Source organism: Colletotrichum paranaense (genome assembly GCF_030867605.1).
Source record: "Colletotrichum paranaense strain IMI 384185 chromosome Unknown Scaffold_2.1, whole genome shotgun sequence".
NCBI lineage: Eukaryota > Fungi > Ascomycota > Sordariomycetes > Glomerellales > Glomerellaceae > Colletotrichum > Colletotrichum paranaense.
Genome location: NW_026848960.1, coordinates 1370746 through 2326309, shown reverse-complemented (window position 1 = coordinate 2326309; position 955564 = coordinate 1370746). Strand labels below are relative to the sequence as shown.

General features: G+C 52.8%; 338 protein-coding genes across 338 annotated transcripts, besides 1 other annotated feature; 169 read left to right on the top strand and 169 right to left on the bottom strand.

The window, feature by feature from the left end:
* Positions 1 to 1305: 1305 nt before the first annotated feature.
* Positions 1306 to 2392, top strand: CPAR01_02682 (uncharacterized protein; the record flags this gene model as incomplete). The annotated part of the gene is made up of 3 exons (XM_060486969.1): positions 1306 to 1900; positions 1981 to 2187; positions 2253 to 2392. 3 exons carry the CDS (start codon positions 1306 to 1308, stop codon positions 2390 to 2392), a joined length of 942 nt encoding a protein of 313 aa, XP_060354297.1.
* Positions 2393 to 2464: 72 nt separating this feature from the next.
* Positions 2465 to 4021, bottom strand: CPAR01_02681 (3-carboxy-cis,cis-muconate cycloisomerase; the record flags this gene model as incomplete). Its single annotated transcript, XM_060486968.1, has 3 exons — positions 2465 to 3094; positions 3154 to 3662; positions 3724 to 4021. 3 exons carry the CDS (start codon positions 4019 to 4021, stop codon positions 2465 to 2467), a joined length of 1437 nt encoding a protein of 478 aa, XP_060354296.1.
* Positions 4022 to 4643: 622 nt separating this feature from the next.
* On the top strand, positions 4644 to 6464 carry CPAR01_02680 (uncharacterized protein; the record flags this gene model as incomplete). The annotated part of the gene is made up of 6 exons (XM_060486967.1): positions 4644 to 4814; positions 4880 to 4912; positions 4977 to 5097; positions 5151 to 5538; positions 5589 to 5873; positions 5951 to 6464. 6 exons carry the CDS (start codon positions 4644 to 4646, stop codon positions 6462 to 6464), a joined length of 1512 nt encoding a protein of 503 aa, XP_060354295.1.
* Positions 6465 to 8143: 1679 nt separating this feature from the next.
* On the top strand, positions 8144 to 9522 carry CPAR01_02679 (pectate lyase; the record flags this gene model as incomplete). The annotated part of the gene is made up of 4 exons (XM_060486966.1): positions 8144 to 8283; positions 8343 to 8664; positions 8737 to 8760; positions 8818 to 9522. 4 exons carry the CDS (start codon positions 8144 to 8146, stop codon positions 9520 to 9522), a joined length of 1191 nt encoding a protein of 396 aa, XP_060354294.1.
* A 461-nt stretch (positions 9523 to 9983) lies between these two features.
* Positions 9984 to 12190, bottom strand: CPAR01_02678 (uncharacterized protein; the record flags this gene model as incomplete). The annotated part of the gene is made up of 2 exons (XM_060486965.1): positions 9984 to 11955; positions 12021 to 12190. The coding sequence occupies 2 exons, from the start codon at positions 12188 to 12190 to the stop codon at positions 9984 to 9986; spliced, it is 2142 nt and encodes a 713-aa protein (XP_060354293.1).
* A 3572-nt stretch (positions 12191 to 15762) lies between these two features.
* Positions 15763 to 16075, top strand: CPAR01_02677 (uncharacterized protein; the record flags this gene model as incomplete). Its single annotated transcript, XM_060486964.1, has 2 exons — positions 15763 to 15800; positions 15865 to 16075. The coding sequence occupies 2 exons, from the start codon at positions 15763 to 15765 to the stop codon at positions 16073 to 16075; spliced, it is 249 nt and encodes an 82-aa protein (XP_060354292.1).
* A 1779-nt stretch (positions 16076 to 17854) lies between these two features.
* Positions 17855 to 18460, top strand: CPAR01_02676 (uncharacterized protein; the record flags this gene model as incomplete). The annotated part of the gene is made up of 1 exon (XM_060486963.1): positions 17855 to 18460. One exon carries the CDS (start codon positions 17855 to 17857, stop codon positions 18458 to 18460), a length of 606 nt encoding a protein of 201 aa, XP_060354291.1.
* An 815-nt stretch (positions 18461 to 19275) lies between these two features.
* CPAR01_02675 (uncharacterized protein) lies at positions 19276 to 20955 on the bottom strand (the record flags this gene model as incomplete). The annotated part of the gene is made up of 1 exon (XM_060486962.1): positions 19276 to 20955. The coding sequence occupies one exon, from the start codon at positions 20953 to 20955 to the stop codon at positions 19276 to 19278; it is 1680 nt and encodes a 559-aa protein (XP_060354290.1).
* An 890-nt stretch (positions 20956 to 21845) lies between these two features.
* On the bottom strand, positions 21846 to 22364 carry CPAR01_02674 (uncharacterized protein; the record flags this gene model as incomplete). Its single annotated transcript, XM_060486961.1, has 1 exon — positions 21846 to 22364. The coding sequence occupies one exon, from the start codon at positions 22362 to 22364 to the stop codon at positions 21846 to 21848; it is 519 nt and encodes a 172-aa protein (XP_060354289.1).
* A 272-nt stretch (positions 22365 to 22636) lies between these two features.
* Positions 22637 to 23478, bottom strand: CPAR01_02673 (ER lumen protein retaining receptor; the record flags this gene model as incomplete). Its single annotated transcript, XM_060486960.1, has 4 exons — positions 22637 to 23130; positions 23200 to 23266; positions 23328 to 23386; positions 23454 to 23478. The coding sequence occupies 4 exons, from the start codon at positions 23476 to 23478 to the stop codon at positions 22637 to 22639; spliced, it is 645 nt and encodes a 214-aa protein (XP_060354288.1).
* A 1033-nt stretch (positions 23479 to 24511) lies between these two features.
* CPAR01_02672 (WLM domain-containing protein) lies at positions 24512 to 25552 on the top strand (the record flags this gene model as incomplete). Its single annotated transcript, XM_060486959.1, has 1 exon — positions 24512 to 25552. The coding sequence occupies one exon, from the start codon at positions 24512 to 24514 to the stop codon at positions 25550 to 25552; it is 1041 nt and encodes a 346-aa protein (XP_060354287.1).
* Positions 25553 to 26185: 633 nt separating this feature from the next.
* CPAR01_02671 (uncharacterized protein) lies at positions 26186 to 27108 on the bottom strand (the record flags this gene model as incomplete). The annotated part of the gene is made up of 2 exons (XM_060486958.1): positions 26186 to 26234; positions 26345 to 27108. 2 exons carry the CDS (start codon positions 27106 to 27108, stop codon positions 26186 to 26188), a joined length of 813 nt encoding a protein of 270 aa, XP_060354286.1.
* A 1682-nt stretch (positions 27109 to 28790) lies between these two features.
* Positions 28791 to 29405, top strand: CPAR01_02670 (uncharacterized protein; the record flags this gene model as incomplete). Its single annotated transcript, XM_060486957.1, has 2 exons — positions 28791 to 29033; positions 29121 to 29405. 2 exons carry the CDS (start codon positions 28791 to 28793, stop codon positions 29403 to 29405), a joined length of 528 nt encoding a protein of 175 aa, XP_060354285.1.
* A 3434-nt stretch (positions 29406 to 32839) lies between these two features.
* CPAR01_02669 (uncharacterized protein) lies at positions 32840 to 33160 on the top strand (the record flags this gene model as incomplete). The annotated part of the gene is made up of 1 exon (XM_060486956.1): positions 32840 to 33160. The coding sequence occupies one exon, from the start codon at positions 32840 to 32842 to the stop codon at positions 33158 to 33160; it is 321 nt and encodes a 106-aa protein (XP_060354284.1).
* A 2464-nt stretch (positions 33161 to 35624) lies between these two features.
* CPAR01_02668 (uncharacterized protein) lies at positions 35625 to 36119 on the bottom strand (the record flags this gene model as incomplete). Its single annotated transcript, XM_060486955.1, has 2 exons — positions 35625 to 36039; positions 36103 to 36119. 2 exons carry the CDS (start codon positions 36117 to 36119, stop codon positions 35625 to 35627), a joined length of 432 nt encoding a protein of 143 aa, XP_060354283.1.
* Positions 36120 to 37840: 1721 nt separating this feature from the next.
* CPAR01_02667 (uncharacterized protein) lies at positions 37841 to 42673 on the top strand (the record flags this gene model as incomplete). Its single annotated transcript, XM_060486954.1, has 2 exons — positions 37841 to 42439; positions 42491 to 42673. The coding sequence occupies 2 exons, from the start codon at positions 37841 to 37843 to the stop codon at positions 42671 to 42673; spliced, it is 4782 nt and encodes a 1593-aa protein (XP_060354282.1).
* Positions 42674 to 44892: 2219 nt separating this feature from the next.
* CPAR01_02666 (WD repeat domain-containing protein) lies at positions 44893 to 47658 on the top strand (the record flags this gene model as incomplete). The annotated part of the gene is made up of 4 exons (XM_060486953.1): positions 44893 to 45028; positions 45092 to 45367; positions 45431 to 47347; positions 47399 to 47658. The coding sequence occupies 4 exons, from the start codon at positions 44893 to 44895 to the stop codon at positions 47656 to 47658; spliced, it is 2589 nt and encodes an 862-aa protein (XP_060354281.1).
* Positions 47659 to 48357: 699 nt separating this feature from the next.
* CPAR01_02665 (DNA repair protein) lies at positions 48358 to 49623 on the bottom strand (the record flags this gene model as incomplete). The annotated part of the gene is made up of 2 exons (XM_060486952.1): positions 48358 to 49458; positions 49534 to 49623. The coding sequence occupies 2 exons, from the start codon at positions 49621 to 49623 to the stop codon at positions 48358 to 48360; spliced, it is 1191 nt and encodes a 396-aa protein (XP_060354280.1).
* Positions 49624 to 50263: 640 nt separating this feature from the next.
* CPAR01_02664 (phosphate transporter) lies at positions 50264 to 51015 on the bottom strand (the record flags this gene model as incomplete). Its single annotated transcript, XM_060486951.1, has 3 exons — positions 50264 to 50658; positions 50717 to 50877; positions 50999 to 51015. 3 exons carry the CDS (start codon positions 51013 to 51015, stop codon positions 50264 to 50266), a joined length of 573 nt encoding a protein of 190 aa, XP_060354279.1.
* A 1560-nt stretch (positions 51016 to 52575) lies between these two features.
* CPAR01_02663 (cellulase) lies at positions 52576 to 53777 on the bottom strand (the record flags this gene model as incomplete). Its single annotated transcript, XM_060486950.1, has 4 exons — positions 52576 to 52686; positions 52751 to 53347; positions 53413 to 53526; positions 53580 to 53777. 4 exons carry the CDS (start codon positions 53775 to 53777, stop codon positions 52576 to 52578), a joined length of 1020 nt encoding a protein of 339 aa, XP_060354278.1.
* A 1303-nt stretch (positions 53778 to 55080) lies between these two features.
* Positions 55081 to 55341, bottom strand: CPAR01_02662 (uncharacterized protein; the record flags this gene model as incomplete). Its single annotated transcript, XM_060486949.1, has 1 exon — positions 55081 to 55341. One exon carries the CDS (start codon positions 55339 to 55341, stop codon positions 55081 to 55083), a length of 261 nt encoding a protein of 86 aa, XP_060354277.1.
* Positions 55342 to 55675: 334 nt separating this feature from the next.
* Positions 55676 to 56132, top strand: CPAR01_02661 (37S ribosomal protein S19; the record flags this gene model as incomplete). The annotated part of the gene is made up of 4 exons (XM_060486948.1): positions 55676 to 55718; positions 55777 to 55792; positions 55864 to 56043; positions 56099 to 56132. The coding sequence occupies 4 exons, from the start codon at positions 55676 to 55678 to the stop codon at positions 56130 to 56132; spliced, it is 273 nt and encodes a 90-aa protein (XP_060354276.1).
* Positions 56133 to 56470: 338 nt separating this feature from the next.
* CPAR01_02660 (transcription initiation factor TFIID 23-30kDa subunit) lies at positions 56471 to 57143 on the bottom strand (the record flags this gene model as incomplete). Its single annotated transcript, XM_060486947.1, has 2 exons — positions 56471 to 56878; positions 56940 to 57143. The coding sequence occupies 2 exons, from the start codon at positions 57141 to 57143 to the stop codon at positions 56471 to 56473; spliced, it is 612 nt and encodes a 203-aa protein (XP_060354275.1).
* Positions 57144 to 57875: 732 nt separating this feature from the next.
* On the bottom strand, positions 57876 to 58082 carry CPAR01_02659 (uncharacterized protein; the record flags this gene model as incomplete). Its single annotated transcript, XM_060486946.1, has 1 exon — positions 57876 to 58082. The coding sequence occupies one exon, from the start codon at positions 58080 to 58082 to the stop codon at positions 57876 to 57878; it is 207 nt and encodes a 68-aa protein (XP_060354274.1).
* Positions 58083 to 58988: 906 nt separating this feature from the next.
* Positions 58989 to 60771, bottom strand: CPAR01_02658 (uncharacterized protein; the record flags this gene model as incomplete). Its single annotated transcript, XM_060486945.1, has 5 exons — positions 58989 to 59159; positions 59223 to 59476; positions 59527 to 60194; positions 60464 to 60474; positions 60547 to 60771. The coding sequence occupies 5 exons, from the start codon at positions 60769 to 60771 to the stop codon at positions 58989 to 58991; spliced, it is 1329 nt and encodes a 442-aa protein (XP_060354273.1).
* Positions 60772 to 61318: 547 nt separating this feature from the next.
* On the bottom strand, positions 61319 to 63753 carry CPAR01_02657 (uncharacterized protein; the record flags this gene model as incomplete). The annotated part of the gene is made up of 3 exons (XM_060486944.1): positions 61319 to 62028; positions 62085 to 62980; positions 63035 to 63753. 3 exons carry the CDS (start codon positions 63751 to 63753, stop codon positions 61319 to 61321), a joined length of 2325 nt encoding a protein of 774 aa, XP_060354272.1.
* Positions 63754 to 64390: 637 nt separating this feature from the next.
* On the top strand, positions 64391 to 65550 carry CPAR01_02656 (methylisocitrate lyase; the record flags this gene model as incomplete). Its single annotated transcript, XM_060486943.1, has 3 exons — positions 64391 to 64824; positions 64888 to 64943; positions 65000 to 65550. The coding sequence occupies 3 exons, from the start codon at positions 64391 to 64393 to the stop codon at positions 65548 to 65550; spliced, it is 1041 nt and encodes a 346-aa protein (XP_060354271.1).
* Positions 65551 to 66057: 507 nt separating this feature from the next.
* Positions 66058 to 67104, bottom strand: CPAR01_02655 (C6 zinc finger protein; the record flags this gene model as incomplete). The annotated part of the gene is made up of 1 exon (XM_060486942.1): positions 66058 to 67104. The coding sequence occupies one exon, from the start codon at positions 67102 to 67104 to the stop codon at positions 66058 to 66060; it is 1047 nt and encodes a 348-aa protein (XP_060354270.1).
* Positions 67105 to 68390: 1286 nt separating this feature from the next.
* On the bottom strand, positions 68391 to 82469 carry CPAR01_02654 (uncharacterized protein; the record flags this gene model as incomplete). Its single annotated transcript, XM_060486941.1, has 2 exons — positions 68391 to 82040; positions 82095 to 82469. 2 exons carry the CDS (start codon positions 82467 to 82469, stop codon positions 68391 to 68393), a joined length of 14025 nt encoding a protein of 4674 aa, XP_060354269.1.
* Positions 82470 to 84044: 1575 nt separating this feature from the next.
* On the top strand, positions 84045 to 86032 carry CPAR01_02653 (MFS transporter; the record flags this gene model as incomplete). The annotated part of the gene is made up of 5 exons (XM_060486940.1): positions 84045 to 84164; positions 84281 to 84366; positions 84436 to 84636; positions 84705 to 85218; positions 85286 to 86032. The coding sequence occupies 5 exons, from the start codon at positions 84045 to 84047 to the stop codon at positions 86030 to 86032; spliced, it is 1668 nt and encodes a 555-aa protein (XP_060354268.1).
* A 504-nt stretch (positions 86033 to 86536) lies between these two features.
* On the bottom strand, positions 86537 to 88491 carry CPAR01_02652 (2-isopropylmalate synthase; the record flags this gene model as incomplete). Its single annotated transcript, XM_060486939.1, has 3 exons — positions 86537 to 86638; positions 86694 to 88232; positions 88291 to 88491. Coding segments are annotated over 3 exons (1842 nt in total), but the record flags the coding sequence as incomplete, so codon positions are not given.
* Positions 88492 to 89598: 1107 nt separating this feature from the next.
* On the bottom strand, positions 89599 to 91363 carry CPAR01_02651 (uncharacterized protein; the record flags this gene model as incomplete). The annotated part of the gene is made up of 6 exons (XM_060486938.1): positions 89599 to 89654; positions 89718 to 90201; positions 90262 to 90674; positions 90759 to 90892; positions 90984 to 91108; positions 91238 to 91363. The coding sequence occupies 6 exons, from the start codon at positions 91361 to 91363 to the stop codon at positions 89599 to 89601; spliced, it is 1338 nt and encodes a 445-aa protein (XP_060354266.1).
* A 493-nt stretch (positions 91364 to 91856) lies between these two features.
* Positions 91857 to 92968, top strand: CPAR01_02650 (uncharacterized protein; the record flags this gene model as incomplete). Its single annotated transcript, XM_060486937.1, has 2 exons — positions 91857 to 91866; positions 91926 to 92968. The coding sequence occupies 2 exons, from the start codon at positions 91857 to 91859 to the stop codon at positions 92966 to 92968; spliced, it is 1053 nt and encodes a 350-aa protein (XP_060354265.1).
* An 803-nt stretch (positions 92969 to 93771) lies between these two features.
* On the top strand, positions 93772 to 95375 carry CPAR01_02649 (uncharacterized protein; the record flags this gene model as incomplete). Its single annotated transcript, XM_060486936.1, has 2 exons — positions 93772 to 94953; positions 95040 to 95375. The coding sequence occupies 2 exons, from the start codon at positions 93772 to 93774 to the stop codon at positions 95373 to 95375; spliced, it is 1518 nt and encodes a 505-aa protein (XP_060354264.1).
* Positions 95376 to 96270: 895 nt separating this feature from the next.
* Positions 96271 to 97568, top strand: CPAR01_02648 (uncharacterized protein; the record flags this gene model as incomplete). Its single annotated transcript, XM_060486935.1, has 3 exons — positions 96271 to 96379; positions 96571 to 97094; positions 97269 to 97568. 3 exons carry the CDS (start codon positions 96271 to 96273, stop codon positions 97566 to 97568), a joined length of 933 nt encoding a protein of 310 aa, XP_060354263.1.
* Positions 97569 to 98676: 1108 nt separating this feature from the next.
* On the top strand, positions 98677 to 102040 carry CPAR01_02647 (3-isopropylmalate dehydratase large subunit 2; the record flags this gene model as incomplete). Its single annotated transcript, XM_060486934.1, has 8 exons — positions 98677 to 98767; positions 98829 to 99050; positions 99156 to 99355; positions 99424 to 99966; positions 100094 to 100634; positions 100848 to 101176; positions 101282 to 101459; positions 101685 to 102040. The coding sequence occupies 8 exons, from the start codon at positions 98677 to 98679 to the stop codon at positions 102038 to 102040; spliced, it is 2460 nt and encodes an 819-aa protein (XP_060354262.1).
* A 1350-nt stretch (positions 102041 to 103390) lies between these two features.
* CPAR01_02646 (branched-chain-amino-acid aminotransferase) lies at positions 103391 to 104855 on the bottom strand (the record flags this gene model as incomplete). The annotated part of the gene is made up of 3 exons (XM_060486933.1): positions 103391 to 103681; positions 103848 to 104620; positions 104735 to 104855. 3 exons carry the CDS (start codon positions 104853 to 104855, stop codon positions 103391 to 103393), a joined length of 1185 nt encoding a protein of 394 aa, XP_060354261.1.
* Positions 104856 to 105920: 1065 nt separating this feature from the next.
* CPAR01_02645 (3-isopropylmalate dehydrogenase) lies at positions 105921 to 107226 on the top strand (the record flags this gene model as incomplete). Its single annotated transcript, XM_060486932.1, has 4 exons — positions 105921 to 105974; positions 106048 to 106137; positions 106204 to 106299; positions 106363 to 107226. The coding sequence occupies 4 exons, from the start codon at positions 105921 to 105923 to the stop codon at positions 107224 to 107226; spliced, it is 1104 nt and encodes a 367-aa protein (XP_060354260.1).
* A 974-nt stretch (positions 107227 to 108200) lies between these two features.
* CPAR01_02644 (RTA1 domain-containing protein) lies at positions 108201 to 109885 on the top strand (the record flags this gene model as incomplete). The annotated part of the gene is made up of 4 exons (XM_060486931.1): positions 108201 to 108422; positions 108540 to 109097; positions 109172 to 109578; positions 109771 to 109885. 4 exons carry the CDS (start codon positions 108201 to 108203, stop codon positions 109883 to 109885), a joined length of 1302 nt encoding a protein of 433 aa, XP_060354259.1.
* Positions 109886 to 110373: 488 nt separating this feature from the next.
* CPAR01_02643 (uncharacterized protein) lies at positions 110374 to 112337 on the top strand (the record flags this gene model as incomplete). The annotated part of the gene is made up of 5 exons (XM_060486930.1): positions 110374 to 110780; positions 110883 to 111520; positions 111578 to 111598; positions 111654 to 112112; positions 112165 to 112337. The coding sequence occupies 5 exons, from the start codon at positions 110374 to 110376 to the stop codon at positions 112335 to 112337; spliced, it is 1698 nt and encodes a 565-aa protein (XP_060354258.1).
* Positions 112338 to 113938: 1601 nt separating this feature from the next.
* Positions 113939 to 115748, top strand: CPAR01_02642 (peptidoglycan binding domain-containing protein; the record flags this gene model as incomplete). The annotated part of the gene is made up of 5 exons (XM_060486929.1): positions 113939 to 114019; positions 114077 to 114391; positions 114447 to 114466; positions 114638 to 114858; positions 114916 to 115748. 5 exons carry the CDS (start codon positions 113939 to 113941, stop codon positions 115746 to 115748), a joined length of 1470 nt encoding a protein of 489 aa, XP_060354257.1.
* A 994-nt stretch (positions 115749 to 116742) lies between these two features.
* On the top strand, positions 116743 to 118602 carry CPAR01_02641 (uncharacterized protein; the record flags this gene model as incomplete). Its single annotated transcript, XM_060486928.1, has 1 exon — positions 116743 to 118602. One exon carries the CDS (start codon positions 116743 to 116745, stop codon positions 118600 to 118602), a length of 1860 nt encoding a protein of 619 aa, XP_060354256.1.
* Positions 118603 to 119309: 707 nt separating this feature from the next.
* On the top strand, positions 119310 to 119615 carry CPAR01_02640 (uncharacterized protein; the record flags this gene model as incomplete). Its single annotated transcript, XM_060486927.1, has 1 exon — positions 119310 to 119615. The coding sequence occupies one exon, from the start codon at positions 119310 to 119312 to the stop codon at positions 119613 to 119615; it is 306 nt and encodes a 101-aa protein (XP_060354255.1).
* A 457-nt stretch (positions 119616 to 120072) lies between these two features.
* CPAR01_02639 (arylsulfatase) lies at positions 120073 to 122041 on the bottom strand (the record flags this gene model as incomplete). Its single annotated transcript, XM_060486926.1, has 6 exons — positions 120073 to 120629; positions 120689 to 120785; positions 120847 to 121163; positions 121221 to 121573; positions 121640 to 121781; positions 121831 to 122041. 6 exons carry the CDS (start codon positions 122039 to 122041, stop codon positions 120073 to 120075), a joined length of 1677 nt encoding a protein of 558 aa, XP_060354254.1.
* Positions 122042 to 123075: 1034 nt separating this feature from the next.
* Positions 123076 to 124892, top strand: CPAR01_02638 (uncharacterized protein; the record flags this gene model as incomplete). The annotated part of the gene is made up of 5 exons (XM_060486925.1): positions 123076 to 123313; positions 123372 to 123622; positions 123679 to 123813; positions 123886 to 124262; positions 124340 to 124892. 5 exons carry the CDS (start codon positions 123076 to 123078, stop codon positions 124890 to 124892), a joined length of 1554 nt encoding a protein of 517 aa, XP_060354253.1.
* Positions 124893 to 125221: 329 nt separating this feature from the next.
* Positions 125222 to 125985, bottom strand: CPAR01_02637 (uncharacterized protein; the record flags this gene model as incomplete). The annotated part of the gene is made up of 2 exons (XM_060486924.1): positions 125222 to 125604; positions 125679 to 125985. The coding sequence occupies 2 exons, from the start codon at positions 125983 to 125985 to the stop codon at positions 125222 to 125224; spliced, it is 690 nt and encodes a 229-aa protein (XP_060354252.1).
* A 2957-nt stretch (positions 125986 to 128942) lies between these two features.
* Positions 128943 to 129167, top strand: CPAR01_02636 (uncharacterized protein; the record flags this gene model as incomplete). The annotated part of the gene is made up of 1 exon (XM_060486923.1): positions 128943 to 129167. A coding segment is annotated over one exon (225 nt), but the record flags the coding sequence as incomplete, so codon positions are not given.
* Positions 129168 to 129508: 341 nt separating this feature from the next.
* Positions 129509 to 129947, bottom strand: CPAR01_02635 (uncharacterized protein; the record flags this gene model as incomplete). The annotated part of the gene is made up of 2 exons (XM_060486922.1): positions 129509 to 129842; positions 129910 to 129947. The coding sequence occupies 2 exons, from the start codon at positions 129945 to 129947 to the stop codon at positions 129509 to 129511; spliced, it is 372 nt and encodes a 123-aa protein (XP_060354250.1).
* Positions 129948 to 132236: 2289 nt separating this feature from the next.
* Positions 132237 to 133936, bottom strand: CPAR01_02634 (uncharacterized protein; the record flags this gene model as incomplete). Its single annotated transcript, XM_060486921.1, has 2 exons — positions 132237 to 132802; positions 132859 to 133936. The coding sequence occupies 2 exons, from the start codon at positions 133934 to 133936 to the stop codon at positions 132237 to 132239; spliced, it is 1644 nt and encodes a 547-aa protein (XP_060354249.1).
* A 1051-nt stretch (positions 133937 to 134987) lies between these two features.
* Positions 134988 to 136277, top strand: CPAR01_02633 (uncharacterized protein; the record flags this gene model as incomplete). The annotated part of the gene is made up of 1 exon (XM_060486920.1): positions 134988 to 136277. One exon carries the CDS (start codon positions 134988 to 134990, stop codon positions 136275 to 136277), a length of 1290 nt encoding a protein of 429 aa, XP_060354248.1.
* A 1309-nt stretch (positions 136278 to 137586) lies between these two features.
* Positions 137587 to 138513, bottom strand: CPAR01_02632 (glycosyl hydrolase family 61; the record flags this gene model as incomplete). The annotated part of the gene is made up of 1 exon (XM_060486919.1): positions 137587 to 138513. The coding sequence occupies one exon, from the start codon at positions 138511 to 138513 to the stop codon at positions 137587 to 137589; it is 927 nt and encodes a 308-aa protein (XP_060354247.1).
* A 669-nt stretch (positions 138514 to 139182) lies between these two features.
* Positions 139183 to 139374, bottom strand: CPAR01_02631 (uncharacterized protein; the record flags this gene model as incomplete). Its single annotated transcript, XM_060486918.1, has 1 exon — positions 139183 to 139374. One exon carries the CDS (start codon positions 139372 to 139374, stop codon positions 139183 to 139185), a length of 192 nt encoding a protein of 63 aa, XP_060354246.1.
* Positions 139375 to 141396: 2022 nt separating this feature from the next.
* On the bottom strand, positions 141397 to 143010 carry CPAR01_02630 (uncharacterized protein; the record flags this gene model as incomplete). Its single annotated transcript, XM_060486917.1, has 1 exon — positions 141397 to 143010. The coding sequence occupies one exon, from the start codon at positions 143008 to 143010 to the stop codon at positions 141397 to 141399; it is 1614 nt and encodes a 537-aa protein (XP_060354245.1).
* Positions 143011 to 144833: 1823 nt separating this feature from the next.
* Positions 144834 to 148897, top strand: CPAR01_02629 (RNA-dependent RNA polymerase; the record flags this gene model as incomplete). The annotated part of the gene is made up of 3 exons (XM_060486916.1): positions 144834 to 147838; positions 147892 to 148212; positions 148279 to 148897. 3 exons carry the CDS (start codon positions 144834 to 144836, stop codon positions 148895 to 148897), a joined length of 3945 nt encoding a protein of 1314 aa, XP_060354244.1.
* Positions 148898 to 149288: 391 nt separating this feature from the next.
* On the top strand, positions 149289 to 151131 carry CPAR01_02628 (uncharacterized protein; the record flags this gene model as incomplete). Its single annotated transcript, XM_060486915.1, has 2 exons — positions 149289 to 149605; positions 149670 to 151131. 2 exons carry the CDS (start codon positions 149289 to 149291, stop codon positions 151129 to 151131), a joined length of 1779 nt encoding a protein of 592 aa, XP_060354243.1.
* A 1259-nt stretch (positions 151132 to 152390) lies between these two features.
* CPAR01_02627 (uncharacterized protein) lies at positions 152391 to 154096 on the top strand (the record flags this gene model as incomplete). The annotated part of the gene is made up of 4 exons (XM_060486914.1): positions 152391 to 152486; positions 152551 to 153024; positions 153113 to 153426; positions 153496 to 154096. 4 exons carry the CDS (start codon positions 152391 to 152393, stop codon positions 154094 to 154096), a joined length of 1485 nt encoding a protein of 494 aa, XP_060354242.1.
* Positions 154097 to 154643: 547 nt separating this feature from the next.
* CPAR01_02626 (aldo/keto reductase) lies at positions 154644 to 155820 on the top strand (the record flags this gene model as incomplete). The annotated part of the gene is made up of 4 exons (XM_060486913.1): positions 154644 to 154686; positions 154758 to 154796; positions 154849 to 155386; positions 155460 to 155820. The coding sequence occupies 4 exons, from the start codon at positions 154644 to 154646 to the stop codon at positions 155818 to 155820; spliced, it is 981 nt and encodes a 326-aa protein (XP_060354241.1).
* Positions 155821 to 156749: 929 nt separating this feature from the next.
* Positions 156750 to 157478, top strand: CPAR01_02625 (uncharacterized protein; the record flags this gene model as incomplete). Its single annotated transcript, XM_060486912.1, has 1 exon — positions 156750 to 157478. The coding sequence occupies one exon, from the start codon at positions 156750 to 156752 to the stop codon at positions 157476 to 157478; it is 729 nt and encodes a 242-aa protein (XP_060354240.1).
* A 215-nt stretch (positions 157479 to 157693) lies between these two features.
* Positions 157694 to 159106, bottom strand: CPAR01_02624 (uncharacterized protein; the record flags this gene model as incomplete). The annotated part of the gene is made up of 1 exon (XM_060486911.1): positions 157694 to 159106. One exon carries the CDS (start codon positions 159104 to 159106, stop codon positions 157694 to 157696), a length of 1413 nt encoding a protein of 470 aa, XP_060354239.1.
* A 1751-nt stretch (positions 159107 to 160857) lies between these two features.
* On the top strand, positions 160858 to 161492 carry CPAR01_02623 (p-hydroxylaminobenzoate lyase; the record flags this gene model as incomplete). The annotated part of the gene is made up of 2 exons (XM_060486910.1): positions 160858 to 160961; positions 161030 to 161492. 2 exons carry the CDS (start codon positions 160858 to 160860, stop codon positions 161490 to 161492), a joined length of 567 nt encoding a protein of 188 aa, XP_060354238.1.
* A 314-nt stretch (positions 161493 to 161806) lies between these two features.
* On the bottom strand, positions 161807 to 162958 carry CPAR01_02622 (uncharacterized protein; the record flags this gene model as incomplete). The annotated part of the gene is made up of 1 exon (XM_060486909.1): positions 161807 to 162958. The coding sequence occupies one exon, from the start codon at positions 162956 to 162958 to the stop codon at positions 161807 to 161809; it is 1152 nt and encodes a 383-aa protein (XP_060354237.1).
* Positions 162959 to 164603: 1645 nt separating this feature from the next.
* Positions 164604 to 165074, top strand: CPAR01_02621 (uncharacterized protein; the record flags this gene model as incomplete). The annotated part of the gene is made up of 1 exon (XM_060486908.1): positions 164604 to 165074. The coding sequence occupies one exon, from the start codon at positions 164604 to 164606 to the stop codon at positions 165072 to 165074; it is 471 nt and encodes a 156-aa protein (XP_060354236.1).
* A 367-nt stretch (positions 165075 to 165441) lies between these two features.
* Positions 165442 to 166518, bottom strand: CPAR01_02620 (uncharacterized protein; the record flags this gene model as incomplete). Its single annotated transcript, XM_060486907.1, has 3 exons — positions 165442 to 165914; positions 165981 to 166162; positions 166229 to 166518. The coding sequence occupies 3 exons, from the start codon at positions 166516 to 166518 to the stop codon at positions 165442 to 165444; spliced, it is 945 nt and encodes a 314-aa protein (XP_060354235.1).
* A 1611-nt stretch (positions 166519 to 168129) lies between these two features.
* On the top strand, positions 168130 to 169176 carry CPAR01_02619 (glycoside hydrolase family 43; the record flags this gene model as incomplete). The annotated part of the gene is made up of 2 exons (XM_060486906.1): positions 168130 to 168412; positions 168464 to 169176. The coding sequence occupies 2 exons, from the start codon at positions 168130 to 168132 to the stop codon at positions 169174 to 169176; spliced, it is 996 nt and encodes a 331-aa protein (XP_060354234.1).
* Positions 169177 to 170730: 1554 nt separating this feature from the next.
* Positions 170731 to 172231, top strand: CPAR01_02618 (uncharacterized protein; the record flags this gene model as incomplete). Its single annotated transcript, XM_060486905.1, has 5 exons — positions 170731 to 170922; positions 170997 to 171033; positions 171093 to 171160; positions 171226 to 171593; positions 171652 to 172231. The coding sequence occupies 5 exons, from the start codon at positions 170731 to 170733 to the stop codon at positions 172229 to 172231; spliced, it is 1245 nt and encodes a 414-aa protein (XP_060354233.1).
* A 656-nt stretch (positions 172232 to 172887) lies between these two features.
* CPAR01_02617 (phosphoadenosine phosphosulfate reductase) lies at positions 172888 to 174147 on the top strand (the record flags this gene model as incomplete). Its single annotated transcript, XM_060486904.1, has 6 exons — positions 172888 to 173114; positions 173186 to 173226; positions 173368 to 173754; positions 173812 to 173825; positions 173914 to 173958; positions 174010 to 174147. 6 exons carry the CDS (start codon positions 172888 to 172890, stop codon positions 174145 to 174147), a joined length of 852 nt encoding a protein of 283 aa, XP_060354232.1.
* A 586-nt stretch (positions 174148 to 174733) lies between these two features.
* CPAR01_02616 (uncharacterized protein) lies at positions 174734 to 174967 on the top strand (the record flags this gene model as incomplete). Its single annotated transcript, XM_060486903.1, has 2 exons — positions 174734 to 174843; positions 174910 to 174967. The coding sequence occupies 2 exons, from the start codon at positions 174734 to 174736 to the stop codon at positions 174965 to 174967; spliced, it is 168 nt and encodes a 55-aa protein (XP_060354231.1).
* A 19-nt stretch (positions 174968 to 174986) lies between these two features.
* On the top strand, positions 174987 to 176865 carry CPAR01_02615 (carboxylesterase; the record flags this gene model as incomplete). Its single annotated transcript, XM_060486902.1, has 4 exons — positions 174987 to 175256; positions 175319 to 175425; positions 175490 to 176625; positions 176687 to 176865. 4 exons carry the CDS (start codon positions 174987 to 174989, stop codon positions 176863 to 176865), a joined length of 1692 nt encoding a protein of 563 aa, XP_060354230.1.
* Positions 176866 to 176932: 67 nt separating this feature from the next.
* CPAR01_02614 (kinesin motor domain-containing protein) lies at positions 176933 to 178948 on the bottom strand (the record flags this gene model as incomplete). Its single annotated transcript, XM_060486901.1, has 4 exons — positions 176933 to 177574; positions 177624 to 178291; positions 178344 to 178608; positions 178673 to 178948. The coding sequence occupies 4 exons, from the start codon at positions 178946 to 178948 to the stop codon at positions 176933 to 176935; spliced, it is 1851 nt and encodes a 616-aa protein (XP_060354229.1).
* A 598-nt stretch (positions 178949 to 179546) lies between these two features.
* On the bottom strand, positions 179547 to 181164 carry CPAR01_02613 (uncharacterized protein; the record flags this gene model as incomplete). The annotated part of the gene is made up of 6 exons (XM_060486900.1): positions 179547 to 180110; positions 180167 to 180375; positions 180439 to 180580; positions 180635 to 180734; positions 180788 to 180915; positions 180979 to 181164. 6 exons carry the CDS (start codon positions 181162 to 181164, stop codon positions 179547 to 179549), a joined length of 1329 nt encoding a protein of 442 aa, XP_060354228.1.
* Positions 181165 to 182941: 1777 nt separating this feature from the next.
* Positions 182942 to 184984, top strand: CPAR01_02612 (uncharacterized protein; the record flags this gene model as incomplete). The annotated part of the gene is made up of 4 exons (XM_060486899.1): positions 182942 to 182975; positions 183080 to 183688; positions 183738 to 183812; positions 183876 to 184984. 4 exons carry the CDS (start codon positions 182942 to 182944, stop codon positions 184982 to 184984), a joined length of 1827 nt encoding a protein of 608 aa, XP_060354227.1.
* Positions 184985 to 185176: 192 nt separating this feature from the next.
* CPAR01_02611 (alcohol dehydrogenase) lies at positions 185177 to 186265 on the bottom strand (the record flags this gene model as incomplete). Its single annotated transcript, XM_060486898.1, has 2 exons — positions 185177 to 185862; positions 185923 to 186265. The coding sequence occupies 2 exons, from the start codon at positions 186263 to 186265 to the stop codon at positions 185177 to 185179; spliced, it is 1029 nt and encodes a 342-aa protein (XP_060354226.1).
* A 1480-nt stretch (positions 186266 to 187745) lies between these two features.
* Positions 187746 to 189644, top strand: CPAR01_02610 (major facilitator superfamily transporter; the record flags this gene model as incomplete). Its single annotated transcript, XM_060486897.1, has 3 exons — positions 187746 to 187977; positions 188037 to 189273; positions 189332 to 189644. 3 exons carry the CDS (start codon positions 187746 to 187748, stop codon positions 189642 to 189644), a joined length of 1782 nt encoding a protein of 593 aa, XP_060354225.1.
* A 1356-nt stretch (positions 189645 to 191000) lies between these two features.
* On the top strand, positions 191001 to 193292 carry CPAR01_02609 (regulatory protein; the record flags this gene model as incomplete). The annotated part of the gene is made up of 3 exons (XM_060486896.1): positions 191001 to 191439; positions 191770 to 192927; positions 193000 to 193292. The coding sequence occupies 3 exons, from the start codon at positions 191001 to 191003 to the stop codon at positions 193290 to 193292; spliced, it is 1890 nt and encodes a 629-aa protein (XP_060354224.1).
* Positions 193293 to 193666: 374 nt separating this feature from the next.
* On the bottom strand, positions 193667 to 195627 carry CPAR01_02608 (kelch repeat protein; the record flags this gene model as incomplete). Its single annotated transcript, XM_060486895.1, has 5 exons — positions 193667 to 194177; positions 194229 to 194567; positions 194620 to 195370; positions 195435 to 195554; positions 195603 to 195627. The coding sequence occupies 5 exons, from the start codon at positions 195625 to 195627 to the stop codon at positions 193667 to 193669; spliced, it is 1746 nt and encodes a 581-aa protein (XP_060354223.1).
* Positions 195628 to 197492: 1865 nt separating this feature from the next.
* On the top strand, positions 197493 to 197855 carry CPAR01_02607 (biotrophy-associated secreted protein 2; the record flags this gene model as incomplete). Its single annotated transcript, XM_060486894.1, has 2 exons — positions 197493 to 197526; positions 197590 to 197855. The coding sequence occupies 2 exons, from the start codon at positions 197493 to 197495 to the stop codon at positions 197853 to 197855; spliced, it is 300 nt and encodes a 99-aa protein (XP_060354222.1).
* A 1363-nt stretch (positions 197856 to 199218) lies between these two features.
* Positions 199219 to 200651, top strand: CPAR01_02606 (peptidase family M28; the record flags this gene model as incomplete). Its single annotated transcript, XM_060486893.1, has 6 exons — positions 199219 to 199425; positions 199489 to 199649; positions 199709 to 199881; positions 199964 to 200389; positions 200449 to 200513; positions 200565 to 200651. The coding sequence occupies 6 exons, from the start codon at positions 199219 to 199221 to the stop codon at positions 200649 to 200651; spliced, it is 1119 nt and encodes a 372-aa protein (XP_060354221.1).
* A 391-nt stretch (positions 200652 to 201042) lies between these two features.
* On the top strand, positions 201043 to 203120 carry CPAR01_02605 (uncharacterized protein; the record flags this gene model as incomplete). The annotated part of the gene is made up of 4 exons (XM_060486892.1): positions 201043 to 201664; positions 201714 to 201830; positions 201888 to 202173; positions 202244 to 203120. 4 exons carry the CDS (start codon positions 201043 to 201045, stop codon positions 203118 to 203120), a joined length of 1902 nt encoding a protein of 633 aa, XP_060354220.1.
* Positions 203121 to 203324: 204 nt separating this feature from the next.
* Positions 203325 to 204218, bottom strand: CPAR01_02604 (metalloprotease; the record flags this gene model as incomplete). The annotated part of the gene is made up of 2 exons (XM_060486891.1): positions 203325 to 203915; positions 203973 to 204218. 2 exons carry the CDS (start codon positions 204216 to 204218, stop codon positions 203325 to 203327), a joined length of 837 nt encoding a protein of 278 aa, XP_060354219.1.
* Positions 204219 to 206479: 2261 nt separating this feature from the next.
* Positions 206480 to 208767, top strand: CPAR01_02603 (DNA repair protein; the record flags this gene model as incomplete). The annotated part of the gene is made up of 4 exons (XM_060486890.1): positions 206480 to 206495; positions 206569 to 206696; positions 206751 to 207840; positions 207893 to 208767. The coding sequence occupies 4 exons, from the start codon at positions 206480 to 206482 to the stop codon at positions 208765 to 208767; spliced, it is 2109 nt and encodes a 702-aa protein (XP_060354218.1).
* A 2970-nt stretch (positions 208768 to 211737) lies between these two features.
* Positions 211738 to 212325, bottom strand: CPAR01_02602 (uncharacterized protein; the record flags this gene model as incomplete). The annotated part of the gene is made up of 1 exon (XM_060486889.1): positions 211738 to 212325. One exon carries the CDS (start codon positions 212323 to 212325, stop codon positions 211738 to 211740), a length of 588 nt encoding a protein of 195 aa, XP_060354217.1.
* A 1270-nt stretch (positions 212326 to 213595) lies between these two features.
* CPAR01_02601 (uncharacterized protein) lies at positions 213596 to 214014 on the bottom strand (the record flags this gene model as incomplete). The annotated part of the gene is made up of 2 exons (XM_060486888.1): positions 213596 to 213657; positions 213852 to 214014. The coding sequence occupies 2 exons, from the start codon at positions 214012 to 214014 to the stop codon at positions 213596 to 213598; spliced, it is 225 nt and encodes a 74-aa protein (XP_060354216.1).
* Positions 214015 to 215017: 1003 nt separating this feature from the next.
* Positions 215018 to 215488, bottom strand: CPAR01_02600 (uncharacterized protein; the record flags this gene model as incomplete). The annotated part of the gene is made up of 1 exon (XM_060486887.1): positions 215018 to 215488. One exon carries the CDS (start codon positions 215486 to 215488, stop codon positions 215018 to 215020), a length of 471 nt encoding a protein of 156 aa, XP_060354215.1.
* Positions 215489 to 216506: 1018 nt separating this feature from the next.
* CPAR01_02599 (uncharacterized protein) lies at positions 216507 to 216824 on the bottom strand (the record flags this gene model as incomplete). Its single annotated transcript, XM_060486886.1, has 1 exon — positions 216507 to 216824. One exon carries the CDS (start codon positions 216822 to 216824, stop codon positions 216507 to 216509), a length of 318 nt encoding a protein of 105 aa, XP_060354214.1.
* A 607-nt stretch (positions 216825 to 217431) lies between these two features.
* Positions 217432 to 217763, bottom strand: CPAR01_02598 (uncharacterized protein; the record flags this gene model as incomplete). The annotated part of the gene is made up of 2 exons (XM_060486885.1): positions 217432 to 217467; positions 217524 to 217763. The coding sequence occupies 2 exons, from the start codon at positions 217761 to 217763 to the stop codon at positions 217432 to 217434; spliced, it is 276 nt and encodes a 91-aa protein (XP_060354213.1).
* Positions 217764 to 218771: 1008 nt separating this feature from the next.
* Positions 218772 to 218981, bottom strand: CPAR01_02597 (uncharacterized protein; the record flags this gene model as incomplete). Its single annotated transcript, XM_060486884.1, has 1 exon — positions 218772 to 218981. The coding sequence occupies one exon, from the start codon at positions 218979 to 218981 to the stop codon at positions 218772 to 218774; it is 210 nt and encodes a 69-aa protein (XP_060354212.1).
* Positions 218982 to 221830: 2849 nt separating this feature from the next.
* CPAR01_02596 (uncharacterized protein) lies at positions 221831 to 222411 on the bottom strand (the record flags this gene model as incomplete). Its single annotated transcript, XM_060486883.1, has 3 exons — positions 221831 to 221857; positions 221901 to 222110; positions 222151 to 222411. The coding sequence occupies 3 exons, from the start codon at positions 222409 to 222411 to the stop codon at positions 221831 to 221833; spliced, it is 498 nt and encodes a 165-aa protein (XP_060354211.1).
* A 472-nt stretch (positions 222412 to 222883) lies between these two features.
* Positions 222884 to 224872, top strand: CPAR01_02595 (R3H domain-containing protein; the record flags this gene model as incomplete). Its single annotated transcript, XM_060486882.1, has 4 exons — positions 222884 to 223234; positions 223308 to 223830; positions 223889 to 224752; positions 224817 to 224872. 4 exons carry the CDS (start codon positions 222884 to 222886, stop codon positions 224870 to 224872), a joined length of 1794 nt encoding a protein of 597 aa, XP_060354210.1.
* Positions 224873 to 225087: 215 nt separating this feature from the next.
* On the top strand, positions 225088 to 225402 carry CPAR01_02594 (uncharacterized protein; the record flags this gene model as incomplete). The annotated part of the gene is made up of 1 exon (XM_060486881.1): positions 225088 to 225402. The coding sequence occupies one exon, from the start codon at positions 225088 to 225090 to the stop codon at positions 225400 to 225402; it is 315 nt and encodes a 104-aa protein (XP_060354209.1).
* Positions 225403 to 226822: 1420 nt separating this feature from the next.
* CPAR01_02593 (uncharacterized protein) lies at positions 226823 to 227638 on the bottom strand (the record flags this gene model as incomplete). The annotated part of the gene is made up of 1 exon (XM_060486880.1): positions 226823 to 227638. One exon carries the CDS (start codon positions 227636 to 227638, stop codon positions 226823 to 226825), a length of 816 nt encoding a protein of 271 aa, XP_060354208.1.
* Positions 227639 to 228255: 617 nt separating this feature from the next.
* Positions 228256 to 229103, bottom strand: CPAR01_02592 (histone H2A.Z; the record flags this gene model as incomplete). The annotated part of the gene is made up of 3 exons (XM_060486879.1): positions 228256 to 228444; positions 228526 to 228657; positions 228999 to 229103. 3 exons carry the CDS (start codon positions 229101 to 229103, stop codon positions 228256 to 228258), a joined length of 426 nt encoding a protein of 141 aa, XP_060354207.1.
* A 213-nt stretch (positions 229104 to 229316) lies between these two features.
* On the bottom strand, positions 229317 to 229724 carry CPAR01_02591 (uncharacterized protein; the record flags this gene model as incomplete). Its single annotated transcript, XM_060486878.1, has 2 exons — positions 229317 to 229614; positions 229654 to 229724. Coding segments are annotated over 2 exons (369 nt in total), but the record flags the coding sequence as incomplete, so codon positions are not given.
* A 39-nt stretch (positions 229725 to 229763) lies between these two features.
* Positions 229764 to 229985, top strand: CPAR01_02590 (uncharacterized protein; the record flags this gene model as incomplete). The annotated part of the gene is made up of 1 exon (XM_060486877.1): positions 229764 to 229985. One exon carries the CDS (start codon positions 229764 to 229766, stop codon positions 229983 to 229985), a length of 222 nt encoding a protein of 73 aa, XP_060354205.1.
* Positions 229986 to 230743: 758 nt separating this feature from the next.
* On the bottom strand, positions 230744 to 232206 carry CPAR01_02589 (actin; the record flags this gene model as incomplete). Its single annotated transcript, XM_060486876.1, has 6 exons — positions 230744 to 230974; positions 231034 to 231601; positions 231657 to 231865; positions 231937 to 231995; positions 232054 to 232109; positions 232175 to 232206. 6 exons carry the CDS (start codon positions 232204 to 232206, stop codon positions 230744 to 230746), a joined length of 1155 nt encoding a protein of 384 aa, XP_060354204.1.
* A 732-nt stretch (positions 232207 to 232938) lies between these two features.
* On the bottom strand, positions 232939 to 234965 carry CPAR01_02588 (F-box domain-containing protein; the record flags this gene model as incomplete). Its single annotated transcript, XM_060486875.1, has 3 exons — positions 232939 to 233218; positions 233269 to 233480; positions 233538 to 234965. 3 exons carry the CDS (start codon positions 234963 to 234965, stop codon positions 232939 to 232941), a joined length of 1920 nt encoding a protein of 639 aa, XP_060354203.1.
* Positions 234966 to 237259: 2294 nt separating this feature from the next.
* CPAR01_02587 (uncharacterized protein) lies at positions 237260 to 239223 on the bottom strand (the record flags this gene model as incomplete). The annotated part of the gene is made up of 8 exons (XM_060486874.1): positions 237260 to 237704; positions 237758 to 237971; positions 238026 to 238206; positions 238269 to 238563; positions 238623 to 238680; positions 238740 to 238823; positions 238886 to 238966; positions 239028 to 239223. 8 exons carry the CDS (start codon positions 239221 to 239223, stop codon positions 237260 to 237262), a joined length of 1554 nt encoding a protein of 517 aa, XP_060354202.1.
* An 890-nt stretch (positions 239224 to 240113) lies between these two features.
* On the bottom strand, positions 240114 to 241520 carry CPAR01_02586 (uncharacterized protein; the record flags this gene model as incomplete). The annotated part of the gene is made up of 4 exons (XM_060486873.1): positions 240114 to 240147; positions 240187 to 240389; positions 240447 to 241255; positions 241337 to 241520. The coding sequence occupies 4 exons, from the start codon at positions 241518 to 241520 to the stop codon at positions 240114 to 240116; spliced, it is 1230 nt and encodes a 409-aa protein (XP_060354201.1).
* Positions 241521 to 242464: 944 nt separating this feature from the next.
* CPAR01_02585 (uncharacterized protein) lies at positions 242465 to 244277 on the top strand (the record flags this gene model as incomplete). The annotated part of the gene is made up of 2 exons (XM_060486872.1): positions 242465 to 242819; positions 242890 to 244277. 2 exons carry the CDS (start codon positions 242465 to 242467, stop codon positions 244275 to 244277), a joined length of 1743 nt encoding a protein of 580 aa, XP_060354200.1.
* Positions 244278 to 244347: 70 nt separating this feature from the next.
* CPAR01_02584 (major facilitator superfamily transporter) lies at positions 244348 to 245894 on the bottom strand (the record flags this gene model as incomplete). Its single annotated transcript, XM_060486871.1, has 4 exons — positions 244348 to 244919; positions 244976 to 245179; positions 245244 to 245617; positions 245689 to 245894. 4 exons carry the CDS (start codon positions 245892 to 245894, stop codon positions 244348 to 244350), a joined length of 1356 nt encoding a protein of 451 aa, XP_060354199.1.
* A 1091-nt stretch (positions 245895 to 246985) lies between these two features.
* CPAR01_02583 (uncharacterized protein) lies at positions 246986 to 248013 on the bottom strand (the record flags this gene model as incomplete). Its single annotated transcript, XM_060486870.1, has 2 exons — positions 246986 to 247591; positions 247648 to 248013. The coding sequence occupies 2 exons, from the start codon at positions 248011 to 248013 to the stop codon at positions 246986 to 246988; spliced, it is 972 nt and encodes a 323-aa protein (XP_060354198.1).
* Positions 248014 to 248513: 500 nt separating this feature from the next.
* Positions 248514 to 252345, bottom strand: CPAR01_02582 (HET domain-containing protein; the record flags this gene model as incomplete). Its single annotated transcript, XM_060486869.1, has 6 exons — positions 248514 to 248559; positions 248633 to 248813; positions 248872 to 249159; positions 249214 to 249747; positions 249800 to 250193; positions 250342 to 252345. The coding sequence occupies 6 exons, from the start codon at positions 252343 to 252345 to the stop codon at positions 248514 to 248516; spliced, it is 3447 nt and encodes a 1148-aa protein (XP_060354197.1).
* A 619-nt stretch (positions 252346 to 252964) lies between these two features.
* On the bottom strand, positions 252965 to 253948 carry CPAR01_02581 (anaphase-promoting complex subunit 10; the record flags this gene model as incomplete). The annotated part of the gene is made up of 3 exons (XM_060486868.1): positions 252965 to 253075; positions 253129 to 253501; positions 253563 to 253948. The coding sequence occupies 3 exons, from the start codon at positions 253946 to 253948 to the stop codon at positions 252965 to 252967; spliced, it is 870 nt and encodes a 289-aa protein (XP_060354196.1).
* A 1925-nt stretch (positions 253949 to 255873) lies between these two features.
* On the top strand, positions 255874 to 256404 carry CPAR01_02580 (uncharacterized protein; the record flags this gene model as incomplete). Its single annotated transcript, XM_060486867.1, has 4 exons — positions 255874 to 255954; positions 256016 to 256188; positions 256257 to 256287; positions 256336 to 256404. 4 exons carry the CDS (start codon positions 255874 to 255876, stop codon positions 256402 to 256404), a joined length of 354 nt encoding a protein of 117 aa, XP_060354195.1.
* Positions 256405 to 256548: 144 nt separating this feature from the next.
* Positions 256549 to 256803, bottom strand: CPAR01_02579 (uncharacterized protein; the record flags this gene model as incomplete). The annotated part of the gene is made up of 1 exon (XM_060486866.1): positions 256549 to 256803. One exon carries the CDS (start codon positions 256801 to 256803, stop codon positions 256549 to 256551), a length of 255 nt encoding a protein of 84 aa, XP_060354194.1.
* Positions 256804 to 256852: 49 nt separating this feature from the next.
* On the bottom strand, positions 256853 to 258917 carry CPAR01_02578 (NOSIC domain-containing protein; the record flags this gene model as incomplete). Its single annotated transcript, XM_060486865.1, has 3 exons — positions 256853 to 258575; positions 258719 to 258808; positions 258883 to 258917. 3 exons carry the CDS (start codon positions 258915 to 258917, stop codon positions 256853 to 256855), a joined length of 1848 nt encoding a protein of 615 aa, XP_060354193.1.
* Positions 258918 to 259413: 496 nt separating this feature from the next.
* CPAR01_02577 (ATP synthase subunit) lies at positions 259414 to 260673 on the top strand (the record flags this gene model as incomplete). Its single annotated transcript, XM_060486864.1, has 4 exons — positions 259414 to 259445; positions 259505 to 259593; positions 259644 to 260536; positions 260590 to 260673. The coding sequence occupies 4 exons, from the start codon at positions 259414 to 259416 to the stop codon at positions 260671 to 260673; spliced, it is 1098 nt and encodes a 365-aa protein (XP_060354192.1).
* A 200-nt stretch (positions 260674 to 260873) lies between these two features.
* Positions 260874 to 261895, bottom strand: CPAR01_02576 (ribosomal protein S15; the record flags this gene model as incomplete). Its single annotated transcript, XM_060486863.1, has 2 exons — positions 260874 to 261787; positions 261850 to 261895. The coding sequence occupies 2 exons, from the start codon at positions 261893 to 261895 to the stop codon at positions 260874 to 260876; spliced, it is 960 nt and encodes a 319-aa protein (XP_060354191.1).
* A 416-nt stretch (positions 261896 to 262311) lies between these two features.
* Positions 262312 to 263405, top strand: CPAR01_02575 (ribosomal protein S2; the record flags this gene model as incomplete). Its single annotated transcript, XM_060486862.1, has 3 exons — positions 262312 to 262481; positions 262616 to 263064; positions 263140 to 263405. The coding sequence occupies 3 exons, from the start codon at positions 262312 to 262314 to the stop codon at positions 263403 to 263405; spliced, it is 885 nt and encodes a 294-aa protein (XP_060354190.1).
* A 2488-nt stretch (positions 263406 to 265893) lies between these two features.
* On the bottom strand, positions 265894 to 271480 carry CPAR01_02574 (RasGEF domain-containing protein; the record flags this gene model as incomplete). Its single annotated transcript, XM_060486861.1, has 2 exons — positions 265894 to 270934; positions 271056 to 271480. 2 exons carry the CDS (start codon positions 271478 to 271480, stop codon positions 265894 to 265896), a joined length of 5466 nt encoding a protein of 1821 aa, XP_060354189.1.
* A 2310-nt stretch (positions 271481 to 273790) lies between these two features.
* CPAR01_02573 (uncharacterized protein) lies at positions 273791 to 274352 on the top strand (the record flags this gene model as incomplete). The annotated part of the gene is made up of 2 exons (XM_060486860.1): positions 273791 to 274081; positions 274149 to 274352. 2 exons carry the CDS (start codon positions 273791 to 273793, stop codon positions 274350 to 274352), a joined length of 495 nt encoding a protein of 164 aa, XP_060354188.1.
* Positions 274353 to 274407: 55 nt separating this feature from the next.
* On the top strand, positions 274408 to 274716 carry CPAR01_02572 (uncharacterized protein; the record flags this gene model as incomplete). Its single annotated transcript, XM_060486859.1, has 1 exon — positions 274408 to 274716. The coding sequence occupies one exon, from the start codon at positions 274408 to 274410 to the stop codon at positions 274714 to 274716; it is 309 nt and encodes a 102-aa protein (XP_060354187.1).
* A 4146-nt stretch (positions 274717 to 278862) lies between these two features.
* On the top strand, positions 278863 to 279262 carry CPAR01_02571 (uncharacterized protein; the record flags this gene model as incomplete). Its single annotated transcript, XM_060486858.1, has 2 exons — positions 278863 to 278907; positions 278963 to 279262. The coding sequence occupies 2 exons, from the start codon at positions 278863 to 278865 to the stop codon at positions 279260 to 279262; spliced, it is 345 nt and encodes a 114-aa protein (XP_060354186.1).
* A 2679-nt stretch (positions 279263 to 281941) lies between these two features.
* On the bottom strand, positions 281942 to 285584 carry CPAR01_02570 (uncharacterized protein; the record flags this gene model as incomplete). Its single annotated transcript, XM_060486857.1, has 4 exons — positions 281942 to 284931; positions 284986 to 285111; positions 285170 to 285393; positions 285448 to 285584. 4 exons carry the CDS (start codon positions 285582 to 285584, stop codon positions 281942 to 281944), a joined length of 3477 nt encoding a protein of 1158 aa, XP_060354185.1.
* Positions 285585 to 286448: 864 nt separating this feature from the next.
* CPAR01_02569 (uncharacterized protein) lies at positions 286449 to 286840 on the top strand (the record flags this gene model as incomplete). The annotated part of the gene is made up of 2 exons (XM_060486856.1): positions 286449 to 286563; positions 286614 to 286840. 2 exons carry the CDS (start codon positions 286449 to 286451, stop codon positions 286838 to 286840), a joined length of 342 nt encoding a protein of 113 aa, XP_060354184.1.
* Positions 286841 to 287470: 630 nt separating this feature from the next.
* CPAR01_02568 (DEAD/DEAH box helicase) lies at positions 287471 to 289466 on the bottom strand (the record flags this gene model as incomplete). Its single annotated transcript, XM_060486855.1, has 3 exons — positions 287471 to 289195; positions 289246 to 289348; positions 289402 to 289466. The coding sequence occupies 3 exons, from the start codon at positions 289464 to 289466 to the stop codon at positions 287471 to 287473; spliced, it is 1893 nt and encodes a 630-aa protein (XP_060354183.1).
* Positions 289467 to 291130: 1664 nt separating this feature from the next.
* On the top strand, positions 291131 to 292342 carry CPAR01_02567 (cytidylyltransferase; the record flags this gene model as incomplete). The annotated part of the gene is made up of 1 exon (XM_060486854.1): positions 291131 to 292342. One exon carries the CDS (start codon positions 291131 to 291133, stop codon positions 292340 to 292342), a length of 1212 nt encoding a protein of 403 aa, XP_060354182.1.
* Positions 292343 to 296831: 4489 nt separating this feature from the next.
* Positions 296832 to 297062, top strand: CPAR01_02566 (uncharacterized protein; the record flags this gene model as incomplete). The annotated part of the gene is made up of 1 exon (XM_060486853.1): positions 296832 to 297062. One exon carries the CDS (start codon positions 296832 to 296834, stop codon positions 297060 to 297062), a length of 231 nt encoding a protein of 76 aa, XP_060354181.1.
* A 1145-nt stretch (positions 297063 to 298207) lies between these two features.
* Positions 298208 to 298507, top strand: CPAR01_02565 (uncharacterized protein; the record flags this gene model as incomplete). The annotated part of the gene is made up of 1 exon (XM_060486852.1): positions 298208 to 298507. The coding sequence occupies one exon, from the start codon at positions 298208 to 298210 to the stop codon at positions 298505 to 298507; it is 300 nt and encodes a 99-aa protein (XP_060354180.1).
* Positions 298508 to 299399: 892 nt separating this feature from the next.
* Positions 299400 to 299753, top strand: CPAR01_02564 (uncharacterized protein; the record flags this gene model as incomplete). Its single annotated transcript, XM_060486851.1, has 1 exon — positions 299400 to 299753. One exon carries the CDS (start codon positions 299400 to 299402, stop codon positions 299751 to 299753), a length of 354 nt encoding a protein of 117 aa, XP_060354179.1.
* A 977-nt stretch (positions 299754 to 300730) lies between these two features.
* Positions 300731 to 301653, top strand: CPAR01_02563 (uncharacterized protein; the record flags this gene model as incomplete). The annotated part of the gene is made up of 3 exons (XM_060486850.1): positions 300731 to 301065; positions 301158 to 301310; positions 301572 to 301653. The coding sequence occupies 3 exons, from the start codon at positions 300731 to 300733 to the stop codon at positions 301651 to 301653; spliced, it is 570 nt and encodes a 189-aa protein (XP_060354178.1).
* Positions 301654 to 302013: 360 nt separating this feature from the next.
* Positions 302014 to 303036, bottom strand: CPAR01_02562 (uncharacterized protein; the record flags this gene model as incomplete). The annotated part of the gene is made up of 1 exon (XM_060486849.1): positions 302014 to 303036. One exon carries the CDS (start codon positions 303034 to 303036, stop codon positions 302014 to 302016), a length of 1023 nt encoding a protein of 340 aa, XP_060354177.1.
* A 191-nt stretch (positions 303037 to 303227) lies between these two features.
* CPAR01_02561 (uncharacterized protein) lies at positions 303228 to 303977 on the bottom strand (the record flags this gene model as incomplete). Its single annotated transcript, XM_060486848.1, has 1 exon — positions 303228 to 303977. The coding sequence occupies one exon, from the start codon at positions 303975 to 303977 to the stop codon at positions 303228 to 303230; it is 750 nt and encodes a 249-aa protein (XP_060354176.1).
* A 946-nt stretch (positions 303978 to 304923) lies between these two features.
* CPAR01_02560 (uncharacterized protein) lies at positions 304924 to 305547 on the top strand (the record flags this gene model as incomplete). The annotated part of the gene is made up of 1 exon (XM_060486847.1): positions 304924 to 305547. The coding sequence occupies one exon, from the start codon at positions 304924 to 304926 to the stop codon at positions 305545 to 305547; it is 624 nt and encodes a 207-aa protein (XP_060354175.1).
* Positions 305548 to 307319: 1772 nt separating this feature from the next.
* CPAR01_02559 (SPFH domain/Band 7 family protein) lies at positions 307320 to 308679 on the bottom strand (the record flags this gene model as incomplete). The annotated part of the gene is made up of 3 exons (XM_060486846.1): positions 307320 to 307613; positions 307665 to 308248; positions 308319 to 308679. The coding sequence occupies 3 exons, from the start codon at positions 308677 to 308679 to the stop codon at positions 307320 to 307322; spliced, it is 1239 nt and encodes a 412-aa protein (XP_060354174.1).
* Positions 308680 to 310498: 1819 nt separating this feature from the next.
* On the bottom strand, positions 310499 to 310798 carry CPAR01_02558 (uncharacterized protein; the record flags this gene model as incomplete). The annotated part of the gene is made up of 1 exon (XM_060486845.1): positions 310499 to 310798. The coding sequence occupies one exon, from the start codon at positions 310796 to 310798 to the stop codon at positions 310499 to 310501; it is 300 nt and encodes a 99-aa protein (XP_060354173.1).
* Positions 310799 to 311661: 863 nt separating this feature from the next.
* CPAR01_02557 (UDP-glucose,sterol transferase) lies at positions 311662 to 314467 on the bottom strand (the record flags this gene model as incomplete). The annotated part of the gene is made up of 6 exons (XM_060486844.1): positions 311662 to 312538; positions 312613 to 312963; positions 313019 to 313382; positions 313440 to 313600; positions 313654 to 314323; positions 314383 to 314467. 6 exons carry the CDS (start codon positions 314465 to 314467, stop codon positions 311662 to 311664), a joined length of 2508 nt encoding a protein of 835 aa, XP_060354172.1.
* Positions 314468 to 315055: 588 nt separating this feature from the next.
* On the bottom strand, positions 315056 to 315595 carry CPAR01_02556 (uncharacterized protein; the record flags this gene model as incomplete). The annotated part of the gene is made up of 1 exon (XM_060486843.1): positions 315056 to 315595. One exon carries the CDS (start codon positions 315593 to 315595, stop codon positions 315056 to 315058), a length of 540 nt encoding a protein of 179 aa, XP_060354171.1.
* A 1099-nt stretch (positions 315596 to 316694) lies between these two features.
* CPAR01_02555 (FAD-dependent monooxygenase) lies at positions 316695 to 318549 on the top strand (the record flags this gene model as incomplete). Its single annotated transcript, XM_060486842.1, has 2 exons — positions 316695 to 317164; positions 317220 to 318549. 2 exons carry the CDS (start codon positions 316695 to 316697, stop codon positions 318547 to 318549), a joined length of 1800 nt encoding a protein of 599 aa, XP_060354170.1.
* A 119-nt stretch (positions 318550 to 318668) lies between these two features.
* CPAR01_02554 (blastn match against entry EMBL) lies at positions 318669 to 319867 on the bottom strand (the record flags this gene model as incomplete). The annotated part of the gene is made up of 2 exons (XM_060486841.1): positions 318669 to 319806; positions 319860 to 319867. 2 exons carry the CDS (start codon positions 319865 to 319867, stop codon positions 318669 to 318671), a joined length of 1146 nt encoding a protein of 381 aa, XP_060354169.1.
* Positions 319868 to 320714: 847 nt separating this feature from the next.
* On the top strand, positions 320715 to 323182 carry CPAR01_02553 (ATPase; the record flags this gene model as incomplete). Its single annotated transcript, XM_060486840.1, has 3 exons — positions 320715 to 320839; positions 320901 to 322770; positions 322835 to 323182. The coding sequence occupies 3 exons, from the start codon at positions 320715 to 320717 to the stop codon at positions 323180 to 323182; spliced, it is 2343 nt and encodes a 780-aa protein (XP_060354168.1).
* A 335-nt stretch (positions 323183 to 323517) lies between these two features.
* On the top strand, positions 323518 to 324150 carry CPAR01_02552 (uncharacterized protein; the record flags this gene model as incomplete). Its single annotated transcript, XM_060486839.1, has 1 exon — positions 323518 to 324150. One exon carries the CDS (start codon positions 323518 to 323520, stop codon positions 324148 to 324150), a length of 633 nt encoding a protein of 210 aa, XP_060354167.1.
* A 995-nt stretch (positions 324151 to 325145) lies between these two features.
* On the top strand, positions 325146 to 325580 carry CPAR01_02551 (uncharacterized protein; the record flags this gene model as incomplete). The annotated part of the gene is made up of 1 exon (XM_060486838.1): positions 325146 to 325580. The coding sequence occupies one exon, from the start codon at positions 325146 to 325148 to the stop codon at positions 325578 to 325580; it is 435 nt and encodes a 144-aa protein (XP_060354166.1).
* Positions 325581 to 327212: 1632 nt separating this feature from the next.
* Positions 327213 to 327491, bottom strand: CPAR01_02550 (uncharacterized protein; the record flags this gene model as incomplete). Its single annotated transcript, XM_060486837.1, has 1 exon — positions 327213 to 327491. The coding sequence occupies one exon, from the start codon at positions 327489 to 327491 to the stop codon at positions 327213 to 327215; it is 279 nt and encodes a 92-aa protein (XP_060354165.1).
* Positions 327492 to 330266: 2775 nt separating this feature from the next.
* CPAR01_02549 (FAD binding domain-containing protein) lies at positions 330267 to 332118 on the top strand (the record flags this gene model as incomplete). The annotated part of the gene is made up of 3 exons (XM_060486836.1): positions 330267 to 330538; positions 330596 to 330796; positions 330864 to 332118. The coding sequence occupies 3 exons, from the start codon at positions 330267 to 330269 to the stop codon at positions 332116 to 332118; spliced, it is 1728 nt and encodes a 575-aa protein (XP_060354164.1).
* A 2147-nt stretch (positions 332119 to 334265) lies between these two features.
* Positions 334266 to 335878, bottom strand: CPAR01_02548 (uncharacterized protein; the record flags this gene model as incomplete). The annotated part of the gene is made up of 5 exons (XM_060486835.1): positions 334266 to 334487; positions 334538 to 334941; positions 334998 to 335535; positions 335611 to 335638; positions 335700 to 335878. 5 exons carry the CDS (start codon positions 335876 to 335878, stop codon positions 334266 to 334268), a joined length of 1371 nt encoding a protein of 456 aa, XP_060354163.1.
* A 1431-nt stretch (positions 335879 to 337309) lies between these two features.
* CPAR01_02547 (uncharacterized protein) lies at positions 337310 to 337712 on the bottom strand (the record flags this gene model as incomplete). Its single annotated transcript, XM_060486834.1, has 4 exons — positions 337310 to 337336; positions 337403 to 337484; positions 337548 to 337567; positions 337617 to 337712. 4 exons carry the CDS (start codon positions 337710 to 337712, stop codon positions 337310 to 337312), a joined length of 225 nt encoding a protein of 74 aa, XP_060354162.1.
* Positions 337713 to 338048: 336 nt separating this feature from the next.
* CPAR01_02546 (prefoldin subunit) lies at positions 338049 to 338638 on the top strand (the record flags this gene model as incomplete). The annotated part of the gene is made up of 4 exons (XM_060486833.1): positions 338049 to 338066; positions 338120 to 338251; positions 338316 to 338383; positions 338446 to 338638. 4 exons carry the CDS (start codon positions 338049 to 338051, stop codon positions 338636 to 338638), a joined length of 411 nt encoding a protein of 136 aa, XP_060354161.1.
* A 940-nt stretch (positions 338639 to 339578) lies between these two features.
* Positions 339579 to 341448, top strand: CPAR01_02545 (major facilitator superfamily transporter; the record flags this gene model as incomplete). The annotated part of the gene is made up of 4 exons (XM_060486832.1): positions 339579 to 339636; positions 339690 to 339886; positions 339938 to 340351; positions 340414 to 341448. 4 exons carry the CDS (start codon positions 339579 to 339581, stop codon positions 341446 to 341448), a joined length of 1704 nt encoding a protein of 567 aa, XP_060354160.1.
* Positions 341449 to 345535: 4087 nt separating this feature from the next.
* CPAR01_02544 (uncharacterized protein) lies at positions 345536 to 346621 on the bottom strand (the record flags this gene model as incomplete). The annotated part of the gene is made up of 1 exon (XM_060486831.1): positions 345536 to 346621. One exon carries the CDS (start codon positions 346619 to 346621, stop codon positions 345536 to 345538), a length of 1086 nt encoding a protein of 361 aa, XP_060354159.1.
* A 532-nt stretch (positions 346622 to 347153) lies between these two features.
* Positions 347154 to 347429, bottom strand: CPAR01_02543 (uncharacterized protein; the record flags this gene model as incomplete). The annotated part of the gene is made up of 1 exon (XM_060486830.1): positions 347154 to 347429. The coding sequence occupies one exon, from the start codon at positions 347427 to 347429 to the stop codon at positions 347154 to 347156; it is 276 nt and encodes a 91-aa protein (XP_060354158.1).
* A 3800-nt stretch (positions 347430 to 351229) lies between these two features.
* On the bottom strand, positions 351230 to 351499 carry CPAR01_02542 (uncharacterized protein; the record flags this gene model as incomplete). The annotated part of the gene is made up of 1 exon (XM_060486829.1): positions 351230 to 351499. One exon carries the CDS (start codon positions 351497 to 351499, stop codon positions 351230 to 351232), a length of 270 nt encoding a protein of 89 aa, XP_060354157.1.
* Positions 351500 to 352451: 952 nt separating this feature from the next.
* CPAR01_02541 (uncharacterized protein) lies at positions 352452 to 353204 on the bottom strand (the record flags this gene model as incomplete). Its single annotated transcript, XM_060486828.1, has 4 exons — positions 352452 to 352506; positions 352550 to 352692; positions 352853 to 352939; positions 353109 to 353204. The coding sequence occupies 4 exons, from the start codon at positions 353202 to 353204 to the stop codon at positions 352452 to 352454; spliced, it is 381 nt and encodes a 126-aa protein (XP_060354156.1).
* A 368-nt stretch (positions 353205 to 353572) lies between these two features.
* CPAR01_02540 (uncharacterized protein) lies at positions 353573 to 353689 on the bottom strand (the record flags this gene model as incomplete). The annotated part of the gene is made up of 1 exon (XM_060486827.1): positions 353573 to 353689. One exon carries the CDS (start codon positions 353687 to 353689, stop codon positions 353573 to 353575), a length of 117 nt encoding a protein of 38 aa, XP_060354155.1.
* Positions 353690 to 355403: 1714 nt separating this feature from the next.
* CPAR01_02539 (uncharacterized protein) lies at positions 355404 to 357971 on the top strand (the record flags this gene model as incomplete). Its single annotated transcript, XM_060486826.1, has 1 exon — positions 355404 to 357971. The coding sequence occupies one exon, from the start codon at positions 355404 to 355406 to the stop codon at positions 357969 to 357971; it is 2568 nt and encodes an 855-aa protein (XP_060354154.1).
* Positions 357972 to 358073: 102 nt separating this feature from the next.
* Positions 358074 to 358832, top strand: CPAR01_02538 (uncharacterized protein; the record flags this gene model as incomplete). Its single annotated transcript, XM_060486825.1, has 2 exons — positions 358074 to 358701; positions 358807 to 358832. The coding sequence occupies 2 exons, from the start codon at positions 358074 to 358076 to the stop codon at positions 358830 to 358832; spliced, it is 654 nt and encodes a 217-aa protein (XP_060354153.1).
* A 687-nt stretch (positions 358833 to 359519) lies between these two features.
* CPAR01_02537 (uncharacterized protein) lies at positions 359520 to 361615 on the bottom strand (the record flags this gene model as incomplete). The annotated part of the gene is made up of 2 exons (XM_060486824.1): positions 359520 to 361562; positions 361613 to 361615. 2 exons carry the CDS (start codon positions 361613 to 361615, stop codon positions 359520 to 359522), a joined length of 2046 nt encoding a protein of 681 aa, XP_060354152.1.
* A 762-nt stretch (positions 361616 to 362377) lies between these two features.
* On the top strand, positions 362378 to 363261 carry CPAR01_02536 (uncharacterized protein; the record flags this gene model as incomplete). The annotated part of the gene is made up of 2 exons (XM_060486823.1): positions 362378 to 362681; positions 362747 to 363261. 2 exons carry the CDS (start codon positions 362378 to 362380, stop codon positions 363259 to 363261), a joined length of 819 nt encoding a protein of 272 aa, XP_060354151.1.
* Positions 363262 to 363419: 158 nt separating this feature from the next.
* On the bottom strand, positions 363420 to 364040 carry CPAR01_02535 (Cnl2/NKP2 family protein; the record flags this gene model as incomplete). Its single annotated transcript, XM_060486822.1, has 2 exons — positions 363420 to 363677; positions 363744 to 364040. 2 exons carry the CDS (start codon positions 364038 to 364040, stop codon positions 363420 to 363422), a joined length of 555 nt encoding a protein of 184 aa, XP_060354150.1.
* Positions 364041 to 364828: 788 nt separating this feature from the next.
* On the top strand, positions 364829 to 368423 carry CPAR01_02534 (uncharacterized protein; the record flags this gene model as incomplete). Its single annotated transcript, XM_060486821.1, has 6 exons — positions 364829 to 365230; positions 365816 to 367046; positions 367134 to 367570; positions 367762 to 368033; positions 368086 to 368201; positions 368251 to 368423. The coding sequence occupies 6 exons, from the start codon at positions 364829 to 364831 to the stop codon at positions 368421 to 368423; spliced, it is 2631 nt and encodes an 876-aa protein (XP_060354149.1).
* A 709-nt stretch (positions 368424 to 369132) lies between these two features.
* Positions 369133 to 369393, bottom strand: CPAR01_02533 (ribosomal protein L30; the record flags this gene model as incomplete). Its single annotated transcript, XM_060486820.1, has 1 exon — positions 369133 to 369393. One exon carries the CDS (start codon positions 369391 to 369393, stop codon positions 369133 to 369135), a length of 261 nt encoding a protein of 86 aa, XP_060354148.1.
* Positions 369394 to 371913: 2520 nt separating this feature from the next.
* On the bottom strand, positions 371914 to 373965 carry CPAR01_02532 (ATP-citrate synthase subunit 1; the record flags this gene model as incomplete). The annotated part of the gene is made up of 2 exons (XM_060486819.1): positions 371914 to 373446; positions 373498 to 373965. The coding sequence occupies 2 exons, from the start codon at positions 373963 to 373965 to the stop codon at positions 371914 to 371916; spliced, it is 2001 nt and encodes a 666-aa protein (XP_060354147.1).
* Positions 373966 to 378318: 4353 nt separating this feature from the next.
* CPAR01_02531 (uncharacterized protein) lies at positions 378319 to 378831 on the bottom strand (the record flags this gene model as incomplete). Its single annotated transcript, XM_060486818.1, has 1 exon — positions 378319 to 378831. One exon carries the CDS (start codon positions 378829 to 378831, stop codon positions 378319 to 378321), a length of 513 nt encoding a protein of 170 aa, XP_060354146.1.
* Positions 378832 to 380671: 1840 nt separating this feature from the next.
* Positions 380672 to 382661, top strand: CPAR01_02530 (uncharacterized protein; the record flags this gene model as incomplete). The annotated part of the gene is made up of 2 exons (XM_060486817.1): positions 380672 to 381112; positions 381633 to 382661. 2 exons carry the CDS (start codon positions 380672 to 380674, stop codon positions 382659 to 382661), a joined length of 1470 nt encoding a protein of 489 aa, XP_060354145.1.
* Positions 382662 to 385180: 2519 nt separating this feature from the next.
* CPAR01_02529 (glycolipid anchored surface protein) lies at positions 385181 to 386946 on the bottom strand (the record flags this gene model as incomplete). The annotated part of the gene is made up of 2 exons (XM_060486816.1): positions 385181 to 386620; positions 386941 to 386946. 2 exons carry the CDS (start codon positions 386944 to 386946, stop codon positions 385181 to 385183), a joined length of 1446 nt encoding a protein of 481 aa, XP_060354144.1.
* A 2238-nt stretch (positions 386947 to 389184) lies between these two features.
* Positions 389185 to 389736, top strand: CPAR01_02528 (uncharacterized protein; the record flags this gene model as incomplete). The annotated part of the gene is made up of 1 exon (XM_060486815.1): positions 389185 to 389736. The coding sequence occupies one exon, from the start codon at positions 389185 to 389187 to the stop codon at positions 389734 to 389736; it is 552 nt and encodes a 183-aa protein (XP_060354143.1).
* Positions 389737 to 392992: 3256 nt separating this feature from the next.
* Positions 392993 to 393855, top strand: CPAR01_02527 (guanylate kinase; the record flags this gene model as incomplete). Its single annotated transcript, XM_060486814.1, has 3 exons — positions 392993 to 393002; positions 393198 to 393517; positions 393598 to 393855. The coding sequence occupies 3 exons, from the start codon at positions 392993 to 392995 to the stop codon at positions 393853 to 393855; spliced, it is 588 nt and encodes a 195-aa protein (XP_060354142.1).
* Positions 393856 to 394662: 807 nt separating this feature from the next.
* CPAR01_02526 (septin) lies at positions 394663 to 395834 on the bottom strand (the record flags this gene model as incomplete). Its single annotated transcript, XM_060486813.1, has 3 exons — positions 394663 to 394992; positions 395046 to 395608; positions 395720 to 395834. The coding sequence occupies 3 exons, from the start codon at positions 395832 to 395834 to the stop codon at positions 394663 to 394665; spliced, it is 1008 nt and encodes a 335-aa protein (XP_060354141.1).
* Positions 395835 to 396676: 842 nt separating this feature from the next.
* CPAR01_02525 (ribosomal L32p family protein) lies at positions 396677 to 397146 on the top strand (the record flags this gene model as incomplete). The annotated part of the gene is made up of 2 exons (XM_060486812.1): positions 396677 to 397037; positions 397097 to 397146. The coding sequence occupies 2 exons, from the start codon at positions 396677 to 396679 to the stop codon at positions 397144 to 397146; spliced, it is 411 nt and encodes a 136-aa protein (XP_060354140.1).
* Positions 397147 to 398462: 1316 nt separating this feature from the next.
* Positions 398463 to 401156, top strand: CPAR01_02524 (WD repeat domain-containing protein; the record flags this gene model as incomplete). The annotated part of the gene is made up of 5 exons (XM_060486811.1): positions 398463 to 399493; positions 399546 to 399573; positions 399828 to 400023; positions 400172 to 400726; positions 400786 to 401156. 5 exons carry the CDS (start codon positions 398463 to 398465, stop codon positions 401154 to 401156), a joined length of 2181 nt encoding a protein of 726 aa, XP_060354139.1.
* A 475-nt stretch (positions 401157 to 401631) lies between these two features.
* CPAR01_02523 (DNA polymerase delta) lies at positions 401632 to 402284 on the top strand (the record flags this gene model as incomplete). Its single annotated transcript, XM_060486810.1, has 2 exons — positions 401632 to 402057; positions 402114 to 402284. 2 exons carry the CDS (start codon positions 401632 to 401634, stop codon positions 402282 to 402284), a joined length of 597 nt encoding a protein of 198 aa, XP_060354138.1.
* A 641-nt stretch (positions 402285 to 402925) lies between these two features.
* Positions 402926 to 404084, bottom strand: CPAR01_02522 (uncharacterized protein; the record flags this gene model as incomplete). Its single annotated transcript, XM_060486809.1, has 2 exons — positions 402926 to 403098; positions 403157 to 404084. 2 exons carry the CDS (start codon positions 404082 to 404084, stop codon positions 402926 to 402928), a joined length of 1101 nt encoding a protein of 366 aa, XP_060354137.1.
* Positions 404085 to 405145: 1061 nt separating this feature from the next.
* CPAR01_02521 (ThiF family protein) lies at positions 405146 to 407613 on the top strand (the record flags this gene model as incomplete). The annotated part of the gene is made up of 5 exons (XM_060486808.1): positions 405146 to 405439; positions 405614 to 405784; positions 405846 to 406856; positions 406916 to 407262; positions 407316 to 407613. 5 exons carry the CDS (start codon positions 405146 to 405148, stop codon positions 407611 to 407613), a joined length of 2121 nt encoding a protein of 706 aa, XP_060354136.1.
* A 71-nt stretch (positions 407614 to 407684) lies between these two features.
* CPAR01_02520 (short-chain dehydrogenase) lies at positions 407685 to 409111 on the bottom strand (the record flags this gene model as incomplete). The annotated part of the gene is made up of 5 exons (XM_060486807.1): positions 407685 to 407833; positions 407943 to 408035; positions 408167 to 408253; positions 408464 to 408641; positions 408797 to 409111. The coding sequence occupies 5 exons, from the start codon at positions 409109 to 409111 to the stop codon at positions 407685 to 407687; spliced, it is 822 nt and encodes a 273-aa protein (XP_060354135.1).
* A 2208-nt stretch (positions 409112 to 411319) lies between these two features.
* On the top strand, positions 411320 to 413353 carry CPAR01_02519 (PAP2 superfamily protein; the record flags this gene model as incomplete). The annotated part of the gene is made up of 4 exons (XM_060486806.1): positions 411320 to 411527; positions 411663 to 411879; positions 411941 to 413205; positions 413271 to 413353. 4 exons carry the CDS (start codon positions 411320 to 411322, stop codon positions 413351 to 413353), a joined length of 1773 nt encoding a protein of 590 aa, XP_060354134.1.
* A 2203-nt stretch (positions 413354 to 415556) lies between these two features.
* CPAR01_02518 (uncharacterized protein) lies at positions 415557 to 415925 on the bottom strand (the record flags this gene model as incomplete). Its single annotated transcript, XM_060486805.1, has 1 exon — positions 415557 to 415925. The coding sequence occupies one exon, from the start codon at positions 415923 to 415925 to the stop codon at positions 415557 to 415559; it is 369 nt and encodes a 122-aa protein (XP_060354133.1).
* Positions 415926 to 416400: 475 nt separating this feature from the next.
* On the top strand, positions 416401 to 421611 carry CPAR01_02517 (JmjC domain-containing protein; the record flags this gene model as incomplete). Its single annotated transcript, XM_060486804.1, has 5 exons — positions 416401 to 416748; positions 416824 to 418952; positions 419001 to 419966; positions 420021 to 420639; positions 420703 to 421611. The coding sequence occupies 5 exons, from the start codon at positions 416401 to 416403 to the stop codon at positions 421609 to 421611; spliced, it is 4971 nt and encodes a 1656-aa protein (XP_060354132.1).
* Positions 421612 to 422485: 874 nt separating this feature from the next.
* Positions 422486 to 425323, bottom strand: CPAR01_02516 (peptidase family M1; the record flags this gene model as incomplete). The annotated part of the gene is made up of 3 exons (XM_060486803.1): positions 422486 to 423104; positions 423155 to 425095; positions 425220 to 425323. The coding sequence occupies 3 exons, from the start codon at positions 425321 to 425323 to the stop codon at positions 422486 to 422488; spliced, it is 2664 nt and encodes an 887-aa protein (XP_060354131.1).
* Positions 425324 to 425615: 292 nt separating this feature from the next.
* CPAR01_02515 (uncharacterized protein) lies at positions 425616 to 426606 on the top strand (the record flags this gene model as incomplete). Its single annotated transcript, XM_060486802.1, has 3 exons — positions 425616 to 425830; positions 425966 to 426086; positions 426253 to 426606. 3 exons carry the CDS (start codon positions 425616 to 425618, stop codon positions 426604 to 426606), a joined length of 690 nt encoding a protein of 229 aa, XP_060354130.1.
* Positions 426607 to 427453: 847 nt separating this feature from the next.
* Positions 427454 to 430504, bottom strand: CPAR01_02514 (IQ calmodulin-binding domain-containing family protein; the record flags this gene model as incomplete). The annotated part of the gene is made up of 1 exon (XM_060486801.1): positions 427454 to 430504. The coding sequence occupies one exon, from the start codon at positions 430502 to 430504 to the stop codon at positions 427454 to 427456; it is 3051 nt and encodes a 1016-aa protein (XP_060354129.1).
* A 14226-nt stretch (positions 430505 to 444730) lies between these two features.
* Positions 444731 to 447692, top strand: CPAR01_02513 (protein-tyrosine phosphatase; the record flags this gene model as incomplete). The annotated part of the gene is made up of 2 exons (XM_060486800.1): positions 444731 to 446581; positions 446637 to 447692. 2 exons carry the CDS (start codon positions 444731 to 444733, stop codon positions 447690 to 447692), a joined length of 2907 nt encoding a protein of 968 aa, XP_060354128.1.
* Positions 447693 to 448834: 1142 nt separating this feature from the next.
* On the bottom strand, positions 448835 to 450122 carry CPAR01_02512 (26S protease regulatory subunit 8; the record flags this gene model as incomplete). The annotated part of the gene is made up of 2 exons (XM_060486799.1): positions 448835 to 449769; positions 449888 to 450122. 2 exons carry the CDS (start codon positions 450120 to 450122, stop codon positions 448835 to 448837), a joined length of 1170 nt encoding a protein of 389 aa, XP_060354127.1.
* A 2833-nt stretch (positions 450123 to 452955) lies between these two features.
* CPAR01_02511 (sodium/calcium exchanger protein) lies at positions 452956 to 456594 on the top strand (the record flags this gene model as incomplete). The annotated part of the gene is made up of 3 exons (XM_060486798.1): positions 452956 to 453163; positions 453288 to 456118; positions 456169 to 456594. The coding sequence occupies 3 exons, from the start codon at positions 452956 to 452958 to the stop codon at positions 456592 to 456594; spliced, it is 3465 nt and encodes a 1154-aa protein (XP_060354126.1).
* A 973-nt stretch (positions 456595 to 457567) lies between these two features.
* CPAR01_02510 (oxidoreductase molybdopterin binding domain-containing protein) lies at positions 457568 to 459393 on the top strand (the record flags this gene model as incomplete). Its single annotated transcript, XM_060486797.1, has 4 exons — positions 457568 to 457729; positions 457809 to 457997; positions 458066 to 459051; positions 459180 to 459393. The coding sequence occupies 4 exons, from the start codon at positions 457568 to 457570 to the stop codon at positions 459391 to 459393; spliced, it is 1551 nt and encodes a 516-aa protein (XP_060354125.1).
* A 1146-nt stretch (positions 459394 to 460539) lies between these two features.
* CPAR01_02509 (fungal specific transcription factor domain-containing protein) lies at positions 460540 to 463747 on the bottom strand (the record flags this gene model as incomplete). Its single annotated transcript, XM_060486796.1, has 5 exons — positions 460540 to 461902; positions 461968 to 462599; positions 462660 to 462769; positions 462895 to 463261; positions 463637 to 463747. 5 exons carry the CDS (start codon positions 463745 to 463747, stop codon positions 460540 to 460542), a joined length of 2583 nt encoding a protein of 860 aa, XP_060354124.1.
* A 910-nt stretch (positions 463748 to 464657) lies between these two features.
* On the bottom strand, positions 464658 to 466112 carry CPAR01_02508 (FAD dependent oxidoreductase superfamily protein; the record flags this gene model as incomplete). The annotated part of the gene is made up of 2 exons (XM_060486795.1): positions 464658 to 465509; positions 465570 to 466112. The coding sequence occupies 2 exons, from the start codon at positions 466110 to 466112 to the stop codon at positions 464658 to 464660; spliced, it is 1395 nt and encodes a 464-aa protein (XP_060354123.1).
* A 718-nt stretch (positions 466113 to 466830) lies between these two features.
* Positions 466831 to 467565, bottom strand: CPAR01_02507 (catalytic activity protein; the record flags this gene model as incomplete). Its single annotated transcript, XM_060486794.1, has 1 exon — positions 466831 to 467565. The coding sequence occupies one exon, from the start codon at positions 467563 to 467565 to the stop codon at positions 466831 to 466833; it is 735 nt and encodes a 244-aa protein (XP_060354122.1).
* A 1018-nt stretch (positions 467566 to 468583) lies between these two features.
* On the bottom strand, positions 468584 to 470450 carry CPAR01_02506 (4-aminobutyrate aminotransferase; the record flags this gene model as incomplete). Its single annotated transcript, XM_060486793.1, has 7 exons — positions 468584 to 468630; positions 468697 to 468922; positions 468976 to 469057; positions 469114 to 469267; positions 469325 to 470019; positions 470116 to 470151; positions 470212 to 470450. Coding segments are annotated over 7 exons (1479 nt in total), but the record flags the coding sequence as incomplete, so codon positions are not given.
* A 601-nt stretch (positions 470451 to 471051) lies between these two features.
* CPAR01_02505 (succinate-semialdehyde dehydrogenase) lies at positions 471052 to 472722 on the top strand (the record flags this gene model as incomplete). Its single annotated transcript, XM_060486792.1, has 4 exons — positions 471052 to 471069; positions 471149 to 471236; positions 471296 to 472537; positions 472598 to 472722. 4 exons carry the CDS (start codon positions 471052 to 471054, stop codon positions 472720 to 472722), a joined length of 1473 nt encoding a protein of 490 aa, XP_060354120.1.
* Positions 472723 to 473948: 1226 nt separating this feature from the next.
* CPAR01_02504 (uncharacterized protein) lies at positions 473949 to 475844 on the top strand (the record flags this gene model as incomplete). The annotated part of the gene is made up of 1 exon (XM_060486791.1): positions 473949 to 475844. One exon carries the CDS (start codon positions 473949 to 473951, stop codon positions 475842 to 475844), a length of 1896 nt encoding a protein of 631 aa, XP_060354119.1.
* A 722-nt stretch (positions 475845 to 476566) lies between these two features.
* On the bottom strand, positions 476567 to 476914 carry CPAR01_02503 (uncharacterized protein; the record flags this gene model as incomplete). Its single annotated transcript, XM_060486790.1, has 1 exon — positions 476567 to 476914. One exon carries the CDS (start codon positions 476912 to 476914, stop codon positions 476567 to 476569), a length of 348 nt encoding a protein of 115 aa, XP_060354118.1.
* A 1073-nt stretch (positions 476915 to 477987) lies between these two features.
* On the bottom strand, positions 477988 to 479328 carry CPAR01_02502 (pectin lyase; the record flags this gene model as incomplete). The annotated part of the gene is made up of 4 exons (XM_060486789.1): positions 477988 to 478336; positions 478401 to 478717; positions 478784 to 478913; positions 478985 to 479328. The coding sequence occupies 4 exons, from the start codon at positions 479326 to 479328 to the stop codon at positions 477988 to 477990; spliced, it is 1140 nt and encodes a 379-aa protein (XP_060354117.1).
* Positions 479329 to 481792: 2464 nt separating this feature from the next.
* CPAR01_02501 (allantoate permease) lies at positions 481793 to 483706 on the bottom strand (the record flags this gene model as incomplete). The annotated part of the gene is made up of 5 exons (XM_060486788.1): positions 481793 to 482757; positions 482919 to 483179; positions 483254 to 483305; positions 483362 to 483415; positions 483524 to 483706. 5 exons carry the CDS (start codon positions 483704 to 483706, stop codon positions 481793 to 481795), a joined length of 1515 nt encoding a protein of 504 aa, XP_060354116.1.
* A 2153-nt stretch (positions 483707 to 485859) lies between these two features.
* On the top strand, positions 485860 to 486855 carry CPAR01_02500 (phosphoglycerate mutase; the record flags this gene model as incomplete). Its single annotated transcript, XM_060486787.1, has 2 exons — positions 485860 to 486192; positions 486253 to 486855. 2 exons carry the CDS (start codon positions 485860 to 485862, stop codon positions 486853 to 486855), a joined length of 936 nt encoding a protein of 311 aa, XP_060354115.1.
* A 1922-nt stretch (positions 486856 to 488777) lies between these two features.
* On the bottom strand, positions 488778 to 491446 carry CPAR01_02499 (uncharacterized protein; the record flags this gene model as incomplete). Its single annotated transcript, XM_060486786.1, has 2 exons — positions 488778 to 491164; positions 491215 to 491446. 2 exons carry the CDS (start codon positions 491444 to 491446, stop codon positions 488778 to 488780), a joined length of 2619 nt encoding a protein of 872 aa, XP_060354114.1.
* Positions 491447 to 494416: 2970 nt separating this feature from the next.
* On the top strand, positions 494417 to 495664 carry CPAR01_02498 (uncharacterized protein; the record flags this gene model as incomplete). The annotated part of the gene is made up of 1 exon (XM_060486785.1): positions 494417 to 495664. The coding sequence occupies one exon, from the start codon at positions 494417 to 494419 to the stop codon at positions 495662 to 495664; it is 1248 nt and encodes a 415-aa protein (XP_060354113.1).
* Positions 495665 to 495992: 328 nt separating this feature from the next.
* On the bottom strand, positions 495993 to 497301 carry CPAR01_02497 (carbon-nitrogen hydrolase; the record flags this gene model as incomplete). Its single annotated transcript, XM_060486784.1, has 2 exons — positions 495993 to 496733; positions 496804 to 497301. 2 exons carry the CDS (start codon positions 497299 to 497301, stop codon positions 495993 to 495995), a joined length of 1239 nt encoding a protein of 412 aa, XP_060354112.1.
* Positions 497302 to 499536: 2235 nt separating this feature from the next.
* CPAR01_02496 (uncharacterized protein) lies at positions 499537 to 500561 on the top strand (the record flags this gene model as incomplete). The annotated part of the gene is made up of 3 exons (XM_060486783.1): positions 499537 to 499900; positions 499968 to 500457; positions 500510 to 500561. The coding sequence occupies 3 exons, from the start codon at positions 499537 to 499539 to the stop codon at positions 500559 to 500561; spliced, it is 906 nt and encodes a 301-aa protein (XP_060354111.1).
* Positions 500562 to 501079: 518 nt separating this feature from the next.
* Positions 501080 to 502831, bottom strand: CPAR01_02495 (FAD dependent oxidoreductase; the record flags this gene model as incomplete). The annotated part of the gene is made up of 1 exon (XM_060486782.1): positions 501080 to 502831. One exon carries the CDS (start codon positions 502829 to 502831, stop codon positions 501080 to 501082), a length of 1752 nt encoding a protein of 583 aa, XP_060354110.1.
* A 913-nt stretch (positions 502832 to 503744) lies between these two features.
* Positions 503745 to 508022, bottom strand: CPAR01_02494 (inositol polyphosphate kinase; the record flags this gene model as incomplete). The annotated part of the gene is made up of 1 exon (XM_060486781.1): positions 503745 to 508022. The coding sequence occupies one exon, from the start codon at positions 508020 to 508022 to the stop codon at positions 503745 to 503747; it is 4278 nt and encodes a 1425-aa protein (XP_060354109.1).
* Positions 508023 to 511981: 3959 nt separating this feature from the next.
* CPAR01_02493 (uncharacterized protein) lies at positions 511982 to 512116 on the top strand (the record flags this gene model as incomplete). The annotated part of the gene is made up of 1 exon (XM_060486780.1): positions 511982 to 512116. The coding sequence occupies one exon, from the start codon at positions 511982 to 511984 to the stop codon at positions 512114 to 512116; it is 135 nt and encodes a 44-aa protein (XP_060354108.1).
* A 4315-nt stretch (positions 512117 to 516431) lies between these two features.
* CPAR01_02492 (uncharacterized protein) lies at positions 516432 to 517460 on the top strand (the record flags this gene model as incomplete). Its single annotated transcript, XM_060486779.1, has 3 exons — positions 516432 to 516725; positions 516791 to 517272; positions 517349 to 517460. 3 exons carry the CDS (start codon positions 516432 to 516434, stop codon positions 517458 to 517460), a joined length of 888 nt encoding a protein of 295 aa, XP_060354107.1.
* A 464-nt stretch (positions 517461 to 517924) lies between these two features.
* Positions 517925 to 520858, bottom strand: CPAR01_02491 (protamine P1; the record flags this gene model as incomplete). Its single annotated transcript, XM_060486778.1, has 1 exon — positions 517925 to 520858. The coding sequence occupies one exon, from the start codon at positions 520856 to 520858 to the stop codon at positions 517925 to 517927; it is 2934 nt and encodes a 977-aa protein (XP_060354106.1).
* A 149-nt stretch (positions 520859 to 521007) lies between these two features.
* On the bottom strand, positions 521008 to 521754 carry CPAR01_02490 (uncharacterized protein; the record flags this gene model as incomplete). Its single annotated transcript, XM_060486777.1, has 1 exon — positions 521008 to 521754. One exon carries the CDS (start codon positions 521752 to 521754, stop codon positions 521008 to 521010), a length of 747 nt encoding a protein of 248 aa, XP_060354105.1.
* An 89-nt stretch (positions 521755 to 521843) lies between these two features.
* On the top strand, positions 521844 to 527384 carry CPAR01_02489 (WD repeat domain-containing protein; the record flags this gene model as incomplete). Its single annotated transcript, XM_060486776.1, has 1 exon — positions 521844 to 527384. The coding sequence occupies one exon, from the start codon at positions 521844 to 521846 to the stop codon at positions 527382 to 527384; it is 5541 nt and encodes a 1846-aa protein (XP_060354104.1).
* Positions 527385 to 530394: 3010 nt separating this feature from the next.
* CPAR01_02488 (TBC domain-containing protein) lies at positions 530395 to 533604 on the top strand (the record flags this gene model as incomplete). The annotated part of the gene is made up of 1 exon (XM_060486775.1): positions 530395 to 533604. One exon carries the CDS (start codon positions 530395 to 530397, stop codon positions 533602 to 533604), a length of 3210 nt encoding a protein of 1069 aa, XP_060354103.1.
* Positions 533605 to 533862: 258 nt separating this feature from the next.
* CPAR01_02487 (enoyl-CoA hydratase/isomerase) lies at positions 533863 to 534693 on the bottom strand (the record flags this gene model as incomplete). Its single annotated transcript, XM_060486774.1, has 1 exon — positions 533863 to 534693. The coding sequence occupies one exon, from the start codon at positions 534691 to 534693 to the stop codon at positions 533863 to 533865; it is 831 nt and encodes a 276-aa protein (XP_060354102.1).
* Positions 534694 to 535721: 1028 nt separating this feature from the next.
* Positions 535722 to 537218, top strand: CPAR01_02486 (glycosyltransferase family 1; the record flags this gene model as incomplete). The annotated part of the gene is made up of 2 exons (XM_060486773.1): positions 535722 to 535899; positions 535969 to 537218. The coding sequence occupies 2 exons, from the start codon at positions 535722 to 535724 to the stop codon at positions 537216 to 537218; spliced, it is 1428 nt and encodes a 475-aa protein (XP_060354101.1).
* Positions 537219 to 537625: 407 nt separating this feature from the next.
* On the top strand, positions 537626 to 539014 carry CPAR01_02485 (cytidylyltransferase; the record flags this gene model as incomplete). Its single annotated transcript, XM_060486772.1, has 3 exons — positions 537626 to 538748; positions 538811 to 538845; positions 538889 to 539014. 3 exons carry the CDS (start codon positions 537626 to 537628, stop codon positions 539012 to 539014), a joined length of 1284 nt encoding a protein of 427 aa, XP_060354100.1.
* Positions 539015 to 540560: 1546 nt separating this feature from the next.
* CPAR01_02484 (uncharacterized protein) lies at positions 540561 to 541823 on the bottom strand (the record flags this gene model as incomplete). Its single annotated transcript, XM_060486771.1, has 1 exon — positions 540561 to 541823. The coding sequence occupies one exon, from the start codon at positions 541821 to 541823 to the stop codon at positions 540561 to 540563; it is 1263 nt and encodes a 420-aa protein (XP_060354099.1).
* An 823-nt stretch (positions 541824 to 542646) lies between these two features.
* Positions 542647 to 544391, bottom strand: CPAR01_02483 (FAD dependent oxidoreductase; the record flags this gene model as incomplete). Its single annotated transcript, XM_060486770.1, has 6 exons — positions 542647 to 542789; positions 542866 to 543087; positions 543163 to 543272; positions 543324 to 543467; positions 543553 to 543833; positions 543888 to 544391. The coding sequence occupies 6 exons, from the start codon at positions 544389 to 544391 to the stop codon at positions 542647 to 542649; spliced, it is 1404 nt and encodes a 467-aa protein (XP_060354098.1).
* A 1382-nt stretch (positions 544392 to 545773) lies between these two features.
* CPAR01_02482 (PEP5) lies at positions 545774 to 547721 on the top strand (the record flags this gene model as incomplete). The annotated part of the gene is made up of 4 exons (XM_060486769.1): positions 545774 to 545998; positions 546073 to 547246; positions 547316 to 547576; positions 547633 to 547721. 4 exons carry the CDS (start codon positions 545774 to 545776, stop codon positions 547719 to 547721), a joined length of 1749 nt encoding a protein of 582 aa, XP_060354097.1.
* A 2955-nt stretch (positions 547722 to 550676) lies between these two features.
* On the top strand, positions 550677 to 552058 carry CPAR01_02481 (uncharacterized protein; the record flags this gene model as incomplete). Its single annotated transcript, XM_060486768.1, has 6 exons — positions 550677 to 550823; positions 550886 to 550922; positions 550982 to 551049; positions 551112 to 551482; positions 551543 to 551610; positions 551682 to 552058. 6 exons carry the CDS (start codon positions 550677 to 550679, stop codon positions 552056 to 552058), a joined length of 1068 nt encoding a protein of 355 aa, XP_060354096.1.
* A 418-nt stretch (positions 552059 to 552476) lies between these two features.
* On the bottom strand, positions 552477 to 553241 carry CPAR01_02480 (short-chain dehydrogenase/reductase SDR; the record flags this gene model as incomplete). Its single annotated transcript, XM_060486767.1, has 1 exon — positions 552477 to 553241. The coding sequence occupies one exon, from the start codon at positions 553239 to 553241 to the stop codon at positions 552477 to 552479; it is 765 nt and encodes a 254-aa protein (XP_060354095.1).
* Positions 553242 to 554584: 1343 nt separating this feature from the next.
* On the top strand, positions 554585 to 556380 carry CPAR01_02479 (uncharacterized protein; the record flags this gene model as incomplete). The annotated part of the gene is made up of 3 exons (XM_060486766.1): positions 554585 to 554764; positions 554827 to 555618; positions 555679 to 556380. The coding sequence occupies 3 exons, from the start codon at positions 554585 to 554587 to the stop codon at positions 556378 to 556380; spliced, it is 1674 nt and encodes a 557-aa protein (XP_060354094.1).
* A 693-nt stretch (positions 556381 to 557073) lies between these two features.
* On the top strand, positions 557074 to 558252 carry CPAR01_02478 (short-chain dehydrogenase/reductase; the record flags this gene model as incomplete). The annotated part of the gene is made up of 5 exons (XM_060486765.1): positions 557074 to 557152; positions 557212 to 557312; positions 557427 to 557842; positions 557898 to 557950; positions 558047 to 558252. The coding sequence occupies 5 exons, from the start codon at positions 557074 to 557076 to the stop codon at positions 558250 to 558252; spliced, it is 855 nt and encodes a 284-aa protein (XP_060354093.1).
* A 1180-nt stretch (positions 558253 to 559432) lies between these two features.
* On the top strand, positions 559433 to 561401 carry CPAR01_02477 (cytochrome P450 52A11; the record flags this gene model as incomplete). Its single annotated transcript, XM_060486764.1, has 5 exons — positions 559433 to 559622; positions 559678 to 559895; positions 559997 to 560183; positions 560242 to 561257; positions 561327 to 561401. The coding sequence occupies 5 exons, from the start codon at positions 559433 to 559435 to the stop codon at positions 561399 to 561401; spliced, it is 1686 nt and encodes a 561-aa protein (XP_060354092.1).
* A 565-nt stretch (positions 561402 to 561966) lies between these two features.
* Positions 561967 to 565356, top strand: CPAR01_02476 (vacuolar membrane protein; the record flags this gene model as incomplete). Its single annotated transcript, XM_060486763.1, has 6 exons — positions 561967 to 562137; positions 562206 to 562457; positions 562513 to 562632; positions 562691 to 563578; positions 563631 to 563966; positions 564016 to 565356. The coding sequence occupies 6 exons, from the start codon at positions 561967 to 561969 to the stop codon at positions 565354 to 565356; spliced, it is 3108 nt and encodes a 1035-aa protein (XP_060354091.1).
* Positions 565357 to 566899: 1543 nt separating this feature from the next.
* Positions 566900 to 570903, bottom strand: CPAR01_02475 (uncharacterized protein; the record flags this gene model as incomplete). The annotated part of the gene is made up of 2 exons (XM_060486762.1): positions 566900 to 570446; positions 570647 to 570903. 2 exons carry the CDS (start codon positions 570901 to 570903, stop codon positions 566900 to 566902), a joined length of 3804 nt encoding a protein of 1267 aa, XP_060354090.1.
* A 1493-nt stretch (positions 570904 to 572396) lies between these two features.
* CPAR01_02474 (uncharacterized protein) lies at positions 572397 to 573413 on the top strand (the record flags this gene model as incomplete). The annotated part of the gene is made up of 2 exons (XM_060486761.1): positions 572397 to 572771; positions 572910 to 573413. Coding segments are annotated over 2 exons (879 nt in total), but the record flags the coding sequence as incomplete, so codon positions are not given.
* A 295-nt stretch (positions 573414 to 573708) lies between these two features.
* Positions 573709 to 574371, top strand: CPAR01_02473 (uncharacterized protein; the record flags this gene model as incomplete). The annotated part of the gene is made up of 1 exon (XM_060486760.1): positions 573709 to 574371. The coding sequence occupies one exon, from the start codon at positions 573709 to 573711 to the stop codon at positions 574369 to 574371; it is 663 nt and encodes a 220-aa protein (XP_060354088.1).
* Positions 574372 to 575697: 1326 nt separating this feature from the next.
* CPAR01_02472 (uncharacterized protein) lies at positions 575698 to 576033 on the top strand (the record flags this gene model as incomplete). Its single annotated transcript, XM_060486759.1, has 1 exon — positions 575698 to 576033. The coding sequence occupies one exon, from the start codon at positions 575698 to 575700 to the stop codon at positions 576031 to 576033; it is 336 nt and encodes a 111-aa protein (XP_060354087.1).
* A 110-nt stretch (positions 576034 to 576143) lies between these two features.
* CPAR01_02471 (uncharacterized protein) lies at positions 576144 to 576428 on the bottom strand (the record flags this gene model as incomplete). Its single annotated transcript, XM_060486758.1, has 1 exon — positions 576144 to 576428. One exon carries the CDS (start codon positions 576426 to 576428, stop codon positions 576144 to 576146), a length of 285 nt encoding a protein of 94 aa, XP_060354086.1.
* Positions 576429 to 579521: 3093 nt separating this feature from the next.
* On the top strand, positions 579522 to 579977 carry CPAR01_02470 (uncharacterized protein; the record flags this gene model as incomplete). Its single annotated transcript, XM_060486757.1, has 1 exon — positions 579522 to 579977. The coding sequence occupies one exon, from the start codon at positions 579522 to 579524 to the stop codon at positions 579975 to 579977; it is 456 nt and encodes a 151-aa protein (XP_060354085.1).
* A 5390-nt stretch (positions 579978 to 585367) lies between these two features.
* Positions 585368 to 587699, bottom strand: CPAR01_02469 (uncharacterized protein; the record flags this gene model as incomplete). Its single annotated transcript, XM_060486756.1, has 5 exons — positions 585368 to 585507; positions 585572 to 585999; positions 586070 to 587347; positions 587398 to 587564; positions 587670 to 587699. The coding sequence occupies 5 exons, from the start codon at positions 587697 to 587699 to the stop codon at positions 585368 to 585370; spliced, it is 2043 nt and encodes a 680-aa protein (XP_060354084.1).
* Positions 587700 to 588823: 1124 nt separating this feature from the next.
* Positions 588824 to 589891, bottom strand: CPAR01_02468 (uncharacterized protein; the record flags this gene model as incomplete). The annotated part of the gene is made up of 1 exon (XM_060486755.1): positions 588824 to 589891. One exon carries the CDS (start codon positions 589889 to 589891, stop codon positions 588824 to 588826), a length of 1068 nt encoding a protein of 355 aa, XP_060354083.1.
* An 852-nt stretch (positions 589892 to 590743) lies between these two features.
* CPAR01_02467 (transcriptional regulator) lies at positions 590744 to 591514 on the top strand (the record flags this gene model as incomplete). The annotated part of the gene is made up of 1 exon (XM_060486754.1): positions 590744 to 591514. The coding sequence occupies one exon, from the start codon at positions 590744 to 590746 to the stop codon at positions 591512 to 591514; it is 771 nt and encodes a 256-aa protein (XP_060354082.1).
* A 401-nt stretch (positions 591515 to 591915) lies between these two features.
* Positions 591916 to 593355, bottom strand: CPAR01_02466 (lipoyltransferase; the record flags this gene model as incomplete). The annotated part of the gene is made up of 3 exons (XM_060486753.1): positions 591916 to 592182; positions 592266 to 592361; positions 592429 to 593355. The coding sequence occupies 3 exons, from the start codon at positions 593353 to 593355 to the stop codon at positions 591916 to 591918; spliced, it is 1290 nt and encodes a 429-aa protein (XP_060354081.1).
* Positions 593356 to 593867: 512 nt separating this feature from the next.
* On the top strand, positions 593868 to 595177 carry CPAR01_02465 (chorismate synthase; the record flags this gene model as incomplete). Its single annotated transcript, XM_060486752.1, has 2 exons — positions 593868 to 593902; positions 593986 to 595177. 2 exons carry the CDS (start codon positions 593868 to 593870, stop codon positions 595175 to 595177), a joined length of 1227 nt encoding a protein of 408 aa, XP_060354080.1.
* A 158-nt stretch (positions 595178 to 595335) lies between these two features.
* On the bottom strand, positions 595336 to 596832 carry CPAR01_02464 (xaa-Pro aminopeptidase family enzyme; the record flags this gene model as incomplete). The annotated part of the gene is made up of 3 exons (XM_060486751.1): positions 595336 to 595583; positions 595647 to 596583; positions 596644 to 596832. The coding sequence occupies 3 exons, from the start codon at positions 596830 to 596832 to the stop codon at positions 595336 to 595338; spliced, it is 1374 nt and encodes a 457-aa protein (XP_060354079.1).
* Positions 596833 to 597723: 891 nt separating this feature from the next.
* Positions 597724 to 599339, bottom strand: CPAR01_02463 (glycosyl hydrolase family 71; the record flags this gene model as incomplete). The annotated part of the gene is made up of 3 exons (XM_060486750.1): positions 597724 to 598468; positions 598532 to 599175; positions 599259 to 599339. 3 exons carry the CDS (start codon positions 599337 to 599339, stop codon positions 597724 to 597726), a joined length of 1470 nt encoding a protein of 489 aa, XP_060354078.1.
* A 967-nt stretch (positions 599340 to 600306) lies between these two features.
* Positions 600307 to 600513, top strand: CPAR01_02462 (uncharacterized protein; the record flags this gene model as incomplete). Its single annotated transcript, XM_060486749.1, has 1 exon — positions 600307 to 600513. A coding segment is annotated over one exon (207 nt), but the record flags the coding sequence as incomplete, so codon positions are not given.
* A 1777-nt stretch (positions 600514 to 602290) lies between these two features.
* Positions 602291 to 604755, bottom strand: CPAR01_02461 (uncharacterized protein; the record flags this gene model as incomplete). The annotated part of the gene is made up of 5 exons (XM_060486748.1): positions 602291 to 603712; positions 603769 to 604038; positions 604088 to 604233; positions 604425 to 604634; positions 604695 to 604755. 5 exons carry the CDS (start codon positions 604753 to 604755, stop codon positions 602291 to 602293), a joined length of 2109 nt encoding a protein of 702 aa, XP_060354076.1.
* Positions 604756 to 605735: 980 nt separating this feature from the next.
* On the bottom strand, positions 605736 to 606298 carry CPAR01_02460 (uncharacterized protein; the record flags this gene model as incomplete). Its single annotated transcript, XM_060486747.1, has 3 exons — positions 605736 to 605772; positions 605843 to 605958; positions 606047 to 606298. The coding sequence occupies 3 exons, from the start codon at positions 606296 to 606298 to the stop codon at positions 605736 to 605738; spliced, it is 405 nt and encodes a 134-aa protein (XP_060354075.1).
* A 1447-nt stretch (positions 606299 to 607745) lies between these two features.
* Positions 607746 to 608675, top strand: CPAR01_02459 (uncharacterized protein; the record flags this gene model as incomplete). The annotated part of the gene is made up of 4 exons (XM_060486746.1): positions 607746 to 608023; positions 608124 to 608211; positions 608357 to 608427; positions 608495 to 608675. 4 exons carry the CDS (start codon positions 607746 to 607748, stop codon positions 608673 to 608675), a joined length of 618 nt encoding a protein of 205 aa, XP_060354074.1.
* Positions 608676 to 611409: 2734 nt separating this feature from the next.
* On the bottom strand, positions 611410 to 611995 carry CPAR01_02458 (uncharacterized protein; the record flags this gene model as incomplete). Its single annotated transcript, XM_060486745.1, has 3 exons — positions 611410 to 611458; positions 611514 to 611744; positions 611811 to 611995. The coding sequence occupies 3 exons, from the start codon at positions 611993 to 611995 to the stop codon at positions 611410 to 611412; spliced, it is 465 nt and encodes a 154-aa protein (XP_060354073.1).
* Positions 611996 to 612186: 191 nt separating this feature from the next.
* Positions 612187 to 612606, bottom strand: CPAR01_02457 (uncharacterized protein; the record flags this gene model as incomplete). Its single annotated transcript, XM_060486744.1, has 1 exon — positions 612187 to 612606. One exon carries the CDS (start codon positions 612604 to 612606, stop codon positions 612187 to 612189), a length of 420 nt encoding a protein of 139 aa, XP_060354072.1.
* Positions 612607 to 618256: 5650 nt separating this feature from the next.
* Positions 618257 to 619782, bottom strand: CPAR01_02456 (uncharacterized protein; the record flags this gene model as incomplete). Its single annotated transcript, XM_060486743.1, has 3 exons — positions 618257 to 619386; positions 619440 to 619494; positions 619555 to 619782. The coding sequence occupies 3 exons, from the start codon at positions 619780 to 619782 to the stop codon at positions 618257 to 618259; spliced, it is 1413 nt and encodes a 470-aa protein (XP_060354071.1).
* An 814-nt stretch (positions 619783 to 620596) lies between these two features.
* Positions 620597 to 621221, bottom strand: CPAR01_02455 (uncharacterized protein; the record flags this gene model as incomplete). Its single annotated transcript, XM_060486742.1, has 2 exons — positions 620597 to 620856; positions 620906 to 621221. The coding sequence occupies 2 exons, from the start codon at positions 621219 to 621221 to the stop codon at positions 620597 to 620599; spliced, it is 576 nt and encodes a 191-aa protein (XP_060354070.1).
* An 879-nt stretch (positions 621222 to 622100) lies between these two features.
* Positions 622101 to 622894, top strand: CPAR01_02454 (uncharacterized protein; the record flags this gene model as incomplete). The annotated part of the gene is made up of 3 exons (XM_060486741.1): positions 622101 to 622185; positions 622464 to 622527; positions 622699 to 622894. Coding segments are annotated over 3 exons (345 nt in total), but the record flags the coding sequence as incomplete, so codon positions are not given.
* Positions 622895 to 623622: 728 nt separating this feature from the next.
* CPAR01_02453 (uncharacterized protein) lies at positions 623623 to 624078 on the top strand (the record flags this gene model as incomplete). Its single annotated transcript, XM_060486740.1, has 2 exons — positions 623623 to 624012; positions 624070 to 624078. Coding segments are annotated over 2 exons (399 nt in total), but the record flags the coding sequence as incomplete, so codon positions are not given.
* A 1600-nt stretch (positions 624079 to 625678) lies between these two features.
* Positions 625679 to 625762: a sequence feature (Short protein (CPAR01_02452, KAK1544950.1) was converted to a misc_feature.).
* Positions 625763 to 626823: 1061 nt separating this feature from the next.
* CPAR01_02451 (uncharacterized protein) lies at positions 626824 to 629243 on the top strand (the record flags this gene model as incomplete). The annotated part of the gene is made up of 4 exons (XM_060486739.1): positions 626824 to 626881; positions 627381 to 628174; positions 628226 to 628336; positions 628389 to 629243. The coding sequence occupies 4 exons, from the start codon at positions 626824 to 626826 to the stop codon at positions 629241 to 629243; spliced, it is 1818 nt and encodes a 605-aa protein (XP_060354067.1).
* Positions 629244 to 632325: 3082 nt separating this feature from the next.
* On the top strand, positions 632326 to 635535 carry CPAR01_02450 (uncharacterized protein; the record flags this gene model as incomplete). Its single annotated transcript, XM_060486738.1, has 2 exons — positions 632326 to 632426; positions 632559 to 635535. 2 exons carry the CDS (start codon positions 632326 to 632328, stop codon positions 635533 to 635535), a joined length of 3078 nt encoding a protein of 1025 aa, XP_060354066.1.
* A 1543-nt stretch (positions 635536 to 637078) lies between these two features.
* Positions 637079 to 638369, top strand: CPAR01_02449 (uncharacterized protein; the record flags this gene model as incomplete). Its single annotated transcript, XM_060486737.1, has 3 exons — positions 637079 to 637248; positions 637460 to 637879; positions 637985 to 638369. The coding sequence occupies 3 exons, from the start codon at positions 637079 to 637081 to the stop codon at positions 638367 to 638369; spliced, it is 975 nt and encodes a 324-aa protein (XP_060354065.1).
* A 2104-nt stretch (positions 638370 to 640473) lies between these two features.
* On the top strand, positions 640474 to 644421 carry CPAR01_02448 (uncharacterized protein; the record flags this gene model as incomplete). Its single annotated transcript, XM_060486736.1, has 1 exon — positions 640474 to 644421. The coding sequence occupies one exon, from the start codon at positions 640474 to 640476 to the stop codon at positions 644419 to 644421; it is 3948 nt and encodes a 1315-aa protein (XP_060354064.1).
* A 697-nt stretch (positions 644422 to 645118) lies between these two features.
* On the bottom strand, positions 645119 to 648825 carry CPAR01_02447 (uncharacterized protein; the record flags this gene model as incomplete). The annotated part of the gene is made up of 4 exons (XM_060486735.1): positions 645119 to 647808; positions 647872 to 648363; positions 648427 to 648644; positions 648707 to 648825. 4 exons carry the CDS (start codon positions 648823 to 648825, stop codon positions 645119 to 645121), a joined length of 3519 nt encoding a protein of 1172 aa, XP_060354063.1.
* A 2118-nt stretch (positions 648826 to 650943) lies between these two features.
* On the top strand, positions 650944 to 653219 carry CPAR01_02446 (uncharacterized protein; the record flags this gene model as incomplete). Its single annotated transcript, XM_060486734.1, has 2 exons — positions 650944 to 650990; positions 651038 to 653219. 2 exons carry the CDS (start codon positions 650944 to 650946, stop codon positions 653217 to 653219), a joined length of 2229 nt encoding a protein of 742 aa, XP_060354062.1.
* A 392-nt stretch (positions 653220 to 653611) lies between these two features.
* Positions 653612 to 654991, bottom strand: CPAR01_02445 (uncharacterized protein; the record flags this gene model as incomplete). The annotated part of the gene is made up of 1 exon (XM_060486733.1): positions 653612 to 654991. One exon carries the CDS (start codon positions 654989 to 654991, stop codon positions 653612 to 653614), a length of 1380 nt encoding a protein of 459 aa, XP_060354061.1.
* An 872-nt stretch (positions 654992 to 655863) lies between these two features.
* CPAR01_02444 (uncharacterized protein) lies at positions 655864 to 655977 on the top strand (the record flags this gene model as incomplete). Its single annotated transcript, XM_060486732.1, has 1 exon — positions 655864 to 655977. One exon carries the CDS (start codon positions 655864 to 655866, stop codon positions 655975 to 655977), a length of 114 nt encoding a protein of 37 aa, XP_060354060.1.
* A 1709-nt stretch (positions 655978 to 657686) lies between these two features.
* On the top strand, positions 657687 to 659494 carry CPAR01_02443 (major facilitator superfamily transporter; the record flags this gene model as incomplete). The annotated part of the gene is made up of 3 exons (XM_060486731.1): positions 657687 to 657876; positions 657948 to 658230; positions 658291 to 659494. 3 exons carry the CDS (start codon positions 657687 to 657689, stop codon positions 659492 to 659494), a joined length of 1677 nt encoding a protein of 558 aa, XP_060354059.1.
* Positions 659495 to 660857: 1363 nt separating this feature from the next.
* On the bottom strand, positions 660858 to 661916 carry CPAR01_02442 (uncharacterized protein; the record flags this gene model as incomplete). Its single annotated transcript, XM_060486730.1, has 1 exon — positions 660858 to 661916. The coding sequence occupies one exon, from the start codon at positions 661914 to 661916 to the stop codon at positions 660858 to 660860; it is 1059 nt and encodes a 352-aa protein (XP_060354058.1).
* Positions 661917 to 664986: 3070 nt separating this feature from the next.
* Positions 664987 to 665199, bottom strand: CPAR01_02441 (uncharacterized protein; the record flags this gene model as incomplete). The annotated part of the gene is made up of 1 exon (XM_060486729.1): positions 664987 to 665199. One exon carries the CDS (start codon positions 665197 to 665199, stop codon positions 664987 to 664989), a length of 213 nt encoding a protein of 70 aa, XP_060354057.1.
* Positions 665200 to 665666: 467 nt separating this feature from the next.
* Positions 665667 to 669019, top strand: CPAR01_02440 (AMP-binding enzyme; the record flags this gene model as incomplete). Its single annotated transcript, XM_060486728.1, has 7 exons — positions 665667 to 666243; positions 666311 to 666445; positions 666496 to 666578; positions 666632 to 666735; positions 666790 to 667074; positions 667126 to 667219; positions 667277 to 669019. The coding sequence occupies 7 exons, from the start codon at positions 665667 to 665669 to the stop codon at positions 669017 to 669019; spliced, it is 3021 nt and encodes a 1006-aa protein (XP_060354056.1).
* Positions 669020 to 673960: 4941 nt separating this feature from the next.
* Positions 673961 to 674921, top strand: CPAR01_02439 (uncharacterized protein; the record flags this gene model as incomplete). Its single annotated transcript, XM_060486727.1, has 2 exons — positions 673961 to 674265; positions 674327 to 674921. The coding sequence occupies 2 exons, from the start codon at positions 673961 to 673963 to the stop codon at positions 674919 to 674921; spliced, it is 900 nt and encodes a 299-aa protein (XP_060354055.1).
* Positions 674922 to 676072: 1151 nt separating this feature from the next.
* On the bottom strand, positions 676073 to 677477 carry CPAR01_02438 (MFS transporter; the record flags this gene model as incomplete). Its single annotated transcript, XM_060486726.1, has 2 exons — positions 676073 to 676795; positions 676866 to 677477. The coding sequence occupies 2 exons, from the start codon at positions 677475 to 677477 to the stop codon at positions 676073 to 676075; spliced, it is 1335 nt and encodes a 444-aa protein (XP_060354054.1).
* Positions 677478 to 678081: 604 nt separating this feature from the next.
* CPAR01_02437 (14-alpha sterol demethylase Cyp51A) lies at positions 678082 to 679788 on the bottom strand (the record flags this gene model as incomplete). Its single annotated transcript, XM_060486725.1, has 3 exons — positions 678082 to 678984; positions 679061 to 679495; positions 679567 to 679788. 3 exons carry the CDS (start codon positions 679786 to 679788, stop codon positions 678082 to 678084), a joined length of 1560 nt encoding a protein of 519 aa, XP_060354053.1.
* A 724-nt stretch (positions 679789 to 680512) lies between these two features.
* CPAR01_02436 (uncharacterized protein) lies at positions 680513 to 682543 on the bottom strand (the record flags this gene model as incomplete). The annotated part of the gene is made up of 7 exons (XM_060486724.1): positions 680513 to 680675; positions 680735 to 681064; positions 681139 to 681614; positions 681675 to 681797; positions 681881 to 682000; positions 682060 to 682267; positions 682335 to 682543. 7 exons carry the CDS (start codon positions 682541 to 682543, stop codon positions 680513 to 680515), a joined length of 1629 nt encoding a protein of 542 aa, XP_060354052.1.
* Positions 682544 to 683782: 1239 nt separating this feature from the next.
* CPAR01_02435 (uncharacterized protein) lies at positions 683783 to 685653 on the top strand (the record flags this gene model as incomplete). Its single annotated transcript, XM_060486723.1, has 5 exons — positions 683783 to 684343; positions 684400 to 684824; positions 684886 to 685179; positions 685235 to 685467; positions 685538 to 685653. The coding sequence occupies 5 exons, from the start codon at positions 683783 to 683785 to the stop codon at positions 685651 to 685653; spliced, it is 1629 nt and encodes a 542-aa protein (XP_060354051.1).
* Positions 685654 to 686250: 597 nt separating this feature from the next.
* Positions 686251 to 687848, top strand: CPAR01_02434 (uncharacterized protein; the record flags this gene model as incomplete). Its single annotated transcript, XM_060486722.1, has 3 exons — positions 686251 to 686293; positions 686349 to 686887; positions 686946 to 687848. 3 exons carry the CDS (start codon positions 686251 to 686253, stop codon positions 687846 to 687848), a joined length of 1485 nt encoding a protein of 494 aa, XP_060354050.1.
* A 166-nt stretch (positions 687849 to 688014) lies between these two features.
* On the bottom strand, positions 688015 to 690052 carry CPAR01_02433 (major facilitator superfamily transporter; the record flags this gene model as incomplete). Its single annotated transcript, XM_060486721.1, has 7 exons — positions 688015 to 688528; positions 688595 to 688735; positions 688789 to 689144; positions 689219 to 689341; positions 689393 to 689512; positions 689575 to 689670; positions 689729 to 690052. The coding sequence occupies 7 exons, from the start codon at positions 690050 to 690052 to the stop codon at positions 688015 to 688017; spliced, it is 1674 nt and encodes a 557-aa protein (XP_060354049.1).
* Positions 690053 to 690955: 903 nt separating this feature from the next.
* Positions 690956 to 693032, top strand: CPAR01_02432 (amidase; the record flags this gene model as incomplete). The annotated part of the gene is made up of 7 exons (XM_060486720.1): positions 690956 to 691246; positions 691308 to 691430; positions 691491 to 691640; positions 691714 to 692132; positions 692189 to 692312; positions 692438 to 692840; positions 692917 to 693032. The coding sequence occupies 7 exons, from the start codon at positions 690956 to 690958 to the stop codon at positions 693030 to 693032; spliced, it is 1626 nt and encodes a 541-aa protein (XP_060354048.1).
* A 1092-nt stretch (positions 693033 to 694124) lies between these two features.
* Positions 694125 to 696006, top strand: CPAR01_02431 (flavin containing amine oxidoreductase; the record flags this gene model as incomplete). Its single annotated transcript, XM_060486719.1, has 2 exons — positions 694125 to 694921; positions 694977 to 696006. The coding sequence occupies 2 exons, from the start codon at positions 694125 to 694127 to the stop codon at positions 696004 to 696006; spliced, it is 1827 nt and encodes a 608-aa protein (XP_060354047.1).
* A 921-nt stretch (positions 696007 to 696927) lies between these two features.
* Positions 696928 to 697431, top strand: CPAR01_02430 (uncharacterized protein; the record flags this gene model as incomplete). The annotated part of the gene is made up of 1 exon (XM_060486718.1): positions 696928 to 697431. One exon carries the CDS (start codon positions 696928 to 696930, stop codon positions 697429 to 697431), a length of 504 nt encoding a protein of 167 aa, XP_060354046.1.
* Positions 697432 to 697746: 315 nt separating this feature from the next.
* CPAR01_02429 (class II Aldolase and Adducin domain-containing protein) lies at positions 697747 to 699096 on the bottom strand (the record flags this gene model as incomplete). Its single annotated transcript, XM_060486717.1, has 4 exons — positions 697747 to 697827; positions 697902 to 698418; positions 698484 to 698853; positions 699042 to 699096. 4 exons carry the CDS (start codon positions 699094 to 699096, stop codon positions 697747 to 697749), a joined length of 1023 nt encoding a protein of 340 aa, XP_060354045.1.
* Positions 699097 to 699338: 242 nt separating this feature from the next.
* CPAR01_02428 (uncharacterized protein) lies at positions 699339 to 700764 on the top strand (the record flags this gene model as incomplete). The annotated part of the gene is made up of 2 exons (XM_060486716.1): positions 699339 to 699612; positions 699668 to 700764. 2 exons carry the CDS (start codon positions 699339 to 699341, stop codon positions 700762 to 700764), a joined length of 1371 nt encoding a protein of 456 aa, XP_060354044.1.
* A 78-nt stretch (positions 700765 to 700842) lies between these two features.
* On the top strand, positions 700843 to 701718 carry CPAR01_02427 (uncharacterized protein; the record flags this gene model as incomplete). Its single annotated transcript, XM_060486715.1, has 1 exon — positions 700843 to 701718. One exon carries the CDS (start codon positions 700843 to 700845, stop codon positions 701716 to 701718), a length of 876 nt encoding a protein of 291 aa, XP_060354043.1.
* A 49-nt stretch (positions 701719 to 701767) lies between these two features.
* Positions 701768 to 703812, bottom strand: CPAR01_02426 (major facilitator superfamily transporter; the record flags this gene model as incomplete). The annotated part of the gene is made up of 5 exons (XM_060486714.1): positions 701768 to 701839; positions 701892 to 702147; positions 702209 to 702287; positions 702346 to 703362; positions 703416 to 703812. 5 exons carry the CDS (start codon positions 703810 to 703812, stop codon positions 701768 to 701770), a joined length of 1821 nt encoding a protein of 606 aa, XP_060354042.1.
* Positions 703813 to 704970: 1158 nt separating this feature from the next.
* On the bottom strand, positions 704971 to 706103 carry CPAR01_02425 (uncharacterized protein; the record flags this gene model as incomplete). Its single annotated transcript, XM_060486713.1, has 4 exons — positions 704971 to 705364; positions 705425 to 705756; positions 705830 to 706015; positions 706077 to 706103. 4 exons carry the CDS (start codon positions 706101 to 706103, stop codon positions 704971 to 704973), a joined length of 939 nt encoding a protein of 312 aa, XP_060354041.1.
* Positions 706104 to 707502: 1399 nt separating this feature from the next.
* On the top strand, positions 707503 to 709155 carry CPAR01_02424 (alkaline proteinase; the record flags this gene model as incomplete). The annotated part of the gene is made up of 5 exons (XM_060486712.1): positions 707503 to 707597; positions 707913 to 708111; positions 708178 to 708311; positions 708391 to 708647; positions 708698 to 709155. The coding sequence occupies 5 exons, from the start codon at positions 707503 to 707505 to the stop codon at positions 709153 to 709155; spliced, it is 1143 nt and encodes a 380-aa protein (XP_060354040.1).
* Positions 709156 to 710024: 869 nt separating this feature from the next.
* Positions 710025 to 711840, top strand: CPAR01_02423 (alpha amylase; the record flags this gene model as incomplete). The annotated part of the gene is made up of 6 exons (XM_060486711.1): positions 710025 to 710176; positions 710239 to 710286; positions 710345 to 710752; positions 710806 to 711187; positions 711250 to 711764; positions 711816 to 711840. The coding sequence occupies 6 exons, from the start codon at positions 710025 to 710027 to the stop codon at positions 711838 to 711840; spliced, it is 1530 nt and encodes a 509-aa protein (XP_060354039.1).
* Positions 711841 to 713531: 1691 nt separating this feature from the next.
* On the top strand, positions 713532 to 715526 carry CPAR01_02422 (aldehyde dehydrogenase; the record flags this gene model as incomplete). The annotated part of the gene is made up of 4 exons (XM_060486710.1): positions 713532 to 713905; positions 714004 to 714203; positions 714253 to 714439; positions 714509 to 715526. The coding sequence occupies 4 exons, from the start codon at positions 713532 to 713534 to the stop codon at positions 715524 to 715526; spliced, it is 1779 nt and encodes a 592-aa protein (XP_060354038.1).
* Positions 715527 to 715618: 92 nt separating this feature from the next.
* On the bottom strand, positions 715619 to 718447 carry CPAR01_02421 (uncharacterized protein; the record flags this gene model as incomplete). Its single annotated transcript, XM_060486709.1, has 2 exons — positions 715619 to 717982; positions 718061 to 718447. The coding sequence occupies 2 exons, from the start codon at positions 718445 to 718447 to the stop codon at positions 715619 to 715621; spliced, it is 2751 nt and encodes a 916-aa protein (XP_060354037.1).
* Positions 718448 to 719790: 1343 nt separating this feature from the next.
* CPAR01_02420 (uncharacterized protein) lies at positions 719791 to 721401 on the top strand (the record flags this gene model as incomplete). The annotated part of the gene is made up of 3 exons (XM_060486708.1): positions 719791 to 720289; positions 720380 to 720685; positions 720752 to 721401. 3 exons carry the CDS (start codon positions 719791 to 719793, stop codon positions 721399 to 721401), a joined length of 1455 nt encoding a protein of 484 aa, XP_060354036.1.
* Positions 721402 to 721981: 580 nt separating this feature from the next.
* CPAR01_02419 (short-chain dehydrogenase) lies at positions 721982 to 723165 on the top strand (the record flags this gene model as incomplete). Its single annotated transcript, XM_060486707.1, has 2 exons — positions 721982 to 722997; positions 723051 to 723165. The coding sequence occupies 2 exons, from the start codon at positions 721982 to 721984 to the stop codon at positions 723163 to 723165; spliced, it is 1131 nt and encodes a 376-aa protein (XP_060354035.1).
* Positions 723166 to 724006: 841 nt separating this feature from the next.
* CPAR01_02418 (uncharacterized protein) lies at positions 724007 to 726061 on the top strand (the record flags this gene model as incomplete). Its single annotated transcript, XM_060486706.1, has 1 exon — positions 724007 to 726061. One exon carries the CDS (start codon positions 724007 to 724009, stop codon positions 726059 to 726061), a length of 2055 nt encoding a protein of 684 aa, XP_060354034.1.
* Positions 726062 to 726220: 159 nt separating this feature from the next.
* On the bottom strand, positions 726221 to 727811 carry CPAR01_02417 (uncharacterized protein; the record flags this gene model as incomplete). The annotated part of the gene is made up of 2 exons (XM_060486705.1): positions 726221 to 726652; positions 726843 to 727811. The coding sequence occupies 2 exons, from the start codon at positions 727809 to 727811 to the stop codon at positions 726221 to 726223; spliced, it is 1401 nt and encodes a 466-aa protein (XP_060354033.1).
* Positions 727812 to 729732: 1921 nt separating this feature from the next.
* On the top strand, positions 729733 to 730124 carry CPAR01_02416 (uncharacterized protein; the record flags this gene model as incomplete). Its single annotated transcript, XM_060486704.1, has 2 exons — positions 729733 to 729937; positions 729997 to 730124. The coding sequence occupies 2 exons, from the start codon at positions 729733 to 729735 to the stop codon at positions 730122 to 730124; spliced, it is 333 nt and encodes a 110-aa protein (XP_060354032.1).
* An 868-nt stretch (positions 730125 to 730992) lies between these two features.
* Positions 730993 to 731849, top strand: CPAR01_02415 (uncharacterized protein; the record flags this gene model as incomplete). The annotated part of the gene is made up of 3 exons (XM_060486703.1): positions 730993 to 731221; positions 731293 to 731489; positions 731565 to 731849. 3 exons carry the CDS (start codon positions 730993 to 730995, stop codon positions 731847 to 731849), a joined length of 711 nt encoding a protein of 236 aa, XP_060354031.1.
* A 2269-nt stretch (positions 731850 to 734118) lies between these two features.
* On the top strand, positions 734119 to 736340 carry CPAR01_02414 (GMC oxidoreductase; the record flags this gene model as incomplete). Its single annotated transcript, XM_060486702.1, has 6 exons — positions 734119 to 734230; positions 734301 to 734644; positions 734708 to 735193; positions 735266 to 735339; positions 735397 to 735811; positions 735942 to 736340. 6 exons carry the CDS (start codon positions 734119 to 734121, stop codon positions 736338 to 736340), a joined length of 1830 nt encoding a protein of 609 aa, XP_060354030.1.
* A 1488-nt stretch (positions 736341 to 737828) lies between these two features.
* CPAR01_02413 (bZIP transcription factor) lies at positions 737829 to 739604 on the bottom strand (the record flags this gene model as incomplete). Its single annotated transcript, XM_060486701.1, has 2 exons — positions 737829 to 738658; positions 738710 to 739604. The coding sequence occupies 2 exons, from the start codon at positions 739602 to 739604 to the stop codon at positions 737829 to 737831; spliced, it is 1725 nt and encodes a 574-aa protein (XP_060354029.1).
* Positions 739605 to 742050: 2446 nt separating this feature from the next.
* Positions 742051 to 742428, top strand: CPAR01_02412 (uncharacterized protein; the record flags this gene model as incomplete). The annotated part of the gene is made up of 1 exon (XM_060486700.1): positions 742051 to 742428. A coding segment is annotated over one exon (378 nt), but the record flags the coding sequence as incomplete, so codon positions are not given.
* A 554-nt stretch (positions 742429 to 742982) lies between these two features.
* On the top strand, positions 742983 to 743480 carry CPAR01_02411 (uncharacterized protein; the record flags this gene model as incomplete). The annotated part of the gene is made up of 3 exons (XM_060486699.1): positions 742983 to 743123; positions 743170 to 743287; positions 743341 to 743480. The coding sequence occupies 3 exons, from the start codon at positions 742983 to 742985 to the stop codon at positions 743478 to 743480; spliced, it is 399 nt and encodes a 132-aa protein (XP_060354027.1).
* A 4694-nt stretch (positions 743481 to 748174) lies between these two features.
* On the bottom strand, positions 748175 to 749858 carry CPAR01_02410 (cyclopentanone 1,2-monooxygenase; the record flags this gene model as incomplete). The annotated part of the gene is made up of 2 exons (XM_060486698.1): positions 748175 to 748509; positions 748574 to 749858. The coding sequence occupies 2 exons, from the start codon at positions 749856 to 749858 to the stop codon at positions 748175 to 748177; spliced, it is 1620 nt and encodes a 539-aa protein (XP_060354026.1).
* Positions 749859 to 751549: 1691 nt separating this feature from the next.
* On the top strand, positions 751550 to 757278 carry CPAR01_02409 (DEAD/DEAH box helicase; the record flags this gene model as incomplete). The annotated part of the gene is made up of 5 exons (XM_060486697.1): positions 751550 to 751718; positions 751788 to 752236; positions 752274 to 754672; positions 754747 to 755595; positions 755649 to 757278. 5 exons carry the CDS (start codon positions 751550 to 751552, stop codon positions 757276 to 757278), a joined length of 5496 nt encoding a protein of 1831 aa, XP_060354025.1.
* A 149-nt stretch (positions 757279 to 757427) lies between these two features.
* On the bottom strand, positions 757428 to 759497 carry CPAR01_02408 (major facilitator superfamily transporter; the record flags this gene model as incomplete). Its single annotated transcript, XM_060486696.1, has 10 exons — positions 757428 to 757586; positions 757659 to 758205; positions 758265 to 758457; positions 758512 to 758773; positions 758827 to 758929; positions 758988 to 759061; positions 759121 to 759146; positions 759217 to 759267; positions 759326 to 759385; positions 759458 to 759497. 10 exons carry the CDS (start codon positions 759495 to 759497, stop codon positions 757428 to 757430), a joined length of 1515 nt encoding a protein of 504 aa, XP_060354024.1.
* A 1113-nt stretch (positions 759498 to 760610) lies between these two features.
* Positions 760611 to 761837, bottom strand: CPAR01_02407 (isoflavone reductase; the record flags this gene model as incomplete). The annotated part of the gene is made up of 4 exons (XM_060486695.1): positions 760611 to 760892; positions 761002 to 761328; positions 761400 to 761684; positions 761754 to 761837. The coding sequence occupies 4 exons, from the start codon at positions 761835 to 761837 to the stop codon at positions 760611 to 760613; spliced, it is 978 nt and encodes a 325-aa protein (XP_060354023.1).
* A 1266-nt stretch (positions 761838 to 763103) lies between these two features.
* Positions 763104 to 763844, bottom strand: CPAR01_02406 (dienelactone hydrolase; the record flags this gene model as incomplete). Its single annotated transcript, XM_060486694.1, has 1 exon — positions 763104 to 763844. One exon carries the CDS (start codon positions 763842 to 763844, stop codon positions 763104 to 763106), a length of 741 nt encoding a protein of 246 aa, XP_060354022.1.
* Positions 763845 to 766497: 2653 nt separating this feature from the next.
* On the bottom strand, positions 766498 to 767773 carry CPAR01_02405 (dioxygenase; the record flags this gene model as incomplete). The annotated part of the gene is made up of 2 exons (XM_060486693.1): positions 766498 to 767170; positions 767328 to 767773. The coding sequence occupies 2 exons, from the start codon at positions 767771 to 767773 to the stop codon at positions 766498 to 766500; spliced, it is 1119 nt and encodes a 372-aa protein (XP_060354021.1).
* Positions 767774 to 768840: 1067 nt separating this feature from the next.
* Positions 768841 to 771147, bottom strand: CPAR01_02404 (uncharacterized protein; the record flags this gene model as incomplete). The annotated part of the gene is made up of 1 exon (XM_060486692.1): positions 768841 to 771147. The coding sequence occupies one exon, from the start codon at positions 771145 to 771147 to the stop codon at positions 768841 to 768843; it is 2307 nt and encodes a 768-aa protein (XP_060354020.1).
* Positions 771148 to 771999: 852 nt separating this feature from the next.
* On the bottom strand, positions 772000 to 773727 carry CPAR01_02403 (acyltransferase; the record flags this gene model as incomplete). The annotated part of the gene is made up of 2 exons (XM_060486691.1): positions 772000 to 773351; positions 773409 to 773727. 2 exons carry the CDS (start codon positions 773725 to 773727, stop codon positions 772000 to 772002), a joined length of 1671 nt encoding a protein of 556 aa, XP_060354019.1.
* A 3143-nt stretch (positions 773728 to 776870) lies between these two features.
* CPAR01_02402 (uncharacterized protein) lies at positions 776871 to 778815 on the top strand (the record flags this gene model as incomplete). Its single annotated transcript, XM_060486690.1, has 2 exons — positions 776871 to 777972; positions 778040 to 778815. The coding sequence occupies 2 exons, from the start codon at positions 776871 to 776873 to the stop codon at positions 778813 to 778815; spliced, it is 1878 nt and encodes a 625-aa protein (XP_060354018.1).
* Positions 778816 to 779131: 316 nt separating this feature from the next.
* CPAR01_02401 (histidinol dehydrogenase) lies at positions 779132 to 780673 on the bottom strand (the record flags this gene model as incomplete). Its single annotated transcript, XM_060486689.1, has 3 exons — positions 779132 to 779374; positions 779431 to 780130; positions 780186 to 780673. Coding segments are annotated over 3 exons (1431 nt in total), but the record flags the coding sequence as incomplete, so codon positions are not given.
* A 557-nt stretch (positions 780674 to 781230) lies between these two features.
* CPAR01_02400 (3-hydroxyacyl-CoA dehydrogenase) lies at positions 781231 to 782235 on the top strand (the record flags this gene model as incomplete). Its single annotated transcript, XM_060486688.1, has 1 exon — positions 781231 to 782235. The coding sequence occupies one exon, from the start codon at positions 781231 to 781233 to the stop codon at positions 782233 to 782235; it is 1005 nt and encodes a 334-aa protein (XP_060354016.1).
* Positions 782236 to 783598: 1363 nt separating this feature from the next.
* CPAR01_02399 (OPT family small oligopeptide transporter) lies at positions 783599 to 786240 on the top strand (the record flags this gene model as incomplete). The annotated part of the gene is made up of 4 exons (XM_060486687.1): positions 783599 to 783915; positions 783992 to 785476; positions 785549 to 786017; positions 786172 to 786240. 4 exons carry the CDS (start codon positions 783599 to 783601, stop codon positions 786238 to 786240), a joined length of 2340 nt encoding a protein of 779 aa, XP_060354015.1.
* Positions 786241 to 786855: 615 nt separating this feature from the next.
* On the bottom strand, positions 786856 to 788337 carry CPAR01_02398 (uncharacterized protein; the record flags this gene model as incomplete). The annotated part of the gene is made up of 3 exons (XM_060486686.1): positions 786856 to 787771; positions 787961 to 788129; positions 788211 to 788337. 3 exons carry the CDS (start codon positions 788335 to 788337, stop codon positions 786856 to 786858), a joined length of 1212 nt encoding a protein of 403 aa, XP_060354014.1.
* Positions 788338 to 790152: 1815 nt separating this feature from the next.
* CPAR01_02397 (glycosylhydrolase family 18-6) lies at positions 790153 to 794535 on the bottom strand (the record flags this gene model as incomplete). Its single annotated transcript, XM_060486685.1, has 1 exon — positions 790153 to 794535. The coding sequence occupies one exon, from the start codon at positions 794533 to 794535 to the stop codon at positions 790153 to 790155; it is 4383 nt and encodes a 1460-aa protein (XP_060354013.1).
* Positions 794536 to 795714: 1179 nt separating this feature from the next.
* CPAR01_02396 (uncharacterized protein) lies at positions 795715 to 796551 on the bottom strand (the record flags this gene model as incomplete). The annotated part of the gene is made up of 1 exon (XM_060486684.1): positions 795715 to 796551. The coding sequence occupies one exon, from the start codon at positions 796549 to 796551 to the stop codon at positions 795715 to 795717; it is 837 nt and encodes a 278-aa protein (XP_060354012.1).
* Positions 796552 to 797500: 949 nt separating this feature from the next.
* CPAR01_02395 (LysM domain-containing protein) lies at positions 797501 to 798354 on the top strand (the record flags this gene model as incomplete). The annotated part of the gene is made up of 2 exons (XM_060486683.1): positions 797501 to 798005; positions 798062 to 798354. 2 exons carry the CDS (start codon positions 797501 to 797503, stop codon positions 798352 to 798354), a joined length of 798 nt encoding a protein of 265 aa, XP_060354011.1.
* Positions 798355 to 798798: 444 nt separating this feature from the next.
* Positions 798799 to 799861, bottom strand: CPAR01_02394 (glycosyl hydrolase; the record flags this gene model as incomplete). The annotated part of the gene is made up of 5 exons (XM_060486682.1): positions 798799 to 799157; positions 799223 to 799289; positions 799345 to 799400; positions 799464 to 799688; positions 799753 to 799861. The coding sequence occupies 5 exons, from the start codon at positions 799859 to 799861 to the stop codon at positions 798799 to 798801; spliced, it is 816 nt and encodes a 271-aa protein (XP_060354010.1).
* A 2733-nt stretch (positions 799862 to 802594) lies between these two features.
* On the top strand, positions 802595 to 802954 carry CPAR01_02393 (uncharacterized protein; the record flags this gene model as incomplete). Its single annotated transcript, XM_060486681.1, has 1 exon — positions 802595 to 802954. One exon carries the CDS (start codon positions 802595 to 802597, stop codon positions 802952 to 802954), a length of 360 nt encoding a protein of 119 aa, XP_060354009.1.
* Positions 802955 to 803144: 190 nt separating this feature from the next.
* On the bottom strand, positions 803145 to 803954 carry CPAR01_02392 (cupin; the record flags this gene model as incomplete). Its single annotated transcript, XM_060486680.1, has 4 exons — positions 803145 to 803250; positions 803337 to 803503; positions 803605 to 803707; positions 803761 to 803954. The coding sequence occupies 4 exons, from the start codon at positions 803952 to 803954 to the stop codon at positions 803145 to 803147; spliced, it is 570 nt and encodes a 189-aa protein (XP_060354008.1).
* A 2219-nt stretch (positions 803955 to 806173) lies between these two features.
* CPAR01_02391 (uncharacterized protein) lies at positions 806174 to 807733 on the bottom strand (the record flags this gene model as incomplete). Its single annotated transcript, XM_060486679.1, has 6 exons — positions 806174 to 806623; positions 806712 to 806920; positions 806979 to 807120; positions 807183 to 807282; positions 807334 to 807461; positions 807533 to 807733. The coding sequence occupies 6 exons, from the start codon at positions 807731 to 807733 to the stop codon at positions 806174 to 806176; spliced, it is 1230 nt and encodes a 409-aa protein (XP_060354007.1).
* Positions 807734 to 810224: 2491 nt separating this feature from the next.
* On the top strand, positions 810225 to 811921 carry CPAR01_02390 (uncharacterized protein; the record flags this gene model as incomplete). The annotated part of the gene is made up of 4 exons (XM_060486678.1): positions 810225 to 810479; positions 810551 to 810767; positions 810839 to 811233; positions 811286 to 811921. 4 exons carry the CDS (start codon positions 810225 to 810227, stop codon positions 811919 to 811921), a joined length of 1503 nt encoding a protein of 500 aa, XP_060354006.1.
* A 6174-nt stretch (positions 811922 to 818095) lies between these two features.
* Positions 818096 to 818939, top strand: CPAR01_02389 (glycosyl hydrolase family 12; the record flags this gene model as incomplete). Its single annotated transcript, XM_060486677.1, has 2 exons — positions 818096 to 818430; positions 818540 to 818939. 2 exons carry the CDS (start codon positions 818096 to 818098, stop codon positions 818937 to 818939), a joined length of 735 nt encoding a protein of 244 aa, XP_060354005.1.
* Positions 818940 to 819218: 279 nt separating this feature from the next.
* Positions 819219 to 821717, bottom strand: CPAR01_02388 (uncharacterized protein; the record flags this gene model as incomplete). Its single annotated transcript, XM_060486676.1, has 1 exon — positions 819219 to 821717. One exon carries the CDS (start codon positions 821715 to 821717, stop codon positions 819219 to 819221), a length of 2499 nt encoding a protein of 832 aa, XP_060354004.1.
* Positions 821718 to 823123: 1406 nt separating this feature from the next.
* Positions 823124 to 823534, bottom strand: CPAR01_02387 (uncharacterized protein; the record flags this gene model as incomplete). The annotated part of the gene is made up of 1 exon (XM_060486675.1): positions 823124 to 823534. One exon carries the CDS (start codon positions 823532 to 823534, stop codon positions 823124 to 823126), a length of 411 nt encoding a protein of 136 aa, XP_060354003.1.
* A 4333-nt stretch (positions 823535 to 827867) lies between these two features.
* CPAR01_02386 (uncharacterized protein) lies at positions 827868 to 829204 on the bottom strand (the record flags this gene model as incomplete). Its single annotated transcript, XM_060486674.1, has 2 exons — positions 827868 to 828114; positions 828174 to 829204. 2 exons carry the CDS (start codon positions 829202 to 829204, stop codon positions 827868 to 827870), a joined length of 1278 nt encoding a protein of 425 aa, XP_060354002.1.
* A 6106-nt stretch (positions 829205 to 835310) lies between these two features.
* On the top strand, positions 835311 to 835607 carry CPAR01_02385 (uncharacterized protein; the record flags this gene model as incomplete). The annotated part of the gene is made up of 1 exon (XM_060486673.1): positions 835311 to 835607. A coding segment is annotated over one exon (297 nt), but the record flags the coding sequence as incomplete, so codon positions are not given.
* Positions 835608 to 836988: 1381 nt separating this feature from the next.
* On the bottom strand, positions 836989 to 838794 carry CPAR01_02384 (uncharacterized protein; the record flags this gene model as incomplete). Its single annotated transcript, XM_060486672.1, has 3 exons — positions 836989 to 837113; positions 837168 to 838529; positions 838614 to 838794. 3 exons carry the CDS (start codon positions 838792 to 838794, stop codon positions 836989 to 836991), a joined length of 1668 nt encoding a protein of 555 aa, XP_060354000.1.
* A 738-nt stretch (positions 838795 to 839532) lies between these two features.
* CPAR01_02383 (uncharacterized protein) lies at positions 839533 to 840806 on the top strand (the record flags this gene model as incomplete). The annotated part of the gene is made up of 2 exons (XM_060486671.1): positions 839533 to 840141; positions 840201 to 840806. The coding sequence occupies 2 exons, from the start codon at positions 839533 to 839535 to the stop codon at positions 840804 to 840806; spliced, it is 1215 nt and encodes a 404-aa protein (XP_060353999.1).
* A 1104-nt stretch (positions 840807 to 841910) lies between these two features.
* Positions 841911 to 844962, top strand: CPAR01_02382 (uncharacterized protein; the record flags this gene model as incomplete). The annotated part of the gene is made up of 2 exons (XM_060486670.1): positions 841911 to 842223; positions 842282 to 844962. 2 exons carry the CDS (start codon positions 841911 to 841913, stop codon positions 844960 to 844962), a joined length of 2994 nt encoding a protein of 997 aa, XP_060353998.1.
* Positions 844963 to 846148: 1186 nt separating this feature from the next.
* CPAR01_02381 (uncharacterized protein) lies at positions 846149 to 847322 on the top strand (the record flags this gene model as incomplete). Its single annotated transcript, XM_060486669.1, has 3 exons — positions 846149 to 846422; positions 846492 to 847059; positions 847127 to 847322. 3 exons carry the CDS (start codon positions 846149 to 846151, stop codon positions 847320 to 847322), a joined length of 1038 nt encoding a protein of 345 aa, XP_060353997.1.
* Positions 847323 to 848260: 938 nt separating this feature from the next.
* Positions 848261 to 848971, top strand: CPAR01_02380 (uncharacterized protein; the record flags this gene model as incomplete). The annotated part of the gene is made up of 1 exon (XM_060486668.1): positions 848261 to 848971. The coding sequence occupies one exon, from the start codon at positions 848261 to 848263 to the stop codon at positions 848969 to 848971; it is 711 nt and encodes a 236-aa protein (XP_060353996.1).
* A 1065-nt stretch (positions 848972 to 850036) lies between these two features.
* On the bottom strand, positions 850037 to 850771 carry CPAR01_02379 (cutinase; the record flags this gene model as incomplete). Its single annotated transcript, XM_060486667.1, has 2 exons — positions 850037 to 850224; positions 850300 to 850771. The coding sequence occupies 2 exons, from the start codon at positions 850769 to 850771 to the stop codon at positions 850037 to 850039; spliced, it is 660 nt and encodes a 219-aa protein (XP_060353995.1).
* Positions 850772 to 851232: 461 nt separating this feature from the next.
* CPAR01_02378 (uncharacterized protein) lies at positions 851233 to 852087 on the bottom strand (the record flags this gene model as incomplete). The annotated part of the gene is made up of 2 exons (XM_060486666.1): positions 851233 to 851421; positions 851581 to 852087. The coding sequence occupies 2 exons, from the start codon at positions 852085 to 852087 to the stop codon at positions 851233 to 851235; spliced, it is 696 nt and encodes a 231-aa protein (XP_060353994.1).
* Positions 852088 to 853193: 1106 nt separating this feature from the next.
* Positions 853194 to 853691, bottom strand: CPAR01_02377 (uncharacterized protein; the record flags this gene model as incomplete). Its single annotated transcript, XM_060486665.1, has 1 exon — positions 853194 to 853691. The coding sequence occupies one exon, from the start codon at positions 853689 to 853691 to the stop codon at positions 853194 to 853196; it is 498 nt and encodes a 165-aa protein (XP_060353993.1).
* Positions 853692 to 854452: 761 nt separating this feature from the next.
* CPAR01_02376 (acetylornithine aminotransferase) lies at positions 854453 to 855998 on the bottom strand (the record flags this gene model as incomplete). Its single annotated transcript, XM_060486664.1, has 3 exons — positions 854453 to 855502; positions 855555 to 855794; positions 855864 to 855998. 3 exons carry the CDS (start codon positions 855996 to 855998, stop codon positions 854453 to 854455), a joined length of 1425 nt encoding a protein of 474 aa, XP_060353992.1.
* Positions 855999 to 856622: 624 nt separating this feature from the next.
* CPAR01_02375 (HET domain-containing protein) lies at positions 856623 to 857651 on the bottom strand (the record flags this gene model as incomplete). The annotated part of the gene is made up of 1 exon (XM_060486663.1): positions 856623 to 857651. One exon carries the CDS (start codon positions 857649 to 857651, stop codon positions 856623 to 856625), a length of 1029 nt encoding a protein of 342 aa, XP_060353991.1.
* A 264-nt stretch (positions 857652 to 857915) lies between these two features.
* CPAR01_02374 (HET domain-containing protein) lies at positions 857916 to 858287 on the bottom strand (the record flags this gene model as incomplete). Its single annotated transcript, XM_060486662.1, has 1 exon — positions 857916 to 858287. The coding sequence occupies one exon, from the start codon at positions 858285 to 858287 to the stop codon at positions 857916 to 857918; it is 372 nt and encodes a 123-aa protein (XP_060353990.1).
* Positions 858288 to 859251: 964 nt separating this feature from the next.
* Positions 859252 to 861311, bottom strand: CPAR01_02373 (HET domain-containing protein; the record flags this gene model as incomplete). Its single annotated transcript, XM_060486661.1, has 2 exons — positions 859252 to 859385; positions 859433 to 861311. 2 exons carry the CDS (start codon positions 861309 to 861311, stop codon positions 859252 to 859254), a joined length of 2013 nt encoding a protein of 670 aa, XP_060353989.1.
* A 1126-nt stretch (positions 861312 to 862437) lies between these two features.
* On the top strand, positions 862438 to 862575 carry CPAR01_02372 (uncharacterized protein; the record flags this gene model as incomplete). The annotated part of the gene is made up of 1 exon (XM_060486660.1): positions 862438 to 862575. One exon carries the CDS (start codon positions 862438 to 862440, stop codon positions 862573 to 862575), a length of 138 nt encoding a protein of 45 aa, XP_060353988.1.
* Positions 862576 to 863233: 658 nt separating this feature from the next.
* Positions 863234 to 865483, top strand: CPAR01_02371 (uncharacterized protein; the record flags this gene model as incomplete). Its single annotated transcript, XM_060486659.1, has 2 exons — positions 863234 to 863325; positions 863392 to 865483. The coding sequence occupies 2 exons, from the start codon at positions 863234 to 863236 to the stop codon at positions 865481 to 865483; spliced, it is 2184 nt and encodes a 727-aa protein (XP_060353987.1).
* A 762-nt stretch (positions 865484 to 866245) lies between these two features.
* Positions 866246 to 866395, top strand: CPAR01_02370 (uncharacterized protein; the record flags this gene model as incomplete). Its single annotated transcript, XM_060486658.1, has 1 exon — positions 866246 to 866395. The coding sequence occupies one exon, from the start codon at positions 866246 to 866248 to the stop codon at positions 866393 to 866395; it is 150 nt and encodes a 49-aa protein (XP_060353986.1).
* A 2981-nt stretch (positions 866396 to 869376) lies between these two features.
* On the bottom strand, positions 869377 to 870444 carry CPAR01_02369 (adenosine deaminase; the record flags this gene model as incomplete). Its single annotated transcript, XM_060486657.1, has 1 exon — positions 869377 to 870444. One exon carries the CDS (start codon positions 870442 to 870444, stop codon positions 869377 to 869379), a length of 1068 nt encoding a protein of 355 aa, XP_060353985.1.
* A 1773-nt stretch (positions 870445 to 872217) lies between these two features.
* CPAR01_02368 (uncharacterized protein) lies at positions 872218 to 872796 on the bottom strand (the record flags this gene model as incomplete). Its single annotated transcript, XM_060486656.1, has 1 exon — positions 872218 to 872796. The coding sequence occupies one exon, from the start codon at positions 872794 to 872796 to the stop codon at positions 872218 to 872220; it is 579 nt and encodes a 192-aa protein (XP_060353984.1).
* A 615-nt stretch (positions 872797 to 873411) lies between these two features.
* On the bottom strand, positions 873412 to 873621 carry CPAR01_02367 (uncharacterized protein; the record flags this gene model as incomplete). Its single annotated transcript, XM_060486655.1, has 1 exon — positions 873412 to 873621. One exon carries the CDS (start codon positions 873619 to 873621, stop codon positions 873412 to 873414), a length of 210 nt encoding a protein of 69 aa, XP_060353983.1.
* Positions 873622 to 877497: 3876 nt separating this feature from the next.
* CPAR01_02366 (uncharacterized protein) lies at positions 877498 to 878046 on the top strand (the record flags this gene model as incomplete). The annotated part of the gene is made up of 2 exons (XM_060486654.1): positions 877498 to 877625; positions 877773 to 878046. The coding sequence occupies 2 exons, from the start codon at positions 877498 to 877500 to the stop codon at positions 878044 to 878046; spliced, it is 402 nt and encodes a 133-aa protein (XP_060353982.1).
* An 11008-nt stretch (positions 878047 to 889054) lies between these two features.
* Positions 889055 to 891640, top strand: CPAR01_02365 (fungal specific transcription factor domain-containing protein; the record flags this gene model as incomplete). The annotated part of the gene is made up of 1 exon (XM_060486653.1): positions 889055 to 891640. The coding sequence occupies one exon, from the start codon at positions 889055 to 889057 to the stop codon at positions 891638 to 891640; it is 2586 nt and encodes an 861-aa protein (XP_060353981.1).
* A 4511-nt stretch (positions 891641 to 896151) lies between these two features.
* Positions 896152 to 896766, bottom strand: CPAR01_02364 (Methyltransferase domain-containing protein; the record flags this gene model as incomplete). The annotated part of the gene is made up of 1 exon (XM_060486652.1): positions 896152 to 896766. One exon carries the CDS (start codon positions 896764 to 896766, stop codon positions 896152 to 896154), a length of 615 nt encoding a protein of 204 aa, XP_060353980.1.
* A 730-nt stretch (positions 896767 to 897496) lies between these two features.
* Positions 897497 to 897763, top strand: CPAR01_02363 (uncharacterized protein; the record flags this gene model as incomplete). Its single annotated transcript, XM_060486651.1, has 1 exon — positions 897497 to 897763. One exon carries the CDS (start codon positions 897497 to 897499, stop codon positions 897761 to 897763), a length of 267 nt encoding a protein of 88 aa, XP_060353979.1.
* A 782-nt stretch (positions 897764 to 898545) lies between these two features.
* CPAR01_02362 (uncharacterized protein) lies at positions 898546 to 899424 on the bottom strand (the record flags this gene model as incomplete). The annotated part of the gene is made up of 1 exon (XM_060486650.1): positions 898546 to 899424. One exon carries the CDS (start codon positions 899422 to 899424, stop codon positions 898546 to 898548), a length of 879 nt encoding a protein of 292 aa, XP_060353978.1.
* Positions 899425 to 900646: 1222 nt separating this feature from the next.
* Positions 900647 to 902653, top strand: CPAR01_02361 (cyclohexanone monooxygenase; the record flags this gene model as incomplete). The annotated part of the gene is made up of 1 exon (XM_060486649.1): positions 900647 to 902653. One exon carries the CDS (start codon positions 900647 to 900649, stop codon positions 902651 to 902653), a length of 2007 nt encoding a protein of 668 aa, XP_060353977.1.
* A 1602-nt stretch (positions 902654 to 904255) lies between these two features.
* CPAR01_02360 (uncharacterized protein) lies at positions 904256 to 904846 on the top strand (the record flags this gene model as incomplete). The annotated part of the gene is made up of 2 exons (XM_060486648.1): positions 904256 to 904763; positions 904830 to 904846. 2 exons carry the CDS (start codon positions 904256 to 904258, stop codon positions 904844 to 904846), a joined length of 525 nt encoding a protein of 174 aa, XP_060353976.1.
* A 568-nt stretch (positions 904847 to 905414) lies between these two features.
* On the bottom strand, positions 905415 to 908815 carry CPAR01_02359 (protein kinase; the record flags this gene model as incomplete). The annotated part of the gene is made up of 5 exons (XM_060486647.1): positions 905415 to 905779; positions 905854 to 906119; positions 906203 to 907065; positions 907126 to 908641; positions 908757 to 908815. 5 exons carry the CDS (start codon positions 908813 to 908815, stop codon positions 905415 to 905417), a joined length of 3069 nt encoding a protein of 1022 aa, XP_060353975.1.
* Positions 908816 to 909756: 941 nt separating this feature from the next.
* On the top strand, positions 909757 to 911360 carry CPAR01_02358 (uncharacterized protein; the record flags this gene model as incomplete). Its single annotated transcript, XM_060486646.1, has 3 exons — positions 909757 to 909774; positions 909927 to 910138; positions 910277 to 911360. 3 exons carry the CDS (start codon positions 909757 to 909759, stop codon positions 911358 to 911360), a joined length of 1314 nt encoding a protein of 437 aa, XP_060353974.1.
* Positions 911361 to 911650: 290 nt separating this feature from the next.
* CPAR01_02357 (MFS monocarboxylic acid transporter) lies at positions 911651 to 913441 on the bottom strand (the record flags this gene model as incomplete). The annotated part of the gene is made up of 1 exon (XM_060486645.1): positions 911651 to 913441. One exon carries the CDS (start codon positions 913439 to 913441, stop codon positions 911651 to 911653), a length of 1791 nt encoding a protein of 596 aa, XP_060353973.1.
* Positions 913442 to 914274: 833 nt separating this feature from the next.
* On the top strand, positions 914275 to 916557 carry CPAR01_02356 (F-box domain-containing protein; the record flags this gene model as incomplete). Its single annotated transcript, XM_060486644.1, has 2 exons — positions 914275 to 915143; positions 915225 to 916557. 2 exons carry the CDS (start codon positions 914275 to 914277, stop codon positions 916555 to 916557), a joined length of 2202 nt encoding a protein of 733 aa, XP_060353972.1.
* Positions 916558 to 917143: 586 nt separating this feature from the next.
* Positions 917144 to 919024, top strand: CPAR01_02355 (heterokaryon incompatibility protein; the record flags this gene model as incomplete). Its single annotated transcript, XM_060486643.1, has 1 exon — positions 917144 to 919024. One exon carries the CDS (start codon positions 917144 to 917146, stop codon positions 919022 to 919024), a length of 1881 nt encoding a protein of 626 aa, XP_060353971.1.
* Positions 919025 to 919344: 320 nt separating this feature from the next.
* Positions 919345 to 921794, bottom strand: CPAR01_02354 (calcineurin-like phosphoesterase; the record flags this gene model as incomplete). Its single annotated transcript, XM_060486642.1, has 7 exons — positions 919345 to 919461; positions 919531 to 920362; positions 920427 to 920919; positions 920974 to 921265; positions 921321 to 921444; positions 921509 to 921521; positions 921590 to 921794. The coding sequence occupies 7 exons, from the start codon at positions 921792 to 921794 to the stop codon at positions 919345 to 919347; spliced, it is 2076 nt and encodes a 691-aa protein (XP_060353970.1).
* Positions 921795 to 923386: 1592 nt separating this feature from the next.
* Positions 923387 to 924292, bottom strand: CPAR01_02353 (uncharacterized protein; the record flags this gene model as incomplete). The annotated part of the gene is made up of 1 exon (XM_060486641.1): positions 923387 to 924292. The coding sequence occupies one exon, from the start codon at positions 924290 to 924292 to the stop codon at positions 923387 to 923389; it is 906 nt and encodes a 301-aa protein (XP_060353969.1).
* A 1993-nt stretch (positions 924293 to 926285) lies between these two features.
* Positions 926286 to 926900, top strand: CPAR01_02352 (uncharacterized protein; the record flags this gene model as incomplete). Its single annotated transcript, XM_060486640.1, has 3 exons — positions 926286 to 926429; positions 926620 to 926735; positions 926891 to 926900. The coding sequence occupies 3 exons, from the start codon at positions 926286 to 926288 to the stop codon at positions 926898 to 926900; spliced, it is 270 nt and encodes an 89-aa protein (XP_060353968.1).
* A 1447-nt stretch (positions 926901 to 928347) lies between these two features.
* CPAR01_02351 (uncharacterized protein) lies at positions 928348 to 928645 on the top strand (the record flags this gene model as incomplete). Its single annotated transcript, XM_060486639.1, has 2 exons — positions 928348 to 928572; positions 928625 to 928645. The coding sequence occupies 2 exons, from the start codon at positions 928348 to 928350 to the stop codon at positions 928643 to 928645; spliced, it is 246 nt and encodes an 81-aa protein (XP_060353967.1).
* Positions 928646 to 930372: 1727 nt separating this feature from the next.
* CPAR01_02350 (uncharacterized protein) lies at positions 930373 to 930766 on the top strand (the record flags this gene model as incomplete). Its single annotated transcript, XM_060486638.1, has 2 exons — positions 930373 to 930431; positions 930502 to 930766. The coding sequence occupies 2 exons, from the start codon at positions 930373 to 930375 to the stop codon at positions 930764 to 930766; spliced, it is 324 nt and encodes a 107-aa protein (XP_060353966.1).
* A 981-nt stretch (positions 930767 to 931747) lies between these two features.
* Positions 931748 to 933771, top strand: CPAR01_02349 (uncharacterized protein; the record flags this gene model as incomplete). Its single annotated transcript, XM_060486637.1, has 4 exons — positions 931748 to 931962; positions 932019 to 932099; positions 932157 to 932491; positions 932543 to 933771. 4 exons carry the CDS (start codon positions 931748 to 931750, stop codon positions 933769 to 933771), a joined length of 1860 nt encoding a protein of 619 aa, XP_060353965.1.
* A 112-nt stretch (positions 933772 to 933883) lies between these two features.
* On the bottom strand, positions 933884 to 935193 carry CPAR01_02348 (cell wall glycosyl hydrolase YteR; the record flags this gene model as incomplete). The annotated part of the gene is made up of 2 exons (XM_060486636.1): positions 933884 to 933985; positions 934054 to 935193. The coding sequence occupies 2 exons, from the start codon at positions 935191 to 935193 to the stop codon at positions 933884 to 933886; spliced, it is 1242 nt and encodes a 413-aa protein (XP_060353964.1).
* Positions 935194 to 937540: 2347 nt separating this feature from the next.
* Positions 937541 to 938874, top strand: CPAR01_02347 (uncharacterized protein; the record flags this gene model as incomplete). The annotated part of the gene is made up of 4 exons (XM_060486635.1): positions 937541 to 937895; positions 938010 to 938175; positions 938246 to 938659; positions 938763 to 938874. The coding sequence occupies 4 exons, from the start codon at positions 937541 to 937543 to the stop codon at positions 938872 to 938874; spliced, it is 1047 nt and encodes a 348-aa protein (XP_060353963.1).
* Positions 938875 to 939263: 389 nt separating this feature from the next.
* Positions 939264 to 943274, bottom strand: CPAR01_02346 (hsp90-like protein; the record flags this gene model as incomplete). Its single annotated transcript, XM_060486634.1, has 3 exons — positions 939264 to 939984; positions 940051 to 942685; positions 942917 to 943274. 3 exons carry the CDS (start codon positions 943272 to 943274, stop codon positions 939264 to 939266), a joined length of 3714 nt encoding a protein of 1237 aa, XP_060353962.1.
* Positions 943275 to 945555: 2281 nt separating this feature from the next.
* Positions 945556 to 948561, bottom strand: CPAR01_02345 (BRO1-like domain-containing protein; the record flags this gene model as incomplete). The annotated part of the gene is made up of 5 exons (XM_060486633.1): positions 945556 to 945952; positions 946004 to 947246; positions 947296 to 948004; positions 948072 to 948430; positions 948504 to 948561. Coding segments are annotated over 5 exons (2766 nt in total), but the record flags the coding sequence as incomplete, so codon positions are not given.
* A 914-nt stretch (positions 948562 to 949475) lies between these two features.
* CPAR01_02344 (uncharacterized protein) lies at positions 949476 to 951137 on the bottom strand (the record flags this gene model as incomplete). The annotated part of the gene is made up of 1 exon (XM_060486632.1): positions 949476 to 951137. One exon carries the CDS (start codon positions 951135 to 951137, stop codon positions 949476 to 949478), a length of 1662 nt encoding a protein of 553 aa, XP_060353960.1.
* Positions 951138 to 955564: the final 4427 nt, after the last annotated feature.

The following is a 955564-nucleotide window of genomic DNA, read 5'->3' as shown; positions in this document are numbered from 1 at the left end:
GGTGGGACCTGAAGCTGCTTGTGATGGTGTGTGGTGTGAAGCTCAGAAAGGTAAAATCGCTCCGATCCCAAGTGGGGGATCGGAGCCAAATTGCCTTTTATGTCATCGGCCCCACCTGCCTTTCCGGCTTTCGTTGATGGCCCAAAATCGAGACGGTCTCTCCGGCACCACGCACATGTCTTTTACAAGGAGCAAAATCAATCATGTCAAGAGCATTTTGTATCATTTCTTCCCGGTATTGACAGTAAAGATGTCCATCAGCTCATCTGAGGTTCGAACAGGGGCCTATGAACCAGAACAGCGTGACCAGACGCCGCCAAGAGGATCCAGCCGTTCCAAACGGCAGTCATGGTACGTTCAAATCAAACGTCAACTCCTTTTGCGTCTCAAGATGGTGCTAACGCCCTCTCAAGTTTACGATGTGTTCGGCTTCACTTGAAATGTAGGTCGGGTACCAAGTATAATCGGCAGGTCTAAAATTATAGAGTCATAAATACTGAAGGCCATCCGATTAGGCGACACACCAAGTCCGACATGCTCCCCTTGCGCAAAGGCTGCTAAATCGTGTACTTACAAAGCAACCACCCGAATAACATTTCGCCATCATCACAACCCGGCCATAGATGGTTTTCAGGAGTCACCAGAGGACAGCCGAGCTGTTCCTTTCCCAGCTCATCAAGTCTGGCTATCAACACCGTCTACCCGTGAGATTAATACCTATCACGATACTGGTTTCCTGGACCACGTACAGTCTCTTCAGGTAGCTAAAACTTGTGTAGTTGTATTCTCAGCGGACAGCATCGCTCTAGACCGAGAAGAATCGCCGCAAGAAACAAGTGCTACTGAAAGGCCCCTCAACCTCCCAAGTATTGCCAATCTGATTATCGCTACATCCGCCGAGCCACTCCAGGTGGGAGAAGCAATTCAGATACCAGAACCACCTGAGCCAGATACTTCTGAGTCACTTTACCCTTGCAATGTTGAAGAGCCTCCATGCAATCCTCTATGGCCTTTGAGAGACAAACGAGAAGTCTTGCTGATTCAGCATTTTATCAATCATCTTTCACTTTGGGTACATACTGTCAATTGACCTTTAGCAAGAGCGCAACGCTTTTGATCTGATAGACTGATCCCCGTCTAGTTTGACTATTGCGATAAAGATCGTCACTTTAGAACGGTCATCGTGCAAGCGGCTTCGACCCACTTTGTTCTTCTCAACGCCCTTTTGGCAATCTCATGCAAGCATTTGAGCCAGACACAGCCCGAGAAATGGGTTCCTGGAGAAGCCGACGACTATCAAGCAAGATGCCTACAATCATATATCCCGGCTTTGGCACACCCAGGGTCGGCACGAGGCTTTACTACTGGAGTTCTATGCGCCATTACTATGATCCTGCGACTCTACGAGGAAATGACAGGTGCGGTCTACTTGGTCGCCTTCACATTATCCTGATTGTTGACCGAGTCGAGCCAGTCCCGTCTGTCGATGACCGGCCGTATGGGCACATTTTAGACACGAACATTTTTACTCTACCGGAGTCTCCCGATGATCCAAACTATAGTCTATGTCGCGCATGTCTGCTAGTGGCTATCCGTCAGGAAATCTTCATTTCTTTTGTAGCACGTACCCCTCCACCCCGTCTTGCAGAGAGATGCGGCATCACCAGAAATCTTGAGCCCACGTCCGACTTCGATTGGGCGTGGCGCATCATCACTTTTACTGAGGATGTTTTGATGTTTGCATACGGCCCAGACGCGCGGTCCATCGGGTCTTGGGAGAATCTGCGTGCCTATCTACATCAATGGATGGAGAAGAGGCCGGCATCTTTCAATCCTCTGTGGCAAACGGGCTCTGATCGCGAGACTTTTCCTGAGATCGTTTTTGCCAACGATTTTCATAGTAAGTCCCAGTGCTTCTCATTGCTCTTGTGGTTAGCATGAGTATGGGTAGTGATCACTTACCTTTCCTCGTCTACCTAGTTGCTGGCCAGCAGCATGCCATTATCTGCCAGATAATGTTGCTGACTCACGACCCCCGTATGCCTGTACTTGGTCTCGACAAGGCTATGGCTTCAAATGCTGTTGAAGAAGAGATTCGTCGCTTGATCCGCCAAATTTGTGGTATTGCACACTCGGCAGGCGAGTGGCAGCCAGCAACCATAGCCGCGGGAATGACGGTTGCTATGTGTAAGTTCGGCTCTCGTATTGATCCAGTGCAACATCTGGTTGTTGACAATCTGCTATCCACACAGGTGGTCATTTATTTCACGAGCCTGCGGAACAGGAAAAATTGCTTGATATTCTCGCAAAGTCAGAAGCGCACATGGGCTGGTCACTGCTGAGGCAAGAAGAGAAGCTGAAGGCTTTTTGGGAATGCAATGCAGAGCAATAAACGTTTCAACTTGACTCCCGAGGTCTTCACAAGGGGTCTAAATCAAATATTTTATCTGTCTCTCTAATCAGCTCAACGGCTGCCGTTGGTGATTCCAATGGTATCTGCAATCCCATTGTCCCCGTTCAAGTCCTTCCCGTCTCCATTACCATGCCCCTCCCTTTGTCCCAACAGCTCGTCCAGCATCAATTGACAGCATCCTAGGTACCTTGTAGGATCGCACAATTTTGCGAGGTCTGGCGAAGCAAGGTGAGACGTCACCTTTGATGACTCTTCCAATGCTTCCTGCAGTGACATGCTGTTCTCGTGTGCCTTGACGCACGCCTTGTAAACAATCTCGTGCGCCTCCTGGCGGCCGGTGTACTTTGCTAGGTCCATCATGACAGCCTCCGCTACGATCAGGCCCCTTGTTGACTTGAGATTAGCCATCATGGCATCTTTATTGACCTGCAGCCCCGACAGGGCAAATTCGGCTTGGTAGAGGGACCCAACGATCGAAATAAAGGCTGTAGGTATAGCAGCCCATTCTAGATGCCACGGTCCGGAGGCTCGTTCGAAGTCAGAGACCATGCCATCGAGGACAAGGCCGGCTTGTGCGCGCAGAATCTTCGATTGCGCGAGTATCACTTCGCTGGAAATGGGGTTGCGCTTTTGAGGCATGGTCGAGGAGGCACCACGGTGGGGAACGTAAGGCTCGGCAACCTGTGAAGTGTGCGTCAGTATTCTCAACCCATTTCAAGAGCTAGTAGGTATAAACTCACCTCATTCAGCTCGTTTGATGACATGATAATCAAGTCAAGGGCAATCTTGCCCAAACTACCACCCACCAGGGCAAGGTAGTTTATAATCTCAGCAACAGTATCGCGCGCCACATGCCAAGTGATGATGGGGTCTTGCAACCCAAGAATAGTTGCGAGTCGCTTGCGCACGCGAATGCCACTGTCGCTTGTGCCCAGGGAAGCAAGGGTACCAGCAGCACCGCCGAATTGAACAAGCAAGCAGCTCTCCTTGATCTGTTCCAGACGCTTCACGTGTCTGCGGAAGCCAGCCAGCCAAACTGCGCATTTGTACCCGAAAGTGATTGGGAGGGCATGTTGCAGATGCGTCCTGCCGGCCATGGGTACATCTCTGTAAGCGGCGGACATTGTCTCTAAGGTGGAGGTGACTTTGCGCAGAAGGCGCTCGACGATTTCAAGACCAGTTTTCATTTGGAGTACCGACGCTATGTCCATGATGTCTTGTGTTGTGGCACCCCAGTGAATGTAACCAGCTTGAGGTTGAAGCTTTAGCAAGTTGAAGTACCATTTGTGGAATTGTCAGCCAAGACTTACAAGTCTCTTCGGGAACCCATTTCGACATCTGTTCTACCAAAGGCAGTACCGGATATCCCACGATCTCTGTGCGGGCTGCAAGAAGCTGCCAGTCGATTTTGGAGACATTGCAATGCTCCCTCAATACGGCAGCAGTGCCACCCGGCACAATACCTTCAGCTTCTTCCGCCTCGGCCAGAGCGCACTCGGCCTTGATAAGATTGGCAACATAAGATCGTTCAGAGAAGGCTTGGCGAGCCTCCTCTGTGCCAAAAATGTTGCCAAAGAGCGTCGAATCGAAGACAGTGGCGGCAGACATGGCGAGTGGAATGCGCTTAGAAGCAGCAGTTCAGACGAGAGAGAGCAGAGAGCAAACTTCGTCCCAAGACAAGCTTTCCAAATGCGTCGTCGCGTTCTCCTCGGTCTGTTTTATTCCTTGACTTGGATGGACATCATTCCGGCCAATGTCCGGACTTACACCGAGGACCCCGCGGTGGGGCACGGGATAATGCAGTAGCGGGGGGCCAAATCGCGGGATAAGGACGGAGTAAGGCCGTGTTGAGCGGCGTAACGGCGTAACGGCGTATCGGAATAGCACAGACCATGCGCCGGTTCGCCGGGTCTTGGCCCCTTTCCCCGTATCCTGAACTTCGGGTCTGAGTTAAACATGAGATTGGCGCTTGCGGGGAACGTGTATTTTCTGGGGTTGAGTCGAGCCAGCCCCGCAAAGCCGGGGATGGCCAGATGATAGATAGCTGTTATGTATAAATCAGACGATGTCTTGTGTGTTTTCTCATTGACACAAAGAGCGAAAGAGCATAGAATCTCTTGTCTGCGACCTCGTTTTCTCTCTCTCTCTCTCTCTCTCTCTCTCTCTCTCTCTCTCTCTCTCTCTCTCTCTCTCTAGTGCCTTCTGCCTTCGTCTCTCGTCTCTACTAAAAATGGCAGCTACACATGATGCCGATTCCAAGAAAGGCGGCCCGCTCGAAATTGAACACGATGAAAAGTCGGTCAAGGGCGAGGCCGTTGTTTCTGGCGATTACTCCGGCGCCCATGAGAAGACTGATCCGGCTGAAATCGCCCTCGTTCGTAAGCTAGATCGCAGGATCATGGTAAGCCTCTGGGATCTTGACTGGCCCTTTTGTGAACATGATGCTAACGTGGTATCTTCTCGTAGCCGATTCTTTGGGCAATGTATTTCATGAATTACGTACGTCGAGACCTGCCTGAGTTATATGTTCCCACTCGAAAGTCGGCCCTAACCTCGAACTTAGCTCGATCGTAATGCTCTCCCTCAAGCTCGACTGAACACGCTGGAGGAAGACTTGGGACTGAAAGGGGTCGAATACAACACTGCCATTTCTATTCTTTTCGTTGGGTACCTTCTGATGCAGGGTCAGTCAATATTTTGGAAACTTCTCAGGTGCGCTGAGTCTGACCACGTCTAGTGCCTTCAAATATGTTCCTCACACGCACGAGCCCATCAATCTATATGTCAACTTGTATGATTGGCTGGGCTGCCATCTCTGCTGCCACAGCGGGAGTCAAAAACTACAGTGGATTGGTGGCATGCCGGTTCTTCCTTGGATTTGTGGAAGCAGTGAGTCGCACAAAGCAAGTGAAAGGTGGAGCGCAGGCTAACCTGGGTTCGCCTTTCCAGCCCTTCTATCCAGGTGCCCTGTATCTGCTATCGATCTTCTACACCAGGAAAGAGCTCGCAACCAGAATATCCATCCTTTATACTGGTCAAGTAGTCAGTACTGGCTGCTCAGGTCTGATTGCTGCTGCGACTTTTACAACCCTAGATCAGGTCAAGGGAATTGCAGGCTGGAAATGGTAAGAGCTGCATATCTTATCTGTCATGGATTATGATCTAATAAGGCTAGGCTCTTCATCATTGAAGGCTCGGTCACCGCATTGATTGCCGTCTTCGGGTTCTTCCTTCTTCCTGACGATCCCTCCGTTACCCGATGGCTTACCGAGGATGAGAGACAACTTGCTGTTGAACGCATTCGTCGGGATACAGTCGGCAGACAAGAGCGTGGCTCTACCATGGATGGTCTCAAGCAGGCTCTGAAAGACCCCAAAACCTGGTTGTTCTGCGCCTGCCAGAACTTCCATATTTCTGCGGTCAGCTTCAACGCATACTTTCCAACCCTTGTTCGTACCATGTAAGTTACCAAATAACGGACCCCTACCCAAAAAGTAACAAGTGCTTAAAGTTGGAAAAACGCTAATGTCCGATTAGGGGCTTCAAGTCGACTACGGCTCTTCTCCTAACCGCTCCCCCCTACTTTGTTTCTGGCTTTCTTGGCATCCCATTTGCCTGGTCAAGCGGGCGATTCAACGAAAGAACCTGGCACATCACAGCTGGACTATCTCTTGCTGTGGTCGGATTCGCCATGACGATTGGGACCACCAATAATGCCGTCAGATATGCAGCAACTTTCTTGTATGCAACTGGTGCTTACTCCGTAGGATCTCCTATCTTGGGATGGGTAAGCGATACCTTGTCACAGACGCCAGAGAAGAAAGCCGTCGCATACTCCTTGGTCAACGTCACGGCCAACTTGGCTTATATCTACTGTGCCTACCTTTGGCCCACCTCTGATGGACCCAGGTACATGATCGGCTTCTCATGCATGATTGGTTTTGCCGTTGCAAGCATCATATGTGCGTGGGCGATGAGGTTCTGGTTGATGAGTATCAACAAGAAGCTCAGGGAGAGTGAGGATGAGAATGCGAAGCTCTATGCTTACTAACGTCCATCGTCGGTATGGGAACAGGTATCCTGTAGGCCTTTCACCCTACCATTATAAGGGCCTTTAGGTAGTACTCTCGGGGTAGACTGCGTGTATATCTCATCAACGTCGGCTTAGATGACCAGTCATAAATTTGAATACAACTCTCAATTTGGCAATTTCCAGTGCTCTCTCCCTCTTTTCATTGATGCCGCAGTATCGTTGCGTCTTCCATGTGCAGCCGAGCAACGCTGAGTTGGATCCAAGCATCACAGAGCCCAGAAGCCCTTGTTGTAATCGAGGATTTTCTGAATGAAGTAGGAGGGTAAGAGCTGCCATCTCTGAGGGTCAAGGCCTTCGCCGTGTCACTACGAGCTGAGTGCCCCTTTGAGAAGGCAAGATGAGAATAGATCAACCACTACTTGCATGATGTGTCTTCATCATCCAATGACGCTTTCACATTGGTTTAATCTGCCTGCCATGTACTCGCGAGAGACTATCCCTCGGAGAAAGCGATGGCAACACCGCGCGAAGCCGCGCCTGAGCGAAGCTTGCTTCAAGTCAACTGTCACGTTCGACGGAGTAGCGGGTTTTATTTAGTACTAGACCGAGTCACCCTTGACTGTGTGAATACGGATAATTATCCTTGTTTTCCGCAGTGAATGATTCCACATCACATCAAGTGAATGATGCAGGCAACTCACACCAGTTTTTCGCAAACGATGGTTTCATAACACGACCTTACATCGCGGGATGCTGTGCTGAAGGGAATCCGAGAGCGAGCCAATGCGGTCCACCAAATCTCTAGTTTACGAGACCCTCGTACGAAAATCCGATAAGTCGGCGGAAAGGTCCACCAACCTTTAAGTTCTATTCGCAAAACGTGGCCTGTGGCGATATGTTTGCCCAACACGGTATGGGACGGGAGGAAGAGTCCGAGTTTTAGACTTGTTCGGCCATCCACTTGCATCGTCGACTTTCACTAACCCCTCCTAGTCGTGGCCCTTTCATCTGCCTAAACCCTTGTCACTACCGAGATTTGGTTGAGAAGCAGAGGGGAGGACCCCTGTCATTGTAGCATCTTGATGACATTGACAGCCCTGTCCCACTCGACAATTCCCCTTCCAGCATGCCCCCCAGCTATAAGCTCCCGTAACAGGAAATGTCTGCCGGGCCCGAATGACCTCGGACTTGCCAAATGGTGACTTTGTCGGCGCGGAGCAGCAGCCACCTCCGCGTCGGAATGGTCAGGACGAGGATTTTCCCATCACACAGAGAATCCTAAGATTTAGGGGCTGCCGCATCGGCCAGAATGACAGCGGCGATCGTGTACGTATGGAGACGGTTCACGTGTTCTATTCCCATTGCTGTTAGGTGGAAATGGATCTATGGAAACTTCGCCGCCTCTAAGGTGCCGGCCCAGCCCTATAGCGCCGCTTGGCACAAACCGTTGCAGCCGCGCGAGAGACGTGCAATATGGGGATGTTTTAGGATGAGAAAGAGTCGAGGCCTCCTCGTGTCGCCCCGCAGTTACTGCGTCTTGGCGTGGCAGACAGCTAGGAGTTTAGACTTGTTTTTAACCTTGTACGATCCCCGATACCATAGCCTTGGTTCGAACCAAGCTCCTCCTCGATCTTCATATTCTTTCTCACTATAGTTCTTACTTCAACTACACTCGCTTTCTCTCCTAGCCTTGCACGATGAAGGCCTGTCTTCTCTCTCTCGTCGCCGCTCTTGCGAGCACGGCCACTGCACAGGTGCAGGGCAAAGCGTTTGGCTTCGCTGCTGGCACTACTGGTGGTGGCTCAGCTACTCCCCAGATTCCTTCTAGCATTGCTCAGTGAGTTGGTCTTCATCATAGACAAAGAATCACAGGGTCCAGAGACTAAAACTCGGCAGACTTAAGGAGTGGCTTACCGACAGCACGGCCCGGACCATCATGATCGATCGCACTTGGGACTTTCGCAACACTGAGGGCACGACCAGCGGCAAGTGTTGCAGTGATAATCGCACGACCAAGTGTCCCGGTGGCACTTCCAAGGGCCAGGCCTGGATCCAGGACACCTGCGATGCTGCTAGCGGTACCTGGGTTGACTGCACTTACGACAACGCTGCGAAAACCCCTATTGATATCAACAGCAACAAAAGTCTTGTTGGCGTTGGCACCAAGGGTGTCATAATTGGCAAGGGATTCCGTGTTCGTGGTGGAAAGAGCAATGTCGTGGGTCTTCCCTGTTGTGCTACCAGCACTACCTACTTTTGAGAGTCAAGATATTGATCGAGGTCCCTTCAGATCATCCAAAACGTCCACATCACAGTACGTTTCTAAGCTTCCGCCGCAATGTTGATTTCCGGTGTAGCTGACTGTATGTAGAATCTCAACCCTCAATACGTCTGGGGAGGCGATGCCATCACTCTTGACGGTGCCGACAAGGTCTGGATCGATCACGTCAAGATCTCCCTGATCGGCCGCCAGTTCATCGTCTCTGGTTGGGGAGCCGCCGGCAAGGTAACTATCTCCAACACCGAGTTTGACGGCAACACGGAGTGGTCCGCCGGCTGCAACGGGAAGCACTATTGGACCGCCCTCCTCATCGGCGCCAAGGACTACTACACCTTTTCTGGTAACTGGCTGCATGACGTCTCTGGCCGCTCCCCTCATATGGGAACGACAAATACCGCTGGCAGCGAGAACCTGTTCCACGGCGTCAACAACTACTTCCAAAACGTCGGCGGCCATGCCTTTGACATTGACGGTAACACCTGGGTCCTTCTTGAGGGCAACTACTTCGATGCCGTCACCACGCCCATCACTCCCGCCAGCTTGACCAACGGAGGCAACATCTATATCGTGAACACCGTCGACGAAGCCTCTCGCTGCGCCTCTTACTTGGGTTACATCTGCGAGTGGAACCGCGCTCGTGACTCTGGTGTTGTCAGCAGTCTTACCAGCACGACTGCCCTCACTAAGCTGGGTGGCTTCAAGTCTTCGCTCATCGGCCACATTGGCGTTGCCGACGTTCCCGCCAAGGTTAAGGCCAATGCTGGTGTTGGCAAGACCACGAGCACCAATGCCTAGGCGCTTGCACGAGCATAGCTTCCCCTCGAGAGTGGCGAGAGATCGCTCACATGAGCTCTACCAAGTATAGTCCGTTGTTTTGCGGCCATATCTTGCGGCCATTTCCTGTATCTATTCTTCCCGTACATATGTATTCCGGCCTTGAACATACCTTCACTTCTTGCCACCCCCTTGTAAGCTCACATGGTTTAGACGTTGTTTTTTTGTGAAATGTGATGGTTTCAAGTGAGCCTTGACAATCAATACAACTATGGACTCGGGTATCTAATGATGTTCTGTCGTTACCATCTTACACTCCCATGTACCACCCCTTACTCGTTTCTCTATTCTTCAAAGCAACAGCAACGCCAAACACCACAAACTTCTACGCAAAGAGGAGAAAGGTTCGGAGCAGCACCCATCAAACTTTTGTGTGTCCCTATATTTCCACTCACTAATCATTCATCCTCTATCTGAGATTCTCAAGAGTCTCGCAATTCCCATTCTTGGTGTATTGTTGGGTATTGAACTGCCTTGGCTTGCCCCGATAGCCACGCATGGCAAGCCTCGTAGTGTGAGAAGTGAGGGTTTTGCTTATACGACGTCACCATTCGGTCGGCTACATCAAGCACACTTCGACCTTCCACGTCCCGGGCTTGTACATTTGCGTTGTGTTGTTGAAGTGTACGCATGGCAAGCTTTTTGCCTCTGCGGACTGCGACATGCAGCGCGGTCTCGCCATTCTTGTTACGGGCATTGACGTCGGCACCCGCATCGATGAGAGCCTCCAAGATGTTGACGGGCTTCTTGTAGTCGTCGTCTTCGGGTAGCTGAGCCACGAAAGCCATCAGTACGGTGTTGCCGTATTTGTCATAGTGGTTTGCGTCAACGCCGAGGTCAATGAGGTCTCTCACGACCTTTTCCCTGGCAGTGAGCCTCTCCTTTGAGGAGTCTGTGAGTGTTTTGCTAGGTTTGTTGTGTTTGCGCTTACGGCTGCTACCGCCGGAATGCTCTGCGGGAGCTGCCTGCGCAAGATGTTGGGGGAACCTGGCGAATAATGACTCCTGACTGAGAATAGCATCGGCAAGGCAGTGCAGACCGTTGCGTCCTTGTGTATCTTGTACTCGGGTGTTGGTGTGTGCTTCGTTGACGAGCTTCAGAAGTTGTGCTTGTTCCTCGATAGGAGACGGACCCCTGCGCAACGTATGTGAATCCCAGGTCGAGGACATCTCTTGCCCGACAGCAGCAGTATGGGCTCTCCGGATTGGCAGTGCGATAGGGGCAGATTCAGGAATGTTGCCAAATGCGTCGCGGCAGCAATATGCCATGGGGTTAAACTGGTTAAGAAGGGCGTTTTTAATCTCCTGGCTCAGAACGCTCGGCTTTTTTGAGTGGATAATGTGACAAAAGTTGCGCCCGTATACATCGCGAGCATACAAGTCAAAATCGGATCGCTTCAGACGAGTAATGAGCTGGAAGAGAGAATCGGCGTGTTGGGTAAACCAGCTGTCGTTGAGCAGATGTAGGAATGTCTGACCGGCGCTATTCGTGACCGAGGGGTTGGGGGACGACTCGATTGCCTTGAATAAGAGGGCGTGGTGAGCGTTCCCGGCTGCAAGAAGATGCAAGATACTGTGGCCGAAGGGGTCGCGAGTGTTCCAATCCTGATTCGGAGGCTCTCCACAATGCAGGATGTGTTGGGCAAAAGGAGTTGGACCTGAGCCGGTGACCCAAGAGTCATTCGGGAGTTCGTCTCGTACGTGGCAGAAGCAAGATCGCGAATCATGCTCCGCGAGCCCTTCAGAGCAAAAACCTTGTTTGAGGAGGTAGTACGGTAGGTTGAGATAGTCGCCGGGCAGGGGTGCAGCTTGTGATTCCGAGTTTCTCTGTGGCGCATTGTACTCGAATATCCAGGATGCTGGGTTAGAGTTGGCAGTGCCAGGTCGGTCGTCGTCCGATGGTAATTGGTTCATCATCGTGTTGCTCGGCATCGTGTAGCGCTTCAACAGCCTGCTGACTTGGTGACGGAATCCAGTTGAATACTGTGAAAGCACATCCTGCAGGGTTTGTGTCGTTGTCTGCCGGTGGATTCCGGCTTCGGGCGGCGGCACGGACGCAATATCGGTGGTCACTAATGTCGGAAGTGGCCCCGGGGCCGGCGGGCCCCAGCCAGCAGAAGATGAGCGCGAGTGGTGAAAGGGTTGAAAGTCGTTGACGGTTGGGCTGTCGCCGCCTTCGTATTTGAAATCAGGGAGTACACTCAGATGCGATCGGGCGCCGGAAGAAATTGAGCGAGAGTAGTTTGGCGAAAACGCGTTCTCGGGCGTGTTCTGGCGGGTTGGGGAGTTATCAAGGGCGCTTATGCGCCGGTCCATGTCTGTCCGGGTTCGTGGGTGAAGCCATCGCGGCTCTTTGTCAAGAATTGAGTTCAGTTTTTTGTTGGCTGAATCCTTTCTAGTAAGCAAGGGCTGGCGTCAGCAACCGCATTTGCGCCGGCGCAAATCAATCTCTCAGCTTACCCTGGACAGTCTCGTTTTCCCGGAGTGACTCTATGAACGACTTCGACGATTTTGGTGAGAGGCAAGGTCGTGTAGACATAGAGCCTAGCTAATCTGCGCTCGGCCGAGTCATTCCAAAGCGAAGGGCGACCAGTCTGGGTCGCGTGCGAACTTGAAGGTGAAGCTGACATGAAGCTCGGGTTGGAGGCTGGCTGCCACAGCCTTGTCAAGTAGAGCGTCGTAGAGCGTGTAAGTGAGGCGGGGAAGGGAACTTGACCCTATTGCTGGTGAGTTTTGCTGTAGGCCAAGTGTCTGACGAGTAATTGAGGCAAAAGACTCAGGTTGAAGCGAGAGACATGATGGACAACGGGGAGGATGGATCTGTAGTTTTGGCCATGAAGTGAGGGGGACGACCAGGCTATCAATGGGCTGAAAGATGGTGCCTTTCGCCGTGGCGCCGCCGCGGTGCTGCTGCGAGAGAGGTAGGGAGGGAGGGAGGGGAATGGGCGGCCCCAGAGAATAGACGGGAGCCGGCACAGAGCAAGGGTTAACAAGCAGCTAACGCCAACGATCTAAGCGTGGAAACGTGATAAGACTGGGCCCTCAGTACGCCGGGGTTTGGTAGCACAGCAAACTGGCAGCCTAGAGGAGGAGGTCTCGAAGGTGGTCTGGCGGAGCCAATGGCTATGAAGTAGAAGAATGATGGTGGTGCGCCAGTCGGCTGGGTTGCAGGGGACAGAGGCTCAGCTGTGAGCCAAGGGGGCACCCCCGGGGGGGGGGGGGGGGGGGGTGGGGGGGGCGGAGGGGGGGGGGGGGGGGGGGGGGGCGGGGGGGGGGGGGGGGGGGGGAGGGGGGGGCGGGGGGGGGCAGGGGGGCGCCCCGGGGGGGGGGGGGGGGGGGGTTTCCGGGCTTCATCAGACTGAGCAGTATGGGACCAAGTTTGTTGTGACGGATGAGAAGGATTCTCAATATCCATTTACTTTCAGGATAGTGAGGAAGTTGAGATTTTGTGCCAGTTCTTGACGGGCAAAGGATTGTTTGTGAGACAGCTTCGGTCAGCTCACAGAGAGCTGCCTCAATAAAGTGTTGGATTTAGGCAACGGAATTACTGGCGCTTTGAGTTGCTCGGCTATCCGTAGAAGCACTCTAGGAGCGAATCCCAGTCACAGTAAGCGCCCATTGACAACGATCCCCCGTCATCCGTTCTCGGCGTCAGCAGTTACAATGGTTCCAAAAGCCGCTATCCGCGACTGTCTTCTCTCTTGTTCCACGGGGAAAAGAAGAATCGAGAGCAATGAGATGAAGATGGCTTCATCCCAAACACAGTGACCGCGTCGCACAATGACGGATAGCGTATCGGTAGGGAAGAGGGACTCGGACGGGCCGCAGTGGATTCGAGTTGCTACTGTGAACCGCAGCAGCAAACATTGTAAGCGACCGAGTGTGTGTGAGCGAATGAGCGAGTGAATGAGTGAGGGGATCAGAAAATGCCCTGTCAGGCAGAGTTGAGAGGGAGGGACTGGTTGTGTGGCTGAGCCAGGTTGGTGTAGCCCCTCGCGCTACCACAGGACAGCAGCTCGGGAAAATGACGTGCGAGAATGAGATGCGACTGCTAGGTATTACCTAGGCACTTCTCTGGGCTCATACGGAGACGGATAGAAGTCTAATCTTTCCGTCCGGAGTGAGTTGTGAGAGAGGGAAATCCCTTACTTGAGCTTCGAGCAAGATTGCTTTGTAAATGAGCGGTCCGTAATTGAATTGGCATTCGGTCGCAAACATTTTCTTCTACGCTGCCTTGATAAATCGGCAATAGTGGTTATGTATCTCTTACTACACCTGACCGAAATCGAATTGGGGTCTGGCGAAAGTTGAGCACCTCGCTCAATTCTATGGCTCGTTAAGCCTTGAAAAGACAATGATGAGAGTGATTGCAATTCCATTCTTTGTAAGGGGGGGGAAAACAGGGCAATTTGCCATGAGCCGTGACAACAAAGAAATGCTTCATTCTCCGCTTGGCTACTCCGTAGCATGTAGCCAATTCTCGGCCCAAATGCTTCTCAGTGTGCTACGCCTCTCGGTTGTACTCCATCCTTCCGCGAAGCACCGCCCGCAAACCCAGCCACATCTATAATCCATACCTCTGCTCGTTGTCGATGAGGTGGGTGTGGGTGTGGTGCATCAGATTGACCGCCTGGGTATTGTAATGTGTTGCAATGTAACTCAGCACCAACGCTCGCTGCAGATAGACAAGTAAGTCATCGGCGGCCTCGACGAGCCCAGGATTCTTCTTTGCGGTGTGACCTGTTTCGAGTGATCTTGATCTTGGCATGAACTGCAACTGAGCCACAGAGTCAAGTTGAATATTGTAGGTCTGCGCCATTGATAGCTCTGGATGCCTCCGCATCACCTCTCTCCCTCCTTGTCTCGTATGCTTCACGTCACTGACTCTCATCTCCAGCACGTATGTCATGGCCTGGATCCCAGTTCCCACAACGTCGATATGCCCCGCCCCCAAACGGCGAGGCGAAGAAATTGGGGTTTTGATGGTGGCGATCGTCTGGCGGCCCTCCTGCAAATCACCATCCACGCTCGCCAAGCTATTCCTTAAGGGCAAGTGAAGCTTAGATCCCGTTCACCGCGCCCCTCTGTTCAAGTCTGGGTCTTGACCAGGCGCCAGGCTCTTGCGATACCTACGTAAAGCCTTTCAGCCCAGACTAGCCTGCGTGCCCCCATGCCTCCTAACTCTTCCCCGAATGTTCCACGGACACGAGAACATAGCGCGGACCCTCTTACTCGCATCCATCCCGCGCTGGGTCTCGACAGCCACGCAAACTAGCGGTAGTCCCGCCCGCCAACATCTGCCCTCTCAAGCCAGCCCGCCTGCATGCCTATCACACAAAGTGCCTGTTACTATCTTACCTACCTCTGAAAGAAGCCGCCGCCTGTCCGATGTCTCATCCCTGCACGTCTATCTCCCGGAAGTCATCCCAGATCCACGCGAGTGGCAAAACTACTTGGCGATGCAATGGAAGCTTCGAAAAAGTTACCCAAGCTCCCTCCATGCGCGACGGTTCTGGCCAGTTCCAACCGGGATCAACCCTCCCCTTGTCCTCAATCCTCCGGCTTTTTTCCAGATGCATTTTCTCTATTCCGACTTCTACCCTTCAACATTACTGTCAAGCATTATTGCCGCCAGTCTAACAGTTCTCTAGGTCAGGAAAGGAGGTTGTCGCTCACTGCCAGCCAATGCTTCAATATTTACGTTCCTAATCCAATGTTCCCATGACAGTCTTTACCGTCAAGTGACTGCGGCGCTAGGTCGCTTCCCCTGTCGCTCATCTTCAATATTCTCCGTAACATCACAGCCATGCTCTGGTGTATGGACACTCCATTTTTTCCGATTGTAATTCCTAACTATTCCCTTTCAATCCTAATTCCACCATGATACCCGGTGTCCCTGGGTATGGTTCCTTCACAATACCAACTGGTATCGTTTCGAAAAAGGATGCACTATGATGTGGTTTGTCCACTTCCTCGTGGTTTGTATTTGCAGCGGGCGATACAGCTGCCTATTCCCAAGTTCAAGCTGGGCCACCTCTCACTTACATCCTTTAATATATAATAAGGCCTGATCTGTTGGGTTGCCGTGTGGTTTTCGAGGCCAGGCCAAACCAACTTCATCTTCACGATCCTAGCAACCAACAACCACCCATCTTGCACTTTTGTCACCACCCTCATCATACCCGCCCCTCCACAACGCAATATGTCAGGATCTAGCTACTACCAGCGTCCCGCTCCGAGGTACGACGTCCAATCTCTCACTTCTCCCCTTGCACCCTGTCAGACCGATCCTAATGCCTGCCAGCTACTCTCAATATTCCACGTCTGCAAACACCGGCGGGCAGAGACGCGATACACCTGCCAATCAAACATCATATACTACCACAAGCTACTCACGCTCATCCGACCCGATGGACAGATTCTGGGTCACGGGCCAGTCGTCGGCTAGGCCCAATCGTGTAGCTGGACAGATGGAGCAATGGGATAGGCAATGGAGTTCGGCAAGTCGTCGCTAATACGACCGGTTGGCTCTTCGAAGGAGTGTGTGGGAACTTCCATGCCAGCCCTCCTTGTGTTCTTTGTTGTATGATTAGGTATAATTAGTTTGCTCGATACCCACCCAGCATAGTATTTCACATTGTGTATCACCATTCGAGAAACCTTGATTCCCCGCAAAATATCTACCGTCCCTTGACTCCCCACATCACCACCTCACATCGTCACCGACCAAGGCCGCCGCAACGCCCCAGGGAAGCGCAAAAGCAAAAGCGAGCACCCGCAACAGCGTTGGAACTCCTCCACCTGGGCTCGAACCAGGGATCTCCCGATTAACAGTCGGACGCCTTAGCCAACTGGGCCATGGAGGATTGATGTTGCCGAATGAGGCTCGTCAGCTGAGATGCGAGGTTCGGAGGAGTAGGTGTTGGCTAAGACGTGTTTGCTAAGATCTCATGCTCAGTGTTTCTGACTGGGGCTTGCGCATTCGGATGACGGCCTCAAGTTTGAGGGCGACAGAAGAGACGAGATGGCAGAGGTCACCTCATCGGCTATTAGGTAGGATACTTGTTCAGAATCGGTTGACGGGGTTGACAGATTGATGACGGAGAACCTCGGCATGATCTATAGCCAGCATAGTATTATATGTAAAGAGTTCTGAGCGGGCAATAGCATCACAAACATTGCATCAATGGCCGAGAGTTCAGGCCTAGCGTTTCGACAGATCGGGTCTGCCATCCGGTGATCATACCTTTATGAGACGGTATAGGGTGTGGTCCCTTAACAGATGCATTGCTCAAATGATCTTGTTGCTGCGTATGAGCAACGGACGCCCTTCTAGGACAGATGCAGTCTTGGTCAGCAAGATAAAGGAAGAGTCACTCTCTAATTTGGAAGAAGAGCCTCAGAAGCACACATCATCCTGCAACCGATATTCTCGGGTTCCCAGCGACAGGGGGGCGATGTTGTATCCCGCATGTTTTATACCGAGTGGACGTACGTAGGGCTACTATTGTCTAGTTTTTGACCCGAGCTTACAAAACCGTCACGCCGGATTGTGATCCACCTCGCCGGGTCATCCCGTCTTCAAGTTCACGCTGCATATAGTATAACAAGCTCCGGCTAGGGTGAAGACGGGTCAAAAGCCCGCCGGCAGTTACAGTCTCATCTGCATTTCGAAATCTTGGCGAACCGACTGAAACTTTCATCCGCAACAGAAAAGATGGGACGAAGCACCGACAACACCAGTTCCTTCTCATACCGGTGTGGATGTGTAACGATATGGAAAAAGAGGGAACTATACCAGAACGTTTCCGAAGAGACCGAGATGACAGGTCTCATCTTTTTTCCGGACCCAAACTTCATACCACGTCCCAAGGATCCGAGAAATCATGCAAAGCGGCCACGATGGGCCCTGAGAAGGGCTAAACAGACTTGTGGAATGGACATCTTTGTTTCCCTGAGAGAAACCATTTAGCTCGATCCGGAACGTGAAGCTCGCGCCAGGCGGCGGACCGTCGATTTTACCCCGCCAGCGCACAAACCGGCACCGGGACACAGCTTCAGTCACGGTCTCATCACCTCATTTCATTTCATCTTACCTCTTCAACTTCACAACTGGGCATTGTTCATTCGAAGCTCTAGCATCGTTACATCAGATCGTTACCTAGTTTCATTGACCTCACAAATTGGAAAGACTGGCTGTTCAACCTTAGAGGTACCTGAGTCTCAGAGCCATCACCTTTAGTCAACAGAGAGCCTCGAAAGCGAGGACCCCGGTCCTTGCATGAACCACCGACATGGCCCAAACAAGCCAGCGAAGGAAGCTCCAGGCAGAAGAAGTTGAAGGGGAATACCAAGAACCACCTTTCAAAAGAAGTCGCGCGGAGGATAATGCCTACTTCCAGTGGCTATGGACACCACCTCGCCCGTCATCACGGAAAACCTCCTCATCGGGTCTATGGAGCCACTCCGTCCCAGATGGCCTATTCCTTACCCGTCATGACGCGCCCCGTTCCTTTTCTTTGCCCTCGGAATCCACATCAAGACGGCCTCGTCGCCGGGGCGCCATCTCTGTGACATCCTCGTCACCCAGCGAGATGGATCGATACCTCGCGCGGCAACTACAGCACCAGATCGCCGTCCTCCGACGCAAGGCAGCCGAGGGCCAGCATCAAGTACAAGACGAGGATCGCTGTGAAGATGACGGCGATGATGATAACAATGCCCACAACGAAAGGGACGTTGATCGCCTACAACGTGAACTAGAGGCCGTGCAGATCGACGCTTCCCTACCGTCTATCCTGGGCATCGCGATAGACTTTGATCAAAAGCTTTGCCTCAGTTCCTCTGGTCGTTCATCAGATTCCACCTCTGGGCATCGAGGTAAGCGATCAGGTGTTTGAGCGAAACCCAAAGGATGGCGTCAACATACAAACAAACGCACACACAAAACTAGTGGAAATCTAAGAGAGTGTATGTGAGACGGGTGAGAGGATGTGTGAGAGAGAGGGAGAAATACAGAGTCATCTTCACCTGTCAATCGTCGATCAAACACAGCGGAGAGAGGGGACCATTTCTCTAACAGAGTTGCATAGAAACCGGTTCGCCCGCGGGCGCGGATGCCGCAACCTCCTCATCCTCTCCACTATCCTCCTCTCCCACGTGCTGCCGGCTCTGGGCATCGAATAAAGTCAACTCAGCAACCGGAGATACGAGCCCGACTACTCGGCAACACACCCTCGTCAACACCTGCGGTAAAAGTAGTCGAGGCAGAGAAGGTGTCGGCAATGATGGTCTTTTGTGGAGGCGGCCTCGAACTTGAGACCAAACTCTCTGTTGCCAAGCTTCGATCCAACACACCAGCAAGACACACAGACACCAGACCACCCACCCTCTCTCTCTCTGTCTCACTCATCGTATGGCGGAAGAAGCGGGCGATTACTGACGACCTCCGTCTCTCGTCTTGCATGAATGTCATACCATCATAATACATTTTTGTATTATACTTCAAGTAAAAATATGAACGTTTGGGTATCATGACCCTGAGGAATAGATAATAGAACAATGGAATAATGAAAGTTGCCCAGGGAAATCTGAGCGCATTAGAAAGTTTCCGTTTCTTTTCTGATACCTGTCAATCGATGGATTGAGAACCACCGTCGGTGGCTCTCCCTCCCTGTACCATTTTCAACCCCGCGTGCCTCTAGGCCCATCGCTCTCATCTTGTTGGCGGAGGCGGCGAATTAGACCTCGCAAATGGCCAATTCGGATCCTTCTCCCTTGTCGGGGTATCTGCCAGGTCCCCAAACGGACTCACGGTCTGCGTCCGTCTCAACCAGTTCTTTGTCCCCTCGCCAAACTCATCGCTTTCCTCGTCCACCCTATCCAGCTTTTCATTGTTTGCCGGACCCTGTGCCTGTGCTTGTACTGATGCAGGTGGTGGGCCTGTGCCTGGATTAATCGTGAGAGGAGGGGGAGCCTCCTTTTCTCGATCTCGCGCAGGGGCCGGGGTGGCAGGCAACGACGTCGCCGGCGTGCCATCCCTAGACCTTGGCGGGAATAGAGAATAGGGCGGCTTCTTGGGCGAAGGCGGCACCGGCCTTCTCGACACCGACTGTTCCCTCTGTATCGTACCCATGCCCATCTGCGGCGCGGTACTGCTCACAAAAGTCGTCTGTCGAGAAAAGTTGGGCTGCCCATCGCCGAAATCACTGACTGCGTAGCCCATGCCTCCAGATGACCCCGTCGTACGTGCTGTTTCTGGACGGGTCGGTGATATTGGACGCTTGACATCTTGCGGGTAGCCATTGTTTATAGCCAGCGCGTTTGTCGTCATCAGAGTATTCTGCTTCGGGTAGCTGATTTCACGACGGAGCTCCCGCGCCGTCTGGTCCTTGCGCTTGTTACGCCGGTAACGAGTAAAGATGTAGAAGCCCAGTATGGTGAGAAGAGATGAGCCAATGATGGCCCCCACGACGGCGAGAGCCGCCTGGGTAACTGAAACTGCGGCCCCTTGTGCTTGTGATACACGTAAATTTGCATCGTCCTGTGTTGAAAGGTTAGAAGTCTTGAATGACACACAACCACGGAGTGACCACGGCGTGACCACGAAAGAACCACGTACCCTCGCAGCTTGAATTTGCTGCTGTGCCTGCTGCTGAGCATTCGATATAGCCGCACTAGCGGATTGTGTCGCAACAGCAATGGCTTGCGCAGCACTTGCGCTGGCACTGGCTTGTATGCTCGCAACCTGAGAAGCCAGCTGCGTCTGCGCACTCGCCGTAACCATGGCAAAGTTGTCCGCAACCTGCTTGCTCGCACTCTCCTTAGCCGCGTTCTGGGCGTTGAGTATTCCCTCCTTAGCGCTTGCCTGTGCCTGGACGACGGCATTGTTGGCCGATATCGAGGCCCGGGTGGCCGCATCGTTGGCCTGCCTCGCCTGCTCCTCCGCCTGCCGCTGTCGATCTCCGGCCTGTCTCACTTGGTCATTTGCTTGTTGGATAGCTTCTCGAGCAGACTGGGATGCCGAAGCAATGGCCTGCTGTGCTGATCGAGATGCCGAGTTGATGGCGTCAATGGGGTTGCCGATTGCTTGTCGCCCGAAGAGAGCCGCTGGTGTCGGCACCGATAACACGACACGGTCTTCAAGGCGGGCCGGCTTGTTGTCATCTGTTGATGCCGTCGGCGGCAACACCCTCTTGCCCAATAAGTCCTCGGCCATATCATGGCCTGCCCCCCTCCTCCTCCTCCTTTGAGGTTCCGCCGGTGACCTGTGGTCTCCTCCGTTGTTCACCCATCTTGCTCTTCGCCCACTTCCTTCACCCGCCGCGACTGCCGCCAACATAAGTGAGGCCAGAACACATAGCAGTACTATTCGTGGGAGGCAAGCCTTCACCATGATTTCATTGTCGTCGAATTATGTGTTCCTCCTCTTCACCGTAATCATATTATCCGTAGTAGGTAGTCCGAACGAAAGAAGCAAATCTCAAATCACCATTAACAAGAAGACTAATAATCAGCAAGAGTACTCAAAACGAACTGGAGAGGAATAACACAAGAAAAAGACCAAACCAGAGAAGAACGACCTTCAGGCAGCCCGGTCAGCGGCCCTCGCCCATGTTATGGCCCATGAGCCCGCTTCATCCTAACCATCGAAGAATAAGAGCCCCACGGCTTTCAGCCTACCTGGGCAACGCCGGCGCGGGTCGAGACTCGTTGGCCCCGTCTCCTCGCCGATATCACATCCCAGATAATCCAGTCGGCTTCATTGGAGTAGGAACCTGGGGAGGAGGGTTGAGGGTTGAGGGTTGAGGGACGGGGCCACACGGCGGCTTCTTTCGTCACGATAGTAGCAGCCGCCTACTGGGGTGGATCAGATTAGCGCGCCACCGTCCCATCTTCTTATTCGGTCAGACGCCCAGAGCCCAGTTGGCTGTAATGCATGCATGGTTTCACAAGTGAATTCGGAAACAGCACGCTGACAGAAACGACAGAAAAGTTTATGCCTGCAGTTGGGAGGTGTTTGTTGCGCCAGCGGCATCAACCTTCGGCTGCGTTCCGAGCTTGGTGCTGTCTCAAGAGCCAAAGTTGGACTGAATCCCTGGTCCGTTGAGGCTCCCAGGCGGAGAAGAATTACAATTACGGGATCGTCTTCCAACAGCGTCGATCCTCAGGCTCCTTGGTGTCGCATATCCCTGTCCAGGGTCACTTGACTCGGACCCGGGAGCAAGTCGAGGTCGAAAGGTCGGGGTGGCCGGGGGAACCAAAAGGAACCGATGGTGACATCCATTACCTTGAATCGTCCGCCGACTGCCACCACACCAGATTGCCCTTGTTCAGGATCTGGTTCCCCCTCCAAGTTAGGCAAAGGCAACGAAAACTTATAAGCCAACAGGGACAGACCTTTACTCGACGTCCCAAGAACTGCAACAAGATTTCGGAAGCCGGCGAACTAACCGAAAAGAACGAGTCACCAAACGCGTGCCATAGCCGCTGAGAAGTGCGTGCGCGAGTTGCCTGTTTGCGATTGTGAAGAGCGTTGAGTAAGGCGAGTGTGGATGGGTGGGGAGAAACATGTTGCGCAAGCGCGAGCGTGAGGGTTGTAGAAATTTGGAAACGTTCTTCACATTGACCATCTATATACCAGTGGGTGTCCCGGTCTTCTTTCTGTTCGTTCTCGATCATGCCGATCTGTGGGCACATTGTGAGCAGCTCAACCAACAAATCCATCCGTGCGTAGATTGGATTCCTGCCTGTCTGGCCGCCCATGCAAAAAACTAACCATATCTCCCAACGCCAGCCATGCATCCATCCGTCGCGGAGGATATTCCCTATCCTTGAACCTGAGGCCAACCTCTTTTTTTTTTCTGGTTTTGCGTTGTGTGCCTGAGAACATCCCAATACTTGTTGAGAGACTGGACGAAAATAAGAACAAGGTCATGGTCCGCCATTTGGCTCCAGCGCTTGTTCATAGCTTTTGTTGTTACAACCCATGACTCTGTGTTCCGCAGCGTCCGCAACCTGGCGGATGTTTCCAGGTCGGAAGCCGTGCGAAACCTCGTGGGTAGGAGAGGACGACTTTAAACGGGCAGCTTGAACTTCTTGCCCTTCATCACCTTGGTGTAGTAGATCCAGAAGAAGTCACTGTAAAGGATAGTCTGGATGATACCGGCGGTAATGGCGATCCAGTCGACCTTGTGGTTCACTTCAGTGAAGTAACGGTAGATCCAGTTGGGGATGTACAGGGCACGGTAGATACCGAGGGCGAAGAGGTAGTGGGTGGTGATGGTCTCGGCCTCGCCAGTGCGCTGAAGCATGAAGAGCTGAGGCAAGATGGCAACGGCCTCGAGCCAGATGGAGAAGGCCCAGGAGATCTCCCAGAAGGTGTACGAGTAGGGGAAGATGATGGCCAGGGCGGCAGCTCCGCCGAGCAGGTACTGGACGCGGAAGGTATCCTGGTTGGGGTCGTTGGTTGGCTTGTAGGCGGTCGTCATCAGGTAAACGATGTACCCTTGGGAAGAGATAAAGAGGATCTTGAAAACGAGGTTCCATAGACTAGAGGTCGTAAACAAGTCTGAGGGGGACAAACAAACGCTGGTTAGTTTAGGTCAAGCGGAGTGAAGGGAAGGCAATGGAGGCTTACCAAGGTACCTGGTGATGTAGACCAGGAAGTAAAGGGCTTGCGACTTGAACGAAATACCAGAACAGCTCTGAGAAAGAATTAGATCAGGGCCCTGGGTGTGACGACATGGCGGGAATCGAAAAGCTCACGTTCAGCTGCACCATCTTGTGGAGGAGAATGCCGATACTGGCAAGATGGGACAAGTCCCCTGCAAGCCCATCATGTTAGTCCCCGGAGCGAACATTTGTAGTATCGAGGATTTTGGCGACACGTACCGGCAATGCGGAAGAGATTGAGCATCGTGACAGGTTGATTGCGGCGAGGCGATGGATCGCGGGTGACGATTTGGGGCGGGAGGGAGCTTCAACTCGGAGGGAGCTTGGAGCTGCCAGTGACAGCGCGCGCACGGCTTATCGGATGGTTGTAATCAGGCGGGTGCAGGTCGCCTTGCACGCTGGTGGTTTTCGTCGTCGTCGTCGTCGAGCGTCTTCGTGACGTGTCGTTTTGTTTGGGTCCGCGATGTTTTGGCGTCGTGACGTTGGAATTCTTGGGTTGCTGGGGAGGGAGCTTCGAGACTGCGTTTAGCACAACTGGCAGCTTTTTTGGGTTTCCAGGAGGGTTGAAAGGACACGAACGCGATTGCAAGCTCATTGGAAGCTGGAACCGAACACTCGAGCCACACAACTGAACACTCAGGTACCTTACGCAGTGCTTCGTACCTTACCTTACAGTGACTGGCCAGCGGCGACGGGAGCTGTTGTCCGCCTTACCTAATACGAGACACTTCCGGCAGGGCTTAGGTAAGGCACGCAATGAAGATGAGACACTTTGCGCTCTTTCGTTCCTGGAGGCTAAGGCACCTACCTGTTGTGGGGTCCTTCAGCATGGAATGATGGAACCTAAGGTGCAGCACCTCGACTCGGAGTGAGAAGCTGAGGTAATCATCCATATAGGAACGGGTTCTCATTGGCTTAGGTAAGGTAATCGGAGCGGAATCCCCGAATCTGCGCTACGGGAATCGCGGACTCCACTTATAAGTCCAGGCCGCTGCCCCGAACGCGACGGAGGTCGGGGAGTTCCAGGTGCGCCAAGATGTGACGTATTACAAAGCTGCCTGAATGACAAACCTCCGCGAGTCCCATCACGGGGTGGCCATCTGCGCCTCAGCCCGCACTCGTTGTGATTCCCAACATTTCCATGAGTGCCACCCACCTCTGTATATAGACGCACAACTTGGCGCACTCCTTGCAACCCTGCAAATATCTAGCAAAATACCAAGTTTTATTGATACACTACACCCGACTACGATCGCCAATTCAAACCCCCACCAACCATGGCCGAAGCACACTCTTGCGAGTCCGACTACGACGACTCCGCCGATGAAGCCATCACCATAACGCTCACCCACCGCAACACACCACACACCTTTAAATTCCCTCCGGATGGAACAATCACCCACCTCTCCGAAGATGTCGAAGACACCCTCTTGATCCCCGCCTCAAATCAAAAGTTCATCGTTCCGAAGCTCGGCCTCCTCAAACCCCCCTTCAAAGACCCCGACATGTCCCTCGTCGACCTACAAAACAAAAAGATCATGCTCATGGGCGTCGAGGCCAAGGAGGTCGCCTCCCTCCAAGCCGCATCCGAGTTCGCCGCGAAACGAAACGCTGCCCGCAGCGCCGCCCGCAGACAGAATCGGCCCTCGAGGAGGCGAGACCAGGGCCGCGCACAGGCGGACAGCACCTATACTTTCCTCTCCGTCCGGCCGCTAGCAGGCCTCCCGCGTCCAGAGAGATCTCTGGCGCTTCTCGAGAAGCTGAAAGAGGATCCAGGCATCCGCGCCTCCATGCGCAAGCACAAGTTCAGCGTCGGCCTCTTGACGGAGATGGAGCCCCTGTCCAACACGCAGTCCAACCACGAGGGGACGACTCGACTCCTCGGCCTGAACCGCAATAATGGAGAAGCGATCGAATTGCGGCTGAGGACGGATGCGCACGACGGCTACAGAGATTACAAGACCATTCGTAAGACGTTGTGCCATGAGCTGGCGCATAACGTACACAGCGACCATGACCGCAACTTTTGGGACTTGTGCCATCAGATCGAGCGCGAAGTCGACGCGGCGGACTGGAAGCATGGCGGACACACGGTCGGAGAGGGGTCTTCGTACTATGCGCCGGGACAAGACGAGGAAGAGGACGTCGAGGACCACGGTGGTTGGGAAGGCGGTGATTTCGTCGTGGGAGGAAGCGGTGGTGGCAACGCTGGCTTGAGCCGACGAGAGATCCTGGCCAAGGCTGCAGAGGAAAGAGCTAAAAAAATGAACATGGAGAGGAGGGACGGAGGAAAGCCTGACTCTGGCCCGTCGTCGTAGAGGTTCTGCATGGTACTCGGAGCAACATTGAAGCGTTCGTATGGTGTTACTGTTACTTTGCTTTCTGGATTTAGCATTGCGCAGGCGTTGCGGTGGCTTGGACATGGGACATCAACTGACCTCGCTGGTCACGGAGTAGTTAGTCAACTCAATCACGATGAATATCCGCTCTCAAAACAATTGGTGGGTGCCCAAATAGGTACTCGCATTGTAGTTCGCATCATACTATTCTGCATGACCATCTAAACCCTCAATGCGATGAGTCATATAAGGTAGTGATATCTTTCTACCCAATAGGTGAGCCATGCTGTTACTCGTACAAAATGCCGCCTCCCCCATGAATGCTGTGAAAAGAAAAAAAAAGAGAGAGACCTCGTCCGAGTGTCCTCCCGGTATGATATCCCTTTCCTAGAACGCCTTGATGTCATGCCTATGCCATGTCCGGAAACGCCGCCAATGCATGTAGGCGTACGGCGACGCCAATTGCTATCGCCCAAATGCCCATGTTTTTCTGCTTCAAAACGGAACAAAAAGAAGAAAAAGCCGTGTTGCGGCTTGGAAAAGCCATCGCTTGAACTGATCCACGTTCCAGTCATGCAGATTCTGCAATCAGTGAAAGCGAACAGCCTTAAGCTATTGCTGTGTCTTGAGCCACTCCTTTTGCTCCGGTTCCCACTTGTGTCTGCATATCGTGTTAGTTGTGAAAATAAGAGTCGGAATTCCGCCACCAGGATCAAAGCTTATTTGGGGGTAACAAAAAGCATGGATCCCAACGCAGATCTCTAAACTTACCCTTGCCATTCGGTGGTCACCAAGCTTTTGGTGCCGTACTCTTCGGAAAGAATGCGCTCAAAGCTGTAGGGAATGGTGGCGGGGACACCCTCGAACTCGGTCTCGCGCATGGGGAAAAGGTCGGTGGTGCGGTAGCGGTGGTAGTTCTTACAACTCCAGACACCAGGCATTCCGGAGGGGTCGCGCTCGGCGAGGCCAGTAATATCGATAAAGGCACCGTTGGCCATGTTGATCCAGCGGGCGTCAATGATGTTCTGGCCGTCGCCGCGGTCCTTGTCAGTGCCGTGGGGGTTGACGTCGAGCAGGTAGCGTTCCTTTCTGGCGTTGCCATCCGTGTCGGTCCAGTCGAAGTCGTGCTCGGTGCGGTTCAGGTTCTGGCCCATCCAGTACAGAGTCGCCGTCGAGACCTGAACATCGAGGTCGTAATCCCAGGGCATGATCTTGCCGTTCCACCACCAACCCAGAAGCGTGCCGTGGGCGAGCCATGTCTCAACCTTGAGCTTCTTGGTAATGGTCAGGTAGGAGCGGACAAGGTTGCGGAGAACAACACGGTGCTCGTCGTAGCCCACAGCTTGCTTGAAATAACGGATATCGTAGTGGCCAAGCTCTTCGCCACAGCAGGGCTCGTGGAAGTACTTGGTGTCCTCGCGCTTTTCGATGGCCGGTGGTGAGGATTGGCTGACATCTCTGGCTGCTTGAGGTGCCGCAAGAACAGTTGATGTGAGGCCCAACACGGCGAGTGGGAAAGTAAGGTTGAAGCGCATCTTGGCTAATTGCGTTGTTGTGTTGCTTGAGTGGGATTCTTGATATCGAGATCCAGAATGATGGGTGATTACTCGGTAACAATGACGGCAAACAAGAATCCCCAAGTTCCAAAAAATGGCGGGATGCTGCTGTTTGTCGAGTTTTCTGGAGGCCTCGTAATGCCAAGAAGTTGTCTTCGGGAGGTGGCCGATGCGAGGCAGGAAGGAGGTGAAGGTGGATATGACAGGAGCCAGAGGGGCCGATGAAGGTAATTCGTTTGTTGACTGCCTCAAGTCAAGTTCGGTGAGTAATAGCAAGCGACTGGGATAAATGAGAGAAAGCGTAGAATAATCCTTTCGATTTCTGGAGTCGGTCAAAAACAGAGAGTGGGCAAAATTTTGGGTATTGTTGAAGCTGGTCAGGCGATGGCGGTATATAAGACGAGTTCCAGAGGGCGGAACCGCAGGCGAGGGGAGCCGATCAACTCTGAAGCAGAGGAAGAGATGGTGAAATGTGTTGATGCAGGTGTTCAGACCGTGATGTCGAGGTCAGGTCTATGTCTATGTTACCGAAGGATGTCAAAACACGCAGATGCCAAGGAACAAGAGGTAAGAGAAGAAGACCGGAGCGGACATTAGGGATGCGCAGCAGGGCAGGAGGAGGTGATATGTAAGTACATCGAATGGATGTGTGGGAGGTGGAGGGAGTGGGATTCGTGTATTCATACATGGGAGTGTGAGTGAATGAGAGACTGGGCCAGAGGAAAGAGAGAGAGAGAGAGAGGCGTGTGGTGACGGGAGACGGGTGAGGGATGGAGGTGTGAGGGTGTGGGAGTGGGCTTGTGGAGGGTGTGTGGTGATCCCGGTCATGGTATTAGTGCAGCATCCCGAGTCCCGCCATGGCAAAGAATCCCCACGCAGACCATGGAGCACCTACGGAACTGGATTTTTTTGGGGTTTTTTTTCTTGCAGCTTTCGGTTTCTTTGCCAAGATGATAATGCTGCTACAGGCTCCAGTGTTTCCGAGGAGCCTCCTTTCTCGCATTTGACTGTTCCTTTTTGTTGAATATTCCACAGTGCCAAGGAATCAAGAACAACAACGAAAGGTGATATCGCAGGGGACTCCTCCTCCACCACTTCCTATGTCTCACCTCCAGCCTGTCCGTTCCACTGTCTAAGCCGCCTGGGTCGCAAATAACGGTAGTAGTAGTAGTAGTGGTGGTGGTGGTGGTGGTAAGGTACCCGTACGGGGTATGGGCTATGGATAGCTACTAGGTACTACGTAGAGAGCGTACGTACGACGGTGGTAAAAAAATAAAAAAAAAAAAGCAGACACCCACATTCCTTTGCGAGAGAGTCGGAAAGAGACTGAGACTGGCGGATTTGCGCGTATGCGCCACGTTTGAGCGGCATACGTAATCCCGCGTCGAAAGGAGTTGATGGAGGCAGGGCGGCCAGGGCCCGGGCTGTCGCCGGTGACCGGGAGCGGGTGACAAGCCGCGTCCTACGGTGGTACTAGACACTGCTGCGCCTGCTCATGCCGCGAGTGTATTCGTAGCCAGACCGTACGGATAGACAAGGGCCCATTGGGATCCAGTAAAGGTTAATTAAAAACACAAAAATCAACACAGACTGGCGAGGGTTCGAGGAGGAGAGGAGCATTCCGCCGTAGGGAACAATCTCAAAAAAGAAGCTTGAGCAAAATGGGACCCGGTGGGTGTGGTCCGGGAAAGACGGGGGTCAAGGTAGCAGGGGTGAGAGAAAGGAGACGACGTTGGAGCGTGAGCGTGGGCGGAATATCAGAATCTGCAGTTGGCAGTTGCGTTGCGGTTGCGCAGTTGCACTTGCACTTGCACTTGCACTTGGCACTTGCCCCTCTGACTCTCTCCAAAGCTCGGAACGGCAGGGGTGGAAACGGTGGTCCTGCCATTGGGCCTTTGGGTAAGGTACATTACGGAGTGAGGTACCTTATGGCATAGGTAGGTAAGGTAAGGTAGGTAGGTACGGGGTATCACCTTGCACCCTTCCATCAGGTGTCGTGTGCTCCTGCTGTTGCTCACGTTCTGCTCTCGTGCTTCTTCTCCTTCCTTGGTGACGGTCCTCGCCGTCTTTGCAACTTGCAACTTCCAGGTGCAGGCATGTGGTCCCAGACTTCCCAGACTTGCCAGTCGCCGCATAAGCCGCTAACGGGCTTGGCACAATTTGGGAGTGGCTCCAGCGTCAAGGTCAGCGCCGGTGCCACTTGCGTGGAGCTAAGGGGACATAGTCGACTAGCCGATATCTGCCTTGCTCTCTTGAGTCTTCCTAGGGGAGAGTAAGGTACTCAGTCATTCGATAGGTATCGCCCTTAGCTGTCACATTGTATGCACCGCCGTTTGCTCGGTGCTAGGCTTAGTGCCGAGTGTGCCGACGGGCCGTTTAACTCGTAGTAACTAACAACCACTCTGGCATAGGTTGTCTTGACGATCTGATATCAGCAACATAGTCCGAAGTGGCAGTCAGTCAGCCGCAAAGTCAATTGCAGTCATCTCAAGTCATCTCACGAGGAGTTAAGAGGACCACGAACGAAAATGTAAGAAAAGGAAATGTATCTAGGCGAATTCGTTTACAGTGTAAGCGAATGCCGAGGTGGAGGGGACCCGGGCCATCGCCGTTTGGCCGAAACGGCAAGAGAGCACCTGACTATGGGAACTGTGATCCTTCCTTATCGGAGCTGCCAACGTCACAATGGAACCTCCCCAAATCCCCCCCCCCCCTTCCCGGGCTATAGACCCATTCAGATAGAAGGTGCCCCTGTCTACTACTTCCCAATTTTCAATGTAGCTCCTGCCCGTGGGCACACATCCAGATTCTGGGCGGTTCCTTCCATGATACCCCAAATCACCAATTTCTCGGTCGCGGGACCGAGATATCGATGACGGGGCGATTTAGTACATACTAGGTACTGCGTACACAACGAATGAGGCAAGCCCCGGGCCAAGTCACTCATGGAAGTGTCGCGTGCCCATTGACGATTACCAACACCCACGGATTCCCATCAGACATTCTCAGGCAGTCATCCTTCATCCGATGTCGATTCCCCCGAAATCTGCATATTTGCCTTCGAGTCTTCAAACAATTGAAAGCAGCCAAGGTCATCCCATCCACTGCTGCGCCCGACGGTCAGTGGCCACGGACACACATGGCCTACCTTACTTTACCTTAATTGGCATCGGATCGAACAACTTGGGACAAAACTGAGCGCCGTACTCCGTATCTAAGGTGCTACCTATGGACCCGTAGGTACATACCCAGGCACACACGGCACGACCCCATTTTCTACCCGCGCACCATGGCTTACATGGGCAGATTGGCGCGGCTTTGGTTCCTTGAGAGTCTCACTGTCAACTTCTCGTGTCTCAACGCGCCCGCCCCCTTGGCGCCATTCAGCTTCCCCCCTCCCCGTCCAATGACGTGAGGCCGCTCCGTCGGGGCTTCACCTTGGCCGTCACTGGGCCTTTTGGCCATATGCGCGCCGGCAACACAGTGAATCCCGTTCCGCTACTTGGCATACAGGATTCGACCAGACCGTACTCCGTATCGCGTACGTACGGAATACTATGGGAACAACCACTGCGGTTTTCGATCAGAATTCAAGGCTCAGGACTGCAGCCGAAGATCCAACAAACCAATAGCCTCATTCAGTGCTCAACGACTTGCAGTCAACGGATACTTAATTCTACACCCCTCGCCCCAGCTGCCAGGCGCATATCCAGGATCAATCCGCTCCGCGTATGGCGATCAGCGGCTCTGCCTCAGCGCAACGTCTGTTATGGAGTATAAACGTCCCAAACTGACACGAATGGCACCGAAAGACACGATGAACGACTCGAGTCTTCCATCCGAACCCACCAGGTCGATCAAACGATATCCAACCAGATTGTGCACAGAGGCCAGTGGCATGGCTGAAAATTGAAGTATTCAGGGCCCAAAGAGAGACCCCTTTCCCCTTCCAGAAGAGAAACGTCCCGGCACCAGCAACCTCACCTTTCCATTTTCACCGTTCCGCTCTGACAGACAGACTCACGCCCTCAACTCGCGCGTCTTCTTTCAGTCCTCACGCCTCTCAGTCTCGGCTGGTCAACTATCCTCAGACCTCAGTGTGCTCCAATTGGCACTTGGCGCCGGTGGCTCCACAGCGACGCGTGGCCCTGCAAGATACCCCTGCCACTTCTCCCTTTTGGCGACAACGGCTGTCTGCAACTTTTGTTCCCAGTCGAACCAGGTGCCGCTGTTCCTTTTTCTTTTTCTGCCCATTGATTATTCTTTTTAGATGCATAATTCAGCACCAGGACTACCTTACGAATCTACAGATACCATCCTCCATACAGCTGGCATGGTACTGTACGCCGTGGCGCATGCTTCCGCTGTTTGGGGCTCAATCACTTCCGCTCCGCCCATCGTCCGTTTCCCTCCCCGCCCTCGCTGGTCCGATGTCGTTGCTGGTTGGACCCAGAGCTGTGTTACCAACGGTGACCGACCCTTTCTCTTCTGACGGCTCACGGCACGTTCAAGGAGTTGTCGCTAGTCAACACAAGTTTGGCGGCTAGCAACAGAAGCTTTCGTGGCCCCCCGGTTTCAGGTTTCTCCTGTCAACTATGGCAACTCGTCACTGGCCGCGTGGTTGGCGTCGACAACCGGCATCCTGTGCCGAGGGCGACAACAACTTGCAGTCGGGAGACAGCTGTGGCTTTCGGCCTGGGAAGCATCGCTCAGAACTTAGACCAGGTAGCAGGAAGGGAGGCGGCAATCATGGTGAAATGAGGAAGCAATCCGATGTCCGCACTCGTGTCTGCACTCAATTGTGGCTGCATGCCTCGGCGCCGAACCGGCCAAACAAGACCAACAACAAACCACGACCAAACACACTACAGTCTTGGTACGGATTACCATGCTCATCCTTATACGAAATCAGATTGCAGATAGCGATGCAGTGATGCTTTGGTACAGTCCCTCTCTCCTCGGCGTCAGCAAGATGACCCTGTCACTCTCCAGAATCCAGACAAGAAAAGGCTGGGGATCTCGCAAAGCGTTATGGTTGGTGGTGGGAGAATTGGCGTTGTCTTGGCCGTCTGCCGGTGCTCCCGACTGAACACACGCCCTCGAATTGTCTCAGTCTTCCAACCGTCGGGCGAAGAGAAGGAATGCCTGAATCAAACTGACGGAATCCTTCGAGACGTTCTCGCCCATATGGTTACTATTCCCGCCGCGACTGGAGAATGCTCTTCATCAACCGTTTATTCCACTCACCAGGACTTTGGACTTGGTCTCAGGCCCCAGGCGCGTCGAGCTACGAATAGATCCTGGAGGCCTGGACATTGTTCAAAGTGGAGAGACTCTGCGTATGCGTGCGAATACGTCTGCGCCTCTATCTTTGCACTCATCGCATCCGCCCCACTGCTCATGCAAGCAAGGTTCGCCTTTAATGCAGATAAGCATCATAGCAAGAGGGCGAGGGTCAGTGAAAGGCTCTTGGCCGGGGTCCATCGTCCAAGGGCCAGCCTGGATTATCATCAACTGACAAAAAAGACTAAAAATTCATTCTCTTCAAACGGGTGGTCGCTCACACGACACACAACCTGGGCAGCAATGGCGAAAAGCTGACGCCAAGAATCCACCCAACCATAGGGCTCACGCCACAACCCGATGCAGTCTTGCACATCACCATGATCGATATTAATTGCCCGGTGTTGCCGTTGACGTGTGCGCCGTAATGTGGGCAGGGCTGAGTCCCGGGACTCGTCGGCGGCACCGCCCCCGCGACGAAAGCATCCAGTTCCGCCCCGCTCTACCGGCCTTCCGCGCCTCTTACGGCGACCGCGCAAGCTACTCCGGCCTCCTGATCCATGATGGACCCCGTTTTGCCCGTTCCCAAGACAGCCGGTCGATCGGACCTCGTTCCCTGACCCGGAAATGCGGTAAACTTTATTCGAGAAAGTGCTTCCGGTTCGGGATACCAAACCTCGGGACTGGTGATTATGCTTGTCCAAAGTCTATTCCTGGCCCCCAAAACCCGTACGGATACGGCACATGACGCTGACACCACGCCGCCCGTAATCGACTGCCGGCTTGGCTCTACAACGGTGAATGCTTAGACAAGCTGGATTCATTGAAGTAGTCTTCGGTTACTGGGCAGGCACTGCCACATAGTCAGCCGTTCACGCCAGCGTGAAGCTTGTTTGGTGAAGCCTCGATCGAGGCTCACTGAAGGCGCCATAATCGATGCCGTTAGCACCTCCACTTTTAGTTATCACAGCTGGAAGGCGTTCTTCAGACCTTCGTAGGTCATCGTATGCTGTAGAGAGAGGTTCATCCTCAAGTGATGATTACGTCAAATATTCGCGAGGCTTGGTTGCAAACGGCCAAGTATTCGCACGTGGTTCCCCATGTTGTCTGCTCGGCACTTTCATCCGTGACAAAGGCAGATGAACGGCAATTGCCGCTCATCCGTAGACGTAAACCGCGTAGCTCAAGTAAGAATTCCCCAGTCTAGTAGTAGGATCCCCTGCTGGTGTTGAACGAGAAGGCCTGCTGAAATACCGCAAAAGCATAAAAAACATGGATTGTTCTTGCTGCCGTCAACTACCTGGATGAGAAAAAGGCCGACCATGGTACTAGATGTTCATTGTCTTTAGATATGCCGGCCTTGATATGTCTTGCCTGCGACTACAGGAATTTGGAGAGTTCTACAGAGCCTTTCAATTTTTCGCACAACGTGTTGATTCGCACTCAACCTTACCTTACGGCGCAGAAACAGAGGTCCCTGAACGAGTCTAGTTTTCCGTCTTTTGAGGTAACAGGTATCGAAGAGGAATAACGAATAAGCTATTGGGCTATATGACGCGGGAATCTTCGCGGAATCTGTAACGCACGTTGGGTCCTGAAGAACTTGGAAACACTGAAATGTACGTTTCCATGGAAAAATATCGACATAATACGATAGAGAGGCTGATACTAAACTTCAGACATGATCTTGATCTTGGCCTCGAAAGGATCTTTTCAATATTGATAAGTGTCATTGACTGCACGGAGAGGAAATCCGGTACTGCCTCCAAATTCCCATTGTCAAGTTCTCTCACAGATCGTCCTTGCAGGCCAGAGATGGCCTTCCTCGATCTTACAAAACACGACGATACCATTCCAACTTTCTTTTCTATGATATTTCAATGTTAAGAAATATTCAAGAGTGTGTGTTTGTTTCCGAAACTTTTAGCATGATATTGTTCACTGATACACCCGTTCATGTGGGAAAGCGTTTGTGCTCTTTTTTCCTTGACCTATAACCTAAACATGACGATACACTCACGATACTGGATCTTGAATGAACCATACAGCTGAGGAGACCAATATACTTCTTGAAACATGGATTACGGGAACTTGCTCTATTGTGTCGTGCCCTGGCTTAAGTATCCAATGGCTATGCCTTAGCATGTGCTATCCTCGGAACTCACCTGAGTTCCTAGCTTCAGGAGCCAACTCAATCAGCTTGCCGTACCTACCCTATTCGAGCAGAGCAGCCTCTCAATTACGCTGTCCGTATCCTACGGCGCACTATACTGGCTAATGCAACGCGGATATACCTCGGTCTGACATCTATTTCGCATATGGTTTTGACTGGATCGACTGACTTCGTTCCAACATCACCGAGGACAATCAGCAGATTCGTGTATTTAATGTCATTGCCATATGGTTTTACGCTTTTGAAGACATGAAAATACCAACGAGTCTGGGCCAATTTGTTCACAATATCTTTATCACACTGGCGTAAAGATCACCGGATTGTCCAGGATCGGGTAGATACTTCAGGTTCGGTCTCGTGAAGACTCCAATGCAAAACGAGTATGAACGTTATCTCCGTAACATCTTAATATACATCGGTAATTTGAATCAGCTTCTGCTTCCTTGAGCGAATGAATCATGTCTGCTCATTGAACAGACTTTTGCCATCAGAGGGAGTGCTCAATTGCCTCGTCAACAACCCCTGTCCCGTATTTGACATCACTGCAACATGCGCTCCGTTTCCAATCGTCATGCCTACCCCTCAGCAACGAGCACAATTACGACCCGGGTTTCATTGAAGGAGAAGCTTATCCATGGTACGAGTGGCACTGCATCGTTCACGACAATGACATTGCAACCCTCAGCAGAGAAGTGCAGCTGAACGGACAACGCGAGGGTGAGGCTCGATCGGTATCGTATTGAATACATCTATATACCCAGTGCTTAAAGGCATGACCCTACGGAGCACAAACGTTCTGTTCTATAGGGGAGAAACAACCCATCGAAAGACTAGTGTCCAGTATGTTCGGTGCTCTACTCCACATGGCACCTCACGCACCATGTACAATATAAAAACGCCCTGGAATGCACCTAAAGACCATCGTGGTATCCCGCGTGTCCAACTTCCTGCCTTATTATCGTACCGTCTTTTCCCAACCTCGCAAACAGTCGTTACTCGTGAACACCCATTCCCTCACACAGTCTGTCGGCGACATGGCCTACAAGCGGATGTTGATGTCTAGGCAGTCAACCCGCCATTCCCTCCGGCCCAGCAGACTACGCAACCACTCGATGCCCAACCCCGTCCACTCCTGTCTCTGCCGCGCGAGTTCTTCTGCCGCGGCTCCGGCAAGGACGCTGGCTGTGGAGTTGATGACTTCCACCACGGAGGCGTTGAAGCTGGTGTTCGGATCGAGCTCGGGGAGCGGAAGAGAAGAGGGCGGGCGGGGTTGGAACCAGTTACTGCTAAAGTCGAAGAAGCAGCGGTCGGACCAGTTGCACGAGGTGAGGAAGAGGATCAACAGCAGAAAGCTGCAGTAGACGCAGGGCCTGTTGAGGAAATAGGTGCAGATGAAGAAGAGGAAGATGAAGGCCGGCGAGGCGTTGGTTGGGATGAAGAGGAGGGGGAGCCAGCTGTGAGGGAGTTGTCAGCAGAGATAACCACAATAGGTCGGGGTATTGCTTCGCGATGCTCACCTCCTTAAACAGAACATGGTGACGGGTGTGCGAGAGGGGCGTGACGTAGATGAGGGCGACGTGGGATCCCTGAAAGGTTGCTGGCGTCGGTAGGGGAGGGGGTTTCCCCAGGCTGAGTGCTTCCTTCAACACGATATCGAATTAGAAGACGTTGCCACGCTTCGACAGTACAAATGCTGGTTCAACCGATTCGCGAACGGCGCAGGATTCGAGCGCAGCGAGATCTTGTGTGTCGGGATGTTTGTGTAATCGCAAACGACTTGGAGGTTTTCGGTTGGGTCAAAGTATGCGAACACTGCACACGAGTCGGCAGGGGGCCCAATGCGAGGAATGATCTTGTGGTTCGTTGTGAGATCTGGGAGCAGCAAGAAATCGTCAAGTTGATACAGTCTGGCAATGTCATGGAATGCAAGGCGAGGCGTCGAAGACGTTTACTGTTTGCGTGCAGATCTGTTGCAGGCGACAGCCTCTCTTTCTCTCTGTCAGGCTGTCTCAGACTCTGGGGTCTCAAAACAGGCATTTGGGGATCTTGCTTACGTCAGGAAATTGAATATGCTGTGTAAGGTACTCCGTACTCCGTAAGGTATGCACGAACCCGATTCTGCAAGCAGCTTGATTGCTGGGGAAGGTACGGAGTAGATGCTAGATGATTAGGTAATGAACCAAAATCGGTACGTGTGGGAGCAGTGTGGGCGGGGAGGAAAGACCACCAGTGGCACGTCCCCACGTCGTCCGCCACGTAGCGCACAGACCAGCTGCATCCTGCCGGTCTGCCCAAGCACCCGTTGCACCCAAGTAGGTAAGCACCCATGGCCGCCAGCAGCAGCAGCGACAGCAACAGCAGCACCCAAGCTCTTCTTCAATTCTCCATCCCAAGCCGGCGAAGGAATAGGTATACCTCCGTTACCTGAGCTTCCATTCCCTGCCCAGGAACAGGAACCTCTCACCTCCAAATCGCCTCAAACAGCACCAGCGCTAGCACTACATGCACTACGTAGTAAGGCACCGCCAAATGAAGGATTTCAAGACACGCCCGGGCCCAAAGCTGCACTAAATCGAGTGGTCGCTGGCAAATCGCACCTTGGCTTCCCGCACCGCCTCAGACACCTCCAGTCCAGGCTTGTCTTAGCACTTTAGGTACCACTCCACTGTACATACCTACCTGACCTTCCAGGGCACGCGCTTCTACATACCACCTTACCTCCAGTATACCTTAGTACCTTAAGGTCCATACCTATCCGTACAGGGCAGCTGCAAAGACGCGCCGGACCTTTGTTGCTTCCGTCCAGACACCTGGGGAAAGCACGGAAAGTGCTACTTCGGACAGGTGCAGTCGAGAGGTCGTTCCTTCCTCTCAAAATTCAACCACGTCACCCCCCTGCCCCTGCTCCTTGCTCTGTTGCTCGCGCTACAGGGTTGTGCCACCTTTAGGTTGGGCTCTCAGGAATTCCAGCGCCGCCAGCCTCTCCCATCCTTCCATTCTCCGTCCCAAAATTTATTTTCGATATCCCATACCTTCACCTAACCTCACCTTAGCTTACCTTTTTTCCCCTTCCCTCCTCCTCCTCCTCCCTCAAAAACCCTCAATTCGCAAGAAAATCATCACACTGTCGTGTAACGACGGAAGGGTCTGCTCGTCAATTGTCCTTCATTTCCCTCGTCGGACCACGTCCCTTGCCACTCTCTGCATCTCTTCTTACCTCCTCCCCCAAACTTCCTCACATCAACGGGCGCCATCATGGTGTCTCCCATGCCTCCCGCACCGACACCCCCTGGTGGCAGTATGCCCTCCAACGGCGATCGCAGCAACAATTTGCTGAATTTGCTCAAGTTCAGCGGTGTCGGAAGTGCGTCGGCTGCGCAGGCTCGCCAGGAAGGCTATCAGCAGCAGCAACAGCAGCAGCAACAGTCTCCCCAGCAGCAGCAAGCCCAGCAGCACCACTACCAACAATCACCGCAGCAGCAGCAGCATCACCAGCATCAACAGTTGCAGCATCAGCCCCACCAGTCCCAGCCTCAGCCTCATCAGCAAGGCCGTGACTCGTCCTCGACGATGCCTTCGTCCATTCCGACGCAGATCGTCGCACCCGCCCGCGCCCCGGCCGACCCTACCGGCCTGCTCGCCGCTCTGATGAAAGGAGCTCACGATGGCGAGGAGTCGCGTTCCGAGCCGCCTCAAAACGGCTCCTTCTCGACTTTTGGCGCATCGTCGCCCCCCGACGATACGCGCGCCTATCTCTTGAACTTGCTGAACCGTCCGAAGCCCAGTCAGAATGACTTGCTTCTATCCGAGTCCACCCGTTCCAACCCCCCTCAGGCGGGCGAAAACATCCTTCACAGGGTGCTTGCTGAAGCTGGCCAAGCTCCCAACTTGTCCCACATGGCTTCCAACTCGTTCGAGTACGACCCCAACAGCTACGCTCAATCGAGCGGCAACTATGGCGCCTACTCGTTCCCTTCCACCCAAGATTCGAACCTCCACGTCGCCCAGCACCAGCACCAGAACCAGCAGCAGTATGGCTACAATGCCAACCACAACGGCAGCAGCTTCGACGAGTCTCAAATTACTTCGCCACACAACAGAACTCCCAAGACGGGTTCAATCTCGGGAATGGCCCCAGCTCAGTCGTCTGGCCAGTCACCTGCTGGTCCGGCTTTCCAGATCCTCAAAAAGGCTCACGACTCGCCGAGCTCCCACCATTCCCATCACTCCCATCACGGAAGCGAGTCTAAGCGCATCGTCAACGAGCACCGCAGCCCTCTGGCCAGCCCCGAGCGCCTTCGTCACAGCTTCGGCCATGGTTCTTCTCCTGCAGACAAGCTTGCTAATCCTACGCCTGGCTCCACTGCCTCGTATGCGAGCATCCCTGCCGAGAAGAACAAGGAGACGGTTTCCGAGGCAATTCACGACATTGCCCAGCAAGCCGACTACGAGGCCCAGCAAGCTCTGGCCCGCGCTGAGGAAGAGCAGTCGCGGCCAGAGTACCTGCAGGATCTCGAAGATATGGACACCGCCCGTACCGAGAGGGAGTTCGAGGAGAGCGCCCATCATGCTGCTCAAGCCATCAAGAAGGAGCTCGAACGCGAGGAGAATAGAGACCTCCTCGAAAAGGTTGTCTCCGCCGAGGTGGCTGAAGAGGTTCGCGAGATCATCGAGGAGGCTGCGAGCCATGCCGTCGCCGACAGTTGGGAGAGCGCCGACCAGGACGAGATTGTGGTGATCGAGGAGGAAACTCCTGCTCCCGTAAAGGTCTTCAACTTCCCAATGAAGCCTTGGATCTCAATTGCTCTGCAGGACAGCGCTACCGAGCCTCGACCCCAGTTCAGAGACGATGCCATCATGGACATTGCCCGTCTCAAGAAAGAGTTCGACCAAATTGACCGCAATCTCTACACGGCCACCGAGAACTACATGGCGTACGGCATGTCCAAGGCTGGTGGTCTCCGTGTCATTAGGCAAGACGACGGCAAGGACGCCAAGATCTTCACCGACACCAAGGACCGCATCTTCAATGTTGCCATGTCCGTCACTCCCACTGACCACACCGGCATCCACCGCGAGGCCATCATTGGTACTGGCATCACTGGCACTGTCTACTGGGTTCAGATCAAGAGCGGCGAGAAAGACCACATTGAGGATGCCCACCCCGAGCAGTACGGCTTCGCTTTGCCCCCCATGGCTTCCCACGAAGGTGGCGATGCCCCTGGCGGCGTTCTCAAGACCCGTGCCCGCACGTCCACCATCCACCCCGAGTTCTTCGCCGTTGGCCGCGGCAAGTCCATCAACATCATCTGGCCCACATACATCATGCAGAACAACCTGTTCAAGCCTGGCCACGACCGCGTCGTCGACACGGAGAGATTGGCTAAGCAGTGCTCGTTGAAGATCAACACCGGTAAGGCCGGTAAAGACTTCACGTTCAGTCAGGACGATAGCGTGATAGTGTCTCTTGACAAGTCTGGACGTGTCAAGTTCTGGGACGTCCGTGACCTGACTGCCGCCAAAGAGGGCAGCGACCCTCGTGCGCCCATTCCCGCACACACCTCACTGGAGGTGAAGGAACCGCTCATGACCCTCACCAGCACTCCCGAGGGCGAGAAGGCGTGGCCTACATCTGTTCTCCTGGTCGACAAGCTTCGCCCGTACCAAAAGCGCTGCGCTCTGCGTTATATGATCATTGGAATGAAGCAGAACCACACTCTGCAGCTCTGGGATCTTGCGCTCGGCAAACCTGTTCAAGAGTTCAACCTTCCCCACACCAAGGAGTCTGACGCTGTTTGCAGTGTCATGTACCACCCTCCTACCGGCATGCTGGTGATCGGGCACCCGACCCGCAACTCCATCTACTTTGCGCATCTTTCGGCTCCTAAGTACAACTTGAAGAGCGTTTCGCAGGTGGACTACATCCAGCGCCTGGTTGCCCAGGATACCACCATCCCCGCGCCCGACTCGACTGCCGTTATCAGCGGCGTTCGTGAATACTCGTTTGCAAACCGTGGCATCCTGCGTAGTCTCGACATCCTCTGCAACCCTGCTATGGCTCAAGAAACCGACGAGCCTACTCTGTTTGAACTCTATGCCATGCATTCCAAGGGAGTCGCATGCCTTTTGATCAAGCAGGCTGAGCTCGGCTGGACCAAGGATAACAAGGTCCTGGCACCCGTTGACGCAGTTGACGCTGGTGTTGTTACTATTTCGAAGCTCAAGCCCCCCGCCAGCCAGCCCGCTGAGCCCAACCACCAGAATGCCGAAGGCACCCACCCCCCGGCTCGCAACATTGCCAAGGACTCACTTCTGCAGACCACACCTTCTCACGATGACAACACTCCCCGTCGCGGTCCCGAGTCTGTCACGCCGGTCAAGATCGCCAAGGCGGAGCCAAAGGAGGAGGAGACGCCAGTTACTGCTCCCGCCCCTGTCAAGGAGGAGAAGCAGGAGCGCAAGAGCCGCAAGAAGAAGGCAGCCGCAGCAGCCGCAGCGGCGGCCGCTGCTGCCGGCAACGAGCAAACGAACGGCTCGTCCCGTGTTGGTCCTTCCAACAACAACAACAATTCCAATTCCAAGGACTCGGGTAAATCTTCCGGCAACAACTCCAACTCGAACTCCATCACCCAAGAGTCTGTCGAATCAGCAATCAGCAGCATGGAGACTCGCCTCCAGAATGGATTCAACAACTTGCTCAACTCATCGTTCAAGACGCTCCACGGCCGCATTGACGAGGGCCTGCGTGCTCGCGAGGCCGACTTCGACGACCGCCAGCTCAAGCTTCTGAACATGGTCTCAGAGGTCCTCAACGAGAACACCCAAAAGGTTCTCGAGGCCCTCATCCAGGAACAGTTCAGCAACGCGGTTATTCCCGCTATTGCTGATGTCGCCGGCAAGGCTGTTTCTGACCAGTTCACCAAGAGCATGAACAACCAAGTCTCGCACTCCGTTCAGAAGGAAATTCACAAGGCCCTTCCTTCCGCGACTCAGCACGCGCTGCAGAATGGCGACTTTGTGAAGGCCATCTCGGATAGAGTCGGAGCCACGGTGGCGGCCAACGTCCAGCAAGAGGTCGTCAACACTTTGACCTCTCGCCTGGCTCCCTCCTTCACCAACATGGCGACCCAGGCTTGCCAGCGAGTGGTCGGTGAACTCCAGAAGCAGCACCGCACTGAGATGGAGACTCTCAACGCCCAGCGCCTCGCCGAGAGCAACAAGGTTGATCAACTTTCTGCCATCGTGACTCGTCTTACTGGCACGATCTCGAGCATGGCGGCGTCCCAGGAGCAATTCCAGAACGAGTTCCTCAAGTTCCAGCAGCAGATGATCCGTGTTCAGGCTCAAGCCCAGCAGCAACAGCAGCAGCAGCAGCAGCCTCAACAGGTGCCGCATCACCAGCAGGCCCCCTCTTACGCCCCTTCTGTTGTTAGCCAAGTTCCCAGCCAGGTTCCTAGCCACATGCAGAGTCAGGCTTACAGCAACCTGCAGAGTCCTGACAGGGCTTCGCAGCACTCCATGAGCTACAGCGGCCACTCTCAGGCTCTCACGGTGGCCAAGTCCAACAATGAGTACGATGCCGATCTCCAAGCCCGCATTGCTGTCGTCAACCAGCCGATGAAGGAAGGCAGAGCCGAGGAGGCTGTCGTTCGCTGGATGCAATCTGGCCGTGAGCAGGAAGTGTTTGAAAAGTATATGTCCAAGTACAGCCCTGAATTCGTCCGCAACCTGCCGCACCTCGTCCTCTTAACCGTGACTGCCACGGTCAGTCTCAACCTGGAGTCTTACACTCGTGAGAGAATCGCCTGGCTCGAAATGGTTGTGCACAGCCTCCAGGTCTCGCTCGGCGAAATGGTGAGTCATTCTGACTTCTGCCTAAACAATTCGATGCTAACAAGTCTTCAGGATGGTGACGCTCGTGCGGTTACACCAAAGATTATGGGTATGCTGGTGGCCCGCGTCGAGGGTCTCTTCGTTCGCATCAGCAGCACGTCGGGCAACGACCCGGTTCTCAAGAACCTCTCGCAGATTATTGTCAACGCGAAGCGGGTGATTGACGCGTGCCAGGACGAGCAGCAGTATGCTTGAGAAGCAAACAGATGAGGGTAGTTATTTCCACACCTGGCCCAATGACGACATGACGATATCAAGTACATAAGACATTTCGACACCATACACATTTGCAGGATGGCCTTGCTACAAGGCATGGTTACGATGTTGAGGGGATATGTCCCTCTGAAGACTCGGTGGGCACGATAGCCGACGGTCGATACCTCAATGCACATATGGCTGCGTTTTCTTTGGCATTTGGAGAATGGGGTCTGTGAATACGTTTTTCAATGGGAGGCGTATTACAGGCATGCGAATGGAGTCGTTTGGGCTCCAATGGATGGATCTGCGTGTGGATGGCTGACAAGATTCCCAAACCTTTTCTTTTTTCTTTTTTCCTTCCGTTGTAATAAGTGGTACGCTTGGGTGGTGGGACGAACCAGAAAAGGCTTAGGGGCGAGGGCGTTTGGACGACGACCCAGAGTCTATGGTATTCTTGGGGTTGGATGATTCCATTGGGACGTTATCTCGCCGTCTTAAACAGGAATATCAAGGCATGATCTAGCTTGGTACGTTGGTTGTGTGACTGGTTGTGTAATGCGATGTGAGGCGTAGGAGTGTGAGGCTGTTCTACTTCAGGCTTCAGGGCGCTGTTCGATCATTATTATGGAACTAACTTTCCAGCACCAGCACATACGACCACAGCCATCAGAGAATTCGGGATCCCGTCCGCTCTCCCATAGACAAGCTGATGAGGGCCAGACTAGTAGTTGAGTCGGTGACGATCAGCGAATACCTGGTGTTGTATGTTTTTTTGCTACGTTCTACTGTTCAGTTCCAGGTCCACTTCTGATTGTTTGCAAGGAGGAGGCTGGGCTGGGTGTACAAGGCATTGAATCGCAGCCCAGTTGCACCGCCACTTTTGACTCAACTCAACTTCATCGCATAGATATTGAAGATGTGGGAAGTGACACTCGTCCCGATTGTCTCAATGGAAGCATGCGACAGTAAGGTACCAACGTACGCTAGATAGTCGCGAGGTTATCGTCGGACAAGAATGGAAGATTTTATTACATAACTATCGAGATGCAGCAATGTGGCCTGTGCTCCTGAAGAGACGGCAGAACCTTGCAGGTTTGCAGGGCTTGATGCCTGACAGCCTCACACCCTCTTAGGCGCTGTCTGATTGGACAAGTGGCTGGCGGCAAGAGCAGGACACCTGTGCTCACTGCTCGGTCGCTGTTCAGTTTTTGGGGAAAGCTCGAGTCACACAGCACGGTACAATGCCTGCCCTGTGGGACCTGTGGCAGCAGGAGCCAACTCAGTCAAGCCAGGAACGTACCTTGAAGTTTGAACATGGTGAGGAAGGAACCTCAAGGTCAGACTCAGACAGGTGACGGGAAAGAAGCAGCGCTTCAGATACCTCCATTTTTGCAGTGAATAGGTACATGCCTCTCACGGTCTCCCTCCAGGTCTCTGTGCCCGTGCTGTTGGCCCGAATTGAAGTCAAAATCTTTGCGGCCAACTCTATAGCCAAGCTGCTAATTTTCACCCAACCAAGTTATCTAAGGTATTCTTCATTCTTGGGGAGATAATTCCTACTTCATCAAGGGCATGCCGCCTTTCAAGTTCCAACCATCCAACACGTAGTTTTTCCGCCCCCTCGACCGGGCCAATTGCGTTTGACAGAGTGTACTTCCCATCCGCTGCGAGGTACATGGACTCTTTCACTCCAAGGTACCTTACCTCAGCAGCACTTTCAGGTACACCCGACCATCCAGAGTATACCGTACAGACACACAGAGAGACAGACGCCAACGCGACAGCAGCAAAGCTCCAATTGAATTGACCAGGGGTGTGCCAACGCCAACAGCACCAAACACAGCTCCGACCACCGCTTTAGGGGCTTTGGACCTGGATTTGGATTGACAACCACCTTTTTCCCACCTCACGACGACACGACACCACGACCACGACCACGACGGCAAAGAACGCTGCGCCAGCTCCTCGACGAGTCGCCGCCGATACCTTTTGACTTTTTTGCTCGTCTGATGTAAGGACGACGCACCATCATCACCTCGAGACGATACCAAGGCGCGCAGACTACTGCGCCCAGCGGGACGATCCGTGAGAAGGAAACCATCCCGACAGCGTAACGACCACCGACGAGACGATTCCCACACCTCGTATCTATCTCCTCCCACATTCGACGGCAGTGCTGAGCTGCCCGTTGGGGACCAGTCCCCCCTTGTGCGCGTATGAGCTGGCAGGTGGTTCCGGGTATGGGGTCGAACGTAGGCAACGGCATGGGCGGGCCTGGAGGGAACGAGATGGGCGGCGCGATGCAGGGCAACGGCGGCAACCAGCCTCATGCGACCGAGTATACACTACAGGGTACGTGGCTTAACGCGACCATTGAGTCTCTTCGTCATTTGTACTGACTGCGATGCTCTTCAGGTGTTATGCGCTTCCTCCAAACCGAATGGCACCGTCACGAGCGGGACAGGAATGCTTGGGAGATTGACCGCCAGGAGATGAAGGCTAGGATAGCTTCCCTCGAAGGCCAGGCAAGAAGGGCCGACGCAACGCAAAAGGCACTTAAGAAATACGTCGCCATTCTCGAGAAGAAGGTTAAAGACCAGGCTGCACAGCTCAAGGGCGGTGCCAAAGCAGGCGAAGATGCTGCAAATGCTGAAAAGGATCGCGCTGCCCTGGTCCAGGAGAAGCTCCGACGTGGGTTTTCAGTCCTCGCTCTATCAAATGACAAACGAAGCATTAGCTAACAGTGTTATGCAGCTTCCTCCAAGAAACCATTCGATGCCCATGGTGGCGATCTCGACGTCGATAAAGCCGACGATGAATCGCAGCGGGCCGACCTCAAATCTTTCCTGGATCAGTGCCAGGCCGAGTTTACCTATCTGATGATTACCCCGGCGAATCCTCTTCCACCACGAGATTCGCCCCCTCTCCCTATACTCGAGGACCTGCGCGAAGGCGAGCCGTTTGGCGTACCTGGTGGTAAGCCATTCCAGGAGCCGCCCTTCCCCTTTGCCTCATCGTCTCTTGTGCCACAAAATCATGTCCGCGAAGCCAACCGCCCACCTCCCGCCCCGAATCATGCACCCCCGATGCAGCGAAGTCAACCGACGAGTTTCCAAGTCAAACCTGTCGATCAGCAACAGCAACAGCAACTACAGCAGCAGCAGCAGCAGCATCAACAACCACAACAACAGCACCAACAGCAAATGCCACCCCCCGCACAAGAACCTGCACCCCCTGTCATGTATGCTGCCGGCACTGAATGGCCTCAGCCGATGTCGGCAACTGGCCGTATGCTCGACGACAATATGCAACGCCCCAGCCATGCCGTCGAGTCCATCAGTAGCGTAGAGCCAACGGAAGAATCTCAACCTAGTCGCCCTGCCCCTGAGACCGACGGCTGGGACTTCTCCGACGGATCATTTGCCGATGCCAACTCGTCGCAATCTCTACAGCACATCACCAACAGGCCCGATACCGACGTATTCCCCACCGCAGACAATCTTCCAAAGTCGCCCAACCGTGGACCGAGCTCTCATCGCCGCAAAGGATCAATGTCGCGGAGACGCAGCGCAGACCACGAGCTATCATTGAATTCGGCTGCTCAGAAGGCCGAAACGGGCAATTTCAAACTTCGATTCGGCCTGCGAGGCCATCTGGACACCGTACGCACCGTCATCTTCTCTGGTGGTGGCAGCCCCGGTGAACCTGAGATCTGCACAGCAGGCGATGATGGCATGATCAAGCGATTCCACATTCCTCGTGCCGATAACCATGGCCAGACCAATGCTGCGTCAGATCTCGACGTGACAGCTAACTTCTCTCATCGTGGTCACGCTGGAGGCGTGCTCTGTTTGACGTCCTGGTCGCCTTCGCCAAACTTCTCCACCGGTGGTCGCGCCCAAGGTGACGGCTGGATCTTTTCCGGCGGTCAAGATGCTACCATCAGGGTATGGGAACGTGGTAGAGTTGACCCCAAGGCTACCCTCGAGGGCCACACCGACGCTGTATGGGCGTTGTGCGTGCTGCCGACCACATTGGGCGCAGTCTTCGGCCAGAACAGCCAATACGGAAGCCCCGATCGTATCCTGCTCGTCTCTGGCGGCGCTGATGGATCTGTCCGTCTGTGGTCCGTCAGCGCGCCGCCTCAGTTGACCTCACCTCAGCCGGGAACGAACAGAGCTGGTCCGACGGGCAGCAGAGGCCGTGTCCGCGGTAATTCGATGAGTTCAGGAAGTGCTTTCTCCAGCACCCCGCAGCCCAATATGGCATCGAGCTCCCCCTTCAACCACACGCTTGTCCACAACATTAAGAGGCCGGATGGCTCTGACGCCAGCCCTACATGCATCACTTCCCTCAGCCCTAGCGGCGACACGTTCGTCGTCTCTTACTCTGACGCAGCCATTCTCGTCTATGATACCCGGACAGGTGAACAGACTGGCACAATGGACAGCTCCGAGACATACGACGGTTCAATCAACACCAGTGTCAACGCTGTTGTTGCGACAACAGTTGGTTTGGAACAGCCTCAGGGCGGGCTGTCTGAGGAAGATGGCAGTGCCGGCGGTGGACCAACCGGTGGTGGAGGCAGATCCATGGCAGGATCCGGGGTTGAAGGCGTCATTATATCTGGACACGAGGACCGGTTCGTCCGCTTTTTCGATGCTAACAGCGGTAAGTTATGAAAGTCAGATGTGTGCGATGATGTGCTGATTGAACGCTCAGGCCAATGTACCTACAACATGCTGGCCCACCCGGCATCGATTTCGGGCCTATCACTTAGTCCAGACGGCCGCGAGCTTGTCAGCGCAGGCCATGATGCCTCGCTGCGATTCTGGAGTCTCGAGAAGCGATCCTGCACGCAGGAGATTACGAGTCACCGCATCATGCGTGGTGAGGGCGTCTGCTCTGTTGTCTGGAGTCAAGACGGTAAGTGGGTTGTTAGCGGTGGTGGGGATGGCGTGGTGAAGGTATTTGCGCGGTAGACGGCGGAGGTTCTGGTTGAGTGAGGAAGAGACAGGAAGAGAGAGAGAGAGAGAGAGAAAGAGGAAAGAAAATATACAACAGCAGCAGCAGCATAGCGTCCGTTGAAATGGCGTTGTCTTTGGGTCATTACTTGCTACGGGATGGATGTCTGAAAAGATGGTCTGCTCTCCGAGCTGATTGTGTCCGGGCATGGGAGAAGAAGATGATGATGAAGAGGGTGTTGTGGGACTTTTTTTTTTTTTTTTTCCAACTTGTATTTTGGGCATGAAGTATAAGACTCTCGGGGCTTTTGGCTGCAGCAGTGGGCTCGCGAGCCAGATAGGGAAAAGACAGAAAACGAGGGGATGAAATGGAATAGGATAAGGGGGCGTGGACCGGCGCGGCCGATCCGCGTCCTGTTGTAATATTGTACTGGGGCATCATTATTGTTCATCACACGTCGATACCCTTACACTTCACCAACCAGCCCAACCAAACCGACCGACGTCCCCCTTTGCTTGCGTGTCGTTTGGTGGACTCTGGACCATGGTCTCTGTTTCTACGTACATAGCTTCTTCTTTACGGGTGAAGAGAATAGATGATTGTATGATTCTGGGTATTAAGATAAGCTGTTGTTATAAATCATCAAGGCTGCTGCCGTCGCTGCTGTGAATGAAGGAAGGTCTGCTGACCGCGGACAAAATCATGGAATATGAGGCCTAGAACTCCAACTCCTCGACCTCCATGCCACATCCATTGCACTTCTTCACCGTCATACCCTCCTCATTCTCAACCGCTCGTCCCCAATCGTGAACGTGCTTGCCACCGCCTACCGAGTCTCCAAACTTTCTCGGTCCCGCGCCGGCGGCCGTGGTGGCCTGCTGTCTGCGAATGGCCTCAGTTCTGGTCTTTCGCTTGAGATCGTTAAGCTTATCCCTGAACTTGGCCTCCTTGCGCCTCTTCTTGTCGGCCTCGCGCTTGGCGAACTCGGCGTCGAGCTTCTCGGCGGAGCCCCATTTCGTCGTGAAGGCGTACTCTTCCACCTGCATACGGAGGAACAGCATCATGTCGTGCCAGTGCGACTTGTGCGGGTTCGGTCGCGAGAGGTGGGGGAGGAGATCGGCGTCTTTGAGTTCCTCGTCGGTGAGGAGATAGTCCTCTTTACACTCCGTCTTTGTGAGGAGCGAGTATTTGTCGGGCAGCTTGTCTTTGCAGGCGTGGCAGACCTGAATCCCAAAAATCTCGTCCCAGACAAAGTCGATTTCGTACGAGGAGCAGTCGGCGCATTTCTTGCGCATGGTGGAGTCGGCGAGGACGCTGAGGCCGGGCTCAAAGGGTCCTGCTTTCTGCCGGCGGAGTTTCTTGAGGAGCTGGAGGCGCTCCCATTCCTGCGAGGACATGCCTTTTGGTTTTTCTTCCTGGGGCGGGCCGCCCGGTTTCACCTTGGGCACGAGGGCCGTGTTGTGCGGGTCGTCTTCTGCTGTGAGGAAGCCGCCCTTTGTGTCTGTCATGGCGGACATGTTGTAGTCGACGAATTTGGCAAAGTTGCGCGCCGGGCGCGGGGCGGCGTTTGTGTCGCGGGCATCGCGGTTCGTTGACGGGTGCGATTCTGCAGCAGCAGCAGGATTTGACGTTGAGATGGAAGAGTGTGGGCGTTTGCGGGAAATGTCTGTCGCTTGGGAGGCGCCGGCGTTGGTGATGTGGACGTCATTGGTGGCTACGAAGCCCGAGGCGGTTTTGGGAGTCGGGATTGCGCCTGAGGCGGCGAGTTCGGCGTCGCGGCGGTCGCGGATTGCTTTCGCTTTGAGGCGGGATTCTTCCTGCGGTGGGGATTCATTCGTTTAGTGCTGGGGAGGTCCGAGGAAGACTGAGGATTTGAGGATTCATTGACTCACCATGCGACGGATTGCTGCTGGTGTTGGAGGGGTCCTGGCGGGCAGCGGCGCCGTTGCCGGGTTTGGCGGTGGTGTTGATGGGCGCACCATTGTGAATGTCTGGTTGGAAACAGTTGAGAGTATCTGAAGCGTCGTGGTGGTGTAGAAAGACGGTCGGCTATGGAGGATATAAGTGGGAGACGTGAATCTTCGTGCGCGCGGAGGGGCAACTTTTTGGAGAAAACGATTATGTCACTACGGAAATCGCGAACGCACGTGCCTTGCTGCTGCTGTGACCGAGCCACACCGAAGTGGCAGGAGAGAACGGAACTTGCGGAGCTGTCAGACACGAATTGGAGCTAATAAAAAGTACCTTTGGGAGGCTACAGAGTAAGATAAGGTATCTTTGAAATAGTCATGGTAGAGATGGCGAAAACGAACAGAGTGCGGATTAATGAGCTGTATTTTGACGAGACTGAGCATCTACGCGACCAGTACGGAGTATTGCCGCTTCAATTTCGAGAGAATCGCATCATGGTGGGAAAATTTACTTCCCAGCCGTGCCAGCGTATCCCTTTATTGCCTCCAGGTGGGTATAGTAACATATATGACCACCCTTGCACGCAACCAAAAAACGTCTCCTGTATGACCAATGGTGACCCCCTATTTTGATTTTGTATTTTGTTCACAGTACGACTGTCCGTTTTCCCCTAAGCACCAACTACGACGGGCGACGAGAGCGAGCAAACATTTACTCCTCCTTGGCACCACCGCGGCCGGCACGCTCGGCAGTCTCGATGGCTTTCTTGTCGCTGGCAGCGGGGCCGCTCTGGAGACCCTGCATGAAGCCGGCGGGCGCCTTGAAGGGGCGCTTGAGGTCGCCAGCGGCGGGCTGGCCAAAGACGTGGATCTTGACGAGGTTGCTCTCGAGGGCGCTCTTGAGGGGGATGATGGACTGGATCAGGAGAGGGTTGGTGTACTTCATGTAGATGTGCATGAAGGCCATCATGGCGATACCCATGGCCTGGGAGCGGAAGGCCTGCCGAAGCTGGGTGGTGTCGTAGGCGTGGATGGTGGTGGTGACGAGCTTGCCCTCCTCGGCGGATCCCATCGCTGGGGGCTCGACGTACTTGAGCGTGGTAAGGTCTACTGTCTGTCAGCAACTGCTTCGATAACCCTGTACGATTGCACGAAGTGAACGCACCCTTCTTCTTGTTAATTTGAGCTTGGACGTAGAGGTAGATGATGGCGATGATGATGTTGCTGGCAATGTAGCCGGCGCGGCACATGTTCAGGACGTTGGGGTCTTCGAAGGGGACCTTGCGGGAGACCTGCACCATGCCGAGCATGATGATCAGGTTGGTGCTGCGGCATTGTCAGTAAAGGTATTCGACGTCGTTGCTGTAGGCGCGCAAGGAAACATTGAAATCAGAGATTTGCAATGCGATTCGGTGCGATGGATGGAAACGGAGAGGGGGCAACGTACATCTGAGGGCTGACCATTTTGGCGGTTTGCGACAGAACTAATGGGGGTTTGATTGGGAATAATTGGAAAGAAGGACGAGGACAGCGAAGAACCTCGAGGTCGCAAGAGAGAGAGAGAGAGAGAGAGAGAGCTGGTTGGTTTAAGGTATTAATAGGAGAGCAGAGGAGGAGGCTGGCAGGATGCAGAGGCGAAGACGGCGCGGCGTGGAGTTGGCGAGTTTTTGTACGGTTTAGCGCGTGAGGGCGAGGGCGTCTTTGGGGGCGATGGGGAAGACACTCGGAGAGGGTGAGGTGGTCGAAACGGCGCCCGTCCAGTGGGTTGGTTGTGTGTGTGTGTGTGTGTGCGGCCTGGCTGGGGGGTGGAGTTGGAGGAGGTGGAGGTACCCTTGGATGAGGGAGGTACCTTTTTAGTGTGCAGCACTGCAATTTAGATGGTGGTTTCCTGGGTAGGTACCTCATGGCCTACCATAAAGGCGTGCTAAGTTCGGGGTCCAGCGGGCTGCGGGATGGCGAATTGCAAAATAGCACAATTTTTAGTCCAAAGCTCTGTCAGTTTCTGTAGCATTCCGCTGCACTCTCTTTGGTCCTTTTTGGGGTCATGCAAGGGTGTCTGCGCATGCGCGTGTTGCCTGTATCTGTACCTGGCGAGCCTCACCTCTATGATTTATCACATTGTTCATGGTCTCTCTCTTCCTCTGGCAATACTGTATTAAACAAAATAGTCTGCCTGTTTGTGTGCCCCTCTATCGTCTCTCTGCAGCACATATGCAAGACGGCACATTGCAACTGTTGAGTTGCCTGAAGCTAAGGAAGGGTGCTAAGACTAAGACAAAAACTACCCAAGGCAACATGCCACGCATTCAGTGGCTGGGAACTTGGAGAAAACGCCACCGGGCCTTGAATTCTGACAAGTCCGATTCCCCGCGTTTGCACTTGGGACTTTCAGATGCGTGAGGTTCTTGTGAGATGCAGGCTCTTCTGACTTGTGGGATCATATAGGCAGGCGACTCTTGTTGGAGGCTCGGACTACGAGATCAGCGATGCCAATTCCAACAAAATAAGGTGAGAGGACACGTTCGTAAATTGCAACGTGGGGAATCCTGTCAGGTATATCCACCACCTGCCTGATTGAGACAGCTCACTTTTTGCCTCATCTTACAGCTGAGATTTCGTCATGCATCGCTGATAATCAACCAACACTAGCATCAGCTATCATTCACCTATCGCTTTGTGACTGACAACTACCCAATTCGTGATTGCCTCAACTACCAGCTGTTCTTGTCGTAAAAGTCAGTCACGAATCCACAACTACACCTGTATCACCACAAGTGCAACAGCAAATACGAATGAAACTGGGCTTTTCATATTCCAGATATGTACACCAGGGGCCAGGATACCCACGATCAATATCTATATTGAGAATTTCATCAGACTTCAGCAACCATGTCCACGGACAGGTAACTGCGTCTTCCGGCAACAACGCCGCCGTCAAAATCACGTGGCGCCGGCCGCATGCTCCACTTCCGTCGATATGCACCCCGTAAAAGGTACGTATCCACCTCGATGTCCGGAATAGCCTCAAATGAAGCTCTTGAGAATCGGGAGGTAAGTTCCGTATGCCTTTCCAGTCGTGGGCTCCATGGAGTACATGTAGTCCGCCCACCAAGGTCCAGCAGCCCACCAGAGCACCTGCATTACCGATTGTTAGCGGCTATCAGCATAAGAGAACCGTTTGAGAACATAAACCACTTACACCTCTCCACTGCTCAGAGTTGTCCGCGAGGTGCTGGAGGGCACCCTTGACGGCAGTCTCGCACTGGGTGTTGACACCAGCGCCAATCTCGCCGAGAACACCCTGCTTGTTGTTGTCCTTGAGCCACTTGGTGGCGACGGCGAGGCGCTCGGCGCCAATGGTACTGCTGACACAGGCCTCGTTGGTGCCGGAACCGTCCGTGTCGAGGTACTGGTGCATCTCGTAAAAGAGAAGTTTGCCGGTCGAGTCGGACGGGTCCGTGAGGTTCTTGAGGGCGTCGCCGGAGCCGCTCTCGATCCAGTGCCACGCGCCAGAATACGAGTTGCCCTCGATGAAGATGTTCTGCTTCGTGGCGCCCGCCGCGCGGATGTTGGTGATGGCGGCCTGGTTTAGGTCGTGGACGAGCGTGTTGTCCATGTCGTGGTACTCGTTGTTGGTGTCAAAGATGACCTTGTCGTTGTCCTTGAAACGGGCGGCGACCGTCTTCCACCACGCACCAAAGTCGGCGGAGCTGGTGATGATGTTGCCGTAGTAGCGGCCGTAGTTGTGGGGGTCGATGACGGCGTAAGAGCCCTTGGAGGTGACGTCCTTGACGAGCTGCGGCCAAAGTATTAGGATACCTTACGTATGTCCACCATCCGCAGGCTGCGCAAAAGACTTACATCCTCAAGACCAGAGAAGTAGGTCTCGTTGATCGTACCAGTCAACTTGTCGGGAATGATACGCTCCATCATCGTTCCGATACGGAAAGTGTTGAGGCCCTGGGCTCTAAGGGTCTAAAACCACCAAGTCAGCTACCTCATGCCATCATCGTCTCTGTGTTGCTCACATCAATGGCAGTCTTGTTGGGCCATGTGTACTCCTTGCCCAGCTGTCCGGGAAGGGTACCCTGACCGAACTCGCCACCGCTCTCGTTGACACCAGTGAAGAGGAACTTGCCGGCGCGCTTCTCCTTGGCGCCGTCAATGGGGGCCGCCAGGACCGATGCGACGGACGCAGCTCCGAGAGCAATGTTGGAAAACTTCATGATTCTTGATCGAAGAAAGGAACGAAAAGGGTTAGACTAGAAAAGAAGGTAAACAGGTCGGATGCAGTCCAAGCAAAAGCCAAGACCAACCCCAGAGTGGCTCCGAGGTATGGTAGACTTTATATCCTCGGGGCCGGGACCCTCTCTCTCAGTCTTCCTCCTCTCCCTCATCTCCTCATTCGTCTCCTCTCTCATCCGTCTCTCGTTTACAGTTCAGTTCAGGGGGGTGGGACGGGATGGTAAAGATGGTACCGACACATGGACAATAGTGGACTGTCGACAGGAAAAGTTGCCTGTTACGAACGTTTGGGGGAGAATCACCAGGCCACCCCCCTACAATATCATGACGGAGTCCCTTGCTCCGTCCCATGTATAATGGCATGTATAATGGCAAAACACCACACGATTTGTGGGAAAAGAGGGAACGCAATCAACGAGGGGGGGGGGGGGGCCGGTCACTTTGCTTCTCAAAGTCTAGTCTGGACACTCTGGAGCCCGTGGAAGCGGCGAGCCTCACCAAACTAAGCTTGCTTGGCATGGATGATGTGCCGCGTGGGGTAGTCCCCGGTAGGGGAGAGCACGATCTCGGGACCTGGACCTCCTAGTGCTGGTTTTGCTGGACCTCCTGGGACCTTGCAGGCGCCAAACTACGGTTCATGGTTCACGTTTGATGCCGAGAGTGCCGAGTAATGCGGCTGCTTCATACAGTCGTACAGTTGGGGAGCTTTCGTTTGCCGCCTGGATTAGATTGCGTGCAGGCCTAGTCTGAAGTTGTTTGGCTACACGGCATCATCATCGAAGGGGGATCGGGGATAATCTGGCAGGCAATTGAGTCGAGTGGCGGAGGGTGACATGCTCCGGTATTTGCGCAAATTTCCCGCGGGTGACAAGTGCCGGCATGAGAGACAAGAAAAGCAAAATGCGACGCAACAGTAGACAGAAAGAGACTGACAAGTCGGACTCGTGGTTCGCTAACAGGCTTTGAAGTGTCGTTGGTCCCAAAGGGGGGGAATAAAGTTGGCTGTTTCAAGTCGCCGGGGGATTTCCCTCCGCGTGATCACTGGTATAGCACCTGGAATTAAGGGATCGCCAAACCCCACAATGATCATCAAGATGGGACTTGAGAGCTGCGAGGGGGGCCAAATTGAGCCGAGAACTCGGGACGGCGGCGCGAGAAGGTTACAAATAGAGGATGTGGCTGTTCAAGGAGACGGCTGGCATAGAAGGGTGGTGTAAGTAGGCTTATAGAGTACGGAGTACAATGACGTGATATAAAAGACATGAGATCAGGGGAACCAGCTGTTCAAGCCAGAATCACTAGACTTGTGGCCGGCGGACCTCTCTCAGTAGACTTTGGGAGTTGGCGGCCAGCAGGGAGATCCTTGGATGCTGCACTATTGAAAAACTTTGGACTGAGTCGTTTCAACAGAGTTTGCGGTTGAGGAAACAAGTTGATCGATAGCTCTGCACACTCTGCTTTACCGTCGCCGTTGCCAACTGAAACAGTATGGAACGGCCTTCCGAGCGTGCACTGAGAAGCAGAACAGAAAAGTACGAAGGCCATAATCTGGAAAGCCTCTCTCCATCTTTGCTCTCTCCACGTAAAACTTGAAATCATTTGGGGACTTTAGTTAGAGGGAAGAACGGATACTATCTGGCTCAAGTTACCTGCGCCCGTCAGTGACATTGGTGGAGAAGTTGTCGCTGAGTGCAACGAACTATGATTAGCTAAGCCGGTACTTTGGAGTCGGGTCCGAAGCACGGAGCACTGGTCGTTCACGTGACTCAACCGAATTCTGGAAGCTCGGAAATTCTTCCCGCGTGGCATCGCGACAGCCCAGAAGTGACTTGGAGGTGGAAGTAGCTATCAATTCCGTATCGCAAAAGGAGTCGCCAAAATGCAGCCAACACGACACCTCCTGAAGCGATCCGTGTGGAAAGGTAAGTCTCAGATATGTCATGTCGAATCGAACCTGGTGAACTGACAATTCGTTTATAGGACCTCACATTGTCCCGTAAGGACTCCCTCCCCTCCGCGAACAACCCTCAATCGAACCGGCCTCGAGTCTGACCTTGACGCAAATAGTCTCCCCATCGTGCGCCCCGCCCCCGGACAGAAGGTTGTACCCATCCGGACGCAGGCCCGTTCCGCCACAATCCTGCCCAACTTTGTCGGCCTCAAGTTCCAGGTTTACAACGGCAAGGCGTACATTGACGTGACGATTACGGAAGACATGGTCGGTCACAAGCTGGGAGAATTCTCGCCGTACGTTGGAACCGTATTGGAGATGTTGAGGTTCTTAGGCGCTAACATTTGGCAGCACGAGAAAGCCCTTCATCTGGTCCAGAATGTAAGAGGCGGCGACGGTCTTGGGATTCCAAAAGTTCATCAGCATGCGGACGGCGTCTGTCAGGGAGTGGAGAAAACATTTGTACAACAATGTCAAGATACCAGCGATATATACTGTAGCATAAGAATTTGGGGCCTTGTGCCGTTGACGATCCTCTGCTAGCCGAATGGATGTCCATATCGTAAACTTTCGAGCGCCTCTAACGTAGTGCTCGTCCAAAGCCGAACCTCCCGGTCATGTGAAACCCCGTTGACGCCATACCCAAGTCCGCCCAACGCCGTGGTATATGCACACCAGCCCAAAGAAATATTGGCAGCTCCCAGCTGCTCTGACCAACCTCCCTTATCGATAAAATTCGCTTCTCTTGACGTTGACTCCGTACTCGCCAACAGCCATGCCGAGATCCTCCATGGTAAGAACGGTCCTGTTCTGGCTGCCGCCCTGTCCACCACCGCCGTAGCCAGGTCTCTGAATACCAAGAGGTCCTCCGCGACTTTGGTCTTTTGCGCCGGCTGGACCTGTGGGTTGGCCCGGGATGGGGAATCCCGCCGCAGCACCGAGGTTGCCCATGGGGTTATTGGCGTTGGAGTTTGAGGCGCGAATGCGGCTGTACTGATATGCGTCGGCAGAGATATCGGCTATGAACTTTTGCGTTGCGAGGGCGAGCAGGCGCGCCAGGCGCGGGTCGGTCTGCGGTGGTGGGGGGAGGCCGGCCTTGGTCATGTAGTAGTTTGTGACTGCATCAGGGATCTAAGCAGGTGAAAGCTGTCAATCGGTATTCGATCCCCTGCAAATTGTTGTTGAGACTTACAATGGGAGCATAGTCGTCCATCTTGGTCAAGAACTCGCGAAGAGACATGTCCTTGCGGGTAATGGCCTTGGGCTCTGGGCCAGGCGCAACTGCCTCGGGGACAGCCGCGGCATCAGCTGGGGCGGCGGCGGCATCGGTCGTCGTCTCTTGCGTGTTGGGCGCGGTGGGCGCCTGCTCGGCAGTCTCTGGTGCAGTCGTCGACATTGTGATCGCGGCGCGTGAAGAGCAGAGGTATTGGTGATAATGCCGGATAGAAGGAAATCGAGTCAAGAGCGCGCGGTACCACAAGGCTGATGAGGCTGGTGATGTAAGGTGAGGTTCGCCTTGCGCGAGACGCGGGAGTGGCGTCAGTGTCACGTGTCGCGCAGCTGAGCCACTTTTGCAACCGTAGACAGGTACCTTCCACGGTCCACCTTCTCACCTTCGCGGTTCTCCACAGCCAAGGTCAGCACCTCTGCTGCTCTGCATCCGTGTTCACTACTCCGTACGCAGTACCTTTTGGTCTGTGCTTGAATTCCAGCGTCTGATTTAAGCTTCAACAGGGGTACCACACACGATCATGGCGGTGCTACAGGCAAAGTGGCGGTTACGGAGCCATCCATATTACGGGCAAATGACTAGCTTTCTAAACATCAAACTACACACTACTTATTACTGGGTGTGTCAAGACGGAAAAATACTGCGTACGGAAAGAAGTGGTTTACCGAGCTTTCAATTTAACAACCGGTAAAGACCTGACGGGTCTCGCCGACACTCCGCTAGCATCTGTCTTTCTGCCAGCCCCCTAATCGCTCTTCATGAATTGGCAACTCCCCTACCTTGATCAAAGCACCAAAGCTTACGGCCACCTAAGGTCAAAGACTTTGTAGCATGGCGATCACTGTGATCGTATCGCTAAGCTGGGTTACGAGCTGGACCAAGGTCCGTACTAGCTCTTCAAGTACCGAGGAACATGGCTCGAAACCTGCGTAGGCTCTGCCCAGCTATACGTGTGATCGTACGGGCAATTATATAGAGAAGCATCTGAGGAATTTTTGTGCAAGGGGACGCTACCAAGACTGATAACCGTGGATGAACCATGCTCCTGGAGTCCGCAGTATGGGGTCGCCGTGACTCGTTAACCCAGCCAACCTGCAATCTCATATAAGAAGCTTTGCTTGATATATGAACCGTATCTTGGGCTCACCTATGTGCATGGAAAGGCTGGAACCGGGCGCAGTAATTCGGGCGTTTTCGTTGTCTTCGATACCGAATTTCGGTCACCGGGAGGTATTTGTCGGCCGTCTTTTCTACGAAGTTGATCATTAATCGAAGTCTTGGCACATGGGCTTCTCCATCGGTGACGGGGTGATATTTCCATCTTCAGGTTTGTCAAGAAATATGGGTCGCCTCCTCAAGAGTACACATAAATGTTGCAAAAGCCCAGCATCTCTTCTTAAGGTCGATTGCTTAGTTCATCTTAACCCAACATAACAGTCGAATATCCAAAATCTATCGAAATGCAATTCTCTTCATCTACTGCCGTTCTCGCTCTTTTCGGCCTTCTTGCCTCTCAGGCAGTAGCTCAGCAGATTGTAAGTGAACATGCAATGCCCAACTGAGACTTGACTGAAGAGGAACCCGCTGATACCCCATGCTCGATAGGAGTGCAACTGTACATGAATACTTTGACTTTTCCCTCAATGGACTCTCACTGATGTCATACAGCTTGCATAGCGGCGTGCGAAAGAAGGCCTGGCGTATGCTGGGGTGGAGACAACATTGGCTACTGCAAGAACCTCTGTGGTCCAAACTGCCCCTGCACATTCTAGAGGATGAATCATTGGGTTTATCGCTGGGTGCACAAGTCATTGAAACCTGACTAGATCCTTAGAAAGAATCAACAATCTAGTATACTATCACTGTTCGATGAAGGCAGTACTGGGCTCTCGTTCTTGCTTGCACCGTGCTGGTATTCGAAGTTGACCATAACCAGGACGGTGATCTCTAACGTACAGCACCGCGCCAGTGATATCGTTGTCTAATTAATCAGAAACACTGTCTTTGACTTCAGTAGCTAAACAGAAGCGTGGCGTGGTTGCCTGTGCGCAGTAGTCTTCGGTTCTCGTTCATCAGCATCCATCTCAGAATCCAGGCCATGACCGCGGCTGCCACGGAGAATGCAGCGCTGGACAGCATAGCCGTGGTATACCGAGGTGCGTCTGATTCTGGCCAGAGATACTGAAAACAGTCAGGGAGGTTGCCAAGAATCATTCGAGATGGAATAGAGAGGCGGTGACTTACTGGGGTGTAAATAGAACCGATGGTGGCGATGGTGTTGACCAAGGCGAGGGAAACTGCTTTCTTCTCCCTCGTTTGGCCACAGGTGCTTGAGACCCAGCCGAGAATGATAGAGTTACATGCATAGACACCGCTTGCAAAGGTGCACATAGCAAAGTACCTCGCACCGACATTCAAAGTACTACAAGCTAGCACGAAGCCAAAAACCGCGACAGCTTTGGCAATGGTAATGTGCCAGACTCGTTCGTTGAAGTGACCTGACGATATTCGTCAGTAGTGCGCACGTACGATTGCTCAATGACCTCACCTGAGCTAGCAGCCCATGATATGGTTGCAATACCGGAGATGATGTAGGGGGGGCATGTTAAGGCGAGCGTTACGTTTCGGCCGAAACCCAGCGTTTCGACAATAGTTGGGAAGAAGTTCTTGTAACCCGATGCGCTAAGATGCAAATGCTGCATAGTCACCAGAACCCAAAGACGCGGATCCCGAATGGCTTCAGAAAGACCGGCCCAAGTGCTGGTATTCGCTTGAAGTTGGACTGTATCAGCTGCAACTCGGGACTGCGCCAGCTTTCTCTCCTCTTCACTGAGCCAGCGAGTGTCGAGAGGTTGGTCAGGCAACAGAAAGGCCGATGAAACCGAAACGATAAAGCTGATGATGCCTTGAAGTATGAACAACCATCGCCATCCGCTTAGGCCAGCCACCTGGTCCATTTGGAAGACTCCTATGGCTATGAGACCAGCAAAAGCAGTGCCACATATGTTAGCTGTGAAGAGTATGGAAATTCGTGTTGCAATCTCCTTTCTGGTGTAGAAGATTCCTAGCAGATACAGAGCGCCGGGGTAGAACGGCGCTTCCGTGATGCCAAGGAAGAATCGAGTCAAAAGCAGGCCCTTAAAGTCTTTCGTCAAACCTGTCACGGTGCTGACTATTGACCAAAGGGCCATAGCTGAAGCCATGAACCATGAGGGCCTGACTCGTGTTATCAGCATGTCTGTTGATCTTTGTCAAATTCCGCCTGGAAGAAAAAGGGGGATTAGACCGCACTACTCGGAATTTGTCCTAGGATATATCCCACAAAGAGTATGGAAACACAGGTCTGGTATTCAACCGAGGTCAGACTAAGCTCCTCCTCGATGCCATCTAAACGGGCTACGGTAACGGCGTTTCGATCGAGGTAACTATCGTGAAGATGGTCAGGAAGAGTTTCTGCTTGAGCGCACGCCTACTGGTACGCTTACTTGAACCAGTACTGATAAGATAATACAACGATCAGCGTTCATTGTGAGATTTTTACACTAGACCATGAGTACGGTGTACCAACCATAATCCAAAGAACTGGCAAGATGATCCAGTCCAACTTCCGTACCAATCTTTTCTCAGCCGGGATTAGGCTCCCGTAGATTCCCGCGGGATCAGTCTCTGATGTGTCGATATGGGATTTCGGTACCGCCCTCAACTCCAGATGCTGACATAGGGCAACTTCATCTACTTTGGGTGCAGATGTAGACGCGAGCGCCTCAAGATGAGGCTGTTTGGAAGTGGCCATGTCGAATATTCCCTGATGGAAAAGGTGTATATACGTATCCGGATATGGAATAGTAGCTCCCAGACTCTCAGTTGAATAATTGTCGGGACTGCCAAAGAATCCCTAGTCCCCCTTCTTATATAGAACACGTATCAACGAGGTAGTTGCACTCCAGAGTATCTAAGGGATGGCCCAGGTTTCCCCGCATTATCCTGCGTTAGTACACCCGCTCGCTAGTGTACATGTATGTCTTCGTGACATGTTTTGAAAGATCTATGGAACGCTTAGCCGGGAACGCGTAATTTAGCCACGCCAATGATGGGCTTTTTGAGGCGACAAAAGGCTCTACGATGGCTGGGCGCAGCTCAGCGGACTAATACGGGTGCCGACAAGGCGACGGAGGATCTTGGACACTCCTGGCAAGATTTAACGGACATCGACGGACTGGCGCGGCTTGACACGGAAAGTCACGGATGCCTTGTAATAGCTGACACTAAAGCATGCGGAGATCACTGTGGCATTTTTTTCAGACGGATGGTTCACGTACAAGCTGTTTGGCCGTGTATCTCTAACTGATATCTGGGAGGTTCCATAGAAAGTTGAGTGAGTCGATGTCGAACCCCTGGTAAAGCTGATCTGTGTTGTCACTGAAAGGAGCAATGCTGGAGTCAAATTGCAGAGCCCGCCAGATCCCGTTCTGATCCGTAGACACGCCATCGTTGGTACTTTGATCAGGCGGAAGAGTTGGCAGCGTGAGTCCAAATCCACTCAGGCTGTCTTGGGTATCGTTGAGCGCTCTCTGGGGTACAGATACAACGAAGAGATTTGACTTCAGGAATTTGGTATGTTGCTCAATGAGATGGGCGTATCTCAGTGCAAAATCCATGTCGTCGGGCGGGTACCTTCCCAACGCGGTCACACATCGATCTAACGTCCGTAGGGCTGAAGGAGCATCTGTCGCAGGTGATCCGAGACTGAGGGCCTTTAACAAGAAGACGGATGCAGATATCACGCTGATCCTGACACTTGCTGGCGCATATGCAAGATGTGACTGAAAAGATGTCTGAGTGGCAATGCGTAGCACTTCGCTGCTATCCGACACAACCTCTTGCAGAAATCTAGCATCCTGGGCCGTCATATAGCCGGCTAGACTGTCCTTCTCAATTCCATGTGCTCTGGCTGTCGCAGCTCTTCGTACGACTGCCTGTATTGATATGGCACCTATGCAAGCTCTAATGTGGTAGTACTCGATAGATAGTGATGTTCTTAACAGCCCAGCTATGATGAACATCCATTTTAGCCATCTGAAGTGTTGTGGGGATGGATCAACAAACCTTTGCAGTCTGCATCAAATGAGACCTTCCAGTTGGTAAGAGAGCTCAGGAAATGATCCAACAGATCTGGGTAGCCATCGCTTTGAAGTAAGCCTTCCAAATGTTCCACAGATTGGAAGAACATTGACGAAGCTACTTTTGAGAGACGGGTGAACTCGAGGTAGATATCCATGTACGATGCCCATGAGGCCTGTGAAGAATGGTCCATGTCTTTCATCGAAGATCTCGAGGCTGCAATGGACACACTCTCGGGGAAGACGGAACTATACCCAAGTCTCGTTGCGGTTTGAGTCATGTAGGCATAAAGCAGCTTTCGAGCTCGAAACTTGCGACAATCTGCAACCTTTGACGCCGTGTAGTCTGCGCGTTGACCGCTTGATAATATCCCAAGCTCGTAAGCAAGATTCGCCGCAAGGCCCAGGAGCATCCACGACATCCTGCTCGCTCTTTTCGCAGGCTCAAAAACATCCTTGCGCCAACGGAGGAGGGGTTCCTCATCGTTAGTTCGTCTCCGGTTCTCTCGGTCGTAATCCAGATCGATCAGCATAGCATCCCAGCCCTCTGTATCCGGAGGGAAATGAATGGCTCGAGGGTGCCAGTCGGAGATGAGCAGCAGACTCTCGATTGTGCCGATTATTCTCATCTTGGCGGTGGAAATCTTTTCTTGACCCAGAATAATGCGTTTGATCATTAGCTCACAAAATTGCCAAAGTCGGTTATGTATCAACTGACTCCTGGAAATGCCGCCTGCTCCCGGCAATAGGAAGAATCGAGATGAAATCATTAGGATAGTGCAACATAACATGGATTCTTCATAAACGAGGCTTGAGTGAGCATTGTGGTTCCGGAATTGGTCGACGATGATAGGAGATAGTGGAGAGAGATATTTGAAGAAACTAGTCGATGTGAGCGAGATGTGGCTGCACTGAGCCCAAAGAGTTGAACCTTACAGATCGATGTACGTGACGGCTTCTTGCGATGTGAACCAGCCCTGTCTGACGAATCTGCACTTGTCCCACATATCGAGGGTATCGTCGCCTGGTTCAGATAGAGCCTGAATGACAAAACCCACCCCGATCTGACCTCCTGTTTGTTCTCTGGCGGGTACAGCAACGGGAACATCCTGCACGGCGTGTGTTGGCGGTGCTGAAGGGGGACCAGAGGACGGTGATACTGTAGCATGGTGAAGTATATTTGCGGCGTCGGACAGCACATCAAGAGCATCATTAGAGCCAGTCACAAGACTGGAGACAACCCGTTCTGAAAGTGAACTATTACGAAGAGAACTTTGACGCCACCCGCTTCTAAGGTCTTGGTTGACTGCTCTAGATCGAGGGGCCGCTGATGGCATGTTTTCTTGTACTGGTGTATCAACGTCTTGTGGTGACTTGGCTCGACTGACGCTAGCAGGCTGCGGCGTGATAGCATGCTCAGCCGGCCGGTTACTTTTCCAATTTGGCGGATCCCTGTGCTTCGAGGTTCTCGGACGTCGATCGAATCGACAATCGCGATGCTCACGTTTGCATTTGGCGCAAGGGGGCTCACCTCCCATAATGCATCTCACTTTGCGAGACCTACAGGTGTCGCAAGCAACGTATGTCCGCTTGAATCGTGGTGATCCGACTGAGGACGGCCCTGTGATGGCCTTATTTCCCGGCTCATCGCTCATGGTGAGTCAAGTCAAGCAACAAGCATCAAGTCAGGATAGGAGATTCGACTGGGTGCTGGACAAGTCAGCCCCGAACATCCCAATCATTCATGAAATCTTGCTTGTCATCTTCTGTTACCCCGACTCAATGAGCCTATTGGCAGATTCAGGATACAAGAACGGGTGTCCGCTCTCGATGCTGGTGGTCTGGAGGTTTGGTGAAGCGAGGGTAACAACTGCCGTAGAACCCCGCTCCGATCCGCTAGATAGCGCCAATGCCCGTGACAGTCCGTGATTATCCGCTTCGGTCCGTTTTCGCTGTCTGCGCTGACATCACCCGAACTTTGCTCTTCTCGGCACTCGGAAATACTGTTCCATCGGACTGTGCGATTCGGGCACAAGTCGAGTGTCACACGGCGAGCTTCTCATCGTTTGAGGCTTCGAAAATTGGTCTGACTGTGAATGCTACAAGTCTTTCACTCCGATAGCCGGAGCTCTAAGAGGTGCTGCATAGATGGTGGTGAGGTGTGGGAGTTTGTGTATATAAGCTAGGAAAATCGCTTGACGAAGAGAATCATGCAAGCTTGACAACAATATCAATGTCGATAGCCTGCTAGGTACCAAGAAGTCTCATATCAAACGATTCCCCACAGTCAAAATGTCTAGGTCCATCGTCAACACCACTCCCTACCCGTTTCACTTCGACGCAAGCAATGGTCCGACCATCGATAGAAGCGACAAGAAAGCAATACTGAAACTAGATAATTGTCGTGGAGGGATTCCGTCCCTCCAGGCAACCAAGATTCGAGCCATGATGCAAGAGGCGCACGAAGACCCTTCCAAGATCCTTGCTCACGTATGCAGCTACGATGCCTTGAGTTCAAGACTTTGTGAAGAGGCTGGCTTCCCTCTGGTCTTCCTGGCTGGGTATGCCATGGCTTCTGCTTTTGGCCTCCCAGATACTGGATACATAGCTTTCCAGGAAGTTGCTGCAAAGGTTCAGGAAGTTGTCAGAGAAGTCAAAGTTCCCGTCCTTGTGGATGGTGATACTGGATACGGCGGCCCGATGAATGTGAAGAGGACCGTTGAGGGGTAAGCTTGATTTTCGCCCACCTGGAAACCAATTTGGTGATCATGCTGACTGTATCTACGTAGATTTGCGGCCGCAGGAGCTGCTGGCATCATGATAGAGGACCAGTCTTGGCCTAAAAGTATGACCCAACATCACCGGTGATGAAGAAATTGAATATATCTAAAAGTTCTTCAGGATGCGGCCACACTGCTGGCAAGAGCGTGGTCTCTAGAAGCGAGGCTTACGCCCGATGGCAGGCCGCAGTTGATGCCAGAGACGAAGGGGTGGACATGTGGATCATGGCTCGGACCGATAGTCTCATCCACGGATACGACGAAGCTCTCACCAGAGCTCGGAAGGCGATTGAGATTGGAGTGGATGCCGTCTTTGTTGAGGCGCTCCCCGATCGCGAGACCATGGAACGCCTGAGAAACGATCTCGACTTCCCTGTCTTTGCCAACATCATTGAGGGTGGTAAGACGGAGAACTTGTCTGCGCAAGACCTGGGCAAGCTCGGGTACTGCGGAGTTGCATACCCGTGGACTTTGGTTGCCGCAAAATTGAAGAGTATTCGCGAGGCTTTAGAGGCGTTGAAAGGTTCCTTCCTCGTGGGAAAGCCCCCGACGATTCTGTCCTACGCTGAGGTTTGCGAGGGGGTCGGTTTCAACAAGTACTTCAAGCTTGAGGAGCGCTACCAATATGAGGGGCGCACGAATGGAGCAAATGGCCACCAGTGGAAGGAATGAGAGATGTTCTCGGCTTCCTGAATCCACGGTCGATATCTTTTATGGAATAGTTAGCGAACTCCCTTTGACCCTGCCTTAACATCGGTTGCCTTCGAAAATGACCTACCAAGAGCAAAACCTGTATGTTTCGTTATTCTCAGCAATGTGCATGGTGCACTGCTGTGTTGCGCGCAACCTTGGCAATTAACATTCGACACTGGCCTACTATCGACACAGGTGCGAGTGACCGATAGTTCTCTCAATCGAGAAATTGCAGTAGTCTTGAGCCGGTTGCAAGCCATATTGTGGCTTGCCAACAACTCCCGGCAACCGTTGGCATTGAAGTCAAGGTATTGTATACGTACTTCCAATCCAGGTCCATCTGACTTATGTGTGAGTTGAGCTGTACACCAGTCAATACTGGAAATGATACAGATATTCACAGGTTTCATCCAAGAAGATACATGTAAAACCTGGGCGAGACCTCAACAAGAATGGTTCGAGCAGTGTGACAGGTGAGATAAGCACTTACCAGTCTGCCTGGAGGCCCATCATTGTGTTTGCGACTTCAATCGGTCGTGGGATACGGCCGTCGCGGCTCAGCCGGCCCAAGCAGTCGAGAGCGAATCGCCGGGCGTCTGGGGGCGTGATGGATATCTCAGCAATGACCGATAATGGCCAGATCAAGCATCTCGCCGTCACGGAAAATCGGTCTTCCGTTGTCTCTAGATATTCGCCACAACTGGCGAGTACCTCGACCACCAGAGTTGACATTTTCCGCGTCGCGGCCTCCTGCATGGCAAAGTAGCCTACACTGGCTGATGTCGGCCCCTGAGCGAGGATTAAGGATGCCTGCATCCAGATAAGGTCGTTGAGAAACATGCGAATGATCCTTAAGGAGTTCCAGTACCGCAACGCTCGAAGGGAAGGATAGCGGAAAGATATTCCCTTGTATGTCATTGGTGCCTTCTCATACGGGTTCCTTGCCGTGAACCTCCACTCTGCCGAGACTTCCTGCCCAAGCTTCGCTGTCGCCGCGTCCAGATCCAGAGCTTCGACAAGAACCTCATGTCTCTCTGAGTCCTCCAAATAGGCTATTCTTGACCGTAGCATGGCGACCCTGTCGAGAATAGGGGTGACTCTGAGGAAGGGATCGTTGTGATCAAGATACGGCTGCGCATCATCGTAAAGCGCTATGAATCGGGTCGGGACAGGTGTTTTACTGTGCGCGCAACTCGTGCGGATGTTATTCGCAGAGTGAACAAAAAGCTTGCGGCCGAGGGGGGTCTCGAATTGCTGACTTCCACGCAGGCGTAACAACTCTACGGATCCAAGCGTGTGCTGGTTCCAGCTATCCATAGACTGCTGGCCGGAAAAGACGATGGCCTCGAACAGTCCCAGGAGCAGAACGGCAGCTAGAGTGCTATCCTCGACGGCAAGTTTCGGAGAGCTAAGTGCTTGATTCGTTTGACATAGTGCGCTGGCGTATTGGACTCTAGCCTGCTTCATGAGTTTTGGATCCGATATCTTCAGCGACAGACTTGCAAAGCTGGCAGCCAGTATTGACGCTGACATGGCATCGTTTCCTGTCAATCCATAAGGGCAGAGTTTAGGTAGATAATCAAATGGCGAAGTCGCTATGTAGTCGGTCATGAAATAAGTGCGTGCTAAATCCTTGATAGGCGACGAGATTGTTCGATAGCGAACCACCTCACCGTCGGACGGTGGACTTGAGGACGATGAACTTGATGGAGACCAGTGATTGACCAAAGCCCCAACAGCTTGCCTTGGTGTGGCCGCTACGGTTGGAGTACCGCTCGAACCTGCATGTTGCTTCTGCGCATCTGCTTCCGCCACTGATTGCGATTGCTGCTTCGTTTTGGCGGGCAAACACCTCCTTGGTTTCCTGTTCTGGACCTTAAAAGCAGCGTTGGCGGTTTCGTCTCTAAAGTAGAATTCCGAAGGATCCCTGTAGCCGGGGCAAACTATCTGCTTTCGGGAGCACTGGGTACATCCGGGCTGCAGGCGATCACACTGCAGAACGAGAACGGAAAGAGACAAATGTCAGCCTTGGCTCATATCCGAAGAGTGTGGTTCATGTTGGTTGTTATAACGCGCTGGACAACAGCACACAGAAGTGTGCGTGCCGTGGTGTCGTACAGACCGCCAGAGGGACTGACGGGTCGAGGCTCGGGGCTGAAGATACGAGCGGACCAGTCGGAGGGGGGATTTAGGAACAAGATGGAGTACGAACCCTGAGTCTTCCCTTGCGACAGGGGTAGCACGCCTCTGACGGCCGGCCCAAGAAGACCATTCTCAGTTTTCGGTTGGACTTGGGGAAACGAATTGTGTCGGACGGTGGTGCGTAGGGGCCGAGACACACTGCAGCAACCCTCAAGAGAGACACACTGGCGATATCTTGAGGCAGATGGAGATGTGGTGTCGATACTTTCCTGATTGTGGCTGTGTTTGGGGGCCATCATTAACGTTGAAAGACCGTCGGGATACGGCCGGAAAAGCGGCATAAAGTCGTACATCTTGGCATTGTCGAAACACGATCCCCATTTGGTATGGTCGCGCTTTATGAACAAGCACAACTGGAATTCAGTCTTCACAACTCCACATTTTAAGGCTTGTTTTCAGTTGGCGCAACGGACAATTCAGCTGGAACGCGAAGTTGCGGGGTCCAAAGACGGTCAATAAGGAATTAAATTTACGCCAAGCTCCTATCTACCGCGCAGAGGACCAAACGCCATCCTAGCAGTCAAGCACTGCTCTCGGGAGACAACCAAGACATTTTTTCTCCTTCTTTTTACAGAGATACAAAGAAAAAAAAAACACGGTAATTACAAGCAAAAATCTCAAAAGCCCAGAGAAGCAAGCAAGCCTGCTTGCGAGTCCCTCGTCGGATGCTGAAGAAGTTGCTCAAGATCGAGGAACACGTCCAGGCTTTCATATATGCCCTTCAAAGCCACAGCGACGAGGTTGTCATTCCACACCTCGAACATGGAGGTAGGGGTTTCTTCTGACGATGTGTCTCGGGAATGAGCCTTTTGCAGCAAACTCCACGCCTGGTTGACGACGGCACGTGCATGCTCGTCAGGACTCTGCATGTCGGAAGACGCGACAGACTCATCGTCATTGCCAGATGGGCCGCCCGGCAAGAGTGGCGCATTGTTCGTCCTCGTCTTCTGGCTTCGAGTGTCAGGAAGCGGTGCTTCCGAGTCCCAGTGGTGGCCGAAGTGCTCAATAGCGACACACAGTGCCTGCAGAAGAGTTTCGGCGGTGTTGTGGTTGATCGTATTGAGGGCGTGGGTAAGCTCAATACTCAAAAGGCCCTCCGAGGGGCGGGAAGTCGTGATGATCCAGATAGCAGCAGCATTCGAGGTACCTCCCTTGGCGCTCAATTCAAAAGGCAGGTCAGGCGTTGTCTCGTTCAGCTCGGCGGCCAATGGGATATTCTGGTGCTGGACGATGGACGCGCCCGCGAAGGAGGTCCGGGCTGGCCAAGACGTGGCTCCCGTGATGATGCGACGGAATCCAACGTGCTCATGCTCCATGCTCTTGGTGTGCTGAGCGTGGACGGCTTGCAGGAAAGTGCGCGTGCTGGTATTCTTCAAGATGTTGTTGACGCGGACAGGAGACAGATTGACGCAAGGTCCCACCACAGACTCGATTCCAGGGACCGGAGCGAAGCGACCAGACACAAGGCAACCAAAGACAACGTCAGATAGACTCGAGTGCTGGGCAAGGACGATGGCCCAGGCGGCTTTGAGAACGCTAGCGAAGGTCACGCTGGCCTGAGAAAGATTTGGCAAGGTCACAAGTCGAGTAATGTGACCCTCAATTCCGTCATTGGCGGTGATGGCAGCAGGGGTAATGACTGGAGTCATTTGCGAGTTGTCAAGGAGGCGTCGCCAGTATGACAAGGACTGTCGAGAAGGAAGAGCCTGGATACTGGAAGAGAACTTGGCGAATGAGACTTCGGGAGCTAGCTCACTGCGCTTCAGAGCCTGAGAAAGCGTCTGAAGGAGAAGTGGGAAGGACAGGCCGTCGTAGTGGGTGTGAGCAAGTCTCATGACAAGTTGGGTTTGCGAGGCGGACTCGACGATGAAGAACTTGGTAGGAATCTCATCGGAACCCAAGCGACGAGCCTCGTCAGTCTCGATCAAGCGTGTCGTGAAGGAGACAACGTCATCCGAAGTGACGCGGAAGAACTCGAAAGCGGGCTGGAAGGAGGATTCCGAAGCAGCAAGCTGCCAGAGTCGGCCGTTGGCGAGCTTGAGCTTGGTGCGAAGGATCGAATGGTGCTGAACCAGTTGTGTGCACGCGTTGCGGATGCGTTCATGACTGAAGCGATCGAGGAAGCGGAGTACGAAGTAGTTCACGAAGCCGCGGTTTCGGAGCTGAGAGAACTCGAATGCAAGAGCCTGGAAGTCTGACGCGGGTGTGATGTGATACTCGGCTGGACCGCTTGAAGAAGTCTGTGTCATGGAAGACACTTCGGTACTAATGGCGATGTCGGCGATGGCAACTTGCAGGGCCTCACCATCATCAGTATGCTCAGCGTCTGGGGTGAGATCTTGACTACCGCCAAGATCTGACCACTCATCTGTCGAGGACGAACCATCTGTGCGATCTTCATCCCCTTGGAGATGGCGACACAAACTGGTCAAGACGGGATACTTGAAGACATCAGAGACACGGAGCGTGAGACCACCCTCAGCCAAGATTGGCACGAGGCGCATAGCCGTGATGGAATCACCTCCAAGACGGAAGAAGCTGTCCCGGATGCCAATTTTACTCGTATCAAGTCCAAGGACCTGTGCCCAGGCAGACACCATGCTCTTCTCTAGAGAAGAGCGAGGAGCTTCTTTGACACCTTGAACGCCACGAAGAAGTTCCAATTGCTCGACAGTAACATCTGCGACGATGGCCTGTAGCCTGCGGCGATCGACCTTGCTCGACGAGGTGAGCGGGATTGCGTCAAGAGGGATATAGAGCGTTGGAACCATGTACAGCGGCACTGCGTGAGACATCTCCACGGTTGCCTTCGACCAAGATTGAGCGAAGGCCTTGACTGCTTTGCTGTCGAGTGGGAGCATGGATCCAAGGGAGTTGCCCGACGCCTTACTGCTCGAAGGAACGACAAATGCAACCAAGGCCATGGAGTCGTTCTTCTGCTGGGGGAAGCTAACGATATCGGCGACGATGTGGCACTCAGGCATAGCGCGACGCATATGATGTTCAACTTCGCTGAGCTCAATGCGCTGGCCCCTGAGCTTGGCTTGGTTGTCCTTTCGGCCAATGAACAAGATGCCACCATCTGAGTCGTATCTTACAATGTCGCCGGTCTTATAGAAGCGTCTGGCCCTACTGCCAGGATTGGGGAAAGCTCGAGTCCAGGCAAGGTCCTGCACGAAGGCGGCGCGGGTCTTCTCTTCCTGATGAAGATACCCGCGAGCAAGACAAGGTCCCTCAATGAGCAGCTCTCCAGGCGCGCCAACGGGTGCCAGCTTGTTCGGATCTTCGGGGTCCACAATCCAGCAGATACAACCAACACCTCTTCCAATGCGTCCAGGCTTGTGATTGTTGGACTCCAAGACGCACACAACGGTGCACTCGGTCGGGCCATAACCATTACTGACACGGCGGCCCTCCCATCGCTGAATATCTGAGCTTGTCACAACCTCAGCACCCAGTGCAATAGCCTTGATAGCCGGGACCTCCTTGGGACGAAGTAGAGAAGCAACTCGGGGGGAGAGAGCAGCGAAGTCGACGCCATACTTCCTGACTGCTGCATTCAGATCTTCTGAAGCTTCCTCCGGCGATGGAATGCAGACACAAGCCCCAGCGAGCAGTGTGCCAAGTACCTCGAGCACAGAGGCGTCGAAAGTGTAGGAGGCGAATTGCAAGACTCGACTCTCGGAAGTGATTCCCATGGCGGAGCCGTGAGCCAAAGTGCTGGAAGCTGTAGCAGAATGAGACACCATCACTCCCTTTGGCACACCTGTGCTGCCAGACGTGAAGACAACATACGCCAAGGAGTCAGGTAGAGAGACACTGTGAGCAGGTGGCGGCGTGGTCTCTTTCTCCTCGGTCGAGTATTCCAGCGACGCTGGGAAGACTGGAGTGACAGGCAGATTTGCTAATGAGGGGAGTTTTGCCAGCTCAGGTGAAGTGAGAAGGACGCTGATCCTGGCTTCTTCGACGATGAACTTGAGACGGCTTTCAGGCTGAGCCGCATCCAAAGCAACGAACGCACCGCCTGCCTTTAGGATACCAAGCATGATAACTGGAATCCATTTAGACTTCCCGTGGCTGAAGGCAACCACAGTCTCGGCGCCAATGCCAACTCCCATGCTGCGGAGGCGATGGGCCAAGCCATTGGAGAGTCTGGTCAAGTCGGCATATGACAAGTCGCCATCCCAGGCACTGACAGCGGGTGCCGAGGAAGGGTTGCGACCGATGATGGTATACACGGCCTCTCGTGCTCCAGCTGGAGGACCACGAGCGTTCCATGCCTGGATCTGAGACAAGTCTGACTTGCCAGCCAGGTTCAACGCCGAGATCGGAACGTTGGGGTTTTGGTCGAGGAGTGAGGCGGCATGCCCGATCTGGTGCAAGATGCGGCGCATCTCGGGGGGATCAATGATGCGACTGTCATAGGTGGCAGACAATTCAAGCTCATTGTTCTCGACCGTCGCTTCAATGCCTAGTGGGTAAGTCTGAGGTGAAGCAGCCTCATCGCTTCTGGAGGTGTTGCTGAGCTGGTCACCAAAGAGACTCTCGCAAGCAGGGCTATCGTCGTCTCTCTCAGGCTGGACGACGAAGATGCTCTGGAATTGACACGATAGCTTGGCCGACTCACTGATCTTGGCAATATTGACCAGACCCATCTGCTCAAAAGGCATCATCTCCGTGGCCTGGCGCTGGGCGTTCTGGAGGAGCTCTTCTGCTGTCATATTGGCATCCCAGGACAAGCGGACTGGTACAGTCGTGATAGTTGGGCCAACGATAGTCTCAACACGAGGGACAGGAACATTGCGGCCACTCAATGTTGTGCCAAAGACAACATCAGAGGAACTGGTGTACGTCCCAACGACGATGGCATATGCCGCACGTAACAGAGTCGAGACGGTAACCCCATCGCGTTGCTGTGACTTCCACGACAGATTTACCTTCTCGGACCTGTCGGCTCGGAACTCCAGAGAAGACCCATGAGGGACGGCGGGGAAAGGAGAAGCGCCTGCTTCGTCAAAGTAAGACTTCCAGAATGACTGAGCAGCGGTGGCATCAACTCCCTGGATGTGCTTGATGAATGTGTTGAAAGCAGGAGCCTCAGGGAGCATCACTTCCATGTACGCTGTGGCAACCGCCTCCTTGATGATGGGCATCGACCAACCATCGTACATGGCGTGATGAGCAGTCCAGATGAAGATGGCATCATCTGCCGGGTTGGTCGGCAACACAAGACCGTACCTGCTGAGAGCCGTACCCAGGCCCATTGTCTCTTTCTCATCTTGGGCAAGGTACTCCTCCAAAGAGGATGCCGTGCGCCATCGCATTGCCTGTTTAGTGCTGATCACCGCCTGGAGAGTTCCATAGGTGTCCAGGTGCACGAGTTGGGTGCGAAGAATGGGGTGGATGTTTGCGACGTACTCCCACGCTTTCTGGAACCGGCTCACGCGAACACTGCGCAGGCGGAAGATCTCACGAACGATGTAAGATCCCTCCTCCTTGACCGAGAGCGAAATGAGACCTTGTTGAAGTGGAGTGCAAGGATACAAGTCCTCGAGGGCCTCGGGAGCCACACCGCACTGCCGGGCAGCTTCCTGATGCATGAGAGTGTCGTATGCTGGAATGAGAGAAAATGGCGTAATGAGCTCAATCTCATCGCTCTCGTTGCTACTGCACCGGCAAAGATTGGCCAAAACGGGTGTCTGGAAGATGTCGGACACAGTGATGGAGATGCCGACTGATCGCGCAGCTGTGACAAGCTTCATCGCGGAGATGGAGTCTCCACCGAGGCGGAAGAAGCTGTCATTGGTGCCAATGCTCTCGGGGTCCAGCTGGAGAACGGTTGACCAAGCGGATTGCATGCGCCTTTCAACATCGTTACGAGGTGCAACCTTGGGTCCATCGCCTGTTGCTCCGCGCTGAAGGGCTCGCAAGGTGTCGAGATGCTTGTGGGGGATCTTGGCTGCGATGACCTTGAGCTTTTGCCGATCCGTCTTTCCGGAGACCGTGAGAGGCATCTTGGAGATGGGGATGAAGATCGAAGGGACCATGTAGGGTGGCACTGAGCGAGCCAGCTCAGCGACAGCGGTCGAGGCAGCTTCCCCGACCTGTTTGAGTGAATCAGCGCTTATACCAGCATTGCTCTCAATGTTCACGTCAACGCCTTCAAGGACGACAAAGGCAGCGAGGGCCTTGAGCGTTCCGCTGCCAGCCTTTTGCTGCTGAAGATCAACAATGTCTGAGCGTACAGTGGCTGATGGGAGAGCACGGCGAATGTGGAAGTCAATCTCGCCAAGCTCGATCCTCTGACCACGAAGCTTGACCTGAGTATCCTTACGTCCGAGGTAGATGAAGGAGCCATTGCTTGTCTGCCGCACCAAGTCACCCGTTCTGTAGAAACGGCGCGTTGCCGAAGGCTCATCGCTGAGTGCCCAAGCAGGACTGAAGATGAAAGATTCTGCAGTGCGCTCGGCGTCGTTCAGGTACCCAATGGCAAGACTGGGTCCTTCAATGAGGAGCTCGCCAGCACACCCGATCGGTACCAGCTTGTCGATGTTATCGGCATCGACGACCCAGGCACGACAACCAACAGCGTGACCGATGCGACCACCGTCCCGAAGATCGGGATTGACGACACAGACGACAGTACATTCTGTAGGCCCGTACCCATTTTGGATGCGACATTGGCTAGACCAGCGTGAAATATCATTGTCGGTGACTTGTTCGGCGATGAAAATGATGGAGCGAAGTGAAGGCGTGTCCTCTGGGGACAGCAGCGCCAGAACGGACGGAGTAAGCATAACGGTGTTGATGGAGTAAGAGTTGATAGCTGCTGCGAGATCATCCACACGTTGAGCATCTGAAGGCATACAGATACAGCCGCCGGTAGCAAGCGTTGTAAAGATCTCAAAGATGCAGGCGTCAAATGTCAGGGACGAGAACTGTAACGTGCGACTGGAGGAGTCGACCCCAAATCGCTCAGCATGAGCCATCATACTCGAAGATGCCGCGCGGTGACTGATCATGACACCCTTGGGGATGCCAGTACTGCCGGAAGTGAAGATAACGTAGGCAAGATCTTCAGGCGACGAGAAGACTCCCTTGACGAGGGCATCACTGCCAGAAGCTCTGTGCCGCTTGACGAAGGGAGCGGCGGTGTCTGCCAAAGCAACAAGCTCCGAGGTGCATACAACATTGGGCGTGTTCTTGGATAGTCGAGTCAAGCGCTCCTCTAAGCCCTTGGAAGTCAAGACAAGGCGAGCTGCCGATAGCTTCATGATCGTTGCAAGCCTGTCATTCGGCTGGGCTGGGTCAAGAGCAACAAAAGCCGCGCCAGCCTTGAGGATTGCGAGTGCCGAGACGATGGCCCATCGAGACTTCTCGAAGCACAATAATACCATTTCACCTTGACCACTGCTACCAACACCGACACTGCGAAGTCGACCAGCAACTTGCGAAGATGCCGACTCAAGTTCCGCGTACGTCATCTCTCCGTCCCAGGCACTAATGGCAGGGCGTGTAGCATTGACCACGGTGGCAGCACCCACAAGGTCGTGCATAGTCTTCTGAATGGGGCAGACTCGTCCCTCGTTCCACTTGATGACCTGCTCATGATCGGCTGGGTTGATGAGATGGAGATCACCGATTGGCTTGTCGAGGTTCTCAGTTTCGACGAGCTGGGAGAGAATGTGTCTGAACTGCTTCGCCATTCCAGAAACGAGGAAAGAGTCCAGTAGCTTCGGGTCGTAACTCATTCGAAGGGTAACGGTCTTTGATGAAGCCCCCATGACGCACTCGACCAACAATGGCTGGGTGGTGAACTGGGCCGAAGTGTCCTCGGAAGCGTCGTAGAGCTCCATGATACTCGCGACAGCTTCGTCTTCCTCACTGTCGTCTTGTTGGACAACGAAAAGGGTACCAAACTGACAAGCAGCTTGAGCGTCCTCATGGAGACGAGAAATGTGTTGCAGGCCTGTCTGCTCAAAGGGAATCATAGTTGTGGCATCTTGCTGCACTGACTCGAGCAAGGAACGGATGGTGTTGCTTCCCTTCGAATCCCAGCGGACACGGACAGGAACAGTAGCAATGGTCGGGCCACTCATTCGATCGATGCCAGGAACAGGCGCGTTGCGGCCGTTGACTGTCATGCCGAAGACCACATCCGAATCGCCAGTGTAGCTTCGCGTGAGCAGAGCCCAAGCAGCACGTAGAATGGTTGACGAAGTGATGCCATCAATGGCGTTGACAGCGAAGCCCATACTCTCGTCATGCGTCGCACTAGGTTGAGCAGTCTGGTTCGGGAGGAGTGAAGCAGGGAAAGTGGTACTCGGCCCCTCGAGGTAAGATGACCAGAAGGTGTCTGATTCGGTCTTGTCCAACCCATTCAGATGCTTGATAAAGGCATTGAATCCTGGAATGTCCGAGTCTCCGTGCGAGATCTTGTTGTATGCCTTGGAGAGGTCGCTGAGGAGAAGTGGGAGCGACCAGCCATCATAGATACAGTGGTGCAGCGTCCAGACGAAAAAGAATCGGTCATAATAGGGGATGATGGCGTATCGGCTGAGAGGTGCCCCGAATTCGACCTCGCGAGAGTCATCGTGGGTGATGTAGTGGTCAAGGTCGATGCTCGTGTCCCAGGAGAGTGACCGAGTGGTGATGGCTTGATACATGTTGGAACCAACACTGACAATCCGTGTCCGCAAGATCGGGTGCGCCTGGACAACCTGCTCCCAAGCCTGGTGAAAGTCGGCCATTCGGATATCAGTCGATAGCACCAAAACTTGACGCATGATGTACGATCCATGCTGCTTCGCCGAAAGCGACATAAGTCCCTCCTGAAGAGGTGTGCAAGGATAGACATCCTCGACCTCCTCGGGTCGTACACCACATTGCTTAGCTACCTCAACGATGATTGATTCCTTCTCGCCTTGGTTAATGAGAGAGAAAACAGGAATCTTTTCGATCTGGGACTGTTGGCCACTCGCGGCAGCTTGAGAAGCCAGATCCCTCAAGATAGGAGCGCGGAAAACGTGGGCAACAGAGATGTGAAGACCGAATTGACGTGCAGCGGGGACCATCTTCATGGCAGTGATTGAATCTCCGCCAATTCGGAAGAAGTTGTCGTCGAGACCAATGGTCTCAGCCTTGACGCCGAGAACTCTAGCCCAGACCGTCTGCATGTTGACTTCAGCTTGGGACTGCGGCTGCTCCTTGACATCCGAGGTTCCCTGCAAGAGGGCAAGGTCTTCAGGGCTCAGTCCTTGCGCAAGTGCACGAAGCTTTCGGCGATCTGCCTTGGCTGAGATTGTCAAGGGCATTCTGTTCATGGGAACAAACAGAGTTGGGACCATGTAAGCTGGCAGAGAGCGTGAGAGATCTGCGATGAGCTTGGGTCTGATGGTAACTAGCTTCTCCACAGTCGTAGCATCAAGACATGTAGTGACTTCGGCAGATTGCTCCTCGTCGTTGGGGAAGACGATGAACCCGACGAGTGTGTCTGGAGCCTGGCTGTTGGCCTGCATTGTGGCGATCTCGGCAGATACATCGAACTCTGGCAGTGCCTGAGCCAGTTGATGCTCGATTTCACCAAGCTCGACGCGCTGACCTCGGAGTTTGATCTGCGTATCTTTGCGACCATGGTAGAAAACAGCACCCTCGTCATTGGCGTGCACAAGATCACCAGTCTTGTAGAAGCGACGCCGTCTTCCCGATCCGTCTTTGGACCAAGCCGGGTCGAAGATGAATGACTTCGCGGTGCGCTCGGGATCCCCGAGATAGCCACGAGCAAGGCCCGGCCCCTCGATCAGAAGCTCGCCCGGCGCACCGACAGGAACGAGCATGTCATGATTATCCGGATCAACAACCCAAAGGTTGCAGCCCACGCCTTTGCCGATGGGAGGCTCCTCGTTGCTGCGTCTGTTGAGAGGAATAAGGGTAGATGTGACAGATGCCTCCGTACAACCATATGAGTTGAGGAGGTTGGTGCTCTCAGGCCATCGGCTGATATCACTTCCGTGAGATCGATCACCTCCAAGGATGATGGTCTTGAGGGAAGGAACTTCTTCAGGAGTGAGAAGTGAAGCAACCTTAGGGTTGAGCTCTGCCCAGTTGGTCTTGGTCCGACGGATCTCACCGGCCAGGTCGTTGATTCGTGATGCTTCCGAAGGAATGTGGAGGGTAGCACCTGCAAAGAGGGTACAGAAGATCTCTTCCGAGCTGGTATCGAAGCTGTAGGAAGCGAATTGCAGAACCTGTCCGTCGGATCGTAACCCGCTGTCACGGCCAAACTCGTACATGGCGGAGCAGAAGGCCCAATGCTCCGTCACACACCCCTTTGGAGTGCCCGTCGATCCAGATGTGAAGATGACATACATAGCGTTGTCTGGGCTGCCATTCGGTAAGGGCCTCTTGGGCAGTGGCAGCTTTAATATAGAAGCGTCACAGACGACAAGAGTGTTTACACAGCCCGATGGGAACAGTGACTCAGTCGATGGCGCCACGACAGCAACCTTGGCGCCGAGCTGCCGAACAATGACCTCTTTCCTGTCGAGAGGATGAGAGGGCTCGACAACAGCAAAAGCGCCACCAGCCTTCAAAACACCCAGCATCGCAACGACAGCCCAGATGGACTTCTCGAAGCAGATGGGGACCAAGACATCCGGCCCAACACCGAGGGCATGGAGATGACCCGCAAGGCGATCCGACGCACTATCGAGCTGAGCGTAAGTCATCACACCGTCCCAAGAGCTTAGAGCAGTGTGAGTCGAACGCAGCCTAGCTTGGTGGCGAAACAAGTCATGAGCCTGCCTCCTGACAACCGTTGGCGGTATTGCGTTCCACTCCTGGATCTGATAAATGTCTGCATCTGTGACCAGGTTCAGAGAGGAAACCTGGGACTGGGAATTGCTGCTCAGGTACAAGACCGTCTGCTGGAAAAGAGTGACGATTCTCTCTAGTCGCTCCTCATGCAGAACACGGCTGTCGAAGGTGGCAATGACGCGTAGTTGATGCTTACCCATTTCGCACTCGATCGATAAAGGATGGTCGTCGTATTCTGATGACTTGTCGCGATTCTCGACTCCAAAGACTTCTTCCAGTCTAGCTTGGTCGGCAGTGGGAGGAGGCTGTACCAAGAAGAGACAAGAGAACTGGCATGCCCCTCGAGCATCCGAGCTGATGCGCGAGATATTTTGTAGGCCGGTTTGCTCAAAATGCCGCATGTCGGACTCTTGACGTTGGACGGCCTCAAGGAGCTCCATGATTGTCATCTTCGGCTCCCAGCGAATGCGAATTGGAACGGTCGCGATGGTCGGCCCGGTGATAACGTCGAGACCTGGAATAGTTACCGGGGTATTCCTGCCACTCAAAGTGTTTCCAAAGATGACGTCCCGAGAGCCGGAATACCTGCCCGCAACTATAGCCCACGCCGTTTTCAAGAGCGTAGATGCATTGAGACCATTCGTCGGCTTCCAAGTCCAGGGAAATTCGCGTACCACAGTCGAGTCAGGCTTTGGCGTAGAGATGGAGGATGGGACTGGCGGGAAGAATGACAAGTCTGGCCCATCGAGATAGGATTTCCAGAAAGTCTGCGAAGCATTGGTATCGATGCTGTTGACGAACTTGATGAAGTTACCGAAAGGGGGAGAAGGGGCAACATTCTGACCGCTGTACGCCCTCCAGAAAGCGTCTTGGATGATGGACATTGACAATCCGTCATAAATGGAATGGTGAATAGTCCAGACGAAGACTGAGCTCCTCTGTGCCCCCGAGTCCACGTCGATCAAGGCATATCGGCAGAGTGGCGTGCCGAAAGTCATCGGCTGTTGCGCGTCTCCGGCCAAATACGCATCCAGATCGTTCCCGAAGTTCCAAGACAAAGGACCTCTGACCACAGCCTGGAGCATCCCTTGGTCCGCGGTGTTGACAAGTCTGGTACGGAGAATGGGATGTGCGAGGGCCGTGATGTTCCATGCCTCCTCGAATTGGAACATGTTGATATGGTTGGGCAGGTTGAAAACCTTCCTGCTGATGTACGCCTCTGAGGTGTCATGCTTGGATGAAAGTGAGATCAGGCCTTCTTGCAGGGGTGTGCATGGGTAGAGGTCTTCGACGTCCGCGGGAGAGGTGTTACATTGCTGAGCAGCTTCCCGGCGTAACTCCAAAGCAGCATCAAGCGGGACAAGTGAGAATGGCGCCACCTGCTTCTCAGCCGCTCCAGTCGATACTTCTGATGCAAATTTGGCTAGATCGGAAAGCTTTGGGTACCTGAAGAAGTCTGACAGGCCCAACGGCAAACCAATAGCTCTAGCCGCGCTGGCCGCTTTCATTGCAGCGATGGAGTCTGCGCCGAGCTCGAAAAAGGAGGTATTCTTTCCGACTAAGGTGGGATCAATGTCGAGGGTCGAAGACCAGACTGATTGCAATCGGTGCTCAGCCTCAGTCTCCAGTGCTTGGACAGCCCCTTGAGCACCATGAAGGATTGACAGTTGGCTCGACGACAGTCGCTGCGCCAACAGTCTGAGCACGCGACGGTCGGTCTTCCCAGATACCGTCAAAGGTACGGAGGGAATGGGTATGAGAACAGCTGGAATCATGTAGGCGGGCAACAAACGGGAGAGCTCGACTGTGACTCGCGTCTTAGCTTCTGCCGCGGCAGCGAGTTGCTGTTCGCTGGGCTGTTCCCCTCCAGATCCGGGGAACACAACAAAGGCCACCAGAGTAGTTGAGCCCTTGGATGATGCCAAGTCCTTGACGACTTCAGCAACGGGTTCTTGGCCGGGAAGACTCTTGCCAAGGTGGTGTTCAACTTCGCCCAGCTCGATACGATGACCTCTCAGTTTCACTTGAGTGTCTTTTCGACCGAGTAGCATCAGAGTTCCGTCAGCTTCATACTGTCCCAGGTCTCCTGAGAGATAGAACCGAGCCGTGTTACGGTTCGGGAATCTGCCACGCCATTTGGGCTCGTCGATGAATGCTCGTCTGTCGACCGGTCGGTAGTAGCCTCTGGCAAGTGCAATGCTTTCGACAAGAACCTCGCCGGGCATACCAATGGGAAGAAGGATATCGTGATTGTGAGGGTGGACAATCCAGATCTTGGCACCTACGGTGTGGCCCACGTTCCGACTGTCACTCTCGTGTGTTAATGAGAGTGTAGAGGTCTCCCAGATGCCCATCTCAGTGCCGCCATAAGTGTTGATGAGATTCAACTTCGGACTCAGCGAAATCACCTCCGACTTCCGCAGAGGTTCACCTCCAACGATGAGATATCTAAGAGAGGAAGCGATTGTCGGCTCGACCTGCGCGGCGACAGTCGGTGTGAGGAATGCATGCGTGACTTGAAGCTTCGCCATGCTAGCGTTGATGTCATCAACAACCTCCTGGCCGTTGGGAATGCATACGCATCCTCCAGCATAAAGGATCGTCAGAGTCTCTGACATTGTGACATCAAAGGCGGGAGAAGCAAACTGCAAGCATCGGGTGTGTTGGTCGATGTGAAAGGGTCGAAGAACGTCTCTGATGCCGTTGCAAATGGCTTGATGCTCGTGCAGGACGCCCTTGGGGACTCCCGTACTTCCAGAAGTAAAAAATGCAGTTGCGAGAGCGGTTGCGGCCACCTGAGGGAGTGGCTCCGCGTCGGTAATGCTGATCTCAGCTATTTGTGGGAGGTTTCCCATGATTTCGATATCATCCCCAAAGTCTGGCAGAGTCTCGTCGACAAAGTTGGTGATGAGGCACTTGGCCGAGACCTCATTAGCAATTGCAGCCACACGGTCTGCGGGAGCTCGAGGATCCACAGGGACAAAGATGCAGCCAGCTTTTAGAATAGCGAGCATGGCAACCATGCTCCATCGCGATTTCAGCATCTTGGAGATGATGAAGGCGCCTTGACCCCATCCCTTGGCAACAAAGTGGCGGGCCACAGCTTCTGAGTAGTAGTCTAACTCGGCGTAGGTGAAGCTACCATCCCAAGCACAGAGCGCTAAGTCTCTTGGGCGATGGAATGCATGAGCAGTGACAACGGTGTGAATGCACTCTTGACTGTCTGATTGAATGTTGATATTCCACCTGGAGAGCTGCGCTATTTCATGGAAAGGCAACAGGTCAATCTGGTCGATCCCCAAATCCAAGCTAATGCTGGGACTGAGCAGTTGATGGCAGATGATTCGGAAAGTGGCTACCACAGCCTCCATCTTTTGCTCATGTGCTGCACCGGAGAAATTGATGTGGCACTGATTTGATTCTTGATCAGACAGCACAAGTGTGTAGAAAAGCTGGAAAGTGGTTAGTGATGTAGTGTCAACATGGCGTCTCTCAATTCTACTCACCTCCTCAGGAGCAATGTGGGCGATTGACGAAGGTGGCTCATCCACTGTGACGAGAAACCGGGTAGGACAATCGCTGAGTCTCAAGGAAACACCAGCATCTTCCGCTACTGTGGATTGGCTCACTTGATGTAAGACGGCGCCGACCGTGACGGGATCAGGACCACTGTGGAGATTGCGCATCGTGACATAGAGGCCATCTTCATGACTATCACTCTGATGCAGATTTGCCAGATTCACATTGTCGGAGTCTGTGTGCACGTGGCTTGTGATTGCCCATGCAGTTTTGAGAAAGGAGTTGGGCTGTAAATTGAGCCTGGAGCAGGCTTCTCGAAGGGCTTGTGATGAGACCACGAGCTTTTTCGAAGTAGACTTCATTTTTGTATGGTAAAAAGTAATATGATACAGCCTACCGAAGGACTGTTGATTAGTCGTATTAGGACAGATGGATTGGTAGAGTCGAAAAACGAGGTTCAGCGAAGAATATCGTAGTACCACGGATTCAGGCTCATGGTGATGTGGCTTCATGCAGTAATTATCTGAGTGACTGAAACTTCCGTTCCTTCCCCCACCCCTAGTCAGTATCGTCTTCTCTTGTCATATCACAAACGCTGACACTGCCAAAACAACGCTCGGTGTTGATGGAAATTAAAGAGCGTGTTACCAGGGAGTCTTGGCTGTCGGCCACTGTTGCTCAAAGCCCAAAAGGGCAACGTGAATGACCCTGCCCAAACCTTAAGACGGTAGACTGATCCTTTCGACAAGCAGTGCAGTCATCATTGCGCACAAACGCGAGGGTTTGGAAGGAATCGACAACAGTCGCATTCGGAGCTCCAGTGACTCCAGCTTCCTACACAAGCTCAGTAAGCCAGTATGGATCGTGAGTCGTGACCTTGTTTCAATCTCCGGCATGTCACCACGAGTTCCACCTTGGGTCCCAGACTTATGTTATGTGGTGCGTTCATACATATCAGCGAATAGGAGACATCGCACTTTTCGCCGAAAAGCAGGGTCACATCGCCCGTCGACCTAGCTTGACATGACTGCAAGGTTCCGCTTCATTCGGCTTCGACGCGAGAGTGAGCCTCTGCGGAGGTTACCCCGGTCCTGTTCCTATGATCAGACGAACCTCAGCCGAAAAACTCGTTAGGATTCCGGATTCTTCGTAAGCGAAGTGGGGCCGTAGACGGATCCGGATCGTGGGGCCAAGCTGCAAGGTCAGCAATATTCCCTGGCTGCGGCGTGGCTCAAACGCAGGACGAGCCCGACGGGGAATTTAGATTGCTGCAAGATATCATTTCCGGAAACCTAGGGCTAATGTGGTAAGAGCAGTACCACCACGGGTAAGCCGGGTCATCACGCAACTGCAGATGTTGCTGACCCAGACCAAACAATCGGAATACCAAGGGTTCCTAAATCCTGCACGGGAGGTGTGAGAGGAGTTACTCCGTACATCGAATCTATATGCGGCCCGCGCGGCAGCAATGCAGAGCCGAAGTTGGGCTGAACAACTCCAACTTGACCTTGAGAGTCCGCCAGTGGCCACGGAGATTTGAGCCATGCCGACAGTCTCAGGCTTTCAGGGCGAAGGAACGTTGCCACACTTCAAACCTGGAACACTCGTATCCGCACGTGCGGTTTGGTCGGGATCCGGCTGGTGCTTCAAGAACACGGGAGCGAGCACGACATGCCATTTGTCAGGGTGTCATCTGGGCCTCTTATGTATCCTTGAATGACTCTAAGTTTGACCCCGTCCCACCGTCATATCTGGAGTTCTAAGACAAGACATCCGTTGCCACGGGACCGGTGCCAACTTTCCACTTCCATGTTGCATTTGTCTCAACGAATTGCCATCAACCTACTCCAGTTCAATCCCTTCAAAGTGGCTGCCTAAACTCATATCACTCTTTTACCACATCACAACCAAAACACTCGCTCACAGCAATCGGCACGATGACGAGCGCGAAAGATACTGATTCACTGGAGACACCAGAGCGAACATGTTTCGGAATACCTCTCTCTGCACTAGCGGTGTGCATTGCCTTGTCCCTTACTGTTGGACTGATTGGCATGGTGAGTACAAGGAGTTTTCTTCTAGCCGAACCTACGAAATGGGTGTAGATGGCATTGCATACCACTCTTCTTGTGAATACTCAAGTGAAAACTCGCTAACGTATGACGAAATACAGGATGGCACAATTGTGGGCGTAGCAACTCCTGAAATTACGACCGATCTTGGAAGTCTTGGTGATGTTGGTTGGCTTGGATCTGCCTAGTATGTGTTTGAATGCGTTTTTGATGCACCCAACTCAGTCTCGCCCACGAACTGACAGATACGGCTCAGCTTTTTGGCAGCAGCAGCGTCTCAACTTGTCTTTGGCGCCCTTAACCGAGTAGTCCCTCACAAACATGTCTACATTGCAGGAATCTTCCTGTTCGAGCTCGGTTGTCTGCTTGCCGGACTAGCGAACACATCTACAATGTGTATCGTTGGTAGGGCGTTTTCTGGCCTAGGCTGTTCTGGAGTTGTATCAACCTCACTAGTGTACGTCAAAGTGTTCTTCAACATAATGCTCAGAACATCCTTCGCTGACTAGCCTGTCCTGATGCCAGACTCGTAACCGAAATTCTACCACCTGCCCGTCTCCCACTCATGATCGGAGTCTTGGGTGCTATGGAGTTGGTCGGCCAGATTACTGGTCCTCTCATTGGTGGTGCCCTGACGGATAACGCATCATGGAGATGGTGCTTCCTGATAAATGTACCCATGGGAACAGTGGCTGGTGCAGTCGTTTTCTTCTTGCTCAGGACCCATCGAAAGCCTTGGAAGACGATTTTCCAAGAGCTAAAGTTGATTGACGGCATCGGCATTCTCATCTTAACTCCGGCCATTGCTCTCATTTTGTTCGTCGTTCAGTCTGGAGGGAACACGTTCGCATGGAACAGCGCGCAGTCTATCAGCATGTTGACAGTGGGATTCGCTCTCCTCGTGGCGCTCGTATTCTGGGAGCACCGAAAGGGCGAGGCCGCTGTCATTCCCCTAACACTGTTCAAGAACCGCAGCATCTCTTTCGCCGCAGCTTTTGCTGTCGCGGCTGGTATGGCTATGGCTTTGTTTGACTACTACGTGAGTACAATCTTCATCGAGTGGTGTCCCTCACACCTGCTATGAGCCAGATTTTAACACACCGCAGATACCGCTCTGGAACCAAGTCATCAAAGGCTACTCAGCCGCACGCTCTGGCATCCTGCTTTTACCCCTAAACGCTTGCTCCGCTGTTGGTGTGATGGCAGGTGGCCTTCTGGCGAACACCATCGGTCGCGCGAACCCTGTTATGCTTCTCGGTGGTACTCTTACGGCCATCGTATCTGGTCTTTTCAGCACCATTACCATGGCCAGCACTGACTCCCGTATCATGGGGATCTCGGCACTGGCCGGTTTCGCTGCTTTGGCGTCTCAGCAGCCCATTGTTGTGGCCCACAACGCTGTCGAGACCAAGCTATCACCAACTGCCATCTCAATGATGCTCTTCAGCAGCATGGTGGGCAGTGCGATCAGTCTTGCCATTGCGCAGGCGGTCTTCCTCAACAAGCTTCAAGGTAACCTTCGTCCAGTACAAGGCGTCGACGTAGACAAGATCATCCGAAGTGGCGCGACCGAGCTTCGCCACATCGTTGATCCATCATTGCTACCAAAAGTTCTCGAACTTTACAACCTTTCAATTGTTCAAGTGTTTTACATGGCTTTGGCGGCTGGTATTGCCATGACAATTGCATCACTTTTGGTCAAGTGGACGAGGATCTTGGAAAAGAAGCCAAAAGACGCAGAAACCTGTGAGTCTTCGCCAGTCACATCAGCCGGGACTGGAGTGACCGAGCCTGAGGACAGAGAAAACACCGAAACAACCACGGAAACTATCGTTGAGAAGGATAAAGATTAATACGTAAATCATTGTGGACGGCAATAGTGTACAAGGAGCACCTTGGGTCTGTTGTTTTATGCAGTTTGTTGCCAAATATGCACGCTTGGGTCTGGTGGTTTGATTATTTGTTCATGAGATTTCATTTCACTTGGCGAACTGGCTCGATCCACGTTCATTCCGTTAAATACGTATCATTTCTCTCAATTATCCGCAGAGTTATCCGACGAGGTCTATTGCCCAAAATCGCACATTGCTGGCATTTGTAACATGACATATGAACTGACGACTATGAGTCCTTTCAAAGTGATCATATCCGAGAGTTTTCAATTAACTTAGTACCTTAATCCCCGTTTCATCCCGAACCGTTACGAGAATCACCAAACGCACACGCTTCCAAGATTACTAGCTCATTGTTCAGGTCGTGACTTTATGACATTCATCTTTATTTACAGGCAAGCACTTTATCTACCAGTACATCCGTGCAGGAGTTCAACTTCCTCATTATTAAACCTTTCAAAGCGCTTAAGCTGTTGCCGCTGTCTGGGTTACACTTGAGGCTGCGATTTTCGCCATAGTGTTTTGCTTCTTGAGCGGCAGGGTTGACAATTTGCGACGGTACATGTGCTATAACTGATGTTAGTGATAGAAAAAGACAAAGACGAAGTAGAGAATAACTTACCAATGACGCCGAAACAACCGCCATTGCCTGGGCATTCTCCTCGTTTTCATCGATGAAGTATCCCCATGTGGTCTTATCCTCCTCCACGCAGGTTGCCAGGACGCAGTACTTCCCATCGAACCGCTCAGACAGCTGCTGGGTATGATGAATTTTGGCCATGGCGTTAACGTCCTTCATGAAGTGCAAGCCCCTAACAACGGCGGAGGCAATGTCGGGTCCAGTTCCATCGATACGAATGGCGAAGCTGTCGGCAGGATTGATCATTCCGACAACAGTTTGCAATGTGCCATCGCTAGTAACAGAAATGTTGCCGATGTTGGAGGCACTATCGTACTTCTCACTTGGCGTAAGTGCGTAGCTGGCAATGAAGAGGTTGATAACCTCCTGGTGGGAGATCTCTCGCGCAAGGGCCTCGCACATCATCTGGACTCGGCCTCCAAAGTTGATCTGAAGCTCGACGGGTATGTCAAGGCCCCAACGCCTGTTGAGAATCCAGGTCGCAGCAGCCTTGCCGCTTTGTGAGTTAACCCGAATGATTGTGTCCAGAGGAATGCCCAAGTCTTCTGGATCGAGAGGGAGGTATGGAATGTCCCAAATCGGCCTAACTCCCTTCTCGGCGGCCTCGACTCGTTGCGCAATACCCTTTCGGATGATATTTTGATGGCTGCCACTGAATGCTTGAAGCGCAAACTCACCAGTATAAGGCATACGCTGAGACACGATCAAACCAGTGAGCTTCTCATACTTTCTCTTAATCTCGTAAAGTTTTGAAAAGTTGAGACCGGGGTGGATGCCGCGCGAGTACAAGTTAAGGGCCAGGGTGACGAGATCAACATTGCCAGCGCGCTCTCCGTTGCCGAACAGACATCCCTCGACCATGTCAGCACCTGCAAGCATGCCCAACTCAGCTGCAGCAACACCACATCCACGGTCGTTATGGGTGTGAATTGAGATAGAAATCTTTTCGGGGTCAGACAGAGACGCTCGGAAGGTCTCGACTTGGTCTGCAAACACGTTGGGAGTAGCAACCTCGGTACTAGTGGCCAAAACCACGACCAAAGGGTCCTCCACAGTAGGCTCCCAGGCCTCTCTGACAGCCTCAGTGATCTGCACAGCGTAATCGTGGTCGGCTTCGTTGTAGGACTCGAGGCCAAAAGCCATGGTCCAGTCCGTTACAGCCGCCGATTCCGGGTCATCTTTGGTAATAGATCGCAGATATCGAACAGATCTAACAGCCTGCTCGAGTGCTCTCTCTCGTGTGAAGCCCTGGTATTTGAGCTGCTTGTCACTGACGCAGATATAAGTGCAAACGGACGCTCTTTTGGCGCCACGGAGAGCGGCGACGGTGCGAGCCAAGAAATCTTCTCGCGTAGGAGAAAGACCCCGCAGGCGTACAGTGTCAGGGACGATGTTGGGCGTCTCAATCAGACGTCTCGTAAAATCGAACTCGACTTGGGATGCGGCCGGAAAGCATACTTCGATTTCGGTGTAACCAATTTCGACGAGCATCTGGAAATATTCCCACTTTTGCTCAATGGTCTATGAAGAAAATTAGCCTCCCATAGGTTTGATTGCCAAATACATGCGTTAAACTTACCAAAGGGTTGATGAGAGATTGATTGCCATCGCGCAAATCAGTTGAAAGCCAGACTGGAGGCTTCGTCAAAACCTGGTTGGGCCATTTTCGGTTTGGATTGTGGATTTGCTGGAATCCTGTGTACTTGGTGTGTGGGTCGGGAAGCCTATTTTTGGAATAGCTGTAAGTAAGCCAGCTATTACGGATGGCAAAGGGAATGCGCTGCAATTGGGGAGCACGTACATCTTGACCGGTTGTAATCTTCGGAGGATTGAAAATGGAGTTGACACGACAAATCACAGCACAATATGACTAATGATGTTATGGGTTGTTAATCAGATTATCAGTTGAGATGCTCACACCCTGGATGTGTATTTGGTCCCACTGGCACTTGAAGGTATATGTATCAATCAGCTTAATCTGGCGGGAAATGCCCTATGTTCTAGACGCGGGTCTATCATCCGAGCTTCTTACCAAAGGAAAAGAAAGTTCTTGACTATGCAGCTATGACATTGCATAACGTGGGCTTTCACCTGGGGCGGCAACGTGGCAGTGACACAGCGGTCTTCATGCTTGGTCTGTGTTTGCAACAAGGGCCCAGGTCTCGGCCCAACTTCAAGGGGTCCAAACGACTAGGTTCCCAGCGCGTCAATTGACATGTTGGGAATACCATCGGTCAGCAAGCCCCCGTCCCCGGATCAGGACGGGAAGTCAGACGCACCTGTTGTCAGTTTTAGAAACCGAATCTCATGTTTGGCTCACACATTCAACGTCGGTCGGTGCAAGACACAGACATGGAAGTCAGAAATGCTGAACAGGTAGCAAAAAGGGCCCTTATCGAATTCTACGCAACTTCAAGCCTCGAGGAAATACGCATACAACCACCTCTTTTTCTCTATTTTTCTTCCGCCCAATCGTGTTCTAGTGGGTTTCGGCGTCCAGGAATTGGATACCAAAGAATTTGGAAGATTGATCCGTAAACGGTAATGCTTCTTTACACCGCATGATCTCCATTACTGGGTTCATGTACCTATGTTGCAACTTCATGTCTACTGAGATCGACTTGATCTAGTGCGGGCTCAAAATGAAGCAGGTTTGCCGGGTGAGATGATCAGAGTAAGTAGCACCTACTTTGCCAAGGTTTGGATACATTTAGCTTAGATTATGCTTATCTTCCACCATGGATCGCTGGGTTCAGACAAGGTGTTAGAAGACTCAAACCAACTAATTCCTTAAAACTCAAATCAAAGCAAGTTCAAACACTACAATGGAATAACGTTTCGCACCCTAGTTTTCTCTACCCACATCGTTATTTCTACAGATAATTTCTCATGAAGTTCCAAGAACCTTCTTCAGAGCCTCGATAATCACGTCAATCTCCTCTACTAAATACGAGAAGACAGGTCAGCTCTCTGGATCATCCAGAAGGGTTGAAGACCGTAACTCACCGGTGTTGTAGTGCACCAAGCTCACTCGGACAACGCCATCTTCGCCGAGACCGAGGATTTTCTCGGCCAGCCGCTTTGAGAAGAAATGACCCCACCGAATCCCAGCAATGGATTGGGCCTCGACTCCCTCTACGACGCTTTGAGATGATTTTCCCTTTACGGTAAAACTCACAGTGGGAACCCGGGTTGAAGCTGCAGAGGAAACGTCGCCTCGAATGGATACATCAGGCCGCGACTTCAGAAACTCGAGAAGATGCTTCTGCAAGACTTCTTCGTGCTGAGCAATCTCAGCCCAGGTCTGCTTTGGGTTATCTCCGAAATATGCCACCAGCGGCATGACCGCTTGTGTGAGCTCGTAGCTAGCCGCAGCCAGCTCAAGCTTGTCCATCAAAGTTCCAGACGGATTGAAGTAGTGTCCGAGTGACTGAAGCTGCTCCTGTGCCTTGAAGGATCCGTATAGCAAAGATATGTGCGGACCGTATACCTTTGAGTTGTACACAGTCAGTTTATCCCGCACAGGTGGTTTCCTCATAGAATCGCTTACCTTGTACCATGAAAACGCATAGAAATCAGCCCCAATCTCCTTTACATCAATCGCACGGTGCGGCGCATAAGCAACCCCGTCGACACAGAGCAGGGCCCCCGGGACTTCGTGCACAACATCTGCAAATGCCTTGATATCATGAATGCTTCCCAGGATGTTACTGGCGTGTGTACAAGCTACAAAACGAGTCTTCGGTGTCAAGAGGTTCCGAAGTGCCTCCACATCGAGTTTGGGGTTTGAGTGATCAGAAGGCGCCCACCACTTCACCGTTGCGCCCGCGAGAGTTGCATAGTGGAGCCAAGGGTCAATGTTAGACTCATGGTCAACTTCGGAAAGAATAACTTCATCACCAGCCTTCAACTTGAGAGCTGCTGCAAGGTTACGGAAAGCTTGAGTTGTTGATGGCGCAATTACTAATACGGAGTGTAAGTACATGTGACCATGGATGTTGGGCCCTTCCCTTTGAGTCTGGGCGTGGGGTGATGGGTGACCCTTACCAATTTCACCGACATCGGCATTAACGTAATCGGCGGCAACTTTGTACGCCTTGTCAAAAGTCTCCGTTGAGATCTTGGAGGTTTTGTAGCTTGCCCCCAGTTGCACGTTGTTGTTCACGAGATATTCCGAGATGCTGTTCTTTGATGTCAGTAAACGAGGTAGCTTCAGTGTTGCCCACCGTGCCTGATCCCCAAGAGAATTATGTTTGACCGGCTCTTTCTTACCTCTTTGCGACTGTGCCAAGCACTTGACTTCCACCAGCGTTGTCGCCAAAGATCTGGTTTCTTGCCAAAGCTGGGAACTGAGCCCTAGCCTTCTCAACTGAAAATGTTGAAGCCATCGTGGTAGTCTAGTCTTTGAACAAGAATCACTTTGCTTACACTAAGATACGTATAACTCAGTCGTAGATCCTCATACCTCTTGAATCCAGTATTTTCCGCGATGTCGGTTGATGATATGAGCCAGCGTTCAACCCCACATTCAGATTCCACGATGGACTCAGGTAGAGAGGACGTTGCCTCAGAACACGCATTGACCGCCTCCCCTCATATGCAAGGTCATAATCATCCATGCTGGGTCGCAGAGAGCGCATAAGCGACGTCATAATGACCAAGACACCCAACGACAGTCACTGGATAAAATCTGCATAAACTTTACCTACCTACTTCCATCCATGCTCTCCATATTCTAGATTCTTGAGACAGTGCAGGACGAAACATGGTCATGATGCTGACAGAGTGCGGGGTGTCGCTGGCATCAATGAGGCCCTCAGAGCTCCACTAGTTGAGTTTTTGGGAGAGCCTGAGTTAAGTTTAATCAGATCTCCAAGAGGGGTCCAATAATCATGTAGAGACAGCAACGACACCGCATATTCTTAGTCCTTATCGTGCATTATCTTATCAATAAGAATTACTATAACTGGGTCAGAACTCTCAAGAGCAGACACGAGGAGAGGTACACACGATCGTGCAGACTGCAAACTCCAATTCCAACCCCAGCTGGTCATCACTCATTTGATCACCGCATAGGCCGTAGTCAATCTCAACCATACTTTGTCAAGAGATCTCCGGACAAATTCTCTGTCAAGCAATCTGAAGATGGAACACGGTATGGAATCCAGATCGACCCGCCTTTATCCCGATGCCTGTAACTGACTGCTCATCAAGTCGTTGAAATCGGGGGCGTCCGCGTTCGGATCACACCTGTCGACGAAAATCCGAAGACAGCTGTTGCATTCCAGGATCTCGTTGGGCAGCTGCAGCTGACTACGGCTCTCGCCAGGATCCCTCGACCAATTTCTGACGCCCGTCGCCGTGTTCAAATACTTGTGTCAGTCGACTTTGATGCGGTGTCGGGCTGGATGGGCACAGGGCAGCATCCCAACAACTGCCTAGCCGACTTCTCATCGGGCATCTTCGCAGGCCGAGTTGGCGTAGGCCGCCTTCTGGGTCTCTTTCACCGTATCGGCGTCTCCGACAAGGTAACATGGTTCATACCAGGTCACTCTATGGAAACGTTCCCAGCGGAGACGAAATGTATCGTAGACTCAGGCGCGGAGATTGCACTTCATGGCTATTGCCACGAAGACTGCACCAAGCTTGATACGAAGCAAGAGGAAGATGTCCTGGACAAGTGTATTGCCCTTGCCGAGTCTTTGACTGGGAAGCGCCCTGTCGGATTCCGAGCTCCTTTGTACCGAATCCGCCATGAGACGATTTCTCTATTGGAGAAAAAGGGGTTTCTTTATGACACCTCACTCAGCGGCCACGACTCACAGTTGTACCCTCTCGACCGAGGCTTTTCTCTCACCCCAGTTGACTATTCTAAGCCAGCACATACATGGATGCAGCCCTCTGTCCAGCCGCAATCTACCGGGATTGTTGAAATCCCTGCCAACTGGTACATGGAAGACATGACCCCCCTCCAGTTTTGGCCCAATGTCGAGAATTCTCACGGCTTTGTGTCGGTTCAGACGATCGAGAAGATGTGGAAAGACCGCTTTACCTGGTTGTGGAGCCATGGCGCTGACGGAAATGGTCCCGGTGACTTCGTCTTCCCCTTGGTCCTCCATCCTGATACCTCAGGCATGGCACATATCGCAGGAGCCATCGAGGATGTGCTACTCTGGCTGAAAAGCTGGGGGTCACAGGTGGAATTCGTCACATACGAGACAGCAGCAAGGTCATATGTGGAGCAAAAGGGTAATTAGTGCAAGGTAGACCTCGTTCCCATAACATAATGCCGTACACGAGATAGACCTTCGTCTTCATGCCCACATGCTAAATACGATCATTTGAGTATCAGATTGCTATTGCTTGGCAAGTGATCTTGAGGCAACAGGATCGGTGTCAGTTATGAGTCTAAGTCTTTTTAATTCTGTAGAAATATGATCCATCATAGCAAGACATATCGTGGCGCCCATCTTCTGCACCTAATGTATCGTGAAGATTGTCTGAGGCCAATCTTCCTAAATCGTAGTCTCCGAGATTGCTGTATCTAACAGGTATTTGCAGAATAACAAGTATTCAAGTATCTGGCTGATACAACCTTCATGCGTTACTTAAGATGCCGAGAAATTCGTTCTTAAGGTACTTTTTGCAGCGCAATGATGCGTCCGTCCCAGCTATGTTGTTTTAATGTTTCTTGCGGTGACGCGGAAAATCTCCGACGTAACCTCATGAAAACAACTGCCATAGCCACAAGCCCTGTCGTCTGACGAATTATCACCAACATCAGGAGTCGCTTATTCGAGTCTCCGCTCGCAATGCAAAGTCAGCGGACGTTTGGGGCCCATACAACATGCCTGTACTGTCACACCATCTGTAGTAAACAGCATCATGGAGGCTGCAATCGACAAAGACGATCGTCACGGCTAGTAAAATCCTCTGGAGGAGGGATAGATGGCGCCTACAAGTATTCGTCAGCCACGTTCCTGTTCAAACAAAAATTTATGGATGAGCATCCTACAGAGACAGCAACTCCTATCCTCCTAGCCTTTTTGATACGAGCACCATGACCAATATTATCAGTTTCCAGATCTTTTCTCGCTACATCGGCTTATTTGCCTTAGTCTTGACTATTTCCGGTCTCGCTTTCGTACTATGGCGAGTGGCAAAATACCGGCATATTCCAGGCCCCTGGCCATGCCGAATTTCTCATCACTATGTTGCATTGTTCGAATTGATTCGTCAAAGGCCTCAGGCCATCGCAAAGTGGCATCGGAAATATGGCCCTTTCGTGCTTATTGCACCAGGAGAAGTGTCAATCTCCGACGTTACGGCTATGCGAGACCTTTACAGCAGTTCCAAGAGGAACCCCAAGAGCGATTACTTTGACCACTTCATTTATCACGGAGAGCGGTCAATATTTGCCGAGAAGCCGTACGAAGAGCACAAGGCGAAGAGAGGATTGTCTTCGGCGTTCTACCAGGCAACTTCCATCTACAAGTCAGAGATACAACAGCCTCTCCGGCAAAAGGCGCTTGGAGTCCGAGAGACACTTGAAAGACATTCCAAGCTCGAGCAAATCATCGATGTATTTCCTGTCATCAACCACTACGCATGGGACAACATCACCGCGTTGGTTTACGGACCAAGGCACTGCTCTCATGCTGTGCAAGGAGACTACACAGATCGCGACATTCTTGCCAGGCTCAAGAACACGGAGATGTGGAACTCTCTCAAGTTCAACCTACCTTTCGCCCACAACATGATGGAAAAGGCCGTTTCCATGTACACTGGCTCATCCAAATTCCTCTCGGCGGAGCGAGACCTCGATGTTTGGGCCATGCAGCGCCTGGCTTACTCACTTTCTGATCCAAAGTCATCGTCTGACTGGTCGCTTATTCGCCTCATTCAAGATCTCCGACTTGCTGGTCGTGATATCTCTGATGACTATGTGGCATGCGAGGTGATCGATAACCTCCACGCGGCTCAGGCAACAGTCACTGTTGCCTTGACGTATGTGGTCTACCACCTGAGCCGGAACCCTGACTGGCAAGCCAAGGTTCGAGCTGAGATTGAGGCGCTACCGCAGGAAGATGACGGCCTCCCAGTCTGGCAGTTACTCGACAAAGCCCCTATTCTAGAAGCATGCATAAGAGAGTCATATCGGATCAATCCAGTTTCTAGTGGGCGAGCCGAGCGTATATTGGCCAAGGGCACCCGATACGGCGATGTTTACATTCCCCCATACGTAAGTTGCCGGTTGCACTCCCGCTGCCATAGAACCCAAGCCAGTATTCTACACGCCGTTCTAACATTTACCCATGTAAAAACTAGACCGTTGCATCCGCTTCGACCATTGCGTTGCACCTGGACCCGTCAGTCTTTCCCGAGCCGCTGGAATTCAACCCAAGGCGGTGGTTAGACGTCAAGCCTGAAGGCTTGTTAAGACTGGAGCGGTCTTTCATCCCATTTGGGTATGGTGCCCGTCTATGCCTGGGCAAAGCATTTGCAACTCTCCAGGTGAAGATGTTGATATCTGCTGTTCTTCTCACGTTCGAGACTGCATTGGACGATCCAAGTCGTATTATGGAACAATGGGGAACACAGGATGCTTTGCCGAAGGGGCTTAACTGTAAACTCCGTTTCCGAAAGAGACAGGATGTTTCATGAGAAGAGCCGATGTTTAGTCGGATGAACCGGTAGCATCGGGACCTGACAGGTAATCAAGAGACGGGACATGGAAAATGGTTCCGGTGGGGGAGGATCATTTTTAGTGAGTAGCATAGTACCACAAAAAACGAACGGGAACATTCGTAAACGGCTCGACCAAGAAACTTTCTCAAAGTGTCTTGACATTGCATCGCCAGCAGACCACAAAGGGTCTGGTTTGAGAGCGTTACGCCTAGGCCTAGCATTATTAAGGAGCTGCTGATCTTGGACACGTTGGCTGACTCGCTTTCCCCCAGTAGGAAAGAAACGTGCTTCCTTCGTGGTCTGACAATCAAACGTTCAAACCCTATATGTATTGGCATGCCTAGACCGAGCATGGAGGTGCGGCCGTTTGCGCGCTTCGGCGCGGGGAATAATGTCCGCAGTTGATCCCACGCGGAGCCCTCCCGTTGCATTTTCCCCGGGATCTCGGCACCGGGGTCGCTATGCTGGCACTAGGATTTAATGCGAGAATCCTTCCCCCTTCCCCTGGAAGCTTGTGGGACTCGCCGGCGGTGTGGATACAAACGCCTCAGCCTCGGTAGCACCGACACTGCCTTGGCGAAAGTTTAAGGTGCAGGAGGATTTCGAGAGACCCAGGTTGTTGAATAGTGTCACGGAAGGACGGGCTTTACTCCATGACGTGCTGCCGATATTCATAGTGTTCCTGCCCGCTGCGGCCCGTCTTGAGGCCTGTCTGTCTCTGATGTGTCTGATGCGGTTAAGAAATACTTCTGCAGCTTCCTGCAAGTTCAGCGCTTGACTGCATTCCGTACTCTTTTAGTCTTTATTTTCTTCGCTATACGGACCGAGTGCAGGTTGTGCTCTGAGTAGTTTATTTACAGTTGCCGCCACCATGAACACCATGAGCTGCGAGGGTGACATGAGGTCTCTTTTGATGGCCCTTACAGTCAACCCGGCCGAGCGGAGGAGAACACAAAACCGACTGGCAAAGCGAAAGTCCCGTATGCAACCTCAAGACCAACATACCTTACCCTGCCTACACCCTCACTTCACTATCTTTACCCTCACTCCCAGCCCAACCCAGTCCAGCACATGCCACAGCACATGCCAGAGCACATGCCACAACATCATCCGTTATCATCCATCCAATAGAGAAGAAACGTTTAGAAACCAACAAGTCGAGTTATTCTAGGAGCCAAGGGAAAGAGTGCCGCAGCAGCCGCCTCAGCAACGAGCCATGTCGCGTCATCATCCACAGCAACATCAGCAACAACGACGAGGAGGTCAAGAAGCGCTTCTTCTTCACCCCCAACGGTCACAGCAAGTGTGCTTACGCGTCTTTACGGTACCATTGTCACGAGAGTCTGGGCTAATGAGATTCTGCAGGACCTCACATACACCGCAGCACTTGCCGATCCGTTCGGTTCACTTCAGACCCCGCCGCATGAGTCGACCCAAGACTTTGGGCAGGCAGCAGTAATTTTCCCTGCTTCGGAAATGGGAGTGTCTGGAGAAGCTGCTCCACGGACGCTGCAACGAAACGCCGTCACTGATGACCTTGACGCGAGCTCATATTCGGCTGGAATCCCCCACAACTTGAACACTGTCGAATTCATCGAGCCGTGGACATTAGACGCCAGCATGACACTCATGACACCAAACAGCAGACACGAAGACATGTCAGACCTTTCAACAGAAGATATCCTCACATTAGGGGTAAGTTGTATATCTCACTTCGTCCCACCATCACTTCCTTAAGAGCACAGATGAGGATTTCTTATATAAGTACTCATCCGGAATCTCTCACATTTCATTTTTCTGCCCTAAATCTCAGCAACGATCAAAAGCTCCATTACTTTGCACGTCCATTTGCTGACAATATGGGGAAAGTTTGCGAGACCAACTCAAGGAAGCCCTTTGCACATTGCAGCAACACACGGCCACATCAATGTGGCTAAAACGCTGATCCTCCACGGTTCGGATGTCAATGCCGCGGATAAAGCTGGGCTGGCCCCAATTCACTACGCGACGCAAAACAACCAAGGTCCTATGGTGACCATGCTTGCGGAGCATGGAGCTGACGTCGACTTCTTGGACCCGGACGGTTGCACGCCTCTCTACAGAGCGGCAGAAAGTGGGAACAAAGCAATGGTTGAGCGTTTACTGCGACACGGAGCGAAGCTGAGCTAGGAAAGTAACAGAAACGGAAACAAACAACTGTGGCACGGAGTCAGAGTAGCATGGGAAACGGAGGAGTATTGTCAAATTGGGTGGTTATCTAAGTTTGCTGGTGTAGAATAGGCCTGTTATCAAACATTTTCACAAATCAATATCATTCTATACGTGTTACTCAACCCACTTCTCATGTGGTGCCAAATTGCAAGGTGACCCATGTGTGCCAAAATCCGGGTCGTTCTGATGCCTGTGCTTCTCAGTCAGCCTCAACCGTATCTTGAACGTTACACACGCCCAGGTCGCCAAAAAGACAAGACATCGAAGTCATGTTTAACTTTTTCTGCCCATGTAAAGAAGCTCGTATTGTGGAGCAAGGCATGCCGTGAACCCGTCTTAGTTCTCACGAGTAATTCAGGAGATGTGCGATTTCAGTCTCTTGGCCAAGCAAGCAGAGCCAAACTATCAAATCAGCACATGGGATTCTTCGCATAGCCATCTAGCCCAGCTCGGTAGATACACGGACTCCGGATGAACGCATGGAACGATTGATGTCTTTCGATCATTCGAAGTGGTTGAGCTTACAGAGCAACTCAATAAACAGAGGAGGGCGCCCGAAGACGGAACTTCGCTGTGGGGCCGGCCACCGCAGCATCGGAGCCAGAATGATTTCATCCCCCCTGCAGCCATGGCTTTTCAAACATGCTGACGATGCAGCGTCTGTCACAACAACGTGTCTGGTTTGGATACGACTGGAAAAGAACACTTTTGAAATATGAGAAGCAGTGAAGTCACATACACCTGTCGTAGACATTGAGATTGACGAGCTGTTTAGACGCTGCACAGACGCCCGCACGGATGGATCATGGGATGACTTTGCGTCCAATCTGACCTTCGCTTTTCCAGCTGACGAGACATTCCCAGCGCCAGGTGAAGGACAGAATCAAAGATCAATGGTAATTTGAATCCAATCTTGAAGCTCATGATAACCTTACTATATCTATTAAAGAAGCCTTTGGCCAGGTTCGTGTCTTGGTCGCCCATTCTACCGTCGGAGTAATACACAGCATCTACAAGATCCAATCAAAGGTTGCACATCGTTCATTGCTGAATACTTCACACAAGCATGGCGGAACAGAGCTTCAACGAGCAGCTTCTGCAGCTGTTGGCTGCAACACGAGATCTCCACTTGAAAGACGAGCGGACACCTAACGGTGGTAAGTATCCAAATGTCCATATCCCCTGTTCATCGCTAGACAGACCTGATGCCCAGATTAGGAACGTCGGATGTAGAGACTGAAAGCTCCGAGCACCCTCTAGTTGTTCTTTCTGCCTTGGCAGCTAGACTGCAGCGAGATGGCAAGGAGAAAGAGGCGAAAACAATTCTGCAGGTCGTCAGCATCGCCACGGCGTCCCCCGACTACGGCGGTATGGGTTTGACCTGGACCGGGGAGTCAAGCGCAACGGACCGCAGCGAGCTGATTCTGCTCACATCAGCATGTAAGCATACTTCCTTTCCTTTTCTGTGCCGCGAACTTCCAGCCCACCCCTGGCCTTGCCGCTTTTATTGAATGATAACTGATCGGGACCGAATTCCTTCACCAGGGCTCGAGAGTCTGAATTCCAGCGATCGACGGGGGGGACCGATCGTTCCCCTAGTAAGCCGGCCTGCCAGCCGCCGCCCCATGAATGTTACAGAGAAGATATTTGCTCTGCATGACGTGACTCGCACAGGATGGGTCCGAACAGGGGATACGATTAGAGTTTCTGTCGACTGGATCATGGCTAGCGAGGCTAGCTGGCATGTATGTTTACACTTTACCCTCACCTCTAAATCCTCACAGGCTTGGATGGCTTGCTGACGTTGAACTAGGGCATGCTTCAAGTCTACAACAAGCTGGGAGACCCTGGAATCTTTTCGAATTCCAACTTCTGGTTGGCTGGCGATCATGTGGTTGATCCAAGGCTGATGGATACGCCCCTTGTGCAGAAGCTGGTTGGCGAGATGGACTTTGCTCGTAAGAAGTTCAAGATGACACAGTTCCAGGGCAACAATTACACCATCATGCACACCGAGTTCTACCGTGAGCGGGCCCAACCAGGCCAAATCATCATTGGCTCGGATTCGCACACGTGTAGCTCTGGGGCCGACGGTTGTCTTGCGATTGGACTGGGTGCAACCGAGGTCACGATGGCTCTGGTTACTGGAGAGATCTGGTTCAAAGTTCCCGAGGTCGTCGAGATCCACCTTGTGGGTAAGCCCCAGCGAGGAGTCGGAGGTAAAGATATTATCCTCTATATTCTTCAGCAGCTCAAACGGAATACGGTGGCTGCGGATCGGGTAGTTGAGTATACGGGCCCCGGGTGCCGATGGTTGAGTTCTGACGCCCGCTTTGCCATTGCAAACATGACTACCGTAAGCAATTGCCTTTGTTTTTACCCTTTTTGCTCTTACTGGTTCGATTCCTCTTTATCCCGCCGGCACGGCATGCAGACCCTTGGCACTTTGCACGAAGTTTCAGGGTTGCTAACCTCGAAATCAGGAGTTTGGTGGCATCACAGGGATATTTGTTCCCGACGAAGTCACTAAGGACTTTATCGATGCCCGTAAAACAGCCCATCACAGGACCGCATCGTACTACTTCAAGCCCGACGAAGGATGCTCCTATGCGGAGTCACATACTATCGACGTCTCTCTGGTCGAGCCCTTTGTGGCCAAGTACCCGAGCCCCGATGATGTAGTGCCGGTGTCTGATGTGGCAGGTACTCACCTTGATGGTGTCTTCATCGGTGCTTGCACAACAGCGGAGGAGGATCTTGTCATGGGCGCGCTTGTGCTGCAGGCTGGCCTGGACGCGGGAAGGAAGCCGGTGGCCCGAGGAGAGCGCCGAGTCGTCCCCGGAAGCCGCCCAATCGCCGACTACCTTCGAAAGACAGGCCTCGCAGACATTTACGAGAGAGCGGGCTTCATCATTGGCATCCCTGGATGCAGCTACTGTGTGGGAATGGGCGCTGACATGGCCAAACCTGGGGAAGTCTGGCTCAGCAGTCAGAACCGCAATTTCGAGAACCGTATGGGCAAGGGTAAGTCTCGTGGGATACACTCACGATCGTTCTTATTTCCCTGCCTGTCCCTTTTTTGGCCAAAACTGCCCGCAGATATGCCCCGTTTCCAGGTGGACCCGCGAGCAGTTTTGTGATATTGCACCAGAAACCCCTCTCAAGACCCTCTCGAGACCCAAACTCAGCTGGGAAAGTGCAACGCTGGACAATGTAAGCTAATAACTGGCATGACAGGGGCTATCGGCAGTTTGGCGTCCGCTGCAACGGTGGCTGCGTCGTCTTTTGACATGGCTGTCACTTCTCCACAAGATCTTATTGACCTCATCCCAGCGGATCGATGGGCCGCCGTCAAGGGTAAAGGATCCCTTGCCGATGGTATCCTCAGCCAACCGCAATGGGTGGAGCCACCAGGCCAAGATGCCGAAGAGGATGCGAAGGACGTCGCGGAGGACCAGGGACCCAGCCCGTCCGGCGAGGACGCGGCCGCCGATCAGGCTAAGCCCGGCTCCGGGACCATTAGGAGTAAGATCTTCCGTCTAGGAGATTTTGTTGACACCGATGCGGTAAGCCACCTTTCCCTTGCTTTGCTTCTGATTCGCGAATCGCACATGAAGCCAGCAAAAGAGACGCACAAGAAACAATGTTCTAACGGGCCGTCCCGCAAATAGCTTGCGCCTGCACAATACCTTCTCACATCCAAGAACAACGAGGAGCTCGGCACTCATTGCCTCGAGTTCACCAACCCGGAATTCCGGCAGCTCGTTAAGGAAGGTCACAAAGTCATTGTTGCTGGCGATGCGTTTGGCTGTGGATCTAGTCGTCAAGAGGCTGTGCAAGCTTTACTAGGTGCGTCGGAGTCTCATTCCCTCAATCCTTTGCATTTTACTTTGCACATATGCCCCCTCGCTCTCGGTGATTCTTACCGCCGCATTGTCCGTCAATGAGTTTGTCCGCCGGCAGAAATGACTCTCCGAAGTGATCATCATCATCATCATCATCATCACCATCCTTCGTTCCTTCGTGCCGTTCCTTCGCTCGTGATGGTGGGCTGACCAGACATTACTGTCTTAGGCGTCGGTGTCGAATGTGTGATTGCAAAGGCATTCGCGTTCATTTACAGCCGAAACCAGCCGTCCTTGGGTCTGTGGGGCTTCACCATCGACGATCCCTTGTTTTACGAGAAGGCGCAGACAGGAACCAACATTGAGATCGACCTGGATCGCAACGTGCTGACTGTCGACGGCGAGACATTCGAATTTCAGTTGTCCGTGCTCGAGAAGAAACTGACCAAGATGGGCGGCATGACAAATGCCTTCAACCAATTTGGCAAACGCATCTACGACGTCTTGACGGGTCGCAAAGCCTCACAGGGCGGTGTCGCAAAGGAACTCAAGGCTAAACCTGCCCGAGATGTCATGGCATGGTGATCATGCACATGTGGGCTCTACGGATGGTGGAGGGGCCGGTGGAGGGGGCTGGATTTATGCAGGGTCTCGACCCGTAGTTCAGCAGGGCATGGAGTTGAACAGGCCGTAGTCGTCCCATATCTAGGTACTTAGTGTACGGAGTAATAGAGTGTAAGCGTATACCGTAGGTACGGGTATCAGTATGGCCTCCAAGCTTTTGCGCGCGCGCTACGTCTTCGGTGACTGTCAATGATTTCGGTGCTTGTGTGTTAGCAGCTTGGCAATGTAAGCACCATCCTGAATATTGTTTTCCGCAGTTTTCATGTAGGTCTGGGCGCGACTATTGACATTGGACAGCGACGACCTCGGTGTAGAAACCCTTGGAAAGCTAATTTCGGGGTCCAGGTCCATATCCAAAAGACCCTTACACCATCTTTGGTCAGCAGTAGCTGCAGTGGCTGCAGGCTACATCAGTAGGAGCCAGGGCAGACCTTAAAGGCCTAGAATGGCTGTTACTGGGGTTCAGACGGGGAAGCCGGGGCCAAGTTCTGGCCATGCTGCATGTTCCGTATGGCATTTCTGGATCGCAAGCAGCTGTGGTACGATGTAGGCGGGTGACTGACTCGAGCGAATACAACGGCTGTTCATCGGAAACTATATCCCACATCGCCAATACCTGAGGTAGTGAACCAAAGGTATGTCTTTCTGCAAGCGAGGCAAATTGCGAAACAGCGGCCGAAGATGTGATCGCATCGTACCCATGGTAGAATGATTGGCCTAAGTCATGTCTGTAGAGGAGCATTGCAACGCTTGGCTACCTGCTCTAGAACCAACATTCTAGTTAGCTTGCCCGAGTTTAGTGGATTGACTGACTCAACGACTAGGATACTCTTCCTGGGTAATGTTTGCGCTGTCACTCGAAATCATTATAACACAATTATAGATGCAAAGCAGGATAGCTGTAATACTTCAAGTCTCCAAGACCCCCGCAAAATGAACACGCCCGTAGCTCGAGCATCTTACTCGTGGATCCATCTCCTGAAATCACGATATATTACGGATACCCAGTCCCCTATTGATTCCACCAGGAGTCAACACGGAGCACGCCTTGGTAGGTTTCAAGGGGATGCCCACCGGCCCGGTTTTTAAGAAACGAAAGCACACAGCAAAGCTCCATACGTATTCGTACTGCGTATTTGAGCGGAATAACCCTGATGGGCTTGGGAAAGCAATCTATCTTGAGCAATGCGCAACTCTATCCATCTCCGCCCACTGGCCACAGTTGGGGTCTATCCGCTTTGTATGATACCTACAAATCCAAAAACAAAAAAACGTGAGTCGTTCACCGTCTCAAGACCTCGGTACCGAGAGTTACTCCGGAGACTTCACTGACCCAGTGTTGGTGATCCGCTCAATGTCATTGCGCAAAGCTACGCCATCGAGTTCTTCCACCCAACCCCACGGCTCTTTATACAGGCCCCGCTTGATTCCTTGCAACCTGTCTGTCAACCTGGCATAAGCGGATTGTGGAGACTGCGCATCGACGGTAAACGCGAACCGCTCGCCAGTCGACTCGCGCTCAATGGCGCTTACGGGCACCAGCGATGATGCGGTGCCGACGGTGTAGACCTCAGAAAAGTCGCCAAGTTCAGTGAACGGGATCTAAAGCCATGGCGCCGGGACATTATTAGCGGTAATCTCCCATAAAACTCAAAGACTTCCGCCGAGATCTCGGTCCTCCCCCACATGGAACGTTGAAGAGAGGAATGGAACGCTGAGGGAGCAGTTGGCTCATGGTGGTGGATCAAACGAGGAACTCAAAACTTACGGGACGCTTCTCAACCTTCCATCCAAGTTCCTGGGCAATTTGTCCCACGCTGTCAACTGTGATACTTGGGAGGATATGCTCGTCTTTGGGAATGACCATCGTAGGCGGGGCTCCAGTCTCCGCAGATTCTGCCTTGATTCCAATAAAGCCGCTAGCAGAGAACTCGTGGATGAAGGACTGCGTCTCGGCGTCTAGGTGGAGCGTCAAGCCGTAACCTTGCTTTCGTGCCCGTCCCATTATCGGAATGGTGGGCCCGTAATTCCCACCGACTTTGAAGGCGCCGGTGCCTTTCGGCGCCGTACGGTCGAATCCCTCCACAACTAACGCTTTGAGGCCCGTTGCCCCATACAACAGCCCGACCGGCGTGACCAAGACGGCGAACGTGTACTCCTCCGCCGTGTACATGTTCATAGTCGGGCTGCTTGCAAAGACGACTGGACGCACATACATGGAGCACCCACCCTCGAACGGAGGTACAAAATCGCTGTTGAGTTGAACGGCCAACCGCACCGATTTGGCAAACAAGTCGGCCGGGACGGCCGGAATGTCAACGGCAGCGGCAGACCGCGCGAACCGGGCCGCATGGCTCGCTAGCCGGAAAAGCTGGACGCTACCTGACTCGCTGCGAAAGACGCGTAGCCCCTCAAAGGCTTGCTGCCCGTAATTAAGCGCCGGGGACAGGCCGTGAACTTTTAGGTAAGGCTCCTGTACCCAGCGCGGTTGGCTCCAAGTGCCGGACTTGACTGTAAATGTGCATTCGATGTGGCCGTTTACTAAGCACTGTTATTACCACCCATCCAACCCAAAAGCTCGTTGAACGGGTGTCATCGGTTGCACCATGTTGGCTGACATCAGACCATAGTGACCCCATTCACAAATGGACTGACCTTGGAAAGGCGTAAAGCCGATCTTGCTCCATTCTACGTCCGTCTTCGGTTGACGAACTGCGAAGAGGATCTCGCTCTCGCTCTCGCCAGGCGCTGAAGAGTATGCGGGAATAGAACCCATGGTAGCAGATGTTTCGTAAGAAAAACGAGAATTGTGGTGCCGACAGCCGGTAGAACAAGTCACTACAGAAAAATTATAGTGATAGAATGACAGCTTAATTCAACAATGGGAGTTAACCAAAGTGACGATAGCCCCCATTTGAATCACGCTCGAATACGGCTCTATTGTACTGCAATGCTTGGTTTCGGGAACGAGACGCTAATTACGTTAATCCGCACTCTCAAGTTGGTTATCTTCAACAGCTGACTGTCAGCGTCTGACCACAATCTCTAGCTTGAGCATTTGCCGCTTGACCATACAGCTGTGGAAGTCTTGCAACGCGTTGTCCGGCGTATCGGGAACGGCACTATCTGTAATAGCAGTACTCTAGCCACAGTATCTCATTGAGCCCGTCTCCAATCTTAACTGGCTGTGCCGTATGCAAAGTCCCTTGGCTGTACGCGCTGCTCCGTGGTTCCGTTGGGGACGGCCGTGTGGGCCTGGGGATTGAACTTTCTCGGGGTTTTGTGACACGGTCGCACGGAGGATGCCTATAATCAGTATTGTCTTGCCGCCGAGTTCCGATTGACTGAATCGAAGGGGGTTATGTTGGGGCGCCAGGGCCAAAAGACTAATGGACCCTTGTTTCTTCGTTGGAATATCGTAAGACGGTCGACTAGCCGGGACCAGGGCCATATGCAAGGTCAGCAAAATCATCATACTCGCAGGGCGGGTGAGCCCCTGATCTTCGGATAGATTCGCATTCCCGTCACATCCTCAGCCCGAATGCACAGTCTTCTCTCTCTGTCACTGGAACTGCTTACTTCTAATGCATTGTCCGGCAGGCAAGCAGCGTCAACATCATGAACCCTCAAGTTTTGTCTGGCCGAGCTCGGCTCGAAGGAAACAATTGCAAAACCAAGCATGAGAATGGACAAATTCAATTGGGAGCCATGTGTATACTTGCAGAAGAAAAACTCGATCTAGATCTCATTTACGAAGATTCAGCAGTTCTGTGCAATTCTGTTCAATCGCTTTTCCATCTAACTTCTCAGCCAAACCACCGAGAAATTTTACTTTGTCAAAATGTCTGCTACGTTCAAGATCGTTGTTTTTGGTGGAGATTACGCTGGGCCAGAGGTATGCTCAACTTCCCCAGTTCACCCACACACCCTTTGAGGCGGATGAGTCCAGTCATTAATCATAAATGCAGGTCATGTCTGAGGGGCTCAAGGTCCTTCATGAAGTCGCCCTCCGCCACCCCGAAATCAGGTTCAACCTAACGCATCACCCCATAGGCGGAGTATGTCGACATCGAAGTTTCTGCCAAACCGCGTATTGTTACGCTTTCTAACCCTTTTTGTTACAGGCATCATTTGATCTCCACGGAAAGCCGATCCTTCCCGAAGCTCTTCAAGATGCAAAGGAGGCCGATGCAATCCTTCTAGGCGCAGTCGGTGGCCCTGTAAGACACCCATGCCGGTACCGCCTTCGACAAACCGCCTTGCTGACCACATGAGCTCCAAAGAAATGGGCTGGACAGGTTCCATCCGTTGAAGCCGCGAGTCTCGGAACTCTGCGCCGCGAACTAGATGCATTCGGCAACCTGCGTCCGATCAATTTCCCCGCCCCGTCCCTAGTTGACACGTCGCCAATGAAAGCCGAAATTTGCAGAGGCACTGACATTCTCATCGTTCGCGAGCTTACTGGTGGTATTTATTTTGGGCACCGAGAGCGCGGCGATCTCATTGCCAAAGATACGGACCAGTACACCTATGAAGAGGTTGCAAGAGCGGCGCGGTTGGCTGGCAACCTGGCTAGGTTAACAACACCGTCTAAGCCCGTCATCAGCCTTGACAAAGCAAATGTGCTCGCAGCTTGCGGCAGCTTCTGGCGTCGCGTCGTCACCGAAGTCTTGAGCAAAGAGTTTCCCGATGTCCGTTTCGAGCACCAGCTTGTGGACAGTGCCGCCATGACTCTGGCCTGCAACCCGACCAAGCTCAACGGCATCGTGTTGACGAGCAATCTATTTGGTGACATCATTAGTGATCAAGGAAGCGCCATTGCTGGCAGCATTGGTCTTCTCCCCAGCGCTAGTTTGCGAGGTATCCCACCGCAATCCGGCAGCAGCATGATCAAAGGCTTGTATGAGCCAGTTCATGGATCCGCGCCAGACATCGCCGGGAAGCAGTTGGTCAATCCTGTTGGCATGATCCTTTCTGTTGCCATGATGTTCCGTTACTCTCTCAACATGCCCGAAGCATCTGATCTTATCTGCAAGGCTGTTAGCGATGCGATTGAGTCTGGTATCCGGACTTCGGACTTGGGGGGAACGGCGACAACAAGCCAATTCGGCGATGCGGTGGTCAAAATCATTTCTCAACTTCCTTGAGAGGGGGGAGAGGCACATTAGTTGTAAGCCAATGGGTATGGCTAGCGCCAAGAACTCTTAGACATGGATGCGAGTATTGCAATACAGGATTCATAGACTACTTTACAGAAAGAGGCGAAGGCATGGCAGGGTAGAAATATTCTCCCCGGCGGTTATATTGCAATATTGATATTACCTGAAATACACACCATCTGAAAGATCTGACACTTTTGGCTCTATCCTTAAAAGCACGTAAGGGAACACTGAGTCTCTTTTGTATCGTCAGGAGCTGAGTTCGATGATCGGGTCTTAGACGATGATTCCACGGTTGGTACACAGAATCGGAGAAAGGCTTTTTTAGGTCAACAAACACAGGTTGGCGTTATCTAGAGACGGAGTAACCGCCCAGCCAAAGTCCGGTTTCTTGTAAGAACCAACTTGAACCAATGGCTCGTCAAAGCTTCTCCTGTAAAAAGAAGCATTGTCACCACAAAAGCTCAAAAAGTCGCTAACCGTCGTCACATTTCAGACCCCTTACCCCTGTTGCACACGTTTCTCGTGTTGGTTGGATAGTGGTCTGTTACAACTAGACCCGCTTAGAAGTGACCCCGGAGGATCAATGGAGGGTCGATCATGCCGAGTCGCCGGCGGTGCTGTAGGGAGGACGCGTCATTTGCGAGACACAGAGGTCGACCAACTTGCTTTCCCTCTAGGCACCAGCCTTGGCACCCTAAACTCTCGGAACGTAGTCAATGCCGCTTTGAGATAGTCTTTCAGTGCCCAGCATCTTTAAGTTGGATATCGAAGCCAACTTGAAGGATTGGTTTGACAAAGTCGTCAATAATATCTAGTGGAAAAACAGCCGATCCACATTTTCTAGACACAACGATCACCAGATCAGACGTCCTCCTATGTTTGCTCGCTGTAAAGACTAGTATTTGTTCATCCTCATCTTTCTCTTCTTATTTTCCTTTGGCACTACCGAAGCAAGCGTAATGTTCCCAACACCAACGCTGATAATTCGGGACGATGGCGATGATGATCCTCCGAGAACAGACTGCACGAGTGCGGTGCCGGGACCGAATGGAGCGGTTCCTTGGGACGCCTGCAATTCAAATTACAACTTCCATCCCGAATTGACACCTGCGATTGCAACAGCTTCGATATTTGGTGTTCTGACTTTAGTTCATCTTATCGAAGCGATATGGTACCGAAAGGTATGATGATACATCCAAGACTCCCCTTGAAATCTTCCTCTGTTTCCACCAAGAGCAATGCCATTCATCGGAATAAGTTAGTGAAGAGTATAAGTACTGACATCAATCACCGGACAGCCTTTCACATGGACAGTTCTTATGGCGGCAAGCTGGGAAATGGGCGCATTCATTCTTCACGCATATGGCTCGCAAGATCAACAAGCCCAGGGGTACGCCACAGGCCATCAGGTGTTATTCCTGTTGGCTCCTGTATGGCTTAACGCCTTTGTTTACATGACATTTGCGCGAATGGTTTACTTCTTCCGACCAGGCGGGGAGCCTCGAGTTTGCTACATTCCAGCAAGATGGCTCGGGCGCATCTTCGTCGTTGCCGACATCGCCACATTCATCGTGCAGGCCACGGGAGGTGTCATGGCTGGCCCAACAGTAGAGCCTAATACAAGGGCAAAGGGGGTCAAGATCTACATCATCGGCATGGGTGTTCAAGAGGGCTTCATTGTGGTTTTCTTGATGTTGATGGCTCGCTTCCATTATCGTGCTCTACAAATGAACAGGGAAGATATGTACGGACTGGAAGACGGGTCGTACGACCGCGAGGATGAAGAAGGCTACATGCCACGACGGAACTGGAAAGCCCTTCAGTTTGCACTTTATGCAGCTTTGCTTGCAATCACGGTTAGTCCTACCCTCATCCTGCCCTCTACGATGCCTTTGAACGCAGTTTGACTGACAGCTATTGGCACGCCAAGGCCCGGATCATCTTCCGTCTCGTCGAGTTTACCGGAGGCATGACTCCTGAAGAGAACCCAATACCTTTCACAGAAGCATACGCATATGCCCTAGACGCCTTCCCCATGATGTTGGCGTTGCTTATTCTCGCCGTCATACATCCCGGTCGAGTCCTTCAGGGTACGAATAGCGAGTTCCCCAGGAAAGGATGCCGACAGAAGCGTAAGGAGAAGAAGGAGAAAAAGGCGGTAAGAAAGGCAGCTAAGGTGGAGCGCAAGGCAGCCAAGGAGGAGAAGAATCGAATCAAGAACGACCGGAAAAAGATGAAGACATATGGAGAGGTACCTGATGCAGAACCGGATAGCTATGGGATGGGGCTGATTGATGGGCAGAACCACGAGCCCATGCGATATGCAGACTACGCTAGGTACGCAAGATGAGTGATGAACCCAAGTTATGGCAGGACTCGATTATTCACATTTATCAGATAATCAACACCTTTATGTACATGTACTCATGTTTGCAAGGCTGTCTGCTGTCTTTTCGCCTTTTCCACGACACTTTTATCCGCTGCTCGTCTATACCACCCAAGGAACACAGCTCCTTACCATGTAAATAGACTGGCCACAATGCTCAACGCCGCTTCACTGAGAGAATTAGACCTGACTCACCCGAGTCTGCCAGCGAGACAAGTAATCTGCCCCAAGAACGTCGCTTTCAAGAACACACCGTAGCCCGCTTATTCATGAGAGCCGTTACTGTTGCTCACTAAGAATACCGCCACCGCATTTAAAATGAATCTTTCTTCAGTTACCTTCGCTCTCTCTTACGACTTGGCACTCTCCTTACACCATTGAATGCAACGTAGGCTATCCATGTCGGCGTCAGGTTCCAGACTTCTTACGAATACACGTCCTAGCTGACATTGCATATGTATAATGGATCCTGATCCTGGCATGTTGAGAACACCCAAGGAGGGGGCACCCCCGGTGGATCTGCCAACGCTTTTGAGTTTTGTCTGTGCATGCATGTCATCCCGAATTTTGGGAATGACACGAGAAGTAGACAACGTGTTGATGTGAGGAACTGATCATGGCTTGACGTTTTGCATTTTCACGCAATAGCTTTCGGAGACCTCGAGGTCGACGCTGATGCACAGTCAGCGGAAGAGAATGATGATTTTCAGAATATGTCAACATGTGCCTAAATAAACAGGACTATCATGTCAAGAAGTCAGTCAGAGGTCATCGAAGACTGGGTCAAGACACCGATACCACCCAAGACCGCCGACATGCCTTTCCTGATACTCGACTCGGCGCTGCCATTCGTGGCTATCCTGTTGCTTCTTGGAGTCTTCTTGTTCCAACTTGTGTACCGAACTTTCACAGGAGGTCTTTCGAAAGTCCCCTCCGCTCACTGGACTTGCTCTTTCAGTCCCATTTGGATTCTTTGGCAGCGCTACCATGGGAAGGAATTGAAAGCTGTTCTCGCAGCTCACAAAAGACTGGGCAAGATTGTACGAGTCGCGCCGCAAGAGATCAGCATTAGCGACTATGAGACTGGTGTTCGTCAAGTCTACAACGCCGGGTTCGAAAAACCGGGATACTTCGATTTCTTCCAATACTATGGGTAAGTGTTAGCATCAATTCCGACAATTGCTCAATCCCACTCTCACAGTTCTGATACCCCCAAGTTGTGGCAGTTTCACTTACTAACCTACTTGTGTTTTAGACAGCGGAACTCTTTTGCCAGCCGGAGCCGAGCAGACCATGCCGCATGCCGCCGACGGGTCTCCTCGTCTTACTCCAAGACGACACTCTTTGCCTCCGAGACGCTGAGCAAAGTAACTCACAGCATCATGTACCAACGTCTCATCCCAGTCCTCCAACATCACTCTGCACACGGACAACCGGTAGAGCTTCTGAGACTCTGTTATGCCTCAGGGTTGGACATGCTCAACTGTTACATTTTGGGTCTTTCCAGCGGACCCGACTTTACTCGAAACCCTGAGTTGACAGAGATGTGGCTGGAGCACTACGAGAACAGATACAGTCCTCAGGGATTCTGGCTTCAGGAACTCCCCAAACTCTATCACGGGCTTCGTAAGATCGGACTCGATGTGATGCCTCGTAAGCACTATGAGTCGACCGAGTGGATCGAGAACTGGATGTTGGAGCATTGCGACAAGTCTGAGGCAATGTATCGACGCATGCAGAACGGCGAGCAGCCTCCTGCGGAAGACATCCCAGTTGTGTACAATCAACTACGAAAGGCTATGTCTAACTTGAAAGACGGCAAATTCCTCGATATGCAGGCGTCGGAAGAGTTGTCTAGAATCTCTATCGCCAGTGAAATTTTTGATCACATGTGTAAGGTAACCGAACTCCTTCAATGATCTGTCACTAACGAATCTCTGTCTATTGTAGCCGGCGCTCGCGAGGTTTTCGGTAAGTTTCTGGAATTTCACTCAAGCTACTTTTACCTGCTAATCTGACTAATCAGGCCTCGTTCTTGCCTACGCGGTTTACTATCTTGCTCAGAATCCAGCTCAGCAAGAAATGTTGAAGCATGCGGTTGCGGGACTCGGAATGCACGTGAATCAAGTCGGTCACAGTGACGCTAATAGTCTGCCTTCGCCTCAAACAATTGAGTCGATCGCATATCTGCAGGCTGTCATCAAGGAGTCTCTGCGCATGAGACCCAACAGCACCCCGCTACCACGCATCACACCTCACGATAAATCTGTGAGCATCTCGGGAGTCGACGGTATTCCAGCGGGCACTCGGGTCAACTGCTTCCAATGGTTTTTGCACCGGAACCCTGAAATGTGGACACAGCCAAACGCCTGGGTTCCTGAACGCTGGCTGGACCCGAATGGCGCAGAAAGGACCGATATGCCTCCTCTCTGGGCCTTCGTCACCGGTCCGAGGGCTTGTATAGGAACACAACTGACGTACTATCGTAAGTAATCTCTCCATGTGGAAAACACTTATGCATCCTCGCTCTGCGATAGGTATCGATGATTCCCAGGAAGATGCTAACTCGACCTCAGTGTTCGGATACATTTTGGCTGGTCTGTTCTCCAACTTCAGTGTCCAAATCGCCCGCCCTGAGACCTACGGTCGCCACACACCAGGATCTCTAGAAGACGAACTCTTTGTCTTAATGACACCGATTGCTGCATAAACTGAGGGAGGGGTCGTAGTTTGATGCACTTCCCTCTACCAAGGGCTAGTACCTAAGAATGGTTTCGCATATGTAATTGGCTACTTGTCGCATGTTTTCCTTGACGCAATTTGGTTTCAAAATAGTTGAGGATGGCTAGTTGTACAGGATTTGTCGTATTTAAAAAGACTAAAGATGATTGAGCGCCGTAGGCAAGATTAGAATGAGTTTCGATGTGCTAAACTGAAAGAAAGATTTTGTATGCCGATTTATCTAAGTCTTCTCTTATTGGCATGTACTCTACGTGTTCTGTGTCGCTTTCTCGAGGTACTTGATACTTACTTGCAAGTTTGACGACATAATATAGCGTTGATCCGGAACGCGCAAATGTTTCTGTGCTGTTCGCATCAGGAGTACCAAGAACTGGGGTTTAATCACTGATCTTCTCTTGTACTAAAACAGGTAGACTAGTGTCACGTAGACCTCTCTATGCATTAGAGTCACTGATTCTAGTCTGGATGGCATCCTCAAACTATGAGTACAGGAACGCCTTCCTGTACTCATTCAACATTTCTCATCACGCCTGCATTGACAAGATGCATGGGTGGCCAAGCTGGGTGACTTTTGCGACTAGCCGCGTGAGCACCTGCCATGGTACCAAATGGGAGGTTGGTACCAGAGCCGTCGGTCTAGAACATCGGTCGATGCATGTCAGAAGTGGCTAAAACAACGCCTCTACCTTGGCAGGTCTACCTAGAGAGTTTTGAGCCATCAAACAATGCGAAAATCTTGGAAGATGATTTGCGTGCCGACCAGTCAACTTTGGTCTCGCAGCCTAAATCATTCACATGAAAGCCTATTCGAGGTTGCAGACCACCGAATGAGCGACTATCTCTAGGGCGTTTGAAAAGCTCCCAGCCATGATGATTATTAGTGACGATGGCCTTTTCAGCAAGGGCGGCCTTTCGTTGTACAGCATTTCTGTGGCGAAATTGAAAAGGTAAATGATCTACCTTGACGACAGGTGAACATCGGTGACACCTTAATGCATATCGCTCTCTCAGCTCGATCTTTTTGTACCGAATAGCATTTTTAAACATTGTTCAACGAAGCACGATTGATATGTCTCTGCCTCAAGAGCGATCATTGACATCGCAGGTGTTATTGGAGCTCCGGTTAGTTACTCCAAAGTTTCAGCTGCGGCTGTATGCAATGAGACAGCCACCAACTCACACTAAGGTAAGACCCGATATGAAGGCCAAGCTGAACCCCCTTGCATGCCACCTTGAGGTTGGGAGCCGTGCACAAACCCCGCGCTATTTGAACGCTTTGGATCTCCATTTATCTCGAAAAGACAACTAACGCTCATCTTCGAAAATCAATGCCCACCTGTATCTAGAAACATGGCTTCTACTCCTCGTGGCGCTCACAAGCGCTTGATTGTGTGTTGCGATGGAACATGGATGGACTCGTTAGGCAGCAAGGGGTAAACTGACCTTTGTCTCCCGCGACAGCTTCATCGTCAGCTAACCGGCACGCAAAGCGCTGAGCCGCAATCTAACGTGACAAGAATATCTCGGATCCTTCGGCGAACCTGTCAAGATGGCACCCACCAAATTATCATGTATCATCCTGGCGTTGGCAGCTCAGACAGCGTAGTCGACAAGTTCACAGGTGGACTATTTGGGGTTGGACTTGACCAGGTAAAGCCCATTGCGACTTGTCATTCTCCTTTGATAGGGAGCTAATGCTTTACGTAGGCCATTCGCGAGGTCTACAATTTTATATGTACCAATTACGTCGATGGAGACGACATCATCCTTATAGGCTTCTCCCGCGGCGCCTTCACGGCGCGCTCTGTCGCCGATATGATTGCGACGGTCGGCTTGCTAACTCCTTCGGGCTTGGATCATTTCTACGCCATCTTTGAAGATTATGAGAACATGGGCGACTCTGATCGTGATCCGAGTTTATTCTTGGACCCAAAAGTACTTCCCTATAACGGTGAGAAAGGAGCAGCTCGGGCTAACTGGGAGATGGATCGGAAATCACAGTATGAGAGATGGCTTTCCAAGGTATGTCCTGCTGCTGAAGTGCCTCTCCTCAAGATGTGATACTGATAGGATTCAGAATGGCCTCACAAGGCACACGTACGAAGATGCAAATGGCGTGCACGAGATCAACATCAAGGCGGTTGGCGTATGGGATACCGTCGGCGCCTTGGGCATTCCCCCGGCCCCGGTCGTTGGCCTCCAGGGGACATCAAATCAATAAGTTTTTCTCTACTATGAGCATTCCGAAATTAAATACCGCTAACATAGAAGTTCTACATGGAAGTTCAGCAACACTCAGGTATCCGACCGCGTAGAAAACGCCTTCCATGCTCTGTCTCTAGACGAACCCCGATTTGCATTCCGCCCTGCACTCTGGGAAAAGCTTGAGGGCAATAAGACCAATCTCCGACAGGTTTGGTTTCCTGGTAACCATGCCGGTGTAGGCGGGGGATGGCATGAGCAACAAATTGCCAGCATCACTCTAGCTTGTATGTAGCCCATGCCATGGTGTGTGCTTTTCGATAGAAACTGACAGAAAAAACAAGGGATGTGTGATCAACTATCAAGCGTTGGTGTGGAGTTTAACCCTGGTCGTATGTCAGACATTTTCACTGAGGGACTTCGGTTCTCAGCTGGACACCCATTCTCGTATGTGCCCAGCTCCTGGTCATCATGGCTCCGGCCGAGGCAACAACTGCCGTGGGCGAATTCCAAGATATGTCCGGTAAAGGCATCAAGCATCCATCGGGATGAGGCTGAATGTGATGGAAAAGATCGCCATCCCGCCGGTGGTGCAGAAGAGCTCTGGAAAACCGCTCGTCCGTGGGGACTAGGCCAAATCCGATATCCGACGAGCCGCTTACAGACCTGGTCAGGAACCACAATCCGTCACCCTGGGACCTTTATGCGTACGGACCCGGAAACGAACCAAGACACGGACCAGCCTTTGCTCAACACCAACGAGAGAATTCACAGTAGCGTGCGGGTCAGACTGGCTTGCCAAGGCCTTGCTATGGACGATGATGGGGTCTGGGACTGCAAAGCTCTGGCCACAGCCGATGACGGGAGTGGACTGTGGAAGCTGGAACGCGGCTCCGGGCTTAACGCCTCTGAGGCAGATAGCGTCAAAGACGGCAAGACCAGGAAGTTGGATCTTGACGCAGAGGGAGATGTCTTGAAGCCTTATCCGGTCCAGAAGGAAGACAGCCAATGGAAATGGGTATTGGCTAGCAAACATCCCAACGCCTTCCCGCTGGCTGGTGTGCTTCCCGAGGAGCCTTTGACGGGGTACTGGGAACGGAAGTTGCTTGCTTTGACTGCGGGAAATCCCGACGTGTGGAGATGGGCGGAGGAGAACCCCCCCTTTGGCTTGATCTAGGTCCTCTCTGTCTCAGTCAGTGGTATTTGGGGTGAGGGGGCGGACAGCCTCGAGATCACGGCGAATGTGACGAATACAGTTGAATGTCTTACACTTGATTCTACCGCTGGAAAGTCCAGCAAATCAGATAACCTCCCTTTGCAAGTGATCGCCATGGGAGCACAAGTGATCGCCATACCGGCATTGTGTGACCTGCGTGCCTGCGTGCCTCCCACCTGCTTGGCTCTTGGGTCCTCCACCATGTCGATCCCATCCTAGTATGTAGGAGTTTCCAGAACGAATACCTATCTGCGCTGCTCATTCTTTGCTCGAAACTCGCTCATTGTACACATAGACTTTGCCCAGCGGTATTGTTACCGCCACCATCGCGATATACTGACAGTTGTACGATCCCCGATCAGATTTGCCGCATTCTTGAGCAAGGCTGCATGCGATCAAAACTGCGCGATTCCGTCATTTCTTGTGCCTTTGAGGCAGGCTATTGCGGCTAGCTAACGGGAACTACCGATGGGCTGGCAAAAGGGAGCTTACGCCGTGTCTCTGATCGGGCTGAGACATCGGCGGACTTAGGCTTGTCCTACTTGACCAGTAACGGCCTTGTACAACCTGGCAAGACCTTCTCCCGTGTCAAGCCATTCCTCCGGATGTTCTGTGATCCATCCAGTTGGGAAGATATCTCTCTGATGGCTCAAAGGTGCGTTGTGTCTCGGCTCGAGTCTGGCAACAGAGGAGACGATTCTTCAGTCTTTGGGGATGTTGACAACGGCAAAATTGATTCCAGCTATAACTGCATTCGTCAATCAATCACTAGAATGTTGTCTGAATTGGGAATATCGTGGGATTCAGCAGGACTGAGAAGCCTGAGATATTGAGTATAAAATAACTCAAGATTTCCATCATGGTCCCTTCTTTTCTTCTTCACTCGCCACAGCAACTCCGACATCTTCACATCTTCAGCAAAGGTTCCTTGAATCAACAGTTCAAACATCTCAAGATGGCTTCCATTCGCACTCTTACCACCTTTGCCCTGGCTTTTGGTGTCGCCGCCAATCCTGCGCCTGCTCCTCAGCCCGAAGCTGAAGCCGGCATCGCTGACTCCATTGGCCCTGCCGCGGTCAAGCTCGAACCAGTCTCTCTCTCCTTAACTCTTCCTAATGTCGAGCTCCCGACCCCGCCTACTGTCAACGCTCCCCGCGGCGTTCCCGACATTAATCTTCCGGCTCTTCCCACTACTCTCCTCTCTCTTCCGAGTCTCAATCTCCCCCGCGGCCTCGCGGCTCCGACTCTCGCACCTCCTGCGCTACCAGCCCTACCGACATTGTCTGTCGATGTTGACATTCCAGCTTCAACCATCTCGTTGGCCATCGAAGTTCCGGACCTGAACATCCCCCGCGGCCTTACGGCTCCGACTCTTGCACCCCCGGTACTCCCAGTTTTGCCGACTCTTTCCGTTGACGTGGCTGTCCCGGCTTCTACTGTCTCAGTGACCGTTGAGGTCCCGGATCTGAATATCCCTCGGGACCTCCCAATTCTGTCTTCTCTTCTCTCGCTATCGGTCAACGTTGAGGCCACTGGCCTCCCTATCCTCCCCGCCGTCAATGTTCCCCGAGAGATCCCGGCGATTCCCTCCATCAGCATTGAGCTTCCTGTTCTGCCCTCAACTTCCATCGCACTCCCAATCCGCAGGCACGCTCGGGATATCTCAATCGCCAACCCTCCCCTCCCTACCCTGCCAGCTGTTAAAGTCGCTCCTTACACGGTTGCTCTTCCCGGTATCGCTGTCCCCAATGCCCCCGGCGTTGTCGTTGAGCGGGACATTCCCGCCATCACCAGTCTCCCGGTCGAGGTTACACTGCCCTCCCTTGCGCTCCCCAGTCTCCCCAAGCTCAACCTCGAGCGCGACCTTTCAACCACCATCGATCTCTCGGTCCTCAGCACTCTGCTTGCTGTTTTGCCCACCGCCGTCCCAAAGCTGAACCTCGAGCGAGACCTGCCTGCCATTGATGCCTCGATCCTCAGCTCGCTGGTCGCCGCTCTGCCCACCCCGAAGTTGAACTTGGAGCGCGACCTGCCTACCGTTGACGCCACCATCCTGAGCAGCATTCTTGCCACTCTCCCCACCGCCATCCCAAAGTTGAACCTCGAGCGCGACTTGCATGCTATCGACGCCTCAATCATCAGCTCTTTAGTCGCTGCTCTGCCCACCCCTTCCGTGGAGCTGAACCTCGAGCGCAGCTTGCCCACCATTGACCTTTCGGTTCTCAGCTCTCTGGTCGCCATTCTGCCTACCGCCATTCCCAAGCTTCCGGAGCGCGACTTGCCCATTGATGCTTCCGCGGTTATCAGCAGCATCCTCGCTACCCTGCCTAGCCCTCTCGCCAAGCTCAACTTGGAGCGCGATTTGCCTGTCGATGCTTCCGCGGTCATCGGCTCCTTGTTTGCTGCTCTGACGACTCCTCCCGCGAAGTTGGCCGAACGCGAAATCGCAGTCCCGCTTCCCACTGTCGCACCTGTCACCTTCTCCCTCACTGCCCCCGTCGTTCTGCCTGCTCCTGTTATTCCTGCAATTCCCCGCGACATCGTCCCGAGCTCCGTCGACCTGCCCGCCGCCCCTACTCTGCCCGCCATTCCTCCCGTCAACGTCAAGGGCGAGCCCATCAACGCCAAGGTTCTGCCTCTTCGCGCCCTCCCGATGCTTCCTATCAACCCCACCACCTTGATCTCATTGATCCCTGCCCCGACCGGAATTCTCAGCTGCTCTACCGTCCTATGCATCCCCAACTACGTCTGCAAGGAGAAGAATGGCGCACCCATCTGCGTGCCCGTCTCTCCCCCTACAGTCCCTGCTGTCTAAATTCCCTGCTGTCGATCCCGTCCCTTTAGAGACGGGGCGCCCGATCTAGCAAGCCGGCACTCGCAACTACACTAGCTCTCGGTGACGAACTAGTAATATCTGAATAACTTGGGGATAAAAGGAGGCTTGGATAGCTCTCCCCACAGATTGGAACATGGAGGATCGTAGTAATGAAGGACGTATAATGGGGAAGGGGGAAACGTCAAACTTAGCTGCCCCTGAGGCATGAATCTATTAATTACTCAATAGCTAATCTAATCCATCTCTTTTCTCAACTGCCAAGACGCGATCATCATCCTCGTCCGAACATGCCGGGTGCTGCTTACTCCTATCCCTTTAGCCTATAGGGTCTGTTCTCGGACCTTATACACTAGCTAGCACGCTTTGTCCGTGAGTTGGTCAACGCCCGTGCCGTTGTTTAAAGTTAGCCCATTCCTTTCATATAACTGGAGACAACCAGTTGTCGCCGGCATTTAATCACTCTCAAACAATGAACTATAATTGTTCCCTGAATCGCGCCAAACTTACTGCTCGCCGACAATGAGGGTTGAATCCTTCACTTTTGGACCATAAAGGTTGACGTTGCCACCTGATCTTGAACAGATCCAGGTGTTCCTCAAAGCCATTCACTCATTTATCTTCAGCACAAGAACGCTCGATTCCAACTCGGCCAGTCATTCTTTTACCAACAAACCCAAATCATCAACATGATGTTCCTTCACTCGCTTATCGTCGGCGTCTTCGCCATTGCCGCCTCCGCCGCCCCGGCCCCGACCCCGCAAGGAGAACCCGCGCAAGATCGCTGCGCCGGCGTCGCTTGCCCCGAAAACTCCTACTGCAAAGTTTTCGATTTCAAGTTGGAGCACCCCGTCGGTTGCCAATCTAACGGTACCGTACCAGCCGATGCAGAGACGTGCGGCTCAGTCATTTGCCCGACAGGAACAACATGCTGCAACTCTCCGTGTGGCGTGTGCGCGAAGCCCGGGGAAACATGCTTGCAATGGGTCTGCTAAGTGGTGGAAATCTCGGATGGGATGGAGAATTTCGGGAAGCAATACCAGGTCATTGTCAGGAGTTCAGGCGTCCCTTCGATCATCTTCAAACCTCAACCACAGAACAATTGAAAATGATACACGTACCGGAGAATGCAGCATTTTCCATCTCACAAACGTACAAGAAACCCACATCATGCTTGTGCTCCTCACCCCTGGCGGAAATTGCCGTGCACTGATGACTCGCGTGAATTACTCCGAATATTAATTGCCGTAGGGCACAGTCATCTGGTACCACAATGTCGAGCATTAATAGGTAACTCCTGGGGCATGTCCTCAAGATTGAAGAAGCTGCTACTTCGGAAAGTTGAGATCTTGATCTGAATTTTGGTTTCCCTGAATCGAAGCGAACTTGATGATGCCTGGCGTGGTGCAGATGATGTACTCTGTAAAGACATCATCCGATCTCCAAACCCTGCTAAGCCTTGGTGATAGCAAACTCTGGTGTCTGGGTCATCCCGGTCTCTGCATAGTACCGTTCCCAGTGATCGACAAGCCTCCGCATCACCTGCGGCTCCTTGTCTGATACATCATTCATCTCCGCAGGGTCCTTCTCCACGTCATATAGCTCCCAGTCATCCTTTCCCCTGGGTTTGTTCAGCCAAACTGCCTTCCACTTGCCTTCGCGAATTGCCCTGAGCCCGAAGAGCTCCCAACCGTGGACGTGGACGTCTTCTCCGTGAACCGTCGAGTCTGGCGCCGCGTAATCGGGAGAAGTGAGGTGGTCCACCCAAGATTTGCCGCGGGGTACAACGACTTGACGACCTCGAAACGTCGTACCAGGATGCTGCACCTGAGCCATCTCCAAGATCGTGGGGAGGATATCCATAACGGTGGTGAAACGATGCGTGATAGCGTCGGGCTTGGCTTGAAATGGCGGAAAGCGGATTAAGCATGGGCACCGAATGCCGCCCTCCGTAATCCAACACTTTGAGCCCCGGGATGGCGCCGTCGCCGCACACGCCCATCGCGGACCTGATCCAAGTCAGTGCCGAATTGCATCACCAGAAGATTAAGTAGATGCGGTTACTAACCATACCAGGCGAAAGACGTCTTGTCGCCAATGTTGTCCAAGCTGTTGTCATAATACTTCTGGACTATCCCAGCAAACGTTGTTTCTCCTCCCATCATCTACGGTAGGGCAAAAGTTAATATCGGACCGACGCGGTGTTGAAGACGCGGCTAAACCTACAGGTATGGCCTCGAGGGCAGCACCCTCGGCGCCATTATCCGACATGAACAAAATAAAGGTGTTGTCGAGCTCTCCCGTAGCCTCAAGGTGATCAATGACTCGCCCAATGTTCTCGTCAATGAGATCCACCATGGCAGCAAAGACTTCCATCTTCCGTGCAGACTCTTTACGCTCCAATCCCGTCATATCGTTCCAGTCTTTACCTAGAACACCAACTGGCGGCGCATGGTCAATGTCCTTGGCCACAAGGCCGAGATCGACCAAGCGTTGCAGTCTTCGCCGCGTCAATGCATCAGGGCCATCGTCGTACTTCCCTGCTGGATTAACCGTTAGCGACCTCCTATATCCCGATCCTGCTCATGATTCATTCATACCGTATTTTTCGACCACCTCTCGTGGGGCCTGGAGGGGCCAGTGAGGCGCAGTGAAGGGTAGGTAAGCGAAGAACGGTTGCTCCTTTTCCTTCTCGTTTCTCTCCTTAAGAAAGTTGATCATACGATCGGTGAAGTAGCGCGTGGAGTAAAAGTCATCGGGAAGGTCCGTTCTATGATCGATAAACTTGTCGCCATCCATCCAATGACCTTCCGTGTCGAGACAAGGGATCTTGAACTCATCATCGTCCAGCTGGGGCTCATGAGCATGATGATTTCCGGAGCCCGGTAGGAATGTAAAGTTCTTCGTGAAACCTCGATTGCAAGGCGCAAGCTCCTTGGTTAGTCCAAGGTGCCTGTGGGATCCTCGAGGTCAGTCGCCTATGCCGTCGTCTAAAGTACCTAGCATGCGATGAGCTTACCATTTCCCCGACATGATGGTGTGATAACCAGCATTTTGCAGGATCTCGGATAAAGAAGCTACTCTCCAGTTTAAATAACCTTCGTAGCCGGGCTTGTCTTTGAAATAATCTCCAAAGTGCCTCATGTGTTCAGCCATTTGGCCTTGAGAGTTCGTCAGCCTTCGCCCTGTGATGAACGGAAGAACACTGACCAAGCCCAGCAATATGATGATCAGTTCCAGAGAATAGCATGGATCTTGTTGGGGAGCATGCCGACGCAGTATGGAAGTTGGTCATGCGAATTCCATCTTTAGCGAGCTTGTCGAGAGTTGGGGTATGGATTTCACCTCCATATGGACTGACATCAGAGAAGCCGAGGTCGTCGGCGACGATGATTAGGAAGTTTGGTCGTTGAGTTGCCATGATGAGTGATTGCTGATGAAAAGAGCTCGATGGGCGATATATGCTCAATTTCGACTGCGGCCTTTTAGTTCAAGTGACCGAGGTGATCCGGAAAATCGACTGGGTTCCTCTACGAATGACGGGCCCATTACTTAGTGACCACTCCTTTTAATGGCGAGATTACTCTCAGAATTGACGCAATTCACTTTATTCACTCATCAGAGACGATTATTTCTCTTCTGAGAGGGGCTAAAACTGATATGGATTGGGGCAAGCTTGACGACACTCAAGGGTGTGTGAATGAGGTCGCTATCTCCCCGTTCTTACCCGTTGATGGGGATAACAGCTTGTCAATGAATACCCCGCTATTGAGATCCGCCGAGATCCGGCAATGATATAGCGATAGCAAAAACTCGTCGATCTCTTATGCAGCCTTCCATGAGAAGCGACTGCTAATTTCTTGGGTCGAAATTTGACGCCACTTCTTGTAAGCCGTAGACAGCCATGGACTCCTAAGGTGGTCGTGGATGCACGACAGCACGTAAAGGTGAAGTAGTGTCTTTAAAGTGAACACTAATCTCACATGACTACGACGCGTTACTAATATTGGATGCTTCGTCAACATGCAAATAATAACAGCAGCGATTTGTCTGTGTTGGTGAAAATAGTTGTTAACGGGGATAGACGGGGAGATGTTTCCGGGGAACCATCCAACAACAACGAAGCTATCCAGAATCCGGAATAAGCGTCGTATCCCCCCGCTCTAGTCATTACTTTGGCCCACTTGATTGACAGGGGTAGTCACGCTTGAGTAGAAGTTTACCCCAAGGAGATGGCTCAACTTCTCCGGGAGTCAAACGTTGGAAACATCGATACCCGGCAAATCGTCAACATTAGTCGTGATGGCGCAATTAAGAGCATGTAATGATACTTACATGAATATTATAAAGCCGTCGTGTTTGCCTCTCACAATAGCAGATAGCCATAGAAAAGTGGCGTGCCTTGACATGCTCACCTAGATTGACAGCCAATATTTCGGCAACTAATCAGCCATCATGTTCAGCCACCTTGCGTTACGGCAATCTTTCAACAGATCTTTGACTTCAACGATCCTGCTCATTGCTGTCTCTCAATTCAACTTTGGGTTTGACCAACAAGGCTTCAATTCGACCCAAGCGATGGACGCTTTCGAACGGCAATTCGGCTGGTATAATGCCAAGACGAAAGCCTACTACCTCGAAAGCTGGTGGCTGTCTCTTTTTGCCGGCCTGCCGTATATTGGGTTTGGCATAGGTACGTTACGCGAGAGATGGGCTTAGCATAAAATATTGACAGGCTCGTTCTGGTCTAGGGATTCTGATCGGGAGCATAGTCAGTAAACGCTACGGTCGGCGCATGTGCATGTTCTCAATGAGTATCTGGTCTTGCGTGGCTACGACAATTATCATGACGTCCAGAAGCCGAGATCAGATCCTCGCTGCTAGGATATTGGCCTATATCTATATTGGCATGGAGCTTGCCGTTGTGCCCATCTATCAGTCGGAAATAACTCCGCAACGAGCTCGTGGTTTCGTTGTCGGCACGTACCAACTGAGTCTTGCAGTAAGCTGAAATGACCCTTCCTAAACTACCAAGATTTATGCTGAAAATTCTTTTAGACGGGTGGCTTGGTCGTCAACGCCGTGGCCCGAGGTACCGGGAGCTTGAACTCGGCTGCGGCATACTTGATTCCGTACGGGCTCTTCTACATCGTACCCGTGATAGTCATATCGGGAATCTGGTTTGTCCCAGAGGTGAGTACTCAGTAGTATCTATGTCATCTGATCACGATTGGGTCAGGATACTGATTCTCTATACTCCTGAAGTCTCCCCGTTGGCTTGCAATGCAAGGCCGTAACGACGAAGCACTTATAGCTCTCACTCGTCTCCGTGAAGGCAGCTTCACTGAAGAGCAAATAGCGACCGAGATGTCTCAAATACGCGCAGGTATAGATCACGAAGTTGAGAAAGGTTCTTTCATGGACATGTTCAGGGGCAAGCAAGTGACAAAACGAACCATGTCAGTCATTGGTGTCAACTTTTTCCTGCAGGCTACTGGCTCTATCTTTGCCTCTGTGTACGGCGCCATTTTTGTGAAGCAGCTGGGGTTCATCAATCCTTTCACCGTCACCATGATCACCTCCAGCATTAACATTGTCATGTGTGTCTGCTCAATGACCCTATTGGACAATTTGGGACGGAGGTAAAGCCCCTAGTGTGCATTATGTGCCTTGGATCAGGCCTACTTGCACCGATTGGCTGACTTATCATCGGCATTAGAAACGTCATCTTCTTCGGCGGCTCGATTCAGACGGCCGGTCTTTTCGCCATGGGCGCTCTCGGACTCACGTCCAATCCGAGCGTCTCCGTCAAGTCAGCCATTGTCGCCATGATGATTGTGATGACTACGGGATTCACTCTCGGATGGGCACCAACATCGCATGTTCTCTCTGCCGAGATTCCGAGCATGCGTCTCCGTGACGTTACGTATCGGACGGCCAGCGTGGTTAACATTGCAATGCAATTCACCGTCGCTTTTACGCTACCGTATCTGCTCAACGCCCCGTACGCGAATCTGGGGTCCAAGGTTGGTCTGATCTTCGGCACAATAAGCTTTCTCTCTCTTGTGTTTGTCTATCTCTGCGTGCCGGAGTGTAAGGGCCGGACACTTGAGGAGGTGGATATGCTCTTTGAATTGAATATCCCGATGCGGAAATTTCGGAGCACAGTCCTCGTGATGCATGCTCACAACCAGGCGAATAGCAAAAGAGATGAGGAGACAGCCTCCGAAGTAGCTGCCACGTTAGGACCCAGAGCAAACAGTCGAGGATGAATGTGGTCAATGTCAGTTCGAGGCAAGAGAGAATCAGTCACGGGGGATTATGGAAGCGTTGGGACGCAGTGTTCTGAGTGCGGCATCTATCGTCAATTGCATAAACCTGTAAGCAGTACATAGATATCTCATTCGCGATACAGCCAAACCCAAAAAAAGGACCAAAGGAGTGACGCAAACCATGATATTCCCCCATCTTACGCGCAACCGTTACTTCATCAGACATAACAAACTACCATGCATATTATCCTCCTCTTTCCAAACTCCTGTTGTGACATATCCGTACCATAGACTTCAACAATCCTGCCCAGTCAGTGGAACCAAGCCTTTTAGAGCATGAAAGCACCAAGAGCAAAGGCACCAGCGACGATGGCACCGACGGCGCCGAGCATGCCGTTGCTGCCGGGAGTGTGGAGACCAGGGGCAGCATTGCCGGTCTGGCGGCCACCGCCAACGATGGTGGAGGTGGCAATGGAGGGAAGACCACCGTTACCGGAGGTGAGGAAGGTGGTGGTGATGGTGGAGCGCTCGCTGGAGCGAGTACGGCTGGAGGAGGACTCAGTAGTCTGAGCACCGCCGAAGGTGGTAGTAAGCTGACTGCTGGCAGTCAGGCGGGTGGCGAGGACGATGACGGTGTTGGCAAGGGAGGTGGATGAGGAAGCGTAGCCGCTGGCGCTGGGCAGCTGGCAGACGTTCATGATGCTCTGGATACCTGTGTGTGAAGCATCAGGTTAGCTCACTGCGATTCGAAAGAGGCTGTGATCTGGATGTCTAGAAGTAACTTACCCTCAAGGCTACGCTGCTGGTCGGAAGGAACCTTCTCGATCATGCAGGCATTGCACTGGCCAGCCAAGTTCTTCAGGTCGAAGGAGTTGTTGGTGCAGACACACTGGGAGTCAAGCTCATCCTGGAGCTGATCGCTGTTGTTGTTGCCCTGGCCAGGGACGAAGTTGACAGTACAGATGTTGCCAAGGTCACGGACGGGGCGGCAGATGGCAGTGCAGTCCTGGGGGATGTCGTTGGTGTTGAGGCGAAGATCAGCGTGGACAACCGCCGCGGCGGCGAGAGAAAGGGCGACGGCCTTGGCGTGCATTTTGATTGTTTGGGGGGTTGGTTAGTGAGAGGGGGTTGAAAAGATGCTGAAGAGCGAATGAAGCCGAGGCTGTGAAAGATGTAAGAGTCGAAAAAGGTTTGCGAGAGACTAGCTGTCGAAAGGCGAAGTGAAGCTGTGTGAGAGTGATCTGATGAGAAGAAGAAGAAAGGCTACCAGACGGGTTCGTGATAGGATATTTATGTTCTGGGTGTCAACTGTTCATGTGCTGCCTGAACGTGAACCCCTCTAGTTTCGTCCGGAGATCCGCTTCGGCAAGCATCCAAGATGAGGGCCCCTGGGCGTCGAAACAGTCACCTCTGCTGTGCCATGACAAGGGACAAGAGAGAGGCACTGATGGGGAAGGGCAACCATCCACCACGAGGTAGGCTGTGGTGGGCAATGCCAAGCTGCATCTCAGAGCCCCGAGCAGTCCAAGCCTCAGACCAGACCGAGACTGAGTGACGCTATCGGTATTCTGGACTGACTGAGCAGGTTGGGTACATTGTCAAGCAGCTAGAGCCCAGAGGTACTCGTTGACACTGGGCATAACACGGCTCAGAGCAGGATGACGTGGTCCAAGAGCCATGCATCTTTAGACAAACGTCTGTCGAAGCATAACATCGTGAAACGCCTTTTTTGCCTGTCACCCGTGGGAGTCTTTGCCGCCGTTCCTCCCCACGTGAACGGCGTGGACTAGTGCCTCCGGTCAAACCTTAGTTTGTTAGTGCGCCCCAGTACTCTATCTGTGTAGACTGTACGAAAAGACCTAGCTAATATGACGGATCCCTTCTCTCAGCGTAGCGGATGCAGGAGGATATGATGCAGGGAGAGATTGATGCAAGGCATGGGTCTTTGCAAAGAGCACTTGGTGATTGCGGCGTCCGATCGGTCCCCCTGGCAGTCTATCCGTAAAGGTGCTCGCCAGAAGATGCGGCGAGAACCGATGGTTCGGTCACCATGGTATTCTCCAGGCTCAAGCTCCCATGTTGGAATCCTTCCCAAAAGCAGGGTCGAAAGGACGAGGGGTTGGGAAGGATTTCTCTTGGCAGCGGGAAGAAGCATGCTCAAAGCTCGGAGTGATCTTGGCTACGACCAGTGCCACCTTCTGCGCTTACCATGGAGCGAGCATGTTCTTATCACAAAGTTCCGAGGAGACAGTTCATACACCGCTGCAAGTGATAGACATCAAACATCATTTGCAGTCCAGCTGACAGATTAAGGTACCCAGATGCGAGGGATGAGATACATTCTCCCTCGGTATTACGCTGTCAAATACAAAGATACCAGTTGCCGCAACTATGTCTGCTATTTCCTGCTCAAGAATGGTACTGCCAGCAAAATTGCAGGCCAGCCTGGACACCCGCACGGCGCTCTCAGTCCTCCTTCATTGTCCCGACGATCTTCCCATCGTCGAGCTGTCGCGTTTCACGTCCGGCCGTAGCACCGGGCCGTGCCCTGGGCTAACAAACAAACCTAACCTAGCTTGTCCAGGTCGGCCCTGCACTTCCCCAAGTTATCCGTTGAAAACTGGGAGTCTCCTCGGTTTTACTTGGTGCCTGGGGGCGGTGTCATACCGAAGTGCCGGCTAACCGATTCAAGTTGGGTTATTGTTTGGCTCTGGGGCAGCCGTTGAGAAGCCGGGCAAAGAGGGTAGGTAGGCCCACACACATATGAATAGAGCCGACTAACGGAGCTAGGTAAGTAGGGAGATCCGCGGGGAGGCTAGAGAAACAAAGCCTGTCCGTGCATCTGCTCCGGAGTGAATTTTCCCTGCCCTCGACTATGAGTCGAGTCGCGAAAGCTGGAGATGAAGAGAACCTCATCTCCGAGTGCCTGGGCTGAATCAAAGAGCTTCGAATTCAGCAGATGGAGAAACTTTGATCCTGAAAATGTTTCCATGGTGAAAGCATTCTCCGGTTCTAGACCCAAATGTCTAGCCCCGCCTGTTGCCGCCAGACAACACACTGTGTAGGCGCCGGCTGATTTCTGAATCTAGTACCAGGGCAACACAAGGTTTCCATGGATCGTCACCTAGGCAATTCTTAACTTCTAGTTCCCGTTGAAAAACGACACTAACAAACGCCCTCAGTCAAATCCGTTCCATTCGGATTCTAGCCCCAATGAAGCGCTCTACGAAAAAGGCGCATTGCTCCTCAATATGTGGGATTAGATTGCCTCGTCCAGAAAGTTGCTGAGCAGGAAATCCATCTGGAAAGTAGAAAGTAGGGGCTCAGCGTATGGAAAGATCTCGGCATGAATCACTCGGCCTGCTGTCGTTTGTCGCCCACATGAGCAGAGTTGCGCTTGCTTGGCAAAGGGATTTATGCCGTGAACCCCAACCAGAGCTCAGGCCAAGCAAAGGCTCCAGAAATGACCCATCGAGATGGCAAGTTCGTCCAAGGTCCCACATCTCACGGATCAACGGGCCATCCCACTGCCCCAAGCTCTCAGCCATCTCAAGTCTTCAAGTTTGTGAGAGACCATACCCAGGTGACCGGTTCTTTACAATCAACGTCGCATATGAATCACCAGAGCCGTTGCTTTTCGTGGCGGAGTCTCGACCTGCATCATGGCGCGTGGCCTGCATATCTTGGGACGTGGAAAAGCCCCAAACAGGAGTCGTGAGTGAAAGTCGAGCTTGATCCAAACAGTTTCCTGCACGCTGTACCCCGGGTTTGAGGATTGAGAAGGGGGGCGACATGGATGATTTCAAGCCGAGAAATATCTGAAATGTCCGATTCCTCGGCGCAGGCAGCCCTTGATGACTGGCTGCTCATTCGACATTCTCGCCTTCGGACTGGACAACTTCCACGCACGGTGCCACTCTATGCATCAAATGCATTTTCATGAATCACACACAAGAGTAGAGACGAAGGAAAAGATCCCCAAGAAAATTCCGAGCTAGCCAACCCAGTTCATCTTGCTGCAGGGATTCCTCACCCCAGTCCTAAGTCCTGCAGAGAAAAGAGTTGCTAGGAACTAGCGGCCCGTGCCCTTCGTCTCACGGTGCAGTCTTGGACGATCCTCCAGAAAGCGAGGCGACGAGGACGAGGACTGTGGCTCGGTCTGCACTGAGATTACACGGCGGCGAAACATGTCAAGGCCGTCTGTGCGGGGACAAAGAACCAGCAGAATACGGCAGCCCATCACATGTCCAAGTCCGTCGGGTAAGTGGAGATTAGTCAAGGCGAGTGATTCTTTGCTTCGCGCATCCTTGGCGGCTTAGAATTACCTAGTCCTGTGGTGAGGTCCGGTCAAGCGACAGTCGCAAGTTGCTATTGGCCCCGTCCACGAAATTAATTTTTACCGCCTGACCCCATAAGAGATGCGAAAGGCTTGGTAAACAAATACATCATCAGGCGAAAAACTTGAGTTGGACTGTATGAGATGATGGGTGCATGCTCGTCACATAAGGTAAGGTAGTCTCGATGGTTGCAGATTGAAAAATGATAGGATGTATATTGTTTGAAGTTGGGCACAATAGAGCAATGTGGCTAGTTAGACATATCAACCTCACTATCCGTCAATCCGACCACTTAGGACGATGAGGGTAGATTTCCTTCAACAAAGCCTCCATGCGAGCCTTTCCAGCCAGCTCTGCTTCTTCAGGCGACGGCGACGGTAAAGGGCTGCTGAAAAGCGGGGCCCGGATTTGGCGGTCCGAAGCAGTCGGAGTATCAACGTATCGCTTGATGGAATACGCCGAGTCCGACGATACGGGAATTGCGGGTCGTGCAACCTGTGGGGCCGGTGTTGGTGTCGGAGCTGGGATCGGGACCGTAGGCGGGGCTGTCGGTGATGCAGCGGAAGTTCTGTATGGCAGGAATACCGGAAAGTTAGCAGGCGGTGGGGGGGCTCTAGGATGGCGGTACAAGCCAAAGTGACAGCACTCTGTTCCATAGAATAGCCTTGATTAGCACGCACCTGTGACCGCCATTGTAAACAGCGCCAGTGGAAGACATGATTGCAGTGGAAAGGGAAATCCAGGCGATGGTTAAGGGTCTTGGCAGGCCGGAGACGGACAGCCGTGTGACTCGGATGAACCTGGATGGGCGGGTGGGGCCGAACCTTGGCTGATGTTGTTCGGGTGCGGTACTTTGGTGGGTCTTCAGCAACTGGTAGTAAGGTAAAAGCATCAAGCTCATCAGTGTCACTGGAACTTGTAATCAGATAAGATCAAAGGCTGATGCAAGGAGCTCGTGATGATGGGTGCAGTAAAGGCACGATGGGCACAGATTGAGGGAATCGTTCGGATCGATCCATCCGGGCAACAGGGACATACCGAGTATTTAAAGGCATCAAAACGAATCACTGGCGCGGGAGGAAACAATTCCAGCAGGAAAGATTCAAGAGACCATCCAGCAAACCGTTCCGCGGAGGCAGCCTTACGCTAGACATAAAAAAGCCTCCAGCGAACCACAACATCAAGCAGCATCTATGTGAGATCCCGCAACGTGGGTGCCAGAATGGCGGGAAACGCCATCTGGACAGTGACGTGGTGGCGCGTTCCCAGCTTTCTACCCCGGCACCCCTAAGCTTCTGACAACGGTCAATGTTATCTCCAAAGTCAATGGTTCGCGGACGATATCCGCCACACGAGAAAGCAATAGTAGCTCCGGTCATGTTAGGCAGATCATAGGGTAGGTTTACGCGCGGACGCAAGCTCGCGAGGGTCACTGGCTTCGCATCGCATCGCAAAACCCTGGAAAATGTGATGGCGATGCGCCCGCCGCAGATGCATTCAGGGTCTCGAGCTCCAGAGGGCCTAGACCTTTTGCACACCATCGCAAAAACCCGCTTCGCTGGGGGATGGATAATTTGACAATGCCATGAGCCGTCGTATCGCGGTACCCCGACATATCACTCTGTCCTTGTAGCCAATCTTCATTCGTTGAGAGAACGAGGAAACAAAGAGTCGAGTCCAGATTATGCAGCCAAGATGCGCGCAGCCGCAGCCATATGTGACGTCAATCAACACGATTACTCGAGCTACGGGGCGCCGGAGAGGCATCCGATGGGAACCAGGGGGAGGGGTTCTGTTACTCAAGAAAGCGGTCTAGCGTTTACGCATTCCTGCGCTCGCCGTGTCCACAGCCACCACCCCGGCGTCAGCGTACACCAGGTAATAGCAAATACTCTCCGCAGTTTGAATTCCCTTCTCCAAAGATCTAGATGACCTAGATGTCAATGACGTGGGCGGCTCGATGATTCTTCTTGGACTGTGCTGCTGTCGCTTCGAGCTGCGTACTTCTTCGACTTGCTCTGCTCCCATTGCCTGGGTCCTTGTGGCTCATGAACGATCGCTGACGTAGCGCAAAGAGTGAATAGTCGCGATATCGAGGCTTTGGCCATGAAGAGGGGTGCTTGAAGGAACATCCGGAAGACACCGGCTTTCACATTTCCCTCGTCAAGAAACCGGAAAGTCGAAAAATGCCCTCCCCAGGCGACTTTTCTGCCATTTTCACCTACCCACCATCCCCCTCACGGACGGTTGGACCCTGACTCGTCGCGCGTCAGGGGTCCAGAGACCACCGGCCAGTCCCGAAATCGCAGAGATCGGCGCCCACGCCGTAACCCCCACCAAGGGCAGTCAAGGGAGCTCAGAGATCGTCAACAACACATGTCCCAATCCGAGTTGGCTCCCCTCCCGATGAGCATCTGACTTGACGCCCCTCGTACGATATCTTCTTCGAGATGGCTTGAACCGGATGGGCTCCGGCGAGGCAACAGAAAGGCGGACAGATGATCTCCTATTTTCAGGGCCAGCTCAAGTCCAGGGAGAAGAACAGCGATGACATCACCGTCGTATTCGGTTTGGCCATCACGCTATTTGTTTGCCCCAACGAACTGCCCAGAGATGAAGCGAACGCAGCACCGATGAGGCTACCATATAGGGCCTCATATCGGCCCGTGATAGTGTGGCGGTTTCTAGTGTGGTCCATCTTGGGATATCTGTTTTCGCATTAATGAATTATTCACGCCAAAGGTTTCCGTCGTGTGCTATCATTAATATTAAGAGGGTTTTCTAGGATTGCCTACACCCTCCGTGTCAAGCCTTTCGTCGCCGCCAACATCAATAACTTAGACACAACTGACCTCCCTACTTTCTTACCGCCAGCATCGTGCGATTCGTTCCCTGCCGTCGCCGGGGCTGTCGAACCGGTAAAGATTCCATGCTTCCTCTAGAATTCCGTCCGTGAATTTCTCCAATTCACATCTCGCCAACCCGGCGGTCAGCTATATCCAGTCCATCACAATCCAGATGCTTGACTGAAGCTAAAGCTACATCCATCTTCTCTGCCAAAGACGTAATTGAATCCCTTGGTAGAGACAAGAAGTGGCGGCGATGATGGTGACGCCAAAGGCGCGTTTTGTTCTTGAGCCGGTGGCACATCTTGCTTGTAGCACTGTGCTTGGGGCGTCTTTGTTGAGGTTTTTTGGACAGCAGGTGCAGCTCTCTTCAGTCTCGTCTGTGTATCGGGTTCTCTCTCATTCCATTTGCATGCCAGGACCTTGAATCGGACCTTTTCGGGGTGTGCATGCCTGCTGTTCTTGCTTTGGGTGGCGTAGAGGATGAACCTCTTCTGCAGCCAGGATATGGTGTCGACTACTCTAGACTTGACATCCCAGTGATCATCGTCGGGTTCGTGAAAAACTCTGCCCTGACATTTGAAACCATGTGTTACAGCCTTCGCCGATGGATTCGCGCTCCGGGGTTCGATCTCTCTCTTTGTGCTGTTGGTTACTTTCAATGTCTTGATCATCTCAGTAACCCGGTTCGGCGATAAACGGACGTCGTCAGTATCTTCCTTTGTACCTGTACAGATCTTTAGTCAGCATGACTCTCACTTTCAATCAATGGAACAGTCCTACGCTTCTTAGACGGCTCAAGGATAGAGTCCTGGGGTCTGATATCGAACGACGAGGCAGCGGCTTGGTTCGAGGTAGTGATCTGGGCCGGAATGACTTCTAGAGAGTCAATGCTTTTGTTCTTCTGAACTATTAGATAGTCAATGAAGTAGAATGTTTCTAGGTTGGGCAGATACTGAGCGAGAAATTCGTAGAGGTGGACAGGGTAGACTTTGGTGGCGAGGCCGGAGTAGCGGGTGCCGCAATGACCGCACCGAAAGCCGCCAACACTAGTTTCCCACGCGTGACAGTAGGGGATGGCGACGTGGCGGATATTGGCAAGTTCGTTGCATTTGATGGACTGCGAGATGCGACACCAACTTCGAAAGTCATCTGCGGACAGGTACTCAAGGCACACGATGTCAAAAGAGCCGCCAAGCGAGACGACGCGGTCGCCCTTCAGCTTTAAGCCACCAGGTGCACTCGTCAGGCGTCGAACGACCTTGGCTGACTCGAAGCAAGTAGCGGAAAGCTTCTTGAGGACTTGATTGGCAGAGACGTAGTTGGAGATGTTGGCTTGGGGTGTCGGGTATCGGGGCTCCAGTATGGCGGGCCAGACCCTCGTAGGTACATTCTCTTGAGCAAAGTCGAGAAGAACATCGTCTTCGTCCTTGGTATCTTGGTCACCGAGCGACCCTGGCGGCATTGGAGAGGGGTGATGGGTGATGCGAGCTGCAGTCCTGAGGCGTAGAAAGTGCATGCCTGGTTCGAAAATGGCATCCTCCCAGATCTGCTCTCGGATTTCGGGCGGCAAACGCGAGAAGCAAGTGAAGGAGCGAGCGGACGCCGGAATATCAAACTTGACTGGTGATGCCATTGTGAAATTATTCTGCTTCTGCTCTCTTGATTGTCGGTATCCAAAGCGAGCGGATTGAGAGACTGATGGGGAACTAGCGATGGTGGATGGTTCCATGAGATGGGTTAGTGAGGATGCTGTTGTGTCTGATGGAGATATTAGTGGAAGAATGTTGTCTGCTGGAGAGAGGCGGTTAGATAGGCGACACGCCCTCTTGGCAGGCGGTAGTGGGATGGGCCATTCCATTTTGTGGCGGCGGGCAGTGAATCACGCACTCGGGCGAAGGTTCCGAGATGCTCTTGACTTGACTTGGGGTGAAAGTCGGAAAGTATTGAAGAAAGTGACGGCGAGAGAAGAGTACGAGGTAAGGGTGATGTTGGTGCGTACCTAGGTACCTGAAAGAACGTACCTTAGTAGGAGGAGCTCCCTCACCAGTCACGTGTAGGCTAACAATGAGGTGAGATGAAGGTAGCGATCCAGTTAGCAGTGAATCGGAATAGAAGGTGCAAAGGACTTTAGGGCAATTGATTTTCATGTTGAAGGTTGGCAACCCCACTCGACCTACCGCCTTACCTTTGCGGACAACAGAAGGCTGAAGGAAGGAGCGATTAGGATGCTCATGTCAGTAACGATTTAGGAGTTTTGCGACTCCTCTTCATTTTCAGGTGGTTGTTTGTACACTCTATCAGGTGCCTTGAGACAGTATTGCGAGTGAGTTCATTCCATTTTCGAATTTGAGGTCCATACTCGTGCGAGATTTGCCATCATTCACAAGCAATCAACAGGTCTTTGGTCGTTCGTGAGTTTCGCAATTTCCGTCAAGTTAAGGGAACACAGTGAAGTAAACTGGGACAAGAATGCGGTTTCTTCAGTACCTTAGGAATGAACAAAGAGGCGCTCGGTACCAACATGAGTGTATTGATTGAACCATTGAGTACATTCAGTCACTCAAGGAGACATAAGGAGGTTGAAGGAGGCGACCATGGCTGGTGTAAGGTACCTAGCTGACGGCATCAAAATTCGGAGCCGACTCGGACCTGTGAGGTACGTACCCTCCCCAGAACCCACCCGACGTACCTAAGGGGGAATGGGGGGGGGGGGGGTTGCCCAGCAGAGGTGCCTTCCACGTAAGGTACCTTGTACCCCAAGACCCTGAAAGCTTCCGGAAGCTTACCATCAGACGACGAAAAGCCTCCGACTGAACCAAGCTTGCAAAACTTCCGATACCTTCCTATCCATCTCATCCGCAGCTATGCCGTAAAACTCAGTCAAAGCATACATCGCTGCATCGACCAGTATGGCCTTCGCGACCCACCCGAACCAGAAGCGGTCTGCCTGCGAGCGATGCCGCCGCCAAAAGCTCCGATGCTCCCGCCAAGACGACGAGAACGGGACACGCTGCACGCGGTGCGTAGAGCGGGGCATGGATTGCGTCGCCGGTCACCAGCGCCGCATTGGAAGACCGTCAAGACGCATGACCTTGGACCACGCGATGCCGAAGCGTCTACCAGAGATTTCTGTCCCTTCCACCAACACAGACGGCGAACAACGACCAGCCTACTCTGTGACCCATGATAGCCTTCCCGGTAACTCGCCACTAGACCCCTCAACGAGCACGACGGCGTTGGGGCACGGAACCACCACCGAAACGACTATCTCTTTGGACTACCATCTGGATGACTTTCCCTGGAATATGTCCCTCGATCCTCAGTTGGACAGCTCCATCTCCGTCCAGATGGCAGAAGAGGAGATGGGGCGCATAACCAGCACACCTCAGATCGCAGATCCGGCAACTCGGAATGAAGCTTTCGTCAAAATCTCAAAGATCAACGTCGATCTTCACTCCTATCTGTCAAGTATTGAGATTAACAGACCGCATCTCGACTTTTGCTCCTTCACCCACCCATCCTCAATCCTCAGCGTCAGCGGTCGCACCATGCCGGAGCTCGTCCTCGTCGCCTTCCAGGACTTTGTCGGCATTCTGACAGGCCTGAACAAAATGGCTAGCATTCATCGAAGTGCGTCGCCAACGACTAATACTTCAGCCGCTCGACCAGCACTGGCAGAGGGTGAATTATACTCTGAGTCTGGCTCATTGAACCCCTTGCTACTTGTGCGCGGCAAAGCATCTTCGCCGCTCGCTCTTCAAGCCGCTGTCCCCAGCACCAACGTCCTCGACCAGCCGCTAGTTCTCATCATTACTAGCTGTTACGTACAAATCATCGCAATCTTTGAGGAGATATTCGTCCAGATACACAAGAGACTAGAGGCAATCGCTTGGGACCCAATTCAGCCGATCGAAGGGATCAAGTTTGGCGCCTTTCCAATAGAAGATGCCCATCTTCAAGGTGTCATTTTCTCCCAGATTGTCGAAAGTCTACTGGAAAAAGCTGATCGATTTCTCGGCGTCCATCAACCCATGGAATTCCCGTCAGGGACCGTCATGTCATCGAGACTTTTGTCCCCTATTCAGTCTGATCTTCTCCATGGCCAGCTCGAATCCAAGGACCAAGCCTCCGTACCAAGGTCTGTTGGGCTCAAGATTGCTATTCAACGCTTGCGATCGACTTTGGAGGCAGCAGCATGATTACAAGCCAAGGATGGGAATGTCTGTATCATGGGAGAAAAAGCGACAATAACCTGATGTCCACCCCATAAGAAGGTAATACGTCAAGCCCTCCACCAGTAAAGAAATCCGAGTCTCTTGTAATACCGGCACTCAAGGCCCGCTGCTTAGCAATGCCGAGCATGCCATTGATGCAAATGTACCCTCACTCTACCCTCTCGGCCCACAACGGCGCACCGATCCCGTTGACATCGGCACTGCCCCCCGAATGTGTGCTGCGGAATCATCCAGCTCAACGTTTCAATGGGCGGGTTACTCGGCAGAAACTCCTACCGGCATGCCTCATCCCGTCCACGTCAACACTCGAGCCCAATCGGCATAGTTCATCCGCGCGGCAGATTGCTCCCGTTTGCGCACTCATTTGACCTCAAATCTGCTTACATCGGCACCATCTACTCCACCATACCCTCGGTGGAACCCATAAAAAATCGGTAGATATATACCTGGAGCAGCCCCCCTTCGACAGCGTCTTGGCACCCGTGCCATGGCTCAAGACCTTCGATATCAGTTGACGGGCTCGTAGGGATAGGCCCCTAGGTACCAGTAGGAAGCTGCCCGCCTACACATTCTTGTCACCTCCCCCTTTTCAAATCTCTCTTCCGCTAGACCCCCACATCTTCATCTATTCGTGACAAACATTCACACTACCTGCGGCACAGCGGTCTGCTATCCGAATCTATCGTCCGTTCAAATCTCTTCTACGGAGACAGGAAGCCAGCAACACGCTTGGAAGAGATGGGTACTTGTCAACAGCTCAAGGAACAAACCCTGGCGACAGGATAGCGGGCATCAGCAGCATGCCATCAGTCTGTGACGAGCGCTGAGTTAGGGTCTTCTGGCGCCCTAATCAACGAATACCACTTCGTGGTCTCGACATTTCAACATCACTCCATGAAAGGCCTGGGAGTTGGTAAAGGGGTAAGCCAAGCCGAGCAAGACATTTCATCACGAATGGCAGTCACTTCACAGAACGAGGCAGGCACGGACAAGGTTGTTTTGAACAGATATACATTGCAAAGCTTGAAAGACGCCCAGCTGCAAAAAAAGGTGCGCTAGACGCTTGTGGTGATGGTCGACTGAAAAAAGGGTGTTGTGCTTGCAGCGATATATACACCGGGTATAAATCTATTTACATGGTTGTTTGAGAAACGAATCAATGTGCTCATTCAGAGACCTTCTTCCAAGTGGAACAAGGCCTCGTATTTTCTTTCCTCCTTGTTTTTCACCTGCACGCACACACGCACACACACACACTGCATTCTACCAACGCTTAATGGCGGAGGCGGAAAGAGCGAGCGTGGCGGCGAGCCTTCTTGGCGCAGGCATCGTCAGCAGCGCCGGAGACGGCGGGAGTGGCAGAGGGAGCGGTGGTGGAGGGAGCAGAGGGAGTGGCGGGGGTGGTGCTGTTGGAGCCGGAGCCAGATCCAGAGCCAGAACCAGAGCCAGAGCCGGAGCCGTAGAGGGCAGGGCCAGGGATGGTGTAGCTGGAGATGGTGGCGTAGGGGTTGAACTGGATACCGGCGTCGGTGTTCTTGTACAGCTCAGTGCCGAGGGTTCCCTCGGGGTTGGCGGTGCCGGAGCCAGTGATCTTGACGTTGACGCACTGGGGGTAGTTCTGGGCACCGTTCAGAGAGCCAGCACCGTGCATGGCAATGATCTCGTGGCGGAGAACGTAGTTGCCGGCGGCGAGGTCGGAGGGGATGGTGGTGGTCCAGGTGTTGTTGTTGGCAATGAGCTTGGTGGCAGCCCACTCCTGGGTGGCGATATCAATGCCAGACTCGTCAATCTTGACCCACTTGAGGGTGGTCTTGTCGACGGAGGCCCAGTCGTCACCGTCGACCTTTGCGGCGTAGGTGAGGACGGGACCAAAGTGAGACTCGGGCCAAGCGGACCACTCGAAGTCGACGGTGCCACCGGCAGCGACGGTGGAGGCGACGGCGCCAGGAGCACCGTTCTTGTGGCAGTTGATGTCGGCGGAGGCGTAGCCGGTGCCGTCGACGAAGCCGTTGTCGAGGTTCTCGGCGGACCAGGCTGAGATGGAGGGGGGAGTGCCGCCGTTCTGCTTGAGGTAGTAGTAGTCGAGCTTGTAGCCGGCCTCGTAGGCGCCGTCGAACTTGAAGCCGGTGACGGTGCCGTGGGCGAGAGCGCTAGCGGCGAAGGCGCCAACGAGGGCGATGGTGGACTTGACGGAAGACATTTTTGAAAAGGTCGGGGTTGTTGGGATGGTCCTGTGGGAAAAAAGAAGGAGGAAGGGTTGGGAAGAGAATGAATGAGCTTGATTTCGTTGGATGTAAGAGTTTTTGCAAAAGAATGTCCCAGCTTCACACAGTGAAGAACTGACGGTTGACGGTTTGGAAAAAGAATGAAGTGGTGAAAGAACCAAAGAATGTGTGCGACCTGCAATGTTGGATGAAGAACCAAGAGGGAAAAGATATCACAAAAAGCGAGGACATCGTCGTGTTATTTATCCCACCGGGAGGCTCTTGTGTAAGATGCCAAGCAAGCAACCCCCTTTCGTCCTTATCCAGCTCTCAACTATTCCCAACCTGGTCGGGCCCAGTTCCTTCTTGCCAAGATAGTTCTACAAGCGCCTGATAGCTGAGCCGCCCCCTCAACCCTACTTCGTAGTGAAGTGGGAGCAGGGCCGGGTGGAGATGGCAGAAACTTCATAAGACCGAAACACCAATATGCAAACCAGAGTGGTGGAATTTTGGGGGGGTGGCACCCGTCGTGGCCGGGGAGAGGAGACCAACAGGTCCAACAGCGTCACAGCAGCCGGATGTGCTCCGATTTGGAAGGGATACCGGTCTAGGAAAGATGAGATGGACCGTTCCACTAGGAGGCGTAGGCGCTCAGTTTCGTAACGTCAGCCGTTGGGTTGTCTGGGCGCTCTGCCGTCCTCTCCCATGTTCAAAGCCTTGCAAGTTGATAGCCATGATCTGGCCCAGGGGCTCAAGCTGGGATCATGGCTGGGGTTGTGCGGCGCAAGGAAGGTGATGGCCATGATGGAGTCACCTGGGTATGCATGCTGTGCTGCTTGGGTCAGTATTGAATACATACCCAATGCCCAGTCCCAATAGTTTACTCATCATCAGCAAGAAGCCCTGGCGAACACGACTCTTTCGCCCAGAAACGGTGCGTGAGAGAAGCAGGGGATCCCGTAATAGTCATGGATCCCCCCCTTGCCATGGTAGCCGAGAGGCACTATGTACTTGTCAGCAAGCACGCAACTTGCAAGCGAGTTGCCAGAATTTGCCAGACTTGCCAGACTTGCCAGAGTGAGAACTTGAAAAGACTCTATTCGACTTAGTCATGGGGCAGAGTTACCACGTTGAGAGGGTGGCCGGCGGGAACTGTACAAATACGGCGCAGCACGGGCGCACCGGAATCTCAGACGTAGCGCCGGGCTTGAAACAGACCCTCCTGCCGCCCTTAATATGGGAAGGTAAATCATAGGAGGATCGGATGCGCGTTACCCAAATGCCACCACACTCTCCACCCAGACCTTGTCTTATTGCCAGTAACTTGTCTTGCTCTTGCAAGTTGACTTGCATCATACGGATACGCTCAACGATATCGTGATTCGTACTATCAGTGCGCAGTCTAAGTGGTTCGGAGCCGAAGATGATGACTAGAGGGGCTAGTGGTGACGACTGTTCGGATACGCCCCATCTTCGCGAGAGGAACCTGCAAATATGCATATCCCCATAGCTCCATTCTTGAGTGAGTGTCAAAGATGACCGTAAGACGTAGTCCGAGTGCCGATGTTCGCCAGTGATGCATACTCTCCCGTTAGCCTCTCTCTCTCTCCTCTTATCCATATACTCATTCGAGTGTCGCATTTCTGCGAGTCTGTAACTCTCTGTCAGCAAAACTGCCAGTGAGTTGTGCAAGTGCCTCGGTCTCGCACTTCTCCGCATGGTCTGAATAATTAAGGTGTGGTTCCTAGTGCCATATTCCCCTGAGTATCGATCCACATTTCTCGCTGGCGCCCACGTTTTTTCTGTCTTTTCCGATTGAATTTTTTCTTTGCCTCGTTAGGTCCTACTTCCCGCCGTCCGGTCTGCCCCCTTTCACTATGGAGTATGGATCCCGTCGTGGCGCGCTGCTGAGCCTACTGGGCCGCTGGCCTGTCGCATAGTGAGTGAATCTCGTTTCGGGCATTCCCATGCGTCGATCCGCGTAGTCGAGATGAACTCGCCAAGACAACTGCCGCCAGACCGTTTCTTCTTTAATGCGCCGAGCCTCTAGGTCATTGGCGATTCCGTCTCGTTCCACGGTTTTACGGGTTCGTTTACTTATCAGTCAATCATCAGTCTGATTCTTTCCAACTCGTCGTCTGTGGGCACTTTCGATGAAACGGCGCCCGCATACCTGTCAGCGATGTAGCAGCTTTGTCAACTTGTCGACCGTCAAGCGACTTGCCGACCAAATCTTCAAGCCTCTTGGAGTCTAAGCCATAATAGACCATCTCGGTCTCTGACTCGACTTCGCACTTTCAAGACTCTTGGGCGCATGCCGTAACCGCTGTTCTCGTCCGTGACCGTCGAGTCTTGCCCTCTTCCCCTTATTCTGGCGTGATCCGTGAGCTGCACTTCACAGCGTCGCGCCGAGACGGCGTTGCGGCGCGTGATTCCTGTACAAGGCCGCATTCGACAGGGCTGGTCGCCAAACGGTCGCCGCGTCACGAATCGTGATCCCAGCCTCAACCTTGATTGGGTTAGTGTTTGTTTGAGATAGACTTTGATGGTCGTCAAGCCCCCTCCCCTGACAGCGCTCTCTAAAACCGCTGCATATCAGAACTTCTGCTCGATATGACGACAACAGCGGTGAACACCAATTAATGTCTGCAGGCTGTGAGATGCAAGCGGTGCAGGGGACATCTCTGCTCGGTATAGGCAGCCGGTGTCTCATGGCAGATCGATTGCGTTAATGGCCCCCTTTCGTGCCCCTCTCGTCGACTCTTAATCCCGGCTGAGCATGTCAGCAGAGTTGTTTGCGGCAAAACTCTCGATTGAATCATTCTTTGGCCAAGCTTTTTGTTGCGTTCGATGAAGAAACTCTCTTTAAGAGAACTGTTTTACAAAAATGCCTGGATGGCTTCCCAGAACGCTGCAGGGCTCTCCCACATGGGAAGATGACCGGCGCTTGGTACAATTTTCAACTCGGCGCCGCTGTCGCCCAACGCACCCTTGAAGCCCTCCATTGCCTTGACCAGCGCACCTTTGGCGTCGCCATCACCCACGACCAGCAAGCCGGGAACTTGGCACGATCCAAGCTCTGGCTTCAGATCATAGTCCCACAGCGCTTGGCAGCTATATCTGAAGCCTTCTACATTGTTTGCTGCGACTATTTCCGTCATGGCTTTTACCACGTCCTCCTTCTCCAACGTGGCCGGATGGAACCACCGAACTACCGTCTGCTCAGCCAGCTTTGCGATTCCGGCTCCGCTATTCTCCTCTGCAACCGCGATGCGATCCTTCCAGGCCTGGGTATTAGCCGCACTCGACGTCACGTTGAAATCGCAGGCGATAAACTTCTTCAGTCTATTGGGGTACCTGAGCGCAAAGTTGGTTGTTGTTGCGCCTCCCATCGACACTCCGATGAGGGCGTGCAGCTTGGGGATGCGAAGTGCATCAAGAACACTGCGCAGATCAGAGGCAAGCAAGTCCAGGGTTGCCGGCACAGGTGGGCCCGGGATGGCGTGTCGGCCTCGTGTGTCGTACCGCAGAATGCGCAAGTCGGGGCGCTGCTCCTTCAAGATCTTCACGACTGGATCCCACATGTGCAGAGACGTCAGCAGAGAATTGCAGAATGCTACGGTAGGTGCCTTGGGCGAAGGGTTGCCTTCCAGCTTGTAAGGGATCGAAAGTTGATCTTCGGCTGTGATGTACGAGTCGATGACCTCGTCCTTTCCGGGAACAGTAGTGGTCTTGCCATCCGGGGCTGTAAAGGTGGAAGCCGTGGCCGGCAGCTTGGCCAAATTCTCCAGGTCGCGAGAGGCGGGACCAAAGACGTAGAAGAGAGAGTAGGTACGGCGGTTCATGCCTGCGACCTTCTTAACCATCTCTGCAGCCCAAGGAGTAGCCGTAGAGGCCTTGTGTTCGGGACCGCCCAAGCCATTTGTACGGGCGTAGTCATGGAGTACGAAGAAGGTAGTCTTGCTGCCGACGCCGTCGCCGATGGAGGAAATCTTGAAGAGACGGGTCCTCAACCAACCGGGAACCTTGGACAGCATCGGAATGTGTTCTTCAGCGTACCACTTCTTGAACTCGGCCTCGTCTGACTCGTCCTTGAGAGTGGTCTCAATGGCCACGAGCTCGATGCCCTCGGCTTCTTCGTCGGAAAGCTGCTCAATGGGGATGAACAGAGGGGCCTTTTGCTCAATGACCAAGTCGAAGAAGTATCTGGTGACGGCCACCTGGCCAATGGTTTCGGCCTCACGAGCAGATCTGTTTGCGCGGAGCGTGGTGTATGTGGGTGTCTCGAGGTGGGACATGTCCGTCACATCGTAGGAGGCGAGGTAGGTCGGCTCCTTGCCGTCGTTGGCGCGGTAGCGCAGGCCGTTGGTGAAGATTTGGGGGAGACGCAGGCGGGTTGGGCCGTGCTCGTTGTTGTACCACTCGTGGAACTGCTCGATAGCCAGTTCAGGCTTCGGCTGCATAGTAACGTAGAGCATTCCGGGGGGCGCCATGGTGAACACTTGACTCAATCGGTGTTGTCTGAGGTGTATTGAGAAGTTTGGACAGATTTGCAAAGGAGCAAAGACAAATGGCTGGGGGAACTCGGTATGTGAGGTATTCAGTCAGGGTGACTTCGGGTGCCGTGGGAAGCTCGGGGCGGGGCTTATGACGAACGCGGGGTCGAAATTGGAGAGAGGGTCCAGCGCGTTCGGGATCTTGACACGGCAAGCTGTGCGACGGCAATTCAAGTCAATGCTTTCAAGGATGCTTTGAGGAAGTTTCTTCGATAAGACCGGTTTATCTCAATGGGACGATATATCTCAGAGAATTCGCGTCTTGCCAACCTAAGGCGCGGTAACCGTGGGGACGAGGGGCGTCGGCCTCGGCCATTGTCGAAATAAATAATCTGGCGCAATGTGGCGGAAAAGTGTTCTGCCAGCAGCTTTCGCATCGCTGCCTCGCGATTGATGATTCTTCCAGGAGCATATGCTTGGAGCGGTATCGGTGGTGGTAATGGGCCGTTTCGTTGAAGGCTATTGACTGAATATTCCCCTTGACTTGTCGCATCTGGATCTCGAAGCAAATAAGACTCTGCATCTCTTGAATGGAAGACTACTTCGCCACCGCGTAGAGCATCGCATTTTCTCAACGGCATCCGACGTGTGGATTTGATCAAGGTATTCCGTACAATAGGGCAGGTGGAATGGGAAACGACGTCGAGGTTTCGGATGAAAATGGCAATCGGCTAGAACTCGGAAGAATTTGTCTAAGCCCCTGAGGTGAGATACGGACACCTTAAGCTCCTTCCCTCCTTACTCTTGAATCTGCCTGCCTGTTCGGAATGTTACAACGGTGAGGTATCAGATGGCAGGTTCATCGCTACCTGTAGCTTCCTATCCTTCTTTCCGCTCCTACCCTCACGCCCTCAGTCAGTTTGATTGAAGGAAGCCACCACCGTCGACAAACCTGCCATCTGCCACCTGCCTCTTGCCACCTGCACGTCCAATGGAGGGGCAGCGGTAGATGCCGGAGGCTAGCTCATAATCGCCGGTACTCTCCTTCTGGTTGGCTGAGTTGTGGTCCCCTGACCCGCTGCACATTAAGCGAAGAAGGACCGTTCTCTTTCGGGACTAGAGGGAAGAAGGCCCAGAGCGGCTACCTTTGCGTGGGGCAGATAGCCATCTGATAGACCGAGCTTCGGGACGTTTGAAGCTTTTCGCAATCAACGTGTCCAGCAAGCTGGAGCTTCTCTTCCACGTCAGCGCGGGCATAATGAGACCGCATTTCATGGAATGTTCAGTAAACCGAATCGCTTCTGTAGCCCGCGACTTGACATCTCTCGCATCTTTTTTCATCCAGGTTTCACCGCTCCCTCGACAATCGCTGCAGCCACTGCAAACAGTGTCCGCTGGGTCGACCTAACATTGATGCAAACCAACCTGCAGTCTGCTCGCTGTTCCTTACCGTCCTGACCGTGTCCAATCATTCCGAGCGGTGTACCTCTCAGATGTGACTGGCAAAATACATGGAAAGAAGGGTGCGCCTTCGTTTTTCAATGTGTGCTGTGTGACCTAACAGGACTGATACTCGTTCCAGGTGTGAGATGTTCTCAACACACCCATTCACCTTCCATCGACAACCCCGGCGTCCGCTACACTCTGGCTTCTGCTTCTGGTTTAATTCGTCTATGTCCTCGCATTGCTCTTAATCCCAACTTCTGACTACCCGCACTCTTCTGGGGCTTCAGTCTCATCCTTAGCCCCGGCCTCGTCTCATAGTTTCAAGTCGAATAAACCTTGCCGATTCCCATCACGACCTTGCTATTACTTTCGCAATGGAGGTCTTCCTGACCAACGTGCCTAGGCACCTTACGGATCGAACTCTGGAGAAGGAGCTTAGGCCGCACATGAAAGCTCTCGGCATCCTTGAATGGGCATGCTCAACGAAGAGCAAGAACGACAGGGGCTGGGTGACGTTCCTCAAAGCAGAAGACGGAACACGCTTTCTGAAACGTCATGGAAAGGTCATCCTTCCTGATGCTGGGGCTACATTCAAGCCCACTTCGAAAGGAGGAAAGCCTCCAAAGGAACGGGCGAGAGCAAACCTGTTTCTGATGAACACCCATGTCTATGTGGCCCCAAGCAACAGACCACCCGACCCTTTCATGATCAAGAGTCTTACCCATCGTCTGGAGGAAAAACACAGACAGCGGACTCAGCAAGATGCTCCCTCTACCGACGACGCCATCGTTTTTCAAGTCAGCCACTTGGCTTGCGGCCACAACACTTTTCAGCCAGACAAGACCTTGACCTTCAACGAACAATGTCGCCTTTCTCAAAGAGGCCTAGCAAAGTTTGGCAAGAGAATGCTCATTCTAAAGTTTGAGCAGGGAGTCAAAGTCGAGATCCCTCACTCCTCCATCGTCGAGATGATACACACATCTGTTCCCTCCAGTTTCACCCTTCTCCTCAGCGAACCACCACGCTTCTATCATACAAAGTCCGATTTGGAACAACAGATGGAACGTCTAGGCTTGGTCGATGATGCCAAGAGACCTCGGGGAAAGTCACTCACTCGTAGCCTTGGTCTATCCAGCAGTAAGGAGCATTTGAAGTGCGCGGGAACATGTCTCGTCTACCAGCTGGGAATTTTCGGTCCCGACTTCGATCATAAGATCATCAGCCTCAAGAAGAAGGAAATCATCGTTATTGCGCACTCAAAAGTCGCTCTCAACCAGATGCCCATCTTTTACGGAGTTGACTACCACACTGAGTGGGCCAAATTCTACGATGGCCTAGTCAAGGCCGGATCCGCCAAGGCATTACCTTTTGGCATCCTGTTTCAGCTGCAGTCCTTGGTCTTCAACAACTTTTTGCATCCACGCAGTGCTCACACCATGTTGATGTCCCTAGAGAAATTGTTTCAAAGCGCCAAGTTAGATGGCAAGCCGGAGCCCGTTTCCCAGCAGGCGTTCAAGGTTTTGCATGGCACTGGCCACGATGGAATCGACTACCCGTGTCATAACACTGACCCAAGTGACCTGGATCCCAACGAGATTCTGAAATACCTCATCTCCACTGAGAAACGTCTGCAATCCGAAAGCAACATCGAGTTCAGAGATGTCCTGCTTGAGCCTGAGATAACCGATCATCATGCCTGGATTCTCAAGGCCACAGTGACCCCGACGAGAATCACCTTGCATGGACCTGATCTGGAGCCTCTCAATCGCATACTTCGCAAATATCCAAACCAGACGGACTATTTCATGAGAGTCACCTTCGCCGACGAAGATGGTAGTGATCTATTCTTCAGTGGCAAGGTTTCCTACGATAAAATCTTCGACCGCTACAAGAGCATCCTAGGCAAGGGCCTGGAGATTGCTGGTCGAGTCTATGGCTTTCTTGGTTTCTCCCACTCGTCACTGCGATCCCATTCAGCATGGTTTTCAGCTCCATTCTTTGACGATTGGAACAAACTGCAACTGTACGGAAACATCATCAAATCGTTAGGTGATTTCGACAAGATACAAATCCCGGCCAAGTGCGCCGCTCGCATCGGACAGGCCTTTTCGGAAACCCCCTCATTCATTTCCATCAGCGAGGCCGACATCAACCGCTGCTATATCCCAGATGTCAAATCAACGGAGGGGAAAACTGAACGCGTTTTCAGCGATGGTGTAGGCACAATCTCCCGCGAAGCTCTCGAGCTGATTTGGCCCCGCCTGCCACGAGGCTCGTTCCATTCTACTTGTTTGCAGATCAGGTGGGGAGGTGTCAAAGGAATGCTATCTCTGGACACAAGGCTTCAGGGTCGAGCGGTGTGCATTCGAAAAGAGTCCATGGAGAAATTCCCCAGTAAGGATTGGGAGAATCTCGAAATTTGTGACGTGGCATCACGGCCTCTCAAACTGGTGCTGAATCGGCAATTGATTAAGATTATGGAAGACTTGGGTGTATCCAAGCAATGGTTTCTCCGACTGCAGAAGATGGAGCTTGATCGACTTCGGGCAGTAACAGCCGATGCGTACAACACGGCAACATTCTTGCATCTCCAGGCCATCGGCACAAGTTTCTTCTTGTCGACCTTTGTCAAAAGCCTTGACAAATACGGCATAGACTACCGTCAAGACAGGTTCTTGAGAGCAGTGGTCGAGTCGATTGTTCTACGGGAATTGCGATTGTTGAAGCACAAAGCCAGAATACCCGTTCCCAATGGCGCCACCCTTTTTGGAATCATGGATGAGACGAAGTTTCTCAAGGAGGGCCAGGTCTTCGTCTCTTTTGACACTTTTCGAAGACCTGGAAAGCCAGCCACTGTCGGATCTATCAAGGATGGTACCTTCATGCTCGTGACGCGCTCGCCAGCTCTTCACCCCGGCGATATTCAGCGAGTTATGGTTAGAGTACCACCGGCAGGTCACCCCTTACGGAACCTCCGCAACTGCATCGCGTTTAGTCAGTTTGGAGAGCGCGACTTGCCTAGCAAGCTAAGCGGCGGTGATCTTGATGGCGATTTGTACAACATCATCTGGGACCAAGATGCAATGCCCGCAATGGTATATGAAGCTGCCGACTACCCCAGAGTAACACCGGAGCCACTTGGTCGATCAGTGACGAGAGAAGACATGGCCAATTGGTTTGTTGACTTCATGAAGTCTGACGTACTCGGCATGATTGCCACTAGGCATCTAATTCTCGCCGATAAGCATCATGAAGGAACTGTGAGCGGCGACTGCATCAAACTAGCCGGTCTACACTCAACTGCTGTGGACTTTTCGAAGACAGGCATCCCAGTCGCGCGGGAAGATATCCCAAAGGCGCCCATTTTTCGCCCGGACTTGTAAGTACATGTTGTCGCTCGGCGTAGCTTATCACTGCTGATATCTCTCACAGCCTCGCGCCCGCACCCCCTGCTCAGCTGTACGATCGAACGCAGATTGACTTCCTTGGCAAAGACGAGGCAGTCGACGACGATGACGACGATTTCGTACCATCTTACCGATACTACAAATCAGAAAAAATCCTCGGCGAGCTTTATCGCAATGTCGACGAAAAGCAGATCTGGGATGATGAAATCAAGAGATCCATCCCCAAGACCGGACCCTCGGTTTGGGACCAGTTTGTAGGCTTAATAGAGCGAAAGATCAAAGACTATACTCATGGGCGAGTGAGCTGGGAAACGAAACTTAGGGAGGCGAAAAGCTTGCGCGATGTGTGAGTGGCTCTGAGACTTACGTTGTGGCGATTTCGTGTATCGTTTCCAGCTAACAGTCTATCCAGATACGAAGACCATCTCTTCAGTGCCATGAGAACGTACTCTGACAGTCACTTGAAGCAACTGACAGAAGTTGAGGTGTTCTGCGGCTCAATCTTCAACAAGACTGGCGCGCAGACTCGTCGTCAAAAAGACAACTCAATGAAGCTCAAGCAAGAGTTCGATCGACTAGCCGACCTCATGGTGCAACAAATGCGGCGCAAGTTCCGCAATGTTGGAGACAAAGCTGTCAAACCTACCGATGTCTACAATAATCCTGCACCGACTGGCACCGGCCAGATTGACGACGACATCGAACGGCTCTTGGCACCGAACAAGGATGCGTTGGAGATGTCATATGCGTGCTTCATGGTCGGTTTGCTGCCGAGTACCGACATTGAGCGCGGACACCGAGCAACACAGCTGGAAAGCTTCAAGGTTATTTCGGCGGGTGTCTTGCTCAAAGAGCTCACCGAGCTTGCCAATCGCGTGAAGGGTGGCCGATTGGTCAACCCCAGCAACGGCGACGCTGCGGGCGGTGGGTTTGTAGGTGTCAGTGATGGGCCAGCAATGTCCTATATGTACATCGGCTATGATGTGGATGTCGGGCAGTATCCCAATTATGGATACAGCCATTACATGTAGAGTACCTGTGTGAGGTAGATCATGATACGATCAAAAGCTTTTATACGATATTGAGGCCGTATCTTTGGTGGGCATCTGTGAACATCTGATTCAAAGCCTTGGAGGACGCTAGGAAATATGACTCGCCGGGTTTAGCGTCGCTTCCAATCAGTGCGCGAAGAGTTTTACTAAAAGCCTCCGATGCTGCTCACGTCGAAGGATTGTTCCTTGGACCAGTTACGAAGACGCCGGTGTAAGCCTCCGACTAACTTCCCTGCTACCTGGAAAGCCTCCTGCTGACGCGAGATGGCGATTCCCTATATATGACAGGACGAGAGAGTAGGACTATGCTCTTCGTGTTCATGGGCCATCTGTATTCCCGTTGCTCTCTCTGCTCAATTCCCAGATCGCGATGATGCCCCCCGCAAAGCCGGCTTCCAGCAGCGAAATCTTGGAGAACCTGGACTCTTCGTATATTCTCACTGAGCCCAGCAAGACACGTTCTCTTCAAGTTGAAGGCCAGAAAGAAGACAGCCAGATTGCGGTCGAGGCATCGACGGCGTACAGGAAGGACATACGCTTCTGGGTCATCTTGTTCGCGCTATGCATCACTTCTCTACTCGCTTCCCTAGAGACCACAGTGGTTGTGACTTCGTTGCCGACTATTGTTGATCGTTTGAAGTTTGGGAGCAGCTATGTCTGGGTTGGCAACATCTTCTTTCTCACCAGGTCAGTCTCCGAGCATCAGCCCAGCTACATGTGGCCGAAAATACTGATCCGAAGTGTATCCAAGTGCGGCTGTCCAGCCTCTCTTTGGGCAGATTTCCAATCTTTTCGGCCGCAGATATCTCACGCTGTTCATCGTAGCAATCTACACTCTTGGCAGCGGAATCTGCGGCGGCGCTAGTAGCCCGATGATGCTCATCGCTGGGCGAGCTGTGCAAGGAATGGGAAGCGGTGGCATAAACATGATCATCGACATCATCATCTCCGACCTCGTCCCACTTAGGGATAGAGGTAATTATATCGCCATCATCCTGGCAATATACGGGGTCGGCATGGCAATCGGACCGTTCGTGGGAGGCATCATCGTGCAAACTACTTCATGGAGATGGGTGAGCACTCGCCTTCATGCCAGTATTTTCCAACCCAAACTGACAGAACAGGTGTTCTACATCAACCTCCCAGTTGGCGGCCTCTCACTCGTTCTCCTCTATCTTTTCCTTCACGTGAAATGGGATCGGACCGCCACCTTCAACGGCAAACTTCGCCGAATCGACTACATTGGCAACTCGATACTCATCGCATCTACAGTCTCCGTTCTCATAGCCCTCACCTGGGGCGGCGAAATCTACTCTTGGTCCTCTTACCGCGTCATCATCCCCCTCGTTCTCGGCCTTGTAGGCCTCGTTGCCTTCTGCATCTTTGAGGGATCAGGCATCGTCCCGGAACCAGTGATGCCTCTACGCCTCCTCGCGAACCGGACCTCCGCCATTATCTACGCGACCACCTTCCTCAATTCCGCAATTCTGTACTGGGCATTCTTCTTCCTCCCGCTTTACTTTCAGGCCGTCAAGCTTTCAACTCCAGCTCGTTCAGGTCTTCAACTACTCCCCGTGACCTTGATCTCCATTCCGGGCGCCGCCATCTCCGCCGTCGTCCTCGCACGATGGGGCCGCTACAAAGCTCTCCACATCGCAGGCTTTGCCCTCATGACGCTCGGTCTCGGCATATGGGCCGTCTTGGACAGGTACAGCAGCACAGCAGCCTGGGTCCTCGTACAAGTCGTCCCCGCCGTTGGTTCAGGCATGCTCCTCAACACTCTGCTGCCAGCCTTCCAGGCAGGTCTCGCAGAAGCAGATCAAGCTGCCGCGACGGCAAGCTGGTCATTCATCCGCAGTTTTGGGAGTATCTGGGGCGTCGCTATCCCCGCGGCCATCTTCAACACGTATACATCGTCATATGCCGCGCAGAAGATAGATGACCCTGCGGCTCGGGGTATTTTACAGCATGGCAATGCGTATGCCAGCGCCACTAAAGCCTTTGTCGAGTCCTTCGATGAGCCGACGAGAAGTCAGATCATTGATGTATTCACCGAGGCTATGAGAAAGGTCTTTCTCATCGCGATTGCCTTCGGTGGCCTGGCTTTCTTATTGAGCTTCTTGGAGAGAGAGCTTGAGCTGAGAAAAGAGCTGGAAACTGAGTTTGGTCTCGAGGAAAAGAAGAACGCTGACGGAAATAAGGATGCTGTCTAAGTGATGCCCATCAGGAACTCAGAACCCCCTTGCCTTATTTGCTAGTCATCTATTTCTTAAATTCACCGGAAGAAACACTCCATCTGGCTACTCAATACAAAGTCAAGTCTCCCACCTACTACGTTTGGTAGGCACCTGGTCAGAGGCTCTCGAGCTTTCAGGTAGCCTAGGCTCGAGTTCGCTCGGCTTGAACATCTCTTTCGCAGGTCACAGCCGGCGGGATAATACTCTTCATTCCCAAGACCTAGCCCAATCGATATGTACTATGACGACACCGAAGATCGTTGCAATAGTCGGGGGCATGCGGAGACCGCAGCGCCTTGAAAGGCTGTTTGAGCGACGTTGACGGACAGCGGAGTAGGTAGCGGGCCAGGACTTCCATGACTCGACTCCGTCTGACCATCACGGAGTCAAAACTAGCGTCCGTAGTTGGGTGTTTTAGCTTCACGACTTCAGATTATTGCCCACTTCCAGCTCTAAGCATACCTGTCGGTAAAACTGCGGACAGAACGAATAGTGTGCTACTCGTGCGAGGCCGGAAGCCACCGACTGTGAATGAGAGTAGTTCTTCACTTCATCTTCAACTTGAGCATGCAGGCAAGCAAGCAAACGGATTGTATAAACAGGCCGAAACCAAGGCCCCAGCATCGCACGGTCAGGTACCATGCAGGGGACCTGGGGTTTTCTCCCTTCTTTCCCCTCCATTCGTTTCGTCGCGCTGGCCCTTGCGGCAGAACAGTCGGCCCAAAGTCTAAGTTCATCCGCCGTGCTTCATCCCCCTCCACACCATTCTGCCATGGAATAAAAGTAGGAGGAGCTATCCGTGGGGTCAGGTTCCTCGGTTCATGGAACATGGCAACCCTGCCCATGTTTGGTCGCCAAAGGAGCTACACAGCTCACTTCAACTTCTTATGGAAACTTTCAAGGTCAGAAGAGATTCATGCACACGTGGTGAAGAAAGCCTTCAATTGTCGGGCGAACCCGCCCCCATGGCAGAGAAGCTGCTCGCTGGCCAAAGCTTCAGGATCGCCGACCGGCACCCTAAACTTTTTTTCTTTCTTCCCTCCTACTCTTTTCCCTCCACTGACTTTCGGCACTTGGGCTGGGTTAAGTTCGGCTCCTTTGTCTCCGTCACATTATTCAAATGGTACCCGGCGCGTTGGTTGTCGTTGTATTTGGACCATCTCATATTACCTTGCCCTAATGCCGTTTGGCAGCCAAACTTGAGCTGGACACATACGGTGGGGTCATGCGTGACCATGAATCGATACAGAGTCAACAAGTCAAGCAGGCCCCATAGCAAGGCATCACCTGGGCGACGACGATGTCTGTCGTGTCACAGGTTGCCGGCTGCGGTGAGTGGACTGAGACGTGACATGAGATACTATCTATGAAAACGTCTGTTGACGATGATCACAGTGTGATTGCCGGCAATCTCGGCATGCGAGGGAAAGGTCGCAGTCAAGTTCCGGAATCTCCTCCATGAGCGAAAGCTCACCGACCACCAATGCGACCATTGAATCAAAGATCACCACACCAGGATGTCTAAGCTCAACGCCGGGGAGTTTGGAGCCCTTGCCGGCTGACATAACAACGGCTTTCTTCGCGTTCGTGGGCGACTCACCTTCACCCATGACCGATGTCTTTTCGCTGTCATTCATGCGGACATACCTCGACACGTCAATACCAATTCGTGCCGTTGTAACAACAATTGGCAAAATATGCCTAGAGTACTCAAAGACGACCGCTTTAGGAAAGAAGCAAAAAGCTGCAGCCACTATCATGGCCCAAGACCGATATAAGTTGAAAGAATTCCTTGACGTCCTCACGTCTCCCGAAAGCAGTGACCAGCACTTGATGTTGCTGTATGGGATTCTGATGGCTTATGCCGAGGTGAGTTGGGACTTGAACACTGAGAACACGCAGCATCTTACCCTCATTTTCTATCATACTCAGAGCTGACTGTAATGACTTTTAACAGACAATGACTGGCCAGTCATGGCTCTTCTTTCAGGCCACAATGAGAAAGTTGACGGAAAAGGTTCAACAGCAGGTCCAGGAGAGAAAAAGAGCACCTTTTTTGTACTTTGACAAAGGATTGCTGATGAACTACTCGCTCATGGCAACTTACCACTGTCTAGTATCGTTCGAGGACACCTTTCTTGTCGATGTCGAACTCTACGATCCAAAGCTCTTTGACAATATTGATGCGATTACTAGCCAAGTTCGCATTAACTCCGCCATATTACACCACTACACAAAATACGTGGCCAATTTTGCGCGACTGCACCACAAGTAAGAAAAGCCAACTCTCGGGGAAAGAGTCAGTCCAGTGTGGTACAAGTCAGCTCATGATTTATGTAGGGCAACGAAATGGGTGCGACAAGCGCGTCACGTTTTGAATGACCGCCATCTAGCTGCTGAACCACCACCTGACGAAGAGCTCAGGAAGATACTATCAGAAGCTGGGCTTTTGCAGCAGGGAATGGAGATTATCGAAAGTTCGGCAGCGGTCATTGATGTGATGGAGAACCTTCGAGGAGATAGATACGACGATGACGACGAGGCGGACAAAAGCGACTTCGGCATTCTGCGCGAGGCCTTTTACCATTTCTCGCTAATGGGAATAACGCGAACATTTTGGGATCCGGCGTGGAAGCTTATTGACGAGGACCTGCCACACATGTCAGACATGCCGGATCTCGAAGGACATGGATTATTCGTCCTAGAGAGGCTAGAACAACGGACTCCCGTTGTCGGGCTAGAGTCATGGAGCTATCTTGTTGTGCTCATGGGCGTTGCCTTGGAGGCTAAGAGAGATGATATCCGGCAACGGGTGGCTGTTCTGCTCAACGACATATTGGGCAAAGGCTTTGCCATCGCCGGGGCTTTATTAGCTGACGTAAAGATGATTTGGGGTATGGATTATGCATCTGGACACGAATGCATTGGACCTAGCGCGTGAGGGAGAACGAGGGAGGCGTATATAGCATACCTATGCAACTTACATCAGGTCAAGATACCTGAGAGACACTGCGAGTACCTGGATTTGCATTGCAAAGCGACTAGTATTCATGTAACTTGTACGCTCACGTTTTAATGAAACATATGAATTCTAGCCGGTCATTCGGTTCTCCGTTCAATATTCGCACTAAAATACGTGTTATTTTTTTCCCTCAGTTACCGCACGAAACTGCCGTCTTTCCACGTAACCTAGGTACTTATACACCGTATGCATTGCCGAGGGGATACAATCCTGGCCGCGATGCGATGCTTTTCTTATCGTTACGGATAAATCTTTATACTGGCGAAACGAGTGGCTTCGACTTCATATGTAATTCAATTGGTTGACATGACGTAATTTTGTTCAGAGCTTCCCCCGCACAAAAGTCCCGCAACCGGCGGTCGAGAACCGAAGATCGCAACGGGCAGATAATCAGATCAAGAGCCTCGATATTGATTCGTACATCTTGTTCTTATCTTTAGATACATTAGCTAGAGCACTATTCACAATGGCACCTCCTATCTGCACAAAGACGTTCAAGCTGAACAACGGTACGATACTCATCGCCATGAAAAATGGCACGCATCTCATGAGTTCCCATGGGCTGACCGACTCTCTGCAGGCCTCGATCTCCCCGCCGTGGGTCTGGGAACATGGCAAGGTAGGGAGAGCTCTCATACCGAACGCGTCCCACTGAGTCTGACAGCCTGAAGGCACTCCAGGATCAGATGACTCCAAGGCTATGGAGGATTCTGTCATACACGCCCTCAACTCCGGATACCGTCTCATCGACACCGCTCAGCTCTATGGCGTCGAAGACGTTGTGGGCAGGGCCATTCGCAACAGCGGCGTCCCCCGTGAGGAGATCACCGTTGTGACCAAGTTCTGGGGAGAGTGGCATCACGATCCCGCGACGGCCCTGCAGATCTCACTGGACACCATGGGCCTTGACTACATCGACGTGTTCCTCATGCACTGGCCCTGGGCCACAACTCCGGCACCGGAGAAGAAGGTCTTGAAGAAGTGGGAGAGCCCAACGTTCATCGAGACCTGGAAGTCGATGGAGAAGCTGGTCGGCCCCAAGTGCAGGTCAATTGGCGTCAGCAACTTCATGCCTAAGGTCATGGATGAGCTGCTCAAGGAGGCCACTATCGTGCCTGCCGTTAACCAGGTTGAGTTGCATGCTTTCAATCCAAACCTGAACCTCGTACCTTACTGCAAGGAGAAGGGCATTGTGGTCACGAGTTGGAGGTGAGCTTTTCAATACCTTTAAGCGAGGATCGAAGACATGTTGGACAAATGGACGGGGCGCTAATTGAGACAGCACAATGGGTGGATCGCGTCCTTCCCAGAATGAAATTCTCAACCACGAGCTCTTCACCAGCATCGCAAAGGCACATGGTATCTCGGCAGGCGTCGTGTCCCTCTCCTGGTGCGTCCAGCGCGGCATCGCCGTCATCCCAAAGAGCGCCAAGAAGGAGCGGATTGAGGAGAACATCCGCCTTGTCACCCTTACCGAGGAGGAGATGAACAAGATCAATGAGGCACATAAGACGATCAAGAAGGAGAGATTCTCCAACGGAATTGCGGTGCAGCACATGGAGATCGATGGAGTGATGACCCAGCAGGGCTGGACCTACGTCGATATGGGCTACGAGGACGAGAATGGCAATTGGCTGGCTTAAGATAGAAGACCGTCAGTCGCTTTTGTTGAGTAGCATCGAGAATTCAGTATAAACCCACTTAAAGGATAATACATTGCCGCTGCTTCAACAACATCCATTATTCGTCCGTAATCATATTATCGTATCAGTACGCTTACAAATGTATGGGTCGTTTGCTCCCGTTGTACGCAGAGCCAAGCCTCTGCATTCGTCACCGAAAGCGCCTATAACTCTACATGTCAGCGGAGTTAGAGTAAAACCGGGGAGGCAGCCAACTTATAGGTGCTGGTGCACTAACGTACCTACGCAGAATGTCTAGCTCTGTCCCTACCCAATGAGACACCTTTCCGAGGATCTTTACCTTCTCTACAGATGAAAAGCCAATTATCACTCCTAACTATTACTGAACACTCGAGTAGCTAGGTTGGAATAAAAGCAAACTGCTCAATGACGGGCCGCTTCACTCGTAGTGCCTCGCATTCAAGATAAAAAGCAGCTGTGTGAGCTAAGCCAAGCCATGCCTGGCCATAGCACCGCCTGAATCGGGGAGTGGACCACTAGCGTCGCAGCGAAAAGCATAAAGTCAACCACAGCCTCCTCCCCATCCTTCTACGAAAAATTTCCCCTCCATATCGAGAAGATTGAACAGCCAGAAATCAGTAGAAGCCGCCGTGATGGACTTGTCACCTCAGGAAGAGGAGCTATCATTGACGAGGACAGGATCTTCGTCGACGTCAGAAATCGTCCCTGTATCTTTAGGACAATTGCCAGCGCAAAGTGAAGCCCTAGAGTCGTCAGAAGATTGGACTGGCTTGACGTCAAGCAAAGAGCGGAGGAAACTTCAAAATCGACTTAACCAAAGAGCACGTCGTTAGTCCGCCCCGAATTCCCTGGCTTTCCACAAGTCATTATACGCCATCTAACTGGATGGATTGCATCTAGGTAGAAGAATGAAGCAAGAAGTCTTTCGCCAGATGAGTCAACTAGAGGGAGTGATCAACGAGACCATAGCAGAAGCAGAATCAGCTGGCCGTTTGCAAAACGGTACCACCGGAGATGAAGGCTACTCGCTTCTGCCATGCCCCAAAAGGAGGAGCGAGTTGATGATCCTCGCACAGGAGGCACGAAGAAATTATGCCCTGGGAACCCCGGCTCCTCGACAGCTAAGCGCCCTCGTCAAGCTCAACCTGCTCACTGCGCTCTGGCGGAATACGCAGATATTGGGCTTCAACGTACACTCCATCTGTGAGGATGAGTTCATTTCTCCATATAATCTCCAAGGCCCAGACCTTCCCTGCTATTCTCGACAAGAGCTCTCGTGGCCTCCATATTTACGTCCAACGGAAGCGCAGAAAAAGATTACACATCACCCTTTTCTTGATGTCTTCCCGTTTCCGTCACTAAGAGAAGCCGGAATTCGGGCCGAAGAGCTCGGGTTCTTTGACGAAGACGACTTTTGCCTCGACATTTTCCATCTCGATGACAAAAAAGACGGCGTCGAGCGACCGCGTATGATAGTCTGGGGCGAGTCTTGGGATCCCCGCGGTTGGGAAGTCAACGTCGCGTTTCTGCGAAAATGGGGCTGGATGGTTCGAGGCTGCCCGGAGTTGCTAGAAGGCACGAATTACTGGCGTGAGAAAAGAGGCGAGAAGAAGTTGAACTTCAATTTCAACCCGTGATGGCGATGTGGCATCGGATAGGAAATTTGTACTGCTTCAATGATTTTGAGCAAGGTTTCAGTCTGGATCAAGTATAATTCTCCCATAATCCAATGGCAAGTGATTGACACGCATGACTTCCAAGAAAGCTCAACAAATATGAGAATAATAAGGCGGTTGAATGACTTCCCGTGAAGGAGTCTACACTCATTGATTGGACCTCCTTGAATACCCCCTTAGAAGGGCTGGAGAGTCGCATGCCAGAAAAGTTCGCCAATAGCATATCTGTCCGTCAGAGGCTTAACCTCCTCCTTCACACACGTCTTTTCGACCGGGACTCCCTCGAATCTCGCCCCAATCCATGCAGCAATGTCAGCTCTCGCCGCCTCCAGAACCTGGCCGTGACCCATGCTCGGGTATACTCTTGCATGAACAGGGCTCTCAGGGAATGAGGTGCAAGTCTGGTTGAAGTCATCGAGTGTAAGGTTGTTAGGCGTGATCGTGTCGGTCTCGCCCGAAATGACCAACATTGGCGCCGCGATAGAGTGCGGGCCTTGGCCGTTGTATCGAACTGCCCATTCGTCGACGATAGGAAGCGTCAACCAGCTTGTGTTCTTGTAGAGTTGCTCCGGGGTGAAATCACCGACGATAGCGAAACCAGACGTGAAACATGACTTGTCGAGGGCACCCAGACGCTGCAGAGGAATCTCTCCAAGGTAGTCCGCAACCTTGATCTGGTCGGGGAAGAGCAGAGACAGAGACTGGAGGAAGTAAACCGAGAAGGGGTCGTGGGCAGCCTTTCCTTGAGCAAGCGCGAGAGAGGCGGGGATCAACTTCTGCGGCCGCAAAGCAGGGGCGGCAGCCACGGAGCCGATAAACTCGCCGGCCTCCAAAAGAGCTTCTTGGTCAGGCTGAGCCAGACGCTCGTTGGTTCTCCATGCCGTCATACCACCTTCGCTGTGACCATAGACCACCCACTTCTGTCCCAAAAGGTCGCCGATTGCCTTTCTCGCGGCAACGAGAGAGTATGCGACATCAGCAACGTGGAGCCAGCCAGACTCGTACATGAAGCCCTGGGGAATGTCGGAACCCTGACCAGCATAGTCGGGAGCGATGACAGCATAGCCAGATTCGGCGAGGATGAAAGGGGCTTTCCAGTCGTAGTACAGACCCTTGTTGTTGGTGGGGGCACACAAGCGGCTACGGCCGGCAGTTCCGTGGGTCCAGACAACGGTTCGCAGCTTGTTCTCTTCGGCCGTAGCACCGGGCTTGGCGAATGGATTGGAGAAAGGCAGAAGAACCCAAGCGGATGCGGGGATCGGCTTGCGGTCAATGTCTTCGGTTACATAGAGGACCCTTGACAATGACAGACTCGCGGGGATAGTCCAGTTGGAAGACAGCTGCGCAGCGGGCACGTTCTCCCACCGCAGGATATCACCAGGCTTGGCACCGGTGAAGTTGGAAGGCGTAGAGTAGAACGGGTCGGACACGATGTCGCTTACCCACAGAGAAGCTTCAGCTTCGTAGGTGGTTTGGATGGCGGCTTGGCAGGCTGCGTCGCAGCCCTTCTGGCATTCAGCATCGCAGATGGGGTCGAGTGCAGAGACGATGCCAACAAAGGCAGCAGCAACAGCTACGAAAGACTTCATTTTGCCGGGATGATTCTGAGTTGGAAAGAAACGCAACCCTGCTGGATGAGGAACGGAAGGCAGTTATGATCGCTACCAGCACCGGGTCTTTATACAAGATCGAGGACGGAAAGGGGGTTCATCTCATTATCTGATTATCGACCATAGATATGATTACAGGAGTTGGACTCATTGATCTTGAACCTTAATTCCACGCTTTACCTACACAATACTACGAGCCCAGGTTGTTGAGCAGTCATATTAAGCATACGTGCGAGGCAAGCTTGGTAGTGGCCCCAGTGTCGCATACAACTTCCCCTTTTGGGATGGATCACCCGCCCTCCGTTGCAGCGCATCCATCCCGAATTGTGATCGGGGTCCAGTCCAAGCCCGGAACCATGGTAATCGCCTCAGTTAAACGTTTGTCGATAAACACTCTTGAGTTGCTTTCAGCTTGAAAATCGGATGTTCCCAGTCGCATTCATTCTCGGAACGTTTCCGACCCATTCCGTCTGATCTTCTGTATGCCTCCGATCGTGAGAGGCGGACTTCGGAGACTTCTGTCAAGCTGGCATGCATTTCACCCCGCCAAGCTATGATTATATCAGCCTCCCACCGGCATCTGTTCCCAGTGATGCGGTGCTACTCCACACTCAAAGATATCAGCTTCTGATCGGCCGGCCCTGGCAAACAAGGTCGTGCACATCATGTTGTATGGCATTGCATCCTTAGGTTCTTTGCGTACCTTAGATAGAATGAACTGATGATCCTTTGGAAGTATCTCGAGCCGGAAGCATGGTATTTGCCACAACCAATGCGTCTGGTATCCTGAACTTATATTTCCCAAACTTGTGTATTCCCTCGATCTTACGATGCAGTAGGTAGCCCTGTCAATCAGAAATCGCTTTGTATGGCGTACCTCTCCTGTGTTTTCTTCGCTGGACTGCTACATCATCTTCCCGAACCTATTGGCCCTTAATGTATCAAATGGCCAGAACGGCGCCTAAGTCACGCAATGAAAGGCGCTCATCAAATCGTTTGATACAAATGAGTTAAGCAGCGGAAAAAACTTCAATTCTGTTCTTGTACGTGCCTTAATAGACATATAGGTTATGAAGGATGACTTTTGTATGTTCTCATTACCAGCGAGTCATATTTTAAGTAGGCAACCTGATAAGAATGGAGGTATTGCAGTATCAAAATTGACATCTACGGCGTTTCATAACGTACTTTGCCCAAGTCTCAACTGCTATCTATTACTTGACCCTTTCCCTGATCACAAGAAATTATACTGCACAATTCAAATCTCATTCACTATTTAGGGGTTGTTGGAAATGCTTCAGCGGAGACGCCAGGCGAGCAACAGCAGCATGAGGCTTACTACGGCTGCTTTCAGTTGAATGGAGATGGCAATCTCATCGCTGTCGGAAATGCTTGCGGAGATGCAACGGTACGCGGTTCTATGATTATACGCGACTCTTCGATTGTTGTTCGAATTTCCAGGGACAATTATCTTTCTTTGGCTTGGATATCGGGTCCAAATATTCAACTACAAGAGCGCCACGTGAACGCTTACTTTGAACGATCGCTTCCGTCATCAACACGCTAGGAAGCCGTGTAGGCGTGACCGACGAGATCTAAGCGACTCCTCTTCCCCGCACCATGTGGCATTCCGGCTTCAACTACCGACAAAACTATCTTGGCTTAGCCATTTTCCCCCCAAAATACACCTGTTCACCATCAACTCCAACTCCCTATCTGCGTTCTTCAAAATGGAGAAGACAGATACAGCTGAAGTGCTGGATGTGTCGCAATGGCCGACGGCGGCGAAGTTTGTCTCTCGGTGTTGCGAGTTTTTGAATGAGGTGCAAGATTTGTAAGTTGTTTCACCTAAGACATGATTTATGTGAAATCAATCCATCCAACTCACATCGACTACACTAGAACACCCGGTAAAGACTTGGAGACGCGACTCAATCAGCAGTTCGGACCTGGCAATCAGTACTACGAAGACTTCTGTTCCCATATCAAACAGGGTCTCGAAGAAGGATGGGTAGCGCAGACCGAGATTGACGGACGCAAATACCGGCGGGGCAAGATCGCACTTCCTTCGGCGGCGACAAGATACTTCAGCATCACGACCGTATTCATGGATAGCGATACTGAGTTTAGAGGACAATATCACGCTCATCCTTACGGCGAGATAAACTGCGTCATCCAGCTGGATTCTACGGCAGAACTCAAAGGAATGCAAGGCTGGCAGGGTGCTGGCTGGACATCCCCCGGACCTGGAACACATCACTTCCCTGAGGTCCGGAAAGGAGCTTTGGTAGCACTTTTTTTTCTGCCTGCCGGTCGAATCTCTTATAATGCTGAGCCGGGCGCCCCACAGCCTCTATCGGTGTAGATATGAGTACATTAGCAGAGCATGATTAAGTCGACGGTTCAAGGCTAGAATGTGATCATGAAAGAATGACTTGAGGTTTCTACGTAATTCTAAGGAGTGGCACAGCTCTAGTCCAGTATTTGGGTTGTGGAAACTTTGCGGATAACATAATTAGAAAGAGGCATGTTAAAGAAAGTGAGCTTTACACGGAAAAGACCACGAGAAAGCAAAAAAAGTAACACGCTAAGGAAAGTTACAAATCTCAACATAATCCATCAAACAAAGCCCAGTCGAACCACAGGATCTCTGGATCTCTCACAATTAGTCAAGAGTTTTCAATCCTCGGTATTAGCTTTTTTCAGTCTCCTCAGGCTGGGGCCGTTGATCTGCCTTTGCACAGTTCCATTCTGAACAGGACCTTGGCCCGACAGCATGTTGCAACCGGAATAGTAGGCATGCAAGACCGGAAGCCCACACAAATCGCGGTCGTAAGTGGCGTGGATATTGTTGATTTGTTCGCCAGGCCCAGACTTTGTACAATTGATGAACAGGAGTGCATTGTCGGCAGAGTTCGAGGGCTGAGTCATGCAAGACGAAGCTGTGGGATTTGCGTTACCAAAGTGGGTGTAATTGAAGTGAGGTCCAGGTCGCTGCATAGCCATCTGGTCAAGCAGATTTGAGTCGTTCTCGACGTACGCGCCATTTATTTGGTTGACGCCTTCACCAGCCGTGCAGTTGTAGTACATGGAACGACCTCGGACTTCACTTCCGAAGGGAAATTCCTGTTGGGGCCAATCTTGAGAAGAAGGGCGGTCGCCGGTAGGAAGGGGATGGCCCTGATGTTGCTCAGAGATATGGCTTTGTTCGGCTTCGCTAGTCATTCTTTGAGGGTGCATGTAGGTATGAAGAGCAGAAGCAGGCTTCCAGTCTTGAGGCCCATGCGAACTCTTCACAAGCGCGACTGAATCACCACTCGTTGTGGATGATGAACCACCGGCTTGTTTTTCGAATTCGGCAGCATCGTGCTTAGGACCAAGCAAAAGGCTCTCCTGCCTGTTGCGTAAGGGACGGTTTGCCATAACACGTATGTCTGACTGTATTTGGTGGAGTGTGCTGGCCTCGATGTTGTGGATAATGAGAGAAAGGTGGGACTTGCGCCTTTCAAGAATATTCAAGGTATTCTTCAGATCTCTCTCTTTGCGAAGAAATCCCAAGGATTGTAACAAACGGCTTCTGCTTAAAATTGACTCGATGTCGTATTGGTTGACAATCGCCTGTAGCGAAAGAGTCTGTGAACCAATCTCTTTGGTCTGGAGAAGGGGATTGAGAGATATAGAGGTGGAAAGATCATAGAGTTCTTGGAGATGTGTTTGATAATCTTTCAAGGCTGATGGCGCCTCTTTTATCTTTTTCATGAGCTCGAGAATCGCAAAGCAAGATACCGCAAGCTGGCTAGCAGCAGCCGCAACTCCGACGATTTCGGCCATGGTCGAGAGACCGTGGAAGTGAGTCAAGGCCTGACAACTCCAAGGCTTTGTGGTAAGGCTACTGATCACCACCAGGCGGTGAGAAGGGCAGGCCAATAGATATGTCCGCACAAGAGATTCTTGCACTTTGAATCTTAAGATAGCATAGTGGTGTGGCCGGAAGACATGCGGGCAGACATATGCGCCGAATGAAGGTTGCGATAACGTGGCAGGAGATGATCAAGTCGGTCTCTGTCTTGGGGGCCGCGTAGTGAAGAAGTCATGACATGCCTATGGGTGAACTCTGTACATGTTGAAGATGAACAGAGATACATTCCACGTTGTGATGTAGGAAGAAATAAGGCTGATATGCAAGACCGGGCAGGGTTTATCCGGAAAAGGGGGCTGAGTCCATAGAACGGCTTCGTTCGATTGGTTTTGGAAGAGCCTCACCAAGAAGATGAATTCAATGTCATTGGTTTCAAAGCAGGCTCTAGAGGCAATGTCGCCATGCTGCTGCTTTTTTGTGGTGTGGAAATTCAAATCTTTCCTCTCACCGCCATTAGAACATAGACCTTGGAGATGGAATGGGTGTACTCACTGCTTTAGCTCAGCTGTGGACTTGTACTGTCATGAATTGTGAGTACTTGAATACTAGTGGACAGTCTTTGGTCATCTGGAGACTGGAACTTTTCTATCTCGTCAGAGTCAAGATGCCATCACAGTTAACGGAGACTAACATCCATGATGTTTGACTATTCTCTTGAGACCTAAGGTAAGGTACTTGAATATGTGATTTTTTGATACCGAAAAGCACTCGGCTTAATATAGAGATCCAGTCGCGTTGCTTCCGGATAACGAGAAGTTGAGAACCTCCCCAATTTACATAGAAACTCACACTCTTCGAGGCTCCGAATGAATGTCCCTATGCAAAAATATTGAAAGGATCGACCAAGCTTGGGTTTGGTGTGCTGTACATTGGGGGCGAGACTTGGGCTTGCTCTTATACAGAAGATGGTGGGCATGGTGCCCGATGCGTGTATGCTGGCAGCCCTGTTTGCGAGGCGCTGCGATCAAGCTGATCTCGGGCATCAGACGTGAGATCGTCTTGGGACTCACATACTCATCAATTCTTTCCATACAAGATACTTGAGAAACAATAAGCGGGTTGGAGTTCATTGTGCTAAGTACTTGTCTTGCAATGTTATCGATAACACGCTGGGAAAAGTGATACATGCACCAACGCGAGATTATAAGTCTGTAACGATGTTTCGCGTCTCGCTTCCGCTCGACATCTTCTTACCGCGGTCAGAATGCAGGGTACCTTGTGCCCGACACAGAAGCGTTTGCTCCTCCCTCTTTCACAATGGTACCGGACGCGTCGAGATTGCTTTGCCTACCTGCTGCATGCAAGACTCTTTGTCATTGGGCAGACCCCTGGACACTCACCACTTGGCGCTTCGCACCAAACGGCCCTTGCTTCGACTTTGCCGCAGCGATGGCCACACAGGCATGGTCCCAGCCCTCCCACAACAGAAAGATTGCCTAGTCTCCCGTAAATTCTCCCAACTCGGGGTGTCATGAGCCAGGCTAACCACACCACCTCCGAGTCATTACGACGACTGACTGGTCAAGCAAACAACTGTGGTGGTTCGATTCGCCGACAATGCCACCGAAAACTACGATGGACTACGACGCTACAAGAAGACAAACTGAGTCTACATATCCGTACACCGCATCGAACAATGTTTGCTCCGCAGCCGACAATCAGTACAACGGGCCTGTCAAGATGAAAATAAACGAGGGAACAATTATCAACCACATCCGACCGGTGACAAACAAGACTTCGTACCACATTACAATTGTTCCCAATGGACAATTTTCCACTGGCACATCAAGCCCTTCCAACAAGCGCGGTACGGGAAATCCGGTTGAGGAGGATATTTCCCGTGGTTCATCCAAGACAACACCCACTTCCGACGGTCGGCGGATCTCGCTACCCAACAGCGTTGACCCAGCCAAACATGCACGTCTCCCGTATTGGGTTGCTTGTCTTCGCATTAGGTGGATAAGTGCAATCATTCGTCATTCAAGCCTGCGGGCTTACGGCCTTATCTGTGGATTTCTGATGTGGTGAGCTGCACAACGAAACTCCAACCAGAACGCGAATCCCGCTAACACAAGTTATTCGACAGCTTGATTTCCTACTATATCGGCACTCTACGTCACTCCGAAAGCGTTCGCTAAAAGCGCCTGAGCACTCTCAATCCTCAAGTAAGCCTGGTGCTCAGGCGCCGTTGAGTAGCATACACACCTCCCAATACAGTCTGGTTGACTGGCTGAAGGCCTATAATTACTGCGGGTCTTCTTCAGAACCACAGGGTTTGGTATTGAGGAAAACAACACTTTGTGGATAGGGCGTGATCGGCACTGGTCGAAGTCATGTAAGCAACATTTAGAGAGCAAGTCTACATATGTTCTTGGTAATTTCTTCGTCTAATACCTCAAGAATTTGTCATATCCAGAATAGAGAGCTTCTTCATCATGTACTCGTTCGGGATCTGAGTCACTCCGTCTCTAGCGGTGCTCAACGCAGCTTTCTCCCATTCGTCGCAAAGACGGAGCTGCTCTTGACATTTTTGCCTGATGACCTCAACGGAGTCAACTCCAATCGGCACCCTGATTGGGAACGCCTTGTCGGCTGCTGAGCCCTGCCCTTTGACCACGTCCCAAATGACTGGCGGTAGCTTGTCCACGGATGATGGGAGGTTTGGGAAGACTTCTGTCGCGATTCTTCCCATAGCTTCACCATACAGGCCTTGGTAGTCTGCAATAGTGGGGAAACCAGGAGGAGGTCCCTCAGACTGAGGCTTGTCTTCATTCTTGTCGTTTATGGCAGTATTGACACCACCGGGCTCGAAGATAACGGCTTTGATACCGAGATGAGCAGTCTCCCTCTGGAGACTCTCCACAAACACTGCTCAATGATTAGACTCTTCGTCTTGTTTCATTCGATCCCCCTCATCTGGTTTGGGCCACTTACTTGTGAGTGCACCTTTGGCCATGCCATAATGAGCCATAAATGGAAAAGATGCCCAGCCGAATCCAGCACCGATAAACCCGAAGGTACCTGATCTTCTTTCACGAAAATGCGGAAGAGCTGCCTGAACCACCTTCACTGCTCCAAAGAGGTTGGTGTCGAACATTTTCTGAACGAATTCTTCGCTACAAGCTGTTCGTTAGTAGGGCCCCTTCGTTTCCTACATGACATGAGGTTTTGGAGGTACTTACTCCGCTTCTTCAATTGAAGACAGGAGAGAGTAACCGGCATTGCTAATAACGAAGTCGATGTGCCCAAAGACCTCGACAGCTTGTTGCACCTGGGCTCTGACATCTGCAAGCGGGGAGGTTACATCGAGGTCGAAAGGTACGACGTTGTCCGACTTCTTGTCTGCGAGCCTCGCCGTCGCATTCCGACCTGTTGCAATGACCTTGTCGCCCCTTGCGGCGAACTGTTCCACGAGGGCAGCCCCTATTCCCGAGGTGGTGCCCGTGATAAGCCAAACGTTTGGTTCCTGCATTTCGTCGATTTATATGTTCCGGGTCGATTGGTTTTCAGTGTAGCTACAAGTTAGGATAAGTTGTCTGTGCGAGTTTGACGGAATTGAAGAGGTATAAATGAACAACATAATGAAGCGCAGGGGATGTGGTGATAAGCATCATGAGCTTACGACAATTGCGGAGAATTCAGTCTAACGATAATCCTCAAGGAGCAAAGTGCATCAGACTACGTCATTCGTCTTACCCTACGGTGTCAGCAGAAGGGGCCTTCGGACACGGGGTGAAGCCTGAAGTACCCTCGAGTCCGGCCTTAAAAGTGGGCTGCGGCCTTCGGGCTTTGGGGCCAAGACGGTCCTTTCTGAGCCGCTGAGCAGAGATGCCGGTGCTCCATCGGAGCTATCTGATTCGGCGCCGTTTCTACCAACCGTCAGCAGTAGGACAGGAGTGTGCAAGTTATGCTTACGACACAAAGGCTAGTCAGCCCAAGCTAGTGAATGTTCGGGACTCTGCTGATGATCTACCTTACCTGATGTGACTACCTTATCGAACTCTACTCCACATACGAATGTCGTTGTTCATCCCCGTCCGTAGGTATCTATTAGGATTATGGGACTTCAATATGCGGCTCCAATAAGAAAGTCATTCATTACTAGGCTCTGTTCAGTAATTTGTTGGAACTCAATCCGGCTCCTCTATTCGCGTCAAGCCCGTTATATTCAGTGTCCACTTTCTTCTTCCACTGAGCGTAGGTAAATGGAAGCGTTGGTGTTCCCCATTGCCTTTCCTTCAACGTCTTTACTATCACTCACAGAAAGCGAAGTAGCTCGGTCGAAAACCTTCCGGACTGACAACAGCAATTAACGCAGGTACGTGGACTCGGGATGGCATGGACGCATCGCGTATCAACCCAATTTCCATTCCTTTCCAAAATCGCTTGCCCGGCACCTCATGATTGGGCGGCTTCGAACTCGGCTCGCAACTGTCCCTACCAGGGGTGTGTGGATTCCAAGCAACCAAGCAACGGTTAAACACGCTATTGGGACTGTGAGTTTGACTGGTTTCTTGGAAGTCTATTGGCGCTTAAATCAAGAATGCGCCCTTGCGCCATGTGATCATCCCAGCATTGCGGGTGCTTCCGGACACCCACGCGATGGCATCATGAATAAGGGGCAATAACAGGTTCGCGACCGACTTGTGGATTTCTCCAGATGGTTCTCCCCGCAGAGCAATGTGGCCCTCCATGGGGTATCTGACCGTATCTACCGAAAGAGGCCTGTCTTCCCCAGGCGCTAACCCCGTGAACGGACGTGATTGCACCATCTGTGGGGTTTTGTGTCCCCGCATCGTGAGAGAGCTCGGTAAGACGCTACCCCGACTCGGAGCTAGACAACTAGCCGCGCCATAGAAGAGCAACGTCGATATGAAGCTTTGTTGTTGATTCTGAAGAGCTCGTTTGCGACGGAACGCGAAAATTCGATGCCAAGGCCCTGGCGCCAATTTCGATCACCTCATCGCCACTGACATGAGTATATATACGATGGCAGTTTCTGAGATGCCTGTGATGCCGTGTGGGATGAACGACGACATTGTTTCTGTGGAGCCACTCAACTGAATCTGAGAATAACTTCAAGATGCGCGTCTTTTCCATTCTCGCCGCCGTCGCGTCAGCTGCTGTCGTAGCTGGCAACCCTGTAGCCCGCCAAACGTCCAATTTCGCCGGCTACCTGATCTCGACCTTCAGCGACGCCAACCCGAAAGTCCAGTTTCACTTGTCGAATGGCAACAGCGCGTCTAGCTTCAAGTTCCTCAACAAGGGTCAGGCAGTCCTCACGTCGACCGTGGGTACCAAGGCTGTCCGTGATGTCTACCTGACAACAAACCCCTCGCGATCAGAATGGTACATAATTGCCACTGGTGAGTTGACTTCAACCGAGATGCTAGAGTAATTGAGCTAAGTCTTATAAGATCTTGATATCAATGCTCCTGGCTTCAACTGGGACAAAGCCACGAGAACTGGTAGCAGGGGCATCGTTGTCTGGAAGTCCGCCAACCTCGTTGACTGGTCTGCTCCCACGCTAAGAATCGTGGAAGCCGACACCGCTGGCATGGTCTGGGCCCCGTCAGCCGTTTGGGACGATGCAAAGGCTCATTGGTACGTCTTCTGGTCCGCCCGACACTACCGGTCCACCGACACGGCCCACACCGGCACGGCAACGCTCGACCGAATCCGATACACCACGACAAAGGACTTTGTCACCTTCAGCCCGGCCCGAGACTATCTTGCCTTGGCGGACACTCCCCTCATCGACCAGGAGTTCCAGTACTTGGGCACATCTGGCGCCTATGCCCGCTTCCTGAAGAACGAGACTACCAACCAAGTCTACCAAGAGGTCACTTCGAATGGCATCTTTGGCACTTGGAATCGCATTCCTGGCTACGTCAGAAATGAGAGCCCTCGCGAGGGACCTGCCTCGTATGCCGACAACACCACCCCCGGGCTGTACCACCTCCTGCTGGATGACTACACTCAATATGTGCCATTCCAGACCAGCAATATTCAGTCGCCTAATTGGCAGGCTGGTAGCACTTCTGGCTTCCCTTCTGGACTGAAGCATGGATCGGTTACGCCCCTTACTCAGACTGAGTGGAACGCGCTGAACTCGAGGTTCCCTGCTTGAAAAAGTCCATGAAATATCTATGCACAAGCATGCATCTTTTCTGTACATATTCTACATCATGAACTAAATGAAAGCGATCCTCTGATATTGAAGCCTCATATTGCTGGACCTGTGCCCTTCATTTCAACCCTGGATCATCAGTGTCCAGATAATGCCACTTACGTACACTATCAAAGTTGGCTATCAAGGAGACAACGTTGGGGTAATTGGCTGATATGATCAGCTTATTTTCATACGCTGAGTGAGGTTCCGGAATTGGAAAAGGCCTTGCCAAAGACATCTAGCACCCGCTTGTCAGTAAGTCAAGACGCGTCGGTCGATGTGGCGTCCCTTGAGCGACCGAGCTATTGTGACAGATCCTTTGAAGCTGCGGCCTCCATCGAAGTTCAGTAACGTCTTCACTTGAGGCGTAGAGAAACGCCTGGCGAGACAGGTAGATCATCTTACTAGTATTGCTCCAGCTCAGTAATCTTCAATACATTCAAGCTATCACGTTCGTGTTCCGGCAAAACGATGCCGACAAGTACATTTGCGACCTGCAGCTCTTGCTGTGACCCATCACCTGTATCGATTGCGAAACTGTCTTAAAACCAACTGTTCTAGCCCGACAGGTTACCAGCAAAGACCACAAACATGAGAGCTCCGAATGCTTTAAGACTCATGATTCAGCAGGTCTGCACGGCAAAATGGAAGGTTTGCCACGGTGGAAGATTTGCACGTGAAAGAATCAATACAGGTGGCTTGAAGGTTCCCCGCCTCGGGCTTTGCCAGCCTGGAGGTTGTCTTCTTGCAGCGGATAGTACCGCGAGTGCGTGCAGGACACACGGGCTGATTAGTAGTGAATCGTATCCAGTTCACCGGAAACGCAGATCCTCTACAACACTCGACTAATGCCTGTAGCACTCGCCGAAAGAGCTCGGGGAAGTGCGCCGGTGGCTTTGTGCTCCCTCGTTTCCAGTCCCAACGAAAAGCCCGAAACAGCAGGCCATAGACCAGCCAAATTCTTCAATGGGAGCAAAAGTGTGTCGTTCGATGTCTATAGCCGCCTCTAATAGGTCGCCTGAATTCGCCATGTAAGCCTACGGCATCAATGGCTAACTGTTTACCCACACACATTGGCCCCGTATTGCGGTCGCAAGGAGTCGGCTCTGGGCCTGTGGGTTTTAAGGATCCCAGCCGTCTGCGTTGTGGCGGCTGAAAAACATCGTGGCGTGACCGCATGCGGCGATGATACTTGAGATGTTGTTTCCTCGGTAGTTCAGGATCGCCGGACATGGCAAGCTTTCATTGTTAGTGTCTACCTTTTGGCGTTCCATGAATCTCTCTACATTCCATTGTCTTTAACGTGCGAGATCCCGGGCCATGTGTCCCGTGGCACCCTGGCATTTAGTTTCCAGTTTCCGCAACGACTTGACGAATTGATCCAGTGTTTCGTGTTCAATGTCGGCCTCGAAAGCCATCCGAGTTCAGCGTTCTGGAAAACCACGTCTATTCGAAGGCCGTCCGTTACAGAAGCTCCATCGATAGGGACGGGAGAATTGACAAGAAGTCGCCATGCACAATGAAAGCTTCACACGAGGGGACCCTACACCACCATACACGGATGCCACAAGAGCTCCACTGCTCATTGGCATGACTGCAGGGTTTCTCGGAATTGCATTGATTTTTGTCGCCCTACGTGTCTATGTGAGGGCCGTGGTGTTGAAGAAATGGGGTTTGGACGACACTCTCCTCGTCGTCTCATATGTAAGCACTTGCGTCCTATCAGACTCTGAATTCCAGAGCATTGGAAAAGCCAGACGCTAATTAAGCTGTATCAGGCTTTGACAGTACTCACTGGTCTTGTCTTTTCGATATGTGAGCTTCTTGAATCCATGGCAACACGAGGGAGAAGACCTTGACTAACGATTGGAAAGGCACCATATTTGGGCTTGGGATGCATGTCTGGACAGTTCCTATTGAAGTACAGCAGAATGGTCGCAGGGTGAGTTGGTTCTTGCAGATTGTGAATATGAAATTAGGAATCTGCCATGCTAACACCTGCTACAGGCAACGATCGCTGCAACTTTATCATACCACATTACCTTCATTTTCGTGAAGATAGCTTTACTCCTTTTGTACCGACGAGTATTTGCTCATCCCACGTTTTGTCTTGTTTGCGACGTAATGCTAGGCTTTATTGCGGTGTTTGGTATTGCCGTAGTGGTGTCATCCGTCGTTATCAGCGCACCAGGTTGGAGAGGCGACACCTTCGAGTTTGAGCGTTACGACCAGGGGGCGTGGTGGATGGCAACAGCTGCAGTTCACTTGGTGACCGACATGATCATATTCTTCATGCCGATCCCGCTTTTGAGCAGCTTGAATTTGAAACGAGCTCAAAAGGCTGCGCTGATTGTTACATTTGGCGTTGGATTCATGTGAGTTTGTGATCAATGTTCCGGTGAAGCATTGCTCTTACTGATTCTTTGACTTCAGCACGACGGCCATCTCTGTTGTCAGGATGTCTACTCTCACTCATGTATTCACAGCTGATGTAACGTGGGATGTGATTCCATCCCTGATCTGGTCCGAGGTTGAGCTCTGCTGCGCCGTGATTTGCGCTTGCATACCGACACTTCGGCCTCTGCTTCGGTCTCCGAGATCTACTTGCTCGCAATATTACAACCGACAACGATCTGAAGCAAGCGCTGAGGCGAAACTATCTCACAAGCGGATCAATGGGGGAACATTCGGGAGCCACAGTCAGCAAAGCATCCAAAATACAACGGCGATGGATCTTGATTTTGACATGGAGATGGGCTTTGAGGCGAACATGGAGCCGGAAATGCCACCAGAAGCGCCCTACAACCAGAAGTGGAACATTCATGGGTTGACTATTGTGACAGACATCACTCCAGCGATGCCGGCTGGAGAATCGGATGATGGATCTGACGTGTTTGGGCCGCTAGATGAAGAGCTCGTCACACCATTGAGCCCGCCTCCGAGGTCTTATACCAGCCCTGCAAGGCTTCTTCCTCGGTCCCGGCCGTTATCAGGATCATCCAACGAGCAGTGAGGAGAGTGGCGCTAATGATGGAGAGAATAGGGGGGCCGGTTTGTTTAGCAAGGCGTTGGGGATCGTTAGATCAAAGCAGTAATACCAGGGTAGCAGAACAGAGCCAGAGCAACAAGTCTTTGAAAAGTGATTGAGTAGCAACTTGTGAATAACATCAAATTGAGGGACACAGGTTACAATGGAAGAAGAAGGAATGGTGATAGGTGGCAGGTATCAGGGTTCCTTCCATATTGTTTCCAGAATGAGAAGGGCAAGTCCGAGGTGGACACGGTGGGCCAAGTGGACCCTGAAGAAAGCTACCGAGTCAGGAACATGTGGCCTCGGCGCACCTGCGTTTTTCGGGGTCTCGGTTCCGGGCGGGCCGCTAGACCTGATAAGTTGATCTGCACGTGCTGCGCTAAACCTCCAATAGAAGGCGGTGGGCAGTCCGAGGCCTTGGAGGTCTTAGATAAGCCGGCAAAATGGCAAGTGTCGCCCGCCCGCACGTCCCCGCCATCGCCGTCTCCGACAGGACACCGAAGTCGATAACTTTCCGCCCTATTCCACTCCTCCCGCCCGTACGCCTGTCCCTCTGCCACGTTGGCTCTTGACGACACTCTTCATCTCCCTGGTATTCTACAATCGCCGATCTAAGCAGTCTCGAAGCCATCCGCACAATGTCAAACGGGAACGGCGAGCACACTGCCGCAGCTGCCAACGGTTACCCCGCCAAACCCCACTCATCCGAGTCGTCCCCGCGGAGTTTCCAGGAAGTGTGCCAAGAGCTGAAGGATAAGGTCGACGCTTTCTTAGCGGATGACCAGAAGACGGATGTTCTGCGCAATGTTCAAAAGCAGCTGCGCGCGTCAATGGGGGTCGTTGACGAGGCGTTGGCAAGATACAGGTGCGTGATGCGTGACACGCCATGTCAGCTCTTATCTTGTGTCCGCATGGGTTGCTAATGCGCCGCGGCAGCCTGGAACAGATTTCAATCTCCTACAATGGAGGAAAAGACTGTACGTGCTCACATCTTGCATTCTCGACATGTTCCCTGCGACGTTGCGAATCTTTCGGATCGAGACATGGCACCGCATTTACTGTCGCATACCGTCATTTGTCCTAGCCTGGCGTATGATGCTGACATACCACTTTGACAGGCCTCGTACTCCTGATCATACTCCTCGCCGCCCTAGCACGTCGATACCCTTCTCTCCCGAAAGCCTCCCAAACGAACGGGTCGAACGGCACGACTTCCTTCCCTCCTGAATTTCAGGCAGTGTACATCGTATCGAAGCACCCATTCGCCGAAGTTGACGATTTTGTCGAAACCACGAGCGCCGAATACCATCTAGACGTAAAACGATATGCCATGTCAATGAAAGATGGACTCGAGGCATACCTAGCAGACAGACCAACCGTAAAAGCCATTTTCGTAGGGACGAGGAGGACAGACCCCCACGGCGAGAAGTTGACAGATTTTGACCCCACGGACTCCGGGTGGCCTGCCTTTATGCGGGTGCATCCTGTGATCGACTGGCATTATGGTTCGTAACCATCCCTGTCATGTTGTTGTGTAATTGCTTGCTGACACTTCTACGCAGCCGAAATTTGGGCAGTGAGTTGACACATTATGCCGGGCCTTTGCTACAGTGGCGTTATGGGCCTTGATTGTTACTGTTATAAGGATACTGACCGAACTCTAGTTCATCCGACATTTAGAAATACCATACTGTCCTCTATATGATCAGGTAAGATGATTGGTTCAGAGAACCCAACATTGGGTGACTGACATCTTCAAGGGCTACACGAGTTTAGGCGGAACGCAAGATACCCATCCCAACCCTCAGCTGAAGACTGAAGGACAGAACGGTGCGGGCTTCCGACCTGCGTACGAGCTTACGGAAGACGATGAAGAGAGATTAGGTCGCGATAGATGAAGGGAAACCCAACGACTTGTCGATATTGATTTACCGGATTTAAGAGAGTTGGATTGAAATCCAGAGTAGCGCATAATCATCATGGAGGAGCCTTTTGTATAGAGAGCGCATAGACTTGCCGCATCGCCACCAATCTACATTGATTCATCTTCAGCTCGCTGCGATGTTCGCACGAATCACAGCTACCTTGTGGTGTCGGTGGGGGCTAGAAGCCAAAAGCTGACGGAGACAGGTTCTGATGCATTCAGTTTTGGACCATCTACGGTCTGTCCCACGAGAGATCTTTGCGACATGAGAGCTGACGAGGGAATACGAATTTGGCCCTCGAAGGCTTTCATTTCCCTCATCTTCGCTTGGTGCTATGACGACGTCGGAATCGAGGATCCGCCACAACGTTCACATCGCTGGTTGTATCCGCTCAAGACGCAGTCGATGTGTGGCTTTCTAGATCCCAGGAATTACCAATATGTTATCATCTGATTAGCTATCAACTACCATGCCCAAGAAAAGTGCCGATTTCTCCATTCCCATCCATGATCGGCTGTCTGTCACCGGTCCCCGCAATGTCACCAAGCCCCGCGCCGTAATGTGGACCTTATCGACATATTACTGGTGCCTTATCATCGGAAGCCTGGCCCTCGTCATCAGAATATCGGGTAAATGGCTCGAGTCACATCAATACGGACGCTGTCTGCTATAAGACGTCAGTGAGCCAAGGCGAGGTGCTTTTGAGAGGGCGCGGGCACTAGTGTCAACCTACAGGACTTGGAAGCACGCTTTGACTGGGCTTGCAGTGTATGCTCCGCTGTTAGTCTCATGACCGGCGCTTGGCCTTCATCATGATGCACTCTGGAGTTGGCTTTCCGGCGGCTCTGTCGATTATCCTTCTGCTCGCTCATGATGTTTCTGCAGGACCAACGGTGAATGTGTTGAACGGCTCCTATGAGGGCTTGTCTCTTCCCAGCTATCAGCAGGATGTTTTCCTTGGCGTTCCATATGCACAACCTCCTACTGGCAACCTCCGCTTCAAGGCACCTCAAAGCATCGACTCAACGTGGAATGGCACTCGCCCTGCGACAGAGTATGGAGACATTTGCATGCAATACACCGTGAGCGCAGACCTGTCTGTCAATTTCTCGGCTTGAGTCATTGGTACTAACCAAACCTCTAGGCTCCTCCTAGCCACCCAATGTCTGAAGACTGTCTGTCACTCAACGTCATCCGCCCGAGCAGCCTCGACAGTACCGGACTCCTTCCTGTCGCTCTGTGGATTCATGGGTGAGTTTAACAATATCCCACAACAATCTTGTCTGAACAATGATGAACTAATTTGCCACGGTAGCGGCGGCCTATACGCAGGTTCGTCCAGAGACAGCAACCTCACAAACTTTGTGGACCAGGCCTCTGCAGCACAGAAGCCTCTCATAGCCGTTTCCATCAATTACAGACTTTCGGCGTTTGGGTTCCTCTGGGGGTCTGACGAGGTGAAAGCCAACGGCAGCGCCAACAACGGTCTGCGGGACCAGCGCCTGGCCCTCCACTGGATCCAAGAAAACATTGCCTTCTTCGGCGGCGACCCGCACCGTGTTACAATTTTTGGTCAGAGCGCCGGAGGCTTGTCCGTCGGCAAACAACTCATTGCCTACGGAGGCAGAGATGACGGCCTGTTCCAAGGCGCGATCATGCAGAGCGGCGGCATGGCCGAGAAGTGGCCCTATAACGTGAAGGACCCAGCTGCCTACACCCGAAATCTCTACCGGAACCTGACAGAAACGACTTCTTGCTCCGAAGCAGCCAGTCCGCTCGAATGTCTTCGCAACTTGCCCGTGGGGGTCATTTCCGCTGCCCTGAACGTGAGCGCCACGCCGGTGTTCTCGGGCACAGGTCTTGGTCCTTGGCTGACTCAGGTCGATGGCGATTTCCTCCAAGACGGGCCAATTGCGTCTCTCGAAAAGGGCCATTTCGTCCATGTGCCAATCATGTACTCCGTCACCACCGACGAGGCAACCGTCTTTATGTTTGGCGGAAAGTTGGACACGGATGACGACTTTAGGGCTCTGGTCGCAGCAGGGGGTCCAGATGGCTCAACTGTCTCTGCTATTGAGCGACTGTATCCCAACACCAACGGTACTGGGCTTCCGGCCGGGTACAGTCCGACTGCTGAAGACAATCAGCTGTACGGATCTCAGTGGAAACGCGGAGCCGAGTTCCATACTGATGTCGTTGAGACTACTTCCAGGCGTATGACGCTGAAGGCCTGGGCCGCTGCTGGCGCGGAAGCCTATTCAGCTCGCGTCAACCTGTTGCCTCCAAGCACCACTCCTCGCCTGGGATCTCACCATTCCATGGATATCTCTTTCATATTCGACGCTCTTGACGAAGAAACCCTTGGCGAGTTACAGTTTGCGACGGCATCAAAGCTCATGGGTAGGACATGGGCGTCTTTCGTATCGGATCTCAACCCGAATAATCATGGAGGTATACTAGGCTTCTTCCTCACTTGCAAACCCTGATCATCTGCTAACGCGATTCATTTCAGTCCCCGATACCCCTATTTGGCCGGCGTGGACTGCCGAGAAGTCGAACAAGACCGGCTCCAATTTCGTTTCCAACGCTAATAGCGATCCATGGTCTATGTCATTCATCGAAGTGGATGATTATCGTCTGCGGCAGACAACGTATTTGGCAAGTGTCATGCAGAGTCAAATGTATTACTAGAAGAGAGAGGGGTAGTGGTAATTGGCCATCATTAGCTGGAAGATCCAAAAACATGTGATTGATTTAATCACAAGGTAATGTGATAATATCTGGTTCCCGAATCATACTCTAGAAGAACCTCTGCTTCCATCTGTTCCACATCTACCACTACCTGACGCCACATGCTCAGCTCATATGATTCGGCCATGAAGCCAGGGAGGACCATTGCGCAGAGATACTTGGTTCCCCTCGTCGAAGTAAAGCCTGACCTGTTGACCAAGTCACCAGTCAGATCCCTCACAGTTGGTCCGACAGCCAATTGAGGACATAGAATGACAAGCATGTTCAGCCCAGGAAGGCCCATGGGAAACGTCGAAGGTGGACTCCAGCGCACTACCATTCCAGGTCGTATGCGCTCTTTGAAAGGGACGTCATTTGCCTTGGCATCCGGGTCTACGCTAGAGGACAGCATTTCCTGGTTCATGGCTGTCTTACGGCCCTTCCCCTTGGCAGGCTCCGCTTCGCTCTTGCTTTCCGTCTTCTTCCCGCCCGACTTTTGCGAATCGATATGCAAACGCCAGAATTTGGCGTGAAAGGCGCGAGCTTGATCTTCATCGACTCCTGGACTCTTCAAACAGCGGGCGAGGAATTCGGGCGCGGGGAGGCGGAGGAGCAGCGAACCAGTCTCGGTGGGCGCGACGAGCTCGCCAGAAATGGCAGGGTTTCCAGACTGCAACATGTCAGCTTCTTTTGGTGGTCGGTCTCGAGAATGAACTCACGTTGGCATCGATCCAGGTCTTTAACCGTTCATTGTCCCAAGTCGCAGGCGTCTCGGGGTCATAGGACTGAGCCTTGGCCTTGGGTAGCAACACCCGCAACATCTCGGCATATTTCAAGGTGTTTTTGCCAGCGCCAGCATCTGGAAGACTGGGATTGACACAGGCAAGCACGACAGTCTTGCAGCTACGTCTCCCCACGGGATCAAAAACGTGCTTCAGAATCTTGGTGAGGGAACTCTGCCGGAATGGTATATACGTCGGGCTCTTTGTCTTGCCCATCAGAGAAGCCACATCGACGGTTGCTCTGCCCCTGATACAGTCCTTTAGCACCGAGAGGCTGGTGTTGATCTCCCGGGCCTCTTTCATGCGGTCGGGTGTGTGATTGGCAATGTCCCGGGCGGCTTCTGAGCCTGCCAGGTCGATAAGGTAGAGGAGTCCGTCTTCGGCTGTCGGTATGGGACTTTCGATACGGATGCGACAAATGGCGTGAGAGCGAGATGATGCGTCATTCTTGAACGTTGACGCCGTGCGGCGGAAGGTTGCTGCCTTTTCTATGAGCTCAAGCAGGGCGGCTGCTTCGGTGATTTCGTGTTCCAGGGCACCGGCAAGCTGTGTGACACCGAAAGAATCTTCCAAAACGGAGATTGGTTTCCGAGAGTTCAGGAGGTCTAGAGCATCATATTAGGCGAAATAAGTAAAGGGAGATGTAATTCGACATACCAAAAGAAGAGTTGCCAGCCAGCTCAATGATGCACGCATACACTTTCCGCTCTCCCTCCAAACCGCCGCTCATGAGAGACTTTGCGACCAGCTGCTCAATCTCGCTGACTGTGAAGGTTTTGCCAGAGCCAGTCTGGCCATAAGCGAACACGGTGCTGACGCCACCGCTCCATGCCCAAGGAACCAAAGGCTCGACCAGATCTCGGTAAATTTGCTCAGATGTATCATCTGGGCCATAGGCTTTATCGAGCTGTACTGAAGTTGTCTGTCGAAACGTGGTCAATTTAGATCACGATGTCTGAAGCTGTGGGGAGCAAGTCGTTGCTTACCGTAAGCGTGGGAGGTCCCAGGGGCTTGATGTGCTTTCGGATTTGGTGGATGTCTACGGCGCCGTTGTTGTTGGGCCTCGGGAAGACGCCACGGATAAGGCCTGCGTACACTTCATCCTCCAAAATTGGCCGAAGTCGAGCTGCCACGATCATGTCCGGGTTCGAGGTGGTGTTCGGATCCTGTGCAGCGGCCAGGTCTTTCTTGGCTACTTTGGCGCTGAAGGCCTCAACGGAGGCCTGGTACCAAGACGTATGTTTGATGTGATATTCATCCATGACGACTAATGTGCAGCGTCAATCGTGTACTATAAAATAAGAAGAATGGCCAATGGAACTCTCTGACTTTAAGAATATTTCACAGTGTATTTGAGACTCTGGGACTTATATCTCGTGAAGTTCAGTCTTCTTCACTCGTCGTTAAAATGTTCGCATCTCGTCTCAGTGGGTCTTCTGTGCTGGTGTGCTAAATCCAGGAGGGAAACGAAGGGGTGAGGAGCACTATGGCCTCCAAAAGTCGGTGCCTGGATTCTGTCGCCCAAGCAACCAGGCAGACGACTTGCAAATATTGCGGTGAAACAACAAACCTTTCATCTCGGAAACTTGTACGGAAGCTTTGGGTATTGAGATAAGGTAAGGGGGGTACGGATCAGGTATGCTGCATTGATAGATGCCTAGTCAAGGCTTCCATATTCTGCACGCCATGCACCTTTACAGCAAATAGTACCCGGTCCCTACTTCCAATACAGATGCCTAAATCAACCAACTTTTCATTGGCCATGAACTCATACTCGGGTGATTAGGGTATAACATTTTTACATAGGGAATTAGCTACGATATCCGCTTCAACATTATCATTCCTTTGGATCGCCATCCATCATATCTGATTGCCAGGATTATTCACAGATTGTCTCTTCGGCCCTCTGGCAAAGGTGAAGGTTCTTGGCGACAGAGCCTTGATATTGCCCTCAGCGTCTTTCGCCGGCGGTATGTACTCTGTAGTGATGGCAACTTCTACATCCTTTCGGATATCAGTATTCTTCCGCCGATTGCTGTGACTTCTCCGGACGCTGTTTGATCTTGTAGTTCTGCTAGTACTATCGGCATGGGGATCACCCCAGGTCTTGACGTCCTGCATCTTGTACTCGTTCACCATGCGCTCTTCACTCTCGTTGAAGGTGATATTGGTGATTGGATATGCTGAAGGGGGTCCGCGACCTCGCCAGCTTTGGTTGCTACCGGCCCCGAAAGTGCGTATTTCTTTCGGTGTCGCATCGGTAAGTTTTTGGGATGATCGGAGCGAAGTAAGAAGAGAGCCGAAGACGGGCCCCAGCCATAACTTGATGATTGAGAACACCATAGGCAGGTTGGCGGTGATGACAGCGACGAATGTCTCACGAACAGCCCATGATCCGGCGAGCTGTGCACCGTTCTGAGGGTCCTGGGTAGGAAAAGATAAGTAAGAGTTCAGGTGGAACAGTAAATAGGGAAACTCACTGTGACAATCAAGATACAACGCAGGGTTGCGCAGACAACAACAAACAGTCCACCGCTAAAGAGAAATAGCAAACCCCATTTCTTGATAGGTTTGAGCCTTGCTTGCCACAGCATCGGCAAAGGGATAGACAAGAGGTAAAGATCCGTAGACACATTGAACGCCAAGTAAACCCAAACAACTTGGTTGGAAATGGCCGGTTGGCAAACATCTGTGATATGGTTATGTAAGTATAGGTTCCGTGCACCAAGGTGTGGCTCGAGAGAAATCTTACTCCCAGGGTCAGGATTGATCTGCCAGTTCTTGTGAAAGGGGCGACAAGCGAGGAAGAGATTCATGATGACGACGATCCAACTGATGACTAGAAACCCGAAACCAAAGTAGATGCGGAGCCGGTAGCCACGACCCAGGCCGGCCTTGAATAGTCAATACCGGCGGGGTTGAACGGATGATCCGAGTTGCACACTTACAGTCAGCCGTAAATAGAACACCAGCAGTGATGCCTTGAGCGACCACAATAAGACCGAGTAGCTTGACCATCCACATAGCTGAATAATGGAGCCGACCACCCTGGAGTATATCTAGATAAGTAAGACGACTTATCAAGAATGCGATATTCTTACCTCAGTTGATACTCCTCGCTGTCTGGGGATAGAGCTGCTCGTTGCTCATTTGTCATGGCATTATTCGCCATACCCTTCGCGACAGCCCCGACAGAATGCGCCAGTGCAGTCTCAATGGCATAGAATATCTGTAAGCACCAATAAATGTCAACTTTCAAGGTAAGTATGCGGGCAAAGCCTGAAGGACTAACCGCACCGATCCAAACAAGATAGTCATCCGCTTGAAGACCTTTGAAGCCTACAGACCTGACCCTAGCGTAGGTCCTTAACATGGTAAAAAGAATGCCGACTATCAAGAGGGTCCACGCCTCTATTGTGAATGATTGCATAGCTGCTTGAGCAGCAGCAGCAGCCGCTTCCGCCGCGGCGGGGTCCATGGCGGCTGGTGACGACATACCGGAGTCGGATGCCGTAAAAGAAAGACTCGAAAGAGATGAGATGCAAACAACAAAGTAAACGAGAGGAACCGGCCAGAAAATTCAGGAGGGGCCTGGAAAGACATGCAGGTTCCCGGGGTGTTTACTTTGTATAATCTTTCGCCAGAACCGGAGCCCTTACTCGATTCGATCGACACTTGCCAAGCCCGAAAGACCGGCGCCGATCCACACCCATGGTAGTGGTTGAGCTCCATCCTCGCTGATACTCTCTAGCTGTGCCACCAGGAGAATGTTTGAGGTTCCGTCGACGTTGATCACATGTGCCGGATAGGGCAGCGGATGAAATCGCGAGTCCGAAGCGCTTTCAAGGCCCACGTGCTTGGTGAGCGAGGGAAACGCGGTGGCAGGTTCTTGATTGTCCAAACGATACAAACATGAAAATGTGCCTGCAGTCAACAGATTCAATTTGACTTGGTGGGAATTGGTGCTCAGCAAACAAAACCTGATTCTCTTGATTGACTATTGGTATGAACCCCCGGGACACCGAAAAAGAAAGAAGCAAGAACTTCGTTTGCATTCTTTCAACGATGCTCTGACTGTGCTACCCGCCGATTGGGGCACCCGAGGACGCGGTAAATGGCAAAGCATTCTTTGGCATACCAAGCTGTCTTGCTTGTCACATCATTACGATGTTGGTTTGCCGTTACATCCATGGCGTGATCTTTGCCATTTGCAGGTGCCAACGATTGATCGCGCATTTGAGCATCATGCCATTGAAGTTTTCAGTCGAGCTAATAAACGGTTCAGTGTAACCCTGAACATGAGAGAGTTTTGAAGGACTCAAGATTATCACCCTGCCCTCCCTGCTTTCAGGGACCTAGAAGTAAGACAGGCGCCGTGTGTGGGACGAGACAAGAGACTCGTTTTATGACCGGTAACCGAAGTTCGGACTTGCTGCGGTTTAGAAGATTGCATATACGCAACATAATTCCTTGATGCTACGCCGAGTCGGCCAACTGCATGTCGATGAACAGGGGTATTCTGTCATCCGAACCTTTCGGTCAACGGCTGACTCGTTCATGGTGTGTGTCTGTACAAATGGTAGCATCCAAGCATTGAATATGGCACAACTTTTGGCGCGCACGTATGTAAGCCCTTGTCCATAAGAGTTCGTCAGGACCAACGTCTGGTTGGTTCAATATTTTGACAGCTCCTGATCCATAAACCGTTGCATGTACGAGTAGCCCCGAGCAGAACATCCAATCACTAATGCAGCCGAGGGGAACCTGGAGGAATTCCCGACTTCCCCGACTAACACCATTTGTAGTCGGCCACTGTTATACGTAATCCCGAATGTAACCCTACAGGAAATTGATAAAACCAATATGCATCGCAGTTGTCGACCGTTGGAAGTGGACCCGGGGTTGGTTCTTCAGAGTTTAATAAACACTTTTACAGCCAAGCCTGCACTCAAACACAGAGTTAGGGGCTCCTAACCCTGCCATCACTTCTCAATCTGGAAAACCCTCGCAAACTGGGTATTTTCGCACGTAGTATCACCTTCCAATCAAAGAAGATCGGCAGGACATGGGATCCCGGGGAACCATCCCGTTGTCGTCTCATTCTAATTTGGCGGCCGTTGGCGGACTACATTCCGTTAGTCACTCCTGAGTCGTGCCTCAAGCAGAGGTTCATCAAGTTTACTTTCCCGGCGCGTCTCCGATTTTTTCGGCATTGATCAAAAAAGTCTCTCAGATTCATATGCACTGCTGACGAGATGGAGAAGTTTGACTGCATTGTGGTTGGCGCAGGTAACCTATCCCAGGCCTTCGGGTTTACATGTCTCCATACAGATAATCTTCTCGTCGGGATACAATGGAGTGGCACAATTCCATTGACTAACATGGCATTGCAGGATGGTATGGTCTGGCCGCCGCAAAGCAGTATCACTGCACGCAGCCAGAGTCTTCGCTGGTTGTCTTCGACTCCCAGCCCACGCTCGGTGGCACTTGGGCAAAAGAACGCTTATACCCGGGTTTGAAAAGCAACAACATGCTGGGAACTTACGAATACCCTGACTTTCCCATGGACAGTAAGAGATTCAACATCAAGCCAGGGCAGCATATCCCAGGCGAAACCATCAGCATCTATCTCAAAGCATATGCCGACAAGTTTGGCATTACCGACAAGATCCGATCGTGCCACAAGGTCATTGTGGCAGAACATCAAGAAACCAGTGAAGGTGGCTGGTTCCTGACAGTTGCGAACTCTCAAAATGGAGAGATCCGAGTGTTTGCTCGACGTCTGATCATTGCGACTGGCTTGACGTCGGAACCATGGTTGCCCCATTTCGATGGTCAAGAGTGTTTCGGCGGTCGCATCTTTCACGGCAAGTACTTCCAGCAGAATGCGGATACTCTGGAGACGGCCAAGACCGTGACAATCTTTGGTGGCACGAAGTTTGCATGGGATGCCGTTTATTCGTATGCAACTGCTGGCGTGAAGGTGAATTGGATCATCCGCTGTAAGTCTACTTCAGGCCGAGATATAGACACCAACTCATTTAATAATAGCGACGGGACATGGACCTTGCTGGATGGCACCCCCTTATGTCACTCCACTCAACAAGTGGTTGGAAAAGCTTGCTAGTCAGTTTATCTCTGCTTCTCTCTCAACATGTTCTGAGCTAACGATACCTCAAACTACCCTAGACACACGAATGTTGACCTGGTTCAGCCCTTGTTTGTGGGGCGATGCTGATGGCTACATTGGGACGCGTCACTTTCTCCATGGTACTGCCATTGGGAGAACAATTGTCGATACTTTCTGGAAAGTGCTCGGAGGCGATGTGATGACGCTTAACGCATACGACTCCCATCCAGACACGGCAAAGTTAAAGCCGTGGACAGAGGCCATGTTCACAGGGACCAGCTTCAGCATTCTTAACTATGACACCAACTTCTTTGACTTGGTCAAAGAAGGCAAGGTCAAAGTACATCTCGGGGAGATCGACCACCTCAGTTCTGGAACGGTTCATCTATCCGATGGAACCAAGTTCTCTGCCGATGTTCTGCTAGCTCACACCGGCTGGAAACACGTTCCACCGATCAAGTTCCTCCCAGAGGGTATCGAGACGGAGCTCGGTATACCACACGCGCCTATCAACAACGCGCCTCGAGAAGATCTTGCTGGTCAGGCCGATCTTGTTGACCTAGCCGACGAGGAGATCCTGGCGCGCTTTCCAAGGCTCAAGGATCAGCCGGTATGGAACAAAGACTACGTGCCCCTGACCGATCAAAAGGGCATCGACAGCGACGACGCAGTGACTCCTTACCGAACCCTTACCCCGTACATGCTTCATCACTTCATCGTCCCGCCATCAGAACGCTTCTTACGCCCACGTGACACAGCTTTCATCGGCATGGTTGGCAACTTTAGTAACGTCATCACGGCCCATGTTCAAGGCCTGTGGATCAGTGCGTACTTTTCAGGTCTTTTTGCCAGAGATCCTGCGAAGGCAGTCGGTGACGACACGGCGATGCAAAAGTTGCAATACAACACGATCTTAATGAACCGCTTCGGTAATTGGCGTTACCCTACAGATTGGGGCTCCAATAAGTGCCCGAGCTTCGTGTTTGATGCTGTGCCTTACCTAGACCTGTTGCTGAGTGACCTTGGTCTCGCCCATTACCGGAAGAGAGGATTTATGGCCGAGTGGTACTCGCCTTATGGGCCAGAAGATTACAGTGATATCAACGAGGAATGGGACGAGAAGTTCGCGAAGGGCAAGGGTATCGGTGCTACGTCAGGTCAGGATTAATCGTTTATCTATGTTAGCATCATACCTTTTCTCATTCAATTGTAACTATCGTTTACGATGACAGAACGATGATGTTTCTATTTTCTATCACCGAGTTTACATGGTTAACAACCCCGCTAAATCACTTTCCCAACCTTGTCTGGCCGTGGTCACTGCCCTAAGCCCATGAGCTATCACCGCCCTAGCGGGGCTTCACTTGGTGTCTTCGATGCGAAGAAGATACTTCTTAGCCGATACTTTGCCAGCTTCGAGGTCTTTAAGTGCTTTCTCCAAAGAGCCAAGGCCTTCGGGAAGAACCTCATAAGGATGGCCATTGAACCAGCCTTCCTCCAATCCCAGCCCGAAGAAGCGATAGAATATGGACCCAAACTCCTTGTCGCCCAAGGGAGAACCTAGAATTCCATTGGAGCTATGAACATTGCCGACCATGGTGTACAAAACCTCGGCCTTGACATCGCTTGGGGAGGTCTGCAGAAAAACTGAGATCTTACCGCCAGGAGCCAGGGCCTTGGCAACGGTCCGGACTGTCCCTTCTTCGGACACTCCATCCAGAGCATTGAAGATGGGGTGCCCCCCGGCAGCCAGACGTATTTGCTCGAGAACGTGGTTTTCACCCTTGCGGTAGTCGATGACTACATCGCCTTTCTGCCTATTGACCAAGGTTTCCACGTATGGACTACCACTCCCGGCGACCGCGATAATGGGATGAATATTGGAGAGGGCCGCGAGCTTGATGGCAAAGGCACCAACAGCTGTTGCACCGCCGTTGACCAGAAGAGGTAAACCTGTCTTGGCTGGATTCCAAGGAAGCGGCAAATCGAGCTTTTGGTATAAAGCAAGAGCAGCGGTCATGGCAGCGAGTGGAATTGTGGCCGCCTCTGAATCATGATGTGTTAGCACAAACTTAGCTTCAAGCAAGATGACGTGCGGTAACTCACCCTCGAAACTGGTCTTGTCGGGGATCAGGAAGGTCGACTGAGCCGAAGCGATGGAGTATTCAGCGTAACTTCCATGTGGGGTGTTCATTTCGTGGAAGGCCGCAACCCGGTCTCCCTCCTTGAAGCCGAGGACACCTTCACCAATGCTTTTAACAAAGCCAGCAATATCATCTCCATGGTTGAGGGGAGGTAGTTGCGGTGCCCAAATCTTGGGGACCTTCCAGTCTTTCGGATTGGTCCCAGAGATAACGTTCTTGATCAAGATCTGTCCGGGACCTGGGATTGGAATCGGAATGTCGTGGATCTCAACCTTGAGATTGCAGTCAAAGATTGCTTCTTTCATGATCAATGAATGTTTTAGTCGCGTGATAGCTGAGATAGTCGGTACGGTGATGTTCCGATGCTGCTGTAGGAATTCCTGTACTGATTCGAGGACTCTTGCCTTGCCTTATGTAGGAAATATCTCTCTCACACCTACCTTACCTTACCTAGGTGATGCTCAAGGCAGTTCCTTTCAAGGCCAATCAAGTACCTAGACTCGCGATAATATGAAAATGCCTAGAGATCCGGATGACAAATTATGTAGTGCTCGGAGAAATTCCAGCCAGCGCAAAGTCTGCCTGACTTGGAGATCCCATAAGCTTGTATTCGATCGGGGGAATCGAGATCCTGAAATTGCACATTCTACGGCGAAATTTTCAGCCTTCAATGATCGAACTCACTTCGAGTGCTCCAACTAAGACCACGTACTGTGGTACAGATGTTCTCGTCTTACTAGGAGCACAAGAGAACCGAAAAAGTAGATAGGTAACTCCAAATGCAAGTGTTGGGGTTGGACCCACTATGAAGTTGGAGACTTGGAGACATCGAGTTAAGGGCTTCCAGTCTTCCCGAAAGGCTTCTCTTCTCGAAAGGCGCCGCTGTTCAATGTTCGTTCTAGATGATTTGTTGAGGCTCACCATCTCTTTTTCATTTTGACAATCAGAACTAACTTTAATATGCCCATTGCAGGAAACGTACGTATCCACGATATCACTCCGCCTATTGATATGAGCATATCGATATTAGTACCTCTCCGCCTGCCTCCCTAGCAATTTTCGGCTGTTGGCCGTTTCGATGACACTTATCCTACTTAATATTAATGAATTTATGATCTCTCCTTTGGGCATAGTCCTACTTCCGTAAATTTAGTAGCAGCGGGGTTTCCTGCAGGTTACCGAGTCGCGTAAGGTAGACAAACCTACACCAATCCCGGATACGAGCCGACATCGAGTTTGCCTAACGGCATTGGCTGCCGCTTACCTCTCGCAAACATTTCCGTTCTCGCCAGTATCAGGAGCCCATGCCGGTGAACAACTGACTGTTCTGCCAGCAAAGTCAGCTAGCAAGCCAGGACCGGGGCCGAGTCTCCGCTTACGGTCCGGGCCGTTAACGTCGCTGGGGCCAACCCCGGCAAGGCCCCACCCCGATAGCCGGCCTCTTGCCCGAGTATTCCGGCATTTGGAAATTGCTGGAAAGCTCGAACTTTCTCTCCCCACCCTTCCTTAACTCTTCTCTGTTACGTCACTGACACGGCATCCTACGGTCGCGTGCACGTTGCACGGCAGGAGAACTCGCCGCAACGTCGTAACGTGGTACGATGGAAATGCGAGGACTCTCTTCGATTCTTGAACCCTTTGGAGAAGAAAAAATTCTTCACCCTATTTATTCTATAGACCATTCTCTCGGCTTCCTCCTACTCGTAAAAGTATCCATTTTCTAAGTTCTTAGACCATTCGCAATACTCTTTCGCGAAGCATCGCTACTTCAGCAATACTCGGGTAATGTCTCTCGCCCAGCACGTCACCCAGGCCGAAGGCTTTGACTACGAACGTCCCACAGAACAGATCGAATCAACTGGCAATGGTGAGGCTATCTTCGGCACACTCAACCCATCCAACACCGAGAGTAGTAGTGATGAGCCGCAATGGAGACGACTGAGCTTTGCGCCTATTGAGACCGTACGCGCCGAGAAGCCCATTGCTGCTTACAAGGTCTCTAACACCAGACGATGGGGTAAGATCCACAGTCTAGATTCTAGAGAATCTTCCAACCTCGAAACTAACGCCTTGCAGTACAAGTAGCGACTAGCATAGTGGCATGTTGGCTAGCTGCGGGCATTGTTTTCGGATTCGCGGCCCTCAAACCTGTTCTCATCGCCGAAGGTGTCTACAGCGATCTTTGTGATGCCAACGATCCGGGCGCGGTGGATAACGGCGACTACATTCCATGCACCGAGCAAGACCTCAGGTTGAACTTGTTCTTCATCGCCGCCTCTGTTACAGCAAATGTGTCTTCGCTGTTGGCCGGCTCTGTCCTTGATCGCTATGGTAGACGAGTTTGCTGGATCGCCTCCTGTGTATGCCTCACCCTAGGATGCCTCCTCATGGCAGTCTCACGCAACTTCGCCTACTTTGACGGGTACTTCCTTGGAAACATCATGCTTGCCCTCGGTGGAACCTTTGTCTTTGTTTCCAGCTTCCAGCTCGCCAACGCATTTCCCAAGTACAGTGGACACATCATCGCACTGGTCACCGGGGCCTTTGACGCGTCGGCTGCTGTGTTCCTAATCTACCGTGCGGCATATGAAGCGACAGAAGGCAAGCTCTCACTTGAGAAGTTCTTTTGCACCTACATCGCCGTTCCATTGCTAATTCTTCTGGCCGAATTCGCGTACATGCCCGTCCGGTCCTATCATTCAATTCCTCAGCTGGAACAAAAGATTGAGAAAGCTCAAGACGAGACGCACGATGTACATGAGTCCGATGATGAAATTGACGACGTAAGGCAATTGCGCAAATTACGCAGTGCTCGAGCCGATCGACGGTTGTCAAAGCTTGGCCAAATTGAGGAAGTCACTGGCGATGCTGAGCAGCGTGAAGAGCGTGTCAAGATAAACGAGGAGCGTCAGGAAGCCAGTGGAGTCTGGGGAGTTCTGCATGGTGTTCCGGCCCACCAGCAGATCCAAAGTCCATGGTTCATCCTCATCTTGCTTTTGACGATCGTTCAGATGTTGAGGATGAACTACTTCATCGCGACTATCCATGCGCAATACCGATGCATGTTGGGCTCTGAGGCCGACGCCAAAGACATCAATCGTTTCTTCGATATTGCCTTGCCTGTCGGTGGACTGCTTTCCACCCCATTCATTGGGATTCTCCTCAATAATCTCAGTGTACCGGCAACCTTTGGCGCGCTGACTACCCTGATCTTTGCCATTGGCCTCCTCAATTGCCTACCCTTCGCGTGGGCGGGCTATGCTACAGTTGTCTTATTTGTCATCTTTCGCCCCCTATACTACTCGGCCATCTCGTAAGTTCAGTCTTGCTGTCTTTTGGATCATACGTTCGTGCGCTGATCAAGTTTAAAGGGACTACGCAACAAAAGTCTTTGGTTTCGCCACTTTCGGTCGTATCTACGGTACGATTGTGTGCGTCTCAGGCCTAGTAAACTTCGCGCAATCTGGGCTGGATGCTCTTACTCACGGTCCCCTACACTGTGATCCCACGCCTGTAAACGTCACGCTTGGCGCATCAGGCACCATAATCGGGGCTTTTTTAACGGCATTCGTCGCTATCAAAGGTCGCACTTTCGTCACAGAAGAAAAGCCTGAGTTGGATGCCGTAGAAGAGAGACAGAGACTACTGTCATCGGCTGGACAGGGCTATGGCAGTCGGGAATGAGAGGACTTTTTACCAAAGGAGCAGTTTCAATCAGAGGAGTTTTAGTACCCGTCTTGTAGGTGCACTTAGAAATTATGCAATGAACTAAGTGGGTAGAAGCCGATCGCCAAGCATTGTGGCTTCTACCGGCTGCCTTTGAGGTCGGAAGCGATGCCACCGTGGGCACCAAAAGAGGCCTTTCGAAAAGTAGCCACTACCTATAAGCAACGCGAAAGCCCTGAGAATGTAGAAGGATAGTACATCTGGTGAACAATTATAGATTGAAAGTTTCCCTTACCTTTGTTTAAGATCCATCTCCATTGAGAGGAAATTCTGAGCTATTGATACCCAAAATTTAAAGTCGCCTGTCACTGAACAGCTAGTGCTCTGGGCGACACGGCAAGATCCACGTCGCAAAAAACGACGAAGTAAAAAATAAGAAAGCCACGGCTTCAAAGATGGTAAGATGTTCATTTTGTCTGCTCGGGAAACACTTTAGAGCAATTGCACCTGGTATTACTGAGGCAATAGCCAGCGAGATGCACCGATTCCGCGATGGCTTGGAACCTGGCCCTCTGTGTATTCAACAGTTGGGGTACCCCAACTCAATGGCGATGGCCCCGATTCCATTGAAGGTCGGTGGGGTTGGAGACACCGCCGTTTGTAAACCCGGAGACCCTTCGTGTCGAAGCCCATGAAGTCTAATCTCGTCACATCAATGTTGCGCAAGATCATCATGTCATCACGGTGCCCATCAAGACATCGTTGAGTTATATTAATGTCACCTGAAACTTAATGTTTTGTTGATGGCGGTTGCGCCCACCGAAATGAGGCAGACTTCGGAGTACAAGAGTAAGAGTCATCCGATTTGATTTTGGTACTTTGGTCGGATGGACCTGGGCTTATCTAACATTATGAGCAAGCTACACGCGCCGATGGCACATCATTGCATAGGTAATCAACGTGATTACAAATGGCCTGACAATGCATGGGCATTCCTCTCTTCTCACTGCCCAAGTCGACAGCCAAGTGGTGCTGCTTCCACTCCTCCTTTCTTCAACGCGACATTATGTGGCTGCAAAATAGCCCTGACAGAGTTCGCGCCAACATGTCAAAAGCTTGCCATGTGTGTCATCGCACCTTCGCTCGAGGCGAGCATCTAAGAAGACATCTGAGAACGCGTACGTGTCGTATAGGTTGCTTTAGTATCGATGGGGCGTCTGCTAACGATGTTGATCATTCTGCTCCCCAGACACGAAAGAAAAGCCGTATGAATGTCATTGTGGACAAGCCTTTGCCAGGCGGGATCTGCTTACCCGCCACGAGCGACTCTACCACGCTACGGGCAATGCTGCTACTCCACTGGCGACGTCCACAATGAGTGCAGGCCAGGACCAAAATTCGGCGGGACTCAACCCATGGCCAGTCTACCATGAAGTCATGCAAGCCACTAACCAAATGACATTGAACGCTTTAGGGCACTTGGGGAACCAAGACGCAGCTCCTCAAGAGTTCATGCAACAGTTCCCTTATGGCAACAACCCTGAGTTACTAAACCTGCCCAGTAGTCCAATGGAGGCTATGCTTGACATCTCTGAGTTCTTCGACGCTGTCGGCCTAGACATCCAACACGGATTCAATCTTTTCCCGTCCACAGGATTCGCCACAGGGCAATTTCAGGAATCCGAACATATCATTTCATCTGCTCCAAGCACGGGTCGGTATCAGTCAACTCCTGAAAGTCAAGAACTGGCGTCGAATGAACCCCCACCGATGCGGAACATGAATCCAATCCCAGATGCTGGGACTGGTGAAGGTAAGTTGCGATTATATCCTTCATTCCCTTGATGAACTACTCGGCATCAATGGTTTTAATGTCTCCTCGATAACTTAGATGATTTTTACGAATTGAAACCTTTGCGGCAACCCTGGAAAGTGAACGAATCTCAACGAAGTCAATTCATTCAATATCTCAACCCATACGCTGCGGCGCTAGGATCATTTAAACTTCCTTCCAGATTATCGTTGTCAAGATACATTGCTGGGTATATTGACGGATACAATGATCACCATCCTTTTATGCATATGCCAACCTTCTGCATGAAATATTATCGAGAGTCTCCAGAGCTGGTGCTGGCACTCCTAGCCGTCGGTGCTCAACTTCGATATGAGACACGCAACGCTTCCGCATTGTATCGAGCTGGAAGGGCAATAATCTTGCATCGACTAGAATCAGGAGAGTTGGCGATCCAGCCTGGAGGATTATGTGGAATATCCAGGCCGTCTAACTCTCTTGCCTTGGCAGGAGAAGAAGCTTATATCTCTGCTGCAGCCTCACGCCTAGACACTATGAAGGCAATCTTGTTGTTGGCAACCTATTCTACCTGGCAAGAGGACTCCTGTATCGTTCGAGAATCTCTCGAGTACCCAGGCCTCCTCGCGCGGTGTCTGCGGGAGAGCGGACTCGTAAATGATGCCTCTCACACCGACGAAGACCTGGACTGGCATTCCTGGGCACGAGCTGAGTCAGATCGCAGGGCGAAGCTCGCCGCATTCTGCTTCTTGAACCTTCAAACACTGGTCTTCAACGTTCCGCCGGTCATCTTGGCGAATGAGATTGATTTGTGGCTGCCAGTAACTTGTGATGAATGGCTGGCGCCTAGCGCTGCGTTGTGGTTAGAGGCTCGTAGCAAGAGTCCGGCGCTCGTTCGCTTCCAAGAGGCGTTTGTCAACTTGGTTCAACCTCGCACGGAAGAATGTCCAGTTCCTTCACCCTTTGGAAACTTTGTGATGATACACGCGATCCTGCAACGCCTCATAGTCGCAAAACAACTCTCACTGGATCCTGCATCTCCGGGGTACGCACCCGAAGAGGTTGCAAAATTCGAATCATCGCTACACCGGTGGCGTGACCAATGGTGCAAGGCTCCCGAGTCCGTTTTAGACGTTAGGCATACCAAGGGGTCTCTCTCTTGGACAGCGACGTCTCTGCTTGGGTTAGCTCATGTACGCCTGCATTTTGCTTCGAGAAGACCGCAAGAGGTTTGTTCCGGAAACCCAAAGACCATTGCAGGCAATGCTTGGGATGCTCGGCCGCCAGAACGTGGGCCTCAGCTCGTCTACGCTCTTCTACATGCGGTTCACGCATTGAACATTCCTGTGCAACTCGGTATCGACTACTTGGCTAGCTGCCAGGCGTTCTTCTGGAGTCTGCAACACTGCTTCTGTTCCTTTGAGGCGGCAGTGTTTCTCAGTAAATGGCTGTATATGCTCGCAGAGACACAGGATACGGGAGAGTTGGATAGTAAGTTACATAATCCAACGAAAATGCCAATGCCAAGACTGACGCGAGACCAAGTAAATGAACGCCAGATAGTAAGTTGGATAGAGTGCGTTGTTAACGAGGCTTTGGCTTCGGTCGAAGCAATTGACGGATACGATCTGAGTACCATGGAAGACAACACCTCACACTCTTTGGAGGCTCTTGGTCACTTGGTGATCAAGTTATTCGCCAAGATGTTTGAAAGATGCAATAGCGCCTGGCCGATCATGAGAACGATCGGTCAAAGTCTACACGAATATGCGAGTCTTCTGGATGAATATGACAAGTCGCCAAGCCATTATAAGAAGAGAGGCATTGATGTCAGCGTGACAACACGAAGCAAATAGCACATGTCAACGAGGAGCTGCTTCGAGCATTATGCTGAGGTCACAGGTGTTTTTTTCACACTCTTCACTATAATTGAATATCTCAATTCTTAACTCAAATCGTTGCCAAACGTCTCCTTTTTTCAAATGGTGACCAGAAGCCGAATGAGCAGTTCATTCGATAAGCTTGGCGCGATCATGCCTTGATCCATATGGGACATTCCTGATTACAGTACTGGCGGGACTATACAAGGCGTCGAGCTCCACGGGAAGGCTCAATTTATTTCCGACCATCGGGTTCATAGGAAGTTCTGTTCTGGTCGTTGGATCCGTATTCAGCTCGGCTGGGCAAGGAAGATAATCGGCCGCCGATACGGGGAGCTCTGTTCTAGCCTTCAGTTCCACACTCGGCTCATCGTAGTAAGGATAAATATCCACCACTGGGGCCACCGAGGCCACCGGAAGCTCTGTTCTGAGCGTCGGATCCTTGCTCGGCTCGTCTTGATAAGGACTGTGATCGATCGCTGAGGCCACTGAAGCTCTGTTTCAGTCTTTGGGTCCGAGTTCGGTTCTACTAGACAAGGGGTAGGGTCCGCTTCAAGTTCCTTTGTCTGAAGTGGGACATCCATAGTGTCGTTCGTTGAGCTCGTATTATCGACAGGCGGTGGTACGAAGATTGGTCTCTCCGAACGGCCGTCAATCCACATGATTGCCAGAAATGCAAGAACAGCTAAGATAATCCCAACTATGGCGGCTCCCGCAATAGCATTACTCGAGGCTTCTGTAGCCCTCGGCATCGCTGGAGGCAAAACTGTTGGGATGGCTGTGGGGATGGCTGTGGTCTTCGCTGTTGGCACGAAGAAAGTCTTGACTTCCTCCGATGACCATGACACAGAACCGACACCCCTAAACCTATTATTTAGCTTTTACCCTAGTTCTTCAGGACTGTAGACTTACTTTTCACGATACCAACGTTGAATTTCTTCATGGCTGCGATAAGCACCAGCGCTAGCATTGTAATTGTCCTTCCAAGTCCACTCCGCCAAGTCGAACAAACCAAGCCCTTGCGGCCACGGATCTCGGAGCGCCCATCCTTCCAAATTACCCACACTCTTGCTTGTGGTTCTTCCACCAACAACAATCATCTGTCGATTTCCTACTACTGCGCAGTGATGATCCGTTCGTGGATATTTGTCGTCGAATTGCACCTGTCTCCAAATAAACCCTGGTAGACTTAATACAAAGATATCGCTGTATGCTCTGTCAGAGAACCCAGCTGTTCCGCCGAACAAGAATCTGTCTTTGTTAACACTTTGACTGGCTCGAGACACTGTTCCATCATACTGACATCTCATATGTAGTTTTGCTCCTGAGTCCTACCAGGCAGAACCACTGTCGTCTAGTCGGAGCAGATCCTGTAGTCATTTGGCTATACCATTTCTTGGAGACCGGATCCATGAACGTAACGTTGGATATGTCCATCCATTGATGGAGGCGATCGCTTCCGCTTACTATTGGGTCCAAGGTCGCCATGAAGCCACCGAGGAGCACGATTATGCCATTTGGTCCAAAGTCGGGGACATATAGTGCTCTTGCACCTCTCACTGTCCCGTAGGGAGGAAACGCAGCCTTGAAAGCGGTCGTCTCATTCGACCACAGCTTGGTATTCCAATCGTAAACAATCATACCTGGAGTAGCTCCAGCTGGAGCTAAGTCCGCTTCGCCGTTAGTCATGTATACCTTCGTTCGAGTTCCCGCCCAGCCCCCGAACCAAAAGCCACCGTGAGGAGTACTGGCAAATGCTCCGTCCTCACTTCTCACTAGCTCTGTGAATTCTGTGGGGTTGTCAGGGGTCTCTTTCAACCACTGGCCACCACCAGTACCATCGGCTTGGAACTTCCACGACCCAGTAGACAGCGATTCGTCCTTCAAGTAGAGGGTGTTGGCGGTGTGTCCTCCCCATATATAGAATGAGTCGTTATCTGCCCTTTCCCACAATGCTTGCCTATCCATACCGTATGGATCTTTCGGTATCGTCCTGATTGAAACGTTGGCGGGGGACCAAGATTTTGACAAGTCGATTGAGAGGGTAGAATTGACTATGTTATCCGTCTGTCAGAGAAGCGTTGAGACCCGAGAAGATATCTTCACTAAAGTACTGACCTGGGTGAGAGCCATAGGTTTGATTGACTCCGTAATCAAAGGAAGTATATGGTTTTCCTTCGGCATCGAGCTGAGAGACCTCTCCGCCATCGATGTAGAGAAAGTTACCGATAACAACAACTGAAGCCACATCACATATTAGCCGATCGTTCTTTTTAGACGTTTTACTTAGCCAGATATTCTTTGATACCATTAGATAGGCCTCTTCGAAGGAACAGGTCCGGGTCCGGCACATCAGATATTTTCCATGTGTGAACTTCGAGGAAGGATCGAACTCCCAAAAGCAGACAGGCACTTCTCGTGGAGTACCGAAACAACATATCGACTCTATTTTGGGTTAATACAAAGCTGGTGACGCCAATGAAATGCTATCCGTATCCGTATGAATGGCTCGGAGTTCAGACAGAGAAGTTCGAAAGGTCTTTGTCAACATGGCCACAGGTTGCGGCAAGAGGAGAATAGGAGACGACTCCCATTTATCAGGGTGTGCGACACAATTGAACTCGCCTGTTTTCGAGTTCTCTCGCCACGTGAACTTGGTGAAGTAGTACAGCAATGCCTAGCGCGACGCGGCGAAGGCTAAGACTTCCTTCTTCTCTGCGAAGAGCCTCTGGCGAGCTTGAGATACATTCAGTGTAACCAATCTATCTTCTTCTATATCCAATGAAGTAAAGATTCTCAAATACATCCAAATTGGCGTTACGCTTTGTACGACTGAAGCATATTACCAGTTTCGGTCCGTTCAAGAGTTATTGACGCAGTCTTCCGCTCGCATCCCCACATAGGCAGCGGTTATGCAGCCAATACGGCATTGCTATTTCGAGTCGAGGGTCGTACATGAGCATTTAAAACACACCATGATGCTGGTAATCTTGCCTTGGACCCGGTTTTGTGTAAAGGGCAAGGGCTTTACCTATCAGCTAACGGCTTGTTACATGTTCATCCTAGAAATCAATTAGCCCATCCTCTACACATATGAGGATGGGAGAAGATCCATGGCCTTTGCCTTCAGGTGAAGTTGACAGGACTATCTTAATAAGTACATACTCACCGCGATGATTCAGGCCAAACAGTCCAATTGTGGCCTTCTACCTACTACAAAGCAGGAGGATATTAAGAAAACAATATAAAGTAAAAGCAGTCACAGACACACGTCCACCAATGACTCGGCTGGGAATCGAGACCTAGCGACGATAAGTTCGGAGGCAGCTTTTTGGTAGTACAGAGGAATGATTCCAGAAGATTGAAGGGAAAAAATGGCCTTGGACACCTGCCCTCTACTTAAGATTTTACCTTCATGCCTTGAAACCACCTGGAATTCGCAGACTTTGACGCCTGCAACTTCAATAGGCACGAAGCTAACTACTAAACTGTCGTGATGACAAGATGATCACAATCACTGAGAAACTATTCTCTGCGGATGCGTCATCGCATGATCAAGGAACAGCGAATGGACATGAGCAACACTGGTCGATTGATACTCCTTTGTGTGGTGAGATGAGCGAGTGAAGATCGTCAGTTGACCATCGGAAGTTGGCCCCTAGTGGTCCTGTGCGCATTAATAGCAGACGTTGCGCAAAACATGGTTCAGACGACGATCAAACCGCAACTGACCGATCTATCCGTTCGGATGACACATGTCATGATCCGAACCCGATGGAGTTTGGGGAGAGTTCAGCCGCAAAACGAGTAGCGATTCGGTGACGGCCGTGCTATTTCCATTGCCAAGTTTCAGGCACCTAGGGAATCACTTCAGAATTGATGGTACTCGTCTCACGGGAAAGTGTCACGATGCCAGGGCCGGCGGGATGCTCGATTGACAGGGGACCAATGTCCACAGCTTCGAAACTCTGTCAGTCGAGACATTCAGCGAGACTGAGTACTGAATGTCTCGACTGAGTATTTAAAGACTCGTTGCCTCTGGGCTAGAGGGTCTTAATTCTTCATCAATCCTTCTCTTATCAATCTACAGTGCATGCACATTCGCTTCAACGACCTGGAGTCGCATTTATCTTAAAATCTTTCTTTAATCACCAACCAAGCCAACACTCGTAAAAAATGGTCCGCATCACTCTCTTCGCCACTCTCGCTTGTGAGTATCCAGCCTAGCGGACCCTCCGATCAGAGTATTGCTGCTAACTCAGTCGCGACTCAGTTGCGATGACCGCACTCGCAATCACCCCCAACAACGCCGGTGCCAAGAACGTCGGCCAGGGCAACGGAGCTCAGTTCATCACCGGAGGCTGTGTCGATAACGCTGACTGCTCTTCCGCATGCTGCGCGGATGCCAGCGGCGTCGGCGTCTGCTCGGCCGAGGCCGCGCAGTTCCAGAATGGCAAGAACGGCTGCAACTTTGTCGACCCCAACAAGGCGGCAACCATTGCTGCTGCCAAGGCTCAGGTTGCAAAGCAGGGCTTCTAAGCTGGAACGCAGGGGCCCTAGCAGCCATGATGAAGGATGCCATCGGAGGAACGCTTGGCCATACCTTGGTCCATGAATAGTGAATTGGACTATAGCGTGAGCCAGAGAATGCACGAGTATTGTACTTGATGGGTTGTAGCACTGCCAACCCTGCTCAGAAGCTGTAAAATCGACTGAACCGTTCAGTAAAGTCTCAAAATTATGTGCCACTATGAGCTCATCTGCTCTCTTATCAACTTCAATCACAAGTTCGCTCCAAGGTCGTCACCATTCTTCCAGTTCTCTGGATATCGTGTGATTGTGTTGACGATAAACGTATCTTCCTCCGAGCACTATGCTTCGCGATATACTCTATGTGCTGATGCAATTCCTGCGATTGGAGGTATACGTCAGGGTAAGCATGGGAAGCAACTCACTCTCCGTCCAATTGTGGGAATCTCCAATTGAGCCATTTAGGAAGCTGCGAGGTTTAAAATCGTTAAGCGAAGGTTCGTGCCAAGATCGTGTTATGGCTCTTAGGTAGTTGGGCATCTTGCCAAGCACTAGAGCATCGCCCAGACCTGCGTGGATGTGGAACTTCCTAAACTGCGATGGACCTTCTTTGGAACGACAGACTGTGCTTACTTATATGTCAATGGCGTGACTAGGATATTTCATGGCGAGGCATGAAAGAATGAAGCCATGTCTGTTGTGACCCCTCATACTGTCGCACGAAGGTTGAACGCTCAACAGCCGAGTCTAAACTGGAAGCGGCAGCTGCGATGAGCTTAATGCCTTGGCGACCCAGATAAGCTTAAACGCAATGGTCCTCCTGCCCCATGCTTCTCTTCGCTCCGACGTAATGTCACCATGCACATAAATCACCATATAGTTATGTTTTGGCCCGCTGATCACTGCAACCCGGGGGGGCCGAGGGCCGATGCAGATGCCTTTTCCGGTAATTCGCAGACCGGAGGCTTCTGCAGCCCATCCCGGAAGCGCTGGTGATCCCCCGCAACTATAGGGCAACACCTGTTGAGTTGGTTATTCCTGCCTTTCGTCTGATATTATGGTCCAGGGCACTGGGGCGTAGAGTACCCAGTCATGTGCATGAGGCCTTCGCCAATTTCTTTATACGAATCTTGGAAAGAGCGGGACAGAAACTTCCTGGAAGGCGCGACTGGTTCTCCTTCCGAAAAGGCACTTACCTACCTTACCGTATAAATATTGCTCCTCCGCTCCACCTCGTCTACAACTTCCTTTCTTCTCCTCTTCACCCACGAGCTTTTCTCTCAAGCCGTCCGTCAACTTTACTTTCTCACTCATCCATCTTCAAGTTCGTTACCTTCCGTCATCGACAGCTTCAAGATAAACAAGAACCATCATGCGCTTCAGCACCACTCTCGCCGTCGTCGCGGCTTCCTGCGGCCTCGCCGCTGCGGCCCCCGCTACTGGCGATGTTCAGGTCAACCCCGGTCTGCGCCTCGTCAAGACGTATGAGGAGGATCCCGGCACCTGGGTCACTGAGGATGAGAAGTACGAGAAGTACACCTCCAAGGGCATTGGCTTCATCGATATCACCGATGTCTCTGTAAGTCATACTCCAGAAATATTTTCACGGCTTCCATTAAGCAAGAGCTAATCAAAGATCCAGGATGAGGAGGTCTTGAACGCCCTCTCTACCGGTGGCAACCACCTGGCTTCCCGTCAGACCGTCGTCTACCCGACCACTCTTAGCCACGTCACCGAGGCCAACTCTCTCATCACCCGAGTCAGCAACACCAACCCTCAGACTTGGCTCCGCACCTTGACCAAGTAAGCCTTCGAGCCTGTTCCTTTCATACCTACTCTGAGATGCTAACCGATTTTCTCAGCTTCCAAAACCGTCACTACCGTTCTACTTACGGTACTGAGGCTTCCACCTGGCTCTACAACCAGGCGGTCAGCATCGCCTCCGGCTACTCTGCCATCACCGTCTCTCGCTTCACCCACACTTTCAACCAGCCTTCCATCATCGTCAAGTACCCCGGTACTAGCTCCAACCTGAGTAAGTCAACGACTGAGCATAAATCATTGCTCAAGAAGGCCTCCCTCCTTCTAGCAAATCTCCACTAACAACTTATTGCCAGTCATCGTTGGTGCTCACTACGATTCTACTGCTGGCTCCACCACTGCCCGCGCTCCTGGTGCCGATGACAATGGTACCGGCACTGTCAACCTGCTTGAGGCCCTCCGCGTTCTAGTCGATGCTGGGTTCCGCCCCCAGAACACCATCGAATTCCACTTCTATGCTGGCGAGGAAGGTGGTCTCCTTGGCTCCCAGGCTGTCTTTGCCAACTACAAATCTGCGGGCAAGCGTGTCCTCGGTATGCTGAACCAGGACATGACTGGCTACTCCCCTGGTGGCAAGGCCACCGTGTACACCGACTACGTCGACACGGCCTTCACTGCCTACGTCCGCCTCGTCACCACCCAGTACACCGGCGCTGCTCCCTCCAGCTCTTCCTGCGGCTATGGCTGCTCTGACCATGCCAGTGCCCGATCCAACGGTTTCCGTAAGTTACTTGTGCGTCCGCTTTCCTATAGTGGCTGTGTACTAATGTGCAATCACCAGCTGCTGCCTTTGTCAACGAGGAGCCCTTCAGCACCTCCAACCCCAAGATCCACACCTCCAGCGACGTAAGTCAGACCATTACCCCTCCAAGGCACAATTGACTAACAAATGTACAGACCTACGAGAGCGTTCAGTGGAACGCCATTCTCCGCCATTCGAAGCTCACGGTGGGCTTCCTAGTCGAGGCGTCTTATCTGGCTTAGGATGTCAGAGCCATCTGGTGCATCACGCCCGACCGTCGTCGCCCTTGCCCCAGGGAATTGAGCCCGGGTGAGCATCTTTGAAAGAAGGCTTGGCTCTCCTCCCAACTCCTTCAGTGTACATATTCGATCAGTGAACATTCAGCGCTGAACAGGGCGTTGCTACGCTCATAATAGCAGAAGCAATTCATCACATAGGCTGAAAGCCTTTGAAACCATCAAGTTCCAGTGTCTACCAAAGTTCCCTTGCTGCAGTCGTGAGCCCAGTGACTCGCATCCAATGAGGAACCTCTTGCAGTCCCCATTCCTTTAGCCCAAACAAGCAGGTCATTGGGAAAAACCCCTAGATGTCAGATTCGGGGTAGCTTGAGGCCGTGCCGCATGCTGACATATCATGCTCTCTCTCCTTCAAAGATCTGATGCTGACTCCCTCCTCTCAACCTCACGAAATTTGCATCAGAACAAAGACGGCATCATGCGAATTCTCTGGCATTTCAGTCTTCTTTCCATTGGTGGACTGGTCGTCAGCCAAAGGGTCGATCTCAGTAATTGCCCTTTGCTGGGACCAGCCTACCCTCTTCCAGACCTCCATAAGTCACAGGTGATCAAAGATACCAAGGAGTCATTCGCCGAACTCATCAAGGATGCAATCTCAACTGGCGAAACCGAATTGGGCAAGATAAACACCGCCACTGCGTCGTTTTCAATTGGTGTATTCTCTGCAAACTCGGACGAGTTCCTTTACGAGTATCATCATCAGGGAACCGAGCTCAACGGGACGGTAATTGGGGGCTCATTGGACTCGGACACGCTGTATCGCATCGGAAGCGTCACCAAGCTATTGACTGTGTACACTATTCTCGTCAAGCTGGGCCCCAAGTACTGGAACGAGCCTATCACCAACTTCATCCCGGAGCTTGCTGACGCACAGGCAGGGTACCGGGCGCATCGGACGCAATGGTCTGAGGTGACTTTGGGAGGTTTGGCCAGCCATATGAGTGGTATCGCACGCAATAGTAAGACTACCGTCTACCTCTGTGACCATCGATAGCTCACAATTATCAGATCACTTCGTCGACCTATCTGGTATGCCTGGTATCGAGGAAATGGGACTCCCTTACCTGAACGAGTCCGACATCATCAAGTGCGGTCTGCCGGAGATGCGACCTTGTACCAGAGAAGGTGATCCATTCTCACGTTTCTCTTTGGGATGATATTTGCTGAACCCGTCATATATAGAAGTCCTCAATTCCTTGCTGGAGCAGTATCCCGCTACGGCAACCTGGCACACCCCGGTGTACAGTAATGAGGCCTTTCAGCTCATCGGGTGGGTGTTTGAGAACATCACATGTGGCTCCGTAGGAGATGCCTTCAAGACCAGTGTTGCAGAGCCTCTGGGTTTGTCTCGAACATTTTGGGATCCGCCCAAAGACGACCCCAACGCCAACGTTGTTGAACTCGCCCCGTCGGCGATCAAGTCGTTGATAGGCTACCCTTTTCAGGAGGGAATAGCCTCATATACCCCGTGAGACCGATTGCCAGCAGTCAACAGCTTACACTGTTTACTTCTTTTTGAAGCTGACCAGCTCCTGTAGGACCGGCGGCGTATATTCTTCCTTGGGCGACCTTTCTGCCATCAGCCGCTCCATCCTCGCATCGTCCATCCTACCCCAAGCAGCAACCCGCGAATGGCTTCGACCGGTAACGCATACCCAGCACACCCACAGTGCCGTCGGAAGACCATGGGAAATCACTCGGATGGACGTCGCCGCAGCTCCCGGCTCAAAGCACACTCGGCTCGTGGATCTGTACACCAAGAACGGCGGCATCGGGGCCTACTTGACCTACCTCATCCTCTCGCCCGACCACAACATCGGCTTCACGCTCTTGGTGGCTTCCAAAACGGCCTACGGCGATGGCGTACCCGATTCTACGTTCGACGTCCTCAGCGAGATGCTCTTGGAGCAGTGGATCCCCGCCGCCGAGGCCGCGGGCCGGGAGGCGGCGGGTGAGGACCTTGCTGGCACTTATGTGGCCGACGACGGATCGGACTCCCGGGCCGAGTTGTCGCTCGTCCCCGGCAGATTTGGCCTCACACTCCAGAAGCTAGTGCTCAATGGCACGGACTTCTTCTCAGAGGTGGGCAGGAAACTTGGGTTTCAGGGTGCCGATCTACAGTTCATAGGACTTCAAGATCAGGGCGAAGTCGCGTTCCGAGCCGTGTTCTCGAATCCTGATGATGCGGCACCGTCACGTCGGGAGCCCATACTGGGAAAGAAGTGCGGATCGACATGGGGAGGTGCTGGGTCGCTTACATACGGCAACATTGCCATAGATGAGGTTGTTTTCACTATCGATGATGACGGAAAGGCAACCAGTGTAAGCTTCCCGGCGCTGCGCGTGAAGTTTACCAAGGAATCGAGCAAGACATCGGTCAGAGTGGAAGAGAATATTGTCTTTGAAGAATTATGAATCAGTCAATATTCTTAGGGTATTATACTAAAGTCAAGACACCTGATGGTTCTATTTACATGGAGCTCATATTCCAGAGCCCTCAGCCACCCCTATTCATAGATCTCATCAAATCTCATCAGCCTCTATTCAAGCTCCGCTACTCTACGCTTCTGATGTAACATCATGCTAAATGATAGAACAATCCCCAAGCAAACAACCACTCTATGCGCGGTACTGGTTCCAGAAGCTGTACATGCGAGTCTGCTGGTTAGGAGTGAACTCCTCGTAGCACGAGTCGTAAGAGTAGTCCATGTAGTTGTGGATGGGGTCAAGACCAGCCTGGCTAGGGCAGGAGTCACGGCCGGTAGGGCATCCGGTGGAGAAGCTGGCCTGGGCGGGAGTGTCGGCGATGGAGTCACCTTCGCCGGTGCAGCCGCCCTGGAAGGTGTGGTAGAGACCGAACCAGTGGCCGACCTCGTGGGTGACGGTCTTGCCGAGGTTGTAGTTGGTCTCGCTGCCGCCGGGCACGGTGGAGGAGAGAATGGTGCAGCCGTCGCGGATGTAGGCGGTGGAGCCGGCGGCGGCGGTGGTGGGGAAGTAGCAGTACCCAAAGTCGCCGCCGAGGGTGCGGACGAAGTAGAGGTTAAGGTCCTTGTAGGTACCCTTGCGGAGGGCGCGCTTCATGGCCATCTCGTCACCATCCTGGGCCCAGTTGGCGTTGATGGTGCGAGTGGTCTCGACCAGGGTGTAGCTGATGCCGTGGGGGGCAAAGTCACTGTTCATGACAGCCAGCTGGTCAGCCAGCATCTTGTCCTGTTGAAACTGTTAGATAATGACATTCCAAGTGTAAGGTACCATGTCGATACTCACGGTGATGTAGCCGTTTGCCACAGTCTGGGAAGAAGCAACAACGTGGAAGTAGACGTTGACGTTGATGGTAGCCGCCGCCATCAGGCTCACGGTGCCATTGTTGGCAGCCTCCTCCTCGGCAAGCTTCTTGGAGATCTCAATGTGCTCAGGGGTAGGATCATGAGTACCGCAGCCGAGACGGGCGGGGGTAACGGCGGCGGAGGCGGCGGCGGCAAGGGCCGCAACGACAGAAAGCTTGAACTGCATGATGAAGAGCTAGACCGATTGGATCGAGGCTTGGACAAGGGGACCGGGACTTGATAGAGCTGAGAGGGATGGGGAGCAAGAGAGAAGAAGGACCTTGATGGTGGGGGATTGACAACACATATATACTTGTGGGCATTCTCTCGAGCGTGTCTCGATATTTCTCGTTCGAATGATACATGGTAATGGGTTCGGGAGTCAGTCGGGAACTAAGATGTTTGCGACCTTCCGGATCAGTTCAAGGCAATCTTTGGCTCTGTCAGTTAAAGCAGGCTTAGAAGAAGACAAGTTCTGAGATCAAGAAAAACTGGATGCGCGGGAATGAAGGCCATGGGGTAAGCTAGAATGCCTTCCTTATCGAGGTTGAACTGAGAATTCAATATGAGCGACGGGCCACTCAACGGGGCCGGGCACGGCGTGAACAGCGGGATTGAACCACCTGGGGAAAGACTTTTGGTTCTGATTCGTGGACTCTGAAATACGACGATCTTGGCATGCCAAAGGCCATATGGAGCTGAGCTGAGGATTTGAGGCGATGCTTGATGCCTCCTCGCGTCCTGGTTGGGTAGCGTTGGATGCACGAGTTGCATGAGTCGGAAGAGACCGAGAAGCACTGGAACACGAAAGAGCACCCGCACAAGTTCCCATCATTCCCAGGGCCGATAAGAGATCCGATGATTTCGGTGCATCGATGGGCCACAGTCCAGCGAGACCGGACGGTCCTTGACTCCCTTCGGAGATGAAGTTGGGAGGGCGAGTAAGCTTTGAAAGCCGGCGCTAGCGGGGTGCGGTGGTATCGCGACATTAAACGCTCCGTTGAACGTGCATGCCAAGCTCTCGCCAAGGCGGCCAACTATCCAACCAGGGCAGCGCCGTTCAACCTCCCTATTTAGGCTTAATCAAGTATCTGCTCGCTTCTACTGTGTAGGAGTTGACTCAGTTGAGACACTCTTGCCCAACAAACTTCTCTTAGTGTTTGTCGTGGCGGACTACCTACTATGGAAGATGAGAAGTTGTCTTGGCCCTTGGGTCGCCTTGGGCAAATGGGGTTCTTGAGCAGCATCCACCACGACGATCTGCCTCGCAGACAGCAAAGCCAAAGAGATATGTGATGTCAGAACAACCTTCTGTTTTCGTCGAGGGACTTTTGAGAAGAAACGGGGCATCTATGTACGGAGTAGGGTTGCACAGACAAGCCAGAGTCTTGGCTTTACCAAGTCAATGCACTATTGGCAAGCATGGCCAGGACGGGCAACTGAAATAGTCGAGAATTGATTGATCGGCAGAACTTCGCCCACCACCTCCTTGCCGATGGCCCAGCACCATGGCCTCACCGTCCCCAAGCTTTTGAATGGTGATGACGGAGGGGTCTGCCGCAAATGGCATCCCAGAGCTTCGAGCTTTCGATACGAGAGAGCGATCACACGAGGGATGCATATCTTGACTCGCTGAATACTGACTGGCTGCCGACCAGGTTGTGTTTCGACGATTCGGTATTCTTGACTCCCTCAAGAAACTAAGCTACGGCACAAAGTCCAGTTGGATTACAAGCAAGCATTTCAGGCTTTGCACGTACTCAGAGAGAGGTCGAGAGGCCGCCTCAGGCGCTTTGCCCTTGAGCCTGTCCGATATTGGCTGTTCCTCTGCCACTAAGGAGCCCAGGTAGAGCCGGAGCACTTCCCCAGCAATAGTAGGCCTAGTAGCAGGGGTAAAGATGCCCATTCCATGAATGTCAGTCATCGAGAGTCTTTTCAGACTGATGTGAACGACGGTTAAAGTTGGCCTCACGGGATTATCCGCGGTCGTGAGAAGGAAAGACTGGATGAAGAGCAGCAACGGGCCAGGGGCAGAAAACCCTCGGAGTAAGCTTAATTCTCGGCCCGGTTCATCTCACCACCTCACCGTCGCCGGCCAAGGTGTACGGAGAAGGTACGGATATCGAGGTGAGGACTCGGCAGACAAGGTGTGTCCCGGTGGTAATTGTAGCCACAGAAGCACGGGCCAGCCAGGAGGACCCCTCCACCACGTGAGTGCGCAGCTGTGGCGCCAGGGATTTCGCGTCGCTGCCTGTTGGAGAGGCGCGCCGCGCGACGGCCACTTAAACCCCAACGCCAACGGCGGGCACCCACCACTGAACTCCTCTCTCCAATTCAAGCAACTACCTGAGTACCTTGCTCGATACTACAGTAGACTCTCGGTCGATAGACCAGTCTCACCACTACTTAGAGTCGGCCTGGGACTGACCCATTGGTCCGCTCGACATCATGCCCGACTTTACAGGTAATCTTTCCTTCTCCCCCCTCCCCCTCTCCCCCCGGCTACATACCGCCAAACAGCTCTAACACACGTGCAGAAGCGGACACTATCCGCATCTTGGTTGCGACAGACAACCATGTCGGCTACGAGGAGCGAGACCCGATTCGCAAGGACGATAGCTGGAAAACGTTCGACGAGATTCTGAACCTCGCCAAGAGCCAAGATGTACGCAGATACCTCGCCCCGAAGTGGTGCTTCGCCGGCTGACAAGGAGCACAGGTCGACATGGTGTTATTAGGCGGCGACCTCTTTCACGATAATAAGCCCTCCCGAAAGTCCATGTATCAGGTCATGCGCAGTCTTCGCAAGAACTGCTTAGGCATGAAGCCCTGCGAGCTCGAGTTCCTAAGCGATGCAAACGAAGTCTTTGAGGGTGCCTTCCCTCACGTCAACTACGAAGACCCCGACATCAACATCTCCATACCCGTCTTTTCGATCCACGGCAACCACGATGATCCCAGCGGCGAGGGCCACTTCTGTTCCCTGGACCTGCTCCAGGTTGCTGGGCTGGTCAACTACTTTGGTCGCATTGCCGAGGCCGACAACATTGAAGCCAAGCCGGTATTACTACAAAAGGGTCAGACCAAGCTTGCGCTATTCGGCTTGAGCAATGTTCGTGATGAGCGCATGTTCCGAACATTCAGGGACCACAAGGTCAAGTGGTTCCGCCCAGGTGTCCAGCAGTCAGACTGGTTCAACCTGCTCACTGTACATCAGAACCACCACGCACATACTGCAACATCCTATCTTCCCGAAAATGTGCTACCCGACTGGATGGATCTTGTAGTCTGGGGCCATGAGCACGAGTGCTTGATTGACCCTCAGCAGAACCCGGAGACCGGCTTCCACGTCATGCAACCCGGTTCCTCGGTAGCGACATCTCTGGTCCCTGGTGAGGCGGTGCCAAAGCACGTGGCGATTTTGAACGTCACAGGCAGAGAGTTCAAGGTTGAGAAATTACCATTGAAGACCGTACGCCCATTCATTACGAAAGAGATCCAATTATCGACCGATGCGCGGTTTAAGGGGCTGCACACGAAGAAGGAAAACAGGCAGGAGTTAACCAAGAGACTGATGGTAGTTGTAGACGAGATGATTCAAGAGGCGAATGAGGAGTGGTTCGCTGTCCAGGAGAACGACGACGAGGAACCTCCACTGCCCTTGATTCGCCTCAAAGTGGAGTATACAGCTCCGGAGGGTGGTCAGTACGACTGCGAGAATCCCCAGCGATTTTCAAATAGGTTCATCGGCAAGGTGGCAAACACCAATGATGTCGTGTACTTCCACCGCAAGAAGGCTGGTGCCACAAGTAAGCTATTCTGTTACCCGCAATGTGGTTCACTGAGGCTAATGCAACTCAGGACGAACGAATGACACGGACATTCCCGAGGCTCTCGAAGAAACACTAGGTCTAGACACTATCAAAGTGGAGGCCCTCGTACAGGAGTTCCTCGCAGCCCAGTCTCTGAAGATCCTGCCAACGGCACCCTTCGGCGATGCCGTCAACCAGTTCGTCAACAAGGACGACAAGCACGCGATGGAGGAGTTCGTTAGCGAATCTTTGGCCGGCCAGGTGAAGCAAATGCTTAACCTTGACTCCGATGAGGATGACTTGGATATTGCAATGGAGGCGTATCGGGCGAAGCTCGAAGAGGCTTTCTCCAAGGGAGCCCTGAAGAAGACTTCCAGGCGTACTGTCAAACCGAAGCCAGACGAGTGGGACTCCGACCTTGATGGGCACTGGGAGGATCAGCCTGGAGTGGTTGAGACCGAGGCTGTCGCTCAGCCTACAGCCAAGTCACGAAGGACTGCTACCCAGGATGATGAGGATGACCTGATGGACGAGGACGAACCCCCCGCCCGTCAAGCACCTGCAAAGAAAGCAACAGCCACTCGAGCTACGAAAGCTGCCCCAGCGAAGAAAGCCCCAGCCAAGAAAGCTCCAGCCAAGAAGCCGCCCGCGCGAGGTCGCAAGAAGCCCGTCTTTGAGGAAGAATCCGAGGAAGAGGACGTGGTGATGGATGACGACTTTGAAGAGCCGCCACCGCCGCCACCGACTACTCGGGGCAAGCGATCTCAGCCTGCACGTGCGGCTCCGAAGACTACCCGGCAGACTAAGCTCAACTTCTCGCAGGCTACCGCCTCTCAAGCCGCTGTCGAGATCAGCGATGATGAGATTTCGGACGAGGATGCGTTCGAGCCGGCGCCGGCCACCACGCGTAGCAGACGGAGATAGTCTCTGAGATTATGAAAGGGTTCGGTGTGATGTAATGGAAAAGTTGCCGAGACTGTTTGATGGTCTCTCTGGCATGGTCAGCCACTTGGAGTCAGGGAGCGGGATTTAGCTTTGACTTAGATCGATGAACCAAGATACCCCTCGCCAATGAGAAAGGTTTAACATCCAACTACAAGTTCCCCGTTGAAGTTGTCTATCGTTTGCCTCGTGCCTTGTTATATCTGTCTTTTTCACATGACCTTCATCTTCACAGCGATGCAGCTTCGGTTTGCGCGAAGACCTAGGATTCTCAAGTACGTGGACATGAGTACCATCCGGCCAAGGATTGAGCTTGAATTGCCCTGAAGCTGTCGTAGCAGCCGCCCTTCATTCCGCAGACTCGGCAGACTGATTCTTGGCTATTGCTTCTTAGCCCGAGGTTTTAAAAAAATTCCGGCATGGTCTAGATCGTCACGTTAGCCAAACCCAAATTCAGATGCTACTGTAATGACAAGGCCATACAGGACCTCCGTTTTTGAATGTATCTGACTGGTATACGTTCGAAAATAGCATCGAGAATACATCCTCGGTCTTCAATCATGGATCATCGAATTGGTAGTAGAATAACGCCTTCCGCCTAGCCCCAGAATGATTGGTCCCCTTCTACTGCCGTAGCTCAACCGACTTACGGACCCACGCCAATGGAGAAGATTGTCCATCGCCAATGGATTCATTCAACGAGGAGGGACTCAATTATTCAGATATCTGTCTTCTGGCTCTTCAAAACCAAGTGTGACTCCATCGAGTGTAGTTGGATTCAATGGCACACGTGAACGCCCTCACAAGATGGATATCCTCATGTATCTCTGGCGATTATCTGTTGATGAGCCGAGTGCATAGCTTCTGTCGTTCGGCTACTACACACTACTGCTTTTAGTCTGCCTCGAGCCCTTCATTCTCCTTCTGCGGTGTATCACAGGCGAATACCCGCCCAGAGACGTTGCGAGAAGCCTATTCCTCGATAATGGCCTTGATAGTGGCAAAAATACCATGGAGCCTAACCAGGCACATAGACGTTCCGACGGGCGAACTCCACCGTGCACGCTACATTTGATGGACGTCTTCCACCCAAGTGTCTCTTAATCTGATGGAGCAAGGGACCAACGCACAACGAAGTCCTTCCTTAGATAAGACCCAAGAGGCAAGCCTGCCTGCTTGTATACTATACTCAGGACCATATCTGATTGAGAGGGGCACCAAGCTGTCTGTCAAGAACATTGATCATCGCGTGAAGTCGATCCATGTATGGCCTAGAAGACTAGAAAGGAGACAAGTGATGCGGTCTTAGCTGCTCTATATGTCCGAGCCCTTGGAAGCCGAAACTAAATTGAGAGGATCTTAAAGCTGTTCGAAACACCCAACGAGGCTGGCGAAGGTGTTGAGTTCGGTTGAAGCCAGAGGGAAAGGATAATATCCAACAAAAATTAGATTTGAGCAGTGGTGGCGGCAATTCCACTACAGGGTGACGACTCAGTGTTCACAAATCATATCATGGAGGTCGGAGACAGCTTACTGCAAGGAAACCGCGAGATGGAGCTGTGTAGTCGATGTTACAGCCATGTACACCAGGCCAAAGAAATTGAGAAGTCAGCGAAGATGATCAAACTCATACCTTCGGTCTAACGGAGAGTCGCCCTCAAGACCATCCATGAAACCGTGGCCGCAATTCAAGAATCAAGAGGGACGACGCAAGGCAAGTTGTTTCGTGGTGACGTCTCTACACGACATCAACAGTACTTTTCATCTTCACCTCGCAAGGCTTTCGTCTACAATAGTGTCTCTCATCCCTTGAAGAGCGAGGCAGCATTCTACTAATGATTCCGAGCCCACGAAACACACAAGTGCCAACGTCTTGGTAGCTGCCCCACGACTATATCCCAACAGTACCAGTTTCCATACATCTTCCTCATCATTGTGAAGTCCACCGCGTGTCCGTCTTTGACTATCATCAAGCGGACAGAAAAAACGTCTCACCTAAAGCCATACTTTGCGTACCAGATCTACCAACAAGCCTAGACAGGCCGCGGATATCTTCACATATATTCAATTCTTACAGTTTCCTATTCCCTAAACGGCAAGATGTGCATCATTCTTCTTCCATTTTTGCCCCTGACACATTAGAAAAGGGGGTTCAACTAAGGTGCTGACGAAGCCAACACCCAGGACGGAGATTGTGACGTCCGGAGTATCCGGAACCAAGCTGTAGGAAATCATGCTGAGCTCCCTTTCAGTCTCAAGAAGCGCCGGTTACCGTCCAATACAAACATATACCCGTTTCTGCACTTCGAAAAGTCGAGCTGGTTCTGGGTAAGCTCGCCTGACCGCGGGCTCGATAGCTACGGATCACGCTATCATGCACAAGATAACTTCAACAGACTGGCCGGTGGTGACTGCGCGTAAAGAAGCCCCTATTCGGCGCTCAGTGACCTATTGTCAGTGGTCGAGAATATGCCGCGTAGAACATATCAAGAAACACAAAGTTCGCAGATCCAACATCGAGCGCTGAAATCTCCAAACAGAACCTATTGATCCGGTAGACGCAGCGCGGTCTCCGCAGCAGTCAAGGTTTCGAGGCTGCAGGAAGCCTCATTTAGCATGACTCAATGGCATACTCGCTCATCTAAGAAACTACCAAATATCATCTCAGATCTACTTCCTCCGGAGTGATGTGATGATTTAATGTTGTTTCCGCTTGTGGACCACGGCACCATCAGACTTCACGTACCGCGTGTAGCAGAGCGTACGAGGCATGAAGCTGCGGCTGGCGCTTCAGAGGGCCCTCGTAAGACTTTCCCAGCATGCAAGAGACCGGCCAAAAGATGAAGCTTCTTCACAAAGACAAATGACGCCTGCTTGATAGCTTGAGGCCGAGGAACTCTCATCACAGGTCTCGCGTCATCCACTGCACCCTTTCCACACCCCCTGTCCTCCTCATTCAACTCGCAGACCTCGCGGTTCCAACTGCATCAGCAACGATCTCATTTCGCGGGAGCGAGCCGGGCTTCTCGAAGCGCTCATGCGTGCAAGTGGGGTCGGATGAAGGAGTAAAGATTTTTTTTGAGATGAATCCACTTGAAGCCTAAAGCCGTTGGATCTCATCAGGGGTGCTTGTCTTTCGCCTCTCGGGCAAGAGGACTTTCTGTTGGTCTCGGTAGAATTTCTCGAAGGTCCCGACGATGCCTTTGATGGAGCTGGATCCCTGGTCGTATCCAAGGGTGCATACGTCCAACGGTCCAGGTCCTCAAGTTCTATTTGTGAACAGGTATCACCAAACATGGTGGCGGCAGACGGACATGGCTGATAGCACCTTATAGCATCAGGGCTTAGTGCCTTACAAGACGTGAGAACGCATTCTAGTATCGAGACTGTCCGTGATGTGGTCGATTGAGTCACCTTGTCCGGAAGCGTAGGAACGGTACAAAATAGAATTATGCTCGCTGACGGTTGGGCAGGCGTGAGCATATCCGTACAGGTAAAGTTCACAGACGTGAGTCCCGCAAGGGGTACAGGGTGTCCCATCTCCCCGGCTTTGGGTGGCCACTGGACTTCGGAAGCAGTTGTCCATTACGGGAGTCGCCGTCGATTACCGTCAGGTTCGCAAGAAAGATGGATCATCTAGGGATTGACCAAAGGGTTCCAAGTGACCGATCGACCTTTCGAGGAAAGAGGGGACCCTCTTCATGGATTTGGGATCATCTTGCTGAACAGTAGGGAAATGATTGGTTTCACGTCGCTTGCAAGCGAAGTACTTCGTATGACTTCGCCGTGAAGAATCCGGCCGACACACGATCGTGGAAGTCGAGTGCTGAGTATGCCGGCGACTGTACCACGCATGGTACAGAGTACATCGAAGGTGATACCTGGTTAATCACAGCCCCTCGAGTGAACCATGGTCGTGGGCCCCGGCTTGACCCCATTTGTGTGATGTTTGCTTCCCGCCTTGCATAAGCGGAATATGTAGCCTTCTTCCGCGTGTCACGTTGATCACGTGGTATGAGAATGGCTATCGCGAGAAGATCCACGGTCAACGTAGCTGGGATTGTCATCTCTTTCCATGTCTGGACGAGAACCCAAGGGGGTTTTCTGCAACTAAAATCAAGAGATTTCCAGGCTCGCGACATCAAGAACAGACATCGATGGGAGGCTGCTCCGTCTGGTGGCTCAACTGAAGCATAATCGTTGGTGCACGTTATGCTGTAGACAATATATCCTGTAGTGTCGCCTTCAGTCTTGATTTCGGGGCAATATTTCCAATATCTTCCACATGCGCAGAGACTGCAGCAAACGGTCTAGGCCGCATCTGGTGTGACTTGTGGTACAGTGACGGGTGACTGTGTTTGGTGAAATGAGAGATGGCACTGCCACCTTATTATTAGGAACCCTGTTCGGAGAGATGATAGCAGAGAGCTGGGGAACCTCGTAGATGAGGGACACCACTGAATGGTAAATTGTTATCTGATTCAAAGACCAGATGCGCTGGGCCGCTGGCGGCAATGGCTAGGCTTGAACGACAATTGTGAACCTTGACCGAGACATTGAACAGGCACTTGCCCGAGAGCCTACAACGATGAGACGCCTTCTCCGGTGAGCTGCGCAATGTAACTTCGATATGCCGGAGCAGCCAAGCTTGTTATTGGTGTTTAGGAACCAGGCGCCCCTTGTGGAATGTCTTACAAGCCGGGCTTTTCACGTACTGGTTGACGGATATTAACTGACCGGTAGGAAGGCTTTTGCTTCGACAAGAAAATTGGGAGGGATGTCAGCGCCCACGCAACGCGCCCTGCATGCCTTAGCCGAATGAAGTCGTGATGCATGCCTCGAAACGCGACGCAGCCTCGGTCTCTAGCCATCCTAGAAGCTGGTTGGCACAAGGCGAATGCCATCCATGGGATATTTACTAATGCCGCGAGTTGGCTCACGGCTGTAACGGCGCAAACGGAGTGATTCTGAGATCATCGCGTTGAGCGTCGAGCGTGGTAATGTGACCACTCTACTACAAGCTGGTAGTCTCGCAGTTCTTCATCCATCATACATTGTATCCGTACGGGGCTTGGTTAGTTTGCGCAGCCTTCGGGGAGCGACTTCGAAGAATCCGGTCTTGTGCAAGCCACCATCGCCTTGCTCGTACCCACCATTGGACAGGCTCAAGGGAGCTATTGTGGTAGGATCGTGTTCCGGATCGGCCAATCGATAGCGCTGACTGGGCATGATTGACGCATTTGGACGAACTGGTGACCTGCAATATTCTTGGGTTGTTGACTTGATGCAACGTCTTTAAAAGCCAATGTTGTATCTCCGTGTTCCCGGAGAAAGCTCTCGGCAAGGTCGGAATGACCTAATTGGTATTTGTACCGCCATCAGGAGTAATACATCTGGCCTCAACCGTTGACTATGTGCGCATGTGGTTGTTTCCGAGAGTAGAAGCAAGGCAGACTGAGCCCATCATCATCATTCATGTATCCGACCCGTAGGATCTTGTAAGGCAAACTGGCGAGTCGGGGCCGCTCCGGGGACATTCGCTGTGGCGGCGCAGCGCACCGGTCGGTGGGTAAGATTAAGCTCCATCCCCCATCTCGCATCTCGTGAACGGCAGGGATGTTGAACGGGGATGCGGAGCGTGGAACGCCAGGGTCCGGCACATTTTATGCAAGGCGAGTGCCGTGTGACAGCGCGTGAGAGCGCGTGGGCGATTTTGTGCGACGATGCATCCTAGTGTCTAATGCTACCATCTCCTTCATAGTCCGAAGCTCAGGCCCGACTTAATCGTGAGATCGTGATTCTCCCCAGGATGAATATCTTGCAACCTCTAGTCGTTGTATAAATGCTTGCTATCATAGGAACTGCTGCCGACCCTAAGAAGGTTGCAGAGAATCCGGAGCTATTGGATTCAAGCGGGGAGATGGAAATTAGGCCGCTAGACTTTGCCCGCCCCATTTGCCAATTCGAAATAGGGGATAGAGTATCCGCCTCCCGTGTGTGGCTACAAGTGGCCGATGTTGACCGGTTTGTGTGTTGCAAGCATCGTGACGACAGCCAGGGGCTGAAATAGGGGTTCACGAACCCTAGGTTATTACCAAGGAATTGGCGGCCGTCATCCTTGGTACGGAACTTTGGAAGCAGTGGAGCAGAAGAAGCGTCTTCCGGGCCTGAGTCCTTTTGTCGATCTCGCTCCGTCTCGAATTGATCCTCACCGATTTGCAGAGGTGCGACGTCAGGCGGCTCTCTGTGCCTTGGAGTCGACCATCACTAGGGGCATCTTGAAGAAGGGTGCGAGGACTAGGCGTGTAGATCTGGGCCCAGCGTGACGGCCCGAAGACGTCAGGGCAGTTGGGCCAGGTTCGCGTGCGAGGAGAGCCGATGCGTGTTGGGCTAAGGTATTGTCGATGAGGATTCGAGTGGCACGGGCAGGAGCGCGGACGAACAATTCGTATCGTCGTTTCCTTTGCCTGTTCAGCTTTGCTTTTCGAGGTGGCATTGCAGCAGCCAGCCTCTCAGCGCATTGAATGCCAAAGTGATGGATTCGTCCTAGGTAGCTGGCGAGGCAACTGCATGTATCTAACGTATAACGCATGTCCTGGTGTCGCAAAACGCTCCCGGATCTTGCGTTACCTTGGATTCTTTTGAGAATCTTGGGTGTCGGGATATGCAATGATACACGTAGAAACCAAACGGGGAGAGACATGGTCTGCGGGGGATGTTTTAGGGACCACTCGGCCTCGTCCGCTGCAAATTGCCAAGGTAGCGTTCCTGTATTCGTTCTCCGTACTCCGTAGTCTGTACAAACGGATACCTCTTTGGTGGACGGGAAATCATGGGAGCGAGGCGGCCGTGGATGGCGATGGAGGACAAAGACCCTGGACAATGTGCCACGCGAATTGGGTCCCACGTCCGAGGTGCTGGATCGTCAATGGATGGATGCGACAGGCACAGAATCGACCCGTCATGGCGGGTGTGCCGAAGGGTCTTTACTTTTGGTGAAACGGAACGGCGCGAGAGATGCGGAGTCTTTGTGCTGTCGGTGTCCTTGTATTTAGGAAGTCTTTATAATAACTTCATCAGGAATGCGAGACGATGCAAGATTCTTTCACAAGGGGCGACAAAGGAGGAGGGTCGAGGTCGACAATTGGAGCTTCTGAGACAGGGGTACCAATGCCTTTGAGGAAAGACGTCGCGCGGTGTCTGACGCTGCAGACGCTGTGTCGTAGAGCTGAAAGAAACGGAGGAGACTCGAGGAGAAGGTGTTGATTGAGTGAGAGTGAGTGCGACTGCCCCAGGTTTGCGAGGATTGAAATGCTTCCCGGGGAGGCCTGGGGCTGCGAATTGCCCATGTCGGTGCTGTCTCAGCGGTAGGTTCCTATGCTTGTATTCCTTGTCGCGCTTGTTGTGCAGTGATTTCGTATCTCGATATGATGCGGAGGAATGGGGGCGGCACGCATGTTGTGCTGCAAGTGCCTTGTCCACGACTCAGGAGGCACTCTCTCATAGGTTGATGCTATTGCGAATACACACCGTGGCTGGCTGGAAGTCTCGGGAGGTCGATAGAGCCCAAGTCGTTGTACACTGCCAACGTAGGCAGATAGGCAAGAAAGTGGCGGTCTAAAGTATTGAGTCGGGTCGTAGTTGGTTGATTTCGCAGGGACGCGTGCCCAAAGTTTGGGTACTGGAAGAGATATCTCGACGTTGGTCTTGGAACTCGAAACTTACCTTGGTACGGACACCTTAGGTAGGCACTGTGGTATGCATTCCTTTGAGGTTCTCAAGTCTTGCCAAGGTAGGTGCTTCTTAGTCCTTCCGCAGCAAGTGCGTGCCAGGGAAGGTGAGGTGGGAAGGTCCAAGTGCACAGTCTCCCTGGAGTACGTGCACAGTACCTTGTACTCTGTATGGATCTGCATGTCTCGTTCGCTGCTGGTGGAAATGGATTGGAATACTTTGATGAAAGATGCGGGCGTGGACTCGGGGACTGTGGAGACACGGGACTGAGTGCCATCGGCATTTCCTCGGTTGTCATTGGCTGCCATTGGCTACAATTGCTGTGTATGGCAAGTGTCGTGCGGCGTGCGGCGTGTCTCCTCCATTCCTGCACAACACAACTCTGGTGCTGCAGGCACAGACAATCATGACTTTCCACTCTGGCAGATGAAAATCTTGTGATTGGTCGGCTGTACAGTGCGGGTAGGCCGAAGACAAGGCATCTATCCGCACGGCGTTCGACATTCACTGAGGTGGTGTATCAGTCAAGGTCCAAAACCTCCCTCCAGTCGAAACCCACCTCAGTGCCGACACTCACCACAGTTTATCGCATCTTCCTGACCCTGCTAGGTGGTGGCAACAGGAAACTCTGCCTACATCCGGGATGCACCAGAGTCGGGCACTTAAAGCCCGTCGGAAACAAGATAACAAAAGCTTTCAAGTTGATACGGTACCTTATGTTCGAGGCAAAAGCAGATCAATCTTTGTGTTGAAACCTACTCGATGACACGTCAAGGGAATACCCTAAGGTAGGTAAGGTAGGTACTCCGTACCTTGGACGCGAACTACGCCGCTGTGGGTTCGTCTGATGCTCACAATGACACGACAGCATCGCGTTCTGGAAGAGAAACCATCGTTTTGTGTTTGAATGTGTGGTCAACGGCGTTCCTTGGAGAACCCTTCCCGCCCGTTCTACATACCGTTGGAGATGATTACGCAGAAACACCCTACTTGAGTGTGCACTGCACCTTACTATTTGACACTTTCGGTTTGTAGTATCGCACTGTGTACTTGTCATGGATGCACAACGTGGATGCAGATGTCGAGGGATAATTTGTGGATTTTGTGCGTGTTTCCCAGCAACGCACGGGACGGTGACGGAAAGACCACTCAATATATATTGGACCGGTGTGAGGCAACGGCAGGTCAGGAACGACGGGGCGGGCTTCCTTCCTTTTGGCATCGCAGCCAGTGATAGACGCCGCCATTACAGCTGACACTGTGCTAGCGCCTTCCTACACAACCTAAGGTAAGCGTGACAAGTTCCTGCCCATCTGGCTTATCCCACAGGCTGGGCCCCTTCCTTCCCTCCACCGCTCTGGCAGTAGCCGTAGTCCCCGTGCCACCTTCCCGCCCCTCCCTCCCAAACGCGTCCGACCACAGACCACGGACCACGGGCAGGCCGCAGCCCTCACCTCACTCACCACAGACCGCAAACCGTCTGTGGCCCAACAGCGCGACGAGATGCAACGTGCAACGTGCCTGCGAGTCAAAAGGCAAGTGCTCCTCGAGTGCAAACCTCCCAGTTGCTCCCTGCCCCGTCTCCGAAAAGGAAACATACCTTGAACCAGACGCAATGAGGCATCTTGGGCATTTGGGTGTACCTTCCAGGTTGAGGCATAGACACTGAAAGCAGGGGAAAGAATACAAGGCATCGTCCATTTCTCTCCTGCCGTAGGTAAGGTACCTTACGGAGTACTCTCTACCTTACTACGCACCTATGCCATGGCGCAATCGTGACTTCCCATTCTCGAGTTCATGATACTAAGGTAATAGGGAAGTTATGCGGCAATGCCAAACTTGACACTATCTTCCCTTTTTCTGGTATTCTTTCCCAGGCAGAATACACCTTAGCAAGGCATTCGGCCTTCAACCTTCTGACACCATTTCCCTTACCTTTCACATTTCTGCAGAGGAAACATCACTTCATAGACTATTCAATTCATTATCCACCACCACCGCGCAATACGCACAAAGCATAAAAACCACGGGCCATGGGCCACTCACCGCAGGCTGATTGCATTTTCTGAAGCGACACCGGCCGGCGACAATGGCGGTCGCGCCGCTTTTCTCCCTCTTGCCCCTTTTCTCATCCATATCTTACATCGAGGCCCAGTTCATCGCTATTCGGTATCTACTATACGTACGCAGTAGTAAGGTATCCGTACGAATAGTAAATAGTCTACAAAGACACCGCCCCTGCGAAACGTGAAGCTTCAATGTCCGTCGAGGATCCTCGGTCCCGCTGTGGACTTGTCCAGCTGCCACAATCCATCGCGGCAGACACTGTCGGCGCCGACTGCTTTCCAGAGATGACGACCTGTCCGTCCAGCTCGTGATCGCGAGGACGACGGAAGAAAAAGGAAGGAGGAAAGTCTGGAGAGCTGGACCCAGCCTTTGTCGAATACGGATAATTGGCTGTACATCTATCGAGGTGAGGTGCCTGGATCCTTGGCCTAGGTATTCGTACAGTTACGGTTCCTTGCCTCATCGATCAGGGTACTTTTACCCCTACCGAGCCTGGAGTCATACCTTACCTTACAGTTCTGACTATTCTAGAGACAGGTCCTTGCTCATTGGCAACCCAGGACCCAGGGTTATGGGCACGAGTACTCCGTACAAGCATGGGTCTGACATGGCACTTTAGCGTACAGGTACTGCGTGTACCTTTTGCTCCAATTGACGACTTCCTTTTAGCAGAGAGTACGCAGGCTCGGCCATGCCATATGAAGACATATTTCCATGTACTGCGTTTTGCGGCCATCTGAGAAGCACTCCTCTGGTCAACGTACGCGAGAAGTCGGAGACTCGGAGCAAGACGAGACGAGCCGTCCTTTCTCTCCTCTCCCCATGGCACGCCGCATACTACGTATGCCCACTACAACAATTACCATGAAATACCCACCTCACCACGCACACCACACCGCATCGCGCCGCGCTCAGTTTGTCAGGGGTACCTGGCTCCGCGGTAATGCCTGGGCCCTCCGTCTCCTTCCCGTCTGCCGCCTGCGCCTGTGACTTGCACAGGGCAACAACGGGTAGTTACAACGGCACAAGCCATGTGCGCATCGGGCCCTGAGGCTGGGGGTCAAAGGGTCAGACATTGTCATAGCCGTGGGTACCAGAGTCAGTGCCAGTGTCAACACGCAGCTCCTTCTCGCATCAACAACACTCTCTCGACACAAGGCCGAGAGGTACATCAGCAGAATCAAAGGGAAGAAAGGCTCTCGAGCCTCGGACGTTGCGAGATGACCAAACCTTGCCGAGCTTGGGACCAATTTCCAACGTACTCTGGACTACTGTGTATCCGTATGCCCCGTCAACAAGAAGCAAATGATGGGTCGGTCAACGGTCTCCCCGCCAGACACGATGGACACGGAGAGAATAGGACAGGATAGATTGAGACGGAACACCGCCAACACCATTGCACCAAAGCTAACCAAGCCTACAGTGTGAGCCGGCCATGAAAACAACAACAACAACAACAACAGACCCTGACCAGCGGGACACTAGTATTTTCCTACATGAGTAGTACGGACAGTAAGTCAGTTGGTGAGTTACGGAGACTTCTGGCTGACTGATTGACTAGTTAGAAGGGCGATAGCGGGTTTGTTCCCGCACGTTGCTCTGAGCGAGCCGACTGGACCCCAGAGGTCATGGACCCCCAATTCCTCATACAGCGGGCCCAGGTGAGGGCGAAGAGGTTTGGAGGTTCCGAGATTCGCCATATCGTACAGCGTACGGAGAAAAACCTTGGGCACAGGAACCTTGCCGAACCAAAGGGGGACCGGGGCATCCAGTCCAGCGAAACGGTGAAGGCTTTCGTCCGCCCTCTCTCTCAGTCAGTCTATCTATCCGTAGGTACCTTATTCACGTACCGCGCGATACTTTACAGCGACAGGTTCTAGTGGCTGGCACTAAGGCGAAGAAGAAAAGACACACTGACCTCGGGAATGTCAGTCCCTGCTGCCAGATGGACGGGCTTTTAGCGGCGCTGTCAGTGTCAGATCTGAGGTCTGTTCATGTTCAGCAACGTCAGGTACCTCGAGCCAACTTGCCTGTACTAGAGAGAAGTTATGTTGCCCTGAAGTTATTGATGCAGCTTCGCAACGAGTGCATTTTCTTTGTTGACATGGCTTTCTCTACCTTGGAGAGAGGAAGGCTTAAGGCTCAAGCACAAACACAAACACAAACACAAGCAATAGAATAGACACGACTCTCCTCATCATCGTCGGTCGCCCTGGGTCGTCGCCCCGATCCTTGTCTTGAGCCTACTGTGTACTGCGTAGGCCTGCCCTGTCGGTCTTGGGTGCTGGGTCCCTGACTCCTGGTCCTGGAAACCTAGACTCTTCCACTGGTAAAGAAAGGTATCCGTAAAGTACGGGATAGTGTGGTACAGACCGCAGAATGGGTTCCTCTTATTTTCCAATTGTTCCCTCCACCGTCTCTTTCTGCCCTGTCAGTCATTCTCCTTGCCGTTGTGGTCCACTGGTCCCTCCCCGACCCCTTGTCAAGGGCTGAAGCCTGTCTTCCTTTTGCCTTCTGCCGTTCGGGTCGTTGCCACACCCCTTCTTCTTTTCCCACAGCCCTGGGGTCTGAGTCCTGAGCTCAACTTTCATCAAGTCTTCTCTGGATCCCCGCTGGCTAGTCCCCGTCCGTTTGGTGGGGGCCCATTTCATCAGCTGCGGTCACTGGGGGCCCATCGTCGACAAAAACGGGGGTTGAAAGTGAACTGTGACGGGAGAGAGAGAGAAACTGCAAATCCAAAGGAAGGGGAGAGGGGACCAGAAAAAAAAAAAAAGAGAGAAGCTCCCCTTTTTAGCCTCCTCACTTCAGCTTCTTCTTCTTTTTTGCCTTTCATGCTGCAGCAGCATCAAATTTTCCCTCGTCGCTCGAATCTCCTCGCAACCTCTTAACCTCCCCTTCACCCCCTCCCTCACAGTTCATCGTCGTCCTCCTCTTTCGACCTTTGACCTTATTTTGAGCCTCAACACCAGGCGAAAAAAGTAGTACCTAGCGTCGGTCACCTCGCCATCCGCTATCCCTCCTCTTTATCTTATCCTCTCCTATCCGTCCCTAACTTATTACTTGGGCTTGTTTACCTCCCTTCTCCCGCATACCTTAGCACTTAATCGAGGTACGCGCACCATCAAGCAAGGAATACAAACACACCCACCACCCCTTTTGCGCCTTGCCCTACCTTGTCCAAAAGTACTTCACCTTGAATCAAGGCGCAACACACACACACGCACACCAATCCCCAAGCGATCGCGTGTCAAGCGTCTGCAACCCGCGTCTGCGTCTGCGACTGCGACTGCAACTGGAACTGTGTGTGTATCCGGTACCTGACTGGGTGACCTTGGCGTCTTCGGCGGAGAAACGAGCGAACGAGCCCCAAGGGCCAAGCCAAGCAAAACAATAGAGAAGTTGAGAGGCAGAAGACGAAGAAGAAGAAGAAGATCCCGGCCAAAGAAAAGCCAAAAAAGCAAAAGCACCAGCCCGCTTGCGCCCATCCCGCAAGGAGCCCGCCACATACCTTTGCCATACCTGAGGTACTTCGAACGGAGAGTACCTTGCCATTGACTGGGACCACTCGCCCTCCTCCCCCACGCCCACGCCCCTACATAACATCCGCCACGGCATTTTTTCTGTACTGGTCACAGCGTGCGACTTTTTTTTTTTCTTCCTCTTCTCTCTCTCTCGGCTGCTCGCATTTCCCTCCTCCCAACCTGTTTTTTTCAAAGACCCATTTTCGGAGGGGGTCTCTGCACGACTATTAACGACGACCGATCCGAACGAGCGAACGGCCGTCATATCCACACACGAGAGAAATTCCTTGCGACTTTTCTGTTGCATGCTGCGTGTTTGGTGAACTGCAACCTTGCACACACTCACACTGACTGCATCGCTTCGTACGCTACATCGCAATCAAGGTTGCTGCCGTCGCCTCCGTCCCCGACGCCGCTTTTGCGTCTTAGGTTGCTGTCACTTTGGCTTTGGCGAAAGGCACACTGACTGTTTGCTTGCTCCGCATCGCCCGCCATTTCCTGAGGTCGCCAGGTCCCTGTCCTCGCTCGCGTTGTCCACACACGTCAGTCGGTCGGTTTTGTCGAGGGCTTTTCTTGCTGCATCTACCAACTGCCCCCCTTGCCAACCCAACCTGCATCTCCCTCACACATCCGCATTACCGCCTCCCGCCTTTTCCTCCTCCTCCTCCTCCTCCTCCCTCCCGCTCCCCGTCGGCACATCACACGGGTTACTGGTCATCAAATCCAGTACCTGCCGTCAACGGGTCTACACCTCGAAAAAATATCACGAAAAAAAGACAATGAGCCAGCAACAACACGACATGTATCTCGACTACTCAGCCCCCCCGAATCGCTCCCCGAGCTCCTCGAGGCAGTATGCGGGCGGCTTCCAATCTGGTCTGTCCCTCCCTCGTCAGGCCCAGCGACCTTTCGATAACGGCTTGGGCTCCTCTGCCCTATTTCCTTCCGACCGTCTTGGCTACAATCCTAGAGCCATGGATCAAATGTCTGCGAATGGAATGCCCGGTGGATATATGCTGGACAACAGCCAGGCCTGGAACTACAATGCTGGTGGTGTCGCGACCGTCAACGGTGCCATGAACGGCGCCAATAGACAGAGGAGCGTCAATCGCCGAGCCGCTCTCCCCACTGTGAGTTTTTTTCCCCCCCTTTCCCTCATCCTTTCGCTCTTTATAACGTAGTCGTGATCTGACCGCCCCTTAGAACTGGACCGATCAAGGACTCGGCATGCACGGCTCATATGGCTCCGGCCTCAACGGTGGAATGGCCAACGGCCTCCGCTATGACGGACAGGGTGATATGCGTCCCAGCTCGCAGACGGAAGAGCAGCTGATCCCTACCGCCATTGTCATCAAGAACATTCCCTTTGCCGTGCGAAAGGAGACGCTTGCCGCCGTCATGTTGGAAATGCACCTCCCCCAGCCATACGCCTTCAACTACCACTTCGACAATGGCGTTTTCCGTGGCTTGGCTTTTGCCAACTTCCAGTCCCCCGAAGACACCAAGATTGTCATTGATGCCATGAATGGAATGGAGGTCCACGGCCGAAAGTTGAGGGTCGAGTACAAGAAGATGCTGCCAGAGGCCGAGAGAGAGCGTATCGAGCGCGAGAAGAGGGAACGACGTGGTCAACTCGAAGAACAGCACCGCGCCCCGATGCTACACCAACAGCCATCCCTCCAGACCCTGAACAGCGTCTCCAGCAACCCTCCCCGCGCTCCCCTCGGTACGTTGCGACGAAGCCACGAGATGGACTTGAACACCTGCTGACTGACCGTGTGTAGATGGAGATATTGATCTCAACGATCCCGAGACTCTGGAGTTCTACACCGAGCTTACTCTTTTCAAGCGTGATACCAACCGTGAAATCCTCATCTTCCCCAACTCCGTCGCCCCCGAGCAGCGCCGTCGCATCCACATCCTCGCCCATCACATGGGCCTCGAGCATAACTCTGTGGGAGAGGCCGAGTCGCGCCAGATACACGTTGTCAAGCGCCAGCTTCCTTCACCCACAGCCCAGATCCACTCTCCCGCTGTCGGCTTGGACTACCACAAGAAGGGCCTCAGCAGGGCAGCCACCTTCGACTTCGCCGCTGATAGAGAGGCCCGGAGCGCTAGCACCAACTACTCCCATGCCATGGGCCGCCAAGGTCCGACCCTTGAGCTTCCTGGAAGCCCTGATGGAAATGGCCTTGCCAACCTTCGCGCCGCCAAGAGCTTCGCCGATCTGCGATCCTTCAGCCCTAGCCCGTCTGCGTCCTCTTCGAGCTACTTGACGGCCATGAACGGCATCGGGAACATTCCCCAGTCTGGCAACTCGGGGGCCCGCTTCGGCGATTACAATGGAGGTGTCAACCAGTCCGCCGCGCTTGCCACTCCCAACCTGACACCTACTTCCGGGACGGTCGGCACTCCTGGTACCGACAGCAGCCTTCTCAGCTCGCTTGGTGGACTCAACCTTGGCTCCTACGAGTCAGCCGCCCATTCTCAGGCCCGAAGCACCCCTGGCGCCATTGGAAGCCAGCGCCCTGGTGCCAACAGCGGCAACCGCAACGCACCCGAGAGGCAGCCCAGAGGCCCCGAGTGGGAGACTTCTGCCGGCTTCAGCGGTCGCAACCGCTCCAACGGCCACATGCAACGTGGAAGCGGTAAGTTTTCTCTTTCGTCTGCTCAGACTGGGATAGTGAGTCCAATAAACTAATCCCATGGCAGACTCTTCCGACAACGCACCCCGTGCTGGAAGCGCCGGCGCATCTCGATTCCACTAGACAAGAACCATAATTTACCTCGCCGAGACTGCCACGACAACCATTACAATGAGGAAACGATTCATGACTCGCGACGCATAGAGACTACAAACGACATTCGACGAGTTCACCGCAGCTCACCGCAGCTCGGTAATCGACAAACCCCCCTGTGTTATACCTACCATTGCTTTTCATGATGGACACTCTCCCCCACAACCACACCCATATTGCTTATAATGATGATTTGTTGGACACGAGCCTTTGGCAGCGTCATGATCTTTCGCTCGGCCGTCTCGGAATTGGTGGATAGAAGATTTCCCAGCGTCGCGGCGGCATCCAATTTTGGATTCACGGCACCCGCCCGGCAAGGAAACCTTGGCTCATGGCTGTTTCAACGACCAGAGAAGGATGAACGGAAAAGAAACTTGGATACAAGAAAATACCTGATATGGGCAACCATTTCGACATGGCAAAAAAAGGCCCATGGGCGGTCCCCTATACCCTCCTGTTTCCCCGCCATACCTCCTTTCATGGCGCGCGGGAGCATATGAACCACCCTTGACGATGAATACGCTGTTACGACCTTTTTATGTCTAGATAGCTGTACCAGCATGCTCGACAAAAGCCGCTTCTTTTTGGATGACGAGACCATGCCCTTCGGCGACCATGACTATACCCACCTAATTACCACGGTTCGGCAAATTTTGATCAAGACACGACCCAAGACTGATGTTGCCCTCGGACTCTCTTTTGACGGCCAAGATTGGTAGTTTGTCGGCTTCAGAAAACAATGCCAGCTCTTTATTGGGCTCACCGACGAAAAAAAAAGTTTGATTTGATTCTGGGCGTCTTTGTGCGCCTGCATTTCCTGATGGTTTTTTTTTTTTTCGTGTTGTTTAGTATTCATGTCCCCCCGGCCCTCAGTCCTGCAAAGTGCTCTCTGTGTCAACTTGCAGAGAGTCGCCCACAGAATGAACACTCCTGTTCCATCATGGGTGATCTTTCGGGACGACTTTGACGGGGACATTGGCGTTGAGGCTGCATTGGGGGCCAATTGGTCGTATTTCCTGGTCCTGGACCTGCTAGAGTTTTCCGTGTTTTTTCATTCGTCTTATTTTTGTTGGATTTACATGCATTTGCGAGCATCTGAGGCAGGATGACAGGACGAGAGATCAGTGAACGATCTAATGTCGATATTTTTTTCCAGCAGAGAACAACACACGAGAGAGAGATGAGATGACAGATGCAAGGACTGGCCAAACTATTTGCGTGTAATGTGTCATGGGGCACAAAGATAATTTCGATGAAGAGAGGATGATGATGTACCGAGAGAGAGCCGCACACACTAGGCAGCTATGCTATTTTGCGCCTTGTCAAATATACTGCGTTTGATTTGATACCGAGTCTCATGCCATGGCGCTTACTGTGAGGACGACACAAGACGCGTTGCTACCTGACTACTGGCGTTCAACGTTACGAACAGGACTCGAACGCTTTTTTTGTGGTCTGGTTGTTCAGTTCTACCGCTCGTTCCTGAGGGAAGGTGGAATTCGTTACAAACCGTATGAGTTGGGGGGGTTCTAGGTCAAAATCCTCTTCTTACAAAGCAAGCTACAGTTCATGTTCTGTTTCACGACATCTCATGACACCTCGGGAGGTGGGTGAGCGGGCGGTAAACATATTTCTTTGTCTTGTGAAACGGGGGTTATGATGTGCCTGACCAAATGGTGGGTAAATGATACGGGCAGGAAGGACCAGCCGGATTCTGAAGACTCGTTCTTAAAAAGGGTCAAAATGATTATGAAAACGGGGGACGGTTAGGTGTTTAGATCCGTTGTGTTCCTACCATACCAACGAGATATCGTTCACGATGTGGCTCATTCTCCCGCTCGTACTCGTAAGAGCCCCAGATGCCACCTACCAAGCTACACAAACACTCACTCACATTCTACCAAATCTAGATCAATTTTGCTATATGGTTTGCACATAGCCGAATTTGGACAAGCAACGAGGTCGAACCATCGCCAGACGTTCCCGAGGAGGTGAAGGGGCAAGGGGGCGTAGAATGGCCGACCATCTCCAAGTGAACGAATCCAGCCATCGTGGACCATCATTGATAACTCCCCCGGATTCACCACTACCACCACCGTCAGCCGAGCCAGACGAGATCGCTGTGCAAATCGCCACAACGTCTCCATCTCCATCATCGTCATCCACGTTGTCCGGGCCCTCGTCAACCTCGTCACCCTCATCACCCTTGTCCCCACCGGAACCATTAACGCCAACGCCAACACCACCAACATCAACATCAACACCACCGGTCCCCTTCCGCCCCAACCCCCTCCCAAGATGGCGCTGGCGCACCCACTGCGGTCTACGATATCTCATCTCCTGCACAAACCGCTGCATCCACTGCGGCCGCTTCTTCTCCAACAAACCCGCCCCCAAACCCGGCCCGCTCTTCATCTCGCGCCTATACATGAGAGGTAAAGCCTTACTCAGCCTGCGTCCCGAAGACGCGGAGTATGGGTACCTCGTAGCGCAACAAATGAAGCGGAGGAATCGCGGTGGGCTCAGGGCGGCGAGGGCGGTAACCAGGGCGAAGGCGGAGCGTTCGGCGATGATGATGGCGAGGGCCGTGTTGGAGGATTCGGTGATGGCTTCGCCGCCTTGGCTCATGCTGTGGCCTTCTAAGTGGGAGTACGTCGAGCAGTGGCAGGTGGGAACGTGCTCAGCACGAGGGACACGAATCAAGCCGGCATCTGCACGACGCGTTCGCTTCAGCATCCCATTAACTAAGTAATCAGGCCGCACCATAGATACCCCGATTCATGAACACCATAGAGATGGATTTCCTGCATTAATCTGTGATCACTTAGGACAAGGGCACGGCATCAGTATACGGAAATCAAATGTGTACCCCCATTACAGTTTTATTCATCTACCTAAGCCCATCAGCTAGTGCCTTATCCGCGCGTGCCTTCTTGGGAACCGAAACAGGAACCTCGAAATGTTGTACATTGTGAGTGAGTGCCAGACTCGAGGCGAATCTGCGTGGGTTTCTGAGAGTGCAGGCACCCAGAGTGAGTACCCTGCAATCATGAAGATCAAGGCGCTTATGGCTCATGCGCCATATTTTTTTCAGCACCGTACCCGTGAACGTCGAGGACAGAATCGCGTGCAACTCTGAACCGTTGCATGCCTCTTCCTTTCTTTGTTTCCAGATATTGTGAAAAGATTATTCAACCTCTGGCACACCTGCATCATCGTCGTTTCTGACCAGTGTTGTAAGGAAAGCAGAAAAAAGCATCCCTTGAGACCGAACCACTCCCAAATAACCGTCCTGAGAAAAAAGCCAACCGGGAATATCAACGTTATTATCGTTGTTGTGCAAGACGCGGGATTTATGCCTCGAGCGCCTTGGCCTTCTTCTTCTGCTCGACCTTGAGGAGGAGCGCGCGGTTGATGTGTGGCAGAACACCACCAAAGGCGATGGTGGCACGAATCAGGGTGTCAAGTTCCTCGTCACCACGAATGGCAAGTTGGAGATGGCGGGGAGTGATACGCTTGACCTTGAGGTCCTTGGCAGCGTTCTACAAGGCGCGCGTCAGTAAATGATTTAGGCAGAGACCCCGATGAGTCAACGGAGTGCGCCGGGAGGGATGGGAACTTACGCCTGCAAGCTCGAGTACTTCAGCAGTAAGGTACTCGAGAACGGCGGTGACATAGACGGCAGCCTTGGCACCGACGCGCATCTTGTTCTGGGTGTTGGCCTTGAGGAAACGCTTGACACGACCGCAGGGAAACTGGAAAGTCCGTGTTAGCAAGCTGCTACCGCTAGCTTGAGAAATTTTCATTGCTGCGAGCGTTCCGGGAGTTGCGCCATCGTTTTCAAGCCCAACGAGATCGTGCACGCGACCGCATCCCGTCCATCATCCAGTGCAGCCTCAACGGCGGAAAAGTGATCGCGCAGATTCACCGTTGCAGGTGGAAGATGCTGCGCGACACGAGATGATGGTTGGATGGCGGTTCTGACTTGTGTTGCGGTCGAACGCGTCGGAATCGGGTGGTCGTCGGTCGATGCTCGATATCGGGGCCCAAAAATCGACGTGCAAAACCGGCGCATCATCAGGATAGCGCAACTTACCTGGAGACCAGCGCGAGCGGAGTGGCTCTGCTGCTTCTTGGGGACTTCGGCCGTAGCCTTGCCTCCGGACGTCTTTCCGCCAGACTTTCCCTTGCCGCCGGCCATTGTTGATGTTGATGCGAGGGCGCGAAAAAAAGGTTTGATAAATTCGAAAGTCGAGTTTGGGATCCGATGATTCGATCAAAGTGGGGATGCGCGTGTCGAGTACAAGGTTTGGAAAAAAGGACTGTTATCGAAGAAGACTGTTTCGGTGTTGGGTTGAAGTTGGAGGGGTTGTCGAGGGAAGCTTTGGTGGAGGTGGATGGAGATGGCAGAAATTTAGTTCGAAGGCTGACAGTGATTGTTGTTGTTCGTCGGTGACGGCAGGAGAAGAGGACAGGGGGGCGAATGGGAGCGAGGGAGCTTCGGTGCGAGCAAGAAAATCGCGGTCGGTGTGGTGTGGGAGGTGCGAGGAGGGGGGGGGGGACCGTCGATGGGTGTGCCGGGTGCTGCTGCGTGCTGGTGCTGGTGCTGGTGCTGCTTGTCTTTGCGGTGCTTTTCGTTTCTGAGCAAGTCCACGGCGCGGCCTGTGTCTGCGTGTCTGCTTCTGCTGCTTCCAACGGAAAGGTATGACCACCTGCGCACCTCTGCTGCTCTGCTCTGCTCTGCTCTGCACTGCACCTCTGTGCTGCCGCGGCCCACGCTGCCTCCTTGCTCAGAGTTTTGCTGGTGAGCTATGGTCCGTTCCTATTCGTCGGTTGGAGCTCTGTTGTGGATGGCTGTGTTATGGCGCTAGCGTCGAGTGCCCAGAAATTGTTGACAAAATGTTATTGCCAGAATGTTGCGCGACTGGAGAGCTTGCACACGGCTGCCGAAGATTACCCGAACCGCATCGAAGGAGCCGGGAACCTTGAGGTGCTTGCTTGGCCCGGGCGGGCTGTGAGTCTGATGAGCGAGGCAAGAGAGCCTGCCGCCCAAGACGTAAGTACATGGCACTCGCCATGGTAGAACCGTCAGAAAGCCAGAAATGAGACAAGAGTAAGGAGAAGGACCTGCTCAGCTCGAGCAAATCACCTGGGATCCAGGACACGCCGTGGCGGCAAAGAAGCACATACCTTGAGCTTACCTCCAAGTGAGGCTCTGCGACGGATGCCAGCAGCAGGCTTTGGCCAAGCTCGCTGCACTACAGCGGGATGGTCAAGCAAAGCTCAGAGAAGAATGAGGAGTGGCCTTCAGATCAGCCTGAGCCCAAATGCAGCCTGTCTCGAGCCGTGGAGGTGAGTGTTGTCATCTTGATATGATCGTTGCCGATGTTGGCCTTTGATGTCGACGCAAAACGCAGACCGAGAAAGCGTCCCGCACGAGGCTAGTGACAGCCTGTGGCGCTTCTACGCACGTGATGTGGCTGGTGCTTCATCCGGCCTGGAGTCTCACGTGCGACGTTTGACCTCATGAGCTCAGTGCTCCCTTCAAGGCTCAAGCTCAGGCCCCGCCTGGACTCGATCGGATGACCGGCCCCATAAAACACCGGGAAGATCTGACACTGGAGCTCGGGTCTCATCCGGTATCCACACCACCAAGTTCTCATCTCTCGACTCTGGAGGAGTGAGTCCTCATCCTGCAGCCGGTACCAGCTGTTAATGTAAGTCTACAATAAGGCACTGTCGAAAGAGAGTATAACTTCTTTCATCTTATCATACTTTCTAATCAAATCGTCAATACATCCATAATAGAGAGCGTGGTCCTACTCACTGACCACCACACTATCAAAGAAACTTCTTGTTTGCTATCTCGGGCCCTACCTCTTCGTACTCGGCCCTCATAACACACATCCTTTCAAACGTCGAAAGTTCGCTCATGATGGATCCCCCAACCCAAGCGGAATACGCCCTATTCCGAGGAGAGATGGCATTGATAGTAGTACCCTCTGCGAATAAACGCTCCAGTTCGCACTTCAACCTGGCGCCGAACCCAGGAAACATGGTGTTTCCTCCAGCCTATACCGTCGTCAGCAACACGGCGACTCAGCGAAAGCAAAACAAAGACAAGTACTCACAAGCAGGATATTTTGACAGAGACTTTCACGAAGACCCTGTGCACACTTCATAATAACATTAAAGGCATTATGCTGCAGCCCACCAACATCAAGCCCCAACATGGAAGGGTTGAACGACACCTCGCCCGCACGCAAACCCAGCGGGGTGTCAAGCTTGACTTTCATCCCGTCAGGCAGATCCCAGATCTCTTCTTCCCCTCTGTCATCCACCATATTCTTCCACCGCATGACACCCTCCTCAAAGTCCTTTGCGACGCGGCACCGTTCAGTCTTGGCCAACCACAGAACGTCATCCCAAGCCCCGTTTGACGGAAGCTCTAGACCGACTTCATTCGTGAGAGCTTGCTGCAACCAGTCGTCTATCGCTTGTCCCCCAACGTCGTGCCTACGGGCATGGTTCCGGATAGGCGCGTGATCGTATACTGGTAGAGTAGAAGTCCCCGCGTAGCCCGAGTCGATGACGAGAGCGATGGGTAGGTTGGCCGCGTAAGTTGACAGCAGAACCGGCGAGGCCGTGTAGTACGCCGGCGCGGAGAAATATTCGAAGACGTGGGATACCATGGTCATCCTAGTTTGTGCACAATTAGGCTCTTTGCAGTCTCGAAAAAACGTCTGGGACTTACCGCTGGCTTGGAGAGAGATGGAGTGGTTCTGTCATGATGATTGGATGATGGGAGAGCGGTATGGAGGCTCCCAACTCTGCCAAAGCATAGTTCCATATCCTATCTGCGTCTTGCCAGTTCGTGATCACGCCACCTGCTCTGATCGGGTATAGAGGTTGGTTGAGGCCTTCATAATTCGGGTCAACGGCATGGCCGACGTTGTAAGTGGTCTGTAATATGGTCAAAAAGTCTGGCGCCTCGAGGAACCTGCACAGGTTGCGGAGATATCATGCCGACTAACCATCCAGATATCAGTGTTCCTGTTCTCTTTCGTCCTAGTAGGATATTGGATTGTAGTTGCTAGGTTGTAGTCAGACGGCTGAGAACAGTTACAGTTGGGGACTTTGTCTTTAGTCACGGAATACTCTGAGAGGCTGCCGGTCGCCGCCAAATCCAGCCTTGGTGAACCCGGACCTGGTAAACGATCAGAGCCTCAATCACCTTCAGAACCACGCCTTCATTGACCAGGCAGCACTTACCCGCTATCAATAACAATGGCTCGTGGTGACATATTTGCACTGGGCGACATGATAGATCGAACGCCAGGTATCTCACATCAGGAGATGTTTAGGGCAAGCTTACGAAAGAGCTCAGCTGTGAGAATTTGACGCTCAGGCATCTGCAGATTGGGCTTTACACAATTGCTTTCTTTTCGAGGCTGAGGTGAGCTGGTGCCGGTCTGCATATGCAGGCGGCACTCATTCAGGTAAGGTAAGCATGCAGGCACGTTTGGGAACGCCGCTTATTGTCCGTTTCCATTCAGGTTTAATGATTGAAACCTGATGGCCCACATCACGGAAGGTTATTTGCGATGAATTGGCAAGAATATCGTAGAGATGGGTTCTTCCGTTTTACTACTACTCAAGTCTCTAATCAACCCTCTTCTCTTTTCTTCATGAACCCTTCAAGCATCTTCCAGGTTCAACTTGGTAAGCATCAAAACTTCATCAAAACTGATTGCCATGGTCATTACCAGCGCCATGTCGTACTGTGAGACCCAACAGGCTTTTGGGCAGGTATCGCCTGCAATCATACACTCTGCACGCCATGGTATTCGCCGTGGTAAATCTGCCCAAAATAAAAGACCATGTGATCCCAATTCCACGCCAGTCGCATCCATTACGCTTGCAGTCAATAAAACAGTCATCGCTCTGACGGATCCTCTTTCATTACCAAACTCCGGATTTGCGGGTCGTTGCTTGACGTCTTTGCGCCATACGTGTTGTGTCGTTCTTAATAGCGTTTAATACATCATCGTCATAATTTGCTGCTGCTGTTGTCGCTGCCGCTGTGCGTTTCTCTCAGCGAGAATCCTCTTGACTCGTCGTCGACCGGTGTTGATGAAGTGATATTGCGGCGGGTACTCCTGTTCCACGGCTTGAGGGTATGTCCAGTATACGAGCCCGGCGAGAATCATGTTGAAGAATCGGGCTGCGGGCGTGAGTCGGGGCTTCTTGCGCGCAAAGTGTCGCCATTCGAGTGTGAGAACGATGTTGCCCAATACATTAAGAAGGCGGAAGAACCTTTTACCTGTTAGCTCCTTATAAAGTAGTGAAATAGTAACCGAACTTACATGTTCAACACGATAAAAACCAGGGTCACTGTAACCCGTCTGTCAAATAATCCAGCTATGCCGTCTTCCACATCTTTGACGAGGACGTAGATTGGCAAACACCAAAGACCGAGTATCGCTGTCTCAAGGATCAACGAAAAGTGGTACGTGCGCTTGTGTTCGCCTCTGACCACGAGGAGAGCCAGACACCACCACAGCAAGACGAACGCGACCTGTCCAGGTTAGACAACTATTTTCGAGACTCACGAGAGCGATTTCCATGAACTTACAATAGACGGCACCAAGACGAGGATCTCGTCTCTAAAGTACCTCCAGCAAAGCGCACCGGCGACGATACCGAGACTCAGCTGAATCCAGCCCAAGACGAAATACACCAGCAGGACGTTGTTGTAATGATTGTAGCAGCCCTTGTGGAACTCGGGCTGGTTGGGCGCCGAAGCAGTGGCGACGGGATACCCGCACCATCGACAGATCCATACACTCGCGTAATTGCCTAGTGCCACCTTTTTGCCTACCGCCAGCTCATTCTTCTGATACGCGCAGTCGACACATTTACTAGCAAGAGGATACCGCGGATGGTTATAGTCTGCCCAGAGCAAGCTGCCGCGTGTGGGATCGTACTTTAGGCAGATGTAGCAATGTGCCAGTAGAGCGAGGCGGAACTGCTCGCCAAAAAGGTCGCGAATGGTCTCCTTTGTGAGAAAGTTACGGTAGAAGCGGCACGTGCGGCGCAGATTCTCGAGCTCGCCGAACTCGAGGTAGTCGATGATCATAAGATGCAGCTCAGGCGGGAGATCCATGAGACTGTTACCTGTCTTGGGGCCTAGAATACGAGAGCGTCGTCGTGGATCGAGCGAGGCGACCTTTTCAATGACTGAGTCTCGGCGTGAGCGGGATGTGCGAGGCCGGGCGCTTCGGGCGCTGGTAGGTCGTATTGAGCCGCCATCTTTACAGGACAGTTGTTGCTCGAGTTCGAGGGGTAGAGGTGACTCGAGGGGTGAGGGCAGGTACTGAGCTGGTGAGGCTGCGGCTGAGAGGTTGAGAGGTTGGGGCGCTGGTGAGTTGGGGTGGACCTGAGGCGCGAAGGATATAGCTGAGGGAGTAAATATGGGAGAAGACAAAGGTGCGCTGGGTGAGTGGACTATGGTGGGCGGAGGTGACAGTGGCGATACGGGTTGAGACTGCGGCCCCGGGACGGTGAGTGTTTGAGTTGTGATGTTGTTCGTCAAGGTCTGGGCATTCGAGGACTCGGCGGGGTGAGCGCCGGTGAGAGCCTGGAGGGTTGCGTCATCTTGAGTGGGGGGTTGGGCTGATGGGCCCAGTGCCAGGGTTGGAAGCGTATGAGCGTGATGCTCATGAGCGGAGTGAGGGGGCGACGGTGAGGCCGGCTCCGGTGAGTTAATAGTCGGTGTGAAAGGTGGCAGTGGTGATGTGAGCGGCAGAGCCGTGTAGTGAGATTGAGAGGCCGTGTGAGCCGGAAGTTGAGCTTCAAGATCGGGTTCAGTGGTCGGTGCGGGAGCGTGAGCGGGTACGGGAGTGTCCTCGGCGGTGGTGGACGAAGCGGTTAAGGATGGGGCCGATGAAGCCGCGGATGACTGAGATGGTTGCTGATCATCTTGGGAACCCTGAACCTTTTTGCGGACGCCGCGGGCAGCGCGGGAGATGCCCCTCCCGAATGAGCTGACAACATTATCCATAGTGAGCCCAGGGCGGGAGATGGTTAAACGGTGTTGTCGGTGGTCTTTTGGTGCACCGTCGACGGGATATGTGCCCACCGTACAGCAGTGAGGAGAGTGAGAAAGAGATCTGGCGGCGGGTCGGCTGGGCGACCGGGGATCCCCTCGTCACGGAGGGTTGAAACTGCTTGGAACCCGGGGTGCTACAGAGAGGCCGATGTGAAACGGGTCTGGAAGCCGCGCCGGGAATCCTGGGCGAATGTTGGGGGCGAGGGACTGGGCGACCTGAGTTGACAAGAGTGTAAAGTGAGTGTGAGCGTCAGCGGGCGGTGTGTTCGAACGAATGAGAGCGGGGGCGTAAGTGAGCGAGTTGAGATTGTTCGAGCGAGATGTTGTTTTAGGCAAGTCTTAGCCAACGTCTGCGATAGTAGCCTCAGTGGCCGTGAAGCGGTAGGACATTGTTTTGATTCGGGGTATGAGGGAGGGGGGAAAATTGGTAAAATAAGAGAAGGAAGAGAGGGAGGAAGAGACGGGTGCGAGTGGAGGAGGTCGAGGTGGTGATGAGTGATTGATGATCGATCTGTGATGTGGTAGTCTGCCCGCTCGTGGGTTCGTTTCTTTTCTTCTTCGTTTGTTGTGTCCCTCCTCGTGACCCTTGTGACCAACGGACCTGATTCGATCTGGTCTGATGCAGGGTTACTTTCTAGACTCCTTGAATCCTTGAATCTGGGGTTCCGTTCGAGTTGGGATGCAGCAGGCCAGGCGCAAAGTTTACCAAGGCGTGCCAGGCAGAGAAAGGCAGAGAGTGGACGACAGGAGTCAGAGTCAGTCGGTCTCTACGCGCAAGACTGCAACTCTCAGTCTCACCTTTTTAGAGCGAGCTGCAACGAACGGGCTGGAATGGGCGACCGCCACGCGGCGATCGCAAGGGGGAGGGGGGCGGTGGTTGGGTTGTCCGGTGCTTGTGCTTGTGCCTTTGCAGACTGCCCACAGGCGGGTGCGCCAAACCGGCGTGGACGCGGTGGGAATAGTGCGCTCTGGGACCAAAGAGAGGGGAAAAGAGAAGACGCCGGCCCCTCGACTTTCGACTTGATGGGTACACAAAGGTGGTGCTGTGGTCCGGTGACCAACAAAGTACCTCGGTTGTCGAGTGTCCCCCGGGAGTTGGCGGTGGGGTTCCGGTCTGTGAGCACCCGTCGAATGTGTTCAGGCGTCAATAATCAGCTGTGGTAAGGGCGTTTGCTGGCCAAGCCAAGGGATATATCGTATAGTTCGTGTGTCTCTGGTGGGAATAGTAACAAGTTCGAACAGTAAGGTGAATAGAGTAGGTTGGCCAAGAGAGAATAGGCAAGTAGGAAGTAGGCGACCGAAAAAGCTTGGAACCAAGGGAACCAGCCAAGTGAAGAAAAGATAAATCCCGAGACCTTGTCTTGATGGCGCTGTTCATCCGCAAGCCATGGAGGACTCTCCTTGTATTAAACCCGTCCGTGTTGCCTGCGACGGAGTAACATAGATGATGGTTGACTTGTCCACGTACGAAGACAATAAGGAGGCAACGCCAAGCCAGGAGGCCTGCCTGCCCGGCACACCACTCTCGGCCGCTCAGATCAGCCTCAAGCTTCGTCAAAACGTGGCCAAGAAGTCCCCATATCCATCTTTAGCAACGCTCCGGACTTGATGGTGTGTTGGGCTTTGGGTGTGTCGCATGTTTCGAATCCTAGGGGTTTCCGCGCCGCCCTAGCCTCCTAGCATACAGTAGCTCTTAGCAGGGCACGCATGCTTACTTACCAGCATGATTTCTAGCATACCGTAGCACGCATAGGTTTGCTTCCAGGATGGCTCTTCCTAGCTCCCGGTGCAACTTTGAGAGTGCTGGACCGGCAGCTGGGTCGGGCACGACTAGCGAATTCCCTTAGTCTAAGATAGTTTCATTCTCGTCATTTTAGATTCTGTCAAGCATATTGCTACTTTATTTTGTGACGAGGGTGGTGACGGTGTTGGGGCCGACAATGCTGGTTGACGAGGAAGAAAAGCCTCAGAGCATGGATGCACTCTACCAGTCCCCTCATCAAGACATCAACTGACAACAGCACGGCTTCACACCCATGTGATCATCAGGGAAGCTCCCAGTCTATTTGCTTCATGTTCTCTATGCTTGACCAGCCGGTCTGAAGCGACAGGCGATACGGCATGCCTCCGCTGTCCAGTATTCAACCGACAACCCACATTCGTCTCTAGGAACTGATCCGTACAGTCGCTTCAACCCTGCAAAGCCTACAGCATCGTTGATGACTTGTTCCTTATGTGGACAACGCCTAGACCTTTTCCGCAGCCTTACGGACCTCCACTTGCTCAAACGTAGCATCGCCGTCCATTCCCGCCTCCTTGGAAACTTTGGCATCTTTGCCGTCGAACAGGACGGCAATCTCCTCAAGAGTAGGTCCCTTGGTCTCCACGAAGAGGAACCAGATGCAAACCACCTCAATGACCAAGATGACGATGTAGACAAAATAGAACTTCCAAGCCAGCGACGAGAGTCCGATGGGGTTGACATATTGGTTCAAAACACCAGAGAGCGCTGTTACTCCCAGGCAGATTGCCAGTCCCTTGGCTCGTATGCTGAAGGGGAGAATCTCGGAGCAGTAAGCAACCGTCAAGCCAGGCCATGCGAAACCAGCAACTCCATAGAAGAGGAAGATCATTGCCAGAACCGCGGACCCGGCGTCTTTGTTTCCTGTTTGGGCATACACTGCAGAGCATCTGAGAAGGTCAGCATAGGTTAAGTAAAAGCCGGGACATTGCGGAGCCCTTACCCAGTCCAGACACTGAAAACAACGAGCATCCCGACGGCCGCGATAAGGAAGAGAATCCTTCGGCCGAGTTTTTCGATGAAATAGACCGAAAAACAGATTGCAACAAGGAACGACCAGATTTGGAGACCGCCATTAAACAGAGATTGAGAGTTGGGCTCGTCGATGCCAACGGAACTTAGAATGTCATGAAGATAGTACGAGACCAGGCCGTTTCCTATCATAGTCCTGTGTCAGCCAAGTCCAGGTTCTCCAAGGAGTGTGCTCATACCTGAACATTGAGAGAAGAACGATGTGAGCACAATGAGCAACAACCTCTTGCGGTTTCCCGGTGTCTGGAAAAACACCATCCAACCCGTCTCCGCCGCCAGCTTCTCAAGCTTGATGGTCTCTTGGATCTCGGCGAACTCGGCCCGGACGAAGGGATCATCGCGGTTTCCACTGGCGTGATACTGCGACATTAAGCGTCAGTCTCCAGCATGCACTAATTGTAGTGAATCTGCGCTCTTCTTACCTTGACCAAGATCTCAAAGGCCTCATTAGATCGGTCCTTTGAGCATAGCCAACGCGGACTCTCAGGCAACGTGAATATGCCTATCAGTTGGAGCACCGGCATAAGGCATTGCAAAGCGACAGGAACCCGCCACGAGACTTGACCCGTGTACTTGATCGTTCCGTAGACGGTCCAGGCGGCGACGATACTTCCGACATACCAGAGGCTGTTGTACATCACAGTGAGCCTACCTCGATGCTGAGGATAAGCCAGTTCCATGATCAGCAGCGGACCGGCTCCGATGGAGATGTTGGATCTAACACGGCTAGTGATCAGTGATCAGATCAGCAATTATGGGCATGAATGCCCGCTTACCCGAACCCTACGAGGAAACGACCACCGATAAACATGCCCTCGTTGACGCTTGGAACGGCTGAGCGACATTAGATCCCATCCTATTCATGCAGAAGTAATAGGGGCCTGAGTGCCTACATTGGATGATGACGCCGACGACCAGGATGATGATGCCGATAGCAGTCGCGATACGACGGCCATAGAAGTCCGCAATGTAAGGGGCTGTCGCCAGTGGATACGTTAGCATGTGAGAAGATCTCACTGAACTTGTATTCCCAACTGACAGAAGAACAGTGCACTGAAGCCACCAATGTTGACAATAGCAGTGAACAGGCCAAGAGTAGAGCCGGAAGGATGATTGAAGTCTGGGAATTTAAGAGTCAGTAAACTTCTCAACGAAGCAGTGACGGATATTGTAGGACGTACAAGCCCGCCAGTTCTCAATTGTCTGAAGGCCATTCAGGAGACTCCCATCATATCCGTTGATGGTAGCACAAAGCATCAAGATTGGCATTCTGATGTAAAGGCTCCGTAACCCAGCGTGCTTATACCATGTTACCCGTGGGACTTCGAGGTGTGGCGGCTCCTCAACATAATCCGGATGTTCCTTGGTTGAAGTCATCGTGCTCCTGGAGGTACGGCAATAGAAATTGAAGACAGATTTCTCGAGTTCTCGGCGTCGGATCACTATGGTCCTGGGTCGCTATGTTGAACGATGATGGGATTCAGGGAACTGGAAACTCATAAGTTCTACCTATGCCTTTTAAATAAAGGCGAGGCAACATGAGAAAGATATTGACAACAAAAAGAGCCTGCGACTACATACTGACATGCCCAAAAGCAGTTAGATATGATCACCATCTACCGTATTCCTGGGAGGAGACCCCAGGTTCGTGGGGTGATTCGGGAACCAGAGACTGGGGTAAACCAACCAGGCACGTCTGTCTGTCACTCGTTGCGACCGAACATGCGGCCTTTGAACCAATCATTCGGCCGTTTTCCCGACGTCCAGGAGAATGGGACTGTCACCCTTCTGGGGATGCGGGATGAGTGCGCGTGTGAGCTTGGCGCCAACTTCTGTGATGAGGGTAACGGCATCCGGGCTAATCAGGGACTAGGTCTGGTACGATATTGGCGCTTCTTTCGAGAGAAGCCGGCACTGAAGTCGATAGACCCGATCGATCGGAGAATGAGAAAAATGATTGGCTTTTGCCCCGAGACTTGTGAAATTCTATCCGCTACATACAGGGAGGCCTTACCAAACCGTGCAGAGCATAGTGTGGCTTCCTGCGTGACCCCCGAAGGCGCCACTAGATCAGAATGTCATCCATATTTTTCACACTGTGAGCCAAGTACGTACGAGACTCATCCAACGTAGCTTTGTTTCGGCGTAGAATGTTTCTCTTTCCTGCTATTTTGTATCATCTAGACTCTCTTTCCCATTCGTGCATACGGATTTCCCTGAGGACGGGGAACGTCTCATTTTCAAGACTACAAAGCTACTAATGTTAACTAAATCAGGTAGTCGAACTCATGAAGTTGTAAGCTATAAGCATCAGAGTTATCAGTCTGAAATGAAGTATACCTCCCTTGTTGTGTAAGTACTTGAGTTCGAGCCGAAAAGCTGTCAATATCGTAGTCCATGCCTGATCTCACATGTTGAATGTCCTTTTCCTCCAGAGGCAGTGAGTATTCTGTCAGAAAGCGCACCATCCAGTCATCAAAATCATGCGTTCTGGAGTCACCAGACAGCAGGCAGAAGTTTTGAAAAGTAGCAAGGCGTTCGATCTGTCGTTAAATCAGCCTTCTTGCCCACAGAGGTCAGCTACGTGGACGGAAACAAACCATTGGCGCCGTGTTTGGCCAGTACTGTCGCAATTCGACAATGGCTGCAAAGTTCGCATTCAAGGCATCTCGCGCGCTCTTTAGATCTGCTTCCTCGCCGAATAAGAGCGTATGGAGGAGCACCGATGACGATACTACCGCCATGTGCCCGACAGTAGGATAGACGACTTCACATCCCTGCTTACCACGGGCGAGCTTGACAAGATTGCTGTAAGCCGAGGCGTGGGACTTGCATCTACTATGATACATGCTAGCCGCGGAGGATCTTGGCTCTTGAGAGCTGAGGAACCTGAAGTAGAGCAGGACGGAATAGTGATGATACCCAAGATGAAGGGCGACATATGGCCCTCCAGTTCCTCTGTTGATATGCCAGTCTAGCATTTCCTCTTTCCATTTGATGTTGTTGGGCAGGGACTTTTCCCAAGTTTCTAGCTGCTGAGACAAAGAGTATATGCTGCTCTCAATATCCTCTGCAGTCATGCTTCTGTTGACACTATGACGATTGAGTTGCTGTATTGGGCCAAATAGCTGTACCAGAGAGATCTTGAAAGCCCATATTCCTGGCTGCCATGGCTTCTCTAGTTGTGTTGATGTAGGGTCTAGAGACTGAAATATGGCTTCATCCATGGGCAGATCAACGGCGAGCTCTGTATCTCGAATCTGTGGCAACAAGCGGAGGCTTGAAGACGACCATCGATCTGCCATGAAGAGTGACCACCATATTCTCCTGTGAATCTCGAGATCAACCAGCCGTGTCCCTACAGTCGAGGTGCCAAGCTGCATGATGTGAGAGAGACTGATACCGGTCCCTGTCCATGGTGAGCAAATAGACCCAGAAGAAAACGAGATGCTTCAAATCCATTCGTACAATTCCAATAACGATCACTTACGGAAGAACAAAGCTTCTGAAGAAGGGTTCAGGTGAGCTGCGCACAGATTCGCGATGAGGATACACGCCTGAATGTTTTCGACGCAGACGTTTTCCAAATTGGCCAGCAACATCCGCTTGGATTCCTCCATCAATCCGGCCTCCAGGGCCCGTGTCTCCTCGTCGAGAGCGAACCTCGAACCCATGCTGCAAATGGCCAACAGGAGGATCCTGCTAATAGACCCATCTTGAACCTCCTGCCGAAGTTTTGCGGGGTGGAACAAACTGTGCGGCCGATTGTGTAGCTTGTCTAGATAATAGTCGACGAGAAGTACAGCCGTGTGAAGCGGCAAGCTTATGCCTTCGGTCTTTGTCGAAGTAGGCGTGGAGGTATTTGACAACGAAGGTGTCGGTTCAGGCCTTGGAAGTAACGGCAGCGGCGATGGAGGAACGCGTGAGAGAGAGCTTGCACACGGTAAACTTCTAGCTCGACAAGTATCGCATGGCTCACCTACCGCGAGACTACGGCGGAGGCATTTTCGTTTGCTCTCTCGACACTGTCGACATGCTTTGGGGGGCTTCATCCGATTGTGGATTCAGATGAACGTACGAGCGTATGAATCCCATTCACACTCTCCATAGTTAAAGTCATTGATGGAAACAGGAACACGCCCTCTATTTAGTTTCTCGGGAATGAACAGCTTTCACTGGGTGTTGACCCGAAAACCCCACAAACCAACATGTGGAGGACGCTGCTGTGCATGAGTCGACGCCACTGAGGGGAAGCAAGACAGGCATGCTGGCGGGACTCTTTACTCGTCAATCGACGCTTCGCTGTCCGGCGTGCCGGCGTTACCCCCTCATTCTTCGCGTGTTTCGCAGATCCTTGGGAGCTAAGAACGAATGATCGGGATATAAGCCAATCATCTTTCACAGATTCCGACGTGTGTTGAACACCGCAGATCCATCCTTCTTCTCTTGAGTTGCTCTGCTAGCACTCTTGATCCTAAAATAACAACCAGTAACACTTTTTTTTTTTTTTTTTTTCACTATATTTCCTCTTTTCTCGTCTGATTTCTCTTCTACATTTCTTGTCTCTAATCACAGTCGAAGTACTCATCGAAGAAGACCGAACCGAGACCCCGATACGATGACGTTTCTCGATGCAACTCCCCAAGCCGCCGTGAAGATGGCTAACGTTAGTGTGAATATTCCACATCTCGTCCAAACAGATGGATCGAAACAACTTGTGGTGAAGGGCAAGCCTTTTCTCATGAGAGCTGGGGAACTTCAGAATTCTTCACTATCGTCCCCCGAATACATGAAAACTGTATGGGAGAAAATGGCCAATACCAACATCAACACTTTACTCGGCAGTGTGTCCTGGGAGATGATTGAGCCTGAAGAAGACAAATTCGACTTTTCGGTGCTCGACGAAATCATTAGCGACGCACGGAAACATTCCATGCACCTGGTTTTGCTATGGTTTGGGTCATTCAAGAATGGTATGCAGTCCTGTTTCTCGCCTGCCCTCGGGTGACAGATGGGAAAGATAACTAAGACTCAGAAATACAGGACTGTCTTCCTATACACCGGCTTGGGTGAAAACAGATGACAAGAGGTTTCCGCGCGTCAAGCTTCGCAAGGCCGGAGGCCGTCTCGAGACCGGCGACGTTCTGTCAATCTTCAGCGCCGAGAGCCGCAAAGCAGATGCCAAGGCCTTTGGCCGACTAATGGAGCACTTGAGACAGGTGGACGAGTCACACTCTACTGTTCTGATGGTACAAGTCGAGAACGAGTGCGGTGTTTTGGGAGATTCTCGGGACGGTTCAGAGCTCGCAAATGAAGCCTTCCGTGAACCAGTCCCAAAGGACCTTGTCCACTTCCTATCTGCAGAGTGGGATCAGCTACACCAAGATTTGCGAGAACAAAACCTCACGCAGTTTGATCGTCAGACTTCACACCTTGACGGAAGCGGAGATTGGGAATCTGTGTTTGGAAGCAGTCCCCGGACCGATGAGTTATTCATGGCATACAACTACGCTCTCTATCTGAATCAAATTGCCGCGGCCGGAAAAGCGGCGTATCCTATCCCTCTCTATACCAACGTATGGATGAACTACGTCGGCGAAGACTCTGACAACGAATTTCCCGTGGTGGTAGGCGGCGGCGGCATGCCGGGAGACTATCCCTCTGGAGGACCCGTGAGCAACGTCTTGGACGTATGGATGCGCTTCGCGCCGAAGCTGGACTTTGTCGGGCCCGATGTCTATCTCAACGACTACGCCAGCTCTTGCGCCAAGTACAGGCACCGTAATCAACCTCTCTTCATCCCGGAGCAACGACGAGACGACTACGGAGCACGCCGCATCTGGATTGCGTACGGAACCTACGGTGCTATGGGGGTTGCCCCCTTTGGTGTGGATACTATCGAGCCAGAGGACAGCCCCTTCACCAAGCACTATGGTCTGCTGAAGTCTGTTTCGCCCATCGTCCTTGAAGCACAACGACACCCGAACACGTCAGTGGGCTTCTGCTTCGACGAATTGCCGGCGGATGGCACCGGGAAGGACCCAAGCCCTGTCATCCGTCGTACCTGGGGAGAGTTTGAGATCACCATAGAACGGTGCTTTGTGTTCGGCAAGCCCGGAACAGGGGCTGGAATGGTGATACATCGAGGTGGAGGCAAATTCTTGCTCATCGGCTGGGGTTTCCAGGTCAAGGCAAAGGCATTGGGCCAGGACCGGAGCTTCACCGGCATACTCAAGTTTGAGGAGAAGATTGTAGAGGACGAAGGGGCCGGCCGCTTGAAAACCAGCAGAGTTTTGAACGGAGATGAAACGAGGAGCGGCAAGTTCGCGATGATGCCTAACGAGGACCCAGATTACGGCGGCTTTCCGATCTCCGTTACGATCCCAGCCAGGACGATGATTGCAGAGGTTACGTTCTACTCTTTGTCTTAACTAGATTGGGATGGTCCTATGGTACTGGGCCAAAGCCTACAGAGAGGAGACCACAGCAAAATTCTGAAGGCTAGCATTTACCGCGCAAGACCGATCCAACTCTGACGTACTTTGATATCACCATCGAACTGAAAGCTGCGAGCATGAACCCCCCCGCAAAAGTCCAAGTACCCTGAAACTCTCTCTGCACATCTGTCGCTGTGTTTCCTTGCGGACGCTGCGCGGCACCTCCAATAGGGTTCCCGATCAACGCGCCAAAGCTGGCGATGGTGTATCCCATGCCCATTCTCGTCCCATACTCTGACAAATTATCCGTCAAATTTGCAATAGTAGCCGGAGGTAAAGATACCATGCCGCCCGAGACGAAGCCGTACACGATTGATATTACGACCAAACCCGGCAGGTCGGTCGCAAAGCGGAAGAGAAAGAGAACGGTGGCCGAGCAAAGACAGCAAGGGAGCATAACGGTCATACCGCCGTACTTGTCAGCAAGCCAGTTGGGGGCTAGACGACCGAGGAGACTTGCAGCGTTCATGGCGCTGAGGATGTAAAAGGACGTGTCTTGATCGACGCCCAGACGAATGGCATAGGCATCCACGTAGAAGAAGGGGATGTAAACCGAGCCAATCATCAGGGCGAAGGCTGATTGTGTGTTAATTACCGTAGTGAGTCGAAGACCTTTTGGAAACGAGACTGACCGATGCAAAATGAGACATAGGGAACATCGCGAAAGTGCTTCAGGCGAAAGAGAGCACCGCGCCGCTTGAGATTGGGTCGAAGACGCATGATTGCAATGCAAATCAGGAGGCTTCCGGTAACGATGAATGCGAATACCCGAACAGCCCAAGGAAAGCCAATGGATGCAATAAGGCGTCTCTCCATGATGGGATACACAATTCCCGCTTGACAATACATTAGTACCCGTGCTTGCGTACATTGTCATCTCGGCGTCTTTTCGGAGCTCACCTAGACTGCTTCCCGTAGCAGCAATGCCAGTCGCTATCATCCTCCTCTTGCGGAAGTAGAGAGGAATCACGGCCACACAAGTCAGCCCCAGCAACCCACTACCCATTCCGACACAGAGCGCCTGCGCGAGGAGAATCTGCCAATACTTTGTGCACAAGCTCAGCATAAATAGCCCGAGAGACGTCATGGTAGTGCCGCAAATGAGGATGAAGCGAAGATACCCCGCGTCGAGAAGCCAACCCGCGCAGACACCGATGAGCATCATAAGAAAGATCTGGATGGAGCCGATCCAAGAAATAGCCGAAGGGTTGACGTCTGGTAAGAGGACGTTGGAGTAGTAGGCTTGAAAGACTCCGAATGAGTTTGTCAAACCCCTTGAATAACGTCAACTTGAGTACTGCGGTTTTTGTCTGGACCGGCATCAGCTGCTACGGGGTCATCGTACCAGGTATTGGCAAACAAAATCCAGCTTCCAAGAACTTGAAGCCATGCGACAAGTCCTTGGTCCATAATTAGCTCTTCCTCGTCGAGTCGTGCTGTCTCGTCGTCGCTTGTCGGCGACGACGGAAATTGAGTTTTCTCTTCATCATACGCCATCACGATCTGTGAGACTTTTCCGGAAGGCGTACTTTGAGTTGCAGTCCTCAACATCTCGGATCGCCAGAGGGAATGGTAAAATTGGTATGGGCAGATTGTTCCATAAGATCTGCCAAAGATCGAATTCGAGAGAGCGCTGGGCCGCTCTTAAAGCTAATTGAGCAGTCCCAGCCGTCCAGGTTGGCATTCTCAAGCCGAACATCTTTGTCGCATCCCGTCAGACAAGCGTCGGCTTGCGAAGTCGCTAAACGAGAGTACCACATGGTGGGTCAAGCGGGAAACGGTCACAAGTAGGTAGTTGTCCATGTTGCGTGAGCTTCTCTATGACCTTGAGCATCAGGCCAATCAACAACGCCGGGATCTCGAATTCAGTTGGAGGACACTCAAGGCCCCCCTCGAAGCGACCATGCCCTGGATGGTTTGTGGGTTGAGCCGAAGACGACGGAAACAGGGTATGAGATTCCTTGACTCCAACGGCTTCTCACCACGGGGCGAGACATCCTAGTCATTGGAAGCGAGTACACCATATGCTTGTTCTTCCTGATCGAGCAATACAAAATCGTTTGGGGGGTCTTGGGCACTCGCATGTTTTATGCTTGTTCGTTGAGGGGGCCTTCGGCTTGACTTGACCTACATCGGCTTCGGCTTCGGCTTCACTGCAGCTTAGAGAAGACAGGCGAATGATGGTGGCGGTATGACAGTGTACTCTAAATTGCATCCAAGGAAGCACCTCAGACCCCTAGTGGTGGGTGTGAAGATAAGGTTGTGGCTTGCTACTTGATTCCAAGCATCACCGTTGATGGGGTGGTTTAGAACTTCAGCGGTGCAAAAAGCAAAAGATATAGAACCCGAAGAGTGGCTTAGCCAATCGCGGTGAGGATTTGAGCCTCACGCGGGGGTCGAACCCGCAACCTTGAGATTAAGAGTCTCACGCTCTACCGATTGAGCTAGCAAGGCGGGTCTTGATCGATGACCTTTTCTGCCGGTTTGGAGCTCTAGTCCCCTTGAACGCGGTCAGTACCTCTCTTCTCTTGCGCAGCTGATCTTGATCCTTCTCTTTCGTTTCTTGTCCTTTCCTCTCCTCTTGCTGGCGGCGAAAATTTTTCATCACTTGGGTATTTGAGTCGCCAGTGTCCTGCGCATTTTCATACCTTAAGGATGTCTTCAATCACCTCGCGCAGAGTCTCGCTCCCCCTTTGAAGCAAATGTCCCTCTCGCATATTCCCGGCTACAATCCCTCCGGGCAAGAGACTCCTTGTCATCTCTACGAAGAGTTCAGCCGTCGGTGGCCGATATGATTGAGCAAAAAAGTCCTCTAGCTGCTCATCTTCCACCAGAGTGACCTTGACCTTGTTATACTTAAATGTTAGATCTTCAACCGCTCTATGCACGTCCTTTGTTGAATATGATTCTGGCCCGTATAAGTTGAAGATATAGGGATTATGTCGCATCGGCGAGCTTATTGCGAGAGCTTCCCTGGCGCATGTCCGACCAACGTCTTTCACCGAGACCTTGGTTGTAAATCTTAGGAAAGTGTCTTTCTCATTTAGGGCGAACTGCCTGGTAAAACTTACCATGGGTATTGCGTAGTCTATGGGACACAGCACAGAAGAAAAATGCGGTGTATCATCACTTGCTGTCTTAAGTACTGACGCCCAATTTTCCATGAAGTAGGCGCATCGAACAAAGACCACCTCGGGTGCGGCACCGATGAGTGCTTGCTCTGCCTCGTAGTTCGTTCTTATCTCGCCCTACGACATCTACTTCAGCCATTTGCCTTCTGCGAATATCCTCTCTTTCAACTTACCGTCCCATGCTCCAAATGAGCCCCTATCCTAGACACATATACCAGACGCTTTACCGAACACCCGACCCTACTGATAGCAAACTTGACATTTGCTGCCATCTCCCGTGCTCTAGTTATCGGCTTGGACTCGGAGTACTGCGGAGGCGTGATGGATACGATGGCGTCAGCCCCGGCGAATCTGAGACTCGAAACATCGGCAACGTCGCCCTTGATAGCCTTAAATCGAGGATGGTCCTTAAATTTAGCCGGTACCCTTCCCAGGTCTCGATATACACCCGTTACGTGTGGCTGCGAAGGGTGGTCAAGGAGAGACCGAATGGTCGCCTGCCCAGTCTTGGGAGATGCCGGAACGATAAAGACGTTCATGATTGCTGTTGATGGGGAGAGAGAGAGTTTTAGCACACCAAGAACGAGTTTACATCGGCCAAAACTGACTATCTCCGGACTTATAGCTCCGGGGAGTCCGGGGGAGCTCCTAATTCCTATATAAAGGCTCGCTGATGTGTGACATCACACCACAACGGTCTAGACTCGGGTCCATCGGTTGCCTGCATCTCCTGCATCTCCTGCATCCCGCCATCACGGTCCTCCCGATGCGTCAGTGGCTGCAATGTTTCACGGCCGAAAGCTTCCAGAGAACCCCCCATACGTTTGTCATATCAGCTGGGCCTAGAACATGGAGTTTTCGGCCCTTCCAGACCACCCCGCCCTCGCAAAATGTCCCGACGCTTGAGCTAGGCGATTTCAGGTTGGATGGTTGGTTATCTGCCTTCAGCCATGCCAAAAGGTCATCCCAACTTGTTGACCTATCACCTCAGAAACCTTAACGGCAACGGTCCAAGCTCCGATCTTGGCTACCCCTCGAGCTAGTGAGGACCATCCTCGGCCCTTCCCGGAGCGAGCTTCAGCGAGCTTAATCGTATCAGCCAAACTATCCCGTAATTGGAGTCTGAGGGGAATGTAGACGGCTCTCGGCCTGACTTACCGCATCGCAACATCCTTGCGGTAGAACATGCCCTCAAAATGAACACTTTCAACCCCCTTGTAAGCAGCCGATACTGCTTCCTCAAGGGTTTCACCCGTCGCGGCAACGGACAGGACACGACCGCCTGCCGTGAATAATTTATCGTCGACCTGATCAGTTCCGGCGTGGAAGACATGTACACCTAAGTATGGATGTGGTCAGCGATAGGCCATGGCACAATCCTACTAGTGCAGACTCACCTTCAGAGGTAGGTTCTATTCGGATAAGATCCCCTTCCCTGTATGATTCTGGATAGCCCTTAGCCGCAACAGTAATATTGCAGGCAAAACCTGCAAGTGTTTTCAGCTCGATGTCACCCAGCCTGTCCTCTACACAAGCGAGAATGATTTCTGGCAAAGCCTCGTCTGGCAGGACAAGTACCATGCTCTGCGTCTCTGGGTCGCCGAAACGCGCGTTGTACTCAAGCACTTTGGGGCCTGTGGACGTCATCATTACCCCCGTGAAGAGCATGCCGTTGAAAGGTCTCCCTATGTCTCTAGGTTAGCCTCATGTGTGTTAGCACTACTTTGTTCCCGACTTACTTTCTAACTCAAGGCCAACAATAGTCGGCAAGATGATCTTTTCTTCAATGTCGGCCATCTGCTCCTCAGTCACGGAGGGAACAGGCGAATACACGCCCATACCGCCGGTATTCAGTCCCTCATCGCCGTCAAGAGCGCGCTTGTGGTCTTGGCCCGGCGGCAGAGAGAGAATCGATGTTCCATCAGTGAAGGTGAGGACGCTAATTTCGTAACCCTCGAGGTACTCCTCAATAATCACCATCTCGCTAGCACCACCGAACTTGTCCTTGAGCATGATGTCCTCGAGGGCTTGCTCCGCCTCTACGGTCGTCTCGGGAAGGATGACACCCTTTCCTGCTGCAAGGCCGTCCACCTTGATGACCACTCTACGGCCCAACCTTCGTACATACGCCTTGGCCTTGTCGCAGTCAGCCTTGTCAAAGGTTTCGTAGCATGCGGTCGGAATCTTGCGTCTGCACATGAAGTCCTTTGCAAAGTCCTTGGAGCCTTCGATGATGGCCGCTCTCTTACTTGGGGCAAAGCAACGGATTCCATCTATATTGTGTTAGAAAATGCTTCCTTACATGATATGATCCAAATGGCTTACTGCTCCGAAAGTGATCTCCCATGCCCCCAACAACAGCGTCGTCTGGGCCGATGATGACAAGGTCGATTTCAAGCCTCTTTGACAGCTTCACGAGGCCACCATAGTCGTCAAGGGCTATTTCGCGGCAATTCGAGGCTTTCGTCAAGGTTCCGGTGCCAACATTGCCCGGCAAAACGTAGACATGCTCTACTGATTGCGATCGAGTGAGTTTCCATGCAAGGGCATGTTCGCGACCGCCTTTTCCGATCAGGAGAATCTTCATTTTCGGGTGCTTCGTAACTGTTATGCTGACCTCGAGCTTTTGGTGACAATCTTTACTATCAGATGATGTGGAGGCTTGCATTCGGAAAGTCATCCGACAGCAAATTTCGCAGTGTGCAGGAAAGAAATGTTGCTTGATTGGTTAAGTCGGGGGCAGCAATGCGCGGGCTGAAGTAAGTGGCCGTTGAGGTGGGATTTCATGAAGAGTCTTAAATTCTCGCGACCGCGACTTAATGGAACTCAAATGTCACCCGCGGAGGACCGCCACGATTAAATCTCACTTTCTCGGTCACCTTCCCCCACATCAGCTCTTCGTCAACCAAGTAGCAGCTCCCAACTAGCAGTCGGTGATCACCCCTCTGTCGTGCAATGAAGGGCATCCGGCCCCCAAAAAGAACGACGACCTCGTCCCCAGGCTGCATCATCTTGGGCCCGATGCCCACACGGCCATCACGGGTCGCAAATACCTTTCGGTTATTCGAGTAGGTACGCGCCCCTGCTCCAAAGACCTGCAGCTTGTCCTCTCGATCCGGGTTCCCGAATTCCGTCGCCGTTGGCGGGAGACCGAACTCAGCCATCTGGGTAAGGAATGTCTCCGCCAAGTCTTGAGCCTCTCGGTCGAGCTCAGCGTGAGGTTTATGGGTACGATCGTCGAAGAGAGGGTTCAATCCTCCCTGATTCCTAGTAAGGAGGTGACTATAGCCAATGATGGAACCCAGAGCACCAGCCAAGATGGCTTTACAGAATACCACATCCAGTAGAATGTTATCGCGATACTTTCTTCCGCATCTGGGGGCGATCGGTATGTCGAAAAGCTGCTCCCAAGCTCTCACAATAGCTTCCGCAGTAGCACGAGCCCCAAATCCAAACGCAAGTGTTTCGGTCGTTTTCGATACCACATCAACATGATACCCATCTATAGACAGAACCTTTGGCCGCACGGGATCGTTGCGGACCGGAATATCGTGAAGCTCGGCAAAATAACGGAAATGCCCATCGCAAAAGCCAGCGAGATAGGCTCCCTTGAAGACGGAACATGTCCTTGGGTCAAACCACTTTGGAACCCAGGACGGATAGTCACCGATGCCTGGGTCCTCGTTATGTTGTACGTGGTCAAGGACGTCTAGAATCCGAGGCTGTTTGCGCAAGAGGAACCTCGTAAGATCGCAGTACACCAGCACGGTCTCCCTTTTGTAATCTGGTCGCAAAGCTCTCGGCCGACCAAAGTTGAGATCCGGAGCAAGACCATTGACGAAATGATTGACCCGTGTCAAGCCTCGACGAATTAACCGAATGCGCCAACTGTCATTGTTGTCAAAGACCTGCGTCAACGCCAGCACAGGGTTCAGCCCCTCGTCGCAGATACCGAGGAGGGAAAACACCTTGTCTCGGTCATCCGTCGCTTGCAATGTTCGCGTCAGCTCCAGAAGTGCAAGAAACGAGCCAATCGAGCCCTCGACCTCGGGCTGGCCGAGAAAACTGTTGGGTTGCCGTCGCATGAGGATCAAATTCCATAACTGGTAGGGTCGGTCGATGAGGATCTCGCTTTTCCAACCCGCGAGCACAATCAATGAGGCGATCAAGTCGAAAAACGACATTTCCAGGTCCTCAATCTTGGCAATCGCCCTTGAAGATGCCACCACCTCCTGCACACACCAGCAACGGCTGAAGTACTGGCGTTCAAAGACTTCGTCCAGGTGGATCATGCATGTCTCCGGTAGGTCTTCGAGCATGCTGCTCATCAGGCCCTGGACTGTGCCGGGGTCGATTTGCCCACCGTTAGGTCCAGTAGCCGCTGGATGAGTAAGTTCTCTGATTCTTGCGAGCCGTTCCGCGGCCTGGAACGCTTCATGTGTCCCGGAAGTCTTGAGACCGAGCCATACGATAACGCGGGCAGCGTGTTTGTAGACCAGCCTCATGTACTGGACCTGCCGAGCACGCTCGTCCAGGTCAGACTGATCGATGCAGAGCGCATCGACCCACAGCCTTCGCACCTGGTTCGGCAAGCGTAGAGAGCGCAGAGCATCTTCTAGATTTGGCCTGATAGGCATAGGACAGCCTTGCATCCAGATGTAGTCTCTCGGCTGTTCCGTCGGTTTTCCCCACGTGTAAGACAAAGCTTCGTAGGGAGGCGCATGCTCGATGTCGACAATTTCTAGATGCGCTCCAAAGGGGTCCTCTCCCGAGCCTGGGTACAGGAAGAGGAGTCGGGTGAAGGACGGTGTGCGACCCTCTTCCGCAATCGGTGGCAGAGATTGATATCGATACGTGCTGTTCCGTTCCATTGTGCTCTTCTCTTTAGGAACGGATGATGCCTCTGGGTCTTGGATTTGAGCATCAGCTCGCAATATCCTGCCACATTGTTAGCCAAGTTGTAGATATCTTTCGAACCATGTCAAGTGTCATCACGTGCGGATTTTCGTTTCGAAAGCCTCATTATCAGAGTCGGATACAATTCGTCCGGTCCAGCAGGGGTCACGATGGAAGTTACCAATCAACTGAGGGCCAGACCTCAGCCGCTCGCGCTAGCTAGACGCATGACAGGCAGCCATAGCTGCCAAGAAGACACGGGATGGTGTGAAGCTGTTGCTAAATATGCGGTGGCACCTCAGTAGGGTTGTCAATACAGTATGCCGTCCTTTCATGGCCGCGTAAATGCTGGGAAGTCTACCAGAACGGCCCTTTTGTTGGGCGTAACGTGCCACCAAACTCCTAGCTCTGTGAGAGCCTTCTCCGCATCCGACTTTTGGGTATCATTACAGCAAAAACAATAGTTGCAGTGTCATATGCAGTCCATAACACGCGAACGCCCTCGCCCTTTGAGTGACATGTCCAGCTAAAGTGGCCGAGGCTGTGGCTCACTCGAGTGTCGAAGTCGTGGGTTAAGAAGCAAGTTCCGCTGGCTCATCGAATCTCTGGTTCCTTCATGAAATCCGGAACAGATAGGCCAGCTTCGAGAACGGAGAGATCCCAGGGGTCTGCAGGTTCCTCGTCTGGCTCCTCACTCACAGCTCGCTTTAGATGTTGTCAGTCACATACTTGTCGCATGTTCAAGGAGATCAACTTACGCGGTTTGATATGTCCGCGTCGATGCTAGGGGTGTCCGTATCCGCAGCGTAGATCTTGATAGAACGAAGGTGCGTATCCTTGCCGTTCTGATGATTCTCAAGTATCTGCATTTGGAACACGTAGGAAACCAGCGTGTTACCGTCGGGGCCGCCGCCAGCGCCGTCGACTGGAACGATCTGCCAGCCAGAGGGTGTCGAGAGCTCCATTGTGGCAAATTGAATGAGATTGTTCTCGCTGGTACCGGACTTGAAGATGATCTTGGTTGGTGTGTAAGATTCATCTTCATTGTAGTCTACGTAGAAGCGAATGTCCCTGATGCCGACTCGCTTGATGAAGTAGACTGTAAGCTTGTGCGGCTGAGGACCATCGGATCTGTCTTATCGTCAGCAAAGGTGTGCATTTGTTCTCGGAATGGGTCGTCGGATAAACGCACTGCCAATAGGTTTTCAAGCTGTCGTCACGAAGCTGGTCGACGCCGTTCCCCTGCTTGTGGCTGCTGACGGTGAATTTCCCCAGATTTGAAATCTCCTTCAGACCGACAGCGAGGGGGTCGAACTCGGGCTCATCTTGTTGGTCCCCGACTTGGTCGCCGTTTTCTCCATCTTCAACACTAGTGTCGGTGCCAGAGATCTCGCCAAGGTCATCGAGTGGCATGCTGATGCCCTCCTCGTCGGAATACTCCGGGATGGGCTGGCTTCGTAGATACTCCTCCATGTTGGCGCCAGCTCTCATGGCCTCCCAGTCGACGCGTTGCGGTGGGAATGCCTCGCCGTCATCAGAATCGTCTTCGTCTCGACGTGAGCCGCCTAAGGGGCGCATGAGTCAGCAGTGTTGTGATGTCAAGCTAGAAGTGAAACGGTCGAGGTCTATGGCTGGTTTGCTACTTGTCAACCGTCCGATGTTGATGGCCGGGGCCAGAACATGGACCAGGCGGGTGTCATGCGACCCCCTGGTCCAATCTCCCGCACTGGGCGTCTAATCGACTTCGAAAGACATAGAAGACTAATTTTTCCCGTATTTCATCAATATCTTTGTGCAAGAAGTGCAAATCAAGGAGAAAACTGAAAGCTAGACAAGGTTTGTGCAAAAAGCTGCAATGAAGAGCTATGGATTCCCATCGAACAGTAGTCGAAATGATGCCCCTCCACGTAGAGACCGACCCCCCTGTCGGACGCCCGCAACTCGAGGCGACATCAAACAAATGACCATCACCTCTTAACTTGCAGGGCTGAGTGGTCAAATATTACAAGAGCGATGCCCCTCGCTTCGGCTTTGAGTGCATTGACGCGCTGGTGGTATTGTACGATGGACAGCAGCCAGAAGGGCGAAAAGCAGCGGGCGATGTTCAGGGAGATGACCACCTGAAATTAGGAGTCGGGCATCTATGAGAGGATGAAAAGAGCAACCTACCATTGGGACCAAGAGCTCGTGTCGCTCGGCGGTCGTAATAATCGCCCGACCACTGGCTTCCATGTTCAGCATCGAGGTCGAACCCGTTCTGGGTGAGCTGCTCGGGGCTTCGCAGGTCAGGCCGTGGACGGTCGCCATGGATGTTGCCCCGCTGTCGATCGTCCATTTCCATTCACCAGCTCAGGAGCAACATTGATGTATGAGATTGGCGGCCACAGCGCTTTCGTGAGTGAGCATGCGTGGTGATGATGCTGCTGCTGCGTTCACGGTCGAGAATCACGTGGATCCACCGAGATCTGTCACGTGTTCGCTTGTCGGTGTAACTTCCTTCACCGGCTCACCGGATCACCATCTTCACAAACGGTTGATTGGCGATTGGCTCGACAGAAATAGTATACATGGACATGGAAAATGATCCGTGATTTCTCTGAGAGTATTTTTTCTCTCAAGGTTCCATTGTGGCTTGAAACACATGCAGAATATGTTTGTTTGTTGGTGGTCAGAAACCTAGAGCTATCTGGCGACTCTATCCCTGATTACAACATACTTGCCAAAGACAACTGTCTAAGTAGTTTCGTGAGGGGTTCCAAGTCAGAAATGTAGTTCTTTTATGGGAAAGTCCCAAGCGATTGGTTGTGGTTGTCTCGGTCCTGGATCTTGCATTTCAGCTGAACACCTCGTTTGCTTTTTGCATGGCCTAGACTCAACGTTACCCCGACTCCGTGTAAGCAATCTACTTAACAACCTCCTCGAGCAGTAAACCCTCCTTCCACATTGGAACTAAAGTATTGAAGAGACTAATGCATCGAAAAGCCTCAGTGTGTCTTCATCATGTTGTCCTATGTAAGCGCCCGTGGAACGACCTAGTCAGCTATTCTCGTCCCTCTCGGATTTGTCGTCCAATTGACTAGCTACGGACTACACCAACCAATGGTGAGGTTGTCGTCTCACTTGAGAAACATAGATGGAAGTCTGCACTGGCCCAGACTTCTGCGATGTAGCCATATGATCATGAATGCTGCAGTGGCAAGGCGCATGTTCCAAAAGACGACCGGTGAGGAGGGGATCGTCTAACGCGGTGTTCCTAGTAAGCTAAGGGAACTTTCACGTCCGAGGCTTGCGTTCAAGACCCCGATTAGTCCTCGCAGACAAGAAGTTCAGATATCGCAGTGGCTAATTATACTATCTCACATCGAGTTGCCAGTCTTGACTCTGGGGTATAAAAGGCCAGAAGCATCCTGTCAGGAGGTATATGTAGAATCCGAAGCAAGCAGCACAAGTTCAATCTCATCTTCTCATCGTTTTTACATCTCGAGCCCTGAATAACAGCAAATATGAAGACTTCGGCCCTCATCTCAGCTTTATTCGCTTCCAGTGCTCTGGCAGCCATCGGAAGCTACTGTCATGACAGCAAGGTCTATTTCATCCTCAAGAACACGTCGACGGCATCCACTAACGCCTATTCTGTATGTATAGGGAAACTACGGAACCTGCCAGAAGACCTCCAAGTGCAGCTCTCTCAATGGCTACACCAAGACCAACCTCTGCCCCAATGACCCGGCCGATGTGAAGTGTTGCTTCTACCCGGACTGCAACAGCAATGGATACTGCCAGAAGGATACTCTTTCCTGCAGCGGCACATACTCTACGTAAGATTCATAATTTTCCTCTTCATCTAACCAATATCAAAATGTATAGCTAATTTTTCACAATGCAGTGGCGACTGCCCTGGTCCCTCTGGCTACCGTGTAAGTATGCATCTTCCTATCGCTCGAACTGATGCTGAGTTTAAACAGTGCTGCAACGTCAGAAAGCCACCCATCTGCAGCAGAGGCGACAGGACCAAGCGCTGCATTCCCCTTTGAGTGTGAGTTGGATTGGACGGGACCGCGTATGTACTTTAGTTGAATTGAATCGCATACGTGCTTTACCGTGGAAGGTGACCTGCTTGACCACGAGTGAGTTGTGCTTGCCGCCTACGCTAGATTTCTTCATCGTCACTTATCATTTCAGAAATATCGCCACGTAGAAAGCAAAGTATAGGTAGTTGAAGTATTGGATGGATGGCAGATCACATTCGACAGCGAGGGAGCAGTAGTCAAACTCAACAAGCAATTACATTGCACTTTTCCTGCCAGTAGTAAAAGAGAAACTATGCCCATCCAATGATCAGACCATGAAAACCCCCCAGGTCCATCCCAAAACGCCGGCCAGAGAGATCGAGGTATCATACAGCGCATTGAACACAATATGTTTATGCACATGAGGCCCAAGTGCCGTCTATGAATAAGAAATGCGACGCCGCTTAGCTTCCTAAGCAAGGGAGCTGCGCTTCTTCTTCAACTTCTTCTCCTTCTTGGGCGTCTCATCATCTTCGTGCTTGCGCTTCTTCTTGGTGCTGTCGGTAGCCTTGACGGGCGTCTCTTCGGCCTCGTCCTCGGCCTTCTTGAGCTTCTTCAACTCCTTCTTGCTGAAGACGACGGGCGTGCCGTCCTCGCCGAGCTGAACGTCACCACGCTCGAACTTGCGCTTGAACTTGGACACGCTGATGCCAGCAGCCTCAGCGAAACGCTCGTAGTCCTTTTCGCTCAGCTTCGCCGGTGTGCCCTTGACAGCCTTGCTCTGCTTGACGGGGGTCTCGACCGCGGCGATGGAGACGCGCTTCTTCTCCTTCTTTTCCTTCTTCTTGTCCTTTTTGCTCTTCTTCTCTTCTTCGCTAGCGTCGTTCATCTCGGCGTCCTCGTCTTCGCTCTCGGCGTCCTTCATCTCCTCATCGACGACCTGGATGAGCTTCTTGGACTTGCCGTTGACCTCGGTCTCGACACCGTCGGCATCGGCGTTGTACTTGCGGGACTCCTTCAGGCTGAAGCCACCGGGAGCGGTGAGCTGGCCGTCAGGGCCAACACCAACACCCTTGGGGAGGAGAGGCTTGCCCTCCAGCTTGCGGAGGAGGTTCTCAAGCTTGATGCGGCTGGTAAGGCCGAGGATGCTGCGCTCCTCCTCATCGTCCTGGTTCTCGGTGTCGCCGAGAGCGTCAACACGCAGACCAAGGGCAGTCTTGGCGGCGAGGGAACGGGCGATCTTGCCCTTGTTCTTGCCAGTGGCCTGGCCAACGAGGGAGGAATGGTAGATGATACCGTACTTGGGAGTGTCGTGCTTGGTCTTGAGAGCACGGAAAAGCGCCTTCTCAGCACCGTAGATCTGGATGGTGGAGGAGGGGGCCTTGGCAAGGGCAATGAGGGAGCCAGCGTGGGCGATCAAGCGGGCACCAACGAGGTAGCCAACGAGAGCAGTCAAGTTGGGGGCCAGAGCGCGCATGCGGGTCTCGAGGTAGGTGGAGAGGGAAGTGCGGTACTCGGAGTAGGTGATGACCTGCTGGGCCAACAGTTGGATGTTCTCCAAATCTTCAGGGGTCATCTCAGTTCCCATGGAAATCTCGGCAGCAGTCTTGACAGGGCCCTCAAGCTCCTCGGGAAGGATATCGGAGAGATCGGTCTCGGCGAAGTCCTGGCGCATGCCAACGGCAACAACAAGACGGGCGTAGACCAGGTTGTCGTTGAGGATCTTGGCAAGCTCGGGGAAGTGCCAGCCGTACCATTCCTTAGTGCGCATGGCGTAGACGTTCAGCTCCTTGTCGAGATCGTCGACCAATTTGATAGCCTGGACAACCATGGCGTCGACCTTGTCGGCGGAAAACTTAAGCTTGTGTCGCGAAATGGAGTGCGACAGACCAAGGGCCATGCGGTCCATAGTCTCGGTGCTGAGACCGGGAATGAGGGAAGAAAGGTTCTCGCGAACAGCGCGGAACAGGTCCTGGGAGGCAGCATCGGAGACGGCCTTGATATCCAAGTCGGGAAGCTTGCCAATGGCAGTACCGAGCTTCAGGTCGGCGACGGCAAGGGTGGCCTTCTTCTCGTCCTTGATCTCCTTGAGCAGGTTGGCGAGCATTGGCGGGACACGACCCTCCTTGAGACCGGCGGCTTCCTCGACGGCGACGGCGGAGCTATCGAACTTGACGAATGACTTCAACTTGAGCCTTTGCAATAGTCAGCCTCGATTGTACTCAAACGCAGCGATCTAATCAAAGCCGAGAAACCAGGTTTGCTTGCACGCGTGTGCGCTGCTGCGTGACACTCTTGAAGACTGGCTGCAATTGTCGATTGTGGGAGCGCGACTTACATCTCGTTGATCTGCTCCGAAGAGGTCGGTCCAGTGGTGAGCTCATCGCGCTTGAGAAGCTTCTTGTCGGCAGCCTTGAACAGACCGTAGCTATTTCTCGTGTTAGCTTTTCAATTGCTGCCACTATCTTTTCCCTTCTGGTTCTTTTCCAAATAGAAACTTACCCTGCCGGCGTTTCGGCGAGAACGAAGAGAGACATTGTGAGAACCGTCGATGCTCTTCAAATCTGGCCAAGTTGGTCCCTCTGGTGAAATCCTCCGCACGTGGGTGTAAATGTTATTGTCGGCGGAGGCAGGTTTCCAGCGAGCGGATTGATGGTTTGGAAATATTTTTTTCTGAACCAAACCAAGCTCCACCAATTTTTTTTCGATGGCTGCAGAGCCTTTGGGCGGGTCCCACCCCACACACCAATTGGCAAGTGGGATGGCCCGGAGCGCGTAAAATCTGTTTCGCCGAGAAAAGCCGCCTCCGGTGGCCTGTGCGCTGCTACAACTCGTAATGCCTTAGGTAAGGGAAGGTGGACTTGGTCGGCCTTGCTGGGACCTTGCAGCTGCCGTGCAGTAATTCGGTTTGGCAGTGAGTGAGAGCGAGCGTTCTAAAGTCAACGACCACAGCTGTCTCCGTTTGCGCCTCCACCAGACCGGCGTCACCACCTCCAATCGCCTTCGAACCAAACAATCCACAACACAGCCAAGATGGAGGGCCTATTCTTCAACGTCAACAGTGGGTGAGTATTGGGTTTATGATGGATGATAGGGCTCATGGGCTGTAGCTAACATGGTGCAGTTACATTGAGGGTATCGTTCGTGGATACAGGAACGGCCTTCTTACCGGCTCCAACTATGCCAACCTGACGCAGTGCGAGACCATCGATGGTGAGTGTTTCTATATGCCCCTGTGCGATGCACATCTAATACGGACCCAGATCTCAAGTTGCAACTCGGCCCTGCGTACGGCGACTTCCTCGGCAACCTCCCTCCCAACCCCTCGACGTCAGCTCTCGCCGCGAAGACGACCGACAAACTTGTCTCCGAGTTCCGCTATGTCCGCGCCAATGCTGTCGGCTCTCTTGCACAGTTCATGGACTACCTCACCTACGGTTACATGATCGACAACGTTGCTCTGTTGATCACCGGCACCCTTCACGAACGAGACACCCGCGAGCTTCTCGAGAGATGCCATCCCCTCGGCTGGTTTGAGACGATGCCAGTCCTGTGCGTTGCGACGAATATCGAGGAGCTTTACAACAGTGTTTTGATCGAGACCCCGCTTGCCGCCTACTTCAAGGGCAGTCTTAGCCACCAGGATCTCGACGAGCTCAATATCGAGATTGTCCGAAACACGCTGTACAAGAACTACTTGGAGGACTTCCACAACTTTGTCAACACTCATCCTGATATGGCAGGCTCGCCGACAGCTGAGGTCATGTCAGAGATCCTGGAGTTTGAGGCCGACCGCCGTGCGATCAATATCACGCTTAACTCCTTCGGCACCGAGCTTAACAAGAATGACCGCAAGAAGTTGTACCCCAGCTTTGGTAAGCTGTACCCGGAGGGAACCCTCATGCTCTCTAGAGCGGAAGACTTTGAGGGCGTCCGTCTTGCGGTTGACGGTGTCAGCGACTACAAGAGCTTCTTCGAGGCAGCTGGTCTCGGCGGCGGCCCGTCTGGCCCGGGTAACCAGGGCGGTGGCTCAAGCTCCGACGGCAAGAGCCTGGAGGATATGTTTTACCAAAAGGAGATGGAGATCTCCAAGAGCGCATTCACTCAGCAGTTTACTTTCGCTATTGTGTACGCGTGGGTGAGACTTCGTGAGCAGGTAATAACCACCAGACCCCTGAACGTGAGCTGGGCGAAGCTAATGACAAGCAGGAAATTCGTAACATCACCTGGATTGCAGAGTGCATAGCCCAGAACCAGAAAGACCGGATCGGCAACTACATCAGCGTGTTCTGAGTTTAATGTTTGGCAGTCCTGTTCTGTTAGTTTGTAGAATACCAGTTTCATCGTTTAATGGCAGGTCACAATGGCGCAAGGAGGTAGGTCAAGTTCATGACGTGGAGATCAGCATCTTTACCGATCGCTATAGTGTACATAGAGGACAATTACAAGTCTGAGTTTTACACGTGCCTACCCTTTCCCGCTTCTAGCCCACCCTAGAAGCTGATCTGCTCCTTGTAGGTCGCTGGTGACAGACCCAGCTTCTCGAGCAGATGCGTCCACCGCCCGCTTCCCCTCTCACTGCGCTCCATGTACTTGAGGAGCTTTTGCCGCCTGTGGCACAGGACCCTCAAGTTCCTCTTGTTGTGCTTGTCCTTGTAACCACGGTTCTGTGACAGCTCGTGCGAGAGCTTCCTGATCTTGGCGGTCAGAATGGCAACCTGCACCTCCGAGCTGCCAGTGTCGGGGCCGCCCCGAATTGGCGGCTTGGGGGCCTTGGGATCCACGAGAGCAGACTTGGGCTTCTTCGTCAGAAACTTGTCGGTGTTGTGTCGGCCAAACTCCTCGACACATCTCTTGATGTTGGTGTGGAGAAGGATCTTCGAGTTGGCATTGTCCATAGACAGAATACGCTTCAGAGCCTCTACTGCCTTGGCGTGAACCAGCTCATGCTTCTGGTCCGCCAATGCCTCCATAGCAGGGTCTGCCAGCTCCCTGATTTCCGACTTAACAGGTTTCGTCAAAATGTAGGCCTTGTCTATCACTGCTTGGAGCTCCTTCTCGTCGACGAGGTGGTTCAGAAGCCCCGGCGAAGTTGGCAGAGGGCGAGGATCGGAGATGATGTTTCCATTGTCGTCCTTGACGGGCTTCGTTGTGGGCGCTTGGCCGGCCGAGTCGAACGACTCCACGAAAGGAGTCGGAATGCCGTGGATCGGGTCGCCCCAGCTCGCATCCTTTTCCGCCTGGATCTCGCTCTGTCTCTTCTGGTTGGCAGCCTTGCGTTGTAGCGCCTGTTGGTGTTTGTACGGGTCCTGCTTCGCTTTGCGCTTCTTCTCGCGCTGGGAAAGATTTGCGGTCTGGATGACGGGGAGGAAGCTCGGGGTCGGTCTAATAGCTGGGCGTAGGCACACTATCACAGTCAATTAGCTTTTTAATTGCTTCTTGTATCCCCTAGAATAGCCTGAAGCTTACAGCTAGCGGTGCCTAGCCGTTGCAGGCTCTGTAATCTGGGAGGCATGGCGACAGCAGTTTCCCTTCAACGCGCGATCATCGATAATGGGAACCATAAAATTTCCTAGACTCTGGTCCCATATCTGGAGAGCAGCACTCCAATGGCGTCCGGCCCGTTCGTCCTCCGCTGCACATCCCCTGGGAGTGGAGGCGCCTCCTAGAGAGTACTAGCGGCTTTCCTACGCATCACGTGATCCCGGAGTCTCGTCAGGTACGTACTCTGCCGGGACTTGGAGACGCTTGGACCACAAGGGCCTAGCGAGGGCTTTGCTAGAGGCAGGAGCTGCCCACTCACCCACGAATTCGAGACGCACAACTGGGCGAACTTTTTTCGAGGATCGCGAAATCTTGACTTTCTTCCCTTTCCGCACCACCACCGTTCGACACCGTCTCCCCGTGGAAGAAAGACCGAAATCGCCCAAGATGGCTCCCGCTAACCTCCCCTCGATCTTCAATGCCACTTCCCAGGACATTGAGATGCTGCTTGCAGCTCAAGCCCACCTGGGAAGCAAGAACCTCCAGGTTCACATGGAGCCCTACCTGTGGAAGACCCGTGCCGACGGTGTCAACGTGATCAACGTTGGCAAGACCTGGTAAGCAAAGAAATCGACGCGTTGGAGAGGTTTCCCTCTCGGGGAATTTCGAGAACAAGAAATCACCAAGGAAACCTCTGTTGCGCTGCTCAATTTGCGCCAGCGCAAAAATCGCTGACTTTTTGCGCCTCCAGGGAGAAGATTGTCCTCGCCGCCCGCATCATCGCCGCCGTCGACAACCCAGCTGACATTTGCGTCATCTCTGCCCGTCCCTACGGTCAGCGTGCCGTCCTCAAGTTCGCCGCCCACACCGGCGCCGTCGCCATTGCCGGTCGCTTCACCCCCGGTTCCTTCACCAACTACATCACCCGCTCTTTCAAGGAGCCCCGCCTCATCATCGTCACCGACCCCCGTACCGATGCCCAGGCCATCAAGGAGGCTTCCTACGTCAACATCCCCGTCATCGCCCTCTGCGACACCGACTCCCCCACCGAGTACGTCGACGTTGCCATCCCCACCAACAACAAGGGTCGTCACTCCATCGGTCTCGTCTGGTGGATGCTCGCTCGTGAGGTCCTCCGCCTCCGCGGCACCATCTACAACCGCGAGACCCCCTGGGACACCATGGTCGATCTGTACTTCTGTATGTGGAATCCCCCCTTATAAGCATGCTCTGCACGAGAGATGTGGAACAAGTGAGAACTAACACATCAAATAGACCGCGACCCCGAGGCTGAGGCCGAGGAGAAGGTCGAGGAGGAGAAGCTCCCCGGCGTTGAGGAGGAGGGCGTTGCCGCCATTGAGTCCGGCTTCCCCGCCACCGGCGACTGGGACGCCCAGGCTCCCGGCTTCACCGGTGCTCAGGCTGGTGCCAACTGGGACGGTGCTGGTGACGAGTGGGCTGCCGCTGGCGCCGCTCCCACCGGTGACTGGGCCGCTGCTGGCGACGCTGCCGCTGCTGCCCCCAAGGAGTCTTCCTGGTAAACTCCCTTTCATCATTCATGTGTCGGCATGACACACAAAACGAGAGGATTCCCCCAAACACATCAACCTACAAACGCACCGGTCATCGAAGCACGGTGTGCGAAAGATATCCACAAAACGGCGGAACAGCAAATGGTCATGGAATGGTAGATAAAAGACTCTGGCGGAGTTTTTTTCTTTTATGATCGCTGGTAGCAATCTTGGGGGCAAAAAAAGGAAAGGGTCAACTTGGTCTGCACTAATGAGGGAAAGATACTCGAACCAAAAAACATTGTGAAATAGTCGGCAAACCACCAATTGTTTGTGATGTCGTTTTGGGGAGAGGGAAAGCCCTGTGTGGCCAAAAGGGGTGGACTTAATCGTTATCCCGCTCTTCTTTTGCTTGCTTTCCGTTGAAAGCTTCTGGTCGAAAAAATCATGAAATGTTTGAGGACTTGAAATACCACAACCCCGTTGGTCCCTCAACCTGATTCACCTTGCGTCTTCGTGACTTGGCCTTGCTCCTTGCCGCCCCTATCTTCCTAACCCAGTGACATGCCTTATTTATTCATTTAAGGGATCGTCGTCTTCCGAGTGCCTTCCGCTTCTGTTGTCCTCCGCCATACCTGTCCGAAGCATGGATTGCCATAGCCGTCCAACTTCTTCAATGTTGCGGTCAATCAGCCATAGAAGCGAGATCCTGGTCCAACCAGATCCTCTGATCATACTCGATCCAGCCGCTGCATAATCAAGGTTTCGTTCACCTCTTTTATTCATCTTTCCTCCACCAGCAAAGTGGGATCATTGACAGAAGCCAATCTCAAACAAAAAGGAGGAGAGAAAGTTACCGAATGACGCGACACTGGTTAGCTGTCAGTAATTTACCTGCCTTTGTCTCTTCTTTACTGAAAGGGTCCAAACTAGCAGTGAGAAAGAGAAGGTGAGCAACACAAATTTGGCTGGTACTGAACAGCCGGCTCAAAAAAAGCCGGTGAAGTGCGAGGACTTCGTTACACATTGATCCATCAATGTATACCATTCAAGCAGTGAAACCCTTGAGTCAGTTGGGAAATCTGAAAAATCACTTTCACATAAGTGACCGATTCATCTGCTATGCAGAAAGCCAGAGAACGGAGAAGAGTTTCGCACCGGATTCTCGCTTTCTTACCTTGGATATGGAATTTAAGAACTTTGGCAAAGACTACCGTCTGTATTACTCGGTGTTGTTCAACTTTTACACTTCTCAATCCCTAATCTAACTTACCTGAATATCTTCCAATTAGGATTAGAAGATTCACATTCGTCTCGGTCAAGACGTCAGCCCAAACTTTGCTACACCACCCTTCTGGAGCACTCAGAAGGTGGAATGGTACCCAAGGTACCGCAGCCGATCCGCTAGGACGTGAAAGAAGACACGACTTAGGAGTTATAATATGCGCTATACCCTATTATACCCTGTCAAACCTATCCACTATATACTTGGACCGAAATCAAATGGATGAGCTCGCTCAATGATTATCCACTTCTTGAAAAGCCCGATTGGGATTATCGAGGGACAGATACCAGCAAACACACACCAAGTGAGCCACGAGAAGGGCAGCGGCCACTATCTCTCTCAAAACTGATTTCAGTTGTCAAGATTAAAACAAGCGCATAGTGGCGGGTGGCCGTCCTACTGCCCTCCCTCATCACCGGAGGTACATGACCGGCAGCAAGTCGCGGATCCGGCCCACTTTCTGTTGGGTAAGGTTTCTAGAAGTGTTTTGTCGGTTAGCTTAGCCCTTTCGAAGCCAGCAAGGTGTTGCTCAAGGTACTTCACACCGAAGTTTCTGTTCTCACGTACGCATGCATAGACATCATATCAGAGTCAAAGATGGGTGCACAAGGTTTCGAAGAATCTGAATATGTTTGTTTAATCGACTCGCCTCCTTGAGCCGAAGTCCAACATGCAAAAGGGGTATTGAACGTTGCCCGAGAAAATCTCGAGCCCAGGACACCCAGAATGTCCTTTCCCTTCCGGTTAAAAAGATCCCCTTGTTCCTCCCCCTCAACTCCTTGTCCTAGTTGATATGGTCGCTCGCTCGCTTAAATGACGCAAAGTAAGGGGTATAGACCATCGCTATCTATGTGCAATGCTCGGCCATCCCTGGCCTGTTCTTTCTTCCTCCCCCCTCTCCTCCAGTTGCTGAGCCTTAAATAAGGTTCCGGTGATATCATATTGTAAGTATCAGTACAGGGTATATGGCCACTGCTTTGAAACCAAAGCAGGGCGACGTGAAAAATGACGATGCCCAAAATGAGCATCGAATTAGTGATGTAGTCGGGATACGCGTTCGTCACGTATGATGATGTGAGAGAAAGGAGACTTGGGCGTGAGCGAAGGTCGCGTGCAGGGCGCACGTATGATGCAGGGGTGTTTTCTGAGGGTCCAAACCCGAAGCGGTCGTACTGGCGTTCGTGAGGTTTATTTGTTTGTAATTACGCGCCATGAAGGATGCCAATAGCTGGCTTACTCCAGACGATGAGAGTGCTTGCGAATCTCTTCATCGCTTAGAGCACTCATCCAGAGACACCTCTCGGTGATACCTTCAACCGGTTGGAATTCGTAGAGTGTGCTGGCCTCGAGCAGCCTCAACAGTGTCTTGACAATGGTCGCGGCGTACCTACACCTCTCAAAGTTGACCAGCGGTGCAGTGGTTGGGGAGCTAGCAATCTCCGAGGGTCTTTGAGCATTGAAGAGAAGGTCGTGGGTGTAGATGCCTACGAATGGAATGCAGCCTGTGTCAGAGCCAACTTCCATCTCGGCACGCAAGTTGTAGAAGTTGCGGGTAGGGGAGATGAGAGTTTCCAACTCCCGCAAAGTCTGCATATCGTAAGGTGGTACCATGGCCCAGGTGTTTGTAAGCCGAGATATTTCCATCGAAGTCAGGGCGATGGCGATCTGACTCATGGTCGCAAAGTTGCGGTATCGGCGGCAGTGAGCAGCAATGTGGATATACTTGATGATGCATCGTGCTCTTTCCTCAATATTTTGAGTCAGCACGATCTCGCTGCATGCCCACTTCACCATGATGTTGAAGCGCGCAATGACAACCTCAACGCCATGAGCATCCGTGTTGCGAAGGAAATCAACCCAGGACCGAGAGTCGTTGTTGGTAGCATTCTTCCAACCCATGTCGATGAGTTCCCTCCAGTCAATCTCATTGAGAGCATCCTTTTCGATCAGCGTGAACTGTTGAGCTAGAATCTCCGAGTCGAACGCAAGCGTGAACGGTAAGTGAACAGAGAATCTTAAGGACGATTCTCTTTCGCGTTCAGAGTACTTTGGCTGCCCGCGCAGTGCTTCTCTGGTGCCGGTAGGGTCAAGTGGCGAGTTGGGCTGGTTCGCCCCCGGAGTGGTGTCGGGAGTCGGCGGTAGGGGCTTTTGCTGGTACACCTGATGTTCGTGAAGCTCGGGAACCAGGACGGCCTCAGGTGACATCTGGAGAGCTTGGACAAGCGTCATTGGTGGCGACGGAGGTTCTCGACTGTCTGAAGGACCCATGGTCGACTCTCTCAAGGGTCGAGGATCGAACTCCAGAATGGATGCACTGCGGTGAGCATTGCGGTCCGGAAGAGGTTGTGTTTGGTTCATGGCAAACTCTTCGGGCTCGACAATCTCGGCTGACAGCTCGGACGAAAGGTCAGAACCAAAGTCTTCTCCATCACTGTCGTCGTCTAAAAATGACTGCTCGCTCGGCGGGGAACAGCCCGACTTGATCTTTTCCAGGCTTTCCGTCTTCCGGATGAACTCGTACGAAGATGTGTGAGATGATCCCTCGAACATTGGGCGAGGAGTCACTGCTGGTGAAATTTCTTCCTCGGGGTCTTGAAGAACAGACATGTTGGTCCATTCCCGCGCGGATGCCTTACTCTGGCCATCGTCTGCCAAACCTCTTTCAAGAAGAGGAATGGAGCAATACGAGCCTGCCGAGTTATCCGATAGGAAAGAACTCGCATCGGTTCGAGGTCCGTTGGGAACGTCGAGAAAGCTGGAGCGGGGCTCTGACCCCTTTTCTTGTTGGGCTACGGCGGCGGCGTCCACAGGAAGAACGTGCAAGTGACGATGCCCTCTCTTTTCTTGCTTTTGCGCCTCAGCGGGTTCACCTTCAAGATCCGTTGCAGTATCGACACCTTGGAGAGGAGCATTTGTGGGCTCCATGGACAATTTGAAAGATTTCTTCTCATACTTGCCTTCCAACTTGGCCAATGCTGATTCTACACCACCATCATCTTCATCGTCGGGAATTTGGGCGAGCTTCTGCGCCTCAGCTTCAAATGAAGGACGCATGATGGGCTTGGACGAGTGGGTGCTGAAGAGCGAGAGTTGTCTTTTTGCCGATGGCTCAGCCATTGCGCCCAGGGAAAAATTATCGGCATCGCCTCGGTGGGAGAACTCGCTCGACACGACGTCAACGAACGCACTAGAATCATGCTTGGGGCTCTGCAAATAGGAGCTTCGCATGGATTCTGAATAGGTTGTGAGGGAGCCTGCCGACCGTGACTTACGCAAGGGCAAGGCATCTCCGTCGCCCCCGTTGTTGAATGCGCGCAGGTTTCCACCTGGTCGTCTTCTCAGAATCCGGAGCGGCTGAGGTACGGGGCTCGGCTCATCCTCGTCAGCGACGGAGCCTTCAGTGTACGTGGTCGCGTCGAAGCTCTTGACTGTTGAGCGCGGGTTGAAGGTACTTCCAAACGAGGTAGTGCGCCTGTGGACGACGGCTGAGTCGAGGGATCTATTTGTCCTGCTTGACTTTTGCCGAATGTGCTTTTTCGTTGACCTTGACAAAGTAGGACGGCTGGAAGAAGGCCCGATGAACTCCGACAAAGGACGATCGATATCCATGGACGGGCGAGTGCTTTGATCATTGCCCAGAGTTGTCAAGTCAGGCACAAAGGGAGGCAGTGGGTCTACCGAGATGGACGGTCTGACGACATGTTGGTTAAGCAAGTAGGACGACCGTCGAGGTGTGCCCATGGCATGACCCGGTGGTGTGTTTGGCGGCGTTGGATCCGCACCGCCTGGCAGAAAGGTGTCAGCAAAAGCCTCCACAGACTCAGTCGCGGGCAACGCTCCATGCATTGCTGGCAGAGAAAATTGGATTGTGTCATCTACGATGACGATAGACTTGCTGCCGGTAGTGATGGCCATGTCGCTAACCGGCCTCAGTACGTCATCCTCCGGGATGCTGCCGAAAGATGAAATTTTAGGAACCGCCGAATAGTCGAAATCTTGTTCGGATACTGCCCTGTGTAGAGCGGCAGCGGTGGGGTCCAGATGTCCGCGCCTTGCGGCCTCGTCCGCGGCCTCGGCGGCTGCGTCTTCTCGAACAGCCTTCTTGAAGTCCTCCACAACCTCCGCGCCCAGAAGGTCTATACGCACAGGAGGCCGAATTCCGTTTTGTTGCCGCCTAGCCTGGGGGACTATGGCGGTTCCCGGCAACCGGTTTGTCGTAGCCCCGCGCGGGCCTATGGGAGAGATGTTGATGAAGTTACCCTGGGTGGGAGAAACGCCCTGTCCTCGGGTGCTCAGCGCACGTCGGACACTGCCGATCAACTTCTTCATGCCCTGGCCAGACATAGCTGATGCGCTACGCTGCTCTCCTGGCACTTGAAAGACCGTAGTATGGCGCTGGAAATCACCGGCGAGGCTAGGCGACATAACTTCAACGTACGGCTGACCTGGAGGCATCAGGTTTCCTCGAACCAGGCTGCCAGCGAAAGGCAGTGACATGAGGAAGTCGGTATCCGGTAGACCCGACTTTTCGGTGCTATGCTCTCGTTCTCTAAGCGAGTCCGTCAGGCTGCCATTTCTCTTGTGCCCGTGCCCTGCCCGTACACGTTTTCCAACAAGAGCTCTTGGAGTCGTTGCCACTGGTCCCGCGGTGGAATAGACCGAGCTGGCGGGTGCCACTGGGTGAGCACCCAAAGTGGAGTTGTTGCCATGTTGAGTTCCTTTCGAGTTCTTACTCGGGAAGGAGCAGGAGATGATGTCCATACTGGCGATACTGGTAGGTGAAGCCGCCAGCCGTCTGTCGATCTCATGAACATGGCGGCCCTCTGGTGTAGTAGGTCTGTTGATGATGGGTTGGGAGTCAGCGATATGGCCGGCTCGGGAAACGTCGGCGTAGAAGCTTGTCTGCTCCTTGTCCTCGGGAATGGGCGCAAATAGGCCATCCAGCTGTGGGACGGCGCCCTCTCTCTCCCAGAAGGAAGGATCTAGGCCGGCGTTTCTGTGACCTGCGATTCCGCCAGGAGCTATCGGCACGTTGGCGCCGAGAGAAGGGTCGAATTCCGGTCCATCCCAGAACTGAGCACATACTCGCCGCCAACATTTCTTCAACTCGGCCAAGATCTTGAGTTGAACCTTGCAACCACGAGGATCTGTTGATAGCTCGTCTACCATGTCGTTCAAGAGGTTGCAAAACGATACGCGAAGGCCGTATTCGATGACGAAATCGTCCATGAAGTAGTTCAGGATCCAATGACGCATGGCGACGAAAGTTCGCACTCGTACCACCATTCCAATCTCATCATTTCGGCCCAAGGCCCATCGCAGGCGCGCCATTACCATCTTCAGCAGATCACCCGCCTCGAGGAAGGATCGATACGTGAGGAAGAAGTCGGAGATGAGTTCGTAGTCGAGAAAGCTTGGAGAGGTGAACTCGGCCACGAGACGAGGCGGGGTAGCAGCTGTCACTGCACCCGTAGCCGGAGAGTATCGCACTATCGATCTGTCGTCGCATGTCGGTTTGAAGGTGAGGGCATCGAACATGGCTGGTTCGATGACCAGATGGGTCGACATGTAGGTTGAACGGATTGCAGGCAGCCGAGGTGTTGTCATGGGAGCGGGACTGAGGGGGCCATTGTGTCTCGCGGGTTCCATGGGCGGCAGGCGTATTTGAGGAATCGAGATGGGACTAGGCTTCTTAGACGCTATTGACGCAGGTATTCTTGGAGTAAGTTCGCCGGTCTGAGACCGATGGAGGAAAGAAACGTTACTGGAGCGGGGAAACTCTTCTGTCGGGGCGTAACTCGATCCTCTGAAGAAGGCAGTGCCTCTGGCTGTGAATCGTGGGTTGCCTAATTTCCAGTTTGGAATTTCAATGTCTAGGAGGGGGATGTGAGGCGCATCCAGATCCTCCATAGTTTTGGCGCGCCGTTCATCGCCCGGCTTGGAGATGACAATTTTGAAGCCTTCAGCTTCGGAGTCCCTGCTCGTAGTGGCGCCGTCATGAGCTGTCGAGTCGGAATGAGCACGTCTGTGTTGAGAGGGCCTCGGGGCGTGGCCAGAAAAACAGCGACTGTTTCTCGCCGTTGGGGGAGTGGCAGCCGTTGCAGGCGTTGCAGGAGTTGGTGGCGTGGCGGTCCATTGGCTCAAGTGAAGGTCGCTTGCGTCTTTTTGCCTCTGTTTTTCGGTCAAGGCATCCAGACCAGCCGTCCCAGGTGGCGTTATGGGAAAGACAAAATTTGGCTGAGGGTATCTCTGGTTGGCAGGACGAACCGTCGGTCTGTTTATTGTCAGCACGTTTTCGGAAACCCGAGTAAGATTGTGGTGAGGTCTCAGCATTCCCGCCCATGTGAGAGGTACTGAATCAACAAACACCGCATGCAGTCATGAAAGCAACCCACCTCAGATATATCCGACCGTTATTGCCCACGTTGGCAACGGTGAATTGACGTCCTTCACGTCCAGCAGAGCCTCCATCGGGGGCGATTTCAAACTTGTCATCGGCAGAGCTATCAGCTCTCATGCGGCGTATCGGGACCTGATTCCTTTCCTCCTCGGATATCCTTTCTGTGGCTGGTAATAGTGGTTTTGTTGAGGGTCCTGGCTGGCGCATCTTGTTTATCCATTTTCCTCCAGAACCAGCAGTCATGGCACTCTGGGGTTCCTTTCCTCCGGTTGCGAGTTTCGGCGGCCGTCCTAATCTCGAGTCGCGGGGGGCGATTGGGCTTCTGGGACTCAGCGGACTGCGCGGAGTCTGGTCGCGTTGCGGAGAGCGCACACTGAAGGCGAGTCCATCGTGCGAGGACCGCGATTCGGTGGCCTCCATGGCCGATATCGCGTGTATTCGATTACAGCTGCGGGCAGCGGGTGTTGCTCGCTGGGGTGACTGGTCGCGAAGGCATTCGGTCAGCTTTTTGGCGAGACACAACAAGATGCAGTCGGACTAGATTGGGGTGCAGCCCAGTGGAGGAAGGAATGAGGCTCGGAGCGGGAAGTAGGGTAGTGGTAAAAGAGACAAGAGACGGGCTAAGAAGCGGCGCATTTGTTTGTGTGTGTGTCAGAGCCCCGAGGTGAGGTACGTAGGTAGGCACCAAACTCGGGACGAGGTCATGGACACTCGAGTGGTGCTATACTGGATTCCGTAAAGGGCCCTCGCGGGTCCGTGAGATCCAGGGACCAACTCAGCTCACAGGGTGGCACGATGGGTCGGGTCTGACGCTCGGAGGAAAAAAGGCAAAAAAGATGAGCTCAGTGTGCATGTGGGAGTGGAACGTACGTTTTGACGCCATAAAGAAGCAATGGCAAGCGGCGGCGGCGGTGGTGAGGGCGGCAGTGTTTTGCAACCAGACACCTCTCACAGGGTTCGCTCAATAGAGACAGAGACGCAGAGGCAAGCACAAGCGTCCAACGGGCATAGTCCAAGACCAAGACCACAGATTACCGAAAGTTGAGACCTTGTGCGAGAGTAGGAGAGTCGAAGGCAGGTCGCGGGCTACCTTGGAGAGACTCGAGGAAGAGAGGGTGGAATGCGAATGCGCTTCGACGCACAAACAGAAACACAGGGCCGAGTTGGTGATTTGTGAATCGCAGGAAGGAGGCCGGAGACTCGGAGGATGCGCTCGTTCTCGTGCAGCGGACGCTGGTTCGTTATGATTGTCTGTTGCCTTGAGTTGTTGAATTATTCGTACAAAGTGTACTATTCGAGGTCTCGAGGTCTCGAGAACGGAAAGGAGGAATGAGGAACTTGAGATAGTATTTCCGTACTCCGTGGCCGTCTGGCAGGTAATTACACGCCAGTAAGTGGTGGAGAGAAGGAGGAATGGACAACTACGACGATAGAGGAAGGAAAGGCGAGAGAGAGTACCTTGGTGTGTATGTACCTTACACAATGACCAGGGCAGGGAAGGAAGGAACGCTACAGATACGTAGGGAAGGATACAAACACAAAAGAAAGCAAGGCGGAAGGAGACTTGGGAAAGAGGCCAGACCAGGCCCAGACCAACAACCACCAGCAACCAGGAAGCGACCAGAGAAACAACGACAAGCCGCAAAAGACCAGGATGGTAGGACGCAGGATCATGGATGGGGGAGCGAGGAGCACAACCGGGAAATGGGCACTGGGCAGACAGTCACTCAACTCAGTCAGTCAAAGTGATTTGGTGGCCCGTGGGACGGGAGTTGATTGAGTGCAGGTGAACCGCGAGGCAAGGTACCGGTACGTACTCCCCTGTTCATGTTCCTTCCGTCTGTCTCTCTGTCAGGTGGGAGATCAGGGACAGGGGACGCCAGGGATAAGGACAGGGAACCCGGCTGGGCATGGTTGGTCAATTGCACCTTACCTCACCTCACATCAGTCTACTTTACCTTGTTGAATGCTCATGAAGTGTTCGTACAGAGATGTTTGCCAACTTGGTATTTTACTGCTATTCTAGGTCTATTAATGGATTCTAGGTTCATTCCCTTGACACAGCAAGATGCCCGTACTAGTAAGGTAGCAAGAATGAGCTTGAGATAGGTACCTTATTGTGCGAGGTATCCGTACTTGAGAGGACAATTTTGGATGGGCAATGCTGACTGACCGCAACCTGGAAGATGCAGGAGCAGGTGGTGCGCGTGGTTGCTTGGGTGGCCCAATGCGCTAATCTCCCCTAGCAGCTGCTAAAATACCTACCTGCAAGAGATACGTATCCTATTGGGCTGATGTGTTTTTGGCAAGAACCACTCATCGCCACCCCACTTTGTCCATTTTCCAGTGTTGTGGCTGGTCCGGCCTAGCCATCCACCACTACCTAGCCGGTATTTGTACTAAGCTAACGGTACGTATCCAGAAGAGTACCTAGGAAGATACTTATAAGGTAGACCAGGCAGGGGTCGACAACGAGGGCAACGGGGAGGGGCCAGCCACTGATGACTGCCCACCCGTTGTGTAATTTTTTTCTTCCCTCTCTTTCGCTCGCGACCTGGACGTACCGCGCGCACGGTTAGAGCCCCGTAGTTCGAGGTCTTGTGTTTGCAAGGGTGGCTACCACAGTAGATACGTACCCCTGTGTATATCCTCGATGTACCCGGCCGAGTGTCATGGAACCGTGAAAGTCCACCTCAGGTGCGCCGCCCTTGCCCTCTCGGGGTTACCTCGATGAACCTGCCGACTACAGTGCTGCTGCTGCCGCTGCTTGTTACTTCCTACTGGCTGCCTTGCCTTCCAATTGGCATTCACGATGGCCGATTTGTGCGGCCCAGCATTGATGCCCGTCTTGTTGCTTCAACCTTGATTTCAGTCATTCTCTGCTCTCGCTGCTCTCTATCGCGGCTCAGTCTGATCCCGGATCCGAATTACAGACAACCACTGCACGGAACGGAGACGGGACTTGATCGACTTGAGACGAGACCAAGCCGACCCAATTACCAGCCGAGAGAGCCTCACAAAGTAAGGAAAGACTCACCACAACCGCACCATGTGACGAAAGATGAGTCGCCCTGCTTTGGCTTCATAGCTTGCCTGCACCCTTCGGCCGCGGCCAACGCAGCATGGCGAGACAAAAAGAAACGGGACGACAGCTTTCACAGCCGCCATACGCGCATCGTTGCCTTCTCTTCCCTTGCCCCCAGCGTCCATGCAGGGAGCGTTTCCCCTCGATGTGAGCCTCGAGCTCCAGCCTCCAGAGTCCAACCTCGCAGTGTCCGGCCCCGAGGCCTAGTGCACCAAGCTTTCTAGATTGTCGGAGTTCGGCTGCCCTCTTTGCCGTCATCGCCATGTCACTGCTTTGCCCTGCTCAGCATGCGGTTGACCCGTTTACCATCCCTACTCCGTACTGCGTCCCCGACTCTGTGCTGAGTATCGACGCAATGGCCAACGGCCCATGCTTCGGCATCCTCGTCCCCCGGTTGATGTCATTTCCTGCAACCAACCTCCTGGATCCCGCCCGATATCAGTCCCAGAAGCGAAAAGAGGCGACATCACCAAGCGAGGCGGCGATAGACAAGGCCAGGACGCCAAACCCCAGCACCACCCCCAACCTCAGCCGGCATACGGAGTACTGGGGTTCAACCACCCATCACTGATCTGAGACTCAGAGTTGCCTCTTCTGCACTCCGTCTTCCCGCTTCTGCCCATTTATTCTCTCCTCTCTCACCATTCGCCTAGCTTCGAAGGCTCAGCACCGCGACAAAGGTACCGGTTATCTCCCTGGTCCCTTCGCGCTCGTCTCCGATGCTTGCCGCGGGCCGTCAAATTGACGTTCTGGGATTATGGGATTGAACGGGACTGAAATTGAAACGACGCATCCGAGCATCAAGGACCTTATCCCTCGAACAACGTGACCCATTGCACGTCCGAGTCCCAATCAATTCTCTACATGGCACGGATGCCTCAAAAATCCAGAATTGCTTCTCTACCCCACGGCAACTTGCTTCCACCTCCACGGGGTGAGGATACAGCTTTGCGACTTGGCCCATCTCTTTGGCCAAGACGATCACAGCAGTGTCAAAGACACAGTTGGCTCTTACCGATAGATTCTCCGTGCCGCCCCGGCCTTCAGATCAGTCCAATACGCTTGTTACCCTCGGTCGCAACCCCGTAGAGGGGGGTAACGGGACAGATACAGAAACGGAAACCACCCGGTCAGATTGCACAGGAGACTGGCGTACTGCGTACGTCTGACGGATACGTTGTAGTCGCAGGTCACCCATTGTTGCTCTGCACCTGCATCTGCACTTGTTTCTCTGCAGACTGTAGCACCGTCGTGAATCCATTCGGCCCAATCACCTTCTCGTCCAGCCCTTGTCAGTCATGGTAACCCGCTTTGCCGACTACGATTGGCAGGACTCTTCTGGTTCCTGAGACCGAAGCCTCAGAAGAAGACTTTAAGAACACATCGATTGTCCTTTTCAGGGTTGTGTGCACATGGAAAACCAGGCCCTGCTTGAGGACAGAACATCGGAAGGTTGGCACGCATCTCGCATCTGCAAGAGATGCTTATAGATCACACCGTTGAGCTTGCTCTTCGCCAGACTCTGTCTGTTCTCCTCTCAACAACCGAGGCAAGGACGAGAGTGGAGGATGCGACAAATCTGAATGATATACCCATCGTGTCGTGACGTCTCAAGTTCTCAACAGTCCCATAACCAGGGCAAAAAGGGACACTAATTAACCCTCCATACCCTTGACTGCTGAATGGAGTTCGGAATACAGCACGACCCTCGTCGGCCATCTAAAATACTCGTGGCACCCATCACGAAGGAAAGGCCGAAAGAAGGGACGGAAATACCCCGCAGACGCACAGCAACGGGGTCGCTTAGCAAACCTTTTCCCTGGTTTTCGGTCAATGACAAGTGCAGTTCAGTTGGAAGCTTCAAACCTGACGCACTTTTGTAGCAAAGTCCACACCTCCCAACGGCTACCTCCTATTCCAACTGCATTTGAAGGAATAGTTCGTCTGCGCTCTCCCAAGGTCATGACGAAAGACGAGTCTCGAATGGGGTCTGCTTTGTTTGCCAAAGTTACAGATCACTGATGGCGGCACTAGCATGATGTCTCCCATCTTCGCCAACACGTCTGACACTAGAGAGACAGCTGCAGGGATAGTCGACGTTGGTGGGGGTTTAGTCACGACGCGCTTCAAAGAAGACGCCTGGAAGGTTGATCCATGATGCGGTACCAGCATCGCGAGAAAAGTGTGTTCACAATCCCAGGCAGAAGATTTAAAGTCAACAAGCAGACACGCTCTGCGGTCGCAAACTCGCAGTTCGCGGATACGATGACACTGTCGACAATCAAAGACGCGGCGTCCCCGCCCGCTGGGGTTCCTTTAATATCACACTGTTAAATGACCAGCGACCAGGATCGGAAATTGTTACAGGGGCCAGCGGCGACAGCCACCAGAGTCCCTGCCAGGCCATTTGGCAACCTCTCTCCTGTGAACTCCATATCTGGCTGCAAAATGAAAGTCCCTCTCCTCTTCTGCTGCGTAATCGTCCTGGCCGATAGAAGCTTGGGTCCGGCCCAGATCACAGTAAAGAAGACAGTCGCGAAACGCCATCAATGTTTGAGCGTCAAGCCAGTACGATGAGAAGTGGGAGATAGAGTCGACTTTTCGCAAACGCCCGCCGCAAGGCACCAAAGGGGCGAAGGCTGCACGCCACTCGATACTTGAAAGTTGAAAGTTGAAAGTACGCGGACACGTCCGCCATCAACGCCTTGAACGAAGTACACTATCTACCTGACGACCGACAGTATACACGTCGGGACTACCTGCTGCGTACACGGCGGGCAGGCTTCAAACTTGTCGGTCCCGATGCGTCTTCCATGGCTTATTTTAGCAGTCTCCATTAGCCGTTTCGTGGCTCGGTCTAGAAGGGCAAATTGAAGGGAGCTAACGGCGCCGTTTGCGGCACCAAAGGCTTGTGCCCTAGCAACAACAACGAGAAAATGAGGATGAAGAAGACAGCGGCCGTATTCTCAAGCGCGCTTTCGACTTCAGGGACGAGGCCAAGATGGAGCTGCAGTCTACAACCCCTAATGGATCTCCATTCAGGAAAAGCTCCGTTGCAAGCACGTATCAAAACCCGATGGCATGATCGGATGTCGTGTTACAGCGTCTTTCCGGTGCCAAACCCATTGGGCCTGCCCCTCGTCTCCAACAATAGTGAGGAGAATAAGCAAACAACACCAAGATAATCACCAAAGGCGATCCAACGAAGAGGCGGCTGGTCAGCTGATCGCACCGTCATGCTGAACATGTTACACCCAGTTTCCAGTGGATCGTGAAATGCAGTCTGCAGCTCTGTTTTTCTTCTTTCTCCAGCTTCCGGTCTTGAGGGGAGGCTCGGACAAGCCGTACTGGATCGTTTGTTGGTGACTCGCGGTAGAGCAGCTCTGTACTGCTGATCTCAATGCCCAACGCCCAACTTTGGGAATAAGTCACCACGCCAGTGCGACTCCACGGAATCGAAAAACGGAGCACAGGTAATCGCACACGGCTACGCCTGTATGATCCTGAGTAGTGAGGATCTGTACTCCGTACTGATACATATTCCACGACATGCGGGCCCAGAGCGTTGGAACCCGCATCTCTAGCGATCCTATTTAGGTACTGTGGCTCCCGAGTCACTGGTCCGGATGTCTTCCAGCTGCGATTTTACGAGTCAAGCACCGACAGGCAACATACAGCACCGATGGAGAACAGTGACTTATAGTTCGGTTGATCTTTGGGCTGCGTCTCTTCGGCAGTCATCTTTGCTTGGCCGAATCAGTCTACCACGCGTATCTGGCCCACGTAGGCCTGATCCAGCAGTATTCAGACAAGAAGATACGAGTTCATCGCGATGTCTGCGAAAAAGAATGGATCATTTGGCAAACTGTCTGCGATCTGCAACGGAGAAAGGCAGATAACCTCACTAATAACCTTAGTGACCCTCCCATCGCTCATACCATCTCTTGGCCGTCACATCTCAAGTGTGTCCTGGCCGCCGTGCCCGGCTTGCAGATCCGGAGTTCCGCGGCTTGCACCGCCATGCGATGTCGTTGCTAGGCCACAAAGAATCATGACTAACACGATGCACAAGTCACACTGTCCGTGCCATGGGGGAGCAATGTATAGACAATTCAACGTTCTCTCGCGTTTGCTCTCTTAACCCGCGCGGCCTGGATAAGGATGATGGGTTCACCGTTCGGGCACCACCAGGACATGCCTTGGAGGCCTATGAAAAGGCATAATCCATTATAATCAACGACCTTGTTATTTTGCGAACCGGCTGGTCTTCGAGGATGAACCCCCACTCCAGGGTCTGGGCATTGACCAATGACGCTCGTCCGGGGGCCTGACACCATCATGCCGTCCGTCCTCCGGAATCTTTGGCATCACCATCGTACTATGCCGCCGCAAACCCCTTCAGTAATACAACTGGCACATATTGGCCCCCTTTAACCCTAGGAAATCGGGCCAAGGACCTGTTCGACTATCTGCACGTTGCAAACGAGTGTCACCCCATCTCGATTGCCCCGGCAAGCAATCGTCCGAGAGCAAATCATCCGGTCCCCCTCTTCCATGGTGGGAAACGCAAGAAAGCCTCTCCGAGGCCACCGAGTGCGCGATGCTTGTCAATGCTTGCTCATCCAAAAAAAAAAAAAAAAAAAAAAAAAAAAAAATCAGCTATGACCAGCTCTAACCACCGGCACCGGGCGACCCTGTCAAGGCTCTTCGGGTTTCGATGAGCTCGAGACTCCGCCAACCCAGCTTCTTGGGTTGGCCCCATGTCTCTCCTGTGAACAGTGCCTCTCTCCGTCAGCACTGCCAGAACCCTTTTCCAGGTCGGTGCCACAAATGCTCCGTATCAGTCAAGCAAATGTTTTGCTCCACTAAGCGCTATCAACAATTGCAGCACGCACCATTGCAGGCGCAAAGCGTTGGTTCGACGCGTCGGCGTGGCGACGCTGTACGCGGACCACAAACGATACCCTCATCGCGTTTGTCACCGGTTCGGTTGTCCTTGGACACGCTCCCTCCGTACAGACGTACCTCGGCCAGTGCCCGGTTCAATAAGCGCGGCATTATGTTCTCCCAGTACTCCTCGGGCTCCATCGACGCTGCTTCCGATAGCATATCAGTGACATATGTGAGATATAGGGCCCCCCGGCGAGTACTCCGCTGAGTGGTTGCAGTAGACGCAACACCCGCCCTCTCGTTCGCGATGGTCTCTGGGGGTTCACCAAGTGTCAGCGGGCCGCGGGGTAATAGCACGTGTCGGCGACAGTGCAACCTCGCCCGTCACACCGTCTTTCGTTATCTCGTCACTCTGTCAAACAGACGACGCGATTAAGCATTGTCAAGATCTTATTGAACATGTAGTAATAAACCGCATCGTGCCTTGGAGGTTCAAGATCCACCAGCACAGCGACTGTTGCAACCCATGGGCAGAAAAGTGGCGGGCAGTTCACCCAGTTCTCCCCTCCCCCTCCCCAGGGCTGGCTGGTCCTGGGGTTGCAGTGGCAGTGGGATGGCACACAAGAATTGCCAAGACAAGGAAGTGAATAAAGGCCCAGCCGACCACGCGAGCTGAGGCATGGGGGATGCGTCAATCTGCCGCCGTGGGATTGATTGAGGGTATATGCCAATGCCCATTGCCCACGGCTTTTTTACTGCCTTGCTGCCCATGACTTAATAAGCTGGCCGGTTTATACTATAGACCCGCCTCCATGAACTCAAAACAAGAATACCAGTCAAGTGGCGGGCGACTGATGATACTGGAGACGAGAGTGGATGCGCTGTGAAGCTATATTCGGCAGATCGTCCTGTTAGGGCCATGGGCATCAACAGGCGAGTCTACGGAGTACTTTGTAATACGCGAGAGACCGCAAGCGATGTGATGTGATGGCGGGTAGGTCACCGGTCTCAATCCACCCGCTTTTCCTCCCGCTTTGACAGCGGCCCTCTCTATTCCCAGTTCCCACCGTCCGCCTTGTCTCAACCGCCTGCTCATTGCAGGTATTTACCGGCATCACATATGCAAGCTAGATATTGCAGGCGTGTTCGACGGTGGACTACCTGGACCTGGAACCCGCCTGTGCCCCACTGAGCACTATAATTACTTACCTCACTTTTGTCCTGAATTACATGCAGGTCTTTTCGAAAAGAGACAAGATGGATTTGGATGGAGACGTGCCAGAGAAAGAGGAGTTTTTAAGAGGGCGAAAGAAATAAGAGGGGCGCGCTTCTGCAGACTGCACGAGTGAAATTAAGGTTGAGTCTATTGCGAGAGGGTATTAGGCGCGCCTCGCGGGCAATCCCCGTTGTCTCTCTGTCTTGCAGCTTCACCGCCATTGTCTCAGAGTCACGTTGGACAGAAGCGATACAGTAGTGTAGCAAAGGAGGAAACATACTCCATCATCCCACTGCGGAGCTGTTTCCTTCCTCTCTTTTGTCATTCGCTGCGTCGGCTGAGCAAGTTTGAACGTCACAGGTACACAGTATTTCTTTGGATCCCGATTGGGAAGGCCAGAGAGAGATTTCCCCAAGGCGGAGTAACTAGAGGGTGAGTTGCAGACTGCATCTGGTCTGGATTGAGATGTGATCGGCGAGAGGATGCATGTAAGTTAAAAGGTTTTTTGGTTTTACCTGGATAGTTAGAGCGAGTATTGATCACCTTGCCTTAGTCTATGGATGTGTGATGTGCAGAATTACTGTTTTGGGGGTGAAAGGTTGTGGGGTTTAACTGCCGAAGTATTGGCGGGAGCCTCCGATGGAGAGCGGGATGTTGTCCGTGAGGTTAAGTGAGGTCTAGACTTTTGAGCTGCGTTGGTTTATGATGGCGCAGTGGTTGGCATGCGTGTGAGTTGTCGTGATCGTCTGATTTGTTTCCTCTTGCGAGATATATGCTTGGGTCGTGTAGTTGGTCGCCGGGATATGTGCTCCGGTTTCTGCATATCGTGATTGTTGTTCAGAACGCCAGCCGTTAACTTGTCGTATGCCATGATTATTGAACAGTCTGATTTGATATGTCTGGATCCTTCGCATCTAGGCGATTGTCCTTCAACGAGTCATATCCGTAATTATGCTCGGTTCCGAGCATAATAATGCTCATACCCTAGACATGTTATCTCGCTTTGTGGCATTCGTGACGTACTCCGGTCTGCCCCTCAGTTTTCTCGAGGCAGCCTACTTTACAGCTTTCGGTTCTATTTGGCCAGTGGTTACAAGTAGCTCTAGACTCGACGTGACTGGCTGGGGAGGAAGAGAATTTGCCAATGGCTACGGTCTCGACACTTGTCAAAATAGCTGCCAGGCTTGAAGAGTCCCCGAGGTTACCAATTTCGAAGGCTTCAAGTACTGCTGTGTACTTTACAGCAGGGACTCGATGAAGTGAGTCGAGTATCGATAAGCACTTAGTTATCGTCAGGCTGCCCTGGCTGCTTTGGAAATACTGTCTCCCTCAGGTAAAGAGAGACTATCGAGGCGCGGTTCTTCTCGTATATGCTTCAACAGGTTCCATTTACGTATTCCCTGGCAGCAGAAAACACACCAAATCAAACGACTGCTTTCCACTAAACACCAAAGAACCTAAGCCAGCCTTATGCCATAGAGTCCACCGAAGATAGTTGAGCATGCCTAGCCCCTCCTCGCCAGTAACATTGCTATCCCATCTGTGAACCCTGTTTCTACCCCTTTTTGCAGCCCCTTCCGAGCTTGAATCGCCTCATAATGCCCTCCAGTTTATCTTATTCATCTTCAACCTCGATTTGGTCATCATCATCGGAGAAGAACTCTTCCAAGAGCTTGTCCCAATCTTCCTGTTAGTCTTCCAACTCACTCCACAAGTCGTCATCATCCACGGTCCAATCGCGGTATTCTCTTAGCATGTTCGCAGCAACCAAATGCCCTTGTCGCTCTGCAAATTTGATTGCTCGCATGTATTGCAATCGACCTTTCCCGCCTGTTTCGGCTCCCTCACTTAAGAGGAGCTGTATCATATCTATCCTCCCATGCTCAGCCGCGCCTTCCAGTGCAGTTCGTCCGGATTCGGGAGCACGAGGCGCGTCAACGTCAGCTCCCATATCTATCAACATCTTTGCGATCCCAATTCGTCCTGTGATGGCCGCTAGCTGTAGAGCCGTGGCACCGGCCTGGTCTGCGGCCGGTGCGTTGATATCAGCGCCTGCGCCGAGAAGAAGATCGATTTTAGTGAGGTCTCCATCTTCAACCGCCTGCTGCAACGGGCTTCTTCCTCTCCCACAGATCATGTAAGTCTTCTGATGGAAATCTTCAATTTCCACGGATTTCAGACGTCCATCCCTCGTGACGAGAAATAACATACTCTTGTCCTTTTGCTGTTCTGGTCGAATGTCGGACTCGCTCGAGAATAGTCGAATTTCGAGAGTCTCCTCGCTATCGATGTTGAGGGTAACTTGAATCAAGTGTTCCCAAGAGCGGTATCCGAGTTCTCTGAGCTTCGCTTTGAGCCACGATGACTCAACTATGAACGAGAGTGGCTCAGTGACTTCGGTATGCTTGTCATGCCAGAATGGTAGATCTCTCAATCTTTTTGTCCATTGAAAGAGAGTGTGCTCAACTCCACCCACAGAGCTGATTGCTGCAGGTGGCGTCCCGATCTGGCCACAGAGTATTCTGAGTGCTTGCATTTCACCGTTGAAGACAGCTAGGCCGATGGCTGTTCCTTCCAATAGTGACGGACAATCCCAGTTTTGACGGTTTTGTAAAAGCCTCTGGAGAAACTTCATACATTTGCGATTTGAGGCGAGGAGAACAGCAGCGCAAAGGGCGGATCCGTCGTATGCTTCGGGAATCCTCTCGAACACGTGCTGTATGATGGAATCGGATCCTGAGAGAAACGCCGCCTCAAGCAAAGACATGCCATTGTTTTTCTGCACACTCCCGGCAGAACCTCTTTGCAGGATAGCTTCGACAAGATCCCAGCTGTCCAGAAACATTGCCAATTGAGCTTCACCGCCCATCATAACAGGACCAGCGCTCAAAACCTCGAAACAAAGATCCACTACCTGTTTTTGCATCCAAGGTTGATGACGAAGGTCCTCGTCTCTGAGAGCCAAGGACAGCAAAGTCTGCAGCAGCTTCTCCTTGTTCTGGTCGAGCCAATTAATGTTGACCTGAGAATATTCTGCCACAGCAACCTTGACCAAGTCGATGTCATTCGCGTAGGCGCCATAGTATGCAGCCCATCCAGGTAGCCTGGCACCATGCTTTGCTAGGTATGTGCACACTTTTTTGTCCCGACTTGGATTCAGAATCGCAGCACCTGCCGGGTTGATGGTGTTACCCCCTAATTGGCAAACAATCCGAGAGTCACGCCGCAATGAACCCTCGGAAATCCAGTCCGTGTCCATCCAGGAATTCGCATTGGCCTCGAAGGACAGGCTGGTATTGAGATCGGCTCCTGCCTCATGTAGAAGTCTAACGACATCCTCGTCGCCTTTCAAAGCTGCGAAGATGATAGGGGGCGGGGCCCCGTTCGACAGGTTTGGTCCGTCTACTAAAGAGCCGTGATCGAGAAGCCACTTACAGGCACGGTAGCGCCCTGCAAATGCAGCAATGTGCAAAGCAGTGAATCCTTCGTATTCAGCACCAGCAGTATCATACCCAATCTGGTGAAGGTATTCGAGCACCGAGACGTGACCATTTTTGGAAGCATTCATGACAACGTCCAACTTGAAGAATTGCGATGTCGGTGTTGATGGATATGTCGAATGCGCGTGCGCTGTTAAAAGCTTGATGAATTCCATTGCCCTCGTTTCATCCATTAAGCCGGCTGCGGACCCGAGTACGCTGGCTTCTCTGATAGAAGGACTGTAGGAAAACCGCCCGTACTGACAACTCCACAAGACGTTGGCTCCAAATTGGATCAGCATGTCTGCCGCGGTTCGGTTACTGTACTTAACGGCAAGCATCAAAGCCGAATTACCATTTCTGTCTTCGCTTAAAGAGAGACCACAATCTGCAAACCGCTTGAAGACTGCAGCCATTTTCCCTTCATGGTCAAACTCAGGAAATTGCATCCATTGACCGTACAGAGCTTCGCTCAATCCTGTGTATGAAAAGTGTGGGTCGGCACCTGCATCTAGCAGCTGGAGCGCGAGGTGCGGCTCATTTATCGTAATAGCCAGTCCCAGTGGTGTATCAGATGTAAGATCAGGAAGGTCAATGTACACGTCTGGGCTTTGCCCCAAGGACAGCAGCCAAAGCACAACCTTCTTCGTTCTTGCTCTCAGGGGCTCCAAGCGATCTTTCAATGTGCAGTCTATCTCGAAATCCGAACAATCGGAGTCCAATTCAAACAGAAAGCCAGGTAGATCGCCATAAGTCATCATATAGAACATGATAAGAAATGCCCGCTGGAATAGCTTCTCAGTAAATGCACTGAGTGTAGGGCCTACAGTTTTCCCAACCGAGAATTTCAAGCTCATTATGCCTGAATCTTCGAGCATGACGAGTGTCCTAGCCCAACAGGAGAGGTCGTCTGAGATTTCGAACACTTTCATGCTATTCGAAATCCGATAAATGAGAAGTTTAAGATGTTCGCTAGTCGTCAATTGTGTAGGTGCTTGGAGTAGGGCCTGTGCCAGACGAGCATTATTGCCCTCTTGCCCCTCGGGCATCGTCGATGCAAGTTGGGCAGTCAGGCGAGCCACGCTGGATCTGTCACTTGAGATCGGAAGATGCAAGCTCTTTAAGATGTCGAGATTTGCGGGGAATCTTGGAAGCTCACTGCCGAGTCCAGTTCTCATGTATGCCCCATGAGCTCGAGGTACTGTAAGGAATGTTAGCGAAGTGAACATTAGACATCAGCAACGCATGATCCTACACTCTGGAAACATGGTCTGAAATTCCAGCCAGGGAAGGCTTCTTGGCCAAACAAATTTCATGTTGCTCGTTGCTGGCGTGCATATCGTGATGTTGAACCCAGGAGGAGCCTGGGGAGTGGCGGAGCCTAATCAGGGAAGTGTTTAGCAAAGAAGGCAAACAAAGCGAGTGGCGTCTCTTATTACCTGCCTGAAATTTCTCCAGTGATGTTCTTTGATATCGACTTCTCTCCTTTCTGACCTTGGCTGGCTCAATCACTTTGCCATCACGGATGACTTGGCTGAGTTTGCCCTGTTGCTCCCTTTTGGCAAGGTGGTCGTCGACGAAATGCCAGAAGATCTTGGCATCGTTCTTTGAGATTCTCCTACGGAGACCCCAGACCTTCAACTTGTACTCAAGCTGCGATTTCCTAACACGTGTGTTGTGAGAAATCGAAGATGGAGAAACCACCGTGTTAACTTACGTTACAGGAAAGCCGTCTTCTTCGAGCTTTCGTATGATCTCGTTGAAAGAAGCTGACTCGTTCAGGAACATGCGCTGGATTTCAGCTCGATGCTGGAGCCACTCTTCGTCCGAATAACGCTTCCGAGAGGATGCCATTATGGTAACAAGCTGAGATGTGTTGCTTAATTTGATATTGAAAAATAGCGGTCTCTTGACTGTCAGTAATTTCTGTTGGAAAATCTGATCGCGGATGGAGCAGGTGATTTATAGAAGGGAAGTAAGGCGTGGGAGACAGAGTCTTGTCATGCAGCTTGGGATGACTGCGCCATGGGGCTCTCATCATAATTGGCGGAAGCCGATATCTGAAAAGCGCTTGAAGCTGGCAGCCTCAACAAGGTGTCATTGGCCAGAGCCGAAGTCTGAAAACACATCATTGGTGTGTGTAAGCCAACCGGTCCGCATTGTGCATATGCACCAACAGTCCGACGTGGACTTGGCCCCGTAACAAGAATCTAAAGCAATTGGCTGGAGCCAATGTCTGAACACGGTCCCGCAGCTTCATGTTACACATGGACCAAATCGTGGCAGTGGAAAGCCTTACGTCTATTGAAGAAGATTTCCTTCAGATTAACTCATTGGCCCAAACCAAAGTCTGAAAACATGGTCCTTGTAGTTGGATACGCCTGGTACGCACAAGCCCTCCGACGACATACGAAAGTCTCAAAACTCCAAAGAACTATGGTGTCCTATTCGTCGGCACCAGAGTCTGAAAGTCTAGCTCAGTCAAAGTGCCAGGGCTGCATTCTACCTTAAATGTAGATCGAGGAACGAAGATATCATGACCCATGAATTCGAACATAAGAAGACGCCGTAGGGAGAGCTCGACGACGCCCTTCACACACTGTCTCTGACTCTTCTACCTCTATACATTTCATATCCAGACATTGGTCTGGCACAAGCTTTTCTGCTGCCTTGACCCGCGCATTCTTAGACCAGAACTTTTACACCACAAGTCAAGCTATGCAGATGACCCTCGAAGCCATTATTGGTATTGTAGCCCTGTTTGTAGGGTTACCACCTACATGTTTTATCCTCTGGAAAACTTGCATTCGCAAGGGACAAAAGCAGAGGCACGGTAAGAACAGCAGGAACCCGATGCCCTGACTAGATTCATGCTAATATGAGACGAAACAGCTATAATCCCATTACACCGACGTCACACGATCGCTCAAAACCACTCTCCTCATTACGAGCAGCCACAATGGCCAGCACCTGGCTCCATCTGGAGATCTCGGACGATCGTTGCCTTCGAAACGGAAATGAACAGATATCACAGTGACGAGCCTACCTTTCGACAGAGTTGGCCTGCTGATGCCTTTATCACATGCCACTTGGGAGGCCATCATGCTTAAATTATGGGAAGCAAGGTGCAAGATACCTTTAGAGATGTGGACCATCTCCTCCGCCAGATCCAGATGTGAAGGACGTGGCCCACATTCGCTCGTCATTGTACTTTTGTATTTGAACCATACAAGCGGCGATTCTAAAGAACGGAGTGAAGATAGGTGAGAATGGAAAAAGAAAGACATGTACATGTACCTAGAACATATGGAGTTCATAACCCCGAAAAAGTAAAAGATTTCATAGCACAACCTGGTTTCGATCCAGGGACCTCTGGGTTATGAGCCCAGCGCTCTACCCCTGAGCTATTGTGCTTGTATTAGTGCTTGTTGATGACGACCTGTTCACTGTTTCTGTTCAAGAAGGGCAGATGTGGGGAGTGAGTCATTATCGTGTGAATTTTTTTTGGCCTCGTCTCCGCTGTGGAAACGTAGAACTCAAAGCCGAAAGGGTTGGCGACGAGGACGGAGACGGGATGGGGCGGACGGAAGAGAGGGTCTCGTGAGATCGCATCGTGTGAGGCCAAAAAAGCGTTCGCCGGGGGGTATCGCCTCCACTTCCTCCACCCGTTGAGCCGTGACCCGGAAATCCCCCAAACAGGAATTCAACGACATGGACAGATAGTATTACAACAGACGCTCTTAATCATCGAAGCCCTCAAACTCATCGTCCTTCCCGCCAGCCGCCGCCTTGGCTTGGTTCTTTTTCCTAATCTCCGCAATCATCTCATTCAGCTCCATCGCCTTGATCTTCTCCTCTTCCGTCATGGTCGACATCCGCTCGGCCTCCCTCTTGCGTCTCCTCTTATCGCGGCGTTCCACCCTCACATCGTCCCTCTCCGTCTGCTTGCTCCACGCCTCGTTGGTCTTGCGCTTGCGCTTCACCTCGTCCGCGGCAGCGGCCTTCTCGCCGTTCCGCTCCGCCTCCGCCGCCGCTAGTCGTGCGGCCTCCCTCGTCTTGTCCTTATACGTGAAGTTTTCCCAGTCAAAGTCCTCGTTGCCGAGCCACTTGTCTCCATCCCAATTCTTCGTCTCGGGCATGCGCGGTAAGCGGAGCAGACCCCAGGCCTTTCCGAGGTCGGCCCAGTCGAGGTCCTTGACGCGGAAGATGGAGGTCGTGAGGTGAGCGTTGTAGCTGCGCACCCAGCTCACGAAAGCCCTTTGTGCCTTGTCGTGGTAGGCGCGGTCGCTGCGGAGGACGTCGCGGAACTTTTCTGATGCCTCGTTGGCTTCGTCCTCGGTGATGGTGATCTCAGGTTTCGTCAGGGGGAAGATGGGCGTCTTGCGGACTTCGAGGAAGGGAATGTAGTCTTCCTCGTGACCGGGCTGCAGGAAGACGACTGACAGTCCCTTTCTGCCTGCTCTTCCGGCACGTCCACTCCTGTGGATGAAGACCTTTGGATCTGAAGGTGGATCAACCTGGCAGACAAAGTCTACTTGTGGAATATCGAGACCTCTCGCTGCAATATCTGTGCACAGCAATACGGATGGCGAAACCGAGTTGACAAACTTGTTGAAACTCTTCTCTCTTGCCTTGGGGGGTAGCTTTCCGTGCAGGGGTACGAGTGTGAAGCCTTCCGGCATGATGGTAGGAAGGACGTGTTGGAAGTAGTCGACGGCAGCGCAGGACGACAAGAAGACAATGCTACGCTGTGGCCGCGGGTTGAGGTTCTCGAGAATCTTGCCAAGTGCCGGGAGCTTCTGGCTTGCTGGTGTGACGAGGTAGGACATTTGCAGACTGATTGGTGTCTTCCGGTCCTCAATAATTCCTCCATCCCTTAAGCTCTTGACACGTACGGCAATCTTGACCGGGTTTCTCAGACCGACGGTGATAATCTGTGACACTGCCTCCGACACCGAGGCGCTGAACAAGCCTGTTCTCCTCTGCTTCGGCAAATATCCCAGAATCCTCTGAATATCCTGCTTGAAACCCATATCCAGCAGACGGTCCGCCTCGTCGAGAACCAGCATTTCGAAAGTGGAAGATGTGCAGTGGACATGCGGAGACGCGAGAAGCTCAACAAGTCTTCCCGGTGTCGAGACCAAGATATTGGGTGCATGTCTGACGAAGTAGCTGAGATCTTGCTGTGTGGTGGTCACTCCGCCGACGAGCAGCTGAGGAACGATGACCGGGACCGTCGTGTCGGGGCGCTTTTCGTCTTCTTTGAGGTGGGGCAGTATCTCGGCGGACGGGGGGTGGAAGCCGGCGAGGGACTGGAGAACGGCATGGATCTGGATGGCAAGTTCGCGGGTCGGGGAGACAATGATGGAGAAGACATGGCCGCGCTTCGTCGGTTCGGAGAGGCGCATGAGCTTTTGGACGATCGGGAGAAGGAAGGCGAGCGTTTTACCACTGCCGGTGACAGCCTGGGATAGTAAGTATTCCAAGCTGCTAGTATGGTCGGTTTTGTCCTTACCTCGACTACAACATCCTTGTTTCCGAGGAACTGTGGCAGACAAGCTGCTTGTACGGGCGTCATGCGCTGGAAGCCTTGGCTGGACACGAAGTCGAGGATCCATCTAGGCGAATGTTAGTTGGATGCGCGAGTAGAAGCAGTGGCACGGGATCGTACTCAGCCAAGGGAGGGGTAAGGCCTCTCCAGGCCCTAGGGTCCTTCTTCTTCTCTTCGGGCGCCATGGTTCAATTGGTCTGGGACAAATATCGAGAGGATGTCAGGCACACCGAGGATTTGCGCTGCATGCGACTTCAATGAGGCCGTCCGAGCTGGAGGGGCTCGATTTCCAGAAACTTTTTTCGTTATCGTTATCGATACGGCATCAAGTGTTGCCTTATCTTATCTTCACTCTTATCGACCGGCAGGTGGGTGGGTGTGCTCACGTGGGGCGGTGACAGCATTCGAGGCCTCCTTGGCGCCATGTCTCTGTCCGACCGCCCACGGACAAAGCCAGTGATATCATCCCGATTGACCCCTAACCGTCCTCAGCCACTCGCCTTGACATCTCGCCCAAAACTTTCAGCCCGTTTTTGCAGTTGAGCGGTCTGGAAAACAAGGAAGACGCAGAATTGCATGTCTTTTGACACTTTGTGCACGTACCGAGTACAGGCAGCCTACATAAGGCAGCTCGGCAGCGGAGAGACGGGATGAAGTGCATCCACCGGTCGAACCCACCCGGCGCGTGCAGAGAAGAGGAGCCACGCCTGAGAAGGACATGGAACCGGCGGGACGGCCGGAGATGGCTTCACATGCTTGCAGCAGTAAACGGCGTAGCGCAGCCCACTGAGGAGGAAACGAGAAAAAAAAAATCACCGCAGATTGAATCGTGCCCTTAAGAAAACCCCCTGCCAAATGGACTTGGAGTGAAGCGGTGCGCCCGACAGGCCGGCCATTCCTGGGTAGTCGCGTGCACCGGACATTTTGGAGTGGGATTCGGGGCGCTGGTCATTCGGCCCTCGGCACACTGTGCTGCGGTTTGTTCAGACTGTGGTTCACCCTGAGAGCCGTCTTTGGATGATCCTTGACTTTGGCTTGTGCTACTATTTCATGAGAACCGCAATGGTTGATTGTTTAATCTCCATGTTGAAAAAGGATGAATGAGAAACGGGAATTGCATTTCAACATCCCCAAGGGTTCCTAGAGATGTACCCAACGTACCTACCTCGATGACTACAACGAGGTAATGAGTACCTCAACCTTGAGAGGCTCTGCCTTACTAAGGTTCTTCGGTTCTACCTTGCAAAGTTCGAGTGCAAAGATAAGACGGCTTACCAAAGCAACAGTGCGGCCGGTCTCCAAACACCGTTTAGATACGTCGCTGCAAGTACTCGGTACCTTGGCCCGCGAAAAATCCTCTCTCCCAGTCCCCAGGAATCGGCAGACTCGCAGCACAACAAGACACCGACGATCCGGTCCAAACACCTCGTCCTTAAACACATGTCACGCTGCCTGCTGACCGACCGCATGTCTCCGTGGTCTTCTTCCCCCCCGTACCAACCCGGCTCAACATGCAGCGGAGTTGCTCTCTGCTGCATTCTCAAACATCACCCTGGATCCAATAGCCCAACCAGCCTCCATCCTCCAACCCCAGGCCCAGCAGCATAGCCATCAAAGGAATACCGGTAATCGCTGTTCACCGGCAGCACCCTTTGCTATCTACGACACCCACGCCCGCGCCGACTCCGCCTCCGTCTCTCCCGCCTTGGACCCCCACGACTCCCGTTTATCTAGAAGAGACAAACATCTCCACTCCTCACTCTGGCCGCTGAGACGACTCTTGTTCCCCTTTCAACGCCTCTTTACGGGAGCTGTCGTTTGTCCTGCACTCCCGCCCTTCCCTTACAACATGTCGTCCGTCCGCGCCATACCCTCCACCCCGCGGGTTATCTCCCCGAGCCCGACACCTTCAGAGATTGATGCAGCGTCACAAGATAACTACTTTGGCCCGGTGACGAGGTCTGCGGCGAAGAAGCGGCGAACAACGCCCCAGCCGCTGGAGGAACGGGCAGAAGAGGATGACTACGAGCCATCGACAATGCGCAGATCGCGCACGAGAAGTCGATCACCCATCGAGTCCCGCCGAATCACGCCCATGACCACGGTCAAGTCGCAGAGCAAGAGAGGCAAATCGCCCATCATCCCGAGCGAACCGATCACGGAAGAAGTCACCGCCAATGGCGAAGCGAACGGCAAACCCAAAGCTACGACGACCAATGGCCACCTGGCCCCTCCATCTGCTGCTCCCACGGGATGGAGCTGGCGCGACTTCAGTCGAAGCCCGAGTCCGCTGGGCTTGATACCGATTCACAGAAAGTGGCGGACCTTTGTACACAAGCACGAGGTGCCCAGAAAGATCTTGCACGTTTCGATCGGGTTCTTCACTTTGTGGCTCTACGTATCGGGTATCCAGACAAGCTCAGTCGCACCGTGGCTCTTTGCTGCGCTGATGCCCATTACGACCGCCGACTACCTCCGTCACAACTACGCCTCCTTCAACCGATTCTACGTCTCGGTCCTCGGCGCGCTGATGCGTGAGAGCGAATACGCCGGATGGAACGGAGTCATCTTCTACCTGCTTGGCGCGTGGATCTCGATGCGCTTCATGCCCAAGGACGTCGGTGTGATGGCCATCCTCCTGCTCAGCTGGTGCGATACCGCCGCCAGCACCTTTGGCCGCATGTACGGCGCTTATACCCCGCGCATCCGCCGCGGCAAGTCGCTTGCAGGCTCCACAGCCGCATTCCTTGTCGGCATCGCCTCTTCATACTTCTTCTGGGGATGGCTCGCACCGAGAACGGGACCTTTCCCCGGCGACGAGAACTATCCCTTCATGTTCACGGGAGCACTGCATCTACCCCGCACCATCGCAAGCGCCGTGGGGCTTTCGGACGCTCAGGCTACCATCACCGGACCGCTAGCGCTCGGAGTCATGGGTCTGTGGTCTGGATTTGTGGCGGCCGCCAGTGAGGTGGTGGACATTTTCGGTTGGGACGATAACTTGACGATCCCGGTCCTCAGCGGGGCTGGTATTTGGGGATTCCTCAAAATCTTTGGCTAGAAGGCGGAACTCATGGGCCGGCGGAGGAAACTAGACGGGCGGAAAAGAACTCTGACTAGCTCACCGACGGCTGCTAGTACATCAAATGGCAATCAGTATCAAGAAGAGAGAAATGGGAGAGTCGGTGGTTGGGAAAAAATGGCGCGTCTTCTGCCTCGTATAAACGGCTGGCAATGGCGTTCTACTTTGCATGATTAATCGGCGTTCATATCGTGTCCACTGGGATAAGAGGTAGGGGATGGGGGCGGGGCAAGGCATGGTATGGTATGGCAATGGCATGCGAGGACGGCCGGGACGAGGAAACATACCATCATCACGACAACGACGGGGTATCTCGTCCACCAAGTTTGTACACTTTTTTCATTTTTTGTTTGATGCGAATACAGGAACGGGAAACACCAGGTACGGAATCAAAGGAAACGTACAGAGGGGACCTGACGTCCCAAAGCCACGGGTATATAATAGTTAGCTGCTATTACAAGATAACGATAAAATCAATCAGAACTTTCCCCCTTCTTACACTTATTTTAGCCCTGCTGGCTTGGCTTTCCGTCCCCCTCCCTCATCGTCTCCGTCTCCGTTCGACCCCTCACTTTTTTCACCCATCTGACATGCATCTTTTCTCGCGCGATGATACCGAGTACAAGGACAAGGCCCCGAAGAAGGAGGTTTCTTGTCAAAAAGTATTGGGGAACCATCTGAGCGGTCAAACATCGTCACTGCCTTAGCGTCCTGGGAACGGCACAGAGAAAGGATTGACCTCCTTGTTGCGACTTGTGAGTTTGAGCTTTGCGTCTTGGCCTCCCAACTTGAAGTCGCAGAAGCAGCGAGAGAATGGTGGGTGGGTGTCTGTGTGCGTGAGATTAGCCCTATCTATGAGAGATGAGTATGATGATATGTGACTTTCTACGATCATCGTCACATCGCGCTTTCGTCACACTGCGGGCAAAATTGTCACTAGCAAAGGAGCAAATACATCATCATCATCATCATGATACCGAAACGTTCCCATGTCAGAGCTGGGGCTTGAGTGGAAACTGGGCTGACGGTCTGGCCTGTTTGACGCGGGCAGCTGCGTGGGCTGGGTGATGTCGTGCAGCTTTCGGGTCTTTCTTTCACAGGTGCTTGTTGTGCTTTTGCCTTGCCTTTGCCTTGTCATCCTCACCGAGTGGCATGTTGGGCTCAGCCATTGGCATATTTTCCGAGGTATCATGAGCACAGCATATGAGCAGCGTGGTTTTTGGAGTTCTACAAGAAGAGAAATAAATATACGAGGCGGGATTGACGGGGCCACGACACGAGAGCGAGCTTCAGGCGTGTGTGAGAGGGAGCTGCGTGAGACGTTGGGGATTGCGCGGATACAAGCGGTTTGGGAGGAAACGCACAACACATCACACACCTAAAGTTTTTGAACCGTCGGTCTGATTTTAGAATGACCTTACACAACGGTCGATCCGTGCAGGATACAGAAACCCATGCGGTACTGCGGTACTGCGGTGCCGGCGCTGCGCTGTGCTTCCCCTTCTTCTCATTCTCGCACTTATGCTACATCACCCAACCTTACTTACATACAGAAGGCGTTTACGTGGCTGTATTCTGCATCTTCAGTTTTCACACTTGTGTTGTGCACATAAGGCTTGAACCCATTTCTATGGCGGGAAATAAAAATCTTGGCTTGGGCTGAGAATGAGTGATTTGATTAGAGAATTGTGTGTCCGCGGCTGACAGGTGAGAAAAGCGTGAGAGTTGGGAGATGCAGAGGGGCCTGCGAGTGTATCTGCAGGATGGGCGATGGCTCGCGGATGGCGTCGATGGGAGGCGAGTGAGTAGTGACATGGGCACTGGGGATTGGGGAGATACGACGACAATGTAACGTCGACTGATCTCGGAAAAATCATTGGGAGCAAATCGAGGAAAGGTGTTGATTGGGAGTTGGCAGCTCGCCCTTCTTCTCTTTCAAGTCATGGACCAACGGCTCGTTATCCAGTAAGGTGGTGCCCCATCATCAAGCAGCCCTGTTTGACTGCATCTGCATCTCCGCTCCTCACGTTTCCTGGTTCATGCCATGGCATGTTACCGTGCAGCATGGGAAGGGCAGGAGGGCAAAAACAAAAGCCAGCGATGGTCTCGGATAGGTGAGATGCGGATGTGCGATGTTGCGTGTAGCTTGTCCCACCACCACACCCCTCGTGTGTCTGTCTCTTTGAGATACGCCTTTTTCCCATGTGGCCGTCACCCGACCCCCTGGAAGACATGACATATCCATACCTTACCCCATTGCTGTAAGAGGGGAGCAAGGGAACAAGGGGCACCGGCGATTGCGGTGTTGGTTCGGAGTCCCGTGTTCAACTTTTGGAGTTTACAATGTCACCCTCTTTTTCCTTTGCAATTCGGGGGTTTGAAAAGTCTCAAGAAAGTCCGAAGAAAAAGAGTCTAGAAGCGCAATGGTTCAAGAAAAGTGAAAAAAAAGAAGGTTTGGTGGGCACGTTTTCCGTGGCACAGACCGTTTTCTCGTTTCACCCGTCAGATCAGCGGTCGTCACCGCTCAGTCTCATCTCACGTAGTCTTCTCAGTGAGATTCCTCTCCTCTCAGTCTCACATCAACTTCACACTCTACGCCCCTTACTACACACAAGCGCCCAAACCCGAACGGAAGCTCGGAATCGGTGACGGACGAGGGCGGGAAATTCACCTCTCGGTGGTCAGTGCCTGCGGTTCCTCTTCCGATTCACTCAAATACCTTTTTGGTGGCGTACACCAGACGGAGGATGGAGGGGGTTCGAGCCTCATAACCGAAGCATTGGCTCCCTTACACTTTCGTCCCCCCATGCAAACCCCAAAGCCCCCGTGTCCATCACCAGATGAGATCTCGACCTATGGGCGATACCTCACCTTTCCTGACCCTGGCTGGGACTGGGGTAGGTAGACTACCTAGCCTGGCCTGGATGGCTCATACATCATTGCCTTAACCTTTGCGACTACCGCCCCAATGTGACTATTGGCGCCATGACTGTCATTCAAAGTCCCTACTGCAACACTAGCCGGCTAGTCGAGTTCGAGAATGGTCGTCGTCGAGGACGTGCCGGCTTCTCAAAGTCTCTAGGTATTTTGGCGAGCAAACTGTCTAAGGTGTGCCTGTCTGGATGGGACTCATGGGAGTGCCGTTGGAGTGCGTGCCTGCGTACAGATAGAGAGACACAAGCCATTCATTGCCCCTCCCCCTCCTTTCACCCCCATTGACACATTCCGCACCAAGAAAAATCCTGGACCTCCCTTCGTCCCTCAGACCAGAAAATTTTCTGCTCGCGCGCCAGTATGCTACGATTTCCTTTCCATTTTTCTTTTTTCTTCTGCCATGCGGTAAGTTCAAACGTCAGATGGCTCCCGGGGTAATCCCCGGCAAAAGGGGGCATCTCTCTCATGCAAGCCCGTATCCCCCTCCATTCACAAACCACCGCTCGGGGTATTCCAGAACGCCGTTCGTCATCCGGGGGACACCTTGCGTGGGGCATCTCGGGTCCTTGCCGGTGTCGAGGAGGGACGAAGAGGCAGCCCGGCGAACCGTGGGTTGTGAAGATGGGGAGGGGGAGGGGAACAGTTGGTCATGCCATGGATCACGGCAACCCGTTTGCGTTGAGCGGGTTCATGGACCGGAACTGAATTGATCACTCAGTGAGCAGTGGCCTTTGTCTGTCTGTCACGCCCGCATCAAACCCCCGCGCGCCGTACGGCATTGCATGTCTTCAGAGTTCAACCTGACGATCCAACTCACACGGGAGGCGAGTGAGAACCGAATTCACATCGAGGGGGTCAGATACTTGATACTCGGACACCAATGGGTTTGAAAACAGGTATCCTGTGTATCATGTAGCCAGGTAAACAGGAATGCCTTGTTGGCTGCCTTGCCATGCTCATCATCATCGTTGCATTTGAGGTTCCACCCCCGGTACATGGAACCCAGTTTGCCGACTCCTAAGAAATACCCGAAGAGAAAATCAGACAAAAACCATCAATGTTGGAGGGGACCTATCCGTAAACCCCCCCCATCTAAATTTACGGCGTATCGTAGCACACGGCGCACGGAATTTGCAGATCCACACGGGCAGCAGAAAAAAGAAGATGAAGAGATGCCCACAGCAGCAAGACGCATGCTCAGGCAATGGGGTGACGCGAAGCCAATGCGCCGCTAGATCAGATCGGAAAAGGGCGCGCCGTCATTTAATTGCACTCTTTTCCCTTCTGCAACTCTTGACATTAGGCAGACAGAAGTGCAGGTAGGCTTTCGTACGCCGTTGGGTTTGATGATGATGAAGCGTCTCTTTCGATTGGGCTGTTTTGGGGTCTCTTTGGGTACCTTTGCGTATAAGGTCGACTTTGGGCTGCCTCTCACTCACTCTCACTTCTCGGTGCTAGTCCAGATACTCTCTCGGCTCACTCGACTCTTTGGGTGCAAATTGGAACCAACTTTGTCAACCGTTACCGGCTGACGATGACGACGGAAAACTTGGGAGGGGGAGGGGGAAAGGCCACTCACTTACACCGCCGCTCTTGGAACTGCGGGTGTAAGATCTGCCCAGGTTGCCCGCGTTCTTACACTTCCCAACGCAACGCGCAAGCAACGCAAGCAAAGCACAACATACATTCTTCTCAAAAGAAGATGCCTTGTATTCTCGAGAAACGCAATTTCGTTTCCAGAGATCACATGCGATGCACCTTGTAGAGAAAGCTCCGCCTTTGCGCATACATACATGCCTCACATACATGCTGCTGCTGCTGCTGCTGCTCCTGCGTATGATGGGGGCCTCTCGTAGATGCACTCACACCCCCACCCTCGAGGAGGCCTGAGGAGAGGAAAACACGCAAAGAAACAAAGCCAGATAGATGGGAGAAGGGAAGAGGGAATCCTCGCATCGGTGTTGAAAGTTCGGCGGGGGCGAATTCGCACTTGAGTCGGCGCCGCTTTTCAACATCATTCATCGCCAATGGAACATTGTGAAAACATGTCGATTTAAGCCGACCAGTTACTGCCCCTCACACCCCCCGTCAAAACGTCTCTAGACTCTGCATCTTTGAGTGCATCTTGGACGGAGCCAGGCGTGCCAGGGTCATAGGGTGGGATTACAGGGGTTGATGATGAGCCCTGCCGGAGCCCTGGAGAGGTATCCAGTTCAGGTAGATTCTGGAAGTCGTCCGTCCTTTTGCACCAATCGAAATTCTGAAAAATGGCAATGATTCGAGTCAATCAGAAGCGGGAAAAGTAGACGGTGTGGGAGAGATTGGGAGGGGAAGACTCGGGAGAGGGCAGCAAAAGGACTCTGAGAAACCCAATGGGAGCGACGAGAAGTCCCGACCAATGATAAAAAGCCGGAATGAACTAAGTTGAAGTCGAAAAGGGGAAAAGGTACTTGCAGGGGAGGGGATGAGGTACAACAAAATAAAATAAATAAAAATAACAATTAAAATGGAATAAACCAAAAAAATATTATATCCTGGGGGGCACCCATCTTGACAACGCATCACCACATAAAATGCCCGAATCTACTGCACTTCTGCCTGACCTGACGCCAGGGTTAAATCACAGAACGAATACCTTCCATTACTCTCCAGTCGCATTCGCACATTGGAAAACGGCAACATGACCGTTTCAAGAGACTATAGTACCTACAGATACTTCTTTGCCTGAGAAACGATCAGCATTTGGGGGGCACTTCTTTATCCCGCAGTCCACACCCGTCCCCGGTTCTATCAAGAAGGTGGCTCCCACAGTCCAACGAGGCGACGACACGAGCTGCGTGGGAGTGGACAATCCCACGCTGCTTTTGATTCAAAGTCGTCGAGAAATTGCTTGGCCTGCATGCTCGGTACATGTATCGCATTGTCCATACGTTGTATTGTACCGCTGTGCCTGAGCATTGCATCGTGGTGTTGTTAAGACGTCTCAACATCAGGACGATATACCTCGGGTTGAGAGATACCTCGAGGAACGCCAGGTTCGTTCGCAATTGCGAACGAACAGCAAACGGAAGAGGAGAAGTGTCCCCTCTTCCTGCCCCTCGGCCGGTCTTTGCCCCGTTACATTCCCATTCCATTCTGGTCTCGTCTCCCAATCTTTTGCTGGCCTGCTCTCTACATCCCGCCCTGCCCTGCCCTATCCAAACTTCTTAGCTCTTGATATTCACCCTAACCTGTCCTATCCCCTTTCATCCCAGCCCATCCTCACCCTCGTTAGCCCGGCACACTCGTTGGATCAGAGTTTCGATCAACGGCGGGCCCTGTCTCGTTTCCCCATAGACCCGGCTTTCCCTAATCGTCCTGACGTCTGCCCATCGTTCAACTTGCCCCAAGTTGCCTTCGTCTCCATCTCTGGCGCGTATCCGTTTTACCGCCCTCCTCTTCCTCCTTCTCTTTTCCCCCTCGACACCGCTTCCGTCACGAATCAGAACCATACTGTAGCCCCTCTCCGGACGGTTGAAAGGCCGGTCCGGCTTGCGTCTGACTGGGTCGGTATAACACATACGACCCGCATGGCCCTCCGTCATACGTCCTTTTTTGTTTTACCTCCCATCTACGGCCACGGCGTGTGTCCTGTCCGCCAGAAGGAGACGTCGTCGTTGGATTCCCGGGGGGAGGGGTGTGTGACTGCCTGCCCATAACCAACGTCCCGTTTGCCTTCCGGACTCTTCTACGTAGGTACACTTCTAGATTCTACACACACCTCTTACACCCACACCTTCTTTCCCACGCCTCGGCCCCTTTTGGAGCTAAAGCACCTTCTATCCTTCTTGACACCGCACGGGCGTGGACGGAAGGGAGGGGGGAGCCACCCCAAGCAACCACAAACCACACAGCCCAAGGTTGATGAAGGAACCCTCCACGCCATGGACGTGGACTGAAGACGTCCGTCCCTGCCCACAGAGCCCCATGCCCCTGGCTTGCAGGTTGCAGCCATTCCATCCTTGCCTGTAGTCGGTAAAAATGAGTAAGGTAGTGCGGAAATACTTTCGAGGTTGTACCTCCCATGTCATCAGGTGGGTGGTTCGGCAATGTCTGGAACTGCATGTCTCTTGGTTCGCCGTTTTACACGACATGCATCGTTTTTTCTCTCTGCTGCCTTTGCTTGAACCCACATACCTACATTCTTCTCCGTGTGTCTTGTCTTGTCTCGTCTTTTTTGGCCCTCCCATCCTGCTCTTTTGCCAACCTGCGCCGGCCAAGTCCGTGCCCCCTTGAGTTTATCGGACTGTTCTCTCCTTTCGTTTCTCCGCAAGTATCGACCCTGGCTACCATAGTATTTGGCATCTTTCGTCTGGATATTCCACAGACTCTCAGAGATATTAGATCCTTTACCCGTTCCGGTCTGCCCACCCCCATCCACCCCATCGTGGACTATCTCCACCAATCCCACTTGTGATAGTCGCCTCCCTCGGCATATGCAGACACCTCTTGCTCCCTTGCTCCCTCTCTCAGTCCTCATCTTTGCCTCTGATACTTGCCGCGTTTTTCCCCATCATTTTTTACTTTCCTCTTGAGAAATAGGAAACGCGGCATGCAGACGTAGTAGCAATCTGCTTTTCCTGCTTCTCCTTGGTTGGCCAATGGCTCTGTCCATCACCCTCCCACCACCGTCCGGCTGCCACCCCTTCCAATGCCCACACCCTCAACGTCCAAACGCCTCATCGTCGTTGGATATTTCTCTCTTCTTTTTTCACTTTTGTCTCCTCTCTTTCTCCACGGCCCATATATCCACATCAACAAGCGTTGCGGGTGAAGACAGGGTTTAGTCTATGCCACTTCCCTGTCGCTAACGCACAGGCTAGACCAGGCCCAGGCAGGTCGACCGGCTGCCGCTCATCATGGTCCTTGTCAATGTCAATGTCCATGTCCATGGTGGACGTTGTTGTCTGCGACCCTTTTGGCCGCTCTCTCTCTTTCTCTGATCATCCCATCACATCATGCCCTTGGACCATTCCGTCTGTTCCCCCTTCCGCGGAAGGAGACCCGGTTAATGATGAAGCCACGGCTTGTCATCGGACGAATCGAGGCTTGATGTCTTATCCCCCTTCCAAACAGACGAAGAATATGGAGTCCGAGGAGGGTTTCGGAAAAGTATAAAAGGGCACAACTTGAGCGGCTTGATTTTATTCACTTCTTCTTCCTTTCTCATCATCAGATTCCTGGACTATCTTGAAGCTTCCATATAGCTTTCTCCAAGTTCTCTTCTTTGCCCAACAAGCAACTTCCTTGCACACTTGACTCTGTCTCACAGAGTGCCGCCATCCCCAGTCGACACTTGGACTTAGTCATCCCTTGTTTGCTTCACATCGTACACAAAGTACACGTCACGCCTCTATCGTCAACTGCCGGCCTCCACCTCCTCCTGCGCCCATCATGTCTTCCCACTACAACTCCCACTACACCCTCCCTTTGCCCGTCCCCTCCCACAAGGGCCAACACTACCCAAGCTACAGCAGCACCTACTCTGTATCGCCTCCAGAGACAGATGAGTCCGTCAGCTCTGGCACCGGTCCATCATACAGCAACAGCGGCTACTCTGGCGGCTACTCGGTGGCCAACTCCAGCTACGCCGGAAGCAACAGCGGCGACTACGAGAGCACCCACCACTCGGCCAGCGGTGTCGACTTCAACGACTACATGCAGGACCGCTTCGCCCAGACCTTTGACCCCATCCCTCTTGACCGCAACATTGCGGTCCAGGCGCAAACGTAAGTTGTTTCCTCCGTGTGGCGTGCGGCGCATCCCATATGCGGCGGCGAGACAGAACAAAGAGGCTAACGAAGAGGAATGCAAAAAATAGATCCGGAAAGCTCAACGCAAAGCACCGTGAGCTGCTGGAGCTGCAAAAGAAGGCGCAAGCTCGTCTCGCAAAGACGCGCGAGCGCTTCAACGAGGGTTACCGCGACGCTCAGGACGTGCGCGCGGACCTCGAGTGGACGCAGAAGAAAGTCTCGTAAGTTGCACCCTTTTCTCTCTCCATTGCCTCTTCCGGGACTCCGGAAAAAATTCAAAGGAGAGGCAAATTCTGCAGTACTGCAGTATGCGGTCCCAGAAGTTTTCCCCGCGAACCAGTGGGGAAATATCTGAACCGGATTGCTGGTCCGATTGAACTGCGGGACTGCAACATTGGGCGTCGGAAAAGGAAATCTTTCGGGGGGTAAAATCTGCGAGATCTGAGACATTGCGGCTAACACGCGGACCTCTTTTTGTGCAGATCGCTCAAGAGCAAGACTTCTCGCAAGCACACCAAGGAGTACAGCAAGGCCCGCGCTCGCTATCCGTCGCCCGAGTACTAGAGAATTTCCTCTGGTATTCCGGGTGGTTTGCTGCGGATTGAATTGCGAAAGCTTCTCAGCCGCGCGACACCGACGACGTTGAAAGCAAGCGGCGAGCTTCTCCTTCTTTTTCAGCCTTGTTTTTTTCAGCGTGCCATTTTCAACTGCGACCAAAAGAAAAAAGTTTCAGCCTGCCGTCGTCACCACCACCACCATTGCTACTACCACTGCCACCACACCACACAAAAACGCACGACATACATACATCCCTGCCGACAAAACTGCAGGAACGAAGATACCAGATTCCCGGAGATTTACTTTGCATTTGATTTTCTTTGGATGAGCGCACGCCTCCCTCCATCTCCGCTTGTTTACTTACCACTATTTTTTTCTTGGGTACATATTGGGCTGGCAAGCATGGGAGGGTAAGAGAGGAGACAGGGGCCCTAGGCGAACCTGACAGCCGGGACGGCTTGACGCGCAGCGGCACGGCGCGGGGCGAGCATGGGGGGCCCGCCTAGCCGCCCATCTCACGCTGCTTTTGCGACGGGCAGGGCGGCAGACATGCGAGCTGCGAGCTGGAGCAGGGTCGAGTGAGGAGTGGGTTGAATGGGGAAATATCATTCCCAAGCGCCCGGTAAACCTCCACACACACACACGTACATGCCCTGGGCAGTTTTCCCCCAGATTTGGCAGACGTAGGGCTGCTGTGGGGTTCCGACCGACCTTCTTTTCACCTTTCGCCTTGAGAGAGAGGGGGGGATGTTTTTGTTGCACGAGATGATTATGAGACATGATTGGATGAATGGGAAAATGATTTGGGGCGGCTATGTTGTTAAAAGTACACCTCACCCCCTCCTTCCGAGGGCAACGGGGCCAGGGCCAAGTAGCCCGGGGGCTGCAGTAGTTGTTGGAAGGGTCTCTAGGCCGGTAGAATGGCTCGGTGGAGACCGGGAGGGAGGGGACGGGAGACAAGGAGACCAGGCCCAAGATGAGGGTACGGTACAAAATTGTTGGCAATCTGTTTGGAGGCGCTTGTCCTCTTCGGGGCGGTGGGATATTGCTCTTTCGGGAAGGATAGCGACGGGGAGCTGGACGTGGGTCATGTTCCTCTGACCCTCTCGGTGGTTCTGTAGCGACGACAGGGTATTTCTCCGTCTCGGGATTCATAGTCATATCATACTCTCTTCTTGTTCGGTCGTGGTAGCCCTTTGCCGGGCTGCTGGTCCACGATATGTCCACCGTAACAGTACCGTCGTGATCCGGAGTCCTCCGTAATGCCACCGTAAAGGACCCCCCAGGCCTTGGCCAAGTCTGGGGGGTCCCATATATCCAGTGATATATCAGGTGATGGATGGGCCATGATATTTTCCCCTGGCCTATGTCCCACACGGATATGGACATCACGTGACGTGGTCGATGAGGTAGTCGGTGAGTTGTCTGTCGGTATGCCAAGTCGCATGGTTGAGAAGGCATCCAGGTGAAGGTGAGGTAAGCATATCGATATATGTTGACCACACACTGGGTACTGGTCCACACACCACTCAGGTGCCAACCCATGCCACATTGAACATTGATAGTCCATCGACGTTCGATCAAGCCTTCTGAGCTTGGGTACCCCTCGCCACCCAAGTCCCCTTGGACAGAACCCCAGCCTTCTTCTCGAGCTTCTCCCATGGGTTCTCATTCGACGCGGGGTCGTAGTAGCCCTCCCACCAAGGCTTGCCATCATTCCTCTGTTGCTGCTGGTAACCCCCGCGACCACCACGCTGGTGCTGGTGCTGATACTGCTCGGGGCGTTCCCTCGTCGGCATCGTCGTCGGAGCGGTTCCCATTTCCTTACCCCACGACGCGTCGGGCCGTTGAGGTAGGGCCGATGATGTTGGGAGAGAGTAGGTTGTGCTCTGTGCCTGCGGTGCTGAGGCTCCGTCATCTACTGCCGCACCTCGGTTGGCGAGTTCGTCTATCAAACCTTGCGCGTGGGCAAGGGCCGGGGCGACGGTTGGGTCTGAGTAGAGATTGGCGCCGCCTTGCTCTGCGTCCACGTCTTCTCCGGCGGCAGCACCAGCGCCGGCGGCGTTGCTGTCGTCTTCGTCATCATCGTCGAGGTCTATCTCATCGGCGTTGGCGGCGGGCGCAGCAGCATCCTCGGTCGTTGTCGACGAGGGAGCGGGGCGTGGAGCGCGAGGGGCGAGTGCGGTCTGGTTCGCGCCGGTCGCGGAGGAGACGGCGTCGGTGCGGTGGTTGTATTTGCGCTTCTTGGCGGCAGGTTGGGTCCCGAAGGAGGCGAAGCCCATGAAGGCTGCCATTTCGGGGTCGATTGCGAGGGAGTCGTCTTCGTCCATTGTAGGCGGTGAGGAGGTTAGTCACACGGGGTCGGTTGGGGCGTCGTTACGAAAGGGTGCTCGCTGCGGGAGAAGTATGGGCGATGGCGTTGGAAAAGAGATGTTGGTATGGATAAAGTAGGCCAACTTCCTGCAGGAAAGAAACAGCTCTGGGCGATGTGGGGAGGGAAAAAGGCAGTCAGCCAAAGAGGAACAGAAAAGGAGCTTTGGGCGCGGGAAGAGCCGTGGACTTTTCTCAGAGAGAGGGGAGGGAAGAAAGAGGGAGAAAAAATGTCGAATTAAGACCCTTGTCCGGCACTGGCCCGCTTAATTACAGCCTCGTGGGACCGGGGCATAAGGTACCTTAGCTAGGTAGGGAAATAACTTGGGGGCTCCAGACTTAAGTTTCAGGGTCTTTGAATGGCATGTCGTCGATAAAGGAATGACGGACGCCATGTTCGGGTATTTGCGGCTGTAGATATGGGCGAATGAGAGAGCAATATTTCATTTGCGAATCAAAAGCATTGTGTGATGAGTGCACAACTAATACCGCTACATCCCAAGGTGCTGTAGGGTAGGTAGGCACAGAATGGGAGAGGAAGGGGGAAATGCTCGAGTCTCAATCGTCGGGCCGCTGAGTCGCTGACATCATTTGAAACGCGACGTACTCCGTACCCCTGGCGCGGATCCCGGAGCTTGGGGCCATGGTTTGCGCTTGTCTTTCAACTTCATTCCAACATTTTGACAACGACAACCTCTTCCGTAGAGACACCGAATATAGCGGCACCACTTCGAATCGCAGTCGCGCGTGAATACCCGAGCTCTAAAACGCGACATCTTACGGGAAACCACCTCCTGACAGTGTTGTCAACAGCGACAATCCCAAGAAGCTCCACACAAGCTCCGAAGCACAACTTCAACCTCCACGACATCCACCTCAACATCTTTGCAAAAGATACAGAGCATCATGGCGTCCCCACCAACAACAGTTACCCTCCGCTCCCCCTCAAAATACACAGCCGCCTCCTCCCCATCACCATCAACCTTCTCAGCCCCGCCCCTCGAATGGCTCCTCCGCACCTGGTCCGTAACCCACTCCACCCTCGCAATGTGGCGCGACGCCCGCAACGTCCGCATCTCCTACGCCTCCATGGCCCCGAAACCAGACGGCACAGCCCGCATAGACGACCTCGTCGAGTACGAGTCCAACAAGACGCCCCACCCCTCCACGGCCGTCAAGTCCGTAAAAGGCGTCGATACCGCCTGCGCCGTCGGGGATACTTCCGTCTGGGACTGGAGGGGGAAAGGGTGGTTGTTCTTCGTGGGCAGTCATTGGGAGGTTCTCGGATGGGGGGAGAGGAGGATCGAAGGCAGTGGGGAGGTGGAGAGGTGGGCTGTAACGTGGTTTGCGCCGACGGTGTTTACCAAGGAGGGTGTTGATATCTACTGCGATCGCAAGGAAGGGTTGAGTGCCGCTGGGTATGAGGAGGTTATGGGCGCACTGAAGGGCTTGGAGGCCAAGGAGTTGGTTGGCATGGTGGAGAAGGATATGTTGCCTGTTGAGATCGCGTTGCCCTGGAAGGAGGCGTGAGTGTTGTGTGCTTGGATACTACGTTGCCCGGTTCAGGCGTGTCTTTGATTGGAGTTTGTATAGTAGTGATATAATACCTAGGCTGAGCATCTATTCTTTCATATAGAACCTATCACAATAACAAACAAGTAAGCTCGCAGCTGTATAGTAGTGTACTATAAATTTCTTGCTTCAGACTCTTCAAGCACTTATCAATCTTTGTGTAAAAGTCTCAAGAAATGAGTCTGACAAAGTTCTGATAGGTAATGAAGGCATCCATTCTCTCCCAAAGCCATCGTTCCGAATAGATTGCCACCCCAGCCACCATCAGTGACCAGAAGTCAAGACATGTCAACGTAGTTCGACAACTTGTTACAAGACTATCTAAGCAGCCGACAGTATTCTGTTTTAGTTATAGGCCATGATATCACTCTGCCTTATCATAGAGAAACTCTTCAGGGTGTTCCTACTCAAGTTGATTTGTCTCCCAAAATCACTACTTTGGATCATTCATAATACACTGCTTCCTAGACCCCGTTAGTGCTAAAATAAAATAAAAAGCATATGAAAAAATGTCGACGACTTATTCTGAGACTGCTTCAGCGTACGTCTAGCATCTTGTAGAGGAGGTATAGAGGTATTCTTCGTTGGCGTGATGCGTTCTGCTGTCATTCATAGCAGGCTACTAACCTACCCATATTCGTTCTTCATCTCTCGTCACGCAGCTCCTGGTTCACGTTCGCCCACGAATACCCCTGTCAACTCTCAGTTTTCGCCCTATGCACATCACTCACCCCTTCCCATTCTCATTCTCATCCCATCCCACTCTATTCGATCAATGCTCCAACCCATCCTCCTGCCCAGCTCTCCCTACCTCATTCCAAATCACTCCCATTTCCGTCATCAATCAAACCAACTGGCCCAACGACTCGAGATTCGAGGTTCAGCCCCTTTCGTCCACCAAGCCTCCAAAATGCTTTTTCCATGCCACCGCTTCAGCTGATCCGGCCTACACGTTTAAAATCGGCCGTGGTCCGAGAATCAGCCACAGACTGAGGGGTGGTTATTCATCTTTTTCCGCTACTCTCTCTTGATACCGACCTTCCTTGTCAGTAAATAAGTCGACTGACTCTTGGATTCGTTGATGCACATCATTGGCTAGGCAACCAGGAGTTGAACGCATTGGTTCTCGCTATATCCTCAAGGCAGCTTCAGACCGTCAATTTCCAGTTTCTTGCGAGCTCAATTCTGTAGATTTGATGGCACATGGCAATATGGACTCATTGAAAATTGCGCTGATTCCAAATGTGCGATATGAAGCTGATCTTACAGAAGTCCGTGCATGCAACAGGATAAACAAAGACACAATTTCGAAATGTGCAGCAAAGTAAATCAAGGTAGAGATTCGTATTCAATTTCAGTACCATTATGATTATGTCCTCCGAGTCAAATTTCAAGCGAATGAAATGGGTATACTGCAAAGCCCGTCCAACGTGATCATGCCGATTTGAGCTATCATCTCCCGGCAGGCCTCTGTCCATCCTTACCCCACATCTCTCCCGCGTGCTACAAGTACATGTTTTTTTCTGGTTTTTTCTATTTCGTTGTATGGAATTATTCGTCGCAAAGGGGTATTTGAAAAATCAATCGTGTCGGAGTATCGTGAAACGAAGGGGTATTGACGTCGCAGCAAGAGAATCAAAGCGTAATTGGTGACAGCCGTAAAGGGGTCGGCTTTAGTGTGACCAAGCTATTCCCCCACACGAGACCTCAAGTCAGCACTCGGTGCGAACTCAAATGTTTTCGATGACACGAGAGTTAATGGCTTGCTGAAAGCCGGAATCCTGACCTCCAAAGTCGTTGAAGTCGCCAGTGCCGTGGTTGGCACCGCTCGACTCGCCCGCTTGGTTGTTGCCGCTGAGCGACTGCTGAATGTTGGGCATGGTCTGGCCAGGACCAGGCAGGAAGATGACCTTGCTGTTGGAAGACTTGGCCATCGCCTGCATGGCTTCGAGGTAGCGGATCTGCATGGCAGGAGCAGACGACAGAATGTCGGCAGCCTGGCGCATGAGCTTGGCAGATTCGACCTAGATTGTGTTAGTGATGAAATGTAATCATGTGAGATTTAGGATGCGTACCTCAGCCTTGGCTGCGATGATCTTGCTCTCACCAATACGCTTGCTCTGGGCGGCCATGGACAGCGACTCCTGCAACTCTTGGCTGAAGATGATGTCCTTGATGAGCATGCTCTCGACCTGAACACCCCATCCGGCAGCGACATCCTCGATGATCTCGCCAATGGACTGGGCAATCTCCTCACGACGCTCAATAACATCCTGGAGAATGCGGGCACCGACGACGTGGCGGAGAGTGGTCTGGGTTCGCTCCATCAGAGCCTGGCGCACGTTGGAGATACCGAAGGCGGCTCTGTGAGGTGCGACAATGTGGTAGTAGATGACAGAGGTGAGATGCAGGGTGACGTTGTCCTTGGTCATGCAAGTCTGCTGGGGAACCTCTGCCATTTGAATCTTGACGTCGACCTGAATGAGCTTCTCGCTGAGAGGGTTGACCTTGACAAGACCAGGGTCGACGGCCTTGTAGAATTTGCCAAACTTGGTGACGAGACCGACATTACCCTGGTTCACGTTCTTGTAAGGGTTCGGGCAGACGATGCAGCAGGGGATGGCACCAAGAGTACCAATGCAGGCACCGAAGGTGTTGACTGGTGGTGATGTTGTGTCAGTGGTTTGCGATAGGCTTGGAGGTGAGGCGGATGCAAGGATCAGACTTACTCATGGTTCCGTACCAACCCTTGGGGTTAGCATCTTCGGCGACAACTCTGGCGTAGCTGCGCTGGAGATCCTCCTTGGTGGGAGGCTGGACCGTCATCTCATTGTGAGGCTTGAAGCCGCCCTGTCCAAGACCGAGGCCGCCACCGTTGGCCGTGGTTTCGCTGCGCTCCTCATAATCGGGTGCGCGGGCCTTGCCCGTGGAAGTGCTCTCGTGTTGCGGGGCGCTCATCGTAGGCGAATGCGATCGAGACGAGTTGGCTTGGAGAAGGTGTCGTGCAGATGTGTTGGAAGAAGAAGCTTGTCGAGTGCGGGTATCTAGATGATCAGAAGCTTCGGAGGTAGATTCTGAGTGATGAACCATGTGTGCTAACCAAGGTACGATTTGTGATGGTTGGGGGTACGAGGTTCTTAAGTAGACGACGTCTGGGGTAGGTAGGTACAAAATGGAGATGTGTCGAGGGGAGAATGAAGACCGGGGACTGCACTAAGAGTTCTAAGACCAAGGGATCATAGACACCCGACGGGTCTAAGAGCAAGGGTCGAATCATTCCGTAGGACATGGAGGACACAGGGTGGGCTGTGTTTGTGCCCAGGAGCTCTTTCCTTGGGGTCATCTTCTTGGGGCCTTCTTTCTGAGGTGGTGGTGGCACTGAGCTATCGGCAAGCGCGATGATAGGCGGGAGAGGAGAGGAGGCAGTCGCAAACCGCGAAAAGGAAGCTACAGGAGCCGAATGGTGGAGCAGGGGTCTCGCAGCACCTCCCTCAAGACTCACTAAGGTGACAATGATATCGCAAAGTGCAAGTACGAAGCTGGAGGTACCTGCCCCATGTTCCAGTTGGTTGCCCCGTCTGCGTCCGTGGGCTGTTGAACAGGGCAGGGATGTGAGCACCAGGGAAGGAACGCTGGAGCCATGCGGGGCAAACGTGCCCGATGGTGGAGAGCACCTGCACTGCCCGCGAAACTCCAACATGCGGTGGCCCATGCTCAATGTGAGCTTCCTTCCCTTCACGGTCACGACGTTCTTTCTGCCTGCACCAAGGTAATCATCTTGCTGACTGTTTCTTCTCGGCACACATTCCGCATCATCACTTGCATAGGTACCTTACCTACCTAGGTACCTACACCAGGACAGCCAATATGTTGAAAAGATCTTGTGGTCATGGACGGCCTCAAAAAAAAAAAAAAAAAAAAAAAAAAAAAAAGGCCGCAATGCTAGCAGAATCGACACCGTTGCGACGGCTTGACTTTCCATATCGCGCCCAATCGCGAAGCTGCCGGTCTGCCGTCTTACCTTCAAGGTCCCTACACCCCAATCAGAGTGACATGGTTGTTTCTTTTTTGCCCGGATAGACAGCGCGACTTTCACCTCAACTGCGCGCATCGACCAAGTGTGATCGCCCGACTGCTTCCAAACTTTACCACGAGGGCAATGTCGCTGCTCCGCCCTCTCCATTCTTCGCTGCCTAGGCAACAAAAAAAACCTCACGATCCGATCCCAACGATCCGTCCTTGGTGGCAGAGCGGTGGCGGACCCAATCCGTCCTTCAATCAGCCTTGGCTACAGCCAAGACACGCCGCGCACGGGGTTGATTGCTGACTGCTCAGGGCGGGCTGACGGTTGTGTTTTGGCACCTTTGCACTTCTCCAACCTCTCCGAGAAAAAGTGCACACCATCCCATCCAAACACGCCGTCTGATCTCGACAAGCTCCAGGCGGCTGTCTGTCTGCCAGGGGCAATTAAACCACTGAGCCTGCAACTATCGACCAAAATGTCACACGCCAACGGAGAACGTTTCACACATCATTCATCTCTGTGTCATGATATTCGGGGCCCTGTCACCCCAACATGCACAACAGCCAATCAACGTCCTCTCGCGTGCCGACTTCCGCCAAGGGAGGGCATGGCAGAGTGGCATGATATCATGGAACCCCAGCGCCGAGATTTGGAGAATCCTACACTACGAATACTATACCCTCAAGTCAGACATCGTGATTGTTCGCCGACTGCTTTCGGTCAATAATTGCATGGCATAGCGAGTGGCTTACTTTACCTACCTAAGGCAAGGTATTTATTTATCCGTTACCTAACGGCTCCTGCGGCCGGTAATCACCCACCAACGGATCCTTCATCGCAGAGCCTCTCTCAAAGTCCGAGGAATTTGGAGACCAGGGAATGACTTCATTGACTCCGCTCTTGAGAATGCGCCTCCAACCGCTCGTGCATATTCTTACATTGTCCTCCGTAAGGTAAAGTGGTGTCGTCTCCACTCAATCTACCGTCGCCGCCCAGCTTCTGGGCAGAACGCCATTCACAAGTCTCAGCCTCCGGATCGGCCAATCCACGCCGGCCGCATGTCTCCACCCTTTCCGAAAGTGGCCCTAGCGTCTCTCCGGCACGCGTGACCCGGCACTGCCCCGCCAATATTTGTCGCCCGGCGAACTTGGAGCAAGAGCTTTCAATTTCTGCCTTTCCGCGCATCAATATCTCTTGGGTATTTAAGCAACTTGACATCATCCTCCGGATTGGCCAGAATGTCGGCCGATCCTCCGCCTTCATCCCGACAAACCAACACCAATTTCCGGTGGCGACGCGCGGGCGGCTGCAATCTTTGGCCGACTCTCACCGAATCCAGCACCCGGCGAGACCGTCTCCACGTTGAACCCATCACCTTCGTCACATGCTTCCGCAGGGCGAACCCAGACTCCACAAGGCTCAAGTGGTTGACTGATTTCGTTCTACATCATCCTTGTCGTCTTACTGCGTGGTCTCGTTTGCTGTGTAAATGTGGGAATAGCTGAGCTTTTTTGACTATTCCCTGATAAGCTCAGCCACCAACGAATGCCCCGCCATCGAATCCTTCCAGAAGCCTTCCTTTTCCGCCACCCCTGCGCCGCCGTGCATCCCTTGTCCACGATCTTGCAATTCCATCGTCATTCCCATCTTGTACGAGGTTGACTACCTAGTACATAGGAACTAAGCTGCAGATACGCGGTGCCTGATCATCCGTGCCACTATGGTTTTATAGATCACTGCCACGGTCCCGTATAAGTCAATGTGGCAATGGCTGTGTTGGGGTCATGATACCTACCCCAGATGTGGAGGAGCCGCATTCCCTAGACAAGGTAAAATAACCCGTATGAAATAAGCTATCGAATTCTTCTAGAAGAGCCAGCATGTGGGGTATCCATCACGGGATGATGACGGTCTGGTTCCTGGTTCACTTTTGAGCCACCCTAATCCCATGCCTACCGCAACGCCTTACAAGACACATCCAAATAAGCAACAAGGAAACAGCCATTTTGCTGACAGCTTTTGCCATTCCAATAAGGCAAACTCATTCATCACTGCCCTCTAGTCCCCTTCATCCCCTCAAAATCCTCCACAATGGCAGCATGATCCATCTTCCACCCAGGGCTCATGGACACCATCCAATCTCCCTCCAACAACTTCTCATCCTCAATACTCCTCCTCGTATCCGCATACGACGCAGCCCAGATGCTCCTATAAATCCCCTGCGCCGGGTAACTAACCAATCCAAACGTCGCAGCAGTGCTCTTCGTTACAAGACTAGCCACCCCCTTCCCAAGCCCCTTGGCCGCCCCCAGCGCGCCCTGCTCCTTTTTGCCCGTGTACGTGTGCACAAAGATGTCTGTCAGCCCGCCCTTCATGTCCTGGCAGAACGTCTTGCCCGCCACCGAGACGCCGCTGCGGAAACCCTCGACGGCGTCGTGCTTGCGGACGGGCTCGCCGTACAGGTTCGGCACCGCGCGGAGACCCTCCGTCACGGCGAGGGGTATGTCGACGAGTAGACCTTTCGTCGCGTTGCTCGCGAGTTTGCCTACGCCGTTGGCTGCTGCGGCTGCCATGGCGCCTGGTTTTGCGCCGTTGGAGGATGATTCCTGGCTACCCCTGGATGGCGGCGGCCGGGCCGAGGAAGTTTTCTCTCCGGTTGCCGCCGCCCCGTCTGGGACGCCGACGCCGGGGAGGGGCAACATGGCGAACGCGGGCGCTTGGCTGTGTCTTTGCGTGTTCTCGACTTGCTGCTGCTCTTCGAGGTTCTCGCCAGACTCGCTGGTGCGTTTGTATTGTTCAAAAGGCTTGACAATAACGTCGGCTGTGGCGCCTGCCATTTTGACGATTGTCGAGATGGAGGCTGCTGATACTGCCGTCAGGGGGTCCCATCTTTGGTTCTCAATGTTTGTCGGTTTCGATCGATATCTGCAAAAGAACAGTTTCAGTAACAAGCGTCATAGAGAGGGCCCTTGAATCGAGTGTATGAATTAACCACGTACGACTTGAGCTGCTTCCGCTGCAATTTTCCATTCTTGACCAAGATGGACGCGACGGGTCTACACATCTTGACCTGTTTCTTACCCCTCCCGTAGACCAGCGCCGCGGGCTGGTCAGAGAAGAAGTCGCAGCCCATTTTCGACTGTGGCAAGTTGGCATGGAAGGCGTCGACGGCGGCCTGGACGCCGTCCTCCCTCTGCATTGCGTCGGCGAGCTTTCTGGCCGAGCGGATGGCGTCCGGGGAGAGGCAGAGCTGGATGGCCTGGATTAACTTTTGCGATGTGAGGGAGCGGTAGGGGATGGGGTCTGGTCCTGCGCCAGCTTCTGCCACGACGGCGCCCCAGAAGGGTTGGCTATGGGGGAAGTGTCAGTGAAACTGTGGCCCATGTGATCCTATTTTCTACTCACTCTCCGAAGAAGGGAACAATGGTTGTAGGCTTTCCGTATCTCAATCCGCAGGCTGTAGTACCGGCGCCGCCGTGGTGGATGACAGCGGCGACTTGCTGGAATAGCCACTCGTGCGGGCAATCGCCCACGTAAAATACGTTGTCCGACTCCTCGCCGGTCAAGTTGCTCCAGCCTCTCGAGATAATGGCTCTGACTCCTGTCGCCTTGATTGCGCTGAGGACCATGGTCATGAGGCCCTCGATTCCGCCAACCACGATACTTCCGAATCCGACGTATATGGGTGGTGGACCGGCCTTGAGAAAGGCTTCGAGGTCGGGAGGTGGTGTATACGGCGCAGGGTCGCGAAAGAAGAAGCCACTAATGTCTTGTTGCTGATCGTTAGCTTGACTCTTCATGGTAGATTTCTTGATGTAGAACATACCAATGTGCGGACCCCAATCACTGGGCTTGGGCACGAGAGACGGCGACCAACAATATGTGAATGGGACTTGCAGACTTTCCAGTATACGATGTCCCTCGGTCGACGGAACAGGTTCCAAGCCAAGTGACTGGACTCTCCACGCGTTGACAAGATCTCCCAAGCTGTTTTGCCGTTAGCAACATAGCCACTCGCCTGTGAAGAGATACAATCTCACCCCTGCCATGTCAAAAACTCAACAGCAGAATACGAAGCATGATTTGTACTCTTCTTATCCGCCTTTGAAAACCCAATATTCGCCAACGGATGCGGAAACGCCTTGGTACTGCTCCACGGCATCGTAAACATCAAATGCACCGGGATTCCCAGCGCCTGGGCGCAGTGCACGTGGGCGAAGCTCGGTGGGTTGGCAATAATGGCATCAGCAACAAATGGCACGTTGGAAAGGGGGTCAGGGTGGACGCAGGACCGCCAAAAGCCGTCGAGCATCTCGACGTACATGTCGCGCTTCCGCTGGATGATGCCCGCGCGGATCTGCGACATTTTGGGGATCAGGGAGGGTGACTCGACCATGTAGGCCATGAGATCGGCCGGGTCGCCGCCGACGGGGAAGAACTCGATCCTGTTTGGTGAGGCGGAGGCTGGGACGGAGTTGTTGGATTCGAGTACAAAGGAGGAGAACTGCGGGTGCGTTGCGATGCGGACGCGGTGGCCTGCTTTCTGGAGGGCGGAGGCGAGGGCGAGGAAGGGCTGCACGTCGCCTCTGGAGCCGACGATTTGGACCACGATATTGAGTGGTATTGGCCATTGACGTTGAGGTGTGTACTGGGGTGTATACTCAGGCGGTGTCTGGTCTTCGGCTTGCGTTGAGCCGGATGGTTCGCCTTCTATTCACCGCGTTGAGTGTTTGATTTAGGGTTATGACAGGGTCTTGGGGCTGCTTTACCTTCGAGGTAGAGGTCCTCGAGCCCCAAGGCCGAAGCTTTAGACTCCCTAGAGGATCCAAATGTCTCTCTCTTTTCGCCTTCCATGTTTGCGTACTTCACGTGCTGAATAGCTGTGTGATGTTGGAGGTGGATAGTAAAAGAGGACGTGGGGAATAAAGTAGGAGACAGGGAGGGGCAGGATCAAGTACATATAAAGAGACTTAAGCATACGTTAATCCACCTAGTACCTTGCCGCATAGCTTCCTGGGTAGGGCCGCGTCAGGAAGTCGGCTACTCTCAGGTTAGCCAGTGGATCTACTTTTTACCGTCAGCTACTAGCTAGGCATCTAATGTCATGGATACGAAATGAGCGGCCCGAAACTCAACTGGTCTCGCTGCTTCGGGGTGACCGTAGAGCGAAGGGAGGTGTTCCCTGCTGCTTGGAAAAGTCTGATGGTAATCTCTGTCCATTTTCTCGTAGTCGCTCAAGCGATCTTGTTATTATTCCACGAGACTTTTTCTCGAGAGAGGCCGGATATTGCCAGAATCAAGATTATTTGCTCAGTCTCACGAGCACTCTTGTTTCCAAACTCGATAAATCTATGTATCTTCCAATAAAAACCCATTATCCCCTCATTAACCCCAACGCCATACGAATGTGCAAAGTAGATGAGTCTATTACCCGCGGTCCATCTAGACACTCTCTTCTCGACTATTTGGAAGACCATCCAATTCAAGCTTATCCTCTTCCGATTCCTGCTTCTTCACCGTCCTCTTCATCTTCCTCGACGCGCAACAAAAAGCGCACCCGTGAACAGAGCTCAGAAGCCACAGCAGCATGCTAATCCCCGCAATCCAAGCACCCGCAGCAAGTCTCGACTTGACATCGCCCGTAACGTTGATACTCTTCTCGCCGCCCACGACCATGGAAGAAGACAGACCGCACAGCGCGGCCCAGAGGACGGCCAGCCCGAAGTCCCATACAGACCAGGCGGCGTGTGTAACTGTCGCGAAGACGTGGTAGGCGCATGTCAGCGCTGAGAGGACGGCCGGGACGAGGGCGTAGATCCAGGGCGTTCTCTCGAGGTTCTCTGTCGGCAGGGTGCTCCAGGAGCCGAGCGTGGCGGCATAGAGGCCAATCGTGACGATGGCGAAGACGAATTGGAGGATTCGGATGCAGGCGCGGACCCAGAGGCCGAAGGCGCCTGAGAGCTGCCAGTAGTCTGTGTTCATGGCTCAGCTCGTGGTATGGGGTCTATGTTTACAAGCTGTAAGGCACTTGTAGAGGAGAGAAAGTCTTAGGACGTTGATGTGTTGGTAGGAGGCGAGATAGGAAGATGTCTGGATTCAGAGGAGAAAAGAATTGGAGATTGATGGATTGTAGGGATTTGAGAATGGAGGGCGAGGAAGAGGAAGAGGGACGAATTTCGGTACTCCTTTCCGGGGAACGAAAAGCCAATGGATCTTTATCCTGGCCACCACTGGTTGAGACGTCTGGAAAAAGAAGAGACGCAAATTTTCTTGACGCCGCCGCTCAAAGTCATCGGGTCACAGAATTACTCCTTACTGTATGCTTTGGTGCGTGTAAGTCGTCAGCGGGGTCTCCCTCGTCCCTGAATCATGGCGATGAGCCAATCAAAACATTTCCGCATTCTGTACGAAAATTCGCTCGTTTTCGATACGATTATTCTACGAGCCATGAAGTCCGGCCCCTGTTTTAGTCTCCAGCCTTAAACCCTAGTTTTACCCAATTCCCCCCTCCCTTGTCCTAGAATAATTGTCCAGTAACGAGTCGCAGTACACTTGATGACTGGGATTTAGATTCTGTTTCTGTACAAGGTCACCGGCAAATGGCAGAACACATGGAGCTATTCGGACTTGGCGCGGCGTACGGCGGTCCTCACTTTCTGGGAGGTGGCTTCGAAGGCATATCGTCATCACAAATACCGACTTGTGAGTGGGCTTTTTCTTAATACCCTGTTTTCTCATGCCTTATTACACTAGCTACAGCACATTGTACGCGTCTCGGAGGCTCGGCAATCAGGGGAGATACCCTCGTGCCCTCCGCGCCGTCGACATAGCCCTGTGGAAACTTTCCGTCTGATGTGACTTGGACCGGGACAACTAGTATCGTGACGAAATTGGTACTGAACATCTGTAGCGATGGCAAATGTGACGAAAGTGGAATGTCGTTCAACGATACGAAAATGAGAAGATGGCGGAGTCCACCGTTCTGATATAAAAATGCCCATCGAGACCGCATCATGGCCTTTATCATTGGTAGTATCTCACAGGCACGCACACAAGCCCGTCACCTTCTCTCGTTACCACAATGGCTGCCAAAACCGTCATCTCGTTCCTGGTAACCGTCTGCGCTCTAGGCATCTCCGCGCAGCAGACATGCAAAGTCACCCCTGACGATGCTGCATGGCCGTCCGACGAGGATTGGTCGAAGCTGAACGCAACAATCGACGGTGTTCTCATCAAGACTCGACCCGCCGCATCCTCCTGCTACGCCGGAAACCCGTTCGGCTCCTTGCAGTCGTGCGAAGACGTCGAGAAGGGATGGGGATACTCCGCCTACCACGCATCTCTTCCTGAGTCCATCGACTCCTCCATCTACGCCAACAACTCGTGTCTCCCTCCGAGTGAGTCCGCGGCCAAGGGTTGCGAGATTGGCGGCTCGCCGCAGTACGTTGTGAACGCCACGACGGAAGAGCAGATTGCCACTGCCATGGGCTGGGCCAGCTCGCGGAACATTCGCATCGTCATCAAGGGAACTGGGCACGATCTCAACGGCCGGTAAGATGTCTTCAATCTCATCCCCAGAGCTTTCAGTGCACTAACCTGACTCTAGCTCTTCCGGCGCCTACTCGCTGTCCATCTGGACTCACAACTTCAAACAACTCGGATACCACCCCGAGTGGAGATCCCCCAGCGATAATAGAACCGAGGCGGCACTCACCTTGGGAAGCGGCCACAACTGGGGCTCTGCCTCTCGAGGAGCAGCCAAGTTCAACAAGGTTGTTGTCGGGGGCGTTGATGAGACAGTCGGAGTCGGCGGACACATGCAGGGAGGCGGTCACGGTCCCCTCTCGAGCACATACGGCCTCGCGGCAGACCAGATCCTGCAAGTGCGCGTCGTGACGACCGACGGCCAGATCCTTGTCGCCAACGAGGCGCAAAACCAGGATCTTCTATGGGCAGTCCGCGGCGGAGGCGCCGGCCAGTACGGCCTCGTCTCCGAGTACGTCATCAAGGCGAACCCCCCACCGGGCAATGTTGTCTCCAGCGGCATTCAAGTGTCGGCCGCGGGCAACGACACTGCCTCCAGAGAGGCGGCCTGGAGAGGTGCCGCAGCCCTGCTCGCCAGTGTGCCTGACTTGATGGACGCGACTCTCACCGGGACCGGCATGTTAAGCGCCGGAGCTCTACCTGCCAACTCGTCCGAGACTGTCCGCAAGGTCACCGCCTCCATTGGCTTCTTCGCGTACAACACGACAGCAGAGAAGATGACCTCGCTCCTCGAGCCCGTTAGAGCTCGCATCCTCGCAGAGGTGGGCAACAAATCTGTCACAGTCACCCTGAGCGAGCCGTCATCGCAGCCTGACTTTATGAGCTTCTTCGAGAGCCTGAACACGTCGCCCAGCGCAGCCGGGGCTGGGATGATGACGAGTCGCCTCCTCGGACGCAAGGAACTCGCGGAGACTCCGGTGTCGGCCGTCTCTGCGTACCTCCAGCGTCTCAGCGTGCCGCAGAACCCCACGGGTAGCGCCCTCATGGTCATCGGTCTGCAAGGCGGGCTGGGGCCTCGCAACGTCCCCGAGGTGATGCGAGGTGCCCTCAACCCGATGTGGCGCTCTACGTACATCCACCTGATGAGCTACGGCGCATCGGCGGATCCTAACGCGGCGCCCCAGGAGGCTCTCGACGGTGTCGCGCAGTGGCTGGAAGAGACCAAGGAGCCCGTCTGGCGCGAGTGGGCACCGGGTGCTGGCTCCTACATGAACGAGGGCAATGCTTTTGACTCCATGTTCAAGGAGGACTTTTACGGTACTTCCTACGACCGTCTAGTTGAGATCAAGAGCAAATATGACCCTACCGAGAGTCTGTTCGTCTTGTCGGGCGTCGGAAGCGATGCTTGGGATTACAACCTCAACAGTGGCAAGTTGTGCAAATCGGCCTGATTTGCCCGGTCTAGTGATGGTATTTCGATGACCGCTCGTGATTGGCTTGGCTTCGGTATCACAACTAGCTGTTTTCTGCCCTTCTCTTGTAGATAGGGATATCATGTTTACTGCCATAATCAAAACTTGCTTGGCTCTTGAGGTTCTCCCGGCCGTCGGTGGTCATCTCGTTGTCGTGAATCAGAGTCTCGTTTGCTTCGTTCGTGCTTCATCTCACCTCTTCCGTCATGGCGACTCCTTTCATCTCTTCTGGATCGCCTATCGCTTTCGTCCCTTCTTTCGTGTCTGTGGCTTCTCTCTTCATGATGACGGTTCCTGCCTCGGACGGGCCCATCGTCTCGACTGGATCGAGGATGGCGTTCGCTGTCCCTCCTTGAACGGGATCTGGCTTCACCATCGTCCTTTTCACGAGACGTATCTCGAGGGTGGCGTTCCTCGTCCCTCCGCCGCTCTCGTCTCCGCCGCTCATGTCTCTCCTTTCGCTTCTCCTCCTTGCGCAGCTGCTCAAGTTCTTTCTGTCGCTCAGCTTCAAATCTTTGGCGCTCCTTTTTCACCTCTCTTACTCTGGATGCTCCTATCTTCATCATGGCAAGAGGATCATTCGCTACTATCCTCTGTTCGTCTCTCTTCTTCCTTCCTGGGTCTTCGTTGCCAAATGCGTCCTTGCCGGCGGGCTCGAGCTCTGCGAGTTCAGCTCTTGACCCAGATGCTGCGTACCAAGGGCCGACCATACCGTCCTTGCCGGCCGCATTTGATAATCGCATTGTGTACTGGTCCTCCATTTCCTTCTTCCTTTTTGCCGCTTCCTTCTCCGCTTCTTCATTCTTTAGATGACGACCCTGTTTTCGTTCTTCGCCAAAAAGATCAATGTGCCCAGCTGCATCTACGATCGGCGCAGAGCTGGTTGACTTGCGCAAGGTCTCGTTGGCTGTTTGCACGACGCCTGAACGCTCTCTTGCAACACGTAACTCAAAGTCAGTGTCGTCCTCGCCAGCGCGCTTGCGCTTCTTTCTCTCCCTGCCGAACGAACCGGCATCACGGTCCCGATGTCTTGGCTCATCATCAGGGGTTTCTTCTGTTGGAGGCAGTGGCGGTGGCTCCTCGCCCCGTAAGATAGCTAGTCGGCGCTCGGCATCGACTTCTTGCATGCGCTGCTCCTCGGCCTCCTCCTTGGCCTTTGCGGCAGCCTCATCGCGACGGACACGGGCGATGTTGTCCGCATTGTAGACGTTCCAAGACTTTTTACCCAGTAGGTGTCTGTTTATCAGTTAGATTCTGGCTGATCATACTGGTCGACAGATGTGACTTACAGCGGCATGATTTACTTGGGCCCCTGGAAAGCTTACATTACCAAGAGGAAGCTATGAAAGAGTTGATGTAATGAGGATGATGGCTCGCAACCTATGAGTCCGAAATGCGAGCAGCTCCAGTGAGTCCTAAAAGAGACTAGACTACATCTCGAGCCAATCGACGTCATTAATTAGGCGGCAGCTGGAGACCTGAAGTGGGTCATGCCTGGCGACGGCAGCTGCGTGCCCCACTTCACTTTGACTTGCACCTTCCCGCCGTCAGTCAATGGAACTGCTGCACATGTCACAATGGAATTTGCTGAACAACTTCCTTGTCAAACTTAGTTACCTTACAACAAGACTCGTCCCGTAGATACTAGGTAATGACACGAGGTCAACGCTTGAAAATGATTGGACACCCTCTTACACTCAAGTTGCGCAGGCAGCAACGCTTCTGCAAAGAATACATCTGGATCCTCAAACTGGCCAGAGTTGAAACAGACTGAACACGGTTACAAACCACGGGTGAGATCCACCTAAGCATCAGCGCATCTTCCATGCCATTCGCTGCAGCAAGGGTAAGGTAAGGGTCCCCTCGATACGTACCTGCTTCGCCTTGTGTCCATTTGGCCCAAACAAGGTTTAGCGCTCCCCGGGCCCAGGGGACTTGAAGCGAAGACGAAGCCGCGCCGCCCCTCCAACATGCACCATTCCACCTACCATTAGTGTACATAACCTCCCCTCCGTCATCCTCACCGTCTGCCTCAACACATCTCAAGAACAAGAAACCAGAACAACCCAGCTGTACGAAATCGTAACCAACCTCACAACCAAGCGATCCCATCTTTTCTGCCACACCGACCGAGCGCCTCAGACATGAGCTTCCCCGAGAAGCCGCTCCCCCGCGGCCAGCCGCAGTCGCCGAGACAGCCCGGTGTGCGGCTGAGGATCGAGAAAGTCAGGGACAAGGCCTTGCAGACCCAGCTTATTTATGCCAACGTGTAAGCATCTTTCGAACACGCAGTCCCTCTTCTCTTCCGCTGCTAACCCTTCCCCTCCCAGCGCAGGTGTCAGCTACCGAGACTTCGCCCCGAGCCGCGACGGCCAGGACATCAACATCCTGATTCGAGCCAGAGACCCTGTCCGAGGAACAGTACGAGAGAACGTTGTCAGAGCGCGGCCAACACCCGAACTCCCCGAGGGCACCATCAGTCTGTCCGACCCGCAACGATCATGGCTGAAGATCGGAATGACCGACACCTTCGAGGGTGAGGTGTACGATGCGAACAGACAAGGCGCAACTCACCTCGAGGCGATGGACCTCGAGCTGTCCTGGGCCTCGATGAAGAGAGACCCCAACTACGAGTTCAAGCACGAATACCTGGCCAAGGTCTTTGAGCGTTTCTTCCAGATGCACTTCTTCGCCCCCGGTCAGCGCACTCTGCTGGACATTGAAGGTCTCAAGATCTTTGCTACCGTCAAGACCATCACTTTTGCTGGAGGCAAAGGTCCCGACGCCGTCGTCACATCATCAGACCCTTCTGCCCGCGGATTCTTCAGCACGAACACGCTATTGTCCTTCTTCAAGGGCGCCGAGTCGGATATGAAACTTCAGGTCGGTGAGCACCAGGGTAACGCCAACCCCATTATCTCGCCAGACTTCAAGTTTGAGGATATGGGTATTGGTGGTCTCCAGGACGAATTCGCCACCATTTTCCGCAGAGCTTTTGCTTCTCGCGTCTTCCCTCCCCAGCTGGTAGCGAAGCTGGGTATTCAGCACGTCAAGGGTATCCTGCTCTTTGGCCCCCCTGGAACCGGAAAGACGCTTATCGCTAGACAAATCGGAAAGATGCTCAACGCTCGTGAGCCCAAGATTATCAACGGTCCTGAGGTTCTCAACAAGTTTGTCGGTCAATCTGAAGAGAACATTCGAAAGATGTTTGCGGATGCTGAGAAGGAGTATAAGGAGAAGGGCGACCAGAGTGGTCTTCATATTATCATTTTCGATGAGTTGGATGCTGTCTGCAAGCAAAGAGGCTCCGGTGCCGGTGGCGGCACTGGTGTTGGTGACAGTGTTGTTAACCAGCTTCTCACCAAGCTCGACGGTGTTGACCAGCTTAACAACATCCTGCTCATCGGTATGACCAACCGTAAAGACATGATCGATGAGGCGCTTCTGCGTCCCGGTCGTTTGGAGGTTCAGTTGGAGATTAGCTTGCCCAACGAAGAGGGACGCAAGGAAATCTTCATGATTCACACTGCCAAGATGCGAGACAACAACATTATGGATTCCAAGGTTGACCTGGCCTCACTGGCAGCTCGCACCAAGAACTACTCTGGTGCCGAGATCTCTGGTGTCGTCAAGGCTGCAACTTCATTCGCCTTCAACCGTCACACTGAGGTCGGCAACAGCGCCAAGATGAAGAATGATGTATCCGCGATGAAGATCACCATGGACGATTTCGACAACGCACTGACCGAGGTCAAGCCGGCTTATGGTGTTTCTGAAGACGAGCTGGCGTTTGCCCTTGGCATGGGAATCCTCCAGTTCAACAACAACATCCCCGCCATTATCCGCACGATGCAGGGCTACATCGACACAGTCAAGGAGTCAGATGTTCTCAACAGGATACCAGTCCTTCTTCACGGGCCCCCGGAGTCAGGCAAGACTGCTTTGGCCGCCCACACCGCCTCCCTTTCAGACTTCCCCTTTGTTAAGCTCATTTCGCCTCAGCACTTGACTGCTTTCCGAGACGAGTTTGGAAAGAAGGACTACCTCACCAAGGTTTTCACCGACGCTTACAAGTCTGAGCGTAGCATCGTAATTTTGGATAACTTTGAGCAACTCATTGAGTGGAACCCAATTGGGCCACGCTTCTCCAACACGGTGCTCGACAGACTCATTTCCCTCATCCAAACCCAGCCACCAAAGGTCAGTTTCAGTTCTTCTTGCTCATCTACTTTTAGATGGATCAATCGTTACTAACTCAATGTAGGGCCGTCGTATCCTCATCATGGTCACCACCTCAGAACGCTTCGTACTCAGCAACTTGGGTGTTCTTAAGCACTTCCGCAGACAGATTCCGGTACCCGCCATCTCTGATGTACGCGAACTTGCCCAAGTCCTGGACCAGTCAGGAATGTTTGGTGGCAACGACATTCAGACCGTCATCCAGTCCATACGCAATGACACTCGGTCGGACAAGATCGGTCTTGGCATCAAGACGATTCTTGAGTCAATCGAGGAATCAAAGATTGAGGCATCCTCACAAGGCACCGACATGCTGGAGAGTCTGTCAAACAGGCTTGTGACGGCTATTTCCTCCAATGCCCTAGACGAGTAAAGGGACTAGGTGGTTGCATTACAAACTATAGAATAGACTCTGAATACAAGAAGTCGAAGTTCCCCAGGCATAAAAAACTTCACAATAATCATACATACAAAGCAGAGTATTTCAAGTGCCTTGATTTCCTCGATGATGATGAAAAGACACCCATGAAGCTTCGAGGAAGGTCTTCCGGCTTATGTAATCCAATCATTTCTGCGGGGCGGCCATTCTGACCCGCCGCACCTGGTTGAGCCAGCGGCGAGGTCACAATTCACGGCACCAAGCTGAGCTCCCGCTGCGGTTTCGCAGTTTCAACCTTCCACCATCAACCACCCACCAACCCACTCGAGATGGCCGACAGAGCACGATCAAGATCGCGCTCGCCTCGGCGTGATCGAGACAGAGACAGAGATAGACCACGGAAACAAGGCGGTTTCAGATGGAAAGACAAGAGCCGCAGAGACGACCGCGACGACGGTAACGAACGAAGAGGCCTGGAACGAGGCTACCGCAACCGTTCCCGCTCCCCCCGTCGCGACCGCGATCGCGACTCGGACAGAGATCGCCGCAACGACCGCCGCGGCGGCGGAGACGACAACTACAGACCCCGCGACTCGGGCAGAGATAGAGATAGAGACAGAGACAGAGACAACAAACCCACCGCCAGCGCCTCAAGCTCGAAGGATGCGCCGACGAAGCCCAAGAAGGAAAAGTCTGCACCCGCGCCGGCTGCGGGCGGCGGCGAGGAGATGATTATCGTGCACGTCAACGACCGCCTCGGTACCAAGGCCGCGATCCCCTGTCTGGCCTCGGACCCGGTCAAGATGTTCAAGATTATGGTGGCGCAACGGGTCGGACGGGAGCCGCACGAGATTTTGCTGAAGCGCCAGGGTGAGCGGCCGTTCAAGGACAATCTTACGCTGGAGGATTATGGTGTCAGCAACGGTGTGCAGCTGGATCTTGAGGTTGATACTGGTGATTAAGAGACTCGGGTTATGGATGCAGGGGGGGGGGGGCCTGTTGGATGGTCTCTTGCTGTGGAGGACTCGTTGAAGCGTGCGATGGTATGGTCACAATCGCAGCTTTGTAACGATTGGATTACCTTATTCTGGCGTTTTGGGGGAAAAGAGTACACTATGGAATCAGGTCTGGAAAGTCTAGATGTCACCGATACCCGTACAAATACTATGGTATGCAAAATCCACATAAGATCATTGCTCGAGAGCTCAATGTATCATCCCTCAAGGTCCACGAATACGCGCCCAAAATTTCATCTGATCGGCAGTAGAGCCTTTATATACCCCTCCAAGTCCATTCCTGTCACCAGCCAGGAGGCGCCCGTCTAGGTCGATGGGTCAGGTCAAACTGGCTGGGTGGTGGAATGGTTTATGGTGAATCGACAATTAAATTCTACACCAACCAGCCTACTCGACGACAGGCTAAGCGCGGACGATTACATGAGTTCGAATCCCAGCATGAGCACCAAGAGATGTAGCCCCAGTATCAGCACCCGGGGGGTGAACTCTTTTTTGCCGTCACCTGTACTTTGGTCTTTGCCCACTGCCTCAGAGCAAATCAATTGGATTTTGAAGCTTTTGTCCTTTAAAGCGTCAAGTAAAGCCCGCTACGGACGTATGTAGTGTCACCTTTGCTTGGTTGTCTGACGTCCAATGTTGAAGTTGTGCTTCACCCTTGGTTAAGTGTCAGGTCACATGACCCCGCGAGTTCGCGTCAAATGTCCCCGCTTGGACCGTCGCGCTTGTGACGCGCCCTTGTCTTGACATTTGACCCAACCTTCGCCGTTGACTCAGAAAGACAATCTCACACGCGTCTTATTGCCTCGACTCCTATCACTTCTTGTTTCTCAGGAATATTTCCTCGTCACTCTGCAATAATCTTCTAAAAAAGAAGCAAAAACTGAAAATTCACGACGCCCTCAGCAACACCCTCTCACTCATCTCACACTTACACCATCGCCATGACCACCACCACCACCAAGAAGACGTCCGCGACGCGCGACATCATCTCAATATCCATCCCAGAAGGCGAAGGCATGAAGACACAACTAGACCGCATCGCTCGCTCAAATCGCACCGCGTACGAGAAACGGGTGTGGACCGCCCTGTGCCAAGTACCAAAGGGTCAGATCACGACGTACGGCATTCTGGCGGCGCATCTCAAGTCGTCGCCGAGGGCCGTCGGCAACGCGCTGCGCCGAAATCCTTTCGCGCCGCAGGTGCCGTGTCACCGGGTCGTTGCTACGGGCGGTGCTTTGGGCGGGTTCAAGGGCAAGTGGCCGAAGAACGGGGAGGGGATCACGCTTGATGAGAAGAGGATGCTGTTGAGGAAAGAAGGCGTCAAAATTGATTCGAGTGGGCGTGTTCTTGGGTCGCCTTTTGTGGCCTTTATTTGAAATCGTTAATGAAGCCAAGTTGATGAGCAAGCATACAAGTTTTCATGATTCTACGAATCTTTCTAATCCATGGCGGCTCTTGATGAGTTGCTTTTGTGGACAAGACCATGAATACCCGGATACACGTTTCTACGTATGCGGGTTTCGTGCAGATGCGTCGGCTAGTTAGTGGCCTGGGAGCAAGTCTTTCCTAGATCGTTGGGAGTATCCAGTGTAGGATTGTGGTAAAGGGACTTGGCAATGAGCGGCACGGCACGCAGGCTGCACAAACACGTACCCGAATAGAAGCCCCTTGCACTCACAGGTCAACGATCGGAAGACATTTTTGGAAGCAGAAAGTCTTCATGTCGATCTGAATCCGTGCGGGAAGGATCGGGAGGTACAGTAATGGATGGCCTGAGAAGGAGGAGTGAGGTACTGGGGTCAATTCTCTTGTTCTCCTGTCACTAGAGGATCTAGAGGCATGTGGCTGAGGAGTATGCAGAAGGAGTCGTATACGAATTCTCATAAGCCCTCAAGTCTCGCTCAATCTGACTTCATTCGAGTATCCATCAATGATTTCCCCCCTACATCGTGGAAGAATCTGAAGGAGCTACTTGGGACGAGAGCGGAGGATGCTGGGCGTTCAATGAGATGCGTTCAACCCCGCAAATGGCAAAGATGAGGTAGCGTTGCAGAGGCACCCGCCACCAAGTGTGTCACGATCTTGAGAATCCCCTTACCTTGCCTTGGGTAGCATTGGCCGTGCCGAGCACGACTATGCCAAGCGACTGCTACATGCAACTAGCTCATCAAGTGATGAGTGACATTCAGCTACTGAAGAGAATCTACCACGTTACCTTAGTACTTCTCGCAACAGGAGAGGTTCAATTGGACATCTTGACAGCAGAATTCAAAAAGTCAAAAACAACAGGAGCCGACCGAGGGTCAAACACCGGAGCCCAAATAGCACCGGAACATCACGGACTAGTCAAGACTTCACGACATTCATCTCTCGGTCATCAGACCCGATACTTGTTGTTAGGATGGGATGACAGTAGACTCCTCATAAGGTCTGCGGAGGCGGGCTGCTGAATATCCAGTGATTCAGGCAATGAGTGCGTATTATCCCCCAGTATTCCTTGTGCATCAGGAGGACCCCGGCTGCTCATCGTCCACTGTCTCAAGGCATAATGAATAAAACGGAAGATAAGTATAAAGAAACGGCATATCTAGACTCACTTAAACTCCAGGCAGTGCCTGGGAACCACTGTGTTTTCAATAAAACTCACGCCAAGTCTATCCCTAACTCATAAACCACTCTGCGCCTCCTTTGCAAAAGCTTAATGCCGCAAGAGAAAACATACACTGAGTCCCGAGTCCGGCATTTCGTTTCCATTCGGACATGGCAGTTCACCGACAGCGAAGACGTACCTGAGACGTTCTCAGGGTTCATTCACCGGCAACCACTTCTGATTTGGGGTCTCGTCGCCGGGGACAAACTCTCTGCCGGCGGCCGACCCTGCCCAAGTAAACAGTGACAGCTGACAGCCAGCAGCGGCATCGTGATAAGCCTCAGCCGTTATGTATCTCTCCGAGTCGGTGGCGCGCTAGCCTACTCGGTCGTGGACCGCGTATTCCTCAAAGTAGCATTCAGTGAACACGACCTCGGAATCTGGAGATTTGTCCACGTGAGAATGATTGCCACCGCCAGGCCTCTCCGGGATCTGTGGAGTGTCCTGCAATGCAACACAGTCTAGAGACTTGGCAAACACCGATAGACCCGGGCCATGGCGACGGACAATAGCTGCAAGATACGGATTGAGGAGGACGACAATAGGCAGAGCCGCATATCTTCCTTCCCGAAGGAGACAGAAGAACAGAGCAAAAGGAGCATAGGACGTATCCGTAGATAAAAACGGCCCCCACCATCGGAATATAGACACATGTACGGATAGACATGGGTGGAAGTTGCGTCAGCCTCCTAGGCTCTCCCCGTACTAGTCTATACTACTCCTCTATTGTCTTTTGAAGACTCCATCAAACTAACGTTGTGCACGAGCTTCGAAAGAAGACTCGATCCCCGAGATGATCCCGGCGCAGACATCCCCATCCGAATCCACCGGTTCGCCTCCCGGCCCCTCACCCCGTTGGCACCAGCATGTGTTGGCGCCGAAGGGGAATTGCAGAACATGTTGGCGCGATGGCAAGCAAGGTATTGGTATTCCGTAAGCAAACACAAACGCCGAAAGAGAAAAAAAGAAGAAGAGAGGTAAGACTGGGTTCGAGCTGCTGGCATGCTGGCTGTTGTTCTTCTGCAACGTTCAGAGGCGCAGCGGGAAGATGCCAGGTTCGGCACTCTTCCGAAGCTAAGAGATTCGCTGCTTCGCATAGGGTTGCGGTTGGATCCCCCCAACTGCCTGCCCCCTCTCACTGAGCCTTTGCGGGGCTGTTGGACGTTGGATGTTGGACTCGACGACCTACATCAGAGACTTCTTTGGAACATATCGCCGAAGTTTTATGGGCGCATGGTTCGATGTCGCCACATGCGACGTTGGCACAACGTGCCAGCTTGCCAAAATACCCCCCTTACCTTTGCGTCTTTTCCGTCCTTTGCCTCCGAGGCTAGTGAGTGACATCGCGGGCCCCCTTGGAACGTTGGGACGGTCTGGCTAAGAGAACTAAACTTTGGCCTTCGCGGGAGAGGGCCGTTGAGAAGCTTGAACTGGCCACAACCGCCGCACCTAAATCCTGATGAGAAACACAACGGCGGCGCTAGTGGCTGATGCTATTGAGCGGACACCACGGAGAAACTGCGTTTTAGACAAAAACTAATGGCTGCCGTAACGGCGTTTCTGTGTTTGCTACCTCATGCGGTTGTGTGGCGTGGTTCCTTACGGGAGAGGCGGCAAACTATTGTTTTCTGCTCCGGCAGATTCGATCTTGTTTAGTTTGTTGGAACTCGGTTGTTGTTGGTTTTCGCAGAATGGTGTGTCTGCCTTTGCCCAAAGAGGGAACAAGTCCATCCAACCATTGGAAAAAGAAGGAAAGACGACAAGAGATTTCTTGATCGATGAATGCCGTCAGTCCCCCACACTGGCACACTCGGAGCGCGTGCTATGTATGCATGTCTTAGCTGACGCTTTGTTCTTTCAACTCAAAATAGACGGCGTTCTCAACCTAGCGAGTCAAGTCAACACAGACACCACCAAAATTTCATTCGTGTCAGTGTTTATACGAATCAGCGGGCGTTCATCCGTACTCAATCAGCGTAGGGCAGAAAAAGAACAGGTCCCATCAGCCCTTCCCGTTGATCCCAACTTCCACCCAACGTCAAGGACACGCGACGGCCCCCATCGTCCAATTGTCCGCCAGTGATGTAGTAACGGAACCGGCATCAGGGCCTGTGCTGCAGGAACAGAGAGAGCGAGCACGCGCAAAAGGGCATGGAGACCCGGATTGCAGGCGCGAAGGATCCCAGATCAAAGGGAAATACAGGGGCTTCTTGGGTTCTCCGTCGGACCTCGACTGGTCCAGTAGGGGAACACTGATCATCGGGGCCGAGGCAAACTCCACGAGTTCACAACACCTAGCGCCAACAGGGGGGTGAGGCCCATACGGATACGTTGACCCGTTGATTAGGTTCCTCGCACTTGGTCGCAATCACTTCGCATTCACACTGAGTTTGTGTGTAGAGTTGAGAAGTGCCAGAGTAAGCGGTTTGTGCTGTCATCCTGTTTGTTCATCCCATTCCAGCCGCTTTGACCAGCACCCCCGGCAGTTTGTGAGATTCGAATTTCATGCAAAAGTCAATACTTCGTCAACTTTCTTCCACATCCCCTTCCAGAAGCCTGCCGCAATCGAACGACAGATTACGCACGTCTCATTTCCCTCTTCTGACATCTAAGCCCCCGTCTTCTTTCTTCGGCTTCGGAGGACTCCCGGACGGGTGCCAATTCTTCTTGTCCTACGCAACAGAACCTCGTGTCGATCCCCGTGGTCAAAGCAGAAGAGCGGACGAGAAGTAAGTGCAAGGTGTGGATGGCACACAACTGCCCTGGTCCATGCCTCGCTTCAAGCCTCATGGAATCAAGGAGAGAGTGCGTGTGAGTCTGTGAGAGACTCTGCGAAAGAGAGAGCAAAAGAGAGAGCAAAGGCTGAAGGGGGGGCTCCGCATCTACCCCGTAGCTACCACACTATCCCGGAGCATGCTGCCCAAAGGGGGATAATCCCAGCAACGGGCCCCAGGCGTGTCGTGGGAGGAGGAGAACTCTCGACTCCTCGACTCTCGACACACACTCACGCTGCTCCTCACACACTACCCAGTAGAAGGGAGATTGACATCCATTATCCGCCCCCATGCCTCAAGCACCATGTTCAAGCACCATGTTCAAGCACCATGTTCAAGCACCATGCCTCAAGCAACACAGCCCGCCTAGCAGGGCCAGGAAAGCTCGCCGTCGCGCCGTAAACAGATCCCTGGTCATTCACGACCTGTCTCTCGATTCTCCAATGCAGTTTGCTTCTCCTCAATATAAAGACTCTCCATCAAGGCCCTCCCACTTGATGAACTCGTCAGGAGTCTTCCCTGCAGCCTAGTCATTCTTTAATATCCCCCCTCGGGTCGGTCATCCCCTTCCCGTCCCCTTCTTCAAGGCTCCAAGACTTTCCTCCGTTCCGCTCCTTTCTCTCTTCAGCCCTGTCAAGATGAAGTCCTCCGCCGTCATCGCAACGGCGACCCTGGCCGCCGCGCCCTTCGCTGCCGCGGGCCTTCTCCCCAAGCGCGTTGAGAATGCTACGTGCCGCTCCCTCCCCGGCGACGCCAGCTGGCCCGCCACGACGGCTTGGGATACCCTCAACACCACTGTCAGCGGCAAGCTCATCGCCACCGTGCCCATTGGCTCCGTGTGTCACGACCCCAACTACGATGAGGCTGCCTGCACGGCGCTGCAAAATTCGTGGACTCTTCCCGAGACTCAGTAAGCTTATGCTTGATCTCTCAAGTTATGCGGAATATAGACTAACCACACGCCCAGCTTCCCCTCCTCCTCTTCCGTGATGCAGAGCTATTTCGCCAACCAGTCCTGCGACCCCTTCACGGATCGCACGCTTCCGTGTCTGCTCGGAAACTACGTCAACTATGCTGTTGAGGTGACATCTGCCCAAGATGTTGTCGAGACCATCAACTTTGCGCGGGAGAACAACATCAGATTCCTCGTCCGCAACACGGGTCATGAGTAAGTCTCATCCGCACCTATAAGCGCCATCCCGCCCACGAAGCATTATCGCTAACCAACGACTCAGCCATCTTGGCCGCTCAACCGGTGCCGGAGCCCTCGCGGCATGGACCCACAAACTCAAGGAGATCACCGTGACCACTTGGTCCGATGACCTCTGGTCCGGCCCCGCAATCAAGATGGGCGCCGGCGTTCTCGGCTATGAACTCACCGAGGCCGGCAAGACCGCCGGCCTCGTCGTCGTCGGCGGCGAATGTCCCACCGTTGGTCCTGCCGGAGGCTACATCCAGGGCGGTGGCCACTCGGCCCTCACCACCAACTTTGGTATGGCCGCCGACCAGGCGCTCGAGTACGAGGTCGTCACCGCCGACGGCAAGATCGTCACCGCCTCCCGCACGGAGAACGCGGACCTCTTCTGGGCCCTCAGTGGCGGCGGCCCCGGAACCTTCGGCGTCGTTACCGCTGTCACCGTCCGCGCATACCCCGACGCCACCATCGGCGGCGTTGGTCTCCAGACTGCTGCTTCGTACACCACCCAAGAGAAGTGGTGGCAGATGCTCGACGCCTTCCACTCCCTCCTCCCCGGCATGACCGACCAGGGCGCCATGGTCGTCTTCCTCTACAGCAGCAGCGTCTTCGCCATCAACCCTCTCACAGCCTACAACAAGACGGCCGAGGAGGCAAAGACCATCCTCCAGCCCTTCCTCGACGTCCTCGCCAACCTCTCCATCCCCTACTCTTCCGCCGCCACAAACTACTCGAGCTACCGCGACCACTACGACAAGTGGATGGGTCCCCTCCCCTACGGCCACGTCGAGGTTGAGTCCTACAACTTTGGCTCCCGCCTCGTGCCCCGCTCCGTCCTCACAGACACCACCGCCCGCGCGGCCTACGTCTCAGCCATTCGCTACGGCGCCGACAACCACAGCGTCCTCTCCGCCGGCGTGGCCCTCAACGCCACGGCGCCCGCGGGCGTCGACAACGCCGTGAACCCGCACTTCCGCAAGGCTGCCATCCACGTGCAGTACTCGACGGCGTGGAGCAACGACCCGGCTGACTGGGAGAAGATGAAGGCGGACCAGAAGACCATGACGGAAGAAATCATCCCGCCCATCGAGGCCGCGACGCCCGGGTCCGGAAACTACATTAACGAGGCCGACTTCAACATCCCCGACTGGAAGGAGAAGTTCTTTGGCGGCAACTATGACAAGTTGCTCACCATCAAGACCAAGTGGGACCCCTCGGGCGTGTTTTACGCACTCAAGACGGTCGGTAGCGACAAGTGGAATGTTGCTGCTGATGGCCGCATGTGCCGTGCGTGATTGTCTTTTTTGATAATGAGGTTTTTGGAAATCAAGCGTCTAGGAGTTTTGTGAGGGTTTATGAGTACATACACATCTAATACAGACAAGGGCACCGTATAAGTGACCTCTTTTTCTGGTTCAATCCGTTTGGTCCGAGTCAAGTACGTGGTGATTAATATTCGGTGATGCGTTCCAAATTGGAGACCCATGATGTTCACAGCCCGATCTAATTGGGGCTATCACTGTCTTGAGCTCATTCTCGGCCACAACACCACCGAGTCTCAACGTCAATGATGTCCAAAACCTGACCCCCAATCAAGCCTCCGTTCATCACCATTGAGCCTGGTTCTCCTCATCTGTGATTACGTGAGGGCCGCTCATCCCCTCCCCTGTCCCCCCCGCCTATCTCTGTCAGTCCCGAGATGCATAAGCACCCCCCACAACCTATGCAATCAGGCGCTGGTTACCTTCGGTTCGCCTTATAAGGTGTGAGTAAGATGCGCCTCCAAAGTCAGCATCAATGGGAACGGTGAGGCAACGGACACTCCACCCTTTCCGTTTCTGCCTGGAGCCAGGTGAGAATGTCGGTATGCTTAACAGCATCGCGGTCTCCACTCCGACCTCTCCAAACTCTCGGCACCGGCAGCCTTACCAGGCGTTGTGGGGAGGGGGAGAGTTTGCTGACATGACGATCACGGACCAAAACTAGGTGTGTATCATCGGCTGAAGCGGCTCTACACAAGATCATCATGTAGGTACACGTACTTAAGTAGTCGAGAGGAAATAAAAGAAGCACAGAAATCCTTCTTGCATATTTCCTCCAATCTCGAGGATTGATATCAGCGCACTGCATCTCGGCGAAGCAACACCACATGCACATCAACATGAACTACAACTCATTCCTTCCCTCTTACACTTCAAACCTGTCTGCATCTCTCACCCGGCGCCTATGTGCCCGCTGCCTCGAGCCGTACGAGTCCCAGCATGTCTGTCACCAGCCCCAGAAACCCCCCTATGCCAGCAACGGCTTGATGTACGGTCAGTGATGAAGTTGAATGATACGTATGGTGCCGGCAAAGTCCTCATTAGTGTCAAAGTTGGCTAATATGTGACTAGCTGCGAAGTCCGATGTGATGGGGAAGGATGAGTCGATGAGGGCATATTTGAGGTTATTCCACGCTTAGGAGTTCTTATTATTTTCAAGTGTAATACTATGACCGGCCAGGCTTCTAGAATGTTTCTTAGCCTGCAATAGGAAGACTGTAAGGTACCGAGTGTCTAAAATCATGCAAATTCCCCTCCTTGGTATTCTGAAGAAAAAGAAAAAAGAAAAAAAAGAGAGACATTGATTGTACTTCATGTTACATATTTTGACATGCCATAATAGACGACCTTATTGAGTGGATTTATGACTCTAATACTAAGCTATCGAGTAAATCAAGCTCAGAATTGCACTTGGTCACGTTTGCGCTTTTTCCAGCCTTCAGAGAGGGGAGATACGCCAAGCTGCTCATATTGTGGAAGCCCACCCAAGGCGCCCAAGTGTCCAAAGGTGCTTTCTCATCACTCGTCGAGATTTCGAGTAACTTCAAATAGCGAGCTGTCAATTGAGTGAAGCGTTGGATTTATACCGTGATACCCCTGAATCCATTGGCCTGCCAAGGTATGTCCAGCCTCAAGAGCAAACCGAAAAGGGCCTCATTGGTCTTTAAGTAGCTGTGCAGCTTCCAATTGCGTCTTTGTTTGGTAAGGATTACATCCTAACATCGTTATCATGAGTTTTGTCTGATCAGCACTCGTAGGGTCTCATGATTTTGGGTATTAATGTCTCATTCCGTATGTTTTTTTGTATACCGGCCCCGAAAGTCATGCTGTGTATTGTACAAGCGTAAGCCACGCAACCCAACACCGCCAGCCATGCCAACCGCCCAGAAACCAGAACAGGGGAACCGAATGCCTTGATTGTTCGTTAAACAACATCCCTTACCCATCCATTCCTTTACCAGCCTTGACACCTATCAAAGCCATTGTAGTAAATCACGTTGCGAAGGGCGTCGCCATGCCCCAGTCGTAATGCGCCGTCGCGTAACGCGCGACGCCGCGTAGGAATTGAGCCTACCCAATGACCGCTGAGAGGCCAGAGAACGCCGCTGGACAGAGCGTCTCTATGACTCTTCAGTCCGACGGGGTCCACGCTGAGAGATGGAGCCGCCGCGAGGGCCGCCACGTCCTCCCCGGCCACGGCCATCGCCACGGTGTCCACGACCGCCGCGCCACTCACCACGACCACGTCCGCGGTAGCCTCCCTCACGATCGCCACGGCCGCGGTTGCGGCCCTGGACCTGGTGGAAGCCGTCGTTGGGGTCGGCAGCAGCGGGAGCAGGGGTCTAAATACAGTCAGTCTCTCGTTCAGTCATCACAGCTCACTTGAACGTACCTCGGGCTGGATCTCGTGGTGCTCAGGCTGGTCATCGGCCCAAGACTGGGTGTTGGAAACGGCAGCGGGGGTAGCCTCGACGCCAGTCTCGGTCTCTGCAGGATCGCGGGGAACGGAAACCCATTCCTGAGAAAGCGACATGCTGTTGTCGGCCGACTGGTCCCACTTCTCGCCGGCGGCGTTACCGGCGCCACTACCGATGTTGGCGTTAGTGGGGGTCTCGGTGGCCGCCTCCTCGGTCTGGCCGTTGGTGATGGCAGCATCGCCAGCCTCGATCTCGTTCACGGTAGCGTTGGCAATGGTCGGATCGGTAACGGCTTCGGTCGCAGCGGTCTCGGTCTCGGCGGGCGCAAGCTCGTCATAAGGAGACTTGTAGGCCTTGGCAGCTGCCTTGACTTGGCCGACTAGGTATAAAAGGTCAGTATGGGATGTACTATCGAGATGTGAGGAAAAAGCTTACAGGTTGTCTCGAGTAGCTCGCCATTGACGCTGTACGTCTGCTCTTCGGCGCCGTCAATCAGCTTGAGCATGGTGGCGACGGCACTGTCGTCACCCGTGTAGATGGCGAGAAGAACACCCTCCAGGGCCTTGTTCTCCTCGTTGCTCTGGTCGGCATCCTCAGAGCGGCGGGCGGCAGCGAGACGAAGGAATTGTGACAGGGTGAGGAGCTTGCTGTTGATGCTCTTGCTAGAATCACCCTCCTGCTGGGCCTGCTGGGCCTTCACCTCGGCGACGGCGGCGGCCTTCTCCTTCTCCAGCTTCTCGGCAAAGGACTTCTCAAGCTCTGCCTTCTCAGCAGTAGCACGAGTGCGGTACTCCTGGTCGATCTTCTTGTACTGGGCCATCTGCTCCTCGTACTGTGAGATCTGGGCCTGCAGGGCAGGTTTCTTGAGGTACTGCGCCTTCTGATCGGCATTGATAATGCGAGCAGCGACGAGGTCGTCGAGGGACTTGCCAGCGTTCTCGGCAATCAGGTTGTCGATCTTTGAGGCATTGGTCTGGTGGGTGGGAAGTTAGTTGATGAACCTTGCCACAGAGAGGGGTAAGTGTGAAGGTATAGGGTAGGCACGGACAAGCTTCTTGGTGGTGTTGCGAATGTTCCTACGGAGCGCGATTAGCATACGAGCAATAGGAGAAGCTCCAGTCGTTGATTTCCACCTACTTCTGGATCTCGCGAATGTAGGCAGTCTCGCCGGACTCGTCGGAGGCGTCAGCCTTCTCTGGGGCAGGAGAGGCAGTAGGAGCAGGGGACTCGGTGCGCTCGGCGGCCTTGGCCTTCTTCTTCTTGGCTGACTTGGATTCGGCTGAGACCGCGGGGTTCTGAACGGGAGAGGCGGCCATGCTGAAGCTTGTGGGAGGAGCGCAGTCAACAGGGTCGAGGTCGCGTGAGCTTGGATGGGAATTTTCCAGAGGTGGTGGTGGCCAGCTACAGGCAGAGAGCGCGCAGGTGAGAGGCAAGTAAACAAACTTGTGTAGAGTGAGGTAAGATGGGATGTACAATCGTAGGAGGAAGGTCCTAGGATCGAAGAAAAATACTCAGAGGAGAGGCGTTTGTGATGGGGGGGAAAGGTGAAGTTATGGTGAAGAGGTGGATGTGCAGGTTTTGGACGGATCAAATTTGGAGGTTCACGGAAGATGACACTCCAGCTCATAGACGGCAGGCAGGCACGTAGCTCGGGGCCAGAGTGCAGCTCAGTGGAGGGGACACTGTCGGCCGGGAGAAGCTGAGGTCCCGGGGTCCAGTACCTTTTCGGTGGGGGGTTTCCAGGCGTTCAGGCGGTGATCCAACCTAGGAGTGGGTTCCCAGGAGCTGAGGAGCCGGAAGCATCCCTGCCGCCAGGCTGGTTTTCGCCTTAAGTTCCCCTTCCCTTCCCCTAAAAACCCCTGCCTCCACTCCTACCCGCCGGGGTTCTAGAACTGGTCAGAAGAAAAGGTACATTCACTTGTACCGAGATGGGAGACCCATGGAGCATTTAGGTTGGAGGCGCCTCAGGTCTTCGAGACTGCATGTTTCGGTTTTGATGGTTGGCATGTTTTATCTGTCATGTATCTCGCCTACATGCTGTCCTGCCAACCTAATTACATCTAAGTAAGGTGCTCTAGGGCTTTTTTGCAAGAGTAATAGAAATTCATCGTTCTACTTTTCGCGGCACCATCTTCTGTACCTTGTGCTCCTAGCCTTCCCTGCTCGGATGACGTACCAGGCAGGGCATCTCAGCCTTGTCTGGGGCTAGCCGTCGCTCTCTCACGGGAATTATCTATGGATATACGGTAAGCTGTACGCAGTACTCATGCGCCAGACTCCCATAGTGACTAGGCCGCGAGCATCACCACCCGCACCCACCAATAGCAAAGAATCTATTCATGGAAACACACTATGTCGCCATTGATCATAGTGTCGTGGTCATCCAAACGTTGACGCGGCTCAGGCCGGTGCTGCTCAGATGAAGGAGCCACTGAACACCTGCGCCCTGCTCCTCCAACCTTTGCGTGCCGCCTCAATGCACGAGACGGTAGCCTGCATGAATCGAGCCTCTGTTCTGTCGCAGACCAGCGCCTAAACCTCGAGGTCGATTCCATCTTTTGCATAGCCCTTCTATACCAGATATGATATGTTGTTGCTGGTCCCTATGTTACACCAACGGAATCGCATTCGGGCGTATTCGACCACGCTAATGGCATCGACGGCCCCGGGTCGCGAAGTAGATGAGTGCTGTGTACTCCGTAAGTATCGAGTAATTTCTGGAGTTTCGATATCGATGAACTTGAAAATCAACCTCGGAACTTGGTGAGAGTGTCCTGCATAATCCAATGTTAGCCTCACCATGTAATCAGACTTGCTGTTGATGTGGTTGTACAACGTACCGAAGTCACTTTCTTGACGCTTCGGGCCGTGATGCCTCTTTCACCAGACTTCTTTGACTCGATAGCCGCCTCCTTGACGAGTCTGGTAAGAAGTCAGTATGTATACGTCCCAATGTTCGAGTCAAGAACTTACGTCTGCATGAACAGGACGTAGTCGAGGTAGATCTGAGGGCTGGTCAGCAGGGCGTGCCAGGCGCGTCAGTAAGCAACTAACCATGACGTCCACATTCTTGCTCAAGTTGCAGTTCGAATGCGCTTTGATGATCTTTTTGACAGTACCGCGCGGGTATGCCTTTTGACCGGGTGCCATCGCGAGAAAAATGTGCACCGCGGCGAGGACCAAACGTAGTTGAGATTGAAGTCGTGGGAAGGATTGAGGTGTCGCGTGCAAGCTGTCGCGGCTCGGTGTGACGTTCCGGTGTGGGGGAGCCCAGAGCTTTTGTTGTGTTTGGCACAGGCCACCAGCAAGAGAGACCTTGATTGAACTTCCCCCGAGAATTGAGAGTGGGGCAGTGCATGACCCCTCCGCACTGTGGCGCATTACTGTGACCCTCCTTCTGAGCTTTTTGGGAGCTCCAGTGCTGTCACCATCACCGACACCATCGTCAAGCCCACCACGCATCACGTTGCACCACATAGTACCAAGATGTTGTCACGGCGCATGGTATGAATCCTTCACCTTATGGTCTACTGTCTATACTGACACCGTATCTGCAGCTCACCAAGGCGGACGAGGAGTCCGTCGGCGACGAGGTCGAAGTTAGGAGGGAGGACCAAGACAAGATCAACAAGTTCAGCCGTCTGCACCAGCGCGAACTCATAATCGAGGAGGAACTCAAGAACAAGAGCGTTAGTCGTACCTTTATACAATCACCGACAAGCAACCCCATCTAACATCTGTGTGTCGTTGTAGAAAGAAAAGGAAGAGCTCGAGGATCTCAGCACAGAATTGGAGCTTGCGGACGAAGACGAAACAGTACCGTACGCACCTACGAAGGACTCTCGATGACGCACCGAAAGACCATACTGATGCTCGGCCACAGATACAAGATTGGCGACGCTTACTTCCACGTATCGCAACCTCAAGCAATAGAGATGCTCGAGCAGGCATCGACCAAGATCGAGGAGGATGTCGAGGGGTTAGAATCGAAGCTGGAAACGATTAAGGAGGATATGAACCAACTCAAGGTCGAACTGTACGCCAGATTCGGAAAGAGTATCAACCTCGAGACATGAAGAAGTACAATCGAGAAACAAAATTCAACGTCGTCACGCATCGCATCGCCGTTTCGGGTCGCGTACCCTGAGAGAAACACCGGTCAATAGCTTATCAAATCGTGGCCAAAGAACACTGAGGGGGAACGTTTTTCCGCCGCTGCAGAAGTTGGTGCAACTCGAAGGGATCTGATAAGAGTAGACGCTTTCGGCCGACTCAACTGCCCCCGCGGTGGGTGTGCACCTCAATCTTTGAACAACGCATACCTACTAGGTAGATCCAGTCCTGAGACGCAGCGGCGCATTCCACTAGCGGCGTCGTTTCTTACCGGTGACGGCATAGCTGTCGCTACCTTATGAGTCGTGACGAAGCGCAGCAGTCGATGGCGCTATCGCAAACCCAAATGACCTCTGTGCAGGGGGCAACAAGGGCAGCACCGGGGATGCGGCGGGAAAGCACATCGCCGCGCCGCGGCCGGATAAGCGGCCCTTGAAAACCAAGTGGGTCTTGCGGTTCGGCTCCGATGAGAGTCAATGACAAACCAATAGCGAGACACGCCTTTTCCTCCTCGTCTACCGGTACCTACCTAGGTAGCTTGCTGTTTTCCCCCTCCCCTCATCAGCCGTGAACGGGGATAAGGCTTCGTCTCTTGTCTCTTACACCCGGCCACTCAGGAATGCTTCTCGTTTGCTAAATTGTGAAAAAAATATGGTGGGAACGACGACTAGACCGGCTCGATCCACAAGGGTGATCGGCCACATGCAGCATGCAGTCACCGATTTTCGGGCATCTGTGGTTTTGGGGCCATTATTCTTTGGGCCATTATTCATCCATTTCCGTATTTGACGGCCACCCTCACCCACACTTCCCACACTCTGCTCTCTCCTCGTGTCTTCTGAGATGGAACCCAACACAGGAACATAATTACTGTGTGTGCTATTCCGCTGCTCACGGTTCGCCATGCCCGCCCACAGCGAATCCGCAGAAGATGCTACAGATAGTCTGCCTTATTTGCAGCGTGAGCATCCCCATGAACACTACGTTTTGTGACCACAGTGTAACACTTCATAGGCAATCGATCCTCTCTATCAGAGACGGTGAGGAGGATCGATGAAGATGAAGCACGCCAGAGGTATGAGGCTCGTGCCGAAGAGCAGGGTCTGGACGAAAAGAAGATGGCCAGCCCCAACTCATCAAGTGACGAAGATGAGCCGACAATAATATCTTGGGATGACGGTGATCCAGAGAACCCGTACAACTGGTCACATGTATGTTGCTCTGGTCGCATATCTACAGATCCAGTCACTAACGAGCTGTAGACCAAAAAGTTCCTGATCCTTTGCTTAACCATGATGCAAGTCATCAACAGCACAATGGGCTCGGCCCTCCCATCCAACGCGATACCCTTCATAACCGCCGAATGGGGCATCACAAACGAGCAACAGCAGGTCTTGCCCATTTCCGTCTTTCTCATCGGCTACGTCTTCGGGCCTGTAGTCTGGGCACCTCTCAGCGAGCATCTCGGCAGGAGAATGTTGACCATTGTCACCTTTGTCATGTTCACCATCTGGACCATGGCCTGCGCCCTCGCACCCAACTGGCCTGCATTTCTCTTCTTCCGCTTCTTCACCGGCGTATTCGCCAGCTCACCCATCGCTATCGTGGCCGGTATCCTCGCAGATATCTACGGTGACACCGAGACCCGCGGCCGTGCCATGACAGCCTTCATGGTCGTAAGTCATCCCTGCAACTTTCCCGCATTTCACTCTCTTGAAGCTTTGCTAAAGCCTCGTAGACAACCACCTTCGGCCCTCTCTTCGCCCCGATCGTGTCCGGTTTCTGCTCCACGACAATAGGCTGGCGCTGGTCCTTTTGGGTGGCTCTCATCTACGCCGGCCTGACCCTCATCCCGATCCTCCTTCTCCCCGAGACCTACGCGCCCGTCCTGCTCCTCCGACGAGCACAAAAGATACGCAAACTAGACCCCTCCGCCGCCGTTATCGCGCCCCGCGAGATGGAGAGCACAGACTTCAAGCATATCGCAACCGTCGTCCTGACCCGCCCCGTACGCATGATCATCTTCGAGCCCATCGTCAGCTGCACGTGCGCCTACCTGGCCTTAGTATACACAATATTCTACATGTCCTTCCAGGCCTTCCCCATCATCTTCCAGAAGCTCTACGGTCTCTCACCGGGTGTGGCTGGCCTCGCCTACCTCCCCATAGGCGCCGGCGCCCTGCTGGTGGTGCCCATCTTCATCGGCTGGGAGCAGGGCCATCTCCGCGCGCAACGCAACGGTCACGCATGGGCGAAGCGCGAAGAGTTCCGCCGTCTCCCTTTCGCCTGCGTCGGCGGACCGCTGTTCTTCATCTCTTTGTTCTGGCTGGGCTGGTCTTCCAGAGAAGGCGTCAGCTTCGTCGCGCCCATGCTGGCGGGCATCCCATTCGGGATGGGCTTCATGCTCATCTTCATCGCCCTGCTCAACTACCTCACCGACGCCTACGAGATCTTTGCTGCCAGCGCTAACGCGGCGGCCTCGACGAGCCGGTCTCTGCTCGCTGTGGTGCTGCCGCTGGCGACGACACGCATGTTTAATAAGCTCGGCATTGCTGGAGCTTGTAGCTTGCTCGGTGGGTTCAGTGCTATCATGTGCATAATCCCTTTCATCTTTATCTGGAAGGGCGAGCAGATTCGAGCGGGATCGCGGTTTTGTATCGCGCTTCAGGAGAGGAAGGCTGAGATGCAGAGAAAGGTTGAGGAGCAGAAGCAGAGGGAGGAAGCGAGGAGGATCAGGTTGAGGGACAGTCTTGCCCGGAAAGAGGAGGTTTGAGTTGTTCACGAATGAATGAATCGACAAAAGGGTCCTGAGGTCTATCTATCGAAGTAAGAGATGAAACGTCTACCGAGAGAGAGATGAGAATACTGGCAAGGGAGGCATACATAACCAGAGTGGTTGAAGAGGAGCGTCGAAGACATCCACTGAGTGGTAAAGGGGTACAAACCCTGAGTGAACACGGTCAAATTCTTACGACGGCACTTTTTCTCTGAGCATAGATCCGTATATCTTGCTTTGAGGGTGTCTAGGGGAGAAAAGAAAATGCCCGATGAGGCATGAGCATCACACGACCTGGCCCCTTCTTGGGGTAAGATGAGAGTTGAACATCGCAATGACGATACTCAACCAAAGGCATTAATCTATAACACATAATAAAAATTGCGTCATACCCCGAACCTGCCGCCTCTCATTGGCTTTATGTGATATTCTTGAATACCGTGTGATAGACGGTGGGACGCAAGAGCTTATGTGATGGACGATTCTAACTCGTGACGACGTGGCTTCCTCAAGACTCAATCTTGGCTTCGTCGTTGCCTTCCGATATTCTTTATTCCGAGGTTCCCTTGCTGTGATGCGGTGTGACGGCCGAAGTTGCTGACAAGACTTTCCTCATATATTTATGTTTTCTTAGAGCATCAAATAAAATTCGGTCTTGTTCGAGCAGCCTCTCTGACGGTACAACATAAAAAGATCGATTTATTGACACTAGTTATATGCGCACATATCGCAACAACAAGTCTCTCTATTTCTCTCTGCCTCACTCAAGAACCATTAAAGCACACAGGCAGGCTTCGCACTTGACGCATGCCATTAACGTCCGCTACCAGCAAGGACCAAGATTCGGGGCCTTTCGGCCGAAAGTCATGCACTTTGGGAAGGAGAATTAGGCTTACTGGCTTGCAACCCTTGAGGAGGGGGAGATAATCTCCCACAAGACCAGGCTGTGAAGGCTTGCTTGCATATATTGATCCACATGACAATCCAACATTCCACTCGTCAAGCTACCACCAACAGGGCTTATCTCGTCATATTCTAGCGGAAACATTGATCTGCCCGCCGGGAAGCTATAGAGAAGAGGAGAGACACCCACGCAGACCGAGCAGCGTTTGTGCAGCCCTCGTAACGATCTTTGGGTACCTTGCAGCTGGGCCACCGGTTTACAACAAGATTACCGTAGAAAAGTAGCTCATATGCGATTAATGATTTGATTGCGTTGAAAGGGGATTTGTTTACCGAAGGACGAGCCTCAGGGCTGTTTTGGCGCTACTATAAACATACTTATAAATCGACTTTGACAGTACGTTTCTCTCTCCTCTAATTAATGAAAGCGTGGGTGGTAGCCTGGGTAGTAGCTCAGCCCGAAGCTAGGCGCTTGAGTCTGGCCAAAATCCTTGGACAGGTTGGCATATGGCCATGTTGTACGTGGAAGGAAGTGCAGAGAAGCTCGAAGCTGCCCTTCAGCAAAGTCAGCTACTAGAGAGGCTGTTGGTGGAACCCAGCCGTCCATATTGATGTATTCCAAAGCGTATAAACGTCTAAGAGAGTGAAAGGCTGTGACTCAAAAGCGAGCTCATGAGATTGAGAGTCCATGCTTTGGGGACCTCGAAATACATGCCAACAAACGTCACCGAGCTGCTCTGTCACCCGATGAGAACAAAGACCTGGATAACTTCGGGAAGAATACCCGCGATCGCGTGACATCCTTCGCTCATTACACCCTTGAAGTACGCGACCGCCGTTTATATATATATATATATATATATTCACTCAAGCCAGGTGCCCATTTTAGCGACTTAACCGCAGGCATAAGGCAAAGAAGGGGGCACGCACTTGGGAGACGTCCTTCGTTATATCAGCGCTGGGGACATGTGCCTATTCAGACCAGCCTTGACACTGTTCATAACGACCTTACCGAGCGGTATTTCTAGACTATTCAATTGAATGGCAAGATTGAAACCTGCGTCAGGTCTCTCCTTGCATTTTACGAAGTTGTGCTTCTGGTAAGAAAGTTGGTCTGCCAGGTCGGTTCTACATATCTGACTCCTCGCTGATCGGGCCATAGACTTGACACTCTCTATAAAATGGCTCTTTCTTTCTGTGTCAAAGGCGACAAACCACCTGAGATATATGATGCAGCTTCCAACCATCCCTTTCCGATCGATAAAATTGCGCAGCTCGCCCGAAGAACTATTCTCAAGGCGGATGGAGACAAGCTTCGTACCCCGGGGCAGGTCAACGCTTCCAACGCTATCCTGACCTCCATCTTACCATCACCGGGATATTCTTCAAGAATCATAATCTGACGTGGTTGAAGTTTACGGAGTGGCGCGCCGGCAGGATAGGAAGTCATCTAAAGAAGAGTACGGGATATGTATGGATTTTCCGTAGCGGAATTTCAACCATAAAGATTTGATTTGGCGGTCGCGACCAAAATAAAGCGGATGACGATGAATCGTGTTGATATCCATCAATCGTGTAATCACCATTGGGAGTTTAAATACTCTAGCAAAGGGGGCAATCTCTATCCCGATGGATAAAAATTCATTCCAACATCATGGCTGGCAAGGCCTCCAAGGGAGTCAGCCTAGCCGTTAGTTTGACAAAGAGACTCCGCGAAGTCGCTCTTGATGAACTCATTGACCGTGTATATGAAGACTTGGATATAACAGTCGCCACACGTCGCGAGCCACATGCGCAGGCAGCATGTTACGCATCATAACCCAAGAAGGAAGACAGCCGTGGAGTCGACAGGGTTCCGATCGCAAACCAAATCCTCGGCAGGATACACAGCCGAAGTCTCATCTTTGTGCTGAGAAAATCTTGCCCCAGACGTCTGGTATGACTAGTAGACTTTACCTCTACGATACATCACCATCGGACCTCTGCCATATGTCTGTTCCGCCAGAAGAAAGAGAGCTTCAAGAATCTGCGCCATGATTTCGAATGGAACAATCACATGGGTATTACTGCCTCATCTTGTAGAACTTGATACGCGGGGGTAAGTTAGCAAGAGGAAACCAACAAAGCCTCGTAAACCACCAAGAGCTCTCTTAGGCATCGCAAAGGCCCTCCAACAGATCATCACGGCCCAGGATGCCAATAGGGTGAAAAGAGCGATAGGAGGGGCCCTAAACAACCTGTTCCTTCCAGTGATTGCTTACTCAGTGACGTTCATTGCTGATGTGCCATCTCAAAACCTCAATTGGCAGACTTGTTAAAGGAAGAGGAACTTGGTACGGTACACAAGCCGAGTCAGGCAAAGGTCTAACGGAGCTGTGGAAAGCGGAGCGTCACGAGGGATGCAGTCCAAGTCCATAAACATCAAGGACACAGAAGTCACAAGTCACTGAACAACAATAAAGTCTCACAAACGCAAGTCACACCTTATGTTCATCTCAAGTTTCACTCGAAGTCGAAAGAGAGTTGAGATAAACTTCCCGTCTCGTTTCAGCAGGCTGCAGCCAGCATACATGACACGGGGGGAGCGGGAATGTGGAAAAACCGTCTCATCATTTCAGACCAGGGGGGTGTCGGAGACTCAAATCGCACCAAACCTCATCCCCATTTGACTGTTCTCGGTCGAGTATATAAGTATGTACAAAGTAGAAGTGAAAAAAGTTTTCTGGATTTTTTCTTTGAGCAAGAAACAATAGAAAATGTATCTCTGTTTGGTCCCCAACGACCCGCTACGCGAATGCAATGATGCCCGTGTTGATCTTTCCCATAAAAAAACATACAGAAATGCTTTGGACCACCAGACAAGCAAAAAAGACAACCCTTCCAATGGACTCGCCATACTAAAAGGTTGTCCGCCCTTTTTCTTTCCCATCTAGACAAAAAAGAACACCACACCAGAAAAAGCAGGCAGGACCGAAGAATAAAGTGCGAGTTGTTTGTATTTTCCCACCCCGGCTTTGTGTTGTTTTGTACAAAAACTTCGCTTTATTTTCACCCCAAGAAGTGTATACAAGACAAAAAAGTGTAAGAAGGATAAGAATGTGTTTGTTCATGAATCATAGATTCTTCTCATAACCAAATATAGCTTGACATGCGGGGGGGAAATCAAATCTACATCAAACACTTAGAAGAGCTTGTTGGAGCGCTTGTAGTAGCCGGTAGGCTTAGCGGCGCCGGAGGCCGTGCCGTTGGTGGGGTAGGGGGCAACGGTGACGGTGGTGGAAAGGGTGACAACGTCCTCATCGGCGGGGCAGTCATCCTCCTCATCGTCCTCGCCGTCAGCACCGACATCACCGGTGGTGACGGGGGCCTCGGCGGAAGCGGTCTTGCTGGCGCTGGCGGAGGGGGTGGCAGCGGGGGCAGAGCCACCGATGGTAACGTAGACGGTGGAGGCGGGGATGGTGACGGTCACGGCGGAGGGGCAAGCGCACTGGCCGTCGGCACCGAGGGTACCGCTGGGAGAAGCAGACTCGGCGGTCTGGCCGGGGCGCTTGATGGTGACGGTGCGGGTGCCGGTGGAGGTGGCAGTGGTGGTGGTAGTGGGCTCCTCGCCGGCGCCGGTGGCAGAGCCAGTGGGCTTGGTGACGACGATGGTAGACTCAATGGTAGTGGGGATGGCGGTGGTGACGACGGAAGCGGTAGAGCCCTTGCCGACGGTCATGGTAAGGGTCTTGGTAGAGATGATCTGGGTGACGGTGGTCACGACATCGCCATCCTCAGCGGGGCAGTCATCGTCCTCCTCCTCATCGTCGCCGCCAGCGGTAGGGGGGCTGGTGACGGTAGGGTCCTGAGCAGAGTTTGTGACACCAGCGGTGGACAGGGGGATGGAGGGAGCGGCGGTAGGGGTGGTGATGACGGGAGCGGTGCGGGTAGAGCCCTGGAGACCGCCGGTAGAGTGCTGCTGGACCAGAGACTTGGAAAGGCTGGCAGCCTCGGTGACGGGGCAGACAACCTCGGTCAAGACAACGGTGTTGGTGACAACGTAGGTAGAGAGGTCAGAGGCGGAGAGGGTAGCGCTGCGAGCAGGGCAGTTGGTGATGGTAGGGGCGCATGAGGTGACGGTGGCAACCTCGGTGACCTCGACGGTGAGGGTGGTGTAGCCGGCGGGAGCGGTGGTGTTGTCGCGGCGCCAGTGGAAGTGGCGGGGCTGGTAGGCGGAAGCGCTGGCGAGGGAGGCCATGAGGCCAACGGCGGCAATGGAGGACTTCATTTTGATAGTTGTGTATGGGTTGTTTCCAACGACTCTTCAGATATCTCCACGAGGGTAGACGGTTTTGCTTGTTCGGATCGGGGATCGTAAAAGGGGCGAAAGATCAATTTCGCGGGGATGTTTCTCAAAAGTGTTGGCTGCAAGACACAGTTTGCGCAAATGAACGAATGGTATACTCGATAGAGAGCGTGGGTTGAGGCTGAATGAATGGAATGTGTCCGAAGACTGACAACGAAAGACTGTGCGGTGGAGAGAGAAAGGTAGACAGGATAGGTGAAAGAGAGGAAGGGCGAGATGGTATTTAGAAGGGGAGAGGGAGGTCAGAGTCCTTTTAGCCCGTGGAGCCCATGGTGGATGTACATGGGCATAGGAGCATGGGGGCAGGGGAGGGGAGCCTGGAGGGACGTGGACTTGTGGATAGGATCGAAATCCTCAAGGCTTGAGGAGGAGGGTGGACTTTGATGGAGGGGGGTGGCCCCGGGTGGGAGCTACATTAGACCGTGGGCCCTTCATCTTGGAGGGTGATGGTCCATCATCCATGGAATATGAGAGAGAGTCTAGTCTCTACGCAGTACTCCGTAGTGTAGAGATGCCATGGACATTTGGGATTGCAGGTCCAGGGCCCGGCCGAGACCCGTTGCGCTTGCAAGGCAGGCCCAGGTTGCCAGCACAGCGAGGGAACTTTCCCACTTACACTATAAAGTACTCCATCCACAGAGCATACATGGGAGAGAGAGACAGAGAGAAAGAGAAAGAGGGAGCAAGGAACTTTGTCGCGGTTCGGCGGCATAGGCGCATCGCACCGCATTAGGGGTGGACCGACTGGGGCCAAACGCTTGCTTGGCCCGCATGGGATGACATGGATGCCAAGGAAGTGTACCTGACATGGTGAACCATCTGTGAGGGTGAGAAGGAGATGGCAGGACGCGCGAGACTAGTCCGGCACCAAGCAAGAGAAGGATACTCTGTAGAGTTGTGAGTGAGTGAGTGAGCAAGGAAGCGCAGAGTGAGTGAGTGGGCGAGCAGAGGTGAGGGTAAGAGTGAGTGAGTGAGGGTGTGGTGTGTGAGTGTGTGAGTGTGTGTCGTTGGGAGGAGGCACGGAGTGGAGTGGAGAACCACGGATGTGGTGGGAAAGAAAAAAGGATGACGGCGCCGGGGGGTTCTCAAGGACCCTTGCTCGATGATCCAGGGGGTACGAAGAACCGCTTCCCACCTTAGGAAGCTGGGCTAAGGCAGAGGCGAACCAGCGGCCACCGCACCGCTCGCCGCACAGCCCTCGACTCTTGCATGGGGGCAAGAGATGAAGCCGCCTTTATTTTTCGTCTTCCATCTCAAGGAGTCAAGCGTCAAACCCACAGACGGAGTCCTCTTCATTAAAAGACAGGAGTGAGATGACCCCACCTACGCCGGTGATGACGGCAGCCCGGGTAGTATTCGACAACGACGACGGCAATATGTGAGGGAATATGAGCGGTAGTCGTGATGGATGGACCTGGGTATTGAGTTGTAGTCGTGGAAGTCAGTGCTGAGCAGTCATGATGGTGACAACTGTGATGCTCGACTGAAGTGGTGTAAGTGAGAAAGTGTAAGAGTGAGGTACCTAGACAAGGTAGGTACTGCGTAAGGTAGAGAAGAGAGACCGTTGATGTTGACTCCTTTTCCGACCTTGTTTTTTCAAAGAGGCTTGAGCGATACGTACCGCTCGACGTTGTGTTTCCCCTTTGCCCAAGCAGGGAAAGCCTTCGGAGGCGCCTCCTACCTTACCACCTGTCAGCCCGTGCCGTTGCTATTGCCTCGCCGTGCGCGCCTGCCTGTCGTCCTGGATTTGCCAGTTGTCAGCGCACTTTTTGGTCAGCTTACCCCTGTCGGCCCAACCCCTGCCATCCCGCTCCTCATATGCAGGTACCGCCAAACATGAGACACAAGCGTGGCCAATCGTCCGGATCCACACCATCCACATCAGCCCGAATCCCAGTCAAGATCGTGGCCACAGGCGCCCCGTCATCCCTGACTCCTAGAGTCACTGTCCAGGATGCGAGGGTCCCTGCGATAAGGTACCTTACCTTGCTGATCAAATTAATGAAAGATGTGATTGTGGACTCTATGGTCCCATACCTACGGAGCTGGATACGCTGTCATTGCACACTATTCGTACGCAGTATCCGTACATTCCTACGTATTAGCTGAGAAGGAGAAGAAGAAGAAGCATCAGAGAGCGTGCATTTACTGACTCTTGCTTGCTACCCGGAGCCGCACGGAAGCTTCTTCCATGACCATCTGTACAGTTTCTCTGCAGATGCCAACAGACTACGGCAGTGTTCCGTGCAAACGTGGCTCAGCCCTCTAATCAGTGACCAACTTCTAGATCTCGTGCGGATCCAGTCGGTGGAGAGCGTACCCGTACAAGTAGAGAGATTGATTGCTTCTTGATCATCGATCCCGCGCGGGCTGCTCTTTCTCCCTCGTTGTTGAGCTTGTTCTTAACTTCTTGCATCATGCCGGCTTCGCAGCCTATTCGTACACGTCGGTAGCCGACAGCCCCCCATACTTAGACCTCAACGTCCATCCGTACGCAGTATCCCGGGATGCTCAATTTGCTTTTCATTGAGAGACCATAAAACGGTGGAGATGGCCTGTTGTCTGTTGCCGCTGTCCCGTCCGCGGTGCCGAACCACAGGCATTGTGCCCTGCGCTACACAAGAACGACTCTTCATGCCTTTTTTTATGTACGCCAATTGGCAATAAGGCCATGGGCCATCGTATGCTTTACGACATTCAGACGTACGAGCATCCGTCCGTATGCACGGCCGAGTCGTCCCTCGTATGCGCCCAACCCAATCTGTGCGCATATGCAAAGCTTCGGTCGACGGTGACAGGTGCAACAGACCGCTAGCAGACTGACCGACAGTTGGCTCAGGCCCGTATCTGTACGGCGTACCTACTACTACGGAGTACGTGTGTGGTCAATAACACCATCATAAGGCATGTATCGTATTTTCGGCCTTGCAGACACGGCGATGCAAGTCTCAAAAGTTTTTTTTTTTACCTCCCTCAGAGGCTCAGCCAGCCGACCGTTGCATCAATCTGCCAGATTCTGTTTCCAAATATTCGTAGCTTACCGTTCTTTCCCCTCACATGAAACCCCAGCCATTTCTCACGCTCTGTCCACTCACCGTTCAACTTTCATTGTGATCTAGTCTAGCGCCAACAGTCAGCCAACGGCACATTGCTAGATGCAGCGGTGTAGTCTTGCCCGGCGGCGCCAAACCAGAGTGAGCCACAAAAGGGCTAAAAATGAAAACGCCATGAGAGACTGCCGCTTAGCCGGGGGGTCCGTCTGCTTGACGTGCGGTTTCCTCTCGAGAGAGTCTCCCCGTAGGCCCGTAGCGTCCTGATCCGCTGCGAAACCAACCAACCTACCTCGATGGAGGCGTTTTAGCGACCGACCTTAAACTCACTTAACCTTAGGGTGACCGTTTTGACCGTGCCCATCTTGATGTGACGTGAAGAGACGTGAGACGAACTATCCATAGACGCGCTAAAAGAGAGAGAGAGAGAGAGAGATACTCGTGTAATGCGGTGCTAAATACGTGATGAATGGCGAGCGCGCCGCACGCGCGCGTGCTGTAGCTGACTTTACACTGCCGCCGACTGGAAATATCTGCGACGAAGCGGTAGCCAGTCGATCCCTTTTGCGCCCCTATTCGCATGTGCCCTACACTCCGGCACAGTTGCAACTTGGCGCCGGCCCGCCTCTCACCGCAAATTCTCATCGGGAGCCCTGCCCTACGAAAAAGCCATGGGTGTTGTTTGTTTGCAGTGAGTGACGTAACAGAAGACTGCACATCTCGATATGCACCGCTTCCGTTACAGTGCACGAGTATTAACCGACCCTCGTGCAACCTGACCCCTTTTCTCTGCGGGATATATCATACTGTGTACGGGCTATGGTGGCCATAGATGTGTCGGGAATAGTCCGATAAAGCCTGTTAATAGTGACATCTTTCAGTCGTGCTCAGGATTGTGTCAGGCTCCGTGGCTAGGGAATCGGGACGGAAACTTGGAAGCGGAGGAGAAGGTAATGAGTCGGAGCGGCAGTATGTCGGTTGGCTCAGTGGCCTCATCCCCCTCAATTCTTTCCCTCTCATTACTAGGCGCTTTTAATCGCTTGGTCGACTCGGGTACCTTGCCTTAGACCAGATTCTAGCCAGGAACATATCGAGGCACCGACCAACAGGGAGTCTGCGCTCAGCCCCTCGGTCCCCCCTTTAGCGGATGACCTAGATTTGCTGACAACCTCTCCAGTCACTGATCTCTGTTGTGCACCCGACTGCGGTAATCTGTACTCCGGAGAGCCAAATATCAGGGGGGTCGGATCAATGTGGCGTCTCTTCGGGGGGAGAATGGGATCGACGCGGTAGCCCTGAAATGGTCCATTGTGTGCGACGTTGTCGCGCCATGCAGTTCCAGAGTTGTTGGAAGTTTTGGAAGTTGGTACTTGGTAGTCTGGCACTCTGGCCCCCAAACTGTCGCTGACCGACTGACTGCCTCTGCCTCTGCCGCCATGCTATTTCCCAGTCCACATCGTCACGTTGTCTCGATGCAACTCTAGACGGGAGACAGAGGGCCACGATCCATCAACCATCTCCCATCTGCCGCTGTGGCCAGCTGTGCCAAGACATGCGGTACGTGTGCGCCGACGTGGAGCAGAGAAAATTTCCGCCTTCTCCATGATCGTCCATCAGAATCGAAGATGGAGTTGGCAACGCCGGGTCCAAGCTTTGTGAGTTGTCGTCCTGGTTCGTGGCCCGTGGTTTGTTCTTCACTGCTGCGGAATGTTTTCGTCTCAGATGCCACGAGGATCGAGTCGTTCTGCATCTTCCGGGGGCTTGGTGGAATGTAGAACAAAGACTCGGATTTCCAAAGCTCAGCTCATGACCGCAGCTGGCTTCAGCTGGTGCAACGTAATGCTCAATGTCTCTGGTGCTTTCGTGTGACCGACGAGAAGGCGTGGATGACCCTGCTGTAACTAGGAGAGCAGCCAACCCGGCCAGCAAACATGAGATCGAAACGACGGGATGATCTGATGGAAATGAGGAGCATCATCAGACGGAGCAAAGTTCAGAATCATCCAGGTACTCCGTACTATTGCCCATGGGCAACCGGCACAGTGACTGGAAACCCAGTCCACTGCTTGAGTACAGTTACAATCCTCACCATTTGGCTCTTGGCCAAGCAATGAACCCCCGAAGAGAAGGGTTTCAGACCCCCGAGGCGATCCCCTCGGCCCCCTCTGGAGACTGGCGCAGTGGCGCTCAAGTGTTGCCGCTCGCGGTTGCATTTTGCACCGCACTGCTGGTCTGTCAATCCTCGTCAATCCTCTTCCCCCCGGAATTGGCGGCGGAGACCTTCATCTGGGAAAACCTGCGGGAAAACTGAGTAAAGTTGCACCCAAGACTCTAGAAGTCCAGCCTCTAAGTCGTCAATCCACGGTGACACGGACCATGGCTCCTCGCCCCCTCCTCGGCAGGGGTGGAAACAACCAAATCTCCCCCTCAGGGTTCGCCCCGGAAGTCCCTGTCACAGAATGATTGTGTCGAGATTATGTCGAAATGTACTGTCTCCAGCACAACCGACACTTCTGTATGGACGGCTATGCAGGCAGCGAGGTGGTGGTGTTCTTTTCTCTTCCTTTCAGCTCTGCGGTAATAATAACCGTCAGATGAGCCGGCGAGTCGTTACCCGGCAGTTCCCAACTTTTCGGGGAGCCTGGACTGGCCGGGTCTGGGTTCTGGGTCTGGCCTGACCTTGACCAACGGCAATCTGCATATTATTGCGCAGCTTTGCGATGGCAGCGATCCTGCTGGGCCTTTGACTTGATTAATCTTGCAGAAAATTCGCGCTGGAAATTGCACACCTGGAGCTTACATTATCTTCACCTGAAGACCCTGGACAATGATGATGAATCTGATCACTTCTGATGAGGCTTCGAGCCATTCGTATGCTGCCGCGTGCATCCTGTCGGTGGTTTCGGCACGAATGGTGGACTCGAGCACTCTGGAGTTTTGAGCCTGAACCCATTGTCAGAAGTGACTGGCCGATTGATTGATTGATGGATGCTTCAGCTTCCAGGTTCTCAGATTGCTTGTCAATGGAAGTTGTCAACGTCAGCCTACACTGGACATAAGGCCACCCGCTGATGACGGTAACACGTCTCCCGTCCGGTCTTACTCCTGGGGCAAGGCGGGAAGGTGGTCCCGAATCGGTGACTTCAGCTCCTTCGGTTCCTGGAAGTTCCTGCTCCTCGCCGTTCGATGCCTTCCTCCTGGGTTTAGCTCCTCTGCTCCTTCCTCCGCCTTTCCTCCACTACGTTCCTGCCCGGGACGGAGCCTGGACTTGTTACCTGCATCACCTCAGGCAACACTCAGAATAAGGTACCTTACCTTACTGAGATGTTCGTCGTACCTCAGATGTCACGATATCTTACCCACGACCACATGTCTCTCACAGACTCAGAGATCCGGAGGCCTGTAGACTCAGAGACACCGGCTTCGGCCCATTCTATTGCATTCCGCCCCGCCATTTTGTCTTACACCCATCCTGGAAACCAACACGGGATCGTCTTCCCCTTCACCTCACATTCTCAACGCTTGGGCGATCACTGATCTTGGACCAAGACACATCAACGCCAACCCGCTTTGCCTCGTCGTTGCTTCTTTCAACTTCCGCCTGCTTCACACCATCGCATCGCCTTCCTTGATTTGCCTCATATTGGTCGCAACCGCGCCGTAATTGCCGTTCCCATTCCCTGATACGAAGGCTTGATGCTCTGTCAAATCCTGCTAATCAAAAAGGACCGACCAGGCGAACCAAGTCGGAACACTCGTCAGAAAACATCAAACACGGTAGCTCCCTGGCTGGCTGGCACTGCCTCCTGGGGAGTTGGGATACCTAGGAGGGGTTCTTCCTGTCTGACACCCACGTCCTTGTTTTGAGTTTGGTCGCTTGCATTTGTTTGCACAGCATCGGTCGCTCACCCGAATTCCCAACCCTGTCGCCAAGTATCATGCGGCAGCTCCGTCCCCATAATCAACCGGGTCGGGTCATCCTTTCGACTACACATTAGATTGTTGCACGCTGAAGTCAGCGAAAGCCATTCTCGAGTCTGCATATTTTGACAAATCTAGACCCGGGCAACATTCAAACCGGCATATTGAACGGATACCAGCTTCATCACTTCCATGTTTTGTGTGGAAAATTCCCACAAGCCAAGAAAACCTGCTGCGCCACCCGTTCGTACTTGCGGCCTCATAGGGCACAACGTCGGATCAGATTTCTCATTGAACGGGCCGCTTTCGACCGCCCTCCACTAATCCACGTGTCCGACGCCTCGATTCCCGACCTCATGGCATGATCAGTCTCAACTGTCTGAAATCGATGTGTCGATGGTTCGGTACCAAAACGCGAGCTTTCCTTCCCGTATCTAGCCATAGCAAAGCTTCTTAGGGAAGATCATCACAGAACAGAACGTGTCGATGAGCCGTAAAACACCTTCTGGGGAACTAGGATGTGGCGTTTGCTACATGGATCGAGAGGGAACGTTGAAACTCGAATTCTTCGATGCCAAGTGGCACAAGATATTGTAAGCCTGAGGGTTATGGTCTGCTAATACTACCTTCTCAATGGGTCTGATTAGCCATAGCCAAAAGGCCATTTGGAGGACCGGAACAACAGCAATAGCTACGTCAAGAGCTAGTCAGTCAGAGATTCGAAGCAGAGTCCTACTGAAATGACCTATTTTGATGCAGAGTCCTACTGAAAAGACCTATTCTGATTTCTTCTACACGAATGCTTGTAGATCTGGATCGTCTGCACGTCCAAGCGGATGATGTGAGATACAGATACAAACGATGCCCATGAAGACGCCCGAGAACGGTGCTCCAAGATCATGCTTCAAGATGGTGCTCCCAACTGGTGCCTCGGACGATGCTCAAAGACAGTCTTGAAGGCTTCAGATAGGGGCCCAGAAAGGCCAACACTAGTCAACATGTACAACCCACATGGCTGGTGTTGTAGAGTCTGTTCGAACAGGATCAAATCGAAGCCAAGTTGTCAGTATTAACAACCAACACTTCAAACCCACTCCAACATGGATGATTACTCTGACAAAAGTTATGTTAGATGGGTTGAAGATGGGTAGCGGGTATATACAGATATCGAAGCAAGCGCTCACCCTCAGTTCTGAGTATACGCAGTTCACACATGCGGCGTTGCCTTTGTTACATGCTCTCACGAGCCGCATGGCATTTTTGAGGGAGGCGGCTGCTGGTCTTTGATGACCGCTGCTTGACCTGGGTGCCCGTGTTGCTTGATGATGTCGTCCCTGGTGACTGCCACCAGTGAAAGCAACAGATCCTCGAGAAGGAACCCTCAGGGGCACCCGCTGTTTTCACTCAGCAGAAAGATGACATCGTCAGGTCAACATTCCACAACTTGACTGGGCCTTCTGCTTTCCTTCTCTGCCCTCTACCCTCCACAGAAGAAGCTTCTTGTCAAATCCCCCATCTCCTTCAACCTCTCTTTTTGGCCTTGGCCTGTTGCAAGACAACCTTGCTCATCAGACTTTCATTTGCATCATTCTCCTCTTGGGCAGGTCGAGCAGTTTCTTGGATTGGTACCGAGTATTTTTCGCCAGCCATCCGACTATCACCACCTCTTCGCTCGTTTGGAGACCAAAGCAAACACAGAGAAAATCGAGCATCCACAGTGGAAATCCATCAAGATGGTGCGCGTCTGCTGCATCGGCATCTCCTCCAAGAAAAAGGGGCAGGATGAAGACGCAAAGGCAAAGGAGGCGGATCCTCCCGAAGACACGCAGTCGAAGGACAGAAAGGCGAAGAACGCGAAATCGAAGGAGAAAATTCCAGCCCACGTTCCGAAGCAGCCCCTTGTCGAATTGATCAAGCTGCCTCCTCCGGCCAAGCTGCCTGGAAGCAACTACAACATGGAACTCATGCTCAGTGGAACCAACACAGGGGGCTCCATTACGTCCTCTCAGCGCTCATACATGCGCTCTCCTGAACAGGATTTCATTCCTGATCCCACCGAGGTCGAATATGTGTCGGACCACGAGGATCAAATCGAAGCACCCAGAAGAAGTGGTCCCTGGAGCAGACTCAGCCGACGCTGCTCTAACAACAGCAACAAGCGGTCTGACAGTCCCGACAGTGACAAGCGGGTGTCGATTATCAGCATTCAGAGGCCCTGTTCCAATCCCGCTGCTACGGAGATAGATGGCTCCCCGCAATACGACCAGGCTGCTTATACTTACTCTGTGAGACAGAACAACATGAGGCGCATTCAAGCCGACCTCGAGAGCGAGCACAGTTCGCGATCTGTCACGCCTGGAAGTAAGAGATTCCGTGGGTTGGAGACAGTAGTGGAAGTTCCTGGTGATCACCAAAGCGAGCGTCAGAGCGGACCACGACCGCGGAGCGGAATAGAGGTGGAGATTCCCACCGATGTTTCTGTGGTTGATATTACGTCTCTGCCGCAGCCACCGCCTGCTGCCAAGCTTTCGAACGAAGGTGTTAAGGTTCATCCTATCGATATCACCACTGGAGACCGCCGGCGTAGCAGCTGTCCAAAGCCTGATACCTCCACGAAGGTCACGGCAACAAATCTTGTTCTTCGAGAGCGAGGGTCACTCCCTGATATGCCTCCCCCGGCCCCGATTCTCCCTGCTTGCCAGAGTCGCGCCGATCAGGATGACGAGTCTTTCAGAACTTGGAGACTCTCCCAGTGTATCCCCCAATGCGAAAGTCAGATGGCCCTCTCTCTTCAACCTCAGAATATCCCCCTCCCACTGGACGACGAGAGCACAGCTGCCTTTGACGACAAGGAGGCTTCTGTGGCCCGATTCCAAGATGGTTCTTCCAGCAACGGCGCAACTCTATGCGATATGGAGAAGCCCGATGGCAAGCTCGCAACCGAGCCCGTGGGCATATCTCAGCCTCCCCGCACTTCGGAATCTGCACAGTCCCAAGATGGCAGTGGCTGGGAGACCTGGCTGCTCGCCGAGAAGCTCTCGTCTCAGGAGGATTTCGTCACAGCTCAGGATTTGGATGGAAAGAAGAAGTTCGCAACTACAGTGCCTAGTCGCAGCTCTGCTACCGAAGCTGGCGATGAGAAAGGAACAAACCGTCAACACTCGAGCCCCATCAGCTTTCCCCTTCAAGAATTTTCTGGTGACAAGCCGTACGCCGACTTGCCTTTGAAAGACGACTTGGAGGTAAAGACTACTTTGGTTGGTAGAACGCCCTTGCTAGCGAACGAGCCGTCGCACTATCCGTCATCTTCTGTATACTCGTCTATGCAGAACACACGTACCGCCTCGCCATCGGGCTTCAAGAACGTCAGTGGTGACGACGATCGCAACAGCCTTGCTGAGAGTCTTATTGATCTCGACCTCGCCAACTTTGACTGTGGGTTTACATTAATCGCGGAAGCTAGTATCTCAACTAATAAAGCAACAGTGTACAATCTCAAGGAGCAGCGTTCTGATGAGAGTTATCGTACCGCCCTAGACAAGAACCCCGACTTTGACACGGCTGTACCTTCTATCATCCTATCAGGCCAGGAAGTAGCTGGCGCAGATGGTATTTGCTTCCAGACTGAGAACTATCACAACTACGGCACCGCGCAGAACGTCCCTGACCCGAAGAACGAGAAGCCTGGTTCACTTGGTGGTATCGGAGGAATTTCTGGTGAATCACAGATCGACATGCCTAGCGACGGCTATGCCCCGTCGCGGAAGTCTTCATTCCTCCAATTCCTGGGCATTCGTAGAAGCTCGAGTACCAAGGGTCGATGGCAGTCGCATAGTCAGTCTTCCACGGAGCCCGCACAGCTGAGCTCCTCGTCGGTAGCGAACCAGATGCTCAAGCCACGGGAGAACATTGAAATGCTTTCGAGTCACAGCATCACTTCTTCGACCCAGCATGTCCCGAACGACGTCGCATTCACTGCACCCAAGCTCACTGAAAGCGCCACCGTGGTCTGGCAGCGAGCTTTCAAAGTTGAGCACGACCAGCGCGAGACCAAGTCCACTACATATTCCAAGAAGTCTGCCATGGCTAAAGCCAGCATGGGAACATTCTCAGTCGACGAGAACCACCTCTCTCACCCTACAGAGCGAGATGTAGTCGGATATCGCTACAAAGGAACCAAAGCGCAGGATTTCATCGCAACACGAAACGCCAGCCAGTCAAGCACTTCTCAGCAGTCTTTCTCCGGTACCATCGTTCCCAAGAAGTCGGAGAACAACGAAGATGTCACAAGCACCAAATAGAATTTGGGCTTCCAAAATATTGCTACACCTCCTTCTTCTTGGGCCAAGTGGCCCTCCCATGACAGAGCCAAGAGAACTAGTACTGCAGGCCCTGATGACGATATGACGCCGAAGGATTTTGCGGCAGTCCCCGATGCGGAGACAGCGCAGTATGTTGAGCTCGCCGGCAAGACTTCCATGCCCAGCGTCGTCGAGATCAAGAAGTCTTCTCAGTCCATGTCGAAGAAGCTCGGGAAGGCCATGAAGACCAGCTTGGGAAAAATGATGCCGTCCAAGCCTGGTGTCAAGTCGTCTGCCCAACTCGAATATCCAGAGCTCGAAATCCTGCCCACCAAGGAAGGTTACAAAGACCTGGAAGCTCTCCAGAGCAGCATTGAAACCTTGAAGGGCAGTGAGCAAGCCAAAATGGCCATCAATCCAGCTCTTGCCATTGCTGAGTTGGAGAACCAGCCAGCGTCTTCCCTGGACCCTCTGCCTGCGCGGCTCCACGAAGCCGAGCACGCGAGACACGAATCTGCCAATGATACCGCCAACACCGTCCAAAATGATGTTGCTCCGGAGAGCAAGAACGCTCACAAGGGTGGTACTGAAGTACCGACTATCCGGCCCGTTACACCGGCCAACATGATCATGCTTCCTGCGGGAGATTCCACTACCGCTACGACTGAGCAATGGGCCACCCCAGCCAGTCGTCTGTCTTACACCACAGCTCTCGATGAGAATGACGCAGGTGAGCTTTTTAATCTTGCATTCTACAGCTGTGGAGTCTTTACGCTTCACAAGTTGAAATTGCCTTGATGTACGATCATCCATTGAAGCTAACTCTGATTTCCAGGTGATGATCAGCGGATCAAGTCTTAACTCTCGCAACACGACCATTACCTTCGCTGAAATAGAGAGGTCCGGTCATCGATAGTAGTGCAGTATAATTCCGTGGCGAAGAGGATGGAGTAGGGCACCTTAACAGAATTTGGCACACTTTGATGATGCTCAGGAAGAGCAAGTAATGTTATGAACAAAGGCGGTGGTTTTGCGGCTTGGGATGTCTCGGCAAGACAATTCAGACAGGCTACGAGACTAGCTTTTTGTATGGTATAGGATGGGGTCGAGGTTTGAATTTCCCCATGTGTATAGTTCTTCATAGGCAAAAGGTTCCAAGGCAATATCTTCAAGATGACCTGAATGCTGCGGTGACACTGGTTCTGGTGACGGGTTAATGACTTCATGTCCGCTTCGTGCCAGAACCGTTCAACGGACTGGTGAGGCTTCAGTGAAAGCCACATGGTGGTATTATGGTGTAAGGTAGTACATCACGATAATCGGTCTGGTCTTGTCAATGGCAGGGACTGAAGGTCATGAATCATCAATTGCGTGGTATCACCTAGACAGCCAGCCAACGCCTCCATAGTCAATGTACAGTATCAATGTCCCACGATGCTAACACCAGCCCAACACCAAGTCGGTCCAGAACTCCCAATGGCTTTCCCAAACTCCCCCAATATCCATGAGCTACACAACACGGGATTCGCGATATGTTCGACGCGCCCTTCATCCAAACAAGACATTCTCAAAACTCTGCTGATCTAAGTGTTTAAACAGCACATCCTGCAGCGCGGCCCTGCTCTTGACAATCTGCGGCACGACGCCGTCAATTTGCTGCAGGTTGGCCCGCATGCTCTCCATGTGACTGCCGACCTGTCCCGCCAGACCGCGCAGCTCGTCGTCCTCGAGGTCCTTGAACAGCGGCGTGCCGCTCCCGACGCCCTCTTCGGAGACGATGAAGTTGAGATCTTGCTCGCCGTGCTTGACGGTGTTCTCGGCGGCAGCGGAAGCAGTACCGGGCTTCGTGGCCTCCGGCACAAGGACGTGCGTCTTGCGGAGACTATCCTTGAAATTGCGTGCCTCGGAGCGCGCGTTCGCCTCGAGAGTGCGGAGGGTTTCGTAGTCCTCCTCCAGAGCCATCTCCTCGCGCTCCTTTTCGGTCTTGAGGAGGTCGACCGCGTGGAGGAGGGGATCGAGCTGCCTCTCGAGCGCCGCGACGCCCTCGATGACGCGCTCAAAGTCAAGCTCCTCGACGCGTCCGCCATCCGTTTCGAGCAGCTTCCTGCTACCGTTCTTGCCTCCCGTGGGCGGCGCCGAGGCCGGCGGGAAAGGCAGGCCGCGGGAGAGCTTCTTGAGGAGGCGGTTCGTGATGAGGTGGAGAGCGGAAGCGGCCTGGTCGCGGCGCTTCTCGCTGCCTGGGATGCGCTGGAGGACGGGGCGCTCGGCGAGGCGGAGGAGGTTGGAGACGATGGAGAGGGAGGGGTTCGTGAGCGGGGACCATTTCTCTTCTATTACGGAGCGGGGGACCTGGCGGACGCGGGCGGCGATGTGGCGGTGTTTGGGGGCCCGTCGGACCGCCTTTGGGGCTTCGGGTTTGGGTTGCTGTTGTTGCTGTTCTTGTTTCTCCTGTTGGATTTCGCCAGACGTGCGACGACGGCGTTTCTTCGCAGGTGCTGATGCCTCTACTGCATCGTCTTCCGTTGGACGCTTCTTGGATTTGCGCGCTTGCGAGGTTTCGTTCTGCGGGGATGCTGCATCTGAAGTTCGAGGACGGCCAGCCCGGCGACGTTGGGTATCTGGTGACGCCTCTTCCTCCTCCTCGCCCTTCTTCCGGCGCTTCTTGGTCGGGTTCTCAGCTGTCGTCTCTGCTGCTGGTACGGGCTGCTTCCCCTTGCGCCTCCGGCCTTCTTTCGGCTCTGACTGTGACACCTCCTGCGCCTCTGGTTCAGCTTGCGCTGAAGGGCGACCGCGTTTCCTTTTTACGGCCGCCGAGTCCTCTTCAGCTGGTGGTCCCTCCACCTCTTCTACTGTAACGTTTGCCTTGCGTCCGCGTTTCTTCTTGGGAGCGGCCTCAGCCTCCGCTTCCTCCTCAGGTGCAGGCTCTTCGACCTCGGAAACCTTTTCCTTGGGCTTTCTTCCCCATTTTTTGGGCGCAGCGTCCTCCTCGGCAGCTTGTGACGGTTCTTCGGCCGCTGGTTCCTTGTCTAGAGACGGTCGCCCACGCTTCTTCTTGGGGACCGGTTCTGGAGATACAGCCTCCTCGGGCTCCTCCTCTTCCGTAGGCTTTTCTGGTTGCCGTCCACGCTTCTTCTTGGCCGAATTGCTTGTGCCGGCCTCTTCTTCGTCCTGTGCCTCCTCGTTCGCCTCCTTTCTTGGCTTTCGGCCTGGTTTACCTCGTGAGGCGGGCTTTTCTCGTCGGCTTGTTGACCCGTTTCCGTCTGCCGCTTCCTCGTTGTCCTTCGATTTGCTCTTGTTGGCCTTTTTCGATTTCGGTTTCGCTTGCGCCGGTTCGGGCTCCTCCTCATTCGCTTCTTCCACTTCTGCTTCTATTGCTGCCTCGCGGGGTGGTCTGCCCCTCTTTTTGGTTTTCGGTTCCTCGGCGGGGGATGACACTTCAGTATCCTTTCGTTTGCTTGGGCGACCGCGTCTCCCTGGTGCCGGTGCTTCTTCTGTCTCTACAGCTTCGGGAGAACCTGGCAACGCGTCGGCCGACTTAGACGCGTTTGAGGGGCGCCCTCGTTTCCGCTTCTGGTCTGCGGCTTTGGGGGGCTACTATTGTGTCAGCTAGAGTCAGAAAGAACCAGAGTTGGAGGGCTTACCATTGTGATGTTTTGCGCTCACAATGTTATGTCGCAAGGGTGGACGTTGCCTCAAGGCGCATGCGAGCTTCCAGTGCCCTTCAGCATGTGAGCTTTCGACGTGTCCAGGTCCCCGCCAAATGGCCAGTACGTATCGGGTCCACAAGCCTCATGTGGCTGATGCACGCGAGACACCCAATCGTGGCTGCTGCAAGTACCCCGGACCGCCGTTCCACCTGGGCGACCCGAAATGACGCTGACCAGCAGCAAGCGCCAGTCCCATTTCGGTTAGACTGCGTGGAGAAGGACCTCTCTCTCGTTTCTATGGTGCGTGCTCCTGAGCTTCTAGCAGCGGGCGGGTTTCAGTGCTCTTCTGGATCCCCCAGGCGACCAAAGCTCCTTTGTTCCAGCCGGATCACCAACGGGACAAGGTTCAGGAGAAGCCACACGCTTTCCCCGAGTCCCAAAAGGGTCCCTCTCCAAACTGCCTGATTTCGCATCCGTGTCGGTATCCGTACTTAGGCTCCTCTTCCACTTTTTTCCCTCGCATCCAGACTCTGTGTCCTTTTTTTTCGTGTGTCCAAACTTCGCGCCGGAATCAGGTTGCCTGTATACTTTACCCTCGCCAACCCGTACTTATTGTCCCTCCTTGGTCCCTTGTTGTAATTACGCTTCCCCTCACTCATCATCTCTTGGCCGCTTGATCACGACATCCAAGCTACCACCTCCTTTCTCTCTACGCGAAGCGGCTTTCCCATCACACACATATACACAGCCATCATCAACATGCGCGTGTCTGCCACCACCCTTCTTGCGCTCCCGCTGCTTGCGACAGCGGCCGAGTCGCCCTTTGAGCAGTACAAGGCGCAGTTCCAGAACTTCCTGAGCTCCTTTGGCGCCTCCGCGCCCAGCGCTGAGAAGGCGGCCGCCCCCGAGGCCGCCGTGCCTGATGCGACCGCCGTCGACAAGAAGATCTCCGTCTTGACCGTCGAGAACTGGAAGGATGTTCTCTACGAGCCCGTCAAGGCTGATGCCACTACCCCTGAGGAGTGGTGGGTTCTGATCACTGGTCGTAACAAGACCTGCTTCGGTACGCTCCGCAAACCGCGCATCACATTGCTCCATGTACGAAGATATGCTAATTTCTACCTACAGGCCACTGCGATAAGATCGAGACTGCCTTTAACGAGTCTACCATCAAGTTCGCCAAGCTTCCCGAATCCCCTCACCTGGGTCTCCTTAACTGCGATGACCAGCCCGTCCTCTGCAACGCGTGGTCTGCCGGCACCGCCTCCATCTGGTCCATCGGTCTGTTGCCCCCTGGAGCCGACGTCGATGTCTACAGGAAGCGCCTGAACATCACCACCACCACCTCGGACGACATTGTCGACCTATGGAAGGCGCAGTCCAAGGAGGAGTGGATCCTGACGGATAACATTTTTCACCCCTTCAACAGCTGGATCGCCAAGAACAACCTGTCTGTCCCCGTTGGCTACGTCTTCTGGGCCTTTAACCTGGTCCCCAACTGGCTCTTCATGATCCTCGTCTCCTTTGGCAGCCGTACCCTGATGAACCGCCGCATGGGCAACACCTTTGATAACCGCGCCGCTGCCGCTGCTGGTGGTGCTCCTCCCGCTGCTGCCGCCCCTGCTGGTGGTGTTGCGCGGTAAAATGGACGAGTGGCTTAGGATAGGCAGTTGAAGAGAGGCTGGAGGGCACATTGGCATGGTTTTGAATATCCAGACAAATCCGCGGGCCGTTGCAATGATGCAGCTGAGATCCCTGGTCATTTGGATTAGATAGGGCCAAATTAGTAATCTTTAGTTGATCAACTTTTCCCGTCGCATGCATCTTGGACACTCTTGAGACCTTGAATGACGTCCTCTCCGAGCTTGGGGTTGGCGAGGCGTCCGTAGCGGAGATCGCTCATGCTGCCGACTGTCTGTTTGACCGACTCCATGAGTTTTGCTTCCTGAGCCTCTAGCTCCTGAATCTCTGCTTCGAGATCCGCTATCGCCGTATCCATCTCTGGGACGATGGAGTTAATTGTGTGTTTGGGATCTTGCGCCCCAGCCGCGCCAAACAGCTTTAACCTTCGTGTTAGAGACTCTGGTCCACAATGATAATATGCAGCACAATCACAAGAACGTACCACCCTCTCAATCTCAAGCTCCTGATCGGCATCCTCGGTTTTCGCACGTTTCTGGGCACGCGCAATCTCGCGCTTGATGATCCTCCCGTTCTTCTCCTCGTTCTCAATGTTTTCCGTGACCGTATCAACGAGCGCCCTCCTTTGGTGTTGCAGATCACGGTACAAGGAGCGGATTTGCGGGTTTGCGCGATGCGGTTTAGGGAAAAGCTCGGTGAATTCTTCGAGCGTGATGGCTGAGGGCAGCTGCGCCGGGACAGTCAGGTAGTTGTGCAGGATGGCGGCTTCGGTGGGCGCCATGATGGGTTGCGCTTGTGAGATGAGCTGCTTGGAAGACAATGAGTCCAGCGAGTGGCCGTTATAGTCGCAACAGCCCTCGACGATAAGATCTCTGACAGAAGGTATCCGTAATCTCTAACAAAAAGCAGGAGAGGGTAGGCTTAGATGGGAAGTCAGATATGTGAGCCTGTGAGGTAAGGTCATTGGGTAGGTAGAGAGTAAGGTAAGTAGGCATAGCAGGCGGGATGGGTGGCGCTTGGCTTGGGGCAGGCATGGAAGACGCGGTAGTTCTTGCGGGACGCGTTAATGAGCCGCAGCGCGTTTCACTCCGTAGGAAGAATCGACACACCTTGCCATCTTCACCTCATCCATCACGGTTGCACCTCACGAAGACGGCTCTACCCACGACGAAAGCAACACTGGGCAAGTTGCTGTTAAGCAAGCATACGAATTGCAGTAAGATTTAGTCTCATATCCTTTCATACTCGCTGTCAATCTTGCCTAGAAACTAATCAGTCCTCCAGCTTAATACCGTGTTAGCGACTCGATCAACACTGTCATCCGGATTGAGTGAGGTGTCACGACTGCTCACGATTCGTACTGTGCCAGTAGCCTCGAACTTGCGCCAACTGGTTCTGAAAGTGACTGTGTCTCGATCTTCAGCGCACTGTCCGAGAATTTAACCTCATTGCCCCTTTGGCGCATCAACCCTTCAACGACATCCAGGTTATCGCCAGAACCCTGCTGTCGATATTCTTTGCTGGAGCCTACTGAGTAGATACGCCAACCTACAGCCGCCTTATCCAATCATGGCGCCCGCACGCCAACCGCCCCAGCCCTTCTCCAAGGATGAGAAGGTTCTCTGTTTCCATGGTGAGATGCTATATGAGGCCAAGATTCTCGACATCCAGCCTGCCGAGAGTGGCGAAGGCTTCCAGTATCGCATTCACTACAAGGGCTGGAAGAACACTTGGGACGACTGGGTTTCTATCGATCGCATCCGCAAGTTCACAGAGGAGAATAAGGAGCTTGCCAGCCAGCTGCACGCCCAGATGAAGGACCTACGCCAGAAGAGCAGTGCCAAACCCCCCAAGAAGGGCAACCTTCGTGTCAATGGGACCGACTCAGCTCGCGGTAGTGAGGAGCGAACTGCAGGTGTCGCTGCCACTGGCCGTGGCCCTCGCCGGGCGAGAGATTTTGACCTCGAGCAGGTGAGTGCCAAAACCGAGTTTCTTTGTGTCTTGCTTTCTGTTCTGCGTTTGTTTCAATTTTTGGTTTCTCTCGATGTGCCATTATATTGGTCTCCAAGTAGAAGCTCATTGTGAAGTGAGCTTGAAACAAAGTCCGAAAGACGGGAAGGAGGAAGGAAACGATAGGGGGGTGAATGCCCTCATCAATGTGGGGCCATCAGCAAAGCTGGTCACCGAATACTTCCCGACCTCTTCACTGCCGGGCGGCTGGTATTCATTTAATCGAAGGAAGGAGCGTTGTGTGAATCAGCGTCCATCGAGGCACTTGCCGAAAAGGAATTTCCACCTTCCTGCCCCGACAAGTCTTCGCTGGTCAAACCTTTCTTCAACACCACACCTTCCACCGATTCCACACATTCCTCCCACATCCCACTCTTCTCTTTCCAAATCGCCGGTTCGATTTCCTATCCTCTCCCAGAAAACTCTCCTTTCTCCCATTCATCGCATTCATACCCATCACAACGTCTCGTGTCTTGCCTTGAAAATTTCAGGATACATCATCACAAACTTCATCAACAATCATCACTACCCTACTCAAGCTACAAGATGAGCTCCCCGGCTTGGGATAGCTTTGCTCGGGTGTACGACTGGGTTCTGTCGCAGCAGGCTGCGCAGTACTCTGGCGCTCAGCCCAACTACGCCTCTCCACCCCAACGCGGATTCATGTCTCGATTAGACTACGCCCGTCAACTTGCCCATTACCGTCACAACAACCCTGTTGGTCGGGCAGAGGATGCCAACGAACACGAATACCGACAAGATGTCGAAGCATCTCAAGGCGAATACATCGAGATCAAGACCGATTGCGCCAGTGACTTCGACTATGGCAATTACGAGACACCAGCTCCAGCCTCAGACGACTATCTGTATGGCGACGTCGACGTGATCAATCATCGCCCAAATCAGCACTATCAGCAACGCAAAAGACGTCAACCGGAGCCAGACTACGATGAGGAAGACGCGGCGTTTGAGCAGCATCACAAAAGGCGTCGAATGTATTCGGACGAGGACGAGGACGGGAATGTTAACTCTGATCTGCCCCGATACTACTTCAGGGAGGAGTATGACGAGTATGACGAAGAGGAGGCGGGAATGAACCAGAACCGATTGAAATATGAGGAGGAAGACGACGAAGTCAATGAAGAGGAGACGGGCGTGAACCGATTCGACTTTGAGGAAGATGAAGGTTTGAGGGACTACGACGACACTCTGAGCGAGAGGCAGTATCGGAACAACCTGTTCCGACAGCGACTCGAATCTGGCGAAGAAGATGACACTTTCCTACCCAACAGACGTCGGAAGTACATGTATAGTGAAGATGACTTCGATGGCTACGACGAGGCATCTGTTCGCCCACGCAAGAAGGTTCGCTGGGCTTCACCCGTGTACGAGGAAAATGAAGACGAGTTCTACCAAGCCGACAACGAAGATGAGGGAGACGAAGATCAGACAGTCGGGCGAGCCTCAGATTCCGATGGCGACGTGGAATCTGCCGACATCATCGACCTGATCAGTATTTCTAGCCATGAGACCGTTGGCAGCGACGACGACGACGATAGGACCAGCATAACCAGCGACTCCAGTATAGAATTCCTTGGGGAGCGTCCCGCGAATGCCAACATCGAGAACCAGCATGATCTACGACGCTTTCAAGATGGCGAGTCGGAAGATGCCAAGGATGTCGTCGAAGAGCTTTTGCAGAGGCCCTGCGGCACAAACAAGAGAAAGCGTGAGAACAGTGTGGAGATACTCCTCGAGTTCCGCCTTAATGTTCGACGTAGGCTGCAGTAGGCCGTGGGTGGCCCAACACACCAGCATCAGAAACATCCTGCTGGTTCCGCCTGTCTGGCAGGAACGGTCCCAGACTTCTCCTTCCCGCAGCACAATGAAGAGTTTCTGATCTTCTACCGAATTCCCGCCCTTTCTTTCTCGAACCATCCCCAAACACCAGCTTCTCATAGAACCACTGCACTCCACTCGCCACACGCTACACTGGCTCTTTACACACTCATCTCGTTCATCATGGCTTTTACGTCTCGCAAATCTCGGCCAGCCGAACCATTGCGTCGGCGACCTCAGCATGATCAAGTGGTGACCTGGAAGGAACCGCGCTTGCTGAGGGCTGATAACCTGACCCTCTCGCCTGCTCCCCGTGCCAGACCCTATGTCACAAAAGACGGCAAGCCCAACTATGACAATCGCTACGATACGAGCGTCACGACTCTCAAGCGAGAACAGCCTGCCCGGACGAAGTCGTCATCTGCTCGCTCTCCGGGAACGAGCGAGGAAGAACTTCCGATTGTGAGTTTACACAAACGCAATGCTTGCCCCAGTGGGAAGCTTCCGCATGTGCGGATTGAGGAGGACTACCATTGAGAGAAACCATTATCAATTCGACAGCCCAGCGCCCTGGAGGCTTTTTCTTTTCTTTTTTTTCTTTTTCTATTGCGCCATGCCTACTAATCGACACAAATACTAATATCACATACCAGGAGGATGGATTTCATGCACGCCCGTCCATTAAGCTTCCCATCCCTGATCACATCAAGGCGATGCTTGTTGACGACTGGGAGAACATCACCAAGAACAATCAGCTGGTCCCGCTTCCTCACCCTCACCCCGTTGACGACATTTTGAGCGACTACCTCAACTACGAGCGCCCGAACAGGGAAGATGGTTCTGCAAACATGGACATTCTTGAAGAAGTCGTTGCAGGACTTCGCGAGTACTTTGAGAAGTCTTTGAGCCGTATCTTACTGTACCGGTAAGTTTTCTGCTTGGATTTGGTATCTCGAACTCTACTGATCTCTCCATAGCTTTGAGCGACCCCAGTACCATGAGATTCGCAAGGTGTGGGAGAAGGCTGGTGAGGAAGACAAGCACAAGTCTGTCTGCGATACCTATGGACCTGAACACTTGTGCCGCCTGATGGGTAAGTCCATTCGAGACGCCTAGTCTGGCTTAGTACTGATTCAAGACAGTGTCTCTTCCCGAGCTCGTCGCTCAGACAAACATGGACCAGCAATCTGTGGCGCGTCTGCGTGAGGAACTCTCCAAGCTCACCGTCTGGCTCGGCAAGAACGCAAAGAACTACTTTGTCAGCGAATATGAGACCCCTTCTCAGGAGTATATCGACAAGGCTCGGAGCTTCTAGGCGGCCAGACCTCATCTTGCATCCCGAGTCAAATGGTCAGCCGACTAAACGGCAGACAGTTTGACGTTTCATCTTGACTTTTTCTTTGCATTGTTGGAATCCCAGCACCTGGTCATGCAGGCTTGGTGAGGGGTTTAGTTGGAGGTGTGGAAAATGGACATCCAGCATCTTTGTATCGCCTGCTAGTATCAGGCATACTCAACCGGTATGAGAGTTGAGATAGATAGTAATCATTGTTTTCTATTCGCAAAAGCATCCTTTCTTGACCCTTGTGTCTTGTGAGGCAAGTATACGAATATGGTCGCTGGTCCATCTGACTCGTCTCTTTCTTTGCAGTCTTCAGTAATCATGCAGGTAGTTGTCAACGCGACAAGTGAATCATGTGCCAATCAAGGAGACGAGCCCGAATCACCAGTGGTCTTGAGTGAACTTTTGTTTGATTCCAAGTAACTTGATGCAGACATCCTCGTCTACGTATGTTTGTTGTACAGTCCGCCATAATTTTGTACACTTTTTTCCGTGGTGATGATACACGATTTTGGCCTCTGCTGCGCCCGAGCTGTTGCTTTCCAGCCCAGTCATGCTCGAGGAACCTATCTCCTCTGACAACCCCGAACACCTATCCTCTCTTCGCCTCCCGTCCTCTATGTTTGGAAAATCCTTCTGAACCTCAACCCGTCTCTTACTTCACCCCCTTCCTATAGTCCCTTTACCGCGCAACAGCCTTCTCGACGTAGAAACCTGGGTCTGGCCTCCGCAGGTCGCGCATCTCGTGCTGGCTCATGGCGCGGTCGACCTCCTGGACCTTGACGAGCTCCTTGACCTTGATAATCATACCGGCGAACTGGGGGCTGACGGGGTGGAAGACGGTCTGGGAGCGGCGGCGGAGGCCGAGGGCCTCGAGGACGCCGCGGGTGCTCTTGGGGAGGCCGATGGCGGAGCGGTGGAGGGTGATGCGGAAGAAGGTCATGTTGGGCGGGTGATCGTGGCGGCGGTGTATTGTTTGAGATTAGGACAAGACGCGTAGGTATGGGTTTGGCTTCGTCGTCGAGGGAAGAGTGCTTGCGACGTGGGTTGTCGTGTGCTCCTTGCTCGTTCGATTAGGGATGGGTGATCACTTGTTTCTGTCGAGGTATTGATGTTAGCGCCTGTTCATGCAGTTCTTGAACAATCTGCAGGAGCCGGGGACGTATCGTACAATTGAGCCTCTGCTAAAGCAGTCTTTCCGTCGCAATGTCGTGGAATTTCAGGGAAGCGACCCGATACTGGATAGCTTTCCCAGCAATGCGATCGAAAGATCCAAAAATCACTAAGCTGGCGTTGGGAATTTCGATGGTCCGTGCGTCAGTCACGGGCGGAAGTTGCCAGGGCGTGGTCTACTTGAGGACGAGGTTCAGTGGTCTCCACTTATTTTGTCTTGTCTATACCCCTTAGGAGGGTTAAAATCGCAGTGAAAGGCCTCGCACTGAACACCCTCTTCGGGCTGCGAGATGCAGGTGAGCGGCGCAAGCAGTGTCTGGTCCTTTGGCTTGAGATTCTTTCCTCAGAGGGGGTTAATATTGCAGTGAAGGGGCGCCAGGACTAGATGGTTCGCCTCAGTAACTCGGCCGGCCATTACCTCTGCCTTCATCGGCCTAGCATGATTGAGACACTAAGGCTGCCTTAGCATACGCCTGTTGTCATCGCCTTGAGGTGGGTTTAAATCGCAGTGAAGACCACTAATGTCTCAACCGATAGATGCCTAGAGTGATTGCCTTGCAGGAGGTTCATACTACGTTGAATGGACTATGCGGACCAGAACTTCCCACGCTATTTTGCCCAAGTTACCCACCTACACTATGCTCGCAACCATTGGGCCTAGGCAGCATGGTCGGGAACTCTGATGGTCTGGCGGTTAACTCAGCCCAGCCTCGCCTTGCGATTCATCCCCTTGGAGAGAGTCGAAATCGCAGTGAAGGGCACCTCTTGGAATACAGCACACCTTTACCCTTGCACTTGCCACTATTGGCCAATTCGTAAGACTAATGGGTGCGGAATACGGATACGTGGATGGCATCAAGATGGCCCAGCCGGGCATCGGGTCTGGCGGTATTGGTTCACTGCGGGTGGTCGAAGACGGATAATTGTAGAACCATGTACAAGCCGTAAACCTTTGCGTTCAAGCTATGCGTCCACGGGGCGAAACCTGGGGGAAAGTTCTGTTGCAACAATATTCTCGATATGAGGTTCAGACTCCTCGTGGGCTCCGTTGTGTCTGGCGAGACCAGGCGCCTACCTATCTAAGTAGTTATCTTCGAGCTCGTGATTGAATGCAGAAGCAAGTTCGGCGTGCTAATGTTGGAAGAATTGCAATAACTAGACCGCGCTAGTGAGTGTAACTATCATGATCAATGACTCCTCGGCATGCGACGGCGTTCTCAAGTATCAACTCAAATACCGGAAACCCGCCCCCCCCCCCCCCCACAATGTTCTTTTTTGAAGAAGAATTATCCTTGATGAGATTTGCACACTCGGGGGACGGTTAATGTAGTTCGCAAACAACCCTTTCTAATAAATAAAACAACCTTTCTTATCTGACAACGCACGCTAACTACCTTACTCTCAGAGTCTTTCTGAGAAAGATTGTACCTACCTCACGAGTAACTAAGCCTATTATCAAGGGGACAGACAGTACAGCGAGACATTGCCCATTCAATACGGCCATGAAATACAACCCCCCACAACAACGTGATAGAAAGGCCACCAAATCCCTTCAACTCCTGGAATTTGCAAAGGAACCCTCCCCCTTTCTCTCTCTCTCTCTCTCTCGCAATGGACTAGCCAAATACACAACTCCCGAGAGCACATTTAAGCGCTCTCGATCTAAAGAGCCTACCGACTGCGATGATACATAACCAGGTATTCAAGCACTTTCTAGCTCCCGCCGTCTACTCGGCAAATCGTTTGTTCGAATCAGAATACCGATGGATGAACGCCATATCAGCAATTTGGAACAATGATTGCCGACAGAAGCTGCCGCTTTCCTTGAGTCTTGAGACATGCACGAGCAGCCCAAAAGCCGACACCATTCCGGGCCGGGTCACCAGTGCGGTCCGGACGACCCGACCAGTTCGACAGGCTCAATTTAAGCTTATCCCAGGGCTCCATCCGAACTGGTGTCGAACCGCCATCCAATCCCTGAAGAGATTGACGCTGCCGCCAGCGGGGCACAAGCGCGACCCTAATGTCTCGGAAGTACCCGACGTCGCGGTTGACAAGGCAGGTAGGTCGTCACTGTTCATGGCACGTCGAAAGCAATGCTTCAAAAGGTAATCGGGCAAAACCATTAGTATATCCCGGGGGACTGCGCAGCACTACACGTATATAGCTTGTCGTACAAGACGCCATTTAGCACACCATCATCCCTCGCATGACGTTAAAATCATAGACTCCATTTCTATAGCCACATCCCGTGGCAAACCGTAACCTTCCGCCGCTAACCGTTAAACCCTTACATCTGCACCTCCACTCTGCCCTCGGCGCCTGGTGCGCCGCCGCCGCCGAGCTGAGGAAGGATGTAGGTAATGTCGTCCCACGGGTGACGGTACAGACCAGTGCGGAGTCTCTTCTGGTCGAGGTAGTGGGCAATAAGACCGATGGAACGGCCGAGAACGAACAGACCGTTGAGGACACCCATCTTGAGGTAGTCCTCGGCCTCTTCGGAGGAGAAGGCACCGCAGTTGCGCATCAGGTCAACGAAGCAGACAGCAATGCAGCCATCGACGTTGAGAATGAGGTTGTCCTTCTTGGAGGTGGTGACGGTCTCGACAGCCAGGGCGTAGTCGAGAAGCTTGTGGGTGGGGAACTTGGCCTTGACGTACTCCTTGACAAGCTCGACACGGAGATCGGGGTTGTTGCGGGACTTGACACGGTGACCGATACCGGGGATGAGCTTGTTCGCCTTGCGCATGTTGTCGACGAACTCACGGGGGCTCAGGCCCTTGTCGAAGGCCTTGGTGAACTCCTCGGCGGCACCGTCAAGGGCACCACCGAAGCGGGAACCGATGGTCAGGAGACCAGCGACAAGGGAGGAGATAAGGTCCTTGCCGGCACGGGTGGTGATGATGGTGTTCATGGCACCGGACACGGCAGGGCCGTGGTCGGCAGTAAGCATGAGAACCATCTCGAGGAACTTGGAGGCGTAGGGGGGAAGGCGGCGGCGGAACCACAGAAGGGACATGACACCACCGATGCCAATCTCTTCCTTGAAAACGTCGGAAATGGGCATGCCTGCGTACAGGAGCTCCTGTCCACGGTCATCGGAAATGGTGGAGATGAAGGCAGCGGGCTTACGGATGAGACCGAGCTCCTGGGCCCAGGAGTAGTCGATGGGGATCTTGGGAACGACGGGCTCAGGCTGGGGCTTGATGGTGCCGTTCTTGACGAGGGAGTCGTAGAGAGCCTTGAGGACCTGGGGCATCTCCTCGAAGGTCTCGGGGACGTAGAAGCCAGCCTCCTTCATCTTCTCGTTCTTGGTCTTGGCCGTCTCCAGGGTGGAGTTGGCGAAGGCACCGGCGTGACCGAACTGAACCTCAGTCTTGAACATGCTGGCGCAGGTACCAATGGCCCAGGCAACGATGGGCTTGGTAATGACACCATCCTCAACGGCCTTGATGACCTTGTACTCCTCAACACCACCAACCTCACCGAGCAGGACGAGAATCTTGCAGTCGGGGTCGGCCTGGTATCTGAGCAAGTGGTCGATGAAGGTGGTTCCGGGGTATCTGTCACCACCAATGGCCACACCCTCGTAAACACCGTCGGTGTTGTTGGCGATAATGTTGTTGAGCTCGTTGGACATACCACCAGACTTGGAGACGTAACCAACGGAACCCTTGCGGTACAGCTTGGAAGCGACAATGTTGTCCATCATGCCACCAGTGTTACCGATCTTGAAGCAGCCAGGCTTGATACCACCAACAGTGGCGGGGCCAATGATGGTGATGCCCTTCTGCTGAGCCTTGTGGGCGATCTCACGAGCGCGCTTGCATTTTTGTTAGCGGGGTATGAATCCAGAGGGAAGAGACCGACTTACGCGCTCGGGGACACCCTCAGCAATGATGGCAATGGTCTTGATCTGGGGGAACTCCATCAACTCCATGGTGGAGGTGTAGACACTTCGGGAGGAGGCGAAGTTGACGACAACGTCAACGTCGGGGTGCTTGGCAATGGCCTTGGGGACCTCCTGGTAGACGGGCAGGAGAGTCTCGCTGGTTCCCCAGTACATCTTGGAGACGAACTGACCACCGAAAGTGTAGATGATACCGGCGACGGAGGGGGTCTTGCGCTTGCAGATGAAGTCGAAGTCGAGCATACCCTGGACGGCGCGGGGCTGCAGACCGTAGACGAAGCATCTGGTCTTGTCGTTGAACAGAGCGTGTTCGGGGAGAGGGCTCAAAGGACGGCTGGGAGCCGAGAAGCGTGTGATGTTGTCGTTGGCAGACAGGCCGCTGGCTGCCTTGGCGCCATTGGCACCGTTAGCGGGGGTGGTGGCCGAAGGCATTGTGAAGAAAGTCGAGCTTCGTCGGGGAGGATGAGAGTCTCAGCAAGGGAAGAAGAAAAAAGATTCTGGCGAGGGGTAACAAGGTCAGCAAGCTTGTTCGAAACAGACAATGGGCGCCAGAAACAAGTCTATGGATGTCTGCCCGCGAGAGAGATGAAGGAGAAAGATGTCCAAAGTAAGGATTGGAAAGGTTGAAGGTGGAGGAGGAGGAGGATGAGTAGTAAGAGGAAGTTTGGTGGAAAACAAACGAGTCGGAATTATGGTGGGGAGAAGGTGAGATTTCAGGAGGGACTCGGAGAGACGACAGTTCGCTCAGGGAAGCTGAAATCGTTGGATCTGCGAGGCTACATGCTCATCGGCAGCTGGGGACACCACCAGACATTAAGTGGACCTTTGTAGCTGGCGTAGCCCCAGCTCCTTGGTGGGAGAGACTTTTTTTTTTGGTCCTGGTCGTGTCTGATGCGATGTGCGGCGGCGAGCGGGTGTGGAAGTGACATGAGGTGTGTGTGAAGCGTTCGGAGGTGGGAAAGAGGCGTCGGAGGGGCAGGATTGACATGACCGGGGTGGGTAGGATTCGGGGAGCGGTAACTGACCTAGGCGGTGATGCTGTTGTCTGTCTACCCTGGTATGGGTGTAGGTATTGATGGGATCAAGCAGCGGCGCACAACGGCAAAGTCCAGCTTCTTTTTTTGTCGAGCTGACGGAGGAGAGATCCTTTTGTGAGAAAAGGGATTGGCGTGGGGGTAAGAGAGAGAGAGAGAGAGAAAAGGAAGCTTCTCAGGAGCAGCAAGAGGGTGAGAAGAAGGAGGGAAGGAGAGGAAAAGCGAGAGAGAGAGAGAGAGTCGAGTGACAGTGAGCGAGGGTCGGAGGAGAAGAAGGAGGACGGAGGTCGGGTATCGTAAGTAGTTGAGGAGCACGGAGACGGGCCACCAGCAGGGTGTGAGTTTTTGGTGAGGTGGAATTAGTATTTTTCCAAGTATTGTTTTCCATGGACCATGGTTCTCTCTGTCCTTTCTTTGCTTTTTGCTAGTGTACGTCGGATTCTCTCCAGCGGAAATCGGCAAGGGAGTGGGAGGAACGAACGAACGGTGTGCTGTGCGTATGTAGTGCGTGGTGCGTGGTGCGGACAAAGTACATACATGGCGGTGCGCGGGTGCGTCTTGCGTTTGTGTGAGGTGATGGTGAGCAGGGATTGTTTTTGGTGGGCTTGCGTCCCAAGTATCCGAGGGAGCAACGCAACGAGCAACAAGAGAGGAAGGGACAGGTCCGCGTTCGAGTCAAAGTCAACTTTTGGAAAGAGGTACCTCTGATACTTGGCACTTGCCCAAGCATACACGACCATGTAGAGTACCTTCCATTACCCAACTAAAGGTAGGGTAAGGTAAGCTATCCGTATCTGTCTGTACACGTCCTTATCGAGACAAGACCAGATTAGGTACCTTGGCTCTAGATTAGAAAGAAAAAAGGGCCAATCCCAATCCCAATTATGGCTGGTCACCAACAATGCCAAACAATGCTTTGCAGCCGCAGGAACAGAACGGGCGGGCAGAAAGTGGTGAACCAGAAGCAACGGATGGGTTGACTCTGTGGTTGTGGACTTCCATTGTAGTGAAGGGGTACGGGTGAGCTAAGGTACCTTGCGGAGGGGTCCTCGACATCGGCAAGTACCTAGGCAAGGTACGGGCGATCAGTATGGCCGGCACTGCGTCGGGTCAGGTACTTCGCACAGGGCCCGGTAGATTTTCTTGGGACGGCTTGACGGCGCAGTGACACACAACTCTGCCAAAGTCGGGCCATTAGGACTCTGAGAGAGAAGCCTGAGACTTTTTTTTCTCTTGGGTTTGAGGGGTGCGTGGTGCGTGGTGGTGCGTGGAATGGAGGGGTGATGGGGAATGGGAATTGAGAAAATGGAGACTTCCGTCATGCGACGGCCGAAAGAGTTGGGGAAGTTCCCGACCAATGCCGCCAAATGATTGGCCCGTGGATTGTTGAAGTGTTGAATTGGCCAGCGGGCAGGGAAGGGAAAAGGCGAAAAAAGGGAGATGCGATGGGACCGCCCAAAGGCACATAGCTCACGCACCAACCAGGCAAACGGGCAAGGACCCTTGGCCCCCGCTTGTTTCTGGCGAACCCCACACAACCTCACCTCACTGGGTACCTTACCTTACGGACTACGTACCGCAAGGTCCCAGAAAAAAGGTCCCGGTAGGAAATCTGAGCTAAGGTGCTTGCGCCCCATGGACAGGGTGAAGAAAAGACTTGCACAGGGAAGCAAGGCCGTACCTGGGGGGCGCTAGACTGCTAGTGGCCAAGCACCTTGCCAAAATTGGAGCTCACCTCACCTAAATGCTCATGCTCATGCTCTCTCTCTGTGCCCCAAAGGAAGCTGCCCTGTCCCACAACTGCCTGGCACTTACTGCCCTGAGGTGGGCTGGACCTGAGCTTGAGCCCAGACGGACGCTGCAACTGCGGATAGACCAGGTACCGGTACCAGCTCCATCCGCGGACGGGCTGGTCTGCGTACCTGCACAAGCCCTGACTCTCACAGTCTTTTTCGGCGCCTTCCCTTCTCTTCTTCCTATATTGGTGCAACTTGCACCTCTCAGAAACATTAGGCAGAAACAGATGGAACAGACAGAGCAAGCGCACAACGATAAGATCCAGATCCCATCATCCGACAGACGGACACTTGACCTCAAAGGGAACTCGTCCAGTGAGACGGGCGGTGTCCGCCCGCCGGTCACCGCAATGTCAGTGTCAATATCGAATGGCGGTTGTGTCTCTATCTGCTCTCAATTGGATGTTCCAAGTTCCGGGAGCTCCCCCCGCCCCGACCAGTCCAAGTTGAGACCAAGTCGGCTCGGCTGGCACTGGCGCTTGACCGCCAACAATACCTCTCTTGTCGGGAGGCGCCCAAAGCTCTCTCTCTCTCTCTCTTATCGTACCTTGACGCACCAGGGCATTCGGGAATGCAGCAGCCTGCACCTTGGTTTGACCGCACCTTGAGTCTCGCCCAATGGCCTCGGACTGGATTGTCAGGGAGGATCAACATTCGCCAACTTGGCCGCCGGGATGGCTTCTGGGATTGTAATCAATCTGAACACGACTGGTTTACACGCACACGCCTATCCAGACACCGTTGATACTAGGTATACAACCACACAACCAACATCAGGGCTTACACCGTCAGGTAGAGGCACTGGAAGGCTCGCCTGTCTGAGTGGGGGCGAGGCGGTCACTAAAACAGCCTCGCCTCCTTGCCCGTATTCCTTCCATCGCTGCATGCGAACGGAGGGTGGTTGCTGTCAGCCAAGGGAATCGAGGTATTATTTCGAAGCCTGTGTGGGATTTTGTGTGCGTGAGAATGAGAAATGGGGAAGAGACGATGTTGTGCATCCATCCAGATCCAGGTATGTACGGGTACAAGGCCACTTGGGATGATGCACTACCTTACTCTATTCGACCAAAGAGGGAAGAGAAGCAGCAGCAAGATACCCGCTTGAGAGAAAATTCAGATGCAAAAAATCAAGGACATTGCAGATGCCAGACGGAACAAGGCGGCGATAGTCGTAAATGCGAAGCGCCGCGAAGAAACCACGGCCGAAACAGACCGGCGACGGCGACGGAGATGAAAAAAAAAATAAAAAAGCACTCAAAAGACTCGCGCGCCTAGGACAAGCAGAGAAGGACAGAGGAAAAAGACCCAAACGGGCATTTCAGCACCCATGCTCGCATTCCCCGAAACCCGGCATGCCGCATCCACCTCCGCCGGTTTTCGGTCCTCCCCATCGTCACTCCGCCGACCACCGGGCATTGCGCGCCTTCATCTTGGAGATACCCGAGTGTGTGTACTGCGTACGGATGCGCGAGTAATAGCAGCTGTTCTGGCATCTTCCCACTCACACTCGTACGGGAACACGAACGGCCATGGCTAATGGCCCCTTGTCGTAGCTTGGGGATCTGGTTTTCGAAAATGACAGGGCCAGGTAGGTCATGCTGAGCGAGCCTAAGCATTGCTAGGTGCAGGTGGGCAACAGGAGCGAAGAATGAGTAGGGGTTGATGTGCCGTCTGACCAGGCAGTCCAACGTCTCACTCGAGGTTGATTTGATGACTGTGCTTGGTCGTCGTCCCAGGTGCCAATCCCAGCGCCATGGCTAATTACGGCGCCAATGCCCGGTTCCTGGACCAATTTGTGTCTCCGTACTTTGACTGACACCGAATTTGGGGGGATCTGACCTGACATCCGGGCTACCGTCCGTTGTCCCACGCACGAGATGAGAAACGTCCGAAATCACATAGTCATCCCGCGGCGCTCGAGTGCGCCCGAATCGGTAGTACTGGAAACGCGACTCTCAGTCTCCCGCTGGCTGCTGGTGGATAAACAACGGCTTTTTTTGTGTTTTCTTTCCTTCCTTCTCTCGGTTCGTTTTGGGCAAGGGGCCTGATCCTGATCTCGATCGGATACGGGGGACAGACAGAAACAGAAACAGACCACCCCCAATTTCCCAAGGTAAGGTAAGGTACGGATAGGCAACCCCAACCCACGAGAATGGAGAATCGTCTGGAAGCATTGGAAGACCACAGCCGGTGTAAGCGACGAAGCGACGAGGATGATGCGCCGTACCGCTTCGCACCGCACCGGCAACGTTCCCCAAGCCCCATCCAGCAGCCAGCAGCCAGCAGTCTGTCTTCCGCCCTGTCCCGTTCGGCTGTGGTGCACCTGCACTATGTTGATGGACCATGTTGGAATCTGTGAAGGGTGAGGTTGATGAGCACAACAATGCAGCACCTAGGTGTATGTAAAAATGGCGGTCCCTGCGATTTTCGGCGGACATTCTGGCGCTGGGGTTGCATCGATCCATCATCCGGGAAAGGGCGGGAGAGGTGGTGGTCCAACACTTCCATGCTGTGGACGGAGTACTGCCACGACTGTGTGGTGCGTGTAGCTGTATGTAAAAATGCCGCCCTTGCGCCGCCTGGGAGGCAAAATCGATAATTGTTGCCGTCCATTTCGTTAGGTTTCTCTTTGCCCATTTCCCGTCCTCTCCTAGAGATTCTCACTCGGTCTTCCTTGGTCTTCAGAGCCTGCAATATTGTCAGTGAGTGAGCACCTCAGAGTGACTTTCCAAAAGGTACGAGACGAGATCCACTTAAACCTCTCAACAACCACTGCCTGTCTCTTTTTTTCATCCACCTTTCCCAAATCCCCCCTCCCCAGACTTTTTTTTTTTTCGTTAGGTTCCATCTTGGTCGAATTCCCCTGCCCTGCCAGCATTTTCCTTCTCAACCCCTCCATCCCTTTATTGCGTACCTTGTTGCAATCCAACCGGCAAGATTGTCGCCAATTTCGAGGTGAGTCCAACAAGAAGAAGGAGAGGGAAAGGTATAGGGCAGATAGGGCAGGTACAGATACAGGTACTTGCCTATGCTGTCCGTTGCCCCTTCCCTCCCGGTTCAGTACCTTAGCACCTGCACTTTCCCACCCGTTTTTCCCTCGCAGTCGTTCTTGCTTTTTGCGGATATGTCGAGTGTGCCCCTGTAAGGTGTCGTGTGTTCTGCCACCGCCATCGAGGGGTAGCGTGCATGGACAGCTGGGCTGGAGCTCCCCGAATTCCCACCCCCCTCTCAAAAATACACCCGGTCCCCAAAAATACTTTCCCCTCCCCCCAGTTCTTTTTTTTCCCTCTCCCGGAGCTTGCGAGAGATTCTCACAGGTGTCTGGTTCCAATGCACCTCACTGCACCGCACAACCACAACACGCACCACCCCAAAACTTTTTGGCGTGGTCCCTTAGCTCCCTCAAGGTGCAAAGGTGAAAATCCACCGATTTTCAAAGCCACCAAAACGATCCCGGTCGGTACCTGGGCGCGCTTCGTTGCCCCAAGATGTACCTCCCGTCCCTCTCCCGTCACTTTCTCACCCCTCCCCCTCCCACCCACCACACCACCGTCACACACACACACACGCACACCCACCCCCTCCTCCTTCGTCCGCTCTTCCTGCTCTTCCTCTCCCCGAAGTCCCAGCAACAAATAATCCCTGGGAGCTTCGACAGAATCCAAAATTTTGAAAGGCTGACGATCTTCTCCCTCTCTCTCCACGCACCAGCACAGCTTCTCTCCTTCCACTCCATTCCTCCCACTCCCCAATCCATACTTCTCCTTCAACCTCGCCGCTTCTTTCTTCCCTCACACACCGCTCTGCTTGACTCGACTCGACTTCGATTCGACCTCCGATTCCTGACATTCACTTGATTTCAGGTCTTCACCACAACTTCGTCCCCAGACTTCGACTTCGTCGCCTGGTCGCACTTGCTCTCTCTCTCTCGGTATGTTCTCACTGCAGCCAAACACTCTTCCAAAGCTCAATCTTGTCGCCTCGTCTTTCCCCATCCCAGCCGAGTCTCCAGTTGGATCGTGAGAGCCCCTCTTCCAGAGCTCGGCGCGAACATCTGGAGCCTTCCGCTTGCTTGCCGTGGTGACATTTGCCGCCCACGAAGCTCCTTACCAGAAGCTCAGCCAGTTGAAAGAAAGTCTGCTGCTTGCTGACGGGCAGCGGAACTCCAAACTCCACCTCCGAGCCACACAAATATACTTCGTTTTCCAAAGGCAATCGCTGACCAGTCCGCTCCCAATTCAGGCAAAATAAAGCAGGGAAAAGAACTCTCAAGAAAACTCACCTCTTTCTCACCTCACAACCGCCAGAATGTCCGCCAAGTCCATCCTCGAGGCCGACGGCAAGGCTATCCTCAACTACCACCTCACCCGCGCTCCCGTCATCAAGGCCTCTCCTCTTCCCGTCCCCACCAAGCACAACCCTCCCCCCAGGTTGTGCTCTCTGCACTTCCCCGAGGATGCCAACGTCGAGGATGTCCTCAACCAGGCCGAGGTCACCTACCCCTGGGTTCTCCAGCCCGGTGTCAAGTTCGTCGCCAAGCCCGATCAATTGATCAAGCGCCGTGGCAAGAGCGGTCTCCTGGCCCTCAACAAGACCTGGCCCGAGGCTCGCGCCTGGATCGCCGAGCGTGCTGGTAAGGAGCAGAAGGTCGAGACCGTCACTGGTGTCCTGCGCCAATTCCTCGTCGAGCCCTTCGTTCCCCACCCTCAAGACACCGAGTACTACATCAACATCATGTCCGTCAGAGATGTAAGTTTTGTCGCAGATTTCCTCCCCTTTTGAGCTGGCGGTTGCTTTGTGGCAGCAGCAGCAGCAGCAGCAGCAGATCATTCGTGGCGAGGCATGGCGTGGCGGGCCGTCTTCTCCAATTCGTTGGCGGGGCCGGAGTGGGCAGTCCATCCATCAATGAGTCGCGCGGGTGTGAAAACACCAACGCATCATCACACTGCAAAAGTGAAACTCATCGACGGTTGAAAGTGAGAATAACTGGAAGAAAACTTTGTTTGGCAACCGTGGAAAGGGAATTTGCATGCTTTATGCCATTTCCTATCCATGGGTCAAATAAGTGGATTCCGGCCGCTGGACTGCCCTTTCCGGTAATTTTTCTCCCGAACCGGACGAACGGATGCCACGAGACGAGGCCTGTGGCCCGTCCACCCCGTCCACCCATGCCTCTTGCAGAAGTTGCCATATGCATACGACGGCCCTTATGCCTCATCTGTCGAAACCCTCACATAAATCATCGATGCTAATCATGGATTTCCGATAGGGCGACTGGATCCTCTTCACTCACGAGGGTGGTGTTGATGTCGGTGATGTTGACGCCAAGGCTGAGAAGCTCTTGATCCCCGTCGACCTCTCACAATACCCTTCCAACGACGAGATCGCCGCGTCTCTGTTGAAGAAGGTCCCCAAGGGCGTTCACAACGTGCTGGTTGACTTCATCACCCGGTTGTACGCCGTCTACGTCGAGTGCCAGTTCACCTACCTCGAGATCAACCCCCTCGTTGTCATCCCCAACGAGGATGCCACCTCCGCCTCTGTGCACTTCCTCGATCTTGCTGCCAAGCTCGACCAGACCGCCGACTTCGAGTGCGGTGTCAAGTGGGCTATTGCCCGCTCCCCTGCCGCTCTCGGCCTGACCAACGTCGCCGCCGCCAACGGCGAGAAGGTCAACATCGATGCCGGCCCGCCGATGGAGTTCCCCGCTCCCTTCGGTCGTGAGCTGACCAAGGAGGAGGCCTACATTGCCGACCTTGACGCCAAGACCGGTGCCTCCCTCAAGCTTACCGTCCTCAACCCCAACGGACGTATCTGGACTCTGGTCGCTGGTGGTGGTGCTTCCGTCGTCTACGCCGATGCCATTGCCTCTTCCGGTTTCGCCGACGAGCTCGCCAACTACGGTGAGTACTCTGGTGCTCCCACCGAGTCTCAGACCTACCACTACGCCCGCACCGTCCTCGACCTCATGCTCCGCGCTCCTCTGACCGACGAGGGCAAGGTCCTCTTCATTGGTGGTGGTATCGCCAACTTCACCAACGTCGCCAGCACATTCAAGGGTGTCATCCGCGCCCTCCGCGACTACGCCAAGCAGCTCAACGAGCACAAGGTCCAGATCTGGGTCCGTCGTGCCGGCCCCAACTACCAGGAGGGTCTCAAGAACATGAAGGCTGCCACCCAAGAACTTGGCCTGAACGCCAAGATCTTCGGCCCCGAGATGCACGTCTCCGGTATCGTGCCCCTGGCCCTCGTCCCCGGCAGATGGGAGGCCAGCGGCGCTGAGGAGTTCAGAGGTTAAACGGTATAAATGAAATGAAATATGTGTGTTTGGGGGAGTGGACTTGGAGAGCCATAGTTCTGGTATTACGGGTTTAGACGAAAGGAAAGTTTTTGCCTGGTACTTGGAATGGCATCTTGCCCACTTTCTTGTACGCTTGCAAAGTTTACGGTGTTTATGACGGCTGGTGCAACAAATGCTCTTGACAGGAAGGTCGAGGGCCGGGTCCTTGTATCGTATGTATGGAGGGCATGGTCGACGATCAGATGAGCAAATAATTAGACGCTCTGTAATGTGATCTTGACTAGAGGTTCAATGCTTGTTTTTCGTTTCAATGTTGTTGTGACTCAAAGTGATTAAAGCAATGTTCGTCTAGTGTGTGTGCGTGTGGGTGTTGAGTCATCAATTTAAGATAATGTCAAAGACTATTGATATTCCTATGTCAAGCTGGCCGACTGATCATACCCAAAGGGAGGGAGAGCCTATCTTTTGTCTCATTTATATAGAGATAGAAAGGCAGGTATCCCGTCCTTGGGCTCCCTGAACAAAGTGACGTAGCATGTACGGTCTTTTGCAGATGGAAACGGCATCCCAAGCTCTTTTTATTGCGCTCGTAGAATGGCTGGTGGTTGTGGTTCCTTCCAAGCCCCCATCTTATTCAGTCCTCTTCATAGACGTATATATATAGTCCCTTGACGTACTCTAGATGCCACGCGCGCTTCGTCCCTTGCGTCTCCTGTTATGACTCTTGTTAAGAAAAGGCAATAAGGGTATTTAGCTTTTGCACAATATCGAGAGTTCCCGGCTCTATAACGGACATGATTAGTTCGACCAAGACGACCATGAATTGGCGAACTTTCAGTATGTTCACGGCCGAGGATGACTTGGAGGAAACATTTGAACGCGAAAAGAAGGATTAACATTTTCAAATTTATCGTCTAGGCGCGAAACCAGTCCGTTGTCGAACGATGATGGGATCTGGATAAGATGATCGCTGATCTTGTTACCTTGGAGAGCCACAGCCTGGCTAAGATAAGGCCTGCCTGTTCTGGATCAAGTTCATGGCTTAAGAGGTAAGTGTTTGTAAGTATCTATATCTATAGAATCTCATCGCTATAAAGCAATTTAGTTCTTTGCCGTTACTTCTTTCAACGTAAAGTCTCAACCCATCCACTTTGCTTTAAACGTAAATGTATATGCTCTTTACATAACCCAACACCACACTCCATCGTTTCACCTTGTATCACTCGCTTTTACACACCTTCCAGTGAAGCGTGGTTAGTGACAGCGTGTAGAGTGCTTGATAAAGAGGCTGGACTGGGGCGAGGAAGGTGGCAAAAGGCCCTTTTCATGGAGCAGATCTCCTTTTTACCCTTGAGCTTCAGACTGTTAAAACAGAGAGGATTAGCAGCGATAATTTTGACAACAGGGCCAAGGGGCTCTATAATCTCAGAGCTACGGTAGGATATAAAAGCAATACACGTTCTGGTTTGTGATTACATAGTTAGCCTTTTTTCCTCTTACTTGGGGAGATTATTATTATCAATAAGTCACAGTATAGTCAAGCTGAGAGGAGGCTGCTTATTTGATCCTGTTTAAGAGCCAGATTAATCTATAAAGATGAGATACGTTTTGGCTTGCAGGGAGCTTTTGCCACTTTCGCCCGCCGCAAAGTCTGTGAAGGACACCATTCAGTTTCACAAGGCCGAGATGACATTCCTCCACGGCCAAGGTAGTATATAAAGAACAAGACTATTCCAGTCTGTTGAAAGCTTTCGTTGCTCTTACCTAGGAATATCAAACAACGCCACGGGCAGGCACCTTACAATGGGATCAATCGGGTCTTGATCTTACACACTATCCATCTTGGATACGTCTGCTTAAGGTCAAAGTTCTTTTTATGATTTCAAAGTAGTAAGTCTCACGTTCCTTCCTTAATACTCCCTGTCTTCTCGCTATTTCTATAACAATCACTGACCATCTCGCTCAAGCCCTACATTCACGAATACGTCCAGGGCTGAAAGAACGTGACGGAGCGAACGGATCTCAGGGGGTTCAAACTCGACTTCTCTCCTTTTCCATGACGTTCAAAGGTCGGCATGGGCTAACGTAGATTGATGCCCTCCACCTCCGGGGCACACAGCTTCTAGAGACATGAGCCCAGCGCCCACCAGCATCTTGATGCCCCCCCTGCCAATCATATCCCGTGAGTACGTTATTTATATACGACGATACAGAATAGGCTGTCTCAGACGTGAGATCATACATCCAGATGCCCAAGATGTCTCTCTCAAACTATCGTGATACGTACGATCGCGAACCATCGCCAGTGTCAAGTTAGACTAATTGGAAGGGTTTAGCTTGCACAATATTCAAGCACTCATCACATATGACACGCCATAGCTCAAGTCTTAATAAGTATCAATTGAGGTTTATAAACAAACCGCGGGGAATCTATGATGCCAGAAAGAAACCAAGTCATTACCTCCAAACCTTCCTAATGAGCCACATACAACATCCAGCGTACGCTTCCAGAGCTTTTACAAGAACAAAAGAGCAAGCAGAGGTGCAGCAAGAGCGGCAACCTCGGGGCGCACTGCGATGCCGGCATTGGGGGTGGTGCTCGACGAAGGGGTGGAAGTGCCGGTAGGGGTGGAGGTGCCGGTGGCAGCAGGAATAGTGGTACCGCCAGTGTTAGTGCCGGGAGTGTTGGAGTCGGAGTCGGCAAGGGGAGAGACGGCGAGGCCAGTGATCTCCGTCTTTCCATCAACATCGTAGACCTTGTGCTTGACGGTCCAGTCGGAGATGGAGATGATCTTGCCAGAGGGCTTGTTCTTGATACCGTTGTCGATGAGGTCCTGGCCACCAGGGGGAACGTCCGGCAGGGTGAAGTTGTTGTTAAATCCTTTCTCCTTGATCAGGGACGAGGCGCACTTGGGAGGGTCCGGAGAGGAGGAAGGAGCCTTAGTGGCCTGCAGGGTCTTGAAGTCGACCTTCTTGTACTGCGTGGCAAGGTTCTGGTAGTCAATGAGCAGCTTGACGGACTTATCGTCATTGACCTTGACGAGACCATAGTTGTTGTCCTCCTGGCTGTACTCGTAGACGAGACCTCCGGAGAAGACGGAGTTCATGTCGGAGCCATAGATGGAGCCAATCTCGGTGAAGGGGCGAGGGGTGACCTGGTTGCAGCCAAACTCGGAGAAGAAGACGGGCACAGAGGTGTCCTTCAGACTAGAGACGAGCTGGTCGTAGGTGGAGGTCTTGAAGCTGGAATCACCGCACCACGAATAGGAGTTGAGGCCGAAAAGATCGATGCGGCTGGGGTCCTTGGCGTCTCCGTTCTCAGCACACTGCAGGTAGTTCCAGGAGTCGACGAGGATCTCGCGCACGTCAGCAGCGGAGTAACCGACGGGGATTGCGCGGTCGGAGTGCTTGGCGATGTAGTTCTTCAAGTCGCGAGTGACGGCGCGGAGGTACTGGGGAACGAACTCGGCCGTCTGAACGTTATTCATGACCTCATTGCCGGAGAAGAAGGCGAGGGTGTTGGGGTAGCTTTTGAAAGCCTCGACGATGGCGAAGGTGCGGTTGAGGTAGGCAGCGTAGTAGCTGGTCCAGGGCTCGAAACTCGTGATACTCTCGCCGACGAGGGGAGAGTTAACGTCGAGAATCATATACATGCCAGCTGCGTTAAAGACGGAAGCGCAAGCATCATGGTTCAAGTTGGGGTCCAGGTTGTAGACGCGGATGGCGTTGGCGCCCAGGCGCTGGAGAAGGGCAGCATCGCGCAGGCAAATGTCACCATCGCTGAGGGGGTCGCGACCGTGAGAAGGGTCGTAGCCGGCGCTGCCGCCAATCTGGTAGTCGACACCAACGATCTGGAACTTTTCGCCGCCCTCGGTGACGAAGGCATTGCCCTTGACGGTGAGAGGCTTGACAGCGGCAGCCAGAGTCGCACTCAATGCGACAAGAGCAGTTTGGACCTGCAGATTGGCGCCAAATTAGATTAAAGTTACACGGTGATGTTGGTGTTGCAGCATGTCTTGGGGAAGGGACAGAAAAGGAACATGAGGGGGAGGGGGATCGACAGAATGTGGCGTCGCCAATGTACAGGATTCCGATGATGGCTCATGGGGATGTCTCTCCACATGAACCAACAGGAGGGGAACTTGGCTTGTCTCTTGCGCCCTGATCGACGCCGCGCGATGGATTGCTACAACGGTCGAAACGGTCGATTGGACCAAACGATCCAATGGAAGCGGCGTGGAGGAGGGATAGAAGAATAAAAAGGGCTACGACTTACAAGCATGGCTGCAATACTGGCAGGATTATTTCCAGGTAGTAGTGTTGGGCTGGTAGGCGTCGGGTATTAGACGTGTGTAGTCGTAGAAGTATTTGGTGAAGTCGTTATTCTTCGTTTGGTCGTGCCTTTAGTCTAAAAGGTGGGACGAAATCCAAGAGAGCGTCGAGAAGATGAATGTGGGTATTTGTGGTGAGCCAAGGCAAGGCAAGAAAAAGAGAATTGAGACACTAAAAAGGGTCCAAAAAGGAAACAATTCTTCTGTGGATTTGTGGATGTGGTTTGAGAGAGTGACGAGAAACGAAAAGAGGAACGAGGTGTGTGTGAAGTGGTTGGAGGAGGGTGCTGTGTGTGTTTGTGTGTACGGTGCTTTTCTTCCTTTTACACAGACGAACAATACAGGCGCGACTCTGTCGAGCGAGTGTTGCAGACTGCAAACAATGAGAGGTCTCCAGGCGGGTTCGTGGAGAGAAAAGAGAAACGAGACCAGGTGCGACAGACAGGCTCTGGGCTAATAAGAGGAGGCAAGTAATAGTAATAAGAAGGAGGAGCAACGGCGAAACTTGACACGGCGAGGGAACTTAGGGAAGTCGTGACATGTAAATTAAAAATGGAAAAGGCACCTTGGCTCCCGCCTGCTGGATACGATGCTCACTGCTTTTGTCTCATCTCGGCCTAGCGTCACACAATCTCTCCCACCTCACCTTTGCACCTTCTTCTCTCCCACCCTCGATGTACCTTTTCTATTCCGTACCTTTACCGTGATACTTTGCCTCAGGGTTTACCTCACGGTAAGAACGGTAAACAAGTATACTCCGTCAGGTACCGCCACAAGCAAAGAAAAGGAAAGAACCACAAGGACAATGATGTCTCTCCGTCCCATCTCGAGTCCCCCGGCACTTCCCTCAAGTCTCTCGGACCTTGAGGCTTGCTCTCACATCACCGTCTCATCTCTGCTCACCTGTCCAGCCCATCCATTGGCTCCTTTGCCTCTGCGCCCCCCCTGTTGCGAGTCAAAAACAAGTCGAATTGGTTTCCGTCTCGCAGGCGGCCTTAGCCCCCGCCCCGTCGTCGACTTTTCCAGACCAACGGTCCTATCTTTACAACCATACTTTTCGCCAGATCGCCGTCATTAGCTCGCGACTTTGCCTACGTTGTAGAGTCTGCTTTACTAATTGCCTTTCTTTCCGTTTGTTGTCGTCCAGCCACACCCGCCATAGAAACTCTCTACTCGCAAGGTCACACACACACACACACACACACACAGCCTCTCGGCATCACAATTCCTGAAGCAAGGCCCTTCTCTCACACACCTACAGGGCTGGGAAGCGTCAGAGACCGCCCCTCTCTCCACAGTCAAAAGTCCCAAACGCGAGAGAAGCGAAAGAAAGAAGAGAACATGGGATGGCCCGGACAACGCGCTGATCCGGGCGTAGACTGAACAGACATGGGCAATTCGCAGCAATTCAACGAGCAAATCAGTGGACGAGAGCGAGAGGCGCTGACTAGTCGCCCACTTTCTCCTCTCTGCATGTGCTAAAGCTTGGCTTCTCATTACTTTCCCAGCCTAAACTAATCTCCTTGTTGGTCCTCGGGCTCGTTTATCTGCAGGGCCGCTGGGGTCCATTCCCATGCTGCAGGGCTCCATCTCTTGGGCCTTCCTCTTACGAACAGACGACATGCGCCCGAGAGGCACCGTCTTTCAATAATATTTGCTGGTCATGTAAGCTGATGTTGTTTACAGTGACAGGTCCGAGTCTGCTTTCAACGTCACCACTCAGAAAGACATCTCCCGGAAGAGACAGTCCCCTTCGAAACCGTGTGAGACATACTTGTTCAAGCTTTCCTAGGACAATGCGCCCCGACTAGCCAACAGGAGACTCTGAGACACGGGGAACGGGCGAAGTGGATTGATTGACAGAACGAACCACGGCCAATTCTGAACTTTCGCATTCTTCTCCCCTTCCACCACTGAACGTATCCGATGTTTTCACCTCAGCATGGTGTCATCTCTACGCTACTTTTCCAGGGTCCGCCTGGTACATCTGCCTTTGTTGCGAGCCAAAACCGCCTCAGCGCTCGGGCAAACCGCTGTCTCTGTAACTCTCTTCCCCAAAGAAGACACTCGGGAACCCAGAGACGGTTGTTTTGAGACGATTTTGCCTTTGGTCAGTACCCAAGTTGGTTCTTTGTTCCACGCACTTCCAACCACGTGAACCCGACAACCTCCCGATCTGGCTGGCCTAGATGGCGACTGGTCCAACCGCCAATTGGAATTTTGGGCTTAGGTTTCTTGCGGCTGATTTTCTAGGCTGTGTTGGTGGAGATGACGAAGCCTTGTCGATGCTCAAAATGGTTTCTCAGCGCTGGTCTTCCACAAGCCACCGTACCTTAGCGGTTGTTCTGCGCCGAAAGTTCGTGCTACCATACGAGATCCAGGAACACAAATCACCCCGTTCGTTTGCCTCTCTTCTGCCCCCATCGACTAGTGTCGTTAGTAGCGCCCTACCAGCTGCAAGGCACGAGACTACGGCGGCTGCGGGCGGTGCATCGCATATCACGGCATGGCATGGAAAACGCGGGTGTCCCGCGTGCCGTGGAGCCGCTGGGTCCGTTGAACACGAAAGGAAATCCTCTCGCAAGTGGTACTCCGCCAGAAGTCAATCACTTTTGATACCCCATTACTGCCGTCCCCGTGACTGGCTCTTCACGACGGGGTTCAAAAAATTGCACTTGCCAGCGGCCCAGCACATCGTATTTCGGCCGGGTGAATGGGTCCTGTCCAGCACAAGTGCTTGATTGTGATAGACTCGCATCCCCCTGCTGGGCCCCCACATGCAAATTATTACCTCACTCACCAAACGGCCCCCATCTTATTTGACTCTTGGCGGGGGGAGGAATATTTCACTCACTAACCAGGGGGGCGGGGGTACGGGAAGCAATCGACCGGTAGACACGGCCCCGCCCGGCACCTTGGTTCCGTGCCGTGATCGGCTCCGACGGCCGACCTTCCCGACCAACACTCACCGTTTGTAGCATCGCCACTACATTCTTGCCTGGACTATCCGGAATCTTCAACCGAGCCTTTTGCGTTCCAATGCAGGCTACGTGGCGTCGACCCCGGATTTGGTGGCCGGGCAGATGGCCCAGGGTACTCCAGAATGCCGTGGGCCGGCAATCGAAGCCTCACCGTTGGCTAAGCCTAGCTGTCATCTTGATCTGTGTTTCTATTTTAAGCACCCTCTCACCACCGGTGTTGCATTCTCGAGTTCATTGAAGCTCTTCAGAGGCTTCACTATCATAAGATATGCAAGTCTCGGGGCTCCAGGCCAGTGCCGTATCCACAAACTCGACATTCTTGCCATTTCGCCGGCAACATCAACACCAACCACCACGATTGTGCGGCACTTCCAAAGCCTGAGAGATCAACAGCCGCCATCCAGATCAACGAAGAAACATGTGAAAGGAGTCTGGCCCCATCCATCATGCGGGGTCGGATTGGACGGGATCGTTCCCGTACTCACAGGGGCTGCGCCACGCTCTGAATGCCCTCGATTGCTATTTCATACGCTTTCAGGTTGATTGTAATTTGCTTCCAAGAACTGGGACACTTTTTGATTACGTGGCTTATCGTGACGAAGACAGGTTGAGTCTCCAGCTATAATGACTATTTCCTACTTGTGGCTGGGAGATACTTGCAGTGTATATACGTAGTATGCCAGTCGGCTATATCGGAAGATGGAAGGATGTAGGTGACGATCCCGTTGCCGTTTCCCGAGCCGTTCCCATCGATCAAACAGAGACACTGACGTAGGATTCCATCATAGATTTATCAGACAGCAGGTGGCATACATCAGAGACGAGGGCTAGAGAGTTGACGCAAAACATTGTTGTCTTTTCGCTCTCGAGAATCATCTTCGTACTTGAAGAATTCAATCACTTATCAAGGCACTCTAGCAAGGACCGAACGACTTTTTGTGATAAGTAGTAAGATCCACAACAGTGTGATAGTTTACATATCTCCTGTATAGCCCGTAGTCTATTTCAAGGGGAATCTCCAGCCTACCTGTTCGACGGTGTGTAGTCCTCTGACTCCTTTCCATATTTCGACCTTGTCATTCTGAGATCTACGCAGACAAACCATCTGTTTCCTGTGTGGCATCATACCTTTGAGCTATGTATGACTTTTCAAATCGTTATTCAAGGGTGACGAAGGCGCCGATCGCGTCCTCTCAAAAGGTAGACATGGTGGAGTTTGCGAGGAGGCGACAGCACAGTGAGACTTCGCCTCTGATGGATCATGTGTTCCACGAAAGATCCATTTGCGGTTCCAATGTAGGTCCGTCGGTAAACGATTTCGCGCCATCGAAGTCGCCTTTTCATTGAGATACGTTGTGAAGCAGCAATGTAGCGACCACCGATAGAGGCCGACAGCCTCCTGCGTCAGTAACGTTGACAATGATATTCCTTTTACGACCGGCATCAAGCTGAAACAAAAAAAGTCCTTGAATAGTTGACACGAGGTGTTCTGATTTAGTTCACATCGTCTTGTGGTCTCAGAAGGCGGCAGATCGAAGAGACGGTGTCCTGGTAAGTAGTTTCTCGTCTCCCCCCTTTGGAGAAGGGAGTGCGACGATAGAGGTTTTCAACGCTTACTACATTCCCCTGGAGTTTCCGAGCTAGATCTGGATGAACTCTTTGAAAGAGTTCACATAGTGTGTGAGACTTTAGATCTGACCTGCCTCCAATACACATGGGCATTTGGGTCTGGTGAATCAGGTTACTACTTGGGAACGACACTGGGAGAGCATCAAGGAATGGTAACGATACCCAGTAGAATTAGCAACTTGACTAATTGTATTTTTGCCTGAACATCAACAATAAATGCTGCGTCAGTCAATTGAGGATACATGAAGTACATGTTCTCTTCGAGATTCCTAACACCGTCAACGGCTTGATGTTGTACTTGCTGATTAAAGGTCGTGGAAAGTCGTGTTCTCATTGAATCCAGGTACTTGTTTCGTATTCTTTCTACGTTGTAAGCTGAGCCTGGATTTACGACCCTTCTACCACCGTTTCTATGAGTTGAGTCCTAACCCAGTTATCCTGGCTGTGACATGAAAGATGCCAAGAACAGCATGAGTCAGGATGAATTATCAATGAGTTTGCGAGATTTGACTTAATGAATAAGGTAGGAAACGTATCATCTCACTGATGATATACAGCCATGCTTAGAAGTTGAAGGGAAATCACATATGTAGTCAAGCCTACCTTACATAGGTACTTAGTCAAGACCATAACTTGATCATACCCTCACACTGAATTCAGCGTCAACTAAGCGCTGAAAGTCCATTGAAAGTAAGTAGAGAAACTATAGAAGCTGCTCAGCTTATGCAATTCATTCAAGGTAAGGCTCGAGCTTCTGAAAAGCAGTGTTGACACCGCTACTTCGTCAGGGCAAAAGCAACGACCAAATGCAAGGGAGCAAATCAGAGACAAAGTAAACCCTGCCGCCATGCCCCCAACGGGCACCAACACACCGCCCCGCTGACTCATGGGGCGCCCAACGTTGACTCTTCAGCGGCATATGCCACCCCCAATTCTGCCGGCAGGAGCTTCCCCCCCCACCACCATTGGATACCTTACCCTGCCGCGCAGTTACCACCTCACCTCAGTGTAGGTACTGCGTACAGCGAGTGTCACTGCGTCCCCCAACTCCCGCCGTACCTGTCTGTGTCCGGTCCAGTCCCGTCAACCCCCTTCCTCCACCTCTCCCGCCTCTGAGGCTTGTGACTGTCCAGACCGCCCGTCCTAACCCGCTCTCATCCAGTCTGCCCCTCCTCTGCCCCCTTTCCGACCACCGCCGCCGTGCCCGTAGACCTACTGAAACCTTCGAGGCTAGCGAGCGCAGTTCTTGCTTCTCCCTTGGAGCCTTCCTTGACCGATACTCCATCTAATGTTGCCCCGCCTCCAACCATTTACCCAGGCCTTCTCACGACAACCTCCACTGACAAGATTCATACTCAAAAGTCAACTGTTTCGTTTCGCAAGCACAATGGCGCCAGGTAAGCTTCACCACTATCCTTCCATACATCGTCACTTCCTCACCCAAACCTCTGAATCACGGCCCAATTCACCTCTGCCCCTCCCACTTCTCTCCCTCTCGCAAGCCGGTGCAAGACACATCCTCTCCCCAGAAGGACGAGGAAAGAGAAGAAGGCATAAACTTCATACAAGACTAACTCATCCAAAAATGACAGTCCTCCCCTCCGACCGCAGACCAATCGTCATCTCCGGCCCCTCGGGCGTCGGCAAGGGCACCCTCTACAAGCTCCTCTTCGAGCGCCACCCAGACTCCTTCGCCCTCTCCGTCTCCCACACCACCCGCGGCCCGCGACCCGGCGAGGCGGACGGCGTCGACTACCACTTTGTCACAAAGGACGCGTTTGACGACCTCGTCAGCAAGGACGGCTTCGTCGAGCACGCGACCTTTGGCAGCAACTCGTACGGCACCTCAAAGGCCACCATTGAGGAGCAGTCCGCCAAGGGCAAGCTTGTCGTTCTTGACATCGAGATGGAGGTACGTTTTTTGCTTTATACACACCTCTTTCCCCTCCAACCAGGAATTTCCAATACTGACCGTGGAGTTTGAACATCTAGGGAGTCAAGCAAATCAAGACGTCAAACTTCCCCGCCCGCTACGTCTTCATCGCGCCCCCCTCAGAAGAAGAGCTCGAGAAGCGCCTCCGCGGCCGCGGCACCGAGAAAGAAGAGAGCATCCAGAAGCGTCTCGCGCAAGCCAAGCTCGAGCTGGCCTACTCCAAAACACCCGGCGTTCACGATCTGGTTATTGTCAACGACGACCTCGAGAAGGCCTACAAGACTCTCGAGGACTTTGTCTACAACCCTTCTCAGTAGAGAGACGATGACAACGAGGGCGGATAAGAGAGATAGAGAGCGAGAGGGAGGTTCGGATTGGATGGCATGGTGACGGGGCGTTGGAAACTGAATATCCTTTAAGAGTTCACAAATGGTCTGTGGATCTTCTTCATAGCACGGGCGGTCATTGTGAGCATATATACACACATGAGAGCGTATAAAAGCAATCCATAGAGCCACATCTACACGTGGCAGAAACCTCTGGCTATTTATTGCCGTACTCAGGACAGAGGAATACACATCACAAAAAACATCCAAGCCCGCAAGTCATAAGCCATGTCGGTTGTATTCCACGAGGTATCGAAACGAACTCTCTATCAGAGTACGAATGGATTAAAGTGTAAGAAGAAAATGGGGGTACAAGTGAAGCCGAGCTTGAAATGCTGCTTTAAAAAAAGCCGAAATAAGAAAACAGTAGAAGTGCGTCCAGCTGATGAGGCGGAAAGGGGGAATATTGGACTATTTTCGCCAGCACGAGTACTTAAACAACGACCATGAAGTCTAGAGAAGGGGGTATGGGCCTATATCCGTGCGCCACGCAAGCATGTTCGAGCCTCCCATGCGAAATCACTTCCGCCAAGTTTTACCATGGACGTAGCGGTTGCTACCTCCCCTCTGCATTACTGGTCGATGCAGCATCCGCATGCTGTCGAGGCCGTACCGTGCCTGTTCTTTTTGTTGGTCTGCGCATAACACCATGAGATTGAAAGTCGTCAGAAGCCCAGCTGCCCAAGAATATCATGGCCGTCAGGCGCCTCGAGTAGGTGGGGGTGGGATATCCGTAAACTAGTATCCGTTCATGGTCATTCGTTGAGAGTTTCGGCTGAGCTCACGGTCAGCAGCAGGGCTGATGGGTCTGCTACCGCCACCGTGCGCGCTGCTCTCCTTGAGCGCAAGCAATTGCTTGGCACGGAAAGTCTCGTAGTGAATCTGCGAGGTGGTCTCGATGAGATCCTGGAGATGGGTGCGGAGAAGGAAGTTTCTCAGGTAGACGAATTCGCAGTGGTTCTCGTCCTCAACGTTGATGACACCCCACCGGTTCTGGCGACCGCGAACCTGCTTGCCGTTGACAATGATGGACTTTTCGGAGCCGACGACGGCGAAGGGAACAAGATCCTGTGGGGTCTATTAGCAATTGGAATGTGCGCGAGCCAAATGGCATGACTGACCTTGATCTGGGTGTTCAAGCTGCGCTCCTCGTCGTCAAACTCGTCGTTGTCGTACGGGTACATCTTGAGGTTGTGGAAAGCGAACTCCTCCTTGATACGCTCCTTGAACTCCTGGCGCTCCTCGAGAGTCAGGGTATCGGACTTGGCGATAACGGGGACGACGTTGACGACATCGGACAGCTTCTTCAGGACGACAATGTCGATGGGCTTCAGGGAATGGCCCGAGGGTTGGATGAAGAAGAGGCAGGCGTGGATGCGGGTGTCTTGAATGTAACGCTCTCGCTGAGCGGTGAGCTCCTTTCGCAAGTAAGCGGAGTGTTGGTCCTTGATGTACTTGACGATGGGATCCCAGCAGCGGTCGTTGTTGACCAGGTCGCCGTATCCGGGGGTGTCGACGATGTTGAGGCGCAGACGGACGCCATTCTCCTCGATCATGTGGGAGACGGCCTGGATCTCGGTGGTAGAGCGGACGGGCTCATCGGGCATCAAACGACCCTTGGAGTCGATGAGGTGGGAGGCGAAGATGGTGTTGATCAGGGTGGACTTGCCCAGACCAGTCTGGCCTATATCATGGAAACACGAGATGCAATTAGTCGATTGCCGACGCGACATAGGGGGACAATCCAGCTTGCTAGGCCAGTGATTGTGATCTGGGGTTGCGGGGAATAACTTACCGACACAGATGACGTTGAACTGGAAGCCTCTCTTCAGGAGCTTCTTCTCAATCTGGGACGTGATGCTGTCGAAACCGACATGGGTCTGGGGGAAGATGGTTTGAGGCTGCGCCATTGTGATAGCTTTTCCGCAAGGGAGCGAGAGTGAACGGTGCGCGTGAGTGTGTGCTTTTAAGGAGTGAAGTTGAGATACGTTTCTGTGTTCCAAGAAGGGTATCTAGTACTCGAACTCGAATTGCGGCCTCGTCAAGGGGGAGGAGAGACGGAGTTGGAGAAGACGATGGGCAGGGAGAGAGGAAAAAGAGGATCACGAGGTTGGCGGATGTTTCTGAAGGACAGAAGCCGGTGAATGAGAATGAGCCCAGGTGGGAAAGTCAACCAAATGATTTGGCCCAACCAAGGGTAATTTCCTCTCTTGCTGGCACTTGCTTGCTACCCGTCCCCGTCCACCCCCCAGTGCCCCCCGTGTCCTGTCTGCCAGGCACTGGCTGTCGCCGTTGGCTGCAGCTAATAGGTTGCTCCTTCCACTCCAGCAAACAAATAATTTCCCTGCAGGGAGGTAGGTGCAGGGGGTGTGGGAGGGAAAGGGGAAAAGGGGTCTCCATCACCTTGATTGGCTGATGGCGGTCTGTGCACCTTCAAAGCTGTGATTGGCTGGCAGATCTCAATTGACAGCTCCCCGGTCGCAAGCCGTTTTTTTTTTTCCGGCTCGGAATGGAACAAGCTTGAGCCTCGCGATGTGCACGACAGTGGTGTAGCAGCAGCTTCAACGTGGATACACATTTTCACGACAGAACATCTACGCAGCCACGAACCCTCGATACCCGGCAGCAAAACAAATCTCGGCCCGAATCAATATCGTCGTCTACAAAGAACCCCGGTTCTACTTTTGGCAGTCCCTGACTTCCCGACAACCCCTCCATTAGAGCTCGAAACGATCGATCACCATCCCAAAAAATGGCAGCCATCGCCATGGGCGCGCAGCCTTTGCGCATGACCTCCCTCTTCCCCCGCATCTCCGCGCCAGTCTTCGCTCAGTCACCAAGAATTCTCTCCCTCTACACACGCCAAGTCACCAACTCGTTTCTCCCGGCGCTCTCCTTCGCGCTCCCGGCTTTCAACCTCAACATCCCCGCCTGGCTCGGCGGCATCTGGGAGTCCATCCTGCGAGCGGTACCCAAGAAGAAGACCTCTCACTCGAAGAAGAGACACAGGCAGATGGCAGGCAAGGCGTTGCAGGATGTCAAGTCTCTGTGCAAGTGCCCAGGCTGCGGCCAGATCAAGAGGCAGCACGTGGTATGCCCACACTGCCTGAGCAGTACGTCTCCCTTGCAAGAACCGTTCTCCGTACACGTCAAACTAACAACCATTGTGCAGAGATCAAGGATATGTGGAAAGAGGAGAACCCCTCAGGAAAGTTCGTTTAAATCGCCCAATGGCTGTGTAACATTTCGAGACGTGTATATTCAAGTGTACAATTGGTTAGCATACTTTGGCGTTTGGGACAATCCATCACCTTCTTCCGACGTGCCCAGCTGTCATCAGACCGGTGTTTACTAGTCATGAAATAGAGTGAAATGCCGCTGAAGCTTTGAAGCAAGGCTCGCCTCTACATCCGCCCCGAGTGGCTTGAAATTATGGGCTGATCATCAAGTGGCGAATAAAGGTCCTCGAACTTCGTCTGGAGGTTGCGGATGTGTTCATCAGCGCACCATTACAATGAATTTCAATGTGGCAAGCTCAGGGTTATCTACATGCCGCCGGGAACGTGGGCAAAAAGCAGGCGTTTGAAGGAGCCTATCACTAGGTACACGGCAAACATCACTTGATCGATATCTCATGATGGACTCGGGTACAAACAGTCGGAACTCCGACAATTGTGGAAAATATTGGCAAAACAACATCCCTATGAACGTACATCTCGTCTGTAGACCAAGGTCGATGTAGAAGAATGTCTCGAGCGGGCACGGCTTTTGAATACCAAAAGCAGAACTCGGTTACAACACGGAAAGACTGGATCCACGCGGTTTCGATGGCCGGGCCCGCTGAGATGGGGCCATCGACATCAACCTCGGTGATAGACACAGGTTACGCTGAGTTCCATTGTCTGCTGCACTCATTTGATGATGCTACTTGATCTCCCAAAGTTTGGCGCCTACAGAGGATTACTTCCTAAGCGAACTTTTATATCTGTTCCGCCACGACTCTGATGTATTGACTTTAGTCTTGCCGCCAGGTCTTTTCTTCTTTCTAGCCTCCCCTCCTTAACAATCCAGCTCCAAGAACCAACCATCGGGTACTGGTTGGCTAATAGGATCAACAAAGACATGTTCAACGGAAGTAGGGGTTGTAACCTTAGACAAAGATGGAGTCCCAGTTTTATGACACTGGGGCAAGTCCTCCATTGTTCTGTGTGAATAACATGTGGTATTTGGAACAATAAGAACCAAAGCAAAGCGACATTGAAGCCGTGTAATCTGATAAATCATGATCAACTACGGCGAGCAAAGATATGGTCATAGATATTTTTTGAGAAGTCAATCTGCAGACAAGAGTGCGAACTGTCTGTGCATCGGGATACCAAACTACATAATACAATGACTGACTCTTCTAAAGTCAACCACAACTTGCAAGTAGACACAAACACGCCTATCTGATGCAACCAACAGAGGTCGCATAGACGTGGATAGAACGGCAAAGACACCTAGTAAGTACGACTTTGGGACTGAATCAAGTTGCCGAAATGACATCACCTCAGCCGCCTCGAGACGACTCCAAGACCACCGGTCGGGCAGGCATTCCTATCCCAACGGAGCTTGTCCTGCAGATCGTGAAAGCCATTGGCCCACGACCGAAGCCAAAGCCAGCAAAACATCTAAGACTTCACGGTGCTCTCGAAGCCGAGGCCGACTCCGACTCCGATGACCTGAAGATAGTGGATGACTATTTTTACGAAAACCCTAATAAGCCAACGCTATCGAACGTTCTTGAAGGCATTACCGACCTCAAAAATTTGGCCATCACATGTAGGGCACTGTATCAAACGTTGAGGTGTGTGCTTTACCAGCGAAGTGGACAAGAGGATGACTGGTATGCTCTTCGATGGGCCAGCTTCAACGGCAACCTCCTTGCGTTGAAAGCGGCCGTCGAGGCCGGCGCATCAGTCAACTACGCCTTTGAGAAGACCGGAACCCCAATAGACATGATGAACTATGGACGCGTAGAAAGCACTTTTGGAAGCAACTTCCCCATACTGCAAAGGTCAAAGACGTACAACTTCGGCACACCCTTGCTCGCGGCGGCGTATGGCGACGTCACCGGGCGACATCAAGCAATCAAGTGGTTGCTCTCTCACGGCGCCGACCCAAACACCACAGACACCAACGGGATCACGCCAGTGCATGTCGTATGTAGATGGGGCGTACGAGCGAGCGTGACCGTCGAGCTCCTTCTCAAGAAAGGCGCAGACGCCAATGCCTTCGGCCCTCGGGGATGGACGCCCCTCCACATGGCGTGCTACGCGCGGAGATGGCATCCTGATCCAGAGGACCCTCGACGACTGTCTCAGCAGAAGCAGGACCAAGCCATGATACCTACTGCAAAGGAGCTGATCAAAGCAGGGGCTGACTTGCGGGCCAGAACGACCTTGGGCGGAGCGAAGGAGTCTGGCGAGCCCTACATCGGTGGCTTGACGCCGTATGAGTTGGCTCTTTACTGTCAGAACGTTACAATGGTTGAGTTCTTCCGTGAGCAGGAAGCGATTTCTTCGACGAGGTGAGTTGAGCTCATGGAGTAACCCGGTAAGTTTGAGAGCTGGAAATTGTAGCTTTGAGAAGCGACTGCTAGAAACCCTTGTGATTTGTACAAAGAAATCAAGGGCGTTTTGACTTATACAAAAGGCCATCGAAGGCTGAGGTAGAAACAGGAGCCATGTAAGCGGGCAGCATTGTTTCTTGAAGGCAAGTTGATATCTCTGCGAGTAGTACTGTCATTATAGAATTAAATGGAAGGAAACTACTCTTCATAAGTGTTCCCCGAGATACATGTTTAGAAGATGAAAAAAGAATGAGGTTGAATAAAGTCGGGGTGCTGAGGTAAACTGAGCAAGGGTACTTGCTGGTGCCCCTCCATTGCCCCTCCTGCCGTGCCCCAGCTGCTCTTTGCAGGGGTCTTTTCTCGCAAGTGTGTGATGTCAGCCCCCACCTTCCCGACCACATCGCGTCCATCACCTTCCTACTCACAACCGCATCAACTACAGCGGTACGAGCTTCGCATGGGCTGGGAATCATGGTACGACCTCAATTGTCTGTTCGTGTACGAAAAGGAAGCTAATTCTGCCAGTCGAAACAATATTTGACCACACACACTGTGGATAATGGTGAGCTACCTATCAGCTAGAGCTTGAGAACCTCCGAACCATCGTCTCTAGAGCTTCATCTTGCTAACATGCAGCAACGTTAGCCCACATAACCGATATCTTCAGTTTGGCCACTACCTCAAGGGCCGTCTTATCTGCAAGCGGCTCATCGACTCTCCACATCCACGACACAGCCGACCCCACGATCCCCATCACGCAATCCATCAGCGGTGCACACAAGCTGGGCTGCCACCACATCTGCACCTCCCGCAATGGTCTGGTCGCCGCGAGTGCAGGCTTCGCCGGCGAGGTGAAGATCTGGGTCATCAACAAGGACACGAGCGAGTGGAAGCTCCACTCAGAGATCACGAACAAGGCGGCCAAGGCCGGCGAGGTCTGGGCCATTGCGCTTAGCGAGGATGGAAAATTCCTGGCGGGTACGACATACGACGGCCGGGTGAATGTGTGGGACGTTGGAGAAGAGGGCACGCCCAAGATTAGAGAGTACGAGACGGGAAGCCCTGGCCAGGGAAGCTTTGGTATGTCAGTCGACTTGAGCCGTGATGGGCGATACACTGCCAGTGGCCACCAGAACGGAGCTGTCTACGTCTTCAACAATGACAACGGAAAGTTGTTGTTCTCACTACCAGGTAATACCCCCACCGAACGTTTTACTCGTAATGATTGTTTGCTAAAGAAATATCCCCAGGCCTGGTCAAATCTGTCCGCTCTGTCTCATTCTCCCCTGGAAACACCAGACTCGCTGCTGCTGGCGACTCATCCGTTATTGCTCTCTACGACATCAAGAATGGCGAGCAAGTCAGCAACATGACTGGCCACTCCTCATGGATCACATCTGTTGACTGGAACGACACGGGTGAATACTTGCTTAGCGGAGCGATGGACGGAAAGGTCAAGGTCTGGTCAGTGGAGCGTAGCGCCTGTGTCGCGACGCATAGCGAGACAGACAAGGCTTTGTGGGCTGTCAAGTGGCTCCCGAAGACTGGAAAGAACGAGTCTTTCTGTACGGCGGGCGCCAACAGGAGCATTTCATTCTATAGGGAAGCTACTGGTGCATAAAGGAGTAGGGGAACCAAAAAGTCAAGGAAGAGTCGGCGTGCATCCAAAGAACCCTGGAATATGAAACTTCCTGTGGCATATCCGAAGACAGACGATAGAGACATGTCGAAATGAACAACGAACAATCACGACGATGATGAGGACAGTGTCAGTAATGGTGCGTACCGCTCATTAGGCACAGTGAATCACGTGGTTTGGCTCCTACCTCGCGTTGCCCCGCCAAATTAAAGCCCCTGCCACCTTCCTACCTCTTTCGTCATTCATTACATCCCAGCGCTGGTTCACAGATGGCATTGCGACAACACCCATTGGTGACATTATCTGAAGCATTCACCTTCGATCAGTGATATTTCAGATTCATCAGATTGACGTTATCAATACCTCCATTTTCCGTAAATCGGTCACTCAAACTTGACGTTCTCACACCCACCCATTTAGACCCCTGCCAGCCCACGTACTTGCGACGATTCACACAATGCCAACCACCAGGAGATCAACAGGAGGAGGCCGCGCCAGACCTGGCCCAGCGCGAGGCCAATCGACCATCAGCTTCTCCAACAGAGTATCGAAGCCGGTGCCCAAGGACACCAAGAAAACAGTGGCTCTTTCCTCTGCCATTGACCGATCCGATATCGCCAAGCCAAGCAATAAGCAGCACAAGGATGTCGACGAGATCCAGATCGAAGAACCCTTGACGCCCGAGGTTGAGAAGGTTGAAGCCAAGGAAGAAGTCCCCGAAAAATCAGAGGCCGAAGTGAGGGCCGAGAAGATCAGCGACGCCCAGATCAACAAGTACTGGAAGTCGATCGAGGCTCAGCGCATTGCGCCTAGGGTGCACCAAGGTGATGTCAGTCTGGCTGAGAGGGTTTTGCGATACTTTGACGTTAGCTCTCAATATGGTGTAAGTTATCCTGACCACGATTGCTTTCTGGCTGGAGATACTGATATGACTTGCAGCCCTGCATCGGCCTCCAGCGCATGAAGCGGTGGCAGCGCGCGGAGAGGCTAGGTCTCAACCCGCCAATCGAGGTCCTTGCGGTACTTCTGAAGCAAGAGAAAAAGGGCCACGCTTCGGACCGGGCTCACTTAGACGAGCTTATGAACTCGACAGCGGTTGGAGCCTCGTAATTGTGGAGGATTTCAGCAAGCATCTACAAAGGTCAAAAAGGTCAAAAGAGTTCACCCCCCCGGTGCTGAATTGGGGGCTACATCTCTTGGTGCTCATGCTGGGATTCGAACTCGGTACTCGTATGCGCTGAGCCTGTCGTCGCGTAGGCTGGTTGGCGATTTGATTGTTGACCATTAACCATTCCACCACCCACGCCACAGTTTGACCTGACCCCCGACCTAAGGGGCGCCTGCTGTGCTGGTGACAGGAATGGGATTGAGGGGGTATATGAAGGCTCTGATTGTGGCGGAATGGCATCGGATGAAAGTTTGGTTGTGTATTCGTGGACCTTTGGGGGGTGACCAAGGGGGGAAGGCACGGATGGCTGACCGGGTGACCGTCGAGGTGCCTCCTTCCCGCGAAAACCATGTGTGAATAAGCAGACGGAGTTTGGAGTTGCTAGCGGTTCGATGGCTTTAACGGATCGGTTTTTTGAGGAGTGGAACACGAGGCATATGCGACACGAGGGTTTTGCTGTAATTTATCACACGAAATGTTCTATGCTGGACAGCAGCGAACATGAATTATACCCCTTATCAGAGGTGCTGAAGGTCTCTCGTCTCCCCATCTTGGCCATATCTTGATCAAGCTGCTCTCTACCTCAGTACCAAATACTCCGCGTTCTGTGATGTCCTATCGTCTCCGTGCCAGCGGCCTCCAGCTCCTTCATGGTATCATACAAAAAGAAATCGATCAAAATGGCATTGACGCTCGTCCCAGGGTGGTCCCTCTGGATCTCCCGTTTGACGAGCTCAACGCACCAAATACTGCACGCTGTTCTCATAGTTAGCAAGACACTTGGAGAAGTGACATAGTAGTTGCAAAGGCTCACCTCTCAATTGCAACTCCAACCTCGACCCGCTCTCAATAACCCGCTTATCAGTGATAGCCGTCGCCAGCGAAGGGCTATAATACAAACAACCCATGGTGCTGAGGATCTGCGGGACCCGGTAGTCGGCGAACATGGTGATCTTGTCGATATCCTTAAAGGCACCAATGCCCTCACCGTCAAAGCATGCCCAAATGTCGGCCACGAGGATCTGCGCTCTCTTGAGGATTCTCACCGGCTTCCGACGGCCGTCGAACTTGTGCTCATCGCGGAAACAGTCAAAATCGCGGGCGAGCAAGTTCACAAGCCGTGCGGCCGACCCGTTGGCGGCCTCGACCAGTTTCGTCACGCTGCAACTGTACCTCTCATACAAGACAGTGCCGGCTTCCCGCAAGCATGCCAAGCGTTCCTCAAGAAGGGGCATCTCCTCCTCCGTCTTGGAGCGGAAGACGTGTCTGAGAACCTCCAAGTTGCATTCGTCCTCGCTCTGCCAAAAATCGGAGCTGGTGATGGGGATGCCTTCCTCGAGGGCGCGCTGCAGCGAGGCGACCATGCTCCAGTAGCCCGTCCAGGTCTTGCCGCGATACTCGACGGCGTACCTCTCGTCCTCGGGCTTCTCTGACCAGAAGCAGAAGTTGAGCAGGTCCATGGTGAAGATGAAGGCGGCGGTGCTCTCGTCTTTAGTCTTTGGGTGCAGCTCGTGCTCTGCCCAGGTGGAGGTTGAGTACTTCTTCTGTTCCATCTGGGCGTAGATGGTGGCGGCGGCCCTCTTTGTGGCCCTCATGTCGATGGCGACGTCGATGGAGTTGTCGTAGACGAACTCGGCGCCGTCGAGGACGCCCGTCTCGGGCTCATCGTCGATGTTGAGCTTCCCCTGGAACCGCTGGCGGAGGAGGGCCAGGAGTTCGAGGTCGGGCTCGTCGTCGGACATGATTCGGTTAGTGTGTAGTGCCCCGCGGTGAGATGCTTGCAGGCGGTATTATCTGCTTGGAGAGAGCCGCAGGAATACGACCCTAGAACTGGGCTTGACTGCACCTTTCAGATGCTTCTAGCCGGCGGCAATGCAGTAGGATCTTTCACAGAGCTTGGGCGACGATGAGGGCAAGAATCGCAGGACTAAGGCTTTGAACTAGGCGGTAAAGAAGAGACCCATATCGCACCGACCCGGTTGTTTTTTGTTGGATCAAAAGGCGGGATCACAAGCGGCGATAATCCCAGAGGACCCCTCCGAGTGAGTGACCTACGATCTCGTCACTTCAAGGATACCTGTGAACCCCGTTTCTGAGGTGAGCTTCCAACCGGCTGCTTTCCACGTGAAAGGGGATGAGAAGCGGCCCTACCACGGATACGCAGTAGAGAGGACTCGAGGAACCGGTGGAGGCCCAACGAACCTTCGCTGGGCAAGCGAGGTCGGCCTGTGTTTGGTGAGGTACCTACATAGGTACGGTGTAAGCAGTTAAGGTACCTTACCTACTTTCCAAGGTTCCAGAGGTAATGGAAAGGTGAGGTACTTTAGGTAAGGTACCGGACTATGAGCAGGCGTCGAGTGTTTCACGGTGACTGTAGGGTGCATTAGACCGCTGAGGTTACAGCGTGCTCCAGCAAGCTTCCACTGGCAAGCGAGAGAAACCCGCCTTTATCTGCCAATCAGGACTCGAGCGCGGAAGTTCCCCAGGAACCAACAGCTCCAATCCCTGCTGGGATCTCGTCACCGGCTGCCGGTATTGGCTGGAACCTTGTGCTAGGCGATCGCTCCTTCCGCTGACCTCAGGGAAAACCTCAACCTTGGAACCTTCCTCTTCGCAGCCTCGCTCCCGTGCTGAAACCACCCGCCGCCGTCGTTCCATCCCACCTGGCGCGGCTTATTTCCACCCTCAACTTCCTCTTCCCAAACCACGCGATCGCACCCATCTTTTCCCTTTCCAACCCATTGACACGTCGACGCACGTAGAACGGACATCTCAACAACACTGCGATCGAACGAAAGCCCCAATGGATTCCACCGCGGAAGCAGGAGCTGCACCTGCAGCAACCGCGGCAGAGGCGACAGTGCCCGCCGCCGCGACGGCGCCTACACCAGCATCAGCACCACAACAACAGCAGCAGCAACCAGCACAAACGGAAGCCATCCCCGTCGCTCAACCACCCGCGCAAACGACGCAGCAGCAACAGCAACAAAAGCCGCCGCCGCCGCAGCAGCAGCAGCAGCGACCTCCCGCCGTGCAGACGCGTGATCGATTCTTCCAGCAATCGCTCGGCGGCTCATTGAACGCCAATGTGAAGAAGGTACGTCGCAACCCTCGTCAGAGAGCCCCGGCGCATCAGACCACGCGACCTACCTAGCATCGCGACTTTCATCCAACGTCGTCCCCCTTACCTATTCCAAAAGCAGCCAGTTTCCTCCCGATGATGGGTTACAATGCAATTGAGGAGTCAATGGAGCTAACTTACAACACGCAGGCGCGCGTTCTCATGGTTGGAGCTGGCGGTATCGGATGCGAACTACTCAAGAACATCGTGCTTACGGGTTTCGGTGAAATTCACGTCGTCGACCTCGACACCATCGATTTGAGCAACCTCAACCGACAATTTCTCTTCCGACACGAGCACATCAAGAAGTCCAAGGCATTGGTATGGTACCAGAAGCAGTGATATAGGTGTGGAGAGTATTGCAATACTGACTTACAAAAAGGTGGCCAAGGATGCTGCGCAGCCCTTCAATCCCAAGGTCAAGATCGTCGCGCATCATTCCAACATCAAGGACGCCCAATTTAACGTCAAGTGGTTCCGCGACTTCCACATTGTCTTCAATGCGCTGGATAACCTAGAGGCCAGACGGCACGTCAACAGGATGTGCTTGGCTGCGGACGTACCTCTCATCGAGAGCGGCACGACGGGATTCAACGGCAACGTCCAGGTCATCAAGAAGGGTGTTACCGCATGTTACGACTGCACGCCCAAGGAGACGCCCAAGTCTTACCCGGTCTGCACCATTCGAAGCACCCCTAGCCAGCCCATCCACTGCATCGTGTGGGGCAAGAGCTATCTTCTCAACGAGATCTTTGGCGCGAGCGAAGACGAGTCCGCATTCGACAACTCGGCCGATGCCGACAATGCCAAGGAAATTGAAGAGTTGAAGAAGGAGGCTGCGGCCTTGAGAACGATTCGCGAATCATTGGGCACTGATGCCTTCCCGCAGCTGCTCTTTGATAAGGTCTTCAACACCGACATTGTGCGACTCGCGTCCATGGAGGATATGTGGAAGTCCAGACGGAAACCTGAGGCTCTCGACTACAAAACTTTGGCAGAGCAGTCAGCCGCAGCCCTCGCCTCGAAGGAGACTATCTTGCAGGGAGGACAACAAGTATGGACGTTGGAGGAGAACTTTGCAGTCTTCGTCGATAGCCTGGACCGTCTGAGCAAACGGATGCAGGAGCTGAAAAAGGCGCACAAGGAGGACGCATCTGGACCTGAGCCCCTAATCACCTTCGACAAGGACGACGAGGACACGTTGGACTTTGTGACCTCGAGCGCAAATATTCGATCATCCATCTTCGGCATTGAGAGAAAGTCGCGCTTCGATATCAAGCAGATGGCTGGCAACATCATCCCTGCTATTGCGACAACCAATGCCATTGTCGCCGGCCTGTGTGTCTTGCAATCGTTCAAGGTGCTGAGAGGCGATTTCACTCAGACCAAGGAGGTAAGGTCTCAAGTTTTTGGGTCCTGGCGAGGAATCGGTAGTCTAATGTTTTTGTCTAGGTGTTCATCTCTCCTCACAACCCTGCCCGTCTGCTTAACTCGAGCAAGTTCCGCGCCCCTAACCCAGATTGCCCGGTATGCAGCGTATATCAGACGAGCGTCACTGTCGACATGTCCCGAGCGACGCTCAAGGACCTTGTCGAAGACTTTGTGCGCCTGGAGCTTGGCTACGGTGACAAGGAGTTCGCCCTGAATAATGACGTCGGGCCGCTCTACGACCCGGATGAGACGGAGAACCTCTCCAAGAAGCTCAGCGAGCTTGGGATCAAGGAGGACTCTTTCCTCACAATCATTGATGAAGACGATGACGAACCCTTTGTCAACGTCGTCATCAGCATCCAGGAATCGTACGTTATCTGCTCGAGAGCTCGTATTAAACCACAAACTAACAACCACATAGCAAGGAGCCCCTGACTGATAAGCCCATCCAGGGCTTGGTCGCGGACAAGAAGCCCGAGATCCCTCGCAAGCCCAAGAAGGAGGCATCCGCCGAATCCAACGGCACGAGTGAGCCAAATGGCAAGCCCGCTGGTGAGGCATCGGAGGGGACATCTAACCTCAAGCGGCCCCGGCCGGACGACGGAGACGAGCTGATCGAAGCCAAGAAGGCCAAGGTTGTCGCTACCACGAGCGGCAGCGACGACGTGGTCATTGTGGACGACTCTACCGGCGGAGCCATTGTCATTGACGACGACTGATTGTGCTTGGGTCCACTTTCTTCCAAGCCAAGGGTGTCCCTTCTACGTAAAAATGGGAGCTGCACGCCAGCTCAGACAGCACTGAGCCCGCCATCTAAGTTCAGGATGCAGTTATTGGCGTAGGCGTTTTGAGCAAGAAAGACGGCAGCGTCGGCGACCTCGTCAGGCCGCCCCAAGCGACCCAGCGGTATCCTCTTCTCAAGAGGTTCCCTCGACATTGCTGTGATAATTTGTATATTAGCTGTTGGCCTACCTAACCAATGATATTTGGTGTATGGGGTCCTCTGAGGTCGGCCCTGCAAGTGGGAGATGAACGGAGGGTCTCTTACCGGCAAGCATGTTTGTTTCTATGTAGCCAGGAACGATGGCGTTGGTCCTGATGCGCAATGGCCCTAGCTCGACGGACAGGGCGTGGGTGAGGCCTTCAGAAGAGCGGAACGGAGGTGTTAGACTTGCTTCACTAAATCGGGGGGGATGGGCTAGAAAGGATACAGCCACGGCGACCCCGCGATGTATGAGAGACGAAGCAGAGACCAAAAAGAGAAGAACCTACCAATGATACCGGCCTTTGATGCAGCGTAGACACTGGTGCCAGGGCTGCCTTTTTCGGCCAGCAAGCTAGCAACGTTGATAATGCAGGCTTGAGAGAGTGGATCGCGTGGTTAGCGGGGCTGTCGATGCAGTGCGTGCGTGTATGTGATGTGTGTGTTTGCAGCACATTGTTGGCATGAGGCTGGCGCATCTGTGCGGTGCAGGTGGTTGTTGCGATCGGATCGATCGCGCGTGTGGCAACAACGGGTTGTGTGGGAAAAGTGAATATGCATGGTTGTAGCGATGTGCCATGACTTACCATCCCTGTCTGCGCGTCTGCGCTTCATGCGTTGGGCCATGTACCTAGACATGAAGATAGTGCCCATGAGGTTTGTGTCGATGAGCTCTCTTGCGGCCTGTGGGGAGGTGTTTTGCAACAGCTGGAATTGCGCAATACCCGCGGCGTTGACAAGGACGTCTATCTGGCCCGTACGTTTCTTGAAGAAGGGGAACGGGGAAGTCCCTGTTAGTCAATGTGTCTACTTGTTCATGGTGCGATAGCTAGGTAGCCTCGTTTCTCTCAATGTAGTATTTTTGATGTGTTATTGATGTTAGGTGGAGGTGTGGAAGATGGATGGGAGAAAAGACAAACCCAGATATCATCGAGGACAGCCTCATCACGAGCGTCAGCGGAGACGTCCATGACGGCGTAAGAATGGGCTGGTTTAGCCTCTGAGGGCGACGATGAGGCGGAGGCAGAGGCAGAGGAGGTCAGAGGGGCGAGGCGGTGATCCCGGAAGGGCGGGAGCTGAGCGCAGAGGTCGCGTAGCTTGTCTTCCTTGCGGCCGAGGAGGGTCACCAGGGCGCCCTCGGCGGCGAAGCGGGAGGCAATTGCGGCGCCGATGCCTCCGTAGGCGCCGGTGATGAGGCAGTGCCGGGCTCGGAGGGGAAGAAGGGCGCCGGACATCTTGATGGGTTTGATTGTCCTGACGTAAGGCAGCTGTTGTCGAACCCGTGTTTGCTGATGAGAGTAAATTTTTCCGGCGTGACGGGAGTTTGAGTACAATGGTGCTCGTCAACGAGGATCGAGTGCTTCAGCTTATTGGTTGGGTGAGGTGAGGTAGGTGTGTAGAAAGGGAGCTCTGGAGCTTCGAAGCTTTGGACCTGTGGACATAGAATGTCTAGGATACTAGATGCCTGAGTCTACTGTGCAGTAGAATCCTGGTGGGGGTGTCGTTGTATTCTGCATGGCATTCTCCGTGTAACCTTTCTGGAAGAGGCACCCAGTTGCCCGCCCCCGCCCGACTACCTTATCGTACACTGCTCGGCTAGGTAGGTACTCAAAGCAACCTGAGGCACCAGAGGGCACTTACAGTACAGTCTTGGTAGTGATGAGAGGAGAACGACGAGAGTGACGACAAGCAAAGACCAGTGAGGTCAGAGTGTCGTGTTCTCGAAAGGCAGAAAGAAAGGGCCCTCGGACTCGTTCAATGCAAATGCGGAATGGCCTTGGGCATCTGAAATCCCCCCCTCCCTGGCGAAAAACGATACTTAGCGCATACTGTGTAGAGGATTAGACCAAGACAGGATGAGACGAGAGCGAAGGCTGTTGATTCTGGGGAGATGCTTGTTTGAGGAGAGGTTAGCTTGGGCGGCCGTTGGTGTCTGTGTGCGCGTAACAATGGCATTATTCGGGATGGTCCTAGTGGCCCTTTCTTGTCTGACACTTTGGCTGCTGGATGGTATTTCTTGGAAGGAGGGGGGAGAAGAGAAGGGAGAATCTGATCCCGAGGCTTGGTGGTTACTTTGCTCGCTCCCGCCCCATTTGCTCTGTTCGTACATTTCTTCGTCATCTCATATTCAAGCTCTTTGATGGTGAGACAGATGTCCGTCCGTTGACGATGTGCCACCAGTGGACTCCACTCCTTCTGGTGCATGAAGTGAAGAAGAGAAAGACCGAGTCGAGGTCCATGATCTCGTGCCCTTTTGTCTGTGGATTCTTTCGAAGCCTTTGTGAGGTATTGTATGCCGCGTTAGATGCTGGGATATCTTTTGGAGGACGAGTGCAATACTGACATCGTACTAGAGGCACTTACTTGTGCGATCCATGCAAGGTAAGTGCTGGTGGTACAAGGTCGGGGAACGGGGAATCTCGACGTCCACATGGTAAGTAAGGTACATTCCATAAGTACCCGAAGCCTGTGAAAGTGAAAGGCCAAGGTACCTTTACCTACTTGGAAGCTGGGGAGAGCTAAGGCGAGCGCCCCCGCCGTTGTCGATTACAAGGGCGAGCAGTCTTGGGTGCAAGTCCAAGGTGCTACCTACCTAGGGATGGCGGGTGGTCACTGGTGTCTTTTGTCTGTCACTGTACTGTGTACTGCTGTCAGGTACCGATCCATCTGAGATGCTTCCATCTTTCCATGAGGTGTTCGTAACGCCTGACACAACGTAGCGCTACCTTAGCGCGGGACCCTTCCGTGCCAGATTCATTGTCTCTTTTTTCCTTCCTTCTTTCTTCACTCTACCCGTTGTGCCGTTCAAGAGGACCTCTCTGCTCGTTTCTTGTTGGCTCACAAGGTACCAGTCAAGTATTCAAGAATATACTTTAGGTTACGTCGAGTGCCTCATCCGGCGTCCAAGAGTAACCCCTCGAGAGAAAGGTACATCGTCCGAGAAGTACCACAAGGTAAGCCAAGTAAATGTACCTTGCCCAGCACAACACCACTACAGCAGGTTCCAGTTCGAGTTCCAGTTACAGGTTCCCACGCCCGTTTGTGGCGCAAACGCAACATCGCAATCCCACTACCATCCATTTGCTGCACCTGCAAATTTCCCCTGCACTCCCATCGTTTCCCTCCCACAACCTTTGACGCCAAATCTCGATTCCTGCGACATACTCACAATCTTCTAGTCGTTGGCGATCCCTCCTCTCTCCCAGCAAGCGCATCGTTCGCTCCTCGGCCTTCTTGCGAATTAACCGCCCTCAGATGCCCAGTCGCTCGCCAACCCTTCGAGCAATTGCATCCGCATCTGCTTCCCCTCCACCTTAAACGCCTTACACCGAACACTTCCCTCACCCCCTCCGAACCTGCGACTCTACCCGCGAATACGCACCACGCAGACCGAACACAACTCGAAGAGAATCAAATCACACTACGAGAAAACGAATGGCCGTATGCCTCACGGCCACGACCTCAGACACCGCTCGATGACTAGCCATACCAATGGCGCCGCATCTGCGCCGAATCCCCAGCCGGACGCTACCCTTGCGAATCTAAAGCTTGCCGACCCAGCTGCTGTCGCCGAGGCCCCCGCCCCGCCTCTGATCGTAGTCAAGAGCCCCAGCGACGCCCCTGATGCGGGCTTGAGAAGTCTCGATCATTGTACGCTGCTACACTCTCCCGGCACTGCCTTTCGCGCTGTCGCTCTTGTCTTGAGCCTGGCGCATCGACAAGTGCCCCATATACCTTGCCCGTACGCAAGCCTCCAAGCCTTGAGCTGACCATGCCTGTTCACAGACAAGAGAGCGCTGCCGCCATGGCGATATCGACTGCGGCAGTCGCTGCTGCCACTGATCCGATGGGAAACACCTTACCTGGCCTATCTGCAGGAAACGATGCGCACACCGTGGCTCGATAGTTACTTTGCGATCACGGCCAACCTCGGCACTCATACATTCTTCATGATCGGTCTACCCATGCTCTTCTGGTGCGGGTACGCCTCCTTTGGTAAAGGGTAAGCATGATTCGCCGCGCACAGTTTTATAGAAAATATCTAACAAGCTGCTATCTCACAGTGTTATCCACATCCTGGCCGAGGGTGTCTTCTTCACCGGCTTTATCAAGGACTTCTTCTCTCTACCCAGACCGCTGTCCCCGCCACTGCATCGAATCACCATGTCCGGATCTGCTGCGTTGGAATATGGCTTCCCTTCGACCCATAGCGCCAACGCCGTGTCGGTGGCCGTGTACGCAGTATTGCTTCTCAGGAGTCCTGAGAACGCCATGCCAGAGACAACCAAGACCGTCCTCGAGGGCTTGTCGTACTTTTATGCCATTTCTATCATTCTCGGTCGGCTGTACTGTGGTATGCATGGCTTCATCGACGTAATCGTGGGCTCGGTCTTGGGTGCTGCAATCTCTCTTGTCGAGTTCCACTACGGCCCGCCGCTGGACGCCTACATGCATAGCAGCTCATGGTGGGCGCCCGTTATCGCTGCTCTCGTCGTCATTGTTCTCGTGAGGATACACCCCGAGCCGGCGGACGACTGCCCTTGTTTCGACGACAGTGTGGCCTTTGCTGGAGTCGTGATTGGCCTGGAGATCGGAACATGGATGTATGGGCGGACTTCAATCGATTCGTTCGGAGGTTCTGCCCATACTGTTGAGTCCATTGATCTCAATGCATTGGGCTGGCACATTGTACTAGCCCGGGTTGTATTCGGCGTAGTTGTCATCCTGTTGTGGCGAGAGGTCATGAAACCTACCATGCTCAGAGTTCTGCCTCACCTTTTCCGTCTCCTGGAGAAGGTCGAGTGGAATCTTCCCAGACGTTTCTTCACACCAGCGTCCATGTATAAGTCTATTGACCCGGGCTCGAGGATGGATACGCTTATTCCCAACGTCAGGGACTTGCCCCGTGTAGTCCAGTCCATTCGTCACCCGACAACGCGTGGTCGCTCAGTTTCGATCGGACCACAGAGTGCTGCTGATGCGTATGAGACACTTGCATACCGCGAGCGACGACGTCGGGAGAGCATCGGAAGCAATGGCAGCATCAAGAGCAAGGGCAGTATGCACGAGCTTCGAGAGAAGAGCAGCGACTGGGAAGGGAAGGGAGCAACGTCTGGTGTTCAAGGCCACCACGGCAATTCGCTTAACGACTTTGAGCGCATGATGGGTACGGGGAGCGTGCTGGCGAGCCCGAGCGAGGAGAAGGGAGAGGTGGAGCTGAGGGTCGGCCAACAGGATGAGATGAGTGAGAAGGAAATGTTTCTTCGACTCATCCGCCCACGAGTGCGTTACGATGTTGAGGTGGTGACCAAGCTGGTTGTTTATACAGGTAAAGCTCCATCCCTCTTCCGCATGATCCGACCTTGCTCCACATTTGCTGACAGATGCCGACAGGTATTGCTTGGCTGGGCGTCGGCCTCATCCCAATCATGTTCGAGTTGATCGGCCTTGGATCGAACCATCTCCGCACCGCGTAAACCAATCCCAGATTTTGGATGGGATACATTCTTCACGACCGCTAAGAGGGGTACCCTCTATTCACATATATCTCTTCTATAAAGTTCTTAACTTCTCGCATGGCGTATCGGCAACGTTGCACAGGAGACCTGCCGAAGGGAGGATCGAGGGGTTTGGGGAGAGAACGAGACGCATAGAACCTTTTTTTCACGAAGCACGATCATATTGTACATTCTTCTGGCAATTGCATTTAGCCAGTGGCGGGATTTTTTATTTACTTTTATGACGGTATATCAGACACGCCATTTTCCTTCATCACGTAATGAAAAGGGCTATGAATTTATTGGCGACAAAAGGCGGACAGAAGAGTTTATCTGATTCTAGGTGGTACTATTGTGTGATTTGTTTGCCGAGGTAGACATCAGAGGTGAATGAGAGAAGCTTTGTTGGCGCGCTACATCAGTTGAGGACTGTCTACTGTCCATGCCTCTGCTGTGAGACGTACACGTTGTTATGGGCCAGTCACGGCTCTAGTATCACTGAAGATTGTCTAAGATGATGGCACCTCACCTCATCTCAGGCAAGGTGATGGGAAGTTGTGATGCCTTTGGGGGTTGGTAGGCACGGGGTGAGACCCACGACAGCCATGCCGACATACTTGCCTAGGTACGGGTACTTAGTGCATTGTCTTCCTCAGACGTGCTTTGCATACAATATCCCCTCACTTTTCTTGCCGAACCAAATTCAACTCTGTCACTCTCAACATTCGACTGGGTGGGAGACCCTTTGTAGCTGGGGCCGCCATCATCCTTAGTGATATCTGGTCAAATCTATGTTGCTGATGAGAACCTTGATGGCTCATGATGAGCAATTGATGAAGGGGCCAAAAAGGGTCATTCGAAAGTAATGGGGCAGATCCAGCGCCAGCATTCACGAGTGGTGCTTGAAGTCTGGAATCTCAAGGCAAGAGATGACTTCCATTACGAGAAAACAATGTTGACGAATATCACAGGAAATCTAGCCACCATGGATACATCTCGTCGGCGTCTCGTTGTAGCGGAGCAGGTGTACGATCAAAGACCACGTTCGAGGAGGCCCAAATCCACGCCCCCCTCGGAGTCAAGTCAACCCCATCCTCCATGGTTGGGGACGTATGTGGGGGGTTCTGCAACTCTGATCTTCGCGGCTCCAGCTTCCTCGCCCCTCACGCACCGTGGAGAGTGCGGAGTCGACTGATGATGCTGGACTCTACCTTAGGTAGGCGGGCGCTGTCCGATAAGGGGTTCACACAATAATGCTCATAGGAACAGATACGTGGGAACTTGGTCACGATAATCATCCCCGACGAGACTCGATGCCACTGTCAACATGGGCAGACCTTCGACTGAACAAGCTCACTGGGGAGCTTTCGGTAAAAGTCAAGCTATCGCAGGCAGTGATGCGTACGGGAGCCAGCTTTCCTCCTGGCAGCCCCTCTCCCCTACCTCACCTCAGGTTGCTCGCTCCGCCGAGCAGCCAGGCCAGGGTACTCGGTAGATTGGATCATCGGACGATCCGCTGCCGGCCGGCGGATGCTCTCGACCGGTAGGGCTGGATGGGTCACACCACCCCCCGGAGATTTTGGAGCTTCCAAGTGCCATGCGAGATTATCAGATCTTGATGCTTCTCTCCATTGGTCGAAGCTTTCCAGTAGGGGAAACGATTCACAATTCCGTTCCTGGCGCGATGTTCCCTTGACGCCGTCCGCTGTTACGGCCTGCCGGAAGCGACGGCATCTCCAAACACCAAAGACCAGTCAATGGCAGGGACCCACAACCTTCTGTGCGGATTTGTAGCATTTATAACGGTAAATGTCAGGGAGAAGAAGCAATTCACGCCTAGACACAAAAGGGCGACAGCTTTGACTACAAAGCAACCCGGCTCCACAGGATCTGAGACCATTGGATGCTTTAATGAGTTGCGCATTTTTGGATGAAGCCATCGAGATATTGAACCTGACAGTGCATTTATAGCTGATGATTCGCCCAGGTGATGGTATTTCTGAGCCGAGTTGCGCGCATAACTCGCAATCAAATGCGTAGGCTAGATCAATTTCGCTGTGGTTGCAAATTCGACTTGCCCTCACGTGGCGACGTCATTTCCCTGCACTCCGGTGCCGGATTCTGCATTTGCCTCGCGTGCCTAAGGCACAGGGGAAACTCCCCAGTCGGGACTAGCGCAGATCTAATCAGTGTGGACCTTGGAAGCGAGGAACTGGAAGTCAAGGGGAAGAGACGGAACTTGGAAGGCACGAAGGCAAAAGAGGGAAGGGGGTCGCCAACACTGCCCACCTGCCTGCCCCGTCGGATGCTGAGAATTGGAAGGTGAGGTGCCCGCGCACTTTCCGTACCTGAACCACCCGTTCTCTCCCCCACAGCAAGCAGCAAGCGCAAGTAACAGCAACCACAGCCGCAGCCGCATCTGCCCGATGGTACAGCTCTTTCTCGACCCGACACCTCTGGTTTTTGGCTCTTTGCAACGAAAGAAAAAACAGGCAAAAGGAGCAGAGGCCACGACCCTTTTGAGTACCCTCAATACCTTGAAGGTTTTCATCAGCCGACGAATACCTTATTTCTGGCCTTAATGTAAAAGCCCTCGTCTTGAGTAGGCTGGTTTATTTTGTCAGGTGCGGTGCACGACTGCCGACCGTACCTGCCTTCCCTTCCTTACCTAACAGTAACCGTCAACCTGGGGAGTTGCAACTTCCGCCCTGCTTGCGCCAGCCCTGGTTCATCGGCCCAGATTCGCCAAAAATCGGCCCATTTAGCGAGCCAGCCCAGCCAGACGCAGTTTCCTCAGTCCTGCCGCTCCCTCTACGAATACTCTACAGTGGCCAACCCCCCGCAGGATCTGATAACCAAAAGAACCGAACGAATCTGTTCTCCGCACTCAACCAGACGTCTGCACCTCATATTTTCGGCGACTTGAGAACACCAAGCCTGCCCACTCTCCCAACACGACCATTCTTGACGACGTGCGAGGCAGAAAAATTCCAGCGCATCGACGGTCGCATGTAGTCCCCTCCACGATGTCGACCGACGCTGTCAGCGCTCCAGTCTCGGAGCCTGCACCTGTGCCGGCGCAATCCACGACTGGTGACCACGACGAGGAGCCGACCCTTGGCCAGATTGAATGTGCAAAGCCCGCCTTCCTCCACTCACCCCCCGACAGCAACAATGCGCCCAAGTCGGAAGCCAGCGACTCTGAGCTCAGCGACCTCGACGACGATGCCGTTGACCCATCTGCTGCTCCTGCGACCCAAGATGAGGCGCCGCCGCCCGAGGACGACATTGGCGAAGTCCTTCCCGACCACTGGTCCGGGACTGTCCCTGTCTTCAGGCCCACGATGCATCAGTTCAAGGACTTCAAGCTATTCGTACGCCCATGCCTCTCCCTTTCGTGCCCTTTGTCGCCGTGTCTTTTCATCGGCTGACTGTGACTGTGACTGTAGATGACCAAAGTCGATCATTATGGAATGAAGTCCGGCATCGTCAAGATTATCCCTCCTCCCGAGTGGAAAGAAAACCTCCCCCGACTCGACGACCTGGTGAAGCAGATCCGAGTCAGAGAACCAATTAAACAAGACATTATGGGATCGAATGGAACCTATCGCCAAGTCAATATTCTTCATCAAAGATCCTACAACCTCCCGCAGTGGCGACAACTTTGCGACCAGAGCGAACATCAGCCCCCAGCGCGGCGAGGCGAGCGCCGAGCCAACGTCGAAAAGCCGAAACCCCGATCCGCCCCCAAACCTCGTACAGAAGCGAAATCAACGTCGGCCGGGTCTAGAAAGCGGGGCCGAGGTCGACCGCGCCGGGGTAAGGCCAAGGGCAAGAACCAGGATGATGAGGACGATGCCGAAGAAGAACAAGAGGAAGAGAAGCGACCGATGACGCCTGTTTCCCCTAAGCCGGCTGCGGATGCGGACCCCAAGGTCAAGGTCAAGAAAGAAGAAGTCGTCGACTCTGTAGAAGACCCGGGAATGGATGTTGACGAAGATGAGCCACCAACCGTTGGCAGAATGGGTCGGATGGGTGGCGCGAGACAAGCAAAGCCAAAGACCCAGACTGTTTCGGCCCGTCGGAAGTACAGCAAGAGAGAAGGGTCCGCCATGATTGACGAAAAGGCGTTTGAAGACTTTGACTATCAGATGGATGTCTCTGACTATACCCCTGAGCGCTGTGAGGAACTCGAGAGGATATACTGGAAAACCCTCACGTACGCCCCGCCGTTGTACGGCGCAGATCTCATGGGTACTCTCTTCGACGAATCGACAGAAACGTGGAACTTGAACAAGCTTCCCAACCTGCTGGACGTTCTTGGGACAAAGGTTCCCGGCGTTAACACGGCCTACCTCTACTTGGGCATGTGGAAGGCCACTTTCGCATGGCATTTGGAGGACGTTGATCTTTACAGCATCAACTATCTCCACTTCGGCGCCCCTAAACAATGGTACAGCATTTCACAAGCTGACGCCCGCCGTTTCGAGGCTGCCATGAAGAACATTTGGCCCACGGACGCCAAGGCTTGCGACCAGTTCCTCCGTCACAAGGGATTCTTGATTTCCCCATCGCACCTCAAGCAGCACTACAATATCACCGTTAATAAGTGCGTTTCGTACCCGGGTGAATTCGTCGTAACCTATCCCTACGGTTACCACTCTGGATACAACTTGGGCTACAACTGCGCCGAGGCTGTCAACTTTGCGCTCGACTCTTGGCTTCCCATGGGCAAGATCGCCAAACGTTGCGAGTGCGCACAGGCGCAAGATAGCGTGTGGGTTGACGTATACGATATCGAACGGAAACTCCGTGGCGAACCCACTCCCGAGTACGAGGAAACTGACGAAGAAGACGAAGAGGACGAGGATGAGGATGAAGACGACGCTACTGGCCTTCCGTCTCCTCCTGGTAGTAACGGCATTGTCAAGTCGGCTCGCAAACGAAAGCGCGCTGCTGGGGACAAAGAAGGCAGGGCAAAGACCAAGCGGATTCGTCTCAAGGTCAAGACGCGCGCAGAGCCGACGTGCTGCCTTTGCCCCAGCGATATCCCTGGTGCAGAAGTCCTGCCAACAGACGATGGCCGCAAGGCCCATCGGATGTGCGCGCTATACCTGCCCGAGACATACATCGATACCGTCGACGACAAGGAGGTCATTGCGAATGTTGCCAACATCAACAAGGAACGCCTGGATCTCAAGTGTCTCTATTGTCGGTCCAAGAAGGGTGCCTGCTTCCAGTGCTCCCAGAAGAAATGTGCTCGGGCCTACCACGCCACATGCGCGGCTGCCGCGGGTGTCTTTGTCGAAGAAGCCGAAGTCCCGGTCTTTGGCGAAGATGGAACCGAGTACAAGGAGCAAGCGTTCGAGTTCAGCTGTCGCTTCCATCGTACCAAGCGTGATAGGAAACATACTGGTGACTCCTTGGAGGATGATGTGCGGATTCGCGAGGCTGCAGCAGCACTTACCAAGGGCGACATCTGCCAGTTGCAGTACTTCAAGGGCGACATCTTTGCCGGTGTCGTGGTTGAGAATCGCGCCGATGAGCAGATGTTCCTCCTTGATATCATTCCTAATGGGTATGTCTCTATCGACAACTTTGATCAACAAATTCTGACGTGCTGTAGTGACCGTCTCGAGGTTGAGTGGAAGTGGCTTCTACTGCCCGACCCATCTGACTACCACCTTCCAAAGGCGTCTTCCAAGGCTATCCCGATGCCATCATCGCAGAAGGCAAAGGAACGACTGAATGCGAAGCGCCCTGCTGATGAGATTCCCCGCAAAGATGCTCCCTTTGTTGAAGGCTACACATGGGCAGAGTTCCATCCATGCAACGAGTGTACTAATCCAAACCAGACCAAGGTTGATCTGTCGAAGGACAGCCAAGTCTGGCACTATCTCGGCAAGACGTCGACGGAGGCGAAGGCACAGTATTCTGATGATCCCGCCAAGCAGCTGCACAATCCCAAGAGCAACTTTCTTGACACCATTCCCAAGCCTCCCAAGCCTGTTTCCGCAAGCACGTCGCATCGCAGGGTGTCGGTTGTTCCCCCACAACCAGCCCCATTGCCAGTGTTTACGCCTGGAGTCGCTGTTCAGAATGGGCCCAAGTCGGAGAAGCCATACGTATACAAACCCAGGAAACCTGTCGAAACCAACTACGCTGGGACCGGTTCTTTCACCACGCAAAAGTCCACACCCAAGGCTTCTGCGCCCCCGACTCCCGGAGGACAGCAGATCCACTTCGGAGCTGATCCTCGATACCCGATCCCGGGTACCCAGTTTGTTCAACAGAAGTTTGCTCCCGACGTACATCAACAATATATGCCTCGTCCCGCTCCAGCTGGGCAGGGCTACTACGAGGCTCCGAACTCGATGCAACGGTCGAGCCCGTACAACACCCCGGGACCGCAACCCGCAGTCAGCGCGCGGTCCACGCAACAAACGTGGTCAACGCCGTCGCAGAACTCCAGACCTCCTTTACCACACAGTACTTCGCAAGGCTCAACTCAGCAGAACCATCGGAGATACTCGGCCGCACCAACGCCTTCTGTTGCTATGAAATATGCATTCTTCCAGGTTCACCACAACAGGTCAGATTTTTCCAACCCTAGGGACTTGATTAATAATACTCACACACTCCATAGAGACTCGAAGACGTACCGAACTCCCTATGCTCCATGGGGAGGATTCACCAACGGATATGAAGGTAACCTCCGAGCTCATCTCATGAGGACGTCTCCAGAAGCCTTCTTCAAAAACCGGCAAGGCTCCATTCAGGGAGGCACGCCGACACCCGCTCCGAACACGGGCCCTCAGGGACCTGCTTACGGCGGTCCATACCACAACACACTCACGAATGTCATGCCTCAAGGTTCCATCGGAATGTATGGTGTCAAAACAGCGGCCCCTTATTCTTCACCATCGCCGCAGGTCCCTCAGAAGCACGCCAGGACGCCATCTTACTCATCGATATCTCCCTCTCCTGCATCAGGCAACTCTCGACCCAGCTCGCATGGCCAAAGTCAGGGCTGGCAGCCGCAGCAGCCACAGTCGGCGCCGCTACATCCAGCGATCCGGCCGCAGTATGGAGGTTGGGCAAACCAGCCACAACAGCAGCATCCTCAGCCTCAACACACTCAACCAGCACAATCTCAACCCTCGCAACAGCCTGTCTCTCAGCAGTCTCCTGCTAGCCAGCCTCAGTCTACCCAGACGAAATCTCAGCCTGCAGCAAAGCCCGCTGCGCCGAAGGTGCAGTACAAGGTATGACCACCTAATACATGACATTTCCCCAAGTAGAACAAGCCCAAGCTGACTCAATGATAGATCCCCGAGAAGCAGACACCGGTTCCCCTCCCGGCCAAGTATCTCGCAGCCATGGGCAAGATGCCTTCGGCTGCTACTCCACCCAAGACCAGTTCGAAAACAACTGGAGCGTCTGCGCAAGGTACGAACCCACCCCCGGCTGCTCGCCCCGGGAAGGATGCAACCCAGGAACCGCCGACGGCAGCCATCAATGGCTATACCGCGCAAACGGCTTCTCAACCGTCAAAATCAGCTGGCCCAACGACAGAGACGGCGCCTCCCGTAGCTCAAGCCCCCGTGTCGGTACCGCACACACCAATGCCGGCTCCAACCTCTCGAATGCCCTTTACGAATCAATCGATGACTACGGCGTTCCCCCGACAGTCTACCCAGTCTCAATCTCAGGCTTACGATACGCCATCAGCCCAGCCGTTCCCTCCCGCGAGCCGACCACGGACTGAGCATCTCAACCCAGCAGAGCTCTTGGCCCAATTTGCCCTCACCCCGCGCGTGAATCCGCCGACGCCTACAGCACCTTCCCATCAGTCCGCACCGTCGCCGGTTCCTCTACAGACAGCTGCCATGCCAGGCTACCAGAGTCATGGTTCAAACTGGGGACCGACGCAGCAGCAGCAGACACAGCAGCCCCAAGCCTGGGCGCCCCCGCCGGGACATTGGCAGCCTCCACATCATCAGCAGTACCACCAGCATCCTCCGCCACAGCAATACCAACAGCATTATCGACAGCAGAATCAGCAGCAGCCGCCACCACCGCCGCAACAACAACATCAAATGCAAGCGCAGCCATCGTTACCCCCGCCCCATCAAACTCCTGAGGACGACGTTCCTCTGCCCGATGTGCCTACGGACTCAACGGCCATCGTCGAGAGGATGATGCAGAATCTCCGCCGCGCTGCGTTCCAAGGCTGATGCGACACCTACCTGGCCTGCACGGCACGTGTACATGTTTGACTAGTCTACGATTCGAAAACCAGAAACCAAATCTCTTCCAGTACGATACCGCCACAGTTGAACTGAAAACGACCAAACCAGAAAGACGGAAGGGGGGCGGACGTGTATGGAATGAAAAGATATGCATGATTTTGCACGGGTTTCGGCGTTTGAATGGGGTGTTGATCGGGCTAATCTCAGGCCTCTCATGGAAGTTCCTCTTCGGAGAGTGGTTTCATGATGGACGGATGGGCTTTTTGTGTTTTTGTATCTTCTTTTATAGTCTTCTGAGCTTCTCTTTGCAAAAGCGTACATTAGGTTTCGAGGAACAAGACGCAAGGAAAGCAGGCTAGCTAGCTAGCTATAGGCGCGACTTGCTTTCCCTGGGCGTCTTGAATGTATAAATAATGAAACGTGCGATGTTGCCCAAATTACATTATGCTCCCCTTGTATGGCTCCCGATGTTGAAAAACGAAGATGATGGGTCTGAAGATGAGGCCGTTGCTCTGGAATTTTCGCTGGTCGTTGGACCGGTCGTTCAGTTCGCTGCAATTCGTAAACATCCATAGGTGATTAAGCGGTCTAGACAAAAGTTGTTATTGACCATCATGGCTGGTTGTGAGGTTCTCACTGCAATTTCAACTGCCCTCGGGCCAGAGGGATTGACATCGTATCACTTCAGATTGCATCAACAGACAAACGAAGGAAGACTACAGACGTAGTAACGTAAATAATGATTGGATTTTTTCGCTTTTCCACAAAAAGCCAGCATTCTGTAGCTAGCTGACTACAACTTGGACGAAATATTCCCTTTCTGTACTCCTCCAGTTGTCGCCAATTCATCCCCGTCGATTCACGCATACTTGTTGGCGACGAGCCACTCCTTCAGCTTGGCAGCGTCACGCTCGCGGTACGCGGCGCGACCACGAACCTTGTCCTTGACGGTCTCGAGGGTACGGGCGAAAGCGCTCGTGTCCTTGTCGGCGAAGAAGGCCTCAATGTCCTTGACGGACTCAAAGTCGGTGAACTTGCCCAGGGAGACCTGGATGAAGCGGTCAACGACAATGGGGTTGCCGAGCTTGGCGAGGCAGGCCTCCCAGTTGTTCTTGACGTAGTCCCACTGGATCTGGCGGGCGACCGAGTTGCCGGCGAGAGCGGAGCCGAGGGAGTGCATGTCGGCGGACGGGACGGAGTCCGAAGCCGGGGCGGGCGGGGACTTGTTGAAGAGGAAGGGGAGCAGGTTGTTCTTGATGATGTTCTCATCACGGACGAAACCAAGGTTGGAGAGGCAGATCTCCTTGCCGTCGATGGCGGGGGTGGTGAACCACTCCTTCTTCAAGGCCTCGACGGCACGGGCCGTGTCGTTCTTGATGGCGACGCGGAAGACGGGCGTGCGGAGAGCTGGGTGCAGGGGGTTAGACTCGGGTGACTCGACCCAGGCGTTGAAGCGTTTGGTCGCCTCCTCGGTGACACTACGGTTGTTAGTACTTGTATAGACTCATCAATAGTGGATAATATTTACCCAGCATGGCCGTTGACACCAGCAGTCAGGAGGACTCTCTTGCGGAGAAGTCCGTCAAGGTAGCTCTCGCCCTCGGGGAATTCCCAGCCCATCTTGGCCACGACGTCGTTGATAAGCTTCAACGTGAAAGTCTCCAGACCCTTCTTGATCGTCTCGTCATCGCTGAAGATGGACTTGACAAGTGCGATAGAGTCAAGGACCTGACTCCACACGAGGTAGTTGTCCTCCTTGGCGAAGCCTTGGACGAAGGACAGAAGAGCCGCGGTGGTGCCGTAGCCAGAGAAGGCAAGGTCGGCGGAGGAGCCAATGATGGCAATCTTGTCCTCGGTGGTGAGGCGATCCAGCTGCTGTCCGAGCTTCAGAAGACGCTCAGGGGGGTAGTTGACACGGTAGAAACCGGAAGATCCAGAGTTGAGCTTGTAAAAGTCCGTGTCGATATCACGGATCGTGTCCTCCTTCTTCTCGAGAGACAGGGAGGTGACACCCTTGGTGCCGACCTTGCCCTCAATCTCAAGGGGAATCCACCAGGTGGTCTCGTCGTCTTCGGGCTTGACGTCGCCAGTGGAAAGGAAACGAGACTGCTTAACAGAGATCTGGCCGGGCTCCTCGGCGACGGTCAGAACGGGGTGACCAATCTTGGAAATCCAGGGGCCCATGAGCTTGTTCACATCCTTGCCGGACGCCTCAGTGAGAGCATCCCACAACGCCTTGGTCTTGGCGTTGCCGTACTGGTGGGCCTTCAGGTAGTTGGAGACACCCTTGAGGAAGGTCTCGACACCGAGGTGGTTGGCGAGCATGCGAATGGCCGAGCAACCCTTGAGATAGCTGATGTGGTCGAAAATCTGGTTGACATCAAGGGCGTCCTTGACAGGCACGTGGATGGCATGACTGGCTCTGATGCCATCAAGCTTGAAGGCCATCTCCATACCCTCGTTGACAAACTGAGACCAAACCTGCCACTCGGGGTGCAGGTAGTCTGTCGCGTGCCATCCAACCCAGGTGGCGAAACCCTCGTTCAACCACAGCTCATCCCACCAGTCCATGGTGACCAGGTTGCCGAACCACTGGTGAGCCAGCTCGTGAGCGACAACGTAAGCGACACGGTTGCGGTACCTGGCCTCGGACGTCTTCTCGTCGAAGAGGACGGCGGTAGTGCGGTAGGTGACGAGACCCCAATTCTCCATGGCTCCGTGTGTGAACTCGTGGACGGCCAACAGGTCGGCCTTGGGCAGGGGGTACTCGATGCCAAAGATGTCGGAGAAGAAGTCGATGATGCGGGGCGCGTGCCACAGAGCATAACGGCCCTGCTCCTTCAGGCCACGGGTGGTGTAGACACGAACGGGCAGCTGCTTGCCGTTGTAGCGGCGCTCGGTGAACTCCTCAACGTACTCAAAGTCACCAACAGCCCAGGCGAGGAGGTATGTGGACATCTTGGGGCTGGTCTCGAAGGAAACCAGCTGCCAGCCCTCCTTGGTCTTCTTGGTGTCCTTGACGGGCATGTTGCTGAGGGCGACCTGGTCGTCGGGGATCTCAATCTCAAAGTCAAAGGTGGCCTTGAGGTTAGGCTCGTCGAAACAGGGGAAGGCCCGACGGGCGTCGCAAGACTCGAACTGTGTGCTGAACATGTAGTGCCACTCGTCGTCGCGGGGAACAGACTTGGCGGGCTCGGCGGCGGGCTTGTACTTGCTGCGGTAGAAGCCAGCCATCTCGTTGTTGATGATGCCCTCAAAGTCAATGGTCAGAACAGCTTTTTGCGCCTGGGGGATCTCCTCGTCAAAGGTGACGGTAGCGCGCTGCTGTTTCTCGCCATAGCTGAAGTTGGTGGACTCCCATGATTGCGTCGACTTGGTGTGGCCGACGGCGATCTTTGCGCTGAGCAGCTTGATCTCGAGGGCGTTGAGGACAATCTCCTTGGTAGGCTTGACAACCTCGGCGTCGATGCTGTGGGGCGCAAGCAAGAGGTTAGCATCTCGGGCACGTCTTTGGAGTGCTGGTTGCAGCTCGTGCTGAAGTTGAAGCTGAAGCTGAAGCTCGGGCGGAGTGAGGGGTAGGGGTGTATCCTTACGTCACGGTTCCCTTGTAAGTCCAGTCCTTGAAGTTGAGGTCACGGAGGGAAAGGACGTAGTGGGAGGGCCGAATGGATTCGGGGAGAACTTCGCGATCAGCCATGTTGCCGACTCTGCTGGCGTACAGTGCCTTGTCGGATGTGGTGATTGTCGAGCAGTAGTTGCGGTGGGAAGCGGGTGCGGGGAAGGAAGAAGGTCTGCGGTAGCTATTTGTCCGCGAGGCGAGCTTTATGTCAGTTTCGTACCCTTGGGGTGGTTAAAGGTAGGCTGCAAAGAGGAGTAGTAAGACAAGGAGGACAATAGGAAAATGGGAGGACGGAGGAAGAGGAAAGAAGAGTAAGGTGGTAGTAGTGGTCGCAGGAGGGAGGCGGAAGAAAAAAAAGAAGAGTAGTATAATGGATACGATCAGAGTAGAAGCTGTGCCAGCTCCACAAGAGAGTGCCTTCCTACTTGGGATTATGGGCAAAGCGGCAAGCGGCAAATGGGACGACTGGCGCGTGGTAGTAGACTCTCAGGTACTGAGGCAGATATCCGGATTGGTGGTATGGTTGTGGGTTTGGATCAAGGTGAAGGAGAGAGTTCCGGGGTGGATCAATGGTGATGCTCCGAGGTGAGGGGCAACGAGGGGCACACAAAAGGTCCCTGCATGGGTCAAGCTGGTAGGTAGCTCTCCTGCGTTCTGGGGCTGTCCAATCCTGTCCACTCATTGAGTGAGGTAAGCGTGGAGTATGCTGCCCACCACAAGCAAGGCGCCGCTACGCTCAACTTGGTCCACGGGTGCGCGCAGGCCACTAATACCTTCCGGTACAGGCAGCCCAGGAACACCCGTTTCTCCCATCGTTGCTGTTCCATTACCAAAGAGTAAGGTAAAGCACAGAGTAAATCAAGGTCTACTAGGCCTTTGTTATCCGAGATGAGGGTGGTACTTCGGAAAAATAGAAAGGTCCCAACAGATAGAAAGGTGGCCATTCAACGAAGGGGAACCTTGAAACCAAAAGAAAGCAGACCAGACAAACTTACCTTGCAATGAAGGCATCGCGAGCAATCCGTCCAACATTGGGAGCCGAGAACCAGAGAGCATTAGACGTAGACGTGGTGGAAGCTGCTGCCTTGAAGACAGACGAATTCGAGAAGTGGCGTCTGAAGCCGATGTTGTACGAGCATGATGAAGAAAAAGAAGCCGGCGCCGATGAGCCAAAAGAGGACGATGATGTTGGTGTTACAAGAAGTGATGGCAGTAGTGGACGTGGTACAGATACACAGCAGCCGCGGACCAGACCGCGCGCCGCAGGACCAAACGTCCGTCCGGCCAGCTGCCCGATCGGGTTCATCCTGTTTGATCGGTCCGCCCAGGACGGACTGGACGCAGAAACGAAAGGCCTATAGAGCTGAGCTGGTGATGAGGTTGAGGCAGGTGACAATTGCCTCAGTGCATCGTCGCTACCGATTCCTTCTTCACGCTGGTTGGAATACTTTGTAGATAAATCTCTGTACGAGGACGGGACAGACTCAGGAGGTCACACAGCCTGTCAACTCGGACGCTTCGGCGCGGGAATTAGCCTGTTTAGGTAGAAAACGGGGCTAACTGCTGCTGGTACGAGGCTGTGGTGGCTTGTGCTCAACCATAAGTTCCCTCGAAGGAGAGAAAAAAAAGTTCAATTGCTCAACGCCGACGACAAGCGAGATGACCTCGGTACGACTGCCCCCAAATAGGGTAGGTAGATATCTGTATGCTTTGAGGTATGAATGAGTGGAATTCCGTAAGTTCAATTAGTTAATAACATATCACAGTCTCAAGCGAAGTAAGAACAAATCGGAAAGATATATAGCTGTAATGTGAACCATTATTGCTCTTCCTCTGCAACGCTCAATGTATAAAGTCCTCCCCCGCTATGGCATCCCAAAACCTCTAATACTCGCTTGGTATACACATCGTCAAACGCAATCGATGCCTACCTATAGCGCTTCCCTTCCCTTGCCTCCAGACAAATTCCCTCCCAACATTCTGAGCGCGCTAATTCACAAGATACCCAATGCGTCCCAACCATGCCATGAAAAACGGCCTCGAAAGCAGCCAATCCCACACCGTAACGCCTGCCCCCATTCGATCCCGAACAAGTACATCATTACGTCGTCAAGAGAAAAAGTTCTCAAGAATGCCTCCTCCTCTACTCGTATATCGTACCATGCATACACACGTGCTCTTCGTCTTGCAACCTTATGCCTTGCAACCTTATGCCGAACTGCCGGCGCTGGCGCTGGCGCCCGTCGCTCCTCCCTCCGCCGCCACCTTGGCCGCGACTTCGTTCCACCACGATCCGTGGGCCGCTCTGTCGACGGCTCCGACCTTGGATATCTCGTCCAGCATCTCCCGAACCTGCACCGCGAACTCCGCCAGGCCAAGACCCGCCAGCTTCTCATGCGCAGTCGTGGCCGCGTTGAGCTTCTCCTTTGCTGATCCAGCAGTCAACCTGGCGTTCATGTGGCCCCTGAGCCTGGCCAGGAGAAGCCGCAGAACGGGCTCTGTCGGCTCGATGCTCTTCTTCATCGAGTCTTGGCTAGCCTTCAGCACCTTGGTAACGAGGGCTTTCAGGTGCGTCTTGGTCGCTGCTGGCATAGACCTGCCAGCCTCGAGTGCCGCCATGACACCCTGTACTGTCGATTCGACATTGTCGTGATCTGCCTCAAGCACCGCTGTGATCCGTGTTGCCTCCGTCTTCCACGGCGTGCGGACGTCTCGCTTCAGGAGGTTCTTGCATTGCAGTAAAATGGCCCCGGTGGTGACAATACGCTGCGAGGCCAGGGACAACCGCACCATGCGCTTGTAGTCCAAGCCCAACATCTCGGGTACTTTGTTAACGGCGATTGGAGCCGGCTGCGTGAAACTGTCGACGAGCAACTGTGCGTATATTTTGTCGTCCGTTGGCCGATTCTTGGGGTGATTGATGCCCTCCGGGTCTCTCTTTCGAGCCTCCGCCAGAACCTTGGAGCGTGCAGAACGCCAGGCCGTCTCGGCCGCGCTCAAATCGTGTGCACCGCTCTCAAGCGCCCCAGTGAATCTCTTCCTCTCATACCCTGTTGCAGACTCAATCAACTGAGGAGCTGCAGTGGAGAACATGTAGTTGACGTAGTCGCACAACATGAAATCGACAAATTCTGTCAATGCTTCCACGCGATCAACCAAGCTCCCGTTTTGAAGTTTGTTTTCCACCAAATCCTTGGCCTCATCGTCGCGGAATGGCGCGCACAACTTAGGCAAGAGGTTTGCCATGGAGGTAAAAAATTTCTCATATGAGAAGTTCCCCATCTGGAACTGCCGCTCGGCCACCTCGACATCCAGTATCTCACTAATCGTTGTGTGCATGTAGGCACCGGGCTTGACGAGCCGCTGCAGATTGTCCTTGAGATATCTCATCATGATGACAAAATATGCAAAGCTAGCGTCCATATTGTCTTCCTCAATGCTTGCTCTCATTCCGGCAAATAGGGGTATCTGGACGGCAGCGTGGTGTTCCCGGTATTCGCTTGAAGGGATGCGGTATTCTCGGTTAATGGCAAGCTCGTGGACGACAATCCTGTTATCGGGCAACAGGCCGCCGAACCCAGGCTTGATCTCAATAGGCTGTGGTTTGGTATGACCCTTGGCCGGCGTTGGCGGCGGTGTCAAGGTCTGCGAATCCGGCGACACAAGGCTTTCGGCAGTAGCGGAAGCCTCTCCGGGCACGTTTTCGGCGACCCGAGGCTTCATATCGCCAGTGGGCTTCTTTGCGGCTCGCGCCTTGCGAGCCTTACGAACGGCATCGCCAATCATCTTCTTGCCCTTTTCCTGGCCCGCAAGCTTCTTGATCCGCACAATCAGCTGAACTTGATTGCTCTTTATGCTCTCTCGGTATTGCTCTGCGGCCGCATCTTCGGTGCTTTCCTGGACTGTCTGCAAAATCATGTCCAGCTCAACAAACTGCAAGAGCATTAGCTGAACAAGAGACTCCGAGTCCCGAGACTTCCATGCAAGGAACGCATTGTAGAAAGTGGCATAAATCTCGGGCAGTGCACTACGTAGAGTCGGCGGGGGGGTATAATTGTTGGCTGCGGTCAGACGCGACATGATGTTCTCGAAAGAAATTAGGAGATCTCGGGCTTTCGTCACGAGGTCCTGCAGCTGTGGATTAGCAAGGTCATTACGGGGCATTGGTTGAGGCTGTGACAATCCAACCTGTTCCCTATCCCCCGTGCCGTCCTTGTTACTCAGAACCTGCGTGGGGTGGCCCAGAATGAGGAAAGCGCTGAGAAATGTGCGAACGGCGGCCATCTCCTCGACCGACCCCGTCTCGCCCTCCTGCAAGCCGCATATCCTGAGGATACGGGCGGTCTGTACGAGGACCTCTTCTTGCGCCAACAGCTCGAGTACTTGGTCAAAAGACGTGTCCCGCACGCCGTCAATGGTGATGCCTAACCCGGAGAACTCAGCAACAGCCTTTCTTCTCTTGAGGCTCTTCCACCACCATTGCAGTTTTTCGGCTGCTTCAGGCTCACTCAACACCCGAGCACGCTTCTCGTCAGAGGTATTCGAAGAGGCCTCGGTGGGCTTCCGCGACATGAGACTCTGGCCTCGCGCCCTCTTGGTGGCATTACGGCCCTTCAACTCTTCTCTCCGCCGCTCGGCCTCGGCCAAGCGTTCTTCCATCTGAACGCGGAGCTTGACCAGTTCCTGTTCTCTCTTGCCCTTCATGGTCTCGGCAACGGCCTTGGCCCTCTTGACCTCCTCGGCACAGGAAGCCACGATCTCGGCTAGGTTGCGCTCTCGGGCTTGTTGGGCAGCAATCGCTCGTTCTTCGGATAGGGAGGTGTCGCGGTGGCTGGCCTTGGCCATGGCGGCTCTCAGACGAACCTTTTCGGCGTGGGCAGCTCGGTCGGCGAGGCGTGCTTTTCGGTCTTCGAGAAAGGACGTGCGCCGGAGGTGCTGTGCAATGTGCTTGCTCTGGTCAGAGTCTCCATGGCGGGTGAAGGTCTGGGTCGAGGAACAGCGGGAATGTGCAGAAGAGATGGAGTTGCGGCGGGAAGAGGCTGCTGAGTCCTTGCGACGGGTCTGGGAGGGCCGGTAGAAGCGGGCGGCGATGTGCGGAGGCGGGGTGAAGATGCGGCCGTCAGTGTCGTCCATCTCCTCGTCGGAGGTCGGGGGCATGGATAAGTCAACGTCGGCTCCCTCCATGGCTGACGATGGTGAGCCAACAGACTCCTCTAGATTGCGCGAAGGGTCGGAGAGGTCTGCCGAGGGGCGACGCATGTTGTATGGCGTGCCTCCTAGCTTGGATGTTTCGGAGGTTCGAGCGGTTGCGGTTTCGCAATGGTTGATGCAGTGAAAGACGATATTTGGCGAGCAAAGGGCGGCAAAGGTGGTGATGATGTAGTTAGGTCGAAGGCTCTCAAGACGGAGAAGGTTTCCGAGTGATACAGGAGTCACCAGGGGTTGTGTGTCGTGTTGTAGTCGCAGTCGCGGTTGGTGGTCGAGGGGGAACCGGTCGGGTCGCCCAAACAAGGTGGATCGGGCTGAAGCCTGGGATTAAGCCAAGGTGCCTAGTAGGCAGGCAAGCGAATGGATTTCGGCTGTCGATTTTGGGGGGGAATAACAACAACAACAAAAAGGTGTTGCAAGGGGAGGGCTGGTCCTTTAATTTTCTGGTCCCGAGAAACGAAAAACGACTGGGTATAAGGCAGAACCGAAAAGGTCAGAAGAAGGCGTCTGCCGTATGAGGGACGAAGGAAGTGGTATGTGAAGTTGGAAAGTCAAGAAGTTCGCATTACAACCTTAGGGGGAAGTCAAGGAAAGCCCGAGGAAATCATGGCTGGTGGCCGGGCTGCGGGAGGTGCTGGCGTTAGGTTGGTGGTGGATGGTGAGGAGTGGTGGTGGTGCTTGGTGCGTGCCGAGTGGTGTAACAAGTGCGAATGGATGGCTGGGCTTGTGTGTTTGTGTTGTGTTGTGCGTGTGGACTGTGGACTGTGGACCGACTTGCTGGGAATGGAATGACGGAAGCTTCCAGTTTCCCATACCTTAGCCACTAATTGTGAAATTCACCCTCTGCTGCCCTCCTCTTGCGGCTTTGCCCTGCTGACCGAGCATTCGGGGCCATTGGCGCAATTGCTCAGGATCTGCAGGTATGACAAACAGTGCACTATGCACCGATATGCACTAGCGTCCTTCCATGTTTAGCGAAGCTAGCGTGCTCCCGACTCTTTCCAGCCTAGATCCCACCACACTCCAGCCCCCCATCTCCCCCACGGTGATACTTATCCGAACTCTACACGGAAGACCCGGAGCCGATGATACTCTGTCTTACATTCAGTCCGGATAACGCACTTTCATGTGATCTATTCTGCGCTGTTCTGTTGACCTGACCGGGTACTTTCCATCGTACATCTTTGGCTGCCTTGTTATCGTTCCTTGTCGAAACGGTACATGTCCCGTATCGAAGCAAGCGAGAACTGCAGGTGCAAGATCGCGGGTCCATGCCGGATTAGGAAGGACGTTGGCGTCATATTCCAGCCAAGATGCTCATGATGCGACTCTAGTCACGTGGATGTGCCCGGCCCCGAGGACCACCGACGACAACCTAACCCACCACCGGCCGCCACGGACACTCCAAACGGTTGTGGCGCCGTCCCGGACCGTATTCACGAATAATGTCCTACCCTCGGCCACCCCAACATCTTCCGCTCTCCCGCTGTTGTGGTAGCTCGCACCCTCCAGATTAGCTTGCGATTCATGTCCCAGCGGTTGTGTGCTTCCAGTGACCCAACCGAACACACGATGTGACGCCTTAGACTCGGGGCTTGCGGTTGGACTGCGCACTAAAATGGCTAGTCGGCGATCGACCTTCGAGAAACATTTCCGTTCGTCTACGTCGTTTCGAAAGACGGGCCATGTGGCATTCCATCCCGTCGGCTCTATTGTTACAGCTGGCGTAAGTTGCGGAAACTTGATCATATTGACTTTCGCATGCTTCCTTTTTTGCTACTGTATAGTATTTGGGTCTCAAATTTCTTGACTTTAAGTAATTCGGGTACCCAAAGATATTTTCATTCCCAATCGGTATGTCTGTTTTAGGTCCCCATGGATTTCGATTCCTCATGGGTTTTGAGTACATATGGATATTGGGTCCACAGGGTAAGTGTGATTTGGTTCCCCAAGGGTTGGGTTTCTGAATGTTGTCGCGAAATCTCACGAGCCTCTCTGGTCCTCGTGATTTAGATTGAATACTTATGACTTTCGATTGCCCATACGTAGTCATGATTTTGAGTCCCTATGGCCATTCCGGGTTCTCAGAGGAGGCAGCTAGGTGACAGGATGATATACCGCTCGCACATTCTAGTTCTGAATTCCATACATCACTACCGCTGTAACTGATCATCTTCGCTGGTCACTTTCATGTACTCCTTGGAGACCTTAATATAATACACAGAGCTTTCCATGACCATGACGACAACAATAAGACAGGCAGCAGTATGAGAAGCAACTTGTCAAATGGACCGGCTGATTGCCCGGCTAGTTCGCTTCAAGTTAGGTTCGGTTTATCGTGGCTTGGTTTCTCATGGGTATTTTGGGTCTCCACGGGTTTGGGTACTTAGGTCCCGTGGGAACGGGTTTTGGGTCCCCATGGGTTTCAGTACCCATTGAAGACCGTATAATCCTAGGCAGCGGCATTCACAAGTCAATAAACCTCATTCTCGTGCTACCAGATTGTCTGAGGTTCAAGGACTGCGTACTTGACCGCGTCCTCATGTTCCGACACGAGCTTCTTACTCAGTCTTTTGCCCTCTTCTACCCTGTTGTGATCAAGGAAGTTATTCAGAGATCAATCGACTTGCTCAAAGCATGAAATCAGCATAAGTAGCCACCGCCACGTAATTTATTCGAGTCCATCTTCCTCGGAGTAGCTGGATCTCGAGCCTCAAGCAACTCGTACGGCCTCTGAGAAGCTTAACCAGATACTATAATTCGCCCTCCCAGTGAAGGATCAAATAGGCGCCATTTTTTATTGACTTGTGAAGAACTCAGATCTCAAGTAAGTGACTTGCTATGCTGTTGCAATTGGCACATCACAGTCTACATGGCATTCCCGTTGTCATCAAGTGGCTATAATTTCTATTCGAGGGCCATTGATCATCACATCTCTTCAAGCCCAAAAATAGCCAGATATCAATGCCAAATCGTGTTGGAGTGCCCAGACCGGGGTGAAGAAATTAACGTAAACTAAGGCGAATACATCTAGCGAGCTGAATAATAATGACAACGACCGACCACTTGTTGTATGTGTCCATCAAAGTCTACATCTCTGCGTGAGGATTAAGTCTCTTCTGCGTACCCAAGTCAATGAGTGAGGTGCAGGTGAGTTATGTTCGGCGTCGTAGCTATACACTTATATCATCTCAAATTCCATCATCAACACTCAACATCAATCCATATCACTAGACAATGAAACACATAGGCGAGACCGGAGCATGTCATGACTCATCTACGTTTATTCAAAGCTTATTCTGGCTGTTTTGGCCGGTGAGCTTTCACGAGGAGCGATATTGGCGTTCTATAGATGAAGTAAAAGGCTTACACCAGAGAGCGGAGAGATCAGAGCTAGCTTCATACATCCAATACAACACCCAGGGACATCTACCTCCTTGATAGATTTGGTTCATCAGACGCGCTCACAATTGCTGACGACCGTAGGCATTAGACGGGTTCGACCGCCACATCCACTCGAGAGTGTTGCTTCAGATCTCCAAAAGCCCCGTTGCTCGCTTGGAGATCATGTGAAAGAAGATAAATCCGAGCCCCGATTCCACCATTACCTCTCAGGAAACAAGCCACTCGTCCGCTCGGGTCATGAATTCTACTAGAGTAGCAGTTTAGCCAAATCTCGAAGATACATCCAATGAGTTTGAAGCATGGATCACAAGTCCATCAAGAGCAATCAACACCACTATATAACGCAGAAGCTCCAAAGTTTCTTCGTCAGACATTCAGGTCTAAAATTGTGGGAGAGGCAGGGGGTATCCGTAGGAGCCAGACGACGACGTACACGCTTCTCAACGAGTATGGGAAAATTCGATCGCAGTATGCTAACCGACTGCTAGACGGATCCTCCACATTCCAGCTCAAACAGATAAGTTAATTCATGACCCTCACAAAGTGGCAAGGTCCCCTCATTCCGACAAAAAGCGATTGTAGAGAAGAGGCTGCGGGAAGCTGAAAACTTAGGGGGAATAGGACCGTTGAGATACATTTTCTGCCAAACGACAAACAGCAGAAAGGAAAAAAGAAAGCCAAAATAAATAAAACGACTAAGCTCTCCCTCAAACACCACCTCGCAGTGCCGTGCTGGATGCCTGCTCTTCCACCTCCTAATCGTCCACCAGCACCCGTACTCTTCTCCTACTTCGAGCCTCTTACGGCCCTTCGTCGATGACCGCCTTCCCCAGATCAACTCGGGTGATCTTTCGATGCTACTCAATCGAGACTTCCCCGTGAGTTGTATTTCGCGTCTGTGCTTCATCAGCGTCAAGAGAAGCTCTAGCACCGCGTCAATTGTCAACTTCTAATGTACCGAAGCCAAGGATATCTACCTGTATAGGCATGAGCCGAGATCGTCATACGTAACCCAGCTCTTGTCCCCTGGCTCTTTCCCACGTCTAGAATGAAAGTACTACACCGGTGGGAAACAGGAGAGCCCTCGTGAATGACATAGAAGTTACGTCTCAGGAATGATTTACCCGCCTCCAACTTCCCCCTCGACCATAGCGGAACTCGAAAGAAGGGGTGGCAGGCGCTCAGAGGGAAGGTTTCGAGACGGGCGGAACCTCGAGAAGAGAGAGAATCAAGATGCACTAGTTTGGTTTCGTAGTTGGGAATCTAGCTGGCGGTGCGCTTCTACGTATAAAGAATTCTCACCCTTCCGGCAAGTCTCATGAATAATACCATACCTTCGAGACGTGTAGTTGAATGGGCTTTTCCATCCCCGATTCCAGAGTTCAACCTCGGCATGCGGTTGACAGTACGCCGACGCACACACCAGAGCAGGCGACAGGTTATACGAGCCAATATACTACGAGAACGAACATGCTTTCCAGTGATACGTGTTGTAATATCGGCAGAAAAGGTCGACCTGGAAGGTGTTCTGGGCCGTGCAAATAGCCCTTCGCCATACCACTGCGCAGTTCAATACAGATTATCGAACTTCATCCAGGTCGAGAGGCTGGCCCTGCTAACGTACATTCCCACAATACTTGTTTACTCGTTGAGCTATTAGAGTCATTTGGGGAGTCTGACGAACATGCTGATATGTCCACTCATGCAACGTCAAAACAGCTACAACGTTGGCGAAGCAGACCTAGAGTTTCAAGAAGAGATTCTCATTCGAGGACATGAAAGGCGAAGGAGTATCATTTGGGATGTGTAATCTCCAACTTTGCCCTGACACTGTATCAGGTGCAGACTCTTCACGATATTTTGCCCGCTCTAAGATCGTACTTGTTTATTTTGCTTGAATTTGTTAACATCAACGCTAGACCGTATGACGCCCGATCACCAGAAAAGCAGGTTCCCTATCAACTGTCAAATAACCCAGCAGCGAAGCCAACCTTCTCTCCGCACGTCTACTCAAAGCCGTCGTTATTATCATAATCATCAAGAACCAGTGAATTGTCGTTGCGCCGAAAGACGGCGAACGTCGGCGAAGTTGGCAAAGCTGCAACGTCCCGACACCAAAGAACTTGGAAACACGAAACAAACTTCCCCAAAGCATGCCGCCAACATTGACGCCCCGAATAGTACATGTGATTGGTGATTATTGAGCAACTTTCCGTTAAACCAGTGACCGCGCATGTTGCGAACGAATGAGGGATGCGCGTAGCTAACACCACATCAAGCCAAAACACATCCCTCACCTACACGACAAGGTCCTCTCAACCTTCCTACCTAGTATACGACAAGGGAATCAGACGGCCTCTGACATCATAGGCAGACGCGTAGCTACTACTACGGTAGAATGTCCACAGCTATTTTCAGGATTTCCCGGGGGTGGAGTTCTTTGTTCAAGTTACTTTCATTCTTTCAACGGGTTCGCCGAACTCTCAGCGTGTCATGAGCGAACCCGACGTCGCCTTGAAGAACAAGCCAAAAAGGCGAACCCCTGTTTCTCGTCCGGTGTAGCATTCATCCACTTTCTCGGTGGGTTTCTACCGCGCCGGTTGTGACTTGCATCAGTAGGTAGGTAGGCAGGTTGCAGGTAGCTTTTCCACCGAAAGGGGAGCTCGAAAGTGAGTGAACCGGAGGCTGGAGAATCACTTTGAAAGTAAGGCTGAAGTGAGATTAGTGACCTGACTGGTGAGGACTGGTCCCGATTGTCATCGATCGGGAATCTTGATCTTGTTAGTTTGTTGTGACAAGGGACGCTCCCGCGGTTTGTTTCTGCGTTGTCTACTTTTTTCCCACGGAAATCCAAGTCGGTTTTGAGTGAGGCTTTCTATCCGTAAAGATGCGATGGCTGCCCCACAGCCCTTCATTTGCAAACAGACGGACCCCCCAGGACAGGGCCATTATTACAATCAATCAACAGCAGTTGACAATTCTCTGGGAATGAGAATTCCAACAGAGATTGAAGCACAAGATCGCTTAACCCAAGACAGAGCAAGAAAGCAAGTACGATGGCAAAGCATGCAGCGAGACACTTCATTGACTCGGTTCGAGTCTCACGGAGGGACATCCGCTATCCCGGTAGTACACAGCACCCAGGCTCAGGCTCGGACCGGAGCAAGAAGGTGATGGGCAACAACGTTGAACAGACACCACTGAAGGAGGGACAGCGCAGTCAGTGATCCTGGAGACAAGGCCCCGGCCTGTCTGGCGTCCGCGACAGGGCCTAAGATTAGCGGGCAGAAAAAGTAAAGAGGCCCAGGACTTTGCTGCGAGGGTGCTGCAGGTGGAGAAGGTGGATACGTAGAAGTGTTCTAGATCGCAATAGACGCCAGCGTTGCAAGTTTCGGTGTGTGATATGGAACGGTTTTCCCTGGAGAGATGTGGGTGGAGATGCTGTACCTAATCCCGCGCCAGGGCCCGTGACTCTCTCTCTCTCTCTCTCTCTCTCTCTCTCTCTCTCTCTCCAAAGGGGGCTATGATAGTCGTCCTGGTGAGACGACCGGTGCGGGGGAGAGGAGAAGGGGTCCAGTCCGCGTTGGCTACGGCGGCCGGTTGACTCGCCCATTTTCCGTTTGATACAGCGCCGGACTTGCGGTCGGACTGTGAAGCTGATTGCTTCTGTTCAAAGCAGATCGACATCATCTTGTGCGTTGCGCGTTGAACCAGCAGCGGAAGAGAAGTACTCCGTAGCCGTGTACGCTAGGCACAGCAGGGGTAGCGAAACGCGGCGCGGCGGCATGAGCAGCCATGCATCCAAACTTGACGGCGCGAGGTCCGTCTTGTTCGAGACAAAGACAGACCTGTAGACTTTGACGAATGGCCGCCTTTCCCGTCCATCGTGTACCGTATACGACGCGTCTCCTACGGGTGAAGACTGCCAAGACTCTAAGGCTCAAACATGAATATTTTCTTGTTAAGATACAGCCCTCGAATGCCCGCGGCGGTGCTGAAAGTGATGACGTTTCGATTACGGGTCCTGCACCGAGCAGATGGAAACCTTAGTGGTGGTACAAGAATTGCGCTGAAGAAAAGGGGGGTTCGCAGGGCTCAAGGTTGACGGTGCCGGCTGCATGACGAAAGAATAAGGCCATTTGGACGGATCGCGGATAGGTATCCGTAATCGCAGTACGAATGGACTACGAAGTAATCGGATAGAGGAGAGAAAAATCAGGGTCCATAGTTATCTGAGAGAAAACTGAGGGAGGCCAATTCCCGCTGCAGAACCGCTGGCCCTGGCCTGAAAGCACAACAAGCGTTTGAAGGCTCTAAGCGGACGAACCGCAGTTGTCCATTTGGTGACCACAGGCATCAGTGTCCTGTTGTTTCAAGCCAGTAGAAAGGCGCAAAGGCGTGTGAGTGGACACAAGGACTTGTCTCGAGTTGGGAGTTGCCGAATACACTACTTCTTGGCTTCTGTCTGCGTTGTTGATTCTGCCCAGTGGACCAGTCGTGCTGCTGTCTTCGTGATTGTGTAGCATCCGTCCTTGGCAGCGTGATGAGCCGTTGGGGTCTGCCGCCTGCGAACCGAGAACCCTGCAGATGACACAGAGTTACTTTGGCCTGGCGCTATGCAGCCTCAGAGATAGCGCAGCCTGTACCCAGCAAATGAGAAGAGCTGTCGCTGATGAGCCGGCATCGAGTGACCGCGCAGCAAAGGACCGAGGCGAGTCGGTAATGTTGGCACTATCCCAGATTCCCAGCATCTTACGACTCGAGGAAGAGGAGTCCCGGCTGGATTGCTCCGATCAAACAAAGACTAGCAGAGTGGTGGGTGGGCAGCCTTGCGAGTAAGGTACCGTTGGCGGTGCTTCAAGTTCTTGCACGTAAGGAGTGATCTAGTGGGCCTGAAAATGTAGAGATCATTGATCATGACCGTGATGGGGCCAGAGGCGAACAGAACGTCTTTGGTAGGCTGACGGAACAGCTGAAAAGCCTCAAGGGTTCAAGGAAATGAGTGCCATGCCCGAAGTAGTGTGGCATACCTGGGAGCTAGGTCACCATCCAATTGTCGCTGGGTTGTTGAGAATGAGACAACCAGGGGATGTTGGTGTAATGACTTGATGAAGGCGCCGTCTGCCGTCTGCCGTTATCGCTCGGTGGGAGCCCCAGGACCCTGAGCTTCTGCTGCGATGGGGGATGAACAGGTTAGGGGGCTTGGTATGTTGACCTTGTAGCCAGTGGTGCTGCTGGTGCTGGTGTTGGTGCTGCTGCAACAGAAGACAGACTGGAAGGGAGCGAGCTGTGCAAGATGGGACGGAGCTGCGTCCGGTGCGGGTGTCCGTGTGACAGGCGTGTCCCCTGTTTCTCCAATGTGCCGTCCCTACCTAGTGCCAACTGCCCAGGAGGTTACAAGAAGCGATGGTACTCGAACGGTCAGCGAGCGGGACGCTTGGGATGCTGGGCGCGCGAGCTAAGGAGGAGTGGGGATTGGTTCTTTGCTGAATCCTGATCAAAGCTGGTCAATTGTTCGTGTCGGTGAGGGAAAAACAGGGCGGCATGTCAATGCCAGTGCGCCAGATGGATGGGATGGAGTGGGAGGAACCATGGATGCGATGGACGGGTGCGATGGATGCAGAGTGAGACCCAATGGCTTGAGGATCAAGGAGAGGGGCACGCTGCACGGGGGGTTACGACTGCGCTTTGCGGAAGGAATCCACCGGCCGAAGATGGATGCCCGGGCAGAAGTCCGGCAATCAACGGGGGGGGAACGGGTGAACGGGGGACGGGCAGACGGGATGGGAAAGATGAAGACTGGGGAGTTTGGAGAACGGAAGGAAGGGCACGGGGATGAAGGGGCCCAAGGATGGGGAATTGATGGGAGAAATGCAAAAGATGAGGAATGCCCGTATGGAATTGGTGGGCAATTTCCCATGAGCAATTCCATTGGCATCGGGCCCCCTCGCTTTCTGCATTGTGGCTCTAGGCTAGGAAGGTAGGTAGGAAATGCTCAAGTCTCAGGCATCTGGACGAAAACAGTAAAGCAAGAGACATGAGGGCAAGAAAGGGGAGGGCCAAGAATGGAAGACTTGGAGAAAAGACGGGTACGGGATTCGGGAAGGGAACATGGGATATCGGGCGAGACAGCAGCGATACCTACGCAGCAGTGGCCTAGCGTGCCTACGCAGTACGTCGTCTGAGTACCTAGGTCAAGGTAGGTGGCCACGGGGGGCGTGTGGGACTCGTGGGAGTGGAGGCAATTTGCTATAAACTTGGAAATGGAAAAGAAAATGGGAAAACCCTCACCAACACAAGTGAGGGCTGAGTCGGAGCTGAAGCACAAGATGGGAAAACGGTGCCACGGTGGAGGTTTTCCGTTCCAGCTGTGTGCCTTCTCCAACTTTTGATTTGGCGACGTTTGGGAACTTTGCGATTACCTGTGTAGGTACGGAGTACGGAATAGACGTACCCCCACGAGACCTCACGTGCTGAGGCAATCTGCCATGGCAGCGGCCATGGATATCTCCGACCCGAACTTGTTCTTTCCCTGGGACCGCATTTGTTTTCAACGTGGAAGGTACTAACACATCCATACCTTCCGCGCGTGTATGCGTACCTATGACCTTGGGCAAGAGAAGGTACTCGTAGCACCTGCCAGATTCCTCTCAAAAGTAATCAAAGTGTCTTAGTAAACCACCTTAGCTACCGTAAGGTACCTTATGTCGTATACGTATACCATCCATCGTGTCATCCGACGGCTTGCCAAACTTGGAAAGTTGGAATGGGATTGGCGCTTCACCTGAAGGGAGATGTTTATCGATATCTCAGTGTTACCGGTGCAAATGGCCGCGTCCCCGTTTCAAGTGTGCCTGATTGTGTGTACTCGAATTGAATGTTACTCTTGTTGTTGACCGTTGAAGCCTGAGGATCTTCAAAATATCAGGTAGGTACGAATACAGACAACGGGGCGTTGCTCTATGAACCATGTCAACATGCAAAAGCTTGCGCTGTTGTCTTCGGCGACTTTCCGGCAAGATGCCCTGCCATGCTTCCATTTCACAATTCTCGTAGAAACCCATAAACAATTGTTGACGGCATCGCAGACGACAATGACTGGGAATCGGCAGGTTTGGGGACTAACCGTCGGACACCTAGTAGTCGGCGCATCATCACCACTGCATCAGGTACGCGAGTCGAACAGAGTTGATGGAATAGTTCTAGGCCCTTGGGACGATGAACAGAGTTTGAGCGAATTGGGCAGACAAAGTTGCAAAGCTGATAAACTTTGCTGTGTCACGCAGCTGCCGGTAGGCTGTACATAACTACCTGAACCTCAAGGCTCAAGGCTTCATGGTGGTACTGCTACGTACGAATGTTCGCCGAATGGAGAGAGAGGGGCCCCACGCCGAAATGTCAGCTGAAATGGAGCACGGGTACCTGACCGTTCGTAATGCTTGCCTACGTCATTCCCCAAAGAAGGACCGTCAGCAAGGGGGGGCGGTTTGCAGAAAAGCCAATTTGGCGAGGAATCATGCCAAACTCTCGCCTCCCGGGCGAAATGGCCTGATGGTTCTACTCAGCAGATTGGACCAGAAACCATTTGCTGAAAATAGGCAACGAGGCGGATTTTGATAGCTTTGTGATTCGCGCAAGATGATCTTACGCAGTAACTACGTAGTAAGGTATGTAGAGGCTGGAACACTCATGGCTGCAAAAAACGGTTCCCCCAGTGCCCGTATTCGAAGGTACTGTGGTTGTGGTTGGAGCAGATACATATCCAATGCTCCCACACAAATTGAGCGCAGATGTGCGATTGGCTGGCTGGCGGCGTCGAAAAGGGGTCCAGACTCTTCGAGACTTGGGATGATGATGCTAGCTTGCTCATCTACATGGGCCCTATGACGTCTGCACCATGCGGACCCCACTCTCCAAATAAAGAGTGAGATCTCGAGCCTGGGCAACTTTGGAGGGCGCAAGGTACAGGGAAGGTATTGGTACCTTTGGCCTGTGAATCCCTCAGAACAGATTCTCCATGGTAATTGGCTGTTGTGAAATTCAACTGCGACGCCCTATTGTGATGGCCTTGCGATGGCCGCAACAGCGCTATTGTACACAGTAAAGCGCCTGCTTGCATCCTACGTCGAACAGGGGCGAGCATGGCCTGTGGTATATGCAAATGTTTACCGTTGTGTCTTGAACGGCGTGTGCGTGTTCGCGAGGTGGGCGTCGCGGTCTCTGCCCTGCTACCTATTGCGCGGCTAAGGTGATGGGGGCTTGCCCTGTCAATACCACCTCTACTGGCTCTTGGTCAGCTCGCAGAATAAGGTAAGGTAGAGGAGCATAGGTACAAGCCGACTGCTGGATTCGTTAGCCTGCGCTTGCGCTTGTTGGGTATTGTGTTTCGGACATGGTGTTGTCGACTTGTTCTGTGTTGCTTTTTCGAGCCTTGCGATCTTGCAGCATCAAACCTTCTCTTCAAGCCCCTGCTTCCTTGTCTCCTTCTGTGGTTGGGGGATCCAGAGCTGTGGTTCAAAGGCAGGAGGGAATAAGCAGTACGTGTTCGGTACTTTACCTAGGTGACCTACCCAAGGTAGAAAGAAAGAACGAATTCTCATCCGTGGGAAGGTTGCGCTCTCTGCTTTTGCGCCATAGCTCATCTCTGGAGGGACGCACAACCGAGGGTCTGTCCAATGGGAGACGATAGAAGAACCCCGTCAAAGGAGCGCCCCCATTCTATGACGCGGTGGACGAGACACCAGCCCTGTGGGAATAAGTGGTGAGCTTCCTACCGTGCGAGTGCCTTTGTTACGATCGTCCTTCCCGGCGGGTGTGCTTACTAACACAGTGTCTATACTTGCAGTATACGCATCATGTGCATCGGGATACTCACGTGATGACTAGTGTCTCACACAGGGTTGATGTCAGGGACTCCGCCGAGCTAACCTCAGCGCGCCGATCCCTCCCGTTCTGGACGACACACGACCTCATCAGACATGACACCCTCTTTTCTGTCCTTTCTCTTCCCCCACTGCGCGCCATGCCCTCGTGCTGCCCCTTCCTTCCCACTGCCTCTCTGTCCAGCTTCCAGCACCCGTGTCTTTAGAATTGTTTGGTCGTTGGAACTCGGACGCGCCTCTACGGATCCCCGTATCTTGCTTACACCGTCAACTTGCCAGGTTGGACCGTTTTGGCCCGGGGACAGCCGTCGATATTGTGCCTGCTGCCAACGCCATGTCCCGTACTCCTTACTCACTCCGTACCGCCGCTAGAGAATGCGGTTCCGCACATGTGCTTTCAACACTTCAAATTGCAGAGAGGGCTGAGAACACACTGCCCTGCCGTGCTTGCTTTGCCTTGCCTTGCACAGCTCTAGCCATATTGGTTTTTGCAAGCCGTTGCCTAGACAGACCACTATCCCATCGTCTTTCATGAAGAAGAAGAATTCAATGTGAATGCGGTACGCCCCTGACCGAAGCCCAAACTCTCACAAGCAAATTCAAGCTCAACCAACCAGCTTCAGAGTCCGAAATAAAACCAAAAAAGTATACCTAGAAAAAGGGTACTAGAAAAGAGAGAAAGAGAAGAGAATACCTAGCTGCCGCGAGACACACACACACACACACACACACACACATTAGTACACACCACACCTGTTTCTTGCTCCCACACCCAAGTCGGTAGGTATCCCTTCCCTGCCCGCAAGCCAGGGGTGCCCCCCCTTCTTCTTCTCTGCTGCTTTCTCGTGCGCGTTCCCATTCCATTCACTCCTACTCCTCTCCCAAGCAAGACCTGGCTGGACCCTTTTTTTTTTTTTTTCTTTCCTCTCTCTCTCTTTCCCGTCTTTCCCCCCTGCCCTTTTCTCCTGGGAATTGTTGTTCCCAATGCTCGCCTTGTCTTTCACACACCCCCAGACCTAGCAAGTCAGGTCCTCCTTTTTTCCTTTGCGTGTCCGGTGCGCCTTTGATGTAGCTATCTTCCCCCCGCTGGCCCATTTGCCCAGTTGCTCGCCTCAGTGCCTGTTTCCTTGGACCTTGCTTGGTCGCCCACTTCGTCCTCCGCCGTCGTGTCGTGTTGTCCCGCTGTTAGAGTTCCATTGCGCTGCGCTCAACCCGAGGCGTCTTCGTTCTATTACTTCCCATACTACCCATACCGATTCAGAGTATTATCCATAGTCCGTCTGTACGGCACCTTACCAGAGCACACATAACAGTCACGCTGTCACTGTCACTGTCCTCGCTCTCTCAATCTCTCTCTACTGGTTCTCGGGACGCCGAACGCCACCACCTTGTCCGGCCCCCGTCAGCTCAGCCCAGCCCATTCTCGACCACACCATCCTGTCTTCTTCGCAATTGAGAGTAGCTTCAGAGACAGTTAGAACCAGAGTCAGAGTAATAACCATCAGGTGTATCCCCCCTCTCTCTCTCTCTCTTTCTCTGCCTCTGCTCTCCCTCATCCTTCGCCCAGGGCATTCATCACCGCTTCAGAAAGTCACAACTCAACCAAGCAAAGGGCCAAGCAACCACCACCCCCAGGTCCAAACCGGGTTCAGATCGCCACTTGTGCCGTCACGTCAGAACCCCCCCGCAACCTTCTTTTCTCTCTAAAAGACCCCCCACTGCCTGTCCCTTTCCCTTTCAAAGAGCCTCTTCCGCACACCCTCCCTCCCTTCCCATTCCCTCCGATCTACCTGAACCCTATCCGACCTTGCCTTAACCGTCCCGCCCAAAAAAACGCCGCCATACCGGAATGGCGCTTTGATTGTTGACCAAGGGCCTTCAACACTTGGCTAGGCGTCCGGAACAATACCTATCCTCCAGAAACATCCGTGGCTCTCTCTCACACATCCCATCCTCTTTACAACTACCTACACCTACACACACACTAACCATGCTCGACAAGAGGAGCAACGACGGAGCAACATCCGTCCACTACACCATGAAGACTCATCATTCAGCTCCCAGGCCCTCGCCTGCGCCGCGATCTTCTCATAGCCACTCCCACTCACAGTCCAAACTCGCCGTTCCGCCCGCAAAGACTCCTAACCCTTCTACTCCCGTGGCATCTCCAAGAATGCCCTACTCCGTGGGCCAGTCAATGCCTCCCGGGAACGGCAACCTTACTCCGGCAAGACAGGCAGAGGCGAGGGCTGCGAGTCCAAACTACTTTGGGCTTGTTGTCGAGCAGTCCGTCGATCCAAGAGAATCTGCCTCCATGCCACGAGACAACTGGAGCTCCCCAACTTCGTCCGTCCGCTCATTCGGCGCCGCGCTGCCCAAGCAAGTTCCCATCGATGCTAATCCCGACTATGAGGCCTTCAAACGGCAAGCCGACCTCAATCGCGGTGTGAGCTTCAGCCTCTCCTCCTCGCACTTTCCGCAAGCTCCCCCGAACCCCACCACTCTTCGTCCTCGACCGCCACGGTGGAATACGCATGCCAGCGACCACGCCTCGGACTTTTCGATACCTCGAATTCCCACGGAGCGAAAGCAGAGCAAGGAAGTTGACCAGCAAAGCTTGAACGACTCAGCATACGCCTCGTTGGATTCCAAGCGAAACTCCGAAGCGTCGATACAACCACCACAGATGTTCAATTTGAACATGCCAAGATTCGAATCGCCGATGCAATCTGAGTCGCCTTTTGAGCGTAGAACAACACTGTCGAAAGTAGAGGACCGTCACCCTAGGTTATCCATCTCACAGAACAAACCCGATGCGCCAGCGCCGAGTGCTGCTCGAGCAAACCAGCCACGCGCCGAGACCGTGCCGCCGACTATGGAGAGCGGCCCCTCGTTGATAGCGCCGTCGCAATTGAAGGACCTGATCGAGGCTGATGGTTCAGAAAGTGATCTGTTGCTTCTGGACTTGAGAGTGTCACAGCAATATGCCCAAGCTCGGATCGAAGGCGCGCTCAATCTCTGCATTCCGACAACGTTGTTAAAGCGAGCTACCTTCAACCTGACGAAACTCCAGCAGACCTTTCAAAGCCCGGATATGCAGGGGCGCTTTTCACAGTGGAAGTCGACGAAGCACCTTGTTGTCTATGATGCTTACTCTGCAGAGAAACGTGACGCCGTTACGTGTATGAATATGGTGAAGAAGTTCACGAATGAGGGGTACTCCGGCAACATGTACATCCTGCGGGGTGGCTTCAATGCTTTCGCTGACGCCTATCCCGACCTTGTGGATGAGGGATTCGGTCCTCCAGCGAGCGGCTCCGGTCCAGCAGCATCGGGTGACGGTAACTTGCCCGGCATCGCCCCTGTCATTGGAGGTGTCATGTTACCAATGACACAGAACAACGCCAATCCGTTCTTCTCAAATATTCGTCAGAACATGGATCTCGCCGATGGAGTTGGTCAGCTGGACATTGCTCGACCGTCGGGGCTGGAGTCACCTACGCTACCTAGATGGCTCCGTGATGCCTCTAAGCCTAGCGATCATGGCAAGCAAGTATCAGACAAGTTCCTCAACATTGAAAAGGCTGAGCAGTCGCGGATGAAGGCGGCCTACTCCATGTTCAGTGGCAGTGAAAAGGACAAGAGTGTTCCGCAGCTTTGTGGTATTGAGAAGGGCGGCAAAAATCGCTACAAGGACATTTTGCCGTTCGAGCACGCTCGGGTCAAATTGCAAGGCCGTTCCGAGGGGGCTTGCGACTACGTCAATGCCAGTCACGTCAAGGCATCTCGGAGCAATAAGAGGTACATCGCTACCCAGGGTCCGCTCCCCGCCACATTTGAGGTAAGCTATCGGGAAGATCTCTGCGATATGTATATTGGACACTAATACAAGGAAGGATTTCTGGTCTGTTGTTTGGGAACAAGATATCCGTGTCGTCGTCATGTTGACCGCGGAGTCGGAAGGAGGCCAGCTTAAATGCCACCCGTACTGGCAAGGCAGGGATTTTGGCTCGATCAAGCTCAAGCCGCTATCGGAGAAGAAAGTGTCCTTGGACATTGACAAGCACCGTACCAACCAGGGGTCAAGTGCTCCTTCTGCTGCAGCTGCAGCGGAAGCCGGACGCCGGCGCGCGCAGACGACCACTACCCTGGAGGCATCAAACGCAACTGCCTCGCCATCCCCTCCACAAGGCGAGACGCCGCATGTCATCATTCGGAAGTTTGCATTGTCTCACGGCTCACACCCCTTTGCGCCCATTCGTGAGATCACTCACTTGCACTATCCTTCCTGGCCCGACTTTGGAGCGCCTGCGCAGCCGTCACATCTGCTGGCCCTCGTGGACCTAGCCAACGTGATGCAACGTTCAGCTTTGCCGGTCGATACGTCCTCCGTGAGCAGTGCCCGTGTGTCCCCGGAATCAGGCCCTATTGCTTGGTATGACGAGCCGGAGACGGATCAGAGGGCCAGGCCAATGTTGGTGCATTGTTCTGCGGGATGTGGTCGAACCGGTACCTTCTGCACTGTAGACAGCGTTATCGATATGCTGAAGCGGCAACGACTAAATAAGACGACCACGAAGCCCGTGAGAAAGCGGGATTCGGACGGTGATATAAAGATGAGCGGATCTGAGGAGTCTTCGCCTCGGGAGAAGACCTTTGATTTCACTCCGAGCAGCCGTCGCACTAGCGCCGACGTGCGACGGGGCTCTCCAGACAGAACCCCATTAGACACAGCGTGGTTGGCGGACGACAGCGACACTATGGATCTCATCCAGAAGACGGTTGAGGATTTCCGCAATCAACGACTCAGCATGGTGCAAAGCCTGCGTCAATACGTCTTGTGCTACGAGACGATTGTTGAATACGTATGGCGATGGCACGAGAAGAGCTCAGGTTCTCCCAAAGGAGGGAGAGCACGTAGTGGAAGCTTGCAGCTTAGAGGGGACAACTAATCATGTGGCATGGCTTGCATAGGGAGACGGATGGAAAACCGGAAATGGAACTCGTGGAGAATCGTAATTCGATACCCCTGTTGGACGGCGGAATACGCCAATATCGGCGAGTGATGAGAAAGATGGCATTGTGCATTTTTCTTTTACGGCAAATAAGGCACTACGGAAAGAGAGACGCACACACCGGGCCAGGTCAGGCATGAGGCTAAAGGCGTTTGGGCATTTCAGAGCATATATATTACGATGCATGGCGTTTGGTACTCGACTTTTGTGTCTGACGACGCCAGCATGTTGGGGATCTCGACTGCGGTCGGTCCTTTGGAACTGTACATTAGAGAGGCGCTTGAATGAATGAGAGAAAGAGAAAGAGCAGAGGAGTTGCCGTCTGGCATGCTCTCTCCTCCTTTGACCTCACAACCTAGAATTTTGATTTTTCGTGAAGTGAAGTGGATGTAGTATACGAGTGAACCAATGCCATGAGGAAATACCACCGAATTGACTGGTCATCCATCTGTTAAATTCCAACACCACCGAGTCTACTGAGTATTTCTCACAAGTGATTTGTCTCAGGATGACGACACTCCACCTCCTCGCCATCTGCCATCCATCTGGTCACACTGGTCTATACGTTTCTCTCGAGGACGATGGACCACCTGAAGCAGGCGGTCAAGACGAGGGGTGAATCGATGGGAAAAGAACGGCCATGATTTACGGTATTTCGGTGGGGTACACACACCAAGGGCCCCCTCCCTTCCTCTTCTCGGATTTGCGAGTTGTGAGTATGCAGGCGTGCGTTGGTCAAGGCAAGGTGAGGTCACTTTGTCGGAGAACGTGGCATCAAATGCCTATCAGTACCGCCAAAAAAAGGGGAGACGACAGAAAAAAAAAGAGTGATGAACGGTGTAATGTCATGGTGGCTGATTCCATGATTCTATGTAGTCGTACATAATTAGCCGTACAAGCGCCACATGCGCGCGCAAATGGGCGCAGACGCTGTTTCTACCGCCGCCTCTCCTGAGTCTTCCGCCCTGCCTGCCTGCCTGCCTGCCGACTCCCGCCAGCCGAGTAAACATGTCTTCGTCGATCGTTTGCTGCTCTTTCTCTCCCTCTCGTTGCATAACCCCCCAATTGCGGGCATGCACTTACTTCCAGAGCTTACCGAGTGACACCTCCTTGTCGTCGTGCTTGTTGAGGATCTTGGCGGTGGCGAGCTCAAAGTCCTCTTGGGTGACGTGAACTCTGCGCTCACGCAGGGCGTACATGCCGGCCTCTGTGCAGACACCCTTGAGCTCGGCTCCGGAGCAGCCGTTCATCTTCTCGGCAATCTTTGTGAGGTTGATGCCTCTTGTCAGGTTCATCTTACGGCTGTGGATGCGGAGAATGTCGGCACGAGCCTCGACGCTTGGCGGAGGGAACTCAATCTTTCGGTCGATACGTCCGGGACGCAGCAGGGCGGGGTCGAGGATATCGAGACGGTTGGTGGCCATGATGACCTTGATGTTCTTGGTGGGCTCGAAACCGTCCAGCTGGTTGAGTAGCTCCAACATGGTGCGCTGGACTTCGGAGTCGCCGCCGGATGAGCCCTCGACACGGGAGGAACCGATGGAGTCGATCTCGTCCATGAAGATGATGGAGGGGGCGTGCTCGCGGGCCATGACGAAGAGCTCGCGAACCATGCGACTACCCTCACCAATGTACTTTTGCACCAATTCGGATCCGGACACCCTGATGAACTTGCAGTCGGTGTGATGTGCGACGGCACGGGCGAGCAGCGTCTTTCCCGTACCGGGGGGGCCGTAGAGAAGGACACCCTTTGGTTGTGCGATACCGAGCGACTCGAACAGCTCGGGGTGCTTGAGGCCGAGCTCGATGACCTCCTTGATTTCCTTGATCTGCTGATCCAGACCACCAATCATATCGTACGTGCTGTCGGGAACCTTCTCGACCATCATGAGGGAGACGAGGGGGTCGACGGATGAGGGGAGCATCTTCTCGAGCTTGTAGCTGTCGGAAAGCAGGGTTACCCGCTTGCCGACGGTGAGCTTTGTGATGTCGACATTGTCGGAGATGTCGACGACTGCGAGGGGTTAGTTCGATCTGATGTTATTGACATGATTGGACCTGAAGAGGTTGAGGTGGCAGGGACGCAAGCAACGAGCTGCATGGAACGTAGAGCTGGTAGGATTGTGACATACCGTATTTGCCTTCGGGATGCACCTTGACCAGGACCTTCTTCGTGCTCATGACCTTGACGACCTCACCAACGTAGGAACCAGGCTGCTGCAACAGACCCAGCTCTTCCCTCAGTAGCCTCACGCGGGAGTTGTAGTCGTTTCTTTGGGCTTCGAGACGGCGGAGAACTGCTTGACCCTTGAGGATCTCGAGCTTCATGGCCTCGATCTTGTTTTGATAGTAGCTGTCGAGCGCCATCGTGATGGATGCCCCGAGGGTTAAGGAAGAAGACGAGTAGTGGTGGTGATGTTGCTTTGGTGTAGCTATCGTTGATGTAGATTTATCGTGGACCAGTGAGGGGGAAGCCAATCGGTCGTCGGGAGCGGGGTCGTGACGGGTTGAATGATTGAGGTTGCCGGGGTCGTTGGTGGTGGTGGTGGGTTGTGTCGTGATGATGGAAGCTTGTCGATGTGGAAGCTCACAGATGGATTGGGTGTGACAGGGCTGGACGTCTGGCTGGCTCCGTCGGTCGGTCATTCAGTCAGCCGCAAGCCGCAGCAGGCAAACGACTGTCGACGCGTTCGACAGTGTTACAAATCACGTGATGGGCATCTTTCCGGAAAAGCTACGATCCACTTTTCCCATTCCAAGCTTGAGCTCGGACGGAATCTGAGTGCAGCTAAACCTTAGGTAAGCCTTCTACCGGAAGTGTAGATTTGCCGTTTCCCGAATCTTAGGTAATCATGGATCTCAAAGATGGGGAGAGTCATGGTCCGTGTGCGATTGTTCTCCAAGGTTGTTGCTGCAAGAGAAGGTGCAATGGAACGCTAAATGCGCCTGCAAGTACATACGGAGTACGGTGACGTTTTCTCTCCCAGGTGGGCAAGTGGAGCACAGCACGAGATCAGAGCACATGTCGAGCAACTGATGGAAGATGTCGAATCATCAGGAGAGGATTGACAGCACAGGGCGTGGGATGCATGTTGGGAGAGTCCAAGAGGCGGTGATAACCGTGGAAGCCCGGAACCTATGGGAAGGCTGAGGTGAGGTTGAGTTGGCGGCGAGGATAAGATGGGAAACGACGGACCCGGATGGAAGCCTTGGAAGGGGCATGGCATGGGAACGGGGAGGCACTGGGACTCGAGGATTCGAGGTTCGCCAGTCGCGGCTGATGGGAGGTTGCACCCTGTGCCAGCGGCGATTCTGAAGCACGCGGGCGCTAGTCTGATTCGGTACAGGTCCATGATCCATGCTCCCGTTCCACCGTCCGCTTCTTCGCCGGCTTCAAAGTCGACGCTGAATTCAAGTGTTTACTGTGCAGTAACCCCCCTTCGGAACTCCAAGTGCCCCCTTTGCAAAGTACCAGTGAGCTCCACTCGGAAACCTAAGGTAATCCTTCCCCAAATTGCGTGCCGCTGCACGATGTGCATGTACTTTTTGCCTTGGCCCTACCTATCAACAGTCCGCCAAAAGTAAGAAAAAGCAGGCCAAGTGTTGCGTGTGCGTGTGCGTGCGTGTGCAAGCCGCAAATGTAAACACCAACCAAAGGCTACCTACTACAAAACCAGCCATGCCTGTTGACAAGACTGACAAAAGAGGGATCTCCTGTCCATCTTCCCCAGTCTTCTCGAACCTGATGACAAGCACATTGCGGAGGAGAAGCAGCCTCGCAGTGGTCCTCGCTCCTCTCGCGGGGCCAATAAAAGCATCTTCCATGCTTTTCTTCCATGCTCTTCTGCAATGAGAGTCGCCATCTGAGGCCATCCAGATCGTACACATGACCGCTAGTTGGAGACTTGAGGTTGCGGCTTGATCAACAGTGGGCAGCGCCTGACTCAGACGTTCCATCCCACCTCCACTGCCCACTGCCCAGTGTCTCGTGCCTCTGAGCAGCGGCAGCAGCAAGTTCCTCACCTTATTGAGGTGTGTTGCTCCGTAAAATATGTGTGAATCTGGGGGAGGAGAGACCCAAGCATTCCGCTGCTCTCCTCTACACACACTGTTGTGGACGGAGTAGAGACTAAGGTAACAGAGAGTAAGTAAGGCAGGTACTTAGGTAGATCATGGTGGAACACAATAGGTACCTTAGCTTACCTAGCACCCACCGTTAGCCGGCAAGTAGCTTCCATGGTGCGAACTGCTCCTCCACCACCTCCACCACCAACGACTACTGATTCGGGTCATCCATCGATACTTTGTGCTTCGTACTTCTTACTCGACATCCTTCTACCTACCTAATAACGTCTACTCCGTACGCTCGACAGATAGCAGGCTCCCGTTGTCTGTGTGTCCGTCCGTACCTTTTGCCCAGTAGACATTTTCCGCCGCACGGGAATGGAACAAGACTGCGCTTTTCTTCTCGAACCCAATATAGCCTAATCATCCCATCATCATTCTCATTCCTGTTCCCCCCGGTCGTCCTTTCCTTTCCATCGTGTGTTTGTGTGTTTTGGTCACCGTCTACGGGATACTTAGCTTGTTTACACCACACCACCACGGTCACCTACCTCACCTTTCTACGGGCTGCGGTCTACCTAACCACATTTCCCTGGTTCACTTGTTCGACCTTTTCTCCGTTTTCCTTCCTCTCCATTGTTTATAAGCAATAAACCTTCAGCTACCAGACTGAGACCCGTCAGATATCCAGCCTGGAAGGCGGGCCTCGACACCGACACCGTCACCGACTCCTCGACCCATAGTCGGGCTCTCCGAGTAATCCTCACATTTCTCTCACTGAGCCCGAACCTGAACCTGGACCTACCTAAACCCAACCGCACCTTGCCTGGCACAGACACTCACAACAATACAACTTTTTTCTTCCCCTTCCCAGTTTCCTCTCCTCATATCGCTTAATCAACAACTCGCCGTTCCAAGACAGCAAAACATCGAGAGAATTCCAAGCTCCAACCAAAGCAACCCACCCGACGCTCTCTTCTCCCACCCCCGGGTTGCCGTCTCGTCCCGCGCCTGCGCCTACGCCTGCACTGATAACCCACATCTCCGGCACCTTGCCAATCTCCTCCACCCATCTTGCTCCATCGTCCCCAAACAGCTGCGCGCTCTTTCGTCGCCCTATTCGTTGTCGCCCACCATGGATCCCTCAACAGGGCCGGGCACACCGTCCCATCCATCTCATCAGTCCCACGATAGCTCGACCACCGCATCGCCCACTGATACTCGTCATCAGCCCTCAAGGTTCGACTCTTATGTCGCCTCCCGCGACGAAGGTCTCTCCGAAAGTTTCCAGTCCTTCCAGTCCACCGACACGGTGCGGAGGCGCCCAGAAGGTGGTGGCTACGGTACGTACGACCCGCTGCTGTGTTGTTGCATGCCCAGAAACCAAACGAGTCTTGGTCGTCCGAGTTACCCAGTTACCCAACGTGAAAACCCCCTGGCTGATATCATACCCCCGTGCGCTTGCAGGTTCTATACATACCCAAGGCTCCGGCTCTCAATACCTGGCCGACCCGTCCGCCCACGATCGATCGCATTCACGCTCGACAACAACTGCTAGTGCTAGATCGCCCATGATGGGTCCCGAACGCCCCAAAGCTGCGAAGCCGCGAAAGCCTCCCATGCCCCGTCGCCTGTCAACCAACCCATCAGCACCACACCGCGGCGAAGTCTTTTCTGTCGACGACGACATCGATGAGGTCGAGGCAGATGCCGCTGGCCGTCATCAAAGCCGTCAGGGCAGCACCGCTTTTGGCACCCGCCGCCGGCCTCAACTGGCAACCACGCTGTCGCGCGTCCAATCTTCACGCAGTGATACTGGAATCGAGGACGATGACGATAACGATGAAGTCGAGGATGGTCCGCGGACACCCAGAGCTGACGAGGATGCTCCCGAGGAAACCGAGCGCGTTCCCTCGATACACCCCGACCAAGATGACATTGATGCAGAGTCAGATGGCGACGTGAGCGACGCCGAGAGCTTTACGCTCAAGGATCGTCAGCAGGCCATCAACCAGACCCATCCGTTCGGTATCAGGTTGTGGAAGCCTGCGTTGTACAAGAAAGATCGTTCGGTGCAGAAGAATGCCGAGGGTGATATTCATTCATCACCTGGCGGAAGAGTCCACACTTGGCTTGTCTTCTTCAACCTTCTCTGGACTTTGTTATTCGGCTGGTGGATGGCAGCTTTCTCAGCTCTCGGCGCTTTGGTCTGTTTCTTGTTCGCCGCAACCCCTAGCGGCAGGGAATACGGCAGAGTTCTTTGGGGCTTGGCTGGCTACCTCTTCTATCCATTCGGCAAATATGTGCGCCTGGAGCAGGATGACGCCTACCTGGATGAGGACCAAGGCGAAGGACGAAGCATTTCCGAGTATGAGCAGTGGCAGAGTGGTGACCTGGAATATGGCCGCCTCTTCTTTGGTCCCGAGGGATCTGAACGCAGCCGATCTATTGTTGGACGCTCGCGCAGGAGCATCGACTCTGAGCCTAGCGAGACCGACAGCCTCCTGGGCCGTTCTCGACGCGGAGAGCGAAGCCAGACACCACCCCAGACCAAGCGCCGTTTGTTCGGAAGAGGCCAGTGGAACATTGGCCGCGTGGTCTTCTTCTTGTTCTTCTACCTCTTGCTCTCACCCTCGCTGATCCTGGTATCCTTGATCTGCTGGTTCCTCGTCTTCTCGATTCCCATGGGCAAAGTCACTATGCTGCTCTTTGACCAACTGCGCCGCCACCCCTTGGCACTCTCGTTCGAGTCCGACATCGTTCTCGCCCGGACAGCTGATACGCCGCACTCGTCAATCTTGCTGTGCACGTATCGCGCTGTCGGTATCAAGTACTGGAAATACACCATCGACGGCACAAACGTATTCTTGATCAACCTCATGGGTGTTGTCTTCTTCGTCATCTTTGACTATCTCGTTCTCGACCAAGTCCTCGATCTGAAGCTCTTCATCACGTCACCCGCCTTCCTCTTCATTGCCGGCTTATTCTCCATCGTGCCGCTCGCCTACTTCATCGGCCAGGCTGTCGCCTCCATCTCGGCACAGTCTTCGATGGGTGTTGGTGCTGCCATCAACGCTTTCTTCTCCACGATTGTCGAGGTGTTCCTCTACTGCGTTGCCCTGAGCCAAGGCAAAGGCCAGCTCGTGGAAGGCAGTATCGTGGGAAGTATCTTTGCGGGTATTCTTTTCCTACCGGGTCTTTCCATGTGTTTTGGTGCCATCAAGCGCAAGACGCAGCGTTTCAATGCCAGGTCCGCCGGTGTCACTTCGACAATGTTGCTTTTCGCCGTCCTCGGCGCCTTTGGACCCACGCTCTTCTACCAAATCTACGGTACTCACGAGCTCAACTGTTTGGACTGTGTGAACCACGGTGGCATTGGGGGAGGTCTGTCTCCTGTCGGCGACGGACGCGACTGCAAGCGATGCTTCTTCTCTCAGACTCCGGCGCTCAATGATCGCTTTTATATCGAGGCTGTCCGTCCGTTCTGTTACTTTTGCGCCACGTTATTGTTCCTCTCCTACATTGTGGGACTGTGGTTTACACTGCGAACCCATGCTGCAGTCATTTGGAACTCCGAGATTGACGAGAAGAAGCACGAAGAGGCACACGCCCACGCTCACGCTCATGCCCACGCTAGACAGTCGGGTCCTCACTCATTTGCTGAAACCACCGGTACCTCAGTCGACGTCCGTGACTCTCACCTCTACAAACGCATCCTCGGTCAGTCGCTCAAGCAGGTTGGCCTTGCAAACAAGAAAGATGACAGCTCTCGCCAGGGGTCCGTCACCGGATTGGGCTTGAGTGCTGGCAATGGCAGCGTCAGTATCCCGCACGTCGTGCCTCCGAAGTCCAGCGGCAGCGATACGGTCCGCTCTACTGTTCACATCCCTGGATTCTCAGAGGCGGAGAACAACGCATTGGTCCGAGAGGTGGCAGAGATGGCGGCCACTGCGGCCACGATTGCTGCACGGGAGCGGATGCCTCGCAGGACCTCGGCGCTTCCCCCGGGTTCGACTGCGGCCACCTCGCGTCCCCCGGCCCTCCGTACCGCTACCGTTGCCGACAATGAAGATCTCGCAGCAGCAAGCACTGCCCAAGTGCCCCACGGTGGACACGACGCTCCCAACTGGAGCCGAGGCAAGAGTGCCTTCATCCTCATGGGTGCTACCGTACTTTATGCCATTATTGCCGAGATTCTAGTAGACACTGTAGACGTCGTTCTTGAGGGCTTCGCCATTGATGAGAAGTTCTTGGGTATTACTCTTTTCGCGCTGGTCCCCAACACGACCGAGTTTTTGGTAAGTTTGGTCTGCACACCTACGCTATGGTCTTGACTAACGATTTACAGAACGCCATTTCGTTCGCTATGAACGGCAACATTGCGCTCTCTATGGAGATTGGTTCTGCCTATGCGCTTCAAGTCTGTTTGCTTCAGGTTCCGGCCCTTGTCCTATTCTCTGCGATTTACGTCACCTCGGATCGTTTCGAAGACCTCACTGCGCACACCTTCTCGCTCCTGTTCCCCCAGTGGGACATGGTCACTGTCATCATTTGCGTGTTCTTGCTTAGCTACATGTACGGTGAAGGAAAGAGTAACTACTTCAAGGGCAGCATTCTGCTGCTCAGCTACCTTGTAGTCATTGTGGGCTACTACTTTTCAGGGTACACCGAAGACGCCATGAGCGTGAGTCGATTTGATGTCATGGGCGCCAACGGACAGTACTCGACCATCAAGACTGTTGGCCGGAGAGTGAGCGGCGCTGTTCTGCAGTGATGGAGTTTTGACAAAAAAGATGGGTATAGAGGAGAGGCGGTACCTGAAGAGGGGGAAACATCATTAAAGGGCGGTAGAAGGTCAGAGGTTCATGAAGCCCCAGTCTCAACCTGGGGCTTCTGTCAGTTTTTTGTCCTACAGGACATTGCATTATTTTGGTTTTAGCAGGCGGCTATGATAGGACGCTGACGGCGTTAAGGAGAGGAGCACATTACCTAGATTACCCTATCGTTTCATCGCGGATCGCTCGGAATATACATCCCTAATGTTCACACCCAAAAGTCATGATTCTCGGTTTCCGTGAGACCTCGTCAGTGCCTGGATCATCATGTTCCGCCGAATGCCAAGTGGCGCCGACTTTTGACCGAGCCTAGCGATAGCGTTCCAAACGGCAAATGCTTGTTTTCACATACGACAGGGGGGGACCGGACGATCAACGTCATGACTAAGTGGAGTACCACAACGGGCACAACCAACGGCGACGGTTACGAATCTTGGCTTCTTTGGCTAGACTCTCATTGCCAGCGACTGTAACCGAGATTCCCGATCTAAAGACGCGAGTTTGATTGCTATCTCGCGTGGGGGAGGAGGGGCCAGGTTACAGGTAACATGGCTCCTGCAACGCTGACATACCTGCAATGCAGGTTTGTTAGCGTCGGGCCGCGGCAAAGCTTCCGCATGAGAGAAGACGGTTATTTGATGTCTTCATGACGGCATCAGATTCTAAATGAGAGGCTGCTTATTGGCTGGGGTGTGTTTGTAACAAACTGGACTCGCTGAGAGATGTATGTCATGGTTTCTAGGTGTGATTTTGCCAGTGTAGGAGATTACTTTTGGCGTGTTATTGGATGCCTGTCGATGAGTGGCTTTGCATCTTATTAACGACGTCTTCCCGTCTTTTGTGGTCTTTATTCAGAGATATTTTCGGTGAAAATCGGCTTTCTGACTTCCTCTTTTATTTGTGGTACTCACCATGGCTCCTGCTGAACCTCACGCGATCCCCTTCAAGGCGAAGGGTAAGGCACCTCACTTCAAGGAGGAGAGGGATGGCTGGAAAGGTTACATTGAGTGGGAGAAGTATCCGGAGAAGAAGAAGCAAGTTGAAGAGCTCATGAGGCATTATGACTTTCCGGAGGTAAGTCAACACGTCGATGCCCTGTGGGTTCATGTGTTGGGAGCATCTGCTGACTGAATTTTCCTATTGCGTGTAATAGCCGCCTCAGTATCAACTGGGACCGCTGCCCGATACGAATCCGATCCTGACGGGGGAGCGATGGAAGCAGTATCACTACGCGTGCGGGCTGGGTCATATCCCCGAAGTCAGCTGGGATATCGTCAAGAAGGAAAAGGCGCAGGATATGATTCACGTTCTTCAGTTTCCTTACAACGGCGAGCCCCCTCGTGTTAGTCTTTTCGAATCTTCGCACCAAGATTCCCTCCCCACAGACTGACATACAGAAAAAAACCGCAGAAACGCCTGGTAGAGACAGAAATCACCTCCAACAAAGACCACTTTGTTCGCAACCACGGCGGCATCCCGGAAATCGACGAGGACAAATACACCCTCGACATCGCTGGCCTCGTCAACAACCCGCAGACACTGACCCTGCACGACCTAAAAACCAAGTTCAAACACCAAACCAACGTCGTCTCGATCCAGTGCTCCGGCACGCGGCGTATCGAGCAGATCGCGCAGTACCCAGGCGACGGCGACGAGCTCATCAACGCCCCCTGGGGCGAAGGCGCCATCGGCACCGCGCGATGGACGGGCGTGTCCCTGAAGAAAGTCATAAAGTACTGCGGCGGGTTGAAAGACGGCGCGGCGCACTTGGAGTTTTACGGCGCGGATACATACTTTAAGAAGGGCAAGGTGTATAACTACGTCGTGAGCGTGCCGTGGCGGAAGGTGAAAGCGAACGAGGTGCTGCTGGCGTGGGAGATGAACGGGCAGCCGCTGCCCAAGATCCACGGGTTTCCGTTGCGGACGGTGGTGTTTGGGTACATCGGGGCGCGGAGCACAAAGTGGTTGACGCAGATCCGGGCCATCGCGAGCGAGAGTAGTGCGCCGGTGCAGAGGCGGGAGTATATCTACTACACGCCGCAGGTGGGGAAGCAGAATGTAAAGTACAGCAACGGATTCTCGATCCAGGAGATGCCGGTGAGCTCTGCTATTATGACGCCGAGGGATATGGAGCAGGTCGTTCACGAAGGGAAGGTGAGATTGAGGGGGTGGGCGTATTCCGGGGGCGGGCATTGGCCTGTGAGGGTCGAGGTGAGCGGTGATGGGGGCGGGGTGTGGTATGAGGTTCCGTGGGAGAAGATGAGTGGCAAGTATTTCCATGCGTGGCGGTTGTGGGAGATTGAGTTGCCTGTTGACGCCGAGGGGTGGTTGGAGTTTTGTGTGAGGACGTGGGATAATGCGTGTAATACGCAGCCTACTTTTGTGAGGTCTGCTTGGTATGTCTTTCACTCCCCCCTTTTTCTCTCCTTCGTATTCACACTTCTTCGGATGCGAATTTCGTGTCTTCCCACTTTGTGGCAGAAGGGACGACGATGATTTAGAGACTGATGATGAGACTACACAGGAACTGGGACTTGCACGTCACGTCGTCGGCGCACCGCATCAAGGTGTATAGCATCAACAAGTCGAGACCCGCGACGGCGGCGAGGCTGAAGAAGCTGGAGGAGAATGGGATCCCGATTGTGCCGATTACGCTGCCTGCCGAGATTGACTTTGAGTCGGATGAGGAGTATGAGAGGAACATGGCGGCGCAGGGCGGGCGGGATCCTACGGAGTAAAGGGAATTTGGGTCGAGGAGGATTTATCAGAGGGTTGACTGGGGAGAAGAAATATTGAGCGAGGCAACGAAACGGCTTGTTGTGTTTTGTTTTGTTTTCGTGGTGATGGGGAGCCTGAAGTTTTGTTATTGTAGTTCTCAGCCAAGACGCCCATATTGCAGGGTATTGAGTCTTGTATGTTGAAGTTCTATCATATTTACTATACAAAAAAGACTACACGCGTGATGTTATTCAGTAGTATGCGAACAAGTGCTACCGGTGCTCCAATATTCTGCTATTATATCAAGTCCAAGGTATATGCTCCCATGCCAAGTCTAGCATCTAGAAAGGTCATTCTACAGATTATCACACAGAGCTATCGAGTCTTTCACATGGGAATACTTCTCTCCTTTACTCCGTGTTCCGTTCTTACTCCTTGACTTTGTGGTTCTGCCTAAATAGGTCTCCTGCACAGGAGTTCGGCCATGAGGCCATATCTGAGGGGTCAGTGTGGTAGTCAGACCACTTTCATTGCATATATACACCGCCTTTTGATGATAATGTAGCTTTCTTCCTCGTTTAAAATGGTGAGGCATCCCAGCGACAGCTTTCCAGTAAATCGGTCACCCACTCCTTCCGGGCCTTTTACTTCACATCAAACAATATTCATCAAGTTCAGACACCCAGTAACATCATCGTGTCTTGTTTCAGAACGTAGTCTATTTATTCTTCGTCCTGTCCTAAGGTGACTACCTACCTACTCACTCCTTGATGATACCAAAAAGCAAAAGAGTTCACCCCCCCGGTGGCGAACGGGGGCTACATCTCTGGCGCACATGCTGGGACTCGAACACGGGACCTCTTCGCCTTCACCGATTAGGCTGTTCGTGGACTTCAACCACTCCACCACCCAGCCAGTTTTGACCTGACCCCCAAAGGGGCGCCTGCTGGCTGGTGACAGGAATGGACTTGAGGGGGGGTATATACCCTTCTCGTGTATTTAGTTAGGAAGGTATGACCTTGTGGAAGATATGACCGATGTAAAGATATCTTCACATCCAAGGAGGTAAACAGAGACACGCAAACGCCATATTCTGCCGGCCGTGAAGTAGGCAATGTCTCAATCGACTGGCTCCTTTTTCTTTCAAAGTTTCCTCCATCCTGAACTCAAAGACCCATCCAGTTCCCGTTTACACTTCCGCCCATACCTTCGAAGCCCGGCACGTATCCGTTCCCGAACATGGCCGAGAACTCGTCGAGCGCAGGCGGCATAGGCGATAGACTCCCATCGAGCCCGAAAAACGGCATCGCCGGCGGCAATGACCCCGTACCCTGCCTCCCCGCGCCGGGAGGAACATGTCCTCCTCCGCCACTAGAGTGCCCGTGTCCTCCACTCCGCCATATGCCCGCAGGATGCGGCGGAATCGGCAGCCCCGCGGCATCAAGTCCATCCCTCTCGCTCCTCGCATCACCACCCTGGCCGTGGCCCTGCGCAGGCGCATCCGTCTTCCATAACATCTCCCACTTTTTAAACCTCGCGTAATCAGACTCCTTCACCCCAGAAGCGCCGCCGTTAGCCCCAGCCCCGCCACCGTTACTCTCGTCCGCCATATCCAGCCTCGAAATGGCGCGCTCAAAGGCCTCGATCAGGGACATCTCCGATTTCGCAGATTCCCCGCCCGCCGACATCTCCCTCAGCATCGCCATGCCTTCCCGCAGGGCGTCGCGGAGGCGGTCCGTCTTCTTCTGGAGGCACTGCGTGATGATGACGAGCAGGGCGGCGCGGCACGAGGAGAATTCCGTGTACGAGGCGCGGGCGAGGCCGACTGTGTTGCGGAGGAGGCGGCATGTTTCTACGACGAGGAGGGCGGCGTCGACGCAGTCTGCTACGAGGACGGCGCGCGGGTGTGTTGTTTTGCTGGTTGAGCTGCTTGTCGTGGCGCGGCCGCCACCGGCACCGCCGGAGGAGGGACCGCCGCCGCCGCCTGCGACTACTGTGACGGCGACGGAGTCCGCGGGGGATCCGGAGGAGCTTGCTGTGCTGCCGCGGTGGGCCGATTCGCGGGGGAAGATAAAGGGGCGGCCGGCGAACATGCGGACGAGGCAGTATTCTAGCCTCAGGTGCATTGTCGGGCGGAAGACGGCGGGGCCCGTGGTCGGGTCCTTGATGAAGGTTGGTTCTGGGAGGCTGTTCCACCAGTTGTGGAGTTGGGCCTTCATCTCGACGAGCTTGGCCATGCCTTCTGGGATTTCGTTCTTTTCAAAAGTTTTGAAGAGAGATCTTGTGGGTTGAATGTTAGTGAGATGAGGGGAGAACAAGGAGGTGTAAAGAAGAGAGCGGAGATAGGGGGCGACTGACATTTGGTGAGCTATTCTGCTGAGGGCGTTGTTGAGCTGGAGGGTTGCTAGCATGTGTGCCGTATTTGGCGGTGCTGAACCGGGCCAGATTTCTGGTCTGTCGACTGGGAGTTCGGCGTCGACGTCGCTTGCTGCGATGGATACTGGCCGGCCGTGGAATATGCCGATTCGCCTGGGAGATAAAGTCAATATGTGAGAAGGAATAAGTGGCTCGTGACAAAAGTGAAGTGTACTCACTTTTCCGTTGTGTAGGCCGTCCACCAGACACGGTTCCTCGTTTCACGAATGACAGGGTCAATGGCGGCCCCGGGATGCTTCCGGTGCATACCATTCTGGATCGCGAGCTTGACCGCCAGGTTCAAGTAAACGTACGACAGCCCCGAGGCGTCGAGTGGTAACGTATAGAGGCCGATGAGCAAACACGCCTGAACGCTCTCCAGCGACGATATAGTAATCACGTCGGGGACCAGCCGGCACGCCTGCTGATAGAACATTATGCCGATGGTGTCCTCCGAAAAGGGGCTCGAGTCGGCGGCGGCGCTGGGTGGGCCGCCCCTCTCGTTCCGGGAGTCGAGGTAGGCGTACTGCGTACCGATGGCGAAGATGATGAGGATCATGCAGACGGTGCCGACGTCGCGGCGCGTCAGGGAGGCCGAGTTCTCGTAGACGAGGTCGAGCCTGTCCATGAGCCAGTGACGCTCGACGTAAAAGTAGCTCGTCTCGGCATGATTGAAGAAGGCCTGGACGAGGAAGTCTGCGACGTAACGGGGCGGGAGGGAGGAGAGGGAGGCTACTGTGTTGGAGGGGGACTGGAGTTCTTCTGGGCGGTAGTATTCTTTGAACTGTGTCTTTGGACCATCCGGGGCGTCCTATGAGAAGGGGGGTCAGCGATGCCGACTTGGTTGAGGTGAAAGGGCGGGCATGCTTACGTTTACACACTGTTCGATCCATTGCTTTATCCGCATGGAGAAGTTCCAGTGTGAGAACTCGCCGGAGTAATCTGCTCGGAGGTCAACATGGCGGTCTACGGGGAGAGGTCCTTCGGGATGCTAGAGCCGAGCCTGTTGAGGGTCCGGGGAAGAGGGAAGGGTAGAGCAGGGGGAAGGTAGGAGAAGGGGAGAGGGAGGAGAAGGGGAGAGGGAAGAGAGATAGGGCCCGCCTTACGTGTGATGTTGTTCTCCAGAGGCTGAACCGTTATCTCGTCAACCTTGAAAGAGTCGGAGCTATGCGACTGCACCTCTGCCTCGGCGCCGACGTCCGGCTCCATGGTGACATCCGCTCCACCGCCAGCACCAGCACCACCGCCGGCCCCGGTCACCGCGCCCTCCGGGCTGGTGCGCGGTCGTCCAGCAGGCGACTTCGTCTTCTCCACGGACTCGGCCAAGGTCTTTAGAGTCTCGGCGTCAAGGGTGCTCTTGCCGGTGTAGTGCGCCAGGAGCCGCTCCATGTAGGACATTCTCTGGCTCAACTGAGCGTCTTCATGATGTTGCGAGTGGCGGGGTCTATTATTATTATACCCGCCGATATGGCCCTTTTGTCAGCCAGATGTTTTACATTGGTGCAAAGAACCCAAGGGAAAGAACAGCATGAGATATCGCATTGAGGAATCTTATAACAGTGCTACGTTTGGGGAAGGACATGGGTATAGAGAAGTAAGAGGTCTATAGGTTCTCACCTTGTCGAGTTTTCCGATCCGGGCTCATCTCTCGTCGTGGGCGTGAGGAACTCGCACTGCCGGCGCAGACGGGTGCACCGGCGGCAAGGAACTCCTCCGTCGCATTTTTCCTTGAGTCGCCGACATCCGTCACAGCTTGGTCGCGTCAGCATGAGGGAGGTTCTCGCACATCAATTGGACCGAGTAACTAGTAATGAAAATACGACTGGACAGGAACGTGGGAGGAAAAACAAAACAAAAGAAATGGGCTTCATCATACGCTCGAACTGCCCTCTTCCGCTCCTTATCCGCTACGCGACGCTGCTTGTGTCGTTGCAGGCGCAAGCCGTCCTCGGGATCCATTTACAACTTCTTCTTGGAGTCGCAATAGCCGATAAGGGGACTGTAGTAGATAGCGAGAGAGGGCGGCAGCAGCGGACTGTGCCGATCAACAGGGCCAGGCGAGGACCCGGGCCGGTGGTGGAGGACTCTCTCTGTCTATGTTCGTCTCTCTGTGTCTCTGGCTTGGTCTTCTTTGTGTGTAGGGAGGTTCGTTTAGGCTCTCCGCGGAAAGTGTTTCCCAAGTGACCCCGCCGTAACGAAGGAGGCCCGTGTTCAGAAAGGAAGGTCTGGTCCTGTCTCTCAATGCCCTTGCAAATTCCTCGGAATTGGGAGTGGGCAAGTTATGCGGGTGGATAAAGGAATGAGTGAGTGAGTGAATGAGAGTGGTTGTTCCGAGTTTGTGTGTGAGGGGAGCTAAGATAGGCCTGCTGGCGCTGACTCTCTGGCTGCGTCTACTACCTGAGTCCTTCGCGCGCCCCATTTCCCAGAAGGCCAGAAGGGGAGGGGGTCGGGGAGGCAGAAGTTCGGCGAAACCTCCAGCGCCGCGGTCGGCGGGGGGGTCGGAGGGGAGCGGACCCGCTGTTTTTTGGTGACCAAGACGCGGGGAAGCCGGCTATATCCTGGTCGGAGCCGAAATGTTGCATGATGCACAAACCCAGGAACCCAGATTCTGGAGTTGCCTTGACTCGTGGTGCGGCATCTGACTGTGTTCTAGACTCGTTCACTTTAGAAGACTCCAATTCAAACTATAGGTAGACAGTCGATGTTGAGTGATGCATTCGCTGACATGGAGAAAGCTCTTACGAGGGGGAAAAGCAAGGAACAAGAGGTTTCTCGAGCTCGAGGATTCGAGGTTGTGTTATTGTACAGAGTAGACCAGTCTCTTATTGACTTATCGTCATATTAGTCAGAGTCGTGGCCCGTATCCCCTTCAAAGCTTCGCCTTCACATCATCCTCCCACAAAGACTTGAGTCCGTCCTCGAGCGGGCTATCGATCCTCTCGATCCTCGCTCTCGACGTCTCCATGATGCTCGGCAGCCCCGTGCTCTCAAATGAAGCCCCATCGCGAATCATGGCCGCCACGCCTTTACTCGAGAGCAGAATCTCCGGCATGCCGTGACCAGAAAATCCGGCAATGATGTACTGCCCCGGCTTCCCAGGCACACCACCCAGATGCGGCATGAAATCGGAGCTGTACCCCATGATGCCCGTCCACACCCTCTCCGTCGTCGCGCCGCTCTCCTCCCACCCGCGGAAGTGCCTCTGCATGTACCCGTCAAAGTACGGCGACGCGCCCTTCACTAGCTCGTCGTCCCGGACGTTGTCGAACCACTCGCCGCGCTTATGCCAAAACATCTGCCGCGCGCCGCCGACGACGATGCTCCCGTCCGCCCGGGGGATGAGGTAGTCGTTGTTTCGCGCGTCGAAGCGGATGCCGTACGTGTTGACCAGGTGCGGGCCGTTGGGGCCCCCCGGGGTGGTGATGCGGCTGCAGAGGCCGCGGACGGGGACTATGCGGTCTTCGTATTGTGGGAGGACTTGAGCTGTGTAGCCGTTTGTGGCTACGACGACTGTGCCGGCGCTGATGGCGCCGCGCGGGGTCTGGATTGTCCAGCGGCCGGCGGCGTCGGGCGTTGATGAGATCGATGTTACTGGCGTGTTGGCTTGTAGGTTCAACCCCTTTTTGAGGAGGCGGTCTAGTAGCTGGTGGACCATTTTTGCTGGCCATAGATGTGCTGCTGTGAAAGAGAAGGCGCATTGAGCGCCCTTGACTCCTGAGACCTGTGTTTGGATGATTAGTCTATATCTCTCATCATCGATGTTGGGGGGGAATAGACTTACCCTTTCAGCATCCTTCTTTGGAGTGAAAGCAACATCCTTCATATTCACGACCCCCGCCTTCACTAATTCCCGATACGCAGCCTCAGTCTCCTTGGCATGCTCCGGATCAAGATACACATCAACCGCCCTTGTCAAGTGGAAGTCGCAATCTAAGCCCTCACTCTCCACGAGCTCCTTGACGGCGTACACATTCGAGGCCTCAAACGCGGCCAACGCGGCTGCCTGCTCGGGACCAAAGAGCTTGGTGTACTTTGGCACCTGGAAATACGTGTCGGGCTTGACGTGCCCGCCGTTGCGACCCGAGGCGCCGGAACACACCTTCCTGGCCTCGAGGATGGTGATGGACGGCGGGGATGGGTTGTCCTTGAGGATGTGGTAGGCCGTGGCGACGCCCGCGAAGCCGGCGCCGACGATGACGATGTCGCTCGCGGCGGGGAGGTCCGGGGTGGTGCGGTGGTCGTCGAGGGGGCGGGGGGCGGCGTTCCAGAAGGAGGGGACGGGGTTGGAGACCGGGGTCCGGTTTGTCGGCTTTGGTGCGGGCATGGCTTGGGGTGTGACGGGATGAGAGGTGGGCTTGGCAAGCTTCTTTCGGGCTTCCCTTTTTCACAATAGGAGGGGCAAAGGTTCACTGGGCAGGCTAGAAGTGAAGCCCGAGCTGATAAGCAATACGCGTGGACTTTCTATATACCAATGTTGGGGAAAACAAGCGCTTCTTTGGGCTGGTACGACTATCAACGTACGAACCGGCACGTTGCAATGAACCAACGTGCCGTTGAAGCTCAATTGGGGCTGCTAAGAAGCACTGGAGGCCGGCAAACCGAGATAAGATGCATCGGGCATGGGACCCATACCCACCGATATCTCTCTGGTTCTAGCTCCGGATCACGGGTGGATGTTAGTGCTTCTTGGAGGGGTTTGTGACGGAAAACACGGCGAGTGTCCGAGACCGGAGGCCGAGCCGGCGGCGGGGGAGGACGGGACCGGCAATTTGCCGGGTCCTCTCTTTTTCTCTCTAAGGTGTGATAAGCAAATGACAGACGCCCAGTGACATTTGATGAAGGATATCCACAGCGAATCAGCTTCAACCAACAACCCGAGAACGATATCTTTCTTCACAGTAGAAAACAATGCATGAAGATTAGTCATTTTGGTCATTATTCCGGGGGAGTTTACCGCTTAGAAAAGCGAGAGGGAGGACTAAACACCCCCATGATCTTTCCCCCATCACACGGATAAGGATTCCCCCTCCCCATCACGCCGTTTACGCCGCGGCCGCCCCCTCCGAAGCGGCTATAATCTTCCGCGCCATGTCCGGCAACTCGGTCGCCATGACATCCATCTCCCCAAACAAATCCGTACACGGCTCCCCCTCGTACACGGCGCACCACGCCCCCTTGAACCCGCACCCCTTGGCCGCCGACGCATCCCACATGTGCGCCGCCGCGAACCACGCCTCCTCCCCGCCAAAGCTCTCCAGCACGGGCTTGTACGCCCTGGGGTCCGGCTTGCCGATGCCGTCCGCGTCGCAGCTCTTGAGGTTCTCCGCGGGCATGTCGATGCCCGCCTTGGCAAAGTACCCGCCCACGCGCTTCGCGTCGCCCGCCGTGAAGGCCCAGACTGTGAAGCCGGCTTCTCGCAGCAGCGTGAAACACTCCTTTGTGCCGGGCCGGGCCTCGAGCTCGAGGAAACGGTCCATGATGTAGGCTACGTCGTCGTCGGTGGCGAGTTTGCGCGGTTCGGGGACGCCGGCTTGGAAGAGCATGCGGTAGAAGAGGCTGCGGAAGATGTCGTAGAAGCGGCGGTAGCGGCCTTGGATGGAGAGGTAGGTGTACTCGCGCTCGGCGGCCTCGATCCAGGCGAAGCTGAGGAGGGCGGGCTTGATGTTGTGTTGTGCGAGTTTGGGGCCGAGACGGGTTTCGATGGCGCGGGGGATGGCGTCGTAGGACATGCAGGTGCCTACGATGTCGAAGACGACGTGTTTCTTTGGTGATGACATGTTTGTATGTGTGTGTGTGTGTGTGTGTGTGTGTGTGTGTGTGTGTGAAGGAGCGTTCACGAAGTGATTTTGATTAAGTGTGTGAAGAACCTCTTTTTGGGTAAGGTGAGTTTGCGTGATTGCGAACCTGGTCTTGAAGGTTTATATGAGACCATCACGAACTTTTCAGCCATTGAAAATAGACCATTATCAAGAAAAAAAGGTGATAGATAGCCTCATCACCGGTGCGCATCATCGCCCTATCTCGGCGCCTAGGCCCGCGGGGATGAGCGGGGTACGGTGTACCACCGCACGTGTCATGCCGCGACGATCCTTGTTACCCCAGCCGGCTGCTCTGGCGGATCCGACGAACCGGTTGCGTATCACTCGACGGGGCGACCAGTCCCGAGAGGGGGATGCCCCGAAAATAGAGACCGCAGGTATTTCCCGGTTCTTGCATGATAAGCTACCGGCCGCCAGCCGCGCTACCCGTTGGTTCCGCCCGGTAGTCAGTATCCCCTTCCCGACTAAGACTGTGCGGTGCGGTGGTAGCTTTACCCGACTAGCCATCTGTCGGACAAAGATCGTGGGGAGGGGGTCCTGAATGGGTACACTAGAAATGTGTGTTTTACTTATCGTTGAGGCTTGCGACTCAAGGCCTTTGGAAGATTGATCTCACGGAGAACTTGTCATATTACCCGAGTCAGCCATCCATACCAAGATGAAGGTGGGAACTATTGGTGATGGCTTTGACTTGACAGCTTTTTGTCCATAGAAAAACATGCGTCAGTTACTCGAGTCTTCAACCAAGTTGCCCCATTCCGTTTGAGAGTTCACTATGAGAAGGTTGAGGAGATATGTTCCGTTTTCAAGGCCATCATCGGCTCTGTCATTATGGTATCAAAAAGAAAAAGATCTCCCTAAACCGTGATCCCCACCTTGGGTCTACCGTCGGAGCTGTAAATCCATGCTATGCTAAATCCGCCAAATTTTTGATTTCTTTTCCCGTCCATGCCATGCTTTCGTGATAAAATGTTGTTTACAATGAAGAAAAGGTCTTCTCAAATGCAGAGATCAAAATGGGCACTGTAGAGATGTATGTTAGACTCCTGGTCGTATAAGATAAGGTGAGTGTTTCTTCAAGAGACTTACCATGCGCCTCCTCAAAGATGAGCATGGGGCGGAGACGGATGGTCTCCTTGCCGCAAGCGCCAATGTTGACGCCGAGGCGCTTCATCGAGCTCGTGACGGCAGCCGCGCTCTGGGTGTCGAAGGCGACGTAGGTGCCCTGGCCCTTGCCGCGAAGGTTCATGACGTGGTCGGGGTACTTTTGGGCGAGCTTCTCCATCTCGGCGTAGAGGACTTCACCAACGCGAGCCTATAGCACGTGTGAGTTTGTAACTCATGATGAGTCTGGAATGGTTAACTTACGGTCTGCTCTACGAGCTTCTTCTCGCGGATCTCGTCAATAACTGCCTTGCAGACGATGACGCGGGCGGCATCACCCATCCAGCTGCAGGCTCGTTAGCGGTGGTTCAGTTAAAGACGACGATGAAAGGGATGACATACGTGTTGAACTGGCGGTAAGCCTTGTCGGGGACCAGCATGCGGTCGCCAAAGTAGTAGCCGGCAGTCTGGGCCTTCTTGGAGAAGGTGACGATGTCGGGAGGGGAGGTGAGGTTCCAGTGAGCGTGGCCCCAGAACTTGCCAGTAGCGCCGAAGCCTAATCAACATATGAGTGCGACTGCATAAATTTTTCATATCAAGGAGAGCCACTCACCAGTCTGGACCTCATCAACAATCATGACAACAGCATGCTTCTGCGTGATGTCGCGCAGACCTTGGAAGAAGGCAGGGGAAGCGTGGTTATCGCCGCCCTCGGACTGGATAGGCTCAACGATAACAGCAGCAACGGGGCAGTGCCAGCTCTGAATCAGCTCCTCCACCTCCTTCAGGCAGCGCTTCTCCTCGGCCTCGTTCTCGGCCGCGTACTTGTCCAGGGGGTACTTGAGCGCCGGGAACGAAGCCTGGGGCCAGTTGAACGAGGGGATATCGAGCTTGTGCACGGCCTTGCTGCGCGTGGTGGACAAGCTGCCGAAGCCGCGTCCGTGGAAGGAGTTCTTGAAGCTCATGATGGCCAGCTCGGGGGAACCGGGGGTGGTGTTGTGCAGGCACGAGTGGATCTCCTCGTGCGACCACTCGGCCTCGCCGCGCTCGCGGCGGCGGTAGAGCATGAAGGCGGCCTTGTAGGCCAGCTCGTTGGCCTCGGAGCCGGACTGGGCGGTGAAAATGTGGTTGAGTCCCTCCGGGGCGGCCTTCATGAGGCCGTTCTGGAGGAGGTCGTGCCAGGCGCCCGAGGGGAAGTTGCCGATGGCGGGTCTGTTGACGAGGGCGGAGATCATCTCGGGGGACTTGGCGGCCTCGATGAGGGTGGGGTTGTTGTAGCCTACCGGGATGGAGGCGATCTGGGAGTAACTGTTTTGAGAACCGGGGGAGATTAGCGAGATGCGGGTCGATTGTGGTGTGCCCGGCGAGGTGATCGGCGGCTGCGGCTCCGGGGAGTGGACTTACACATCGAGGTACTTGTTGCCGTCAACGTCGACGATGCTACAAAGCACCTGTTGTTAGCACGAGGTTCTACCAAGACAGCCGATGGTTGCTGCGTACTAGTTTCCGGAACTCTTGTCGTAGTCGACGACGAAGTGAACGGCGCGGGCGTCAAAGAAGGTATCGAGCTTCTTTGCGCTGGCCTTGGAGATAGGTCCAGGGACCTCCGTAGTGACCGAGTGCTCAATAACAGCGGGCATCTTGAAGGTCTGGTATTGATCTGAGCAACTGAGCTGTGGTGATCTTGTAAATGAGTCTCGGAGAAGGTGCGATACAGTGTAAGGTGTATGTATATCTGTTTTTTTCAGAGACTCTTGAAGCTTGCTTGATACAAAAACCCATCGTCAAGTGTTGGGAGATCGCGTATTTATCGTCCGTGGTTACGCCCGAAAGCTTCCGTTCGCCCCTTCTGCGTGTGGGAGCCGGGCACGAGCCGGCCGGTCCCGAACCGGCGCCCCATCCGGGCCCAGGCCAAGGCGTAAGAGTGAACCCCGCCAAATCTCCATTGAATCTAGCATGACCCATCCTTAAAATCCCGATTGCGGCTCATTCCAAACACACTGTGCATTGAGGCGTTCTGGGGCGAGAGTTTTAGTGTACAGAATTGGTCTATTTTCTTGCCATTTTCAGCGGGTTCAAATCACAAGATGTGTCAAACCCCCCTCCGAGTGCCCCACTCCGGGCCCGGGCCGGTCCCACTCAAAACCACAATTGTCGTTCCCACACCGGTATCAGACAGGCGACAACGATATCGCACTGTCGCCAACTTTGACGCCATCGTGAAAGGGTTCATATAAACAGTCGACCGCATGAGGCTGTCCGGCTTACCGCGGTGTTTCTGTAGTCATCAGACCACTTTTCTGCAGGAACCAAGATCGAGGTGCATTACTTTTACTCACAATGGCATCAGCACATCAAGTAAGTGGGGTCCTCCCGTTAGAGGACATGAGCCTCTTAGTGAATGTCATTTGTTTGCTAAACTATTGTGATGTTACAGTTGAAAGATGCTTCCCTGCTGAAGACATCATGCTTGGTCAACGGGCAATGGATTGGCGCCAAATCTGAGAAAGTATTCTCAGTCGAGAGTGAGTAGTTCACCACCACATCAACTCGGCAGGAGCAGCCAAGCTGACACTCTCACCAGACCCTTCAACCCTCACCGAGGTAGCAAAGTGTCCCGAGTTCGACGAAGCCGACACCGAAGCATCCATCCTCGCCGCCCACGATGCCTTCAAATCCTTCCGCAAGACCCCGGCACGCGCCAGAGCGCGCCTCCTTCGGAAATGGTTCGACCTCATGATGGAAAACGCCGACGACCTCGCCAAGATCATCACCCTGGAGAACGGCAAGCCTCTGGCCGACGCAAAGACGGAAGTCAGCTACGCCGCCTCCTTTTTCGAGTGGTTCTCCGAGGAGGCGCCCCGGATCTACGGCGACACCATCCAGGCGAGTAACCCAAGCTGCCGCCTCGTCACTCTCAAGGAGCCTATCGGCGTTTGCGGCCTCATCGCGCCGTGGAACTTCCCTGCGGCCATGATTACACGCAAGGTCGGCCCCGCGCTGGCGGCCGGGTGTACCGTCGTCGTCAAGGCACCGGCCGAGGCACCCCTGACGGCGCTGGCTCTCGCCGAGCTCGCTCATCGCGCGGGTATCCCTGCGGGCGTGGTGAACATCATCACGGCCCTGGATAACACCATTTCCGTAGGGAAAGTGCTGACGACGCACCCGGTCATCAAGAAAGTGTCCTTCACCGGCTCGACGGGCGTCGGAAAGCTGCTGATGAACCAATGCTCCTCAACACTCAAGAAGTTGTCCTTTGAGCTCGGCGGCAACGCCCCCTTCATCGTCTTCGAAGACGCCGATCTAGACGCGGCGCTCAAGGGCCTCATCGCGTCCAAGTTCAGAATCTCGGGCCAGACGTGCGTGTGCGCCAACCGGATCCTGGTCCACAGCAGCGTGTACGACAAGTTCTCGCAGATGGTCGTGGACGCCATCAAGACCTTTACCGTCGGCGACGGGTTCGCCGAGACAACGACGCACGGCCCGCTGATTCACAACCGCGCCGTCGCCAAGGTCGGCGAGCACGTCAAGGATGCCGTCGCCAAGGGCGCGCGGGTGCTTCTCGGCGGCAAGCCCCTGACCGAGCTGGGTTCCAACTACTTTGACCTCACTGTGCTGGCGGACATGAAGCCCGGCATGAAGATTTGCTCCGAGGAGACGTTTGGGCCCGTGGCGGCGTTGTTTGCGTTTGATACCGAGGAGCAGGCTGTCGAGCTTGCTAACGATGCGGACGTTGGTCTTGCGGGGTACTTCTTCAGCAAGGACGTGTCGCGGTGCTGGCGTGTGGCGGAGGCGCTCGAGGTTGGCATGGTTGGCGTAAACATTGGTAAGTTGTTCAGTTGTGAGAGCATTTGATGGAAGACTTTTGCTAACGAGCTACTTCTAGGAGCAATTAGTGATCCCGCTGCGCCCTTTGGTGGCGTGAAGCAGAGCGGATTTGGCCGCGAAGGAAGCAAGTATGGCATTGACGAGTTTTTGGTCACCAAGATGGTTATGACTGGCATTGAATAATGCCGCTTTTCCTGTCATGATTTATTCTCTTTCTTAGACTATACCCTACCAAGTATCTTAGATGATAGAATAGAATACTTTTCCACGAAAAATGTGCCTTTCCTCATGACCACTGCCATTGGTATCCCCTGGCCCCGCCGGGAGTAGGAGTGATAGAGATAGAAGCAAGATATTGAGAGGAACTAGGGTAGTTTGTCACTCACCCACCTACCTTCTTTCACAGGTAGTCAAGCGTAGCTTACTCACAATGCTCTTGGTGTCATAATTCGAGAGGAATTGTAGTTTAAAGCCATCATTTTTGAAAGCCAAAAGGCCATCACGGTTGAAATGGTCATGATGAGAAAGAAAAATAGCTATTTCAGACCACAAACCTTACCATTAGTGTACCCCACTAGACCATTAAGGCGTGATTGACCCTTCCATGTGAAGAACACGCTTCTTTCTGGCTCTGGGAATATAAACTCATGAAGGTCATGACCCATATTCCAAGTAGGCTCCGTGGCTCCAATCCACTAATTTAAGATTGTGTATTGCAGGTTTATACTGACTTCCATCGGGTGTCAAAAGGTTCTCCTTTCTCTTTGAGATTCGCCCAGTCAAGCCACTCGGGTACCTTGGTCTTCCTTTCATTTTAGTCTAGTAGTCCAAGGATGGGTACCTGCTAGACGATAAAGGGGCATGAGGGAGATTTTCCTCCTGGTGAATCCCTATTATCCTGGAAGAACACAAAGAAAAGGTAGGCCATTCATTCATTGTCCAGTTGGTCACTTGCTGCCTGGATATGTGCCTTTTTGGCAAAACTCTCACCGAGCCACCTGTCACCCTCCCTTTGTGTTGACCTGGAGCCTCAGGCGAGAGAAAACCTGAAATCTCTTCACTGTAGGTAAAGAGGTCATTTTATCCATCTCAAAGTGGAGTCAGGTGACCTCTAGGCAGTACGGGAGGCAAAGTAAAGGACTTAGAGCCTTTCACGTTCCCGTCCATTTGAGAACCTTCTTCTAGCACCTTGGAGGCTGTAGGCAGATATTCTTTCTCCCTTCCAAAAAAATTCCTTCCTATTAATACTCGACCGGAACACCTCTTCTTTTGGTCCGATTTGCGCCACGCAAATTCTATTTCTTCTCAAATCGCGCGCCTCTTTCGGAAGATCACGCACAATTCGGTCTACTATCACATGACTCAACAGTCTCATCGCATGCGTGGTATCTGCATACAACACATTCAAGATGCCGCCAAAGGCTCCCATCCAGCAACCTGAAGTCTCTGACGATGATTCCGGTGAAGATAGCATCGGAGCCATCGAAATATCACCGACAAGCTTGGCGCAGCCAACGGAATCTCAACACAACCAGCCCCAACCTGGAGCTCAGAACGCCTCGACCCAACCAATTCCCATTCGCTTGACCAACCCAGTGAAATACTCGTCCGAGTACTCTACCTCTCCGGACTCAGCAACTCCATTCGTTCAGTCCATGACCTCCTCATACGAAGCACAAGCACCTTGGCCGTCGCGCGAGCATACTTCGCCTTCTGGGTCTGAGGATAGTCCGCCCAAAGGCAAGCAGCTGCCATCAACGGCCGAGCAGCCCCCCAAGAAGCAAGATGGGCCCTCGGACGAGCGACCTCAACCTCAACTGCAACCGGAACCGCAACCGCGATCAGGCGATCGACTTCCTACCAACACGAAGCCTGCAACCTCATCACAGTCACGAAATGTGCCTCTCATTGACGATAACAACCTGTCCAAAGACTTCAAACAATACGAGAAGGGAAGCAAGTTGGTGCTCACCTACCAAGCTCCGCGCCGACCTTACGGTCGTTCCGAGTATCCCAATCCTCCAGGCATCGACAGCGATGACAAAGTTCTGTCCGAAGCCGAAAAGCGCCTCTCTCGCACTGGCTTGGTCTATCACGACCGACATATCAGCAATCCTATTGTCGGCCAATACAAGGCCACTGTCCACCTCACCGTCATGAAAATCATATCCGGTGGGCCTGTTGCTGGCATCCAGGTCATTCTGTGCAAAGTTGACGAAGCCAATTACGATGACGGGATGTCTAAGAAACATAAAGGAACCTTGCTTCGAAGTGTTTCACTCTTGAGAACGAAAAGCACACGGGTGAAGAAGCGATTCGCCAGGTCCTCGATAGCGAACTTGTTCAGCCAGGAGAATGCGGGTAGTTCCTCTCTATCTCGAGAAACCGGGAGTAAGAAAGAACCAGACGTCGCCGGTAAGGCCCCAGTTGTGGAATCTCTCGACGGTGAACGCTTGACCGTGGGTCAGCTTGCAGTCCTCAAGGTGTACGATGCCATGTTCTACCCCTTCCAGTATGGAATGTATCAAGGGCCCTGGAAGGTGACATCTAGAGCCGATCAGGAGCATAGTCGCGAGGCCGGTGCTTATAAGCATCTCTGGACTCACAAGAAGACTGGATATCCACACCTTGCACCTCAATACTACGGATCCTGGGCCATCAAGCTGACGACTACAAATTCAGCTGTGAAGGACAAGCAACGATTCGCCAGAGCCATCATCATGGAGTATATTGAAGGCACCAGCATTGAGGAGCTTTGTTTCCGGACCGCCAAAGAATACCTTCTAGTTCCTCGAAACATGAAGCAGTGCAAGATGGCCGATGGCACCACTTGGGATCTTGATAGGAAGGTTCGCTTGGACGTCTTCAAGGAGCTCCTGGGAGGCTACGTAAATATGCTTCATCACGGGGTTAACATGCGTCTCGATCCCCAAAACATTCTTCTCACGGGTAAACGCGGAGACGAGGTTCTCAAAGCAGAGCAACCTCGTGTTGTGGCAATTGACTATGTCGATGCGATGATCGACGATGAGAGGAAGGAGCCTCTCAGGATCTACCAAATTTGGGAGAAGCCGCCTCATCCCTGGGGCGAGACGTCTTTGCCAAAGATGCAATACTTTCACGGCTGGTTTCCCCATCATTGGAAGCCAGGGCACTTCGACAGCTGGCTGATTCGCACTTTCGGACAACTTGACGACCCGAAATATACGGATCCCAATATTTCGAAGAACCCTGAACTGTCGAAGGCCCGTCAGGCATCAAAGCAACCTGAACTGGACCAAGACTCTCAACCTTCGCATTCTTGAGCATACGTAACGCGAGTGGTGAGGGGGTTTCTATCATGATACAACGGATACAACGCCTTGGGATTGATCACCGGCCAGGAGACACTGAATGTGGCGGACTGAAAGTTTGGAGTCGGGTATGGTGGAGGAGGCACATCCACAAAGTGATATCAGTACATCAGATAAGGGGATGAGAATTAGGAGCATTCGAACGCGAATGAACCAGAGATGATTCTGATGAATATCTTAGTTAGGGTCGGTCTTCCCTCAGCAGGAAGCTCATTGCTGTCAGTAGGTAGCTCAACATGGAATCGCTTTGATAAAGCCCACCTGACTTGGTGCTTTGAGTGAATTGAATGGGAAAAGATTTCCCGCTGTTGAACATGGGGCATTTTATCCAAGGTGCAGAAACAGGCTATGCTGGTGCGCCAAGTAGTGGTAGTGGCACCTAGAAATTGAGAATGTTTTGAGTCGCAAGCTAAGCATCCAGTCCACTGCGTACCTTTACGCACTTACCTCTGTTTCCGTCGTTGCTCTTATCCCTGTTACTACTATTCTTTCAACCTAATGGGTTCTACTCTTGATGTGTTCCTTGAAGAATGTTCTTCAAGAAGCGTGGTGAGGTAGTGGTCGTGAGAAAAGTGGCCTCCCTGTTCAACCTAATGCTGCTACGACATTGTGACTTTTCTGCTATACTTGGGTACATGAAACCAGTTACTCATCATGTCTAGCCGCTACCTTCATTAAATAGTACCCTTCTCATCCTGTGCGCGGAGCGGAGTCTTCTCATCATGCTCCTCCTCTGCATTGCCCAACGAAGCAGTCTTTCTCATGAGCTCACGAACCATCGTGTCGTCTTGCTTGCGCTGCTCCCCGCGCTTCCTCTCAGCCTCCTGCATCCTCTCGCTTTCCTCAAAATCCCGAATTCTCCGAGCTGCTCCCTCCCTGCGTTCTTGTTCCTCACGCCGAGCGTCCTCCTCGGGGTTGTCGGTGGAGCGACGGAGCGACGTGGTTTGCCACACTGCGACAATGACGATCACCTGGAAGAGCGCGGCGGAGATGCCAAGCATAGTGAGGCCGGGGTCGGGCATGATGAGATATCTTGTCTGCTGAGGTATGTCAGAGATATTGCGATCGGCTACTCACATGCAGAGGGACTTACTGCGTAGAACAGAGGTTGTTATGTCGATTTCAATTCTTGCTTCGGTGGGCGCGTTCAAGTCTGGCGCAGTGTGATGTATCTTTGCGGGTGCGTCTTGGTGGATGAGTATGGACGGTCTGATAATTATTGTAGATGAGAAGGAGACAGAGGAGAAAGATTCTCCCGAAAGAGGATGCCGGAAAGGTCGGCTTTATGATTCAGGACAAAAGATTTCTTCCGCCCGTGGGTTTGTAACACCTTTTCGGCGGTGTACCTCTGTGAATACGGGGGACACGGAAGCCAGCCAAAGTCCGAGGGCTTCGGGTCCGAGTGGGGCACATCGGGGGCTTAGGTGGTGGGCCGAGCAGCCCCGGCCCTCCGGGTGCCACCCCGCTCTCCATAACCGAGATCCACAATTTCTTCTCAAGATGACGGCTGACGGCGAGAACCATGTGCTATGAAAACCTAATGTCAGGTAACTAGGTAGGCTGGTAGATCACTGAACGCCTACTTGGCTCCTGGAGCTTTTCTTTCTCTCGAAAAAATAAAGTAAAGGATGTAGGTTGGCTGGAGGGCACCCAGATGACTCCAACCACAGTCTATGGTTTGCTTGAGAAACGTACCACTAGTTTGGCGCTTGCGTAGAGTAAGCAGAGATTGACTCTCCATTTGAGTAGAAACGTATACGAAAAATAGTGATGTAATCATCCCACGTTCTCTGTCCTGCAAAATGTCATGAAAGTCACGGAGGCCTTCAATCGTAAAAGCTCGTCGCTTGACAAAATTATAACGGTATTCTTCACACGTATGGAGTTCTGGGTCTTGATATTTTGCGTAATATGTGCAATGTGTGATGCATCAAGCATGATATTTACGTCCTCGACGGTAAAGTAGTAAGATATGTACATGAATCTGTCGTTGGTCTCTTTGCGTGTGCCCGACTCAACACCTCCCCCAATTACAACCACTGAAAGACTCCAACAGGAGAGATAAAAAGGGGGCAAGCAATCCAAGCAAAAGCGCTTAGAGCTTGCCGAAGCCGGCGCTGGTGGCAACAGCCTTGGCGTCGTTGGCGGTGCCGGCAGAAGCGACGTTCTTACCGGCGAAGTTGGCGAGGATGGAGGTGTCGGAGCCGACTAGGGTGCCGCTGGAGCCGTAGGCGTTGAGCTGGCAGGCGTGGCCGAGGTTGGTGGAGCACTTTGCGTTGGTGGTGGAGTCGGGGGAGGCGAAGACCTGGCCGGCGAGACCGGTCTGGTAGGCGGCGACGACGTTCTGGAAGATGTTGCCCTCGGCGACGATCTTGGCACCGGCATCGGCCTCGAACGCGTGGCCGGAGTTGTCGTACCAGTAGTTGTTGACGGCGTGGAGGAGACTGTGATGGATTCTTGTTAGTCGGAAAGTTCGCTAGCACCAAAACTGGAAGGAATTATACGTACGTGTTACCGGCGACCTTGGGAGCTCTGCCAGAGGTGTGGTGGACGTAGTTCTTCTTGAAGGTGACCATGTCGTTGCTGCCGGTGAAGTAGAGTCCCCAGTAGTGGTGACCGTCGCAGGTGGCGGACCAGGAAGAAGAGCCGTCAATCTCGTTGTTGGAGATGGTGACACGGTTGGAGGCGCCGTTGCCGAGGACAATGTGCTGGCGGCCGATCAGGGAGGTCTTGACGTGGTCGATCCAGACGAGGTCGGAGCCGTCGAGAGTGATGGCATCACCACCCCAGACGTACTTGGGGTTCAGGTTGGTGATGTGGATGTTCTAGCACCGGTAGTTAGCCCCTGGCCGGCATGATAGTGACTAGTCCAGTGAAATAAGTCTTCATACCTGGATGATGATGTTCTTGGCGCCGCCGGTGATGCGAAGACCCTTGCCAATGATGACACCCTTGCTGCCCTGTCCGATGAGGGACTTGTTGGAACCGAGCTTGATGGGGTTCAGGCCAGCGTTGTCGTAGCTATGAAGTGAGGAAGTTAGTATCATGAAAGTCACTGTATACCCGCAGGATGTAAGTGATTCTCTACGTACGTCGTGGAGACCTTGGGGGCGTTGGGCTGGTAGTTGGTGCACCAGTTGTCCTTGTTGATGGCAGTCTGGCAAGCAGAGCCAGTACCCCAAGGAGCGCAGCCGGTGGCAGTGGTGGTACCCTCAGTGTTGCGGAAGTCAAAGGTCTTGGTCAAGACGATGACGCGGGCGGAGGAGTCGGTGAGGTAGGAGACGAGCTCGGAGGTGGTGGAAGGGTAGACGGGAGTGGCGCTACCACCACCGGTGGTTCCCTTGGCGAAGCCCTCAGCGGCGCCAGAGACGGCGTCGGCTGCGAGAGCCAAGGGGGCGAAGGCAGCCAGTGCCACGGAGAGAAGAGCAGATCTCATATTTAGAAGGCTTTCGAACAAGAAGAATAAAAAGGTAGATACAAAAGAACGAAGAGGGTTTGGTCGGATGTGAAAGAGAGACAAGAGGACGAAAGCCGCTGGAGTAAGAAGGGAGCTTCCAAGTCAAAGAGCGCGGCTCAAGGTCGATCATATATGTTTGTTTGGAAACTGTGCCGCTGTTCGACGCCGCTCCTTCAACGGAACCCCCTTCCTCCATGTCTTCCATCTCCTTTCCCAGGCAACCCAGGTAATACGGATAGAGTAGCCCCCTAACCACCAAGCCTTCGAAGAGAACCCCCCACCAGCAGGGCCAGACGAAGGCCTCATCTCATCTCACGGCTCCTCATCCTTCTAGGCCTTCGAAAGAAAAGCACGCCCCCAATTGCGCAGTCGGCCGAGGAACATTGCTTAACCCACCCACACTACTTTCCGAAGAATCATGGCGTTGGGTGCCGGAGCCGACTTGTTCGAGGGATAGAGTGGTGGGTAATCCCCACTGATTCGTGGGGATTTGCTGCGCTCTGTGACCCCTTCATCTACCACGTCACCCCCGTCCGACCCGGGGTTGCGGTGATAGCTTCGGCGGCACAATCCGAATCGAGCCCGTCGACGAAGACGTTCGGCCTAGCTCGCGGGCCCTCGCACGGCCTCGCATTCGTCTGTGGCGTCACTTCCATCAATGAAAAGACGAACAGAAATCTCCGCTGGTAGGGCCGCGTTAAGGGGGGGAGGGGCGGGAGTTGGGAAGTGTGGCTGCCCCCCTCCCGGAGACTAGAGACTGCCATCGATGGAGCACGGAGAGGACCTGCTGCAGTGAGATGTCACGGGGTCACGGGGTGTCCAAACCAGTCAGCACTCATGTCCACGAGCGGCAGTTCGCGCTCCTAGGGTACCATTCATTTTTGAGAGGAGAGACTACTCCGTCTGCAAGGTGCCAAACATGGGTTCAGAGAAATTTCCGCCACTAAGGACACATGGGATCCGAGAAAAGGGAGCTCCAAAATGCAGAGCACCACGCTCTACTCCGTAAGCTCTCCATAACTCGTTCCGATGAAACGGTTGGAAATTTCCCGGTTGATGGCGTCTTACTAGGTAGGTATGCGTACTTTCTGGCATTTGTTAGCATTAGCAAACTCGGGCACGCCACAAACGCCGCCCTGCGGCACAGACATGGAAGAGCAATACGCGCGTGGGCATTGGCATACTCTAACTAACAGAGACTGAGAGACCCAGTAATCCATCAGAACAAATCAGGGGTTGTGAGAAAATAAACTAACAAGCTTCTAGCCTCGGCCTGTCTCCGACTCTACGTGTGACAATGTCACATACCGCAGTACTATGTCGTCCTGAGAAGGGATAAGATCTGTTAAGCATAAACCGCGGTAGGCGCATCAGGCTCCATTTATTTGGCCCAAGCTCCTTCGTGGACTTTAATTTTTACTTTTCGGTTACACGTGTATTGTGAGTCGTGACGGCAGTCAGTCTTCCCCCCCGTACTGCAAAAAAGAAACCTTTTTCTCAAGGACGTGGTCTGCGGAGGGAGAGAAAGTCAATCGGAAGCAGAAAAAACACACACGCCATTTCTGCTTGGTGCGGGTTGTCTCTCCTTAGTGTTTCGAGTCAGGATGGCATGGGCAGCCGGATGCCTCGAACGGGGTTAGTTTGGACGGGCTGATTATGAGAACTAGGCGGCTAATGCCTTTGGCTGACATTTCTTCTCCTTCGCAATCCGTGCCCATTCAGGGGTGAGATCCAATCCCGGGCAGAATTCGTACACCAAAAGTTGTCAAGGTCCCAGAGACCAGGATATGCATGCCAAGAAATAGATTGAGCCTCAAGCCCAGCCCACGAGGAACTCGAGGAAGCCCCATATGGAGGAGCCACAGCCCACAGGGAGCCACATCTTGAACGATATCCGTTATCAAGCCACAAGGATGACGAGGATGAATTGTGGTTCCCATCACTTCTTCAAAGGATCGACTTTTCCGGTGAGATGGAAACTCTTGTGGGAACTCTGGGAACAGCACCACAACACCCAGTATTCCCGACCTGTTCCCTTACATCCCTCTGGCCATCAAAATTGGATCTCGGCTCTGTTTGCCGGGACACACGGCAGCAGCGGTCAGACCGTCAGAATGGCGGATAGAAGCGAACCAGAACCTCCAAAGCCTCCAATCATCATGGCTGACCTGAACCTGTGTTTACTGTGATCGGCAACTCTCTTTCCTGGGAGGGAACGCTGTTCCATAAAATATGGCTTTGTGAATTGTCAAGGTGCCGTTCAAAGTTGCAGTTCATATATTTATATTAACTTCTCGGTACGAACCCCCTCTCCCCTCCTTGTCTTACCAATGCTGATGGAGGCGAATTGAATTCGATCTCCCACTCCCCCCCCCCCCCACCGTCCCGACCCGGGCGTCGTTTTCCCTTTGCCCATATTGCCAGTTCGCAAACTCATACGACTTTAAACTTCACCAGGGGCTCTGGTATTCTCAACAAACTCTCTCTCGCGTGCCAAGATCTCCTTCTCAGCCTTGGTGTTACCCTCCTTGGGCAGGTACGAGAAGATGACAGGAATCAGCGCCGCCAGAATAGTTCCGAAGCCGGTGAAGGCGCCCGTGACCGCGAACCCCTTTACAAACCGGGGCCCGTCCGACGAGGGCCAGAGCCTACTGCCGTAGACCGCCGAGAGATTTCCGACAGAGTTGACCAGGGCCACCACCACGGCGCGCTTTTCCGCAGGGAGTGAAATGACCTCGGACGTCCAATTAAGCATGAGCGGGAGCGCCGTGTACAGGCCGGCAATGTAGAAGCACAGCATGGCGTACACGACTTTGGGGTTCGACTCGGTCACGCAGACGAGCGTGCAGATGAAGCTGAGACACATGCACCCCGTGATGTGCCACCTGCGGTCCCTCGTCTTGTCGGCCGTGTACGAGAGCACGAGCAGGAAGACGGCGCCTACCATCCAGATGGGGATGGTCATGTACTGCGCCATGACCGACGTGTAGCCCATCTGCTTGACGATCGTGGGGATGAAGTAGGAGATTGTGCAGGAGCCCAGGTCCATCGTGAAGAGCACCACAAATATGTACGTCCGCGGGTCGGCCAGCGCGGCCTTGAGAGATTGCCAGTGAGTGAGGCGCTGGCCGTGTCGCGCCGCCGTTGTCTGCCGATCGTGGATCATGCGGACCACGGCGAGTTGCCGTTCCTCCAATGAGAAGCGCTTCGTTGTCTCGGGGAAGTCGAGCAGCACGAACTTGAAAATCATGGCGAACCCGACCGTGCAGACGCCCTCAATCAGATAGAGCCATCGCCACCCTCGCATGCCTCGAACGCCTTCCATATTACCGGTGATTGCGCCAGCGAGGAGGCCGCTCACGGCGCCGGAGCACACAGAAGCGGTGTAGAAGATTGAAAACCTCTTGCCTGTAAAATGCAATTTCACCTTAGTACAAGCTGACGTAGACCAGTTGTGGGGCTTGGCATCCATCTATACTTGGGCTACTTTTACAGATGAAGAGTAGATTAAAGTACGGGACTCGCGGGTGATACCGTGAAAGTAGGTAATAAGGTAGGTAAGTACTTACCGATTTCTGCCTTTTTGTACCAGCAAGTCATCACGTACAAGACACCAGGGAAGAATCCGGCCTCTATGCAGCCGAGAAAGAACCGAAGAGCCAGCATTCCTTCGTAGTTTTTGACGACCGACATCACGGAGCATACGGTGCCCCAGACAATCATGATACCGGGCAGGTAGTACGACGGGCGAGATCGAGTGAGCAGCATGTTCGAGGGAACTTCACAGACGAGATAGCCAATGAAGAAGATCGAAAGCAACATGGCATATTCTGCATCATACATCATCTTTGTCAATACCGATTTCTTTGACTCCTTTTGCCTGGGCCTGTGTAGGGGCGCTTACGGTCGTCTGTGAGTTTGAGGTCTGCTTCCATACCAGCAACTTTGGCATTGCCCTTTGTGACAAGTCAGTTCGGACACCCCTGCGTGTAATCTGCCGCGATAGACTCACGATATTCTGCCTGTCGATGTACGCTAAAATGTACATGAACCACAATGTCGGCCCCTGCCATGGGCGTCAGCATCGCGCCATTACTGACTCGGATTTCGACTACTGTTCAACCCAGCGGACGAGCCAGGGGGGGGGGGGGAGAAGGGAGGAAAAAAGCCTAACCATGTATAAGTCGAGCTTCCGCACGAGGGCCTTCTCTTCCGGAGTATCTGGAACATAGTTTGCCAACGCTTGCTCCAATTCCAAGTCGTGCTCGGATAGCGTTACTTTCTCAGTGTACGCCTCGGCCGTATCCGCAGTGTCGGAAACCTCTGGTTGAGGCTTTTCTGTCTTGATGTCGGCCATGGTGAATGATGCTTATTTTGGATTGACCTGGCACTCAGTCGCTCGTCAAGCAATGCGTCGATCACGGAGACAACATCACCAAAGATATCACTCGAGGGAAGGGAACTAATGCTCTTATAAAGGTCTTATCTACTATTGGTGCTGACGATCAACCAGCGTATCACGCGTAATATGTGCACTGAGTCGGAAAACCGTGTCTTTCCTCGATACGGGACAGATAGAGTTGGGCGTGGCTAAACCCCGCATTGTTATCGGTAGTTCAAGTATACTACGGATAGGTAGGTACCTACTTGGAGAGTTGGATAGACCGAAACCAGGATGACCGAAGCAACTTGTTATCTCCATGCAATGGCGACCGTATCTTCGCACGTTCCACCCACTATCACTATTCCCCGCGTTTCCACAATGAAGATACCTGTGCAGTATGGCAAACGAGTTGATAGTTGAAGTGAAAGCACGCGGGTGGGGTTCTGTCATTCCGGCTGCAAATGATAGATGACGAACGGTGCGTTAGACTGCCTGGGCAGCTATTGGCAGTACCTTTCACTATCATCCCGGATATCAACAACCACTGGAGAGTGGGTCCGGTTCCGGGACCGGTTGGTCTGTGTGACCCGGCCCGGTGCACTTCCTGACGGGCGAGGACGGGGACATCCTCTCTGTCAATGCGGCCGGCATTGCAATGTACAAGCCGTTGAACAAGAACCGCGGATACGGATATTGTACGCAGGTACATGAATATCCGCACTTGCTAACGCTACCAGACCGTCGGGTCCGGTGAATGTGGCATCCGGCCGCCGATGCCACATAGCTGCGATATCTAGGCGCTTAGCGACCGGGGCGTTTCTTTATAGTTCTCCCGCGGCCAAAGGCTTTGCCGCAGGCAACGGAATGCGGGAAAAGGAAACAATGCCATTCTTACAAACGCAAGTGTTGGCTCTGAATCAACCATATGGCATCGTCTCCGGGCCGACGGAGCGTTAGCGGCGAAGTTGGACTTTCAAAATATCCAGGAGGTGTTACCTGAGCCGAGACTGCTCATATCAAGTGGTACCATCGTGTTAGTCGGCGGGCATAGAGGATGATGGAGAAGCGCACGAAGGCGACTTCTTGGATGATTCACAATCTGCAGTAGTAGTGGCGGCAGAGGATGGTTCGTACTACGTTCCAGTATTGGGGTCGCGGAGGAGGTCATCTGGGGGGAACACTTTCCCGGTCCTGTGATGTTTGGCTTTGGCTTATTCCCTGTAGTGTGAAGTTTGTCCAGTTCTTGAGAGGCCCATGTCATCATCGTGAGATGGTTCGTGAGCGAAATACCTGTGCGGTATGACCATCTTCTTTCCGGAGCCATCTCAACACAAAAGCAGGCACTGGAGATGTTCATCATGAACTAGAACTACCTCAAACGCTCTGCATTATCTGTCTGATCGATCCCTATTCTTTTGCTTATAGGCTCTGAATTGTTTCGCATCCGCAGGAGCGCTGTCTTGAGGTTGTGTGTAATGAGTATGGTCTGGTCGTTGCAGATACGGTGGTGGCGGGCTTGTCGTCGACGTCCTAGACGCTCGCCAGGTCTCGTGTATGGGAGGTCATGGCACGGAACCGAGTCATTGAGACTGGCTACTTGGAGAGAGTAACTGAGATTGTGTTCAGGTTGTCTTTGGCCTCGATCGCGATGAGTCTGATGTCGTAGGCACCTAGGGATAATGCGGGGTAGGTTGACGACTGGTCGTGTGTATGAGGATTTCGCTCACCTTTTGCAATCGTAATTCACATCGATTTTATTCTTTTAAAATATGTATGTGAGCTCTGAAAATGTCTGAGTTTCTTGGATGATACTCATCACTAAGCCATTGTCCACAAGTCTGATATTCATGTCACCAAGGCAGTTACCGAGGCGGACATGGTGAATTGAGGGGCTTGCTGTAGCCTAGTAATGCCGCCAGAGTTTGGACCAGATCAAGCCAGACTAGGTACTTGCTCAGCCTCAAAAAGCGTCCGTGGCATTTATTCGAGCTTGTCACCTACGCTGAGCTCCATCTCGAAAGATCCTAATACATTTCCCATCTTTCATCCGAGCTGGACCTGCTGGGTTACACACTACCTACTGTCGCCCGTAGAGCCTCGTCCCCGCACTTTGCGCCGCAATCAAAATGACCACCCTAACATCTGGCCCCGTCTGCCGGTACAAATTCACGATCCTGCCCGAGTACTTTGTGAACTACTACAAGGTTGCCGATGCCAGTCCAAACGGAAAAGCAACTACGCAGCCAGGCCTCGGACTCCTCGACCTGCACTTTGGAGACGCAGCGGCTGATGTAGCAGCCGAGGGTGAAACCAAGCCCTGGGAACGATTCGCTTCTCATGTGAGGAAGCTCAACGCGGAGAGCCCTGACGGCGTGGACTTCAAGGTCTTGTACCTGACTAGGCACGGACTCGGATACCACAACGTTCAAGCAGCCAAGGTCGGGACGGCTGAGTGGGATGTAAACTTTCTTAAGCCTTCTCATCTTGATGGAAATTGAAGCACTGACGAAGGCGGGCAGAGGTACTGGTCCCACCTCGATGGCGACGGCGTCGTTACCTGGCTCGACGCGGCGCTCGTCGACACAGGCATTCAGCAGGCAAGAGACCTGAGCACCTTCTGGACGCGTGCAACCTCCACCACCGCCGAGGGCGAGGGCGTTCCCTTGCCGGAATCCTTCTACACGAGCCCTCTCCGCCGGTGCCTCGAGACGAGTAATCTCGCCTTTGGGCCCCTCGTCGAATCCAGGGGCGCGGGCCGGGACTTCCGACCTCTCGTCAAAGAAGGACTGAGGGAGCGCCTGACAGACCACACGTGCGACAAGAGGAGCTCGCGGAGCTGGATCGAGGGTGCGTATCCGCGTTATCATATAGAGCCTGGCTTCACGGAGGAGGACCGGCTTTGGAAGGCGGATCGGTTTGAGACGACGGAGGAGCACGTCGCGAGGAAGCAGCTTGTGCTAGAGGAGATTTTCTCGACGGATTCAGGGCAGTTTTTGTCGTTGACGGTGCACTCGTATGCTATCTCGGCTATACTGATGGTTGGTGGGCAGGAGGAGTTCAGGGTCAGGGAAGGATCTTCGATTGCTTTGCTGGTTCGCGGAGATAAAGTAGGAAATAGATAATTTGTCTCAGCAGAAACACGAACCATATCAAGCTACAACATCAGCATCTTCAGCACTATGGAAGACTCATTCATCACCAAATTCCGCAGCAGTCTCTGAGAAGCATCAAACCGGCGGTGGCCGGTAATTCGCATCCTGAAGCCTTGACGCAACGCCAGCCTATATCACCTTAGACAGTAGTGCGCCATATCAAGTGATATCAGTAGTGGAACGTAGGGTCATATGTGGCGACTTTCATTCAAATCTAACAATCTGTCTAGAAACTCTCATTCTCCGCAAATTCGCGGCCCCCTTGAGTCCCTTCGGCTCCAGTATCAATGGCATCCTGGATGTCTGCCCCCCCCCCCCCCCCTTCCTGAACCGATGAACCGGCTGAGGCCATGCACCTCACACTTGCGCCCAAAGCTGTCATTTGTGGAAATTGCCTGAGAATTCAACAATTCCATATAAAACCTCATGTACAATCCTTCCCGGATAGGCAGCTGCCAGGGAGCATACCTCTTTCGTCTACATACTACATCTACTAGTCTCCCTTTGAGTCTCTTTCTTTGAGTGTATATTTCTGGAAGACTATACGCAAAGCTCTATAGTATAATTGTGACAAGGAAATGGTACCATTATCTCACTTCCTCTCTACCAAGTCACATTCATCCCACCCTCGCTCAAACAACCTCTTCTAAGACACACCTCTGGAGCCTGACTGCCATTTCCTATGATACTCAAAGCGAACAAAGCCTCCCACTACCGCCTACAAGGCAACTAGGCAACCGTCCTTGGATATGCGCTGGCTCATACGCGACACTTCCAGAAACCCGAAGACTATGATACTGCATTCTCCCACGCATTGTAAATAGGGCTCTTTGAGACGTCTAAGAGCCTCACCAGATTAGGGTCAGAGTGAGTTAGACGATAGGTGGGTCCGCGACATGCCACGTCTGAGGCCGGTCTACGGCGACGAGGTCGCCATGGCATTCGTGCACGTTGCTGCCGCTGTTCAGACCTTGGAGGATACGGACAACTTGTTCCTGGTATCCTGCGTCGATTTGGGCAAGTTCCAGTATGCGGCGCTTCTACGTCTACTCTGGCGCGATCGTTCAGGATGTTGATGATGAACCTAGTGGGGAAGAGCTCCTGCGCGGATTGGAAAAGGGGGGGGGGGAGCGTTGGACCCGGTCTGGCGTTCCGCAGGAACTGACACTGAAGACAATAGGCCACAGTGTCCGATAGATGAGAGGTACAAAGTGGCCAGCCCTTCACGCAGTGACTTCCAGAGAAGCTCGATGCGATGTCCAAGTGCTTCGGAACTCGTAGCGTACTCTCATCTGGGGAATCACATTTGCCCAGTTTCGACACTCGAGCAGATCGATGCCGCAAGGCCTCCGCGCTCTTTTGGTCTCGTCTCGCTATGAAAAGTTGCAAGATTTTGACCTCATTGCAAAGAATGTCTGAATGTAAGCTTGGCCTTACGTGAAGTTTCAACAGCCTTAAGCGATGGGTAGACTTTACAGTTCCATACCTAAACACGATGACTTGGAGAAAGACGAAGGCCCTCATGCAGAACAGATAGAGGAATTGCGTTGTAAGGGCGGCTTGTGACTGAGGGTTTCCTCATTTATAAATAACACTCGCTTCGGGGTATCTTAGTTCTTAAATGACCATGGAAAGCAGCGCCAGGTATCGCAGAACCACCTTCACTTTAATATGCCCGAGCCCCTCAGACAGCTCCCAAAGCTGTCCAGAGGCGTCTCCTTCTTCGCACCCAAGCTTCTCATATCCACCAATGGCACCATGGAGGGTCGTCCGTGTGCGCATTGAAATGGAAACGAGCACCGACTAAGCCTGCGAACAAGAGCCTCGCATTGGTCCCTGGACAGGACGTCGTTGAACATGATGGCACCTACTCGACTTAGCGTCACGACTTCTCACAAAGCTGGAAATTCAATCTTACTGCGGCAGGATCTCGAATTAAGCAGGTCAATGATCCCTTGGGGACATCCGTGAAAGTTCGATACCCAGTCGATCTCTTGACTGCTACCTCCAGCAGCAAAACTGAAGGGCCTGGAAGCTGGGCTGCCGTCTTCCTCGGCTCTCCATATTTCGTGCCGAAGAAGGTCTGCGACCAATTTTGGCTCTGATCTGCACCGCTCAAGAATGCTTGGTGGCAGGCTGAACACGTCCACCTTGGGGAGCTGCCTACTCCTGTGCCGCCAAGCTGTCGACTCCGGTTCATCAATATCGAAGAAAACTCCCCATCGACGTAGATGGTGGACGTATTTGCGCAGCAGTCTGCATTCCTTGGACGAGAACTCGAATTGTAAGGGCTTTTCGAGAGCCTCCGTCTGTGCAAGCACCTCTTTCGGACGATTCGCAACGTAAAAATAGTCCCGCATCAGTGACTCGAGTCGGCATCTCTCGTCTGCGGCGTGTTGATCAATCAAGACTAGTACAGAATTCGTTTGGGCGCCTGGCAGATTTCCGGCAGAAATCAGATCTCGTCTGAGTTTCACCAGAATGAACTTATTATCAACCTGGGAGACGACTTCTGCTTCCATCAAAGCAGCCTTGGAGACTCGGCCAGAGAGCTTGATATTCGACGTGTGGGCCCCGTGTGAACATCTAGTGGTGTCAAGGTCTAGGGACTGAATCAGACCTTGTTTTGGTCCTCCCTGTGTACCATCCAGTTGAGGTACGGGGGGTCCGACGGGCTGAAAAACGGGACTCTCCCATTTCGAAAGAATACCCCTGAGCCTATCGCTCGGCGGTTGAGGTTTTAGGCCATCCCGTGGCTTGAAGAATTGGGAAGAAGAAGGAAGCAAGTTGACGTGGCCTCGTACTGCGTCCTTGTCGTTGGGCTTTGCCGAAGATGACTTCGACTGACTTTCCTCTACCTCGAACGATGGTCGCGTAGAAAGTTGATTTTGACCAGCAGCCTCACTTGTAGCGCTGGAACGGTTGCCAGGTTCGACCTCCTTTGACAACGACGACTTCGGCAACAAGTCATCAAAGGGCTTCCGCAGCAGATTTCCGGACTCGTCGAGGTACCGCAAACTAGGCTGAGCTTTCGTGGTGTCCTCGCCTGGCTCTTGTCCCGCAGTGGGCCTGATCGTGGCTCCTAGAGCGACTTCCGAGGACAGAGGAGTTGATGCTCCCGATTTCGAGGTGCCTGCCGATGTTCTTCCCATTTTGACTCGTTGCCAGAGATCGAAAGGAGACTCTGGCCTCGATAGCGGGGTAGCCGAATTTGATCGACTGGTCGTTGACGAGACCGTCCGCGACCGGCTGCTGTCTCTGCGTCTCCCTTCCCGAGAATCGTGTTCTTGATGCTTGCCACTAGAAGAACCCTGGAGCGAGGTAGTGACTTTGTGAGGACGGAAATGATGCTTCTTCAAGAACTCGTAACAGACAAGCTTGAGCAGGTCAATCATGTTGGCGAGGGTGTGGTTACGTTCTTCGAGGAGGTCTTCGAAAGATGAAGCTACGAGAGGGCGTGCACGGGACGAAGAGCTGATTCGAAAATAGAATATTGGCCACCGATCCAAGCCTCGCCTCAGCTTGGTAATTTTTGTTGAATTTCCCTGCGGATGTGGGAGAACGACACCGGTCGAATCGCTTCGGACATCCACGTCCTCCTCTATGGCAAAGCCGGAGTTGACAAACACACGATTGACCTCGTTGTACAGAACATTGGTCCCGTACTCATTAGACACGGGATGGATACCAAAGCTAATGAACTGAGCTCGACGTGTGGCGACGGGCTTCAGCGCTATGCACCCTGCGATGGTCAACTTCCCAACAGATGCGCCGATGGAAGTCCAGACTATTTGGCCCAAGCCGTCCACAAGACCTGATTGTGTCAGAGTGCGTGATGAACGAGCTACCATGTCCGACTTGGGTGTTGTGTTAGGCCTGAAGCGTGTCTCGTTGTTGTTGACACTGTCTCGGACGAAGAGAGCAACACTCGAAGGCCAGGCTAGCAACAGAGCAGTGAGGTCATGAAGTAATCGGCCCCAATCCTTGTCCACTGCGACTTTCTCTGAGGATGCAGCTCTCTGCTTAACTCTGACGGCCATGGAGCCGAACAAGTCTCTAACGGTGACGCGGGTTCCATGGCTGAAGGTCACTAGGTGTTGCTCCGGTAGGGCAGGGATGTTGCGTGCCAAGACCTTTGAGTTGTGAATGGTGACTGAGTTTTGCGAGTTGTAGAGATGGTGGTGGGAGGTGACGGAGAGCAGAGACAGAGCGGCAACAGATGCTAGGAAGTTGCCGTTGACACCGTGGCAGTCTGTCTCGGGCGAGAGCCTTGATGTGTCTGAAGATGTTTTAGCAAAGTGCGCGCTAAGATGAGTTCATGTAGCTCACGATGCTGTTTGGCCAGTCCTCCATGCTCTTGGAATTCAACAGGTAGAATGCCTAGCCCGTCGTCCTCAACCGTGCAATTGCCACGAGAGTAGTCGATAGTAACATTGACCCTTGTAGCCTCGGCATCGAGGGAATTCTTGACGAGAGCGCATGCGACACCGTTGAGAGACGTAACTGTGGCTGAGGACCTGATGCGGCGGGTGACGTCCTCTGGCAAGGGCTTAATGGACATGATGGCTGTTGAGAAATCGAGGCGCCATGTCGAGACGCGTCAGGATGAGCCACCGGGGATGGCTGCGTATGTGCATGGATGTGTGCAGTTGCTGGTTTACACGGCCATGGCAATTGCCTACGACTGTATTGTGGATTCAATCAACGATGACAACTTCCACTGGTCTCAGGCCGGAGCTCGTGCAGTGAATGAGGAAGGCGACGTCAGGAATGGCGATAAGCGATAACACACGATAAGGTAAGAGATTGTGTGTTGATTAGATAAGACACCTCAGGTAGCAGACGCGGTCATTTCTGTTCGCTGACTACCTAACGCCCTCAGGTGTGGCTGCCCCTGCTTCCAAGCACACCAAGAAGGCGCCATGTGAGTCTTTTGAGTTTCAGTTTGAGCGCTAGATTTGGCAAGTGTCGGACAAGTGAGCTGAGAGCTTTGGAACGGCCTGGGAAGTTGCGAACGGTTGCTGAGGGTGGTTGGGAATGGGGCTGAGTATGACCCTATGGTAAGAGACGTTCAATGCTGGATGGCGATTGCCAGCTTGGATATCCGTATGGCGCCGCAAGATTTTGAACATGGTTGCAGAGGGCTTCGCTCTTATGACTGAAGTGTGCTCGGAGGTATATTGGTATTGAACGGCTCGGACAGATCAAGGGACCACGAAAGTGCGGGGATCCAGAATCAATCCGGAGTACGAAAGCTCAAGCTGCCGTCTGATGTTGAGGAGCAAAGTGGCTGATGGTTCTTGTGTAATATTGATTGTCTTACATGTGACCCCTGTCTTCCTTGTTCGCAACGTCGAAAGGGTAGCCACGAGGATGGGATGCATGTCGGAGATACGAACACACCAATTCTGTCTCAAGTTGGTGTGATCTCTTGAGCTTTCTATCGCGTCTCGAAAAATGTGCTGAGAAAGTCTACCATCCAGCGGCATATGAGAATTAAGGCAGGTAGATTCGAGAAAGTAAAGAGCGTGCGAAATTATCGAGAGTGTGACATCACACATCAGATGGAATTAGGTATGGATACAGCAGCTGTTGTGCGTGGCTGGTGAATGCCAACCGCAGTGACAGCACAGATGATGATGACATAATGCGACCCGAAGGATTGATTTGTAGCAATCAGCAACAAGTATAAGTGTGCGTAAGCAATTAATGAAGCTCGCACCAATTGTCAGTGTTTTCGAATGGGATTTAAGGGTCCACGCTTCCGGGGGACCTTGCAGTGATCCCAGTCGAGCTCTTTGAAAGACATTGATGATCGGAAGAATGGAGTCCTGGGAAGGCGAGAGTCTCCGCTTGGGTCGAGACGGATAGCACACCAGGTGGTCCAATTTCGTCAATTCCAGGGCTGCGTTAACGTTGTACCTTGGCTTGATCGCGTTGCGCTTGATTGGATCACACCGTCCTCCACCATCAAGCTGACAAAGGCTGGGGTTTCTCTACCTTGGCCCAGATGCCGCCTCAGAAGCTATTTGAACAAAAGTGACCAAAGTAAGTTGTGCCAGTTCCGGAGGCTCGTTGGGTGCTTCCAAGCTAGCGGGCAGTTGGCAGACGCAGACTACCGAGGGCAGTGGAGATGGGCGAGAGCGACCCCCAAGGTCTCAGAGTCTCCGAGATGGCTTCGGCCGTGGACCACTGATATGTTGCTGATCGACCGTAGGGCGGCGCAGGCGGGACGTGGACCTTGCCGTGGGTGCGTGGTTGCGTAAGGTGAGGTGGGCTGGATGTTGGGTACCACCCTCCCCGGTTCTGGTGTTGTCGTGTGGTCGTATCCAACATTGAAAGGAAGGGCACTCCGTATGTCGTCCGAGCACTGGTAGGATTGATAGAGATGTACGAGTATCTCTAGGTCGACGGCGACTTGGAGTATGGTGCTTACCTTAGTCAGATACCTGACCTTAATGTAGATGAAAGAAGGGGAAGCTGAAAGAGACCATACAACGTACGACGGGCATGTTGTAAGAAAAGATAGGCCGGGCTGGGCAGCGACAATGGGCAGCGCCTGGGGCGTCTGGGCTGGGGCTTTGCGATTGTGGCCCACTCAGTTCCACGCCTTGGTCCCTCATGATTCAAATCCGTTCTGGTCCTTTCGCAATACCTAAAGTACCTACAGAGGTATGTAAGGTAAGGGAGTAAGATACGGATAGGTAGGTACCTTGGGTTCCCTCTTTTACCCTGAGATGGGCTTTGCATGGAACCAAAGTGACTTGGTGACTTGGGCCAGCGACCAGCGACCAGCGACCAGCGCCAGGCCGCCAGCCCAGCTCCAGCAACGTCGAATAAACGTAGGCAAGGTACCTAGGTAAACTGCCACTGTTGGGTACCGCTGCCATTTGCATTCATTGCCTTGGACTCTTTCCCATCCCACTTTCAGTATTCCGTTTCCAGTCCCATTCCCATTCCCATTTCCATTTCCATTCTCAATCTCATTCTTTGCTCTCGCTCCTCCCATTCTCAATTTCGACCTAACCACCACTCTCACCCCGACACACCGTACACCGCACACCTTCCTCCCATCTTGATCTTCGACCACCGCATTTTGCTCACATTCCTTCAACCTTCCCGACTCATCCATTTCATTCCCGAAAACCCGACTCTCCCGTCGACTGACGCTTCTCCTTACCCCCCTCCTGCACGCTCTTTTGAACGCCCGCTCGTTTCTCCAGCTCGAGTCCTACGCCCCGACTTCCATCTACCGCCTCATCTTTCGCCGTATCTCACCACTCGACTTCTTCCACTGATACCCCTTTTGCAACCACCTCCGGCAGATAATCCCCTGCGACAAAACCAACCCAGCAAGGCGACCGAATGGCTACAACCGAGGCCGCGCTGCAGCCGCACGGTAATTATAGCCTACCTTTCTGTCCGCATCTGCTTTATCGCTGCGACTGCCGTCTGCCCAAGGCGCAATCCTTCGGCAGCTCCAGCCCATGCCGTGTGGTCAGTCGCCTCAACCGCACAATAAACTGACAACATGGCAGATCGTCCCGATCGTGCTGGCCGCCGCCGTCCCTTCTCCACATGGGTCAAGAAGCTCACCAACTTCAAAAGCTCATCCTCTAGCGATGGAGGCGGCGTTCGCCTTCCCAGCTCCAAGCGCCAACAGGCCAAACTCCACGCAAAGATGCGAGCCTCCAAGAACAACAACCCCTATCCTCAATCAGGCCGAGTAGGCTCCGCTAGCCATGCCGATGTCGACGTCGAAACCAGTTCCTATTCATTCTCAACCGCTCTGAGCGGGAGCGCAACCTCGATTGAACGATCCTCTCGCATGTCTTCTCGAATGTCCTCCGACGATGGTCGCGCCCCACCCACCGCCGGCGCAAGATCCATGGCCCCCACGATTTCGACTGATCACGATGGCGCTCATTCCCTAGTCGCCCCGTCCCACGGCGCTCCATCCGTGGCAGGGACGAGTCGAACCATTGGAGGCGTCGAGTCTCGCAGAGGGGGAGACAGCACATTTTCATCCCCAGCACCGTCAGTGCGGTCATTGACGACCACCTTGACCACAATCCAGTCCATGACGCCAAACAACGGCGGCACCCATGTGCCAACGAACCCGACCAACAACGGCAACCACACATCGCACCAGGGTCACACCCAATCCATCCATTTCAACCAACCATTCCCAACAGCACCGCCCGCATCTGCCATCCCCGCCCATCTTGCGCCTGCGGGGTCGGCCTCTGGCAACCCCCAAACATACACAACGGCTACGGCCAACAACCTGCTTACCGATAACGCATCCATCATCACCCTAGCGTCCTCATCGCAACGTCGTCGCCGTCGCTCACTCGATACCGATGCCTCTGTCCGTGCCCTGGCCCCTTCCTCCCTCTGGGGCGGTAGCCGGGAGAGCCTTCCTCTGAGCGTCCTAAGCGCCAACATCGAACAGGGTGCGGGAATGCCGACAACCCCGGGGCTTCACCAAAGCAGCTCGCGTATAGCCAACGCCGAACGCACTAGTATATACTCGGCCACTGGTGTCGCTCCCGCCATACCGGGCGACCGAAACAGCTTTTATGCGAAGCAGAGCGGCACTGGGGACGGAGCGAGCGTTCGGAGCGGGCTGCTGGGCCACAGCCGGTCTGACAGCATCAGCGGGAGCATCGGCGGCGTGACCAGTCCGTTGACTAGTCCAAGAGAGACCTCGGAAAAGAGCGGAACGGAAGACAGGAGCGACGGTACGAATCGGGCTAAGGACGACGAGGAGCGCTAAATACAATATTCCATCACTATTCACGACCATTTTCTCGCATTAATGAGTCTGGGGCTTGGGTGTTTGGCTGGCATCATGGGAGGGGGACTGGGATGGTTCGGTACTTGGGATTGGGGGCGCTTTCATGGATATTACCCTCACGGGGCTCATACGCAGCCAGCTAGCCGTGAGTTGAGCATTGACGGGAATACATGCATTACGAACGAGGTCTGATTATCGTACTTTCTTGGTTTTTGCCATTGATTACCCAATTATCAAGTTTGGTGATTACTTATATGCCAGTCTTGATAAGTACTTACAGCCGGACTGCCCACTCGACAGCATTGTTTTAATACGGCAGGGGATCCAGGTCCAGGCCCTCGACGGAAAACTTGAAGGAGTCGTTGCGCGAGTAGCTTCCCCCGACGTCAATGTCCAAGCGTCCGCGAATGCAGTCTTCAAAGTCGACGTCGGCGTAGATGATGCCCTCGTCGTCCTCCCACTGCGGCCCGGCGAGGACGTCGCCAAAGGGGCCGACGATGGAGGACCCGCCGCGGGAGACCCAGTCTTTGGATTCGAGGGCCGGTTTCGTCGAGGTCGTGGCCTTTGTTGTTGTCTTGTTTGTGCCGTTTGTGCTGGTGCCGTTGCTGGCGCCGGGAAGGGCGATCTCGTTGCCGTCTTCTGTGAGGCACGAGTTGCGGCGGGCGCGAGTGGGGTAGATTTGGGCGTCTGGGGCGTCTTCGATGCCGCTGTCGTTGTCTGATGCCGCCGCCGCCGCCGTCGTCGTGGTCGTTGCTGCTGATGACGAGGTGGTGGTAAGGGGCCTGGCGGCCATATTGGACGAGACGACGAAGCAGCGGCCCTCGCAGGCGACGGTGCGCATGAGGGGAAGCCAGGTGTCGCGGCCGTCTGCGGTGGGGGCGAGGTAGAGGTTGATGTTTTGGGCGTAGAGGGACTGGCGGAGGAGGGGCATGTAGCTCTCCCAGCAGATTGCGGCGGCGAGGTTGATGCGGACGCCCTTGATTGTGGTGGAGACGGCGCGGAGGGTCGCGGGGGAGCCTTGGGCCCAGATGAGGCGTTCTGTTGCGGTCTTTTGGATGGTGTCAGTCACGATAGTACTATATCGAAGAGAAGAGGGATAGGGGGGGAGGGGAACCTACGGGCATCACTTTGCGTCTCTTCCCAATCATACCCAGCTTGGGACAGACGTAGACGACGGAGCAGTACAAGCTCCCGCCGGCGCGCTCAATGCACCCGACGACCAAAAAAACGCCCGTCTGCGCGGCAATCTTCTCCAGCTCCTCCCTCGAGCCGTCGCCCCTCTCGACCTTGGCACCGGCGGCGTGCTGCGCGGGGAGCTGTTTCTTGACCCACTTGTCGCCGCCGCCGGCGCCCGCGTCGCCGACGGTGTCGCCGAGGTCGACGGCGGCGTTGAAGTAGGCGAGGAACTCGTCGCGGCCCTCGGGGGCGCGGGAGCCGATTTTGGAGCCGAAGGAGGCGCCGCGGGGGTAGCCTGCGCCCAGGTAGGCTTCGGGGAGGAGGAGGAGGTCTGCGCCGGAGGAGGATGCGCGGGACGCGAGGGTGGAGATGTCGGAGAGGGTTTGGGATGTTGTTGCTGCTGTTGCTGGGGACGCTGTTGCGAGGCGGATTGGAGGCATTTTGGCGGTTTGTATGGGGTGTGGTTTTGCGGGTGTGTGATGTTGGTGATGTTGGTGATGGCGATGGTTGTAAGTGGTGAGATTTGGGCGTTGGATGCTCGGTGTAGAGTCCTTAATGGATTAGATCCAGCGAGAATGCTTGAAGCGATGGTATCCGAGCTGTATGGATACCTTGTACTGTGAGTCAGTTCAGCTGAAGCGGTGTATTAAAGGGTTTGAGATAACAATGCAGTTTCCCGCGGGATTTGAAAAGGGCGACCGGGCCGATGAAGCAGAGAAAAAAAATTGGGCTAAAGACTCCAGTCTGGGAATGAGGTGATTCAAACGCCGAATGAAGGGCGCTATTGCTTCTTGCATGTTGAAAAAGGATCCACGATGCGGACACCAGCGGAGGGGGACGGAAGGAGGGGGGAAATGTTCCAACGGGAAGCTTTGCCTTTACTGGGGACGTCATTGTCACATTGTCTTTAGCTACCCCGCAGCAGGGTGGGCGGACCCCGAAAGCTGAACAACCACACAACCTACCTATGTAAGTACCTAAGGTAACACCCCCCGGGAAGAGGAGCTCCACGGTTCAGCAACGTCGCGTGCGCTTCCAGGTTTAGGCTGTCGCAAGTGGGCCTCTGGGGGCCCTTGCCCCTGGATGCTTGTACCCGTTGCTGGTGTTGTTAATCATGGGTTAGCAGAGGCTCAAAGACACTGAGATCGCAACTCCTCGTTTTCTTGTCGCAGATCAGAAATGCCTGGAGTCTCTTGCTCGCTCACCATGGCTAAAGAAACATATCGATCGAAGATGTGGAAGACAACAAGAATGAAAGCTGTTGCATAAGAAAGATACATCATCACCCGATCTTCGCCACCTTATCCTCGAATGTCAACCGAGCCAGAGCATCGCCTACACCTTACATATCGGACCCCATAATTTCGCCATTTCTCGTAACTTACAGCCATTTGTGCTATACAGTTCGTAATGACTCAACAATTGCCAGCTTGTCGTCATTAAACCTTGACAAAGACACAAGTCGTAACTCAAGCTCGATTGGGAATCTGTGATTTTGAGACAGAGTAGAGAATGACTTCATAGACCTCAAGGCGCGCCGGATGTTGTTTGGCGGCACTGGTGGCATCGATGGCATCGATGGCATTCCGTTCGTCTTGTGCAACATATAGCAGTCGCCCAGTGATCATTGTCGACTTCGTCCAAGGAGCCACATTCTACACAACAAACGGCTTTTTGTCTTGAACATCCAGCCTGATAGTACGAAAATCCGGCCGGGGTTTCGTGAGGACAGTGAGACGTTGGACGGGTTGTAGTCTTCTGTGGTTGATACAAGGGCGCAGGCGCGGCTACAACAAGGCTTGATTGTTTTTGTTGGACAGTCGCAGTCCTCCGTGGTTGATGCAATGGCGCAGGTGCGGCTACAACAAGGCTTGGTTGTTTTTGTTGGACAGTCGCAGCAGTGGGCACAAATCGAATTTCATCCCAATCGGATGCCGTTGAGCTCGCGTATGACGCCTGCGACCACGTGAGAAGAGCCTGAAAGAATAACGGAAAGCTCGTTACTTGTCCTTGTCCACTGCTCCGACTCATCTCTAAAAGGCACTGCGAATGAAAGGCACGAATTGACTGACTGAAACGGGAGTTCAGGATGATCCGGTATCACTGGAACTTCCAAGTAGAGATTGTCATATTCCTGCGATAGGTGCCCAAGACCGAGCAATAGTGAGAGGCAAACCGCAAGTTTATGAAGAAGGAACTTCGCAGAGTATGCTTTGTCTGGCGGTAATCTGCTGCATTACCTAGGGCATGCCGCTCTGCATGTATGCGCTTGAGGCTGTGAGGTTTGTTTCATTTCGATCTAGAAAGCAGCCAATCGCCAGTGTTACATCCATAGGCCCCTTTTCCATCTGGCAAATGACTGGCTACAAGCTGGCCACGACTGTCAGCCTCCTGGATGCCTTACGAAACTAATGCAATGAGTGTCTGCCTTGTCTCTTTTCTCACATATTCCAAGTATTTTTGGAACCTCACGAATGGGAGGGTAGCGAGGTGACCAAAATGTACCTACGTACCTAAGAACCAACGCGCAGGTAGATGTCCGAGTATGCCTTGGCGTCCAGCTTTGGGTCACCTTCCCATACCTCTAGCTTGTTTCGGCACATGTGACTCGAATATCTGCCGTCGAGGTTTTCTATCTTGGAGATTTAGCAACAGCCAAGCACACCTTTTCAACAATGCCGACGCAGCCGCCAATCCAGCATGTTCCTCAAGGGTCAGTGTTCTCGTTCGCACGTAAAGAAGAGCCCACCGAAGAGGAGATTCAAGAAAAGCCGTGGAAGTACATCGGCTACAAAGGCTACACTAATTTCATCTCCTCGGATGATGACTTCTTCGTACTTCGCAGATTCGACTCACTGAATGTTCGCGCAGCGTTGGCACTTCAGGATGAGTTGTCGTGGCTTGAGGAAGAGCTAGGAGTTCTAGACAATGAATTCAGTGCAAAAGCCGCGGATGATTTCAATAACGGCACGCTGAGACAAGATGTGCCAGACCGTATCGATTTAGTCAGGATAATATCGGTGAAGCTGAGGGATTATAGTACGATACCATAACCTGTCACTCTTCGTCTAATATAATTCGGGATTGGCTGACAGTCACTACGTAGATGAGTTCTTGATACAACAACATACACTCCGCAAGTTGTCCACAGCACCACGGCGAGACGTGAAAAGTCTTCGTAATTGGCATCACAACCATGACTATAGGGCTATTTCAGAGGATGAGCAGAGGTATCTGAGTCATGAGAAGGACCTTGTAGCGGTGGCAGCGAGAGAGAAGACCCCGTTACGTCAAGTTATTGATGGATCCCTCCGTCTACGAACGCTTAGTCTATGGAGACATGGAGAAGAAAGGGTTGCGACTTACGATGAGAAGGAAGTCACTTACTATTCTGACAAACGGATGGACAGCTTCGCCTCAGCCGTTATCATCGCCATCGGAGTTCTGATGCTCATCACGCCCATATGGACCCTCCAGGCCTTGACGGATCTCAAGGCTAAACTCGCAGTCATCACGGTCTTCATCTTCGTCTTCCTTCTCGTTCTTTCCCTAGCCATGGTGGCTAAACCTTTCGAAGCACTAGGTGCAACTGCAGCGTACGATATCTTCTGCCTCCTAATACAAGGCCCATGACTAACGTGAGTATAGATATGCGGCGGTACTGATGGTTTTCCTCCAAATACAGTCAGGAGACTCTTGATCTTAGTCTTGAATGAGCTTAGGAACTTTTTATGATAGTAAAAGCTGGAGAAACGGCATGTACCATAAGTTTGGGAGTGGCTTTCCGGATAGTTTGAGACATTTTGACGGCCAGATACCTTTCATGCAGGATGTCAAGGTAACATGAGCTTGCTACTAGCCAATGCCGCACCATCAAGTAGTTCATCAAGGTTACTTCAACCTTGGTCCCACAGCCCACAGTCCCTCTATAGCTGAGCAAGGTTGGATCGTCTGTCGGGGTGGGCGAGCAACTACACTCTGGCCAAGTGGTCTAGCGTGCGACGTCTTCGTCCATAGATCGCAAACTGAATTCTATCTAAGCCCGCTGCACCCAGCGTCTTGCAGAGGCACTATAGTCTGCCATTTTGCCAGTTCGAGTCTCCCTTTTGTCACTTTTTTTATGGACCGTAGTGGCCTTAGTTGTGTCCAATAGGTGGAGAAAACATCAAGATTAGCCATATTCCTAACCGCAATCATCTGTCATTCCTATACATCACATTATATCTCATCTACCAAATTACTCATATCGGCCTTCCTTAACCTCGCCTCCGTAAGCAACAGCTCCTTGGGAAACCACTCCGCCAACCTACCACCAGGGAATCCAACCCCCTTCTCCAGCACAACATCCTCCTTGCCCGCAACCATGACCCCCAACGCGGACCCGCAAAGCCAGGCCCAGACCATACCATCACCACAATACCCAGCACTAACCCACTGTCCAGCCTCGGCCCCCATCCACGGCTGTTCCTCCTCCATCTCATCAACCGTCTTCCCAGCCTTCTTCACCTTGACACTTTCCCTCTCCTTCTTCAACCCAAACCAAGAAGATGCAGACGTAGACGAAGAAGAACCAGACGAACTAATCTTCCCCTTAACCCCCGCAACACTCGCGGGAACCCGCCCAACAAAAGGCGCCATATCCCCCGTAACACCCAAAACACCACTCCAAACCCTCACCACATCGCCCCTCCACCGCGTCCCAAACACGGCGCTCATGACCCCAGACACATGCGCAATCGTCATCCCGTCCGTCCCGGAATCGTCGTACACGCCAACCATGTCCACCCCCTCGCCCGCGCTCCGCGCGAACCCGCCACCGAGCATCACGTCCCCGTTAGGCCGCTGCGTGACGTAGTCGAAGGCGCCGTTGCCATAGACGATGCTCCATGATTTGCTTCCAGTATGGCTGTTATCCGGCCACTGGAAGCCTCCTCCTTCTTCTCCTTGCTGAGTACCTTGCATGGAGGGTGTCGTCGTCGAGGGTCGCTGAGCAGTCATATGAGCCTTCACACCCGCCATCTTCCCCCTCAACCCAGGCAAAAACTGCCCAGCATGCGCATTCGTAGCATGAACCACATGTCTCGCCCTAATCGCCCCCCTCGTCGTCCTAACTACATACGGCCTCCCACCCCCCTCGCCATCCACCACGACCTCCTCAACAGGCGTATCCATCTCCAAGCTCAACGTGCCCCCAAACTCATCAACCAACTCTTTCCAAATCTTCGCAACAAGCCGGTACGGCCATAGCGCGCCGGCGCCATACACCAACCCACCCGCAACATGACCCCCCTCGACCCCAAACTTCGCCTTCGTCTCCTCCCTCCCCAGCACCGCAATCTCAACCTCGGGCACCCACCGCCTCAACTCCTCCACCTCCTTCTTCCCGGCCTCGAACCCCTTATCGTCGAGGAAGAAATCCACCGTCTCGACGCGTCTGCATTCGGCCACTTCCCTGCCCGCCTCCCCACCAACCTCCAACACGGCCTCCGCGGTCCTCAACGCAAACTTGGTCAACCTCGCCGCGCCCTCTTTACCGAAATACTTTGCCAGTTTCGAAAACAGCTCGTGCGGACTCGCCTTGACGTGTCCCCCATTCCGCCCCGTCGCACCGGCACACAAACTCCTCGCCTCAAGCACCACAACCCTCGGTCCCTTCTTCTCCCCTTCTTCTCCATCCGATGCGCCTGCGGCGGTATACAGACTCCTAGCCACCGCGGCCCCCGTAATCCCGCTCCCGATAATAACAACATCCGCCTCCGACGGCAGCTTTTGCGACTGCGCGTCCGCCAGCTCTGGAAACGGCGGGTCGTCGAGCCAGTACGGGCTCGAAGGGGTCGCGTGCGGCAGGCCCGGCGGTGCGTTGACGCGGGCTAGGAGGGCTTGGTACGTCTTGTTCAGGTCCAGGAGGAGCTTCGCGACGGCGCCGACGGTTTTTGTTGCGCCGCGGAGGGCGGAGAGGACGGAGCCCATTATGCTTTGTGATAGTTCTTCTTCACTATCTTGAGGCGAAGCAGGAATGAAATGATTCTTTTTGAACTTGTTCGTGACGGAAGCGAGTCGAGCAAGCGATCATATGTTGTAATCTCTTGGTGGCCCACTTCTTTTGGTACTACTACCCAAAGACAAACCTCCTACTGGGACTTGAATGAGCTAAGTATATGGATGGGAGCGCTGATCAAGTTCGTCATGAGATATTGGATGAAACCAGCATAGCCATGTGTCCAAGTGTGCTGGCAAAGAGCATCCCTTCCAATGTTATACTTCGATCGACGTCGGAAGCTTACATAAGACACCCGGACCTCAAGCGGCCGGCAACCCGGCAACTCGGAAACAGGACGCAAAGAGTGAGAGAGGGCCGTGGCCGTGGCGTTTACTTACTTCCCCCCCCATCACCTGGACTCAGTACTATCATTGGAACACAAAAGGCCATTGGATCAATTCAGGAGGGAAGTACGGTAAAAGATTTCTACTCATTTTGTCTACCTTGACGTCTAAACCTAACCCCAAAAGGCAACACAAGAAACGCAAACGCCTTCACACCCCCCTCACCAATACTTCGCATCACAGCATTCCTCATCAGCAACGCCCACGTCGGACGTCAGACACGGCACAAGTCTGCAGCAGCCACCACTGAAGCTCACTCGAGAGAGACAGAGAAAACAGAATGAAAGTACAAAACATCTCAGTTGCCTTGAAATCTGTATTTGTGACGCCGAACCGATGCCGGGTATGTTGTCAAATGCCGTCCCTGACTCCGCCGAACCCCAAGTCCCATTCCATTCCATAAAAGCCACACACACCCGATCCAGAATAATAAAAATAATTTCCCAAATTATCAACATGAAGAAAGAGACACCTTCTCCCCTCTCCCTCTTCCCCTGAATCATTCGCTGACAGACCCCTCCTCATCCGAGACGTGGTCGATGTCAATGTCATCAACATCCATACTGTGACCTCGTCTGTGACAATCCGGACCCATCTCAGCACGGATATCCTTCTGGATCTTGAGGAAATATTTCCTCAACGTTCGAAGACCTCGGAGGAAGCCACGGTCCGGCTCATTGGGATGCCGCGGCGGACACGGCTTTCCCTCTGCAAGGTCGCCCTTAGTCAGGCTATTTGCAAAGTCGGCAATCTTGAAGTCGATGCCGCGCTTCTTCTTCTGCTTCTTCTTCTCGCGCAACGCCGACGTCTCCTCCGTGTCGGTTGCAAAGTCAGTCGTAGAATCGTCAACGACTGTATCGTATTCATTACCCTCGCTGGTCGTGTCGCCATCGTAAAACATGAGGAGACTGGCGGCGTAGAATCGGTAGCCGTCCAGTCCTCGGACGATCGACTCGAGGTGGTCCAGCTTTTGCAGGATAGTCGGAATGTGTCGCAGGATGCTCGAGTAGTCGACGCCATCGTACAAGAATCGCGTCAAAGCGTCCTGGAACTCCTGGCCGGCTTTGAGATCACGTCCAAAGTACTTGTCCTTAAAGACGTAGCTCTGACTCTTGACATCCCAGACTTGAAGTCCGCATACACGCACGCCGAGTTCACGCGAGGTTGTCCTGGCACACTTGCCCTGCTGCGACTTTTGTTTCTTGGGCGTGGCCTCTACGCCGTACTGTCTGGTGCCCATCTTGAGGTCCATGATACAAGGCCGCTTCATGCCTGCCGTGAGATCTTCCAAAAGGAGGAAGTACTCGACGCGGGAGTCTCTTTGCGTTTGCGCTTCCTTCGGATTCACAGGTCGCGGGATTCTGCGGAACTCTTGGGTAGGGCTAGGCACCTCGGACGGAACAGTTGACGCATACGTAGAGTACTCAGCTTCGGTCGGGACGTCGGCTTGAGATGCATCAGCAGCAGGCACTGGGAGACTCAGTTCTTTCGCGGCACCTTCACTGGCATTTGTGCCATTCGTGCTTGGCGCTTCGATCATGGGCGAGTTCACTTGGGACGTGATGAGGGACTGCCCGCCTTCGTCTTCACCTCTATAACCAGCGTCATCCGCCTCTTCCCAGTACTTGAGATGTCCTCTAGACTCCGTCACTGTTCGTGGCTTCCGTCGGAGGCCTGTTCCAGAGTAACGTCTCTTCTTCTTTTGAGCAATAATCTTGTCTGCAAGAGTTTCCGGCTCCGGTGCACTGGTACCAGTCACGTCCTTGACATCGCTATCTTCGGCTTCTGCCTCGGCAGCCTCGAGATGGCTCGGGCGCTCCATGGCAATGCTCTCTGTGGGAGGGGGCGAGGAGCTGCTTGGCCGAAGCGGGCTAGGCTTTTGAGGTGCGTGACCTTCTACGGCAGACGGATCCTGTCTGCGCACCAAGTCGGGTACGGAGCTAGCTGGCCTCAATGTCGGCTGCTTACGAAAAGCCATCGACTTTTGGTGTGGGCGGCGGTGCTTGTGGATCGGAATTGGCTGCTTCAAGAAGACGTCGTTGAACACCTCATTGCGCAGCCGCTTGTTAACGGTGGTTGCACCCCAGCTATTCGCGTGCCTGTCATCCAGGCTCGGCCTTGTTGGAGATGCCATTTTGCTCTGCTCAGGGTTGTCCGGAAGACCTGCAGATGAGGTGCTTCGGCCTCGAGGCGGCATGACTACTGGAGGAGGCGTTGGTTGCAGCAGATTCCGGGGCAGGATATGCCAGTTGTCGTCAAAGGTCACCGTCGGGATTGGCTCGGGCGCGGAAGAAAGTGACTGGCTAATGATGCGGCGGTGCTCCTGGCTCGGCTGAGACGCGCCGTTGGATCCATTCGACTTCGTCGCGTCCGCTGACGCCATGACACCAATCTCTCCGGTCGGCTTCCGCTCCAGCAAAGGAGCGTCATCACGCCTGTGGGTCGACTTGCGACGGGTTTGCTTGTGAAAAGTCACGTTCAGGACACCGATGTACCGTGGGAGAAATGAGAGCAAATCAGGATGATCCTGTTCCACATTTTCGTAAAACTCATTCTCCCGATTATTGAGCTGTTTGCAGACAGCTCTCTTCGAAAAACGCCAAAGTGTGGTGTGACCGCCAACCTGGTGCTTGTAGGGGATGAGTTCGATGGCCTCGAGAGGCTCTTTCTGCTCGACTTGATGGTGGTGCGCGTGGTCATCAATGTGTGCAGGGATGTGCTTCGGCGTCGGCGGCTCCGGCTCTTCTTCAGCCGTCACGTCCTTAATAGTGCCCGGTTGAACCTCACGTAGGGTAATGTTTGGCTCGCCGGGCAGACGCTTCGGCTTCGACTTGGAAGGGGTTTCGGGAGGCTGGTCAGGAGAGAGCAGCTCCTCCTCGGGCTCGGGCTCATCGGCCTTCACCAGCCAAGGGTGAAAGTCCTCGGCTCTGGCTTTCGATATGGTGCGACCGGGCGTCTGTCTCGGTTTCGCAACGTCTCTCTCGCGTTCTGCAGCCTCTTCCAAGCCGGGGTGCGGTACAAACACAGCTGAAGAAATTTTTTCCTCGGAAGACTCGTCTCCCTCCTCATGGCTCTCTCCAGGGTCGCTGCTGTCGGCTGACAGACGTCGGGTCTCAACCGCTCCGGATTCTTCAATCGAGGGTAGCGAGGCGTCGCCCTCTTTCTCTCCATTCGCAGGAACGGACGTGTTGCTGGCCGATCTAGCGCCATCGGTATCCACCTTGTGGAAAATGTCGCCATTGACCTTCCTTAAGCCAAAGTAATCTTGAGTCGGCGAGTCGGTCAAGATGGGGGTCTCACCAGCCTGAGGCGACTGAAGAGGGAAAGTCTTGACTCTTTCTAGTTGCTTTGGCACCCAATCCTTCTTGTCGAGAATTCTAGGCGAGGGCTGAGCACTGGCAGCTTTGGCGAAATCTTCAATGGCAATGTCTGAAGAGAGCGGCTCCTGTGAATCTGAGCTCAGAGAGGGCTTCTCCTTGGGTCGCTGGTCCTTTCTGCGTCCTGGCGTCTTCTCCTCCTTGGGCAATCCCTCTCGGAAGAATCGTAGGCTGTAGCTAGCCTTTCGGCTGCGAGCGTTGGGCTCGGCGCCAATCATGGCTTCGTGAACGGACTTCTCCACTTGGCCATCTTCTTGTCCGTCGATGGCCTCGCTCGACCCAATCGACCATATCTTCTCGGGTCCAACGGAGAAGCGTTGCTCCAGTTTCTTCGGTCGGCCTTCAAGCACGGTAGTGTTATCCTGGTGTAGTTTCTGGTCCATTTGAGCGACTGAACTGAGAGATCCCTCTGGACTGGTGGAGTGAGAGTGAGCTCTGCTTTTCCGGAGGCCTCCCTGTGCTCGCGTCTCCGGATCAACCCGCTCCAGGGAGGAACCCCTGCCACGAGGCGAGCGCGTGCTCTTGAGAAAGTCGCGGTGATCCAGCAGCATTGCTCGAATACCCTGAAAACTGGCCATATCGTAGGTGGGCGATGTCATTATCTCCATGTCGGCGTCGGGGGTATGAACAGCAGCGGTCTGTGTAGTAATGTCGGAAGGGGGTACGATGCCGGGTTGAGGAGCGCTTCGGGGAGTTACTGAGGCGCCATGGCCGGGAAGGGAGGGAACATTGCGGAGGTCGTCGACGGCAAGAGGATCCAGGCCAGCAGTAGCAGAGGACGGGTTGGGGTTTGAGTGTGCGTTGGAAGGGACGAAGTCGGCGGTAGGCGAAGGCAGCGAGCGGGTGGAAAGCTGGCTGGAGGGTTGCGGTGTTTGGTCTTGGTGGGAATGTGTTCTCGAAGGGATGCCGCGAGCTGAGGCGAGGGCTTGGGTTAGCAAGGACGGACCGGACTGCCTCGGGAGGGCAGCAGGGCCTCGGGGCTTTTTAATATTCGGGTCGACATGGCTCGAGACATCCTGCTGGTGCTGGGTGACAGCGGCCGTGGCAGGGGGTGGATCTGCAGCTTGGGCTAGGGGGGTGTCTAGAACTTGAAGTGATTGCAGAGGGACTTGAGGCAGAGTTTGGTGTTGGAAAGCGGCGGCGGCAGGAGAAGCAGGAGCAGCGACCGGGGCAGCAGTAAGACCAGCATCAGTAACAGGCTCGGTACCAGGTTCGTCGAGACCAGTCGGGTTGGCAGCTGGATCTCTCGGACTGGGACTTTGACTGGACTTGGGACTAGAGATGATGGGGGCGGAAGCGGAGGCGGAACTGGGAGTGGACGACGACGACGACGACAAATGCGCGGAGCTCACCAGGGTCGCGGGTGCGGCATTTTCGGCGTTACGAGGCGGGCTGGACATGAGGGAAACATCTGGCGAGAGTCTGGACGATATGGGAGGATTTGGTCGCCGATTGTTTCTGGGGCGGCAGAAGGGATAGAGAGCGGCGTGGTTGCGTCTCCTACGTGGTGTGGTGAATGAGTGAGTGACGGAAGTGTGTGTGTGGGAGGTTCGGCAAGGTGTAAGAATGGGGGAAATGGAAAGGAACGTCACGACATGCGGCGGTAGGCGAGAGGAAAGAGTAAAGTGGGCGGGCTGGGAAAAAGGTGTGGGCGCAGGATTGGGCAGGACAGTGGCAAGGAGGGAGCGAGCGAGTGACCAGAGAGCCCAGCGCACAGCGCCCAGAGGCCCAGAGGGGGAACGGGACAGGACAGGGCAGGGCAGGCCAGGGGCCCGGGGTCGTGACGAGAGGCCGGGGGTGTACAAGTTACCTACAAGGTGCTTGAGTTTAGGTTAGGTACCTTGGTTCTCACCTCAGTTGCTTACCTCACCTACCTTACGGATACCGTACGGATAGGCAGGTCAAGGTAGGCTCGGTTCAAGGAAAGTTAAGGAGTCCGCTCGAGTTAGTGAGTACTCGAGTGAGTGGTGAGGGTGGGTGCCGGTAGTGACTGGCGACGACAGTGATGCATGTATGAGTGTGATACGGAGTAGAGCCAGTGAGATACTGAATGAATGCGAGGGCCAATGCGATGCGATGCGCTGCGATGCGTCTGTGAGCGGTGGAGGTGAGTGGGCCTTGCTGCTGCCCGGTGGGCTGAGTACCGCAAGGTATGTGGATGTCAAATCTCATGAGTTCTGGGTCTCGATCTCATGAGACTGGGCAGTACGATCCATCACCGATGACTTACTTATGGATGATTACGGAGTATCTGGCACCAGTACGATGTCAGATAAGTTGAGGTATCTCCTCACGTCGGGGTTGATGAGTGAGGGGATGAAAATGTGCGTGAGAGTAAGTGAGTGTGTGTGTGTCATGGAGGGGCAAACACACCATGACCATCACGTTCAGGGCAGCTTGAAATGCAGGTAGCCTCCCGGCCAAATTGTGAGCGACAATACTTCCGACTGTGCTGTAGAATAAGGTAGCCTCTTATCCTAAGCTGCTCACTTGACATCGTCATTATCGAAAGCGGGAGGTCCCAGTAGAGAGCGCATGTTGGGGTTTGGGGTTTGGGGTTCGCACCTTTTTTTGCTGATAACAGCGGGGGCCAAAGTTCTAGCAGAAAGACGGCGCGACGCCTCGGAGCGGAGGAGTGGACGTAACGAGCAGGGATGTCCAGGGTCCTGGCGTCCCTGATAGGGAGGCCAAGACAATCTATACGTACACAGCGCGGTCGCAAGTGAGATACTTCTGAATGAGGGGCTCACCAGGCGGTAAACAAAGTACCGAGGATAAGGACGCAACTTCTCGAGATGGCATCCATGTACACTTTCCCAGCAAATGCATGTGAAAAGTACTTCTGCCACTCCCACGTGTGGAAAGTAGTGGCACCTGGGGGAGGAAACATTTACGATGGGAAAGAACCACTCAGAACTCCCAACTTCCCACTCTTTTGATCCCAAAGTTGCAAATGGAAGCCATCCGTAACACATCTAATAAAGTAGCCACGTAGTGTACTCCGCACTTGCCTTGAATCGGGTCAGCTCAAGCATCGAGATAATCCCTTGGGATCAGCTCCCGTCGGCGCGGCAGCGGATGTCAACCCAATTTCTGACATCAACACCACCTTGAGTCAACCCTCCCTCAATATCGCTTCCCAACATCATACATGACACCACACATTCAAGTGTGTAACTGCGGCCTTCAGGAACGGCTTGGTTACTCAAATAATGCGATTTCCTTATCTATGTACCACGTTACTAACACCGCCAGCACGCAGGCAAACAAGTATGAGAAGCATCGGCTATGACACACTCTATCTTCTCTAATACGGTGTGTTCCACTCACAGCGCATCGCATCGCATCGCATCGCAACAAGAATAACACCGTCGCCTCTACCAAGTACGGGTACCCGAGCTGTCACCTGGCTTTGCGCATGCCGCTAAGTCAATCGAAACATGGCCATCCCCCGTCGCTCGCGTTCCCACGGCTGCGGGCGCCCCTGCGCGACCCTAGTCGCTTCCACTATCAACCCAGCAGCCCTTCGTCTAAACCCCGCTTGTACGGTGTGTGACGCCGTCCACGGGACTACTAACTTGGCTCCCGGAGCCCTCCCAGTGGCTCGTCTTGAACACCTCCAGCTACTGTACACTACGAGTACAAACCTCAAAACTCACCAGCGCCAGGGACATTGCTAGCCAGCTCGGAATCGTTCCTAGGTTTTTACGTCGTCCCTGGCCCAATCCAATCCTGACTACCAAAAGTCAAGACTGCCAAACACCACACACTACTTGACCGCATGGAGTTAACGGAGGGCTTGGGTCTTGGGCCTAAACGCCAAAACGGTTGGAGAAGCCCTGGCTAGCATCAGCCAGCAGCAGGAATCCCTCCCTCCACCCACGGGCCACAAAGAAAGAGGAGCCGAACCTTCGTCCCTTCAGCCATTGGGATCATCAACCGGCTGACCTCCGCCTGCCTGCATCTTGCCTGGAGCCTACCCTGCGACTCTTAAACGACAGCCTCACCCAACGTCTTGAAGAGCCTTTGTCCTAGGTCTAGGTCACTGGAGCCACTATTACCCAAGGGTAATCGACGAACTGTACTGCAAAACGACTGGGGCTGCCGCCATGATGTAAGCAGTGACACTGCGTACTACAGGTGTCTGGACACGACAGTATCTCGGGTCCGTTCCCCGGCTTAGCAGCATCTCAGACCGCAATGTACACCGCGCCATGCCGGAACAGCTGGGGGTTTTCGAATTTCTACCTTCTCCCTTTCACCGACACGACAAATTTGCCCGGCCGCTGATCCCGAAACTTCCAGAGAGCACGTTGTCGTTTCCCTCGATTCTACAGGCCCGTCTCGAGAGCCACAGTCACCGGAATTTGATGTATCAGACGAGTGCTTGATCGCTTGGTCGCGCAAAAGGATGGCGGCACAAGTGAGAGAGAGCGTTGGCATGCTGCTCAGATGGCGGAATAGATACTCGGTCTTTGGCGTACGCGGACTATCAGTTCCATCCAAGCAGAAGCAGACGCCAGAAGCAGAGCCGAACCAGAACCACCTAGCGTCTACCAGCACCCTTGATAATCCTTTTTGCCGGACCCCCTGATGTTTCCCCAGGATGCCACACATCGCCGGTACGGGCCAACCCTTCGACCACTGGCTAGCGGTCCCTGTCCCAGGGCTGCTTGCTAGTCCTCTCCTCGCTTGTTTTGTCCGGTGTCCGGGTTGCTGACCGGGCCTGAACATGGTTCCATCCGTCACCCGCCAAGAGCAAATGAATGGAAGCCTTTTTCCAGCAGGTGTGGTTACGCTGCGGCACGTCCTGAAGAGCATGCCCTGCTGGCATTGAAAAGAACAAGTCGTCCATTTCTCCGATTAGACAGACGGACGACCAACCCATCGGCACGTCCCTATATCGTTAGCCATCCAGGTGTCGTTGAGTTAGTGGACAGTTGGATCCGCTTTCGCAGCACGACTATCGCAAATGTTCCTCAGCGTCATGGCATTAGTCAATCGAGTACACCACCAACCCATCACCAAAGACAAACCACGTTGAAATTGAGGCCGTGATCGGTTCCATTGGGTCATTGGCAATCTTTCTCGGAGTAGCGTCAACCCTGTGTATCTACAAGGTTCATAAACCCGGCCCCGGCCACTCGCCTCGATTTCAATATCATTTCTCCTTGTTTCGTCGGTCTGCGGAATAGTTTTACCGCTAAAGGCAGTCGAGACGGGACGGAGCGTTTATCTGCGGTCTAAGCCAAACGCACCTTGCTTTTCTGACACGTCTCAAAATGCCCTTTGCAGATGCCAATGTTTTTGGGGTTCTATCAGCTCGAGGGGGTCCCATTCCCCGTCCCCGGAAGTCTGGATGAACAAGCTTGCGCCAAGCCCAGCCCGCAACTTATCTGCCAGACCTCCAATGGACCCTCCGTCGCCAATCATCCAACAACGTGCTCGTCAGACCGCCTCGCAACGGCCCAACCAAGACATCAACCCAAGTTAACCAACACATCGCCCACGCCTTTACTTGCTTTCGCTCTCGTCTTGAAAAGACAGCCGCTCAAAGTTGTTCAAGTCTATGCACTGAAATGTCCTGCCTTGGCTACGAGCAAAGCCCGTCCACGCCATGCGTGCACTTACATGGCAAATAGGAAAAGCTTGGAAGACCCGCGTGGTACTCTGGTATGATCGACCGGGTACAGAGTACGCTGCATGATAGCCGCGCCAAAGATGGTACTCTGTTCAGACGGATTGATATTGTCTGACCTCGTGGCAATCAATGTGTGTTTCCCACAATCGTACAAGATTGCGTGCTTCTGGCGTCTTGGTTGTGCACTTGCCGCAGAGGGCTCTGGGGCGTAATACTAACGATTCGGCTTGACTTGCCTCAAGACAAAGTTGGGTCCTTTTCTTCACCCGGACGGACACAGGTCAGATTCTACTTGCCTTGTTACTACTGGGCACTTGGAGACTAGAACTCAGTTCGTATAGCCTTGACAAGGGGTTGGCCCGGGTGAGCTCAAGCCTCGGTGGCGCCTCAGTCTTGAATCCTATCAACCCAACCACGTGAAAAAAGCATAGCCTGTGAGAGATGCCTGGCGTCACGGCACCTCATCTTACCACAGCTTTGCACTTTTCCCCTGAGGCTCTGCCGGAAACCATATTCCCTTCCCCGGATTGCTAGGGAGGCGCAGCCTGCTTCGCATCGCCACCGGTCCTGTGGCCCTGAAATGTTCCTGTCGATCGCTCTGAAACCCCAATTCAGGGGCATGGTCCTACTCTGACACTATCCGTACACCGGGTAAAGGTGGATGATAAACATACATGGGAGACTCAAAAGTGAACACGCATTTGATCATAGGATCAACGACGACCTCGTGGGGCTTCACGTCCCAATGATACGGGCCATATGGGGCCTGGTAACCGAAGGTGCCATACGGAGTACACACACGCTCCCAGACGTCCGGCCGGACATGGGACGATGGAATCTTTCTTTTTGAGAGGAGTCCGGGCGCGGCTGCACTGAGGATGGCATTGACCTTCACGGGTTCCTCATTTCTTGTGTTCTTATCCAAAGAGAGATCGGGGATCCGCCATGTGGTTTATCGTTCGGAAACCTACGTCCTGCTATGGTAGGTAAGTGTACCCAGGGCACTGGCTCACCGCGAGTGTTGAGATCCTTGAACCTTGGAGACGGTGAGTCGGTGAGCCCGGGGGGGGGGAGGGCTGTAGCTGCTGCTAATGGATGGGTACGGTTAAGGCTTCCGGAACTCTGGGGATGAGAACCCGGAAGGAGACACCGAGAGGAGGATACTTGTGAAAGGAGGTAATTAGATGTGTTGTCTCAATGACAAGCTGCCTCTTGATGTGCAGTAGCTTTTCCGGTGTATATCATCCACGTGGGTACCTGGGGCTCTTTTGATGGGAAACCGGGGATCTATCCAGTCGGATTGCGACCTGCGCGACACGTTTAGATAAATCCTTGCTGTTGGTGATCGTCTGTTATAGAAGTTGTGAGCCGTGGGCCGAAGCTCATTGCGTTGGGGGTCCAGATGACTGGGTATGGGAATGAGCTCGTTTATTTGGGTGTTGTTGCTGGGAAGGTACCGCCTCCGATGTCCTTTGTTCTGTGATGACTTGTTTGATGTGCGGATAGCATATACCTGGTGGGAAATATGCAAGGCTCCGTCGAGGCTGGAGTAAATGCTGCACTTTGTCAGAGTTCCAAGTCATTCCTCGGGTTTCTGGTTTCGGGTTTCGAAGAAGTCAAACTCCATGGGGCTACATTATCTATCTCGTTTATCCCGTTCTTGATAGCCTTCTGCTCAATTGCCGTAGCAAAGACTCATAATATCTCGAGAACATCGGGGACAGGCTATAACGAGTGGTAGCAAGACGCCTGGCAACTTCGATCTCATGGGTTATTGATAATTGGAAAGCGATCTCAGCTACATACTCGTAGGCCGCCTTCAGAACCTTGAATCACCAACGCAAAGGTTGGGATCAGTTTCTGGTAACAAAAGTGGGAGCCAGTCTTGCCGGCTTCGAGTATCATCCAAAGGGGTATCAAAATTGTAAGATGTTGTAGGGAGTATGCTCTTTTCGAGTTGTGTTAAAGTATGGGCTTCTGCTGCTATGGTGAATAAGAATTATTGGGCAGGTGCGATAAATAGACTGGTGATAGAACCACTGAGACTTGGTTGTCTTGACGCATGATTACGTTTGATGAGATGCGTTAGCTCGGCACCTCACCCGACGTGTGTCCTTACTTAGTGGTAATCATGATGCCCCGGCAGCTTGCGATATCTGGCCAAAGGGATAGTGAGATGGCTGAATTCCCTGCATCTCAAAACTCTGACGAACCACAGGCAATGTGCTTGCTTGCGATTCTCAACATCTTACCTTGACGGGGACGGAGTGTATTTAGGTCCTGGGAATCTCGACTAGGAGAATAAGAATCAAAGACTGGAGGCATTACACTTTGCATGAGGTGTATCCCCTTTGAAACATCGCTTACCAGAAAACCATAACTGTAGCTCAGGTTTTCATATCGTTGTTGAGGATGAACCATTCATGAACGAGCGGTTTGAAAGCCAGGAATCGACGACGAGTGGGTGAGAGCTTTGTTTTTAACCTGGACTTTGAAGACTGACGTCAATGAAACCATTTTGAGAGGTTGACTTGAGATTGAGACAATGTCGGTGGTGTTGGGCGTCGTGTTCGAAGCAGTGAACTCCTGGCATGCAGCATGGAGTGGGACGGCAGCATGTGCTTTGTCGACGGCAGGATCAGTATAGCAGCATAAATTGCTCGACGAAACTGCACCTGGATTGGGAATTGTCAGATTGTAAGTCACTAGGGAGTTGAGTATGCTTGAGACCGAGCTTTCATCTGCAAACCTGGGAGAGAGAAAGGAGCCTGACCTCAGCCTATGCTTCATGTTATCCAGAGTCTGAGCTTGACTCTCGATCTCTGTTCGTTGGAAGGAGTACTTGTTGTATTATCTGCAGTGGGGAATGATAACTTCAATCACAAACTTTAGATTACCGGAAAATCTGCTACATTGGCCTAAGTCAGAGATGGTTTTGTTAGTCAAGAGTGGACTGTTGATTTGATTTTATGGCCTTTTAGTTGAGACTGAAGCTCATGCATGTCCCGGTGGCTTTTGCCTCTAGTGATACCTTTGAGCGGGAAAGGTACTTCGTCTCGATAAGTTTTCAACTACTGATTAGTATTGGTGGACATTGACGTCTATATCGAGTTTATGAAGAGTCGAAAGGAAGAGCCGGAAAGGAAACGCATCTGTTGCTAATGTAATTGTTCTTGGGTACAATAAGGTTTGAAGTTGCGATTGTTGATAAGGTGAAACCTTGGATAAACGCGCAATCATGATCAGAGCTCTAAAGCTGATGTTGTAAATGGGCAATGCTTGCGTCACGCACTGGATTCTTCTCGAGGTATCTTTATGAAGTTAGGAAAAGGTAACCGTTGTCTGCTCAGAGATCGATATTACCAATGATGTAAACCATATCGGACTGAAGGAGAACGCGTTTAGAGCCCTCAGCTGACTGGCACCCAAACGGCAAATGTGTCGAAACTTTGGGCAGTAACTCTCCGGTCATACCATTTAGTCTTCCCAACATTAGCCGCGCCGTGTACAGTTACGAGACGGGCCATAGAGAAGGGGCTAGATCTTCGAGTGTCAAGTTGGTAAACTTATTTTGGGTCGAATCCCCTGTGAAGGGTGCCGACGCGATGTGCCGCAGATGGCACGCGGCGTCAACCGCACCCGTCCATACGAATTTTAGGTTCATCTCTTCTCGTCCCGACGGTGAGGCTCCGAGATAAAGCCTCTCGAAAGTCCATGTCAAACCCCGCTAGTTATAGTCCTTCCGAGACCGAGATCCTCCTCGAACTGCTCGGCTTTGACAACCCCGCCCCCACCATTCCGTGGCTTTCTGAGGTCTGAATGCCAAAGGTAGAAGAACTCTCCGCACCCAGTGACATGGCGACCGATTCAGAAGCTGATAAACGGCAGTGATTAGAAGACTGAAGCAACGGCCCGCCGGGCCCGTTGATAGCAATAGCCGAGTTTGAGAAAGGCATCTCTTTAGCCGTCGGCAGGGTTGAAGACTCATGTACGGCCCGATCGCTCCAAATGCCAACTCCCCTCCCTGGGAGCAGACGTCAACGTCAAGTCAAACACAGACGAACCATAGGATTTGCCTCAAAGCTACTGGCAGCAACTACACATGAGGCTCCGAGAGACACTCGAATTTCGGCCTCATTAGGTAGCTAAAGCCCATCGCTAACCGGGTATGGGTTCCTCGGGGACACTCAACGTGTTTGACAGCACCTTGAAGTCGCCGTCCAACTTGCCATATTTCGAGCTGAGCTGGTCGCCGTTAAGCACCGTCGGAGCGCTCAACGTACTTCTCGGCTTCCTCGTCATCGGTATCACATCCTTCTCCAAGGTCGCCGTCGTTCCCATCGTCTCCTCGGTGGCGGGAGCTATCGCGAACGGGTTGTGCTATTATGCCTACTACGACGAGACGTACTACCCTCTCGAAAGGAAAGCAGTCGTCGCGGCCTTTGGGGATTTCTTCTGGATGGTAAGCAAGGGATGCCGAGAATGGGCGTGGGAGCTCAATGCAGATGACTTACACGAGACCAACAGATTCAAGAAGCTGGCCTCCCCTTCTACAGCTACATCATCCTCCGCAACATCCTACGCGGCACCCGCCGCAAAATCTTCACCACGGTCTTCTGGCTCGCCCTCTTCGCCGTCCTCGTCGTCCGCGTCCTCATCATCGTCTTCCGCGTCGAGCACATCCTCCGCGCCGACGGCAGCCTGCAGAGCCTCATCAACGGCCTGCACATTGGCTACTTTTGCCCGCTCGCCATGACGGAATGCGTGAGCGCCTACTTCCTCCTCGGCGCGTTCGCGGAAGCGCGGGCGGCGTCGGCGCAGGCGGGTCTCCGGATCGGATTCGTGCGGTATCTGGTGCGGAGCACCGAGGTCCGGCTCGCGACGCTGGCGGTGACGGGAGTCATGAGGACCGTTACGCACTCGTTGAATATATCGCAGAGTAATCCCGTCACGAGCTACGCGGATCGGGTTGCGTATACGCTGGAGTGCTTCTTCCCGGTCATTATGTAGTGAGTTCGCCCTCTCCCTCCTTTGGAAGTGTTTGGCAGTAGCTTTTGGGTGACTGGGTGCTGATTGACTGGGCAGTGTTGACTTGCTAGCATCGAGGCTACAGTACTCAGTGCAGACGCGTGGACTTTCTTTTGCAAGCGATCAGGCTCTCCGTTGCTTGGATTCAAGGGCCAAGATAGAGGACTAGTAAGCGGCAAAGTGCTTCACGTCTACAAATTCAAGACAGAAACCTCTGCGTTGGGTTCTGAGAGGTGTTCCGATGAAAGCTTGCGAGCACTCCAGAGGCATCGTGAAATGTAGACGACTTCGACCACATGACCTATCTTGCAAACGGCCAAGTGATCTTTCACAGCAGAAGTTGCACGAGTATCAAGTTACTAGTTGAATAACATTTGACAAAGGTCTAGTCTTTGCTGAAGACGGAACCGCTAAGTATAGTAAACTGACTGAGTAGCAACTACCTGTTCGTCGTGGAGTAAGTAAAGCAAAGCAGTTGTTCCACCCATGATGTGGTATTTTGTCATGACCCCAAACACCTCGCTAGTATAATAATTCGCATAATGACGCCGCTTGCGCAGCTGCTCCTTGCTTCCATCCGAACACAGTAATATATGATGCATCGTCCACGTCATCTCCTTTGATCACAAACTCTCAATCCCAAACTCCTGCGTCCATCATCCCGTCAAAAGTAAAGCCCCCTGTGTAGCTGTTGCTTGCAGGCTGGCTTGTTCGCTGCTGTTGCTGTTTCTCAACCTGCTTCTGCTCTTCTTCCTTGGCTCTCGCGAGATCAGCTTCGACATCGACCATTTCGATAAACTCGTTAAGATTACGAAGCACGTCGTCAACATCATCGACGGCTGACTCTTGCGTGTCGGCATTGTCTTGCGCCAGTGGGGCCTCGTCGACATGTACAAAGGCCACTGGGGCTGGAGGTGCTCGGAAGGAGTCAGCAGAGACAAAAGCCTCTGCCATGGCCATTGGGCCCGGGCTTTGCAACACTTGCTGAGATGCCGAGGGCAAGAGATGGTGATGGAGCCTTTTTCGAAGGGACACAGCTTGGAAGTGTTTTTTATACTGATCGTCTTCGCCGGTTGGCAAATCAGCTACTGCGGTTTCTGGCGGCGGCGAAGCAGCTCTTTGCGTTGTAGGCGTGTGAGGATTGCGGCTCTCCAAAGATTCTTCGCCTTCGACTTCGTTGGGCAGTAAAGCCCATCTGACCCTCTTGACAGACTTTTGTACGCTTTCCCATGGATTATTGGTTGTAGCGGCGATGAGGTTCTGCGTACTAGGCAAGTGACCGCCACTGAGGCGAGTCTTGTTGAGCCGCCGACGTGGCTTTTCAGGCGACGGGGACAGAAAGTTCGCAAAGGACTTGATAGAAAAGATAGGCTCAGGCGAAACTGGCTCTGAGGTGTTGGTGTTGTCAGGCTGTTCAATAGTGACAGCCGGACCTGTAGGCGTCATCGTAGCGTTGGGAGCAAGCGGAGAAGGCGAAGCTGGTTCGGCAACATTAAAGAGCTTTGACATAAGAGCTTCTTGAGCAGCTTGGCGCAATTTGTTCGGGCTAGCCGTCCAAGGACTCTGGCAGCTTGGGTCAATGGTACTCGTTGCATCACTGTCCCTCGGCTGTTGTTGCTGCTGAGGCTGAGCAATGACTGGCACGTCCATGTTCCACGGGCTCTGTTGTGAAGCTGGTACGGCGGGACTGTTGTGAAGATTGGTTGTGTCCACCAATCTATCGGCAGTGCATGCTGGGGGTCGCTCAACTGTTCGATCAGGCGTTCCATCAACAGACACAGAAGTTTCTACAACTGGCGCAGTGAATGGTATTGCCGGTGTCCGCGAAGCATTGGGGCCTTCAGCAGTGAACGTGTTGACACTAGTCAGTTGTTCATGGCTCTGGCCAGTGGTGCTTGGCGGACGAGGAGTACGCGGGATGATGAATTGGCTCAGCTTCGACCAGGGACTTTGAGGGAAGAGGTTCGGTAGTATGCACGCGAACGAGCTGGAGGTTTGGCTTGCTGGTTCCTTTGGTGAAGTGGCCTGGATTTCTGGCGTCGGCGGTTGTGGCACTGGGCTTGCTTCTTTCGGTGCCAAAATGTCTTCTTGATCTTGTGATGCAGCAATGGCCATAACCGTCGGTTCTTGGCTCGATGTCAAATCCGCGATTCCTGCTGTTGCGGCCGTCTCAACTGGCAGATGCTGATCAAGGTCCTCAACCATTTCTGAGATTTCGCCATCCGTCGTTTTCGTGGGGCACACGTCGGTTTCCATCGCATCGAGGGCTATTTCACTGCCCAGGGGCTTGGACATAGACTCGCCGCTCTCTCCTCTTTGCACTGTATCTTTCCCTGGGGAATGTTGATCTCCACCTTCCTCGCTGAATCCTGGGGAAGTAGCTTTAGTGTCGTCTGCCATGCAAGTGTCACCCTCCAAATCTTGGACATCGCCTTGGGAGTCGCTCTCGCTCGAAGAAGTGGAAGCAGCGGAAGAAACTTGGCCAAATGACGTTCTCTTCAAGGGGCTTGAGGTCAAGGTATTGATGGCATGGTTCCTCGGCCTTGCACGGAATAAGAAGCTTTCGTCCTGCTGCGTCTCGAATTCACCCCGTTCCTCTTCCTTGACCACAGTGACAACACTGCTGGGAGGAGCATCGTCTCCAGTCTTAACCACTGCCTTCCTATTGGACTGGGGAGTCTGGATAGGGGTGCTCAGCGGCGCTAGTATCTCATCTTGTGCAGCACTGGCGTATTTGTTGGATATTTGTGAGAGTTGTTGCTGGTGCGAGCGACTGGCACTTGAGTTCAAGGCCTTGCGCGGGGTTTGTGGGTTTATTTGAGAGCTCTCCAAGCTTGCAGTCTCATCCTCCATAGCAGCGTCCACTTGTTTCTGCACAACGTTTTGGCTCAGTCGTGCGCTATCCCGCTGGATAGCAGCCGAGTCCTCCCGGTAACTGTTCGTATCCTCTGCCTTTCGTCGTTTGGTGTCTTGCCGCTTCAGCCACTCTGAACCTGTTGACCGTCGCTTACGTTGTGTCTGTGACTGAGGCTGCGAGAGAGAGGCTTCTAGTGACCAAGCAAAATCTTGTGTATCGCTCAAAGATTCCGTAGTATTTCGCCATGCCTCAACTCGTTCTAGTTCCTCTGTTTCCATGAAAGGGTGCGGGCTTAAGTTGGGTTGATCCAGGCTTCGCGGGCTCGGTAGATGGCAAGACGCTGCATCCTCGACATCCACTTCTTCTACAATGGTTTCTTCGACTTCCGTAGTGGTTTTGACGACAGCAACTGGAGGTGGTGGCGGGATGGCAGCTGATGTTGGTTTCCGGCTTGATTGCCATGGATTCACCCAACATTTTGCGCCTGGTCCTTCGAAAGGGCCTCTTAGAACTGTAGAAAGCAGCCTTGGCGTATGTCCCTGCAAAAATCGAGTCGCAGCCTCTTCATATCGACGTCTCCTCTCTTTCAGGCTCTCGAGGTCTTCGTGGTCAAGACTGGCGTACAAGATATCCGATTCATCGTGGGGAGCCTCGCAGTACATCGGTTCGTCGTCCAGTCGCCGGACTCTCCAGCCATCCTTCATATCCATCGTGTTGGTATGAAAAGACTTTTGTCGTAAAAAGTCATGAGCCTTAGGAACGGAACGGGGACGAAGGAGGGAGAAGTCGGAAGCGCTACGGTCGCATTGGCGCCGGGCGGTGGTCCGGATTGCGGTCGTCTGTCGTTGAAAGGCCAAAGTCACCAGGTCCAGCGCACTGCACAAACATGAACAGACAAAGAGGTCCCATATTGGGCGGGTCGGTGACCGTGCACGTTCACCAGACGACGCGACCCAGCACCAACATCCGCGTCTAGGGCGGGTCTACACGTGATATCGTGTTTAATTGATTTGGATCTCGCGTTCGCCGTGGCTGGAGCACTTGCTGTGGCGCAGGTGATCAGCACAGATCCTGCCTCACTCCAACTTGGATAAGAGGTAGATGCAATAAGAAGATGTAACCCCCCACGACTCGATAGAAGGATTAGCGCCATCGGACGATCGGGGAATTTTGGGTCACGGCCATGGCCCGGCCTGGTTCCATCCAAAGGTTGGTCTGTGGTGGTTGACACAGCAACCTGGAGCCTGCCAATCAAGCATAACATTGGATTAGTTATGTTTATTCGGGGAAATTCAACACTGAGGGTGGGCTTTTGAGATTGACATAACGCCGGCCCCAAACGCGATCGCTCGACCGCGTTCCCCACGAAACAATACCAACACCTCTTTTTTCCCATATCACGACCAAACGTCACCGCAGGTAGCGGACGCAGCAGAGGCGATTTCGCCAGCAGTCTTTTCGCCATTTTCTTCGGCTTGCCGTTCTGCATTTTATTCATTTGCATTTTCTCCCGCGCGACTTCTGCATTGCAATTGCCCGCGTAAACAGGCTTCAATCGCATCCAAGCCACCAAACTTAGCACCCCGCAAACCACAGACCGCGACATTAACTCACGACGACGATCTGCCACCCCCCTCGATGGACTGCTTATAGTCTCGGAAGTCCCTCAACCCCGATCGCGTACGCCAACTCACGATGGCTCATGCTTGGCTCGACTCCCTCTCCGAGGATTGGCCCTCGCAAGCTGGATCCGAGACTTCTCCAGCTCAGTTGCCGCCTCTGAAGCCGACAGATAACAACAATACACCAAGCGGGAAAGGATCCGGTAGTCGCATACCTCTCCCCGTCAGTAGGATACGACCTTCGAGTGCTGGAAACAGCGACAAGAGTACCGGTGTCCTGAGCGAACGAAGCACCAATGATATTAATCTTCCACTGTCCCAAAGGGGCCCCTCGAAGCTTTCCCGCGAGATCAAGCCCAACGATCAATCACGTCAAACAAGTCGCGCATTCTCAGCCTCAACAAATGGGTCTGTCATTCATAATACTGTACATCATAAATCAATCAGGTCTTCTCCACTGCGAGGAGCCGGCGACACTCCGGAATGGAAGCGCAGGCTAGTGTATGGCGACGTCGCAAATGGCGAACAACGAGATCTCTTCTGTTCTGCAGCCACAGGTCTCGAAAACATGTTCAAGCCGCCTTCTCCTCCCCAAGATAATTCCATCGCCGATCAGAGCGTGCGACAAAACACGACAATGCCCTCTAGCCCGCCCTTTTTCCACCGCCAGCACGAGGACCACGGAGATGACGAAGACGAATCAGATGGCAGGAGCCACATGGATCCAAGCCCGAGCCCGAGCCCTCGACCGCGCGCGCCGCACATTACCTGCAAGATGACCGACGGCTCTCCCGATCACAGCAATCAAAGCCAACTCAGTCCGCAGCAAGATAATACCTTTGCACAGGAGTCAAGTCTGGCGGCTTCTGTTTCAGGACTTGCACCACCGAACGACGCTTCTAGGAAGACCAGCGGACAGAGTGTCATCCGAAACGAGGATTTTAGTCCGATCGTCCTCACGCTGATGCGCCAGAAGCAGGATGAAGCAAAACAAACTTCCGCCCCCACCGAACTCCCCGTCGACCAGCTCCAGAATCGCCTCGAGAAACTGCGCATTGATCAGATGCTTTTGGACTCACAGGGTGAGCTCAATTTCGATATGGACGGCAGTGTAGAAGAAGGGGACAGCGACAGAGCAGAGACGACCGAGGACTATGCAAGAAAGGGAGGCTTCCTCAACACTCGGCGCGGTGGCCGGTCTGGTGATGGGTCCTTCAGATACAGAGGTCTCAGCCCTGGCATGGGCGTTGACACGTCTGAGATGCTTCCTGAAGAGTCTCTGCAGGCTAGCACACCCAAGCAGTTCCCAAGTGTACGAACGTACTCCCCCGGCTACACTTCGATTCGGTTCGGGTCTCAGAGCCCACCACCACCGCGTGTGCCAAACCCGAGTCCGGAGAAACCCGGCACGTCGGGAACGAATAGCACGAGTCCTTTGAAGTTGTTCGGCCCGTACGATACATTCACGAACCAGACACTGCTCCGTCGCATCAGTCAATTCGAGGATCAAACATCTGGATCATCGCGGCAATCTGTCAGCGGTGAATTCGCTCCAGCTGCTAGAAACCGAAGACCGCATACTGCTCCTGGCGACTACCTATCCGTGCCAAAGCAAGAAACGGCCACGAGCTCCCGATCTGTGAGTCAGTTTGGTGCGGGCGACCTCGAAGGTTATCAATTCAATCAAGAGTTGTCCATCCGGCTTGAGGAGGAGTCCCAATTTTTCGAGGATGACGAGGGATCTGAACATGAATCGGAAGATGAAGAGTCTGTCCTTCGATTCGAGCATGTCGCGGGCTCGCCGGTGCCAGATGAGGCCTCAATGTTTGTTCCCAGGAAGCGAGCAAAGTCCGGCACTACGACTGCCTCATCTTCCAAGCACACACCATCGGCCAGCGAAGGGAGCGTTCAAAGAGGTAATGTCCAGTTCGCGGGAGCCGAGGCGTTTATGCTAGGTACCCCACAGAGACGTGATGCATCTGAAGGGAAGCGACCACGTACCTCTCCATCGAAGGACCCGACGCCGAAGCGGAGGAGGACACTTCACAAGTCAGACATTGCGTATGGGAGGGAAGAGCGGTATGCACTTCTAGATACCGTCCAGGAAACCCATGCTTTGATGCAGAGCATGATGGGCAAGAAGCGCAAAGACGCTCGCCCAGGAAGCTTGCAACAAAGAGCACACCCCAGCGTGCTGGCCACGCGCCATATCCTACGCCCACGAACTCCGACCCCAAGCTCAAGGTCTTCCCTGCAAGCTGGCGAGTTTCCCTTCCAAGATAACTTGCTCGAAGACTATGCCGAAGACGAAGACGAAGAGCGGCCCGTACGACGCACCCCCCACCGTGGATCCCAGTTCACATCCAGTAGCAATGACCGCAGTGCTACACTCGACACAGACCGTAAGCCATCTATCAGAACTCAGGACTTCTTGGACGAGGCTGGCAAGATCATGGCCATGATCCGAAATGGTGTGAAGGCCCCTAGCGGCCTGACCAGTGTGGAGGAATCCGATGCGGAATACGGCGAACCTAGTCCTGCTTTTGACGACTCGTACGAGTCGACCAGGGAACCATTGTCTCGACCTCCAAGTCGCGAAGGGAAGCCAGTGCAAAGAGCACCGCAACGCCAGGAAAACCCAGAGATTCTGGATTACCTCAAGAAATACCAGGAGCTCAGCGACATGGGAGACGTCATCACATCTTCGCTTAGATCCATGGATCAAGCTCAAGATGCCATCCGAGCTGCGCAGGAGGTTGAGCGACAGATCGAAGAGAGCAGTCGCTCTAGAAACAATGTTGATGACCTCCAGTATCTTGGAGGAGACGAAACCATCAGCGATCCCCCGAACATTCGTATCTCCGCGAACCCGAATAGACAGCGAGATGGCTCTACCGACTATGACGATTTCGGTACTCACTCGTCAGGGGCATCTACCAACAGGACCATGCATACTGGCTCCTCTCGAGGCTCTGAGTCAAGAAAAACGATTGCGCCACAGAGTGTGTCGCATCTGATACCGGATCAGGTCGGTAGCATGTATCTTGATCGCCAACAAAACATTTGGATCAAACGGAGGGGCGAGAGCATCCGACCTAAAAGTTCGCATGTTGTCATCCCGTCTGAGGACAGCGAAGACGACCCTTTTGCAAGCATTCCTGACTTGTCCGTCGACATTACCAAAGAGATGCTACACTTGAGATTGGTGACAGCACAGAAGGAGGCTGAAGAGCGGGAAGCCAACATGACACAATCACCAAAGGGCTCCATGGACACGCCCCGGAGCTCATCCGGCAGAGGCTTTGTGACGCTGTCGCCCGATGCGGCACTGCCTCGGGATATTGCGCTACAGGCAAGAACGGAGATCCACAAGCTTGAAAGCAAGGCAGGAGACGGAGACGTTGAGCACGAGATCCAGCTCGACGAGGATCGCATCGTGGACTCCTCACCGTCCCGGAGACGAATGACGATATCATTTTCTTCGCCCATTGCCTCTATCATACAGGATGTTGCCGCTGAGGATATCGATAGCCTCGAGGATGACGAGGGCAGTTTCGTGGATGCAGACTCGATGATTGAAGAGTCCAAACGAGGCAAATACCAAAGCTTGACGAAGACTGCACGGCGGACTTTGCTGCAACCACGCCCGCGTACAGCTCCGGCTCGTGGTCCATCCCGACAGTTTTCGCTTCGCGGCCAGTCATTTGTCCCTCGGCCCGTCTCCCGAATCGACGAAAGGGAAGAGGATAGTGTCATTGGCGATAATGCTGACGAGCGCCAAGTCAGTATCCTGGGCGAGAACAGTGCTTTGAGCTATGTCTCTCCCAAGAACCAAGAGAAGAGTCTAAGTTTCATCATCAAGACTCCCGGCAAGACAAGGATGGGCGGTCTCTATCCGGACGCAAGCGCCATTATCAGTCACAACGTTGGCAACTTGTCACTGAGTCCCATGTCAGAATTCACACTGAACCACCACGAAAAGTCATTCGGCTTTGAAGTCAGCTACGTTGTGGAGGACCAGCGTCTTGTCACTGGCGACGGCTCTAAGAAGGTCTTGTCTTTGACTGTTCGTGAGCTCGTTGATCGCCTGACGGAAATTGAGCCATTTGAGCCTTACTGGGAGGACTTCACGGAACTTGACATGAGCGAGAAGCGATTGTCGAGCCTCCACATGCTGGACGAGTTCTGTGGTCGTTTGGTGAGCTTGGATGCGTCTAACAACAGCATCGGTCATCTCGACGGAGTGCCAACTTCGATCCGACAACTCAAGATGACGCACAACATGTTGACTGAGCTGACCTCGTGGGATCATCTCGCCAACTTGCAGTACGTCGACATCTCCAACAACGACTTGTCCAGTCTGTCGGCGTTGAAGAACCTCGTTCATCTCCGGAGCCTGCGGGCCGACAATAACAAGCTCACCTCTCTGGATGGCTTGAACCAGCATGATGGACTTCTCTCGCTGCGGGCACGGAACAATCAGATCGAGATGGCCGATTTCGATGGCACCAGGCTGCACCGATTGACCGAGCTTGACCTGACTGGCAACAAAGTTTCGGAGCTTCGTGAATTCGGACAGCTCTCTTCTCTGCAAACGCTCAAGCTCTCGAAGAATTGCCTCGAAGCCTTTACTGCGGCAGATGCCCAGGGTCTAGACGGTTTGCGCTATCTTGACCTCAGCGACAACAATATCTTGGAGCTTGATATCAGTCGCTTGCCAGCTGTCCGCTTGCTCCATGCCGACAGGAACCGCATCAGTAAGATTACTGGTTTTACCAAAGCCCGGCATCTGGATAGTCTGTCTCTAAGAGAGCAGCGCGGTGATGTACAGTTGGATCTTTCCTTCCTTTCTTCGGCGTACGAAGTCCGCAAACTCTTCCTTTCTGGCAACTACATTGGCACTTTTGAGCCCAAGGTAGACTTCCTCAACCTACAGCTGCTTGAGCTAGCCAACTGCGGGCTCCGTTGCCTACCGGAAGGGCTCGGCCAGCTGATGCCGAACCTGCGCTCGTTGAACCTTAACTTCAACGCCGTCGCAGACCTGTCACCCATTCGATTCATTCCCCGGCTCAAGAAACTTCTCGTTGCCGGCAACCGCTTGGCAGATTCGACGACAGTCACGGAGCTTTTGACGGACTTCCCGCACCTGACACAATTGGATTTGCGGGACAATCCAATCACGCAGGGCTTCTACCCGCCAGTCCACGTAACCGTGTCGGCAGACCGGGGTCACGTCGCAGACCCTTTCACGCTCCCTGAGGCTGACCCGGAGAGGGACGCCATGTTTGCCCGGCGTCTCGACGAGACGACGCGTCTCCGGCGACGACTCTACCAGGTTGTTTTTGTGGGCTGCTGCAAGAAGCTCAAGCTGCTGGACGGGCTACCTGTCAAGCGCCAGCATATGCTTGCCCGCGACCTTTCATTCCAGGCGTTGGTGAAGGAAGGTCTGCTTCCTAGCGATGTCGCCCAAGTTCCGATTGTTGCTCCGGCAGCTGTGGCTGAAGCTCCGAGAGAGGCGCCGGCGCCGGCTCAGAGGCAAACACCGGCGCGGGCACCCGTGTCCGTCAAGGCTGACGACAGCAGCCGGTGGAACGCAGAGGACAGCTTTGCTTGAGGCCGCAGGCAGGGAGGATGTACAACAACAGAAGCGAGTGGGCCCAAAAGAATTAGGCGTTTTGAGTACAGCATGGGGATTTGTGTTTTTCTTCTTCTATTATCTTTTTTTCCATCCATATGGGAGATTTTTTTCGGGTTCGAAAACAAAGAAAGGCGTCTGGGTAATTGTTTGAAAAAAAGGGGAGCCAGGGGGGGACTACCACTATTATTAATGACTGAAACGAGAGGAGTATTGTACGAGTACAGCACGGTAGAAAGCATTGCTTCAGGAACATGAAAGAGAGAATACAGGCTCTGTATATGCAGTACTTCGATTTGATGCTGGTTCAAGATGGTCATGATGGTGTCCTGTGGTATTGCGTGGGGTCTGCCATGTGAGAGTGCTTGATACCTTGATGGGCAAAGTGAAGCTCCGTGTAGCCGGGTCTCCCCACTCCGTCGTCGTCATGACTGCCGAGCCGGCGCCTCCGGAGTCTGACAGGATCGAGATTGAGTGGCACGTCTCCGGCGTACGGGAAAGAACATGTGAAGTGGTGCCCTCGTATCTGACCGGGTCTCTCCAGTTGAAGGATGGTCATGGCGCCACATGAATGACGAATTTGGTGTCAGCGCAGTGCGCGCTGCGCCGGTGTGTGGAAGCGTTCCTGAGTCGGGTCATGGTTCCCGGGAAAGTACATGTAGAGCCTCTTGGGTTTCAAGGGGGGATTATCGTCGGACGAATCAAGCAAAGGAGGAATCAATTAATTCTTCCGTGGACGCGGTGTATGTTGCCCACTCACACCTGTTAACCAGTTTCCCGGTTTGGAGGGGGAACGACTAAGGATCCAGAGTTGGGCAGCAGGGAAATTTGGTTATCGCGTGGGTGGTTAAAATAAGCAACCCCCTGAGGTAATCTTAGGGAAAGGCACTGTCACGCATACGGATAGTCTGCGAGTTTTGTGTGTGAGTGGTGCCAAATAATGAGATTTGATACCTGGCTTTTTTTCCGGAGCCCAATGAACGGTACATAGTGCCGGGGCGACGGCGTCGTTGGCCAGTGTGAGATGCACAAAATCCGGATGATGTGCCCGACCAGAGATGCAAGGCGGAAAGGTAGGGAGTAGGAAGGTACCCACAGTCCACACACGCAAAGGAGATCACCCTTTTTTGGACCCCTAAATCGCTAGTCACCCCTTCCCGAGTTTCCCCCCCTTGGACCTTTCCAGAACCCTTTTCTGTGTACGCAAGGACGGAGCGAAAAGTTGGGATGACTGGCGCACGCGAGATGCGCGCGTGGAAGGTATCCGGCGTTGAGATAGGCGCGCTCGAGGGAAGGGATTGCCTGTGTAGAGATTGGTATGGGAGGCCGCCAAGACAGGGAAGTAAGTACATGATTGGGAGGCCAGGACGGGATGAGCTTTTTTGTGTATGTTTTGGTGTGTAGGGCTCGATAGTGAGGCTGTATTATTAGGAGAAGAGAGCGAGCACCCAGGAAGATTCCTCTATCCTCCGCTGTTCCAAATCCAGTCTTCTCTCAGGTTTCCAGGGATCCACGGTGGAGCTTGTGACGGGAGAATTGAAGGAGGAAGGTCAGGGACTCCCTTGGAGACAGGGGACGGCATGGGTATGGCAGGGCTAACTTGGCAAGACTAGAAAAGAAGTCTTGGTTTGGAACGAGGAAGAGGCCACGAGAACGGGGAGGGCGAGCGGACACTGGAGGGAGAGCCGGCCGGGCGTGGGCACGTAAGAGTATTAGTTGTCATAGTTGACGGGATGGTGTTACGGTGCTTTGCTGTCCATATGTCCCGTATCTTTGCGACAAGTGGCCTGGGCTTGGTGTGTTTCTGGATGTCCCTTGCGTGTTGCATCTCGTGGGAACCACCCGGCGCTGTCTTTTTCTTGTCTACTGTGTATGCAGGCATACTAGGTAAGTAGGCTTTAAGTTTTGTGCGATGTGGTCCTTTTCTCGTGCTTGTTTTTCTTCAGACGTGTCAATGTTGACATTCATGTGGCAAGGTATGGGTATGGGGGGGGAAAAGAGATCAACAAACGAGGCGCTGGTGTCAAGGTTCAAGGCAGAAAGAAAGGTTTGAATATCGCGACCTGATGCCCCGAGATGTGCATGTATCCGTACCTTATGGATGTACTACGTAAGGCATTGATGGGTTAGGAGGATGTTCTCCTTCCGCGCAACTTGACAAGGGCTCAACTTTGTGAATTTGCAGCGGGCTGCAGGTGAAGAGGCCTGCGGTGAGGTAATCGCGGCCGACGCACCTCAGAGGCATGTCATCGGGTGGTACCTAAGGTAGGTATCCATACGTAGCGGGAGGTATCGTCGCCGCGCTAAGACGGATGAAATTGGTGGTAATTTGAGCTGGAGCTTGTACTCGTACCTGAGGTGGATGGAATCTTGATGGAAGCTGCGGAACCCAAGTCCCCTTATTATCCACTGCAAGGTAGCCACTAGCTGCTCGCAGTGCTCACCTGCGCAGTATGTACCTACGGAGACAGGCTACGACGGATACAGGGCAGAGTCACAGCGAAGCACCCCAGACATGCTGGGTGATCATCGCCCCCCGGTTTGCCTTCCACCCCTGGTCCACGTCAGGCAAAGCCGCAAATGTGCTTCCATTGCATTGCTGGACTTGGCTTGGTACTTGGAGGAGCGTCGGATTGCATAATGATATCGTCCCGCCCACACACACACACACACACAACACACAATGACTACACTTCCCATTTCTGACCTCGACATTACCGCCATTCTTGGGCTCTCTCCGCTTTAGCGTCTGCGCTACAATCCACCAAACATTTCCTACCTACTCACCCAGGTCGCGCACCTCACCCTTTTCTCTATCCTCCCTTTCTACTTCCCACGAAGCTCGCGATACACACCGATAGAACACTCAACCCGTCAGTCCTCTCGCCAGGACGCAGGCTTACAGCAGCGGGCGCATCCTGCAACATCCTGCTGCCGTTTGCTTTTTGGAAACCATGACGTTTGGCGACATCATCGCCCGCCAACCAACATGGACCCCGAGCCTACTCTCCCTCTCGAGCGCTCCGTCTCGCAGCATAGCGCAACGTCCATGAGAAGCGGACGCTCACATACCGTACGAGCCAAACGATCAAAACTCAACTCCCAGCCCTCGAGCTCCGCGAGCTCCATTGCCGCCTCCGAAGACAAGTCGCTGACGAGCTTCCCTTCCTTCTCCCCCGATTCACCAAGGGGCGAACACGCCTTTCCTCCGCCGCCACTGACACCTGAACCCGAAGCCCCTCCCACCGTACGCAAGATCTCCGATACCAGGCCCGGTCCCATCTCCCTGCTGGGCAATCTGACTGGATCATCCGCCGAACGAGCGGCTCGCGATGCGCTGTTCGAGGACTCGCCCATTTCGACCCACAAGATACCAGGTGCCCTTCACCACTCCGACGATGAGCACATTGGGCGTCTCATTGCTAGGCATGGAGCCGTTGCGCTCGTCAGGCAGGTTGCGACCGACCTGGCACAGCGCGATGCCCAAATCGCCCAGCTGAGGAGGAAGGCCGACGAAAGGGAGAGGGCTTTGCGCAAGATTATACTGGAATGCGGCTTATCTAACCTAGACCTTGAGAAGAGATTAAGAACGATCGAACTAGAGGTCAAGACCGAACGCCCCGGCAATCGCCGCAACGAGAGCGGGCTTTCTGACCTCATGAGCGATGCCATGCAGGACACCGTCAACGTGAACGTCTTTGGACAGACTGATGGCAACGACGCCACGATCCGTGCTAGCAACCTAGCTATGCCCTCCGTCCCCGACGGAAGAGGAACCGCGAGGGGATGGAAGGATTATCTTTGGGGCGGAACCAGCAGAAAGGGCAGCATGCCCAGCAGCGTCAACGGCGACGACATCGCGAGACCTTCAACCGTTGTGAGGACGCAGTCCACTGCCGATAGGCGGCCCGGTCTTCAGGACGATCTCTTCAGCCCACCCAGCGAGGGTATGCCGCCCGAAAGCGTGCCACCAAGAACACCCAGTCGAGCGTCTAGCATTCAGTCTGGACCCCCTGGTTCACGCAAAGCCTCAACTTCGGTCGCTGCTAGCCTCATGAGACTGGTGGCCGGAGGCGCAATCAACACGCGCGAGGGCGGCCCCAATCGCGGAAGGTCTAATAGTGCTACCCAACCGCAGTCGCAGTCGACCCCGCGAGCGTCCTCAACCTCCAGCGCCAAGACCACACAGTCAAGCAGAGCGGTCTCGACGGCGGGCGGCCCCAAGGCTCTCATGGCCATGCGCAGAACCACGGGCACCGCGAACGCTCCTCCCGTCAATACCACCGCCAGGACTCAACCGCAAGAGAGATGGGACACCATGGTGAACAGTCCGACGAATGCGACCTCGAACCGCCAGGAGAGTTACGGTCCCGTCGAGATGGATGCCATCCTCCCACCCGAGACCCAGCCGCCAACCTTGACGCATATTTACAATAACTATATTGGAAGCGAGTATCTCACCGACCGCTTCGGCTTCATCTACGATCAACGGAGAAAGAAGAGGCAGCGCGAATCTGCGCAGATGGCACGTCACTTGAAGCAGGGCGGACGTGCCGAGATGCTGTCAAACGGCCGGTCGGACTTGACTTCCCCAATGATTGAAGAGGAAGAGGAGGTGCTTGCAAGCCCCGGCAGCGAAGAACGACCTGGCAGCCCGTCGTCCACGGAGGAACGCGCGGGTGAGGGGAAGCCCAAAAAGTGGCAAGATTACCTCAAGCTGGCCACATTCCCGACGGAGCTTTTGTCTCATACCCCCTCACTCGGTGCGCCATCTCTTGAGGTATTGGAGGGTGGAGAACTGGGTCTCAAGTCACCTGGACTCATTGCAGCTGACGAGCGAGGATTCGTCCCGATTGCGAGCACAACAACATCCGTCATCGACAGCGAGGCGACACCCCCAGTTGAGACTGATGCTGCTGCAGGAACGGTTGTCAGGGACGACACAGAGCCCGTGAAGCTCCTTCTCCAGCACATGGGCGAGTTGCACGATTCTCTGCAGAGAGACAAGGCGGCACGTTGGAACGAGTTCCTGCGCAAAGTCAGGGCGGAGAGGAAGCGAGATGGTGAGGCTGCGGCCGCAGCAGCAGCCGCGCTTGCCGAAGCCCGCTTCGAGCGACCTGCCATGACCATCCCCGAAGCTGCCATAGCCGATGGCGAGCTGATCGGAATCACTGGCCTCGGAAACAAAGGCAAGGTTGGGCGCGCCAAGAGGTCGGAGTTGAGGAACTTGGTTCTCGGTGGCATCCCAGTCAACTTGCGCGCCAAAGTCTGGTCTGAGTGCTCCGGCGCCACTACGCTTCGTGTTCCCGGATACTATCAAGATATCATCGCTCGACCGGACGAAGATGATGACCCGCTAGCAGTGTCCCAGATCGATATGGACATCAACCGTACTCTGACCGACAACATCTTCTTCCGCAAGGGGCCGGGCGTGTCCAAGCTTAAGGAGGTGCTGAAAGCCTACGCCCGCCGAAACCCAGAGGTCGGCTACTGCCAGGGCATGAACCTCATCGCGGCGAATTTGCTGTTGATAATGCCATCAGCAGAGGACGCGTTTTGGATTCTGACCAGTATCATCGAAAACATCCTGCCTTCTGGGTACTACGACCACAGTCTCCTCGCGTCTCGCGCAGACCAGCAGGTGTTGCGCCAGTATGTCGTTGATGTGCTACCCAAGCTGTCGCAACACCTAGACGACCTCAGCATCGAACTCGAAGCGCTCACCTTCCAGTGGTTCCTCAGCGTCTTTACCGACTGCCTTTGCGCCGAGGCTTTGTTCCGAGTCTGGGATGTGGTGCTTTGCATGAACGACGGGAGCACATTCCTGTTCCAGGTGGCGTTGGCCCTGCTCAAGCTCAACGAGACGCAGCTTCTGCAGTGCGATACGCCGGCGAGCGTGTATACTTACATCAACCGCCAGATGACGAACCACGCCATCAGTATCGATAACATGATCAAGGCTTCTGACGCTCTGAGAAAGCTAGTGAAGCGCGAGGATGTGGAGGCGCGTCGCGACAAGGCGATCCAGGCGGAGAAAGATGTTGTGAGGCAGAGAAACGAGATGAACGCGGCTAAGAAGGCGAACAAGGCGAATGGGAATGGTAACGGCGTCGGCACTGGACAAGAGGAGAACGGGGCAGCGGAGCCGGATTTGGATGTCCGCGAGCCCAGGCCGATTGAGCAAGACGTGCAGACGTGAGAGGTGGAGAGCAGCGGTGATGCATTTCAGGTGTTTGAATGGACGTCCATGATACCCCCTCTGTCCGATTGGGAAGACACACAAAATAGCGTCTCTTTTTTTTTTTGACAGCACAATACACGACCTCTTGAGCATTGAAAGTTGGACATGAATGATGTGCTATGATGTATGCGTTTAGATTTCATGCAGTATTCGTGGCTATCGTACTCGACTTCTGTAATTATCTGACCAGATACTTCCGAATCTAGTACTCGTCTCCTACAACTTGGCCTTGCCAGCCTTCCACTCCTGCACAAACCTCTTCCCCGCCGCAACTCTCTCCTTCTCCAGCTCCTCCCTCTGATCCCAGATCTTCTCCTCGCTCTCATAGTTCTCTTTGCTGAGCACATACGCGCTCTCCTTCCACATCTCCATCTTAAGCACGGCATACACCCCGCTCTTGCCCCTCTCCGTCAACTTCCTCTCCGTAATCAGCTTCAGCGCCTCGTCCAGCCCGCCGAGCGCATCGACGAGACCGGCCTCGAGGGCCGCGGGGCCGGGAAAGCGTTTTGCCTCGAGGACGATGTCCTGGTAGATCTTGGGGGATGCGCATTTGATACGGAAGATGGCGGACATGGGGGGTTTTAACGGTGCGCCGAACTCGAGCTCGTTCATGCAGAGGAAGCCCTTTTGCGGGTTCATGACGCGGTAGTCGTGGTGCATGGCCGTCATGAAGCCGCCTGCGAAGGCGTGGCCGGGTATCAGGGCGACGGTAGGCATCGGGTAGGTTAGCAGGCGTTTGAAGAGGGCGTACAAGGTGTCGGGGAAGAAGCGCGGGGTTGCGAAGGCGTGTTCGAGGTCGAGGCCGTTGGAGTAGAATTTCGTGATGGCGGAGGTTGTGACGAGGACGCCGGGCGGGTGGGCGAATTCGATGATGTCGAGGGCGGCGAGGAGGGCTTTGCAGAAGGGGGTTGTGAGGCGGTTGTCGGGGGGCGAGGACCAGGTTAGGAGGTAGACTTGGGGTGCTGGGGTTGTGCAGACTATGGTGCCGCCTTCGTGGGTGTCGAGTTTGGGGATGGGGATTGTGAAGAGGGGGGTTTGGGAGGCCATCTTGTGTGGGTGGGTGGTGATGGTGGTGATGTTGATGAGGGTGTTGGTGAGATGAGATGTGATTGAGGCTTGGTTATGTTGTTTTGACACACGGATGCTTGAGGACAGATCGAACAGGAGATGACCAGAAAGGACTTCCAAAAATTGTATGTGGATTGTATACAAGTGATGTAGTCTTGATGATGAAGCTATAATATGAGAATGGATGAGGGCTAAGATAAGTTGAGATGACAAAGGCTTGAAGTTGAAGGGATCGACGGAAGGTCCAAGTAAGCGCTGCTGACCTCGGTTCGGCAAAAGGCACTAAGGAAAAGCACACCTCAGATTGCAGACATGATTAGAAAATCAAACGTGCGGCGCGCAGTTCGGCTGACACCCTTCCCCGAATCCCCAAATCTACCTACCTTACCTCAAGGTACCGTATGGCAAGCTGGCTGTTCTCCCGATGCACAAGTGTCAGTCATCCAATCACATAGCTTGTCATCTTGACCAGTTCCCAGTTCTTGGGATGGATGGAATCCTTTTTCCGGGCTACGTGCTAAAGTGACCTCGTGTTCATGGGGGAACTTATGAGGCTAAGTACCTTGAAAGGTTAATGGGCTTTCACATGTGAAGAAAGAGCGGCCCCAAATGGAGGACCGCCAAGCTCCTGCGGCTTCTGATGCACCCCAGAATCGTCCTGGCCATCCACAATTCGCTTACCTTAGCTAAGTGGATCCCGCCAGTGCCTCCTTGTCCCCCTGCAGAGCTGCTCCTTACGTAAGGCAGCATGCCACTTTGCGGTAGCCAATCAACACCTGCCATTGACAGAGCTACCCCAATTCCAACTGCCCTGCTGGCCGCTGTCGCGTCGTAACTCCCACTGAGTGGTCCCCGCTGGCTCCAGTGTCAGGTCAGTTCGTCCACGTCTCACAAGTCGCACCTCTGTCCTCTTGCAGGAAAGAAAGTCAGAGACAATAAATCAGATTGGGACTCGCTTCTCCTTCCTTCAGCACAACCCGAATACTTGCCACAGACGAATCACGGCCATGGCGGAGAAAGACGACGATCAGAGGACCGTCGTCTTCTTTCACCCCGACCTTGGCATCGGTGGTGCTGAGCGTCTCGTTGTCGATGCCGCTGTCGGCTTGCAGAATCGAGGCCACAAGGTGGTCATCTTCACCAGCCATTGCGACAAGAGCCACTGCTTTGAAGAAGCTCGAGATGGTATGCCTGTTTCTTTTACCCGTGCCTCTCGCATATGAATGAGCATACCCTAACTTATTTCTCTACCAGGAACCCTCGACGTCCGCGTCCGCGGCAACTGGATCGTCCCTCCCTCCATCCTCGGCCGCCTCACGATCCTCTGCGCCATCCTGCGCCAGCTCCACCTCCTCGTCCAGATCTACGCCACCCGCGAACTCCAGTCCCTGAACCCAGACACCTTCTTCGTCGACCAGCTCAGCGCGGGCCTGCCGCTGCTGCAGTACCTCGCCCCCAAGGCGCCCATCCTCTTCTACTGCCACTTCCCCGACATGTACCTCGCCCTCGGCCGCGAAAAGTGGTGGAAGCGCCTCTACCGCGTGCCCTTTGACTGGGTCGAGGAGTGGAGCATGGGCTTCGCCGACGAGATTGCCGTCAACTCGGGCTTCACGAAGGGCATGGCCACGGGCGCGTGGCCGAAGTTCGCCAAGCGCAAGAACTTCAAGGTCGTGTACCCCTGCGTCGACATTGCGCCCAAGAAGGAGGGCGAGAAGAATGCGATTGGCAACGGCAACAAGGAGGAGGAGGCCATTTGGACGGACAGGAACATTATTCTGAGCATCAACCGCTTCGAGAGGAAGAAGGACATCGCGCTCGCCGTCAAGGCTTTCGCAGCGCTGCCTGCGGACAAGAGAAAGGGCGTCCGGCTGGTCCTCGCGGGCGGATACGACCCGCGCAGCATCGAGAACTGCCAGTACCACAAGGAGCTCGAGAAGCTTGCCGCGTCGCTCGGCTTGGAGACGTTCACGGCCAAGAACATCATCACCGCCTTGTCTGCGCCTGAGCACATCCCGGTGCTGTTCCTCCTCTCCATCCCGTCGAGCTTGAAAGACTCGCTCCTCCGGTCGGCCAAGCTACTCGTCTATACGCCCTCCAACGAGCATTTCGGCATCGTACCCCTCGAGGCCATGTTGGCGGGCGTGCCCGTTCTCGCAGCAAACACGGGTGGGCCCAAGGAGACGGTCATGGACGGCGTGACGGGCTGGCTGCGGGCGCCGGACGAGGTGCTGGAGTGGACCGTGGTCATGGACAAGGTGCTCAACAGCCTCAGCCGGGGCGATTTGGAAAAGATGGGCAAGGCCGGCGTGCAGAGGGTGCGTACGGGTTTCGGGCAGGAGAAGATGGCGGAGCGGATTGAAAGGTTGCAGGACGAGATGTTGGCGGAGCCCAAGATGCCGCCCCTGTTGAACGCCGTGCTCAACTTTTTGGGCATTGTCGTGTTTTTCGGGTTGGGACTGGTCACGTCGCAGATGTTTGTCAATGCGAAGCAGAGGAGAGCTTGAGGGACGAAGCAGGCCTGATGAGGAATTATGTTTGTTGGTTTTGTTGTAGAAAGGGAACTTGGCTGTACGATACTCTAGTTGTCTGTCGAATACTGGTAGATTTGTTTTCCTGTCAAAAAACAATACCCCTTCGAATCTGCTTCCATCTTCTCATCTACTCGCGCTAAAGTAAAGTCTCTAAGTAAGGTACTCAACTTGATCTTCCCCACATGGTATGCGTGAGCTCAGAAGGGATGCTAGACACCTTGACTTGACCCCCACGTAGCGGGGTAAACGCGGATGGCACACACCGTAGCGTAACTCCCTCTCCGAACCTCCGTTCCGTCACTTGAGCCGGATGTCTCACCTCACTTTCACATATACTCGGTACCTCACTGCGCCGACTTCACTTCCGCACCCCCTCACAAATGTCACCCAACACCACGGACCTAGACCCGGCCATGAACGGCCGCAAAGCCCTCGTCGACTTCTTCGCCCGGAGCCTGACGGCGTTTCAATCCTCAAAGGATGCGTTTCACGTTGTCTGCACACTTCCTCCCCGAGGAGAAACTGCCGGAGAGGCCAGCGGAGAGTTCAGCACATCGACACCGGCGCCGGCGCCGCGGAGGCCGAACCGGAACGACGTGAAGGCGAGGCCGGTGGAGAGCCTTGTCGTGCTGGATTCCTCGTTTAACCCGCCTACACTTGCGCATTTACGCATGGCGGCGTCTGCGGTGAGAGATTTGCAGAAGGGGAGGAGTACGACCACGGCGACGAGGGGCGACGGAGCTGGAGAATCGTCATCGGTTGCGGCTGGGGAGCTGGGTCAGAGGAGGGCTGTGAGGTTGCTGCTTCTGCTTGCTGTGAATAACGCGGACAAGAAGCCTAAGCCTGCGGCGTTTGAGGTTAGGTTGGGGATGATGTATGCGTTTGCTAGGGATTTGAGGGATGAGGTGCGGCGCAGGGGGGTAGATGGGGCCGAGGAGGAGCAGCGGCAGCAGCAGGAGGAGGAGGAGGATGTTGAGGTCGACTTGGGGTTGACGACGATGCCGTATTTCCACGATAAGAGTCAGGCTATTTCGGACACGAGGTTTTATGCGCGAGGAGATGGAGGAGGGGAGCCGGAGCAGGTGTATTTGGCGGGATATGATACTCTTATCCGGATCTTTAACCCAAAGTACTATAATGCTTCTTCTTCTTCGTCACCGGGAGGGACAGCAGTGGAGGAGGCAGAGGCACCGATTCGAAGGGCGCTGGATCCGTTTCTGGGCAGGTCTAGGTTGCGCATCACGATGAGGACGGATGATGAATGGGGTGGTGAGGGGGAGCAGGTTGCGTACCTCAAGAGTTTGAGGGATGGTGGGCTGGAGGATGTTGGTGGACGGCGGGCGTGGGCGGAGAGGGTTGAGATGGTTAGGGGGAGGGATGAGGGGGAGGAGGTTGTTAGTAGTACCAAGGTGCGTGAGGCTGCTTCTGCGAGGGATGAGGAGATGTTGGGACGGTTGGTTAGTGCGAGGGTGAAGGGATGGGTGCTTGGCGAGGGGTTGTATCGTGAGTGAATGCGGTGGTGGAGTTTGATGTCAGGGGGATGTTGACCTTCTGAGATCAGGAAGCGGGTGATGAGGGCTTCGTGTGCTGCTTCGTCTACGTAGGCCTCCGGGCAGATTCTGCTGCACGCTAACATAATCGAGGATATGAGGCAAGTTCGCAGAGACGTCGTTGATATTGGCGAATGGGCACATGGACTCATCGTCCTCCTGATGGACATCATCGAGCCAGAGAACCTCGTTAGCTTCAAACGGCAGCAGGCCATCTAGGAGTGCAGCTTCTCGAAATAGCTATCATCACGGCCGTTGAATGCCTCCATCAATCTGTTCAACCTTTATCTCTCGACTTGGCAGGTGGGCGTGTTTCCTTCCTTCAAATCCACACGGGCGGCCGGTCACGAAACATCTCGACACTCAGCCATGTGCCACAGCTTCAGAGATGTACCCGGGGTTTCACGATGTGATTTATCTACCTTGGGACTGAGCTGTTGATGCAACAGTGCATACCATACCTCAAAGGGGCTCCCATCGGCATCCGGACGATCTCACTGACCCATTCCCCCTTTGATTGACGCTACTCTCAACCGCCAGACAGCTTCTCGCAGCATGAAATCGGCGTATGAAGAAGAGAAGTTTTCCGACGTCTTGATGCCTGATTCACCAACATCTTCCCAGGCATCTTTCCCGTTCCGAGCCCGCTCTTTCCATCTTCACGATGCAGATTTTTTTACCTCTCCAGCCCAGGTACGTACTCATCCACCTATCAATTTTCACCAACCCGAGTTCTCATTGGCCCAAAACCTTGCAGCACTTACTGATGCCGTCCCCCACCAAAGACCCACTCCCGCACCTCTCCAACCTCTATAAAAGGTCGCCTCCCGACCGCAGCTCTTAGGATTTTCTCTTCTTCTTCTTTCTTCATGTCGACAATACTTCAGAGAATCATTTCTATAGTATTCGACCTACTCTTGGTTCCCTAAAGGAGCTACAGATCCCACCCTGGTTGATGATTGATATCCTCGACACCCTAGAGTGAAGAACTCTGGTTGCCCTCGCACTTTCCGTAAGGAAAGCGGCACTCCCTCCCTGTGAGGGGTGCTGTATAGAGGGCGGTGATGATCTCGTCCCCTACCGCGGTCTTGCCTTTGGGCGCGTGGAAGGGGTGGGTGTCGGTGGACGTCTGACAGGCTCTGATTCTTTTTTCTCTTTTTTCGTTGCGCGCTGGAGCTTGTTTCTCTGGGCGCGAGGAAGAAAAACAAAACATGCTTTTCAAAAAATGGCAGTGATGCACACCTTGACTACACTCCGAGATACACCAATGCTCTCCCATGGTCTTTCTCTATTTTGGTTCAAGGAAGATTGATTTCTTTAGTCCAATACTCACCGCGGCATCCATTACACCGTGGACGTCGAGGTCCACAAACGTGGCTAACATCTTTTCCTGCCAAATGTGATTTTCGCACAACCATGTCTAAAGTTGTCTTTACGGGCACCTAATTCCTTGCATCCTCGCCGCAGGCTGTGAGCTATTGGGCTCCGATGCGTGAGAGCCGGTTAGCCGGACATCTTGAAGTTGGGGCTCTGCAACGACCTGAACGAGATATTTCTCGGGCGAGTTTTGATTGGCCAATTCGATCTTCTGTTAATGCCATAACTGCGCACTTGAACTAGGAGGATTCTTGTAACGTCGTGGAATATGGACATGGCATGCCTGGGACTGTGAACCAGTGACGTGCTATTTTTATCTATCAGATCTAAGCTTGAACATCACTTCGTCAAATCTGCTTTTTGATCATGCCAGAGCTACGTGGTCCTTTTAGTACGACCTGCCTGATGTATAGCTCTGGGGCCGAGCAGAGTCGTAATACCCATATGCCAAATCCCCGGCATCGTGCTCCTCCCTTCGGGGACCGGGAGCATATGCCTCAAAGGATCGCGGCGTCCGCGGCATCTCGGCGTACGTCTCTGGCGTCGGGGGCCCAGTGTGCCCCTCGCCCGCGTACCATCCATTCCCGCTCGGGTACGGCGGTGCGCCGCCGCTGCCGCCGCCGCTGAGGTTCCCCTCGCTGGCGGACCTGAGCTGGCCCTCGCTCGCAGATCTCAGCTGTGCCACGTTCGTCGCCTCCCGTGAGACCAAGCCCCAGCCCGCGGGCACCGCAGGCGGTCTCAGGAACCCTTGGCCTGGCACGGGTGAAGGTGCCGAAGCAGCAGCAGCAGCTCCCGTCGGCCGACCGCCGCCTGCCGCTGATACGTCAAAGCACGCGGCGTGCACGAGGACGAGGCCGGCGACCTTGACGAGGGTGAAGACGACGCCGAACAGCGAGGAAAAGGCCCAGAGGCCGACGATGGCAGCTAAGGCGGTGAAGCCGGACATGATGCTCTGGGTGGAGGCGTACTTCCGCACGCCGAGGTCGCGGGCGAGGTCGCGGCCATTGTAAGACTGGATGAAGAAGCCAAACTTGACGACGCCGAAGAGGGCGGCGAGGACGAGCCAGTGGGTCGCCAGGAGGGTGCCGACGAGGAGGATGAGGTAGACGTTGCTGTGGCGGGGCAGGTTCGTAGCGAGGCGGTCGTGGAGGACGGCCTGGGAGGGGGGCGGGTGGAGGTTCTTTGGGTTGATGAGGTTCGTCACGGGGGTGTCGGGGAGGGGGCCCAGTTCAAAGGTTGAGGTGGAGAGGTTCGGGATGGATTGGAAGGCGTGGAAGGCGTTTTGGAGGTTGCTGAACATGGCGGCTGGTGTGAAGGAGGCCGCGTTGCTGTTTGAGCTCACGATGGTGTTTCCTTTGGTGGCTTCTGGGGGGTCCTTTGACGATGATGAGCTGCCGCTTCCGCTTCCGCCACCGCTGCGTCGCTTCTTGCGGTGCTTTGTGTCGCGGGAAGGTCTGGCGTCACGGGAGCGGGATCGTGAGCGCTGCCTGGCGGAGGAGGAGGAAGAGTCTTGACCTCTGGCGGCCGGTCTGAGGGAGTACTCAGCGACGTCCCATCTCGAGTCCCGCGCGGATGAGGTTGGGTAGCCATAGGGCTCGCGATATCCAGAGTCCCGTGTGGGAGCATCTGAGTAGGAGGAAGATCTCGCCATGGTCGAAAGGCAGACTTGAGTGAGAAGCTGTATGAGGAGGCGTGAGGGGTGGATGGTCGAGGAATGAAGGCAGGGTCTGAGAAATGAAGAGACTGCCGGACGATCAAATTCCAACGCAAAAGACAGGGTGCGAACAGGAACTGACTACAGCAAGTCGAGTCTGAGCGAGGGAATAAAAAAAAAGCTGGGAGTGACAAAGAGTGTGTTCAGTCGGTCAGCGAATTCCTGTGTCTTTTTTGCCCGTCGGATGGATGCAGCTGCAGTTGTACCCGACCCTGGCGGCGATTGGCGGGGGATGTTGCGGTGGAGCCGCTTCCGGATAGCCGCTCCCAAGAACCAAAGACTTGGCGATCTTCAACTTCACCTTGACACCTTTTCACCGGTACTAGGTACTACTATCTGGAGTTGTAGTTGTACTAGAAGAGATTCTCATGCACCGAGTCCTTGGCGCTGCCTTGAAAACCCCTCAAGGTCAAAGCGATGACATTATCCCTCAGGCTTCAGCTTTCGTGTCAAACCTGGGACGGCCCGTTAGCTCCAGGGGGCATGAGGGGCAGCTCCTCCAGGTGCGTCATCACAGAACCCCCAGCCACTTTTGGAAGAATTCCAGAAACATTCCAAACCATACGAAACTTTGCTTCTAGAACCATGAGGGCCATTCCAACAACATCCAATTGATTCATTTGTATTAAATACGGGCAGCAGCCAGCCATACTCGGGTACGGGCCCTCTTGAGGGGTATCGTTTTCCAACCTTCCAAGGCTATGGACAGGGACGCACCGTTGATCACCCTTGGCCCGGATGAACTCGCCCTATTCGAGCTTCAGGGATAGACGCCTTTACCTGGCTCATTCTGGAAAAACGTAGGCGGCAGACTAAACGACGGCTCGACCTCTTGCACCTGCTGGACGCTATCCCTGATGATATCGTACCCAAAGTTATACGCAAAGAACTCTTCCGGGTTTTCTGCAACACGTTCTGTCAGCGGCTTCTTCACACAAGCACCTTCACTATCAGAAGCCTTCACAGAGCTTGCACTTACTAGGCACTTTGTCCGCGGGAATGAACTTGGCGGCCTCTTCCCGTATCAACTCGGGCTCCTCTTGACCAGCGTTACTGAAAACCTGCATCACGCTGGCGCGGTTCCTCCGAATGCTCTGATACACTTGCAGACGAGACTCAACGTCTTTAACCTCGGCGCCGGCCAGTGCGATTCCGAGAGCCACGCCGTCTTCGATACCTTGCGCACCACCTTGGCCCTGGTCTGACGTAGGTCATCTGTTAGCAATCGGTAGATGGGCATGGGAGTATGACCGGATATGCTGTCGTTGAAACTCACGTGGTAGCATGGGGTGCGCGGCATCGCCAGCCAGCGTCAACTTCCCCTTCGTCCATGTAGGGATTGGGGCTCTGTAGAGGAGTGCCCATTGCTTCACCTCAGTAGCCTTGCTAAGCACGGTGTGAGTACTGATCGTGTATTCACGAAGTGAGGTTTCTTACTCAAGAATGGCCAAGACGCTTGGATGGAATTCGGAGTATCTCTCCAGCAGCTTTTCTTTGCTTACAGAGGCGTGCCAGTCCTCCTTTTTGGTACTCTCAATATCGTCGTTATTGAAGATGGCCACAAAGTTGTGGATCTCATTGCTACTCGAGTTAGCACACAGGCGAATAACATGTGCTTCCTACTCATCTCACAACTACTACCGTAGTGTAGAAGATTGGGACTTACTTTCGACAAGGGTACGAGACTAGACGCTTCTTGTCTCCAACCAGGAACTTCATCCGCCCATCGTCGCCCTCGTTCCAGAAGCGCGTGACCGGGTCCGCCTCGACATCGGCAGCTGGTATGAGGAAACGGAAGCAAAAGTTGTAGTGCCCTTGAGGCACCGCGGGGTTAGAGCGGCCGAGGATCGCCTCGACTCCAATAGTGTGGACGCCGTCTGCCGCAATCACCACGTCGCCTGTGACTTTCTCGCCGGAAGCCAGTGTTATTGAAGCTCCCTCGGGATCCTAGAGACGTGTCAGCCAGACTCTACGAGGGTGATATGGACAGTCGCCACTTACATATGCCACAATCTCGCTCCTCAAATGGATAGTCGCAGGCCGCCCTAACCCAGCCCTCGACTTCTCATGTCCATTGACACCATTCGTCTCGGTCCTATTTGCCTCCTCAACGCCATTGCCATTGACATGACCATTCATACCACCCTCAGGCTCCGTCGCCAACCTCTTCAACTCCTCGTGCAAATCGACGCGGTGCGCAAAGTACCACGGCGCGCCGTACCGCTCCTCGATATAATCCTCCGTGCCGACGTGGAACTTCTCCAGCGTGTCCCCCTTTGCGCGAAAACTGCACTTGACGAGGACGAACTTGGCTTTCACGGGATCGAGGCCCCAGGCGAGGAGCGCGCGCGCGGCGTTGGGACACACGTGGATCGCGGCGCCGATCTCGTTGTTGAGCGCGGACCGCTCGTAGACGTGGACCTCGTGGCCGGCGCGGCGGAGGCCTACGGCCGCGGAGAGGCCTGCGATGCCGCCGCCGGCGATGAGGATCTTGAGAGGTGCCATTTGGGTGTGAGAGCAACTCTCGCAGTATTACTCTGCGGTTGGGTTTCGAAGCGACAACTGGGGTTGCCTTTCACCGGGTAAGAGATGGTCGCACAGACGTTTGGAGACGTAGCGAGAAGTTCTATAGATTATATGTGTATGTAAAACGAAACGGTTCGTCTGAGGAGGAGAGAGGGAGTGAGATGCCAACGGCGCGTCTACGTCTCGACCGCGTGTGGGAATTGCGTAGGTTGGGTGATGGACCTACCTAGGCTTTGACCCCTTGGGTCTACGCACTAGACGATGCGGGCCGGAGTTAGCTTCGCAAGAGAACATGACCCTACGGATACTCGATTCTAAGTGTCCAGAGTCCGAAGTGTCTGTGGTGATGGAGATTGGTTCGGACTCTGTTCGGATCACGTTTCCATTTACAGATGACGATGCATCTTTCGACGGGGGCAGCGGTCCAACGTACCCATTACCTCCCAACGGAGCTCGGTCAAAAACACCAGATCCATGGGCCAGAGACGTCTCGATCGTGCCAGATGAAGGGAACCCTTGAGGTTCTTGACTGGGAATCTGGGAGCAGGTTGGACGATGAGCCAGGGCGAGGGGGACCGGTCGAACAGGTCCCAGTGAACAAGCAGCTGGTCCGAGTCTGTGCCGCAATTGGCGGGGCAAGTGTTACATTAGCAATGGAACGTCGACACGTACGCTCCTGTCATGATACATAGTATGGACTTTGGGCAATGGTGGGTGGGTGAGATTCTCAATGGACATATGCGCACATAGAGCAGCGTTTTTGGAGCCATTGACTGTGTAGATACACTATTGTGGAGTGGTACTTTTGGGACGGTTGGTTGGAAGTTCTTGCAGACGAGGAGGTCGTCTCCCAGGGGTCTTACTCGACAGGGAGTGATCCGGAAACAGGGGTCTTGCGCTCCGCTGAAGAGGGCGGCCAGGGTTCATGGGTTACAAGACCGGGTATCGTTTTGGTAGCTTCCGTGAGAATTGTAACCCTTGCGACTTATAGCTGGGATGGACGACGGGGTCATTGGATCCCCTGCTCTGAGCTGCCGCATGAGTTCTAACCTCCGATGTAGAGCAGAATGCAACAGCGGACGAGATGAGAGAAGATGATGAGGAGTTTGCCAGCAATCGTACGGGGTCGAGAAGCCCTTGTTCTGTGAAGACTTTGGTTGGTCAAGGGCGGGCATCGAGGATGGGCGGGACGTGGGAGGAGGATGTCTTTGATTATCAAGGAGACACAAGGGGAATAACATCCTGTGTTTTTTGGGTAGACTTTCTATTTTGATGTTTACGTTCTTCATCACCTCCTCTGTTTCCAGCCATTCATTCATTCCCGAATGTGTAAGTAGCCGAAGGCATCACAGACCGCCACGATGTCAACCACGAAGGATGTCATCACAGACAATATCCAGGAAACTGGATCAATGAGCGAAGCAAAAGCCCCCGCAGCTCCTCCGAGCAGTCGTGATGGACCCAAAGAGAGTATCGAAGGCTCCGATGAGCCGGTTCCTCACTTGCACGCAAAGACGTTTCTCACAGTCTTTGCCGTCTGCTTCATCTACTTTGCTCAACTCATCAACGTTGTCGGCGCCGGAGCTGTGAGTAGTTCACCATGATTCTGCCAAACTACCTATTAGAAACAGCTATGTCTAACTTGCATTCTCTCTACAAGCAAACCCAAAACATCGCCGCCGTACTGGGGGAGAGCGACAAGAGCGTCTGGCTAACCTCCACAATCGCCATCATGACAGTCGTCCTCTCCCCCATCGTCTCCCAGGCCGCAGACTACTGGGGCCGCCGCTGGTTCCTCATCGGCCTCACGGCCTGCGGCGTCGTCGGCTCCATCGTCGTAGCCCGCGCCTCCACGATGGGCATGGCCATCGCCGGCTTCACAATCACGGGCTGCTCCTACGGCGCCCAACCCCTCCTCCACGCCGTCGCCTCAGAGGTCCTACCCCGACGCTACCGCCCGTGGGCGCAAGCGGCCGATAATCTGTCGGCCGCAATGGGAGGCCTGGTGGCGCTCCTAGCTGGCGGCGCGCTCACGCGCAACGGCAACGCCGCGGGTGTGAGGAATTACTGGTACATGGCGACGGCCATCTACTTTGTCGCCACGGCCCTCGTCCTGGCGTTGTACAACCCACCAAGGACGGCAAATGAGACACGCTTCAGCGTCTCTGAGAAGCTTGCGAAGCTCGACTGGGTTGGGTACGCTCTCTTGTCCTCGGGCCTGGTGCTCTTCTGCATGGGCCTGTCATGGTCTCAGAACCCCTATCCCTGGACCGACGCGCACACTGTCGCGCCGTTCGTTGTCGGCTGCGCGCTCTGCATCGCTCTGGCCGTGTACGAGACGCGCTTCAAGAAGGACGGCATGTTCCACCACGGGCTCTTCAGGAATGGACGCAACTTCCCCATCGCGCTGGTCTGCGTCTTTGTTGAGGGTCTTGTCTTCTTCGCGGCCAACAATTACTTTGCTTTCCAAGTCGGCGTGCTCTATGAGACGGACTCGTTGCGCACCGGGCTCCGATATGGTGTTACTATGATTGTCTATGGCGTCTCGGCTGTCTTGGCTGGGTTATGGTGCTCGAAGACACGTAACGTCCGCTGGCCTACCGTCGTGGCGTTTGTGTCCATGATTATCTTCTTCGTGTGCATGGCTACGACTACACCGAGCACCTCCGACCCTGTCTGGGGCTACCCCGTGTTCTTGGGTATCGGGCTGGGTATCTGTTTGTGCACACTCGTCACGATTGCACAGCTATCTACTCCTCCGGAACTCATTGCCATCACCAGTGGTCTGATGATTGGCGTGAGATCTTTGGGCGGATCCATCGGTCTCGCAATTTGTAAGTTTCAGACCTCTGCACTGGAGGAGACGCGAGGAAAAAAAGCTTGCTAATAAGAGCTTTCAATAGACAACGCCATCATCACCGACCAGCTCTCGAGAATGCCTAGCAATATTGCTGCGGCTGTTCTGCCCCTTGGACTTCCTCAAACGTCTCTTGGACAATTTATTGGTCTCTTGGTCGCTCATGATAACGCTGCATTGAGTCAAGTTGAGGGAGTCACACTGGACATCATCCAGGCAGGTGCTGGTGCGCTTCTGCAAACTTACAGCCTTGGCTTCCGTTACGTTTGGATCGCTGCCGGCTCTATTACAGTTGTCGCTGCCATCGGTGAGTTCTATTCTACTTACCCACCTTGTTTCTCTCTAGTTAATCAATGGCTGCAGGTGCATTCTTCCTCGTTGAGCTTGAAAATGAGTTCAACATGCACATCGACGCTCCGGCTGAGAAGGAAGATGATTTGTACTCGAAGTAAACCTAGTGTCCTGATATTCGTGCTGATGTCCTGCTCCCAATTCGCCTAGAATGGAAACTCAAACTTAATCGGCAATTATGAACTAGAGAAGATTATAAAAATTGTAATAAGAAACTTGCTCTATCAACAAATTAGTTCACATTTGCTGTTCAACATGCTGCCTTAAGGCGTGCGGAGCGAACTCCGGACATTCGTCCGCACGCCATGTTGAATCAGACTCGAGAAAGTAACTATCAAAATGGTGCATGAGTCTTATGGCGTGCTCCTCTTGTTGGAAAGTGCTCCGTTGAGCTACTACACCATCTCTCGTGCAATATCGGTTACGCCTTTCCACCGAAACCTTGTCGATATCCTGCATCAAATTCTGCAGCGTATTGTTGAAGAGTTGTATTTCCCAGTTGCAACAGCTCAACTCCTGCAAATATCGTACGAGGTAGCATATCCAATGTTAGAGATGTGGATCATACTTGTTTTTTCTGTTGGTGGCAGTTTGAAGACACAGGGACCGGGGCCTTGTTGGTCGTAAACGGACTTTACATCGGGAAGTGGCCCCTCATAGCCGTAGGTAGCATTGTGGCTCCTTCAACCATGCCCAGTTCTTGGTGCAAGGGTGGCATGAATCATTGACACAGCCCTTTACGACTACGAATACCTATTCGTGCCCAAGACTCAAGGGGCCAGGCCGTTGCGTTTCCATCGGTATAAGGGTCGTCCGAACAGACAATGCCACACAGACTTCGAGATCTTGAACATGCCGACTGATTGGAAATCACATCTGGTTTCAATCATACGGCGGGCGTTCTCAGGAACGAGTGATCAGTGGATGGACAAGCCCGGACCAAGTGATGCCGAGGGCAGGGGACCCTCGCTAGTCGATTTTCATCTTCTGGGGAAGCCCAGATTTTAAAGTCTTGTTTTTTCTGCCCAGACTTGGCCGATCAACAAGACTGCTTCGACTTCAAGTCTTGATGTATCAGTGAAGATCGCACGTTAGACATCTGTTGGATTATTGATATGAAGCAAAATCACATCATGTATGATTGGAGTCCGAAAATTTGCGCGTAGAAGGTGTAGCATTCGTGATTCGGAAAACGAACCCCCCTTAGGGCCGAAGAAGTAGCTGGACGGGTCGCTGCAGGTTCAGACTAGGGCTCTTTCCCAGCCAGTGGGTATTTTGGTCGACCCTGGCCAGGATCGTATGAACTTCGCGAAAACACCAACCGAGTTGCGAAATTTGTCCCTTGCATCTCTTAACTTCGTTCACAGTCAAATGAGTAATACTCGCTTACACAACCCGTAATGAACAACCAAGACACAGATTAATACAACAGGTGTATACAATACAGTCTGAAGGGGGCATGAAGCCAACCAGCTTCAGAACAGAGAATCCTTCGGGCTCACCAGCATTATTTGTGCTGACTTCTGGGGTTTGAGAGATTATTCTCAACACCGACGCAACGAAGATTCATCGGACTTATACCGAGGGATCCATGCAGAATATGGTAAGTAAATGTGACATTCACAGAGCACGGATGGTTCCATCATGTGTCAGTGTGGCTTCGAGAGGTTTTTTACTACTTGCAGAAATGGAATCAGCTCCGACGCGATATGTCAAGTAGCCTCTACTATGGGCGGGATGCCCTGAGGTAGGTCAAAGGTGGGTACTTCTACGCCGTAACAGGGAGCACCGTGGCGTATCGTACATGTAGTAACGCTTAATAGATGCAGTTAAGAGGTAGATGTAGAATCTACACAGAGAGAGTACAAATTCCCTGGGCCTGAATGGCGATACCTCCCAAGATGTAAAATCAAGCCTTTGGGAATACAAATACTCTAATTCGCATTAGATGACTCCTCTCGTTAAATCTTGCCGTTAGATCGCGGGATACATGTACTGATTTTCAAGGTTCGGAAATGGACTCAAGTTACCATTGCAGGGTATCTCCCGAGAAGTATGACCACTTTCGGCGCCCTCGGGCGACGATAGCCCCGAAGATGCGAGCCCGGGTCGAAGGTCAGAATAACTCTCAGTAATACCCGAGTGTAAACGGCACAGTTCATAATGGTACCGGAGCTACCACATCGAGATCGAGATGTTCTTGACAGGGACCGCGTGGCATGAGCGGCAAGAGTCGGGGGCCAAGTCTGGACCGAGAATTACCCATACAGAAGAATGAAGTCGTCAAAGTCGAATGGGGACTTCTGGCACGCAATTCCCAATGTGAGATCGTTAGGTCGGCGTTATCAGAATTTACGTCCGCCGGAGGCTGGTAGAGCTTATACAGTGGCATTATAGCCCCTGAATGGCCCAGTTCTGATACTTCAAGTCTCCAATACCTTCCAGAAGCCCCAGATATCCGGATATAGAAACCTGATTTTCCTCCTTCTTTCACAAGCTGTCGCACCATCAAAGTCTTTGCTGGTGCCGAACCTGTTTACTGGGAAACGGTTAGCCAATTTCCTGGATGCCAAGGTAGGATACGTGGCGGGGATTTAAGAGTACTCCGTGGCTGTACGATCGTTGTATAGCCGTAAGAAGGAATGCTATCCCCTGAGGACCCCGGCGCGACTTGCCCTTGATGTTGCATGGGGCAGGCTCATCCTAGCTTCAGCCGGGGGACGATCCGGGCCCACAACCCGAACGACTTTCTTCAGGAATGAGACCCCCTTCGAGTGTTGGAATGCCCCCGTTCATGCAGACATCTCAGCCTGGAACAGATTCAAGTAATGGTAATATGATCGCGCTGTAACTGCGCAACTATTCGCGTGAGAATGACGGTACCTATTCAATATGATATCCTTCCTAAATGCTCTTCGCCGCGCGTGCCTCCGAAAATCCGCAGATTCTTCATGCTTCACATTCAAAGTTTCCTTTTCTTCATGTTTCTAGCTTTTTACAATCTTTCTGGTATTAGTTCATTACTCCTCTTGGCGCCGTGCGCGTAAGTTCTCAACATGGTTGCGGGACCCAATGTCTCCGTCTTCGTCACAAGCATAATATTCACAACTCTTTCTTTCGTCCTCGTTGGGCTGCGATTATACACGCGCATTGTGGTGGTGCAAAATGTTGGAATCGATGACTGGTTGATGCCTGCCGCATTGGTAAGCTCAGTTTACCAACTCTCAGGTGGAAACGGGATGGGAAAGCTGAGATCTTCAACTAGGCGGCCTCAATCGGCTTTTGCGTCGTTGTCATGCATCGTGAGTATTTTGATTAGGCACATGCTAACATCGAAGAAACGTTGCTCACAGCACCACAGAAATCAAGTATGGATTAGGTATGCCGATGTCTACCATCGCAGAAGATGACCTGGTCCGATTCTTCCAGGTAAGTTAGGAATTACAGATGAATGTAATCGGAGGATTGGTACTAATGTTTCACATCGGCAGTGTCTCTGGGCGACGATTCCGACCTACAATCTAGCTCTGTTGCTTTGCAAGCTATCGATCGTCTTCTCATACTTGCGCGTGTTCAAGATCCCGACAACACAGAAGATTTGCAAGACCATGCTGGCTGTGCTCGCGGTATACGGTGCCTGGACTGTCTTTGGATCAATCTTCATGTGTGTTCCCGTACAGGCCTTCTGGGGCGACGGCATGGGGAAGTGCATGAACCGCTTGGCTTTCTGGTTTTCCAACGCAGCTTTGAACATTCTCTCGGACATTATCATTTGTTGCATTCCCATACCACTGATCAAATCCCTGCAAATATCCAAGAAGCAGAAGATTGCGCTCATCATGGTCTTCGCCGTAGGAGGATTGTGAGTCTCTGTTTGGCAGACTTTCTTGATCTGGTCTATAACTGACAAATTCTACAACAGTGTTTGTGTGACTTCTATGATTCGGCTCTACTCTCTTTACGAGATTTCCGTATCTACCGACACATCACGTAAGACTGAACTTGGAGAGGATCCGGCATAAAGCAACTAGTATATCATCAGGCTAACACCACCCGAATAGGAGATGGAGTCCACATTGCAACATGGTCCGGCATAGAGATCAACGTCGCCATTGCCTGCGCCTCTGTCCCTGCACTCAAGCCACTCATAGTGAAGGCCTTCCCGAAACTGTTGGCGAGCACTCAGCGCAGTGGGTATCGATCAGGTAACGCTTACAGTGGGATGAATGCCGGAGACTCGCATCACATGCAGTCAATGCGGAGTCGGAAGGCTACCAAGACGAATACAAACATCGCCATTGAGACAAAAATAGAGATTGTCAGCCGCAACGGTAGCCAAGCCGATTTGGTACGACAAGGAGGTGGAAACGGCACCATGGTGGCTGAGTGTTATTCAACAGAAGAGAGACCGCCGGCTCAAGGTCGTGATATGGTTTGAAGAGAGTGAATCTGTAAAAGAGTATATCATCTCAGCGTCAGAGAAAAGCAGTGTTGTAGGGCCACAGACCAAGAGGCGACGGGACAACGTGTTCATAATGCTACATGTAATGGGAGTTCGAGAGTAGATCCGGTCCCTAGCAAGTTGCTGTAGATCATGTAACGGACTAACAGTGAATTTCTCAACATACCTAGTAGAAAACCATCACGGCGTCTGGGAATTGTGGAATACTTGGAACGCAACTTGATCTTATCAGGGAGGCCCAATATTAGAAACTGTCCGAAATGGAACTATAAGTAGATGACTTCCCAGGTGACACGCTTGCATTGTCAACCAGAATCTTTCAATAATGATTCTAGACGAGCTACAACTTTTACTTTAGAACAACATTCTCTCCCAAAACTTTTGACTTCCTTTCCTAGAAAGTCTCCTGTGCCGGCCTCATATCCAACTCATGCGTCCAGAGGGAGCTCGGCTGCTGTGACAACCAAAGATACAACTCTCCAACATCTTCCGCGCGCATCCGCTTGCCGGTCTTGGTGTTCTCGTTCTCTTCATCGATAATTCCGCCATTGGCAATAGCATGAACCACGTGTACACCAAACTTGCTGTGTTCCTTTGCAATAGCCTGGGCTACCATCCTCGCGGCTGCTCGAGATGCACCATAGGCAGCGTACTGCTGATTTGTACGCATGGCTCCCAAAGTGCCCGTGAAGATGATGGTGCCCTTCTTCGCACCCTCAGTATCGGAAAGAAGCGTCTGCCCTCCATTCTGTGCGTACATAAGCTTCAACGCTTCTTGCGCAAATACAACGCCTCCGGTTGTGAAGGTGCTCATGCTGTCATTGAAAGCTTCTGGCGTTTCTTCGAGGAATGGCTTCCTGCTCGAGTTCTTGACGTGGTATATGGCGAGCTTGAGCTTGAGATCTTTGAAGTCTGCATGATCTGCGATTTGTTGGAAAGTCCGCCGGAGGTTTTCGGGCTCAGTGTCTGTAGGAAAGGGGTGGAGTATGCCATTGGAAGACTTGCGTAGATCGGTCGCAAGATTCTGGAGATTTTCGGGGTTTCTGGCAAGTAGCGCAACTGCCAAGTTGCCATGTTGGGGGCTGGCTAGAATTCGAGCGATCCCTGCGCCGGAAGTAGGCCCTGCACCGATGATGATTGCGAGTCCTTTGGGCGCCATTGTGTAGTCAGTCTCAACTTTATGGTGGTGTCTTGAAGTACGGTTTGATGTTTCCAATATCTGATTCTGATTACATGGTCTTGAGTTAGACCATCAGCATACCTCCCATTTATATACTTACTCATACACAGCTCACTGAATTGATTACAGTGGTGCTGGCTGGACTTCCCATGGGAACGGACGTCATTGATCGTCCGGTCCGTGCCCAGGCCGTGCCCCGCGCCGACTTATAGTGGAATAAAGTGATAGAATTCGGGGATAAGACGTCACGATTTGCTCAAGACGCCTATGTCCGATTTAGTGGCTGCAACCTGCTGACCATGCTGACGGAGGCAGCTCTGGCTGACTAAATCATGCTTGATGTCTATCATTACCTTAGCTAACAGTCAACTGAATAAGTTCTGTGTGCATTTCTCTATTTGTCAATAGCAGGCGATCTGGCCTGGCGGATGCCACCCTGATACTTTGGACATGGACATACACGCTCTTATCATTGCAACGTGGTGCAAATATGTTTGTCGACTTGAGTCGTTTCTCCGGCCGGCCCTACCGAACTAATCCATCTTCAAGATCCAAAAAGCTAAAGTAAATATGAATGGTGCGAGCCAACAACAGAGCCACGCCTAGGGGAATTCAAATATAAGCTAGTTGAAGTATCTAGTAAACTCAAATTTGCATCGCCTTGACCGGAAGACTTACTAATAAGGATTCCAACATTGGCGATATGAGACTGAGCGCCTTTGGGATCACGTAAGTACTCTGAGAGAAATAGAGTCTTGAAAGAGGCATGTAGCTTTGAGACCAGGTCTGGTTGAGTTGCTCGAATTAAGGCGGCCATTTACATCTTCAAGCAGCCATTGAACGTAGGCCAGTCCCCGCGGCGTTATTGGGATGTCTGTCGAAGACCTCAAAGTCCGTCATTCAGCCGGGCAATGGCGTCATCTTTACCGGTGTAATCGAGAATGGGAGATTTGACGTGATTACGTTCTTCCTCCCATCATTGGCTGTTTTCTTTAGAAAATCCATACATCTTTGCAATCAAGGCTACGCTCAAGCAATGTTCACGTAGTTCGGGTACTCTGAACCCCTCTTGGCGCATGTTGCAGCACACGGAGCCAATCGTAATCCTCTTGACCAAGTCTCGCTGCATGGGTGCGAAAGACCTCTAGGATTTGAATATTGCGACATGGCGGGGTCGATGATTAATTTTTGTTTGTTATACACTAGAGAAGAAGGTCCTCAGGTGCTTCCCTTGAGATAACTTACATCGTCCACCTCAAATGTGAAGCAGAGCTCATATTTTGCATGATTCCATACGTTAGGTATAGTAACATTCAAGCACGATGACCGCAACAAACCCCTTCTCCCAAATAAATTTCACGAGGTTTTTAGGACAAGCTTTAATTCTATCTGTTCTTATTCTGGTCGGCTATCTACTACAAAATGAAATAAAGAGGCATCGAGGTAAAATCAAACATGTTCCTGGTCCTCTTGGGTGGCCTGTGGTTGGCAACCTTTTCCAGGTAACTGAACATTTATATACCATGAGTGATCGTTCTTGGAGAAAGTAACTGATACAACGCAGAACCAAGACCAAGTCCCAGCAGAAACATACCGAGTCTGGGCAAAGAAGTATGGGCCCGTGTTCCAGATACAGCTAGGAAATACCACGGCTGTTGTCGTCAACACTGTAGAGTCTGCCAAACAGCTATTTCTCGGACAACGCCATGCGATGAATTCTCGACCAACCTTCTATGTATTCCATGGAAAGGTCAGCAAAGCCGTTACAAGTATCGGCACCAGCCCATGGGACGACTCCTGTAAACGTCGCCGCAAGCTTGCAGCTGGGGCATTGAATCGTCCACGGGTAGAAAGCTACGCGCCTATCTTGAATTTGGAGGCACGGGAGTTTCTCAAAGACCTATACGAAGAATGCTGTGGTGGTTCGGTGGATCTCGACTTCCGTCCGGCTGTCAGGCGCTTTGCCCTCAATCTTAGCCTGACGCTCAACTATGGGACAAGAGCCTCCCATGTCAAGTCCCTGGAGGAAGATCCTCTATTTTCCGAGATAATTTATGTCGAATCCGAGATCTCAAAACTTCGCGACACAGGAAAGAACTACACTAACTACATACCCTTGCTGCGATACTGGGAGCCGATTGCTAGTGTGGTAGGTTTACAGTCCACACCGACGAATCACGCTGGGGACATTGGCCGTCGAAGATTGGAATACAACGACATACTCCTCAGCCGACTAAAAGACGAGATTGCTCGGGGTAAAGACAAGCCCTGCATTCAAGGCGCTGTTCTGAAAGACCCTGACTCGGCAACCCTTACGCGAGAGGAGTTGATCAGTGTGAGCCTCAGTATGATGGCAGTAAGTTCATCCTACAATTAAGCCGGAAGCTCATGATGGACTTGCCCTGACATATTCCAGGGCGCCGACTCGAACCAGCCTACCTTGGCTTGGGCTATTCTTCTACTTGCACACCGCCCTGATATTCAAGACAAAGCATATGCCGCCATCCAAGATGCTGGTGTTCTACAGCAATCATCCAACACATATGCTTCTACAAAGATTGACTACATAGATGCACTGACAAAAGAGATCTCGAGATACTTTGTCGTCTTGAAGCTCGCGCTACCGAAGGCGACATACGCTGATGCTACCTGGGAGTCCGCCACGATTCCGGCCAACACTCTGGTTTTCTTGAACAGCTGGTCATGCAACAGAGGTGACTTTGCCACAACTCAGATGAAGTGTCATATTAGACTGACCGCCAAGCCAGACCCTGACCTATTCAAGAAGCCCGAAGTATTCGCCCCTGAGCGTTGGCTTCCAGATGCACCGGATCAATACGCGCATCAATTCGCCTTCGGTATGGGGGGCAGAATGTGTGTAGCGTCTCATCTTGCACACAGTGCCTTATACACAGCCTTTTCGCACTTGATCGCCCGATTCAAGATCTTGCCTGCAGACGGTAAGGATTCTGTGGAGATCGATCCGATTAAAGGACTTGATGGCCTCTCGTTTGTTGCCAAACCGAAAGGTTTCCAGGCTAAGTTCGTTCCAAGAGATGGAGCACGATTGGAGGGTTGGTTGAAAAACCCTGATGAGTGCTTGTGCAAGTCTCCGTGAACTCTTCATTCTTGAAAAGAATAGATGCAGTCGGTGGCAGGCTTGTTTGTGTCCAACCAATTCAATATTGCTAGGACATGCTGATTCCATTTGGGCTTGGGGACTCCAGGTAAATTGTAAGTGGAAGTATCATTTACGGACGTCCGTGTTGAAGTCAAGTAGAATCATACGTATCAGCACCTCAGAGATGGTCTGAAGAAATTTGTGCGACTTGTCAGTGTAAACTGCCACCCATTCTATCGGCGCCACGCCTGTACATTTGCCTTAATATCTTGTAAAACCTACGTGAATGGTCCGATGCCTTGAGATTAATAAGGTGTCCCGGGAAATGCACGTAGAAGGACTAGAAGCATAGCTTGCCGTTTTCCCGACATACAAAAGCCTAATGTAAGCCCGGCGAACAGCTCTCCACTAATCAGGACCGCGCAACATCCGAACATCGGGGATCAGACTGCATGCAGTCAGCAGCCACTCGCAACTGATCATTGTGATGGATAACGGACTTGGTGCAGTATGTCGCCATAGGTCGTGCGGGCCATTCCACCGAACCCCGCCGGACACCATTAATTACTTAAACCACCGAGCTACACTATTCGGACATTTACAACACGGTTCTCGGCCCAATAACTCTATGCCCAGTCGCTAACTCACATCAATTTAACGGGAAACGGTTTACAATCTTTGTGTTTCAAGATGTCTTCTCCAAACCTCAACGCTGCCGACCTTTTCGGCGTCAAGGGCCTCATCGCCGTAGTCACGGGTGGGGGAACTGGTACGTCATTCATCAACCGCAGTAGCAACCCTCCAGTGTTTGCTTACAATTCGACATAGGTATCGGTCTCATGATTGCACAAGGTCTCGAGGTGAACGGGGCAATTGTATACATCATCGGCCGACGGCAAGAAGCTTTGGAACAGGCGGCAAAGACAGCTGTAAGTTTCTGCGAGAGCGTTGGGCTCAGCAGAGTCTATCACCCATACCGGTTATGCATGGCCCTTATGTTCGAGAGGTATCACGACTGATGTTGGCGCTCCAAATGTGAATAGAAAAACGGCAACATTCGCACCATCCAAGGTGATATCACCTCAAAGAGCGACCTCGAGCGAGCGGTCGCAGAGATCAAGGAGGCTCACGGATACGTCAACGTCGTCATCGCCAACTCAGGCATCGGCGGACCGGCTCTCAAGGGCTTGCCCCCTAACCCGACCATTGCTCAGTACCGCGACTTTGTCTTTGGCTGGGAGCAGAAGGACTTCACCGAGACCTTTGCTGTGAACGCTACCGGCGTGTTTTTCACGGTCGCAGCATTCCTGGAACTTCTCGATGAGGGTAACAAGCGCAGCAATTTCAAGCAAAGGAGCCAAGTCATCGCGACTAGCAGCATTGGCGCGTACAACCGCAACCCGATGGGCTTCGCTTATGGAGCGTCAAAGGCAGCTGTGGTGCACATGTTCAAGCAACTGTAAGCAGTCCTGAAAGAGTTACAAGAGCCGGCCTCGAAACTGACATCTATCAAGGAGTACCACGCTGGTCCCATTCAACATCCGCGCCAACGTAATTGCGCCTGGATGTAAGTCTACTTCCTTCCGACGCCACGTAGGGCACTCGTTTTGGCTCGGAGTCCATGGGGTGGGATCTTCAATCATCTACTAATCTCAATCTACAGTCTACCCGAGTGAGATGACAACGGCAACGGTCGAGGCCCACAAGGAGGGTTGGCCCAAGACTACCATTCCTGAAGAGAGGGCGGGAGACGTAGAAGATATGGCTGGCGCTGTGTTGTTCTTGGTCAGCAGGGCAGGCGCTTACACCAACGGCAATGTGCTCGTAACAGACGGTGGAAGGCTTGGAATCGTGCCGTCTAGCTACTGAGCGACTTGGAGTTGCAAGTGTGAATACTTGAGAGGCGTTAAACAAGAACTTTGATATAGTCTCAGTCCTTCGTTCTTTTGGTGATACACCTGAGATTGAAAGTTCTGTTTTGTGAATAAAATTGAAGCTTGTGGTCCATCGAGAGGTAACTGTGCCTCGGCTGTGGTCGAGAGAAAAACGAACTTTATCAAAACTTCAAAAGAACAGATGTCTAGCGCACAAAGAATAGCCTGGTTTGTGAGATAGGTCAAGGCCTACGCATGAAGAGACGCTAATTACGCTAATTCTTCTCTACACTTCAAGATATAATGGGCGACAGTGATCGCTCATCGTGAAAAGATGAAGTCTCAGATGTTGACCAGCCCAAGTCTCATGTTTCCGATGGCTCGTATTCGTGACATTCGGAAGAGCTCCTACAAGCGAAACCCAGGGGAAACGACACTATTTGAGTGTGAGAAATGCGGAGATCATAGCAGGCTGCCCCCGCTACTCCTGCACATCTGAACCGGGGTGATGTCACCCTAACGTGCCGCAAACACATGGATACAAGGGATGTAGCCAACCAGAACCGAGAAGTTTCGCGATCAGCGCCTCCAAGTACCGGGAAGGAGCAATTATCCATCCGGCATCTTCCCGCTATTCTAGGTTCTGACTGGAGTTCTTGGCTTCGGCTGGACAACCCTCCCGCAATGTCCCAATCCACGCGAACCACTGAGACATGAGATTGGCTACATTCTTCACCCATTTGGGGCGGACAACCTCGAACTCACAATCGCAAGCCAATGAAAGAACAACAAAGAAGTAGGCATCATGGGGGAGCTGAAAATCGGATGTGGACCACCTCTTCCCAATGTTTGTGTCTTAACCTAGCCAAGTACGTCCTGGAGGCAAGTGAGCAAACGAATCGGCGCGCTCCTACAGGCTACTGGTAAGTCGAGGCATCATAGCGCTGGTCGCGCTGGCGGCCACTGGGTTCCAGACTGAAAGGGTGGACTGGTCATCCATGCTCCTGCTGAAACGGAATCTACACATCCGATGCAGGCTGGTATGGGAACCATCACTCTTTATATCCATGACCACACCCAGTTGCCAGCTTTCAGCTACCTTTGAGGGCCTGCATCCGAACTTGCTTTGAATTTCTGGCAGAGCTTTGCTTGGGAGTCGAGAGTGGTATCTCATCATGTTAAGTCCTTTGTCAGTGGCGCTTTTGGCGCTACCGGCGCTTCTCTTGTACCTGTACTCTGCCCTTAGCTATCGCCGGCTGAAGCAATACGCCAACTTTCCTCAGCTGAAGCCTTCAATAGTATGGGGTCACCTCAAGGCCATAAACGAACACCACGTGAAGCGCAATGAGAAGGACTCTCAACTCGGTCCGTATTAGCGACGGGAGGTATGTGGTGCTGTGGGCTAATCTCAGTTTCGCAGATCCCACCATGGGAGATATGCTCGAGGAGATCGGTAACCCTCCCATCATGCTTCTAGACCTTCGTCCAGTCAGCCGGCCCCTACTGGTCATCCGAAGCCATGAGATCGCGGAGCAGGTATCAAGACAATCAAAGATGTGGCCCTACAGCGCACCGAAGTCCGACACCATGATGTATCTCACACCGCTGCTGGGCGAGAAGTCAATCGTAATGTCTCAAGTAAGAGGTTCCTTCGCATTTTTCACGTTTGTTCTCTTTTTACAGAATATGGACGCGAAAACATCCGTCAGAATATGATTTAATGTGGACTCTTCTCGCAGGGCTCCGGATGGAAAGACATGAGAAAGCATTTCAACCCTGGCTTCGCTCCCCAGCACCTCATGAGTCTGATGCCAGTAATTTTGGAAAAGACTCAGACCTTCCTCGCCAAACTCGACGAACTCGTCAGGACGGGTGAAGAGTTTGAGCTGGAGCCTTTGTGCACTAATCTTACTTTCGATATCATTGGTAAGTCTCATCAAGTTTCTGTAGTCAGAGCAGCATCTCACTAAGAATTAACAAACAGGTGCCGTGACGATGGATGTTGATCTTAACGCACAGCTTCCCGAGGACCAACAAATAGAGTTCATTAAGGGTTACAAGGAGTTTTTAACCTCATACAGGGAGGGCAGTGGTATACTGAAGTGGTGGGAGAACCCACAGCTGGGCAGGAAACGAAGGCGACTTGCCAAGTCTTGCAACGTCTTCCTCGAGGATGTCATTCGTCGCAAATTCAACGATGTGAAGCAGGACAAGGGGTCATCGAGCCGGAGTATTCTGGCTCTCAGCTTGAAAGACACACAAGTCTTGACACAGGATATCATCGACGGGACGAAGGATCAACTCAAAACCTTCATGTTCGCAGGGCACGACACCACCAGCATCCTTCTCCAATGGGCCTTTTACGAGTTATCAAGGACGCCTCGGGCAATGAAGAGCCTTCGGACTGAGCTAGAGAGCCTCTTCGGCCAGGACTTGAGCCCCGAAGTCGTCCGGGAAGCTCTACTCGCCAGGGGTGAGGAGATCACCCAGAAGATGACCTATACCTCGGCAGTCATTAAGGAGATTCTGCGCCTGTACCCACCAGCTGGGACCGCGCGCCTTTGCCCCCCGGGCGCGAACTTTCACTTGCAGTTACCAGACAACAGCAGCCTCTGCGTTGATGGGATGGTTCTGTACAACTGTGCCACTCTCATCCAGCGAGACCCTGACGTCTATGGAAGCACCAAAGACGATTTTGTACCCGAGCGATGGCTCGGGAATACGGACACGTCAATGGCGACGAATGACGACGAGAAGATGGGCATTGGCAAAGCTGGCGAGAACGAGATTCCTGCCGCCGCATGGAGACCTTTTGAGAGGGGTCCTAGGAACTGCATCGGACAGGAGCTTGCCAACATCGAGGCCAGGGTGATTTTGGCTAGTGTTGTGGGCAAGTATGTCTTTGAAAAGGTCGGTCTAGGGGAGGCTACGCTGGACGAGAAGGATCGTCCCATCATCAACGAAAAGGGGCAATACAGGTCCAATACACAGCTTTACAACGTAAGCCCTCCATTAGGATAAGTCCATTAGGAGGATCACCCACGAGCACGCCTCACTAACTTGTCGCAGACGAGACAAATTACTGCCCGGCCGGTTGACAATATGAGGGTCCGAGTGAAGCACCAGGCACTAACAGGAGCCTGAGATATTACGGAACCGTCGATAAGGTATAGAAATAGCTTGTTTTTCGTGTAAGCAGACACTGTCGGTCAAATACAGACTATCGAGGGGTCAGCTTGGTGTCAATCTGATGTTTTGCCAATGCCAAAACTACACACATCCAGTGGTTCAAGTTTGTTTGGTTAGAGAAATGTTCGTAAACTATGTGGCGTTTCCTCAACTTATGATTTGAGCTTCCAAGCGCCAGGCACCTCATCTTGATTTACAGAGCGTTGAATGGTCTACTATTTGACATTGAATTTGGATTACAAAATGGCGCTGAATCTCACTCATGACGCAACATGAAATTGGTTCATTTGAGCACTTCAGAGTGGAAATCAACTTGAAACTCTAAGCTTAGGTGTATGATGCGAAATCCCACTCAAGATATCTGACATGCTACATTGACATGAGCAAGACCTGATTAATGGCAGGGTTAGAAAGAAGTGTGGCTGGTGCATGCAAGAACGGCATATTTTCTGTGGCGCATGGCACAAGTAGTTAGGAAGCTTTGGTCCAGTAGGTTTGGGTTGCCACAGGCGGGTGGGTCATGCTCGGAGACCAGCGGCAGCGACAGCGACAGCTACCAAAGCTCCCCACAGCAGCGTCATTGGAGCGCGAGGCACCGACGTCAATCAACAACCGCCGTTGCGCTCACGCTTGTCGACCTTGCCTTTCTCTCAACTTGCTGTCGCTAGGAGATGTAGCCATGGCCTTTCAGGTTTGTTTGCAAATTCCCCCTCAATGTGCTCTCTGCGATCCGACGTCCGCTAACCACCTGCACTGAAGTGGAAGGCATTCGACTTCTTCGACGTCAGCCAGGTCCGGCTCGCCGATGAGGAGACCCGAGTCTTCTTCGAGAGCAACGAGATCGCTAGTGTTTGCTCCGGTTCCGACAGTCTATTCCTCGGTAGCTACGATGGATACGTTCGAATTGTCGGTTCGAGTTGGAAGGTGGTGAAGAGCTTCCAGGCTCACGAGCTCGGGACGATCACACACATGCGCCAGATCGAGGGGACAAGCCTGCTTGTTACTGTCGCTGTAGGTGGACGCAACAATCATGGGATGACGAGAATGGAAACTGACATCTCAGCAGGAAGACCTCAGCAGTGAGCCGGTGTTGAAGATCTGGGCTCTGGATAAGCTGGTGAAGAAGACCAATATGCCGACTTGTTTAAGCACTTTGCAGATCAACAATGGCAGGAAGCAATTTCCGGTAAGGGAGAACTCGAGCGCATATTTTCAAAGCATCAACTAATCACTTTCTCATCCAGATCTCGGCTATCGATGTTCTCGACAACCTTACCCAAGTAGCAGTCGGTTTCGCGAACGGCACGGTGACCCTGATCCGAGGCGACTTGATCAACGACCTGGGGGCGAAACAAAGGACGGTGCACGACTCAGAAGAACCTATTACAGGCGTGGAGCTCATGACGGATTCCCAAGATGTCACGACCCTATTCATCTCAACAACAGCCCGAATTCTGAAGCTTGGGATTTCGAGAAGGGGCCATAGCTCCCCGCCCAAGACTGTGGAAGACATGGGATGTCACGTTGACTGTATGACGGTTGACAAGAAGACAGGAGACGTGGTAGTCGCCCGAGAGGATGCCATCTACACCTACACCTTGGAAGGCAGAGGAGCGCCGCGTGCGTACGAATCGCCGAAAAGACTAGTTTCGATCTACCAGGATTACGTTGCACTGGTATGCCCACCATCGGCTTCCACCACCGACAAAGACAACGACACTATGCGTCGACGCTTTGGAGGTGGAGGTGGAGCAGCGGATGCGCTCTTCAACGCATCAACGTTCATTCTTCTCGAGCCAGACCTTAGAGTGCTCAGCCACACACAATCTCTGATCTCGCCATTCAAAGCCATCTTCCAAATCTGGGGTGATCTGTTCGTTCTCACACAAGATGGCAAGGTAAACCGATACCATGAAAAGTCACTGCAACAGCGCCTCGAAATGCTGTACCAGCGCAACATGTACCCCTTGGCTATTGAACTGGCACAAAAGTCACGGCTGGATGCGACACAGCAGAGCGGTATCTTCCGACGCTTTGGCGACCATCTGTATCAAAAAGCTGATTACGACGGTGCCATGGCCCAATACATCAAGGCGATCGATACTACTGAACCATCACAGGTCATCAGAAAGGTAAGCTTCCACATCCAGAAGAAATAGAGCGCAGGAAGACTAATAATCATAGTTCCTCGATACACAAAGGATACACAACCTGATACAGTATCTTGAGCAGCTACATGAGCATCGCAAGGCAACGTCTGACCACACAACATTACTTTTGAACTGCTATGCGAAGCTCAAAGATATCGACAAGTTGGAGGCATTTATCAAATCACCCGGTGATTTAAAGTTTGACCTCGAGACTGCAATCACTATGTGTAGGCAAGGAGGCTACTTCGAACAAGCTGCATATCTTGCCAAGAAGCACGGCGAAATCGAACTGGTCGTGGACATCTTGATAGAAGACTCCAAATTGTACAACGAGGCTCTCGATTTTATATGGCATCAAGACCCGGAAGTGGTGAGTTCCATACTTCTCCAGTATTTGAACAATTCTGATATTTCATTAGGCATTCCCTTGCCTCAAGAAGTATGCCAGAGTTCTTATCGAGAACTGTCCAAAGGATGCGACCACAGTCTTCGTGGACTACTACACTGGCAAGTACCGTCCGAGGCTACACTTTGTACCGATTGAGGACAACGGAGAGGCTGTTGTAGCCGGCGGCATGGTGGCCGGTGCAGCAAGTGCCGTCCAGAACCTTTCCAACTTTTTACCTCTGCCATACATGAACACATCTTCTCTTCAAAGCCCATCCACACCGGGCAATGGAACAGCCATCAACGGCGATGCTCAGATCATCTTGAATCCCGACGACATTCCTGCGCCGAAATACACCCCACCGCCTCCAAGGACTGCTTTCTCATCCTTCATCGACCACCCAGACGAGTTCATTGTTTTCCTGGAGGCATGCCTAGAAGACACAGGTCTTAAGGAAAGCGACAGGACAGATTTGTACACCACACTCTTTGAGATGTACCTACACAAGTCAAATGAGAAGAAAGGGGAGCAGCATCGAGAAGAGTGGGAGAACAAGGCGAAGAAGCTCATCGAAGGAGAAGACATTCCGATGGAGAGTTCCAATGTCCTGTTGCTTTCGCACCTTTCTGACTTCAAGGACGGCACAACCTTGGTCAAGGAGCAATCCGGTTTACTCTTTGACATTTTCCGATCGTACACCTCAGCCAAAGATACCCGCGGAGCCATCAAAGCCCTTCGAAAGTATGGCCCCGAAGAACCGCAACTATACCCTGCAGCCCTGGCATACCTGACTTCCGACCCCCGAATTCTCCGGGAAGCCGGATCAGAAGAGCTTTCTGCCGTCCTCAACAAAATCGACAAGGACGGCCTCATGGCACCGTTGCAGGTCATCCAGACGCTGGTCGGCCAGTCCGGCTCCTCAGGCGGCGTCGCGACAATGGGCATGATCAAGCCTTACCTCCACGAGACGATTGAGCGCGAGCGCAAGGAGATCGCCGCCAACCGGCGCCGCATCTCGGCCTTCCGCAGCGAGACAGAACAGAAGCGGGCCGAGCTCGCCGACCTCGGCTCCAAGCCGGCCGTGTTCCAGTCGACGCGCTGCGCCGTCTGCACGGCACCCCTCGACCTGCCCGCTGTGCACTTCCTCTGCAAGCACAGCTTCCACCAGCGGTGCCTCCGCACCGAGGGCGAGTGTCCGCAGTGCGCCAACGATAACGCGACGATCCGCGCGCTGCGCAAGACGCAGATTGAGACGGCGGGGAAGCATGAGCTGTTCAAGGCCGAGTTGGAGCGCAGCGAGGATCGGTTCGCGACGGTGGCGGAGTGGTTTGGTCGCGGCGTCATGGGGGCGCCTAATGCTGACACTGCGTAGGTGGGCCTTCCCTTTCCAAGGATTGGGCTGCTGTGGAAGGAGGTTTGCTCGGGGTTTGAAGGGAAGGCGTGTTTCTAATTGTGGACTTGAGGGGACTGACTACTCGCGGTTCATCTCAAGTTGGTTGTCTTGGGGAGTTAGGCCAGGCTGTGGTGGTGGTGGGGTGTTGGTGGAGAGGGAGCGATGAGCACATTGAGGACAAGAAGATCGAACTACTCTGTTTGTATCGCGTAATTACCGTCATCTTCATAAGGTAGTGCCCTTTCTCTATGGGGTAGACTCGCTAGTCACAAATACCAGATTCCCCATTAGCTTGAAGGATTTTGACGCGGGTTGTTTGTTTAGTGACGTGGATTGCAGTAGTATGAGTGGCAATTTGGAAGCCACCGTGAGGTAGTCTGCCAGGTAGAGAGCATTTTGATGGTCTGGGTTTTGGCCACCCATGACAAGATTTTTGTCATGCTGGTTTTTACTACAACTTGTTCTGATTCTCGGGTACAATAAAGTATTCCCATATGGACTGCCTCAACTACCGATGACATTTCGACGCAGCTCGTCAGGATACCTAGGCGCAAACGTACACATACAAAGAGAGTACAGGGACAGTCTCCAAATCAGAGCACTCGTCTTTTTACAACGTGAGGAAATGGAGAAAATGTGTTCATCGCTTCTACTCATTCATAGACGAATCTTCCTATCACTTCTCTTTTGCTATCTGTGGTCGGATTTGGGGTGTGTACATGCAAGATTTCCTCCACAAACAAAGGCGCGGGAAAATAAGAAGCGCTGTTCCGTCTGGGCGATAGACCCGGTCCCAGATGATCAACCTCCCGCCTCCGCTATTACAAACACAACCTCCTCCCGAAACCTCGCTGCCGATGCTAGATAAAGAAAAAAGTGTTCAAACTTCATGGGATGTGGAAATGATGACCAGGCATGACTATAGACCCCTATCCAAGTCGGACTTGCCCCGTTGCCCTCAACTTCCACTGAAGACAAATGAAAAGCATAGAGGAAGAGTCTAATCGTCGATGCATCCTCCTCTGTCCCATAACCCAAAAGCCTCCCCTGATGGCAGATTTCCCCCAACCTGCCTCCCTTCGTAGTCCCCTCCGTCATTTCTCCTCCATTCGTAGCCGCATGTCGTCGTCCAAGTCTGCTCTGATAATGCATCCGCCAACCACAGTGGCACGTGAAAGAGAGAAAAGCGTCAAAGCAAAAGACTGCCACCATTGCAATTCTTCTCTATATGGAAAGGAAGCGCGCTCGAGTCGAAACTGGCAGCAGAAATGCGCCAGCAGGAGATGTGCAATCTGATTGCATGCTGTTCTTGGGATATGCTTTAAGCAAGAAAATGGATTGTGTTCAAGGAGTTGAACACGCAGGCGGAAAACTCAAAAAGTCCACCGATTGTGTTTGAATGTTGTGCCAAAAAAGACCATCCCGAATCCATTGTACAGGTTGGAAAATGTATGAGTCGAGTTGGGTGCTTAAAATTATGAGCGCGAGCTAGGCAGGTAGTAGCGTGCTAAGCACGTTAAAGTCAGTCGGCGGAGGTGATGACCTCTTCGCCAATGGCAACTTTCTTGGCTGTCTCTGTACTAGCAATGCTCGCATTTGTGTCACGTCGCCTTGCCCCGAAAGGTATTCGTTCGACGTGAGTATTGGTTGTAGATTTCTTCTTAGTCTTCGCCATCAAAAGACCCTCATCACTATCACTATCGTCATCATCGTCCTCTTGTGGACGCATATCGGGACTGTGGTGGATGAGAGGCGGGCTTCTGTAGACTGGGCTGCGTGTGATGCGAAGCGGGATCGGGCCGGCATTAAATGACGCATTGTGTGTCTCGAATCGTCCTTGTTGCTCGAATTGTTCCAATGGAAATCCGGCCATGGGCTCCTTAAGGTATGCTGGAGGTGTCAGGGAATCTGTCGTTTCGAGTAAACCAGGCTTGTTGATAACAGCAGGCTCCACGGGCTCAGCATCGGATACCGAGCTGGCACCGCTGAGAAGAGCGGGAAGCGACGGATCAGATTGGAAGGCAAGCATCTCCTCTTTCGTGTGGTGGTTGACAGACGAGACGGGACTGGCTATTTCGCTGGGATTCGTAATAGGAGAAGCCAGGCCACCGATGGATGTCGAGCGGGAGGACTTTTCAGTCTCCATCGTGTCCTCACGAGATGGAGGTGGCGGCGTGCCAAATCGCTCGTCATCGGGCGAGAGAGGGCAAGGTACTTCGGTTGGATCGATCACGGCAATGTCTGACCTGACGTCGTCCGGAGCTTGTTGAATAAGACTTTCTGCGATTTGCTTGCGCTGCATCTCGCTTTTTGCGCGGGCGAACGACTCAGGAGTTGACGTATTGTATGTGCGCGGTGGTGGCGTTCTTGCCTCGGGTATATCCCGCACACTTTCGATCCTATGTGCTGTCTGCGGTCTCTCCTCTAGGTCGGCCGTGAGGCGCTGAGTCTCGTAGATGTTTGAGTCCGATTGTGGCTGGCCATGCTGGTAGCCGGTGACAGACCGAGACGAAAAGAACAGTGGTGAAGCTAAGGCGCTGGTGGCCTGCTTCGCCTTACCCAAGTCCACCGATCGCATAGCTCGAGGCTTGCCAGGAAGGCTAGGCATCCTATGAAGGGTACCAGGTACACTCGCCGTGGTGACGCTCACTTGTGCAGGGGCGCGCTTATCTTGGTCTCTGAACACGCCACGCTCTGCTGAGCGTGCACGGAGAGCTTCCTCTGTCAAGGCGTCGTATCCACGTGTTTGTCGCATTTCCTTAGACGGATCGTCCAGTGTGGAGTCACCGGAAAAAGGTGTAGGAGGTTGTGTCCTGACCTCGGGTAATCCAGCTGTAAGCGTCAAAAAGCTATTGCCATTCGATGGGCTTTGCGAGTATCTCTGAAAAGGCTTGTAAAATGACGCTGTCCCAGGAATTGTTGACTGATCTGAAGGCGATGCCGTGCCACTGTTCGTCCTCGAGTCGCTGTAGCTGTTCTGAATGGCATGTAAAAGGGCAGCTCCTTGGCCCTTGACGGGTTGAGCGATAGCCGTAGCGAGAGGGTCGTAGGGAGACTCGTAGGGAGAGACTGTCTCGCTGTGGACAAGAGGATGGTCAGAGCCGCCAAAAGCAAAGTCTTTGACGTTGGAAAAATAGTCTTCGCTCTTGAGACTCTTTCTGCGTGCTTCTCTCGAGTGTGGCGTGGGCGGTACATTGAACATGCTGTCTCCAGCCGAGCTGGCAGCACTGCTGGCAGCTCTCCGCCTTGACCGGCTATCGCTTCGATCCCCTAAAGGGTGCATCAACTTCCCAACTGCTTTTTTCACGGTAGATCGTGCGCGTTCCAAGAAGGCAATGGGCACGACAGCGCGGGCCGCCTCCTTGTCGTTAACCTGGACTCGCCTGCCCGAAGTCTTGGCTGGGTCAGTCTCAGCCAACCACGCTTCCACATCTGGAATTCCTTTCGCAACCCAGGCATGGGTCTTAATATCCTTCAGACGAATTCGTTTGTCCGGGTTTTTAGTAAACATGTTTCGCAGAAGGTCCTGCAAAATGGGGTCGATGTTCTCGTAGGCAAGTTCGTTGTCGTCCCTGTAGGGAGGTCCGTTATGCCGCTTAAAGAGAGATTCAGAGTTAGGAGGGGTAGAAGGGTCCACTGCCCTGAGGCGTTTTTGGGGAATGAAGACATCCTCAGTGGCAATTTTTCGAAACATCTGCCACTCATCTTCGGCCTGGAAAGGAATACGTCCGTAGATGAGGCAGTAGAGGGTTACGCCAAGTGACCAAATATCGATCATTTCGGAAATTTTCGGTTGTTCCATGCGGTCCGCGTCGGTGTAGCACAGTTCAGGTGCAAAGAATGCCGGGGTGCCAACTGTCTTGGCTAACTCAAGATCATCGTCGAAATCTTGTGCTTCGGATTCTGAGACCGTCTCATCGTCGGCCTCGCCTTCTCGGATGGGACGGCCAAAGTACGAAACACCGAAGTCGGAGATCTTGACGCGGTGATCTTTGGTCCACAGTAGATTGGCAGGCTTGATATCCCTGTGTACGACACCTTGGTAATGCAGGTACTCCAGGCCTAAGACAGTGTCTCGGAAAGTCGTTCTTGCCTGGTCGATGGTAAAGCAAGGAACGTAGGAAAAGTCTTCAGCGAAAGGGTCGTGCATCCGAGTGTTCCAGTCGACCGAGGACATGTGCGAAATGATGGAATCGGCCATGCTGGGTGAACGACCTCGAAAGGCCGCGTCTTCCATGTAAGCGCCATACATAGTGCCATCGAGTGCGGTAGCTGAGCCTGGGTTGCTGGTCTGTAGCGGGCCTGGCGTCTCGATGTCCTCAGTGTCGTCGATGGCTTCCTGGTCAAAAACGGTGTCGCGAATTGACTTCACAGACTGAGACCGCGATGGCGCTCGAGATGTAGCCCGGGATGCCTGCAGCGAATTGGGTTGTGATCCTTCGCCTCCGAAAAAGTCCAATGCTCCTAGGTCGTCCCTTGAGGGGACGCGGGATTGCGATCCACAACTCGCGTCGTCAGAAATACCGTGCTCGATACTCCAAAACTCATGGGTGTTCATGTTGGCTCGAGACATCTTTTCCCGCTTTTGCTCCCGGATCTTGTACCTCTCCTCCATTATCTTTTCGTAATGCTCCTCCTCTGGGGTCAGCGGCTGACCTCTGCTTTCTCTCTCGATGCGACGACGCTCGTGGTGGCAGATGTGCGGTAATCCCTTTTTTCTCCAGACAACCTCGCCTAGCTCCACGTGTTCGAGAATCAGGTAGATCTTTTTCAATTCCGGATCGTCGATAATCTCCAGCAGCGAGACGACGTTGGGATGCCTCATCTTCTTGAGGATGGCGATCTCTCTCATCGTCTTTTCCTGCGGGGACATGGCCATGACCTTGCCGAGTCGCCGTCTCTTAGAATACCGTGGAATGATCTTGATAGCCACATTTTCGCCCGTCTCGAGATTTCGGGCGAGTTTGACCTTTCCGTGCACACCTCTGCCAATTTCTTCGATGACTTCATACTGGTTGATGAGCTTGCGGCCGGTAATGCTGTCGGAGTCAATCAAGGCTTTATGTGTCCTGGTCACCGATATAGTTAGCTTATCAAATAGTCATCCCCTTGTCGCGGGGCCTGCGGCTGGCCCCCGCTGTCAATTACGTAGTCACGAAACCGCCTCACTGATAGAGAGCCGTCGATGTCGATTCACACAAAGGCTTTATTTGAGAGAAGGCGCGGCCACAGCATAGTATAGCAGAGAGGGAAAAAAAGCTGTACTTACTCTCTGACTTTGTGGTTCTGGAGCGGGTGAAGGTAGGGACTGCTGGTCTCGACGTTTGGAGTGTTTGAGTCGGACGAGGCATGGATCGGAAAGTTCATTTTCGGACGCGGGTTTGAGGGACTGAAAAGTCCCGGAGAGGTCATTGGCGTGCTAGCGGAAGACCTCAAGGGTAGGGCATTGGAAGTGGGCGGCACAAGGGCCAGCAGATGAGGGTTGTGAGAGTTCCTCTGATGAGGAAGAGGCTGTTGTGGGTCCATAGTATTCGTGAAAGCGCTCAGGTTCGACTGGTCGTGAAAGTCCCAGTCGGCGACTCGACATAATGAGGGGCGTGGGAGAACGAAGAACGGGGCTCGCACGGCGGCCGAGAAAAAAGATCGCAACGACGGTTCGGGTTTTAGATTGCCATCATGATAGGAGCGGTTCGATTGTGTAGTGTAGGTGTAGATTTGGGTTGGGTGACTGGAAATGAGGTCGAGGAAGGATGTCTGGATCGTAGCGAGCCTGCAGTGACAGAGCGAAGGTTTGGACGAGAAGTTGGGTCGTTGTAGTGCGAGGGAGGAGGTTGGTTCGCAGATTTCGTTGTCGGGAAGTCGAAATAGTCGTCGGAAGAGTCGCTAGCAGAAAGGCAAAGTGCTGAGGCAAGACGCAGGCGGGACGCAAGATGAAGTAGGTATTGTGAGGCGATGTGAAGTCAAAAAGTGTTGGATGGACAGAGGGTCGAGAGGCAAGACGGAAGAAGTTCGAAAGGTTGGCAAGGTCAGGTACTTCCGGGGGGTGGAGGGGACTAAAAGACGAGGGGAGGAACAAGACGAGGGATCTCAGTCTTTTTTTGGTGTGGTGGGTGTGGGTGGGTGTGGATTTGAAAAGCCAAGCAAGGCAAAGCCAGGCAAGGTTGGGAGTGAGGGGAGGCAATAGTGCACAGTACGAGAGTACCTAGCGCGCGAGCCAGAAAACCGCGGAGTGTGAGGTCGGGATGTGTGAGTAAGTGAGTAATAGTGTATGTACGAATAGTACCCTAGTAGGTATGTGTGATTTGATGGGTGTGCCGTGTGTGAGAGTGAGTAAGAGGGAGAGGGTGAGAAAGAGAATATAAGAGTGAGAGAGGGGGGAGCCTGGTGTTGGGATCGGGATTCTGACTGTGTGAGAGTGGAGTGTTCCCGCTGCCGGTGCTTGCTGGTTGGTGTTGCGTTGGTGACTGAATGGGGTTATTGGTGATAATGAGGGTGTGTGGGTGAGCGAATTGGGAAATGGACGGAGACCAAGAGGTTTGGTTTCTCTCTGTTCTTTCCCTTATTTTCCTTCTACTTTTTTCATTGGGGAGAGGGAAGGAAGTAGTGGTAGGTGCCGCAAAGAGTGGGACATTCACACACCTCGCGTCCAGCAGCGCCTTTGGTTTCGGGTCGCTGTGGATGGTGGAGAGCGGATGGAAGGCACGACTGATTCCCAGACAAATTGACGCTGGACGACACTTTCTGCTGTTGCTTGCTTGCTGCTGTTGCTGCCGTCGTCGCTCCTGCTCTTTCTCAATCATGTTCTACCCCGTGTGTATTTGCAAGAGTCACCCTGTGTGGGTGTGTGCGTTTGTGATAGAGATGATTGGAAGGGGGGCCGGAACCTGGAAATGCTAGGAAGGAGAGCGGCGGCGGTGGGCAAGGAGGAGCAACCGGGTCTGGTATTCCTGGGAAGGCGAAATAGCGACAGGACACAACGCAAGGAAAAGACAAGACAGGCCGCAGGCCATGCTGCGTAGGCGCGGCGCCCGCAGTGGAGTCCATCCAATGTTGGACTGGAGCTGGGAATTGTTCTCCTACGAGACTCGAGTAACGAAAGTAACGAGAGAGCCCGAAGCGTTACGGCTGCTCAGACCGGGCTCGCTCTTTCCTCCCGTCTGCTTCCTTTCCTTCTTTCCGTCTTCTTCCTAAAGTGCCCTCGCTCTCACGCCTTTGCGATTCGAGAGATCCATCCTCGCTCGCTATTAGCCTCGCGCTTTTGCACAGGCCACCGTGCAGCATTAAGACGGGATGGCGGGAGGAAGAGGGATGCTGCGAAAAAGAAGAGGGCCGGGAAGGAGGGGCGCCTGCACCTTGCGACCCAAGGTACCGTGCACAGAGGGCCAGAAGACACGGTATGCGCGTCTGTGCCTTTGGGCGCGGCCAACATCCTTCTGATTGGTCCCGATTGCAGACGAGGACCTTATCTCGAGTGGGTCAACTGCATTGGGACTGGCGTGAAGCTGGGGTGATGCTGGTGGGTATCCGCACAGGTCACCGCCTGGAATTCCCCGTCTTTTTGCACAGCTTGCTGCAGAGATAAGGAGCATCCGCACCTGGTCGCACGACGAGGCGCAAGCACGGCCCAAGGCACGTTCGAAGCCATGATCCTGCAGTATGTACCTACTTGCTTGTATTACCCTCAGATACGTCCTCACTGCCGCACATTTGACGTCCAGATATCCTCAACACTTACAGAGCATTACTGCCATATTGCACGTGCTGCGTATCAATTCATTGCCAAGGTTATTGCCCGAGTTCTCAAAGCAACATCGTACCGAAATGGTACATCTGGATACTATGGTACGACATGGCCGGAGGGCCTGCGTACAGCGCGCGCAGCTCACTTTTGCATCCCAGTAACACCTCACAGTGACCCAACAGAGCAACCTCACCCTGCAGGCGCCATGCAGCAAAGGCTACGACGGATACGCATCACAAAGCACTGGGCTCTCTCTCATCTCGTCCCATCATCACGAGCAACCAAACGTCGTTAGCAGCTTATACCATCTCAGAGCCTCGTGGCTTCTCGTCTAGGCCCTCCCATAGGCGGCCTGGCCGTCGTCGCTGCCAAGTAGTGTACGCCTCTGCCATCGATCTGAAGTTCAGCTACGATGACATGCCATTATTTTCAAAGTCTAGGGCAGTTGGCCGAAAACTGACAGGTCGAGGCATGTTAGCTAGCTCAGCTCAATGGGGACGTGCAATGCAGAGCCAGCAAAGGGTGTGACAGCCACCTACGATTGACACAAACCCATCCACAGCCCGTGTTTCGACTCGTCCATCTTTTCTATGGCGTCCACTCGAAAGTATGGCTGCAGCAGCCCTTGGGTTGGGTTCCCAGCACCTATCCATCTGCGACGTTATGCTGCACTCTACCTGCCGACATCGAACTCCGTCGAATCTGCCCTAGGAGTGTTTCGATTCTATTCTCTGTTACCCTCCTCCACCATGCCCGTTTCTTGCAGTTCCTTGCCTCACCCTCACAGTAGCAATCAGTCAGAGTCTATGGAATCACTCCCTCGAATCTCGATGACGGATCGTTCTGTACAGAATCAAGAAAATCCCATACAGTCCAAGACTCCAGTCAGGTACGAATGGATCCTCCTACGACCCAGTAGCCGCACATGCCTCGCACCACGTCGCTTGCTCCATCTAATTGACCTCCTGCATGCTTGCATAGTTATGGATACCGTGCCCCAGTTCGGAGCGGTGTTCCTTGCAAGAAGGAGACAACTCGCACACCTGAGAAGTGAGAACAGGTTGTGTGCTGTCTTGGCCAAGCCAGGAGAGGCAGCGAGCTGTTGGCATTGGCAAAACCGCACTTTACTATGTAAAAGCCAAAAGGCATGGCGAGCACAGGGGTCCAAGACAGATGGATGTGCGTGCATTGGCAAGGATGGCCGATGCTTGGCCCGTGCTGCGGCTGCGAATTCAAGATTCGAAAAGCAGTAAGGGTCAGACAAAGTTTTGGTGGCAGTCCTTGACTTGGCTGCTTGGGGGCTTGAAAAGACAGAATCGCTATAGGAATAAATAAATAAAAATAAAAATAAAAAAGCTCGAAAGAAGAGAAGCGAAGAGCCAAATCCTCACCATTTCGACAAAGATACGTACCGAATCAGTTTCTGAGGGCCAGAGCGGGGACAACGGGGCCACGACCGGAGCGGGGGCAGGGCCAGATGGAGGCAAGAGTGCAAGACTGCAGGAGCAAGGGCAAGGGCAGCAGCTACGGAGAAAGGGAACGAGGGACTTCCGACCAGGTACCTTGCCTTATCGCGCCATGATCTGCATCTCGTCATTGGCCCGCTGGAGCCTCTCACCTTTTTTCGCGACATGCGCCGACGACAAGGCACGTACCGATTTCTCCCCGCCGTTGACCTTAGGTTCCTTGGGCAGTGGAAGGTAAGGTAGGTACGAAGCACAGCAAAGCAATCTCGAAGCTCTTGCCGTTTGCTACGAATACAGATACGTACTGCGACACACCACCGGCACCATAGCCCTGAGCATCCGGGAGAAAAATAACGACAAAAGAAAAAAGAAAGAGTCCAACGACTCCTTATCCTCACCTCACCTCACCTCACCTCAACTCACCAGTCAACGAGGTGTGTTGGTCCGCGGAAGACAGTACAAGCCATTCCCAACTGCAAAATCCTTCGGCATCAAAAGGTTGGGACACACTCCAACGACGCCTTTGGCTAAAGTGCCTCGCGAGGAATGCACCCATGCAAGACATGTTCCGCTACGCAGTGACACACGCGTGATGCAGATGTCATCGACAAGAAGAGTCAACTCAGTCAAGTCTCCGACCTGCGGCAAAGCCTGCAAGACAAGCACGAAGATGATGCCCAAGACTGCACGACACCAAGACATCCAAATGCCATCGCTGCCAGTGCTGCAGTGACTGCACCAATTCGAACAAAGGAACTAGGTACCCATCGACCTTCGCTACGTCTCCTCGCGTGCTGTGCGTGTCTCGCGCCTCTTCTTCCACTTGTCTTTCCCCGAATCTTTACGAATGCCTCATTACACTATCCAGGTAATTGACTGCCTAGGTACTCTACCAATACCTATCTTTTCATCCGACTCTTCAACCCGGCGGCCAGCATGTTTATGACTAATACGGCACACATTGGGGGACAAATCCCACCTCTTCGGTCCCAATCATTCAACAATTTCTAGTTGGCCGATGCAAGCACACTGGACCAGCGGCCCAACCCGAACGGAGCCTGATCCGTCTTCGGGCAGTTGGCATGTCTTTGTCATTGCCCGCTGCCGTTGTCAATGTCACTATTCGGTGGCAACAGCCTGGACTCCGATCCAGATTTCAGACTCCAGACCTCAGCTACCTTGCATGCTTCCTCGACGTTAGGCATTTCCCTGGTCCGATGTCTCCCTAGCTCCCGGGTTTGTCGCCTATTTTCACAGGCGGCCCTCGATCCCCGTTCAGCAAGCCCAACTCCCGCCGTGCCGCCCTACCAACAAACGTGCGTTTCCACAACCGACCGATCTTCTCCACCTACATCAATGATCACGGTTCTCCACATACTTAGTGCTTTCGACCATCCATTATGTGCGTTGAACAATCTACACAGTACGGAGTACGGGCAGGTGTTCTAGCGGTGGCCGGCGGCGGCGGTGGCTATCCACTTGTTCGCTGCGTAGCAGCCGAAGAGCCGGCTGCGTAGTTATGACGAGACATGCTACAGCCTACAGCCACAAACTGCTGGTCATGGAGAGCATGGCTTGATCTTGTTAGAGACGGCGCGGAGAGACCATCGACCATCCGGCAGATGAGAATCTAAATTTCTTGACGTTCTCCTTCCAGGGCTGTCGCGCCCGCAAACCTGACGTTTCCTCAGATCACCCTGCCGCATACAAAGAACCCGCGCATGGAGGTGGCTCATCCCGTCTTTCTTTGACAAGGCCCGACACCGACGGGCGGAAACAAGACCTTCATAACACCACGAACAGACGAGTATGAGCAGCGAACATAGGCACTCTTTCTTCGGCATTGGTCAAAACCCAGCATCTGGAACTGGCTTCTCCAGTCACCTCTGAACAACTGCAGGGTCAGCTCCGCAACCAGAACTCACACGCATGCAAGTGTCATTCTCCTGGCTCACTGTGCGACATGGCCATTGGATGCAAGACGCCCTCTGCAGCGCTCATTTGTCGCCTAGTTTCGGAGCTGCATCTCTCCTGTCTCTGCATGATTCCTTCTTGGACGCCACGAACGAGACCCTAATGCGACAACCGCATCATCCTGGAATTGACTTGGACGGCAGAAATGCGACTGCCCGGCAGTCCAGCAGCATAGTCGCAAAAACGATCTGATCGTCTAATTTATGTACATATCGAACTGTTCTTAGCGGGGGCATCCGGCCATCGGGGAGCATTCGGTGACAGCAAATACAGCGACGGGGGCGTCCAACCACATCCCCGACTGTAGTAAATCATCAACACAGCTGTCCACGACGCAGTCGAGGCTTGGCATTGGCTTGACAAGACGCTGATACCGTACAATGGCCTGATGTCCTGCAAAATTTCTGCTCTCAAGCTCGGGAACCACGTTTCATTGGATACATAAATTTCTCTGGGCACGTTGTCACTTGCCATTTGGTCGCTGGTTTCGACCGTGGAACGAGCAACATGAGGCACTCGTTGTCAGTCGAAGGGATGCTCACCTCGGCAAGCAATCTTCGCCGTTGGTGCTTTAGACTGTTCAGCCTTCTACCGCCGTCAATCATCGCTCTGTAGTCTCGGGTCATCAAATGATAACTAACAACACGACATCTGGCGATCGAGGCAATGGCTACGATAATACGCTTTCCTCCGTGAGCATGGATAGGGGGCTAGCTTTCTTCGCACTCCAGATGCCAGCCACTCAGAGTCGAGGAAACTACCAATCGATCGATCAGGGGCGGCGCTCGCACCAGGCGCAAGTGAAGCAGGATAGACCCTGGCTCAGCCATCGGCGAACGACTCGAGTTTTGCTTCGTCGCCGGTATTGCCGCTGTCGTAGACTTCATTGAGTTTGCTCGACTCCGTCGCTCTTATTCCGCGGAAGAACAGCTCCTCTATTGCAACCCGACTTGCACCTGCTCCCGAACTCAGCCCTCAGAAGACTCCAGATCAAGCATGATCGTCAACTCGGCGGCCTTGGAACTACCCTTATCCATGCAGCAAGCGATGCTGGCATCGAGGTACCATCGTCAATGTCGGAGCGGGAGATGTTTGGAGTCGCTGATGGAGACTCCATCGCCGTCAATTATCTCGGGTGGAGATGCGGCGCGGACGATGCTTCCCAATCATCCAAGTTCTCTCACCTGTCCAGGCTGCCCCTGGTCACGGCTATTCTGCTGGTTTCGTCGAGGCCTAACGGTCTCCACTCGCTGCGCAGCTTGCATCATTGTCATCATTCGCAATCTCAAGGACGAAAACGACTGTGCACAACGCTTTACTACTAGGAGCGAACATGGAGGCGGGACCAGAAGCTAGAAGAATCTTGAACATTCAGAGACAAACCGCCGAATATCACGAGTTCACTACAGGTTGCCAGGTGTTCCTTCGTACACCTTCAGTGTCGAAAGAAGCGCAACATTACCCACTCATCCGCTATACCACGTCCTACTAGAAGATCCCTCAATGCCAGAGACTCCACAGAGCGTTGCTGTGTCAGAGTGACCGATTAAACAGTTGTCATAACCATCGCATTTGAACGGGCGACCAAGACACGCGACAAGCGCTCGAAAGACCGCAAGACAAAATCACTCCTTCCCCCAAATTGCAGCGGTCCAGTTGCCCACCATCCAGACAATGGCCTGAACGATAGAGGTGATGAGAGTGCAGGAACCGCAAGCCTGGATCGTGAACGGCACTAGCTTAATCAACGATACCACTGGAATTGCCAGGCGATTGGACAATGCGTTGACAACCAAAGAAAGCCGCCGAGCCAGCTCTGCTTCTTACGAGAAGCGATCGGACTTGAGGTCAGCTCGTTCCGTCAGGTTACCCGATCCGGATTAGCATCGCTGGCCGGCTGGCAATGTCAGTCTCGGGAAGAGACGGCACCACGGAAAGCCACATACCGCTGGCACAGTGGTACGTTAACGTCCAGTCTGCGGCGTGCGCAGTGTCTTTTCGGAATCAACGCTCGTAGAGATCGAAGGGGCCACGGCGCCCCGGGCCATGATCTCCAACAACCAGCCCGGTGCCCATCAATCCTACTTGTATACTTGTGAGCTGGTTGTGGTCGAGACTCGAGACTAGATCGGCTCGATTCAATGGAAACCTCCGTCCATCGCATGCTCACAGTCAGGCATGAATTTCTCCGGGACCTCTTACCCTCCCTGTCTAGCGCTTCTGGGGTTTGGGCCTCTGCTCGAATGTATCGACGATCACTGATCATCCCTGGTCAACTCGGACACAGCACCGCAGCAGTGAGGTCCACTAAGCCGAGAAAGATTTCAGCAAGTCGGCGTGGTTGGGTTCATGAATGAAGCTTCAAATGCAAACGATGAACGTAAAAACAAACAATTCGTACCTAATCGTTGCCGTATGTTCAATACCTCTAGTCCGGCACCCTGGGCAGATATGAGCTGTGAAGTTGCAGCATACACGGACCGACCCTTATTATCAGTATCAGCCATTGAGGCACGCGGATCTCGTCTCTAGCTAAGAATTTAACGATCCCGGGCCAGAAAATCGTTCCACGACATTCACACCTCGCTGACAGCCCAAACGCTCCCGGCTCGAGCGCCCTGCTCGTCTTAACCCAATCCAACAAAACAACGGTGACCACGCCGTAGGGCGGGTGTATGAACACTCTGTACTCAGAACTGGATCATGTAGACGCAGTAAGTTCGTCAAGACCAGCCATGGGTAACTTCCAATGACCAGCTCTACTACCGGTCGGTGAAAGCCGTCCCCGCTGAGTTCAGCAATATGTGAGGTAAGGAATAGATGCATCGTAGGCCTCGAAGAATCTGGGCCGCCACGAACTCGGAACCACTATCCAAAAAGGAAAGAAGGGTCCAAATTCCAGAACGGTCCACGATGTGATTCTCCCTCTCTACCGGGCAGAGAGCCTGTCCGAGCGAGATGAGATGGTACCTCCATTGTCGTTTCTCCATAGAAGGTTCGCGAGACCCACTGAAACAAGTGAAGCTCACGATGCTTCGGCTTCCACACGCCTCCAGGGACAGCTAGGTGGTCTCACCGGTGAGCCTGCCTTCCCTGCAACGAACCCGAAAAAACGCCTACGTGGCAGGGGAGCAGGGGCTTGGGACCAATCATCAAACAAGTCTGAGGGGCAGAAAAATCTCACGATGGCTTCGCTTTGGCGTTCCCTTCCGATGCCCGGGGGCAGCCCCTCCTTGGCCACGGGGTGCAAATGTACTCCAAATAGCCCGGTCCAGACTAGGGCAGCCAGCTGCGAACTGCGGAGAAGAGGCCCAGAGGGAGACAAGGCCGCAAGGGCAAGGGCTGTGATTTACGGCGGCTTATTCGTCAAGAAACCCCCCCAATCGCTGGGCTGGTCCAGCTTTGCACAGGGTCCCTGATTCCGTTGACAAACGCGGGCATCTGCTGCTTGCAGCGTAGCTTGCAGCAAGACGAACTACGGATACATATCGCAGGCCGGAAGTGCATCGGCATCACCACCCATTTACCTGACTGCTCGTCAGTCTGCAGATAAGAGCTCCGGACAACAACAAGTCCCAAAGGAGAGAGGTTGGGGAAAGATGGGGTTGGTGTCGTGTTGTTCGACTCTGAAGCACCTGCGCAATCAGCTGCCCAAGCACGAGTCTGTCGTCGTCAACCTCTGCCACCCGAATAGCCCGAGTCTGAGTCGTGGCTTGTCTGTCTCGCACACAGACCAATGTCGGTATCTGCTGTCCGGGGTAATTTAGTACTGGGGTCTTTTATTTTCTTCGTCCCGCCCTAAGCGACAGTGCTATTAATGCGCGGCCACGAGAAGGGAACGCGCGCATGTCGAGGAACAACATCATGCATCATCCTATCTGCAAGTCTACGGGAGCTAAGACATCCAGACCAACAAAAGTCGTCCTCCATGATCCGTCACAGCTCGCGCTCATACCCAAATAGAAGCAAGTACGGTAGGCACGCCTTTTTGGTTTCCCTTCTCTCGATAGAAATCGCCCCATACAACGTCAATCGCCTAGGATCCAAGAACGGCCGTTGGTGGTTTGTGTCGATCACCTCGATGCATGCTCATCAGGTAGCCTCCCCCAACCGGCATGACGTTTCGGCGACGCTCATTTCTCTGTTGGAAATTCGACTTTTCTTCACGAGTTTTGAATGATTGGCATGACACCGCGAAATGGTCATTTTGTGAGCTAAACAGAAATCCTTCTGCGTCGCAATCCCCGACGGCTCGGTTACCCCAAATTATATCTGTTGTCTTTCATCCCAACAGAGCACCAAGCAGAATATGACTGCTCATATCCGAAGGCTCTCTTGACCTCCGCCGTTTCAAAGAACACCGGCTGGCATCTCTCTGCGTACGGCGTTGCAGTCAATGGCACTATACCCCGTACTCTTTCTTCGTTTTGGACTTAATTTCTTGCTCATTGCCCCCTGCTTCCAGCCATCACACCTCGTGCGAGGTGGAACTTGAGGTTTAGCATGTGCCTCGTCATATTTCTAAATGTCTCTCACCCCGTACTGGCCGCCATCGTATTACTGCTTGCTGCCAGCGGACTCCCTTCTCGCCACTAGATGGAGCGGCTTACGCGCCTCCGGTCCACACTCTATAAGCTATGTGCACTGGCTTTTGCTTGGAAAAAAATGTCAAAATATCAGACGTCTGGGGAAAAGTGTGGGAGGCCGGAAGCCGCTCGACTAAAGTAGCGGCGGCAGCCGTGGGATCTTTCTTTTCCCCAGACAGCTGAACAGGGAAAATCCTCTACTCGATGTCTTTTCTCACCATGGCATCATAACCGCTCGCTGGCTGACGGGACTAGCTCTACCACATGGCGAAGGGCATCCCACCATGTCTAGACCATCAAACACGTACTGTCTAGTAACACCAGCTGCTCCCACCCTCATCGCCCACGACGAAGAATAAAGGGCTGATCTCTTGCTTCAGACCAAAGCTCCGTTGACAGGGACTTGACTCGGTTTTACGATCGCGCCGAAGGAAGACGTCGCTCGCAGGTCACTGAGGAAGGAATCTCCATGAAGGAGTGGTGCTAGGCACATGAGGTTGTTGTTATTCTTCGTCGCGCACAGCTCTAGCACCATCCCCGCTGCCATGCCTGCCCCCAGGGGCCTAGAAAAAAGCAACATGTGAATCTGGGGTACGGAAAGGGGGGAGGAGTCGCTGTCTGGAGAACCAAAAAATGCGGGATGTGCGGAGGGCCGTACGGTCGCGATCATTCGTCGAGACGGCGTTCCGGACAAGTGCGAGGGAATCACACCGATTTGGCGCTGACCTAAGATGTGATTGAATTCCCTCCCCAACCGACTCCATCTTTGCTCATTCTCGGTGTTAATATTCCATCGACACTCAAGATCTAGGCAAGGGGGCGAGTTGATTGGCTTTTCACACCGGGGCAACCACTTTCCCATCACCCACCAGGGCCACCCTCCTCCCAGACCGGTGTGCAAGTTTTGGTGCTTGTCGACGAGTTCGAGAGTCAACCACATGCGGTGACTTGCATGATGGGCTACGGATACATACCTTGAGGCGAGACGCGCCTAGCCCCGTGCAAAGCCGTGCGAGCTAGCAGACGGCCCCCTTAACCTCCGCAGTTGGGACTGCCTTTGCCTGCCCACACGACCCTTACCTACGTTGGACCCGATGCAACCCGCACCTCCAGGTTTCTCCAAAAGAATGTCTCGGTTTCGTAGCTTTGGATTGGTTTGTGTTGGCTCATCACTTATCGCAGGGTGGCCAGGACGAGAACAGGAATTCCGGAATACAGGTGCGCAAAGAAGAACAAAAACGCAACGGCGTCGACGGTGATCGGCGGAAATCAGGGTCATGGTTTCTCTTTAGGGTGACATGCGCTGGGGGGGTTTAAAAGGCCCGGTTTGCTAGAGTGATGTGCAGTGAACATCAGTGTTGGGTGCCAGTGAGGAGGAGGAGGAGGAGGATGAGGAGGGGTCGTGATCTTTGGGCGAGATGATAGATCCAACGCCTGGCTCGCAGCCGATCCAACTACTTTTCGATACTCGCATCGCATGCGCGGTCGCGGCGTAGCAACGCACCTAGATTCTGGGCATTTTCTGCTCTGTTTTTGGTGCAAGGTGTCTATGACACTCCGGTGAATCCTTTTCCAAGGGGGATTTGATGGCTGCTTGGATTAGTGGTTGCGTGGTTTACAGGCTCAGAGCCGCCCCCCGGGAGCAGTCTTCTCACGCTTAGGACGGCGGAGTGAGTGTGCGAAGTTTGGTTGTTTGGTTCAGGATTGTGGGTTTGGGTGGATGGGTGGGTGTGTGCGATGGTTCTCCATGTTTTTGCTGCACGTCATCCCATTTTCGCCGATGGCCTGATACTGGTCTGGGGTTCTAGGGGTTTGGTTCAACTACCTGGACCGAAGAAGGGGTTCAGTGCTGATCTAGGTGGAATAGCAGACACTTTCAGATATCGAGCTGATCTACAGAGAGAGGTACTTTTTTTCTATTTCATGTCTTTTTTACTGATGGGATGGCCGAGACATGGAGTTCACTTCAGCTGATTTGCATCAAACGATGAAGATGACTTTTAATCAGCCGTCTTCTGTGTTCTTAGACCCTGCATGTCCACTCTCTCCCTTTCGGAGCGGATTTAATCTTGGTTGGTCATGGTTGAAAAGATGGAGGGGGGCGATGGAATGTTCAGATTGTCACTGCAGAAATTCCAGAACTGGTGGATGGTTTCCCACCCGTCCACCATTCCTTCCACCCTCCTGAACCCTTTAGCTCAAGTTACACAAGAAGGGTAGGTAGGACGAGCGGGAAATGATTTCTTTTCGGGGGGGGGGGGGGGGAGATGAAAAGTGATGAAAGGGAGAAGAAGACGATGATGGAAGAAGACGAGGCGAGGCTGGAGCTTGGAGGAAACATTTGTATACACAGAGTACAGACATACAGGTGACGGTGTGACGAACACAGGTACAACAATTGGAGAAAGCGCAGCGCGATACGAAAAGCAAGCCACCTTCGCCCATTTGGTCACTGACTTGATCGCTGCGGATGTCTCGGTCGTCCGCGTCGAGGTCTCACCGTGTTTAGTCATTCTTTTGGTTCGGAGACACACTCACATGTCGACGGGGGACAGATACCCGCCCCATGTTCGCTTCTTTTCTTATCTCTGTACTCTGTACTAGCCGGCTGGTATCTAGGTGCTTGCGCAACAGACAACCTACTATGTACGCAGGCATGGCAGTGCCACGAAAAATGGGCGATAACGAAACAGAGCCCGAGTGAATGGTTGACGCACGCCGACGCGAGTCTAGTCGTTGCTGTCCTGCAGCCACACCTTTTTTTTTTCTCTGTTGCATCTACACTACGTTTGCTCAACCTGATGCCTCAGACGTACAGTAGATTCGTTTTCCCCGCCATGTCAAGTTGATCTTGGCAGACCCATTTTGGGGTCGCATGAGGTTGGTGGCTCACTAGGTAAGGTAGGTAGGTACGTTCCTATCTCTCATCTGTCTCTGTTCGTTTGTTTCCTTTGTGATGTCGGTGTTCTTTGAAGGCCGGGCCGCCGGGTTGGTGGTGGTGACACTTACATCAGCGTGTGACGAAACGTTCCCTCACCCTTTTGGTTCATGGTGCGTGTGTGCTGCATTGGCTAGATCCGGACTTGGAGGGGTGAGGCGTAACACGAGGATTTCCAGGTTTTGGAGAGGATGGATTCATGTGAGGGAGGTGGCTTATTTCAGGGTCTTCTTGTTCTTCAGTCATGGCAGATAACGTAGAGTATGTCATCGCGTGTGGCTGGTCGTCCTCTTGGAGAGCGAACACGAAAACGTTTCCTGCTTTACTCTATGTGACTATGAATCACAGGTGTGGCGAATGAGACTCTGAATATACGTAACCCCGAACTTTTTGGACTGCCAACCCTCTTTTTAGGGTGAGTAGACGTGACTTGATTGGAGATGTCTCATTCACCAGCCCCCCTTTCCCCCCTTCCTTCCCGCCTCGTGAGCCCCTTCTTATCGCTGGTTTAGAAACTCGTGATGCTAGATGAGGACCCTGAAAGGAAAGTGCAGTGAATATCGAGAAAGGGGGTGGGTGTTGATGAGGATTGTGATTATGGCACTGTGGCACTGTGGCACACAGGTGCACCCGCCAAGCCGTTGCGTTTCCCAGTGTTTCTTCAAGTGTTTTTGTTACACCGTCGGAAGCCGCTTCGGTAGTGAGGCGGGAAGAACGTGACTGAGGCGATTTTGATGTCTCAGTTGAAGGCAACTTCGTGTGTGGTTTCTGTTCATCTTTGTCTCATTGGGGGTTTACATTCGAGAAGTGGAGGGTCCTTTTTGGGATGTGAAGTCTCGAAGTCTTGAAGATTTGAGACCCATCTCCGATTCCATTGGGTGAAAGGTATTTGTGAAAGAAGAAGAGTTGGGGACGAGCTTTTTGGTTGTTGTCTCATCACTTTGCTGTCGATCGTATTTCGTATCAATGCGGTGAGAAACGTATTAATGCGGTGAGAAAGGGTGAGAGCGGACGTCATGAGTAGTGGAATGTTTGATGAGACGTTGCAGATGGGAGAGACGCTGGGGATAGGGTTAATGGTGGTGTGTCTCATGCTTTGCTTGAAGTTGTTGGGCGATGTCGCTGATGCAATCGTTCGCGATGTATCGATACACGCGGAGGAGAAGTCTGGTGGTTCGTTCTTTCACACTCCCTACTCTCTGTCTTGTTCATAGGTTCTCGGTGCTGGACCAAGGTAAACAATATCACTACAAGCTCTACTAAAAATGGTTCAAGTTAAGTCTTGTTACTTCGTGAAAAGCCCAAACATAGTGTCATCCATAAGCGATGTATTGTCAGCCATCAACTCCTGCCAAAAGTCGGGCCAACCAGTGGTGTCAGCCACATCGAGTGTCTCAAAATTGTATGTCGAATCAGTTAAATATACTAGAAACTGTTAGCCATCTATATCGAGTAGCAATAACTTGCTAGGTGGAATAGACCAACTCACCCGCAGGCTGCTGATCGTTGGAGTTGCTTGACTCATCCAGACTGATATGTCGGGATACCTCCTTCATCTGCTGCATCAAAGACTTGAGCACCTTGAAAGGCCTCCGCAATCCTCGGCCAAAGTTTCTTTGGTACTCGGACAAAATCATCCAGAAGAATTTGATGCATCTAATATAATGTTCTTGATCTTGATGGGCATGCTGAAGAATGACCAACACAGCGCTATACGCAGCATAAAGCAGCCCGTAATGCGCGTGTCTGAGCGTGAAGTATGTGTTGTAGGCTTCCAACAGACGCCAAATCTTGAATGCGGCGTCGATGCACCTCCGACGTCCGTCATCTCCAGAGACAGGCTCGATGGAAAAGTTGAAGTGGCCCCGGTTCAAGAACGCCTGCTCGAGCAAGATGACCAAGGTCCAGTATGAAACTCTAGGGTTGGTTTGTTAATCAGATTCGAGCAACATCGAGAAACATCGAGAAGGAGAAAGATTCAACTCACTGCAGTGAAACTAGATTAGGCGGAGGAGTGTCGTCTTTGCCTGGCTCGAATAGGAGGTGAGTTGGTAGACTGTCCATCCATCGACTGAGGTTTTCCCTCATTTTAGACCGAAATTGTAATAGATCCGGCATCGGCGTCTGAGCACTCCTGACGGAATAAAAGTGTTGTATGATCTCTTCTGCTATTGCAGCAAGCTGCAGCATACCTTGGAAGCAGCTGATTGCATAGGCCGGACGTCCCTTGTAGCTTACTGTTGGGCTGATACTTGCACTACCAGGATTCCACTGCTCCATTTCCTCGTACGAATCAAGAAACTCTTTGGAGATGTTACCGTCCTTTAAGAGAAGGCCCGGAGGACGGCCCAAGTAGAGTGACTGGAACTTGTCGCTTGTGTAGGCGCCCCAGTAGATCCTCCGTCTCATCTCCATCTCTGTGACGGACACCCCGTTCTTTGACTCGGGATCAATACCGCTCGGGATGTCTAGGTGGTAGCCTAGATCAACCATCATTCTGTACGCCATGCCACAGTACACCCACCCGGCGCTCTGTTTGCCGTACGGAACTAGACAAACCCCACATACGACGAGTGCCACCACAGTAGGCATAGTCGGATTGTCGATATGTTGAGGGAGCAGCTCCTTGAAGCGATCGTAAAAGCCCATGCCGGTTGTCGAAGGATCTTCGGGACATGTGCGTACAATACTGAGATCAGTGAATAGACTGCTCTGTAGGAAGATCGCATTCAGCAGCAATTTGTTGACATAGGGCCCATTTTTGAAGATGCTATCCATGATTGCAGGACGATATGTCCAGAGATATGTGTAGTGTAATCGGTTCCAGTGTAGATTCAGTAAATGCATCGCAATATCCGCAGAGACGCCATCAAAGTCTGCGTTGGCTAAGACGCTAGGCGTGGAGTAGAAGACGAGTTCTCTTTGATACGACGTGGCAGCTTGTGCTATGAGTCGATCCTGGGCGACTCTCTTCAGAAAGGCATTGGTCTCGTCTTTGCTTGATGTCGAACTCTTCCAGAAATGACCGCTGGCGTTATCATGAAGGAGACTGGTGGCACCATAGACGGTTGTGTCGCCCTCAATGGAAGGGCGCTCATGTAGCTGAGGCATGAGAGAGTCGGCGTCTGTTTGATGCCGGCTAGGCGGGGATCTCGAAGAACATGCATACTCGAGCTGTGCAGGATCAGAAGAAGTGGGCGAGTTTTGGGGTCTGCCAGGAGCAAACATGCGACTGTTTTCTAGTGACTCATTACCAGTCGAAGGACTATCCAAGTCAGTCAGATTTGGAACAATGAAGGGATTCATGTTTCTAACCTTCTCTCAGAAACTCGCTGCTTCAGCTGTTCAATCTGGTTTTGAAGTGATTGGATCTCTGACGCCTTTGACCGGACGACAGCCTTTCGACCGTCTTCTGGGTACTCGCACCGATGACTTCTCATACGGCAGCCACTGCATTCAGGGCGTTGGCCATCACATTTTACCTATAAAATTGTGATTATTTGATGGCAAGAAGAATTCATCGCTCGCCTTTTACGATGTTGCCAACGTACTTTCCTCGACCGGCAGACTTTGCAAGTCCTACAGACGACGCGCTGCTGAGCGATCTTCGCCGGCATCGTTGTGAACCATCGATTCGGGCTGTTGAAGAATGAAATCCGGCCGATTTAGTCATTAACCGGGCCAGGGTCTGGGCGCAGCCAAGCCATTTATATGTAAGTACAAGCGCGTAAATCCAAGCCACATGTGGCGCTCGCACGAACCGGAGGCTTCTCGTCATGGCCAACAACACTCCTTGCAACCATCTCACCAGGTTGTATTCAAGCTACACCTGCTCTGTCATCGACTATGAAGTCATCCATATTACCAATGACCTTCTGAGAGACATCTCGCTCCTACTGGTTCCTTCTAATCACGAATCTCAAGGTCACAAGTGGACTAGTTCTCACCCAAGTAAAACCATGCTGGAGGCAACAAACTTTGTCTGGGTGGTTGAGAGAGGTAGCGAAACGTGCTAGAGGGCTTCAAATCCAACCCGACTGATGATATGGCACTGAATGTTCTGCCATCAAATAGTAGCTGAGAGCCGCGAGCCTAGATGGATGGATGGTAATGTCTGGAGCAAAGGCCTAGGTTGTCATACGGAGTGTAGTGACTGAGTAGGCATGCTGTTGAGACGATGTATACAGAGAAAGATTCGTGACAAGACCTTTTTATGGCCCATATAGACATGATATAGCCAGTGTTTGTGCCTCCATGTCGGCGCTTGAGGATGCTTAACTCGGAGCAAGATTGTTCCATATGATGTGAATCGACGGTACATTCTCTGTTTATAAGTTCATTTCATTGCGTGAAACCCCGCACTCATTTCGGTCTTTGCTTTTGTCTGTGTGATGCCTCGAGTCGAAACTCTTCGGACATCTCACATACCAATGTCCGTGTTCATTCATAGTGAGATTGGACTAGCGCAACCCATGGTCCACTTTCGGACATCGATGTCCGAAGCGCCACCGGGTATCCCACGGGACTTTGCTCGACGGTTCCCCGTGGACTTTGAGGTGACAGAGTGGCATTGGCCTAGATAAAAGGAAGTGACTCTTCTCACTGATTTCCATTGGGTAATCACATACGTACAGTATGCTCCGATGCTTGCAGTGCCAATTGTAAAACCATTTTAAGTCTGTAATACGTCTGAATGCTCCCCTATGTCTCAGGTAATTGTGGTATGTTCAATTTCGACGAGTTAAGGCTTGCGTAATTTGAAAGAAAACGACACCTTTCCAGTAATGACGCCGGCTGTGTTTACGCGCTCAATGTGGTGGAACGCCTTCATAGCGTCACGGCTTTCCACAGAACCGATGCCAAGTTGTTCCAAAATCTCCATCACTGCTGCATATAAAATTTCCTCGTTTCCATCTTCAACCTTGACAGATATTCCCAAGCCCGAGTTGGCCCCCAGACGCCGCGTCTCTTCGGAGTCTCGGATGGCAACACCATAGCACCCATCGGCACCCAGCTTACCCACGAGAGTACCACCATGCTTGAGCATCAGTTCAGTACAGAATCTAGCATCCCCAGCAACCATTTCGGGGAATCGCCACATAGAATGGTAGATCCTAGCCAGATTCCTCGTCCTTGGGTCCGTCGCAGAACCCTGAGCCTCAGCGTCTGCAGCGTGAGCAAGGAGAGCATAAAGGTGACTGATGTCACGAAGAGGAAGGGCGGGAGCTGGCAGGTTGCATCCGTCGATGCCCCATTTGATCTCGTCAGCCTCCAGGCCAGTAAGCTCCTCAAAGGTATGTCTGACACGAATTTGGACTTCGTGATTGGACAAGTGATACTCCTCGTCTTGCCCCAGTGCTTTGGCCCCGGCTAGCATGCCGATATGCTTCGCAGAGCAATTGTTACAGAGAGCCCCAGGCGTAAACCCTTTCCTGATCCATTCGTTGTTGACGCTCTCGGACATTGACGGGTGACCTCCGCACCGCAAGTCTTGCTCTTTGGCCGCAATCTTGGTCAGCATCGTGACCCCGGACTGAACGTGACGCTCCTCGCTACTATGTGAAGAGCACATGAGAGCAATTTCCTTGTCGTCGAAACCGAATTGCTCAAATCCTTCAATCTCGAGAAGGGCGAGAATTTGAGCTGGTTTGGCTGCTGATCGGGCGAGTGTCAGGCGTGATGGGTCGCCCACGGCGTACAAGAGACTGCCATCAGCGTCTGTGACTGCAGCGTGAATTCGATGAGTATTTTCGGTGATTCCTCCTCGATCAGAAAAGACACAGTCTTCTAGAGCTGCATGTTGAGACATCTTCATTGGACTTCAGCGCTGCCAGGGATAGTACGCGATGTAGAAGCTGACGAGAATGAGATAAAGGACAGAAAAGAAGTTGGTGGCATGATCTGTTCTGGTTGTGATTGGTAGGAGAATGAGTTCGTATCGACGGCCAGCAAGTTTCATATCATTACTTCCACGATCAATGTGGTTCAGTCTTGTAAAGAACAAAATCTTCACTTGCACGTGAATCTTGCACAATCACCCATCATGAAGGGAAGTCCCGGTGGGGTGACTCACGTTTACCGTCGGACATATTGTCCGAGCCAGGGAGGGGCACTAGATGAGCCTTTAAAAACGCCTCGACATTTAGCCAGCTGTAATACTCCATTTGATTACGTTATGTCAATATAATCTAGTGAAGTATTACTGGAAGGGCGTGAATCATCTACCTATTCCTGACAAATCTGTGAGGGCGTTCATGTCGTAGGTAGTGGCAGCTGCTTGTCCAAGCCAAGTGATATCAGCTTCTCCGCGGAGAGCATTCAATGGATGGCCCAATCTGAACAACACATCCAATGGTATGACGGATATTACGTCTTGGTCAAGTCAATTTTGAGGATCTGGCCAATGTGAATGTGGCACCTTTCTCGGCGACTCTCGGACTCTGCAACCCAGGTGGCATTAGAGAAACTTTATTCAACTGCACGCCGGAGACAAGTGTGTGACTACTCAGCTTTCACTTGACAACATACCACGCGTTTAATATGAGACTATCTAGTTTCATAAGGAATATTTAATGGGTGAGGGAGCGCTCATGATCTCTCAAGCACTTTGACTGAGATAACACACCTTCAATACCTTTAAGCACTAGTATTATCCTACATCATGTTTATCCCATCACCACACGCGGAAACACGTATCAGCGCCTTGCAACAACTGATTCGAGACTACCCCCTCGGTGTTCTCACTACCGCCATTCCATCAGATGCCCATCCTCTCATCCTTGCTAGCCACATCCCCTTTGTCTTGGATGTGGAAGACGAGACGAGTGATGAGGAACTCGGCCGATTGAGGGGCCACCTAGCCCGCCAAAATCCACAAAGCAAAGCAATGATCGAAGCTGTCCAATCTGCCGGTACTGAATCAACGACACTCGATCAGGAGGTTCTCGTGCTATTCACGGCCGCACCTCATCATTATGTCACACCCAAGTTCTACACCGAGACGAAGCCCACGACTGCCAAAGTTGTCCCCACTTGGAACTACGCCGCTGTCCAGGCTTACGGCCGAGCAACAATCTACTTCGACAGCAAGTCAGAAACTGCGTCTGGCTTCCTATCAAAGCAGATTGATGACTTGTCCAGGCACACTGAGACGTCTGTCATGGATTACACTGGAAAGGGAGATAGACCCGGCCCTTGGAAGGTTGCGGACGCTCCTGAGCGCTACATTGAATTGATGAAGAAGAACATCATTGGCATTGAGATCGCTATCGACCGCTTGGAGGGGAAATTCAAGATGAGTCAGGAAATGCGAAAGGGCGATAGAGAGGGAGTGATCCGTGGCTTCCAGAGCCTTGGCTCTGACGGCGGTCAAGCCATTGCTGCCTTGGTTCAGGAGCGAAGCGACATGAAGGAGCTGGCAAAGACAATATGAGTGCCTTGCGAAGGAACAAAATGAAAAGACCGGTAGAGAATTGTGTCGTTGGAGAAGTCTTGCTGATAGGGTCTGAATGTGCCAAATACTCGGAGATAGAAGCCAGATGTGCGCATCTAGAAGGATAGAGAAGCAAAAAAGGTCTGAACATAACTCAAGGTATTTTCTTAAGTGCCTTGGTAAAGGGGATGGTTCGAAAAAGACATTTGCAATGATCTACAGATGAAATAGGTGATGAGATTTGCTGTTGATTACGGCTTGCTAGGCACGATATGCTGCTGTAGGCTCGTCGTCCTGGATGTAGTATCATACACTGCCCTGCCTACCCTGCCTCACAACTTCTTTATCGTACAGGAATAAGTTCTGTTCTGGATGGAAATCAATCCAAACTTGAGATTAATTTACTTTCCATTTGCCAGCACAGAGTTCAGCCACTTTCCCACGGTCGACGCTTCGCTATGGTCTAAACCCTCCGCGCGGAGACGCTCTTCCCAGTCTGCGACCTCCCAGATCTGGGTGTTGATCATGGAATTCGAGAGCTTGGCCGATCCTTGACTAGAGAGACTAGAAGACGGTCCGGACAGAGAGAAGCTTTGGACGAGGCCGTGGCGGGCTTCAAATGTGAGGTTGAACTGGACGGGGTCAGCTGGCTGTGCTGGGTAGATTGGCTACATGTTTGAGCGGTGAAGGGGTCAAGCGGGATTGGATGGAACGAAACGACCAAAGACTAGAGCTGAAGATGTTTACTCACGTTGCCCGGGAGATGAGGACGTTCCCGCGTGTCTTCTTCAGAGGGGTGTGTAGAGAAGGTGAATAGAGGGGTCTGGCCATACGTCCATTCCCGAGACTGTGTATATCCGTTAGTTTCTGACCCTGGCTATCGCCGACCGAGGAGAGAAGAAATAAAAGCTTACCCGTAATTCCTTGAGTCCCTTCTTAACCTTATCCTCTCCGAGTGCATCCTTCTCGCCCAGTTCTGCCCGGACAGTGAAGTCACCGTACATTTTTCCAAATTCGCTAATCACGGCATCCTCGAACGTCGATGTGTCGGTGATGCCCACGTTGCGGATGCGTGAGCGCACACTCTCGACGCCGCGGGCCTTGATGAAGGGTTCCGCGGGAGAGCGCAGGAAGCTGCCGATGCGCGGCAGGTTCGGGGACGAGAGGAGACACGTTCCGTGGTGCAGGGAGCGGAGACGGGTGAGTTTGTACGCCGAGCCGGAGATCTTGAACGTGTTTTCCGCGTTCACCTTTGGCTTGCTGCACGATGCCGCTTCTACGGAGGCGATGTTATCCGGTGCTTTGTCGGAGGTTCCTGAAGAGGAAGGCGGAGGGGGAAGAGTCATGACAATGTCATGGCGGCAGTTGACGGCGGCGCCCTCGACGTCGAGGGAGCGGAGGGCGCGGACGACCATCTCTGCATGGGTGTCGCGGTCAAAATTTGCAGGCGGGCAGATGACGGAGTAGTTTACATTGCCCTCATCGTGGAAGACCGTTCCGCCTCCGCTGCGGCGGCGGACGAGGTCGATGGCATCCGACGGGGGTAGAGACTTGAGGAGGGGAAGGTTGACCTCGAGCCACGGGTTCTGGTTGCGGCCGATGACGATGCTGGGGCGGTTTGTGTACAGGAAGAGGACGGTCGAGTCAGATGGGGTCATTTGAAGGAGGTGGTGCTCGATGGAGAGGTTCACGTAGGGGTCGCGAGAGTTTGAGGTGTAGACTTGGGTCTTTGAGGTTGGTGAGGCGGCGAGGGCGGAGAAGAATCGGGTTTGGCGGAAGGTTTGGTGTATTGATGGTCTGATGCGGAACAAAGTTCCTTGAATGCTACGTAGTGGCAGCATTGTGATGATCTGTGAGAGATATTGGATGAGACGGGATTGATGGTACTTTCAGATTAACATTTTCATGAGCCCCTGTGAAAAGTCTCGTGATATTCGACTGTGATTCGAAGATTAAAAGAGTGTATGAGAATAGATTGAGAGCAAAGCAATGAGTCTAAGTCAGTTTGATGAGTTTACGAGTAAGAGAGGTCGCGTTAAGGATGTATTCACTGCCGTTTGATGGCGGAACGAATGAGTGAGCAACGCGGTGAGATGAGGTTCTCAAGTAAGTTGCATCTAACAGAGTCCATTTTCTCACTAGGCCACCCACCCCTGTATGGGCAAGACCCACCCGATTAACGGGGCAATTCAACTACATCATAGAAAACCCCTCCATCCCGCAGACGGCCGATTTCTTTCTGTGGTTGACTCACCGAACATCGGCCCAGATAATTTTCCAAACTTACATACCGCTCTCCCCTCCTCTCGTTTCCCACACTCCAACTTTTACCCCCTTTATAGCGGTAGCAAAAATGTCAACGTTCGGCAATTACTTCAAGGTCACGACGTGCGTCGCCTCTTCCGACCCAATTCCTCTTGTTCGTCTCTCGTGGCCAATTGTGGACTAACATAGGATGCCCCTCTGCGCAGCTACGGCGAGTCCCACGGCAAGTCCGTCGGCGTCATTGTCGATGGCGTCCCGCCCGGCATGGCTCTGACCGAGTCCGATATCCAGCCTCAGCTGAACCGCCGCCGCCCCGGCCAGAGCTCAATTACGACACCCAGAAACGAGAAGGACCGTGTCGTCATTCAGAGCGGTACCGAGTTCGGTGTCACCCTTGGCACCCCGATTGGCATGCTCGTCCAAAACGAGGATCAGCGTCCCAAGGACTACGGCAACTCTACGATGGACATGTTCCCCCGCCCTTCCCATGCCGATTGGACCTACCTCGAGAAGTACGGCGTCAAGGCCTCCTCCGGCGGTGGTCGCTCCTCCGCCCGCGAGACAATTGCCCGCGTTGCCGCCGGCGCCCTCGCTGAGAAGTACCTCCGCGAAGCCTACGGTACCGAGATCACCGCCTTCACCACGAGCGTCGGCAACTGCCACCTCTTCCCCCCGACCCCCGAGCACCCGAGCCCCTCGACGAACCCCGCCTTTCTCTCGCTCCTCAACACCGTCGACCGCAAGACCGTCGACCAGTTCCTCCCTGTCCGCTGCCCGCACGAGGAGACCAACGAGAAGATGATTGACCTCATCAGCGACTATAAGGCGCGCGACGACAGCATTGGCGGAACCGTCACCTGCGTCATCCGCAACCCACCCTCGGCGCTCGGCGAGCCCTGCTTCGACAAGCTCGAGGCCTCGCTTGCACACGCTATGCTCAGCATCCCCGCCACAAAGGGCTTCGAGATCGGCTCCGGCTTTGGCGGCTGCGAAATTCCGGGCTCCCAGCACAACGACGCCTTCATCAAGGCGCCCGAGTCGGAGCTCCAGGCCGACGCCCAGCGCATGGGTATCCCCCGGTCCAAGTTGACCACCAAGACCAACTACTCTGGCGGTATCCAGGGCGGCATCTCCAACGGTGCGCCCATTTACTTCCGCATCGCCTTCAAGCCCCCCGCGACCATCGGCGTGGACCAGACGACGGCGACTTACGACGGTTCAGAGGAGGGCGTGCTGGCCGCCAAGGGCCGTCACGACCCTTGCGTTGTCCCCCGTGCCATCCCCATCGTTGAGGGTATGGCGGCGATCGTCCTCTTGGACGCGCTCATGGCGCAGCACGCAAGACAGATGACAAAGAGCCTGCTGCCTCCCATTAAGAGGGAGAATGGCAAGGCGTAAGCTGGTTGGAAACTGGGATGTGTTGTAAATAACGGGCATTAAAAGCAAATTCATGATGAGATTCCCCTTTTTCGGTTTGTCAGCGAATAGTCTTCTTTTTCTTTGCATTTCCCTGTACGACGTGAAGTGACACAAATTGAATGAAGAAGTGACTCATCTCACAACTCTTCCGACGTCTGTTGCTGCTTCGCCGCCTTCACCAGATGGAACTCCTCCTGTCGGCCGTAGACCCATTGCCATCCCTCTTCCTCGCCAGCCCAGTACACGTCCTCCTCCAGGGCAAACCAAAGGGTCGTGTTCCTCGAAGGTGCGTAATGCTCGACGAGAAGCTCTACACTGAACCACATACTACGGATCGCAGCCAATTCGCCAGCCGCCGAGACGTACTCTTGCATGTTGGTCATTCCTATGCGAAGTCAGCACCGCACCAGATCAACGGTCTTGTAATGGAAACATGTCGTCTTCTTACCGATAAGAGGACCAGCAGAATGTCCCCAGTCCCCAATTGGGTGTGAGTAGACCCGTCCCTCAATGCCCTCGGCGTGCATCTCTCCCAGCGACGCCTTGAGCATCTCGTTACCCGTCTTACCGACAGCAATGTTTCGCCTCACGATATCTTGAAGCTTGTTACCCTTCTTTAAGCCGTCCTTCAGATCTTGAGGCACATCAGTCTCGTCGGGGCGAAGCACGTATCCGAGATGCTGCGTATCTGTGTTCAGCCCCATAGCCGTCAACCCAAAATCAACATGGAGCATGTCCCCATACTGAATGACCCTGCCTCCCACATCTTCATCAGCAGTCGTCTCCAACCTCATAGTCCAAGGCAGCGCCTCATCGACGACGCTCACACTCGGCTGAAACCACGTCGAGAAGTTGTGCGCCAGGATCTCCTCCCGGAACCACCACTCCAGGTCCCCCGTCGTCGTCTTCCCCGGCACGACAACCGCCTCACTGAATCCCTTGGCAATCATCGCCCAAGCCGTCTCCATGATCTCCCTGTACCGCGGCATCTTGGACGTGGGCTGGGCCGAGATGAACTCGACGGCGATCTCGGGCTTGACGACCATGCGCGAGGTCCACTCGCCGCCGAGCCCGGAGGCCATGGCCTGATACTCGCCCGCGTGCAGGCCGCTGGCGAAGGCGATTTCCGGGTGCGTGTTGACGGCGATGGTGGCTGGGTTCGCGGCTTCGAGCTGGGATTTGAGCGTCGCCCAGACGTCTGCGGTCCAGCCTATGATGCAGCCGGGTTGCTGTGGGAGGGTGGCGGTGGTGGTGCCGTCAGAGGAGTTGGTGGAGCCGAGGGGTTCAGCGAGGAAAAGGCAAGTTGTGCGGCGCCGGGCGGAGAAGGTTGATGCCGGTTTGAGGGACCAAAAGACTGTTTCTTCGGCGTACTCCCGTTGGCTTATCTACCGCTCGTGTCAATACCGCCGTCTTGTGAAATGAGGGGGGAGTGAGCGAGAGCGAACCAGCCAGGCGTCGACGCCGTGTTTCTTGAGGAGGGCGGGGATGCCCGCCTTGCGCTCGTCGGTCCAGGCATCCTGGATGCTGGCTTGCTCGCGGAGGGGCGGGAGAGAATTATATTTCGGCGTTGGATCGCTGGCCGCCTGTTGACAGAATATAGCGGCGGCAGAGAGTAGTGATATGAGCCAGTGCATTGCGGATCTGCAAATACCTATATCGATCTCGCGGGCGGAGTGAGTTGAGGATGAGTGAGGTTGAAGGGAGGGGTGATGAGGTTAAAGATAGGATGGAGGATGTGAGATCGGATGACGTCCCGGATGCCCCGTTTAAGGAATGCAGCTCTGAAGTTGAATTACTTGAGCGCAATGCGGTAGGTCGTCTAGTCCCGGAAAGGCAGCTCGATGATGGCAACCTTGGATCTCACGCTGCATGGATGCTGATCCCCGCCCTCGGTGAGTCTGTTCACCGAGATCGGGCATTACATCGCGCGACAAGGGGTCGAGATTATCGTACATAAACGCCCGCACTGAATCAACTCGTCCTGGGGTTCACGTGCGGGAGAGTTCATTTCATTGCTCAACGTGAACGGCGTAGTAGAAGTGCAAGATTGTGTGTTTTGATTGAGGCTTTTTGCTCCAAAATTCTTGCGAAAGTCCAGGAATTGAGGTGTGTTCTATCTAGTTCTATATAGAGGGGTATTGGTATTGTACATGAAAATTGCCAGTTGAAAATCATAAAGCGTCATAATGCTATCGTCCCTGAACTCATGCATTAAAATTGTGAATGTGGCTGTGAATGCCTAGTGAAGTAAACATGAACAGGAGAAGTGAAAATTCGACACCAAATTGAGACGCTCTATTGGAGTATGTGTCAGTCATTTGCACGAGAACGAAGGCTGACAATGCTATACTCACGAAGTTATGCCCATGTTTGAGACTAGTCGAGTCTGATGCGTCAACTTGTGTCCAAGATTTGACTGAGCCTAAGGAGATGTCTTGCAGTCGTAGTCGCAGTTTTCCAGTGGGTTAGAGACGTTCGGATGTTGACATCTTGATGTGTCCCAGCTATCGCAGTCGATGACCCGTTCACACCACTCCAGCAACAGCTAAGCTGACGAGAGCGAAGATAACGTATATCAAACCGTTTTGCGAGAGGTTGGATGCCCCAGAGTCATTGTCACTGGCTGTGGATTGAGGACCACCTCCAGTCTGCGTGGGTGACGGGCTCGGATCGTCGACGTGGAGGGCATTCGTGCTGCCCGTCCAGGCGTTCCAGTTGGTCAAGCCGCCAGGGCATTCGTTTGCAATCTTGCGCCCATCGATCTTGGCGATCTCGGTCCCGTACTTGGTCATGGTGATGACGACGTCACCGGTGCCCAGGAAGGGAATGCTTCCGTGGTACACCCCCTTGCCGCCATCAGGGGTCGAGGTCCAGTTGCCCTTCTGCGCCTTGCCTCCGACGGAGACGGTGACCTCTGCTGCAGACGTTAGGAGGGCCGAGTAGAAGATCTTATCACGGACAACCTGGGCTGCCGTCAGGGTCTCTTGGTCGTGTGTGACTGCGTTGGCTATGGTACCGCCGTCCTTGCAAGAGAGGGCGGGCGAGCCGCGGTACCATGTCATAAGGGCTTCGTCCTTGATCGAAGGGGCCACGGCGGCTTTATAGCTGTCGATGAGGTAGGGGAGGAAGTGGCGCCAGCCGTCGTGGGGATGGTCGAGGGCGTAGTTGAAGGGGGCTTCGCCAACTTCGAAAGCCTCCATGGCGTTGGTGCGGACCGGACCGATGTGGTGTGATTCGCCGTAGTCGTTCCAGGAGATGATTTGAACGAAGCTATCGATTGTCAGTTACTCGAATGATAAGAGAGAGACAATAGTTCTTGCAAAATTGACTTACGCAGGCATCACATCCATCACCTGGTTCCAGCGATCGTACCAGAGGTCATCGCCGCGCCACACCCAGTTCTTGTTGTAGCCAGGGAGGTTGGTATAGAACCAGGGGGATACGGGCATCATGTAAGGCTTGCCCTTCAGGGCCCAAGCATACGCAGCGTCACTCTTGTCAGTCATGTCCTGGTCACCGATTGGCCACGCGTTCCAGCTGAACAGCCCATCAGCAACGCCGTTTCCTAGTGCCAATGCGTCCTCGGGCGACACGGAGGACCAGTCGGGGATGAAGAAGGCGCCTGTCTTGTTCTTGATTTCGATCCAATCCTCGGCGTTCTCTGTGCCCTCAAAGGTCGAGGCGAGGGGCTTGTCGGCATACTTGAAGTACTCGTCGAGCTTGAAGTACTTCTCTGTCATGTCCAGAATAGTCTCCTTGGGCCAGGGCTTACCCCCATGGTAGCCGCCGTTGTAGTCAAAGGAGAAAAAGAGCTGGAATCCAACATTCTTGGCGGCGACGAAGGCAGTCTCGAGAGACGAGTTGGTGTTGGGGTCCGTTAGACCCATGTTAAGGGCGAAAGCGTCGATGTGGGCATCCTTTGCTATCTTGAAGTCATCTTCAAACTCGCTGAGGGTGTAGTTCTTGGTGTTGATGAGCTGGCGAAGTATGTTAGCAGCTGAGACATCAGACGATGAAGTCAAGGACCTGGTAGGGATGCCAGCATCAGAGGTGAACATACCATGAAGTGGGCAAAGACGGACGCCGCTTGTACTTGTGTAACTACGGCCAGGAGGCCGGCGAGACAGGTGGTGAATTTCATCGTCACGGCGAACAAGAGCTTGCGTGACACGCAGATCAAGTCGTCGATGTCAAGTGTGATCGACACGGAAATCAGAGTTTACAGATCTTGCAGGAGAGCCACAATACCACATGAGAGAGACCAAAGGCCACGGCCGCTGCATTATGTATCGTGGCCTCCTTCACTTAAAGAGGGGGCCATGTCAAGTATGGCTCGCATATCTACCCATCACGTCGGTTTCTGCCTTGCGAACCGGTCAGGGCGACCACGGTACCGCCCCTCTGGCGCTGTACGCCATTGTCCACGATGACCCCCTGGCATGGCGACAACCTGACTCCATCGCGAGATAGGCAGGTAGGCCAACGGTAGGCGGTACATGCGGCTGGAACTACACGGCCTCAAACTCCCACCGTCAAACAGACAAGCAGGGGGGGCCTGCTCGTCTCGGACAGGGTTACGAAGGGCGCTTGCCTGATAGGGCTACGTGAGAAGAACAGGGGGTGAGTGCTTTGTGAGACGCCGTTGGATGTGTCTCTGGACAAATGGGCTGTGTGGATATCGGTCTCCAACGTCTAGAGTGGTTTCTCTGTCTGCTGTGCCATTTTGTGTCTCTTGTGCCTCTTGTGCCTGCTGTGCCGCTGGACGACGGCGCGAAAAGATGCAGCGGGCCAAGCCTGATGATTTGGATAAGGCCGCTTTTGCCGTGGGAAATTGCCTCGCCCGGCTCTGCTTACTCTGCATCATGAGTGCGATCCGAAGAGTTCTTGCTGGCGGTGAGGGAAATAGCTTTCGCGCGGCGTTTGATACGGGAACGTGAGTAAAAAGGTGGCTGTAAGAGCTCGTGTACGTTCGTGAAGTTGGCGCGATATGTCATCCAAAGTGAAGCCCATCGAAAGCTTCTGTTCCTTGCGTTGATCGGATACGAAGTCGGGAGAGATCGACGGCAAAACACGACCCGAGAAATATTCCTGGAGACTGAACGTGGTAGATCTGCTCAGCGGTACGGTGTTTCGGGACCCTCTGGGCCTCTTGTCCTCCTCCTCCAGAGACCCATCTTTCCAACTTGGCTTTTTGCTTGAACCCTGCCAGGTTGCTCGCCCGACATCTTAAGCTTGTTGAGCCCGCCCAGGGCCCTTCAAGACCAATCATCCGGAGACTGCCGCGCAGCCGGACGTCATGCCGGATCCTACACTAGCGGCTTTCCGCTCACCCATCGCGACACTCACGATCCCTGTCATCTGACGGCCTACACGTGCGGAATCGGCCGAGCGGCCCCTGTCCGTCACATCAAAACCGCTCGCCAACTGACTGAGTAGATAGCCTAGTAACGGTCTGCCTAACGCAACCTGCAGCTGTGCCTCTAGATTTAAGATTAAATAAGCAAATGCTACGGTTGTTTACAGGACAGGTTCCGCTATTACCCAGGTGATTCTAAAGAACCGTGCATTGTCGGATATCTCACGTCCAGGGTAAGGGACTGTATCGGCAGCAAGGGTTCCGTGATGGATACACGTATCTGCCCACTATTCCCAGGCAGCACCGGGCAATATTGATGTCTGTGAGTCTGTTTAACCATGTTGTAGAGGGGCCGCCGTTGCTTAGCCATCTTTTGCAAAGCTTGGCTGTAGTCCACCTTCGTGTCGTCCGTGGCGCCTCGTAGTCGCAGCCAACCACACTGTTGAGACCCGATCGAAACATTCAAAGAGTAAGGGACGTGCATACTCGAGAGGGAACCAGCCTTGTGGGGGGCTTCCTTCGACGTTGAAAACGAGAAGATGTACGGATACCGGAGCCGGCAACGTCATCGGCGGTGGGCTAGTTGACAGTAAGTGTATCGGAATCCCGCCAAATCGCATACACGGAGGGCTGTTTAGTGGCTCTCGTGGCAGCTGTCAGGCTATTTCAGATCAGCAAAGACGGATAACCGGCGGCTTGGGTACGGTTTGCACCGGGCTGACGAGACCAAAAACCCCATCTGGGCGTCGCGCTGGTCTCAGACAACGTGCGCTATCGCCGGCCAATCGTCCGGACTCCCTCCGAGCTCCTTGCGACAGGGGTTTCGTGCTGAGCAAGTCGCACTTCGCACTTTGAACCAACCACACAACAGACAGAGGGGGGGCAGAAAATCACACCAACACTGACATGGATGGATTCTCATGTCGCTGGGCTGTCAGCAAGATATCCGACCACCTCGGTTATTCATTACCCCGGGGGCAATCACAGACGCCAAGGAAAGAGGAGGAGGATGACTGACTGTATGAGTCCATGGGTACAAGACAGAATCGAGGGGGGGAAAAGAGGCCAAAAGAGCAGAGCAAAGAGAAAAAAAAGACCATGTTCCAACAGCATGATCGAGAACCTTAAGCCGCCCTGTCCCCTGACCCTGTCCGAATCCACTGTTCTAGACCCTTTGAAGTTGAGTTGCAGCGAGTTGCAGTGACTTCAGAGCCACCGATTTGGCCCGCTCTTTTGCGTCTCTAACCAGAAAGCGAAAGTCGTTCACCAGTCAATTCCCAGCCGCTCCTGTTGGTGTCTGTTAGAGCAAACGCGCAAAAAGGCGGAGTCTCGGCTTGTAGATCCGGATAACCTGTTTAGCCAGGCGAACCTCAACGGTCACGTTATCACCCCAACAGACATAGTTTTATCCATGATGCGCTTCATCTTTTGCAATTGAACACTTGTAGAGCCATGACTTCTGCGCTCTTTAACATCACTGTGGAAGTATCCGAAAGACTGCGTTTTAACGTACTACCTTAGATTGAATTGCTGGCATTTCAACTGCATTGGATTATCCCATCACTGAGTCTAGGACGACATAGTAAAATGTTTGTAGTTTCCAGCTAGAGGCTTGGTCAACTGGGCCCTCAGCTCGACAGCAGAAAATGTCGGCAACTAATCAGCATATTGTTTCTTCATCATCCAGTCATATTTCCTGGTCCATTGCCTCAATGCTCAAATTAGCTGTCTCTGAACTAGAAGTTGGTGCCATCATAACCAGTTCCATCGCCGCGGCCACTTCCCGCACGGTTAGTGGTGACATCTGGTTGAGGAATCACCTCATCGGCGTATCGTGGAAGATCCGAAGGGTTGCTAGGAATGGTCACCTCATTCGTAACGACACTGACCAAAAGGTTGTTGAGGTTGCTCCTGGCCTGGAGATCACCATTGGGCAAAGTGACACGCCAATGGAGGTTCTTCTGCAAGTAAGGGATGACATGCTGCGGTGCAAGACTATCGATCAGGCCGGCAACATATCGCTCGACGAGAGCGAGAGTGAGAGGGACCTGGCCGGTGATTCTCTGTCCTGAAGCACGGCCCTGTTGACAGTTTTTGCACGAGGTGTTCTCGTCTTGGCCGAAGGTGGCAAAGGCACCGACGTGAGAGTGGTTGGTCACATACAACAAGGGAACCGAGTCGTCGGGATTGCCCAGGAACACGTGGACAACGTAGTTGCCTCCGAGTTCAGCCTTTTCGGCCTTGATGTTGACAAGCCATTCGAGGTACTTGTTGTCGGTACCAATCAAGCTCTTCAGGTCACGATCCTCTGGAAGACTGAATACGTCTAGCTCATTGGCCTCTTGGAGTGGCTTTTGATCATCTTGTTCCGCAGCCAGCGAGAAGGTTGAGGCCGAGACTGGAGAGTTCTCGGCCTTCAAATGTGCCTTGGCACGACTCTTGAACTCCTCGGTGGAGGATTTGAAGTCTTCATCGCCACTTCTCAAAATGTTGGCAAATGAGGCGGTCTTTCCATACACACGATCCAGCTCGTTGAGGATGGACTCCTTAGTGGGAAACTTCCAGGACTGAGTCTCCGGGTAGACGTAGCCAAACTCAGTGGTGTATCTGACACCCTCGGACGTCCAGAAGACTTGACTGTCCTTCGTACCCAACTGGGCAAATGGAGCCAGCGGGGTTTTGATCGTCTCCGGGTCACCGGCTTTAACGATGAAGTTACCCCAACTCTCGCCCGCACGTTGGTCAGTCACATAGGTCGATGGATCGTTGGGGTTATCGTGGCAAGCTTGCCAGATAGCGAACAGCCGGTCGACATTGGTGTGATGGAGCCAGAAAATGGGGTCAAACGCGGCAATTGCTGGGTTGCCCATGTGCCCACTGCCTCCAGAGTAGGTGTGGATGGCATTATGAATATCTTCAATACTCCCCCATTCGGCAAAGTTGGGCTGACCTGGTTGCTTCGGAGGATTGAATCGATTGTGGGACGCAGATCCAAAGTCACGATACGACTGAAGGATGAAGATGACACGCTCCGTCAGGTTCTTCCCTCTTGAAGCCTGTTGAGGGTCTGTTCCAGAAAAAAACTGTGTCAGTCTCTGAATCATCCTGTTGTTGTTGGGCTGGTCAGGGTAGCGAATGGTGCCTCCGACCCTCGGGAACTAAGAGCGCCGATCAGCATTACGCATACATAGCGATGGTCTAAAGATAAAAGTACCTGATTGATGCTCGTATTCGTGCGCGACTCTCGGAATTTGTAGGTTGCCAGTGGGTTTGGGTCGATACGAGAATCCTTCTGGTTATTATGGGGACGCTTGACTTGGACCCTAGCTTGGGATGTAGCCTCTGCTGGGAAGACTCCAAGGTCAGGTCGAGCCCAGTCCCAGTATGGCATTCTGAAGTCTTTGGCCGCCTTCACATAGTCGCTTCGACGCTCATTCTCATCAAAGTCGTTGGCAACAGCGTTGACGTGCTTGTATAGCTCGGCCTGAGCCACGTTAGAAAAGGTCACTTTGACGGTGGGTGTTAGAGCTTACCTCGAATAGAGCGAGATATGGACGGTGCCAAGTAAGAAAGAGGATCGAGCTATGAGTGCAGAATCCGCCGAAATCATTGTCGACTCTGACCATCTTGTTGTTCCAGTCCCTGTCTGGCCATTTCTTGTACGGAAGCCCATGAATACCTGCTAAAGTCAGAACCTTGCAATCCTCATTCCATACATTTTAGCCTCCAGTGCATTAATCTGATCGGACGGGAATGTCACAGTGTATAAACAACGATATGGGTGCCATTAAGAGCGGGATTCTGTAGCTCATCTGGCCAAAAAGCAAAAGATGACTCCTCGTCGGAGTCGGGGAATACTTGTTAAGTGACAAGCAGATATCCTCGCCGCCAGACTATTGGGGGATTGATGCATGTTGACGCAAATTAAAAACTTGTACTTGCCTGCAATCTCGAAGAAGGAGAGAGGCGCGCTCTCCGGTACCGAGTTTTGGAATCTCTCCAAGCCCAAGAGATACAAATTCCACTGATCAGGATGGTCCTTGATCATGTCGCGCACTTCCATGCGCACGGGAGGTTTGGCTTTGGGACGTCAGCTATGAATGACAGAGGCGGATTATACCAATTGTCATGAAAACATACCTGGATTGTCTGCCTTGATGCCGTGGACAAGCACGGGTCCTTGAGTTCCATCTGAAGACATCTTGAGAGTGAGTGAGTCTGATGATTGGTGATTTAGGTATGAAATTGTCACAGATAACCCCGGAGTGGATGGCTAGTAGACACCAAAAACATGGATTATATATGTATAGCTGTTACTCCGGAAAAATCATGCATGTTTCTATGTACACAATATTGCGACACCTTTGCCAAGTTTCAGGCAGAACTGTTGCCTGTAAAATATCCTTCAGATTCGTAATGGTGGCGCATATCAACATAAGATATCTCTTCTTCGGGAAAGAAGCCGGAATGACAGAGTAAGCACGGGGCTCTCAGCCAGCCATGGCGTCTCAGCTGCTTTCGGTCTTGCGGCAATGGCCCAATGATAGATTTACTGGAATACTCACCGAGATTACGGGCAGATACGATAGGCTGCTTTCTAAAACATTGAAAAAGTATGTTTCTTAGCCTGCAGCTTACCTCGGGATCAATTTTGGTGATGGACTGTTTGTCAAGTTGTTCCTGCTGATGTCTAGGCCAAGACTTATCAGCTTTGGGGGTGTAAGCAAAGGCTGCATATGGAAAGAGCAGGTGAGATGTCATCATCGGTGGCTTGAAACTTGAATTGACAGGAATCAAAACATGACTTCGGCGATACCCCAGTTAATGTCCTCGTCACGCCAAAATTGAGGAACACGGTCATTCAGAAATAGATTTTGCGATCAAGCATGAGATATTCTCAATGATTTTCTTGAATTCCGATTCTCTACTCGCATATTCGTAAACTTGTGTTGCGGAGTCATAACTCAGGACTTGATCGGCTCAAGTTTGCTAACATAGGCACATGCACATGCATTGACAGGTTTCACTCATATAATACAAAGACGAATTTATTCAAAATTGAGAGTAACCTCATGAAACTAAGTAGATAGAAAGCTTCTGATCCTATAAATCAGGCGAATGAAGGAAGAAAAAGACAATGCAGTCGCGACATCAAGAGAAAGAGCGAGTAGGTGAGTTCGGTTATTTTCCAATGCAGCTGCCGGCATTGGGATCGGAACTATAAGACACTTGTTAAAGAGAGATCCTCTGGGGTCACTGTGAAGATTGGGAGTCGAGGACGAACTTACATGTATTGCCAATTCCAATAGGATGTTTTACCTCCTCTGTAGCAACCATAGGCCTCCTTCGACAGCCCAGACATGCACTCGGCTTGTCCTAAAACTCGTTTGCCGGTGTTCAAGTTCTATGATCGTATTGTTAGAACACCTCGATTGAAATAAGAAGCACAAAGCAAGATCCACTATGCAAGACATCGCTGCGTATCCAAGTACCTTAATGGTAAAGTCCCACTTCAAGCCGTCCGCCTCCTGCATGCAGTATGTTCGACTCTCCTCGCCAACGAAAGACTCTTTGGCTGCACCGGCTATAGCCATGCAGGCAAGAGAAAGACGGTCCGCGTTCAAGGCTAAAACCTTCTGCTTGAGCCATGTGCCATAGTGGCCGATCATGCCATTGGGGAAACAGTCGGCATTGACACCGGAGCTGGCAATCGCCATAGCGGCAAGGAAAGCAGTGGGCTTCATATTGATGAAAGTGAAGTTATTGAATCAAGAATGAGGGGGTTTTCTCAATGAGATGAGTGGATGAGAGACACATTTACAAAGAGAGGTGACATAGGTCAAGAACTTATATAGATACGAGTGCTCACTACGTGTACTCGGACTGATTCGAGATAAGTTACTCCTGGGGTAGTGCTATTCCAGCTATTCTTAGTTTCGGTGGGATGACTGCGCCATCCGAGAGCGACCATCCCAAGCACCAGACTAACTAGAATGTGCAGACGTTTGTCGCCTCGATCTCATGGTGCGTGCGGAGTTGGCCAATGCTGATATCTGAAGTATGTTGTCGCATCCAAAGCAGAATATTTCTTTTGCTGCCTGATGTTCAATCAATCATGAAGCAAGACCAAGGAGATATCCTTGACGCTGGACCTCTCCTGGCTCCAAACATCTTTGCTATGATGATTGTCGATCTGGTGATAAGCTGGATTGGCAAACACATGATTTCGAAGCCCACAGCAAACCAACCTCACCTAAATGAAGGCATAGTCTTGACTAAGCAAACAGCCAAGTGTTGAATTTTCTTTGTTCACAGGTTTCATGGCTTACACGAACGAAACTGTCGTTCTGCCAGTGTTGTCTGCGAGATTTCCTCTCGACTGTTTGCCTCAGCTGCGTGATAGATTGCATTCCTGATTGTTAGCACGATGCCTAGTAAAGTCATATTTGCTCTTCACTACCTCCGACTCATCTCGGCATACATATCACGAGATCGTAGGCCAGTTTGCACGCTCAAGCCAGCGCGTGGCTTGAGAGGTTGAGGGTTACTTCTTCGATTGCAAACTGTTTAAAGTAAACCTACCCGCCGTGCCACAAACTATTCCGGGACCAGGTCTTCGTTTTCATCCCTTCACTCGGAACTTCACTGGAAGATGAAGTTTGTGTCACTACATGTGTAACATGTCAATCTTAGAGGCAAGAAAATGAGATAACACATCAACACCAGTATTTCCTGGATGCTTTCAACCTAAGACAACATAATGCATACACGGACAAACAACGCTGTTTGGGTGTTGACTCCATATCTCATGGCCATCGTGTGTCGTCCGGAAATGCTGTTTTCAGGTGTGTCAAATCCTCGAACGGGAAGAGAATCTGATTTTCGAGTCCAAAATAACTAGGTATTCAAGAGTAGGCGTGCGAGGGCGCAGAACTGGAGACTGAACACACAAACTGGAAACTTGAGAAACCGGTGTCCCTTCGGTCTTACCTCAGCCAGCGGAAGCTTACCGACTGAAGCATCTCTTTCTAGGATGAGGTTATCGGAGCTACGACATCAGACGTGAAACCTCAACTATATAATAAACCCCAGTTCCCACGAACCTTGAGGTAGTGTCACAACAGAACTGCAGCATCATCTACCTCTTTACCAACATTACCTGTATCACCCGATCTCTTCAGAGAGTACAACATGCAGTTCTTCAAGATCTTCATTTGCAATGTCTTGTGCCTCTCCCTGGCACTAGCGGGCGTCATTGTCGACGGTAGTACCCGGAATATCACCAGTGATACCGAGGACCAGGAACTCAAGAGAACCGTCCCTGAGCCAGCCATTACCATCACAGACAGCGACGAAATGCTGATGCTCGACTCAATGAACGCTGGAAGGGCTACTTTCGAAAGATTGCTTGTCGAAACTGGAGAAAGGCAAGATGGCATCTCAAACTCGCGACGTGATGTTGAATCACAGTAAGTAAACCAAGTGTCTAAGAGAGGCTGTCAATAGCTCTAGTCGAACCTTGTTTGCGAAGTAAAAATACTGACTCGCTCTTTTCCTTGGGCTCACTAGAACGACGGACGTCGAGATCCGTGAACTTGCCCTCAATCTCACCGAAAGGGCAGATCTTGTAGCCATAAGTGACTCATTTGCCTGCTGCGTGAGTAACTCCATTCTCTTGGCGTGTCAAAGGCGCCACATCAGCTATGGCACTTCTCATTGTAATCTGCTCGCCTCTGTTCTCGACAGAAGCTTTCCATGAATCATGACATGATGCTGCCTCTGACTAACACCGCAACTAACAGGTCACCTGCGTGTGGGCATGTAAAGTCGCCATCGAGAGCATGCACCTTACCCAAGCAAAACAGTTCCACAAGTGAGCCAAGTTCAACATATATCTACCTAGGATCACATATGAGAATATAGTGCTGACGCAGGTTTAGATGTTTCTGGTTGGAATGTTTTGCTGGATCACAGGCCTGTGCGAACCATCTGATGGATTGGGCCAAGTATGTTGGTGGCGGTATAGATGACTTCCCAACCGCCGCGCAGTTCGCACAGGCTTGGAAACAGGTTTGGCGTCCAATGTACGAGCCACTCAATCAGAAGGCGATTGAAGAATAATAGTACTTCGCACCAGTCATATTCTCAACAGGGCGTCAGTTTGCCTATGTGAGCTCTGTAATATCGCGATGCAGAGAACTGTTGAAGTGGCTCTTGCGGTAGTTGATGTCGCGGTGCGATAAGTAATAGGATTTGGCAGCACGGAGATCGTCAGCTTTCAGTGGTTTCATTAATACGAGATTCGGATTTGTTATAGTTTCGGCTCTTTGAGAAGAGTAATTAGTAGCAATTGATGCCAGTCTCAACTTGGCATATTTACCGAACTCGAGGGCCGCGATGGCAGTTGCTTCACCTTGGATGTTAGATGATAGGTAACATACTTTGCTATATAGATGATTTCATCAGTAATCAAGCTATATCTTTACATTGTATCAAGTTGCAGGACTTAGACTAATGTTACGATACGGAGGCTCAAATCAAGATCCAAGACGGACTGGTTATTTCTAGTATCAGACTTTCGAAGCCGCCTAAGGCTGCGAAAGAAATAGGACTTTCATTGCCATTTAGATCTTTGCTCGTTCATCTACTATACAAACAGTGAGCCCGTACAAGTACCTTACGTCCACGTAGTCCCGCGTGGTGAAGTCAAATGACCCATGGATCGACGGCGCAGTCCACGATCAAAAACACCAACGCTGTTGGGGCGAATCATATGGGCCGCCAAGTTGTGAGATCCGGGAGAAAAGGTCTTCGCAATAAGCACATACTGTCCCCAGCGGGCCGGAACTTCTAATAAGTTCTCTTATCTTAGCACAACGTTCAGTTTACTGCCGCCAAGTTCAAGAACATTGCCAGAACCCCACAGAGTTGTGCCTTGATTGCGGATCTAACGAGGTGAGGAGCTGGCCTCAACCAGGATATTAGGGTTGGCTGCTAGATCCCCAGGCGAGGAGCGATTACAGTTATCTGCTAGAAATACGCCGTAGACAAGGGACTGATGCTCCCGAGACTGTCGACGTGCTCAAATCGGCGCCCCAGTCGTCGATGTCGTCAGCTGCCGCCGGGAGCGGACCGGCGGGCGGGCGGTAGGCGCACATGTGCGAGTCGCCAGCTGAGACTGTTGATGACGACGCTCGTCTTCTTCGCCGCGAGAGGAGAGAAACGTTGTGCTGACCTTTGGAATGCTCACTGCCCCGCGGGACCGCCGGTATCATGGTCGAGTTGACATTGTCAAAAAGGATTTGGTGTAAGCCTATCATCAAGGTTATTCCCTTATGCTGACGTGCCGATAAGCTTGACTTCTGAAGGGGGCGTTTCTAGGCTCATAGGAATGCAGGTTCACGGTTAGGGGCGATAAAAACCAAGGGCGTCGATCGGGTATAATATTGCTTGCTGGGCGACAGGACACTACCCAAGGGGACCAAGGGAAACATCGGTAGACAGTAATTGGCGTCAAGGGCGGGACTGAAGAAAGTGAGGGAAATGTCTCGGGTTTTGTAAAGAATGGCGATGGACCACATGCGCGACTTTGTCGTGCGACGCGTACTTACAACGGGTTGTGGGCGGTAATCGTGAGCAATACTCATAAGGTGACGAAGCCTCGTTCGGTTGACCCATGTCGTTGCGTAATCACAGACATTGGGTATAGATTCCGTGAAGTTCATTGCTCTGGGCTGGTGAATCGTCACGCTTGCGTTTGTCGCAAGGGATGAACAGGACGTGGTGGACTCCGACTAATGATATGACCACCATTACACTGGACCCCTGACCGAAGCCACGCGAGAATAACAACCGCAGTTGTGTGGAGTCTATCCGCTGCTGTGGGATATACGTGTTTCGAAACATTTTCTGGGGAATGCTGGGAACATGTGTGGGTAACCTCGAAACAGAGTTCGGATCGGGAGAAAAGATCGACATTAACAGCGACCCATTTGCGCGGCGTCATGGAACAATGTGCCCCGTCCGGCGAGGGTTATCCGAGGGGAACGGGTATCACGCAATCTGCGGCTCGATTAACGTTTGAGGAGTCAAGACTTGCGGCTCAAATTCGCATAGAATCTGTGTAGATCCTCTTGACCTGGGAACTGGACCCAAAGAACTTGATGAAGAAAAGAAGTAATGCGTAAGGCTAGGGATAAGCAATAAATGCTCAGTTGCCCTCTCCTTTCAAGACTCAATTGTGTAAAACATGGCTCGCGAATAAGTAAATGAGGCGGGTCAGAGACATGTCGTCCGGGACTGATGAATACTTCTTGTCATCACGGCTGTCTTGTCTCACTCAATGAGCGCCACGTCTCAAGCATCGACAGCTGTCGAATTCGATGACACCTCAATGCTCATCCATCAGCGATCGTAAAGTCATCAGGCAGTGTCTCGCGAAGTAAGGACGAATTAGTCTTAATTATTACACATGAATGTGAATATCATAACAGTGATAGACTAGTGCCAGTCAGAGCTGGTCGTCATGTCTCCCATCAAACCGGTCATAAACATTTTCCCTTCGTAATAAATCGCTCCAAACCACCAGGCCCTTCAAGTGTCGTCCGCTTTCCAAGGCTCATACGTGCCGCAGGCGAAAGTACGATCAAGGCTACAAGCAGGGTCCCGAAGAGATCGAATGAATGAGTGATCAAGTCCATTGAATTCGTAATCGAGGAGATCTCTGCGAGATCCGAAGGAGACGGCGGCGGTGACCGTACGTTCCTATACAAGCTCGACTAGGGCCTCCTCCTACAGCCTCGTGCCTTTTACCTTCCTCAACATTGAGCCTCGAGAAACAGATGAATGGTCTTTCTCATCCCCTCAAACTTTCCATCTCCACGTCGAACGAGATGTTTACAAGTCTGTAACAAGTTAGCATCTTGAAAACTTTGACTAGTTGGAGTATATGGCAAGAACTCACCCTCGCAGTAGTCGACAGTGGTGGTGACAGTGACGGTAGGCTTGGGCGCAGTGGTGGTGACAGCGGTGATGCCCCAGCAAGAGCAGGCGGAGGAGTAGGCAGCAGAGTCACCACATGAGGAGGCGTAGGCGGGGATGAGGGTGGGGAGAGCGGTGACCTGGCGGTTGGCGATCTCGCCGTTGCGGCGGAGACGAGCGGGAGCGGCAGTGACGGTAACAGTGACGGTGCTGGATGAAGAGAGTCAGTCTATAAGGAATCACCAAGGTATTATACTGATGGAGAGGTCGACATACGTAGGGGAGGGGGTGACGGTGGCCTGCATGAAGGAAGAGCAGTCGGCCTGGCGGGAGGTGATGGGGAGGAGGCCGTCACGGGTACCGGTGACCTGACGGTTGCAGTTGTTGCCGGCACAGGCGCGCTTCTCGACGACGGAGCCGAGAGCCAAGCTGACGAGGGAGAAGATGACGGCGGCCTTCATTTTGACGGTTGGAGGAGACGATCGACTGAGGTCCTAAGAGATGGATGGGAGTTGATTGGATGGATCTGGTAGGAAGTCGGTGGATGAGGAAAGGGGAAAGGAGGGAGGCAAAGGGAACGGTTACATGGAGACGAAGGCACCGTGATATATATCCGTGAGATGCGGGATGGGACCTCGAGTGGTGTTGGGACTTAGTGGTGGACTGGTTCGAATTGGACTGGGGGAACCGGGTCCCTTGCTCCTCGCAGACGGGGACTAACAGAACTGGGACGCAGATGCGAGCAAGTTTGGTACGAAGTACAGCAAACAGCTGGCCAGCCGGCTGGTTCAATACGAACCGCAGCAGCAGCCACAAGAATAGCGGAGTTCACCCGCCCATTCTGAGCAGCGCCCAGAAGAGGCGGCGATAGGAAGGGCGGGTCATCGACCGGGACCTGGGATGAACCGACAGGGGTGGGAGAGTGGTTATTCCAAGAGCCACGGGCAGCAAGCATCGTGGGTTTACCAAAGAGACATATTGGAGAGCTAGGCTCCCCCGGTACAGTGACACCCTGTTCCTGAGCACTAGACAGGACCAGGGGTCGAAAGAGGGGGAGCCTGTAGGGAAACATGGAAAAGCGAGGAAGAAGCGAACCGCAGTAGCTCCAGCCCGTTCAGCCCATCTCCTGGAGAAGGTTGCAATTCCCACCTATCAGCAGGCTGGACATCCGCATGAGGCAGGTTGGGAGAAAGTGTGGGCAGGCGGCGAACAGCAGGAACATGAAAAGATGCGCATCGTAGGTGAAGCGTGCGAAGTAGCGCAGTGTATCCGCAGCAAAGGTTGGCCCATGAGGATGGGGCCGAGACTGGGAGGAGAGGTACCTCTTAGCTGACGAGCGAGGCCGAGAGTGACATTTGATTTCAAGGGCACGAAGGGCTAGTATTCCGATGAGAAACAAAACGCGTGTGTTCTTCCGCCCTCGTGGGAAGCTCGAGATTGATTTTCCAACGCCCCCTTGCCCACGCTATTACGGCGGGGGAAGCTGGTCTGATTCGGCCTAGCCCTAGTATTGACGTCGGGAATTCCTGGAGAGCCTATGAATGATGCCCGGGGGCGACGCCGGTTGCTTCGCCGAGAGACAAAGGGCGAGGATCACATTCTGGTTTGACTTCGCGGCCGGATACAAGGGAGGTTATCTGGAGGGTCATGTTGGGCAAACGGCTCGACTCTCATGAACGCTATCGAAATCTGCACAACGCGCGGCTTGGCTGGTGGGCTTCCGTGACCGGCTTGCAATTGGTAGTGACGGCACAGCGAGAGTCAGCTTGTGGCTGTTGTCTCTGCTATTCTGGCGTCGTAGAAGAATTCAAGGCGTCCTCAGCTATGTCGTAGATTTGGGGCGGCAGCGGGCGGTGGAAGCACAAGGGGCGGAGGCGATTGGCAGGAAGACGCCGAGGTGTGACGGTACGGATACCTAGACCACCCGTTCAGGCGCGAGTTTGACTTTGCTGTACGGCTACAAAGCACTATGGCTGCAGGCAAACAACACAAGAGAAGTCCGACCAGTCATCGAGCTGTTTCTTGCTTCGAACTTCTCAGTCTGCCAGTGCTTGGGGGAGCTGACCAGACTACTGGGATTACAGAAGCAACGCGTTGTTGGAAGCATTTTTGATCATCCGTCAATAGCTTATCCTAGCAACGTATTGATAAGTGAACTGTTGGATGGTAAGGCCGGGGAAGAAGCATAGATCTGGACTGCCGTGCCTCAATTTATCACCGTCTCGGAACTGGCTCGAGTCTGCACAGGAAGAGTAGACTTGAACGGCTGTCGGCAGGGTGCAGCGTCACAGCCTCCGGCAGGGTGTGTATTCGTACAGCGCGGGGAAATTCGATATGCAGAAGGGAAATGAGGAGAAGCAAAGCAAAGAGACGGTAAGTATAGGTATGCAGGCAAGGTCATGGGAGTTACATGGGCTCTATAAGTTGAATGTTGATGACGGGATGGGGAGCGAAAGCAAAGTCAAGAGCGAAGAAAAGTGCAGCGAGAAAGGAAAAAGGAAGAGCCCAAGTTTGGATAGGAATCGTTAGCGGCAGGGAACCCGCCAATTGGAACACATCGCTAAAGGGCCGCGCCGCCGACCTGCATTGGCGATGATGTTGTCGGTGATGATCCGATGCGACCCTCGGCCACCATCTCGCTCTTTTTCTCTCTTCAAACCGCACATTGGCCTCCATGAGGAACAATGTAAGTCATGGATAATTTCGTTGGCACAAAGATCTCATAACCTGCATTCGGTTAGAAGTTTTGAGACTCTTCAAAGGCTCTTGGTCTCAATCGGTAGTTGACTGGAGATAGGCCAACCAACCCAAGGAACGAATGATTTAACCTCACCCGCGCGGTACAAGCTCTTCAGCCCGGAAAATTCGTTCTCGTGTACAAAGTATCATTAGGCGATTACCTAGACCTGCCAACCGCCCTGCCCATCAGCCCATGGAGTGGAGGGGGGATGTTCCCCTCCCGATAGCCGGAGATGGCCATGCAATTGGGGGAGAACGGAAAGGGCACTCCTTGAAGCTTTTATGCTTATGAGCTGTGCTTGCGCACAACCCACCTCAAGGGTCCGCCGCCCGCTGTCGGGTGGTCCACCGTCCAGTCGGCGCAGGACAGAGCTATCGAAAGCATCAGCGTCGCAAGCCGAGACCCATGACAGCAAACACACTGTACCACCCCCCGTCCGCCATGCGACGGTTGTCAAGGTGTTCACCTGGGAAAAAAGCCTGGCAAAAACCCAGAATAGAGGTTGGCAGCGCCGTAGCTCCCTTGCGCTGTAACCCTGACCCCGTCTCTGTTGGCAGCCTCTGCTGACCGACCAACAGCGCAAATTACGGTGTCACCGTCAACGTCCGCTGTTAATGGTATTGAGACTGGCTCAGGCCTTCAGGTTATCGAGAGACACTATCAGGACGGAGACGATTGACCAAAATGTCTGTGCCTAAACACACCAAGAGTGCTCGTCAACCTGGTCGGCGCCATTCCCGAGCCGGAGGCTGGCTATCAGCAACGGATACAGCATAGGCTCCCACTCTTCCCAACGGCCAAACGGCGCCAGGAACGCGCCGCTCGATCTCATCGGCGCTGGCCGTTGGGACAAGGTAAATTCAACTTCCCTCTTTGCCTACTATCACCGCCAATCCTCCTCTATCATCAACAGATAGTCAGATACCAAGCCGGCACACCTCGAGTCATCGGCTGGGCCCTCCAACGACAACTACTCCTACGCAGTAGAGAGCGAGAAGCGGCGAGAGCCAAAAAGCTAATTTACAAGGGGAATCCCCCCATACGAGCAAGCCCGCTTCACCGAAAGAGGCAGCTGGAGCAACTGGGGGGCGTGCCCAGAAGCGTGGGTGGAGGTTGGTTTGTTGGTCTCGCGCCGGCTGGGGCCTTTTGCTGGACTAAGCTTCCCAATTTCCACCGTTCCCGAGTTTTTCTTCTCTTTTTCCTTTCGAGCTTTTTAAGCATCATTATCTTTCCTTACTTTGCAAGGAAGGCCGTTGATGTTGTTTTGATTGACCTCCCTTCTGGAGTGGCACGTGGCGACGGCGTGGAAGTCTCCTTCAAGAACTTTTACATTGATTCACACCTGCTTAGCCGATGACTTGAGTTCGAATAGTTCAGGATTGAGTATTTAGGCTCTCATCCTCCTCTCCAGTCGCCACTCGATCTTCTCTCTCCCCTGGCCCAACTCCATCAATAAGGCTAGTCCCCATCGGCGCATCATTCCCGTTTACAGCCTAAGGCCAAGTAAGAAGCCCACCCGTCCCATCTTCGGCCCGCCGAGCTGCGAAAAGTTCAGAGACAAAGAGTCGAAGAGATGGGAAAGCTGTAGCCAACTTTTCCAGTCGTTCAGGGCACATGTACACCTCCCAGCCGCTGAACCAGGCTCTAATAGCACGTGTAGACCATGGTATGTGACAAACCTCCGCCAGCCCAGGAAGCGAGGTGGGCTCCTCTCGGTGAATGGAATAGTCCAGCAACTTGGCGGACACAAGCACGTTGTTGCTATCGCAAAGCTCACTGCTCTGTTCACCGTTGGCCGCCATTACCCCTGCTCCTCCCATCCCCCAGGTTTAAATCCTACGAAAGATACGCGTGTGTCTTGGGAGATTGCTTGAGACACCTTCCTAGTCTTGATTATGCTCTAGCTTGCGCTCCTCCAGATGTCAAAACTCTGAACACATGTTGGCTCCTCGGGACTGCACGTACAAACAGTGAAAATTCTCTACCCTCAAGTCGAGATACACAAGGCCATGGGCAACGCCTTATGGTTGAGCAACGCTACGGGCCAAGTTGAAGTGTTCTCCTTTGACTTAGAATTCTTAATCAATACCTGGAAACTCAGTTCAGGAGACATGAGTCCAGGTAGCCAATCCATCAATACCGACACCGGCCTCGAGTTCATCTGCCTTGCACAAGGGTCAAATGCATCCAACAAGAAGCACGCCGTTCCTCCTAGTAAACAAGCTCACTTTATCCGGCCGTGATCTTCATCTCCCATCTCTTCCAAGTTTTCCTTCCTTCCCCTCGCAAGCTTCCCCAGGATATTTCTTCGGACATCAAATCTCCGCGAAGCAAAATCGTGCCCTCTCTTGCCATCCCCAGCTTCTTTTCCCCGCCCATCACCGCTGTTCCCCCAGCCCTCGAACCACAAAGCATGCCCCTCCCCCGCACCGTCTCTCCTCAGTGACAGGTATCTACCCATCTTGCTATCCCCGGTGCGGACTAACGCCTCGTCTGAGCAACGTGCGTCTTCCTCCAAGGATTGATCAAGGCCGCATCTGATTGACGGAGGAGTCTGTCCCGAGGTCTAGTCTCCTTCTCGGCCTCTTGCTTCGACTCCAAATCCACGGTCCGCGGAAGAAATTATGTATCCATAGATTCTTGTTCAATGAAGTTGTTGGGGCTCCGTTCGAGATCCCGAGGAGCCGACATGCTGTCACCCACGGGAGAGCCGCCTCCCCATATTCACCTCCTCCCCTCTACCCTCCGCATGCCAGACCCAGAAGCGACTCTCAAGCGAGTTTGTCGTTGTCCCGACAAGCAGGATGATGGGGTACCATCTCATCAGATATGATCGACAGCATGTATAGTGGGAGGGAACCATGTATTGTCAGGCAAGCCTCGCGTTCGGTTCGGCCCAAGCTGTCTACCTACTCATTGGGAAATGTAACTTCTCTCCCCTCTTCCGACGAGCCTCCGGTCTCGCTATGATGCTACCCCGAAGGAGATCGGTTTTGACGACTATCCTCCGTATGAGATTCTCATAACCCCGCAGATAAAGTCGGGGCCGCGGGTCCTACATATCAGTCTAGTATCACGTCGTTGTTCTTCATCTTTCACGTTGGTGTCGTTCAGGTATGAGAGGCACAGGCGCTCGCGTTCATGATACCGTAGACGGACAATGCCTCGTCTGGTCTACTCCTAGCTTCCTACTCTGAAGAATCAAGGCAAAGGCAAAAGCGAAAGCAAAAGCAAGACATGATGACATAGCCTATCGTTGAAGAAAGGAACCGAACCTCTGCAGCTCATACCGACATCGCAAACTCTTGCCTCACCGCTCATCGAGGGGTTCACTTCCGCATTCAGAACGTGTGAAAAGCGAGGCATCCGGAGCATTCAGTGCGGGTTTGCAAAGTAAGAAAAAAAAAGGTATCATGTATTGTGACTTGGGACAAACAAGACCAAACACTTTGCGCCAGAGTAAGCCCGCCCTTGCCGCAATTTTCTGCGGTGAGGTGCTCACCAGTCGGCATCAGAGTCCCTTGCCGTTAGAAACGCCATCCGCTCTCTATATCGTATTTCTCAATCCTGAGCGGTCAACGACCATCCCCATCTCCCTCGTGCCGCGTCCACCGGGAGGACTTCCTGTTCCCAACCGTCCGTGACTGAAAATCAACCACTTCTATCCCCAAAGAAGTATGAGGGACTGCCTTTCCTAGTGATTAGAATGCCTCTTCGGTAATGCCCATGGAGGCCCATTAGGTCAGCCAGGACATCATAACTACATAATGATTGTCCGGACCGACAGAAAGATCAAGGATCCAAAGAAGAGATGCAAGCTTCCACGGCCTTGCAGCGTCAGAGAGCATCGTCTGGTGTCTGGCTTCCAACTCCAAACCTTGGGTTAGCTCGAAAGCCATGCTGTGACTGACTCCGTAGTCTTGCGACGGCATGTGGTCGAAGCGAAGTATAGTCATAGGAAAGCTATGCACTGAACGCAGCTTTACTTCCCATTCGACGTCTGACCATTCGCTCGATCCGTCGGGCCATAGTGGCCGATGAGCTCTGAAGCCTCATTCACGACACTGAGCCCAGCTGGGGCAGAGCTGTCACTCCTCGTTCTGCCGTGGCCTCCCTCACTGCTCCTTCGCCGCTGATGGACCGCAGGTGGCCGGCTCATGCCCGATAGCCCGCTCCCTGACCGGCGACGCGTATCTGCCACGGCGTCTGGGACGGGAGAAGCGGCCAACTCCGGCACATATGGCGTCGAGTCGAGTTCTTGGAGTGGCGTCCGAGTACCCGCACTGCCGTGGTCGCTGCTTGCTTCGCTGGCGTTGCTCCAATGGCGAAGATGCGCGTAGGTTCCTTGTGAATCCGTGCTTCCGCGATGGAGTCCGACCCACGCGCTCGATCCCTGGCTTGCGCGCTGACTCCTGTCTGGCGCCACGTCGAAGTAGCCTCCTGTATATGCTGAGTCGTAGCTAGCGTGTCGATCGGACCCTGACCCTTGCGGTACTGCCTGATAGTCACCACCGGACCCCGGCGTGCCGCGATATGGAGGTGTGAAGTCGGCAGTCGTATCGGAATCATATCTGCGGTGTGATGGCCGAGGAGACATCATGAGCGGGTCTATGCTCAAATCATCAACCTCTGATGGTGTTGGCTTGAACTCATACATCGAAGGGCGTGACTTAGCCCCTGAAGAGGTTCCCTTGTTGCTCGTCTCGACTGCCTGGACAACCTTGTTGAGGTGCCGAATGATGATCCACGCAGTCACCAGCACAATGATGAGCAGGCCAACTCCTCCAGCCACGATACCCGCGATTTGCCCCGAAGTCAATCCATCACTGTTGCCATCGCCGCTCGAGATAGGTTGCTCTTTTGGAACAGTGCTCGGATAGTACTTGAACACAACTTGGTCCGGGTCGCTCGCCCCTGTTGCTACTATTGGCGCCGTGGTAGGTCTTGAGGGAGTTAGAACAGCAGTTGCGGTTACAGTCGTGGTTATCGCCTGCGCGGCGTCATTCGTCGTTGTAATCGTCGTCGTCTCCGTGACAGTTGAGGGCTCCGTCGAGTAGCAAGCGCTTACGGCGCAGCCCAGTCCGTCTCGACAGCAGCCGTAGCTCAAGCTAGCTGGGCATAAGTAGTAACTCGCCGGACACGACTGAGAGTATATGACTCCAGACGCTGGAACGCAATTTGAGCCTCTTTGACACTGGTATCCTTCTGGGCAACAGCCGCCTGGGCAAAGTGTGTCAGCTCACGATTCCGAGACAGGTACTGGGAACCAAATCAACTCACCACCCAAAACCGTGTTACATTGGTAATATCCAGGTTTTCCTGCGCAAGTCTGCGCTGCACTTGTGGTCGCATAGCAAGAATCCGTCGCGCATGCATAGCCTGAAGCGCAACACCCTCCATCCAAGCTTGACGGGCAAGCAGAGTATCCGGTCGCACAAGTCGTTGTGCCCCTTCGATTGAGGTCGTGAAAGACCGTGACGTGTGCCTTCTCAAGGCGGTGCACCCCATCTCGTCTCTTGAATTCCGCCCCCTCGACTGCCCTGACCAGCAAGTCAACCCCCAAGTACAGCACGCAAAGCGAGCAAGCTGTCGCCCTCATGGTGGTGGCGGTGATCGAATGAATAAGCACAACCGTTGAGCAGTGCAACTGGATTACGGGATTCGCCAATCATCTAAGATCCTTCGGATCAGCGACCGTTTTGTCGAGAGTCTCGAGCGTGGTTAATCGAACGAAGGACAGCGCAAGGTTCTTGAGAGATCGGCGGCGGTGCAAGGAGTGTTTGGAAGATCTTTCGACTCGAGTAATTTGAAGAGCCGGCCGGGTCGTTTGTGATGAGGGTAAGTTATGCTGTTGCCTTGAGGCGTGAGGAGGATCGAGATGACCCAACCGCAGGTGTGTCTCCGGGGGGCTGAGCGGGTGTGTACAGCACAGCACCGAACCACAAGCAGTCACACCCCACGATATAATAATCGGCGATCGGGGGCACAGCAGTAGGGCTGAGGGACGACGAAGACGGAGAAGTGATTGAATAAAGCGCGTGTCGTTCACTTGAAACCCCGTCGGCCGTATAGCTCGCGCTGGCAGCGTCAAGTTGAACTCGATACCGCGCGTGCGTGTCTGTCTTCTTTTCGCTACGTATGATCGACCCGACAGCGGGTGGATGCAGATGAAGATGGAAGAGAAGAGGGCGATCATGGACTGTTTGGGAGGGGAATGGACGGATTCCTAGACTGCGGGCATGTGTGACGGGAGGGCCTTGGCTCGCAGCTGGCTCCACGGGGGCATCTCTGGGATGATGGGATTTCTAAAGTGGCTTTTTGGTCAGAGTGTCAGCACTCTGGACAACGGGCTTGCCCATAATAGGAGAAACGAGGGGTGATATTCTCCCAATAGGAAGTGTGTAAAATGCAGTCCCAGCCTCTGGTAAGCCACGATAGCACCATGGAGGAAGACCAAGGTGGAGGGGTATTTGAGAAATGGCACTTTGTCTGGTTGCTCTCGATCACCGCCACTGCTGCGAGTATGCTGGGCGCGACTGGTCTCAGACTCGAGGAGCGAATAGAAACGAAGCAGCTGACGACCTGGTCGGACATTGTATGCGGTGATGCGGCACGACAATGCCTGTCTTACCGTCCAGAGTGGGCATCGTGTGGTGAGAATGTCGAAGGCCACCAATAAGATGAAGGCGTGAGCTGCAAGTCAACGACAAGCAGCCAACAGGAGTGGCAGCTCGAAGGAAAACATGCTGGGAAGCAAGCATGCAGAGCGGCGGCTCGTCGCTGGAAGACCCGGGACGTAGATGCGAGTGGGCAGCTTGTTGGCGATGCACATATCTGGGCTTGCTGTCTGCAATGTTTTCCGTCCTTGGTCGTCTTTGGGGGCTGTCTCCAAGAGAATGCGACACTGAACCACCACCAGCGCTTCCATAGCCAACGACAAACATCATCGGACGATGGTTTTTACGTCCGCAGCGACGCGCATTCATACAGCTGCTTCTCTCCTGCGGTCCGGACTTCTGGGGACGGCATATGCAGATATCCCACAGTATCTATTTGTGAAGACAAGATGTCCAGTGAGGCTAATCATCACTCGATGAAACCTACATGTCGTCGAAGCCCTGGCTAGACATGGCCTACACAATGGCCTTCATGAGCGGACCAGCGCCTTTGAAGGAGCTAGTCAATATCCGAGCCACAAGGATGGCTGCATATCCCAGGAAACAGAAGCAAGACATCGATTTGGGGCCCCATGTTGATGCTTGCAGGTTCCCCATGTCTCACGAAACAACGGCACCCCGTGCGTCAACCGGGCCTACGAAGCAAGGCCAAGGCCGTGAGAGAGTCTGGTGAAGAAGACCTTCCATTGTAAACTTGCACTAAAGTCGAAGTTCTTTGATACACTCTTGTCTCGACTCTTGAAGGGCGAGCTGCGATCTCTCATGGCAAAGCGGCGGATGAAGTCGACGTTGTCTGGCACGGACCTCGCGTCTGGATGATGCAGAGTATGGGATGAAAAAAGAAAGTTGCAAACAAGCGAACCATCCACTCGGATCTAGTTTGGTCATCAGATGAAAATTTGAGAATTGAGAGGTGTGCTGTTGTTCGACCAGAAGCCTACCGAGTATTCAGAGAGGAACCTAAGCGGACTCGCCAACTACCTGACGGCTTGAATCTAATGGCAGGAAGACTATCCGTATCTGGCTTGAGGAAACACTATGAAAACCAAGGCAGCAGATGAATACCTGATGCTCGGTGAGCTTCTCTGAGCTATCGATGAAACTGAGAGACACTGAGATTCGGAATGGTGTTTTGTTTGCTCCTCGCGGCAACAAGATGCAGAAGGCAAGCTGCTTGGCTTGAGTTCTTCCAAGAAGGCACGCGCCCGACGGCAGAGTCTTGGTGCCGGAAGAGGTACGTACTTGTCGACTATTTATAAGTCACCTCAGGCACAACGGCATGGCAGCGGCAGCGGTGGAGAATGGAAGGAAAGAGGGAAAGCCCATCATTGCCAATCCCATGGACTAAGGTACGGAGTATTGCCAGTGACCCAAGTCCCAAGGGCAGGAATATAAACTGCGTGCCTGCCTGCACTGAGGGTAGAAGGGGGAGAAGATCGGCGTGATCACCGATGGAAACGAGCGAGGGAGGCGTGGACACGGCGTGGGAGCGGCAGGCACACAGCAAAAGGTGTAACTTAGCCGACCGTACCTGCCTCGATCTGGATAGTCTTTTGCCTGAGGCACACAGAGTGAGGTACGAAGTACTGATGAATGGACACCCAAAGAGCGGAAAGAGCAGACACGCCGCAAAAATGCAGGTGCGGACTTCCCGTCCACGTGTGCTTCCCGTTTCCCGTGTCCTGCCCGTAGGTATTCAAAGAATTGCTCGCACTTTCCTCAAAGTTTGATCTTCGTACGCCTGTAGTGCTCATTGGTTCGTTGGTGTGTTGGTGGGAGGCAGCAAGAGCAGGAGCGAGTATGGGGCAACCATGCCGTGCTTGCCTCCCATCACCAGTCTTCACGGTTCACCAGACTTCCATGCAGCCTTAGGCAGGACATGGTTGGATTCCCAGGACCTGCGGAATTGTAGATTCTCCCGTCCTTGGGCAAGACAAATCTAGGAATAACACTTCTCCTTCCCTTACCTAACAAGGACCAAGATCCAGCCCTTGGCGAGGAACGACGACTCCACAGCAATATCGACGGAAGAATGGCGAAAAAGAGGGCAGAACTTTTGCTCTTTGCTTAGTCCCAGGCCCCAATGCGATTGGACAGCGCCAGGGAAACACCGTCGGCGGGAACCTCTCCTTGTCAGTGGGCTCGTGGAGTCGAATCGTCCGCCTGAGGTGGGCTCTGGTCCCTTGAAGTTCCTTTATGACCCGCCGCCCAGTCCTCGTCTCCATTCACGCTGGATGCTCCCGCCGGTTGCCCGCAGCCCGACACTTCCTTCAAGAGTCCCCAGAATATCGACAGGACGCTCCGCTGATCAACCGCTACAAGTTCTGCTTTGGGAGACCTTCCCCGGATTCGTCTCATCTTTTGTCTTCGCTTCTGTCTTCGCTTCTGTCTTTCATCAGAAAGACAAGCGAAACTTTGCCCTGTGCTTGGTCTGTACCTCAGTGCCGTCAATACCTGGCAGGGCATGGGCAATGGCAACTATTTACGAATCCACGGGGGTCTCTAAGAATGCGATACTTTAGGTGCCAGCTTTCCCCAAGTCGCAGCCACCCGAGCAGCTCAAAGTACATGCTACTACCGTTCCTTTTGAGACTTACCTTGCAATCTACAAGATACATCTTTGTACAGCCCAAGTACGAGCCTCGACTTTGTGTTCTGTCCAGCTGAGGCAGACAAAACACCCAGAAAGATCGCCTTGACCGCTCAAGTCGCTTCCCTCACCGGCAACCCCCTCATCCTGCCACTAACAAGCGTCGCAACCCGCACCCAGGATCCCGTCAGCCCGCCTCTCCTCCGTCACCTACCGCCTAGCACCAATCTCATCCTGCGCCGTGTGGTAGCATCGGAGACACGAGGCCAATCTAGGACTCTGGGTCTTACCCAACTGGAAAGGGGCTGGAAGCCATCGAGAACATCGTCACAAACACCTAGTCTGTGTCATCTCCAGACTCCAGGCACGCTACCCCATGGCTTGGACGGATCAACGGTGGTTGAGGGCTCGGAGAATGCGGGGAAGAAAACCTTCTTCATCACTTGGCGGCCTGCCTCTAGGATCATGGGTGTGTGTGGGTGTGTGTGGTTGTGTCTGCGTCTCAACCACAACCTCCCGAGCTAACATGGCGCTTGAGTCGTGTCGTCACAAGCGTGTGCCTGGTCGAATGCTTGCGTTCAGTGAGAAAGAGGCAAAAAGGAGCAGGACCATCGAGGACACATACAGAGCTTGGCACCCACGCATCCACGCACCCTCAGATCGTCCACCTGCATTCAGACCAACTGCCCTCGCTGATTGCCGTCAGGCGCTCGACATCCTAACAAATGGCAATACTCGACAATGTCACAGTCCAAGTCCGACTAACAGGCTGCCAGCCAGTTCATGACCCCTTGCTACACAATAATTACGGCCCGCGGGAAATGAATTAAGCAGTGGCCATCTCGGTTCCGCTGGTAGACTGAAGGACGACACCGCGCAGCGGCGTGGCTCGATTGGTGGATAGGCCAACAAAGTCAAGTGACTCAATGCATTCTTTTCCAACCCAATTAATCAACGCAACCGCAGCCCTGGCGACACTACGGAGACAACCAGTCGTGCCAGTCGTGCCAGTCTCCAATTACAGCACTGCCTTAGGCGGAGCTCAAGTCTGGCTGCCTGGCAAAGAATCAGAGTTCCGAGCCGTCTGAACGACTACGCCATTTAAACTTTGCCGGTTGCTGCAGGGTCCAAATCACAGGTACCGATGGTATTCGTCCACTGACAATCGAAGTTTGTGAGACCTGCAAGGGAGATGCGAACATCACCAGGCCTCAGGCAATAGTGGCAATGCGGATGGGCGACCATTTCGCATCAACAAGTAGGAATGACGTTTCTGGCTCGCTACCGGAAGGAATGCGGCAGAAGCCTGCAGAGCCGTTCACGAGCCGGAACAGTTGTGGTAGGTTCAGCGACTAGCCGGAGCTTAGAAGCAGCAGAAGCGTCTCCTTAGCTTCGTTTCTAGCTGGGATGACCGTATACGAACTTTGCAAAGAACGCTATGCCGCGCCACCTTCTCATTCTGTTCTATTTCTGCCCTATTCGGCTTGCGGTGGTTGACAAAGCACGCGCTTCTGGCAGCTGGCATCGGACATTGACACACTGGCAATCAAGTCCCGGGGGCGCGGCATGGCAGCTAGGTATGGCAGATGCCTTGCAGCAACAGGCCAGTCACCATGACGAAGTACCGGACGGGACATTTCATGAGCTGCGTCGGTTCCCTGAGTTCACAAGACGATGGAGAAACAGAACTCGAAGAGGGAAATCGGCAGCATTAGGGTCGACCCGAATCGTCACGGCACAAGATTGCACCTCGTCGTGTTCTGGCTGAGCTCAAGAGAGTACGGATACATGGACGCTACGAGACAGCGCCTCCCGAAGGCTCCCCTGTTCAGATGCCATCCCTCAAGAACACACACATTAACAAATAATTACCAACCAGCATCTACCCTGTCATGGGGCAGCCCCCCTTTACTCCAACATCCAGACAGGTCGCCGTACCTACATTGCTCTTAGGCGTTGCTCTCGCTCACACCTCGCAGGGAAACCCTTCCTCACGGCTACCAGTGACCACACACACACACACACACACATACCCAGATAGAAAGAGAATCACCTTTACATCTGCCACCAACGGGGAACAAGCACAGACACCGGTGCACCACCATCGAGACTGGACTGGAGCCAACGGGCTGCAGACATGTCGACCGAGATTGTGACACCCATCTCCGCACCAAGAATCGCCGCTGTAACCCCGCAAATTTCTCCACCTTTCTGCTTCTAGCACATCTTAGTCTCCCAGGATCTCTTGGTCACGATGTGCGTGATGGCAGCGGTCTTGTCAGCATTGGGAAGGACGCCGCCATCGCCGGCTCTTGGGCTGCGGGCCTTGGGTACTCGCTCGGTACGCCAACGCGACTTGGGATTCGACATTGACCTTGGTCCATTTTGGTGGCTTTTGGGGATGGGCAGGCTTTGTTGGAGAAAAAATCGCCAAAACGCCTGGCTGAACGAGCCTCTTTGCCCATTTGCCTCTTGAAGGTTCTCGCCGTCTCGGATTCTGCCTCCTTTCTTTCAGTGGTATTTGAGCTGGCTCGCACCCGACATCTCACTTGACTCGCACGAGTGCTCCTTCGACTCTTCTTCTCCCCTTTCTCCGCCCTCTCCAAGTTCCCCATATCTCGCCGTTCTGCTACAGTCTCCAGAGGCACCGTCTCCATTCCCCATCCCCCACGCCCTAAGAGAACGGACCAACAATACGCATTCGTCTTCACCTCAGCACATCGGCCCCCGGCCCCTGGCCCTCCAAGCTTGCGGCCCCGTCGAAAAAGGGCGAGAACAGAACCCAGAAAGAGAGAAAAGCTTTCCTCGTTAAAGCCCGTTTACCCTCGGCACCAGACCGACAAATCGATTCTTAAACAGAAGGCAAGGAGTATTAGGCTGGAACAGATTCAAGGGGGGAAAAGAGACGAGGGAAATACCCACTACACAGACTTGGTCGACTTCCCCCAGTCCCCACGAGCTTCTCGATTCTACCTTATTCACCCCTCCATCCCATAAGGCACCACCAGCAAAACCAGCACCGCCTTGCGCCCGCTGGCCCCGACCGTCATCTTTTACTGCGGGACCCTACCCGACATCGTGAAAGCCTGTCTTCGTTCGTCTTCTAGGCCAAGTAGCCTCGGTCCACACACTCTTACCGCAGGCCTTCTCCCTTCTCTCCGTGCGTGATGTAGGTGTAGGGCAACTTCGTCCATATACCACATCTTTTGAGAGAAACACAACTCCGGCAATCTTGAAAACCGCCATGCCTGTGCGCGCCACAGGTTCCAGCTCTTGAGCATCATGTTACTGTATACTAAACTCGCCCCGCCAAAGGCTCCCAAGAGACGATCCAGATCAGGTGAGTTAATACCTAAACGCTCTGCTGTTTGCCTCCGCTTTGTTTCCTCCCGCCCCCAGCCAAGTGGTCCTCGTTTGGGCCAATTCACTGCCCCGAATGCGCTTCGCTATTGCCGCTCGAATGGCTTCGTGATGCTGCCCCAGATCTCGCACCCTTTTACTCCGTCATGACACACTTGCCTTTACTGGCCATATTTTGAGCCGATCTCTGACATGAACTCATTTGCCTCATGCAGGATGTACTTATTGGTGAGCCAACCCCTCCCTTCTCACTGTTTTGATCCGAGCTCCTTACTGACTTCGTTGAACAGCAAAGAAAAGGTACGAGCCTCCCCATTCGGAGAACCGATTGTCCTAGGATCGCGGCAGCAGCCCCTCCAAATAACCCATCAAACGGTTCTAACTGTGATTTTCTCGCCTGCAGAAAAAGAAATGCGACGAATCCCGCCCGCAGTGCTCTCGATGCGCCGAGCGTGGCCAGGAATGCTCTTACGAACCAGTCAAGCCTCGACAACGCAAGAAGCGTGATTCTATTGCCGGTTTCGGTTCTGACACAGCATCTTTCACGAGCGGAAGCGCCCTCATTCGACGATATTCAGCACCCGATGCGGCCATTAGACATTGGAAGGAGGAGGCTCTTGACGATGAAGACGATGGAGCGGTGGAGGAGGCCATTCTAGAGGAACCGGAAGACAGTGCCGACCCGCTGGCCTACGACTTCAAGAAGATGTTTGGTCTGCATCAGGACAAGGACGACGCTCCGCTGATCTCTCCGGTGGATTCTGTCGCTTTCAATCTTTCATTGGAAGATGCAGACGAGGAGATTATTCGCCGTCGCTCCGTGCAGCAGGATGCAATTCAAAATCTTGCAGTCACACGAGCTCAGCGCCACCCGGACCTGGCCATGATAGCGCCTGTCCCAGTGGCATCGCCGCGTCTCGAGTTCCTGTTCCCGACGTTCTCCGAGTTCTCGGAACGGCCAAACCGTCGAGCGTTAGTTGATCACTTTACCAACGTCATGTCACACCTCATAGTCCTGCGAGAGACGGAAGCCGGAAACCCGTTCCAGCAACTTGTGCTGCCGCTGTGCCACCGGAGCAAGACCGTCACAAACGCTATCTACGCACTCGCGAGTGCGCATTTGGAGAACAGAGGCTGCGGTCACACGGAAGAAAAGGCGGTCTATTTCCACAACCAAGCCATCCAAGGCCTGGCTCGGTTGATTGAACTCGGCGGGGAAGCAAACAAGAACGAGCTTTTGGCCACGATCATGTTGCTCGTCTATTATGAAGTAGTAAGTTTTATTGCTTGCAACGTCTCGACCTCTTAACTAATTGATCTATAGCTCGTGCAACAAGGCCGGTCCAATATTGTTGATGGTCATCTCAAAGGTGCCATTGCAATTATGAGCGGTAGCAGTGACAACACCGACCCGACCACCGCTTTCCTCGAACGCGTAAGTTTCCTGCATCCCGGTCCGTGTAATATTTGGCTGACCCTTTTGTCAGGCATTCCGTTTCTACGACGTTATTGCTGCGCTTTCCTTTGGCACAGCTCCCCTCTCCACCGCACCAGCGACAGGATGCCTTATCCCTTTCCCACCGGTTGATTCTCCTACTACTTCGCCTCTCAACTCTGTCGATACGTTGCTGGGCTTCTCTACAACGCTTTGGCCTATTATCCATCGCCTCTCGAACCTCCTCGCCCTCAAGACCGAGCTCCAGACAGCCATTACCAACGGCCAGCTCACAAAGGTCGCCGTCTTGCGCTCCGAGTTCGAGACCACTTCGGACGCAATTGAGCACGCACTCAAGCAGTGGCAGCCCAGCTTTCCTCCGGGTTTCTCACCAGACACGATGGACGACCTGAGCTCAGATGAGCCTGATGTTGTTTCTGAGCGCGCACGCCTGCATTCGATTCTCAACAATGCCCTCGCTTACCGCCACTCTGCGTTTGTTTATCTCTACCGCAGCATCTACGGATACCCGAGACAGCATCATCTTGTTCAGCACCACACACATACGGCACTTAGCCATTGTGCTGCAACAGTCAATCACGCCGGACCCATGGCAGCTCTTTTGTGGCCACTGTTTGTGGCAGCGTGCGAAGCCATCAGCCCGAGCGACCGACAACTAGCCCGGCAAGCTTTTGTGGCTGTTGAACGCCGGCAGGGCATGACGAACATTCAGCGCGCGTGGACGATTGCGCAAGAGGTCTGGAGGCGAGCAGACATGATTGACGACCATGCCGCGTATGAGGATCATGCCATTGGAATGTCCACACCTGGCCAACGGCTCGGTAAAGGAGCTGACTTGTGGAGACGTGTTAGCGAGGACATGGGCGTCACGATTGTCTTTGGGTAGAGGGACGCAGCCCGTCGTCTCTTTGGATGCGGACTTGTCCATCACCGCCCACCGTATATAGTATGGAGTCATCGATGAGATTGAACGTAATGAGCAAAGACAGGCATATCAGGGAGGTGTGGTTTACACAAAAAAAAAACTTCTATGGGGGCGGGGGTCAACGGTAATATGGCGGTGGTTTCGGCGCTACCGGTTCTTTTGAAGTTGCACATGAGAAAGCAGTATTCCAAAGGGGGCCAGCCAGAACGGCATGTGTGTTTGCGGGACAAGGAGTTTATCTGAGATTTTACGATATCATCACCTTGTAGTAGGCGTTAGTTAATCCAAGTTACTCTTCATTATCTGACCTATCTTGTATGAGGCAACTGGGACCGTGACTGTGGGCTGCTGGCTGGGCTTTGTGTCCCAGATTGAGCCGAGTGAGGGTTTACCGCCCAGTCTCTGGGTTCTAATAGTACCATCACTGGTGGCACCAGCCCGCGCGGGCTTCCCGTGGTTGCCGAAGGCGCAAGTGGGCTGACGCGGGCCTCGGGGATCTGGGGTAAAGCGGGTCACTATTGATGTGGTGTGGGCAAGGAGGGTAGGGGAGGGGAGGGGAGGGGGATACCGGCATGAGTCTGAGTAAGTCTGGTTGGATATCTGGTGTACCCCGTACGTGAGACAACATCGCCCGGACTTTCACTTTCTGATGCATGGTCAGATGAGAATACCACATTAAGGGTTCTTGAGGTTCGTTGGAGGTTTGTCTGGATTGTATGAGTGAGGCTGGTGTGGTTGTGAGAGGCACAGAGGGTACGGCAGATGGGGGAGAAGAGGAAGATGGTTCTATGAGCGCGTTTGGGTACCGGTGGTATGGGCTTGGCGATAGGACAGACGTGAGGGGAGTTGAGTTCTTCAAACATAGGGATTCTGATAAGTGATCTAAGCAAGTGCCGACGCATCGGATACTTTCAGGGTGAGGCGGGGGGAAAGTCTCCAAACTCGCGGTGGAAGTAACTGCCTGAAGCGATATACTCCGACATGAAAGCCTCTCTCCCTCTCGGCACCTTCCTTGCGATGGGGTAGTCAGACTTGATTCCCTTGACCGATATGTCCGGCTTTTGCAAGCGGTGAGACTCGGTGGACGGCAGCTTGAGAGAGAGAGAGAGAGAGAGAGGAGAGAGTTTGGAAGATGGCGTGTGTGAGTGGATGACCATTTTGATCAGTTATCAACTTCCATTGATGAAGCCTGAGTTGGTGATCTTTCGGACCAAACCGCACGAGGCTATGCCCAAGTATGCGAGATTCCCTGAATGAATTACGGATACAAGTGATAGGTGTTGAACTGGGCTTGGCCCGTGTCTTGTCGAGATTGCTCGGCCCATGGCAATGTGCTCACTTATACCTTTTCTGCCCAGTAGCCACGCTTCTTCTCGGAGGAAACAGCCCCTCACTTTTTACCGAGAAAAGAATCAAGAATGCATCAAAGAAGTGATTACAGAGTAAATGAATGTAAGGACGGACCCGAAGACGCGGAGACTGGTGAGATGATTGATGATCATCTCATGCGGATGCCGACTTGACGGATGACGGGACCCAGTTTTTCGTGCTTTCCATTGCTTCGGAATTGCTGTGTGCGGGAAGGTGCAGTTGCCTGTGGTCACAACACAATTTGAGAAGGCAGGAACCTTCCATTTTCAATCCTGGAGAGCTCTTTCCTCCGTGGATTGAACGCTTATCACAATGATAAGGGGAGAAGCATAGGTAGGCACCTCAGAATACCTAGGTAAGGTACGACGGACTTCTCCTACAATTAAACTGTTTTGTCATCTTGCAATATGCATCGGATGGAAGCATTAATTGAACGGTTTCCCTCCGCTTTTCTCTCTCTCTCGACCCGACAGGACCCTGGTCGACGCTGCATCCTGCGTCTCCCACCACCCATCCATCCATCCCACCTTCACCCCCGATCGCTTTTCCCCGTCTTCCCCGAACACCAACAGTCCATCATCCAGTCATCCACCAGCCCAGTCCACCGCACGATCGCTCTCCCGAAATCCCGTCCAAAGAACGACGAACCACAACCACACAACCTGTCCTGCGCCGCCCTCCGATGCCAATCTAAGACAAGACGAGACAAGTTCGAACGACGCCGAGCGTCCTCGCCTACGCCTACGCCATACTCCCACTTGATACTCCGTACCCATCAACATCGTCGTCGTCGTCGTCGTCTGCGCCTCTCCCGACCGCCTTCATCCCCCTAGTGCCCCCAACATCCCCCCCTCCCCTCATTCTTCCTCACTCGTCTTCGTCACCCCCCTTCCTCGGTTGCCTTCCCTCCTCATCTGCCGCATTGCCCAGTCACCATTCACCACCACTCACCAAGCCAGCCCGTCCAAGGTTGCTGATCTTTTTCTGCCCATCTGCTTTCTTTCCCCCTCCCATCCCATCCTATCCCATCATCTCATCCCCCCTTTCTTGGTGGTCTAATTAGTGCAGGTAACCCGTCCGTTGCCACCTCTCACTACTTTCTTTTTATCCCCCTCCTCGGGACGGGATGAAACGGCCATGTTTCTACGTTGCACGACTACGGCCTTCAAGACATGTCCATTTCTTCCATGACACTTCCCGCCGCCATGTCCCACCTCCATCCAACACACATTTGACTTCCGTCGCCCGATCCCTCAGCTGAAGCTTGAGCCCTACCCGCCTGGATCTGGAGCTACAGCACCGCGTCTCCACCAGAACCCCTTTACGTCCTGCACAACCCAAGCTTCCCCCAAGGCACGCCGCACCTATCTAATACCTAGCACTCTGCCCCGGAAGCTACACCCCGGTTTAAGCAACCCGCTACAAACTTCCGTCGCCCCTCAGAGCCGGGAGACACCTGCCATCTCCACCCAGGCCTGACCTGACTTGGAGGCCCAACGTGGATCACTCTCCGCTGCTCTGCTGCTGCTGCGCCCGCTGCCGTTCTGTCGCTACGCAGTAAAGTCCTTTCCTGCTGGTCTGGTCCCCTTCTGACCCTTTCAGTCATTCTCCGCCCACTGCAGCGCAGCATCATGCTGCGTCGCTATTGAGAGGTTCCTTCACCTTGCGCGCCATGACCTCCATCGTCAACGGAGCGACCCCCGCGCCCAAGCAGATCCGCTTCGTCACAAACCAAGGCCATCCGCCATCAAAAAGACGCAGGATCAACGCCGCGTGAGTTTTTCTCTTTTGCTGCTCCTCTGCTAGTCGTTGCGGCTGGTGCTGTTTTCCTTAGCACAGTTACTGCATGTCTGCCCGTGAATCGTTTTTTGTATGCAGAAGCTAACCTGACTCGGCCTTCGACAGATGCCTGACCTGTCGCAAACGAAAGACGAGATGCGCCGGCGAGCGCCCCAGCTGCTCAACTTGCGCCAAGAACGGACACACCTGCTTGGGGTATAATGAAGTGATTGAGAAGAAATCTTCAAGTGGCGCCATCGCCACCCGAGATCCCCACCATGACGAGGACGACGACGTAGAGGAAGACGAGGACGACGACGAACATATCCGGGAAGAAGAAGGGGGAAACCCTGACAAGAGGAAGCATGGAAAGAGCACCGCTACCGGCCGGCGCCCCTCTGGATTCAAATCAGAAGGCGAACAACCCCCAAGGAACCTTGTCGACACCAATGCGGGCCACTCGCCGACCTTCCTGCGACGTTCGTCAGAACATAGCTCTCGTGACCAAGACCAGAGCTCTCGACCTCGACGACCCTCACATCCTCGCGCAACATCCTTCTCCGATGATGCACGCAGTACCCAGAGCCGCTCTCCTGTGTCGCATCATACAGAGCGTCACAGGGTGCCCTACTTTCGCTACTTTGGCCCGACAGCCATCGTTCCCGGCTACAAGCAGATGGTGGTGTCCGTACGGGACCGCAGACGAAGTACTGGCGGCTCTGCTGGGGCTACATCTCCAAGCTCGGGTTCCAGTGTAGTTCAGTCTATGGGAATGGCTCTGTCAGGTATACCTCAGCATGAAGAGGTCGCCGTTGCCGACGAGGACCTACCAGTCTACGATCCCAACGACCCTGCGCCAGTCCATCCTCTAGTTCTACACCTAGTCAAAATCTTCTTCTTGCATTTGGGCTGCAATTATCCCTTCTTGAAGGAGGGTAACTTCACCCGCATGGTCAAGGAGAAGCGTGTTGAGCCTATTCTTGTCGACGCTGTGTGTGCGTTGGCCGCCCGGTTCTCCGACTCGCCACAACTCGGGCATAGCAAAGACGAAGAGGCGTCTCATGCCGAACAAGGCCAGTTCTACGCCCACAGAGCGAAGGCTGCCACTGTCGACACTTTCCCCTGTCCGTCTGTAGGCGCTGTTCAGGCGCTTTTGATGATGGCGTACGAAGGTTTCGGGGCAGATCAAGACAGTGCTCTGTGGATGTACTTGGGCCTGGCCATTCGCATGGCCGTCGACCTGGGCTTGCAGAAGATGGTCGGCGTGATATATCAAGGTGAAAGAGACCCCTGGTACACTCGCCACGGAGACCAAGCGAGCAGTGATGCGGGAGCAACCGACGGTCCACAAGAGGACGACAACGGACTCACCCGCGAAGAGCAGCTCGAGGTTGAGCAAGAACGTACCGATACGTTCTGGGCTGTTTTCGTTCTTGACAGAGTAATATCTTCTGGAACAGGCAGGCCTGTGACGATTCGTGATGACGACTTTGAATTGGCTCTGCCAGTATCAACTCTTGACCCGGCATCGGGCTGGCCTGCCCCTTTCCCCGTCTTCATCCAGATCATCCACCTTTACGGCCGTGTATCCGACGTTTTGAACAATATTCGCAACGCAAATGATCTGACCTCGGAGAAATGGGCAAAGCTTTCGCGGATGGAGCATGAGCTAACGAAGCTCTACCAAAAGCAAGATCCCCGGCTACACTTCAGCGTCTCCAATTTCAAGACGTACTTGAAGTTGGGGCAGGGCACAAACTTCATTCTTCTTCACTTCTGGTTCCATGCGCTCATCATTATCCTGCACCAACCTACTTTGCTGACCCCCTTTGGCTCGTTAAGGAGCACACATCAGCTTCTACCTAACAGTCGCGAGCTTTCCATGTCTAGCGCCAAGACGATCGCCGATATTCTCGCCTTTGCAGAACTCATCGACCCCAAGAGCTTCATAGGAAACCCGTTCACATCCCAGCCCATGTACATTGCTGCATGCGCTTTCTTAATGGAATCTATCGCGAACGCCTCGAACCCCACGTCGAGAGAAACATCTCCGCCAAACGAGCCTAAGATGGAGGGGCAGAGGCAAAAGTCATCCTCGCACGAGCAAAGAATGTCTACTAAGCACTCTCTCCTCGCGTCGGCTGCCAACCAAAATTACTCTCGTTGCTACAAGAGCCTCCAACAACTGCATAAGTACTGGGGCGGAGTCAAATACATCCTTACAGCGCTCGACCAGAAGTCCAAGGGGATATGGGACTGCGAGACGTACACCAATGAGGAGTACGAGAGCGCCCGACTGCCTCGCCGAGGCTCAATCGGCGGGCGTTTCCCACATCCATCGACGCCCAACATGCCGCCAATAGCTTGGTCCCTCACGGGTACGACAAATTCACCAAACTCAAGCCTAACGCTCATGTACCAGAACATGCACGCCAGTCAGTCTGGCCATCACGGCTCCATGCAACCTCAACAATCCAACATTCCCACATCTGCGCCTACGCCACCTGGGAACATGATATATGACCCAATCCGCCAGAGCTTGCCCGAGACGGCTCCCCATTCCATCTTTGCTACTGCATATCCCCAACCGGTTATTTCTGCCATGAGACAAACGTCACGTTCTCACCACGCGCAACGCTTGTCGACGTCATCCATGAGCCCTCCTAATCAAGGAAGAGGCCATTTGCAGTTTGAAGGCATCCAGGAAGAGCAAAATTCACCCCCAACACGCCATGCCGGGCCAATTCTAGCTGCAACTTCGCACCCTCAGCAACCGACGTCTTTCACACCTTCGTCACACAATTCGGCAGGATATGACCACTCCATGATGCCATCGGTCTCGCCATCTGGCAATATGCACGATGCGGTATCGCAACAGCATCATACCGGGCAGCACATTGCTTTCGATCCTACATACGCCAACGCGACGTACTCCTACCTTGGGCAAGGCATGGGTCCCATCACGGATGTCATCACCTTTGAGAACCCGATTGATATTGGAGCGTTGGGGTTGCCAAACGAGATGATGCCACCATGGTTGGAATATCTGCCTGGAGATGTTTTGGGCCTCTTTGAAAACAACAATATGGACCCAGGCTCATAGGTTACTTGCTATATTGTTGATATAACCGGAATTACCATCATCTACGGTCATGTTGCATCTTTTTGCCGTTCCACAGAGCTGGACTGTCATTTTACATATACCCTCAGAAGTACGATCAATCGGCATACTACGAGCCGGGACTTGCTTGGGCGACAAAAATCTAGGTGTTGGAATGGGAACGAAAAGAGTTATCGGCGGGCAATGTTTTGCAATATATCCAATCATTTGATGATAACGGTCTGAGATTTGGTACAGCCTTCGGGCTGCGTAGTGTTCAGCGTTGCTCAAATGCATTTTTGGCGGCTGTATTATTCATTCCGAGTTTGTATTTCTAATGAAGGCAGGTTTTTTCAGCGTGTTTTCTTTTTTTACAATATTGTCTCTGGAACACCATTGGTATTGGGGAATCAAAATTCATGATATTGATACAGGAGCACTGTTAAAACTTCAGTTCGATTGCCTTGATAGACGTCTCGAGCTGACTTCCATACTTGTTCAGGAAGGCCTCACGTTTGTCGGTAGTCGGCAGTCTACCCGGAGGCATCGGAGCAGCGGAGTCGGAAGATGCTTGGTGGCTGGGTGCAGCCGGAGAGCTTCCCGAGCTTACCTCATCCGCTAGAAGGGTAGGCGGGAAGATGGCGAATTTTGAGTCATGATGGAGGGCGGCTCTGACGCAGCTGTCGAAATCTACACCAAGCCGGGCATCGAAACGATGTTTCAGGGACGTAAGATGTGCGGAACAGAACTTGGGGTCTGGTGGCCTAGATGTGCGCCGCGAAGAGCGCCGTGGATGGAATTGCTAATGCCCAGGAACTTCTAGGTTGAAGATTAGGTAATTATCACAGATTGCATCCAACGGCGATAGCTACGCAGTCAGGTAGCGGGAGGTATCCGTATCTCTAGACTCTAGATGGCCCATCCTGAACAGCTCTGACGACACTGACGGGCAAACACATGGGTCAATGGAAGACGCTAAGTGGACGGGTGGATCCCTTGTAGTGATTTTGCGTGCTGCGTTGGAAGGAAACGAAAGAAAAAAACTTGAACTGCGACGATGGAATGCATAGCAAGGCGTGCCAGGACTGGAAGTTGCGGGAGGACCGCCCCGGCTAAACCTTGGCCGACCAGCGACTGTCCACGCAAAGATTTTTCCGAGAGGCCGAGCAAGAGCTCACCCCGGTTGGGCCCAGTGTGATAGCAGATACGTACCTCTCAAGCAGTGCGCAATCGCGGGTACCCGAGTAATCCCGAGCCAATCTTTTCCGCTGCAAAGGACAAGTTCCCAATTGCGCCTGTCTCGGTCCTAGTTCGCTCCTCCCCCCCAGCCGCGGCGCCGCTAAAAAAAGGCCTCACAATTTTTACCCGACCACCTCTTACTTCCCGTCCCTCGACAACAACAAAAAAAAAGTTTCTCCCTTTCTAACCATCCATCCTCCATCCCTCTTGAACCTCACGATCCCGTTGCGCGGCTCTTCGTGACAAGTCCCTCCCCACTCAGCCTTTTGTATTTTTTCTCCGGTTCGATTTACACATCACATCCACAATGGCCTCTTCCGTTCCCTCTACCGGCTCGGCCAAGGTCGACGCCGTCGTCGAGAAGGCCGCTGCCGCGGCCCCTGGCCAGCTCTCCGGCCTCGCCCTCTACTCCAGATTCGCCCTTGCCGGTGCCGTCTGCTGCTCCGTCACCCACGGTGCTCTTACTCCCGTCGATGTGTAGGTGTTTTTCCCCTGCCGATTCTTCAGTTGGGAGAGAGAATCTTCTCCCTGGCCGGTGCGCGTGCCTTTCACAAGCCAAATGGCGGACAATGGAAGAGGAAGGCCGCAATCCGCCAGCGAAGCTTTCCACTCAATCGCGGCAGTCGACAATGACATACCGCAATGGTATTAAGCCAATTGGCACAGATGGCTAACATAGCATAAACAGCGTCAAGACCAGAATCCAGCTTGACCCCGCCACCTACAACCGCGGTATGATCGGCGGCTTCAAGCAGGTCATCCAGAACGAGGGTGCCGGCGCTCTTCTCACTGGCTTCGGTCCTACCGCTGCCGGTTACTTCCTCCAGGGCTCACTGAAGTTCGGTGGATACGAGTTCTTCAAGCAGCAGTCCATCAACTTGATCGGCTACGAGAACGCCGTCAACAACCGCACTGCTGTCTACCTCGCCTCCTCCGCTGCCGCCGAGTTCTTCGCCGACATTGCCCTGTGCCCCCTTGAGGCCACCCGTATCCGTCTCGTCTCCGAGCCCACCTACGCCAACGGTCTCATCGGTGGCTTCAGCAAGATGCTCAAGAACGAGGGTATCGGTGCCTTCTACGCCGGTTTCGGACCCATTCTGTTCAAGCAGTAAGTATAATCTCTACACCCCAGCCCAATTTCTTTCTGGCGCGCACGATGCGTCTTGTGCACGGAATTTAAAGAGAGCACCAAACACTGACACTACCTTTTCAGGATCCCCTACACCATGTCCAAGTTCGTCGTCTTCGAGAAGGTCTCCGAGGCCATCTTCCGCCAGTACCCCAAGAACACCCTCTCCGACAGCGCCCAGACCGCCGTCAACCTGGGCTCCGGTCTCATGGCCGGTTTCGCCGCCGCCATCGTCTCCCAGCCCGCCGACACCATGCTCTCTAAGATCAACAAGACCAAGGGTCTCCCCGGTGAAGGCACCACCTCCCGCCTCATCAAGATCGCCAAGGAGCTCGGCATCCGCGGCTCCTACACCGGTATCGGGGCCCGTCTTTTCATGGTCGGTACCCTTACTGCCGGTCAGTTCGCCATCTACGGCGACCTCAAGAAGGCTCTCGGTGCCACCGGCGGTGTTGAGATTTCCAAATAAACAACGACTTGATGAACCGGAAAGACGTGGCGAGAAGATGGTTGGCGAAGAAGACGAAGAAGAAGAATGGTGTTGGTTTCTGGATGAGGACAGAGATGTCTCCTCCGTCCCCTCTTCATCACCCTGGATCCAGGATTGTAAAACTCCGGGAATGAACCTAAACGGCGGGGAACCACATTTTTATGATATCCTCTCACAGCAGCAAGCAGCATTTGCCGCCCCCCTTCCTCACCCACTAGATGGGGGCTGCATTTCTTCTCTGCATTAGAAATTTTTTCTTTAACGAACATCGGCCTGGGCAAACTTCTTGTTTCATCTGTTCAGCAAGACTCCTTGGAGGGCATGGGGACTTGGGTTGATCTTTTCAGGAAAACTGCCTATCATAGAAGCATAGAGCATGATAGACGAAAAGATGGCTGGCCTGCCGGAGGGTTGTATAATAGTCGCTTTGTAGTTTGCAATCATAGACCGGGAGTTTGGACCTCTCCGTTGATTCCGTGTTGACGTGTGCTATGGTGAAATGCTTCTATTCCATTCTACATCCGCAGCGCTCAGGTAAGATGACTATGGACGCAAGCCACTGACGAAATCACAACATGGCATCATATTCGCATCGACAAGAGGGATCGAAGCTAAGTTGTCACGATCGTCAGAGCACCTCATTTCCAGAATTCACTAGTTTTGTCCGTACTGAGAGGACGGCGGATAGTTGGGTTGACTTTTGTCCCCGTCAAAGCGGCCCGGCAACTGGGCCATGCCGCCACAACGGGATGGGAACTGTGGTGCCAGTAAGGTGACCGCGGATAGGATGGGAAGACCGGATGGGGTCATCCGGGTGGCTAAGACTGTACCCTGACCGGTCACCGACATTTTGAACCCCTGGAGACAGGACCTTTCAAAATGGAGAGAGACAGAGAGAGTCCGGGATGCCCGTTGATGGTGCAACTATCTTCTTATCGGCTTTACTAGATGACGTCAAATTGGCTGTGCGAGAGGGAAGAAGACATGTATGTTTTGACGTCGCATGGAAGGGAACTTTGCGTGGGAAATGGGAGCGAGTGAATCCTTTTGTTTGAGGCTGCTTGACGATAGAATACAGATGGAATATGAAAGTATAGATTACTCTGTACATCATGGCCAGAAAGATCATGACACTGAAGATTCGTACTCCTGTACATGAGTATCCTCCCCCAACCATCCGCATTCAAGACAGAACATTCAGGCAAAGATCCTAATTGGGCGGAAAGAAGGACGTCGAAAAATGGCATGGTTGGGCGAAGGAAAATTGAGCGGGTCAAATTTCCACCCCCACTCCGTCACCAGTGACCGTCCACCACCCCCGTGTTTCGACCCGGCAACCAAAGTAAACAAAACAGATGAGCACACCGCGAGCAGCTCACGCAACCCCCAGTCGATGCGCCAGCCACTCCCGTCACTTGTCAATGCAAAGGCAAATGCAGGACGCAGGATGCATGGTATCCTGGGCCTATCCCGACCCTTTAGACTGAACGCGCGCCTCACTCTCACCGCAGCTTTTTTTTTTGTGACTGCCCAACCGGCGCCAAAAGATGAGAAGGTAGAAAGCCCACTTGCAATAGTTTGACCAACCACCGGGAGACAACGAAGCATCACATATTAGCCGAGCACCTCTCTCTACCTCTCTCTCTGTGTGTTTCTGTATGATTGTCCAGAACAAGTTCAAAGTCAACATTGGAAACTCTGTCTTCAGACCAAGGTCCCACCTTGACTTTTGACCTGTTCGAAAAGAGAGAGCACCATATTTCCACCGAACCATCCTAAACGAACCACCTCCAAAACCGGTTGCTCCCTCGACCCGTCCCGGACCGGGGGCCATAAACAGACTGGAATTATAGGGTACCACCCCCACACGCAGCATCCTAACGTTTCTCGAGAGACTTTTGTGTCTCTCTTTCTCGTCTCTAAAGAGAAAGGAGGATTATCCCAACCCGCATTCACCGCATTCCTCAAGCCCGCTTTTTTATCCAGATTACTACTGCTTCCTTCCCGTCCCGTTCTACCTCAACGACTGGAACGAACTCGGGATCTCACAAGTTTTGTCGGTCTATCTGTCGACTACTGACAGATGCTACGATCCGGGCCGAAACCCGAGGATCTCGACTTTGAGATCCATGTTGACCAGTCTTGCTTGAATACACCCGCGCACGAAGCTGCCGAGTCCGAAATTATGGAAGACGACGTCCCCGCCGCTGCTGCTGCTGCCGCCAAGGCTGAGACCGAGGAGGCGAAGACGGTGGAAGATACACAGGAGGATGTCAAGGACGAGACTCCCGCAGTCGTTGTGGAGGAGTCAAAGACCGAGCCGGAAGGTGTGAAGGAAGACGACAAGGAGGAAGACACGACAGAGGCCGAGGCAGCTGTAACAGAGGCTGTCGTGGAGGCTGATACTGAGGATACTCCCGAGCAAGAAGCCGACACGACAGTTGAGGAGGCTGCGGAGGCTGAAGAGACAAAGTCTGCCACGGAGAACACCTCTGAAGAACCTGAGACCAAGCTTGAAGAAACGGAGCCTGCCTCGGAAGATACACAGACGGCTGAGGAGGATAAGCCGGAAGCGGCGACGGCAGAAGAAGCCGACACACCAGCAGACGAGGATTCGTCTGCGAATACCGAAACCAAAGATACACATGAGGAGGAGCCATTAAGTGCAGAGGCTGAAGCTGAGAAGGGAATTTCAGAAGATACTCCCGCACCAGCAACTGCGGAGGACACTGAGCTCGAAGAGTTGGTCGCTGAGGTAGAGGCAGAGCTTCATGCCGAGCTTGAAGCTGTCGTTGAGGCCGAGGAAGCTGAAGAGACAACAACTCCGGCAGAACCTGAGGCTCAACCTGAGGAGGAGAGCAAAGAGGATACGCCCCTGCCAGAGCCCGAGCCAGAGGTTGCCGAGCCAGAAGCTGCCGAGCCAGAAGCTGAGCCAGAGGTTCAACCAGAGCCTGAACCCGAAGTCGAGGCCCAGAAAGAATCTACCCCCGCCCTAGAGACAGAACCTGAAGACGAGGAAGTTGAGAGGGGAAGATCACTTGGACCCGCGGCCGAAATCACAACGAGCCAACTGGCAGAGCAGGTCGCAGACTCACTCAACATGGCTCAGACAGACTCAGATGAGACACCCACACCCGCTCCTGCCATCGAAGTCGCCGACGAGGACCATGGTGAGCCCGCCGGCGTCCAAGAAGCCAGTCGTTCCTCTTCTTCCCTCCGCCGCGTCTCCGGCCGTACCGATGCTCTCATTCAGGCTGCCGCTAAGGAGGTCCTCGAGCGACTCGAGGCTCAGACCATGGAGACTATTAGAAATAGGTCACACGCACGCCACGACTCCACGGGGTCTACAAATAACGGCACAGAGCTACACTACGATGTGAGCACTCGGCGCGAATCCTACAACACCGACTCGCGCGCTAGCCGCCGTGAGTCGTATGACACGCAATCGCGGGCAAGTCGTCGCGAGTCCTACAACACACAATCGCAAACTAGCCGTCGGGAGAGCGATGCCCGTCATCGACCCGCGCATCACGAGGACGGCGGCGACAGCTCCTCCCAGCACGGCGACTCGGACGTCTTCAGCGACCGCAGCCCGCGTAGCTCACTCGGTTCCTTTGATGGCAATATCGACCATCACAAGGACACCAGCAACCGTTCCTCCAAGAGATTCTCCCAAATGTCTGACGACGTCTCCGTATCCGAGATGTCCTACTACGATAAGGAAGACTTCGTCCCAACCATCCGCGGCGCGCCTAGGATGCCCTTCCGCTCCCCTTCCGACGTCCGGGCTCTGCAATACTCATCCCCCGCGCCCTCCGTCACCGGCGGCTCCTACTCACCACGCTCGAGCAAACGCTCCCAGGTGCCGACCATCTCCCGCCTCGGCAGCCCCAACGTGTCGGCCCAGTACTCTGCCAAGGGCCGCAAGACACCTACCCGCTTCAACCCTAAGAAAGAGCCCGCCCCGCTCGTACTTCTTCACGTCACCCTGCTGCCGCTCCGCTGGCAATGGGCTGAGATCCTGGAGCAAACGTCTTCCGAGACGCTGTCCCCGGAAGCAAAGACGCTCCGCGAGGCCTGGCACCACCTTCACGACCGTGTCGCCGATACTGTCTGCGAGCGCGGCATCCTTCTCTCCCACCCGCAAGACGAGTACGAGATACTCGAGGAGCGGCTGTTGGAAGCCCTCGACCTTCCTCTGCGCCGAAGGGCCCGCGTTCTCGAGTGCGGGCACTATCTCGGCCCGTCCAACGAGATGACGCTTGGCGAGGACATGGACAGCGACGAGGAGGAGTACGACGAAGAGTTGAGGCGCAAGAGCGCCCTCGCAAAGACGCACTGGTGCCAGACATGTCGCCACGAAATCCGCTACGAGTCCCTCGGCCCCGGCAAGATCTTCCGCATCAAGGTGTACGCTAGCAACGGCCTTATGAGGACCGGTGCGTGGGCGGCCTGCTGGAAGGAGATGGAGCGTGTTGATGTTGAAATTGAGCCCATTGTCGAGTCGGCTGTGCTGGATGAGCTGGAGCGTCTTGTTGTCGCGCAGTCGCAGCAGATGTCGCTTGTAAAGCACGATCCTACGATTCTTGAGTCGACTGAGGGGAGGGATATGCCCGAGGAGCGCGGCATGTCGGACTTTGATCGCGATATGCCGTCCATGGAGGAGCCGATGCACGAGACGTCGCATATTGAGGAGACTCATCTCTTGGAGCCGAAGTACATTGAGAGCGAGGCTCATATCCCGGTCTCGTCACCTCCCCCTGCTGCTGCAGAGGATATCCGGCCCCCGTCTCCGGAGCCGATGCCCCGCTACGACCAAAGCGAGGAACGCCGTCTCCGCGACGAGGCGCGCATGCGTGAGATCTACGGTCACCCTCCGGCGCCTGAACCAGAGCACCACGAGCCAGCCCCCGAATCTCGGCCCGCATCATCGCACCACGACGCCTACTCAGCTCGCTCTCCTCCTCCCTCACAACAACAGCAACCTGAACCGGAACCCCAACAACCTCATTACCACGAGCAACATCAGCACCACCAGTCCCCTCCCCCACCGGAGGAATCCTACGCCCAACACCACCAGCGCCAACAAGCCTTCCAGAACGCGGGACTCGCGGAGTTGCTTCTCGAGGCTGCGCGAGTGTTTATGCAGGATAAGAAGAATCTTGCCATTGTGGTCATGAGCCTGCTTGTGCTGTTTATGGCGATTCGTCCTGCGCCGAGGGAGGTGAAGGATTGGGATGGGCAGTTTGTCGATCATGCTGCTGCTCCTGTGGTAGAGTTTCCGGCCTCGCAGCAGGCGCCGCCGTTGATGGAGAGCATCAAGGCTGTTGTGGAGTCTGTAACGGCTTCTGAGGCTTCGGTGGAGGTTGTTGTTCAGCCTACGCCTGAGGTTGAAGTCGCTGAACCAGAGCCTAGTGTGGAGGTTTTTGTCTCTGAGTCTGTTGCGATTGTTGAGGATGTTGAGCCTACGTCAACGTTAGCTACGGAGCAAACTTCAGCTGTGGAGCAGGAGACTTCTGTGACTGCTTCTCCTTCTTCGTCTTCTGAGGAAGTGAGGGCTCCTTCGCCTACTCCAGTTCATGAGACCATTACTACTAGAGAGTTGGTGCGTATCATTGAGACTATTACGGAGACGGTCAAGGCTGTTGTTACGGAGACGGAGGTTATCAGGGTTCAACCTACGGCTAGTGTTGCACCTGAGGTCGAGGCTGAGGCTGATGCCGTGGTTGAAGCTGAGGAAGGCTCTGGTAAAGAAGCTATTGCGGACACCCTTGCCGCGGAGGACGTATCTGCGACTCTCGTCTCTGAGGACGCCTCCGAGACTGAAGAGGCATCAGCTTTTGAGACTGTGTCGCCCGTCGAAGAGTCCACTGAAGACGCTGAGTCTGAGGAAGAGGCACCTGCCACTGAGTCGGCTCTACCCGTCGCAGAGGACGCAGAGCACGAGGTCGCAGATGAGCAAGCACAGGTTGCGAATGAAGATACTGAGCAGCTGGAGGAAACGGACGAGAATGAACGGGATGAGCTGTGAAAGTGATGAATGAGTTGGGTATGTGCATAAAGAGACAAAGAGAAGATGTGAAATGAACGAAGTTAGGAAGGAAGGAGAGAAGAAGGAACGAAGCAAAGTGTTACGCTATCACACCCACACACACGTCTTGTTTACGCAACGCACGCACATGCATTGAATGGTTCTTCATATCACCCAGCAAGCCAGCCAGTCAGTCTTTTAGCAGATGGATCTGCTTTTACAGTCTTTTTCAGAAGAGGGGTGGGGTGGAGTAGCTGTGGGGTTTGAATGAGGTTGGAACTGGGGAGATTGTATATAGAGTTGTAGTGAGAGTGAGGAGGCCAGCTTGTGAAGCTGGTGAGAAGGAATGGAGTTTATCAATGTTTGCCAATCACTTGCTAAGTGCACCTCTTTTGATTATGCGTGATGTGGATATCCAAATGATGTTTCCAATGGCCTTCCGCTATCCTCTTGTTACACGTAGTCTTCCATATGACTCCGGGCTCATAGACGTTGTAAGTAAGTGGTTGAATATTGATCTAGACGTAAATTTGAAAGATAGCAGAATCCATTTTCACCTGAGCCTTTAACATTCTTAGCTTCCACCTTAGAAGACCTTCCCCATTCCTCTTGAACGTAATACTCCAGACATTTCTGTCCCCGCGAGATTCCTTCTCTCCCGCCTAACTCGAGCTTAATTTCTCAGTGACACCAAATTTCAAATGTCGAATATCATTCCCGGAGACGGCAGAGTAGCGGCCAGGTCAGTACTCGCTCCATACGCCAGCCCCATATCAAGTAGCGCCGAGATCTCGTCGTGCTCCTGAAGAACCTTTGCGACCCCCAAATGAGCCTCTGCCTTTGCGAGCTCAATTGCCCTGGAGAAGCCAGTCTCCGGATCCCCTTTGGCGCCATTTTCAAGCAGAAGTTGAACCATGTCTAGGCGGCCGTGTTCAGCAGCTCCTTCGATCGCCGTCCTGCCGTTCACGGCTGCGGCAGGGGCGTTGATATCTGCTCCGCGTTCGAGCAGCATCTTGGCAACACCTAAATCGCCGCTTATTGCTGCCCCCTGTAGGGCTGTGAGGCCTCCTTGATTTGCTGGTGGTGCGTTGATGTCCTGGTTGAAGGAAAGCAGAAGCTCCAGCATTTCATGTCCACACTGTTCTCTGAAGTTACACGTCGCTGCCTGTAACGCAGTTCTGCCGTAATCGTCGCTCGGGTGGGCATTGATATCGGCTCCATACTCGAGTAGCAAGCGAGCAGCTTCAACTTCGTCCAAGTATGCAGCAAGTTGAAGCGGAGTCTTCACGCTCTTTGGAGTTTCATGCTCAAGCTCATCCTGAAAAACACCAGTGTTCCTATCCACGTGCCACCTGGCTTCTGTTCGTGCGCCTAGTTCCAATGCTGACTGCAGGCATTCGTAATGGAAATTGTATACCAAGTGGTGCAGTAAGCTACTGTCATCGCCGTTTAGGCGATTGATGGGCGCGCCCATGGCCACCCAATTTCGAAAACCTCCTAGTTTTGAAACTTGATTTCTTTGGTACTCCGGGGGGATGTACGAAGCTCTGGATGCTAATCTCGGGTAGTAGCCATCCTCGTTAGACTTTGCGAAAGCTTCCAGCACGGTGACTCCATTCCTCTTCGCCGGAGCGGCCTTTATGTCTGCTCCGACACTGAGCAGACAATCTGCAACTGATGTTGCACCACATTCGACAGCACTCTGCAGTGCCGTACGTCCTCCATCCTCATGAGCAGCAAAGTTAACATCCGCGCCACTTTCGAGGAGAAAACGCGTCAGAAGCAAGTCTCCTTGACGTGCCGCTTGTTGTAAGCAGCTCATTCTTTGGACTCCATAATAGTTAAGGGGAGCCTTGAGATCAAGGAGACAGCTGCATAAGATCAAGCTCCTTTTTTTGACTGCGCTTACCAAGGCGGAAGCTCCAATAACTGGCATCGCCGATACTCTCGATACCAAAAGGGAGTATAATGGTAGCATATCACTGTAACCCGATACCATGCCTTGGTCATCCATGCTCCGTCGGAAAATGTCGACAAGAACGTAATCGGGCACATGGGAACCAGCAAGCAATAGTAAATGCGTGATTCCTCTCCCTTCGATATTAGCATTGTGAGCCAAAAAAATTGGTGCCTCTTCCACTAATTCCTCGTCAATACCTAGAAACTTTGAGCATTCAATCTGACATGGCGGCGGATTTGGATTCACGCCACGTTGAAGTAGCGTTTGCACAGCGAGAGTGTCTCGCACTTTGATGGCTCGACGCAAGGCGCATTCCAAAGCCATCTCCTGAAGTATGTTGTGTTGTAGAAGGACTTTGGAGAGCTCGCTGTTACCGACGCTCGCAGCTTGAACGATCAGATCAACGAGTGGCAGGTGATGACGGATCCATTGCCGAAGAAGCGGATACTTTCCATCATTGAATACGCTCCTCAACTTGTCTTGGAGGGGCCGCAAATCGACTTTGATCGACGGAGGTATCTGAGCTCCCTTCCTAACGAGAAGATCTGCAACATATGGTTCAAGTTCGGAGATGCAGATACTAAGAGCGTTGCAGGACAACTTGGGAGAATCCGCCTGGTAACAGTCATTGATTTCAGCTCCTTCCTCGATGAGAAACTCCGCCATGTCAGGGTTCTCGAAACATATGGCTTGAAATAGCGGGGGCCCGATTGGGGGAACGGGGCGTCGAAAGGGTCTAGTGCCACGTTCATATCCGATGGTTGCGGTGAAGTTGATATCGGCTCCATGAGAAAGCAATGTCCTTGCAGCTGATGCGGCCGAATTTCTTGCCATGGCGTGAAGAAGAAGTGAAGACAGTTCGGGGGGAATTGCCAGCCCTTGTTTGTCGAAGAAGTCGACTAACTGCTCCCCCCACGGGTATTTGGTGGAACGAGAAGCGGTAGGGTGACTGTCTTCATATAGACCTAGTCTGAGCCGACGCACAGCTGCTTCCAAAAGGGCTCCAGCATCTCTGGGACTCATCTTCAAATACACCGCAAGTTGATCCAGTACATCCATTTCATTCACCCATTGGAGGAACGAGGGAATTGCATGGATTCCTGTGATGTTGTTGCAGATGAGATGCAGAACAATGGAGAAAAATAGTTTCAGCAATCGCTCATTCTGGCACAGAGAAATTTGGCAATCCTTTGCATCCGCGTTATTGTGATCTTCCAGGCTATCGTTGTCTCGCCGAAGAACGTTCTCGGCAATGAAGTAGATCGGCTTCAATGAAAGTAGAGAAGGATCGCCGCTTGCCAGGGTTATCCAGCCGGAACCCGAACTGGAATATGGTTCCTGCCACCAACATGGCCACCGGACTTGGTCCACCTTGGAGGCAAAAGTACTGATATCCCTTTCAAGGGCTTTCATGAAGTGATTGACTTCTACGGCTGTTATTAGCGATGTCTCTACAAGCATTTTTTGGGGACATTTTGGCTATTACGTACGAGAGACATTTAATGCAATTCCATTTAGCATCCCCAAGAAGCGAGCTGGTATTTTGGGACGAGTTTTCAATACCATGCTTGATTCAGAAAAACAGAAGTCAGGAATAACATAATCTGGTGTTGGACACCGTCGCTGGGACATCGCTGATGTCGTACCCTCGCTAGTCCCGTCAGGACTTTCTCGACCACTTCGTGGACGAGGGATGCTTTGCACGTGTAGCATGTCCTGGGGACCTTTCTGGACCAGAAGCTCAGTGAAGCAAGGAGTGTTCATGCTGATGTTACTGCAATCGAAATCAAAGGAGTACACATCTGCAGAGGAAGGGTTGAAGTTCATTAAATTTGGGCCACAAGGGTCTGCGACATGAGTGACATCCGCTCTGGAGGGAAGCCGTACAATGCTCGACCGGGTATCTGACAGAGTATCGCTCCTGGGGAGGATCTTTGTGCGCAATTCTAGCCGGTGCAGGCCTGAGGTATCGATGCCAATGTCTAATTTGTTTCAGAGATCTGGTGCTCGACGACTACTTCAGTTAAGGGTTCTAGACTACTCACCAATTGGGACACCGCCATCCTCCACATCTCGACCGCGAATGCCGCTATATCGACGCAGTTCTCTAGCAACCCGCTCAGGGTCAAGCTGGCGCCCGTTGAGGAAGATCAGACATTCTTTGCCTGCGGCCTTTTGCTTTTGCATCTCTCGTTTAATGGCTCTCCATTCGTTGGCGCGCACCTTCTTGAGGCCTGAATAGCGCTTCTTGAACTGCTTTATACTTCTCCAATGTTAGAGGCATGATGAGAATGTTTCGAGAGGTAGACAAAGTTTTAAACTTACGTTATCTTTAGTTTGTGTCTTTGATTCAGAGTGTTGATTGTTTCCTCCGCAGATCTGTCTTCAGTGACGTAGAGTTGAGTGATCTCATCGTTCCAAGTATCCCACTGAATAGCAGACATGGCGGCGGTCTATTGAACAATGACGCGATATCTACGACTATGCAAAAGAGATGTCGGTAGTTTTCTCGACTTAGCGAAGTGATGTGCCCAGTATAAGATTGAAAGTATTGCGCCAGATTTCAAGTGAGAGTGCTAAATGCTATTAGATGGTCGTGCAGTTCACTTCTCAACTTATAATGAATGAATGATTTAGAGGTGGGCCTTTTGTGAGCACAGCACCAAGAAAAGTACAGCCTGGTGAGCTGACCTGGACTTCTTCTACATGGCAAAAGACCAGTCGCAGAGCATTGGTCGCCTGGTCATTGCCAAGGCTTATCAAGAGGTGCTAGTGCTATGAGAACCATGCAGACGACCAGTGCTATAGCGAGTTGTGACAGAGCTGTGTTACATCAAGCGTTGATAGGCTGACAGGGGTCTTTGTGTTTTGCCTGCACACACCAGCCTGCAAGGGCCTTTTGATCACCTATCTGCCCAAGAGAAGCCCCAGGCAGCAAAAGTTCCGGTTGCCTGAAGAAGTGTTGCGGTGAACTACTTTATCAGATCAGGCGGTCTACGACTCTTTGAACCCTCTGATACGTCCCCATCCATCCAATTGCGACACTTCACAACGAGGCTATGGACCAATTGCCTGGGGAAAGATTAATGGGGTACCTACATCCTGCTCCCAAAGTTGTACCGCTCAGCTCTGCTGGGACTCTGTTGATGCGACTTCGACAGATAATTGCGTTTACTGCCCGTATCCTGAGTTCTTATCACATCCCCAGGCTAGAAAGTTTTAGAAACCATGTATGCAAATTGACTACAAAATTCACAACACTAATTTGCAATCAACACGTCTTGGCATTACTGAAGCTTGATTTGCAGAAGTCGCCACAGCTCTGATTATCTTCCACCTGAGAGAAGCTTTGGCACGATTATCCAAGCTGACAAGAGCATCTCTGTGACAAAATACTGTTAGAACACTTGGGTTGAATGAATTATAGCGCATAGGGTCCTCCAGCTTCGGGGTTGGAAGGTGGCAAGGCCATATGTTGTCAATAACTTACATGCAGCGCGTACGCGTTTCCTGTAAAGATGGAAAAGGCAATGGCAATGATTGAGAACTTCATTGTTGACTAGACGGTGACCAAATATAGAAACGTAAATGCCCCTTTCTTTTCTGTAAGCTAGTTGAAGATCTGATGACTTGATGGTGTTAATTCAAGCTGTGAGTTGATGGGAATTGATTTGGTATTTATATAATCCTGTATGGGAAGGGCGGCAAATGCCTCTCCTGCCCTTTCAAAAAGCGGATGCTTACGACAGCCTCCCGTGATGAAGCCGCCGGACCGGCGACTTTAGGAAGTTTATGGAGTTACGAGGGCTTATCACTGTTTTAGAAAGCATTCCTGGAACACAACATGATGCCACGCCTCCGTGGCCTCTTGTTTCAGACACTTCCGCCAATCTCTTCTAGAAAATGACAACTAGTTTTTGTAGTACATATGACATGGACATGAATTAGCCCGCACTGGATGTACTTATCCTTGTTCACATGGCGCTTCGCGAAAGCGATGAAGAGCTATGCTCTACTTTGCTCGACCAAGGATCTTCTTACAGGCCAAGTACGCTTCAGACACTTGCCACTTGACTTGAAGTCCTCAGTTCAAGATAGCCTGGCAGTGACCGGGGTGCAGCACAGGCAAAATACCAGGGTTGTTGGAGGACCTCCCCGCTGTCTCTACTATCCCCACCATCAGCAGTCGCACTTTTCAACCAGACTCAGCCGAGTACCTGATAATCCTCAGATTCATTTTTAAGTATATGCAACTTTTCTCAATACCTTAGTCTTTGATCGTGGGAATGAGTACTCTTGAGCAAGGATGTCCTTCCGTCTTGCGATGCCCCAAGAGGAAGGAACAAAGGTGCTCGCTTGACTGGATCCGATTGGTGGAGTTCACCCAACGGACCCACCAGTATTGCTTGCTGGCGCCGATAAGCTAAGGTACCTTACCTTAGTTCTCTGTGATAAGATAGCGATAAGCAAAAAAAGTTGCCGACCGTCGAGATTTTTGATGGTCCCCCGCCGTTGCTCAGACACCGATCAAGTTGTCGACTCCAATCGCGAAAACAGCAATCATGGGAAAGCGCAAGGTCACCGCCCTCGAGAAGGTCGATGTCGACTTGTAAGTTCTCGCGATCTAGCCGACACGTCAATCACTAACAAGCACAGCGCCGGCCTGCAGTACAAGATCCGCCGCGATCCCAAGTCGTACGAAGAGAACTTCCTCCAGCAATGGGGCCAATACGAGAGTCAGCGCGAGGTCTTCCTCGTCTCGCCGACGACAGCGACGAGAGAATACACAGAGTCTTTCCATAACCTCGTCGATCTCCTCGCTCACACCGTCGACCTGTACCCGAAGCATGCTGTCGCGTTCCCCGACGACCTGAAGGCGATCCTGTTGCAGCACCACGAGGTTCTGCACCCCGAATTGCGCGAGAAGATTGTCGGAGCTTTGGCGCTCCTCCGAAAGAAGGACGTCATTGACTCGACGTACTATCTCACGACGCTGTTCCCCATTCTTGTGTCATCACCCAGCAAGTCGCTGCGAACGCTCCTGTTCGGCAAGATCCTTACCGAGATGCGCAATGCGAACTCCAAGGCGACGAACCACCCCCTCAACCGCACGATCCAGACCGTCCTCTACAACCTCATCACGGCCGACCGCACATCACCGAAAGCTGTTTGGGCTGTCAAGCTGACCCGCGAGCTGTGGAAGCGACAAATTTGGACCGATGCCAAGACGGTCGACGTTATGAAGGAAGCGGCTCTCTCCGACAACGAAAAGGTTGTCGTTGGTTCCGTGCGCTTCTTCCTCGGTGGCGACAAGGAGCGTGAGGAGCTGGAGGACGACAGCAGTGACGAGGAGCAGATTGATTTGCAAAAGATGAAGCATCAGATCGGCATCAACAAGAAGTCAAAGAAGCAGGCAAATGCGTACAAGAAGGCCGTTGCCAAGATCCACAAGCAGGAGCGCGGCAAGGGCAAGCCTCACCCGCTCAACTTCTCCGCCTTCCACCTCCTGCACGATCCTCAAGGGTTTGCCGAGACTGTGTTTCAGAAGCACTTACAAAACACCAAGACAAAGTTCTCCCACGAGAACAAGCTCCTCGTCCTACAGTTGGTTACTAGACTGGTTGGTCTTCACAAGTTGACCATCATCAGTCTGTACTCGTGGTTCATCAAATTCCTCACGCCCCGCCAAGAGTCGGTCACTTCTTACTTGGCTTCTCTGGCTCAGGGAACGCACAGCCTGGTCCCCCCTGATGCGGTTGAGCCCCTCATCCAGAAGATTGCAAACGAATTCGTCTCAGAAGCCGCCGCCGCTGAGGTTGCTGCAGCTGGTCTGAATGCTATTCGTGAAATTTGCGTCAGACAGCCCCTGGCTATGTCCGATACACTGCTGCAAGATCTTGTTCAGTACAGGAAGAGCAAAGACAAGGGAACGATGATGGCGGCCAAGGGTCTTCTGTCTCTGTACAGAGAGGTTGGCGCTGATCTGCTGCAGAAGAAGGACCGAGGCAAGGATGCGTCTATGGGTCTTAGAAGCGGAGAAATCAAGACGAAGAGATTCGGCGAGGAGGAAGTTGGAGGCATTGAGGGTATCGAACTATTGGCAAGATACAAGGAGGAGCAGCGCAAGCTCAAGCGTGCCGCCAAGGGCTTGCCTGAAGACGGCGCCGATAAGGACGAAGACGAGGACGAGGAGGGCTACAAGTCAGAGGACTGGGAAGTGGACTCCGACGACAGCGACGACTCGGGCGGCTGGATCAACGTTGATCACTCGGATGACGAGGATGAACCTGCGCCGAAGAAGCGGAGAACAGCAGAGGACGGCTCGGATGATGAGGAAGAGGACGAGGAGGACGACGTTGATGAACTCGAGCGGATACAAAAACTCGCCACGACCACCATTCTCACACCCGCCGACCTCGCGAAGCTCCAAGAGCTGCGCATGGAGGCCAGTCTCAACAAGACACTGGGCAAGACCTCGAAACGTTCCAAGGAGGCTGAGAAGGCTCTGGCCCGTCACGCAGATGACGGCCTTACGGCTGAGCAGATTGAGGCTCCCGCCAGGCTGCGCAAGACGACTAAGGAGGAGAGAGTCGCGTTGGCTCAGGAGGGCAAGCCAGGTCGCGAGGAGCACAAGTCGACGCAAGCGATCCGCCGGTCCAAGAAGGAAGCCGAGGGCAAGAGTTCGACGAACAAGGAGAAGGCGCGCCAGAAGAACTTCATGATGACGCTGAACAAGGCCAAGTACAAGAATAAGAGGAGTTTGGTGCAGACGAAGAAGGTGCTGCAGGGCCACATTGAGAGGAGTAAACGTGGCGGAAGACGTGCCAACGGTACATAGACTAGGTAAGGCTGTTGCAGAGTTTCTCTGTTTGAAACCTGGGTTCTTAGTTTGGGGATGATGGCGTATGTAATTAAAAGCTCTGTGTTCCTGCATGCAAACAAACAATCAAGAAGTGCTTGGTCAAGTTCACGACGACTTCTCGCAAAGTTGACTCCATCTATTAGGTCGCCTATCGACAGTTCTAGCCTGTGGAAAGCTTCATCTTCAGTCATCTCCACCTTGCCTTGAGCTGGCCTATCCTCTTAAACCCACCCACCTCTCCTTAAGCAGCAATTCGACTAAAAAGACGAAGCATCGCTTCCTTCTTCAACACAACTGAACCAGATTCAGTAGTAAGGGCCACCAACCCTGAATACCCACCCCTCACTTGAGGCTTGCACACACCAGGCTTAATGCTTCTTGTTCGTGCGACCGGGTCTTGGCCAATGTGTCTTCCTCCACGCAGTCCATCCTCTCCATCCGACCATATGTTTGGCAGCTAGGCAATCCGCACATAACTTTTTGCCTAGTCGCGCAAAGTTCTTCTGGCAACCGCACTTCGTTCTTGTCAAGATACCTGTGGAGGACACAGCTTCCGCAGGCTCGTCGTCGACATCCATCGCCCCGCCCTGAGACTTGTTCCCGCTGCCGCCCGGCATGTTGTCTCGACATTCGCGACAGTAACCCTCGGTAGTCCTGTGAACTTGGTGGCCGCAACCCGTACACTGCATGATCTCGGCCGCGGGCAGGCTCTGGAGAGCCTGTAGGGGCTCGGCGCTTGTCGTTCCCTCAAAGAGACACTTTCTGCAGTGGGACTTACCTTGCACTACGTGGTTACGCTCACATATGACGCAGATTCCCTGTGCGGTGAAGAAAGCTGTCAGCGGTGTGTTTGGGGTGTCTGGGGCGATGCAATCTTCGCAGCGCTTCGTGCCTGGAGGCACGGTCTTAACGTGGCAGACGTCGCAGTGGATTGGCGGCCTAGTGAGGTTTTGAGATGAGAGAGGGACGTTTCTGAACGGGTTGGGTTGACTATTACCTTTTTGGAAACCAGAACCATCGTCTGGACCAAAGGCGACGAGGATGCAGATGCACTCTGCGCATCGTCGTCGTCCGGGAGCACATGGCACTCCTGGCCTCTTACAGCGGACGCAGAGGAGCGGCCTATGGGGTTGGAACTGTTGATACTCTTGGGATAGCCTGTGACTGTCATCTTGCTTTGGAGGGCTGACGGAGGCCACTGACGCTTCACCTGTGTTGTCGCGGGTTGGGACGACGCCGGTGTTGAGTAGGAGAAGGGCTTCAGCGGCGATGTTACGGAGAACCTGCTCCCTGACGTTGCCCTGCCTGCAGTTCTCGCATACGGTGGAGACGGGTTGTCCGTTGGTGCCGATGGGTTCCGGGCCTAAAAGAGTTTCGGAGCATTGAGGGCATATCCGGCAAGCTTGGTTATCAGCATACTGAAAATTGTTGGCGATGATGGACCTGAGAGGAGGGAGGGTAACTGGCAGACTGCTTGAGGGCCGGTTCGATTGGATGGGGTTGAGCTGAAGGAAATCGGGAACTGGCTGGATCTGAGAACCATTTCCTCCCTGAGGAACGTATGGGCCTCGGCGGTAGATCGACAAGATGTCTGTTGCTGGACTAAGGGGGATAGGGGAGGTTACTGAACGTGTGTTTGGTCCGTTATCCGATGTGTTGATGTTGAGACGAGGCCTCTTTGGTGAACGATCTGCGTTTGATGACGCTACCCATCTCTTACCAGAGTGTCCGGGAGTACCATGAGGCATATTGCTCTCCATTGAGAAGGTTGTTAGTTGGGTGGGGGTTTAGTTGACTTACGAGATGCTGCTGTAAATGCTGTGATGATTAAGTACGAATATTGGTCCTGGAGGCCTTAGAGAAGCTGAGATGATCAAGATGCTCCGAGAAGACACTTTCTTTTCTGGATTCCTGTTACCTTAAATACATCATGACTGCAATGATTGTGTCTTAAATTGTCAATGTTTCACGGCTTAAAAGGACCAGTTCATTGTTCATCAACTCAGCTCAAATGACAATTAGAACAAAGTTCTTGACCTTTATCATCTCGGCAAGAATGGGAAACCTTCTTTTGTCGAGGACAATGCAGGTCTACCTACTCGAAGCAAATAACATGGTCTTGGTCGAGCGACATGAACAGCTTTACCGTAGCAAGCACTTCTAACATTTTTTCTTCAGACGCGAGCCTCCATGCCTGTTTTACTCCGATCCTGGTGCACCTCAACAGTTTCTTTCAAGAACTCGCATAGGGGAAAGGGAACGGCTAGAGGGAGGGAATACGGTTATCTGAAACCAAGTTAGTGCATACTAGACTTGAGCTATGTAGAGGTCTCCGATTGCAAACGCAGCTTTACGCTGTGAGGTAGCCCAAAGAATGTGCGAGCGTTGAATCCTCCACAACTGTCTCCAATAATTGAAATTGACTTCAGATTTACTGAATGGCATTGAAACAGCAAATGTTCACTATTGAGAAGGTATCCGGCATCTTGTTGGCCAAGATGGGCGGTCGAATTGCTGCCCTGGCTTACTGCAGCCATTCATTTACCCGTTTCTGAGCTGCCCCGTCAAGCAAGGGTCCACAGCCCTAGTACCCGTAGCCCAGATCGTCTAGTTGGTTAGGATGATACGTTGTGGTTCTTCTATACAGCGATCCGTGTTGACGGCGGTTCGAATCCGCCTCTGGGCACGAAACCTTTTGATTCCTCTTTTGCTGTTCGTGGAGCAAAGGTTGTAGCTTCAATCGACTCTTTGTCGTGATTTTTGTCGGGCTTGCTTTGTGTGAGTGAGGTACGGAGTAGTTTGGGTTTGGAGATCCTACAACACCGGATGATGGAGCGGGACGCGGAAGCTTAGACGAAAGTGGGTTCTTGCGCCGATGTCTTCGCGACGCTGGAGGCTTTGTTACGTACATGTACCCTGCCTCATTGGCTTTGTTTGCTTTCGGTCAGGTAGAGAGAAAGAGACATTGTGGCTGACCTCAACTTTCAGAGTGGAGGAATGGACTTGACGTCGTAAAGTCAATGTTTCGTTGAGACCATGATTGCGTCCGATTAGGCTCGGAGCTGTTGGGGTCCAAGAATTCCTTTGTATCCTACCTTGTATCATCCATGCTCCCCCAACTGATAATCCTGTCCTACTGATTCCCCAAGAAGGTCGAGATTGGGCATATTTGACATGAAATAATAGTGGCGAAGCGAGGACAACAAGAGCATATCATTGGTTTTCGAATTCACAGGCTTTTGATTGAATCCCACCATAGAGCAATTCGCACCTGCAGGTAAACAAATCTAAGCAACTCACACGATGAGTATCCGTGTTGCCGTTGGAACTCAGTCCAAGTCTGCCCCCGCCAAGGCTTTTCAGCCGCCCGACATGGGACGATCAGCGAGTTTGGAATAGCACAGATAGAATTTGGTGGCTCGTACAATTCGTTGAAGTCGGAGGGGGCCATCAAATCCCTGGCTGCATCTCACTGCATGGATTCCTGCCGGCACAGCGGGCCAACCAAGGTGGGCACGCGGTCGGAAGCCGGGGGTTGCGGCCGCTAAGGAAGGGCAATCTTACCACAACCGGCTCTACGAGGCTCCTTTCGTGGACATATCGACACGTCAAACTTTGAAAGTATGGATAGACATTGTACCAGTAGATTGGATTGCGGGGCTGACGTGAGCCTGTCAACTTCTTTCGAGGCTTCATTGGTGTTGACATGTTGGGCTCTTTGCGACTACCAAATCAGGCTATACGGCGAATTATGAGTCCTACCATTTCCGATTCTTGACTTGAGCATTGTTGACCGCTCATCTCGATCGAAGAGTGTTTGCCTATGGGTAAATCGCTGCGTTGTTGGTTGCAAAATAAAGTGCGGCACAGCACTGGGATCGAGAGAGCACGTCAAATTTTCTTCGTTGGTTCCAACTCTGTTGCCGCCGTTTGTGATTCGGACGTACAGCCACATTTGGCTTGTTTGCTCGATCTCATCACACGGCTTTTGTGGTCCATCCTGGTAACTCAACCTAAATAGAACTTCACTGTAACTTTGATGATGGGAAACAATGCGTTGGGCGTTGAAACTCGGCTACCATTGGGGGCCCGTCCCGGGGGCGGGCTGAAGCAAACTGCATGCCGCTGCGGCGCAGAGCAGGACACGGGCGGGCGGTAAGGATTGAGTGGGTGTGGTGCGCCGCGATTTCCGTCCGAAGCAAAGCAGAGATACGGCACGTCCTTGCCTTGCCCAGACAGATGCCAATTCTCCGACGGAAGAGTACGTTGTATATATGGAGAAGACTGTGCCCCGTTGCCTTTCGATCTTCTCTCCTGTATGAAACACTGCAGCAACTTTGTTCTTTGTGTCTCACAGTCTACTTCTGCGGCTTGGCTTTGGTCCTCTTACATGAAGCTCAGAAGACCATATTCACCTACATCACAAAAGGTTGCCTGGAAGCTATGGAAACAGACACGAAGCCCACAGCCGGGACTGATGTTGAGCGAGGGAGCTCATACACAGGCAGCGTTCTTCCAGAGACCAAGGAAACCATTGATGGAGTGTCGCCGAACAAACACCCCAGAGATGGCATGGCAGCCTGGCGTTGGCCATGCATACAGTCTGCTTTCTTCCTTGGAGGCATGCTGCTTGGTGAGGCCACCCGTTTTTTTCAATTTCACACAACCTGTAGACACTAGCTAACTTCTACTGTCAACGTGTAGGATACGATGTCAGTAACATTGCGAATATCCAACCACCGATCTACGAAGCCTTCGGCCAGGTCCATCTCCTGCCATGGGTTGCGACGGGTTACACGGCAACCCAAGTCTGCATGGTTCCTCTCGTCCGCAAGCTCGCACTTTTGGGCCATGTAAAGCTGCAGATAGTTGCCTACACCTTGATCTTTCTCATTGGTGCAGCCGTATCTGGTTCCGCCACCGGCATGAACTCCGTCATTATCGGTCGCGCAGTTTCAGGAGTTGGAGGTGCTGGAATCTACCAGCTGTAAGTGAAGTGCAGACTCCCTCGTTCACTGGGCCCGCATTAGCTGATGGCGTGATATAGCTGTATCTTGGTCAACGTCCTTCTCACGACTCCAGCAGAGCTTCCTCGTGTCCAAGGTATCATGGCTGTCTCGTGGGCAATTGGACTGACATTAGGTCCCGTAATCGGAGGAGCCTTTGCTGAGAACCAAAGTGCTACTTGGAGATGGGCAATGTATCTTAATCTGCCCATCCTTACTGTCATCGCCGTCCTCAACTTCGTAGCTCTGCCTCCCATCGAGGTTGGCGTCAACACGCCTCTTATCGGCGGTCTCCTTGCCATCGACTGGGTCGGCATCGTTCTGCACATGGCCGGATTCATCCTTTTGTGCTCAGCTCTCATCTTCAGCGGTTCCACTTGGGAGTGGTCGTCTCACTCAGCGATCGTGGCCTGGGTCTTTGTGGGTGTCATATACGCCATCTATATTGCGCAGCAATACTTCTGTCTTTTCACTAGCAAAGAACACCGAGCGATTCCTGCAGACCTCCTCAAGAGCCGAACCATCGCTCTCGTCGGCCTTGGAACAATGGCTGCCGGCAGCTGTTACGGAATCGCTTTGTACTACACACCATTGTTCTTTGCCTTTACAAAGGGAGTCGAGCCAGTCGATGCCGCCGTCCGCATACTTCCATTCATCTTCACCTTCATCATCTTCACAATCGTCATGGCCGGCATGATACCAGTAATCGGTCGATATGCCCCGTTTTACGTGGCAGGTGGTGCCCTGGCAATGATCGGCGCCGGCCTTCAAACTCAAATCACACCTCAAACCTCCGAGGCCCGAGTAATGGGAGTCAGCACCCTCATCGGTGCCGGGACCGGATGCATGTGGCAGACCGGAGTTGCCATCATGACGCAGGCCGTACCCGCGAACCGTCGTCTCGACGTCACCGCGCTCTTCATCATGGTTCAGCTTGGCGGTATCTCAGTCACACTTGCTCTAGCTGGTTGTGTTTTTTCGAATCTCGGCTTCAACCGTCTCTACGCGTCGCTTTCGGGGCTTGATTACAACGATCACGATATTCGGGAAGCTTTGGCTGGTCTCGACTCCAAGATTTGGACGGCCGCAGATCGTCGGGTGGTTGCCATTGCCGTTCAAGATGTCGCGAGTGTAATTGCTGATATGCAATTTGTGATTGTGGCGGCGGGAGCTGTGGCTTTTCTGAGTGGCTGTTTCATGAAGTGGGAGAAGCTGGACTTTGGGAGGGCGAAGGTGTCTAAGTGAACTTGTATGAGAAAATGATTGCACTTGGAGCTTGACGAGATGAATCTGACGGAGAGCACACTGTAAAGTTCAAGGCAGTGTGCTTCTCCCGGTCTAATATCTTCTTTGTCTTTTCTAGCTTCAACGTTGAAACGTTGGCGATTGCTATAACGATAGCTAGAATGAGAAAGATGGGCTGGCGGGAAATTTGAAACCTCAACAATCCAGTCTGTTTGTGACATGTCCCAGGTAGAATCAGGGCTAAACGTTCCATTCACAATTCTATAGCCAGGAGGAGATGAGATGGGGGATGCAGATGAAGAAAAAGAAGGGTCTTTCGTAGGGAATCGAACAAAAAACTAAACGTTGGTTTGACGTTTTCCGAGGAAGAATGGATTCCACTGGCGCCTCCTTAACCCCTCGACCACGGTCCCCAAGTCACTTAGTGAAAAGAGGAAAGGAGAACATCCTCAAGTACATACCTTCACCAATTTCGCCGACGTATACTACCACGTGATCACATGTATTCATCAGATGCTACTGCCACCAGCCCTATGGCATGCACCGGCTTCTACTCTGCGGTGGCTCTTTCCCATACTGTCGTTTACATACATTCCTTACAGAAAGTGAGGAGTTTGAAGCCTAAGACAGGTGACACATTATCTGAGTACTGGCGGATTTGGTCTACTTTAGGTGTAAAATTTGTGTCAGGTTTGTCTCCAAATGAAGAAAAAGACTAATTCGTCCATCCATTTCCTGTTATTAGAAATTGATTTTGTACTCAGGATCAAAAAAGTGTACTAGATGCCTGCTGGATGTCATTGAAGTTTAGCTCAGCCGAATTGTCATTATGACATCAGTTAATGGTAGGGTTCTAGGATGGCCTACTTTTAGTCTATATGGTACTAGCATGAGGCTCGATATTTACTCATTACCTCATATGTCTAAACCGTAAGAACTGAAGTTTGACTTTACCTGGTGGAAGGGTTATTGTTGGGAAGGCTCCAGAAGTTTTGACGAGCTGGGGCGATCACCAAGCTGCCCAGCATGAAGGAAATTCCTCGAAAATATGCGCAGCAGTTTCAGTATCCGTTCCCAATGCTGGCAGCATCTCCCTACATTATTCATGAGGTTCCATGTTTTGTCATACCCTGTGAGAAGAGAAGAAGCCATAAAGCAAGAGTTGACCATTGATCATAGTTGACGCCTGACAGACAAGAAGCTCAAGTGCGAATCTCTGCTATCCGATGACGTGACTTCATCGCCTTTTCACTGCAACACTTGTCGACATCCATGAGATAACGAAAGGAACCATCCGCAGCCTGATAACGTAGTAACGGTACGACCTCCAGCTCGACGATCTCCCTCTTATTTCCCAACTTCCTCACTGAGAGTTTGCCGCGCGGTTATGGTTCTTCAGGCGTGGGTCAGTGCCGGGGTAAAACTCGCCATCATCGGAGAATGTATGCGCTGGCGGAGTGGGGTCAGCTTGGCCGGGTCTGCTGTGCCGGTTGGGCGGGGTGGTAGGATTGAAGGGACCGGCCGAAAGACCGGCCGAACCAGGCGTAGAAGAACGTCCGGGAGGGGTGTGTTGAAAGTATTGAGCGTACAGGTTGTAGGTCGAATAGCCAGCAGCAGCTGCTGCTGGATCGACTGGAGAAGAGCGATGATCGTCAGGGCCGTAGCCGGGAGGCCGAGAGCCTAGATTACTGTCAGAACGGAATTTGAGACCGGGATGAGAAGGAGGGATTGGGCCTGCATGAGCCGCATGAGGCGCGCCGTAATGGGAAGGACGGTAGAATGGGTGAGGCGGGTATGGAGGCTGAAGAGGGTGGGTAGGATCGTACCCAGGATAAGGCATACCTTGAGCTGCCGCCATATTTGCAGCCTCAACGGCTTTGGCCTGGTGGTAGGCAAGATCGCCTGCGGTTTGGGGATTAGCGTTATGTTGCGATGAAGATGGTGGGATGGCACCATGTCCATGTGAAGATCCGGGTTGCTGATCGACGTGGCCAAACGGTGGGGGTGGGGCTGGCACGTGAAATCGCGGGGGAATGAAGCCTCTCATGTGAGGAGGAGGAGGATTGAGATGTGCGTATTTGGCTGGCATATGCATATACATACCGTGATCAACTGGAGTACTGGTAGGAGAACTATCGACGCGCGTGGGGGTGAAGGGCTGAGCGGACGGGTTGAGGTTGGCCGTGGAACCCGAGGAAGCGCTGACCTTGCCAGAGCTGGAACGAGACATGTTGATGCTAGGCGTGCTATCTCGAGATGCTATCGCGAGAATGTGACTTTCCTGTTTTGGCAATATTCTGGATCGAGTGTAGCGGCGATGCTTCTTTTTCGGAACTCGGATGCGGCGTTTGATGAGATGGGGCTGTCTGTAGCGATGGAAAACGGAAGGAGCGAGAGTTGCTGTGGGCACTGTACCCTCCATGCTTATACCATCACATCTGTTTGTAGGTTTCGTGAAGCTATTCTCACTTTTTGCGTTTGATTGTGGGATACGATGGAGACCGTTGACTTGTTCTAGAAGAAGTGTGTAGGTAGACAGGAAGCCTAATTCCTGCCTAGGTAGGCGGCCCCAGTTTCATCCGAAGTGTACTACCTGCCTTGTATTTTGTTGTTAATTATTCCTTCGTTTGCTGCCTGGGGAAAAGGGCCTAAATTCTTTGAAATCCCTTCGTTTGAGTCCTCCCCGCTTAGCCTCTGAACCAAAAATCAATGCAAATCTGGTTGGCTGCCCACGATGCATGTATTCTCCTCATACTGCACAAAGAGCAAAAGGGCGGTCTCGACACTTGAAACACCAGTGAAAACCTCTTTAAGATTTACCAAAAGTTCCTCGGACACAGTAGCAGCTTTTGGACTTGGAAAATTGCATGTTGACTACCTTGAAATCTACTTTACCTGCATTGACGACTTCGAAGTTTGCGGCATCATGACAAATGATTGTTGCCTTGCCACGCCAACCGTACAGTTTGTGGGAGTTCCTGCCTACTTTGGTAGCATGTGCTGCCGCAGAAAGCCCATTTCAGATATCGCCTCTGTCTATCTGAAGGCGTATTTGGTGTCGAATATGACACAAATTCTGAGTCTTGATAAGGCATGGGCTTCCGTACAACCTCAAGCTATGCATATATGATTGAAACCCGCTAAGCGTCGTCAGCGATCTGCTACTACACCCCTTTAGTTAGGTGTATACATATGTCAGGCACCGTACCCTGTTCTGGAAGATCTGCAAAAGGCCCTCGGACTTTATTTCAAGCTCTAGGCTCTCCATGTTCAAGTACCGTGAAGGGAAAGATGGGTGCTACATGATTTGCCACATGTTCCGCATCGTATGCAAGCATTGTCAAGTTTGTTCTGTAGCACTGCGGATAGCTCCGAGGCTTATGCACGACACAGACAAACAGCTGCTAGATGCGGCAGGAGGGTAAGACAAGATCAGTTCTTCAAAATGCAAACATGCCGCAAATGACGTTAATTGATGCGAACCCGACAAGTACGCGATCTTCGAGTCCTTTTGCGTGCCAAGTGGGCCAAAATTTTGGTCTCCCCGACCACTGGGCAAAACACCAACTTGATGCTATCTTATACAGCACGTGAAGATCATGGGAAGTCCAAACAAGGTGTGCATGGGCAGGTTAGAGTTGCCAATTCTGATTGAGATCTGATCGCCGACCGATTAACTTCGAGCGGATCCTGCTCCGAAGCCCGACACGTCCTCTGGCATGCCAAGGAACTCTACGCTGACCGGTCCTGCTCCGCCTGATACTCGGACAATGTCGCCGACTTGGCGAATTGAGGCTTTTGCTACAGTTGCAGGCCATACAACCCTTTGACGCGTTATAGAGGAGCAACAGAAACATCCCAGCCACCTTGGGTGAGGAAATGTCCGACATCGGTTTTAGTCGAGACCGGGGGAGCTGACGAAGCGACGTCACAACTAATCCCGCGCGTTCGAAAATGACTCGGAGTAAACGTCACAGGGCTTCCGAAGGCCAGGATCGCAATGAAATTCCGCGGGAAACGGTCCTTGAAGATGCTGACGAAAACTTGACAAAGTGCAGGACAATGTCGTGGGCCAACGAGCCAACAACCGAAGCCCTGCGATGTCTCCCGATCTTGCGCGAGCGCGTGTGAAGCTCTTCAAAAGTTCAAAACACCAGCAACCTTGAGGAATCCAGTCCTGGTCGCCCCGGCCCACCCCCAGCTCCGTGACCCCACTACGGTCGGGCTTCCGATGCAGACGGCGGCAGCGGCTCGGAGGAGATGGCTCGTTGCGGCAACTGCAATGTGATCACCCGCCTTGCGCTGTTTTCGCCTAGTCCAATGTTACCTCTTTCCACGCAATATGGAAGAAGAAAGCGTCCGAAAAGGTTGACAGAAACCGGTTAGGAGCGATACCTGTACGGTTTTACATCAGCATCTGTCATCCACAAGCAGCTTCCCGAAAAGCCGCCAAGTTCTGGTTTTGAACAACTGTGCCTCGCTCACATGTGACATGGACCTGTATGATTTAGGCGCGAAGAAGGGAACCGCGTCTTTGGATGGTTGTATGATGTGCTTCCCGCGTCTTGGCCAACTCTTGGGCCCTCTCTAAGGTCGTTTGGTTGCGTTCGGTTGAGTGACGTGAGGTTGCATCGGCACATAGAGCTTCTCAACAAGGGATAGTTCCGGAACGTCGCAGTGCAAACGGAATCGCCCTGTCCGCGTCTAAATCGTCCCCCACGGTTGCCCGGCCCCATAGGTTGCACCGGGGCCCGGCTCGAAGAGAGAGGCCAGCCAGCGTCAACACCAGCTTTCATGGCTTGGCCCAGTTGCTCCCCACGGATCGCGGGGGCAGAAAATCACACCACTTGAATCCACTCGTAGAGATTGATTAGATTGCGTCGCAGCCATCCTGGAGCCATCTCGATCTGGACTTTCTGGGGGCTGGATCCTCCCTCCACTCACTGATGAAGCCTAGCCCGTCGCCACAGCCTTTTGCGCAAAGACTGGACCTGGGAGAAGGGACAAGAGCAGCTTCGTCGGTCACAAGGCCTCAGCTGGAGAAAGTCTGGAGCCGTTTCTTGTGGTTTCGTTTTCCAAGGACATGATCCTTGAAGCCTCGTCGATCCTCCGAGTCGATCCCGGGCTCCCCGCTGCGCCGCAGAAGGTAATCAGGCCTCAAAACTCGTTGCTCGCGACTGAGTGGACGATCAGTGATCATTGATCAGTGATTAGTGCCTTTATGTCGGTAGCCAGCAGGCGATGAAACGCTGCGTTGCTTTCGTTTGCGGTCTCGTATTCCGGCGGCCAGATGTTCCTAAGCTCGGCCGAGAAGGTAGTTAATCGTGACAACCAAGTTCCACCCCGCCCACCGGCAGTCGAGGGCCCACTCCCCAGGCCGGGCCGTGGGCGTTAGACCGATGTCATTTGTGGACTTGGACTTGTTTGTAAAGATTAACGCGTTAACTTGCAACTAGGTTGAAAGTGCTTGCATGAAGCACCACACCTAGAAGCTAAGTCCCACGAGTTGCGAGGTGGGGCCTTGCAGTACGTTGCAGGACTCTGCCACCTTGGTTGATACACCTTGAAGAGGATGTTATCGATGTTTGGATGTGATGAGATGGATGGATGGATGGATGGAGGGATGTATGCGCGCACGTCGGACCCGACAACTTTCCTGTTTGAGAGCCAGCGGTCAAGTTCACCCGCTGTCCTGACAAGGACATGGTTTCTTTCTTGAGACGGCTGCGAGGTCTTCTCAACGCGGAAGGAGAATTTTGATGTGTCAGTCCGAACCTCTCGATGTAGCTCGGGTGGAGTTCGAAGATGTCTGCTGGCCATCAGTGGGAGGATTCACGCAACAACCCCGGTGGATGACCTTGGGTGTGATGCAACTCAACACGGATGTACGTGATGGTGAGAGATTTTCCCTCTTGCGTCCGGTCCAGGAAGGAGGATGAGCACTTGCGTTGTCAGGGTATTGGGGGTCGAGGTTGTCGAGGGGCTCCAAAGGAGGCTGGCGAAGATATTTAAAGTCTCGAGCGCTCGCCAACATGGTGACGAGTCGACAATCAACAGGAGCATTTACTCCTTCAGATCTATTAGGATTTGGAATAGTCTGGTCTTTATTTGGCTCTCATTTGGAATTTATCCTTGCCAGTTCCCTCCTCCAGTCTATTTTAGTCCCGCAGCCATGCAGAACACTATCGTTCAAAACTCGGCGTTAACTCCGGTTGGGCCAGCCCCTCTATCCTTTACCCAAGGCGAACGAATCAAGTCCACCTATCCCACTGTTACGGCCGCATTCTATCATCATGCAGAGACTCATCCTGATGTCACCGCAGGGCGTGACTTGTCGTCGCAGCAGATTCGTGAGATCACTTACGGTGATCTTGCTACTCGAGCCAACCAGCTCTCAAGGAAACTGACCACACTCGGGGTCAAGCCTGGAGATAGAGTGCCTCTCGTCGTGAAGCGAGGTATTGACATGCTGGTTGGTATAGTTGCGATTCTCTCTTGCGGTGCTCAGTACGTTCCTCTCGACGGCGGTGTGGTTCCAGACTCTACACTACGATTTGTCTTGGAACAGGCGGGCGGCAAGCACGTTTTATGTCTCAAGTCGACAAAGCATCGATTCGACACTCTCGGTGTTCCCTGCGAGATCTTTGTCATTGATGAAGATTCGGAGAAAGATAAGGAGGTTTCGCAATCCTACCCTATCCAGGACCTGGCCCAACCAGACCATGGCTGCTACGTCATCTACACCTCGGGTAAGCGAACATCTCATCGCCCATTTAGATTTGAGAAGACAGTTGAGCTAATTCTCTGGCTCTGTAGGAACTACGGGCACTCCCAAAGGAGTGGATGTCACCCACAAAAATGTGACTAACCTCGTGTGCCTTTCACCTGGTGGCCTGGGTATCTCACCTGGAACGCGGGTGGGTCAGGTGTTGAATATCAGCTTTGATATGGGTAAGTCTTAGTTGCTAATACCCTAATCGCTGATGCTGACTTTGTGGTAGCTGCATGGGAGATGCTGGGATGTCTCTGCAACGGAGGAACTCTCGTCTTGAGAGGCTCAAAGTGGGAGCCATGTCTGAGAGAGGTGAGATAACTAAGACTTAGCATCCAACAACACAAGACTAACATAACCCACAGACTCAAGTCCTAATTTGTACACCAAGCATCTTGGCCAAGTATGATCCTCGGGAGTACACCAACATCAGAGTTGCTGCGACGGCAGGTGAACCCAGCTCTCAAAGGTGAGACTTCCATTGCACTTCTAAAGTGAGTTATGCTGACGATGAGACTGATAGGCTCGCCGACCTCTGGGCCACTCACGCAACCTACTACAACTGCTGTGGACCTACGGAGACTACCATTGTCAACACTATGCATCTTCACCGCCCGGGTGAAGCTCTGACAATCGGAAAGCCTACACCAAACAACACTGTCTACGTCCTTGACGCGCAAGGCAACTCTCTCGGTGTTGGAGAAGCCGGAGTTATGTGGGCCGGTGGCCACGGAATCTCTCGGGGCTATGTCTCTCTGCCCGAGAAGACTGCTGAGAGATACAAGCTGGACCCTTTTGCTAATGACGGGTGAGTATAATCCCTCGTGCTACTCAAAACTACCTGCTGATACTCTTGTAGATCTATGATGTACAACACTGGTGACCTCGGTCGCTGGAGATCGGACGGCTCAATTGACATCCTCGGAAGAGTCGATGACCAGATCAAGATTAAAGTAAGTAGCATCTCCAAACTCATACATTCAAAGAGCTTTCTAACACATCATTTGCAGGGGTTCCGGGTTGAGCTTGACGGAGTTACCTCTTCAATCAGCTCTTGTCCCATCGTCTCAAAGGCCACCGCGTTGTTCATCAGAAATGAGATCCACGGATTTGTCGCACCCAAGGACTGCGATCTCGACACGATACAAGCCCACGTCAGGGCTCGTCAACCTTACTACGCCATCCCCACCAAGTTCCACTTCCTTGATGCCCTTCCTCTGACTGCAAATGGCAAAGTCGACAAGCGTGCACTTCAAGACATGGTCACCGAGACTGGCAATACCGACAAGAAGGAAGTCGCCGATGTCACCATCAGGGAGACCGCCTCAAAGGAGTCCCTGTCTACGGACAGCAACTCCACCACCACGGACCTCAAGGCCGAATCCTCCGCTTCCAGCTTCACCGAGACAGACGAGAAGCTCGACCTCACCGGCGACATCCCCGAAAAGAACCTCGGCCGTCCCTACCGCGGCTTCGTTCACCGGATCGCCATCGTTTACCGCCGTCTCTTCACAATCGTGGGTCTCTTCAACATCGCGGCCGTCATCGCACTCGTCTTTGCCGGGTTCCAGCGCAACTGGCTCAGCACTCTCACAGCCATCAACCTGGTCGTCGCAGTCCTCGCCCGTCAGGACTTTGTCATCAACGCGCTTTACACAATCACCTGCAACGTGCCAAAGTCCTGGCCCCTCGCCATCAGGAAGCGCTGCGCCAGGATTTTCCACTTTGGCGGTGTTCACTCAGGCGCTGCTGTTTCTGCCGGAGCTTGGCTTTTGGCTTCCAACATCAGCGATGAGGTCTGCCAGCTGACAGAGTGCCCTAATTGGGGCCACCAGTCTATGGCTTCAAAGGTCGTGTCTTGGCTTCTTACGGGTTTGTTCACCATCACTATCGGTCTCGCTTGGCCCGGGTTCCGCAAGACCCATCACGACCTCTTCGAGAAGACCCATCGTTTCGTCGGATGGACCATGCTGGGGCTGTTCTGGGTCCAGGTTGTCCTCGGCGCGAACGACAGCAAGGTCGCAGAAATGTCCCTGGGCGACGCATGCATTCGAACTCCCGGCTTCTGGATGCTGGCGGTCGCCACGATGAGCATTGCCTCCTCTTGGTTGTTCCTCAAGAAAGTTCCTGTCGAAGCTGAGGTGCTTTCCGACCACGCAGTGAGACTGCATTTTGACTACACAGTCCCCGTCAACGGCAGCTTCGTCAGACTCTCTCAAAGGCCTCTTCTAGAATGGCACTCGTTCGCCACGATTCCGGCCCCTGAGAAGGTCGAGCATCGCGAGAAGGGTTTCTCTTTGGTTGTTTCCAACGCTGGCGATTGGACCAAAAACTGCATCCAGAAGCCCCCCACCCACATATGGGTTCGTGGTGTCCCGACCTGTGGTGTCATGCGCATCGCGACTTGCTTCAACCGCGTCGTGGTCATTGCCACGGGATCCGGCATTGGGCCTCTTCTTGGCCACATTCAACAGCCAAGCTGCGCGACGCAGTTGATCTGGTCCACACCAAAGCCCGAGCAAACGTTTGGCAAGCCTTTGCTCGACGCCATCAAGAAAAAGATCCCCAACGCAGTGATTCACGACACCAAGATATCGGGTCGTCCGGATCTGGTGAAGATGGGATACAACCTTGTTCAGAGCTTCAACGCCGAAGCTGTCATTATCATTGCGAACGAAAAGATCACGAAGAAGGTTGTTTATGGTCTTGAGACTAGAGGTGTTCCGGCTTACGGCGCTATTTGGGACTCTTGAGCGATTGACTCGTTGGAAGCGCCGGGGGACCTTTTCTTGTCAATTTCATTATTCCTTGGTTTCTAAATGGAGTTTGGCGCTTTCCGCATGATTTTGATTTGTGGTGCGAATCTGGCGACCAACATCTCACATTTTTCTTTCATGATTGTCATCCAAACTGCTAGCTATTAGATAGTGATCTCAGTCCACTCTTTACTTATGATATAGAAAATATCGCCCGTAATTTAGGCATATCGCCATTTGCCTAAGTACCTAAACGTAAGGCGGATACAGCAATGTCACCATAGGCACTGTCATTGACTTTCAGACATGTCAGAGCAGCTCCCTTTCAGAAGATGATACATACCTGTAGTTTACTTGAACTGACTTATTCATTCTGAATCATCATGTGGTGACTCTTCATAGGTGGTTTCTCGTCGTCAAAGTAGACAGACCGCTGATCGCATCCCATCATTCCGATGCAGTTCGATCGTCATATAATGTAAGTATACACTGAGATAATGCTTCGTTCCAGTCTGCGTGGAATACGAAAATGAAATCAAAATTAGATAGGATGGCTGAGTGAAGCTACTCTGTCATCATTAACAACGCGTGGGAGGGGAAATGACTGCAGCCATGGATGGTACAAGGCCCACAACTAGATCGGGGAATTAGTCAGTCACCAATCAATAATGAAGGACCATGGAGAGCCTATTACCAGGTGGCCAAGGCAGACTCGTGCGCTGCGGACAGAATAGAGATGAGCTCTCCAGTCTAGTTTGCCGAGACACCCAGAGGTCTTTGGTCGAGACTCGAGAGGCTGCGATGTCATCGACGCTATCTGTAGATATCTAGGACAACAAAAACAACCTTTACTAGATTAGCTCACTTCCTTGGCAATGGTAATCTATGACTCGCCGAGATTATGCGTGCCTCCAGTCATGTCCGACGACTAACTCCGGACACGAGGTTGCCTTCTCCTGTCCCGTCTTCCCGCCTTGAATCTCATACGCCGGTAGCTTAGAGAGCGGCTGGACTTGCTGGCCCCCTCAGGAATCTTCGAAGCTCCCGAGGTCTGAGCGCTCTGATGACTGGACACACGTGTGCTATTGATTAGATGAATGGCCGATGGTTTACACGGAGCTGCACTTGGCGACAACTCTCTGGCCAGTTGGAGTTGAGGTAATTAAGCACAGCAGCGCAGCAGTCGCTGCAACCTCAACGGGTCGGAGACGTGAAAACATACGATATAATAAGATTAATGATGCGGCCTAAAATATTTCAAGATACGCGTGGTGCATGAATTGAGGGGTAGCGTGCTGGCTTCGATGGCATCGTGCCTAGGTCGTCTTGGCACATATGATACTGCGATTTACGCCAATGATTTACCATTCAGAAAAAGATGCGTCCCTTAAGATTGTATCTTTCTATGACTCCAATACTGCAGAAGCTTTAGTACGTGACCATGGGCCTGAAGCCACACATCTGCGAAACCCCATTTGGAAAGGGTAGATGCTATGTCCTATGTCGGGAGGGAAGGTATTTCTGTTCTTCCATCTGGGGTTCGAACCATATGTCTTGTTCAAAACAGGTTTTGAACTCCGATCACTTGATAAAGAATTGTTTCAAGTGTGGTAACAGTAGCATTGGTATGTACTGGGTGTCGTTGCTCCATTAAGAACCCTAGGCCGCAAGATACACAGGCAATTGCATCATGGAGGCGTATGGAGTTAGGAACCATTGCGTTCGATATTCAACACGGCGCAGAACAAGCCCAATTGCTGCAAGATAGACGACCAGCTTCCCAATAAAGAAGCTCAGTGGAGGTTCGGCAGATATATGCCAAATGCCAAGTAAAATGGTTCCTAAGACAAAGTGACTGGCAAGAGGTTGGCAGATGTGTGTTGCCGAGACTCATGATGCAGAGGCATCATGGATAACCTCGGTGTCTAGTCAAGGGATGTTACTCTCAGCAGCATAGTCGATGTCGTCCCACAGATTCCTGATGCCCTTTGTGCTTGTGTGCAATTCTCGTTCAGATGGTTTGGGGGACAGATGTGCAACATCGCTGCAGCTGGCTGGCCTTGATTTACGTGTTTATCTGTCATTTTAAGAGTGCAACTTCTGCATGAGCGAATGAGAGGCATGAGATTTGAGCCATGGAAGAGCTTTCATGTTCCTTGCTGTTTCTGGCAACGAGCGAATCGGTGGCTAGATGTCGCCTGTCAGCACTCCAGATGGTTAGGGCTTCGTGAGGGCTTCGTGGACGTTTCGCGATGGAGACTAGCAGGTACTCTGGACAAAGCTATGTTAACAGTGAAGATGAAAACATTGACAAGATTGAATGCTTCAGATCCCACGTCGACCTGCTCTATTCGGTTCAACTCCTGCATAGGATTGGTCAAACCAAGAGATAAACACATGCCAAAGATCTGTCACCCGAGGCATCAAGTTGAATCTTTCTGCATCAACGGGAGGAACAAATCTTGGCAGAAACGTGTCAAACGACTATGAGGGGTTGAAAGGTCGTTCGAGCCGCTGTGACCTCGAGACGGTAACTCGGAGGGTAACATAATGTCCCAGAAAGGGGAGGTAAGAGTCATTTCAGTTTTCGATGAACATGTGGGAGAGCTCTTGGGTGAACGATCGATGATATCGACTCCCCAACTTCCAAGTTTGTTGCGGTAGTCGTATTTGATGCCGGAACTTGGCTGCGTCTGCATGCAACCTAGGGCGGCTGCACCATGCGGCATATCGCCTACACCAAGCGCTAAGTCTGCTTCCTCAGGACCCAAAACAACCTCTCAAAACTAGCTCAATGTGACGTAGACGACGGCTAGCTAGTCGATCAAGGACGTTCGTCATTAATACCAAGGGCTGGGCAGCGCAGGGGTGTCTTGAAGCGCTCTAGAAAGTTCAGGTGGCTGAACTTGCACAATCTGCCATCCAAACCAGACTTGCTTCTTTCGGCCCTGATCTGTTCTTCGGCATTCGACAGTCAAACATTGCCCACCTCGGCGTTGCATTGTAGCTTGCAGACTTGAGTTGTATTTCGACACTGAATCGGTAGCACAAGCCCGGGTACGACTAAGACAAGCAACTTTGAGAGTTTATGATACTGATTCGTGCGATTTCGTGCACAATGGAACAGTTACTGACTGCAATGTCCTGACGCAACAGGTCCTCTTTCTCGGAGTCGAATTGCAAGGCGCTCTCGAAAATCTCGCGATCATCGTGCATGCTGCAATTCGGTTTCGCAGAGCTCAGCGTTGTCGAAAGAGCCCTGGGATGGAGACGCGTTGGGGTTTCAAATGACAGTCATCTCAACTCAGCCCGGAATGATTGTCGAGAAGATCGGATAAACGGCCCAAAGAGTTTTTTATAGTATTTGTCAATACAGCCACTCAGAGCAGAGTTGTTGAATTCGTAGTGGTGTTGATGTCGTATTGTGGTTTTCTGTGGTCCCCCCAGCGTGGCAGCGCAAGCTGCATCCTGGTTCCCCACAAAGCACCGCGAAAGCGAGGTGAAAGTCAAGTTAGGCCAGACGTGCCTCAAGTTCAGCTGTCTTAAGTAGTTCAGTCGTCAAACACGGGACGATTGGCCTGTGCTTACTCAAGCATCGACAGTCCGGACGGCGAGAGCGAGTCTCACAAACCCTGGAATGTTAGGTGGCCTCGTTAGAAAACATCTGGACAGCTTAATTATAGTTGCTTCTGTGTGTAAGTGTACGATGGCATCATAGTTGCTCGATTGCTCATACAATAAGTCCGAGTAGTTACAGCACGAACGCCATCGATGGCAAGAATGCGAGAAATAAAGCTGAGACGGAAAAGAAGTGCCGATGGAGAATTCCAGATCCAGAATCAATCAAATATCAATATGTCCGGAAAGACGTGACGGGAGAAAAGAGGGTCACGGACAATTGAGGCATTCTTTTTCCTCCGCAGCTATGGTTAGTTGCGCCGCATCTGATGGGGAAGCGAAGCATTGGTAGGAGCTTGGGACCAATTGACCATGTCCAAGGTCACGCTGGTTCTCGAAACCGAGCTTCCAATCTGTTTTGAGGTAAAGTTTGCCAGATTTTCCATGCTATCAAGGGCCCCTTGATTGGTCTTTGTCGGTATTTACAACCCTAGTGCCGATCTGATGCCCAGTTGTCCCCCACTCTCTGTCGGAATGGGTGACATCGACTGGACGGACGGGTTCACGTAGATTGGATGGGTGGCTTGGCTTCAGATAAAATTCTCCGCTAGTTCACCATAGGGCAGATCGTTGCAAGGCTTGGGGGCGAGGCAGACAGGTGCGAGCAGACAACTGGCAGTGAAACGCCTTGTTGCACTCAGTCACCATCTTTTGCATTCACAAGATAGCAGATCCTTGGGCTGTTCTAGGTTCATCCTAGCCTTGAGGGCCGGATAGAGCCTGCCGGCAGTCGTTCATTGGATCCCCGCCTGTGTCAAAGGCCAAATGCTCCACTCGGGGTTACCCGCGCTGCGTAACGGCGCAGGGGCGTTAATTTGGGTTTGAATCGGTCTCGGTCTCGGTATCGCAGTACAGAGTGGGAGAGTTCCATCGACCGGCTGTGCAACAGTGCAATACACCAAACACGAATGATTTGGCTGTCAATCGTTGCAGTGATCTGCCAGTGTTGTGCAGTCTGATCTTGTTTTAGACTAAAACGTCGTCATGACAAATGACTCGGCCTCAACATAGGGGTTTACTTTAATAGTCCATCAACGACGCAAGATCATGATCAAATCAGCCGACAATTCAACATCATCTCGAGCCAAGTTGACAAAAACAGCATCTTCATCGAACTAGATACTCAAGAGCGCAACTTGCTAATCTTGAAATCACATCATTGCGTATACGCAAAGTCAATCCTCAATTCCCCGATTTGGATTCGATACCGAACGCACCAATCAAGACCCGCCAACTTACCGTTAACGGAAATCCTACAACATGGCCGAAGCTGCAGCACACAACTTTCCCCCCGTCTCTAGCGAGGTCGTCAACTTGGCGATTGCGGAGCTAGTTCTCTATGGCCTCATGTTCCCTTCCGCAGTATGGATCACCTGGAAGCACGGAAAGAAGGGCATGGTATGCTGGCCTATCTTTGTCTCTCACTTCGGAATGAGATTCATTGCCGATATCTACCAAGTCATCAAACGAGACGAGCCATTGCTTCCAAACCAGTTCAACATTATGACTAGCGCCGGTAGTTTGGCTTGCTTGTCACTGACCTTGATTGGCATTGTTTACGAGGCGTAAGGGAATCCGTCAATACCTGGGGTCGATAAGAAAGATTGACTCACGTGTGTTCTATAGCAACATCATCCTGCCCGGATCACCGAAGCGATGGACCGAAAAGATTATCTTGGGCGTCACCCATCTCATGAACACTGCGGGTATCGGCATGGCAACCTACGGAGGATCCCCCAGTCACGAAGGCGGCCTTATCAACAATAGCTTGAACCAAATCGGTAACTGCTTGGAGCTCTTCGTCATGTTCGCCGTCTGCGCCTGGCTGTGGCCCACCTACAAGAAAATCCGATCTTCGTCCAGCCCCAACTGCCGCCCCGCGATGCTCATGATCCGCGCTGCTGTCGTCGGCTTGCCGTTCCAGCTGATCCACCTGGCTTACACCACGACCTACGCCTTCAACCAGATCTCCAGCCTCGACCCCATCATGGGATCTTTCGCGACGAAGCTTGTTCTGATTTTCGGCACATACCTTGGTGTCACAATCGCCATGCTCGCAGGAGGCTGGCTCAGCATGAGCGCCGACATGCCCAAGGCCGTGCAGGTAGAACTCACCCCTACCGATGTCGAAGGCAACAACAATCTTGTGCGTGACGACATTCCTTTGACCCGGGACTGGAGCAGGGACGACATTGCCAGAGCGAAGCAGGGCTTCGTCTAAAGCATCAAAAGCTTGGCGTTCGTCGTTTCCTTTGGACTTTTCTGAGAGATTATTTTCCATTGCATTGCGTAGCGAAAGAAAACGAACCAACGGGTCAGGAGACTGACGACTTTTCGGGCCTTAGGAAGAAGAAGATTCAGCTCAGACCGGAAGATTCCGACTTGGAGGACGAACCCGATCGAGGAAGGGAGCTAGGGCCTGGGAGACTTCTATCAACGACAACAGGGATTAGTGCTTTGAGGCAGGACGTGCAGGACACGGGAAACTGCACTCGAGTGCCGGATAGGTCTGGTTTTGGGTTTGGTATTTGGATTGGATGGTGGAATTTCCAGACAACTTCTTTCCCGGTTGATTTTACGTTTGATGGTCTTCAGTGTCGTTTTCCTCTTCCGCATATAGAGTGTATCATAAATCCTTTTTTTAGCGCCTTGACTGCTCAAATCGGTTTCAACGGTATGATTTCATTGGAACCTTGATCTGTGACTTGGGGACAACAGATATGGAACAATCCCCTGGACAGAGGGGCACGTAAGTCTTTCGACATTGGGTAACAAGAAAACGCACCTGTGTCAAGGATTGTCAAAGTAGTCTCCTTTGGCATGGTTGCAATCGAAGATGATGCACCCAAGATAGCTGATATTCGGAGGCACTTACAAAACATGTCTTACGATTCCACAGCGCATCAGCCGAAGGCAAGGCGCCTTGACCTAGTCCTCTTTGCGCACTATGGACACTAAGATTAAGCTAAAATTCAATCAGGATTTATTCTTCTAGATAAGGTACTTCATGTAAGTTGTTCTAATGCGACTGCTTATTGCTCGGCTAACTTGAGCAAGAGGCTCAATCGGCCTAACCAGAACTGTAGGAAGGCTCAACTCCAATTTCGTTTTCTTGAATAACGTTGTAGAAGAGCGTGGAGTCTTGTTATTCTGTCCTTGATTCAGTATTCTTGCGAAGATTGTACGCTGAATTCATAGTTGCACGTAATTCTCGTTAGTAGTTCGGTACTGGTATGTTTGCAATGTCTCTCGCGAGTCGTTCACTGTGGACAGTATCCAGGAACCCCGTCTCTGATCCCCACTCAACCCCTTCACCTTGTTGTCCAAGTCACCTTGCTATCAAACATACAGAGCTCTGTGTATGTGTACCATTTAGTCTTGTCTTATTCGCACAGGCTCTTCTTGGAGTATCTTCTTCCCTGCCACCTTATATGATATGAGCCACAGAAGAAGAATGACAGCAAATTGTGAAAGAAGCATGTAAGGAAACACATGGAGCCCCGCCACCTGGGTGATAGCGCCGAGCATATATGGAAGTATGGCGCCGCCGACTTGGCCGAGGGAAGCAACAAACGATACCGCACCAACATGAAGCTCTTTTGGTAGGTAATGAACAAATTCGACGATGCAAGAGGGGAATAGCGGGCCCATAACGAAGCCGAGCAGTGCCATCGAAAGTACCGAGACCCACAGAACCTGCACTATCATGAAAAGCACCACAATGGCGGGAGCAAGTGCCAAGTAGATGATGACTGCCCGTCTTGGGGTCAACTTCTCTGTGACTGCACCCAAAGCTAGTCGTCCAATCGCCATGCCTGCCCAGAAGCCAGAAGAGCAAATACTGGATGCATAAGTGCTGGTATGGCGGACGCGGAGCATGAATGTGACAACCCAGCCGGAAACAGTGCACTCAGTGCCCACGTATGCCAGAAGGTAAGCGGCGTATATCCAGGTCGCGCTGTATCGGAAGATGGCTCGTTGATCTACTCCATCTTCAGGGTTTCCCTGCTTCTTCTTGTTCTCATGGTACTTCGCTGCAGTCTCGTATCTGAACGCCAGGGGCAGAAAGACCACTTCTACAGCAGATGCAATAGTCTGAAAGCGTGTTAGTAGCCAACCATGAAAGATTCCAAGCCTTGTCCAGGTTCCTTCCACAGAAACTTACCAGCACATAGAACCACTGATACCACTGTCCATTATTCGTAGACAACATAATCCCTGCTAGGTAGGGGCAAGTCGCAGCTCCAATCGAGAATGAGCCATGCAAAAGACCCGATAGGGTATTTGCGTTATTCAGTGCAGCAACCCAAGCACACCAGGATCCATCGACTATGCCAACTCCGAAGGAACCTACAGTGACTCCCAGAAGGAATACTGGAAAACGTGGATGGAAGGAGCCTACTGCGGCGTAGGCCAGATGGCATGCGGGACCTATGAAAGCAATTCCGCGTTGCCCGAGTTTCTCATGGATGCGACTGTTGAGAAGAGATGCCAAGCAGTAGCCGACTGGTCCAACGAGAAAGATGGCAGAGACTTGAATTTCGTTGAGCTGGTAATATGTTTGCTGGTGCGGTAGCGTCACTCCAATTGTAGCCACGAAAAGGCCTGCGACTACGAAAGAGTAAGCTGCCGCGGCAAGCTTCAATGCGATGGCTTCTCGGTCTTGTCCGTTGATGGATGATGTTGGCTCGATATTCGAATCTGCACTTCTAGTGCCAAGCAACCGTTCAGATTCTGTTGCACCATTGAAATCAGATGATGAAGTGGGAGGTGCCATGATTCGTGCTGTTGGGGTCGCTGTGAACGAAGAGCAAAAGTAAGTAGCTCCCTTGACTATGACATTGGGGTAAGTTGACGGCTTGAAATGGAGGGTGTCAGTGATTATTAACGGCTTCAGGGCTCGAGAGCTGAGTCGGCAAAGCTTCGGATGATCATCCAGATGTTGCCTTTTTAGGAACATGTTCCAGCTCGGATGGGCCCTTGCGCTTCGTAACAAGGTTTAACAATAAAGTGTTGGCGCTTGTTGTCTTTTGCTTACTGCGTAGAACCAACTTCAAAGCTTCAGTTTGACACGATGATTAGCTTCAACGTTCTACCGCAGACATCTTCTGAATTTAGGATGTAGAACAAGCATCATGTAGCTATGTTAACCGACTCCAGACACCGTACCCTCGATCTTGATCAACTCAAATTTGCTAGCTGGGGTAAGGCATGTAGTATTTCCAATAAGCCAGTCCGCTCAACATAAAATAGCCAGGTAATAGCGCTTAGAATCCCGATTGAAAGTATGAACAATCACTTTTATTCCACCTCATGGAGAGGGACAAAGGGAGAACATCATGTTCGGGTCTCAGAATTGCATTAATTCGGCGCCAATATTTCTACTCCCGACGGGTCCAACGGATGAGCCCAGGTTGAACTGGACGCGCAAACATGGACGTGTGATCCGTCGGCGGCACGATGCCTGTACTTCCATCTATGGTGCCCAGTTTGAAGTTGCGCACGATAGTGCCGACAATAACACCTAGATTCAAGTATGCAAATTTCTCGCCAATGCAGCGGTGTCGCCCTGCCCCGAACGGGATGTAAGGACTCCTAGTACCCTTGGAAACTGCGCCATAGCCGTAGTCTACAACATCATTGGCATCAACGATGCTCTCGCTAGGCTGTAGCTCATCCCACCGATGAGGATTCCAGGACTTTGCGTCCGGGAAGTATTCGTCGCTTATGGCAGTCACCATTGGCGAGGCCAGCAGCACTTTGTCAGTGCCGACCACGTAAGGACTTCCGGGAATGGCCAGAGGGTTCATAACCTTGCGGAGAATGGAGTGGATGGAACCATGTAGGCGAAGCGTCTCCTTCACGACATTGTGTAGAAGCGGCAGCTTGTCTAGATCGCAATATTGCATTGGCGAGAGTCGACTTTCGTCTCCATGGCCAAGATTCAGTATCTGCTCTTGATAAAGCTCTTCTGCAACGTCGGGATGTGCGGCTAAACGATGCATGATCCATGCACTGGCTGAAGATGACGAGTGTTGACCTCCCATGAGGAGCGTGATCATCATGCACGCAACCTCTTTATCTGGCACCGGTGTTCCATCCTTGTAGTTCGAGTTCATGAGGTTCCAGAGCATGTCGTACTCGTCGTCGGACTCGAGACCGTTCTTACGACGTTGGATGATGATATCCTCGTATACGTCTCGCATCTTGTTGTGGGCAGCATCGCGACGTCGGTTTCGGGGTAGAGGTAGCCAAGGAAAGAGGAAGTTGACTGGGGTGAAGCCCTAGGCGGCCAGGCTGTTAGTATCATACTTGAATCTAGAGAAGCCAAATATCAACGGGGGGATACGGGGCACCTACCATGTCAAGATCATGGTACAAGCCCGCGAACTCAGCCGTCAGCTTTTGCCTGACCTCTTCTCCCTGCAACGAGCGCGCTGCTGTGAATAATGTGATCTCAGACATGGCGGCAGAGATATCAACAACACCCGATGACCCCTTCCATGCAGGGCTCATCTTGATATAATCCACCACTTCCTTCTCAATCAACGGAACATGAGATTCCAGAGCCTTTTGTGTAAGTCCAAACTTAACAAACTTCTTCTGTTCCATGAGCTTGGAATTAGGGCAGTCGTAAATGACATCTTTTCCGAACACGGGAATCGTGAGCGGTCCGTAAATCTCCTCGGCGTTGATGTCCTGAAGCTTTCCATTGAGAATAAAGTCGTTGCCCTCGATTCCCAGATAGCAGGTCATTTTCCTGCCAAAAAGGGTGAAAGTGAAGACATCACCGTACTGACTAAAGGTTAGCGAAATGAAAGCTTATAGCTCATGTTGCTCCTGCGCGAGTCTTTGGTAGGCTATACCTTCGCACGGTACTTGACGAAGAACCCTACAGGATCCATGCCATAGGAAACAGCATTGCCAATGTAAGGAATCCAATGGAAAACAGCTGGCGGTTCGCTCTTGGCGTGGAAAAGCGTCTGACGGCAGGCATTAATCAGAATCGATGCCACTAATCCGATGAGGCCACAAAAGGCAATGGGTGCCAAACTCGACAGGCCCAAGACCTTAATAGAGTCTGACATTTCAGCGGCTAGGTTTTGTCAATATTCTGTAGAATGATAAACAAAATCTCCAAGTAAGAAGAGGATAAGGACTGCGTCTGGGCCAACACAACATAAGTCGAGTAGACATTTCAATAGCTCGGTCAGGAAAGACGACGATAATTCTTTTTAATTCATACATGTGTAGTAGGCAATGGCAAACATCCAAAACTCCGTCGGTGATTTGGAGCCAAGTCTAGCAAACTGAGTGACAGCAACTAAGAAGCCTTTCGAATTCGTATTCGGCTGGACCTACAAGCCTTCGAGATGTTAGTAATTGCGATGTCCACATCGAGCTCCCTGCTTTCCTTGATGGCCCTGGAGCGCAAAGGCGGTTCGTATTCGTATTAGGTACGTACCCACCCCTATTAAGCTGCAGGCGCTGCTGATTTCAGTTGAGACCAGTGGGCCTAGTAAATACATGAGCACTAGAAAATCACTGCGATTTCCTAAAACATCTTTATTGATGAATGCACAATTACCGCGTTTCATAAAGTTTGTCCGACTATGGTGCCATGCAGTCGCTAGTGTGCAGATTATGCTCTTCGAGGTAAGGTATCAGCTTGGAGCAGGTTGGATCTCATACGTAGTATAAGTCGGATTTTGGTCTACCCAAATCTACCTCTCATTACTTAAGAATACATATGAGTAAGGATCTGAACGCAAGTCTCTTTCGGAGCATCAGAATTGCTGCTCTCAAACTTTTCTACTCTTTCTGGCAGTACTTCCAATACCGGGTGACACTCGCTGCACGAATCTGTCGACCCCATTTGATCATGGCAAAGTACGATGAGATCTGCGCCAAAGCAGCAAACGCAGCAACTAAAAACGCGTTTTGGTACCCCATATTTTCGACCCAAGGAGTTATGCTGATACCGGTTAGCCAAATACACCTCTTTCCAACATTGAACGAATGACGGCGACTCACCCATAGGAAACAGCAAAAGACATGGTGTTGCGGATCAGGATGACGGTGACAATGGCATCTTCGCCCAACTCCTTGTAGCAGTCGATGCAATAGCTGATCGAAAGCTGGCTGCCGGCAGTGATAGCTGCACCGAAGACACCCATTGCAAAAATCAAGCCAAACCAGTGGACTTCGTGCGCGGCCCCGACGCCCCAGAGGAGAAGAGCACCTGGGATGCAGATCAATAGTGCTGTGAAGAGCCACAAACGGAACTCAGGTTCCATTATTCCGTTGTTACGACGTGCCTTCCAGATGACGAACTTGTCGCCAAAAAGCCCTGAGTACACTGTTCTATAGTAACCCATTAGAACTTATACTAAAGAGAGAGAGAGAGAGAGAGAGAGAGAGAGCTAGACGTTGCTTACCCAATGCCGACGCCGATCAAACAGGATATGTAAGACAATCCGACAATGCTTGATCTGAAGTTGTAAGGCGAGCTCGATAAGATCAACGATGCAGTGCCATTCAGAACATTGAAATAACAAACAACAGCTCCATACATGAAGCCTGCGAACACGATTGATGGAAATTGGAAGTAGAGAAATGGTCTGATCACCATTTCTACAAGTGAAGCGTGATGATTGATGTCCTGTTTTCTGAACATTTTGAGCTTGTCGAGGTATGACTTCTTTGTCATAGTCGGCACGAGGCTGGGAGGCGTCTGAACAGGCGCTACTCGATCTGAGTCGGATGGATCTTTGGACCCCTTCTCAAGTGCTGATGGTGTGTAGTCCACTTGATAGGGTTCGGCCGTCAAAACGTCCATGCGTTGATAATTGGTCTCTTCCATGAAGAAGAAACAGATGACGAAGCCAGCCCCGCAGAAGATAGCACACCAGTACTGCATCCCGAAGTCAGTCACGGGAGCGAATGCGTGCAACTTCCAAATTCAGAGTCTCACCAAGACCCATTCCCAACCTTGGCCGTCATTGACGAATCCGGCAATGACTGGTGCAAGGAAGTTACTTCCCACCAAGAACAAGGCATAGAAGCCCATGTAAGTGCCTCTCTCGTGTGTGAACCACTGTTCGTATGGTTAGTTGAGATACAGAAGGTAGGGATGCTACTGATATAGTTATCTGGAGGATACATGCACGCTTGACATACCACATCGGCAATGGATATCTCGCACAGAGATTCTATGGGCGCACCGATAGCTCCCTGCAATACTTTATTCGCAATCCAATTACTGCCCGTGGTGGCATATGGTGCCCACAACATGATGGCCTAGGTTGCCTATTGTCAGGTCGAGGACTAGCATCAGCTGATATTGTGTGAAAACTGACCATGCTTCCTAGTAGAGTAAACAAGTACACTGGACGTTTGCCAAACTTCTGGGCAAGCGGTTGCCATATCAGACAGCCCCAACCAAATGCCAGAAACATGTAGCCGGTTCCGGAGTTCAAGTCTGCGAGGGTCAGACCGGTCGCGGTGGATATCGGCACAAGGACAGAGTAGATCGCGGCTGATGCGATGCCAACGGCGAGGCAGTAACTGCATAATAATGTCACCTGATTAGCTTTAAAGAGGGCAAATCAGTTGCCAGATGGAGTCGACTTACACGCATATGCATGCTAGGAGCTGATACTTTCTTCGAGGGCTCCAATTCAAAGGGTCGTCCGGGTCATTTGATGGCGTCGGAATCAGAACGATGTCTTTTCCACTACCCTCAGCGTGCCGTGAGGCCATCGTACCCTCAAGATCTACCAAGTGGACCGTTCCAGGGATGAAGCCCGGCGGCGGGGCCATTCCGACCGTGTTAGAGCCCATGGTCGATGTTCAAAGAGAAATTTGTGGAAAAGCCTGGGTGGTCCGTGGGGCATAGAATGAGTGTAACAAAGAGTTGCGAGAAGGGAGTAATGGTGGGCAATATGTAGGAGAGACAATGGGTTCTATCTATCTTCTGCCCACATAGATATTGATAGCAATGACGAAAATGAAGCCGAGAAGTAATTCCGGAACGGTGATATCAGACTTTGACTACATGTTCCAAGTTCCAATGTGACAAGATAGGCATTCTCTTGATAAAGCACATGGGAGGCATGGTGGTAAGTAAAGGGGCCATGGTGGACTCGGCGGCCGTAACTTTCTTGAATGGGGCCAATCATATGTAATTACGAACTTATCTCATATGGGTCGGCCCTTGAGTCTGGGGTAATCTCCACCATATGGGTGACTTGACGATGGGGTAAATGGACTTGATCTCTGCGCGCCCAGCAATCATGCTGCGCCCGGCACTGTCGAATTGACACTGCTACAGGGTTACAGATGCACCAAATGATGAGTGTGAGGATAAATTCTGCCTTTCTTGTCTGCTACCTCAACAACGACCAGCAGATTATGACATGCATCAAGCTGGTGTGGATAAGCCAATAGCCAATGATTGAGAATTACGAGAGTTCGGCACCGGCTGATTGCTGTTAAATGCCATGAACCAGCCAATCACTTGTATTTGCGAGGGATCGAGAGGAGCCAACTCTGATAAGGCACGGATCACACCCGTCCTCTTGTTGGGATGATAATCTGATCCTTGAGGAGACACCAACGACAACAAAGAATTGTTGCGACAGCAACAGAATGGTACCAGATCGGCAGAGCATGCCGAGGGATTACTCCAACTACGGTATCTCAAGAGAGGTTCCGGCGTCAAGTCCTGCCTACTAGTACCTGTTTTAGCCATGTATTTACCTTGGGTCGAGAAAAACAAAGCTGCATTAATGAGGGGAACTCATTACAGGACTCCAACGGATTATGTACGCTGTCGTCACAATCAGCGGCGATAAGTCATTGACCAATATGCATGCGAAGTTGAATAAGCTCCAATCTTCAGTCAACGGGGGATGGCCGGGTTCTTGATTATCCCCTCCCCCAGTCCTTGGAACAGAAATATTGATAAACACGTTATCCCAATTATATCCAACGTCTGATGGGTGTCTCCTCCGGCGCACCCTCTTTTACCATCAACTTCCATCATTTTATCCTCGTCTCTTTTCCAGTGTATCAATAATCATGGGTTCGCTTGCACCAGCTTCGTGGGAACTCAAGGCCGATAAGTTGAGGAAGATCCTCAAAGACTCTCTCAATCCGAAATGGCTCTTGGCTCCGGAAGACCTGCCTTCCCCAAGCCAGCTGAATATCTCCAAGTTCATCGACACATGCAAGCTGTTGACCCCACAGGAGCAGGAGATTACAGCATGTAGCGGCACTGAGCTAGTAAGCCGGATGGCTGCTGGCAAGCTTACCGCCGTTGAGACAGTTACAGCGTTTCTGAAGCGCGCTCATGTGGCTCATCAGCTGACCAACTTCGCGACCGAGTTCTTGGTCGATGAAGCGTTAGCTGCTGCTGCAAAGCTCGATGCGAAGTTCCAGGAGACTGGAAAGATCGTTGGACCGATGCATGGTCTGCCGATTTCCATTAAAGAGCATATTGGACTCAAAGGGAAGATTGTGCATTCGGCCTACGTGGCTTGGGCGGACAACATTGCCCAAGAAGACGCTCTAGTTCTTCGGCTGGCTGCGAAAGCGGGTGCTGTCTTCCATGTCCGCACCAATGTCCCACAAAGTTGCATGGTAAGCCACGTCGTTCATGATTTCCGAGATAACCGGACTGACTGGTCGTACTACAGCACCTCGACTGCAGCAATCCCATTTACGGCACGACAGTCAACCCTTACAACCGCAATCTCACATCGGGCGGCTCCAGTGGTGGCGAAGGAGCATGCCTCGGACTCCGTGGCTCTGTATTGGGACTCGGGACTGACATCGGGGGCTCCGTTCGTGGGCCGGCGGCCTTTTGCGGCTGCTATGGTCTTCGAACAACGGCTCTGCGCAATCCATACAAAGGCATTTGTCTGCCGGGCCTAGGCCAAGAGAGCATCAAGTGTATCTTGGGCCCCTTGGCAAACAGCATCTCGGATATTCAGCTCTTTGAAGATGTTGTACTTAACCAAGAGCCTTGGGACGAAGAGACCTCTCTGGTTCCCCTGCCCTGGAAGAAGATGGAGCCATATCAACCAGGCCAATTTACTGTTGGTGTTATTTGGGACGATGGGTAAGTGATTTTGGAATTTGAGTGCATGCTTTCGAAGTTTCCACTAACGGTAGCTGTACAGAATGGTTCATCCTCATCCGCCAGTTACCCGTGGCCTCAAGTACGCTGTTGACAAACTTAAGGCAGCTGGGGTGAAGGTCGTAGACTTTGAGCCGTATAAACATAGCGAAGGAGCCGAGATAATCGAGCTTCTCTACTTCCCAGACGCAGCCGAGACACAGAAGGAAGTCCTTGCAGAAGGGGGCGAGCCGGTAGCACCATTAACGGAGTGGGCGTTCCACTACTCAAAGCCGGAGCCGCTCACCATCAGAGAGAATTGGGAACTGAACTTACGGAGAGAAGCTTTCCGTGAAGAGTAAGGGAAATCAAATCCATCTGCTTGGCTCATAGCTGACATCGTTGGCACTCAGGTATCATAAGGTGATGAAAGATCGCGGCGTCGATTTCATTCTTTGCCCTGCCTATGTCGGCGTGGCTGCAAAGTGCGGCACTCCTCAATACTGGCATTACACGACTATCTGGAATATTCTGGATCAACCAAGCATCACTTTCCCGACTGGTCTTCATGTCGACCCCAAGGTTGACGTAGTTGATGCCAACTACAAGCCTCGATCAGCAACAGATGAGAGAGAGTACAAGAAATGTAAGTTTACACCACGTCCCGTGGCTATGGTTTCTCGATTGAGCATATGATATTTACCAAAAAAACTCAGATATTCCCGAAGCGTTTGTCGATGCCCCGATCGCTCTCCAGCTCGCTGGCAAGCACTTCCGGGACGAGGAGACGGTGGCTGCAGCAGATTTGGTGACGAAGATCATACAAAATTGAGGTGAACTTGGCCCTTATTTTGTAATATCTCAATATTTTCAAGCCTTGAAAGTCCCGTTGAATAATTGAATAATCTTGATTCATTCCTGGCCGCATAGTTTTCTGTCATCAATGGAACATAGGCCCCTTTGTAGGCACCTAGATTTGGACCATTGCGGTAGAGCTCGCGATGAAAATTTGTACTCAACACGGCGGCCGGCGAGCACTCAAAGTCATCATCTAGATTGTTGAACCATACGCATTGGTGCGAAAGAAGGTGATTTCACCAGAGCAACTGCCTAGAATACTTGCCATTCATGCCGCAGACGAACTCAAATGGTGTGCAAGGTTCTAGGTTGTAGATATGTGCAACCAACCCCGCAAAGGCATGGTATGTACTCCAAGTAATACGATAAGCCGCCCCACCATGGATGTTAGGACGATGTTCGTGCGGGGCTGTGCACCATTTTTCCTATGATAAGACATGCCGATCCTGCGTATCCCCTTTGATTGGGTCTTTGAAGTAGGCAGCCTTGCTTCGCAGCTGGCATATCTGCTTCGTCACTACCGATTGCTGATTTCAGCGCCTCAATACATGCTTGTTACACGTGCATCAACATGCCCAAAGCCAAATTGCGAACGAAGACCGGGTGCTCGACCTGTGAGTCAGTTCGATTCGCCTATTCGACATTAGGAACGTTGCTAATACGTAGCAGGTAGGAAGAGAAGAGTGAAATGCGGCGAGGAGAAACCAGTATGCCGCGCCTGCGTTGCTTCAGGACGTGGTTGCACGTGGCCGTCCTCCGACGACATGTACGATAGACGTCACCGATCTCGCCGATCTTTCTCTGATGACAGGACCTTGCCTTCACCGTCTTCCTGCAGCAAAGAATCCATCATCTCTCTGGAATTAAGAGAGCTGCCGGATCTCGAACAGGAGCTGACCCACCACTACTTCAACATATTCCTCTCCGTACTCTTACTCCCCACAGTGAGAGAAAGAGACCTGGAGGGCTATGGATCGCAGGTGATGAGCATGATGCTTCGCTCTGAAAGCGTAAAGTGCGCTGTCCTCGCTGCGTGTGCTTCTAATAAGTACATGCTTCTGAGGTCAAGGAGGTATCATGATGCGGCACTGGGGTACTACTTCCGTGCCGTGGAACTGGTCAATCGTGCTCTTCATGACTTGGGTGTATCCGCCAAGGGGCCTGACGATCCGCTGCTGACTACCGTTGTGTATCTTTACTTATACGATGTAAGTATCCCGTTGTTGCTGAGTCTCAAATCCCAACCCGGTCTCATTAATTTGAAAGATGTGGGGGCCGCCCGACGAGACTTTAGACGCGAGGAAGCATGTCGACGGCGCTATGAACCTACTCAAGCTTAGATACGAAGACACCTGCTCACCCATGTCAATGTCGAGACCTCTACATCGAATTAATACGGAGAGCGTGCTTTATCAAGCATTCCTGCTTGCTATGCGAAAGCCATTCGCTCCCAACTTTCATGTGGATGAACAATTCCTCGATCGATCCGAACATGTTCTCAACGCAAGGAAACTCATCGACATATTATCCGAAGGTGATAGCCCCGTACTGGGCTTACCACTGCCGCTATATCGTCTCATAACGGACCTCATTGACGTCCTCAACTCACCCAAGCATCCGACTGAAGCGTTTCTGATTCGGATGAGAGAGGAGATGGAAACATGGGAAGGCCTCGTACTGGTAGAAGATGGAGGAGCCAGCTGCCCTTTGTCCATGACGAGCTTTCACAAAGACGCTGTTACTCTTTTCGTTTTGGGCGCTTCGCTGCTCCTAGACTACATCGCAGAGTTTTCACTAGCCAACCACACTTTATGGCCACAGGTCCCAAGAACTACGCAGAACAGCTGGAACCCTTTACATCCAACACGGAGTGCACCAAGATGGCAAGTGCAGCGTGCCTTTGAGATTCTTCGTCGACCAGCCGCCTATGAAACGTGGACGCGGTGCTTCTTGGGGGCTTGGCCGATGTTGATACTTGGTTACTCTGTTACCTCGTCTGAGGATATCTCGTTGATCCGGCGTGTTCTGACGCAAATGATAGAGCGTATGGGGTATGGAGAAATCCAAAGGATTCTCGATGATCTAGAAGGAGTCTGGACTAAGCGCACCGAGGACATTCCGAGAGAGTCTGTGGTGATGAGTGCTATCGAGAGGACTTGTGCGGTGTAATCAAGGGCTGTGGACAAAAGTCTTTGTGTTCAATTGCCAACATGCAGTGAAAGTGAAAAAATGATTAGAAGACAGCGACTAAAGTATGTAATGCTGCTGATCTCTTTCCATCCTATGGTACTAATTAAACGAAAATGGACGGCAGGCATCGTATTTGCACCGCATGTCAGTGACTGAGGCCTTTAGCATGCGCTTTGGCAACATGACGCCAGTATCTGTTCGCACTATTCTCTCTGATAGTCCTACCATACTTGGTCATGACGAAGATACTGGCATTCCAGACGAATCCGATCGCGGCAACGATGATGTAGGTATCGCGATATCCCATATGGTTTAGCCAAGGAGTGATTCCGTAGTTGATTGCAAACGACATGGTGTTGCGGATGATGACGCATGTGGTGATCATGTCACCGCTAAGCTGCGGATATGACGCGATGGCATATCCGAGTGATCCCGCCACAGCAAGGGCGTTGTTGATGGCGAGGGTGAACTGGGAGATGACGAGACCCATCCAGTGAATGTGGTAGGTCACACCCAGGCCGTATAGGAGCATGCTGAATGGTACCAGAAACATTGATGCGGAGAAGAGCCAGAGGGAGTGTTCCGACTCGGAGATTCCATTGTTGCGTCGGGCGAGGCGGATCGTGAGCAGCCGACCGACCTTACCGCAGTAGTAGCCTCTGCCAGGATGCATAAGTCAACGATCTCTTCCTTTCCCTCTTGAGGAGTATCTAGGAAACACTTACCCAACCATAGTACCGAGTAAGCCTCCGGCATAAGCTGCTGCTACACCGGCAGTAGAGAAGCCGTACATCGTGGTGTATACAGTACCAGCCGTAGCGTTCTGCACACCCGACCATACCAAATTGTTGGCACCGTACATCAGACTAAGCACAAGTTAGCTATCAGATTCATCTCATGATAGGAAGAAGATTCCCACCCTGCGTAAACGACTGAGGGGTATGTGAAACCTCTAAGTCCACCAAGTGCAATATCCAACATGCGGTTGGGCCTAGCCTTGTCTTTGATACTGAGCTTCTGGATATAAGTCTTGCGAGGATAGATCATCTGCCCAGTTTCGGTATCAACAGGTTTGGCATTTGTCATGTTTTTCTCGTCCGCCTTATCAGACGACTTCTCGTCCGCATCGCTCCCGTTGTGCTGCTCTCGAACTCCGGTTGCATGACCTGTGGATGTGCTGTCTTCGACAGGCCGCGCGGGACGATCATAGTTGGTCTCCTCCATGAAAAGGAAGCAATAGACGAGAGCAATGCCGTTGAATATAGAACACCACCACTTTGGTAGGCAAGAATTAGTTAGATACAGCAGGGAGGGATAGGGGCTAAAGGCCGTAAGAGAACGTGACTTACGAGAGTCCATTTCCAACCCATGCCCACGTTGATGAAGCCCGAAAGCATCGGGGCAAGCTTGCCCGTCATTGAAAGGCCCCACCCATAGAGTGCAAGGTATTTGGGGCGCTGGTGCGCGAACCACTGTTCGATGGTCAGTCAAGCGCATTCTTTGGGGCCTGCTTGGGTTCCTACGATATCTGTGATAGAAATTTCGCACAAAGATTCAACCGGGGCCCCAAAAAGCCCAAGCAGAATGCGATTAGCCAGATATGTGTGTTTCGTGGTGCACATCGGGGCGGTAGCAAGGATGATCTAGAAGCCGACACATTAGGAATGATTCCATCATCGACGCTGTGTTCGCTCGAAGGACTAACAATGTTGGCGATAAGAGACGCCAGATACGCTGGTCGCTTGCCATACTGCAGCGCAAACGGTTGCCAGATCAGACAACCCCAGCCATAGAACAGGAACTAGAGCAGGAGTTACACGTCAGCATGGCTTTAGGATTGCGATATGGACTCTCCTCACCATGATTCCCGTGCCATTGTTGATATCTGAAAGCGACAATCCAGTTGCTTTTCTGATGGGGGTGACGACAGAATAGACAGCACTACTCGGGATTGCTATCATGACGGTGTAAACTAAGACGCAAGATGTCGCGAGCCATTTTCGCTTCTTGGTCCAGTTCAACGGATCCTCTGGATCTTCCGACGGGCGGGGAATTAGAATGATGTCCGCCTCATCGGATCCGGAAGCATGTTTGCTGATGATGGAGCCGTCTACGTCGATAAGTCTGGTGGTACCAGGAGGCAGGTCATCGCCATTCGTCTGAGCGGGGACGTCGTGAGCCATTTGGTTGCTGTCGGGTCAGTCGACCCCAAAAAAACTCGAAAGCTGCGGCTGTGTCGATCTTTCAGAGTTCCCGCACAGATTAAGCTGGCACAGGAGGTATTTGAACAGAAAAGAGCGCTTTTTGAGTATCTGGGAGTGATGTGCGGCTTCAGCTACTTATCAGCGTAACTCGTAGAAACGTTGATGTGGTATGGCGATCCCAAGGAACGGTTCAACCAGACTGGGTGCACACACCCGCCACCCGGGTACGGCTTTCAGCTATCTCGGTATGAAGCGAGTTACGGATGGGACTTGTTAGCTAGGCCAGCGTTGGCCAAGGCGTCACTGTGCGGGGAATTTTGATAAGACAACCAGGTTCTCAGTCTCGGACATTGACCTGGGCGTTCCTTAGGAGATGGCTGACAGTCAAGCTACCCAGCATGGTAGATAACGACGCCAGAGAGGGACGCGAACGTAAAACGCCATGTTTGTAGAGAGCCCTGGATAACGATAGCAGAACAACCATAATCCGCCTAAAGATATGCGCTTACATCTCCTCGTTCCTGGGTCGTCAACCGCCCGCCCAGAGCGGAGCCCCGAAAAATAAGGGTGCCGGATGTTGCACTGGGATGAAGGATTTAGGCCCACCACTGGACCAAGTTGGCAGTTGACAGCGATAGGCCAAGAGAGCTCAGTTTGGCGCTATCTAGGCATGGCAGATAGGGAAGACATTATCGCTTCAGATAGGGTGCCTCTTGCAACGCGTACACTAGTAGAAGTAGGCAGACGATATTAGTGAAGCCAGTCAGCTATTTTGTGGTATGTTTTTTTTTTCTGTTTTTGGGGTCTTGCTTTGAAGTGCCGTGCAACGTGACGCAACTTACACAGCATCCCCGACTCCTAACATTCCCAAGCTCGCCCAAAATGGCAATCACCACAATTCCAAAAGGCTGGCGGGAACTCGCACAAGTCTGTATCGACATCCAGAAGAAGTCAATTCCCAAGGAGTATGAGTTGGAAAGCGACCAAATACCTCCGAAAGATCGTCAAAATGTGCTTGATATCCCAAATGAGTCTGGAATTTTGACTACGGAGGAAATTCGGATGACTGAGCAGGATGCCTCGAGCTTGTTAGAAAAGTACAAGAGCGGCCAATGGACTGTAAAACAAGTTGTCACGGCTTTTCTGAAGAAAACAACCATGATTCATCAATTGGTATGAAGATATCACATTGTGTAGGGATATTTCTAGCTAACGCATTATTTTCACATGCCAGACCAACTTTGCTACCGAGATATTAGCAGAAGATGCCCTTCAGAAGGCCAACGAACTTGATGCGTACTTCCAAAAAACAGGCCAGCTGGTCGGCCCTCTTCATGGCATCCCGATATCAGTCAAGGTAGATTTTGTCCCTCTAGTCCCGCGTCGAGGGATGTGGTTACTGACTCGCTACTGATAGGAACACATCGGCATGGGTGGCCATATCACGCACGCAGGGTTTGTATCAAAGATTACAAACATCCCGCTCGAAGACGCCCTTTCCATCCAGATTTTGAAAAAGGCAGGAGCAGTTATTCATGTCAGAACGAATCAACCGCAGAGTCTCATGGTAGGTATACTAGTCTTTTCTGTGACAACAAACTTGAGTGGTTGCAAATAAGTTGACATTCTTTGCTTCACAGCATCTGGACTGCAATAATAATATCACCGGGCTAACTAGGAACCCACACAACCTTCTTTGCTCGCCCGGAGGATCATCCGGTGGTGAAGGAGTATCAGTCGGCGCGAAATGCTCAGTGATTGGCGTGGGCACAGATATTGGCGGGAGTATACGCATCCCTGCCGCCTTCAATGGTTGTTATGGACTTCGACCGACGGCTCTGCGTGTGCCAAACCTTGGAAATTTTGGTATCACATCTGGACAAGAGAGTATCCGGGGTGTTGTAGGACCCTTGGGCCAGAGCGTTGATGATCTGGAACTGTTCATGAGTGCTGTTCTTGCAGCTGAACCGTGGGATACTGAGACTATGTTGGTTCCAGTGCCATGGAGACCTGTCAATCCCAGGAAAGAGATCACGGTGGGAATCATGTTGAACGATGGGTATGTCCATTTCCCTGTCTTCTACTGTCTTTGTAACTGACTTGAATGGGTCGAAGTTTCGTCAAACCACATCCGCCGGTCCTACGGGCTCTTCGTTCAGCCGCGGAAAAGTTGAAACAGTCAGGTGTGAAAGTGGTAGACTGGGAACCCTTTGACCACCAGCGCGGCTGGGAAATAGTAGTAAGTCGCCATTTCATTTTTCCTTTCCTTTCTCTTTCTTCTTTCTTCTTTACCTGCCTAGACCCTCTTTTTCAGGTATTTGTAGAATAGGTTCTGCAAGGTTCATCTCGACTAACCAGAATCAGTCCTCGTTGTATTTTCCCCAAGGGCCAAAGCCGTACCTCGACACATTTGCCGAAAGTGGCGAGCCAGTCCTCCCACTTACCGAGCATGCTTTCAGATTCTCAAAAGCCGAGCCACTTACAGTCGCAGAGAATTGGAACCTCAACTATAGAAGAGAGGCATATCGACGAGACTATCATGCTCTGATGAAGCACAGAGGCGTCGATGTCATACTTTGTCCTGCATACGTTGGTGCGGGTGTGTTGCAAGGCGGCGCCGAGTACTGGAATTACACGGCCATTTGGAACGTGCTAGACCAACCAGCAGCCATCTTGCCGAGCGGACTGAAGGTTGACAAAGCCATTGACAAGCCCGAAGAAGATTACACGCCTCGGAATGACTATGATGCTAAAGAATGGAAGGCCTGTAAGTCACCGCCCCTAGCTCACTCGAGCTCCTTTAGTTGTCGCGTCCCATGTGCTGACGGTGTGGCGTTATTTAGATGATGCCGACCTTTTCCACGACATGCCAATTTGTTTACAGCTTGTCGGAAAACACTTCCAAGATGAAGAAGTGGTACAGGCAACTAAGCTGGTTGATCGCATCTTGAAGGAATAGATTTTCGCTCTTATCTAGACTAGACGCAAGGAGTTGTCGAGGCATCGGCGCATAAATGAGTAGACTTAGATGCTAGACTTTCCACTTGATCAAGGGGCTTGGATAGATAGACTTCAATATTCAACAATCAACACATGCCCTCTTAGTTTCTTGGTACTTGTGTGTACATAAAAGGCGGTTACGTTGTATGTTTCGAGGTAGCGGGCGACTGAGGTAAAGAACTTCAATCAAAGCCGTCTAGGAAAGCGCGAGAATTGTGTTGAGTTGCGTCGCTCATGGCATCAGAATCTTTGGGCCACATCAGTCGGCCTTACAAACCGTTCTGTTTCCATGAACGTTGACACTGAAAGGCCAATGGCAACACTCCCACCTCACTGTAGCCGACATATCAACAACATGGCTTGGACTTTAGGAGGTAAGAACCCGTCAAGATAGACTAGAGTTCAGTGACTTTGTATCGTTAGAGTGCCTCTTGATTGTCCATCTCTCTTGAATGCCGGGCTTTTTCGGTGCCGCACTCCGTAGATATGTAAGGGCAAGGTATTACGCAGTACCTAGATAACAACGCCCGCGGGCAACCGGCTATGATATCCGATCAGAAGAAATTTCCCCGCCGGAATAGAGACACCGTAGCACCCGTAACCTTGCCCATGTCCCCTTGTGGGGTTTGGCTGAACTGGTGGACGTATTTTTGGGGGAGGGGCCGAGGGTCGCCGTGTTGATAGGGCAGTCCTAGGCTGCAACAGATCATTGTGGTCAAGCCCTGGCCAACTGAGCGATCGCAACTGAGCGGGGTCTGCGATCGCTGTCGGATGCCTAATCCAGACGCCAACGGAATGGGACAGCCCATGAGTTGAATCAACGTCCGGTATCGCGACCATCATATCACTTTCGTATTTTCTTCTGAAAGGTTGATACTGATCTCTTGTCTTAGAACACTTGCCTGTTGAAAGCGATAATTTTGAAGCCACCCAAAGACGACATAGACTATCGCCAGCGCCTTTCGGGACGGTGATCAATCCTTGTAGAGCAAGTCCAACTCACCCTAGCTGGACCATACGCAAGCAACGTGCCTCTTCCCAGGCAATCAATATGACCAAACTCATCGAAACCATCGACCTCTCGAACACGTCTGCGGCGTACTACGCCCCAGCCACAATCACTCGTGCCGGTTCCCTGGTGCACGTATCAGGCTTGCCCGGCAACACCAAAGATGGCAAGGTGCCGTCAGACTACGACTCCCAAATTCACCTCGCGCTGCTCAACCTACGCAAAGTCATCATAGCTGCCGGATCGACGGTATCCAACATTGCGAGTTTGACTCTCTACATTGTGGACTACGATGCCTCTAACCGCCAACATGCCCGCCACGTCCAGCGGTTCCTGGGAACGCACCGCCCCGCAATGACACTCGTTCCCGTACAAAAATTGGCGGTGCCGGGCTGGCTGATCGAGATCAACGCCGTGGTCGCCCGACCAGAAACACCCTCGGTTCCTCGAGGCCTTCCATCGGTGCAGGAGAGTGTCGATGTTGTCATTATCGGTGCGGGATTGGCGGGTCTCTCTGCCGCTCATGAGGTCCGACGGGCTGGGCTAAGCTGCGTTGTGTTGGAGGCCCGAGATCGTGTGGGCGGCAAGACGTGGAGTCAACCGATGGAGGATGGCAGGGACAACGGCGTGTTCGACCTCGGCGCGGCGTGGATCAATGACACGAATCAAAGCAGGATGTATGAACTTGCGAAGAGATATGGCGCTGAGTTGATCGAGCAGAACACCAACGGTAACTGCGTTCTTCAAGATTTCGATGGCAAATGCAGCCCTTTCCCGTACGGGGAGCTGCCCAAGGTCGGTCTCGAAAACACCCCGTCAGATATGAGCATTTCTCACATGTTGGTCATGGATATAGTTGAGTGAATCGACGCGCGATCATCTAGCTCAGATCAGGGACATGGCAGAAGCAGACTGCCAAGCCCTCGACGTTTTCAGACCACGGGACACATCTCTCGACTCTCTCACATTCGAGGCTTATCTCAAATCTCGAGGTGCCGATAATGTTGCTTTAGCCACAGCCACAGTCTGGACACGGGCCATGTTGGGCCAAGAGCCAAAGGACATCTCCGCACTGTACTTCCTGAACTATTGCAAGTCGGGCGGTGGACTGCTGCAGATGCGATCGGATAGAAAAGATGGAGGACAGTATCTCCGGGTCCGCCAAGGCACGCAGCTCTTCTCTAAAGGGCTGGCTTCGTCATTGCCTGAAGGAATCGTCCGTCTCTCTAGCCCCGTTCAGACTGTTGTACAGAACGAGAATCGCTCAGTTAAAGTCGAAGCCGGCGGTAAGGTCTACTCAGCGCAAAAGGTCATTACGACTGTACCTGGTCCCGTCCTCAAGTCGATTTCATTTCAGCCAGCGCTACCCCATACGAAGCTGGCCTGGATCGAGTCACAAACATACGGATACTACACGAAAGCTATGATGGAGTTCAGCACCCCGTTCTGGGTCGGGAAGGGATATTGCGGCTTGGCTCAATCTTTCGTCGGCCCTGCTTCTGTAATTCGTGACACGAGCAGTCCGGCAGACAAGAAGTTTGTACTGACGTGCTTCATGGCCGGCGAGCCTGGCAAGGCATGGGCGGCAACGACAACCACCGAGCGAGAGAGCAGCCTACTAGAGCAACTGAGTCAATTATATGGCGTTGAGAATATTCGTCAGCTCTTCAAGCAGATGGTTTTCTACGAATGGGTCACCGATGAGTTTTCGGGATTGGGATGCCCTTGCACGTCACTCACTCCTGGAGTTCTTGACACGCTCGGTGGAGATGGGCTTCGGGAGCCGTATCGTGATATTCATTTCGCGGGGACAGAAACCGCAGGTGAATGGAAGGGATACATGGAGGGCGCTGTAAGAAGTGGAGAGCGGGCGGCTGTGGAGGTTGTGAAAAGCCTTCAAGGCGGTCTGATATCACGCCTCTAGTTTCCTCACGTTTCTCTTGGTTAATAAGCTCGATGATATTACACAAACCTGAAGATGTCTTTGAGCACTGTGCCAATACAAAGCATCTGACTTGGCTACTGAAATTGAAGTTATAATCTGAGGTTACGTGTTCTACTACCGGTCTATATTACCATTGCTGCACGCTGACTTATAAGAAGCGTGGTAACAGCCCCAAATGCTGGGATCTGGCTCAAAAGACCACTACCAACAGCTCATGGCGTTCAATGTAGCGGCGTCGGGCCTCTGCATTGTCGCCGTTCTAGAAGACCATGCCGCTCAGACAAGGGACGAGAGCGCTGTCGCGCGGTGCCGGCCTCTGTGCATCAGCCTGGTGTTTCGCCCACCGGCATGGCATACAAGCTTCATCCATTCACCATTGGCCGATCTTTTCACTGGTCCAGTGAATTAAAGTTTCCCCTTCCGAAGCATTGGTACCGTGGTGTTTGTCGCAATAGCCAAGCAGCTACAGATAATGCCTGGCTGTTGTTGATGGGTGCTCGGTAACCTCGGTTTGTGGGGGAACTACAGGGTATTAATTGGAAAAGCTGCCACTGTAAATCAATCCAGTGCGATGGACTCGGGATTCTGGGTAGGCCAGATTTGACACGTTAGATGTATCAGGCCTCTTTTGACTTCGACCAACGGCCTTGGAGGTTGCGAGTTTGACATTGGATGTTGCGCTTATCGATGGGATTTTCTTTCACATAAATGTGGTCAGCAGTTCAAATACTCAGCTTGTACGACGCATCTCAGGTCATCGATGAGAGCGGCTTTGTTCACTCCCAGTCCTCAGCTAAACTCGATTTGTAGACTTCTCTTTCGAGGCACCTCTAGATTGCTTAAGGCAACTTGATTTATTGCAGAGAGATACCGGCATCGGCAGCGACCTACGCAATCAAAATGCTTACCACCTCATTCCAGTTGACTCATGTCACACCGATTCCCGACTACATGACCCGCGAGGAGGTCCTCTCCCACCTTCACAATGCGGAAGTCCATATCAAGAGCGACCCCAATTTGACACACTGGACGCCCCGCACGCCCAAGGTGCCCCCCACTGTTCCCGACGATGTTGATTCCATAGCGGTCACTGAGTGCTATACCATCACGGATACGGTGCCTACCAACCTCCCAAAGGCCCTGCCCAAAGGCATGCTCGAGAAGAAGAGTGTCAGCGAGTACGAGTTTACCTTCACCCCGGATGGAAGTTTCGTCAAAATCCACTGCCCCATGAGCGTCCTTTTGGAAACGCGGTGGCGTGTTCTCAAGGGTAGTGACGGAAGTCTGGAGTTAGAAGAGGTTGTGGACGCTCACTGCTCCCGTTTCCTCGTGGGCGTTGTAAAAGGCGAATTAGAGAAGAACTGGGTGGAGGTCCACAGGAAGATATTGACAGGGAAAGCATGAGTGGCAGGATTACAGAGCTTTCATCGCGATAGACGTACGCAACACATAATACAACCACTCTTACCCGGACAGAGAGCTTCAGGATGTCTAAGAACCAAGCAGTCATTCGCATTTAACAAAAGAAAACACGACATTCGATGCAGGCCCGCGTATCACCTGGAGATCAACTTTCCTTCGAATTATTCGGAAATCACAGTGTCGACGGTCCAAATTAAAATACGCGCACCACTGATCAAGGGTTTTCAAAGCTGATCGGTTATAGTATAATCGAGCTTATGCGAATCTCGAGAGGCATTAAAAATTCTGACATGACCATTACTCTCCTTTACACAGCTCTCCACGCGACTTCCAGATTTCATACTCAAAGTCGGGTTGAAACTCTGTGTATAATGTCTCCTGTGCATTCAATCGGGGTTAGCCTTCAGCCATTCTCGTCAAGGTTGAGTACCACACAAGCTTCTTTTACGTACCGGATCAGCATTAACTTTGGCTGTGAACTCGGCCTCCTTTTCCCCGATCACGTTCTTGGTGAGACCTGTGCTTTCCACCATAATCTGAACCTCGCATGACTTTTCCATCAACGTGAAAAGATACGCTGCCTCATCAACCGTGCCTCCAGTCGTTAACAGGCCATGATTCTGAAGGACAATGACGCGGCCCTTTTCACCCAGAGACTCCGCGATCTTTTGGCTTTCGTCTGCTTCCAAAACAACACCACCAAAAGACCTGTACACTGCCTGAATTCCCCAAAAGTTGCAAGTGTCTTGACTGATGATGTCAAGTGGTTTTCCGAACGTTGACCAGGCTTTCCCGGCTGGCGAATGTGTATGACAGGCCGCATGGATGTCAGGGCGAGCTTTGTGAATGGCGCTGTGGATCATGAAGCCTGCTGCGTTAACAGCTGCCTTGTTGCCGCCGATGACTTGGCCTTCTTCGTCAATCTGAACCATATCACTAGCTTTGAGCATACCAAAGTGTTTCCCAAGCCTGAATTGGTGTTAGAAGCAAAAATTTCGAGATATTGACGATTTCTCAGGGACATGGACTCTCACGGGTTGATCCAGAAAGTATTCGGGTCTACCGGGTCGCGAACGCTGATATGCCCACTAGTTCCTTCGGTAAATCCTTTACGCGCAAATACTCTGAAAGCGCCAGCCATGTGCTCAAGCTGCCAGTGTCTCTTCTTGTACGGGTCTGCGATTTTCGGGATGCCAGGAAACTCGTAGCCGCCTGTCGATAGGGCCGTAACTCCCGATTTTTCCACAGGCTTTTCGACCACTAGCGGTGTTGCTAGGGTTTCTGATGAGTTTGTGATAGTTTGGCTAGGTGCAGCTGTCATGGTGGTAGTTGTCGACATGGTCGTGGTGAAGCCTGTGCTTGGAACACAGAATACTTGTCCTCGCACTTGACTGCAGCGGTGAACTGGACGCGATTTCGCGTATCTTACAATGGAATACGGTCAGCTCGTTTACGACGCTTCTTATCCAGTAGATTATGTCTTGATCGGAGTTGTCTTTACGAAAATGAACATTGCCCTAATTCCAAGCACAACCTGACGTCCTTGACGATCGACCTGATCATGTTGCATTGGGTAATCAACTGCGACTAACTGCTAGCTTCGCTGTGGCCTTCCATCGCGGGATCTACTCCTACCTGCCTTATCATTGTCTCCACTCCAATCGGCGCCCGCTTGACGAAGAGTGATAAGCTTATCCGTATCTCTTCCGGGATTCTCTCCGGGGCCCCGTGTTTATCTCCAAAACCAGGGCCTTCCGGGAAAGCAACAGATTACAAGGTCGGTCGGATGGGTCCCAGTCACCCGCTGCCCTCGCTCTCAGCTTCCTGTTTCACACATGCTTAGGAGAAGCCAGCAACTCGATCTCTGTCTGGCAACCTCGACTTGACCGATGTCTTCTCCGAGGTCTGCAACGTATCTTGCCCGAAGACGGACCAAGACTTTCACTGGTTGCTGGACATGCCGCTCAAGAAAAGTCAAGTGCGACGAGGGCAAACCACACTGTTCTCCGTGCAAAGTACGGGGACTTGACTGCCAAGGTTATGGTGTTCGGCTTCAATGGCTGCATCCTGAGACTACGGTCCCATCAGATTTGAACTTGTCTGATATCGGACTGGCCAAAGATGCATTAGCCTCCAGATCTCGGAGGCGACAAGTTCCAATTTGTAGGCTTTCCGATCACCGTAAACACTCTTATACGTAGTACTAAGAATTACGTAGCACTCACTCAACAAGTTCTGACATGGAGTCAAGTCGAGGGGATCCTTAAACTCATTGACTCTGTGGAACCATCGTCAGCAACCAGCTTAAGCGATGACGTGGGTATTCACGTAGAGAATTTCGGAGTGTTTGATGCAGGAAAACCATCGTCTATCGATTCTCGGAACCCTACCGGCACTTTCCTTCTGCAAGATACTTTGACGACAACCGAGACTTGCGATGAAGAGTCTGAACGAATGTTGGGTACTGACCTGGCTCTTTACACTTCCTCTCCAAGTGTGCCAAATCCTGAGAGACAGCAGTTATTGCCATCGCCTTCATACTCCGAAGCTGAAGTAGCTTGGGAGTTGTGCAATCTGCATGTGCAAGGGCCTTCGGAGACGGAGGTAGATAGTCTATGCCCAGGCTTTGCCGAAGACCATTCAGACAACCTTCAAGACGAGGGAGCCGCTGACAGAGTCTCGTCTTCTTCATCAAGACATCAGCGTTGGCCCGGGATAAGCGTCTCCACGGAACTTCCAAGGCCACCGATGGCAGTCATCTCTGAGAGAGAGCGATTTCTCATGCATCACTACATGCATAGAGTCGTCAACATATTTTGTGTCATCGACAATACAAAGAGTCCTTGGAAGACAATACATCTGCCTCGAGCTATTCAGGGTGCCGGTGAGCTGAGTGTGGTGGGCGCAACATCTAGGATCCGCAATGCCCTGCGAAACGCGCTGCTCTCTATAAGTGCCTACTACCTCTCAAACGTTCAGGTATCAGAAAATAGGCTGGAAGTGAAGTTGAAGTGGGTGGAGGCAGCCACTCTCTATCGTTATAACGCCATTGGATTACTCAAACAAGCGGTAGAAGTTGACCTCCACGCGCCAGAAAGACCGAAGTACAAGGAGTTTTTAGCAACAATGTTGTCAATGATAACAATAAACGTAAGATATAATTTCGTTCCGTTGTCTCGGGGCAAGCATACAAGAGTATCGCACCACCTCTGCATGGGGATTGAAGCTTATGATCACCTATCGGTACACGTCATATCCCCTGTATTCTCTTTAGACCTTGCTCAAAATCGATCAAGTCTCTCTGTATCTCACTGACACCTAGGCTAGGTTATGTCAGGAGACACAAGCACTTGTGGTGTTCATCTAGACGGCGCTCAACAGTTGATCATCCACATGGGGGAGGGAAAGCCCAGACTGTCTTCAAAGTCTCGAGCTCTGCATAGGATCTACTATTACCTTCGAGTCATTTACGAAAGTACCGCTCCCCTACGAAGTCCCACATGTCGCTTTTCGCCATCTTCCGGAGAAGGTGTTCTTCATATGCCCCATTCTCCAGGCCAACAAGTCTCCACCAGTACTTTCCCTTTCCCAGACGAGGATGCAATATCTTTGTGCTCTGAGCCTGTACAAGCAGCAAGCAAGATGGCATCATATGAATGTATCTATGGAATCCCACAGAGCTTACTCGTTTTGCTTCAAAGAACCATTGATCTGATTGATAGGGTCGATGCGGCGAGGAAGAATCATAGCATCACATCGATACCAAGAGATTTGGACAGAATGTGCGATGATATTGAAAGAGATATCTTCGACTGGCCACTCGACTTGGAACTCACTCGGTATCGAGATGCCGACATTGGCACGAGCTTTGAGATCATCTATCACCAAACACATTCATTTCACAACGCTCTCATTATTTACTTCTCCCAGAATGTCAGACTACTCAGCCATAGGTATCTCCGCCAGTATGTGACAGAGGTTCTCCATGACATTGAGACAATCGAGAACATCAAGGCCGAGACCAAGCTACTTGCTGCACCCCTCTTCTGGCCGGCTTTCATGGCGGCAACGGAAGCTCATGATCAGCGTCTTCAAGACCGCTTTCGCCAATGGTATACTAAAGTTGCGGTTTACGGCATCAAAGCGGTGAGAACAGGAACTCAAGTTGTATATGAAGCGTGGAAACGGGGGCCCTCGTCTGATGGTCGTGTGACGAGCCAATGGCGTACGGTAGTGGAGGAAACAGGGACGACTTTGATGCTGACATGATTCCTGGAACATCGAAGGAGAACTTCTAACTCCCAGAGGCTGGTATGACCTAGTGCTTGAAGCGAATATCCTTACGGTTACTGCCCTCGTCTTTCGTCGTCTCGAGGTAGTGAATCCTCTCCTGGAGGCCACCGTTAGCAATGGACCTTACAGGGGACTGTTAGGAAGCTTACCTCTTCCGTCATTGCATTCCATTCTTTTTCTCTTTTATTGTTACACCACATATAGAATGCCTTAGCGATCAGATAAACGCAGATGTTCATGCAGCATATTCCGATCAAAACCCGGTTGCCACGTCGGTCTTCATTATTGCAGATCTTGTCAGCCTTCCACGACAGGTATGAAGCTATGCCACGGCACTCACATTCTGGTCTATCGTCTTCCCGGTAAATATTCGAGTAGATGACGCGAGCAAGCTGAACCATCATGCTGGCAACGTCGACCCATTAGCTAGACATTCGTAACCTAGCAGAATTTGGTGCTGATTTACTTATACAAAGCCGCGGAAACGGCTCTGGTACGAACAGAGTGAGAATTTCGAGACGCCCAAGAGACGTGCATGGCATGGGCTAAGGTAGTAACGTCAGATCAAGTCACTTCTTGGTTCTCAACAGAACCGAGACTTACGCGATGGATAGGACAGGAGAACAGTGACAACAGCGTACTGGGCCCAGGGACTAGCATCTGCCGGGAGGACGGCCATAGCAATGAGATTCGGAAGGTACCACAGCTGCGTGAAGGCACCAAACAATGCTCTCGTGTCCCATATCTCGGACAGATATGTCATGATCAACATGAAAATAGCTCCCAAGAACTGAGGCGGGATACTCAGCAAATTAGTATCGTTCGTGTTGAATCCAAGGTTGCGGAGAGTCAGTGTGAGATATTGGTCGGGAGGGCCGGCTGGAATTTCCCAGAGAAGACCAAAAATGTAAATGGGCCAAAGCTCCCAGTCAGCGAGAGATTTGAGAAGCAGCTTGGGGGTGATTGCCTGCCGATTGTGCATATCACATTTCGAGGGGTCGTCGCGAAGGATTCGATTGACCAGGATCTTCTCTTCCTGTTCGTTGAACCATCCGTTGGGTCGCCACCAAGCCTTTGTTTGCGTTGGTGAAGCCGCCATTGCGAACCAGGACCAGACACTGATTGACAGTGTAATGATCCCTTCAATCAGGAAGAGCCATCTCCAGCCCTCGTAGCCGTTGATCCCATCCATGCGAAGGACACCAAGCGCTAATAGGGGTGCGACGATATCCGTGATTCGACGAACTGTCCAGAACATGGCAAGTCGAAAGGGGAGCTCGGTCGACTTGAAGAAGTACGTCAAGTACAAGACCACGTCGGGAATGAACCCGCCCTGAAGGACACCCAGCAGTGCACGACACACAAGGAAGGAGGTTCGACCACTAAGCCAGAATTGACATCCCGACACCAGACTCCAGGAACACATGATGAAGGGAATCCAGCGGTCCGGGCCGAGCTTCTTGCTGACCATCTGGGACGGCAACTCTGCGCAGAGGAAAGATATTTGGAAGACTGTGTTGCCGAGGTTGTAGTCGTTGGTGTTCATGCCAAGGTTCTCGAGGAAAGAGGCCGAGTTTGCTTGACTTAGATTGCCTCGAGGCAGGTCGAGAGCGAAGAAGGCTGTGGTAACGTTAGATATAAGCATTGGAGTTCATACACCATGTAACACGTACCGAGACACGCCCATAGTGTGACGCGCCAATCCATCTTTGTTATCAGAGGCAGCTCCTCGCCCCAGCTCCATCGGAATGTCGGATCAAAACGATGCAGATTCTCATACTTTGGATGTGGCTGGAAGAACTTCGCAGTAGAAGGGTGGTCGTAGACAGATGGCTGTGTCGCTATCGCACTGGGATCATACCCATTCTTCTTCTTGAAGAAGGACAGAATGGGGATGATGGGAGCATCCTGCTGGCGAAGGTCTGCTTGCTCGCGGAGGATGCGATTCTTCGTTTGCTCGATCTCCTCGTCTGTCGCCTCCAGATTGATCGTGTCGTTATCTTTCTTGCTCTCGGGCTCTGAGGCCGGGGCCGAGGCCGAGGATTGCTCGACGATTTGCTTCTCGGACATTCTTAAGTACACACATAGGCTCTTCGAAAGAGGTGGTTTCTCGTGCAGTCTCAGCTCGTGCAAAGAATCCTCTTTTCGAAATCGGAATCAAGGGGGCTGAGGACAGGATATCTGAGGATAGACATGTCCAGATTGACTATAGTGAATACGACTATATAGTCATTGGCGTGACACTGTTGGCGAAATATTCGTGCCTTACGCGCCTGGATATTCCATCCGTAGTTGACAGATACTTTGCGTGATATTCGATCCCTTCTACCCGGTCATTTAGCAACAATGACGAAAAACAGGGGCAAGACATTGCCAAGTATGCTCAACACTGATAGCTCGACACTTCATGGCAAGACGCCAATGATGTTTCCGTAGACATCACTGCAATTCCCAGCCAAATCCATTTCACAGCTGATTCCCTCAAAATTGTATTCTTGGTAGTGCTTGGCCGTGGCAGTGTTCGCTCCTTGTCGACAGCGAATGAACTATTCGACCCCCGAGGATGGCTACGAGAAGAGGCGACAAAAGAGCAATTGGGAGGGATACTGGGATGATGATGCGATTTACCAAGAGAAAGACGTGCTTTTTCTGCGATAAGTCTGCAATGGCAAGACTACAGGCAGTAATTAGCGGTTGCTTGGTAGTCTTGGTACTGCGCCTTGGCAACTTTGTTCGGGAGGCGAGCGCTGCTTTTATATTGAGCGGTGCCGATTTCGCAATTTGGTTGAAGCATGGTGAAATTCGTTCGAGGTTTATTCCACGCTGAAAATCTTGTTATTAACAAAAGTACCTCGTGAGATTTCTTCCCTCTAAACTTCACAAACTACAGAGTGGTCCCGTCTGGTCGCAAAGCTGAAGTTCAGTTTCACCCCTAGCATGTTGGGAGAGCCGGGGCCAGTAGAGACATGGCTAGCCTCTAACCACAAGCAATGAAGGCTATTTGTGTACTTGTGCGGTGAAGATGGTTCACCTATGCGACTATAGCCTCGGTTTCTCACCATCGAAAAGGCCACCCGGAAGTCTTAGTTATTTGTCTATTGTCGTGATCTATCTGCGTGTATCATAACCCATGCGCTGCATGCGTGGTAATTATTATGCTCCCAAGGATCTGCTCCCGTCTATAACTTCTAATCATCAACACTCCAACACGAATCTCAACCCGAATCCTCACTCTTGACGACTGTTTTCGGACCAGAAGGGAAGACCGGACTGGGACCTGAGAGTTCCATAAAGAGCCGCACCATCTAGGTTCTCGCCACCGTACGCCCTTGCGCTGAGCATGTTGTTTGTCGCAATGTCCAACGCCGGCATCCTGACGCCAAGGTCGTTGGCGACTCGTAGCGCATGTTTCGCGTCCTTGATGGTGTTGGACACAAGGAATCCAGCCGTTCCCTCCTTGGGAGCCCATGATCCGCTGGTCATCCTGCGCGAATAGCTCCCCAATACCGGTCCGAAGTTCTCAAAGATGAGATCTTCCATCACGTTGCTGCCAATACCGTTCTGTTCCGCCAACACCTGCGTCTCGGCAATAGCCTCGAGGAAGACAACGAGAAGCACGTTCCTGCAAAATGCCCTGTCAGCGATCACCGTAGAGTCATGCATGCTTCTTTATGCCACATACCCTGTCACCTTTAGCATGGGGGCTTTCTTGACATCCTCGCCCATGTTGATGACTTTCCTGCCCATCACATCGACAATCAGGGGTTCAAGGCGTTCGATAGCTGCCATGGGGCCGGCCATGGCGAAGATGAGTCTTCCAGCCTGAGCGACCGGGTTGGCGCCAAAGACGGGCGCAGCGATAAAGGTGGCGCCGACCTTTTGCAGGGTTTCCGATACGGATCCCGCCGTGTCGGGGTGTATTGTGGAGCAGTCGATGAACGTCTTGCCGTTGAGGTCGATGCCGCTTGCGAGGAGTTCCTTGACTAACGATTGAAGAACCGCGTCTGCCGAGACCTATTTGGTTAGTCAGAAGGCATTCTTGAAGGCAGAACTTTTAGACAAGGTGATGTATCATGTCGAGACTGACCATGGTGAAAATATCGTCGCATATTTGCGCGACCTCTACGATGTTATTCTTTGCAACAGCACCTGCTTCTACCAGAGCGGCTCCCTTTGATACAGTGCGGTTTGAGAATGTCAGGTTGGCGCCGTGAGATTGAAGCTTCTTTTGCAGGTTGATGGCCATGGGCAAACCCATGGATCCAAGGCCGAACTGCTTCTTAGTTAGTATATTACTCCAGCAAACTAAAGGTTTTGCTCTTCAGTCCACTTACCCAGCCGACAGGCTTGATTTTCTGCATATTGTGTAAGTTATTGTGTGAGTAAGGTCTACGTAGGTAGGTGATAAAGTGGCTTTAGATTCAAGTCAAACGAGGTATCGTGATGATGATTCGAATCAAGGTTGATATTCTCATCAGTATTCATTCATCTTTTTTTCTTCTATCGTTTACCGGCCTTTATGTCTGGCTCCTCGAAGTCGTGAAACGCATTTTTGCCTCCTTTGTCGGCTTGCGACCCGACGTAATGCGGCGATGCCGTGAGGCCAACATCGCCGGCGGAGGATAATGGCTCATCGCCTATCAATGATGTGGACAAAAGATAAGCTTCAATCTAAGCTCGAATCGACGGAATCATACCTTTTACTTACAACCTCAATTCTCTTTCTGCTCGAACGCTGATGCGGTGCAGCGATGCCGGCCCGCAATCCGAGAATGGCTGATAAGCATCTCTCGGATGATCCGCCCGGGGCCCACTCCGCACTCAAACAGATCTAAGAAGCCCGCTTTCGGAGTCCAGGTCCGAGCATTCGACCCAAGTGTCTTTGGTCTGTTTTAGCACTACCTACATCGAATTTCTTGGCCGATCTTGCTTGCTGTCGGATTACAGACCGAGGAATGGTGTCTTTCGGTAAAGATCCGATCTTATCTTTGCATTTACATGAAGGCGGATGATGTTAGTCAGTTTCGGGGCCAGTCGCTTGAGCTCTTGGAGTATGTATGCGCCTACCAGGCCGTCGATACCCGTCAAATATCATCTCCTTCCAACGACAATGAAAAGATTCATACTTCCATATAGATATACACACTGCTTAATTTCAAAGAAGGGCTTAAGAAGAAGCCACGACGTGACTCGCGCACTTGTCCTGGAAGGGCATTGCTTTGCCTCAGGTGAGTTTGGGTCAACTCGTTCTCTTCACACATCCCATGTTTCCACATTACCAATTATCGTCTTGGAGTATTTAATCACATAAGGCCAATTGCTGACATCTGAATCCAATAAGACTAACTAATGCTCACACACGATTAAACACGGCATGATCTATCCCAAGCCTTGAGCGAACGTTTTCCCATTCTTAGAAGGATAACTAGTGCTTATTCACACATCATTTCAGACCAAGGCGAGCTTGGGGACCATATCCCCTGTTGTGGTATTTCGAGAAACCTGCTGGTTGAGACCGGACAAATAATCTTACCTTCCATGAGAAAAAAAGGTCCCGAAGGTGACGGAAGGGTGTGAAGTCTACTCGATTTCTTTCTGTCAGGATCAAAGCTTGGGCAGTTTCCACAATCGTGAGCCTTATCTACTCTAATGATATCTTGGAGCTGTTCGCGTAAGACCTGTGGTTGCGAGACGAACTTCCAAAGTTGCATTCTATCCCAGTCGTCAAACGAACACCTTCCGCTTCAAGCACTTGGCATTATGTTCCCCCACTCACAGAACCTGACACCATTACCCTCTGCGCGGCATGGCTTCCACGAAGAGCAGCTCGACGGCAGTGCATATGTGAACAGCTCGTATTAGAGCTTGCTAAGATTTGAATTGCCTGACGCGAAAATCGAGGGGTATGGCAGGATGCGACAAACATCACAGAAGAAGAGGAGCATCAAATGACCAAAACCCCCGATCCTGCACCACTGTATAGTTGTCGATGCTTCATGTTTTGAGCTTTTTTTCTGGATATTGATCCAAGTTCTGCTATCAACAATCTTCAAGAGCTTCAAGATGAAATGAGTTTGTATCTTTGGCATCGCCATCGCCTCTCTTGTTGCGCAAGGAGCTGTCGCGCCGCGTTCGCAGCAACAACAAAGCAGGGCTGCAATTCCTGGCAGATGGATCGTCGCTCTCAAGTTAGGCATCGACAAACGCGACGTGGAGCAACACCTCGGTTGGATTCACGGTACTCACAGGCGGAGTTTGTCTCGCGGTCAGACGAGTGGAGTCGAAAGGACATTCGGAATCGAGAATTTTCATGCCTACACTGGCGAGTTTGACAAAGAGCTGTTGGCCGAGATTCAAGCCAAAGATGAGGTACGTTCACCAGACGTAACGAGATAATAATATGTGACGATGTCCCCATAACTAACCAGAAGACAGGTCATCGCAATCGAGCCTGACCATGAAGCTGCATTGACAGCTCTCACCGAGGTCAGCGACCAGCCTTGGGGTCTAGCCAGCCTCTCCTCTCGAGCAAGACTCGCCAGCGCCGACGTGGATCATCAGACCTACATGTACGACTCGAGTGCGGGAACAGGCACATTTGCCTACGTTCTCGACTCCGGGATTCGCATCTCCCATGCTGGCTTCCAGGGACGCGCGATCAAGGGCACCAAATGTTTTCCCCGAAGTTGCTCACGACGATGATTTTGGGCACGGCACGCACGTGGCTGGCACCATTGGATCCGTAAGGTTCGGTGTCGCAAAGAATGCGACCCTTGTCGACGTGAAGACGACCAGGGTTGCTTATGGCACGACGACCAAGATTATCGAGGCTTTGGAGTGGTCTGTACAGAATATCACCAACACTCCTGGGAGGGCTGGCAAGTCTGTCGTCAGTATGAGTCTAGGTAAGTCGTACACTCCTTCATTAGAACGCTCACATCTGACCCAACCCAAGCCACTGCTACATCCACAGCATTGAATGATGCCGTCGACGCAGCCACAGCCTTGGGTGTCTTCATCGTCGTCGTCGGTGCTGGGAACGATGGAAAGGATGCTTCCACGAGATCACCAGCTAGCGCGCCGACTGACTTCACCGTTGGTGCGATTGACATTAACAGCACTAGAGCTAGGTGGTCCAACTTTGGGCCTTCTGTGGAGGTCTTTGCTGCTGGGGTGGATGTGAGATCGACTTCTGTGTACCAGGATGGAACTGATCTTTTATCGGGAACGTCAATGTCAACACCACACATTTCCGGGTTGGCGTTGTATCTCGAGGGACTGGAGGGCTCTGTCGTGGACGCACCGGCGGCGATCGGTGCACGCATCAAGGAGCTTGCTACCAAGGACATAGTTGCCGATCCTGGAGTTGGCAGTCCTGATCTTGTTGCGTATAATGGGAATGGTCGACGATGAGGGGTTGAACGGTGCTAGCTGGAATATGTTGACCACAGACCGGAGTTGCCTCCGATCAAGGTGAGGGCACAGACCTCGAGCCGTCACCGAAGCTCACCTCGGTATGAGTAGTCAGCAAAAGCTCTAGTGTCTTTTCTTCCACCGCCCATTAAACTCAGAAAAGTTCCAGGCAGGATGGTCTAGACCTTTTCAAACACAAAGCAATTGAACGCAAGCGCCGGGCTCCTGCGGGCTTATCTGGGACACCAGCTGCGGCATGACGTCAAACTTCCCTGTCAAGTTGGAAAATCCAAGGCAGAAGACGCCTGGAATTCCGCTGCGATTCGACGCCAGTCCCAACAGAATCGACGGGCCAGCCGTCCATGGATTCATGGATTGATGGCATCCTGCTAGCGTCGCGCCATTTTCCAGGTTAGGGGCCCTTTGTTGTCGCAGAAAGCGCATGTCGTTCTGCGTCTGGCCATGCGTTCAAGCTACTGTGTGGAATGTTGCGGTCCGACGATTTGATTTGCTCGCAGTCGCCGCGTCAACCTGCGTTTTATGTTGCATGAGGAGCAGCGTAGCAGCTACGATGCATCGTAAGATCTTGTTGGTGAACCAACCGATAGGAGAAGTCGGTGCGTACATTCTGTAGCTCGGCGGTCGGCAATTCAGAACGTATTACTACTTATATGGTATAGAGGTTACCTCTTCTTCTTCTACAGCCTGACGCCTTGTCCCGATCTCTTCTCTCTTCTCTTTTCTCAATCTTTCCTCTTCCCCAAATTCCTGGTCGCCAATTCACCCTTGTCCTACCCCTCCTCGACCCCTCCAAACCCCTTCATTCACTCCTCCGCCAGCCGTCAACCGCAACGGCACAATCGCCCATCATGGGAGACCAAGAACCGACCCCCGAGAACCACACGATGATGCAGGGCTTCGAGTGGTATGTGCCTGCGGATCAGAAGCACTGGGTCCGCCTCGAGAAGCATGTTCCCCAGCTCAAGCGATTCGGTGTGGATAACATCTGGATCCCGCCAGCGTAAGACGAAGCTCAATTGAATCGCGAAGATCAAGACCAGCCCAATTGACTCTCAAATCTAGGTGCAAGGGATCATCAAAGACTGGAAACGGCTACGACATCTACGATCTGTACGTATTGCGACTGATTTCCTCCCGAACCGGCGCATCTTGCTAATCATCCTAAAAGCTACGACTTGGGCGAGTTTGACCAGAAGGGATCCGTAGCAACAAAATGGGGCACAAAGGAGGAGCTTTTGAAGCTGGCGCACACCGCCAAGGACAATGGCGTCGGCATCTACTGGGACGCCGTCCTCAACCACAAGTTTGCGGCCGACCGCAAGGAGAAGTGTCTGGCTGCCGAGGTCGACCCCGACGACCGCACAAAGTTCGTCAGCGACAAATACGAGATCGACGCCTGGGTCGGCTACGACTTTCCCGGTCGCAAGGGCAAGTACAGCGAACAGAAGTACCACTGGTACCACTTCAGTGGTGTCGACTACAATGCCAGGAACGAGAAGACGGCAATCTACAAGATCTTGGGCGACAAGGGCGACCAGCAATGGGCGGAGAGCGTCGATGACGAGAAGGGAAACTAGTAAGATCAGGCATCCCGTTGGCTGGATCATAGACCATGCTAATGATGTGTAGCGACTTCCTGATGGGTTCTGATCTCGACTACGACCACCCCGAGGTTGTCAAGGATGTCCTCAACTGGGGCAAGTGGCTGGCCCAGGAGGTGCCGCTCCAGGGCATCCGTTTCGACGCCATCAAGCACTATAGTGAGGACTTTTTGCGTCAATTCATCACCGAGCTGGATAAGGAGTACGGCAAGGGCTGGTTCTTTGTCGGCGAGTTCTGGAAGGACAGTCTCGACGACATGTCCGAGTACCTGCAGCGCATGGGCAGGCAGTTCACCCTCTTCGATGCGCCTCTGGTGTACAACTTTAGCGAGATCAGCAAGGGCAACGGCGCCGACATGAGAAAGGTCTTTGACGGCACTCTGGTGCAGAAGGAGCCCATCAACGCAGTGGTACGCATCACCAGCATCCTCCCTTTACTCCTATCACATTGACCTAATCTAATGGCACGCAGACCTTGGTCATGAACCACGACACGCAACCCTACCAGGCCCTGGAGGCCCCGATCGAGGGCTGGTTCAAGCCCATCGCGTACGCCCTCATTCTCCTTCGCACCGACGGATACCCCTGCGTCTGGTACGGCGACATTTACGGCATCAAAGGCGAGCACCCCTTCCCGCCCTCGTGCGGCGGGGCCGTGCCCAAGATGACCCTGGCGAGAAAGCTCTACGCATATGGCAAGCAGGCCGACTACTTTGACTACGCGACGTGCCTGGGCTGGGTCAAGTACGGTACCTGGGACCGCCCCTACGGCTGCGCCGTGGTGGCTAGCAACGCCGGGCCGGGATCCAAGCGTATGCATGTTGGTGAGATGCACGCCGGCGAGGTCTGGACCGATGTTTTGGGCTGGAACGACAGGGAGGTTACCATTGGCGACGACGGCTTTGGCGAGTTCGTGTGCTCTGGTACCTCGGTGAGCATCTTTGTCAACAAGAATGCCGACGGCAGGGACAAGTTCAACGAAGAATTGTGAGTATTCATAACCCTATGCAAGAAAAGAATGTGGGCTAACCTTGACAGTGACTCCAACATTTACGAAGAATAGAGTAGATATCATGGAATCAGGCGGGCGGAAGAATTGGACTTTCTAGAATAGCTACCAAGTAGCCGTAGATTTTATGCTTCACAAGTATGTGCTTGATGGAAATACAATAAGTTTAATTACATGGTCGGAAGCAGGAACAATAGTCCTCTTCAGGTTTGCGCCTCCGGGCTCTTCAAGTGCTCTTGCGTTCATGACAGGTATGCCTGTCAACCCTTAAGTCTCTTCCGCGCCACAGCACTTGAGATACACACACCAACAGATCGTAGCCACAGATATCTCTGCAGACAATGCACATGCTCCCCATAGGTGACGGGATGGAGGCTCGCGAGAAGACTGCGGGGAAGCAGGCGGCCGAGAGGTGGGCCCGTAGCCCGGACCCGAAGACATCCCTACTCGTCTCCTCAATATCAGTACCTCATATCTAGTAAGTGCGGGGGCATAGTACGTCAGGCCGGCGGCGCAGGACGTCCAAGCATCACTCTGACCTCACTCGGTATGGGGTTTGTGTTTGTCATTGTGGTTTCTATTCTATCCGTGATTATTCTTCTGAGTCCTGACCGGGCCGGACGGAGCTAATCCCCTGGGTACGGCGGGGCGGGGCCGGCCCGGTTAGACGGGACCCACCCAATTCTCTAAGCACGCAAAGTTGAGCTTGTGCGTTTATAGTAAAAATTTGGCATCTTTTGCATGCGATTGTCGAGCGAGTTTCTGGGTGATTACATAACGGGTGTATTTCATGACAAAAAGATTGAAGGTTGTATCCTCGGGCGAATCACTAACAGATCATTAAAACTTGTTCTTCAGCTATGACCGCTGTTGCTGCTAACCTGTCGGCGAGAAGGCCAAAATCACTGTGAAGAGTCTTGAACATCGCACTTATCGGACAGAGGGAATTGGGCTCGTTGGTAAAAGCCGAAAGTCGCAACGTGCCCCCTGGACCCTGTGCCTCTTCAGCCTTATTCCAGTGTTGAGGATCCGTAGATTGAATCCCTTTTGTCCGGCACATGATGTCAAAGAAAGCTTAAAAGCCGGGGTATCTGAGGTTTCGGCGACAAGAGGTATGACTTAGATACAGGTCTTAATTGATATACTTGTGCATCCCCGAAAAGTCCACGACTCAATCCCCGCGTTGTGCGCCATTCAGTGGTTCTTTACTCCGTAGCACTCCACAGATGTCTTATCGCCGATGGGAAAACACGGCAGAGCGGTTCCGCACGTCAGGCATCCCCGCCGTGGGGGCTTCAATTTCATGCTCGATGCTCCAGCCTCTTCCTCCAAAGCTCCAAGTTCCAACACCATCCGAGATGCCAGGCTCCATCCGTGGATGCCCCCATTCCAAACATCCCCCCCCCCCCCCCCCCCCCCCCCCCCCCCCCCCCCCCCCCAACCCCGCGGCGCCACCCACACCGCGCCCCCCTCCCCGGCGCCCCTCCCCCCCCCCCCCTCCACCCCCCCCCCCCCCCCCCCCCCCCCCCCCCCCCCCTTGGGCCGAATGCAGTAAGTGAATGCGGAGTAGCTACACTGAGCTTCGATTGGACTGGAAGCTCGCTCCGATCTGCTGTGCTACGCTGGCTGCCCACATCCACACAATCCACCCATCAACGACCCCTCCAATTTGAAAGCTCCTATCGTCGGCCTTCCAATGGCCGCCGGCGCATTCGCACACCAGAAGCTGGAGGAAATAGAAAAAGATGCTCTCCTCTCCTCCCCTTCGCCTGGGCATCGCTCGCGATTCCTCTTCACTTGCCAAACCCCTTCTCTCAACTTGTTCATTTCCTTGTCGGTCTCGATTCTGTGATACCCCCCTGATCCGACAACGCCACCTCAACCTCGACCCTCACGCGAAAAGAACACGCCAGAGACACCCAGCGGCGCGTCGCTTCTTCTCATCGGCCCCTCACCATCGCCAATCAAACATTGTCAACAACATCGCCGCAATGTCCGATCTCTCTGTTGAGCTGACGGCCCCCAACGGCGTCAAGTACACCCAGCCCACCGGCCTTTTCATCAACAATGAGTTTGTCAAATCTGCCAAGGGCGAGCTCATTGACTCGATAGACCCTGCGTGAGTTGTTACTCAATCCCTCATCCCTCATTCTCCCTGTACATCACATGCGATTCCCTCCTGCTCTGGATGAAGACACTGACAACCTCACCTCCCAGCACCGAAGAAAAGATTGCATCCGTCCAGGCTGCTGAGGTCGAAGACATTGACAAGGCCGTCAAGGCCGCACACGCAGCGCTGAGACACGAGTCCTGGAAGGGCATCTCGGCCACGGATCGTGGCGCCCTCATGTACAAGCTCGCCGATCTGATTGAGCAGCACAAGGAGACTCTTGCTACCATCGATGCATGGGACAATGGTATGCTCGCAATCTTGACATTCTCGCTCCCGCTCTACCCCTAGGCCAGATGGAGAACTGACGCAACCTACAGGCAAGACGTACGCCGATGCCCTCGAGATTGACCTCTCCGAGTGCGTCACCGTCATCCGCTACTACGCCGGCTGGGCCGACAAGACCTACGGCCAGACCATCACCAGCATCCCCCAAAAGTTCGCCTACACCCTTCGTCAGCCCATTGGCGTCGTCGCCCAAGTGTAAGCCACCCCCCGCTTCAGACAGCCATGCCCATCCGCGGAAACAAACCAAGACTAATAACAGTCCAGCATCCCCTGGAACTACCCCCTCAGCATGGCCACCTGGAAACTCGGTCCAGCCCTCGCCTGCGGCAACACAGTCGTCCTCAAAGCCGCAGAGCAGACCCCGCTGAGCATCCTCTACCTCGGCACTCTCATCAAGGAAGCCGGCTTCCCCCCGGGCGTCGTCAACTTTGTGAACGGCCTCGGCCGCGTCGCCGGCGGCGCCCTCATCAGCCACCCTCTCGTCGATAAGGTCGCCTTCACAGGCAGCACAGCCACGGCTCGCGCCATCATGGGCGAGGCCGCCAAGACGCTCAAGAACATCACCCTCGAGACCGGCGGCAAGTCCCCGCTCCTCGTCTTTGGCGACGCCGACCTCGAGCAGGCTGTCAAGTGGTCCCACATGGGCATCATGTCCAACCAGGGCCAGATCTGCACCGCCACCTCCCGCATCCTCGTCCAGGAGGATATTTACGACGAGTTCATCCCCAAGTTCCTCGAGACCCTCGAGGCGACCAGCAAAGTCGGCAGCCAGTGGGACAAGGACACCTACCAGGGACCCCAGGTCTCCAAGGTCCAGTTCGAGCGCGTGCTCGAGTACATCGACATTGGCAAGAACGAGGGCGCCACCCTCGCCGCAGGCGGAGAACCCCTCAACATTGGCGGCAAGGGCAAGGGCTTCTTCGTCGCGCCCACCGTCTTCACAAACGTCACGACGTCGATGCGCGTATGGGGCGAGGAGATTTTCGGGCCCGTCGTGGTGATTGCGCGCTTCAAGACCGAGGAGGAGGCCATCGCGTTGGCGAATAACAGCCAGTACGGGCTCGGCGCCGCGGTTTTCACGCAGAATGTCGAGCGGGCGCACCGTGTTGCGTCCGAGATTGAGGCGGGCATGGTGTGGGTTAACAGTACCCAGGACAGCGACCCGCGCGTGCCGTTTGGAGGTGTCAAGCAGAGTGGTATTGGAAGGGAGTTGGGCGAGGCTGGGTTGGAGGCGTATAGTCAGATCAAGGCTGTCCACGTCAACATGGGCACGAGGCTGTGAAGTGTTTCGAGTAGGGTTTATTAGAAAGATGAAGATGACACAATCAACAACTTTATGATCATGCTCTTGTATTCATCGATGCCTCGCACATTCTATGGGTGCAGAACCAAATCATACCGACCTGGCAGCAGCGTCACCCTCTTCCCAGACGCACCCTTCACACCCACGCCCCCCTCCCTTCTAATCTCAATCGCGCTCTCATCCCTCGGTAATACCAAAGTCCCCCTCGTACTAGTCGGCACAACAACCCTCATCTTCACTTCCCCGCCCTCACGCTTGAACGTAACCTCAATCAACCCATACGGACACTCAAACGTCCCCTCCACAAAATCAAACTCGGCCCTCAACGGCGGCTTGACACTCCACGTCTTATATCCATCCTCCTCGACCCGCACCCCCAACACAGCCTCGTAAAACCACTCGTAAATCGTGCCCAGCATGTCGTGGCACTTACTCCGGCACGCATCCTGCCAAAACTCATTCAGAGTCGTCTCCCCGCGGCGGAGGAAGCGCATGTACGATGGGTGCTCTTCCTGCCGCGCCATCGCCATCACGATATCCGGGCGGTCGACGTCGGTAAAAGTGTTCCAGAGCCACTTGAGCCCGATCTCGCCAGCGCGGATCCGACAGTCTGCCACGTCGTCCAGGAAGGCTTCTTGGACGTCCGCTACGTGCTCTTCCGGGACGAGGCCGAATTGCAGCGCCATAGCCTGCGCGATCATCGTCCGGTCGTGGGTTCCGGGTTCGTCGAGGGAAGTGTAGAAGGCATAAGGGTGTTCCGTTTTGTCGGTGACGAGGAGGTGGCGGTTGTACGTCTCGTAGATGCGGTCAGCCCACGCGCGCCACTTTTTCTCGTCGTTCGCGCAGCCGAGTTCCTTGGCCATTGACTCGACGTTGCGGAGACACTTGTAGTAGATCGCCGTCTCGATGTTGGCCTGGTGATTCCCAAACGCGATGTCGCGGCCCCAATCGCCCAATCCGTGCTCGATCAAACCCCCCTGACGCTCCTTTGTCCGGAGATACTCCATATACCGCACACAAGGCTGATACAGCTTCGCAAACGTATGCGTCGAGCCGTAATACTTCTTCAGAATCTCTGGGATCAAGGCAACCGCCCCGCCCCAGGTGATCGTATCGTGCAGCGGACCACACATGTACCGAATCTCAGGCGCCATCGTCGGCACGAGCCCGTCGGACTCCTGCGCGTCTGCGATATCGTCCAGGATCTTGGAGTGCAGGGCCTCGATGTCGCGGATGTACTGCGTCGCCGGCGCGAGGAGGTGCGTGACTTCCAGCCAGCCGAACTTCTCGATTTGCGGGCAGTCGGTGTGGTAGCTGAACAAGTTGCTGACAAAGGACCAGTAGCACATGTCGATGAGGGCGTTCGCGTCCGACTTGTCTGTCTTGAGTGTTCCCAGCCTCCGGGAGGCGGAGGAGATGTGGCGGCCAACGACGGAGTGGATGACGGGGAGATCTTCACCTGTCTGTAAGGAGACGCCTTCGATCTGGATGTAGCGCGCGCTGGTGAAGCTAAAGTCTGGCTCCCAGGTCTCGATGTCGCCTGTCCCAGCGAGCGTGATCTTGGAAAAGACCTTTGTCTCAAAGTCTTTGAAAAGGGGATCCGGCATCAGTACACGGCCTGCCTCGTCGACGCTCTCGGAGAACTTGACGATGACTTGTGCTCCGGCTGGGCCGCTGACTTGGACGCGAATCATGGTGGAGATGTTTTGCCCTAGGTCAAACGTCACGACACCCCTCTCCAACGTCTTCTTCGAAACCGGCTCGACCGTCTCGTGAAGTATGACCGGCGGCTGGCTCTGGTACCTCAGTTTTCCCCTCGGCCCGGTCACAGGCGTCGAAGCAATCCACTCCCCGTCATCGAAGCCGGACGTATCCCACCCATTAGGATACGCCCGCAAATCCTTATCCTCGGACGCGTAGATATTCGCCAACGTGGTAGCGCTCTTCCTCGTCTTCCAATCCGGTCCCGAAATCACCGTCTCCCGACTCCCATCCTCATAGAACAAATGCAGCTCCGCAAAGAAGCATAACTCGTTACCGTACCGCACGTACGTGTTATCCTCATACATGGGCCAAAAGAAGCGATCATCACCGCCCTTATCACCGGCGTAGAACCCGTTGCCCACGTGCGCGCCGACGACGTTGTCTCCCTGCGTCAGCGCATCGCTGAGATCGTAGGCGACGAACTGTACCGTGCGGTGGTAATTTGTCCAGCCTGGGTCGAGGACATGCGTCGACGCGGGAGCGCCGTTGCAGGAGAGGTTAAAGTGGCCCAGACCGGAGGCGAAGGCGATGGCGCGGGAGGGCTTGCGGGGGAGGTGGAGGTGTTTGCGGAGGTAGAAGGGTTTGTCGCTGCTGTCGCCGATCCAGACTCCTTTCCAGCGGTTTGCTTCGTCTTCGAACCAGGTGCGGAAGATGAGGCTGGTATGGGGCATCTGTTTTCGTTCGTGTTAGAAGTCAGGAAGGTGCTGTTATCATGTTCTGGAACGATAACATGTGCTGGACGGACATACGTAGGTTTGGTTCATGCTGTACGGCGGCAAAAGTCTGCTTGATCTTGGATACGCCGTAAAGAACTCGTTGACGCCGCTTGACGAAGCCTGTCCGTCCTGGTCCCAGACGGTCACTTTCCAGAAGTGGAATGACGCGGACTTGAAGCCGCCATCCGGCTTGCAGAGAATGTTTCTCTGGGCATTGCTTTCGATTTTGCCCGAGTCCCAGACGACTTGAGAGCTTGAACCATCATCGAGTGCTGTTGCGTTTAGAGCAACGACGATATGGTAGGCACTTTGGGAAGCATGTTCGAGCTCAGAGTGAACCACCCAGTAGAACCGGATCTCATCAACGTCGATGCCCAGGGTTTCGTGAAAGGCATGAATGCCACAGCGCGTCACTTCCATTACGCTAGCGCGACGATTGTCAAGGGAGTAAGGCTCCAGGGTGACCTCGCAGCTTCCGTCGAAAAGAAAGTGAAAGCAGCCTTCTACAGATAGGTAACCTTGAGAAGTATTCGGTTACCAGCAAGGCTTTAGAGAAGCGAGCTTTACAGGTACATGCAACTTCAGTAATCTCTATTCTGTCTCGGGCATGTTCCGCATGCTGTGCCTCCCATTCCAAAAGGTTGTGGTCAGATAACTCGGGTTAGGTAAGTCAACAATGAACCGAAATGACCGAAGTTCGGTGCGTTGTTCTCTCGAAAAGAGTGGCAACTCTGGAGCTTTTGAAACAGAACTCCTCTTGGATCCGGTATAGTCTATAGAGCACCCGTTGGGCTGGTACCATGAACCTCGGATCTTTACGCCGAGTCTTTTTGGCCAAGGGATCAGGGCCATGTGCCGGTGGAGACCCGGCCTTCGGTACTTGGATAGTGAGTATTGGCACCGAGATGTCGCCGGGGTGGGGTAAAAGCATTGTCGCCGAATCACAAGTCCTGATACGTTTGTGTTGGTGTCGATCTGATGCCTTCTGGCTCGGAATTACCGACTGTGAAACGGCTTTTTAGACCGGGTTTCCCGAGTGAGCCACACATTTATTTGGGGTTAGTCCAGCAAAGGTCTCTACCCAGAGTGCTAGGCGTGTCGCCGTGTCGTTGTTGTCTGTATCCGTCTCCGACAGAAATTTCCATCGCCAGTGGTTCGTACTTTGAGCAACTTCACTGGCTTCAATGGTCGATCTAGAAACTTGACATGAGAATTCTCCATGAGGAACCCCCACCGTGCCGGCTCCGGACTAGGGTCGCCACTTACCGGGCCGCTTTGAGCCTCGAACATCAACGGCCTCATCAACTGCGGTACACGTATCCGTAGTAGCTGCCAGCGACCGTAGTGCACAACATGCCTAGTGGCTGCCCACAAGAATCCGTACTGAACACGCCACCGACCACACTCGGTGATGTCGGGTTAAAGATGTAGCTTTGTCTGGGGTTTGCTGGGTTCGTGCGGAGGCCCCAGATTCCAAAGACCGCACATTCAGGGGGGGATCGGCCAGGTTCAGTACCGTTCAGATGCTGCCAAGACCCACTGGATGACACCTCGATCTCGTCGATTGGATGAACAGGGACATTCGCCGGTGGGAGTTGAAAGCTGACAAGTCCGTTACTGGATGTTGGTCATGTTTGTTGACCTCCAGTTGTATTTTAACCTTAATACATCTCCCGGGTTTCTACCCCCAAGGACGACATCCGTTCTTGAGTCCTTGTTTGTCTCTCATTGACAGCTGTGACTGTTAACAACATACGGCAATCATGGGTCGCCTCACGACGGTGTTATCCGCCGTTTTCCTGGCCATCGGAGGTTTCCTCTTTGGCTATGACTCCGGTATCATCACCTCGACGATCGCTCTAGATTCGTTTGAAAAGTACTTCCGCCACCCATCAGATACTGTCGCCGGCGGCATCGTGTCAGCCTTCCAAGGCGGTGCCATTTTCGGCACCATCATCAACATGCTCTTCGCCAACAAGATCGGTCGGCGTAACACCATCTTTGTCGGATCCGTGATTTCGTGCCTCGGCTCGGCTCTGCAAGCTGGCGCCGTCAACATGGTCATGCTGATTATTGGCCGCTTCATCGGTGGTGCTGCCGTCGGCATGGTCACTTCGACAATTCCTATGTACGCCTCTGAGCTGTCGGAAGCCAAGTACCGTGGTATCTTGTCCGGTTTGCTGCAGTGGATGTTGAGTTGGGGATTCTTGATCGCCCAGTGGCTTGGATATGGATGCTCCTTTGTCATGAGCGACTTTTCTTGTAAGCCTTTTTTTTTCATTGTCCTCATATATGTGTACCCACTCAGAGTCAGTGTAACACGAATTGTTCTGCAAACTAACAACGGGATAGGGCGTTTCCCTCTCGCCTTCCAGGCTGTCCCCGGTGTCATCCTCGTCACCGGCATCTACTTCCTCCAAGAATCCCCTCGTTGGCTGATGGAGCGAGACCGACACGAAGATGCCCGCCGATCACTCGGTAAACTCCGAAGCGGCCTAGACGAGGAAACCATCGATCTCGAGTTCCGCGAGATTCGCGACGTCATCTTGGCTGACCGCGCCCTCGGCAACATTTCATGGAAGTCCATCATCACAAAGCCTTCGTGGCGCAAGCGTCTTTTGTTGGGCTGTGGTGTACAGGCCTTTGGACCTCTCTCAGGTAAGCCTGTCACTTATTCAAAGAAGAAGCAAGTCAAAGCATATTACTAACGCAGTATTCCAACAGGTATCAATGTGATCAACTACTATGGACCTCGCATCTACAAGATTCTCGGCATCGATACCCAAACCTCTCTAATGATTATCGGCATCAGTGGTGCTCTTTCGATCGTCTACTGCAGCATTGGGCTGTGGCTCCTCGACCGTGTCGGCAGAGTGAAGCCCCTGATCGTCTCTGCAGCCGGTCTCGCCGCCGCCCTCCTCGTCAACGCAGTGCAGGCCCAATATCTCAACGAGAATAACGCCAACCAGTTGCGCAGTATGGTAGCCATGAACTTCGTCTTCAGCATGTTCTACACCCCGCTGGGCATTATCAGTTGGGTGTACCCTGCCGAAATCTTCCCTGTCGAAGTCAGAGCGCTCGGAAACGCTATCACCACCTTCACCAACTGGACCGTCAATCTTATCTTTGCCCAGATCTCCCCGGAGGCCCTGACTAATATTGGCTTCCGCTACTTCTACGTCTTCTTCGTTTTTAACCTCATCGCCATGATTTGCTACATCTTCTTCTTCCCAGAGACCAAGGGCAGAACGCTTGAGCAGATGGATGAGCTCTTTGGGGACCAGCTGGTGCCTCATGCTATGCAGGATTCTGTTGGAGCTGCTGCTGCTGTCGCCAAGGACGAGAAGCTTGTAGAGCAGCTTGATCACGTCTAAGCATGCCATCGAAGACCGTGCAAGCTTTGCGGTATTGGTACTTTCAGGGTTGCAATTCCATTACATGGGTGCTAATGGGGGAGGGGTTGGCCCATGAGAATCATACAGACTGTCGGTTGCGTAGCTAGGGCATGAAGTTTCTCGTATTGATAAGGGAATTCTCAGTGGCACACACTGTTGACCGCATAGCTACATGGACACATTGCAGACTGTGTTCGCGTGACACAAGTAATTACCAAAGTGACAGAGTATGGCATCAAACCCAGACGGAAACATTCGCGTCCGTCTGGACCGAGTCATCCCAAATAATTACATATACCTAGCTTTGTCATACGTAGGCCAACGCCAAAGCCTTAGTAGCCTAGACCACATTGTTCGCCAATCTAGGCCTAGTGACTCGCTGTGTCGATCTGGCTGACAGGATTCAAAAGTCCGTTTCCAGACCATGCCCGACTAGGCAAACAAACTGGTCCGGACATAAGTCAGCAGATAGGAACGTGAATTATCAGAAACAATAACCATTTCTTCAAAGGGAGCAGTAACATGGCTATAAAAGTTTTGTGGTCGCCGAGCAGTCTTCATGGTTCTATCTCTTCCATTGGCACCTCAATTGCTGAGTTTTACGTATCAGCCAATCCAGGCAACCTCAGTTTCGCAATCCCTCGGCACTAATATCACGATGGTCGGCTCTAAAGACCTCCCTCCATCAACTCTCTCCTTTGGGCGCGTCTTCTACAACAATCAATTCTGTGCGAAGCCGCAATGGCCGGCCCCGGGCACCAGTCTTTCCGGCAAAACCGCGATTATCACGGGCGGGAACACAGGTCTAGGCTTTGAAGCCGCCCTTCAACTATTAGATCTCGAGTTGTCCCGCTTGATCCTAGCTGTGCGCTCACTCCAGCGAGGCGAAGAAGCCGCCACGAAGCTTCGTCGCCAATATCCCACTGCAACTATCAGCGTGCAACTTCTCGATATGACGTCTTACGAGTCTGTCCAAGATTTCGTGCGTCGCATTGACAACGAGGTGGATCGCATCGACATCGCCCTTCTCAATGCCGGAGCGATACGGATGGGCTTTACCAAAGTCCCTAGCACTGGTCATGAGGAGACAATTCAAGTCAACTACCTGTCAACTATGCTCCTCGCCCTACTTCTTCTCCCTGTTCTGAAGGCCAAACGTCAGAAGAATGGCGGCCCCGCGCGTCTTACAATCGTCAGCGCAGCTTTAACGTTGGCAGCCGCGTTTCCCAATAGAGCTGCCGACCCCCTCCTCCCATCCTTTGATGATCCCGAAGTCTTCGCCATCCACGGCCGGGAAGCCTATAATACTTCGAAGCTGCTCGCTCACATGTTTCTCTGGAAACTGGTAGATTATGTTTCGGCTGACGATGTAATTGTCAACCTCGCAGATCCGGCGTGGTGCAAAGGCACAAACCTAGCCCGAGATGCACAGGGCATCATGAAGTTGGGAGTCGTGGTATTTGGGGCAACGACTGGACGAACGCCACGAGTAGGTGCCTCTTGCTTTGTTGATGCCATTGTCAACAAAGGCAAAGAGTCTCATGGATGCTTCCTAATGAGCTGGAAGATTCATCCGTATGTTTTCTCTCGGTCATGCACCCTCACATTACACTGTTGACAACTTACAGGTTTGCCGCATTTCTATATACCTCTGAGGGTAGCGCTGTTATAGATCGTCTTTGGAACGAGACACTAGAAGAACTGGACTTTGCGGGGGTTCGATCCGTATTGAAAGAGTTGTAGATCGGACTTGGGCTCCTTGTACTTCTTCTGGAAGCTGCATCATCGCGTGTCATCGTGGGCGGGGCTTTCAGCAGGCGCTTGACTAGGCGACTTACTCGAGTGTAAGAAGTTGCCAGCCTGCTGGCCCGCACGTACGTTAGCGTCCTACAGGATAGACCCGGGCTGCTTCTTGACAGTCTTGACCGATTTTACCCCATTTCTTCGTAGCAAACTTCTACTTATCTTAGTCACGCACGCATCAGAAATATAATCTAGATCCCTAACAGAGCACTGAGAAATGGACATCGAATCTGACGCGATTGCTGTACGTAAAGGTGTTTTCTTCATCTTATGAGTTGAAGCTTATCTATATAATGAAAAAGATAACGGGATCTGAAGGTATTGCAGTCGCCGGTCGTCTCTATAGCCGGGACAGAGAGCTCAGAGTGAAGTTATTGTTCAACATACCCACTTAAATGTTTCGGAATGTATATTCCGCTCGGTGGGGGTGGATCGTGGCGCCTGAGTGACTCTTGCGGGGTGAGATAAGCCTGTTCAATGAAACAATAAGAAATGTTTCCGACAGTTGGGCCACGAAGCCGATATTCGGACGTTATTGAGCAATTGACATATCATGGAGGACGTTGATCTTCTTTCCATGCCAAGCAGTAGAACATATGCTCCCATTCCGAGGCGCGGGGTCTTAGCGAGCGGGGAGAGACCGGCCTGATAACATGCACGTCTTATCAGTGGAAATACCTTCACACCGTCAGTTTGTTAACGAAGTAGCTTCATGCAAGCTTGACGTCTACCTCAATATCGTCTTAGGAATCTTCGCGGAGGGTAGTGAGATACATCAGTAATGGAGCATTTATATCCAGAGAGTGTCGCATTCCTATCGCCATGGATACTACCAAGCTTCCTGGGTAACTCGTCGCAGAGCATCTCAGAATTCTACATGCTTGACATCCTTCCGATGGCAGCTCGAGCTCTCTCCTTTGTCTGCCTCGCGGGCATTGCCGCTGCGCTCGTTCAAAGGAGCCCCCTGCTTTTGACTCACACAATCAATGGCTTAGATCAAGTCTTCCAACTCGGCAACAAGAGCTACTTGGCAACGCCCACCTCATCACTCGCTCTCGCAGCCGCAAATCTCAAAGCAACCACCGCTCCGGCAACTCATATCGTCGCAACTACCCCCGTCATCACTGGTCGGTACCTCCAAGATACGATTACGCGCTACCTCGTCGAAGATGATGTATTCTCGGAGGACTTCCTCGAGACCATCATTCTGAGCTCCAATTGCTCTTCAAGGCTTGATAATGCTGCCACAGCGTTCGTGGCATCTATTGGGGCGCAAATCTTCGTGCTACCAGCCTCTTCCCAACTTGAGTCGCCCATGCCGCTTCCCGGCCCGTTATTCTTGGAGTCCGATGGCAAGACGGTCACGCTCTCGAAGGTCTTTCGTCTATACCCGGACACTTACAGTGACTTTGTCCATGGAATCTACGAATCCAACGGAAGCTACAAGGTCCTTGGCCTAACCGATGCTGATTGGGGCTACCCCTTGATCCCCGTCCCATCCCGCATCTACACCGCAGCCGAGTCTGGGCCTCTTTCTGGGACAAGAATTGGCGTTAAGGATATCTACGACGTCAAGGGACTTAAGTCCACACTGGGAAGCAAGGCATGGACGCAAATGACCACCGAAGCCAACGCAAACGCTCCTTCTATCCAGCGCATCATTGACCTCGGCGGGACCGTCGTGGGGAAGCAGAAGACGTCCCAGTTCGCGTCCGCAGCTCACGCGTGGGAGTGGACCGATATGTACTACCCTCAGAACCCCCGCGGTGACGGATATCTCAGTTGCTCGGCGTCGTCTGCTGGTGGTGGTTGCTCCATTGCCGCGTACGACTGGCTCGACTTCGCCATCGGGTCGGACACTGGCCAGTCTATGCGCCAACCGGCGGCGTTCTCGGGTACGTTTGGAAACCGCCCGTCGCAAGGCCTTATGGTTTTGGATGGAGTCATGCCTATTTCCCACGGCGCCGACACGGGCGGTGTGTTTGCACGTGATCCTCAGGACTGGGTGAAGTTCGCTAAGCTCTGGTACGACCCTTCACTTCACCAAGATAGCAGCCTCAATGGGCTACCCGAGCTTGTGGTTCCGGATTCTCGTGCTTTTCCGAGGCGAATTCTGTATCCCACCGACTATCTTCCGTTGAAGAACCCCGCTGCCGAAGCCGTTCTTCAGAGCTTCCTGGCCCGGGTCAGCAAGGTCATGGACTTGATGGTGTCGAAAGTCAACATCACGGAAAGGGTCGAGACCGTGACTGGTCGGGATCTTGACGGAATTCTGGCTGACCTGGGTACAATCTGGACCTACACACAGCTCAAAGTTGTGGCAACACCTCTGATTGCACACTACAGCCCTGGTTTCCCTTCTCTTGATAGACCGTACCGAACTTCTTTCTGGAATTTCACCCTAGATGCCGAAGGTCATACCGAAGCGCTTGACCGCAGACGCCAGGACTCCGAGGCCTGGCATCGTGAGGTCTTGTTCAATACGACCGAAAGCTGCTCTGAGTCCATCATGATCTACGACATCGGCACGGGCGGGCTTCCCTCCTTTAGAGAGGCTGAGTTGAATGAGTCCCCCAGCGCTGCCTTACCTGATGGTCCTGGAACTCAAGGAGCTGCTTCTTCCCTTGCGTCCTACTTTGGAAGCGTAGACTTCACCATTCCAATTGGTCAGGTGCCTTACTACAGCAACATCACCCACCGAGAAGAAATGATGCCTGTGACTATCAATATGGTGGCCAGGAGGGGGTGCGATTTTGTCTTGTTTAATCTTGTCGAAGAGTTGACGAAGCTGGGAGTCTTGGGGCCTGTCACTACTGGTTCGCGAACTTTTGCATGATACAATCGTTGTTTACACTATGGAACTAATCTGAGATCCGTCCTGCCAATGCCTCATCTTCCATTGTCATTCCCAAAAGACAACGCCAACGAAACACAAAGAGTCATCTCGAACCATTCATCATCTTCTGCTTCAATGGTCTCAAGGGTCCAGCCCATTTCAATGCCAATCATAGTCATCTGGGTAAGCACCAGGCAGATTCTGGTGCGAACCCTCGGCGTAGGAATAGCCAATCATGGGCTGAAGATCAGAGCCAGGCACTTCGACAAGTCCAAGAACAATCGAGGCCTGTCTCTTCTCCCAGCACGCCACCAAAGTCTTCTTCTCCTGCGTCTTCATCCACTCACACTTTTCGCGGCCTTCTTTGAACTTTTGCTTCTCGTGGTTGAGAAGCCAGGCCTCGGCATTCTTGGTCAAGGGAGTCTTAAGCGTCTTGACGCTCACAATGTCGTAGAGTTCGCTTGTGTGATCTTGAGTTGGGGGAAGTCCAGCCTCCATGCCAGTCTCTTGCGGGAGAACTAAGCTCGGCGACGCCATTTGCTTCGACGACTGAAATCCACAGAATGCCATATCAGATTCAATGTCGACGCCCTGTGAATGATACGTTAGCACGTGGACTTGGGCGAATTGGAGGGGGTATGGTGAGATACCTGTTCTGGTTCCTGGGCTGCTGGCCAGTCGAAGAAGGAAGAAAAAGTTGGAGACGTCAAGTCGATTGGATCATGTTGGGTTGTGATCAGTGCGTTGGGAGCGAATGTCTGGCATGATACCGTTAGCCAACCTTGGGGACAAACTTGTCAATCATGGGACTTGCCTCTCTCATAAGCTCTGTAGTAGAATTGAAGCCAAGCATTGTGTTCGCCGTGGCGACGCCATGCAAAGGGCTGGATTCAGTTGCCTGCTCAAGACCAACCACTTCTGTCAATGGATGAGAAGAACGAGTCGGCTGGTGCTCGCTTAAGCCATGATAAGGACACTGCGCCATGCCACCCTGTGGAAGTTGCTGCTGCTGAAGCTGCTCTTGGTTGTCCTCAGCCTGAGTCTCAGCCTTTTCTTTTCGAAGCTTGTATCGAGCCGATGACTCCCTTCTCTTCCTGCGACACGGCTCGCATTGGCTTCGCTCCCTTATCAGACCCATATTGGTCATGGAAGAGAATTCCGATTGCGGCTTAGACTTGTGGCACTTGGTACACAACTTCTGGCTTGAAGATGCTTCACCAACACCTAAGGCCAAGGGTGCGCCATTCCCGTTCAGAACGGGCGGTGTTGGTGACAGAAGGAGCGATGCCGGCAAAGGGGGCAAGGTACTGTGACCCGGTGCAATTGGCGGAGCGAACAGAGGAGTCTCTGCTGTGGGAGCTGAGGAGCCTGGCAATGTTGGAATCAGTCGAACGGGAACGCCGGGGTTAATCGCGGAGATGGGAGCTTTCTGAGAGGAAGAGCTTCTTCGAGAGGAAGAGGGCTTTGAGGTTTTTCGTGAAAGCCGTCTCTGTGCGGGTGTCTGTGGTCTGGAAGGAACGTCCAGGGAGTTGTTGTCGATGCCAAGTACTTGATGAGGCATGTGAGGGACTTGTGAGTCCGAGGTTATGCTCTGCGCCTGCGCAGGAGCACCGTTGGCATTCGGTAGTTGAGTTACGCCCATTCCGGGCAAGCAGAGAGGGATCAGATCTCTGACAGCGAAGTGAGACCCCAACGTCGCTGAAGTTGGAGGAGGAGATCCGAAGAGCGACTCGTCGTCGTCGAAGTCCATGGCTTTGTGATCGGAGGAGGAAGGATTGGGGACCGAGATTCAGGGACTCACGGTCGCTTGTGTGAAGTGAAAGGATTAGTGGGAAAGGAAAGGTTGCAATATAAGGGCAGGAAGGAAGAAGAATGGGTTGAAGGAGAAGGTTGAGAATATTTCCACAAGAAGAAAGGAGCGACCGTGAACTATCTAGAAAGGAAGTGAGGCAGAAGCCCTAGACGAAGGTGAAGTGAAGAAACGCGATTTCATCTGGAGTTGCTCGCTTAATCCAAGACTTCAATCACGTTCACCTCGCTCCTTCCTCTAGTTTTGAGGAATACTCGGGCGTTCCAGCCACTTAGCGAATACACGAGTATTCAGGTGCAAATAGCTTACAGAACAAAGGCCTTGGTATCAAACCCCTGCTTGATACAATTAAATCGACTTCATCAAAGCCACTTGTCGATTCTCATTGGTGAATTGTGAGCTCCTTGTCTCAAGTCACAGTTGAAATGAAGCCTTTGCTTGCTTCCATTTGGCAACAACTAGAAACATTACAGCTGTAAAGTGACTGGATCTAGAAGCTATGTGAAACTATGAATTGCATGCCTCGAAGAGTCCGAGTATAAGATCGATGAAACTCGTATTCACCTTGGTCAAGTAGAGACATTCAAATTGTTTTGAAAATTCAGGTCAATAACACCAGTCACCTCAGGGGTAGAGCATATTAAGGAGGCATTTCCAGTCCTAGCGGACAGACGAGAGCATGACTTAACCTCTTGACTCTCAGTTCAACTTGTCCTTCCCAACTTCCATATGCACAAGTCCTCGTCAGGGGATGGGCAAGTGTGACTCGAAGACTAGGTATCAACTGACTATACAAGGTGTTGTACCAGAGCCTTTAGTAACGGCGTCTTGTCTCCTGTCGTAGATAATCTTCTCTCAATAATAGATATCTAATTCAACACGTTCCTGATTAAGAAGTAGTGACTTGCTGGTAGCCCGATCTCGTGAGTTTCTAGGAGCAGTAAGACTACCAGGCATACGGCCATAGCCATGTCAACCTTGCCGATGCGCTTATTTCTCCCAATTTGAACGACAGACAAAACAGTAGAGCTTATGGTGAGTGGTTATTATACATACATAGGTATTTATATATATACAACCATTTAGGAGTCTGGATTTTCAAGAATCCAAGCCCTTTCTTCAGTTGTATGTCTTCCTCTTGTTTCTCGCTTTGCGACAAGATGCGTTTCCGACATGATTACATGTTTGAGTTCAGTTTACTTAACGAGGTATCGGCTAAGGAAAGGATAGAGAATCTTTCCTGCTCTAAGAATCATTCTCAAGCATTGATTGGTGTGTATTTGGCAGGATAGGTACTTCCATCTCCATCAAACTTCACATGGCATTCAGAGGTGGCCAAATGCCTAATTTCAGTACGCTGCAGCCCTCAATCACAACCAAATCCAAGTCAAGTAGAAACTCGCAGTTCCAGCATTGAGTTAGCGCCTAGAAATAACCAGGGTTCAAGTCAGTCTAGTAAGTTGTTTCAGTATCGTCATATTCAGGTTTCTATTGTATGTTCACATGCTGATAGGAGTTCCTCTTAATACCTCTAGGCGCAAAGGTGCATGTGGCCCTGGTAGACTCTGGCAGGCCAACCCGCAGGAATGCTGATGTTTGCGGAAAATCGTTGTCTTAAGCCCGCTCGATTGAACGATGATTCATGCCATTTACTATTACTCGGTCCTTTCCGTGCACTACATATTTGAATGTTATGGTCAGCGCTTCATGATGTCACCATTCTTTCACTGGTGCAGAAACGTCATTCTGGCTAACCACATGCTGTGCGCCAAAAATGACGCGCACGACCATTCAGAGTGTATAAGATCTCACCCACCGAACCTTAGAAAGAGGAGCTATCATCTTCATCATCTACCACATCATGAACAGAATTGCCCTTAGACAAACCAAGCTTTTCGCTGCATCAGTACCCAGAGTTAGAGCCATGTCGTCTCAGAACCCCATCCACAACGCTGCCGAGGCCGCCGGCCAAAAGAAGGACACCAGCCCCTCCAAACCTAGCGTCATCTCCTCAGAGGGCGCCATTGGCAAGCAATTCAACCCTGACGGTAACATCGGCCAGATTGGTAAGTGACGTGTCCAACACCTTTATCACATAACCTTAATTTTGACATTTCATTCATAGGTGAAGCAGTTGGCGGCCCTTTCTCAAAGGACGGTGTCATTGGAAGTCAGTTTGACGCAAGCAAGGGAGGCATTGCAGGCACGGTGGAAAAAGCCGTAGATGGCCCCCGAAACCCGGCGAAGAAATAGCTTTAGATTCGGGGAAATGATTTTATTATGCCTTTCGGCGTGTAGCAATACGAATTTCCAACTTCAATTCATCCCAATTCATAGCTCCAATACTCAGTTGAGACAGGCCTTACCAAGTACCGTGTGTGACGCTGACAGTCATACTGATGTCCGGGATCTCGATTGAAGAAAGGTCTCACCAAGCGCATGATTTCCTTTCGTCGTTTGGATAATCCATGGAAAATCTTCGGTAGATTCCTGTTCACATCACAAGCGCAAGCAGATTTTATGGCACAGCCCATCTTCCTGACACTCGTAGCCATGGTGCTGCCTCCTCAACATTCAGCTGTGAACTAACTCCCCGGGGGAAAAAATGATGTGATCCCTGCAGTAGATAAATGTCGTTGCCCTTTGGTTACCTGACACGCACCTCGGCGATTACTACACTGTACTTTAGCTTTGAAGCTCTCAATCTTGCGTAGCTGGTGGGCTGCCTGATCAGCGCGACGACATTGCGCCGAGTATGACAGAATTCGGGCGCAGCTTCAAGACATGCATGGATTCAGGGAAGGCAAGCCTATTTTTTGTCGCAATTTTGTTGGCCGGTTTGGACGATAGGTCTAAGAAATGTCTCAAGCACTATGCCATGTCGAAGCATGATAACCAGCTATCTGCAAGGAGACTGTTCCCCCGGCCACCATAATTAAGTCAGTTCAAACCCCTCAAGTGTATAAAATCCAGTGACCGTCCTGGGTACAAATCCCTTCCACCTCTTGACCTCATCATTCTCACAACTTCTTCCTTCTATTGTACCTTCCTTCACATCTTTCAACTTCGAATCGCTACAGACGATCTGATAGTTCGACAGTGGCCGTAAACTACCATCGCGATGCAGGCCTACCAGTACGACAAGCCAAATAGGGCTGAGCACATTATTGGCTATAGGTTCAATAATCGCAGCCTGCTCTCGGAGTCCTTACAGACTCCAGGTTCCGGAGTCCGAACTGCCGGTGACCGTTCCATCATCGACGGCAACAAAACTTTGGCTCTCTTGGGGGACAAAGTTCTCGGGACCTTACTTGTGGAAGCGATGGTGAGGGAAAACCTGGTAACTAGGGGTGAGTTCATATTCGACAACGAGATTTATGCATATCGTTTCCCATCCAAAAAACTGACATGGCGACGGTAGGTGACATCGACGCCGAAATTCAGCGTAAGCTCAATAATGCCCGACTTGCGGGAGTTTTTGACATGGTTGGCTTCCTGGAGTGTCTCAACCTCAACCCATCTCAGGGTTTGGCCATCGGTCCTCGGACCAAGGCCGATACCATCGAGGCCATCATAGGTGCTGCGTATTTAGACGGCGGGTTCGAAGCTGCCAGACTTGTGGCAACGAACCTCCATATTCTTTGATATCGGTAATGTCAAAACCTCCTAACCCCTTGAGCTAACGATCAGTAGCCTGCCCAGACCAAGAGGAAACCTGGAAGCCCCGCATTGGGGCACCGAGGGATCCAAACGGAGATCCCCTCAGAATATGGCGCTTGGCCTCTCTTGTCTTCGCGGCAGATCCAGCGAAGAACATCGAAGCAGACTGGGGTCAGCTTGGGTGTTGCATTCTTCTCTCAAGATCTGCTGCCGAGAGAACCGATCACCGTGTTCCTAGGGGATTCCGTATGGGGCCCTTGGTGCCCCGATGCGGGTGTTCCGGGCTTCCTCTTGGCCAGGGGCCTTATTGCGGAGTGAGCGGATACCCCAGGTCGCTCACTCGCGTAGTCTGCGGTTATGGACCGTGATGAGTTCGATCGTATGTGTAGTTGGAGGGACTCTCAGTCTAACTCACTTTTCAGTCGATTTGGTGATGGAGAAGATGGTTGTTCGACGCGGAGAGGGTCCGCACGGAAGAAGGGACACATACATGCAGGGATTGGAAGACGGAAGAGCAATGGGTACAATGAGCTCTGGGTTGGATTACTATTTTGAAGGAGATGTTTCTGTTCGGGGCTATCGGTTCGATACACGTGGACTCCCCATCTTCTGGAATTTGCACTTTACACCATCCCCTTCCCCCTGCTCCTGAGCTTGAGGCAACACTCATTTGACGACATCACGATCTCACCAATACTCAAGCTCTCAATACACGATGTTCCAATTGTGAAATGTCGCGATGAAGTTGCCGGTTCAACATTCAGGATGTCTTCAGATCAAATCTGCACCTGACAAGTATCGAAGGCTCGCAACCCTAGAGTGGCGATGCAGCCAAGTTAACCTACAATACTCGTATTGGTTCTGTTTTTCAAACTTGCATCTGATCCTTCAGCAAACTCTGAGTCAAGGATGCAGCCCGTCAAGGTCGCACGTTAAACTGACCTCATCGACCAAAACCTTGGGCATCAAACCTAATTCTGGGACCAGGAAGATCGCGAAACCGAGCTACGAACGATGCTCCCACTGGATTGCGAGGACAGTCTTGATAATACAGAGACAATCAGGCATTCAACATCCAAGACGCACAGCATCTCCCAACAAGACAACACAACTTCAGTTTCGCCGCGCAGGCTTCCACCATATAAGAAAAGCAGGATGATGTGAGACAAAAGTACCTATACATCACATTGCCCGAGGCGGAAAGGGCGCCGATCAATAATACGCCTCCCAGGCACGCCCGAGCCTCCCGTCCCCCTACCGAAACCCAGGATTCGATTGGATTCGGAACAAGATAGAGAGTAAAATAAGTTGCACAACGGCATCTTGTCAGAGAAATTAAGGTCAAATAATGGCAAAGGGCACCTCAAGCCTGTCCATTTCGGATTACAGGACATGTCGAATCGAATAGTAGCAAATCTTCATCCTTGCCCAAATCTCACCCCAGTAATGCGCGGGAATGCGGGGCGAAAGCGGGTACAGGACGGGGCACCACACGGGACTCGGGACCGGTAGGGCTTGGTGGTCGATGGGTGTTGCACACCCCGCTGGACGTACGTCGGCCGGATCCTTCCAGCCTGCATGTTATTGTCTTGGCCTCGCTCCTTGGTGAAGTTTCCCCGCCTCTGTCTACGACTGACTACCTTACACCGTACCGAGTAGCATTGCCATGGCCCATCTCACTCGCATTACATTAGATGTCAGAGTATGGGGTTTTCTAGTTAAGACAAAGCAAGTCACTCTCTGTGTCTAAGAACCTGGAGGGCAACATGTTCCCATGAGGTAAGTTAGTAGCCAGGTAAAGTTCGATTCCATGCTGAGCCGAATAGCGGGAGCCAAGGACAGGATGCCAACCCCGCGGCATCAACGGCACATAAAGCTAGTATCCTGTACTAGTCGACTAATTGTCTTGACATACGTCGCTCTCGGATCCTGCGCCATCAACTCGTGGCACCATCACACTGTGCCTAGGTATCTTGCCTGTCCTTCTTGTCTCTCAATTTCGCTTCGCTTCCAAGCTGTGCCACCTCCAATATCTGATCTGCAAGAGCAAGAAGCCTTGCTCAATTCCAAGCAATGGGCCCGTCACCTGCTCACCGTGCCCATTCACCCGCGTACCCCAAAACCAAGCTTCCCCCGTCTTCCTTCCCCGCCATCTTCGCCCCAAACTTCAATGTGCCTTGCCTAGAGACAAATCCAAAAAGAAGCCTAAAAGAACAAACACCACATCCAATCCATCCGCCTCGCTTCCTCGCCAAGAGCATCCACGGCACGCCTCGCCTTCGCCCGGTCTGACACCTCGCGGTGCGATGACGCACCATGATGGCGCAAGGTAAACTTGTATGCCTGATTCAATGGGAGCCAAGATGGGCTGAGCCGGCTTAATGGTGTTCACTTGCAAGCAAGTTTGATCACGAGGTGCACTTCGCTGCGCTGGGCGAGAGTATTTGAGGACGGGAGCATCTCCGATAGTTCGCCGGAGAAAGACGAGGCCCTTGCCTAGGTACCGCTTCAAAGACCTTTAATTGGATTCAATCGATAGAACTTCCCTCTTGGCAATCACTGTTATTGTGAAGTACGCGGTCTCACGATGCAGCTGACCCTCCCTCTCCTGACACTCCTCGCCGGAGTCTCGGCCGCACCAATTAAGGACCTCGACCGCGCAACGATCCAAGATGAATACGACTTCATCATAGCAGGAGGTAACGCACGCTCACTTTTCCCAATGTCACAGTAATCCAGGCGGCTAACTCACTCTTCCCCTTCTCAAAGGCGGCACCGCCGGCCTCGTCCTCGCAAACCGCCTCTCCGAGTCCGGCAAACAGCGGGTCCTCGTCCTTGAAGCGGGGCCGAACCCCGAGGTCGTCTCCGCATACAAGCCGCCCGGCGGCAACCAGTTCCTCGGCGGAACCGCCATCGACTGGTCCTTCTACACCACTCCGCAGGAACACCTCGACGGCCGCATCCTCCGCTACCACCGCGGTCGGTGCCTCGGCGGCAGCAGCGTGACCAATGGCTTCTACTACGGTCGTGGCAGCTCGTCCGTCTACGATGATTGGGTCAAAGTAGGGAACCCGGGTTGGGGATGGGACGACGTGTATCCTCTGTTTGTTAAGGTGAATCACACGCTCACTTGTCCAGTCTTGGATGTCTGTCACGCTTAACTGACATGATAATAGGGTACGCACTTTAACCCTCCAACGGACCACGAAGTCCGAGGCTTCGACGTCTCCTATAAAACCCACGACCCCTCTGCCTACGCCGATGGTCCTCTCCAGCTCGGCTTCCAGGGCTACGTCCCACCTTCGGGCATAGGCTTTATCGAGGCCGCCTCTGAAGCCCTTCGGATCCCCATCGTCGAGGATCACAACACGGGCAACAGCACCGGCGTGAAGCAGGGTACAGGCCACCTCGACGCCGGGTTCATGCGCAGCTCCAGCTACGATAGTTATCTGAAGCAGGCCGAGGGCCGGAAAAACCTTGATGTTCTGCACTTTGCTCCCGTGTGGAAGATCAACTTTGACCAGGTGGAGGGGAAGAACCCGAGAGCCGTAGGTGTCGCTTTCATGGACCATCCTACGGGTATTGTACATGAGGTTAGAGCGAAGAAGGAAGTTATCGTCAGCGCGGGGGCGTTCAACTCGCCTCAACTCCTAATGGTTTCTGTGAGTTTCTCTTGAGTATCGCGGATGTGGCATGATGAACGGCAGATCATGTACTAACCTCGTCCGCTTCAGGGAGTCGGTCCGTCCTCCCAGCTCAACGAATTCGGCATCGAACCCGTCCACATCAACGAGAACATCGGCCAGCAGTATGTACCCCTCCTTCTCACTCCTCTCACATCACGACTGACATCAAATCCCCTAAGCCTGAACGATCACTCCGTCTTCAGCATAATGGCCCTCTCGACCCCCGAATTCTCAACAACAGACATGGCAGCAACCTACCAATCCCTCCGTGCCGCACAAGATGAGTTCTACAAAAACACCACAGGCGAGTACACGGCCCCCTCGGGCATCACAAACGCCTTCCAGAAGCTCTCGATCGACGAGTTGCAGGCCATCGGCGCGGGCGACGTCGTCACCGCGGGGCTGGCGAATCAGTCGCACATCGAGTACCTCTTCGAGAGCGTCTTTTACCCGAGCGGGCCGACGCCGTACTACACGCCCCGCGGTAACGAGACGTACATTTCCCTCACGGCGTCGAGTATGGTGGCTCTGTCGAGGGGAAATGTTACGCTGAGGTCAAATTCTATGGCTGAGACGCCGAGAATCAATCCTAATGTGAGTCCACATTTGTTTCCTTCCCAAGCGCCTCCTATTTATCTCGGACGACTTGCTCACTTTTCTTCCTCTGTTCCCCCTCTAACGAACGTTGACAAGAAACGGAGTAAGCTGACCCATTGTTACATAGTACTACGCCCACCCAGCTGACCGCAAAATCGCCCTCGCCTCCTTCAAATACCTCCGCAAGATCCTCGCCCATCCGCGCATGTCAGAATACACCGTCGGCCCATCCCACGGCGAAGTCTCCCCTGGCGCCGGCGTCTCGGAAGACGACGAGGACACCGTGCTGGCCTATGTCCGCGCCAATACCATCCCCAACTGGCACGCCTCCGGCACGAACCAGATGCTGCCCGAAGACAAGGGCGGCGTCGTAGACCCGCGGCTGAGGGTGTACGGCGTGGACGGGCTGCGAGTCGTGGATTGCAGCATCATTCCCATCCTGCCTGATGTTAATATCGTGGGGTCGGTGTATATGATTGGGGAGAAGGGGGCGGAGATGATCCGGGAGGATTGGGGGGATTCGTGATTACGGTTTTGGAGTAGTGATGTCTGACGACGGTATGATTGGTGTCTGTAGGCTCAGCTCGAGATGCGAAGTAGCTTTCGGTATTGTCTGATGTGGTAATGAGTACGTCTTAGTTGTAATCGTCGTCCACGGCCATCCCTCTGCATAACCAGATAGACACATTCACACATTGGTAACGGAGCTCCATTACCTTCCGGAGCCGCAGTAATGGCCGTTACCAACCAGCCATCGGTTCTTACACAGGACTCCTGCCTGATAGACTGATCTCACCTCATGGAAAGCAAAGGACCCTGGTATGCTCCATCCTCGCCCAGACTTGCTATCTTAACTTTTCTGAATCCCCTCCAGAGACCAGAGACAAGATGATACACTCATCCGACGACAAGAAAGACACAAGCCGGGGGGTTCGCTTGACAACCACTCGTCAAAGCAACATGAAGTCAAACAGCATAGCAAGGCAAGCTACCAACAACGCCCGTCACATAAAACGTGGCACCCCACCTCCAGTCGGAAAATCCGAGCCAGGAGTCAAACGGCCCCAAAATTTGAGAGAGAGCCTCCAGAGTCCAGACTCCAGAGTCCGCAGAGGCCTCCTACTATCTGCTCTACCAAGCAACCCCTTACAGGCCAAGGGTACATCAAAGACAAGGGTATCAAGACCAATGACCCCCAAGAGAACGAACCCGAAGATCCAGACACCAGATGACAGTGATCTCCCAACCATACTATTCGTCCATGTCCTCGGCAGCAGGTGGGGATTCATCGGAGGGTGATCATCTCGTTGGACGGTTCGGCTCTCCCTTCCAGACTCTAGAAAACATGTCTAGCAAAAGACCTGTACCGAGCCGAAGCCAAGCCGTTTCGAAAGACGAGACGGTGACAGGCAGGCGGTCGGCTGAACAGATTCGGGGACGTGCTCACGGAAACCCATGGGTGGTGGGAGAGCGAGAACTCGGCATAGATGCACGGGGTGAGCAGATTCTTGAGAAACGCACGCGACGTTTCGTGCCTCATCTTGTATGGCAGGTCCATAATCTTACCACCGTCACCTGTGGGTCCAGCAGGCAACCAGAGCAGACATATCGCGATCTCAATCATGGAGGGAAAAAAAACATTCACATGGAAGAAACGAATCAGTGCAGATGGTTAGAGAATTCTTTTGTATTCTTCAGATCGAGTTGCGGGAGCGCCCAATCTATCTAGTACACGATGGCCATGGCCAGCCGTAAATTCCACCTCTTACTCGCCAATGTTAACAATCATCAATCATGCCGAACCAGCTTGGTTCCTATAGAATTCTTTTCGACCGCCGCAAGACTCTTGAAATAAAAATAAGAAACTAGATGCCGTCCCGGTTCGGGTGTAGTTGATTCCCAATCAATCCCAACGCCATGTCCCAGATATCAAGCTAGTATGCACAGGAAATGTTGTAGCGAACTAAATGCCCAAATAAGGTGCTAAAAGAAAGTGTAGTAGAGAATGTGGTGTTTAGAGGAAAAGCGACTCCAATCTGGCGAGAACTGGTTGAAGCGCGGCGTCGATGCGTTGCACCTTGGCCATGGCCACACATGCGTTCTTCTCATCTTCTGATGCATCGACGAGCTCGTAGCGGGCAAGAACCTTCTCGGCTTCGACACCTCCGAAGATCTCAGCTTGTGAGAGGGCTTCGGTGTCAAGTTCGACAGGGGATACGGTAGCAGGAGTAGGAGCAGAGTGGTACAGAGCGAACTCAGGGTCGTTCTCGAACTCGTCATCGAAGACCTCCTCGGTCGCCGGAGCCTGGGACTGAACCTCGGGCGCCAGGACCTTGGGAACCTCAATAGTGGGGAGCTCGATCTTCTCGTCATCAGACTCGAATTGCTCGCCGACAAAGTTGGAAGACTTTCCGGAGAGAACGTTGGTGTCAATGGTAACGGGAACATCCGGGGTCTCGAGAACAGCGAAGACCTGGGGTTGGAAGTTGTAGGCGTCGTTGTCAATGTTCAGCATGGAGAAGTCCATGTTCTGCTCAGGGAGCATGGCCATGCCGATCTGCTGCTGCTGGGTCTGGTTGGCGTAGGGGTTGATGTCCTTGGGAATCTGGCGCTGCTCGGCTTGTCTCTCGACCTTGACGGCGGGAGCTTGCTGCTGCTGAGGGGCGGGCTGGGGGTTGGTGCTGAGGTGGTCAAGGAAGTTGGAGAATGAGGGAGAAGCGAGGAGCATGCGGGTGAGATCCTGCAGGCGCTTGTTCTCGTCCTGGAGAGCACGGTTGTGCTGGCGAAGCTCGCCGTTCTCGGAAACCTTGTTGGCAATCTCGGCCTCGAGCTGAGTGATGTATTCTGTAATGGGTTAGCGAGCTAATGTTTTGGCGTTGTGGTAGCGAAACTTACCCTTTCTGCGGGAACGGAAGGCGCGGGCGGAAACCTTGTTGCGGAGTTGGCGACGCTCCTTGCTGCTGAGCTTCTTGCCCTCCTCGCTAGCGAGAAGTCTCTCATCCTCGTCCATATCCTCCTCGTCCTTCTTGCATCTAGGCAGGTTCATGAGAGGAGTGGGGCTGTCGCCCTCTTGAGCGGGCTTAGCACGCATGGAGTTGAGGAGCTGGGTGATCTTCTGTTCAACAATGGGGTCGGTAGGCTGCTGGCTCTTGGTGCGCTGCTTCTGGCCCATCTGCTGACGCTGCTGCTGCTGCTGGATGATTTGCTGCTGTTGTCTTTGCTGGGCCTGGGCCTTGGCAAGCGCAGCCTGAGAGTGCATGCCGGGCCAGAGGCGGCCCACGTTGCTTTGCTGGGAGGGGACCACGGGAGACTCTTGTCCGCCAATGGCAGTGGGGTTGACGGTGGTGTTGGGGAAGAAGTACTGGGAGTCCGGAGGGGAGTCAAACTCCATATCCATATCCAAGCCGGTAGAGTTTTGGGAGGGCGATGTGTTGAAGTCAAACATGTCGTTCTCCGGGCTCAAGCCATTGCCCAAGTAGTCCATTCCATAGCCGCTGTTGTAGCCGCTGATATGAGAGTTGGCCTCGTTCACGGCCAGGGTGCTGGCGAGGGCACCGGGAACGATGCCAGTCTGCTGCTTGTAGAGATCATACTGGTGGCTGGGGCCAGTAAGGGGTTGTGATGCGGACGGCATCGTCGGGGTCGCGACGGTGCTGACTGATGGGCGAGTGAAGGTGTTCTTGGCGGTCGCCGTAGGAGAGAGCGAGGGAGACTGATAAGACATGTTGTCATACTCGCTGAAGTCGAGGAGGGCGTCGATGTTATCGACGTTCTGATTCGAGGTCGTCATTGCCGTCGAAGGAGGATTCGATCCCTTGGGTATGATGGGTGTTGGTGGATTAGGGTTCGCACCGGTCTGTGGCGAACCTTTGTTGTGACTGTTGGGTCCCGTACCCGACGACGAGGGAGTGATCGATATAGTACTCGGTTCGGTAAGTGAGGCTCGTGACGATAGATGGCAATGCCTCAGGTGAGTGTTTCGTTTGGTGGTTTGGTTGAAGTTGAGAAGAAAGAGGGTTCGAGAGGTGGGAGAGAGAAAGAGGAAAAGAGGACAAGAAGAGTGTTGAGATAGGCGACTAGTTTAGGGGGGTCTGGGCAGTGGATGTATGGGAAGCGTAACAAGAGGGACTGAGCACGGGGACTCCGTTTCTTGAATGATTTGGGTGCCTGGTCCTCGGAGCAGCAGGGGGGAAAGGCGGGCCCCAAGCGGATTCTGGGCGGGCTGAGCAGGGGGTGGGCTTTGGGGGGGAGTTGAGGAAGGAAGGGACCAGGAGTCCCAGGACGGGCGAGCAAGAGCGAGGGGAAGGTACTTTGGTACTTTGGTACTTTGGGAAGGGAGTGAAAAGACGGGATTGGGGGAGTGAAGGAGGGAAGGAGAGGGAGCACTGAGCAGAAAGTCCAGAAAGCGCAAGAGGGAAGACGGAGGGAAAGAGAGAGACGACCGGGGCGCTGATGGGAGGGAAAGAGGGACGCGTAAGCCGATGGACGACGTGTCCTGATTGGGATTAGCGCGGGTAGATGAGAGAGACTGGGCCGGGCGTCCTTGGCTGACGGGCTGCACCTTCTCGTCGGGTGGGAAGGCAGGCAGTGGTGTTCCTTCCCTCTCGCTCTTTCTCACTCGTCCGTTGCTTCCCTTCCCCTACTGCGTCCAGCGAATATTCGTACCAGCAAGTGCAGGCAGGCAAAGGAAGGAGCATTGGACCAGAACCAGGTAGACCGGTGAACGGCAGACAGGTACAATCGTATTCGAAAAGGCCCGGGTGGGAAAGCACGAATTCGCAAGATGTCAGGTAAGGTACCTTCTTGCAGCGATGCACACTTACAATGTACACGTCTGCGGCCTGAGGATGACGACGCCAACTGCCCTTTTCGGCTCAGTCGTCGACGAGTACTCGACCATTCGCTCACACTGATTCGCTCCTGGCGGTCCCCATTTCCTTCATTTTCTGCGCCTTTTGGCTTCCAGGTTCTTTTGGTGAACCCCCGGAGCGCTGTGGAATTCAACGTGGATTCGCAAGCTCGTCACTCGCCAGAACAGCGACCGCTTGTTTTGATATTGAACTCGACCACTCGCTCTACCGCCTGTCGCCTGCCGCCCAACCACAAGCAATGGCGCGATGTCGCCGTTTCGAAATGTTGCTGACGACGACTCGACGACGCACGCTTATTGAGAGAACTTTTTTGACTTTTTTTCTCCGGTTACTCGTCTTCGCCTATGCTACCGACAGATACTAGGCCTGTTTACCCGCCCATTTTATCATCAATTCCCACTCGTTGATGTTGGCTACGGCTCTATGTACAATATCGTCGTCGATGATGAATCCAATGTCAATCCCCTCCCCCCATTGCCGTAGCCTCTCTAATTCTTCCGATAAGACGGAGCAGAATCTAGCCGACATACAAGGACGAAGCCGCAAACTCGAGCTTGGTGAGATGACAAGATGACGAGGCCGCGTATTGTTCGGGCGCGAGACCAAATCCGAACCAAGCGAATCGCTGCAAATAATACAAACCAAACCACACAGGCGCCTCGCCTGGCGCTATGCTGCGCTGCGTGTTGCTGAGTGCTGACCCGAGCCGACCAATTCACTGCCCGACGGAGACGGGCGGCGGGAAGTTTTGGTTGTGCGTGGCGGCAGCGCACCCTCCCCTGTTCGCTTTCGCTTGCGAGGTCAAAGACAGGTATCGAGTACTCAATGCCACGCCCAGGATATCCGCAGTCGCGTGTACCAATACGAATAGTGCCGCCATCCCGGGTGTGGCTGTTCCAGTTGGCGCTCTGCCTCTTTTTTGCTTTCGGCGTGGGTTGATCGTCCGTCAATGTTGCTCTGAGCTCTTACTCTTCCCACCACCAACAAATCAAAGGCCCTCGTTTGGTTCGTTCAAAAAGAAGGTTGTTTACTCGGTATGCTCAGCCTCAATCACTGAACTCATGGTCTTCGATTCGATTCAACTCGCTCCAACGACCTGACCCAGCTGCTTACGATGGGCTTGGAATCCAGCAGTATGCAAATACCGGCCACCTGTCCGTCTCTAACCATCTGAACCTCCCAGGTTTCTCAGCGTCGCCGCTCAGAACAGTACAGGCCCCCATATCGAAGCAATCCAGACACCCCTTGACACAGCATTCTCACTTGCGGCAACCTTTTTCAGCATCCACGCCTCCCCTTGGTTGCCATTCTTTGAAGCAATAGGTGCAGACTGGTCTCGGCGACTAGAAACACGGCGCGGCATAGACTTTCACTTGCAAGTTGCGGCTACGGTACTCGTCCGGGCCACTGCCCACATCACGAAAAGGTCCCTCCGAAAAGGCTCACTGGTCTCCGTCCGAGCTTTATGGAGGTGGTCAAGGAGGTGGTGGAAGGGAGTCTACGGCGTTTGGCCATGCGCTGACATCAGGCCGTCCCATTCTCGCGGCTCCAAATTCTGTTCAGCTCGCCCCCGAAGCGGAAGTTGTGCCGTCGTCCGTTGTACACGGCTTTAACATCTGGAAAAGACTTTTCGTCCAGGGAGCCAGAGCCAGAGCCAGAGCCAGACCCGACGGTAGCTTCGGGCGTCTCCTTCGCTCCCGACATTCCGCACTGAATTGGGCCCTCAATTTGGTCGGTGGTTAGATCCCGTTCAGGGGGTCGTCCCGTTCGTTCTGGAAATGCCGCCTATGATCATTCAATCCTGTGGGACGCTTTTGTGATTTCCGTTCCCTGACCCTACCGCGATAATTCATGCACTGCCACCACGGCCGTTATCACTATCGAAATCACCAAATCATCCACCGCCCATGTTTGATTCGCTCATCTGCTTTTCGTATGGGCTGTGCCGTTGACCACTCCTATGAGCGAGCTTAGTGGAAAACACTCGCGACACGGCGTGGCTTAGATGAGCTTCTATTCGCAGTAGAGCTGCTTATCCGTCTGCAACAGTCACTGCTAACCCAGCCCTGTCGGGCGTTGGACCACGACGATGGCCCTGGAAGCTGGCAATAACAGCAAGCCCTCAGCACCACAACGGGAACAATTCTAGCTCATTGCGGAGTAGACTTCTGGCTTAACGGCGGTCACTGCAGCATCGCACATCTTGCATCACAAGTCTTGGTCGACTTCACGCCCCTGGGCCACAACTCAGCAGGCGAACGTCGACCCGCGGGCCCTCCCAATAAGGTCGACACACGATGGAAATTGGGCTTGTTACGGCCCCCAGACTCAAGGCGAATCTGATGTTCCTCGCCATCTCGCCTACCCTTGATACGCGCAATCTGGATCGCGAACCGTCCGTCCACTTTTTGTCACTTTTGGGCTCTTGCTCAAGAAGGGTTCGCAGACGTCTCAGTCTCCATTTCAACTTGTGACCATCTCCAGAGTCCAGACGACTGCCAGCCCTTTCGCACCGCGAAATTGAGCCGAATATCGAACGCTGGTGCCGTGATGATTGAGAATCCGACCAAGACAGACCTGAAGCCAGTACTTCCAACACTAGGTACGACAGCACCCCCCGGCGCCGTTTCGGCATTGCTGTAACAGTGCGCCTATTTAGTGCTATGGGCACCGTCTCGGCTTCTGGCACCTCGCTCTGGCCCCACCGGTCCCGAAGGTCCTCCCACATTCCCGACGTGCCGACTTTCTCGAGTCTCGCCGCCTCGCACACGCCGCAGTGGGCTAATGTCAGTTAAAGTCACCAGTAGAAGACTCGACCACAACCATTCAGCAGCCGTCTATCAACCCATCAATGGGTGTGGGCTTACATAAGGAGCTACACCTTGCACTAGCTGGGCTGCTTAGTGGTTCACAAGTATGTATTCTTATGCCGAGAATCAGGGTGAGCCGCTGCCAGACCACGCCCCGGCCAAGCGCGAACCATGACGTTGTGTAAACAAAAATAGAAAATATGTACGCCTTGTTTCACCTGCGGCACCTTCACAACCACGACAGCCCACAGAGTCCCGGGAGCGAAATCCAGAACGCCTTGTCAACTGACAACGGGTTGCTTCCAAGAGCCAACCAGGGACCACCGTAAACTCCATGCTCCATTCCCGCGGCTGCTTCCTACTGGCCAGCTCGACGGCCCCAAATACCGGCAAGGCTCTTTTTCCCTTTTGGTGTGGGAGAACGCCTTCTGACGGACTATAACGGACAATAGGGGCTTCGGCACCAAGAACCGCAACATTCGATGATTTCGACCACCAACCAGATATTGCCCTTGACCTCAAACTCGAAAGAGCCGCTTGAGGGGGACCCTGCCATCCCATGTTTCGATGCATAGTAGACGCCCCGTACTCTGTACCGCACCATCAATCAACCAACCCCTCAGATTCTCGCGGGAATGGCGTCGGTTTGATCGCCCACATCGGCGCATCACCGGGAGTCTGGAGAAGATCCAGGGAGGTGTATTCGTAAATACATAGCAGTGACACATGCGGGCCACAGCGAATGACAGGCCGACAGACTTCAGAACGGTGGCGGCCCCTTCGACCTCGGGGTTCTAGAACGTCGACTCTACATTCCTTTGCCCCCTACACTTTTCCCCCCTCATCGCGAATAGCTGAACTCTAGGGTCCGATCATCCCGAATCTTATCAGTTATGGTATATCCACCTTACAGTTCGGAGCAAAAGCCTGTTCGATGAAAGGCTTGTTTTTGCCCATTGAAGATGTTCTCTCTCAGGTCATTTCGTTGAATGGGCCTCCGCCATGAACTCTCTTCGAGGGGTTCACTCTGGAATCGTTTTCTCAAACAGCGCCGGCCAATACACCCTCATACCTACTTATGCGCTCCCACATTCCACGATTTGTTGTCTGGAAAATCGTCTCCACAATAGCAATGAACTTGTCCAAGCCGAAGACAAAGTTTGAATTGTAAGGTAAGCAAAAGCGGAGGTGGTCAGTCCACACGTGTGGGCACGGTAGCAGTACGGATGCGTTCCGCCATCACGTCGATTCATGTACTTCTTGTCCGGATATCATCCGCACATTGAATCGCACATATCCGTATCGAAAAGAGAGAAAAGAATGTCCCGCAGACAGGTGAGTGCAAGGGTGTGGCTGAGCCTCTGTCTCCACCATCTGCCGTGCCGAGCAAAAGAAAAAAAAGCCCCCCTGCCAGTAAACAACCTTCACGACTCACGACTCGAGGTTGGCCCGAATCTGGCAAGATGCTCCGTTCTATTCGGGCCTAGCGTTGAGGGGACCAAGCATTTTTTGACAGTTATGGATGGGCGCCCCCCTTCTTCCCGTGCGGCCTGCGGCGCGGGTGCATGAGCCACTGCGAAAATAACGAGATTGCTGAACTTTGAGCGTGCAATGTAACAAGGTGGTATCGAAATTTGAAGCCTTATCGTGAGAGTGGGCAGGGCCATGGCCTCGAGGTGAGCAGAGAGTCAGAAACTGCATGGTCATTGTCACCGAATTTTTGACCGATGTCTCTGAGATAGTCGGCTAGTCAGCCAGGTGCTTCTTTGCTTGCTGAATTCAATATCCGACGAGCAGAATTCCGTCTCGCCTATCTGATGTCGTGCTTTTGAGTGAACAGGGAGCAAAGGACTTTAGGGGCATTGAGCTTTCCGAGGAACTCGGGTTATGACTGGGTGGCCTAGATGATGGATCCCAAGATACTGACTGAGAATGGTGGCACTGACGTGTGGTTCCACCTCGATATCCTTGGGGTAGGTCACCGGTGTACCAACCCTGAATATATCCGTTGATGAAATAGTACGGTGGCCCTCGACTTACCTGGCAACTGTTGAGTCGCCCCGATGGCATCCAGCCAATCAGCTTGACTTCAGATCACCGATGATGGGCTTTCGAACAATGTCGAGGGAAGGAAAAGAGGGATTCTCAATAAGCAACTCTGATCATTGCACGAATACCAAGGTTTTCGCCACAAAGATGAACATCACAGATGCCACAGTAACCAGGAAAGTTTGTTGGCAGGACATTATTAGAAACAAAGCCGTCTTCCTATCAGAATCGAGTTTCCCCTGTAGATCCAACTTACAGCAGCTGTCAAGAACAGGTTTTTTGTGGTGTCCAAGTTGGAACGGTACGGTGGACCAATGCGCGACAAGCCACAGGTCATAGTGACGATTTGGTAGCTAGCACAGCCACACTACCCCTCACATATGGCGCTTGGGACTACACCCGCCACATGAAGCGTCAAGCCACACACGTGATGATTTTCGGCAACCTCAGGGTCGGTTCCCTCTTTCTTCGTTGTGGCAGATGTCACTGGCTTCGGTGGACGAGTGGAAGGGAATGCTCGACCCTGAGGGCTTTCAAGTTAGATTCTGTTAATTCGCTAAGCTCTTCCATTTTGTGGAAACCTTCGCCATCCGAACTTCCATGTGCTCTCTTTCCGTGTGCGAGTTACGGATATTTACTGATGCTTTTCCATCTGCGAAAGATTAGGGAGCGCCTGGAGGAGTCGAGGCTTATTCAAGAATAGGCAATGTAGATAAAGATACCCGTGTGATTGTGTAAAGGTGTGTGTGTGTGTGTGTGTGTGTGTGTGTGTGTGTGTGTGTGTGTTGCCCAAAGCTCATGGAAGGTCAGTGCAAAATTGACGCAGTCATCAGCTGAGAATCTTTTACTGACCCTCGGCCTCGGTACGTCTCAACCTATGTGTCTGTCGAATCCGTGCTTTTACCCCATCCCCTCTCTGCTTGCGAGAAATAGACTTCCCGAGAGTTACTCAGAGCATTATGCCGTCGGGAGGTCGAGGAGGAGTGGTAGTAGAGGGAGTGTACACCTTCCGCCGCCATGGAAACCCAATCTTCTGACTACGAAGTCTACAAAGTGTACGAAGTGGGATGAAAAAGCTTGGTGAAGCTTAGCGGGCGCAGTGTGGATTCTTGTTGTATGTCAGAGAAAATAAACGAGGGAGCTTCATGGCATGCGGGGGTTCTGAGGTAGGGGGGAGGGCACTAAGGTAATGAAGATCTGGGCCGTAGAAGGAAGTCACAGGCTTGTCTTTTTCATCTGAAGGAACGACATAGGGGACGATCTTATTTGCCGCTCTGGTTGGAAGACCGGATGTCGAGGCCGAGTTTCCGTTCATTTGCCGACACTTTTGGATGAGTTCATAGTTGAAGAGAGTGTGCTTAGTGATTCTGCCGATGTTGAGCAGTTAGAGGCGGGGGAGGGGAAGGTTGATGGCGAGCATTGGGATGCCTCGGCACAAGACGATGGTTGTGATAGGCAGCAGCTTGGTAGAGCTGTTTATATTCTGGGATGGTTGTTCTTAGTCCAAGGGGGAACGCTTTAGCGCTTCAACTTAGGTTTTTGTTTTGAGAAACTTATGATGACACTTCTCTATTGCTTTTGGAAACATTTGAGATTATCAAGGCTTATCTTGGAGTATTCAATGAATAATCCCATGTTGTAGTGGATCTATTCGAGAATCTCTAAGACGTTGAAGTATTTACAACTTATTATTATATCTTATGTTATTTTTTACAAGACAAGAAAACGAGATGTGCCTACGTCTTGCAGGAGGCTTTCTACAACAACATGCAATTGCTATGCGTTGAGATCAGAATAAACGTTCTACACAAGGCTTGAGCTATTGGAGCAGCCTTTCGAATTACGTCTTGTTCATTGAACCCAAGTCTTGATGGCTTATTGCTTAGCAGCGTCAGTTCGGCAAAGTGCTTCTTATTCTTTAAATATATCATCTTCAGGTATCATATAAGTCAGTAACTCATAGCACGTCTCATTAATTGTGCGTCGACGTCTGTGAAACCGCAAATCTTGCTAGCGGCGTGTACAACGAAGTCACGACAGAGCCCCTGCTTGCTAGCCTGGAAGCACTTCTGTCAGAGTCTCTGGAGACTTTGCATCTGTACAGCACTCACAGCGAGGAAGACTTTCGCAAAACATCAAGCCGTCTGTCGAGTCAACGATTGACACATTTGAAGAAAGTAGTACTGCACAGTGCTGCCGTGATTTTAGACTTACCCGGTTGGCAAGGCTATTGCTCAATCACCCACGCCGGGGTCATCTCGGACAGCACCGTACCTGTATAATTAATTAGACCGTTAAAAAACCAACTACCCAACCCAAAGTAAGTAGAGCAGGAAAACCGAGACCATGCTCATGCAAACCAGTTGCCAGTGGGGAGTCATCTTACTGAACTTCGGCGAGGATATGGAATAATTACAACGAGCAGCCGACCCATGCTTCATCCTTCTCCATGGTCTACCTAAACGACCGACGACGGTTATGATGGAAATTTCCAGATCCAACTACACAAATCTTAAGCCATCTCTGTGGGCCGACAATCTCTCGCCAATCGGGGCCAAGCGTTCATGACTGTAGGTACCTGTCATCATCTGATTATTCCATTGATTTGGTCTACTCAAGGCAGACTTAAATCATACCGCGCTTCCAACTCCCAAGGTAATTTCAAAATTGTCCCAGTCCTTGGTGCCTTTGCGGCATTCTTCAAGGTATCGAGGAATACCACCAAGATAGTTGAGCTGTTCCTTCTTCTTGCCGGGAATGTTCCCTCCCACGTACCAGGATGTATCGCTCTTGCTAAACAGCAACGCCTCGTGTATTGCTTGTACTTTTTCCTTCCAATTCTCTTCAGCTGAACGGCGTGGCTCGATGGATGTGATGTTCCCCGTGCGCAGCTTCACAAGGAAGTCTGTAACAAAGTCGACTTGCTGCTCGATGAACACCGGCGCGTTCGTCAAAGCCGTAGGAGCTATTTCAGTTGTCGTCAATAACTTGAGGTCTTCTAGAAAAGATGCTTAGGGCTTCTTGCTTACCTTGCGGCCCGTATATCATAAACATGTTTGGACATCCTCGAGCCATCAAGCCAAGATACGTCCAAACGCCTTGTCTCCACCTCTCTTTCATATCGATGCCGTCTTTCCCACGGAGCCCCATGCTTGTCAAAGCTCCGGTCATACTGTCGTACCCCGTCGCTAGCACAACAATGTCATGCTCTCTCTCCTTTCCATCTTCAGTCACGATACCTCGTGCTGTCCATTCGCGGATGCCCATCTGCTTCACATCCACCACTTCCACATTATCCTGGTCCATGCATTCGTAGTAATCCTGCTCCAGGCTGCTTCGCTTCGTTCCAAACGGGAAAGGTTGTTCGTCAGGCACCAAGATGGCTCGTTTCTCCGGATCCTGCAACCGGCACTTGGTTTTCTTTGACCAAAACTCGTAAATCAAACGATTCACTTCCGCGTCCATCAAGAAGTCCATATACTGGCCTGCTTGGAAGTTGAAGGCCCCTCTCTTCCATAGCTCCTCCCACCATGCCTCCCTTTCTTCCATTGTTGTCTCCTTTGTAACCTGGGTAGGTCCATCGCAAGGTAGCCCGGCACTACTATCCCTCGCCAACTTGAAAAGTGTCTTGTATATCGCTTTCAAGCTGTCCTGCTCGAGTTCCGAGATTTCGCGTTGACGCATTGGGAGTGCAATGTTGACATTTCGTACGTAGACTGTCAGCTCTACGCCAGGCTGTTTAGCAATTTCTTGCACACATTGAACCCCTGTTGCGCCTGATCCAATGATGGCAACTCGTTTGTTCTCAAGATCGATTCCGGAATCAGGCCATGCTGCGGGGTGTACCACTATGCCTTTGAAGGAACTCTTTCCTGCGAATTCGGGCTCATATCGTTTGATTGAACTGCCCGTCGCCGGAATCAAGAACCGCGACGTGATGATGCGTCCTGTATCGGTCTCGATGATCCACTTGGCTGTCGCCATATCAAAGTCGGCCCCAACCACAACAGTATTGTACGACACGTCCTTAGAAATGTCAAGCACTTTGTCGACGTGTGTGAAATATCTCTTCAGCTCTTCGTGCCCCGGAAAGCGTTGCGACCATGTCCAGTCTTTCCAGACCTCCCGCAACGAAAGCTGATAGTAGGGCGTCTCCGAGTCAACTCGTGCTCCGGGGTAGCCGTTCCGGTGCCACACGCCGCCGAGGGCCGACCCAGCTTCCACAACGTGTGCCGAAAAGCCCAACTTGCGCAGTTGGTGTAAGGCGTAGCATCCCCCAAAGCCGCCGCCAATGATCAGAACATCGTAATCCATCTTTCTGTCGCAGGTATTATTACAATTACCGTTGTATTTAGTTCGGTGATGATTGAGGTGGTGGGTAGACCCCATTATGACCAACTCAGTCTTGAACCTTAGGTCGACCAAATTGAGTCAGGATCGGGACGAAAGAGTCAGGAACATTTAGAAATCGAGCAATCTGGGAGATCTACCGACTCATGAGACTAGATCTGTTGATTTATGAGCCGACGAGCGTATGGTCCAAAAGATCAGATGGGATTTTGGGTTCAAGCAGGAGAGGAGATGAAGCTGATGTGCGGCATTAGGCCCGCCTCGGTCGCCTCGGTATGCTCTTGCGGCAATAAAGTTCCTTTTTTCGCCATCTTCCTCGCTCTGCCGTACTCGGAAGCAATTGATGAGTGGTGCAAGCTTGCCATTTTTGAATCTTTGACGATTTGACGTCGTACTTGAAATGATCCCCGCAGTTGCAACCTGGCCAGCGTTGCAGTCGATGTAATGATCTAGACGGGTCTAGATCTCTCGGGAATGTCGCCGTGTCCTCCAGGTGGATACTGCGTGGTTCCAGCCAGGATAAGGTCGGCATGTGTATAGTCCTGTTAGTTGGAGGCTTCAGGGCTCGACCGAGTGAGCTTAATGATTGGTCTCTCCGAGACCATAGGCCGTTTGATGTAGCATTCAACCGAAGCTCTATGACTTGTCGATGCAACGAGAAAGAACGTTCTGAACTACTTGACCACGGAATGCGCAGCCGTGATATCGTAGAATGCAATACTAGGTTCATCTGCAAGCTCGCTCAATCCTTGCGTGGATTCATTCAGATGTGTTACTCAACAATGTGTGTCTAAAAATATGGTCTTCAAATATCGACTGGAGCACTGTCAAACTTGTAAAGCATGCCATCAATCATTTCGCCTGGGGAGGGGGCGGGGGAAGATATGTGGACGGCCTCTCGCATATATTATGTCTGGTGCATGTCACTGGTAGTTTTCAGTATAAGGATGAAGTCTGTCATGGCTAGAGATTTCCCCCACAACCAATGAAAGGGGCCGGAGCAGCTGGCAGACCTCAAATGATGGAAATCAGCCTCATTTGACAGAAGATTCGATGCCTAGAGCTTCATGTCGAGGACTGGGTATATTGAAATCCTAGGTCATGATAGCGGCGCCCGGGAGATGAGAAGAAGAAGCAGAGCAAGATGCATACTAACATTCTAAGGAAAATGGAGAGAGAAGCAGCTGATGATACGGAAATCATTCGCGTGGCTTCCACCTGACCTGCACTGTTTGCCTTGAAGTCCTACAAGTCGCATGAACCGCCTAGAAGAGCCTTCCAGCGAAATCGAAAGCAATGCCTGCTTCCTCTTCGTATACTATACAGTACAAGATAAGGAAGAGGCAAGCGACGCTTTAGCATTTCTCAAGTGAATGATGCTTAAGTTCTTTTTCTAAAAAAGGGGGGTGCTTCCTTTGATCTAACGAGCGGCTGCGTGCTGCGGGAGGCCTACCGACCTTAGCCCTAACACAACCAACTGATTCTCTGTTTTGTGCCCTTTGTGTGAATGCACAGCCGTGGAGGTTAAAATTCTTTCGAATTCTAGATTTCTGAGAACTTCGTTTCTTTCCTCATCTTCCGGAAAGCGACGATCTCTCACAAACCAGACCATTAGTGCCGGACCTGGCCGCTTGCATTGGTTGATATCGCCGGCGATGACGTCTTCAGACGACATGATCATGGATCCTCTACAGGAATGGAAGCGGCGTCTGAGCCCCCTAAGAGTTGACATCGTTGGCGACTTTGCTGGGAAAGAGCTGTTTACCATCCATGGGGAATCTTTGGTGGCTCACTGTCTCGCCTCTGCAAATGTCGACTATCTCGGTGGGCATCTCCAGATACCCCTTCAAATGCGTTCACTACTTACCTGATCTTGGCTAACCGATAAAACAGCGGGCTTCCAGCTACTTCATGCGGTACATGCAATCGAGGTCTTCCTGGCCAAACTCAAGGAACGGGGGTGCAACTTCCACGTCTTGTGGTTCGACAGTCACCGAGACCTAGCGACACCACCTGATTCTCCCGAGAATAAATCATACAAATATCTCTTGACGCGTGCTGTCATTATTGAGCACCTGAGATGCCCTGAAACACATCCCAAAATGAGTTTCGACGATCGCGGCATCAATTCTCCAATGAGCTTCGTGTTCCCTTCCATCATGAGCCCCGAGTTCGCGGAGTACACCAATCAGCACCGCTTTCACTTCATCATGATGTCCCAAGGCCGGTCTTCAGATCTCGACACGACCAAGGAGGGAGAATTCTTGAACATTATGTATCTGTTCGGTCTTCGCGGCTACAGCTTGGCTTTTATTGACGACATCGAGTTTCGAAGCTCCAAGGTAAAGTTTCCGTGCTACCTTTGACAACAGATCACAGCGCGCTCACCTAATCTCTCAATGGCAGGCATATACTCTCATTGCAACAGCGCCGACCTCAGTGGCAGTGATACCAGTCACAGAGCCAACACCAGCGACGACACCCGATCCCGGTTGCCAACGGACTATCGAACGTCTCCAGGCCATACTCAAGCCCAGTGAGTGGCGAGTGCTTCGATCTGACGGTGAAGTCGAGGCCCAGGAAGAAGTAGCGGTCATTGTTTGCGCAATCTTCTTGTCTAACAAGGCCTCCTCGGATGTACACAGTCACAGACTAGTGGCCGCCTTCCTCTCACACATCGTTCTGCTGAAGCATGCAACGCTCTTGCAACGACCCGTGGGGACTCTACCCAAACTGGAGAGTTCTTCGGGCATCGAGGAGTTCCTTGCGACTTTTTCTGAAGTAACAACTCACCTGATACAGCAGTGGCCCAGGGGAAAAGAAGGACAATACCTCAATTGGAGAGTCTGTGATCTCATTGACGGCCGAACCTACAATCAAGTCTTGGAGAGACTCGAAACACTCAAACTCCCAAGTGATGCCGGTTCTGGGTATGCAGAAGCTGTACGGCGATTATCTGGCGTCGACGTATCCTACTGCATGCCGAATTCCGTTCCACAGATCAAAAGTGGCGCAGGAATACATCGCATCAGCTACCAGCCCCCAGACACACAGTCGATACTTGCATTCAGCCATCCCGTGTTGGACAAGTATCTCGAGGAGGTTAAGTTGACAAGCCAATCCGTGATGGAGGATGAAGCCTTTGAGTCCAACATCTTTCAAGAGCTCTCCCACTGGCACAATTCGAAGAAGAGCATCGACCCCAAGCATGTACCAAAGCGTCGAGGATTCTATGCGAGCAAGAGAAACCAGAGATACATGGCCGACACGATTGCCTACTCTGCCAGTCTTACTAATTCTGCCGGGAAAAGCATTCATCCTGAGACGATTGTCGCCAAGATGTCGGATCTTTCTGCCCGGTCCAGGAAGCAAGTGGGCACAACCAGAAGACAAGATCATTCGATTAAGAGCGGTACAGAGAATGCACTTGAAACATCGAGGAGATTGAGAGAGGCGAAGAGTCAATCCAGGACCGCGGTAATCATCAAGAACTGGGCAGAGAAATGCCAGGACTTCGACAAGATCACGTCTGTCTTTCAGCGTTACTTGAAGGTCAAGAGGTATTTATCAAGTCTTTCTTCAGAAGACCAGAAGTCTATTGGTGGCGAGGTAATGTTATACATGTGCAACATCCTTGGCCTCCAACTTATTCGCAGACCGTTGAAAAGGGCTTTCAGCGATTCAGGTATGAGCAAGCGTGGACATGATTTCTTGGTCTCTATTCCTGACCTCATCGTTCTAGAATCGAGTGTATTGGCAATGATTTGGGCCCAGGTCAGAGAGATGATGTCGTTGCCCCTTTCCGTTGAGACGAAACACCAGGTCCAATATTTGATGAAGGCTTTGAAGTTCCCGCTGGGGGAACTTCGAAGCGGACCTTCTGTGCTCGTCAAACATCGTCTTCCGTTCGTCTCAACGTATGAAGTGTCAACTACGCATCTGCGAGTCCAGACAACGGGTCTCGAGTTCCAGTTGGCTCACTGTGGCCCTTATCTGGAGCGAAGCTTCGACTCCGCCCCCGACCCGCGCGTTTCTTTCAGTCCAGATGCCTGGCAACGAAGCGTACTTGATGCCATTGATGACGATAACAGCCTTTTCGTCGTCGCTCCAACGTCCGCCGGAAAGACCTTCATCTCGTTCTACGCCATGAAGAAGATTTTGCAGAACAACGACGATGACGTTCTCGTCTACGTAGCCCCCACCAAAGCGCTCGTCAACCAGATTGCCGCCGAAGTTCAGGCTCGGTTCTCCAAGTCGTACCGCCATGAGGGCCGTTCGGTTTGGGCCATCCACACTCGAGACTACCGTGTCAATAACCCCACCGGCTGTCAGGTTTTGGTGACCGTTCCGCACATCCTCCAGATCATGCTTCTGGCGCCCACCAATGCGCAAAATGAGAGATCCTGGGCTCGCAGAGTGAAGAGAATTATCTTTGACGAAGTGCACTGCATTGGTCAGGCCGAAGACGGTATCATTTGGGAGCAACTATTGCTTCTTGCTCCTTGTCCCATCATCGCCCTATCTGCTACTGTGGGCAACCCGCTCGAGTTCAAGGAGTGGCTCGCAGGAACTCAGAAGGTCAAGGGCTTTGACCTTGAAATGATCGTTCACTCGGCCAGATACTCTGACTTGCGAAAGTTCCTGTACCAGCCACCCATTAGGCTTGAGTTTGAAGGACTAGAGCCAGTGGAGCGTTTGCCAATCCCCGGTTTGGATGCTGAAGCAGGAGAAACCTCGCGATTCACGTTTGTGCATCCTATCGGAAGCATTATCAACAAGTGAGTCTTGATAAACCTTTCATGCAGCCTTGCCAAATCCTGAATGCCATCTTTTACTGACTGATTAAACCCAGGAATCGCGAGACTCTTGAAGATGCCAGTCTCGAGCCACGCGACTGTCTCCGGCTTTGGCTGTCCATGAAGGAATATGAAAACGAGTCGTATCTTATCAATCCCAGCCTTGAGCCCAACATTGCGTTGCCAGAGTTGGTGAAGAAGTCGGACATTATCAAGTGGGAGGCTGCTCTCAAGGAACAGCTCTGGCAATGGCAACAGGATCCCAAGTCACCCTTTCCAGAAGTATACAGAAGGCTCAAGATAGATCGCCCTTCATCAGCGATAGACCTTGAAAGGCCCGAGGTTGTCGCGGACATCTACGGTGACGCTTCGTTCTCACTCCTCGTCGATCTCCGCTCCCGGGGTGCCCTGCCAGCTATCCTTTTCAATTACGACCGACTTGGATGCGAGAAGGTAATTCTCAAGATTCTTCAAGTCCTGGAGAATGCTGAACAAAAGTATCGCGATACAAGTACAGAATGGGCACGGAAGATGGGGGCATATCAAAAGTGGCGACAAGTCACGGATAGCAAAGCTGCGAAGAAAAAGGCGAAAGCGACTAGAGCTACTGAGGCTGCAAACTCCAAGGAGGAGAGACACCACGCAAAGGATTCTGGTGCAGCCCTGAATCAAGCTGATCTTGTGAGGGAGGAAGCAGGCCGGGAAACCAGCCCATGGGAAAACTTTGATCCCGAGGCGCCGCTTCCGCAATACAATTTTGCGGACACTACTAAACTTACGGCTGAAGAGTTTGAGGCCCGTGTTAGGTCTCTGGATGATTTGGGAATCAAGCCTCGCCTAATCGACGCTCTTCGTCGGGGACTCGGTGTCCACCATGCTGGTATGAACCGTCAGTACCGCCAAGTGTAAGTTGAACCTAGCCCCATATTCGAGCAATCACTGATTTCGAGGGGCAAAGGGTAGAAATGTTGTTCCGCAAGGGCTACTTGACCGTCGTTATTGCGACCGGTACTCTCGCTCTCGGATTGAACATGCCTTGCAAAACTGTTGTCTTTATAGGTGACTCGGCATTCCTCACGGCTCTCAACTACCGTCAAGCATCAGGACGTGCTGGACGTCGTGGATTTGACCTCCTTGGTAACGTCGTCTTTCATGGCATCCCCCACCATCGTGCGATGGAAATCATCTCGTCGCGGTTGCCCGATCTCAAAGGCCAATTCCCCATCTCCATCACTTTGGTTCTTCGGCTCTTCACCCTGCTGCACAGCACGAACAACTCCCAGTATGCCATTGATGCAGTGGAGTCCTTGTTGACCCAAACACGTCTGTTCCTCGGTGGACCTGCCTCGCAGATGACCGTCAAGCACCACTTGCGCTTTTCCATCGAGTATCTCAGACGACAGCACCTCCTTTCTCGAAAAGGAGCACCTCTCAACTTCTCGGGCCTGGTGGGTCACTTGTACTTTACCGAGAATGCTGTGTTTGCTCTGCACTCCCTGCTCAAGGAGGGCTACTTGCACAAGCTCTGTGAGGACTTTGGCAATCCACGGAAGCAGGGAGAGATCATTCTCACTTTATTGACAGTATTGTGTCACCTCTTCTGTCGCATTCCTTGCAGCAAGTACAACAATCGGGAGTGGCGTGAAAACGTCGTATATCGATCACCTTCTGTTGTCCTTCTACCCAGGCTCCCAAGAGAGGCAGAAACCGTCCTCCGAGGTCACAACGAAGAGACTCTGAAAACTTTCAAGACCTACGTTCGCAGCTTCATTGCACAGAATCTTCAGGACTCTCCAGATAACCAGCTTCCTTTCACCAAACGCCGGGTGGGCGCCGCTGGAGAGGCCTCAGCTGATATCTCAACAGCACAGATTCCAACGCTCCCTTATCCAATTCTTCGATCCCCTTTCGCCGCGCTGTCGGGGTTCACAGACGACTTCGCCACAATTCATGAGCTATGCGACACAGTCCGCGCTGGTGTGTTTCTTGACGAGTCTGCCATCCCGTACATCCCCATTTACCCTGAAGAGACAAACGGCGTGCCTTGGAACGCATACATCTATGACTTTTACAAGCACGGTGATCTCAATACTCTTGTGCAGGACAACGGAATCAAGGGCGGCGATGTTTGGTTTCATCTGAAAGACTTCTCTCTGATCTTGGCCACCATCGTGACAAGCTTGGAGAATATTATGGGCCGAGTCGATGCTGATGACTCGGATATGATCAATGTTCAAGATGTTGCCGATACCATTGAAGAAGAGAGATTCGGCGAGGAATTAGATGCACAATCCTCGGAGAACCATGTGGCCTCGTCTGCTACTGCGAAAGCAGAGACAAAGTCCCACTATAGCAAATCTAAAGAAGCAGTGGCTGAATCATGGGAAGATGTGTCGGATGGCTCCTCCTCCGATACCGAGCACGCGAGTAGCAGCGCAAGCAGAGCGGGTCAGGCAACCAAGTCAGAAGGAACGTCTTTCGGGTCAGGTCGGGGGAAGGGAGGCGGTGATAGTCTTGTGAAGGTCCATATGGCTTTCAAACTCCTGCAGCAGGTTTTCGAAGACAAGTTCAGAAAGGTGTGGGCATGAGTAAGCAGGTAGTTTTTTTCTCTCAAAAGTACATGTTGATTAATTACAGCAACTGTAAAAGGAAGAGTATCGAAAGCTTCGTCTGATCCGACACTACCCAATGATGTACTAAAAGGGCCAGACCAAATATCGCCAAGTCTTATTCGAACTCAGATTGGCGTCACTTTCTCCGAAACTGTGTTCTTTTGGTCCTCGTTCTCATCGGATTTCTCTCCGTCAGGCAACGTCTGCGTCTCTCGGGCCGCAGCGGCTCGCTCGAAGTCTTCCACCGTCATTGAGCCATATTTTGCAAGTGATTGCCTATCGATCTGTGTGATATCGTGATTAGCTACTTCATATTTGCGGAAATTAAGTGATTCTTTCAATCATGATGAGCTTACCCTGATGACGAGTCCCATGAAGCAGAGTACGATGACGCTGCACACAATCATAACAATCGCACCCTTCTTCCAATACGGCGCTTCATCGGCCGCATAGAAGACGATGCCCCAGAAAGTGTAAAGCGTGGTGGCGCCAATGTTCATAGCGTACACCGTCACGCTGCGCACCGCCTCGTCGCCGCTCCGTTGGAGAATGATGCTGGCCCAGCCAAAGATCAACGGGTTGACCATGTACGACGAACCCGATGCGTAGAATGCGAACATGGTACCGGCGTAAGGCAGGTTCGGAACGAGGAGCATCGCGGCGCAGACGATTTGGATAAGACAAACCAGCACAACCATGGGTACTCGGGTTCCGGTCGCGTCCATATGCCATGCCGCCATGATATTGGTTACGATGCCGACTGCTTGCACGCCCAAAGGATAGGTGTTGATTTGACTCTGCGTGAAGGATTCGGCGTGGTATTTAAGCCAAAGGATGAAGTTACCCTGGACAACCCAGGCCTCGAGGGTAGCGCAAATCGGAGACCACAGCACCAAAACCCAACTATTACGTGGTCAGCTTTCCCAACTCATGTCGTAATAAAAGCGGGATATTCGACTTACAAGGTGGGCATGAGTACTAGACGCTTCAACAGAGAGAACGGGTTGACTCCGTGCGACCCTTTGATGACCGGAGGCAAACGTCCAACGGCAATCTTTTTCTCAGAGTCACTGAGATACCGAGCGCTGGTGTTTTCAGGGATATCCGGGAAGTAGAAGAAGCCGAAGATCGCGATGGGAAGTGTGATGATGCCATCTGAAGTTTGTCAGTAAGTTCTTCCAGCCGCAGGCCTCGTCAACTTGTTCGTACCAATGATGAAGACCCACTGCCATCCACCAAGACCGGCAAGGCCGCCTAGTCCCTTGTAGATGGCAGCCATCATGACGCCGGCAAACATCGTGCCTACCTGACCTGACGCGGTGAAGATGGCCGTGCGCTTCGAGATTTCTTCAGGTTTGTACCAGGAGCCCATGATGTAGATGGCTCCCGAGTAGGTGCTAGCCTCTGCCAAGCCAAGGAAAAAGCGGATAACGCAGAGCTGAGCGGTATTCTTGACGCCTGCACTAGCCATCTGGGTATTATCAGCGAGCCGCAATAGGGCAATTTGACATCGATGAGACGTACAGTCAGGAATGCCCAGAGACAGCACATCGACGGCAGCCAGATTCGCGGCCGGACGATTTGGAGACCGATGATGATGCCATGAGGAATCTGTCCCACCACCATACTTTGATATGGGGTCAGCTCATGTTCGTGGAAACGCTACTCATCGGCCTAGATCTTACCCAGCAGTGGTCACCGAAAGAACTGTGTTGTAGTCATGGCCCTTCATGTGCAAGGCCTCGCGGAGGCCAGCAACCTAGAGTGAGCCTGTCAGTTCTACTCGATGGTCTACTCATTTCCGATGTGGAAACTCACATAAGCATTGGCAAAAGCAGCACGGTCTTTTGTATCCGTCCATTGTCAGTGTTACGGTCCCTTCCTCAAAGCTGATATGAGGCAACCATCACCCACCCAGGTAGTTGAAGAAGTAGCTGAGGCAGCAGTATGTCAAGATGAAGAAGTCTGCGGTTTATTAGTCAGATTCATCGTCTTCTAATGCAGAGATAATGGGAGTGCCTACCTATTTTCTGCACAAGACGTCTTTCTTCTTTTGAAGTTGCCTCATTGCCAAGGAAGAAGGCTACGTGAAGCCAAGAAAGTTAGCCCAAGGCGCATGTACAGTTATGACGGTGGTCGAGGCTCGAAAACATACCCTTGACCTTTTTGCCGGTTGAACGGTTCTCAGTGGCCATTTTCTCTGTAAATCGCTTGCCACGTAAGATTCTTTCCGATGCTACCTTATCCGAGATGCAACATGAACAAGTGCTTTCTCTCGAGTCCCGAGTGAAACAAACGATCTGATAAAGAATTTTAAGTGTTCTATCTTGACTAGCGTGTCATTCATCCGTAAACTCGAAATTTTCTACTGCCCAGATCTAGGGCGTGCGCGACAAGGATTCGTCTGTTCGGAGCACACGTCGTTGGCGATGAAATGTCAATCGCATTCCTTACAAGTCATAAGCGAAAGTAAACGCGCCGAACTTCCAAAGATGTCTAAAGAAAGAACAGAAACTTGCTCACCAGAGAACCTTGATGGCCTCATTACTACCAGTTTTCCTACTAGTCATTTTGACATGGTGGCCGGCGGCCCCGTCTCGCCCATCTACTTTTGTGGCTCCATTGCACAAGTGCACTCCACTGACTGGCATGGACATGGCATCTTGTCAAATGAAATTGCTCGGATTTGAGCGAAGACGGGCGGGGAAGCGCTTGGCGGCTGATGGATCTGATAAAACACCCACCCGCTTGGGAGGCGGTTTTCCTGCATCAGTTGCCGAAGGCCTAACTGTGGCGACCTTCGGCGACGTACATTATCGCTGGTTTCGTCCTCTCTGACTGCAGCGGGCAAACTATTGGCATGACAATTCTTAAAGCCTGTTGCTGTATTCGAAGTTGAATGCCTTTGTTATTATCAAATTGAAATCTTCAAGTTTCCATTTTTCGTGGTCTTGTTTACCTAATCAAGGTACTCCTAAGTCGGAGCTCTATCTTCACAGAATCGTTGGTGATGCCAAGGCGAGTATTAGTCCGAGTTGATTTAGACTAAACTCTGATCGCCCACGAACCATATTTACAGCATCAAGGTTTTAAACGTGCAGATCAAATGAATGGATTTCAACTCGAAACCGGGGCCGCCTTGTAATGGATCAGCTCACTAATAGTGGATGCATCGCGACTTTAATCGAAGTTTCGAATTTCTGCGGACTCACCTATTGGTCCAGCAAGAACGGCTACTGACACGTTCCAACAATAGCCGCAATTGCTGAGCCTGTCGAAACCTACCGAGTAAGAAGTCTGTTGGTTGTTTACTTTTTACCAGCTGCTTCCATGGCCTCGCGCTTCTTCTTCTCGTAGATGGACTTGATCTTGCCCTCCAGAGCCTCGCTGCAGAAAGTCTCAAACGAATTTCCCGTTAAGTCGGGATACAGATCCTTGGCGATTTGATATCCTAGGTATCGCGCGTACTCCGGCGTGTTGTCTCCTCGGAGGCCCCACGATTTCCGATATTGTAAAACCGATAGCCTATGAGGGTTGGCCTTGTCATCTTTCGCCTTGACCATCGCAGCCTCAATCTCATCAGCCGACATCTGTGTTTCAATGTCAGTTTAATCGCTCAAAGCTAAGCCTTCACCGTCTATTTATCGCTCCATGTATGCCTTATTTCCCCGAGTCTTTGGAAGGTGGTCTAGAACTTACGTATTTTCTCTCAACCTTCTCTCCACTCATCTTCTCAATCAGATCGTATACTTCATTCTGGGACATGAGTTCGGTGAAGGCGAAGACTCTGTGATTCAGGGTCCGTGGGTCCGCAATGATGCGGGCGACGTATTTGCCAACGTCGCGGAGGTCAGTCATACCAGAGAGAACGCTTCCATCTCCAGCGATCCAGTTGTAAAATGGGCTCGCGACTGCGTCAATCCGTCCCGAGGCCAGACGGGGCAAGCTGATCTGGTACCACCAGCCAACATCGATGACCGTGTACGGGAGGTAAATAGTCTGGATATGGTTTAAGACATCCTCTTTCTAGGACGCATTCAGATGTCAGCTCAACAGCTCATTTGACATATCCTGGGGGTCTAGGGAGTCTTCCTCACCTGATCTCGGAACCATAACATGCCCCTGCCGGGCATCACCGTCCCAAAGAAGCAGGGGACGAATCGCTTTACCCCCGCTTTCTTAGCCGCATTGGCGAGGGGGATTTGGTCGAGCAGCTTGTCTGCCACAATGGCTGAGACGACCACCTCATGACCGGTAAGCTGATTCGCGATTTCGTCTTCGGGTCCGCTCAGGTCTACTGTGGCAATCTTGACGCCCCTCTTCTCTAAAGCTTTGACCTCTGGCTTCTCCAGCGAGCTCGGTCGGATAAGCGCAGTTATCTCCTATCAAACGACTTATCAGTAACTTTACCAAGGTATTGTACAGACTTTCATGATAGACGAGGTCCCTACGTATTTCGTCTCAGGCGAGGAGAGCAGGCCATTCATAATGGAAGTTCCAGTCTCGCCGGTTCCACCGAGTACTGCGACCTTCATGTTCGATGTTGTTCTTTGGTTTCGACGAACCTAGAATGTTTTGTTGCCTGGAGTCGAGGTCAATGATCTAGTTCAAGGCTTTGTTGTTGATGAAAAGGACTTGAGTTTAACTTATGCTCCAGAATCTCATAGAGCTAAGTATGGATCCCTCTCTACCCAGAGAACCGCCTACTATTGGCTCTCATATCGCCATGGGGATGATATCATCGCAACACTATTTCTCAATGTCGGTGTCTCGAACAGCCAAAAGTCCGCCAAAAGCGGGGAAAAGCTGCGGACTGGCCCGGTTTGACGCTGCGGAGTTTTATCGGGTTGGGGCTGAATGCAACGCGGACGCAACTTCCCGCGCCTAGGGCCGGGGGCCCGCGCCAGCCCACTCGGTTTCGGTTCCGGAAGTGACTGGAGGACCGGGGGCGGCGACCCAAAACCTCGGCCGAGGTGACCCTACTGGCGGCTCTGGCTTATAAATCAGTATCAACCCCGCGTCTTATTGCTGGTAATTCTCTCGTATGAGAATACGAATAATACGAGGTATCTCGAAATTTGTCATTAACAACATCGTGTTGGCTCTTCGTTGAGATCATGCTAGAGTGAGTCATTGTGATGCCATACCAAGCATTGGGTTCTAATAGCCTAAGTACGTCGTCATGATTAGCAGTCCACAATTGATCGTAAGCTTGTTATATCCGAGTTAGCGCAAGCGCAATTACTACTTTATCGTGACGAAGCATGAAAGGCATGCTACATCCCAACTTCATGTTTTGGCTCGGGTGGTCAAGGGACATGGAAGCAATAAGTTCAACTAACTGGACGAGACAATGCTGTATCAAGTGGTTCAAGTCTGTTGCAACAAACTGTTTAATGAGATCACAACTTCACACTGTTGTTTCTTTGCAGAATTGATGGTGGTAAACCTTAGTCAATATGATATGCTATGAATCATGTTTAAGCGGGCATGTTTCTAACATATATGCCTCTTCTCTAAATGCAATTGGTGCCATGACATTGATCAACTTCTCCGAAGAACAATCTCGAACTCGTATCGATAGTAAACACTTGAAGCGGCATAGACTTCGCTACCGAGTGGAATTATCAACACATAGTCGAGTGGCTCAACTAGAAATCCATTGTGGTACGTATGCTAAATTCATTCCGAGTGCCACATAGTGCCCTTCATTGCCTGCTCAGTTACCCTTTTCTCTCCCCTCATCATTTCATGCTCTCCCTCAACTTTTACTCTTCAAAAGTGACTCTTATTTGATGCCATTAATGCAAATGTTGACTGAACCAGCTTACCGCGGCCGACTTTGCCAGAGCCATCGCCTTCCTCTCTCCAGGCTTTCCGGGATCACCTCTAGTCAAGCAAGCATGCTCGACACCGGGGTAGTGATGATACTCAAACGACACGCCCTTCTTCAACATGGTCTCGAAATAATGCGACTTGAGCTCGGGGGTGAACTGCGTATCAAATTCGGGAGCCAACAGCTGCACCGGAACCCCAACACCGCCAATATCCTCCTTGGTCAGCAAGCTGGGGTGGCCAGTCGCGATGCAGTCAACCAACGGAGGATCATGCTCTTTTGCTCCTAACCGAAAGACTGCCCACCCTCCGTAACAAAATCCAACAGCCCCGACTTTCGTGTGCTTCTTGCGAACCTCCTTGACAAAGTTGGTGATTTCAGGTTCTCGAATTTCTCGTGAATTGTCCCTTCCAAAGCTCGAGAGGTCAATTTCGTGCCATCGATTCTGAAGCACTGGCTCAAAGGGTACAACCCAACCGCCGAAGAAGTCTGGTAGATAGACCGTGACGTTGGCTTCGCGAGCATAGTGATCCGCCAGGAGGCGTGCGTTGGGGAAGGTCCAGCCTAGAAGGTCGTGAACGATGACAACTGCGGCATGTGGATTGTCACCGACGATGTAGACGTCATTGTTGGCAAGCTTGTCGGTTCGGCCCGTTGGAGTGCCGTCCCATTCAAAGGCTTTCAAGCAACACGATGGGAGAGCCATATTTGGGTTCTTTGGAACGTGAATAGAGCAGCGCCCTTTAGGTCTTTAGTATAACAGTATCTTGAATCTCGAGGGTTATAGTCGTGAGTTGAGTAAGACGATTCTGTGAGGGGGTTCGTATTAATAGGGCTGATGTTGCAGCCTTCGGATTTACTACTACCTAAACACCGGTGCCATGACAATGCGGAGAAATCAAGTCGGCCTGGAAAGAGTCCGGACGCCGATCTTCCAATGAGATATACGTTACACCAAACCAGGGACGAGGCAATTGATGGTCGGGATACCAACATCTTAAGTTGAAGTGAAATAGTCACAACAAGGTTGTTGATGTACCAATCAAAGCTTTGGGCGTACGAGTGCGAATGCGACTCAGGCTAGGGACTTTGGTTCAGCGACCTGAAGGGGACGGAAATTCGACTTGGCAACTAATGTTGCTGCAATTACTAGACCAAAGGTACTTAGGTTAACTAAGTACGTACAGCTAATTCCCAAGCAGAAGAGAGATGTGGGTTCAGGAAAGTCGATGTAGACATCCTCGCCATTTCCCCGCTTTGAAATATTTACAACCTCCCGCAGAGAGCTGTAGCTTCGGCGTACATCGTTTATCCTGATTCAATTGAATTTAGATTTAATCATGACCCCGCTGATTCCATGTCCGATCGAACACGGTGAGCGAGCGTTGAGCTAGTTGCAGGTTAGTTGATTGATGTAGTCACAGGGGTGCTCGACATACCTGTAGGCACGACGTCAAGAGCCTTGATGGAGACATTGTCCGGTTGCTTCAGCATGTAGACCGCCGCCTGCGCAACGTCTCCAGACACAAGCGGACTGACAGGTGTTAAGTTATTCACTCATAGCAAACGAAAAAATAGACCAGCGGCAAGAACTTACTCGTATCCTTCCACGAATGAGTTGTACTGGTCTTGATCGAAACCCACACGCTGCGTGTGGAAGTGAGTCGCAACGACACCAGGCCTGATTGCTAGCACCTTGATGTCGGTTTCCACGAGTTCGTTGCGAAGAGAATTGGTGAACCCCTCTTGAAAAGCTTTGCTCGCGTGGTAGACTGCCTCGCCCGGGAACGGTGGCTGATAGGACCGACTTTACCGATTGTGCTGTGGGCGACACGTCAAGAGACACCGGCATGCTTAAGCACAAGCCCCAACTCATTCATGTTGTTAACCAAGATGGGCACGGAGAAATGTGTTTCTCATGCCCAAGAGATAGTGCTCTCGCACCTTGCCAGAAAAGTAGGAGCTGTGGGTTATGCCTGTTAGGGAAGCCCTCTCTAGTTCACCTTAATACCACGTGGTAGTTATTTTTGAGATGACGGGAGCAGATAACACTTGTCAGAAGCTATGTTGAATTTGTTCAATAGGGAGTTCTACTGAATGGTCATTGACCCAATCAGTAGATACCAAGTTTTACATATTTCCCCGAGCATGCAGAGCGGCGAGATTTCGTCCAAAATGTACGACGGAATTCTGAGCCTTGAATTGAAAACAGGTCATTGCTACATCTACTTGTTCTTGAAGAACTGTGAGGTCTAAACACGAGGAAGGGACGTACGGTCCGTGAGCTGGAGCTCGTGGCTTTAATGTAGTCATTGAGATCTGCCAGCCATCCCTTGACCGATCTACTTACCGGTGATAACGAGGCACTCACTAGGATCGCGGGGTAATACGGGAAGAGGCTCTCCTCATACCGGTAGATCGGCAGCTCTCACGTTAAGACCGAAGAGCGACAACCCGAGCGTACGGGTTCGATGTCCGTTACCTACCGTAGCCATTAGCCGTGATAGCTGTCAGGCACGCACGGCACGATAACGTGCAGACTACCATCCGGGGCCAGGGGAAACTGTGATCTCTTGGCTTCTAAAAATGCCAGCAGTGTCGCAAAGCCGCTCTCCAGTTCCGGCTTAGACCCACTGACGCACGTCCTACCCCGGTCTCGCCCCCCACGGCATTTCGAGTCGGGAAAAGAATCGTCCCCCCAAGAGCCAAGGGAGAGGGCGAATAGCTTAGCCGAAGGTTTCCGAAGGAACCCGGTAAGTGGAGGAGGGGGAGGGGAAAAGTCGGGGACACTGTTGACTGAAGACACGCAGAGTCTCAGAGTTAAGCGTTCAGTCGCGTCAAGTCAATTCAAAGTTATTCATCCAAGGACTTCAGGATTCACTTCACACGGGGAAGGGAATGAATAGATTCAGAGCGGTTCTCAAGAGCCGGTTTGCTCAGATTCGCTACGTAGCATTCGCCTAGAAACTCAATAGCTAAATTGAAAGTCTACGAGTTGCAAACTTGGAGACGAAGACACAAGCACGCGGGGTTTCAACCAATCACCAAAGTACCGCGGTTTTCTACCGAATCAACTTGAAGAGGATATCAATTTCTAATTCGTGCGGAGAAAATTGGGCCTTCTAACGGGCCACATTTGCACTGACGCCATTTTGCAGTGCGGTTTTGGAGGGATACACGAAGGAAAAAAAGTGAGAAATCTCCGTTCTTCGGAGTCTCATGCTCAAAACAATTATCCAGACCCATTGTGCTGTCCTTTCAGTGTACTATGCACGCACACACCCACACACATTCCGCTCTCACATGCTGAAACAACCACTCATTCTCAATCAAATCAGAAGCCCCCCACAAGTTTAGACTTAGAACTTGTTCTGGTTGGCGTTCTGCATGAGCATTTGGGAATCCGGCTTGTACTTCTTGGACACCAGGCGGACGTCGTACTCGACGTCGAGGGTGGCGCCCTTGGCCTCGTTCTGAACAGGCTTGAAAGTAAGAAGCAAATCGTCCTTCACGGCGCAGGCGGTGTCGGTCTCGAGGTACGGGTCGTCGCTGGGGTAGAGCTGTGCCGTGACGCCGATGAAGTCGGGGTGCGTGACCATCATGTGAATGTGCGCGGGGCGGTACGGGTGGCGGCCCATGAGCTTGAGGAGATCGGCCGAGGGGCCGGAGGTGTCGATGGCGTACTCGGTGGGCTTCAGGCAGTAGAAGTAGAACTTGCCCTCGGCGTCCGTCTTGAACTTGCCGCGTAGGTTGTGACGGGTCTGGTTCTCGGGGTCAAAGACATCGTACTTTCCATTGGTGCTGGCCTGCCACATGTCGAAGACGGCGTCGGGGATGCCCTTGCCCGTCTCCGCGTCCTTGATGACACCATGGAAGTATGTGAGCTGGCCGTCCTTGGGCATGTTCTGGACGACGGAAGCGCCGAGGTCGCGGAAGGGGGTCTCGGGGGACCAGAAGGGGCCGAGAATGGTGGATGATGTGGGGGTGACGCCGGACTCGGTCTCGACCGTGTGGTTGATCTCGTCGACGAGACTGTAGAGAGGGGGGAGAATTGTTAGCCATTGGCTGGGTCTCTGCTTGCGAACATGGTATCGCAGTGGCGCGGCCGGAAAAGCCGCGCACGCGGGGTAAATGATTTTCGGAGTAGACGGCCGCGCTAGAGGGCAGGGAAAGGGGGGTTGCGACTTACGACTCAATACCCAGGATATCGCACACTCTCCATGCCTCGTTGCGGTTCTTCTGGTAGGCCTGGCCAATGGAGTTGATGTAGTTAACACCCAGAACCCACTCCTCTTGTGTGAGCTCGACATCTCTGCAGAAGTCGTGAAGGTGCTTGATCAAAGAGCCGAGAACCTGTCTGTGTCTGGGCTTGGTCTCGGGGCTCATGAGGTCGATGACATGTTGTGTGAAGTTGGGGTCGAACTTGCTCTTGGTGCCATTGGCGCCGTTGGCGTGTCCGTTGACGCCGTTTGTGCCGTTCGTAGCCATTGTGATGGATGTTGTGGAGATGTGTTTGGTGGAGGGTATCTGGGGGGTGACAGGAACAACACGCTGTGATGGAGATGGAGGAGAGCACTTGTAGGATGAGAGATTCTTTGAAACAGGAGCAAACCTGCGAACGAACCGGAGGGCCATGATGGTTAAGTATCAAAATCTGGAGCCCCGGATTTAGGCATGAGCAATCCAGACAAGCAAGCCACGGATGGTGGGCATGAATCGTATGACCATCTTTGGTTGCGGCAACAGAGTGCGGCATCGAGTGCGGCAACAGACTTCGGCAATTTGACTAGGGGTTCAGTTCTTTGGGGTAAACTTTCGCGCCTCGCGCTTTGTGCCCCGCGGTGGCTCGTCCATCCCACCACCAGACTTCGATCAGAGTGGCAGAGACGACGGACTAACCCCCGCCATGGTCCCTGCGGTCCTTTACTCAGCCAAGGGGGGCAAAACATAGATCCGGGACAATGAGTAGCGATGATGGCATGGGTAAGTGTAATTCCCACGCCTAGCAGCCGAAATGCGGGGGAAACCCGTGGGAAAGCTTCAAAGCATGCGGGGAGGACACTCTGGAAGACAGACGGCGTCAACTAGGCTCCATCAAGAGTTGCTTTGTTGTTTCTAACTGGCTGGACGCCAGGAACATATGGGGACAGAGTCCGTCCAATGCCAGATGGCTGGGATTCTGCTCACAGCTCGCTGACGGATCCATCTCTCCTGATTGGCATGACCTGTCAGGCGGCCGTCGCTGTCGGTTTTGGATTCAGCCGGAACTGTTGGATCCTTCAGCTTTCCATCGTTCGATGTTTGACCATGTAGCGCATCAAATCGGCGCATCGAAGCGGCTCAGTCGGGAAGAAACGCGGATGTTGGTGGTTAAGGTTGGCTTTTCACGAGTCGTGTGTGATATGGGAAGATGAATTGTAGCACAACACGACCCCAGACTCGCTTGTCGTGTCTCTTGCCGGGTCAGACATTTTCTTCATCGCGGTAAGGTACCGGTAGTCTCTGTCACCACCAATTTGCTCAATCTTAGACTCAGAGGCCACCAGATGCGTCCTCCGGGATCGGCGCCGGTAAGATTCGACCTCCCGAACGTACCTTCAATGCTCAACGACGTGTCCTTGTGAAAGGCTCATTTGATCACAACCGAGACAAGTCTAGATCATAAATATTGACAGCAAAAAGACACGTTTCTAATGCGAGCATCATCTCATTTTCGTACCACGCGAGTCACCCTGCCCCGGCACTAACGAGGCATTCGCGGCCTCCGGATCACTCCTCCCCGTCCCCAGATCTAAGAATCCCGGGTCCATCCCGCCGTGGAATCGCACCCGCATCCGGCCTGACTCTTGCTGAATCCGATGTAGCTCCGGCGCCGACCGTCCGTTCTCCTTGAAGAACGTCATATTCCTCGCCATGCGACCCCCATCCCTGGGCCCATCACCACCATTGCTCGCTCCGCCCGCTGCCCCCTTTGGCCCCATGGTATCATGCAAACCAAAGAATAGTAGCGGCAGCACGCTGCCCTTCCAGACGGGCTGCTCGGGGTCGTTATAGTTCTTGAGAATGATCCAGCCCAACAGGATCCCGCAGAGGCCCACCAAGATGATGGGCAGCGCGATGTATTGTCTGTCAAAGTAGGTACACGTCGAGCTCGCCCATACCTCGCCCAGCGCCTCAGCCCGCCGATTCAATAGAGCGTTAGCGCCAGGGACGACATCCGGCCCGAGCCCCGTCATCCGAAGTTTATTCGTCACGGCCCAGGCAAAGTCGTCGACGGCGCTCGTAAGGTTGGTTACGGTGGCGTTCATGTCGGCCCACAGCGGCGTGAGCCACCAAGAGTCGTAGCAGTTGAGGTGTCCGCTCTGCATGGAGTCGTACCTACACGAGGCGCTCAGCAAGCTCGCCTTGAGGAAAGTCGATAGCGCGGAGAAGAAGGTCCCGTCCATCTTGTACAGGCATTCGTTTGGCACGCGGGTGACTTCGTCGCTGCCGCTCACGCTGAAGTTTGTCCAGATGCGTCCCGGAACGTCCAAGGCCTGGCTCTGGTTGGTGGTATCGTACCAGGTGCCGTTGTCAATCACACAGGGGCTTTGTCTCGCCGTGTAGTTGCCGTACAATGAGTATCCCGACGCTGCGTTCTCGGCAGGATTGGACGCCGCCGTCGTCGTGCGGACGACCGTCTCCGTTAATGTGTTGTTCACGTACCGCGCATGATACTCCTTCAGGCACGGGTACAAGATACACGAGGCGGCGATGTAATCCCCCAGGTTGCTAAAGTAACTATTGTCGGATTGCGACAGACGATGCGGGCACGTCAGCTTCGATGTCCCCGTCGAGTTGTCTGACGTGCACGGAGACGTCGAAATCATGAGCATGCTGAAGTTAGCCATCGAAACAGGGGCTGCCGCGGCGAAGTCGTCGCTGAAGAGTTTCGTGTACGCGGTCAGGTTGCTGTAGCCCATCCACATGTACTTTCCGGCCAGGATGTTGATGACGGCGCCGTCGTCCGGCAGCGACAGGTTGCCCACCGTATCAGGCTCGCTGACGAAGCTCGTCGTATCAATACACTTGCTACACACGCCGATGCTCGCGTGCGTGACGCCCGTGCCGTAGTCAGGCCACGTGCAGTTTCCGCTGGGGCAGAGAACCTGGACGTCGCTGTCCTGGCTGCCTGGATCCGTAATCCCCTGGATCATGGCACTCTTCATGTCTACCTCGATCTCATAGGATCCGGCACCGACGCGGTAGTACGCCGACGAGCCCGGCACGTAGTTCGCTGCGGGGATCCTGGCGCGGATGTTGTCCTCGAGCATGGGGCAGGTCATCGTTCGGACGGCCTGCTGGGTGACGGGACCAACGGCAAGACTGGCAATCGTTACAATGGCGGCACCGATGGCGAGGAAGCCGGTGGAGGAGAAGCCCAGGTTCCACACGAGCATCGCCAGGAGTTTCGTGGAGCCGAGGATTGAACGGCTCGCGGCGTCAAAGTCCTGGAGGTGCTGGAGGGGCCGGGTCTGTTCGGCAAACCAGGTCCATTTGATCTGGCCGATAATTTCTGCTACGGCGGCGACGATAGCAGCGCGGAGAAAGGTTGAGAGGAGCGCAATGGCGGAATTGAGGTTGATTTCAAAGGGCCATTTCGGCATGTAGTGGCCATCGTAGTGGGTGAGGAGCCAGATGATTGCGGTGAGTAGACTGATTGCGACGAAGAGGGTGAAGATCTCGAGGCCCCAGTACCTTAGGACATGGCGGGTGTGGCCAGATCTTCTTGGACTCGGTGCGGGTTGATGGTGGATTGGCGGATTTATCGGAGGAGGAGGCGGAGGCGGAGGTGGTGGTGAGAAGTGAGGCTGCTTGTCTTGGTCGGTCTCCTGGAAGGGCCATCGAGGCTCGGATGGATACTGTGATCTCGAGCCATAGGCGGTTATGTCTTCTTGAGGTGGGTTAAAAGAGGGTTGCTTGGCCCGGTCTTCCAGCTCCCAGCTGCGTTGTGCCTCTGGTACTCCCATGTCTCAAATGACACCACGGCTTGGCAGCGTTAGTCCGCGTCTGAAGCTTTCTGAAGACATGCAAAGACTTACGCCAAGGTGCGTGAAGCACAGCCGGGCAAGAAGAATAGGTTGGCCTTCATATTTCGATGCTGATAATGCCCCCCTGAGTGCGCCTACAAGGCCAGATTTAATCTTCAAGCTTGCAAAGAAGGTTGATCAAATGAACCGAGATTGGATTCCCCATTTAGATCGCCTCCCACATGAGAACATATCCAGCCTTAAACCCTACGAACGGACGGGCAACCCAATTAGGCGTTGCTCGTATTCGACAGTATCCACAGTCACCCTGGGGCACTGACTCGGAAATTTCCATCCACAAGGTTGACTAGCCGATGATCCGTTAGATATACGGATGGAAGCGTCTGGGCTAACATGACGATCCACAACACGGAGAAACGATCGCCGTGCTCGTTTCTCCGGCCTATTCAGCGGAACTCTCATCCCAATTTGGCGTTCACCTCGGTGAGACCAGCTTGTGATGTACGTCTTGACCGAGCTGACTCAGCCTCAAGCACCCTGACTTGTAAATAATTATGCTCAACATCTCTCCCAAAAAGCCGCTGGAAAGAGTGCTTCTAACCTTTCCGAACATTAGTCATCTCACCGACGTCGCTCTGATGATGCACGTTAGCAGTGTTTCAATATGCACTCAAGGATGCCTCTGAATTATGTCAGTTGCCGTGAAGGCAGCAGTGATTAGAAATAAGTTATATGAGCGTTGGACGGGCCTCAGAGTTAACAATGGGGTTTGAAAGAATCGTAATGTATTAAATGATTAAATTAAGTAACTGTTCAACCCTGGTAATTCCACTACTTCGTCTTTTCAATCAACCTTCCCTCGAACCAAGCCGCGAACTTGACAGCGTTGACATCCACATGTCTCTGCACGAAATCCGCTACGCAGACGACACCTGGTAAGTAAAGACACGTTGAAAGAAAGACGACAAATCCCCAGCTAGTGCTAAGGTTGGCTTCAAGAAGAGTGCCAGTGATGGCACTAAAGAACTGAAGGCAGTGATAACCCCAGAGCCAAATCAGGCAGTTGTGAACGAGGTAGATGGCGTACGATATCCGGCCGAGGTATTGGATGACCCGACCCGCGAAAAGCTGCTGAATGAAACGTGACTGATCAATGGTGGAAACCAGCCAGACAGCGGCGATGGGGATCCAGAAGCCGTCGCCTTCGCCGTACTGTGCAGGGGTCAGCCAGGAAAGGTTTCTGAATCCTGGGGTCTGCGCAACACTTCCGCTCCCCTCGGGGAACGACAACAGCCATAGGGCGCCGATGAAAGAGGCTAACTGAAGAGTCTTCTTGGAGATCCCGTAGGTTTTGGAAGATTTGATCAACGAAATTGGGGCATTGAACCCCCTCAGCCCCTCACGTCGCCAGTACGAAGGGCTCGATAGGTGTGGTAGAGTTTCCCAGACGTAGCCGTTGCTCTCGTAGTCGGCACTCTCATCGTCGCCGTAGAATCTGAGGGCAGCGAGGAGCAGGCCGGACAAGAAAAGAAAGAACTGCCAGTAGCCGGAGTGAATGGTGTAGATGAGGAGGCATACAAGGAAAAAAATTCGAACGCTAGGGCGAACTCGGTAAAAGGCGACATGTGCTAAGAAGACAATGAGTGAACCGTCAAACTCCACGGGGATGGTCCAAAGTTGCGGCTGATATGGAAACCCTCTTCCTCTGTCAAGGTTCTTGGCCATTGGGTCGGACAAAATCGAGAAGTGCCCCCACCATCCAACTACTTGGTCCCATACATTGTCTAGTGCTGGTGGCCTGAACATTGTGACAGCTGGACCGGAAATAGGCTCAAGCTCAAATAGTTTGAAGTAAGCTAGGCCAGCGACGGCAAGTGACGTGATCATTGTCGGAAGGAAGAGGCGGATATATCGACGAAAAGCTGAGGAAGCGGTGGCGATTGCGAACTCGGCCGACTTCTTCTGCCTAATGAGCTTCATAGGCTTGTAGCTTAGGGCATAACCGGATATGACGAAGAAGACGCAGACATTCGACAGTCCTGAAAGAGCCAAGCGAACGATTGGGATCTGGAGAAAGAGAGGTGTATCATCGCTCATGAAGCCGCGGCGGACCTCGCCGGTCAACGTGCAGAGGGACCAGTGGTGGCAGACGACGAAGAACGCTGCGAGTCCTCGAAGTCCATCTTCATCTTTAATTAGCTACAGAAAATCATGCTTTACTGAGACTTAGATCAACTTACCGAGCCAAGCTGATGGATGGAGGGGCTTTGGTGTCGCATCAGGATCCACTGGGTGCAGGAAACTCGGGATCAAGGCCAAAGCAAGGTTCTTGGGATATCTCAGCCAAGGCGGCAAGGGGCGAGTTGGAACGAAGGTGTCGTCGAGAGAGATATCATCTTCTACTTCGAGAGTCTCAATACGGAAGCTCTCAACCTTGTCGTCCTGGCAAAGACGAGCGTACTCCAAGTCATCCGAAGAAGAAGAGAAAGATGCCTGCGAGGAGGATGAAGGAGAGGAAGGCTGAGACTTCAGCAAGCTGGACTCCAGGTCTCCGGACATGGTGTCGTCGGTGGTGCCCTCCAAGCAGGCGGTGCTGCTGATTGCCCGAGTGGTGATGTTGGACAACGTCAAGGAGGTGAAGCACCAAGAGTCCTGCTTGCGGCTGGATAAGAAAATGAAGCGACATTTATTGAAGCTACTTGGGGATTTCGAGGGCCGGAAAGTTCGCCCCCTTTTTCGTGCGTTGCTCCCGCATGCCACAATGTCTTATGGAGTGGAATCTTCGGTAAGAAATCCCTTGGGGGGTCATAGACGACCATCGGGACCACATCGAGCGCCGAAATGTCTATCGCCCTTTCAAATGGTCAGCACTATGGCATGCGCCCAAGTTAGGAATGTTTATGCTCAACTTGTGCTTGGCGAATGAGCAGTCGGGAGACGGTGTGTTTGGAGACTACTCTTTGTTCGCAGTGCAGCCATCGAGAGGTTTTGGTGTTCTGGATCGAGCACAAAAGTCTGAATCGGTCTATGCAAACTTGAGCTGAACAGCCGTCAAGCTCTAGGCACGCCTTTGCCTCCTGCTCTTGATCATTCGGCTGGAATTACTTTTACCAGAAAGAAATCCTGAAAGCGTGGTGGAACGCAAGCAGTAAGCTCGAATCGCAATTTGTAGGCTCATTCTTAGACCCCTTCTAGTGTTGCGATGCCAATGAGCCTCATGCGCCTCTTCCCTCCAACTAGCAGGGTCTGTGGACGTAGTTACATCGCTGAATATCGAGATGTCATTTCGTCGCTCTGGATGAGTCTTTGTTGATAAGAAGAGCTCTCTCTAATCGCAAGCTTCGTGGCACCATTGTCGTTGGTGGGCCACCGAAGCCCCTAGGTAGTGGTTCAGGTTACACCAGTCGAAAGATCAGCAGGGCAAGGGAGTCGACTGGACCCTAGAGGCCGCATTTCGAGGAAATAATACTTCGCCTTGTGCAACCCCAATTGAGACTATGAGTGGCCCCTTCCTTTCTTTTTGATATGAGGACGCATTTTCAGAGGTTGTACATGGACTTGCCTCTTGTTTACATTGACTAATCATAGTACTTCAATGTCCAGTCTAGCTCTTCATTTGAGCGTGAAGCGAAGGACATCCCGAGCCGACATGGCACATGTAGCATAATGACGCAATGAATACTCCTCTCGATATATCGTGATTGAAATGCCCGTAGATAAACTCCTCTTCTGGTTCACGACGGATCACTCACAGTGCTGAATTTACGTTGCAAAACGTTTTGCTGCCTTCTTCGTTAACTTGGGATGGGTACAAGTCGTCTTGCCGAGAAGTGAGCAGAAGAAAGGGATATCAACTATCCTGAAACAAATCCTTTCAGTCGGTTACACGGCATTCTTGTTTCGCGCCCCGAAGGTCGTGTAGATGTCGATGCTGACTGGAGGTTGGAGAGATGGGGAATGGTTGTGTCTCGCACTAAGCTAGCGCGATCAGCGGGCCGAGGTCAGGTCCCGTCAGGTGTTGGCCTCCCGGATAAAACGAGTCTCGGCCAGGAATCGAGTAAACCCAATCCGTGTTCCGGCATAATGCTTCGGCGAGGCAACCTTGGCGAGGTGAGGCGTGAGCAGTCAACCGGTCAATGACTGGTATGATGGGAAATGAGCCTGCGTGTCAGACATCTCAAAATGGTATGCTGTACCGTTACACAAGGCTGATGACATCATGTGTGGCCGAAGGAGTTGATACGATAGTAGTCCATGCCTAGAAGGAGCTGGGCCCCGTGGGTCTTAAGCTGTAAACGTAGAAAGCAAGAAAGGGTCGGTTTAGTTTGCTCAAGGATTGGAAAGTTCGTGCCAAGATGATGTTGGGCCAGAGTTTTTATATCTGTTCACTTACCTTAGAGCGCCATTCAAGCCACTGAATGAGGTGCAAATTACGGTTACACATTATTGATATTATGATTGGAGGAAGGAGACGATACATCCAGTACCTGTCCTGTAATAAGGTAGTGATGTCGATTCGAAAGTGCGAGCGCTCCTTTGCCCGGATGAGATTCGCCGAGATTCATTCGAGTGTCGGCCCGCTCATACGTTCCGGCAAGCAGAGCTACAAGCTTCTTAGTACGCTACAACTGAGACTATTGTCTACGTATTGAAATCGTGGGTGGGGTCGATGTGGTTGGCTTGCAAAGAAGGGAGACTCTCCAAGTGACAATGCCCGTCGTTCGATCGTTTTTGATTCACCAGGGACCGAGAAAAAATCATCAGAGGATCAATTGGAGCCACGAGTGCAAACGGGGGATATGCGAGCCCCCCGTCGGCAAGTCGGGTGCTCGGGTTCGTACTCAGGATCTCTTGCCGGTCATTAAAGCGTACTAGGCGCAGTGCCCTATCTATTTGACTCTACTCCGTTCGCAAACCCTTATTTGACAAAAGAAAAGCAGATATGAATAACCCATTCCCATGCCAACATCGACAGATGAACTTGAGATCTTCGTTGCGCAGTCACCTGCAACGTGTTGAGCGCCTTGAACCCATTTTAGAAGTTTCCACTGTAAGTAGAATGAACGGGGAAGGCACCAGATACCATTTTGATCTCCATTATTTATAACAGAGCTCAGGTCTAATGCTCTGGTATACATTGTGTCATTTCTTAGAGGGCATCATGTAGACAGGGAGAGCAAAAAGGGAGGGGGTCACTCAGACACATGGCTAGGCCATTTAGGGAAGTATCCTTATAGGGATATATGGCCTAACGGCATAACGGGGTCTCAGCATTGCGGTCAACTCCGCGCCTCTAACATTTTCTCCCCGATTCATGTTCTCTGAGACAGCTCAACATTCCATTCATGATGGAAACTCGCAGCAAGAAGCCGGAGAGACTGCACCGGGCCGCGTACAGCTCCCGAATGAAGGCCTGCTCCTCTTGTCAAAAGCAAAAGGCACGTGCAGGCTCCCCGACCATTTGGCATGCGTGACATTTCAACTAGCGCGTCGCTAACCTCCCTTTGAAGGTGCGATGCTTACCGAGCGGCCGAGATGGGCCATGCCAGCATTGCAGGAAGAAAAATATTGAGTGCATCTTCAAACGGCCAGCTCGAGAGATTGAGCCGAGGTCCAATGATGCAAGCCCCAATCGGTTCGCTTGCCCATCTCATGTCCGATGAGTTGCGCCGCTAATACATGATACTTTGTGAAGGTCGGATATGGTGGATGATATTCGCATGCTGCACACAGCGATTAACGGCCTTCTGCAACAAGGATCTCTGCCGCTGCTCGGGCCTCTGAAAAGTTCGCTTGCAGGAAAGCTGAATGTTGAGGGCTTGCATCCGGATGAGACTGGCACCCTTATCGAAGATGAGGATCAAGATATGGAAGAGCAAACCGTTTCATTATGTGCACAGAGTGATGACCTTGTCGAGCCATTGAGTCAAGCGCCCATCAGCTCCTTGCATGAAATCACGAGATTGAGGCCTGCCAATGCGAATGGAGCTGTTTCTTCAGCGCCTGTGGCAGCTCAACCACTCTCACAAGAGCCTCATGACCTCATCACAGAAGGAAGCCTTCAGCGGAACGATGCAGACCGTCTGGTGAAGAGGTTTCTGGAGCGAACTGACTACTACCTCTACGGGATCACGAGTCGGTTTGAAGATCTGGACAGCGTGCGCCGCGCATCTTCCCTCTTATTCGTGGCAATCTGCACAGTCTCGGCTCTGCATGAACACGGGGGTGAGCAACTATACCGCGTCTGCAGTGCTCGGCTCCGCAAGCTCGTGTCTGACTTCATGTTCAAGAAGCATGTGAATCTCTACGATTTTCAGGGACTGTGCATAGCTTCGTTCTGGCTCAGTGATCTTTCATGGTCAGTGTCTGGTCTTGCCATTCGCCGAGCTATCGAGTTCCAGCTCGATAAGTCATATGAAATTGTCATCGGCACCAGTCAACTCGACGACAGGTTTTCCAACAGTCTTAGGCTCAAGGACCGAGAAGATGTACTCAGCTGCTTGAGGGTGTGGTATTTGTTCTATATTTGCGACCATCACCTCTCAATTCTGTATGGCAGGCCGTCAAGTTTTGGCAATCCGTCGTCTGTGGAAGGATGGAGAAAGTATCTTCGTGCCATCCCCAGCTCGAGCACCGACACCCGTCTTTCCAGTCAGCTGGAACTGCTGTCGATATTGGAGAAAGTCACCTATATGTTCGGCTCGAATGATGACAGTCGCATATCGGGAATATTCAAAAAGAAGCTTGAGGAATTCGATTTGGAGGTGGACCGATGGCACAATTTGTGGCGTGCTCGATACAGAAGTAAGTTGAGGGTGACTTGTGAAAATGTTGTGAGCGGCAGTTGTTGACTGTGTCATGTGTCTTGCAGCCCAACGCGATATTGAGAGGCAGATAGGAGCCTTCCCCCGGAAGAATCTTCGTCTGCACTATCACTTCGCGAAATTGTTCATCGGTTCCCTTGTATTTCGGGGACTTTCGTCCAACCCGGTCGATGATCCGATTCCGATGGAGTTTCTCGACTTAGCTCACGGAACGGTCGAGTCCGCTAGATCAACGATCGAGCTTATCAGCACCGACCCAGATCTCAAAGCAGGGTTGGTGGGATTGCCACACTACAATCACACGATGATAGCATATGCGTGCACCTTCCTTCTCAAAGTCGCAACAAAGCATCATCGCCATCTGGATATGGACCAGGATGAAGCCTTTGACCATGTGTCGAAAGCTGCAGAGACCTGCCAGTCCATACAATGCACGCGGTACCACCTTGTCAGTTGGATGGGGGCTGGATTGGCCAAGTTTGTCGAAAATTGCCGAAAGCTTGCTGAGAGGCAATCAGAGACCTTTGCGGACGGACGTGAGCGCGAAACGACTGTCAGCCCGACTCTCTCTACTCGGAAAGCTAGAGCTTTGAGTAGAGCCATGCCATCAAATGATGCATGGGATTCGGCAAGACGAGTTGCTGAAGCATTTCCCACAAGTCTGCAAGGATTCATGGATGGCAACCATAACTTTCCAGAGGATACTGTCGACATGGACAGCTTGGAGACCTTGGGTTTGGACATCTTGGAGGGATCTGACCTAGCATGGGATTCATTCTTACCATCGTTCAACTTTGAGCATATGGGGTTCAGTTTACTCTAAACAATAGCCGGCTAGCCGATCAAAAAGCCTAGAATACCTGCACAACCCAAGTACACTGTCTATGGCAGGCAGGCTATGTGAAATCAAAAATCGCCTTGACACTTTAAGCTGCTAGTACCTGGGTAAAGTCCATGTAAATTCGACGCTTTCCAAAGATACGACTTTTGAGTCAAAACTAAGAACCACGCCGCAAGTTCAATCTGATAGAATAGTACATGTACTAACTATTCGTCACCTATCTATTACGTCACAAACTGAATGAGGTTGAGATAACGCATCAAATTCTCGGATGAATACACGTGACTCCATGGTGTGCCTATTTGCTTAGCCATTCGAACTGGTCACCCAAAAATTGCTTGGCTCTGAGGTCCCCAGAGCGAGCATGACCCTCAAAGTTCTCAGCGCGTGCAGCACGACCACACAATCGACCCAGCTCTCCGCTCTCCGACTCGGAAACAACTTCCTGGTAAGTAACAGTCTTCAGGAACTTTCCCACCCAGAGCCCCCCAGTAAATCTACCTGCCTTCTTCGTTGGTAGGACATGGTTTGTACCAATGCACTGGTGAAATGTCAGCATAAAACAGAGACGCCGAGGATGTCGGGATGACGGCGTACCTTGTCGCCATAGGAAACGCAAGTCTTGGCCCCAAGGAACAGAGCGCCGTAGTTTCTCATCTTCTCCAGGGCCTCCCTCGGTTTTTCCGTCAGGATTTGAACATGTTCGCTTGCATAATCATCTGCCAAGGCATAGGCCTCGTCTAGAGAATCGACTACAATCACTTCGCCGTAGGTATTCCAAGAGACCGAGGCCAGCGGTGCAGTTGGCAGAATCTTCAGCAGGCGATCAACCTCCTCAATGGACTTTTGGGCTACGGTCCTCGAATTGGTGATTAGGACTGCCGGAGTATCCGGCCCATGTTCCGCTTGAGAAAGAAGATCAGTAGCAACGGTTGTCGGATCCGCCTTGTCGTCGGCGACAATGAGGATCTCAGTCGGTCCGGCGGGAAGATCAATCCCAATCTCACCAAAGAGCTGCCTTTTAGCTTCTGCTACAAAGGCGTTACCGGGACCCGCGATGAAGTCGACCTTGTCCATAGTTTCGGTACCAATGGCCATTGCCGCCACGGCCTGGACGCCGCCAAGGATCCAGATCTCGTCAGCTCCCGCATGATATGCAGCCGCCACGGTTGAAGGGGGTATCTGCCCGTTGATTGGAGGTGTACAGGCGATAACTTTGGGGACCCCGGCTGCTTTAGCCGTAAGAATTGTCATGTGCGCGGACGCGAGTAATGGATACCGTCCTCCAGGGATGTAACTATTTGACTTTTAGCAATCGGCCGTTTTGTTACACATCATGTTGAAAGACTTACGCGCCGACACGATCGATAGGGATATTCTTCTGTCCAAGAAAAACACCTGGGCGAATTTCGAGCTCAAATTCCCTCAGAGAATCTCGTTGGGCCAGAGCAAATGTCCGAACGTTGTTCTGAACCGTCTTGATGTCGGCAATAACTTGGGCCGGAACTTTGGCAACGATCGAGTCAATGTCTGATTGAGAGAGCTTGAAGGACGCCGGCGACCACTTGTCGAACTTTTCTGAATAAGTCCGAACAGCTTTGTCGCCAGTTGCCCGAATGTCGTCAATCACGCCCCTTACAATCCCTGGGACATCGAGCGGAGATGTGGAGTTGGTGCCATTTGTAGCAGCTTTGGATTTGAGGTATTGGACCATTGTGGACGATGGTGATATACAAGCAATGGTAGGTCTGGAATATGGACTTATTGAGGTAAAGAGATCTTGTAGTACTATTATGGTTTGACCTGGAGACGGAGTGAAGGGGGCAAGGATGGTTTTACATCTTCAAAGAGTTTGCTCATGCTTAATATACAGAGCGTCAACATCGACATCAGGGTCGTTAGCTCACGGAGTTTCTCGGAATTCCGTCAATTCTACAATATCCCTTTTTTCCCATGTGTCGTGCAACTCTCCCGACAATAAACATGTCATACTTTTTCGCAGATGACCATCGCTTGAGTAGAGTGAACACTTCTGCCTATCATTGATTCTTCTAAAGTGCCATCAACGTCTACTATTGCTCTTAGAAGCAGTCACTACTTTAAATTATGAGCGTTTGACCGTGCTCCCAATACCAAGCAAAGTAGACCTCGGTAGCTGCATTGCACCCTGTCTTATGCATTAGGGAATCGCGTTTGGATAGTCACGGACAAAAACTCGGAATTCCGAAACGACCGGGAGGGAGACTTCCGTTATGCGGGGCAAGTCTCCCCCAACTTGACGAGCTTCTCTTCTGACGGCTTTCCCTCGCGGCAATCCTTAACCTTCTCCAGTCGGCAAGTCAGTCCATTACATAAGCGGCACTCAGTTGAACTTCCTGGTATCAATTCATCGTCACCATGCCATCTGACGTGAACGAGCGCGTCGCCCTCGTCGGACTAGGAGCCATCGGCATCTCCTTTGCGGCCCTTTACCTGAGACATACAAAGAGCACCGTCAGGGTCTTTGATACGAGGCCAGACCTCGAACATCACCTTTCCACAGTCCTGCCGGGTTACATCGACTCGGATGATGCCTCGCTGGGCATATCCCGCCTGCGCGAGTCCGGCCGCCTCGTGATCTGCACCACGCTCGAAGAGGCATGCGACGGCGCCACCATCGTCCAGGAGCAAGGTCCGGAGAATCCAGATTTCAAGCGATCAGTATGGCCAAAGATTGAAAGCTTTGCGCCTGCCGAGGCACACTTCTGGAGCTCGACGTCTGGTATCGCCGCGTCGGTTCAGAGCCGCGATATGGTGGATACGACTCGTCTTTTGGTGGTTCACCCTTTCAACCCGCCGCACATCATGCCTTTGATCGAAATTGTCCCGTCACCGACTACAAACCCGGACGAAGTTAGGTTTGCCAAAGAGTTATTTGCTGAATTGAGTTCCGGCCACCGACCTGTGGTTATCAAAAAAGAGGTTCCTGGTTTCGTAGGAAACCGATTGGCGTTCTCGCTGCTCAGAGAAGCTTGTTCACTGGTTGATCAGGGCGTCGTCAGCACGGAAGACGTTGACACCATTATGGAAGCGAGCCTTGGGCCCAGATGGGCGGTGCAAGGCATCTTCAAGTCGTACAATATGGGTGGCGGGGTAGCTGGAATCCAGGCCTTCTTGAATAACCTTTCTGGGACTGTTCAAGGGGTATGGGATAGTTCGGAACCTGTGAATTTCCAGAAAAAGGCAACGAATGAGTCAGAGGGCACAGAGAAGAGTGACGGGCCGACGTGGGATGCGAAAGTTGTGCAGCAGACTGTGGATGCCTACGGTCTGCCCAATCCGGAGCAATTTCAAGAGCGAGATGCAGCGTTGAGGAAGATTTTGGATGTTCAACGACAGCGAGAGACCCATACTAAGAAGTAGACTGCTTCTATGTTTGATTCAAGGCCTTCAAGACGAAGTTTCAAAGCCTGAGATTGTGTTCAAAGCCTGAACTCATAAGAGGAGCAAAAGGCGAGCTTCGTTCTCACTGAGCTATCATTGTCATTGCATCATGATCCCTGGAGGTCAATGTGCTAGACTGTTGATGTTGGATCGATCTCAGGCATGCTGTATGGAGCAGTATCGCCAGCCAAGGTACCTCATGCAAGTTACTGAGGGTTACCTCGAGGCAAGGGCTCCATGATTAGCCGTTTACACGCTGATAGTACCGAGCAGGCGGAACAGCTGGACACTCGAGGTCATCTGGGGTGTTGTAGATCCAGCACCCTGGATAGCGGTAATGATTCAAGGAAAATCAATGCGTGATTCAGGCCAATTGACACCATCGCGCTGGGTTCGGACGATTTCGCTGCAATCAATTGGGATTCTCTAAATAAACGCTTGAAGTGACATTCCCGGCCAGACCTGGGTTACCCGGGCTTTCAGTCCGAGATCCTTGTTCGTCGGAAGACCCCCCGCGGGACCCCTTCCGTCTTATCACAATATCCGTATCTTTCATGGGCAAAGGTTATCCGTATCGAACTCCTTCGTGTTGGGGGAAGAATCGCTACCTTATCTACCGGCGGGGTAAGAACGAGGATTCGTTATTAGTCGTTCGGCCGTCACGCGGTTGCAACGTGCCGACGGTTCAATGCTGTCAAGGGGATCCCCCCGACGGTTGGGAACTTTTTGTTTTGAGTTTAACGCCAATTGGACCAAGCATTGCCGCGTCGGGACAAGACTTGTCAAGACGATAAGCGGGCAGGGGTTCGCTCAAATAAGTTCCTCCAAAAGAATCCTAACCGCACGTAATCCTCCATGTTCCCTGTCGTTTCCCCCCTCCTTCCGGGGAAATAAACGGCGCCACCCCGCCCCCGGCCTCGGGCGAGATAACACGAACTGCCTGGGAACACCACCATTCCGCACTATGAAGGTGGAGAAAGGAGACCATTTATCCATGATAACGATACCTCGTGGTACGTTACGGTGAGATGGTCCTGGTGACCGTTATCACGTCGTTCGGGCTCCCGGCAACCTAGGCAACTTCCCTCTTGGGACCTTGATTGAGTTCAATCGATCCGCAAATTGTTCAACTTATATGTGAGACGCGCGTACGTACATGCATCGCGAAGCATTGATCTTGATGTTGGTCCCTCCCAAGCTGCCACCGACGTCCGTGAAACCCCAAATCGATCAGCCATTGGGCTATGACGATCTAGCTAGTGAACCTTTGCTGCATAGAGCCTTGCAGTAGCCACCAACATCAACATTACGCCCGATAATAGAGGCACACCTAGTAGCCGCCATGGCGGACGAAAAGAACCATAGCGTGGACGTCACGCAAGCGGCGACCGATCTCGAAAACTTCCAGCGTGATCATCAATGGGACCCTAATCTGCCCCAGGACAAGGCCGACATGGTGAAGAAAGCGCTCGAGGACGGCGACTCTGAGGAGATCATTGCCGCCGATGCCATCTTGACAGAGGATTCGCCCTATGAGGAAGTACGTGCTGCTGTACGCAACACGGATGGTGGTGAAGTCGCAAACACGGTCCGAGCGTGGATCCTGGGTATGATTTTCGTGACAATTGGGAGCGGACTCAATATGTTTTTGAGCATGAGGTAAGTGGAACTGAGATGATGATAACTTTGGGATACCTGAACATCAATGGCTGACACTCTTACTCCATCTTCACAGGAGTCCCGCTATCAACTTCCCATCCATCATCGTCCAATTGCTGGTCTACCCAATTGGATGTCTCTGGGCCAAGGCCATGCCAATGAAGGTTTTCAACACATTTGGCGTTCAATGGACCTTTAACACCGGCCCCTTTACGATCAAGGAGCACGTTGTCATTACTCTCATGTCGAACGTCTCCATTGGCTACGCTTACAGCACCGACGCTCTCCTCGCGCTCCAAGGCAAGCCCTTTTACGACATCAACCTTGGATGGGGCTTCCAGCTGCTCTTCACGCTGAGCTCTCAGCTCATCGGCATCGGCCTCGCGGGCCTTTGCCGCCGTTTCCTCGTCTGGCCGGCGGCCATGATCTGGCCCAACCAGTTCGCCAACACGTCCCTCTTCTACGCCCTCCACGACAAGAGCAAGAGCGACGGCACGCACAGCAACGGCTGGATCATCAGTCGGTACCGGTACTTCTTCTACGTCCTCGCGGCCATGTTCTGCTACTACTGGATTCCGGGTGTTCTCTGGCAAGGCTTATCGGTGTTTGCCTTTGTCACCTGGATCAAGCCGAACAATATCGTCGTCAACCAGCTCTTTGGAGGCTTCACCGGCCTCTCTCTGATTCCCATCACGTTTGACTGGACCTATGTATCCGCCTACCTCGGCGACCCCCTCCTCTCGCCGACACATACCCACGTCAATGTTTTGATCGGCCTCTTCACGTTCGTCATCATCCCTACTATCGGCATCGCCTACTCGGGCGCCCTCTTTGCAGACTACCTCCCCATCAACACCTCGCAGACCTATGACAACACCCAGAGCTCTTACAATGTCAGCAAGATTCTCGGACCCGGGTACACCTTTTCAGAAGAGAAGTACAAGCAGTACTCGCCTCTCTTCCTTCCGCCTACCTTTGCCCTCAACTACGGCCTCTCCTTCGCCGCCCTTACCGCCGCTATAGTCCACTGCGGCTTCTTCCATGGCAAAGAGATCTGGTATCGCCTCAAGGCTGCGCGTAACCAGGAAGCCGACATCCACCTCAAGCTCGCAAAGAAGTATGTCGACGCGCCCGAGTGGTGGTACGCCGTCCTCCTGCTCTTCGCCATCGGTCTTGGTCTCGCGACGGCGGAGGGCTACGATTCCCAGCTGCCGTGGTGGGCCTTCTTCGTCGCCAACTTTCTGGCCATGATCTTTGTGATTCCCACGTGCACGATCCTCGCCATCTCGAACCTCGGGCTCGCGCTCAACGTGCTGTCCCCATTCTTGGCGGGCTTCATGATCCCCGGGAAGCCGATTGGTGTCATGATCTTCAAGGTGTACAGCACGATTACTCTCGGCCAGGCGCAGACGTACTCTGGCGATCTCAAGATGGCGCATTACATGAAGATTCCGCCTCGCGTGACATTTTGGTGTCAGGTTGTGGCTACCATCTGGGCCGTCTTTGTGCAGATTGCCGTGATGAACTGGACGCTTGGCAATATTGAAAACTGTTGTGCACTGTGAGTCCATCCAAAGGGAGCCTCATGATTACTTACCCTACGAAGGATTGATACCTGACATTTTGACCTTAGCACACAACACGCACACTTCACCTGCCCCAACGGCCGAGCCTTCTTCTCATCCTCCATCGTCTGGGGTGTCATCGGTCCCCGCCGCATGTTCGGCGCCGGCTCCATCTACCACAACTTCAACTACTTCTGGCTCATCGGCGCCTGCCTGCCCATCGTCTTCTACGTGCTGGCCAAGGTTCTCAACCTCAAGTTCGCAAAGGTCCTCCACGCGCCCGTCATGCTCGGTGCCATGGGCTGGCTCCCGCCTGCGACGCCCCTCAGCTTCTCCAGCTGGGCCATTGTCGGACTCATTTTCAACCACGGCGTGCGCAAGAGGTTTCACGGGTGGTGGAAGACGTACAACTACATCACCGCCGCTGCGCTCGACGCTGGTCTCATCATCAGTACCATTGTCATCTTCTTCGCCATCACGTTACCCAACGTCACGATCCCACAATGGTGGGGAAACGTCGACGTATATAATACCTTGGTAAGTTGCATATACATCGTGAAATTGAGAATGGGGACCCTGCCCCTCCTCCCTCGCTCTCCCCGCGAAACGCGGGTGCCCGCAAGTGAATGCGCTTGCTGGCAACGCTATCTGACGTCGAGGCTCATTTCAACTAATCGTGTCTTGCATATAGGACTCCACGTATGGCGCCATTCTGAAGACGGTGGGGGAGAATGAGACCTTTGGTCCGACTAGTTGGTGAGAGAGGATCGTGAATCATCCTGCATGACGATGCAGACTGCCGCATTTAGCGCCCGCGGGGCCCCCAGACAGGAAATTGGTATTAAATTGCTGCCCAAATTGCTACCCAAGCGGATCTTGCATCCTTCCATCTTCTTCTAGATGCATTCTAGATGCAATAGTTCAACAGTCACAGTGAAATCGGTAAGCTGCCTGGATATATCGTGAGATCTTGAGTGCAGAGGAGAGGAGACAAAACTCGCAGTCTGATTATCATTTGTACAGTTTTTTTGTAATGTGTCTTCTGAAGATCATGATGATTGTGAAGAAAAACAAGCAAAAAAAAGGAAATACCAAACAAGTCTAATTGTACTCCGTGAATGCTGGCGGATTCTCGTTATTTGTTGATGTTGATGTTGTAGTCGCAGCAGGGAAACGGCAAAAGAGGCATTTGATGCATGCAATCATGATATGTTTAGAGAAAGAAAAAAAAAAGACATTCAGAGCCGCCGTCGTGCCACTCATAGCACCCGTTTCAAGAGCCGATCGATCGATGGTAACCATATCATCATCATCCTAGAAATGCGCGTCATCTCATCACCCATCAGATCCCAATGTCACAACTCATGGTTTTTTCTCAGTCCGCTCTGGCCGTAGCGACGTCGTACATTGAAGCAGAGACCTCGTGTTCAGAGGCCCGATGGCTCCGGGATCGCGGGAGGTCGATGCGCTGTCTATACGGCCGAGCGGCGCCGTCGACGTGGTGATCCGACATTTTCCGCGGGAGGTCTTCACCTCTCGGCGGGGGCGCTTCTTTCCGGGAATGCCTTCTCTCTCGAGACGCGTGGGACCGGATCGAGGACGCGTCGTCGCGCTCTCGCTCTCGCGGGGGCGACGGCTGCTGCATCGGCATCGGGGACGGGAGGTCCATCGGCGGCAGCGGCGGGGCCGGGGGCGGAGGTGGCGGCATTTCTGCGCTGACGAGGGGTTCCCGGTCCCGGTCTCTGTCGCGTTCCCGGTCGCTGCGGTCGCTACGGTCTCCTCGATCGGGTTTCCGCTTCTCGATGACGGACGAGGTCTCATCCGGTCGCAGGAACACATCGGGATGGTCCGGATCGCTTCCGTCCTCGGGCTCCTCGTCAAAGTTGAACTCCTCCTCGTCATCCTGGCTCCCACCGCCGTTGACGACGCTCGCCTCGAGCTTGGCGCCCTTTTTGCCGACGAGCTTGCCCTGGCGGTACTGCTCCAACGCCTTTTTCAACACGTTGCGCATGACGGCCTTGTTGACATTCCTCCGCACCCGGTCAAAGTAGCGCGTGACGTCGCCGACGACCATGACTTGTGCATCGTGATCAATCTCGAGCACGTCGGCATAGTTTGCGCGTGAATTCTCTTTCACGCGGAACTTGCCCGGACGGAGCTGCATGCCGACGGGGGAGAAGGGGAGACGATCGAATGGCGGGGTGCGGTCGTTTTCGTCAAAGACGTAACCCTGCTGGCTCGAGTCGATTCCGGGCTTCTGGAAGTCATTTTTCGTGGGGGTGGAGATGGGACTGGTGGTATCGTCGATCGGAGGTTAGCGAGATGAAGTTTTGGGCTTGATTATGGCTTGATTTGGTTTGCCGACGGGGGGTTTGGTGGGATGAGGGGCGTTGATGAGGAGGGGTAAAAAGCAACAACAAGCTCAACCACATCAACAGAGGGATACCGGCGGTCGGAGACTGGAGATGATCAAAACTTACACACAGTGGCAGTAATGCGGAAAAGTGTCGCTGTGTCGAAGGACGATGAAGCGCGTGTAGCCAAGGCACTTCCACTCCCACTCGAACTCGTGCGAGTCTGCCCAGAGGAACTCAAAGACGTCGCCCACCTCGCATCTCGACGCGGGGCCAATATCGTAACCTTTGCGAGCTGGAGATTGCCTCAATGTTAGCAAAAGAAAGGGGAAAACCTGGTGATCTCGTAGACCGTTGATCCTCGGTTTGTACTCACCCAGAGGGTGCTCGTACGAGCTCTCGTGCGTGCCTATGGACGCATCGTCCCCGTTCCCCGAGTCACTCTTAGTGCTCTTGGTACTCTTACTCCTGAAAGTCGAAAAATCTCGGTTCCCGATCACCATCTCTTGCCACACATCCCAGGAACAGGAAAAAGAGGGAAGAGGAAAAGGAAGGGAAGAGAGTTTCTAAAGGGGGTTGTTTAAAGATTCAATTGTCGGTATGGTGTATGGATAGCTCTGGCGGAGACCAAAGAGAAAAAAAAGGTCGAGGCAAGGTAAGGTAGGTAAGAGAAAGGGTACGGAGAATGGGTCAAATCATTGCAACATGACGGAGACTCAAGACTGGGGGTGTGGGATGAGCGGTGGGATGCAGTACCTAGGTAGTGGTTTAACCCAACCTCGAGAACCACAATAGAGCAGCAAGAAACCCGGGGCTGACTGGACTCCTTTGGGCCTGGGATTTCGGAACGATTGAGATGAGGCAGGGCGAGATGCAACAAGGGGGAGGGATCACCTCGGGTAGGGACAGAACAGACTCTGCTTGTCTGAGTAGAGGTGAGAGGTGAGTGAGAAGAGGCGAGGCGAGGGTCGTGAAGAGCGGTCTCGTGGAAAACCTGCAGCCACGCTTGCACCAGAGAGAGCAGCAGACCAAACAGAATGAAGAGATTCTGGCTGGCTGCTGCCTCTCTCTACTTTTTCCGCCACGTCGCTACTATGGATCATGCGCGGTGTATGATGCCCAACCTCCACCGCCATGCGTCGGCCGCGATGTCAATGGCCGCGGTGAGGGTTCTCGTCTCCACCCCGCCGCCATTCCAACCAGACGTGAGTTGTCCCAGAGTGCCCCCCTCCCTAGGAGTACATGATGTACAGGACCCGTCGTTGTCACCGCCATTTCGGCACGGATTATTTCACCGGCGTGCCGGGGTTGCTGATCAATCAGTCATCTTCTTTCGTTATCTCTCTTTCTCTCCCCCCTCTGACGTTGCTCAATGGGACAACATCGTTCTTGGAATGAGAATCAAGTTCAGCTCGTCGTCTTCTGCAACAGCTGCTTGAGAAGGAGGGTGTCATGAAGCCTAACTCGGCCCAGGAGCGTCCATGTTGCGCTGTGCTAACAGTGTTGGGGGGTGCGGGTGCAGCCGCCTTACTATCAGCTGAATGAGGGGTTAATGCGCCTATTAATAGGATTAGTTTAGGGGCCCTGCACAGGAATCTCCCCATTGAGAAGAACAAGCTCGCCAACGTGTCTTGAAAACAAGACAGCCAGACTTTCAGAACGAATCTGAAGTGAATCTATAGCTCGATGACCACATCACGAGAGCTCACGAGAACTCACGAGACAGTGTAGCCATTGATGGCTCACCTCGAGCATATGATCAATGTCGCTCGATCGATCTGTATCGGTGCCTGAGCGTAAGGCCCAACGGCGTGGCACAACGCTCTGCAGCAGCAGCAAGGATGCCCGTGTCTCACCCAACCAGGAACAACACTTTGGACATTATTCACTCAGTCCTGACAACTCTCGATTACCCATCCTCGAAGATGGAAGAGCGTAGAATCATGACATATGGTGCTTCTTACTAGAGTCACTATGGCCACCTACCTAGTACTCTGTAGCGAGTTCATACGCACGCTCCATGTCTTGCTTGTCTGTAGCGTTGTCCAAGGTGTTCGTGCTGGCACAGCTGGGTAACATTCCAGCCAAGCCATTCTCCGCCTGAGAGAAGAACCTCATCCATGATCGCTCACCGAGAGTTCAAGACGCGGTCAAGCTAATTGCGGGATTTCAACGCAGGAACGAAGATAGAATACATATGACTCGATAGTCAAAGACCCAAGGTAATGCTAAATACGTACAGAAGAATGTGAATTACAAAGAAAACAGTTGCCAAGGTATGGCACCAGTTCAACCCCTAGATCCAAGTCCTGGTAAGCTTAGTAAATGCCCCATTTCACCGCCTGTTGGTGACTGTTCCCGTTACAGTCCATGTCTCCCTTGGCTCCCACCTTTCCGTCACTATTCTCAAATTTCTCAATAGCAGTGTTTATGATATCAATCACATCCTGCCCACCGACGTAGAACTCGACGTTGCCATCAACCTTGGTCGCCTCAACACCAAAAGAACACCCGCCAAATTTGGCAATCTCGCGCTGGTTCTTCCCCACGACCTGAGTCGTCCAGTCGGTACCCCCGTCGCCCTCAATGTTCTTGATAATTTGCCGACAATCGCTCGCGCTCGGCGACGCACCGCTCGTCTGGTCCTCAAACGACGACAAGCCGCAGTAGTCCTTGCCCGGCGGCACGTCGCACGGGTAGTTCTCGGTGGAGCCCTTTGTCTCGTCCCTCGTCGCTGACTCCCATCTCTGGAACGCGCGCTCGGCGCTGCAGACGGGGATGCGGATGAAGCCCGGCGTCGTGACGTCCACGTCCAGCAGGTCGTCCTGCACGCCCTCGTCATCTACGTTGGCGAAGCCGCCACCGTTTTTGCCGCCATTAGCCAGATAGGTACGCACCGCGCCCTTGATCAGGTCCTCCTTCGTGACGTCGCCAAAGCTGTCGCCCAGTTTGCCGACACCCTTGGGCGCCGAAAACTTCTGGTCCACGCACCCGCCCTCGGAGCATTCGTAGGCGTCGCCGTCCGGGCTGGCGAGGTAGTACAGCTTCCCATTGTAGCACGCGCCCGTAGCCTTCATGGTCTCGTCCGAGAGGTAGTCATCCAGCGGGTTCGATGCGTCGCAGCCGTAGCCCGAGTCAATGACGAACGCCCACGCGCTCGAGGCATGCCAGAGTGCGGGGATGGCATAGGCGAAATAGGACTTTTGAATGTTCGACAACAGCGTAGTGGCGTCCACAGTCCCGTTGACCGATTTGGGATACAGGTTACCATTGGCGATGGCCTTGCCAATGAGGCTGACCGACTCGGAAGAGCCGTCAAAGATTTTGGTGAGGGCGAGGGACGTAACTGCAGCCCAGCCGTCAATGACTTGGCCCATGTAGTTGGAGAACTTGTCCTGATCTTTAGGTGTCCAGTCTGATCCGTCCGCGTCTGGCAGCAGGTCTTTGGCAATGGTTGTGCTTTGGCCAATCAGAGTCATGCTGGTGTCCTTGAGGTTGTCTAGGGACTTGGCAAACTTCGGCAGAGACTTGAGAAACGTGTTGAAGAAGGGCCCTGCGGCAGAGAGTGTTCCCAGAGTGACGAGATCGATGATGAGGAGGAGCCAGGTATTGTCCTCCTCAGGAGGAATCGGCGCAAAAGTGTTCTCCATATCCTTGAGCGCGGCAACGAGGCCTACAGAGGCCTTATATAGAGCGTCATAGTATGTGGCGTGGATTTTCCGGATCGTGATGATCGAGTTCCAAATCAGCTGCGCCGCTGGGCCCGAGTACTGTCCGTCCATACTCTTGGAGCATCCGTCTGTACTGCAGTCACTACCCAGGACGCCGCCGCAGTCGTCCGCGCCGGCCTCAATCATGAGTGTTGCATGCACAGAAGCGAGGAAACTGGTGTCATTATAGGGTTGATCCGTCTCTTTCCAGATCCTCACAACGTCCTCCCATGCCGCGTCCGCGTTGAGACCCTGCCAGAGCTCCTCGACATCCCGGTGAAGCTGGTCCATTGCGTAAATGTTCGTGCAGTCGTAATCGGTCCAATTGCCGTTACGGGTGTAGTCCGACTTGGGATCCTGCCCGCTGATGGCGAGCTGCTTGAACTGCGCCCAGTCCTTCGCGGGTGCGGGCACGTCGTGGTATTTCTGCAAGTCTGTCGCCCAGTCCGTGGTGCCGCCCATGCCCCAGGCAGTGTAGAGCGCCGCGCGTGTCTTCTTGGTGCTGGCGCTCATGTAGGCGACGTACTCGCCGTCGTCGTAGACGAGCACGTCGCTGTTACTGCTGGCATCGAGGAAGCTCGTCACCACACGGCCGGCGCGGCGCCTGTCGCTCATGATCTCGGCAATCTCGGCGTCGGCGATGTAGCCCGCTGTTCCCGTGCAGACGCCCTTGGCCGCCTCCGAGTTGAGCCGGTCGCCGGTGTATAGGCAGTCCGGGCCCCAACAGCTCGGGTCCGCCATTTTAAAGGATCGTCCGTAGCTGGTAACGCCGACGACAACCTTCTTGCCCGGCACGCCGGCTTTGGTGATCATGGCTAGAGATTGCTTGGTCTCCGTCAAGTTTACCTGGCTGCGTAGGCAGTTGCCCGTGTCGCACCCTTCCTGCGAGTTTGCGTTGTTGGCATCCCATTGGCCGTGAAGATCATACGTCATGTAGACGATATAGTCAATGACCTTGCCGATGGCGTTGATGGGGTACTGCTTCAGGTACCAGTACGACGAGGGCGCCGCGATGGAGACGGTCTTACCAGGTAAGAGGTTCTTCAGCAGCACGAGGAAGGCCAGGTAGTTGGGGCCATCATCTTCGCTGGCGGGCGGGATGCCGGGAAGATCAGGCGCACCGGGGTATTCCCAGTCGATATCGACGCCGTCGAGGTTGTGTTTCTTGATGTAGTTGGCAATGTTCGTTGCAACTTTGAGGCGGTTGGCCGGCGTTACGGCCTCACGGAAGATCCAGTAAGTGTCAGGGAAGGTCGAAAAGTCCCAGCCACCAAAGGACAAGATCTTCTTGGGTCCATTGATGCGCTTGAACTGTGTGAACTGGTACGAGGACAGTATGTCGCCAACCTCTACCTCAAAGTCGGCTGTTAAGGTGCCAAAGGCAAAGTGGATGTGTGTGTACGCTGACGAGTCGATCTGCATAGCATCCTGGTAGAGACACTCACGTCCCAGGCCATAGCCTTCGAAGTAACCGATCCTGATACTGCCTGTGCCATCGCCTTTGACCACGTCGGTACCGCAGTTGGAAATGCAGCCATAGGTGCCCGGCTCAGCAGTTCCAGGGGCTCCCGTGTTGGTGTCGATGCAGAAGTCCTTGGTGATACCGCACTGGCCCCAGATGTTACAGCAGGCGTTCAAAGGGCAGGGATTGAGCTTAGCAATATCCGACCCATCAGTCGGCGGCGTCGTACCAGGTTTCTGAGGACCACAGTTTGCGTTAGCAATCTCAGCGGGGAACGGCGGCGTCCCATCACTGAGACACATGATTGTATCCGTGAAGAGCAGCTGACAGCCGTTCCAGCCCCAAGTCTTCTTGTTAAAGTCCTCGAGCTTCTGTCTCGTGAGACTGTACTCGGCAGCAAGATCGTCGCAGTTATCGTTCGCCTTCACCTGGTACGAGTAGCATGAGCCGTCCGAGTTCTTGTCCGGGCTGAAGTCAGGCATGTCGCCGGTGGAGCAGCAGACGTGCTGCTTCGGTCTCAGAGTAGCACAGAAATCTGATGCCGAGTTGATCTTGGTGAACTCAGCGGCCGTGATGCCACACTTTGTGGCCAGCGCCGCGCAGCTGTCGCCGGATTCGACCTGCACAGTTCTGCATTCTGCGCGGGCATGGAGCCGGCTGTGGGCAGTGCCGTGAACACGCTTGGCTATTGTCGAATTGGTGGTGCCATTCGTGGGAATCGTGCCATTCGAGGGCAGAAGAGGCGTGGTAAATTTGACTTGGCCACCAACGCTGATGGAATCCTCGAAGGAAAGGCAAGTAGCATTATCCCACGTCTTCAAGGCGTCCTGAATCGGTCCGAAGGAACCATTACTCAAGAGCATCAATCCAAAGATGTGAGTGCTGTCGTAGCCTGGCTCGCAAAGTTGCATGGCCAGGCTTGGTGTTGAGACGTTGAGAGTAGGCAAGGTATCGTGGAGATTCTTGAGGGCCGATTCGCCGATGCCTTGGTTCAGCAGACCTTGGCCAATGTAGAGTCCAACTGTGGCTTGTCCAGACTGACCAAACATGATGAAGGGTCCATCAGTCTCGCCATGCCCATGATCAACATAGTTGCGCATCTGTTTGATCAGAGAGCGAAGGCCGGCGGTGGCTTGACCAAAACCCTCTTGCCACCATCCAATTTTAAAGTCGACGTCGACTGACTCTGATGATGGAATGCGAGCGGCCGATGCAGGCAGCTTGGAGAAATCAGGACCATATGACGAACAGGCATGGATGCGATGATTAGCCGCCTTGTCGTCAACGGGGTCGAAGAGAGAGAAGCGGTAGAACATGGTCTGCTTGCATTTTTGCATGTGCTTGAAGTCGGGATAGACCGACCAGTTCCCAATATTGGGACCAGAGACACTGCAACGCTCTGGGCAAGTTTCGAAGCTGCTGTAGGTAGGGCTGGAGGGAAGTCTCAGCCCGGTCCGCGACCTCGCTGAGGCTCCTTCAGTCAAGAAGGCAACAGCCATAAGGCCCGCGGTGAGCCATGGCAAGTGCATATTGACTCTGGAGGCTAACGCCTTGTACAATATGAGTCAGGGAGTAAAGAAGGTAGGAAGTTGGTTGAGATGGTAAGGATGAATAAGAGTCAAAATGCAAGATAGATAGGAGACAAAAGATTGGAAGGAGCGTACTCAGTTGACTCGTTTTGATAAGTGTAGTTGTTGATAGCGCAGCAGCTTTATATTATTCACTCGGTTGAGGTAAACAAAAGTCTATCCCCCAAGCCAACTCTTGAACCACGATGATGAATCCTCCTCGAATCCGATCAAGCACAGAGTTCTGAATCCCGTTCGGATAACACTTTGATCCCAACCCGCCCCCATAACCTCATGATATCGATCGAGAACAAGTTTCAAATTGCGAGTAAGCACTATTGAATCCATGAACGGTCAGAAGGCAGCAAAAATTCCACTTCAACGCAACACGAAACCTCCATTCCAACTGTCTGGAGGTTGCGATATCCTTGCACTTTTCGGGGGCGAAAAGAGCTGTCTCACGACCCTTGCCTCAAAATCACCTTCCGTATGCCGTTTTTACCGAAGTTCTCTACGTTATTAGGCATAACTCGCAAGGCTCTACGCTTGGCAACTCGATCGTAGAGCCTTGGCAGTTGGACGCACATTACAGCAAGTGATCCTTCACGCATCTGCCCCCTTTAACAAGCATGACCAGCAGCTGAGTTTCCAAGAAGAACACTTCCGAAGGATCAAGGTGGAGTCGCCCAACCCCGGAGAAACAACATGCTTAGAGTTAAGCTAAATAAACAGGCTGGCGGAAGCGACGGAGCGGGATGGACCGCCACTCTCCGAAGTTCGCCAAGCCCGCCTCCCTCCCCCCTTTCACATCTCTTTTCAGTCATGTTCCCCTGCATCCGGAGGTGCAAAAGTTCTGAATCTCATCCGCTCCCGCTGTGCATACCCATATTGCTACATTGATATTACATCAGCCCAATGATATGCTGATGTTGCCTGTTTTCATCTAAGTTAAATCCTTTAAGCATGGTCACCTGCGAACACCATGCAGGAGGCACAGCAGGACGACGCAGGGCATTCTTGTTCAGCCTGATCTCGGATACCTTAGCAGACCCTCAATGCGGCTTTATTTTTCACAGTTATCGTAGAAACTTTCATATTGAGTCATCTCGGTGCGAAATACAACCACAATTCAGCCCTTTCTCACATCAAAACGTGGAAGATGGCACCCAATGCGGCAGCCAAACACACCACCCCTCCAACAACCAACCCATGATCCGCAGCATTTTCGTCACCATCGTTGCCTGAAGGGCATTCGATTGGTGGATTCTGTGCCTCGCACGCCCGAGCAGTGACAGCAGCAGAGATACTCGACGCGTCGGCCTCGCTCATCTTGATCTTGCAAGGGTTCGGCGTGACCGTTGATGAAGCCACCACAGCACACGTATCGCCGCCTGGCCACTTTGAGATTCCGGTAGAGTTGAGCGTATCAGTCACGCTGATGGCGACACCCGCGTCAGATGAGCAATCCTGTCCGTTTGTGGCGGCCATGAGATCCACACTTTGCCCGGCAGTTTTGGTTGTGAAAATCATGGCGTTGGACGTGTTATTGCTGGGAAGTTCGTATGGGTACTTGAATGAATCCTCCGTGCAGCTGAACCATGACACGGTGTATCTGATCTGCCAGGTCCCCTCAACGTTGAACATGGCGAAGCCGCGGTATTCATAGTATGGGTCGCTGCTGGAGAAGTTGGCAAATCTCACGTCGTACTCCGTGGTCTTGACCGAATCGCTCTTATTATTGTAGTTCCATATCGAGAATCCGATCTTAAGAGCGAGCCCCGGCGCCAAGTGCGAGTTTTGGAAACCGAAGACAATGGGTAAAAGCGGCGTCGGCGCGTATGTCTCATTGCGGGGGAATACCAGGTCAACTTCCACGACGCCCGACTGATCGCTTGCTGCGACGGTGGTTGCTCCGAGGGTGGTCCAGACACAGGCTAGAAGGAGCCGCCAACTAGTCGTCCATAATGTTGTGTACATGCTGACGCTCTACCAGATCCGGAAGCTTGATGGGTAGCAGCAGGCGATGCTCGATGCCTCGGTTTCGATGGGGCAAGATAGGCAGGCAATAATTTCGTTGCGATGGGGAAAAAGAGGCACGGAAAAGTAAGAAACATGGAATTTTATACAGATGGATGGGCAAAGAAAGCGCCTAGCCACCCCCACTATTCCGGGCTATTTCCCGCCATCCTACCCATTTCAGCCTGCTTGTTCAGTGTGTGATCCGTCTCTTGACTGTGTGACGGGAAAAAAGAGTTGAATTAAAGCACGAGAGTTCACGTTGGTGCCGATTGGCCGGCTTGGCGCAAACAGTTGCTTCTACAATGTGACAGCAACCAACAGAGTTGATAGGCTAGTTGGTCCGATCATCCTTGCCGCGGGTGCCTACATAATACATGTATCGAATCCTTCTCGGCAGCCTTGCCAATAAGCGGAAGCAGTATTAAGCAATGATCACGCACGCCGCGCTTGGCGCCAAGGTGGTACCTGAGAGACTTGACATGTCTCGGCAACTCTGAACCGTTCTCTCTTTCTGCGCCACCGGCAGGGCCGTGTAGAGTTACACTCAAGAATTCATCGAGCGGATTTCGGGTTTAGATATTATTGAACGGGGACGAGCGTTTGCCGCTGTAAGTCGGATCATGATGATAGTTCCTGCATTGTGCTTTCCGAAGTCGAATTGGTTCCTATGACCGGAAGTGGGATGTTGTCAAGGTCGAGTCGATGAGAAGTCTTTTCTTTCTGCCTTGAAGGATTACACCTAGCGAAATTTGAGTTCCTCTTTGGAAAGAGGAAACAATCTGTCGGAGGCGAGTATAAGACTCGGGCTTCCAGGCCGCGTTCAAGTGTCGCATGATTACCATCATCAACATCATACTTCTCTTGTCTTTCTTTAGGGTATTTCCTCTCTGCCAATTATCTCCTCAAGATGCAGATCACTCATTTCATCGCCGCTGCGGGAGTTCTCCCTGGATTAGTTTCTGCTGGGTCAGTTCTCTCGCGCCGCGCTGTCGACTGCGCCTTCTCCACGGCCCCTAGTAAAAGTGACACTTGCGCAACTTTTGCGAGCAGCTGGGGGCTCTCTGTCGACGATCTCCAGAAGTTGAACCCCGGAATCACCTGTCCTGCACTAGACACCAGCAAGTCGTACTGCGTGATCGGTACTGTCACTAATGACCCGGAGCCGACGACTACGACATCCCAGAGCACTACCCCCATCACGTCAATCACTTCCAAGACCTCAACTACTACCACATCCCCCTCTACCACTACCACCGCTGCGGCCCCTAGTAACTCCCCAACTATGCCCGGCCTCGCAGCCAACTGTGATGGCTTCTACAAGGTCTCTTCCGGTGACTCCTGTGACGCCATCTCATCCAATTACGGCATCAGCACTGCTCAGTTCAAGAGCTGGAACACCGAGATCAACGCTGGTACCTATAATCATTTTGACTGCTCGGTTTCAATGCTCTAACATGTCGCTCAACAGATTGTACTAACCTCTGGCTCGACTACTACGTCTGTGTCCACGTGCCTGGCGCGGCCACCACCACTCAAGGCACCACTCAGCCGACGACTCCTCCTTCCACCGGCCCGACACCCCAGATGCCTGGCATCGTCTCCAACTGCAAGACATTCTACCAAGTCAAGTCTGGCGACAGCTGCTGGTCTATTTACAGCGGCGCGGGCATTACGTTTGAGCAATTCCTTTCGTACAACACACAAGTTGACTCGAGTTGCAGCAATCTGTGGCTGGGTTATTATGTCTGCACTGGCGTGTAAATTTGATGTCTCCGGTTTATGTGGGCCCAGATACACGTCGGACGTAAAGTTAACTTTCATCATGTTAGTGTCAGTCTAGCATGGTGTGACATTGTGTCAACTAATTTTCAATTTCCCAAGCTTTCAAGTTCTAAACATCTCATCGTTTCCTGTAAATAAGTTTGGTTTTTTCTTAATGCTAATATTCTTATTCGTCTAATGATCTTTCCAACAGGAAAACAAGAAAAAAATGCACAATCACTACAAATCCAGCATGTGGATGAATTACTTATTCTTCATCAGACTGTTAAGAGTTTGAACCTAGGGTCCGTCATCGGCCAAGTACCCCTTATCAAGAGTTCGATGACGGACCATTCTTGTACTACAGGAAAGTTGTCCGCAAAAACCAAGACTGAGTCGTTCCTTGATGGGGACCAGTCGATCCCGTCTTGCTGTGCCCACTCTTTAATCTGAAGTGCCGGTGACCCACTCTAACCCTCCAGTGACATGCTTGACGAAGTACTCCTCAGAATAAGACTCATTAGTGTGTCCCATACCAGTGTAGAACGCCCTAGCCACACCCTCGTACATAGAGTACCACGCAATTGAGTGCATGGGAGGCATGTGCTGAAGCTCTGGAGATAGCGTGATCTCGTCGATGTAGGTCTCTTCCACCTTTGCGAGAACTTTGTATGCAGAATCATCGGCAGGATTAGTCTTGTATGCATACCACTCGTCCGTCCGGTTGTGGCTCTCTGGAAGACCAGAGGTCGAGGGATGGTCAAAGTCGAGAATTGTGACGGTGTCTGGGCGAATGTTGCCATCTAGAGAGGGAAAACGTTAGAAGTTTCTTGTGTACAATTGACAACGGAGCTTATTGTTAACTCACTAGGAGGATATCGCTCTTTTTGCGCGTCGTTGCAAATGTCGTCAGTCTCGCAAGGGTGGGATCGGAACTTTGGCGAGGTCAATAAAGCTAGGAATGGTGGGAAACCCGACACTGCGTCTTACCTGTGCACCAACAAGCTTAGTGAACCAGTTGGGCATATCGTCTCCAAAATCACCGGCTATGTTTAAAAACGTCAGACATGAGTTTAGCGCTGTGAATACATTCATCAACTTGAACTTACCGGCGTGAATGCCTAGCCAGGAGCCACCTTTAAGAAGGAAATCGTTGAGAGCATCCGATTCATTAGTTGACAAGTAGTTGCCAGTCGTGGAGATGAAGACCAGAGTGCTGTAGGCGGACAGGCTCCCGTTGGTGAAGATGGCAGAGTCTTCTGTCGCCGCGACTGACCAACCCTTCTCATTGGCAATGGAGCTCACGAGCTGGATACCATGAGGGATGCTAATAGCTTAAATGCCCTAATTAGACAGAGAGAACAATAAATAGGGAGCGCGATACATGCCTTGCATGACGATAGCCAGCCGTCTTGGAGAAAAGGAGGAGGCTAGGAGTTGCAGAGGTAGAAGCGTGTGCAACATGACTGGCAGCAATAGCCACGGCCGCAAGAAGAGTTGTAAACATGATTGTAGTTTGAGAGGTACGGCGAATGCCTTTTCTGGTAATTATGGGGGGGATTAAGATCGATGTTAGCGTGAGATTGGGTTTAGACCTGCATGATACTACTTGTAGATATTTATAAGTTTGTTAAAACCTGGTCAGGGTTCTCCAAACCGTCTACGATTTTCGTGATTTTCCACGTCAAAGCGAAACCGAGGAAAGAACATCATGTTGAGTCTCCATAGTTGTACAGCGTACGCGCATTTCCACAATAGGATAAAAATTTATGGCTTTCGTCGGATACAAGTATGCTTAAGTCCCAATAGGGCTGAACTTGTTGTACTTCTCTGTAATTGTAGGTCTACAAGCGAACAGCTGTACATTTGCGACTACCTCGAGGTACTTGCTTCTACCTTTTCGAAAATTTGAGCGATTCTATTGTCAGCACTACCTTCCGCTTTACGCGTAGACACTGCTAGGATGATGGCACTAGAGGAGTCAACTCTGAGTCTTGTAATCGTAGACCAAGCATCATGCTCCTTGGTTTTCGGCCTCAAAACCTGTCTCGTCCTAGGGCATGAAGAACGTATCAGATGTGGCGACGGAATGATTCAACAGGGGAAGATGCGAGTGTGTGTGGATAGACTCAAATCCGTCATGGTGGCCTGTCATGAGTTTACGGTGGATGACAGAAGGGTCTAGATATTGGGGCTCCATCTGGCATATTGACATGGCCAGATTCCCTTCCGACAACGGCATCGGACGTTGCCCGGATAGCCCACATTACTCTCAGCGCGGGCTATCTACACGAAACTTCTCGCAGCTTGCCAAGTTCTCGACGGTAAGTTTCGCAGGAGCTGCGTGATGAAATAGGTATCGACAGCAATGAAAGGGTGCGGAATTTTCGATAGACGAGAATCTAGAATGAGCTCGATCGTATCTCCGCTGAAACTCCGCCGAGTTTCCGCTAAAGAACATTCCGCCGACAGGAACCACCACCCAAATCATTGGTACAAACAAGTTTTTTGAGAAGTATGATTGAATCAAGGATCTGCCAAAAGCCAAAGGGGGAGGTAAAGACTTTTTCCTAATCACGCAATGCGGCGCTAAACTGTCCAATGGGGAAGGTGAATGTACGTGGATAAGAGAGAAGTGGACGTGGTTCATCCGAGTGCAGTTCATCTTGGCGCTGACGATGCGTTCCGATTACCGATTGAAGGCCCCGCGGCAATCAATGAATGCCGGTCTTGTGACGGCAATTTCCAAGGCTTGTTGCCCCATTTGACGGCGTAAGAGCCCTATTTGGCAATACTCTAGAGCTTCCGACCTGCCTCATCTAGGCTCATCCCTGTTTACACGCGGCGACGTCCGTAAAGGGTTGTTAAGCACGTGAACAGCTCTATCATCAGTACAGCGGAAAATATTCCATGCTGCTCTTAATGAACGTGTAGTCAAAACTACGGTTCCAAACTCAGCGCGGCTGGCAACATCTTGTGTTCACGTACATGAGCCAACAGGAGGCTTGATGTTGGGTGCTGAAGCTCTAACATTTCACTGTTAGCGGCAAGCGGCGGGCTCGCTGATGAAATCAATTAACCTCCGAGCTGTTCCACCATTTGTGGGCGGAAATGTTCCATCAAATATGTTCTTCGTGGCCGCGTGACAAGGTCGTCGTTTTCAATACCTGGATCATGTCTGCCAAGTAGTCAAGTACGGTACGAAGCTATCAAAATTCGAAGCTTTTCAGTTCCGATACCCCCGGCTCTTCATTCTTCCTCGACATAGCTATCCTGTCGAGTGCTGGATGGCATCGGTACATAAGCAGATACGCATATATACTTGGAATAGCAGTGAACTACGTGCTGATCCCATCCCATTCCACTCACATCTTCGAATGAAGAAAGTGATGTTGGGAACAGGGGTAGAGGAACCCGGGATACGTCTGTACTGACGCCATCCGTACTCGACAGGACGGCAAATTCGTCGTTTTATTCCACTCGCAATCTATACATTCGTGAGTGTAGCCGCTGGTATCGGCTTCAGCTTCTGCTTCGGTCTTCGCATGTTACAGTTTGTCCACCACGCAGGTCTAGACTTAAATCTTGTGGCAATTTGGTACCATTCGATTGTCAACTACTTTGAGATATCCAGATGATACCACAACATTATGCCAACTTATTTCTATTCAAAGATTGATTTTGAGCAGGTACCGTGTACGGTGCTTTACCTTTGTGGGGATTTAAGGTCGTTTTATGCTTCCTGCCCCATTCGCAATTTTTCATCTAGAATCAATAAGTGATGACCGTCCCTGCGGCCAGTTCAGGAAACGCGAGGCCGGGTGATCATTCTGGAATGATCAGACATGCGCAATTTGTTATTATGTCGCTGCGTTCGTTTTGATGGCAGCGAATCAAGCCTGACTTTGAAGCCTCCATTCCGCCCAGCTGCTGTAGCACAAGTCAACCCCCAAAAGACTAGCATCGAGGGGTTATACGAGCTGAGGCTTGGCTGCATGTCGACAACACCAATTGGACCATTACATCCTGTGTCAGCTGCATCATGCATTCGACAGAAAGAGACTTACTTTAGTTGCTTACCTGGGCGGGGTAGCCTTTGTTTCTTGACCTATAAATACGAATAAGTTGTGTCATGCACGCTGGCAGGCTTTCAACCTTTCCTGCCATAATTAGTTGACCGAGTTGGTTGGCGAATCGATCAACCGGCTTTACTTCAATCCTCGACGCTAACATTTTCAACATGACAACTCTTCAATACCTTGCAGTGTTGGTACTTGGTGCCAATGCTCTCGCTACTTGGCCACCGCAGGCTCCAGTCAATGAGACCTGCAATGTTGAGGGCAGCATCAAGCCTGCATATGGGAACTATGGTCTCGGGTCAAACTTTGATAACGCATACGGATGCTGGGAGCTATGCACCGATGGACGCCGCCCACCTCGATGCCAGTCTTTCTCGTATCAGTCGGCCGCTAAAGAATGCAAGCTATTCGATGTCCCTGTAGAAGACGGCGTGGACAAAGAGGATGGCACGGGTGTACTCTTCTACAACAGGAACTGTTTCGTATACACCCCACGGCCGGGAGTGAATATCAAAGACTAGACTGACCAAATACACTGTGTGGTCATTTACCTAAGCCGATAATTTCTTAGACGCGTGTCTCTGTCTGCAGTTGCTTTCATAATAGCTCTCCCCGTAGCCTTTTCCAGATGAACAACTTAGTCTACACCAGACAACTCCAAGACGCTCCGCCAGTGTTGCTATCAAACACTTCTGATTTGCGAGCCGATGCTTACTGAAGCCATCTCTCGCCAAGCTCCAATCGCTTTCCATCTACCGTAGCTTCGGAGGGCTTTGCGTCGACTACCATGCCGATCATGCGAACCCACTCGTTAGTTCTATTTGCCCAGCTATCACAGACCATACGGGTTAGCTCTGGTGTTCAAGAATGACATGTTATTTGTCAAAGAGACATGAAGCATACGAGTGCATTGCCCCCCGTTGAACGGCAACATCTCCCGGCCGAAGCAGGCTTTCGACAGTTTCTTCGTAGTCAGCCTGATCATTGTTGGCGCTGAAAGCAGCCTTTGGTGTGATAAGAACAGGCGTTCCCTGGGTGACAGCAACGTAGTCGACTGATGGAGTTCGATGCTGAAATGATTGAGTCAGCCTTTGGGGTGAATCCAGGGCAAGACACGTCAATGATTTTGGATCGTTTGCTAGAATATCTTAGGAGAAGGAAACCAACTTACCATCGGGGTGGTGTATCCAGGAGCCAAATCCAAGAAGTACACGTTCACTCCGCCTGGCAAGACTATCCCACTTCCAGGGACGTCAGCAAAGACCGGCAGGCCACTTGACGAAGTCAGTCTCTATTCGTTACGGTCTTGCAGCCGAAATTTACTCACAGCGCTTCATTGCTGGCAGGGACAGCCGAGACAGTCCCAATCTTGGTTCTCTGCAGCAGGCCGTCGAACATATTTTCTGTCACCAAGTTATCTGTGACTACCTCCACTCCAGGTTCAGTCTTGCCGTTGCCATTGTCTGAGCCGAGATCGAGATTAGAAATCACTACGCGCCGGTGAGGGAATGAATCGACCATATTTGTTTCGCTAACAGAGAGTTTGATGCCTGTGGTGTGTGGGTATTTCAGAAGCAGAATGCTTATGTCAGCGACTTGGCGAGTTCAGAATGTCAAGTGATGTTGAAGCTTCAATGCTATCTGGCTTTCACAAAATAGCATCTGTGAGATCAGGCCTTATGTAGTCAAGCCGACTTAGCGGGCTTCAAACATCGGGCTTGAGGTCCTTGAGTGACATGCATCATTTCGGCGCCGAGGAAATAAGGGCATTAGCCACGGCGCCGGTAATGTGGGGCCGGAGGATCACCCTAAAGGTTTACTCGAGCTTACTACGGGCTTGTCACCATCTCTCAAAACTGCAGTCATGCTGACATTCGCTTCCGGCCCCGAAAGTTGCCCCATCTTCGTTTATGATTACTAAGGTAGGATCATGTGAAACAGCTTAGGCAAATAGATATGCTAGAACAAAACCGCCAGCGCCAAGTTAATTATTCTCCTCAGCGGATTTATTCTACACAACAATCAGTGTAGTCGCACTTCGCTCAGTCCACAAGGCGAGGTTTTACCGCCGGAAATATTCTTAAGAAATGCTGGGTTCTCACAACCGAACAGAATTTACTCTTCGTGTAAATATCCGACTGCTTCGACCTCGAGATTGGTAGACCACAGCGCACTCAGCTGGGTAGAGATGGCAGCGTTTTTCGGCTCCGCTGGTTTGCTGGGGTTGACCAGGAATCAGGGCAATCTTGGCCAAATTATTGTACCAACGTGCGCAATGGAGTACTAATTAGGTAAACTCAAGCTCATGCATGTAGCAAACAGCAATGTGCTCTGCTGAAATAAGTGATTTCTTATTCTCTTAGTGGTACCGGCCTTTCAACGTGAATCTCACTTTTATGTTCCTTCCCACACTCTTGCAACCCTTTGTTGTACCCACGTATCCCAAGTCAAACTGATAGTCTGAAATAAGCCTGAATCCACGGCTAGACTATTGGAGGATCATAATGTCTACATGATAGTAAAAGTCTCCTTCATTTCTACCGGTTCTTATGGACTTCACGCATTGCTTCTCAAAAGTATCTTGGCAAAGACTTGAGATTTTATGAACACAAGCCAGAGGTAGGTATTCATAGAAACCGAGGCAGGAACACTTACTAATTTCCCTTGGTTGCTCATCGTCTCATCGTGAGATCTATTCGGGTTGACTTGATACTTGTACACCCTGAGAACCGATGAAAGAGGGCCCGGGAAGTGGGAGGCCTCTTAGGCCGGTTGGTCACCTTACCCACCGCTGGGAACCACAACTGTAGGCAAGCAATAACAGGTGGGCCCCAAATAGCCTGTTCCAGCCCGACTGGTTGAGTTGTTTTTGAAGCCTCAGAACGTAGCATTCAGGCACCGGCAAGACAGTGGCTGTTTCGACTAAAAGGTTGATGGATTGTGTGGAGATATGGAGAAGGTTCGCTGCGACTACGCCTCAGCTGCGCCTGAGTTTGCTTTGAAGAGCTTCCCTATCCTCTCCCAAGGAGACACCATCCGCAATATTGAGTGAACGTTGATTAAGTTAGCAATGTATTGGTTCTTTGTGTTTTGAAAATATGCGGCTTAACCTTAAGGTTTCACTTCTAGGCCTCGTATCAAGCAAATACTGCTACTGCAGACACATAGGCGCGCAGTTCAAACCCGAAACCTAGGGCAGACATGAATTGGGATGTCTTGAAATTGCCTTCCTAGATAATTCCTATTATCACTTTCTCTGCGCAGACAGATTTCGCAAAGCAGCAAAGATTGCACGAACATGGGTGTCATTTATGTATTAGTCCCTCTCAGACTTAAGAGACTTTTACTCAAGCTTCCGTCATGGGCAGAAATCCCCCGAGTCCGCAGAAACCTTCGTGGTGGTTGTTGCGACCAAGGAGAGTTTCAAATCGTGCGAGCCGAGTCAGTCTAAGGAACCTCGGAGATTTTTATGCTACTTTTCACAAAGAATGAAGCTATTTCCTCCACTCGAATGACCAATGAACACGCTCTTTCTTTCATTTAACAGTCGAGCCAACTTTTGGTATGGCGTTCAACTGCATGGAAAAGTCAGACATGCTACTCGCGGTATAAGGCAACGCTCAACGCCTGCAAACGTATAGAGAATTGATGAATTGAAGATAGAAATTGGTATAGAGCAAGTAACCAGACATAAGTTATAACCAATCGAACGTGAAAAATCAAGAAAAATAATCCCGAGACTACCAAGCTTCATGTGCTCGTTGAGGGCGCTGCTCACCAAATTGGCTGGTTCTGTCCTCGGTAATGACCTCAACTTCGTTCGACACCACAATACCGTTCGACGGTTTGCCTGATGTAGGCGTGGAAGAGCCTCTAAGGTTTTGCAACTTAACGTCGCTCATTATGCGTTCCTCGCTTTCGGTGAAAGTGACGTTGGAGGCAACAGGGTTTGCGCTTGGAGGACCAGTCCGGCGCGATGAATCCCCGTGGCCGCCCCCGATAGTTTGGAAGCCGCTCGGTGTCTTGTATGCCTTTTTCGTGTTCTTGGATGATCGTAAGACATTGGGCCAAAGAGGCTTGAGATATGTTCTAATGAGAGGAAAGATCATAGGAAGGTTCGTGGTGACGACCGCGACGAAGGTTTCGCGAGTACCCCATGCGCCGGCAAGTTGGGCACCATTGACGGGATCCTAGTTCAGTTTTAGTTTGTGAACAAATAAGGCCTTAGTGAACAAACAAAGCCTATAACGAGAGGCTTTTTTGATCGATGAAACCTACCACGAGGACGAATATGCTCTTCAGCGTGGCACAGACCAGGACGAAGATACCTGCACCAAGCACGATGGTCGACGCAATCTTTTTGACGAGCCTCAATGTTGATTCCCATAAAAGAGGAATAGGAATTAGGATGAGATATATATCGGTTGAGACGTTCGCGGCGAAGGAGGTCCAGATGATCGGTAACGATACGGCAGCTTGACAGGAATCTAAAGAAGAAATGGTGAGGATGCATCACACATTTGGCTTTGGGGTTCATAAACTTACTACCAGGGTCCGGGCTGATTTGCCAATACTTGCTGAATGGAATGCACGACAAGAACACTGCTCCAAGAGAGGCGACAAATGTCCCGATCACCAGACCGAAGCCAATCCAGATGCGCATGCGATATCGGCGACCTAGACCTTCCTAAGGGCATGTGTCAGTCGGTAAATATGATGTGATAGGGCTAGATGAGAGAGGGAGAGTACCGTAAGTCGAAGGTAGAAGACCAGCATCGCAAGCTTCAGCAGCCAGATGAGTGCGGAATAAGTGGTCCACCCAGCAATCTGAATCTTCGAGCCGATGACTCTATTCACCAATTCACTTAATGACATCAGACATTGGATTAATGTCACTTACCTCAGTTGATATTCCGGATCACTAGTAGATAGTGCTGCTCGCTCTTCGTCTGTCATACCATTATTGGCGAGCCCATGAGCTATGTTGCCAACGGAGTAGGCTAGGGTCGATTGGACTGTGTAAAAAAGCTGCATAAAGGAGACGAAGATCAGCAACAAACTTTGCTTAGTGTCGTAGCATCATCAACAAGAAAACATACAACTGCTCCCCACACCAGATAGTCATCAGCCCGAAAATTCCGGATCCCAACGGCCTTTGCTCTGGCGTACGTCCTCAAGGCCGTAACGATCACTCCGATGCCGTAAAGTGTCCAGGCCTCGATCGTGAACTGTCGTCCTGCCTCGGCAGCAGCTGCAGCGGCAGCCTGTGCAGCCGGGTCCGTGAGATCGGTGGTCGACATTGGCAGATTCTGTCGCAGTCGACTAAGTGGAGTCGAGATAAGTCCAATGACTGAGGAAACGACCGACCAAGAGAGCAAAATCAAGTGCGGAGTGCCATTCGTACAAGTATTAAATCCTTGAAGCCCAGGAGGAGCAGAACTGAATCAAGGAGGAAGTCTAGATGTTTGAATCAGGGTCTACGATCCATCACTAGTACAACAGAACCGGAACATCCATCATTGGAAACATGGCAACAGGCTTAAACGCACCAAGTTGGAGTGCAGAGTCCCAACTGATGCAACCCATGGCGGAGGAGACGTTTCTCCTACTATCCGCAAGGCGACTTTGAATGAGTTTGCAGGGAACCCATGCAGCCGTTCCTGCTGCATAAGTCCATCTCCGAGCTGTGACAGTGCAAACCAAACTTCATGTATGGGATGCACCAATACAAGCCATAGTGCGGTTTCTAAGGTTTCAAGGATCTGTAAACATGTTCGTCGGACGAATCCCGCATCTGGTGAGCAGTACTCGGTACTACCGCAACGGTGATGGCTCAGGAATATGTTACGCTCGCTCATCATCCGGCTTCCGATGGTCTCCTTCATCTCTCCCTTGGCGGTGCAAGTTGTCTCCGTGGTCCTGGCCCTTTGCAGGGTTTCTAGATGGAAGAAGTGGTGGGATCAAAGGCAAGGATACCTTTACTTTAAGAATTGGGCCCTCATCCGCTTCCTCCGCGAACTTCGATCCGCAGGCCTCCTAGCATCAGCTCAGATTGGAGATGATAAAACAAACACAGCTTCGCAGCCTTGTCTTGGGCCGAATTTGCCTCCGCTCTACCGTTCGGTGGACTATTCAGCGTTCACTTCGCGGAGCTATCCCCCACTTGCCAAGGTCCTAGATCATGATGGTGGAATCGAATCCATGGCTGCCCCCTGACTCGGAAGTGGACAGCTCCCTTGAGCCCTGTAGGGGGCCCAAGCGGAACACGGGTGCTTCCCCCGGTGTGGAGCGCCCCCACTGCCAATACTTTTCTTTACGATAAGGTAAGAAGGATCCCTCGGGTGATGCGATGAGGGGGCGGGGGCGAGTTGCGAACACCAGACCTACACGGCCCATGATTTACAAATGGGGCTGCAGTTGAAAGGGCCCAGCCCCAGACACGAGCAGCTGTATTCTTTAATCAGAGTTCTCATATCAGACGGTCATGCCCGAGAACACGTCTAGAAGGAAGAGAAGGAAACGGGAGACTTCACATGGGTCCGAGGGAATGGTTGACAGGTCAAAGCGGCCCGAAAGATAGACGCCTTCCAGATTTTCTGTAGCAAAGGGGCACAGTGAGGCGCAGACTCGGGAAGATTCTCCAGCCTGACGTTCAATCAACCTTCCTGGGCCATAGCTGCCTCGGCTTACTTCCTGATCCTGGTGTAAATGCATCATGAATTCTTGAGCAACGCCGAGAAAAGGTACTCCACAACAGAAGATACCCCCCAAAAGTCGTGGGCACGAGGGATTTTGTGGCTGCGCCGTCCCAAGTGCCGCACAGCCGAGTCTCTAACGTCTTGTTGCCGCATCGAAGGCAGAATAATGGTGGAGGACTGTGGAGAGTGAAATATATCTCATCGCCGGAGTGCAAAGAGGTGCAACAGGTGGGTAGTATTCGGAGTTTTGTCTCTGACTTGACTTGACTTGGCACTAAGAAGTTGGCAGCCGTCGGACTCGTCGCTGCACAGGTGTCCCATGGTACGGGCCGCAGGATTTACAAACACTGGTCGGAACTATTCGCTACGCTTGGACTCCATGGGACGATTTCCCTCTTCGAAGTAACCTTGAAGGATATGGCTCCGCTGCGGTATTCATGCTGATTGGGAGTTTGGTAAATGAATGTAACTCACTTACAAATGAACACTGGCAGAGACACGTGGATCTAGATGGGGGGGCTATATCGAGGCATCTCGGTCACCTGCGTGGAAAGAAAGAGGTCTCTCAGAGAGTACATGCGGTTAATTCCAGCATCGAGAAAGCGCATAAGTCTAGACAATTCGTCGTTGTGTTCCCCGGGATACGCGGACTAAAGCGACAGATATTGACGAGGATTGCGAGGAGCTTTCACCACTTTTGATCAACTTGGTTGGCGACTCCGTTGTAGAAAAAGCAGGGGCGCATGCATGTCAGGGGCACCCAAGCAAGGGCTCGAAATTAAGAATGCAAGCAGCGTTGCGCCCGGTAAACTTGGCTTACAGAAGCCATCACACCTCCCATGTACGATAAATAATGGTCGAAGCGCTGCTGCTTGTCGACGGATTGACTGTTTGGAACCAGGCGCACTCAACCACGAGGGGTCTGTCCATTCAATACCACCACATTCGTTTCGAACTCTCTTGACATCTAGGTTACACTTGGGCCAGATTTTGTGTTACTAGTTGCATCCTTGGGTTTATCAAGAGTTTATCTACTGCCAATCCGGCTCCCCCTTCTGCCCTTTTCCCCCCTGCCGAGATGCATCGATTCAAGATGGAAGTCCTTACAGCCGTTGCTGCATGGGCAATCACCTCAGCATGCCTGAACGTTCCTGTCGCTCGTCAACTGCTCGGGGGCATCTGCGCGAGAGATACGGCTGAGCTCGGTGATAGGCTCTCAGCTACTGCAAAGATCTACCAACCGGGCACTGCCGAATTTACCAACGCATCTATCCGGTGGTCGAACCTTGATGCACCTAAGCCCAACCTCGTAGTGATTCCTGGAACTGAGAACGACGTTGCAGAGACTGTAAGTGACTGACTCTACTTTCGTCCGAGTGTACCCAGGCGCGAAGTAGGTTCTCACTACCCTGCGTACAGGTCAAATTCGCCAACGAGAAGAGCATGCCCTTCCTTGCATACAATGGCGTGCATGGCGCTATCACCACTCTGGGCAAGATGGACAGCGGTATCGAAATCTACTTGTCCCAGCTGAGCGGTGTCGAGGTTGCTGCAGACGGGAATACCGCCAAGATTGGTGGTGGTACCGGGTCCAAGCTCGTCACCGACACGCTGTGGAAGGCCGGCAAGCAGACTGGTAAGTTCCATTCTAGCTTTATCTCCATCACTTATACCTTGTCGAAATGTATCGTTAACCATGGGCTACAGTAACGGGAACTTGCGAGTGCGTCAGCACGCTCGGACCTGCTCTCGGAGGAGGCCATGGATGGCTTCAGGGCCACCATGGCCTGGTCGCCGATCAGTTTGTTTCTATGAACATTGTGCTGGCCGATGGCACCTTGCAGACCATCAATGAGACCTCGGACCTCTGGTGGGCTGTCAAGGGCGCGGGTCACAACTTTGGTATCGTGACCTCTCTTAACGTCAAGGTCTATGACATCGAACATAGCGACTGGGCGGTGGAGACATTTATCTTCAGCGGCGAGAAGGTTGAGGAAGTCTATCAAGCTGCCAATGAGCACCTCCTTAAGAATGGTACACAGGCCGCAGAAGTCATCAACTGGTCCTACTGGCTCAGAAACCCTGATGCGGACCCAGTGAATGTGAGTTCGACTATCTTGTTGTTGTCCACGAGCACTACTAATCTCACCCAAGCCCATCATTCTTTTCTGGGTCATCCAGGAGGGCGTCACCACCGTCGACTCCATTTACACTCAGCCTTTCCGGGATATCGGCCCCATCTCTGCCACTCCAGCCTCGGGAACCTACCTTGACCTAGCCACGTGGACTGGCATTGCTCTTGACTCCATCCCGTGCCAGAAGGCTGGCTTGAACAATCCTCGCTTCCCGATTTATGTCGAGTCATACAACATTGAGGCTCAACGCAAGGCTTACGATCTCTTTGCTTCTTCTATCAGCGGCAACTCACCCTTCAACAACTCTCTCTTCATGTTCGAGGGTTACTCCAACGAAGGTGTCAAGGCCATTGCGAGCGACTCAACTGCATTCGCCTATCGTAGCGATAATCTTCTCTTCGCGCCTCTCATCACCTACTCCCCCAACGGCACTGAGCTTGACCAGAAGGCCGCCACGCTCGGCAACCAGCTCCGTGACATCATCCATGAAGGAAGTGGCCGCACTGAGCAGCACGTCTACCTGAACTACGCCTTTGGTGATGAGGGTCCTAAAGAGTGGTATGGTAGCGAACAATGGAGACAGGATCGCCTTAAGTCTCTGAAGACCAAGTATGACCCGAACGGCAAGTTCAGCTTCTACGGCCCCATTGCATAGAAGGAGTTGGAAGATTTTGGCTTTGTATCTAGAGGCAATTTGAACAACTCATAAAGTACTTAAATTGATTCTACTTTGGCCCGAACATACCACGTCGTCGATGTCAAGTTGTTGAGCAGGCACGAGCAATGTCAAATACTTCTGCAATGTCGAACGTGTGCGCTCTTTGTATTCTTCAACTCGTATAAGTTACACGAATTAATGAGGGTTACAGTAGTGACCACTGTTGAGTTATATTGCCGAATTCTAGTCAGTCGTTTGATTTGCTCTGAAATGTAACGCGTTTAGTGCTGTCAATGAAGTTGCAGCTCATTGCGCCACGAAAGTCTGTTCTTATCTCATTAAAGGTCTTGACCATAGTTTACTCTGATTAGAACTTACAGTTTTTGTCTTTTTGTTCGCCTTGCTCATGTTCTGTACATTCAAAGTTACTCACTTTTAGAATTGGTCTGACAGCTAGTATCTTGCTCAGATAGAAGTTCTGTGGAACGTGGTATTCTAGATGTGTAGCGAGAGCTTTTAGCCGGCCGCATCTCGAACACTTGGAATAGTCTTGGAGTCCGACTGAAGTGGTTTTATTCGCTTGCTGCGTCTGTATTGTTTCTCGTTGATATTTCGCGTGACATTTGTCACCATATTGCTGATTTTGCTCTGGACAACCAACACGAGACATTCTGAAGGGCTTCACGTCGAGGTCATTTTCACACCAATGAAAATGACAACCGAATCAACGTAATATGGATCGCAAGCTAGCAAAGTCACAGGTTTTATAATTCTAGAATTACGTTCTATGGTCTACACCTGTATGGTGCGTTGATCAATACAAAGTCCGCCGATGTACTTGGACGAGCTTTTTCAAACTTCCAGGTTTCAGGGAGCAGACTTCAAAGTTGTTAAAGATCGAGGGGTTTTGTTCTTTACTTAGGTACCTTTGCAAAGTTTGATGGCTGAGACAGAATACGCTGAAGGTCGCCTAGATATAGATGAGGTGACTATGACTGACATTGAGACCAGCAGAGTCGCCTAGGCATACCAGCCTCATCAGCAAAAAGGGCACCAGGAATTGCCGACAGAAATACCCAGACACTATCAAAGATCCTCAATGAAATAGAGACCTTGTGATTACTTCGGTGAGAAGCCGGGCATCAGTATGAACCTGGTGGGAGGCTAGAATGACCGTCTTCATTCCCGCCCCAAATCTTCCTATTGTGTTCAATGATATTGGAAGCACAGTGTCAAGGACACGCATTAGCGGGCATTGACACCTGTGGTTGCAACCATGAAATCGTCCCTCGTCTTACAATCATCAATGATGACTACGATGTCTAGAGGACAGCCTTCTGGGGAACGATATCGTCCAGGAGCTCGCCTCTAAACTCTTGTCAGAATCATCTTGACATCGCCATGGCCTTGTATGACAAGCTACTCAGACCCAAGAAATCTCGAGAATCACATTTCGGCAAAAAGCCACAGTTTCCAATGAGAACAAGGTAGGATGTGTGGCGTGACTCCTGATGGCAGACCTTCGACCCTGCCGTCATACCTCGGTGAGAAGTTCAACTTACGAAAGACATCAGAATGGCGATATCTACCTGACACCGAATGATATTCAACCTCCCACAAGAATTCAATGTCGCCATTCAATATGCAGGCGATCTCCTTTTCGTCATGTAGATCTCGATTGCATCAACCCCTGGTGAATCCTGCAGTAGCTGCATCTTTCAGCTCCGAGGCACTAATGCACAAAACGCAAATACTGAGAGACATGTTGCCTCATCCACTTTGTCCGTCAATCTCTCCACTCTGCAGGCCTTTCCTCTCTCTCTCGCTTCACGTCAAAAATCATTGGGCCTGGGCTGCCAATAGCAGCATGAACCCCGAGTACCCCTTCTTTGACGGGTGGATTGCCGAACCAACTAACCACCCATCAAAACCCAGCTGTCGCAAAAGTCCGAGACCGAAAGTTAGAGACAAGAACGAGGTTATCCTCGATTGGGCCTTTCAGTTACCCAATGAGGACCAACCTGCATTCCCCGGATCCCATCTTCCAGCTTTCCCTAGCGTAAAAAATCCGAAGCCTCGTCTCTGGGCGAGAGACCAGGGGGGCATATTCAACCACCGAGGGTAATTGTGCATGTCCCGAATCGTTAAGCTGCATGAGTGGCAGAGACATGCATATAGCAAGAATCTGGAATGCAGCTGATACGCCCGTCGGCCAGTCCACATGCGAGATAAATCCCGTATATTGATGGGTTTTATTGCAGATGAGGATAGGACTCCACCAGAGGCAGAATCACGCTGCATGGTGATCGCCTATCCTACTGCAGTCGGCGATGAAGAAATCCAGGGCAATGGCAAGCATCATTGCCAGCAACCCAAGTGAATATCGAATACCGCAAGACTCAAGACACCACCGCTTCTCACAAGTTGGCTTCCAACGCTTCCCCAGGAACGCCTTTTGTGTGTTTCAATGAACGGCCGTGGCATTGCCGCGGCATTGTTGCCACAAGAGGAACGCGTGGGAATAGCCCCCCTCAGAAAAACAAAGAAAACCACGCATAGCCTGCGTGGAAGACAATAGAAACAAGTCAAAACGATAGCCCACGAGCAACGGCTAAAGCCCGCAAGTGTTCCATCCGATACATTCCCGCCGGTTCATGTCTCGACCCCTCAAAACGCCGCGGATGATGGCTGCTGATAAGAGGTCGTGAGGATTCTGGGAACGCCGAGTCCAGCCCATCCTCTGTGGAGGAGGCAGACAAGCCACCAACGGGCACCCTGTTGCGGCAAATCGCTCTTCCTGTTGGCTCCCGCACCGCGCGATTTTACCCATTTTCCATTCCTCAATGAACGACGTTCCGTAGTTCCGTTCGTTCCTCAGTCATCCCAATTGTCTTTTACCCACTCCCATGTTCTGGGCCTAGTGGAGGCCGGCTGCCCGTCGCCGCGTAAAACCCGTACCGGCCGGCGTACGCCACAAGTCTCAGTCCGTCTCTCCTCGACCCCTGTCACAGTGCGTCTTCACCTACACCACCCTTTCCTCTCCTCTCTTGGAGCCTCGTTCTTACACATAAATGTCAGGCTTAGGAAATTCCGCGACTCATAGTCTGGTCCCGAGCACGTGGAACCGACCACCCCTTCTGAGAGTCCCCTGTTCTCTTTCCGATCGGGAACGCAGGACAGATGAGACAAGCGCCGGTGTTGAGTCGCCTTCAGGGATCCAGCAACTCAAATTCCATTCCTCGGAACCGGGACCCTCATCCCCTGAACGCATCCTAGATCAACCCTCTTGAGTGTCGATATACCAAGACAGCCTCAATACCAAAAGACATGACTGCACACGCCCCTCCAAGCAGGATAAAAAGCAATGATATCTGATTAGAGTTGAGTCTATGCCATCGGCTACGCTACTCAGATGAACCCGCCGCTAGCCAATGTGCCAACTGTCAACACACACCACCACCACCCCTCTCACCATCCTACCCAAACATCACCACCATCGCGACGCGTCTCCACCGGCTCAGGCACGACGCACGCCCGCGGCTACAAAACAAGGAAAGGCCAGGAAGACAACCAAGACATAACAGGGTCGAAGGAGATCTTCCCAGATTCGTGGGATGGCAGCGCCGAAGATCACACTACCTTGACCTCCGAGAGGTCCCCCAGTCTCTTGTCTGAGCTAGACGCGTCCTGTCTCCGAGGCTAGAACGAGGCGCTTTCTTACTTGGACAGGTACATACAGATAATCGATGGCGTATGCCAAGTGGCGCAGGCAAATCGCACCGTCCCCTCTCTCTGGTAGGTGTGGTAGTCCAACCTTTCTTCCTCACATCTCATATGCCGTCAGAATAGTGCGGTTCGGCGCTCTCCACGCGAGGCTCGCTCTGCAGATACGAAGAAAAACCAAATATTCCAAGTGCAGAACCAACTCACGTCCCCAGATGGCTTGCTGGCCGAGCCTAGCAGGAAGGCGTTCAACAGGCGCACAGAAAAACCAAGTATCGACAATTGTGGGTGAGAGTTTCTCCGAGCCACTATCACATCTCGTCCTGCAAGCAGCCGTTCTTGGTTTTTCCTCGCACGAAAGCCACGAGCGGTTCTTGAGCTCGCCTAGGTAGCCCTTGCTACCCAGGTCATGAGGCTGTGAGCTAGACACAGCTAGATTCCAACAACGCCACCATGAGGTCGGGCCTCTCCGCGTTTGCTTTTGTGCCCTCATATCAATACTAGCTGCAATATGACTGAATTCAGATTGGGAGAGTTCCACGTTGAACTTGAACTTTACGGAGTAGCCAGCAGACTCATTGGAAGCTCCTCCAGTGAGACACTCGTGCTAGCAATCTTTCAACCATTCAATGGCCAGTTGCATGACGGCGCTACTATGACTCGACCGCGCTGACTACATCATCTTCACTAATAAATCATAACAATGACGCGAACGAGCACCTCATTGGCAAATGAATCTGCATACTATTGAATTTCACGTGAAGAAAAGGGAGGCCTAACAGATTGCAGAACTATGCTTCCAACCTGCGCGTCATGTCTCGACATCCAGCTCAGTCAGATAAGCGAATGTAGGGTCAGGACCGCCAGATGGTCTGTCAGGGAACAGGCATCGTAGGATCCAGGGACCAGAGCAATTTCCTTCCGAGGCTGGATCAGATTCTAGGTAATCACGTAATCACTCAGAGCCAACGCCAGCCAAGAAGAGTCTGGGAAATCAGATCGGGTGCGCACGTACGAAATGCACGTTGAAATGACAGGTCTCGAAGCCATGCAGAAGCGAAATCGCATAGGCGCCGATCAAGCGAGCCCGTTATCGTTACCAACGCTGAACTAGATTAAAACGTCGAGAGATTTGGAATGAGGGTACACCGAGATTGATCTCTAAACTCCGTGCCTCCACAAAGCCAGCCGTGTACGTCCGTATCATCAAGAGTGAAAGTTGTGAACCAAAAGTTCACACTGAATCTCCCCAACAGAAGACAAGCAGCATTTCGCACGCAAGCGTGAGAAGAAGAACAGAACCCTCGCATCTCGCACGCAACGAAAAGCCTCCGGTGCGTTTCCAGTAAATTAACGCCCGATCGAATCCCGCCAATCGCGGCTACCAGATCCCGCCTTGCCCCAGCTTCCCAACTCCACCTAGTCGACTCTTCTCGGTTACATCGCGGGGACCACCCGGCGCAGCAGCACAGGTTACGGCACTCCAACCCCGCGTTTTCCGCCGGCAGTCCATGCTGCTTTCCACGAGTGCCAGGGCAGATTATATCCTCGAATCCCATGCGTTGAAAGCCATGCCGGGGTAGCTGTGGCGCCAAGTGACGCCGGTAATAATGAATAGAACTGCTGTGCAGTTACGCTTTGTAGTTTGTAGAAGAACGAGATGCCGAAATAGTTCAGGATGAGTGACGGGCTTCCGCGAACATTTCAGAATACCTCGGAAACAGGAAATTGATCTTGATTCCAGTTCCTTATGATAAGTTAAATCATATAATCAACTCAGCCATGAAGTTTTGCGTAAACGTCCCAAGAACTTTAACCTTTGGACATCATCTCATCCACGGCCCCGGTTCTTCCTTCCCCACGTCACCAATAGCCGGGTTGCCCTGATTCGTGGTTCCCAAAACTCCCGAACTGGATGGATCTCGCCCGGGGCATTGACAACACCACGATGGGAGCCGCCAATGAAGAGCCGTCACCCTGGGCCTAGCTCACTGTCCGTCCTACAGTTCTGGAGAGTTTAAATCGAGAGCGGATATGATCATCGTCCCAATTGGTAACTCGCCCGTGCCAACTTCAGGGGATGAAGACTCTCGTGATCATATTAGCATACCCTTCCGAGGCAATTGCGGAAGGTAGGCCCACGAAACGGGTTCGGCATTGGTGACGATTCGTGCGGATACATAGAATATTCCCACATGGACTGTGATTCTGGCGGGAGGCTCCTTGTCAATGCCAGGGACCCCGCGCAAGAATAGATGAATGGCAGAAAGATGCAGTCCGGGACCAAGAAAGTCAAGTTCAACATATAACCATTTACAGATACACCGAAAAGCAGGACATATAAAACTTGACCATCCTTCCCCGGTACCACATCTCGTGAGCTTCCAGCCAGTCAGTTCCTTATCCAATAATCACAACGAGCTTTCTCTCCGTCTCTGCCCATCCACCATGAAGTTCTCCGCCATCCTCGCGCTCCTCCCCCTGGCGCTCGCCAGCCCGACGCCGACGACCGTCGAGAAGCGCGCGACAACCTACTGCGGCCAGTGGGACTCGGCCGTCACGGGCACCTACACCGTCTACAACAACCTCTGGGGCATGTCCTCGGGTACCGGAAGTCAGTGTACCACCCTCACCGGCCTCTCGGGCAGCAACCTGCAGTGGTCCACGACCTGGTCCTGGTCCGGCGGGCAGTACAACGTCAAGTCGTACGCCAACGCCGTCGTCAACGTCAGCAAGAAGGCCCTGAGCGCGATCAGCAGCATCCCCTCGACCTGGAACTGGAGGTATGTCTTGTTGCTCCGTCACTGTGTACTCCTTGTCCACAAGAAAAGACCAAAGACGTTATCTACACACCAAAACCATCGAGGATGATGACCACTAACACCCCCAAAGCTACTCCGGCACAGGCCTCGTAGCAAACGTAGCCTACGACCTCTTCACCTCCTCCACGGCAACCGGCTCCGCCCAATACGAAATCATGATCTGGCTCGGCTCCCTGGGCGGTGCCGGCCCCATCTCCGCCACCGGCAGCGCCATCGCCACCCCGACCGTCGCCGGCCGCACCTGGAACCTCTACAAGGGTGTCAACGGCCAGATGACCGTCTTCAGCTTCGTCGCGCCCAGCAACGTCCAGAGCTTCAGCGGTGACCTCAAGGCGTTCGCGACCTACCTCATCAACAGCCAGGGCCTGCCTTCCTCCCAGATCCTCCAGAGCATCGGCGCCGGTACTGAGCCGTTTGTCGGGTCGAACGCTAAGTTTACTACGACTGCTTACACTGCTTCTCTTTCTTGAGAGAGAGGCTTCTGATTGGGTTTCTGAGCAAAGTCATGTGACGTTGAATTGGGGGAGGAGGCCCACTGGAAACTGAGACAGACATGTGGCATATGGGAGGGCCAAAAAGAAAGCTGTTTTGAGGACCACATTTCGCTTCACTGTCCATACTTATTTCAAAACAAGTATATATCACAAATGACCAAAAGTTGCGCCTTCACACGAGAGTAAGACGGAACGCTAGAAACTCGTTGGGAAAGAGAAAACTTGTGACCGAAAGGAGATTAGTTTTGTTTTTTCTCATCGCCAATAACCAGGCGCTCGATAGTGTGCCATGCTCTGCTGCGCAGAGACCTCAAGCCTTCCCGACCAGAAGCAGTGCCGTGGCCCGGTGGTTGTGCCAAGTTCTGCCACGCCTTCAACGGCAGCCTTCTTCGCAGCCTCGTATGCTGCTCTTGTCTCGATACGAAACGCCTTGATGGCCTCTAGGACGTCCCGCATACCATGAAGCTCTGCCGCTTTGGGAGGTTTCAACTCTGGTGGCATGACAATGGCGTCCCAAGCCGCGTGGAATATGAGAACCCCTTCCGGCACGCCAGCTTTTACGTGCGCTGGGGTGGCTGGTCCTACTCTGCTTCTAAGCAGCGGGTTCGTCACAAGTTTCATATACTCGTTAACAGCATGGCGGTTTGAGCCCAGCATGCCGTCGCCAACCCAGATTGTCCGGTCGAATTGACTCCCGCCCCATGTATCACGGTAGGGTATAGACATGCCCTGGATATCGCTGTAGGGGAATGCGCTCAGACGGACTGTGGCGGGCTGGGTGTGGTGCGTAGTGACTTCGTCCCCCGCTGTTGCTTGCTTTTTCCTTGTGGCTTCAGGCCGTAGCTGGGGCCGGCGCTCGTCGCCGAAGAAGCTGAAGCCCTCACCCTCGCCTATATTCAAGAGCTCTTCCGCATCCAAGTCGTCTGCGGCTGAAAATCCGGCTGGATCCTCAATGGGATCGGCTTCAAACTCTAGACGAAGATGACGCAGGCCATGCAGGAGTACTGGACTACGTCGCGATGACGATTGAGAGGCAGCCTTTCGGATCGCACGTTCCTGGAGACCACCCAGCGTGAGAAAATGCACAAGCTTGTCTATCAACGGCCCGTTGGAGCGACGTGGGATCTTGGTCAGAGTCAGAGACGTCAGCCGGGGGTTCATGTCCGGTTCGAATGTCTGTGGGAAGGCCATCTGAGATCGTTCCCTAACCACTGTCTCGGCTAGCCAGAGTCGTGCCATGGTTGACAGCCCATCAGTCTCAAGTGTCGGAATCTGCGTCACAAACGAATGGTGAATCCTCAGCACCCGCAGATTGGACGAGAATACGGGCCTAAAGACGTGCGCGCAGCCCAGAGCGCCGCGCAGAGTGACGTTCTTGGGCCATGGGAGGAGATGCTGTTGCTTCAAAGCAGATCCTTGGATTGGTAGAAAGAACGGAGCATCGCAGGAGAGGTCTTCCAGCTGGCCTTGCGAGCTACGCAGCAGTCTCTCCACACCTGAAGAAGTGATTTGAGTGTCTGAGATGTGCAGATGGGTGATCCCGGCGGGTGCAGAGCAGATGTCGAGGTACGGCACGTCTGACCAGTCAGGCACCGGATGATCCATGTCTCCCGCAGTTGCGGCCTTAACGTAGTCCACACTGTCTCGCCTCAACGGAGTTCTGCCATTGGCTCGCACTGCTTCATCTTCTTGTAAATCGCGACCTGTAGCGGCTGAGTAAATGGGAGCATCCACGAAGTGCCGCTCGGCATCGCTAAAGGTTGCGCTCGAGTCGGATTCCTGGATGAACACGAATGGCCCAAATGTGTCGTTTCCTTGATCGTCAAAGACAAGTTTGCCCTCAGTCATGAATCGAGACTGAGACCTCAAAGGTGGACTATTGAAGCAAAGTGCAGCAAATTGGTCGAGAACACCGTCTGTGATTCTGTTTTCGCTGATATCCAGACTCCAGAGCGAGCTCTTGAAAGCCTGGAAGAGCATCAAAGCCATGGAGTCGTTGATCTCCCGACGTCTCACCTTTAGGACCTTTAATCTGCGTAGGTTGCGTCGTCCGTGAGCTGCAGCAATCAGAGGCTGCAGGGAACCTGGCAATCCGGAAACGTCTAGAAGGACCAGCTGCTGGAGCTTGTCCGATGCATAGAAGCCGTTGGGGAGTTGGTTTTGACAATAAGCGACACTAAGAACCAACAGGCCTTGCCGAGAATCTGGTGGTGTCGTGTTTGCTTCGGACGCCGGGATGGTAGTCAAGAAGGCGGGGTCCGCCTCGGCATGCCCGTCTAAGAGGATACATCTGAGGTTCGGCAATGTCTTGGAGAGTTGACGCAGAGTGTGAGGTATTGTCCTGCTGCTACTGTCGGACGAGAAGTGGGCAGTGTCTTTTGCAAACTCGCGAAAGTCAAGCGTCATGATCAGAGCCAGGGTCTTCGGCCGCAGGCGCTGCATGCGGTCGAAGATAAATGATAGGTACCATTCCAGGTCTTTAACACCCCACCGAGATAGTAGCAACAACGTCAGCAAATGGTATTCCTTAGTTCGACGGGTGTAGGTTGAGACAAACATACCGTCACTTGGATCCAGTCCCAACCGTCGAACGGCGACTAATGGATCGTTCCAAAGGCGGGGCGCGAAGACGGCGTAGAAACGTTTATTCACAGAACAAAGACTAGTAAAGTCCTTGTCTGCGACGTATGGTGCCACCAACTCAAGCCAGTCGAGTTTACTGACGGCATCCTGATATGATGGCAGCGTGGCCATGATGGGGTTGGTGGCTTTGTTCACGCTTTCTAATTAAGACCACTTGGGACTCTCATGCCAGGATCATGGGGTATGTAGCAGACAATGAAACAGCTTGCTGCCTCTCTCTACTGGTTTGGGGGCCAGTCCAGGCCGAAATAGCCGCCGATGCAGAGAAGCAAACGTGGGTGCGTTTACTGCTAGACAATCTTGCTGGAACGAGATGAACGGGCGATACGTTACAGCGGCCGATCAAACAGTCGATGGTCGATGTGAAGCTTGCATTACGGACGGCATGTGCAGCTAGTCGCGATATGGAAAAGTGCGAATGTGGCATCCACGAGACCGAGGCTGGAAAAAAGAAAGTGGCGTGAGAGTCGTGAGATGGTCGTCGCCAGACATGAGAATGATGCGGATTCCGTTCCAGTGAACAATGACGCGCGGGCCAGATTGCGGCCCAGCGGGATATCGACAATTCTTTGAGGGCGGGCTGTCGGGGGTTGTGCTCGAGAGGCGATGCAGCGATGCTGGATGCTGAGAAGCAGGGGGCGAATGCAGGAATGAAGTCGAAGCCACGCCGGTTGGAAATCGTTGAGGATGACCTTCAGCAGATCTGTTTTGATGAAGTTCAACGACAAGCCGCAAGCGTCCCGAAGCAAAGACGGGCTTTCAGACGGGGTAGACACGTGGGTGACATGGGAGCGCCCGGCGACAGTGATAGGGCATGGGAGCGGTGCCGTCGTGGTGATTGTTCGCTGCGTGTGACGATTGTCGGGCAATCATTGCTGGGAGGCTGGGGCTGGGCGTGTAAGATTGCCTCGATTGTTTCTGTCGCCTCACATTCAGTGATCTGCTTGCTCTGCCGTGTCTGCCTCCTTCGCCTGGCTTGCCTTGTTCTGGGCGATCGGTCGGGTGGTGTTGGTTGACGTCAGCAGCAACTCGAGGCTGTGGCTATGCATGCATGCATGCCAATACGGTTTGTCCGTACCGCACGTATCGCAGATGACCAAGGGTTTGTCTGTACGACTGTAAGGTAATATCCGTAATCCGTACACCGCAGGGCCAAGAGGTGTGGGAAATCCGAAGACAGGAATTCGCAGGGTTCGGAAAAGCATGCCGTCGTCAACCGGGCGAAAGTGAGAACCCGTCACCGTAGCGTATGCTTACCTAAGGTAGAGACTTCTCCGCTGGAAGCTGGATGGTCCTGAATTACCTAAGCTGTCATGAGATACGTACCTCGGGAGCCCCCGGCGTGTCCGGCGTCTTCTTCCCGTGGCTAACGCGGCAAAGCCGGCATTGGCAATGGACGGGAGTGCCGCAAACTCACGCCAGAGTATCCTCTCAGCTAACCTCGCAAGACGACATATCCCGAAGCTAACATTGACTTCGATAGTCCTAGTCTACGCGAGCCGAGTCCGTCTGATAGCTCACGCAATGCGGAGCCGTGAGCGGTAGGCGGGTCCGACCAGAAAAAAATGACAACGGCCAGGGTCCTTCCAAGCTTGCAAGCCACCTTCGGCGCTAAGTCTCCGGAGCTGCGCCCCGGCCTGGTGCCCCACACAGCCAATTGCGTCCGAGTCTCCACTCCGTGGCTCGTAAGCTTCCAGCCAATCCCGCTCCATCTGTACCCCCGCATCCGATGGTCCCAAGAGGTCGAGACCCGGCCGACAGCCGGCGCTGCCCCCGCATCGTCGCACGGCGCACCTAACGGCTTCCCACACCAAGGAAAAGTTCAGAGCAACCGTAGGTTTTCCCTTGCGCTTTGGCGACACCATCAGAAGAACTACGGACGCAGCTCCGTAGGTCCACCACACCAATGACCACACACCTAAGCTCATCCATTCATCAGCCCCCGAATGAGAAAACCATCCTCCTTCTGACCAGACAACCACCCGTCACGACATCATCTGACGGATCATGGTTTGTTATTCTCATCTCTGTGCGGCTAGTCAACCTCTTTAACATGGAAAACAAGGCACACATCCTAGCCACTCAGCTCCAAGCTCTCCAAAGTACCTCTGTCCGCGTAATGCAGCGCGAATGTTTGCGATAGACTTAATCACTGACTCATAGACTAAACGAACCTAACCGGAAACTCCAATGGATTGAGGCATATTCTAACGACCACGAACGATCCTCTTCTCTGCCGCATCTTGCTTGTCAAGCGTCGGTCCGTCCACCCGTCCCACCCTCACGCATTCAACTTCCACCGGACGGCATACGCTAAGAGAAACGACGAAAAGATGCCTCAGAAGGATTTGGCCTTGTTTTGAGGACGTTACCTCGGCAGATGGACAACTGGCCGCTTCTTATCTCGTACGAACGTCGTACTCCCCGAAATCGCAACAGCAGCCTTCTGCCTTTCGCTCTACAACTCCTGGTACCTTGCCTTGGTTACACAAGGTCCCACTGCCCATGTCTCTACACGATGAGATGCTGCAGCACACCAGATGCAGCGGCTGCCCGAATCCGATGGGCTGCATGCTGCCCCCCTGCGAACGCCGCGCCCTCTTGGAATTTCCTTGTGCTTCCAGGGCACCAGGGGTGAGCAGAGGGCCAGAGTGGGCACAGGGGACACATGCATCTTGTCCTGACAAATTCCCGCTGTCCTACCTATCATTGTCCTGGACTCCTGCATGCTGGCCTGCCTGCAGCTTGCCCACCGACAGCGGACATTTTTGCATCTTCAGTGGAACGCTGCCATCCCATCCCGTGCGAGAGCACCAGTAGTAGCACCAGCAGCACCAGCGTCAGACCTCTCCTGGCAGGGTTTCCTGTGTGCCTGTGTAACGACGACGACGTCGACAGCGCTGAGCGACGAACCCCCTCCCCTGCCCATATCCCGAGAATATGGTCAAGATCGACGGTTTGACAGGGTCGCCGCAGGCTCCGAATGCCGACGCTCAGGCCAGCCTGACTGGGCTGCCTAGACACGCTACCACCCTACCAACCTGCCAACCTCTGGACCTGGGAACCCCAGCTGCCCATCCATCAGCCCGAACCTCGACTCATCTCATCTCTTGACCAGTTATTGCACAGGAACGGCCGTTCGGACAAGGTCACCAAGGTCTAGGCATTTCCGGGGTGGAGTGCTCCGTCAGTGCGTGTGTGTATGGAGTATGGTGTGTGTGTGTGTGTGTGGTTCAACTGCAGCACTGCTTAATCAAACACGCTTTGCGCCCGTAATACCGAGAGAAGCAGTGTTCAGTCTCGTCTCACTCTCTGAGATTGAGTTGTGGTCTTCCCCTGCTGCCCTGCTACTCACTTGCTCTCCGCCTTTTGCACAGCAGAAGGCCCTGTGGTCCTGATTCGAATTTGCTGCTGCTGCTGCTCCTGCTGCTGTCTTTCATTGTCATGCAAACGGCTTCGGCTCGTCTTTCTTTCTTCGCCAATCAAAGCGAACCCCATCACGTAGGAAAGAAAAGGTTTACCACATGGGAATAGTCACACAGCACGCCGCCCTTCCCGACCAACCATGAGGCTCCCACGATTGAGCACCTGTTTCGAAACAAAAGAGGCCAGACGGAGATTTCTCTTCGTCTTCTGTTGCATTTCGGAGTCACCTGTCAAATGTCGCGTCGTCCAGGCACTCTGGTTGCTACCTACAGGGCAAACCCAGGCTTGCTAGGCTACTAGTTCTCTTTCGTCCGGGGTGGCCCTGCTCAAAATGACCGACTCCCGCCTTTTTTCTGCCCATCGGGCATCGGCTTTTGACCCTGTCAGGCTTGCTGTCTCCTCCTAAGTTCCTCCTCCTCTCTCCCCTTCGGCCCTGGTCGATTGGTCTCCCCTCCCCTGCCTCTGATCATCTTACCCCTGCCCATTCCATCATTCGCATCGGTTCGTAACCTTCGTCGCCCTGTCGAACCTAACTATCAAGAGGCCCCCTAGATTCCAGAGCAACTATTGTACCACCAGGTCCCAACTTTCTGCTATGGATACCTCTTTTCGTAAAACCTCTTTTGCCCCTGCTTTCCCACCAACCCTATTTCGTGATCCCGTCAATCATCCCGATTCGCGCGGGACGTAATCCTGATGACGGAAGCTTGCCTGTAAGAATGGGGGCATTTTTTTTTTTTTGGAAAAACGCAACTACGGTTGAACTAACCGCACACGCCGATGAACTAAGCCATAGACCAGTATCCGTAGTCTCTCTCTTTCTATCTAGCCCATAATGAACGTTTCCCCAAAACCCTGACGGCCTGAACCGCACCGTTTGCCCCTCTCCTCCCCGCTCGCTCCCGGCTCTCGACTCGCGTCCCGGATCGTCCACGAGCCCAGGTCATGATGGGGCAAACTTACGAGAGCCTGAATGGGCAAAAAGAGGCAGAAGGAGAGTTTTCGTCTGAGCCCTGGTCCTGAACTAGAGCATGGGATAAGATCATAAGAGAGGCTATCAAGCACGTTCGTCCCCATCGTGAACCCTAACCCCTACCTAGTTCTCTTAGATGTTCTTCCTTGGCGGATGGAGCAAGAAAAAAAAGCGGTGGTGCCTTGTAGTCTCGACTCTTGCAGCAGGAAAGAGAGGGAGAGGAAGAGGAACGACGCCAAAATCCGAGACAAGCATACCTTCGCTTTGGCCGTGCCTTGATCTTGGCCCCCTGGCCCTGTCTATTCCATCACCCGTCCACGGTTCCACCTTGACCACATACGCGTTTGGAAGTGGGGAATCTGAGTGACCCGGGCGGTGATCGTCAAGTTCACCTACCGAGACGAGAATGGGACGAGAGGGGACCTCAGCTGAAGGCTGTCCGTTGTCAGATTGATGATTGCAACGCTGTTACAATAGTTACGCGTTGACCACTACTACGGTCTCCCACAAGGCCAAGATGATCCTACGAGATCGGGTAGTATCGAGCCAAAATATCAGATATCACCTGCAGTAGGTATGCATACATCAAAGCAGTACCAAGATTCTGACGGGCAAAATCGTCTCCATTGAGTATAGACTGATTTACTTTTTTGGGAGATGCAAAGACGTAGCTGAAGGATGAGATTCCCCGACAAGTTAAATATGTCAAGTCTACGCCATGCAGATGAGATGTGATAGAAGTTCGGATGCCACCTATCCTGCGTCGCTCTGCTCTCGGACTTCAGCTTTCTTCGTATCATCAGTACGTAAGGTAGACTGTTAAGTGCCTGGATGTAGTGATCAAAGACCCGTACTAGGGGAAAATATCGGGTTTCTTTCATCTTTTGATCTTCGAACCTTGTTTTCTCTCACATTTCTTAGTAGTGACAATCTAAATCGTAGAAACAATGGTAATCTCTTTCGTATCCTCGCAAACCCAGTAGAATAGGGTACTTATTCAGTACAGAGTAATAGACCGACCACTCCTCCCCTCCCGTGTCCCCATTTTTCGCCGTTTAAACCCCCAAAAGTAAGACAAGTTGGCCTCCTTCCCGGTATCCCCTACTCCTAGTTTTCGCACCAGAGACAGGATCTTCCCCTTTGGTATCCTCCTTCCCCTCTTTCTCCCACTCCCGCCAATGTTTTTGATTGGTACTCATACGACTTCGTTTTTGAACGTCTTTTCAATCGTTAAGAATATATGTAAATCTTGTGAGTTTTTTGTGTGTAGGTTGTAGTGTGTGTGTGTGTGTGTGTGAGTTGATATTTCTCCGCGGCAATCGTAAAAATGCATGTAAAGTCGTTGCGCAGGGACGGTTGGTGGGATGTGTTGACAACCTCCGATGGGAATTCCAAGCGTCTCTCTCTGATAAGCAAAAACATCCTCCCCAGTTTGACCCATACAGTATAGAAACAAGTAAGGTAGAAATAACACAAAGTGACAAAATACACCCAGACGGTTTGCCAAATATACGCCTAAGAAAAAAGGTAATTTTTCGTGCAACAGAATTATTACAGGTTGGAAAGGCAAAAAAGATTTGTGTTTGTTGCAGCAACGTTGCAAGGATGAGCAACATGCAGAGAAGTGGCGTTCGCATCCTCATTGGGGATCCTGGGAATTGTCTTGGAAATGAAGAGAAGCAGCCTATCCCCTTGGGAAATCCCGACTTGGCGTTTCTTGCTGCCCCTCTTTCTCGGCCGGAGTGGCTCTCGAGTTCCCAGTGGCCCCCAGGAAACGTCCCGTAACACCCCGGTTCGAAGTGTCTCACTCCAGCAGCAAAGCAGTAGAGATAGAGTAAGAAACTTTGATGTTTCTCTCTCTCTCAGTTCTTGTTGCTGCCGCTACTGCTGGGGCTTGAGCTGGTGCCCGTCTTGACGCGCTTGCGGCTCTTGCTCTGCAGGCACATCTCGTCGTAGAGCTTGGCGGCCTTTTCGTTGTATGGCGTCCTGCTGCTCTTGCCCTGCTTGTGAAGAAGGAGATGGGAGACAAAGTTGTCGCGGCGCTCCTTGAACACGTGGTTGCAATTTGTTGCAGGGCACGTGTAGAGCTCAACCTCCTTTTCATGGGTACTAAAACACGTGTTAGTGGCGTTGTAATTGTGAGTTTGGGCGATGAAGTAGATACTTACGCCTTGAAGTGTCGCTTGAGATGCTCCTTTCTCTTGAAAGTCTTGGTGCAGTCGGGATATGTGCAACGCTCCCGTCTAGGCGCCACGTGACGGACCTTCATTGAGCCGCACTCGAGGACGGAGCCATCCTGGTTGACCTGGATGGACCTCAGTTGCCGCAGTGCCTCCATATCGTTCTGGTTCTTCTGGAGTGCGAGAGTCTTGCGCTGGACCTCGGCGAAGAGCTTGCGCCTGGGGTCCTGGCGGTGGTGGTATGCGGCCGCTGAGGGGGGAGTGAGGCGGGGGATAGGGGAGTCTGTGGTCTCGCGCTTGACAGCGCTGCTGTTGCCGCCGTGCATGGCCTGAAGAGGCGACGTTGAGGGCGTAGCCTCATTGCCGAACATCATGATGGGGCTCTCGCTGCTGCAGGACCAGATGTGAGCGTTGCTGGGTGTGGAGCTCGGGAGGCCGCGGTGGGGAGTCGGCATCACGAAGGGTGATGAGCTCAACTCCGGGTGGAGAGAGTATTGCTCAGCATGGTGGTGGTGATGTTGTTGGTGCTGGTGTTGCTGCTGGTGAGGGTGAGGCGAGGACATGCCGGGCATGCAGTGGGAGTTGAGGGTAACGTGAAGCATTGTGTTGTAGTCGAGATGGTCCATGCCGTAGCCTGCACTCTGCCTCCTTGAGGGTGTGACATGTGTTGAGGCATACTGCATGGGCATCTGGATCTTGACCTCGTCGGGCTTGGGGAAGTAACCCTTGTGATCTTGTGATGGGGCATGGTCGAAGGTGAAGGAGCTGTGGGAGGAGAAGGAAGCGTCGAAGTCAATGCTGGACTGGCTGTGATCGTGAGGTGTTGAGCGGCCAGAGCGAGGAGTGAAGGGGCCGTTGGGGTCGTAGACAGAGGAGGCGGCAGAGAAGCTTGGTGTTGTAGTCCCGCAGCTCATGGAACCGTCAAAGCTAAAGCTGGTCTCGGGGCCACCAAAGGTCTCCATGATTCCCTCAATGGAGTGGTCCTGCTCCTGTTGCCAGAGGTGCGAGTGCGACATCATTGTGTGAGAGTGTGTGTATGTTATTGATTGTTGTTGCTTACTCGCTGTTGTTCGAGAGAGGGGGTGAATTCGTTTCTGAAGAGGGAGCGAGTTGTCCGGTTAAAAGTAAGATGAAGAATGATGGGATAATGGAAGCGTTCCACAGACGAGCAGTCGAGGCAGTATTATATCGTGGGACGGAGAGGGACGGAGATGAAGATGACGCCCCTAAAGAGTGATGGACAGGTATATTCTCACAAAATGGGGAAATAGTGTCATCAATACACCAACTGGGAGAGACAGAGAGCCCCAGATAGGAATGTATCGAGGTCTGAGTACGTGATAGTGGAGGTGGAGTGGAGCGTGGGAGGGAGAGCTGCGAAGAGCCAGCCGGGGGGTGTAGGTGTGGGAAGAATGGGCGTGGAGTTTGAAGACGTGATGGTGGTGGTGGTGGGGGAGGAGAGGAGGGCAGAGACACACAGAGAGGGCTCTAATCTCCTTCGCGGGATCCACCAATCTATGGACGAGAGGATGGTGAGGGTCTAGAGCAGAAGAGCGTTTCTTGCGGCGGGAAGAAGAGGGTCCAGTCCAGTTCAGTCCAGTATGTTTCGTCGTCCCTGAGAAACAATGAGACGATCGCCCGGTCCATGAACGCAGACCCACGTACATATAGGTTTTAGATCAATGGATTAGCTGGACCAGGTACGGTACACTGGGCGGCTTAAGCTGTTGATCAAAAGACAAGCTCGAGCCAGTTGCTCTCTTGTTCGCCTATGATTCTTGATTCCGGCATGGCAGGCGAGAGACAGAGAGACAGAGAGAGATAGAAAGACAGGCTCAGGGCTATGCCTGTCTGCATGGGTTCTGAGTTGAGAAAGCAAAGAGTCCAAATCTGGAGCAACTGGCAGGGTACACAGCCGAGTCCAAGTTTGGGGCTGCTGGGATACGGATACATCATGATCAAACTACCCATTCGTCAAGCCCAGACAACCAAAATCCTACTCTATCTTAGGTTGCAGTTTGTGTGGATTACCCTTGTCTTTGGGGGGGGTTCGTAGTGATCGAGTCAACTTTGACCGGGGTTGACCACGGCCGAGGAACTGCTGCCAGGCAGCTGGAGACTCGGAGAACCGACCGGGGGACACACTCGACGAAGAAGAAAGAGTACCTGCATGAACCGCTTCTGCTTGTTCAAGGATCGCGGGTTGGTGAAGGGTGAGGATGATGGACGACAAGGGGGGTAGGGTGGATGGTTCACAATCCACACGCTCTTGAATCTTGGTTCGGAGACATGGCTCTATCGTCCTCTGTATCCATCTCTAGATTTGGACGTCCGAGCATTGCAAGACAACCGGTAGACTTCCACTGGTGAGGTCGGAAAGAAGCAGGGAGGCCGGAAGGGCCCCATTGTCAGACGTGAGAGCAAGAACGCGTCTCCAGTTTTCCTCCTACTAGCTGGCTAGCTATCAAAGGTACATGACACCGCGGGCCAGAAACAGCCCATGGCGAGCGGGACAGACAGTTGCAGTGGTAGTGGTGGTGGTGGTGGTGGTGGTGGTGGGGTTCAACAGAGGACAGAGAAAGCGTATGTCTGTGAGATACCGGTAGCCTTGGGCGGAGGGGAAGGGGAGACTGGGATGAACGGGAGGCCGCGAGAGAGTGTGTGTGAGAGTGGGGACGCCCAGACGTAGTTGGCTGCCGTATATGTCTCTCAGCATCTGGCTTTATGTTTGAATGTGTGTAACCTTGGGGAATGGAGACGTGCCTGTCAAGGAATGGAAGAAGTGATAACTTGATACGTACGACACTCACTGGCCGAGAATTTGGCCAGCTGTGGTGTGAGACATCAGGCACAGGCCTCCCCTCTGCCCCCCTGATGCAAGCTCTTCTGCCTTTGGGCAATAATCGGCTCTCTTCCTCTTCCTCTCTCTCTCTCTCTCTTTCGCTGACGATGGAGTATGTATGATGCAGTTGAGACACAGTGCAGAAAATGTGAAAAGTGACAAGGGCCTGAAGAGCAGGCCGCAGGACGCGAAGGAAGAAGAGAGAGGCAAGAAAAGCAAAACCTAGCAGTCCGGCGCTGTGGACCCCGGTCAAATCCGCATGCCATCTTGACACGGAGCTCGCACAGTGAGGTGGAAGAAGATTTTTCTGACGTAAGGTATGCATGCACATTTTCACTTGGTACGGCATGGCTAGTTGGTCTCAACTTCTTTTCCTACTACTCTCTCTCTCACTGTTATGATGGATAATAGTGGTGGGTGAGTGAGTGAGGAAAAGAGGCGCTGAAACAGGGACGATGCAGATGAGAGATGTGCAAAAAGCAAAGATGAAGCGATTCTGAAGGAGACGGTCTCCAAGCCAGAGGGGACTAGAACTGCGAGAGGACCAAAACAAGTAAGAATGACCGGAATGTTGTGTGAGAAAGAAGCGCACCAAGGCAGAAAGCCATTGGCAAGAGATAGACGGCAAGCTTGCAAGAAAAAAGGTTGAGAAGGGAGAAGGCGGGAAAAAATGATGGAGCGACGGAAAGTTATCGTCCGACTCGGGTCGCTTGAGTCAGGGACGCACCGTAAGTTAACGACGGGCTGAATATTGGGCGATGTGAGATTTGATAGCGTTTCTTTCGGTGTTGGTGTTGCTACCTCTCTCACTCACTCTCTCTCTCACTGTGAGCAAGGTAGTGTGAGTGAGATGAGAGAGAAGGATGGAGGGTGATTGAATTGGCGAATGGGTGGGAGTATGGCAGAAACACACACACACACACCTGAAGACCCTGGACACGGCAAAAACGGGCAGAACATGGGCCTGCCGCTTCTCCACCAACCAGATCGGCCAATTAGCAAGACTCATCGACCAGATGCCTGCCGTTGATCCCTCATCTCATTGGCTCCCAGCTCATGTGAGAAGCCTTTGATGTTGTGTGAGAGTGCTTATGTCATCTAATCTCATCTCATCTCATCCACCCTTTCACTCACGCCCTCCCCTCACTCATTGAGTCGACGAGTCCCATGTCTTCTCTCCCCCCATTCAAAAGCCTCGACACAATGGGAACACGACGAGGATCCTGGACAGCCCTTCCCAGAAAGCCACCAACAAGGGCTGCGATCAAGGCACGCAGGCATGCTTGAAAGGTAAAGCGGGGATAGATTCAGACACCATTGACCATCCATGTTTAGACCCTCAAAGATCCTTGACAAGGGCAGGGCGGCTCATCAGTAAACCATCCACACCCACCCACACACACACACCCCTCTCCATCATCATATTCATCGTCACCATATTCTCTCTCTCTCTTTTGCTAGGTATGTACGGCTATGTCTCTTTCTCTCCGCCAGGACCCATGTCGACCATCATTCTCATCTTGCCCACGCCCTAATAGGCCCGGCGAGGTGCTCTACGCCTCTACGCCACCCCTCTCTAGCCTACCAACAAGTTAGAACTCCCGTCTGTGGTGGCTCGCTGGCTCGCCGCCTGGGGCTGGCTGTGCCGCTGTCTACTATGTCTAGACGTCCTTCAATCTTTCAGTCTGGGCTGGTCCCCGGCACTGCTGCACGCTTGCTGCAAGTCCTCCGATTCCTGGGACGAGCTATAACCTGTCGGCCAACCTTAGTCTCCGATGCTTTGGGAGGCTTTTTCTTGCGCCCTCTCCGGTCCTACGTTAGGCCCGGGAAACAGGACGGACGCCAGACTGATACAGACTGGTTCGAGAGGGCAGAGAACGCGAAATAGAGTCAGACGAGAAGGACCCTTTCAAAACATTTGGTCCAATGTTGACCAGCCACAGCCAAAGGGAAGGGCAAGGCAAACTATCAGAAACTGCTAGCGTCGTCGGCATCTGATCCAGCGTTAGCAAAGTAAAAAAAAAAAAACACACACACACTCGCGTCTAAACAACACGCGCTACTTGGTGCGCCGCCGTCCAAAGGGATCCCCGCTGAACAGCCTCGCGCGCGCCCCCAATCCCCAGTCGTCCAACTCAGGCACCCGAGAATCCGTGCGTCTGCCGTCTCGTCCGTGTGTCTCTTTTGTCGGTCGTCGAAATCCATTGTGGATAGGTATCCGTAGTGGTCTCCATATCGAGTGGTGTGCCTGGCCAGTTCCAGCAGCCGGCGAGGAAGTGGATGATGGGAGGATGGAGGATGGGCAAATCCCCTCTCTTCGCAACCCAGCACCGCATCGCATATGCTAGATGGTGAATATCCCGTATGGATATCGCCAAGCAAAGAGAATCTGTCACTATTAACCCACTTTGGCTCTCTGCATCCCCCCTGTCGAGCTGCAGTCAGTTCGCCCACATCCGTGATCGACGTCAAGCTGCCGGACCCGAGACTGTCGCTCAGGTGGACAGGGTTGCCCATGTCCCGCTTCCTCCCCCCCATATGCCATGGTTATCGTACGCATTTCCCCTTCTCACCTCTTTCTCGCTCTCGCCTCTGTCTCTTTCGGATTTCCCATCCCGCACCGATCGCCATCACGGCTCACGAGCGGCCCCGAGCTTCCTGTACTGCTGTCAAATACCTGGCAGATCACCCGGCCTGGTGGGGAAGCGGGCATGGGGGGAGACGCGAAAGCCCTGGCCAAGATGGCACCGGGCAAGGCAGACGTGGAGAAAGAGGACGATCCGCACTCGCTATCTCACTCCAAGATAGGAACCATTGTGAATAGGACGGACCAGAATGGGATCCCTTCACTGCCCCTCCTCCATCAAATATCACCGAAGTCATGACGGGAAAGCTGGAGGCGTGCGTGTTTGTCGTGCTTGTACCTGGCGTCGTCGTTGTCGGCTTGTGCTTGGCTCCCTGTCCTCGTCAAGGTTGTCCCCCCCGTTCACCCACCGTTCCCGCCCAGCCTCTCACACAGATCCAATCCAATCACTCAATCCAGGTTAAAGCTTATACGACCTTAATTCGGACGAACTCTTTCCCACCACCACTACCACATGGCCGCTCTTTGTTCAATCCCGCACGGAACCGTTTCTCGCTCCCATCGGATTTTGGCCAAAGGGCTTGGTCCAACGGTCGACGATCATCATCACGACAACGACGCCGTCAGTGCGAATCGTCCGATTTTGACAACTTATTTCTGGGACAAAGCGCACAAAAGATGTTTCCTCCCATACAACGACAACCGTTCAGCCCGTGACTATCCCCATAATACCAGTCAGTACGTCTAGCTCGATTCGTCCCATCGACATATCTGTGCAGTACCCGTACGCTTGTATTAGTCTCCCCCGCGGCTCTTAGTCGGCTACACAACAATAAGCCGTCTTCCTTGAAGTCCCTAGCTCCAGGTGTCTCCAGGTGCCACCGGCATCCTCTTCTTGTTGTTCCAAATTCCATGATTCAAAAACCCCATCCGCGCCTCCGACGTTAGTGGCCCATGTTTCGTGTCCCTTGAACAGAGGCGGCAGCCAAGGGAAAAAAGGGCAGTCTAGCAACCTTCGGCCGTTAGTCCACCACCACCACGACCGTACAAGAGAGTCTAGAGAAGGAGGGGAGGGAAGAAGTGATACAGGACTACCGGTTCAAACGAATTGACTTTCCACAAGGTCTATCTGTCTGTCTCTTTGCGGCTTTCGCCGCTCCGCAGTCTGACTCTCCTCTTTTTTGCCCTTCTCATAGTCTCGTAGACACTGTCGAGTTCCCACAACGCGTGTCAAACGAGACCTGTCTTTTTTTGGCGTTGGCCTTGCAAGAGAAGTCTTGTGTGAGGCTTCAAGAACTCCATCCACACACACAGAATCACATTCACGCAGCAAAATTTTCGTTACTTTTCTTGATCCTCAGCACACGCGAGAGGAATGCTCACGTTGGCCCCCTTTTTCCTTTTTGTGTGTAAGAAAACGCCCGCCCCCCAATCATGACGCGTGGGAGGTCTCTCCCATTGTGTTTCCAACGTGAGGTAGATAGAGAGAGAGGAAGACAAGTAAGAGAAGTTTTTGCCTTGCCACGACTTCTCATGAGGAACGCAACAACTCTCGCGCGAGCGACGCAGGCTTTTGGAGGGGTCTCACCATCGTGGCCCGCGTAACCCGCGTTCCTGGCCGGAGCTGGGCCGTCGGTCTCGCTCGACCACCCTCTTTCCTATCTGTCCCTCTCTTTCTCTCGCTCTCTAGCATTCTAGCTCTATCTTCTCCGTGACTACCGTATCAAGTCCCTCTTGCCCTGGACCCCTCTTTTTTTTGCCCACATCCGCCCGCCGCCGCCGCGTCGTCTGGTTCGGATTGAACCCCGTTAGCCTGGACTCAAAATCGATCTCTGTACTACCACAAGGCACTTGCGATTCAGATGCTACACTAGAGTCCCATCATTGCTTGCCCTTGGCCCCTCACTCTCTCACACACTCAATGGACTGTTGCCCACATCGTTTGCCCACATCTTCGGCCCCCCTTGAGCATTCGGTCCAGACAAGGTCAGTGTAAGTAAGTTCGGCGAAGTGCCCATCCCGCCAACTTGGGACGAGCAGATGACAATGTTCCGAGGATTTTTGTGACCTGTCACTTTTCTCAAAGTGCCATATGCAGCAGGCCAAATTCCTGATATCAACATCGAGGACACGCTAGACCCGCTTAGACCGTAGCATCATCTGCTGAATGTCTCTCCTCGGGCCTCTCGAGTGGCCCCAATATTGGTGATCCTTGCAGAGTCAGTTTGCCCCTGGCAGATGGGCTGATTCTACAGAGGCCCTCCCCGAAGACCCATCTCTCCCACTCTCGCCGCGAATCTCTCGCGCTTTTCTCGCTCGGTGTGTGTGTGTGAGTCTATGTGGATGTCTCTTGCCCCTGGCGTCCATTGTAGAAAAGAGGTTATGGGCAAATAGCTCGTCCACCATACCCGGCGTTAGGAGATCAAGGGGGAGGATGTTCTTCGCGATTGCGCCCTCTTCTGCAGCTATCCGGAAGGAGAGGGGAAACTCTGGGGATGAAACCATTACCTTGGACCGTTCCAATTGAGGGGTTTTCGGACGCTCTTCCGTGGTTTCTGCAAGCTATTGGCAAGCTTCGTCTGATGTCCCATCGTGTCCGAAGAGAAAGTCGTTCCACTTCGTGCCTTTTGGAAAGGCTCACCAGCTCCCTAGTTTACATATGCTACTGCAGTCAGGCCACACACGAAAAGCCTCTTTCGCCTCTTTTTTGCTCGCTGAACAAGACCTGCTAGAATGCGCCCTTCGAACCCCTCTGGAATTCCCAATCGAGCCAGAAGCTTCCAAGACAATCGCCCCTGACGAGCTGGCTAGAGCCTTTGGGGGACTTACACGAGCTTCAGGAATGCCATTGTCGTGGACCAGGCGGGCGAAGGTTCCACTTCGTTCGTTACGCGTGAGAGCGGTTCCTGGCTCCCGTTGCTTCCGCGGGGTGAGCTTTGCTCTTCCAGCCCGCCGTCGCGATTCTGCTGAATGTCTGCCGGCTTACTGTCCATCTTCCCCGAGGTATCTGATGGATCCTCTCGTTCCCACCGGACCAAGAGTAGAGTTCGACTAGGACGACGGGTGCCCTCGAGTACCTACTGATTGTTCGTCGTTTCGCCTCCGGACTTTGTCGGGGATCCCGCATTGCCGGCAGTTGTCCACCTCCGTCCCTCATCCGCGGGTTCGGCCTAGTGAACACTGGTTCATCCTCCACGGTGGCTAGAGCAAAGTTCTCGTTCCCAATACTGTCAGCTCATCCGGGTAGCGTATATGATATTCTAGTTTGGCGTAGGTCAGCGCAGGGCAGAATACGATGGATCACCAGAGAAAATTCAGCAGAGGGGCTCGGTCCAGAATTGCAGCGAAGCATAATCGGCGAAAAAAAGGCCTGAAGTTTATTCCACTGCCTCCTCGTTCTGGGCCATGATCTCGTTGTCCATGTCTTCCAACACTCCCTGCATCTCCTCCTCGGTAGCCTCCAAGCCATCGGAGCTCATGAGTTTCGTGTCCTTCTCCTCAGCTAGGGCATGGTCAGCTATTATCATGTATTATGTGGGACATGGTTTGGACTTACTCCTGGCCTCAACCAGCAAGTTCTCCTGAACCTCGACGTTTGTCAAGACTGAGTTGTCCCCAATGACACAGCGCTTGCCAAGAATGCATCTCGTAAGCTTGCAGTTCTTGCCCACCACGGCGCCTTCCATCAGTAGGCACTGTGACAGCTTGGCACCCTCGTTGAGCTGGCAGCCGGCTCCGACAACGGACTCCTTAATGGCCACCTTCTCTTCCACTGTGACGTTCTCTCCGACCAAGCTGTCGGCCTTGGTGATTGTCGTTCGGCCCTTGACGCCCTCAGGGTACGCCACCTTTTTGGCGTGTGCGAAGGGGGATGCTGCCTCGCTACCAGTCTCTTCCACTGAGGGAACCTTAGCAAGTTGTAGTGATACGTTCAGGAGTAATTGAGCTGTGTCTACACGGCGTATCATGGGTGCGTCGGCTCCAGATGGATGTACGTATGCGATAATCGGTGGTACGTTGAGCGAAGCTCCCTGAGGATTTGTGCCGTCAAAGTCTTTACCATCGAGAGCATTATCGTCAATGCCTCTGCTGGGTCGCAGCTCTTCAGGGTCTTCGTCTTGGGGCGACGAGGCGCTCTCCTGCAGTGAATCATCGTCGTCGCTGTCGTCTGCCTCTTCCTTACGCAGAACCTCGTCCAGTTGAAGCTTTTCCGCAAGACCCGTCTGCCAGGTTGCCTTGGCCCACCAGCCAATGATATCTTCGCCGATGTTTTCCAAACGATTATTCTTGTCAATAAAGTCCATGATCCATCTTGGTAGAATGTACAAATGCGCGTCTCTGTGGGTCGTGAGCATCTTCAGCCGAGGATGGCTGCGCAGGAGACCATGACGGACAGCGAAGCCTCTCCGTGTCTCCATGAGATCCTTCAGCGAGTCTGTGGGTATGGACGTCACCAGATTGGAGAGGTTAGGGAGTAAAGATCCTTTAGGGGGCGCAACGGGGGAGGGAGTCGACGGTGTTACTGCGATGAAGTCCGTCTCTTCTCCTTTGACCGGAGTTGCCGTCTTCGTCTCGTACCAAACGCCCAAGCCGCCGCTGAAGGGGCTCTGTCTGCTTCCTGAATACTTTGGCGCGCTCAGCAAGTCTGACATGCTTGCGCCCTTGACCATCCATGCCTGCAGCAGCTTCTCGCCGGCGACCTCGCAAATGAGATCGCAGGGAAGAACGACAAAATCGGACTTGACGAGTTCCTTGACCTCAGGCAGGCGGAGGATCTCAGCCGTACCTGTGGTTTGGTCCAATTCCTTGGGAGCAAGGATGTCTGGTCTCGGCAGGGGAAGTGCTGTCAAGTGAGGGTTGGTGTTCAGGGCAGTGGTCATTGCTGCTTCTGCAGATGCCGGACATATGAGAGTAATGTCTACAGTAGTCAGCCTCATAATTTCCATGACTAATGGCTACGGTGAGAGCTCATGATGAGCCCAGCAACGAATGAAGCACCTACTTGTGACGCCCATACGATAGCAGAAATCGATGGGATACCAGACCATGGGCCGATTAGCAATGGGCAAGAGCGCTTTGGGGTTCTCATCGGGATTCGAAGTGAAGGTCGGGAACGAGGATCCCGGGCCGCAAAGGACCAAGGCTTGAAGCCCTGGTGAGGGCATCGACACAGCGTGGGGCATCTCGAAGTGATTTGGCGGGGTATCTCGATTGCGACAAGTGACTGCAGCAAGAGATGCCGGGGTGTGAGAGCGTAGAAACTGGGCTGTTGAGATGTGCGATGCAAGATCGATTCGTCTCGGGCCTAGTTGAAGCTAAGGTTCTGTAATGCCCACACCAATGCCGGTTCAATAACCCGTTTCTTGATATTTTTGTCTGCGCGCTGAAGGAGTCATCGCCAAAAAACGACCCGCGACCAATCGGCAGGGACCCACTATTGACGTCGCGCATCAAGGTGGGATGGTGCACGTGATTGTCGGTATATCCTCGGTCCGGCTGGCGGCTGCTCACCTTAGCTGACAGGCAGGAGGGCCAGGTGAGAGATTTTGGCCCGGCAACCAATGGCAACACGGCCAACCTCGGGATCCCCCCTGGGCCTTAGCTCCTTGCCCATTCAATTCCCCCATGTTGATGTTCCCCCAAGACCAGCCACCCGAGCTCGCGACAAGTGGGTGATCTATAGCCCACCCCCCCATTTGCGATTTCCTGTCTGTTGACAACATCGAGAGCCGAAGCACGACTCAACACCGACGATTGCGATACCATTAGCGAATTCACAGACAAACCCAGCCCGACCACGGACGCAGCCGCCCGAATCGCTTGACGAAACTCGATAAGGTCGAGTACCTTGTATTTACACAAACCCACATCTTATATATACCTAGGCTACGTGCCTAAGTGCAATGGTTGCGTCCAACTAAATGTCGTGGCCCAACGATCAGAATTCTCGGAGGCGAGGGGTTTGGAGCCATTGGGTGCCGCTTGCAGTTACTGTGACTGTCGCGACAGTCGGCATCGCAGCGTGGGTATGGAGTCAGCGCAAAGATGAGGACGATACGCCCGAAAACGAGCAGTACGCCGACCTTGACTACGACAATGCAAACTATGGCGACAATCCTGCGTATGGTACTTCCAGAAGACCCAAACCCCCATCCAGCAACGTCGGAACCGAAACATACGGCACGGCCGAAGGACCCCGAGATGCACCCGGGGATGGTCTGGGAGCAAGGATGTCTGGCGCATTGAGGCGCACGCCCAGCCCCCAGCAGTTCCTCGATGCTGCCGGGAAGACAGTGACTGCTGGCTTCGCCGCCGCCGGCGCTGCAGCCGGTAGGGCATTGGCCGCCATCAGGGAAGAGGACAAGAATGCGTACGCTGACCATGAGACATGGTCCGAAGAAGCGGATGCCAGAAAGGAACGATCTTCCGGGCCTAGAGACCCCAGCAAGCGACGAAGGACTGTTGCCATTGTGGTTTCCGCGGACAGCCATGGTGACGAATTTGACGAAGATGGATTCCATGAACACGCCGTAAGCCCATCTCTGTTAATTGCCATAGGTTCCGAAGCGCCTCGCTGACTCCTTTACAGTCCATTTTGTCGCATATCCCACGCTACAACAACTTCAACGACATCAAGCTCTTCGTCTTGATCTATGCGCCGGGTCTTAAAGAGACGGCGGGCGAGTCTACTAGTAACCTTCCGCCACCGTCGTTGAGCTCGTCCTTCTCTAACATTGAGCACCATCAAGCCCAGACGCCTGGTGAGGAGTCATCCAAGAGCCCCTTGATGAACCCTTCGCCTGCGAACCCAGCCTTCAATGCTGTTTACTCCCAGGCATTGGCTTTGGTTGAGAAGGAGACCATGGTGATGCCTTTCACTACGGCCAACGGGCACACCCATATTCTTCGCCATCTCCAGCCCGAGATCATCTATCTCCAGGAGTCTCTTGCAGGCGACAACGGCGCCATGGTCGCCAATCTCCAGACCTGGCTGCGCCACGATATCATCCTTGTTGTGGGTGCCGAGGGTGGTGGCGGTGGTCTTGCTGATAGCGAGTCTGAGGCAGAGAGGCCTGGCAAGGAAGAAAAGTGGTGGCAGCGATCGGACCGCGTGGGACGTGGCCGAGGCGTTGTCGTCGTTGACGGCATGCGGGTCCATGACGACTGGGCCCGCCGTGTCCAGGGCAAGGAGTAAATATTCTCTCCACTGTATAAACGAAGACTTCCAATAAGGGAAATCTGGTCTCATGGGAGGAAAGAACGGGTATGAAATGTGTGTTTTTTATTGGATTGGTATATACCACGAGATATCATGTAACGTTTTCATGAGCAGATAGGTAATTGACCGTTGCGACGCGAGATGAAAGTGTTTTGATAGTGCATTATCTTGATGACAAGCCCCTAAATATTACTTGCAACGTGATGAATGTGATGTGTCACACTATTTCAACCTTTATACATCCATACTATCTCCAAAATTGTCGTCTACATGGCCTCTTGCATGAAGTTCTGGTGTGGGAGACTGCATGAGGCATGATAGTTTTGTTGTGATACAATATCTTGAAAACAACCAAAAGAAAAAGAGTAAAAAATTCACTGCTGACCTACGCATGAGGATGGGGCTCATATAGTCACAGTAAATCTGACTAAAAGGACTACTATTTTCCAGCAGCTTGATTTTAATTGGCATATACCTATTGCTGCAGCTTCATATTCACTATTTAGACAAATCGGCGGTGCATTTCGAGGCTTGATACTCTCAATATCTTTGGATGCTGGAGTACGTACCGTTTACACACTGTACCGATACTGTGATTCGTGCGCCTATCCGGGGTTTTGCCTGAGGCTCTGCTTTGCTCCACGCCCGCGTCTCCGTCTCGGAGACTTGCGGCGGCTCCTCCTTGGACCTTTCTCCGACAGGTCTCGCGGAAGCCTGACTACATCCCAACCCCACACGCTTGGAATCCATCCATCAGGGCTGTTGTGCATCTTTCCGTCGTCTTTTTCCTGAATTCTAACTTCGTTACCTTTTGATCCTCCGCCGAGGATATATTCGATACAATTGCGACCGCGCCTTCGACATCAATTACCCTGCTCCACGTCGACGTCACCCGATCTGTCAACGCGCATCATCCACTCGACCACCCCCGTAACGAACCCCATCACGATCGACGAGCCGAATATCTCATTCAATGATTGCTCTGTAACACAACTCTGGGCATCATTCGACAGTGGGAGAATAGCCTCGCGACGCCATTTCCGGCCTGTTGCGCTCCGGTAGCCGCCTCATCCGGCAAAAATGGCGCCAGTCGTGACGGCCATCCAGCCGCCTTCTGTCGCGTCCAAGATTAAGCGTCCCGTACCCCCCGGCATCCAAACCAATGGAGCGAGCTCTATCCGATCATCGCCATCGCCCTCGATGTCGACAAAGAAGCCTCCTAACTCTGCGACAACGAATGGCGCGAATGCGCAATCAGCGCGGCCTATCAATCGCACGCGCCGTGAACAGTCGGCCCAAGGCAGTCGCATTTCTAGGAACAGTGTGGGACTCCGATCGGCGTCACTCGTCGGCGATACGGCAGCCGCCCAGCCTTCAGAGCCGTTACCATATGGTTAGTAGACTGTGGACTTGTTGCAATCATCATGGACGCCAATGCTGACAGGATATAGTTGTAACGGATGAATACATCTTGAAGAAGTTCGCAGGCAACGCACCTTCCCTCGTCGTACACATGCACGCAACGCATTTCCGATTTGATCAGCAAGATGGAATATTTCCATACAAGTCGCCGATGCGTTTGTTCTTGGAGCACTTGCGCGAGCGCACGGTACCTCACGATCTCATCGAATACTTCTCAGAAGCGGGTGTCCCTTTCTACGAGGGATGCTTGATTGTTCAGGTGCACGATCACAAGTCTGTCGCTCAATCCAAGGAAGTCCAGCGACCGACATCGGCTTCGAGCAAGGTTGTGCCATCCTCGATTCATAATCACAACCCATATATCGTACCTTCACCATACGTTCCGTATCCTAAGGAGTCTCTCGGTGCGCAGCCCGATGCTGCATCAGCTACACAGGAAGACACGAAACCCAAAACTGCAGAGGAGAAGGATAAGCAGAGCATGCCGGCACCCAGTCTGCCTGGTGAAGGCCAAAAGAGCAAGATACCGTCAAAGCCCAAGACCTTCACTGTCGTACTTCACCCTACGCCTGAAAGCCTCCACGCAGACCTGATGATCAAGGCTGCAACACCTCGAGGCGCAGCAGGAAGTGTGGAAGGCACTGGCACTGTACCTCCATCAACGCCGATTACAATGGTGCCTCCAACTCCTACTGCAGGTAGCATGCCTCCTCCCGCCAAGAAGCAGAAGCGTGAGCGCATGGAGCTTGATGGAAGTAATATATACCAAGCAGAATCACAGATTTTGCTTGCGACCAACGCTCCCCTGTTTCTCGAGCCAACCCGAGATACTGAAGAGACTATTACTTTGCTCGATGCGTTGGCGCACCCCCAACACTCAGACTCGCCCCCTCAACCCAAAACTCGCAAGAGAACCGTCGCCGAGATGGCTGCCGACGAGGCCGCCGCAGCAGAACAGGAAAGATACATGCTTATCTTGGACGAGCGTCTTTCTTCGGCTGCCAATGGCACCCAAGGCGGGGCCAACGGAGCGGACAAAGAAGGCCAGGCTGTTGTGTCTACATTTGAGCCAAGATTCGAGCGATTCAAGGTCATTGCTGACATCAAGAGAGAGCACGAGGAGAGAAAGGAGCAAGAGAAGGTCGAAGCAGCCGCGAAGGAACGCCAGCTTGCACAAGAGAAGCAAAAACAGATGCAGGAACAGCAAGCAGTCATTGCGGCACAGCGCCAGGCGGAACAGGAGAAGATGCGGCGCGAACATCAAATGGCTCAGGAACTCAAAGCTCGCCAAGAACAGCAGCAGAGAGAGGCCCAAAGACGGGCTATGGCCGCACAGGCTGCTGCGAACCAGGCCGCTCAGAACAGCCAGAACGCTGCGGCGGCAAATCTGGCACAGCAGCAGCAGCAGCAGCAACAACAGCAACAGCAACAGCAACAACAGCAACAACAACAGCAGCAGCAACAGCAGCAGCAAGCGAACGTTGCTATGCCAAACGGTACATCTGGTGCGATGCCAAATGGCGTTCCGGCCCAGACTCAGGCACGCTTCTCTCAGGCATCGCAGCCACCAGTGTCTCCCGTCGTCAGACAGGGCACACCCCACAGCATGTCATCTCCCATGCCCGGTGCTGTGCCTATGCAGCAGAACAACTCCCAAATGGCCAACAGTCCGCCACGCCCGCCATCAGCCGTCCAAGGCCACCCACCCAACGTTGGTGGGGTTCCAATGGCGCACAGCATGTCTGCTCGCGCCAGCCAACAGAGTCATCAAGCCGCCACCCCGCGCATCCAGCACGGTACGCCAAACATGCAGGGAACGCCCGTGCCTCGCCCGGCAGTGGCCGCAACGCCTCGTATGAATCAGGCAAGCCCACCTCCCAACATGATGCAGTCAAACTCTCAAATGGGCCAACACGTCATGATGGGAACGCCCGGTGCTATGCCACAAGCTGCGCATAACCCCAATATGATTGCTGCACAAGTTGCTCAACAACAACGAGCCATTCAGCAGCAGCAAATGGCTGCCGCGATGCAGAACGGCATGGGTAACATGATGAACGGCAATATGAACCCTCAGCAGATGACGCCTCAGCAACAGCAATATATGCAGCAGCAAATGCAGCACAGACTCATGATGCAGCAGCAACAGCAGCAGCAACAACGCGGCAACATGGGCGGCAACATGAGCAACATGATGAATCAGCAACTGGCGCAGAGATACGCTCAGCAGCTCAGCCAGATGGGTGCTAACAACATGAATGGTGGCCAGATGACGCCGCAGATGCAAGCACAGATTCAAGCGCAAATCCAGGCGCAAATGAATCCGATGCAGCGCCAGATGGCCGGCGGTGGCCAGAACATGATGAATGGCCAGAACATGAATATGCAGGCTATGATGCAGATGCAGCAGCAGCAAGCAATGAACAACAACAACGCATTGACGAACCAAGTCAAACTACAAGGGCAAGCGATCTACAATAAGCAGATCGCCAATCTTGCCGCTAAGTGGGGTGGTGCCGTTGAGAATATTCCACCGGAACAGATGGAAGCCTTCAAGAGAAACTGCATGATGGAGGCCAAGAATCAGATTCAGAGCGTTCTTGCCCAGCGCAGGGCTCATCAGGTCATGATGCAGCAGCAGCAACAGCAGCAGCAACAACAGCAACAAATGCAAGGCATGGGCGGCATGATGGGACCTCACGGCATGTAGGACTCGCCCGGATTCCGACCCTGGTGCTGGTGGGCTCAGCGACCCCCGTAGGGCACATGAGCACGTGCCAGACATGTCGCAAATCAAATCGGCTTTCAACTGGCAATCGCGAGTTAGGTCCAACATGAGACGTGCCGCCACATATCGCGTTACTGATCAACGCTGCGGGCATGTCGAGGGGAGTGAAATGAATCGTTAGGAGACTATGGCGAGGACGGAATGGGTTGTGAGCGTCTTTTACGGTACTTTGGCGTCTGGGGACTTTAGGGATGGATTGGCTGTTTGATCTCTCATGGTCTTATATACCCCTACGAAGGCGTACTTACCTTATCCTTCGAGGTGCGGTCAGGGATGGACGGCAACTGCTTTTCATGGGTCACGGAGGAGGGAAGGGAATGGTGCATACCACCAGAGCAGTTCAAGGCTCTGCGGAAGCGAGCTCATGTATCATTTGATGTACAGAGTATCAAAGCAGTTTTTCATGCTTCGGTGCTTGATCGATGTGTTGAGTGATGTTGGCCCTGCCAAGCTGCCTAGTTTGCTGAACCTGAGTGAGTATTTACGTGTGCGGACTAATAAATATCAACGAATATCAAATGCGTAAGGTGAGCTGTGGCCGAGGTGGACCAAGGTGTGCCAACGTTAGATTGAGGATGCAGTGCTGGCTTATGTCAGCTACCTATGTACGGAGTACACAGATGGATGACAGTGCGGCCAGATCCGTGCTTGTTGTCCATTTCCCAAGTTACCCCATGCAGGCATGGTCGGTGCACGTGATTCGCTAGATCTTCGGCATGACGATGATGCAACGAGCTAAATGCCGCCTGGCCAAAACGGTCAGGTCCCATTCTCCCAAGCAGCAGCCAAAACGAGGTCATCCACCCGCTGCCACAGTCCACTTGCTCCGGCCTTCCAAGCCACATGAACGACACGCCGTGACCTGCCCGTTTTCTGTTGCCTACCCAGCTTCCAGAACCACACTCATTACGTACAAAACTACTCTTTTTCTTAACTACTCCCCTTTTTCTTCTCGCAATACTTTACGCAACCTTGCAGCAGCTGTTGCTTGCTAAGCTTTCGTGATCCGCAGCAGATCCGCCTCTCCCCGAAATCCCCATCGAAGCTCAGACGGTCCACCGTTTCCCATCCGGCCCCCCGAGAGAAACGCTTGGCCGGATCTCCCGCGATGCATTTCCCTCGACTACCGCGGGCCGAAGGAGCCTTTGTGCTGGCACTGCTGTTGGCGCCTCTGCCGGCGGCCGCGATGCTCGATTGCAAACACATCCGAGTGGACGACGTCTCATTCAACCTCGAGGCGCTAGGCGGACCGCACAGCGTTGTGACCAGCCAGTGGCACCCTCCTACGTACACCAACACGTCCTATACCGTCGATATCTGTGCTCCCTTGAAGCGCAAAGGAGACGTCAAGAAGGAGGAGCAGTGCCCCAGTTTCACAAGAGGTAATGAATTCACGCGAAATCGTTGAGAGTGGCAAGCTCGACCAGTACAGAGCTAACGGGTCTGGACAGTATGTGCCATTGAACGCAACATTCATCCAGGTGACGACAAGAAGGACGAAGTCGAAAAAGTGATACCCATCGCCGGCGAGCTTGGCGACCACGGCGGAAGCAAACTGGACGCCACAGCAGAACGACTCAAGTCGAGCGACTCCAACTCGGACGCGAAGAAGGAGGGCGTCCGCCTGATCCTCAACGGAGGCTCGTACCCGCTGGGTAAGAACGGACGGAACCAAAAGGCCATCATCGAGTTCCTCTGCGACCGTGACAGGACGGGCCTCGAAGGCGAGGTCAAGCCTGAGGACCAGTACGACGGCAGCCAGTTTCGCGCGCGCGAGGAGGGCAAGGAGGGCGAGGATGACGGACCCTCCCCCGACGAGAAGCAGGTTCTGTTGAACGGGACGGCCTTGATCTGGAACAGCTACGGCCCGAACGAGAAGAACGACATGGATGTGCTGAGGTTGACGTGGCACACCAAGTACGCGTGCGAGGACGCGTACGGTAAGCCGCCTGCGGAGGGTGGCAGTGGTGGTGGTGACACGAGCAGCCACTGGGGCTTCTTCACCTGGCTCTTTGTCTTGTAAGTCTGGACGGAATCTTTATGGTGGTTTATCTTCGCACAGACTAACGTCAATGCTTTTTTACAGGGCCTTCCTCGGCATCGCTGCGTACCTCATCTTCGGCTCGTGGCTGAACTACAATCGATACGGTGCTAGGGGCTGGGATCTTTTGCCGCACGGAGACACCATTCGCGACATCCCCTACCTGGTGAAGGACTGGACTAGGAACGTGCTCAACACCGTGAACACTAGCGGTGGCCGGGGCGGATACAGTGCAGTCTAGGTGTGAGAACTGGGATGATGATCCTCGTCCACAGCGTCCGCTTACAAAAGAAAAAGAGATGGCAGGGAAAGAAAGAGGAAAGTGTACATTTTATAGCTGTAAACTGGATTAGTGGCTACGGTTTCTGGGTTGCATTATTCTCGCGAGCCTAAGTCGCGACTTTGGAGTTGGGACCGGTGTCTGGTCCTCTGGAGCTTTGTCGCATTAGCTTGCTTGTCTCTCAAGAAATACACATGTGATTGAAATGGACATTTATTTCCGGTGTCGCTGTAGATCTTTGCCAATGGGATTACATATCTAATTTTGGTATACACGACAAGCCAAAGGATGTATAGGTCCCCTCAATCCCGTTCCTGTCACCAGCCAGCAGGCGCCCGTCTAGGTCGACGGGTCAGGTCAAACTGGCTGGGTGGTGGAGCGGTTCATGGTCAACAACAATCGCCAACCAGCCTTACTCGACGACAGGCTTAGCGCATACGAGAGTACCCGAGTTCGAATCCCAGAATGAGCACCAGAAATTATGTCCCAGCATAAGCACCGAGAGATGTAGCCCCCAGTCCAGCACCGGGGGGGTGAACTCTTTTTTCCTTTCTATATAGAATGGTTTTCCTTCCTGAAGTAAACTTTGACGAGATCTCGCTTGCAAGGGAAATGAAACAACACACTACATTTGTATTCAAAAAATACGCGGTTCCCGCGCTTTGTGTACGTATGAGGCTGAACGTAGCAGTAATCATATCCCATCACGGAAGGGGCCGCGGGACTAAGATCCGGGTTAGCCTCAAGGTAAGGTTTGGTGGATCCGCGATTCGGTGGGGCCGATTCAACTGACGTGCAGCACGGATGCACCTCATCGAAGCTCGCCTGTCCCGGCTCCATGTACCTGCCCCTCCGGCCCTACCTCCGTGTACTTCACCCGCACCATCGAAATAACAGGCATGCCCACCAACCATCACAATTCTGCCGGTGACTCTTCGCCAGTCAACCCAGAAGATCCAGAATATGAAGACTTCCTTGAAGATGAAGAACCTTCACCAGCATTCACACCCGCGCCCCTCCCACCCCTCACAAACGAACCCCAACGACACCCGGATTCCTGCCTGACCCTCTCCATCCCTCTCATAAAAGCCCTTCATGCACAACTTCCGCCTACGCCGGAGCTTACCCTCTCGATTGGTAGTGGGACGGGGCTTGTTGAGGCCCTGCTGGACTCTCTGGCCGATATCCAGGCCCAAGATCCCACTCAAGAAGTGTCTCAGCAGTCACCTGCCCCTGGGAAGCTCAACTTAACCAGCATCGAAATCGCCCCATCCCCAAATAAATACCACCGCAACCACCGCACTGTCCCAGGAACATGGGCGCTCGACCCCGCTGCGGCGGAAGCGAAGGCGTGGATGTTTGTATATCCGAAGCAAGTCGCCCTGGTGCGGAAGTACATGGAGGCCTTTGCTTCTAGCAGTTCTGGTTCCGGGGAGAAGGGGGTTGCTGTGGAGACTGTGCTGTACGTCGGTCCAAGAATGGATTGGGATGATTTCCGGGGCGCGTTGGAGCCGTTTGCGGAGGATGTGGAGGTTTGGGACGAGGAGAGGATGGAGAGTGTTGGCGGGCAGGGGTGGGAGTGCGTTGTGAGGGTGACGGTGAAGAGGTGAAGTTGGTGAGAGAGAGGTTAAATGCGTGGAGTCAGGATAGAGGTGGAAGCGAGGTTGTGTGCGTGGGGTCAGGATAGAAGGGGAGTCCGGTATGAAAGCGAGATTTGCGGCGGAGAGAGGTTCTTGGGTAGGCTTGTAGGTGGTGAGAAGGGTGTACTGCGGGATGCGACTTGGATATGGTATAGTCACCCGCCCAAGTCAAGATCAAGGTCATGAGTAACGGCCGAAGATGACCATATTCATATTGGTCTTCTTACTCTAATCTGTCCGACCACGTCTTCAAATCCTCTCATCAGGATAGCAGCCGCAGACCAAGTCTTAGTATAGTAAGTGAGACGCGTATCCTACTACGGTCGATGGGCGTAGAAAGACGGAGGAAAGACATCCCTCACATGGTCTAATACGCATGCGCTGCTACGTAGAGACATCTATTCCTGATCAGCTACTGGCAAGACTACGCCTTACAACAAAAGCGGCAGAGCAAAGGACACCAAGATGCAATAATGATTCCCGACAGCTGGATGGAAGGTCACAATCTCAATAGTATTCCCTGGAAGATTCGCTCATCGACATAAGCACTGCCGAACTTCTCGAAGGGTCGTCGTGTTGCTCACCAGGCCACCCAGCATGAAGAGTCTGGTCTCAATCAGGCGTGGCGCTGAAACAGGCCAAGAAGCATCCAGACACTCTGTGACGGGAGCCGACACCTGCGTGCAATGTCCGCCGCCTTCACCTAATAACCCACTAGATCTGATTGCACGATACATTGGTCTAGATTGTATACTACTAGGGCTACGCAAATGCTAAGCTATGCCAATGATGATCACAACCGCCCCTAACACCTCGCTCCTGAGACGAGGAACACGCTTCTCCCCTCCTCTCCGCATTAGAAATTTCCACACAAGACAATAACTACTATGTAGGTAGATAAGCGAGTGCGACCTGTTTGGCTTGGGCTTTTGCGCACACAAAAAAAGTAATTTACGATATGTATATACAACGAGAGTGTGAGTAGAAACAGAGAAGCCTTCGAGGTCAACTCTGAGAAGGCTGCCGGGGTCCCTCTTAAGCCGCAGCAGGGGCCGCAGCAGCCGGCATCATCGAGGCAGCAAAGGTGGCAGCCTCATCAGCGTCATTGCCGTACGTCAAGTGAGCGCGGCGGATCTGATTGCCGCCCTCGCAGATGTTATCGCCGTTGTGGCAGATGACCTTGGTCTTGGCGGCATCCACTCCCTGGACAGCTTGTCCGTTGACTGTGAAGGAGATGCGTTAGCACTGAGATCAAATCATCATGCACCCCTGAAAGGGCTTCATGGAAAGTAACTTACGCGGGTCACCGAAAATAACGGCACCAGCAACCTTGGCTACCATGTCAGGCTGCATCATCGCAGCACCGTTGTGGACGAGCTGCCCACCCTGGGAGTATCCAGACATGATGACGGCCGAGTTGGGGCAGTTGGTGATGGCTTGCTCAGTAAGAGTGGCCATCATTTGGGATCCGTTGGCGTCACCTCCGGCCAAGAAACCGGGGATATCGGCGGGATACTCGACACCCTGGACGGCAAGGCTGCCGCCGACCTGAGTCGCAAGGGACTGGAAGAAGGGCGGGCCGGCAATGGTCCCAACGTTGCCTCCCTCGGTGGTGCCGCGGGCAAAGATGACGATCATGGACTGGCACCCGGCGGCGAGACCATCTTGCTGATTCCCTGAGAAGTCGGCCTGACGGGGCTGGATCGTGAGAGGGGAGGAACTCGCCGTGCCCAGCAGGGCGAGAAGGAAGGCTGCTGTCGAGCTGTGCATTTTGTGTGCTGGTATTGTAAGGACTGATTATTGTAGTTGGCAAAATATTAGTAAGGAGTGAATATGGATTATCCGATGCTAGCTGAAAGTTGGATCAACAACTCTTCAAGGTTCTTGGTCGTCGTCACATGAGATGAGGGGATGACTGGCGACCATTGCACTCTTATAGCTGAGGCAGTGTGAGATCTTCCTTGTTTCTACTCTCGAGTCGCCTAGCCGGCCGGTGAGACGGAGGCGACATTAAGCTTCTTTCCGTCGCCTATTCCGTGTTGGACATTCCTGCAGCACAACGGCTTCAGGTACCGCAACCTCATCCCAATGGGGTAAAGAGGGCGGATCAGAGGCAGGGACCTCACGTGGGATCGACCTGATCCCGACACTAGACGGGGGAGCCAGGGAAGGACTCTGCTGATTCTTCTGAAATCGTTGGCTGGTACGCTGGTACCGGCAGATGATGATGGTCAGGAGTAGTCCGCCAAGCTGAGCTGAGCCAAACAGGTGGACCCCTCGAAAGCTTGGTGTGCGTGCCTTGCGTTCCAAACTTCCTTCCCGCAGCTTAAGCGGGCTGAAAAGTGCTGTTGACGACTTGACGGGGCAGACAAAATCCTATAACGGCGCGGATTATCGTAGTGCGGGCCGGTTGCGATTGGCTACAGTCTGATTCAAGAGTGAAGCTGGGTCCGATCTCTTGTTGCCTGTGGGGGAGGGAGGGGACGAGTTTCGAAACAACAGGGTGGGCTGTGCGCAACACCAGCGGAAGGGGAGGACACCGACGGTCTCCCAAGCTTTTTCAGAATGTACCGACTGACGTTTGGTGTGGTTTGGTGGGGCTGGATAGGGCGAATGGCGGGATGGAAAACTCGCTGTGGTAGACTGAAGTGGAAGTATCCGTTAAGCTTGGCTGTAGTAGATGGCAGGTCTCTGACAGCGCTTTGTTCTGGTCCCATGTTTTTCCGCCGTTTTTCTTCGTCTTGACCCATTCTTGCTCCAGTCAAGTTGCGAATCATCCCTCCTTGAGTGAAGGAAGGGAGGGCTGGAAAGGTGGCATCGATACCAAGGGCGAGGGTGACCGCTGACGTGCGTTTAGGTAAGACTGGCGTTGGGAGACAGCTGAACCGTCGGATTTCGATGGCCTTCCGTTTGGCCGTCTGGCTCTTTTGCCAAGATCGTCTCGACTTTTTTCTGTCGCTGGTCTTATCATGTTCTCCCTCGACCGGAAGAGGCACTGGACGAAGATCCGGACTTGGGCTCGGGGAAGATGCGGTGAGATGACCCGACGACACGGCATCACTCTCGGCAGTATGGTGGCACCTCATCAACGCAACGGGGCGGTTTCGGCAAGATGATTAGTCGTGACCGAGTAATGGCTGTCCCGATAGTTATCGACTGGGACTTCAACTAGGCTCGTTCGAGCATGTAAGTTGGAGGTTATCGATGAAGCCCCGCTCTACGGATATCGATGTCTTGACATGGCAGGTGCCTCGAGGCGTCGACGGGCGCTGCCGATTGTCGTTGACTTGAATTGAAAAAGCATGATGAAGATGGAGAGTTCCTGGGCAGCCAAGAGAGGCCACCGAGAGGACTTTCGTCACACCGAAGTCCAACGGCTTTGGCAGCTACGTACCTGCCCGGGGAGCCTGAGGTGAGAAGGAGTGGAGGGGCAAAACGTGGGGGATGCGCCAACGCAGGGACATCCGGCAAGATCGGGCCCGCCTCACGGGAAGGGAATTTAGCCGAGACCCATCTTTCAAGGTTGACCTCCACCTTCCGAGGTTCGACATGGAACTTACACTAGTCCTGCCGTCCACCGAGGTGTGAGGCAAGATGACCAGCAACTGCTATTGGTCCTTTGAGTCAGTGTATACCCCAGACTTACAGTTTTGGCCTTGGCTCGGTATACTTGTTGTATGATATGAGATGCTTGGAAAGAACTGTGATCGCTCCATCACGGCTTGCCTCACCGTAAACACCCATAACCATCAGCCATGGGTAGATTTCATCGAGACCACTGCCTTACCAAAGGTTGATATGCCCACAACAAGAAAAGGCTGAAGGAATTCTTTTACAACTAGATATAAGGCCCGAAAGAACCAAGATGGCCTCTCGGGGCCTCAATTTAGCACGAACCAAATTTGTCGGTCGGCATTTTCAGCGAGAGAGAGAGATGGCCACCATACAACTGGATATAAGCTTCTTTCTTACTTTCAGGTCAATCAACGATACGAGACTGTAAATGCCAAAAGTAGTTTGAAACTTCCCAAAACTGCGTGAGATTATCTTTGGGAACTAATCTGCCTTGGGATTCCATCTTCCCATGTCTCGATCCCTTCAACTATGGTTCCATTCCATCGCCTTGTCAACGATCTCTCTTCTCTATGCCTCCTCTCCTGATATACTCCATGGTAACCTGAGGTTGTGGTCGTCAAAGAGAGTTGTCAACATCGAACGTTGAACAACGTCGCGGAATCAGCGCATCCGGATCGAATGCCTCCTTGGGACCAACAGGTCTCATCTCGATACGAATGACCTTGTGATCGTTGTTCATGTCTATGATGATCAATCTGCGTTGCTTGTAGGCTTCTCCAATTTCGTCGCGGTCCGAAAAGAACTCGAGGGGGCAGGTTACGCGGAAGCGATCGACAATGGCCATCTTTATCAACAAGAGGCCTTGGTTCCTCTCGAAGTAGTCTGCGATCTCTTCTAGGCCATGGAAGATCTGACCAGGGCCATTGATATCCACGACCAGCGTGACGTTGGTAGCGCAGCGATCATTGACCATGTCAAAGGCTTGATCGTACAGAGCGCCAATGAGATCACGTGCTAGGTCCTCCTGCACAACACGGAGATGCCGATCGCTTGACTGTCCTCTTATCTCTTGGAGCCATCGCTCGTGTTCCTCTGCCTGAGATATGCGGTCCATCTTTGGAATGAGTTAGTGTTATTGATTAGACATCTCTCCAAGGCGGTTGTCTCTTACAGTTGATAGGTGTGAGTGCAGACCAGGGCCACGAAGCGTTTATCGCGTGGGGAAATTGTAGAGCGTGCCGGTAGAGTTTAATGATCCTGAGCTTCAGGAAGAAGTATCGTTGTTCTGGTAAAAGTTGAAGAACGAGACCCAGTGTCAAGAAACCTCACTTATGAGAAGGCTAAGCTTGGATGCTCAGTGCCTTGCATTGTTGAGGAGGAAGAAAGGGGAGGAGGTGTGGAACATAGAAAGCTTCTTATACCGTGAAATGGCGGATATGAAGACTTCTAGAGGGAATGGCTGCTGTCTTGCGCCTTCCTCTTCATTGACGGTGCAAGGTTGGAGATCCAGGAAGGCGCAGCTAGAATATCAGACATAATACCTGGAAGCAAGTCCTAAGGGGATTTGAAACCATTGACACAAGTGAGTGAAAGAGCTGAATGAAGATGACCGAAGTTTCTTCCGATGGCACATTCTAGTTCGTTTCAATCATCTTTATTGAACAAATCCAAGCTTTCGACAAGTCCATCTCTCAAAACAGCAAGCCTCAAAGCAACTACTTCCTCAGAACGACAACGCTTCGCTGCTTTACGTTGTTTGGAATCTAGGTCTATGTGTCGTCAGGTTTTAAACGCCGGCGCCAAACGAAAATTAATTACATGGATCGAAACATCCTTTCATCACATGAAGTTGTGGGGTGGTGAGTCATCACGATCTCATGAGCGGGTGACGGAGATGGCCTCCTCAACGATATCCAAACCCTGCTGAATCTCCTCCTCGGTGATGGTCAATGGCGGCACGAAACGCAGAGTGTTGGTGCCGGCAGTGATGATGAGCAGACCGCGCTCACGGGCGGCCTTGACGATGGGCGTAGGGTCCTGGGTAAGCTGGAGACCGAGGATGAGACCGCGGCCGCGGACCTCCTTGATCAGGTCGGGGAAGCGCTCGCGCAGGGCGTCGAAGCGGGTCTTGAAGATCTCGGCCTTGGCGGCGACGGCCTTTTGCAGACCCGGGTCGGCGAGGCGGGAGACGATGTTGTGGGCCAGGCGGCAGGCGAGGGGGTTACCACCAAAGGTCGTGCCGTGGTCGCCGACCTTGATCTTCTCCGAGACGTTGCTGTTGACGATGGTGGCGCCGATGGGGAAGCCGTTGCCGAGGGCCTTGGCGGTGGTGATGATGTCCGGGTGGGCCTCCTTGGGGAGGTGGGTGTGGGCCCAGAAGGTGCCGGTGCGGGAGAGGCCGCACTGGATCTCATCGTAGATGAGGACGGCGCCGACCTCGCGGCAGCGCTTGGCCAGGGCGATCAGGAACTCGTCCGTTGCGGGCGTGACGCCGCCCTCGCCCTGAATGGGCTCGACGATGACACCGCAGGTCTTCTCGGTGACGGTCTCGTTGATGGCGGCGACGTCGTTGAAGGCGCCGAGCTTGAAGCCGGGCAGCATGGGCGCAAAGGGCTCCTGGTACTTGGGGTTGTGGGTGGCGGACAAGCTGCCCATGGTGCGGCCGTGGAAGGCATTGTTGAAGGAGACGACCTCGTACTTGTCACCCGAGGGCTGGCTGACCTTGGCGGCCTTCCTGGCGAACTTGATGGCGGCCTCGTTGGCCTCGGAGCCGGAGTTGCAGACGAAAACCGAGTTAGCGTCGTGCATGGCACCGGCCTCGCGGGTCTTCTCGATCAGCAGCTTGGACAGGGCGCCGGTCCAGGGGTTGTAGTAGAGGTTCGAGGCGTGCATGAGCGTGCTACCCTGTAAGGTTCCGACCATGTACTGTCAGCGCATCTGGTATTAAAATGACTCACGGCGGCTCGGAGTTACCCACCTGCTCGGTCAGAATCTGGGTCAGCTCAGGATCGCAGTGTCCCAAGGCATTGACGGCGATACCAGCGGTGAAGTCGAGGTATTTCCTGCCCTCGACATCCCACAGGAGAGAACCTTGGCCTTGTACGAAGACGGGAGGCGGGCGGGCGTATGTGGCGACCATGTAGGGCGCATGTTCGCGGACGAGAGCGGCGCTCGGGGAGTCTTCGGTGGGATCGGGGTTGGGTACTGATGACTGCTTCTACTCATTGTCAGTGTCAGTCTGGTGGTGAGTCACTCGAATAGTTTTTGACTTCATGGGATCACCTACGCCGAAGTTGCTCTTGACGTCGTTTGTGGCGGCCGCAGCCGCAGAAGAGAGAGCGCGGGAGTTGATGCGCGAGGCGACGGCCAGACGAGGCTGGCACTTTGCCAATTGAAGTCGCAGAGGAGCACGGAACGCCATTATGGTATCTTGAAGAACAAACAGGGCTCTGCGGTAAAAGACTGGCAAAAGAGAGTGGTGTTGAAGAGAAGTCGTCAATTAAAATTTGGGCCGTTCGCGCATGCATGTACAGAGGTGACTCGTCAAACATGTTATCGATAAGGCGCGCATTTTCCCACTTTTTGCGTCGTTTTGGAGGGGCAGATCCACTCTTTCCCGGCGTTACGTGCGCTTTGGCCCGGGGATGTCCCTCCGATCTCGGTCGGGCTCGGACGGACTGCCGATGTTCTTGAAACGGCTGTCTTGCGGGCTTGCCTCTGGGATAAGGCAATTAATCCAGTCCTTCAACCGCCCTACATAGCTAGCATTATGCGCTCAATTGTCATCATATCCTCTTTCTCACAGACAGCGTTCGCGGCTTGCCTAGCCTTTCGGGACACTGCTCATTCAATACCAACGAAGATGGGTTGGCTCTCCACATGAGGTGGGCACAGAACGCTCAAGTACCTACCTTATGTATGGTATTGTATTGCACGTAACCAAAATCTTTAGGAAGCAGTATGCCCTTGCTCGATACGCAGGTAAGACACATTCTCATAAAGCTAACTTGTCAGAATAATAAGTTAGAGGCACGTCCCCGTAGATCTAGGCATTCGTAGCAGGGTAAGCTACGTACGCGCCAGAGCCGAATTGACGACAGAATTGTTCAGTGTCAAAACGCAATTCGATCTTATCACTCGCTAGCATAACTTCAAACCAGTCCCTGACTGCCTCGAAAGGAAAACGCAATCTAGTCTCCTCCACTAGCTTTTGATCGACCTTGAATGCGTTGCATTGGCCGTTCGCAATCTCCACGGTTCGTTTTGGTCCTAACCAACACAAAATCGCGATGAAAGCTTCCTGCGTGATTGGGATACCCCAATGCGTCAGTTCTTCGAAGAATACTTGCCGCACCGGTGCTCTCGCTGCCAGCGAACGCAACGCCCGAACATTCTTTCTTTCACGTATCGCTCTGACCAACTTTTTGGTGATCCACAGGCCATTCTCAGGCATTTTCATAAGGAAAACTGCGGTGGGAAGGTCGCACGAAGTAAGAATAGCAACAAGACTATCCATGCTGAAAGCGAGTTTTGGAGCTCTTGAAGCAAGGAGTTTTCGAAAAGCCGAATTTAACCCCGAAATCTCACATCTGCGTTTGAGGTGCAACACAGCGCTAGGAGTCACCTCGGGTTTCGATAACCCAAGTCTATGGCAAATCAATTTAGCGTCTCCGACATGCCCGGCAACCACGAGATCGACCAATCTGTCAGCTGCCAAGGCTGATAATGCATTGAGGAATACGAGCATGTCAGAGCACGGCGATAGCCATGATTCAGTATCGCCTACAAGAATGTAGGCTCCCAAATCACGTATGAGTTGCTCCTCACTCTTCAAGTAGTCTGCTGAAAGCAGCGTTGCCGCAGTACCGTGTTGTGTGTCGGATGCTATGCCAAGCAAGGCGTAAACCATATCGCGTGGGTCCGTTGCTTGCATCGAGCGGAACTGTAGGAGGAGTGTATAAAGAGTCTTTTTCCTCGCCGATGACTTGTTGGATGAACTCGGCATTAAATCCAGTAAGGCCCTTTTTTGGTCATTGAGCTCAATCCCGGCGGCTGATATGGCCAGAACGAACATGTTAGCTGGGATAAACTGATGACCACAGCATATCAGCACCATTCGGGCGTAAGAGACTTCTTGCAGCACCCAGACTCTCGTAAACCATGGCTGTTCCAAGAGATGCTCTAAAGCCTTTCGGAGCCTATCGAGATGACTCGCAATGAAGCTTGGGTTCAATGGCAAAACCGGGCATGAGGCGTTGCCTTCCGTATCCCTTGATTCTCGCCGTGACTTATTCAAGGCGTCCATCAAAAGTATTGTATCTTGCGTCGAGTGCCCCAATCAGACGAGAACTTGCTCCGCTTGTCTGTAAATGCCGGCCATGTGTCCGACCTGATGCCCTCGCTCGGCAAGATTACTCTGGTCAATGCATAGTGCGTCCACCCAGAGTATCCTCGCTTCCTCGGTCCGCAGATGGGTCAATGCCGAAAAAAGGTTTCTCGTGATGGGCAGTCTCTTCCCGCTAGCGGAAATAGATTCGACAAGGTCAGTACAGCCCCATGCATAGGATAGGGCTTCGTAGGGTATGATTTCGTCAGGTTCGAGGCTTGCTTGGAATATATCGCATCTGATCTCGCCCCCTCCTGGATAGAGAATGAGGAGTCGAAATGACCTCAACCCAAGGTCGAGGGGTTCGTATTGGAATGGTTCCATCTCCACTCTCAAGACATTTTTTATTGCGAGCTTCGAATATTGCTTGAAGGGCCTAAAACAAGGCAAAAAGGTGATGGTGCTGATGTCAAACTTGAACCGACCTTCCCTAGATCTGGAGGAGAGCATGCTTGTTATTTTTCAGGTTCTTCTTACTGGGGCAAGCTGGCTAGCCAAGAGAGGGGGTTTGTCTTACAGCATGCCACGTATTGGCTGAGTTGCCTTTCGAAATGGTTCGCCAATGAATCTGCCTTTTGGGCCTCGGAATCGCCTGAATTGTGGCCACGCTTCATGCAGGTGAATCTTACCAATTGCATGGAGACCTGCGTGTGGCGGACTCTCGCGCTGTCTCCAACTCCAAATCGCGATTTGCTGAAGACAAGCGCAACAAGAGCGGGCAACTGAGCAGGTGTGAAAAGCCCATGCCAAGGGTTGACAAGACGCAACGCCACCGTAATTCAAGCCTCGCGCCCTCAATCGAAGAGTCCATCAGCTTGAGTCCTAGATTACGCCTTTTGGCTCCCTTTTGCGGTCTTGCTTGTGTGTATCAATCGACTCTGTCTGTTGCTGTCCAAGAACTGCCTGGCCAAACCTTACAGTCTAGGTAAGTCGGGAATCGTGTCATGGTCACTAGAGCTAGTTGCTATGCGAACTTACCAGAAGCTCAATTGTTTGTGACTGGGTTCCGGCCCCCCCACTGATCTCTCCCGTGCTGGGACTATCTGCTCATGTTTTGAAAGCGGTCCTATAAGAACCTGGGAAGGATATGCATACAGCAAAAGAATCCGCGGAACTGAATTTGACAAAATTAACTATGTTAGCTTCACGTTCTCTTTGGATTAAAAAGGGTGTTGTACAAGGAAAGAAAATTTCAATAGAAATTTCCTCAATTGGAAGTTGGGTCGTTCCAACTCCAACTAGGCACTGTCAGTCCGTGGGTCGGTGTTTCGCGTGCCAAGTTACGCGTTCAAGCTGATACTTGACATGAATGACGGATCATGTCTGCGCCGCGATCTTTGACCGGATGTCCTCGTGGGTACTCTAGACGACCAACAGCCTTCTTGTCTTGTGCCTGAATAATCGAAATCTTTTTACATCGATCTTTGAGACCCATTCGTTCCGGTCAATAGTCGCACTTTCACACGAACCGTTGCTAGATTCCGTCTCGACCCTAATTATCCGAGTCATCGTTGGCTCTGACTCGGTGCTACGGATCATGTTGTTCTTCATGTCTTCAATCTCCTTCCTGATTTGCGATGAGTCTGAATCCGGCATGATGTCTAACGACCAGACAATGCGCTCGGGAGACCCTCCACAAGCAAAGGCCCTAACTTTCTTAAAATGGCTTTCAAGTAGTAACGCCATTTTCCCCGTGTCATGGCATCGAATCAATCGCAGCAACGCATCTAAGTCGAATTTTGTCTGAACGGTGTGATCACCCGCAATTTCGATTATTCTAGTGAAGGTATCGCTCCTGCTGGGGCCTCGGTTGAAAACACGCTCGTAAGCGGCTAATTGAAGAGTGAAGTCGGTGATTCTGTAGATTTGTTTCTGATGTTCAAGAAACAATTTGATTATTGCTACTGAGTGGCAGTTATCTAGCAACGATTCAAAACCTGTTTGTGTGACTTCGATGGAATGGCGTTTTCGTTCGACGAATAGCTTTGTGACGTTACTTCTGGTTTGTTCTCGTTTGAAAAAAGCCTCGACAAAATGACGATCGACTTGAATGTCACCTTGATGAAGGTTTATAACCTTCTCTGCCGTTGCGTAGTCGCAGACCCCAAGCGCGGTCGCCATCCCTTGTGTATCGAATCTCAAATTCTGGTGCTCGAGACCAATCAGGTCGGAGAGGAGTTTGACACCATGACCGCCCTTTCCTGTCATCAAACGGACGACCGTTTCTCCATCCACGGTGAATCTTTGGCCTCTATCAAGAAGCGTACGGACGTGCTCTGTCAGACCATCGACCACGAAGCTCCTGAGGATTCCTCCTGTCTCTTGGGGTAAGGCTTCGAGGAACAATACCATCGTGTACTCGAAAATGTGCCTCCCATATTGCAAATCAAGAAACAGATATTTTCTGAGCTCTTCAACGAGCTGCTTCTCGGTTTTAAAGTAGTCTGGCGTGAGAATCCCGTCCGAGTCACCTTCCGGGACGTCGGAGGCTATGGCCACAAGGGCGTAAACCATATCCCTGGGGTCGCTTGCCTTGCTCTTTCGAAACTTTTGCAACAAGGTTGGCAATACATCCATTCTTGGGGATCTCTGGGTCGATGAGGTTGGAAATAGATCTAGCACGGCCTGGCACCCAGCCTCCGGAGTCACGCCGACAAGCTTCGAGGCAATGTTCAGCATATGAGCTTGGACGAACTGGTTACCGCATTGCACGATGGCTACGCGCGCATTTGAGACTTCCTGTAAGATCCATATCCTTGTGAACCAAGTTTGGCTCAAAAGAGAAAGGAGTGCATTTCGTTGGAGATCGACTAGAACAGCTTGATCTTGTTCGGAGCCTTGGCGAATGGTCGACCACTTCTGTTTCGCCCATGCGAGGTCGTCTTCGTGACGCTTGTGGCGAACGAAAGACCGCTGAAGCTCTTTCAGATGACCCATGAGCAGCTTTGTCTCGAAAGTGGACGGACCAAGCCAAATAATGACCTGTTCTGCGCCTCTGTAGATACCTGCCATTTGTCCAACCTGATGACCTCGCTCAGCAATATTGGCCTGGTCAATGCAGACAGCGTCGATCCACATCACTCTGCCAATCGAGTCATCTCGGACATGGCTCAAAGCAGTGAACAGATTGTTCGTGATGCGGAGAGTTTTGCCGTTGGCAATGATGGAGGCCGAGAGACCAATGCTACCCCACGCATATGACAAAGCTTCGTAGGGTATAATACCGTCGGAATCCAGGCTTGCTTCAAAGATATCACAGGATATCTCGCCGGTGGATCCCGGATGAAGCATGAGTAGCCGGAAGGATTTCCCTGTAAGGTCTAGGGGTTCGTATTGGAATAGGTCCATGATGAGTCAAGCGATTGATGTTTGCGTATTTTCATCGATCTCTAGTGACAGAGCGAAAAGGTCCTCTTTAGTTGTAAGACGTCTAGTTGACAAGAAACTACGCCGAGATGGTTTTATGGTGAGTTTAAGGGCCTCTCCATCTACCTGTGCTGCTTAACGTAATCAGGCTGAGAGAGGGGGTTTGTTGCCTGAAACATAGCTAAGCTGACCATGGTGACCTGCTTGATGAGCTGCTCAACCAGTAAATATGCCTCGTTACACCGCAGGCATGAAGTTTTGACCAATGGCATGCTGATCTGATCGCGGGTAGTCCGTGGATGGTAAGCCGCTTCGCCTGGTGGGCAGATTTGTACATTGCGTCAATGCAGTATGGGGTTGGTGAATTAAGAAAAAGTTGAGTGCAGCTTTCTCGAAAGTGCGTGTTCCCGCAGTGTGATAGCATTGAGACGACATCCTGAGCGAAGGTGCTACCGGAAAGCAGCGGAGATCTGCGTTGGTAGGGTATCGGAATGAATACCTGGGATATTGCTGTATGGACAGCAAGAAGCAGAGAAGACGTTCTTCCTAGCCGGTAAATCTTCCACGCACATTCGGAGTGTCGAGATTGATTTTGATATTGATATCGGGCGCCGGCGTTATCCACGATGCCGGATTGTGTCGGGAATCTGGGTGCGCGTGACTCGTCATGTGAACGACGCATGCGTTCCTGAAGAAAGTCTCCCGAATCCGGGGATAGGCGGGTCAGGCGGGTGTACCTTGATGCTTAGGTAACCCTTCTGGTTTACTGTGACACTACAGGTACAACCTGACTGAGGGCCCTGCAGGATAACAATCTTCAGTGGAGTTGGAAAGCGGTTCAGTAGCTGCCAGCAGTAACACCAGCAAGGGAACAGCGCTAGAAGAGCCAACCGGCGTTGCGTGATTGGACATCCTCGGTGTCGGATCCGGGGTGGATCTCGAAGGGGACTAGCGGCGGAGGCCGCAGTTGCCCGCGTGCCCCTCCCAGGTTCTCCGTACTTGCTGCGTACAGGCTAGAGCTCTAGGTAGGTACTCCGTCCTACCCCGTGCGGGTTGACTCGAGCACCCAGGCCAAACCCACACTGCAGGTGGGTTTGGGCCTCTTCACATGTCAGCTGCCCTTCCCCCCCAAACCCAAACAAACGTCACCATCTCACCTCAGAAGCCAGCAATTGAACCGAGCCCACGCGGAGAGACACACACACAGAGTACTGCGTACACACTCACTCGACCGCTTTCACATTGAAACATGTGCCGCCGGTACCCTGGTCAAGGACCCTCTTTCACGAGCAACGTCGGCCGTTGTTGTCGCTGCTGCTGCCGCTGCTACCGCTCCTCTTCCCATCGTGGTCTTCTTTGACAGCTCTCGTTCGACTCTCAACTACTCCTCTCCGCCATATCCTTCGCGAAACATATCGTCATTCATTCCAGGCACTCGGCTGCTCATCATCTTCGGCTTCTAGCTCCTTGTATCACCACATAAAACCATTCCCCAAACGTGTACGATCCCAAACAACCGGAACCTCTCCGGTCTTCTATTTCGAACCGAGTCCAACTTCGGGTGGCGGTCCGTGGTGTCGAGCCGTCCGTCGCTGCACCTTTTCGCCCGCCGTGCTCGCCAAGCGCTTCTCTGAGCTGCCTGGGACGCATTGCCATGGCCTTTTAGCCCTGGAGCCATCGCATTACTCGCGCTGCGCCGTCCCGTCGACGACTTCCAACGCCATCCATTGTTACCCCCAGCCACAAACTCGTGGTCTTGCGCTACTCGCTTGGTCAGCCACGCCTCCGGCTGTCCTCAGTGCCTAGATTCCCATGACCTTGCGCCGGAATCTGCAACCCACTGCTTGTTCTTTCTCCTCCTTCGTCCACTGCTCTGTTGTTCATCATAGCATACACCAGTCGCCATGATAGACCACGTCCTGGGACGGCCGTCGGTCAAGTCGCGCCGCCTTCAGGTCCTGGCGGTGCTGGCTTTCTGGTCGGCATACATCTTTAGGTAACACACTACGTCTTGAATCTCGTGCGATGCTGTCGTGATAGGAGCTGATGAGATCTTTTGCAGAGGACACCCCCACGGCCCTCCCGTCATCCGTTTCTTTTCCAAGCTCACGACGAAGCGCCTGACGACATGGCAGACCGTCGTGGTCACCATGATCTACCTCTACGCTGCCCGGCACTTTAGCACTCTGGTCGGCCTCGCGAGCCCCGAACCCATGTCCAACATGTACGATGCCACCTACTTCCGCGCAACATGGATTCTGACTGCTCTGGATGCCGGCTTTTGGACCGCTATGAAGATTCGCGCAAAGTGGCTTCGCGACCTGGCCAGCATCGTCTTCTCCGTATTCTACATGTTTGCCGCCGAGAAGGCTGACGAAAAGGTGCGCAAGGTGCGCGGCATGTTGACCGTCGAGCATCTGCGTGTGTCTTGGGACAAAGGAACGACGCCGTACCTGAAATTCTTCCAGGGCCTCATGCGGCCTCGCTTCTCCCGCTGGCCGCCGCGCGCAATCCGCATTCCCCGACCCTCTGGCAGCGATTATAAGGAGCCTGTGTCGGCTTGGCTCTACTTTGATGGCCCATTGACGGATCTCGTGCAACACAGCAGAATCATCCTGGATATCCCTGGTGGTGGATTTGTCGCCATGGACCCTCGATGCAACGATGATAAGCTATTTGCATGGGCGTCCAAGACTGGCATGCCAGTTCTTAGCTTGGATTACAAGAAGGCTCCCGAGTTCCCGTACCCCTTCGCTCTGAACGAGTGCTTCGACGTCTACACGACACTTATTCGAAGCAAGGGACGATGCATCGGCATGTCTGGAAGAGAGACACCCCGAATTGTGCTTACAGGTGACAGCGCCGGTGGTAACTTGGCCACGGCAACGACTCTCATGATTGTCGAGAGAACGTCAGTGCCGATGCGTCGCTACTCGAGCACAGGAGATCTGCCATTACCTGACGGATTGGTCTTGTTCTATCCAGCACTTGATATGAACATTGGTAACTGGATGTCAGACGAGCAAATGTCACTTATGAAGGATAGAAGGCTGAGAAGCACGAACCAATCGATCATCAGGCGAAAGAGCATGCAGTACAACGACCTCGTCGGCACACCTCACCACAGTGATGATGAGGAGGACTCCAACAAGCAGTCGACAGAGCTGACGGCCAAGGAGGTCCAGATCGCCTCACAACAAGCCCTCGCTAGTCCCCATCCCGAGTTCTCGCATGGCGGTCCACAAAGTATGTCCAACGCAGGATCCTCAGCTCCGGATATCAAGCGTCAGCAGAGCGCATCCCATCACTCGGAACCTCTTCGAACCCGCCTCGCCATGTCGTCCATGATTTCGTACTTCAACGATCGCGTGCTCACGCCCGAGATGATGCGCGCCATGATCATTCTCTATATCGGTCCTCACAATCGACCTGACTTCAGCAAGGACTACCTCCTCTCTCCTGTTCTTACCCCCGACTCCCTCCTTGCGCGCTTCCCTAAGGTCTACTTCCTGACCGGCGAGCGAGACCCTCTGGTCGACGACACCGTCATCTTCTCAGCACGTCTGCGCAAGGTGAAGGAGTCCGTATTCGACCAAGCCCAATCCGAGCGCTCCGACCTTGGCGATGGACTCGAGCCCATCTTCAATCCCAAGGACGTTGCCGAGGTGATGCTGATCCCCGGCATCTCCCACGGCTTCCTTCAGTTCCCGACCGTGTACCCCCCAGCATGGAAGCACTTTGAGAGGTCAGCGGAATGGATCACAGAGATCTTTGCCTCAGCCGACGCTGTACGTGAAAAGGAGAGCCGCGGCCGCAGACGTGTCGGCGGTGGACCCATCACAAACGGCAACAGCGAGGGACGGCACCATAACCGCGTCGAGTCGAGCGGGGATGAGGACAGGCCGCTGGAGATTAGCATGACGAGAGCGAACCGCAAGAATACCCTGACCAAGGAGCCGCAGGTCTTGGACGAGAGCGAGTCCATTGTACCCGATGCGAATGGCAAGAAGAAGAACGGCCGCGCGAGGGGCGCAAGTAAGAGTGCGGGCGCGAGCGCGAGCCTCGTGAAGCTGAAAAGTACAGATGACTTATTGGGAAGGAGAATGCAAGGTCTTGCTGGGGGCTTGACTGGCGTCGGGAGGGGACAGGAATGAAGCGGGTGAATGACCTGAAAGTGTCCTTGTACGATGGAGGCGCACAGTATTTATCGCGATTTCGAGTCACGAATGTAGCCTCGTTAGGAATGTGTTCTTTCATTGGGTGGCTATAGATGTTTTGTAGATTGGATTCGCCAACGAAGCTGTACACATACGTCGGGTAGCACCAAGTTTTATAGACACCAGTATGATCATGGCCGTGCCTCTTCTATGTTACTATGTAAGTCTGCCTCCAATAAGGGGTTGACGGTCGTTGACATAGGGTCGAGAGATCTTCTACTGACAACGATCATGGTAAAGTTCGCTGTCGAGAGGATTATGTGAAGCCTTCAGAGAGTGAGGTAAGGCACAATGACACAGCCATGCTCAGCCTCAGTCATATGCTCACCACCAACCACGTACCCGGACGGCAAGCAGGCGCCTTAGTCATACCTTCCCGTTCTTCACCGAATACCTTTCCGACCACCTGAATAGATATGAATACACACCAGATAGGAAGCCTATATACACCTCCTCAACCCCATTCCCGTCACTAGCACAGCAGGCGCCCTCTAGGTCGGGGGTCAGGTCAAAGCTGTGGCGTGGGTGGTGGAGTGGTTAATGGTCAGCAATCAATTTCTACACGCCAACCGGCCTTACTCGACAACAGGCTTAGCGCATACGAGAGTACCCGAGTTCGAATCCCAGCTTGTGCGCCAGAGATGTGGCCCCCATTCGCCACCGGGGGGGGGGGGGTGAACTCTTTTGCTATCCTGGTTGATGTTGGTGGTGATGTCTTTTTGGTGGTGGTTGAGCCCCCTTCAATGCTTTAGGTTGTGTTGTTGCGGCTGCTGCTACTCACTCTATAAATTGGATCAATCCAGAAGAATACTGATATATCTGCAGGCTATCACTTTCGAAGAACCCTGAGGCGGTGCTTTGAGAGTTCATGGCCAAACCTGCCTAACACAGATTTGGTAGTGCTAAGGGCGTATCACTCTGATTCTTTACCATCCGAAGTTTAGAGATGGGATCTCACTGGCTTGTACATAATCGGAGGATGTCCCTGTTCTGTTGAACCATAGTCCCATCTTCGTCTCAAGAGGTATGGAAAGGTTGTTGACAGCTCCTGGGGTTGACTACCGTTGTGAGCACTGAGCGCTTCCGCTATCAGTCGGGGATCATTCTCGTGCGATCTCAAGGGAAGCAGTCCAAGTAGTTGCCATCACGCCTTTCTTACATATCCGCATCGGGGACTTGGCGCTTGACTGCGTATTTGCCATTTTTAAGGCTCTCAAGATCGGCTACAGGTATTGGAATTGTTTTGACAGAGCCCCGGTCGCGGGAATTAGGGGCGTCGAGCTTGCCTTACGACGTAGATGAATCGTCTGCTGGCCTCTCTGCTCGGGAAGGTAGGTATGATTCATGGTCTTGGGATACATCATCCCGTCGCCAAATTCGCGTGAGAGAGCAGCTCAGTACAGGCAGGCACGCAAGACCGGACCGCTTGGCTTATACCTTCCACCTTGCACCTTCCACTTTCCACCTTCTACATGAAATCACACAGGAAGGCCCATATAGGCCTCGTCAAATCCATTCCCGTCACCAGCCAGCAGGCGCCCCCTCGGGGGTCAGGTCAAAACTGGCTGGGTGGTGGAGTGGTTCAAGTCCACGAGCCTACTCGGCGAAGGCTTTGAGAGGTCCCGTGTTCGAGTCCCAGCATGTGCGCCAGAGATGTAGTCCCCATTCGCCACCGGGGGGGCGAACTCTTTTGCTAATCTAGCTATTCAGTTTTGGGTGTGGGGGGGAGGAAACTCTTCTCTTTCGAATGCTTGGTTATTATTGGTTTTCGTTCCTGCCGTTGCTCTCGCTTTTGAGAAATGAAATCGGATGTTATTGAATAGGCTCGGGATGAGCACTTCTTGCCTTCGTACCACGGGGTTTCTGGAACTCTAGGATCTATTCTGAGGGTGCTTGGATAGGGTATACTGATCAATTGATGGGTATGTGACTCATGCTACCTCATCTGTAATCTAGAGGGCTTCCATCAGAATCTTGCTGGCCTGTACTCAATCAGCAGATAGATGTCTGCTTCGTACACCGCTCTAACCCACCTAAGTTCGTCTAGCTCGGATCTCTCGAAGCAAACTGGGATGCCTGGCGCGATTGCTGGATAACTTCGGAGAAGGAGGCAAGCGCAGATGAATGATCTCGTTGCCTACAAGTTTATGGGTACCGCCACGCAACGGAGCTTGGAAGGCATTGTGCTAATCTAGAAACTCGCGTAAAAGATGATTGGCAGTCGTGGCACTCTGCATACAACGGGAGAGGTCAGCACCACCTCTTAGTGGTATGACGGAACCTCGGATCTGTTATATTTCTGCCATTGCGAGATCTGACCACCTTGATCTACATCATGGCCGGGCTTAGCGGGGACCACGCCCCCTATCATCAAGTCAATCTGCGACTAGCGGTGGCCAACTTGAGAAGCACATGTGAAGAGGTGGATGCAGGTGTCTTGATCGGTTGATTCAACTCGGTAGAGATCAGTTTGAAGGGTTGTCATGTGCCCGCGATCTGCTCTTCCGTTTCGGGCCAGCCAAAGACTTGAGACGAGGAGGCTGCCATAGACTGCACAGCATTCTAGTCGAATCCTCTCAAGGCTTGTATTGCCATTCCAGTCGTACAGATAGAACAAGATGAAATCGTTCTCCAACGTCGCGTAGACGGTGCACGATCAGCTTAGCCACACAACAAGCCCGCCACGGCGAAGACCACCTCCAGCCATAGCACGGCCTGAACCGGGCCTGCTTTCCAGAGACATCCTACGAATCTGAAGCGCGTCGCACTGTATTCTTCATGCAGTATGACTCTCTCTAGCCGGGGTCTCTGAGTTCTATAGTTTGCTGAGGTATCACTGACAAACGCGGGCTATCGTCAGTGACAGCGGACTTGAACGAGAGGATCCGGGCAGGATACGATGAAATGCAGAATAGTTTGAGCCTTGGAATGACTTTCAGGGATAACAAAATGAAATTGGAAGAGCTCAAAATGAAAGAACAAATGCCAATAGCACCGCGACGAGTTATTTCTTGAGGGATCGTTTGTTGTATCGCTGGCAGCTTGGCCCACTCCTCTCCCTGGCCGACTCGAATCCGCAAGGCTTGAACCACGGCATGAACTCAACCAATCACCCTGAGAATCAGTCGCATAGCATTCGCGGCCTTGGATACCGTACATTCGTGTTCTTGAAGGTATTCCAGCAAGTGCGCCGATGCTTCTCTGATCAAAGCTATCATCGCTCGAAGTGGAAAAGGGGGGGGGGGGAGGGATGGAGGGAACCGAACAGAGTAAATCGGAGGATATTCCGCAGCTACGTCGAGAACCGCAAATCATTCGCCTGACGGTGATACATCGAGCCTAGCCTCGGAGGTTGATATGCCTACATCGTCGGTGATGGTTGTCAGATATCCCACCAGCCCAGCTCACCTGGACACGTTGAGAGCGTTTGGGCAACGAGAGGGAATTTACCCCTTTTCCAGCGCTTCGCGATGTACAAGGCCAGCCCAAAGATATTCATGGAAGTTTCCATGCAAGTCACCATAGGCATTGTTGAATCTTGAAATGTGTGTTCTTGTTTCCATTATTTTACTATGTACTCCCAATCGCTAATCTATCTTCAGCATCGTGACATTCTGGTATCTCCTTCTCAAACCCCCTTTTCCAAAACCGATAGTCCCAGTTGAAGGGGGACCAATGCAACCTCCCTTCGTTGAAATCCTTCCGGGGTAGAGAACGACATCAGGTCGTGTCTAAAACCCTCATTCGTCCAAAAAATCAGACATCCGCCCAAACGCCATCAACCCAAGACCTTCTCCCACCCACTCAGCAATACACAGTTTCTAGCCCCTTTAAGCCTTACCAGCATACTTCTTCACAACAACCTCAATTTCCCCCTTCAAAACCTCCTTCCTCTCCTCAGAGCACCAGCTCCCCTCCACACTCCCAACAGCAATCCCCTTCCACTCCTCGATGCTCAACCCAAACGCCTCCTGCACGGCGCAGTAATTCTCAAGGATATACCCCCCAAAGTACGCAGGGTCGTCGCTGTTGATGCTGAATCGCACACCCTTGTCCAAGAACTCCCGAATCGGCATCTCCTTCATCTCCCTGACGCCCCTCAACACCACATTCGAAATCGGACACAGACTCAACAGCGTCTTATCCCGCGCCAACCGCGCCAACAGCTCAGGGCTCTCCGCCGACCGCCGCCCGTGATCGATGCGCGTGACGCCGCAGTCGTCGAGCGCCTGCACGACGCACTCGGCAGGCGCCTCCTCGCCCGCGTGCGCCGTCGCCCGCACCCCCGCCGCCCGCACCGCGTCGTAGATGGACGTCCACATCTTGGGCGGGTACGGCGCCTCGCTGCTCGACATGCCCACGCCCGCAATCGTGCCGTCGGCAAAGTGGCCCGCGTCCCGGGCCTCGACAAACATGCGCAGCCCGTCCTCGACGGTGCAGTGCCGCAAGAAGCAGACGATATACTCAACCGTCAGCCCCTCGAAATCCCGCTGCGCACGCTCCTTTGCGCGCCTCAAGCCCTCGATGACGGTCTCGTACGCGACGCCGCGGCACGTGTGCGCCTGCGGATCGAAAAACACCTCCGCGTGACGCACGTTCTGCGAGTGCGCCTTCTTGAGATAGGCATAGCCCAGCTCCTCGAAATCGGTGACGGTCAGGAGCACGGAGAATCCGATAAAGTAGTAGTGCAAGAAGTCGTCGAGCGAGGAAAAGTTGCGGTACCGCTCGTACAGGGCCTCGACGCTGGCGAAGGCGGGATCCTTGTCGACGGGCAGGGCGATGTTGTTCTGTGCGGCCAGGTGGAACAGCAGCTCGGGCCCCAGGGAGCCCTCGATGTGAATGTGGTGCTCGCACTTTGGGAGATCGACCAGGAAGTCGTGGAGGTTGTCCTTGCACATCGTGGGCGGGATATGCGTGTCGTGAATGTGTGGGTGTGGGTGTGGGGTGTGTGCGAGTGTCTTGAGTATGATGATGAGGGGGGCCCCAGATGTCTGAAGTTGCAGAGTCTGTGTGTCGTTTTGTTGGAGATGCTTTAGATAGAGAGAGTGAGAGGTCGTTGTCGGTTCTGCAGATGAAAACGACGAATGATGGGATGAAGTTTGGAGGCGATGCGATGCGATGCGATGCGCCGGAGAGAAGTCGCAAAAAGATGAGAGGTGTATTTTAGTAGAAAGATGTTTCACTTGAAAAAGTTTGCTCAAAAAATCTTCTCGACAGGTTTCTACCTTTGCCTTTTGTGTCGTTCACGAACAAAAATAGATTTTGTTGGAGAACTTCTAGAAAAGTCTTGTAGATGAACGCACGGCTTGGTATCTGCCACCAAAAGTTTCTTTCTTATCCGTGTTGTGTCATATCATTGGATTTTTTTTTTCTTTCACTTCCAGTTTTTTACGTTTTGCCTCTCGTTTTGGTGACAATGACCCGAATTTGTCTCCATATTCGCAGGTTTACGTTATCAGGTTCCCCTCGTTGTCGGCGAGCGCCGTGTTTCTTTCTGCAGCGGAAGACGGCGAAGGTTCGGCCCAGTCTTCGTTCGCCCGCTTGACTGTGTCCGGCTTCCGACCGAGTATAAGTGGTTCTGGCTAACGCTGTTAGCCTCGGGAATATCCATCCAAGATAACAAAGGGATTTTAGACACAATGGAGTGATGGCTGATAGTACTAAAAGAGACTGAAAAGAGGGCAGTAATGAGCCTCCACGGCTGTCGGAGAAACAAAGATTCCAAAACGACTAGCATTGACCACAAGGCAAGAGATCGCGAGAACGAGGGACCTGTGAAAAGGGGTTCCCCTGATCAAGAAACTTCCCGTGCCACGGATCCGGAGGCGAGCCTTCGCCAGAACGCTTCTCTCCCACACCCATTCCCACACTCTCTCCAACCCGGTGGTCAAGAGAGTCTCCAGCAGCTTAACCGCTCCCCCCTCTCAGGGCCCTCTGTCGTCAGTGAGTGGCCCAATTTTCCGGGCCCGCGACGCACCCTGCGGCATTAAACGCACGACCAGCGAAGCCGTCGAACGACAAGATGGTTTGAAATATCCATGTTTGAAGCGGGCTAAGAGTAGTAGCATCGGGGATATGGGGAGGAAGACATTGGACGAAATATGACCATCGACGAAACAAGCTCCCTCCCGTTCTGCCTGTCACGACGATGATGTCGCAGTGAATCGGGAATTGGGCTAGGAACACTTTTCGTTGGTGACAGGCACAATCACAGATCCTACCCTTCTTTTCTCCAGCTTTGACGTCGGAAAGAGGTGTCCCGGCGCACCTCACTGTCGCAAGAAAGCAGGATTGAAGCCGGAGGGTGCGGTCGCAGTCGCAGTCGCAGTCGCAGTTGCAGTGGCAAAGAGACGTGCAGCCGCAACTGACTGACATGAGCAAGTTGTCCGCGAATGGAATGCTTTCCATTTGAACAGTCTGGGAGGCTGGCCTTCGCGAGGGGGCCGCCAGCTTCCCCGTCACCTATTGTCAAGTCACCGTGCCATATGTACGTTCAGACCTCAACAACGGGCAGCCTCACAGACTCTCAGAGACTGACAGGTCCAGGCGGCCGCCACATACGACATTGGTAGACTGCATTCCTTAGGTATCATGCTTTGGTTTGGCTGTTTCTTCTTCAGCGGTCCGCCAACGGCTAGCAGTGTGCGGGCTGGCGCGCTCCTCGAACTCGTCTAGATGGTCTCGAAACCCAATCTGTGTTGCACTCGCCAACCTTCATTGGCTCCAGCGAGACCCCTCTCTGTCTGTCTGGTCTTTGAAGGATGCTCTCCCCCCGTTGCGACGGATAGAGCCTGCCGCCTGCCGCTGAACCGCTTCCAAAGTCTAGACCTCTGGTATTGCTTTTTCTTGTCCCAGAGCGCAGAGACATCCAGAGACATCCAGAAACCTGCCGATTCCCCGGTTATTTCCCACATTGGGGGGCTGAAAGGCTGGCAAGTGGTGGCGCCGCACGCCGCTCCTAGGATTTCTCGGTAGGGATCATCCCGGAGCTGAAAGTTCAACGTCAACTGGACATTTTTCGACGGCCGATCAGAAGAGAGATCCATCCCAGTGTTTGACTGCGGGGGGCGACGGGCGGTGCGCCCATGGAAGGAAGAACAAGGGAAAAAGAAAAAAACCGCAGAAACGACCGGGATTCGGTGGTCAGATCCGTCTTGTGGCCGCCGATGAACCGGGCGAGGCAGCAGCCGACGGGATGGCTGACTACGAAGGGATATCCATACTAGGTGGACATTAGTGTTGCCTCGCATCACTGGGACCTGAGAGAGCTGAATGATACCATTCTCAGACTTTCCCAGGGCTATCCGTACGCCGCCGCAGCGTATGTACATACGTATGGATATCCATCAAGGAGCTGAGATGTTGGATAACGGCCGAACACGCCCCCTCAGGCTGTTGCTCCGAACTGTCAAGCCAAGGAATGTTCCTGGTCTTAGCCCGTGAGGCCCCTCCCTCTAAAAAGGGTCTCTTGGCCCTTGATATGCTTGATTATCAGCCCCATCCATGGTGGCACGGGCTGTCCCATGGCATCTGTGACGTGAGTCGTCGCAACCACCGATCTCTCAAGCGAGAAGGGAAGCCTCCGCCAGTCGTGCGCAAAAGCTTATCGACAGGAATAGCTCCAACGTCCAGGTGAGATGATGGAATGGCGGTTGGAATGGAGTCCCGTTGACCTCCGTCCCTTCATCCGTTGTGTCTTTTTAAGCTTGTCATGGCCGTTTCCGCGCGCCCGCGCCCGATGCTTGTTGCACGCGACCAGTCACCAGTCGTCCCGTTGCATCTTGATGCCCGCTGCCCGCCCTCTCTGTTCTAATTCTGTCCGTTTGAAGACAGCAACCACCTTTTCTGTCAGACTTTCCATCTTCCTACCTTATCCAAAGACTTGGGATGCGCCCGTGAACCTTTTTATCCCGAGATCGACAACCCTGGGCCACGAGGGACACAAGCTTCTTGTTGAAGCGCCCGAGCGTGCGAGGAGCAATCCCGTTGGACTCTTTTTTTTTTTTCTCGCCGTGCTTGTATCTAACCTGCGAGTGAAGATGATCCTTCGGTTTGTCGAGCTGCTTGCTACCCATGTATCCGTAGGTGTTCCCCTCTCCCGCTGGCAGGAATGTGGGATCCGCCAAACCCAGCCAGACCCAATTTCATGCAAGCTAGCAAGGGCTTCTTTGGCAGTGCTGTTTCATTCGGCTTGTTGACCGCCTGTTGCCAATAACTGCCGCCGCAGACCCAATCCTCTCCGCATCCTTTGCCGGACCCAGTTGTTTGGAGGCACGCCGCACCGCTGCTCGAAAGCGCGGGTACGGATAAAGACTCAAGACAAAACACACGAGTGGCTGTCGACCGTTTTCAAACGTTGTATTGCTTCGGGAAAAGAGTGCGAGGTAATACGGATAGCCTGCCAATCTGCCTGGCCATCGGAAGCTAATCGGTGGATGGTAACATGCATGCGCGTCTTGGGACCGGACGTTGACAGCTAGTCTTACTGATACCGTAGCAAGCCGCGGCTGACGGTACAGTCATTACGGGTAAGAAGGTGCGTTTACGGTCGTTGCCGCCATCGTCACACTGCTTCTTAGTCTCTGTCGGTGAGCTTGCCCGAGTTTAAGCTATGCGATGCGATATTGCCAGCACCCGTCCTCGAGTTATCGGCGGTTGCATTTGTGTGACATGACACGCATACTTCCTATGTATATCCTCGTCCGGTCTCCTTAACTACGTTAGGTATGGCTCATAGACCACTCTCTTCAGACAATAACTAAGGCGAGGTGACGATGGTTGGATTGGTGGATAACTTTGCTGAAAAGACAAAAGTCTCACGATTCAAAGTGGGCAGAGGACTTGCCAGCCGGAACGACCAGATAACTTTGCTCTTTGCGGGGTTGCACACCATTCTGCTTGCCACCGGGTGCCCATCACGCTACCCAGGAGCTGTTCCCTCCCGGCGGATATACCGAATGGCACCTCGAATCCAGAGGGCGGTTGATGGCGTCTCCTGAGCACCGTGATTGACCGAGTCTACTGCCTGGGTTTGTCTGCAACTCGGGTTGCTGCAACGATGCTTGTAGTGTAACCTGCGCTGCACATGGTCCGTTTCGGTGCCCCTCAAGAGGGTGTAGACTGTAGACGGAGGTGAAGAGGAGGAGGAGGAGTTGCTGAGGAGGGCTCGGAGGAGGTGCTACTTTCGACAGAGCTCCGTCGAGGTCATGCCGGCGTGCTAGTGTATTGCGTACGCAGCATCCGTAGTAGACTTCTCGGCTATCACCCAGTGGTATTCAGATAAACTGCACTTTAGATTCGCTTCGCGGATGGAACCTGGCAAGTTACCACTCCGGGCTGTCATGTTTCATATGGGCCGACAAGCCTTGGGAGCTCGAGCCAGCTTGCCAGGTACGCCAATCGCGCCGTCGACATTCAGTCTGCGGTCCGTTGTGGATAATTCTTGACAACTCTCCCGAGTGGAAACACGGTTTCCCTGGGCTTGAACGAAACTCTGATATAGTTGATTCATGTTGCGAATCGGTTCAACATCACAGCAGACTGGTGGCCGTCTACTGATGGTTGACTCGACGGCGGAAATCCGTCACAAACCAAACTCCAAAGCTTGGCTATTAATATTCGTGTGAAAAAGTGCGGAGCCGATCTCACCTATCCGCAGATTCGGCATTCGGTTGTGATTAGATGCGTCGGCTCCACGGCTCGTTTAGGATAAAAGTCCTGGTTATAGCTTATGCTCTTAATCCGCGGCACCAAGAGCCAATGTTGACCAAGGGGCTGACAAGGAATGGCGTGGTCGAGGAGGGTCCTATCGTGACCATACTGCGTACTCTGTAGTCCCTACCGAGTCCAAATGATAACTGTCGGTCGTGTGCACAAACGCGGACGTGTGGCAGACGTCGGCAACGCCATCGTCGTCCCCATTCCCCCGTGGAAGAGTTCTGGCCTTTAAGCGATTGACACGATACTGTAACCTTGCTGACATGGGCTTGTCCTTTGACCCCCGGCATGCTTGCAGTACCCATGGCCCCGGTCAGACAAATCCTCTTGTCTGCGATTGACACTGAATCAATGGCGGCGATCTGTTGAAGAGGTGCTGTACGACTCGGGGATCGCGTTACATTGCTGCAAACATACCGTCCCGGCCGGAATGCTGCGAGTCGTGAAATGGATCCAATCTGCTTCTGTACAGTACACCCGCACCATGTACGCGACCACCTGTCGTGTTACCATCTGCCACTGATCTGCGCTTTCGTCACGCAGCCCTCTACCATGGCTCGGGAAAGCTAGCCAAGTTGCGAACCTCCGAGGTATGTAGAGGACGTGAATGAGAATGGCCGAACAACCAGCCTAAGAAGCGGCGACTTCTCCGGGAGTTGCGCCAATCGTCATTCGCAACTGTTGGACCCTTGGTAACCATTCGGTGGCACGGCGACCTACGACAGAGGAAAGACGTATGTGGTGCTGACAAGGATGACTAGAACACCTTTTCTCCCAAGTGAAGCTGGAGACAGCGACTCGTTGACTCTTACAATCGAGCGATGTCCATACTTTTTACCCCTGTCCCAGGAGAACCTCGAGCCTAGACATCAGCTTCGGTCCGTTGGATGGTTGAAGGGAATCGTTGAGAATGAACAGAAGGGATATCGATGTTTGTGAATACAACCTCTGAGATGCAATTGTTGATGCGGACCTGTGGGGTAGTAACCGGGTCCGACCACGCCAATGTGATATTTGTATGTACCAAGTACCCGCAACATGTGGAAGACGTCCCAACCCCATGGTGAAAAAGCCCTGTCGAGACTTTCGGGGGTCGAATGGGAGAGGATGGCCTATTCTTCCTGACGTGGGAGTCACTTGTGTCTGGGTTTTCTCATCGCGCAGTCGACCGACGCTGGCCGTTGTGCGGCGCAGTAATACCACAACATCATTGCGAGTCTCATCTTCTTTGTGTGCGGTCGTCTGCGCCACAAGGCCACAGTACAAGGCCAACCAAGCAAGCCAAGGGGTCGGAAACCTCCTTTACTTCATGTGTTTGCTTGTCGTGGAGGTGAAGAGCGTGTGGTTGGCCGTTGTGTACCGTGGTACACGGCAGAAACGTACACGCAACCTGACCGGGCGCATGGGCTTCGGGAAGTGGGATGCGGCGTGCTAATGGATGCATCCCCGGCCCACGCGAGTGGTGGCCCTCTTGAGAAGGCCATCAGGAGGGGGAGGGATCGTCTCTCGCGGCACGACTTTTCCCAGGAGAGGCTAGGGACGCACTCACTCACATACTGCAGGCTAAGGTAGTCTCCTCCCTCCTCCCTCCCAGCTCATCTAGCTCGTAAGCCTGTGCAAGCCTGTGCAATAGCGCACTGCGTGCTGCAGGAGCATATTTTGACAAGGACAGGGCCTCACCGGGCCCGGGGCAATCGACCAGTTCTCGACACATGATGGCGGATGCGGAGCGTTCCAAGGCGGGAAGACGCGGTTGGCGAGATCAAATCTTGCGCAACGACGATGATATCGACTATCACCCGGAGGTTTGAGGCCCTACCATTGGCCGCGTCGGCTTGCTCACCCTCGGCTGGCTGACCGAGCAAAGTGCCCAGGTGTCACGATGCATTGAGACATGGATCGTTGGAAAATATGCAGGCGTATCTAGATGACGGGGGGGCTAAGAGTGTAAAGCAGACAGCAACTGAGGGCAACAAGCCCAGCCGCAGTCTACTGTGTATTGTGTACGTACAGAGTAGTGCTTCCGTACTCCGTGCCCGTATGGAGTCTTTGACATGATGGTTGCGAGGCTACTCTGCCGTGACGGAGCCCAATGCTACGTCAGAAGCGTGGCAGTCTGGCAGAAAGTCGGAAAAGAAACAAGGGACGTGGGAGTCCTGGCGAGCATGTCGGAGGAAATTTCGGGCCATCGGCAGCGATTTCGATGTTTTCTGCTGGGGCGGCCTGCTAGAGCCATGCAAAGACCAGCCGCTCTCGGGGCTCAAGCCGAAGGAATGCTGTTGGACAGTTGGGCAGGCCACTCGCTGAAATGCTCTTCCAACGGTGGACAGTGGACACTAGGCCGTAACCTTGGCAGGTATCCGTAGCGCCAGCTTAATTTGACAATGGCATGTTGGAGAAGCCGAGCCTGGTTAGTTTCCAGTATCCACGGTCTCCAAGCGGGAACTTGGCCGTCGCAGATATAACCCCGGGCATCTGGCCGAACTCGAAGGGCTTCGAATCGGAGTAGCGAGCAGCGAAATCTTCATGTACAAGGCCCGCGGGCCATGGCAAGCCGCAAGATGACATTGGGACATTGCCTGTTCGTGGATTCGCTGTCAACGGTTCGAGGCCAGGCCAGGCCTGGCCATCCTGTGGCCCTGTCACCCAGGGCACTAGCGCTGATGAACCCCCCGGCGGTGTTTCCCCTGGCGAGCGACATCCGTGCGTGTTCTCCGTCAGGAACGGAACTTGTGGGACATGATTCGGGGAAATTGGGTGGTTGTGACATTGCGAGAACATGATTCTCGATGGAGCCACTTTGATGGCCTTTGGGAACATCCGGATGCTGCCGACTGATCAGGAGGTACGGGGACGGAATCCCTCGAGTCGAGCGGCCTGTAGACATAAACTTGTCAATCTGTAGGCTTGGTAGCACTGCCACTAGCACAGGAGGCGGTCGTCATCAAAATCCCCGGCTGGCGGAACCCCCCCCCCCCCTTTTTCGCTGATTCTTGCCTGGCATGCACAGTTTCCAAAGGATCCATCCGAGGCTTTGGTTGCTAAAACCAGATGAACGTGGCGAGCCGGGAGGGATAATATGCGTATTGCTCAACCGTACTGTGAGATGTGCCAAGAATTCCCGCATGATGGTGAAGCAGTCCAGCCATCATCACACTTGCGAGTATCCGTACTAATAGATTCTCAAAGACCCCGAGAAGACGGATATCGGGAACAAGCCATAGTGGGCGGCGTGGGGCCGACGGCTCCTGGATCGGCAGAAGTAGGGCGAGAGTGCAGAAACAAGGTGCTGTAGCGTGGCGTGAAACTGTGGGTGTGCGGATACCTTCACTGCGTTGTGTGAGTGCCTTTGAAGGCAGTTGGGCGAGTTGCCCAGTAGTTTATGTCGGACTTACAGCGGCGTTCGGTGCTAGAGCTGTCCGCTGACGATCTGGAGACAGATGCGTGGGTTGCAGCAGTGGCTTTCCAGCCATCCCAGTGCGGCATGCGGTGCAAAACTGATGTGCAGCCGGCACTTCAAATCCCAATGGATAAGAGCGGGCGTGCGGGCTGATTGCTTCGGCAGGCCAGACGATTGGGAAAAGGCTAATTGTGTTCAGTCAAGGCCGTTGAAATAGTCGGGTGGCTCGCCCGCCCGCTCGCACATCGGCTTCTGTATGAATTCATAGAGTGCGATGTATCCGTACTGCATCCGTTTTGTCTGAGGGATGCGAACGTTGGCATGCAACGGAGAGGGGGCCATGGGGTCAGGCATGATCCATGAGCTTGCTACCGTGGTATCTTGTGATTTGCAACCTATGGGACCTGCCGGCTTCGTAGACCTTGGAAAGAGATCGATGCTGCCAGCTATGGTCAAGGGATTGATGCACGTCTCTGAATCGCCAATGCAGATCCCAAGCCGCAGGTTGAGAGATTGCTAGGTCCTGAAAAGGAAAACGACAGACACATGCATCGTATCGAGCAAGTTAGAGTGGGCAGAAAGCGAAGCAGCGGCAATGGTGAGAGAGGTCCTGGTCTAGGCGGAATATCAAGCCAAGTAGAAGGTCTAGCATGGTGTGGGTTCGAGACTCGTCGGACTCGGAGCAAGTGCCAAGTGGTCCTCGTAGGTTTGTCTTGCGTAGCTACGTCGCAGATCGACGGCCTACAAGTCAACGGCTCAAAACTCAGGGTTCGGCTGTGCTTCCGGCATATGTGTCGCATCTAAGTTGTTCTGGAGCAGGTAAGGTATCTTAACATGTAGCCTCCCCCTGATTCTCGACTTAGGGAAAACATGCTGAGCTAACAACGAACCGTGGCTTGATGTCGATATGAATGCAAGTTGCTACGGAGAGGTTTGCCGAGTCTGGTTCAACACTATGTGAGACCCGGAAATGTGGCCGTGTGTAGGTGCAAAGTGCGCTCGCAAGTGTCCAGGGACTGCGAGAATTGGAGAGGATGAAGAAGTGCCCGCAAGGGTATCCGTACACTTAGTTGAAAGGGCCCGTTGGAGGAATACTGCGTAGAGAGGTTGGACTTTGAAGAAGGTTGATGACTGTACCGCTGAGGGATGTGGGATCTGGTAGAAAGAAAGAATGGGCTCAAAGCGAGCAGCCGGGAATCGGGATCCAGTCAGCCAGTCCATTTCGAATGTAGCTTCAGCATGCATCGAGCGTCCAGACCCAAGTTCCGCCGGGTCAAGGTGCATAAGTCCGGCTCCAGCTTTTGCTTCGTCTAGGGTCGGGGTTGACTTTGTGGATTGATAGTGAGAGGTCGAAGTCATGGAAGTCTGAAGTTGTCAAGAAACGAGACCGGGTACGTATACAGCGTGGAGCTGTTGTGGATTGCGGATTGGGGATGGATACGGAGGCACATCGGAGGATCTCCCTGTCAGAGCCATATGTCTAGTCTGTTTCGGGGTTAGTGGCGTACGTAATCCAGACTCTCGTCCAGACTCCAAGGCAAGGTACGTAGCTAAGATAGGTTCCTGGCAGCTGCTCCATGTTCCCTATTACCTTAGGTAGGGAAGGAACACTCCACCTCAAGTCTCCAAGTTTACTTCGTAGGAAAGAGTGAACTGTTGGAGTCTTTCCATTTTGTGGGACTACCTTACACAGTAGCCATGTACTCCGTACTGTCTGAGATGCCTTACCTTACCTAAGATGCCGTCAGGTCCCTCACCTCCGAAGTGGCTCACTTCTTAATTGTGTGCGTACACGTAAGGTAAGGGAGGTAGGTGCCTCGGTGGCCCTTTGGAGACCTCATCTCAAGCAATCACGCCGGGCAGACAGACAAATTCTGACACTGCAAAGCACCCACAAGTCCACGACACCCTCCCCCTTCACCTGGCTGCTTAGCCTTGCACGACTCCGGCACCGGTCACCGGTGTCCTGGCCCCTGGGATCATGGAAAGACGGCTGAAGTTGATGAGGACCCTACAATACGGGTACGCCTGTCAGATACCAGAGGACCACCGTCGAGGTAATGGACCTTGATCCATTGGCGCATAAGGCTCAGGAGATTAAGCAAGTGCCGTCTGCCGAGCTCCATTGGCTCCAGGCGCCGATCTCACAGTCAATCTCATCGATGGAAGCAGTATTCCGTGCCTGGATACTACGGCTCACACGCATGCAAGGTACATTCCCTTCTCTGCAACCGTACCTCAGGCCATTATTGCAGCGTTGCAACATTGCAATTCATCGTTGTTGCCCACAGCGGACTACTATAGCCATGGTCTGACGCCTGTCATTGTTCAGTGAAGGAGGAGGAGGAAGAACGCGCAAAGAGAATTGCCATCAAAGTGCTTCCTTGCGGTTGGAATGCAAGGAAGGTACAGTGGGAGGTTGAAAGGTAGGTAGGTAAGGTACCTACCTTCCTTCCATCAGATATTGGACTCGGAAGTACATCATCCCGTCCACCCGTCCACCCAAGGACGCTCTCCTTCCAGTTCTATACTCCGTACCGGTACGGAGTATTCCCATTCGGACTCCAACCCAAGTATCGCGGTGAGATACGTATCTTTACCCAGGTCTCCCATCGCGCACTCGCCCCTCTTTTCCATCGTCTCACTTCTTGCCTAAGGCCTCAGGCATCACTCAGGGACTCAGCTCAGGGCAAGTGCCAGGGGATCTTAGGCATTCGGGCAGGGTGACAGCGACCCTGAGCCTTGAGAAGTACGTACTCCGTCCTCCTCAATCGGGACGCGGAGTGGGGGAAGGAGTTGCAGACAGGAGTACCTACTGTGAAGTACCTAAGGTAGACAGGAGACGGGCGGGCAATTCCCTCTGACTCTGACAAGCACTCACCAAACTCAACCACCACTCCTCACACTTTGGTGCCCTTGGTGCCTCTTCAAATTCCCGGCGCTCAGTTCTGGCCCATCTCTTACTATCCACGAGGCGCCGATCTTGTCCATCTTCATCCCACTTGCATCAAGCCTCCCTGCTCCTCATTCAACCAAATGCCGACCTGTTTGTGCGAGCTGCGGATACTCCATGCTGCCACACTACGGCCAACGTAGCCGACGCAAATTTGCTCTCCATCCCGGCATCACCCAGCAGCAAGCATCCAGCATCCAGCTTCCAGATTCCAGCCTCGATATTGCGAGTCCCTCCCTTCCTCTGCCCTCACGAATACGCAGTTATGCTCCAGTAATCGTACCAACGCTCGAGTCACTCCTGTCCATCAGGGAAGTCGAATCATGACAGTAGACTGAGGGGGTCCAATGGCCCAAACGAATCCAAGGGGGCAACAAGCCTCGACGAATCGATACCTGAGTTGTTATCCCGTACTTCGCCCGGCACGGGGCATGCCGTGCTATTCCTAGCACCACCATCTCGTTCCCTCCTCAACCCGCAACCACCTTCTTCACCATCGACACCAACACCACCACCATCGCTTGGGGCCGAGAGGGGGACAAACTCTGCTCGACTAACAAGGGTCTACCAGCATGGATGTCACTTGTTTCTTTGCCGCCTTATCCCCAGTGCACGCGCAATAGGCATCTATACCGAACAGAAACATGTGGTTAGAAGCTCTGTTCCCAACGACTAAGAGGCAAATGTAGAGAAGGGGTCCCGAGGGGGTGTGTGGGAGAGAAAACTCTTTCCTCCACGCCAGCACACCGGATCACCGCAGAGCTTACCGTTATCACTGCACGGCGTCCAAGTCTGAGCTCTCCGCCTCCTCATCAGGCTCACAACTTCACGTCTGCGCTTTTCTCGTCTGTTCCAAAGGGGCCATAGTCAATCCCTTCAATTCTCCGACTCGTCGTTTCTCGTTTGGGAATGGCATGATTTCACCTAATTAATCAAAACAAGCAATCACCAAATGACTTTTTGGTTGTTGCTATTCTTGACATACTCTCAAGTCAACCAGCTCAGCCCGGGCACTATGGAACCTGCGACTGTCAGACGAGCTTGGCTCCCGCTTTACTTTCTATTCACATGCGGGACATTCGGACTGAGACTCTCAACTTTATCCCTCCTCAGATGAACGCTGATGAGCAAAACTGCGTCTGTCTGACCGCCCTATCCCAAGCTTTTGACAACCTTGGACTCCAGAACTGGCAGTCAGCCACAGTGAAGAAGCCTGCCGGAGACGCTCTTGAAACTGCCGGGAACGAACTAACAAGCTCGAACTAACTAGGTAGCACAAGACAAGCTCCATGGCTGGACCTTTTACACAAGTTGAGAACTGCCAGTGTGCCACCAACCAACCTTACTCTGGAGCGTACGCTCTACGTCGACCGTCAAAGCCTCTCTCTCTCTCTCTCTCTGTTCCACCGTCAGCCACACAGAATAGAGCTGTCCGATACCTATCTAGCGCCTCTGCAGGGAGAGTGCCGCCCCCTTCCCGCGAGACACAGCGCGCCATCTCCATTGTACACGCGACATCCATACACCAAAAGGGACGGCTCCACGGCTCAACACCCTCCCGTGCAACAGCTCGGAACTCGGAGTCAAGGCCTGGTCCTGGCAACCGCTACAACCCCTGATTCTGTTACTGGCGATGCCATGAGCAGCTGCACATGCCATGGCAGTGCCACTATGGTGTCCGCACCAAGTTGTGTACGTAGTACGGAATACAACTAACTTTAGTGCAGACAGTCTTTACCCCAGTGCCCGGTGGCTTTGGGACTTGTCTCTCGCTCGCCTCCCAGGCTCCCACCCTTGGTGTTTCTCCAATGACATCGGGCTGTCACGTCACCGTGCCCATCACTTTCCGTCAACGACTAAGCACCGTCCATCGGTCAAGCCAACCATAATTCGTACAGCTTCGGCATCAAGGTGATGCCGCTAGGAAAGAAGCTTGAACTCGAACGGTTGATGCCCAAGTCTAGCTTCGGTTACCTCGTCACGACTCACCAGTTTTCTCCAAGCGAGTTTGCGTATCCCGGTCGCTGCCCCACACACTTGTGGGCGGAACTCAACCAGCCCGCTGTGGAGGTCCGTTTGGTCTGCCGCCCTCTCCCCGGCCGACGCCGCCGGTAGAACGGCTGAGTTTCCCCCTCCCGCCTTGGATTGCTGCCGCCCATTCTTTTCATCAGACATGAAAAATCGAGGATGTCTCACGGCCCGGAACCTACCTGGCACCCTAGAAGCTACCAGCGGTTTAGTTCGAAATCACAACCACAATCTAGAATAATGCCGTAATTTGCACTCAGATACCTTGTTATTCGACACCTACCTTTAGAGACATTACTTGAGAGGCGAGGTGCACGCAGCACAACTTAACCTGGCCAAATGCGGTCGATATCACACGAACATGAAGCGACTGTGCAAACCTACTAGTATTGAGAATAACTCATGAGCATTGTCTTATCCCATCTTTCGCATGCCTCTTTCTCATCTGTTCACATTGCCCGTTACTTGCTTGCGCGAGGCTAATGCAGCGCCACATTGGCAACTCCAACTGGGGATGGTAGTTTCGGCACAGACGTTGTCATCAGTATCATCACATCAAGACACATACAAAGGCCACAGGCTTCTGGAGTTTTACGGACCTTGAACTTCTCACTACTTTTCACATCCCTGCCCGGGATCCTGGCCGTCCCGATTCCCCGCCGATGTTTTCCCTTTAGGAACAGACCGGCCAAGGATAAGGACCCTGACCCTAGACAATACAGTTCCAACCTTGACTCGAGTCCATCTCCTCAAACTCCTAGCACCGCCTTGCTCCACGGCCCCAACATCCCAAGCATGTGGACCAGGCCACCACGTAGCCGGGGGGGGGGGGGATGAGCTAGCGTCATTCCAATCTCGCAGATTTCTTGACGCCATTGTCGACCATGTCCTGCCGGGCACAAGGCCACAGGTACTTACAAGACTTTGACGCTCCAAACCGCAGTTGCTTTTAGGCCCTGGGGAATCACCCGTCCCGCGCAACCAAGACATCCACGCCCTCTCTGGCGCACAGGCAAACCACCGCCGTCGCGCCGCCGCAGACTCGCAGGTATTGACAAGCGGCAAGCCATGTCTTTGCCTCGTGCCTCACGTAACGGACGGTGTCCGAAATGCTGGCCCAGGAAAGAACCTCGAGAGGCCCTGGCGCGCATGGCCGCTCCAACTTTCATGTCCAAGCTGATAACTTGAGCTTGCGGGGTTTTCGACCAACATTGATCTCCATCTGCCACTTGTCACTTGCGGCAGGATGAACGATGTAGTGTGAGGTATACCAGCTCAACTTTCAGCGTTCCCCTCGCCAGCGATGGCTTATTCTTAGTACCGTCTGTTACTTTTGACCTTCCCCTTTCCGACGGCGTTTGATCGGCTCCTTGATAGAAAGAAGACAGGACGACAAGACACAGACGCTGGCCAGGTGCACAGAAGCTCACCCACACCCCGGTGCAGGGATGACTCAACCACAGGAAATGCTGATCCGTCCCGGCCCCGGCGCGTTGGTGCGTGGGATCGCTGGCCGGTCAGTTGCGTCTCTTGCACCAGGCGGTCACTGCTTTGATGTATCCGTATTTTGCCTCCCTCGTTGGCTTACAATGCAGGCAAAGAAAAGTGTAGAGCTTATTTGTCGGGCGTTGGCCTTAATATCACGGTGATGGTACTTTCTCACTGGCTTCCCCCCCGAGTCTCCAGTCTCTCAGCTTCGCGTCTCTTAGTCGAGGATCAAGGCTTAGATGCGTTACAAACCCATCAGACTTGTTTTGCATTACCTTCCAGAAAATCATATCTCACCAGCTATACCTTCTCTCCTGGAATTGGGGATCATTATTGTCGCTACCCATCTTACGACGACCATCATATCACGGGCATCTTCATGCTTCTCCCCGTCAGCCTCTATCACCCCTGACCCTTACGCATTATCACACTGGTCCCGAATCTTGTCATTCTCTGAAGGTTCCTCACTTGACATCGCCAAGCAACATCCAGGCATACAGCACCAGCAGGCCGGATTAGCCAAGCCTTGCTGCCTTCACACATCGACCGCAGCCTGCCGCAGCAGGGACAATACTCTGCAAAATTTCCACAACAGCTGGTCTCGTCTCTCTGGTCCTTGTCGTTAGGTTCGATTCTCCTTCAGTCCTGGGACTCCCGAATCCTGACACGTTCTACTTCGGTGGCCCCAAATCCTAACTCAAGACCCCTCCAGTCAGCTCAGGAAAAGCGCTCCCCTGAAAGGACCCGACATTGACTAACACGCCGAGACATACTGGGCCGCTCTCGCAGCTCAAGTCTGGATCCCAGCTCTCTCTTTACGAGATACAGAGTCAGGACCACCTTGAATAGACTGCAATACATCTCCTCCAGTTCCGGTGCTGGCTGGTTGATCTTGCCCTGGGAAAGGAACGTAGGCGAACAGATTTTTGGAAGGAAGCCCATTTGTTGCCGCATAGCGGTTCCGTCGGCCTTGGGCCTGTCAAATCCGTCACATTCCACCCTGTCACCAGCAGCAACGAGCTCACCAGACCCTTGCAACATCACGCCTGTTGCGTGGCCGCTGGGCACAGCCGGCCGTAATCTTTTGCGGCAACGTGCAGATTCCCGCTCCTACGAAGCCCCCCCGGCCAATCTCAGCCCCTAGCCAACAGCCCGGAGAAGAGTCTCGAATTGGTCGACAGGCATTCGACAAGCACGACAAGTACGACCAGCACCACAAGGCAGTGCGAGGACCCCAGTTCGGATACCAAGCCTTTCCCTTGACACAGGGCTTTCAAAGCCTTCCAACGCCTCGCGTTTGAGAAACCCTCCAGCACTGAGCAGCAGCCGGTTGGTTGTACCTTACTCTTACCTTGTCTGCGCCAGTCCATCGACGTTGTTCTTCGGAGAGATCAACGTCAGTCGGGGATTTGTCCTGTCACTGAGATATGCTTATTGCCTCTTGGTGTCAGTAATAGATGCACCACGTGCTTGGCCGTTGCAGAAATCCGCGGACAAGCCGCTACGTCGACACGGAACACCACCTCGTAACCCGCAAACATTCCGACGTTCATCAACAGCAGCTTAGCAAAACGGTCTGGAACACAGAAGCTTGCCTCAAAGTCAACCGTTAAGTTTGGTGCGTATGCCACATGTTTCATTTGTCTCGTTTCCCCCCCGTCTGGAGCCGGAATATGTCCTTGTTCCTGTCCATATCGCCAGCACCCCATCTTCACCCGGCCCGGGTATCGGCTAGTCGCCCGCCCTGAACCTCGACCGTTAGTTAGCACAGCCACGGACATTACCTTATGCCAGATTTTATGACAAGATCGGGACGCGGTTGCGTGGCCAAGGCCATGCCTGCCCAAACACCCAATCGACTCGTAGTCTCACCGTGGCCAGTAGCAGCGAAACCCCCCGATGATCATTGTTCGATAGCTCCCGACGAACGGCTTAGCGGCCCCTTCTCATCAAGCGCACGTCCATCGCCCGGGCTGGTTATGGTCGGCTCGTTTGTCGGCTGTTCTGTTGCGGCGCTGTCTCCATCCAGCCTGGCCTCATAAAACAGAGAAGATGATGGCGAGACGAGGGACATATGCAAAGAGGAGAATGAAAAGGACCTGGACCAAGTTGGCCCATCTGCACGCTGCTGCAAAGATTGCTGGGAGGATTTTTCGATGCACATCATGTCCCAAAATAGTCGCCCTCAGCCCACAGCACCAAAGTGTCAGTGGTACAACCCGAAAGAATGCCGGTCGATTCTCAACAGCTCCAAGCCTCCAACAACAAGTCTCCTGCAACCGAGTGCAGAAGCGGAAGAGTTTCCTGCAGATTTTACCTTAGCAAACCAGCCGAACCAACGACGGGCTCATTACACCCATCCACATTGTACCCCAACACCCTTTGCATCTTACCTCGAAGCCCTCTCTTCTCTTCCCAAGTTCCCCCCCTCTAAGCGTGGGTGAGGGTTGCATAAGGGCAAATTTCACCCACATACGTACGTGCCTCCATCCCAGAGCCCGTTTTCTTTTGGATCAGGATCTATAGCGGCTTCTCCTGTCTTGGTACGGCCCACCTGTTGCAAAATTCCCGACGAGGGAGCTCGACGCGTGGTACCCACGATCATACAAGTCAAGCCATATCGACTTGTTAGCCTTTGAACCCGAATCCTTGTCTTGGGGACCATCAACGTTCACGGTTCACATTGGCCCCCCCTGCCTCCTACGCAAGAGGTTGAGAAAAGCACCCCAGCCGAGTCCAAGTGGGCTTGTTCGACGGGAAATGCCATTGAGTCGCGGCACAGCGACCTTATTTTCGAAGCTGTTGCCGATTCGCCATCACCAATCCTTGGTGTCGACGCTTAAAGGCAGGGATCATGGGGTTTCCTGGTGACTTGTCCGAGGTTCCTGGACCCCCTGCTCTCTTGAACCGGGACCCTGGCATCCCAGCAGCGCCCACTCTCCGGTCGAAACACGTTAGTTACTTTGGTTGATGAGCATCTTCCACAGCCCTGTTCTTCCTCCTTGCTTCCTGGGCCCAGCGGCAGCAAGGATCCCTTCCAGCCCTCCACCACTCTCCAGAGATAATATTTCCGATTCTGCTTTCATGGCGCGGAGAGCCCCGGATCCAGTCCAGAACTAAAGCCTCGAGGGCACCGCAAACCATCGTCACTAAAACCTCCGGCGGTGTTGTACCCGTCGAGTGACATGACGGCCCAAGACCACCATACCTTGCCTTGCCTAGCCTCCCTTGTCCGTCTACCTTACCCGCTTCCTCGTTGCTCCGACCAGACGCCGCTTGCTATTAGTCTTTAACATTTCTGCCACCATCCCGCAGAGCCACACAGCTTGCCATTCTTTACACCTCTCTACCCTCCGCGCAACCTACATCTGGTGCTTGTTTCCCCTACCGGCTTCCATCCTCCACGACCCCACGCCGCCCTCTTTCGTTTTGACTACGGCTGCTTAGCATCTTGCTCGCTGTTTGCATATATCATACAAGCTGGCATCCTCTCGACGGATCACGAAGAGTCTACACGCTAATCAAGCTGCTGCGTAACAGATGCCACTTGGTGTCAGCATCTTCGACAGTTGTATCAGACAGCACGGCAGCCGGGCCTCTTTCTTGTCTTCTCTGCAGTCCTGTACTCGGAAGGCGGAGCTCAGACAAGCAAGTCATTGGACGTTAGGAATCTAGCCGGCTTTGGGTCACACAGAGCTACAGCACAACGGGTACGCTTCAACATCGCCAAAGATAACCGCTGTGCCCTCGTTGCCCGGACGCGAAGAGATACGAATCTTGGGAAGGCTCAACCTGTAGAACACGGCACTCGCTCTCCCGGAGGATACCGTATTGCGCACCAAAGAGTTTCCTCGGAACACTTAACCGTGTGTTGGGTCCAGTACGGCAACCTTCCAACCGCAGGACTCGACAAACCGTCTGTATGTTCGTGGAGCGCCGTTTGCCCACCGTCCACCGACTAGGGGAGCCTGTGGAGTCTTCTTTGAACCAGACTCACGAGCACTGGTCCGTTGAACCGCGCTCCGCCATGGCTGCGTCGTCGCACAACCCATATCCACGATCTCCTAATCCCTCCACGAGGTCGTACGACTCATCTTCAGTCTCCTCTGCCACATCTCCGAGACAACCTGCCCAGTACATCCCGCGAGGTCTGATGAACACTGGAGCGAGAACAACTGCGGCACCACCTCCTCAGCCCATTGGCATCCCACCTCTACCGCCAATGAACCAAAACGCCTTTACGCCTTACACACCAGTGACTGCTGGCTCAATGATGGGCCGCGACTCTCTGCCATCGGCCGATTCCGTGGCAAGCACACCTGGCCCGTCAACAGCTTCACTACCCCCAATTTCCCAAGCTCAGAAGAGGGCGTACAGGCAGAGAAGGAAGGACCCGAGCTGCGATGCATGCCGTGAGAGAAAGGTCAAATGCGACGCTACAGAGACAACGAGTTGTTCGGAGTGTTCAAGCCGCAATGTCAAGTGCCAATTTACAAAAGAGACTAACCGACGGATGTCCTCGATCAAGCAGGTGCAGGACCTAGAGAAGCAGATGGAACGCCTCAGGCGGGACAATCTCAACTTGAAGAGAGCGCTCCAGGAGCGGGACGGTGCGATGGACGTGGATCCGGATGGTCTTGAGCAGTTGCCCCTTCAGCTACCGGAGCTAGGAGTCGAGATCAAGCGAAGAAAGCGGCCAGCCCCTATTCACGACTTGGCGCGGGCAAGATCGAATATGCGCATTTTCTCCAGAGGCATCTGGAAAGCACCTGCTCAGTACCGCCAGGCACCTTCGACGCCATTGTTTGATCCTCAGAGACCAGACTTGCCTCCCAGGCAGACGACTGACCAGCTCCTGCACACGTACTACGGCTCCGCGCACACCATGTTCCCTATCCTTCATTGGCCAACATTTCAGCTGGGAGTCGAAGACCTCTACAGAATCGGCAACACGAAGTCTGTGCAGCCGGCATGGTTATCAACGTTCTTCGCGGCTCTGGCACTCGGCAGCCTATTCACCCAGGATCCCCATCGCGCATTCCGGGCGGCGGAACTACTGGAAGTTGCCAGGGGCATGATCGACCCTTGGAACAACGACTACGTCCTTGACAACGTACGCGCACTGCTTCTCGTTACTCTCTGTCTCAACGAGATGAACCAGAAGTCTGCTGCCTGGACATGGCTGGGCACGGCAGTACGAGCTGGACAAGACTTGGGATTGTACTCGGAATCCGGACCGTGGCCTGTGATTGAAGGCGAAACGCGACGGCGGGTATGGTGGACGATCTATATACTGGACAGAAGTCTGGCTCTCGACCTCGGCCGCCCGGTGCTAATCGACGACACTGACTGCGACGTGTCGCTCCCGGCCCCGGTGGACGACCATTATATTCACGAGGGAGGCATTATGGTTCCTCCCGGCCGCGAGCCCCTGAACCACTCCCTCTTGGCTGTTATCAACGTCGTCAGGTCATATTCTTCTTTGAGCAAGACACTGGCTGCCCCGATCGTGGTGCCCACCAGGCTCGCAACCTTCGAGACGCACTTCAACGCCTGCCATGCACAGTTCCCTCAAGTATGCGACACAGCCAGCACAGGGCAAATATCGCCTCACCTCCTGACGCCCTACACCTACCTTCTCCACGCTCGTCTCGCATTACACCGCCACAACCTGGCTCCGACTTGCCCGTCCGATGTACGTCTTGCTGCCATGGAGCAATGTACTCACATTGCTCTTGAAACAGCGTCGCTCCTTTCGCGTGCAACCCCGACCCTTGCCGACGGCGCTACTGCTCTCCTCACCACCCACACGTTCCGCTGTGCCCTCTTTCTCCTTCTGGCAGGATACTGGGACCATGCAACGACGTGTCTGCGTGCTCTAGCAACCATAGACTCGAAACGCGATGTTGCCATCCCCTGTGGACGATTCCTCGCCTTCTTCGTATCTACACTAGGCACAAAGCGCTCCGAGTATGCGGCATTTGTCGCCCGCACGACGCCTCCGAAACCATTTGCCCCACCTCCTCCACCCCATGGCCGTTCCGGACCTACCCCGCTGCAGGAGGCTCTGATGCAGGATGAGGAGCTCCTGGCATATGTCAGCGCCGATCTGCAGGCGGCGCCAGACTCGGCTTGGGTCTGGGCCGGTGGCGAGCGCGAGGCCATCCTCTCCCCGACCTCCCCCGGATCGATCACAGCTTCTGGCGGTGCCAGCAGCGGGCTCTTCAGCGCTGAGCAAAGAACTGGCTTGAGCGAGGAGGAAGTCAAGGAGTGGGGAGGGTGGGAGCGCCTTGAGGCAGCCTTGCGAGGGCTGGCCTCGGGCAACACTACGCCCACGCCGACATCCGCGACTTGGACATCTGCTCTACCGGCCGGGATCAAGACCGAAGGCACGCCGACTTTACCGAGCATAATCCCTGGCCCCGGCGAAGGCAGCAGCACCAACAGCCCAACAACGAGCACCAAGGGCCGGCCCCAGGACAGGTTGAGCATCGCAAACATAATCTAGAGAGAGGCAGGGGTTCAGAATCGAACCCCATGCTCTCTTCTTGAAGCGGCTCAATCTTGCATAGCACGGGGCAGGCCGGTAGATCGGAGCCCTATCCATAGGGGTCCCCAAAAGCTGCATAACAACCACTTCATGATGTTTCATTACATCAAAACAAACACTAGGCAACAAATCATGACTGTTTACGAACGTCACGGAAATGAAGCCATGCATACCATGTCGGGCTCCTACAAATGGGTCTTTGTCATGATGGCCCCATGACAGCAAGCCGGATTCAAGGAAAGAATTCCGATGTACGATAATGTGTTGACGCAAGGGGCTTAAAACGCCTTCTTCACTCAACTTCTCTCTCATCAACTTTCTTCTATTGAAAGATTTACTTTGCTCCGATCATTCCTTTTTCTCTCTTTTTTCCTCCCATCATTTGGATCTCAACAAACTCTGAGCGGGAGTAGCCATACAGGCCCCCTCAAACCATTCGTTAACACCTTAATGTATGCACCATCTTAACAGCAAGAGGCGAGAAAGGGTGTAGGTACGGAAGTAGGCCAGAAGCTTATTCCCGGTTGCTTTTTTTTTTCCTCTTTGTTCATGGGCCGGTTCGCTGGATGACCGCGCCTGGGTAAAACAAAAAAATGGATATGCAAACACTTCAAAAAGAAGAGGGCTATGGCATAGGGATGGTTTTTCGTAATGGGCGCGGCACAGCGAGGAGGGGAAGGAGGGGATGGGGAAGAGGCCGGGCCTTTTTTTCCTTTTGGTGCAATACCCAGCAGAGAGGATGAATTGGGGCTGGAATCGGTCTGATTTTTTTTGTCTATATGGCATATCGCTGCTTGTTCATCATATTCGTTTTTTTACCATTTTTTTGGTTGTTACTGTACCACAGGCTTGCAAAAGGGGGGGTTATGTTGTCGTACGGAGAGTTTGGGGGAAAAGGACGAAAGTGCAATTACACCCGAAACCTTTTTTTCTTGCACAAAGGACACTTTTTTATGTATAAATGAAGCAAGAAATGAGCCGGAGGGGCTCGCAGAGGCATGGTACTCGCGAGTTTCTGTCTACTACAGGCCATGATGAACAATCCTTCTTCCCCTGGGGCCGTTACTGGATCGTGACGAATATGTTGATATCTGGAGAAGTTGGATGGATTCATCGTTTGCAGTGCCGGGGGCGAGCAATTCTGGACTAATCGCGAGGGATCTCCAATGCCTAGTTACAGCGACCTTTCGGGCTACACAATTTTGCAGTTCGAGTCGTCTAGGTGGTTGGCAACGTTGGTAAGGTGTTGCGAAAGCTGGCGAACAGCCTCAGGATGGTCTCCGTGAGGTCATGGGATTCAGCGTTGAAGATTTGGCTACCGGCAAACGAGACAGGAAAGAAGGAATCTCTCTATGAATCGCAGCTTTGGAGGCCACCCCCACGAACTCCCATCTAGAACACCATACCCGTCAGAATCGCAACACCACTGGCAAGGCAGGCTTGGCTTCGCAAACATCAACAACGAGCTTTCTCGGCAGCAACTCCGTTCCAATTCTCTTGGCAGCATGCCGGCTTGGCGACCGCTCTGCCGGCTTGTCTGTCCCCCTCTTCCCAAGTTTCCCCTTCTCTAGCCGCCATCGATAACTCAAATCATCCTGTCTAGGTACTCCTCGCCACCTGTGGAAACGAGGTTCTTCCATACCCATGTGATCGTCGGGTTGTCTTTCACATCCCGGGCCTTCCCTGGGAGAGAAGGAGAGGCGCAGGCGGGGGCTTAAGTCTGGGGTTTCACCCTTGGAGGGTTCTTGGGAGAAAGGTGATCTCGCGCTTCTGACAAGAGCTGGTGACACGTGTGTTGTTACACTAGGGACCAAAGTGACAGTTCACGGATCGTGGAGATGGATCCTACGTAGTTGGTTACACTGGGTGGGCGTGTCTTTCTCTCTTGAATCGCAGTGCTGCTGCGCCTCTTTTTCTCTACGTCTTGAAGAGAACCTGTCCGCACCGACCTCACGGCGGACAGCTTCATCGCGTGTTTCTTGAGTTTGACGTCGGTGACAGGTCTATCCCGTAGCACGATCTACAGAGTACGTAGGAGGGGGACTGGGGCGGAGGAGAGGGGTTACTACTGAGACTGTAAGGGAATTGGGGACCAGAGAGCCCGGGAGTACACAGGAGGAGAATTCACAGACGGAGGATAGGGAGGGGAGGGCTCGGGGAGGGTGGTATCGTCTTCTCTAGGCGTCGCTGGGATGGGAGGCTCGGTGATGCTACGTGACCACTGTGACACTCCAGCACCACGAGGGGCCCGCGAGCGAGCGATTGAAGGTAGTAAGCATCACCCTACTCTACTATACTGATCCCTCACCTGCAATGTGTGATGGTGGTGCCCTGACTAGTGAGCCAAGTCTCACGGTCGTTGCGGGAACCGGAGGCAGATGCGTGTCATACTTGACACAAGGATAGCATGGGGAAACCTTCTTTTCCTCCTTCCCTTTTGGCATCCAAAGCCAAGTCTTTCTGGTCAAGGATGGGTGATGTTGCCCGGGCATGGGGGGAGGAGAGGGGAGGAGAGGTTTGCCTGCATTCTACAGAGCCTCAAGACTTTGTTAGTCCGGCTCAACCTTCCGCAGCTGTCCATCTTGAAAGTTGCACATCCTCCACCACATGTCTTTCCAACGCGAACAGTGTCGAGATGATGAGTTCCAGTTTTTCCCCTTCTTTGGACGGGAATTCCCCGGTGCCATGTGTCTTACATTGCTTGCACTGACCAAACTTCAAGGTCCTCCGGCTCGGCTGTCATCTTCCGCCCGTCCTTGGGGGCGGAAACTGTCCGACTAAACGAGAACGAACCTCACGGTCCCTTGAACCCCTCCGCCTTCCATTTTTCCCACTCGCTCAGATCTCTCTCTCCCCCGCCCGCCCACTCACTCACTCCCACCCCTTGCTCGCGGTACCGGGTAGAGTCTACACTAGAGAAGGGAGGGGAGGACCCGCTAGTTTAAACTTGGTGATCCTCGGGAGGCCGGGCCGGCGATGATCGTGACGGGGTTGATGCTAGAGGATTTGCGTCCCGGGATGATCAACAGCATCTATCCCAGCTATCCTAGCGTGCCTTTTGGCAGATTTCAGTGTTTATCTCGCTTACTTCGAGGCCTGGACCCTTGATCGTCGATATCTACGCTCTGACCTTTGGAGGTTTAGTGATGATTGTTGTTTTACCAGGTCGCTTAGGTCGTTTGCGATGCTGGGCGCTAATGTGTGTACGTGTGTGGAGGGGAAGGTGGAGACTGGAGAGAGAAGAGGGGGGCTGTGAGGTTCTCAAAACCCCTGTAAGAGTGTTGGGAGTTGTATTTGCCCGCGGATTACCTCTGCACGGGGGCGAAGCGTGTGAGAGATGGTGATTGTTACGGTCATAGTCAGCTTACCTTGCCGACTTCATCTAGGTCAGACCAAGATCCTGCTTTTGTGACCTTGAATGAATACCGTCTCCGTGTCGCAAAGGCATCGACTGTGCGATACGCACGAATAATGTCGACTTTGTGGAGGGATGGCCAGTTGTCGCGTGTTCGTATCAGTGATGGTTCATGAACCATGAATATGGGTTTCGCGCGTATTAGTGTGCACCCAATGGCGACAACGTTTGTCACTTCTGCGATCGCGTTGGGTCTTCTTCTGGATTATGAATTTATCTTTATGAAATCAACTTGCTAAAAGTATGTTTCGTTTCCTTTTCGGCCAATGTTATACGGGAACAAGAGAGATGGTCGCCAGAAAGAGAATATCTTCAATAAAAAAAAAAAAAAAAAAACGAGGAACAATAAAAGAGAAAGAACCCGAAGAGTGGCTTTGCCAATCGCGGTGAGGATTTGAGCCTCACGCGGGGGTCGAACCCGCAACCTTGAGATTAAGAGTCTCACGCTCTACCGATTGAGCTAGCAAGGCGGGTCTTGTGCATTTGTTGATTGGGCAACCAAATTAGGAAAATAGAAATCTTTGCTTCTAGGCACTCGAGCGGCGCCGGCGACGTATTCAAGCCGAGCGTTCTATTGTCCGTTTCCCCGGCGCCGAGGGGGCGGGCTCGGGAGCAGCCATGTGCGCTGTCCAGAGAACGCTTCGAAATGAAAGGTGAGCCACTGCCTCGGGCGTCTTCCAACTGCTCGTGAGATTGCTCTCAAGACGCTTAGCCTGCTAGTTCTCTCCCATGGTCTTTGCTCTGGTGTTGTGCTTTGGCATCTCCGCCGGGTAAGGCTAGCGAAGGAAACTGTAATGAATCTTGAGTCTTGAAATTCCGGCAGCTAAAAATCTTTTGACTTTCCAGAATCGGCCAACTTGGGCTGAGGGATAGTGTCTGGGCTTCTAGATGACCTGCTCTCAAGTTCCTGTATCTCTGTAGGTATGATGCAATGAAGACTTGTCTGACTGAAATGGTTCTTAGCAACGGTTACTGCCGATTTCTCACAGCCGTAAACTCCTCTAAGGGAGCTCATAAGATCTTTCGTTGAACCTTTCCGGACTATCCCTTAACATCACCGTACTTGAAGAATAACCATGACCGCACGCGCTCCACGTCTATAGTCTTCCAATTGGGCGCTCAAGAGATTCACTTTTTCCAGCTTGTCAAGAGAGGTCACCTTTTCCTTATAGCCATTCTTCTCCCACACAGTCTCGTACACAGTTGCGACAACGAATCCGCTAGGGCGAACAATCCTAACAAACTCGTCAAAAGCTTCGGACCCTACATGACCCTCAGTCATCGTACCGACGCAGACAACGACATCGTAGTAGTCAGAGGCCTGGGTCAAGGGCTGGGAGAGGTCTGTCGTGCTCAAAGACCGGTATGCACCAGATCTCTCGGCGACCTTGAGCATTCCTTGACTGAGGTCTACGCCATCTATCTGCGTGGCCCCGAGCTTCGCGAGATTGACTCCGACAAGGCCTGTTCCGCACCCAGCGTCTAGGATTTTCGACGTTGCAATAGCAGACGGACCGACATACTTGACGACCTGCTCGCTGGCAAGGACTGGTGCGACGTAATCTTGGTCTGCACCTAGCAGGTCGCGATTGTAATTTTCGGCCCAGTCATCGTAGAGGCATCTCGTCTCCGCGATGCTGGTCAAGTTCAAAGCGCGCTCAATAGACATGCCGGCGAACAATTATCGGCGATGGCCTCTTTCCTGGGTAGTAGATGACCAAAGGCGGGAGCTTAAAAATGTGATGAAAACGAGTTGGTGGAAAGTATCGTCCTATGCCGTCAAGGATGTCAAACGTTGTGTTAATAACAAGTAACATTCCAACACCAAGCGAGAATGACGTTGCGTAGCGCATCCAACAGGTTGTAACATCATGCTGATTGGCGCTGCTATCGATCTGAGCATGTGTTGAAAGCAGATTGTCAACTTCCTACTTAGTAAGGTTGGTTCACTTTAAGATCCTCTCCTAACCCCGAAATTGACTTTGCATGTGGGAGCCGAGTTAGCGCCACCATATGGCTGGCTTTTTGCTTACTGACTCTTGTGCCGGCTCTTCGGACTTTCGGAGTATGCGGGGTCGGTGTGTCCGAGGCTTACATTGGACGCTGCCAAAGGACTTTCGCACTTTGCGACAAGATGGCGATCTAGGGGGGATTTGGGAACTTGTTTTGCTTAACTTATAGTAATTAGAAATCATTCACATGTGTTCCTGTTCAACATCAAACCTGGCGTACAGGTCGGTTCCATAAATACCAAAGCCACCCTTCCAACCAGATGTCGTTCCTATTCACAAGAAGTTACAGTTCTCCATCAAAGACAAGAAAAAGCTCTTATTCGCATCAACAAACCTCCTATACATTGTTCACAAAATCTTGCTTGGCACCTCACATCCTTCACAACCATGCCAGTCTACCCAAGAAACCAGAGACCCCTCCACGCGGCCCTCGCTGCAGACAGACAGCGTGCTCTCGAAAAAGCAAAGATGAAGGCTGCATCAGCCGAAAAGACAGACGACGGCTTTGGCGGACGTAACGATTCGAAGACGCGAGACAATATGGAAGTGGTCGGCACTAAGAAAGCTAGAAAATGGCTCGGCAGCTTCCACATAACCTCGAAGACCTCGAATGAGAACTCAAAGCCTCGCACATCAGACTACCAAAGCCTGTAAGGAGCACACTTTGTTTACGATGATGATTCGATCTTCCATCAATTCTGGGAATCGCGTGCGACACGGATTCTTTCGACCAGTCTGGTGATGCACCAACGGTCAAAAGTTGAAGTCACGATCGCAAGCACTCGACAGACGACCGCATTTGACCAACCTGTAAACGAAGACCCTGAAATCTGCGACAGCATCATTGCGTTATCACAATGCTGCAGTCAAAAGTAGTTACATGGAATCATACAAAGAACGACAGAAGGAACATCAAGGTGTTCAAGGGCGTGGTGACAAGGGCCACGTCATTATGTTGGCCTTGGTTATTGAGACAGGGGTAACCGCGTTTCTTTCATGGCAAGGAAAGTCAGCGGCTGGGGCTATGGTCTTTTGTCTACGAGCAATATTTTCGACTGTTATTCTGTGCAGGAGTTACGGGAAGGTGGCCAGAAGGCTAGCCGCAGCAGGCGTCGGTGTAGGAGTTTTTTGTTGCTGATTTATCAATCTATACCCCTATCTCAGGTTTCTCTATCACCAGGCTAATGTCCTGAGAACAAATTTACCACTGTAGTTCTAAGATGAAGGTGCCTGTAGAACCAAGTCTCTAACAACATGCTACTTATCAACTGGGATGGAATATGTACCCAAAACCACGGCAAGCCTTCTAGTCCATGGAGCAAGCCTGCCTTATCACTCTCGCCAGTTTCTCCTTCAATGGATTTTGTCTTGCATCAACTCTTCTACAACCATATCGATCAGTTCTGTACGCCAGTTGGCAGATGGGTTGGCGATTCCTACCTGGTTCTGGCGACAGCCAACTCTCGATCCAAAACCCCATCAGGCGCGAAGTGTTCGTAGAAGCCCCTGATACTATTGCCAATCCCGTCAAGTCCTAGCATCCTGCCGATACTCTCCAACCCATACTTTCTCATGATTACTCGACTCTCCGGACGAAGCTCATCTTCGTAGTATCCCCAGGTCTCCTCGCGCGGCCGCCAGCGGACTGTTGCAAAACTGCCAAATGAACTTCCAGAATTCTCATCTTCGTGTTCGATCGTCCTGTCGTCATAACCAAAAGAGTCCTCCCAAGTGTTCTCCAGTCGGTCGATGACGATGATGCTGCGGGAATACCACTCGTTGTTAAAGTCTTCGGGGAGAAACCAGAACTTGGCGTCATCAATGTCGTCCATTACGGCACGGTTCCGAACTTCGTGCCCGTGATGATCAATGCATGCTTGTGCACGCTCTTGGTAGGTCAGGTGGGACGGAAGAGGGAAGCAAACAACCTCTATCCTGTCCCGTCCCCATTCGCGATTGTGACGCCTGGCGCGACGAGAGAGAGCGTGCGCCATCTTTGCGGCCTGGGTTGGGGTTGCTGTTGGGGTGATATCATAGACCGCCATACCAAAAGGGGCTTGTCGCTGGTACGAATAGTTCCAGTCGTCTGGCTGAACGGTTGTGGGTTTCGAATATGCTGCGAAAATCGGAGTGCCGTCGTAGCTCGGTGCAGGGGTTACTACTATTTCGATTGTAGTGAGCTGTTTACGCCTGAGTGGTATCACTGGTGCGTGGTGAAGTTGAGGTTCACTTTCGTCGCCGTCTTCGACGCCCTCATTCTCTGAAGGAACGTCCGGGAATGGGTCGTAGGAGAGCCGCTCGCAGGCGCGACACATTGTTGCATCACAATACTTTCTGATGTTGACTTATTCAGACTCGATCAGGAAGCAACATAACATTCAAGCTGTGCGATGACGATGGGAGAAAATTTCACAGCAGTGAAAAAGGAGACTTTGTCCCAAGGCTCATGGGCACAAGTACTGGTCCCTAATTAGTGATGGAACGAGTAGGGTCGGCGCTATCATGAAGTGGGGACTGATGCCTAGGGCCGGCGAAACATTCACGATTGACAGCGGATCGAGGATTAGCCACAGTCTACAGTAATTGATCGTAGATCGACATATCTGTAGTTGAGTACGGTCTCTTGGATAAGCTGGGGAGTTTTATGCCGTTGCCATGCCTGAACTATGGCAGGCGCAAATAACAAAATTTTCATAGAGAGACACAGATTCCGAGGAAATCATGTAGGATTAACAACAAAGACCCGCCAACGTCACCGGGAGTAATGAGACCGATACGCTACGATTGAAGAGGAATTGGTTCCAAGTCAAGAAGAACCATCGTGATGTGGTATATCAAATTGGAAACAAGCATGTTTTTTGTTGTAAGCCTGCAATAAGCCTGCAACCTGCTCCATGAGTCTCTTCTTGAGATAGAAACTTTCAAGACCTCACTGTCGGATTGGAAGTCCAATTCAACCTCGAAGGGCGGCCGCGCAGGGACCAACCACCTACAGCCCCTACTTCCATCCCAGCTGCCCATCCGACCTACGCTTGTTCGTGTTCCTTTGACACACTACGCAGAATTACCCAATACAGTCATTCTGACATCTCCGTCGCCCACGGAACTCATCGGTTCGAATCAACTACCCTGCGAAAGGGATACCAACACTCACACACAGCCAAATCAGTGATCCGGCATGTCACTAGATTGGCCGATTGGTCAAAATTGCAGGCTAAATGATCTATGCACTTGTGTGGAAAGCGATGTCGGACTTGTGATGCCAGTATTCGTGCGAACGCTTGCAGCTTGTGTGATCGAGGAACGATGGCGTATCGAAGGCCTTGTAATGGCGTGCGGCTTGCCTTATCATCCAAACGCGGGCCAGCAACAGCGGCGAGTATATGAAGTCAAAGCCAGAGATAATTTGATCGAGATCAAGGGGTGAACAAGTGTGATTTTTGTAGTAGTTGTTGTACGTAAGTTTGTCACTGCCACTAGTCTCACATCACCTCTTCCATTCGACTCAATTGAAGAAGCTCAAACGCGACACAAAATATGTCGGCACCCGCACCGCAAGACCCCGTCTCTCACGTTGACGCCAAAAAGCTTGAGGCTGTCAGGAGGAAGTATGCCGAGGAAGCAGAGAAGAGGCTGAGACCAGAAGGCTCTGCACAATTTCAACCCCTCAACGAAGCCTCAGAGGATCGACTACACTCACTTCTCGATGATCCGTGGGCGGATCACGCAAGACTGAATGCCAAACCATCGCCATTCCGCGATACCAAGTATACCCGATTTTTCGTTCTAGGAGCCGGATTCGGAGGCCTACTGTACGCGGTAAACCTCATTGAATCTGGTGTTGCAACCGCAGACGAAATACGAATCGTCGATGCGGCTGGCGGTTTTGGCGGGACTTGGTACTGGCATCGGTATCCTGGACTGCACTGCGACCTCGAGAGCTATTGCTATCTACCTCTTCTTGAGGAAACTGGTTACGTCCCGACCAAGAAGTACGCCCCGGCCGCGGAAATCCGACGATATGCGGAACTCATTGCGTCGCGATGGAAGCTTGACGACAAGACTCTGTTCCGGTCTGACGTGCGTAGTGTGCAGTGGGACGATAAGAAGGAACTCTGGAATATCAGTCTCTCTGAGAGACGTGGTCCTGGAGAACCTGTGATCAAGCAAGAGATCCAGGCACAGTATGTTTACCTGGCCGCGGGTGTTCTCACAAAGCCACAAGTGCCAAAGATTCCCGGTCTTCTTTCCTACAAAGGGGATATATTCCACACGTCCAGATGGAACTATGATGTCACCGGCGGATCTCAAGAAGATCAAACACTCACCAACTTGCGAGACAAGAGGGTCGCAATAGTCGGCACGGCTGCAACGGCCATAGGAGCAATCCCCACGCTCGCCAAGTTTGCAAAGAAGTTGTACGTGGTGCAGCGAACGCCGGCCTACGTCAAGCAACGCGGTCAACAAGACACGGACCCCGAAACTTTCAAAGCTACAGTCGCGAGGAAGAAAGGTTGGCAATTCGAGAGACAAATCAACTTGAACCGACACATGACAAACGCCATCTTGCCAGGCCAGTCCAATCTGGTCAACGATGGCTGGACCGATATGCCAGCCTACTCCGCAGTCATGGGTTCGCCCGCCCATGGCATCGTCAATCCCTCCCCTGGGGACCAAGACCGAAGGGCCACCTGGTTCCACGCCTTGGACCTGCCACATATGGAACGTGTGCGCGCTCGAGTCAGCAGCATCGTCAACGATGAAGCTACCGCGGAGAAATTGAAGCCCTGGTACCCCTCTTGGTGCAAACGTCCAACATTCAGCGATGAATATCTACAGGCTTTCAACGAGCCGCACGTACATCTCCTCGACACCAACGGCAAGGGACCATCTCACGCCACAGAGAGAGGCATCGTCGTCGCCGGTGAGGAGTATCCCGTCGACGTCATCATCTTTAGCACAGGCTATTCCGTCACCGGTGGTCGCACGGGAGGCAGTCCAGCAGAACGAGTCGGCATCGAGGTTCTCGGACGTAATGGCATCTCATTGGACGACAAATGGCGTCGCAACGGCGCTGCCACACTGCATGGATACCTCACGAACGAGTTACCCAACCTCTTCTTCTCTGGTACGTCTCAGGGTACCATCACGGGCAACAATGTGTTCATGTTGGGTCTCATTGCTCGACATGTCACGTACATCGTCTCCGAGGCTGAGAAACGAGTCGGTGCTGGTCAAAGGGCCATCGTCGAGGTGACTCGAGAGGCAGAGGAACAGCACAGTCTGGAAGTTGCGAAGAGGGCCCCGTTCTTTTCATCGCTTGCGGGATGTACCCCGGGATACTTCAACGGACACGGTCAAGCGGCCTCAGACGACCCTAGAGAGAGGGCCAAGCAGGCACGGGGAGTCGTGTGGGCTGAAGGTACGGTCTCTTTCTTGGAGTATATTGGTAAATGGAGGAACGAGGGAAAGTTGGAAGGGATCTCCATTTCAGCGCGACCTAGACTCGCGGCGCATGGCAGTGACAGATTGTCTAAGCTTTGATGCAGTATCTACTAAACCTAGGTCTTAAGCATACTCAGCCATTATGCTGTTAAGGCAGTTCAGGTGACTGAAATTGGATTCATGGGAATTGAGGATAGAGAATTCTGATGCACTATCGAGCGCTCGCATGATGAGACAAGCGTAGGGTCAGAGGTCCATTGTAGTCTTGGTTCACCCCTGTGAACAGCACAAGCATAAGTTATCCTTGTAGCTCTCAACCTAGCTTGATTAGAAAGCCCAGTGAGATAGTTGACACTCCAATGGGAGACTTTAAGCATATTTCAAAATGTAGTATGCAATAGTTCACATGTATCGAAAGATCTTCCAACACTGGCATTCGCCTGCGATATACCTTTGTCATTGTTGTCACGATTTCTACGAATCAAAGTTTGAAACGTAGATAAAATTGATTCCGATTTTGAGTTGACGATTCCGACCCGACACAATATGTCTGCCTCCAGGTTAAACATCAAAACACTCTGACCTCTCAGCAAAGCGCTCTGTCCACTCGTAACTTTGTGGGCGTTGAGTCGTGCAGCCGGCATGCTATGATACAGTGATCTCAGGCAACAGCAGATAATCAAAAAGAATCTAGATCACATGTGCGGTCTATAGAATCGAGACGATGACGGATGTAACCGCTATTACTTGATATCCATCTGGTGTCAAAATGGCGTGACGTCACGGAAAGTATGCAAGATATTGGATGCCGGACTTCAAGCTCGAGTCGAGTCGACTTTCCAATGACGCCGCCTCGAATCTCGGAGTTTTCATGAACTCTGTAGCATGGTGAACTCGAATATCTGGGAGAAAGAGATTGAAGAGCGACATCAGGACTCATCACATAGGCTGGATGAAAAACATGCCTCGGATTACTTCGGAACAAGCTTGGCGATGACTTTGTAGGTGTTCTCGTAATCAAGCTGTCGATGAGCTCGGACTCGGTCATTATCAGCACTTCGAAATGATGTTGAATATCCTTTCAGACGAAAAGAGGCGGGCTTTTCCAGAAAACCGAAGGTACCGGAAGACTTTCTTGTAAGTCGAGCCTCGGTCCGGCTTCAAATCAAGATCGAAAAGGTATCTCAGGAGTCATCACTCCGCCAAGTCCGATGCCCGCAGATTTCGTGTTCGCATGTTAAACTTGCTTTTTCAACGGAGTATAGCGGAGGTGACGGCAATTTCAAGCTTCATCGAGATCAAAACTTTGGGACGAGGACGGAGATCAACGGACATGATCACTGCTGACTTGAAAAAGGGTGTAGAAAACCCAAGTATAAGAATTTGGCGCAACCCCCTTTACCAACTTCAACTCTTGGGAATACAGATCCATCACATCTCTTCACCCATCTGAAAAGCCAGTGACAGCACCCACACCCTCATCCTCCCTGTCATCATCGTCAACAAACCTGTTTCCAACAAATCATCATAAACAAGCATCCAAAATTCCCGAGACTCCCGCCAATCTAAACTCTATCCACGCAGTCGGGACACCCGCACCAAACTCCTCGCACCCGGATCCCTCGCAAACTCAATCCTGAGAAACACGCTTCAGCCATCTCACTCTATCCCACCGATCCTTGTTCAACCCCTTCACACATAATGAAGACCTCCCACCTCTTCCTCCTCGCCACCCCCATCCTCGCAGCTGTAGCCCCAGCCACTACCGCCGAACAGTGCGGATCCCTCGGCGTAATGACATACACCGCCGCATCCCTCGACACCTCCGCCGCCGGTGGCAATGGGGTTGATCCCGCACAGATCCGCACGTGCCAGGACCACCCCCTAGGCCCGGCCCCTCGACCCGAACACGCCGTCGGACCCCGTCCTGCGCCCGCAGACAACAAAGTAGGCGGAGGAGCCAACTCCACCACCGTAAACCGCTGGGGCTGGGGCTGGGGCTGGTGGCACGGTGGCGGCGGCGGCTGGGGTAACTGCTGGGACGTCGATCCGGGCGACTACGGCTGCTCGGGGGGCTACTGCTATAAGGCGTGCGACGGGGACGGGCGGTGGTGCTGGACTGCGCGGAATAGGGGGTACGGAGACTGGCAGACGTGCGATAGAGATTCCGATTGTGCAAATTTGGATAATGTTGGGTGCGGGAAGGGGTGTAAATCTTGTGGGTGTGGGTGTTAGTTGAAAGCCTCATCGCTTTCGCTTAGATCTTATCATAAAGTCTACTGTGGTTTGTGATGTGTCATAAGGCCGGGGAACGCGACTGAGTTCTGGTGTTTGGGTTATTGGTATTGTGCGTACTTAGTCTGGTTAGTTCAGTCTTATTAGAGCGGCATTGATTAATGACTTTGGGATTTCCCCTGCTTGTGATCGGTCTGGGCTATTGATTATGACCTCGTTTTTGCACGTGTCATCGTTGCTTGGATGACCATCTCGTCCCAAGAGTTGACATAACCGGACGCGGCAGCGATGCATGCTTGACGTTGATCAAAAATCTGTCACAATCACAAACCAGGATAAGAAAAATCATTTCAGATGGAGCTGAAGTCGTCCTCAGTCGCAGCTTGAAGATCACATAGAGATAGCGAAGTTCCATTGGGTTAGGGAAGATGCCATTACTCTCACCTCGTAGATGATGGCGATTTTCTATTCTGATCTCGATACACCTCAACATGATGAAAGCAAACAAGAGATGACAAAAATTTGGGTATCATAACAAGGAAATCTAGGAACTTTCAAGGAATGAGAGGATTGACACATGCTGTGCCAGTGCCAGCAGCCCGGCTTTTCCTTCACATCAGATACCTTAAGGTCCAAAATTCAAATGACACCCAAGATATTGAAGGTTAACAACCGAATGATCTTGCGTCATCGTTCCAATCTGTTGACAACTAGAATCGAATGTTGAATTATATGCGTAGTAAATCTGCTCTTGGTCAATGCTCGTTGCCATGACATCAGTGGACAGTGTCGAGATATTGGACAAGCCCTCGGTCAACGACGGCACTTCGGATTTGATAGACGACTGTGTGAGAGACGGTCGGTCCTGGAATTCGCGAATCCACTTCAGACATATAGTAATCTCCCGCTGAACGCTGTCACAGGTCTGAAATTGTCTCTGTGAGTCCAGGAACTTGCAGAATTTATCCAATTCATCAAGTTCGTCGCGATCTAAACAGTAGTCAGCTGTATATTCGTGCTTGGCCTTACGGCAGCTCCGGCTGAGCAATAAGAAGGACACGTACAGGGTGAAGGCATGACCTCTGGAGATGTCGGTCCGAAGATGATTTTGTAGATCTCCCCCCACTTGCCAGCTCCATTCATCCCGCGCATCTGTCCTTGACAAGAGCTCCACTGAGCGTCGTCCATGTTATCATCGACGATGGCAGGTTGCCTTTGGCATTGAACTTCAGAATTGTAGTGGTTCTTGAGCTTTTCTGCCGATGACAGTCGCACTTGACACCTGCTACATTTGTATCCAGGTTCGCGATGGTTGCGACGAAGGTGTTCCCTATGATGACATGTTAACCGGTGCAATCTCAATCCATCTGCATGATGCGTTACACATATCAGAAGGGGGAAGAGGAAGCTTACTTGAGCCTGTGAAATTCTTGCCAACCGGCTCCTCCACACGACTTCCACTTCCCCTTGCAGTATTTCTCAGGGTCATGCTTGAAATAATGGCATGCAAAAGCGCCCTCTACATCTTGACTGGTTGTCGGTGACTCTGAGACTAAGTCAGAAGAGCTTTCCGCTCCCTGTGTGGTTGCAGAGCTCTTTCTTGGCGGCTTCTGCAACCTACGTCGTTTGACTGCAGACTTCTCGTTGCTGGTGCTACAGCGCCGCTTCACATTCTGGGTGTTTTCAGGAACAGTCAGACTCGGACGAGATATTGGGGGGTCTCCAAAAGAGAACGAGTATTCTTCCAAGTTTGGAGATCCGAGTTGACCCATGTCAGGTGAGATGGTGAGGTTCATGCCTCCATATACAATGTTCGACTGATTCATGGTATTGGCGGAAGACCCAAAAGTTAAACGTGGCTCTGTGGATGAGGCAGCCAAGGGGAAGTCAATCATATTGTCATACTCCGAGTTGTAGGAGCCGGTAGACGAGTAGGAAGAGTTGAACTTTGGTACACGCGTCGAGAATGGTTGACTGCGTTGTGTTGGGCTTGGTACTTCGACCACGTTGACAGTGATTGACCGAGCTTCACGACGCGCGGTCCCAATAGAGAGCTCATGCCTGGATGCCCAACTTGACATTTCTCCTCGAGGAGCTGGCTCTGTGTAGCCTGGGTCGTCTATACACTTTTCGTACATCTTCTCGAGGCTGGAGACAACACCAGCGCACGACATTCGCTTAGAACCATCAACTTCCAGCATCTTGTCTTGAATCAAATCAAGCAAGTCGTGAATGAAGGAACTCGCTTTCGGGGCCCGATGGAGTCGACTGATCCACTGTTCAAGTCTGCATTAGCACCCACGCATAATACGAATACACATCCATCGGGTACTCACGTGAGAGACAGCGGCTTTGAGCTTCACTCGAGTACCCTTTTCCTGGTCTTTAGAAACCTCGAAAAAGGAGTTGTCGAGCCGTTTACCGGTCTTTGTCTGGCGATTGGCGCCGAACTTCTTGACCCCCTTGCGGCCCAGAGTCATCCACGTAGCAGCGACACTCATGACGCAGCCAAGAGACCAAATGTCTGCCTTTTGGCCATCAAACTTGCCAACATCATGCTCTGGAGCACGATACGCCGGTGAACAGCCTGCAGGTCTGTCTCCTTGCGAAGGGTCTGTCCTGCGGTCGATCTGGGATAGGCCAAAGTCCGCCAGCTTCCACTGCCCATTTTCGACGAGGATGTTTTCAGGTTTGATGTCGCCGTGGTAGCCCCCACCGACTTCTTCAGCCGTTTCGTGGTCTCTCGCGATGGAGCGCTTCTTCAGTCGGCAGTAGTGGATCGCCTTCAAGGCCTCGGCGACACCAAGCATTTGCTTCGCGGTCAAGCTCGTAGGCTTCACCGCGCTGGCTGAGTCGCAAGCCAAGGAGGATGGCGGTTCGGTGAAGAGGCCGTGAAGGTCGTGTTCAGCCCAAGGAGTCACCAAGTAGTAGGTATTTCCATGCTTGAAGGTGGCAAGCAGCTCAATTACATGAGGTTGATCGGGGCCGCCAAAGGTCTTGAGGGCTTCCACCTCGCGAGCGTATTCCTCCGGTCCAGCGTTGAGAAGCTGCTTGACTGCGACTGTAGAGACGGGAAAGTCGTGATGGCCGTCGTGAAGGTGGGCCTGATATATGCGGGAGTTCTTGCTGCAACCATTGCGAGGCCCTTGGATTCCATGGGGAGAGTCAGGCATGACGAAAGGCAGGATAGTAGACGCCGGGAAGTTGCGAGTCTCGCTGTCGAGATCAGCCCGCGCAAACACAGGGGCAAGAAACTTCCACTGTGTCTCCTCCAAGAGTATCGACTCGTAGTAACTGAGTCCCATCAAGGATAGATCGAAGCTAGATCGGGCGACTGTAGACCGCACCAATGTGCTCGTCTCTTCTCCCGACGTGGAAGCAAATGCCAATGGAAGTTGCGAATCGTCGAGGTGATTCTGTCTGAAGGCTGCGATGGCATCGGCTCGACCAATCAAGACCAGGATGGCAAATATCTTGGTGTATTTCTTCTCCTTGACGATTGCGGAGGCATACAGGCGGCGCATGAAGTCGGCTCCAGGGCAGGAAGTCCGGAGAGCTCCAAGTATCGACTTCTCGGAAAGAATTCGGTTGATATCGGGCTCGGGAAGGAACTCCTTGGAAGAGTCACCATCGAGACTGAAGGAGCGACACATGGCTCCTTCCAATGCCTGTTTCAGAGGTTTCGTCATCTCCATGGTGTCAGGCTGGAGCACAACTGATGGAAGGATGGGGCATTCATTTTCGGGAGTAGTCTCGATCATGCTAAGAGTGCTGTAGAATGTGGATTGTTGATGGTTGCTGTCTAGTGATACCAATAGATCAAGGCTGGGCGAGGTGAGGTGGAGGGAAATTCTGGCAAAGGGGGAGCAGCATCACTTTAAATGGAAAAAGAATGGCACATTGCACGAGAAACAGGGCGATCGAACGTGCCATTGGTAGCACAAATGCAAGATTCGGTCAAGCATACCGCTTCACCTTTCTTGCGTATCTACGCATATGCGGAGGATTGGACGCGTGAAAATTCATCTTGGGCTCTCAAGATTGGTCAGGTTGAAGTAGGGCAACCAGGCGTCGAGCACCAACTATAGCACAGCCTCAATGCCTCAATGCCTCAACGTAACGGTAGTTGTGTCTCAGTTGGTAGACGGCTCGATCCAATGTCGTCACGAACATCATTCGTAGCGGTTATTGAAGCAAGAACGAGTGGTTCGCATAAGCCGCAGAAAGGGAAATGAACATGAGGAATGTTGTATGAGTGGGAGTGAGTGAAGTTGAAGGAGCTGTTTGCAAAGTCCGAAGTTTAAGTTTACCTCAGGTACCTTATCCGGGGATTAGAGCGGACGCAGTTTAAGGTACCTAGGTAGTTTCCAGGCTGGTTAGTCATCCCCAACCCCACCATCCCCCCTCTCAGGTTAGGTACCTCAGTCTCACACTCACTCTTCAACCCAAACTCACCGTCCATTCCTCAGTGCTCAAGACACACTTGAGATGAGTATAACGTGAGTTTTTTTCAACTGCCATCTCATCTTATAGCAACTCAATTGAGCATCATAAACAAATCAACGCCAACTCGACATTCAAAAACCATCAAATTCAGTTCGTGGACGAAGAGGAATTGAGGAATTTACCTCAAATCCTTAGATAAGCCAACCAGACGGTGAGAGCGCCAAGAAATGCCAAGGAAAGAATCACCTTCTGGGCGCCTATCACCTTCCACCACGCGACCCTCTCGCCTGCTGTTGCTGCTTTTTCGCTCATTGATGTAATCTGTGATCAGTTCTTGCCCAGTCTTGCCGTATCTGTACGAAGTACTTCCTGCTGCGGTGGTTTTCACCCCGCTCCTGGCTGCCCGTCTCTGCTCTGCCTCTCTGCTCACCTTTTTCCTTTTCTCGGCGCTCTGCCCAGGAAAATTCTCGACTCCTCCAAAGTCAATGCAGGAATCAACAACAACGACGCGAGGTCGAACGATGAAGCCAGCGACAAAGGTGTTGGTGATACCATCGACCACTTACCGACCCTAGCACATTCATCTGCTTCTGCCAGAACTCCATCAGCTCTTTCTGCCCATCCACTGCCCAGCAGTCCGCATAGGTCGGCAAAGCCAGCATAACACACCACGCACAAACCTACCGCAAAGCAACCCGCACCCCACACCCCGCCCGCGAACAACCACGGCGCCGAGACCAAAAACCTCACTCGTCGTTGCCGTACTTCCGTGCCAGACGAACCACCTCTCATCGTCCTGCGGAACCTGCGCAGCATCCCACCAGGCAGCGCACGCCGCAGCAGAGCAGAGCAGAGTCCGGCGCGCCCACCGCGCTGCTCTTCTCTTCGCGTCCCGGGACCCAGGTCTTTATACCTATTCGGCCCAGGCCCCAATTGTTCATCGCGGTCTTGGCCCTGCGTGGCCTCTTGCCGGTTTCCCGTCTCCGGGTCCCTCTCAACACGCTTTCCCCTGAACACTTGACGTAAACCAACTCAACCGAGACGAAAGCAACTCCAGTCCATCCCGCCGGCCGGTGTCCCCTACGGATACACCCCCTCTAGAATGAGGCTCTGGTCCTCGAGCCTCATGGGGACCTCCCTCCTCACGGTCCTCGCGGGGTCCGGGCCCGCTCTCGCAACGGTCCCCATCCTAACAGAGGTCTCTCTAAAAGGCTGCGCCGATGTAGACTGCCCGCCCGGCGCCGTCGACGACCTCGTCGGCGAGTCAAACTGTACCCTCGCCGGCTCCGTCCTCCGCCGCGTCGGCATCGCCCCGGAGGTTCTCGACATACCCATAGACGACAAGAACACCACCGACATTCGCAAGCTCTCCCTCACCGTCGCCACCGTCGCCAACTCCCCCGCCCCGGCAAACTCCCCCAGCTGGATAAAGAAGCAGCTCTATACCCAATCCTACTACCTAGGCGCCCCCGCAGGACTGAATCTCTCGTCGGAGAGCTACCCCAAGGGATGCGCCCTCATCTTCCAGCACATGTTCCAGACGTTGCCCACACCGCACGAGGTACCCGACCTCGACACCACAGACTGTAGCCCTTGGCTCCAGCAGTCCTGTATGGACGAGATCACGGGCTACGTAGACGACTTCCGCACCGCCCACTCCAATGACGAGACCCTACCCCGGTGCCAGGAAATCGCAATGTACCTCGAGGAGCGGACGCGTACAGATAAAGATTTCCACTGCAACCTCGTCGCCGGCGCCGTCAACATCACCGGTGTCGACGTCATCGGCCCGGACGCCCCGACCGTGCTGGCGCAGGACGCGGGCGACGCAGACGACAACAACGACTGCCACCCGACGCTGCCGCAGTCGTACGACATGTTCAAGCTGACCGACGTGGAGCTGATTCTCGACGGGGACGGGAGCACGACAAAACCAACAGGCGGGCTGAACGGGTACACGCCCGTCATGAGCGTCTTGTTTGATAAGCTCTTGTATTCGCAATGGATCTGCATGAAGACGATGAGTGAGTACGACCAGGAGAACGCGAGTGCGAGGACGAGCACGCCTCTGGTGGCGGGCCTGATTATGGGGCTTGCGACCTTGGTAGCAATCATGATGCTATGATCGAATAACACAAAAACATAGCGAGAGAACGAGAGAGAGAAAGAGAGACAGAAAGTATGTGTGTGTGCGATGCGAGAGTGACTTTGGATCACGAGAGGGAAAACAGGACTGGCCCGGATATTTTATGACTTTACGCGATTATATACCCCAATGAAACCACGGCAGAATAGATATGACACGCCTTCTTCAACCCAAATGCTCTTGCCCAAACGCCGATACCCATGCCTGACAATAAAAAAGAAAGATGTGTTATGTGATGTAATGTTGTAGTAACAGTGATGTTTGACGAGTTAGATGATGATGCCGCGCTGCGCCCATCCACCCTTGCCCTTCCAGGCAAAGAGGATCATGCCACACGCCACCCATACAGTGACGGCCATGGCCCAGAACGTCGGCGCGTAACACTGCGCGCCATAGCAAAAGACGTCTCCGCCACCGCCGCTGCCGCCGCCGCGCTGGGGAGAGTTCTCAGCGCCAGACTGGTAGACGGCCGAGTACACCAGTCCCCAGAAAGTTGAGCCTAGGGCGGGGAACATGGCGACGATGCCCCAGTTTGTCGCAAAGTTCTCGACGCCCCAGATGACGGTGATGATGATGGGCGTCAGGCTGAAGACGGCGCCGTACCCGGAGCCGATCAGACCGGACACGATCCAGAACCGCTCGCCGTGCTCTTGGATGAGGCCGGAGGCTAGGGCGACCAGGCCCAGGGACAGGATGATGGCGAAGAAGAGCAGGAAGGCGACGCGAGAGATGGTGGGTCTGCCGCGGAGGAAGGGCGACGTGGAGGAGACTTGTAGGTGCTGCGTCTGCGGCGAGGGCGCGAGGAGGTCTGTCAGGGTGCCGGTTGCGAGACGGGCGATGGTGCTGGTGATGCCGACGATGGAGACGTGCGTCGCGGCCGAGGTCGGAGGTCCAACGTAGTGCATGGTGGGAGGGTACAGCGTGCCAATCACGGTGCCCAGGTTGTTGATGAAGGCTTCACCGGGTCCAATCATCAGCAGGAATCCGAGAGCGAAGCACCACATGGTCTTGTCCGTGAGGAAGCTCCTGGTCTCGGCGTTGAGGACGAGCTTCTTCCTGAGCTTGGCATCGTCTTCCGCCGGTCCCAAGACGCCGCCGTCTTCCTCATTGTCGATCTGTCCGATTGCGCCGTAGTTTCTGCTGCGTTCGAGACTGCGGGCACTGAGGAAGGAAGTGCTGCGCTCCAAGAGGCCGCTTCGCTCCAGCTCCTCAACGGCTTCCTCGAATATCTCTTCTTCGTCGACAACCTTTAACGTGAAAGAGCCAGTCACTCCCACCACCAAAAGCAGGATGGCGAGGAAGACGAAGAAGTGGAACACGTCCAAGTCTCCAGCCGAGCCGTCTGGCAAGCGCTCGTAAAAGACGTGACTGCCCAACTGACTGAGCCACATGCCGCTCAACCCAAAGGCGGCAATCGGCACAGCCAGCGCCAGTCCGCGATGCTTTCCCTTGCCAAAGTTCTTGGCGCACGTCGCGACGGCGGCGAGGTACATGGAGCACGTACCGACGCCCACGCAGACGAAAGCAAAGATCATGAGCGGGTACGTCCAGTCGGCGCCGCCGCCGATGCGCCGTCCGGCGTAATCGCGCAACCCGCCGAGGTTCTCCGCCTCGAGCTTCCGGTACGTGCCCGCGGCGATGGCGTATCCGCCGCTGAAGAGTATAGCTGCCAGGAGCGATAAGGGCGGGGTGCCGACGCGGTCGCAGATGTAGCCGAGGACCGAAACGGGGAGGTAGAGGGCGACGGAGCTGCTGATGGCTAGGCCGTTGACCTGGAACTGGGTGTAGTGCAGGCGTTCCTGGAAGATGTGTCCGTACATGGAGAAGACGGTGATGGAGCCCGCGCAGAGGGCCGAGATCAATGCCGCGACGAAGGAGATTGCTCGGAGGGTGGTGGCCGCGCGGGGGCTTGGACGTTTCCGCCTCGGTGGTGTTTGGGAGTCGAAGGAGGATCTCGAGCTGAAGCGGCTGATTGTGGAGGAAGCGTCGTCGTCGTCGTGAGCTCCCGCGACGAGGGTCCGGTCATCGGACGGGGTTGGGGTGTTTGCGGCTCGCGCCATGGTGAATGACGGGTTGGTTGTGTGGGAGGTTCAGTCGGGTTCGGAGATGCGTGGAAGAGAGTACGGATTGTCGAATTGGAGATATGTGCCTTGGTCGGCTATGGGTAGCCAAGGGAAGAACCGACAATTAGACAGAAAAAGAAGGGCAGTCGCTGTTCATTATTGCGCAGATGGAAGAAGTAAGGTGGCCGGATCCGCGAGACTCGAGTCACAAACGACCAAGATCAAACATGACGTGCTCAAGAGGGAGGGCGAGGAGCAGAGAGGAGAAGTCTCGGGTTTGCGGATGACGGATGGACAGTAGCGGACGGGATGGAATTGACTGGGGGGATGGAGGGATGGAGAAGTAGAAGATGGTGGGAGGAGACGGACGGCCCGCGTCGGAGTCAGGAGTTGGAGTCACGATTTCGCACGTCAGCAGGTCGCTTCTGTCACCTATAATGATGTCGTGCTCGTCGGGCCGGTGGACTCTGGAGCGCCGCTTAGGCTGTTTGAACGCTGCTGGACTGTTGTCCGGCGGGCCCGTTTGTCACTGACATGGCGCTTGGGCACAGAGCTTAGGCTGTCCGTAGTACCGTACCGTGTCGCTAACCAGGTGGCTGGTGGACCGTGGAGGGAGGACAGCGAGCTAAAAGCTGGGGTGAGCCAGGCACCAATCGCTTACCTAAACTTGCCTTTAGCGAGATCGGAGTCCGGTAGACTCCCCGCCGATGTCCCACCTCAGGTACCTCCCTAGGTACCTTGTGGGGCCAAGGTCGATTAGGTACACTGATTAGATAAGACAAGAACCACCAACCAAACTCCATCTACATCCATCCAGGTGCACTCTCAAGATGTTCTCTTTTGGCTTGGCCAGTCGTCATCGGCCTATCTGCCAGAACACCGATTCTGATGTTGCAAGCACCAAAGTCAAAGTCAGGATGGAATTTTCCAGTGGTTCGCATGATGGTGTACTCGCTGAACAGCTTGTAAAGCTCACCAATGCCGATGGATCTCCCAATACAGCCCTCCGGCACGCCAACCTAGACAATCTTGTCTCGAGACTAACGCCCTGGGAACTTCTATATCTCAGGCAACTGACATTAAAGAGCACAATCAAGTTTGCAGAGATGCATCATCTTCCGGATGAAGTCGTTGCTATGATAGCACAGTATCTGCGCCTTGGCGATGCACTTAGGTGCACTCAGGTTTCCAAAGTATGGCGAGCCAAATGGACGTCCGACACCGTCGCCAGAGAAATCGCCCAGATTTCCTTTCCTGGTTTAATCGCTGCGTCTCCAGATGCGTCGGCTTGGGATCTCTTGCGTCCTGTAGCCCAAAAGGCCACAGCCCGGAACGAAGGCAAACTCACCTCCTGGCTTTCCATCAACACGGCCGATGTGCCTCTGCTAAAATGCAGCGCCCTGAAATACGATCAGCGCAGCCTCAAGTTTGCCAAATCTAAGCCTACACCTACACCCTCGAGATTTTTCAAGAATACTCGAGAGGTAGACCTGAGGACTCATCTCGGCTTCGCCTACTGCAGTCGAAAAGTCGCCTGGCAGTGGGATTCCTACCGTTTCTTCGTTGACGACATCCGAGCCATGACAAGGAAGCTTGTTTCACTTCCCGACCTCGTGGTGAAGGGAGATAAGGACTTCATCGTGTATACCATGACGGAGAATCTCTTAATCCTCGTTGACCAATATAGCATGAGGGCTCTGTAAGTTGTTCGACAACATATCATTCATCACTACATTAGAAAGACACCGAGTCATATTTCAAATCCAGCTAATCGTCTCAGTATCGTATACGATCTTGTCAAGGACCAGCACCGTCGTGTTACACTTCCTAGGCACATGACGGATCTACAGGCCCATAAAGATACGTTCGTCGTCATTTTCAACCCCGACTATTTACATGGCGATGATGAAGCTGAACCAACCCCGCCTCATGTCTGGACCTGGTCTACTGGACTTGTCAAGCTCCAGGTTCCTATCTCTCCTGCAGCCCATGAACGGCACGGCCTCGGCTTTCCATGGGAGGAGCATGTATGCCGAGGCGTGGATATAAACAACGGTTTCATTTTTCACCCAACAAAACCTCACGTTCTCTACTTCGTCAGTGTGTTTCTCGGCACCTCTAGGCTGAGTGACGAAAGGAGTGAATGTGATTCTACAGTTGAGGTTGAAGAAATCGATACCGACACACATCAATTCGTCACCCTTGAACTCCTTGTCGAGATTCACAAATTCGAAAACATGAAGTTTGTCAAAACTTTCCCATATAAACTCACCCGAAGATACAAGATTCAAAATGTGCCACGCTTTGCAACACATTGCCGACCAATGAACTCCTATGGACTTTTCAACATTAGCAACATATACAGGTCGATTTCGAAGAGTCTTTCCACCGTCAAGAGCGAGCTGCCCGGAAACGAGGCTGTAAGGACGCCCAGTCTTCCCGTGAGAAGCATCAACTTCAACACAGTGACGGAGTCATTCATTGTAGAAAAGAGGGTCCTGAACGGCATGCGGATGCCGATCTGGGATTTTGGTAGTCGTGACCCATCACAGACTGGCGGCATCTTGTGGAACGACTCGATCTATTACATTCAAAACAAATTGCCCATCCTCGCGGGCGACAACAAACCTCGATGGAGGCATGAATTCGAGGGTAACGGCCAAAGATCAATCTGCATCGCCAACAAGTCATCAACGGTTGTCCTGGAAACCAACAACCCTTGGTTCAAAGAGTCGGAGGCATTCCGGACCATTGCGGTGGACGATGACTTCGTGGTTGGCCTTTCCAGACGGGGTTACGTCGTGTACAACTTTGGCGACTCAAGTCTGAAAGGAGGGCCTTGGTGCGAACCCCATGAGGTGCGGCTTTACATGGACAACAAGGACACGAAATGTCCCGTTTGGGGTTGCCCGGGGCCGAACAAGTCTAGCACATGCCAGGTCTGCAGTAATGACATCGGTAATACCGCTGTCTACAACATGTATGAGTTGTCGGACGAAGCCGAAACCTACCATCATTATTACGGCGACGGCGACTCGGATTCCGACGATGACGATGCGGGCTTTGGCCAGGCCAGTTCCAATCTCTTTCCACGAAGTTTACGCTGGATGTGATCGTTGCCGCACTGAATCGGTTGCATTTTCGATAGACGTTGTGCTTGGAGAGGAAGAAAGATAGAGAGTGCCAGAAAACACTATCCGAAAGAATACACCTTCCGAGTAATCGTTGACAGCAGTAACGAAACTGGAGGAAACGAAAGAGTAATTGTTGGTTATGCAACACAGCTATTTTTCTGAGGCTCAAAGGTGGTTTCAGGCATCCCGTGACAAAGAAAATTTACCCAGAACCATGCCAGTTGTTTTGTAGGTCATCATTTCTGCCATCACTTACATACGAGGCACCGTGATACTCAATGTTTCCTGAGACAGCTGGTTTCAGCTGGCACCACCTGGGCGCTCTGGGCCAATTTTCGCTGCTGCTAGCCGGGAGGTTACATTTGGTCTAACCAACGGTGTAGGACTGACTTCAAGCTTCGCAACGGTCAGCAAATGTCCCCGCTTCTCAGCTTCGGTCTACGGAATTGCGCACACATGGAATCACCAGCAACATGACATGACGTGCCTTACCAAACCTAGCTGATCCAAGCGCGAGATACATGTCTCCACCGCGGCATCTTTCGACCCTGCCGCGCTACGTGCGATGCGCCTCATCAACACCCGCACCTTGGCCCTGGCCGAGTTCTTTGGCGACGAGATCCCGCGGTACGCCATCGTCTCTCACACGTGGAGCCACGATGAAGTGACGTTTCAAGACTGGAAGGAGGACCTATGCGTGGCGAGAGAGAGGGAAGGGTTTCGCAAGATTGACATGGCCAGGATTCAGGCGATTGACGATGGACTCGATTATCTCTGGATCGACACCTGCTGCATCAACAAGGAGAGTTCGGCCGAGCTGTCCGAGGCCATCAACTCCATGTTTGCGTGGTACGAGTGCGCCGTGCGGTGCTACGCCTACCTCTCGGACGTAGACCACGCGGAACGACTAGACGGGCCCGCCGGCGACGCAGAGCACAGCTTCGACATCCTTTCGCGGAGCCTCTGGTTCACCCGCGGCTGGACGCTGCAAGAGCTCCTAGCCCCGCGGGAGGTCCTCTTCTTCGCCCGCGGCTGGAGCCTCCTGGGCACCCGCAAGCTCCTCGCGGGCGTCATCCAGAGAATCACAAACATTGACTGGAAATACCTCCAGCCGCGAAGCAGGAAACGCCTGTCCGACGCCAGCGTCGCCGAGCGCATGTCGTGGCTGTCGTGCCGCAAGACGACCCGCAAGGAGGACATGGCGTATTGCATGCTCGGTATCTTTGACATCAACATGCCTCTCCTCTACGGCGAGGGCGCGAAGGCGTTTGCGCGGCTGCAGGAGGAGATACTCAAGACGTCGACAGACCAGTCGCTGTTTTGCTGGTCCTGGACGGAGAGCGACCCGGGTTCCTGGGTCAGCATGCTGGCGCCGTCGCCGCGCAATTTTAGAAATGGGCAGGATTATCACCCGGCGCACGACGCCTCGAGCAGGCCGGTGCCGTATTCCATGACCAACTTTGGTTTGTCGATACAGTTGATGCTGGTGCGTCCCGCCAACATCCGCATCTCCAACTTCGGCTTCCGGCCTCCAGAGTGTATCGGCATCCTATCCGCCAGTACAAAGGGCGGCCACCTCATTGGGGTTCCCCTGGAGAGCACCGGCCTGGTGGACACGTACAGAGTCGTCCGAGACTTCCCCCGACCCATCTCGCTGCGATGGAACACGCGCGATCTAGGGCTCCTAAAGTCCGGCAGCAGCCTCAAAGTCGAAGTCCACGACATCTTCGTCCCCTCAAAGGCGCCGGGAAGCGATCTCGGCATCGTCCAGCTCAAGCCGCACGACTCGAGCTTTCACCTGGGCGAGTACGCCATCATGCTCCTTGTCATGCATAGCCGGGGCTCTGGCGTCGAGATCTTTACACGCATCGAGGCGATACCGAGGTACACGGATTCTATGGCGGGGTTCATCACCATGAAGAAGTTTAAGTTCCCGCCGTCACCAACGACAACGACAACAGCGACGACTGGACCAAACTCGGGACTAAACTCGGCAGTCTTCAACGCAGTCGAAGCACACGGCGCGCTCGTCCGACTCCACGCAAACTCCCTCAGCCAAAAGGACGGCGCCCTCTGGATGCTCTTCGGCGTGCTCGTCAATAAGGCAGGGCAGTCGTGGTGGATATTCCGGTACCTGGACGGGCTCGCCTCCACCTCCGGCTCGTCTGCCTCGTCATCGTCGTCCTCTTCCTCTTCGATGACCGAAGCCAACCTGGAGAGGCTGCTGCGGGATGCGGCAACGAATTGGCAGCCTTCGTACCGGGCTAAAGCGTACGTCTCCCCGCAGGCGGTGGAGAGTAGACGCGTGACAAAGAGGGATGCGATCACGATTACGTTTGGGCCCGAGTTCCGTGCCGAGGTGAATGATCGAAAGACGATTGCTAAGGCTGCGCATCTTATTGTTTCGGGGGTCACTGCGGGACTGAAGACGTCGGAGACAATCTGAGATGCTGAAATGATGAAAGATGGAATGATGAAGATAAAAGTATTTGGCTTGGTTGTTTGGGTCTTCGAGCGGGCGAAGGTGGCTTACACCCTCAACACTGAGAAATCAGATGTCATAGATCACAGACTCTTGATAGCGTGTAGAATATGTGCAATTGAAGAGAATAAATATGTACCGGTGGCGGGTGAGAGATCCTGCGAGCGATCTTCATGCGCCAAACACCTGATGGGCCCAGATATACCAATGTTAACACCACGATTCCCACACCCCTCTGGATGCTGCCTTTGCACTTGAAAGTGGCAACTATCTACAACTCAATATCAAGCACTGGTGGTGTTGTAGCCGATGCCCAGTCCAACGGGACAGTTCGGCACATTCGCCTGCCACGCCTCATTGCTCTTTGCGAACGCGGGCAGATACGAGTTGGTCGTGAAAGTCTATGAGACAAGTCAGCTCATCACATCCAGGTAAACGACAGTCCCCCATCCTCCCGGACATTGACTTACGCTAGGAAGATAGTAAGAGACGTCAGCAGACGTATAGTTGCCCCCAAGAGAGCGCAGAACCGAGACGACGGAACCCGCAACATAGTCCAAAAAGATGAGATCAATCTTGTCGTCGTCGGCAAGCTCACCGCTGGTGGGGAAACTGCCGTTGGCCTGGAAGAAGTCAGGGTAATCATACGTCGGGATCTCGCTGTGCACGGTATCGTCTCCGTCGGTGCCAAAGTCGTCGGTGGTCGTGTACCCCGGTGTGACGGCTTGGCGTCTAACGATGCGCCCGCCGGCGTAGGACCTCTTGGAGAAGTGGTCGTTCGTCACGTGCGGGTCGATGCAGCTGTCCACGGCCGAGAGGGCCGGGTTAACCTGTCCGAAGCCAAACGAGTCTGACGAGAGAGAACGTCTGCGCTTGGAGGGGAACCCGCCGGATTCGAGACCCGCGAGGACCTGGCGCGCGAGAGACCAGTCGACATCGGGGATGTACTGGAAGCCGTCGGTGAAGGGGGAGACGATGAAGGAGGAGTCGTAGTCGAAGGGGCCCTCGGCGAGGTCGAAGCGAATATGGCCCGTGTTGGCGAGGATGATGCGCGGCGTGGCCTTGCGGGCCTCGGTGACGATTGTGGCGGAGAGGGCGGTCGTCAGCAGGGAGAAGATGGAGCCGGCGGACATGTAGGGGGCGCAGGCGATGCACCACGTCTGGGGCGCGCAGCCGTAGAGGGAGGTGAGGTTGAGCTTCTTTCGGGTTGCTGTGATGTTTGCGGAAACGGCGAGGCCCTTTGTGGTGTTGAAGGCTTTGTGCTGGCTGCCGACTGCGTGGTATTCGAAGGTGAGAGTGTTCCTAGGAGATGTAGTCAGTAACAGACTGCGGACTCGTGACGGTGTGTGTGTAGTAGTCTTCTTACCAGTCCAGGTAGCGGCGAGAGTACGTGATGCTAGAGTTTCCGGAAGTAGCCGTCTGTCCAGCAGTCACGTTGACGGCCTTTTGAGACGGGTGAGGCACGCCCTTGGGATACACGGCGCCCTTGTAGCTATCCGACTTGACGCCACTCAGCGACAGCCAGCCGACGGTCTCGCAGTACCGGCCGGACTCGAGGGCGGTGGACTTTTCGTCGTAGACGGCAAAGTCGCGGATGTGGGTGTGGCCGCCAAAGAACTGGACGGGGGTGTCGGGCTTGACGGCGCGGATGGCGTCGAAGACGGTCTTGAGGGTGCTGCTGCTCTGGCTTGGGCGGACGGGGTTGTGGCCGATGACGAGGAAGAGGTCGATGGGTTCCGTGTAGTCGACTGCGTCGAGGAACCATTGCTGCTTGACCATTGTGGCGGCCTTTGTGACGACGGAGGCGTTGGAGTTGCCGGTGAAGTCAAAGAGGACGCCGAAAGCCATGATTCTGAGGCCTATGTAGGAGTTGTGTCAGATATCGAGAAGACCAAGGCAGAGAGGTCACATACCCTTGGGGGTGGTGAAGTATCTGTACTGCTTGCCAATGGTCTCGAGCGCACCCGTGCTGGGATTGCGGATCTGAACGTTGCTCGTCAAGTACCTATCACCGTATACCTTGGCAAACTGGCTAAAGGTCTCGTACGCAATGGCGGAAACGTAGAGCTCGTGGTTGCCAATGGCCAAGACGTCGTAGTCAATGTTCTCAAAGATTGGGTTCGACAGCTGGCCGTTGACGCCGGTGCCATTGGCGTAAGACGAAACGCCAGTGGCATCGCTGATTCCTGCACCGTCGTGCAAGTCCTAGATGTGCGTTAGTAAAACTAGTGTTGAAGATGGCTCGTGAGCAAAAACTTACTCCGGTGTCAACCACCAGCAAGTCAACATCCAGGTCCTTGGCTTTCTTGCGCATGTGCTTGACGAAGCTCACAAAGTCACCCCAATCAGCACCGTAGTTTTGCTCGCGAATGTGTCCTTCGAGCCTGTAGACATTGTCAGCATGAGCCATGCGAGACACTCGTTAGGGAAGGGGGTTAGAGATCGTACCATCCGTGAGTATCTGTGCCGAGGCTGTTAGTATACACGAAGTTGCACACTAATTTTGTTTAGAGACCAAGTTTGGCTTACCAGTGGTGTGAAGAAAGTTCAATTGACCCCACGAGAGCGGACCACGAGGCGCGACGGCGGCCGCTTGCGCATCGGGCTGCGCGCGACGAACATTTCTGGTCAAGACGACGTCTCTCTCGGGATGCTCGCAGCTCTCGCAGGCGAGGGCCGGGACGGCGCCGAACGCAAGGGCGAGGGAGGCCCAGACGCTGTTTTCGAAACGCATTGCGACGTGAATAGGGTCCCAATGGAACAAAAGAACGAACGGTCCAACGTCTGGAAAACCTTATTCGCAATTCTGTCTGGCGAGCTCAAGCAACGATTGACGAGATCCTCTGAGCAGGTCAGCAAGGCCCAGGATACAAGGCGTGGGAACGGCATGCAACCAAGCTCTTAAGAGATGCGCTTCCCGCTCAAACAAGCTTTTTCTCTGCAGGAGCCAAGAGCAGGACCTGGAGACGGCGTGGTATTCCGGGCAGCTGCAGCTCTACCGCGCTGACGCGGCAAATGATAACCCATCGTTCTCCCACCCCTCATTCAATATCTCCATCGGGGGCGACCGAAATCGCAATTCGCAAAGCTGCTATCTCGCTATCATCCAAAGCAACAACACATCCTGGGCACGTGTGATAAAGCAGCTGCCCGGGATCGCTGGGGACCGAGCTTCCTCTTGTTATCTAGCGCGGCCGATGTCCGCGCTCCAATGGACATGGCGGGCCCGCATGGGATCTCGTTTAACGTGCCGTCATTGCCGGGTTTCCCGAATGGCGATCGCTGGTGATCCACGGGGTGCTTTGATTGGTTTGCATGTTGGCTGGATGTTTACTAGTCATGTCAGCGGAGGACCTGGAGATTAATTGCAGTAAACGTCACTCGAGAATTGGTGGTTGACTAATCCTCAAATTGCTCGAGTTTAAGAGAGTATTGTTCGTCTTTGCTGTGTAACCAATCCCATCACTAGATACTGCATAATTACAATTCGTTCCAACAATTCAACTCAAAATGACCAATCTTTTACATTTAGACTCGATTACCATCTACTTTAAGAAACACTCATACCTTTCTCTGTTCAAAGGGTCTTCCTTTATTGATCTGCGAACCCGGTGGTCATATGCGCGATCAGCCGGTGACAAGCCAGAGTCACAATTAGTCATTGAGGCCGGCCTGTGAAGATTCGAGTATGAATCTCAATAACGGACCAAGCCTGTAGTCAGGGCGTAATCAATTCTAGCTCTCAACAGCACTGTGATGGCTACACCACGATAAATTGACCTGGGGAGCGATAAATTTTGAATGAGACATAACATGCTGACCAGTCGTAGAGGTGGATCCCAGGGTTCTAAAGTCATTTTTTTCGTAATGAGTTTCTCACCATACTGACTCACGTGCTTAGGAAATGGATAATGGGAGGCTGCTTCGGACTGAATTTCAATGAGGGTTCATATGCTCCCATTCCACCAGTGCTTTATTTCATCATGGAACTCCAGTACCCCAACAAGGGGTAAGTGTCTAATTGGAGCTTCAATTATACCTCGAGGCGGGCAGCCGCGCAGAGACTACTTGCGGCTCCTACTCCTAATTATCGCTACCTACCCAACCTACAATTAGAACCTTCGTTTTACACCCTATGCAGAATACATTAGTACGGTCAAATCACCCTCTTCGTCACCCATTAGTTCGAATCAAACTACTCTGCGAAAGGAATGCCAACAAAAGAGCTTAGAATTCTTAAGGATCAATCCAATTTGAGTAGATACATTGCATTTAACGACCTGCAACTTGCGGGATTCACCCATATGATTCTGGCTGTGCCATCATCTAGGAATCACTTGAAAGGCGTTGAAACAACATCCCGCCAATCTCGTTCGTGTTCTTCGGCGCGGCGTAGTCTTTCTCATCAACCACCGCCTCCCAATTATCTCTGACCCTTTCAACAGTCCACTCCTCGTTGCTCGACCCCTTGAAGCCCTTTGTGTCGCCCAAGAAGATTCGATTGACGATCCTCCCCTGAGCACCAAGGACTTCCCCATTCACCTTGCAATCCTCGCTGGTGAGCCATACGACGGCACGCGCTGGCTCAGAAGCAGGTAGGTTGGCCTTCATGAATCCCCTCATCTGCTCGGGGGCGTTGGCAGCAGTGGTATCCGTGTAAGCAGTCGTAGCCACCGAGTTGACGTGGATGCCATGCGCTTCTCCCTCGACAGCAAGCGTCTTGGCCATACCGATAAGAGCCGCCTTCGCAGCCGCGTAGTTGGAGATACCGGGCATGCCAAAAATCGTGTGAGAGGTAATCATGACGACGCGACCATACTTCTGCTTCTGCATGTGTGGCCAGGCAGCCCGAGTAAGGTTGTAAGAGCCCTCCACGTGGATTGAGAGCATCTCCCGTAGGTCGGCGACGGTGGTCTTGTCAAAAGCCTTGTCCTGATATGTACCGGCATTGTTAACAACGATGTCGATGCGGCCAAATGTGTCGATGGCAGTCTTGACTAGAGACTCGGCGACAGACGGTTCAGTGACGGAACCGACGCAAGCGATAGCTTTGCCACCCGCCTCGACAATGGCATCAACGGTGGACTTGGCTGTTGCTGGAGTGGTGCTGTTCACGATGACAGAAGCTCCTAGACTGCCGAGGAGGATGGCTTGTTGACGGCCGAGTCCGCGGCCGGAGCCGGTGACGATGGCGACGCGGTTGTTGAACTGAATAGGCTTGGAAGAAGACATCTTTGAAGTGTTTGATAGAATTTTGGGGGATACGAAGTTGTTGTTGGACTTGGTATTGCAAGAATATGAGCTTGTGTTCGAGGGTGGTTGATTGAATGTTGTTGATTGTTGGTGATGAGATCGAGGCTGGAAACTTGGTATTACACTGGGATACTTATAATTATCTTCTTGAAACTGAAGAGTGAGAGACCTATTGTATTCTCGTGATGTGTCTGTGACTACGCGCCGCTAATACTGAGGCTATTCCGTTCCGCTCCGCCTATAGTGCTTCTCCATAAGGTAGGCATCGCCCTTACGTCTGTACATGATTAGCCTTTTGCACGTGCGCGATACTCGTAAAGTCGTTAGGAGCCAATCGCGGACTTCTCAGATGTCTCGTAAGCAAGGCATTGCGGACTTTCCTCGAACATGGCTTTTGGGAAATACTCTCCTGCGCGCGGGTCGCCCTCTCTCTTGCACAAAGAGCACGGACTTCAAGATCGGGACAACCAGGAGTCCATCATAGGGACCCCTGGCTTCGTTTGTCGCCGAGATCCTCCCGGCCCAGAATGATTAGGGAGGGCATACGAAAGCTTGCATCTTGTTTTCTTTTCACAACTATTTGGTATCACGAGGCAAGAATATGGCTTCACGATTTGTTAAGATACTGCTTTTGCTTCAGTAGGCACTTCTACGGTGAGTCGGGCTCATACCGCGATAAGACAAGCTGACAATCGATTTAGGTACATGCAGCATCGTAAGTACTGCTGGCAAAATAATCCTTTAGCAGCCACACCAATCAGATCAAGTACTAGAGGTATGTCGCAAACTCAATCACTGTAAATCCGCAAATAAGCTTCAAAGAATTTGGGAGTTTATGCCACGCACAACGCCTAAAGTCCGCTACCACGGAGAGCTTTCGATACGCTTATGTCTCCGAACAAATTATCCTAAGTCTCCGAGCGGCCTGGAGTTCGGCCGACCGTGTGGGGCTAATGCGACCGGCGATAAAAAAAAAAAGGAACATCACGTCTAGATAGAAAGTTTAGCGGAGATGAATGAGATATTCGCTGGCATCGCACAAGAGAGCGAAAGAAGTTTTCCGGTTCATACATCAAGGGTAGGGCAGGACGATTTCGTCTCAGTCTATACCATCATTCTCGACAGATAAGATCGATGATTTCTTTTTCTTGACATTACTACTTGTCATGAGAAATGACAACCTGCATTGGGCATATGGAATGGGCTATAGGTGACTTGAACAAACTAGTCTAGAACGAGGTAAAGAGAGCAGTCGATTTACTGAATGAGTGCAAGACCCACGTGTAGAAACACGTGGCAGAATGCTTGATAGGCGCTGATACTATTCCCGGTTCGTGGCACTACTCTGTATACAGTGATTTCCTCCTTATTGGAGCCTGTTTGTGACTCGAGCATCAAAGCCCGCAAACCCGCTGAATCACTGGCTAAAACCATGTAGAAAGAGCAATTTCCAGAAATTTTGTGCTCGGTACTCAAACTTTTCGCTAAAGCAGCATCCTGTTTACCTCCGTAGGGATGAAGCAGTCTAGCACGGTACACGGCATTTCTAGTATCCGTGTTAGGCATAAAGATCATCACTTTAGTTTACGCCCTTATTTGACAACGAATGAGATTACCAAGGCCGCGAGAGAGGCCGCAGGTATGATAATACAGTTTAATAAGAAACAAGGTCAATATAACTTTCGAGGCCTAGACCAACTTTCGAACTCTCATACACCATCCAGGGAGGAGCGTGCTAAAAAGCAGCAAGAATATCCCACTGATGTTGTGTGGAAGGAAAGTTCAGCTGACTCAATCACTGTAGCTATTGACCTGGCGAAGACATTTAAAGGCCAGCATTCACCTGCAAAAACGGAAACGGTTCGTATCGCTACAACCTGGTTTTGTATCTCATCACAACAGACCTATTTCATTATAGAACCCTCAAGACCTTCTATTTAAAGATCTTTCAACTCCAAAGCCGAGCATCACAATGCGTTTATCAGCCATCTTCCTCGTTGCAGCTCAAGCTGCCACCATCGTTGCACAAGCTTCATGCTTTTGCGAATGCAACCGAACCCCCGATGCCTCTGGCTGCGCCGCACTCCCGCGACCAGCTAGTGGAAACTGCGCCGAGGTGTGCAACCCGCATGGAAGATGCCCGAACTGGGTTACATGTGGCTGAAGTTAGGTTGTGAGCCATGACAGTAAGCTTTTCCTCCATTCTCGCTTTTGAGCCATGATGTCCAAGCTGCTCGGATGCGCTATTTTTATTGGGACCTAACAAGAAACTAGAACGTCGCCCAGCTAGCAATTGTTGGCTGTAGCACTATCTGTTTGAGTTTGAGTTTGATTTGATCAAATTCTACTTGGCTTGGGCTGCTTTACTTAGCGCGATGCTTGGAGGATGGTGGGATTTGGCGGATAGCTGTAGCACTCTAAGGTAGTTACCAATCCGTAGTGCCCTACTTTGCCGACGCAAAACAATGACTAGCTGTCTGGAAGATCCCCACGCTTGACCTCTACATCGTCTACCACTAGCGGCAGCCAAGTTACCGTGACAGTTCACAGTACTTATGATCTCCTCTTTATACTTAGCTTTATCTGACTTGCGATTCGATTGTACGTCTTCCAAGGATTCTGATCTAATTTATAAATCCGATTACTGTAGTATCGTTGTCATGCTCATTTATACTCATTTATTATGAGGTTGAGATTATATGGTTCTGACAAGGCTTTAGGATGCTAGCATTAGAGCTATGAAGACTTGGCATTCTTGTAGCAAGATATGTTTCGACATTGTTTATCGATTTGATCCAAAACTGGGTAAGATACTCTGACTATTCCGTAGTACGAAGACGGGCCGAGTATTAATGTTGAACCCGAAAGGGTGAACAAGAGCCGATAGTCACGACTCGGGGCGTTTAGTGTTAGCGATTATCTCAATAACGATGTTACGTTCAGTTGAGTACTCTCAGGCTGCGGCCACTTTCTCTACACCGAGTGTCATGACTACGTGGCGATTGTCAGGTTCTCTCGTTCTTTTGACGCGGTAGGTCTGTTATGAAGTCGACAGCGATGCCCTACCATCTTACTGTGAGAAATTCAAGGGCTTGCAATAGACCATGATGTGGAAGTCTGGAGACTTTCATCGCGCAAGATTGGCTCATCCTCGGCCAGAAACAGCTTTTTTAGAGGATTTCATATCTTTGCTCTTTTGGGGTGACCTGCCGCAGGATAATCATAGTAAGAACGCAGCAGCCGGAGGCGCAGTTTAATGTTGTACAGGACGAAAAGCCGGTCCTTAACAAATGCCCGGCCCTCTCGTTCTGACAAGCTGGTAACGGGTACCTTCAGTTCCGATAAATCTGGCGGTAACCGTTTCCCGTCTTCATTGTCAAGTTTTCCGTAACTTCGTAGTAGAAAGCTTGTTCCCCACCTGCTTCCAGGCGAGATTGGGCAAATATGAAAAGGCCCACGCACCTGAGAACGGTCTTGTTATGCTATCGCAGGACTTACCACGCATGACCTAGCACGGGCCTATAGTAGATGGGCAAGATATGTGTGATACACCCCGTTGTTAGACCCATAATGGTCTGTCGTTTAGGTAAACTTTAAGCTAAATTTCCAACTCCAGGTCATGAGCAAGTCAAGATTCGTATTAAACCCTGTAAGTAGGAAGCTCTGTAAAGTCTCTCATATTAAGCGAAGGCAATACCTAAGTAGGTAGCAGGCTTCTTCTAACAGACCGGGGACCTGGTCTGCCGATCTCTGAGCATGCAATCTTATTCACGGTGTCTTTCCTATTGAATTTTCGTAAGGAAAGTAATTAGGAAGAGAACCAGAATCGCAATGGAAATTTGAGAAGACCTTTAAAGAACAGTAAGTCTCCAACTCCGTCAGGCCATAGGGATCATATTGCTAACATAAGGTAGTCTATTCAAGCGTAATATTTAGTTTTGGAAAAATTTGAGACCCTCACCACATATTCAACCTTATTTCCTTCGACACTCACAACTTTTCTACACCTCAGGTGGTAGTTATAAGCCTCAAAAATGTTGTGCTCAAAGGCCCTCGCTGTTCTGGGTTTATATGCCACGATTGCGTCGGCAGCGTCTTGCCGGACACAGAGCTACCGAGGCACTGTGTACAAGGAAGGCTCGGCTTCTGAGTGTACTGCATTGGCGAATGCTGTCTGTCAGGCTGGCCAGAGTCAGGAAAAGCTGCGATACAGTTACGATGGGGATAATTACAATGAGGGTAACGGATGCGCAATCGCAGTAGGTGCCCACAGAGCCCCAAATACCTAAGACCATTCTGACGAAGCTTTAGGTTACATGCTGCACAAGGTAGCGCAGCCTTTCGCTGTCCCCAAAAAACAGTTGTTTGATGCTCCACGAAGAGCGAGACCTACGCAACTAAGCTATTGACTATTATGACCAACTTTGAGTTGACATCGAGCGATCTCTTGAGGGTTGTAGGCAGCAAAAGACATAGAGGCGTCAAAGTCCATAAAGAGTATGAGCAATATAGACACAGTTCAGAAGGATGAATATGATGCGAATGAAGGTGGTACAGGCAGAAAAAGCAATCCTAGTCATGTCGGCCGCACGTCGCGGCGGCCCGCTGTACAAATGTAGTCCTCTCGCCCTGAGGCACATCTAAAGTTTTACGTGCATGTGCTCTAAGTTTGGTTCAACCCAAGTGACGGGGAATGCCCGACTCCCTCGCCTTTCTCGGCAGGCTTGTCACCCCTGTGTTGATGCGATGGGTCCTCTCATGTATAGAACAAGTTTCGAAAACTTCCACCCCGGATTCGCCTCACATCAGCCCTCGCGTACAGGGGCTTGGAACTGATATAGGGCTAAAGTTACCTTGAATGAGATATTCACCACATACCTACATTTTGCTTGCCTATACCGCCATTTGTTTACCTGCTTCCAGGAAAGACACTTGCTCAGTCGGACTCAAGAGCTAGACTGCGTCATCGTCTTACCTTCGGTGGTACCTTCGTCTTTCGCTGGCAAAAAGTACTAAGGCAATGCATGACGCACGTTCTGTCTTTTTGGATTGAAGCATAGATTCTTAGATATTCAAGACACGGTCGATGAATTTTTAAGAGTGATAAACCCGAGCGTTCATCTTAGATTTTGGGTGGACTACCGAAGGCATCTTCCCGGTTCACATTGCCATCATTTGAGACAAAGTCAACGTACTGACGAAAGCACGCAGAAGATTCACCGGGAATTTTCAGACGGCAGCACACGTCAACTTGCATGACAGGCGTAGTCCGCGTAAATGTAGTTCAGGGTAGGTAGTTCAGGAAATCGGATGACACGATGCTGGGCCTATCCCTCGTCTCAGCATCTTTCTCGTTGGCATGACAGTACATATCGGTACTGGCTTGCCGAATGACCACCCTGGACATTGGATGAAACCTATGTAACATGCTGCCATACAAAACTCAATTTCCCAACTCAAGGCTACTCCAGACTGGATCTATTATCCTGGATTCGCAAAACCTCATTCCGAGCTCTTGTCAAAGATATCCCGCAAGACAATTATCCGCAATCTTCAAAAATTTCTCAGTTTCTTTTTCCATAACGAACCGAATATTAAAGCTTAAAACCATGAACCTAGCATGGCTCCGCCCAAGCCTGACACACCCCGTGAATCAAGACCCGAGTTCCATTAAGCTTGGTTTTGAAGCCGAGTTTCGCAGGGTATCCGCGGGTGGGCCTGCTCTGTGAATGGGCTTACTACCCCGTATTATCCAGAACGGAGTACTCCTTTCGGAGTAAGCGATACTACCTGGCAAAACAGCTGAGGACTTCAGCCAAGATGTTTAGGAGCTGAGACTTTTGCAGATCATAGCCGAGCTGATGATCAATAGGATCAACTCAAGTACTATAAATGTAGATAGGAGTTGCTCACTTCATAGTTTTTGTCTCAATTCAAACCATCACAACTCAACCGCATTTGTCGTGTGCTTCTTACCTACTTAGATCTTATAATTCCCAATTCAAATCTGCTGCGCAAAAATCTTCGATTACACAATTTCCATTCACACCACTTCGACAATGCGTTTCTCAGCCATCATCTTCACCCTCTTCTCCGCCGGCGTCCTCGCTCAAAATGGGTAAGTCCAGGCTGATCATGTTGTTCCTCTTGAGATGAATTCTCTTGCTAATCAAGTATTCGAATTGAAGATGCGGCTTCCCGGATGGACCTGATTGCCAATCCCTCGGCAAGGGCGCCAATGGACTGGAGCAATTCGCAGACCCCGATGGCTGCTGCTTGCTACCCCTCCGTTGTGGCAATGGCGATGGCGGCGAGAGATGCGAGCGTGTAAGCGGTGCTAGTGCTGGCGGCGCGACGAACGGCAACACTGGCAATACTGGTAACACTGGCACTGGGAGGAACGGAAGGAACAGAAACAACAACAACAACGCCAACAAGAAGAGGCGCATTTAGGTCCCATAATAAATTGTTTACATGGATGTTATACATGCGATGATATACGAAAGTTGCCCACTGATACTTGGTGAATCAAAACATAGAATCAGGGAGATGCTGAGCAATATCAAAGTTCCTCATGGCCTTCTTGCGATGGTACTGAGTGTGCAAATGATCAAATATCATGATGAGATCTAAAAGTCCGAACAATCAAATCGGGCTTGGCAGTAGAATAGAGGTTGAACTTGAAGAAAGAGAGGTGGATACGAACCTTTAGGAAGGCGCCTTGGCCTTTGGGGGGGGGGGGTGTCCAGCTGTGTTCTAGAAAATTCTGAGACAAAAGGGATACAGGGCGTGAGAAGGAGAAGAAAGCCTTGGTCCAGATCGCATTGATAGTCTTAGACTTTCTGACTTTGACTGCCCTTCGAGGCAGTGTATGGGCGGCTGCCTTCAATCCATGACTTGAAGACAAGCTCATAGTTGGCATTCCCTTCCTCATCGAGTTTTAGTTCAAACAGTCAATCAACTAGGAAACGCATGGCACTTAAGCTCAATCAAGCTCCTTACTATCATAGCTGCCCTTATCAGTGTCTCTCTATTTGTCATTGTATATATGTTCTTTGGAGAATGTATCAGACGATCTAGCGATAGAGGTCATTCAAAGTAGCAAAAATAGTGACAGCGATGGCCTGGTGGAAGCAAAAATGAGGAAGAAAAAGGCGGCAGCCTGTAGGGAAGGAGCGAGAATAAACGAAGTAAGGGTGGTGCCTTCCAAGGCAAACATTTCCGTGCCCTCTTTTCACCTCCCTCCCAACGCTCGCAGATTTTTCATCCCACCCACCAACCCGTTTAACTTACCTGCCTCCTACCACCCATCTGAGGATCCGGCTCACCTTCTGTTCTCACCTCCCCCACCTTTGGGCCTCATCTCGCAACAGGCCTCACCTCAGAAGAGTCGGTCTAAAGTACTTTCCCAGCTTCACTCCCTCTTCTTTACACATGATGAACGTCGCTTCGATGGACCTCGCTTCGATGGACCTTGCTTCGATGGACCTCGCTTCGATGGATGATGCTTCCATCTCGCGTTTTCTCCGAAGCCACCTGTGGGGACCGATACCTGGTAGCATATCCGGCCCTAACCCGGTGGCCGTGGCTATGAAGCCCGTATTCTCTCGAATGCTGGAGAAATACTTGAGTCGGACAGACTCCCAAGGGTACATCCCACCAATCCAGATACTACTGCACTTGATAGATGACTGAGACTGAACAGAAATCCCGACCCCGCCAACCTAGCCGCCATACCCGTGATGCAAGCATTGCAGGAAGCTTTCTTGAGCCGAGAAGGGCGCTGGTAAATATCACGCCGATTTTCATGGACGTACTTGAAAGATTACTGACATCAAAATAGCAAGCCCTCCATGCTAGATCTCGATCAACTCCATCGAAGATTGACGACGTACCCAGCTCATCTCCCGGACAGCGACTACCTCAAAGACCTCGACCAGAAGATCGTCTTGGTGCAACAAATCAATCAGCTGTGTAGAAATTTTCATACGGATGTCTCGATGAAGGAGCTCCACTTAGACAAGGCTTCGTTCTGGTCTACGTTGATGACCATGGACTTGGAGAGATTGAAGGAAGTTCGATGCGACCTGGATGATATGACCAGCGCTAAAGCTAAGAGGCTTCTACTTACCGATTTTCCGGTATGGGCCATGGCAACGCCAATGCTTCTCCGTTCTTGTAAGGTACGCCCCAATCCGCTGCAATCTAGTCTACTAATCCTTTGCTCAGTTATACGAGGGTATGCGAAAGAGCCTTCCAGGAAGTATTCTCCGGCCAAGCCGCTGAGGAACACGTCCGAAATCAAACATGTGAGTCTCAGATGCCCCTCAACAGGTATTGGTGAAAGTAGAGAGGCAGAATTGACAACCTTCACACATAAGGTTCTCCGACACAACAGCAACCGCTGCATCATCACAAAGCTACGAGCCGACGTCTATAATGTGATACATATCATTCCACCTGATCTATTGAGATCGAGAGCCCAGCTAATCAAGTCACTGAAGGGGATGAGATCCTGGTATACAGATGAACGCATTGATGCGCTTCTGAAGAAGCTTACGTCGGAGTCTTGCCACGAAAACATCATCAACACTCGTCGTAACATGATCTGCATGCACCTCCAAATGGGCACGCTCTGGTACATGGGAGAGTTTATGCTGAAACCGATGGGTCGCCCAGTTCAGGTGGTTATTCCAGTTCCGGCAGAAGATCCGACTGAAGAACCTCAAATGAAGACCGTATGGGTCTTGACGTTGATCTTCCATTGGCTTCGGAAGACGGAGTTCCCAGACATGCAGCAAACCATACCTTTCGACACTGATCCCCGCCAGCACTTCGAGGACCTTGATCCCCATGACTTAGGAGCCGTAGATTACAGCACTGCTCATTCTATGGTCGGCGGAGATATCGTCCGGATCTTCGCCTACGATGAGAAGGACTTGCCTGACTGTGACCTTTTGGATCTGCGGGCGAACCTGTATACGGCATTCTCGCTAGCTGCTGCTGTGGACCCGAGAGCCTACAAGTTTGAAGGCGATGGCGACGATGAAGGCTACAACCCAGAAGACGACTTTGATCAGGAAATAGCTACTACAGCTCGCATGCGGATGCAGATGAAGAGGGACGAATCATCGTCGAACCCACGCCGCCGCAACACACCTTCGGCGGCTGCCGACATACCGTCCCATGTTCACCAAGATTCGAAACAAGTTGAGGATGCAGCGGTGAGCCTCAATGAAGATGCAAGAGAGGATACGGCCAAGAGCGACAAGATGGTTGACGAGATTCAATCCTCTACTGCCGAGAAGGAGGAGCAGGCCGAATCTTCGCCCCGTAAGCCGAGCATCATCGACACTCTCAACAAGATACGGCACAGAATGGGTGATGTCTTACGAACATTCCAGAAAGTCCTCCTGCGTCGACGAGAGGAGCGGGCGGACAAGAGTGGTTCAAAGTGACCGCTCATCGTACAAAAATTGTTCTATTGGTCCCCTGCGCCAGCATACTGGACTCCGTTCTCTACTTTTATTGTTAAGGCAAATCACAATTTGATTTCTCATTACACGGCTTTTAATTCTTCTGCTCTAGGTACAATTCGTACTCATAACTGGAAAAGAGGAAGGGAGCAACACCCTTGAGGTCGTTCTCGAACAGAGGCATGCTGGCATAGTACTAGAAAGAAGGATCAGAATTGAGGGCCAATCAATGTATTCATAGCACGGAATGATACTTTCACATACCTCAAACGTGCCGTTGGAGCTCAAGCTGCCCGTCTGCACAGTCCATCCCCAGACGAGAGCATTATCGCTCTTGCGCGTCTCGGAGAAAGTGTCCGTCATCAACTTGTAACCGCTAAGTGCAGACCTGAGATAGCTGTCGCCTTGTATATAGCCCAGGCGAAGACTCTTGAGAAGTCCATACACAAACATGGCGGAACCAGAGCTCTCAATGTAATTTCCCCACTGGCCCTCAGTACCAGGCGTCATGACGAGCCACCACCCCTTCGTCTTCTCATCCTGCGCAGCCACAACGGCGTCCGAGACGTGCTGCAGATACCCAACCAGACGCTCGCGGGCCGGATGGTCCAGGGGGAAAAGCTCAAGAGTGTCGACGAGAGCCATGACGTACCACCCAACAGCGCGTCCCCATACGTTAGGCGAGGCGCCCGTCTCCGGGTCAGCCCAGATGGCCTTCTTACTCCAGTCAAAGCCGTGAAGCGGCAGGCCGTTTGTCGCGTTACCCAGGATCGTACCCGCGGTGACGAGGTCGAACTGCAGCGCGATATCGTCCCACGCGGTGGTGTTATCCGGCTCGAACTCGGCGGTCCAGCGGGCGTAGAAGACGTCTAGCATGTAGATGCCGTCGAGCCACATCTGGTCTATGTAGACGGGATAGCGATGGTAGAAGCCGCCGTCCGGGGAGCGGCCTGTGCGGTCGATTTGGTGACGAAGGGTCTGCGCGGCGGTTTTGTAGATTTCGTCCCCGGTGGCGTTGTAGATGTCGAGGAAGGTGTGACCGAAGCGGATATCGTCGATGGAGTTGCTGTTGTTGTAGAGGAGGATCTCGCCGTCTTGGGAAGGGTAGAGGAGGATGTCTGTGGCGTGCTTGACGTAGTCGTAGTATCGCTGGTCGCCGGTCCGCTCGTAGGCGCGCAAGACACCGGAGTAGAAAGCTGAGATCGTGTAGGCGTAGGTTGGCTCTACGCCGTGCTTGATTTGGGAGTCGGCCATCCATGTTAGGTACCGGGGTTCGCCGTCGAGTTTGCCGGGGTTCAGCTTCTCGTCGGGGGCGATGGCGAACCAGCCGTTGGGGAGGGAGATTGCTGCGGAGGACAGGGGGGCGCTGGCGAGCGCGGCGGCTGTGAATGAGGTGATCTTCATGTTGACTTGTACTTGACTGCTGCTCGGCTAGATATTTGAGACTATCGACGAGTCAACAACTTGGAGGATGAAGATCGAGCGGACGAGGGTAGTATACCATCATGGCATCCCCCAAGGTTGACTATTTATACAAAAGCCTGCCTCCCAATGGAAGCACCACCGAGCTCAAGAGATCTCGTAAAGCTCTGCCATCTTCAAGGTTCCCCTCGCCCTAACTCCGTCCAAGATCGGCCAAGAGCTGGCCAATTTGACTGAGTCGTCTTGGTTCCATTCCATCTGCAGCTTTACTTATCCGATGCGTGAATGTGAACATAGAGTAAGAGCTCGGGATGGGGAAGCCACTCTTGGCATATGATCGCCTATGGAAAGCAAGGCATGATGTCAAGTCGCACACCACATAAGGTGGTTGGTTCGAGGCTCTGGAGCTTGACGGAAAAGCAGATCTGTCTAACACTGCGGGGCCAAGGACCAAGGTACTCAATTCGCTTTGAAGTTTGTGGGGATGATCGGGAGAAGAGACCGGCCGAAGCGGGGAAGCTCAGTAGTCCGCTCTTATGCTTATTTTCACTCCAGGGAAACCCCGTATAAGTCATGGCCTAGGTAAGGTAGCTGGGGACGAACTGAGGTCACTGGCAATTTTGGACAATGTGCAGTTTCCATAGATCCAGAGCAAGATGCTTAGTCTCTGAATAATCTCCGACCTGTACCTGTTCGCAAACTCTTCTACGCTGGTGCATTACCGAGCCTTCCTCACATCACTCTGGGTGCCGGAACGATGTAGCCAGCCGGGAATATGTCGAACATTTCCTGTCGGTTCCTTCCCAGTTGTTCAGGCTGCATGCAGGATGTCGTTTTCTCTCTGGGAACTCGGCATTCATGTTCTCCAAATTGCCGATAAGTTTATACACCAATCAGAAGGAAGACTGGTGATGTAGCTAGCCTGGTAAGATACAGAACGATTTGATTCCTTCGGCGATCGTTAAGCCGGCTGGCCTGCCCCCAATGCTTGGCGTTTCCTCCATTGTGAGAAGGCGGTGACCCGGACTCATATTGAATCTACCATGCAGCATCAGCATCGCCATTTTGCCAAGCCCAAACACAGGGTGACTTATCCGTTCACAAGCCAAGCACTTTTCCGCACATTCGGAAGGGCGCGATGATCTTTCCTTCCTCTTGTCTTTCTGTAATAAATCGAGTTTTTCTTCTTAATCTGCTAAAGACAGCCGACAAGCCGACATTTTGGTGTGATCTGCAGGGAGTGACTGTTAATATTCGAATTGCATATAATTTATGATAAATAGCTATCTTGCAACTTACCACGCGTGATACCTCCTGCTCATTATTACCCGAGAGATACCTAGTAAGAAGTCACATAAATCATGTGCATAATCGAAGTGCCTTGGAGAAAAGCCTCAGCAGAAACTGATCATCACCCTAATCTTATTTTTCAATGTTTCCCTCATTATGACTTATTAAGTTCATGCGGCAATTCTCATCAAGCCCGCCGGACCCTAACCCGTCGTCTCCCTCGGGGCCTATCAAGTGCGATGATGAGGTCAGTCTATCATGCGTACCTTAGGGCAACAAGTAGGTGTCGTAATAACTTGTCGGCGAATATTAATGGCCCTTCGTACTCTATCACTGTTGTTATTCTTAATGTTTCTTCACAGTGCTATCATGTCCCAAGCACAATTCGCTACCCGCAACTAACAGCGTCGTTCCTGCGAGACATGCATAGCCTCGAGAGAATATTAAAGAACGAACACGAAAAGAGAAAGAAGAAGAAAAAGAAAATAGGTAGTGATGGTGATAGTGATAGAGATAGAGGTAGTGAGGATTTGTTGAGCAGTGTATTATCCCGTCATCCATCTAGAAAGATGGGGTCACTCGCCTCATCATCGTGACCGCGCAAGTTGGCGTGTCTGGATACCCGGGCGTTGACTCAAAGCCGCTAAATCTTGACTCAATCGTGGTTCAGCGGGTCCTTCTACCCGTCCGATCCAGCGCCGGTGCGAGCGGGACGCCCCATACGAATTCCAACGAAGATTACCGAGAACGGGCAAATCTCAAGCTACGGGATGGGGGTGGGATAAGGGTCCGTTCACCACAAACTTTCTAAAAAGCCTCATTTTCCAACCTCAGAGAACTCCACCTCACCAATCACGTCAATTATCTTCAACTTCACTCATTCCTCTCTCAACTTTCAACATCCAACCAACGCGAAGCTCAACAACGCTGCTCTAGACACCAGCAGACCACCACCCCATACGAGGTGTACACTTTGACTTACCCAGAGACGAGATCATCAAACTAAACCAACAGGCATCATCTCTCACCTCAACACATAATGGCGGACTCACGAACAATCCACCAACCAATCCACCCCTCCGTCCGCTCCAAACTCGACCCGGAGTACGTCGCCCTCCACGACTCCATCATTCAGTACATGGAGCCCTCCGAGGCCAAGCCCTGGGACCCGGCCTCGCGGTCCGCGCCGAACCCGCTCGCGCACACCACGCAGAAGCTCTCGCCCGTCGGCAAGCAGTGGGACGAGGATATCCCCGGCGAGGAGATCCAGGTGCGCGTCTTCGTCCCCGAGGGAAATCAGCCTGAAGGCGGCTGGCCGTGCTTGGTCTGGCTTCACGGCGGCGGGTGGGTGAATGGTGGGTTGGATAGCGAGAATGGGTTCTTGACGCATGTTTGTAAATGTTAGTCATCTCTTTCTCCCCTATTTCCCTCTCCGTATGAGATCTTCATAAAGAGATGAAGGTTTTGGAAAACATGACGCAATGAGTGTTGATAGAGTATCAAAATAGATGTAAAGTGCGTTGTCGTCACGATTAACTACCGCCACGCCCCGGAACACGTCTACCCAGCCGCCGTAGACGACTGCCTCACAGGCCTGAAATGGCTCTACGACCCCTCCAACGCCTCCCGTCTAGGCATCAACACATCCCTCGTCACAATCGGCGGCCTCTCAGCGTTCGTTACCCCTTCCCCCTCCATCCCATCATCCACAAACCATGTGCAACAACACTGACACCCGCCCCAGAGGCGGCAACCTCGCCGCAATCCTAACAATGAACCTCACTCTCTCCCCCACCCCCATCTCCCCGCCCCCCGTCTCCCAACTCCTAATCTGCCCCGTAATCGACTCAACCGCAACCCCCTCAACAGGCTGGTCCGCAACCCGCCACGTCCCCTGGCTAACGCCCACCCGCATGGGCTGGTACCAAGACCTCTACTTTTCCCGCGGCGAGCAGGACAAGAAGGAGTGGCGGGCGTCCCCGTGCTTCGCGCCGCGCGAGCTGTTGGCCAAGAGTCCCAGGACGTGGCTCGCTGTCGCGGGGGTGGACTTGTTGACGACGGAGGGGTTGGCGTATGCTCAGCTGTTGAGGGAGAACGGGGTCGAGGTTGAGAGCGCGGTGTATGAGGGGGCGACGCATTCTGTGCTTGTGCTTGCTGGGTATGTTTTCTTTTCGACAAGTTTGGTTTTTTTTTTACTTTGGGTTGATTTGCTCGCTGCTTGCTTGGGCGAGGGCTGATATGCTGACTTCTTTATCTTCTAGTGTGCACCAGATTAGCAGGAAACTCGTCCATGACGCGTGTGCTGTCTTGGCAAAGGGCTTCGGGACCTCGTACGATCCTGCGGCGGCTCCTATTCTTTCCCAAGAGGAGTAGATTATGTCCCGAAAGGGTAACAGGGGAAGAACCGAACGGAACGGCTGGTACTTGAGATGATTCATCAGCCGTGAAGATGTTGTCCTAGACTCGTAGATGGCGGGTTCCTAAAGCATTAAAACGGGAAGATGGAGACAAGCACAAAAAGGTAGCAATGAAGAAGCATAAAAGTGGCACTTGTCTTTTTATATCGTAATTACAAACCATGTAACCGTCAATTACTTGAGAAAAACCGTGAACGATCTCTCGTCAGGTCTGAAAATACATAGTTGACGTTGAAGACGACCTAGTCTATTTTCCTAGAAAGCGTCTTTGTATATTATGCTTGTGGATGAAGAGAAAAGGGGATGGAGACCGCCTCGAGCAGTCAATGTTCTAGAACATACCCATCAAGACGCCGTAAGAAGTTTCTGCAACTCGGCAAAACGCACCGGCTTGGGCAAAAACACATCAAACCCAGACGTCTCAGCATCCCTCCTCGCATCCGCGCTCGCCAGCCCCGTCAGCGCCACCACCGTCGTGGCCTGCAACCTATGCTCCCTCTCGTACTCGCGTATTCTCTTTGTCGCCTCGAACCCGTTCATGATCGGCATGCTGATATCCATCAAGACAAAATCGAACCTTCGCCGCTTACTCGCGCTCGCCTCAATGGACGAGCTCGACGCCTGGATGAAGCGATCGAGCGCCTCCTGCCCGTTCTCGGCCTGCTCGTACGTGAAGCCGCACTTCTTCATAAACATGACGAGGAGCTTGAGGTTGATCTGGTTGTCGTCTACCAGGAGAACGTGCAGCGTCACGTTCTTCTGTCCCACGAGGACGGGCTGGCCGCCGTTGAGAGCCGGGGAGAGGGCCATTGCGCCCAGGGGCTTGATGAGGGGTTGCACGCCCATGGCGGGCTCGAGTTGCTCCGGTTTGGCTTGCTGGTGGAGCGGGGTGCCAACTCGTTCGACTTGGCGGATTTCGTTGGTGCCGGGGGTGGTGCCGTCGGGGGCGAGCGGTATCGGGGCCAGCAGCCCGGATGAGTTGCGTGCCGTTGCTTGGGTCCTCTCCAGCTCCTCTACCCGCTTGAGGCAGTGGCTAAATACTTTGGCAAGTTTTCGTGGGCCGCATCTACAATTATTACTTAGCCTTCTAGTGCAGATGCGAAGAATTTCACCATCAGATTTGTCTACTTACGGTTGCGGTATCACCTCGACGATTTCTGAAAAGTCCAATAAGAGCTTGCTGTGGTCCTGGAGAATGTTGACTGCTTCTTCTGCCGTCGGGCACACAATGATAAAGGGTGCCTTTTTCTGACTCGACGATCTCCGCGAATTCTCTTTGAAACGTTTCTCTAGTACCTCTACCGAGGGAGGCTCAGAGTAGAGGTACATGTCGGCATCCGGCGGCTCGCTGGGGTTTTCCTTAACAACCTTCATCTTGAACCACTCAGAGCACGTCTCCGTGAGAATCTGGTTTAGCTTCGCGGCGTATTTCGTCATGGGTGGTGCGTCAGGAGTACGCTCCTCCTCAAGGAGGACAATCTTCATCCCCCTTGTTTCGTCGACGGCGCTGCGCATCGCCTCATCCGGTTCACGGGGGTCCTCCGTTTCGTCGGATGCCGATGTAAAGCTGAGGTGTACGTCGAACTCGGTGCCTCTGTCTTGCTCGGACCTGACTTCGAGGCTTCCCCGCAACGAGTCAACAATCTGCTTGACGATGCTGAGACCCAACCCAGTGCCGGGCTGGAACGAATCCTCCTGGCTGAAGGGGAGGAACAGTCGGGTTTGCTGGAACTCCTCAGACATGCCCTTGCCAGAGTCCGCCACACGTATCATGGCGTCAATCTTTGCTCCCTCAGACCTCGTCTGGCCGGTCAAAGAAACCAGAACGTAGCCCTGTGTCGTGTACTTCAGGGCGTTCCCGAACAAGTTCATGATAATCCGCCGGAGGGCACCTGGCTGCGCTTTGACCAGCCATGGTATCTTCGGGTCGACGTCTAGCAATATTGACACAGGACCCTTGGCCCCCGGCGCTTGGAAATTGCCTACTGACCTCACATTATTCGTCTCCTTGACACTAATGCTGGGCTTGGGTCCATCCAGGGAGCCCGCACCGACGAGCTTCTTGAAGGCGTGGCCCGCGGCAATGGCGTCGACCACTTCTTCCACGAGAACAGCGAGATCCACAACGGAGGACATGCTCAAGCTTTCGAGCGAGTCCGACGTGATGGCCGCCGGCCTATTCTGGTTCTGCTTAGCGCGCCGTCTCATCTGCGCCCGGCCGAGCCTGTTGATCTTGCTGTAGTCGAGAACATGGTTGAGCGTGTCAAGCAGTGTCTTTCCACAGGTGGCGATGGAGCTGATGAGACCCGATTGATACGCGTCTGTGCTGGTATCTTGCAGAAGCTCGGCGGATCCGAGGATGCCATGGAGGGGACTGCGGAGTTCGTGGCTCATGCTCGCGATAAAGGTCGTCTTGGCCGCCTCGTTCTTTTGGCTGTTGATGCGGCCAACTTGGGTCATGATACTGTTGCTGAAGGCTCGGAGGTACGAGAGGTCCTGGTCGAGATTCATCATGCGGCCGGTGACGGAGGTCCAGAGGAAACACCCGCCGGCTAACCTGTCCTCGCCGTAGTCGAACAGTGGTACAAAGACCACTGTCTTGGCTCCGGGTATTTTTTTGAGGAGCTCTTCGTGAACCATTTTGACCTTTCGCCGTCTGCCTTCGGATTTGTCAGGCGGCGCTGCCCCGTCGACGCCCATCGTCTCCCTATCACTAGCACTGTCGTCGCCAGATGACACCCCAAGCCCGGCTTCGGTGAAGGAAAAGGTCTTGCCCATGGGGAACATGGAAAAGTACTTTTCAAGAATGCCGAGTGAAAGCGCCGGGCCCTGCTCGATGCGCGCGCGCGCACGCTCATCAGCCACGGAGAAGCTCAAAATCTTGCAGGGCCTAGCGGACGGCGAGGTGTCAGAGTCGGAGCTATCCAGCCCAGAGCCTGATGTGGCGGGTCGTGTGACATCCTCCTCGTCCGACGACTGATTCCTGCCCGACCTTGATTGGCTTCCGGGAGTAGAACTCGTTGCCGTGGCTCCAAAGAAGGCTACGCCGTCAGCCAGCGTCGAGTGACGAAGAACGTCCGCTGCGCGGTTGAAGAGTTTCGACAGGCCGTCGACCCTCGGTTGGTATGCCTTCTTGGGCGATGGCGGGTTCTCGGTGCTGGGTCCCTGAGGTTCCGTAGTATCGCTTTGCTGACGAGACGCTGATGACTCTCGAGACCGGACGAGTGCTTCGGCGTTGCGAAAGTACGAATTCGATCTGGGCATCGGCCGTCGCGCCGAGATGAGCGGCATATCCGGCGGCCGTACCGTCGAGGGGCTCCTCGGTATGTCGTCCTTGACGGGATTTGAATCTTCGTTCATGGTAGAACATCCCTCGATAAACGTCGCCAGTCCTCGCACTATCCGCTCGCCCTTGAACCTGTCCACGCGATCCCGCGCCCACTCCAAATGTTCCATAACCGTTTGCGCGACGCCTTGCATGAACCGAATCTCCTCCGCCGTTAGTCCATCGTGAGGTCGTTCGTCGGAGACGGCAAAGGAGCCAATCTTGTGGCCGCTGCGTGAGATGATGGGCACGCCAGCGTAGAAGCGTACGCCGGGTTCCGAGAGCACATATGGGCGCTGCGCGAATCGAGGGTCGAGGCGGCAGTCATTGACGATGAGTCCGGTTGCCGTATACGGGCGGCCCTTGGGGTCTAAACCTGTGCAAGTGTTCACCATTGAGTGTTCGCAAACGGCATCAGGGCGAGATAGAATGGTGGCACCGACTATGGAAATCACAAACGTCAGCATAGTACCTCCCAAAACGAACCGTCCCCTTCTTCCCGTACGTCTGAGCCCGACAATGCACACTGAAAATAAGATTCGAGCATGAGGCCAACATTTGTAAAGAAGACTATCAACATGCTGCGACGTCGGATAGCTCCAGGGGCGAACCGCGACCGCAGCCGCGGCCGGGACTGAGTGATGTGATATCCCGAATAGAGAGGCCTACGTACGCCACAGTTCATTATCAACATTCGTCTCATCGGCGTCGTTCAAACCACTACTGTTTGAATCCTGCAGGTGCTCAAAGTCTCCAAGTTGAACGCTACGGGTACCCTCGGCAAGAATGGTCTGGGTGGTGGTATCGATCAGCGAGACCATGGCACGCTTGACGTCGAGCTTCAGCACGGCGAGCTGAGCAAAGGCGGTGAGGGTCTTGTCGGCCGAGGCCTTTGGCTTGTAGCCGTTGCCATGTAAGTCTGGGGCGGCGATGCTATCGACATTGAGGGCGACGTTGAAGGAGGAACCTTGGGCGACCTGCCAGCTCTGGAGATATCGCTGGACCTCCCGCTCGCGTTGGGCCTCGGACATTTGATTGCGGGAAAGAAAATACACACACGCGGATGCGCGCACAGCAGCAGCAGCACACCGCACAGGGGTGGCGGGTGCGGTTCTCTGCGGGGGCGTGTGTGAGAGGTGAGCCGGGTTTGGCGAGGGAGTTAGAAGGAAAGCGAGTGAGAATTGAGAGTAAGAATGAGGATGACAATGAGCGTCAGTGGGCAGTGGGTGTGAGACTGAGAGTGAGAGGAGCGTAGCCGTGCTTCGATGTCGAGGGGTCGCAAGCAGGGGGGAGCGGCGGTGTTGGCGGCTTTCGTGCCTAGGCCTGCCTCTCTATGTCTCTCTCCTCAGAATTGTTCTGCGTCTTGTTTTTTCCCTCTCCTTCTTCCGAGGCTTTGTTGCTTAGGTTGGTTTTTTTTTCCTGTCCACAGGGGACTTTCGGAGTGACAGTCCGGCGGGGAGCGACAACACTACGCTTGTGGACTTCGCGTGGCCACGGGGTGCATTTGGAGAAGCATGGAAGGAATGCGGAAAGACGGGCAAGTGCGAAGTGTCACCTAAACCATTCCGGGCGTTGCGCTTTTCCTATTTCTTCGACTTTCTCTCTGTTGGCGGCGGCGGCGTTGACGGCAGGGCGGTAACTGTTAGGCTGGCGGTAAACACAACAAGGAATGGTGGAAAGGGCAGAAAAAAAGAATGGAAGATTGCCCCCCCCCCCCCCAATAGATGCCGCAAATGGATACCGAAGGAAAACACATCCATTTGTTGTGGTACATACACCATACACAGCCCATAGGGTGGCAGGAGATTGGCAGTAGGTGGCGAGGCTCTCTTTCCAACCAAAGAGAATCTGACATCATACCCCTCTCTTTCCCCCTTCCAGATTCACTCAAGATCCACCCGTCAGTCTCTTCTTGGGGCCTTCTCTCACGTTCTAGAGCGGCCTATGAAACGCGTCCACAGCCCAAGGAAAAAAGAGACCAATGGAATGACTCGGTCGGACGTTTTCCTCCTCTTATCAATAAGGTACCCAGGTATGTAGCGTTCAACCGATCCCGATCTCTGTTGGCTGTCAGGATGGAATTTTCGAACTTTTCCACTTTGGCTCATCGCCCGATTGCCTGCCGCATTGCCGCTCCCCAAGCTTTACTTTTTCAAGTAAACAAAACTCACAATTGCCACGACAACATGATGCCCAACATCTACAAACTCATGCTCTCAAAATTGTCACCTTCTTCCGTGTAGACCACCAATACATACATGAGGCAGTTGTTCCCTGACCGGCAACTGCATACCTTGTACAAATTGCAGACTCTTCAACGGCTACCGCGGATCGTGTCCGAAATGATATCGGCAGATACTGACTCAGCGACGTCACCGACTGGTTCACAAACCCTTTCCCCGGCAAAACGTCGCGCTTGCACTTACCGATTCCAAATTGGCTCCGAGTCAAGCGGTTCCTAGAGCATGTTATCATCTGTTTGGTCTTGCCGCTCTCTCTTGCCTTGTAACCCGCGGTCAACTGCGGTTGAAATGCCATGTAACCCCCAGACTTCTTTTCTCCAATTTCTATCGGCCGAACAAGAAAAGAAGAAAAAAGAGACAAGAGGCGCAAAAAATGGAGAAAACATTCCAAAAAGCCATGAGGCTAGAATTAGCGCCGAACTTTCTTCACCTCCAATTCCGTTCTAGAGGAATCTAATACCGTCAAGCGTCCCACGCCCTTGGGACATCCCGCTTCCAGCCATACATAGTCGCCTCCACCCCGAGTCTCTCTTAAGAACCTGTGTCGAATCAAGATTTCAAATGTTGTCTGTCATAGCGCATGTTTTTGAACCCTACGCTTCGCTGTGAACACTGATTTGGATGATAGGAGGGGAAGGGGCGAATTTTCAAAGGAACATCTAGTGAAATGACACATCCTCCCCGCTTCAGAGATCTAGTAGTCCACACAACCCTCAAAGACGCAATGTTGATTAATGGTCTACTGGCAAGACATCACGTGCAACAGATTTAAAATTTCCCTTTGGATTCATACGAGAAATCATCTGGCGGTTCGACATTGGCGGAGTACTTCGACTATGCTTGAGTATGCTTCAGTATACATGAACGAACCATATACGTATTCTTCATTCCGCAAACACGACAAGCGTGCTTTGCGACGGAGCTATGGTACATCTAGCAAGACGACACAAACCCATCAACGCCAAACTACTCGCTCAAAGCCGACAAAATGGAAGCCTCCATCGGACTTGCCCGTCCACCTCCCTCTTCACCGTCCCTTCTTCGCAGGCGGTGGGAATCGATCCGTATCCTAACCGAACTTGATCCCAGAGGATGGGTTCCAGGTGCCTCCTTGCGGCGGCTGGCTTGCCGGACCCTGACCTTGTGTTGATCCGCCGGGAGGTGCTGGTGCACCCGGCTGAGCTCCGAACTTGATGCCCATATCCGGCTGCCACATGTTCGACATTGCCGCCGCGGGTCTCGGGTGCTGGGGCTCGACAGTCGACCCAGCCCATGACTGAATATGCGCCTCAGCGGGAGAGTGTACCTCGTGCCGCGACGGTGGCTGCTGCTGCTGGGCTGTCGTACCGGGGACGACGCTGGCGCTAAAGTAGGATTGGGGCCGCGGGTCGTAGTTTGAGCCGGTCGGGGAGTGGACCGGGGATCGGTTTAGGTTTAGTGAATTGAGCGGCGGCATGCTGACCTCCCTATAAACTAGTCAGTACGGTGAGCTGATACGCAGAGGGGTCATTCCTTACTCCTCAAGACTCTTGGCATCCATCCGCCGCTCTGCAGCCCAGGCCTTGACAGGATCGCGAAAGTTCTGGCCCACGACCTTGCTCAAGTCATTGTAGAACTTGCGACCGACGTCCACGTTGTTGACGATTTCTTTGTACTTGTAGTAGGCATTGTCAAGCTTCTGGAGTGCCAGCTCCCGCTCGCGACTACCACTCGACATGTTCTTCTTTTGACTCTCAAACTCTCGGTTAACTCTCTGCACCTCAGTCATGAGGCGCTCTTGCTCGTCTTCTTCCTTGGCCACCGCTTCGATCTCAGTGTCATAAAGCTTGTCAAGACGCTTCTCGAAAAAGTCTTCAAAGTGGGCCGGGACAATTGCTGTTGTCGGGTATGTTCTCTCGAGTCGTGCAGCTTCTTTCAGGATATCCGGCTTGATGTCGTCCGTCCTCGCCTTCTCCCGCAGCGCCTCAGCCTTTTTTCTCCTTTTGGACTCGAGTCGCAGGACATCGTTATAAGCCCCCCGAAGCCTACCTATTACCGGCTTCAGGTGCTCTGGGATGTCCATGCGCCTGGAGGAAGGCACATAGTCCATGATGGCTCGATCGGATCCAGAGAGCATCTCGAGCAAGTCCTGTACCTCCTTGTACTTCTCTCGAACGACCGCATCACTGCTGGTACTGCTCGCAAAGTAGCCTTCGATCTCGGCTACTTGAGCCCAGAACTGGCCTCCCTGGGGGTCGCTGCGACTTTCCGGTCTTGACCATCTGTCTGTGCCGTACTTCCGTCTCATTCGGTTGTCCTCCTCCTCTTCGGCTGCCAGTATCGCTTTACCTTCGTTGAAGATGGCGATGTCGGCAGTCCGTAACTTATCGATATCCGAGAAGGCCCGTTGAATCCTTCCTATAGCATCTGCCTGCCGTATTTCCTCCGCGTGGTGGACCAAACTGTGAGGCAGACCCAGCGGTTTCTCAAGTGCCTGCAGCGAACCCGGGAGATTGATAGAGCTGAGCATGGCATGAAGCTTTTCCGTCTGGGTTTCCATCTGACCAATAATGTTTTCGTTGACTATGCGATCGCGCAATTGCTCGTAAATAGTGATGGCGGCGTGAACGGAGAACGGAACTAATTTTGTGAAAAGTGCTGGACCAAACTCGGCCTGATCCCCGACGTAGTCAAACGGGTTGGATACTTGCGGAGGCACTCTAGCGACTGCCATATTGGCTCTGTCAAGAATTTTGAGCTCCGACTTTGGCGGTACAGGTTCTTCTCGAGTTAGCTTTGCGACCTCTGTTTACTAGGTTTCGTTACTTACGAAGGTAGATAACGTCATTGTCCTTCTCTGCCCTTTTGAGATCTTCTTCGACCTTTCGTTTCAGACCATTAAGATCCTCGAGCACCGCCTTATTAAGGTAGCCGCCCCGACTCTCCTTCAAGCCCTCGTTGACACAGCTCACAGCGTCCTGCAAGCGAGCAACCTCTTCGCCATATTTCCTCTTCTCGAGACAATCGCATGCGGCCCGGTATTGCGCCGCACCAGCGAAGTGGTGGTGCTTTGCGCTCATGTGGTGGATCCAAGCAGAGCTGATCGCCTCGCTCTTCATAGCAGCCTCCCCCGCCGAGTTGTAGAGATCGGAGACACGAGCGGCCAGCCTAGCAATGATGGCATCCTTGTACCCATCCATGACTGCCTTTTGCCAGAAGCACTCTTGCGACTGTGCCAGGAGCAGTTGGGACAGAGACTCGAGGGTGTTGGCGTCCATGTCTTCGGGCGGGTCAGACATGCGCAGTTCGGGCAGGACTTCCTTCAGCATATGTTCTAGTACTCCAGACGCCGAGGCAAAGTGGCCCGCGGCCGTCTTGAGACCTTCCGTACCAGATCTTGATTGCGCGACCGCAAGTTGGGAGTAGAGGGAGGCCAAGTTGTAGAGAATGTTCATGAGTTCGTATTTGAGGTTGTTTCGCACCATCGGTCGTTCAGTGTTGTAACCCAATGCTGGGTACCAGGTAAACTCAGCCCCGATCTGTTCGCAATCTGCGTTAGCGATCTTACCATCTCTCTCTGGTTTGGGTGGAAATTGCTAGACGTACGTCGATCGGGAACTTGCCCCCGATCCACACGAGCTGTCCCGCATAAGCCTGCAGCTTTTTCACGCCGCTAGGGTGCGGTTCCCTCACGTTGACCGCATCTCGTCGTAGGGCGTCGATGACCTCGAGGTCCTGACGAAACATGTCCGGGTGTTGGTCATACTTGGTGTTGATGTACTGTCGTATCGTCGACGAGAGCGAGAGCTGTGTGGACTTGCGGAACGGCAACGACAGAATATTCGAAATGCTGGCCATGACGAGAAAGTTAGGAGAGACACTGGTGTGTATGAAGGCAATACTCACGTCGCCATGGTGGAAGAGTGCCTCTCGGGGCTTCGGGTACGTCGTTGTAGAACCTTGAGCTAGGCGCGGTATGTCACAAGCCTCATGACTTCATTGCTCGAAGCATGGAAAGGAAGCAGCGCTGGAACTGACGTTGGCGGGGCACGAGTGCATTGTGGCGCGAGCCTGCCTCGGGTGGGGGCGGGGCGTGGCTGAGACAAATCAGTTTGGTGCCTGACGACCGTTATTGACTGAGGCCTGAGATATCAGGCCCCAAATGAGCGGTTCGTCCCATCTCGAGCAACTCTCAGCCGATGGCGATCCGACTCCAAGGCACAGATTCTCAAGAACTAAGGTACGGAAGGTTGTAAAATCAAGTTTGCAACTGTTGAATATTTCGTAGCATTGGTATACACCTGTTCTGGAACTCTACATAGGCACCGATGTTTGCCTTTCCTTGCACCAAAATCAAACCATACCAGGTGGTTGACCTCCAAAAAGGACACCCAACGTCCTTATCATGACTCCAAACGTCCGGCCTGTCACAGGTCTATGTGCCGATTGCGCGATCCGTCGACGCAATCCATCTATGTGCAATGCAATGCCGCAGTGATAGAAAAGAAAGGAAAGTTGGTAAGCGTTTGCCAGCATGCTGTCAATGTAGAAAAAATGCCCCGTATCATACTCAAACGCCGAAGCTCAATGCGAGCTGTATGCCGAAGTCGAGATGCGAGTCGAATCGAAGAAGAGTGTTGTTGTGTTGTAATGAGTGTATCACGGTCAGCGGATTATAATTATGATCCTGTCCAGGGGTGTTGTCGTAATTGTAGGTAGGTGCCCTGGGCAATGCAACCTGTCGTTCTTTGTCGGCCAGATTGACTTTTTTGCTGCCGTCTGAATCGAAACGGGCCCGTGCCATTTCAGCTGAAGGGCAGCTATTGCGAACAGGCCGGGGTGTCCTGGGTTGAACAAATGCGTGAAATGAGCTGCGAATGGGCTTTGATCCATCCTCGAGCTTTTTTGCAATGCCAGAATCACCCTAACCCGTCATATCATGAGGCGAGAGGTTATTGGGAATGCCTCTGGTCGTATCGTATCGTCGTGCTCGGCAGTTCCGAGGGCACTTCATGTTGAAGGGATCCAGACGAGCTCAATGACACCGTCAATCTTGCTCATCGGCTCGCCATCCTCCTCAACCCACCGCTCATCGTCCTTCCGACGAGTGTACACCTGAAGTACGGATCCATCCTCCTGTACGTGGGCCTCTTGCAATTCCCAGGCAATCTTGCGACCGGTCTTGTGCAAAGATCTGCGCTGGGGGCCGAACATGTAGTCCAAGTTCCAGCCAATGTCATCCGGAGCAGGAGTGAAGGTGCGTTCCATCTGATCCAAGTTGAAGTCGATACCTTGGGGATAGTGGGCAACGCTGAATCCGTTGGCGATAATGAAGTCGTCAGCAGTAATGAAACGCTGGTAGGCGCAATCCTCTCCACAAGCGTGTCCGACCTTGGCAGACTGGAGGGGCTTGGCGTAATGCCAACCGCCGCCCTTGTAATGGTGCAAGCTCAAGGGCTTGATACCAGACTCGTAGAAGCCGGCTGGGTCGCCGTACAAGTCCAATTGCCAAAGCTCCCAAATATTGGTCAGACGAACCTCGGTATTTTCGTAGATACACTTGCGGAGAAGGATATCGCCCTGAGGACCCCAGCCTGAGTTGGCCTCCTTGATCTTGGTCTCCGTCTTGCAAGACTCGTAGAGCTGGTTAATGGCAGCCGCGAGAGGGACGCTGAGGAAGACACCAGCACCGCCGAAAGCCTGAGAGCCGTGGCGGTGAATGGCGTTGACGTCCTCGGAAAGGGTTCCGATGTAGAGAGGGTCGAGGTGGTCGAAGGTAGCAAACTTGTCAATCAGACCGTGCATGCTGGGGAAGAAGGTGTCATCGTCACAAGTGACGAGCCACTTTCTGGTCTTTCTCTCAGGGTGGTTGTACAGATAAGGCACCAGGGTAAGGTAGCGAACAGCCATCTCCATGGAGGGGTCGGAGTGGGCGACGTCGGCGTCAATTCCAACCCTCTTGAGCCTGTCGCTGGCGTCCTTCAACTCAGCGTCGCTAGCGTCAAGAAGCAACAGCAAAAGCTTGCCGCCATTGGACTTTCCGTTGCTGTCGGTAAGCCAGTGAGCCCATTCCTTAATCGGGCTTGTCTTAGGGTCATTGAAACGCTTGTAGGTAGTAGAAACAGCGAACATGAAGTCGGAGGCGTTGACGGTGGAAGGATAGGAAGACTGTGTGACGGGGACATCCAGGGGCTCGTGGCACTCCTCAGGGGCGTACGACTTTGTGATGTCGACAGTCTTGAACTTCTTGGGGAGGAACTCCTGATCCAAAACAGTGTAACCCTTGCGCTGAATGGGCTTGCGACTGAACCTGACGTAGCGCTTGAAGTAGTGAATCTTCTCGGAAAGGCCGTACTTGTCCTTGAGGGTCTTGATGTGGTCGGTGTTGATATCGCAGTTCATGACGTGGCTTGAGGAGGGAGCGGGCTCGGCGGGGATCTTTTCGGAAAGCGACGAGGAACCGTGCGACTTGACGGGGTCCAGGGGCTGCTGATGCGTGATTGATGACTTGACACCGGCGCCCGTCTTCATAATGCGGCCGCGAACGTCGATGGCATCGTTCCTGAGGGTGAGGGCCATGACGATGAGGACGACGACTGCAAAAAGCAGCGTTCTCGTAAGTGGGTTACGCATGCTGCAGACGCGATGCGGATTGGGCAGCTTAGCTCCCATTGTCCGAATAAAAACTTCTAGTTGTTTTTCGTCCAGCTTGACGGTTGTGAGTGGGTGTCGTCCTTGAGAGGCGGGGGAAGGTGAGGTATACACAATCGCTGGTGAGAGCAGCCAAGAGATGCCGACCAAGCTATACTCTGGATGATGGAGAGAGAATAATGGCGGCAGCAGTAGTTCGGACGATGTAGCTCCACGGGCCAAGAGGTGTCAAAACGGTCGGAAAAAGGCGTCAAGGCGAGAACCGCATAGGAAAGACGTAAACGTAGGTACTAAAGATAGTGACTAGCAGTGCTGTTATTGTTGCTGAGCGAGTGACACGATCATAGGACCGGCAAGTGATCGGGAAGACGTTGACGACGACAATGACGAGTGAGATGTGTGGTCGGGAGCGGGATCGGAATCTCTGCCGCTAGGAAACGAAGACGCAGACAGACAGACTGGCGATCCAGATTTCGTCGTGAGCTGGAGAGACGAAGAAGGAGGAAAGGAGTAGGAGGGGAAGGGTGGGAGATGAGGGAAGAAGAGGTAGAAGAGGTCTGGAAGAAGGAAAAGAGGGTCTTGGCGGATAGGTAGTGCTGCGTAGGGGAAGCAAAGGCGTACGAATAGTGCGCCGATGTGAACGGGAGGCCAGGCTAGGGCAATTAGGAGAGAGACAGGTCCCAGTTTGCAAGGACCTCGAAGACGTATTCGTGGATAGCAGCGAAGAAGAGGAGACTCCGGTACGGCGTAGAGTGATGGACGGGGGATGGTGGGAAGTTCCCAGGGTAGGCCGTCAGGGGGTGTGGGAATTGGAATGGGAGAGTGATGGAGCTAGGGAAAAGAGCAGGGGGCATGTGGATGAACCAAGTGCGCGATCCTCGAGGGTACTTGGAGGGGAAGAGAGAGACTGTGTGGCAGTATTTCGTACCTACAGATATGAAGTGTGGAAAGGGAAAAGGTGGACACTAGCAGACTAGGAATACACTGAAAGGGACGAGGGAAAAAAGAAGGAAGCAGAAAGGGCAGTCTGTTTCTGTAGGGAGCTGTGGAAGAGAGACAGGTAATCAGTCGCCCACGTCCAAGGGGAAAACAGGTACAAATACTATCATACTCTGTCAGCTACGGGATCAAGCCAGGGAAAAAAAAAATCACTGTGTAGGAACGGATAGAGAAAGAAGAAGCAGGCGGGCCAGGTTTGGTTGGTGTGGCCGGGGCCTTGGATTGATGAACCGACACACTTGGGAGAAGACGTGGGAACGCGGGTGGGATGGTTGATTGGAATTAAATTGGGCGTACAGGGGTAGCCTGCCATGTTGAAGAAAGACGATGGTCCTTGCCGCCCATCGCTTCCACACATAGAAGAAGCGATGGACGGTTTGCCTCCCGTACAAGATTTATGGTAAGGTACGGAGGACGGTATGGTAAAATACCGTCCAAACGATATGTGTGTGTGCATCCGTATGTGCGTGAACAAGGGAAATCAGGAGCAGAACAAAAAGGGAAATAGGGGACGGGCGCTTCAACTGCCTCCAGGTCCTGCCTCGGATGAACAAGGACGGAAAGTCAACAAACCGATGTTGAATGCTTGGGCCGTCTCAGCCACAATTTCCCAAGCGCCGGTTGACGACGACAACGGATAACGAGCCGCTGCCAGTGTCAACGCCGCCACCGCCACCGGCTGCCAGTGCCGACCTAAGGTAGCAGCACGGTAGGGTACCTTAGCACGTATATACACTACGGAGTACCTACACAGACTCTGTGACAAAAAGACCATGCTCCTGCTCCTAGACGAGCACATATGATGGGGGGAAGGAAGGGGCAGGAATAGGAGGTACTGTGAGGCGAAAAAGAATGAGAGAGAGATTCTGCGTGCTGCAGTGACAGCCAGTGGTCACAGAGCGGGAGGCACCATTGCTGAGCAGAGGGCGGCAGGGCCAAAGGCAAGGTGCAGGGGAACCTGGGATGGTACCTTGGCGCGGAAACGGGACCTGCAGCTTGCGTCTTGCATGGGAATTTACAACCGAGTTGGAGGTTGACGAGTGCGGATGGGGGACCGAGTCGAGCTTACTCTCGATTCCACGAAACGAGTATTGAACTTGAGGCTAACTGATTGAATCAGAACGAAAGTTGCTTTGCTGCTCGAGACAGAAACCGCGTGATCATGTCTCCAGACTCCAGTGTCTCCGTCTCCCTTTTTCTCCTGTGCGATTGCACACGTACACGCGGCAGCATGGAACACGCAGTAGCAACATGAGTCCGATCTGATGTTGCTTGCTGCAGTCGTTGCTTCTCCTCGTGGCACAAAGCGGGTGTCCTCGTCATTTCATCTCATCTTATCGCGCCCCCGATACTGACCTCAATCATCTCCGCCAGTCTTCCAGGGTTTCGCATCGTAGCGGGATGGATAGGTAGGGAGAGCCCTGAGAAGCTACCGAAACCAAGACCTACGCAGTGTTGTACGTGAGTATCAGTGTCGGTGACAGTGAGTGAGCTGCGTGTTGGGTGCGGGCGGCACTGTGAGAAAGAAGGGGGCATTTGAAAATTGTTGGATCACGGCGCATGGGTCGACAGCTGGAAAGACATGGGGAGGTGGGAGAGGTCCAGCCTGCGCGACCAGGGACGGAGAAAGAATCAGAAAATTTGACTGGCCAGGACCGGCAACGCACGAGGGGGGCACTATGGGAAAGGGGGGGTGTGCAGATAGGCGCAGGTGGGGGCCTAGGGTGGGGTGCGTGTCGGGATGTCCAGTACGTACCTTCACAGCCTCCCCGGTGTACTGCCGTGCTGCTCTAGGTACTGTACGCAGTAAGGTAATCTGCGGCCTGCCTCTAGGAGTTCCATCTCAGTGACCAGTCGCCAGTGTGCTCTGCGTTATCGCTCGCCATATCCAGCTAGCAGTCTGGCGAGATCACGGATCTACTTGCTGAATATGCATCTTGTCGACGACGTTGCGGTACCAAGACGGCAAGGACCCAACAATCCCATCTGCTGGGCACGGCATCTGGCTGACCTGTCAACCGTGCCGAGAACGCTGGGCGCTGTATGCGGAGGCGCTATCGTGGATAAGACGGCACTGCTGCTGCTCATGATGATGATGATGATGATGATGATGATGATGATACCAACCTATGACCTTGGAAACCTGGCGGAGAAAGTAGGTGACGACGTCAGCTATCAACACACATTCGACACTTTGTCGATGGACAATCGCCTGCATTAAATTTCTTTTCGGCCCTCGAGCGCGGTTACGTGGCAGAAGGCGTCAAAGAGCGTGCTAACGCCTAGGTAGGTGTCGGCCGATCTGCTCTTTGACTTTCAATTGACATTCCCGTCAAGACGGCGCTATCAACGGGCTCCTGTTCCTGACTTGCGTATCGAGCCCGGCGCCAGCTGCAAGCCACAAGCTTCCAAGCTGAGAGGAAACGCCGGCCCACCGTCCCTCTCCGCTGGGATTCAGCGCCGAGTCGCCTGTGGATGGGCGCTAATTAGTGTACAGATTGCAGACGGGACCAAGAGGCTAGAGCAGATTTGGGCGAATTCGCAAGCGGTGGGCGTTCATTAGTAAGGCCATCTGCATGATTGTTGACTTTCCCTCCCTCTGGCGTGTATATGAGTGGCAGTTGAGTATTCGGCCTTATCAGATAGTGGGCTGTTAGCCAGTGTTTGAGCGTGCCCTGCATGAGCGGAGGAAAAGGCGAAATGAGTGCCAAATGCAAGTTGAGTGTGAGGAAATAGGGTACGATTAAAAAACGAAAAGCAATGACGAAATGTTCATCCGTATCAGTCTGTCAGAGTTCACCATAACTGGGGGATGAGAGGATCCTGATTCATGTGATCCATTCCTCCTCTCACAGACCACCAGATTCGATCGCCATCTTCAAATGTTCAATCTTGCCGCTCTGCCAAGTCTGTAAACGTGCTCGAGGCAATGTCACGCGATTGGAAGGTCCGCGGTTGCACACTCCAGATACAACTATCCGTACGGAGTATGGATGTAGAAAATCATAATGAGCACCGTCATGATTGGTCAAGATGCCACCTTCTGTCTGTCCCTTTTCCTCAGGCCCTCAGGGGTTCCTGCTTCGTTTTGGAGGGGTGTGAAGATAGCCTGTGTCTGTTCTGCACCCTCCATCCCTCTCCCTCCTTCCTTTCTTTCTTCCCACTGGGAGCGCAAAAAAAACCCTAGGAAGGGACCATCTACCAAAGATGATCTAGGAAGGCGACAAAACAAGTAACTCAGATTCTACCTTCCGAGCCCACCGAAATGACTGCGCATCGCCAAGTACCGCTCCCGTACCCGCGAACAACCTGCAATCTCTCGCCTTCCCATGTGCCGAGCGACCCCAATCTTAATTATTTTCCCTCCCCCCACCCCCATCTGCAAACCATCCAAATTTCATCAATTTGCTGCTGCGAAGCCATCCAGGCCAACCCCTTCCAGTCGAGTC